The 1,153,433-nt window shown below is 38.4% G+C and overlaps 6 protein-coding genes, 1 non-coding gene and 1 pseudogene across 10 annotated transcripts; 5 read left to right on the plus strand and 3 right to left on the minus strand.

Moving 5' to 3' along the window:
• Positions 1–8,902: 8,902 nt before the first annotated feature.
• On the minus strand, positions 8,903–566,631 carry Elmo1 (engulfment and cell motility 1). Of its 2 annotated transcripts, none has more exons than XM_027939610.3 (22): positions 566,542–566,631; positions 458,479–458,629; positions 435,503–435,543; positions 434,467–434,539; positions 395,567–395,617; positions 383,639–383,808; positions 373,720–373,755; positions 362,992–363,091; positions 355,294–355,445; positions 352,880–352,958; positions 347,476–347,526; positions 344,127–344,249; positions 342,171–342,302; positions 286,518–286,622; positions 257,994–258,102; positions 164,967–165,103; positions 49,932–50,095; positions 43,032–43,144; positions 34,078–34,185; positions 26,593–26,675; positions 16,022–16,099; positions 8,903–10,256 (listed from the first exon to the last, which is right to left on the minus strand). In XM_027939610.3, exons 2-22 carry the CDS (start codon positions 458,554–458,556, stop codon positions 10,056–10,058), a joined length of 2,184 nt encoding a protein of 727 aa, XP_027795411.1. In that variant the 5' UTR covers positions 458,557–458,629; positions 566,542–566,631; the 3' UTR covers positions 8,903–10,055. The 2 variants fall into 2 exon arrangements, with proteins under 2 accessions (XP_027795411.1, XP_027795410.1); XM_027939609.2 differs by lacking the exon at positions 566,542–566,631 and adding an exon at positions 566,359–566,533.
• On the minus strand, positions 443,934–444,012 carry Trnae-cuc (transfer RNA glutamic acid (anticodon CUC)). Its single transcript has one exon. It is a non-coding gene; the product is annotated as a tRNA-Glu (tRNA).
• A 200,836-nt stretch (positions 566,632–767,467) lies between the features above and the next one.
• LOC114096196 (probable G-protein coupled receptor 141) lies at positions 767,468–817,943 on the plus strand. Of its 2 annotated transcripts, XM_027939664.2 has the most exons (5): positions 767,468–767,575; positions 774,290–774,406; positions 786,149–786,284; positions 802,098–802,209; positions 816,418–817,943. In XM_027939664.2, exon 5 carries the CDS (start codon positions 816,432–816,434, stop codon positions 817,347–817,349), a length of 918 nt encoding a protein of 305 aa, XP_027795465.1. In that variant the 5' UTR covers positions 767,468–767,575; positions 774,290–774,406; positions 786,149–786,284; positions 802,098–802,209; positions 816,418–816,431; the 3' UTR covers positions 817,350–817,943. The 2 variants fall into 2 exon arrangements, with proteins under 2 accessions (XP_027795465.1, XP_034492980.1); XM_034637089.2 differs by lacking the exons at positions 774,290–774,406; positions 786,149–786,284; positions 802,098–802,209.
• A 26,666-nt stretch (positions 817,944–844,609) lies between these two features.
• Positions 844,610–850,408, plus strand: LOC114096223 (probable G-protein coupled receptor 141). The gene is made up of 3 exons (XM_027939708.2): positions 844,610–844,811; positions 845,731–845,847; positions 847,285–850,408. The coding sequence occupies exon 3, from the start codon at positions 847,317–847,319 to the stop codon at positions 848,202–848,204; it is 888 nt and encodes a 295-aa protein (XP_027795509.2). The 5' UTR covers positions 844,610–844,811; positions 845,731–845,847; positions 847,285–847,316; the 3' UTR covers positions 848,205–850,408.
• Positions 850,409–887,384: 36,976 nt separating this feature from the next.
• Nme8 (NME/NM23 family member 8) lies at positions 887,385–956,795 on the plus strand. Its single transcript, XM_027939719.2, has 16 exons — positions 887,385–887,417; positions 887,501–887,558; positions 887,738–887,844; positions 891,398–891,469; positions 896,766–896,882; positions 897,251–897,317; positions 898,380–898,453; positions 901,139–901,231; positions 902,480–902,667; positions 912,994–913,169; positions 936,636–936,780; positions 937,587–937,694; positions 942,152–942,303; positions 946,130–946,274; positions 947,656–947,888; positions 956,742–956,795. The coding sequence occupies exons 1-15, from the start codon at positions 887,385–887,387 to the stop codon at positions 947,885–947,887; spliced, it is 1,767 nt and encodes a 588-aa protein (XP_027795520.2). The 3' UTR covers position 947,888; positions 956,742–956,795.
• Positions 956,796–961,905: 5,110 nt separating this feature from the next.
• On the minus strand, positions 961,906–971,750 carry Sfrp4 (secreted frizzled related protein 4). Its single transcript, XM_027939633.2, has 6 exons — positions 971,050–971,750; positions 969,684–969,764; positions 969,524–969,589; positions 967,540–967,738; positions 964,564–964,627; positions 961,906–962,745 (listed from the first exon to the last, which is right to left on the minus strand). Exons 1-6 carry the CDS (start codon positions 971,492–971,494, stop codon positions 962,560–962,562), a joined length of 1,041 nt encoding a protein of 346 aa, XP_027795434.1. The 5' UTR covers positions 971,495–971,750; the 3' UTR covers positions 961,906–962,559.
• A 3,293-nt stretch (positions 971,751–975,043) lies between these two features.
• On the plus strand, positions 975,044–1,001,435 carry Epdr1 (ependymin related 1). 2 transcript variants are annotated; one of them, XM_027939634.3, is made up of 3 exons: positions 975,044–975,557; positions 998,548–998,756; positions 999,825–1,001,435. In XM_027939634.3, the coding sequence occupies exons 1-3, from the start codon at positions 975,283–975,285 to the stop codon at positions 1,000,019–1,000,021; spliced, it is 681 nt and encodes a 226-aa protein (XP_027795435.2). In that variant the 5' UTR covers positions 975,044–975,282; the 3' UTR covers positions 1,000,022–1,001,435. The 2 variants fall into 2 exon arrangements, with proteins under 2 accessions (XP_027795435.2, XP_071470138.1); XM_071614037.1 differs by lacking the exon at positions 998,548–998,756 and having other exon boundaries at positions 999,825–999,970.
• Positions 1,001,436–1,099,454: 98,019 nt separating this feature from the next.
• Positions 1,099,455–1,100,376, plus strand: LOC114096204 (nucleophosmin pseudogene; annotated as a pseudogene).
• The last annotated feature ends 53,057 nt before the right edge of the window (positions 1,100,377–1,153,433 follow it).

Below are 1,153,433 nucleotides of genomic sequence, written 5' to 3' on the forward strand. Positions count from 1 at the left end.
ACCAATTTGTGTCTTTATGCATATACTTTGGATAATAATGTCCATCACATTCCACCATCATTTCCAACTCCCTTCCCCTCCCACCCCTCTGCCCTATCTAGATATACTGCATTTTTATTGTTCTCTTCTTCTGGAATTCTTATTGAATTCTCACCTTCATGATGGCTAGCCTTAAGAATTTTTTAAAATCTCTAATTTCTCTGTGTGGCTTTCTTGATAGTTTACTCAGATCTGACTTTCAGCTCATTGATTGTCTCTTTAGTTGTATTTACCCTGTGTTTACATGTCCCTGAGCCCTTTTTTGCAATGATTATATTTTTAATATTTTATTGCTTTTGACATTTTTATTATTACTGGAGTTTCAATTTCTTTTAAAGTATATTTGTTTTGTTATGTTCATGTTTTTATTCTATTATGTTGATTTAAGGGTATTTAATCTCTTACTTGTTATAGAGTATTTCCATATGTTGCCTTGCTTTGAATTGTAGTTGTTTTAGTCAGCCTAAAAGACCCAACAAGAGCAATTAGAGGAGGAAAGTTTATTTTACCACTCAATGGTTTCAAAGGTCTCAGTCCATAGAGAGGTGGCTCCATTCTTTGGGGCTTGAGGTGAAACAGAACATGTCATGGTCGAAGAGTATGGAGAATGGAAAGTAGAGGGGGACGTGTCCCCAAGAAGAAAGAGAGAGAGGGGAGGGGAGTCTTCTGAACGAGGACAAAATATATAATGCAAAGGTACGTCCCCAATGACCCATCCCCTGTGGCCACACCTTACCTGCCTCCAGTTACCCACTTAGTTAATCTGTATCAGGGGATTAATTCACTGATTGGGCTAAGGCTGATAGTCCAGTCATTTCACTTTAAACCTTGCATGAGCTTTTGGGGGACACCTCATATCTAAACCATAACAGTAACCAGGACTTTTAAATGGTATTTGGTTTTTCTGTGGAAATCACTTGTAGCATGGCTTTATAGAATCATGCCTAGAATTTTTTGTTGTTGTTGTTACCAGGGATTGAACTCAGGGGTGCTTAACCACTGAGCCACAACCCCAGCCCTTTTTGTTTTTTTTATTTTGAAACAGAGTCTTTATAAGTTGCTTAGGGTCTCGATAAGCTGCTGAGGCTGGCCTTGAACTTTCAATCCTCCTGACTCAGCCTCCTGAGTCCCTGGGATTACAGGTATGTACAACCACACTTGGCTTTAGAATAATTGTTTAGTTTACTTTTGCTGGGAGATCCATTGTTGTGCAGCCTAGGGCCTTGTGTTATATTAGTCTCTAAAGTAGGCATTCTAGGACATATGGAAGCTTTGTAAATTTGAACCTGAAAATCATGATTCATAGGCTCAAGGTATGAAAACTTTAGGCAAATCTTTTTGGATCTAGAGTCTAGTCAGACAGATAAGCTTTAATGTTATCTTCCTGTGCCAGTGGAGAGATATTCTTCTTCCCTCATATAACCTACAACTGAAGGTGTAGCCTTTTAAGGATCCTGGCAATTATGGACGACCCGAGTTCAACCTCTCATCCAGTGCGCACATGGGCTGTGTTCTCCACCCGACCTGGACGTGAGAGCCCATACACCTGTCAAGACGGTGAACATGTTGAAGAGAATATAATTTTCCCTACAAGCCTACTGCTTTGGATTTCAGTTCCCTCCTTATTGCTGGTACTTGTGGATTTTCTTTTCTTTAAGAAAGTTAAGGTTAGATAATTTAAAAATCACTTTTATTATATCAACATGTTTTTGCTGTATTTAAAATTATTTTGGGAAGAGGATGTTTTAGGTACTTCCATGAAACCAGAAGTTCTTTATACTTTATTTCTATTTTAGGATCTCAATATTTTCTTTGTGATAAACTGTTATGAACATATTCTTAAGATCCATAAAGAGTATATTCTTTGCATACATTAAAACATCTATTGAATCCAGTTTAATAATTTTGTTAAAATGTATGTGCTATTATTTAAAGTTGCTGCCTAAGGAATGGTACTCATCAATTCTCTTGTATCTATGTACAACTTGTGAAATTGTGGTTGGCTTTCTTTTATTTTTTATTTTGGTACTGGAGATTGAACCCAGGGGCACTCTACCACTGAGCTATTTCCCAGCCCTTTTAATTTTTATCAGTTTTTAAAAATTCTGAGACAGAGTCTTCCTAATTTGCTCAGGGCCTTACTAGGTTGCTGAGTTTGACCTTGGGCTTGCAATCCTCTTACCTCAGCCTCCTGAGTCACTGAAGCACCCTTGACATGTGGTTAGCTTGGTCTCCCTGCCTCTAGTCTCACTCTTCCCTAACTAGTGTAATGTTGCCAGTGTGATGGTGGTGACCTTAAATTGCAAGTCTGCTTATGCCATTCACCCAAGCAAAATGTTAGTGACTCCTGGTCAGATGAAGGTTACTCTCCCAACTTTTTGACAGTCTATTCAAGGTTCTTTGCCCTGTTCTCTAAGCTCATCTCTTATTTTCTGTCTCCCATACTCCTCTCTGTTTCAATCATAGATTTCTGCTTCTATCCCCTTAGAAGGGGTTAATTCTTCCTGAAATACCCTTTATCAATTTAGAAAGTACAGTTGGTCCTCTGTATCTGTGGGTTCTGCATCTAAGAATTCAACCCACCATGGATCAAAAACACTTGAAAAAGAAATCATGTCTGTATTGAACATATACAGCCTTCTATTCTTGTCATTATTTCCTAACAAGACAGTATAACAACTATCCACACAGCATTGACGTTGTACTAGACATTATAAGTGATCTACAGATGATTGAAAGCATAGGGGAGGACGTGCACAGGTTATGCAAAACTACTGTGCTTTTATGTAGGAGGGACTTGAGCACCCATGGGTCTGGTATCCGGGGAGCTGTATAACTAATCCCTCATAGACGCCAAGGGACGGTTGTATTTATGGAGCATCCTAAGTGCAGGTACTGTTCTAAACATACAGTGTAGGAGTGGTAAGAACAACTAGATTTGTTCCTGCTCCTAGGGAACTCACAACTAGTGAGAAAGACAGTGAAATATTCCATCAGTTACAACATGGGATAAGTAGGGGTGACTATGGAGTCCCTCCCTTGATTTTGATGTCCAGGAAATACCTTCCAGGAAAAGGGATGACCAAACTGAGCCTCCAAGGATAGGTGGTGATTGAGCATGGCCATGCCCACCAGAAGCCTTCTTTCCTCAGCCCCTGACGGGCGGTTCCTGCTCATCCTGTCAAGTCCTTCGGTCCTTATGTCATCCAGACAGAGCAGTCACCTTCTGCTCTGTGTGACAAGTATCTGTGCACTGTGGTCCTTTTAGCATTGATCTGTCTTCAGTTCCTTGAAGGCAGTCCATTTCTTATTACTTTTGTGTTCTGGGCACTTTGCCTAGTGCATAGTGAGTGTCCAATGAATGTCCCCTTCTTGCTGTTCTGTTGTTCTCCAGCCCCTGTTCTCTCTTTGCTCAGTACCTGTCTTCCAGCCCTGGAGACACCCTGTGCATTTCTGAACATTTCTCTGCTCAGTCCTTTCAGACTTCTCTTCTGATTTCTGATTCTTGAATCCCTTTGTCCCTAAATTCAATCCAGGACTCAAATGTCTCCTTCTCAGGAGCCCTTTTTAAAAGTTTTTTTAATCACTTGAAGGGCTGAGGGGTAACATCCTTCATTCTGCAAAACAGAACAACAAAGAGCACCTTCTAAGAGACAGCTAACAAAGGAGGTAAGTATTTTTAATAGCTTACCTTCTTCAACATTGGGAGCCTAAGAAAGAATATTTTCTTGTGAGAGAATGAAACTTTTTTTAAAAAAATAAGAGCTATATAGTCCAATTTACTTTCTTATTTACATAGGTTTCCAGGAAGCCCAGATTTAAGTTTAACACTCAAGTGGAGCAACTATCTTTATATGATGTTTCTCATGGAATTATGGAATTATTTCCCTCCTTTATCTGAGCATGTGCTGGTTATTTTTCTGAAATTCTTTTTAAAGCACTTAACTTGATGTGTTTACTTTACTTATATACAGTCAGAAAATATGTAATTACTTAGAAAAAAGATTTAGGGTGTAATTATGTATTCATATAGGATTATGCCACATGCTTCCCTCCTGAATGTATTTTAAATTGTGGTTTTACCGCATTACCTCACATCCTTAATTCAAGAGGCATGTTATGATGCTTAACTGTTCCCTTCTTCTACTCCCTCTCTTATTTTTCTTTCTCATAAAACAGGCTGAATGGGTTGAAATGTCTGGTTTAGTTCAACTGTGCTAAAATCCTATGCTTAAGTCACCCTGGGTAACCAAAGAAAGACAGAGACTGAAGGAAGGAGTAGGGACAGGAAGGGAAGGGAGGGGACTTACTTTCTGGGCACTGACAGTTTCCAGGCATCTCATGTACAGCCCCCCTGAAGTAATGAGATTTCCATTTCATAAATGAAATAAGAGGCTCACGTGGTTAAATGACTCACCCCAGATCTTATTTTTCTGTTTGGAGGAATCCAACAAATGCCTACTACCTCATTATCTGATTTCATTATCATTTCCTAAAATCTCGTGCTCCTCCTCTCTTGCAGAATGTAGGTAACAGCCCTGTTATCTCATTCTGCCTATTCACCCATTCCAGAAGCTCCAGTGCTATCTGCATTGTTCCCCCCCCCATCCCCTGCTTAATTACGTCTCTGCTTCCAGCCCATTCTGCTTTTTAATAATAACTTTGCCCCCCTTCCTCTCCCCATTGCTGATACCAAAGTCTGGGGCCCAGTGGTTCTGGTTTGGGGCTATTTCAATAATCTCTTGGCTAATATCTCTGCTTCCAGTTTTCTCCCCCTCTAATCCTTGCCCTCACATGCCTGTTTTGTGATATTTCTGAATGGCGGGTTTGACAACATGACTCCTCTTAATGCACTCTCCTTTTCCCTGAAGTAAAAGTCTCTAGCCAACTCTGTCAGAGTCGTCATGATCTGGGCCATTTTCCTTGCACGTATCGTGCCCCTTTGCTCTCTCCCATGCATCCTTCACCAGCTACATGGAATGGTTCAAGTTTCCTGAGTGGCTGCAGGAAACACCAAGCTCTGTTGGTACTCTTTGCTCCACTTGGAAGGTTCCTCTCTTGATGAACTGGAAAACATCTTCTCCCTTCTAAGACCTAACTGAATTCTCCACTCCTCTCATTTTCTCTTTACCCCACTTTTGAAAGTGGGGGTCACCACCTCCTTTCCCCTGCTCTTCCTTGAATATTCTTATATAATACCATCTACCATTCTCGGCTGCAACTTTTTGGTTTGGTATTTGAGTAAATGACTTCATCGCCATTTCACCAATGGTACAAATTATGTTCTTGTTGTATTCCTAGAGCCTGAATTTTAAGAATGCTTTTGGTTGTGAATGTTTTTGTTTCCTTAAAGGTTTATGTTAAGTGTAAAATATTTTTATAATTCAAACAAAATAGATGAGAGTTTTGTATGTCACAGGCTTACCAACTTTCATTATTAGTGCAGGTAGGCAGAGCGTGCTTGAGTTGATTATTGGAAGATGGTTTAGAATGGACTTGCAAGTAGATCAAGGAAACATTCAGACTTGTACTTTTTATTCTGCAGTAACCATTAGCTTTCCCTGCTTGTTGGGGTTGGGATATAAGCTGTCCCCGCAAAGCTCCTGTGTTAATGAAGGAATATTCAGAGGTGAAATGATTAGATTCTTGACAGCTGTAACCTTATCAGTTCATCCTAATTTGATAGACTGTCTGGGTGGTAACTGTAGGTAGGGGAGTTGTGGCTAGAGGAGCTGGGTCACTGGGGTATGCCCTGGAAGATTCATTTCCCTGTGACCCCTTCCCTTGCCTTCTGTGCTTCCTGGCTGCCATGAATGGAGCAGTGCTCCTCTACCAAGCCCTTCCACCATGATGTTCTGACTCACCTTGGGCCCAGAGCAACAGACTCCGCCAACCACGGACCCCCACTCTAAAACCATGAGCCAAAATAAATTTTCTCTCCTCTAAGTTGTTTTTATTGTTTATTTTGGTCACAGTGACAAAAAGCTGACTGACACATTGCCCTTAAAATTATTCACAGGGAGCCTGGTGTGGCGGTGCCCACCTGTAATCTCAGCAGCTCCAGAGGCTGAGGCAGGAGGATCACAAGTTCAAAGCCCAACCTCAGCAAAAGTGAGGTGCTAAGCAACTCAGGGAGACCCTGTCTCTAAATAAAATACAAAGTAGGGCTGGGCAGGTGGCTCAGTGGTTGAGTGCCCTGAGTTCAAGCCCTGGTATTCCTCCCTGGCCAAAAAAAAAAAAAAAAAGTAGTCACAGGGGTCAAAAGACCCAATTAATTACCCTTCCTCCTATGAGTTCTGAATGAGAGTAAGATAAGAAGTAAAATATCAGCAGATTCAAATTAAATTATCAGTTTTATTTTTAGGTAAAGCCAAGTTGGAGAACATGACTTAGACTTAATGACAAAATCAGGTTTCCTGTTTCACTTCTGCCTTGGATGTGGCTGATTTGCTTGGGCTTAGAGAACTGTGGGAAGCAAGGGCTCAACGTGAGGAGGTGTGCTCACTGTGTGCAAAAAAAAAGCTTTGGGTGCCTCAGGAGAGAAGTTGAGGTGTTCAGATCGGGCAGCAACCCTTCACCTCACTGCCACAAAATGAAGGAATAGAGAACAATGTCAACACACTCTTAGGATCACACCAGTCTATAGAAAGGTAGGAAAATGATTTAACAGTCTTGGGTATATTCCCAAAGGAGACAAAATCAGCATGTTAGAGATACCTCCACTCCCATATTTATGGTAGCACCAACCACAATAGCAAGTATATGGAATCAACTTAAAAGTCCATCAACAAGTACAGAAAGTAGTTAAACTATAAATCTAATAGGGAATCGTTGAACTCTGAATTGGGCCTTGGTGAGCATAAAACAAAAGTAATTTTGACTACTTTAAACTCAGTAACTCAGTGAGGGTTTTTTTTTTTCCTTCTTCCCCCCCCTCCTCTGGAGGTATAGACTAGCATAAACATTCCTCTTTCTTTAACACCCTCACCACATTTTCTTGTAAAAATTGTAATTAGCAAAATTCATATAACAATGATTTAAATTAGTATTTCAAGAATTGTATATTATTCATTTAATTTTAAGATAAGGATTGGAATAACTGATTTCAATAAATATTTTTATTAAAACTGAAATAAACAACTGATGACATTAAAAAAATCCATCAACAGATGAATAGGTAAAGAAAATATGGTATATATACACAATGAAATACTATACAGCCATGAAAGGATGAAATTCTATCATTTGCAGCAATATAGATGGAACTGGAGGACTCATGTTAAGTGAAATAAATCAAGCACAGAGAGACAAACACCATATGATCTCACTCATGCAGAATCTAAAAAAAAAAAAAAGATCTCATTGATGTTGAGAGTACAGGAGTGGTTACCAGAGATTGGGGAGTGTGCAGGAAGGATGGAGAGAGATTGGTCGATGGCTACAATGTTACAATTAGGCTGGAGGAATAAGTTCTAGTGTTCTACAGCATAGGTGAATATAGTTAGCAAAAATGCACTGACCATCTCAAGAGAGCTAGAAGAGAGGAATTTTAATGTAATGTGATGATGACCTAAAGAAATGATAAGTTTAAGGCAATGGATATTCTAATTACCCTGGACTGTTACCTAATGTGTATACACTAATTAAAATGTCATATTGTATCTCAAATATGTAACTATGTGTCAAAAAAAAAAGGGGAAAGAAAAAGCACTGAAAGTGTTCCTTTTATTTAATAAATGAAAGTAGGAACACCAGAAGACCAGGGGAGAGGTCAATTCTTTCCAGCCAGAGTCACAGGCTAAATCATTCTCTTAAACTCATATATCTTGGTACAGGGAATTCTCTTTTTTTCATGGATGGGCTCTTAAATGCTCTAAATAAAAAATGTTATGACTCTTTTGTTTTTACCTAATGTTTATTTTATCATGATGCTGGTTAGAACAATGATATTTTCTGATCCGTAGTCAGACGTGTTATCCATTGCACCACTGGCCCAAGCTTAGAACAATGATATTTTCAACACAAAGGACACATATGTCAATAACGGAAAGTTTAATGATAAGAACAGTTGTTGACTTGACACAAGGGTGTGAGTGCTTTGATGGGAAGATTGACCCTGTTTGAATGACTACGAATTACAAGGGACTTTTTCCTGCAATTTATGGAGTGCTCTGGACCATGTCATCTCAACCCCAGGTCAGTGTGTAATTGCACATCCTGATGGCAGTGAAGAGCAGTCAAAAGAAGCTTGTGCTGTGAGTTCAGTGGCTTGTGCTGCCTATGCCGAGTTCTGCATGCTTGGACTCTTGGGTCAGTCCTTTAAGTTCATGGAGTTTACGATCCAGATGATGTTTCTAGTGGAACTAAACTATGATAATATGAGGCTGTGCTCTGACCTGTAATTTATTAATTCACAGTTAGATTTTAGTTCTGACTTATTTTAGGTCTGTGGGTTTGTATTCTTTTTTATTGCTAAATATATTCCCTAAAAGTTGGGATCTATTTAATTTGATCCATTTTAAAGTTATAATAGTAAAGGAAAAAAAATTGTGGTCAGGAGGCAACAATGTAAAATGAGTAGATCAGATTTTTACACAGCAAGTCTCTTTTTCTAGGTGAGTTAAGATGATCTTCCTAGAAGTAACATCCTTAACGGATGCTCAGCGCCTACAATAGCCTATCAGTGGAAGAGGGTCCTTTAGACCAGTGCTTCCCAAACTAAAAACAAAATGTGCACACAAAGCACCGACTCAGAAGGTGTGGGGTGAGGTCCCAGGTTTTGCATTTCTAACAAGCTCCCAGATGATGCCAATGACCAAGGAGACCAAACCCAAGTTACCAAATCAAAACACCAGCTCCCAACTCATCATGATTAATTTTATTCCACAGCATGTTTAAGGGAATGTTATTCTCAGGAGGATGTTTGGGATTAAAATAATTAAAAAAAACCTGGAAAGTACACACATTTATGTATCTCTTCTTTTCATTAAATATATATCTGTTTGGCAAAAAATGTTAGACTCTTTTGTACAAAAACAAAGCAAAAAAAAAAAAAAAAAAACCTTGCAAATTGTAAATACCTGTAATAATTACAACGATGTAAACTTGGATGTCTGACAGCTTGACCATCCCATGGAAAACCTGTGTTGCAGCAGGTTCCCCAGGAGAAGGTGACACGAAACCCTCGGATATTGACAGCCCGTCATAGAGGCATTTAGGTTTAGTCTATTAGAGATGGAGTGTAACTACTGATTTCATTTGTGCTTTCAGCTAAGAGGCTGGGAGCATGTGTGGAAATGAGGAAGGCAGGTCTGGGCTGGGGCAGGGAGAGGAAGCCCAAGACTAGCTAGCGCAGAGGGCAGCGGGAGGCTGGTCACGGTCACAGTGCAGATGCGGAGTGGGCGTGGGGTCTGTGGACTGTTTGGGAGACCCAGTGCTGGCGAGGCTTACTATGAGCATACTGGCGCTGCCCTTGGGATCCAAAAGGACCAGGGCAAGGCCAAGTCAGGAGACGGGGAGAGAGATCTCAAAGCAGATCTCAATTCAAATGAACCTGGTGACATGAGCTGACCCTCGAGAGAAGGGAAAGGAGAGCATGGCGTTTGTCTTCCCATCAGGTAGCTGCGCCATTTCTTCCAGGCACAGGCCACCGGGTATTCATTCCTTGTGGTCTGGGGCTGCTGGCTTTCCTACTCTAGGAAGGAAGGACTTTGCCTTCCAGGGATTAGGATGGAAATGCCCGATGGCTCTCTTGCCAGCAGTGGCTTTTGGCTATTGTCCCACCAGTGAACTGCAGCAATGGGCAGTGATCTAAAGCAGCGAGTCCAGAAACAGATCCAAGGAGGTGGGAGGGGCCAAAAATTGTTGGGGTTAGAGGTGACGCCAAAGAGAGGGTGACCTGCAGCTTCCCTTTACCAAAAGATGATTCCAAAGCACGAGTTATGTTTTCCTTCCTCTCTCCTGTTAGCTAGATTTTCCAGTTTGGGAGGGGGGGGGCTTGTCTGGGCCCGGCCACTTCAGTTACAGTCATAGACGAAGTCATAGTTGCTGGGTTCCTTGGGGATGGGTGGAGGTGCGTCAGGGATCTGGATGTTTTCCAGGTCCAGGAGGCGGAGCTTAATTTCCATGCTGAGCAGGGTGTCCAGGTCATTCCGTGTCAGGTCGCTCATCATGTCTTTCCCAAGCAGCGCATTCAGCCCATCCGTCCAGATACAGTACTGGCAGGGAAAGGAGGCAATGGTGATCACGATTGCTGGCAATTACAAGAGCAGTGCAAACAGCTAACACCTAGGGAATACTCAACATTACTAGGCTCTGCCCTAAGAGCTTTCTGCTACTGCCATTTAATATTTGCTGCTGCCTCTCTACAAATTGGACATTTCTGTTGTCATCTCTATTTTATAAGTTAGAGAGCTGAGGCAGAGAAATTAAGTAAAAGGATAGTAAGTGGAGTGGGTGGAATTGGAAATCAGGCAACCTGACTCCAGAGTCTTTGCTCTTCCATGTAGAAATGTGTCCCTAGGGAGCAGCAGAGGGTCTGAGTTCTCCACGGTTGTGCAGCACAGTATTGCTAATAACCTACCAGTGCATGCCTGGCTTTAAGGTATGGTGGGATATATATATTCTAACACTCCTGGACTCAGCATCATGCCAAGCTTGCTTCTTTCTTGACTCCAATCATCACTCCTAGTCCACTAGCTAATGTCTGCCTGACCTGATTCCTAGCATGCACAATGCCAGCTCCATTCCACTCTACAAAGATGTTCTTACCTGTGTTTCTCAGTGAAAGGGTAAGGAAACAGCTTTTGGCTGCCCAGTGTCTGGTGGCCAACATGGCTAAAATGATTGAGTGATCTCAATGGGAGATGGGAAAGAGGACCATGATACTTGGAGAAGGAGTCAACTTCTGTTGCCAGCATCTCAGAAAACTGCCTGTATTTGGATACTGTGCTTCCCTACCAGGTAGGTTGTCCCTGGTCCTACACAGGGCTCTATGATAGCATTTGCTCTGCTTCCTGCTTCACTGGTCTTTCTTCTAGCATACACTCTAGATTCAGTTCTTTCCATGCTTTATTGGGTCAAGTTGCAATTTCAGATCCTGCTTAAGTCTATCCTTGGATTGTGGCTACCTGGGCCACAGAATATTCAAGAATTATAGCCCAGAATATTCAAGCATATCTCAACATAGCATTAAAAGACTGGTGGCATTATATAAGTCTTAAGTCACTGTGATGGGATGGAAATCTGCCATGATACACGCCAATGGCATCGTTTTTTGGGGGGTTGAAATGCACCCCCTGTGTGAGGAGTGCCACAGTGAACTGTTGGACTTTGGTTCTGCCTTGGCTATGTGATCTCAGCCAAAGCATTTAACCCATCTAAACATAGGTTTAGTGCTAAGGGATTTCTGGAAGCATTAGTGTCCTCATGAATACCTCAGCCAGATTCTGAACATGTCTAACCATCTGTTTCTTCACAAATAACCTTGATAGAAATAGATACCTAGTTTCTACCCTGGAGATCCTGATTTTTTTTTTGTTCTTGGATGAGGAAATTTTATCTGTAAAAGCTTCCTAGATAATTCTGATGAATATCCACATATGGGTACCACCGAATACCATGCTCTCAAAGTTCACTACCAGCTCTGACACCATTTCATGGGGAATCCCCCAATCCTGCTCCTATACATAACTTTGCCAGCCCTGGCCAGACTCCTGGTGCATATTAACCCAGAGGGACATTTTTTTGAGAAGTGACCTACAAAGAACATTTTATTTAAAAATTATGTTGAACAATCAATTAGAAATCCTGTAATACTTACTTTGAGTTGGAATTATTAGTATCAACTCATGGTATATGTTATCTCAAAAAAATCATAACTTCTAGTTATGTTCCCCCAAAGACCTAAAGATAATGATCAAGTGTTAACAATCACACCTCATGTCCAGGTTCTCACAGCTACCATTTCCTATCACAAGTAACCAAGGGTTTAGAGAGAAAAGGCAGGAAAGATGAACCTGGTGTATCTTGTCATAGCAGAATGCAGAACATTATCAAAAACACAGGGTCATGTCATTAGTATCCATAAGCCATCTTGATGAGTGTACCTACTTGCCCCAGATAGGATAATTTGGATGCTAACATTGGCAATAACTGCAATATATTGACACAGATATGTTTAAACCCTAACTTTAGGGTAACCAAATAGTTGATGAGGCCAGTTTCTCTTTCAATATCCCACTAATAAATGAAGACAGAATGACAGAATTGAGATATCAACCTTTGGCAACTCTAGTGGATTCAAAGATCTAGGCAATGACCATCAGTAGCTGCCAATATTCAAAAAAGAAAGACAAGAAGTAGAAAACACTATTGCTACTGCTTAAAAATTGAGCCTGACTTTGGTTGGTCTTCAAAACACCAATTTATAGGCAATATTAGGAAGAGAAGAATATATAAAATGACATTGCAGTCTGTGGAGGGTAGAACAACATCTACCTGTCAAAGATATCCACATCCTGTTCCCTGAACCCTATGAAAATGTTATGTGGCACAGGGAATGAAGGTTGCCACCAGATGACCTTAAATTAGCAGATTATTGGAAAACTGGATTTTCCACCTGTGTCCAATGTAGTCACATGGGTCCTTAAATTGAGAGAGAGGGGAGAGACAGAGGGCCTTTGACTACAGAAGAGAAGGCTGATTTGATGAGAGGGCTCAAGCTGTCACTGCTGCAGATGGATGGAGGCCAAGGAATGCAAGAGGCATTCAGAAGTAGGAATGATAATTTGGTTTCTCCCCTGAGGCTCCAGAAAGGAATGCAGCCTGTACCATGTTGATGGTACCTCAGGCACATCTGACTTTCAACCTCCAGAATTCTAATATAATAAATTTGTGTTGTTTGATACTAACAGTCTGTGGTAGTGTATTGCAGTAGCAACAGTAACAAATACAAAGAATTATAATCAGCACAATCTTAGACTATTGACCACATTAGAAGAGTAATGACCTGGTATCTTCAACAAGTAACTTGCAAGGAAGAGAGAAGCACATGCACATTATTGTGAAAGAAGGAGAAACAGAGAGGGACTAAAGATTCAGAAAGACCTAAAACTTGGCAACCAACTGCAGTGTATGCATCTTAGTTAGATTCTCATTTGAACAAAGTATAAAAGAATAAAAGAAAATGCAAGTTAGACAACTGTGGATGTCTGAGAGTTGACTGTGCATGATGATATAAAAACTACCACAAGAGTCGTTTGGACTGGCAGGAAATACTGAGCTCAACTCTGGCTCTGTCCCTCTAGTGTAGGGGTTAATGGGAAGGTTTCAGGAGAAAGACTGCCAGGGTTCAAATCCTAGCTCTATCACTTACTATTTGAGTGATCTCGAGAAGTGTTTTGTTTTTTTTTTAATTTGTTTTTTAGTTGTAGATGAACACAATACCTTTGTTATTTATTTATTTATTTGTTTGTTTGTTTATTTTTAATGTGGTGCTGAAGATTGAACTTGGTGTCTCTCATGTGCTAGGCAAGTGCTCTATCACTGAGCTACAACCCCAACCCAAGTTTCTTAACCTCTGTATGCCTCATTTGTCTTTTTTACAAAATAGGGATACTATTAGTTTGTTTCTCATAGAATTACATAAGGATTGAGGTGATCCACACATAAAATTATATATCTATATGTTTATATCAGTATTTATAATCTGTAATAGGGACTGGCACAGGATGACTGAGGCTAGTTATAATTACTATTATCCTTTCTGTTGTTGAGGTCTTCAGTTTGGGAAACCTTTCTCCCCTCATTTGATAAATAATATGTGTAATAGAACTTTCCATTTTATGGAGTGATTGTGAAAATAAGATGAAGTAATCAATATGCAAGTGTTTTGAAGAAGCTATAAGAATTCATAAGCATATGCTATCTCTGTCCTCGTTGCCTCTATAAGAAGTGACAGGAATAAAAATCTAGCAGTCCTAGAGCATATATTCTTATCTGAAATTAATGTACTTACACAGGGGAAAACAGCCTTGCATTGATTTAAATTACAGCTGACGTTCTACTATTCTGAGTAGTTTTCTATAATGTTCTATACATTTTGAATATGGTGGCCTGTGTATAACCACTCTTTTACTTAAAAACAGAACTAGTAGGACACAGTGTCTATTTTCAGAAAGATGAAGACAACGTCTTACCCTTCTGCAAACTAAATGTCAAGTGACACAGAATTATATTTAAGCACCATTCTAAATGCAGGATTTGTGTCTAATCTTTCCTCTTTCTTTGGGATGTACGATTTTATTCAAAAGCTTCAAACCAGTGAAAACCAGATACTAAAGACCTTCTAAATGAGCTACATCTCCTAGGGGAAATGAGGAACAAAAGTCAGATTTCACTAAAATGTTCCCTTCCCTTTCTAAAACCTGTTTATGCAATGACATGCAAAACAAAAACTTGAATGGTATCGTCTAAAAATAAAATTTTCAAGCATTATGTTGGGTTCCAGTTTACAAGAGAAAAAGTTAAATCAACCATAACTGCTACTTTGTCTTACAAATGCATTTTCCTAGATTTATGCTAAACCTTTTAAATATAGCTGACAGTGTGCTTCAAGAAGAGAAACAAATTATACATATAACAAGATGTCAAAAAGGAATAAAAGCATCTTGGAAATAAAATTTCAACAGCAGAGACAGCCCTAACCCTCTTAAAATAGCTTGAAGAAACTTGGAGAGAACCTACTTCATCAGATGTTTTAAAGAATAGAGACTAGTTTATCTTGGGAAAATCCAGACCAAAAACCTAAACATTCAATGAAAACCAAAGCTCTAGCCAGGGCTGCTTCTTCCTCTGGATTAACAATTATGCCTTTGCTAAGTTTGAAGCATTTGTACATCCAGTTTCTTTATCATTATGCTATAATTTGGACCTTAAATGTACCCTAAAGTCTCATTTGTTAAAGGTTTGGTACCAGCCTGCTGGGAGCCATTAGCCAAGTAGGTATGACAATTTCCTTGCCAGCGTACCCCATGTTGCTGACATGTTGCAGCGACATTGAATGTAGGTGACCTTGCTCAAGGACCAAGGCAGATTAGGGTGTTCCCGGTTTTAAGATAATCGTGTTTAGGGCGTTCCCAGTTTAGGTTCCAGGTTTAAGGTTTAAGATTATTCCTCCTGGGAATAGGGCGTATCCTGCTGCCTGAGTTCCCCTTGAGTTCTCACGGGATTCAGACAGTATATTTTGGAGATAGAAGCCCAGTGGGTGTGGATTTGGGCAGAGAACGTGGATTTGGGCAGAGAACGTGGATTTCCCCAGAACGTGTTTGTAGACGGCTGGTGTGAGTTCGGGAATAAAGAGTTGCTGTTTGAATCTACAAGCTGTGTGGTGGCTCGTGATTGTGTGCCCAGCCAGACTGTGGCACCAGCCTGTGGTACTATTGGAAAGTGGTAGAATCTGTAAGAAATGGAGCCTAGTTGAAGGCAGTTAGGCCATTTGGAGTTGCCTTCAAGGGGATATTGGGACCCTGGACCTTTCCTTTTCTCTTGCTTACTTCCCAGTCACCATGAAGTAAGGAGCTTTCTCTTTCATAAGTTTCCTGCCATGATGTTCTGCTTTACCAGAGGATTCAAAATCATAATAGATTCAACCAACCACAGCCTAAAAGCTCTCAAACCCTGAGCCAAGATAAACCTTTCTTGCTTGTTAAGTTGATTATCTCAAGTATTTTGTCCCAGTAATGGAAAGCTGACTAGCACACATGAAATATCAATCAAACTACTAAGAAGTTGGACCTGTTATAACTGGCAATTTTTAAAGAGGTTTCTAGTCTACCTCAAGATAATAAGATTCCTCTTTGTTCATGATTATTTTGGGCAGACTTCAAAAAAATTTTTCTTCTTTTCCAGTACTTTTCCTTGTGCTGTTTTTCTAGAAACAATATAACATTCTGTAATAAATCAACCCCACTGAGACTCTTACCTCATGCTTGTCAGGAGCAATGAAGTTCAGTTGGCAGTTTGAGTCATACAAGATGGAGAAAGCAAGTTCAAGCACCTCCTACAAGAGATCCAAGAAAACACTACATTAAAGAAGATTGGCATTTTCTTTTTACAGTTATAAATGGCTGCAGCTTGAACATGGAGTAGGGCTTGCTGCCTGTCTGGATAAGAGAAGCAGCAATGAAGATAGCAGGAAGAGGGGGCATGCTTTTCAAGGTTTGCAGCATGAATCCTTCTCTCCATTCAGGAGAGATCTGTGGGAACCACCTGATCTCTCATAACAACCATGTAGTAAGTGATGTCACTACCCTTATATGGGGCAGAGTTTAGAGAGGTTAAGGCCACATGGCTCCAAAGCTGTTCTCTTCTTCTTTCTGCAGCATCTCCATCCCAGGGAGACATAGCAAACACTAAACTCTCCCACAAGCAGCAGCATGAAGGGCTGCTCTACCTTCTATCACTCCCAAACAGACAGAGGTCCATAAAGGTCTGACCTCCCCAAAACATAGAGGCTATCTCCAAGGCAACGAGCCTTCTGGGTGAACCCAAATCTCAATGGCTGTCCTTTGCCCTTTGCACTACTGTGGAGCAAATGCACACATAGATTTTATTCACTAGAGGCTACAGGATATTAAGGAGAAGCATGGGTTCAAGTGACTCATTCACTGTGGAGGGCAGACCGCAGGCCAGGCCCAGAGTTCCAAGAACCAAATGACACTTTCATTTCACTGTAGCTAAATGACTTTGGCCAAGGTGCTGAGTGTCAAGTCTAAAATGTAAGTTAAAAACCACTTTTCTAGGCACGTAATCTACCAATATCTAGCACCATGATCATCCTGCTGGCCTGAGCAGTCAACAGGATGGAATCTCTGGAAAATGAGAGTCCTCAGTACATCCCAACACCCCGTGGCTCCAAATCTAGAGGAGAAGGGTCAAGTGTATCCATACCCCTCTCTTCTGTGGTGATCTGGGAGCTGCACTGCTCAGTAACTGCCCCAGGGAACATTCTTTCTTAGGGAGCCAGACTTCTCCACGTTATTCTCCATCTCAATACGTGTCAGAGGATTTGCCTTTGGTGAGTGACCCCTGGCGCCAATGCCCCAGAGAAAAGGTGGAAGGCAACCCAACAAAGTCAATGCCTCCAGATTTCAGAAGAATTAAAGAATTTTGCCAAAATAAACTCCGAAGACCTACTGTGAGCTGGATTCTTTCTCAAGAGAGTCCACCAAGAAGCTATTTCTGGTTCTCGTGGAGTTCCTGTGTGCCATTGCTCACCTCCAGCTGTTCCCTCATCAAGAGGAAGCAGCTTTAGTTCTGAGGCCAGACCTTCCAGAATCTCACACTCGAATGGCTTCCCTCACTCCACCAGAAATAGAAGGAAAGAAGGATGTTGTGGCATGGAAGCTATTCTGAAAAAACACTCCTCCATTATTTTTTTTTTTTTGTTCTTTTTATTCCTTAGGATTCCATGCAGGTCTCTGCCCAGTGAAGATGACATGTAAAGCAGCTCCACCCAAACAAATAACAAACAAATCCCATTTTCCATTAAGTTCGGCACCTGTTTCCATAACCATATCTCACAGGTCTTTTAATTTACAATTAAATCATCATAGCTTTACTAGTAGTAGCATCAATTGATATTATCCTTAAAAAAATAAAGCAATACACATCAAGAACCAGGGAATCCCCCTCCTGGGGTTATTCCAGAAAGAATATTCAAAAGCAAGCAAGTTACATATTATTATCTGTAAGAACATTATGACAAAGTAACTATCTCTCTCTTCTTTGGGTACTAAGGAAATCACAAATTAGCAATTGAAAGAAATATATATGGTCAGTCATTCAGTAAGATAATTATGAACACCTGATATTAAGTGAAAAGCAGGAGAAATGAACACTATGCACACACAGATCATAATTATGGACAAAGTAGACAGACTACTAGAGACCAGTATGTGAAATGAAAATTGTGTTAAGGTTCTGGGATTATAAATCTTTTCTCTTCAAAATATTTTTTTTCCAATAAAACCTTGAACTCTAATCTCAAAAATTCACAAAAATTATTGTTGGATAAGGAATGTTGTATAAGCAACTATTTCTTTACTCATCGGAGAGTCATTCATTAGAAAAACTCTGACTCATTCTTGAGAGAAAGGAGAAGATGGGCTTTGCTTTTGAACAACCAGTCTGGATATCACAGCAGCACCAGGGGACTTTTCGTGGTAAACAGGACAAGGCAGAACTCATCAAAATCTTTCTGGCTGAGCCTGGATGACAACTGCCACTTCGCTCAGGGAAATCGCATGGCCAATCACCCCTGGTGGCAGCAGCTGGTTTGAACATCACCATGGCTGGCCCGGACTGTGAGCTCCTGACAAGGTGCTGAAGTCTCCTGAGACCAGGGTATTGGCAAGGTCAGCGCTGTGACCCTGTAACACTTTCTCCTCTGCAGAAGGATGGAGAAGGAAGAGAAATAAAGGGGTGTGCTGATTTTGGGCTTTGCCCTTGTATGCCTTACTTAGGATGTAAATGATCAGAGCTGTCCTGACCTAGATTGCTGATAAACACAGGCAGGAAATGGGAAATTCGTGAGAATGTCAATCCCCACTTTAATTTCACTGAGGCTTCCTGGGAGGGTGGGAGGAATTAATTCTCTGAACCACAGGCCTGTGTGAAAGGCTGCTATCACTTATAATGGGTTTTATTGACGTCTTCAGCTTGCTGTCATTGAATCATTGGTGGAGGTCAGCTCTGTAGCACTTGGAGCAGAGAGGATGCCGAGCTGGGAGCGATGGCGCCTCTCAGGCCAACACTCTGGAAGATGCCACCTGTCCAAACTGCCTGGGAGGGAGAAAGGCGCCAGGTGGTGGCTGAGAAGGCTGTCACAAAACTGGGGCAGTGTACTCCTCAGGGGCTTCCAGCCACAGACCACAACAATCACACAGATATCTAATGCTCTGGGGCTTTGCTGCTCACTTCCGAAGGCCTTTCATTCCCTCTGGATTTAATTCAGTGAAAAATCACACCCAGGAGCAGTTTATCTCCTCCCGTTTTGCTGACACACACCTGCCAGCCTGCCATGTGGAGGAAGGTTCTGGATGGGCTGAGTTCTAGGGAAGGGGGGGGATCATCCTTCTATATCCTCAGGTCTCTCTATATCGTCAGGTCTCTGACTTTGAACTCAATCCTCTGGCCCTGGGATCAGTGACAAGGCACACTGGGTCAAGGATGTTCAGAGAAACAGCACCTGGGTGTAGAAAGTGTATGAATGCATTTTCTTCCATGAGTCAAAAGATAGACTGGCAATACAAGAACAGAATCTTATGCAACATATTTTCAGTGCACAGCATTGGTTCAGGTTTTAGGGCAACTTAACGTATCTGGACATTTTACCCAGCATCCCCTTAAATACATTGGTTCTCCATCTATCCAGATCATCTGGAGGACAAAGTATGTTGATGAAAGACACAGGATGGAATTTGGCCTATGTGTGGGTGTTAAATATGGCCCCAGAAATAATAGTAGATTTGATAGCTACAGTGCATTGCTGCTCACCTATATATCTGTGAATCTGAGTTTCTGTTTTAAAAGGCAAACAAATTTACTCATTCGGGTAGTGCACAGTAGAAGAGGCTGCTTTTTTCAGGCACCTATACCTTCTAGGCTTCAATCCATCTTAATAGCATTAACCTCTGGTTCTCCAACCCATTTTCTTCTCCCTGTCCCCGGGTATCCTAGGCTCCCAATTCACTGGTTCCCAGTTAAAGAATGCTCTTTCACACATGGAGAGGCCCCTGGGCCTTTTGACATGCTGTGTCCTCCTCCTGGAAAGTCTCGCCCTTATTTCTCCACCTGGCCAATTCCTTTTCAAAACCCAGCTCAAGTGTCATTTCCTCCATGAACTATTCTCAACTCTACTACTCTGTTTAAATTAATTTTTTGGCGTAGATGATGAATTGTAATTGTACATTTATAAATAAATCACATCAGTGGACACCTAGGCCCAAGGCCAGGTAATATTTACCTTTGGATTCCTGGTACCTATCACAAAGAAGATACTGTATGAATAAGGAGTGCAGTAAATCTGAATAAAAGTCTTTTTAATTAAGACCAGGGTTTCAAGCCAACTCTAAGACATCACCTTCTAGGAGCATCTGTTTCTTATTTAAGATTTAAGAATTGCATTATAAAAGCAAAAGCTGGGTTCTGGAACGTTGGAAGATGCTAGCTTCACTTATAACTAATATTCTCCTATCTGAATCAGGATCCAGTGAGATCAGCCCTCTGATGATTACACGGTGACGGTCTAAGCTCCAAATCCAGTGAGACAGCACTGCATGTCCAAGTTAAGCCACACAACAAGAAGTCAACTTATTTTATAAATTATGGAGTTTGAATTTAGAATCCTTAATCCTTAAAAATCGAAAGTCTTACAATTGAATTTCCACCCACCCATGACAATTCCTTTCAAATCTCGGTCAGAAATTTTCCACTCTGAGAAGAACCTGGCATTTGTTTCCACAGAGGTTTGCCTGTTGCACAGAGCTTTGTTAAACACTTAGATTCTAAGCTCCTGGAGGCTGGGCCATGTCTCCCCATTGGCCACCCCATACCCAGTGCTCATCAGATCTCAGGCACCTCAATGCTGAATGACTAAATGTGTGAATAAATGCCTCTACTATGGAGGGCCAGTTCTCTTCATCTCTTTATTTTCAGGGCCTTGGACAGTGCCAGAGACATTAGCAAACGTTGAATATGTGAGAAGACTGCTAGAGACTAATATTTTTCTATTAACAAAATGTCTCTTTTGTGGATTCTAGTAGATGAGTTTGCCTTGCTCAGCAATTAAGCCAACCAAGTCCCGGGGCACAAAATGTCAGAAGCTACGGAGTTTCTGGAGATTCTGTGGGAAGGGTCAACAGCAAGACTGGGTTGTTGCCCATCCTATACTTAAAGATCTCCTATGGACATATTTTGGCTAATTCTCCTTTGAAGCTGCAAGTGTCCCCTCTCTTACTCAGAAGTCCCAAAAGTAGGGAGGAAGGGGCCTCTGGGTTCCTAGAAGGAAGGGTATGGGTGTGGGGAGTTGAGGAAGAACAGTGGATTTCCTTTCTACCTTTTGACATTTTGCCTAAAGAAGTAGGTATATGATCCAAATGTTACAGGACAAGTAATTTTCATGAATATACAAATGAAAATCCAGACTGATAGAGATACTGCTGTCCTCACTCCTCAAGTCAGATTGAAAGAGGGTGGTGGGTGGCCAAAACATCAGGGCCACCGAGTTCAAGAAAGCAGCTTCCACTTGCAGTCTTGTTTATGTGTTTAATAAAATGTACCCCATCCACCCACCCATCCACCCATCCATCCATCCATCCTTCCATTTATTATGAGTGCCATGACAATAATAATAAAAAAGTTTAGGAAACATCATGGACTATGTTAATAGACTTTAAGGGAAGAGGAATGAAAAGTAAGAAGGCCAAATCCACACATATATATATTATGTTCAAATGTGATCATCCTCTCCACACCTGTTTTGATCTTGGCAACTTGTGTCTTTTGTTGTTAGGCTGGAAGAGAATCAATTTTATTCATCTTTTCAACGACCCAGCTTTTGCTTTGTTATTTTTCTCTACTATTTTCCTGCTTTCTGTTTCATTGGTTTCTACTCTAATTTTTATTATTTCTTTTCTTTTGCTTGTTTTAGGCTTAAATTGCTCCTCTTCTCTAGTGACCTAAGATAAAAACTTCAATGATTTGAGATTGTTATTTTTTCTCACATATTCATCTAATGTTATGAATTTCTCCATAAGCACCATTTTTTACTGCATCCCACACATTTCAATAAGTTTTATTTTTATTTTATTTGGTTTAAAACATGTTGAAATTTTTCTTGAAACTTCCTCTTCAAACTTTGGGTTATTTAGAAGTTAACTGTCAGATTTCCAAATATTTGGGGGATTTTTAAAATTTATCTTTCTGCTGTTGATTTTTAGTTTGTGTTTTGAAAATATACATTGTTATTTTTTTAAGTTTAAAATATATTTTATGGTCTAGAATGTGGTCTATCTTGGCAAATGTTTCCTGTGAGCTTGAGAAGAATGTATAGTCTTTTGTTTCTTTGGTGGATTATTTTATTAATGTCAATTAGATCAGGTTGATTAATTGTGCTGTTCAAGTCATCGATATACTTTTTGATTTTCTGCCTGCTTGATTTATCGATTACTGACGATGGAATGTTGAAATCTCCAATATAATAATGGATTTGTCTATTTCTCCTTTTAATGCTATCAGTTTCATGACTCGTACTATGAAAATTTCTTGTTAAATTCATATATGTGCAAGACTGTTATGTCTTCTTGGAGAATTGACTCCTAGATAATTTTCTTTGTTCTCAAGTTTGCTCTGCCTGAAATTAATATAGCTACTCCAGTTTTCTCTAGATTAGTGTTAACACGGTATGTCTATCCCTATCTAGTACTTTTAACCTATCTTAGTCTTATATGGCAAGGGGTTTCTGGTAGACAGCAGACAGTTAGGTCTTGCTTTTTTAAAAAAAATTGACAATATCTTTTGATTGATGTAGTAGAACACTTATTTTTAAAAGGATCATTGATATAGCTAGATTAATGTGGATGTGTTGGTAACTCTTTTCTATTTGTTGATTTTGTTCTTTGTTTCTTCTTTTTTGCCTTCCCCTTTTTAATTACTGTCATTCATTTCACTTATCCATATGCTGTAATCATCAATGCATGCTTACTATTATAACCTTAAACAATGAGTAGTTATCTTTTCGATGTGTTAACAATAAAAACTAATATTTTTGTTTTACCTTTATTTATTCTTTCTCTGATACTCTATCCTTTCAAATGTAGATTCAAGTTTCTCATCCTTATAATTTTCCTTCTGGTTGAACCAATTCCTCTAACATTTCTTGCAGAGTAGGTCTGCTGACAATGAATTCTTGTCACCAAGTTTATCTCAGTTTTTGTTTATTTGAAAAAACCTTATTTTCCCTTTTTATATGTGAGTAACATCACTGGATTTAATATTCAAGGTAAGTGGGCTTTGTTCTTTCAACCATCTGCTCCAATCTACTCTCCTTGCTTGCAAGTTTCTTATGAGAAGAAACTAATTCTTGTCTCTAATTCTTATCTTTGTCTTTGAAGAGTAAGGTGTTTCTCTCCTTATAGCTTCTTCCAAATTTTTCTCTCTGCCTTTGGTTTTCTATAGCTTGAAAATGATATGTTTAAGTGTGGGGTTTTTTTTGGTGTATTTATCCCCGCTGGTGTCCTCTAAATTTTCTGGATTTGTGGTTTGATGTCTGTCATTATTTTGGAAATTTCTTGACCATTATCACTTCAATAGTTTTTCTGTTTCAATCTCTTTCTTCTCCTTTATTCTTGGAATTATACATATGTTATGCCTTTTGCAAATGTCTCATGGTTCTTTGACATTTTGTTGTGATTTTTTCTTTTCTCTTTGCAGTTCAATTTAGGAAGTTTCTACCAACTCAATTCATCTTCAAGCTCATGGAGTCTTCCCTCAACCATGTTAAGACTACTCATGAGCCCACTGAAAGCATCCTTCATTTTCATTACAATGTTTTTAATTGATAGACTTTCCTTTGGACTCATAAAGTTTCCGTCTCTGTGCTTACATGACCTCTCTGTTCTCGCACATGATCTACTTTTCTCCATTAGAGCCTGTAACATTTTATTTTAAATTCCCCACCCAACAATTTAATATTTATGTCATACTGGAGTCTGGTTTTTATCATTGCTTGGTTCTTCAGATTTCTTTTTCTTTTTCTTTATTGGCATGCCTCTAATTTTTTGTTAAAATATAGACATGTTCTATCAAGTAATAGGAAATAAGATATTTAGGTCCTTAGAGTGATAGCCTATGCTAAATTGGCAAGGAACTGGGTTATGTTTACATTTGTTATAGTTATTAAGTGCCAGAGCCTCCAAAGTCTTCTTGTGTCATTGTTTTTGTGTCCTTTACTGTCTCTGGTTTCCCTAAGTAACTCTCTTCAGAGAGGCAGTATCTTGCAGATCTTTCATCTACAATCCACTATTATTACTTTGGAGTCTGAGGATGTGGCAATGAGGTATAGGGAAGATATATAGTATTCTATAATCTTCCAATTAAATCTCAATCTTTTAGGGGCTCTTTGTCTTGGGGATGTCAGTTTTCCAATAGTATAGCTTCTCTAGTAGTATATCTTTATTCCTCCTGTCCCTTCCCCTTTTCCCTGGCTATAAAATTCCCAATTAATTTCTTTTAGACCCTGATTGCTGTTGACTATGTCTCTTATCACCTCCAACCCCGCAGTTGAGATAGGGATGAAATCAGATAAATTCCTTGTCCCTAGTTGGAAAAAGGCCTGGAGAATTAGGACTTTTTAATTAAAGGGGCTCTGGAATATTTCATAACTATTCTTTCCCATCCCTGACTGTCAGGGATCTTTCTCAAAGAGAGAACCTCCTGAGGTTTCTGAAATCCATGGAAGTATACCCCACTTGCCAATGGAACCTCTAGGAGTTTCTTTCTCTCAATATGAGTCTATACTAAGCCTGAAGAAATTCATCTGAAGTATCACAAGTGTTCCTACTGTTTAGGAACAGTAATCCAGTGGATGGATTCTGCTCCAGGTAAACAGATCTTGGTTGTGACTCTCTTGATGACCCTGAGTCTACATTTCAGGGTGATGGTTTGCCTGCATCTTCAGCTCTCTGAAAGGTTCAAGAAAAGTTGTTAATTTCTAGTTTGCTCAACTGTTTTTTTTTTGTTGTTGTTGTTGTTGTGGTTGTTTGTTTGTTTGTTTGTTTTACTATAAGGATGGGAGTGACAGTTTTCAAGCTCTTTACATGTTGGGGATGAAGCAGGAAGTCTCTCTGATCTATTTTACTTAATTCCTTCTGTCTCTCTTCAGCATGCTTGAGTCGTGGCAGGTTGTCCCATGGCCAGCTAGGGCCTTCTCTGGTTACTCCTATTGCTGTAAATTTCCTCTAGTTTTCTGCTAGGCTTCAAACATTGTACAACCAGGGCTCCTTAGCTGGAACTGAGCAGAGACAGTGCTCTCTGAGATTGCAGAGGGAACACTGATGTGCACAGCATATGGTAAACCCTACTGGTGTTACAGGAAGGCAGTGCCACAGGAGGCAAATCATGAAAGCGGGGACCTTGTTGCTACAGTTAAGGATGCTCTTTGGAATCTGAAGAGCTGCACAATCCCTGTTGTCCCCACACATCATGGCAAAGAGAGACATGGAAATCGCTATAGGTGCTGTATAACTGGTGATCTACAGACCCTGGCCTCTGAGACATGCCCTTACATCATTATTCTTGTCTTTAAGTACATTATATGACAGTGTTCTGATGGGCTTGCTAAAGGAGGAATACACATGGACTTGGGAAGAGTTACACACATAACTTAAGAAGCAAACATCTTGTGATCAGCTTCCCTGGCTGCATCTGCATCCTTCTATTAAACTGAATGATAATTTCATTGTAGTTTTGTTTTCCTTAAATATAAATAGGGTCATCTCACAAAGACCTAGATTCCCCTTTATCTGACAACATTTGAAATTACAGACCATTTATTTTAATTCTGATTAATAAGGATGTATGTGATATTGTTTTCCTCTTAGATACTGATGCTGGAAATAAAGAAGCAACTTATTGATCCATGTGACACTTTTGGCACCAAAGTGTCTAGAGCAGCCAGATAAATCTAGATACTTTTGTTCATTGATATATATATGATATATATATATATCATAAGATGCCAAGAAGTATAAGAAAGGGATTGGCTCCTTGATGGCCCCTCTGAAGGCAAATCCCTCCAAACTGGGGACAAAGAAAATTATTCCATCTTTCCAAATAATGCCCCCTGCTGTACCCTCTGTAATGAAATAAGGACTATCTATCATGGTGGCAGCTGGTCGGTAGACTAGGAGGGGTGGTGAGAAATGTGCAATGGGAAAGAGGCTGAAGCAATATAACAAGCTGGGAAATTTTCCTCCTTTCATCTGGGTTTGAGATTTTTCACAGACTATTTTTCCACAATGTTGAATGATACCAGGTCCCTATAGTTTTCTTCAATTTTTTGAGTCATCTGGTATCTGCCTTTTCCAGGCCCTATTGACCCCCACTCCCCCAGCAAGGTTGCTGTGGTTCCAAGTTGGGAAGGGAGAATGAACACAAACTAAAGTTTAAGAGAAGCCCCAGAATGGACAGGGATGTGTAGAGGAGGTTGGAGATGCCAGATAAGAAGAACCAGGGCAATTCCCAGGGTTGGAAGTAGATGGGAAGTGAGAGAATGGAAGAGATAGTGGGCATTAAAAAAAGTGCTGAGGGAGAGAAGGAGTAAGGGTAAGAGGTACAAAATGAATCAGGAAAGGAAAAAGGAATGTGACCCTACATAATACACACACACACACACACACTCACACACACAGAGCTATAAAGGAGGGCTGAGACATCACAGTCGCTGACTGTACTGTGTAGATAGAGCTATTTGCAATAATTTGGAAATCATACCTTGTTTTGTTTAAGGGCACCTTTCTCTTTCATGTGAGGACAGTCCTTTCCCGTCACCACAGCTTTGATATCTGCCACCGGCACTGCAATTCATAAAAGAAAATGAAAGTAATGACACCATTGAAAGCTTCAGCATCAATAAAGAAGCAGAACTAAGGACTGAGTCTGCTTCCACATTTGCTGTTCCCAGAAATGACTGCAAAAAAGAGACAAGAAGAGTGGTGAAAAAAAGAGAAGTCAGGCTGTGTCCCAGGACTAGAGACTAAAACACATTCTTATATTCTGGTAAAAACGCATCTGTGGGGAGAAAGAACTATGTCCACAAAGTCTGCTTCACTAAAACAAAGACACTAAAAAAAATACCATTCTAGGAGTGTTGAAGTGATGGCATTAGAAGCAGCAATGGATAACAGTGATTGTAAACGCATCAACAGATGAACACTGTCATTACAGAGGGCTTCTGTGTGCCAGGAGCAGTGCCAAGTGCTTTTTCCATGTCAGTATCTCTTTCTAGAGCATCTGCATTTATGTAGTTTCCAAGTTTGGGATAAAGAAGGAAAGCAGCCTTATTTCAAAAAACTTACCTGACTCTCAACACTTCTCAACTCTCACTCCTTGATCTCTCCCTATACCATCTCATTATTTCTTGGGACAATTCCAAGAAGTAGGTGAGATTATCCTTATTTTATAGACAATGAAATTAAACGGAAATAAAGGAAACCTTAATCAGATAGGGAATTCTTAAAATAATGCAGTTAGATAAAATGATGTTATCTCATGTCTTAGGAGGTGGAGGAAGATAAGAAAAGATGTGAAAACGTCTCTGCATTTAAAACTTTTGTTAAAAATCAACCAAGAGAAGATAGTAGGAGGCTGGTTTGAAACTTTAAGGTAAAAATGCAAAGTCATCCCTCCTTCTCCAATCACTAATCCTTCAGTCCCACGAGGATTGTGAATCTATGGGCACATGCAGACTAGCTTGTCTTTACCAAAGGTGGGAATTTAGGATCTCTGAGTGATCCATTCCTTATGCTGCTTCAAATCAGGAGGAGAATGTGAGATTTCACAGTTAAAGATTGTATAATTTTTTTTTTCAGAAAATTGGTTGTAAAGTTGATAAATATAAAATTACAGAACATAAAGAATGTTGAAACAACTGAACAGGAAGGCTATGCTTTCTGAATAAACTAAAATCAAATCTGTTGGCAGCCCTCAAGCTCTCTCTACCATAAGAGCAGTGGGGGTGTAGAAGCCCTTCCAGGATTCTCTGTAGGCTCCTCACCTCATGGGTTCCTCCATCCTGAAGCCCTGATTCTAGACCCTTTTGGTAGACATTATTTGCTCACTTATACCTGCCTTTCTGCTTCTTTTGGCTACATGAAAGACTACATTTCCCAATAGTCTTTGTACATAGGTGGGGTCATGTGACTAGCCTTGGCCAATGAAATGTAAGAGAAAGTGCTTCTTGTCTAGATTGAGCCAGTAAAAAGCCCACATTCTCTATTCTGTTTCCCCAGCTGCAGAAACTGAAGGAGTACAAGTTTCATTCAGATGGTGCAACTATGGATGGCAAAGCAAACATTGGCTTGTGTTCCTAGGTGCAAGTTAGATAACATGAGAAACAAACTTTTGTTGGGCTTAAGCCACTGAGATTTTGGGATAGTTTGTTTCTACAGCAAAATGTGGCAATGCAGTATGTCCTGAGTATTATAATTCTTTACTTCAGATGCCTTTTCTGTCTCCCTACCTGAGCCCCTTTAGATTGGCATCTTGCTGTAGGTTCTCTGTATGGTTCCTGAACCTACCTTTGACTGTAAATTCTGACTTCAGTACTCCTCAAATCCATTTTCATAATGAAAAATCAGTCTTATTGCTCTTAGTAGCTGAGCTGGCTGCCTAGTCAATACCCAAATACCAAAAGAGGGCAGATTCAGACACTTTGAGAAGTTGATTAAAATTTCAATGGGCATAATGAAGTGAATTTTTAATATGACTAGCACACCAATTCAATAAACCTCAAGCTTCATATGAAGTTTGGATTACAAGTACATTGTAGAAAGTCTTTTGTATAATATATTACGTGGCGAGTGAATTATAGAGAGGGTTCACAATCTACAAATAGTAAGTTACTTGTTGGCTTTGAAAACTCATTGTATGGAATGGGACAAGAGGAAGATGGAGGTGAGTTCATCTCTAATGGGAAGAATTCAAGGACGAAGTTACTTCCCCAGTGGGTTTTGTGGAAGTACACTATTTTATCTTTTTAAATATGTATTGTCCCTTGTTAGAGAGATAAACTGCTATCTCACTCATAGGATTATGAAACTCACAAAAGAAAACCAAATACAAAGTAACTTTGCATTTTGCATGTTTTTTTCCTTTAGATACACCAAAAGATTAAGCCTAGGAAGGACTGACAATGCCATCCTTGCTAGTCCTAGGGGCAGACACAGAGGGGTCAGCCTTATGCTTCTTGAATATATGTTCTAAGAAGGTCATAGGGGGATTTTTATGACTTCAAAGCCAAGCCAGTATTTACATGGGAGCAAAATGAAGAGGTGAGGCCCAGAGATAAGAGAACCAGGAGGGTCACTTCTACAAGAAGCACCTACTTTTACCCTCTGAGACAGGGCCTCATTTATTAGAATTATTCAGTTCAAGTTGGATTGAGACTATCTTAATTCAACATTCCATTTTACATATGGGAAGACTGAGGTTTTGAGAGAAGAAATCAGTTATACAATGTCACATACCTAGTGGAAGACAGAGTTGGGCTTAGTGCTTCATGCTCCAGTGTTAAGGTGTAATTTCTTACTAAGGTTTGAACATGCCAGCACCCCAAATCATGCTGAGCACTACCCCAAATATAGTTGTCACTTCTGACATGTTTAGGAAACTTTTTGCTAGTATCTGTGGAAGAAACTTTAATTTTAATTTGAAACAAAAATATCACTGAAAAAAGTAAATGTGGACACCATGATGAACAGAATTTCAGTTTTACTACCGGGAACCAAGCAAGGCAAAACTATCTCCAGAAAGCAGCTGATAAGCCTTGAGCACTTGCTTGGGTACACAGCTCCATAGCAGAAGCTCCTGTGAGTGGAGACACAGAGGAGGGGCAGGATGACTTCAGGAGAGTTGAGTGCAGAATCTGGTCTCTCCAACCTGAGTAGGCTGGCCAAGCAGTATAGCATGATGGAAAGAGCTGTGCTTTTGGAATCAGGAACCCAGGGTTTGAATTCCAGATCCTTTTACTCTTCTACCACTTTGGGCTAAAGTTCTTAGAGCCTCAACTTCCTCATTTGCAAGGTGAAATTATAACATTTTTTATCTTAGGGAGGGGTTGCTTTAAGAATTAATTCCTAACACTGGAGCCAAGATCACATATGATTTTTAATCTAGTCAGTAGAGAGTATGGGGAAATATTTGGGCCATGATGTTGGATGGCTGCATTTGGATCTTTGCTCTACTATTTACTAATCTTGTGATTTTTAACCAAGGTGCAGAAAAATAAGGATGTAAAATGAGGATGGTAATGTCTACTTCTTTAATGTAGGTAGAAGGAAATTTATGTCAAGCTCTCAGCACAGTGCCCAGCATATTATATGCACTTAACAAAGGTCTTTTGCAATTATTCCCATTATCAATAATCAAAGTTCATTCTCTCTGTAGATGGAGGGACCCAAATCCCTCACTGTGCTTCTATGACCCAAATGCACCACTTTGCCTGGCCGTATCAGCACTATCCTCACCTACCATGACAGGCTTAATCTCCTTCTGGGAGGGCATCAGCCTGTGCTTTTCTGCCTGTCCCTTTGATGTGGGAGTGAGGAGTGCTGGCCTAGATTCTTTCAAAAGGAGGCTGCGAGGGGCCTGGGGCATGGCTGGGAAGCAATAGAGCCCTGTGTCTAGTGGGGACGATGACAGCCTATAAATCCCTCCCCACCCCGGGGAGGGGAGGGAAGTAGGATGAGAAGGATGTAAGGAAATATGGATTGCAAGGACCACATTTCCTGGCAAACAAAAAGCATATGAAAAGAGAGATTTCCTAAACCTTTGGGGAAGAAGACAGCCAAGGACAGGCCCTCAATCTTTCCTAGTGCTAGTTGAATTAAGAGGATTCAATTACACTATTGGATTCATCAATATCTCAATATTCAGCCCTGATTAACTCAAAGAGCGGAAGACAATTTTTTCCTCAGTCTTAAGAGAGGGCAATTGTACATGGCAAGAGCAGAGGCACTTAACATTAATTAAAGGAATGTCTCATTTTCCTGGTGGAATAAGTTTTTCTGACTTTTAAGGGCTCCAAGAGAGGAGCTATTTTGCTCCAGGCAGAATGCAGAATTGGAACAAAATGCAAGCCAGGACACTGGTGTGTGTTTTCATAAAGCTAATTTATTCATCAGAAGGAACTGTCTTTATTCTAAGAGTAGGTCCTTCTTACCTACTATTTTGTAACCAAGGTGAAGAAAACTGTGATTTGTAACTTTTGCTATATTTTTTTAGTTATATTTTATTTTCTTAAATAAAATATGCATGCTTGAAGCAGTAAACTTCAGTTTTCGAGGCCAGGGAAACAGGTGGACACAGATACAATCTCACCCCCGACTCCACACACACTCCCCATATGCACACTCACTCACAACTTCTCATTATCAACCTATCTTGCAATGGATGAAGTGTTTGTGGAGAGGACTTTTTTTGTGTGCGTGGGGAGTGTGGTACCAGGGATTGAACTCAGGGACACTTGGCTAGTGAGCCACCTCCCCAGCCCTACTTTGCATTATCTTTAGAGACAGGGTCTCACTGAGTTGCTTAGCACCTCGGTGTTGCTGAGGTTGGTTTTGAATGCATGATCCTCCAGCCTCAGTCTCCCCAGCCTCTGGGATTATAGGTGTGCACCACTGTGCCAGGCTAAGGAGTGGGCTTTGAAATTTCATATTACTGGATTTCCAAGGCAGCAGAGGAAAGAGAGGGACAAGGAACAAGCGTTTTGGAGACACTGCCAGGAGGGACTGCTGAAACCTCCCAGAACCAGCATCATTCCATGGCCACCAAAAGCCGTGAGGAGATTTGCAGCTCAGGCTTTGCTCCTCTGCAACCACCCTGGAAAAGTGGCTGTCCATGCCATTGGCACTCCTGGCTGCCAGAAAGCCATTTCCATCTGGGTTCTTGGAGGCGAGGCCTTAAGTAAAGTGGAGGAGGCATCAGCTTGAGTATGAACCCAGGAGGGGGTGTCAGCTTGTGTGTTGTTCACATGCAAGAACCTTCTGTAGGAGCCAGGTTGCCCATGTCCTAAGCAACTGGTCAGCTGGAACGGGTGTGCTGTACCTAGCAGCTGGCAAACCTCCAAATCACATGAGTATTCTAGGATTGAGAAGTGGATTTTATCCCTGTAATCATGAGGATATATAACATGTCCTGTGAGTGGGAGAGTCAATTCACTGGGCCACAGGGGAAAGAGTGAAATAAAATGATTTTCCCGTCCAGATCACTTTTTCTGTGTTTTGAGCAGGTGAAGAATAGGGCTGGGGAGTCCTCCCAGAGAGCTGCTGGTTACTCTGACCTCTAAGAACCTCAGACTCTTCATTGAACCACAGTGATGAGCAATGATTCCAAATTACTAGCCCTGAATGGTCCCTAGTTCACAAGTTTTCACCAGTGAGTTTTCATCAATTAATATAAGTGGGGGGAAATGAGTGCACTGGTATGTTTTCATAAAGCTAATTTATCCAGCAGAAGGGACTGTCCATTATTCTAAGATTAGGTCCTTTTTTTGTGTGTGTGTGTGATCAAGTATCCTTTCTTTTGTGACAAAAATTGTGATATGAAACTTCAGTTAGATTTTTTTTTCAGTTGTTGTCGAACACAGTACCTTTATTTTATTGATTTATTTTTGGTGGTGGTGAGGATCGTACCCAGGGATTCACACATTCTAGGCAAGCATTCTACTGCTGAGCCACAACCCCAGATTTTAATTTTTAACATTCATTTTTACAAAATTTAAAGTAGGCAATACACTAGCCATTCACTTAAAAATTGTTACTTATTGGTGAAAGCCAGATTCAGGGACTCACTATGTGGAGTATCAGGAAATATCTAGCTCAGCAGTTCTCAAACCTGTGTGGACATCAGAGTCACCTAGAAGGTCTGTTTAAACAGAGTTTGCCAGACCCTACCACAGAGTTTCTGATTCATCAGGTCTGGGGGTGTAGGTCTAATAATTTGTATTGCTAAGAAGTTCCCACACTTAGAGAACCACCATCCTGGATATTTGAACTATGATCATAGTGTCCTCATCTACAGGCAAAAGCCCAGGACCCCCTGGGTAGGTATGCAAAGGCACAGACCCAGACTTTGCAGCAGATTTCAGATTTCTTTCTCCCAGCTTTAGGGTGGCAATGATGTGGGCTAGGAAGGGAGTTGTCCTATGGAAGGAAAAGAACTGTATGACACTACAAAGATCAGATTGTCCCATTTTTAAGTTGCAGGAAGACAGAATGTTCCAGGTTATCTGCCTGAGATGTCAACCCAGAGTCTGAAAGTGTCAGGAGGTTTCTCACTTATGGTTTATTTTTGTCTTTGATGGCCATGAGCTGTAAGGAAAGTATTCCAAATTTGACTTCCATGGGCCCTGGGGTAACAAGAGGAAGGAGTGAAATAGGGTTGGGGTGGGATTCAAGACTCCGGGACATGCTTATCTGAACACCACAGGGTTGGTATAACTTCTAGAGGTTATGTAAAATGTCCTAACTGCTCCCTCTTTGCTTTCTCTACCTAAGATATCCTCCAAGGCTGTGCTCCCTTTTTCTCATTTCTCTTCCAAATTAAATCATCACCCTTGTGTATTTTATTGTTTCTGTAATGCTTTGTTTAATCTGCATTTAACACTGAACTTGCACTTGGTTTGGTGTAGGGCTAAAAGAATCCTTCCCATAACTCCCTCTTCAAAAGCATGCATATTAAAACAGACAACATACAAAAAAGCGCAAATAAACATAAGTAATATATATCTTGTGGAATATTTAGCAAATAATAGAATTTCATTCATCATAAGTTTTCAAAGTATTTGAATTACTTCTCTGAAGCAACTCAACCATACTTGAATCTGCCATTGGCTCTACATTATCATTATGGGATACATTAAACCATCATGAATAAATATGGTAGAGATCAAGCATGTAAGTTATGTGAAAGTCTTCTGGGTCATTAAAAAAAGACAGTTGACAAAATTAGGCTTATGTTATTTTGGATCCCTGAAATATCCATCTGGATAAATTATGTGAAAAGCAGATATCTGAGCTCCAAATTTATATCTTTCAGGAACAATGTCTGAGCATCCCATTTATACTCTCTGTGTGGATGCACAAGATGAACCAAATTCAAAGGGCTTATTTAGACAGTTTTGTTGTACAACATATTGTGACTAAGAAACAAACAACCAACCAAAACTCAGGTGTTCTACGTGAGAGAGCCACTTACATTTGTCCTGCAAGGAATCATGGGGCACTTCTCCCTGAGGGCTTTCTTCCAAGTCTCCATAATGTAGGACCTTGTGATTTGGAGAAAGCCGACAATACCAAAACTTGTCTGTGGAGAAAAACACAAGTTAATAGGATAAGTGATTCTGGTATTCAAAAATATTAGCATGATTATTTCCTAATACTCTAACCTGGAGGAACAGGTGAAAAGTTATAATTCCTTTGATTTTAAATCTTGAGAAAGTATGAATTCTAGTCCCCAGGCAGTAAGCCTCCTTCTGGTTTTGATATTTAGGTGTCACCTGTCCTGCTTGGTCCTATTTGGTAACTATTGCAAAGTTACCAAATCCTGGTGGTTTCCAGAGTATATTTAACCAGTATCTGTAACTACCCAGAAGACCATTCCTTAGGTCTGATAAAATTGGGGAGAGAGCTAAGTGCAGAGACATGATCTGTAATCCCAGGACTTGTCATGCCAGCTACCTGGGGGCTGAGGAATGAGGATCACAAGTTCAAGGCCAGCCTGGGAAATTTAATAAGACCCAGTCTCAAAAATTAAAAAAAAAGGGGGGGGGGCTTGGGGTATAGCTCACTTGCAAAGCATTGTCACTGAGAGACAATGGGTTCAGTTCCTAGTCAATACTACCACCATATAGGAGGCCACATCTTGCTTGACATAACAAACCCCCACCCTTCAGGGGCTAATGCACACAATGACCAGTGAATGAATTGCTAGGGACTAGTGATACACACAGGCCCTAGGAATCATGAGAGGCTCACTTGAATGATTCAGGAATTTAGCAAAAGAATAAAGACACAATCATCTCCTTCCTAATATCTTAAGTTTAGTTTTCTGAATGGGCATGACCCAGGCCTTAGGATTATTCTTACAAATAATTTCCTTGATTTTACCCCCTCAACCCCCAAAGGTAATAAGAAATACTGAATAAACCTGTGAGGCAAGGAGGGGGAAATAAGAGCCCTTGATAAGGAACTTGAACTTCAATGTTCCTGAAGCTAGACAGGCTCTGCTCCCGCCACCTCCTCCAGGAAGGTTTCCCTTGATCATTTCAGCAGAAGGGCCTCTCGACCTTTGAGCTGCTCCGGCATGTTCTTTGTATGAACACAGATTAGACTGGCATTACCGGTTCTCACATGTCAACCCCCTTAGTATCCCCTTGTATCTGCCTCCTCCCTAGGTAAGCAACTTGCCCTAGTGGGTGTACTGTGAACAATTACAGAAGGGAAAAGAGGGCTCCTGGATCCTAATTGGTCCTGACAGTGTGTAGAAGTCAGGGTCTCTCTGCTGACAGCCACTGTCCTCTCATAATTGCAATGTTCCAATCCTTGGATGCAGTGCCTGGCATATAAACACTGTATAGTAGGTGTTGGCTAAATTTATCAATGAAGACCCAAGGGCACTGGGTTATAGCACCTCAGGGCACACAGCATCCGTTATCTACAAGCCCTTTGTAGCTTTATGCAGCTGGATAATGCTATGGTTTCGGTCAAGTCACCTCATTACTGTGCTTGCAATCCCAAATTGTTTTGAAACCATTCTGACAAAAAAGCTCTCCACTACATTTTAAGAAAAGTGGTTTTCTATCTAAAATTGCTTTCACTGCAAAATCATGTTTTAACAGTATTTCCTCTAATAGTCAAACACATTTTAAGAATGGAAGTAAAAGTCACAACGAACAAGGAAAATACCCCAACTTGAGCCACAAAATCTGAGTGCCTCTGTGATTCCTATCTTCCTTTTAGTGTGCAAATGAGGCTTGAGAATTCCTGAGTGTAGTCAGAATATGGCAACCCATATTTACAGGAATCTGAACTCTGGTGGAAAAGTTTGAGATGGTGGAGAAGGTCATTTAATGGCTAGGAAAACATCTTCAATTGCTCAGTTTTCAACATTATATATACACAAAGCTCAGGGTTGTTTTTCTGGGAGAGCACTTCAAAGGGAGAGAAGTTATTCCCTGAGTATCTCACAGCCATTTTAATTAGGCAAATGTGCAATTACTGGTTTTCCATGAGGAGCACACATTTGAGAATTTGATTTGAAATTCACAATAGGAATTGTGAATTCCAAAGGAGGATGCTCTCTTTTCTGAGCATCCAATGTGCTGTTGGGAACCCGGCATGACAGGTTTTGGTGGCTGTCTTCCCACAAGGACCTTTCATCTGGTCTCCATGCCCCATGATGACCACAATTGGCTGTATAAGGCTTTTCCTCCTCAGCTACCTCTGAGGTAGGATTTTGGGCTAAGTGAGTGACAGAAAATTGGGAAGGAAATAAGTGAGACTTGACACTTGGAGAAGGCAATCTTATATTGAATAAGGTCTTAGTCTGTTCTTTTAGGAATCCTCTCTACAAACTGGGATAACTCAAGGGGTGACGGGTGGTACTAGAAGACAAGGAGTCAACAAGGCACAACAATAAAAGATCATTTATATCAGAATATTTTGATGGGAGGAGTAAAGAAATTTAACTGATACATACAATTTAATGCAAACAGATATGAGTAAATTGTACAACACACTCATCTGTAAGATATATTCACTTGTGAGACTTTGAAACACTTTGCTGCTTATATTTTCAGGAGAAATTTATTCATCCACTAAATAATTATAGTGTCACTGCAATGCAGACAGCATTCTACTGGGTGTAGCAAGAAATCATTAGAACAAATGGCAGGCATGAGAGAGAAAATAGAAAAGCTCAAGGAAAAGGAGTCCCCTCTGTTTTTCATGTTGGCTAAGAGAAAGATGACAGAAATGCTTGTTTCCCAGGTCTGGGAAGTAGGGACAAAGACAAATCAGGAATTTGGGATGTACTATAGGGAAAATAGGAAAGGGAGGACCTCCCAAGCAATATCTTTTTGTGTTCATAAACTATTAGGGAACAGTGACTCTTTATCAGGGTTCTAGCAGGCAAACAACCATCTTCCTTACAAATCTACCATAGAGGCTTATTTAAAAGAAACACTAAAGTCCACCTGGAACTCTGCCATAACTATCTGGTATGTCCCTGACAGAATGTCCTTTCAGGAGATTAAAGTCTCTTGATTTATACTATGCCACTCTTCGCTGGTTTTCTTCCTACCTCTGGCTAATCCTGCTCTCATACAAGTTTCTCTTTCTCTGTCATTTACCAAAATGATAGAGTAAAGAGATCTGTGCATCACCAACATAAGTGATGTATTCAGCTCTTCTTCATCAAATAGGAAGTCTTGGATGGATGACAGAACATTGGAAGAAGGGGGCTGTAAGGCTGACAAGCTTGCCTTGACCAGTAATCCAAACAGGGGTGCTCAGCCAGCACGGTCCTCAGGTTGAAGGCTGGAGTCCAGTTTTGGAAGGTTTAGAATCATCATCGCCATGCATTTCTATCTCAAAGGTGGGGCTGCAGGAGAGTCCAACTGCCAGCTACTACCAGCACAGCACACTGACATGGTGGTGGAGACAATTTTGGTGTCAGCTACCAGCAGCAGCTTGATTTGCAGATTCTTTTACGCTAAGAAAAATGTGCATTTTCCTTTCAAAACCCAGCAGGATGTTACTAGTTCCTCAATCCCTCTGGGCAAAGAAAAGAGTGGATTTCGTCACTAAAAGCAATCAGCAGGAAATGATGAGAACATTATCAAAGATTGTTTACTAGCATTTAAGGATAAAATAAGCATTAATATGGAGGTCTTCTAGTCAATTACGAATGAGAGTATGTTAATAGCCATCTCTCCATTCCTAAACTCAAAAATATGGAGACAATTTTGTACTTCAATCTTTTCCTCCCCCCATCCCCGTGGTGTGTGTGTGTGTGTGTGTGTGTGTGTGTGTGACAGAGAGAGAGAGAGAGAGAGAGAGAGAGAGAGAGAGAGAGAGAGTTTGTGTTTAAAGGATTAAAAGGAAAAGTTGGTTTCATAGCTCATAAACCTGGTAAGAAGGGCTGTTAAAGCTACCCCCAAAGTCACATAGATTATCATGGAGCTAATTACCACCGACAATTAGATTCCTTGCAGTGTTGTCCAACAGAACTTTCTGCAGTGATGGAAATTTTCTATATCTGCTTTATTCCATAGTAAGGAAACAAATTTTAAAATTTCTTTCACTTTAATTAACTTAGCTACAGGTAGCTGGTCATCAGATCTTCAGGCGAGACTTGGCAAGCTACATAATAGTGTCCATTGGAGAGTGTGACATGCTGGCCTTTCTGTGAGGCAGAAAGCACAGCAAGAATCAAGTCCTAATCAATTCTGCTAGGGAATCAGGGGACACCCTCATTTTGGGCACGGAGCCCACAGTTGGGAGCTGGCTACTGACCCACAAGGCCTCAGAATCCTGCGTTCAGGAAGCAGAGAGTTTATACAAACTACATTCTTAGAGCACTTCCACTAGGATTTCATATTTATCCTAGGCTGACCTAAAATATGCCAAGTTTCACTGTGTTCAGGAGAAGGACTGCTTCCTGCCTGAGATGGAAACATTCCAAGTCACAAAACAAGAAGGACCCAGCAATGCCCTCAAAGGAGAATGTCACCTTCTAGGTGATGAGATGCACAACTTCTCTATTGGTCCAAGAAAAGGAAAAAAAAATAGCTAAAGATAGAGAAGAAGGTCAGCATACCTTTCAAATCTTTCTCACTTCACTGAATGTTCAAAACCAGGGAATTCAGAATTCTGTCTCCCTAGAGACATCTGTCTCTTCTCACAGCTGGTGAATCCAGAGGCCCTAAATACTTGCAAAGAGGACTTGAGATGCCTTGAAATCACAATGGCCCCGACACTTATTACCTGGGAGCCTTGGCCAAATTATAAAAATGTCCTGCTCTTCATTTGTTATGTAATGGTCATAAATGCATGAATAAAACACATGTAAAGTACATATAAGTCTAACTACATGAGTAAAACTCATAAAGTATCCATCAAGCATCTTCCATCGGGTTGGCTGGCTGGCCTCAATAAATCATCAAGTCTTTTTGCTTTTCCATTCAATGGTGGCCTCTCTCATCCACACTACAGGGCCCTCCACATTTAGGGAACAGAGATCATTCATTATTCTGATTTATTGAAAAGTGCCCCTTTCCTGAAAATGAACTAGCTTTTACTTGAAAAATATGCATTTATTTATATCTGCCTCTTTGTTAAAATGAGTTACAGTTATGTTTAATAAAATATTTAAAGGAAATTTCCATCAAATATAGAGGAAGAAATAGCCTGATGCCCCGAGGGTTTATATGGTGCTGTGCATGAACATCCTGTTTCCTTCTAGGTTTTCTGACTAGGCCACAGGACTCAGGTAAGGCTGTGGGCACAAGTGGGGAGGCACGCCTGTTCTGTAAGGGTGGAATAGGGCAACTTTTGTCCAGTGTTGAATTCCAAGGTCATTTTGTCATGTTAGCACACAGAGAAGTCATGCTGCTCACTGAAATGGACAGCGTCCTCGATAAGAAGTAAACTTTCATGTTATCATTTCTTGATGACTCTTTAGCCCTGGAGTCTTATTAACATCATTTCAATGCAAGTGATTCTGGAAGACCTTAATTTCCGAAATATAGAAAGCAGAAGGCAGATCTTGAGACTACAGATTCTCAGGAAGCAAATAGTGGCCTTAACACAGACAACTCCTGGTATTTCTTTCTTTCTTTTTTTTTTTTTTTGCTCTCCTCTATGGGAGTCCAGGGAACACAGAAGGTAAAGCCTTAGATTCCATGGTGAGGACAGAGCAGGGAGAAGTAGGTATGTGACATCCAAAGCCACTCTACCTCCTGAATTTAAAAGTCTATATTCTGAATTACTACAAGTTAAAAGCAAGAATATACATCATTAATGAATGTTTGATTGATGGCGAATTACCATACTAAGTCGGAAACATGTATAGTTTTATTTAACTCCTGAAACTATTTGATGTTAACCAGCAGCATCCCTGCTTGAGAGGAGAGGAAACAGAATCACAGAGATGAGAAGCTAGAGCAAGGCCATCCAGCTCTTGAGTGAGGAGGCAGGGACTTGAACCTAGCTTCATATGGGTTACTCCCTCCCAGTTCTAATGCGCCTAGTATTCCCAGAAACCCAGATTTGTCTTGTTTGAATAAGACTATCCATGTAGCAGAACTGTGAATGAGATGAGAATAATGGGCAAGAATCAACCAGGGTGCCTTCCAAACAAATGTGGCATAGGGAAAGACACTTTGATCCTCCCCTTTCTAGCTCTGTGGGACTGGAAGTGCCTTCCTACTTTCCTCCATAAATTTAATTACTTAAATCCACTCATCTGTGTCCTCCTCACTGTGGGACAAGCTTAAAGGGAGTGTGGCCATGTACTCCTGTTCTGTAACCTGGTAGAGAGGTGCGAGATCCCCTGTGGAAGCAAATCTCTCTTAAAGGGATTAAAGTTGATTTTACGTCACATTCTCATTAATCTGTGTAAATCTAAACAGAATGTTTTGATGGGTGATAGGAAACCAATTTCAGCACAGTCTATTTTGAATCCCTATTTTTAAGCACAGAAGCAGTCATCCATTTTAAAATCCACTTACCAAGCATCAAAATGCCTTCCTTTCTGCACATGGAAGGATGATCTTGTATTAAACACAGATGGTCATGCTCCCTAGGGAGCTCAGCTAATAAATTCATCATCTAGATGCTAATTTTTTTGTTGTTGTTGTTCATAAGGTAGCTCATTTCGAGAAAGTTGAAAAAAATCTCAAGACAAGGGATGAACACTTTTATTTAAAGAAAAAAGAATCTGTAGTTATTTCATCTAGAAATAGCATTATTCTGGTAAGTCTCACAGCAGAGCAGAATGGAAGGTTAAATTCAGTTTTAAATATTAGGATTTTACCTGGGCGTCAGAGGAGGCAATTGGTGATATTGTTCTATTTGCTATCTCGCATCCCTAGACTCCTGTGCTCTTTGCCTAATGTCAAATAAATAAAAACTTTCTAAGTCACCTTGATGGGGGCCCTGTAATCCTAAATATCGCTTTTTTCCAAAGGCAATGAGATCAGGGCATATAATGGACCACGTGACTTACTTGAGTTCTCTGAGCCTCTAGTGCTGTCCTCCAATTTATAGATGGGAATTTGTGGCCCTTAGAGGTGACATTCTGTTTGAAGATGCCGAGGTGGTTAAGAGCCAAGAGGCTTACAACCAAATCTATTATTCCCAGCTCACTTCTTTAACCCTACATAATCTTCCAGAATAATAGTGGCTGTCTTTTGTGTTGTTTTTGAAAAGCTACATTCAGGAGTGCCTTTCTTCCTTGCAATAACCTTAGGAGATGGGTATTGTTATCTGAGGGGGAAGCTGCCTGAGATCACATGGCTGGACAGGGGTGCAGGCAAGCTGAATCACCTCGTTCCTATGTTCTTTGGCCACCGTGCCACTCTGTCTTCTTGGAACACCAGTTATTCTCACATGATGCCCAATGAAAAACTGCAGTGAGTAAGGAGGCCATGAACTCATCCTTCGGTGGATGAATGGGAGAGGTGCGTCCTCTTCCACTGCTTTTCACATTAGAGTCCCAGCTATAACTCAGTCTTTTATTATTTTTCTCCTTTTCCTCTCCTGAGGCCCAGTGTAAAGCTCACTGTGAATCTTACAATTTCCTTCCTCCAGGAAGCTCTGCCTTTGAAAGTTCCTCCAAGTGATTTTTAATGGCAGCATTGAAATATTTCGAAGTTTCTTAATACTCAGTATTGAGAAGTTATAGAGAATGGCCAGGGGGTGGGTTTAACACAGACACAAAATGTTGATGGTCATTAGTGGTGAGCTTTGTGTCTGAACAGGGAATCCATCAGGTTTCTAAAATATCTGCCAGAGTTTCTCCTGGGCTGTAACTAATGGTCTCCTTAGTACAGCTGTTAATGCCTTCACTTACTCCTGACTCTTCCTCCATCTCTTTACCTCTCCCCAAACCTTACTTTTCAGTTTCATTTTCTGTTGGTTTGTTTCTAGGGCAATATGATAGGGACATTTTGACTAAACAATCAGCAGCAGATCAAGAGAGCAAGAAACTGTTCAAGGTGAATAAACAGCTGGAAATGCTTCCCAACTATTGGATCTTGTCTACTGGCACCATTTTGACTGGACATTTTCAGGTCAGAGATTGTAAAGACAATTTATAAATCTGTCTTGAAAAAAATTGTGAAAATAGATTCTACCTCACCCAATTCATTGTTACTCATATCCCCAAATAAAATACCTCTGACCTGGGAGAGAATCTGTGTTGGATATTTGAGAATAAGGGTCATCCATGCTGAAAGCTCGCAGATCCAATGCAGTGGTGGGTGATGTGCCAGTAGCACACAGAGTCATGGTAAGGAAGGACCATGGAGCTTTGGAAGATGAACCCTGCTCTTCTGTGACTTTGAGTAAATTACTTCACCCCTTAGTAGTAAGTTTTCTTATCTGTAAATGAAGCCATCATCACAATAGCTACTATATAGGGTAATTATGCATTAATACAGTCATGCTTTGCTTGATAACGGGATATAGTCTGAGAAATGTGTTGTTAGGTGGTTTCATCATTGTGTGAACATCATAAAGTATGCTTACACACAAACTAAGATGGCTACAATGTTGCTAGCTGATAAAACCTATGGGACCACCACTATGTATAAGGGTCATTGTTAGGTGAAATTTTATGAGGCACATGGCTGAAAAACTAACATTTTGAGAAAAGTTTTGCATATGGTAAGTACACAGTACACATTAGTTATTATTGACACCAACAACTTTGTATCATTAAATGTCAAAGAATGGCTATTCAGTTCCAAGAGCCTTTTGATAATTCTGGACTTGGTTCTCCCCAGGTGGGCATGGAAACAAGGTCTTCCCTGGACTGCTATTCCTGTCCTGAGAACAGTGCTGCTAGACCAATATCATGCCCTTGTAATACCCCAGGAGCAGGCCTCTGTTGACCTAGCTCAAGTGTGGAGTGTCCCCAAACAATACCTTGCCTCCGCCGGGCATTGAGTTTCCTAAAGCAGGTCCCTTCCACCAGACGGTTCAGGCGTTGTTGTTTGATCAGCTCTAAGATTTCTGGCTGGATCTTCTCCTTTAGTTCCCTGTTGGAGGATAAACACATATTCCACCATGCACCTTGAGAAACAGGGATGGGTCAATAGGGATCATAGAAAGATGGACAGGGGAGTGTGAACCTCACCCTTTCATGAACCCATCCTAGGACCTGCCAAGTTCGTGCTTTAGAGAATCATTTATTACACATCAGTGGCCAGGGTTATCTGTCACCATAACTCTACGGAGTCTCTGACATTTGCAGTCTATCCACAAAAGCACCAGTGGCTTTAGTGGTGTTTTTCCAGAACAAAGTATCCTGTGAAATGTCTTATTGTACAAAGGCACAGATATAACTAATGCAAAGGTCCAGACAGTAAAATCCCTGGCCATACTTTTTTTTTTTCCCTTGCAGCAAGTAAACACCTAGATTACATTTGTGATTGACCAAACAGGATTATTGAAAAACTATGTGATTGCTATTCCACAGCAAATGTAGCTTGGGCAAAACATAGATCACTTTTTGCTTTCTATTCCATCTCATAAGTGGGAACCACAATAGTGTCCTACATTCTAGTCCATAGAGATTGAGATAATTATGGGATAAATTGAACATTATTTGCATCTTGTTTCAGGCTAATGGGATGTAATTTAGTTTCAGATGCACTATGCTACAAAGATAGTATGATAGACTGCCATGGTCTTCCTAGTTTTAAAAAAGATTTTTTTCATTTTTTTTGTTGGTTCATATTAGTTATACATAGCATTAGGATTCATTTTGACATAATTATATATGCATGGAATATAATTAGCTTCAATTCAGACCCCAGTACTAGCCCTTCTCCTTCCCCCTCCCTCTACCTGATCCCTTTCCTGAACTCCACTGATCTAAAAGACATCTTTATAGAAATTCTATGTAGCACCCTGGTATTCCAGTCTAATAAAGCCAAAGATGATCTAGCTGAAGCTGGACTGGGAGATTTAGAGCCCAGCCCCCAGAGCCATGTTGATAGTATTGGCTAGAGCACAGGTCCAGAAGCCAGAAGACTAGACTTACAGTCTAGGTTGTGCACATGATTAGGTTTTTGTATAGCTCATCTAAGTCTTAGTTTTCTTATCTGTAAAATGGGGATAAGAATCTCTCCTGGAATCAGACATAACATTCCTATGTTCATATATGAATACATGACCAGTGGAACTCTACATCATGTATGACTGAAAGAATAGGATCCTAATTAGAATACCCATGTATGTGTCATATGTCAAAATACACTCTACTGTCATGCGTATCTACAAAGAACCAATTAAAAATAAAAAACTTTAAATTTTTAAAATAAAAGCAGATAAGGAAGAAAAAAGTTTGATCATCATGTTTACTAACATTCTCAGCTATTTTAATTTTTTGTCTTCAAATATTTATTTCATATGCTTACACTTGAATTTTGAATTTTGTTATCAATATTTTACTTGCAACATATTTGTAGCACATCTACAAAACTGGGTGGGAAAGCAAGGCATCACTGAATTTGCTTTGGTGACCATCTCTCCTTTCCTCAGCCCAAACACTCCAAATGCCTATATTACACTGTAGTCGAGACCCACATACTCATCAGTTTCAGCTTTGACTTTGCACTTGCCCTGACACTGGATAGCACACAACCTGTTCACCTGATGCCCTGCCCAGGTGGGGAAGGTGCTGATGCTCTGCAAGCACCTGCTCTGAGTCTAACATGTCGTGCAATTAACTGACACACCCTAAATAAAACAACTTTTGAGGACAGGTATTAATATCATCATTCCCATATAACCAATGGGGAAACAGGTCATGGAGTTTAAGTGTAGGATAGGGTACAGACTCAGGTTTACCTCTTGCAAACTTCTTCTATTTAAACATGAGCAAAAAGAAAAAAGATGTACATAAAAGGATTCAGCCATCTAACAGGGTATTCTAGTACTGCACTGATACATATTTGGGAGATGATTAAATGACTTCAAACCTCTTATCATTTGATAATGTTCAAAGTGAATACTTATAAAGCATAATATGAAAATTCTGCCTTAGTAATAATACAGCGTGGAACATTTGTAAAGGCTTCTCTGCACAGGTCTCTTAGGGTCTCATCTCGGGCTTTCAGATCACTATAAAACTATTTATCATCAGCGTTCAGCTTTTGTAAAATGGACTCAGTAAATTGAAGCTTTGATGAACCCTGAACTGAATGAAGAAGGTGAGGAATTGCTTGAACAGTCATACACAGCAATAAATCACCGCTACCGACTTCTAAGTCCAGGCGACTGGGGAGAGAGGATGAGATGGGACCTGTGGATGAAACCACAGGAGAATGAGTTTTCAAATTTCAGCAACTCTTAGGTTATAGATGTGTCTTTAAGTAGTAGTTTCACTGAGTTATAGTTGAGTTATTAAAAAGGAAAGAAAGGTGCAGAGACTAAGGGAGGGAATTCTGAGTAATTTTAACTGATGGTTAAGACTCAAATATTCTTGTCATGGCATGCTTCAGAACCATCTTCGGGGAACACACTATCAGAAGTGAAAATGTTGCTATACGAGTTTCCAGGGGGGGGGGGGGAGGGAAACGGAAGAGGCAAGGGATTAGCAAGGATGGTGGAATGTGATGGACATCATTATCCAAAGTACATGTATGAACACACAAATTGGGTATCAACCTACTTTATATACAAACAGAGATATGAAAAATCGTGCTTTATGTGTGTAATAAGAATTGTAATACATTCCTCTGTTTTGTATTAAAAAAACAAAATCAATTTTAAAAAAAGAGTTACCAAGTATTTTTAATTTTTGTCTTTAACTCCAAAGTCTCCAAAACCTGATTGGGTAATGAGGGAAAATGAGCCAACGTTTCTTTCTAACTGATTTCTTCTTCTTTTCTTGTGAATGGACTCAGAGCTATAAAATTCACACATATTAAGAAACTTTATTAATTCCCACAATATGCTTCTGTGGCTGAGATCTGACCTCCTGGTTGACTTAGGTAATAATAGCATGGGCTGTAACTGGGTTTTGAAATTGTTAGCTTGGGGTTAGTGAGGGTAGGGTCATGGGTTCAGTGACTTTGCTTTGATAGATATTCCTTTAATTCCATCCAAAGGATTTGTAAATTTAAAAAAAAAAAAAAAGGAGGAGGGAAGGTAAAGGAATGTGTGAAGAGGAATTCAAACTAGCACCATTTCTGGAAAACAATTACATGCCCAGCCCCAAAGAGGCCACTACAATACAAAGAAGACAGACAGCATCATTAGACAGGTGAATTCCTTCCTCAACCCGGAGTCTGTCCACTGAGCTACTCCCCACTGTTCATCTAAAACATGGGTTGGTAAACTTTTTCTGTAAAAGGTCAGACTGTAAATTCTTTAGGCTTTGTGGGCCATGTGGTTAACTTACAAAAATAAATGTGGGCACATTTGGCCAAAGAGACATAGTTTGTGGGTCCCTGATCTAGAACCACTTTGCATGGACTTTGGGCTGACTGACAGTGTCAGTTTCAGAGAAATTGATCTGTTTTTGTCTCGATACTAGAAGGACTCAGGATTTAGTCTTTGAACATCTTTTGTTCTTTCTATAACCGACACATGGCTTCAAATACCAACTTTACACCGACAGCTTCCAAATTTATATTTCTAACCTAGAACTCTCTGATGAACTTCAAACTCACTTGTCTGACTGCCTGCTTGGATGTCTCGCAGCTTTGACATGTGCAGAGCTAAACTCCTGATCCCCTTGTCCAAACCTGCTCCACCCACTCTGCCCACTGGCTGTCCTTTAGTTGTTTAAATTCAAACTTTGAGCTCATCCTTGACTCTTCTCTTTCTTATAACTACATCTAATCCATCAGAAAATAACATTGTCCTCTTCAAAATATATCAAGTTCATAGTAAAGATTCTAATCACTTCTCATCACCTCTTGCTTGGATTACTGAATGAGCTTCCTAAGATCTTCCCATTTCCAAACTTTGCTTCCTTACTTTCTGTTCCCAGTAAAGCACTCATGTCAGTCCTCCACTCAAAACCCTCCAATGGCTTCCAACAAGACCCTATGTAATCAGACTCCTGTGTATCTTAGAGGTCTTGCCTCCTATTTCTCTCCCCCTTACTTATTCTGATCCAGCCACATTGGCTTCCTTGCTATTCACTGAACACTCTGATCTGATCTGTTCTCAGGGCCTTTCCAGTGGTTCTTTGCCAAGAATACCCTTCTTCCAAATACCCACATGGCATGCTCCCTGAATCTCTTACCATCCTAATCAGACAGATCTACTCTTAAACTCTTTGCAAAACTAGATTCTCTATTCCCCTTATCCTGCTTCATCACTCAATGAATGAATTCCTTCTTAACATGATAACATCTAATTTACCACGTTTTTCTGTTTCTCCACAATGAAATATAATCTTCATGGGGGCAAGAGTTGTGCCTGAATCATCAACCCATGGAAGAGTGGCTGACATGTAATAGGCCCTAAACACTGAACACTGTATACCTGACCAGACCATCAGGTCTGTGTTAGCTATGGGTGAGCTTTGAGTGATGTACCCAGCCAGTCTTTAGGGAGGATGCAGATGGGCAGAATAGGTGTATTTCTGGCCCGATTGTTTTCACTTTTCCTGTCTAGTAGAGCACTGAAATAGACAAAACATACCCTGGCTCCTGCCTGCTGGTTCCAGAGACTGGGAGAATGATCCCTGAACTTCTCGTCGAAGTGCTTCACCTTCTATCACCTCTTTATGATTTTACCACAGCTGTATATAATCAAAGCTCCAGTGGGGCTGTGGTGCTTTTCAGTCTCACACCCACCAATGATGCAAAAGCTATGTCTGTAGGATTTCCTCTATTTGTATTGCTTCCCCTTACAGAGCCAACGTAATGGTAAGAGTTTCTTGTAACAAAAGAAAAGAAACTTCCCAGTGTGACAGGTAGAACCCTGGGAACTGAAAATATGAAGGCAAAGCAGGAGCCAAGTGTTCACCCTGGACACACAGCTGACATTCTTCCTTGGAACAAAATCATGGTCAAACATCAATTTAGAATCACTTGGCTTTAACTGAAGTGATATTAATTTAGAATCACTTGGCTTTCACTTAAGGGATTCCTCAAGTATCCCTTTAGGTTTTAAGAATTGTTGTCAAAAGCATAATAAAGTGTCCTTGTGTAGCACATCTGCTGAAACTGATGCTATGAAATGCAGCATTTCAGGAATGTGGGACCTAGACAGGCCAAGGCACCACTGTCCCTCTTTGCAGATGAGAACTCACATCTGCAAGGAGCCAGTCACTTATTCCAAGTGATTTCCCCTTCATGTTTCTAGCTGTTGCCATCTTCTGGCTGAGGGCCAAGGCAACACCCCGGCAGCCTAACCTCCACTAAGGCTGGCTGGTGCACAGTGTGGGTGTGACGGGGTTTACAGGGATGCTAGCCAAAGCTCTCTGGAAGCATTTCCTGCTCTCTGCTGACTAACGCCATGCCCTCTAAAGTCAGTAGTTCTACTCTACAGTTTTCAATAGTGCTTAAGATTTGGAAACAAACATATACCCAGTATTATTACTGTTGGGCTGTTGTCACTTAAGACCTGTTCACTTTCTTAGCCTCATTTCAGTCTCACACATGGCAAAGAGACTCTGATGGGGTGAACAAAGCAGTCATGGAGGGATCAGCAGACTTGAGTTCAAGTCCAGGATCTCCACTTGTCAGCAAGGCTGTCACCTTTGTAGACTATATCTGAGACTTTGAATGGAAACAAGACCTGCCCATCTCATAGGGATGCAAGGAAATGAAATAGCATGAAGGATGCTTTGCAAATTGCCATGCATTAAACATGCCAAATATAAGAGAGGAAGAAATGAGGTGCAGAAAGAGAAAGAATTAGGAACAGAGAGGTGAGGCTGAGTTGAAGATGGGCTCCAGAATCACACCTGTGGTATGAGTTGGCATACACGTGCACACACACCACACACACACACACACACACACACACACACACACATATTCAGAAGAAGCTGGGCCATTTTTCTGAGGACAGATGAGAATTAATGTCAAACACCTTTCCTCTTCCCTACCCATTCTCTGTTTTCTTTTCAATAAAATGTAAGGGTAGAAAAACAGAGTTCTTAGAAAAAGACATGGCAAGAGATGAGGCAAGCAAAACGGTTCTCTTATTGGAGGTTCAGAACATTTTAAAGACGAACATACATGAAAATTTGTACAAGCTATCTATGACATTTTATGCAAAGTCCTGTAAAAAGGGGGTCTGCTGCCTTTTACTGTGAGCCTGCAAGTTATAGCCACAGGGTCATTAATATAAGATGATCCAATGCCAACCACTGCCAACTGGGCAGGGGAGGGTGGCTCTATCTCTGCCTCTCACCACTCACACATGCACTACTTTGGGGTTCACTGCTTTAATTATTGGTTGGTTTCACTCTGGGTAGGTTGGGACATCTTGCCACTCAAAGGGCACCTATGTAAAATACAGTTTCATAGGCAAATAAATTTGCTCCAACTGTTAGAAAAAGTCCAGAACACTTTCGCTATAAATCCCTGGAGGATTGCCAGTAACTGGGCCAGCTCCTGGTTTAGATCCATTCTGCCAGAACCTGACCCTACTACCCCCTCAGCTCAGCCCACCTGCTCAGGCCTTCCTCAGGGAGCTGCCAAGACCTCTTTACGTAATTGGAAATCATTTGGAAGGTCTTCTGTTGACCTTCCCTAGTGAGGTCACGACAGCTCATTTGGGTGATTGGCACTCACTATAGAAATGGTATGTTAGAGCCTTCAGGGAGATGGAAGTCAGAAGTGGGTAACTTACAAAATCGGGCGGGACTGGAAATCTTCCTGGTTCATCCTCTCAGACTGGCGGATTTTCAGGATCTCGGTGTAGCTCAGGTTCTGCAGTTTGCTCTTGAACTGGTCCAGGGAGCTAGGCTTGGTTGTAAGTGCTCTCATAACCTGCTCCTTCACCACCTGCATTACCTGCAGATGAAAGGAGAAAGACCATCAGTATCCTGGGAGCTATCATATCCTGTTCAAAAAAGTCTTCGGGAGTTAATAGCTCACTGCCTCCTCCCTGGTTGCTGCTGCATATACTCTCAGCCCCAGGCTTGAGTGTGCTTTTCCAAAGAGTAAACTTCCATTATGTGCATCTTCATCTTAACTTTTTTTTTTTTTAAACCACAAGGAAGGAAATGGACTGATTAACTTGGAATGGAGGGGAGTGAAGCTTGGGAAAGGAGGAGTGTTCCATACATTATGTGATTGCTGCTGAAACTCCACTGTAAACAATACAAACTCAAGAGTCAGAAATAATCAAAGGCCAAACAATAGCTAGCAAGCCTGCCTGCTAACTATTTTTTTCCAGGAAAAATTGCTAAGACACAATTAACTGTGGAAGTTTGGTTGGCATCAGTTCCAATGAATGCATACAGATACCCACACTTCCCAGTCTTTTTTCCCCATGTTGTTAGGGCCTGAGTATTCATGAAAACTATACACTTGGTTATAAGCATGTGGTTTAAACAAAGAGGTTTATTAAATTAGAATAGGTAGATCCCATTGGAAACCTCAAGAAAGAAAGAAAGAAAGAAAAGGTAATTTGCTGCCTCAAGACAGGTCTAGCTCACCAGAAGGCAATTAACCACTGCCTTTGTGAATGTAGATTCATCCACAGGATTTGTAATCTTGCATAGATCTTTTCATTTTTCATTACATATGAAAGCAAGTATTATCCTTTATAAGGTGTCTACTATGTGATGGATGTTATGGTATATTTTATACACACACACACACACACACACATATACACACACACTCTTTGTCCACTCAAATCTATAAGGTGAGTATCAACATCATCTTAACATATGAAGAAACTGCTTTGCAGCATAAAAAAATTAGTTAAAAATCACATGGTTAGGTGATAGTGGCTGAGTTGGGATTTGATCCTAGGCTTTTAAATGTTTTACTATATTGCCACTCATTCCACCATTCTTGATGTCTGGGGACTGTCATACCCTGTTTCTTTTGGAAACTTAAAAATAAGACAAAACCAAATACAAACCTATTATCCAATGAGTCCTGTGCCAAGCACTTAGCTATTCACCATCTCATTTAATTTTCCCTCTAATACACTGGACTAGGTGTGTGATCATTATTTTAAAGGTAAAAGGACTGAGAAAAGATGGACAACTTGCCCAATATCACAGATCATTGAATCCTAAGAGAGCAAGTCGCCCAGATAGATACTCCACAGACCTGATGCTGAACAAACATGAATGAAGTATGGTCTTGCCTTCTGTGAACTGAGGGTCTAATGAGAAATGTGGGCATGGCCAAAGATCATCACAGGGGAGTGTGGAAAAGACAGAGAATGATGGATTTTGTTGGCAGGGACACAAGGAGGGGGATTTCATTGAAGATGACATTTGATATAGGTTTTAAAGGAAGAATGGCTATTCAGTAGTGTGGAAATAGATGAATTCCCTGGAATGTCACCACACATTAGCCATTTTGGACTGGGCTACATCTAAATTGGAGCCAGTTATATAAGCATCATTTCATGCTCTCCGCAGAATGGCATAAAGGAAAATTCCCAGTTGATTTTCCCCACTCTGCTTCTTTTTTTACTCAAGCAAAATGCTAACTTTGGGATGCATGACAAATTTTGAAATAGTGACCATCTTACACCATGCTGCATAAATGGTGTTGATTTTAGTCAACTATAACACTTTGCCATCTTATGTGAGGGACACCCCTTTCTCCATTTAGAGAGCCTCGGAGTTGAGGCAAAGAGGTCATTATTGCCTCCCAATGTTTTTTGACCTTCTAGTGAGAAGGAGGACATGTAAAAGAGACAAAGAGAATGAAAGGAAAAAGGATTTTTGAATATCAGGTTAATGTTGACCTTCTCCTCATCTTGTAGAGAAAGAAACAATTTCAGAGGGCCAAGTAATGCCCTCACTTCTTAAAGGGTTGTCACAGAGATGACAATTTCCATGCCACATCTGCCTAGACTCCAGCAACAGGGCTAATGACTGAGCCTATGACCTGAACTGACTAACCCATGTCCTTGCCCAGATTTCTCTGACCTGATCCAAGATGGGGCAGTTTCCCCCCTCAAATTGGGAACTATAAAACTATGTCCCTTAATATTGGGGAGAGTGGAAGATAAGGAGACCAATGCCAATAAAAGACAGAATCATGATCCTGAGAGAGTGTTCGTAGGTTAAACTTTAACCATCAGGTAATTTCAACCCTTGCCTTTGGTGCTTTGGTTAAATGAATCTTTTCTTTTTCCTAAGATGGTTTGAATGGGATTCCTGTCACTTGAAACCAGAGTAACATATATATGCAATGAAGTCTAAGAGGAGTACCAACTTGTGGGGCTGAGGTTACCCAGACAGAGGGAGAAACAGGGAAGCTGGATAAGAAACAACAAAGGTACCTCGTGAAGAAAACACCTTTAAAAAAATCACCTTTCATTTATGTGTGCCTGGTTGTGCCTTTGCATGGAAACGATGATCTATTATGGAATGGGGAACACGACTCCTACCTCATGCTTAAAATCCACTCTTAGAGCTTCATTACTCTAGCTTAAGACTTTGATCCCTGCTAGATGCAAGAATGCATAGTAGAGAAATCCTTTAAATTCCCCCAAATGACTCACACTTCAATTTTAGCAAAGTATAGAATCTTTCCTAAAAATAGGTTGGGTGATTGGGAGAAGGGACCACACCACCATCAGGTCCCAGGGGAATGGAAGCTAGTGGTGTGTCTAAAGCACAAAATAGTCTGGTGGAGCTCAAGGGTAGGTCTCCCTCCGTTACTGCCCAGTTTTGCTTGGCATTGGCTTTGAGAAGTTCCATTGTTATTCTGTATGCCAAGTAAAGCAACCTCAGTGAAAGATGTTATTGTTTATTTATTTTTAAAGCTTTTTAGTTGTTGATGGACCTTTATTTTATTTCTTTATTTATATGTAGTGCTGAGAATTGAACCCAGTGCCTCTGCTAGGCAAGCACTCTACCACTGAGCTACAACCCTAGCCTTCTGTTATTGTTTAAGAAGATAACATAGTTATGTAAGTCAAACACTCCTCTGTGCCTTTGCAAAGTAGCTTCTACAACTGTCGTAATGAATCGTGCTAAGTATCTGTGAATGCTCCATGTGTACAATTTAAATCAAGACTTTCACAACCACCATTGTTAACTTTGTCCTCGGGGAAAATAGCAGACCTTTTACTATTTGTTTGAAAAAAACCTGCAGAAGGTGTTGCAGAGGCGTCAGCAAATCAACAGAGTTATACTTTCTAGTTACAGCACATGCTCTGCCATAGACATCAAAGAAAAGAATGCTCTTAGAATCTCCATTTGCTGGTGGTATTGACACCTTCTTCAAGCAATGTCTGCAACTCGCCAGTGGTATGCTTCTGGAATTTTCCGAGTATTTGTCTGTTCTCTGTAATAATGTCATATGTTACAAAAATGTAGGATTCCCACAAGATGATTGTACTTCAAACCGAGAAACATTTTGGCTGCTTGGAAGACTGGATTAGAGAATGGAATCAAAATTGTTGCTGGCAAAGTAGTTTAACTGTGCACCTGGTTTCACTGTTGTTTATTTAAACGTGTTCTTGCATCTTATTCCAAGATCTACTGAGCCTCTATGTGTTCCTGGTTTAATCACTTCTCTGATCCTGCCTTAATATCCACAATCCTCAACCAGCATCATTCACCCATTCATTTAACAAATGGGCTTCAAGCACCTACTTGGGGAAGGGCAATGGATGACACTGGGAGCCTTGTATGAAATGAGCTCTGGGTAGGTGGCTCAGACACATACAGGATGTCACAGTGGATTAAGAGGCTGTGCATTCATTCTATAAATACAGAGCCCCCTCTCAGGTTCCAGCAGGATGAGGATATAGTTTGGGAACTTTGGCTGCAGTTTGAGGAGATGCCACAGGTAGACACACCGAGGTGCAGGGGAGAGGCCATTCTTGGGAGAAATAATGTGATCAAAGGCTTGGAGGGAGGAGACGCAGCTGTGAGTGGGGAAGGGTATATGCTGTTCTCCTTTGAGTGGAGAAATGAGGCCAGGCTCCAAGGTGTAGTTGAAAGGCAAGCTGAGCCACATGGTGGCTTTGACAGCTAAGATGAAAAATTTGGAATTTTTGTTTTCTCTAACTAATGATAAGTAACTAGAGGATTTGGGGAGGTGCAATGGAATTCATTCAAGCTTGCTAGGACACCTATGAAATAGTTATTATTTGTGCTCGAGTTGGGGTAAGGAAGGGATATTAGGGAAGAAGTCTTCATGGCTGAGACAAAATTTGTGCTGAGACTTGGAAGATGAATGGGAGTTATTCACTGAAGAGAGGAAGGAAATTCTAGGCAGAGGGAGGTGTAATAGCAAAGGCAGGGAGGTGAGGCGGTTATGCCTCAGACATTAAAGAAAATATACTTTTTGGAGTCTACACCAGCAACTTTCCACAAATGGGGGTTATGGTTGCACTAGGACATCTCAGCCTCTAGAATCTGCCACCCTGGCTTTGAATAAGGCTGTATATTTCTTGGAGTTGTGCCCTTCCTCAAGATACTCAAACTCTCCACAACTTATTGTAACCATCTGGAAGCTAGGAATACTAATAATGTAGAATTCAAGGGACTGTGATTAGATAATGCCTGACACTTTAGCAAAGGCCATTTCCCCTTCTTCACTGTATTTTGCTCACTGTAAAGTCGTCATAGTGATACAGAATTAATAGAATCATATAACAAAGAATTATTATGAAATTTAAATAATATATGTATGCAAAGTACCTCATACATCCAATGGAGAATACTACATGCCCAATAAGTATCCATTCTCTTTCCCTCCCAGGAGGAAATTACTTAAGTCAGAGGTTTCTCCTATAAATATATCTTTCACAGGGTGTTCTTAGATCACATCTGTATCATCTGGGAATTTGCTAAAATTGAAACATGTTGAGCCTATCTAGACCTGCTGAATCAGAAACCCCAAGTGTAGTTTCCAGTAAACAGGGTTTTAGCAGTCCTCCAGATGGTTCTGATGCTCAAATGTGAAGACTACCAATCTCAGCAAATTCAGCTCCTCCTCTGGGCCTTCTTATGACATTTATGGCCTGGAGTAATTTTTTTGGTCATAGCCTTTTTATTTGCTTTGTCAGAAAGTAGTTCAATTAGTTATTGGTGTGCCCTTCACCCCATCTAGATTTCCAAGTCCCTGGAAGATAAATCTGTTTCCTATTTGTACTGTGGCCCATAGATTTGAACACAGTATCTTCTAGACTAGAATTGTGAGTTATATGTTTAATGTCTTTAAAGACCATTTAATGTCAAAGACTCATCTGTAGAATTAAACAACGAATAAGTCCTTAATAGAATGATAAGACTGCTGGCATAATTTGGTAATATACTTCTGCAAAGCCTAAAGAATGAACTCTGGCTTGGAGATGGTATATTAGGGTGCTAGAGGTCACTGTGGGCCTCCATACAAGGCTGAGCTGGAAGGGAATGATCTATAGTTGGGCAGAGGGCTTCTAGGGAAGCCACAGTGGTGTACACTACTGGGTACTGCCATTAATGGGTGCAAAAAAGTACTATTTATCTCCACCTCAGTGGTACCCATTAAATTGATTTATCTTCACAATGAAGAGAAAAGATTGTCTAGTGGAAGACAGATGCCAACACAGTCCAGCTTAAAAACAGCTCATGTGGGAGACGTTTTCAATGCTGGACTATTTTTCTTCCCAGGAATGTTTCTTCTACAAAACAAAATGACCAAAGGCTCATAATGACAAAAAAAAAAAGGAGGGATCTGGTGCCCAGAGAGAATTCTTGGGGAAAGAAGACCTTATGTGTGTATGTGTGTAAAGGATAATTTCCCAGAGGCCAGGAATAATTTGGAGGCTATACTGTAAGGGTAGAATGTGGAGCAATGGCCTTGCTCAGAAAAAGCACTGGGAAATTAGGATAAACATTGGTGAATCAGCTGTCAAAATAATTATTGACCCAGATGTAGGCTAGACATTGATTCTTCCCTGCCCCCAACTCCCCAGAGAGATCCTTAAAATTAGGTGGTGCATGAGGATCACAAGTTCAAGGCCAGCATCAGCAATTTAGCAAGGTCCTATCTCAAAAAAAAAGGCTGGGGATGTGGTTTAGTGGTTAAGTGCCCTTGAGTTCAATCCCTGGTATTCTCCCTCCCAAAAAGTAAAAAAAAAAATAAAAATAAAATTAGGGAGCCTTCTGGAAAATCAAGATGGCTTTACTTTGCAGTTTTGCCATTGTCAGGGAATGGATAACTTAGGCCAGGAACTATATGCAGGACATTTTTCTGAGTGGTGTCAAGTGCATTACAAGAAAAGAGAGCAAAAATAAAAGTGCTCTCTGGATTCAAGAGGAGCATTTGAGTTTTCAGAATTTATTTTGGGGCAAAGAGACAGAGAGCAGGAGTTGGCGAACTTCTTCTGTTGAGGGGCAAATAGTAAATATTGTAGGCTTTGCTGGGGCCCTGTGAAGTCTGTCGAAACTTCTGAAGTGTCAGAGTGAAAGTCATTGCCAGCAAAATGTCAATGAATGGGTGTGGCTGTGTTCCAATAAAACTTATTTACAAAACACAGGTGGGGCTGGATTTGGCTTGCAGCAGCAGTTTTGCCAACTGCTAGTTTGAGAAAAAAACATGGCTGATAGTTAGTGTTCATACTGAAGTCTGGCTCTGCCATTCACCACCTGGGCAAATGGCTCAGCTTTTCTGCTTATAGAGTGGGGGTGGTTATCTTTAGGCGGGTTTAGGAGATGCAGAGCATTAAGCCCAACACCTTATGGGGTTCCCTCTTGAACCACAGCCCCAAAGATAGCTTATCTAAAGAAAATAGACTTCCTTGAAGCTTGCAAACAAGCTACACATCCTCACACAATGACACCATGGGTTCGTGGAACACCCAGGGCAATTCGTGATTATATTCAGGTTGCATTAAACATAATTGGTTCCATCAGATTACAGAGAGGTATTTTCTTTAAACAGTATTTTCAACTCTTACCCTGAATAGTTTCACTGCCTTGGCAGGTCCATGCTCCCTTCTGCCATACAATCTGCCCTGGTGTGACCACAGAAGTCCCCTGGTGCAGAGCCCAGGTTGCTCAGAGCCCTGTGGGTCAAGCTTAATGTAAATGAAGAGAAACTGCTCTGAAATCACAGAGGGCCAGTTCAGCCGGTGCACAACCTCTGACCCCTCTCAATTTCACCATGTGTCCTCAATTATACCAGATGAATTTGAAATATTTTGTTCATTAATAAATGCAAAATAGATCTGCATTTCACAAAGGACATGGTCTCATCTTGGCATCTAGTAATAAGACTTAGCAAGTCATTAAATTTCTCTCTGCCTGTATTTCTCCAGTGTGTCTCTAATGACCTTTTGTGCCTCCAGGTCCGATGAGCATCTTTCTGAAGGAGCAATGAAGCCTAATTCCAAGCTAAAAGATGGTGCTATGCTTGATGTGAGTAGTGAGGTTCTTGCAACTGAAAGATAGCATTTCACAGTCCAACAAGTGCTAGGCTTGTGGCTCCTTATATCAAGAACTAAATATGATGAGCCACGGAAATAACAATTGGCTGCAGACTGGATCTTTTCAGTGATTTCATTCCTCCTAAGTTAGAGTTCTGGAATGCAAACTGCTGCTAACCCAAGGCCTGATCTCTGGGTGCCACATACCTGCCTATATTTGTGGTCATCAAGCAACCCTGAAAGGTATCTTTGGAGAGGGCCAGCAGACTTTGCATGTGGGTTTGGGAACAGCACATTCACAAGAGCTGGGAATTTTGCTCTGTAGTGCATAGTTGTCAGATGTAGTATGATGAAATGTTGGCTCTGCCTCTTGAATACTTGTTCCTTCTGTTTACTTGATGTCATTCACACTGACCTCTCCTGCTGCCCCGTCACCTTTCCTGGTTTACCCAATATCTTTATAACTTCCCCTCTTTTCCTCTTAGTCTCTCATCACAGAAGCCTGCTTACTTCAAACTTATTTCAAACATCATTTGCCTGCTGAAAACCTACACTGGCTCAGTATTGCCTTTGGGGTACAGACTAGTCTGTCTAATGTATGACCTTCTTCTCCTCTCTAGCAGATCTATACTTACAGCCCTTGTACCCCATGATCTCACCAGGAGAACTTCTCAGTGCCTAGAATTTCACTCCCACCTGTGACTAATACCTTCCTTCTGACGCCTGTTCATTTGTAATGTCTAGGCTTAGAAGCTACCACCCTTGATAATCATTATCTGACTTTATGCTCTACCTGCAAAATAGGGGTTAATGCCAACATCCTCCCATGACTGGTGTTCTTCTTGTTTCTATTTTTTTGGGGGGAAATATATATATATATATATATATATATATATATATATATATATATATATATATATATATATAAAATCTTTAATTTGTGACTGATGGGCTCATTGATTGATGGAAGAAAGAAACAGCCTCCAAAATCAGTAGGTCTCTACTCTCAAAGAAAAACAGAATTTATGAGGTGTCTTTGTGTGCCTTATCCCTGGAGTTCTGATTGGGGAATAGGTTCTGGAAACAGGTCATATTTTACCAAGCTTCCCTGGGAATGCTAATGTGCAGCTGGGCTTGAGGAACACTGGTCCTACTGCAAGGGCACAAGGAGGGAGAAGGGGAGAGGACTGAGGTTCCCTGGAAAAGGAAGAAAGAGCTGCTCCTGCCTTCAGCTCTACCAAGTATGACCTACAGATGCCATCCGAGGGGCTGAGTCCTTAGCTTCCTGAAGCGTGGACAGGATCCGTGCTCTCATCAGGGTCATCAGAAAAACACCTGGGGGACTGTGCCTGCTCTCAGTCTGCTCAGGCAGGTCCTCAGGTAGCCTCCCTACACTGGGGACAGACCACTTTCCCTCAGGCTCTCACTGAAGTGGCTGGCTGCAGCCACAGTGTAGAAGGCATCTATCTGCGTCTACTTGGATCAGCAACTATTTTACCAAGGTCAGCCAAACATCATCAAAGTAGCCCATGGTTCCCTGGGCAGCAGTCAGACTCGGTACCCCAGACCCCTGATTAGAGCAGGGCAGCAGCTTGTACACCGAGCCTGAGGGGCAAGCCTGTGGATGGCAGCATTCAGAAACCCCAGAGAGGGTTGTTATGAAAGAGGATCAAAGGTGACTTTTCAAGTGTGCCCTGAGAGCAAAACAGATGGCACTGATGCCATGGGAAAGGGAGCTGCTGCCCAGTTCTGCCACTGCCTTGCTCTGGTTTTTATTTCTGATGACACAGGAGCAGAAGGGAAGAGGGTCACAGTGTTTGGGCAACTTCAGGAATCTTGAGAATCTGACCATGATCCAAATGGAGAGCTTTGAGGGCCTTGGTGTTAGCCCCTAATGTAACATAATAATAAAATAATATAATACATAATAAAATAATCCATTATATAAGATGGGTGGCGTTACCAGCTGCCCTGTTCCTCCCGAGACGGCATTTTCATTTAAGGTTTAAGGCATTTTTATAGCCAGTAAAAATAAAATAAAATAAAATAAACATTTCAACAAGTGATTCATCTAAAAATCAATTAGGGGTAGGTTTGCTGGAGAACAATGGATACAAATACAACATCCTTCCCCCCTCCTTTTGCATCTGCAGGAAGCCAATCCAAAAGAGGAGAAAGGAAAGGTGAGGTTTGGGATCACTGCTTTCTTTTATTGCAGCCTACCCTCGAGGGGAGAGAGATCAGGAGGCAACAGCTGTGTGACAAACTGCTCTTCCCCACTGAAACAGGGAGCCAAATTAATACAGCAATCAGACTAAATTTGCTGGTTAGCTAATTGAAGGCCCCGATCGGACCACACGAAGCTATTTTCACCAGTGTCTGTTGGAGTCCGCCTCAGGCTGACAGAAGTCCAAGCAAATCACATTAGTGGGTGGCATTTAATCCACAGCTTTAAATAAACAACATGTCAAGCAAGTCCATCAAAACATGTAGCGCTGTGTGTGTGTGTGTGTGTGTGTGTGTGTGTATAAGAGGAGGGGGCACTTATTCTCTTTCTTGCACCCACTCCAGCAGGATTGGGGGTAAAAAGGATACACATTTCTTAATAATCATGCTATCTGTTGCTTTTCTAAGGCCAGGTCAGAACACTTTTCCAAGTATGGAAGCTGAAAGTAGTCTTATTGAAGTTGCAGTGACCTTCACCAATAGAAGTTCTCCCAAATTGGAGTAGCTAGTGTGGTGCTAGTTTTCTGATGCTATGGTTGCCTGATTACGGGGAGTGGGGTGAGGAAATGATGAGCTGACTTTACTGAGAGGTCCTCAAAGTCAGGAGGGGAATTTCATTGAAGAAGTAACTGAGCTTGGGTGGATTTTTCTTTTTTAAGTTCCATAGTCATGGTCTTAAACTATAAGGTGCTAAGAAAGATGAGTGCCTCATTGTCTTAATAACGAAATGGCATTCACAGTACCTTCTTAAAACATTTCATGGGCTTCTTGCCAACTCACCTGAGAGCTGATCACTGCCCTTTCTTCACTCTCTTAATTAAAGCCTAGAAAAGGAGCAAGTGGTAACTGTGCTGATCTCCCTGAGTATGTCCCAAACTCCCTGAAGGTTGAAACTTTACCTAACTCATCTCCATATTTCCCGTATTTAATATCATTTCCTACACATCTGTGGATAAGATTAGTCCTTATTAAGAAATAAATGAAATGTCTCTGGTCTCATTTTGAGAGGCAAAACCTGAAGCCCTGCATGTTTAGATTTCTCAGCCTATTTTGGATCCATTATTAAACAGTGAAAAATGAAATGGGACAAGCTGCCCCTCTGGAAGTGACATTTAATAAACTTTTCTTAAGCAGACTGCTCAGGCAAGACCACAGGGGAAAAGGAGTCGGAGGAGCAAAGTTTGATTCCCATGAACCAGCTCTGCCACCAAGCAAGGCTGCCGGGCCCAGAGCAAACTTGGACAGCTGCTTCACCAAATCCCTCGGCAAGGAGAGAGCAGCCAACGTGCGACTGCTGGTGGATGCTTCTCAGCAGACAGACCCTGCCATGGAGGTGGCCACGTGGTCAGAGCCTACTGGTCAAAACTCTGACATATAGAGCCATCTCTTGGTATCCACACAGGATTGGTTCCAGGACCCTCATGATACTAAAATTCGAGGAAGCTCAAGTCTCTTGTGTAAAATGCTATTTTCTGATCACTTCCCCACATTATCCTATGTACCTTAAATTATCTCTAGATTACTTATAATACAGAATACAATGTCAGTGGTTGTTATTAGGCATTGTTTAGGAAATAATGACAAGAGAAAGTCTGCACATGTTCAGCTCAAAGGCAATTTCTTTCTTCCTAATATTTTTGACCTGTAGTTGGTTGAATCAGTGGATATAGAACCCACGGATACGGAAGACTTGACTGCCAAGAAAAGGCTGTTCTTGTCACCACCCTCCAAATTCTCTCACCCTTCTAGCAAACACCAGACTCAGTGTGAGATATCAAATGGCCCATTGTTTGTTGGCACAGTGAGAACACCATGATATGCATTTTAATTTCCAAATAAACATAGCGGAATTATCAACAGAATATCCTAAGAATAAATATGTTTTGATTTTCTAAATTTATCTGACAAGTATTGGTTCCTGTTATTGCCTTAGAGGCTTTGGAAGTATAATCAGTCCTGCATTTGCTTAGCTAACATTTACCTAGCACCTAACGTGCTCATCATCGGTGAAATGTTGGCAATGCAAAGAACTAGACCCAGTGGTTACCCTGTAGAATTGCAGAAGCAGCTAAGGGGAACCTGAGGTGTACATAAAGAATAACAGTGGTAAGTGCTACTATGGATATGATCAATCAACAGAATTTGGGGGCAAGGGAAAAAGTGATTATTAAACACACCATTGTTTTTTTTTTTTTGCTCATATAAATATATTTCTATTATTACTCTATAGTTTCGACAATCACATTTCTCAGAGTGCATTGAAACTACTTACTCACTCACTACTCATCTCCCCAGAAGGAACTTGAACCCTTTCAAGGAAGAGACCACACTTCATTTGTCTTTCGATTCACTAGAGGATTTAAAAATCCTTCATACCTGGAAAATATTCCCCTCAGTCTAGCAAACTGAAGGTCAACTAGATTGTGTTTCTAGAATTACATGTTAAAAAAAAATGATTTCTGACAAGTCTTTGTAAAGGCTGGGGACAAATTCCTGGGATGGTTTTTAAGTAGAAGGAAAGAGAGGGTTTATAGCAGGAGCAATGATAGATTAACTCTGGTTAACACAATGTCATGCCAGCCTCCTGCTGTATTTCTCCCAGATGGTTGAAAATTGGGACACTTCATAAATCCCCAGGCCTTTTCCTCTCTCTGGCCAGTTATTATAGTGTCCCAGGGCAGAAGAGCACTTTCCAAAGTAAAATAATTGCAAGCCATTTATTATCTTTAAAGGATGACCTGTCACCCACCAGAGCCACAAGGCTCAGACAATTAAAACAGCACAAAGTGTTCTGACTCTGCAAAACCTGGACAGACATTTTTTGGTAGTTTCAGAGCCAATGAGCCCAAAGGGATCTGAAATGGTTCTTGTGTTTCTCTACTCAACAGCCATGCCTCTCACAGCTGTGAAGCTAGCTGTTCCTGGGGTTTCCCCCAATCCACCGGAATGCCATGCTTTCACCTGAATGTGGTCCCCTTCTTTACTGAGGTGTCCATCACAGCAAACAACATAGATAGACATTGGATGACATATATACTACCATTCCTCTCTCCCATGCCCATCTATCACAGCACCTTTTTTTCCTGCTAAAACAGGAATCCACCTGCAAGTAACCACTATCAATCAATTCAATCTGATATTCACAATGGCACCCATCCTCCATTTCTGATGTTAGTGAGCACTAGTTAATCTTACTTAAGGCAAAAGACTGATCATTAATTTGGGATTAAATTTTCTTAAAAGTCCCAATGTCCTCTAATCAAATTTTCTTGAAGATCAACCCAAGTATTTTTAGAACTTGAACTTCTGTTCAATTTTATGTCCTCATGAAAGTTCTTCAACCTAATAGCTAAACAGAACTTTTATACCGCTTACCATCTTAGTCACTTAAGCCCATACATACCTCTGGAAATGGTGTAATGGTTTTAGTAAGGACAAAGTCACGGGCCCTATAACAGTGTGAAGCCCTTGGGAGTAGCTGACAACTGTTGTTGACTGAGGGAAAGAGAGGGGCAGACCCAGGTCAAACTGTAGACCTTCTGATTAAAGTTGAGTATGACTATCTTTTTATTTTTTCAAATTTCAATGATTTTTGTTATTCTAGAAAAAAATACTGGCTATAATCCATCTCTAAGGAACTTCCTTGAAATTGTAAATTGGATGAAACTAACTGGGGATTTATTTTTAGAAATAATATGTATCTATAAAATAGAAATGCTGCTCTTCCTATTTTTATATCAAACATAAAATTTCCAAAAGGATTTAATTTGTTTTAGAGTTCAATTATACAGTCAGTCATATACTGCTCATGGATGGAACACATAGACGACAATGGTCCTATAAAGTTATGTCACTTAATGACATCAAAGCCATCTTAGTTTGTGCAAGTACATTCTATGATATTCATGCAGTGATGAAATCACCTAACAACACATTTCTCAGACATCCCTGTTGTTAAGTGATACGAAACTCTAGAGTCAATGTCATATTAGATTTTATTATTTTTTACAAGAGATAAAGTGTGAAAGAAGAAGGGGAAAAAAAAAAGGCATGCATCATGTAAAGTGACAACCAAAGCAAGCTTTCATAAATAAATAAACATCAAACTACACCGTGGCATAAATAAATAAATGTTAAACACCACTATGGCAGTTCTCAATTTCTTATTTAAGGAAAGTATACAAGTTACATTGCATCTCTCCATGCATCTCATTCTTGAATTAGAAAATAAACTTTTAAACTGAAAACAAATTCAAACCCCACCCAGTTTGGCACAGTCATAAAGGTCAAACAGGGTGGCTGCATGTAAAGCAGTCATTTGACCTCTTTGGGGGCAACAGTGCAATGACTGTTAGTGTTTCCTGTGCACATCCTGAGTATAGTCCAGGCTGGCTTCTCTAAACTCACTGTATTTTCACCACAATCCTATCAAATAGAGACTATCTACTTTTTTTCGGTTCTAGAAACCCCAAGATTCAGGGAATTTATGTTGGCAAATGACAGGGGAGGTACAGGAATCCAGATTCCTATGCTTTAAACTTTTACAATGAAAATATTGAGCTGCAGTTGATATCAGACTATGAGTGCCAAATGAAAAATGTGTTTCACATTAATGTAAGGCTAATGAATACCATTGCACTAAGCAGACAGAAAGACTAGTGAGTAATACAGATCTAGTAAGTTGTAGGCACTCAAGTAGTAATCAACAAAAAAAGAGTGTATTATAAATAAAATACATCCAACATGAGAACTTTATTTTTTTATGATTATTATGAAGGGCTCCACAAATTAGCACACAAACTTCAAGTGGAAACTGAATTTCTGTTGGGGCAGGGACATAAAGGTGACTTCTACTTTGCATATGGTGCCTAGTGATGGATACGTGGAATAGCCACCAACTAAATTGAATGACTGAGTACCTGCAGGAGCTAAAAGTGATTTAAGACTTTATAATCTAAAGGGGACAATCATCACTGAAGGAGATACAGAAGGTGATACTCTTAAAACCTAAATGGAGCCTGGTGACTTGAATTAATTGGCAATCATCTATTTTTCTATGCAGCTTCGTAACTATGGGCTTGTACATACAGGTGCCTGGGGATTGATGAAATGCTAGAAAAACTGTGAGGCTGAAAATATCACAAATGCTATGGGTATTTGTCCAGATTTCTTTTTCTGAGATCTCATATTATAAAAGTGATTTTTCCTTATTTGCTTTGGTTATAAAAAATGGAAAGTCTTTATCCTTGAGGACTCAGTCCAAACCAATAATTATATTTTCCAAAAGCAGAGGTAAGGCCTCCAGAAGATCTCATGAAGGATCTTGGGAAGTAATGGAAAAATTCAATGCCAGCACTAAATAAAAGAATGATTAACTAGATAGACAAATGAGCAAACAAGTGGGAGTGAGTTAGAATGGATGGGCAAAAGCCAAGGTCTATCGACAATATTCAATTGCCCTCCCCCCTCTTCTGCATAAGGCATTCCACAAGACAGTGGGAAAGTGGGAAGATGTGGGCGCAAGTGAGAATAGGACTCAATTTATGCTCACTGGAAATTTTATTCATATAAATAAATGAAATAACCTTATAATCCTGGAATTTTTTGGCTGGTTGGGACTTCAGAGGTCAGGCTGCAACATAGGTTAGGACAGAATTAAGTGACTTACTCAAAATCTCCCATTACATAGTGGCAGAGCAGGGATTTGAACCTAAAGCTCATGATGCCTGCCTGAGCCCTAATATCTTCCCTAGTGCCATGTAATTTGAAGAAGGAAGACCCAGTTCTGGTGGTTAGAAGACAGTTCTGGTGGTATGAGCAAAGTAGGTTCTGGGTTGCTCCTGAAGGTGGTTTAGGTCTAAAAGGAAGGATGAGGGGTTAGGATTCTCCAGGTCAATGGAAAGACAACTGCTTAAAATTCTTTATGGAAAGGCTGAAAGAAAGTATTACAGTCAAATAAATCCTGGGCTCTCTCACTTAGCACCTGTACATCCTTGGACAAATGTCAAAACCTCTTTAGGTCTCAGATTCCCAATAAACTGGAGAGTGCAATACAGATCCCACAGTGTGGGGGATGAAGCAAAGAGAGGATGTGTCAAGGAGCTTCCATGGGAATCGACATAAAAAATGTCTGTTGCTTATTAATTTAGGAAGAGGTAGAAGGTAGAAGTCAGGTTGAGATCAAACTGAGGGCATCCATACCTGTCTTAGGGAAGAGTTTGAATTGTATCTTGCACAAAGTGGGAAGATGCAAGAAATTTTCATGGAAAATTTCAGTCACAGATTACCAGCTAAGCTAGGATACCTGGTGCCTACCTGGCTTCCCATCTTGCTGCACATTCTTCCTCTTGTGGAACCTTTGCCATAATTCTTTTCATATTTCTGTATTTTTCACTCAAAATGGTTTTATAACTTGTGACTAGAAGATTATGGGTAGGCTCTTGAGAAAACGCATTCCAAACAAGGGCTTATTTATCTTTAGGAAACAGATGTTCCTAAGGTTTCTGCCCAGGAGTTGCCAATGGAAGTTACAGTAAGACAAAGAAAGGTGTTTTCTGCCAGGAACAAACATCCACATGGTGCTAGAGAGAAAGGGACTATTCTGTAAAAGAAAATTAAAAAAAAAAGTTCTATACTCAGTTTAGGCATATTGTTAAAAAGATAGCATCCCAAGTAGAGCTGAGCTACTTTCTCTACCAAAACCTTTTCCTAATTGCTCCACCTAAATAATAGAAAGAGGCACAAAGGAGAAAATTTGTGTAAAGAAATTGATGCCAAACCAACATGGTGCAACAGGTAAATGAAACAAGGAAGGAAAACCAAAGAGGAAATACTTAAGGCAAAATAAGTACAAAATGGGACAACATCAAAACATTCCTCAGTGTGAAATCCATTTGGTAAAGAAAAAGCAAGCCTTTCATGGCATAAGATATTCTGAAGTCAAGATACTTTACTGATTCAAGTGCATTTTGTCTCAGGGCATAACTTGGACATAGGCAGTCTCCATTATTAAGGTGATAAATGGTGATACCCAAAGTACAGAGTTTAATGTGTACAGATATAATGTGATGCAGTTTAATGTGTACAGATATTCTCTAGCTTATGATGGATTAGCTTGTGATTTTCTGACATTAAGATAGTGCAAAAAAGAATATGCATTCAGCAAAAACAGTATTTTGTATTTTGATCTGCTCCTGAGCTCATGATATGTGATATGATACTCTCTCTCTTGACACTGGGCAGTGGTAAGTAAGCCACAACTCCCAGGCACGTTCATGGCTATGAGAGCAAACAACTGATATCGTACAGGGCACTGTGTTGCTAAGCTATGGTGTTTGGGTAGGTTAAGTGTATTGATTTTTTTTTTTTTTTGAGATCGGATTTCATTATGTTACCAAGGTTTACCTCAAACTTCTGGGCTCAAACAATTCTCCTGCCTGAGACATCTGAGTAGCTGGAAATACAGGGGCACATCATCTTGCTCAGCTAAATGCAGTTTGACTTCTGATGTTTTCAACTTACTTTGGACTTATTGGGTCATAACCTCCTCATAAGTTGAGGAGCATCTGTACCAAGAAACCAGACCTGAAAACATAATCTATCATAGAATCTATCCCTTTCACTAGTTAGGGTACCCAAAAGTCATATTGGTGTCTCTGAAGGACTCCTCTTATTTAGGAACCCACATTCATAGCTGCCAGCAGCCAACTTTCAGCTATTTGTCTTTGGCTAACTAGGTTTCTAAGGTAGCTCTGCAAACTTTATGCTCCCCACACATCATTAATCAGTGCCAAACTAAGCAGGCTCCAGGCCCAGCTGAGAATACAGTGGCTTGGCTCATCACCCCAACACCTCATGAACAAACATGAGTGATGACTGTTGGGTAAACATATCCAGAGAATTTGAGTCAGCTAAACGAGGATTGCTTTAGATGTGACACCGAGGAAGTCTGTATGGCAAATATTGATATCCAAGTTGTTTTAGACATATAGTAATTTTCCAATGTGTTCAAGCTTGCTGGCATTTATTTAGAGTGTTAAATTGTGAGAGGGATAAAATCTGGGTCATTTAGTGAGCACATCCAGCAATTTCTGTGATACTAAATAGATATATTAGAGCTGTAATAATCCCCTTCCAGAAAAGGAAGACACCAGGGTTGGTTTGTTAGCAGCTTTGTTAAAAGGAACATGAGAGGCCCTGAATTACAAGAGAAGGTGCCTGTCATGCCTGTGTCTCTGTAGGAAATGCTCATGCCTTAGGGAAAAAGATGGCAGCCCGTGGAAAATCACCTTGTAAAGCAGCATGGTTAATTATCCCTAATAAGAATACTACCAGGGATAGTGTAAATTACAGAAGAGAGGAGAGTTGCTCAGCCACATCCAAGGTGTTTCTTTTTGAAATTATCAGAATATTCACACTAGTTAGAGCTGTTGAGGGACAAACCCCAAGGATGTTCCAGGGTATACATTTACCTGTTCTGGGAAGGAGAAAAAGAAATTGAGAGAAAAGACTGAGTTGTAGCTAAATAGATCCAATTCTTTTTCACTTTGATATCTTTTATATGACATTTTAGTGATATAGAGTAGAAATAGCATGAGGTTAAGAAATAAGAAGATCCCCAGCAACTTTTTTTATCACCTCTGAACCTGAATCACCTCCTCTATGACATGGGGATAACTTCTATCTCAAAGCCTAGCTATGAGTTTTAAATTAGATAATGTAATGAAAGTGCTAAAAATGATTCCTGGCATGTAGCATGTGTTCAATAAATATTAAATCCTCCCCAATTTGGTATCTATCATCTGTCTTTCCATTATAACATGTCTGTATATATTGTTTAAGCTGGAAAGATGTTTCAAATTCAAGATTTACTTGAGGATCTGTCTCTGAAGCGCCTAGCTTGTTTCTCAAGAGAGGTCTAACAATAAAAGCCAACTAACAACATGAACCATCAGGTAAGGGACAGTATGGCAAATACATTATGAAATTCTAGGCCTGCCTCTATGTCAATTATACCATGTACAACATATGATACATATTTGCCTTCCTTCATCAGATTTGGATTCTCCAAGGGACCCTGTATATAGCAAGTACTCAATAAATACACCTTTGTATCTGTCTGGGGCCTCTTGATCTGAAGGACTACTTATTGCATTAGGGAGAGGAGTATCAAAAGATACTTTTCTTGGTGAACAGAATGTGTGAAAAAACTTATTTCAAGGAAACCTGTTCAGAGCTTGTGGAAAAAGAGTCAAATTATAAATGTGAAAACTGCAGAATGTTTATATTCTTGTGATAAGAAAAGTTAGTTGAGTTCCATGTACAGTTTGACTAGCTCAAGCAAAGGATAGAATGGAATGTTAAGCGTGTGCACACCATTCTGACTGTCCTCACAACACAATCCTGCCTTATACAATGAATCAGGACAAGTAAGACTGTTTACAAGTCAGTAACTGATAAAAGCCTAAACATGTGTTCTACAGTCTCCACCTTGGAAGGAATCTTGGAGAAGTTTATAAATCAGGCTAAGAGTGGGGTCATGCGGCCGGCGGGTGGGGGGGGGGGGCGGGCTGAGGCAGGAAGGATGGTGAATTTAAAACAAGCCTCAGCAAAGGCAAGGCACGAAGCAACTCAGTGAGACCCTGTCTCTAAATAAAATATAAAATAGAACTAGGGATGTGGCTCAGTGGTCGAGTGTCCCTGAGTTCAATCTCTGATACCAAGAAAAATAAAAGAGTGGGGTCATGAGGAAAAGTTTCTGAATAATGTATTACTAAGTTAAAATGAAGCTGTATGCTACAGTTTTTGGGTACCACAACTATTTGCTAATCTGTGGTTTGCTGTTAATAATACATCATGGGGCTAAAACTAGACCCCTCCAATCATATAGCAGGGGAACCGGGTTCTTGACAGTCTTTTAATATATAACTTGGCAGCTCAAAAATTTGTTTGGAATTTTAAAACTCTATGTCCCATTTAAAACAAGAGTTATTAACTTGGGTTCCAAAAAAAAAAAAAAAAATACACCACTCTGAAATTCTATCAGATTTCATGAATATGTACATGTGTGGTTTTCCACCCCCATAGTTTCTGGCTGTTTGAAATTGGCCAAGTGAAGAATTATAGGAAGCTGTCCTGAAAGGAAAGGGGAAAGAGAGAAAACAAAATAAAATACAACAATATCCCTTTAATTTATTTCTTTTGCCTAATTGCTCTGGCTAAAGTTTCAAGAATTATATTGAACAGAAGTGGTGAAAAAGGGCACCCTGTCTTCTTCCTGTTTTTGTAAGGAATGTTTTCAGTTTTTCTCCATTTAGAATAATGTGTGCCTTGGGTTTGTCATGTATACCTTTTACAATGTTTAGGTATATTTCATCTTTCCTTTTTATTGTAGTTTTAAACATGAATGGATGCTGTATTTTGTCAAACACTATTTCTACATCTATTGAGATAATCACTGATTCCTAGATATGAATAGGAAAAGAAGAACTCAAACTATCTGTTTGTCAATGATATAATTCTATATTTAGAAGACCCACAATACCAGAAACCTTCTAGAACTCATAAACAAATTTGGCAAAGTAGCAGGATATAGAATTAAAAACTAGAAAATTATTGTGTTCCTAAACTCTAATGATGAATCAGCAGAAAGGTAAATTAGGAAAACTACCCCATTCACAATAGCCTCAAACACACACACACACACACACACTACAATAACAACAAAAACTTGGGAATCAATCTAACAAAAGAAGTGAAAGATCTCTACAATGAAAATGAAAGAACACTTAAGAAATTGATGAAGACCTTAGAAGATGAAAAGATCTCTTATGCTTTTGGCAGGCAGAATTAATATTATCAAAATGGCCATACTACCAAAAGTGCTATACATATTCAATGCAATTCCCATCAAAATTCAAATGAAATAGAAAAAGCAGTCATGAAATTCATCTGGAAAAATAGATGGCCAGAATAATCAAAGCAATACTTAGTGAGAAAAGTGAAGCAGGACGCATCACAATACCAGACCTTAAATTATTCTACAGAGCTATAGTAACAAAACCAGTATGGTATTGGCATCCCAAAACGGGCAGGAAGATCAACGGAACAGAATACAAGACACAGAGACAAACCCACAAAAATACTTCATACTAGATAAAGGCTCCAAAAACATACATTGGAGAAAAGAAAGCCTCTTCAGCAAATGGTGCTGGGAAAACTGGAAATGAATAAAATTTAATCCCTATCTCTCACTCTGCACAAAACTCAACTCAAAGTATATCAAGGATCTAGGCACTTGACCAAAAACTTTGCACCTACTAGAAGAAAATGTCGGCCCAACACTCCAACATATTGGCTCAGGAACTGAATTCCTTAACAAGACTCCTAAAGCACAAGAAGTAAAATCAATATCAACAAATGGGATGATATCAAACTAAAATGCTTCTTCACAGCAAAGAAAATCAAGAATGTGAAGAGAGAGCCTACAGAATGGGAGAAAATCTTTGTCATCTGCACCTGAGATAGGGCATTAATTCCTAGGATATATAAAGAACTAATATATTTTAGTATCCAAATCCTAAATAATCTAATCAATAAATGGGCAAAAAAAACAGGTACTTCTTAGAAGACTAAATACAAATGGTCAACACATATATGAAAAAATGTTCAACATCTCTAGCAATTAGAGAAATGCAAATTAAAACTACACTGAGATTCCATCTCACTATAGTCAGAATGGCTTTACCAAGGATACAGGTAACAATAAACGTTGATGAGGATGTGGGGAAAAAGGTACACTCATACATTGCTTATGAGATTACAAATTGGTACAACTAATCTGGGAAGCAGTACGGAGATTCCTCAGAAAATTAGGAGTGGTACCACATTTGATCCAACTATCCCACTCCTTGATTTATATCCAAAGGAGCTAAAATCAGCATACTACAGTGACACAGCCACATCAATGTTTATAGCTGCTCAATTCTCAGTACCTAAGCTTTGGAATCAACTTAGGTGTCCTTCAACAAATAAATGAATAAAGAAATTGTGGATCATGCTAAGGAAATAAGCCAGTGTCCCCAAACCAAAGATTGTATGTTTTTGTTGAAGGTGGAAGCTAACCCACAATAATGGGGGAGGAGAAGAATAGATACTCAGTAGATAAGACAAAGGGTTAAAAGGAAGGAAGGGGAGCTAGGAAAAGGAAAGATAGTGGAATGAATCAGAAATAATTTTCCTAAGTACTTAGATGAATCTCACCATCATGTACATCCATAAGAATGGGGACCTAAAGAGAATAAGATACATTCCATGCTTGTATCAAAATTGAGTTCTACTATGATGTATAACTAAAAAAAAAACCCAGAATAACAAAAATAACAAACAACAACAACACACACACACACACACACACACACACTGCAGTTCCCAACTAAGGACCTGACTCTTCACAGGAAAATATACAGCCCTGCTTAATTTCATAAATCCTGACCCTCTAACATTGACCTGAGTGTCAGTTGTCTAAATAACAATTCAGTCTTATCTCAATTTATCATACAGATCAGCTATCTCAAAGAATACTATTATTTTTTTTTAATTTCTTCATCAGCATAGTGTTGTATGTGGCAAAAGAGATAATTGCTTGCATGTGTTAGGCCCAGGTGACTCTACTGAAGTTTTTAGAAATTAATGCTCTATTATACAATTTAAGGCTTTTTGCATCTGATTTGTTACCTGAATAGGGATGATACAATCGATCCCACAGTCATTGTGTTAAAATAGACAACATATATGAAAGCACTCCCTAAATTTCAAGGTGCTACAGGTGTGTACATTTTTACTCTCCTATGACTTAGAAAGATCAGAAACATTTGAATAAACAGCCTCCTGGTATAAAACACATGATAGCCTCAGTTCAAGTTCTGAAATTCAGGCAGATTTCACTTAACAAAGCAGTTTCTAAAAAAAACTAAAATAAAAAATAAAGAGAGCCCTAGTAATAAAAGACTAAATTTAAATGAACCTATTTTTGGTAACTCTTCTGTTTTGCTCAGGACATTAGTCATAATACATGCATATATTTGAAACAAAACTTTTCAGCCATGTAATTCAATATGTTTATTCATTTACTTAAGAAGGGAAGAGAAAAGAGTGATTTCATACCTTGAGGGATTTGAGTTGGAAGAGTGAAAACAAAGATAATCAAAGATGAGAACACAATGAGCCACTGTTTTGGGTCCCAAAGATTCACCCATGTCAAGGAGGGAAGAGCTTTTTAGTCTCGCAAACCTCTTCAGCTTGAAGTACAAGAAGAATTCATGAATGAAGAGAGAAAGCCAGGAGAAACAACAACTTGGTAAACCAGAAGGCTGCACTGCTGCTTTCCAATCTTTCTATCCTAGGCAAACTAAAAATAGCATGGTTTTGTGTTGGCAACCCAAGAAATCAAAGCAGGAAAGATGCTCCCAGCTGAGTCATGGCAAGTGACCTAATCTCTAAGGAGGATGAATGCAGCTGTGAATGACAGATGATGTGGTTCGACCCTCAAGCAGAAAGTTCTGGAAGACTGGAAAGGACCAAGAGATCAACATGATGCCCAGTGTGAGCCAGAGCTAATTATAAAGAAATTCCTTCCAAAACAGCAGTTGCTTCAGTAGGTTTTGGGGAGGCTAATTTATGTGTTGCTTATGCGGAATTATTATGCAGTGGAAAGAGCACTGGTTTGGGGGCTGGAGAGCTCGGGGAGAGAATCTAAGCTTTCCTACTTCACCTTCACCAGGTTCAGTCTGGTCATCTTTACAATGGGTCCAATAATCACTCTCCCCCAGCGCAGCCCTAAGGATGCGGTGAAATGAGGCCCCTGGCATGATGACTACAACAGTACTGGTGTTCATTGAGTGTGGGAAGCCTTTCCTCCCCATCCCCATCAGATGACAGGCTTAGTTTAGGTTTTCAATATTAATTTCCAATCATTTTTAGATTTTCATAACATCTTTGGAGACAATCAGGATATTAGAGATCACCTAGTTCCATCTTCTAGCCAAGCTGGGGAGAAACTCCTACCATGCTCCTGCAGCCTACTGCTGAAATGGATTCTGCTACACAGAGCTTTAATTGTGAGAAAATATTGCCACAGCTGCTAAAATATGCATACCTTAATAGGTTTGATAAATTCAAATAATATAAAAGTGTCTTTTCAAAATGTGAAGCACTATATAAATGGGACATAAGGAGATGGAATTGTATCAGTTTATATTAAGTAGTCTAGTTCTCTAAGATGGTGCTTCTTATCCTCCACCCCAAGCTTTGCAGTAGAATGCCTGTTCAAACAGATCTTACATTTCCCTAATATACAAAACTGATAAAGGCGACATTTGTGTGGGTTAAACTGGAGGAGGGGGTGTGTGCTCAGCCTCCTCTGCAGTTCCCATTTTATTCCTGATTTCACTTATACTCGCTACAAGCACTGGAGCCACCTCCCCAGAGCTCCTTAGAGAAACATAGCTTGAGATCTCTCCCTAAAGAGAGACAAAATTTGGGGGCTGGGGCTGGGGCTCAATGGTAGAGCCCTTGTCTAGCAGGTGCGAGGCCCTGGGTTTGATCCTCAGCACCACATAAAAACAAATAAATAAAATAAAGGTATTGTGTCCATCTACAACTAAAAAATAAATATTTAAAACAACAACAACAAAAAGACAAAATTCTGCTATGGGCCCCATACTTTCCTAGACAAGGCAGAGACATCGCAGAAAAAAGGACTGGTTTACAGTGTTGTTTGAGTGAAATGGCTTCACTTGGATACAAGTAGTAATTAGCTTAATGAAGGCCAAAGCTATAATTTCGACTAGCCTGGTTGCAATGCAATTTGAGACACTTTGCAAGAATTTAGGGGCAGAAAGGAAAATTCAGTGAAATCTGACTGACAGAAGCTGCAAGTTGATGTTTTTGAGAGATCTCAGAGTGAAATTCAGAGAATGTTTTTTTTGTGAAAATAATACTTGTTTACAAAATATTGACAATATTGTGATTTAATTAACAGCTAATTATTAGTAGTTTCAAATCATGCTGCAACAGTGTAACTTCAGGCAATAATACTAGATAAGGAATAATTTCTTCATTCACAAAAATAGGAATCAAAATTCTTACTTTGGATGGGAAATTATTTCATAAAAGAGATCCTAGAATTGCTAACTATTTTATATATATTATATATATATTACACACACATATATATACACATATTATATATATATGTAATATATATATATATATATATATATATATATATATATGCATAAGCTATTGGATTTACTTATTTAAGAAGTAAGGATATTTGTTTTACAAAAGAAATTATTGTTAAGTTATCAAATCACAACCTGGTGAGGGTTAATACTTAATAAAAACAAAATAGAAAAGTCGATAAAGGACATGGAAAACCCATTTGCAGAAAGGGAAAACTCCTAATGGGTACAAAGCACATGAAAAGTGCTCTCACTCACTAGTATTCCATGGTACAAAAAAATTAAAACAACAATAAAATGCAACTTTCTGACATCAAAATTACCAAAACTTAGAGGTTTTTCATACTGAATATTGGTGAGGATGTGGGAGATGGGAATTCCCATGCACTGTTTCCATTCAGGAAACCAATCTGAAATTAAATATGTATACTTCTATGACCTCAGGTTCCACCTCCTGGGCACGCATCCCAGAAATTATTCTATACAGGTCCCCATCGGTCACAAATGAGGATGTTAGTTGCAGAATTCCTACAACAGTGAGGAACTGGAGGTATCATGGGTGTCTGTCAACTGGGCAAGATATAAATAAAATGGAGTGAATGCAGACAAGGAAACACTAGACAAGTGGACACAGCAACACGGATATATCTGAGAACACAATATTGAGTGAAAAAGTTAAAAACATTCTTTCTTTTTATGATCTATTTGTAGGGATTTATCATTTATGTAAATTAAAATACACAATACATGCATGCATGTATTTTATAAAGACATGCCAATTTCAGTTCCAGCATATTTGGGTACTGTCTATGGAAGAAGAGAAATGAATTTGGGGAACAATGACAAAACAAGAAGAGGGTCATGCATGGACTTGTGATGATTAACAGCTCTGAACTGAGAAATATACACAATCCCTTATCTGAGTGCCACTTCATTCCTTAAGTGATTTCTTGTGAAGATTAAGTGAGATCTGTAAGTCAAATTTCCTGGCAACGTAGGAGCTGCTCACTACCTATTCCTCTCCTACAAATTGTAGAAAACGTAGAAGGGATGGAGTCTCCTTTTCTTTTTTCCTCTGTTGTACAGATGAAAACACAAGTCTCAAGAGAATGAAGGATAATTAGTTCTCAAACATGGGTGCAAATCAGAATCTCAGAATCACCCAGAGGATTTATTAAAAATAGACAACCGGGCTCAATCCCCTCACTCTCTCTTCTCCTTATGACAGAGTGGAACATTATCCCTAGAATGGGAGGACCTAAGTCCCAGGGCCAGGTTCAGCAGAGCAGAATCTGAAAGGCATTAGTATTATGCCTGAGTATCTGTCCACCAGCATCTGAGCCACTCATGTTCTTTGGATTGTTGCTTTTAAAACTTTCAGTGGCTTTTTGCTAAATAAAGCAGTACCAAATTGCTCAAAAAGAAATACATTTCAAAATATATGACTAGTGTATACAGTATGGTACTCCATCTGCTCTTCCAAAATACTTGAGTTTTAGAAAATAATGTGTAGATAGGTCTATAAATTGCTACCTCCCACAAAACAAAGTAGACTCGCTTTAAGGGGTAAGGGAAAATATGTTTTCCTTTGGTTTGCCTGTAGCAAGAGAGCTAATCTATAAGAGCGAGCAAGCATGCCTTCATTCATTCAGTCAGCCGACACCTGCACTAACATCAAGTACTTTATTCTGAGATTGGTTCAACTAACTTATAGGAATTCAGCATTCATAAAGACAACTTGCATGAACTTAACAATTTCTCTTCTCACAGTTCAATATTCAAAAAAGTAACTGTGTGCCTTTGGTTGGAAGAGCCTAGGTGGTAGAGAATATAACTCTCTGCTAGATATCACTCTGTGCTCTACGGAATCCAGCATTTAGTTAATATTAACTTGGACAATCATTCACTTGTGTTACATTTCCCACAGCATTTAGTACCATGTCAGTCTCTGCTGCTCAGGTGCTGGTTGGAGACCCAGGAGACATAAGGTCATTCCTGACAAGTTCCTGAGCCAGTCTTTCTGGCCAGTGGTTGGAGCTTAGATTTTCTTAAGGGAAGCAGCATAGTAAAACAGGAAAATCAGACACTTTGGGGTCAGATGGTTCTGTATTTAAAGCCTGGCTCTGTTACTAACTAGATACGTCTCAGTCTCTATATCTGTACAATGGGACAATGGCATCAACTGTGCTGGGTTGCTGTGAGAATCACATAATGTACATATAGTGCCCAGAGTAGAGTAGGTGTGGACACTCTGGACATGAAGCTGCAGCTGATTCGAGTGTGCTGCTGCAAATCCAGCATTGATTGAGTCCTCCTATGAGCATCCCTGATACCCCAGTGCTCACGAGTTCCAGTTCACATTTCCATGCTCTGTGACGAACGCTGTGCTCCTGTGGAGGACATTCTGTAATCCAAAGCTCTTATCAGATATGGGAGCCCTTCTTGAACTCCATTGCCAATCTGGATGCAACTAGAACAATCTATTGAATCATTTCCAGCTCCTGTTCCTGATGTCCTAGTCCCTGGCATCAATAAATTTCCAGCCAATGTCTGAACTTTCAGAACTACACTGTGTCACTATTAGAAACTCTCAAAGGGGGGTGAAAAGGTCCGTCCCTTTGACATCAACACTGGCCTAGACCAAGGATGCTTTGGTTCTTCCCTTTGGACATTCTAGTTTAGATTGACGTCTAATAGAGTTCTCCTCCAAGACCAGCCTTAGACTTCGTCCCTCCAGCCTGGGTAGCAAGACCCAGCTCTTGCCTCTTCTGCCCTGAGTAACATGCTCCTTGGCCAAGGCACTCAAGGGCCAACCTATGGGGCTTGGGACCTACTCAGAAAGTATTTGTGGAATAAAAGAGTCAATGAGTCCATGAAAATGAATGACTGAGTGAATGAAACGAGTCACTCCTCATCTCCGAATGAGATTTGGATTGATTGGCTAGCTGGATGGTTGCCCAGAGCAGGCAGCCATTGCCTGGCTCTACCTCTGGAGAGAGAGGCTGACCTCATACAGCTCCAGAGAGTTTATGTGTTCTCATTCAGCTGATTTGTAGATATTAAAAACAATTGCCACAGTGTCCAAAATTACATGGTTATTTAAAATTTAATCATAACATGGTTTCTAGTTCATATTCTAAAACATAATCTTTCACCTGATACATTAATTTACACATCTACATAATGGAATTCATGCATATATATGTGCACATATTTTAATGAATCTCAATAGATCACTATGGCTTTATGCATAAAAAATCTGGCATAAAACATATTCATATTAAATCAGTCTCCAAAATCATAAGAATAGAATTTTTTTTTCATGTTATTTTCTACTGCTGACTTAATTTTCTGCTGTTAGACTGACCATCTTGCCTCTCTTGAAATGTCATCTTGTTCAAGGAGTCCTTTTTGATTCTCCCGTGAGGCAGCCTATTCTCTATATACCCCCAATTTTTTTTTTACAGGTCTTCATGAGCACATCTTAGTATTAATTTCAAGGTCTGTTATGGTCTGAATGTCTGTGTCCTCCCCAGATTCATATGCTGAAACCTAATCTGGAATGCAACAGTATTAAGAAGTGGGGCTGCTGGGCATGGTGGCAGATGCCGTAATCCTAGTGGCTCCGGAGGCTGAGGCAGGAGGATCACAAGTTCAAAGTCAGCCTCAGCAAAGGTGAGAAGCTAAGCAACTCAGTGAGACCCTTCTCTAAATAAAATACAAAATAGGGCTGGGGATGTGGCTCTGTGATTAAATGCTCCTGGGTTCTATCACCCCTTCCCTCCCCAAAAAAAGAAGTGGGGACTTTGAGAGGCATTCAGGGTGGGATTAGTGCTGTTATAAAAGAGGCCAGAGGGAGTGTGTCAACCCCTCTGCCGCCAAAGATGAAGAAAGAAAGTGTCATCATCTATAGACCAGAGAGCTGCCCTCATCAGACAGGGGTTTGCCAGCTCCTGGATCTTAGATTTCCCAGCCTGTGGGAAGGGTAAGTAATACATTTTTGTTGTTTACAGATTACCCAGTCTAATATATTTTGTTAAGCAGCCTGAAGGGACTAAGACAACTACCTTGAGAAGCAGTGTGGCCTTGTGGTCAAGAGCAGGCCCAATGGACCAGAACTTCTGCCTTCAAAACTTGTCTTATTAGCTAGATAGTTTTAACAAGTTACTTAACCTCTCTTGGCCTCGGTTGCTTCAACTATAAAAAGGAAATAATAGCATTCTTCAACCTTAAAATATTGTGAAAAGGGTGGGACATGATCTGCAGTCATTTATGTTCTGTCGCTAAAAGCACAGCTGCAAGCCTAGTGATAAATATTATTATTGCTACACTACTCACTTCTCACCTTGTCTGTGGCTTCCTTTGTACTTAGAAGAGGATCTTTGTTTTTCACTTCACTAAAGAGTCAAATATTAACTTTTGGCATACTACAGGCATTCAATAACTATAGAAGCATTCCCCAGAACTCTTATTTTACACATAGAAAAGATGGTGTTGATGCTTTTTGACTCATTAAAAACAAAACAAAATAAAACAAAACAATTCACCATAGTTCTGAATTCAAGGAGGTACCTAAAAAATTTCCCACCCAATCTCTTCCTCTGGGGAAGGCCTCACCAATCTTAAACCCATGCATAATTCTCTGCTGTTGTGTAGTCAACCATCTCATTTTCCAGAGTGGCAAATTCTAAGATTTTTTTTTTTTGATGGAAGAAAGAATTGAGATAAGACACATTGCACAAACTCCTATGATTATGGCAGTCTTTTATTTTCCAAGATTGTAAATCTCCTGAAAAAGTCCCCTGAGAAAAGAGGTTATCTGGGGTGCTTTCTGGTCGTTAGGTATTGGATAGTCCCCAGGTAAAGTCAAGTCATTCTAAAGAGTGAGGGAACCCTATGCATATGCCTGGTTGGCACTGTCTACATCTCTGTTTCTTTCCCCATTGCTCTCCAAACATTTAAAATTCTAAACATTTGTAGTAAACTGGTTAAAAGTTCTAATCGCAATAAATAGGCAGTCAGGTACCCAGTTGTCTGACAACTTTAACATAACATAAAGTTGTTAAATAACAGTTATTTTTAAAAATTTATTTGTTCCAATTTGTTATACATGGCAGCAGAATGCATTTCAGTTCATAGTACACAAATGGAGTACAAATTTTCATGTCTGGTTGTATACAAAGTAGAGTCACACCATTCATGTCTTCATATTTTGTATCTAGTGTAATGATGTCCATCCCATTCCGCCATCTTTCCACCATGCCCCCTCCAATCCTCTCTCACCCCTTTGCCCTATCCAAAGTTCCTCTATTCCACCCATACCCACCCACCTCCATTATGGATCAGCATTCACTTATCAGAGAAAACATTCGGCCTTTGGTTTTGGGGGGGGGGGGTTGTCTTTCTTCACTTAGTATGATATTCTCCAATTCCATCATTTACCTGCAAATACTATGATTTTATTCTCTTTTAATGCTGAATAATATTCCATTCTGTATATATAATATATATCACAGTTTCTTTATCCATTCATCTAATGAAGGACAGATTAACTGGCTGCTATTTGGGAGTACAACAAAGGGAACCAGTAGCTAGTTTCACAATTTAGCTATTGTTAATTATAAATAGCAGTTATTTAAAAAAAATAAATTGCTTTATGTTAAACAGCAATTTAACAGAAAGGAGAGAAGGCCAGTTGAGGGATGCAGATTTTGAAAATAAACCTATAGATTCATTAGCTATTTTACTATAATATACTTTCTCTCAACCTCCAAATTCACAAAGGCTCATGAATTTCTATTATTATTTTGCCTTATATCCTTAAAAATTTGGCCATTTTCTCCCTTTTAAAGTCAGATATCATAGACTTAAAAAAAACCCAACTCAATAGATAATTGAGTTTCTTTTATCAGCTTCCTCCACCAGGCACTATAAGAGACATTTTATTTATTCCTGGCTTTTGGGGAAATTTCAGACCACAGATTATTTGTCATTTTTCTCATTTTGGTCAATTTGTCATTATAATTAGTTTTATTCTTGGATTGTGGAAACTTTTCCCTCTGAAAATTAAGAAAGCTTTCCAAAAATGACTTGTCAGAGAAGGAAAAGGAAGGAAAACAAGCAAGACAAAGAAAAAAAATTGAAAACCTCCAAGTATAAATGAATTTGACTTAACAATTTTAACTGGCTGTTGCTTGGGAGTGTAGCAAGGGGAACCAGGGGCCAAGTTCCAGGCCATGGTGAACGTGTCCATTGCAGATGCTGTCCTTGGCCACCAGCACTAATGAAGTCGCTTAGAACCTCCACTCACATTCATATTCCATGATAATTTTAAAAATTGGCCAAGTACAGGCCTAAAACTTCAATCTAATGACATTCTTCCTGTGAAACATGCTCTCAGAGCCCCACATTGTACTTCTTTTCTTTTTTAAAGGTGATAATGAGTAGGAATGACCACCATCAAAGCAGGTCAGGGAGGATGAATGACAAGCAAAGCCTGAATCAAGAGGCTACAGCTCAGGTACGGTGGTAATAAGAACCTTTGTACTGGTTGGCTCTGTGGCAACAGAGAAGTATATGTGGGTATAAGATGGGTGAGGCCCTTCCTAGAGGAAGAGACTGACCAGGTAATTTTCTAGGTACCTCCTAAAATTTAGAACTTCAGCGAATTGATTAATTTTTTTTTTCCTCCAGAATGGCAAATCCTAAATTATCTTTATGGGATTGGGATCATGCCTTACTTAATTCATGTAGTTATACTGAGAGAATGTCTACTTTGTATCAAGTATTGAAAATTCAGAAAGGAATATAAATAATGCCAAAATATCATGAAAAGAACTAGAAAATGCCATAAATAGTAGGCAGAGGTAGTATTAAAGAAATGTTTGAATTAGGTTAAGAGTGAGTAGGAGTTCCCCAGGCCCAAGAGAGGGGAGGGATAGTTCAAGCAACAGCATAAATAGCCTGGCTTGTATGGAACAGACAGTCAGAGTCATGGCCAGAGGAACACTGGCAAGGAGATATGTATAGGCTAGTCACAGAAGCCTGCACTCCAGGCCAGGGAAGCCAAATGCATCCTTCAGGAGCCACCAAGGAGCTCTGAACAAGGAGGAGGATATGGTCACTGGAGCCATGTATTGGAACAATTGCTCTTCTAAATACTACTGGTTCCAGCCAGCTTCTACTGCCAAATTCTAAATTTAGATCTTATTAAACATTTAGATCTTAGAATGTTCCCCAACAGCCCAGGCCTTGATTTCATGGCTTAGCTACCTTTTCTTAGGAAAAATGTCTCTCTTCCTTCTACCTGGGTGCCCCACATATGGGAATAAGTACATTATCACTCTGGTTATATGACATGTAGGTGCTGTGACATGAGACCTTTCTGCTGGAAATATATCTCCCTGTTCTCCTTCTGGGACTCAAAGTATTGAGAAGATCTAAAAGGAAACTAACACTACCAAAAACCGAACCATAGAGGCCTCAGGATGAATGCGTCCTCTTGGCTCTGCCTTTGAAGAAACACATACAAACAAAGCCAAATGGAAACACTGAGTGGAAATGTGTTTTCTCCTGCTGAAGTAGCACATTTGGCAAACTTTTACTTAAGGAAATATATTTGGTAAATATAATGCAAACATTTCCTGACAAGAACAGTGTGCACTACACTGGATATATCTTAGTGTGGGGGTGGGGTAGGAGGGGTGTAGAATGCATATCATCTGATGAAAGTGAGCAGAGGATGGAGGGGGAACAGTGTCCTCATGGGAGGTGGCACAGGAGAGAGGACACAAGGGAGGCCGACTGGCTGAAGTGTGGAGCTGACCACTGCAGAACACAGTGCAGGGGTTGGAGGACAGGTTGTTTCCTGTCTCCACTTTGCATTCATTCTATCAAGGACAGAAAGTTGATGACTTTGAAATCAACTTGGGATAATCTTGTGCCTCAAGGAACAATGGCAACGTGTGGTCATCCCAGACGGAGGTGGAGGGGGGGCCTACCGGCATCTGGTCTGCAGAGGCCAGGCATGCTGCTGCTCATCACACTACACACAGGAGAGTCCACCACAGCCCAGAACTATCCAACCCAAAATACCAGGAGTGCTAGGCCAATGCACCTTCACCACCTCACAAAGTCCCTGCCAGTGCCCACCCTCAGCTGCTCTGTTCTACTCTTTGTGGCTGCCTCTGAAGACAACCGTCAGCAGATTAGGAAAAAAAAAAAAAGTAATATCTAAAAATAAAACCATTTTTATACTTCAAGGAACAAACAGAGTGATCATTTCTTCGTGACTCTCTGCGTGCTTGAAGTTTCCCCAAGTCTGGGAGAAGCAGCTCTGCAATCTATACTTAGCTCCTAGCCTCAGATCCTCTCTATTGGTGCCTCAGGCCTCCCTGGGCTAGCTGCTGCACAAAAGATAAAACCTTTATTTATGAAAGGATGCTATTCTCAGCAGGAAATAGCCAGAACTTCCAGTAAAGATTTCCTTCCTTATGACCAGAATCTCTCTCCGCCTATTATTCAATCCCCAGCATTTGGTCCCAAGATTGCCCCTGACTCATTTTAATTTTCATGGGCCCCCACTGCAGGTCTCAAAAGCCCAGAAAGTGTTTGCTCCTTTTCATTTTATCCTGACTCCTCCAACTGATTGCCAAGATAGGGTGAAAAAATGAATTTTGTAATGAGCAATTTTTAAAAAGGCAAAAGGTCTAAATGCCAGTAAGAATCCAGAACCAGCCTAGCGATTACCTCAGACAAATCACCTACTCGTAATTTTCTCCCAACAAATGTCTGTGAAGGCTGCCAGGCTGCAGCCGAAATTTGTTTAATGACAGTCTCTGGAAAATTAAACACTCTGAGCAATGGTGATGGATGTGTCTCCCCTCCAGCCCCACCCCCGCGGCCTCTTTTCCAACCACATCCCCAGCAACCACACAGAGGGCTGAATACAGATGAAGGCCTGGGGCCACAGGAATCAATCTCCATTTTACGTCCGCTGTGCTCCTGCCCATTTCCCTCCACGTCCCTTCATCTTCATTCTTCCAATTCTTCCATCCCCAGAACCAGCACAGTACTGGCTTGGCTACAATTGAAGGGTAATATTTTTACCTTCCTGCCCTCCTTTTACTGAACACGTTACATAAGGACGATCCCAGCTGCCCAAGGCAAGGAGGTGGAGAGATGGAAGCATTCCAAATTCCATATGGAGCGTCCATCCTCAGCTCTACTCTGTTTTGTAAGTCTCAGCACAATTCGCCAGGGGCAGGGCGATCACAGACTATTCCCCTCATTTCACCGATGAAGAACCAGGTTTGGGCCTGAAATGACTTGCTCAAGGTCATGCAGTGACAAGGTCAGAGTCCAGGCCTTACTGGACTCCTATTTCTCTTTCTCATAATTCAGAGAATGGCTGAATTTTTAACATGAGGCAAGATGAGGGTCAGTTACCCATTTGCAGGGGTGGCCAGAATGCCAAGGGGAAGCTGGCTCACTCAAACTGAGGTTGGAGTCCCAGGTTTGGCCTCGTTTAGCTTTTGACTGTGCTCAGAACTGTATTAAGCCTTTCCCTTCTTCCTTCTCTTCTTAGCAAGAAGGAAAGGAAACCCAGCCACACAGTGCCTTATACTCCCTGTGAGGGAGGGTGCTGTCACACCAGCTCTCAAGTTATGGAGTTGCAAACAGGAGCAGGTGATCTGACCCCGGAGCTTCCCTTTCACCACTTCTTGGCAAAGCTTAGAGGCCTGCCTCTCAATGTTCCCAAAATATTATGTCCAAATTCCTTCTTGACTCTCACAATTTGTATTTTTCTATATTTATAAAGCAAATTAGTGCTAGTCATCTATCATGCAATGGAATTCCATAATTTTAGCATGCTTCCTGTTTTTTGAATTAATTTTGTCCTAATTACATATGTGCTAGAGGAAGAAAAAAGGACCCATAACTTACTTGAAAGCAAAAAATAAACAATTAGCGCTGAAAAAATTTGCTTCTTATGGGAATTGTCAGTAGGTGCTTAGTACCATTTAAAAAGATGTCTGGCCTTACAGTTTCAAAACTTATAAAATCCATAATATCAACACTTACAGAATACTTACTGTGTACTACTGACATCTCTAAATGTTTTATAGAGTTAAAATCACTCAATTATCTTAAAAAAAAACAAAAAACAAAACCCTAGGAGGTAGGTACTACTATCATTCCCCACTTTATAGATCAGGAACTGAAGCGCCCTGCCAGGACCAAACAGCAAGTGAGTGGTGGAGTAGGGATTTGAACCCAGACTGTCTGGCTTCAGAGTCTTTAATTGCTACACTCCCCTGTGTCAAGAGATGGTCTTTCATAAATGGGTTTAAGGAACAAAGAGGAATGCAAAGGATATAATGGAGATTTATAAACAATTAGCAAATTTGAGATTCTTTGCTTAACCAGTGTTTCTCAAGTGGATTGGCCACAGAACACTCTGATGTGTTTTTTTTTTTTTATACCTGTTAACATCCTTGAAACACATATTACGTGCAATCTAATTTAGAATTTGGTGCTCCAGAGCAAACCCATATATAGGAATCCTTGTCTAAATTAGTGCCAGGAAAGGCCTAGAGTCTTTCAAGGCTGATTCTCATACTAACATGAAGGAGTGAGCTATAATAATCTTTCCTTGAGATAAATCTGAGTAACAGAGTTAAAAGCTTACAGTACTTGAGGTATCCCAGAACTAGGGACTCCCAACTGGGGTACCACATCTAGTCCTACTTTTTAGGAGACAGTACTAAATTATTTTGGTATTTTTTCCCTTCTCCCCACACATTTAGCTAACCAGTTCATGCTAGAGTTATGAATGACTGACAGTGGCCCAAAGGCTATTTACATACTTAAAGAAATTGATTACTTCCAAGAACTGTCATTTCAACCACTAAAATAGAGTCAGGTGGAAGAGATTGGGGGGGCGGTGGTTGAATAGTATAAAATAGGTGACCCAGCTCTTAACTGTTTTGGGAAGGTAGACTTTCATTTAACTTTAATAACCATCCCAGTTAATCCTTATTCAGAAACTCAAACTTTGTCTCTTTGTGTTTATAGTTTACCTTGGGTATTGGTAAACCTCTGAAATATCTCAAAAGGCAAGTAAGGGAAAAGATGATCTGAAAGTCCCCCTCCCACCCTACTTTTTTTTTTTACACTACTCACTAACCAAGAAGATAAATTCCTTTGATTCAAGTGAAGTTTCAGGATTAACTTCAGTATTCATAAATGTGCTTCCCTTTGCTCTAAGAAAGAGAAATCTGGTTGTCTCTACCGCCTGCTCTTCTACCCAAGAAGAGGATTATTTTAAGACATTCTGGACCTCACCCCCTTCTTTCCTGCAGACTTTGACAGCTCTGCTTGCCCTTCCTCATCCAATCAATAAGACTAAGCAAATCACTGAGTGTAACCAGTCAACAGGAACCTTCTGGAACTCAGGTGCAGAAGGCAATTACAACAGTAGCAGTGATACACGGAGGACAACGTTCTATATTTGAAAAGCTGAGACTCTTAAGAATGACATAATGTGCCATCATTTTTTTTTAAATCCCCATCCAGGAAGCACTGACAAGAAAAGCTGAGGGGCAGCGACGTCCTGCAACAATGAGTGAGTGTAGACATCTATTTCAGGGCCTGCTTGTTCTGCTGCCTGGTGAGCACTATTCGCCACTAAGGAGTCGGCCAGGCATCCCTCAGCTCCCTTCCCAGTCCAGACTGTAAATATTAACTGTGGTCTAAAATGCAGTCAGTCATCCCACCCACTGAGTTTGTTTAAAGAGGCCCTGGGGAATCAGACAACCCTGTTGTGGAAGTAGGGGCCTCTCTAAACTAGACTGAGTGTGAAACAGCTTTTCTGAAGGCTAGGAATGTTCCAAAGTGCTATATATGATACCCACAGAGCCTCACCGTGGGCACAATCCACTTGTGCACACCCGTGGATGTCCACGAGGGGTCAGAAAGACAGGACTGACAGCACCAGCCAAGGACAGCCATCATCTAAGGAATGTTTCTTTCTCTGGTCAGTCACTGAGCTAAGAACTCTATCTGTCCTACTAGTGGCAATTACTAAGAAAGGGCAGTTGAGAGAGGTTAAGAGTGTTTACTTAAGGTCACAGGAGACAATAAAGCTCAGATTCTTTGCTCCTGTCTCTGACAAGGTGACCTTGGTCTGTAGCCAGACTAGAGTGTGGACTCCTGTGGGTTCACTGCCTCATGTCCAGAGGCTGGCTACACTGTCAGTTTGGTACCAACTCTTTCCTTCACACAGAGGTGGGGCTGAGCTCTGCATCCCCTCTTGTGTGGAGGAAAGAGTTGGTACTACCATCTTCTCTTAGTTCCATAGAGTCACTCCTCCTCTTCCCCCAAATCTGAACTTTGTGATTGAAGGCAGGTAAACACATATCAAGATGCTGGATAAAAAATTTCCCACACCTACTTCTTAATGGGCCAATAGATCATGACCCTCAACATCACCCTCCAAACCTTTGTTAAGTACCCTTAATAGTCCTCCAGCCCCAAGTTTAGTGTGGCCCACCCCACAGTAGTCAGCACTCAGAAAATACATGTTGAATGAATAAACATTGAATAGCTCAGTTTGTCTTGGAGTCACTATAATGAAACAGTATGAATGTAACTAGTGACATGTACTAAAATATGAAATATTAAAGTCTGTGATGTTCAAATCTATTGTATTGGCTTTCAAATGCACTAGAACAACATCACTCCCAAGTGAATGTCCTGAGTATGGACCAGAGCTTGTCTGGTCGATGAGTTGTTCCTAAAGTGTAAGTAAGGAGGTCCATCAGCTTTGCACACCCCCTTAGGAGCAATTGAGAAAATGAATAGACTACTGCTCCATGAGATCCAAGTGGCCTAATGAAATAATGCATCTCCACAAGGGTATAAATTATCTTTAGCAAGTACTTTCTCATTAGTTAGCATCCCTGCTATGAGGAGAACTGGTCAACCCAAAGTAAAGAGAGGTGGGCAATACATTCAGTCACTGAGCAGCCATGAAACATTTCTACAACATGCATCTGAATCAACTCCTCTGGTGTGCAGATTACCTGACCCATGTGTCAGCTGCTGTTGACTAGGGAATAGTTAGACCCTCTGGATGTTTCCAGAAATTATAAGGTGGCTTTCTGGGCCCAAGGCAGTTATGTTAATAACATCAATAGCAGGCCAATGTTAGGCTAATTCAAAAGCTATATTTTGCTTCCAAATTACAGATTCAATGAATTTTATTCCACATGCATATATTGTAATATTTTAGGATGTGCCTTTTTAAGATGAAAAGAGTAGAAAGCCTAGCTTCATGCAATTCCCCAAAGTTAAATTTAAAATTTCCTAGCCTTTGAAGGTTCGTTTCTCTTAGGCTGTCATTTAAATTACTTATGCCTTTAATTTTCTGGGTTTCACTTAGTGGGAAGCCTCCCAAACTGCATGCTGTGCTCGCTCCTGTGTGGATACTCACTCCTGCACTCCAGGAGCATCACAAGAGTAGCCATAATTGAAATACCCCTGAGATAGGAGAAAAATCATCTTCTACAGAGCATGCACAGGTATGTCTTTTATTTTTATTTTTTTGGTACCAGGGATTGAACTCAGCGGCAGTCAACCAGTGAGCCACATCCCCAGCCCTATTCTATATTTTATTTAGAGACAGGGTCTCACTGAGTTGCTTAGTGCCTCGATAAGTTGCTGAGGCTAGCTTTGAACTAGCTATACTCCTGCCTCAGCATCCCAAACAACTAGGATTATATGCATGTGCTACTGTGCCTGGCAGGCACATCATTTTTTAACACTGTGTTTTTAGAAATATCTCACTGATTTTTAAAAATTAAACTGGAATTTGCTTTCTTCCCTTAATGAGCAAGTTTATGGTTCTAACCATGTCATGGTTCCAAGGAGGTGAGTGAAAAAAAAAAAAAATAGAAGTCAGAGCACGTTCTCTAGGGTGGAAAAGACGTACTTCCCCCTCTTGTGCATAATGAATGTTTGCAGGAAAAGCCAGTGGACCTGTGAAGAATCACGTGTGAGTTGTGATTCTGGGCCTCCTCAGCAGCCTTTCTGTCTACCCCCATCAGTCTTTGAAAGGGGTAAGAATGGAAATGAATTTCTGGCTTTCCTATTACACTTGATCCATTAGTGTCAATTTGCTAGTCGAGGAACTCCGTCTTAAATAATGTAGAATTTAATAAGATGGAAACTTTGGCCACTGCCACGCTATTGAGTGCCATGATACAGAGAAGGGAAGGATGAAGATTTGGAAAAAGTCCTTCTTTCAGCAGGTTTATTAGGTGAAGTTTGGGGATTTATCCCAGAGGTCAGTCTTTCAGAACCAATACTAGCTGCTTGAGCTATAATGGATACTCTTGGAAAAGAGGCCTATCATTTGAAAAACTGTAGCCTTAAATAAAACTCATTTATCTTCTTATGACCTCAATTTCATAATCTCTTTAAATCACAATATGAATATAGACAAACAGAGATGTTGTAGGATTAAATTACAAACACAAGGATAGCACCCAGTGGTACACCCAACACCTAGTAAGTCCTTAATATATGATAAGTGAACACAAATCCCAAACTTGAATGGTGTGACCTGGTCCAGAAAAAGGAGAGGTTATTCGCTAGCTGTCAGAGTTCTCTTAATGACCATATGCATTTACACAGTGACTGAGCAAATTATATATGCCAGGAATTTTTGCGTATATGTGCGTGTCACTCTTTAAGGACGTGCATGAAAATCTGAAAGCTCTACATCACATAAGGCATTATTTCAGGTAACTACAAGAATTTACATGAGCCCAGATGCCAATGCACATGTGCTGAGATGTAAGATGACCTGTCCTTCAGAGTATAAGCTTCAGTCATTTATTCATAAAACATCTGTTGTAGGTGTGTTAAAAGGCAGGTAAGGAACTACTGGACACAGTTTCATAAAACATGGCTGTTGAACACCTACCAAAGTGGGTTCCCATATAGTGCCTACCCCAGTGTCATTCATCCTAAGTATAAGTTTTCTTTTCCCTCAAGAAGATCCCTGGTTAATTGGGATACAAATTAAAATTCATTCAGGATTAGATGGCAAAAGAGATAAATGTAATAAACACCCTTTGGTTACTTCCAGTTTGATGAACGGAGAAAGAAGTGTGTTAGGATTCAGGAATGTCTCTACTTTCTAGTGGGGATCTTGAAATTCATGAATAATATATGTCATGAATGCAGACCCCCACTAATTGAGTCTTTGTAATTCAGGGATTGATTGACATTGCGTACTCTTGTAGAAGTATGGGGTTGGGAGGGGTAAAGCCCTAGGAAATACTAAGCAAAAAAAGAAAAAAAAGTCTATTATGTTTTGTTAACTCAAGAAAAAGCAGGCTGTGAAGATTCAGAGAGAAGAGACAGAAAGGATGAAGCCAAGAGCTGATTTCCTTCTCCCTGTGCCTCTAGTTCCAATAGCCTTGTAAGATGAAGGCTCCCCATAACTCTCCAACTGTGTCAGGCTGGCAACACCCTCTGTGTGTTCCACTCATCACCAAGGGCCCAGGCTCAGTGCCTGACACAGAGAGGGCTCCATAAATATTTGTTGTGGCAACAGATGAATGGGAAATGCCTGCTTCCCACAACTGGAATCCTTCTGGTGCTACAGAGACAGTGGGTGGAGAAAAGCCTTCCCAGGATTGGTGCTCTAACCAGGGCTCAGGGATTCTATTCATACCAGCATTGAAAAGACAAGAAGAATCAGTTCTGCCAATTCTTTACAGCAACCCAGCACTACAGTAATAGACAATGAAGTGTCCTTTGGCTCAGTTAACCCTTGCCTCAAAGTGGCTCAGAACATGTAGGGCTGGAAAGCATCAGCTATGCCACCTATTCCTCCTTTGAGGTAACTATGGAACTTCAGGACGTGGGCTAGGAATGACTGACAGCACAACAAGAGGCTCAGACATGACTGTTCACAAGGACACAGATTTTCGACAGGGTGCAACAATGATAGTTTCAAGGACACCAACCCATTTGGTCAAAGGAACCCCAGATAGGAATAATGTGTTACTTTCTTCTAGAAACTCTGAAAGGGCTCTAGGTCTACACTCTTCTCTGGGTATTGGGGTGTGGAATGATGAAGCGTAGCTCCTGCCAAGCCTCCCGGTTGAGAAAGGAGCTGTGAAATCACGATTGCCTGAAAAACACTTTAAAAATCTCTGTATGAAATACTCTGGGTTCTTGGAATGCCAGAATGAGAGGCAGGCAACCAACACAAGCTCTTGGAGCATAGAAATACAAGACCAGGGCAAGCAGATGAGAGCAATAGTTTCCTGCCAAGGGACTCTGTCTCTGTGGGAAGAAGGGCAATCCAATGTCACTCTCCCAGACACATGGAAAAGTGGAGAGGTTTGAGGTCTTCAGCAAAGGAGGTGGGGGCTAGAGAACAGAACACAGGAACAGAGGGGCATCCTAGCCAGATGGGCAGCATCCTTGTGGTTTGAGGTCCGTGATATTTTACAGAGTTCAACATAGGTAGAGGGATTCCAAAGAGGTGATGTGAGCTAAGGGCTCATCTCAGAGGACCAAGTTGCCTTTCCCATCTGAATGATTAAAGTTCTGCTTTTTTTTTTTTTTTTTTTTTTTTTGGTACTGAAGATTGAATCCAGGGGCACTTAACCACTGAGCCACATCATCAGCCTTTTTATTTTTTATTTTGAGACAGGTTCTCACTAAGTTGCTTAGGGTTTCACTAAATTGCTGAGACTGGCTTTGACTTGCTGTCCTCCTGTCTCAGCTTCCAGAATCACTAGGATTACAGGCATGCACTATTGGGCCCAGTTAAAGCTCTACTTTGAACTCACTGAGCTTCTGCTAAACCTTTTTCTGAAGCAAGGGTTTGGCTGTGAAAAAGCTTGATATGGGCTGATATGGGTTTTGCAGGTAGGATCCCAGTGACTTTAGTTGGCTTTCAGGGGTTGGAGAGAACCCTCCAGAAATGAAGCCAAGGGAAGTGGGCTGAGGGCAAGTCTAGACCTGGAGAAACTATGGAGCAGCAGGGCGGGGAGGTAAGGTCTTGATGAGGCTCTGGGCCAACGTGGAAGCAGCAGAATGTGGAGAAGTGGGCAACATGAATAATAAGTCTCATTCCTGGCGAACTTCATTCATGCCTTTCCCTGACCAAGATAGTAAGAGCAGGTTGCTAAAACACTTTCCCAGCAGGCTGAGGAAGGGAAAGGGAGGTGAGGGCCAACCATAGCTGCCTGTACTCTGGAAATTCTGCAGGTCAGAAAGGGGGCTGGGCTGTGTAGTATCCACACTCGATTTCATTCTTTTGCACACATGTGTGACACCCAACCTTGGAGGTGCCTTCCAAGGTGAGAAGAAACCTTTAGGCAGGGCAAGGTAAGGCTCAGACATGTTTACTTAACACTATAAAAGTTAATATCATTGGGACTGTTTCTGTTTTGGATGCAAATAATCGAAATGATTGAAATGGAAATGAAAACATGTGCTTTTGATGATTAGGAGATGAAAAAAGAAACAATTAGTGTGAAGGTTAATAATGGTCAAAAAATAGTTTTGTGGTTTTTTTTTTTTTTCTCCTTGACAAAAAGTCAAATGTTCATAAAAGGAAATGTCCTTGAAAAACTTTTGGGTGTCACAGTCCTCCTCTTGTGACACTAGAAAAAGCTTTAAATAGCCGAGGGCCAGAGAAATTCTAAAGAAAACACCTGGAAAGAGTTCAACTCAGGGTTAGAACCAAAGCCCAGGCTGCCCCTAAGTTTTCCCTTGACGGAGATGAGAGGTACAGAAGGAAGTTCCCTCCCACCTCGCATAACTCCTGTTTCTGCTCAACAATACTGTTAAGTACCACTGCAGGCTCCAGAGGCTGTTCAAATCCTGCCTTTTTCTCTTTTGAAAAAAGACCCAAAGGAACTAACTACAAAGTTGGAGAGAGTACCTCTCTTTTTGTTGACATCGTTACCTTGTGACTCAGCCTCTCTGGTAATCTTTATCAAAGAGCATTAAAGTACAAAACGAAAAATAACAAGGTAGTGATTCTATTGAGGAGGGGGATCTTCCCATCACAAGCATCCTCAGAATTCTCTCTCTACACTCAATGATACTTCAACAGCACATGATGAGGCTTTTTGTGCTCTTACTAGGAAATGCACAGTCAAGGGTTTTGACGACCAGGTTTTCAATAAGCTGAGACTGTGTAACTACTCCCCAACCACTAGGAGATGGCTAGCCACTCCCATACCAATGTCCACTCAGAAACATGTCATGGAAAGAAATCAGGTGGAAACCACCCAATTTAAACCACTTGTCTTTTAGAGAATTAAACTGTACCTCTATTGATGGTAGTTTATATCTGATTGCAAAAAGTCTAAGATTTCCTCTCTAAAGCATTCCAATATACCTTGTTTTAAGATACTATCATTTTCTAAGTCTTTTTTTTTTTTTTAAATGAAATTAAATGCAGCAGTCAGCTATATAAAGCAGATGAAAAGTGGAGCTCCTAGAGTTGATGAGAGGTAGGGAAATTCAGACCTGCTTCCAGTTCTCTAAGAAGTGACTTCTGAGGCCTCCTGCCCCAAGACCCCCTGGGTTCCCTAGCACCCATGCTGAGAAAAAACTGTCTTAGGGGTTACAAATAACAGGTGCATATGGCCACATTCAGGGGTGCAGTGGGAGGTCTCTTAACCAATTGCCACAGAACTGACTTGCCAGAATCAGAAACAACTATAGTTCTTTCTGTAAAATGTACCGACTGATGCCCAAGCTGACACTCCAAGCTAACAGTCAAACTGCTGAAACGCTCCCACACTTTTGCTTCCACCAACTGAGATGTTAGATTTAGGAGTCTCTGTTTCCAAATGTGTTTCTGCCAGTTACACTTGTTATTGTTATTATGTAATTTGGTTGTGTATTATGAACACTGATGAAATAGGCATGTGAAAAAGAAAGAGTTGTAAGTTGAATGCTTTAAAAGACTAGATAAGGAAAAGTTGCTGAGACCAAACCAAATCCGATGTCCATCCAGGTTTGGGTGGGTCAACCACAAAAGACTAGAAGATTCTGGATGTAGGTTGCTTCCAAAGTGTCTTTAAGTTCTCATTCCATTTAAAGAAAACTGAAATTGGAAAAGACAGATGACGTCTTTTAGGCATGGTTTGGCTAAGAATGGAAACTAGAAACTCCAATCAGCAAACCTAAGAAAATGCCTGGGTTCTATAATAAAAAGTGACTGAATGTGCATTTGAATGTTTTTAAGTTAAAATGTTTAATGGATGCATGTATCATGTTATGATTAACCATAACCATTACTATGATTTGAATATGTTAGTCCCCTAAAGAAAACCAAACAAAAACAAAAACAACAAAAAACTCATGTTAATATTTGCTCTCATGGTGGTATTGGAACATAAGGTCTTTAAGATAAGGATTAATAATTTTCTCAAGTGCTTGGGGCATCCCAGCTCCCAGAACTGTGATTAAAAAATAAACATTCTTTCTTTATAAATTAAAAATCCTTGGGTATTCTATTATAGCAACAGAAAACAGACTAAGACAACCATTTTATTAACTTTTCAATGTGCTAAGAGGATATCTCCTGCAGTTGCTTTATTTTGGACGCTGTATTCTTGAGTGGGCAAATGCCACTTTTTTCCCTACAATAATGTCATTTAAAATGAAAGTCCCATGAAAGAGAGGATGTTTGTTTTGTTCAGTGGTGTTAATTCTTAAAAAAAAAAAAAATATATATATATATATATATATATATATATATATATAGTCTCAAAATTCTATTGATTCATTATATACATTGTAAATTTTTAAAAAATGAGAATGCATTTGTCTGTATAATTTTGTAAGCTACCGAGATCCAAATAACCCATAAGTCACCTTCTGCTCCAAGAATTAACCCAGTCATCCATGGGGGCCTGAGTATTCCTAGAATAGCTCTTTGTGTGGACTCTGCATGCTTCACCTTTTGCAGATAAAGGTCTACAGACAGCAGTCTCTACTCCAACTTGTGCTTCTGTTTTGATTTCGCTCATGGAGCTGTGTTCTTTTAACGATGAAGTGGTGGGTAGAGAATGCCAGATGCACTCCAGTGCTTCCTACTGTGCAGTGTGCAGACAAGGATCCTCAACCTTTCAGTTTACAGAGAAATCTTTTTCCTGGGAAGGCATTCCTGCTCTCAGAAAGCCAGACCAAGAAGCAGATAGCAGGGAATGCAATATCCCCCTCTCCTACTTTAGTGCAGTGAGGACTGTGAGCAGGAGGGACAAGTGACTGGTCCATGGCACAAGGATTAGCATCTGACCCAGACCAAAAAAGTCAAAAATCTCCAGCTGAACTCCTTAGCATATTCTAAGCCCTTAGTAAAAGCACACCAGGAAGAAGGATCAAAATGAGCACGGATGAGTTTGCAATGCCCTTCCTGGCCTTAGACTTGGGGCATGTGCTCCATAAAATACTGGTTGGTTTGACATTCTGACTCCACAGGTGGCCATAGACTGAATTTCGGATATGGAAATCATCAAGACTTTGTAAATGAGAAGAATCTGGAGTGGCATATGTTGTTGGCATCCTCCTAACCCCATTAGCAGCTGGGCAAGTGGAGTGCAAACAGAAAACCATCTCCCAGTTTGGAGGCTGTTCTCCCTGGAGGGACTTTTTAAACTCCAACACTGCCTAAATTGGCAATTAACCCAAGCTTAACAAGGGCTTACAGTCACAGCAGGGCAGATGTGGTGAAAGCAACCTCAGATAGAATAAGCCAAGGAGAGGCTTCCAAACTATGTGAGAAAAAGAAATTGCTCGTGGCCAATGAGCCTTTCATTTCTGGAAGTGATTATCTCTACAGGGACTTAAGTGGGAAGAACCAAAAAGGTTCTTCTGAGGCCACTCTTGGGTTGTGGGTATTTGTGTATTCTTTAGTCCCGAAGAAGGCAATTTAGTAATTTGTAACAGACTCAGTGAGATACAGGTGTAGTCTATAATACTGGTTATAATACTGGGCAAGATACAGATAGCTTTTTAATGCCTAAGTTTCTTTATTTGTAAACTGAAGGGAAAAGAGTATCTATTTCAGCCAGGTGTGGTGGCACATGCCTGTAATCCTAGTGGCTCAGAGGCTGAGGCAGAAGGATCGTGAGTTCACAGCCAGCCTCAGCAACTTAACAAGACTCTATCTCTCTAAATAAAATATAAAAAATGGGATAGGGATGTGGTTCACTAGTTTAGTGCCGCTGGGTTCAATTCCAGGTAACAAACAAACAACAACAACAAAAATAAAAAACCAAAAACCAAAAAAGTATTTCAATATTTCAGAATTGTGTTATGAATACCAAATAAAATAACTTGTTCAATAAGTATAAGTTAATGAGTAATAACAATAATAATGGCAATTAAGTAAAGGGGAACAAACTCACTGAGTGAGCCATTTGAGTGTCTAGCACGTGCAAGTTCTCTGCTAGGCATTGTGGAACTCAATAACAGGAGTTTCTTCATCAGTTAGCAAGATAAGCCATCAGCTCTTGCATGGGGGGAAATTATAAAAGCATGAGCAAGATACAGAAAAACGTGATAAATGGTTAGGAACAAGAAAACACAACCTTTAGCTGAGGAATCTAGAGCAGCTTCATGAAAGAGGTGGTTTGGGCCCTCAGCTATGTGTTTTATGAAATATCCCTAAGCAAGGTAAACTGAATTTCTAGTTAGTTTCCAATTAGATTGTACATTCTTTGAATAAAGTCCATTACTTCTTACCCATAATGGTTCTAGAAAAAAGTAAGTCAATTACTGAATTTCAACTGAACAAAGAACATGTAGGGAAAAAAGGCCTGGTGCTCCAATCACCTTTACTTACTGTAGCGCACATTCAGAAGTCACACGTTTTCTCTTTATATAGTGTTATGTATTTGGCTTTATCTATGACACAAAACCTTTCTCTTAGCACAGGTGGTCAAGAGCTGACAGTCACTTTATGTATCCTTAATTAGCAGTTTTGGGAGTGTGGTCCTGGTTACATTAGTTCCATGATATACTGGGTAGGGTAGGGGAAAGAAAGGGAGTAGGAGATGGAGGAAAGAATTTTAAGATGTAAAGTTTTGAGAAATTCAATTTCTTACCCTCCCCTTCTCGAGTCTCACTATGATATTAGCACATATAAATCCAATCTGCTCAATTTCTTAAACAGCATACCACAATCATGTTTGTCCTTTGATCTCTTAGAGGTTAACAGATATTAAACTTTTGACTCTCCAATACCTTGCAAACTGTCACTGTGAGTGACTGGCACAGCTCTGCCAAAGTGTGATTAGCATGGAATGCTAAACCTAAAACCTTTCTGGCAATCCAGAAAGATGGGAAGGTAGGTCTGTGGTGTCTGCCTTGTGACTGTTCCTGGGTAAATGATCAAGCACATACTTCCAAAAGATTGGACTCACCTTCTCCTTTTAGAAATCACTATATCTACTCCTCTACGACACCTTATGTGTCCTGCCATATCACCCTCTTAAGAGGGCCTTATTCCTCTCTTTACTGGTAAGAAAACTGGAGCTCAGAGAGGTGAACCAACTTACCTACCATTCTACAGCTGGGAAGTGGCAGGACTTGAATTCTTTCCTTATTCTGCCTGGTTGCTCCATTCCAGCCCCCCGATTCATAATAGTGTTAGGAAGCTATCATCACCTTATCTCCACGCTGGGTAATTCCAGGGAGCAATAATTTGGGGGCTAAAGACAAATATTAATTTGTAATTTGCATAAAAACTTATAGACAATACAGTCATCATTTAACCAACATCTGTATATAAATTTTCTAAAGTAAAAACAATCTCTACATGCTGATTCACAATCTGATGGACACTGACCACAGAACTGTGTAGGTCCCTGAGCCAGACCCACTAAACAGCCCTCTTCTCTCTTTCACAGTAAAAAATCTTTTCTCTTCTACCAGCAAGTGCAGCTGCATGCTACTTCCAAGACCCCTCAGCTATATCTGGAAGAAACAAAATGGTTTTGCCAGAGCATGTCAACAACCCTTAAAATAGAAATCTGAAGTAATTACAAGTGACAACCCTCGAATTGTAGAAAGACTCAAAAGCAGCGTTTTCTTTGTCTCAGGAGACAGGTTGGTGCTGCCGCCCTCTGAGGAAGCTTATAACACAGGATGGGAACGTCAGGTGAGAAATGGAGAGCACGTTTTCTTTGATGTAGACAATGAATTATCTCAGTTGCATGAAAACCACAGATTTTACACTGTAAAGAGAGAAATCTGTACAAATGGCATGGTTTATTCCACCTGAAGGAAGTGCTCACTGTGATGACAGGCTCACCGTGTTTTAGTTTGGAGGAATTATAGCTTGAGATCATTGATGGTTTTGCATGCTAATTAAGAGACTTAATGCCTCAGCCTGGACATTTTTTTTAGATTCTGTGAAAAAAAAGATCTACAAGTATGAAAAGGAATTCACAGTACAGGAAGGCCAGGAGTTCTTATGTAAGTGGTTGGATGATCCTGGGAAGGAAGAAAGATGTCTAAGGAGCCAGAGTGGGAAAAGGCAGTCACTTCAGCATGCCACTGACCTACTGTAGTCCAGAATAATGAGAATCACAGTTAAGAAGACTATCAGGTAACTCTCTCAGTACAGTACTCCACACATAGTACATTCTCAATAAAGATGACAGATTCCAGAGTTTGGGGGAAGCAATAAATCATCAGGGTGGACCACTTCAGAGCATGGTGGTAGCAGATGGCACAGTGGGCAGAAAACTGTGGCACAGACCACAGCCACCTAAGGAACTCAGATTTCCATCAGAGAGGGCTCCCCGTGAATGCTCTGCCCTCATTTTCTCTGAGTTTCAGTTTCTTCACTTGAATAATGGGGTCATCCCTGATGGTCAACCCTGCAGTGGCTAGAGGAGGATCCCCATACAAATGAGCAGGAAGCAAACTCACTCAAGTGACTGCTATGGTTGAATGCAGGTATCCCTCCAAGTACATGTTAGAACCTAATTCCCAGTGTGATCCTATTAAGGGGGAGGGGGAGCTTTGGGGAAATGGTTGAGTCTTGAGCATTCCACTCTCATGAATGAGTGGGGCTGTTGTTCTTAGTAAAGCCCTAGTCCCTTTGCCCTTCTGTCCCTTCTGCCATGAGAGGACACAGAAAAAGGTACCAATTTGAAAACTGAGAGTGAACATTTACCAGGCACAAAATCTGCTGGTTCCTTGATCTTGGATTTCTCAGCCTCCAGGATAAATAAATTTCTAATGTTGATAAACTATGTAGACCATGGTATTTTGTTATAGCAGCAGGAATGGATTAAGAGGCTCCTTCCAACTGGGCGAGGTGGTGCATGCCTGTAATCCCAGAGGCTCAGGACGCTGAGGAAGGAGATCATGAGTTTAAAGCCAGCCTCAGCAATGTAGTGAGACCCTAAGAACTTAGTGAGACCCTGTCTCAAAATAAAATATAAAAATGGCTGGTTGTGGCTCAGTGGTTAAGCACTCCTGAGTTCAATCCCTGGTACCAAAAAAAAAAAAAAAAAAAAGCTTCTTCTATTGTACATGTTCATTGTTACTTATCTACTTTGGCTATGTACTTCTGACATTGTCCACAATATCTTATCTTCTATTCTTTAAATTTTAAAAAAAGGAATTCAAAATGAAATTGGTGTTTATTTACCAATTTAGTCTTCCTCTTCCCTCCTTTTCTCTTGAGCTCTACCTCAGCTTAGGTACTATACTAGTCCTAACACAAGGCTAAGTGCTTTCCCCTTTTCTGTACTCTCCTTGTTGGTATTTTGGATCTTTACTCAGGAATGGATCTTTCTTCAATTGCTTGCCTCACTAAATTTCATTCATTGACTTTACTAATTTGATTGGAATTTTAGGGGCAAGGACAGTCATACTCCTATTTCTACCCCCAGTTCCTGGCCTGAATGTACAATTGCTAGATAAGAAAGTTTGAATAAAGGAATAATCAGGAGTATTTACCTACATCTTGAATATATGAGATTAATTACATATCTCTGAATAGTTCACTCCTTACTCAATAAACTGTATATTAGTTTAGCTTTCAGAACACTTTGCACTCTTTTTCCAAAGAAGCAGCTATTTTCACAATGACGAAGAGAAAAAAACAAAACAAAACAAAAACCTTAACCATTATTCTGAAGGACAGCATGCATTCATTTCTCTCCTGGGGCCTCAAGAGCTTCCTTCTCAGCTTAGTATGAGGCAGGCACAAGATTCCCTCACAGAGAGGCAATGCACACTAAAGAATATTGTGTGCAGTCCTTGATAAAAATGAGAACGATATGGGTGGTTCCAAATCTGATGTTCCAGAAGCTGAGATGGAGGAGAGAACCATAGGCAGGGCATCTCTTTTCTTTGCCACAAGGTCACACAAAGTACTTGTGTGCCACACTGTTTTAAGATGTGGCAAATATAACAACTCTTCACAGAAACTCTCCCCATTTTATTTTCAATGCTGGGGATTGAACTGTGGCCTTGCACATGTTAAGCACATGCTCTGTCACTGAACTACACCTCCAGGCCCCACCCCATTTTGAACATGATGACATTCGGGCACAGAAAGTTTCAGTAATTTGCTACAGATTACTCAGCTAGTAAATGTCAGAGAAGAGATTTGAACTTGGCAGTATAGTTTCAGAGTCCCTGCTTTGCAATTGTAATATTTTATTAGCTTTTGGATAGGACAACCTGGAGAGTTCAGTTATTATTATCTGTATTGTAAAAATGAAGAAGCAGAGATTCAAAGAAACTCAAATGTGACAAAGTCCATCAGTTCACATGAAAGGGTGCACAATTCCAGTGGAAGTCTGCTTGATTTCAAAGCCCACACGCTTTTCATGATACTACTGGGAACTCCTGCACAATCTTCTCTGGCACAATCTTTTCTATCCTTCTCACAAGTTTAATAGAAGATGATACATTGTTTTCTATGCTGATCATCTTTCTCAGCTCTACTATAGAACATGGGGCTGCAATTTTACTTATGAAGAATTTCTCTAGTCTCTTCTCCATATGGAAATCAGATTTCCTGATAACCAGAGCTCACTGAAGTCATCTCCACAAACACTGATCTGTTGCCTGCTGGATGCTAAGCACTGTATAATCCGCAGTGAACACAATGTACAAGAGGTTTTCTCAGGCCTTGTTGAAAACATAGGCCCTCAACCATGGAGATAAGACTTGAAGGAAAACCCTACAGCCCAGAGTCCTAATACAACAGCAGTACTTCTTTATGTTGAATTATAACTAGAAAGCATATCCTGCCAGGAATGCAAAAACACATGTACTAACGGTGATCAGTTGCCTAAGAGTGGGAATTAAGGGCCATGAATTCACTCTTTGCACACAGAAGAGTAGAAGATGCATTTGCTGTGCCACACAATGCCTGCTGACTCACATCAGCTCTGCTCCCCTCTCCCATCATGAGGCCAGAGAAACCGCCAGAACCACTCTGCCCTGGGTGTGGACCCATTGGGACTTCACCGTTCACATGTTAGCTCCTGCTCCAGATCTTAACACTATATTCCTTCTCATTTTCTGTTACGATATTTTGATTACAGAGTGTCTATTTGTGTCTATATGTTTTATCAAGGCATTTGTAGACGGAGAATAAATAATACACTTTTGAGGACTATTGGTATCTTAACGAACCTTATATAGTTGTTTGACTTGCCTTTACACAATGTATACCTGGTCTAGTTCCAAAAGAGATGGAAAGAGGCTTACAATAAGATGTACTAAATCAATAAAAAACCAAAGAAATAAAGAGGAGCAGAAAATAAACATTAAGGAGGAAGGGGAGTCTAGGTGTAACCTAAATCAGAGCCTGGCCATGATACCAAAGCATGTAACTTGGCACTAAGCTTTGTGGGCAACCCTAGAACGATTGTTTAGAACGTCACCACCTCACTCGGCTTTACTCTGGATACAGGCTCTTAACTCAGCATTTGAAAAATAAGAATGCCCCTGTGTTTCTCTAACAGGGGCTCACTGTGCTCTCTTTAGCTTCTGGAAGGGGTGAGGTGGCCGCTGGGCCAACTTCCCTGCTGAGATGGATTGCTGATGTGAGGGGCTTCCTGCCCCACACCTTTCCCTCAGGTGTGCCCACAGACAATGTCTGCCATTCTTCCCAGAGCCTCAGAAGCCCTATTATTAGCAGCACAGCCATATGGCATGCAGTTCAGAATGACTGTGTCTCATCCCACCTGATTTTCTCTTCAATAGGACCAACTTTAATTAAAAGAGGACAACAAATCCCCAGATCAGACAAATTCCCACTTTGACTGTAAAACCTGAAGAAGAGACAGTTTTAAGAAACCCTTTTGGAATCCTGGAATGAAAGGCCCGGAAGGTAGGTTATTGAAATGATTGATCTCCACCTGTCCTCAACTCTGCCTGCCAAAGGAGGATGGGACACGGATGGTCTGCAGCACAGCAGAGGCGGCCTGGGCTCGGAACAGGAACAGCAAAGCTGACAGCTGTGCTTTTCTGCACCACGCACCCTGGGAAAAATCAACGCCTGGGCAGCCCTGCTGCCATCTGTGGAGTTTCTGCTGCAGACAGGTTATTTATAGAAACTTGTTTGTGCAAAGCCAATATTTACCTGTCGGGGTTGTCAAAATTTACAATTCATCTGTGCCATTAGCCTGCTGTTTCCCCGTCAATAATGGAAATTTTCATCACCAGGAAGGGAGGCTTGGGGCCGCTAGGAGCACCAGGCTCCCCTCCCAGGAGGTGAGAGAATGAGTGGTATGAATGGTTACAGGCTAACTGTATCTGTTGTCCAAGTGGCCACTGGACACTCCCACTGTGCTGTGAAGATGAAGCCTTGTCAGGATGATAAAGTGGAATTCTCCCAATCACTTCTTTGTGGCTGAACCTTCAAAGACACACCTACTAAAACCAGGATGATATTTTCTGCAACAACCTCTATGTTGTGTTTTTCTGTGCCTTCCACAGGAAGACTGTTATTAGGATAAGCAGGAGGGGCCAGGTGGTTCCCATAAAAACCCACCTTCTTCTGAAGGCAGAAGCAGCTTTCTTTTTTTCACTGCAAACACCATCTTGTCTACCTCTCTGATCATCCTTGTGAGTGTATATATTTTTTCTTCTGTATATATATATGCCCTCAATGCAGGTGCATAGTGCCAGGCTTTCCTTCTCATGTCCCTCTCCACCTTCTGTCTCAATGTGGCCATTATTCAAATGACTTACCATTTTTATCCAATACTTATGACTCCAATTTTGTGTCTCCAGCCCATCCCTCTCAGCTTTCCTCCATAGTCTTCTAGCTTTGACCAAGACATTATCTCCCATGTGGACTTACCCAAAGCACCTCCCTCAAGTTCATATGTTGAACTCATCTTCTCTTCCCCCAATTCTGGTTTTCTCCTACTTCTCTATTCTCTAGCTTTAGATATAGGTCAAATATCTCTTATCTGAAACACTTGGGACCAGAAATGTATCAAATTTCAAATTGGATTTTGAAATACTTGCATATACATAATAAGATATATTGAGGATAGGATACTGGTCTAAACACAGAATTCATTTATGTTTCATTTGTACCTTATAAACATAGGCTGAAGGTATTTTATACATTTTTAATGTACACATATTTTGATTGAAACCTGTCACATGAGATCAGGTGTAGACTTTTTCCACTTATGGCATTATGTCTGCTCTCAAAAGATTTTGGAGCAATTTAGATTTTTGAGTTTAGCTTATGGATATTCAGTGTATACCAAAATTCACCAAGAAATCATCCTCAATTTCTCAATCTCCAATTCAATCTCAATCACATGCAATCAACCACTGAATCTACTGAGTCCACATGCTAACTAGCTATTGACCTCATTCCCATTTTGGGTCATAACATTGATTTAGGCCTCTATCATCTCAAGCTTAGATTTGGCAACAGCCTCTGAAATTGGTCTCTCCTCCAGTGATCTTTGTTTTACCAGCCTACAGTGTTCTCTTTCTAAAGCACAAATATGTTCATGTCTCTCCTAGGCTTAACATGTTTCCATGGTCCTCAATGACCTCAGGTCAAAGCCTGAACTCCACAGCACTTTACATAAGGGCCTTCCCACTCATCCCTGCCCCTCACTCACTCACACTTTGACCGGTAACCTGAAGTGTCCTTGTTCCCTCTAGCTTCCACAAACAAGACCAGTGTGCTATGTCTGCCTGGAATGTCCCATACCTGCACCCTTAGCTAGAGATTCTTCTCATGGCTGACCCCATCCTCCCTTAGGAAGTGTCCCAAGCACATTTAATTAAATAATATGGACAATTTCATGAAGGTAGAAACCAAATTATACAAGATGAGCAAACACTCATCTATAAAAATGTCAAGGGAGGCATTGTGCATTCTTTGATTTGTTATGTCCCCAATACAGAAGAGGTGAGAAGCGTAACTTAAATCAGCAGGTACTTAATTTTATATGAAATATTCCTCTTAGAACAGTTTATAAGCACTTTGGTGGGCATAAATTTTGTTCTTAAAATTGTTTGGTAAGATAGACAACGGAAGCTGGGGCTGCTCCTTGTATGGATGGGAAAAGTGAGGGATCCTGAGGCAACATGCTGAACCTAAGTTCACATAAGGGCATGCAGAAGAAGCCAGACTCCTTCAGCCAGCTCCTTCTGGTGCAAGGGGGAGATTCAGTATTTGGTTAGTATGTCAGCCATGGACCAGGTACTTTGCATACATTATCATTTTATCCTTACAAAGCTTCTACAAAGTAAATGATTTTATCTCCCTTTTGCGGATGAAGAAACTGAGGTTCAGAAAAATTACAATAAATTATATTAACATGAGTCACAGCTAGAGGAGCTATTTGAACCATTTTAGATGATCTCATTTTTTTCCTCACTGTAATTCTATTGATCTCTGCTATTAAGAAGGAAATGGAGATCAAACCCAGTTTTCACCTCTTTTAACTCTCATCCTTACACATGACTGCACATCAAGATGGAATTTTCATCTCACATTTCCATCATATTGCAAGCCTGTAGGACATGTTCCCTACAGAAGACCCTGGTCACTCTTCAAAACCCCATGACACTTAGTTTTTCACCCTATCAGAGATGTCTACTTTAATCTACCTTGCATGATGGGGACTCCACCAGTGAACTATAAATTTCATGAGGGTGGAGATCACCTCTTTTTACCCTCTGTCTTCCTCACATTGCTTTGCCTTGTACTTTACCTACAGATGAAGGGTGATAGACATTTGCTGATTTTCAGAGAGACTTATATACGAGCTGAAAAAATTCAGGCAGAATTTTGCCTCATTTCTTCATCTAGTTTCTCTGATGATGGTCAGCTGATGAGCACCCTTTCCCCACATGCATGGCCATCCCCTCTTTTAATGGCAGGCATCAGACTGTGCTTTCTTGATCTGTACTCCTCCCATGGTCTAGCCTTGTGTTCTTCTACTTTGGCAGTACTGAACTTGGCCCAGATAATTCTATGCATTGGAGGGTGTTTAGCAGTAACACTGGTCTCCATCCACTTCCCAGTGACCCCCTCTCCCAATCCAGTTGTGACAAACAAACCACCTCCCAATATTGTCAAATCTCCCACCCCAGGCAAATCCTTCCCCTCATTTGTGAATTACTAATCTAGCCTCATGCCAAACACATAGACACCATGAACATCTTTCCAAAGCAAATCTTCAAAGTCCCACTGGTTCAACTTCTTGGATTTAGTTCATGGCTCTTTGGGTTAGAATTCCCATGTTCTATGTTTTCCCCATCTTTTTACATTTGTCCTGTGTAACCCCCATCTGTCTCACCACTTTTCCCAGGTTTGCATCTAGACTATGTAACCTCCTGATATCCCAAACATGCATTGTAAACAAGGGACAAGGAACTGTACAAGAGGCACCATCAATAAGACAGTTGGAGGTGACAAACTGCTGACTGGGTGGACTGTCTGGCATGCTCATTCTTGATGGGCATGAAAGACGGAGGGAATGTTCCCTACAGCTTCATAAGCAAGACTCAGGAATTGAGCAGCCTACCTTCTCTGCAGGAAAAGAGTTTCAAAATCTGTTTTCTCCCTATTCCCTCCTGCAGTTCACTCTTCACAGTGGGTGACTGCTCAAAGGTTCACTTATAACAGAGTTATAGATTTCTCCAATTTCCTCTCCTGCCCCTGGCCACTCCTATCTTCTGTTTCTGGGTTTTGTTTTTGGTTTGGCCCCCACTGGATTCTTGGACTGTGTGTGCTTCAGGGCTCCAGGCCTTTTGTCTCTCCTTTCTACTCTTTTCTCTTCTGCAGTCAAAGAAACAATTGACACCTCAGGCAAAGCTAAGACAGACTCAGTCCTGTTTGAATGGGAACACTGCTCTCCATGCAGACATGGTCATTTAGGTATTCTCAAATTTCAGTGAACAAGACACCCTGCTATCTAGGGACAGAATCCTTATGGAATCAGTCCAGTGGCTCCCTGTTCAGGAGTCTGGGATGGACAGAGGATGTAGCCTATGAAAGAATCTGAGGATGGGCTCCAAGAAGCTAAGTGGGATTATAATCTGAACACATTTGGGAAATTTGACAGAAAGAGCCTCTCCAAAGCAGAAAATGATACCTCTATCCGCCCGGTTACTCAACTCAGACATGAGTCTTGAACTTCAACACCACCGCATCTATTACCAATTCATTAATGAGTCTTTTTGAGCTTCTTTCTAAACAATTTAAGGATTACCTTTTTACTTCTCTTCATACTGTAGCCACTTGGTCCAGGACACCACCATCTACTGCTTGGACCATGAATCAGCCTCCTAAGTGGTCTCACTTTTTACTCTTAAGCCACTCCAGCTTATTGTGGAATTAGCAAGAGACATCATCTTAGACCATGGCATAGCATTGTTTAGCACACTTCAACAGCTTCTCACTTGAACTATATTAGGTATTTCTAGAAGAACCTGTATGCTGTGATTGGGTGAAGAATATTCCTCAAAGGAATAGTGATATTAGGGAGTGTGTAATGTGCCATTAAGAGTTGGGGCCTCATGGGTCACTGGGGGTATACCTTCAAAAGGGCCCCTGCCCATGCTTTCTCTCTCTGCTCTAGTTTGAGGGGTGACTATTTGCTCCTATATCACTCCTGCTATTATGTTCCTCTGCTTGCTGCCCTTACCAGTGGCCAAACCAATGGGATCACCAATCTTGGACTCTGAACTTCCAAAACTGAGATATAAATAAACTTTTTCTCTTTATAAAATTAGGTGCCTTGGGTATTTCATTGTAGTAATGCATAACTGACTAATACACTGTATGATTTGATATCATTCCACATCACCAACAACATCTTCTGCCACCTTCCCCCTTGATTTGCCCCACCCAATATGATCTTGTTTTAGTTCTTTGAGCAAGCCAGGTTCTTTCAAATCTTCTATATTTTGTACCCTCTGCCTGGAATGAGTTTTGCACTTATATGACTGCCTGCTTCTCATCATACACTTGCAGGCTAAATCATTGCTTCTCAAACTGGTGTGGGCACCAGAATCTCTTCAAGGGCTCATTAAATAGATGGCAGGGTCTCTGATGAGTCAGAGGTTGAAGTAGGTCTGAAAGTCTACATTATGAACAATGCTCCTGGTCTAGGGACAGGTACTTTTTCTGACAACCCTACTTTCAATCAGGTCTGTCCATCCCTAATAGAGTCTGTCTCTGCACTTTTTTTTGTTTACTTATAGCACTTCTTATACTTGAGGACATATTTACTCTTTTCTGCTAGAATGATAATTTCATGAGGGTAAAACCATGTCTTTTTGGCTCAGCATTATGTCCCCAAGATATTGATGCAGGTCCTGGTACATAATAGGTACTCAATAAATGCATATCAAAGAATGACTAAATTAAGGTTAAAGGCCAAAGTAAAGAACCCAATTCAAAAATGTTTATATGGAAATTGGTAGCGCATAAGAAAAGGAGCTGGCTGGGAATCAGAAAGGAAGGTCTGTCACCAGCAGTTGTCCCCAGATGGATGGGGGGCAGTGACTGATGAACAGGGCTGTCATACTGGCAAACCCACTCCACACAGATGCTCAGTGGCATGCTGAGGCCCATCTTCACTCTGGGGGGCTGCCATTTGGCTCAGTGTAGAATACAAATCTTGAGAAGAAGTTTCCCGAGGATCCAAGGATTTGAAAGGAAATCAGTCAAAGAGGCCATCAGAGGCCCTTTAATTAAATGTTCTGCTTAGTAACCTCTTAGTGATCTTTCCCTGCACCCAGGAGGGCAAACACAGCACCTGGCCATGGGAGGTGAGAGACAGCGAGGGAGCGGGTGACTGGAGCGATGGAGGCGTTCTAATGAAAGCCGCAGGAGAAGGAGCAGGGTAGGGAGAGGACAGCAATGAAAGATGACACTAATGAATCTCACCCAGCTGTGCGGGTGTGTGTGATTAATGCCCAGCACAGAGCACACGTTTGATTAATAAGGCAGCACCTCCGTATCATCAGCTAACCTTCTGAGGCTCCCAGGTAAAAGGGGGTTCTTGTCAAAGGGATGGGGACAACTTTCAAGCAAGGTTCAAAGACAAAGAATCACTTTAGAGTCAGTTATGAAAATGAATGGAGGGAAAGTGGGAATTGTAATGACACTATTTTTAAAAAAAGAAGAAGAGAAGGAAGAAAAAACAAAAACCTCAGTACCTTGTTTTCTATCACAGAAAGTCTTACTGGAGGTCAACTTCCATGAGAGAAATTCTATGGGACTGTGAACAGCTGAGGAGGAAATAAATACACAGACGATCCAGAAGGTCTGGAGCACTTTCTACTCTGAGAGGGGTCAGATCTTTCTGTTGTTCCCAAAGTATTTTTGAGGGGGCCCACAGGAAGGTGAACACCCCTGAGGATGTGTCTCAATATAATGACATCAGGATGCCGAATGATGGAAGGTACCACTCTCTTGACATAGAGAAGAAGACATCACCCAAAAGCCCCAAGTAGCTGGGCAAATATTTTTAGGTCTGCAGCGAATGTCTTAAAGCCTCAAATGTTACAATCTATTAGATCTATCTGTTCATCACACAAATATGTTAAATTAAATGTAATTAAATTTGAATGAATAGATAATACTTTTTAAATAATAATCTCTAATTCTACTATTTACAGAAAGCCACTGTTAAAAATTTCAATGCTTGGGGGCTGGAGCCGTAGCTTAGTGGAAGAGTGCTTGCTGAACATGTGTGAGGCCCTGGGTTTGATCCTTAGCACCATGTAAAAGACTAAACAAATAAAGGCATGCTGTCCATCTACAACTATAAATTAAAAAAAAATTGGTACTTATCTTCCTAAAAATTTTTCTAAGCATAGTTTTATATCATACAGTACATTTTGCTTTTAAACTTTTTAGTGTAACAGCATAAACACTTTTCCTATATAAATAATGAACTTCTGCAGCTCTTGAAAAGGGCTCAGAAGCCAGGAGGAAATCACATCTTATAAATAATGATGCTTACATATCATTATCTTTAAAGTAACACAGTTTTCTATTTATGGAACTGTTAAACATGTAGGTTATTTTCAATGTTAGCTTGTAGGAAATGAACCCACTGTGAGACTGGCACCTCATAGGGCGTATGCCTTGCACTTTGCTGAATGAATGAATAGTATTGACCCTTTCATTGCCCATTCCTGGTACATTCAATATGATGTGGTGGTGGTAGTGGTGTGTGTGTGTGTGTGTGTGTGTGTGTGTGTATGTTGGTCATTTTGATGGAAATTTTAAAAGGAAGAGAATGAAATGTTGCAATCTAAAATTAACCTTCTTTATTCAGAAGCAATGTAGTATTCTCCCCTTATCTGTGGTTTTTCTTTCTGTAGTTTGTTACCTAAACCAACTGTGGTCTGAAAATATTAAATAGAAAATTCCAGAAATAAAAAAAAATTCATGAGTTTTAAATAACTTTCCTTACAGTTCACCATTAGAATAGTCCTATTTTATTATTAGCTTATTTTGCTAATCTCTGATTGTTCCTAATTTAATTTATAAATTAAACTTGATCACAGGTGTGTATGTAGAGGAAAAATGACATAGTATATCTAGAATTTGGTGGTATCTGTGGTTTCATGCATCCCCTGGGGGTATTGGCATGTGTCTCCCTGAGGATAAATGGCTTTTAGTGAAAATTTAAAAGCTGCTTTCTGCTGTCATGAGTACTATTCAGTCCCCTCACTTTGACTCCTGGGCAAGCTTTCCAAAGACACTGTTGCTCCTCAGAAGTGCATCAATGCACAAGCTCCTGGGACGCTCCGCTCAGTGTGGTCCAGACAGCAGTCCCATAAGGCAAGCTCACAGAGAGCATCAAGCTCCCTGCCACACTGCTTCATCTTCATGGCAAAGCTGTGAGCTCCATATGTCATCCTCATTTACAGTTGAGAAAACAGAGACTTAGAAGGCAAGGGTATTGCCTGAGGTCCCAGAACCACTTAGTATTAGAATTAGAATTCAGGTAACTTCCACTGCATCACAGATGTTCTCTTGAGGCAAGAAGAAGTAGGAAGCAGATGGAGGAGAGGAGGCTTCAGAAGGCAGTTAGACTGATTCCCATTCAGGGACACTGCTGACAAAGAGAGGTCCATTGGATAGGAGGCAGCAGCTGGGAACCCAGGAGTCTGAACTTATGCAGCTCTTGAAAAGGGCTCAGAAGCCAGGAGGAAATCACATCTTTAATCCTCTATCCAAACACAATCATAGGAGTCAAAAAATGCACACGCCCTCTTTATTTGGTGCAAAACAACAAGGCTAACCTCAGCTGTGGAGCCCATCAAAGAAGACCCTCAGAAGCTAAACAGGGGCATCTGGACTTCCAGAAGGCAAGAATCCAAGGTCTTCTTACTAGGCTGAGCAATTCTTGGCCTGATTTTACTGAATGCATATATCTTTGAAGATCTTTTAGGACAGTTTCTTTTAAAAATTCCACCTACTTTGGAATCTCATGGGATGCTTGCTAAAAATATAGATTCCTAAACCCTATCCCAGTCCTACTGAATCAGAAACCCCGGAGGTGGTTCCCAAGATTTGACATTTTTACAAGTTTAACAGGTAAGAGATGTTTCCAAAGCTTGAGAATCATTCTTAAATTCATCCCACAACCTGTGACTCTGAGGCTATAATAAAGCAGAGTTTAAAAAGTACACGGAGAGATAAACACGATCATCTGCTCTCATTTCTATTGTGCTTTATGGCACGCCAAGGGGCTTTCTCATGTCTCACATGGGGCATCTGATGAGTCTCAGGACAACTTATCATCTCCCTTACACAGAGAAAGGAAGGAAACTCAGGAGGTCCACAGACTTGAACCTAAGGGCACATGGTTCTTAACTGGTTCCTTAGGAAGTAAACCCTTCTCTTTTGGCTCACATTTCTGCTTCTTTTTACTATACTATTTTATTTCTCTTCTTTCTCATTATCATACCCTTTGATTCCCATTCCCCCAAAGTTGGAGTATCCATTTTCAAGAATAAATTCTAAAGTAAACATACTTGGAAGGACAAGGAACTGAACAAGTATAAAACTTTCCTTTACAAAAATACCCACCAGATGAATTACTTTATCATGGAACAATGGTCCAATTCCACACTAGTTCAGTACAATAATCTAATTTCTGAATGGCTTGGAGTGTATAAGTAATGAACAAAAACTAGTGTCCTCCATAATATCTTGAAACTCATATTTATTGTAAAAGCTCTCCATTGATGTGTCAAAGGTAGGGTGCCAGGGTTCGATCAGAGTCTTTTCCAAGGACCCAGTTCACCAGGAACTTCTTTCTGCCCCTTGCTACCACCCCAGGATCCCAAAGGCCACATTATCCATGCTGTCACTCCTGTGCTCGGGCTCTTGCCTCATCTTTGAATTCCTGCTCGGATGCCCTCTGCCCTGTTCCTGTCCATAATGGATGATAAATTATTAACTTATGTCTGAAAGTCCAGTTCTAACATCTCATTTTTTCCTAGGCTCCTAGCTTTCCCTCCCACCCATTCCTCACCCACTCTGTTTCCTCTTCAAGGCAACAAACTGTTCCCATGTCCTCTATTTAAGTCTGAGGCTAACTCAACAGGGTTAATGGATTACATGTCTCTCCGCCTGCTAGACCATTCCCCTTAGATAAGATTCTTTTTTTCATTTTTATACTGCTATCTCTTATCACAGTGTCTGAGGCACAATAGGCGCCCAGTTCAAATTTATTTATCTCCATATCTGCTCTTTTTCTAAGAACCTTCTCTTATCTAGGGTGTCCTTAAGGCTATAAACATTTCTAGTGAGGAACAGGTCAGGACAAAATCTATATTTGCTTTCAAATTCTGAATTTGCCTTCTTCCCTTTTGAAAGAAAATCATTAAGTCAGAAACTTTCAAAGCAAGGCCTTGTTCTTGCTTATATCCAAGAAGTAATTTTAGACCCAAATGCCATCAAATCAATCAATGTGTTATGTTTGTAAAGGACAATTCTGAAATGGGCTAGATTGCATATAGGAAAAAGGTCACTTTGTTCAACAAGTTTTATTTTATAGTTCCCAAAGTCACCCAGGCGTACAAGAAAACTAATTAGACTTTAAGACTACCAAGTGAGGCCATCTTGTGACAGCCTGTAGTGACAAAGTCTTTTAGTAGTTGCTGAAGAAACCATCATCAAAAACGTGTTTTTCTTACATAAAATTCATCAGTTGGGCAATTTTTCAATGACTACTTTGAAATGGGAAAAAGCAAGAAAGCTGAACTTGTAATAAATAGGTAAATAATGAGTGGTCTATGGATTCGATTATAATGCAGGGGAAAAGTGGCAAGAAATCATTAACTGAAGCAAGTACCCTTCATAAGTACTGCTTCACAAGTAAGCAAAATATTACCCTTTCATAATAACTACTCCTCTGGTAGTCTGAATTTCCTGAATCCAAAATGTTCAGTGGTGAGCAAAGAAAAATATCATTTCCAAGTTATGTTCCATGGTAATGTCGATTTCCCACCAACTGTGATCTCCCAACGAGATAGCCAAAGCTATTTAAGTGCTGTCAGCCTTGTTTCTGTGGAGAGGATGGCACCAGCTCCTCTCCAATGTAAATGCAAAGTGCTCTTCATGAAAACAGTATTTGTTGAAGCATTCAACCAACCTAGTAATTCTGAAATACATTCAGGCAAAGACCCCAGTCACTGCATGATGATTTTCCAATCTAGAGAAGATAATGGACAATTGAAGGAGTACAGTTTCTGGAAACCTTAAGGTTGCCCTTGACAAATTTGAGGCATCAGCTACAGCTCTGCAGCCCCTGGATTTTGCTGCAGTTCCTACTCTCCGTCCTTCAGCCCTTCCCACCCTCCTTATGAGAACCCACCAAGCGGCTCCACCTAGTACTGAGTATCCTATTCTGAGACCCTGCCAGAATCAGCTTGTCTTCTCATTCCTGTGTACTTCAGCCAGAGGCAGGAGGACAGGACTGCATCCAGCTCATCCCACAGCACTAATTCTCATAGACCTACACTCCCAAAGACTCTGCTTACTGCCTGATCTAAGCTTTTCTCTCCACTATCACCAAACCTTTGCAGGATGCCCTCTAGGACTCAGGGTCTGTCCTCAGTAAATTCTCCTGTATTTGCTTCTCTAAGCATTTGATTCTCTTTCTTGTCCTAATAGAAACCTGGCTGATTCTCCAGGTGATTGCTGTTCTCTCTCAGCCTTCTCAAGTTTTTCCTCCCACACCCTGGTTCCTCGTGATCTTAGAAGTTGTACAGATGTCCTTGCTCTTCACTGCTGCTTCCAGTCCACAGACTTTTCTACTTCCCAAATCCCTGCCCAGTTCCTTAGAGACTCTGCCAGCAGACTTTTCTACCCATGATTCCTCCTTATGTTATATAATCTCCTCTTGGTTATAACACAGTTCATGGAAGATTTTCTTGCCTTGCCTTCTCCTTGTTATCAAGATTACTAAATTCAGTGTCCTCCATAGATGATCCCTCCAATGTCTAGCTTCTCAGTTCCATAACCTCCTCGACCAACGATCTTGCCCCTTAAAAGTCCTTCATCATCCTTTGTTGTGATTGGATCCTAAACCCTGTTATTCTCCAATACAGACACCCAGGTCTCAGGCTTACCATCACCGTCTCAACGTCCAATTCACTCTTTCTAGTATCTCCATTGCGAAGAGTCTCTGATCCTAACAATCTGTGCTATCACCACTTTTCCCCTTGCCCTCCACTCCATTCATGTCTCCACTTCTCTCTATACTTCACTTCTATTTCATTATAATTATCATCACTGTCCTTATAGTCACTCCCAAATCCATAACCCTTCATATTTGCCTAGTAAAAACGCTGACCTTACTTAAATCCTGCTCTCTTCCTCCCTTCATCTGAAGAGCTAAACAAGGCTGAACAAAAGAATTCAGGGGTGCTGTCTAGTCTCATTTTAAGTTTTGATCTGAACTACCCAGTGTGTTCTTCATTTTGTTCAGGAATCTTCCTGTTTCCCTAGCTGATTCACTCTTCGGATGACCATGCCATGGTGTCTGCTCCACTCACAAACCTCCAGGGTCCCTTCCTCCCTTCTCATTTGTCATCACGTAACTTTGATTCTTTTTCGCTAAGAAACTAAAACCGATCACAAGGGAACTTCTCTAATCAGGCAGTGAATGAGAGCTGAGACTGCTCGAACCACGGGCACAGATGACCTCCAAGAGGCCAAATGTGGCAATTTAAGATCTTCATTTCGCAAGAGCTCTTGGAACTGCCTCCTCTCACCGAGGCTTCCTTTTCATGGCGTCCATAGCACTGTGGTTTTGTTGTGGTTGTTTGCATCTTCCTACCTTCAGCATCTCCTTCTCAGTCTCCTTTGCTAGGTTTCGCTCAATCATCTGACCTCTCATGTGGCAGTGCTCTGGGGTTAGCCCTGGGTCCTCTTCTCTTCACTCACCCGCTAGGTGATTTGACCTAGAACCATCTATGTGTGGACACCTCCCAAATTGTACCTCTAATCCTGAACTCTTCCTTGGGCTCAGATTCATCTATTACACTGCTTTCTCAACATCTGCGTGTGGATGTCTATCCATCATCTCAAATCCAACAACTCCAAACTCAACTCTTTCTTCCTCTTGCCTTGCCTAAACTCTGCTCTTCCCAACTGTTCCTCATCTCCATTAATGGTGCCATCCAAACCTTGAGTCATACTCGACTTCATTCTCTCCCACCCGGCTCTCCAGCTATCATACCCTCTTAGTACATCCTATCAGCTCTACCTTTAAGAAGCTTCACAATGTAACCCCTTCTCATCATCTATAATCCTTCCACCTTGGTCTGAACCATCATTCATTTCTTGCCTGATCTTTGGCAGTAGCCTCTTCTTCGGCTTCATTTCGTCCTCACTACCCCGCGGTCACAGTGATCCAGAGATCTCTGGTCCTTAAAACCTTCCAGTGGTTCCCTTTCTCACTCAAAATGAAAACAAGAGTTCTTACCATTCTTACAAGGCCCTGTAAAATCTGTCCCATGGTTAGGTATCTGACCCACTTCCCAATCGCTTTATTGGAATCTTGGTTCACTGCCCCCCAGGCACAATGACTCCCTTCATTTAAAGTTCTTTACTTATTAATTTTGTTTGAACTTTTGCCTTGCTTTTGTGGAAAAACCAAACAAACAAACCACATTATGCTTGCTCCCACCTCAAGCCCTTTTCAAATATGTTCTTCTTTAAGGAACACTCTTCTCCCATTAGATTTCTATAGCTCCTTTCTCATAGTTCAAGTTATCACCTCCCCCAGAGAAACCATTCATAAGCTTTCTGTTTCAAAAAGAAACTTCTTTATTTTTCCCATGACAGTATTTCTACCTGACATGACATCTATCCAACTAGCTCCATAAAAAAATTGCTGACATCTTAAGTTTAAAAAAAAATCAACAAATTGAAATTGGCTCCTTAAAAAGGCAGTTTGGAGATTTTTTTTTTTGACTAGAAAAGACTTTGATGAAGATCAATACTTATTCAATGCCTGGTTATAGATTAGTGATAATCCATGAACAATTTGAGACCAGTTTACAGCAAGAACGAGAGCTTGGGTAAGAAGGCAAGTAATTCACAGCTTCCTTCTTCTAGAAAGTCTTACCAGAAAAAGGAGATGCATTAACTTAACTCTGCTTGATCACATGCTTGATTTGCAATTGGTGTAAGCTCCTTATCCTGTTACAGGTCAGCCACAAAGGGCTTGCTGATCAGCATTTTGAGTAACATTGATGTAGCTTATCTAGCTCTGTCTTCCCTGAAATTCTTTTCCTATGGTTTTGAAAACTGTTTTTAAATTTCTCAACATGGCTGGAGAGAAGTGTGAGAAAGCATGCTTTCTTGACTTCAACACACACATACACATATGATATATATGTCATGAAAGTTTTGGAATACATGTATTGAGGATGTGAATGAAGGGTGATGAGAAAAAGCAGATACGAAAAAAGAAATAGATTTTCTGTTGAAAAGTCTGTTTTCCAATGTGCACAGCCTGTTAATGATTTGATGATAAATCAGGCAGGTTAGAACAAAAGGGTACTTTCTGCTACTGTAAGCTTCCTTCAGGTCAAGGATTCAGTTTGTCCTTTTTTTTTTTATTTTTATTTTTCCTTGTAGGAGTATGCTACATGACATATCATTTACTTTACAGATTTTTACCATGAACCAAGTACTGGGGGACATAGTGCTTGTGTCCAAGACAGATAGAGATGCTGTCTTTGTGGACATTATATCCTGTGGGAGGAAAGACAAAATTGTTTTGAAATAACATCTCTATATTTTTAGAATGATATTAAACAGTATTAGTGACCACACAGCATGTGCACATTACATGATATGGAAATTAGAGAATTTCAACCCATCAAGTGACTTCAAGATTAGCGAGAACGATGACCAAAAGTAAAATAAAGTATTATTGTTGCAATATCCTTTTCAGTATCACACACAAACAATTTTTTTTCTGAAAACATCACCATTGATCCCAGGGAAATATACAACTGCTCAAAAAAATCTTTTCTTCATTGTTTGATGATATCTATAACCCCCTTTTTTAGAAACACAAAGAATTACCTTTCAGGTTTTTTCCCCCTCTAAACAACCCAAAATTGAAATGTCTTAATTGAAAAATATTAACATAATGCTTCCATAGAATTTAAGCTAAAATACTCTTTGCCCTTCTGCCCCACGGAACAATTCTCTCTGCTCTGACCTTTGTTGCAGGCTGGCAGGACTGTAGTATTCTGCTGAAGCCAGTTTCTAATTTCAACTACCTGCTTTACTTAGCAGAGAGGCAAAAAAAAAAAAAAAAAAAAAAAAAATCCTGACTCAGCAGGAAAAGCTTTCATACCTCAAAAAATGTGTCACTTAATTAAATTAGGCTTCCTAAATGGAAATGATCTTCTAATCTATACTTACAAACATGCTTCTCTTTGGCGGAATGCTTTTGAAATTTTTCCTAAAATAGCCACATTGTACTGGATAATTTGAAGCCGTGGCTGAGGGAAGTTTCCATCTGTAGCTGGCCTGCAGCCCTTAGAGAGGGTTCCAGGCAGACCAGGGTGTCCTCCATGTACATCTTGGGATCTGTGAAGGGCCAAGCTGCTTGCACTACAATCAGAGAGAAGGTTTACAAAAATATGGATTATCGGGTCTCATCCCTGGGACTGGATCCAGAAATAAAGGTCTGAGTGTAAAGCTGGGGAATCTGAAGTTTAACTAGAGAGCAAGTAGAAGCCACTAAAAATTTTGAGGTAGGGCATCATAACAGCAGATGGACATTAAAAAGAAGTACAGGAGATGAAGTAGAGTGGGAGCCAAACCCCAAAAGAAGAGTGTATTTAGAAAATGTTGTAGTGACCCAGGGTAGGTGATCAGAGCCAGATGAAAGGTGTGGGGAGAAGGCAAAATGCATACTCAGGGCACTTTTTAGGAGGCAGAACTTAAAAGAACTTGGTGACTAATTGGACATGGTAGGTGTTGAATAAACAGGAGGAGTTGAAATGCCTTCCACGCTCTGGCTTGATTTAAGGGAATGAACGCCAGGGAGGAAAAGAAGCAAGGAAAAACAAATGAGAATCTAAACCTGATAATCTCGTTAGGTGCTTTGAAGTCCTTCCTTCTGCATAAAAAAGCACGATAGCTTAGCATTGTCTGCAGTTAGAGCTAAGGAGCAAAGATCTGAAATAAAAGCTTTGGGTAGGTGTGTGACTCACAAAGAGCAGGATCAAAACTCTCTGTTCTACATCTACACAAGTATTAGAGAAAATTGGGAAAGTGAGAAGAGATGTATTTTAAAGAAGGTTCAGCCCACCATTGCATCTAATAGTGAAATAATGGGAACAAGATTGGTTAAGATGCTGATCCACTTATGTACTCGTATGTGACATAGCAATTAAGAGTGGCACCTTCAAACTGCATGACTTCATGTCAAAACAGGTAAGAGAAGGGCCACAGAATAGTTGAGACTGAGTAACATTCCCCCTATCTACATAGAAAAATGTTTGAGAGCCTGCAGAACAAAGTGTCAGTAGTGTTTTTCTTTGGGTGGATGGATTAGCGACATTTTTCCTTTTGTAATACACACATTTAAACATTTTTGCCCATAGCTTGAATTGATTCGATATAAAAGATGCATTTTAATAGGAAAAAAAAAACATTATTCAAGTTTCACAGTGTTGATCTGTCACGGATACATTTGATATTCAATGTCCCTTCAATTAGTGATGCAGAATACCTGCCCCGGGATCTTGACAGAGTCTACTCTGAATTGAAGGAGGAAAAGCTTCTGCATCTGAGAGTGATACTAGTGAGTGATACCCTAAAGAAGCTACCCTTGTGTCCTGCCTGTGGGTCTTGAGTTAAGTTCTTGGTTACAGAAAAAATATAAACCTGACTGGCTAATTTCACCTTCTCCTCACCCTGAAATGTCCCAGAGTCATGCTTTAGTACCACATCTATGATTGACAAAAAGTTCTATGAAAGCCCATCTCTCGATACTCTGAAAATGAATCTCATATTTATACTCTCTGCCTTGTAGCAGAGTCATTTGTGTTTGTTCGTTATATACCCTATTAAACTACAAGCTCCTGGAAGGTAGAATTTATGTCTGATTAGGGTTTGTATTCCCTGTAGTGCCAATAGTTTGCATACATTCGGTATTCAATGTTCATAAGGAGAATTATTGATGTTTCTTATATAAGACCCAATGGAATAGGTTATATTTAGAATTTAATGCTAACCATTTCTTCCCTTAAGAATGGAGAACCTTTCTTTATAACTAATCAAAATTATGTAAGCCATCATTTTCTTTTTTTTTGTCTTTTTACCTGGGCTTTAAGGAAATGGAAAACTATATTTTAAATCCTCCATCTTACTATCTACAACATCCTGCAGTTTCAAAAACACATTTGCTTCCTTCCCTCTTGCCATGGGTCTTGAGCTTTCACTTGAATGAACCTGTGGACAGACAGAACTATATGGGAGTTTCCTCAAAGTCATTTTGAAAGTCAATGGGATGAACACTTAGAGAGCTTAGTCATGAGTACTAATCTGACAATTAAAACAAGATTAAACGTGAATTTAAAATAAAGTGACTTTCCATCGTGGATATAGAGGTTCCTTCTGCAGGCTTAACGGTGACCCCTTGTCCTTTCCTAGCCCCAGAACTTTCACATCCTTGAATGGGTTCTGGCCATTTGGCGAGTCCTGGAATACTTCTGTCTCAGGGCTTTTAGGACATTTCTTTGCCTGAAACACTCTTTCCTGAGCTCTCCTCAGCATTCAGGTTTCTTCCCCGGGCCCTTCCTGCCCATTCTCCCCACATGAGTGCCCTCCTGAGGGTCCCTCTCTGTACCCCACCCTTCTTTACTTCTCCAGGGCACCAGCACCCACTGGTTGCTTCTCTGGGACCTCCCTGAGGACAGGCACCTTGTCTTTCTTCTTCACAGCTAATTCCCTATACCTAGGAAAAGGGCTTGGCCTATAAGGGGCACTGAATGAAGATTTGCTTCATCACAGAATGAATGAATGCTTCACACACTCCCCCACTAAGTCACAGAGAGAAAATTTGGTCTTTCTCAGCATGGCCAAAAGGGAAGTGAGAGAGGTCTTGGGGTCTGGGGGCGGGGAGTGAGGGAAACTCAGCAGGGGGTGTGGCTGAGAAGTCCCACATGGTTTCCACTAGAGCCACACTTTCCTGTGTTCTTTATACATGGTTCCCCTCTGTTTCATAGAAAGGTGTGGCAGCTAAAATAAAATGTGAAAAAACAATGATCAACACGATGATATGCCTGCAAAAGAGCCCTCTCTCTAGTCAGCACTAAAAACTGGACTCTAGCTTCTATTAAAAACCCAATCCTGATCATTATATGTTGCAGTCCATAAAGATGATAGTGGAAAGGTACAAATGGGACCCAGATCCACTCAAAACACTGTTTCCTCGGCATCACCTAGCAGATTGTTAACACTGCTTGGGAGCAGCATGTTTGCCTGTATGTTATGGTCTTAATTGGAAGCATGCCTATCTCTTCACACAAGGATACACACACCAGATATAAGGCTTGCATTCTGATGTCTTGATTGCCCCAGACTGCCTGTGTTAGTATTTCATATTTTTTCCTTCCTTACAGAATGTCTTCAAAGCAAAACTCTGAAGGAAAAATGAATACACTTCATTTATTTTTAAACTCTGCCAAATCATCACAGGCAGGCAATAGAAAAGAAAAGAAGAAAGTGTGTGGTGTAATAGAGCTATATTTTTTCTGTAGCTGCTTCATTAATTCTCAGGACCTCTGGCCGCCTTCCTTTCAGAATGCAATTCCATTCAAATCTTACATTATCTCACCTTCTCCCAGCCGTTCGTTATTGCACAAGTCATGCTACCATGGCATTCTGCCAACATGAGTTTTAATGTCGGTTTTATACCACCTAACTGTACACCTTGGAAACCATTTGTGAGATGGGAATTAGACCTGATTCTAGCTCGAAGGTTATCTATATTTGGAATCCTTTGTATAGCATCAAACATCAAGACCATGGACTTTTAAATGGAATCCTGAAAAGTTGGTCTATATATACTGGTCTCCAAGTATTGCTATTTCACATGACAAGGACACTCCTACCTGAGGCAGAATCAGCAATGGCAAGAAGCTGCCAGTCTGTGATTCCACAATACGAAGTCTATTTCCTTGCTCATTCAATAATACTGACAAACCTAATTTCTCAAACTTTACATGTAAATGATAAATGATTGGGGCAATGTGTTGATATCAATATGAACAGCCTCCTCCTTCCTGCATGTATGACTAACATCTATGAATTGAATTAATGTGCCATTTGACAGTTTTGAACATAATGGTGAAAAGAGATCACAGAAGATGACAGAGTAATAATGAAAGAGGAACTTTGACCATAAAACAAATTATTCTATAAAAAGGACCAGAATAGAAACCTAGTTAGAATTAGGACCAGTTTTATTTAAGAGACCCATTAGCCATCTGGAAAACATGATAAGCAGCGTGTTGATTAAATCAGCAGACTGTTTCAAATGGGGCTGGCTGGTTGGCAACCGGCAAGAAAATCCAAGGTGTAGAGGATGTTTAGAAATGTGCATAGAAATAATAAAGCATCCATGTCCTGGGGTAACTTGCTTGTTTGTAATCTACACTTGTGTACATTGTCAGAAGCATAAAGTAGCAGCCAGTGTTTCCACAAGTTTTTATTGTAGGGAATTAATAGAAGCTAATGTACAAGCGCCTCCTTATATATTACCTTTGTTTTCTACAACACTCAGGAATATATAATTTAGGTAGATAGAAAACTTCAATATTTCCATGATATGGGCTTCTAGTTAAAAAAGATGACATACTTCTAAGCCACCCTCCTGAGGTGGATCCCATGATATGTCATATTAACAATCGCCCCAATTAACTCAGGCTGGCCTCAGTTCTCAACCCTGGCTTGGGGTAGGCCATTTTAGGACTTTCCTAAACTGCCACTAGGGGGAGTGTTGGCTAAACTTTGTGCTTCTGGGAAAGGGAGGTGCTGCTTCCAGAAGCTCAGACTCACTGAAAGGAAGGACAGAGAGACAAAAAGAGGGAGAGAAGTCATGGTCCCTGGGTGAGTAAAACCAAGAGGCACGTCTGGCAGAATTTCGAGTACTTGGCAATGAACAGCTGACTGGTTTATTAGGGGTTAATGATAAAAGACTCATAACCAAAGACCTCAAGTTCTGGAAAGAGAACCTGTCCCAGCTGATATCTCCCCTCTCTGACTCTCAGCCATAATCCTTCCAGGGAAATGGAAAGTACACAAACTACCCAGGGAATATCAAGATCTTTGGGCACCTTCACTCTTGATATGATATGCACACATACTTTTTTGTGTGTGTGCTTTTCCTGGTGGTGTAACCCTTCCATTGTTTTTATATTGAACTTTCTCTTTCTGTATTAGTAAATTTTCTGTCCATTTGCAAAACTATTACAATTTAAGTGAATTATATTTGGAAGATGTACAAAAATACAAAGAAGTTAAAAACCACTTGTGATCTGTACGCTCCAAGTGTTAACATGGCGGTATGGAGTTTTTCAGAATTATTTTCCAAGTTTATAACTGCATGTTTTTTTCTAGATGAAATCATTATATTTGTCCTATGTTTCACCACTAACATTAAAATCATCAGCACACTCGCATGATAATAGTCTTCTTAAATACCTATCTCTTAAAATACCAGTGTTTATTCTGAATTTCTGATTTTTCTTAGCATAAACTCCTTGTTTTGGAACCAAGTGTCAAAGATTGGAGAAACTTTTAAGTTCTTGATACCAACTGCCATTATTCAGGAAAGTACTAATCCGTACTTCAAACAGCAAAGTGTGAGACTTTGCTTTATTAGTAGTTTATATATTTTGTCCCAAACTCTGAACATTCACCAGTAGTCTATGGTTATTTTTCTCTGTGCAGTGGTCTGTGTGTGTGAGTACTAACTGAGCTCTGTCAAGCACCCTGGCATGGTGACACCCATCAAGCCATTAATAAGGTTTTAACCTCCTCTGTTTTCACATAGTTGTAATTATAATTTTGTTAATTCGTGTCACCTCTATATTTGATCTGAGAAATATGTTAATGGTTTATCTTTATTTAATAAAAGTAGTTCTTGGATTCACTTATGGGTTGAATTATTTCCTTATTTTCTAGCTTACCACTTTTCATTACCTTTCCTTTTGTATTCTTTGGGTACTTTTATTGTTATTTTCTAACACAAATTAAATCCTGAGTTTATTTATTTTCATTCTTTCTATAAATAATTTTTTAATGATGACTGTAGGGCTATAAATACATCATTTGAAGGCAGCTTTGGCTGTATTCCATAAGTTTTTTTTGTTGTTGTTGTTGTTTTGTGGGTTTTTTTTTTTTTTTTTTGGTATTGAGAATTGAACTCAGGAGTGCTTAATTACTGATCCAAATGCCCAGCTCTTTAAATATTTTTATTTAGAGACAGGATCTTGATGAGTTGCTTAGGGCCTCACTAAGTTGCAGAGGCTGGTTTTGAACTCCCGCCTCAGCCTCCTGAGCTGCTGGGATTACAGGGGTGGGCCACCACGCCCAGCTCCCATAAGTTTTGACATGCCATGTTTCAATGTCATTGTTTTCTAGATAGTCTTTTTTTAAAAAAATATTTGTTTTGTAGTTGTGGATGGACACCATGCTATTACTTTATTACTTTATTTGTTTATTTTTATGTGGTGCTGAGGATCAAACCCAGTGCCAAACCCAGTGCCTCACACGTGCAAGGCAAGTGCTCTATCACCAAGCTACAGCCCCAGCCATGGATAGTCCTTTTTTTTTTTCCAAGTGTTTATTTTTTAGTTGTGGTTGGACACAATAACTTTATTTTATTTATTTATTTTTTTATGTGGTGCTGAGGATCCAACCCAGGGCCTTACACATGCGAGGCAAGTGCTCTACTGCTGAGCCACATAGATAGTCTTTAATAGTAGTTTTTACTTCTTTGATTCAATAGTTATTTAAGAGTCTGTTGTTTTCAGAATCTATGGAGATCTTTAGGCATATAGGAGATACATTTGTTTTCCAGTACCAATGACTGATCTGAGGGCCTTGTACATGGTTGGCAAATGCTCTACGGTGATCCCTTTTATAAAAGTTGTATGGATATTGAGGTATACTCTCAATGAAAGGTACCAACTCAATATGAACCTGTTAGTAGACTCTTTACTAATTATTTAAGTATTCTATATGTTATTTATTTATTTTTACTGTATGCAGTATTGAACACAGGGGTGCTCTATCACTGAGCCCTGATTCCCTGTGCCTTTTAATTTTTTATGTTGAGATGGGATCTCACAAAGTTGCCAAGGCTGGCCTCCAACTTGCAATCCCTCTGCCTTAGCTTTCCAAGTTGCAGGGATTAGGGCTTGTGCTATCATGCCCAGCTATATATTTTTAACATAATATGGTGATAATGTAATATGTCATCATGATTATATTTTTGTCCTTTTCTTCTTGCATTTCTAGCTTCCCCCATATTTTGATGATACTGGGTTAAGAATAAAGATTCATGATTGTTATTTTTCTCATATCTTGAACTTCTAATCTCTAAAATGACTCTGTCACATTTAAAGCATTTTAGCTTTGTGATGTCCCTATCACCATTCCTACTTTCTGCTCTTTTCACTTGTGTGCTATAATTTTAAAAATTTTTTTTCTACCATTGAAGTTGTTGTTTTGAGTGGAATATGACTGTATATTTTTAGCTTCAATTTGAGATCTTTGTCATCTCACAAGAAGTTTAACTCAGTGTGATTATGGCCCAGTGTGTTGTTTTTATCCTTGACATTTCCTCTTTAGTTCTATACTGTAAGTTGGTGCACATCAGAATCAACTGAAGAACAGTAAGTGGTGGTGGTTTATTTGTATACTATGTGGTGTGTGTGTGTTATTTTTAAACACACATTGCTTAAGCTTCACTACACTTGTGGTTTAGAAACTGGGGTAATTCTGGATCAGGTCTGTCAATTTTTAAAAGATTCAATATGTGAGTCTGATGTGCAGCAAAGGATGAGAACACTGCTTTAAATATTTCCAAACTCTTCATTATATTTCTTTCATAACTGAAGTCACGAGTTAAAAGAGCTCCATTAGCAAAATTCTTCATTCACTTCCCTATTGTCAATAATATTTTGCAGGATTTTGTTTTCTTATTAATAGTCTAGAAAATTATTTTTAAGAATTCACACTGTTAGTCGACTCTTACTAATTATTTAAGTATTCTATATATTATTTATTTATTTTTACTCTATGCAGTATTGAACACAGGGGTGCTCTATCACAGAGTCCTGACAATTAAAAAGTTATTATAGAAGTTGGTACATTCTGATAGTAAAATTTAGTGCAGAAGAACATTGTTTGGATCATACATGTCTACCAAAGGTCCCCTGTGGTAAAGGCTCAGTCCCCAGTTCATGGTGCTATTGGGATGTATGGAATCTTTTCAAGCTGGGGCCTAGTGGAAGGTCTTCAGGTCATTGGGAGCTTGTCCTTGAAAGGTATGATAATGGACTCTCACCTTTATTTTTTCTTTGTTGCTTCCTTCCAATGAAATGAGTGGCTATACTTTTTCATGCACTCCCTGCCATAATGTGCTGCCTTGCTACAGGTCCAAAAGCAACAAAGCTGACTGTCCATGGAGAGAAACCTCCAACACTGTGAGCCAAATTAATAATCCTCTTAATAAACCGATTATCTTAGGTATTTGTCATAGTGATGGGAAGCTGACTAACACAATTCTCATACTAAAAATTAAAGTCATCTCTGGATTCCCTAGGCTCATTCTTCAACAGCCACCCTTACAAACACACAAATACATTCATACACTTAAAACAAATATACAATACACACAGAGGTCACATTTGGTATATTGTTCTACAGCCTTCTTTGTTCAACAAAATATTTCTTGGCAATTTTTCCATGTCAAATATACATAGATGCACTTCATTCTATGTAATAAATTCATAGTATTACAATATATTTATCCAGATACCACCATATAGCAGACATGATAACATGGAATAACCAAGTAAGTATGGAGCATGGAGCTTCCAAACATGGCTACAGAACAGTGTCTTTGGACTTAATCCACTTGAGGTTGATTTAACTAGATGATATTGTTTTCTCCCCTGTAGGTTTTCACTGTTTTATGAAATCCCTGACTGCAAAATCAGGATCTGTCCTGAGCACTTAATATGTACCTGATAACAGTTTTGTTGAATCAATGAATATTGATAAGAATTCATAATGACCACACTTTTACTACTCTTATGAAATAAGAGTTAAATAGTTTACTGTTTTCTATTCTCCTCGATGTAGGAACAAAAACCAAAATCTGAGTCAATTAGGTATGTGTTTGTGCAAAGTCAGAGATGGTCACTCCATCTGGAATTCCTGTTCACCCAGAACCCTGCTCAGTGGAATCAGGTAGAGATGGAGATCATTCAGAAGAACCTGATGCTCAGTGTAAGGCTCTCTAAGTGAAGAGATATCAGGGGAGAGACCAGGAGCCTCTGGTGACCAATAGGGCTGGACACCAGAATGGATACACCATTCTCATTGGTCTTACCAAGGAGATGGTGAAGCCATGTTTATGCATCATTTCAATGGGAGGGGAGCTTGAAAAGGACCATCTGAGAGGTCTTTTCTAGCAAAGAATTTAAGGTCTAAAAATATTGAGTATCCCCAGACTCTATGAGGGCATGGTAATTATCTACAAGTACTTAGCAGGCCTAGCACCAAAGTGAAACATGTACATTGTAGAGGTGTGAGAAAGTCTTGGCAGGTAGAGGTAATTAAATTAAATTAAGAAAAATGGCATTGCAACTGGGGATCCAGGGAAATCTCCCTTTGAGAGAGGTCTATTAAACAAGGGTCCCAAAGCGTACACTTAAGCCATTAAACTGGGCCAGTTATTTGAGGACATAAGAGGTCATTTTAATAGGGATATGTGGTGATGGGAAGGGCAGAGACAGCTGGTTTAATTAGTTACATTTTTTCTATTGTTTTGGAAGAGTTGTAAACATCGAGCTTCCATTTCTTGGAGTCCAGCGATTAGAAAAACATTACCAAGAGATCTAAGCCCAGCATTATTTGCCCACCAAATTTGCTCTTTGAAATGTGTTTGGTCAGCTGTGCTTGGCCTCTGTGACTAGCTATATTTGTTCAAAGGCTAATTACCTCAAAGGGTAAAAAGATCAGTGAGTTAATCCATAATCTCGAGTGACTGATCAAATCTAACGGCCAAGTGATGCTGGAGCAGATTCCCCCCTTTTCTTTTAAAGGATTAATAAGGGATGCTCACAATTCTCAAATATTAGCCTTTCCAAGAATAAGACTGGATAAAACAAGAGAAAAGACAATCAGAGATTTTTAAACCCCCCCCCCCAACATTTATACAGTCATTTTGCAAATAAAACTTCTAGAATCTCAGGGAAGTATGCAAGCCATCCTTGTTGGGTCACGCAGGGGTCTGGTATAGATTTAGGCAGAGTTGGCTTTTTGGTTTCCCAATAGTTGCAATGAAGGCTTCTTTGTGAGCACAGACTGTGCCAAGAACTAAGTGTTTTACATGTTATTAACTTACTTGGTGCTCACAAAATTCTAATAAGACAGGTATTGTGCTTCAATTTTGTGAATGAGGCCATTTAAGTCCAAGGTCACATGTCAGCGACTGAAATTTAAACCCAAGAGCTCTGGCTCCAGTCTTGATCTTGACTGCCCATAGGGGAAGAAGAGAGGCTAGGTAGGGGTCCGATATAACTTGTCCTAGTGGACACTGTCATGAAGTAGTTTTAAAACATAGAGCTATAGTAAACATAAAGATGATCGGGTTTTGGAAAATCCACTAGAAGAACCTATGCTTTTGAGTGCACTGTATTAGGCTGCTCGAGCTGCTATAACAAAAGCAGAATGGCACGAATAACAGAAAATCACTGCCTTGTGATTCTGGAGGCCAGGGGTCTGAGATCAAAGTGTTCATCAGGGTTGGTTCCTTTTCAGGGCTATGAGGAAGAATCTGTTCAGGCCTTTCCCCTTGGCAGATAGATGGCCATTTTTTTCTCTATGTCTCTTCACATTATCCCTTCAAGAATGCCTGTCTCTCCAACCAAATTTTCTTTCTTTTCTTTTATAAAAACATCAGTCATATTGAAGTACGACCCATCTAATAACCTCATTTTTTACTTCATTTCCAAAAAAGATCACCTTCTAAAGCAGGGCCTCTTAGCATATTTATTTATTTATTTATTTTTTGGGTGAGACACAACTCAACCCATAACATGCACCAAGATCACCAAGGAAGATTAAACATCCAATTGGTTAATATAACCCACAGTCAGGGTAGCCCTAGCACAGTGCAGGTTCCCTCCAGCTCTGCAAGTATATCCTGGAAGGCCAGCCTTCCACCTCCCAAAGGGCACTGCTGTTCTTTCTTCTCCTAGCTAGCTGATAGAAGGGCCAAGTTTTGAGGATTTCTCTGATCTTCATGACTGAGCCCAGAAGTTAAGAAACTAGTCTTTGACAGTGTTTCGTGAGGTACTGGGTTCAATCCTCAGCACCACATAAAATGAATAAATAAAGTTATTGTGTCCATCTACAACTTTAAAAAAATCTATAAAAAATTTTAAAAAGTCAACTATTAATCGTACCATTATCCTTCCCTGAAACAAAAATATATACCTACTAAAATTTAATTAAAATATATATTCTGTGAACAGAGGCTCTAACAAAAAATTTCTTCTTGATTTTGATCAATAGTACAACTGTTAGTATGAATTGATTAAAATATAAATACATGACATATTTTGATAAATTATTATTAAACCAAAAGAAGATCTCACTGGGCAGGTATCCCTTAATAAGATTGGGATCTATGTATGGATCCTTATTTAAAGAATCCACCACAGATCCTTTGCTTGGCTCTCAGAGAAGGTTTACCTACTTTGGGAAACAAATACCTTAGTAAGGTCGGGAGGTGAGAGGGGGGTCTTTCTTTGGACAAGAGGAAAATGCATGGCTGGCAACAGTCATTGGGAAAGCCCCAGGTAGAAGAGTGTCAGTTTTAATGTGCTTGTGGAAGCTGGAGATGGATTACTTTAAAACTATCCACACCTGCCTTTCCAGTGAATAGTCTCAGGTTGAATGCTACTTATCTAGTGCATTAGCTACCACTTAACATACAGGTGGTGTTGAAATGGAGTTGTTAGACATCAGTAAAACCATGGACTTGGGAAAAAGATGCACTTGGATTTGAAATTCACTCTGCCACTTACTAGGTGGATAATAAGGTAACATTCTAGGTGTCTATTTCCTTATCTGCAAAAGGGGATATAGTGCCTTTTGATATTGCTTTTAATACTATAGAAACTCTTAGGAAAAGGATGGGGACTGAAAATTGGAGTGTTCTTGATTAGAGACCTTCATCCTTTGAATATAACATGCATTCTCATAAACCTGGTTTCTTAACAGACTACCTCATGTGGTAATTTAAAAATAATTAAAAACATAATTTAGGAAATTGCACTAACAATGTATTTGAATATGCAAAGTGCCTAGCACACTACACAATTCTTATAACTACCAGTATATGCATTTCCAAGTTAGGTCTGACCTTGAAGCAAGTGATGGGGAGTCAGCTTATGAAGGACATTATTAGGATGCCAGAGAAAGACGACTTGCCACACACAGTTGGTCAGGTTATTATATTTAGTTTCAGTGCTCAAATTCAGGAACAAGAGAATTTTATGTATATTATCATTCATACCTCTACCCATGGAATAGCAGTTCTAGATTGCCATAATTGCAAATTCTTTCTTCCTTGACAATTCTAACTGTTCAGAACCCTTTTGTAAACTGGAAAAAAATTTGGTTCATCCAGGCCTGATCTTGTAGGTTGCTATATAGAACTAGGGTAATGTATAGCTATAGCTCCTCAGTTAGCTGTTGTGGTTAAACTTCTCCTAGGTATTCAGAGGGCAGGAAGTTAGAGGGCAAGGACAGTTATTGGCCAGTTTGTTTTCATCAATTAATTTCAGGTTGTTTTCAAGCAAGGGCCCTGTTCTTTTTTTTTTAAGTGGGTAGTTTTTCTTCACTTTAAATGACATGAAAACGAATGCCTAAGTATGCACACAACTGATTTAGTGAATATATAAATAAATGTGGTTTCTTGGAACATTTTCTTATTATAGCCTCCATATTCTGGGAAATTCCAACATTGAGGCTAATGATTGCATAAATAACACGCAGACTAACTCATAGATGTTCACAACCTGTAATCCCAAGGCTTAGAATAGTAACTGATGTATAAGGCATTCATAAAATATTGTTGAAGAAATCAAGAGAGCAAGGAAATGTGAATTTTGTCCCTTGCTAGAAGTGGCATGTTAGCGAGTCAATTTTTCTGAATCTCTGTTTCTTCCCCTGTTTTAGGGTAATTGTGGGGTCCAGTTATAAGGCCACAGGTAGTCATCACCAGTGGACCAAGTCATCTCCAGAAGAAATCTATTTGCCATCTCAGGACTCACGATTTCAAGTTGTTCTAGGATGCTATGGATTTATACTAATTAGATGCCCAGATGTAACATAGAAAGAAATCACCTTTTTTCCCTGTCTTGACAGAATGTAAAATTCAGGGATGAGACGTAAGTGGACAATGGAGGGGTGGGTGGAGGGAAGCCAACAAGAAAGGGGTGGACATCTGCATACACAGGAATTAAAATGTACATGTTTTTCAAAGCTTTTATCATGCCTTCACAAAGAAGAAAGGCTAGATCAAGTGTAGAATGGCTAAGGCTTGGTTATACAGAAAGATTTATGGGCCCTCTGCAGACTCCAAGAACGTCTTGTGACGCACAAATGCAAAAGCCACCAATTATTTACAGCAGGTCATACCCTTTCAGAATGCCACAGGCAGCTGCCTAGAAGCACGATTGTCTGATCTTGACTGGCTTCCAAAATCAGGAAGGCATACATCACTACCCTGAAGCTTCTGGTACTCTGGCTCCAGAAACAGGTTTCCAATAATTCCTCCTCAAAAAATGAAGGTTGGGTCGTTGAAAATATTAGATTTGGAATGATAAGAATAATATTTTGTTTGACAATCCACAAAGCATATGTGATCACGTGGGCTCCCTAAACATTTCTATGTAAGTATAGATATTATCAATATTTCATCTATGAGGAAGAAGTATTGAAGATTAGATAGTCAATATGGAGAATCTCAACTTTTACTTGGTGGCTAAAACTGGGACTTGACCACAGGCTCCTGACTATAAGTGTAGTGTCTCTTTTATTTGGATGGCCTTCAGTGCTAGGAGGGTCAGGGTCATTGCTGAAGATGTTGGAAGTAGAATCTCATAGTGGGAGAGTCAAACTTGACATTTTGTGAGATCTGAAAAAAAAAAAAAAGGCTCCTACCCAAGAATGTAGCCCATACCATTCTCCCCTCACATAGAAGCTTGTTGTTTGCTAAACACTCACACAGACACCATTCTCATTTTTTATTCTTTCTCGGCCCCATGATAAATGTAGTTTACCTCCATTTTTACAGGTGAGAAACTAAGGTTCAAAGAGATTCTGCAGTTCATCTACTCAGCTCTAAGAAAAGTTTAAAGGGAGGCAGAGGCTGATCATAGAGTGTTCTTTACAAAGCCCTTGGTGTTGACTCTGCAGAGTTGTTTGAGTCAGGCTCTTGGAATCAAGAATGAGTTTTTACAGCTGGGTGTGATGGCGCATGCCTGTAATCCCAGCAGCTCTGGAGGCTGAGGCAGGAGGATCGCAAGTTCAAAGCCAGCCTCAGAATTTCAAAGCCAGCCTCAGCAGTTTAGCGAGGCCCTAAGTAACTCGGTGAGACCCTGTTTCTAAATAAAATAAAAAATAGGGCTGGGAATGTGGCTTAGTGGTTGAGTGTCCCCGAGTTCAATCCCTGGTACCCAAAAAGAGAATGAGTTTTTACACCTTGACTCCCATTATCCTCTAAAGCCAAATGGTGTGTGTGTCATTGCTTCTATCATTATGGGTTCTAGAAGAGTGTGGATGGAACCCTTTACACTATGTCATCTTGGACTAGGAGCAGTACCAGTGTCATTGGCTTCCAAACCACTTCCTGCCTGATATCACTCTTTGTAATATGATTAAGCTTTTGAAATGAAGATTTCAAAATGTTGGCCCATTAGACAGGAGTGGGCTCCATTTTGCCTGCTGAGACCATGGCCTGGCTGACTCTAATTAGAACTGAGTTGCTCTGAGGGGTACTGCCTTGGTGTGCCAGTGTGAAGGCCCAAGTTCCATTAGCTGATGAGTGCTTCTTTCCAACCAGGCAAGAATTGCCCCAGATGCCATCTTAAATGTTGAGCTGCAAGAATTCCAACTGAGTCGGAATGAAACTTTATTTCATTATGCTTCAGGGTCTGGGAATGATGCCAATGAACAGCTCTCCTTGACAGGTCTCTCATCACTTACAACTCAAAGGAAAAGAAAAGTGAGCTCCCCAAGTGCCAGGCTGCAGCCCTCTCTGTCAGATGGCAACACCTCCACAGAACAGCTGAGCAAGAGGATGGGTAAAGAGCTGTTATTGCTGCCTTATCACTGAAACACTGCATGCTGATGATAATACCCTGCATGGTCCTTTTCAAGGTCTTGCACAAGGCACAGAGCTGAGGAAAGGACCTAGGAGCAGGATGAAAAACCAGTTTCAGCTGTAATCCAATTCTGCTATGTCAGCAGTGCCTGACTTCATGCTGTGTTAGGAAGGATTCTGAAGCCCTATCTGGATACACTGGAAAAGGTCCATAGGATCAGTTGAACATGTGCCCCAGTGGAGAGATGGCTACATTGTTCAGAAGTTTGACACATATTTGACATAGGAAGCCAACTCTTCTTTATTCATGTGAAGATCCAGAGCATAAAAGTTCAGTAACTTGCTAAATTAGAAACAATAAACCAAGGCCTTAATTTCTAAATTAATTCTCTGTCATTCATATGAATTCTGGAAGTTCCAGATTTCTAGAATATTGCAGTTTGCATGAAATAGACTAGCAAGTCAATAGATGTCAAAATCCCATAGTGATCCAAAGACATTATAATGATAACTTATATAATGTACAGATATCTCCCAGTGTCTCTGTACTCACTGAATTCCATAAGGACATCTTTCTCTTTATGATTGAGGGTATTGGTGTTTGGGTTGGCCAAATATCAGCATGTCAGAGTTAGATTAAACCTACCCATGGTTTAATCAAGTTGGTCTACCAGTGATGCCTTAGTGGAGAGGGGTTAAGTCATGCTGTGCAAATGAAGGAGTTGTGAAGAACCCACTTGATTGACTCCAATAAAACATCTCCAGTGTCTGGGCACAGGAGGCATTCTCCCTGGGGAGTCCATCCAACATGCAGGACATGGGGACCAATGGAACAATAGGCATCCCTGATATTATAGGTGAAAAAATTCTGTATGATGTAATACCATCTCTCAATGTTTTTAATAATTTCTAGAAGGAAAATTTAAGAGAACTGAGCTTGATTTCGTTTCTAAAGAGATTGCTTACTTTTGAAGGCTGGTTTTACATGAAAAAATCTTTTGGGCAATAGATAAACAACATGCTGTCTGGTGCTGAAAGTAAAGATTTTAAGACCAGATATTTTCTTGCTTAAAAATTTGCAGAATTGAACAATATAAGGGTAAAGTAAATTGCCCCTTAGCCTTAATTTATACTTGTCTTCATGTTTGCAACAGAGATACCTTCTCAGTCGTGGTCTGCTCATTGTTAAAATTAAATCCATCCATGTTCCATGCTGAGTTGAGAAATGCTATGGTTAGCATGTGTCCCTCCTTCCAAAGTTCATGTGTTGGAAACTCAATCCCCCAATTCCAAATATCGATTTGGATATGGGCCCTTTGGGAGGTAATTAGGTTAATGAGATGAGGTCCTAAAGGTGGGGCCTGACAAGAGTAGCGGCTTTATAAGAAGCAGAAGGGAGGATTGAGTTTACCCCCTCTCTCATTCCTCAGCATGTCACACCTTCCACCACATTATAATGCGGCCAAGAGGTCCTTGCCAAATGCTAACACCTTGACATTGGACTTCCTGGCTTCCAGAACTGTGACAAATATATTTCTTTATAAATGATCCAGTCTTGGGTATTGTTGTAGCAGAAGAAAATGAACTAAGACAGAGAGGTGGCTTCAAACCACACTAAAAGGCAGTGCCAAAATATTCGGGGACTGAAAAATGCCCTAGAAGGATGAAAGTTAACTTTCTGCCAAAGGAAAAAGCTCACCTTTTCATTTTTCAGGTCAAACACTGTAGTGGAGAAATCAAAATTTAGCTATGTGTTGAGTTTGTCATGTGCAATGGTCAGAGCCAAGGGCAACATATTTATAAATACTAACACTTTATTTCTTTGTTACCAGAGCATTCTTCTAATGATGGAGGTAAAGGAGCAACTTGTGTAATATCAGAGGAAAGTTCCTTGAAAGTCTAGCCCTACACTGTCCAGTGAAACAGCCCCTGAACATGGGGCTATGGAAGCCTCGAAACGTGGGCTACTGTGATTTTCTTGAATTTCAAATTTCATTTAATTTTAGCTAACTCAAATTCAGAAATCGATATTCAATTCAGCTATTGGAAAACTTCTATGTGTGTGTGGAACAACTTACATATGTGAATCTACTTTTTTAACTATAAATTTTATGAAGTCTAAATACAGATTTCCTGTGAAAATGCAGTATCCAAATCAAGCTGGCTTGTAAGTATGAAACACACGTCAGGTTTCAAAGACTGAACATGAAAAATTCAATGTAAATATTTTGTTAATAATTCTACAGCTATATGCTAAAATGATAGCATCTAAAACATAATGGGTTAAATTAAGTATATTATTAAAACAGCCATTTCTTTTTACTTTTTAAGGTGACTACTAAAAGTTTTAAGTAACTTGTACTATAGTTCCATTGGAATATATGCAATAATTTACATGAAATGTATTTTTGTATAATTATTAAAATTGTCTATTATACATATACATACATAGTGTAATACTAGAATGTACTTAACATTAGGCATACATAGTAAATGACCTAGGTTTTTAAAACCTGCTACTAAGACGTCTACAGATTCCTTTTCCATTTAGAAATGTGATCTTGCCTAAGTTCTCCAGTCTTCCATTTCTTTATTTGTCGAATGGGAAGTGTTGATGAGATCCATAGTTTTTCTTTTTCCTCATAGCAGGATAACCCCTTCCTTCTCATTTTTTACTAACACATCTTCGCTGTGAATGTCAGTTTATAAAACAGATGGAAGTGAAGATACTAGTTCAATTCACAACAGCCTAGCTAGGAAATCAACCTAGGTGCCCTTCAATAGATGAACAGATAAAGAAAATGTGGTATATATACATAATGGAATATTACTCCTCCATAAAAAAGAATGAAAATGTGGCATTTGCCAGCAAGTGGATAGAACTGGAGACTATCATGCTAAGTGAAATGAGCCAATCCTAAAAAAACAAAGACCGAATGTTCTCTCTGATATGTGGATGCTAACACACAATAAGAGGTGTAGGATTGGATTAGACAAAGGGGAATGAAGGAAAGGGATGGGGAATGGGAATAGGAAAGTCAGTAGAATGAATGGGGCATAACTTTCCTATGTTCACAGATGAATACATGACCAGTGTAACTCATCATGTACAACCACAAGAATGGGATCCCAATTAAAATGTTATACTCCATGTATATAGAATATATCAAAATACACTCTATGGTCATGTATATCTAGAAAGAACAAATTTTTTAAAAAAGGAGTGGAGATGCTAGGGTTGAGTGGGGCTGGAAGATTCCCATGCCCACTCAGTTCCACAACACACTAGCAGCCATCCATTTTCTCTAGAAATCTAAGGAGTATGGTTTGAAAACCATTTCACCCAGTGATTTCCAAGATTAATCTTCTATGAGCCTTTGCTTGCTCCATCAATGTGTATTCCTGGTCACTATATAGAATCAATTTCTAATCTGAGCCTCACTCCTGCTCACAAGGTCTACAGAAAGACTTAAAAATGGCAGCTCTGGTGATTCCTGCAGCACTATGGATCATGCACACCCCCAATTTGGCTGCCCTGTTGTTCTTGGTTCTTCAAAACCTTAGCCACTGCTCTGGCTACCTGGAAAACGGAAGCAGAGGGTAGATGTGGAACACTGGTACCTGTATGTGTCACCTCTCTCAGATGGCCCAGCAGGATTGATCTCCCTATGAAAATAGATCCAATTCATAATACCAATCAAGTAAACATCATGCAATGAAGTCATCTGTCATGTAACCAATGGGGTTAAGAATGTTGGTGATATTTTTTGCTTAGCTCAAACCTTTTTTCTTTAATGGAATTATTCATAATTCAACCATCCACTCCAGAATGCCTTTTTGTTTTTATTTTAATTATTGTGACAATTACTGAATTTAAATAAATGTGGCCTGACTTCACTACACAGACTGGTAAGCTGATGGAGAACTCTTCCCTATCTGCTCATTCTCCTCCCATCTACAAACATGCACTAAATAAATCCACATGAGTGAAACCCCAGATTCTTGCTAGTTCCTAGCCATACCAACGTAGGCAAGTTCATTGTTTGGAGACTCAATTCCTCATCTGTAAAATACCAAAATGTCCCATTAGGGCCACCGTGAAAATCAAAGTGTTATTACCTCTACATATGAAATGTGTTGCACTGTGCCTGACACATAGAAAAAAACTCAAGGCAGATCAGCTATCAACATTGTGATTGATTTTATTCCAATTGCTAGAAAAACTGGGAAATTTTATCATTCAAACTCTTGATACTTAATTTCAAATCATGGATTCAACAAATTTATATTTGCTGTGATGTAGATGGGGTAACCCTGATGTGCACTTGAAAAAAATCTAAGGGAATTCATCTTCCTTTATCTTTACATTTGTCTTTTCAATATGTTCCACATCCTACAAATGCCAGGAGAAGGCAGTGGGAAGAAGCCTTTTCTTTGGGGAATGAAGAGAATATTTACAAGGGGGCAGTTCTTGTTCTGGCACACGAAAGAGCACTTTCAGTTCAAGTCCCAGTAATTCTAGTTTCATCAACCCTCCAAGCTCAGCAGTCAGAAAACCACATTTCAGAATAATTTCCAAGACATTTTTTTCCTTCCAGTGCTGAGGATCAAACCCAGGGCCTCACACATGCTAAGCAAGTTCTACTGTTAAGCTACACCCCCAGACTCAAGACTTCTTAATGTGAGTAGTTACTGAGAATGCCCAGGACCTCATTCGGGTATCAATGTCATTGTCAAGTCCTGCAGTTGACTGAGGTGGGGCTATAGCATCATTTAGTGGACCCATTTGAAAAAAAATAAAGTTGATGATGAACTCCAGGGTATAATAATTCTTGGATATTCCCTCAGGACAGGGATCCTACTTTACTCTGAAATAGCTTGTCATCAAAGTATTAAGAGAATTCTGCAAAATACACTTTCTTGTGGGCAGGGAAGAGGTTTGTAGCTTTCACATTCTTAAGGAGTTCCACCATCCAAAAATAGATTATGAAATCCAGTTTTAGATTTTTTTTTTAAGAAACATTTTTACTGCTTCCATAAAAGGCTGGTTTCTTCTCTCATTCTTGCCAACAGGTGCCAGCACTTCAGTGTGAAGCGACCATACTGGGTGAGAGAAGAGGCCAAGAGAGGATGGAGAGTCACTTAAAACACATCCACTGGAAACCAGACTTCGTCAAAATCATGCATGCCGGGGGATGGATCACAGAACGAGAAGCTGCAGGGAGAGTTAACCTGCAGCAGATATCTCAGATCAGGTGCAATTCTCAATGTATGCAACCACCAGGAGCCTCTTGGGGCCAGAGGCCAACTCACATCTCCAGAAAGGTCATCAGCTAACAAACAGGTCATTGAACTGATCAGATGACAGGTATCCCCTAGTGCACCACTACCCTGTCAGGAAACTCGCCTTCTCCTCCTGCAGCATAAGCCCTGCTTCGTGAATGGTCACAGAGTGGAAGAGCTCTCTCCCAGACACCCATTGCCCTTGCCTGCCTTGAGTCTCAGGCAGGCGAAACATTCCTAGCTCTTTTGTTTTTTCACGAGTTCATCACAGATCCCCATTTGGGACACTGAAAATTCCATTCTAGAGCAATAAGAAGACCCAGAACACTCTATCAAAAGGACATTTTTAGAAAAGGACAAATCAGTAAGAATTCCTATCTATAATTATTTTACTTGCATTTCTTTATAAACCCCATGATAATGTTCTATCCTCTCTCCATTATTTGAACCCAAGTGGACTGTAGAACACACAAAAGTGTGCTATGACACTTTTTGCACATAGGTTAGGGAAATCACATTTTTATAAAAAGCAGCACCGATAAAGCCTCAATACCAGCAGGCAGACACAGAACAGATCTTCAGCAGAGACAGAAACCCAAGTTTGGTCCCCATGCTCTGCACCCAAGGCAAAGGCAATATACCTTTCCTCTCGTGTCTGGAAAGATTATAGCTTCCTCTAGAATCCTGCACTATTCTTTGGGTTCTGCCTTGCCATGTATATTTTTAAGTTTGCAGCTAGAAAGATCCCTAAAGGCAAAGAGTTTCCCCTTCCCCAAGCTGCCCCTCCATCGCCTGTTTATAATATTGCTTTCCTGTTCTTCCTGTTTCTACCCAACAAAATTGAAAATTTCATCACCAATGTCAGAAAATTAAACCCCAGGGAGCACAGCAATAGCTCAGAGCATCCTTTCTCTGGCAAAGAGCCAATCCTTGAATATAAGTTTGCAAACCCTCTCTGGTTTGCAGAGGTTTGAAAGGATGCAAAGCAGAGTCATTTCAAAGCATGCTTTTTGACTGCTCAAATCTTTCTGACAACATGTCAACTCATCTTTGAAATTAGTTAAAAAATATTTCAATTTGGAGACGGGTTTCATGAAAGAATGAAGGGACACGACCGAGCTCGGATGCACATTTACCAAGCAGAGAATAGCATCACAGAGAGAGGAGATGCTTCGTTCCGTGGCCAGGGGTCTGAAGAAGTGTTTGACAGACCATTGTAATAACATCTCTCTCCACAATGCAAACGCCGGCAACACAATCAAGCAGCTCTGGGCTCCGTGCCTGTACCTTTCTCTTCCTAGAAATGCACAGGGGTGACTCTAATTAATTTAGTTTGAAAAACATTTTCTTTTTAAATAAATCAATACCCAGGGAGATAAGGCAGAACTGAACTCCTCACACTAATCCTAACTAGACCACCAATTTCCAAATATAATATACAGTCAACCACAAATCGGATCAAACCAAGCAAAGCATGCAGCCTTTTGAATACAGAGTCTCCCACATGATGGGAACCCTTGAATGCCTGTTCATCCATGTGCTTGCTCCAATTCAGTTTCTGAGGCAGACAATAAGACAAAGCTACATTCTCACTCAGGCTGCTAATACCAGTGGACAGATGTGTAAGACTGAGCTTTACTCACCCAGCTCCCGTAAGTCCATCTTCTCCAACTACAAACACTGCTTCCAAGCTGCTGCCACCACAAAATGACTTAGAGTCGTCCCCCAGAAGAACAATGTGCTAGAACACCAGATGGTTCCCGAGTAAGCTTGTTCATGAAACAGGTTTCCAGTTGAGCCATGTGAACTGAGACCCGCCGCACACCTTTGAATGGTATACACTCCAAGTCCAGAAGAATAAGCATGTAGCTTTGCTTATGTTTATGGAGCTGGAGCCCAGGGGTGCTCCGATTGGCAGGAGTCGTGGAAAGATCAGCCAATCAAAGGGAGCCTCCATTTCAGGGAAACTCCTGCTCATTTATTTAGCATCTTCAGAGATCATCGGCTTTTTCTGGGAAGAGCTTTTCTCTTATAGTATCACAGGGAAAAATAATAACTTCACTTCTGTTTCAGTATCCTATGCTCTTTGTCAAGCAAACAGCTCCCCTTCTTGGTGCTACACAATACCCCCTCTTTTTCTTATAAAGAATTTAAAGAAAAAGAGAAAAGAAGAGAAAGAGAAAGAGCTAGTGATGGGCTGGGGATAGTTCATATTCATCAGCCTCCACCTTGTTGGGGGAAAGGGTGGGGGGAGTGCCTGGGCTCAATAATTACTGATTCTGTTGCCATGGAAACAGACTGGCTGCAGCGAGTTGGATTCATGTAGAACATCTGCTGCCAGACCCATAATCAACTGCAATCTCATCTCTTCCCCCCTCTCTACTTTTTATTTGATTGTGAGTTTGCTCACTTCCACCTTCTCTTCCCACACAGTTTTTTGTCCAGAAACGTCAGTGTAAGTACCTTGCTTTGTATACATTAGGCGTGCACACCAGAGATGCTCACATAACCAGGAATGCATGCAGGCAAGAGTGCATCCCAGCAGGGATCCCAGGGGATTCCTATTCAGGATGTAAACAAACACAAACAACCTACACCCCTAATTAAAATTTATGGTAACTTCTAACCTAAAGAATTAGTGGGATTGTGTTTTAAAGTATTTTCTAACAGCCTAGAAAGCCCCCAAATAAGTTTGCCATGCTATTCTCAGAGGGCACTGTGGTGGTTCTTCCTAGCAAACCTTTGGAATAAGTGATTAAACCAGGAGGCTTATGGAAGACTTTGTAAGGCTCAACTCTTTTCTGACTAGCACTTCACCAGGGAGCTCCCAATCCTGGGAATCTCCCTGGATTTCCTCAACCCATTCCCCCCCCCCGCCCCCCTCTGGCTCCCTCCTTGTTTGCTCCAAATTTTCCTGATTGCATGATGAGTATTAATGTCACTGACTCTGCATGTGCTGCCATCTTTCTCCATAGCAGCAGGGGCCTCCACTGAGCAACAAAGGGCTGCCTGAATGGCCTGGTCAAACACAGGACAGTGATCCCATGGTGGCAATCTCTCAGAGATATATCTGCTGAAGCCCTCTGTTCTACACAGATGTGTCAATCTCTGGTAAATGATAATGTGAAAGAAGCTATGATTTGTGTTGAAGTTAGGGAGAAGGGAACTCCATCCCCCATCATTAATCTAAACATCATCATAACTTCAAGGAACCTTCTCTTACATAAAAGTCTTGCAAGTCAGGGACCATCACATGTTAGTGACACAGTCCAGGCTTTTGAAGAGGTTTGAACTGAAATGGCTCATTGCATGTCTCTGGGAAGATATGCAATGAATGTCTTGTAGCCAAGGTGGATTATCGATTTACCACATCCTCTGTCCCACAAGTAGTGGTAGTAACCTTGAGCCTCCTTTATTCCTGAAGCAACTCTTGGTACAAAAGTTCCATATCTATCTATTTTCTGGTTCTCAGCTCTGCTCCTTTGACCAACAATGGATTTGCTTTTTTAAGAATCTAAATAAGAATCCTGATATTCCATTTTATCTCTTTATGCCCCCATGAACTTAGAAAGTCTCACCTAAATTCTGTCTCCCAGGCACCAAATCCAACACTGGCAATTTTTCCCAACTCTTTTTCAGCTATCTCCAAGGCTTTGGATAGCTCAGGTTTCCTCTATACCTTTCCATACCATCTCTAAACCTGCTCAGTCTCCTCTGCCATAGAGATGCCCACCCACCCTTTGCCCTCTCACCCTCTTGAAACCATCCAGATCCTTTCTGTTTGTTTTCCAATGTCATTTCAATCAGATCTTCCCTTAATCAAAATCGAACATGATTTTCAACAAATATTCAGTGACTGTCTGTTTGTCAGGCAGTTGTGACAAGTGACAGGACGAATGGACATGGTTCCTGCCTTACAGCCATGGGCTCTTGTGTAGGATGAAAAAATATTAAAGCATAGCTGTATATGGGGCATGAAGAAGACCTATGAACTTTAAGTGCTATGAACACTAATTATCAGACCTAATGGAGTCAATGACATCAGGAAAAGCATCTTTGAGGAAGTGATATATCAGCTAAAATCTAAAGGAAATGAAAGTTAACGAGCTGAAAGTGAGAGAAGAATATCTCAGACGTAAGGGATAACACATGCGAAAGCTTGTGCTAGGAGGTAGTAATGGCACTCTGAAAACATGAAAGAAGCCAAGTAATGGCTGGTGACTGCAGAATGATTGGGAGGATGGTGTGAGACCAGGATCCTAGGGGCCAGATTAAGAGTTTGGATTTTATCCTACAAGCAGGTTTCCATAGATGAATTCTTTGCCCCTACCATACCAACACATATCTTCTCCAGTTGCTCAATGATGTATTAGTAGAATAGCAATCTGATGAAAACCATCTTTTGTAAGACATTCATAAGTTGTTGTCTTGATCTAGTGAACATTGAATTGCGAATAGCACAGGTAGCATTCTAAGGACTTTATCTGGATTAGCAAATTAAATCCTTCCTACAACCCTGTGAAAGATCATCATTATCCCTATTATACAGGTGAAGGAACTGGGGTATAAGGAGGTCTGATAACACGACCAAGTGGCAGAGCTGAGATGTGAACAAAGGGATTCTAGCTCCAGCTTCTCTAAGTGTGATCCATAGGGACTACCAGATCAAAATAATTTGGAATTTTCCTAAAAATATAGATTGTTGGAACCCTATTGCATTCCTACTAAACCTGAAGATGAAGCTATACTAGAAACATTTTCAAACACTTTGGAGGATCTTACATCTAATTCAGATTGAGAATAATCGCTTTGTTTACATAAAGGAGGGGAAAACTAACCCTGAATTAATGTATACACATTATGATCCCTAAGATCTGTAAAACTAGGATAATAACACATAAAAGGAAAAGGGCATTTGGGGGAATGCAGACTCTCAATATTTTGAGCCATCACAAAAGGCCCATCCTTATCAGAACGAGGTTACTTTCTTTTGAATGATTGCAAATTCCCATTGTATCTCACAATACAGATACCCTGGATAGCTATGGGGCTCAGGAGCAGCCTTACTGATGAGCATGTTCATGAAGAAATATAAGTTCCTGAAACCCACATTCACTAAGTAATTACAGATGCTTTAAGACTCTCCAGTAGTAAGGCTGAGTGATCATGTATTATTGTGGACACTGTGAAATGTCATAAATTTGTTTTATGTAACTTTTTCCTGGAAAACTCATTTTAAGACAAAACTGCAAGATAGATGGATAATGTTTTTAACCTTTAGGTTAATCCATAACCCCTAGTCCATTCAAAAGCTAGTAAATAATCATTTGGGTTCACTTAGCTAATCATGGGTTCAGTTTTGAAAAACAACCAACTTCATTGATATTTCCAAGGGGTCAGTTCATACAAAATAGCTACAGCATCTCTGAAGACATCTGCAAAGAATTTTTCCATGGAATCTTGTCCAATAGTTCTGTTACTGAGATCACAGACTGGGTGCTCTATTTAGTTAACCTGGCCTTGTTGATTACTCTTCTCTTTCTAGACTGTGCAATGAAAAGGATACACAAAGCTGCTACTGAACCACAAAAATAGGGAGACCTATTGGATTGATATTTTAACTACTACCTGCCAAGGTCCCAAGAACTGGCAAAAGAAATTCAACATATATCTGAACACTCCCATGGCTCAGACTGTAGCACAGCATCAAGCTTCTGAACATGTCTAGATTTATTATTTACTATCTATAGGTAGAGGATGGAATCACAGATTCAGATACCTGGAAAATTCAGGGGGTAAAAATTACCTCTGGGTATCTGAATAAGAGTCAGAAGAAATTTCTTTCCACTTTGACCATATATTAAAACCTGTATTTTTGTTCTGCTCTGGGTAGACAAACATTTCCAGTACCATTTATTCTGTGTTTCCTTTGGGGCAGATTCAATCAAATGAAATTTTATTCCTTTCCATAAATATGATTTATTAAATGAATTATTACTAAATCTGGTACAGTTCATGTACCTTTATAATACTTTTAAACTAATTCACAAAACAAAGTGTTCTGTTAGGTGATATGCTGTGTATTTGGGGGGGGTCACACAATATAGTGACTACTACAGAATGATTTCTAAACTTGCTGTTCAAATTTTCCTTAGCCCACCCACTGGGCTAAAATGAGCCCCTTTTATATTAAGCATTTAAAAGAAGGCAGGAAGCCTCCACTTACTTCATCCCAGAGAAGTGACACTAACAACTAGCTCTTCATTTTCCAACTCATGGTTCCAAAAAGGTTGCTTCCATAGTCTGAGTATCCATTTCATCAGGATGCATCTTAATCACAGGAAAATGGATGTGATGGTAATGATCCCCATAGTTCATAACATAGCTACATGCCCCTGCTACTCATTCTTACCATGAGGTCATGAGGGTCAAATTGAGCTTCCAGCAAAGTCCAAATGAGTAGCGTGTGTATTGCAGCAGGTTAGAGGCTCACCTCTAACTACACCTGTGTCTTTTCTTAAAGCACCTCTTGAATGTCCATGTATCTTTCTCTGACATTGCTTCTATAACAGAACCAGGCTCAGTGCAAACTCGACCAGACCATATAAGGTATAAGATTAGAATGGAGACTCTGACATAATGGGCCAGAGATAAAGTTCCTGCTTTTCATTCTCTCGTCATTTGGACTGACTAGTATACATTTATCTCTGACTGTTTTACATGGTGCATTTAAAAAAAAAAAAAAACCCAACATGTAAAACCTCAACTAAACATGGTCAGGATGACTTTTACATATTTTTGATCACCAAGGGGGAGATAGTCAATAATGTCTCAGAGAGAGATTCCCATAGACAGCTACCTTTTTGTTACTTTCATGGAGAGGTGATCCTAACAGAATATACAAAGCCTGCTACACTGTCCCTTATGTTCCAAGATGCTAGGCTGTATGGGACAGGCCTGGGTATCCATGGGATTACAGAGCATCACAGTGCTTACCCCTGGTCAATTCCACAAAAAACCCCCATTTCCACATGGAGATATTAAGACCCAAGACATATAAATAACATGTCTATGGTCACCCTGAATAGGTGAAGAACTCTTAGGACTAAAACACAGGAGTCCATCAAGCACCAGAAGCAGCAGATTATACTATAGCATCAGAACTCCCCAGACAAGTAACTGGAGCAGGGTCACTGTCATAGCACGTAAAGCTGAGTTATGAACTATGAGGCATTAATATGAGGACATTTATTTTCCTAGACTTTGCTATATTTATATAGCCCACAAAAATGCCTAAAATATGAGCAAATCCTACAAACAACATGAAATAAAACCAGATCTACAAAATGAAAACCCACTTATAAGCAGATATCTAGCCCATACATTTCTTCTTCCCTCTTCCAGAGAACCAACCTCTCACAGGTGGCTGTGATTCGCATTTATAGAGTTGGAGAGTCACAGTCTGAAATCTTTGGGGCATGATCGAATTGGCCAAACGGAATGAGCTGATCTAAGACGTACATGGGGGCCAAAAAAGCAAGGCCTGGTATGATGCACCTCTAATAATTCTGAGTGCCCATGGAGGGATAGCTGGAGAAATTCTGGAAGATTACCATCTTGCCAATTTGATTTTCCAAATATACCAGGGAAATGAAATAGAGAATCACAGGCTGATTAAAAAAATGTGCCAAAAGGAAAAATGAAAATGCCAAAATTCTCAGCTCAGTCTTGCCAAGCATTTCCATGGACAATATGGTAGCAAAAAGCTATGGGCCAAAAGCAGGATACTCTTTTGATGATGCGAAGTGGGGAATAATTTCCTTACCATTAGAAAAAGGAAAGTTTCTGGGCTGTCATCATATCCATCTTGGTTTTCAGACCTAATGTGTAAATCTACTCCCAATTCAGAAACACCTCGATTTCACATGGAAGTAATTTCACCTTTCTGGAAAAAGTTTCTGGTATTCTCAAGCCAAATACTGATTTTATCAAAATTTAATAGAGATTAAATCTATGGCTCAATCAAAGAACCAAAGTCCAAAGGTTTTCTCTGATATGCTGATGCTATTTCACAGTAAGGGGGTAAGGGGAAGAATAGAGGTACTTTGGATTAGACAGAGGGGAGTTAAGGGAGGAGAGGGAGTAGGGAGGTAGGAAGGATAGTGGAATGAATCAGACTTTATTACCCTATGAACATGTATGATTTCACAACCTGTATAACTGTACATCATATACAACCAGAAGAATGAGAAGTTATACTCCATTTATGTATGATGTGTCAAAATGCATTCTGTCATGTATAACAATCAGAAAAAAAAAATAAATTTTTTTAAAATCCATGGCTCACCATGTTTTATCAAATAGTTAAATATTAGATGTTATTTGCTCTCTTTGCTTTTTCTACTCAGCTTCACAGGTACTTTGGCAATTGGAAGGCCCACTGATAACCTGTGCGTCTTGGTCCTCTATCCCAACAGGAATTACACTGCAACAGAATGAGTCAAGCCAGGGATAAGGGAAAGGGTGAAGAGTGCTGAGCAAGAAAGAAACCAAGAAGATCAAGAAGACACGTGGACTCTGAGCACTCAGGCCACCAAGGAGAAAGAGGAGATAATCAGAAATTTAAAGAGTCCATGCCAGGGATGTCATGTTCTGAGATGTTGAAAGAGGCAGGCAAAACAGAGGGGACTTGAAGGAGATCCAAAAGGTCTGCACAGGGCCAAGTATGGAATCACCCAATGGGGGAAGCACAGAGCTAAGGGGGTCACCTATGGAATTCTAAAGTGAGACTTCTTTCAACCCAGTTATTTTTACTTTGTCTCTCTATAAAGATATAGGCTTTATCAGAAGCCAGTCACATCACAACTATGTCCCCAGAGTTTCAATGAACACCAGAAACAACCCCTTGCCTCTCTAGGAAAACCAGCCCGAGAGTGTGCCTGGTCGTGGTGAACCACTAGTGCCTTCTCTGTACCTCTTGGTTGTTCTATAGTGAGAGACCTCTTGTTTTTCTACCCCATTCTTCTGTATCAACAGCTTCTAAAAGCACGTTGCTTCACACTCTTCTCTACCTACTTCCAGGAAAGGAAATGGAGAACTATGACCCCTAGGCAAAGAAAATTGATAGATATACCAAACTCTGATGGAGAACAAGCTCTCCAACTTAAGTTGCACAGAAATTAGATTTGGATAAAAATACAATCTTATTTTGTTGCTCAGTCAGTACTTGCCTTCATCTTTAAGTCACTAATTTCAGAAAGGACTTAATTTGAAAACATAAATAAAAACAAGGGCAATAACTAATCTACTAATATGCAATGCAAAAGGGTTCCTGTGCCCTCACCAAGTCATCCCAAGGCAAATATGAGATATAATTTACAAAATGTGCTGCCTACAATTCTATCAGCACAGTGACAAACGAGAATGGTGAAGCAAATATTTCAAATAAGCACATCAATTGAACCATGAATAAGTGCTCTTGCTCGTGTTTGGGGAGTCAATTGTGTATTCATTCGACACCTCAGCTATTCTGAACATACACTGAAAAAATAACTTGTACCAAAAATAGCCCAGTTTGGAAGTAAGAAATTGATTTCTAGCTATTCAACTAATATTTAGGAAGTGTCTATAATGTGCTTTTGCATATTGCCTCATGTTTCTTTCATGTCTTTGGAATCTAAGAATATTGACTTAATATCTGGAAAGTAATAAAGTTCTACTTTATTAAGTTTAATCTTCATGTATTTTGTGTCTTTCCCAGCAGATTCTGTCCTACTCATCTAGTGAACTCCTATTCATACATTAAAGCTCTCCTAATAAAGTCTTTCCTCTAAGAAGTAACTCCTCCCTTTGGATAATTTCCAATGGATGTGCTATTGCATATGTCATCTGATTGCAAACTTATCTCTTTCCAGAGCTACCCATAGTACGGGGAACCCAACAACACAACATCAGGAGTACCATTTCTAGATGTTTTGATACCTCAGTAGAGAAGTAAAAATCCAATTGCAAACCTTCACACTTAGACACATCCATGAATGCCTTCTGTGTACCTCTCTGTTGTTCTACCCAATATCGTGTATGAAGTCAGGAGATGAGGATATCTGAAAACATCTCAGTGACTCATTCTCTGTTGTCTCCCATTCCTTCCTCCTCCCACTCATGCAATCCCAGCCTGAGAGGGAGGAGACTGCTCTGGAAAGCACTCCTTCACATCCTCCACTTCAGAAACCCACTTCACAAGCAGCGCAGGTGCTGGGCTCACCTCTGTCAGCAGTCTAGCTTATTTTTCCAAGGATGCCATATCTACTCAGAAGCTCCTTCCAGTTAATGAGTATTCTTCAAATCAATCCTCAGAGGGCTTCTGATCTCAGTACCAATCAACTTTAGGATAAGTTGCTGGCCACTGGCTAACTGAACCCATGCTTTATTTCAAGGAACATTCAACAAACAGCTTGAATTTATAATGTAGAGTATGAAGACTAAGGAATTCCCCTCAGATCAGCACCACTGATTAGACCACACTTGGAACTCAGTGATGTTTCTGAACCCACATGGTTCAAAGTGTGTTTTAAAAATATAATTTTATTTATATTTGAAATCATAAAGAAAAAAAATTTCAAACAATCATACTATGCAGAATAAACCATTGTTAAAATTATTCAAAACTTTTTGTGTTTTTTCTTAGCAGAGATAATCTTGCATCATGGGTCTCATAACATTAAATATAATATAGAATGTGTTTTTGGATATTTAGAGACTATGCACCGATTTTCTGAATGAAAAATTCTAACATACATACTATAACTGTATTTTAATTTATCAATTTATTTTTATAGAAATGTATGTTTTCTCTTTTTCACTTTTACAAGTAACAATGAAATGAACATCTGTATGCATATCTTTGTTCCCCCCACCCCGGAATGTCTACAATTCTAAACAGCTGCATTGTACTGATGGGCTTTATAGCTGCGATCACCCACTCTTGGTGGATTTCTCAACAAGAATGTTGTCCCAATTTTTAAAAAAATTCAACTTGAAATGTTGAGTTCTTTACCAGTAAAGTGATGCAAAGGGCACTGGCCATCAATGTCTGATGCCAATTCTTCCCTTCCTCTTTGCAGAAAGAGCTATGGGTCTTCTGCCCATGCAGAGGTGAGTAATCACCGCCTTACCCAGCTGGCCCCTGCCACAGTGTGGTCTGGGATGTGCATTTGGTCTCTGTGCAGGGGGCAAATGCCAGCTTGAAAAATCAATTGGCTTCTGTATGGCAATCAATATCACCAAAACAAAACTCAAAGGTCTTTTTAAGGCAAGAGGGAAAACAGCCTTTTCCTTTTCTCTTAGAAATATCTTAATATTTTTTCTGGTCATAAAAAAAATTGCCACTATGAAGAATCATTCTGTCATAACAGCCCACAATGCCTTTCACTTACAAACTTAATTTGTTCCAAGGTAGCAAAGTTTGCTCTAGAATAAACTTTTTCCTTTTACAACATTTCATCAGCTGGTTTTAGAAAAATAAATATTATTAGCTACTGTTTTTCATCAATGGCAGGGTAAAAATTCAACGTGGGCAATGTCTGTCGACTGTCTCTACTGTTTTGTTTTTGTTAAAAATTAGTCCCAGTGCTCAAGAGTAGAGTCCAAAGGGAGAGGTAGTAGAGACCCTAATGAGAGAAGAATTGGTTTCTTCCAGGATTCTGCAGTATTGCCTCAAGGCAGCCATGTGGTAGGACAGGGAGTAGCGAGGGACCCCTCTCAAGCAAAGCTAATTGGCTGAAGGAAGTTTCTAAGGTCAACATATGGCTCAACACTCAGTGCTACAGGAGGGAAAAGAACGTGCTCTAAAGAGGGAGCAATCACTTTGTCCCCATGGGAGTGCTCTGCAGGGTCCATGAGCTAGGTCTTGAAGGAAAGGCAGGTTTTCAACAGAAAGGATGAAGGTCTTCCTTGATAAGGGAACACAGTGGAGGACAGCCATTTGGAGGTACAAGGCATGCTCAGGGAATGATTACTTATAGGTTAGCAGGGGCTGTATTGCTGGGAATACTACGTCTGTTATTTGGGAAATGGTTTGGGACAGAATGTGGAGCTTTGCTATCATGCTGTAAGAAGAGGGAATAGAAGGCTTTTTTAGTGTGAATGTGTGTAGACAAGAACTGTGTTATAGCTGGGCTTGGTGGTGCACACCTGTAATCCCAGCAGCTTGGGAGCTGAGGCAGGAGGATTGTGAGTTCAAAGCCAGCGCCAGTAAGAGCAAAGTGCTAAGCAATTCAGTGAGGCCCTATTTCTAAATAAAATACAAAAAAAAAAAACAACAACAACAACAACAACAAAAGGGGGTGGGGATGTGGCTCAGTGGTTGAATGCCCCTGAGTTCAATCCCTGGTAGTCCCCCCAACAAACCAACCAACAAAAAAACTGTGTTATAGAAGGATGTTTCTGGAAACAATTGGCTTTTGTATGGCAATCAATATCACCAAAAGAGTACTTATGGAGAGGTCTTAAGAGTACTTATGGATAGGTCAAATCCAGATTCAGGGAGAACAACTAAAGACAAACATGTATTCAATACAAGAGGGGGAGGCATCAGGAAGAAGGGACGCATCACTGAAAGGCAAATGATCCTATCTCATATACTGATGGAGTGGGGTGACTTGGGGACCTGCTAGGGAGAAGAGGTAAAGACATCAAAGACCACTCCAAGATTTCAAGTCCATGTAGCTCCTAGAGTTAGAAAGCACAGGAAAAATCGCAAGGGAAGAGAGCAATGGGAATGGGGAGCCTAATTTTGGACCTAGGGGATTTGAGGGGTTTGTGGACCATCCACAAGATGAAGTTGAGCGATGGAGAGGTGATGAGGGTTGGCTTCTTTCTGCTTCAGGTGAGAGACTGGGTGGAAAGAATGGGGTGGTAGGAGAGAAAGGCCGTGGCTTTGGAGAATGCTTTGCTTAAGGGATCAGTGAGGGATAATGTTAGTGTCACTGCAGTCTAGGAATGCAGAGTATCCCAGGAAGCATATCCCAGAGTATCCCAGGGTGGGACATTGACCAATGCTTCAGGGCCATGGAATGGAGTGAGGTCTGGGAAGAGGCCTTCTGACTTTAGAGTTAGGAGCTGACTCCTGACCTAAACAAGTACCCGAAGCACCCGGAATGTGGAGGACCATCAGAACACAGAGGAGTGGGGTGGGGAGGTAGAGTTGCCATTCTCTCCTGGTAGATCTGGCAGCATAGGGAATGACAGGGACTGGATTAGATCACGAAAGGGGAACAAGGTTGAAATATATTGTTGAAGAATAGGAGTGATTTTGGTATATTTTTAGGCTGAAGAGAAGACGTGGGAGTGGGGGGAGGAGGAGATGAAAATAAGCATGAAGATATAAAGGGATAAAAGATTTATCATTTTTTTGATGTCTGTCTTCTTCATCAGAGCAGGGATTCATAAGAACATGATTTCTTTCCCGTCTTAAATTTAGAACAACTAAATGACGACTCTCAATCCCCACGTGTCTCTTGGAAATCATGTCTTTTAGGGGTTTGGGGGTGCAGCTCAGTGGTACAGTGCTTGCCCAGCATGCAAGAGGCCCTGGGTTCCATCCCCCACATTAAAAAAAAAAATCAGGTTTTCTATGGCTAAAAAAGTTTTCAAAAGTGTTACATTGTATTGGTGCTTTCTGGAGTCATATTTCCCTTTTTGACCTTGGTGTTTTCTCCTAAAAATAACACTAGTAAAAACAATGCTAATTACTGAGTCTCCCGTGTATATATATGATGTGCTATTTGTATATGTATCATATGTGCATTGTGTAGATATCATGTATATGTGCGTTTCAAAAAAAAACACAGCAAGAGAGTTTTCAAGGACCTTCACAACAGGGTCCAAGTGCTGCAAAGAAGGCAAGTAAGATGGAAATTTGAATCTGTCCATCAGAGATTATCCTTGACTTGGTCAGTGGTTTTTGTGGCTGAAGAGGTTTTCAAGGACCGACAATATATTTAAGTGCATTTTAAAGCCATGTTTTTCTTCCTCTGCTTAGGTGTATTTTTATTGAGGTCGTGAGTCAAATTGCAGCAAATTGATAAGGGAATAGGAGAGAAGGTGAGTGGTGTCAGCCATTTGAGGAAGTCTGGCTTCGAGGGGGCCAGGGGTGAAGAGAAGGTTGAGAAAGTTATTTGTTCTTTAAAATATGAGAGATACAATGTATTTGTATGCTGGTGAGAAGACAGAGTGGAGAGGAAGGGACTGATGATGTAAGGATTAGAAGTAATAACTGGTAGAGCAGAGTCTCAGAGTAGCCAAAAGGGAGAGAATTCAAAGCACCACAGAACCCACCTTAGATGCCTCTAGGGACAAAACCTTTATCCAGGAGAGTGCAGATACAGGAGAAAGGCCCTTGGTTATGCAGTGAGTTACAGGCAGAACAGGATAGAAGCCAAGCCTCCTCACATCTAATCTGGGGTGCATGTTAATTTTTCCTGTTTCCCTCCCAGAAATGGTCCCTATACTTTACATACATTGGTATGTTATATATAACCTCTACTTTTGCAATTCAGAAATGGTTGAATAGTGACCATTTCATATGGTTCTGCCTCATATTGATTTATTTAACCTTCACAACAACTATGTTAAGATCCATATTTTCCAAATGAAGAGACTGTGGTACAGGATGGGTTAATTACCCAGCAAGGAAATGGTGTAGCTGGGGTTTGAACTCTATTCTTTGGGTTCAGGGTCAATGCCTTTGCCTATCAGACTTAATTGCAATTTATTTAATAAGTTAAATGATTACAGAACAAGGGTGCATGAAATAGACTTAGATACTATGGATAATACACAAGAAGACTGAGTCCAAAATCAATGACTATGTGAATCAGTAACACCCCTGGATCCCACCTGACACACCATTATTAGGTTAAACCATTTAAAATTGCTCGTCAGAAAAAAAAGTCAAATATTCACAATGTCTTATGGTGCCATCTAATCCTCTCTCCCACCTTAATTCTCCAAATCCCTCTCTTGGCTCCTTGTCCATGGGAGTGAAAGGAGACAAAGACTAAGGCTGCATCTGTGACAGCTTCAGATCTCCTTTACCAACCAAGTAAGTCCTATAGTGTTTCATAGCTCAAAAATTTAATGAATAGAAAATTCTGGTAAACTGCATCCAATAAACATGGATATCTTGTACTCACAGTCTTATTTTTCTGGTACATGCCCAAGTGAATTCTTATCTATTTGAAAAAAAATTCAAAAACAACTCTCCATCGCTTCCTGACTAACCTCTGCTTCTCTGTGGCTTGGGAACACGTCCCAGCCTGCCAAGTGCCCTGACCACAACAGAACAAGCGAAACAGTTTTTTTCTGACACTCGAGGGCACCAGCGTGTCTGCCTCAAACATACTTTTTATCACAATAAGTGCATCTTAATAGGAATGGCATCTTTCCGTGATGCATGGCTCTTACCCTTTTCTACTTCTGCTTTAAGAACACGGAGCGGCCAGGGAGCTTTCGGACAGAATTCCATGCTCTGTGATTCACAAAATGGAAATCTGGCATTCTATGCCAATGACATTTACTTCCGTGGCAGCTCAAGCGGCAAAAAGCCATATGCCATACACTTCGGATTCAGCCAAGCCACGCAAACGGATGTGTGAAAGAGAAATCAGGAAAACAGGACCAGAGTAGTCCCAGGGAGCTGACTACCTCCAGCAAATACACACCACTGTGGCAATTTGGGGGGGATGAGATTTTTTTTTTCTAATTTAAGAGAACTTTGGGAGGTAAAGGTAAAATGCTTATGATTTTGTTTTGAACAGCACGATGTATTCATGTTTGTGATTTAATATGCCTGGCAGGCACATGTTTCTCGGATCTGCTTGGGTAGCAACCAGTCAGTCACCTAAACGGGATGGACGGCCAGAAGCTGCAGTTGTCCTCTGCACTGAAGGTTTCTTGACAGTCATCCTGGGAAAGGATAAGTGCCCTTATAGATATTATTTTCCCCACTGGCCAGGAAACCAGTCAAATGGGGAAATAGAGTGTTCCCTGAATTGCAAGGGCATGTGGGCAAAGCATGCCTAAGAGTGACATAATAAACTACTTAAGGTGAAAAATGAAAGAGGGATTATTTATTTATTTATTTGTTTTAACCAGGAGGTTGCAACAAAACTCATTGGAAAAGAGAAAATTCAAGTATTGTTTGTTTGGTTTTTTTTTTCCCCCTAACAATTCAATCTGTTCAAGGTTTTCCATTCACCTTCTATAAAGTTATATAGATGGGAAAATACTACTATGATTTTTATTAAGAAACAAATTGTAGAATAATTTTATAACTTCCTCAAGCATTGATACCTGAAAAAGCAGATGGGGTTGGTTCTAGAAGTGTTTCTCAGTATGACCTATCTGGATTTTGGGCAAAAAAATTCTTTATTCCATTGAAGTACAAAATACTTATTAACTATGATTCCTGGGAATTGAACAACACTGATCACCCATGTTTAAATAGTAATAAATTCAGATAATTTTAGCCAATTGAACTAATTTAATTAATGAGTGAATTAGACATATCTAGCCATTCATTCATTCAACATTCAACCCAAAATAATTGAGCAGATACTACTTAAAAAGCATCCGGAAGACACTAAGCCATGAAAGTTCTTGCTTCCAATGATATACTGACTTAATTTGGAAAGATAGATTTATAAATAAATAACTACTATAGAGCTGGAAGATATTTTTCAAAAGAAATTCTGAATTCCATACTGTGGAGGCAGAGGTGCAAAAATTCATACTGAATGAAAGGAGATGGTAACCATCTCACTAAGGTGGTGCTTGTGCAAAATCCTAAAGGATAAGGAGAATTTCAACAGGCAGATGGGGGAAGACATTCCTGGCAGAGGAAATGAGTATGAGCTAATTCCTGTGATATGAAAGTGTTACAGCACATACCAGAACTGGTGGGCATTCAGGATGTGCTGGTATTGCCCAGGGCAGGTGCAGGGTAAAGATGTGTGGGATGAAGCAGGAAAAGTACTCATCAAGTAGAGATCAGAACATCTTGTTAAGGTCCTGAAACTTTCTAAGCCAGGCAATGTACAGACATGGAAGGATAAAAATCAAGAATGATATGGTCATATCTGTGTTGGGGGAAATTTGGAAATGAGAAGATTTCAAAGCTGGGAGATGAGTTAGTGCAACAGTTGATATCATAGTTTTTCCATAATGATGCTGAGTGATGAACAGTTCCTACAGTTAAGAGGAAGTTTTTATCACATCTACAGGCCTGTAGGTCAGCTGAGACGGCTGTTTCATTCTAGGGGATGGCTTGGGGAAACTGTGCCCCACATGTCTCATTGTGGGGCCTATACTAAGAGCAGTGGCTATCCATGGTACGTTGTCCTCATGATGAAGGCAGAAGTAAAAGAGCCCAATCCCACTGGGCAAGCTAAGCCTCTGCTCACTTCACAACCTCCTCAGCTCAAGCAAGTCATTGACCAAGTCAAAAGTCAAAAGGTGGAGAAATACACTTCACATTCCATGAGTGGTAGCAAGGAAGTGAAGGTATACTACCACCATGGAGCCATGAGGAATTGTGACCAGCCAGTCACTAGACCATGTTTGGGGTGAGAGAAGAGGAAGACATGAATCAAGGCAATGATAAGAAGGCAGAGGACCAGGTAGAGACTGTAGTGACTTTGGCCAATGATTGGATTCACAAAGAGTCAGTCCTTAAGTTTCCAAATAGAAATGTACCAGGCTTCCAGCTACAGGAGGGTAGAAACCAACCTGTCTTGTAACCTCCATATTCCTATGCCTATCACAGTGCACACTGAGTTGCAGATGCAAATAAACGTTTGTAGAAAGAATGGAGAGCATTGAAAGTGTAGCTCGGATTATGACTGCTAACCAAGATGTCAACACTGGTGTAGGCATGATGCAGCATGAAGGTTGTGGGATAATAACTTTGCATGTCTTTTAAATCACAGACCCAGTGGCAGATTCTGAGATATAGAAAATGCAAGCCTCTGCTCTCAGAAGGCCTGAGAATTGCAGTTCACTGTGATAAGTTCTAGGGTATGTGCATCCACAGGGCCAGAGCTGGAGGAACATCTCAGAGGCATTAGAGGAAGTTGAAGCCAAAAGTGATAGCTTTAGGCTCGAACTTTTAAAAGGTGTTGGTTGCCCCAATTGGGGGAATGATATCTGTTTAGATGACTTCCACCCCCACAGAAGCATGGAGAACCTATTATTTTTAATTTTACCAGAACAGCGGGCAAACACAGAGAAACAACAAAAGAAAGAGAAGTGAAGGGGGACTAGCAATCTGGGAACCTCATATCACAAATTCAAATTTCAACATTCATTTTTCTCCCCATAACAACTTCCATGAAAAGGCTGGAGAAAAAGCTGGCAAATTTAACCTTCCTTTCAAGCCTGCCTTCTTTTTGCCTTTCAACCTTTGGGCACACTTCTGACCTGTTTCCACTCAGTGGCTTAGCCCTGTGCCTGATGATGGAGCATACAAGCCAGTGTTGGGGTTGAACAAGGGAGACCAGTGTTTCAGGTCCTGTTTGGCAAAGAGAAAGTGGATAATCTTTACCGATAATTTCATTGTTTCGCAGATACGAAAGCATGATTTTGAAAAATCTGCACAGACATTTAAGCAAGACAAATTAGCACTTTAATATTTAATGTATATTTAAATAATTAAATATATATTTAAACTCCTGACCTCCCAGATCAGGCATTTTTGCAGAGGATATTAGGAGACTTCAGTTGGGATTTTCTCACTTCTCTTGTTTTAAACTTGTTGCAAATGGCTTCTGGTCCCACTCATTCATTCTGTTTCCTTATCTCATCTTATCCTGGAATCCTCTTTGCCCTCAATCCTCCACCCATCTTATCTGGTACCCTCAGTTGGCAAGTGGAAGCAGCCATATAACAGCTCCTATGTGCTCTTCTTTCTCTTCTGTAGGAGACAGATCTGTGTCTAGTGGTGCGTCCCCAATCTCCCATTTAACATAATTTACTTTGTAATAACAAGATAAATATTTTTTTAAATCAATGAGGACTTACATTTTATCAGAGATCCCCACCTAATATACCCTTCTTATTTAAACAACTCATTCCTATCCACCCTTTAATTTAAAATGCCTCAATCCTCATTATGCCTTACTTAAAATATAGGTAATTTCCTTTTAATTGGACATATACTGATAAAATGGTTTCTGTGCCATTATCAAATCCCTCATATAATCCACAATGGAATCTGCAATTCAGGTCATAGGAACCTGTTAACAACTTGCACAGAGCCCCAAAGTGGAGTTAATAAAAGGGAAAGAAGTTTCAGAAGTCAGTGAATAGACAGCTATGTAAAGCAGTTCATTTGGAGAACAGTCTTTATTCCTATGTTCAGGGATGGTCTGAAATTGAACCAAGGGTCTGGCCTATCACCTTGCTGCCCAGCAGAAGAGACTATCAATTATTTCCTTCTCATAATTGGCAAGTCTCAATTTAGCTCCTGTTACACATGCAAAGGAAGATAAACCAGTTCTAGAAAGACTTATGTATTGCGAACTCTGCCAGACCTCTATCACGAAGGAACACTCCCCAAATATTTTTACTGTTGTCAGTCTTGTTTAAATTTTATACCTGAAACTCACTCATAGTAACCACAATTTGTTTAAATGTGCACATTTACACAAATGTGCACATTTGTGTCATTACAGATAATGATCAGAAAGCAAAAACTTTTAGCAATGATTTTGACCAACTAAAGTTAACAGTTAAATTTTAAGCAAATTTTAAACCATTTAACTGTTTTTATGGCAACTACAGGAACAGGGTCAAGAAAATCTAACCCTTCCTGGATAACTGTGGGTCTTCACATGTTTTCCTTTGTGAATGCAAGGATCGAGTGGGAGGAGGGGTGGTGTAAAGCCCCTGGGAATAGATCCCTTTTAGGGTCATCTCTATGTGCCTCATAGATGTTGCATCGGTGTGCACATCTGGGACCACCATGATGGGAGCTCCATTAAGTTAGCTGCCCTAAATCCAAGGGGGAAGCTTTTCCACCTTTCCTAGATTGCCTGCATTAGCATTGCCATGAGGATCCTTTTCCTTTTACAGAGGCAATTAGAATCCTGTGTCACCTCGTCTTCTCCCAGCTCGACATTACCATTGACTGGTGCTGGCTCCAGGCCTGAACTGAGCCAAGCAGTTTATATGCCCGGCACATGAAGGTTCAGACCATTCTAGCTGTGGGTAATGTCCCTGTTTCTATCTCACAGATGAGGAAATCTGAAGCTGACAGGGCTGAGCCCTTGTTCAAGGTTATCCAGCTAGAAGAGAGGACCTGGCTCTTTATCTACAGTGTCCAGCCTTGGGTCACCTGCAGAGGGTTGTGGGTGTGCTCATAAATAAACATGAGGGTTCCCTCACTTAGGAGTTGATTTCCACTGTGGTCAAAATTGTTCAAGGATCCAACCTAACTTCAACGGTATGAGAAAAATTTTATTTCTACGGAGTTGAACAATCTATCTTGGGAACTCAAAGCAGCAAATTACACTGTAGTACCAAGTGCAAAGTACTGCCAATTTAGGTTTTGAGATTAATATCTGTTGAGATTTAATATCTCTCATATGTATGGGACCATTTGCAAAGCAAACTTTAGGAGGCCTCTCCTCACAGTGACTCTGGGAAATACCATTGTTATTATTATTGCTTTTACCAGTGTACAGATGAGAAGGAACTTGTTGGTTAAAGGAAATGTTCAAGGTCATGCTGCTTGTGAGGGGTCAACCTGGCACTGCCACCAGGTCTTCCTGATGGCTGTTAGCCTTGTTTCATCAAGGAGGGAGGGGTATCTCAACCTTAGGGGGATGAAAATTGGTTCTTGGAGGGGCAATAAAATCCCTTCTTTATATGTCTAAAGCACAGATAAACGTCCATAACACAAACATATAACAATTTTAAGAGAAAGGTAATTAGGGGGATAAAATGTCTAAAAAGGCTCCTGGGGGTGGGGACAGGTTGGTAATGCAAGAGGTTGAGAAATACTGCTCTATAGCACAGGGGCCTTTCACACTTGGCCTGTCTTATGTTACCTGTTGTTAATATATTTCATTTTCTAAAGCCTACACACTGGAATCTATTTAAACAAATACCTATTTTTTTTTTTTTTTTTAAAAAAGGTAAGTTAATGAAGTCACTCTTGGTCATCTGCCTCTGACTAGTATAATTGTTACAGATGAGGACTATAGGGGACATAACTCCACTGTTTGTCTAACAGAAAGTGTCAAAGTCCATGAGAAAAAGGCTAATGCTACCTTAAATGAGCTACTTAAGTACAAACACACACAAAACCATTTGCTATCTATTCAATGGGAAACACCAAAGGGAAAAAAAAAATAAATCTCTTCACATAAGGCATTTGCTTCGAGAGGTCTGCCCGTGCAGCAACCCCAAAGACCTGTGTGAAGCTTGAAAAGCCTTTTGAATAAATACTAGTTAATGGTCTCGACAGTTGAAAAATGGATAACCTCATTGTACAACATCAGGGCTCTTTAAAAGACTTCTCCTCTACTTAAATATTCATGTTTCAATTAAAACGTACACCTACTTTATTAGCCACACCAGGCCCAGTTCAGATCAATAACAGCAGCACTCGATGGAATTCTAATGAAGATAAACAACTCTGAGTCCTCCCAGCTTCCCCTGGGCACAGACACACAGAGCTTCCTTTCATAACTTGCTCCAAGATATTTTACAGTCACCTGCCTCATGCAAATGTGGAGATTCATGTTTATTCATGGCGAGATTTACAGACCACCTTTCATTCCCTGGGCCAGCTCAGCTAACCAACAGAGCGCTGTCTGCACCGCTATGAAGTTGAGCTGGCCTAGGAAGGGGACTCCTGAATGTGTAATTGTCCCTTGAAAAGCATGCACAGAAAGTCAGTAAGCTGAAAGCAGCTTGAAGAGCAAACATATTCTCCTATTTTATTCATGCCTTTGCTGCCTTTAAAGTTTTAAATGTGATCCCTTTTTATACCACACCATAATCCACTAGATGTGACTAGTTGGCCGTAATTTTCTATGGATACTTTTCCAGAAGATTTCTCAGGATCTTTCCTTCTGGCCTGATCTCCAATTCTTCCTAATTGAGATTTTTCTCCCATTGACTCGGACGAAGCTCATCCGAGCTGGCCAGGGGCAGCTGCGTCTTTGTTGGGCCTGGGTTCCCCCATTGCAGTCTTTGCTCTTTTAAGCAGGGATGGTTTCTCATCTGTAAGCCTGAGATTCTAACCCCATCCTGTGTACTTAGCTTATTATACCATTGGATAAAGTTTCAAAATCGTCTTTTTGTACTAGAATGACTACATTTTTCAAATCACTAGTTTCTTCCATTTTGGTAAGTTGAAAGTGTGGCAAAGTCATGTGATCTTGGTTTACAACATTGATTTGATAGTCTAAAGTAGCACCAATACTACAAACAAGTATTTTGATGGTCTCTAAAAAGATTCAGCTACCCCAGACAGTAGGTGGTTGTTGGAGAGGCCTTCATTCTGGTCAGCAATAAAGTACAAGAGAATCGTGAGACCAGCTGATTTTTAGGCTGCTACTCATGAGAAACAAAGGTACCTAATAAAGTGGTTTGAAAGAAGATCGTGCCAACATCCATGAACATTTCAGCTTAGAGCCTATTTTTTTTTTGCCAAAGTTAAATGGGTTATTAATTCAGTTCAGAACTTAATATGGGAATTGTAGACAGCTTCACTTTTCTTTTTCTTTTTAACATAATGGACAAAATAAGTCTTCTTTTGAAAAGGGCAATTTACTCATACTTCATAGGCAGGATTGATCTTGTGATTAAGAAAAGAGTCCTTTCCACCTGCATATGACTCTTTACTTCCTCAAAGCATTTTTACATTTATTACTTCCATTTAATATTGTCCCACCATAGGAGAAGGTGATGGGATCCCAGTCTCCATTTATTTTTTATTTTTCATTAATTTTCTGAGTAGCAGAATGAGGATTAAAATTGCTTCTTACAGATCAACAAACATGCTACCCTATCCATGTACACAATCTGCCTTAGTTGGTGATACATGTCCCATGCATCAGCTGATGGTAATTCTTTTTTTTTTTTTCCTACTGAGCTTATGGTAATTCTGTTGACACAAATCACCAATAGGGAGCAAATCTGCTTTACTTAATGAAAATACTCATTGATAGCTTTGTCCCTACCCCATGGGTTAATTTTTCTTTGTGCAGTTGGGTCTGAGATAACAGGCCCCAGACGATCCTAAAGCACAGTCAAGGTTGAGAAACACAGATTCCCAGAGATCTATTTTTTTACGTGTATACTCTTGTTAGAATTTTTAACAGGGAGCAGTCAGCCACATGAGCTTTAAATGAGATTCCTGTACCTGAAATTTCCATATCACTTGTGTCCTCTTTCCTATCCTCAAAAATGAAGGCTTCCATGAAATGATTATGGGGCCACTTGTGTGCCGAGGTAACCAGCTGCAGTTTAGCTCTTCTCTAATGCCCATAAAAATGAATAATGCATGCTCTAAAATATTGGTAATAAAAGGCAAAAACATAGAATACAAACTCAATGGTCTGAATCAATGGATTATTCTGCAGACGGCTATATTGAAAAACTGAAAGAAAGTAATTTTCAAAGCATAAATATTTTAATCACTCTCCAATTCTACTTCTCTTATATAAATAAAAAACATCCCATCTGCTACTTCCAAAGCCTGGAAGAGCAGAAGACAGCTGCTTTTCCAAACATTCTCTTCTAGCTGCAGCATTAACCATGCATCAGATATCTGCAAATTGATGTCCCAGGCAAAGCAGTTGCAGGAGCTGTTCCTGCCCTGGACAGACTCATATAGTTTGCTGGATAAATTAAAATTTTGAGTTGCAGGGGACTGCTTCTCCAGTGAGGAACCCAGGAAGGCAGATGAGTGAGCCATTCTCACAGAGCCCTGGATCTCAAGTTGACAATGCACCTGCCTTTCATACTCTGTTCAAAGTGGCAAGAGCCTGAGATGGTGTCCAAGAAAGTTCAAAAGAAATTGTTTCATGTTGGATCTTTTAAGATATTTCTGAATTCAAATTTGGCCAGTCTTAGGGAACAAGAAAAACATTAAATCAACCAGTAACTCCAAGTCCCTATTTGTTCCTAAATTCAATCTCCTCTGCTACCAAGTTAATAACAAGAAGAAAAGTGAACTGATTTCAATTTCAGCACTTCTCTCCTCTTCAATTTATTATGGAGTAAAACAGAACAGTGGCTGATAGGCAGGTGGTAGGAAAAAAAAAATTAGAAAGACAAATTTTAAACTGAACTAGTGACTCTTACACAGGGCCCTTCTTTGTTAAAAAGGCTAGTGGAGGCAGAACAGGGACATAAAAGAAAAGGGACATAAATATATTTGGATTTGAGCATCCACTGGCAGAACATCATAAGTGAGATTGTATCTGCCCACAAAAAGAAAAACAAAAGGCTCGTCTAGTCCAAATTTCATTAATTTAAATTGATATACACACCTAAAAATCAAATATAGCTACTAATAAAATGTATGCTGTGATGGACAGAATAATGGTCCCAAGGATGCCCTGTTCCAACTCCCAGAACCTGTGAATATGTTACCTGATATGGCAAAGGGGAATTAAATTGCAGGTGGAATTTAATTTGTTATCTGCTGATCTTAAGACAAAGAGATGATTCCAGATTATCTAAATTCAATGTAATCACAAGGGTCCTTAAAAGTGGTTGGCCAAGGCCGAAGAGGGACCACAGTGATGGAACATCTGAAAGGCTGGACCTGCAGCTTCTGGCTTTGAAGATGGAGAAACAGGGCACAGCCTGAGGAAGGCAGGCAGCCTCTAGAAGATGGGAAAAGTCTAGCTTCCCCCTGAGAGCTTCCAGAAAGAAACACAGTTCTGCTGACACCTTAATATTAGCCCAGCAAAATGCATTTTTGGCTTCTGAACTATAGAATTGTGAGATACTAAATTTGTATTGTCTAAGCTGCTAAATTGGTGGTAATTTGTTACAGCAACAATAGAAAATGAAACATATGTGATAACTATGCATATAATGGTTGCACTTTTCTGGTCACAAAAGTAACCAGGAAGACAAAGCAAAAAAAAAAAATTAATGTACAAAATTAAATTCCCTTGTCTTTCCTATCTCTGACCCTTCTTTGATATCCACTCTTGACTGACACCAAGACATGGGCTGGCTGGTGGGGTCTCCTTGCCCTGGAGAAGCATATGTCCTCACACATAAGGCTGAGGACTAGAGGTATTTCACAACCCAGCCCTTGCGGAGAGGAACTGATCCAGGACAAAGTGGCTGTAGCCACTTTCAAAGACTATTGATTTATATCTCCTCCTTTTTTGGGGGCTTGATTGGATGAAGACTATCCTGTAGATAATTTGCACTGAATTGCAGAGTCTCCCATAATCAACTTAAGTACACTGAAGAGGTTCAGTTATAATCACAGGGGAACTAATGGGTTTCTTTCCTTCCCTGTCCTCCTTGAGTCATGCCTGTCCTCTGGCATAGCTGCTTAGGCACCTGGAAGCTCTGGAATGCAGCTTCTAGATCAAGCAGTGTGCTCCATAAAGGAACATCACTAAGGCCTAATTCAGTGAAATCAATAGGTGGCCTGAGATGCAAAGGAAAGATGGCAGATATGGCTGAGACAGAATGGTGTATATCCATAAAGGCACATGATGAGATCCCTATGTTGAGGGAGACAGGTTAGAACCTAAGGATAGAGTCCTTTTCCTGATTTTCTGTCTGCAACCAGTGTTGATTTAAGATGCCACAAACCAGAAACGCAGCAGAAAGGAAGGATGAGACATAAATTCAGAGATAAGGAGACAGGGAGGCAAAGACTAACAAGATCATTAAGTGCAGTTGGAATTCAGAGAGGTTATGCTTCAAGCCACAGCCCACAAAGGCCCCAGGGTGTGAGTATGAGACCAGATTCTTAGACTCTTAGGTTATATTCATAGTACTGGGTGAATGGGCTTGCGTGCGGGGGCCAACCATACCGGAGCCATTTATGTCTGATCCAATCCTAAAACAGTTATTAGTCATAGTATTGTTATTCCTAGGGCTTTTATTGAAAGATATAGAATTTGTTTATCTCTAAAAGCATGGACTGTGCTTCTGTTTCCTTTAGGTTGGTCAACACCTCTCTCTTTACTTGACATTCACATATGAATGGATATGGGAAAGTTGCGCTCATGTGTGAAATTATACCACAGAAAAACCAAACGACAGCACAGTGCAAAGGATTCAATGCTTATAAACCAAGAATGCTCCACATAAACCTATATAATTCCCTTAAAGATACCTATCCTTTAATAAAAATTCTTTTTGACAAAGCACAGGGCAGATGATCTCCACACCTCCATAATCCACAAAGAAACAAATGGCTAAGACAAGGCTGATCTGATTGGCTCTGTGCTTGTCTACTCGACAGGTGGAGGAAGGGCACCCTCCCCATTAATCTTCTAGTATTGACAAGACATCCAAAACTAAAGCCACAAAGTGATAAGTTCACCTTGACAAAGTTGAAAAGAAAGGGTCTCTACCAGGGGACTCTGGCTTGGACAAAAGGGACAAATCTGCTTATACCCAGAGGTTGCTTTCATTGTTGCAGCAACCCAAATGATCATTAACCAAAGAAGAAAGTCTTCTTCTTTCTCTTGCCTTGTCCACCACCTTCTCCAGACAGTTGAGGGACCATACTATAGGTTGAGGATGATGCCCCTCTAATAAGATGGGGGGCCCCTTCCTCTGCCCAAGACCCACTTTACCTTGTTGAAGTCTTCAGAAGTTGCCCTCATTTCCTTCCATGTCTTATTCAGGAGCTGGATGCAGATGCAGAAAAACTCCTCAAAGGATCTGTCGTGGGTGAAGAACATCGGGTGGAAGTCATTGCAGGTCTCACTAGCTAGAGGAAGGAGATGGAAAATGAGGAAGTTTTAGAACAGTGAAACAACCACAGGCAGGTTCCCCAAAGAGAGACAAGGACAGCATCTTTGCTTAAGCGGCCATGGACAAAAGGGATTTTAAAAAGGCAATCAAAGGCTAGCCCTCATAAAACAAAGAAGTTTAAGGTCAGATTGGCAGACCTATACGTCAGCATATATTTTTTCTAAAGAACATCAGCTCCAGGACACAGACCTTATGGCTTTGTTTCAGGACCATGTTGAATATGAGCCCTGTATCTGCCTTTTTGACCTTATAGAGATTATTCCAGTTGCCCCCTTGGGCATAGTGCCTCCGTCACCCTTAATTTCCCCTTTCTTAACAGAATGACTGGCAGAAGATGGGCTTTCCTGAATACACAATTAATTCCAACTTTGGAAATAGCATCCGTGATTGTGTCTCCAAGGGGCTCTTTTCCCTCTTACGGCAGTGAGGAGGGGACATTTGTGATCATTAACCATCTGATGCCATTAACCATTTGTTTTACATTCCCAGGCACAGATGGCTGGAGGTCAGAGCAAACAAAATGGCTGTGAAGGCTGCATTGGGTCCAGCCTTATTGCATATGAGCCCACCCCTGGTAAGCTTTTTCAGGTCAGATCCAGTGCCCTGGGCTCTAGGTCTGGCCACCTCTCAACTCCTCCTCCTCCTCCTCAAACCAGGGCCCAAGCCCCTCCCTGCATCTCTGTCATCTGCCAAGCTTATACTTTCATAGCCCTTTTATGCATATGACACCTCATTTGGTCTTTGTAAGGTCCCTTACTACTCACAAGAACATTGCAGAGCTCAAGGAACTAGGCTTTGTGATCTATCCCACCCCTAACAAATATATATGCTGTTACATACAGTGTAAGTGTTTTTATTTTATTTGGAATCTCTAAAGACCAATTAGTCCTCAAGGCCCAGGATGGTGAAATTTCAGGCACTGGAAGTCCAAGAGAGAAGGGGGAAGGGTCAAAGTGGAGTAAAGAGAAGAGACTTTCTGTTGGGGAGAGCCCTGGTGCCTACCATTTGGATGCACAGCAACTCCACACATAGAGAAGACTCTGGACAGGCCCCCGGAAGCTGGATGAACCCTGACCAGATCTAAGGGGAACACACTATGCTCTGGCACAGCTAAAGTTGTTGTATACCCAAATCGCCTCTCTTCAAACTTTCTTAATATAGTGGATTCCAGAACTCTGAACATCCTCAAACAGTCACAAATGTGTTTGTACAGCTCACCCCTGAAAGGCACAACCAGATCTGAATATAAGGCAATGCTGTTTTCTCCTAGTCAGTTAAGGGCAGAGGTGAGCTGCCATATACAGTCATGGAGAAAGGGTTTGAGCACACAGATTCAGGTTCAAGTTCTGTCCATGCCAATCAGAAGCGAGACCCTTTTCCTTTCTGAGTCTGAATTTTCCTAACTAGAAAATAGAAATGAAATCTCCTGTGCCTTTTCCCTAGGCTTTTTCAAGGATCAAATGACACGATTCATGGGAAAGAGCTTTAGAGAGGATAAAAGTTAACACAGATACTTGGCGAGGTGGGGAAAATGACATGAACATTATATCAGCACAGTAGTTCCAGGATCATGGGTGACTGTGTGACATTTCCCCTAATTCCTAGTCAAGTGTGTTCATATCTCAGCAATTAGAAGCAAGAACACACAAGTCACCCTCTCCCCCAGCCTGGGTTACTGGCAGTGAGACACTGGCAAATGTGAAGTTTTGACCTGAGACACAAAGCTATTTAGGGAACTTGGAACATCAACACAGGCAAATTGTGCTGTTTGCTGCCCTGGGCAATGAGCTGTCAGTCTCACTTTCATAAGCATTGAAGCCAATGAAATTTACAAGTCTACAGAAGCACCTTAAAACACTATTACCGTCTGAGAACTCGTTATTAATCACATTATCACAGAATCATTTTGGGACCAAGTGTGATTATGTGTGTACTTTATGCCCCAGATAAAATGTTTATGGGATTACTGGAGCTGAGATTGCCAGGCGAAACTGAGACCCACAAGCCCCATTCTTGCTTGGGTGAAGAGGGAGGAAGTAACCTCATTAATAACAGGCATGTTAGCTGGCTGCACATTAGGTGCCAGGGCTCCTCCAGGCACTATCTCAACCATCCCTGGAAGGTAGGCATCATGGCATCCTCACTTTATATATAAGGAAGGTGAAACTTGGAGAAATAAAACCATCCATCATGAGCTTCTTTTAGGTGGCCCCAAGTGCAAGCTTGAAACCCACAATTTAGCTGACCCAGCAGCAGCCTTCCTGCTTTCGTTGACATCAAGAGCCCCGGGCATTCCTTTGTGGTGGCTGCTTTGAAAATTAATTTCTCCACCCACTCTCCTGGATCTCCTGCCATCTCTTTCAACAGAAACCCAGATTGTGACCTGCAGTCCAATGGGGCTCTCAGCAAGTGCAAAGCCAGCACCTGCTGATTGAGGACACCTGGCCCTGTGATAACAGTACCAACGCCAACAACACCACTGCCTGTGACCACAGGCCAGGTGCTGGATGGCAGACTCTATGTAAATTATGGTCATTTATTGCAACAAGCACTCAAGAGAGAACTGTTATTAATTTTCCTTTTTTTTTAATGTTAGAAATAGGATATTTAAGCAGGTGAGGCTCAAGGTTGCATGGATGACAAACCATAAAAGCAGGATTGCAACTTGGATCCACTTGGCTCCAAAACCCATGATCGTTGTGATGTTCCCGTTTCCTCATTCTGTTTCTCAGTGAACTCTGTCTCTTAGATTAGACATCAGGATAAAGTATTAAGTACTGATGTCTTTCCTCCAAAACTTTCAAAATGCAGATATTTAAGATTGAAGGGCATTTTGCAGGAAGGGACTGTTCAGATAATCTGATCCATTTGTAGGTAAGCACTGTCAGAAAAGGCAAAATCACTCACTCAGGAGATGATCCTGGTAGCTAGGGCACAAGAATTCCAGAAGCTAGACTACTGAGGCTCGAGTTCTGGCTCTATTACCCCCAAATGAGTTGCCTGGGCAAGTTATTTCACCTCTCTGTGCCTCAGTCTTCTCATCTGAAAACTGGGGACAGCAATAACATGTATTTTATAAGGTGGCTGTGAGGATGGGAGGGTAACTGTCTTCATGGCTTAATGCTTTGAACTATGAGAATCATTAGGTGCAACATTTATCAAGTGAACTCTGTCCCAGCCTACCCATTTATAAATGTGAACTCGTGTTGGATTACAGGGACATACTGTGTCTTAAGAACAGTGTCCTTCATTTGAGGGTTTAAAAAATACACAAGTAAAACAAGGAAGGTGAGATTTAGTGTGCTTTTAATAGAAAACAACACTTATTGAGAAAAAGAAAAGAATTAGCAAGCAATGATTTTATAAATGAAATTTTAGAGAGAAGCTTTCAATGAGACAAAAATAGTAAGACATTTTAAAAATCAAATTGTTTTTAAGCACACTATTTTTAACACAATGAGATTCTACTTTATAAAAAAAGAATCAACTCACTGGTCTTTTAAGTCTGGAATATAAAGATATTTTCAGAGTTCAGTGTAGAATGGATTCTATTAATTTGCTGACATCTAATTTATTTAGAAGTAGGCCAGCTTTGAAAGCAACTATAACCTACACTATAGGTTTAAAAAATAAAAACAAGAATGCAGTACATTTATGTAGCATTTTATTGTTGTATTAGTCCATTTTCTATTTCTATAACAAAATGCCTGAGGCAGGGTTCTTTGTAAAGAAAAAGAGGCCTATTTAGCTTACAGTTTTGAATGTCCAAGACCTTGGAACCTGAATCCGCTGGCTCAGATGAAGGCCTTTTGGCTACATCACAACATGGCAGATGGAAAAACTGTGGGAGTGTGTGCTAGAGGGATAGATCACATGGTAAGAAAGAAAGCCAGAGAGATTTGGGGACCAGCTTTGTTCTTTTATAAAAATTCATAAGGGAATGAACTCCCTTCAAGACACCAGCATTAAATCTTTCCAAGGGCATGTCTCTAATGACCTAACTAGCTTCTGCTAGGTCCCACCTTTTAAAGGTCCCGGCATTTCTTAATACAACTGGGAACCAAGCCTCCAACACAAGAACGCTTGGGTTACAAACCACATCCTAATCACAGCACTTGTCAAAGCAGGTTCATTCCTCTTCCAAAGGATAATATGAAGTGAAACAGGTATTGTTATGAGAGACTCAGAAGACAGGGCTGCTGCAGAGTAACAGCTAAACATGAAAAGAGGAGTATGAAGAACGGGATCAGGAGTTGCCCTGCAACTTTGAGAAGTTCATTTTAACTCTCTGGGCTCTGGGTGTCTTAGCTATAAATGAGGTAGAGCAGTGGATTTCTAAGGTTCCTGCCAAGTCTAAAATCCCATCTGTCTGTATATATATATATATATATATATATATATATATATACGCACACACACACACACACACACAGATTAGATCATGTATTTTTAATACTCTAGCGTCCATCAAACTTAAAGAATTTGGAGACTGTGCCTGCACTGAACTTTAGTCGCTTAACTATGATTTCCTTTATTAACAGAACGGCTACACATTTCACTTCGGGTGTTAAGGCAGCAGAGTGGTATTTGGTAGGCTTAGCAAATGTTGATGAGCTAGTATTTACTCTTCATAAGAAAATTGTTACTTGGTTTTATACCCTTTCAACCTATTCATACCACGAAATGTAGACCATTACATAAGAAAATTACTTGATTAAGGATAGAATGACAAAATGACACAGGCAAATACAGACCCTTTTAGTTCTTTCATGAGAATTTTCTAAGACACGTATAATTTTCCAGATGCTGAAAAGCTTTCTATGACCCCTGTTATGCTAAAAGAGACATTGAACCCATTTTGAAATGACTAGTAGGATACAGATTTAGGAGGCTCTGGGAAAATTAGAATATTTTTACCACAGCATTATAAGCTATTTTGCTAGCAATGGTCTTTGGAAATGGTGCATTTTGAAAGAGATAAGTAGGTCTAATAGAAAGGGCACTTTGCTGTAAAATTATGAATTACAGAAAAAAAAGGGAGTAAATCAGACATCCCCAAAAGCATTTAACACATGAAAATTGCCAGAATAGTCATGAAATCTTATTAGTAATCCACAGCACAGAAACTCAGATTAGAACTATTTGTGGTTTTAGGGTCAGTCTGGATTATATATTTATGAACTCTCAGATGCAAATGCATATTTATACCTTTGCAGAAAAATCATCTTACTCCACCTAGAAAACCTTGAGTTTCCTATTTTTAGACCTGGTATTCCATAACAGTTTGATTTTAAAGGATGGGACTGTGGGGGAAGATGCCAAAAGTTCAGAACCTTTTGTAGGCAGAAGAGGTGAAAAGAGGAGAGTGAGGGCAAAGAACTTCAAGTTCCCTCAAGTTTAGCCAATACAGAAGCTACCACCCCCACTGTTTCAGGATAGGGGATCAGAGGCTTCCTGCCTCCCCAGCTCTTCCCAGCTCCTGAAGCCTGGTTTAATAGGACTCTGAATAGACTTTTCTATCTTTTTCCATGCCTAAAAATAGCATGGAATCTACACTGAAAAGACACACAGGAGCTAATCCAATGCTTCATTGTTCACTTTCCCTATGTGCCTTATTTATTTATTTGAGGACATGGAGAGAAGGAAAAAAAAAATAACCAAACAAACAAACTAGTGTTAGGGCTGTAAATCAGATACATAGCACCAAAAGCCAGTCCATTCAGCAAAAGTGAATGAGGCCACATCCCAGGCAGGCAGTATGTGTTAACAAAAGAGCAGAGGTTCTGCAGCCAGGTTGGCCTGATAGCAAATCTTGGCATCATTTAAGGTGGTCAAAGTCATCATCAAGGTGACTTTGACCACCTTAAAATTCTTCTGGACTTCAATATTCTCATTTAAACAAACAAACAAAAAAAAAAAAATGACAAAGCCAGGCATGGTGGCGCTCGCCTATAATCCCAGCGAGGTAGGGGCATTTTGAGTTCAAACCCAGCCTCAGCAACTTAGCGAGGCCCTAAGCAACTCAGAGAGATCCTGTCTCTAATAAAAACTATAAAAACCGGGCTGGGAATGTGGCTTGGTGGTTAAGTGCCCCTGGGTTCAATACCTGGTACCAAAAAAAAAAAAAAAAAAAAGACAATACGATCTACCTCATTGAGGTACTGTCAGGATTAAATATGAATGCAAAGTTACTCACATGTTATCTGAGAAAAAATAAGCACTCAATAAATATTAGCCAAAATAGCAGATTTAGAGGACTTAGCACTACCAAATATAAAGACTTACAATAAACCTCAACAATAAGGACAGTGAAAAAAACAGGATGATGGAATAGAATAGAGTCCAGAGAAAAAGACCTTCATATACAGTCACTAGATTTATGGCATGAATGGCACCCTGGAGGAGAGGATTTCCAAAACGTTGGATTGTGCCAATTGTATATGCATCTGGAAGAAATTCTTTATGACTCTCTCATACCATCGACAAAAATCAATTCTAAATGGATTATAGATCTCAGTGTAAAAGGAAAAACAATGGGGCTCCTATCTAATACAAGAGACTTTAAGGTTGGCAAAAGGTTCTTAAAACAGAAAACCATCAACCATAAGGAAAAGGTGTGATTGTATTATACTAAATGCAAAAATTTCTGTATATCAAAAAATACAATAAAATGGCAGCCTCAGAATAGAAAAAAAAAACATTTGCAACATTATCTGACAGAGAACTGGTATATATATCTTATTAATTTACAGAAATTCTGATTTCTTTTTTTTTAATCTATGGACACTCATAAATTACATGTACATCAGCAAATATCCTTTAGAAAGCTGTAACATTTCTTTAGAAAGGCTATCACTAGAAATATGTATCTTCCCATTTCCCATGCTCATTTTAAAAAATATTTTAGTTGTCAATGGACTTTTATTTTATTTATTTATATGCAGTGCTGAGGATAGACCCCAGTGCCTCACACGTGCTGGGCAAGTGCTCCACTACTGAGCCACAACCCCAGCCCCTCCCATCCTCATTTTGGTATGAGGAATATATCTAAGTTTTGTCAATCTGATGGCTTAAAATTTATATTAATTTGCATTTCTTTGGTTATTCTGGAGGCAGAGGCTTATGTAGCCCCACTATAGTTTGATATGAAATTAGATTAGCAATTAGAAAGAGTAGGAGATAGGTCCCTCATTTTTATTTCTTTGCAATGTTAATTCCAGAATTTTCATGTATCCTGCATTCACAGTTTTTAGAATTCATCTGTGAAAACATCTTGACCTACCCCCCCACCACCCCTCTGCTAATTTATACACAATGGAATATTACTCAGCACTAAAAAACAACAAAATCATGGCATTTGCAGGGAAATGGATGGCATTAGAGCAGATTATGCTAAGTGAAGCTAGCCAATCCCTAAAAAACAAATGAAGAATGTCTCTTTGATATAAGGGGGGGGGGGGGCGACTCAAAATAGAGCAGGGAGGAAGAGCATGAGAATAAGATTACCATTAAATAGGGACAAGAGGTGCGTGGGAATGGGAGAGAGAAGGGGAATCGAAAGGAAGATGGTAGGAGACCCTCATTGTTATGCAAAATTACATATAAAATGGTGTGAGGGGGAAGAAAAAAGAGAGAGAGAGAAACGTGTCACAGTAGATTGGGTAGAAAGAGGGGAGGGGAGGGGGGTATAGGAAGGGCAGCACAATACAATAGACACTAGTGTGGCCCTATGTATAAACGTGGCTGTATAACCAATGTGATCCTGCAATCTGTACACGTGGAAAAATAAGATTATGTACCCCATTTGAATCAAATGTATGGTATGTCATGATCATTGTAATGTTTTGAGCAACTAATAAAAAAATTTTAAAAAATAATTTAAGAGGAAATAGAAGGTAGAAAAAACATGGATAGAAGTATAAGCATGGATAGGAGTATAAGAAATTCTGATTTCTACAAATAAGAAAACGACAACCCAATAGGAACATGGGCAAAATGTAATATGCACTTTAAGAAATAGAATATCTTAGTGATAAACACATGATAAATACATGTAAAGGTATTAAGATTTTTTTAAGTCATAAAGGAATGCAACTTTAAACAATGAGATACTTTTGAACATCCACTAGAATGGCTAAAGTGAAAAGGTTACACATATTAATTGTTGATAATACTACAGAACAAATTGAATCATATACACTGATCACGGGCATGCAAAATGGCTCAACCACTTAAAATTATTATTATTATTATTTTGTTTTGGTATCAGGGATTGAACTCAGGGGCATTTAACCACTGAGCCACACTCCCAGCCCTTTTTATTTTTTAATTTTGAGACATGGTCCTGCTAAGTTGCTGAGGCTGGCCTCCAACTTGTGATACCTCTGCCTCAGCCTCATGATGCCCTGGTATTACAAGCGCGTGCCAAGGCTCCTGGCATCTCAAGCACTTTGAAAAATAGTTTAGCAGTATTTACTAAAGTTAAAACATTCTTACTCTATGAAACAATAACTCGAGCCAAAGGCATAAACCCAACAGATAGACACACAAATGTGCTCTAAAAAAATGTTCATCAATGTTCATAGCAGCAGTATTTATTACAGCTCCAAACTTGAAGCCATCAAAATGTGCATCCAGCAGTAGATTAGATAAATAAATTATCGTTCATATAGCAGCATACTTTACTGCAAAGAAATTATTTTTCAAAATGCTACACACAATGTAAATATATTGAGATGACATTCACAATACCATGAAACAAATATACTGTTGATGGGATGGAGTCCTACCAAAAGAAAAAAGAGTACATTATTTGATCCTCTTTATCTAAAGCTCCAAACAGCCATGAGTCATCTAGGATAATGGAAATAGGATAAGTGTTCCTTTGGAAGGGGGAAGGGATTGGGAGTTTGGGGGATGGCCCAAGAGAACCTCTGGGGGTTGCATAATACTCTCTTGCATGTAGCCCTCTTTCTTGGTAGGTGTGAGGATGATAGATGGATAGGTAAGCCACTCAAGGATAGTTGATGGTTTGAAGGGACAACAACGTTGTAGACAGGGTTAACTATTTCATATGCTACATATGAGTTCAGTAAGCTTTTCAGAATTTGTGCCACATTTGCCCTGTATGTCACTTCTGGAAAAGGAAACTGGTGTCTCATGTTGCTAGGTATCCTGGATGGATTAAAAAAATGATATAACCTATCTATGCAGGCAAACTTGTGTACACCTAACTCAATCAGCTTCTGAAGCTAGATAGAGGTTATCTCTCCATACCTCAACTTTAGTTGGATTTCATCTGATGGGTGAATAAGAGTATATGTATGCATGTTCTTTTGCAGGTGGGGACCCCAACTTTACTGGAAAATATGGCAGAGGCAAATGCAAAACTATACTAGATTTGGCTAATGGTATAAGATGTAAGTTTCTGTTAAATGGATCACCCCCTTTCTTTCTTTCCTCCCTTAATCCACTAATTTATAGATCTATTCTTTCTTCTTTCCTCCCTCCCCCCTTCCTTCTATCCATCCATCCATATACATGTTCATCCATCTATGTGCCCATCCATCCATCCAACTAGCAAAGCATTTCAAAGCCTATGGCTGTAAAGCCAGTCTTTCTGAATCTGGATCCTGGCTCTGCTTATTATCTGTGTGATCTTGAGCTCATGAGCAAGGAGAAATGGGTAAAAGATGAGGCTGAAGAAGCAGGCCGGACTCATACAATGCTTTGTAGACCCCACTATGGAGTGTGGACTTTATTCCACCTGCAATGAACACCACTGAAGAGGATTAAACAGGACTGTGATGAGGGGACAACTTCCATCTTTTTTTTTTTTTTTTTTTGCTTTGTTTTTAGTTTTGGGCTCTTTTTAATGGAATGAATACTCTGGCAATTTTAAGAGTCTTGTTAATCTTGCATCTAATTAATTGATACTTTAGTGTATCAAGGATGAGTGGTGAACCAGGTAAAAATGTTAGCACAAAGTAGTTAGAAGTATTCATTCTGAACTTTGGAGGATTGGTGATTTTTCCCTTTGAAATTAACTGTGTTCTCAACCAGGTCCTTCGAGGTCTCTGGGCCTCTCCTGCTATGATGAGAATAACAATAACTTATGTCTAGTAGAACTGAGTGAAGATTATAGATATATAGTAAGAGGATTCCCATAAAACACTTAGCACAGTGCCCAGCATGTACTAAGCATTCAATAAATGTTAGTCATAAAAATGTTGTGCAGAATATAAATATGATATATAAAAATTTTTCCCAAACATCTTTGGTTTAAGGTTTAATATGTGATGAAATCTTATGTACTTAACTTTCCATCCCCTAAAAAGTTATAGAGCAGGGCTCCCAAGGTCATCTTGTGAGATGCTTAACCAAAAGACAAGATATGCAGAAATTCTAGTAAATAAAGATTTCTGGTAAGAGGAGCAAAGTGACCCCTGAAAGTTTGCTTATAATTAAAAAATGATCTTGCAGATATGGATCTACTTTTTTTCTTTGTTTTCTAATTGAAGCCATCAAGACATTCAGGAAACAGAAATTGTATCCTTGACGCCTCATATGTTTCTAAAGTAATTGTTTCTGGAACCACCTACACCTCTTCCTACAAAGGTGTATCAAGTTTGTGGTGTGAATTAGCAAATCAAAGCTAAGTGTGGGGCACATTTACCTTGCCTTATATACCTTACTACCTTTTGGAGGGTGGTGTGGCTGAGAATAGGGAAAGGTGATGGCGAATTCTGTATGTGAACTTGACTGGGCTAAGAGGTCAAGTCTGGTCTGGAGAGTAGCTCTGGATGAGATTAGTATCTAGATGAGTAGATGGTGTATGTCACTGTCCCCAGTGTGGCAGCATTGCAGCATTGAACGAAAGTTGGAGGAAGGAGGATGTGGTCTTTTTGCTTCCTCACTGAGCTGGAACATGTCATTTCATCTTCTGGGATGAAATGGGATTGACACTATCACTACCCCTGGTTCTCAAGCCTCTAGTCAGGGAATGAATGACACCACCAGATTTCCTGGGTCTCTAGTTTGTCAATGGCAGATGCTGGGACTTCTGTGAATATATATCAGATTTATTATGAGGAAACACACACATACATATATATGTATATGTGTGTGTGTGTAAAATCTCCCCTGTTGGCTTCATTTCTCTGGAAAATCCTAATACAGGAAGGGATTGTGAAAGATTAAAAAATGAAAATTCTAGTCACGTGGTAAATAGTCCAAGGCAGGGCAAAGGACTGCATATTTAAGAAGTGATTTCTGTGTGCCCTTGTTGAACTTTCTTTATGAAGAAAATTATTCTGAGAGGTGGCACATTAAGAGACTGTCATATAGTAAATTTAGCATGGACATAAATAATTGCCTGTCCAACCATGTGAGATAGGCACTTGAGGGTTATGTTGGGTTAAAGGCAGATTAATGAGCTTAATGATGAGCCTCACTGAAGACGCAGTAAGAACACTGTGTGTTGTGCGAGATCATAATGTGATCTTAGATTACACCTTGACCTGAAGCTCAGGCATTAGCCAGGTATAGGAAGCCAACAAAAACAAGATAAAAATAGGATAGATGTGACTTTAAGAAAAGGGACTTGCCAAGGCTTGCTCATAGCACATGTTCTTCCTTGTCTTCAGGGAAGAACAGTAAATGCCCCCCTTAGTAAGTCATGACCACACAGTGAGCACCTGTAGGTATCAGGATAAAACACACAAATGCTTCAGCAATGTGGTCAACTAACCTGACCCTATTCCCCCACTTCTAACTTTTCTCTGACCTATGAGCCAATCCTGAAGTCAATCACCGTTTCTACCTCTTTACCAGACAAACCACCCATGGCTTAGCTCTTGTTTTTCCCTCTGCATAAACCCCATTGAGCATTCTTCCTAAGCCCAGCCCTTTGCTAAAGGCACTTCTGACTTCCTCTTTCTTTGTGCTTCCACAGACCTTTTATCTTCACCTATTGGGATTGGCACTCTTCATTGTGAGCTTAAAAAAATATCAACCCCAATTCAGTCGTTTCTGCCCTCTTCGTGTTCTCCCTTGACCAGCCTCCCATGAACATATATGTGACGGCACCCTCTTCCTCACTGGGCCTCCAGCTCCACATTTTCCTGCTATGTGGTTTCATGATGTCCCACGTCATGCACAGGATGAAGAAGAGTGTCCTCCAGCTTGTGTATACCTAATGTCAGAGCAGTGCTGCAGGGGAGCCAGGACACACAGAGGGTTCTTGCTCATGAAGGTTCCACACATGTCTTCACCCGTTGGTCTTAAAATGACCCATGACCCACCCAGTCTTTTTTCCTGTCTCCCCCAATTTTATTTTATTATTTAAATATTGTTTTTAGTTGCTGGTGGACCTTTGTTTATCTTTACATAGTGCTGAGGATCAAACCCAGTGCCTCACACATGCTAGGTGAACGCTCTACCACCAAGCCACCACCCCAACCCTCCCCCAACTTTCTGAAGTCAAGGATAGGTGTTCTCTTAAAAGAGAACAATGAAGACCATTATAAAGAAAGCAAGATTCTTACACAAATTCAACAGAAAAGAAAAACAAATCTGATGACACAGATGTAACCCTCTTTTGTAGATCAATTGCCAACACCTAGTCCCCAGCAAGTGGCTCCCTCTAGCATTCATTTACTATGCACAGGCTCTGAGCAGGGGCATGGGCTCAGTGGCATCCTCAGCCTTTCTCAGACTCTGTCAGGATGAACATATAACCACAAGGTTTGCTTAACAGCATTAACAACATGTTAACCCTGGGTGGTGGAATTAAGGGAGATATGGGAGATATAAAGGGAATAATCCATTGACAATCATGCTTTTGCCAATGTGGGATTTGAGAAGATAGAGATTTATATCAGTAAACAACCCCCACCCTAAAAAAAAAAGTTAAATCTCTAACATTTCAGCTTTTATACTGTTCTATTCAGTCCCTTCAGGAAGAAAGTATAAAGACCACGCTCTCTGCAGCTCAGGATCACATGGAAGCATTGTGAGGGGAACACAAAGAGGCCCCCTCAGCATGTGGACAGGACACCGGGCCCCATGGAGCATATCCTCAAGCATCATGAAACTAATTTAGGAAAAGGCCAAGCTTCACACAGACACTTGCCTGAGATTTACAAAAATAAATAAATATATAAATGGGGGGTTTGGAGCAGAGAAGGGATAAAGCATTAAAGATCAAAGCAGTAACAGCTGGCTAGAAAATCTGAAAAGGACACAATCTGAATAACATGACACTTGGGGAATCTGCTTCTGCAAAAGCAGCCACGCAGCCTGGAGAGGTGAGATATTTTAGAGTAATGACATGACATGTACTGGCAGCTATTTTCTTATGAGTATTTTCCTTAATCTGCATAATAATTCCTTGAGTTTGGTGCAACTATTATTAGTCTCATTGTACAGATGAGAAACTGAGGCACAGAGACTGAAGGGGCTCAACCAGACACACAGAGCTAATAGCAGGAAGAGCTGGACTTTCACCCAAGTTTGGGGGTCACAGTTCCTGGTATCCTGCCACTCACCAGAAGGAGACTCTTAATGGAGGAAAGGTAGTACTTTCTAGAGTGCTTATTTGTTGTGATTTTTAAAAAGAAAAAATCTACATCTTTTCCAATAAGGCTTGATCTTGCCAATTAGGTTTTGAATATGCAATGCTTACAGTTGATATGATAGCACTGCATTTTCCAATTAATCTATGGCAAATATGTACTCCCATAGAAATGTTACTCCTGGAAGGCCTGAAAATAATAAACAATTTGTAGGCTCTTAATTTCAGGGGCCTTTTAATTCTTCATTAGTTAAAAAGATCCTTATCTTAATAAAGAAGGCATGAAATGTGCACCATTAATGCAAGGGTAATACCCTGAAAGATTAGGAAAATCAAGCTAATCAGACTGGTTTATTTTTGTTATGTAATTATTCAGAATTCTGTATACATGCCCCTCTGTTCTTGGTGCTTTACAACTGCTGAATTATTTAATTCTTATATGACCCCCATGAGAATGGTTTGATTCTTATACAAGTAAGATATCTGAGGCCCAGAAAAACTATGGGACTTGCCAACTTGCCTGGTTCACATAACCAGAGAGGCAGAACCAGGGTGTATGTCCAGGAGGCACTACTTATAACCAAATTTGTGCGTAATAAGTGCACTTAGAGGGCTCTTGGTCCAGAGGCTACCTATCCAGATGCAGCAACTGCTTTTAACCAGTATTTGTAGGTGGATGTGAACTTGCCCAGAGTTTCCACAACAGAGACACAGCCTCCTTGATGCTGACTGATCCATGCATACCCATAATTACTCCCAAATTTCTCATATTTTACAATCTCTCATCAATAGCAGCCAAACTGATATGCTAATTACCCTGAGCTGATCATTATACTTTGAGTACACATAGTAAAATGTCACCCAGCATCCCATAAATATGTACAATTACTGTGTGTCAATTAACAAAAACAGGGGGAAAAAAACCAGTAGCCAAATTATATGACTTCCATTCATTAAAAACAATTCCATGGGGGCTGAGGTGGTGGCTCAGTGGTAGAATACTTGCCTAGCATGTGTGAGGCATTGGGTTCGATTCTCAGCACCGCATATAAATAAGTAAAATAAAGGTCCATTGACAACTGAGAAAAATATGTATTTATTAAACAATTCCATGGACTCTGATTTCTTTTAAAAATTATGTAAGGCCTGGATCTCTTTAGTTCTCAGAAAGAGCCTCAAAAACAAAGTAAAACAAAAAACAAAATAGATATTTGGTGATACTTTGGGGGAAAAAAAATTGAATAGACCATGCCTATTCACTAGAGTGTACTCCCGGAATGCATTAAATTGTCTTGATCATGCAGACATCCTAGTAGTGAATCTGGTTTTGCAGATGATAAAAATTATTTGCACTACAAAATAAGCACTAATAAAATTAGGTTTAAACTCTTGTTATTGCTTTAATGAGATTATTTTTTTCATCCCACATGCACTGTAAGCTAATTGGTGTTGCAACAAATGAAACATTGGTTTCTTGTTCCCAGGCCACAGGGAAGGATGTGTTTTAGCCTTTTCACTGCCGTGACTAAAGGACCTGACCAGAACAACTGTAAAGGAGGAAAAGTTTATTTAAGGGCTCAAAGTTTCAGAGGTCTTAGTCCACAGACAGCCATCTCCATTTCGTGAGGCTTGAGGTGAGGCAGGACATAATGGTGGAAGAATGTGGCAGAGAGAAACAGCTCACATGATGATCAGAAAGCAGAGAGAGGCTCCGCTTGCCAGATACAACACATACCCCAAAGCCACGCCCCCAGTGCCCACCTCCTCTAGCCACACCCCCTTGCCTCCAGTTACCACTCAAACCCCTCAGGTGATTAAATCACTAATTGGCTTAAGGCTCTCCTAACTGGATCATTTCTCTAAACCTTCTTGCATTGTCTCATATGTCAGCTTTGGTGGGGGGGAAACCTCACATCCAAATCATAACAGATGTGTAAGTAAATGTACTTTAGAACATTTAGAAATGTACATTTGTGAAAAAATGTACATTTGTGAGAAATTCAGATTCTTAAATTGATGACTGGAGATGAGTTTTGGTGAAATGAGTTATCTCCCCAGCTCTTGATAATGAATGCTGGCTACTTCTGCACCCCCACACCTGGTCTTAGTAACTTATAATGATTAGCCTCTGAGGTTTCAATAAAATCCCTTGCAAATCTTTCCAGGTGGGTGTTATGCAATTACAGACTTCGCCTCCAGTTCAATTGGTCCTAAACCAAATTCAGCAAGAGCTGCTCCAGCCTCCAGCTTCTTGAGTGCCATTTTTCTTTTTCTCTTTCTTTTTTAAACTCCCACCAAGAAGAGATCATTTTAGATAAGGACCCATCTAATGGAAAAACCTCACTGAAGATGGGACCAAAAATAAGATGTGTTTCACCTCAGGAGGAAGATACTGATGGAATTTATCAGATCTTCCTTCTAGGTGAACGCTCTTGGACATTTTCATTCTCATTCCTGGCAGATTGTTTATATTTTATTTTATATTCTAGTCATTTAATTTGGTGATAGATATTCTGAAACTGTTTTCTCTTTCCCCCCTGAAAAATACCTTCTGGACATTTCATAAAAACTTCCCAATTCTCTAAAAGCAGAGGATGGTTTTGTTACTGCTACTGTTCTCTTATACACACAAGACTCAGAATATCTTGTATGGTCATTGGAATGCACCAGAAGATGTCCAAGACAATACCATGCTTCTTACTAAGAAAGGTGTTGTATCTACTGTGTGTCACTCATGTGGATTCCTTATGAATACCTCAAAATTATTTGGCAGCCCTTAGTACCTCAGGGTGGAAAAAATAATAGCCCGCTAACACTGGAAAAAAACCCAAAACCTGGATAATTGTTCTTTTCAATATTGGTACTCTCATCTACTTAACAGATGTCTTTTTCCTTTTTTCTTTGCTTTTTCTTATCAAGATTCTATTATACCCTTCTTGTTCTCTAGCTCTTCATTCTTGTCCTAGGAGAACTCCTGAGACCTGTGGTTTCCATGCTCACAGATGCCAAAACTTTATTTCGAGTCAGTATATTTCCTTGACTTCCACACCTCTAACTCCTAAAGGGTATGCCCATTTCAATGTCCCTGAGTCACTTTAAACTGAAAACGGACAACACAGAACTCATTGTCTTGATGGACAATCCAGACATACCACAGACCCTGACTCAGCTCCTATCCAATCCACTGCCCAGCTCAGCCTGGACTCTGCCACCTCCATCTGGTAAATGTTTACCTCTTTCCTTTCCCACCGCCACTGGCCCTGTTCAGTTGCTGTCCAGTGTCGCGCAGTTCATTGCTGCTTTCCAGATTGACAGGGCCACTATGGTCACCCAGCCCCAAGACAGATCCATTTTCCACAATGTCCTTGGGGAGGATCTCATTAACGCTTAACTCAGCCTCTTGCCTCTCCTTAAAAACCTCCAGCAAAATCCTCACTCCTCTTCATGAGGTGGACCCTATCTTCCCTGGAATGAGCCCACTTCAGGCCCAGTTTTTCTAAACTGAAATTTCCAGAATGCATCTATCTATCTGTCGGGAGAGAGAACAAGACAATTTCAACATTTTGAAAATAAAATAGAATGACCCAAACCACAGTAAACTGTTTGCACGGCTTCTGGACTTTAACATATGCTTTTCCCTCTGCCTTAAACACTTTTCCTCATCTCATTCTGCTTCAGTGACAACTACTACAGATATTTAAAGAGCCAGTGCAGTTGTTCCCAGCTCTAAGGAATCTTTTACTCCCATTATTGACAGACTGATTCTTCTGAGTGTCTCCATCTCACACTCTGCCAAGTTTCCAACACTATTTGCTTTTCTGTCTCCCTGTAGAAATTCTAAGATCCTTGTGGTTTGGGACTATGCTTTCTCTGTCTTTGTTTACTCAGTACTTAAGACCTGATAAATGTTTGTGGAATGCACGGTTAGACATAAAATGGTCCTCATCCAATGGAGCAAAGTCAGACTGAAGTCGCTATGGTGGAATGGTCTTCATCTCCTTACCTTGAAATACTGCACTGGAATATTGTATCCTTGCTAGTGCCAGTTAATCATTAAACATCCCTCCCAAACATGGCAAAACAAAACATGACCACGGGAGAAAGCTCCGTGGAGACAATGCCCACACATTTCAGGGCCCGGGCTAAAATAAGCCTGCAAGTGTGTAGGACTCATCATCATATTGTACCAGGAAATGTGCCCTCCCGTATTTAAAAATATACTTGTTTGGCTCGATTCAGGCTCCTCATTGCAGGCCTGCGTGAGTCACTGGAGAAACATCCTATTAGAGTGCACCCCGCGGATTGGCTTCCTTTGTATGTTCATGGTGAGTCACAAAAGATGACTCACAGTTCACACTTATGACAAAAAGAGCTTGCTCCCCCTTCCTTCCCATTACCCATGGCTTTTGGGCTTTATTGGCACCTTGAAAAACATCTAAGTGAGCGAGGGAAAGGGAAATGCAGGGGGCAGATGGAGAACTGGCATTACTTATTTTTAACAAGCAGCTCCACTTAAAGAGTCTTTTATCAGAGCAACACAGCCACACTTGGGAGGACCAACATTGGAGGTCAGAAACTGGACACTATTTCTCTGCCTTGTCAATAGGTGGAGAGCAGGAAGGCTCATCCGAGGTTGAGAGGTTGCTCAGTGTCCCTCTGCAGGTCTCAGATCTGTGGTGACAAAACAGCAGCTTGGATTCTGCTCTCTTGGTCATCCTATCTTAAGCCTTGACCAAGGAGACAGACATTTGGCCATGAAGCAAGTTGAGAGGGCTGTAAACAAAACCAGTCTTCTACATGCCTTTCAAGGCACTCGTGAAAGAAATGTTTAGGTTCAGTGACAGTTAAACATAATAGATGTTAATTCCTTTCATTCTGTTACAGAAAACATTTTTGAATACTTATCCACAGAGATAAAAAAAAAAAAAAACATAGACTCCACTCAGGAGAACAACAATATAAAGTACCGTGAGTGACACCAATCCCCTATTATTTGCAAGAGACATGTTCCATGACCCTCAGTGGATGACTGAAAACCACAAATAGTGCCAAAATGTATACATCCTATGTTTTTCCCTGCACATATATACCTGGGATATAGTTAAGAATGTCATCTTTTTACTTAAAGAAAGCACTTTACAGCTTCTCTTGGGCATATCTGAATTGCAGTGTCACTACTCTTACACTTTGGGGCCATTATTAAGTAAAATAAAGTTCCCATGAGCACTGTGATACCAAGACAGTCAATCTGATAACTGAGACAGCTACAAAGTAGCCAATGGGTGGGTAGCATAGACAGTAAGGATACACTGGACAAAGGGATAATTCATATCCCAGGCAGAACACAGGAGCATGGTGCAAAATGCCATCTTGTATGCTCAGAACAGTGTGTAATTTAAAACTTATGAGATATTTATTTCTGTAATTTAACTTAATATTTTTGGACTATGGTTGATCACGGCTAACTGAAACTGCAGGAAGCAAAACCATAGATAAGGGGAGACAACTATACAACAAAGGAAGAAAAGGCAAAAGATTCAAAGAGTCCCGAGCAAGAGTATGTATATTTTCTTAGAGGACTAGCATTTGAATTGGACCAAAGGATGGGTAGAATCTAATTTATGGTTCTGAATGTGTTTTTCTTTCTGAACAATTTTCCAGTCAGGCACATCTCAAATTCCATTTACATTCAAACTCCAAATTCCATAATCACTGTCACTTGGAAGCCTTTGAAATGCATGCACATAAGCCTGCCTGCAAAGGACACTCTTCTGTGCACGGTTCTGTCAGGAGTGGGTTTATGGTGGCCGATAAATGAAGCAAAGCAGAGTCTAGCTCAGTCCAAATTGCTCTGCTTTCCAGGGGATCCTTGTGCAGTGAATTCTGCCTCTGCTTTAATAAAAGTAGATAAAAATACTTGCCACCTACCTACCTCAGAGGCACACTGCAAGGATGGATCCTGTTCACAGAACTCTGAATTCTTCAGGAGAGAGGTGCTTTTATGAAAAATAAAGCTTCAATATCAGGAATGCTGGGTGAAAATGAAGGCAGGCCGATATCTAGGACATGATCTTAGAGGGGAAACCACTGAAGGGACACAGGATTACAACTTTCAAGCAAGTCAGCATTCCCAGTCAAGGCTCAAATGCCTTTCCTGGCCCCTGCAGGAAGAAGGGGATTAATGGTCCAGGGTAATAAGAATAAATGAAGAAATGAGATGAATGCATTGTCTTTGATGATAGAAGTTTCTGATAAGAATAAAGAATCTGGAAAAGGAATCTCAACACAAATTTGTCCCATGATGTGGTATCAGGGACAGGAACACTGGGGGTCAAAGTAAAGGAACTGATTCTTTGAGATCCCAGAAGAGGATCCATGGAAAACATTAATGTCCAAGACAGAAAGAGGCTTGTGGTCCAGTATATTCAGTGGTGCAGAATAAAGACCACATACAATAAAGGAAAGGGGGGGGATGCTTTGTGAGCAACTTTAAATTAGATCTGAGATAAGAGGAGAGTGAAGTAGAGAAATTAGAGGAGTTAAGTTAAAGCTCTTCTCTGGTAAAAAAATAGAAGTCTGTTTTGGGGGGTGAGTTGCTTAATTTCCTCAAACCTCACACAGATGAGATCATCAAAAGAGAAAATGTATGATAACATTAGCTGAGTTGTGTCTCCCAAAATCCATATGTTCAAGTCCTAACACCCAGTACTTCAGAATGTGACTGTATTCGGAGTCAGGGCTTTTAAAGTGATAACTAAGGTAAAGTGAGACCCTACTACAACATAACTGGTGCCCTTCTTTGAAGAGGAGGTCAGAACACAGACACAAACAGAGGGAAGACTTTGTGCAGACAAGGGGGAAGACAGGGTCTACATGTCAGGGAGAAAGGCTCCAAGAAGAACTCAACCTTGATCTTGGACATTGAGCTTCCAAGAGAGTGAAAAAAAAAATTCCCATGTTGAAACAATCTATGGTACTTTAAACAGGACCTTCAAATACACCTAATGCCATATATATGTTAGTATTATTGTAGTTGGGCTGTGTTCTAGGAAATAATGGAAAATTAGGAGAAAGTTCATAAAGAGGAGTCACACGTTTTGATTGTGGAATTCTTTTCTTTTCAAAATGGATGCAACAAACTGAAGTTGGAGAGAATTTTGTGACAGGGATCTAGGGACCCAGAAGTGATATTGCTAGGATTTAACTGCCATGGCAGGAAAATATTCAAACACACTTTAAAAAAAATTTATATAGAAAACAAAAGAAACAAAGGTTACTTTGCAGATGGAATTAGTAGAAATCATAGGAGAATGAAATGATCAACATCAATAGGAGCCCAGGTAGAAACAAAAACAGTGATAAATCAGAGAGAAATAAGGATTTTACTGGTGATAAATACCAATGGGATTATTACAAAATAGGACAAGTTTCTAATAAAATAATAAAATGACGGCTTGAAAATTAATTTGTGACATTTTCTCCCTCCACTAGTTAAACTTGCAGCAAATAAAATGGCAACTGTCCCTATGAAGAAGAGCAGAACATGCCCTTCAATGTTTTAATGAAAGAAAATCTGTGATGAAGAGGTTTCTTGAGAGAATAGGTTCGATGCCAACAGTTCTTGGGCATCATGTGGGAGATTCACACATGCTTTTCTGTTATTTTCAATAACCTTAAAAGCTTTTGTTTATTCTAGGTTGGCATTTATGTTTACATTTCCTTCCTCAAGTCAGCCAAAATCTGATCAGCCGTTCGTTCACTGGGTTCCAGCCAATTCCATCCACTAACTCCCATGGGAGAGGAGATGGGAAAATAAATGTGCTGCTAGCTGGAAGTCACCATCTCTTCCTGTGGCAAGGACTTAGCAAGCAGTACCAGGAGCGAGTGGAAAATGAGCTGGAGGAAATAGCAGTTCTGTATCAGAAGCCACAGAATCTCATTAGCCTGGGCACCTCACCAGTCAAAAATACAGGTTTATGTTTTTATATTTCAAGATATCATCCCGTTCTGTCTGAATGGATGATACTGAGATGCACACACAGATACATTAATGTATGGCTTCAAGATATGGTCAACCTGGGAGTTAAGTGTTAATACTGAATAAGAGAAAGATGGGAATTATGGACAAGTCAGTCCATTTGAACAACACTGCCCGAAGACTGCAACTCAGAGGACAACAAATGCTCCCATTGGAACCACTCTGCTCTGGTCATCATCCCCTATAGCCCAATAATATATATTCCCTAACTGTTCTCCATGGCTTTGAGGTTTTCTGTTAAGAAACCAGGCACAGGTGGTTTCACTAGAAACCAAACAAAATGAGCATCAGACAGATGCCCCTGTCCTGGAGCATCCAGCTTTACCTGAACAATTGCCCAGCCCCCTCTCATTGGTTCCAATGTTTCCCAGACTCACATGTTCTTGACTTTCTCCCGTTTACTTGGCTTCCATCTCAGGGAACACAAAATGTACTCAGTTGCATGTTCATCCTGCCTCCGTAAGCTTTAGGTCACTGGTCATAGGCTTATATACCCTGGAACTCCACACCTGTAGTACCTTTGTTTCCCAGAACTGTTACTTTTATTCAAATAGAAGCCTCATGGAGGTAAGGACTTCAGTCTATGCCTGTGACCAAAAGAATGCACATGATATTTTGGGATAACTTTCTGATCTCCCTTAATTCTTAACACAAAAGTTGTTGTTTTTCCTGAATAGCATCATATACCTCTCAAATTCTCAGCAGCAGAAGATAGAAATGGAAAGATGTTATAAGCTTGTTCTCTGCTTAAAGATTTTCCTTCTAATGTCATAACAAAATACCATAAACTGGGAGGCTTCAACAATAAAAATGTATTTTCTCACAGTTTTGAAGACTGGGAAGTTCTGCACCATAGGCTGGCATCTGTGAGGTTCTCTTCCTGGTCTGCCAATGGTTGTTATGGTTTAGAATATGAGGTGTCCTCCAAATGCTCATGTGTGATACAACACATGAAAGTTAAGAGGTGAAATGATTGGGTTATGAGAGCCTTAACATAATCAGTGCATTAATCCCATGATAGGGATTACCTGATGGGTAACTGTAGACAAGTAGGGTGTAGCTGGAGGAGGCGGATTCCTGAGGGCATATCTTTAGGGTATATATTTTGTTCTGGTTGAGTAGAGCTCTCTCTGCATCCTAGAGCCATGTTCCCGCCGCTTTCCTTTACCACCCTCTTCCATGATGTGCTGTTTCTCCTCTGGCCCAGAACAAGGAAGTCGCCATCTATAGATTAAGACATCTGAAACCATGAACCCCCAAATAAACTTTTCCTCCTCTCATTTTTCCTGTCAGGTCTCTTGGTCACAGCAGTAAAAAAAAAAGCTGGCTGAAATAGGCCCCATCTCTAAATTCTATCCTATTGTAGGTCTGGGCTTCAATATATGAATTTAGTGAGAGGGGCATACTTAAATCTATATAGCACTGGGGAAACTGAGATTCATGACTTTCTTCAAAGAATTAGAAAAAGTTCTATATAATGTTTAGAAAAGCTGTTGCTATAAATAAGTATAATTTAGTTTGCAAGGGTTGTCACACAGATAGACACAGGACAGAATGGGTGGTCTTTTACATTAAATACTAACCAAGGGACAGGACACAAAGACTATGACATTCATAGCCTTTGGAAAAATGATTTGTTTCAAAATACTGATGTGTGGGCTGGGGACACGGCTCAGTGGTAGAGTGCTCACCTAGCATGTGTGAGGCCTTGGGTTCCATCCCCAGCACCATACACACACTGTGTGACATTCTTTCCCTAGTGAGAGGTGCACTGCCTCCATCCTCCCAGAAGCTTCCTTAACACAGGCCAAGGGGCAGGGGAGTTACAAGAAGATTTCTACTCTACCTGGTTCCTTGAAGTAAGCAACATACTCTGGGTCCAGATGGACAGGGCACTTAGCACACAATGTCTTTGATCCTTTGTACATAGATTCAGTATTCCAGTTTGTCTTAATACAGACCCAACAAAGAAGGCAACTGAAATGCTAAGAGGGCAATTTTCACTTTCCAGTGACCTCACTATAAGTAAGCAAAACACAGACACAGGACCACTCAACATCAATGATTCAACAGGAGAGTCATAAAAATAACAAAGCAGAAATGCCGTGACAGTCCTGCATATACTCCTTAGGAGAAAATTCTCCTTTTCATCTAGAGTGCAGTTGTACCTAATCCAGTCTGTAACTAATCCCTCTTACCCATTACTGACAATCAAAACTTACCTTCTTTGTGACTTATTGGACACATAAAATTTTTGGTTTTACCTATTTGATAGTATGAATTTATCTCCTCTCTATACATGATCAACACCTTGTTTTGATTTAACTTAGAATATAGGTAACCAATAATTAAAAAGTACTGAGATTTAATTTTTTTTTCCATTTTGCTTAGAAAAGGTTACATTATAGTGCTCTTCAACAGAAATTTCTGTGACAATGGAAATATTCCTGTGTATATATGTGTCAGGGTGTGTATTGAGCTTTTGCAATGGGGCTAGAGTGACCAAGTGGCTGAATTTTAGAATTTTACTTATTTCTCCTTAATTCAGAGTTAAATAGACACATGTGGCTGGTGGCTAAGGGACTGGACAGCACAGCTTTAGGAAGACTGGTGTTCAGATTAGACACATACTAACAGACATCATTCCCAAGCCACAAAGTGAAAGCCAAACAGAAGCAGTTTGGGATCATTTTCTTCATCATTACCTGCTGGGGTTGATGATTACATATTGGTGAATTTTATTAGGTTCAAAAGTAGCTGTGATGCTGTGCACATCATTCATGCATATTAGATCTCCCAGTGCAAGATGAACACAAGGGAACCCACAAGTAAAAGGGTTTAGTAACTTTATGACAAAAAATATTAACTGATAAAAGAATAGCAAGAATGTAAACCTTAGGGCACCTGACATTGCTATGTGCCTGATGTGATATGCAGAAGTCTATAGATGGTAAACCCCTACTCCTCAAGATAAGACATTGTTTACAGTGGGCCCTGGAACAAAAACAGCCCGTCACAAACTTGAAGAAGTACATATTTCACACTTATTGCCTATTGGTATGTTTCTTTATTAGTGAAGAACAGGATATTATGTCACTCATCAGCCAACATAGCAGTTATAAGTAATACCCCTCCCCTTCAGGATTCTATAACCTAAAAGCTATATGGGAACAGGAAGTTGGCAGAAGGAGGGGACAAGTCACATAAATCACAGTTAATATCAATGCTTTGTAGAGGAAAGGGAAGAAGGGAAAACTATTCCCAGATTCCATTGGTGCACTGACCTTGGCTATCCCTGTAATATCCGTACAGAAAGAAACAACACAAAGATGAATGTCATCGTTTGTCATTTCATAGCCATAAGCCTGAACAACATGAAGCCCTTATTCATCACAAATAGACCGCACAGGACCTTAAAACACACAAGGTCTCTTTCAAACAGGAAGGTCCTCACCTGCCTAGCTGATCTACAGTGGGCTCCTGAGCTATGGCGGCCACAGGCGGGGGGCCTAGGAAGGCTTCCATGGCAGTCCTATTGTAAGAATTGTAAGGTTGGTGTCTATCATGTCACTAGCATTCAGTTCTGTGCATAACATTTTCTATTCTTCCTCTGCATGTGTGTTTATTCTTCATTGCCTATCTCCACTTTCTTGCTACAAGCACCATTGGAGTCTCTTAATCTGACCTGTTTCTCCTAGAAGTTCACAGGCAGAGTGAGGGATTGGGGCACAAGGTAGAGGCATTGTTGGAAAAGCATGATCAAAGAGACAAAATGGTGGGTTTGTGGCATGTGTCAAAAATAAACATGTAAGTTTAAAAATGAAACTACAGCACCTGAAACGCTGGCTAAAGGAAGCAGGGTGAAAAGACGAGTGTGGAGCTATGCAGAGCAGTGGACTTACTGGCCCATACCCCCAGTTAACATGGCGGAGCAGCAGCCCACCCAGGGACCCACTGTACCTGAATAGCTGCCCACTGAGTTAACCAGAGTGGTCACAGTCTTTCTGGATTTTATTTTCTATCTGGATGAAACACACATAGCTAATTATGCTTTAGAAAATAAAGAGATTCATGATTTCTGTTTTACAACATATGCAATTGTTTTTATGTATTCTTGACAGCTCTATTTTGTTCAAGAGAGTTACACATTCACCGAGACTTTGAATTTCATATTTTACTTTATGTTACACAGTAAAAACAGATTCAGAGCCTTATCTTTTTAGAAACGCAGCTTGTTTGGGGCATACAGTAGTAATTAATTGAATATTCCTCTATTTAACCCTATTTCCATATTTAACCCTATGGCTGTACTGATTTTTCTGTTGTAGTCTGATTTCTTTCCACCTGCTGTTAATTAGCAGAAGCACCACAGTCCAAAATCCGCAGCTGCTCAACTGCTAGGTCAGCAACATCATGGGTAGAGTTTATATCTTTGGACCCAATGAGTTGGAATTCCAGGTAGTGACTGGGGATCTATAGGGAAAGATACAGCTTCTATGGAGTGAAGACAGTGGAAATCTATCACAAGTGACCTGAAAGTGTTCAATCTATGGTATCTTGAATTTATTCTTTCTTTCATGCCCCATAGCCAATAATCAGTAAGTCCAGAGGACACTTGTCCAAAATAGCTGTGTCTAAATCCACCTGAATGGTCCACTACCCTCCCTCCTAGGGTGACTGACTGATGGCTGATGCAGTCCACTGCCATCTCTGTTAGCCTAGACCAATCATCCTCCATCAACGTCTTAAATAGTCTTCCAGACCCCATTTGGGCCCTACTCTAACCCTATGAACCATTTTCCACACAGCACCCAAAGGAGTATTTTTAAACACTGCAAACCATGTTACTTTCTGGTAGCCAAGACAGGCCAATCACACCTAGAATGAAAAATGCTTGGATGTCATTGTAAAAGTCCCAGGAGACGTGACCCCTGCCTGCCTCCTCCACTCACCTCCACCACTCTCCCTCTGCCCCACAGGCACAGTGGCCTGCTTTCTGTGTTCACTGATGTGATTACCCTTTCCAACTCTGAATCTTCCCACTGCCTATTCTCTCAGCCAGAAATATTCCTTCACTGTGCAAGGCTACTTTTCTTGTGACATTCAATCTTAAATGGGACCTGAGAAGTCCTTTGTGGGCCACCAAATGTAAAGTAGCCCCCGTATCCTCTCTATCACATCACTCAGATTCAGCTTTGGGTATAACATTCTCTAGAACATATTTCTTTCTTTGTTTCCATGGTCTATCTCCCCTCACTTGAAACAAGCTGCCCTTGAGCAGGAACGTTGTATACGAGGCTCATCATTGTGACCACAGTGCTGTGGACTGTGTTAGCAAGATGATGAAGGACTGTGGATGTCTCTGGTGCCCCCACAGTGTCCACCCTGGCAGATACTGAATGTAGACCCTCCCCAGACAATAGCTCAGAGTCTCCCACTGACCCCATTCCTTTCTCCCTTTGAGCCATTTCTAAAAACAAACAAACAAACAAACAACAACAACAACAAAACTGCAAAGGCAAAGAGTAACAGTAGAGCTCTCTTCTCTGGGTGATCATCTTAACAAAGCCTAACTCTGAGGCCATGGGATGGTCTCCCTATGCTGTGTTAGCAGAGCCCAGGGCTTCCCTCCCCTTGCCCTGCCATTCTATTAAAGGCTGCTAAGGCAGCTGTGCTCCATGGCTGCATATTAGAATCAGTTAGCCTTAAAAATTGCTGATGCTGCAGGAAATAGATGAGTTATCCCCAGGGCTCAGGGTGAGAGGACTGGAAAGGACACAGGGAATTGTGTGGAGTGATACAAATGACAGCATCTAGGCTGGTGTTGGCCGCACGGCTGTGTGCATGCCTCAGAATTCGAGGAACTGCACATACAAAATGGTAAATTCTACCACACGTAAATTATATCTCAATAAACTTAATGATAAAGACATAGTAGTGTCTGGGTTGACCCCTAGGTGAATTAAACCAGAAAACTAGAGCATGAATGAGAACATGGGCACAATTTTTAAAGTTGTCCACTGATTCCACAGGTTTGGGAAGGATGGGAGCCTGAAACTTGGGTCAAAATTAGAGGAGATGAGCATAGAAGGAGCTGGGGCCTAAGCTTTGCTGCCTGACCTGGATGCAGAATTCAGGGTCCTTGTTATTCAGTTCGGGTTCCTCTGTCTCTTTCTTGCAGTGAGGCCATCTCCATTACTCGAAAAGGGGTTAGGAAATCATAAATAGTCTGTTTCTTAAATAAACGTTAAACACACTTGAGAAGGAGCAGAATGAAGCATGGGATGTTTATTTATAAAGGAAAAGCTCTAAAACCCACTTGCATTTTAAAATGATGAATTACAATAAACAGGTTTGTTTTTGTTTTAGTTTTTGTAATACAGCAAACAAGTGATTCTTGGGACCAGATGTGAAAATACCCAGGGAAGCATGGATTGGGAAACACTCTGTCTCAGTCACCTTGCTATTCCCTCTCACTTCTCAGAGGATAAACAACTTCACCAGTAATCAAGGAAAAATGACTGAAAAGGCCTCCACTTGCTTTCAGATCATCCAGGAGGCTAAGAACCAATTCGAAGTGATCTATGAATTTTATCCCATTAAGGCAGCTAATGTGAATTGCATATTTGCTGTGTTAAGCATTTCACGTGCACTATTTATTGATCCCTATTAACACTGTAGGTATGTGCTATTATTATCTTCAGCTCCCTAACATCTCTGCAATACCAAATTCAAAGGTTTTGATAAGATCCACCTTCCTCTACCTACAGGAGAATTTGACATGGTGACTGCCCTTCCCCTTGCAGGTGGAATTTCACTCCCTCTTGGCTTTTTTTTTTTTTTTTTTTTTGGAGGGTAGATACTGAGGGATGAACCCAGGGGTGCTTTACCTGAGCTACATCTGCAACCCATTTTAAATTCTCAGACAGGGTCTTGTTAAGATACTGAGGTTTCACAAGATGGCTGAAGCTAGTCTCGAACTTGTGATCCTCCTGCCTCAGCCTCCCAAGTTGTTGAAATTACTAGCAATGTACCACTGCATCCGGCTCTTCTTAAGATTTGTTGCCTGCTTTGCTGGCTCCTCTTCCAGTCTTCAACCTCCAAACCTGGAGCTCCAGCCTTCTGGTCTTTGCTTCTCTACCTGCATTTACTTATCCTGTATCACAGCTCAAGAGTGCTCTGCTGCAGCTAGATGCAAGCTTTCAACCACCTCCCAACATCTCCAGTCAGATGTCTCACTGACATCTAAACCTGGGACTCTTGTTTCCTTCCTCAAGTTCCCTGTTCCCTGGTCAAAGTGATCAAAGACTCTGAAGCATCTTTGACTCCTCTTTTCTCAAATCCCACATCCAACCCACCAATGGAGCCTGCTGGCTTTATTTGCAGGATAAATTCAGAATTGCATTACTTATCACTATCCCCACTGTCACCACCTGGTCCAAATCACATTGCCTCTTTTCTAAGTGGCCTCCTCCTAATTGTCTTGTTCCTCCCTTTCTTCCACAAAGAAACCAGAGTGATTCTTTGATAACACTAAGGTGTGGGCCTCACTGCCACTCTGCCTCACAAATATTCCAGTCTTACTCAGGGAAAATGCCCCAGTCCTTATCTTGATCTTGCTGAAGTCTCTGACACACCAATTCCCTACCTTGTGCCCGGTCACACCTGCCTCCTGACTTTGTTTCTTACAAGCTGAAAAACTGATTCCCAGCTCAAGGTCTCAGGATCTGAGGTTTCCAGAGACCCTCACTGCTCAACCCCTGCTTCTTCTGTCCTCTCCTAGGGTATCATCTCATCTCAGAGGCTCCCTCTGACGTACCCATAGCCAAATATATCCCTCACCATTCTCCTTTGTTTTTTTCTTGCCTTGGACTGCCTCCTGATATTATATATTTATACAAACAGAGATTACACCAGAGAACAGAGCGTGGGCTACAGGAGATGGGGCCTTTCCTTTGTCTCATCTGTTCATTTTGTAACTCTAGTGTCTTAGCACTGGAGTGTTAGTTCAGCAAACAGATGAGTTCACAGATAACTTCCACATCAGGTCACACAGCTGATGAGCGGCATGGCCACAAGCTTGACCTAGGTTCAGCTGACTCTGATGCTGGCCTTCTTCCCAAAGCCTCTCAGGTGGAATAAAAGTCACAATTATTGAGTCATTTGCTGACTCTTAGCTTTACAAAGGAGAATCTCCTGTGGTTTCATGTACAAACCACTCTCCCAGTTCTACACTCTCTTCTGAGATAAGCAGAGCCTAGATTTAGCCTTGCTCTTCACCATTTCCTTGAACACGTGCACACCGCTGTTATTGTCTGGACTATATCCACCTTTATTCTCATCATCATGCTGGATTCAAAGCCACTACAATTAGTAAAAGGATAACTCTATTACCCATACTATCTTATGGGTCTTGGGCTCCATGATTTATTCCAGATTGTCAAATACCACATGCTTGTGGATATGGACTGATTCTGAAAGATAAGTCTTCAAAATAATCTATGGTAACAAAATGGTTAGGTGTGTGTAAAATAAAAAAAAAAACAATAAGTATGAATGTTAGGTACGTTAAATATATTATCTCTCTGTCATTTTCTGTGGCTGCTCTGTGCTAAATGTTGCCTATATTATACATTTGTGCTAAATGTTGCCTGTGTTTGGCTTAGATAAAGAGGTTATAATGCTGAGTTCTGGAGTAGAGATAATATTACTATCCCAGTGTGAGGCTGACATTATCAATAGAGACTTGTAGAAAGAGTAACTAGTTTAATACACAGACACACCTACAGACACACACAGTACAAACTGAGACTGAGCTCTTCACCACCTACAGGACAAACCAACCACTAAATATAATGTGGTGCTATGGATAAGATCCTAAAACAGAAAGAGGGCATTGAATAAAAGCTGAGGAAATCTGAATAGAGTATAAACTTTAGCTAATATTACTATTACTAATGGTATAGAATGTAACATACTATCAAGAAATTCTAACAGGAAGACTAGGTTCTGGTATATGAGGCCTGTTTGTACTATATTTGTATTTTCCTTACATTTTTTCCCTAAAATGTGCTAAAAAATATTTTGGTGATCTAATATTGAAAGTACTTGCACTATCTACTTGCTACCCCAAACTTATGACATGTCATTATTACCAAAAACAAAACAAAAAACCCAACAATTTTTTTTTTCAAATAACAATAGTTCAAAATCTTTTTTAAAATTGTCTTTTCCCCTTTCTCACTGCTTTCACACAGCAGCAATTTCCTTTTCCTTTCTTCTCTACTAAACTTTAGCATAGAAGAAGTAAAAATACCATTTATTTTAACTTGAGAAGAAGACTTATGTATTTATATATTTATAAGGTACCTCATTCCACAAAGGAACAAGAGAAAAGGAAAACAGTTAAATAAAATCTCTCTTCCCAGATTCCCTAAAATAGCCTAAGATTATGAAAGTCTTTATTTCCATGATAATAAGTATCTTCTATGCAATAGTTCAGAGTCAACAAAGCCTTTCCCCACACATTTCCGTGCATTATCTAGATAAGCACAACTGTGGGGTTTAGAACATTCCTTTGCTGTCTCAAGTAAAACCTTCCTAGTCAGGCAGGGCTGCCTGCTTCCTGAAAAATCCCATATCCTCTCCCCTGCCCTGCTGGCCCTGGGTTCCACTGCTGCCCCACCAGAGGCAGCCACAAGGGCATTATGTCCACAGAAGCATCTTGCCAAAATCTAAATCAATCCTAAATTTATAATCACCATGTCCATCTTTCCAGTCATACAACGTCCCTGCTTCTTGAACAAAAATAAGCCAAGAACCTCAGCTGCTCTTTTCCTGTCACCTATAACATATATTTTCCTTCTTTCCTTTTAAAACTGTAGAGTCTGTATAACTGCCCAGTAATTATATGCAATTTCAACAGACTGAAACAGACTAGCTCAAGGTCAAGGTTTGAAAGAGGGAGGCTGTTTCTATATATATGAAGTCTATATATATGAAGTCATATTTTTTTAGAAGTCAGAAAGTCACAGATGACTCCACCAGTAACATCAAGCTTTCTTTGCATTTCCCCCATGAGGATTCCCAAGACATGTGCACTTGCTAATGTGAGGAAAAAGTGGAGAGGCTCAGGCCTCTGCCCAGTGACCTTCTTATTGGAGAACAACAATGTGGAGCATTTCCCCCAAAGCTGTAACCTGGGGTTAGGGTTGTGCAAGGAAAGAATCCCAGTGTGACTGTTCTCATTAGACCAGAGGTTCAGGTTTTATGTTTTGATGTTTTATAATCATGGATGAATCAAACAGGGGAACAGGAATGATGAAAACAAAACAAAAAGAAATCAAAGTATCAGACAATCAAAGAATGAAGCCAATGTCTGCAGTTAACCCTAATGCTCTGAAATTCATGGAGGGATCAAGGGGAAGGCAATGGTATGTACCTCACATCAGATTCTGTTAGATCAAGAAGGAGGTCTTTGAAAGATCAAGGGAGTCTGGGGAGCAAAATAACAGCTGACACAAATTCACTTTCTGATTTTTTAAAGGGAACCTGGGAACTCGAAGCAATTCCAGTACAAAGCACAAAGGGATTTTCAAGATCCTTTCAAGCTTGGGGAAGCGACTGGGAGATGCTGGGAACAAATCAGTGTGTTCACTAATAAAACAAATTCTCCTATGTTTACAAGCCATAAATTCCAGTATAAGGAAATTATAAATGAGGATGAATCAAACATTATATTTTCAAAAAAAGAGATTGTTTTAGGCATTTGCTTTTGTTGCTTATTTAACTTATAAAGGAAAAATAGAAAGAGCTGAGTCACATAAATGAATGTCTACCGGGGCAGGGCTGTGTCTTGTTCACCTTTCTGTCCCCAGCCTCCAGCATTTTTGTCTGCAGTATATGTTTGTTGAATACAAATGACCTGGCATTTCATTTTATAGGCCAATTTAACAAAATAGCTTGTTAAGTACAGAAATAGCTCATTAATCAGAGTTACCTTCCTGTTGCAACCTTTCCTTGTCTTTATACACCTGATGTTTGCTGGTTTGTACAAGCTTTAAAACATATGACCAAGGGAACTGGGTTGACCACACCACCTGGGTTCAGTTTAAAAAAATGGACATGAATGACAGGCTGGCCCTCGTGAAGACTGAACCTATTTTGGTTTATGAGCACTTGAGATAAATCAAAGAGAACAAATATCCAAGAGAGTGACTGCAGCTAGCTATGCAATTGTCATTTGTTCCCTATGGGATTCACACTTCAAAATTTCAGCATCTTCCCCAGTAAGAAAACTCTAGGTAAACACTACAGCTGCAAACTATTCAATACCAGGTCATCAGGCTTATATTAGATAAGACTCATAAGCATCACCCTGGCTTGCCACCACGGACATGTCTGAATTATGCCTCCACTAATTATAAACTCACTCTGTGCATCTGTTTGAGGGGCACTTTATTGAATAAAGTATGTGAACTTCAGTACATGAATTTGGAAGTTATCTATTTGTCAGCAAAAAACATTTGTGCATTCATTTGAGGATACTGGGTAAGTATGCCCAGGAAAAGAAATTCTGTTATAGTTGTTTTTCTTTTTTCTTTCCTTTCCCTATTTTCTTAGTAAGAGAATATTTTTTGAAATATTAACAAAAGGGAAGCCTGTTTTTTTTTTTTTTTTTTTTTTAAATCAGAGTATGTCACTATCTTAAATATTTACTCTGATAGTTGATCTGGAAAAATCTTCTACTTCATTGTAAATCAATGGTTTTGCCTATAAAACTAAATCTTCACATCTTGAAGTCTGCAACATTTTTTTTTCTTTTTAACAGCTTAGGTCACAGTCCCTCAACCTGGCACTATTGACACTTGTTGAAAGGTGACTGTCTTGTTCGTTAAATGAAGTTTGGCAGTCTACCTGGCCCTTTACCCATTGGGTGCCAATAACACTCTCCACCAGTTGTGACAACCCAGAATATTTCCAGACATTAGCAAATCTACTACTATCAATGCAACATTTTATTCTCACTACAAATAACTACATTTTTCCTCTAAGCATTTTGGTGAATTTTTGACACATATCATCTCAGTTCTCCTCATAACAACTGCATGAAGTGGTCTACTTATCTCTGAGAGATAAGGAAACTGAGGCAGAAACAGTAAATAGTTTACCCATGGACAGCCAACTATTACCTACAAATTTATGAGGCTCTAAAACCAAATAATCTTGTTGCTATTTTAAAATACCACTTTTTCAACTGGATAAAGCAAGAATTTAGATCAGTGACTTATTTGTTATAATCAGACTTGTATTGGAAGAGCATTGCCCCTGCCCTCATGAATATCCCTTATAGGAGGAGATGGGATTCCTCATAGACTTACTATGAAATTATAAGACGTTAGAGGCAAATGATATCTAGGCATTTAAGCATTCTGATACTAACTGGCAGGAATAAAATTTTTCTTCCTAGTTATCTATTTTAGAAGTGCTTACCTTAACCTTGAAAGAAAACCAACAGGTATTGTGTCCCTACTATGTTCAAGCTCCTTATAACAACTCCATGAGGTCATTTGTACAAGTCTAAAGATCTAAAGTATATCAAGAGGACTAAAGTTAATAATATTACATTGTACACCAAAAATTTGCTAAAAGACTAAATTCTAGGTAAATTTATTTATTTATTTATTTATTTGGTACTGGGAATTGAACCCATCCATATTGTATTCTGTAGGTAAATTGCCTTCCTGGATGATACTTAAAATTCAATTGAAGTAAACTAAATATCAGCAACACTTCTTCCACTGAAATACAAATGAGGTTGTGATAAAAACACGTCAAGTTGGCCTTTGATCTTGGCTTCTACATCTATCAAATAGGGATTATCAAAGAGGGATTATTTTTAGTCGTATACATTTATAGTATGCAACATGATGTACAACAGGTGTACTCTGAGGGCTTCAGGTGGGATGTCCTACCTTAACCATGGAATTTCCCCTGGGTATTACTTCTTCCTTCTTTCTCTGGAAAGTGCTTAGTGCTTATTCTGTGAAGTCAAGGATCCAATGCTATTTTCCATAAAAGTGGAAGTAAGTATCACCACAACTTGAAAGAATAGCAATGATAAAAGGACAGGGAAACAATGAGAAATGGGCCTCCTCTACTTGGACTCCTGAACATGCTGGGTGAGGAATGATAATGAGAGCTTTTAAATTAACACGGGGACACCTTACCTCTTGAGAACATCTTATTCAGGGGACAAAAACTTGAAATGAATTATTCAATAAATGGACTGCTTCTTTAGTGACTCTTCCCAATTTGGACAATTTTTCTAAGACTAATAAATCTGACCTTAAATTTGACCATATGTTAAAAGACTGTTCTAAATTATGAAAGAGTATGAATTCTTTCACTCTTCAAATTCTTTATATGAAATATTATTCAATCACAAAATCTCATTGGGTGAATCCTGAAGATTAAATGTTCCACTTGTTATATTTCCTGAAACCCTATTCCTGTGTTTCCCCTTATTTTTGAAGGATTTTTTTCTTCTTTTTACTAAACTCACATGAATCATGGAATGCATTTACTAACTGCATAATTGGGTGCAGCAACATTCTATAATTTATACCTAGTGAAGTACTCTGAATGAATCCTTTCCTCAAGGAATTTTGCCATTCAATTCTGGCTGTATAATTTATGAATCTGAAATGGTTTTCCTTCTGTGCAGGTTTTTTACATAGGTTAATTGTCATAAATAGTAGAGGTTCTCAGCATTTTCTTTCCAATGAAGACTCTTTTCTTATAGTGGATCCTTTTCCTCCCTTTAACGCTGATATTCCCCCAATCCTCTCATTCAAAGTCAATCCCAGTTCCCTGGGCTCATGGGAAGCAATGATCACCAGTGAATTTCTGTCTGTGGAGACCCCACAGTAGGGCTAAAGTACCGTTCCCTGCCAGTCCAGTAGTGTCCTCCTCTCCTCTATAAGAGTATGACTGTATTCTGAACAGCCTGAGTTCATCAGATACCTGCTTTTGTTTTTGAGATATTCTGTCCATGTCATTCTTCTAGTTGTCATTTGGTAACCTTTACTGAAAGCTTCTTCATTTTATGCAAAGCCATGATAGTTCAAGGAATTTATATCTCCAGTCACTGAAAACTGTGCTTTGTATGTATGAAATAAATCAAAAGCATAAAAAATACAAAATTTTCAAAAATATGTAGCCTATCAGTGGCTTCATCAAACCCTTAAGATGTCTTTTCCACAGGCAGAGCAACCAATGTCCAATATGAGTCTTCAGGTTTAAGTTTACTAAGAATCAATGCACAGATGGCTTTGGAGGTGATAAGAAGTACAAATACTTATCCAGTTAATACAGACTTGTGAAAATTATGTTTCACCTGCCACAGCACACTCTCAAATCTCTTGAATAACTCATATTTCTTGAGAGACAGGATAGAGATGCCAGCCCAGTTTAAGCAAAGGCTGGCCATCAGAAGTATCTGAAGGCTTAATGTAAAGATGTAATCTATATGGTTTGGAGCCATAATACTAAGGCAGATCAATAAGCATAAAGTGTAGTCTGAATTGATGCAGAGGAGGAAAAAGATAAAGCAAACCCCTAGCCTGGGAGGGAGCTTGAAAGGCTGTGCCTAAACTCAGCACCAAGGAGAGTTCCTCCTCAAGCCTACTTGTCTGAGTCTCTAATGTTTCAGTCTGGCCTCTTCCATAGAAAGCTGGACAGATGTGTCAGTGGATTACTCAATGTTCAACAGATGTTTTGGAGTCAGGAGTCAGGTAAAAAAAAACAACAAAAAACAAAAAACAAAAAACAACCCAGCTGCTAGCGGCTCTCCTAAAACTCCCAAATGCATTGGTAATAGCTTATCCTCTAGAATAATATGCACAAAGTCTAATATCTTTTCACTTGACTTAAAATACCTGGAGAGTTATTGTGTCTCAGCTTTCTCTACTCAGGGCTTATCATGCCCCAGTTCATCAACTGCTGCTTAAAGATATCATTACTAATTTCTGGATGTGGTTTTGTTTGCCAAAGACTTTCTTAAAATACATACCCCAGAACTATTCCTAGAATCCCAGGCATAGTCTTAGGCAAGAACACTTGTCATGAGACTATTAACTCCCTCCTTGGATCTGGAAACTATTTCTTAGTACCTTGATATGACATTGGTTTTACTTAACAACCATTTATCCTAGGTATTGACTGACATTGTTGTCAACTAAATTATCAGTTCTTGTACCCAGAGTTATTGATTAAAGCCCCCTTACTTCTACACTCGTGCAATTGACTTAAAACCCTAAGTTTAGAATTCTATTGAAGTTAAGCTACATCTTGATATTTGTCCTATTGTTTCATCAGTCTATTATGATATTAAAAAATCTTTAATTATCAAATATGCCTCTCTTGATTTGGGGTATTCTGAAAGAAAAAGTCGGTAAGTACAGTTTGCATGCCTTTATTCTGATTATGGATTCCCATCTTTACAAACATACAGCCAAGGATAGATCTGAACTTCTTCCAGAGAAATCATTATAAGAACTCTCAAAATATGCCTTCAGACTAGACCCCAGATACTCTAGAGTTAGATCACTTGTGTAATTCATCATTTTAGTATTTCTAGCTGACAAGAAAGTGATTTGGGGGTAAAAATTAAATTTAATGAATCAAACATGGCCCCATATTATATGTTACTTTCTTCTATAAACACTAAAAAACTAATATTTTTCAATAATCCATTAAAAAGTATCACGAGTATAGTTTTCCAGAATCTACTTCTTGAAAGACTCTGAAAATTACATGGATCCTCAGTCTCTAAGCATATACTGATTAACTGCCTACCACAAGATGCTTAAGACATGGCCTGTATTTTCAAAGATCTGGGAAGAGTGGGGGATTGTTTATGAGCCCAAGGTCTGCTTTGTTCAAAGGAAAGTGATGTGTGCCACAATAAAGTAACAAACACTTTTTCAAGGAGCCATTTTGCTTTGAGATTAACAATAATTAGTAAAGATGTGCTAATATTCTATTAAATACATTAAGGAAATATCAGGCAACAAAGTAAAAAGTAAAATTTAAGCATTTTGTATAATCCCAATTTAAGGTCAATTTAAGAACCTGTGTTTATTCATAGTAGGTTCAGTGTATATGAGGAGCTAATCTAATATATATATCATGTAGTATTTTAGAGAATCTTAGGATTTCAAGATTGACAATCATTCCATCCAGTCCCTTATAAATAGCATGCCTGCCTACAGCAATTCAAAGGAGGGCACCACTATGTAGCATTTTCCATTTTCTGGCACTTCTTCACTTTCATTGAAAACCTGCTAAAATTTTTTCTTTTCAATTTCATTGGCTGTAAATTTAAAACAGACAAGCTTCTTTGATAAAAACATCTTTCCTAACATTCATGTACATATTAGCATATGTATTGCATTTCTTGTCCTAGCAGGAATGTTACTGCTTACAAACAATAGAACTGAGCATATTCCATCACCCAGGGAATAGATTTCTAAGGAGCTAATCATTTAGCTTTCCCAAGATACCCATGTCTCCCTGTCAGCCATGTCAAGATGCGGTTGCAACTCATCTTGCAACAAAACCACCGAACACGGAAGCAAATATGAGCAAATGGTTTCCGTGACCAGTGGATAATGACACAGGAATGATAACAAGAAACCCAAAGCTGAAATTTCTATTGAAGAAACCTGTCCAAACTAGAAGCAGCACAGTATACTGTAAAGAACACAAGCTTTAAAGATTTGGGTGAATTCCATCTATACTCTTAGTAGCTATGTGAATTTGGGCAAGCTGAATTACCTCTTGGAACTTTAATTTCTTTATCTTTTGGCAACTGATACTACAGCAAGAGCCAAACTAAAACTCTCGGGCCCATAATTATGGATTTCAGAATTTCTGATATGACTATGAATATAGAATCAAAGTTTATGCAGTCAAGAACCATAGCCCCTAGCAACTTATTTTTCAATATTGTCCCAAGAACCAGCAAAATGTGGTCTCTAATCATTCATTTGTAGGAAAGACCCAACAAGCTTGTAAGTCAGGGTTTAACCAGCTGTTAGTACCAACCCTCCAGCAAGTGGAATCTCTTACTGGAATGTCTCCTGGGATTCTGAAGGGGTGAGAAGCTGTCCAGGATTAAGTCTCATCTATGGGTCTGGCAGTACCCCACCTGGGCCACTGCACCTGGTTGAATGGTGCCTACTCTAGTGACACCAATATCCCCATGGTTTTATGTGAATGATATACCCGAGAGATGGGCAGACCCCATTATGGGCTGTCACAATCTTTCCAAGGGAGATGTCCTACTCATGCCTCAGCTGAAAGAGCAGCCCTGTAAACCATTAATAAGTAGTGCTAAACTTAACCTTAATTAGAAACCTATTAACCACAAAATATTTAGTAAACACTGGTGCTTTGGGAGGAACAAGAGAAATGTAAAAACATAATCCTACCCAGAAAGAATTTATTATTTCCGATAGCCTGCTTTCCTCAATTATTTCAAGAAGATTTTGGTTCTAGTAAAATGTGTGGAGAAGTTTTTACACTTTGGGGGAAAGGTGATTTATAAACACAAGCTATTTTTATTGACTATAGATTTCTAGCCAGTTCTTTACAAGGCTGGTGTACCCAGGAGGAAAGAAATATAATGATTAAAAAGCAACAATAGTGGCTGTTTCTTCTAAGTGACTTTCGCCACATGGGCACCAGGCAGGGATGGTTTTTCACACATCAGTCCACAACGAGATAAGTAATTCTAGGTGCATCATCCTTCAGAATTTCTACTGTAGCCACCTTGCTCAGATAAAATGCAGCTCAAGTTTAAATTAAATCATGGTCCATCCAGATGGACTGTCAGTGCCCGTTAGAAACCCAAACAGGATGTCTCTACCACCAGCTGCTTTTAATCTGTAAGTTTTTAAAGAGGATAATATGGAGAATCAAAGAAACATGCTTTTCTTCTGGTTCTTTCCAAGAAAGTAGATTCGACTAGCCAGCCTAGCTTGGGTTATAAGGCACCAAAGGTGAAACCCCTTTGCACACTAATAGGAAAGGTTCTTGAACTACCATGTGGGATCATCCACCATCAAAACAGCTGATTTAATTTTTGCATGGGTATGCATGTCATGGAGGGGAGAGGTGGGGGAAAAAAGAAATATAATGATATACTCTGGGAAAGAACAGTAGAGCCTAGTGGTGGTGGCAGCGTTTGGACTGGAGATACAGTTCTGATTTCCAGTTGTTATTTGATCTCCTATCCATTACGCAATTTGTTCTAGTTGCTTGACCTCTGAATAAACACCCTCCTATGAAATGGAGATAAAGGCACTACCTGTGTGTTAGTCAGTTTTCTGCCACTGTAACAAAATACCTGAGACAATCAACTTATAAGGAGACTCATGGTTTCAGAGGTTTCAGTCCCTGGTTGCTTGAGCACATTACAGCAGGGACAGTATGGCAGAGGAAGCTGCTCACCTCAAGACAGCCCAAAAGCAGAGAGAGAGAGAGAGAGAACGAGAGAGAAAAGGGAAAGGGTCCCAATATCCCCTTCAAGGGCACATCCCAGTGACCTTCTTTCCTTCCACTAGGCCCCCAATCCTAAACGTTCTACCATCTCCCAACAGCACCACATGTTGGCAACCATACCTTTAACACATGGCACTTCAGCATACTGAGCCAAACTATAGCAATCTGTGTCATAGGATGGCTTAAGTATTACCTGTGATAATAAATGAAAAAATTTTAGCAAAATGTCCAGCACATGTTAAGTACTCAGAAACATTTCTTGTTTTATTTTTAATATGTCAGGTATGACACAAAAAAGAGAAAAAGGAAGGGAAGGGCTTAATAAATGAAGTCACATGGATTGAAGCAAATATTGTAACAAGACGGATATTAATTCTAATTTCTTTGAAGGAAATTATGTTACCTAGGGAGTTTATATATGACTCTTTTCCATGTAGAGGTTCTTTGGTGGGCTTTGCATCCTGACTCTGGATTAAGATTTAAAATCAGTGATCTTATGCTACATTGTTGTCATGATTTTTGAGAAAAAAATTAATTTTAACAACCTGTTACACCAGTGTCTAACTTATAGGATTAAAGAGAATGAGAGAAGACTAATGCTCCTGGTGGTCTCCTCAGGCACAGTTATACATTAGCATGTCCTTCCAACAGAACTCCAGGTACAACCTGGTAATACCCTTGTGAGGTTGAAATCAAGGTCTCCCAAACCATGAGGCTCTCACTAAATTCTTTACAAAAGAAATTATTTATTTTATTCATTTATTTATTTATTTATTTTTTGGAATAAGTTTCACTTTTAATCTGTTTACAACCATATTTGAAGTGGGTTTCTCATAGAAAGTACATAGTTGAACTGTAATTTAAAGAAAAAAATCCAATCCAGTTGGAAAACTATACCTTTTAACTGGGATGCTTAGACCATATACATTTAATTTTTTATTACAGTATTTGAAATAGCTATATTAGTATCCACACAGAGGAGATTTCAGAGTAAGAAATATTTCCAAGGACAAACACTTCATCAAGAGGACATAATAATACCAAATATATATGTCCTAAAAAGAAAATTTAAAATACATGAGGCAAAAGAGAACAGCAAGGAGAAATAGACAAACTCATAATCAGTTTGAGATAGTAAGTCCTCTTGTCCTTATTTTATAATTTTCTATTTTTTCTATATGAGAACTTCTTTTATTTCTTAAATGCTTACTCAAACTTAAGGTCCTTTTCAGATTAATTTATAATTTCTAGTTTCTCTGATATAAATTATCACATTTGATTTGTTAATAAGATGTCTATCTTGGCATTGAACTTCCCCATCTGTTTTATAATTTTTGTCTGTGAGCTCATCTTCAACAGGAGCTATTTTTCATGGGAGTTCTATAAGTACTCTGAGTTATTAAAGCCTCCTTAGGGATAATTTCACTATGGTCTTCTATTCTTTTTTCAGGGGGTGGGGTAAAGAATCAAACCCAGTGCCTTACACATGTGAGCCAAGTGCTCTACCATTGAGTCATAACCCCAGCCCTACTCACAGCTTGTGATGCATGCACATGTGTGTATATACATGTACACACTCATGCCCACAATGAGCTGACTTTTGTGTCTATTATTAGTGAGAATGCCTGTCTTCAACTTTTCTGAGTTTAATCTAAACATGGATGGAAGGGAGTGGGTGCTGGCAGTTCCTCTAGTTATTGATCTCTAGTTGGGGTTTTTTCAGACTAGAAAGCATTATCTTCAAAATTTGGGCCTTGACATAATGTTACCAACTTCCTATTGTGTTAAGTAATACCATGTGAAGATTCTTCTACCATTACCCCCAATACAAATTAAAGAAAAAGGCTTATTTTTCCCCTAAAGAAGTTGGCAGGAAATAATTACAGGGAAAGGTTAGTCCTTCAGTGACACAAAGGAAAAGACAGATGCCCATTACCCATGGGCATGCACATACACAGGCAAAGGCACACACACAGATATTGCATATTATATAATTATACTGTATTATATGTCTTGCTTTGATTCTGTGGGGTTGGTTTCATATAAATGTTAAGTTGTTTTCTTCAGGATATATCACTCAAGTCAAAGCAACAGAGGTATAAAATGTTTTTAAAATCACCCACTCTTACACACCCACATAAATACAGTTACCTCATCTTAGACAAAAGCGCCATAAACATACATTGGAGAAAAGATAGCCTCTTCAACAAACGGTGCTGGGAAAACTGGAAATCCATATGTAATACAATGAAATTGAAACCCTATCTCTCATCCTGCACTCAACTCTAAGTGGATCAAGGTCCTAGGCATTAGACAAGAGATCCTGTGCTTACTAGGAAGAAAAAGTAGGCCCAACTCTACCATGTTGGCTTAGGAACCGACTTTCTCAGTAAGACTCCTGAAGCACAAGAAGTAAAATCAAGAATCAATAAATGGAATTGTATCAAACTGAAAAGCTTCTTCACAGCAAAGAAAACAAGAATGTGAATAGAGATCCTAAAGAATGGGAGAAAATGAAAATGTTTACCACATGAACCTCAGATAAGGAATTAATTTCTAGGACAAAAAAAAAATAACACAAAAAACTAACAGAAAAATAAATAACCCAATCAACAAATGGGCAAAGGAACTAAACAAATACTTCACAGAAGAAATACAAATGCTCAAAATATATAAAAAATTATCTAGCAATTAGAGAAATGCAAATTAAAACTACACTGAGATTCCAACTCACTCCAGTCAGATTGGCAATTATAAATAATACAAGTCACAATAAGTGCTGGCAAGGATGTGGGAGGAAAGCACTCTCATACATTGTTGGTAGGACTGAAAATTGGTGCAACCACTATGGAAAGCAGTATGGAGATGACTTAAAAAACTTGGAATGGAACCACCATTTGATCCACCTATCCCACTCCTCAGTCTATACCCAAAAGACTTAAAAAGAGCATTCTACAGTGACACAACCACATCAATGTTTATAGCAGCTCAACTCACAATAGCCAAGCTATAGAAACAACTTAGGTTTCCTTCAACAGATGAATGGATAAAGAAAATGTGGCATATATACACAATGGAATATTACTCATCCATAAATAAGAATGACATTATGGCCTTTGCCAGTAAATGGATGGAACTTGAGAGTATCATGCTAAGTGGAATAACCCAATCCCCAAAAACCAAAGTCCAAATGTTCTCTCTGATTTGTTAATGCTAACCCAAAACAAGAGAAGTTGGGGAGGGGAATAACTGAAATCCATTGGATTAGACAAAGGGAAATGAAGGGAAGGGTAGGGGAGGGAATAGGAAAGATAGTAGATTTAATTGGACATAACTTTCCTAGCATTTTATTTGAAAACACGATCAGGGTAACTCCGTATCATGTATAACCACAAAAGTGGGATCCTAAATAAAATAAGTTGCACTCTTATGTCTATATAATTTGCCAACATGCATTCTACTGTAACTACAAAATAACAAATTAAAGAAGATTTTTAAAAAATCACCCACTCTTGGGGGAGAGTTTCTAGCTGGCTTATTGCATTTTATTATTTTAAAATTCACTTTAAAAACTTGGGATGCAAGGAGTCATGCGCCAATTTCTCTATCTCCTTCTGTCCTCAAGGGCACACCTCTGCTGCCCTGCCACACGGAGGTGCAGGAGACAGGCACACCAACCAGAAGTGGATGGGAAGAAAGTGAGGAAAAGGAAGGAATACTGTAAGCTTTTATCAGAGTGATGAGAGGAAGTGATGGGACTTGATTCTGTGCATGCAACTAGGATAAATCACTTTGGTTCCACAAGGGCTCAGTTCCTTTTATCAGAGCATAATGTGACCTTTCCTTCACAGAATCTCAACTCAGGAATTCCTTGGGTAGTTCTCCAAGACCAGGACCATTTCTGGATCTGTGAACTATTTAGTAAAATCTTTAAAAAAAAAAAAAAAAATATATATATATATATATATACACACACACACACACACACACACACACACAAACACACATACACACACATATTTTAGTTGTCAATGGATCTTTTATTTATTTATTTATATTTGGTGCTGAGGATTGAACCCAGGGCCTCACACATGCCAGGCAAGTGCTCTACCACTGAGTCACTACACTACTTCAGCTCCTTAAGTAAAGTCTTGAGTTAGCAGTTTGATTGTATCCACACTCAATAAGGATTTGTCAGAGATTTCTGGAACTCATGGTAGGCTCCTTCCAAGAAAGAATGGGACATCCAAGAAGGGATTAAGAAGGACTGTGGGAAGGGGCCTAGGCTCCACAAAGCATTGCTATCCATGAGGCAGTTCATTGGCTCAAGATTTCCCACCAGGGCCACAGAGACAGAGGGAGGTCTCACTGTGGTTGCAGTCTCAGGTGAGAGCTGGATGCTGGAATCTCTTCCAAAGTCCAGTGAACCCCTTCAGACAGCTCCTTTATGTTCACTCCTTTATTATTCTTCATACTGACTAATTCTCTCCACAAACCCAAGGAGACAAATTCCAATCCACCTAGGGCAGCTACCACCTCATGGAGCTTTTACAGATAGATGCTGTGAGTACCAGCAAATCAATGCAATCCTCATCCAAAGTCAGTACTGAATCCATGTCTTTCCTTGCAGCCATCTTTCCTTGTTTATCTATCTTCTTCCTGCAATGGTATCAAAGAAGCCCTTGGAAGTGATGACAACTAAATGCCAACAGGTAGCCTATGGGTGGGCCTGTACCCGCCCTTGGGCAAGTCATTTATTTATCATTCCTTTCCTTTTCTGCATTTCCAGCTCTGATGGGTAATTTGGAGCCACTGGAGACTAATGAGAAAATGAAAGACATTGTTATCATTATTGTTCTGGTGCCGTGAGGTCTCTGGTGGGAACCCCGGATTGTGGGTGCCAGCACGTCACAATCCTTTGCAGCATTTTTTTTTTTTTTTATGATTGGTGGCTTAAAATTATTTTGAAGCCAAGAATGCAAAATTAGGGCCACTGTCTCAGCTTGTGCATATGGAATACTATAAAAATTGAGCAACTTCTCCTTGTGGAAAACTAATAATATGTGTGTTAAACTTCTAGTATACAGTAGTAGAAACTATTTTGTGGCCTGTTAATTAGCTATTATATTTTTCCCTTTCCTTGTATGGCAGAAGCCATTTCTCTGTTTCATTGCTTTTCAGTAGGGACTGCCATCAATAGTATCTCACAGAGCCAAAAAATGATTCAGTATTATGTTAATCATTAGGAATTATTTCTAACTGGCAAGGAGATTAAGCCTTTAACTCCCACTTGGGGAAATGAGGCTTTGAAGTCATGTGCAGGAGGCACCAGGCAGTGTGGTTTAAATCTGGGCAGGTTTCTCTTTTTCTTTATTATCCTTTTCCTCCCTCAAAGGTTCCCACCAGAGACCTCACAGCACCAGAGCAATAATGGTAACAATGCCTTTCATTTTCTCATTAGTTCCCAGTGGCTCCAAATCACCCATCAGAGCTGGAAATGCAGAAAGGGAAAGGAATGATAAATAAATGACTAGCCCAAGGGCGCGTACAGGCCCACACATTGGCTACCTGTTAGTGTTTTAGTTATGACAATCATCACTTCCAGAGGCTTCTGTGACACCATCACAGGAAGAGGATGGAAACAAGGAAAGATATGTATTTGGCATCCACTATGAATTCAGCCCTGTCCAGGACTTCTAGACCTGTGATTGCTTATTACCTTCACAAGAGGTAGGAATTACTACCCACACTTTTAAAGGCCAGAGGAGAGTTTAAATTAAGCAACTTGTCTGATGTCACAGAACCAACAAGAGGCAAAATGAGAGTTTAGTGGTCGAATTCTAACCCTGCCACTGAACTGTCTTTTGTGGTTGGAAATAGACCTACAAAATTCTAGAATAATGGACCAAACCATAAAAACTAAAGTCAGAAATTCTTTTGGGTTTTGATGACTATCGAATATTAGATATTGACTTTAATTTGAGTCACCTGATCCTGGCCCCATTTGGCAGTGCACTGGGCAGGAGGGAGGCCAAGGAGGGGAAGAAGGAGGACTCAGACAGAAGGTTATGCCCACAGAGGCTCCTCAGACTAATATTCAGATTTCCAAGTATACAAGTAAATGGCTGCTTTTGTCAATGACTGCTTTTTATTTTCCAGACTTATTTATTATTTGTCTTGCATTTTGGCGAAGAGAATACCTACCCGACTGTTATGGTTTAGATAAGAGGTGTCCTCCAGAAGTGCATGTGTGAGACAATGCAAAAAAGTTTAGATGTGAAATAATGGGGGCATGAGAGCCTTAACTTAATCATTGGATTAATCCCCTTATAAGGATTAACTGGCTGGTAACTATAGCGGGTGGCTGAAGGAGATGGGTCACTGGAGATGTGCCTTTGAGGTATATATTCTTTCCACGGTGGGGAGAGTCTCTCTGTTTCCTGGTTCCACATTCTGAGCCACTTCCTTCTACCACACTCTTTTGCCATGATGTTCCACCTCACCTCAGGTCCCAAGGAATGGAACCAACTGTTTATGGACTGAGACCTCTTCCAAAACTGTGAGCCCCAAAATAAATGTTTCCTGACTCTCTAAAATTGTTCTTGTCAGGTCTTTGGGTTATAGCAGTGAAAAAGCTGACTAAAACAATGAGCAACATCAGGTTTGTTTTAGCCTAAAAATGTGTACCTTCAATTGTCATCAACAGACTCTGGTACTCAGAGAACCAGTTATAGTTAGATGAATGAGGGAAGGAGGGAGTCATTTTACAAGGAAATCAGGTCAGATGGAAAAAGTAGTTTGTTTTTTAACATACAAGGAATTTAAAATGAACAGACTTCTATGGTGATAAAGATCAGTTGAATTGTCACCTACTATTTTTTGCCAGGATATAGTTACAAAAAGGTAGCGCCCCCCGCCCCCTCAAAACACTGGACACAGCCACAACTTAGAGATCTACTCTGAACAAAGCAACTTGTTCTAAAGAGAAGCTTTTGACTTTTTTTTTTTTTTTTTTTAACAAATGGTTGAAGAAATAAGGGATTGGGCTGCCAACTTCCTCCCTTCCTATCTCCTTTCCTTCATTCCTCCCTCCCTCCCTTCTTCCTTCCTTCCTAGTTTCTGTGTTATTTCCTTGATCGCCATATACAAAATAAATATTAAAGCTAGACTAGTGGGGAACAGTGTGCTAAGTCAGTCAGTGGTCTTCAAAGAGCACATGTAAGCAGTTAATAGAAGAATGAAGGAATTTAGCAATAGGGTGTGCTATGGCTTGAATGTGTCCTACCAATTCATGTGTTAGAAACCTAATCCCTAATGCAGCAGTGTTGTTGAAAGGTGAGACGTTTAAGAGATGGTTAGATTGTTAATACTATTTTCTGAATGAGTTCAATCTCGTTCCTTTCTGTCTTGCTCTTGGGCTTTCCTGTCCTTACATCCTTCATTGCAGAATGTGGAAGCACAAAGGCCCTTGCCAGATGCTGATGCCATAACTTTCAAACTCCAGACAGATTTCTCTTCTTTACAAAGTACTCAATGTTAAATATTCTGTTATAGTAGAAGAAAACAGGCTAAGGTGATGTATCTTAAGGAGGCTATTCTATTTGCTGCATTTTACAACGATAATGAATTTTTTAAATAAAAAAGAAAAGCAGATAAATTATATTCAAATGAACATATTGAAAAACCTCATACTCATGGAACTTTATAACTCAAACTTTAGATTAAGTACCAACATTTTCACATTTTAATATTTTATATCCAAAATCTTATTCTTTTAATCTCTGATATTCTATGACTGGATACAACCCCAAATATGCTTCACCTAGAAAAAATGCAGACCTTCACTGAAAGCCAACATGTGACTCTAGTTGAAGATGAATGCCGTCAGGGCTACATTTCATTTTATGGGAAGTGTTGAGCATTCAACCTGCAGTGTAGTAGTTGACACAGCAGCATCCTGTAATCACCCCTAAAGGCCATTTGATTTGATAATATATTCACCACCATGTACAATTTACATAATGTTTTACAATTATCCATTAATATGCAAATGTTAGGCTAAAGATTAGGTGGCCTAGAAATGCAATGCAAGTACTTCTCTGACAATCACACTCTGTGTGTATATAGATATCTGACCTGAAAGGCCTTTCAATTTTAGGGGAGAAATGACTTGTCGTGATTAAGAAGAAATGTGAATGAGCACAGCGTTCTAAGTTTGAAGTTCACTTACCTTAGTACCCAAAGCCATGGTAAGTGCCATAAACTGTATGAAGATGAACATTTTTTCTGACTTTCTGCATGGATCTCTCATATGTTTGAAAGTCTGTCAAAACTAGCACCAAAGGTGACAAATAAAGTTTATGTACATGCATCCTTTGGACACCTAATTACCATGAAAATGATTCGCCAGATGAATACTATGATACATGAATCAGATCAAACAGACTGTGAAATTAAATCCTTTCTCTTCCCCAACAATATTCCAACTAAAAAGGGAAAAGGAAATGAAAGTAGGGAAAGGAAGAAATACTTATGTCATTGTAACATCACTGTGGATGTGTTCAATATACAAAAGCCAGGAAATTCAGTTACTGTTCCCATAGCAACTGTATCCTGCCTCCCAGACCTGGTAAATTAAGTTATGAAAATTAATACTACTTAGGGCATAAGGAAACATGGCCCCTGAGCAAGGGAAACCACAGTTGGATTGAACTTTAGATTAACCGAGTGGCAAACTCTCCTGGAGATGAGATATAAGGGAAGAAGCAACACTTTCATTAGCTGTTTTTCAGGAAGAAAAATGCATACTTCTACTAGTCCCACCTGACCAGATGAGTGAGAGCCCAGACATTCCAGTGGGAACAAAGAGGGAATACAGACATATTTCCACTACACACCAAGGCAAGGGATACAAATTTATCTCACCCACCCAGTAAGAAAAGAAGTCCCAATACATGCAATATAAATTTATACTACTTATGAATGCCAGTTTTAAGGTGCAGAAATCTGGAACTTATGTGAAAGTCAAACTTTCAAGTCTTCTGTGATTATCATTCCAATTTATGATATTTACACCTGACAAAGACTGATTGCATCACTGCACTTAAAATCAGTCAGTAGGTTTTGATGAATAACTAAACCTTGATGAATATTAATCTAATGACTCCTTTATTATGCGGGACTCATTTTCAGGTTCAACAGAAGTCTAATTCTTCAAAATAACCCCTGGCAAAGGTCCTTATCTTAGTATTAGATAAAGTTTAATAAAAACTAAGACATGTAGATATTTTTCCTCTAAAACAACAAATCAGTATAAGTAAACTGAAAAGTTGTCTACGATATCAGCAAAACTAAGTTCAACGACATGGTATTTAAAAATAAATATTCTAGAGCCATGATCACCATCTTTTTCTTCATCATCCTGGACTACTTGCAAATTCACATGTGTGACCCTTGACCTCCTTTCCAAAGACCCTTGGTCTCCTCACCTCAGCATCCCCTTCCAAAGTCTGACCTTGAGCAGAGTATGAGAAAAGACACTGTCACCAAAATCAATACATTTCAAAGCTTAGTTCTCAGTGATGTCTTCCTCTCCTCCCTTTTTAACTGGCTTAAGTTTTCCAACAGCCACAGATGTTCAACCTCACCTAAACCTCAAGTTCAACCAATCCTCTCTGCCTCCACAACTTTTCTCCAATGCAGATTCCATGGTCCACAATTAATGACATTTTCTTTCTTCCAAATTCCCTAGATTCCTAAATTCCTTCATATTTCCATCCACCTCTCATAATCCAAACCATGGAAGAATCTTACAGGCCACTTTCTCTGCACCTAAGCAAAACAGCTAGGAGTCTATAGGAGAACATTTCCACCCAATATTTTCACTATACCTTTAAGGTATAAACCACAAACTGGACTCTCTACTTAGCTGGGCATCTTTTCATGTTTCCCTGGTCAGCCTGCTCCCTCTGCTCCATGATATCATTTCAATACATTTTCTACTTTCTTTAAACATTGTTCACTGGCTCCCCTCACTCTATGGTCATGTTGCTGCATTCTTCATAGAGAAAAAGAAACCAACAGCAGGGAGTGCAGGTCAACATCCTGCTGTGGATTCTGCACAACCTCTGGAATGCTGCAGAGATGGCAGGAGCCAGGTATGAGGCAGAAGCACCAGGTCATTGGGTTTAAATATTGGATTTGTGATTTGGCAGTTGTTGGGCACTGAACAAACTACTTCACCTCTGTGGGCTTGCCCCAGATCCCTCATTTATGAAGACATAATGATAATACTTGTCTCAGTGATATAGCTGTCACAGGACATAATCCAGGCTAGGAAAAATGTTTTGCACATGAGAGACACTCAGGAGGGTTAGCTGAATAATTATCACTGTTTTGGTTCTTGTCTGTCTTATGTCACCCTCTTTTCCTTCCCTTTTCCTAAAATCCAGTCTCCCAATAAGTACTTGGATCTCCTCTCCTCCCCCATCCTCAGGGCCAAGCTCCATCACTCAGTACCCCCTCTCTCCTACACCATTGTCTGTGCCTTCGTTATCCTGTCTGTCTGCATTTAGATGTGCTCAGTGGTATTCTAGTAAATGTTTAGCAGCCAACCCTTGGTGGTGATAGAGGGGGCTTATTTGTGTTTGCCAGTTTCTGTGGTATAAATACTCCCACTATGGCCAATTTTAAGCTGTCAACTGTTTCACAACTGGGTACCAAACTTGCTGAAAATTTAATAATTGGCTCTAGTACATCGAATCCCAAATATCAACATGAACAAAAAAATCAAATGCAAAGGCCCCCAGAATTTCAACAGCCCTCTTCACTCAACCAGCTATTATGCTCTCTTTTCACTCCCCACAATCGTGGAAGGAGATGGCTCCATCAGCCTGGACTATCCACCACCAAACCTCTCCTCCCTGCCTTATATTCACTCTATCTTCCATCTCTATGCCTCCATGGAAACTGATATTCCTGAGGTCTCCAATGAATATCAGGACACATTTTAGCCCTCCTCAATTCTGGGTCTGTCTCATTTATCTCTGTGTCCATGTCTTCTGGTCTGTGCTTCCTCCTCCACCCAGTCTTTACATGGTTGTCCTCTCCTTCCTCTATGAGGCCTTCCACATGTCTGCATCCCGAACCTCTTTGTTTCTTGCTTTGAATTCTCTTGAGACAATACTGGCTAATCTCATGACCTTAGCACCAACTTACAGGGCAAGGAGTGCAATTTATTTTCTAACATAGGCTTTTCCCTGTGTTCCCCTATCCCAGTATGCATCTATTTTGAAAGGGAAAATATTCTTATCCTAGCATATGGGACCAATAAATCAAGGATAGTAAACTTAATAGCTTTAAACAATATCCAGCTATCTTGGAAAAATAACCCCAAAAGTTGGTCAACTATGCAAGTCACAACTATGCAGTGACAAACTTGGAATACACTGGGTATGGAGTGTCCATCAATGCCCAACTCTTCTATTTTGCTACTTAATCTGGTATTTTGCTACTTGAGGACAATGACAAGAACTGGGAAAAGTGAATTTCCCTCTACACATATGATTCTCCAGGGACAAGTGCAGGCCCCAACTGCAGCCAATGAGATGTCCCTCAGCGCCCGTGCTCAGGCTTTATGGGGTTATTCTCCAAAGAGGGCAATGTGGATACAGGTCAGTGGAACTCAATGCCTCAAAGAAATATTGATCCTGAGAAAATTGGACTCCGAGAGCTCACATCAATTTTAGAGTAGAGCAAAATTAATTTTAAAAACCCAGAAACTTGAGGATACTATATTTTTGACATGTTCTGATTATTAGAAATCCACTTGCATTCTCAGTTAAGAAATGTTATGGTAACTAGGTTGCAGTAATCTGCAAGATTTTCAGATGATTAGACAGCCATCAATCAAAAGGACTTGGGAGTAAATTCTTTGGGCAATTTTAAGGGCAAAATCTGTTTTATAGAAGCTACATTTATGAAGCAGACTTTGTCAGGATTTTAGAAAGATCTCATAAAAATCAGAACTCATGTATTCTTCAGAAACTCTTCCAATCATCTTTAGGTAAAGCCCTTAAATTTGTGGATGCTGCTGGTTACTGAGGTGTGGCAGCCAGCACAGACAACCATCTGTACATGTGATGCTTTGGAAGTAAACATTCTGATCAACGGTACTAAGGTGCCAGACCATTCACAAAGAGTGAATAATCAACATGTAGAAGATCATCCAGCCACAGCCAAGCTGAGCATCTTATTCCTCTTCAGAAAGTCTGCTGGAAGCTGAGGTACAGTGATAAACAGGATTTCTGAACATGTGCATCCAAGATCGACAAAGTATATTAGCAATGGCCACTGAGATAATGTTTATTTTCTTTTTTACCATTTCATTTTCTAATTATTCTAGTGTATAAAGTATCTCTTTCATTATCAAAAAATAAAAAACAAAAAGCAAAACTTTGTTTAAGGACAATTCAGAAACGGCTTCAGACTGTTAAAACATTAAGCCATTTTTGCTTCAACGTTATCTCTATTAACTTTACAATCACAAAATTAATAAATCAGAAATAGAAACATCCTGGAACAGCTTGAAAACTCACATAATTTTTTTTTTGTTGTTTAAAGGAGGAATTTTCCTGTTATTAGCACCATGAAGGTTAAATAGTTTCCTGGAATTGAAGGTTATATGGCTGATAAATGTGTTCTTGTAGGCTCTCCTTGGACTGTATTCATTCACAAATCTCAGAAGGATGAGTTGAAATACAAACTCCAGGCAGGTTATTCTCACTCATAAATAAAATAGATCAATTTCTGCTTGATGTTATGAGAACCCCAAATGGATGATCATGGAGGTATCCAGAACATTTGCATTTGAATATTAGAGACAAAGATCATCCAGGGCTAAAAAAATGGAGAACAATAGGTAGCAGATCCCAGATTGCCTTGGCACCTGTCAGCTGCACTGGAGTGGAACTGAATGGGGGTATCCTCTAACACTTGGACACATGTGAAAGTTCACATGCCCAATTGCTACCCCAGTGAGACCCTAAATTAAGGCTGGGATGACATAAGATGGGCCTTGCAGTTCTCCTGTCCCTAAGCAGTCCTGGTGAAACTTGATCCAGTCCTCTCCATCTTGGGAAAGTATGTCAGTCAGCAGGAATGATCTCTCCAGGAGACATTCTTAAATTTACTCTCAGAAATCAGCACAAGCTTTGGTATTTTATCTACTCTTAGTAACAATGTTTTTGTGGCCACTAATGTAGGATAATATCAGTTGACAGTGACAAGTGTATCTGATACTTGTCTATGTTAATTTCCAGGATGTACCTTCAGCTTCTTCCTACTGTAGATGCCAGAGTATACCTATAAGGCCCATTTCATAAGGCAAATGAATTTAAAGATAAGTCTGAGCAAACCATAAATAAGAAAATCAATTTCATGAAAAGAAATAACACTTAAGATACAGGCAACTCAGAAATCAACATGATCCACGATATTTCAAACCTACAGAACTGATGACGCAGAGTATTGTTGTTGGCTCATTACCTGAAATACTGAAACCAAGCAGTGCTCAGGCAGGCTTACAAATGGGGGATGTGATTCTCACTCAAGCATGGATCTCTTGGGGGTGGAGGTAGGGGTATCCCTAGAGAAATCCCTTGAAGAAGGCCTGGCTCTTGATCATACTTGAACCCTACATTATCAGATGGCCCCCCAAACTATTTGAAGGCTGTTGATCTTAAATATCAAGGTGACTGATACAAATTCATTTCAAGCTAGCAGTTTGAGGGTAAATAACAATTCTGTGGCTGAAATATATACGTGTTAATGACCTCATTTAAAAATGATTGGTAGAGTCATTTGTCCCTAAATACCTGGTCTCTCCTCATTATTCAGGGTTGGCCCTGGAAGTCCCACAGTGAGCTGCTACTTCCTGTGGAGCTCCCAGGGCCCTACTTCCACCTGCATCACCTAGAGCTGTAAGAATCTGATAACTTTTACTTCCCTGTTGGGCCCACCAGTCCTTCTCTTTTCCCCACTGGGTCTAGGGAGGACTGGAACACATATGAAAGTTGGCCTGACCCACATCCTGCAAGTCTATTCCTAAGACTGATCTATTAAGAAGGGGAAAACTTGTTTCGAAATTCAAACCAGTAGAATTTGAAAGCTAATCCTCAGACTGAGAGAGTAAAACCAAATTTCTCTCCGTCACTTTTTAGCTCCTTTACCTATGAGGCAGGATACAAATCTAGAGCCACAAGAACTAAAAGGAGAAAAGCTCTAGCAGCTGCAAATACGAAATGAAGAAATCCCTTAGAAGAGAACGTCTCAAATTGTGCCAAAAATGAATCACTAATAGGAGCTAAAATTTCTAATGTTTCAAAGCTCATAACATTCCCAAATTTTAATTTATCTCATAACAAGAGTTTCTAGCTGAATGTTTGGGAGAATTATTTTAAATGGAGCCCATCTCTAATTTTATACTAAAAGTTAATGAGAAAATGGGTCTTAGACTTAGTAATCAACTTTGCTACAATGTTCCTACTGACTCTGTTAAATATTATGAATTGGAAGAATTTTGGGATCTAATTATGTGCTATATTCTATTTTGCTCCCTGGTACTAGCATAAGTTGAAAATTTTCTTATGTGAAGTTACTCCAATTTCACCCTTTTTAACTTTGAGAACATGAGTTAATTTGTGTGCTCACTCTGCATATTTATATCTAAATCCTAGATTTGCTTGAAAATGTGAATTTTATCAGTTGTCAGAAGCAACTCAACACGGGATGGTGAGAGGGGGAGAAAATCAAATTATATTCCTATGAAACTTAAGCTGGCTCCCATCTGGTTAAACTTTAAGCTTAAAATAAATGTAATTTTCTTTTCTTTGCCTCATCCTATCAGACATGGAAGATAATCTGGGTGGGGGGGCAGAGATAACAATCTAGGGAGGGAAAGAAGAGGAAACTGCAACTATATTATTTTGCATCCTTACTACCCCACCTTTGAGGAACCATTGTCACCCAGCTGCTTAAGACTTCCTTCTGCAGCTTTTTAAGAGCCTTTTTGCATCTTGTGGGAGTGTGATAACCAGACTTAAAGAGGCTCTTGAAAAGACCTTATATGAAGACACATGTGAAAGTTCATCTATAGAATATAGATTAACTCATTCATCTATAGAATATAGAAGAGGGTTAAGCCCTAAAAAAAAAAAAAAAAAAAAAAAAAACTGATTTATTAATTTGGTTTCACCCTTTCTTGAATTTTGCTGGAATCTGAACTATGCATGTATTACACTCAGAATATGTGTCTAACTTATCAATTTGGAATAATATCTCTAAATTCTCTAAATTAGCAACAATGATTAACACATACAGTGGGGTTGTCCCCTGCTGTGTTGATGTGTATAACCCCTTGTTTGCTTGATTTTATATTTGATCCTGGGCATGACTGACTTCTAAAAGATGATGGATGCATTTCATAGTAATGAGTATCAGTTCTACTGCACTGTCCAAGAGGAGTCCTGGAAATGAGATTCAAGATGGAGGAATGCATTTTCAGTTGCTCCATGTCTAAGGATTTAAGTACTGCATCTCAGCAAGGTGAGTAAAAGAGGGAATTCAGTGAATTTCAACATCAGACAGGCAGAGACTCTTAAAGACCACAAAATTCAGACACATTGAATAAAGGACAATAAGGTGCACATGAAAGCCAAGCTGGTGCCTGCAGTGGTGCTGGTTCACCATAGTGGGAAGGGATAACACACAGAGAGAAACACTACAGACAAATTTGGCACAGAGAAAAACATAGAACAGAAATGCAGCCTGAATGTAGCTGATCCAGAGGCTACACAAAGAACTGGTACTTGAAAAATGCTCTCTGTTCCTCAACTGGCAATAGAGAGCTGAAGCAAGAGTCATCTTGAGTAGGCCATTCCGAACGAAGCTTGATACCACAGGAGTCTGGAAGGTCACAGCAAATATTGCCATACTATCCTGGCAAGCGCCTATCATGTGGCCTAGGCTGCACCTAGCAGAACATGAGTGCAACAGACAGAGAAAAAACTGTACCCATAGGGATTCAAGCCAGAATATGGAAAGAAGTGCAACTCTCTTTTCCATTGAGTTTGGCAGCTTGCGTAACCAGCTGAAGAGGGTCAGGAAACTGAGCAGGTGGGTCCAATCATACTCAGGGGCTGATCCTGGGAAGACCACAAGTCCTGAGTGTCAGAGTGTGCAAGATCTGTGGAGGTTTGGCTGCCCCACCCTATGAGTATAATTCTTGGGAGATCCCTGAGATTGAGACTCCAAGCAGAGATCTGCATCTGCTATTCCCCAGGGACGTGCTGATCTAAGAGCAGATACCACTGGATGGAAAAGTCCCAGAGGCCTGATTGGAACTAAGCCCCAGGTGCTGGAACTTCCCATTTAGAACTCTACAGCAGCCTTACCTTGGGAGTGCATCGATCTGGTCTGTCCAGACAACACTCCAAGTAACAGTATTTCCCATCCATTCTACCATATACTGGTGAGACGAAAAGCTAAGAGCTATTTCAACGAGCTTCATTTTCAGGCCACTCCAGCAGGCAGATTGGGTGCTCTCTCTTGCTCTCTCTCTCTCTCTCTCTCTCTCTCTCTTCTCTCTCTCTCTCTCTCTCTCTCTCTCTCTCTCTCTCTCTCTCTCTCTCTCACACACACACACACACACACACACACATACACACACACACAAAGGGACTAACAACCCCTAGTCCTTGCTCTAAGGGGTACATAGCCCAATAAGAAATGGAAAGAAAGGCAGCTTGACTTAGGGAGTGAACATCCACCCTTGTCAACTATTCTACCTCAGTGGAGGCAATTCTTTCATTTTTTCATTAAGAATTTTTTCCCCTTTGCTTTTTCTTTTTTGAATGTTCTTGCTGTGCTGATTAGTTTTGGGATATACATACTTACATATTTGTCTTATTCTCATTTTTATCTTTTTTGTTATTTTTCTTTGTTTTGTCTTGAGGGTTAGAGTTTTTCTTTGTTTATGTTGCTTTTTTTCTTTCTCTTTTTTCTGCCACTCATAGCCAAATTCTCATTTTCTATTTATTTTCCATCTTTTATTATTTTTTCCTCCTTCTTTATAGCCTTTGCTTGTTTCATGTCTTCTGATTTCTCTCTGTTCACATGTGGAGCATTCTAGACTTTCTTTAACCCTCCTGTCACATTTTCTTTTACAACTGTTTAGAACTTTTTGGTTTATATAATTCTTGTCCCTACCATTCATATTGCTATGATTATTAATATTATCTAAGACATAGTTTACACCTGCTGTTTACTTTAATGCCAAATCTAGTTTGTGGGTATTTATTATTGTCGCTCTTGGCAATCATTGACCCCAAAATTCTGATTTTTGTGGTAATTAGTGTTGTAGATGTCATAGTAAATAGTGGGTATTTATTTTAATGCTGTATATTGTTTGCTGCAGTCATTCATTTCCCCCTTTTCTGTGAGGTGCTGGGAATCTACAGACACTCCATGAGTTCACAAGGTAGACTCTGCTTCTCAGCTACATGGAAAACCCAGACAGTACACCTTGTTCCACACACAAACTAACCATGCTAAAGCTTCAACAATACTTTATTACAAATAATAGGACAGAAAAAATTCCCAAACTAACACCAGGCCCCAAGTAGGAAAGGATACAGTGGGCCCTCACAAATACTCATGGATTTCCACTCCTATAGCAAAAAGAGAGAGAATTTAATAAAAATTTTTTTATAGGCACCATCCTATAATTTTTTTTATAGGCACCATCCTAAACAATTTAGATTGTTTGCATACCCTTTAGTATATACACACTTGTTAAGTGAAGAAGAGCAATCACAGAGGAGAGAGTGTACCCTACATACCTTGCTCTATACAACACAACTGCTGGATTTACAAGAAGCAACCCACTCTTTTTTTTTTTTTTATTAACTACACATGACATTACAATGATCTTGGCAATTTATATATTTGAATCAAATGGGGTATAATTTCTCATTTTTCTGATTGTACAGATTGCAGAATCACATTGCAACACTCTTGTAAGACATACAGGGAAAGTGGGATCCTTAAACTATGACAAAATACACACTGTATTGGAATACAGTATTGATTCACCAAAGAACCAACAGGGAACTACTTGCAAAACCCAGATGGAAACATATTGAAAAATTCACAGTATGAGTTTTCCACAATACTTTGCCAAGAGAAGGCAATATCTTAAAAGGCCCACAAATAAGATTTGTGGATTTCTCTTCCATGAGAAGAGATGCACTAAACCCAAAACAGGAATATAAGAAATACATTTAAAAAAACAACAACAAGGTAACCTGACATCTCCTAAAGTTCATAATTCACCAGCGGCTGACTCTAAAATATTGAAGTAAATGAAATAGCAGTTAAAAAGTTCATAAGAATTATTATAAAAAATGAACAATAAATTCCAAGAGAACACAGAAAAATGACTCATGAATTAAAGAGGTCCATATAGGATATGAATGAGAAATTCAATAAGGAGATAGATATATTGAAAAAAAATCCAAGAAAAAATTGGAAGTGAAAAGAACAATAAATCAAATAAAATGTTCAGTTGAATGTCTAATAGTGTAGATCATACAGTAGACAAAATTTTAGAGCTAAAAGACCTAGCTATTCCCCTTCTTGGTCTATTCCCTAAAAACCTAAAAAGAGCATGCTACAGGGACACTGCTACATCGATGTTCATAGCAGCACAATTCACAATAGCAAGACTGTGGAACCAACCTAGATGCCCTTCAATAGATGAATGGATTAAAAAAAATGTGGCATTTATACACAATGGAGTATTACTCTGCATTAAAAAATGACAAAATCATAGAATTTGCAGGGAAATGGATGGCATTAGAGCAGATTATGCTAAGTGAAGCTAGCCAAACCCTAAAAAACAAATGCCAAATGTCTTCTTTGATATAAGGAGAGTAACTAAGAACAGAGTAGGGATGAAGAGCATGAGAAGAAGATTAACATTAAACTGGGATGAGAGGTGGGAGGGAAAGGGAGAGAGAAGGGAAATTGCATGGAAATGGAAGGAGACCCTCAGGGTTATACAAAATTACATACAAGAGGAAGTGAGGGGAAAGGGGAAAATAATACAAGGGGGAGAAATGAATGACAGTAGAGGGGGTAGAGAGAGAAGAGGGGAGGGGAGGGGAGGGGAGGGGGGATAGTAGAGGATAGGAAAGGCAGCAGAATACAACAGACACTAGTATGACAATATGTAAATCAATGGATGTGTAACTGATGTGATTCTGCAATCTGTATACGGGGTAAAAATGGGAGTTCATAACCCACTTGAATCAAAGTGTGAAATATGATATATCAAGAACTATGTAATGTTTTGAACAACCAACAATAAAAAAATTTTTAAAAAAGCAGCTAGCTTGAATATTCAGACAGTATTTAAAGAATAAAAAATAATTAACCATGACCAGAATATACAAGAATTTTGGGACAACATTAAGTGAACAAACTTAAACAACATTAGAATTAAAGAGGGTTATGAGAGGTAGGCTAATGGCATGGAGAATTTCTTCAGGAAAATAATAACAGAAAAAAAAATCCAAACCTTGGGAATGAGATGCACACCCATATATGAGATGAATTCAGAACTCCAAATAGTTAAGATCAAAAAAGAACCTCTCCAATGACATGTGATAATTAAAATACCTAACATACTGAACAAAGATAAAGTTATAGAAGCCTCAAGAAAACAAAAGTCAAGTCACATGTAGAGGGAAGTCAATCAGAATTATTTCTGCTTTCTCAGTACAAACTCTAAAATCTAGGACTTGGAATGACATGATCCAAATCCTGAAAGAAAATAACTGTCAATCAAATTTGCTATATCCAGCAAGGCTATCCTTCAGAATTAAAGAAAATATAAAACCTTCCACAATAAGCAGAAACTAAAATTTGTGACTACTAAGCCAGCACTACAGAAAATACTTTAAGAAGCACTGCACACAGAAGAATCAAATACATATTCCAGAGCTCACAAATGGACATATTTCATTTGAAGACTAGGTAAGCAAATGAGAAACAAAACCAAATTAAACATTAGAAATAAATGAAAATGGCAGGAATTAATAAACATCTCTGTATAATAACACTGAATGAAAGTGATCCTAACTCTGCAGTTAAAATGTTTAGGCTGGCAGATGGATTAAAATAGAAGACCCATCGTGTGCAAAAGACTCAACTCACAGGTAAAGACAGCCACAGGTTGAAAGTGAATGAATGTAAATTGACATAATATGCAAATATACCTAAGCACATAAAATAGACACATATTTACTTAAAAACTCAGAGAGATGCCAGTCAAATAATATTAACTTATTTCAACACAAATTTCTCACCAATAGAGAAGTTATTCAGATATAAACTCAGTAAAGATTCTTCAGGTCTTAAAAATGTTATAAATCAAATGGATTTAACAGGCATCTATAGAATATTTTATTCAACAACAGCCAAATTCAATTTCATCCCAGCTGCTCATGAAAGCTTTTCCAAAACAGACTATATTTTAGGCCATGATGAAACTTTTAGAAAATACAAGAAAAAAAAGTTCAGATATAATTCCTTACATGTTATCTGATCATAATGGAATAAAATTAGAAAATCAACACCAAAACCAAAAGCAAAACAACAACAATAAAAAAAACACACAAAAACTAATTTAACACATGGAGACTGAACATACACTTTTGAATGTTGAATGGATGAGAAAAGAAATCAGGGAAGAAAATTTAAAAATCTTAGAATCAAATGAGAATAGTGATACAATATACCACAAACCATGGGACACCATGCAAGCAGTTATGAGAAGAAAGTTTATATAGCACTGAATGCCTACATAAGAAAATCAGAAGGGTCCCAAATAAATAAATAAATAAATAGTACATCTCAAGGCCCTTGAAAAAATAAGAACTGATTCCAAAATAAGTAGAAAGAAGCAAACAGTGAAGATTAAAACCAAAATCAATGAAACAGAAGATTTAAAAAATACAAAGGATGAATGAAATGAAGAATTTTTAAAAAGAGAGAGAAGGTCAATAAATCCTTTGAAAAACTAGTCAAAAGAGAAAGAGAAAAGACACAAATTAATAAAATTAGAGGTGAAAAAGAGAAAGCACTACAGATATCACAGAAATCAAGAGGATTATTGGGAACTATTTTAAAACACAAACTGCAATAAATTGGAAAATCTAAAATACATGGGTACATTTCTAGATGACCAATATGACTGATAAAATTGAATCAGGAGGACACAGAAAACCTAACCAGACCAAAAACAAGCAATGTATCAGATAGCAGCAGTAAGAGAAAGAATTCCAACCAAGAAAATGACAGAAACAGAGAGATTCTCAGTGAAATTCTACTAGATATTTAAAGAAGAACTAATTCCTGTGCTCCTCAAATTATTCACTAAATAGAAAGAGATGGAACACTTACAAATTCATTCTATAAAGCCAGTATCACCCTGATACCAAAACCAGATAAGGACCAATCAAGGGAAAAACACTACAGACCAATATTCCTGATGAAGCTAGATACAAGAATTTTTAATAAAATATTAGCAGATCATATTTAATAACATTAATAAAATTATAGCTGGGCATGGTGGTGCACCCAGAAGCTCAGGAGGGTGAGGCAGGAGGATTGCCAAGTAGAAAACCAGCCTCAGAGATTTAGCAAGGCCCTGAGCAACTTAGCAAAGCCCTGTCTCAAAATAAAAAATTCAAAAAGGGGTAAGGGGAGGCTGGAGATGTGGCTTCCAATGGCTAAGCACCCTAGGTTTAATCTCTGGTACAAAAAAAAAAAAAGGAAAAAAAGAAAGAAAAAGAAAGTTATACATCATGACCAAGTTGATTTCATTCCAGGGTTGCATATATGATTTAACATATGTAAATTAATAAATGTAATTCACCACACAAATAAGATTAAGGACAAAAGTGACACAGTCATCTCAATAGATGCAGATAAATACTTCAAAAAACTTCAGCACCTATTCATGATAAATACCGAGGAAACTAGGGATAGAAGGAACTTACCTCAACATCATAAGGCTAAATCTGACAAGCCCAAAGACAACATCATGGTGGAATGGGAAAACAACTGAAAGCATTTACTTTAAAATTTAAAACAAAGATGTCCATTCTCCTCACTCCTATTCAGTCTAGTACTAGACACTCTAGCCAGAGCAAGTAGGTAAGAGAAGAAAATAAAAGGGATACAAATAGGAAATAAAGAAGCCAAAGTATCACTGTTTGCAGATGATATGATCCTGTACTGAGAAGATTCAAAAAGCTTCACCAGAAGACTGTTAGGGCTAATCAACAAATTCAGCAAAGTAGCATGTTACAAAATGAACAGAAAGAAATCAGCATCTTTTCTATACCCCAATAATGAAGCTACTGAGAAAGAAATTAGGAAAACAATCCCATTCACAATAGCATTGAAAAAAAATGATAACTAGTAATAAATCTAACCAAGGGGGTGAAAAACCTCCACAACAAAAACTATAGAACACTGAAGAATGAAATTGAAGAAAACAAGATGGAAAGACCTCCCATGATCATGAACAGGTAGAATTAATATTGTTATACTACCAAATATACTACCAAAAGCAATATACATCTTCAAAACAATCCCCATTAAAGTACCAATGATATTCCTAACACAAGTAGAAAAAGCAGATCTAAAACTGATTTGCAAGAATAAAAGCAATTCTTTTTTTTTTCAAGGCCAGCCTGGGCCACTTTTTAAAAAAAATTTTTATTTATTATTTTTTTAGTCATACATGACAGTATAATGCATTTTGATATATAATACATACATGGAATGTACATACATCAATCATATTGTCTATTCTAAAGAATAAAAGCAATTCTAAGCCAAAAGGGCAATGCTGGAGTTATCAAATTACCTGACTTTAGATTATATTACAAATTTATAGTAATAAAAATACATTATAATAGCATAAACACACACACACACACACACACACACACACACACACACACATATAGACCAATGGTACAGAATAGAAGACAAAGAGAAAAACCCAAGCCATCTGATCCTTGACAAATGTACCAAAATCATACACTAGAGAAAAGACAGCCTTTTTAACAAATGGTGCTGGAAAACTGGTTATCTAGATTTTTATTTGAGACTAGATTTTTGTTTCTTACTCTGCACAAAAGTCAATTCAAAATGTATCCAAAACCTAGAATTAGATAGGGACAATGCAATTCCTAGAAGAAAATGTACTGTCAACATTCTTATATATAGGAGCAGGGAACAACTTCCTCAATAGGATTCCTAAAACTCAGGAAATAATGACGAAAGTTAGTAAATGGGGTCGCATCATGTTAAAATGTTTCTGCATGGCAAAGGAAACAGTTGAGAAGGTGAAGAGAGAACTTAGAGAATGAAAGAAAGTCTTTTCAGCTACTCTTCTGATGGAGGACTAATATCTAGAATATAAAGAACTAAAAATACTTAACACCCCCCCAAAAAAATCCCACCCAAATAACTAATTAATAAATGGGAAAATGAATAAAACAGACACTTCTCAAAATAAATACAAATTACCAACAAACACAGATTAAAAAAATTCAACATCTTTAGCAATTAGGAAAATGTAAATGAAAAGTACACTGGGATTTCCTCTAACTCTAGGTAGAATGGCAGCTATCAAGAACACAAACAATAATAAATACTAGACAGGAAGTGGAAGACAGAAGCAGTTCTACAGTATTGGTGGGACTGTAAATGAACACAATGTACAACCCCTTTGGAAATCAATATGGAGCTTCCCCAAGAAACTAGAGATGGAACCACCATATGACCCACCTATGTCACTCCTTGGTATTTATGTTAAAGAATTAAAGTCATCATACTATAGTGATATATGCATACCCAGGTTTATAGCAGCACAGTTCACAATAACCAAATCATTGAATCAGCTTAAGTGTCAGCCAATGAATGAGTTGATAAAGAAAATGAGTATAACCAGGTGTGTGTAATCATAATTATAATGTACCAATAAAAAATATGGGAAAAAAACGTGAAGCAGGATCCTTGCTCCACCCTGTGAAACTAGTCAGAACAAGATTAAGCAAAGTGGGGCAATCTAGTTGAAGGGAGCCTTTGCCATTCACTGGGACTTTCCTTTATACATGCATCTTTCTAATCAAGGAACAGTAACCCTAACAGTTGGATTAATAAGATTAATGGAGGTTTACAACAATCAGGCTAGACTTAACTTCACTGTTTCCCTGGGCTGAAATTTACTGGTCAAAGAAGCGAAACAAATTGCCAAGAGGAAATTTTCTAAGGAGATGGTATACATTTACCAAAGTTAAAGCACTAACACTTAAATATGCTAAATTGCGCTCTACTAAATGATACCTCAATAAATCTGACTTAGGAGGAAGAGAGGGAAAATGAAAACAAAACCAAAACTTACCCGGAATAAAACCAGTATGTAACAACCTGAATGGTTCTCCAAAATATTACTCTAGTGAGTGAAAGAAACCAAACACAAGACTGCATACTGCACAATTCCATTTACATGGCCGGCTAGTAGAAGAGAAAGAATCAATGATTCTTTCCTCCCCACTCCAACACACACAAACTTTATGCTCCTTAGATACTCCCAGTCTAAGGTAAAAAACAATTAAGTTTTCCTCAAAACCTGCCTCATGTTCTCAAGGAAAGAAAAAAACTAGCAAGAGATTTCATAATAAGCTATAGAGTCTTGATTGGGACTGCTCAAGAGCAGAATCAATTTTAGATGTTTTCATTCAAATCTCCTAATGAGAATTCCAGAGAGAGCTGCAGGAGGATGCACATTCAGTTTATATCACTGCCTCAAAATTTTTAATTAGTCTCCAAACTTCAAGTAAATTCAGCAAGAAGACAACCACATGTGGTAATATTTTATTTCATGCGACTGAAAAAAAAAACAAACAAGAAAAATTAAATCATTCTAGCATATCTTCTCAACATTAGTCTAAAAGATTACATCCAAGGCCCTTCACTCTCTCCATCAGATTAAAATAAACTCCCTGTAGCTAAAAATAACATGGTTTGTGCTCACACTTCAAACATTATCTTGGGTCAGATGTTAATCTGGAATATTATTCAGCCATTAAAAATGATGAGTTCTACAACACCACTTGCAGGTACACACACACACACACACACACAGATTAATATAAGCTATAAACAAAAAGAGATACAAAAGCTCATCAATGGAGAATTGAGACTCCAGGAAAAAAAAAAAAAACGATTTGAGAATAAGGAATGAAATTCTTTATTTTAAAACTCCATTTTAATTCAAGTGTGTTAAATATCCCAGGTGGTATTCTTCTAATAAAATCTTAAATGAAAAGGGTGAAAACTTTAAAAAGTTAAATATTAATTGAATATCTCAACAAGCTTTTGGTAAGTCAATTAAGGGAAGAAAGTTAAGTGGATGAAATGCCAAAAACAAGACTTTTTTTAAAAAGGGTCCTGTTATGGTTTGAATGTGTCCATCAAAGTTCATGTGGTGGAAACTTAATCCCCAAAGTCAAATGTGGATGGTATTTGGAGGTGGGGGCCTCTGGGAGTTAATCAGTGTTAGAGGAGGCCATGAAGGCAGAGCCCCCCATAGTGGCACAAGCAGCTTTATAAGAAGTGGAGCGGAGATCTGAGCTGGCATAATAGCACTACTTGCCAGGTGACTGATATTCTATACCATGCTATGCCACCAAGGCCCTCACCAGACGTAGCTCCTCAACCTTGGACTTCCCAGCCTCCAGCACCGGTCATCTCTATAAATAGGGTATGGGCTCCACAATGTAATTTCTTATTACCTAAGAATTCAAATCTATAGAACGATTCTATTTTAATGTCTTCAGAATAGCTTGAAATATATAAGTAAAACCACCATTCAGTGTATGTTCCAGATAAGCGTCACCCATCCTCCTTGTTAATTAAAGAATCAACATTACTAGTTTGTATGTCAGTAACATGTGCCACTTGCTAACTAAGTAGAGCCTGTAGTAAGAGAATGTCACCAGTTTCTGTTACTCACAAAACTCAAGGCATGTGCCACTCGTGGTTAGAACAGAACCAACCATCCTGATTCGCAAAATAAAATGGCCAATTCATATGTCAAAATGCCCTGTGGTAATGTCTGTGTTTAGACTTAAAATAATCCTGTAATTTCTATCATTTTTGAATATTCCTCTTGAGTCACGGCTTGAATCATTTGATTTCTGACTTTGAATAGTTCATGATCTCTGGAAGATAATCTAAAAGTGGATCGTGGAATTATCTTATGCTCCACTATTTTTTGGCGGGGCAGCGAGTACCAGGAATTGAACTCAGGGGCACTCGACCACTGAGCCACATCCTCAGCCCTATTCTGCATTTTTATTTAGAGACAGGGTCTCACTGAGTTGCTTAGTGACTCACTTTTGCTGAGCCTGGCTTTGAACTCAAAATCCTCCTGCTTCAGCCTCCTGAGCAACTGGGATTATAAGAATGCACCACCGTGCCCAGCTGCTCCTCTTTAATTTATATTCTGACATCATTTTAAGCTTTTCAGAAAAAAATTAGTTCCATAGAAACAAAATAAGAGTGATAATAAAGTTGTTTTTCTCACAGATCAGAAAAGTCTCAGCAGCTAAACTAAGGTCTGGGACGAGTTGATCTCAATAGCTATCTGTTGAATAGTTCTGTAATGTGGGTTCTCAGGAGACAGAGGTGACAAATTCAAGACTCATATCTTTGTTGTTCCATCTAAACACTGTACAGGAGCATGGTAGATGCTCAATGGACTTGAGGATCCTAAAGGTTTTGTGGCAGAAGTGGCCATTAACCTGGGCCATAAAAGCTGGGTTAATATGAAAGCAGACCCAGCTGGGAAAAGTGCTAAGGCAGAAGGGCTATCGTGTGACTTGTTCAGGTAAGTTACAAGTGGGCTACAACTAAACAAAATGCTGGCTGGTTTTGGTCATTAATTTTTTTAAATTGTATTAGAAAGTTAAGTCAGAAAGGCAGCTAGAGGCCAGTTGATGAAGTCTTTGAAGATACAAAGCCACAAATGTGGCTGAGTGGGAGTCAGTGCCTATTCAATGATTTTATTAGTTGGGACCTCGAAATTGCTTTCTCATGCCCCACTTATTTCCATTCCCTAAATTGTGTCTGCAGGAGTACAGAGGAAGGAAGGGTGTTTATCATTTAACCAGCCTTTGCTGACTGGGCTTTAGATACAGGATTTTTACATACATGGTAGTTGTGGTCTTTTCATTTGCAAATACTTGAAATAGAACATTCTCTTTCTGGTAAAACTCTGGTTTGGATATGAGGTGTTCCCCAAAAGCTCATATGTGAGACAATGTGAGGTTTAGAGGAGAAATGATTGGGTTATGAGAACCTTAACCCAATCAGTGAATCAATCACTTGATGGGATTAACTGAGTGGTGATTGAAGGCAGATAGTGTGTGGCTGGAGGAGGTGGGGCACTGGAGGCGTGGCTTTGGGGTATCTACTTGATTTTTGCAATTGGAGTCTCTCACTCTGCTTCCTGATCACCATGGGAGCCGCTTCCCTTCACTACACTCTTCCACCATGATGTTCAGCCTCACCTGGAGCCCCAAGGAATGGAGCAGACTGTTTTTCTCCTCTACAGTTGTTCTTGTCAGGTCTTTTAGTCTCAGTAGCAAAAGAGCTGATTAAAACAAACACTTAAATCTAAGAGATACACAATGCGTTTGAAGATCCAGGTTCTGGAGGATGAGTGCAAAGTCTTTTCTGGCAGCTTAGAGAAGGGACACTGTTCTTTAATTTGAAGAGACATCTTGTGGCTCCCTTTGATGCACACATAGGAAATGTCACATACACAATTCTCATGTTCTACATTAGAAAGAAGCCCTTCTAAGAGGAAAAATCCCAGGGGTCGTAGATAACACAAGAGATACAGAAACACTATGAGCAAGAATCTTGCCCATGGCCATGGAAGAGAACCAGCCTCACTGTCTCTCTGTGTGGCAAGCACCTCATCCCCCAAGACAAACCTGATGGAAAATAACACATCTGGATCTAGAAATGCGTAATGTGCACATTAATGTGAAAGCAGACAATGCTCTATTGAGTAAGTAATTTCAAGGTGAATTGCCCTATTATGGGGCGGGTATTGGGGACTTTTAAGTCTTTTCAGCTGTGACCTACTGTACAAAACACATTTTGTCCTGCATCCCGGTACACATGCAGATGAATGTAAAACTGATTTAATGAAACACTTGCCTTTTCCACTTGCAAAGCACTTTAAAAATTATTTTATTCCATTTTTAAAAACACTATTCAAAATTCACTAAAGTGATTTCGTTACCCCCTGATGAGTCACTATGCGCAATTACTTCAAGAGAGCAATCCATTTGACTGCCTCTTTCCAGAGATCATTTTTTTTCCTCTTTCTTGAGATAAAATGCCTACAAGCACATCTCATGAACTATTCAAAGTCAGAAATCAAATGATTCAAGGTCGTGACTCAAGAGGAATATTGAAAAATGATAGAAATTTCAGGATTATTTTAAGTCTAAACACAGACATTACCACACGACATTGGATCTGGTGAAATAAGAGTGGATGCAAAAGAGGTCTCTGATCATCTTTTACCAGCCATGATGACCAGTGTTCTAATAGAGAAGCAAAAGCAATCCATAGCCAGACAATTAGACTTACTTTGTTTGTTGTGCTTTTAAAATGTATTTCCTCATCACCCAAAACAAAACCCCAAACCTTCAGCCAGCCACAAGAGCTCAATAAGTGTCATGGAGTAATTCCAACTGTTCCTTAGGCCCAGGAGCAGCCAAGGAACCGTGGGCTCCAGTTGCACAGTAAGAGAACAAAGATCTTGAGTACTGTTGGTAAGAATTTAGCAGCAGTAGTTCTCACTGGTTTCTGACCTCCATCTGACTCCTATTGACATATACCATGATGTGAGCTGCCCTGTCCCTGACAGGCAGCACCCAGAGGGCAGAGGGCAAACCCCAGGCCAACCAGATTCCCAACACTGCCTCTTTTCAGATGATAATGAGAAGCAAGTTCTGCTGGACACTGACTGTGTGTCAGCCTCTGTGGCTAAGCCCCTTCCTACTGCCACTCTCAACCCCATGACATTGCTTTGTCCTCACTGGGAAGTCCTATTGACTATTTACCACCCAGATGATGGCCCCAGCCAAGGGATTCAACTTTCAAACAGAACTGTCTTCTGTGCAATCCAATGTCTCCCACTCACTGCCCCCATGCAGCTCATCTTGGTTTTGCACACATGTTGGATTTAATGGACAACCTAATGCTAGAATAAGAACAGAACTGACAGAAAGAGAAGCAAATAGCAATTTCAATACAGTGTGAGCTGTGCCTCAGTAGGGAGCTAAGGGGGCGAATCAAAGGAGTGGGTCTGAGTGAGGCAAGAAAAGCAAAAGAAGAAAGAACATTCTAGAATGAGGAGCCAGAGTAGGCAAAGGTCTAAGGTGAAGAGGAAGCAAGCCATTGTGAGATTTCTGAAGTGTGGTGTGGTGAAAACAAGTTTGGAATTCACCTTAAGAGGAATCAGGAGCCTATATGGGGTTTTAAACAGATCTTAGAAGAAATCAGGTTGGAGTGAAGCAGGGACAGATGAGAGGGGGCAAGTCTGGGAAATTTGGATGGCCAGTGGAATCCAGGTAACGGTGGTAGAAATGCAGAAAGATCAGTAGAAATAAGAAACATCCAGGTGCTAAACTGATAGATGAAAATTGGCTAGCTAGGGATGTGAGGCTGTGATTGAAGGTGACGGCAGGTTTCAGGGGCCAACAGCCTGGTGAATGGTACACCAGGGATCAAGAGCAGCAGCAAGCTGGGGGAGAAACTAGTGAGTTTTTATTTATTTATTTTTTAAAACTTTTTCTCTACATAAGGAGCCAGTTCTTCCATTATAGCCACGACATGGGATGGAATACATGAGAAACAAGGAATATAGCTCCTCCCTTTGTGGATAAAGGGAAAGAAACCCACTTTGGAACCATGAATATATATAAATTTAGTTTGATTGTCCTCTTTTAGTTTTTGTGTCATAAGCAATGTCTTAGTCATTATCCAATATATAAAAAATACAGGGAGGAATAATCAGGGGTAATCTGTCCACGAGGCTTTATCAGACCTGACACTTTAAAAGGCCCTTGAAAATATTTTAAATTTTTAAGTCTAAAGAAAAACATTAGCAGATTAAAGATGAAATATAACAATTAATCATCTTTATATAACAATGCAGTGATAAGATACAAAGTTTAATATTATTTTATGGAAGAGGAGACCCCTGAAGGCAAAAGTTCTTAGAGTCCATGGTCATGTGGCTATAGCACAGATAAATATATAGCACCTCTAAGCTTGTATTTTAAATCTCCATCATGTGCATATCTATAAATCCCTATCATATCTATATCTTTTTAAAATTTTTTTTAAAATTTGTTCTAATTAGTTATATATGACAGCAGAATGGATTTCAATTCATTGTACAAAAATGGAGCATAACTTTTCATTTCTCTGGTTGTACTCGATGTAGTCACACCATATGTGCAGTCATACATGTAATGTACCTGGGGTAATGATGTCCATCTCATTCCACCATCTTTCCTGCCCTCATCCTCCCACCCCTTTGCCCAAAGTTCCTCCATTCTCCCTATGCCCCCACCCATTATGAATCAGTATCCACTCATCAGAGAGAACATTTGGCCTGTAGTTTTGGGGATTGGCTTACTTCCCTTAGCATAATATTCTCCAACTCCATCCATGTCTATGTCTATTAGTTACCCATTCACCTACCAACATGTGATCACCCAAAATCTGCCTTAGGTCTCCTTCCCCACCTCCAATTTTTTCCATAGTTAAAAAAACTATATCTAGATTCAGGTGTCTGTTCAGTGGACTGCAAATGCTTCAGTCTTTCTGCGAGTACATTTTGTGAAGAAATAAAAAGCCTTAAAATTTCAGACCATTTGACATAGAATGTCTCCAAAATTAATCCTCAAGAAATAAGGAGACAGAAAAACAAGGATGTTCATCACAGTGCTATTTTTCCCTAAAAATGGAAATATCCTGCAATTAGACTCTGGTCAAATTAATTATAGTAGAATTATATAAGGAAATAAAAAGCAGCCATTAAATAATGAAATCACTAGATATGTACTGTTGTGGAAAGATAGTCACAATATACTCAAAAGAAAAATAGAATGTATTGCTATCAAAGCAATAAAACTTTCTTCCTTTTTTTTTCCTCAAAAAACAAATAGAACGTAAGAACAGTATAATTTGATCCTATTTTAATGCCCCCCAAAAAAGTAGAAAGAAATATGCCCATCTATCTTGGTGGTAGGATAATGGATGATTATTAGATTTGCTTCTCTGCATTTTAAAAATCTTCAGTGATTATCATGTTACTATGGAATTTTAAAAAAATTCTAAAAATATATACTGTCTGATTCAAGATCCATTGGTAGACATTTTTTTTCCTAAGGAAATTATTAGAGATGTGTGCAAATGTCCCCTTCTCTACTGAATCTGTCCCACAAGTATAGGAACATGTCATAAATTCTATTCAAAAAAATAATGTATCCTACTTGACCGTAACTTCCCCTCCAAGCTTCCACCTACTCTTCTGCTCCACTGTGAAGCAAACCCCCTTTAAACGGTCTCCTATATTATTTGTGATGAGAAGCTGGCTTGTCTTAATTTTCCAATCTGTTGATTAGAAACAAGATACCCTTGAAAAATATAATGAAAATTAATCACTGGAAAACAATGGTGTGTGAATGCCCTGGCAATGTCACACATCACACATACAAATGTTCCTGAGCTGGCTCTTTCCACTCCTCATAGAGACCGGCAGGCCACCCTGAGCCGTGTTCAACGACATTCACTGTCCCATGGCCTCGGTACCCCCTTGTTTTTAACCCATCAACGGAGGCTGTCACCTGCACCACCCCATGGAAATTACTCTTGTTCAGGTTGCCCCTGACTAACTCTGGACTCACATCCATGTTTGAATCCCAGTCCTCATTTAACCCACCACCTTCAGGAGGTGATACAGGTGATCTCTCCTTTTCATTCAATTGAAAATTTCTCTTGATTTTCTTCTTACATCCCTGGTACCCCACTCAACTCCTTTTCTAGTCTTTCTTCTTCTCCTCAACCACTATATTTTGGGGGTACTTAAGGGCTCAATCCTGGAGTTTCTTTGATGCATCTGTATGTATGCTGGTCATGCTCAATGTTAAATCTCCAGCTCAGACTCCAGGCGTATGTGTCCAACTATGAATTGACATGAATTTGGATGTCCAAAAAGCACCTCAAAGCAGAGCAGCCAATCTTTGATGCCCCACCATCAATCTCCGCAATGACTCCATGCTTCTAGCTATCCATCCCTCAGCCCTCTTATTTCCCACCCCACATCCAATCTGATGGGAAAATCCTGTTGACTCTTCCTTTAATGTATATCTCAAATCCAACCTGCTACCCTGATTGAAGATACCATCATCTCTCCACTTCTTATTGTAGCAGAGAATATTAACTTGTCCTCCTGCAGTCTAATCTTAGTGGATCAGCCAAACACTTCTTATACAATCTTTTAAATTGAGTACTTGAAAAGAAAGAGGTCTGCAGTACCTTATGTGAAAAGAATCAAGTTACAAGGAAATAGGTATCATACCGGTTCATTTAAAAATAACATCAAATAGAAAAAAAAAAAAATGTTTTACAATGTATGCATTAAGGTAAACTCTGAATCAGCCAAACAATTCTTTCAAATTTTAAGTTACATAACATCACGTATATGGTCCATCTGTCCAGTGGCTTCCTTTTCCACTCAGAGTAACAGCCAAATTTGTTACAAGAGCTTCAAAGGCTTACGGATCTCTCATCTACCAACCTTTCTTATCTCTTCCTCTTTTTCCCTGGTTCTCTCTGCTGAAGCTCATTGCCCTTTTTTTCCAATGTGGACACTCCTGCCACAGGGCCTTTACACAGGCCTTCTTTACATTTTGAGCATGACCAGCATACAGATGCATCAAAGAAACTCCAGGATTGAGCCCTTAATTACCCCCCAAAAAAGGGTTTTCTGAAAAATTCTTGTCCAGATACTAGGTTGATTTATGCCCTCATTTCCTTCATACTTCTGATCACCTCTTAGTGAAGTGATCTTATGCATTCTCCTTTTTCTGTCTGATTTTTCTCCATTTATTTTTTACTACAGCACACACTTGTTTTTTGTCTGTTTTTCTACAACTAAAATATATGGTCCTTAAGGGAAGGGACTATAGTCTGCTTTTTTTACTGCAACAGCTCCAGTGCTAACATGTTGGGTATATTTAGTGAGCCAACATTCACCTTTCTGACATTTATAAATCGAAAATTTGCAAACAATATAAATGTGTCAATGGGGCACCTGTACTTTTATAAAATGGAACACCATTTCTATTCATATCCACGAAACGGCCACATCTATGAGGAGGAATACTATTCAACTACTAAAAGTCTGAATAAACTTCATATGAATACATCTGATGAAAGCAAAGAGGTTTGTAACACACTATGTGAAAAGAATCCGGTTACAAAGTAAAAATATGGGGGAAATTTTGAAAATGAAATCACATAGAAAAATTTGTTCCAGTAAGGCAAACTCCTGCCCTAAAACAACAACAACAACAACAAAAATGATCACAGCAGAGAACCCAGGAGGTCTTCCTTTTGAGTGCTCCCCTATGGCACTCATGACACAGGAAAGCAGCAGACCTCAGTGGGAAAATAAGCCTGCATCTGGGACTCCAATACAAAGCAATTTCTCCAACTATTAAATCACCAATAAAAGCCAAAAAAACCATTAGTGCTGTGCTTCTCAGGGACAGGTATGACTTGCAGAAATGTTAGCAGCACTTGGATTTAGGCTTATTTGTTCCTCTGAGTTTGGGATTTATTTAAACACTCCTGTTTACAAGGAAAGATGGGCCAGGGCAGAGCTGTTTCAGTACCCAATAGCTTGAGGCATCATGGAGTGACAAGAGCCACCAAACCTGGCCCAGAGGACATTGAGGAGGGAAATCAGTTGGGCAGAAAACAAGGAAGAGAACAGGCTGGGAGTGAGCTCAGAGGGAGAGCACACACTTAGCATAGGGTGAGGCCCTGGTTCAGTCCCCAGCACCAAAAATGATGATGATGGTGACAATAATGATGACAATGACTACAACAGCAGCAGCAGCAACAATAATACTAATTGTAAAACCCTAGGAGGCCTGGGAGTGTAGCTCAGTGGTAGAACATGTGCTCAGGATGAGAAGGCTGGATTGGAGCCCCACTACCTGAAAGAAAAAGAAAGTAAAAGACAAAGGAAACAAGAAAGAAGAGAGAGAGAAAGGAAAGAATGAAGAGAGAGGAATACATTCTGCCATTTCTTACATCTGTTCTGATGAAATTTATGTTTAATTCTTCACAAAAGACTCTTTGCTAGCGGTAAAATTTATACGGTTGAGCATTCCTAATCCATTAATCCAAAATCCAAAAAATTCTGACCATTCATACAATGACACAGTGGAAAATTCCACAATATAAAACTATATTATATTATATTATATTATATTAGTTTGTTTAAGTACCAGGGATTGAACCCATTTAAACCACTAAGCCACATCCCAGCCCTTCTTATATTTTATTTTTGGGACAGAATCTTACTAAATTGCTTAGGGCTGTATTAAATTGTTTAGGTTGGCTTTGAGCTTGTGATCCTCCTGCTCAGCCTCCCAAGCTGCTGGGATGACACATGCATCACTGCACCTGGCATGAATTTGTTTTTTTTTTTTTTTTTTAAGTGTAAAATTACCTTCATATAAAGTATATATGAAACATAAATTAATCTCCTGTTTAGATTTGGGCCCCATATCTAAGATATTTCATTATGTATATATACATATATTTATATACATATATACACATATATGTGTGTATGTACATATATAAATTCCAATATCCAAAAAGATCCCAAGTCTGAAACAATTCTGATCCCAAGCATTTCAGAAAGGGGTACTCAATCTGTGTTTCAAAAAAAGGAAAATATTCAGTGACAAAGACACATTTTATCAAATTCTCTGTTCAGAAGGTGAGAGCAGTCAAACCTGCATGGGAGAAAACAACACCTTCAGTCCATACTGCCAAGCTGCTCAACCTCTTAGAGTTCCTCCTAACAAGGCCCATGTGCATTTCCTTAATTCTCTTACACAAAATTCAATAGCCAATCTAAGTTCTCAAGAACAAAAGAGGTCAGGACGGATGTAGCTCAAAGATCTTTGGAGTACTTACCTAGTTATATGCAAGGCCCTGGGTTTAGTCAGCAGTGGAGGAGTGGGAGGGGAGGGGGTTGAGGAGGGTAGAGGAAGGAGGTAGAGGGAGGAAGGGGGGGAGGAAGGGGGGAGGAGGAGGAGGAGGAGGAGGAGGAGGAGGAGGAGGAGGAGGAGAAACAACAAACACCTCTCTATAAAAGAACAGATAATGGCAAAAAGTTCTTCTAAAACTAATTTAGTGGTTAGAGTTGCTTTACTGGTTACATAAAATGGAGTGTCCATTCCCCATCAGCTTTTGAATGGTGCCACCTGGGCAATTACCATGTTTGACTATGTGAAAGAAACTTCTCTATAGCTGGTCAGTAGTAGAGTCAGAACGTCAGAAGCAGAATAGGTTTTCTAATATCCACTACTCCATAGAGACAACCATATAACCATGATCCAAATTGTCATGGGAGGGTAGATACAAACTTGAAAGGGTCCAGTTGGGCTGCCTAGGAATCAGTTGGAGAGTTTATTTAACAAGCCAATTTCTGGATTCCTCTGCAGGAATTTGCATTTCACAGAAACTCCCCTAAGTGAATCTGATGCATAGCCAAGGTCAGCAATCACTGGACTAGTTTATACAAGACAGAAGAGCAAAGAAACTAGCAGATTTTCACTTAAAAAAAAAGTGCAAGTCATTCTCCTTACTCACTCTATGAAAAACAACATGGGAATATGCAATTATAAAGCTCAAAATAGCTTCTTCAGGGGGAAAATATGATTCACACTTCTAAAGATGCTCAGGCCACAGCTGCAATCTGTTCTGGTGGCCAAAACCCTTGGAAAGCCAAATTAAGGGAAGCCACGTTCGTTCGTTCGTTCGGTTTGTTTGCTGGAGATCCAGACTCTGTTCCACTCTTCCAAGGAGATCAGAAAGGCCTCCCTGGGAGGCAGGGAGTGAGCACACTGGAGGGAGAGCCCCACAGCTGTGCTCACCTGCAGAGGGTTTCATCTGACAGCTTGGTTTCCTAGCCTGCAACAGTTCTGGTGGATGCATGCACCTATTAGGGGTGAGAAGTCTTTGGCCTCTCAGAGCCCTCTCTTGAATCCTGTGCTGACCAGAGAATAAGACCTCTGCTGGTTAAAGTTGAATCCATCTTCCATAGCAAGGGGGTGAGTAGGAAAAAAAAAATCAAAATAAAAGCAAGATGAGAGCCGTCTGGAGGCAGTTGGGGATATAATAAATTGGGAAGTCAGACAGCTGTGCGTTCTGCAACACAAGATTGAAAATAGATCATTTTTTCCTCTTTGGGGAACACACTGTAGTGTTGATATTTTCTAATTCAAATCTGGACTCAGTGGTCCTTCTCAATCAAATTACCCTGAGGAGGAGGGGAAAGGAAGGTATGAAGAGGAGTCTTTTTGTACAATTCATTCTCACTTACTTTTGAAGAAAAGAGAAAACAACACTGTTTGAGATCTTCAGGGTAAAGTGCAGAGTTCATTTAAAGGAAAAAAAATTAGTGATGTCTGAAGAATATTTTTGGAACTGACCCTGAAGTAAATGGCGAGGACTGATTCATGCAACAAATCCTTGCTAATTGCACTTGGTGTGAAATACTAGAGGTTAGGAGGGAAGATGAATTTGCTACGAGTCTAATCCTCAAGGAACTTGCACTCTGTAAGGTAAAAAGGACATTCAAGAAAAAATTAAAGGAGCTATGATTAGTATTGCACTAGTTAAATGCAAAAGGCACAAAAGTTGTTTGTATCTCATGGCTGTTTGAACTCAGTCTATTTAACCTCTCTCTGAATCCCATGTTCCTTATTTGTAAATGGGGTTGTCAAAAGGGTTGACAGAGGTAAAGTGTGCTTGGTGTTGGCCTCAGGGAATTGTCTGCTATATAGAAACCATCCAATAAACAGCAATTTTTTTTTTAAGTACACTAATCTTTGTACTTTAAATCAGCAAGTGCTTTTTGATTGAAGCTCAAGTGCCTAGGACTGGGAGACCTGATTGACATCCACCTACTAACCAACTCTAACCACCAGGAAGATCTCTACACCCAAAGGCTATAGGTTAAAGATGAAAAGCAAAAGGCATTCTAGAACTTTCTGTTTTCTGCTGCTCCTCCAACCACTATGGGCTCCTTGTGGGAAACAGGATGTCCAAGAGAGAAGAGTTTCAAGGACGTTGGCTGTGGGCATGCCTCTCTTGTGTTCTGTTTTCTCCATCTGTTTGTTTAACTCATGTATATTTTGGTTTTTAAAAACCTTACAGATTAGTATTTCTCACTATCTCGGTGTAAGCCAGTGTAACATACTGGCTTCTGTTGTATTATTTACTTTCTTTGGGGAATCCTATTCACCATCTCTTTCAAACTTCTAGCCTCTGCCTGTACTTTTCCTACAATTTCATGCTCCCTCCCATATTAACATCTACTTTTACAACCTACAAATACATTTGGAGCTCCTGAACTAGTCTAACACGATAGTACAATAAATGCTAAATGCTGGTGATGGTGATTACAGTTCTTAAAAAAAAAAAAAAAAAAGACTGTGTGTCTAAGCCAAGGATTTCAAAGCATCTCTCTGGGACTAGAAGATATTTTTTTCACTTCACATTTTTTGGAGTGAGGGTAGTAACTGGAACACTACATTGATTTTACAGATAAGGTGTAATGATGTGTAATGATGTCATCCATGCAAATGGTCCACTTCTTGGACTAGAATCCTATTACTTTTATCATTTTTATTTATTTTATGATGTTTTCTCCTTCTATAAAAATAATGATGGGATTTCAGGCGAGTCACACCCACAGTGCTGTAAAAGACCAGAAGAGAAGGTGGATGTAAATTTCATCCAACGAAATAGCCTGTGGGCCTAAGCCTGAGACTTAGAGGAGACTGGCTTCACTCAGAGTAAGAAAAGATGGTTTTTGTACTTTACATTTTGAAGTGAGGCTACTAACTGTAGTACAAGATTGATTTTTCCAGATGAGGCATAATAAATCACATGGAGGAACACCCTGACCTGCTTTGGAGAAATCAAGCAGTGGCAAGCCTCTCTAGACCTCCATCGACCTTCCTCTGCTCCACAGGCAGGGCTGCCGGCACCATTGCTCTCAAAGAGAAAACACAGCAGAGCTAATCCCCATTTGAAATATGTTTTATTTTGAATTTTTATTCAAAATGTTGTTTTAGAAACTGTTCTTTTCCTTGGCTAGAAGAAACATAGTTCCCATGTTTTCATTACATCAGGGGTGAATGTGTGTGTGTGTGTGTGTGCAGAGAGAGATGGGGTGAATGATAAAGTCAGTTTGGCAAAATGTTAACACAATAGTGAGCCTGGGTGAAAGGCATATGGAATGGTTTGAATGTGCCCCCTTGAAGTTCATTGTTGGAGACTTAATCCCCAATGCAAATTATGCAGGGTAGAACCTTAAAGAGATGATTAGGTCATGAGGGCTCTCTCTCATGAATGAATTAACGTGGGTATTCCAGCAGTGGGCTAATTATCGTGGGAGCAGGTTTTGATAAAAGGATGAATTTGGCTCTCATCTGTCTCTCCTGCATACTCCTTTCCCTTCCACCTTCCACCAGAGGATGACTCAGCAGGAGGGTCCTTGCCAGAAGCAGCCCCTCCATCTCGAACTTCCCAGATGCCAGAACTGTAAGAAATCAATCACTCCTTTACAAAATTACCTACTTCTGGGTATTCTTTTATAATAGCTCAAAACAGACAATAAGTTCTTTGGGGCTTTCTTGGAAAAAAAACAGTTTTAAACCATAGTATAAGTCAGGGGCAGTGTTGCACATCTGTAATTCTAGCAACTAGGGAGGCAGAGACAGGAGGATCTCAAGTTCAAGGCTAGCCCTGGCAAGGCCTAATCAACATGGGAAAACTCTGTCTCAAAATAAAAATTAATAATGGCTGGGGGTGTAGCTCAGTACTAAAGTGCCCCTGGCTTCAATCCCCTGTACCAAAAATAAATAAATTAATAAGGTACATATATTTCCTCCCTTTTCATTGTTATTCATTATGGATTCTTCATTATCCATTTTCACCTTTTTATTCCTTCAGATGAACTCTACAATCTTTCTGTGAAGTTCCCACCCTAATTCCCATTGGTTCTTTAGGATGGGAAATAATTCTGTACACTAATTTAGAGCAACTTATATCTTTTTCACAATATTAATGTTTTCCTACCAAAAATAAAGCATTTTTCTTGTTTATTTATTTGAAATATCTATTGTATGTTTTGGCAAAGTCTTATAGCTTTCTTCGCCTAAGTACAAGATATTTTCCACTGGGATTATTCTGAATTTACATTTTCATTGCCCAAGCTAAAATAATCTTTTTTTACATTTTATAATTAATTGCTATTGATGTATGCAAAAGCTACTAAGTTCTGTTTATCCTCTATCGACTCTTCTAAATTACACTGTCCTAACAGTTTTTTCTTTGTCTCTTCAGGAGTTTCTAGATAGAAAGTCTTATTATCTATAATTTATTTTGTTTCTGTCAATGAACTCCCACCTCTTTTTGTTTTTTTCTTTCTGACCAAAGTGAAATAATATAAGTGAATATCAGCAGCCTAATTTTAGTTCCAGTTTTTAATAGCAACGCTTTTTAGTTCCATTATTTTAAAAGTAAAATGCTGGTTTGTTGCTTTATAATGACTTTTTTAAAAAAATGATGACAAGAATGTGACCCTATTCAATTATCTTTCACAAATGATGCTAAATGTCATCAAACATTAATTTAGCATTTAATGAAATTAGCATCTGAGTTTTTGCATTGAGTTTCTTCATGTGAGATAAAGCACAGATCTGTTTTCTGTTATTAAGCACCTCTTCTCTGGCACAGATGAATGTTTGAACCAATGTTAGTGTCTACCACTAACAAACACACTGGCTTCATAACATGCACTTTGCAAACACTTGCCTTCTTTTTTTTTAAATTTTAATTAGTTTTTGCCTATGTTTTCACCATTTATTATTAATTTTTAAAATCATCTTCAAGGCTTCCTATAAATTGCCTCAACATTTAGGGGAAATAGGGCCTGGAATTGCAAAGGAAAAAAAAAATAGAGAGAGGGTCAGGGGCATAAGTATTAATAAACAATAGAAGTATTTTTAAAAGGCAAAGATAAAGTGCTCCAGGTATTTTTGTTTTTACTGTTTTGTTTTTGTTGTTGTTGTTGTTTTGTTTTGTTTTGTTTTTGGTGAGAGGTTTAATGCCCTCCTGTAGCAAGGAGAGAGAAGAATCAGAAGTCACCCAAACCTGATGCTGATGATGAACTCCAAGAAGTGTTTCTAAGGAGATGATGACAGGAATCTGTATTCATTCAACAGGTCTGCATCTCTCTTCACAATGAGGCTGAGCAAACCCTCCAGGTTTACCTCTCACTATGTAACCAACTCCCTTTAAGAGTCAACAGGAATGGATGCTCATTGGTTCCAGCTTTTTATCTTTCTAGAAGGAGTAAGTCCTGAGAAAATCTAGGATAAATATAAATTTATTTCCATCCATGTATATTTGAGATGTGCTTGATATAGTCTCCTTTTTTTAAGTGTCAAGTTTAGTTTCTCTCAGCAATTACTTCCTATGAAGATAAATATTTTATTGGAATTTCAGAAATATTTACCATATGGCCTTTTCAAACAAGAACAAACTGCCATAGTCCTTTCAAATTACAAGACAGCAACCAAGTACACAGAAAGAGCTGGCTTTGCTATGGGATACTGCTCAGTATCTCTGTCTGTGTGTACTCAGGATAAGGTTATTTCCTGTATGAATGGGACATTTTACAGTTAATGAAGCACTTTTAACTTTTAAATTTCCCCACCTTACTCTCAAATGAGAGTGATGATGATGATGATGATGATGTCCCTATGTTGGAAATGGAGAGCAAGACAAAGGTTGACCATATGGACAAAAGCCCGCACATCAACTCCACCTATTTGGGACTTCTGATTCTGATTGCAAGAATCTCACATGAAGTCCTCCTGCCTAGTACTAAGGACTATTATAAATCCTGTCATCAGTTTTATAACCATTGTAAATAACCATCTCAGAATGACTTTTATACTCTCTCCTTGGAACAGTTTTAATTTGGGCCAAATTACATATAAATTTCTAATGCCACATTCAAAACTTAGACGTTTATTTTGTTTTTTGCTATGTACTCTTAAAAATTGGAACAATATGAAAGCAGGAGTATACTATGAAAATTCAAAGGAAAATCAAGATCTGCCATTCACCATATCCTCAAAAAAAATAAAATACTTGGGAATCAACCTAACAAAAGAGGTGAAAGACTTATACAATGAAAACTACAGAACCCTAAAGAGAGAAATAGAAGAAGATCTTAGAAGATGGAACAATATACCCTGGATAGGCAGAACTAACATCATCAAAATGGCGATATTACCAAAAGTTCTCTATAGGTTTAATGCAATGCCAATCAAAATCCCAACGGCATTTCTTGTAGAAATAGATAAAGCAATTATGAAATTCATATGGAAAAATAAAAGACCCAGAATAGCAAAAACAACTCTAAGCAGGAAGTGTGAATCAGGCGGTATAGGGATACCAGACCTCAAACTATACTACAGAGCAATAGTAACAAAAACAGCATGGTACTGGTACCAAAACAGGCGGGTGGACCAATGGTACAGAATAGAGGACACAGAAACCAATCCACAAAACTACAACTATCTTATATTTGATAAAGGGGCTAAAAGCATGCAATGGAGGAAGGATAGCATCTTCAACAAATGGTGCTGGGAAAACTGGAAATCCATATGCAACAAAATGAAACTGAATCCCTTTCTCTCGCCATGCACAAAAGTGAATTCAAAATGGATCAAGGAGCTTGATATCAAATCAGAGACGCGCCGTCTGATAGAAGAAAAAGTTGGCTACGATCTACAGTCGGTGGGGTCGGGCTCCAAATTCCTCAATAGGACACCCATAGCACAAAAGTTAATAACTAGAATCAACAAATGGGACCTACTCAAACTAAAAAGTTTTTTCTCAGCAAAAGAAACAATAAGAGAGGTAAATAGGGAGCCTACACCCTGGGAACAAATCTTTACTCCTCACACTTCAGATAGAGCCCTAATATCCAGAGTATACAAAGAACTCAAAAAATTAAACAATAAGAAAACAAACAACCCAATCAACAAATGGGCCAAGGACCTGAACAGACACTTCTCAGAGGAGGACATACAGTCAATCAACAAGTACATGAAAAAATGCTCAACATCTCTAGCTGTCAGAGAAATGCAAATCAAAACCACCCTAAGATACCATCTCACTCCAGTAAGATTGTCAGCCATTAGGAAGTCAAACAACAACAAGTGCTGGCGAGGATGTGGGGAAAAGGGTACACTTGTACATTGCTGGTGGGACTGCAGATTGGTGCAGCCAATTTGGAAAGCAGTATGGAGATTTCTTGGAAAGCTGGGAATGGAGCCACCATTTGACCCAGCTATTCCCCTTCTTGGTCTATTCCCTAAAGACCTAAAAAGAGCATGCTACAGGGACACTGCTACATCGATGTTCATAGCAGCACAATTCACAATAGAAAGACTGTGGAACCAACCTAGATGCCCTTCAATAGACGAATGGATAAAAAAAAATGTGGCATTTATACACAATGGAGTATTACTCTGCATTAAAAAATGACAAAATCATAGAATTTACAGGGAAATGGATGGCATTAGAGCAGATTATGCTAAGTGAAGCTAGCCAATCCCTAAAAAACAAATGCCAAATGTCTTCTTTGATATAAGGAGAGTAACTAAGAACAGTGTAGGGACAAAGAACAGGAGAAGAAGATTAACATTTAACAGGGATGAGAGGTGGGAGGGAAAGGGAGAGAGAAGGGAAATTGCATGGTAATGGAAGGAGACCCTCAGGGTTATACAGTGGAGGAGGTAGAGAGAGAGGAGGGGAGGGGAGGGGAGAGGTGGGGAGGGGGGAGGGTGGAGGATGGGAAAGGCAGTGGAGCACAACAGACACTAGTATGGCAATTTGTAAATCAATGGATGTGTAACTGATGTGATTCTGCAATCTGTGTATGGGGTGAAGGTGGGAGTTCATAACCCACTTGAATCAAAGTGTGGAATATGATATGTCAAGAAATTTGTAATGTTTTGAACAACCCACAATAAAAAATTAAAAAAAAAAAAAATGCAAAAAAAAAAATTGGAACAATATGAAAGCAGGAGTATACTATGAAAATTCAAAGGAAAATCAAGATCTGCCATTCACCATATCCTCAAAAAAAATAAAATACTTGGGAATCAACCTAACAAAAGAGGTGAAAGACTTATACAATGAAAACTACAGAACCCTAAAGAGAGAAATAGAAGAAGATCTTAGAAGATGGAACAATATACCCTGGATAGGCAGAACTAACATCATCAAAATGGCGATATTACCAAAAGTTCTCTATAGGTTTAATGCAATGCCAATCAAAATCCCAACGGCATTTCTTGTAGAAATAGATAAAGCAATTATGAAATTCATATGGAAAAATAAAAGACCCAGAATAGCAAAAACAACTCTAAGCAGGAAGTGTGAATCAGGCGGTATAGGGATACCAGACCTCAAACTATACTACAGAGCAATAGTAACAAAAACAGCATGGTACTGGTACCAAAACAGGCGGGTGGACCAATGGTACAGAATAGAGGACACAGAAACCAATCCACAAAACTACAACTATCTTATATTTGATAAAGGGGCTAAAAGCATGAAATGGAGGAAGGATGGCATCTTCAACAAATGGTGCTGGGAAAACTGGAAATCCATATGCAACAAAATGAAACTGAATCCCTTTCTCTCGCCATGCACAAAAGTTAACTCAAAATGGATCAAGGAGTTTGATATCAAATCAGAGACACAGCGTCTGATACAAGAAAAAGTTGGCTACGATCTACATACGGTGGGGTCGGGCTCCAAATTCCTCAATAGGACACCCATAGCACAAGAGTTAATAACTAGAATCAGCAAATGGGACTTACTCAAACTAAAAAGTTTTTTCTCAGCAAAAGAAACAATAAGAGAGGTAAATAGGGAGCCTACATCCTGGGAACAAATCTTTACTCCTCACACTTCAGATAGAGCCCTAATATCCAGAGTATACAAAGAACTCAAAAAATTAAACAATAAGAAAACAAACAACCCAATCAACAAATGGGCCAAGGACCTGAACAGACACTTCTCAGAGGAGGACATACAGTCAATCAACAAGTACATGAAAAAATGCTCACCATCTCTAGCAGTCAGAGAAATGCAAATCAAAACCACCCTAAGATACAATCTCACTCCAGTAAGATTGGCAGCCATTATGAAGTCAAACAACAAGTGCTGGCGAGGATGTGGGGAAAAGGGTACACTTGTACATTGCTGGTGGGACTGCAAATTGGTGCAGCCAATTTGGAAAGCAGTATGGAGATTTCTTGGTAAGCTGGGAATGGAACCACCATTTGACCCAGCTATTCCCCTTCTCGGTCTATTCCCTAAAGACCTAAAAATAGCATGCTACAGGGACACTGCTACATCGATGTTCATAGCAGCACAATTCACAATAGAAAGACTGTGGAACCAACCTAGATGCCCTTCAATAGACGAGTGGATAAAAAAAAATGTGGCAGTTATACACAATGGAGTATTACTCTGCTTTAAAAATGACAAAATCATAGAATTTGCAGGGAAATGGATGGCATTCGAACAGATTATGCTAAGTGAAGCTAGCCAATCCCTAAAAAACAAATGCCAAATGCCTTCTTTGATATAAGGAGAGTAACTAAGAACAGAGTTGGGAGGAAGAGCATGAGAAGAAGATTAACATTAAACAGGGGTGAGAGGTGGGAGGGAAAAGGAAAGAGAAGGGAAATTGCATGGAAATGGAAGGAGACCCTCAGGGTTATACAAAATTACATACAAGAGGAAGTGAGGGGAAAGGGGGAAAAAAACAAGGGGGAGAAATGAATTACAGTAGATGGGGTAGAGAGAAGATGGGAGGGGAGGGGATGGGGGATAGCAGAGGATAGGAAAGGCAGCAGAATACAACAGACACTAGTATAGCAATATGTAAAACAGTGGATGTGTAACTGATGTGATGCTTCAATCTGTATATGGGGTAAAAATGGGAGTTCATAACCCACTTGAATCAAAGTGTGAAATATGATTTGTCAAGAACTATGTAATGTTTTGAACAACCAACAATAAAAATTAAAATAAAAAAAATAACAAAGGAGAATCAAGATCTGAAAGTCTTGGGCTTTCCAAGGAGCAAGAGTCCAAGCTAGTATTAGGAGAATAAGATTCTTAAGAGGTTTAATTGTTAAAAGCTAATTTTCTTGAGCTTTCTTTAGCCAGAATGTTCTAAGAATGAAAATGATGGATGGTATTTCTCAAGTATGAAAACACCAATGTCCCAGAGTTAAGTGTCTATTCTAATTGCTACTGCACTCCAAAGAGTCCTTCAGCTTGCTCATCTGTGTTATTTTTACTTGCTAAAGCAGAGGTGTCTGGGTGATAAATTGTACGAGGTGCTCTGCTCAGCACCACTGGTGTGTTATAATAAATATTGCCACTGAAAGACAAAGTAAGGAACCAGTGAACATTTTCATAGTGTAGGATGAAAGGTTTTTTCCTGACTTTTTTTTAAAAAACAAGAGAAGCAGTTATTAAATTTTAATCTAATTGTAAATGGTTAAACAGGTGAAGATGGTAAAACTGTTTTAGGGAAATATGAAGGCTTCGATCACAAATGTACATCCATTCCGTCCTTCAAAATACACCTGAGAGTAACTCCCACACAAAAGCATAATTAAGGAAGTGGAAATGACCATCTGCTAAACAGAAAGTAATGCAGGGGAGCCCTAGCATCTTAGTAAGGAAAAAAGAAATGCGTTATAATCTAAACCTCAATTTCCATTTCTCTGAGACCTTTGCTATTGCTACATTAAAAAAAAAAAAAAATACTAGTGCATTTCTTCCATTCCTGGTAAAGGCAAAATGACAGAGGGCTATAATCTGACTTCAATTTGTTACAGTTTTCTACATCCATAAGGAAAATGTAGAAAAGACTTTTTAAAAGATAGAGAAAGAATCAAGGATTCCAAATTTCTTCTAGCTTAACAGAATTCCAATTTTCTTTCGATACAGCTAACATTCTGTAATCACGTATTAGGGGAGGCTTATTTCACCTTCAGCTGAGGGAGTGGGTCATGACGGGTCTGACCTCTGGACCTTGTTCTATATCAATATCAGGGTTAGGCACAGGCACAGGCCATGGTGTTAGCCAATGAACATGAGAGGGAGTCTGTAGAGTAGTTTCTGGGAACATTTCCTCACATTGAAGAAAGACTTACTGCCAAAATCAGCCACTTGTTGATTGGGGACCAAGTGATGGTGCCTGTCACTTTGCTACCAGCAGAACTGAAATGGAAAGAACCTGGGCCCTGATGACATCACTGAAGAGTTAAGTTAATTGGCCCCAGGACCTGCTCACCTGGACCTGTGCACCAGGTTGGGATTTCTATGACTTGCAGCTGGTATCAATCTAACAGCCACATCATTGGGGCTGGAGCTTAGTCGAGGCCAGCTTGTCCTTGTTCCTGACCCTAGACATTATCATGCTCACAATTTCTAATCACACCCAGAAAACATAATGCAATTCTAGAAGTTGATGCCCCTGACTGGGATACTCCTTCTTATTACTAAAATACTTCTATTGGTTTACACAGCCTGTAAGGTAGACTCCAAACTGTTCTGCACAAAAAATTCAATGTGATGCTTGCTCCCTCTGGCATCTCCTCCACTTGCTTGCTCCCTCAAACCCTCTGCTTGGACAACACAGAAATAGAATTTTCTTAACCACCAGAGCTTTCCACCTGCAGTTTCTTACTTCCTGCTGCTTTCAAGAGCCAGCCCCAAAGTCCACACAGCTGTGCCTGCCTGGTTACTCCTCCCTTTATCTTTGTGATTCCACACATGCAAGAATCTCTTCTTCTCTTTCACACCTTCCAAGAATCTCCCTTCCCCAACCCTGCCCAGCTCCCGACAAACAGACATGACTTAAATGCAATATTACAAATGACAAGAGCTTATAATCACTTACTTATGCGAAGGACTCCCCAGTTGCCATGCAGACTGCTCTAGGGTGGAGGGTGAAAAATGTGTTCTATGTCCATGCGATCCGTGATTAGAAAGACGGGGGCTCATAAAGAAGAAGCCCTATAGTTACTGAATGATTGCAAGACAGAGACAGACAGATCCTTCCTCTACCCACACTGGAATATAGTTGGAGTAAGGTGCTATATATTCAAAAGATAATTAACCTGTTTGTATCAGAAATCAAATTTCCTTGCATCTGTCAAAAATTTATTATGTCTTGGGGCATGAATGTAATAATAACAAAATCAAAGACTCTTTTTTATCCTCTGCTAGAAGTTGGGTATCTTTTTAAGGATTTCAGATCTGTAATGAGCATCTGGATATGTCCAAGTGATTCCTCTCTTCTCTGAGGCACCACCGCCTGCCTCCCTCCACCCTCACTGACTCCACACTGACAAATATAACCCTTCTTTTGAAGACTTGCTTCTTCTCCTTCACTCTTATTCTCCTAACTGGGGCTGCCCATTATACAACGCAGGCTATGGGGATTTGTGAGCACAACAGGGTCTCTAAGAATTCTTTTGTGAATTGCCAACTTTTAGAATTGAAACAGAGGGAAAACATAGGCCTTGCTTTCAAAAGAACCTTATTGAAAAAGCAGGCTAAAAAGAACACAGTTGTCCTTGGGTTCTACAGGGTATCAATTCCAGTACCCCCAGAGGTTATGAAAATCCACAGATGCTCAAGTTCCTTGCATAAAATAATGTAGTATTTTTATATATCCTACAAATCTTCCCTCATACTTTTAAAATTTAAAATATTGTTTCTATACAATTATGCCTAATGGTGGAATCCATTGTTACATATTCATACATGCACATAATATAACAACATAATTTGGCCAATATCATTCCTGCCTTTATACTTTAATCATCTCTAGATAACTTCCAATACATAATACAATGTAAATACTATGCAGGTGATTGCTATACTATATTGGTTACAGAAAAATGACAAGAAAAACATGTTAGCTACATGTTCAGTATAGATTCAATTTTTTTCCAAATTCTTCAATCCACAGTTGGTTAATCTATGGATTCAAAATCCAGGGACATGGAGGACCAATTATACTAAATTTTTGCCAGTATGTAGAGAGGGATATTGTTCCAGGTCCTGGTTCCAGCTGCCACTTATGTGGGAACACGTTCCCCACCTCATTAAACCTGCAGTTTACTCATAGAAAGTAAAATTCTATCGTGCAAAAAAAAAAAAAAAATCAAAGCAAAACAAAAACAAAATAACTACCCATTTTCTAAAGGCAATATCCATTCTCTCAAGCCTCCCATCAAATGCATGAAAGGTATGATCTTTATTTTATAGATAAAGAATCAGAAGCTCAGAACAGAAGGTCAATGTACCCAAGGCATCCAATTAGGAGCTGGGCTGTCATTCAAAGATGGATTATTCAGGATGTCCAAATACTACCACTCAGCTTCTTCCTACTCGGGTATTCTCAACACCAGTTTGAGCTCAGTGACTTTAGACAGAATGCAGTTAGTGCAGGTCTTCCCTTCATTAATAAACATAGATGGTATTGATCTTAATTAACTCCTGGGGGTTCTACAGACTTCAGTTAAATAACCTTGATAAAGTGCTCTAAGAATATAAATAGACATTATTTTAGACCACACTGTTAGAGATAATATTTGCCTCTTGCAACATCAATAATTGGGAAGCAGAAAAATAGTGATTTTTAAGGGAACCTTTAAAAATACATAAATATTTGGTATAAGTAACTTAATTGAATATTAATATGTTTGTTTTGGATGCCAAAATATAATTGGTATTTCAAGAGACCTAAAATTAAAATCAAGAGAATCCATTTCTAGAAAATTGAATCTTTGTACTTTTGTAAACATTCTTTTTTTTTTTTTCAACCAATTGGATTTTTAATTGCATGCTTCTTTGGTCTCAGTGCTTAGTTAAAGAACTAAACTGACCCTGGTCTTCGAGGTCAATTATTAACACAAATCTGAATAGTGCTCTGAACCACAAACTTAGGAATGAGAAAAAATAGATGCATGCAAACCAAAGGAAGATAAATTTGTGTGTGAAACTAATTTTCCTCAGAAGAAAAATAGATATCTCCTTCAACATAAGGGTGCATTCAGATTTGTTTTTCATATTAGTAACTTATTTAATATGGCAATGGGCAAAAAGCAATCTATTAAAAAAGCAATTTTCCTCTTACCATGGGGTGTTTTATCATTTGATGTCTAGCATTCAATCAGAATGTGGCAATCTTTTAATATTTTATGAGCAGAAAACAACTCATTTGGGCATGTAGACTCCAGAAACGTGAAAGTTTTTTCTAAGCCTTGAAATTTATCCTGAATGGCCTTTACAGATGCTGGTAAGAAAAAGGTCAAACTGGAAACTTGAACTTCAAAGTTCAAAACATTGAGAAAATTATGTTTTAGAATAGGCAAACATTTAGGCATTTACTTTAAAATATAATGTATTCAACTCACAGGAAAAAGTATCAGTTCCAACTCATTCCTCCACTTTCTGAAATCTAAGACATTATAGAAGCTCCTGGGGGGACAGGCACTATATCTGGTTCATATGTACACCATGTGCTCCTGGCACATTTTAAGTGTTGAGTAGATTTTTATTGAATAAATGAATAAATGCATTTGTTGTTTTAGATGAAAGCAAACTGGCCTGACAAGACCAGGACCCAGCCTGACTGTAGACACCAGCTTGACCAGATGCTGCGTGAGTTGTGGCAGAATGTTAGGGACTTTCTCTTCACCAGAAGGTGGGATATAGAGTAAGCTACAGTGCAAGAAGAGCATCTCCATCACCTCTGGCACTCTCTACAGCATTTGCCTCCATCTCCATTCTGTTATCTCAGTCTAGAGGAATGGGGTTCTGTCCTGCTTCTAGGATTGACTACCAAGTCTTCAAAAGGCCAAGAGAGCTACTCTATACCTGCCAGGGGTCAAATCCTGTCCCCTACTCTGTACCTACCTCAACCCTAGGCACACAGCAGGTGCTACCTGGAGGAAGACAGGGCTCAGACTCTTGCTACCATGGTTCTCCTCTGCCCACCAGATAGAGACCCACAGACCCAAAACTCTGCCTAAATTAGGGCTGCCTTTACTCTGTCCAGGCACACTGCGGAAATTGGCTATGTTTTCCAAGTCAATCCCTTCAGGTTGCAAATTATCTGACCTCAAGAGAATCTTCTCACCGCTAACTCCATGATCTTAGCCACAAAATGAATACAACACACCCAGACCATCACCCAAAATATGACCAACCATTTTTGGATATTTTGCCCTGGGGAAAAACCGGGGCTGTAAGAGGATAGTGAGGTTGGTGAGTAATTTCCCCAAAGACACATGGTCCTAAATGGCAGAGAGGAGAGAACTCAGCTTTTCTTCACCAACAACATTCTCCTGCTTCTACATCATATCACTATGGTAGACATGTCCACAGGGAAAAGGAGAAGAGCAGAAAGCTGGGTACCTCCTGCTGCCCTCGAGAGGACAGCAGACAGCCACAGTGTCACTGGGTAGGATGGGAAGGGTTGGTGAGAGAGAAAGGGGCAACAACTTGAACCCAGATCAGAGCCTAGAAGAACAGATTGTTTCCCAGTTCCAAAAAATTTCAGATGGGCTTGAGATGCTTTAAATCGAGGGACTTTCAACAATTCCCCCTTCTGAAATTGAGATAAACATGAAATTGTCACAGTGATCAGGTGGATAGATCCAGTGGGATTTGTGTGATTTAGGACTTCCATCCTAAGTTGAATAAACAGTAAGCATTACTGCAGCCTGCGATCTCAGGAGCTAGTTTAATTAGGGGGTGGGACAGATAACTCATGTCCAAGATTGAAATCTTAACATCTGATAAAAAGTAAATGAGAGCAGATTAATACAGAAATCTCCAGGTTAGGTTGCTACCATCATAATGTGAAAATGCGCTGATTGGGTCACATAAAAGTAATGAACTTCATGCAGTTCCAGATCAAAGGTCAGTTTCTTCTCAGGACCCATCCTCACTGGAGGGGGACAAGGCCTTCTGCTTGGTCAAACACACTCAAACTCTTAGCCTTTGCTAAGTACTAAATTTTCTAAGTTGATCTCAGCAGCAGCTTTAATCAGTCCTACAGTGTATATAAAGATCACCCCTCTTTTCAATTTAATCATTGGATTCCTTCCCATTCATCATTCCAGACCATTATTTTAAGCTCTCAAGCAGAAGACTGCATATTTATGCTTTCCCAATAATACCCAACACCCCAATGATTTCCTGATATAAAGAGTCTTCTCCAGCACTGATGTTATTAAGGCTAAGAGCAAAGATTTATAAATTTGCTGGCTCCATAGATGTGGGAGGGAGTCGAAGTCAGCCACTTTAAGGATGTCAACATTGACAATGAGAGTGGGGACAGGTTAAGTCATATCCACCTTCATTGGCTAAAGCCAAATCTTGCCAATGAGCAACAGACAAGAAAACTGGCCTCTCCTCTTTCTCCAGCCATCCTCTTGCAAAATTAACAATATAAGTAAGAAAAAGAGCCATAAGTATATCTCTGACTATATTTTTCAGTAGCAGCTACCCATTTTCTTCAATAATTCCTTTTCCCTTAGAGAAAGTATTCTGTGCAACAGAAACACTAGGAGCAAGAGAATTTCATTAAGGTATTTAATTTTTCTTTATAGAGAAAAATGGTTTTGAAAGAAAGAAGAGAAAATGATCTACTGGTAGATTATGAACTGGAATTTAAAAAAAAAAAAAAAAAAGAGTTCCACATTTTCCTAACCTGCAACAAGACTGCTATAATATACATTCATTTTTAACATATTTGAAACTCAGTCATAATATCTGCAAAATTCTCCACTCTCATAGGTTTCAATGTTTCTATCCAGAACAGACACGTGGAAATGCATACACTGTAAATCCAAGCCAAAGAATAACTGATCCAGAGTAGTGATCGTGAGAAGCAGTCAGCACCTTGGGATTCTTTGCATAGGTTGGGGACCTGCAGCTGGGTGCTGCCAAGCTTCCCGCCAGGTGGCAAACAAGAGTACTTACGCAGCTCGCCCACTTTCAATATCTCACACAGCATCTTGGTCAGCTCTATACTACTGCGGCCAAAGGGACACTCATGCTTATCTTCTCGGCTACTGTTCTCCAGCACGATCTGCAGTGGAAAAGGATATAGGTCAGAAAGGGAAGTCAGTGACTGAAAAGACCCAGAACACTGGCTCCATTCCAATAGAGGAGCTCCAGATCCCCAAACTAAGATTGTCAGGGCCAGGGCAAAAAAAAAAAAAAAGCACATAACACTGAGTATGCAGGACCCTAAATTCTCAAATTTTCCAAATCTCTCACAACAACTCTCTCTGATTTAATCAGGAAATATTTTGCATCTTGGTTTCCATTTACACAGAGGTATCTGTGGGGAATTTTTCAAAACAGTGCAATGAAGATTTTTTTCACTTAAGTGACAATACTACAGTCCTGTCGTTCCAGTCCTAGCTTCCCTTTCTTGGGAACAGCAAAATCTTCTGTGGCTTCAATTCCTATGTTTCAATTGTACATTTCCTGTGGAAGTTTCTGTGTTCTTGCAAGATCTCACCCCTGGCATTAGTTGACTGAACCACTTCTGCAGGACATGTGACACAAAATGGACCAAACAAAGTCCTCCCTGAGCCATCTCCTAAAAGGGGAAACACTGGTCCACCTAAGCTGATGGCGGTCAGGTCAGAAGTTACCCAGATGTTGGCCTGCAAAAAAAACGAAAAAGAAGCCCAAGTGCAAAGAAAAACAGATGAGAATAGTATTTGGGTCATGGGGTCCACTTATTCCTGTAGCAGAGCTACTTCCCTGGCCTCATGGTTTGTTTACTTGGTTCTTCCTCTGAAAATCCTTTATTTCATGTAAGAAATTCTCCTCTTTCCTTAAGCACCTCAATATGTTCCCATCACTTAAATTTAAGGGAAATATTCTACACATAGATTAAATAAGATCAGAACAGAGCAACAAAACATTCAGGTAACTAAACTTCTAATTCAAGTCACAAAAGGAAAAATTCCCAAGAAGGCTAGTTATTTCTCTGTCTTATACGCCATTTGTTCATGTCTAAAGTTGTTCCTGAAACTCTTCTGCAGTAAGCAAGAGTTGCCTGGTACCTCCACAGTGAGGCTCTGCAGAGACTGACTATCCCTTTGTTTCCCCTTTGCTCTTGTGTGGACATAATTTTAGTGTCCCCTAAGGCTTCATATGTTGAAATTTCATCCCCACTATGAAGTATTAAGAGAGGGAAACTTAATCTGACCATGATGTTTAGAGATGGACCTTTGGGAGGTCATTAGGATTAGATAAGGTCATTAGGGTAGAGCCCCATGACTGAATACTGGTAGCTTTATAAGAAAAGGGATCAAGATCAGAGAAGACACACATGTATGCTCCTTTTCTCTTGCCATGTGATATGCTATACCACCTCAGAACTCTGACAGCAGGAAGGCTATCACCAGATGTATGTTCTTAACCTGAAACCTCTAGAACTGTGAGCAAAATAAATCTTTTTTATTGTACAAAGTTATCCAGCATCAGGTATTTCACTATAGTAACACAAAACAAACTGACACCTATCTAAATTCTGGGTAGCAAAGTGGTGGGGATGGTATTTGATCAACTTGATCAACTATACACGTGTGTGTGTATGTGTGTGTGTGTGTGTGTGCATGCACACTCACACACACACAGTTGTTTTTTTTTTTTTTCAGAGCTGAGAAAAGAACCAGGGCTTCACACACACTTGGCAAATGTTCTACCACTGAGGTAACATCCCTAGCCCTTAATCAACAATATTAATCAAGTACCTCTTATTTTACCAGGAAGATAGCTGAGCCTCATCATATGAGGAACCAGGTAAGTAAAATTCCTGACCTCTAAGTATTCATTACAATTAAAGTGAGACAGATTAAAAACAAAAGAGGTAGCTACAGGTCATCACAGGGGCTAATGAAAATAAAATAATTTTAAAAAATTATGATAAAAAGTGACAGGGAAATCTTCAGGGAGAGAGTTTAGATGACATGATCAAAGGAGGTTCTCTGACTATTAAGAATCAAAAGATGAGAAAAGGAGCTTTGCTATGTCAAGGTCTGTAAGAAAGAAAACACTGCAGATAGAAGGATCAAGGTCAGTGTTGCCTGAGGGAAGCTGGGTGCATTTCAGGCAGCCCAGCACACTGCCTGATCTACAGCATAGAGGAACTTGACCTGGTGCAGGGCAACTTCCAAGACCTGGAGGGGCCAGTCTGGAGCAGAGTGAGCAGGGAAGCCCAGATGGTAGGGGAGAGACCCAGAGGGAGCAAGGAAGGCAAGGAGGGGAAGGCCCTTAAGAAAGAGAGATCAGAAGAAGACAACTTGGAGGAAGGGAAAAAGAAAAGCCGAGGGGGTGAGTGTGAAGGAAAAGTAAGCACAAGAGCTGTTTTATTGAGGCAGGCAGGGTAATTACAAAGAGGAGTGATAAGGACAGCTCATTAGAGGGTTGAGTTATTTAAAACTAAAGGAGTGGGAATTTAATAAAAATGTGCTCCAATTATTTTCTGTATAAACACCATAACAATCACACACACACACACACACACACACACACACAATTACACACATTTGGCAGTACTCTAATGACAAAGTGAACTGTTTCCATCTATGGATGTTCCTTGCAACTTGACACTTCTACCTGACCCTACGGATCACATTCACAGCTGGCACGCTGGATCTTGACTTTACGTGATGTATCACCAGCAGTTTTCACAGCCTTTGTGATCATCCAAGGAGCTGATGAACTATGCCATTTCCTGGGATTTTTCAACCATTTGTAACGTACGCTCACATGAATAATTATACATCGAATATTATCATGAACACAGCCTTCACTCTCCTTGAGATGGATGATGAAAAATGCTTCCTTACAATCTCTCTAGGTAGGTAGCACATGTTATGGGCTGATTTTTCTCGAAGAAAGCAGAAGGGGAACTCCAACTACACCCTTTCTCCTAGCAGGCAGTGAAGGGCCATGGCTGGAGTCCTGGAAAGCCTCATCTCCTCTGCCTGGTCTGCCACAAAGAATCTCCTTAGACCCATGTCTGAATCACCCTCTTTCTCTTAAGGGAATCCTTCCTGGTTCTAACCAGGGATTTCAGTTCAGGGAAAGCAGGAAGGGAGAACAACCAAGTCCCCATCAACCAGGGAATCATATATCTCTTTTAAAAATCCTATGTTTGAGACATCCAGATCAATAAGCAAATCTGAATCTCCTGATGATGGGAAGACGAATGGGGGCGGGGGAGGGGAGCACGACAGTGAGAAGACAGGCATAAAGAAAAGACAGGAGACAGGTAGTTTTCAGCTGGCTCTGGGATCCCAGCTCCCAGCGAGCACATTCCCTTGTATTTCACATTAACATTCTATTAACATTTCATGAGCACATCAATATTTAATGAGGATGTGATCCGCATACACTGTAGGTAGAATTACTGCAGCCAATAAATGTTCGGGAAACATTTCCAAGGCACAGTTTATTAGCAGGCACTAAATTAAGTGGTAATTTAAGTAATCAATATGTAAATCCGCTTGAAGAAGCCCTTCTCTTTACTTTTTAATGTACTGTCCATCTTCTCATATTTACCCACCCAAAGAAAAATAAACCCTCCTTCCTGACTGATTTCTGTAGTCAAAAAAAAAAACCCCAGATATTTAAAGTTGCTTAAATAAGCTTTAAGATCGAAATTCTTACAAGAATACCTTAGAAAAGACTACGGTTATGTCTCTTATCAATTAGATATTACTATAGTGAGAAGTCATTCTTAAATTAGATACTAGATTTTATTTTTTTAAACACACTGATACATCTATATGCACCTTCAATATTCTGGTATTAACCAATATCCACTTGAGATGTTTAGAAAAGTTCCCTTGGAAATATTAAGGCATATTTTGTATCCTTATTTCCCCCTTAGTCTTCACTTTAAGAGCAAATATTCTGGAACAGAACCCACAAAGAATGAAATACTAAAACCTGCTATTGTCACTCAGCATATACCAAAAGAAGTTGTAACTCTCTGCATGCTTTGTAAAATAGACGAACATCTGTCCTCGGGCCCCTTGTCAACCTCACAATACTGTACGATGGTGTGTATTCTATAAGATGCTTCATACAGTGTATTTACACATTCTCTACCAACTTTTCATTACCAAATCTCTTCCTTCCTCTTTATAGTTTACAGATTGGCTTCACATAAGTACTGCTGTGAAACTCAATGCATTTCGTGCCTAAGGAGGCTGAGGGAACTTTCCTTAATTTCCTCTGTCTTGAAATTAAAAGGAGTAGCTGAGTCCCAGCTCCTCCTAGACAGAACTATAAGGTTCTCTTTCATCTCATTTATCCCCTAAAGATCCGTGACCAAAGAGACTGTGGAGTATCCCCTCAGATTTTATATCCATAAATTCTGAGCTCCCCTTAGAATGCTGAGTATTTCTTCTGGTCTTTCTTCAACTATGCAAGTCAGGAACCCTTTGGCTTGGCTTGACCATTCAGTGCTGAGGAGAAAGCCAGCCAGTCCTCCTCTGGCTGCAAGGGCCACCCTTACACTCTTATTTTATTTCCAGCATTAACCTGCTGATGTATACCCTGTTGGCTGTGCCTCACCCACTTCCTACTGCTTTGTGGAAGCTCTCTCCACCAGGGCAAACCCAATCCATTCTGTGGCCCAAAGCCATCTCTAGAGGACACCGTCGAAGGTGTCCTGTCATCTACAGGCTTCCCTCCCTTGCTGAACCTTCATGATCTTTGACTTTAACCTGCAGTCAGTACGTGTGTCCTCCTCACAGGCCACTGGGATCTGTGTGAGAAGTCATGTGGTGTCCTCTCCAAAGAGAAGGGATTGAGGGTATTGCCCAATTCTGATCCCAAGGCTGAATAGTGTGGAGAGCCGGGCAACGTTGCCACTAACTCATGGAGGCTTAAGCAAGGCAATGCATCTCTGTGAGCCATGCGGACATACCTAAAACACAATTTGTAGGACTGCTGTGCCTGTCAAGCTACACATGAAGGCAAAGTGCCCAAAACAAACTCATGGAACTCGTGAGGATGTATAATTCTGCCACAAAGAATCTCATTAGACCTATGTCTGAATCACCCTTTTTTCCCTGAACAGAATTATATTCATGATGATATTCAATGTATAACTCATTGCCCTCCCTCTTCGATTCCCAGGTGGCCCTTGGCCAGCATTTAACACAACACACCAGCAAATAAACCAAAATCATGAATGCCGTGAGGTTGGCTGTCTGATGACGGGCCTCTCAGGACATATGAAAGTAAGGCAGACACCTTCTCGTCACTTGAGCATAAGACGCACAGCCAAGTGTTCTCACCTACTTATGTTGGAAGTCCATGACAGGTAGTACCCTGCAACTGCATTCAAGCAGAAACCTCCACAGGAACACAAAGTGCTGCCAGGAGAGAGAATAAGCAAAAACCCCAAAGAACAAGTCACTCTATGGCATGATGCTTCCATAGTGAAGTCCTAATCCTAAGCAGTTCCAACCAACATCTGTCTTCAGACCCCTTGGCAACCTCATGATACTATAAAATCTTTCTTCTGCCCCCAGTTAAGGGAAATGACCACTTTGACCCAAGAGATAAAACTAAATTTTTAACCAGGAGAGCACCCCCATACCCCGACGAAGAAGTCACTTTACATTAGTAACAGAGATGCCCAGAATGAAGCTTCTGCCCCTACCTCACACCCCCAAAACCCAGACCTCTCCCAAGTCAAAGAGGAAACCAGCTTTATTTCTTCTTGCAGAGGCTTGGGAGCCACGAAGGAGTCACTTCTCCTCCATACTCCCTTGGCACCAATGCTCATGGCGACGGGTCCCCAGGAAGTCAGAGACGAGCACTGGGAAGAACACTAAGTGGCCTCGAGGGGGCTGCACACAAGGTTAATTGTGATCACGAATTGTAAGCAAGTCCAGGGAATTAAACAAACATGCCAGAGTCCTAATAGGATGATTTTAAATGGGCAAAGAAAGAACATTAAAATTATAGTAAGTATGCAGAGCAGAAAAACAAAACAGAACAAATTAGAAGAATAGGCTGCTAGTCCAGATCAGCATGACAGGAAGTGAGGCTCCAAGGAAAATAATCCTGAAAGAAAAAAAACTTTAAGGGTGCAGATAAGATGACAGCAAAAGATAAACAGCAGCTGATATTTATAGATGGCGTTTATCCCCCAGACCTGTTCTAAAAGCTTTGCATTGATTGTCTCATTTCACACAATGCACACACACACACACACACACACACACACTAACAGCAGAAATGCTACACCATTCCACTTTACAGATGGGGAAATCAGGCAAAGAGATGTTGAGTAACTTGTTAAAGGTCACACCGCACAGAAATAAAAAAGACCCATCCCAGGAACTTAGGTGGCGGACTCCAGAACCCACATTCCTGGTTACTAACTCCTGCTGAAAAAAAAAAAAAAAAAAGAAAAGGTAAATAGTAATGAAGGTTTGATGAGGAAAGGGCTTAACATGAAACAGATGTGTAAAGAGCACCGTGACTCTGGACAGAAACAAACCTCCTGTATCTACTTTTAACAAAGTTTGTTTCTTGGTGACTGTGCACATTGCTTAACCTCAGTTTTCTTGTGTAAAAAATGGAGGCAAGAATTCTACCACAAAGGGTTATAAACCAAACCGTTATCAGTCTTATAATTTTTTTTTAATCTTATAAAGGGTTATAAGACTAAATGAAAACACAGTTCGTGCCCCAAACACAGCAAATATTGGACAATGGTGGTGGTTGATACCAATAGTGTTCTAACAATGCCATGAACTGTTGTTCTTGGGCATTATCATTTGCATTTCTAAAATATTCTTAGAGCAGCTAGGGTAAAGCTATTGGGAAAAAATGCAGCAGAAAGCAAAACACAACTTGTACAGATTAGTAACTGCTCTTTGGCAAAGTGAGGACTTGAGTGGAATAAACATTATTTCTGACTTAGGTTCCCTGAAGTTCCTGCAGCACTTCTTTGTGATAGTGGTTCTGACTTTAGTGTGCATCAGAATTCCCTGGAGGGCTTATCAAATGCAGACCTCTGGACAGTTCCTGTGAGGGTGATTTAGTTGGTCTAGGGTGGAACCCAAGAAAATAAGCAAGTCAGTAAGCCAAACCCTAAATACTTCTGAGCTACTGCAGGGGATTGAGGATGAGAATGTTGCAAAAGAATCGAAGAGAATATTTAAAGGTTATTTTTAGCAACATCCTTCACCTTCCCTGAGTCTTAATTGGCCATTATGATGATGAGCTGTAATGGGCTTTCAGAAGGTCGAAAACAACTGTGTTAGGGGTATCAGTGTAACTGACCACCAAGGAAAAGAACACCCAGAGCAAGGTGTGCAAAACCTTCAGGAGCTATTTCCAAGGGCCAAAGAACAATGCATTCCAGGAAGAGGAGGGAAAAAAAAAATTCAGAGGTCAAATTGGTGAAAATACAAAAGTGGAAAATGCACACAGGGTACTGAGATAAATAACAATCTGGACAAATGAGAGGAATGGAATAAAACCCAGCTAATGAGGTGAAATGCTTCTAGAATAAAATTAGGCAATTGCACATACAGAGGCATAATAAAGGACATAAATATAAAATGGCAAGGAATTGACTGGGTAATGGTGTAGTAATTAAAGCCTGGAGGTTCATAATAGACCTCGAATTGAACATTAATCAACCAAAAAGAAATGCTCCCCGCACTTTGATATACAGCAACAAAAGCCAGACTTGTGAAACACACCTAGCAATCAGAGCCAGGCTCTGCTAAAAGGCCCTCCCTTTGAATATTCAAGTGAGTGGAACAGAAGGTATTAAATCACAGCGAGAACAACTTGTGTTTATATGTGCACAGTGACTCAATATCACCGAGGAAGGCCCGGGAACCAGCTCTGTTGACCACTCCAAGGCCAGCAGGTCCCTATTCCTCAGCAGACACCTCCACGGAAGAAGCTGGGCTGGCATATCTCCTCTCTCAGGCCAGCACAGTGTTCCTGGATCCAAGGATGGCTGCAGGGGCGGAGGGCATCTTCAGGCACCACCACAGGTTTGTTTATTTAAAGAAGTGGTTCTCTAAACTGAACATGCATTAGAATCCCCTAGAAACATATTAACAGACAGATTGCTGGGCCCCACCCCCAGAATTGTGTTTCATTCTGTGACGGAACCAAGAATCTGTGTTTCCCAGGTAATGTGGAGGCTGCTAGTTTGGGACTGTACTTCAGGAACCACTGATTTAAAGGCCCTTCACGTTGGGCTGAGGATGTGGCTGAGCACTTGCCTAGCATCCATGAAGTCTTGGGTTTGATCCCCAGCACTGCAAAAACATTAATTTAAAAAGGTATTTCACATAAATCCTCCCAGCTTCCATCATTAGCAAACCTCTGGTTTCTAAAGACATGCAAAGAAATGAGAGTGGATGGAAAAAGCAATAAATCTGGTAGTTGGTTTTTGTCTGTAACTAATAAAAAATATTGGTAAGTTAAAAGCCCTAGAGAAAGAATGCAGATAGTTGGTTGCCAGAGACTGGGGAGAAGGGAACTAGGAAGCAAATTGCTTATTGTATACCATGTTTTGTGTGGTTTTTTTTTTTGGAGGAGGGATGAGCAATGAAAATGTCTTGGAAGTAGATCGAGGTGATACATGGATAACATTGTGAATGTCTAAGTGCTACTGACTAGTTCATTTTAAAAGGGTTACTTTTATGGTATGTGAATTTCAAAACTTCTTTTAAAAAGTCTAACTATAGATCAAACGATTACCATGTGTAAACTCTCGAGTGTTTTGCTCATTTGTTCTTCACTAGCCGCTGAAACAGGATTATATTTCACAGATGAGGAAATCAAGACCCTAGAGCTTAAGTAAATTGGCTGCGGTTTAGAACTGAACAGATAGGATCACTATAGGTGATGGTTTAGAAATGGCTCAATTTCTTGCCATTTTATATTTATGACCTTTATCATGTCCTATAGGAGGCCCAAGGACAGGGCATAGGGTTGTAATGGTGAAGCCTCACCACATCATATGCAATCTCCTGATGGAAAACTATTCCAAAGTACTCTGCTTAAATGCAAACCAAATGCACTTCTTTGCCGTTGTTTCTGGAAAGTCACATTTTAAATTACTGTACAGACATTATCTATCAAACTTTAAGGTATTCACATATCACTGGGGGAGCTTGTTAAAATGCAACTTCTGATTCAGCAGGGTGAGGTGGGGTCTGAGGTCCACCTCTCTAACAACCTCCCAGATGATGCTGTTGCTGCAAGTCCAAGGTCCACGTTTTGAAAAACAGAGCACTGCTTCCTCAAATTTCTCAGCTGAATTCTAGGTCTCCACTTCCACCTCCCCAAATCCCTACAATACTTCCCTCTTTCATTGGTTCATTCATTGGAAAGATATCTTAAGCATTTATTATTGTGGGGCAACTTGCTAGATGCTTTGTAAAAAAGCATGCATGAGGTACTAAGCAACTCAGTGAGACCCTGTCTCTAAATAAAACACAAAATAGGGCTGGGAATATGGCTCAGTGATTGAGTGCCCCTGAGTTCATTTCCCAATACAAAAAAAAAAAAAAAAAATGTATGCATGAACTAAATAACGACTTGAGGGATTTATAGTCTGTTTGGAAGATAGGGATTTATAATCTATTTGGAAGATAAAAGGGGATGGGCTCTGTGGGGCAGGCAGACTTTCACATCCTAGCCACCTCTTTGAGGTGCTTCTATAATGTTTGCATTGTTTACAGGAAAGCATCAGGGATGTAGATGGGGTGAAGTGGGCAAGGAGGGGGAGCCTTGTGGAGAAGATGAGCTCTCAGTCCCATCTTGAAGGAGAAGACATGGATGCCAGCCTCTCTCTCCAGAGGCATCTTTTTAACATTTCAAACCACAGTGAGTGATGGAATGCAATAAAGATTAATTACAACTGGGAAATGGATGCTGAATGAAGGCAAAGAAGCCCCTCTGCATCTTGGGCAATATTAGCAATAAATCTCAAGATCACAGGGCTCAACATTCATTACTGAATACAAATGCCTACCATCTCCTTCACCAGAATGCAAAGACACCAAGACGCTGGGCTTTGCCTGACAGTCACCGTTGGATGAAAAATTAAGCCTGACATTTCTGAAGCCTGGTTTCATACTGAGAAATTGTCACCACTGTGTCAACAGTTATGGAAGTCTCAAAATAAAGTTACCTTGCACATATATTGTCTGAAACACATTTGGATGTAACTTGCGATACTAAACAAACACCTTCCAGGAGAGCCAGTGGCAAAGTGGATTCCTCTAAGTCAGCTCCCCCCCTCCCTTTCTCACTTAGCGCATAAGAGTTAGAAATTCACAGTGTAGGGAATGGATAGGAGGAGATGGAAAGGTGAGTAGAGACAACTCCTTCCCATCATTCTCTTCTGACAAATAATAAGCCAGCCATTTCAGAAACATATTTTCCAATGGGAAATGTTACTTCTGTTGTTATATACTAATTTAGCTACAATAGGAAAATTATTGACTGAAACCCAATTAAGAAATTAGGCCATAAGCTGTTTTATTTGAAGTTAAAGGCATGTGAAAAGAAATTTTTTTTTTTTTATTATTAAATCTAACTTTTTAAATGGAATTCATCTCACTAGGTCTCATTCTGCATAAGAGTCCCAAATCTTGGCTACTTCTGCAAGAGGAAGGAGCCCAGCTGTGGGAGAGCCCTCCTACAGGAACAGGCCCAGATGTGGATCCCTCCTATGGAGACTGCATCTGTGACACCCCTCCCCACACTTCCCCTCTAACACCTGTCCCAATTTTTCTTCTCCTTTAGATTCTCCTCAAATGTCACTTTCTCCAGTTAAATGCCTTACATAATCTCTTCCTTTAAAGGCCTGAGATTTTTTTTTTAATCTGTATCTTCCTTTCAGCAATTCTCCCTTTTGCCCCCATTTGGGGTGAAGTGTGTATGCCTTACCTTTCCTGACAAGGTCAAGCTATGGCTTCCTCACTTCTGAACCTCTCATACTGCAGCAGAGTGTGGCATACAGTAGGCACTTATGAATAAAATAGTTAGCAACAGCAAATGGTAAGCAGAGGACAGAGTTCTGGCCTCTGGTTGGGCGGGCTGTGCCCCACAGTGACTATGGAGACCTCCACCTTCCCTGGTTCTCCTAGGAGAGTTTCCATGACTTATTCGTTCTTCATCTTCAGATGAAATTAAATCACAATAAGGCAAAATCATCTTGCTATCCTCTGTCACCCACAGTCCCATCTCAGACCAAGGGCTCAGGCAAGGTTCCCAGACCCTCCACCCTTGGTAGTCATCATGAGGCTGGCTCGGGGCCCAGCAGCTCCTCGGCAGTCGGTACATGGCATCTGCATACGCTATCCAAGCTGTGGAGGAAAGTGCACTTGGAAACTGCCAGGGTGTCAACCTCACGTGCCTGGTGCACCCCTGGGGACAATGTGACTAGACGGAAGGAAGGGCACACTCAGAAGTGGATTCTCTTCAGGCCAAAGCCCACATTTCAAAGGCCCATTTGTGCAAAATGTGTGCTCAACCTTCTTTGTGTATTGGGAAGAAATAAACATTTACAGAATGTTGGAATGTGTGAAAAATGTCCTTAGTTGTGTGTTTATGAAAAACACTTGGCAAGTATTTGCTATAAATGCTTCCTGTAGATGCTGTGAGTGAGAACCAGCAGGAATATATATGGGATGACAGACAGCCAATTCCCATGACAAAGGAAGGTCCCCTACCACAGATGCCTGCTGCCTGACTCCACCTTCAGGTCATCCACAAAGGAGGCCCCAGGAATGCAGGTGGGTGGGTGGGGGGAGGCAAAGGGCTGTGCACTCCACAAGGAGTACAGGGAGCAAAACCACTGAGTGTTTCCTAGGTGATAATGCCCCCCAGGATTCCCTCCCTCAGGCACAGTGGTTAGCATCTCTGATTCCAAGTGCCCTGTTCCAGATGGAAACATGCCCTGAACTCCCACTTCACCTTCCTTGCCTGAAGCCTAGCCTCACTTGACTCAAGGACACTTTCAGGTGAAAAGGGAACATTGGAAAACAAGAACATTTCCAAAACATTGGTAAACAAACTATTTATTGAGAATAGGATGAATAGGGACATTTCTTTTAATTCCTCTCTAAGACCTCTGAAGATAAGGATGGAGAGGGAAGAGGGTACCATATGCCAAAGCAATGAATGACTATGGTCTTCCTAGGGAGCAACCCAGAGCAGCTCAAAAAAGGCCCTCTGGAATGAAGCTAGCGTCCTTCTTTCTGCCACATGAGGGACACATTGCTACCACAGAGGGGCTGGCTATTTTGGGTTTCTCATTAGTCCACCTAATAAACAGCACAAGGGTTGAAATATTAGGGAGAACAATCATCTACAGGTTTATATACCCATGGACTATCTTTCTTCTTCATTTCAAAAAAATTTTTTTAATCTGTTCTAATTAGTTATACATGATGGTAGAATTCATTTTGACACATTGAACACAAATGGAGCACAACTTCTTCCTCTGGCTGCACAAGGTGCACTGGTAGTATAATCACATACATATATAGAGTAAAAATGTCCGTCTCATTCCACCATCCTTCCCATCCCCACTGCCCTCTGCACAAAACTCTTTCTTTTTTAAAAAAAAAAGACAAGGAAAAAAGACACAAATCCAATGTGCTTAAGCTTGTCAAGGCAAAGAGGCCAGCTGCCTGGCTCTGCTCCTATTCACACAGGTGCCCACTTTGGCCTCTCCCTCACAGCCTCACCTTCAGCACAACCCCCCTCCCCTGCCTAAAGCCTAACATCCTTCCACAGCAATTTTTGTGCTGATTTACAAAGTTATTTCCTTTAAAAACATTTCTAGAAATGGAAAGGTTAAGTTGAAAGGTTTCAGCATTTTCACCGCTGAAAATACATAGATAAACCATCATCTAAGAAATGTGTGTCATTTCACACTCCCCAAAGCAACATGGGAGAGTTTCTTATAAAAATCATTTCACTGGCTCATCTGGACTTAGGGCGGGTAAAGAAAATTCCGTGTGTCCCTGACACTGTCCTCAGGTGGAGAAAGAACAGCCAGCAGGCCCAAAGGCTCTCTTCATCAGCGCCATTGCTGCAAACCTCCTGTAGAGCCATCAACCTGATTCAGGTGCCCCCTTCCCCAGTGGTGGGGAGGATGGAGATTTACCTATCTGTAGGTGCCCACTGATGTCCTGAGAGAATTGGTAAGACAGAGAGTGTCCCTCATTTAACTCCATGACTGCTTGGCACTGTGAACGGGGCACATGTGAGTAGGACTCACCTAATGAAAGCCATCAGACCCCTGCAGTTAACTCCTCAAGTTCTCCAAAGTTGGCTTACTGCTGAGAGGAGCAAGCAAGACAGTCCTTGAAAAGGTAGAGGCTCTTGAGGGATCTCCTAAGCCACATGTGAGAGCAAGCTAAGCAGAACTGCTTGACCTTCAAAAGGACTGCAAGCCTGGAATTGTTGGTAGCTTGACATCAGCCATGAGGGACTATTTATACGACAGAAACTGGCAAGCACCCCATGCTACAGGGAAAATATTTTTTAACTTATTTATTTTCACTCCCTTGAACTGGCCATGGAGTACTAAAACATTTCCACTAGAACTGCCTGGATCCAAAGTCCAAGTTTGCCATTTACTATTTATTGTAATTAGGAACAAGCTACTTAACCTCCCTGAACCCCTGGTGCCCTTATCTGCAGAATGGGTACAATAACAGTGTCCACCCTGGAAAGTGACTGTGAAGTCAAGTAGGGAATACATGTAAAAATGTTCATAACGGTGCGGGGCACACATTCCTCACTCAATAAATTTTAGGGCTTTTTGTTTTGTTTCATTTGGGGGTATTTATTTATTTACTTTTGGTTATTGCCATCTACAGACCACCAAGCTATCAGGTTATGAGTAGAATTGACACTTCTACCCAAATAATTAACTAAACTTTGGTCTTAATGGCTGAGACTGAACTCATGTCTAGCCTTGTACCATGCACATGTCCTCACAATTTTAATAACGAAGGCATCGCATAAGGCTTAATACCACGTAGCTTCAACCTTGGCCATCAGATGGTCCCACCAGCTCATCAAAAAAATTCTTTCCCAGTTAAGCTTCAGCTGTGATCCTTTGGCACTTTCACTTAGGACCATTAAAGACATCACAGGGGAAGGAGGAAGGCAACACATTGTCCCTTTCATCACCTCAGGGATTCTGCACAGCATATCCTTCATCATTCACTTAATGAATCCAATGATTCAATTAAATTAAATGATTCAATGATTGACAGTGAGGGCACAAGGCAAAAGAGACAGTCCCTGCTTGAATGTTTCATGATTAAGGAAGATAAGGATTAGATAATAAAACATAATATCTAATTCCAAACTAATGCTCCTAAAGGTCGTAGCACAGAAACAAAAACGATAAAAGAGGAGCCTGAAGAATGAGGAATGGAATATAAGTGGACATAGTGGTGGCTGGAGAAATGAGAGGCAAAGTCCCATGGCACGGGAGTATCACCATCTGAATGGTCATCCAGGCTGGCTTCACTGACCTTAGTAATCACAAATTTTTAAAGAGATGTAAACCACATATACAGGCATCGTGAATTCTCAAGTCCTCCAAGTGTCAAAATTCTTATTCTTAAATAGCATTTAATAAACTAGCCAAAGAGAAGTTAGCTGTTAGTGCTGTTATATCCATTATTAAAACTGTTTCCATTGCTTTATAAAATACAAGAAAACACTGTATATTATTTATGATTTATACTAAATTTTTGAACCTTGGGTTTTACTAATGCAGCGGAAAAGTTGATAACATTAAGGTCAATGTAAAAATAAAATTACCTGACAATGTCAGACACTTCTGGGTGCATCAGGCATATCCCACAGTACCCACAGGGGAAGCTATTTTTAACGAATACAGTGGGATATTTGGGAACATCACCAACTCAATTTTATAATACCAATGCAAAATGCCTTCTGAGTTGGTAGGCAGACTGCTAATACGAGCCAGCCTCTGGTCACATAAATACAACTCAAAAACAAAAGTCAGCAGTGATTCATCCAAGTATAAGCATCAGCGTATCTGGGGCAAGGCCATTTTGGGGCATCCCAATATAGCTTCTCATTCAGTTTCCATTCCACGGTGGCCAAAGCCAGAAGGGCAGCCACAGGCGGGGAGGATAAGTGTGCTCCAGATAGAAATCCATTTCCATGGATTCCTTTCTTGAAGTCAATCCTGCCAGGAGGCCTAGCACCAGAACCTTCTGCCAGGGTCCAGTCACCCACTTGTGCAGCAATCTGGCTGGGCACAAATCACTAGCCACTTAAGCAGGAACAAACTTTATTTCCAAACTCCACCAGCACACTCCCCGGGAACTCTCCTGAACGCCCGCCACCCACGCGGCTTCTCCAGGAACACACCACACACCAACCAGAACTCCCACCACCGGACCTTCACCAACCAACTCAAACTCTTCAGGAATCCCCGCGAGAGCTCAACCGGAACTCAATGGGAACTCCTAGAGAACTCAAGTCATCATCTTAATGGCTCGCTGGCTGCCACTACTTCTGGCAAAAATGCCATGTGTCATCCTGACTCATCTGTGGCCCTCAACACACTTGGTTTCAGCACTCATATTTAATGAGTGTGTTCTAAGGGCCTTCCGTGTATCCAGCACTGCTGTGGACAAAGGTATGCAGAAGTGACCCAACAGATGCTCCTTGACCCTGTGGAGCTTCCAGGCTCTGAGGGGAGAGAAAGTGAAGGATTGAACCACACAGCTGCCTGGGGAATAGATCCACAGGAGAGAAAGCAAGTGAAATGCCCAGCGGCCACAGCACACCTGCTATGTTCAAGGTCAACAAGCAAGTGAGGCACTGAATTGTGGCCCCCTCCCTGAATTCCTAGGGATTTTTGCTAATCCTCAATATTCTAGCATGTTGCACTTGGAAATCAGACCTTTAAGGGAAGAATTAACCTAAAATGAAGCCATTTTATTTCTCAGCTTTAACTATCTTGTTAGTATTTTGTAGATGTTCTTTACCAAGGAAGTTTCCCTCTTTAATTTTATTTTAATTAATAAAAGTTCCCTGAAACTTTTATTGTGGATTGGGTGTTGGGTTTTCTCAAATGCTTTTTCTCTATCTATTGATATTGTATCATGAACCATTTCACAATACAATATCAATAGATAGATGAGATGTTAATTCAAGGGTGAGATGTGAGATGCTAATCCAAGATGACTGGCATTCATCTAAGGAGAGACACCTGGGACATGAGTACACAGAGGGAGAACCATGTGAAGAGGTAATCACTTCCAACCCAGGGGAGAGACCTCAGGAAGAACCAAACCTACTGGCACCTTGATCTTGGACTTCCAGCCTCAGAACTATGACTAAATAAGTGTCTGTTGTTTAAGAAACCCCAGCCTTGGTTATTTCGTCATGGAAGCTCTAGCTGACTAATGTAAGGAGGTTTCCGTGGCTGGAGTTGAGTGGGAGAAGAATAGAAGAATACAGATGAGAGGAAGAATAGTGTAGAGCCTTACAGGCCACAGTGGGAGATGGGAGCCATGGGAGGGTAGGAAGCAGGGCGGTGACACAATCCACCCCATTTCTGAAGAATCACCCTGTGTCTTAACATGCTGTCTACTGGGTGAAGAGCAGGCAAGGAGAGGAAAGACGGGAGCAGGTAGAACAAATTAGGAGGTTATTCGAGAGAGATTTGATGGGTTGTATTGTTTATGTGGTGGTATAGGTAGAAAAAAGTGGAGCTATGGATAAGAAGGTGGGGTCACAGGACCTGCTTATAGAGGCTTGCTGGTAACTGGGTCTGAAGGGAATGAAGAGCAGAGATCTCAGAGCTACTGGGAGGGTATCTATCAAGGTCACCTGTGTTCATTACCATGAAACGTCTAAACAGAAACTCATGAGCAAGTCTAGCCATACCTAACCCTGCAGAAGGCACAGCCACCTCCACAAGAATATTAGTAGTAACGTAACTGTTGAGTGAAAAAGTTGAGTAATAGTAGAAAAATACAAAATCAATAATATAAGCTTCCACCTCAGGAAAATAGAAAAATGAAGAATAAGTTAAATCCAAAGCAAGATGAATAAAGGAAGGAATAAAATCCAGAGTGCAAATCCATGAAATTCAAAACTGGAAAATCATAGAGAAATATCAATGAAATTGAAAGCTAATTCTTTGAAGAGATCAGTAAAAGGGATAAACCTCTAGTCAGACTAACAAAGAGAGAGAGAGGGAGGGAGGGAGGGAGGGAGAGAGAAAGACAATAACTACCATCAAAAATTCAAGAGAAGCCAGTATTACAGACCCTATGGACATGATAAAGGAATCTTATGAACAATTCTGTGCTCACAAAGGTGATAACAGATTAAATGGACTAACTCCTCAGATGACACAATATACCAAAACTCAGACAAGAAGATATACTCTGAATAGGTCACATCTATTACAGGAACTAAATCAATAATTAATAACTACCCAAAACTGGAAGCTTTGAGCCCAGATGATTTCTCTGGTAAATTCTACCAACAATAAGGAATAAATGATACTGATTCTCTGCAATCTCTTCCAATGGATAGATTAAGTTGTTCTAGAAGGCCAGCATTGCCTTAATACCAAAACCACAGATATTACAAGAAAGGAAAACTGCAGACTAACAGTTCTTTTGAATACAGATGTAAAAAATTCTCCACAAAATATTATCAAATATAATCCAACTATATATACAAGAATTGCATACCATGAAGAAATACAATTTATTCTAAATATGCAAGGCTCATTCAACATTTGAAACTTCAATTGATGTAATCCACTCTGTCAACAGGTTCATGATACCATATCAATAGATAAAGAAAAAGCATTTGAGAAAATCCAACACCCATCCACAATAAAAGTCTCTGAGAACTAAGAATTAAGAAGAGAACTTCCTTTGTAAAGAACGTCTACAAAATACTAACAAGATAGTTAAAGCTGAGAAACTTGACTCTTTGTCCCTAAAGAATGGGATCAAGGCTGGAATGTTCCCTCTCATCCTTCTTCAGAATCTTACTGATCCTTTTAAATAACGCAGTACATTAGGGAGGGAAAATAAAAGGGGTACAACGTGGGAAGGAAACATAAACCTGTCTTTGTTCACACAGGACATGACTGTCCATGTTGAAAATTCCAAAGTGAATACAAAGAGTCTAGGAATTAATAAGCAATTATGGGAAGACTGTGGGCATGGGCTCCTCAGTGACAACAAAGGTGCTATATGAAGACAAGATGTCAATAACAGGGGACACTGGGTGGGAGAAGGGGAAGAAGGGATATAGGGGAACACTACACACATTTTGCTTAACTATGCCATAAACCTAAAATTGTTCTAAAATGTTGCAAAGGCCAGAAGGCCTATAATATCTTCTAACTCTCGAAAGAGGAGAGAGGATTCCCAGAAACCTATTCCTTTCAAAGGAATGGGCAGAGGTGAACTGCTGCTGTGTGAACCCCTGTGCTGAGACACGGCACAGCGATCAGTACAGAGGAGGAGGAAGCCACAGCACACCTCCAGCGTGCAGCCTGGAGATCTGCACTGCTAAGGTAGAAGAAGCACATCGAGGTGAAAGCTCAATCAGTTTACAGCAGAAAGGAGGTGGTCTGGCCTCCACACAGGTACTCAAAACAGATCTATCTGGCTAACACTGCCCAACATAAAAATGGGCAATGTGAACTAAATTTGGAGAACCAGTTTGGAAAAACAAAGGGAAGGTTTTAACTAGGTCTAAGAACATGAAACCATAATAGTTACTGTTGGCAGAAGGCCTGGAGGGTATTTCAGTGAAGGGGTCATTCACACATGAGCCTTCTGAAGTTTTTAACCTGATAATTCACCTTAGACTATTTGCATCATCTGCATATAGTTCATTATATCACTGGATTTCAGGGTTTTTTGTTTTTTTTTTTCTCAACCAGTCCAACATCGTTCAGAAGTCTGTAGTCTTGCTTGTTGGGTTTTGGTTTTTTGTTTTGTTTTGGTTACCCCCAGCCAATCCCACTGTATTTAAAGTGTAAATAATACTAAGATTTCTTTCAGAAAAAACTAAATGAAAAATTCTAAACCTGATGCCCAGCTTGGGTCCGTACCAAGAAAAATTAAACAGGGAACTACCAGGTTCGAGACCTGCTTCAGATTGCAGGTACTGAATCAAGTTCCAAGAGAAGGCAGGTGAGGAGGGCAGGTGGTGGGATTGCAGCCTGGACCCTGCAACAACACCCAGCAGTCTGTTGATGTGTGCAGAGTCCGCCCTCCCTCCCTAGGATATGATGAGTTTTCTGAAATAACACCAAGCCCGTGTCTAACAGTGATCTCATCCTGAGGCCTGAAGCATTCCATTCAAATCGTTGGCTTTGGAAGTCAGAATTTGTGCCTTCCAGCTCAATTAGTAAATCTAATCACATATATTCACACTCTCAAGGGGTCTCGATTGTTTGGCAGTAACAGCTTGGTTATTCACAATCAACCAAATTAATGCTGCTATTTTTAAAATATGGGGGTAAAAAAAAAAAAAACGTACATAAAAACAAGTCTCCAAGCTGTGGACCTTGGTCAAAGAAAGAATAAAAATAAAAGCCAAGAATAAACTATTTAAATAAATTATTAGACAAAGAGTCATTTTAAAAGTCTCAGCAAGGCTGTGTGGTAGGGTCCTTGTTATTCTAAACTGAATCTTTGCTCCACATCACCTAGAAGGAAAATGTCACTCAAATAAAAAAGGTTCCTTTACACCAAACTCTGTGTTTAACTGGCAACATATAATTTTATTAAAAAAAAAAATAGGAGCAATTGCTGCCGAAGCTGTTTCAGGGACAAGGGGAGGGGAAGATCTGTCAGCACTATGGGAACAAAAAAAATGATGTGCCACCAAGCTTTATTCCCATCATTTGCTTCATAGTTAAGTTTAATTACACATTACACACTGTCCTGTAATTATGCCGCTTGGGAAACTGCCAATTTCCCCCTTGAAATGTTAAAAGTTCCTTAATTTACTTTGAAGACTCAGCATCGCCTCCACCAGCACCCTGTCTTGGTGCACACGGGCTCTTTGGTTCTGTTCTCTTGAGGCACCCTGGACAGTGAGGGACTCATAGGGTGGTCTGAAACCACAGGGCAGAGGGCTGATGGAGCTCAGAGCTCCCGGGACACTGGACCCCTGAATTTATAATAGGATCAGATGACTTTTTTCTTTCTTTGAAATTTACAACAAGAGAAATCAAGAAATATGCTTTTTCCTTTCCTTTTGTCTTGGGAGGTTGGAATTAAAGTCCTTTGTTCTCGGCAAGGGAATAAGCATCCAACACAAGATGAAGTATCCAGTCTCTGAGGTTTACAACCAGGATGGAAATACAACAAATCTACACATAAAACCCCCAACAGACGATACATCTATCCAGCTCCGCTTTATAGACTGGCAAAGGGAACTGTCTATCAAAACTGAGGACCTTCCATGAGCTGCCAATGTACTCAGGACTTCTCAAATGACTGCAGACCATTGGTATCCATAGTCACTAACTCAAGGATTATATCAAGCATCAGGCAGACAACTAAAATTCAACAGTCACACAGTATAATAAGGAGTCTGGGGCTCCCAGCTAATTGCAAAGGGAATGTGTACCCTGCCCACAAGCAGTGAAAATTTCTTTTCCTTTTAAAAATATTGGTCAGTGAAGCAAAGTACATCTGTAGGATTTCTTTGAATTGTGGTTGCCACCTCCATATGCATCTATAAGCCCTTAAAAGGAACAGGACATGGACAAAGGAAGTAGACCACCTCGATATCCAATTCAGCTCTAGTTCATCCTTAGCTGTGTGACCTTGGGCAAACCACTTAACCTCTTTGTGCATCATTTTCCTCATCTGTAATATGGAAATACAGTGCCCATTACAGAGGGGTGCTGTGAGAAACTAACAAAAGTATTTAGGACAGCTGTTGTCTCGTAACAAGCTCCAAATCTGTTTTCTATTATAATTACACTTATGCTTTTTTATTTTTTTAAATAGGAGGGAGAAAATCTTAAAAAGATATTTCCTCCAATGACTTTGAGCTTGAGGTGGACCTCAATAGGCAAGGCAGAGAGATCTACAGGCTGGAAGAAAGGGGCTCAGAGATTACCTTATCTTCCCATACCTGGGGGCACGGAAGGGAAGATCACTAATAATGTATGTTAATAATGTTTGTTAAGTACTCAACATAGAGCAAAAGCTCAAAAGTTCTCCTCATACTAGGATAACTCATAACATTTCTAGAAGTTTCTGCCTGAAGAATCAGACCTCCTTGGCCCAACCATGAGCAAAGATCCAACTAATATTTCTCCCAATGATTTGAAAAAATTTGTATACTATGTATGTATCATAAGAAGGAAAAAACCCACCTAAGGTTTTTAAATAATTATAAACATGCTTTAAATTTTTCATCTGTGGGGGGAAATGTCTTTAATGAAAGAACCTCGAGAAAGCCATTCTTAGGTAGAAATATCCATCTCCTTCCATAGTCTTATTTACTCGACATATTATAAATATTTCTGTCTTGATTTGGTATTCGCTTAGAAACATATATATGCCCTGGATCACAATTGCTTGAAACTATAGTAATTAATCTTATTTTTAAAGACATTTCTATGTTCCCCTTTCAGGAAATTCATTATCTTCTATTACAGTCACCCAGAATACACAGCTATCACAACTGGAATAAACGCTGGTGGTAAATTATGAGGGACGATGAAGCAAGAATTGCTAGAGTACATCACCAAATTGCATACATTGATTATGTGAATTGTTTTTGTATACCAATTATACCTCGATAAAGAAAGAATTGCAGGGTATGTAAAGAACATGCCGTTTCCAGGATTTACTTTTTCATTTTGTTCCTAGAAGCCTCCAGATTTTATAAATTCTGTTGGGTAACAGCTTGGTCGGGTAAGATTTTATAAATCAGCTGGATGGCTGCCTCATTAAGAAAACCTTTAGGCTGGGGCTGTAGCTCAGTGGTAGAGCACTTGCCCAACGTGCGGGAAGCCTTGGGTACTAAAGGACTGAGAAAAGAAAACAAAAGGGAGAGAGGAAAGAAAACCTTTATTTATGACATAGTACCATGAGAAATAAAACTAAGGAAAGAGTCATGTTTGTTCTGTTCCTTACCAAACAACCATCAGGATGTCTGCCTATGAAGTGAAGCCATTGTTCAAAATCAGGTTACTGGGAAAGGAAGCAAGTCCTGAGTGATTCCAATTAAACAATATAATAATGTATAAAATGACAAAATATTTACCAGCTTGATATATTATGGAAAACTGAAAAAAAAAAAAGCATCAAGCAAAGATTAGAGGATTTGCGGTGGCACACACCTGTAACCCCAGCAGCTCAGGAGGCTGAAGCAAGAGGACCCAGAGTTCAAAGCCAGCCTCAGTAAAAAGCAAGGAACTAAACAACTCAGTGAGACACTGTCTCTATATAAAATACAAAATAGGGCTGGGATATGGCTCAGTGGTCAAGTGCACCAGTTAAATCCCTGGTACCCACCCCCAAATTAAAAAGATTTGAGAACACATTAAAGGTGCTCAGTATAGATAGTTTCTAAAAATCCAAAAGGGAACAAGGAATCCTCATAAGCAAAAAACAAATTGCCACTCTCTTCCTTGCTTGCTTTTCAGACCCTAGCTTTCTTCTTCACCACATCTTCTATGCATGGCCCCAGTGCTTAGTAGTGTTTGATAATAGTTCCTGAATGAGTCAACAAATGAATGATTGTGAATGTTAAAGAGATTTTTTTCTTCCTTTAGATGCTATTTTTAGCATCTAAGAAGCTGGACTATTTTTGTTTTCTGTATATTTTTTTTATCCTCTGAGAAAGATACAAGCAATAATAGAACCATCTCATTTGCATGCATTTGGCTTTTATTGCAGCACAATAAAAGTTTATCTGAATTTTTTAGGGTCTGAGATTAATGCACAGCATGCTTCTGTCTGGCTGGAATGCCAAGAGGGGGCTAGATGACTGGCAATAGTTTTTGAAGGTCTGGAATGTTTCTGTCACGCTCCTTCTCAAGTCGCTAGTCTGAATTGAAAGACCACATCTGAAGTCCGGAAAGCTCTGCAATGATACGTTCCCTGGGCTCATTTATTCCTTTAAAGAACATTGTTCAAGTGTCAATCAAATATTTGGTGATACAGTGATATATAGGAAAGAGATGACCTCGGTCTTCAAAGGATTTACAATCTAATAAAGACAATTTGATACTGTCTATAAGGTTTGTAACAAAAAGAGGGAAGGCACAGCCTTTCATTTTTAGAAACTGCTTCCTGACCAGGATGGATTTAGGGAGATCATAACTGAGGACAACCACTTGTCTGATGGTCCTGTGAATGTCCCATCTAATCGTCTCTGACTCTGTCCCCTTTCCATATCAAATGGGACAGCACTGCTGTTTACATCACACTCAACATGGGACAGGAGGCTGCAGAACTGAACATAACCTGAGATTTACATCCAAAAATGTGAGTTTGAATTGCATTTGTCTACTGGCTCTTTGGCAGAGTGAATCTCTGTACTTCTCTAAGTTTCAGCTTCTGAACCTATAAAATAGTGATAGCAATGCATATTTCCTAGGGCTTCTAGAAGACTGAGCTAACCTCTGCAGTATGGCTTGCATGATCTAACCTGTACCATGCATTCATTTTCTCTAATCAAACAGGAAGTTGGGTATTAGCGTTAAGGATTACTTTTTCCTGAGCCAGGCATCATGACGTACGCCTGTATGCCAGGAGGATGAGACAGGAGGATCACATGAGTTCAATGCCAGTCTCAGCAACATAGCAAGACCCTAAGTAACTCAGTGTGACCCTGTCTCTAAATAAAATATAAAAAAGGGCTGGGGATGCGGCTCAGTGGTTAAGCATCCCTGGGTTCAATCTCTGGTATCAAAAAAAAAAAAAAAAGAATTACTTTGTCCTGAAACCACCCTTTCTGTCAGTTGGAGCATCTCCCCTCAGCCCTGGCTATCCTGTGTTTGGGAGTCTTGGGTTTCCTAGCTGTTACTTCCTGTTTTATGGTTGAATCTTGGCTCCCACAGTGACCAGTATACTGAGGATTGTCATGGGTAGGAGGAGCACAGAATCAAAATAGACTACTCCCTCAGCTCCTTCCTGTTACCTTGTCTCTGAAACACTAACAGCAGGAACACATCCACCTGTCTCCTCATAGAGAGAGCCTAATACCTAATGCTCCCTTGGTGGGGAGACTTGGGGAGTGAAGCATCCCCAGAACAAGTTAAGAGCAATTATGCCCAGAGTAAATAAGACTCAGAAGTCTGAAATCATGCAATGCCTCCAGATTTTATCCACGCACAGTGGGATGCTCAGATTTGCTATTCCTCCTCATGTTCTGTGCCCGTCGAAGTGTGGGGTAATTCAATTACATCCACCGCTTTCATTAGTACATAGTTACAAAAGTTTATTCAAATATTACATAAGGAACCAATCCACCATCAAGGAACGCATGTGGCAAAATATACCTTTATAACTGTTACGAGAAATAAAGGCCATGATTCTCAGATGATTAAAAAAAAAAAGAAAAAAAAATCATTGGCAAGAGACCACTTAGATAAAACTAAAGAAACTCTTCACTTGCTTAATTAAGAAGAAATTATTGAAAGTTGCTATGTGCTAGGTACTGTGCCAGGGTCTAGCTATAGAAGTGACCTTGCATAATTATAAGCGCACAAGGAGTGACAGAAAGTAAATACATTTAAAGCTATAAGAGATTATAGGAATAATATTGTCATGTGTGCAGGGTGTAAAGAGAGTCGATAATGTCATTTGCGTAGAAGGCCAGGAAGCTTTGTGCAGAGGGATGAGCTTTACTTGAGGGTTGTTCAACAGGCAGATGGTGTGGGAGGGGCATTTGGGCTCAAAGAAGAGTGACAGCCAAGATCCAGCACTGAGGATCTGCCTGGCTGGCTTGCAGCCTGCCCTCATTCTGTAGGGACAAAGAAGTTCATCACAGTGTGGAGGGCAGAGAACACAGAAAGCAGGGTAGGTAGGGAGCAAGAATGTCACAGAGATGAGTTGTGGCCTAGGAGTGGTCCCCGAAGCATTCTGAACTATGTTTAGAAAGATCATCCTAACAGTTGGCATGAAAGGTGGGTCTGAAAGTACCAGACTTTGGCAGGGAAGCCATTAAGATCAAATGCAATGCTACAGAGGAACAGATTGGAGGGAACAAGAATGTTTAAGGAGGTGGACTATGATGACATCACCACTCATCTACTCCTCAAAGCCAGAAATCTCTCTCTTTAATTTAGCTCCAGCTAAACAGCTTCTCTCCATTGCTATGCCCACCACCCTGGTTCAAGTTACTTTCATTTCTCTACAATTTCCCCAATTTTATTTTTGCCACTACTCTGCACTTCTCATGTTGGTTTTCTAATAAGAGGGATTTTTTGAAAATTAATTATCACCTTTACTTAAAACACTTTAGAAATTCTTCACTGTGTGTAGGTCCAAACAGGCACATTGATATGGCTTCAAATGTTCATGATGAGCTCTTCCACCTGTGCTTCTGAAGCCCTGATCACCTGTCCACTCCCATCTTGGCCACCCTGTGCTAGCTGGCTCCCGGAGCACACACCCCTACACCTTCACTCAGAGGCTTCCCCCCCTCTGGGGTATTCTGCAGGCTCTTCCCTTCACCTAGTTAACTAGAGCTATCCAACAGCTCTCAGACTGGACACCATTTCCTGCAGGAAGCTCTCCTAATCTGACCCCCATATCTGTGTTGGTGACTTTCCTCTGTCCAGTGTCTCCTTCCCAATCAAGACATGCTGCAAGTGACTTGGAAACTGCCTGGTCTTTGGTGCTTCACCCACAGCCCACCTGTACCTGTCCTTTCCATCTCTAGGCAGTAGACTCTACCATGTTAGAACCATGAGCAAACTGCTCCCCAAGGAATCCCCACCACCCAGCTCACCGCTAGGGTGCAGTATAAAGAGCAAGGGGTGTGTGTGTGTGTGTGTGTGTGTGTGTGTGTGTGTGTGTTGTATGTGATACATTTTTTAAAAAAAAATCTCAACTATAAACCTGCCTGGCAAAGAGAGTGAATGGTGAGACTACTGTGATGCAGAGTAAATGTTTATCAAATGAAGACATAGATAACAAATGAATCCCTGCATTCATACAGGGGATGTACCTTGTCAAAAAAAAAAAAAAAAGTAAATTTTATCAAAATGCAAACTTAAAAAAAAATAAACCCCACTTTATGTTTCAGAAGAAACCAATCCACTCTTAGATCAAAATGTAATGCACTGTCAGGGATCACTACTTTCACTATTTATAGTACTAGTACTTTATCTTTGGGGTGTTTATCTTCATAGTCACAAGAAAACTCCCTTGCAGAAAGCCTCTGATTTTATACAATCCACTAATGACATCCATTCATGGAAACAGCTTTAGTTTTCTATCCAGTAGTTAATGCCTCAAAGTCAGATAAGACACAGAGAACATCAGGAAAGAATCGCTTTTGAGAAAAAATAGACATCCTAGGTATAGGAATGTCTAACTAATAAAGCAAAGTGCATATGAATATGAACAAAAAGGGTCACACTTTTCCTTACCCATAGGTTTTTCTTTTAAGTGTGTATTGGGTACAAAGTTCCTTTCTGGTTGCTATGGTATTAATTTAACTTATAACAGAAAATTCATTAAACTACTTTTCATGAGACATATGCTTCTTATGCAATTAACAATACATTCAGTATCAATAAACTCTAATTTTAGAGACACTCATCTGCAAACATTAATCAGTTGATAGTAAATTCAATTTCTACTTGACTTCTGTTTTTCACGTTCAATTCTCCAAGGATATATACCACGTAGTACTCAAAAATATTAATTTACTTACTATGAAAGCAGATTGAATTCCTAGAAAATCTTTGTGCAATAAATATATACGCATATAAGTCAAATCAAAGTTGTATGAGAAAACAAATTTCTTAGGGAGGATTTTGTTATTGACCAAACACTTTCAAAGAACCAAACCTTTCAGAGAAATGACCATAATATCCTCTATATCATCGAATTAAAAACAATATTTCTGAATAGGTCAAAGCTTCCCAAATTACATACTTAGAAAAATCACACAAATTTAAAATATATTACCTACAAAGAATATGGAGACTTGGCATGACTTTATTCAAGGGGGTCACTACGAGGGGGCATAATTTTTCTCTATTCAGATTGCCCAACATAGTACAGATCTGACCAGTAGCTCCCTACCAGGAATGGTGACAATGAAAGAAATATGCCCCCATATTTCCAAATATCCAGTTGAGAGCTGGGAAGTCTTCCTTGTTTGCAGAAGAAACTTTAGCTAGACAAAAGGAACTTCCTGAATTGAAATCACTAGAAAAAGACAGTGCCATCTCTTGAGCCCAAGTCTCTGGGAAGTCAGTGTCCTGAGACCAGCAGAGAATGTCAAAGTAAGGGGCAAGCTCTGATCTGACTTTCAGTTCAGGCTTTGGCTTCCTGCCTTAGGTAACTTGTTCATCACATATTTTCTAAGTTAATATCTACTCATTATACTGATTACTTGCCAACTCCCTTGTCCTTTTTGTTCATGTCTCTCCCTGATCTCAATCTTGGATCTATCCCATCCCAACTGCACCTGGACTCTTCTCTCTGTAGACAAGAAAGGGTGGGGGGGCATCATGAATCCAGAGCTTCCATTGTGCAACCCTGAGGGACAAGCTTTCTATGTCACTGTCACCAAACACTCCTATTCACTCCACAGGGCATTGTCCAATCAGCAGGTAATATCTTCCATATCACAGAGAAAACAGAGGCCTCCACTTCCTTCTGTTTGTCCACCAATTATTCTAACTTAGTAGCTGGAATTTGACTAGTCAACTATGAAATGTGAGAGAGGCATTTCTCTTACTTCCCTATCTCTCCCATTTTTCTCTTTTGCTTGGTTTATTTTATTGCATCTCCAGCATTAGACTGAACAGAAGCCACGTGCCAGAGACAATTCTGTGCTTTTGCCAACTTTAAGAGTAAGTCTAAAGGAGTCTCACTAAATTAGAGGCCGGTTGTGTACGTTTTGGGTAAATAGTTCATTTCTGTACCTTGTTATTTAAGAGTTTTGTCATAATCTTGTATCAGAGTATATAAAATGTTTCCCAGTACCTATAGTCTTTTTTTAAACATTACCATGTGGAAAATTTTAAAGTCAAAAATTCCTATTTCAATCCCCCTGATCCATTTCATCAAGTTTTAATTTTGTAGTTTACCAATAGAAGAAAAACAAAACTCTAGGGCCACTCTTCTAAAGGTAACCCCCTCTGTAGTTGTAGGTTTGAAATTAAAATTCAGTAGTAAACTTACAGTAACTAAAAGGGTCTTGCATGCTTACCCGGATGTATGCATCCTGATGGTGCTTAGCAAAGTAGAGCATATTGTCCAAAGCCAACATTCCAGGAGGAGTCTGAGTAAAGTCCATGGCAGGGTTGACATGGTTCTGTGATGAAAATAAAATGTTACATGAGATTTTATTATTATCATTATTGTTATTATTATTATTATTATTATTTGCTTTCCATGAATTTATTTTTTTTAATTTTTTATTACTACATTACTATTTTAACATTATTTTTAATTCTAAAGTTTTATAGAAGTTAATACTTATAATTTAAATACAAATGTTTTCATAGGCTAAGAGCATGATATACATGTAAATGTTATTATGTTTTATTAGTGCATTAAAATTATACATAATAGTGGGATTCATTGTGACACATTCATATATAACATAATTTACTCCAATTCATTTCCCAGTGTTTCCCCTTTTCTGCTCTGCATTCCCCCCCCCTTGTCTCCCTTCTTGTACTCTCTGTATTTCTTTTATTTGTTTACATGTACATTTTTTCATCATTGCATTATAATTAAATATAAAAGTGGGCTTCCTTGTGCATATCTATAATGCATGTTAGCAGACTTCACTGACCACCAGTGAACTGGTTTCCCTCCTACGACGGAAGTGCCAGAAGACAAGCTCTAAATAATCAAATATGATGGTGTTTTCTGTCTCCCTGTAAGCCTTCTAGGACTGGAGAAGGTACTTCTTCCAGCTCTACAGGTTCAGCAAAACCAGCTTTTATACCCAGAGTTAGGAGACCTCGCTGCAGCTCAAAATGTAAGCTTATTCATAGACATATAACATTGTGAGAAAAAGAAAAATAACACAAAAATTACATTTCTGGTAGCTTCACTGAAGTGGAGAAAGATCTGGATAAAGCCATGTGTCTGCCACTTATCTCAGAAGCTGACTTCAGGAAGCATTACCTATGAGCACCTTAACTTCCTCACCCTCATGTGTGAGATTAAGTATGGCCACACGTGGCCACAGGCTTTGGGAGGCCTCCAGGGTTACAAAGTCCTCAGGCCTCTAAATTGTATAGATACTGAATACAATTCAGATGTCCACAAGGTCCCGACATCCACCTGCTCCCAGAGAGCATGTCTGGTATTATGGTCACCACAGATGGCACGATGACATAACAGTTACAAATATGCCTAACTGGGGAGAAGGCCTGACTGACCCAAATTCTCCATATACTTGAAATGATTGAATAAATCCACAAGGACTCTTATTTAGACACCAAACTACTCTCCACCATTAATCACTGAAAACAATCACTAAGAACTGTCTTGAAAATGCAGATCTAAATGTTATTAGTACATTATAGTTATACATAATAGTGGGGTTCCTTTTGACATAATCGTACATACATGAATGTAATGTGCTCCATTTCAGTCCCACGTGCCTCTTTCCCTGGCCTCCTGTCTCCTTCTATTCTCCCTCCTCTGTTCTACTACTGGTCTTTATTCTATTTATTTATTTTTTAATTTTAGATATGCCTAAAGGTGAAATTCACTGTGGTATATTCGTATATGTAGATAGCATAACTTTTTCCAATTTGATTCCTCAGTTCTTCCCTTTTTCCATCCCTCTTCTATCCCCCCTCAGTCCCCTTCATATCTTCCATTGATCTAACCTCTATTTTTGTAGGATCACAAAAATATCTCCAACCCCTGCTTTTTTCCTTTATTTTGTTCTAGTTTCTACATAGGAGAGAAAACATTTGACCTTTGACTTTCTGAGTCTGGCTTATTTCACTTAGCACAATGTTCTCCAGTTCCATCCATTTACCCAGCAAATGCCATAATTTCAATCTAATTTTTTTTTGGGGGGGGCTAAGAAAAACTTCACTCTCTTTTGTGTGTGTGTGTGTGTGTGTGTGTGTGTGTATGTATGTATGTACACACACACTTATATATTTATACCAGCACAATTCATAGTAGCCAGTTTATGGAACCAATAGATGAATGGATTAAGAAAATGTAAGATATAGGCATACACACACAAAAAAAAATTCCTGTGTGTGTCTATACATATATATATACACACACACATACATGTACACATATATATATACACACACACGTATATGTATACATACACACACACACACACACACATATATGTATAGGCGCTATAAATATTGATGTGCCTGTATCTCTATAGTATGCTGATTTTAGTTTTCTGGATAAATACCAAGGAGAGGTTTACTGGGTCATGGTGATTCTATTCCCAGTCTTTTTTTATGATTCTTTTTTTTTTTTAGTTGTAGATAGGACACAATATCTTTATTTATTTATTTATATGTGGTGCTGAGGATTGAACCCAGTACCTCATGCATGCGAGGCAAGTGCTCCACCACTGAACTACAACCCCAGCCCATTGACCCTGATGATTTGTGTGTGTTTATTTTGTACCCTTCAACTTCACTGAATTCATTTAGTAATGTGAAGAAGTTTGTTTGTTTGTTTGTTTGTTTGTGGGGTCCTCAGGATTTCCTACAAAAGATCATGTCATCTGCAATCAGGGAAAATTTGGTTTCCATTTTCCAATTTGTCTAACAGTCCTTCCTTCTCTTGCCTGATTGCTCACACACTGAATAGAAATTGTGAAAATGGGCATCTTATTCTACCTCAAAAATGATGACTGTGTGAGATAAAACATTTGTTACTTAGCTACATTTAACCATTCCACAATGTATATGTATATTTCAAAGCATCATGTTTTACATGATAAAATCATACCTTAACTGTTGATATAAAAAATTGAAACAATTTAAGTGCCTAAAGATTATTAAAAAAAAAAAAACTACTTTCATCTCATGACTCAAATAACTTGCATGAAATGGCATATTTACATTTGGCCCTGAAAACTTTTTAATAAACAGTTTGAATCTCTGTTTTGCTAGGGCAATTTGTGTTAAGGGTAATTTTTTCTAATTCTGGTACAGGAAGGCCTTTTCATTCCCTTGTTCAAGGTTCAATCCACCTACACTTTTCTACATTATTCAAGAGTACATCAGTTTAGTCTTTGCCGAGCTGCTTTGAAATTTTGTTTATGAGCTAATGAACGACATCTAAAATCATGAAAGAGTGGGGCTGCCTACTGGCCAGAGTTCCAGTTTCAAAACATCCCTATTCATCATGTCTATTTAAGTAGGTTATGTCACTGCATTGATTTGAATATTTTATTTTAACATTTTATCCTGATTCATTTGTTAAAATGTTGGTAAGTTTTTAAAATACCAAAGTACTACTGCCAATAAGAAAGATAGAGCTCACAAAATACATATAACTGTAACAAAAATGAAAATCATTTTTTATGTCAAATGCAGTGCAGTTCAGCCTCAATTTGACATTCATTGAAGAGGGTCTAACTTATATTCAAGAGTAGAAAAAAAATTCAAAGTACTAGAAATAAATGACCAGAGATTAGTCAAAAGAATAACTTATATTTAAAGATGTTATATTTTTAGCTATTTAGCAAAGCATGGTGGAACCTTCCCCATTACACACAAATTTGTAAATTGATTACTTTGCTACATTAGATTTTCATGAACATAAGTAATAACATAAAAAGGTTGCTATTTGTTGAATATTATCTGGGAATGAGCAATATCATGTACTTACATATATTAAGTCTCAAAACACCCCTATTTAGTAGGTACTATTGTTATTCCCGTTGTGCTGATCAGGAAACTGTGGCTCAGATAACTCAGAAGCCTGCCAAGAACCTCAAAACGTGGCTTTGGCTGAGCAGGCAATGTCCTCTTTGGACAGTGCATCTCAGCAATCTTTTGTTCCCAACCTTTTCCTTCCTGCCAGTTTAGAAGCTGGATGCCTTTGTTTTGATATGCTTAGCATTTAGATTTAACATGGATGGAGAAAATTTTATTTCACAAAAATGTAGACGAAGCAATGTTAGTTTCCATACAGCATGAGCCAACAAAGACAAGTGAGCCAGATAGAAAAAGAACAAAAAAATAACATTTATTTCAGACCTATTTCTATTATTGGTCTATGAGTCTATTTCAAAACTAACCCCGAAGAATAAATCAAGTCAAATAATTAATTTCCCTTAATCTGACTTCAACAAGCCTCTAAAACTGTATGTTAGTGAAGATGACCAGAGAGATTGGTGCCCACAGCTCCACAATCGTCCATCACTCTTGCTTGAATTCTGCACCCAGGACCCCCTGGAAGCCTCCTTCTATCTATCCAACCCTTCCTGAGGCATATACTGTGGGTATAAAATAGGAAACTGTTGTTTTCAAAAGATCCTTAGAGTTAAAAAATTATATACACTTGATTATTTATATACATGGAGAAATGTTCTAGGATCCTCTATGGGTACCAACATCTTGAGATTCCCTATATAAAATGACATAGTATTTTCATATAATCTATATACATCCTCAGTGTACTTTAAATCACCTCTAATGTTATTTATAGTACCTAATATGATGTAAATGCTATGTAGCTATTTGTTAATCTATACTGTTTGAGGAATCCTTAATAAGCAAAAAGTCTGCACATGTTCAGTACAGTTACAATTTCTAAAAACTTTATCTATCCACAATTGGTTCAATCTGTGGATGAGGAATTCACAGATATGGAGGGTGAACTGTAACTGATTTTTGGAGTTGTTTTAAAGAACCATACAGTAGTTGGCAAATCACCCTAGTAAAGTAATACCTATTATGTGCAGCTATTGTGCAAGGTGTCTAGCATATACTAGCCCTTTATCCTCACAAAACCCTCACTGGGTCAATGCTATCATGATCTTCTTTGACAAGAAAGAACCCAAGGGCCTGAGAGTTTGAGTAACTAGTCCAAAGTTTCAGAACCAGTATGCATCCAACCCAGAAGGTGAACTCAGAGCACAGGTATTGGAGAAGAACTGTACAGTATCAGGTTGTTGACCAACCTGACCTTGCTTCAGATTTCACAAAGATGTCCAGTGCAGGTCCCCAGTTGTTGGGGTCCTCCTCAATCAACATCATTCCCTCAGACAGAAAGGGACTGCAATTCATCCCACTTAATAAAAGCTATAATTTCTTCACCCTTTCCAGACATTATAACAGACCTAACTCTCTTGTGTTCATTGGACCATGTCCTAATTGTCCCCAACAAATAGGCTCTTACTAAACAAAAGTCAATTAGAAAAAAATTGCTTTTGATTTTCAATGATTCATTCTAAATTATGAAGCATCACTATATTTTAGGTGAAATGAACATTTTGTAGTTGGAGAAGAACTATGTCTATCCACGCCCCCTCTCTAGGTATCATTTTATCATTTTCCCAGCATCTCTCTCCTTGAAATGATTGTTTTGTTTTCTTGGTTTTAATAGCTAGTGAAATAATTTTATAACCACGGATGTTTGATAATGGAAAAAGGAAAAGAATTACAGGCCCAAATATTTGAAAGCTTTCTGTACTGTGACAAAAATACTCTGAGAACCGGCAAGGCCAGAGCTCCCCCACTCCTTTCTTATTTATGAGATGCTCTGGGTACAGATTTATTTTCTTTTCTTGTTCCATGTTATTTTTTTCCACCTGTCTTGAAATGGAAGCTGCAAGAGCTTTGATAAATGGCTTGAAATTTCCCCTTGTTTTACTGCAAAGCCTGTGTACCTCTGTACATCCTTCTGAAATGTCATTTGTTAACTCCTGTAGAAGCACTGCTCTGTGAATCACAGAGGACAGCTCTAAACCCCTAGAGAGAAGGGAAATGGCTGCTTCCCTTTCCAGAGCACCAGAGTTTGTCACTTTGGGAACGTGGTATCAACCAGCTGAAGACACCTTGAGCTATTTTATAGGAAGCACCCTATGTGCAATTTGCTAGCTAATTCTTGGAGATCAGTTTCTCTCCTGTTACTCACAAACCAGTTTTTCAACTAAATTATTTCAACTATACATTCAAGGGAAAGTTATAAGCTCTAAAACATAAAATCTCTAAATCTCCTCTGGGCCCATACACCACAGCCATTGGAGAGGATGGTGCACCATAAATACAACCAAGGCCAGCCCCTTACTATATAGACAGAACACCAAACCTGTGATGGAGAACAGCAGTGTTAAACCATGAGCGGTTCCCTGAATCTCAAGAGCAACACTTGCTGGCCCCTGATTTCTGGAATCTCTGATTTCTTAGGTCTGGGGTGGGTTCCAAGAATTTGCATCTCTAATAAATTCCTAGGCAATGCAGATGCTGCTGGTTTGGGGACCACATTTTGAGACCCAGTGAAGGATAGAATGGTCTCCAGTAACACAATTAATACCAGAAGATCTAGAAACCGGGATCTACCAACTTCCTGAGTCTCATGCAACATTCATTTCATCACACTTTAATTTACTGGTTAAATATTAAATACATGTGCTGTTCATCTGCTTTGTGTTTAGGCCTCTCATTGATGAAGCAAACTTCTTTATTCTGAAAAGGGAATCATAATGTAGAAGCCTCTTGCTTATTCTATTGCTCAAAATTTTAACTAAAATAATATGTATTAGCACCTCCACAGGAAGCTGTAATCAGTCAATATTTTCTACTCTTGAGTGATTCCTGGTTGGGGAAGCAGAGCTGGCACTAGTCTGAATGATTTTTAAATGATCTGTGTTTTTCAATTATCAATGCCATGCTAGTCCTTCATTAGTGTGGATAATAAAGAGATGATTACAATAATGCCTGCCAGATGGCATATCGTGGGGAAAGCCTTTGAGGATTTAGGAGTTAATATTTGTGCAATATGAGTGCCTACATTTGCTGAACAAATATAGCATTAAAAGGAACCTTTAAAACAAATCACATTGAGTGAATATTCATTTCGTCTACGAAAAACCCCATTCAAGGATATTCCAGGAGGCTGGCAGTTTAAGACCACATTCTCCCAGGGGAAGAAGAGTCAGCGATCAAGGTGCTCTCTTACCCATACACAGGATGCACTCCCTCTCACCTCCCCAGCCAGGCAAAATGAGTGTGATGGTGCTTCAACAAGTTCCTTGGAGGCAATGAAAATTTCTCTGGGGAGCTCTTAAAAAAAAAATCTAAATGTCCCGCCTGTATCTCAAACCAGTTAAATGAGAAACTGCAGTTGGGAGCCAAGGAACTGGATATTCTCTCTCTCTCTCTCTCTCTCTCTCTCTCTCTCTGTACTGAGAATTGAACCCAGGGGTGCTTAACCACTAAGCCACATCCCCAGCCCTTTTTTATATTTTGTTTAGCAACAGGGTCTCACTGAGTTGCTTAGGGCTTTGCTATGTTGCTGATGCTGGCTTTGAACTCTTGATCCACTTGCTTCAGCCTCCTGAGTTGCTGGAATTATAGGGAGTGTGTCACTGCGCCCAGCAGCAACTGGATTCTTAAAGCTCTCCAGGTGATTGTGATGCCCAGTTAAGGCAGAAAAACCAAACCAGTGTTTCTCAAACTGTAGCACCCCCTGGTCCCTCTTAGAGAGTGGGTTAAAGCCAGGTTACTGCACTCTACCCCAGCGTTTCTGGTTTAGTAGATTACTGCCATTCGTACAAGTTCCCACAAGCTGCTTAGTCTCTGGACCACACAAGAACCACTGCTCTAAAACCAGTCACCAAATGCATGAGGGGTTAGGGATCTCTGTCCTCCAGCTGACGAAGCTGGAACCCCCAAACTATTGTTGGGTTAGGCACATGCTGTTATTTGAACAGGTGCTTTAGGTAAGACACACATTCTCTGGGTTGATACAAGCTCACCACTCTCTTTGTGTCGTGGCCTCACAGATTTCTATAATGAGGCTCTTGAAAGCATCTGACTTCAAAGACCCCAACAACCATCAGTGTCCCAAAGATCCCTACAAATAACACGTAAGAATCTTTGGATTCCAGCCTTGGTCTCTCTCCATTAAATTTAATACAAATCAATAGTTTGATTGAAAACACAGAAGACAGCCTATAAAATGTGAGTTAAGATTGGGAGAGATGGCAAAATGCTAAAGATCAGGAAAACAACTGTGATCAGGTATTGGCATGAGTACCAGTGGGCACTGAGCCAGGCATTCTAAATGTTGGATTTCAGTTGGTTTTCCCAGCTCCCCAGTGAGGCAAGTGTTAGTAAAGAGGCAAAGCTTATTCTTATCCTCCTGATGAGGGTCAGAGTTCCACAAACTCACAGCTAGCAGAGTTACTACTACAATTCCACAGCTTTTTGTCTTACTTAGGTTCAAAGATCTTTGGAAACTAGAAACAGGGACCCCATTAGCAAGAAGGAATTTAATCAGAGAAATGTTAGAAAAATCAAAGTCCTGTTAGAAAGATTTTTAGAAATTTAAGTACATATCCACAGAATAGGGGAAATTGGCCTTACAAATAATTCATGAAAGCCCAGTTCCTCCTCATTAAAATTTGATTCTTTGAGGTAACGCACAAAAGATCTTCATGAAAGAAGCACCCAAGAAGATGCTGAAGATTCAGGCAATAGATTCCAAGCTGCCTCAATGGCCCACTGTACCTTCCTCTAAAGGGCACATTCTCTTCTCTTTGCCTGGCCTCCCGAACACCTCTGCTAGTCTGATTCTCTTCACCCACTTTTACCTCCTGGCGTTCAACCTGGGCTTTGTGTCTCCTGTGTCACAACTAAGCTGTCAGGTAATATGCCCTGGCTCCATCAAGCTCTGGAACCATCACAAATCACCCACTGTCACTAAGGGAACCTCCTCCCTGGGAATATTCTGCAGTCTAGAACAGCTCATAACCATTCATATGACTAAGAACTAAAAGTTAGAGTAGGCAATAAGTCCAGGAGGAGTCAACCTCATGTGGCAAGCAGAGGCTTTGACATCCTGGGTTGCACAAACAGGAGCACAAGCACCCTTCTTAGATCACATGAGGACAGAGTATACACTTAGGAAGACCACACTGCAGCCAACCCCAGACACATGTAAAAGTGTGCCCCTTAAATATCATGTTCAGGAAGCCTGTCAGAAATGTTGGAAAACAACTTTAGAAATTTAGTCCAGTGTAAAAAGAAAGGTGTGTGCAGTATGGTGGTGGGGGTGGGACGGGATGGGATAGACTATCTCCTGCCTTCCAACATCTGATATAAGTCCATGCTGCTATAGAAAATGGGCTTAGCAGACAAGTTTGTCCTTTGAAATACAGATGCAGGACCTGGAGCACAGCAGGAGCACTGGTGAGAATGGAAGGGCATTCTCCCTCAGGACCTCCTGCCCATTCTTTCTCTCATGGCGTAACTTTAGATGCCTACCTCTGTGCAAGGTCCTGAGCCAGACAGAAATGATACATTTCATCTAAAGATGAATTTTTTAAAAAATATTTTTATTAATTATTGATGGACCTTTATTTATGTGTTTGTTTATATGTGGTGCTGAGAATTGAATCCAGTGCCTCACACATGCTAGGCAAGTGCTCTACCACTAAGCCACAATCCCAGCCCTAAAGATGAAATTTTTTTTAAACAAAAATAGTGTCTGATTTCAAGGGACTTCCATTTCAAAGGTGAGTTATTAAAAGTGTTAACAATTCAACTTTGAAATATGCTGGTGTGTGCATACACACGGGCTTATACATACACACAAACACACTTCATAAATAATTTCACATGTGCACACAATGAAATATTCCATCCCAAAACTCTGGGGTTTAAAGTAAACTTCTTTAGGTAACTTTTTGTTTTTTAGAAAAATCGCTCTTAAAAATTCAGAAAAGGTCATGCCTCACCATGCAAAGAATTCATGAAATTCTGGTTTGATTCTCACTTCATTATCTTGAAGAAGCAGAGTTGAGACCCACTGAATAAAAGGATAAACTGGAGTACAGTTTATCTGGTATGTTGAGTCAATAGTCAATACACAGAATTACCATAAAAACTCAATTAAAAAATGCTTTGGGAATAAATTTCCTTAAAAATGAAGCTGGTTATGGTTACACAAAAAAGTCTTCATGAATAATGAAACAGTGTTGTCAAAGTTTATAAAGATATCTGCGATTTTTCTACTCAGCTGAGTACATGCGGGATTATGATGTGCTCTGACAACTATATTCTTTTCTCTCTTCCCTTACTTCCTAGTTTCTTTTGATACCACTCATTTTAGAACCCCCTTTTCTCCCACCTCTTATCACTTTAAAACAGGGTGAAGTAACAGCAGTCAAGTACAGACATTGCTCCATCTCCAGGTTTTTACCCATCTTCAGGAGAGCACAGGCTAAAAGTCCAGTGAAGGACACTGCTCACATGTAACCACCACTCAGTCATCCCTTGCAAACCCCTTACATTGGACCCCAACCTACTCTCTGGTAAGGGGCCACCACTTGCATGGGAGATAAAACCTCCTTGCTATGATAGAGCTAGGAGTCTACTAAGCTGCAGTTGCTACAGTCAGACTCCCAGGAGGTCAATAGATGCAGAAAATTGGGCGCTACAGCCTGGCTTCTTCCAGAACCTGGCAATGTCTGACCCTGGCATCGGACTGCAGTATAACTGCAAAAGTAGAAGAGAAAACCTTTCTACGTGAAGATGTTCTTCATGGATTTATTTATAAAAGCAGAAAGGCTTAGAGGGTGATGACAGTGATAAAGCCCAGACGTGGAAATAGAAGCTAACACATTCATAGCACTTTAATGGATGCCAAACACTGTTCCAAGTCTTGGCTTGGCAAACCATAGCCCAGGAGCCAAGGTCCACCACTGATTTTTGCCCAGTTGTAAATTTAAGATTTTTTTTCCTCTTTACATTTTTTTAAATAGTTGTTTTGAATCAAACAAAAAAAATAATCTGCAGCATACAAATTATGTGAAATTCAAATTTCAATTTCATAAGCACAGTTTCGTGGGAATTCAGTCATGTTCATTTATTTACATAATTGTCTGTGGTTGCTTTCACACTAGGAAGCAGAATCAAGAAGTTGTGACAGAGACCCGAGGATGGCTCTCAATGCATAAAATATTGATTATGCCAACCTTTGTACTAAGCATTTGGTCCTCACAGTGACCCTTTGAGTTGGTAAGAAAATCAGTCCTTGCTGGGCATGGTAGTGCATGCCTGTATTCCCAAGCAGCTTGGGAGGCTGAGGCAGGAGGATCATGAGTTCAAAGCCAGCCTCAGCAACAGCAAGGCCCTAAGCAACTCAGTGAGACCCTGTCACTAAATAAAATACAAAACAGAGGACTGGGGATGTGGCTCAATGGTGGAGTGCCCTGAGTTCAATTCCCAGTACTCCTCCCACTCCCCACCCCGACTACAAAGAGAGAAAGATAGAAAGAAAGAAAAATAGAAAGAAAAGAAAAGAAGTTCTCTTTAAACAAAAGTTAAAAATCTCAACTAGCAAGGAAATTCTAATGTTCTGCTGCCCGGATAACACTGTGACCCCTTTGAAATGTTTCATGTTTTACTCTATTCAAAAAATACTGTAATGATATTCAAGATTTAAAATGTCTAACTAAACAAATTCTGTGTTCTGTAAATGTTATCTTGAAAGGAAAGCTTTCAGTAACTTCCATTCATCAACAGAAGTTCCCCTTCCCCTGCCAGCCACCATCACAATGACTCAATGTCCAACTTTAGAGTTTGGGGTCCCTTTTCCCCTATTGTCTGACAACAAACTTTGGATGGGTCTTCGATATATTTAGACATAGAAGACTCCTGTTTTTTGATGTGTTGGGGATCTGGGTGGTATCTGGTAAGCATTCTCTTCCTTCTTCCCTTCAATGCACCTGTTAAAAACGGCAAAGTCTGGCTTTTAAATTTGGAGACTCGTCTCTTTTCCATAACAAGTTAAGTACAATTCTTACATGCATTTAAATATGAACAACTGAGGCACAGAGAGGTTAAGTATCTTGACCACATTCACACAACTAGTGTGCTTGGACTGGAACCCAATAGTCCAGAATTTATGTTGTAAACTAGTGCCCTAAAAGGTTAGTTGCATGACAGAAAATCTGCGCAATGGAATACTTGGCAACCTTTTAAAATTGTGGTTATTGAATAGTTATCACAACTGAAGAGGATAGAAATATAAATATATAAAATGTATGTTACCTGTATTTTTGTACAATTTCTATAGTAGTAGATATTCTTCATCAATGTCTATTTTATATGGAATACTCTCCATATTCTTATTACATAAACCAAGACATAGACCTATCATTTATATATTTTTAAAAATACATTAAAAACTGGAAGGAAATTAACCAAAGTATTAATGATTTATAGTGGTGGGAAGATGGGTAATTCTTTTTCTATCTGTCCATATTTTCCTCATGAAGATGCATTGATTTTTACTTATATTTGATTAGGGGTGTGCCACTGCTCTCTAACAAAGAAGCAAATTCATTTTGTAGAACATGAGAAACACTTTGGATTCTCATCCTAGATCTTGCTGGAGTCTTTTCCAAAGCTCTCCCTATAGGTCAGTATCCCACTGTGCCAAAGGGATACACCCTGGTTGGAAAGGCTCAGAGCCATCTGCAAGATTAGGGTCTATGGAGGCAGGATGAATGGCCTGGATCCTGGGAGCAGCATTTTGGACAGTGTGGCTGGGAAGAGTAGCATTACAATAAAAGAATGCAGGAAGAGGACCTGTCTGATCCAAATCCTCAGAATCAGGGGCAATTTCAGGTCCTGAGGCCTCTTGAGTTTGTTCCACATCAGGGTGTTTGCTCAATTTGCTGGCCCTGCCTTAGAGGCCTTTCAGGACCTACCTCCTTTATCCTGACCCTTTAAGACAGCATTTCTGAAGCCTGACAGTTCATACCACAGTTCCTGGTCTGTGAGGAGAATGCATGATCAGGGCTTGAGCCTGGGTATAGCACTTCATCATGAAATGGGCAATCTGCAGGCAAATGGCCAGCTGCAGGTGATCACCTATAAATGCTGAGAATCAGATGATATGATTGTGATAGAACTTTCCGGCTCCAAAGCTTCTGACTTGTAAATATTCAGAGTCCCACAGACATATTGGGTCAACCCATTGAACTGCCAAAATCCAGCCATTTTTGACCTGCAAAAATTGAATTTCACATAGCTCAATCTAATAATGCCGAAATACATGCAATCAACCCATGTGGTCTTGAAAGTTGAAAGGCAACGGCTTTTTGGAGAAATGGAAGCCATTATAGAGGGAATCAGTCAGAGCTAGAGATAGATAGATCAGACAGTGTGATACTTTTGCTTTGAAAATTAATCATGAAATTAATTTTTAGATCAACATTTGCATCTTTTGACACCCCTCTATTAAACTAGCAAACATGGAGGAGGAATTAGACACTCTCCTTTATATCACTGCTCAAGGCCAGCAGTTTTGTTTTAGCTCATAAGAATCTACCTGTCTATAGACAGTGATGTGCCTTTCTCAGCCCTGAGAATAAGAATTTGAGACAACTACCAACAAGAGAAGTAATAACCTTGAAAGAGGATGAGGAATACTGGAAATGTTAGGTAAATAGCATGGGAATGCCAAGTTGCCCCTAACCTTAGCAAACAGATTAAATGGAATTAAGAACTAATATATTTAAAAGGAAAAGAAAAGTTTGGTTGTCCTTGTGAGCCTCATGTGATCATAATCCCATGCAGAATCTAGCATGATCTTAGGCATTAAAAGGAGCTGTCCCTGAAATCTGGGCAGTGTAAGGTGGCCAACCTCTTCAAACCAGAGGTATGGTCAGGTAAGGTTCACAAGATCCACAAAAGCTCACCCTGTGCTATCAGGGACCCTAGCTCAGAGTTTGTGACTGTATAGAAGCCTCTTCATTTGCAACTCAGGTGCAGGGGAAAGGGACCTTGTCTGAGGACACAGGGAAAACTTTTTGCCACTGCCAGGTTTATTATCACACCTCGACTTTCTCTTTGTACAGCATTTTCTTAAACGTTTTTCAAATCTTAATAATAACAGCCTATTAATATGTAGAAAATAGCAAGTGACACAATATACTGGATCCCATTTTTGTACAGAAATGACCAAATGCATCTATGTATGTGTGTGTGTGGAGGCGTGTGTGTGTTCATGTGTTCACATGTATACACAATCATACGGCACTTAGAAACAGCAGGAAAAGAAGACCCAGATGGTTAACACATGTTACTGGGAGGGAGTGAAGGAGGGTATAAAGAAAATAAGTTTAATCAAATGGCATAAAAGAGAAGAGGCTGTGTTTAAAAAACGAAAATGAAAGAACAGAATTTGCGATATGAACTTAAATATAAATACATTAAAAAGTGGCCAGATTTTTTTTATCCACTTGTGTGTGAACATGTCCATGATAGTAGAAAAGCAAGTATTCGTGTAAAGTGTATAAATTGGCTATACTAGGAACAATAGCTCTCTTTGTGTGTGGGCAAGTTATATTTCCAGAGGAAGATGGGACACATATGGAGTAGAATCTACTGGGCTTCTCAGAGGGCAGGGCAGGGCAGTGAGGGGCCGAAGCAATCAAAACTGACTTCTTAAGCTCCAACTTAGTGTTTGGTAGTCATTTTATTAAAAAATCAAACTCCACTCAGAAGTACATATTATAGCACTAATCTCTAGGATATATAAAGCACTCAAAAACCTTAACACCAAAAACCAAACAACCCAATCAATAAATGGGCCAAGGATCTACACAGACACTTCTCAAAAGAGGATATACAATCAATCAACAAACATATGAAAAAATGTTCAACATCTCTCGCAATTACAGAAATGTAAATCAAAACTACTCTAGGATTTCACCTCACTCCAGTCAGAATGGCAGCTATTAAGAATACAAACAACAATAAGTGTTGGCGAGGATGTGGGGAAAAAGGCACACTCATACATTGCTGGTGGGACTGCAAATTGGTGCAGCTAATATGGAAAGCAGGATGGAGATTCCTTTAGAAAACTGGGAATGGAACCACCATTTGACCCAGCTATCCCACTCTTCGGTTTATATACAAAGGACTTAAAAACAGCATACAACAGGGACACAGCCATATCGATGTTTATAGCACCACAATTCACAATAGCTAAATTATGGAACTAACCTAGATGTCCTTCCGTAGATGAATGGATAGGGAAACTTTGGTATATATACACAATGGAACATTACTCAGCATTAAAAAAAATAAAATAATGGTATTTGCAGGTAAATGGATGGAGTTGGAGAATATAATTCTAAGTGAAGCAAGCCAATCCCAAAAAACCAAAGGCCGAATGTTTTCTTTGATATGAGGATGCTGACTCATAATGATGACAAGGGGGAGTGGGGGATGAAGGAACTTCTTTAGTTAGGGCAAAGGGGAGGGAGGGGAAATGAGGGGGCAAAGGGGTAGTGATGATGGTGGAATGAGTTAGACATCATTACCCTAAGAACATGTATGAAGGCATGAATGGCATGAAAATACTTTGTGTACAATCAGTTACTTGAAAAACTGTGCTCTATTATATGTAATATGAAATACATTGCATTTTGCCATCATGTATAACAAATTAGAATAAATAACTTAATGAAAAAAGAAGTACATATTTCTCATAAAAAATAATTTTAAATATACATATGGCTTATGATTATAGTAAATGATAATGTTACTATAAAATATATCTGGGACAAAACTCAGTTACTAACTCCATGATCATTTTTCAAAGTATAAAAGCATGCAGGAGAATAACAGACTTCAGCACCAAGACAGGAGGGAGGGAACAAGAGCAAGGAGGGGCTGGACAATATTCATATCTGTCATGTCCTATTCTCTTAATCATCATGAAATAGTCACATTTGAAGAGAATATAGCAAAATGTTAGACTCTGTTAAATTTGAGTGTCAGGTACATATATGAATACAATTTACATTCTGGTTTTCCTCCCATGGTCAAAATATTTAATAATGATCTGGGCATGGTGGTGCATGCCTATAATCCCAGTGGCTTGGGAGGTTGAATCAGGAGGATCTCAAGTTCAAAGCCAGCCTCAGCCAAAGCAAGATGCTAAGCAACTCAGTGAGACCCTGTTTCTAAATAAAATATAAAATAGGGCTGGGCATGTGGCTCAGTGGTTGAGTGCCGCTGAGCTCAATCCCCAGTACCACCCCAAAAAAATTAATAATGAAAATATTAATTGAAAAAATCCAAATTTTATAACTAAACTAGTATCAGACTATAGTAAACTCAAGTCGGTTTGATTACTTCAGGAAATTGCACTTTAAATATTATTGAATAATATGATGTAAGATCAAAAGTGGTTGTTGCCACAAATGGGGTGCACATTTGATAATACTTTCATTCTGAATAGCCCATCCTCTCCTTCTACTATGCACCGACAGGTAAAGAACAGCTGAAATATATTTATAACAATGAAGAAGGAAGCAAAATATTAAAGACGACCTTTGGATATCAGTTCTCATATTACATTTCATGACATCCAGTAGATGCCTCTGTTTCTCTTAGATAAGGAATATTAATAGGAATATTTCAATCCTCTACAAATGAACTTTCTTGAGCAGACTTGGTACAGAGATGCACAGTCTTTTAAAAACCATTCTGAACATATGTATATAAAATCCTCCTTTGTCTACAAAAGAACATGCTTTCCTTTCCTATTCCCCATTTGTTAGTCGAGGACTTCCCGACCCCTGACTTCCACCTTTGGGCACCCTCATGTGAAGGAGTTTTGTGGGCTTCTCACACTTCAGACAAAATACCAAAGGCAGCAGTGAGGTGTTGCTCATTCACAAAGTACTAATGCACAAGAGAATCCTTCACCCGAGCCTTGTGCCTACCAGGCTCACATAGCCCATGCACTTCCAGAGAATCCACTCCAGCTGGGCTTCAGGATTCCAGCCCTTCAGGCCTGATGGTCTTCATGAGGCAAGTGGCCAGCTAACCAGTCACAGTGGATGAGGAAAGCACACTTAAGAGGTAGAAGGGCATCGTGGTTGGTAGCACTGAAGATTGACAGGCTTGGGTTCCAGGGCAATCCTCAATAATAGCTGATGCTCTTAGAAATGTCACCTTGTTAACCCCATATCTTCCTCTGTCCCACTGTGGAGGTATTACTTCTCTCACTGACAAGGAGTGAAGCTAAAGGAGGAAATGGGATCATGAATAGAAAATGGTCTAAGAGATTCATTTACCCCTGGGTAAATAGCCTGGTATCAAAACCTCAAATGACATTGAACTCTTAGTCTTCAGATGTCAATTTGAAGTTTGGCTTTCTCACTGACGTCAGGGTTCTGAATCTGGAGAGCAATCTGAGTCCAAACTGACTCCTGGATCTCACATCATACAGTGTACCAAAGGGCCTCCTTCCCACACTGCTGACCCATCTTCCCATGCCCAGCATTTTACCAAAAGGATTGGAAAACTAATTAAAGAATCAAAAGATTCCCCCCGGCAAAGATAATGGGGAATGCTTTCCCTTATCCAACTCCCTACATTCAAGCATGGAAATTTCCAGTGTCCCGTCCGGATAGTAACTTGTTCTATTTATAAGGATTTTTGGCAAAGAAAATTCAGTAGCATTCCTCATTTTTGATGCATTTATACATTAAGCAACATTGTGCCTGACTTCCAGGTGCCAAATTATATAAGATACTGCAGTACTGTATTTCAGGTGTTCTGTCAATTCAAACTTAGTGACCCTCACCATTTTCAGAGACAAAACACTTTAATTACTCCTTGAGCATCCCTAATCGGAAAATCTGAAATCTGATAAGCTCCCAAATGCAAAACTTTTGGAGCATCAACATGACACTCAAAAAAGTTTTGGGTTTTGAAGCATTCAGGGTTTCAGATTAAGGATGCTTAACCAATAAAAACTATGCAGATTTTCAAAATCCAAAAACTTCAAAATATGAAACATTTTTGAGCCCAAACATTTCAGATAAAGGAAACTCAACCTGTACCATCTTCAGAAAATTGCTAACTACACCAAATACAGAAGAAATTAATTGTCACTGATTTCTATGTTTCATGGATCAGCATTTACCATAAAGGATTTCACCAAAGCACTTCCTAAAAAATTCAATTAAGTAAATATGTATCTCAGTTATGCATGATGTCATCTTCCACACTAAGTGAGGGAGTATTTGTGAATGGCAGAAGAAGGGAAGGGAGAGACCAAAAACAGGGAGTGAGGGAGAGAGAAAAATGGGATTTATGGAAGAGGCAGGAGAATAAGGAGACAGTAAGTGGGAGGCAGCAAGGAACTTAAATCTAATGTCTCATACACTTGCTATTTTCCTCGAGGGATCATTCTGAAGACCCCAGCAAGGCTTTCAGGAAACTCTGAAAACAGAAGAATCATCTCCCCATGATGGACAAGGGGTCACTGCGGGAACTACTACACACAAGGTTGAGAATATAGAAATCCCCCCACTCCAGGTGCTAACGGAGGAAACACAAATGGCACATGCACAGGATGCCCTTGCACCCACACCCCCCACACTGCTCCCCAGAAACGGGTCTCACAACTCTGAATGCAATTCCATACCTAAGACCAGGCCCAGTTCTGGAAATTCCCTCATCCATACAGGGAGAATCATTTTCTAGTCATGGTAGAATTACTGGATGAAGTCTAAGTCATGCAAAGTCCCAGCAAACTATTTTTGAATATGGTAAACATGCATTTCATTTTGCAGGTTCTTATGAACGATGACAGGTGCCAAGCATATTTATCAACCTATAAATATGATCATAATGACTGGCAATGATTCCGTGTCACTTAAGAAGTTTATATCTTAACAAACAACATTTTCCCTAATGTTAAACCCAGGACTCTTAAAAATATAGAATAGATGGGTTGATATTTACACAGGACAGCAATTAAGAACCCAGCAGGATGGCAGAAAGGTAGTTCAAAGAACATTTGAGGTAGAATATGTTGATAGTATTTGCTAGAAGAATTTTAGTATAGGACTGCTAGGTTACATAGAAATCTATAGAGCATTAGCTAACTTAGGGTTAGCTTTCTTAGTTGTGTTAATCATCTTTTCATTACTGTGATCTAAACACCTAACAAGAACAACTTAGTGGAGGAAAGACTTATTTTAGCTCATGATTTTGAAGATTTCAGTCCATGGCTATCTGGATCCAAGGCAGAAACATGGTGGAAGTATGTAATGGAAGACAACTGTCAGTTCATGGCAGCCAGGAAGCACAAAGAAAAGGACCCAGGACAGGATATGGTCCCCAGGAGCCCCAGTGACCTGTTTCCTTCAATCATGTTCCACCTGCCTACAATTTCCAACTCCTCCCAGTAGTCCATTCCTATTATTAATCCATCCAATGGATTAATCCTGCTGATGAAGTTCCATCCCTCATGATCCAATCACTTCCCAAAAGCCTTGCCCCTGGACAGAGATGCACTGGGGACCAAGACCTCAACACATGTTATCAAACCATAACAACAGTAGACTGTTTCACCAGTCAGCAATCTACACATTAACATTTAATTTCAGGTTGTCCAGCTTTCATGAACAGTTAGTAACAAAGTCAAACATGAACATTCTCTGGAGAATTAAAAAGTCCTTGGTCGGCTTATTATTTTTTTTATGCTCCAATATGACATTGAAAGGATGTCTCCTTTTTCATACCTTATTTCCATTTCTGAATAATTTTTTAAACCTCTGGCCAAAATACTAAACATTTCAAACAAAGGAAAAAAGGGCTATGACCTGAGCCACACTGGGCTGCAAATACAGACACGTTTCTGTTGCTTTCCCCTTTGTTAATTGGAAGAATATCCTTAAATCAGAGTTCTGCATTTCTTATAGTAAAACAAGTAGCTGACTCATTAGGAAAGAAACCATTTTTCAACCTGCCACTGAAATATTCAAACAGACTCCCTTCAGATGCTTTGAAAAAGAAAGGTACTGTTAATATTTGTGAGCATTCTAAGAAAGGAGGGATTCGTACTTAAGACATTTTATATTTTCAAAGCTTTTGACTTACAGTTTATATCAGTACCACAAAGTCCGTAATTTAGATAATAAAAGATAATTCTAATCTAAATCTTAAAAATTCTAGAAGTTTTATTTTTAATTAATTAATAAGACCCAGAATTACTCTTACCATCTTTCATTGATTTTAAGAAGCTATTTGTTTTTCCTTCAAATTTTAAATGGTTCTAAATTTGGGGAGGATTGATGGCATCATTCAATTGCTGTCAGGAAGACAGCCGTGATAAAGTATTTTTCTTCACAGGGGCATATGTGAATACTAAAAAAGCCAGCATCGAATTAGCAGAATAGTATTGAGGTCTAGATAAAATCTCAGAGACATACCAGAGTAGTGTTCTACCCCAAAATCCAAATGGTTGTGGGGAACAGAGGGAACTGGAACCAACCTGGCCTGTTTCTGTACATTGCCAGACCAGCAGCTGTCAAAAGGAGGTTTATTCTATAAAATCACAGAAGTAAGTCGTTTAAGCACCAACAAATTTTAATTCTTTTTCAGATTCTTCTTAAACTGAATCACCAATGATCTTCATAGCACAAGGGGGCAACTATGTGGTTGAACTGAAAGTTTTTCGGAGGAGTTGAACTGTTATGGTTTAGAAATGAAGCATCCCCCAAAAGCTCATGTGTGAGACTTGAGGAAAAATAATTGGGTTTAGAGCTCTTTACCCTAATCAGTGCATTAATCCACTTGAATGGATTAACCGGGTGGTAACTATAGGCAGGTGAGCAGTGGTTGGAGGAGGTGAATCACTAGGAGCCTTTGGGTTATATATTTTGTCCCTTGTGAGCAGAGCTTTCTCTGCATGCTAGTGCCACACCCTTCTGACATGGTGTTCTGTCTTACCTCAGCAATGAAGTTGGCCATCTATAGACTAAGACCTGGGAAACCAATAACCAAAGTAAGTTTTTCCTCATTTAATTATTCCTGTCAAGTCTTTTTGTCACAGCAATGAAAAAGCTGACTAAAACAGAATCCCAAGGGGAGAAGTTTTAGGAATGAATTTAGTTGTTCTATTTCCTTTGTGTTTTTTCTTATAAGAGTATTAAATATAAATATCTATGTTATCATTAAATCAAGTAAAGCTCCTTTAATAAATATAATAGGTTTAATATACATAAATAATGGGAGGCACTAGGTAATAATTAGCTAGGTTGTTTTTATTCCTTACCTAGCTATGTATCGAATGTGGATCTACCAACTGGTGGCATCTTAGATGATGAAATATGGCCACATAAATATAGACATAACAGAAAGTTTCACCTAGGAGATTTCTAGGGAAACTTATGGGATTAAGCTAAAAATGATCCCTTACTTTACTCCTATAACTAAGCCTCATTTTATCTCTTAATACATTTTAGATTTATGGGAACCAATAAAACATATCTAGTTTAAAGACCTTCCTTATACCACATCTGCCCCAGAATGCAATAAGATTCAAACCCAAGACTAAACATCTTCAAAGAATTCGGGAACAATACTTGCCTTTGTGAGAGGGAATAAGGAATCTTGAAGAAACAGTAGGACATTTCTCATGACTTTGTACTTTTGGAACTTTGTACTATTGTCTGTTCATGTGAGTAAAGTTAGTAAAAATATTTTTAACAATAAGAACTTGCCACTAGGGAGAACACATTTGTACCACGTAGAAGATACAAATCATTGGACGATGACAAAAGCCAGGGGTGACAAGAACCTCTGATGACCATCCTATGTGGAAATTCTCAAGGACAGCCAAGTTTCTAGGACTCAGAGTGAGGACAATGTCAGAGGAAAAGAAAAAGCAATCCCATATGGAGAGTTTTAATTTTAGATGGTGTCTCTACTCAGCTTCATTTCTGTTCCTCCTCTCCTTTGAAACTCACCGTTCTCAGAAATTCTGTAAAGGGTTGAGGGTGAAGAGAGAATCATCTGTGCTTTCATTTAAAAAAGAAGAGAAAGGTCATTTCAAACTGAAGTCCTCTTCTGAACCACTTAGGATAGTTCAGGAAAAAATTTTTTTTCCTTGCAATAACCAGGAAATGCTTTCTCAGTAGTACTTTTATCATTAAAAAAAGACTGAGTGAGATGCTTTAATATATCCCTCATTTTGTTCCCTGCCTGCCCCGCTATCCAAAATACCACAGCATCAAAAACTGTTGATGATATTAGTCTTCCCATTCTCTTGAGGGCTTCATCACCTACATACAGAAAAGGCAAAATTTGGCACCGGGTTTATGTAAACTGAGGAGCTAAGGCGTGATCGGGAGGTATTATTGCACTTGATTAGGATATCAGAGTCTACAACTCGTGGTTAAAAAACTATATAAGTGAGCACATCACCAACAATACCAGAAGCCAAGCTCTAGTCACATAGTCCATTACCAAGCAGTAAGTGGATTATATGCTACGCTGAGAAGGAAAATTGTCATCTGGAGCTAAACAAATAGGTCCCAAGTGTGCATACAATCACCACAAGCTTGGTGGAGCAAATGGGTTTCCATTGGCTCTTTTCAGTGACCTGAACGCCCACCCCTGGCTCTGCCTTATCTCAGTGAGCTCCTAGCAGGTTGACTTTCTGCTATGGGAGGAGTAGAGGACAGCAGAGAACTTGGTACCTGAAACAATGAGAAAATGAAGTTGGAATGGACACGCAGCAATCTTCAGTTACAGTAAACAACTTTCACAAGACTTGATTTCCTCTCCAGTGAAATGTGAAATACCACTTCCTGTATCTTAATTTAATCTACTAATAAAATGTCTCTCAGAATTACATCATCTGAAGCAGCACAGAAGTTATGGCAAACTCATTTAGCTCTAAGATGCACTCTTTCAAATTAGATTTAGTGACTGTAGCTTCAACCCCGGATTCTCCCACCTGGCTGGTAGGGACACCTGGGACTGCAGCCTACACTTGCTTGTGTGTGTGTCACACCACCTGCTGGCCGTGAGTCACCATCTGAGGTGCCAAGAAGGGCCATGGAGGGTGGGAGGTGGAGGGAGATGGGTCAAGTCACCATAGTCCCCTTTGATAGAAGGAAGGAAAGGAAGAAATGACCAAAAACTCATTTGGATTTACCTTTGAATGTGTAATTTTTAATCTTCCTTTGATTATACATAAGGCCAATTATCAGGGAATTTATTTCAACTTATTAGAGGTGTATTGCAAACCTCTACCAGTTCTAGGCCATGCAAATATTTTTGAGTGAATGATTAAAGAAATGGATTTGAAGGAAGTCTGGGACAGCCGGGGTCTCCCATCCTCTCTGGCCTCCTCCATAGCCCTGTCAACATCTCGCCTCAGGTAGGCTCAAAGCATAACCCAAGGTGAAATCCTCCTTTGATCTCAGCTTGTTAAATTCAAAACTTACTTAGAGAATAGAAAAGAATTACATTCCTTTTAAAAGGCCTCTGGCTCCCCTCTGGGCTCCGCTCAGAACCACTTGAAAGCCCAATACAGAGGGTGGCTGCTCAGCTGGTCTTGGTGAGGCTGGACAGAGATGCCTCACCATGGGCTGGCTTCTCAACTGCCAGCAAGTCCATGACTACATGGCCACATCTTCCCAGCTCCTGGTGAAAGTCAACTGATCTGGTTTGTGCTGGAGACAATACCTGAGCCTTTACTGGAAGATCTGTTTCACTCCAGCCCTGCTCTCTCGGAATCCTGGATCTTTCTGAACCACCTCACAGAACCCTTTAGCCTAATAGATGAAATCATGATTAGAGGGTTAGCTCTTCTGTGTTGCACCCCTCCCAACCTACTCCAACTCCAACTTATGGTATGTATCTTATTAAGTATGTGAGTTACCCACCTCATGGTTTAACACTTCCCCTGCTTCTTTCTCCCTACGAAAGTGCCTGCAGTCTGCTCATTTTCCCATTCCTCAGTATACCACATGGAAGCCATGGAAAGGTCTGACATTCATCAAAGGATGCAAACCTACTTCCCGGTATGCTGCTCTGCCCATGCGTTTAGGGTTTGGGGAAATCTATTTAGAAGTCTAGCTTAATCACTACAATTTGACTCCCTAAACTTCAGCTGAAAAATAAATGGGAATGTTTCTAAATTATTTTCCAAACAGCCAACACAGACACTATGCCTAAGAGGGTCAGTGTGCCCCTGGGCTCTGGGACGTGTCAGTCTGAAGCTCCAGAACTCATCAGCCATCTGTATCGAGCAGCTGTCTGGGGATGCACGTCAGAGAGCTCATAATCCAGCATCAGGCGATCGAGTTTAAATGCCACTCCTGGCCAAATATCCAGGCACACCCCATGCCCGCTAGATTCCTGGGGGTAACACAAACTCCAGGCGACAGAATGTAATATTAGTCATCGAACTGCACTCGCTTTCTGATCTGTGGCTGGCATACTGTTAATTACACAGCAAGCAGAGGTCAAAATCCAGCTAAAATGGAATCTGCTGTCCCAGAACATAATCAAGTCCACCTGAGACACACACTGTCATCCTTAAATCACTCTCACAAGCCTCTCCGCTATCAAAAAAGCAACAAATGCTGTCTCTGAATCTTGCAGTTTTTCACTATCAAATGACATTTTCTTAGCACACTCCAAATGTAAAACCTATTTTCCCAAAAGAAAAGGAAAGGGGTTAAGAATGACAAAAACCAAGCAGAAAATGGAACCTAAAGATGAAATGGAAGTAACAGAAAGGCAATGTAGAAAAGAGAATGGGAGGGGAAGGGAGAAAAGGAGAAGAAAAACAGCATTTGAAACATTGGGAAGAGACAGAGGCAGAAAATAAGGAGGAAAAAAAGAGAAATAGTTTGTGAGATAAGCATATTCATGAAGTGTCTGTCCCTTCCCAATTTTGAACACGGGCTTCAGAGCAAGCTGTCACTGATGATCATCACCTCATGTAATACAAAATTAGTCACTGCCCACATCACTTTAAATTGGCTCAGTGAATTTTCACTGTCCAGTTGGAATGGGATTGCAATAGTAACCCGTGGCAGAAAGTGCCATCAGCCTACAAAAGAAGACCTTCAGGACAGCAGAAACCAAGTGGGTTGGGCCAGGTGGCCTGCCACAGAGCCATACCCAGGGTCTCCCCCTCCTTGTCCAACTTAAAACCCAAAAATGACCCATGATCACGTTAGAATGGTCCATGTCTCTATTCTCAATGCAGAAGGATGATGCTGTTTTTAGTTTCAAGTTAAACTGTAATGCTTGAAATGATTTTTCATGGCAACCTGAGGTTCAGATTAGACTTAAGAGAAAACTTCCAAGTGATGTTCAGAATGATATATAGGGGACCAAGGTGAGATTCAATAGTCTTCAGATATGGTTGAGAATATGCTGTTATTTACCAGACATAATTTCAGTGTGGACCAAAGCCGGCTTTGCGAGTTAGTTTCAAGATCATCTGACAACATGACAAGCTTCCCTGAAGACTCACAGACTACTAGACATTCTCTGTCACTCCCTAGAAGAACTTCCTCAGAACACAACAATAATTTTGCATAAGAGTGTGACTTCCTTATCATCATCTCATTTTTAGTCATTGACAAAGCACCTTCACATAAATGGCACCGTGCTAAACACAAAAGGCAACTCAAAGACTAAGAACCACGAAAACCTTCCAACGCTTTGATCTATCCTAATGAAGTAATTCAAAAGGAAAGAGAAAGCTGTAAGAACAAACATGCACCATGGGATAATGTTTATAAATAGAAAAATACTGGAACTTTCAATGTCCAGTAACTAAAAATACCAAAATCCATGACAACGCATCAGCTCAACGACATAAACAGCTACAAAAATGATCATGATGTAACAAATGAAGAGATGCTTGTGCTTCATGTAAAACAGAGAAGAGCCTCTCCTCTGGTCGTACAATTACTTGATCATTTGCAAAATGATCAAAAATTAGAAACAACACAAAATTAGCTGGCCCCTTGTAATGGGAACATAGAACTAATTTTTCTTTTATTTCCTTATTAATATTATGCTAATATTCATGCAATAAGCAAAAACTGGAAGAAAAAAAAATTAAAGAAGAAAAAAGGGAAAACAACCATAGCTTTAAAAAGTATGTGCAGTCAGTGTCAGACAATGCTGACGTAAGTCAATAAAGCACATCCAGCTCCTTATGGAGAATGTACAGAGACGTGTGGCTTATGAAAGCTCCATTGCAGTTAAAAGCATGCAGGAAGAACTGCGGATGGATAGTCCAGTGAGGACAGTGACCTTACACAAATGGGCATGCCTAGGATGTTTAAAATAAGGTGAAAGGTGGGAAGAAGAATTCTCAATGGAGTAGAAATTAAGAGCCTGAATGAGTTACAGATCACCTCTCCCTGAGACACTCGCAGAGCCGGTACTCTATCACAGAATGCTCTAGCAGAAGATCGTGGGCTGAGGCAGATCTGAGACTTTCTTTTCTCTGCCCCATTGGAAAAGAGTCTGCACATATGTGGCTTATGAAAGCTCCTGGTACCCAGCTCTGCAGCAATGGCTGCCAAACACATTCACACATCAAGCAGAGATGCTAGCAATTAAAAACATCGGAAGCACAAGGAAGTACAGAGAAGTGGTATGGGAATAGTGCTTATTTCGATAGTTCTCAAACTTCAGAGCTAATTAAATTTCTTTTTTTTTCCCCCAATCGGAAGCATAGGTAATTAGTGATATTCGAGTTACAGCACAATAATTTAGGATGTGTTCTGGGAACCATAATTAGAATTAAATCTTAGGAAATGAACGAAGGTGACCTTCTAAAGACCAACTCTATTAAAAAAAAAAAAAAGACAAGACTACATGCATTGGTTTTCCTTTGTCATGTGTTTTATTGCATCTCTGTCACTCTGTGTTCGAGAGGACAGTACTCTAAAGGTTACTGAGGGGTAGCTGCTGAGTGGTCCTGGATGGATTACAGTTTGTGGAGCAGTCCAACTCTCCTTTTGGACTCACTGGTTAATATTCAGTATGTACTAAGACCGAGAGGGTTCACGAGTGAGGGAAATGAGATAAAAATACATATTTATGTTGTTCCTCATATTTAAGAAGGACACTTATATTAGAGAATAAAACCAGCTTTCTGAAATATCCACAGGTTTTTCTGAAATAAATAAACCCCTTTCTCCCAAACTTGAGACAGTCAGTGTGTGCTTCAGCAGAGGGGTCAGGCATGGGGGAACTCACTGGGATGGTTCAAGCCTGAAATAGTTTTCTGGTTCTGTAACAGAATACTTCAGAGTGGATGAATTATAAATAATGAAAGTTTATTTGCCTCACGGTTCTGAAGGCCAGGAATTTCACACGGAGGGGCCTCATCTGGTAAGGGCCTTCTTACCAGGGCATCATAGGTACATGGGAGACAAAGAGAACAGTGGGAACAAGTGTATTCTTTTCCCTAGGAGCCCACTGCTGTGATCACGGATCCACTTTCTCAATAATGGTATCAGTCTATTCTCGAGAGCAGAGCCTTTACATCTTCATAACCTCTTAAAGGATCCACCCCTTCATGCTATAATAATAGCACTTAAATTTCAACCTGAGTTTAAGAAGGGATGTTCAAACTATAGTGGTCAATTTGGTGTGTCAACTTGACTGGGCCAAGGAGTATCCTGGCATCTGTTCAAACATGATTTCTGGGTGTGGCTATGAAGCAGGTGGCCCTCCCCAGTGTGGATGGTCATCATCCAGTTCACTGAGGTCCATACAGAACAAGTGGGCAGAGGAAGACTGATTTGACTCTGCCTGATCACTTGAGCTGGGTCATTGATCTTCTGCCTTCAGTGTTCCTGGTTCTCAGGCTCCTGAGTTTGACTGGCATTTCCACAATCAGCACTTGGTTCTAAGGCTCCCAGGCCTTCCAATGACACCCCTGGCTTTCCTGGGTCTACAGCTTGCAGACAGCAGATCACAAGAATTCTCAACCTCCAGCTTCTTTTGTGAGCCAATTCCTTATAATCAAGCAATCTCTCCTATCAGTTCTGTTTCTCTGGAGGACTTATCTCAGAACCTCACCTCAATCACTTCATTGTTTCCTTGCATTATTCATTCTGCTGTATGAGTCCCAGTTCAGGATTCCCTAAAAGTATCCTAAAGGACAACCCAAGATTTGATATGTCTTGTCCAAGAGTTTCTAAACGTTTTAAAAGTGATAGATCAATGCCCTTCAGGTGGAGATGAAAGGTTGAACAAGGGTTTGGGAAACAGGAAGCAATGTTCTGACTTGCTATTCTACCATGGAGCTGCCCCATGATGTGCAGCTACCTTAAAGGGAGTCTAAGGGTTTGCATGAAAAACCAAGTAACTGATCTGCAGCATTCTGCTTTAGAATACAGTATCAGTACCACAAGGAAACCATAAAACAGAGGGAGAAAAGGAACATGTTACCCCTTATCTGACATAATGAGAAGGGCACTTGAACTCTCTGGTGGTCTTTTCAAAAAAGAGTCTAATCCCAGTCTAACCATCAGTAAATTACCAGGGAAATTCAAATTGAAGAACATTCTACAAAATACTGGACCAGAACTCACTAGAAAGTACAAAGGTCTGATAAACTAGGAAAAGCTGAGAAGGTCTATAGGTTAGACCTAAGACATGACAACTGAATACAACAGGGGATCCTGAAAAAGGAAGAGGCCTTTTGAGAAAAAGCTGGCGAAATTCTATTAAGCTGTCTGTAGTCTACAGTGTCAGGCAATCCTCATCTTTAGTTCTGGTAAGTAAACTTTGTGTAAGATGTTAGTGTTACCAGATAGAGGCTGGGTGAAGGGAACAGGGTGACCCTGATATGCTGGGGAAAAGGGAAAGGAGAACTACTATCCCTGCAACATTTCAGTTCATCTGGAGTTCATGTGAAATTAAAAATTTAAAAGAATAAAGGCAATGGAGAACCCAAGTAGGAACAGACTGGGGAGAGGAATTTTGTCCAATTTTGTGGCTGAAGAGTTATCCAAATTTAACCTGACATATTTGTGCATAGATTTTTTCAGTTCAATTTTAAAAAAAAAAAATGGAAAATATTTTAGGAAAGATGAGTTATCAAACATGCCAGGATGGGGACAGAAGAAGCAATGATCCGGGAGAGGCTGGACGAGGGAATTAAGAGTAGAAAGGCCGAGTCACTTTTTCACTGGGTCTGCTTCTAATATAAGCTGCAAAATAACAATAAAATAGTCATAAGAAATGAGCTGGATATCAAAAGTGAGATTGCCAATTGATTGTCGGGGTAGTAATGAGGTTTTTTGCTTGGTGGAGGGAAATTACACTGCTGAGGAAATGAAATGATCCGTCCTGCCTGAGAAGGGTGCAGGAGCCTAAGAGGCGGCCTCGGGGATTCTTCACCCTGCTGTGGAAGACTGACTTAATTATCTTAACAATTTACATTACAAATTGTCACTTTCTTATCCAACGTCTGACAAGTGAATAAACATGCAGCAAACTCCATTTGGCTGCAAGATATCAAGAACAATGATTTTTTTCACAGGGGGGCTTGCAAGACAAGCTTCTCCATCCCTGCCTTGGGGTCTTGGAGCCATAAACCTCCCATTATGATTCCAGCATCCAAAGTAACAGATCCAGACATTCAGTGGTCTCGGGGAAACAGAATCTAGTGTTATCAAAGCCCACAGGATCAGGAGATCTTTACACAGTAAAACTAAAATATGCTACCTAAAAGTTGATATTTTATTGTATTTATTTACTTACTTATTTTTGGTATTAGGGATTGAATCCGGGACACTTAACCACTAAGCTACATCCCCAGCCCTTTTTCATATTTTATTTAGAGACAAGGTCTCCCTAAGTTGCTTAGGGCCTCGATAAGCTGCTGAGGCTGGCTTTAAACTCGCCATCCTCCTGCCTCAGCCTCCCCAGCCTCTGGGATTATAGGCATGTGCCAAATGCTGATTTTTGAAGGGGCAAAATGATGAACAATGTTCACAGAATTAACATTTGCAAATCAGGACTCAGGTTTCCATAGGAGAAGGATGGTCTGAAATATAGTGAGAACTTGAATCTAATCCTGACGAACATTAACCAAATCCAAATTGAGAGACACAATTCACAAAAGAGTTGTCCTGTGCTCAAAATAAATCAAAGTCAAGGAACACAGAGAAGGGCAAGAGGCCTATTCCAGATTGAAGGAGGGCACAAGGAATGACAACTGAATTCAATGGATGAGTATGGTCTGTATCCTACACTGGGGGAAAATGGCATAAGTACACTTGATGACATTGGAGTAAGAACTGTAGATTAGACAACAGGACTGCATTAGACTTTCAGGTTTTGTTAGAGACCCTTCCTGGGAAACATATATGCTACAGCCTTTAGTGATAAAGGGGACAAGGTCTCCACTGTACTTGCAAATTTATCTGTGTATATGGAGATTGATAGAGACAGACAGAAATAGAGACAACACTGAGTAAATGAGAAATGAAAATGGAAAAAGTGAATCGGCCTGAGGGTTATGCAGGAGTTCCTAGTACTATTCTTGTAATTTCCCTCTAATTTAAAATTACTTCAAAATAAGAGCCAGGCATGGTGGCACACACCTGTAATCTCAGGGGATTGGGAGACTGAGACAGGAGGATTGCAAGTTCAATGCCAGCCTCAGCAACTTAGCAAGACCCTAAGCAACTCAGTGAGACCCTGTCTCTAAATAAAATACCAAAAAAGGGCTGGGGATGTGGCTGAGTGGGTAAGTACCTCTGGGTTCAATCCCTGGTACCCCCCGCCAAAGTTAAACGTGAGGATTTGGGGAACTAGGCAGTGGAAGGTTGCATCACATTGAGGGTGTGCTAGATAAAATGCTTACTTTAAAATAGCTATTATTATGTTATATGAAGTTTACTTCAATACAAATAAAAATAATGAGCAGCCCAGGATCCATAATTCCAGGAACCACAGTTGCCCAAAGTCAAAATGGGAACAAGTCACAGAGATGAGCTTCCATGGCAAACCATCAGAGAACCTGCCTAAAACAGGGTCACTGCCATGTCCTGAGAACCATCTCAGAACCTGCTCCAAGCTCCTCCTCCTCCCTGGCTCAGGATCAGTTGTAAGAGGAGGATGCCTTCCTCCCACCTCAGGGCTTTCACCAAGGCTGCCACCTCTGGGGAGAACTCTCAGTTCCCTCCTCACAGCTTAAATAATCTGGCATTACCTGTGGTCTCTCTTTCTTATAGTTTCAGACTGAATTACCTTTGAAATCCCCCATAATCAGCCAGGGCCTTTGGAAGAAATACGAATCTAGTTACAGAAACAAGAGGCCAGTTTATATGAAAGTGAACTGAGAAATAAATAAATAAATATATATATATATATATATATATATATATATATATATATATACACACACACACACACACCATCATATCTAAAATGTAATGTTACATTCCATGTATAAAAAATATTTCTAATAAATATTTATTGAATGAAACAAGTAGAAATTGTTATAGTGTTCCCATTAGAAACGAGTTTGTGATCTTCAGAAAGGTTAAGGAACTTGCCCAAGGTGGTACAGCCATGAAGTACCAAAAATGGGGGTTTGGATGTAGACCAGATGATTCGAAAGCCAGTTGTATTTTGAACAGTGACCTTGTAACCCCAATATTACACAATGGGCCATGGTCTCCAATTATTGCCATGTTTAAGACTATATGGTTTAACTTGTGCATGAGACAGGCACTGTTGAGCATAGCAGCCCAAGAAAAGGAATGGTTAGTTGTTCTTTCAGTAGAGGGAACAACTCTGAAGGCACATAAAACAGCTGTTCTTATAAAATACCAAATGTGTTAAAATGTGTATGCCTCCATGTAAGGTATATTTCCTACATTCTCATTGATTCTGCTTTAAAAAACAAAAAAAAAACCCACAAAACACACACACACACACACACACACACACACACACCAAAAAAACAACAACAAACAAACAAACAAAAAAAACTGGTTCACATTTTGTTTACCCAAATTGCATTATCAGGCTAGCAAGATAAGAGGTGAACTGGGCTTGGGCTATAGCTCAGTGACAGAGTGCTTGCCTAGCATGTGTGGGCACTGAGTTCAATCCTTAGCAACACATAAAAAATAAACAAACAAAATAAAGGCATTCTTTCCATCTACACCTACAAAAAAAAAAAAAAAGATAAGAGGTAAACAGCTAAGGGTTTTGGTGTGAACTTTCCTGACAGCACTACCCACCTTCAAAATTGTGCATCTTCAAAACTATGTGGAGGTGCTGCCCCCTGATGGCACTGTGAGGCAGTCAGGTCAGCACAATGAAGACTGGTTTGGTAACCTTGGTAAAGTGTCTGCATGGGTGTGCTCCCACACACTGGCAAATACAGTAGGGTACAGTCACAGCAATCACTATGGCAATCCCATGCCTGTGTGCTCCAATGTGCCTTTGAGACAGAGAGAAACAGGCAGAACAGTTCTGAAGCCTGACGGATGGAACATATTGAAATGAGAGCCCTGCGAGCTCCCATGATAGGAGAAAGGTTTACAGTTACAACAAAGGAGGTCAACAGGTCACTCTTTCTCCAGGAGCACTTTTTCACTTGTATTCATGAGTTCTACTAACTTTTTATTTCAAAGAGACATAGTATGATTTCATGGGGAAAAAAAAAAAGCAGACAGAACCCAGAGGCTTAGGCATGAGACAAAATGATTACTGTCCCTTCTTTCTATCTGTGAGTCTCTGGGCAGGTTACTGAACTCAGGATATCATATATAAGATGAGGGGTAAACACCTTCTTCACCAGGTGGCTGTAAAGGAAGAAAACTATGTCAGACACCCAGGAGAGCCCTGCCTGGCCTCTGATGATAAGTATGCAAAAAGAACTTAGTTCCTTTTTCTCCCTTATGCACATGATGTATAAAGAGGGATCACCTTCTGCTATGCTCTCTTTTTGTCACAGAAACCTTCGAAAATGTCTTCAAAGACAATCGTATGGAAACTACATTTAAAATGCAAAGACCAAGATACACATGGAAAAGTGAGCAGTGTGTGGACATACACTTATGCAATCGTTTTAAAGGGGGGAGTATTTTAGGAATGAGCATCATAAAACTTCCTCAGAGAGCTAGGAATTGAACCTACCTAGAAGAGGATATAATACAGATGGGAGAAACAGGAGGAAAAAGAAGGAAGGATCTATTTATAGTGATCAAGGCATTCATTTTTAGTGATTAAATGTGATTACACATAAATAAAATCCAGTTACTTAAAAAAAAAAAAAAAACAGTAAACTTTCCACCAGCAGACTTACCGTATCATATTGTGTCAGTAATTAATGTAATTTCTTGTCAATCACCCTTAACGCATTTGCTACACACCTGACAATTAGAAGAAAATGGCAGAGGATAACAATAGGAACCAAGGCATCCAGAAGCTTTGTCCATTCACTCAGCACACATTCAAGTCCAGTTACTGGAAGAAATGAGAATGACCTGCAGGCTGACCTCCTGTCACTCAAGTCCAGGAGAGGAGAGATCAACAAGGAGAGAATGGAATCTGCTCTCCATCCAAGGCCAGCCCAAGAGAAAAAGGAGTCAAAGTCCAGTCCTGTGTGGCCCCAGCTCCTCAACTTCATCCCTTCAGTACTTAGATTCCATTTTTTTTTTTCCTTCAAGGTTAAAGGGAATAAGGTTTACAAGATGAAAATAGAGAATTGCCCTATCTGTTTCTATTTCATTACTAAAAGATGTAATAAAATAAAAGCCATATGATTTAGGATTTATCCTCATATATAATAATAACAATGCCCTACTACTTTTTATGTACTGGGAATTTCAGAAATTGTGTATTTCATTTCTGGAGTTTCCAATGGGTTCTTTCCCACTGTTTCTATTTCTCTGCCGAGACTTCTAATTCCTATGATTTTTCACTCACTAAGGCTTGTTCTGCTTCTTTCAATGGGGATCCTTATCATGGTGGATTTTAAACTTCTCAGGTGTCGGTTTCAACACCTGGTTCATCTTGGAGTTGGATTGAACTTTCTTTTGTCTTGGTCCTTCTTTTATCAGGGAACTCTTTTATCAGGGACACTGTGAGTGCTATGGTGTGGAGATTCTGGATTCTGTTATTTTTCCGATGAGGGCCATTCACTTTGTTTTAGCAGATTTCCTGTCTCTGCTTAAAGTGGAAGCTGTGTCTGGGGCTGCAGCTCCGGTCTCAGCTGAGTCCTTTTGTCTATGATGGGCTGCTGACAAGCTGCCCTGAACACCTGTGGTTCAGAGTCAATGATGTGGGTAGACAGGGTTTGGGGTGGTTGGACACTCAGTGTAAACTGCAGAAGGCTGTTGATATGGATCCCTATGAATTGTTCTATATTTCTACATAGTAAGACAATAAGGGTAAAAAAAATATCCTAAAATGTAATTTAAAAAAAAGCTTTCCATAGGAAAACAGTCTATTTCCTAATATGTTTAAGTCCATCATAAATCACTAGATTGCTATCTGTTTTGTTCCATTCCACTTATTAGACCACTTGTCATATTAATTATTTAAGAGTTGAGACTATATAGCACAGACTGTTTGTCTATTCAAAGTAGGTGGACAACAGAAGAGGGCCAATGTGGGGATGTCTTCCATCTCTTTTCCCACAATGCCATGAAAAACTTTCTAAGGAGATGTTATTTATTCTGAATCCAATCCCATAGCCTTCAGGCAAAGGCGCCACAACTTTGCCTGTTTGTGGTCAATCTGAATGTATGACATAGTAGCAGCCAACTAGACTTTTAAAGCAGAAACCATTTCTATACTTTTTAAAAGAGATCAGGGGGATTGGGTTGTGGCTCAGTGATGAAGCGCTCGCCTAGCACATGCAAGGCCCTGGGTTCGATCATTAGCACCACATAAAAATAAATGAAACAATGGGATTGTGTCCAACTGTAACTAAATAAATAAATAAAAGATATAAGGATGGCATTTGATACTGGCCCACAATACATGATAGGGAGGTCTAACTAGTATGGTTTATATAGACAGAGTCTTCACTATTACTTATTTTTTCCATGTATTACTTGTGAAAATAACACAATGCTTTTATTATCACAAGGTAAATGAATAGTCCTGAGACAACAGTGATAGGTATATTTGTGTGATATCAAAGTCCCAAACAAAAGTCCATTTGTTCGGCAGGGAGTTGCAGTGGTCATGCTAATCACATAACCCCTATGCACAGCCTTTTATAGGGAAAACCATGCTGCATAGATGAAGGAAGGACCACACAACTCTGGGAATGTTGGATTGAGCCAATCAATCAGACAAGATTTTTCAATGAGAAAAGATGTTAAGTCTATTTCTTTACAGATAGGCTCTACAATTCCATGTATGATAGCATAAAAAATAATGAACAAATTTAAAGGGAAAAATACAAAATTTATCTTCTGAAGGTATAAAACATTGTAGAAAGAAATTATAAAAACCCCAGTGCAGGTATCCTATGTGCACGGATTGGAAGGCTTAATGTTGTCAGAATGGCAATCCTCTTTCTAAATTGATCTACAGATTCAATGCAATCCCTATCAATAGCTCAGCAGATTCCTTTATAGAAATTGACAAGATAATCCTAAAATTCATATAAAAATTCAAGAGATCCAACCACTGCCAAAATACTCCTTATAGAAAGCATGATAAAGCAACAGACCTCACACTTCCTGATTTCAAAACTTACTACAAAGTTACTCAGTGTAGTGGTGGCACAAAGACAGAAACACAATTAGATAGAATCGAGAATCCAGAAATCAGCCCTCACAATCGTAGTCAACTTGATTTCTGGAAGGGTTGCCAAGGCAATTTAATGAGGAAGGAATGGTCTTTTCAACAAATGGTGCTGAGACAACAGAATATTCACAGGCAAAAAGTGAGGTTGGACCCCTTATTTATACCATACAAAACTAGCTAAAAATGAACCAAACACCTAAATGTCAGAGCTAAAGTTATGAATCTCTGAGGAAAAATAAAACATGGGTCTACATATTCGTGACTTTAGATAAAGTAATGACTTCTGAGATATGACACCAAAATCACAAAAAATAAAGAAAGATTAGACAAACCAGATATCATCAAATTTAAAAATCTGTGTGTGTGTGTGTGTATGTGTGTGTGTGTGTGTGTGTGTGTGTGTGCTGGGACTGAATCCCGAGCTTCAGGCATTCTAACAAGCTCTCTACTACTCAGCTACATCCCCAGCCCAAAATATAAAAACTTCTATGCCTCAAACAACACCATCAAAAAAATGAGAGGCTAATCCACAGAATGCGAGAACAATTTTGCAAGTTTTCACTGATTTGTATCTAGAATAACTATTATTGCCTAGAATAACTCACAACTATTATGGTTCCATGATAAATAATTCAAAAATGAACAAAGGACACAAGTAGACATTTCTCCAAAGAAGATATGGAAATGACTAATAAGCACAAGAAAAGATGCTGCATATATAGCATCTAGTGTACATACCCATATATATATGAATATAAACTAGACAATAAAAAGAAAGGAAGCATTGAAGCACGATGTAACATGCATAAGCCTTGAAAACATTATGCTAAGTGAATGAATCCAAGCAACAAAAGATCACATATTATAGGATTTCATTCATATGAAGTATCTGAAATAGACCAATTTATAGAGACAGGCAGTTGGTATACCAGTGGTTGCCTAGGGCTGTGGGAATGAGCAGACTGGGGGTGACAGCCACGGGGTCATACTGATATCCTAAAATGATTTTGGAGAGGGCTGCCAACTGTGTGAATATACTAGAGCATTGACCCATACACTTCAAATGAGTGAATTTTATGAGGTGTGAATTTTATATCAATGAAGCTTTAAAAATCTAAGAATTATTTTCTCACTTTTTAAAAATTTTTAAATTGATTAAATAAAACTGCCTCAACTCAATAAAACTCAACCCATTCTTCTAATAATGTATTTTACTTTTAGCACCCTGCATTCAATAACTTGGTTTACTATCAATATTACTATAATGGGTTTTCTTTTACTGGTCATCTAGTCCAAAGACATTCTGATTGTTAAAAATGATGACAGCACAGGTAAACTGTATTACTATAAATACACAGTTGTGAATGCACCAAAAAAACCAAAATGAGACAATTTAACTTTCAATTAAATGAAAAAGTGCCTTGGCTAATTTATAGGCAGACTAAACACTATTAAGTGCTTGAAATCATAGTGACTAAGAGAGAAGAATTTAAAAAAAAAAAAAAAAAAAAGCAGAAGCTCATTCCTCAAAGGAATGCTCTGAGAATTAAGTTTCTGGAAATTTCTATCCCAGTTCCAAGTTGGGTATCTATACAGCCTGGTTAGCTAATGTCAGAGGGTCTTCTCAGTCTAATCCTTCCACCACGTTGTGATGTGTAGATTAAGACCACTCAGGAAGAGAGTGAGCCAACAAGGCCTTGGAGCTCTGCTTCCCAAGGATATTGCTGAGATGTGTTTACACAGACCTGGAATAATCTATGAGCCTTAGTTAAATGAGGCAAAGCTCGTAACCATTTATTCAAAGGGAGGAAAGTGCTTAACATTAAGACAGACTTTGTTCTTTTAAGAAAGACAAATTCACTAGCCAGTGGAGGCAGGAAGGAAAAAAAAAAAAAAAGCACTTCCTAACAGCAAGAGAAGACTATATTAGGGAAATGGGAAACATGGCCGTGATTCGAGAAAAGATGTCTTCAGAGATTTTTTTAACTATAAAATTGGTAAGTCAAAAGAAAGCCTTCAGAATGACTGAGGGTTCAGTCTCATGAACACTTTCTAAGACTAATGGAGGATACACTGTCACCATGTTCCTTTTGGAAAATTTTGCAATATGCATTAAAATCCTTAAAAAAAAAAAAAATCCAGAGGATAGCTAACTCTTGTTAGGGATGGGAGCACAGAATGCTTGGGGGAAGTGGGCACAGTAATCAACTCTATGGCTTACCCTTCTACTAGAAGCTTCTATGAGAATATGCATAAAGCACAGGGCTTGTCATTAGGGTAGTTTAGCTCATGTATTTTTGAGATTTTCATTAATCACTCTATGGTTTGGACAAAGTTTGAATGTGCCTGAACCCTGAACCTAAAGAAAAATGAGTCTCCATGGATGTGCCATTATTCAAGAAAGACATGGTGGAGTTCACAGGACCCTGAGGACAGAAAGGCTCTATGAGCACTTTGGTCAGATGATATAAGGATGAAACGGCTGCTCTCAAGGGCATTAGGTGTCCATTGTGATCATTCAAAGAACTGATCTTCAGTCTCTACATGGAATCAGACTGCTACCTAGATCAGTAATAAACTCCCCAAAGGATGAAAAGACATATTTCCAGGGAAGAATTCAGGAAATCTTGCCTAATACTGTTGCTAAAAATTTTAAAAAGAAAACAAGATAAATGGCAGAAGATTTTTGTGGCAGGAATCAAGTACATATGCATCAAGTTATCTGATTTACAAAACACATGTAAGACCCAAGTCACAATACAGAATGACATATTCTCATTCTACATTTTTATTTGGAAAGGGGCACATTGCCAGATTGGATTTTATGGATTAACTGGAATGTCAGCCTGAAGAAGAACTTGGGTATGTATTTCTGTGATTAGAGTTTTGCACTATGAACCTTTCTATGACCGCACTGGACCATCAGATACCTGGAGATGACTTTATGGTTTGTCCTTCACCTACATAAAACAGGAACGATGATATTTATCAGAAAATTTTGTGGCAGACAGAAGAGCAGAAAAGATCAATAGGGCAGACACAAGAGCAGAAAATATCAATAATATTTATAAGCTACAATTCAAGTGATAAAAAGCCTGCAGATGCATAAAATAAACATTATGCTAATGATAGACTATTGATCATAAAAAATTATTTTCTCAAGGGCAACACCTTGTATTTGTTCTGTAGGCTGCATGGATGATAGTCTCAGATGGATACTACATAATAGTAATAATTATATTTACTAACCCCAAGATTAATGGGGAGAGCACACTTCTCAATATGCTTTCCACAAGGGAAGGATTTTTTTTAATCATAGTTTTGCACCTGAGACATGAAAAAGAGAAAGCCATTCATAATACTGTGTCAGATAAAGCTAAGCACATTCTCAGATGGCATAATAAACTCCCCTCTTCCAAGTTTTCACTTAGAAATCTCATAAATAAAATTCAGTTTGAATTTAAAAAAAAAAAAAAACACCTATCTGATCATGTTTTAGTAAAGGAACAATTATTTCTAGAAGCTTAGAATATATCTGGATAACATCTGTAAAGATATACCAAAACTACAAAAATGTTTTATTTATATGTAGATGAGAATGGCTGATTTTCATCTAAATCATTTTAGTTATTTACATTTCTAAATCCTACTCATTAAGCACATCCTGCTTTCAGAATTAAAATACTTAATTTAAAATGCAAACAAGAATTAGAATAGTTAATTAAAAACACAAAGAGAAATTAGAAGTAGTTAGAAAGAAATATGAACAAAAATCCCATCTTCTGGAAAGCAGGAAGAATAATTTAAAAATAAAAAACAGAAATAAGGGAAATAAAAAAATAGGAGTTTCACCAAGTTTCTTACATTTTTGATCCAAATTAAGAAAATAACACTAAATATAGACAAATAGTTAAACACATATGTTCATGGAAGTCTTTTTATGTAATGAAAAATTCCCTGAATATTCAGGGAGATGCTTAAATAAATTAGGGTCCAACCATTTAATGAAATGCTATCCAGCCCCTGCACCTGTATCAAGGTTTATTGATGACTTACGGGAATTTTGGAAAATCAAACATTAAGAGCTCAGTCTCAGCTATGTAAAGAATAAGGATCTTTACAGAAAAAGGATCCAGGGAAAGTTGTTCATCAGTACCACTGTTTTGCCTACAGAAGTGGGATTTTTATGAGTGGGTTTGTGTGTGTGTGTGTGTGTGTGTGTGTGTTTATTTTGCTTTTTTCATAATTTCCTCTCCAAAGCTTTCCCCTACTAGGAATGTACAACATTGTTGAGCCGAAAGAAATACTGGTAAAAATTAAAAATCCATGGTTTAAACATATGGAAACAAAACAAAACATTGCAGATGTGTGCTCAGATTCCAAGAGGGAATTGTTGTGAGGGATGTGAAGAATCTGACCTGAGAGTTACTATCTATCTTGTGAAAACTGCTGAGGATCTGAGGATTTCCCAAGTGCTTTGACTGTGTTGTCTGCTTGATTTCTTCAGGAGGAAAATAAAGAAAGTTTGCCAGAAGGGAAGCTCTGGAAACTCAAAACCCCTGGACCAGACCAGACAGGGGCCACATGGCCAAACCCACATCCTGATGTTAATCCAGCCCCAGCCCCCCGCCCCCCGCTCCCCCCCCCCCCAGTGGTCTGTGCTTTCATAAGGCTCACATTGTCACAGAAATTTCTTTTAAGGTGGAGGTAATTTTTTCTAATAAGCAAACCAAGTGGACCAAAAAACAAAAACAAACAAATGAAAAATAAAAAATCTGTGATGTAAACAACAATGAAGGATGGAGAGACAGGGGAGTAGACAGTAGGATTAAGGATATATCCTGTGATCAGAGAATGAAGGACTCAGAGCCTGGGGACAGATGCAACCAGGGCAGCTCCCTTCAGGGCCAGGAGCTAGAGGGGGAGCCCCCCTGTTAATCGGCAGACTTAGGCAGCATCCTTACTCATACTCGGCCCTAAAATAGACAGTGCCATATACACAGTGCTGACTCACTAGGAACCACTAGAAATAGGAGTGTGCCAAGGGCTTTTTATAGTTTGTTTCCTAGCTCTTACAAACAAATCAGAGTCCTGTGTTACAGGCTACGCACTTCCAATTACCCCTCACTGTCACCTTCTGCCCCGCTGGCAGATGGACCACACATGCACACACACACACACACACACACACACCCCTGTGCACACACACACAACCTGTGAAACTGTTTCAACATACACCTTGAGTACTCTATGTTGTCCTCTCAGAGTACCTCCACTGTGAAGTCCTACATCTCCAAGGTGTGCACACAACAAAGTCAGAAACATTATGCACAAAAGGTCAAATTATCTTTTTGGAAGTGGTGGATTGACAGGGAAATTTTTTTTCCTTTGTTTACAACTGGGGTCTTAAGCTAGAGGCACTTTATCACCGAGCTATATCCCCAGTTCTTTATATTTTGAGGCAGGGTTTTGCTAAGTTGTTGAGGGTCTAAGTTGCCCAGGCTGGCCTTGAACTTGTGATCCTCCTGCCTCAGCTTCCAGACTTGCTGAGATTACAGGCATGGCCCCTGCACCTGCCTCTGTTTTTTGCGTTTACCTGTCTAGAAACCCTTCAAATTTCTAATTGATTCACACCAGATGGCACCCTATGATCTGACCTCGGCCCCATCTGCACTTCTGAAACAATTTTCTCAAAGGTCTCCCCTTTGGTACCTTCTCCAAATGCAGCAGACATTCTTTGGTTCTCATCTACTCTTTCCCCCTGCTATATCCAACACACTCTGACTAGTTTCTGTGACCATAGTTTCCCTGGGGGCCTACCTAAAATCAGCTTTCTCCCATGGCTTTGCCTTTTCCTCCTACCTGAATGCTGTTGTTGGCCATCCCCAACACAGGTGCCTCTGACCTCGCTTTTTTTCTATACACTCTCTGCTGTAGCCAACAGTGTGGCCTAGGGCTGTTTCACCAACTTGTCCCTCTGTGTGAATACATGACGTTAGCACTTCTGGCTCCCCAAGGCTCTGGCTTCACCAGGAAAGTTCTCAAAACATCCTAGGATTTGAAGGGTGAAGAAGGGAGTCTCACGTCTCATGTATGGGTCTTACATATTGGCTGGGGGTCCCAGATGATTCTCTGTCTCTCCTCTCCAAACAGTTTCTTTTTCTTTAAAATAAGATCATGAAACACTGGCCAAATTACTGAACACACTGAGCAAATGTTAAGTGCAAACCATTATTATTATTTTTAATGGTCTTCTGGATGTCTCCAAGTGAAAGTCTCATCAAAAATCCAAATGGCTCATGTCTTAGTATATTTGGGTTGCTATAATGAAATATTGTAGACTGGGTAATTAATTTATAAGCCACAGAAATTTAGTTCTCACAATTCTAGAGTCTGAGAAGTCCAAGATCAAGGTGCCAGCAGATTCAGGGTCTAGAGAGGGCTGCTCTGCTTCCAAGATGGCACCTTGAACACAATGTCCTCACATGGTGGAAGGGTGAACAAGCTTCCTCTGGCCTCTTTCATAAGAACATTAATCATCTTCCAAAGGCCTTACTTCTAAATACTTACTTCTTTAGGGACTAGGTTCAATATATGAATTTGAGGTACACATTCAGACCATAGCATCCTATATCCAGAAAGGAATAAGTCATTTCCTTACCAAAGATGTTTCCTATATGTATGTTATGGTTTAGATATGTGGTGTCCCCCAAAAGCTCATGTGTGAGATAGTACATGAAAGTTTAGAGGTAAGTAATTGGATTATGAGAGCCTCAACCTAATCAGTGCATTAATCTTCTGATATAGATTAACTGGGTGGTGACACTAAGCAGGTAGGGTGTGGCTGGAGGAGGTGGGTCATTGGGGGCATGACTTTGAGGTGCATATTTTGTCATGGTGAGAAGAGGCTCTCTCTCTCTCTCTCTGCTTCCCAGTATAACATCTCCCCAGCTGCTTTCTTCTGCCACACTCTTCCACCATGATGTTCTTCCTCACCTTAGGTTCCAAGGAATGGAGTTGGCCAACTATAAACTGGGAACTCTTGAAACCATGAGCCCCCAAATAAACTTTTCCTTCTAAAATTGATCTTGTCAGGTGTTTTAGTCACAGCAGCAAAATAGCTGACTAAAACAATGCAGAAAGAGAAACCCTGGCCATGTAAATTGTCTTACATTACACTCAATCAGTTATCAAACCCCAATACTTAATACCTTGTGTTCTCCCTTCTGTCCCTATAGTCCCTATTTCTAGTTCTGTCCAACACTATACCAACCCTTTTCCAACTTTCTACCATCTTCTTTATATTACTGCTGAAGTGAAATCCTTAGCTTTAGCCATAATAATTCAAAATCATCTCCAAATCTAAAATTATCAAATATCATCCAAACATCCCAGCATGCTACAGTCTTCCATGATCCGGGCTCAAATGAGCAGACATTGAAGGAAATTTCATATCCTTTAAACTTCTGCTCCTTGTTCCCTACCCTGGCACTCCTTTCTCCTCCCTGGCTTACTCATATCCAAATAGAGATTTTGAGGTTCATTTTCATTATACACTCCACTGGAGAGTTTCATGGACTCCCTGAACATATTCTTCGTATTCTCATCTTCATATTCTTCATATGGAATTTCAAGAGCACTTTATAGTCTACCTGTAATTTTCCCATGATATATATCGACCTCTACCTGTTATCCCAGATGCACACACACAGATAAACATGTCTCCCTTCTTGAATGGTGGAGCCATCACTTGATTGATTGACTCATTTAACATGTACTCACCATCTGTCTATCCAATATCAGGAATGGTTCTAGGAGCAAGGGATTCAGTGGTGTGCAAAATAGATGAGGTCCTACTGATTGGAGGGATCATAAGTAATAACAGTGCAAGGTGACATATGTTGAAACTGGGGTGGCGGGTGGGGGGGGTGGACCTGGAGCTAGGGAAGCACCAGGTGGACTTACCCACAAGAATTAACAATGGAACCAAGAACTTTAGAGAAGAGAAGAGACTTCCAGCAGAGGGAACAGCATGCATGGAAGTTTAGAGTGTCATGGAGTTCACAAATAATAAGTCCCATGAAGACCTTAGCTCCCCCCTCATTCATCTTTTCATTTGTCCTGTGCCTTAAATGTCATAAATTCTCATAAGTATTGATTACATTAAAAAGACTCAATTCATGAGTCTCTGATTTTTAGACTAGATTAAACTCCAATGGGACCCTATTCCACTGCATGATCCACTGTCAAGATGACTTACAGATGACCAGTGGGGATGCCACTCTTCAGTGATCCCCTCAGGCCAGACAACTGAAACCCACTGCCCTCTCATCTACACATCAGATACCTGCTGAGGATCCTCAGCCATGCCTAGCCAGCTGAGGTGGTCTTCCCTCAATGAGCAGCTGCACTACTCAAAATGCTCTCCCAGGAGAAGGGACAAGTGTGCCCCACCATACAGCTTTCTATCCACGAGGGCTGGCCTGGCTCTTCTCCTAACAGATCTGCTCCCAAACATGCTCTCTGTGGAGGATCACTCTGGACCAGCCATCAAATTGTGGGGGGCCTTCTTCATCCTGGTCCCTTTTCTTTTTCCCTAATGCTGACAAGGAATAGCTACAGTGGGAAGGTGAGAAAGACCTTCCAGGGAGCAAAGGAGGAAAGGTCTTAGCATATGACATGTCACATAAACGCAAGAGAGGGCTGGGGAGTCAGGGAATCCAAATCAAAGTTACTAACTTCAGACTTGATGCAAAAAATATTCAGGCCAATTTCTAGGTTATCCTGGACCAGGTTTACATGGACTAGGGCTGGGTTATCATTTCCAGGTTTCAAAACCTCAACCATCAGAGCACTTGCCTCCCTTCATTCCCTTGTCTACACAGCAAGGTGAACAAGGTGTGATAAAGAAGGCATCTCTGAGGGGAAGAGGCTCCAAACCAGGAGGAAGAAGGAGGAGGTCACAGAAACCTCGAAGTCAGTGAAATTCAAACAAGTGAAAAACAGAACGGCAGAGCCAAACCAGACAGACAGCCCAAACCATCCTCCCTGTTTTACCTGCATGACCTCCGTGAGACCTTCCAGCTAGCATTTCACTCTTCCTGGAGTGGCAGGACGGCACAGCCTAGAGGCCAAGCCAGGTGGGAAACCCGAGCCTGGCAGGAACGGAACCAGATGCTGGCAACTGCCACTTGCCTGCCACACGCCTGTGGGAAGGTTTTCCAGCACCCTGGGAAAACTGGAAGTGACACTGTTTCCAGTGACAAGTAAGCAGTACTCTGCTTTCTGGCCCCAGACAAGGACGTGGCCAAGATCCCACTGGCTTTAGTTTGAAAACCGTCCATACTGAGTCCCTGAAGGAGGAGCCAGCAGGTGGCTGGTGCAGGGTCTTCAATAATGGCATGACAACCTGGGCATGACAAGGTCATAGTGAAACAAGCCCTTGGGGTTTCCTCAAGGCTTCCAAGGGAAGGGGAGTGTTCTCAGCAACCCCTTAGAGCACCTTAGGCCACAAACAAGCCACACCCAGATAGGCTCTCTTCCTCTATTTTACCATCTGGCTTCCATTCTAGCAGCTTCAGCTAAACAACTCGAGAATGAAAACGAAGTCTGCCCATGTGTCCTCGTCCTGCCTCCACACTGCAGTCTCTGGGGCAGGTTATTAACCTGTTGAAACTGTTAAAGTCACACTTTCTTCATCTCTGAAGTAGGAATTATAGGATCTGCGCTTTGCAGCTTGTGGAGATGAAGTGAGATGGGAACCATCTGACCCAGGTCCCCAAAAGCACCTAAAACACTATTGGTGCTGGGGTGGCTGCAGCTGCTGTTCACTTAACCAGTGTGAAACCAATGAAACCCCACTGGACCACCTACAGATGATCTATTCTCAGCAGGCTAACTAGCTTGGTAATGCAAACATTCCAAGAGAAGAGGCAAGAATACCAAGAAATCAAAGGTTAGCATGCACCTCTTGTGTTCTTAACTATGTTGTCCCCGGCATCATCTGAGGGTCACTTTGAAAGTTAGTAGGTTTGCAGGAATGCATGGAAAATTCCACCTGCATTTCTCCCTCTTCTTTAAAATGAATAAGAACAGAGAGTGAGATGCCTGCACGGGGACAGTTCTTATATAACCATGCGATTCTCAAATTGGTTCTGTCCCTTCCCATTGGAAAGGTTTTGACAGTCTTCCTACACATACAAAATGCCATCCCCAGAATTAGAATCCCACGCCATGGAGCCAGCTCTCGGTGTATAAATTGCTTCCTCTCAGACACGAAACATGTCCGAGTCTGGACATCGGCTCACACCTTCTCTCCCAATGTCCACACATACCAAATTCAGAGCTATGAAGGACACCTTGACAAATGGTGACCATTTGGAAAAGGAGAAAATGAAATAAAATAAATTGCAATTTCACAGTGTTTCAGGGAAAAGATAAAAAGAGAAGGCACAACAAGTTCAAGTCCAGCTGTTCAAGACTGTCAAATTCAAGGTCCACTGGAAGCCAGGGACTGTATAATGGCTCTCTAAACTCTGCCCTCCTGTCTGCACCCCAGAATACCCAGTACTGTGCTCATGGGGTGCTCCCAGGGCAAAATCACCAGCCCAGGCAATTACAGCAAAACGTAACAGGTAGAGGTGCTGGGTGTTCATAACAACTCACCATAGGTGCCGGAACCCCTTAACTGCTCATCCTAGGATCACCAGCCTAGGTCTGAGACATTTGCTTTTAAAAGGGTATAGTGGGTGAAATCATCGAATTAAAAAGTGCTTCCTGTTGCAGAAAGAAAAATCTGTTTTCCATAGGCTGTGGTTGTGAGCCTTAACTACTTTTGAAAATCATCCTGAAATCCTCTGATAAACTGGATCAATAAGGACATACTTAGTAAATTGCCTACATGCTAGTTTCTGGGTAGCAAAAGTGTAGAGAAAAAAAATCGAAATCACTTCTTTCTTTAGAGGTTTTGTGAGGGGTCCTACCCTGCTAAGCACTCTTATGAAGATTCCCTAGTTCACAGATTTGAAGATGTGTCAACCCGCCCAGGGTTAGCTCTGATGTCGAAGCCCTGTGTTTCTACTTTGTGACCCAGCTGGTTACTGTCAAATGGAAGACTACTCTAGTTGTCCAGCAGAAACAGTGCAGGCCCCTGACTCATTTCAATTATCAGATCCAAATGGTAATGTCAATATTATGAATGCTGTCAGGTTTCTAAGAAACTGACATCTACTAACTCATTAATCTCCAAAAAAAAAAAAGCCTAAATAAAAACTAGTGGCATACCCAACTTACCAATGAGTCATTAAAACATTAGATAAGGGCTGGAGCTGGGGCTCAGTGGTAGCACACTTGCCTGGCATGTGTGAGGCACTGAGTTCAATTCTCAGCACCATATATAAATAAATAAATAAACAATAAATAAAGGTCGATCAACAAATAATTTTTAAAAAAAAAACTAGATAAATTGTACAAGGTCACACAATAATGAGCAATGAAGCTGAGATGCAAAATCTAGACTCCAGTGCCAGAAGCTACTACAGCCATAAAAGCTCTGCTTTATTTCTGTCAAGTAAAACCAGCATGCTTAGGCTTCACTAATCCTCAGGTTTCCTTGCCCTTTCCCCCCATGCATCACCTTTTCATCTTCTGGATAATGATTTTTGCTCTAAAGTCCCATATACAAAGAAAAGATACCAAGAAGATTTGTATGATTCTCTAAGAAGTGAATAACTGGCCCTACTGGTAAATTGCCTCCTTTTCCACAGCCGTGCTATAAAGGGGACAGAACCTTTGTGGATTTTAAGCTAAAATGTAAAGAAGAAGTTTTAAGCAGGGAGAAGTTCTTCTGAACTTTTTAAAATCACCCAACATAGAAGCTTAAGTATTCCCCCTTCTCTAGCACATCAGGGCTGCTCCCTCTAAAGCATCATCTGGCTGCTCATGTAAGTGCCTTTTCTCACTGCACCCTCTCGTGGCCAGAAAGCAAATCCGCCTCTAGCAGCAGATAAATGAATGTCCCTCCTAGGTTTCAGCAACGGGTGCTAAATAGGAAAGCAGCTGGGGAAACCAGGAGTAGAAGAAATCTGTCTCCTCACCCCATCTTCAAAAACTATCCCTGAGAAATTCTGTCAAGAGTTAAAATTAATTTCAGTGAAAAATACTAGGAGACTGAGACTAATATTGTCACGGCAATGTGTGATAATTCATTTGTTTTTAAAAGTTTTTCTTTAAAAAATATCAAAACATTCTAAAGATATAATGATTCACATGTCCACTGCAGGTGGTGGGTGCTTCTAAAATGAGATCTTAGGATGGCTCAGTGCTGTTTCCTGCTGGGATAGGAAGAAGGGAATGACAAAGTACACATGCAAAGTCACCAAACAGATGGAAATGGCAATGACAACACAGGTCCTGCAAGAAAAAGAAAAATGGACTCTTGACATCAGACAGTGACAGAGGACACTGTTAGAGTTGCCCCTACAAGCCATACTGGACCAGTTTGGGACATCATTTCCCAATGCAGCCAGGAAGCAAAGATGGATTAGGAAAGAAAAGACCTACAAGTATTGTACGTAGTACTTCTGGTCTCTCTCCCCCCTCCCTGCCCCCATCCATCACTAGGAATTATGATGATACCAAGCCAAAGTGGAGATGGCTCTGCAATACCTTGAGCATCAGTGTGAAGTGCCCACTGGACAGTAGCCCTGGGCAGCAATGCTCTACATTGGGTTTGATGACAGGAAATAAAGCTGGACATCAGTTCTTTTTGGGTTCTTCAGGAGAATTTTCCAGTGCTGTTAGTATGTATGTATGTATGTATGTATGTATGTATTTATTTATTTATTTTTCCTGCTTGTGCAATTACAAACGTTTGATATAGTCTCTGCAGGTGAATTAAGCACAAAGACTGCATGCCATGCTCTGTATGATTTGACCACAAACATCCAAAACAAGACCACACCAGAGTCGACCCTGAAAAGAAAAGGCAGAATTTTGGTGGCCTTCTCTTCACCTATAACTGTCACCTGCCAATCAGTGAGGTGAACAACAAAACTGCCTAAACCACTGGGGGCCACAGAGGCTGGATTACAGGCTTCTATGCCCCACTACAGAACTTCCATGAATAGCATAAGGGAAAACAATTATAATAAGACACAGGAGATATGTGTGCTGGATCAACAGCTCATGCGCCATGATGGATTTGGAGACCTCTGAAGAGGCTCTGAGGCCCCCTGACTCACTCCGTTCTACAGCTTCAAACCCTGTGGGCTCACAAGCAGGGCTGCAATTTACCCAGGAATTGCTGCCAGAATTCAGGGCGCTTGCTCTCTGAGCGGATAGTTGTGCTTTGGCGCCACCTCGTGGTTCCCTAGGGAATCTACTGACTAGTTCAAGTCAATGTTACCTCCATGAAGCAAGACACTGCCTAGAAATGATTAAAATGGGAATCTGCAGCATTTCAGATGGATAAAGAGGGTATCTAAGCAGAGAAAAACATTAATTAGGCAGATAATGTAAGATCTGGTTCCCCCAAAGTGTCTGCCCATGAATTCACCCGGCATGATCCATAAATGGGTCCTGGTCCCTGGTCACCCCTTCACCAATGTCCCCCCATGGGTACTTCAGTTGGTGGGGACTTTCTGGGGCTGGTGTCTTCGCTAGCACTGGCCATAGCCTCCCTGAAGAACACCCAGGGATCTCCTTAATTCTATGTAGCTAAAATTTACAGGATTTTAGTAAATATGGGTTTAAAACATATATATCGTCCTTCTGCTTTCACGATCTGTTATATATGGGAAGTATCTGTAACTCAGTTAAAAGCAAAGTGTTTGTTGCATATTACTATCCCAATAATCAAATCATTCACATAGGGAAAAGTGATAAAATTTACAAAATCTTGCTTTAGTTTATGCCTAGAGATGCTTTGTTGCAAACAGAGGGGATGAACATCACAGCCATTAGGTAAATGTCACAATTTAATTTCTCTGATTCCTACTAAAGTGTTCTGGATTCTTACTAATGTTGTCCCTGTACTCCAAGGGAAAGAATCACATTCTCAGTGACCAAATCTTATGTCCATGTCCTGTTGAGCACGATGCTTTAATGTAAGACAGGTTCATTACAGACTGAATTCTCTACCTAGAATAAATTTAATGATAATTCACCAGATTTCAGGGACATTGTATTTTAGTATGGAAGCAGCTTAAGGCAACCTCTCACTTTAAAATAAATGAATCAAGTCACAGTAAGTTATAATGCTCTCCCCATGAATTCCTTCGCTGTCCCGCACAGTGCTAAGTGATAGGCAGAAATTCTTTACTGTGTCCTTTTCACCTCAGTACAAACCATTTAGCAGCAGATTCCTCTTGCCCAGTAGTTACTCAGGGATTTCTAAGTATAGTAGATCCTCCTTATTAGTAGTAGTTATATTCTATAAAGTTCCAGCAAGCCCTAAATTCGCAAATACTGAACCTCTGCTCCTAGGAGTAATGCAGAACAAGGACCCTTTGAAATCTTGCTCACAAAACACTTTTGTCAACTGGTCAGTAGTATATATGCTAGTCAGTTTTCCATTGCTGTGACAAAACACCTCAGGTGCAACAACTTAAAAGTGGAAAGAGTTATTTTGGCTCATGGTTTTGGAGGTTTCAGTCCATGATTGCTTGGTCCCATCACTATGGGCTTGTGCTGAGGCAGAATATAATGGTGGGGAACATATGGCAGAATAGAGTTGCTCACCTCATGCTAGCCAGAAAGGAAAGTTTGGGGTAGGGGAGAGGGACAAGAGTCATCATTCTCATACACAACCCCAGTGACCTACCTCCTCCAATAAGGCCATACCCGCTACAGTTTGTCCTACCCACTAGGGACCAGCCCTCCAACACCTGAGTCTTTGGGGGACCTTCTCAATCCAACTATTAGCAGTATATATATTCTTCTTTTATCTGTGTTTCTATTTTAAGGCATCTTATTTAATATATATTGTTGACTTGACTACATTCAACTTGAAACTTCCTGAAGGAAGTTTTCTAATGCATACATATTTGTATTTTCTGTATAAAATAGAGAAAATATTTAATATCCTAAGTGCACCCTCCAGCCCTGTTCCATTTAGGAACCCCTGACTACACTTCAACACCAAGACATTTTAAACAGCAACACTTACCAATGCAAAGAAGAGAAATGGGGAAAATGTGGCCCTAGATAGACTACAAAAGGAGACTCATTTACAGTAGGTGAGCTGAAACAAAAGGCAGACCACTGCCCTGTTGTCCTATTCAACGGGGAAAACAGCCATTGGACAACTCACAAAAATAATTTCCAAAACACCTTGAATATTGTTTGGACGTTACTAGCAAATTTTAGTGAATGGGGAATTTCTAAGTATGGAATCCATGAACAGCAGGGACTGACGGTATATTTCCAACTCTTTTGAATTTATGGCTCTCTATGATCTATCCCTCACTCCTAAAGCCAACCCTACATCTCTCTCTGGAGGCAATGTAAACACTAGCTGAACGGAACAACCCCGGTTTCTCAAGCACACAGTGTTCTTTCATCTTTCACAGCTACTCTGTACCCCACATCTTCTCATCACCCTCCTGGGACAACCTACTACTCCCACATTTCCCTAACCCATCTGTCACAGTGTCATGGGACTCATAATATGAATAATAATCACAACATCCTAATTATTAGAGCTCGATTCATGGACTGTTTACTATGTACCCAAGCACTGCTCTCAACAATTTACAAGTAAGAACTTAACCTGCCCAACTTATTGACAGAGATCATTAGTATCCTCCATCAGAAAAGAAAACAGAGCTGAAAATATCAAGTACCTTGCTCAAGTCACTCAGCAGAGGAGTAGGAGCCTCAGAAAGGGATGTGGGCCACCCTAATTGGAGCCTAGGCTGAATCACAGTGCTGCGCTCTCACAATAACTGCTAAATCTAGGAGCACTAAGATGAAGATGCTTCTTTCAGCAGTATGGGGACAGGGATGGAAATGGAGGAAGGAATACAGAAATACACAGTTCACTCCATACCTTACCATTGGCATCCAAGAAGAAAATATTCCAATGACAGCAGGTACTGTGTGTGGAATTATATCTGTGTAACTATGCATAATTATCTCCTATCACGCAAGAAGATAGAAATCCTCTTAAAAATTAGAACATGAATCTTAATTCTGAAATAATATTTTCATCATTACCCATTACCTTTTCTACCTTCACATCTCAGTTGGTTTTTTTCCTTAAAGATAAACCTGAATAAATTAAGGAAAATGTTTATAAAACTTCATAGGGTAAAGCACATCATATGGTTTAGAAACAATTTCTTCAAAAAAAAAAAAAAAAGATAAAGAGTGTATTTTGTCCTCAGTGAAGTTAAATGAAAGGGTTGGGTGCGGTGGTGCACACCTGTAATCCCAGTGGCTCAGGAGGCTGAGGCAGGAGGATCATGAGTTCAAAGCCAGCCTCAGCAACAGCGAGGCACTAGGCAACTCGGTGAGACCCTGTCTCTAAATAAAATACAAAATAGGTCTGCAGATGTGGCTCAGTGGTTGAGTTACTGTGGTTGAGTTACCCTGAGTTTAATTCCCGATACCAAAAAAAAAAAAAAAAAAGCAGGTATTTTTCTGTGTCTTGTAGAATCATACAAACATTTAGTCACTTTGGATTGAGATTTGGGAGTTATTTTATCAGAAAAATCTGTTCCATAGTGACGCTGTGCTGAGAAGGAATGAGAGGCCCATCTGCCTTCTCAAAGGTATTGCGGTTCATTATCCATTAACAAACTGTTCTTTCTGCCTTGTTGGAAAACTCAAAAACATGCCTTTGACTACCATAATGTGAGTTCCCCAAAAGGAAGGAAGGGAAACACCATGGTTAACTATACCCTGGGATCCAGGTGCCATGCTAATCACCAACTGATGGCCTGGCAGGGCCCTCCAGCAACCTTGAAATAGAAAAGTCACTGTCCATCTTCACAGCTGAGGAAACTGATGCCACACAAGTATTTTCCCTCAGAAGTAGGGAAACTTACATTAAAATCTAGAGCCACCCTACCCTGTACCCCCAGGACTCCAAAGACGTCATTTAACACTTCCTGGCTATTGCCTAACTTGGAAGAAATGAAATGAGAAATTCAGTTCATCTTATGGATTAAATTTTTCTTCAAAGAGATTCAAAATATTATTCAAGCCTCAAATTTCTCCTTCAAGTTCAGTGAGGAGTGTAAAGGGAAGACGACATTTCTTTTGGGAACACAGAGATAATTCTGTACAGAGTGCTAACTCCATCTAGAGTCTGCAGCCAGCTTGCAGTGTTGCAAAATGGCCTCTAGGTGGTGCAATGAGCCCGTGAGTCCCTGGACAGGGGCTCATTTATTTCTGCCGTTATTCAAAAGTGAAAATACCAGCTTGTCAAAGTGGTTGGCTCACTTCCAGCACAGAAATCATTACTCAACAGTCTTTCCAACTTCTAGACTCTCTGATGCAAGACCATGGCCTGGGAGGAGCTCTAGGGGAAGACCTAAAATTGAAAACTAAGAAGAAACCACAGGAAATAAAATAAAATAAATAAAGGAAACCAATAGTCTCTTTTTGTTATTCTCTGTTCAAGGGGTTTTTTTTTTTTTTCCTAAAATAACTTTTCAGGTCCTTGAGAAGAGAACTCATCAATTCTGAAGGCCTTAACATCACAATAAACTGACTTTCAGCAGGGGGAAAAAATGCTTCATTAAGTACTCATAAAGCAGAGCACTCACCAGACACAGAAAATGAAAACTGAGATAAACCCACAGCAGAAGTATAGAAGGAATTAGCAATAATGTTAAGACAGATGGAGCTACATTGAGAAAAATTACTCCCATGTTGGCTCATGGAATAGGCTGGAGATTTTATATAAAAACAGAGTCCTGCCCCCCTTTCTATATAACTTTCAGAGGGCCCAGGGTCTGGAATAATTCCAGTTCTACTCACTGCTCATTCCCCAAGCTTAATCTCTCCTCTGTCCCTTTGCACTATGCACTCTGCTACTCAAAACCACCAAGACCTGGGGCAGGGGCACAAGGCCATCCTGCCTCGAAGTAATTTATGGAAAGAGCTCAGCATCTGCATTTTCCACATAATTCAAAATAAATCCAGGCAGTGACAGAAAGATGATGAAATTGCAGCAACACAGGGGTACCAGGCTCTGGGCCAGGAAGGGGTAGCAGAATCAATCGGGAGTATGTTTGAAATGCACACACCTTAATCTCATCTTGGGAAGTTTGATATGACTTAAGGGTAAGGCGAGAGGCTGGGGTATTTTGCCAAATCTCTCAAGTGATGTGGATATGTCTTGCACAGCACAGGAAAGTAAAATTAGAAAGAATTGGAAGGGAGGCAGAAGGCAAGTGTTGTCCACCTTCCCTGGGGTATATCTTTGGGAAACTGCTCTTCTTACTCTAAGTAAAAACAGGACCTTGATCATCAACACACATCAGGTATAGGAAATTCTCACCTGGTCCATCAATCCTGACTCTTTCTGCTGAAAGTTTTAAAATTCAATTCACTAAGAGATCAAATGTTGAATGTCAAGGTCAAAATACAGGATATGATGGTGGAAAAATTCTGTCAGAATACCTTTTTAAAGCAAGTTCCAAAGCTGAATATATTGCCAACAAATATTCTTATTAGAAAAGACAAGTTGAAACTAACATTATAAAAATGGTAACTTAGATTATTTTTCTAAGTTTAAGAGACATTATTGAAGAGGGATTAAGAAATATATATATATGGTCAGTGTGACCCACTGCTAGTTAAAGTATAAATTACAGAATGTTAATGGATAATAATGAGGCAATACCAAAAGTATTAAACATCTCTACCATATATAATTATAGTGCCACAAATTTATACTAATAAATGTGATCATGGATGTGCATAAATATTGGGCTGCAAAAATGTTAGAGACTTAATGGAAGTTATTAATAGTTTTCAAACATTGAATCAGTAAAAGAGCTTAGTTAAATCAACTTCAGTACATTCAACTTAAAATAAATAAATAAATCTCTCAATAATGAAAAACACCTATTATCTGATATAGAAGCATTTTTAATTAAAAATTTCGAAGAAAATTCAAAAACATTGTGAATTTTAAAGAAAATTCCTATAGAAGACAAGTCCTCCCAAGTAACATATAAAGTACCAGACTACTTTTGTTAAATTAAATGTAAACATTAACATATGTATACAAATACATACATACACATAGTGTACATATTAGTATATATTAACACACGAATATGTGTACATGTATATATACAGATATAATTTTGTCCAAGAAAGAGTATTTAAAATTTTTAAAAAGTACCTAGTAATTTCTAATCACTGAAGCAAAAATCTCACTCATGTCCTTTTTTTAATGGAACTTAAAAACCCAAATTTATACCTGCAAAATTTGAGCTTACCTGAAGGCCACCCTGAAACTGATGGTGATAGGGTAAGAACAGACTACAAATGGATATAACAACAGACTACACTCCAAACAAGTTGTGTTCTAATTTACAAACTAAGAAATAAAATGGAGGAGTCAACCTATTAGCACCTGTGGCAAGATAAACCTTTCAGGAAGATATAAACTGTATGAATCTTATCATGATTAAATTTCAAGAATTTTTCAATTTGATTTTGATACAAAATCCGTGCACGTAAGTAATGCAATCACTGGCCCAATGATATGGCCTCTTCCACCATTGCCAGCATACAGCATTTAACTCAAACAGAACCTCAAGCATCTTGTGAAGCAGATTTCAGGGAGATGAGATGCATTCCGGGCTAACTACTCTTGGTTACACTTAATCAGAACTGAATAAACAAAGGCAGTATTAGTCACACTTGTGCAAGTTATTCCATTTCACTGCAGCCAGAGGACTTTCATGTGATCCTGTTTAAACCAGCTAAACATCTGGAAATGTGGAAACTATTCTGTAAAGTACAAGAGGACCACACGCCTGATGCGGCTGAGGTCAGCCACGGGGAGGCTGGAAGGAGAGAGAGCTTACTGGAGACATCTTACTTACAATGAAGCCAAGTTTTTTATAATCCCGCGTGTACATGGACTTGCGCTTCTCCATGCTGCCGCTGCTGTTGTTAGGCTCAGACTCGGCATCAAAAGCAATTCTTCGAAGTTCAAATATGATGTCTCTTTGAGCCTAAAGGAGTTAGGGAGGGGAGAAAAAGGAGGGAGGGAAAGCTGCTTTCATTGTGTGATGTGACACAACTACCTCTTTCCCCAGAGTCTACATGAATCACTGCATTCAGGCAAAAGAAAAACAGATAAAAGACAACCAATGTTCGAAGTTAGGGCTTTGCTGACTTCTCTTCCTCCTGCCACTCTCCCTGATGGTTAGCCTGGGCCGTATTCCATAATTCTTCTTGCAGCCAACTCATTTGGAGGACTAATATCAGTTGCTCAGGACTGTCCTACATGAGACCCCCAATGTGATGGAAGGGTTGTGACTGGAAAAGATAAAGTTGGGAGAACCTGGGAGCACTGCACTGTTAGAGAGGCACACAGGTTCAGGGACAGTACTCGGGTTACAAGGGACCCCTACAGAATAATTTTATGGACACTAACATGTCACTAAAACAAATGAGCCAAAAGGAAGAAACAACCCCAGTGTCATCCATGGAGAATGGATAAAACACAGGTCCAATAGACAGACAGTGGTGGCATATTATTCAGTCACAGAAAGGGACAAAATTCTTACACAGGTAACAATGTGGATGAACCCAAGATATTTTTTGCCGAATGAAATAAGACACAAAATGACAAATATTTTCTAATTCCATTTCTACAAGCTTCTTACAGTAGTCAAACTTCTAGAAACAGAAAGTGGCATAGGGTTACCAGGGGCTGAGAGGAGAGGGCAGTTGGGCAGTTATTGTTTAATGGGCACAGAAATTCAGTTCTGCAAGATGGAAAGATTCTGGAGATGAATTGTGGTGATGTTTTCACAGCAATAGGGAATGAGCTTCATGCTAGTGAACCGTACACTTAAAAAATGGATAAGATGATAAATGTTAGGTTAAGTATTTTTACCATAACAAAAAAAAATTTCATAAAAAAAGAAGAATTTGGAAACGAGGAGCATTGTTCCATTATTAGGATGCACTGCTCTCCATCACTAGAAGTGGTAAGATGACAGTCTCATCTCCCTGGGATGATTACACTTGGCCTTGCCAAAAATGTGCGGCACAGTCGCTGGCCTCTCTTAGCCTCCTCCATCATTCTTAATCGCATGGCCTTGTGCCATGAATGAAGTGTTGCAGCAGCCACACACTCCACACATGCAGCCCACATCTGCAACAGATCAGGCCCTCACGTGCCAATAATGAGTGTTTTCCTCTCCAAAGCTGCAGCACTGCTTAAGTTGAAAATGTGCTACAGAGGGGCAAGCTTCCCAGCTGTTTCCTCTCACTCTACTCTCACACAGTAAAGTTCCCCCAAAAGCTTCTGGATGGAGACAGAATCTTTCATGGAAACAACCAAAGACTTAGCAGGGAGTTAGAGCAAAGAGCCAACTAACAAAACTGCCAGCCCGAAAATCGGGTTTATTTAACACAGGACTAACCACTGGCATTGATCATCGGAGAAAGGAAATTACTTCCAATTTGCAGAATCAGTATCACACAGAACTATCCTTGGCCCTGGTCATCTGGGAACTTGATCCCAAAGTTATCACTATCTAAGGTACGGTGGCCAAGAGCCAAGGTCTGAGGCCATGGACAGCAAGCTCTCCTATCTAAAAGAGGAAGAACATGGATGTGTTCAGGGCCTAATGGAAGAATCCATTTATTTTATTCTCTGATCCCAGGTTCACCTAAGTTTTAAAGTCATGCCACCAAGTTTGAGAGGGTAATAAGTCAATCATATGATCATCTTAAACTCCTGGTTTCAGGGTAGCTCCAGAGAAGACTTTTAGTGACACCTCCTTCCCCTCATGTGCTCTCACTGCTGCCTGCTGGGCACCCACCTGGTCCTGGGGGTCCATCTTGGTCATCATCCTGTCTTCCAGGAGGTTAAAGGTGAGAACTTGGAGAACATAGAGCTGGTGCGCCATCTCATTGTTAATGGCTCGCTGCGCTCGGATGACATGCTAGAGAGATGATTCACAAATGACACTTTTAAATAACAAAGAATAAGCAAAAATAAATAAATAAAGGTTAACCCTTGTTGTTATCCCAAGTAGAACCTCAACAGTGTTTATTTGGATGCACAAGGGATGGAGAATTACGGAACCACCTCTCACAAGAAAATCAGGGCACACATAATCTCAGAGCTTTCCTTGACATTGTGGGGCCCAGTAAGGTTCCTGATCTTGAGGCCAAAAACCTGGAAAAGACCTACTATGTGCAGAAGCTCCTGGATGAAGGGGGAAAGGTACTTCAAGAAAAGATGTACCTGAGATGAGTGTCTGGAGGACACCTCTGAGTATGCTGCAAGGGACCAGCGGCACCCATCTATCATGAGAACCTTATGGTCATCTCACCCCAGGATGGCCTCTCCCAGGTTTTACCACTTCTGACTGGAGGGGGGGGTAAGTTTTAGAAGCAACACACAACAGCAAAATAGTCATCTGATTTGTAGTGAACTCACTGTGGGAACTCCACAAGCCCCACTTCCATCCTGGTGCAGTCTGCAAATGCCACTACATTTTTTTAACAATTATTAGTTAATAATTAAGTGAAAAGTAAAATGACATTTCTTCATAGAAACAAGACTAAAAGCAGGACAAACATAAAAGGGCTGGCAGGAAGTTGGACGCATGGGGCTTTGCTTCCACCACAGCTCATACAACAGCCAGGTCTAATGTGTATCCTTTTCCGAGAGACCTTGGCTATACTTTGAAAATGCCAAATGACCAGTCACAGTGGCAAAACACTATTCAGATCCATGATTTTGAATGCACTAGACCCAGCCAGGCCCTGCTATCTATAAGAGAGCTTCGTCTCGGCACCCCCTGTTGCTACCAGTAGACTGCTGGAAACTCACTTCCAAGTGACCCTTCAGATAAGGCCAGAGCTCCCCAACATGAAAAAAAAATTATCGAATAATTAGCCACTTTCTCTAGTCTCATGTATTCCTTTCCCAGAGAGTCATGGTAAAGGCTCTTGGTCACACTCTAGGTTCTCAGGGTGCTGCCTGGCTACCTCCTGACCTGGCACGCACCATGGCTCCACACGGGCTGTGAATATGACATTGAAGCAGCTAAAAATGGAGGAGAGGGAGAAGAATGAGGGAGAGAAGGACAAGGAGGAGGGAGAGAAGAGGGAGGAGGATGTAATTCAAATGGCTGAACCAAAATTATGGGAGGGGAGAAGCTAGAGGAAGGAAGGTAGGGGTTGGGGTGTTACACTCCATATCCTTCATTCTCCAAAAGAGAATGGTAACTTGTACAACTTTAGTGCCCCAAATGTATGGGCATCCATTTTATTAAAATCTCCCAGACCTCTGCACTTCAACTTGCTGTCAGAGACTAGAAACCTTGAACTTCCAGCTATGGACATTTCATAAAAGAAGTGACTCTGAAGCCAATTATCTTTAAGACAAGGTGGCTATTGTCATTCCACCCACTCATTTCTCTGAAGATTCCAACCTCAAGTGCCACGCCCGGGAGGTACGAAAAACAAGCTGAGCCCTTCTTCATCCATCATTTCCAACCCTTCATCTCCCACCTGGATCCCTCTCCTTGCGCAAACACCTTCACTGAACTACACCTTACTATTGACTGCAGCTTCCACATTTTTAGGGCCAAGATAAAGAATGGCCTATTATGAATCTTTCTGTACTTTCTACAAAGCCATAATTAGAGTAGAATCTATTAGGCTGTTTTACGAAGACACATTTCAGATTTCAGTTTGGGGATGGGGGGCATTTTGCCATCCCTGAAGAACTGGAACTCCTCTTTTTTTTTTATCAGATGGTGAAATTTACATTTCATTCTTGATAGCCAGGAAGTTTAAAATCAAACTTGATCACCAACTGCAGTCCTTACCATTGGCCTTGAGTTCTAGAATATTTAGTTTCTTTGCCTAAAAAAAGGTGTTTTCATTTTTAAGAAGAGAAAAGGAGGCAGGGAAGGAGAAAGAGAGAGAGAGAGAGAAAATGTGTGGTGTGTGTGTGTGTGTGTGTCTGTGTCTGTGTCGTTGTGTGTCTGTGTGTCTGTGTGTGCCAAGTATTTCGTAACTGACTCTGGAGAGACTGCCTCTCTGAGGCCTTGCCAGTTTCTAGAGATAACAAATTACTTCTTTCATATGCAAATCAGCTGGAGCTCATGCCACCAGCCCTCTGTCCTCATCACCAAGGAACATGTCCCAGACAACTAGAACAGTCCATAAATTCTAAAACCCACTGAATTTATTGAAACTTCCCAATCCTAAACCTGCTTGGCCACTTTCTCTAGCCTCATGTACTCCTTTCCTAGAGAGGCACAGTAAAGGCTCTTGGTCACACTGCCCCTGACTCCTGACCAACCCGGCTTCCCTGTGAGGACCCCTCCTGGTTGTGGTAGGCTCTTCCTTTTGGGAATTATACGTAGCAAGCTCTTCTTTTCACTGGCAATGACCTCTAGACCTGCTGGCTTCATCATAACTGAGTAATAATAAAACATTATGGTGTATGTGTGTGTGTTGTGAATTCTAAGCTTGCTGAACTAGAATCCCATTATCAGAATTTTTTTTTTTTTTTCGTTCTAAGCAGAAAACCTGCTTCTCTCAAGTAGCTGAGAAGGCCTCAGGAAACCTTGCCGTTTGGTTTAGTTATAAACACTCACAGTGCGACTTTAAGGGCTACTTTCTCCCTGAGGTACAAGATCAGTTCTGCACTGCAGTTAGTGAGTGGTTCCCACCTACTTTCCTTCTTTCCTCCTGTAAGGGGGCCAAGAAAATGATGGCCAAAATTTCAAGGCTTCTCTCAGGGCCTGGTATGTTTCCAGACAGCTTCCTCATTTAAAAAAAAAAAAAGTACAAGTGTACTAGTTCATTTTGGTGATTTTTTTTTTTTAAGCCCCTGATGTCCTTGACTGGAAAGCCAAAAGTCTCAGTGTCTACACTTAACCTGCCACAGGAAGAGGAAGGTCCAGCTCCTCAGGCCCCTTTGCTTCCTAGAGCAGGGTAAGACTCCTCCCGCCAATCACAGGAGGCAATTCCTGTGGGAAAGCCTTACTTACTCCAGTTTCACACACACACATTCCCCTCCTTTATAGACCCTGCTGCTTCACCACGTTCCTGGTCACAGAGCAACCACAACTGAGGCCAAAAGAGAAATGACAGCGCACCAGGCTGCTCCTCCCAGCAAGGCAGTCACAGCCCCGAGGTACTCACTGTTAGAATGATGGAGCGCAGCTGCTTCTGAGCCAAAATATTCGCCATCTCCTGTAGAAGAAAAGCACACCCACACGAAGGCTTAGGTTAGAGAGACACATTTCAGCAGGGCCAACAATGACTTTATCCTGGGGTGTGCTTCGTAACTGTATATCAGCAGTATTTCTTAGGAACTCCCATTCAAATTATTTTTTTGCATATTCCATTTAGATTATAAAAGCCAGATCCAAAAACAAGGAAGGAAAATCTGGCACCTGTACACTATTTTTTTTTTCCTTTAGAAAATTCTTCTTTGCAGAAAAAGGTGAGTGCTGAATAAAAATCAAACATTCCAAATGAAAGCAACGGTTCTCCATTAGAAAGGCTCATCACCTTTTATTAGACTGTGTGCTGAAAGCTTCTGCAAGGCAATGCATGCCTACTACAACATTGTCCGATATGAAAGAACCATCGCTTTAAAGAGCTAAGTCTTCTAAAAGCCAGTTCACTTTTATCTGTGCAAGACCAAAGGGGGAGTAGCACATACCCCAGACTGGAAAGCAGGCTCTGCAAGTGAGCCCAGTGGGGTTTTAGCAGATGTCCCATATCTGGGCAGATGTCGAGCTCTGGTGTTCATACTCGGCTTCCACTCTGCTAGGGCTCGTTCCTGCAGGTAGTACTTTGTGCTCTGGCATTTCCTGACTGGCACAGAGAACTTAGGAGTGGTTTCACAGACAACCTTTATCAATATTGACAAGTAGATACTAATTGGAAAATTAAAAAGTAGAGCATGGCCTTGGCCTTGGTGTACTTTCAAAAAAGTCAAAATACTGCTCATATTCAGGAAGACACTGAGATGCTGGTTTTTGGTGGGGAGTATTTTTGGCGTTGTTACTCTTACTAAGCAGAGAAGAAAAAACTAAGCTACGATTCAGACAAAATAACCATAAATTCTACCAAGGTTGAAATAAATGTGCAGAAAGCTAGGAGAACCAAGAACATGGGGGGAAGGAGCTACGAGGGGACACAGGCAAGGTGGACAGGAGCAGAATGGCAGAGCGGGGCCTACTTATTCACGCTGACGGAGGGAACGTGGGTGACTTACAGTCAGAGGACAATCAAGGATGTCAACATTGCTCTCTACATCAACCTAACGGCGTCATCGCCACCACAGAAAGGAAAGCAAGCAGGAGAGAAGAAGGGATGGAAATTCAGAGCACTCTGTTAGAGGTTGGCAGCTTCAATGCAAGGCCCCTTCTGACCCACCACACTGAGAAGCCGGTAAATACTGTCAGACGATTCCCAAGGGTGGATGGCATGGGAGACCAAACCCAGGACAAGGTCCTCTCCCCCACTCTTGGAAACTCAGAAACTAGAGCAAGGACACATTCAGAAACAAACTCAAGGACAACCCAAAATGGAACCTGTCCTCCACACTGCAGAGAAAGCAGCTCTCTCCTCCCTATCTAAACAGAAAGGCCTGGAGATTTGTCTTGTTTTGCTATGATTTTGTTGTGTTGGACCAGATGACAAACAAAAGGCCCAAAGAATTCTACATCTCTCTTAATTTCTTTTTATGAATTTTAAAAATTTCCTTTACAAAAGTTAAAGTATTGCCCAATAGTCACATGAACCAAAAAAGAAAAAATATTCCTTCTCTATGCCTATTTTGGCCTGTTTATAAAATATTAAAGTTAGAAGGGACAACATATTTCTGATATCTACTAGAGCATTCATTAATTATCTGTTTACAATATTTATCTTCTGCATAACACTATGGGCTTCTCATGGGAACAGAGAATATATTATGCTTTGTATTCCCAGCTCAAGGCACGATGTCTAGCACCGAGCAGACAATAAATGTTTGATAAAAGAACAAATGAATATTTTATGCTCCCCTCCTGTGGAACAGAAGCTTCATCAGAGAGAAAAATATATATATATGCTTGTCCACATAATGGATATTTTTGTCTAATATTGGGGAGTTGTGTAAACATGAGAATCCATGGGGAATGTTTTAGAGCACTAAAAAGATCTAAAATCATAGATAGACACAAATATGGATCTAGATATACCAACATAGAAAGACGTCCACAAAATATTTTTTTAGTTCTAAAGGCAGATTTTTTCCTTAAATGAAATAATGCACAGAGTATGCCTGCCTTTTATGAAAAAATGATACATGTAGGAGAATATTTGCATAGAGCAAAGCAGGAAGCAGAGCCATGAGTCATGAAGAGTCACAAGGTTCGTGAGGAACTGCAGTGGGTTCTTTTTCTGGGAATGCAATTATGGGAGTCTTTCAAACTTTTTTCAAGTCTGTCTTTTCTGAGTTTTCTATCAAGTCCTTTAAAAGTTTTTGTTTCAAATAATGCTTATCAAAATCACCAATGTCTATAAAAAATTTTGGAAGACATCTCATCGACACATTTGCCATTAAAATAGTAATTTGAGGAATGGCAAATCATTGTAAGGAATTCACTCACCTAATAGCAACCCCTTTTCCTAAAAATCCATTGTGCATGTTCCCATTGTTTGTGCAGAGAAAGGAGAATGTCTTTAGTCCAGGAAGCATGGGAAAGCAGGACTTCCACCCCAAGGACAGCCAACCAGAGCAGATAGGAGGGAGAGGAGCTTTAAATTCACTTTATACAATTTGAAAACTAAAGGAAACCCAGATAATGAAGTCCAGTGAATGTGATTGAATCCAAGTAAGCAAAAGAAGCTAAAATAAATAAAAGTATTAGACTGAAGTAGTTTTTAAACACACAAGCAAACAATGAGTTCTGTAAGTGCAATACACAAGTTTTTAGACTACATTTTAATCTAATTGGAGCAAGAAAATGGTCCTGGTATCTTCTATTCTTCTGGTAAGTGTTTGTGTGACAAATACAAGGAAATTCTGGGGGTGGCACCTGCTTGATTGGCATTTGATGGGACTCTCTGCAGGTAGAGGCAAGGAGGTTAGGCTTCTAAGTCTGGCTCTTACCAGCTCAGTGACCTGGTCATTTTTTTTTTTTTTTTTACTCCTTTTGCATCTCAATTTCCTCATTTGTAAAATAAAAATAATACAGCTTTCTCTTAATATGTAAACTAAATTAAATTAAATGGTAAAATATAACTGAACATCATGCCTAGCACATGGCAGACTATTGATAATACTGTTATTAATGGCAGTGCTTGGCAGATTTTCCTATTTGACCAAAAAAAAATTTTTTTTTGAGAACTTTTAGTTTTTCAGAACATATGCCAATAAAAATGTCATGTCAAAATTAGCCTGGTTAAAACTTTATTTTACTGGCTTAGAGTCTCAGCTGTTAATATAATCTTCTGTTTTATAGGCTTCCAGTGACCTTCAGGAAAAAAATAGCAAACTGTTCTTCATTAAGAACTTGCAATCATTTTTAGAGCACTCACAGCTCAGAAATGTTTTAAATTCAAAAAATCATAATGCTTCCTTTGTTTTGATGAACAACAGTCTTAAATTCAATGGTTTATAAAGTCAACATCAATTTTCAATGGGCAAGTAAATAACCTGTGGCTATTTTTACTTCAAGGATTGAATTTGTCATATAATACTTTGTAAATTTTTGGTGGATTATATGTACGCTTTCTTAGCTGGATTGTTTTTGTAAATGGTTTGAAGTTATTAGATTACTCTATGTGGTGGTTTATTACATGGTCAGACTGTCTTATCTATCCATACGGCATAATAAAAAAAAAAAAAAAAAAACTTTGTTTCACAGAATCCAAAACTAAAGTTGTTTTGCTATTCCATTATATTTCCATTGGTATCAATATTCCAAAGTCAGTTGCAGATTGATACTGGGTTCCCTATGTGCCCATGGCCATGATAATTCAATTCAGTAAACTAACAGTAGTGTCTGGTGTAGAGGAAGATACAAAAGTAAGCCAGGTATATACGCCTTACTCAGGCTTAGGTCCAATAAAACCACAGTCCTTGGGCAGGCAGGAGCTTTTATTTCCTCTGATCTATCCTCTTCTTCCACATTTGAGAAAGGAAAGCCCTAAGAGTTCAGACCAGAATGTAGTCCTCCCCACCCTACATTCCCTCCTGATCTACATGTGGTTTGGCCAAATGTCCTCTATTGGGTCAGTAGAAGGATTATATTCCATCAATGACCAGTTGAGAGCTGCCAGACAATTTTCTGGGCTGCCAGGGAGCTACCATGAGCTCAGTACTTAAGCACAAATATCAAAGGAGTAGCCCACCCACGATCCCACCTCAGACCTGCGAAGTCACGCTTACAAGTCCAGCATAGGCTCCCAGAGGCCAGGCACCTCTTCCTGGTTATATCCAATTCAAATCAAACTCACAGGAAACTATAAAGCAACACCACTCACTGTGCAAAAGTAGCACCCCTCCCCATGCAAATGTAAACCCTGAGGAACGAACAAATAATTCTAAATGGAAAACAAACCAGAACCCCTGGCTTTAGCCTCCAAGGTTTAAAGTCGGTAAAAATAAAAAATAATAATAGTAAAATAAAAAGATTCTAGACACAGCATTTTAGTAGTATGCTGGTTAACTTTCTAATTTCTTCTCAAATAGTTCTTGGACAACCATCATGAAGGTCCCCATCTGGTTTTCTAATGGTTAAAAGATCTCATATTTCCATGAAGGTTTTAAAGGAAGTGAACTGTGACCAGGGAAATATATTATATGCTTTGTTGATAGAAAAAATATGAATTGAGGTATGAGTTAAATTCCAAGACACAGCAAAATCAAAGTTCTACTTCTTTCACATTTCCCTCTGTAATGGCCCTTTCCCTAATGGAAGAGAAGCAAAGAACTACAGAGATAGCAAAGGATAGGCTTCATATGGATACACTTAAGGGGCTCCCTTCTCTTTTTGCACAGAGGAGGGGAAAAGACTGCTAAGTCCTCCCAGTCACAGCCACATGGACAGAAGACATATCACCAAACCCGGCCCCTCGCCATATGAACAGTTATCTCATCCAAGGACTGTAATCTGCATCTTTTCCCTCCTTTCTTCTCACCTTTCCATCTCCCCCAACCCAGGGCAAGGCAAGACAGCTTATCCAAAATATAGGAACAGCACCTCCTTCACCCCAGTAAGCATCTATCAAACTCACAGGGGTTCCATTGCTGCCAACCCCAACCACAGTGATGCTGTAGTATTCTATGATTTGGGCTTCTACCCTGAATCAGACTTCATGAAATGAGTCCCCTGACCCAACTCCCCGTGTTTTTCATCAGTCAAAGGGCTTGCCCATCCCCACCATAGGCCCAACTGCAGGACAGAGCTGCTCTGGACAGTCACCTGCAGAAAGAGCAGCAGAGCAGCCCAAAGAGTCTAGATGGGAAGGAGAGAATGTTCAGTGCATGAAACATCCCCAGCCCTGGATACAGCAGTCATAAGACTAAGGTGATGCAGCTTACCTGCCTCCTCTCATCAGGGGCCTTCAGGAAAAGTGCATTGATCACAGCAATAGTATAGGTTTGGATTTCCTGGTCTGTTCTGTAATTATATGGAACAACACAGCAAAGTCAGAAGAGGTGATCCCTGAGGCAGATCATAGTGAGGTTCATCATCACATACATGCACCCTCTTCCCAGAAGTTAGAAAAGCAGGGATTAGGAAACTCATTCAGCACTGAGAGTGTATTTCAACCACCACGAGCCTGAAAATAAGGTAGGTACACAACTGCCATTATTAGGCACCTGGTGGAGATCATGCAGAAACACAGGAAGCAGTTGTCTCTCTCCAATCTCTCTTCTATTAGGATTAAAGACATGGGCCCAGGGGTTGGGGATGTACCTCAGCGTTAGAGCACTTTCCTAGCACATGTGAGGTCCCAGATTCAATTTCCACCACCATGAGAGAAAGTGGGGGGAGCATGGACCCAGGGGATATAGTCATAGTCACAACAGTCATTGTGTGTGAGTGTGTGTGTGTGTGTGTGTGTGTGATTTTCTGTGTTATGCATGATATAGATCAGAGAGCAGCTATGGATACCTCCACATTCCTGTTCTTATTTAAAGGAAACTACTTTGTCTCCATAGCTATGATAACACATATTACAAAAATCTATTTCCAAATGGAAACTTTTAATAGCAAGAAGAATAGGTATTGATGTTTATAAATTTGTTTTTCACTGGAAAGAAATCAGGAATTCTAAATGAAGCACAAAATGAAAGTAAGCTGCATGGTGAACAGTAAACAAGAAGGACATAAGGCAGAAACAAAGGTGGCCCAAAAGTTCCATTTAGGGATCATCTGTCAGGCTGGTCAGGGAGAGACAGAGCTTAGAACACAGCCTGTGGCAGGATGGGATTCAAAGTCCAGTTCTCCACAGGCTGCCTATGTGGTCTTGGACAAGCTCGTGGGTATCCCCAAGGCACAGTTTCCTCATCTGTAAGAACAATATATTTCACAGTGTTGCTGGGAGGAAGATAAAATGAGATAATGTCTATAAAACCCTCAGCACAGTGCTTAGCAAATAATAAACTCTTTTCTTTGGTAAAGTGCATTGTGAATGAGCACATGTGCCCCTGAGAGTCAGAAAGCAAGCTGTGACTATAAATTTAATACATTTCACTTTCAGGGACATGTGAAATGGATCTTATTTCTAGAGAGGTTACATAAAAAAAAAAAAAAATCTCCATTCTGGAGAACAAGGTACTATTCACTGAAGTCACAATGCAAGCTTTTTTGACTTAAATTTTAAATTCTGGTCATCCTCCTGTCTCCAAATGAAGGTGGGGGGGGATGTGTTTTGGGAGTTTACATTATAAACACAACAGTTAACATTTTCAGTGTATTGAGAGAACTACTGAATACTCTCTCACACTTCTATCCTGCATCACCAACCCAAATGAGCCAACCAGATTTCCTCTTAAGAATTTGCACATGTGACCTGAAAGACCAGAGGTACTGCCACCAAAAACAGGTCATGCTGGTGCCAGTCAATATGCTACAGGAAACGTCTGCTGCTAAGGTCTCTGCAGAGGCCATAGCTTCTTTCACAAAAGCATTGTTACTTAAGTCATTTCTAGATTCTAGTGAGATACTACTGTGTCCCTCCAATAAGCTCCCTCTCCTGTATAAGCTAGCACAATTATTTGTTGCAACTTCAACCCCAAATACTTTACCAAGTAGCACTGTATAATGGAGTCCTTGTTAACATGGTATCATAAGAGGCAAACTTATTAGTCACCTCAGGGTGGACAAAAGGGAAAACAATCCCTAAGGACTGCAGGTTACCAGGACAGCTATCAAACAGCCACATTATAGCTCAAACATCTAGGGAAAAGCACCTTTATTATATTATAAAACACAAAAGAAGAATGTCACTCTTATCACCTTGAATATAACTAAGGAAGAAGCTTGCCACTAAAAATTCCTGGTTGAAAATGCCTAACCTAAAATTTCCAATTAATTATGAAAATTAATTGGAAATAATTCATGATGTAATTCATGATATTACAGAAGATATAATCTTACATAGCTAGGGAAAGACTATTGAGAAGAAAACAAAGGGTCTTACTTTGTCTTATTAAAAGGATAACTATTAATATCCACTAAAATTCACCAAAACTGAGAGTCTCCTAAGGTCCAGACAGTGTCTAGACATGAAACTCATCAGGGATGGAGAGTAGGTAGGAGGTAGTAATTGTGCTGCTTCAATGTGATGGTGGATGATCATGGTACATATTTTGGTTATGGGTCAACTCAATATTCTTTTTTTTTTCTTGTACAATTAATTGGACCAATATATAAAGTTCCCCATGGCAGGATTGTGGTGGCCTCCCTGAAGTGCACCCCTACTCCCAGGGCGCCTCAGCATGCTTACCCTTGAAGATGAGGAATGAGTTGGCCAATAGTGATCTCCTGTGCCACCTTCTGGTAGAGATCATGGCTATTGAGCACCATTGACTCCAAGATGGCCAAGGACCGTTGCAGGATTGAGATGTCTATGGCTGACTTGTTCACAAAGCTTGCTATCTGAAAATCCAAGTGGGACAACATTGATTGCTCATGGTAAGCAGTGCAGGGAAATAGATAAGGGAACAGATGAAGCAAATCAGAAACTCGATTAAGGAAACCACACATATAACAAAACAGCAAGAAATCCAATGAGCCAACAATGACTGCTCACGACATCATTCAACAAAATTGAACCTCTCTTTAAGAGATATCTTTGAAGAACTATTCTGTCTGGTCTTCTCAGCATTATTCTCTGAGCTTCAGGTTTCATAGGCAAGCAATTATAGCACATGTATTATAAGGATCCCTGTGTTTCTCTGATGCAGTAATTTCCACAAATGCTAATAGCTACTCCTCCCCCATTCCCAGGCTAGTCCAGATCCATGCTTTTTACGTTCTTATTATGTTCCTGTTATGTTCTTAAGGGACTCTCACAAATCATACTTGTCAACACGATTGAAATGGCAAATTTTCAGTGCCTGGCCACTCTCCTGGCTATTACTAAAAAAAAAAAAAAAACCTTTCCCCCCCCTATTCTTTCAATTTCTTATGGTTAAAATAAATTCTTCTCAATTCTCCCAAATGTAGCAATCAGGAAATCATTTAAATTAGCAGTGCTAAAAGTTAAAATACTAGTTTAAGCTCTAAAATATATTCCCTAAAGAATTAATCACTAAAGCCTCAATATAATAAATCACAATATAAGAGGGAAATAAAATAGGGGTTAGAATAATGGATCACAGCAATCCAAACACATGGGCACCATAAAGGCTTTATTTTAGAGACCTCATTAAAAGTTATTGCAGCCTGTTGACAACTCATACTAAAAGGCCATTATTATATCAGCATAATGACTGCTTTCTTAAAAGCTGAATAACGTGGTCCCATGACCAGTAAGCACTCACTGCTTCCCTCTGTCAACACCAATTTCTCTCTTTCTGCTGTCCCGCCCACTCTGGTCCTCATCCCCTCTCTACCCCTGTACTCCATAGAATGTGAATGTCCCATGACAATTCCCAGTTGTCCTCCCAACTGTCTCCAGTCCACAGACTCCCATGGAAAGTAGTGGTGGGAGGGGAAGATAAGGACCTCCGCCTGCTCCGGATGCATCTGGACCTTTGGGGTGGGAAATAGTGAAGGGAAGAAGTACAGGGATATTAGAGTTTTACATTCCAAAAAGCTATTGTTTTATAAAAACCAACTACGGGAAGAGCATGAGAACTTAAGACCCTCAACAGACTGTTTTAGTTCCTCTCATGCCTAATAAACTCCCCAATGTGTTTACTGTCCCTGGTAAGCATCTGCACTAAACCTCACGTCTGCTCCAATCTAACAAACCCACCACATGAAGGCCACCTTTGGCCATTGTTCCCTGACAAAAAACAATCCAATTGCTCTCACCCTGCATTCACATTTTTATACTTAACTTAGGCCCCTTCTAAGTAGAGTATGAACTCCTTGACTTCTCCACCTCCAACCCCCTCACTTTTTAATGTCCCAGTATGATTGGAAAGCAAAGAACTCATAAAGACATTTGCTGGCAATAGTTCTTATTTTTTCTATTCTAATTCTCCCCTCATTGCAGGCTCCCATCTTGTCTTCACTTGTTAAATCTGGATGTTCCCTAACCCTCCCTGGAGCCTTCCACCTGAGCACCTGTTTTGGAAGTTCCTCCACCCCAGCCTTCATCCCCTCTTTTCATACATTTGGTATTTACTCATGGGTTAATTGATTCACTCAAGTAATAAGCATTGTGTGTGCCATGCCTACACCAGGCCTACCCAGTCCTACAGATCTGGAAATGCAAGGATGACCAAGAACCACACAGTTTTTAATTTCAGAGTCTTGCAATCTAGCAGAGATAGATAAAATATCCTTTTTCTATAAAATATATTAAATGCTCATTCTTGTCATAGAAAAGGTGACCTCCATTTGTATATTTTGACAAAGCCTCAAAATTAAGCAGTGTAACAAAAATTTCATATTCTTCTCTTTCCTTCCCTGTTATTACCCTTTCTCATGTGTCCATAATCATTAGTGATTAACATTCCCAGTTCCCTACCTTTCACCTCTGTGAATACACTTTAAATACATGCTAAATATACCTTCAGCATATATACATACCACTGTCCCATGGTATATGCAGTTCCTTCATGAGGATTAAAGTTCTATCTTCTTCAGTTCCCTCTATGTTCAAGTTTTCTAATCAATGGAAATTTACCCTCTACTTCCACAAATATCTTTTGGACAATATTTCCTTTCTCAAAATGTTCAATTGCTGCTGGGCATGGTGGCACAGGCCTATAATTCCAGCAGCTCAGGAGGCTGAGGCAGGAGGATTGTGAGTTCAAAGCCAGCCTCAGCAAAAGCAAGGCATCAAGCAATTCAGTGAGACCCTGTCTCTAAATAAAATACAAAATAAGGCTGGGGGGTGTGGCTCAGTGGTCAAGTACCCTGAGTTTAATCGCTGGTACAAAAAAAAAAAAAGTTCAATAGTTTTTCACAAGTTTCCTGATATAAAATACAACTTTTTATAATGGTTCTTAAATTCTATAAAACCATTAACTCTCCCCTGTTCCCAACGGGCTGGTTCAATGATGACAAAATCATGTGTCATGTCATCTTTGCTTTAATTCAGGGATATTTATAACCCGCATACATATTTCCCTTCCATTGGTCATTTCTACTTATTTCTTTCCCATGAAACCAATCTTTTACTTTCATAAAAACATTCTTTAAAAATTATTTCCTATAAGTTCACCTCTTCCTTAACACAGTACCAATACTAAAGCAGGGAACCTGATGAGCATTTGTAGAACACAGTGAGCTGAGTGTCTGCCTTATAGGGACAGGGTGCTCTATTCGTTAAGTCTTATGTGCAATTCGGGAGTAGATACCAGTCACTTTTGAAGCTAACTTCTTTCTCTTGTCTTTGTCAGTGGTTTTAAACAGACATTTTGAAGGCCCTGTACTTTCACTGAATGTGTATTGACAACAAGATCAGGGCTGATCCAAAAGAATGTAATGATTATCTTCCTCAAGGGAACTTGAGACCTACTCACTAGTGAATGTTCAAATGAGGAAATGTACAAACATTATTATCTGTGCCAAGTTTGAAAACTATAGATCTTAGTATAACTACAGACAGTTACAAACTGTTCAGTTAAATTTCGTTTTCCTTTACCCCTCAAAATATTCATAAAGGTTTCCTTTGTCTTCCAATCACTCCCTGCTCCACGACTGCACTTTGGCAGACATAGCTCAGCTTCTTCTCTATGGTGCTAGGGATGGAACCCAGGCACTGCACATGTTAGGCAAGTGTTCTGAGACTGAGCTAAACCTTCAACTTGACAGCCTCTATCATAAAGAAGAACAAGTCAGAGGAGTTAGTGGTAACTATATATCTGACCTCATCATGCTGTTCATTCATTTAAAAATGCTACCTAAAAAAATCAGAGGACCATTTAGGTAACTTTTAAGAAGCTAAGCAGCATCACAGTGCACGAACCAACAGCACAATAAATACTTCTTAGGGTCACTTAGAACTTGATCTCAAAATTCTTGTATGTTATCAAAACCAAAAAGAACCAAGGAGGGCATGAAGGGCCACTCTCAACTTTTAAATTGGTACTATCTTAAGGGCAGAGGCTTATAAATCTCTCAAAATTTTAGGAGGCAAAAATGACTGCATTTCTTTTTTTAAAAATGACTGCATGTTTGTCTAGGCACTGAAAATATGTGCAGGGTGAGCCAGGTCTCCTCAGAGCTCAGGCCTCCAGAGCACATTTATGAAACTTTCCTTTCTAGAGAAGGCACTGATGTTGTACTTGGCTAGGAGGAAACCAACTCATAACACAGAAAGTTCTTTTTTTTTTTTTTTCTTTCTTCTCCATGTCTTCCTACCCTTTCCCTAAGTAGCCAAGTCTTTAAAAAGCAACCACATTATATATTGGCATCAAGGGATTCCAAGTCTCAGAGTGTTTATGAAATGATGTTATTTATTGCAGCCACAATTTGTAAATCAGAATCCAGATCCATATGTAATGTAACAGACAAAGAGACAGGGGCTGGCAGGGAAAAAATATTTCTCCAAAGTGGTATGAATTTGGCATTAATAGGAAGCCAACTTTGGACCATGGAAATAGGCATCTTTTGTCAGTGCATTTCCTAGTTGATTTTTGTGGAGATAAAGCTCCATTTAAAAGACAGTTGCCTGCCTACAAATCCGGGGTTGTCAGAGTGCTGAATTTGATCCAGCTAATAAATAAAAAAAAGTTAACCTCATAAAAAATTAAGTAATTTTCTGATGACAATTTTTCAAATGCATGTAAGAAATCTCTAAGTAGTAATGTAAGGGAAATATAATAACCGAGAATGAGACAAGGAGTATATTAAAATATGTTGCCTTTTAAAAAAAAATTCAATTTTTTTTTTAATTTAAATGGCCAAGGCTGTTGCCTTTGCTTCTTTGGATTTAATAGGATTTTTAAATCTCATTTCAATGAATGAAACCATTTTTTTTAGGTACTCAGAAAACTAAATCATTGTCTTTGTCGCTGACTACTATTCATATCATTTAAAGACACACAACTTTGTCATTCATTTTTACTCATGACTGAAACTTTACTTTTAAAATATAAGGACTGGGGCTGGGGCTCAGGGGTAGAGCACTTGCCTGGCATGTGTGAGGCACTGGGTTCGATTCTCAGCACTGCATATAAATAAATAAAGGTCTATCAACAACTAAAAAGAATATTTTAAAAAATATATTAAATATAGCACCACTATATTGTCTCTCTTTTTCAAGGTCTATTGTTTTAAATGCTTTTAATGCTTCTAAGAAAATGCCATTTATTCATTTTATAGAAATTCATGAAGGTCTCCCTCAGCACCAGGTCATGAGGATAAAGTGATGAAAAAAGACAAGTTTCTCTCTCCTGGGCTCAGAGTCTGTTGTGAAAGACAGTTAAACGAACAAGAAATTCACAAAAATGGGAGAAGGCAGTGCTGGCATCAAATTACATTCTGAGATGTGAGGGGCACAGAGAGCACTGGAAATCACAGAGAAGACCTTACTAATTAAACAAGGCTCCTGGCATGACTTTTTTGCAGTATTGGAGAAACAGCCCTGCCCTATGTGACCAAGGATGCCCCCACTCACTATGACTTCAGTCAACCCTCCAGTCACAGGGTCCTGGCATCTAACCAGGCACAGTAAGACTCAGCTGCTATGTTCTGGAAAGGGACTGCTGTGGGGAATCCAAGGAGCTCAAGTCAGTGACTACAACCTAATTCCAAGGTGTTCACATTCCAGGACATGATAGTTACATTTTAGTAATTAGAGATGAGCAAAGCCATTTGGATATAGAAAAGAAAAGCCTGCTGCAAATTCAGAAAAGTGTTAAAATTTTTGTTACTATGAAAGTCTATACAACCCAGTCAGTACCTTCAGAGTCAGGCTTGCTTCTTCAGAACTTATCTTAGAAAAACAGAATAGAACAATTTGTTTTCTGCTCTCATAATCGCAGGCCTCCGTTCCCTGCCACCAATTAAAGAATATGCTTATAACACATTAGAATTCCTCTGGCTTTCTCATTTGTAATAATTCCTTTGCTTTTTAGGAATTATACCACTGAAAAATAAAGACAGTCTTCCTTTTTTATATGTTTCCTTTTGGTTTCCTTAACTTTTCTCTTTTGGCTTCATGGATTTACGTAAGGAAAGAAGATCCAGAGGTATGTCAAGAAGGCTCTGAGTTTCCAATTATCTTTTGTCTTAAATAAATCTGCAACCCCATACAGACTTTCCATTCTCGACACCCTCATTACACAGATGAGGGGATTCCTCTTGCCTTCCATTCCAAGTGGCATCTTCCCAAAAATTTCAGTTACTTTAAATAGAAAATCAGTAACTTTCCCCAAGGAGCACCACCTCAACCATGTAATCAAAAGACATACTGATGTCACATAACCCTGGGACAATGCACAAAGAAAAGGCACACCAATACTAATGTAAGACTGTTGTTCAAAATGCATAACCTTCCTTAGGTTGACCATAGGAGAATATTAGACAATCCAAACTGAGAGAGACATTCTACAAAGTAACTGACCAGTGCTGTTTGCAAGTGTCAAAGTCATGAATGACAAGGAAAAACCGAGGGACTGACAGACTGGAAAACACTAGGAGACATAACAGCTAAATTCTATGTGGAATCCAGGATCAAATCCTTAAACAAAGAAGAAAAACTTGTGAAATGAAATAACATAACTGTACTATCATGTAAAATGTGAGAATTTGGGAAAAGTGGATGAAGAGAATATAGAGTTCTCTTACTATTCCACACATTCTATACTATTTTTGCAACTTTTCTTTAATACTATCATTATTTCAGAATAAATGACTTAAACTTGAAGTGATCTTTATTGAACTTCATTGTGATTTTCTAGTCTTTGCACAGATTCACTAAAATTATTTTAGATAACTCTTCCCAAGAATCTATATTTTTAAAATAAATTTTTGAATTCTTAACATCTCTTTATAATTAACACAACAGTAGACAGAAAAAAATGTCAATTAACTTATTTCACAAATACTAAGAGAGGAAAACTTGATAATAAATACTAACCATTCAAAGTTTAATACTACATTTTAAAGAGTTACACAGTCAGCTTTGTTTGGTTTAGTTTTGGTTTTGGTTTTTGGTACTGGGGATTGAGCCCAGGGGAACTTAACCACTGAGCCACATCCCTGCCCTTAACATTTTTTTTTTTTTTTAATTTTGAGACAAGGTCTCACTAAATTGCTGAGGCTCAGCTTTGAACTTGTGATCCTCCTGCCTCAGCCTCCCCAGCTGCTTGGATTACAAGCATGCATCACCATGCCTGGCAGGACTACTTATTTTTTCTCAGAAAAATATAAACAGAATTGGAAATGTGCAGGCATGTCTTTATCATGTGTCAATTGCTGGGAACAGTAGGGGCTCTTCTGCCCTCTCTCCCCAAGCCAGGTCTACCTTGGCCCATCCCTTTATCAGATTCTTGTCAAAAAAGGAAACAGTCAAACTGGTTAATTCCTGAGACATTTATTCCCTCAGGATACAATTAGCAGGACCCTTTATCTAGGACTCCTGAGCCTGTATGCCATGCCTGTTTTCTTCTATCTCTGGTCCAAACTTAGGAATGTAGGAAATCATCAGTGTCCTTTGCTTCTTCCCTGTCCCTGGGGATGGATCACTGAAGGATAGTAGGAACCTCATTTAGGTTTTTGAAAACTTGGAGTCCTGCTTGGGGCAGTGGTAGACACGTTTATGGTCTTTAACAACGTGGCACGTTGACTTCCCTTAACTCTGGGTTCCCATACGCAGTCTCTTATAATGTCTGCAGAGACAAAATATCATTTTCACAAAGAATTTGGGTGCTCTCATCCCCACATACCTAATGCTATAAAACACCACACTCACCTGTTAACATAAGGAACCAAAAGAAACAATTATAGAATATTTTCAGAGAAAAAAATCTGTGAAAGAGGAAGCAACATAAGCCCAGGGAAGCACAGTCCACATTACCTTCTTAATAAACGCCACCGAAAATGTATCCCACGACACAATGCCATGGTCCATCAGCTCCACAAAGGCCGTCAGGGTGAAGGACAGCATGTCTCCAAAGCTGCAAAACAGAGTCATGGGCCCAGAACTGAGCACTGGGAAAGATGCGGAAAGCAGAATTTTCAAAGACCCCTGGCATAAGCCGCTGGACACAAACAACTTCCTCACACACCAGTGTTGGAAAGAGGCATTCGCTCAAAGTCAGCCGGGGCTTCAGAGTTGAACAGGCCTGGCCTCACGCTGACCTCACTCTGGAGAGCTGCATCACACTGGGAAATTCACTTAACCTCTCTGAGCCTCTCTTTTCTTAGCTGAAAAGCTGGGTAGTGAGTAATAGCTATTTAACCACAAGGCTGCTTGTAGGGCACTTAATAAAGTGCACATCATATAAACATTCAGTAAATGCCAACGTGAAGAAAAACTTCTCAGCAAATAAAAGATCTTTTAAGAGAGGGCAATGTGGTGCTTTTATTATCCACAGCTATCAAGGGGGAAGATTCATAATAACAGTGAAGAGTATCAGCCTTTGGAAAGGATCCAAGAGCCTGCACTTACCTCTGTGTGTGTACTCAGATACAGTATGTGTCTAAGTAAAAATGGCTTACTTTGATGTTATACTGGCCAGCACTCCATCTTAAGCCAGTGGGTTTTATGTAGTAGCTATGGAGACAACAACCCCATGTGAGGGCTTTGCTGACCCTAAACTTACTGTGATTCAGAAGCTGTAGATAGAGTCTAATGTGTGATTTAGAAATCAGAGAAAGATTAGGAGGTGCTATGGCTTGAACTAATGTCTCCCAAAAGTCCACGTGTTAAAGGCTTGATCTCCAGCTTGGCATTTTTGGAAGGTGGTGGAAATTTTAAGGTCTTCAGGTCTCTGGGGATATGCCCTTGAAGAGCACTGTTGGGCCCCTAGTCTCTTTCTTTTTTACTTTCTGGCCATGAGATGAATGTTTTGGCTCCATCAGAAGCTTCTGCCATGATGTGCTGCCTCTCCCAAAGCCATAGGGCCAATCAGTCATGGACTGAAACCTCTAAAACCATGAACCAAAATCGACCTTCTTTGTTTATAAGTTGTTCATCTCAGGTATTTGTTACAGTAATGGAAACTAACACAGACAGGCTCAGGTAAAAGCACTTTCTTTTTTTTTTTTTTTTTTGGTTTTGGAGATTGAGCCCAGAGGTGCTTTTACCACTGAGCCATCTCCCCAGCCCTTTTAATTTTGTATTTTGAGAGGGGGTCTCACTAAATTGCTTAGGGGCTTGCTAAGTTGCTGAGGTTGGCTTTGAACTTGTGATCCTCCTGCCTCAGCCTCTATAGCCACTGGGATTATAGTTATGGACCACCATGCCTGGTTAAAAGCACCATCTTTCTATGATAGTTCTATCTGGAGCACTTGGCAGACAATATTCTGGTTACTAGTGCTTTCCAAAGATATTTTGACAGACATTTATATACTCAGAATCCTTTACAGATAATCACCTTTACCATGAATGATCAAGATCACAAATATTAATTCAAAATTCTCAAAATTAATTCATTCTCTCTCTCTCTCTCTCTCTCTCTCTCTCTCTCTCTCTCTCTCTCTCTCCCCCCCCCCCCCAGGACATAAAATTATGCCAATCAGGATTATTGCACTATTTTATATGGTTGATTTTTAAAAAAACAAAAGTTAGTCATGTATTTAACATATAGGCCATTATTTCTACCTTACGAAATCTCCTAACAAATTTAGATAGAATCTTCCCACTTATTTTCAATTAATGAAATAGAAAACAGGTTCACATTTCTTTTAAAACAGCTTCTCAATTTCCCTTCCTGTTATTGTTCTACTTAGTCCAGTCTTAAAAACAACCTTTTAAATTCTGCCTCACCTTAGAAGTTGTGATGCTAAAAGAAGCCTATAGAAAGGGAAGTCTCCCTTTAAGGAAGAACTATCATGCTAGGCCGCTGAGACCAGAGGGGAAGAGACTCACTAGAGGGAAATGGCTGAGGGAGTGGTGTCTGAGGTTCCCCTCCAGCTCTAAGTGGGCAAGTTATCCACCATCCCAGACTTCGTTTCCTCATTGATTAAAAACACGGATGAGGATGATGGTAGCAATGGTGGTATCCCACTCGGAGACCACTGGAGAAAGAAAATGAGCTAATATACTAAAATCCCTTCTAACAGCATGTGGCAAATAGCAAGCAGCATGTGAGTGCTAGCTATTAGCACTATAACAAAAGTAGCATTTTAAAAGGTGAATGACGTCCATAATGTTCATTCATTTTGCCGTCATTGTGCAAAGAATTCTCTGTTCTTAGAACCAGGAGGGAAAATGCAAGAAAAGCCAAACCATTCAGGCCACTTGGAAAAGCACCTCTAGCCTTTCAAAGCGGCACACAGCCAGGCCCAGTCCTACAGGTGCCCCTAGGTGGCATCAGAGGCTCATGCCTCAAAAAGAAAATCCAATGTAGAAAAACTTACTGGAAGGAGAGAACATAAAATTAGAAAGATGGGAGGAAAATGAGTTTAACAGGTTAACAAGAAAGGTTAAATAAAACTTCTAGAATAACTCTCCTTATAGACAATGAGTCACTAGAAGATCCACGTCTCAGATTGCAAAAGAAGAAAACTGCTTCAGGAAAATAAGAGCCAAGCAGTAAATACAACTAGTAAGATTTATTAATAGACTAGGTAAACATTAGTATTACTGTGAAAAAGTTATGACATAATAATATGTAATATTGTTATTAGCAATATGAGCAAACATTTTATTTATTTACTTAAAAACAGAAAAATAGTCACCATATAATAACCAATAATTAGCATTTGCTTTTTTCTGGGATGGTTAAAGTCTCAAAAACTAAGATCGTCTCATAAACATGCCAGGAGATGACGGCATCCAGGGCCTGCACCCAGGGCTATGAAAATTCCTGCCTCAATGATGTTAATAACAGAGCCAGCCATGGAACAGGCCATGGCAGAGGAATACACAGATTGTTGGAATCAATCTCCTTTTCACAGTCCTAGTCAGCAACCTGAGACTGAATGCAGATGGCATTAGTCTTGAAGTCAGTCTTCATCAGCTGCTTTAAAAGCAAAAGATAAGTTATATACATGCCCTCTATAATCTTAAGGTAAAATGACTCGGCTCCCTATTTACCTACTGAATAGAACTCTAATCCAAATGGTGCTAGTAACATCTGGGAATAATTGATCTCCCCTAAAGTGCTCCAGAACTCTATCTACAGACTCCTCATACAAGAACCCTGGAAAAAATGATGGAGAGCAGGAGAAAGAATACCAGTTGGTTTCCAAATCTCCTAGTTGATTTGGGGCCTAGGACTACAATCTCTATAGCTCTCCAAGAAGTGAAGCAGCATTTCTGAGAGGGTTTTTCTGTGCTTTTCATTTATCCTTGGGTGTGAATGACTGACAAGTGAAAGAAGAGCTTCTTCACACCACACAACAATCAAGGTGTTCACAGGAAGTATCATTTTCTCTATTTAATAACATGATCTGTAGGTAGATACATAGAATGAACCCTATAATCTATTATATATTAAATATAAATAATTTTGTAATAATGTATATCATATTAACAAAATATTTAACACATCGGCAATATACTCATTATATAAAAGACTATATACATATATTCTATATATGACATATATAATTCATTAAGACTGATTGATTGAGTAGCATAGTATATTTCTACAAAGAGGAACTTTTTCAAAATTAAACCTCAAGCCTTCAGTTGCAAGGAATGCCATGCTAAAATTTTATTACATTGCAAATAAAAGGACCTATTTTAAGTGAGATGGCTATAAAAGCTCTTATTAAACCCTGACATCAGTGTTTATTTCCACTCCTTAGGGGAGTAATTCAGACTCCAAAGAGGGAAGGCAGGAGCTAAGATTCTACCTTTGAAATCAATGCTGAGTGCACAGTATCAAGCCTTAAAGGAATTACAAATATAAAGCAACCACATGGCACATTAGGAACATTTTAAATTTTATTTGGTTTATTTGTTTTTGATAAAGTGTGAGGCTAAAGATTCTGCAGTACCGACTGCCACGAATTAAGCCGTCTGCAAACTTTACACGCTGGTCGACAGTCACTGTCACAGCCAACACACCATGTGTGCTGGAATGATTCAAATAAATGTTTCTCATCAACTTAGTAGAGATCATCTCTATTCCAACAAAATCCAGCCGATCTCAAAACAAGCATGTAAATTTATGTTGCTAATTTTATAAGAGAATTATGCTTCCAAATGTTTCTACGCGGTGGCATGTTCAATATAGAACTGGAGCAACTTGTAAAGCTATCAATAAATCATACTGAATAAAGATCCTTAATTGCCAAAGTTAATAGTTAATAGCTATAGCTCTGCACTGCCCTTTGAGTTTTTTCATTATTTTCTACTGATGGGGGAGGGGTGGTGATGGTAAAATTTACACATAAAACTATTTAGATACCTCCTTAGCCTTCAGAATCATAGTAAATATTAATGGATCCTTTTTTAAAGATCAAAGTGGACTCTACTCTATATCATTGATTTTGATTTGCCTCTCCTCTTGTATTGATATCATTCTCCTTTGACAACAAATGATAGCAAGACTTGAAGTCAGTTAAGGAAAGATTCCAAGTTTGTTTTTTGGGTTGTTTGGGCTATTGTAGGCTCTATGGATTTCCAATTAAATTTTAGGTTTGGCTTTCTTTTTTACAAAAAAAAAAAAAATGACTGATGTTGCACTGAACCTATAGATTCACTTAGGAAGAATTGCTCTCTTAAATATTATCTTTCAATCCATAAAATGATATGTCTCTCCACTTACTAAGGCCTCTAATTTCTCTACACAATATATTTATTTTTCAGTGGACTGCATGTCTCTTGTTGAATCTGTTCATAAGAATTTGATGACTTTTGATCATCAAAATGATCTTTGATGCTTTATAAATGGAATTTTTTAAATTTCATTTTCCAGTTTGGGGCAGTTAATATACAAACATACATGGATTTTTATACAGTGATGTTGTATCCTGAGACCTTGTTAAATTCAACCATTAGAACTAGCAGTCTCTTTGTAGAGTTCTTAAGATTTTCTATGTATATAATCATGTCTTGTGAATACAGACGTCTTTACATCTTTCTTCTGAAATTTTTTTCTCCTTCCTTGTTATTATATTACTTCTTTCTTGATTATTGCAATAGGTAGGAACCGTAGTATAATGTTGAAGAGAAGTGAAGAAAGTAAACATATCTGCCTTACTCCTGATCTTTATGTGTAGGAAAAATTCAGTGTATCAGCATTAAGTCTGATGCTCTTAAGTGGGCTTTTTCAGGTTGAGGAAGTTCCATTTATTCTTAGCTTGCTGAGAACCTTTATTATGAAAGGATGTTAGATTTTATGAAATGCTTTTTCTCTAATAAGAGTTTATTTGTTTTTTGATAAAGTGTGAGGCTAAAGATTCTGCCGTACCGACTGCCACCAATTAAGCCATTTATTTTTCTCCTTCATTTTTTCTTAAAGCTGAATTATACTGATTGCTTTTCTAATATTAAACCATTTCTGATAGAAATCCTTATTGATCATGATGGGTTATAACTTTATATTTGCTTGGTTATGCTTGTTGCTGGGGATTTGTGTACCTCTGTTCACTGGGGACACTGGTCTATAAATTTTTATTACCTCTATTGTCACTGTCAAGTGTTGGTACCAGAGTGATAGATACAGGCTGCCGAAAGTGATTGGAAAGTGTCCCTCCCTCCTTTATGTTCGGAAAGCATAAGTGTAGATTTGATATTTCTTCTACAAAAATCAGATAGAATTCACCACTGGAACCAGTTTTCATTGCAGGGAAGGCTTTTAATAATGAATTCCATTTCTTTCATAGCTATGGGCACTCAGATTTTCTATTTCATCAGGAGTCAGTTTTTGTTGTGTCAGTATTAGTCCTCTGAGAAGTGAACCCCTCCAGTTCACTAGGAGACTGGGTAATACCTGTGAAACCTCAAGGAGCAGAAAGCAGGATTAGATGAGGCAGATCTGATGTCTGTGAGAGGAACAGGGAAGGGAAGTTGATGCAGATCTGGTAAAGTCTCAGTTAACTAGTAGGGAACTCCAAAACAAACATTGCCTTTTGGAGGAGTCCCACAGTGAGCAGCAATGGCCAGAGTCTGGGACCTTCACCATGCTGACCCACTGGAGACTGCCTGACAAGGGTTCAGTCTTGACTTAAAAGCTGCCATGGATCTTGCATGTGCTCTAGCTGGAAGCTACTAGCTAACTGCTTTCCTGGTGGTTGAGCCAATAAGATCTTTCATGAAGAGAGTTCAAAGCATCTGTTTCCATAGTTTAGTAACTTCTGTTTCCCAAAGCCTTTGTCCATTTCATCTAAAAATTAAAATTTTCTGGCATAAAGTTATTCACAATAACATTTTTTTTTTTTTTTGCTGTTTATGTCAGTAGGATCTGTAGTGATATACCTCTCTTATTCCTAGTGTTGATATCTGGATTTCTTTTTTTTTTCTTTCCCCTAAAAAAGTTTGCAAAGTAACTCGGTTTTGACTTTTAATTTTCTCTACTATTTGTTTCTTTTCTATTTCACTGATCGCATCTATTTTTATTCTTTTTTTTACTTACTTAGTTCACATTCTTTCCCTGGCTTCCTAAGCTGAAATTTAGACCACTGATTTTTTAAATCTTTATTCTTCTCCAATATAAGCTTTTAAGCCAATAATTTCCCTCAAACCACTGATTTAGATTCATCACAAATTCTGGTGTATGTTTTTATTTTCAACACTATCCAGTTAAAAATATTTGGTAATTTCAACTACGTTGTTCCTTGATTCTCAGGTAATGATGCCAAACATCTGGGAATTTTCAGCTATATGATTGTTACTGATTTCTAATATAATTTCCTTGTGATCCAAGAACATTACTTTTATATAGTTGCAATCATTTGTAAATTGATGGTCAAGCATATGATCTTTTTGCCAGAGCCTTCAAAAGAATATATATTTTTGCTATTGTTGGGTATGATGCTCTATAAATGGCAATGAAGACCTTCAACAGTATTAATCAGATCTTCTATACCCTTATTGATTTCGCGTAATTTTCCTATCAGTTAAGAGACAGTGGTATTAAAATATTCAACTAGGATGATGGGTTTGTCCATTTTCCTTTTTGACGATCAGTTCCTGTTTTGTGTATTTTGAATCCTTATTATTAGGTGCGCATGAATTTAACATTTTCGTTTTCCTAATGAATTGACCAATTTTTATTATGTATACCACTCTATCTCTGATAACAAGTTATCTTTAAATCTTATTCTACCTGATATTAATAAAACTACTTAACTTTGTTATTAGCATTTGCATGATATGTTTTTCCATTTTTTTTTAAATTTTCAAGCCACAAGACATGTGTCTATGTGTCCATGTAAGCAGCATACAGCTGAGATCATGCATTTTGTTTTCTATGGGTGTTTTTTTGCCGAGGGGCAAGGGGGTCTGACAGGCTAACCCTTTTAACTAATGTGCTTAGTCCTCTTACGTTTATGTATTGATGTGATTACATTTAAGCCAATCGATTTGTTATTCATTTTTTATCTTTCCTAACTATGTCTTGTGTTCTAGTTCTCTTTTCCTACCTTCATCTGGGCTAATTAAATATTTTTAAACTGGTCTCTTTTATATCCACATCCTTTGTGCTACTTTTGTCATGTATTTTACAACTCCACACATTATAAACCCTGTTAATAAACATCACTGTAACTTGAGTTTTATATGTTATGTGTCTTTTAAAGAAGTCTAAGAAAAAGAAAGAAAAGTGTGCTTTGTCTTTTATATTTATCCACTCATTTACAGTTTCCAGGTTTCTTCTAAAAGAAGAAACTCTGCTAATAGAACTCTGCTAATAGAACCTGATTTCTAGGTAGTATCAAGTCCATTCAGTCTGAAAAACTTGCTTCATACCTCTTGCAGTATAGATCTGCTGACAATGAACTGTCTTCATTTTCCTTCATCTAAAAGTGTTTTTAGTTCACCATTATTTCCAGAGAGAGTTTTTCTAGTTATAGAATTCTGGCTGACAAGCTCTTTTTTCTTTTTTTCAGCATTGATTGTTAAGAGGTCCTTCTAGCCTCCATTATTTCTAGTAAAAAGTCAGCCTTTATTCTTGTTTTCAAACTTATGTTATTATTTTCATTAATAATTTTTTTTCTCTGACTGCTTTCATTTTATCTTTGGAATTCAAAAGTCTGACTATTATCTTTTGAGGTAGAGTTTCCTTTGTATTTACCCCTCTTGGGGGTGCACAGAGCTCCTTAGATCTGTTAATTTACAAATTTCAGCAAACTAAATTGTTTTTATATAATTGTTTCCTCAAATATTTTTCTTCCCACTCTCATTCCTCTCCTGTTGGGACTTCAATTAATTATATTTTAGGTCACTTCTTGTTATCTCATAGGTCAAATATTCACTATTTATTTTATCTATTTTCTCAGATATGTATACTAATATATCTTCAAAGTTACTGACTCTTTTTCTGCCACCTTCAATCTTTATATAATGAATTTTTCATTCTAACTCTTTTACTTTCCAGTTTTAAAGTTTACATTTGCTTATTTTTATGTTTTCTGTTTCTCTGATGTTTTAATAACCTTAGTCTCCATTAAGGTTTCCCAAATGTGCATTCATTATACAGACACTTTTCTTTGGTCTTTTAACATATTTTTAAAAGTTGTTTTAAAATTTTCATCTGCTAAATCCAACACCTAATGTTGGAGTTCCTACAGTCAATTTCTATTATCTGCCTTTTTCATTTTCTTTAACTGTGAGTCATCCTTTCCTATTTCTTTGTATACATAGTAAATTTTTTATTGTATACTGCATATTGTGGATAAAACATTGTCAAGGCTCAGAATTCAGTTTCATTCCTCTAAAAAGAGTGTTGATTTTGTTCTAGCAAGAGGTTACTCAAACTCCAAATTGTGCGGAGAAAGACTCACATCTCTGTTCAATTCTTTAAGTTTCTAGTCATTCTTTTTACGGGGCCCTCTGGGTTTCCACAGATATATGTGCATTCATGTTTCCATAATCAGTAATATATCTCAGCAGAATTTATATGTAGATGTTTGGTTTTACACAATAAGAGCTTCCTTTCTTTCATGGATTCTCTTTACTGATCAAGCTACTCTTCCGGTTCCAAACTAGTCATTTACCAATGCCAGGGATTTCTGCCACCCCATGCTACATGGATGAGCAGATGATCTGGGGCAAAAAGCAGCAAACACACAAATCCCATTCAAGGCCCATCTGTTCTGTCAAGGGATGCCTTCATTCTACTTTTTGCCTTGTTATCTGGTGCCTTCAAATGGTTGTTTTTAGATGTTCTGTCCACAATATTTAGCCATGATATAATATCTGTATTTGTGTTCATCTGATTCTCTGATCATTGATTTCTGTCCATGACTGATAAATGGATCACAAACTGTTCAGCACCCCTACATACCAGTCAACTAAAACTATTGGCTGGCAAATTTTTAAGAAATTATTTCAGCTTTAGATCCCCAAATGCCTCTACATTAGCAAATTATATGAGGTTGATGGAGAGAAAAAAAGACTTTCATCCTACCTCTACCATCTGATTTTAACCACTGCATTAAGGAAAGAATGCTAATTTGTACTATGTGGTGGATATAAGGGTGGGTAAGAAGCAGTGGGTGTAACATTGAGATTATGACCAAGATAAATGCTCATAAAAGTGGTTTCTACTGCCTTTACCATTAAGTGTTTCTACTATATTAAAAATGTATGCCAAAATAAAATTTAAGCTTTACCCTAGAAATGCAATATTGCTTTCTACTTTATTAGAATTTAATAAACACAAGAGTTCCTGTAACTAATCCTCTTTCTATGTGGGAAGAGTGGGGGGAAGGTGAACCCCCTGCGCTCAGTATCACACTAGAGTACATTGAAGGTGCTAAGGATTTTGTCTGAGGGCTTGAGAAATGAGGTCCACATTTTGAGGTGCTGTTCAGTGTTCCTTCTCAAATTGAAATTATCTTGAAATTTCTCAAATTGAAATTAACACTTGGGTTCCAGGGAAATCTGTTCAGCCTACTTAATAGAGTTTGTTAGATCCTATTTGGACTCACCTTGATTAGAGAGTAAGAAAGCCACTCGAGGGGGAAGACTCAGATCTCCAGACACAATTTGCAGGCATTCCACTTAAGACATAGATAATCGAGCACTTTCTCAGACCCAGAGCAAATAATTTTCATTCCACAGATCAGCCCTGAATATTTTTTTAATGTGAATCTTTTTCTTTCTGAGCCATTGAAAAAAAATCAAAGACTTTTAACTTTGAACATCACATAGGCCACAAAAAAAGAAAGTTTTGTTTAAAGTAATGCATAAAATTATGCTCAGTATTGCTCCAGGAGAAGGAGAGCAATCCTGATGTGATCATTTAGTGGTTCTAAACCTAAAATGCCCTTTCTACTACAAAGGCAAACGAGAAGGAAAATAAATTTTTAAAGAACCTGTTTATAAGAACATCAAACAGAAAGAAAAAAAATCATTTACTCAAAATATCTAGCTGCATAGTTATGAAGTTAGGGGACAGGGCTTAATTATACAAAGAAAAAGGAAGTATAAAATTATCAGTATGAATTGATTATATATTCTTACCAAGGCTTCATAATCTTCTGCAATTTCTGGTATCGGCTGCAAAATTTAAAAACAACCATGTGAGAAGCATGTTTGAAAGCCATGATTTTTACACAAATAATACATATTAAAGAAAATTCAAGATTAGCTGGGCATGGTAGTGTGTGTTTGTAATTCCAGTGACTCTGAAGGCTGAGGCAGAAGGATGGCAAGTTCTAGGCCAGCCTCAGTAACTTTGAGAAACCCAAAATCAAAAGGGCTGGGGATTTGGCTCAACAGCAGAATGCCTTTGGGTTAGATCCTTAGTACTGAGAGAAGAGAGAGAGACAGAGAGAGAGAGAGAGAGAGAGAGAGAGAGAGAGAGAGAGAGAAAAGAAAACTACACATCAGATATAGGACAGAGAATCTATTGCCAAGTAAAGCCATTTTATCCATTTTAAAATATTCAAAATAATAAATTAGTATTCTTTAATGAAAAGAGGCAGTCAAAACTACTCTCAAAACTCACTTTATTGAGGTATTGCTAAAGACAATGAGAACACTCTCTTTGGATTAGAATGGATCTGTTCAATGATGGTGGAACCCTAAGGGATAAGAATGCCTATATTTGCAATGAAAAAAGTTAAGCCCAAAAGTACTGGACTATAAGGAAACAATTTATTATCCTTCATGGTAAAATATCCACTAATTGTACTTTTTCTTCAAAATGTGTGCTTCTTCTGAGGGAAGACACTACAATTTCTGTGATGAGAAATTGTGTCAGACACTAAGATCAGAACTCTGGGAAGAAACCTGCAATGCGTAAACCTGGCTACAACAAGGGACAAGGTACTTAAAAAACAAACCAACAAACGAAAAATCTTGAGGGTACCGGAGTTTCAACAAGATAAGGAAACCAGAGATTCTATTCTGATCAAACCACTTTCCATTCCTCACATCTGCCAAAAGTCTAGCTTTAAATCTGTTGTCTAGCTGTATTAAGGATCCTTCTGTTCCTTCCAACTAGTCATCTCCTATCCCCAAACTCACCTCACCCTAGGCTCCTGTGGAGAGCCTCCCTGACCTTGCATTTCCCTCATTCAGACTGCAGGGGGCACCAGTGTCTGCACACCACCAGCCATAGGATATCTCACTACCCTGGTTCCCTGAAGGCCAGGGATCGTAATTTACCATAACTGGCATAACATCAGACACACACAGAGTAGGTACTCAATAAACCGTTGGTGCATGATTCTGTCCTGAAGGCTTCACATTCTCAATCACATAAAACATAACTCCTTCAACAACTAAAATAGCAGCATGAAGACTAAAATCTAGTGTTTTGTAAAACTATGAAAAAAGGTATATAAGGAGGTTTTTTTTTTCTCTTTTCTTCCCTTCCCCTCCTTTGACTACTTTTCTTTTTAAAATATTTATTGTTTTTCTTCCTTCCTTCCTCCATCAAAAAGCTATTGGCAGAGGGAAAAAAAAATAGGTAACCAGGGGGCGGCTGGCCTGAGCAGAAGCTGGGGACATTTGCAAAAGCCAAACACAAATTTCCACTAAAAGGAACTAGGGGTCCTTGGAGAAATGGTTCATGCCAAGGCCGAGGAAAGGAAAGATCTAGATAATGCTGGGAACATCTGATTGAGCCAGAAAGCAAAGAAATGCTCAACAAATGATGGGGAAATGGTCAAAAGGACACAGAAGCTAGGTTGAAGGAGCTCCTGCCAGCCACATCTGGGACAAGATGAGCATCCCAATAGTCATAGTACTGACAGATGATAGCCATGGAATAAAACAGAATAGATGAGTCCACTTATTATCAAGTGATGTGTTGATAAAGTTTCAGAACAAAAGTCCTGAGGGGAAAAACACAGAAATCTGATGTGTACCACTTTCCAATGTCTACGATGTCACTATTTTTACCATGGCTGATTTAAAGTACCAACATGACATCTGTGAGCATGAAGCTGGGAAGAGTTGCAATACTCTTATTGGATGTTGTACAAGCCAGCACTAGCACTCCACTGGAAATCAATATACAAATGAACAGAAACATAGGAGAATGTAGGTCTCTTCCAACAGAGAAAAGGCAACTAGAAAATGGAGAAAGAATGATAACATCAGAAAAGCCTCCTTCGGAAATTATAATAATAAGAAGTAAGTTAAATAAGAAAATTAGTGTCAAAACTGGTGGGTGAAATTGGGATGAGGAATTGGATTTTACATGGTTTCAAAGTATCTCCCTACAAATTATTCATAAGTTAATTGCAAAAGGTTGGCGGTAAATGTTGCAATGAAGACAACTGAAGATGTTCTTAATCAAGTGGTCAAAGTGAATGTGATTAAGACAAAGAGACACCACAGGCCAACAATAGCATACAATGAAAAACAAAAACAAAATCATCTGCATCATTGTGAAATTCCAATCAAGAATATATAATACAGACTCAATCATGAGAACACATTAGACCAACCTCACCCCGGAAAAACATGTGGGGTTCAATGGAAAACTGTGCAGACTATATACATACTCTTCTGGGTTATCAGATTCTGGCTCTGTGCTGCCTTTGAGCTATTTTATAACTCTTGCAAGCCATAGGTAACTAATGGATATATATTTTTGTCCTGTCTGGTAGTGATTTAATTGGCTTCCTCCCTGCTGGTAGAAAACCAGTTTGGTCTCCATTTGCAATTCATCTCAACATTCCTTTGCTCCATATAAATTTGTTCTCTTTTGACTTTTCCCTTTGAAACGATTATACCATCTGCTGGTCCCCTCATATCATATGGGTAAAATTAATTCTTTTAACACATGTCCATTTGTACATCTGTAAGAAAGTCCTAGGTTTACCTTTCCCTGAAAAGGATCCATATCCAATTACCTTTTAACAAATCCAACTGGAAGACAGGCTAACTAGATTGCTAACCTATAATCTTAAAAAAAAAAAATGTCAAAGTTGTGGAAGAACAGGGTGGAAGGTGCTGCCTGGAGATATATCCTTTATATTAAAAGATGCAATCAGGACAACAGGAAAAAAAACTGAGTGACGTCTCTCTAGGTGAAGGACAAATGAGAGTTCTCTATCTTGCAACTTTTCTGCAAGTTAGAAACTATTTTGAAATAAAATATGTGCATGTGCATGAGATATATTAAGTAGTCACTGCAAAGCTTCAAAATAACTTTCTGGCTGGGGGCCCAAGCAACTTCAGGTTTTTCACACATTCCACCTTGACTAGTGACTCAGTCAGTCCTGGATATTCCTCCCAGACCAGAGTGCAAAAAAATACCTGGGCCAAGTCAATATTCCTCACATCTCTATTTGTGCACCCTCACTTTATTTAGATTCTACAGAAGAAGGGAAGTGTTTTTTGTTGTGATATGTGTCTGTTGTTCTAACTGGGATACTCTCTTCCTCCCAGGATATTCTTTTCTTTTCTTTTATTTTTTTTAAGAAATATGAGAAGAGAAATGGTTCCTGGAAAGACTAAGGTTTCACAGTGGCCAGAAACCTCTTGTCCCAGCCCAAGGAATGGTATTCTCTGCATTAGCAGAAGATAATCTCTTCTTGAAACTGGCCTTGTGACCCCTTCTCATTTCCATTACCAGTGAGATCCACAAAGACCCAGAGAGAAAGCAAAGGCTGATGAGGAGGGGGTAGATCCTGTTTAAGGAATTTTCTGAAGTTGGCCTCTGATGCCTTTGTGATGCAAATTATTGGCAGGGCCCCAAAAGGGCTGTTCCAGTTGTGACTCCCTTAGATATGCAGAGAAAAGCCACAGGGGAAAAAAAAAAGCAGAGGGAGCTGGGAAGACCAGGCAGTCAGTCCTTCCAGCTGGGGCTGACTGCAGAGACCACATGGAGCAGGCTTCTTTCTGGCTCAGTCTGGGAGCTTGTTTGCTACTCCCTGTGGTCTCTGAGGGGGTGAAACTTTCTAGGTATGAGCAGGGCTGAGCTGCTAGGCTCAGTAGTTGGCTGATCCATCTGGGCTGGCCTGGACCTCCCAGAACAGCCTGGACTTACAAATACACCAGGTTCTCAGAAGAAATGGTATGAGTTGAAGCTGACAATCTGACTGTAGCATTTAAGTTTCTTTCAAAAAAAGAAATGTACCTTTTGGGTGAAGACACAAATAGTCAGAACTGTCATATGCATCTCTGTATTCTTCCCACATACCTCCCTCTACCCCTCACAGGCCTAGCCCAGTGTCAGAAATACTGCTCAGCACTAAGAACATACACTTTGCTCAATGAATAAAACTACAAACCCATTCTCAAGTGTGGGTGCTAAGCAACAAAGCTGCAGCAACATGCAGCGTGTGTTAAGTGCTACCTCAAGTTTCACAATACCTAAAAACTGAAAACAGCTATGTTTTATGTAAAGAAAAGAAAATTTGAATAATGAAAGTTTAACATGAGACTATTCTTGTGTTGTAGTGACAACAATCTTTATACACACATGCAATATACCTATATATAGCATCAGTCAGTCTTCTTCTGAAACATGCATGACAGAGTGGATGGGGGCTAATTATTTACACAATTAGTGTTGTTGCTTTTGAAGACAATTACTTAAGGATTTTCTCTACCACTAAAATATTCACAAGACTCTTTTACACTATTCCTGACACAGCCAAACTTTGGAGAAATGACCTCAATCAAACAAATAAATCAGTACTTATATATTCCCTAGATGAATGAGAACTCCTCAAACACCTCACTGCTGTTTTTTTCCTCAAAAAACTAGAAAATCTGTGGGAATTCCAGCCCAATATTGATCAGGGTATTAGAAATGGATATATTCTTATACAAATGGGAAAGTACAAATTAGAACATTCTGGCAAGCTCCTAGGCTGTTCTGATTTTAAAACAGCTTTAAAATGTAGATATCCTCTGAGTCAAGAATTTTAATCCAACAAAATAATTTCAACAGTCACTCAGATTTTGCTAAAAGGAAAGCTGACTTGAGGATATTCAGAAAACACCCTGAAAACGATATAAAGGCCCTAGGAGAAGGGGAATGGTTAACTCTACTATGTACATACCTCCAATTATATTATGTATCAACTGTACCTCAACAAAGCTGTAAAATGAAATAACATGCAGGCAATGCAGGCAATAAAGCTGGAAAGAGTAATATTTAATGATATGAGTCTATTGTTAGATATAAAAAGCAGATAGGTTATAAAGAGTATGAATATTACAACTCTACTTTTATAAATTCTGTGCCTAACTGTGTATTTAAAAGGATATATGTAAAGGATATACACCAAGATATTAAACGCGTTTGTCTGTGGAAGAGGAAATGACAGATTATTCATGATTATTTTCCTTCTATTTATTTACATATTCTTAACAATAAATCTGATCTTGTGTTAAGGAATGAAGGTTAATTTTTAAAAGACTGTCCAAGTTCTTTGGAAATCCATGGATTTCAACTTCCTCTCTGTGGATACCACTGCCCAGGGTGGTGCCAGAGCTTACTCATATCCCATCCGCATCATTCTCTCATCACGTTGCCAAGCGGGAAGGAAACTGCTAGTGCTCTGCCCTTTGGTTCTTGGACAGGTTCCACTGTTCTCTGCCCTCAGTGATGACTGGCCATTTAACAGGAAAGGGCACAGAGTAAACTGCCCAATTATCTGTGTGCATGGAGGCACAAAGAATGTCACGCTGTGTTAAAACCCAAAGAACAGACAGAAACTTGAAGTTGCAGGTTAAAAATAAATAAATAAATAAATAAAATTCAAATCAAATATATCATTCCTGAAAATTTTTTGATAGCCATCTCTTTTTTGAAGCACTGTACATTCCTTCATATTCCTCACCTTGCTTTGGCGGAACACGTTTCCACACTTTGTTTCCCCACCTATGTTTCAATCAGAAACTAGGAATGGGATTTCGAAATTCCACAAGGATGGAAAAATTGAATTCAGGCTTTCAGCACTTTCAGTACGGTGCTCTGCCAAAATGATACTTCCCTGTTGCTCCTTGGTGGCTGATTTGGTCCCTTGGCCCTCCTGGTGCCAGCAGGAAAGAGACTTTGAAAGCATAGCCTTAGGTCATGAAAAGCAGGTAAGAAATCTCTGAATCTCATCATTATTAAAAGTAAGGAGAAAACTGACAGCTGTGTGTGTTTTTTCAGTGTTTCCTAAAAATTTCCACAGGTCCAGCTTGGGAAGTCTCCACCTTCCCCAGCTGACGTCTGCCCAGGAGTCATGACTAACTGCCTTCCTGACTGCAGAATCTAGTAAATTCCTATGTTTTTTATTCCAAAGGTTTCCTACCAATTAATTAAGATGTCAGTGTAAGTTTAATTGAAAAGCCAGATTTCCTTATGAGAAAAGCATCTTTCTCTTTTCTTTTTAATCTGAGCAAGAGATCAGAAAAATGAGCCACCTCTTAGAATGAGATGCAGCACTGGCAGAAGGAAGAGGCCTCAGGATCCATCCCTCAAAAGCAGCATCATTCTGAAATTAGGCAAAACAGTGAGAAGACACCAAAGGTGACCCAGAGAGATGTCATTCCTTCCCACAAACAGAATGTGATTGTGAGAGAAAAATGCAAAACAGAATTTGTCCAAGATCTGGTTTGTGCTCTGCTTACCAATCTAGAACATGGACAGATGTATGGAATTGCAATGGTTTACTGATGAGTACAAATAGTTAAAATGTTAACACACTGGATATTCTTAATGGTATGATTAACATAAAGAAAATTGAATATTGACATTCTCTCGTGCTGTACATGTGCAACATGAAAACCTGAGTCAGATCTGCTCTCCACAGACCCCAGATCCTAGGTCTTCGGGATGGCGAGCTTTGGGGCAGCTCTGTAGGTTGAGATGAGTTATAAGGTAAAACAAAAGGGCTGATAGAAAGTAAGAATGTCAACAAGACAAATGTACATTATGAATTTGTACTATTTTTCTTTTAAAACAAAAGTAGAAGTGTGACTTTGATAAGAGTCATGGTCTGAATTATGTCCCTCCTCCCCAAGATTCACATGTTGATGCTCTAAGCTTTAGTACTTCAGGATGGGACTCTATTTGGAGATGGGGCATTGAAAGAGGTGATTAAATTCAAATGAGACCCTTAGGAAGTCTTCCCTAATCCAATTCTACCAGTATCCCTTTAAGAGGAAGAAAATTTGTACACAAAGAGCCCCTGGTTCACATGCACACAGGGAAGCCCATATGAAGACACAGGGAGAAGGCAGCCACCTGCAAGTCTCAGAGGAAGACCTCAGAAGAAGCAAACTCTGGGGACCCCTTGACCTTGAACTTCCAACCTCCAGAATGGTGAGAAAAAAATGTGTGTGGTTTAAGCCACCAGTTTGTGACACTGTGCTATGGCATCCTTAGCAGACTAATGCAATGAGATTGTGAAAAAGGAAAGCAAGCGCCTAGCCCTGTAACAACATCTTCTTTGTCAAAATACACAACTGCCAGTCTCTGGTGCCACTGAAACTCACCACAGTCCTGTGTTCCACATGCATGTCACGCAGACCCCTGCTTCCATATCTTTATTATTAAAACTGTAATTATGATGGCTATTCTTTTAAATTGGGAAGTATTTACACTGTATCACTACGAATATTCGAGTCCCTGGATACCTAGGCATCTGTCGCAGAGCCACCTACAATGAACAGTCGTCATTCCACCTGGCACACTGCCCTTGACATAGCAGTGACTGGTACTTAGGTAAATCCATAAATGAGCTAACATTTTTCTATTTCAGTTTAACATATTAGTAAATGTCACTGAGGCTGAAGCCCCAAGGGCTCACTGTCCACCTGGCAGTGGAGGGCAGGCAGCGCAGGTTACCACAGCTGGCAGCACCTGCAGTAATCCACAATTGACAGGGAAGGTATTTATAACCACGGCTCCTACTCCTCCTCTGCCCACTAGAAACAAGGATGAAAGGGCTGACACTCTAGGTTTCCCCTTGAACTTCTGCCACAGACAGAACCCTTTTTATCCTTTCCCTCTGTCCAGGCCTTGGATCCCTGAACTCATTCTTGTTGAATTCCTCCTAGTTGTCCCAAGCTCCACCTCCACTTAGAGCAACCACTTTGGATTCTGGAAACACCCAGAACTTGAGCTTCCCCATCCCACTCCAAGGTGATGTACTCTAAAACTTTCATGAGCAGTCACCATTAAAACAAAACAAGGTCTGGGGATGTGGCTCAAGCAGTATCACACTCGCCTGGCATGTGTGGGGCGCTGGGTTTGATCCTCAACACCACATAAAAATAAAATAAAGATGTTGTGTCCACCGAAAACTAAAAAAATAAATATTAAAAATCTTTAAAAAAGATATATTAAAAAAATAAAACAAAACAAAACAAAAACTGGTACCTGTCTACAATTGACCTTTTCCAGACCATCCAAGCAGTTAGCATTCTTGGATTTGATGTGCATTTTTTTCCCTATTCAGTTTTAGACATTTTTCCTACTTTTCTGTATGGCAAGATTCCCAATGCAAACTCTAAAGATCATTCTTATATGGGACATATCCCCAGTATTGTAAAACATACTGTTTTTAAATGAGAAGAAAAGTATCTTTTACTAGTGCCAAATGTGGTGGATAAACAATGTCAAGCATAGGCCAGGAAGGAAGGGATCAGGGAGGGAGGGGAGGAGGGACGGGACCCAGACAGAGCCCCAACAGGTACAGTCATCAGTTCATTCTTCATATCACTAGGTACTAAAGAGAGATGTAAACAGCCCAGGATTAAATCTCAATCCTCTATGGCATTTGTTTTTTTTTCCTAATACATGCCTATCCCAATCTTACACATATTAATATGCAACAGATTCAGCCATTTCTCATGCCAATAGCACCCCTCCCTGTGAGCAGGGACAGCTCCTTGTCCATCCTCCCTGGGCATTCAGTGGTCTGGGGAGAGGTCTTCCCATACATGTAAGAGCTGGACCCTCCTGGATTCTTATTCCACCCAGAGAATCAAAGCCTTCACTGAGGAGGTAAGTTCTCCTACCAGAAATGCTGGTCCCTCTCTATCATGAAGGAACCTGAGCTCCTGCACAGCCCAGTTCAACAGCATATTCTCTGAGAGACCCTTTGATATTGAACAGCTGCAGCTTCAAGCCTCCTACCCTCATCAGGAACTATATCCAATGGAGTTCTGTCTGTATCATAGTGTCCATCCTTTTTTGGAAAGCAAGGTTCAAATCTTTGAAAAATTTTCCACTCCCCACTCTTTCACATACAGTAGGCATTAAATAAATATTTACTGCATTTAATTTTAAATAATTAATGACATATATTTGATTATTCAAACGTTAATAAAAGAATAAACTCCAGAGTGATATCTTGCCCTTGTTTAATACTCTGCAACATAAGTAGATGAAATCAGGGAAAGGAAGTTTCCTTAGAGATAGGCAAGAGATATGAGAGATTAATATTCTGTAGAATTATAAATTTAGTGTTGTTAAGGACCACAGGTATAATGAACTAATATTTTTTTCCTCCAAAATACAAAACTTCAGGCATTTATAGATTACTTCTATGCCTCAGATACTGGCTAGTTGGTGAGTAAAGGACACAGAGTTACTGAAATTACAAACTCATCCTCTAGCTATTATTGAGTGTGTGTGTGTGTGTGTGTGTGTGTGTGTGCGCGCGCGCGCGCGTGTGTTTTACAGGAGATTTACTACTGAGATACATCTCCAACATTTTTTTTCTTTTTGAGATCAGGCCTCCCTAACTTTTGAGGCCAACCTCAAAATTGCAATACTCCTGCCTCAGACTCCTGAGTCTCTGGAATTATAGGCATGCATCATGGTGCCCAACTCCTAGCTACTATCTTAAAAGCCATTTTCTCCTAAGTCTAGAAAGTTCTGAGCTTTTAAAGTAGAAATTGCAAACACAGGGAATTTAACAAACATCCAAAATGCTGGAACAACTAGGACAGAGTTTGGGTAAAGGATGCTTACTCAGTGCCGCTTTCAACCATCTGGGTGAGGAGAGAGATGCCGTCCAGGTTTATAAACTCCTGGGCAAAGGTGACATCCCGGGAGAGGCTGGCCAGGTCCTTCAGGGCCTCCAGTTTGGCGTCCATGCTTGACGACTGGATTCGTTCATGGAGCTGCTGGGCATTTTGAGCCTCAAGGGGGGCAAAAATAAAGAGAATATTGTTCAAAAAGGAAAGTACAACAGCACAAAAAAATAATATCTCCATGAGAAATAAAGACACGGAGGTCCCAAATATGAATGCACACTGTAGAGTAGGCATCTCAAAGGCAGGTTCCTCCTACAGAGACTCCACCTCCAGTGCCCCTTCCATTCCCTTGGCAGTGGGCACCAGGAGCCTTCTTTTGATAGAACTTGTCATTTCCATTTCAAGGAACAGCGGGGCAAGAGCACCGGGATATTAAAGCAGCAGAAACCAAACAGTGGCGTGGCAGAGAGGAGGGAGAGTCACGGTGGAATGTTTACTTTGTAAGTGAAATTATTATCTGCAAGTGACAAAAAGCTATCTGCTCAGTTAAGCAATCAGACAAATGCAAAGGGCACACTGGCCCATTCTGTCAGGGCTCTGAGCAACAACTACATACTACATTCTGAAGCTTCGTTAGACACCCAAACCACCTTTCCAGGCTACTGAAATCTTGCAGCAGGATGTGCTGCCTGCAAATCCAATTTTCAACAACATGTGTTTCACAGCATTGGCTACCTTCTGTGCAAACTTAAAACAACATAATCAAGAAAGCCAAATGAACAGCTATTCCTAGGACTGCAGTTCTCCTTCGTAAGGTGTCTGCATTGGGCTTCTATACGCAGGAGAGAAAGGCCGGGGTGGACTCTGGATGATGTGTAGTTTATGTGTCTCATTCGTTCACATTAAGACAAGGTTTCTATACCAATTTTCAGTTGGGACAGGAAATAAGAAAAATGGTTGGGTTTTTTTTTTTTTTTTTTGTAATAGAAATAACTGAACATCTGTTGTAGTTATTTAACCCAAAATTGCAGTGGTTTAAGTACTCTTCCATCTTCACATTCTCTTTCTCAGTCAAGGTTTCTAGACCTACTTTTCAGTTGTGGCAGGAAATAAGAAAAATAATTTTTTCTTAATAGAAATAACTGAACATCTGCTGTCGTTATTTAACTCACAATTGCAGTGGTTCAAGTACTCTGCCATCTTCACATTCTCCTTCTCAGGTACTCACTTCCTCCTTTGCAACTCTATTGTACTTTAGAGAAAAGGTAAGGTGGGGTCTGCTGTGGTTTGAATGCAGTTTGACCCCCAAGGGCCCATGTGCTGGAAGCGTGGTCCCTATCTGGACATGAGAAGTGGTAGGACCTTTAAGAGGTAAAATTTAGTGAAAGGTCATTACTGGCCCCTCCCTGCTCAAGTTCTGGCTTCCTGTCCTACCTTGTGATCTCTCTTTAAAGGCTCTCTCCACCATGGCTTCCACCATGAGGTCCTCACCAGAGATGAGCTGACTGCCATTGCCATGCCCTTGAACCTCCAGAACTGTGAGCTAAACAAACCTCTTTTCTTTGCAAGTTATCTAGTATCAGGTATTTCATTATAGTCATAGAAAACAGACTAATGTGGGGTATTTGACCCCAATGATAAGCTTTCTCTCCTAAATGAAGAACACCCTATGGACTAGGAGAGGGTTAGACTGCAGAGTAGAAGTTGGGAATCCATATAGATAATGAGAGCAAATGGACTCTAACTCAACAGGCCCCACAGAAACAGCCTTGCCCTCCTGGTCCATTTCCCTTTACTGTCACCTGTAAGCAACCCCTATGGAGAGAAGGAGATTTACCCAGAATATCAAAGCAATTCTTTAGTAACCATGTCAAGGATGAACCCATGCCCCATCACTTGGTCAGAGAGATCCTAGAATCTCCCATTTTATTATAACAAAGACAGATACTTTGCACCAGATATTAGAAAGAAGGAGGAGGAGAATGAGAATACTCCTTACAGATTCACTGATTACCAAATAACTGCAAAGGCCCTCAAATTCTAAATGCCCAAATTGGTTAAAGAGACAGTAGAGAGCTGAGTGATAACTTTATTTATCTTTTAAAACTGTTTAAAGGTACATCATTAGCCAAAAATTTCAAATGGATATATAGCATTCCAATGGATATTTCAAACGGATATAATAATATTGAACTATAATAGTGACCCAAGTGTATCACCTCAAAGTCCTTGGAAAATATACTTTTTTTCCAAGTAGGAAATCTGCATTTACTATACAGATTATGATAATAAGTACTCAAAAAGTCTTTGTTATTATTAATGATAACTAACAGGGTTTGGTGATGTTAAAGCTATCAATAAAAATAGCTAGTAGTCACCTAGCACTTTTGATGAGTCACTGTTCTAAATACTAGCATTAAGTAATTTATTTCATATGCATAACAGTCCTACCACCTAAGTACTTTCATATTATTAATTTAATAAAGAAAACTGAAGCCACAAAAAAGTTAAGTAACTTGCCCAAAGTCACACAGATGATCATATTGAAACTAAGATAAAACCAAGGCCGCTGGACCCTAGAGAACCATGCTCTAAACAGTGGGTTTCAATTCTTGCATGCACAAGAACTACCTGGAAAACTTCTTAAAACACAGATCCCTAAGCCACCTCTGGAGTTTCTTGTTTCTACAGCTTGAGGTGGGGGTCTCCCAAATTACATGCTGAACAAACTCCCAGGTGCTGCTGATGCTTCTGGTCCCTAATCATATGCCGAGACCTACTGCTCTAAATCACTGAGGACATTGCATCTTGCAGAGATGATGGAATGTGTATCTCTGATTGTGCCTTCCAATTACCACCTCATTTTCCCCAGCTGGGGCACAATGAGCCCATCAGGATTTACTGTACCAAAAAAAAAAAAAGAAAATCTACTTGTTCTTGTAAAGGCTATGCATTTCTCAGAAAGAACTTTTGCTAAGAAAATAATGGGAAAAAAAGTCAATTAGATGGAAGCGAGGCAAATGGAATTTATTAGACCATTCCTTTCTACTTCATTTGTCTGTCTTTGATGTTACCCACTTCAGAGTAAATAAATAAGTAAAATTTAAAATAAGTGAAAAGATACAACAGAAACTTGAAAAGGACAAATGTCCCAAACAGAGGAATCGAGACCGAACAGTCCCAAATCCCAAGACTGCTAAGGGGTTGCTGCTATGGAATTAAACTATTTTAGCAAGGCAATCACACATCAGAGTAGCAAAGCAATACCCTGCCTTGTTGGCTTCTCAGCCAGGAAGTCACACTAAGACCAGTATTAAAGGTCCTCCAAATGGTGCCCAACTGCAACATTCAAAGGTCATAAGATGCAACAGCTTGAAACGTTCCTATGGAGCCATTCTCTCCTCCTGGCCCGGGTGTCTGAGTATGTGTCCTGTTCTCAGGGTGCTGTTTTTAGTGTTCCCAGCAGGCCTTGCTCCTTCCCGTGGCATCATGATCTAGGGAGGCAACTCTTCTTAAATGTGTAGGATTCCCATGGGGTTTGCTTTGGGATATGCTTTCCTCTTTGTTTCAGAACCACTGGAGGACACATCATTAATGAGAATCAGGTACCGTGGCCAGCAAGGTAAGTCACCTTGAAAGGCTCCCTGAATTAGGAGCAACTTCCTTCCAACTCTGTCCCTGGCTGCTCTGGAGCCTTGGTGAACTTCTCTCCACCCTCATTTTCCCTATCAGTAGGTACAGGGAGGAACTGTGATGGGATCATGGTTAAGGTTTCCTGCAACCCACAGAGTGACAGATTACTTCCCACCTGGGCAAGAGCCCTCATCAAGGAGTCTGCCAAGAGAAAGTGTTCCAGGTGAGTCTCCAACATGGCTTTGAATCAAAATATTATGTCAAGCTGCTGGGACATCCGTAATGTAATATATTTTCAGTTGGAACCAGAACTGATATGTATTCTTTTTGTCTTCTCTAAACAATCCGGGTAGAAAATTTTTATCATACAAAGTAAAAGGGAATAAACGTTTTTATGATTAAAATGTTTGTATTAGCAAGAAAAATTTATATTTTGGACACCAATTATTGTAGACCCCTTTAGATTTAATTTTACTTGGCCTCTACTCAGACAAAATCTTTATATAATTATTGATTTGAAAACAGTGCCAAACCCCAAAATCTCCAACTACTAATTTATCAAATACTTCCAGAAAGCTTACTCTGAGCCTGGCACCGTCCTGTACATTGCAATAGACAAGACAATCAAATTTCTCGACTTCCTGGGGCTGACCCATTTTCCGGTGGGAGATGAACAATTTTTTTAAAAATGAGGAATAAAAAAATCAATACAATATTGCTAAGTTTCATTGCAAAAATCTAAAACGGAGGGACATGATAGAAAGTGACTGGTGGCTTCTTTAGATGGGGTGGTTTTCAGGGTCAAGCTATCTAAGGAAGTAGCATTCATGCAGTGATCTGAGGAACAGAGAGCCAAACACACTGGGGATGGGGAAGTATCCTGGGATGTAGGAATGATTAGCACAGAAATCTCTTTAGGTAACATAAGCCTGGCATGTCTGGAGGGACAGAGGACCAGTATGTGTGGAGTTAGTGGGTAAAGGGCAGAGAAGAGGGAGAAAGGATGGAGAAAAGATAAGGAAGATGTGCTAGGGTGTTCTGGAGCATGCAAAGATAGAGGAGTCTGGTTGGTGATGTGTTTCCCTTCAGTGATGCATTTAAACATCTGCAACAGAGACCTGGAGCACTGAGTGGGAGCACCTAAAACGGCATTTATATGCACACTAGAAGCCCTGTTCAATAGAACAATTGTGAAACACTCAGGACACAGGATGAAATAAATGGAATTAAAAATCAAACTTTCAGAGAATGTAAGACACCATAGGTGCAGCCTCATGACAGAATAATGGAGAAATATATTTTATTATTTGTGAAGGCAGGGCTGTATGTATGCAAGGCTGTGTGGATCCATTAGAATCGAAACTCCAGGAGAGGAAACTTGTTAGATTTGCTCTTTACACTATATTCCCAGCATCTAAAACAGTGCTTGGCACTTACTAGGAGTTTAAAGAAAAGTCACCAAATGAATGAATAAGTAAATAGATATATATATTCATGTATGCATACATACATTCATATATTTGCATACAAATAACCAAAGAAGGCAAATCAAGATGGCTTATGCTTATTGATGAATCATAATATTTCACAAAATTTTCTTTGTAGCAAGCATAATTTTTTCCATAATGTTAATTTTTTTCCATAAAGATTCTATTTTTTATATTTGAGAAGAAAGAACATTACTAAAACGTAAGGTGGCAACCAGTTGTGGTGTTGCACTCCTGTGATTCCATCTACTTGGGAGGTGGAGGCAAGAAGAACACAAGTTTGAGGCCAGCCTCAAACTTAGCAAGACCCCATCTCAAAGTACAAAACAAAAAGGGTTAGGCATGCACCTCAGTGACAAAGAGCCCCTGGGTTCATTCAATCCCCAGTACCAGAAAAAACAAGTTAATAAAATGACCTTACTTCCAATTTTTTTCAACCAATCAGCACACCCCACACACACACTCACACAGCATTTTAAAGTTTTGTGACTGTATCCAATAGTAATTTTTCTGGTATTGTTCTAAGGATAGAAAACAAGTTTCAGTTAGGGTCACTCAAACAGCTGGAGGTGGCTGTCTCCTATTCAGGAAAGGGAACAGTTCTGGGCCCTGGTCCAGGTAGAGGCAGCCCACGGGGGATCAGGTAGTAGCCACAGGAAGAAGTACTGGTGTGTGGGTTCTGAAAACTTACCACCTCTGTTCTTGAAGGGTCTAGTTAAAATCACCCCCAGAAACTTCCAGCATGATTCTGGGTCCATGATACTCTTTAAAAAGTGACTTTTAAATCCATAAGCTCAATAGATATTCTCAGATATTTTGTACCTAATAATGACCAGCAATCTAACTTTACTCCCCTAGAATTTTATAAAAGATTGCTTCACACCTTTCCTTCTCTCCACAAGCCTCCCCTAGCTCCTGCCCCTAGCTTCCCCTGCCAGCTCACATTTTATTGAGGAAATCAGATCAAGCAGTCAGGAGCACTCACTTCTAAGAGCACCTGCTCCTCAGCGCTTCGCTCATGCTCTGCCTCTTCCTGATACTAAGCACCAAGCGCCCCCATTTCCTGCCAGAGATCAGCCTGTCCCCTGGGCTGCGAAGTCTTCCTCCTCTTTACCTTCTCCAACAGTCTACCTCAAAAATTATCCATCTTGCTTCTGTATCATCGGATTCTCTCTCTCTGCCGTTGATCGCTTCCAGCTGCAAAACTCTCCAATAGCTCTTGTCTTACAAAACAAACAAAAAATGTACACACACATCCATCCATCCCAGTTCCCCTCCTGCTGTGCCTCATTTCACTGCTCAGAAAATGCTGTGCAGGGAGGAGTGGCTCTGAAGTCCCTGCCTCCACTCCACTCCACATCCTCCGTCTCCAATGAGGTCTCCATACCCAGCCCTACAGGCAGGGTCTCCAGGATGCTATCAATACCCAAGAGGGCAGGTCCAGGGGTCTCTTCCCTCATCTAGTCTTCCTCATAGGCCCCACAGTTTTCCACACACCTAAGTCCTTTCTCCTCCCTGGAACTCCTTTCCTCTGTGGCTGACTTCTCTGAACTTGACAGTGCCCAGAGGGCTCTAGGCTGAGCCCACTCCCCCACCTTCCCTGTGGTGACTCCTCTAGCCATCAGCTTGAAAGCACATTTGCACGGACGTGGCTGGCACACCTGTCTCTCTCCAGGCTGCTCAACGTGGCATGTATGGGAACTGCCTAGCTGACGTGTCCTCACAGGCACAGAATGAGCAGCTCAAATTCTTCAACACCGCGCTCTCAAACCTTCTATTCTAGGAAACAGCATACTGTTTGGCAAAAAGTCAGGAGTATCCTGGAATATTTCCTCGAGGCCCATATCATGATGCCCTGCTGTCTCACTCTCTAAAACACCCCTTCTAACCCTCCACATCCTGACAAGACAGGAGGCCCCCGCCATCTGCCTGGACCATCATCAGAAACTCCCAACATGTCCCTTTGCTATCCCTACAATCTGTTCTTGGGCAGCAGCCTTCACCGGCTTCTTCTCCCTGAGTTAGGCTTCCTAGAGCAAGGGCAAGAAAAAGAATCTAAGCCATTTTATAGCCTTTTTTAGTTTCTCAAACCAGTCGAAAAAAAATGGAAAAGTCATAAACTGCTAATGGTCTTATTGTTAAGAATCTCTGAGAACCTGAATCCTCTGGGTGACTGAGATAATATCGTTTTTCTTATTAACGGAGGAACTAGCCCCAAAAATCCCTGTGACAGGCACTCTGACCTAGATAATTCTCTTACTGGTTCCCCAAACATGAGGGAGCAGACAGGAAGGATTAGGCTTCGAGCTGAGAAGGCAACAGAAAGTTACTTAATGAGCAGCTGGTTCTATGTCCACAGGGGCCAAGACAAGGAATAATGGGCAAGAAGAATTCAGTTCATATACTTCTGAGGCTCTTCAGAAAATCTTAGTTTGGAATACTGAAATAGGCTGTCTAAATTGGCATTTATACCCTGACTCCACAGCAGCTTTTTTCCTCACGCCTTGATTGCCTAGCAGTATAGATTTCCATCTCTTTTAAGACAGGGGTTGAGCTTTTCTCTTTTACAGGTATATTTATCACCTGTCTTTGGGGGCAATTTCCTTATTCATTCATAAAGGATCCAGTAAATAAAGGCATTAGCCCTCTATCATGCATTTTTTTTTTTTTTTACTTTGTGTCTGGAATTCATTCCAATCATAAAGGTTTGAGAGGGTGTTGTTTTTTTTTTTTTTTTAAGTTTTTTTTGGTAGTCAAATTTATTGATCTTTTTCTTTATGACTTCTGGGCTTCATGCCCTATTTGGAAAGGTTCTCTCCACTCTAAGCCCAAAAAATAGATGCATTGTGAGGACTTTTTAAAACAAAAATTTCAGCAGGGCACAGTGGTGCACGCCTGTAATTCTAGCCGCTAAGGAGGAGGCTGAGGCAAGAGGATAGTGAGTTCAAAGCCAGCCTCAGCAATGGCGAGGCACTAAGCAACTCAGTGAGATCCTGTCTCTAAATAAAATACAAAAAAGGGCTGGGGATGTGGCTCAGTGTTTGAGTGTCCCTGAGTTCAATCCCTGGTACCCCCCCCCCCCAAAACAAAATTAGAAAGTGAAAACAACGCTCTGGTAATACAAACAGCTACCAAAACCTGTTTAAAAATATGTCTCAGATTTGACTTCCATAGTTGTAATCACAGCAGCGAAGGAGACAGAGACATGGCTCAGCTGCCCAGTTCAAAGCTCCCCAGCTCTGAACTGCTTGAAGCGTACACACATATGCACACATTCCACAGATGTGGTCCTATCTATAGTTTTATGATACTGTGGAGACGGATAAAGATAGGATGCCAGAAAGATACGTGCTTAGGATGGTCACTTGAGAGGATGGCCAGTGCAGCAAAGGATCACCAGCCAAGTGCAAGGGCTTTCACGAGAAAAATAGTACAAGTCATTCATTTAGATCTTTTTGTATTAACACTCTACTTCCTTAAGAAAAAACTGTTCTGTGATAGAGTGACCAAAAAAAAAAAACAGACCACTTTTTCAAAGTCGACGTAAAATAGCACAGCTACACTTTGCCAAAGAATGGAGCTTGTACATCTGTGTGAATGTGTTGGTGTGAATGTGTGTGGTGTGTGTGTGTGTGTGTGTGTGTGTGTGTGTTCTTATCTAGGTGCAGGAAGAGTTCAACTGTGGCAGATGTAGGGACTTTAAAAACTAGTATAATGCACATCTACTGGTTTCCTTATGACACTCTAACACTGCCTAACAAATTTGATGGAGTCGGTTTTTAAAAGTAGATTCTTATTGTGCGTGTAAAAAGTGAAAGAGCATTTGTGACTTATATTTTTCATGCAATTATACACTAAATAATTTAAAAATCTACTAGTAATAAATGAAGTTTACAGAATCCAAGTAACTTTCTATAGAGTAATTCTCAGTTCTAGACTCTGTGACCACAGCCACACCACAAGGCAACCGGTCTAAGTGCAGAATTCTGGGCCCCATTCTTAGACCTCCTAACACAGCCTCCCTGTCAAGGGCCAGATATGAGCATTTAAAAAAATAATATATATATTATTTTTTAAAATGCTCATATCTAGTCCTAATATATATATTAGTTGTAGTTGGATAAAATGCCTTTATTTTATTTATTTTTATGTGGTGCTGAGGATTGAACCCAGTGCCTCCCATGTACTAGATGAGAGCTCTACCACTGAACCACAACCCCCAGCCCCTAGATATGAGCATTTTTAAAGTTCCACCACTGATGCAGGTTTGGGGCACTGCCCTAGGAAATGCAAACCAGTCTTATATAAGTAGACTCCCATTGTTAGGTAGCACTTAATAATCAGCAGTGGAACACAAAACCAATAACAAAGCAGGGTCATGGGTTTCTTTGAATTGCCTTTAATGAATAATTGAGTAACCTGTAGAAAAAAACCACAGGTGTACTAACCCTAAGGATAAACAGGTGGAAACAAACACAATCAATGAAGAAATACATCAAGGAGGAAAGATCTACTGGAATCACTGTATACTTAAGATTTATGGCTGTAAGTTTCTTAATGTATTTCAGAAAGAAGATTAGTAGTGCTGAACAAGGACAAAGTTTATTGGGTCACTGGCCCCAGCACCTGCATTAACATAGAATTCAGGTATAGAAAACACCCATCATCACCATGGGATGGTCACCATGATGATTCCAGAAAGGACCATCTAGGGTCAAAAATTCCCCCACCTGGGGATGATAATACCAAAGATAGTAGAATGAATCAGACATAACTTTCCTATGCTCATATATGCATATATGACTAGTGTTACTGCGCATCATGTACAACCACAAGAATGAGAAGTTATACTCCATGCATGTATTAAATGTCAAAATACATTCTACTGTCATGTATAACTAAAAATAAATAAAATAAAAGAAGAAAAAAATCCCCCAACCAATGTGACAGAGGACTTAAAACATCAGATTAGTAAAGACTGCAGAAGATAGACCCCAGTTCTCACAGCAAACATAAAACAGTGATAAATTTAAAAGTGGCATTAACTTTCCTTTGTCTTTGTCTGCTCAGAGACAGCCCACCCTCTTTCTCTCCTGAGAGCGTTCTTTGCTGTCACTTATGATGAAAATTCTCTTCCTTGGCTTTTTATGTCTGACCTTAAATTTTCTTTTGTTAGGACATAAGAACCAAGGCTTGGAGCCTTGCTGCCCATGCTCCTGTGACATCATTCTGTAAAACAGTACCTTGCACACTGACTTTCACCTCGGTCCATGTATTGAGGGGAGACTGAGGATCATCCTCTGAAGATCACAAATTCCACTGTGTCCCTGATGACAAGTCATGTCATGATCTTAAAATGTTCACTTTAGGGATGCTGAAGACTTCACCCAATACCTAAACTTCCTTACAAGAGTGACTTAGATTGTGGGGATTTTGTTCATGTACTCATGACAATAAAAGAGAACTGACTCCTTCTTTGGCTTAGAGAAGGCCTACATGAAAAGCTGAGTCTTTCTGATACTAAGGTGAAATAAAAGACAAGGTATACTCCTGCTGCTTGGCAAGCAGATGATTAACCTAGGATATACAGGAACTACAAAAACCAAATAAAATAATCATATCTTTAAAGGTCAAGGTAACATTAATTTGTGCTGAATCAAGAATGCCAGCATGAAATTGAACAAAAATGGCTCAGGTCTCATTATGTAGCCACTAGAAAAATAGACAAACTATAATCTCCATTAATTGGCAGGAGGCATCACAAGGTGGCTCTGCCAGCTCCAGCCATGCAGTCCATTGAGCTCATTGCTGTGCTAAGAATTCAGGATGTTATGGGGTAAAATGTTTAAGAGTTTTTAAGCCTCTCTAATGTAATTTTCAACAAGAAGAATTTGTGGTAGTTCCAGTACCCACAGTCTAATTCTAGCCAGATGCTTTTCCCAATTTTTAAATTTATTTTTAGCCGACCACATGGCTTCAGTGGAAACTGAAAACTATAGTCAGACACAGTTTTCATCACATACACAGTGTGAAAATAGTAACACTTGGTGTGTTTCTGTGTAGATTTTTTTTTTTTTTTTTAGGAAAGCCATAAAATGCACTGTGAAATAATGTAGTTTAAATATGCTGATGTTACTATCCAGAGTCTCTCCCAGGAAGTCAGAAAGATCAAGATAAGCAACACAATCAGCTACCATCATCTAAATACACTGCAGCATCTTGTTCAGCATCTTTTATTCAGAGACTTTCAAGTGTTCTATATAGAATCAATGGTCAATGGCACAGCATAAGTGGCTTGAACTGCATTTTTATGAATTGTCATAAGAACTGACCAAAGCTGAGAAATGTTTAAATTCTCTTTTCACTCAATATCTCCACCTCTCTCTCTCTCTCTCTCTCTCTCTCTCTCTCTCTCACACACACACACACACACACACACACACCCTCTGACTCAGAAGGGAATTAACAAGCTTTGGTTTTGTTTTGCTTGTGAGAAAATGGGTGAAACCAATCATGACAGCTCAGTTATCCCATCCATCATATAAGAAGTGTTAAATGACCCGGAAGCTCAAACTTCAAGGCTTCACAATCAATTTACTTTCTCTTACCCTGGAAGGAAATCTTCCTCTTCTACAATGGGAAATATGGAGGGGGCATCCCTGCCAATGCAGAATCTGCATGTGAAGACTTTCCAGAGCCTTTTTGTTATGCACTAAAGTCACCCTCCAAAATCAGTCCCCCCAAATCAAAAACAACCTGAGGTAAAGAGTATATTAGGAAGAATTGAACTAAGATCAACTTACTGGAGATGTAGTTAACCGAAGGATAGTGCCATTCTTTATTTCATTGCGATTCTGGAAAAGAAAAAAAAAAAAAAAGACAGCCTTGGTCAATGTTCAAATAGAAGCTCAGTGAAGAAGAAACAAAGCCAGGTCTAAGGTTGTGGCTCAGTGATAGAGCGCTTGCCTAGCATGTGTGAGGCACTGGCTTCGATTATCAGTGCCACATATAACTGAGTAAAATAAAGGTCCATCAAAAACTAAAATATAGAAGAAGAAGGAGGAGAAGGAGGAGGAGGAGGAGGAGGAGGAGGAGGAGAAGTAAAGCCAAATACAGCCTAGTATCCACACTAGATAATAAATTGAGTGTAATTATTTATTTATTTTTTTTTTGGAGGGGGAGACAAGCATAGTGTACTGGGATTGAACCTAGGGATGCTTAACAACTGAGCCACATCACAAGCCCTTTTTTGTTTTTTTTTTATTTTGGAATAGGGTCTCACTAAGTTACTTTAGGACCTTGCTAAGTTGCTGAGACTGGCTTTGAACTTTTTGATCTTTGTGCCTCAGCCTCCTGAGCCACTGGGATTATAAGCATGTGTCACCATGCCCGGCAATAATAAGCATTTTTTTATTCACTTTATTCTCACTTCAATAATTTTTAATTAATTTTAAAAAGAATTTTAACCAGGGTTCCAGATGTGTTGACTTTATATCAAGTCACAGATAATGTTCAGCACAGGGTAAGTGACCTAAAGAACAGGAATAAGGGACCCAAGAACAGCAAACAAAAAAGAAATAATTTTAAAGTTTCTTCAGGGAATATGACCTAGCAATTCTACTCCTATATCTATATTTGAAAATTCTGAAAACACATATCCACACAAAAACTTGTATACTAATGTTCATAGAAACACTATTCACACTAGGCCATATGTGGAAACAAACCACATGTCCATCAACTGGTGAACAGATAAATAAAAGTGGTCTATTGAGTCAATGGGAAATTATTAGGTCATGAAGAGAAATGAAGTATTGATATAGGCTATAACATGGATGAACCTTGAAAACAACAAACGTAAGAAGCCAGACACAAAAGGACACATTTCATATGATTTCATTTATAGAAAATGTCCAGAACAGGCAAATCTATAGAAACAGGAAGCAGATTATAGATGCCAGGGAATAGGGGAGAGGAATCTCAGAGGGTCACTGCTAATGGGTATAGAGTTTCTTTCCAGGGTGATGAAAATGTTCTACTATTAATTGTAGTGATAGCTGTACAACTCCATGAATATACTAAAAACTACCAAATTAAACAACTTTAAAAAGTGCCATTTGACCCAGTTATCTCACTCCTCGGTTTATACCCAAAGGACTTAAAATCAGTATATTACAATGACGCAGCCACATCAATATTTACAGCCAGTCAATTCACAATAACTAAGCTATGGAACAAACCTAGGTACCCTTCAACAGATGAATGGATAAAGACAATGTGAGATACACACACACACACACACACACACACACACACACACAATGGAATATTACTCAGCCTTAAAGAAAAATGAAATTATGGCATTTGCAGGTAAATGGATGGAACTGGAGACTATCATGCTAAACAATATAAGCCAATCCCCCCAAAACAAAGGCCCAGTGTTTTCTCTGATGTGCACATGCTAACTCACAATAAGGGCAGAAGAGCTAGGGAAGAATAGAGTTACCTTAGATTAGGTAGAGGGGAGTGAATGGAAGAGGGGGGTCTGAGGATAGGAAGAACAGTAGAATGAATCAGACATTATTACCCTATGTACATATATGACTACACAAATGGTGGGGTTCTACATCATAAACAACCAGAAAAATGAGAAATTATACTCCATTTATGCATGATGTATCATAGAGCATTCTACAGTCATGTATAACTAATTAAAACAAATTTTAAAAAAGAAAAAAAGTGCAATTTGGTACATTAAGTATATCTCAATAAAGCTGTTAATTTCTTAAAGTTTAGAAGCCCCGTTTGTTAACATTTGCTGGTTCCTTCTGCATGTGGAGCAGATCCCAAGTCAGTCTGCCTGCACTTGGCAAGTAAATCGAGGTGAGCATGTTGAAGCCAGGACTCTGCATCTTCGGCACCAAAACAGAATTACACTGGCAGTTTCATGTCCTTCCACCAGAGTCCTCCCCATGCTCGACTCCAGGAGGTGGCCTGCCAGGACCCAACCTGGCTGCATCCCCCACAAGAAGCCCTGAGGCCGGGAGGTGCACAGAGGACCTTGAGGATGCTCTCCTGCATCAAGAAAAGACACAAGCTGGAATTCGCTCAGGAAGCAGCAGATACAGAAGGTGGTGGCAAATTACTTGAGATGTCAAAGGTATCCCTTGCTTCCTCTGCCAATTCTGACTATTTACAATAAATTTTTACTTTCTTCACTGGGAATAGAACCCCAGTGGTGTTCTACCACTGAGTTCCATCCCCAGCCTTTATCATTGTTTATACTGAGACAGAAGCCCTCTGAATTTCTGAGGCTGGCCTTGAACTTGCAATCCTCCTCCTCAAGCTTCCAAGTACCTGGGACTACAGGCATGAGCTACAGTGTCCAGGTGGATAATGAATTTTCTAAAATGAACTATCTGAAAGGGGGCAGCCTTCGGGCCAGTCATCCCTCCCAAAGAAAACCACATCTGAAGGTTTCACACCAAGTGCAGGCGGGACTGAAACCCAACCCTGCTGAATGAAACCCCTATGGGAACTGCAATCTAAGGCATCCCTGACACAATGGGCTACCTCTGAGTGAGCTTGCACCTAATAACCTCAAGTGTGCTGAATGGTCACTAGGCAGGGGGGCTCAGGATGGCAAAATAAATTCAGGTCATTTGTAAAATCCCTTCCACTCTAAAATTCTATGACTCTAATAAGAGAACTGAAGAGGATGGCAAACACTAATTAAGGAAAATTAGGGAAGCTGAACACATCACATACCTCTTCCTTGCTCAGCTTCTAAACAAACAGAAATTCAGGAGCCAGAAGCCAGAGAACTAAAACAGCCTCTTGATTAGTGATTACAGAGAGCAAGCCTGGGAACCTGCAGACTAGCAAAATGAACCCTCAGGTGTGCTTCACCTGGTAAGTCAAGGCAAGTTCCTTCCCAAGGAGAGAAGGAAAAAGTGTATTCTTCCCTAATTTTCTAAACAAGTAGTGAAAGAGGCCAGGAGATAATTTAGAGATCATCTCTTGTCATGAAAATCTGGAGTAGTGGGTGAAGCATCCCTGATAACAGCATTAAACTAATCATTTCTTGAAAGGCACCAGGCTGAGGGTTTTTGTTTTTAGTGCTTATTTAACCACCAAAATAGCTCTTAGCCCCATTTTAAAGACCCAAAACCAAAGCTGCTAAGTAATTTATTTGTCCAACATCATGGACAAGACCAAAAGCCCAGGTCACCAGAAGCTGTGCTCTATCTACCTAGAGAAGAAAAAAAGATTCAGATATTGTATCCTTACTGGGTAATAGTCAGTTAATGTTCTTGAAAGGGAAGAGGGAAGAATGCAGTTAATTCATGCTCTGCAGATTCCTAGGGCTTGCCTGCCAAGTCCAGGAGTATATACAGGGTCCTGGGAAGGAGTAGGACAAGGGTGGAATTAAGCAGGTACATTCAGGCACTCCTGCTTTCTGGAACCCAAGTAAGACTGCTTTGAAGAAAGGACCTTAAAGATTATTTGTTTGTTTAAAATCAAAGCAGGATATTTATATTAAAGGAATGCAGGAGGCATTAAACAAGATACAATAAAAAGCTCGTAACTCTCATATATCTGGGTTACCAAGACAAAAGCAGAGATGACTGCAATCTAAATGCAAAGGTATGTGACCACTGAAACTTCACTGGAGTTCTCTTTGAAATGGCTAATTGAATTCTTTGGGGGTGATTCAGTTTTTAAATGCCTATGGCACTATTTCTACATTTGTGTCATACTTGTTTCATATTATTTTGTTTCCCATACTGACTTAAAATCTTTTAAAAAGTCAGGGATTCCCACAATGCATTCCTCTGGGTGCATATCACCTCCATAATAATGCTTTAGTAGTTATAATCAGTCCTAATAAACAAGCCTAAATTCCAAAAAATAATAAAATAAAATCAGGCCAAGCATGTTGGCATTCACCTGTCATCCCAGCAAATTCGGAAGCTGAGGCAGGAGGATTTTAAGTTTGAAGCCAGCCTCAGCAATTTAGTGAGACCCTCAGCAATTTAGCAAGACCCTGTCTCAAAATAAAACATAAAAAGGGCCATGGATGTAGCTCTGTGGTAAAGCACCCCAGGTTCAATCCCAAGTACCAAAATTCATAAAAATAGATAAAATCAAAGCATATTAAAAGCACTGATTGCTAGAGCTTCCTGCCTTGAAGCAGCTGGGCAGACTCAGTGCAAGCTACTTAACTGACCTGACCTAATGTTTCCTCCTCCCTAAACTGGGGTGAACAATTCATTCTTTGGAGAGTGTAGTAGGAACAAGAGGTGCCATATGTGCTGGGCCTGTCCTGGGAAGGTTGAAGAGTGACATCTGCTTTTCCAGGGGGTGGGGCTCTCCTCCCCTGGCTGGGCCTTCTCAGTCAGCAGTCCATTCACCTTCTCTTCCTTCCTCTCCCCCATTTTGAAATCAGTGTTTTGTATTCTGGAATAAAAGGAGATTTGCAGAAGAGCTATCTTTTTATCTCATATTTTTATTTAGAAAGAGCTAAGCTTCAGGTCCCACGAGAATGTAGACAAACTCAGAAAGGCAATGGCGGGCTCTGCTTTGGAGACTAAGCCCTAGTGGTAAGTAGAGGGGATGGAACCTCTCTGTGTGTGGATGACACCATTCGCTCTGTAATGAAGAATATCAACTGTTTTTACTGCAAGATTCTTTTAATCCCTCATCTCAAATTCCCTACCTGGGAATGCAAACCTTTTTAACCAAGGAAAAATCTCCCTGATGCTGTAATTTCATAAATTCTACCCAACCAGCCCACAGCATGCCTAAGAGTGATGTGACTGACAGGACTGGACAAAAAAGTCACTTTTATATGGAGACCTGGTACAGGTGGCATGGCTCCCCTCTGGCCCAGCTTCCTCTTGTGGAAAACAGGATAATGCCTACTTCCTGAGGTTATTATGAGGACCCAAGATAATCCATTTAGAGTGCTTAGAACGAACGTGCAAATGTTCTCAGGGAAAAGAAAAAAGTTAGCTGTTTGTTATTAAGCATCAAAATAACATCCCAAATGTATATTGCTGTACCTTTATGTGTTTTCCACTAGTCTTTGCATATCTTCTATTTAAAAAACAAAAAATAGTGTGATCTATATTACCTTAAGACCAGTAGCACACATCCAACAGAATAATAAATGTTAACAAATGTTTGCCTCTTCTGTAATCAAAACAGCATGTCTAGGGAGGAATTCTGCCTCAGAGCTGCTTCACATCAGAGGCTGGGCACCTGTCACTCACTCTTTCATCCTACCCAGCCTTCCACATCTGTTTCAGAGAAGCATTCCTTGATGCAATCCTCCAAGTATTGTATTGTAGAGCTGTGTGTGTGTGTGTGTGCGTGTGTGTGTGTGTGTGTGTGTGTGTGTGTGTGATTTTACTTATTTATCTTGTTTACTGGCCATCTTCCTCCATCTCTAGAATGTCACCTCCATGAGAGCGGACAGTATATCACTACTATATCACTTTGTATCAAGAACAGAGTTTGTATGGCCTGACATTTGGCTAGCACTCAGTAAATATTTATGGAATAAATGCCCTCATTTAGTGCAAGGAGCGGTTAGGAAAGACAGTGGAATGAGACGGACATTATTACCCTATATACATGTAGGATTACCCTACCAGTGTGAATCTGCACCATATGCAGCCAGAGGAAGGCTCCATTTGTGTACAACGTGTCAAAATGCATTCACTGTCATGTGTAACTAATTAGAACAATTTTTTTTTAAATGCATTCATCTACTATATGCCAGGCATAGATGAAGCACTGGGTCAAATACAAAATTAAATAGGACTAATTCTTGCCCTCTAGAAATTTAATAAAGTAAGAGAGAATAACATAATAATTATACTTGGGCTATGAAAAAGTTAGGGTAAAGTATTATGTGAGGGTGACAGGTGATGTTTCAGTACAAATGCGTGATGGGGAGAGGGGAAGAGGGAGAAACTGAACAAATGCTTTTAGTGCAGGTAACACTCAAGAAGACCCTCTCAGCACCAGTGGAATTTCCCAGGGAAGAGGAGAAAACAGTGACATCCAAAGTTCTAAAGCATGAGAAGACATCTTCACAAAACAGAGGGAAGTCCTATGCCGTCACTTTGAACCAAGGATGAGTGAAGAATAGGAAGATGTGACATAAGACAGGTGACTGACCTTCAGCCATTTTTTTAAAAAGGGACAGAAATAAATGGGGTACGATTCTAGCCTTGATATGGTGCTATGAATCTGTCCCCTGAAAAAGCCAGTTTGGCAATATGGTGGCCATATCCATTCATAGTAATAAGGGGAACCACAAGGCCCATGCTTTGGGAACCAGAGTGTCAGGTCCTGCTTCATTCAGGAGTCCAGAGCATCTGGGCTGAGAACCAGACACCATCTACCCCAGCCTCATGCTCAGCTGGATACTGAGACCCAAACTCTACAGTCTACAAAACAGCACCGTGTGCACTTTCTCTGACTTTGGTCGTACAACTTTATTCTTCCAGGAGTCTGCTGCCTAGGCAAATGCCACAACTGCTCATTGCAGAAACTTCCTGAAAGATCTGGAAACTCAAATGAAAAATATTAACTGTTTTTACTCCAAGATTCTTTTAATCCCTCATCTCAAAATTCTCCGCTGTTTCCACCAATCCTAGACTCTAGTGTCATGAGCCACACAAACTTTAAAAGGCCCACTGAATCAAACTTTTAATTCTCCATAGAGTCAACCTTCTATAGTGGGCTTTGTTTCTGTTTTGTTTGTCTGTGATAATGTGTCAACTTGACTTGGCTACAGCAGTCCCAAGTTATTTGAACAAACACTAGTCTTGATGTTGCTATGAAGGTATTTTGCAGATCTAATTAATCTAAATCTGCTGATTTTTAGGAGAGTACTCCTAGATCATCTAGATGGGTCTGATTCAGTAAGTTGAAAGGGTTTAAAAACAGGCTGAGGGCTCCTTGAAGAGGAGAACATTCTGTGGGTAGATAGCAGATTTACTCAGTAGCCCAGAGTTCCAGCCTGCTTGATGAATTTCAGATTTTCATGCCCAGCCTTCATAATCACGAGGCGATAAATCTCTGGCAATAAATCTCTCCCTATACAACTACCATGGCTTCAGCCTCTCTAGTTGAACCCTGACTTACATACCTCTGCCCCCAAGTCATGCCCACAGCTTTGCATGATGGTTCTCTCCCTTCTCAACTGCCTGTGTTGGTGATACCCAGGGAGCCAGATGTCTCAGGGCTAATCCAAGCAGCAACAACTAAGCCAGGGTTGCTTTCCCAGGCTGAACAAGGGACATCATTAAATGACATATACCAGTGTGTGGGTGAAAGAAAGAAACCAATGAGTCAATACTACCCTCCTACTGCAGAGAGGGGTTCTATAAAAATGAAGAATGTGTCCATCAACTCACAATGCCAAGAAAGTGTCACATGTCCTCTTTTTGGAAAGTAGCCTTTAATTCTCCAATTCTGGTGATGATCTTGAGACTTCCCACTTCAGAACCGCAAGGGCAGTATTGGAATGCAGATTTCTAGGGCTCCCACTCTGCAGTCACTGAATCAGAGGTGTAGTACACTGCTTTTTCACTATGATCTTAAGTAATTCTGATGCACAATGAAGTTTAGAATAATCACAGTCTAACTCTTTGTATGCACAATAAGGGAAACAACCAAGAGTGAAAAGACAACCTGTGGAATGGGAGAAAATATCTACAAACGATATATTTGACAAGACGCTATTATCCAGAATACACAAGGAACAACAACAACAACAACAACAAAACTCAGTTGCAGAAAAACAAATAATCCTAATAATCCTATTAAAAGTGGGCAACAGACCTAAATACAGACATCTCAAAAGAAGATATCCAAATAGGAAGAAGCCTATGGAAAAATGATCATCATTACTTATCATCAGACAAAATGGAAATCAAAATCACAAAAGATATTACTTCAACCCAGTAAGAATGGCTATCATCAAAAAGACCAAAGATACCACATGCTGGTGAGGATGTGGAAAAAAGGGAACCCTTGTAAAACTATTGGTGGGAATATAAATCAGTACAGCCATCATGGAAAAGAATACAAAGTTTCCTCAAAAAATTAAAAACGCAATTGCTACACAATTACTCCAGCAATTCTACTCCTGGGTACATGCCCAAAGGAAATGAAATCAGTATGTTGGGGAGACATCTGTGCTCGTGTGCTTTCTGCGGCACTGTCTATTCACAGTAACCAAATAATGGAAACAATCTAAGTGCCCATCAACTAAGGAATGCATAAAGAAATGGCCGTCAGTGTACACAGTGGAATAGTATTAAGCCAAAAAAAGAAAGAATGAAATAATGTCAATTGCAGACAACAGGGACAGAACTGGAGATCATTACATTAAAGGAGAGAAGCCAGACATAGAAGAGAAGGACCGTGTGAGCTTACTCATGTGTGGAATCTAAAAACACTGATCGAAGGACCATGTGAGCTTACTCATGGTGTGGAATCTAAAAACACTGATCTCACAGATGCTGAGAGCAGAACGGTGGTTACCAGAGGCTGGGGAGTGTGGCAGGGAAGGAGGGAGGGACAGACAGGGAGAGGTGATCAATAGGTGCTGCATTACAATTAGACAGGAATTAGAAATTCTGGTGTGCTATTTATTGCACAGTAGGGTGGCTATGGATAACAATTACATACTGTATATTTCAGAAAACTAGAACAGATTTTGAATGTTTTCACAATAAAGAATTGACAGATATTTGGAGAGATAGACTTGTTTCCCCTGATTCAAACATCAAATGATGCACTGAAACATCACGTGGTATCCCATCGATACATACAACTTTTTATGTTTTTATTTATCAGTTAAAAAGCTAAGTATAACTTTAATTTTTTTTAAAAAATGAAACCTTTATGAGATTATCCAGCACACTGGAATTAAGTATTCTAAATTTCAAGGTAATCTGAGGCGAACAAAACTAACAACAGCTCTTCAAAAATGAATAGGAGAAAAGAAACAGAAAGAACATTTTCTGCAAGGAGATGTCCTGCTTGCACACAATGCCCGGGGAGAATGACAAGTGGCCTGGGAGTGCCAGCTAGAGCCTGCTGTCATATTTACTCACACCAACCGTTCCAGACTGTGCTAGCCCGACATTCACAGACATCTCGACGGGACGTCTTTGTGTTTCTTTATAGAACCAGCTCATCCACTCAGCCTCTGTGTGGGGACTGGATAATAAGACCCTGCAGAAAAATGTCATTGTTGTCATAGTTTTCACTCTGAAATGTATTTTCCTCAGTATGCCCACTTTCTACTTAGCCAGACAAATTAAGAAATATTGCCTGGACAAAAATTCAAGTTATGCTCCCCTTTCTGTCATTCAGCAAGGACAATTGAGGGTGGGGCAGGGGACACTTATGATCCCAGGGGTCCAGGATCTTAGGGGGCAGGCAGCTCCAGGTCCTTCTCCTTGACACAGACTCTCGTCCTCCTCCCTCCTTCCTGCCTATCTCTGTCTCTCTCTCCAGATGTGAGGTTCATCTCCAGATGTACTGCTGCAAAATACTGCAGTTCTTCAGGTTCATTACTTAATCATCACAAGCATTGATTTTGCAGATAAGCCTCATCCCTTCTGTCTGTTATGTGTCCACTGCTTGATCTTTACATCTTCAGGCTAATGAAACAATGCAGGGCAGTATATGATAACGCTGGTTGCTAGGCTACCGAGCAATGCCTCTAAACAGAGGACTATGGATCTGACATTTAAGAAGGTATGTTAAGAATACCCTAAAATAAAATCTTATCCCCCAATAGATGGTGGGGGGAGGTAGAAAGGAGACGGTGAGGAAGAAGAATATAGGAGAAAAGGTAGCCAACATATCGTAAATATCGTAACTGATATTTTCTGGTTTGCCCCAGAGTTGCTCATCATTAGGGACGATGTGCCTACCGCCCCATTATAGCTGTACCATTTCACCTCCACCTCCATTAATAGGAAGATTTGTGGTTTGACTTTTCTACTCATTTTTTTCATGCTCCTAACTGGATTCCATTCTCAGTTGTCAGGTTTTTTCCCTTTAATAGTTTTACTTGCACAGCTCTCAGATATGTTGTACCCAATTCCAAAAGCTGAAAATAAAAGAAGAATAAGACAGGTCTTAAGAGACGTATGTTAACGACCTATTTGTGGTCTAAAAACAGAGATGCTTAAGGTAAAGGATTGTTCCACAATGAATGGTTTGCTCTCTTTCAACCTGTAATAAGATCTGGGTCAGAAGGAGTGGGCATAGGAGGACAGCTCCCAGAAACCCAGGAGTCTAGCAAGATCCAGCAAGTCTGAGCAGGACATAAGGAGACTGCCTGTCCCCTTCGGTGTTTTAATCAAAAACCCGTAAAGATAAAGAACAATGTGTTTTTCTGGAGATGAACAAGCTTGCCTTAAAGGAACACTCACCATTCAATGTCCCCTATAGCTTAAAAAAAAAAAAAGGAAATGAAGAGGTCCCCTGTTAGAAAGTTATGTCACACAGCAGAAGCAAGCCAACACTACTTAAGCCTGCTGTCTAGGCCCAGGATCAAAAGCTCAGGGTAGAGCTTCAGTCACATCCAGGTTCCTCCATGATGAGATGCTGTTGAGTCTAATTTGTTAAACAGTGGTGGGAGGTAGTCATTTAGATAAGAGCATTACACTTGGCATTGAAGGAAGCACAGGTAGTCTCTTTGGGAACAGAAGCTGAGGGGGACAATTTTTGCATTGCACACAGTGCAAGGGCACCACCAAAGGCACAGTGTGAACAATGGATGAGATCACACAAGCATTCCATCCCTCTCTCCACAGGTGCTCTGCTGAGGAACCATGAGGCAGCAAGGATGCGGGCAGACAGTGGTCCAGTGGCCAGATGAGTACAGATGACAGGAAGAAAGGAAGCCCCAGGTTGGGCCACCTACCTTCCCATGTGACCTTGGGCAAGTCAACATTCTGGTTTCTTTATCAACAGAAAAGAGGCAAGGGGCCATGGTCAAAGGTCTATTGTCCTCTCTTCTCTTACTTTCAATACAATAAAAAAGGAAGGAACACTTAAGGTCCTTGAGCAAGATTACTGACATGGTGAAGGGGATGTTTACGGAAATAAGTCTGCCAGATGCAGTGGATTAGAGTCAGAGGGGAAGAAGTTGAGGCAAGTAAGCCAGGGGATGGAGGATTTGAGCCACACACCTCTGCCACCATGCTTGGCAATCACTATATCAGACTATAGGTTCCAACCTTAGAAATGCTGGATCTCAGCTCCCCTCAGCCCTAAAGTTATCCATCTTGGAGATAAAGCTGAGATCCAAAGCACCAACAAGTAGCAAGTTCTATGACAAAGATAAGGGCATTTCTTCCCATCAATAGCAGGTGTTCTAAATATATAATCATGTCATCAGCAAATAGGGATAGTTTGAGTACTTCTTTTCCTATTTGCACCCCTTTAATTCTTTCTTCTGTCTAATTGCTCTGGCTAGAGTTTCAAGGATGTGTTGAATAGAAGTGGCGACAGAGGGCATCCTGATCTTATTCCCGTTTTTAGAGGGAATGCTCTCAATTTTTCTCCATTCAAATAATATTGGCCTTGGGTTTAGCATATATAACTTTTACAATGTTGAAGTATGTTCCTAGTATTCCTAGAACTCATACATAAATTCAACAAAGTAGCAGGATATAAAATTAACACTGATAAATCAATTGAATTCCTATATATCAGTGATAATCAACTATAAGAGAAATTAGGAAAACTACCTCATTTACAACAGCCTTGAAAAATACAATATTTGGCAATCAATCTTACAAAAGAAATGAAAGACCTCTACAATGAAAATTACAGAACACTAAAGAAAGAAATTGAAGAAGACACTAGAAGATGGAAGGATCTCCCCATGTTCTCGGATAGGCAGAATTAATATTGTCAAAATGGCCATACTACCCAAAGTGTTATATAGATTTAATGTAATCCCTATTAAAATTCCAATGACATTCTTCATAGAAATAGAAAAAGCAGTCATGAAATCTATTTGGAAACATAAGAGACCAGAATAGCCAAAGCAATCTTCAGCAAGAAAAGTGTAGCAAGAGACATCACAATACCAGACCTTAAATCACACTATAGAGCTATAGTAACAAAAAACAGCATGGCACAAAAACAGACCATAATACAGGATAGAAGACACAGAGACAAACCCACATAAATACAGTTATCTCATCCTAGATAAAGGTGCCAAAAACATACATTGGAGAACAGATAGCCTCTTTGACAAATGGTGCTGGGAAAACTGGAAATTCATATGTAGCAAAATAAAATTGGACCCCTAGCTCTCACCCTGAACAAACTCAAAGTGGATCAAGGACCTTGGCATTAGACCAAAGATCAAGGGCCTACTAGAAGAAAAAGTAGACCAAACTCTCCACCATGTCAGCTCAGGAACTGACTTCCTCAACAAGACTCCTAAAGTGCAAGAAATAAAAATCAAGAATCAATAAATGGGATGGTATAAAAAATCAAGAACAGAACAGAAATCCTACAGAATAGGACAAAATCTTTGCCTCCTGCACCTCAGATAGAGCATTAATCTCCAGGACATATAAAGAACTCAAAAAACTTAACACCAAAAAACCCCAAATAACCCAATCAATAAATGGGCAAAGGAACTAAAGAGGGACTTCACAGAAGAAGAAATACAACTGGTCAACAAATATATGAAAAAAACTTCAACAACTCTAGCAATTAGAGAAATGCAAATTAAAACTACTTTGGGATTTTCATCTCTCTCCAGTCAGAATGGCAATTATCAAAAACACAAGTAACAATATTAGTGATGATGTGGAGGAAAAGGTTCACTTATACATTGCTGGTGGGACTGCATATTGGTGTAACCACTCTGGAAAGCAGTATGGAGATTCCTAAGAAAACTTGGAATGAAACCACCATTTGACCCAGTTATCCCACAATGCAGGATGTGGCGGGCAGAAGTTCACTGGATTAGGGGAATGAAGAAAAGGGAGAAGAGATAGGAATAGGAAAGGCAGTAGAATAAATGGTACATAACTTCCCTATGTTCATATATGAATACATGACCAGAGTAACTCCACATCAAGTACAATCACAAGAATGAGATGTTATACTCCTTGTATGTTTGATAGTCAAAATACATTCTGCTGTCATGTATGGCTAAAAAGAACAAATTTTTAAAAATAATTTTTTTTAATACTTTAAAGGAAAGTCAACAGGGACACATTTTTGGTGGATGGTTTTATCGTGCATAATGAAGTCCTTACAAATGTTCAGGTTCAAATTCCATTCAAATCTTTCAAACAGAAACATCAGAGATACAGACACTGTTTTATGTCAAAGGGAAAAAATATTAATAGGCAACCCAAGTATTCCAGTTATTTATTTATCTTTCACCTCAAAATCTACCATTCCTGGCCTAATTTATGACACTGGAGTGGGGCCTAGCATGGTTTTCACCTTTGCCCCTGGGGGAAAGTGAAGCTTCACCAATAGAAGGTATTGGAGTAATTTTCTCTGGGAAGGAGAAGGGGGATCCCATGTGCATGTGTGGAAGGCCCCAGGTCTCTGTTTTCCTTATCATAAGCCATTTCTTTTTTTTTTTTTTTTTTAAGAGAGAGAGAGAGAATTTTTTAATATTTATTTTTTAGTTTTCAGTGGACACAACATCTTTATTTTATTTTTATGTGGTGCTGAGGATCGAACCCAGCGCCCCGAGCATGCCAGGCAAGCACGATACCGCTTGAGCCACATCCCCAGCCCTCATAAGCCATTTCTAATTAGCTCTGCCTTCTCACCCTCTGATAACTTGGACATTTCGGCCATCTAACATAGGTCAACTAGCCAAGTTTCCTTCCACTGACCTGTTCTTGCACCACTAGGAGGTAGTGATGTCCTTGTGGTAGGCAAACCCTCATTGCACAGCCTTGCAGGGAACAGCAGGGCCTGCTCTGGTCTTCAACTCCTATATCATCCACTCATCCTCAGAACAAAGGCCACAGCCACTTCTTTGGAACTGTTTCATTTGGACCCTGCTGCGTCCTCTTTCATCCCTTTACTTAGCTTCTACTAGTTGCCAATTCTTTCAACTAAATCTCCCATTTAAATAATGGTTCCGTACCCTGATTGGACCCTGACACCAAGCCTTCCAATGGCTTCTTAGTATGAAGACGTAATTATGGTAAATCAGGCCAGTGACATATAACATAGCTATGAAAGTATTTTTATGAAAGAATATTTAATAATATGAGAATATGGAACATTGTACCATAAAGCAACAAAAGCAGGTTGAAAAATTATATTTTTGGAGAAGGAGTCCAAATGTAGAGAATATCGTGTGTATTCATGCAAGAAGACAAACACCATGTGTAATGTGCTGTTGAGAGCCACAGCCGAAGAGGCCCCAGCAAACTTCCAGTTGCCAGCAAACTCCCAGCTGCCTGATGATGATTGGCTCACAACGGCCCCAGCAAACTTCTAGCTGCCAACTGATTGGCTCCTCTGCAGTGATGCTCATTGGGCTGTTTCCCTGCCCTTTCAGACCACAGAGCTGCTCATTGGGAGACTTTTTTTGGCTCCGCCCACGTGACCCAACTAATGGGCCTCAAGAGCAGGAGGAGTGGGGGAGGTGGAGAGGCTTGTGGGAAGCCAGTGGTGGCAGTTGGGCTCTGAGGGTTTTCCTGAGGAGCTGTGTGGTGTGGTGTGTGTGTTCTAAAAATAAAGTTCGTTTCTTTTGACAAGTGGCTCCTGAATTGTGCCCAGCCAGACTGCGGCAATGTGCATCACTCACAACATGGAAAACACAAAAACATGACAATGTCTGATGTTGTGGGTATTTGCCCAGGCCAGGTCATGAAGATTGCTGGTTTCTATAAGAGAAAGCAGTGTGGCATCAGCCTCCCTGATTTTGGACAAAAGAGCCCTGCACAAGGTGAGTAAATCATATCTAACAGCCTTATTTTATCCTTTGAAATGAAGACCTGATTGCCAGCCCCTATCACTGCTATCAACTGTAACATACCCTTCAATCAAAGGCAAGTACGTATGTGTAAGCCTGGGTTGTACTAGGCAAGTTAGAGCCTGTAGTCTCAGAAAGCCACAGAGTGCTGGAAACAAGAACCGCTCTTACAGGAAAGAAGCTCAAGCTTGGGGGGGGGGGGGGGGGGGGAAACATTTAAAAATGTTTTTTATTGTGGCATTGGCAGGAACTACCAAAGATGTTACTTTATCTGAGAGAACACTGACTCCATGGCCCATTTAGGCAACACCAATACAGACAACGACCTATGGATACAGAATGCATGTAAGCCTTTAGAACGAAGTGCTGTGGAACAAAGTGGATGGAAACACCAGGAAAAGAAGAATGGCTAAGCATGAGGCAGTGTGGCATCAAGTGGCATCCTGAATGTAAATAGCTTGCTTTGGTGAGAGCCACTGGACAATGGTATCAGGCCTAATTCCAACCTTGGTTTTGTCACCTGGGCATTTGGCACCACTCCTGGCACACAGTAGGTGATCATCAAGCACACAGTAAATGAATACAGTTATCCGTAAGTATTCACAGAGAACTGGTTCCAGGTTGCCCCTCAGATACCCATATCCATGGATGTTCAAGTTCTTTATATAAAAATGCTGTACTGTTTGAATATGGCCTATGCACATCCTCTCATGTACTTTAAACCATCTGTAGATTATTGATAATTCCTAATAGAATGTCAAAGCTATGTAAATGGTTGTTAGATTGTATCATTGAGGAAATAATGATCAAAAAAAAAGCCTCCACATGTTCAGTACAGACACAATTTTTTTTTAATATTTTCCATCAGGGGTTGGTTGAATCTGAGGACTGAATCCATAGACATAGAAACCACAGATATGGTGAGACACTTACCTCACTACTACATGAAGATAGTCATTCCTACTCCACATAGTGTCACTGTGAGGAGTCAATCAGACAGTGTGAATAAGGTGTCTGTCTAACATACTCAATAAGCACCTAAAAGCTCAATTATCATTCATAAAGAAGAGGCAGGTTTGCTACCAGATACTGAATGAAATAGAAAATCTACCAAAAGGAAAAAAGCTAAACATAAGTCCATTTGCTGCCCCTGCCTAAGACATTGTGGTATAGGGATTCTCTCTTTTTTACCAATTTCCTGGTCACGGATATCTCAGCAGTCTGACGAAGTCCATGGGTCTCTTCTCTGAATAACATTTTTTAATGCATAAAGTAAAATGCAAAACCTTGCAAACAAATTAAAAATTTAACCAAATAGTTAAAAAGTATATCCCAGAGTATATATGCTGCTTTATCAATGCAGGGATGAGCAAATTTTTTCCAGAAAGAACCAGATTATATTTTAAGTATCATCAACAGGGTATCTGTCACAACAGTGATACATGGATAAATGGGTTTTCTGGGAACTCTGTGTACAAAAAAGGTGGCTGCTTGGGTTTGGTCCACAGAATACAGTTACTGACCCCTGCATTGACGCATTAAATAACAAGATATGTTACCAGGTCTAATTACTACCATAATTTCTAATCAAATGTAATACTAATCATAAATGACACTTTTAAGATAACTAATAGCAGCAGTAATATCTCTGATTTCTACTGGCAACAAAAGCACAGATATGGCTTACACTATCATGGCTTGTTGCAGACATTCCTGATTGAAGTAATGCAAAATTGACAATTTCAGACAATTACAACTTTCTTCCTATACAAGTTCAGGTACAACAGATTAAAACAGTGGTTTTTCCTCATAGAAGAATCAGCCTGATGTGGCCCTGGCCGTGTATAATCATGTCTGGTACCTCCTCCCACCCCAGCTCACCATCTTGTTCCTTTTTATTCTGTAACACCAAACTCTTTCATGCTTCAGGCTTCTGCACTGTCTGTTCTTTTCCTACCACCTGGATCCTTGATATTCTTTTCAGACAGTTCTGGACACTCTGCAGGAGTGGACAGCCAGGGCCTTGCAGGGAGATGCAGATTGGCCCCAGAGCTGGCACAGACAGAAAGTGGATCCAAAGCACAAATCTTTACCTTGGGTAGAGTGAATTCTAACAGCAGAACTACTGCTTCAGTTGGGGTATAAGTTTAGTTCTTGAGATGATTCACATGGTTGGAAGACGAAGGGCCTTAAATCCCCAATTCTGGAAACCATGTCCACCTACCTGCAGCTTTCTTCAGTCTTATTGCTTGTAAAAACTGAACCCAGCCAAGTCACACTTCTGGTCCATTCTTGAATCTACACTCTAAGGCCAAGTTTCCAGAATAAATCAAAATAGCAACATCCCTCACACTCTGCCCCTGTGACTTTACTATTCTGCTCCCATTTAAAAATAAATACCTTGTTCATTTTCTAAAACTGTCCTGTCTCTTTTCACACCCACAAGAACATATGCTGAAGAAGAGTGGGCCTCTTTATGTTTTGTTCATCACCAGTGCCTAGGACAGAGCCTTGCATATGGGATGTAGTCAGCAAATGCTTTTTGAATGAATGAAATGGCTATTTTAATCATCGAGTGAAGCAATTGTCAAAATATAACTATAAACTAAAGCTCATGGGTCACTTCTGCCTTCAAAGACAGAAATAATATTACCTTCTTTTGTCCCACAATACAGATGAGCCTTAAACTATTTTTCCTTTCCTTCCCTATTCTATAACCTTCAGTCAACCAGTGGATATTTATTTCATGCCTACAATGAGGTACACGTATCAATAAGGATTTTTTTAAAAGAGAGAAATGAGATATATTTACTCAAGTTCCTCTATCAATCCATGTGTCTGCAATGAGACCTGAATATAAAGGAACCATATTTCACCCTGGTGTTCACCTAAGTCACAACACAAGACATTCCTAGTGCCAAAGCAAAGAAAGGTACTAACAGCCCCAGACATCTGCAACTACTGTGACGTGAGGCTCAAAAACTGTCCAGAACCACTCCCAGAAATTCACCTGTTACAGTCCTAAGAGGAAGGACCCTAATTTGAGAGAAGGCCAGAAGGGAGCCTTGGAAAAATGAGATCTGTACTCAGAGCTGGAAGGGAACCAACTCAACAGTACACACCAGAGAGAGAATGAGATTTCACTTAAATCCCACTCGAGATTCCTTCCTTCCAACTTCTCTCTTTTTCCCCTTTTGCCAGAAGTAAAATTAGAATCTAAGTCAACTTATAAAGGAGTTAGCAGGAATGCTATATTTAGGAGGAAAGTTGAACAGCCAAAACTTGGAAACTATTAAAAAGTAAACTGCAAATCAAAACATCAAAGAGCTATTATCTGACTGTGACTACTAGCAAAAAGGCAAAAAACAACAAATACTGGTAAAGATGGGGACAAAGGGGACACACATACTATAGGCGCAAAGGTAATGTAAGTACAGCCATTATGGAAAACAGTCTAAAAATTCATAAAAAAATCTGGAAATGGAACTACCATATGAATCCAACGATACCATAAATGAGTATATATCCAAAGGAAATGAAATCAGTATGTTAAAAAGAATATCTGCATTTCTGTAGCACTATCTACAATAGACAAGATATGGAATCAACCTAGGTGTCTAACAAAAGATGAAAAGATGAAGAAAAAAATAAATATTTGTACCTATATATGTGTGTATACATGTATATTACATATAATGTGCAAATATGTGTGTATATATAGATATTATATATCTAGAATATATTATAGGTATCTATAGGCATTATATATCTATAATATATTATAGATATCTATAATATCATATACTTTTTTTTAAAATTATACACATACACACATATATATGCCAGGGATTGAACCCAGGAGTAATTTACCACTGAGCTACATCCTCAGCCCTTTTTATTTTTTATTTTGAGACAAGGTCTCACTAAGTTGCTGAGGTTGGCCTCAAACTTATGATCCTCCTGCCTCAGACCCCAGTCAATGGGACCACAGGCACACATCACCATGCCCAGCTCTCAATGGAATAATATTCAGCTATCAGTAAGAATGAAATCCTGTCTAATGTATATATGTATTGAAATATCACACTTTACCAAATAAATAAGTATAGTTATTATATTTTAATTAAGAAGCAAAAGAATATATTAAAAAACTCATGTGCACTTTAGCCTAATCAATAACTTTTCTCTTCTTTTATCCCTGGAGTCCCCACACTGTGTTCTAGACCTTGTCTCCAGAGCTGTCCATCACTTGGGCAGACTCACCCCACATTCACTTAAGCATTATAAGGTAATGAGCAATTTTTAAAAAGGCTAATTTAATTAGGCCTGGTGTTTTCCTTTAGAGCTGATCCAAAGATAATGGTTATAGAAAGCATTTATTTTATAGACTTACTCTTTGCCATGTATGTGTCTATCCAAATGAATTAACTAATTGGTCATAAGGGACATCTATGTGGTGAATTAAATGCCTTTTTTCACATAAAGGATCTATAATAACACTTTGGCTTTTTCTATAAAGAGATCCTGCTAGACAAGCATATATCAGAGATGCATTAGCCAATTTAAAAGGAAAAGCTTTTAGCAAAAAGTAAAGACTTAGATTAAACAGAGTTCAAATAAAGGCTGTACAGATACTCATATACAACCATATTCAAATTACTTAATTTCTCTGATGCTTACTTTATTAAACTTTAAAGGAGGAGGGAATATACTGACAAATACATCTCTGTATATTTGCAGAAATTAAGCTCAACAAACGTCTTGTACACAGAAAACAATAAATGGTACATAGATAGCTATAAACAACAGAAGTCCTTAAGAACAGATATGATTTATAAGGGATACAAAACTATGAGATAGCTAGGCATACATCTTACTAAATATTTATAAGAACTTAAGCCTTATTGAAAAATGTTAAAGAATATTTTAATAAATGGAAAGATATATTACTTTTCATGGATGAGATAGTCAATATCTTGAAGAAAGCAATTTTCCTCCAAAATTAATCTACAAATTACATTTGACTTTAATCAAATTACTAATGAGATTTGGCAATTATATGCTATTCATTTGGCAGACTAGTCAAGGTGATTTTGATGATAATGATAATGAAGAAGAAAGAGGAAGAAGAGGAAGGGAAGAAAGGATAAGAGGAGAAAGTGGAGGAGGAGAAGAAGGAGAAGGAGGAGGAAGAGGAAAGGAGCCCATAACAGCAAAGATTCATTCTAAGTAGCTATGAAGTCTTGTTACTAAGTTGTAAGCAATGAAAGCTGTACAGTTATGGAATGAAATGGAAAGCCATAGAGACTACTGTATTCATGAAAACTTCACATATGACAAAGGTGATCATGTAAATCATGGAAATGAGGAGATGTACAATATGTTATTCAATAAATGGTGCTAGGGCAATTGACTGTCTCCATATGAAAATCAACTTTCTAACTTTTGAATGAAAACACAGAAAAAATCCTTAAAATATGTGGAAATAAAAAGTGCTTTTAAACTAGATACTGAAAGCCCTAGTGATAAAGGGAAAAAAAAAAAGATAATCCTGTTCATATAAAAATGGTTAAGGTCTATTTGACAATAGATATAATAAAAAACGTTTTAAAAAAAAACTGCTATGGGGGGATCAGGGTTGTGGCTCAGTGTAGAATGCTTGCCTAGCATGTGTGAGGCACTGGGTTCGATCCCAGCACCACATAAAAGTAAACAAATAAAACAAAGGTATTGTGTCCATCTATAACCAAAAAAAAATTTTTTTTAAATTGCTACTGGAAGTGTGGAGATAAATTTTTTAAAAAAGGATTTGTGTCCATATTGTTGGACCAAGATTGTATAGGCGGTTTGCAGAAGGGGAATTTGAATAAGTAATAAATACAGGAAGTATGCTCAGCCCCAGCAGTCGGAGAAATGACAGCAGAAGCCACAAGAAGTCCCACAGAAGCCCCATCCAGTTGGATGACATTAGCGGGACAACATGCACTGGTTTAAGTAAGGAGGAAAGAGAAACTCTACACTCTTCAGATGGCCCTGGAAGCTGGAACCATTTTGAAAAGCCCTGTGACAATATCTATTAAAGTTCAAGATGGCATACCTTCTTTTTAAAAAAAAAAAAATATATATTTATTTTTTAGTTGTAGTTGAACACATACCTTTATTTTATTTATTTGTAGGTGGTCCTGAGGATCGAACCCAGGGCCTTCACACATGCTAGGCGCATGCTCTACCTCTGAGCCACAACCCAGTGCCCCCACCCCCTCCAGCATACCTTCTTACCCCAAAGTTTTCTACATTCTGCCCTATGGAAACTTTCAAACAGTCCCACACAGATACACACACATATATGTATAGCACAGAACTATCTGTGATTTCAAAGTTGAGAAAATAACTGTAACAAATGGATAAATCAGTTGCTTTATTCATACCATAGGATGCCATACATTATTCATCTCAAAAATGTTACCCTGACTGAAAAAAATTAAATTGCAAAGTATTACCTGTGGGAAGATACCTATAGTTTCTATTTCAAATACAAAATAATTCTATATGTTATTCACAAGTACATACATATGAAGAAAACCTATCAAACATTCATGGTAATAAAACACATTCATTTCAGGCTAGTATTTACTCTGAGAAGGGAAGTATGGGGGTGGGGTCAGACAGGGAAAATGAGAAGGTAAGACTGTAGCTATACTCATAATTTTTTTAAAGGTGATGTGAAGCAAAAGACAAAACGTGAGCATCTATGAAGATCTAGATGGTGGGGTGTATGGATGTCAATTATATAATTTTCTGTACTTTCTTGATATACTTGAAACATGGCCAGATTTTAAAGTTTAAAATTACTATTTAAATGAATTCTGCTTTAAAAAAAAAAAAAAAAAAACTAGCACTAGCACAAAACTCATCTGTCTGAATCAAAAGTAGTGGTTGAATTTCTTACATCTATGCATTACTTTGTAATGAAAGAACAATTAAAGATAAACATATATTTAAAAACAATGTGCTGACTATAAATTAGCCTTGCAAAATCCTACTCTTCTTTTTCCTGCCAACAGTTACATTCTTAAAACAACCAAAACACAGTCTTTTTAAAAAGTGCCTATTAATCAAGCCAGTGGTTTCCAAATAATGGAACCCTTTTGTTCTAGAATAGAAAAAAAAATCAGATGAAATCTCAGAACCTAAAACAGACAAAGAAGTATTACATTAATATTAGTATGCTTTATGAGCTTAGGTTTGAAAATGTATATTTTATTAAGGTAATCAGCAGAAATAATTAGACTTTCTTATTAACATAAAAATTCAATAACCAGTCTTATAGATGATTATTATAATACCAAGATTCCACATTTAATTTGTTTTGTGTTGTGTTGTCTTACTCAATGTGGAGAAAATCTGAAAACATTCACACAGTATACTTATTGGTTTTCTATTGCTATCTACCAAATTTCCATAAATCTATCTCACAGTTTCTATGGGTCAGAAGTCCAGCACATTTTAACCAGATCCCCTGTTCAGGGTCTCCTGGGCTGAAATCAATGTGTGAATTAGCTATGTGTTGTCCCTAATTTGGAACTCAGAGTCCTCTTCCACATTCACTCAGGTTGTTAAAGAATTCATTTCCTCTGGTTGCATGACTAAAGAGCCCTCTTCCCCAGGTTTCCTAGTGGGCTGCTGGCCAGGGACGTGCTCAACTCTGAGTGGGTGCTCTCAGGCCCATACCCCACAGCCCTCTTCACAACATGCAGTCATCAGGACCAACAGGAATCTTCTCCTTAATGGTTCTTTTTTTGAAAGGCCCACCTAATGAGTCCCACCAGCATACTCTCACTATTGATTAATCCAAAGTAAACCGATTAAGGACCTTGGTCACATCTGCAAAATCTTTGTGTCATATAATATAGAAGTGATGTCCCCCTTATTCACAAGTCCAGACTACACCGAAGGTAAGGGCATTATGCAGGGCCTGTAACACCACAGGTGGGGATCTCAGGACCTCCTAGAACTTTGCCCACCACACTGGGGTTGGTAGCTGCCTATGGCAACCATTTTTAAGAGATTATACTGAAATTTCAGGAGTCTTCTAGAGGCTAAGAAAGAAGGAAAGAAAGAAAGAAAGAGATGTTTTCCCTTTCAAATTTGTATACCTAATTTCTAATCCCAACAGTCATTCCTCACAGTAAATAATAGAAATCTGGCTAAAGTACCCAAAACTTACTGAAAAGAGTGAAATTCGGTTTTCACATTGATGGTACACCTGACACACTCCCAGCCAATAAACTGCAATTATCCCTGATCTCACATGAGCCAAGGACATGGGCTCAGCGGAAGTTAACTTGCTTAGATGATTTCTCTTGAGTGGGTGGATTCATGCCTGGTTTAAAATAAAAGCAGAACAATCTTCCCAGTCAATGACATATTTATAAGAAGTGTAAATCTATGCATAAGGAGAGGAGGAAATGAAATGCTTCCAATTAAGATCTGCTCAAAATCAACCTAACATGGCAGCATAAGTTAACGATATTGATGCTTGCCTTCACTGTGCCACTGTTGATTATTAGAGTCTAGAAGGATCTATTAGAGCTCAGGTTGATTGTTTAATTCACTCTCACATAGTTCGAAACAATATTTGAAAAGGCTGTATAAATCACAGCCATCAGCGATTCCTGAACCATCTTTGAAGGCTATTCAGATGGAAATTTCTTTGTAATAATATTGAAGGATATTGGTTTCAGTTCTAATTTTGACCCTCTAAAGTTATACAGCCTCAAATTCCAACACTCTTAAGACATTTGTAATCTCTAAATGCTTAAATGAAATAGCCCATGAATGTATCAAGCACCTAGGGCTCTTCCATAAATAGTGGCTACATACATGCCTGGGTGACAGTTTCTTTGACTTCACATTCAACTTCTAATAATATTTTATAAGGAAATATTTAAGGAATTATAAACTTAGTTTAAAAATGGATATTTTAGCATTGTTTTCAAAAAGTGTAGGGCAATTAGTGGGGGGGGGGGGGGGACTGGGAAGAGAGAGACAGAAGTCCAAATACAAGGAACTGATTTTAAAAGTTGAGTTGGATATTTTTCAGCCATTAAGAAAATCTGACAAGTAAATAGGAAATGTGACTCACTGAGGAGTGACTAGGAGCTAGATGCCTTGCACACTGTTTTGCTGGCATCACTGCATTTAGTCTCCCTTAAACAATGAAATAGGCCAAGTACATTAACTAGTGTGTTATAACGCCTGCCATAGAATGAGTTAAAATGCAAGTTATGAAACCCTATGCAAGCTATTTTACACAGTTTTCAAATGCAAATACATTCCTAAACTCAAATATTTGAAGTATATAGTCCAGAATATCTGTTTTCTCTGAGTAATAGGATTCCAATAATTTTAAAAATTTCCATGCTTCTTTTCCTTTAATGTCTCCAATGTGCTTAATTTGTATAAATTTAAAAAGATATTTGAGAGTTCCTATCTGTTTGCTTCAGAGCTGTTATATACCTAGAAAAGAATTTTTATCTAAGTTATATTAAATGAGTAAAGTACACCTATTTTTTTAAATATCTAAAGTCTGAACCTAACTACAGTGCTTATAAGTCTAAAGTTGCAAGAGAGGGCATTTGAGCATCAATGAAGGAAGGGAGCTGGAGGTTTACAGAAGATCCCTAGCATGTGGGAGGCCTTGGGTTCACTCCCTAGCACAAAAGAAGGGAGGGAGAAAAAAGAAAGGAAGAGAAGCAGGTAGAAAGAGAAATAAAGAGAAGAGTTTTAAAAAAATGGCTAACAACCCAATACAGGAGACAGTAGTAGGAATATAGAGAGTGAAATAAGAATGAAGTCACAGGTAGATTGAAAGAAAGGAAATTAAGTATAAGCAAAAAGACCAGAGGAGAAAATAAATAAATAAACATTAGGGAGGAGAGAAAAAAGATTACAATTGGGGCGGGGTGGGAGGAACTACTAGAAGACAAAGCTCTACCCTCTTTATCTATCTCTTAATGAAATGGAAAAACTTGGATAAGATCACAATGAATCACTTTTTAAATTTGTTTTTTGTAGCCCCCACCTCCAAGAGTTCAGAGTGCATGCACCAAAAGGTGCTTGAGAACCAAGGTAACCTTGACCTATGTCAGAGCCAGAGACAGAAAAGGGCTACAACTGTACTACCATCTGCTTCTCAGTTCTTTCTCATTCAGAAACCATCAAATACCTGCAAAAGTTAAGAGTAGTTATTGGTTTATCAGAGCACTTATGGCATCAAACCACTCACTTTTATCCTTTGACTTTATTTTCATGTATATTTAAGGTGAACCAATTTCCCCAAGAATTGTTCAAAGAAGAAGGGGTAAATAGCTAAGTGCATAATAAGTTCTCAGGAACATGTTTACTCTACTGCTCCCTCCTCTATGCCCTTAAGAAAGACAAAAAAGATGGGTGTTGTGGTACACACCCATAATGCCAGCAATTCCACTCAGAAGGCTTAGGCAGGAAGGTCACAAATTCAAGGCCAGCCTAGGCAACTTTGCAAGACTCTCAGCAACTTAGTGAGACCCTTTCTCAAAATAAAAAGGGCTGAGGATGTAGCTCAGTGGTAAAGCACCCTTGGGTTTGAGAAACCAGTCTCTACCTCAGAGCAAAGCCTGTCCAAGGAAGGAAGCGTGACCCTTGTCCTTGGAAAGACCCACAGAGCAGTGCTCCTAGGCACATACCCACCCTGCTGAGTTGTTTATCTACAAATAACAGGAGAGATCTTCAGAGCCAGGTGTCCCTGACTCAGTTAGGCTAGGTGAGGACCCATAGCAACCCCCTAGCAGCCACCAATCAGCATGAGACAGGGAAAATACCTGGGATGCCAGATGACCCTCCCAGTAGTTATGGTAGTAGATAACATATAGTTAAGCACATAGACCCCTCGGTGAGTTAAACCAATCAGTTCAAATGAATCCCCTCTTGTACTAACCAATAAGCCTTACCCAACTTGTTCCCGCCAGTAAATGTGCTAATCATGTTTTAGAGTAGTTTTATGATTTTCCTGCGGTGTGTGATGATTTGCTAAGAGATGCTATGATGTATGTGAAGTCCCCGCCTTCCCCAAAGAGTGTATAAAACTGCTACAAACCCTGGGCCTCTCAGCATCACAAGTTGCCATGTGCGCACGCAGAGGACCCAGCTAGCTTGCAATAAACACCTCTTTGCTGCTTACATCGATCTTGGTTTCTGATCGTCTTTTGGGGGTCCCAAATTCAAGCATAACAGGTTCAATCCCCGGAACCAGAGAGAGAGAAAGAGACAGAGACAGAGAGAGAGAGAGAGAGGAGCAATTGAGCTTTATTTGCCACGTTTTCCTTAACAGTTTGGAAAATTGCATCATTGCTATTCTGTTTTTATTATACCCACTTTCTTCTGTTTTTCTTTTTTTTAAAGAGAAAGAGAGAATTTTTTAATATTTACTTTTTTATTTTTTTCGGTGGACACAACATCTTTATATTATTTTTATGTAGTGCTGAGGATCGAACCCAGCGCCCCACGCATGCCAGGCAAGCAGGCTACCGCTTGAGCCACATCCCCAGCTCTCTTCTGTTTTGTTTTGTTTTTTTTTTTTTTTTTTACTTTATCTTGTCCTCTTGCTCCCAGTTCTGAAGTTGCAATCTAGCAAAAGACACAGTTTCATCTTTGGATAACTTCTAGAAAGTATTATAACTTCCTGACAACTTTTCTCTGAAACGGATGATGGGTGGGCTTACTAACAAGCTCCACAGTTCTTACCACTCCTTCCATGGAGAGGAGGGGTCTCTGTCCAACCCCTTAAATCAGGGCAAGCTCTGACAGCTTGGAGCAGTACAGCATAGGCAAGAGAGGTTGAGGGATCCCTGTGGCTGTGTCATAAGGAGCCATGCAGTTTCTGCTGGGCTCTCATGGAACAGTCACTCTCAGGGAGTGCCTTCTCAGATCACTGCCACCAGGCTGTGAGGAAGCCCAAGCCACATGGGAAGGCCACACAGAGGGCACTCCAGCTACCCCCACTGAGGCCAGCTCTTAAGTCATCCCAGCCCAGAAGCCAGACATATGAAGACAGAAGCTTCCAAATTCTTCCCGCCCCCAACTATTCCCCAGGCTGTTTGGGTCCTCCTAGCTGTGGATCCAGACATCAAGCAGTGATAAGTCATCCCTGCCTTGCTATGTCCCAATTCCTGACCAAACCATCAGTGAGTCTAACTCATCGTCTACACTGGGAATGTGTTTTGCTTTAAGTTACTGAATTTGGGGTGATTTCATAAGGCAACAGTCCAAAGGGGTCCAAAAAATGTCAATCATACAAGAGTTATTCTATCTTAATATCTTAACTATAATTGCAAAGGAAAGAATGGGTAGCATAGTACCCTAATATGTCACCAATTGTCATCTGCATAAAACAGCCCTGGGCACTCCACCTTTCCTAATGGAAGCAAGATCCCCTTCCTTGGTTCTCTCTCCAGTATTCCATCCTAACTTTTTACCTTTTCTTCTTTTATTTATTCCTTCTCCCTTTAGACTTGTTCCAGTGCCTGACCCTGAGTGGCTGGTTCACTATAGTCGGGGATATTCATTTTCCCATTAAATGAATATTTATTTACTGGGCACTGTTTCATACACTAGGAAAACAAAAGTAGGGAAATCTAGCTTTGTTTTTGATCTTGGAGAATAAAGACTATATTGAAATGTTTTTCAAACTATGGACCACAAGCATTAGTAGTCATGAAATCATCCCGATGGGTTCCAGCAAATATTTTAGAAACATAAAGAAAAATAGAAAATAACAGACTTAAAAATATCAACAAAAAAGCCATTCCAAGCTGTTCAGTATCTGTTGTTCCATGAACCTTTTATTTATTCTTCACACAAACACACACACACACACACACACACATACACTATATATATATATTTTTTTTTTTCCTCCATCTCAAAATTTTGACAAAGAGTCTAAGAGCTATTAAAATATAAATCCCATTGCTGAAGTAGGAAATCACAAATGGGATTGTGCTTAGATTGGCAATTAAATTTCTAGCAAATGGAACTGATCTCTACTGATAATGAGTTTTTGTTTTTCACTGTTGTTAGTTTTGTTTGGAAAGAACTTTCTGGTGTTTCCACTGTCATTTGTGGTAAAGAAGTGCCTGTCTTTGGAGGAAAACCATGTGTCACTCATTCCGTATCTGAGCATTACACAGTTAAATGTTTCAGGACTTGACTCAATCTATTCATTGGTTTAATAGCTGAACTGGAGAACATGGAATTATCATGACCTCTGGCATTTATCTTTGCCTGCAATTCTAGAAGCAGTCGTATCTTACCAAACACAAGCTAGGGAGCCCAAGCAAAAAGTAAGCTGCCTGTGTAATCATCTTGTTATAGCCTGGATCCAACAGTCAGTGGTAAACATTAAATAACATGTCACAAAGCCCACTGACATCTGAGTAATACCGATGGCAGTCACTGCCCTCCTCTCTCTCATTCCCTCTCATTTATGTGACTCAACTTAGGCTGTCTTTTTTTCCTCCGTCCTGAAATAAGTATTACATGCTTCCAACTCTTCTCTAAAGGAAAAACACCAAGTGATTTAAAATGATAGCTTCCATCCAATTCTCAAACTCTAATTAGAAAAATTTTAAAACCACCCAAAATATGTTTTTAGAGACTTCAGAAAGTCTACTGCCAATTTGTTTTGAGTCACTAAGAGCAAAGGCACCAGGACAGAGGTAGGGTAACACTGACAGAAAAGAGAAGCCCAGTGCCAGGAATGGATAGCCCCTGGGGAGATCAGGATGAGTTTCAGGGTGTGTGTGTGTGTGCACATGCATGTGCTTTCCCAGTTTCAAAAGTTGTGCTGGATGGACTGAGAAAGGGTAAAGGGAGTCCAAAGTACCACCTGCCTCGGCACCTCAATCAACCTCCTACAAACCAATACCAGTCACACCCCATGACTCTTATGATGCCCTTGGTTCAATCCTGCCTTTTGTCTTCAATTACCGAATTGGGAAAAATCCAAAATGTTACTAAAGTAAATAATCATACTATCCATAATCTTTCAGATTTCTGATAGGAGAAACCCAGAAGTTGAGGTCTAGGGGAAAGGGCATGACATAAAACACTCTTAATTCATAGTTTATATTTTCAAGCAAACTACAAGATGGCTTATTTCAAAGTGCTTTTTCCCAGCTGGCCAAAATAAAACCACCCCCCCAAAAAAAACCACTCCAATCTTTATTCTTGCTTTCAACATAGGTACATAGAGTTCTGACTGCAAATAGTTGCATCCCATTGTTCTCTGGTTGTTGGAAAATGTGTCATTCAGTGGGGTGTGGCCCTCCTAAACTCTCCTTCATGTAATGGAAAAGGGAATGTCAGGGGACACCACAAGTTTTCCGAGTTGGTGCTGATGTTTTCCTTCATGGAAGACTGTCTGTAAGCTGACAAGTCTCTGTGCTATTCTATGACCACTGTCTTCACAGAACCAAACTGCCTAAAGATAGTGAGCCACAGAAATACTAATGGATCCTAGCTTGGAATAGAATATAGTAAAACTCACTTTCTCAGAATTGAGCCATCACAGAATTTGGGATAAATTACCTCTCATAACCACCATTTTACTCTTTGGTAATTTGCTATAATGAGAATGAAACTGGTAATATTAAAAATATTAATGAAATTATATGACTGTTTGATCATTTACATAATGATGTTTATTTGTATATCTTAAGGGACCAAAGGGCTTCTGTGATTTATTTCAATACTTCCCTTTCATTACTGTTATAAACTGGAGATAAATTCCTACAACTGACCAAGTTCTCTAAAGTACATAATTTCAAAATAGGGGATATTTAAATCCAAGGGACAAGGGTTGCATATCATTTTCTGACATCTCATGAATCTTTAAAAATTTTTGGTTGATATTTAGCACAGTATATATTTTATGTACATGAGTATGCGTATTTATTTTGAAAAGATAATTAATCACTTGTGGGGGCTAAAAAACAAACAAAAAAAAATTTAACACTATTTTAAGACTCTAAGAGGATCATTAACATTGATTTATTCACTCCGCAATTCCTCTACTGTGAATAATCTAAACACATTAAGTGCATATTCTGGTAATTGAATTAACTAACATCATACATAATTTATTCAGCAACTAATTGTACTTTTTATCTTACAATGAAACTGCATCATATAAAATCAACAATCTTTGAATACCCAGGTATTACTTCAAGAACCCATGAGACACAATTAGTAGACATAGGGTTGGAACACAGGTGTGTGTTTGCTTGTTTTTCTGGTAAGAGACTTGGAATCATGCTAAGGAGACAATAACAAATCAACACACAAACAACTGAACAGCACTTCACTGCAACAAGAGTTTGGGTCCAGATTAGCTAACAAAGGAACCTCAGAGGCAGTAAACTAAAAAGACAGTGATTGCTATAGCAGCAGAGAGAAGTGAGTGGAAAAGATAAGAAGGTTGAATTAAGAAACTAATTTGCACTGGACACAGTGGCACACATCTGTAATCCTAGTGGCTCAGGAGGCTGAGGCAGGAGGATTTTGAGTTCAAAGCTAGCTTCAGCAACTTAGAGAGTAGCTAAGCAACTCAGGAAGACCCTGTCTCTAAATAAAATACAAAAAAAGGGCTGGGGATATGGCTCAGTAAGTAAATGCCCCTAGGTTCAATCCCCAGCCCCCCCCCCCCCCAAAAAAAAAAAGAAAAAGAAAAAAAGAAACTAATCTCCAAAATTGGGGCAAAAATTTTTTAAGGAAAAAAGCCAAGGTTTCTTACAGCTCAAATCATTTAGGATTTGTAGGGAGATACTAGGAATTGAAAGTACCCCCAAAGTGCTTGAATCCTTAATGCAACAGTGTTGGGAGGTGAGCCCAACAAAAGTAATTAGGTTAGGATGATTAATTGTTGTCTTAGTCAGTTTTTTTGGTCACCATGAAGAGTAAAAGTTTATTTGGGGCTCACAATTTCAAAGGTCTTAGTCCATAGATGGTGGACTCTATAGCTCTTGGCCCCAAGGTAAGGCAGAACATCACAGCAGAGGAAAACAGATCAGGCCATGGCAACAAGGAAGCAGAGACAGTTCTGCTCACCAGGGACAAAATATAAACTTTAGTGGCACACCCCTAGTGACCTGCCTCCTCCAGCCACACACTACCTGCATATGGTTACTGACCAGTTAATCTATATTAAGGTAAGGTTCTCATGACCCAATCATTTCACCTCTGAAAATGCTTGCATTGTCTAACACATGAGCTTTTGGGGAACACCTCATGTCTAAACCATAACAGTTGTTATCACAGGAAGTGGGTTAACACATTGGCAAGTAGAAGTAAGTGAGTTAGGGCTTTTCTTCTCATCTTTTGCCTATACTCTCCTGCTCTTCAGAAAGAAGGTCCTTGAAAGACACAGCCCCTCCACCTTGGCCTTGCCATCTCCAGAACCATAAGAAATATATTTTCCTTTTTTTATGAATTAACACGTCTGTGGTATTCTGTTAAATAGCAGAAAATGGACTGACAGGAAAGGAAGGCAGTTCCTGAAATGCAGTTATTTTAATGACTTCGCTCGCAGGTATGTACTTGTCTCTTCACACTCAGGCCCTGTGGAGCAAGGGGGATATCATGTCATGTCTTTATCCTCAGTCCTAATCGAATACCTGAAACACAACAGAAGGTGGAGAAGGAGGATAGACTGAACTGATTCCGGGTTAGTAAAGCTACAGGAGAGAGACAAAGCAGGTATGTTTGGAGAAGACTACGGCGGTTTGGCTAAAATTGAAGGAACAAGAAAAAGAAAATAAAATTGGAGGCACTGACTGGGGCTAAACTGTGAGACACCTTGACCACCAGGTTAATTAAGGAGGTTGGACTTCCTTCTCTGTCTAGGTAACAGTGAAAACCAATCAGAATGACACTTGGCTCAAGCAGCATAAAAGCAGAGTCAGCCTAGAAGTCAATAAAAACCCACAATACAGCCAGGGGCTGTGGTGCATGCCTGTCATCTCAGCAGCTTGGGAGGCTGAGGCAGGAGGATCACAAGTTCAAGGCCAGTTCAGCACTTAGTGAGGCCCTTAGCAACTTAGTGAGACCCTGTTTCAAAATAAAAATATAATAATAATAATAATAATAATAATAGGGATGTGGCTCAGGGGTTAAACGCTGCTTGGTTCAATCCCTAGTTAAAAAAAAGAAAAAAACCCTCACAATATAGTTTTCCATCAGGAATAAGGGGAACTATCTAGAGGCTGGCCACATTTGCAGCAGTGAGGGTTGAGGCATGGTATACCAGGACCACCTGTAGTTGTCAAAAATGCCTGCATCCCAGCCTCAAGCTGCTTGATCCACATCTCCAGATCTACCTTCAAGTTTAGAGCTCCTGCTTGGGAAGATGAAAACATCCTGGGTGAAAATGTCACAGCTTTGCCATCTAAAAACTAAGTGCTTTAGAGAGTCTTGAATACACTGAAAACCACCGTATTGAGCAATTGACACAGTCATATTTTAGGGGATGAGCATTATATCTCAATAATAATTTTTTTTTCAAAATTAAACTAGAAGAGTTTGTGTCCTATGCAAAAGATTTTTTAACATGGTTTAACTATGTTAAAAATTATAAGAATTATAATTATATAATTATAATTATGAATTATAAGACTAAGTGACTGAAAAATCATATTCTCTATAACCTTTTCAATCATCAGGTGGGATCAACTAACCTATGTCTAGACTAAAAACTCTATGGGGACAGGACTGTGTCTTAATTATATTTCTCACCACAACACATACAGGACTATCAAATTAGGGCAAATAAATTTACCTCCCTTATACTGCCATGCCCCATTCCATAGAAAAATATTGCAGATGTTTCTTCACTTATTTTCCTATGAATATAATTCATATCTGAAATTAGGAGTGTCTGAATTCTAAATTAGATCCAAGGGGAAAATTAAAATTGGATGTGTTAGTCAGGTAACTAAATATAAATACGAACATTATAGATGTAAATTGACAAATTTTCAAGAAGATGTCACTTTGGAAATAAGTAAAATGAGCCAGTTTTATTCACCTGTAAAATATCATTATAATCCTTAGCCAAGCTGTCAAGGAGGTAATAGACAGTAAGATTTTTGGATACAGACATTTCAAGACTATTATCTGGTCCCATTTTCTTCTTGGAATCAAAAGTGCTACCTAAAATTTGTTGTCAATCTCTCTGCATATTTCAAACCACCCTTGGATTTTTTTCTTTCTCCACAACGAACTATGTTTTCTCATAGTTTCTACCATAGATTGACTGCTTTCAACACAGCATATTCAGAGTAATTGGAGTCCAATCATTTGTGGTCAGGTCCAGCTTTAAACTATCTCAAGGATTCCCAATGCTCTTAGGATGAAACTCAAAATCTTTAATATGGCTTTAAAAGACCTTGAGAATCAGGGCTTATGCAAAACTTACTGGCCACATCTGGCCCATCTCATACCTGGGTTCCCTGGAGGACACTAATATGAACCATTTTAAAGACTTCCATCTATCCACCCTCCTTTCTTTTTAGACCTCTGTCTAATGTTCCTCTAGGCTTCATTATGTCCAGATCCTTATATTTGTACTTTGTGACACTTACTGTCATGCTCATCAATTAATACAGGGTAAATATTTCTCTATGAGAATCAAATGGATTAGGACTGTTCCCAGAGCTTAGCACAGTGCCTGGTGCATACTGGAAAGACAATTCAATTTTATTTTATTGAATGTATTCATGTATGGTTGGGTTTTGTTTGTTTTGTTTCCTTCCAGTATGGCCATTTCTTTCTGGTTGCCCTGGATATAAGCTGTCTAGGACAGTCCCATTTTGATAAAGTCTGGGGACAGACATACAAGCTGCTAACAGGGCAGCCATAAAGCATCAATAACAGGTTTGATCACAGGGCAAGAAAGAAAGAATTCTGGAGGCAAGGCACATTTTTCACAGAGGGGACGACAGACATTGAGGTATCAAAAGGGAAAGGAGAGGGCCAAGGAGGAGCATGAGAGAAATGCTTGGTGTTGGGAGACACAGAAGACCCGAAGGGACAGGGCAAAGAGGAGAGCAAGAAGATTTTTCTTCACCCATCCTGGCCAGCTGAGAGCCAGTCCTGTAGGAGTTGGCCCAATGTCCATGTGCAAGCGTGCACTGGTCAGACTGGGAAGGGAGTGGCCTCCTGAGGAAGCAATAGTGACTTCTCAAAGAATCCAGAATCTTTTACCACAGGCAGCAGAAAAGGGAATGTTGTCCAGGGTATTTGGCTGAATTAGGAAATTTACAGCTTTCCTGGGCTTTGGTTTGCCCAAGTGAATATTCTATTGCTAGGAAAGCTCTTTGAATGAAAATCACAAAAATCAGCCAACAGCCAGTTTTAGTCCAGCGGCACATCTGACCAACCCCAGCAGGCTCTCTCTTGAGGATGAACAGACAAGGGACACAGAAACCAGAGATGGAGATCAAGACAAGAATGTTCCCCTCTCCATCTCCTCTGAACAGGCCCTCATCCCTTCTTATCTCTGAGCCTCCATCCTTTCTGAAGATTGGTTTTGCTTGTGCTTGCTTAAGGCTATGTCCACCAAAGCATGACAACTGAACTAAATTACACACAGTGATCTCCCCAGTAGAATGTACATGTCCCAGGGACCACACGGTTCTGTCTGCCCAGGGATTCTAGGTAATTCAGGGACTGTCCAAGAACCCCAAATACTTAGAAAGTGGGGATGACCAAAAAGGGGTGTTCCCCAAAAGACCACACTTCCTCCCAAAGGCTCCTGAGGCCAACTTTGCAGAGGACCTGGATGAGGCTTAGTTACTACAAGATAAGAAATTTATGGTAATAGGATAGGCTTAGTTACTACAAGATAAGAAATTTATGGTAATAGGATACTTTAATCCATTCTGGAGTCAGTCTTACAGAGTGGAGCCAAATAGTGTCCTGCAATCATAATAAATCATCCTCTAGTACACAACCCTATAATGCTTCTTTCACCATGCCCTGTACTTTTGGGGGACACAGCTTTCTGAATGCTTGGGGTTAAAGACAAAAGGCAATTTTCTCATCTGCCTAAAAAGAATGATATTAATATAATTATATTCCCTTAAACAGTCATGCAATCCAGAGCAAAAGACAAATAGAATGCACTTTGCTAATCCCTAGAGAGAAGAAAATTACCTATTACAACTTCCCACAATTTACCCTCACATGGAAGCCACAGACTGAAACAGGTAACCAGTACTCACAAGCTGTAACTTCCTGCATTTCATGTCTTAAGGCAATTACCATCAGGAACAATTGCCTGATGTCAATAAAAAAAAAGAGCATTATAAATAAATGGGGGCCAAGACAGTGGACACAGAGGGTTCATCAGAGGTGGCAGAGAGAGTTCTGGAGTCAGACTCAACAAGGTCCAAGCCTCAGCTTGGTCATTTCTGGCCTGTATGACCTATATAAGTTGTCATGTAATTTCTCTTGGTCTCACTTCCTTATTAAAATGAAGATGATCATTAAACTGTGACAAGGGTAGTGACCAAAATGCTGAGTACTCTCTCTGCAATCCTTATTCAAAAAACGAATCCACTGAAGCACACAATTCACTTTTCACTTTTTTATTCTCTCTCTCTCTCTTCAGACATCACCCTAAAATATAGGTTTCCAGGGAAGAATTTGAATGTGCAAATAGCTGAATCTCAAGTAGCAGAATGCTACTTAACATGACATTTTCTCTGCTGCACTAAAAAACCCAAGTTAACAGCCCAATGAGTAGATGATCACCATTGAGAAAAATGGATATGGATAACTTGAGAAAAGTAGGAGAGGTATCTTCCTGAACATATTAGCAGAGAATCATCAAGCATCCCCACTAACCACATCTCTTTGCTTATTAGGCCAGGTCTAGAAAATTTTCTCCCTTTGAAATGACAGGTGATCTTTTTATCTTTGGCAGAGGGAGGGAGAGTATCTCATATGCAAGTGAAAATCTGTAACTAACGGCATGCACAAGTTTCAGAAATTAGTCACCGGTTACCATGGCGATACAAATATTACCTAACAACTCACTGGGCTGTAAGTAACAGAGAGGATGCTAATTACATTATTTTAAGGATGGAGAGGTTCTCTATTTTTAGGAATACTTATAAGAAATTATTTGGACCTACACAGCACGAGAAGGAAAGCCCAGATTTGACCCTGCGGAGCCAAGATTCAACATCGCCTCTTGCCCTGTGCGTGTCCAGCCCTGTGTCTCACACACGCACACACAGCTGCGCCAGTAACAGCTGCAGGAGAAGAGCAATGACATTTTATTTACAAACAAAAGGGTTATGACTGGGAAGATGAGTCTTCTCACTCTCTAAACTCTTAATTAAAAAATAATGTCTGCTGCCACCCACTGAAGACAAAAAGACCCAATGGTAGTCTTAGGGGGCCAGTCCCTTTGAAATTCAACATTGAATTTGAATGAATTTTTCAGGCCAAACAAGGGTTCCCAGAAAATGATTAAGATGCCTCACAAAATAATAAATATTATCCTGTTCTCAGGAGTTTGAATTTTCTGAGTGTATCTGAATTTTAATTAGGAAAAGAGAAAGCAACATTATATGATGCTATTGATTTTTAAGTTATTTCAAGAAAGGGGGTACAAAAACACACTCCTCAATCAAACTCTGTGACAACCTGTGATCAGAGTACACTGTGCTCTCTATGCAGGGGTCCTTGTCTTCAGAAAAGAGACCCCTCCTTGAGCAGTGTTTCTTTTGAGTGGTCGCTGGGTATCCCACATCAGAATTCCCTGGAGGGCTCCTTAAAATGAAATGTCCTATAAAATATCCAAGGAAATCCTGCACAATCTGGACTTCTGCAGTTCAGATTTGAAAACCTACATTTTTAAAGTAGTCTCCCCATAGTGTTTATGTTCTCTGAAGTCTGAGAATTCTGTCTTAGTAATCTCCAATAAACTGAGGTCTCCGACAATGATGACAGAAGACACAACAGCCAGTGGGGATGCAAGCCGCAAGCCATACACATTAATCAATGGCAAGGCTACTTGTGACTCAGCAGCTTTCTGACCAAAGGATAAAAGAAAAAAAAAAAAGTACAATCTACATGCATTTCACATGTGGGTGTCTGAAACAAAGAGTTCACAAACAATATAGGTGACATATTCTCTGAACTATTCTACTCTCATTTTTTAATGCTCTTGCAACCGACTGAGTTGATTTCACCATCCAAGGTTGATGAATGAAAGCAGGTGATACACTTAACTGCTCACATTCAACTTGTATTTAATTATATGTTCCTTATCTCACATGGAAATTGTAAAACAAATAATTACACTCAGAAACCAAGCAAAGGGGAAAGAGACAGGAAACAAAATGTTTACAGAATTAAGAAAAGGTAAAATTAATATATGCAACCAACACTTGCCAGGAAATCTGGGCCCCTCCTTAATTCTCAGCTTTGTAGCAAATCCATTTGAAGAGGAAAGAAAGCATGATCCCTTACAAAAGTTGCAGTGTCCATCTGGGAAGAACAATTTCTGAGAAGCATTTCCAGGCATTTAGCCAGCCCCCTCCTGCTAATGGAATCCCCATCCTCTCCAAATTAGTGCAAGGGAGACACAGTGTGTGTAGGATCCTTTTCACTGTGTCCACCTTCCACCACTTGACTCATGCTGATTGGAACAAAACTGTGTTATTCTCTCTCCTTCCAAAGCAGTTCGTACTCACTTCCATTCCAGCGCTGACCATCTTGTAATGGCCGCTGTTCACTGAGCTGTTCCTTCCATACCCATCAACCCCACAAAGGACAGTACAGATTCCTATGCATTTCAGGGAGTTCTTCCCCAACATCGAGCTGAGTGTTAAACTATTCTAAAAATTTCCAAAAGACAAAATCATAGAAGCACAAAGATCTAAACTCACTTTTTTTTCTGAAAAATCAAGTATGTGACATCAGTCTGGCCATTTGACCTCAGTGATTCAGTTTATTATCTATTAATCAAAGCCAATATTTTTATATCACAGGTTAATCTTCAGGAAAAAAAAATATCAACAAACAGATAGATGTTCATTTTCCTGGCTCAGATCCTAGCCTGGATCTCTTAGATATTAATTTTACTTGCTGCCAGGGCCATTCATGGTCCTCATGAATCCCTCCTTTTATCTAAGCATATTAAGGAGTGAAAATCACCCAATAAGAAAGCAGGTTTCCAAGTATTTGTAAAGATTTCTTGTCATTATCTCAAGTATTTTAAGCAAAAATAAAAGGGGGGAGGGATGTGAGAAGAAAGTTAAACTAAGTCATTAAGTTTCAAATTCCTTAATCAAACAATGAGAACGAGAGGTAATTAACATTCACTGTTAGGAAGCAAAAGTAGTTTTCTAAACAAGACTCAGAAACTATTTGGCCTTCAGTCTTAAATGAACTAAATATTGTCTTGTTGATACTAAAGCAGCAATTGTTTGCTTTATAGACCCTATTTCCATAGATGGCAGAGATGTAGAATTCAGACCAGCATACCTAGTCCTGAGCAGAGGAAACAGGAAACCTCAGTCATGATTTACGTTCCTTAAATATAGTGTCCCAGATGAAATAATGTAGCTGACCTACCTTTTCTGTGATGTAGAAGTTTGAACTATCAGCATGTTGCAGTGCAAAATATTCATGGTTGGCAAGAGACCACCTTAAAAAATATAAGCATAAAGTGATCAGGAGAACAAAAGTGATCATTTTCATTTTTATTAATTGCATAGAGCTGGATGAATTAAAAGGCCCTATGATTAGGATGAGCAGCCCTAACATACACCACAATGGAGTTTCTCAAGTAAATGGTGTTAGCCCACGCTTCATTACCCTAACACCAAACATTTCGTCTATGGATTGTCTGGACCTATTCCAAGCCTACTGTTCACCTGGAAGCATTTCATCTTCAGGGATGGAGGTGAGAGATTTAAATATAAATTGGAACCTTCTTTCCTACTTTGAAAGATTCAAGCAGAGAGAGGAAAACAAAGGAAACAAATGCAATTTAAATTTTGATAATTAACACATTTCAATTGTCTGAGTTCAATAATCCCCAATCCATATGCCTGATGCAGATTGGAATACTCCAATTAAGGATTCCAGGTCTTACATAAATTCCAAGTAATACTCTATTCACAATTTTGCTTTACAAGTCAAAATCTCATGCAACTTTCATATGTGCTTTCCCTTGGACTGTCAGAACAGCCAAAGAGAAGTAGGAAAGCCAGACCAGAATGAAATTCCACATGGCAGTCCAACTGCCCATGAATCAATTCTTTCATCTTCTATGAGGACCTGAGCCACCTTTTAGCTTACACCAGATGCAGTGTGTATTTAACCTCAGGAACCTTTAGACTGCTCCCCACTGAGTAGAACAAAAGGAACACAACTTTCCAAAATAAATAAAACCAATCCCACTTTGAATAATCCAGCCATTTCACACTTTCTTCTCTTAGTAAATTTTTGGTGGAAAAGGGTTTATAATTCTTAGGCAGTAATTCTTAGTGACTTGGGATGGTCAAGTGTGAGTTATGAATAATATTTTACTACTGCACTGGAAATATTTTATTTGCCTTCAACCCATAAACTGGAGTGCTTTAAATGAACCCTAAGGAACACTTACCCATCACAGACTTCCTTTATTATTGCAGACAGTGGCTTTTTCTGCAAAATAACAAAAAAGGAAACACTATCTGTTAGTTTCATTTCATCATTTAAAAAGACACCACCTAGTTTTTTTAAAATGTAAACAAGAAGAATTTACATTTGCTATTCTTAGTTGTTGTCAATGAGTTTCTTACTTTTATCAAAGTAACAATCTATCAGCCAGCAGCACCAAATTTATAAATGATTTATCACCCTTGTGGTCCTTTTTTCTATACTTAGTATTATTAATTGAATAAAACATGCATAATATTTAATTTTTCCTTATTAAAATCAGAATGAAAATGGGGCTTCCTTCAAAGACCTCACAGGCAATAGAAGGTCGCAAGGTCAAGGTATAACCAGAATTCCTCAAGTGGTACATGAATTGGGCAAGCAGCCATTCGGTTTTCTGCAAACAAGCTTGGATTCATGATATTTTTATGAGAACGTGGCAACTGGGATATGAGACATTGTGAAATTGTTCCTACAAAGTGCATAGAATTCTTCCCCCAACTGTGGCCCTGATAAATACCAATCACACAACAGCTTGAGTCAGACACACTGGAGTAATGTGACCATGATACCATGTGCCGCGGTATCAACTGGAGGCTGACTTCAGCTGTGCTCCCTCCCTGACAGCCACAGTTGTGCTCTGCCTGCCCCCAGATAGAATAAATGCAGCAAAAAAACACACCAGCTCACCCTCCAGAGATGTGGATATTGAAATCCTTTCTGCTTTGGATGCAAACAGATACTGCTTGCCTTGTAGAGTAGGGAGTGGTTTGCAACCAAAAGAATAGATCACAGACAAGAACCGGATGGGAAGAGAGGAAAGAAATCAGAGAAGTACTATATAAGATCCTGGATTTTCATATACACCCATCCAAAGGCTATCTATATAAAACCATGGTCTACTCTTATCCCTCCAAAAGGGCAAGGTGGTGTCTGGGAAGAGATTCCGAATCCGAAAGACCAGTGCAGATCCAGCTCTGTCAACTTGTCTGCAGTATAATCTATTGAACTTCATCTAGCTTCTCTGTTAAATGGGAATAGAACCACCTGTCCCTCAAGGCTGTTGTGAGAATTACTTTTAATTTTAGAAGGAATTCATTAAAAATGGCAAAAGATTCCTGAAAGATTAGGCTCCTTGCCTTCCCAAGTCACTGAAAGAGCTCTGTTTCCTCCCAGTATCCTGCCCTTGACAAGATGCTGTTCTGTCTGGTAATTCTAAACACCGTGTAGTCCTCTTTGAGGGACCCTCTAGCTCTGCAAAAAGCTCCAGCTCAACGTGCAGTGTCCCCTAATTAGCTCCTCCATTACCTTCACCTCTGGGTGTTCAGAACAATGTCTCTTAGGCAGACTTTGTATAGGTAACAATGTCTATTGACTATAGTTATCATATTGTGCTACAGAACATTAGAACTTATTCCTCCTGGGCTAAGGATGTAGCTCAGCTGTCCAGCATATGCTTAGCATGTGTGAGATTCTTAGCATGGGTTTGATTCTCAGCACACACATATACCAAAAACAAATGCTATTTCTTCTACCCATATGCCCCCCTGTACCCATTAACTATCCTCTACATCCGGGGCCTTCAAAGCTCTGGTAATCACTGCTCTGTTTTCTACTTCTTCAAAATCAACATTTTAGTTTCCACGCATAAATAAAAACATATGCTATTTGCTTTTCTGAATCTGACTTACTTCTAACATAATGTCCTCCAGGGAACTGAGAATTATTGAGGAATGGCAAGATTTAGGGATACTCTCAACATTCTGAGTCTGTCTCCTTTAGAATATGATTTGCGTTGGTGACTGGGGTCTATAGTAAAGTTACAGTCCACAGTCCTGGGCCATTGCAAGGACCTGTCCATTGTTTATGGCTCTGGCTGTGAGCTGAGGGGCAAATGTGCTCTCAACCACAGGGCAAAGAAACTGTAGGAACAAAACTTCTCTCCTACGATTTTCTACTTCCAGCTACCAGAGATCCCCTCCAGAGAAAGGGCTATCAGAGAGTCTCCCAACCCAAATCTTACTTCTTGTATCCTAAAACATCAAACACATTTTCAGTCTAAAATTACACTGAAGCAACGAATTAGGCCAAAAAAGGTATTGTTGAGGTAGGACAAGGCATTGGAAACAATTATTCCCAGAATTAAACTTCTTGGTTGAGGTCTCTCAGAATTACTCAGCTTTTTATTCAGGTCTGATTCACAGATACAGAATCAAGTTTAAAAAGACAGAAGTCTCTGGGGGTACTCATATCTAGAACATTCTGAAGTCAGATATATGAAAGGAACAAAGACCAGGAAAGCACAAAGCTTAGACTCAATAGAGAAAGATTAAAGAAAAATTCTAACCCACAGAGGAAACGGAATGATGATTACTGAACACCCATAATGCCGCTGAGCTGACTAAAATGACCATTATATAAGGACAGGGCTGGCTCCACGGCCCACTTCCCAGCCCCGCTCCAGCCAGGTCCAATCAAATATTACCATTCCCACCCCCAAACCTAATTCCAATTCTCTTTTCCCATCAGCCTTGACACTGTTACTACTCCTTCATTTTGTAATGTCCTTTCTAGAGCTTCTAAGACGGAGGAGAAATTTATAACCAATCCTTCAATGAAGTCCAAGCAAGACTCTTCAGTTCCTCTTTTACCTCTAGCTTCCTAACTTCAAATTTCACTTCTTCCCGGCTTTTATTTAATCAGTCAGTTCCTCATGAATCTCATTCACTTCAATGGTTCAAAGTCTATAGTTCTGTTCCCAAATGCTCTCTGGCAAATATCTGTTAGAGGCAATGTAATAAATGTACAAGCCAAAACCACCAGCTCACAATTCTAATGCCCCAGCCCTCCATCTGCCCCAGCCATTTCCTCCCACTCTCCCGTGACTCCTCCACTCTCACTATGATGCCCCTGCTGCTCAGGAGGATCAATAACACCCATTTCTTCAATCATTTATTATCATGTTTTGTGTGTTGCACAGCGTCACTCTCAGCTCCTAACTACTCCTATGAACTCCTGCCTTTCCTCATCTCAACTCCTGCCATTTGATGACTCATACAACATACTTACACAACTCATCGCCAGCCCCAGTGCCTTCCTGGGCACCAGCACATCATTTCTAACTAATTCCATACATTTCTAATCACATGTGCCACAGGCAAATTGACTCCAATTTATCTTCCATGGGTTCCTGCACTCCATTTGCCTGCTTTGGACAGTTCTTCCAGATACATTTCCACAGAACGTGGCCTTGTCTTCTTTTTCACCCTGTTCTGTGGCTTGAACATTTATAAGACACCAAGTCTCAACATTATTTCCTCCATAACCACTTTCTCCTTTGACCCTTCCAGACCTTTCCTTCCACCATTTTCCTCAGGACCCCTTCACCAGATACCATCAGAATCTCTATCTCTCCAACCCCCATGCCAACTACAATTAGATGAAACTAGACTTTCCCCACAAATATTTATTCATGTCATTCTTTTGCTCTAATATCCTCCATGGATTCCTAGTGACCTTTACCTATAAAATATAAATCTGAGTTGAACAGGCAAAACCTTCCACAGTGTAGTCTCAAGACATTCTATTCTGTACATGTCACCCATGATTCTGGGTTTTGTTGGTGATTCATGAAAAAAAAAAAAATCCCATCTCTACACTTCCATTTATGTCATCTGCTGGGCTGAAATGTCCCTTTCCTTATTTCTATTCCACCTCTAACAATGAACTCTTACCTACCATTTAATATCCATGTCAAAGCCACCTTCTCTAAGCACGTGTCCCTGATCTCCCAAGATAGGTATAATTATCCTTTCTGCATTTAGCATATTAAATGAATCACTCCTCTGGACTTTGTATATGTGTCTTTTCTTCCTGTCCCTTGAGAACAATACATCTTAATTCGTCGCTGTAACTTCCCCCACACACCACTCCTCAGTATTAGCTACCAGAGTGTGTAGATCATAATAGGATCTATCAGGACACTCAATATATTTCTTTTAAAAGGAAAATCTATACATTCACTAACTTTCCTTTTAAAAACAAAACCAGGGGATGGGGATACACCTGAGGGGAAGAGCATCTGCCCAATGCCCTGGGTTCAATCCCCAGCATTACAAATAAAACAAACAAACAAAAAAGGCATAAATCAGAGGCAGACTCTTTGAAAGAATAGTCTGGACTGATCAGCACGTTCCCCACTTCCGACTACATATTCCACTGCTGGGTGGCTCTAAGCAGCTGCTAGCCATAAGCTGTTAGACACATGGAAGCTGTTGCTACTTTCTGCACAAAATCAATCTTCTAGGAGTTCTGCAATGCAGGGCTTGGAAAAGCTTTGAACCAGTCAACTCATGAAGAACATAACTCAAAAGATGATAAAAGAGATAGCAATCAAATCACCACAGTAAAGAGGACCCAACAAGGAGCCACCCTGCTTTCAACCAGATGAGACTGAGATACCACAAGTAGAATGCACTGGCCTAGTACCATGTTTTTCCCTCCCTTCCTGTTGAAACCCTTCAATTTTGTTGTTGTTTGGTTGGGGGGTGGGGGGGGGGGTACCAGGAGATTGAATTCAGGGACACTTAACCACTGAGCCACATTCCCAACCCTTTTTTGTATTTTATTTACAGACAGGGTCTCCCTAAGTTGCTGAGGCCCTCACTAATTTGCTGAGGCTGGCTTTGAACTTGCAATGCTCCTGCCTCAGCCTCCTGAACTGCCAGGATTACAGGCTTATACCACTGGGCCAAAAAGAAACCCCTCAGTTCAACTAGCCAGGTGCCAAACTGGTAAGTTCCAAGACAAACACCATCTCTGCCCATGGACCTGTTCATTAAAATTCTCCCAAAAGGTTACATAAGGTGTTTCTCTGTCCAGTTCTCTAAGACCTGGAATGAGGTGGCTTCAGTAATACACTGAGAGATTTTTGTAGACTCACTGAGTAATTGGCCTTTCACTTCATTGTGAACAAAGACCCAGGAGAAAAGAACATTCAATCTAAAATGAGGAAATCAGTTCTTCCTGTAACTCTGCAAACTATAAAGGAACTAAAAATTAATTTCTGGATTCTATTTGAAAATATTTGGATTTAGAATATTTAGGCAAAATTATTTTTACTGGCTGAGTATGTTTTTAACACTTTTGTAAAAATCATCTGAATTCCTTAAGCATCTTGTTTTGAAGGTCAAAATGACCTTCTCAGATTCAACAGTGAACTGAGATCAGAAGATGAGGAATGCTTTTCAGGACAACCTAAAAGGGATACAGTAGCCAGATTTCTATGTGCACAGTGAGCCTCTTCGCTCATTCCCTTCACCTAAGAGAATATTAATCTGGGAAAATTTTATAGTTTGCAAAAACATTTTTATTTGTTAGATGAAGGGTGCATTTCCATATGAATCCGATTGGCAAAGTACCATGGAACAAAGTTATACTTAAGGATTTAGCCTTTTTAAAAAGAATTCATTCCTCTCTTATCTTAACTCTTATTCTCTAAAAGCGTTCCTTCATTTAATTGACCAAAGTCAGTTAAGTTCAGACAGCACATTTCCTATACAAAAAGATTTTTGCCTGCTTTTCATAAAATAAGCTAAACTTCTGAAAATGGCCAAGTTTTCTAAGTTCATTTCTAATCTACATCTCTGGCAATATTCTTTATTCCTTAATGTGAGTTTTCACCCTTTGCTTTCCTTTCTGTTTTCTTTCTCTCTTGTCTTTAATAGAATGTCAGTGCTATGAATTCCAAAATCCGCATCTCTCACCCTTATCCTTCTTCTAAGGTTTGACCCAGCATAACCCCTTGAGCAAATCCATGGACCCACATCCACAGGATGTCTTGCCATCTCTTCAAAGGTTATACTTTTTTTTTTTCCTTACTAAACCTGATTCTCCCTTTGCTTCCCTGTTATCTCAAATATATAATCACTCTCCCACTCAGGGCACATGTCCCTTGAAGGCATCAGAGTCCCCCTAAGGGAGTCCTTCATTGTTTATTTAGGAGGTGGCCAGGCTGTCCTGCCAGGAGGCTCCTTCCCAGGAGACCCCCCACCAGCTGTCACCCCTCATCAGATCCCCTCCCTGGCCTGCCTATGATGAGCCCTGGCAGCCCATGGCTGCTCAACCACCTGTTCCTGTCTGTTGGCCAAAGCACCTGGCTTGGGGACTGTACTCGGCCCCCATGTTCACCTTGGAGCTCTCCAGTCTGTGGCTGTCGACATTTCTGCCTTGACATCTGTCTGCTGAGGCTGGCAGCACCCCCACTGAGATGCCCACACCTGTTAGCAACTTCCCATGTGGGCACAGCCCTCTGCTCTGACATGCGCACTTCAGGCACAGGCCTGCCTCAGCAGGGCAACAACCAGGAGAGACAGCCTGGCTGTGCCATGTTTTTAATGACATGGAAAAAATGCTCAAAAGATGATATTAAGGACTAGACACATGAAAATACGCAGAATGCAATTTTTTGTCAACTAGTTGGCTTTTCTGTCTCTGCTCTAAACTATGAGCTCTTGAAGGACTTTAGCAAAAGACTTCCTGGAATTGAATCCTGGCTTCTGCAGTATCTGGCTTTGTAACTTCAGACTTATTAATTACTTCTCTCGATGCTTCTGTTTTCTCTTCTGAAAAGCAGTTTTGCGCCTAAAGTACATGGAGATTAATGAAAGTTTGGAGTAACACCTGGTACATAGTAACCTATTATATAAAAATCACCTATGAATAGCCCCATTCATTTCTTATATCCCACTTGGAAAATTGCTGATTAAATAAATTACATAAACAAATGAATGTATGTCTAATTCTTCTTTCTTCTTAGAGTGATTCTAGTCCTGGGTGCTCCCTTCAGCTCTTGACCTAGCCAGTCCTTTAATTTTAAATTTTAAATTTACGGTTGTGTTTTGCCAATTCTAGATTAACTTTCTTTGAAGGCAGCACTGCCTCTGAGACACCCAATCAACTCCTGGTCTGTGGCTGCTGAACTTCAAAAGGTGTGCAATTGATGAACATTAATTAACAACATACCTTTTTTTCTACTTCTAGCTTCTCTCCCTTTTTTTCATTCTTTCTGACTGCTACTAAGGCTCAGGTGAGCAGTTAAAGATAGGACACAGCAAGAGGACAGAAGCAATCCCCAATCTCCCCTTCCTCCCCCTCTCCATACAGCCATCATCTCACAGTCCTTTAATTTCAAAACTGTTTTCCACAAAGACTTAAAGTTTTTGGTTCTCAACTCTTAAAACAACCTTTCTCCAGTGCTTCTAAAGAATCTGACAGCTGCTTTATTCTGACACTTTGAGGCGGTACAACACAGCATTTGGGATTTTCCTTTGCTTTTATAGATGGAAATTCATTGAACATATTCTACACAGCAGTTATGAGTAATGTTGGCCCAGGAAGAAAAGAAAACCAGCTTCCAAATGTCAGGATACCACTGAGAAAGGATCCGCATGTTGGCTATGACTTGTACAATGTGACTTGGAGAAACTTTAATGTACAGTACCCCGTCTAGATCCCAGAGGGGCTTGGTGACATTGTGTCACTGACACCAGCCACTTTATTACAGTTTTCCTTCTCCAGTGATCCTCCTGACTCTGCTCCATACTTTCAAGCCATATATTTTCAGGATGGAGCAACCTGAAGTTCTGAGGCGGGTGTGTGCATACTGTTTTCCTGAAAAACAACCTAACTAGTCAGGAAGCTAATGACAAAACCACACTTTCCAGAGGCAAATTTAGCTGGTTCTTGGAAAGCAAGTATTTTGACAACAGTTGCAATGTGATTCACTGACACAAGATTCCAGAAATGACAGAGGCTCACAACAACCTCTCCAATGTGGTAAAACCATGTTATCACATTAATTTCAAAAATTAAAAGATGACAGGCTATGCCACCTTTTTCTTGACAGATGATGATTTGCTTCAAAAATGGTTCACTAAAAAGGACTTATTTCAAGCTTCATGAAACTAATTAAATATGATCTTTCACCAAGATAAAGTCTAATCTTTGTCTCATAAAAATCACTGGCCTATGAAGATAATAAATGAAGACATTAATAATTAACACCCAAATGCTCCAGTAGATTAAAGACAAACAGATATACTTTCCCTTTTAGATACTCTAACAAACCTCTATGGAGCAGAAACTGTGCTTTCCTTCCATTGGGAGAGAAACTGCAAGTCTAGAAGAAGACAGAACTATTGAGATGGACAACACAAAGTAAAGCACAACTTTTACCAGTTATGTTCTTCTGTGATTCTCCTTCCCACTCCTTGATTTGTCATATCGTCCCATAACAATATCACTATGGAGACAAGGAACAATGTTTTCTCCTGAAACTTCATTGTCTCCAGTACTGACAACAATCAATTTCTTAATCCCCGCCATTTGGGGGGGGGGGGGGGGGCTGGGGATTGAACCCAGGGCCTTGTGCATGAGAGGCAAGCACTCTACCAACTGAGCTATATCCCCAGCCCCCACCTTCCTTTCTATTTATAAGTAGAAGTACCTCCAGATAATTCTAGATTCACTAGCATGTCATTTTCCTCCACCAGGCCTTGCACTCAAGTCTTCTTTTTCTTTTGTGAAAATGAATGATTCACATTGCAAATCACTTCAGGTCTTATGGACTACTCACTTCATCCCTTTCAAATAATCTCCTTATTTGTCTCCAATTCATATATGGAAAGCTAACTGTATTTATGTGCAGAGTTTAAAAATTAAACGTCAAACAGGTAAAGTAGGAGAAATAGAAATGACTGTCCACTTGGATGGACAAGATATCATCAGATTAGAGGAGTAGATATGAGGAAGTCGGATAAGCTCTGAAGGCAAGCAGGGTTCAGGTTCAGTTTAAACAGATTATGAAGGCTTATCAACAGCAAAGAAACAGATGGGAAGAAAGACAGCAGTCAAATTAAGTGAACTGGTAGCAAAGGAAGTATTAAGAAATGAGTTCACATTTTTCATTTAGTTTTTTTCCCACTTTTGACTGGTCTCTCTCCACCACATAGCAGGTCTATGTGTTTGTATGAGGATGCACCAATTTCAGTTCATCCTTTTTTGAGTGGTAATGGATGTGCTAAGAAATCTTGCCAGCAGATTGTGAGCTCCCAGGTCTCAAACAAATATCCCATTAATGTGCTAGTGGCAACCTGAGGCAGAATCACAGCCTCAAAGAACAATTAAACAGGCTTTGCAGGAAGGACTTAAAAAATGGAAACAATAGCCACAATCTCACATTCTTTCTCCAAGCACCCCTACTTCAACATCATCAACCCAGACTTTCATTATCTAATATCACTTGGCCCATTCTTCTGATTAAATTATAATGGCAGTAGCTCTTTTCTCAGTGACTGCCACTTATCCACCACAAAAGAATATCACTAAGTCTGTTTTATGTTTTCATGAGAAAACAGCATGAGGATTCTGAGACAAAAAGTCACATGCTCACAGCTGCACAACACAGGTGCCAGAATCAGGATTTGAACCCAGACCTGTATAATTCCAGAATTCTTGCTCTTCAACTCTATCCCAAATCTAGAGTCTTCAAAGTGAGCAGCAACAAGTTCAGGTGCCGAGAACCAACAGCTGAGGGGAAGGATGCTGGAATTCTGGATATCTTGGTCCCTGACATGTGGTAAGTTTTTGAAAAATGTTATTTTAAGCATGTTTTAGCATTACTATGAGAATAGTAAATGATCCTTTCTCGTGCATTATCCACATAAATTATAAGGAAAGCCCACATTAACACTGAAACTTTGGACATCATCTCCTCTCCCAGGGGAAGAAACCTCTCTGTTCCAGTCCTCTTCTCACATTTAATGCCCAAATCACAACCCCCAACTCAGCTTTTAGTAGTGCCCTTCTATGCAGCCACTCCAACTTGAGCATAAATCCATCTGTAAGTTCGAATTCAAATCTTACCCCAAAAGTCTCTTCCAGTTTTCAACTTGCATGCATTTTGTTCTGTTTTGCCAGAGTGTAAACCTGTAGTAGACACTGCATCTGTCCTAGCTTCACACTGTGTTGACTCCCAGTCCTGCCAGTTCAATCTAGGGCAGCTCTCTAGACTTTCCTCTCTATCCATCCTGTGTGTACATCAGAGCAATTAAAAGCAGACTCTATTTGGATTGCCCCAGGTGTTTTTGGCTAAAGACACAGTGAATGCATACTGAGTGAATGTTTGTGATGTATATGGAGGAACTCACAATGTCACATAAATGAGAGAGACTGGCTAAAAAGGCAGGTGAGAAGCAAAAAATACCCAAGTCCTATAGATAACTCTTGAAGGTTTGGACCCATCACATAATTTTAGACAGGAAAGTGACATAAATGGCTATGTATTTTCAAACAATATGGGATTTTGCTGGAGGCTAAGAGACTAGTTAAATGGACAAATTGGCCAGTGTACCAAACCCAAAGGAAATATGGAAGGATATCCAACAACACTGATGTCTGACTCATTTTCCTATTCCTATTTCTAAATTTTCCATGAAAAATGTGAATCCACTTAAATAATCCTCTAGTGGTATTTTCTATCTTAGTAGATGTCACCACCATCTGTTCAGATGTTCACAGTGGCTCAAGAGGCTGAGGCAGGAGGATCACAAGTTCAAAGCCGTCCTCAGCAACAAATGAGGCCCTTAGCAACTTAGCAAGACCCTGTCTCACCCTGGGGATGTGGCTCAGTGGTTAAGTACCCCTGGGTTCAATTCCTGGGAACCAAAAAAAAAAAAAAAAACCTTGGAATCATCCTTAACACCTCAACCTTACCACTACCACATATAATCATTCACAATTTCCTGTCAAATCATTCTTCTCACATGTTTAATTGAGGCATCCATCTAACTTCTTTCCATCTGCCCTGTCACCAATCTAGGCAATGGCATGATCATTTCTTGAATGTGCTTCTACAAGAGCAATTGAACCAGTCCCTCTCATTCTATCTTACTTCTCATGGAGACAATTCTCAAACTTGTACCATCTAAAAGTGCTAAACACCATGTCATTCTCTTACTTAGATACCTTCTGTTTTCCCACCTTTTGGACAAAGGATCAGTTGATAAGACTCTTTATGATAAATCCTCATCTCATCCAACCAGTTAAGCCCAGAGACACTGTTCTTCCTCACTATCAAATTTTTCTTCAGTGCCAAAGGGGTAAGATACTAGGCAGGATCTCTTTAAATATTTCCTCTTTTCCATTCATTCTCTTCTTGATTAGTGGAACTGCCAAATGAACATAGGTTGGTATTTTTTTTAATTTCTCCTTTTCAATATATTTAGTGTTCACATTTTTCATTCCTTTAACATTTGGGCCATGTTCTGGAGGAATCCCTTATTTTTATCCTCCAATTTACCAATTCTCTCTTTAGCCAAACCCACTGTGCATTTTATAGTTTCGAAACAATTACTATAGTTTATTTTTTACATTTTACTTCCTGTCTGTAAATTTTCATTTCTAATTGGTTCCTTCTTATCATAGGTTTTATATCCACCTACTTTGTGTTCATAATCTCCTGTCTGCCTGAGTATGATTCTCTCTCTTTAAAGTTTCCCTGCCAGGATACTTGACACTTATTTTTAAGCTCTCCCTTGTGCTCTGTGTTTCTCCACACTGAGCAGCTGGGGAAGAAGGAGCATATATGATAAAGAGAAATCCCAACTGTAGGCACATTGCTGTGATGACTGATTAGATAGAAAAGTTGAGGGAGAGAGAATTGTCTAGGAAGACACACGGTTTCAGCTGGAGCGAATTCAGCATATGTTCATATCCAACACCAAGAAAAGGAAAACACAAAAAGTAGAAAAAACTACACAGATTTGGGCAGGGAGGCACAATGAGGACTGTATGAGTCTGACATACAAGGAACTCTAGATGAACAAGGCAAATAGGCAGATGGGTAGTCATTTATATGGGTCAGAAGGTCAAGGAAAAAAGTGATAGCAGGAAAGTACAAGCAACTTATGATGATGACACTGATAAAGCTAAAGAGAGCACCACAAACTTGTCCCTAAGCAAAGATTAGTATTAGTCATTGCGAAAATGGACATGACTACTCTGAAAGTCACTTGGTTGTCTTCTGGCCATAGGAGGCACTGATGGGAGAATCCACAGAGGTCTTCATAAAGTGAATTCGTGGAGATGTAATAACGTGTTTAGAATGTATGGTGAGAACAAAGGAAGGGATGTTCTCACCAGAGTCACTCCTTTCCATAATCATGTTAAATTTTCTATATCAGTAGACATAGAGTACAAACATGAACTCTCTCCTTTGCTCAACAAACATTTGTTATAAGTTATGGCTTTACCACCTGCCAGGCAGAACACAGCCAACCCATTCAGAGCATCCCAAAATGAGTTATGACACTGGCAAGTGGAGCCACACAGGATGTTACGAATGCATCTAACAAGGTCCCTCTTCTAGACAGAGGAGTCATAAAAGACCCTTTCTAGGGAAATTATACTTCATCTGGGAAGGAAGAACAAATAGGAGTTAGATAGGAGGAGATGTGAGGGGTGTGATTTCCCATTAAAAGAAGTGACATTTATGAAGACTCAGAAGAGGAAAGGAATTTGTGTTCATGCACAGAGAAAAAGTCACATGTGATAAGAACCCAGATAAAGGAGCCAGAGTGTCTCTAAATGAGTCTGGTGAAGTAAGCAAGGGCCGGGGATAGCAGGGTTCCAGAAACCACAGCAAAATGTCTGGATCCTATTCCAAGAGCAGTGGGAGAGCCACTGAACAATGCCAAGACTGGGAAGATGGACTGGAGTAGAAGCAGGGGCAGAGGCCTGGAGTCCTGCTGTCACCCAGTGCAAATAAGCTGGAGCAGTGGCAGCAAGGATGGACATAAGGTCAATGGAACCCAGAACCACTCAGGCTGTAGGCTCTACAGGATTAGCTATGAGAGGGGCTGTTGGAGATGAGGAGGGGGTGTCATGCATGAGGGTGATACTGCTGATTGAGAGGACTCACTAATCCACTTGATGAATAACTAAAAAACAGAATCTAGAAAAGCATGCACTTTATTTCCCTGAGGCTCCTCTCATTTCCATAGAGTTCTGGGCACACTGCACATTCTGTCTACATACCCGGAGGGATAAAGTACAAGCTGCCTTTTCCTATAACAAGCTGCCTTTTTCTGAGAACCCAGAGTCCTCCTTTCATACTGAAATCTACACACGTCTATATCCCAGCATAAATTTCCAGTTGACTTAGCAGGAAAATAAAGCACATGGTGTGACATGCACAGAAGTGTCAGGAAATGTAAGAGGTCTCAGTCACCAAATCAAAACAAAATACTGCTGATACAAGACTCTGCCCTGAGTCGCCCAAACTTCCCTCAGTGATAGTGTTGTGGAGGGAAGTAAAACGGAAGAGAATAACCATCTCCACCTACTTACATGACAAACTAAACTCTACAGTTCATTTTCAAAAGGAAAAGCAGAATGAATACTAGAGTTCATTCTGGCTCAATTAAACTCACTTCTCAACTGAGGAGACAAGCACATTTGCCATCTTTCTTTTCCAAAGCATGGTGCGCTCTACATGAGGTTATACAGACTATCTCACAAGAAGAAAGCTAAAACCAGAAAAGGAAGTACCCCAGTCACTTTATTTTAAAGGAAGTTTAAGAAATAGCTGGTACATTACCAAATCCAACAGTTGCAAAAATCAGATGAGGGATGGCTATTTATCCACTAGTGTCATTCTGAGAGCACAAAAGCAATAGTGCAATATCACAGAATTTTTATCATGCCTTTCTTACATGGGACAGAGTGAGTAACTGAAGATATTATGTATGTATGCTGTAAAGTAAGGAGAGGCTAAGAATTATGGGACCATTTTTCCGCTGGAGAAATTGAGGTTCTACTTTTAAGGGACTCGCTAAAAGTTACTGTGGGAACAGGAAGTATTACCAGCAGAATGAGTGAGAAATTTCAAGAGCTCTACACTAGTTACTTCCAAACATAGCTCCAACCACATGAGCCATTCCACCAGGGGAGCATGATAAAAACAGGAATCCCTTCACCTTGAACCACACTTATAAGATAATTTCCCCCTGTATTTTCAGTGTTTCCTGAGAAATTCTGAAGCAGATTCAAGCTTGGAAACCCTGATTCAGTCCATTTTCAACAGGAAGTAATTCTGTCCACCACCCAGGGGACATCTGGCTATGTCTGGAGACACTTTTTGATTATCCTATTGGAGGAAAGGATTATACAAGCATCTAGAAAATCAAGGCCAGGATGCTGCTAAAATACTACAATACACAGGACAGTCCTCATCACCAAGAATTATCAGGCCCAAAATGTCAATGTACAAAGGTTAAAAAATGATCTAATCCAACTACTCAGGATAAAAAAAAAAAACAGTGTGGGGAAACTACAGGACTTCTAGTTTCAGCAATGCAAGGTTAGAACTCAGCTCGCCAGATATTCTGTCCCATTTTCCTTCAGATGATCTTAAAAGACCCATCTGAATTCAAGTCACTTAATTTGGAATTCAACTGTCTTTCACTAGGCAGTTAATATTTAAATGTGTTGGGAATTATGCTTTTTTTCAGGCTAAAGAACAGGCTTTCATGTACTTAAGGGAAATTTTGTATTATTGATTCCCATCTTGTCCAAAACATGACACTTGTTCTATTCTGTGTACCAGACAGAATTTACAATTGGCTCTAGTAGTTACCATTATTAAGCAGAGAGCTGAATGATTATCTCACAGCATCCCCATAACACCAGGAAGGGTTCATAAACATTGCCAATTCTCCTTATAAAGCACTAAATCTGTTCCTGATTTCACAGCAGGTAAGTTACAGAACTCAACTGAAGTCCATATCAGTCCACCCTGAAGTCCATGCTCTTAAGTGGCCCGTTAAAATGCCTGTCCAAGAGTCCAGTCCTGATCAAATTCGCTTTTCAAGGCTGGTGTCTGGCTTAAAATGGGCTCCTCTGTAATAACCCAGACCACTTCTCTGCCCAGGCTTCTCTAAATTTTTAAGGAAACACCGTTTGGTTGCATAACAGAACATGTCCCTGGAATTCTCATTGTAGATAGAGCAGGCTAGCTCTGCAATGATGTACGCATCTATTCAAACCAGGCTGGCGTGACTGATGGGAACAGCTACATAGGAATATAATATATGGAGACACTCAAACAGAACTGACCAACAGAAAGGCAGAGTGTTTGGTGTCAAACAATGCTGGATTCAAATCAGCACTCTCCCAGCTGAGTATTTTTAGGCAATTTAATAATCCTGTGAATAATTATGAAATAGGAAACCTAAAGCAAAACTTGCACGTCTGTAGCAGGATAATAAAATATTACTTGTGAAGCACACTGCCTGGGACACAGTATGTACACAAAAGATCACAGTTGCTATTACTATTAGTATTACTATTACTACTGTTATTATGCCCAGAATGAGCAAAACTCCATAACGTCTTATACAAAATGTGCTTGAATGTGCTTTACTCAATGAGCTTTCAAAAGGTCTTGTGTAAATTGATTTTATGCATATTGAATCAGATCTAAAATATGCTACAGAAATACAGTAATTAAAAACCATAGACAATCATTTTGTATGTGCTTACCTAAAAACACATGCCTCTGGGGTTTTTTTAGGGAAACAAAAGCCTATCGAAATATGGGGAAGAGGTGCTAATATAATTTTTCTGTTTGTAGAATGGAGAATGAAGAATATCAATGTTTTATTCTTATCATCACTGTTCAGAATTCAAACTTCCAGTAGACACACAGAAATAGAGATCAATGCAATAGCCCACAGGACCCAAATGGCTGTAAACCACAAGCTGACCACCAGAAGCTTGTACTCTATTTCAAGAGATGTGCACACATAAAGAGAAATGTAAATTACATTGCGTGTGGAATATGTTAACTGCCAATAAAAGCTCAGGCAAAAAAAATGGTTCAAGAAATAGAAGGCTAGAGAAATTACTGCATATAATGTGATCAAAAAAGGTTTGAGCACAAAGCAGCTCTCAGCAGGGCTTAGCGAAGCCAGAATTTTGAGCAGTGGTGAGCTGGCCAAGGCAGGAGGAATTCAGGCTATTGCACTGTTAGAAGGAAACTGTAAGAAATGAGAAAGTCTGTGAATGTGTAGGGATACATTTCTAAAGGAGCACTTTCTACAAAGCAGGAGGACACTTGAGAACTGCTTATACCAGGCAAATACCTTGGACCACAGGTAATGCTTAGGGAAATATGGAAGGATATGAATTTATGTTAAGGAATATGATTCTAAAGAGTCTGAAAAATATATAGAACCAAGGATTAAAACTCTGTGTCTCTTCCCATCACCCTTTCTGGGACTGAATCAGCCACACCATCACCTCTCCAAGTGTTCATCCTACACACAGCTCAGTAAAGATGATGGACGTGCTTGCCATCATCTTTCTATCTCTTGGCTGAAACAGCTTGTACTAGCTTTCCTTGAGCAGAGGTGAGATCTGTCTCCTGTACAGAAAGGATGGAGTCCATACACTGGGCCATGAATGATACATCTCACGATCCCTCCTCTATATGAAATAACTTGACAAAGTTGGTAATACCTCTGAGACCCCCATATCTTCAAGTTGACGTATAGACAGTTTTATCAACCATGTATCTGTCTTCCAAAGGCAATTGAAGGATTGTACAAGGCAATAATATATATATCCATCTAGCAGAAAAATGAAACTGGTGATCAGGTAGTAGGTCACACTGGTGATGGGAGCTGGTGGAGTTAGGCAGCATTGATACTTCACCTAATGAGATAAAGTGGAATCCAACACTAAGGGCATCCGTCATGAACACAGCCCAGATGACCGAGCAGAGATTGGGACAGATTTAGACAGAAGGAGAGAGATGTGGGAATATGAAGGAAACTTATGTAGACTAATAAAACAAGGAGAAAAATCATAGGCTCCGAAGCTTAATGAGGAGGGAGGTGCAGAAGACACGAACCAGCAACTTTGCCCAGTGTAACCATGAAAGTGAGGAAACCAGGAAAGGCCCAGTGGAGACCACCTGATTGGGCAGATCCATGAGGATGGTTGTGAAGAAAGGTAAACAGCTATCTGTCCAAAGATTAAGCAGACACTGAAATAATATTAATGGCATGTACTGATGACATTTAAATAAGCTTGGACTGGAAAAGACAGAGAATAAAGTACCCACTAGCAAAAGACAGCTCTAAGACAAGGGAATATTTTCCAAGGTAGGAGTCAAAGAGTTTTCTGTTAGAGACAGAGAAAAAGACAATGAATGAAGAGGAAGTGGATAGGACACAGATGCAGAGAAAGGATGGGTTAAAACATACATGAAGCCCAGGTGAGGTGGTGCAGGCCTATAATCCCAGCAGCTCAGGACACTGAGGTAGGAAGATTTTTGAGTTCAAAGCCAGCCTCAGCAAAAGCAAGGCATCAAGCAACTCAGTGAGACCCTGTCTCTAAGTAAAATACCAAACAGGGCTGGGGAAGGGTTAATGGGTGGAGTGCCCCTGAGTTCAATCCCCGGTATTCCTCACCCCAAAATAAAACCATACATGGAGCAAAAGAGGTGAGGGCTAGGACAGGCCCAAAGCCCTAGGGACAAAGGGGAAGCACCTCTCTTCCCTCCTCTGCTCCTTTCTAGAAAAAGAAGCCATATGGCAGATGTCAAAGGCCTGGAGCAGTCTGTGCAAATCTACAGACATCAGTGGTGGCTTTCTGGTCCAGTGTCCTCCTTAGAAAGCAAGGCATGAAAGGACAGGGCATCAATAGGAGATGCAGGAGACTTGAAGAGCATGTGTAGAGAACAGAAGAGCTGCTGTCCATAAGTGTTGGTGGGCAGCCAAGAGATAGAAGAAAACATCATGGAGGTGTTCTAGGGAGTCTCTGAACATTCCACAGCATGCACTGGCTTCGTGTCCACCTGGTGCACGCTTTTATTCCCAGTGATGCCTCCCCCACGCCCTTTAATCTTCTTGCCTTTTTAAACATTAACAAAGTTAGGCTAAAACAGGATGCAGTAGGGAACTGTTCACAGTGGAAGGCCAGGTAAAAAAGAAAACTAGAATATCTAATTTTCCAATTGAATGAAAACTTGCTTAAACTAGCAGCAATCCCAGCTGCCTTACTGAGGCATTACTCTGAAGCAGGCAATATGCTACATTCTTTTCACATGCTATCTTCACAAAAACCATAAGAGTAGCAAGTTATTATTCTGCTTTCACAGGACAAGGAAATTGAGATTCAAAGACGCTAACTGAATCTCCCACAGAAATCAGGGCTCTCAGACTCCTACAGTATGAGTGTTTGTGTCCCACACATAACCCATGTGTTGAAATTACCTCCCTATGATGCTGGTATTAAGAGAAGGTCTATTTAGGGGGTGATTAGATCCTAAGGATGGTTACAAAGGAGGCTCCAGGGCACCTGCTTGCTGTACCCACCAGATCAGGACCACAGAAGGCCTACGTGTGAGAAATAGGTCCTTGCCAGACACTGAATAACCTGTTACCTTGATCTTGAATTTTCCAGCTTTCACAACTGTGAGCAATAAATCTCTGTTGTTTGTAAACTAGCCAGTTTTAAATTTCATGTTATAGCAGCCAAAGGAACTAACACCTCTGTTTCAGTGTCCCTGGAGTCTGTACTGTCCACTCTGTATCTTAGTGGTGCCTCTTCTCAAAGTTCTGGAGCTCCATGCTCTTGACTGAGAAACAGACCGTTCAGTAAAAGCTAAGTTAACAACATTGGTCACGGGAGCCTTTTAGCTTTAGTATATCCACACAACCATCATCCTTAGCCTCAAGCGGCCCCTGAGGTTGGAACTCAACAATACACAGTGACGATCAGAAAAGAAGCCAGGAATGTTTGCAGAGCTTCATGTGATACAGCAAAGTCCACTGGTAAAGAACTCCTGAGACTTACCTGCCTAGTGGAAACAGAATTGTCTCCTGAAAATTGTTACAAAGAAGGTCAACAAGTCCACTGTGTGCAGACAAGACAGCCCCTTGAACACAATCGGCATTTTTTGAGAATGGCTGAGTAGAAGAACCGAGCACCCTAAGGTAATCACCAGTAAGGAAGTTCCTCCTCTCACTAACTCACCAATGCTACATCAACTTATTAAGTGAGGACTGTTAATCAGACACTGGAGAAACAGCAAAGATGAAGCAACTCCTGTCAAATGACAGTCTCAGTATGTAGGAACCTCTGCATTGAATTCATCTGCTGCTTATTACAGACCCAAATTAAAGGCCCCAGCCCTGACCCAGAATCAGAATATCTGCAATAGAAGTTGGGAATATGCACTTTGTAGAAGCTTTCTCAATGATTCTTGTGCACACTCAAGTTGAGGATCACTGGTGTGAGAGACAGTGACAACATATGATAAGTGCATAGACACTCAAGATCTCACAACACAATGCAACAATGCCTAACCCAAACCCTGAAAACATCTTTTAGTGAAACAGTAGCTATCCAGTTTAAAAAGAAGTGAAGAGATTTTTAAATGAGACTAACATTCCTTACGGAGCAAGGTAGAAGATTAGGAGAAAACCTAACTCTTCATTGGACTTGCAAGTACATTTCCAATTCTCATGCCAAGATCTGATTCCATCAAAAAAATAAAAATAAACTACCTGATATCAACTCTGCCATGAGCTTCCCTCCAACTTTTGCATATGCAGACAATAACAGTCTGAGTTCCTATTTTTTGTCTATGTCTCAATGTGGCATCACCAGGAAGCCTATAAATTAGTCAACTGTTTAAAAGTTCAGTCTTAGAAGGAAGGAAAGTTTGGGGGGTTATGCCCTGGTCTGCCACTGACTGTTAAATCATGTAACTTCTCTGAACTTTAATATTCTTATCTGCAAAATCAGAAAAATCACCAAGAATTCAAGAAAGCAATGCTGGGTGCCATGACACACCAAGAAATAGCATCATAGCTGTGGTATTTCTTCCAAAACTGCAAAACCAGAATCTAATTGGTAGGATGCATCAAAAAAACTCCAAATTAAAGAATTTCCCATAAAATAGCTGTCCGGTACTCTACAAAATTGTCAGGAAAAATAAAGAATGAAGAATTGTACCAGATCAATGGAGACCAAAGAGACATGACAATAAATATAGTACTGATCCCACTCAGGATATTAGACTATGGAGGAAATAACTATAAAGGACCTTATTGCAACAATTGATGACATGTGAATATGGACTGTGAAGCGTGAATTTGATAATATAGTGTTCAATTTCCTAGTTTGTGTACATGTACCATATATTAAGATGAGTTTTTTCTTAGAAAATACACACTGAATCATTACGGGAAAGGTGCGTAGTGCACATGTGACCCCCCTCAGGTCATTCAGAAAAAGCATAGGTAAAGAGTTCTTCATCGCCAGGCGTAGTGGTGCACGCCTGTAATCCCAGTAGCTTGAGAGATTGAGGCAGGAGGATTACAAGTTCAAAGTCAGCCTCAGTAACTTAGTGAGGTCCTAAGCAACTCAATGACACCCTGTCTTTAAATAAAATATTTTTAAAAAGAGCTGGGGATATGGCTCAGTAGTTAAGTGTCTTGGGTTCAATCCCTAGTACCAAAAAATAAAAATACTACATAAATAAATAAAGAGTTCTTTGTACAATTCTCACAAATTCTCTGTGTTAAAAACCATATAAAAATGATTATTCCTCAGAACTATCAGGCCATGAAGAGAAAAAAAAAAAAGGAAACATTATGAAACCAAAGATTGGTGAAGATCAAGGAAATAGAACAATTAAATACAATGTGATAGTATTCTTGGATTGGATCCTAGAACCGAAAACAAAACAAACAAACAAATAAACAACAACAACAAAAAAAAAAACAGGACATTAGTGGAAAAACTTGTAAAATCCAAAAAAAGTATGTAGTTTAGTTAATGTAATATACCAATATTCATTTCTTAGTTTTGATAATTGTAGTAAGATTGTGTTAAGGTGTTAATGTTAACATTAGGGGAAACTGAGAGAAGGATATAAGCATAAGAGTATAGAATCTTTGCAATTTTCCGTAAATCAGAAAAGATTGTAAAATTAAAATATTATTTTTTAGAAAAGTATTAAAACACACACACACACATAGCAAAGAACACTACACCAACTTCCAAATACCAGGGAATATATACATATCAAGAGTTGCTGTGTTAGAGCAGAGATTTGCAAACTCTACCAAATGTGATTGAGTCAAAACTAAATAGTTCATCAGAACCACTAAATTAAGATTCTCTTGGGAGGAAGCCATCAAGAACATTTATTGGAACAGGTGCCCCCAGGCGGTTCTGATAAGCACCAGGTACTCAGCTCAGCACCTCTCAGACTTAACAGTGCACAAAGACCCCCTAGAGATCTTGTTATTGTGCACATTCTGGACCAAAGGTTTAGGAAAGTCCTAAGAATGTGCATTTCTAATGAGCTCCCAGGTGATGTCCAAGCATCTGGTCCTCAGCCCCAGGTACCAAGAAGGTCAAAGCAAGAAGGCAGAAGGGCCTGGGCGCACACTGCCAAGCAGTCTTGTGTTAATGCAGAACAGCAACATGTGAGACCAACTTCTGGAAGTCATTGTCCTCTTACATTGTAACCAAACCTAATCCTAAATAGGTTTAATTGGCGCCAAGTATTTCTTAAAGGTAAAATTTAACCAACAACCTTTAAAAAACCACACTTGCTACCTGACAAATGTGTACAAAACTACTATCCATCTGTACTCTTCTCTAGTTGCATAGGTCGCTTCTAGATTCTCTCTCTCTCTCACACACACACACATACACACACACACACACACACACACACACCAGAGATCAATTAAAACAATGTAAGATGCGGACTGAATTGCACCTTTTTGACAACAATCCCCCAAATATACCCTTTCTTCCATTCAAGTTTAAGTTCAACTCTTACATGATCTGTATCATTTGTTTTAATGATTCCTTTGGGTTCACAAAGTGCCATATAACCCTGGCATTTATTTTCTTGTCTTTAACCAGATAACAAAATCTCATCAGGAAAAAAGTTGCAAATCATAAATATAAAATCATATCAGAAACACAAAATTAGAGTTGCTATGGTATCCTAATTCTGAAAATGTATAAAACCATCTAGAATCCTGTTATTATATGCATTTTGGAATCCATAAGTGTATATTAAATTTCAACCTTTTTTCCTTCAGTCATTTTCTCTAGAATGACTATAGTACAATAAACACAAAATACTCTTCCTTAGACTATCTCTAATCAAACAGTGAGAACCACACCACATGACTGTCAAGATCCAAGCTAAAGGATGCTTTGAGAGGTAAAATCATTCTCATAAACCATCATGATATTTTTTCACTCAATAAATATTTACTGAGTATGTATTACATGCCAGACAGTATGCTAGGCACATTGTGAATTCTATACTAGTAATAAAATTACATTTGGCTGGGATCCAAGACTGAGCCCCTCTATCCTAATTTTATTATAAAGCTGTTAAAATGACAAAGTGCTAATGTACCTGTTGGCTGCTTCTGCAAAATGCAATGAGAAAAATGATTTTAAAATTTAAGTTGTGTGTTGCTTATGTGAAAACAAACTGCACATATTCATGTGTCACTGCAAGGCAGGGCTGGGACAGCCTCCGCAGTGTCAACTGCTCAGAGCCCAATCCACAGTCCCTCCCGCCTCTTCTGTGCTTCAGACACAAACCCCGTATTGACACAATTCAAGTAGATGCTGCAAGAAGATAAAAACCCCATCCATCGCCACTGCATGTGGTACAGAAATTAAACTACACTGCAACTATTATTGTACATATTTTTCAGCACAGCAATAGAGAGCGAAAAGGGGAAAAGGGGGGCTATCCAAAGTCTATAAACATTCTAGTATAGAAAGGAAACTGAAAATAACTACCCCACTGCCGTGGGCATTACTAACCTGATCGATTTCCATGAGCTTGGGGTAGGCTCCCGGCCATTCTATGGCCACCTTGACGATGTCCGCGGGTGGCGGCATTGTGAACCCCAAGACTGTCCAAAGCCCTTGGAACTGAGGATCCTACAGCGTGGACGGCCACACGTGTCTACACCTAAGGAGGAATGACAAAAAGAGAAAGAGAAGTCGTTCAGTGCAGATGCAGGGCAAATTCTGCTTCATCACTTCCTGTTTTCACTGGTGGTTTAGGTATAAGAAACGGCTCCCCTTGGTGCAGGGTGCTGAAGACGCAGGGGGTGCACCACAAGCTCCTGAGGAAAGAAGAAAGATGGGGGGACTGTGCCAACACCCAGGAGTTAAAGTCTCTAAGGGACGCTGCCCTGTGAGACCAACTTGTGCAACTTCTGCATGGGAAGACAGCAGCCCCTTACCACCAGGTTCTGCTCCCACCAGTGCCCAGGGGCTGAATGGGCAGGGCTTACCCTGTCCAGACACACATGTCAGCGCCTGGCGCTCAGCAGTCTCCGGAAGGACACATTGCCCAGGAAGTCATGGTCAGGAAGCAGCTTTTATTTAAAGCATTTTCTGTGTCACAAATAGATCTCCGCACTATAGCAACCAGGATATCATGAGGAAGGAGAAATGCCCTGAGAGTTCACACACGTACACACACACACATTCCCCAAGGCCAGTTCACACAATGTGTCTATGGGGAAAGAAAATGTACAGGAGCGGATAGGACCACATTCAGAAGAGACCTTGAGTTCTCCTTTGAATGAGCGTTGATTACACAAAGGAAGTAACAATCATCCTCTACTGCCTCTCCCCATTTCTTTATTAAACTTAATTTTTTAAGTGGGTAAAACGGCCATGTGATCCTGTGTGTGTGTGCGTGTGTGAATGTGTGTGTGCACGCGCATACGAAGATGTACAGAGTAGTCCCCCTTCCCCATGTCACACACTATTCAATATCCACTTATACCCCTTCAAGCCACCCAAAGTAATTTGTTTTTTTATGCCTCCCTCCTGAATGTCTTCACGTATGGAAGATAAACACAAAAATATCCCATTGCTTGTTACACTCTCTTTACATAAAAGACAGCATTGTATCCTCTCCTTCTTTTTCATTTAGCCTATCTTATCAATCTTTGCATGTGACTACAATGGAGCATCCTTAATCTGTACACAGCTACACTGCAGCCAGATGTAGGATGTTTCCTAGCTGGAGAACCAGGTCTCTCTTGTGGGTGTTTAAATGATTTCTTACCTTTGGCTATGATAAACAAGACTGGGATACACTAAGCAAAGCAAACATCCTTTTTGCATATGTGAAAGTATATCCTTGCAAAAAAGTCACAGAAGTAAAACTGCTAGAGCAAAGAGCGTATGAAGTTTTACATTTTGAGAGCCATTTTCAAACGTCCCTCACAGAGGTGCCACCAATTTAGATGCTTCCTCCAGCAATATATGAGATTGCCTATTTACACATTCCTCCAACAGAGTTTTCACAAGCCTGACAGGCTGAAAAACATCACGGTGTACTTGTAACTTGTATTTTTCTGATTTTGAGTAAGGCTGGATGAAGGGGAAAACGTACATGTTCAATTTCCTGTGAACTGTCCTTTGCCCTTTTCTGTCAAGTTCTTGGTCTTTTTTTTTTTTTTTTTTTTTACTTTTTAGGAAAGTGATCTCTTTATGAAGATCTTAATGAAACATGTGCCTTTCATTGTTTATCAGACCAGAGTAAGCCTTGTCAGTCTGTCCCAAATCTCAATGGCAGTTGGACATCGCTGCGATGATAGAGATAGCAGAGCTAATAATGAAGCCTCCACAACATAAATAACCAACTTCAGCAGAGCTGACAAGTCAAGGAAATGAACCAAAACAAACTGCTGCTCCTTTGGCCAAGGATGATCAGGGAGGCCTGCTGTGAAGCTAATCAGCGATGACCAGGGAGGGCAAATCTACAAAGCAGTGGCTGAATCACTCACTCAACAAATAATCATTGAGCCTCAACTCCAAGCCAGGCCTATTCTCCAGGCTAATGATACAGCAGCAAATGATAAGCCAGGCCTATTCTCCAGGCTAATGATACAGTAGGTGTCAGGTAGCAAAAAAGAACATAGATAAAAATAAAACTTCACTAAGAAGGTAGTACTTGAGTACACACCTATGAGAGATGAGGAAGGGGCCTTGTGGGGAAATCATGTCCCAGGCATAGGAAACAGCAAGTGCGAGGGCCCTGAGGCAGGAACATACTAGGTAATAGTGAGTTGTTGAAGCCAAGTAAGGGGAAGAGTAGTAAGAGAATGAGTTGGGTCATACCTTGGCAGGCTTATCCCCAGGCCCTTGACCCTTAGGAGCCCGATGATACCCCTTGGCTTGTGACTTCAAAAGAAGGAAGTTCATGTCCATGCACATCTGTTCAGAGTATAAATTTCCCAGGGGACCTTTACCAAAATGCCGAAAATCTTGCATTCCATTTGAGTAATTTTAATTTTCTAGGCTGTTATCCTCAAGAAACAATTATTAACCTAACCATAACAATACCAACTGCTGCTTTCTTTCTAACTCCCCAAACCTGAAAACAGTTGGATATGTAACAATAGGGACTTGTTAAATAATTACGGTGTCTCATAGGTGCAAACACAAGCAGACAATTGGGCTTCCTCTTAATAGTCTGCACTCTTGTTTGAATACTTTAGCGATGGAAAAACAATGCATTCTATCTGTATTATATCACTTCAATTCAGAATCCAAATTCAGCTTCTACACCTTAGAATAAGAATTAAGAAAGCAGGCTCTGCTGTGCACCCAGATTCTGTCCCTATCAGGTAACACCATTGGAAACAAAGGGCACACAGTCCTGGGGGTTAAGTAAATAGGTCAGAGAAATAAAAATGCAGCTTAAGCACCACCTCCCCCTACATAAAACTCGGAAGAGGCCATTTAACATTCGAGGAATCAAAGGCCAGGCTTGTTTTCCTGCCCCTTTAACTGGCATTTATTTCTCAAAGACTGCTCAGGGAAAACCTGCTGAACAGGTGAGAATACAATAAGGAGGCTCTCCCAGGTCTCCTAAGAGACCAGTGTGGACAAAATGGCCATTGAGAGGAGGAGGAAGCAGGGCCTTCCCTGGGGACTCACTCAGCCCAGCCAAGCCCAGCTGACCTTGTGGGCTTCCCCCATGAACAAACAGCAAGGGTGGGGGCAGCAGCATGTCTCCTCTGGGGTGGAGGCAGCTACCCAACTGCAGACAGAAAAATCCAGTCCACATTTTACCCTCAGGAGCCCACATTTCTGTCCTCTCTAATTTTTATTTCCATGAGGACACAGCGAGCTCTAAAGGCAGACCCTGTTGCTTCTGATGAAATTCTGGGGAGGTTTCCAGCTCTGGCTTTCTCACACTTGATACAATTAGCAGTTGGGGCCATAATTATTGTTGGGGGCAGGGGGCTGCTCTGTGCATTGTACGGAGGTGGCAGCATCTCTGGCCTCTACCCATGATTAAAGATCAACAGCCCTCCTCAGTCACCACAATCAAAAAATGTCTCCAGATTGCCAGATGGCCTCTAGGGGACAAAAATCATCCCTGGTTGAGAGGCTATAAGCTACCAAATCGGCCAGGCAGAGTACTAATGATCAGGGCGAGCCATCCTTGACCTGACAAGAGGCAAAAGGCCTCATTAAGCTCTGCAGGAAATATCAACACACAGGCCCAAACTCTTTGTTGTCAATAACAGAGATGGAAATGCACTTTTAAATCTTTAGCCAACACATTCACTATCTTGCTGTCCTTTGCTTCCTCCCAGCAGAGCCTTTGTGGCACTCTAGTTGTCAACTTCTCTCCACTACACTTGGACACTCTGGATGCAAGACCCACATGCAGTTCACATTTACATATCCGGGGTTAGGCAGGCAGGCATTTTAACACATGGTGGTTGGACAGCAGATGCTGCATCTATTCTGTGATTAACATCTCATTAGAGCTACCAGCCTTTAAACGGAGTCTAGTGTCAAAATCACCCAAGTAGATACCTAGGGTTTTAGTCAGTATTTTTCCTTGCTTTGACCAAAAGACCCGACAAGAAGAATTTTATTTGAGGCTCACGGTTTCAGAGATCTCAGTTCATAGATGGCTGACTCCATTCCTCAGGGCCTGAGGTGAGCTAGGACATCATGGTGAAAGAATGTGGTGGAGGAAAGTGGCTCAGGACACAGCCAGGAAGCAGAGAGACAGAGAGAGAGCTCTGCTCAACAAGACAAAATATATACTCCAAAGACACACACCCCCAGGGACCTACCTCCTCCAGTCATTCCCTACAGTCACCACCCAGTTAATCCCTGTCAGGGGATTAATGCAAAAATAATTAGGTTAAGGCTCTGATAGCCCAATCGATTCATCTCTAAACTTTCTCACATCCTCTCACACAGGAGCTTTTGAGGGACACCTCACATCTAAACCATAATACCTTGTATTGTTTGAATTGCCCAATAAATATAAGCAATACAGATTTGTGTAGACAGCCTGATACTTGTACACAAACTGAAACTTTTAGATCCACTAAAGGGAGAAGCAAAAGGCAAACTATGCAGCTGACTGGACATTCCAACCACTCAGCCTTCTAATGCTACTACTGAAGCCAGATTTAAAGTTAGGTAGTCAGTGTAGTTAGGTAAATCTGGTCTAATATCGAGTGAAATCTAAAATAGAGGCCATGTTGAGAATGAATTCCTGGAAAAGTTGAGCAACTCTCAGAATGTTAATGAAGTCCAGGAAACAGCCCCCAACAGATTTGAAGATAGCCTATCCCAAAGAAATGTTAATGAACAGCCCCAGCAGATTTGAAGATAGCCCATCCCAAAGAAATTTTAATGAAGAGCAAACTTGAAGATGCTGACTCAGAAGTGCCCAGATTACTTCTTTGGCTCACCTGTGTCCCAACCCTTCTGGCCTTCCCACCTACATTCCATCACCGGAATGTAGACAACTGTACTTCCATGGATTCCATCTCTTGGGTCCCCTTCTTCCTCAGGGAGAAGTCTTTTCTGCTGTCCTTTAATAAACTTCTAATTTTCCACTCTGACCTTGCCTCGGCGTGCTTCTCTGGTGTTATTCTTCAACATTGGGGAAGCAAGGACTCGTCATGGGTCAACAGCAGTAACACTATCAAATCCCTGGAGGCAGCTAGGGAGGAGGTGAAGAATTCTACAATGTTCCTGTTTTCCTGCTGGATTTACTATACCTCATGGCTAATATTAAGATTCAGTAACCTGAATATGCATGTTCAATAGTCTATTTATAGTCAGTTGCATGCACTGAATGAGACAGAGGAGCCCCTTCTTGCTAGAACATTTGTTGCTAAAACCTGCATATCAGTTGCATGTGACTCCACAAGTCCTGAACAAGGCCATCCTCCACTGAATGTGTCCTTTGCTTTGGGGCATGTTTCCCAAACAAGGGAAAGTAGACACTCCATCCCATCTGTAAATCTGTTCTCTCCTCCCACCAGCCCGTGTCCAAAGATCTCCATGTCTGCTTGTGTCGAAAGCTCATTTTGTTCTGGTTGATTAAAGATGCTATATGTTTACATGGCTTTCCAGGCAAGTTGAATAGATCTTGAGTTTCAGAAGTTTCCCAAATAACTGACTGATTGGGTTTTTTTCCAAATTCCCCACATAGTTTTTATTTTGGGGACCCTGAAATGACTTGAACCCCTTTTATCTAATCCATAGTCTTTTTTGTTGAACCACACACCACACTGGTGCAAAAAGGATGGTGTAACACATCATGCCTGCAAGATCTCCGCAGAAGCCCAGTGCTGGGAAAACCAACACTGGCCACTCCCACCTGACCCCACCTCAATGAAAGAACCTAATAGATAGGCTAATGCAGGCAAGGCAGAGCCACAGGAGAAAAAAAGACCAAACAGTTGGAGAAAGAAGTCCTTCAATTCCTCCACCCCTCTCCTCTTCCCCAGAAAAGTGGTCCTCTGCCCTACTAACCGACATTATCTTTACTGATGGATAATGCATTTATAATGATGATGGGGAAGGGAGAGAGGGAACAGCTGGCCCCATTTTTAAAATATTAAGTGATCCCTGAATAGTAAAAGACATTGACACCATTTCCCCTTTACATTGGGTTAGAGAGAGGTGGAAAGAGACTTGGAAAGCAGCCTCCCATTCACTCTCTACTCTATTCAGTCTTCCTGGAGCTCCCTGGTTTTCATTTTTGAGGACACTGCTTTGCATGGAGCATGGTGCCTCAAGGAGGCGCCTTGAAGACAGAGCTGATAAAAGTTTTGTCCTTCATGCTGCATCCTGCTTTTCCAAACAGACCGATATCATCTACATCCCACATGGACAGGTATAAAAACTACAGGACAGTACCGTCAGCTGCATGTTATTCTGGCTGTAGTAGTTAGTTATCCAGGCCTCCTGAACCCTGTCTTTGTTTCTCTTCTAAACACATGTCAGTGAGGGTCAGACAATCCTCTTGCTAAATTAGATGGATGAGCAAAGCCTCAGGAAAGACCACGGAGGCAGGAGTGGAAGGTGCGGGTGGTTCAGTACATGATGGAGTACCACTGATTCTGTTTTAGTCGGCTTTTGCATGCCTGGGACCTAAAGACCTGACAAACACAGAGTAGAGAAGGAAAGGCTTATCGTGGCTTACAGTTTCAGAGATCTCGGTCCAGAGAAGGCCAACTCTATAGCTTTAGGCCCAAGCTGAGGCAGAACATTAAGGCAGAAAGGCCTGGTGGAGGAAAACAGCTCAGGATATGGCAACCAGAAAGCAGAGAGACAGAGCTAAGCTCACCAGAGACAAAATATAAACTCCAAAGATACACTTCCAATAACCTACTCCCTTCAGCCACACCCTACCTGCCTACAGTTACTACCCAGTTAATGCACATCAGTGGAATAATTCACTGATTAGGTTAAAGCTCTCGTAATCAAATCATTTTACCTCACACCTCATATTTAAACCATAACCAATTCTGTTTCTATTAGGGACTCTCTACCCATTCTGAGGACAGAAGATGGCCATGCAAGAAACACTACAGCTTCAGAAAAGAGGGAGCACTGTAACTTCAGTACAAAATGTATCAGAAAAAAAAGTGAGGAAAGGAAAAAACTAAATCAAATGTGGAAGGTTAATATTGCATTTTATGTATACGCTGCTGACAACAGTCATGCATGGTAATCTTAGTAATAACTTGGCCCATTTACTTGCCAGGAAGGGAAATGTGCTATTGGCTTGCAATAGGCAAGAGACCTGCAGAGAAGAGTCTTTGCTTTCAGTGTCTCGAACTCTCATAGAAGCTATGGAATAGCTTCCAGGAGGGACTGTGGGCAGGAGCAGAGAACAGGTACTGGGCACTGGACATTGGAGACTGGGCTGTACACACCCCTCCACTTAGTCTTCATCACAGCCCTGAGTAACAGATGTTATTATTTGCACTAAATTAATGGAAATACTAAATCTTAGTGCATTTATATATTTTCCTTCAAATATTTACATATTTGACAAGAGTCTCCATGGGAAGATCCCTGTTATAGAATTGGCCAGGGCCCCACCCCCTCCCCAACCAGGCCATCCCACCATTCTCATGTTGAAGTCCCTACTCACCAGGAACTGAGAAGGTGACTATATTTGGAAACAGGTGATTAAGTTAAAATGAGATCTTTGGAATGAGCCCTAATTCAGCATGGCTGGTATCCTCATAAGAAGAGGACACAGACAGGTGAGAAGGAAAGACCATGTGAAGTCACTGCTATTAGCCTAAGCAAGAGGTTTCAGGAGGAACCAGTCCTAAAGATACCTTAATCTTCTAGCTTCTAGATGTGTCAGAAAATAACTTTCTGATGTTTAAGCCACCCAGCCTGTGGCTTTTGTTCTGTTAGTCCTAGCAAACCAATAAATACAGCACCAAGGACAGAAAGCATAAGGGAAAGACTAATGATGTGATACAGAGTCTGCATTCCAAAAAGCACTGTTAAGAACCTAAAGACAATGATCTGAGGAAATATGTGCAATGAATAGGACCCAACTTGGCACAAATATCCTTAGTCACAGGATCTTAGGAATTTATAAGAAAAATAGCACAACCTAAAGAAAATGGACAAAGCAATCCACAGAGCAGGAAAGGCGTATTTAATAAATATTCCCCAAAAGTAAAAGGAATGCAAATTAAAATAACAAAGCATTCCCTTTGGCCTATCATATTGGCAAGGAAAATGTTTATTGATTGGTGAGAATGTAGAAAAACATAATACCTGCTATTGCCATCAAGAAAAAAAAAATACAAGCAAAAGCCCTTTGTAAATTTAAATTGCTTTTTTTAATCCACAAAATTTGGAGTGATGAATTTGGTCATTGTAATTTCTATTCTCATAAAACCACTAATACAGGATTTACAACATTATTGGCATTTTGGGCCAGATATTTCTTTGTTACAGAGGCCATCTCCAGCACTGGAGGATGTTGGTAGCCTCCCTGGCCTCTTCCCACTAGATGCCAGCAGTACTTCCTCAATCAAGACTTTTGGAAACATCTTCAGATATTGGGAAATGTCCCCTGGGGGCAAAACCTTCCTTGACTAAGAATCAAGGCACTAAAATGAGGGACTCTCCTTTTGCTTTTAAAAACATTCATGCAAGCATGGTGGTGCACGCCTATAATCCCAGCAACTCCAGAGACTGAGGCAGGAGGATTACAAGTTCAAGGCTAGCCTCAGCAATTAAGTGAAACCCTGTCTCAAAGTTTAAAAAATAAAATAAAAAGAGATGGGGATGTGACTCAGTGTTAAGCATCTAAGTTTCAATCCTCAGTACTAACATACATACATACATACATACATACATACATAAATGCCACTCATCCTATTAACCAATTTTAAAAGTGGGCATTAACAGGCATGAATATAATATGTTCAGTAAATAAAAGCGAGGTAAAAGGTAAAGCAAGGATCAGTTCAAGAAATTCAAGGTTTTATTTTTGTTTAAGCTGCTAAAAATCCAATAAGATGGAATTCGATGTGAAAACGTGAATACCCAGAGAACATGTGAGAACAATTTTAACAATTTTTACTCCAGCACTTTCTCCCACACACAGCTATAGGAAAAACTTGTAGCTTTAGGTTTTGTTCATCCAGCAAACTTTTCCATCTCTCCCTTTCCCTCCCCTCTGGCTCCTGGCCAATGACACTGCCCATCTCCTTGGCACTAATGACTGATCCAATATACAGGGATATTTTCTGTGGATTGATCAATGAAGAAAACAGTTTCTCCTCCTGCCAGGGACAGAAGCTAAAGCTGCTGCAGCCATGCTCCCTCCATGGCCTTCTGCAATAGGAAGGAATGAAGCAAAGAAAGACAGAAAAATGAGAGAGTTAAAAAGAGGACAGGAGTCCTAACTACATCTGGTTTCTGGTTTCTATCACTTTCCTTCAGTTCTCTGAGTTACCTAATTTTCTTCCTACATATACAAATGAATAAATTCTCCATTATGCTAACTAAGCAAGTTTAAATTAGGGCTCTGCTACTTGTAATTGAAAAACTCCTAATACAGAAACCTACCCTATCTGTTTACTGCCCTGAGTTATAATCTTGTCATTAGAGGATTGGAGCACAAACCACATATTCAAATTACACAATCTAACCTTGCAGCCAAGTGGGAGTGTTCTATTGTTCCCCAAGCGAAGGGCCCATATGTCTACTAGTCCTCAGGCTGAGAAGCTGTCTGGGCTCTCTGGTACTGCTAACAGAAGTCATGCATGGATTTCAGGAATTAGTCTCACTCCAGCATTTCCCACACAACATCACTTCTCTGAGTTATTAATAAAGGCAATGCAAAAATAAAGAAGTTAAGTCTCTCGGAAAACACTGAATGGAAGAGTAGTTACTAATAAGTAGTACTTATACTATCTACTTTTCATAAGAACTTTATGAAATAGGTACCATATGAGCCTATTTGATAGACAAGGAAACTGAGATGCAGAGATGTTATGCAAATTGCCATCATCTCACATTCATACATGCAGCCCAGCCAAGAACGTAAACCACACCTGTCTGATTTAGTAGCCCATGTTTATAATCACTACAGCATTTCTGAAAAAAAAAAAAAAAAAAGGTTCTTTTACTACAGGTCTTCTCAGGGCCTTTAATGGCCTACATGTATATTATAAAATCTCTATATGCAATCTACAATATTTCTCAAATGTATCCAGAATTTTTTTTTCTCTCTTTTCACAGGACATCTCATGCACCAGTTTCTCATGGGAGATACTTTAGGAAATAATGATTTGAGACTATATGCCTCTTCAGCTTCTCAGGAAAAAGAACCGTTGAATGGTCTTGGCCAGAAATGTAGTGGAACATGGCAGAGAAAACTCTTTCCTTTAGTCCTGTATTGAATTATCATCACCTGCACCTAGGGATTGTCTCCAGGAAAGCAGCCCAAATCCTTTAAGTAACTCTTTCCAATCCACACAACAGAGCAAAAATTCAATTAACTATAGAGTCTACTGTACAAATTGGCAGACACCAAAAAAATGACCAAAAAAAAAAAAAACACAGAATATGTATATTTGTGGTCTTCTGTAGTGTGGTCACTTTAATCTGAGCCGAGCTTCCTGCTTTAAATCTGTGGATGATGACTTGGTACCTGTATGACATAAGCTTTCACAGCCTGCCTCCAAGTAACCACCAACCCATCCTTCCTCACCAAGTGCAACCCTGCCCCCCACCACTCATGCACAAGCAATTACTGCAAGTCACACGTGGTGGACTGGTTTTCTCTTATCAAAAAGATCCCTTGCAGTGGCTGCTGATAGCACTGATGAAAGAAAGCAAGGCCCCAGAATGCCAGCTCAGGACCATTCTCCAGGTGTGCCAAGGTCGAACAGCAAAGAATGAGAGACTTGTCACTGATGATGTTCACTGACTGTGTCTTTCCTCATCCAAAGGCTGCTGTTTCCTGAGCATGCCACTGCCATTATTCATGATGGTCCCTCTACTTCAGATGTCCTTTCCTCTCCTATAGGTCAGTGTCAAAGATTCCCATCCAGACTTCAAAGCCAATCTCAGGCACCAGCTCCTCTGAGAGATTTCCCTGACCTATTAGCCTCCCATGCCTGAATCCGACCTCTTGGGCACATATAAGGACCTACCAGTGCTCTTTTTTACCCCCATCCTATTAGTTCACAAGTTTCCAAAGGGAGGAATCCTTGTTCATCTTTGTAGTTCTGGTCCTTTCCAGATGGTATAGCAAAGAACAGCTCAATATTTTTTAGACAAGTGAATGAATGGATGATTGAATAAATCACTCTTAAAAAAAAAAAGGAGATTAAAAAAGAAGGAGAAGGATTCCTCAAGCCAATGGTGCATTTTTAAAATCCAGAATTCTTTGCACAGAAAACCTCCAGGCATTTCTTCAAACAGCAGCTATTCAGTTGTCTCATTGGACAGAAATAGAAACGGAGCTAGCTGCTCAGAGGTGAGAGCTGTGTGCCTATTCCAGATTCCTTTTCCTCCTGGAATAATTACATCAAAAACAGGATGAGACCCTAGCAGAGCTGCTGGGCCCCTTCCCTTCACTCAGCTCTCTCCCACTTTGGGAATCAGCATTTCAACTGGAAAGTTCATTATTTTGCAAACTAAAATGCACACTTCCTCCCTTGTTCTGGTTTTTGGATATTTGTTTTTCAAATTCCTTTTCAGCTGTTGTAATGCCAGTGGCTGGCTGTTCGCCTCCTCCCCGCAAGCGCTGTCACTCAGTCATGTGTGCACACATTCCCCAGCGGAGGAGGCAGAGCTCGGGCCCAATTCCCTATCGCAGAACCCAGGCCACAGGAAATGCTGGAGCCTTTCCACCATCCTGCAGCCAAGCACTCAAAGTTTCCAAACCTGCTGATCAAAAAACAATATGGGAAACTTCTTTCTCCGCCTCCCTCCATCAACAGCAGAACTATAACAGCCACCCAAGGAAATTCGATTGCATCATAACAGCAGGGAGGCCCTTTGCAGAACATGGGGAGCTGGGCTGTGCCTCCGCTGGCTTCCACCTGATGACCTCACACAGAATAGGCATTCTGCAAACCAGAATGCAGTGCCACATGGCATACTAGCACCCAGTGGCAATTGCCTTCATCTTTTTCTCCCTCCCTCAAGGCCCCAGGTTTCATTCTGTGCTTGTCTAGGGTCACAGGCTGGCCTAGGTGTTCATCCTGGTTGTGCCACTTCCAAAGCTTTGTAACTCTGGAAAAGTTACATAGCATATGTGATTCTCCCTAGTCATCTATTCAATTGGAACAACAGTAATACTACTGGGCTCAGAAATGAAACCCTGATGTCCCAAAGTATGAGACTTTGGCATGTTGAGAAATTTGAACTGAGAGTCATCCAAAAGCCCTCAGAAAGAGCTTCAAAAGTTAAGTCTCTCTCTGACCTTCTCCTGCCCTTCCTTCTCCAGCTCCCTCTTCTCCCTGAGGCAGGCAACAGAAACTAAAACTCCTTGTCCCTAAGGCTGATCATAAAAACTAGAACTCCTCTTCCCTAAGACAAAGATATAAAACCTAGAGGGAAATTCTAGAGAGGTCACTTTCACCCTTCTCCCTTTTTCCTTGAAGACTCTTGTTCCAGAGGGGTCCTGTCCTATCCCCTGGAGGGAGAAATGCTTCACAGAGAGGCCAAGAAGAATCTGAACAGACAGGCTTGGCTGCGTTGCCCCCTCTGTCTATTACCATTAGATCAGACCCTTTTGATCTAATCACATTTTCACGTGGCTGTCCATTCTTCATCAAGCTTAACCATAAAAGTAGAGTCTCTGAATGCTTTGGTGCCACGTAAAATTTTGATTAACGAAATGTGCTATGCTTTTCTCTTGTTAACATTTCTTTTGTTTTATAGCAGTGTCAACTGTGGCCCACACGATGGGTAAGGAGAGATATCACATCTTCCCACCCCTACAGAATCTTTCTCATGATATTGTTATGAAGATGAAATATCTAAAAATGCAGTTGGAGCAGTGCCCTGTCCCAGTATTATTACTCACCCAGACACGGGGTACCCGGATAGATGAAACCAAGGTAACATGTCTGTTATCTCCTATCATGAATGCACAGAGGCCCCATTGCCCAGGGATCTTTTCTACTTTTAGACCTAACAGCTTTATGATACCGGAGAAGAAATGATAATCATGCCTCCAGTCCAGTGAGGTTTTTAGATTTGGAGAGTTCTTTTTTTTTTTTTTCCTCCTTGATTTTAAATGATGTACAGAAAGTTCTAAGAGAATAGCTGTGCTGGGAGGAACTGGAGGAAGAAAAGTAGGGGTACGATGTGGGAACATTGGCGAGAGGGAGAAGAGGATTGCCTAAGCAGATGTTCTGATGGAAGATAAGGGACTCATTTTCTCTCCTGACCACAGGGAAGTGACAGGGACTCAATTAGTTCTAGATCCTTCCTCCCCACCAAGTGAGTGTTGCTACAGTCATGAGGCAGTTGAGTGCCTGAAGAAGAGCAAGGGGGTACAAAGAGAGGCTCTGACCCACTATCACTGTACAACTTTTCCCGCTGAGTGTCCTTCCAGCCTTGCACTGTAACAACTGTTTTTTTCTGTTTGAGGAACAGATCCTCCCAGCAAGCAGACAAGGGATGGGCATGATCCACCTGTGACCCAATGAGCTTCCTGCTTTCCCATAGCTGTGGTTTTAGTGAAGACTAAAAACAAACTGATGGAACTACTCATAGGGTAGGTCTCATCATAACCCTAAACAGAACCTCAAAATGTTTCTCAGGAAAGATCAGCTAGAAAACATGAATTATCCCTCTCTTCAGGGTTCTACGTACAGTCTACCCTCCATATCCGCAGGTTCTGCATCCATGGATTCAACCAACTATGGATGGGAAATATTTTTTAAAAAATTAAAAATAACACAATGATTAAAAATAGGGCTTTTAAAAAAATACGATATTTTTTTTAAAAAATATTTTTAAAACTACAATATTTTTTAAAAAATACAATATAACAACTATTTGATAACATTTACACTAAATATATTATTAGGTATTATAAATTACTTAGAGATGATTTCAAGTATCTGGGAGGATGTGCATAAGTTATATGCAAATACATTATAAACCATTTACATCAGGGACTTGAGCTTCTGCCCATTTGTGTACTATTTGACCCTGGGACAAATTCTCTAAGGACCCTGAGGGACAACTCTCTTCTCCCTCTAGTTCTTAGGCACACCCACCAGCAAAGCAAACCAAAACACCTATAATTTTTTTTTTTATCTCTTTCCCCTTAAAAGGCTATGTCAACCCCCCCTGGACTTTATAACACAAATCTCTTCCTTCTAGCCTTTATCTGAGTTTCCCCAGAAGTTTGGTACAACTTGTCATAAAGCAACACAAGCAGGGCACCAGTTATCAGTATGGACATATGGCCACACTTTGAGGATTTTTTCACAAATGACAAGAGATCCAAAGAGTAGTGCTTAAGAAGAACAGGCCTGCTCTTCCACAGAGATGGAGAGGAACTGGGGAATGCATAACCATATTTATTGATATGTAAAACCTGGAGGTACTAAAAGGCAGTCCCTGGAACATATTTAGGGGGAAATGAGGTATATAGTTCTTTTCTAAAAGCCAGTATTATTGATTACACCCTGGGGTTTCCTGTCAAGCTGCTTACCACCATCCTGAGGATAACATTCTGGATGGTAGATTGTTTGTTTATTTGTTTATAATGCCCATTTCCCCCTCACTGCAGCCTGGACAGAGCTTCCCCACAACCGGTTTTGCACTCCCTGGGAAGTGGTCAGATTAAAACCTGATAAGAGAAAAAAAAAAAAAGAGAGAGGAACTTCCAATTCAGTGTGGGCGGCTTGCTGATTTCCAGACCTTTGAAAACTTACTTTGGTTTCTCTTCTACCCTCCACTAACAGGATGCTGATAATTTAAAATCCTTTTAATCTGTACCCAGTTCTAGCAAACGTGGGCTTTGATAAGGACTCTGTATTAAAAAAAAAAAAAAAAAAAAAAAAAAAAAAAAGACCACTGACCATAAAAACAACCACAAGAAAAGAAAAAAAAAAAAAATCAGAAAAGGCCACCATGCATCTTAATCACTTTATGATTGCAATATACTTCACCTTGCTTAGAAAAATATATCAGGTATTATAAATCTGTGCACAACACATGAGTTTGCTGACAGGTCTGGTAATGGTAGCAGATTCTGAGACCTAATTATTTAAATGAGTTCAAAGAAAATCAGATTTCACTGGACATGGAAAAATCTTACTTTTCTCAATCTTCTAAAGGAAAGGTAACTCCTACATTCTATCTACAAGCAAGATGCAAAAGAAAGAATAAATTCTAGAGGCAGACAGAATATTTGAATGCAAAAGGGGTGATGTTTTAAGCCAAGCTACAAGATGAGTAGATGTGCATTTTACTTTGGCCCACAGGAAGACCAGACTGAAATGGGGCAGAGATGGCCAGGTGCAGATGGGTAAGAAAGCCACTGATGGCAGTGGTTTGGGCTGAGGTGGAACTGGAGATGGAAAAGGTGACAGATTTATAATGTACTTTAAAAACTAAGATCAAAAGAAGTTGATATTAGGGGGAGAAAGGAAAGCTGGGGTCCAGGGAGACCAGGATTCTAGCTCCCAAAACAGAATGCATGATGATGTCCTTTACTGAGATAGGAGTATTCCAAATAGAAGCTGGCATCCCAGCCCACTTGTTGAGCAGTATCAAGACAACAGGTGATCAGACGCACCTGGAGGAACCAAGGAAAAAGTCCAAGTGTTAGTGCAATTCACATCCCTTTACTCTCCTCTTCCGGTGGACTTATATGCTCTACTGCAGCCTTTGAACACATGGCCATTTCCTCCTTAATAAGTGGGAGGCAGCAAAGGACAGCAGTTACAGTCACAGCCTGGACTCAGACTGCCCATGTTCAAATCTTAGTTTCACTACCTCCTAACTTGGTGGTTTTGAAAAAATTGCTCTGTATCTCAGTTTACTGAAGTATAAAATGGGGAAAACTACAGCACCTATATCATGGGTTTCTCAGGATGAGCACTGAGATGCTGATGATGATAGTTAACGCTTATAAAATTTATCATGTCCCAGGCACCCTACTGAACAGTTGACTCATTCAGTCCTCACAACAGACCTACCAATAGGTGCTCTCTCCAGAAATGAGGAAATGGAGTCATTAAGCAAACCAATCATGAACTTGGCTAGATAGCAAGCTGGACAGGCCAAAGTCTTTGCTGTGACCATTACACTAAACTTCCTCTGACCTTAATACACATGGTGCTTAGAACAGTGCCCAGCACAGAGAGGAGCCAAAGACTATTAGCCCTGACTATGAAACGGCCTGCTTCTAGGACCTATATGGTTTTCTCAAGGAAGAAGTGGTGAGGCCATGGGGTACTAAGCACATTTCCACCACTGATCACTGCCACTCTTTACCAACTCATATTTATGCAATATTGACTGTGACTTGCCAACGTGCTTCTGAGTTTGACTGTCTGGACAAGACTCAAGTTATGGCCTGAGATTTTCAGCCTCAACAAAGACTCGATTCTTGATGCTGTTTTAGAACCTGCAACTTAATACTGCCTCTGAGAGACAGCTCTGCAGGAAAAGTACCTCACAGCTCAGACCTTAGCTTCCGGTGTGGTAAAACAGGGATCTTTTCATGACCTCTATCTTTGTACCTTTTCGGTTAATGAATGGATAAACTTCACTGTGAGTTGAATATACTCTCCCACCTGCTAGAGAAAGAACAGAGAGAGTCTTTTATAAGCAGATAACATGATTTTATTTCCACTAACAAGGAATAATCTTAATTGACATCTAGCTCTGTCAGAGCACAGCCTCAGAACAAGTACTCAAAACTGAAATAATCACTTTTTGGTAGCAGGTCCCAGCATTTAATGAGCTTATTATGGCAAAGAACCTAAATAGCAAATCAATTCACTCAGGTACAAGAAAGTTCACTGGGAAGTTACACAGCTCAAAGTGAAAGTTTATGAAACTTGACTGAAATTAAAGAAAAAAAAAGAAGAAGAAAAAAAAAAGCAAGCCCTGGTTGACATTTCAAACATCTACTTAAAAATTCCCAAGCAAAGATTAATTCAGTCACACACATAAAGCATAAAACTCTGAGGGCCCAGCAGCCCCAAATAACTTTTCTGAATAAAAATCCAAACTCTGCCTGTGGGTGTTCATTGGCAAACTTAGGAGGAGGTAAAGTGGCAAACCATTTAAACAAGTGATCAAATTAAGTTACTTGAGTTTCAAGGATTTCAACCCAATATTCAGTTCAACTAACGAGGAAGACCTATCTAGTTTTAACCTGCAAAGAGTAAAGAGTAATTGCACTCTGCACCCTTATCAGTAAGTGTAAAGTCACTACTATCTACAAAGATAGTGACAGAATTGGCTTCAATAGAAAGATTATATAAACAATCTTAAAGTTTAAGAAAAGAAAACTGGCTTAAAGATCTCTGGTAAAACCATAAGATAGAATAAGCAGTCCTCTAAAAAATAACATTAAAAAATCAATAACAGTAGACAATATTCACAACATATTTTTATTGACTCATTTGTGCCCATTAACATAAAAATGTTTGAATAAATATTTATTCAATACACACCCACTACACCGGCAAGAAGTTAGAATTCTCATATATTACTGGTAAAATGTAGGGCTCCTTTAAAAATCATTTTGCTCAGTTTCTAATAATAATAAATACACTTTTACCATATGCTCCTACTACATAGCAGTTCTACTCCTATGGATTGACCTTAAAAGAAATGAAAACAAACATCCACAAAAGACTTGTATGTAAATAATCTATAAGTTGTTTTTTTAAAAAATAAAAGTCAAAAACTAGAAACAATTCAAATGCCCATCAATTGATGAATTTATGAACAAATTATGGAACACCATCTATACAATGGAAGATTATTCTGCAATAAAAAAAAGAATGAGCTACTGATATATATAATAACAGAATTGAATTATGCCATGTCAAGGGTTGGCACATGTCACCCTACAGGTCAAATCCCATCACTATATATTTTTGCAGTGTTTCATTGGACCAGAACGACACCCATTCAGTTATACATTGTGAGGCTCAGAAAACAATACCCTGAAGTATGATGCTTTGATATGCAGAGTACTTGGAAATAAAGGAAATTGGATGGCCTCAGAAACAGCCTCAGAAGCAGTATCTTTCCACCCTTCTCCTATCCTTCTCTCTCCTACCCCTTTTCTTCCCCAGAAGCAAGTCATAGAAACCAGAATTCCTCTTCCCTAAGGCTGGTTATAGAAACCAGAACTCTTCTCCCACAGAGCAAGCCATAAAATCCATAAAGGTCACTTTTCCCCTTCTCTCTTCCTCCTCAGAGGCCCTGCCCCATAGCCAGCAGGAAAGACTGCCACAGAGAGGCCTAGAAGAATCTGAACAGACAGGCCTTGCTGGGTTCCTCCCTCAGTCTCTTACCATTAGGTCAGACCCTTCTGTCCAATCACATGCCCATATGGCTGTCCATTCTTTCACCAAACCTAAGCATAAAAGTAGATGGTTTTCCTTGTGTGTTTGGATTGTCATTTCTGAAGGCTCCTATGTCGCATAAAACTTGGGTTAAAGAAATGTGTTATGTTTTTCTCTTGTTAACCTTACTTTTGTTTTATGGAGGTGTTGGCTATGACCCGTATGATGGGGAAGGAAAGGTGTCACATCTTCCCACACCACCATATGGCCTGAGACCTCTTACACTACAAACAGCAGAGCTAAGTAGTTCCAACAAAGATCTTCTTGCCTGTGTTCCTAAAATATTTACTTCCTGAATCTTTATTAAAAAAAAAGGTCTGCTAATCCCTCTGCTGAATAAAAGACCAATAAAAAAGACCATATACTGTATGATTCCATGTATAGAAAATTCTAGAAAAGGCAAAGGTGTATTGATTAAAAACTTATCAGTGGTGGCCAGAGGTGAGGAGAGAGATTGGGTAGAGCCTGACTGCAGTGGGGCACAAGGGAATGTCCAGAATGTTCTGCTTCTTAACTGTGGTGATGGTCACATGACTACATACATTTGTCAATATTCACTAAATGAAAATCGATTAATTTTATTATGCCTCAATGAAGTTAACCAAAAGGAATAGTGTATGTGATGAATGCATGCACAATTTTATCAATTATTACCTTCTGCCACATATTACCGTGTACTGCTTCCTGACTAGTATTCTTTCAGGTAGTAAGATATAACATTGAACAAAGAAGACCATGTTTCTTACCAGATGGGACCATTATAATACAGTGGGGCCTCACGCTGTCTCAGAGTACACAGGCAGTAAAGTAAGCCTGTGGTGAGCCACTAGGACTTCAAGATTGTTCAAACCCACAGCAGACTCTAGACTCTCCCTCTTGGCAATCTCAGACAATGCCATAGAAACACTTAAAATATATATCCAAGGCCCAAACCTATATCCCTGCCTACTGTCCTATATTCCTTAAAAGCCTATATTCCTTCCTTCCTCAAACACCCATATGCCTAATTCACACAGCTACTCAGTTATCTCACAAGAACCTCAAGCTAAACATATATAAAACTAAACTCTTTCCTGCAAATCTATTCCTTCTTCTGAGTTCCTCACATTAAAAAGTGGGTTTCTAGGCTGTGATCCTAGCCTCAAGGGGGTCAGAAGTACAATCCCCTATTGTGCCTTAGAGAAGAGAAATAGGAAAGCTCATCTAATGGTCTACCAGAAATCCACTTGAGGTTTGGGATGTAGCTCAGTGGGAAAGCATCTGCCCTGCATTCACAAAGCCCAGGGTTCGACCCCTAGTTCAAAAAAAAACAAACAAACAAACAAAAACACTTGACTAGAAGGGGAAATAACTTTTGAAAAGTGTCATAAAGGTCAAGGTAAGGTAACTCATAAACTTAACACCTAAAAATTCCTAGTAATATAGGATCTAACCTCTGGTGGAATTGGAGAGAAGGAAGATGTCTCCAGGGCCTGGGAATCAGGAGAAGAAACAAATGAGAGTGACTAGGAATCTAAAGAAGTCAGGGAAGTCTTCCCTGGAAAACTTACACCCTAGTAGGACTCAGACCCCCAGGGCCATCAACCCTCTACGACGCTCCTGCATAGACTAATACAAATCCTTCAGGAATCCCCACTCAATTCAATTCCATCTAAGAGCTGTCCTTGGATCAAGGGCTCTCTGCCATAAAGCAACACCCTTCCCACTGAAGGCCAGAGAATAACCCCACATGAACCCCATCTCTAGACCCAGAGTAGAAAAGGCTAATATCCCCTCAGCATGGCAAAGTGGAACCTTCCACACATTTTTCCTTGGAATGAGAGACTAAAAGCAATTTTCATCTATGCCTTTATTAATATAAAATGAGACTTCAGAGAGATGCCAGTAATCCTCGTATGCTGCCTGTTTAATATGTACTCTGCCTAATATAATATTAAATGCATGACCAAAGAAAGGTGAGGTGACAAGTCAGAATATTGAAACATACTTATTCTGAAATTAGGGATCTCCTGAAGAGTTTTATTCACACTTGACCATTTTGCCTTTGCCTAAATGTTAATTCAGTTGGAGAAAGAGCCTTTTTTGAATTGTTTCTTTCTTTTTAAAACCATTAGTATTTAAGGAAAAAAATAACTCATAGGTCCTATAAGGCATGCCTTAATTCTGGTCTAATACATTTCCCGCCCCCCCCCCCCCCCCCCAGAAAAAATTATCTGGACGATAGAGGGAAGAAAAACATTCAGGTTAAACCAAAAATCTTCTTCATGTCATTTCACCATCTTAAAATACAGCAAGCTTGGCTCCAGGAAGGAGAGCAAACCAGATTGTTTTTGTGGTCACATCCTGTTTCACAGGTACCAGATAGCTCACAGCTTTTGCTACCAACATTGATGGAAAAATAACACAAGAAGTGAATCCTATTGAAGATGGGTCAGAAGCATCTTAAAAAGCTCAGGATGTTTTTATAAACTCTTGTGTGTCAAGGCACTTGGAACTTGTTAAAGATTACCTCTGAAAGGTGTCCAAAATGTCTTTATACTTGACAGTTGTGAATGACTGTCACAACTTGAAAGGTGAGAAATGTGACTGGGTTTTTTAGGTTTTATCAAACAAAAAGCTCTTCACCTTCACAGGTTTACATCTGAGCCTACATGGAGCAGGAAAGCAATAGCAGTTTTCCCATCTGCTCCTATTGATTGGAAAACACATCTGGTCTTACTGAAATAACTTCTAATGGCAGGCCACATTTCTACTTTGTGTTTTAAATTCTATGATGTGGCCCTAGCTTCTTACCATAATCAAAGACTGGGAAACTTCACAGAGTGAAGTCTTTCAAAAGGACACCTGAAAATAAAAAGGAGCTGTTTTGAGGAGCACTGATCATTTGCCAAGCTTGTTATCAGAGATCCTGCTAAAATGTGGCAGAGACCAGAGTGGAGCTGGGAGCTTCAGAGCTCCACAGGGATGACCGGTACTGCCTCTGGTTAGTGTTGGTCCACAACAAAGCAACTGCAGGAGGAAAAGGGCATCCAGACACCTGCTCAACATGGTACCTGAGGAAGTTCTCCCCATTAAAAGAGCAGAAGAGAGGCCCTGGTCCAACTCAGAACTGCCAGAGTGCTGGATCTTCAAACATCAACTTCTCACCTCAGTTGTGCTTTCTGATGACCAAAACTTTGATCTCAGCAATCACAAAAGTTCAAAACCAGGGAGAAAACACAGGAAAAAATGTGGCCTCTGAGGTAGCACAGAGCACTGAAGAACTCACCAATGAATTAATCAACACAGACCTATGAAAAGCTCTCTTTCCCTCCATAGTAGACTCTTTGCTCTCAGCTACTTAAGTTAATTATCCCGACTTGCTACTTATCTTCTCCCTGACAGACAGGGAAAGAGTGAAGTTTCACCGTAGCATCCTTCTCCCTCCAGGGTCGTTGCTATATCACATATGTGCAAGATTTTATGCTTCTTGAGTATAACAATGTTGGAAGGCTTATATCCATTGCAAAAGATTGCAACCACTACATTGATAAGCAAATGTTATGGTTTGGACGTGAGGTGTCCCCTGAAACCTCAAGTATGAGACAATGCAAGAAGGTTTAGAGGATAAATGATTGGGTTATGAAAGCATTAACCCAGTGAATTAATCTCCTGATCGGGATTAACTGAGTGGTAACTGAAGACAGGTAGGGTATGACTGGAGGAGGTGGACATTGAGGACGTGGCTTTAGGGTATATATTTTGTATCTGGTAGATGGAGTCTCTTTCTCTGCTTCCTGATCATCATGTGGGCTGCTTCCCTGCACCACAGTCTTCTGCCATGCTGTTCTGCCTCACCTCAAGCCCTGAGGAATAGAGCCAGCTGAACTTACAGACTGAGATCTCTGGAACTGTGAGCCCCCAAATAAACTTCACCTTCTCTAAAATGTTCTTGTCAGGTCTTTTAGTTACAGCATCCAAAAAGCTGACTAAAACAGAAAACATTTGACAGATGCATCACCAAGCTAAAATTTTACTTCCAACAGAAACTTCTCTACCAAGGAGGATCCCAAGGAAAAGAAAATGACCTACAAACTGTTTCAAATTTCCAGTAGAAACATCCCATCATATTCAAAAAGGCTAAAGGACAAGCAGGAAAATTCAGAAAGAGTACTCTTACTTTTGACCTTTAATTTTCATACCTATTTCATTCTTCCACAAGAAGAAATCTAGCATATTTTTCTTCAGAGTTAAATTATATCGCATTCAACAAAATAAACATTATTTGTCAAAACTATTGGATATCATATTTTATCACTATTTCTCATGTATTAAAAAATAAAGATTGAGGTTGAGAAAATAATACCCCAAAGTATGGAGCCTTTGCATCTGAATACTTTGAACTGAAGGAAATATTCTCAGAAGTAAGATTCTTTAAAACCTTCTCCTATTTCCTTTTCTCCCTCAGGGCAAATCACAGAAACTAGAACCCCTCTATGCTGAAGCCAATCATAAAAGCCAGAAATATTACCTTAACCTTTCCCTGCCTTTCTGTGTAGGAAGTGGCCACAAAGAAATTCTTTGACATCTCTTGTCTGGTAGTAGGTCATAGGACTCTCACTGGAGAAGGGGTCTTGTCCTATACCTAGGAGGAAAAAAATGCCACAAGGAAAGGCAAAGAATCTGAACATATAGGCCTTGCTAGGTTTCTTTCTCCATTACCCCTAATTGGACCCTTTTTGTCTAACACAGTTCTACATGGCTGCCTATTCTTTATCAAATATAAGCATAAAAACAGTTTCCTGAGTGTCCTCATTCCTGAAGGCTCCTAAATCAGGTAAAACTTTGAATAAATATATTTGTTATCTTTTTCTTATTAACCTGTCTTTTGTTACCAGAATCTCTACCTGTGATCCCGATGTGACCCTTGCACAGATAAACCACTGCTCTTAGCACCCTGAACATTTCATCATACATGCAGCCTGTATGGTAGATCAGCAGATAATTGTTCAGCAATCTTGTTTAACAAACAGGGAGCTAGAACCCAGTAGAAAATGAGACTCATTCCAATGACCTAACCTTGAGTGTATAGGACAGAAGCAAAGCAAGATGAAGCACTGGGACCACACGGGAATCATTCACACGTGGCAGTAAGACTCTATTTGAAGGAGGAAGTTAGACTTAAGAGTTTCCCACCTTCACACTGAGAGCCTGTCATGGAGGAGGCTCAAGGCTGGAAAGACATCAAGGACCATTCCTCTGAAGTCTCTCCTGATAGCATCATCTCCCAATGTTACACAAAGAATGAGGTAAAGTTCAGAGACAGTATTTGCCAAACTCCATCAAGGGAGAAAGAGAGATTCTTTATTCAGCTCACAAACATTAACAAACGTCTTCTGCCCATCCTCCCTGAGTTTGGAGATTGTGAAACAAGAGAGGAGTAAACCTGGGTGGTTGCTCTGAAGACGTTCTTCATCTCAGAAAACAAATAATGGATCCAAGAGTCCATTGAGAAAGTAGAAGAACAAAAATATATCACCTGCTACTGAAATATGTCACACGGTTTCATTCCATCAGTAAAATGCATTCCATCTAAAGCAAAATCTCTCAGCTGAAGTTGTTTACAATCCAATGCTTTCTGGCCTCGACCTTCTCCTGTGTCCCCTAGCATGCTCCTTCTTGCTTTCCATCTGCCATCCCCACTACTTCCTGTTGCCAACTTGCTCACTGTATGCAGGATTCAGCCCAGATGCCATGTTCTCAGTGAAGCTTTTTCTATGTTGCTAATGCCAGTAAAATTGGCATGTCTACCTCAGCACACATGTTGAGAGCCACAGCCGAAGGGGCCCCAGCAAACTTCCAGCTGCCAGCAATCCAGCTGCCGGCTGATGATTGGCTCACAGCGGCCCCAGCAACATCTAGCTGATTGGCTCCTCGGCCCCAGCAACATCTAGCTGATTGGCTCCTCTGCGGTGATGCTCATTGGACTGTTTCCCTGCCCTTTCAGACCACGGAGCTGCTCATTGGGGGACTTTTTGGCTCTGCCCACGTGACCCAGCCAATCGGCCTCAAGAGCAGGAGGTTTGTGGGAGGTGGAGAAGAAGCTTGTGGAGGGAGAGAGAGGCTTGAAAAAAGCCGGTGGTGGCAGTTGAGGCTCTGAGGATTTTTCCTGAGGAGCTATTTTGTTTGGTGTGTGGTTCTAAAAATAAAGTTAGTTTCTTTTGACAAGTGGCTCCTGATTGTGCCCAGCCAGACTGCGGCATTTGGTGGCTCGCATGGGGAGCGACTGAGGGTAAGTGAAACTGCTCGCCCCTGAGGGCAGGGCGAGAGGATGGGTAGCCATTTTAAGATTCTTCTTTTGTTATTTTGTTTCACTTTTGTTTTAAGTTGCCTGTCCCTGGAGATGAGTGAGACGGAAGAAAAACCGCTCACATCTGAGGAAAAACTATTTACGTCTGAGGAACAGATAGGGAGAAAGGACGGATGCACATGTCAGGAGGATAGAAAGGCTATAATGACTTTTTGTTGTTCCCTTTTTATCTCATTCTGTCTCGGTTTTGTTTGGCGTCATCTTGTTGGGTTGTATTATAGTAGAAATACGGGATCAGAAATTAGTAAAAAACAAACTGAAAGAGTGTTAAGTAAATTGTTAGAGGAAGGAGGCATCTCAGTAAAATCAAGAACAGTCAGGGCATACGTTGATACAATACAAAAATGTAGCCCATGGCTTTTTAAGGAGGAGTTGTTAAATATATCACAATGGAACCATCATGGTGAAGATTTAAAAAGAATAGAAAAGAAAAGCCCAGGGACTCTGCCAGTTGGCACATTGCCATTGTGGACGTTGGTATCTTGTTTGCTTAGTCCAAAGCCTTCAGTTCAGACAATGGTAGAGGAAGGAGAAGACATATTGATTCAAGTAAAAGAGAAGGTCTCTCAAGTTAGTCAGACAGAGGAAAAGATTCAAGTAAAAGAGAAGGCCTCTCAAGCTAGTCAGACAGAGAAAGAAAGTGTAAAACAGAAAAAGCCATCAGGGGGAAAGTTACAACAGGAGACTGCTACTAACACCTTTCTATCACCAGAGGGTGTAAGTGTCCAAGCAACAGCGCCACCTCCATATGCTGGGAGGCCTCCAACCCCTATAGTTAATAGATGGGATCCTGAGACAGGACCTCAAAGATCAGCATGCTCTGTATTTGAACAGTCAGGAGGGCAACGAATTCACCATGTTTTAGATTTCAAAACAGTGAAGCAGCTAAAAGAGGCTGTAACAACCTATGGTCCTCAAGCACCCTTCACTGTAAGCTTGGTCGAATCCATTAACAACTTGAACATGACGCCAGCAGATTGGGCTAATATGTGTAAAGCTGTGCTAAATGGAGGACAATACCTGTTATGGAAGGTTGCCAATGAGGAATTTTGCAAGGAGACGGCTAGGCGAAATGCAGCAGCTGGTTATCCTCAGAGAAATCTAGATATGTTGTTAGGAAAGGGACCTTATGAGGATCAGCAGCAACAAATGGCATATGATCCTGGTGTATACGCACAAATTGCTGCAGATGCAATTAAGGCATGGAAGACTTTACAAGGACATGGAGGTTTACAAGGTCAATTATCTAAGGTAATACAAGGAGCTAATGAACCTTATGCTGAATTTGTAGATAGGCTTATTCAAACAGCTACCAGAGTTTTTGGGAATACAGAACAAGCAATGCCATTACTAAAACACCTGGCTTATGAGCAAGCGAATCGTTGGTGCAGAGATATCATTAGACCATGGAAACATGAAGATTTAAACACATATATTAAATTATGTAGAGACATTAATGAATAAGAGCAAGTCGTGGCAGCTGCAGTAAAACAGGCTTTAGATGCCAGAGACATTAATGAACAAGGGCAAATTGTGGCAGCTGCAGTACAACAGGTTTTAGATGCCAGGCCAAAAACATGCTATAATTGTGAACAAACAGGACATTTTAAAAGGAATTGCCCCCATAGAAGGAGGGTTTAACAATACTAGGTATCAAAGGGGTAGAATACCGGGTATTTGCCCACGATGCCGTAGAGGGAGAACAGCAGCCAATTTGGATTCCAGAGAGATTAACCAAGGTCCTGACCCAGTGATTGTCTGGAGTCGGGGGTCTGTTTATGTGTTTCCACAGGGAGAACAGCAGCCGATTTGGATTCCAGAAAGATTAACTAAAGCGATTTCTACAGACCAAAAAGAAGATGATTTGGCTCAAATCCATAACAACTGATATCCAAAACTCCAGTTTGGCTATTCTTACATCTGCAACAGAACCAGGATGCTTTTTTCAATATCTATTTTATTATTGCCCTTTGCCATATCATGAAGTTCTATTTTGTTTTTTGAGCTCATACAGACCTAGGTTAATGTTTTGCTGATCAGTTCTATTTTTTGACTATAGAGTTTTTAAACATTGCAATGGAGATTTCACCTGTAAAAAGTTATAAGGCCTTTACTATAATGTTATGTGTTGTATGTATTATGTTATGTGTGCACACTTGTGTTTTGTGTTATATGTTTGAATGTCCATATATCATATATGATGAGCGCTCATGATAAAATGGATCCAAATATTTTTTTTTCACGTGATTTTTATGGTTTAATTTATATTGGGTAAACAACTGTTGAGGATTGTTTTAATATGTAAACAAAAAAGAAGGTTAACAGATCTGTTTGTTTACTTTCACCTTTCCTTTTCATTATATTTAATAATTCTCTTAAAGATAATGTAAATTGTTAAGAAAATTGTTTTCTTTTAGTGCCTTCTGTAATGTTACATAATTTTTTCTTTAGCCATTATTGCCAGAATTCCTATCTTCATCCCAGTGCTGGTGAAGTCAAAGATAAAACCAATCTACACCTTCTACAATAGCCATCACTGAACTGCTTGCAGAACTTGCCTGGACACATTGTGAGCTCACCTGTATGCATTTTGAACTATCTGTTGGTGCAGCGACTTGTGGTAGTGTTGGGGTATTTTTGCTGATGATGTCACCGGTGGTACAATTTTTCAAAGGAGCCCTCAATTGGCTTAATGTCATGGCATTTTGCATCCTCCTCTACTAGTGATGATCTAAAATTTGGGGGCCAACAGAGGTGAGGCAAAGAACCTCACCCCCCCACTGGTGCAAAGGCCTATCCACAAGTATAGCTGTATGCTGGACCGGTAGTCAGTGACGGGTATGATCCAATTGCAGTGGTACCAACCTAAGACAGGAGGCTGACGCCTAGAGGTCAGTTCATCCGATGACGGGTAAGGACCATATGTTGAATTGGACTGCCTAACAGGCACGGTCCCTAAGCCACATGCTTGTTGTTTAAACAGAGAGGGGGAGATGTTGAGAGCCACAGCCGAAGGGGCCCCAGCAAACTTCCAGCTGCCAGCAATCCAGCTGCCGGCTGATGATTGGCTCACAGCGGCCCCAGCAACATCTAGCTGATTGGCTCCTCGGCCCCAGCAACATCTAGCTGATTGGCTCCTCTGCGGTGATGCTCATTGGACTGTTTCCCTGCCCTTTCAGACCACGGAGCTGCTCATTGGGGGACTTTTTGGCTCTGCCCACGTGACCCAGCCAATCGGCCTCAAGAGCAGGAGGTTTGTGGGAGGTGGAGAAGAAGCTTGGGGGGGGAGAGAGAGGCTTGAAAAAAGCCGGTGGTGGCAGTTGAGGCTCTGAGGATTTTTCCTGAGGAGCTGTTTTGTTTGGTGTGTGGTTCTAAAAATAAAGTTAGTTTCTTTTGACAAGTGGCTCCTGATTGTGCCCAGCCAGACTGCTAATGCCAGTAAAATTGGCATGTCTACCTCAGCACACACACACCTTGCTAGCCATCCACTCCCTCCCTCTCTCATTCACTCTCCTTCACTCATAACTTATCACTGCCTGGCACCATATTGGACTCTTGCCTATCTGTACTGATTTATTGTACTGATTCTGCTGTAGAGTATAAACACTATAGATGCAGGCATGTTGTCCTTTCCACCATTATTATCTCTAGTTAAATATTAAATGAATAAATGAATGAAGAAATAAACTGATCAGGCTCAGGGGAAACCACTTATTTCTTAAACACTTTCAAAAAACTCCTCAAGAATAGAGTGAAAATACCAGCCTACAGATTGAGCTCGGGAAGTGCATAACTCCCTTCTACAATGGTCAAACACAATATTGGAATCACCAAAAGACACATCCTAATTTTTTTGTGTGTGATACTAAGGATTGAAACCAGGAGTACTCTACATCCCCAGTCTTCTTGAGTTTTTGAAACAGGATCTGGCTAAATTCTCAGGCTGGCCTCAAACTTGCAATCATCCTGCCTCAGCATCCTGAGTTGCTGAGACTATAGGCATGAGTGCTGGCATTCAGCTCAATGATAATATTTTAAGCATCTTAATAAAGTAGGCAAATTAGAAACAGACACGAACTTCTTTATCAAAGAATGTCTACCAAAAGCCTATAGTAATCATCAATTTCAACTGTAAACCATCAGGCTTTTTTGTAAAAATAGAAAACAAGGCAAGGAAATAAAATATCACTACCTCTGTTAATTATTGCACTGGAGGCCTGGGCCTACATAATAAGACAAGAAAAATAAATAAGTCTTATAAGGACAGGAGAGGCAAAGTTGTCATTACTGAAATAATATGATTGTCCTTTCTAAAACCATATTAGTATTAATAAGGCAGGTTATTAAGGTTTCTGAATACAAATCAATATGTTAGAGTGATTTGCATTTCTGTACACTAGCAAGAAAATATTAGAAAGAACAGTATCTTACCTATACAATTCACCAACTGCAAATATATATATAATTCCATTGTTCCAAAAAGCAAAATTTTAATTTATTACATAAGGAACATTATGTTGAATCCACAACAGTGGTATGATGTATAGGCATGCCCTGCTGTAGCCTCTCATCTTTTTATAGATTCTCAGTTTTCAGCATTGAAAATTGATAACCTTGACTCTTATTCATGTTTTATGTCATTAAACCTGTGATGCTTGTGTCTGTATTAAACATGTAAAGACATGCTTTTATCATTATTCCTTAAACAACAGGGTATAACTATTTTTTTTGGGGGGGGGGGGTGCTGGGGATTGAACCCAGGGCCTTATGCATGCAAGACAAGCACTCTACTAAGCTATATCCTTAGCCCCAGAGTATAACTATTTACACAGCATTTACACTGTATTAGGTTATCGTAAGTAATCTAGAGACAATTTAAGGCATTTGGGAGGATGTGCATAGGTTATATGTAAATGCTAGGACATTTTATACAAGAGACTTGAACATCCACAGATTTTCCGTATCCTTTGGGGATCCTGGAATATATCCCCCATAGATACTAAGGAGTGACTACATATAAAACATTTTATCAGGTCTTTCTGTATAAAAATAATAAAATTTATTGAAAAATACTAACGAACACCAAAATAGATGAAAAGATACATAAAGTTAATGAATGAGAGGACCCAATATTGGAAAGATGTCAAAAAGAATGCATGACTAATATAGAGCCAGATAAGAACCTCTACCTACATGGAAACATTATATATAGTAAAAAATATTACCACAAAGCAGTGTAGAGGGAATTTAATAAACAGAACTGAGACAATATAGGGGGCAAAATGAAATTCAAACTCTACTTCACAATCTACTTTACATAAAACAATCCCAGAGTTATATTTGAATGATAAAAAATGGGGGATGAATTTTAGTTATCATAGGATAATCAGCATTTCTTAAGGAAACTATAACTAATCAAAAATAAAGAGGCTGACCAATTCATCTGCAATATAATTAAGAACTTCTGTTTAACAAAAGGAACCATAAGAAAAAAATATGAAATATAAAAATACATTAAGAAAAAAATATAATCCATATATTGAGGGAAGATATTTGTAACATTTTTAATAAACAACAATGTATCACACAAAATAATGAATCCATATGAAAACTAATGAATCCATATGAAAATGATAAGCAACTGGAAGGATGTATCTAGGCATTTCATGAAAAATAAAACAGGAAGGCCAAGAAGCATAATGCAAAGATGCTCAGCCTCATTAAGTAATCAGGGAAATGCAAAGAAACCCCAAGATCAAGGTGATACTATTTTACAATTAAGAGAACAGAAAGTATATGCAATCTGATAATCTCAAGACTTAGCAAGTTTGTGGAACAAGAGGAATCTTCATGTAGTCATGTTGAGAACTTAAAATCTTCATGTAGTCATGTTGAGAACTGCATAACAATTTAGGAAACACATCCATGTTGCCTAGTAAATTCATAGGTGTGGATGTTTTTCATAGTCTTCGACACATTATCTCCTTTCCTGGACAAACTCTTGCTCATCTACACTAGGAGATGGACAAAAATCTTTATCATCCTCCTAACAGAAAGAAACTGGAAATAAATAAACATCTACTTCAAGAGAAATTAACCATGCTATTTTCATAAGATGGAATACATTATCAAAAGCAAAAACCAACTATAGCTGTATGCATCATAGACGAATCTCAGCAACATACTGTTAATGTTCAGCAAGCCCATGAAAAACTCAGGCAGAATAATTCTATTTTTATAAAGTTGCAAAACATACCGTTTATATTTATATTACGATAATGAAAAACAAAGACGTCACTAATAAACTATTCAGAGAAATCTTTACTAGAATGAGGAAGGGGAATGGATCCAGACTTTAAAGGTACTTGCAATGTTCTATTTCTCGGGTACATGGGGCATCACTTTGTAATTCTTCATTAAAGAATACATGTATGTTCTAAATCCTCATTTGCCTATAGAGTATACTTAATTAAAAATAAAATTTCATCATAATTTATGAAGAGATGTTCAGTTTGGGTTATCATTTACCTGGATATTTTACTTATGTGAAACACCAAATATACATATGACAAAAAGAATGCTGGATCCTACCTTAATACATATAGAAAACTTCCTGGTTCATATTTAAATTAGCTATGTCTTGGGAAACTCTGAGCAATGCAGATGGCAGTCTCTCTCAGGGCTTTCAATCAATGGTGCGGTTCTCCTTCCTAGCCTGAAATTCCCTGTCTAGCTCACCTTCTGCATTTAGTCTTCACTCCCTTGATGAGTTACTTAAAGCAATCAATTTCCTGGGCTTGGCTTGAGATTGTGTAGCAGCTCCTGGGAGATGACATGGTTGTGGGGGGAGGTTTGTCCAAGGAGCAGTCAGAAAGCAACTGAGGTGTAGGCTCAGAAAGCAACTGAGATGTAGGCCGAGAAAAACCTTCTCCCTGAGTCCCTGTTACTAAAACTAATAAAAATAACTGTCAGAGGCAAAATCTTGAAATGACTTAAATTGCTACAAATACTACTGGTAATTATCATTTAGTCATTCTCATGACCTTTGCAAAGAATACATGATGAGCATTGGTTTTGCTCAGTTTCAGTTACAGGAAAAAAAAAAAAAACCACTTCACTTCTAATTCCAAAACTGTCTGATATATTGTGAAGTATACTCAACCTCCTATTTTTAAAATCAGGAAAGTAAAGACATAAGTTAAATAATGAAAGCACCTAACATATGCAAAGACAAGGCCATAATCTCTGAGGTCACAGGACCTGGGTTTGATATCGGGGCCCTATCACTAACTTGCCAGATGATTATAGGCAAATCCCTTAACCTCACAGGACCTTAGTTTCTCCATCTGTGAAGTGTGAAGTATGAATGATACTGCTACCTCATAGGATTGTTGTAATGATTGAATGATTCCAGGTGCTTCAGATGAGTTCCTGGCACATGATATACGATCAACAAATGATAATCATTATTTTTTTAAGGTTACAAAGTTAAACAGGTCCAAAATAAAATTTTTTATAAATATATCTATTTACCCACCCTTGACCTGCACCTCATTTTAAAAAGTTACAGAAATTGAATAATTAGCCCTTTTTATAACCTTGAGTTATATTAATAAACTCTTCTTTCCTCCCCAAGGCTAAAAGGAACATATGCAAGTATATTTCAAAGTAATAAAAATGCAATAATTCAATAACAAACTGTCACTCTTCTTTCTGCTGTTCCCTCTGTCTAGTTTAAACATTTAATGGGAATTTTCCATTGTGTTTCTAGATAAATCCCTTACTCATTAGGGGATCTGGTAGTTGGTGTTTCTCTTCAGCACTCTTTTTCATAATCATCTTTCTTTCCAACCTGGCATGGAACAGACGGGAGCGATTACCATGAGAAAACATCTTTTCCAGTTAGATAGGCTCTTAATGATGGCAAATGAAGCTAGAACCAGCCTTGTATCCCGAGCCTTGCAAAAAAGACAGCCAGACTTGCAGTGCTGGAGAAATGTATGCTGGGACACCTACAGGGATACATCACCCAGGGCAGGTAAATGGCTCCTCCTGAAATCCCCCCACACCATCTGCCTTGCAAGTCAGCATTTCACAGGGCAGCAGGAGACACAATTAGGTGTAACAACTCAAGATGGCGCTAGCAGAAATCTGTTCTCAGAAAGACTCTTATTTACCCTAAAGCCAAAAGGAAATGATTTCACTAATCCAAATGGCAAAAGTGATAGCGTAATAAATTTAGACCTTTGTGGCAAATCCCTCTGTTGGGTATTTTGCTTATATTCCTATTAAAAGAAGTAAAAGACTTATTTGTTCTTGGTGCTATTTTAATTTAAACAAAGCTTTCCTTTTAAAGGCTGCATTATCATAAACTCTTAATGGCTGTGCAAACAATTTTTACTTGCTGCAAGCCAACACAACTACCAATGGAAGCTCAAAATGTAAATAGAAGCAATCCATAATTCCTAGTTCTTTTCCCTCTGCCTTTGGAGGCCCACTCTCAGCTCAACAAAGGCTAATGTTTAAGGCAAGAGAAAGCAGGAGCATCCAATCAATGAGCAAATAAAACATAATTTGTTATTTAATATTTCTAAAAACATACTGAAGTCATCATCATGGGAAAAATGCACACAGTGTTGGACTTCTTTATACTCATGTTATGATTGTTTTTCATTTTAATTATATACGGGGTGTGGGCATTATTCATGAAGTTCCCCAAGAGCTAATCTGGCAATGGTGCAGCTTCAGCCTGCCTTTTTCAAGAGCTCCAGTTTATTATACCCTGAGATCATATTTAAAATATTGAACACCAGTTTAGGGGGCCTAATGTCCAATCAGAATAGACTGTGGCCATTACAGATCAATGTGCGAGTAAGTTCTGGCAGAACTCCAACTCTATGGGTCCCCAGGAGCTACACAAAAGAGGAGGAGGGAAAGCTGAGGCATTTGTTGTTCTTGTCATGAAATCATTTGTGTCTAACCGTATCAGCATCCAGCTCCCATTTCTCCATGTTGTCCAAGACTTTATTAATAAATTTTTGGAAGTCTTATAAAAAGCTCAACATAACTATATCCAAGGTATCATGATCACTGGACAGATATATATATATATATATATATATTTTTTTTTTTTTTTTTTTTTTTTAATTAGAGCTAAGGATGTAGCTCAATGGCAAAGCATCTGCCTAGCATGAACCGTGGCCCTGGGTTCAATCCCCAACATTGAAAATAAACAAACAAACCTACATGTTATAATTTCTTGTTCTTTGTTTCCACCTTCCTGATTGCTCTATCATCTCCACTCCTTAGAAGCAAAGCAGTGCTCAAAAATAGACATCATCAGATTTTAACAGACAATTCCCCTGCTAAAAATGTGACAACAGGGGGCGGGGGACAGAGGGGACAGGAGAGAACTCCCTGGTTTTATGAACCAGTAAACAAATATTAAATGTTTCCTAACCAAGGCTGCGAAAGTAGCTTAGTGATAAAGCACTTACCTAGTATTATGGTTTGGAGATGAAGTGTCCCCCAAAAGCTCCTGTTGATGCAGAAATATTCAGAAGTGAAATGACTGGATGGTGAGCTGTGACCTAATCAGTCCATCCTAGTCTGAATGACTGGGTGGTAACTGTAGGCAGGTGGGGTGTTGCTAGAGGAGGCAGGTCACTGAGGGTGTGTCCTAGAAGGCTTCACTTCCCTACATTCCCTTTTCCCTCCTCTGACTTTGCTTCCTGGCTGCCAGAAAAGGAGCTGAGCTGTCCTGTCATGCCCTTCAGCAATGATGCGTGGCTTTATCTTGGGCCTGGAGCAATGGACTTGGCCCTCTATGGACTGAGATTTCTAAAACTGTGATCCCCAAATAAACTCTCCCTCCTTTAAATTGTTCTTGTCAAGTATATTGGTCACAGTGACACAAAAGCTGACTAATACACCTACCAAGCAGGAAGCTCTGGGCTCAACACCCCATACAGGAGGGAGAGGGAATGTTTCCTAACTAAAAAAAACTTAAGGAAAGGGCTGAACCAACTCAATTTGCAAAGTTTAGGATTATACCTTTAACCTAGTCCTCACCAAGTGACCACTTGTTTTGTTTTGTTTTGTTTTTCCATTTACCCTAGATCAAAAAGTCTGCATGAAATCCGTGAACTTGGAACTTACAGCATCCCTTAAGTATTCATTAATCAAAAATCTCTGTATCCACAGGGTCTGATGGTCTTACAAGTTTCAACAAAAGGAAGCTGCCAGGCCACATGTTCATCTTGGGATTGCCAAAGAAAAGCCCCTGAAAGCAGATTTTCTTGATTAGGGATGGTCTCACATGGTCATGCAAATGGAATGAGCAAGTACCACTGACCCAAAGGTCTCTCTCCCTAAGTTGTCTGGTAGGCAGAACAAGTCACTGAAACTTTCCTGGGCACCTCTGCTTAAGGAAAAGAGAAGCTGCCAGGAGCCCTTTCCTTTTGACCTTATTGTTAATTAGATTCTCTGGTGGGTTGGGATTATTCTGACAGGGAAGGAAACCTAGGATCTAAAGGGATTAACAACCCACCAAAGTGACGTGAAAACTACTTTAAAAACTGAAAACATTCAAACAATCAGTAACCACAGAAAAAGTCTATCTGAATTTAAGCAGAGCCCCTGGGAAATATAGCTGCTATTAAATTCCCTCCGAAGAAGTTTCCTGTTTGGGAGAAGACTAACCTGAAGCACCAAGAAGTATAAGTCAGCTGCCATTAGAACCAAAGACTCTAATAGAATCTTCCATGCCTCCTGCTTAAACTAAATGAGTGGTGGTGGTTGTTGTTGTCAAATCAGCATATAAATTTTTATCTCTGGCCATTCAGGTATTCCCCGGTATGCATGTATAAATAAATCTTGTCTTTCCTCCTGTTACTTGTCTTTTGTCAGTTGGTCCACAGTCTCCACTCCTAAAACCATGGAAACCTGACTAGGTAGAGGAAAAGTTTTTCTCCCAGCAGGTCCCAAAGGTAGAAAGAAAAGTCAGAAGTGAGCCAAATCCAAAAACAGAATCTCCAGGCCCTGATAGACAGGTGGTCACCCTGGTGATCGTGTCTGAAGCAGAAAGATTCCAAAATTGTAGCCACACTGCCAGGGGACTCCGCCCTGGGGCAGTAGCTGACCTTAGGAGGGAACTTGAAGCACTAACACCTTAAGAGACCGATGCTGGAGAATTATGGTCGGTGCAAAGATCCAGACAGATGAGGTCCCCAAAGCAAATGTGAAGACTGCACCAGGTAAACCACAATAGATTGCCGATAAGGGCAGAAATGAGTAGGTGCAAGTTGACTGTCTGACTAATCACGCAAAAGAATGTTCAGGAAACAGATACCAATAAAATGAAAGAAGACTGACCAAATTTTGACTCCAATAAACACAGATACTCAGTAAAAAAGAATGGGAAAGAAAAAATATATATGATTTTTAAAAATCCTACCACCAGGACAGAAAGGGGCAAAGAAATTATGATTTCCAGAAGGTCTATGCAAATACATATATATCTCCTTTGTTAAATTCTTGACTCTGATATCCACAATCTGTTTCTCCTTCAGTCTTTCCTCTTTCAGAAAATGATATAGCCATTCAATCTGAAAATGATTCCTGATAGCTACTTTTTCGTCCTGAATACTCATACTCATTGTCAATAGCAACAGACGCAACTTCCTAAGTATCTTTCCCAAACCTGTCTTCTCCTCTCACCTCCACTGCCATCGTGACTTTTGCTAGATGCTATAGTCACCTCCTACCTGGTTCTCTGTGTTCACTTGCTCTTCCATCCACTCCCAATTCCATACACTACAGAGTGTTAAATATACCTTTCCCTGCTTTAGATTTCTCCATGGATTTCCACTGCTTCTAGAATCCTTAACAGGACCTTATCCTATATCACATTCTCCTCCTCCTCGAAAGGTCAGGTCCTAGCCTATTTCCTTCTCTACCAGGAGAGCTCTCTGGTAGAACAAAGTTCATCTCTGACCTCAGTTTAAATATCATCCTTTCAGAGAGACCTTCCAGCCTCACTGTTTTTAGATATTTATTCTTACCAATAATAGCTTTTCTATTTCTTCATGGCCACTGGTCAAAATATATAATATTATATTTATTGGGGGACACATCATTTCATGTCCTTCTTTTCTAGTAAACTATAAATTTCATGAAGTCAGGGGCCAAGATGTTTTTATTACCCAGATAACCACTGCCCACTACAATACCCAGTTCCACAGGAGATGATCAAATATCTGCTGAAGGCTTCTGCAAGGAGGTATTTTAATTTCCTTATCATCTATAACAGGATGATCATATGACACAGGTTGCTCAACACAGTCCTTAAATGTTCATATTGCCCTCACATAATGATTGATAATGTTTCACTTTTACTCTCCCGAACTCTACTATAAGTAATATAGACAACTTATCTATAAGGAAGATAAGATGCAGAGAAATTAAATGAAATCTGTGCTTACCCCTCCAGGGAGTTATGTTCTATAGAGTCATCATAAACACAGAATTAACCAATGCCAAACTATTGGTCCTAAGGAAAGATAGAGTTAGGCCCTTGTGAGAGTAAGGACACACCATTTTGGTCAAATGATCAACACATAACCTTATTTTCTGTGTTTCTATGTAGAGATACCTTATTCAATATTTTTTGTTGAACTCATGGCCAAGGGCACTGTAACTCATGCTTGCATAATGCACATAACCGCTTCTTGCACTTCTGAATGCTAGAGAGCTATTCAACACCATGCCTGGAGCCATTTTACAGACTGAAATTGTCAACAAAGGCACAACAATACAAAAAATGTGGCATTAAAGGGCACACATTCACCATCTGAGAGCTGAAACAAGAAAGCAAATTGCCACCTTGTTCAACCTCAGCTGGGAATGTGCCTGCTGGAATATTAAAATTTTTCACCACTTCCTCATCTGCAAATGACCACAAAAGCACCATGAACAAGGATTTGACAGTTATAAATAAATATTATTGGACACTCTGTGGTGGCCACTGCACAGACCAGACTCCCATGACTGATGCAAGTCATTCCACTTCCTACACAATCATGCCTGATAAGCCAGTTAGATACAGCTGAGATTTAAAAAAAAAAAAAAAAAAAGTCCAAGAAATTGAAATTGAAGTACACAGAAAAATGCACTGCTGCCAGGCGTGTGACAGCACCCGCCCACACTCAGGAGGCTGAGGCAGGAGGGCAAGTTCAAGGTCTGCCTCAGAAACTTGGTGAGACCCGGGCTCAAAACAGACTTAAAAAAATGGCTTCAACAGAAAAGAACAAATACAAGTAAGTATGCAAATCATAGTGAAGTGTGTACCACCAATAGGCACTCTCCATTCCACAAGCATGGCCTTCTTATTGTACTTCTTTTAGCTGTTTAACTTTATGAGATGGGAAGAAGGTGGATCAAGTATAAATGACTGTGCTGTCCCTTTCACATCAAAGAATCAAGACAAGGAAGGCTGCACTTGCCTTTTCTACTTGCCTATCAAACTGGCAGGGGAGGAAAAGAACTTGCAATTGGTGAAGGAAGAAACTAGGTAGGATGACCGTAAAATCTAGAATGAAATCCAAGCTGATCCAAGGTGATCTGCAATCTAATCAGAGTGCCATTTTTTTAAAAATGATTTTCATTATTGGAATATACAACTCTCAATATGCAAATAAAAAGTTTTAAACCAGAAAAAAAGATACTAGTAAGTAATGGTATTCTCAATATAAAACCTGGAAATAGAGTACAATTTGTCTAAGGTCCACATCCACTGTTGATAGAGAACAGACCCCAGATGACCTCCAACCTCACCACCTATGTCCATTCAGTAGACAGGTTTTATCAAGAAAAGAATTCTCCCTTATAAAAGAATATACCATTACTTTACTTCAGTCAGTCATAATGATTAACACCCACACACACACAAATTACCGGCTTACTAAAGTTCTAGTAGAAGTATAGAGTTTGAGAAGTTAACTTCATGAAGCAGACAAAAATCTGTCTAAAAATAGGCAGTAATCTACACTGCACTTCTGAAGAGTTAGTTAAACCAGAGTAACTAGCTACTACCTTTGCTATGATTGGAATGTATCCCCCCAAGTGTATTTGTTGGAGACCTAATCCCTTGTGCAACAGTGTTGGGAGGTGAGGCCTAATGGGAGGTATTTAGGTCATAAGGGCTCCACCCTCATGAATGCTGATTATAATAGAGCCTGAGGCTTTAAGTTCAGCACTTGCTTTCTCTGATCCACAGATGCTATCCACCAAAGGGATGGACAGAATCTTTGACCATTCTCATCACTCAGGAAATTCTCTCTAAAGTGAATGTCTTACTTCCCAGTAAATTTTTATTTGCTCTTTTAAAGCACATTCAGTAACAAGAATTGAGACATACCTGCAATCTTAAACAGTATATAAATATTTTAAATTACATTAGCTTTCTCTAAGAATTGAGTGAGCTATGCATTAGAAAAACACTTCCTATGGTCCATTCAATTCTAACTGGTCCTTTCAGCATGTCAGGAGTCATACTGCTCTGTGGAGAAAGATCATGCTTGAAATATTGTTAGCTACCTCATATAATAAATTGAAGACAATTTCAGAAATACTTGCCATTCCTTTAAATAGAAAAGTTTCCTTCCCACTATTAGGAACCACTAGTCTAGAGGCAGTTCTGAAATTATGGGGAAAATAAAATGTTCTCTCCTGAACTCAATTTAGAGCTGATAATTCAAAATAATTTCAGACTTATATAAAAGTTTCAAGATACATGTGAAGTATATCCCTTCACCTAGTTTTCTCAAATAGTAATATTTATCACAATAGCTTTATCTTTTTTACTTATCAGAATCGCTTTATCTTTCTTTTTCTTATATTGTTTTGTTTAGTTTTTCTGAACTCAGAAGGAGTTCAGAATATGCCATACCAGTCTGGAATAAAAATTATTTTGAGTTGAAGGTGATTTTTTTTAAAAAAATAGACACAAGACAAGCTCTTGTCCTTCTATGTACCTGAAAGCAGAAGATAAATTCCTCTAGTAAAAGGATCTCCCACCTTCCCAAACCAGGAAGAACATAACAACCTGACCACCTGAGATGAGATGGCATGGAGATGGACCTTCCTAAATCAACTCTGAGCTTCCTGCAGTAGTCCCCATATATCTACCTTCCCACAGCCTGCCACCCTTGGAAGCCCAAGACTCTTCTCCTTGATCTTGTCACCTCTCTAAGAATTTATGATTCTGTGTTATGATGCTCTCTGTTAAGCCCAACTTCTGATGATCCTTCAGAGTAATCCATCACTGGGTTTCCCACACATACCCATATGCATGTTAACCAACTGTTTTCTCTCATTCATCTGTCTTTTGCAGTCTAATTTGCAAGACCTCAGAGAGAGAACCCAGGAGGGTAGAGCAAAAAGAATAATTTTTCCTCCTCCAAAACAGTATACATAGAAGTTGCAGCTGTGTTTCACCTTGTCTTCTCAATATTTCCATGTGTATTTCTAAATATCAAAATCAAGCAATTAAAACTGATATACTCTTTAAAAATCGGCTGGTCCCCTTTAATTTTACTAATTGTCCCAAGAGCATCGATTATCATAAAAGAAACATGAATTTGTTCCCCTGACCCAGGAGCCAACCCAGGATTACTTATGGCATTGAGTTGTTCCTTCTCCTTGACTCTTTTAGTCTAGGATAATTCTTCAGCCTGCTATTTATTTATTTATTTTTGCCTTTCATGACCTTATTGTTTTTGAAGAGTACTAGAAAAATCTACAGAAGTTAATCTACAGAATGTCCCTCCATTCGGGTTGGGTTTATCTATTATCTCCTCACAATGAGATTCAGGTTATGCATTTTTGGCAGAAGAATCACAGGAGTGATGTTCATGACTCACGTCAGGAAGCACATGTCATTGGTTTGTCTCATTAATAGAGATGTTAACTTGGAGAACTTTGCTGAGGATTGAAACTGCCTGGTGAGTTCACGAATTTTTACTTGTCATTTAAGTGACAAGGCATTTGAGACAAAAATTTCAAAACATTTCACTAATGAGACCACCTATATAGTTCCCACTGCCTGCCTTGTTTTATTACATTTTCAGAGATTTTATTTGGGGCCATTTTTATTTTCAACCTATTTAATCATTCCTTTTATTATTGAGTATTATGTTTATATTATTATAATTACTGAATATTATGTTTGTAGCCCATTTTGTTTTTGATCTCATAACATGTGTAATTGCAACGGAGTCTAATCATGGGTTACTTTAGGCAACATTTAGGAAGATCCAAGTTTGGGATTTACTTTGAGACATATAAGTCTTGATGGCTTCTTCCATATTTCACTTGGGGTACTGAATATGCTGCATAAACAGTCTCTTCAGTACTAAGGAGTCACACCTCCTTAGTAATATAGTATTACCCTGTTCTAGTAACACAGACCAGAAACACATGACATGATTAAGTTGTTAATATGCACATTTAATTACCTAGACTCAAACAAGATTAATGAGGTGACACAAGTGCAAATAAAAAGTGTAAGTCAGAAAAGACACAACATCCATAAACAAGAGTGAGCAAAATAATTAGAGGAAAGCTGGAAATTTTCTATTGGTTTATTTGCTAGGAAAACTCAAAATTCTAGATCTCCTCCAGCAGCTGTCTCAGAAATTTGACCCTGACTAATTACTTCTTCCACTCTAATCTGTAATAAAACTTGTACAGGTTGCACACAGCAAGGACATGAATAAAAATCCACACAAACTTGCCTGAAGTAGTGACCATGTTCCAACAACACTGCAGACGTCACATCTGCCAACAGAATTATTGAACAAAGAGCAAAAGGTGTATATATATATATATATATATATATATATATATATATATATATATATATATATATATATATTCCGTACTTCATTTATTAGTTCTTAGCATAGTTTACACTGTTGAGGAATCATCTGGAAGATGCGATTTAATATTCTGCCTGCAGCATATACACAAACCTCTTGTAGTTGTTCTTTGGACAGGACTGAAAGTCTTTGTCTAGTGGATGTCTCTGACTCTACTCTTGCTCACGAGAGTCTACTCTTCAGTGATCTATTTAAAACATAAATCAGATCATGCCACTTCCTGCCTAAAACATTCAGACACATCCCGTCACATTTAGAAGAACTTTCAAAGCACCATCTGCAGCCCATCGGCCTCTGTGGTCACGCCTTGGACCCTCTCTGCCCCTCATCATCCTGCTGTTCCCAGGTACACCAAGCACACAGATGTCTTTCTGCCTGGAACATTCCTCCTGAGTTTCTGGTCGCTCTCTGCCCGTCTTCACTCAGGTTTGCATTCACCTGCAAACTCCCAGGGGAAGGGAGCCTTGATCCCCATCTCCAATGAGGGGCTCCCTGTCCTACCCTGCTTAATTGTCTATGGTACTTCTCAAAGTTAGAAATAACACCCGGAATTTGTTTACTTGTTTATTTTCTGCATTATGTACTAGAAAAGAAGCTTCATGCCAGCATGAGTGTTTGGTTCCCCATTGGCTCCCAGTGTCCAGAAGAGGGCCTGGCATGTACAGACTCCTAAAAAACATTGTTGAATGAGCAACTAAACAAACGCTTGCCTTTCCTCATAGCAAAACACATGCACACCCTCGTGCACACACACAGAATATGGGGCTGAAAGCAATTCAGTCTCTTCACCACAGAAGATCCCATAGAGCTTTGGAAATTATCAATGTCCTAGAGAAGCCGATTTCCCAGGCAGTCGTGGTACTGAGTGCTCCTTAGCTGATCCTGATTCACTCAGGAGCCAGAAGTGTCATACAAAGGGCTGAACTACCTACTAATTTAAGATCTAGGCCCCTCTTCAATCTGAGGGTACCTAGGCATCTTACGCCTCTTGCTCTTCTCCTGGAATGACTTTATGTACAAAGGAATGCCTGCAGCCCGTAGTGCAAGAGCCACAGTGACCCTGTGCATGGCCCTGGAGCCTGCTTCTTAAGGAATAAGCACTCTTTCTCAATCAATATGCTCTACCATGAACAAAAAGTGTGCAGACTCCAAATGCAGGTTTCCTATGTTTGCGAGCATGCAAACTTAATCCCCATTGCAGCAGTGTTGAGAGGTGGGGCCTTAAAAGATAACTAGATCATGAGGGCTCTGCCTTCAAGAATGGAAAAATGTAAGTATATCCTGAGTGGGTTTGTTGCAAAAGCAAGGTTGGCCTTCTCTTGTCTTCTTTCTGTCTCTCTGGCATGCTCTGTTGCCCTTCCACTTTTCACCACAGGGGTATGCAGCAAGAATACCTCTACCAGATGCTGGTAACTTAATCTTTTTTTTTTTTTTTTTAAGTAATTGGGGCTTTTTTTTTTAATACCTTTATTTTGTTTATTTATTTTTATGTGGTGCTAAGGACAAACTCAGAGCCTACAACATGTTAGGTGAGTGCTCTACCACTGAGCCATAACCCCAGCCCAGGTAACTTAATCTTGAACTTCTCAGACTCCAGACCTATAAGAAATAAATTTCTTTTCTTTATAAATGACCCATCCTGTGGTATTCTGTTATAGAAACATGAAATGGACTAAGATAAAGTCTATTGAATGTTATGCCTGTAAGATGGCTGGGAGCTAGGGTAGGGTAAGGAAAGAGGAATCAGAAGGTAGGTTTGAAAACCAGCATACAGTGGCAGAGATACATTATTTTTGCCAATGGAGACCCATCAAGGAAAGGAAGAGGGACTTGGAGAGGCAGAGGTCAGATGTTCTACCTGTCTCCCTAAACTCAAAGCTCATCACTGTGGTCCTCAGCACCTTTCAGGAGAGGTGCTCAGGCAACCCAGCTTTACTGGTAGTTGTTAGAGTCTGTAAACAAGTCAGGATGGTGCCTGGCATTTTGCCAGGGGAATGTTAGAGTCTGTAAACAAGTCTGGATGGCGCCTGACAAAATGCCAGAGGGAGTGGTTTGTGAAGTAAGGCCAGCGAGCCATTAAGTGTGGAGATTTCTTATTGGTTGACTGATGTATCTAGTTTATGCTAATTAAGATAAGCTGTGTGGAATGTATAAATACTGCTCCTGTCCTGCAATAAATGGCTTCCACTCCTGCTGTATCAATCTACACAAGTTGTTGGTCACCCCCCGGTTATTTTGCTGCAGCCGGACTGCGGCAGGTAGTCATTATCATCCTTGATGTAGAAGTGAGGATGCCACAGAAGTGAGCAATTAAATTGCTTGCACCCAGTGATACAGGAAAGTGGAACATCCAGTTTCAAACCCAGGTCTCTGAGACACAGGTTGAGTGTTCTTCAGCTTCAACCAGGTGCCTCTTGCTCCCTGATAAATTCAGGTTGGTGCCCCACCCCCAGCCTTCCCAAACACACACAGATTAGTCCCTGCTTCCTTAGACACAAATGGAGGGCTTTTAAGGAAAATACTTTAATTCCCTTCCCAGGGATTCTCTAGGTTAATTGGCCTGGGGTGAAACCTGCCTGACTAGGGAGCTTTTTTAAAGCTCCCTAGATGATTCCAGCGAGAGTTAGAACCCAGTATTCCACGTCCATGGGAAGAAAGTGCAGGCCAGGTGGAAACATCATGAACAGCACATAAAAAAAGAATCCACTGGCTAAGATCTTCTCTAGAACTAGAAATAATCCTGGCCCATCCTGAAAAGAAATCTGAGCTGAAGCTGAGAGGGGGTAACCTATTAGTCTGCCAGGATTGTCATAATAAATATGCAAACTAGTGGCTTCAGCAACAGAAACTTATCATTGCACAGGTCTGGGGGATGGTGGTCGGAGACCAGGGTGTCAGCCAAGCCCTTCTTCCTCTGAAGGAGCAGGGAAGGATCCACCCAGGCCTTTCTCCTGGTTCCTCTCTTGTAGTTCCTTAGCTTATGGCAGCATGACTCCAGTCTTCACAGGTGTTCTTCCCAAGTGTGCTTCTGTCTTTAAATCTCCCCTTTTTCTAAGGCTACCAGTCTCAGTGGATTAGAGTCCACCCTACTCCCGTATATCTTCTTAAGTAATTACATCTGCAACGACCCTGTTCACAAATAGAGTCACATTCTGAGGTTCTAGAATTAGACTACAACCTATCTTCTTAATTTTATTTTATTTTATGTTATTAGTTCTTCTCAGTTATACATGACAGTAGAATCCGTTTTTATAAAATTTAACAAATATCGGATATATCTTATTCTAATTAGGAACCCCATTCTTGTGGGTGGGCACGATGCTGGGATTCACTTAGGTAATTTCATGTGAGTACACAGGAAAATTATGTTAGATTTTATTCTACTGCCTTTCCTATTCCTATCCCCCCCTCCCTTCCTTTCGTTCTGCTTTGTCTAATCTACTGAACTTCTCTTCTTCCCTCCCTCCGCTTTACTGTGGCTTAGCTTCCACATATCAGCAAAAACATACACAATGGAATATTACTCATCCATAAAGAAGAATGACCTTATGAGACATTTGCCAGTAAATGGAAGGATCTGGAGAATATCTTGCTAAGTGAAATAAAACAATCCCCAAAAAACAACATATCTTTTTTGAGGGAGAAATAATTCAACCCAAAACAGTCAGGCAGACACAAAGCTCGAGGTCATGGTTCCAAAGCATGTGCCTGAGAATATATATATATATATATATATATATATATATATATATATATATATATATAGAGAGAGAGAGAGAGAGAGAGAGAGAGAGAATATATATATTCCCATGGGAAGGGAGACTTCTACTACGCTCATTGTACTAAAAAGTGAGGATGTACTTTTGTATAGTAATGGCTAAGAAACTCCTTCAGGAAAACCATCTGTTCAGTCTGGCTTATCGCAATGCCTCTCGAATTTACTTCACTATGGAACCCTTTAAATACTATACCTAACAACAAGTATGGGGAACACCTTGGGAAACACTGTCTCAAAGTGTAGGGCTGAGGATGTAGCTCAGCGGGAGAGTACTTATAGGTTCTATCTGCAGCACCACAAAAGAGAAAAAAAAAATTCAAAGTAGTGAGATGAGCCATGATCACAGGGACAGATGTATGAATGCATCATATGAGGGTATAAGTGCCAGCCGCCACCCCTAGGGAGTCAGCAATCTGACATGGAGATGGTGGGACTCTCCTCGAACAAACACTTATAGACACTCAAACAAAAGGTCATCTATTGTGACAAAAAAAAAAAATAGCAGTTTTTTTACAGTGTTATAATGAAAAATCCTGACTTTCAGTTGTCATTTATCTCTTTTCTGGTGCATGGGCCTCGCACGTGTAAAGCGCATCATTCACACTGAGCTACACCTCCAACCCAAATCCTGACTTCTGATGCATAGTTTATGTAGCTGACTTTTGAAAATATTAGAATTCATGTGCTACCACATGAAGGACACCAAAGAAGGACATTTTAGCCCTCTGGGAAATTGAGATGGGGGAAAGGAACGCAGTATTATAATTTAGGACAGGGTATGTTGTGGCTGGAGAAACCAAATGTCATCCTGGCTCTCCACCAGTGTCAGGCTATTGCCTAGAACTAAACAGAAGTTGGAGAAAGTGACCTTGGCGTTCTTCACCCCCCACCCCCGTCTTCCCACACCCACCAGGAATGTACTCACTGGGGGTACATGACATGGCATATCCTGTAAAGAAGACCCTACAGCACACTGCTGCACCTGTCAACACGAAATACATTCCAAATTCCAACAGAAGCTTTGGGAAAGGATATTTAGGCAGCACATAAAATAATCCAACATGCATTTTAGAAGTGTGCCTTCTAAAAATAAAATCGTGTAATTTACATGTTTTTAGAGCAGGACATCCTCAAACAGTACTCTGAACACAGGGGGAACCATGGGCCATTTCAATACTGAGTGGCTTACGTTTCCAGGTTTTCTCTTTTGAATAAACTAGACTTTCTTTTTTAAACTTTAATTCAAGGAAAGAAATTACAATGCAACCCCAAAGCAGTACTTTCTGCAGCAGCAAATTAGAGAGGGCTAATTTGTGGGCAGGACTGCGCCCTGTTATCTGTACCTTGTCACTTTAATTTAGCACAACCAAAACCCGGCAATTCCGTTCATTTTTACTTCTCCACATAGCAGAATTTTTGCCTTCACACTGAGTTTCAAAGAGTCCAAAATAAAACCAGCCCACATTAAGCAAAACAGCCACATAAAACCTTTCCTTTATGTATGGAGAAAAGGACTTTCAAAGTTCAAAAGCAGGATTTTTTTTTTAAGCACTAAGCAGTCTTGGTAATGTTTTAAAAGATCTATTTTAAAACATTGAGACTTTTTTCCCCTTCATTGTGCTGATGTGCACATGTATATTTCTTCTAACAGAACCAACGTGGTGGTTGTTACTTGAAATCTTTGCACTTTAATGCATTGCTAACACATCTCAAGCATGCAAGAGTCTCTAAGTCATGAATTGTCAAGTTAGAAGAGAAACTTTCCATCTTGCCACCCTGTGAAGCAGTAAAAGACACGGGTAACAGCTTGGGTTCAGAAAAGGGGACACATGAGTTTCTAGATCCCAATATCCAGCAGGCCCTTACAATTGGGAATCCAGCTATCCTTCAACCACAGGAAATAGGCTGTCAAGACTGTTAGCAGAACCAAATGCTTCCACCTCCTCTATGGGTGTGCATAAAGCATGAAGCACAGGCATCTCCCAGATTATTTATTATTTCTCTAGCACATACTACTCTCATTAGGGAGAACTGCTCTTTGAATAAAAAATCAATCACCGTTAACAGTCTTGCAGGTGTCACCCAACTTCCCAAATTTCATGACTTTCCCCATCCGACCTGCTATTCTCAGCTCTTGAAATTCAGAGCAGATTCTCCAGCACTTTCATCTCCCAAGAAGCAAACTCTTAAGTATCTTTCACCTGCGCTCTCATTCTGCAAATCATTCAGTTAGAAATATTAGTAACAGGGGATGGCTGTGTACAGCTCGTCACAGCAGCAAGTTGTGCCAATGCATCACAGACATGGGAAGGTAGACTTTTTAAGAACTCAAAAGGTAATTGGAATTCAGCGCTTATGCCACCCCCATAAATCTGCACTTTGCAGCTGTCACTGGGAGCCAAAAGTCAGCCCCTTGCCTGAGCCAGGACAGAAGCCCATTACAGGGAGTGCTTCCTTCCCCAGCTGTCAGCTTCATGCCACTTGTGTGCAGAGTGATCAGTTTCACATGGAGCCCACGCGCCCTCGGCAGGGGGAATGCCTGGCGGAGCTGAGGACAGCAGAACTCTTTCTGCAAACAGGAAATGTGACTGAGGAAGGCACAGCTTAGGACAGCGGCCCCAGAAGCACATCTCTTGTTTACAGCCTGACTTTTGTTTCTGACTCCCAGATGCACAGAGGCCCAGGAACAGAGTAAAATGAAGGTTCCAGGTTCCTATGTGGACCACAGGCCCCACCTTGCTTTGGACAGCATGTGTTTCAGGTTAATCTATTTCTAATCCTTTTCCCTGGTGCACACAGTTTGGGACTCATCACAGTCCCAGACTCTAAAGGATCAATCAAGTAGATGTCAAAGACTGGTGTGGAATCCAGACCAGGCCTTACTATTCTATTTCATTTGCAAATGAAAACCAAGCCTCTGTTCTTTGAGCCTTGAGTGTGATCACCTCCCCACCCTCCAAGCTACTATTTCTGTCCCCAGGTGCAGAGGGCCATAAAATCCTCAGGAGGGAGCACTGTTAGAAAACAGGATGATACAGTAAGGACAGCCTCAGGAGCCCAGATGGCAGAGCTAGAACACCAAGTAGACCTGGCGACCCTGAAGGCACAATCTTCCAGGCCCCAGCTGCATCCATGATCAAAGAAAGTGGACTCCTCCTTTGGTTCAAAGTCCACAAGACTGAAATGCCAAATGAGGCACATTCTAGAATAGGGATGGTTATTTCTAAAGGCCTTGTAATGGTATGATAAAGGATAGAACAAAATATAAAATTGCATTAAATTGAGGACCCTTGAATTGGGCCAGTGTGAGCTATTCTGTATATGTACTTCCTTTCTAAAAAATTCTTTTTGGATAGGACAGAGGCTAGATAAAGCCCATGGCCTTTTGTCACCCACAGAGCACTCACAGACCCTCCTGGCTGGTCTCTAAACACACAGAGCCCTGAGCTATAGATCAACTCACAAGTCAGGTTTCTTATACTCCCCCCACCCCCACCACCTCTTCAAAATAAGCTCTTAACACTCAAGTCTCCACGGAACACCTGCCAGAGAACAAACAGATTTTATACAGGAGCCATAGGTTCTAGGGCTAAATTCCCAGAGGTCCTAAAGGAGGAGATATGACCACCTGTGCAACAAAAGCAGGAATCCCAAGGGAGGGGTGGGGCAAGGTGCAGGAGGCTGTCTCACACCCGAGAGAGCACTCAGGTATAGTAGGAAAACTGTAATCTCCACACACAGCCACCAGCCTCTATGGACTTTGCACTAAGAAATGGAAGAACTTTGGTTCACAGCAGGGAGGCACACTGTTCTCAAAGACAAATACACCTATTTTGTTACTTGTAAAAGAAAAGTCTGTAGCTCTAAGAAGTTAAAGAACTCTAGAGATAACAAAATATTCCAAATTTGTAAGCTATTTTTTAAGGTTCTTCCTTCCTTTTACAGGGCTCCAAACTTTTAAAAAATAATCAGAAAGAGGGAAGTTGTTACTTCAGAGTCAAACACTTCTTTCCCCACTTGTTCCCACGTGACAAGTGGTTGCTGAGCTGGTTCAGGGTGACAAGGAGAATCTCTAAGGAGCCTAAAACAGATGGTATTTGCCTCTGAGGAGTTAACATACAAAATCAAAACAGAAATAGCCAATGCAGAATCAAAAAGATGCAGATATTTTCAAGAGTCCATAGGGCTCCACAGTCACCAGAACTTGGTAACAATCTAGCTGAGACTATTACCATATGTAGAGAAAGAAAACATCAGTCAGAATCAGAGAGGTGGCCAAGCGTGAAAGCAGACAAAAATTGGAGCCTGCTGGGTTGCCCCAGCTCTATCCAACGGAGGGGTAAGCACTAGTACCATCCAACTCACGTCTCCACACCCCATTTCCAAGTGAGGACTCCACGAAGGGTAGAGGAGTCAGGCTGCCCTGGTTGGATGCCTCTGGACCTTCTGAGCACACTGGCCAACTCCTCTCCTCTCCTCTTGCTGCAAGTCATGTTTACCAACCACTCTCCAGATTACTACTCAGCTTCCCTTGAAGTTTGCCTACAGGGAAGAAATCTGCTAGTCAAAGAGTGCCAGGGGCCTTGATTACATTTCCCACAGTAAATCATCAATCTGGCATCCTGCTCCCTAGGTGATAATTGCACCTGCCTCTGGGAGAAGGCCCTGCTCTCCTGGAGCAGTAGCTCTGTCTTCTGAACCTGTTTGCATGCAAAGCCACCTCCTGAGGGTTGTTGAGACAGGATGAAGGCTTTTTTTTTTCTTATGGCCAGACCCCCCAGTTTCATCACCCCTCCACCCTCAATTCATCCCAAGGTCTACCAAGGTACCATCTGTGAGTATCCCACCAGTATACATGGAAAATACCTTGCTTGGAAAATTTGTTCATGGGGAAAAATCCAAGCTTGTTCACTGATTAGTTTTGTTTTTTTAAAAAAGTATATTTTGCAACAATCTCAAAAACACACATACACACACACACACAATAGTACAAAGAACCTCTTTTTTTTCTGGGCCAAATGAGAGCAACATGCCAACCCAATACTCTGTCACCCACTGATAAGTCAGTGCATGTTTCCTCCATAACCACAACACGATCATCTAAGTCAGGAAATGAACATTTAATGCATGTTACATTTGCTGCTCGGACATCATGCAAATTTCACCAAATGTCCTAATAATATACTTTACAGCAAAAGGATCCAGTTCAGATCCACCCAGTATGATCTTATCTCTTCTGTCTTTTTAGTTCCTTTAATTTAGTGGATGCCCAGCATAAGTCTATACCCCATCCCACATGCTATAGGAACCACTAAAGGGTTCAAAGTCACAAACCACTAAAGGAACCTGCAATAAGTGTAAAAAGGACTCTAGGTCAGATTGTGAGCAAAAGGCAGCTGTAGGAGAGGGGAGAAAAGAGACTGAGCAGTGGATGCCCAGCAAAAGTCTATACCTCATCCCACATGCCATAGAAACCACTAAAGGGTTCAAAGTCAACTTCCTTCAGCTGACACTTATGAAGTTTACAGGCTGGCTATTTAGCATAATGTCCCTTAATTTGGTTTGTCTGATATTTCCACTGATTCCATTCAGATTATACATTTTAAGTAGAAATATCACAAAAAAAAAAAAAAAAAAAAACAGAAGCTGTAAACCTTTTCTTGCATGCCGTCAAGTGGTACTAGATTTTGATTTGTCCTGTTACTGATACTGTTCACTTGTTCCCCAGCTTGTTTTTTATGTTCAGATCCAAGTCTACAGAGATTGGCCTCCCTACCCTAAGGTCAGGCTGAACAAGGATGACCTTGGTCATATCTTGGTCTGCACCTTCTCTGCCTTTTAGGGTGTCCCATGCTGTGCCTCCTCTTTGGAGGGAACTGCACGGATGGCAATGGTAGTTTATTTACAGAAATGGGGTAAAGTGATGGGAAGGGAAGAAGACAGAGATATGCTTTATGGACAAAGTAGAGTTAAGAGGCTTCCATCTTTCATGTAATAAAGGTCCCTTTTCACTTATCCATTCATTCATGCCACAAATATTTCTGGGGAGTTTCTTCCTCTTAGATACAGGAATACCAATAGATATTGGACAATGCCCTGTCCTCAAAGAGCATGATCTCTTACAGAAATAAGGTGCCTACACTGATATGAGAGAGTGTTCAGAAGGGGATACTTGACCTGGGACAGGCTGAGAAAGAAGGAGTCCAGCACAAGAAATAGCTCCATCCAGTCTGGCTTCTCCAGGAACCTGCAATAAGTATAAAAAGGACTCTAGGGCAGATTGTGAGCAAAGGGCAACTGTAAGAGAGGGGAGAAAGGAGACTGAGCAGTGGATGCCCAGCCAAAGTCTATACCTCATCCACATGCCACAAGAACCACTAAAGAGTTCAAAGTCATATGGGTGGATCATACAGACATGTTTACAACAATCTGAGGAACCCACTGCATAAGGGGGAGGGGGAGATCAGAAAGAAAGCCAGATACACAAGGATACATGCAAGGAGACACCTGCAGTGCCTTCCAGACAAGAAGCTGATGAAGGTTAATTTAAGGCAGGAACAGTGCAGAGGACAACAAGGACACATTCTGGAGAAACACAGGATCCATGGGGCATTGTAGAGGTGTGAGAAGTGGAGGGGAGGGAAGTATCAGGAGAATATAGAGGGCTCCTGGATTGAGTGCACAGAGCTGGGGTGCCTTTGACCTGGATGAGAAGAGTAGAAGCTATTGGTAACTCTGCACTTCTAGCTGTAAAACCAACTTCCCTATCTCTTAAATGTGGACCCTCATGATTTATACTCATCCTGTTTACTAGAATGTTTCAAGAACAAAATTTGCAGCAATGGATGGCTATCATGACGTGCTGGGTTTCATCCCCAGTATTTTAATCACATTTGTATTCTCGGTGTTACATACTATAATAATTATTGTGGGCAGAGCTGGGAGCAGTTTTACAGCATTGAAAAGAAGGAGAACTGTGTTTTGTTTTTTGGGGAATGGATATGGGGGATTGAATTCAGGGACACTCGACCACTGAGCTATATTTTGTATTTTATTTAGAGACAGGGTCTCACTGAGTTGCTTAGTGCCTCAGTTTTGCTGAGAAGGGCTTTGAACTTGCGATCCTCCTGTCTCAGACTGCCAGCCGCTGAGATTATAGGCATGTGCCACCGCGCCCCGTGAGCACTGTGTTTTAAAACTTGTTCATCCCTCCCTCTCTCCATACCATCCACCACTTATGCATCTCTAATCATTTCCAGTAATGATGGAGTTGGAACAGCCTATTGTTGACTTAATTTTATAGCATACACCTTATATATTTACTTTTAAGTAAAGTAAATTATAATCAACTTTATTTTCAAAACTCCATGAGATCCTTGGAGGGGGGGGGGGGACTGAAAACACTCCAGGGTTTAAAAAGCTAACCTTAGAGAATATACATATTTCCATTATGTTTATTTATTGGAAGATGAAAACCCAATGTTTGGTCGGAGTCTAGAAGCAATTATGGCTTGTCTTCCCCTCCGCTCCCAACATTGCGTTTGTTTTGCTAATGCAAAGCAAGCAACTCTATTACTTCTTATTTAAAACCACTTCTCTCTATATATTCAATAAGCAAAATTCAGTTCTGAGACAGGTGATAGGGACTTTCCAAGGAAAATCTGTGTGATGCTACAATGAATAAAAACAACTGCATAGATATTTACACACTCTATTTCTTACTCAGAGAAAGAAAAATCCAAAAGTATCAAAATTGTTTTGTAGATAATCTCAGTCTTTTTTCTTCCACTTACTTATTCCTTTTAATTTTTATTAAGCTGCATTTAAAAAAAAATATTTTTTCATTGTAGATGGACACAGTACCTTTATTTATTTAATTTTTTATGTGTTGCTGGGGATCGAACCCAGTAACTCACACATGCTATGTAAGTGCTCTACCACTGAACCACAACCCCGGCCCCTTAGCCTGCAATCTTCTGTGTACCTTACTGAGTCACTCACTCTCAGCTGCACTTTATCCCCAGAGAGAATCATGTTTTTTCATGGTGAACTGGCAAAGCGTAATCAACAGTGGACCTTGATTCAGGTGAACTTGGGCTTACCTGGTCACCTGTTACTGACTATTAGACCTACATCAAGTCACTTGAATATCTCCACGCTTCTTTAAGTACAGTGGAGGAAACAATAAGCTCACCTAAGAGAATTTACTTAAGGATTAAGCCACAGAATGCATGTGAGAGCTTCTAACTTTGCGTCAAGGGTAATTTTCAAAAGTTAAAATGATGAAAAAGATTGTCGAAGTAGATTCTAAACTGGTCAGTGCTGTACATGGCATTAAAATTTTACTCTGAGGATTATCTTTTCTAATGAACAACAAAAAAATTACATTAGTATCACACAAGAATTCTTTGCACCACTCTCCATTTTCTTTGGTAGTCATTTGTCCTTATAAACCTGTAAAATATCCTAAATCAAAGAAAAGCAAAGAAAGTTACATACCACAAAGAATTAGCTAAGCTTGGGGATGGGGGTCAATAATCCACTATGACACTGGAGGAACATGCTGCTGTTCTTTTGTCTACATGCCTATTTCTGAATGTTATGTGTGTATATAGTTTCCTTTTTTAATAGAATATTGCAGTTAGTTAATAAACGTTAGCCAGAAATTAATGATTTAGAGAATGCTATGTGTGAAATACCATAAGATTTAGGCAGAGGAACAATAAGAGGAATATTCATAGCAATCAAATGCTTCCACTAAGCAAGAAAAAAGGGGAAAATTCAATATGACTGTGTCATTTTAGAGAATTAGTTGTCTACATCTGATAGCTAAACCCAAAGAAAACAGACTAGTGAAAACTAAATAGGAATTTTCCTCAGAAAGCAATAAATTGGCTGAATTTAGACTCAGCCATAATTATAAATTAATAAACAAGCTACCATGTCTGCAAAATAATCAAACACACCTTACTTGGCTTACATATGAAGACAAAAAACAACATAATACCCATAAGAAATTTGAAATACTTTTCTGTGGTCTCTCCTATTATACTTTCTTAACCTCATTTGTCCTTTCTCTTTCTAATCTCAAGAACAACAGCACTTAAAATATCTCATATTCAAAATAGGAAAATTCAGCATATTACAGTGATGCAACCACATCAATGTTTATAGCAGCTCAATTCATGATAGCAAAGCTATGGAACCAACCTAGGTGCCCATCAACAGATGAAGGGATAAAGAAAATGTGATATATATACATGTGTGTGTGTATATATATATATATATATATATATATATATATATATATATATATACACACACACACACACACACACATACATATTTATACGCACACACATAATGAAGTACTACTCAGCCATAAAGAAGAATGAAATTATGGCATTTGCTGGTAAATGGATGGAACTGGAGACTATCATGCTAACTGTAATAAGCCAATACCAAAAAAAACAAAGGCTTAATGTTCTCTATGATATGTGGATACTAACACACAAAATAAGTGGGGGAAGGAAGAATAGAAGTTCATTGGATTAGATAAAGGGGAATGAAGGAAGAGAGAGGAGATGGGAATAGAAAAGAGAGTAGAATGAATTGGACATATCCTTCCTACGTTCATATTATGAATACAGGACAAGGAAACTCCATATCATGCACAACCACAAGAATGGGATCCTAATTAGAATAAGTTATACCCCACGTACGTATAATATGTCAAAATTAACTCCACTGTCTCAGATATCTAAAAAACAAGACAAAATAGGATCATCCTGCACTAAGTGACACAGGCAGCATATCTGTCTTCACAGCAGGCCTCGTCCAGTGCCCACACCGTTAACATCCCTTCATGTGACTCACACCACCTCTCTGCGCCTCCATGTTCTCATAACCGAGGCCAACAATGCACATTTCATCAGGACCATTGTGGGAATTAAACGAGTTCACATTTGCAGTCTCCAAATCAGTGCCTGCCAGCTGAATTGACACCAGTAAACATGTACTCCCTTTCTGCCCCCAGGGTTATTGGATTTTATTAGTGTATAAATACATGAAAAAGCAGTAAGGGGCTTTTGAACTATATTCTGCAGCACCTGTAAAGTAAAAAATTTGTAGTTTTCCCTTTCTGTCCTTCAGGACTTTAAAGTTTCTTTATAATGAAAACTGAATCCATTTATCATTTAAATGTAAACATTCAATTAATCATTACATTTTCTTTCTTCTGAAGCTTCGTCATTTCACTCAAGAAACAGGATAAGGAAACTTGGGAACCAAAAATAGAATGATTCACTCACCTCATTCATCTTTTGGCTTTGTTTCCACTATTTTATTTCCCTCCCGATATTTGAGTCCTGAATCCTTTAAACAAAAGAAAATCTTTCTCCGGAAGGAAACCAAGAGGCTACCATTTCCTTCTCTAAGAAAGGAGAAAGGATCAGAGAACACAAATGCTCTTGGGTGCTGCTGCTATTTGGCACTGGCATCCATGAATACATCTTGGAAAATGGAAAGAAGGACAACCTTAGCTGGAGCCCTTTGCTACAATCACGCGTCACTTAGTGACAAGGATATGTTCCCAGAACATGCATCATTAAATGATGCCTACTCAGGAGGCTGAAGAAGAGTGCTGCTAGTTCAAGGCCAGCTTGGGCAATTTAGCAAGACCCAGTCTCAAAATACAAAAGGGAACTGGGGGAGTGTTCAGTAGTAGAGTGCTTGCCTAGCATGTGTGTTGTCCTCCCGTATTCCATCCCCAGTACCCCCCCCCCCGACAACACACACACACACACACACACACACACACACACACGCATACACACAAAAAGCATTGTTAGGTGACTCTGCCACTGATCCATCATCATAGAGTGCACTTACACAAACCTTGATGCTATTGGTCAACAACTCATTGTGGTCTCTGGATGCAACCAGGAGACTGAATAAACAGGAGATGGCTGAGGCAGTTCTGCATAACAGCATACTACTTTATGATAAACTTGTTTTGTAAGTAGCTGGAGTATAATATAACAATTAAAAGTATAGTATGATAAATACATAAACCAGTTAAACATAGTGATTTCCTATTATTATCAAGTATTATGTATTATACACACTTGTATGTGCTACACGATTACATACCTGGCAGCACAGGAGGTTTGTTTACATCAACATCACCTCAAATACATGAGTAAAGCCTTATGACAGCTGCAATGCTATTAGGCAATAGGAATTTCTCAACTGCATTATCAACTTATGGGACCACTGTCACATATGCACTCCACTCCATCATTGATCCCCCAATGTCATTATGTGCTACTGGACTACACTTCTAGATGGGCTTGTCTGCTTAATTGGATAAAAAGGTTTTCAACCTGTGTGAGATCCTCTCTCACTCCCCAAATCACAGAAAAACTTCCTTTGAATCCCCCTATCCTGACAATTTTAAACCCAGCTCCACGAACACGACAGCAAAGCAGGAAAAGGAGCAGCATCCCACATGCACCCTCTGGGATGCTTACCAACCCCACATGCCAAATGCTTGCCTGCCAGCCAGTCCCTGAGACCCCCAGACCCAGACCCCATCCTGCCTTTTGGCTGAAGGAAGAGTCTTAGTCTCCTGCTGAGATTCCCCACCCTCTCCCCACCCCCAGCGCCCTCCAGGAACCACTTAGTCCAAGCTGCGTTCCAAGCTCTGAGTCTCCCTGATCTGCCTTAATGTCATAACCTGCTCTGGCTCTGCCAAGAGCTGACAGGGGCATCTTGTCCTTTTTTCAACTGACTTCACAAACCCTGGAAGAGAAGGAGAGAGAAAGTGCAGCAATTCTCTCCTAGGATTGGCAGGGCGGGGAATAGGCAATTTACTAAATATCAATATGAACTTTGTGGGCAAATTTTCAGTCAGTGAAACTGACAGTGCTGGAGAAACCACTAATTTGTTTTTCTTTTCTTTTTTTTTTTTTTTTTTTGCATTCCATCAGGGCCCAGACTTCCACTCGGGAAGCCCTGTGCAGAGCTACCCTGAACCAGGCTACGTAATGCCTCGACCTCAGCCCGATGCTGACCCAGTGCAGGCAGAGAAGGCAAGCCAAGTTCAGGCAGCCTCCCTAGCCACAGGCTCCACATCCATGGATCCAACCAACTGCAAATTGAAAATATTCAGGGAAAAAATTCCCATCTGTACTGAACATTTACAGACTTTTTTTTTCCATGTCACTATTCCTTACATGATGCAGTATAATCGCTGTTCACATAGTGTTTACATTGTATCAGTATTATAATTCTTCCAGAGATGATTTAAAGAATCCAGGAGGGCATGCATACATTATGTGCAAATACATTGGTCTACATGAGGCACTTGAGCATCTGAGGATCTTGCTTGCTATCCAAGGGGGCTCCTGGAACCAATCCCCCACAGATGCTGTGGGACAGCTGTACTGTGCAACTGTGCAGAAAGGAGGAGAGGAGAGCCTTTTCAGCTTTTTGTCTAGGAGACAATCATTTACCACCCTTCTGGGTAATGTGTGACATGCCAGCTATCAGAGGAACAAGCTGAGTGACTATCTGGAAACTTTACAAATGTGCAAAGAAGACTAAAGCCCTTACCAGAAGCTCTCACCTGTGGCAACTTTACTCCAACATGTTTAGGAGATCTTCAGAGGCCCTGAAAGGGCCCCTACCTCTACAATTCTCAATCCTCAATTTGATGTGACCTAAAATGGGGGATAATACTGTATCCCCCCATTCCACATACCAGCATAAGTTTCCTCCTCCAAAGTTGTTGTGAGGATTAAACGATTTCAAACCTACAAATCATTTGGTATGAAAATGTATTCCAAAATTGGCTAATTCTCTTCCACTTGTTTTTATGTGAAGAATGCCAATTAATTTCAGAGAGGCAGAGTTATTGATTTAGTGACAAAGCACAGAGGTTTCTGGGGACAGTTAGCTCCGGCTCTGCCACTGCTCAATTACATAATGTGGCACAGGTTTGGCATGTCAGTGTCTTCCACAGAAAATGGGACAACTATTACTCTGGGATTGTGGTGTGCTGTCGCTGGGACGGTATATGCACACCTAGACCACCAGAGAGCACATGCTCACTTAGGACCGTAGCCCTCTGGCTGCACGCAGCAGAGCTCCTTTATTTAAAGACCGTGCCAGTAAGCTTGGAAAGCCAGCATGCCTCCAGGATCAGGGGCCGGATCAGCGTCAGGACGTTGTCCATAAATCACAATGTGCTGTGTGAATCATGAAGCCACTGAAATTATTAAAAAAAAAAAAAAAAAAAATGCTTCCCCTGCAGCAGACTTCTCTTAGGAAGTATGGACCCAATTTTTAATTTTTATTTTGTTTTCATGTACTTACCTATTCCTCAAATTTCATAAATCACTTCAGGGCATAAGTGCCAATGGCAAAGCATTTTAACTAAAATATACTTTTAAAGTGCACGGCATTTCCCAGCACAAATTAAATATGACATCAAACCTACAAGACCCATCTGGAAAGTTCACAGATTTCACATCAACACAAAGGGGAGTCAGGAAAGGGCAGCAGAGATGGAAGATCATCCTTTCAGCCCCTTGAGGACATTTGATGTTGCATTTGAAGAGACCAGGCAAGATCAAGCCTTAGATGTTTTAGGAGCAACACACAAACCGCCGGCCACTCTCTTATCTCCCCCTTCCAGGCCATCTCCTTGTCAAGGAAGAACTAAGATTTAAACCATTTTAAAAATGGCAAGAAAGCCCTCCTTCTTTGGCACAAACAACCAAAACAGTTTTCTTCCAACCTGGGCTCAAGCTGGGCAAAGTTTTCAAGGCAAAACTCCTAAGGATTTTTTAAGGACTCAGTAGGAGACTAATAGCCCTGTCTCCCCTCATCAGAACTGAAAGAGGCGTCCATCTCTAATGCTCTGCCTTTACTTGGAGCTGCAGAGTCCTCAAAGGAAGCTCTGTACCAGCCCTCAGGAGTGAGGAAGTGGGAGGGAGGGTGTGTTTCCAGGAAGAAGTGGGAAGCCAGAGTTGGGCTAGCTCTACCCCATCCACCCTCGCTGTAGGGACCCCTAAGGTCCTGTCATACACTTGAGCTTAGGTATCTCCACAAAACTTGAACTTTGGGGCTCCACAAACTACACTTTGAAAGGACTGAATAACCCAGCTCACCCACATATCACAGGTGAAATAAGGACACTGGGGTGATGGGGTTCCAGACATGCCACCCAAAATATGGCACCTTGGCATCTGACAAGACAGCAGAAGCAGGAAGGCCACTCTCAACCTTCCCCTCACCCCTTCTCCGTTGAGATGGTTAAAAACCTAGGAAGGATTTTCTGACCCTCCTTGAAGCAGGTCATAAGACCCACATGGAGAGGTACCCTCCTTGTACCCAGAGGAAAGGAGCAGAAGTCACAGTGGTAACAAGAAGAATCTCACCAAACAGGTCTTGTTGAGCTTCCTGGTTTATTACAGTAGGCTGGCCCCTGTGGTTAATCATGGCTCTCCATGACTGCCCACTCTCCACATAAACAGTTTTCCTGCATCTTCACGAGGCTCCCATGAAACTTATTTTAAATAACTACACATTTTTAAACTTATTTTAAATAATTACACACGTTTTCTATTAAGTCATGTTTTGTTATACAGGCCCCAGACATGAATCTAGTGATGGGTGAGACAAGGGTATTTCCCTTCCCTTACAGAGACCCAAATATTACAAGCCATTCCTAGAATACTCCACTGGGTAAGTGAGTGAGGCTTGGTTGTCAGTGAGAATACCCTTTGCTACGGTCTGGATCTGAACATCTCCCAAAGGCCCATGTGTTGCAAGCTTGATCCAGTATGGCACTATTGGTAGGTGGTGAATCCCTTAACAGGCAAGGCCTTATGTATGGAAAGTGGGTCACTGGGGGCATGCCCTTGGAGGGGATTTTGGGGAAACTATTTTTGTTTTGTTTGTTTTTTTCCTGTTTTCTCTCTCTGTTTTTGCTTCCTAGCCACCATGAGGTGAGCACTTTGCTCCATCACATGCTCACCATCATGATATACTGCCTGACCAAAAGCAATGGGGCCAACTGAACATGGACCAAAACACTCAAAACTATGAATCAAATAAACCTTTCCTCTTTTTAAGCTGATAATCCCAAGTATTTTTGTTATAGTAATAGAAAGCCAAAGTAAGAGAGACTCAACCAAGCTATTTTCAGGTCTCTACCCAGCTAGAGTGACTCCGGGACCTATTTGAAGTCCATAAGACATCAGAGGATATCTGCTGGAGGTTTCTGAGAGGCCTTCCACTTTTCTGATAAAAGGGACAAAGTGAGAACAGAGCTGCTGGTATTTCCCCTTCCTCTTTCTTCCTGTTAAGTGTGTGAGGAAATGATGCCTGGAGCTACAGCAGGCCCCCTGGAGACCATGAAGTACAAGTGAAAGACAAAAGGCCAGCACACTCAGGATGGGGGAATGGGAGAGACAGAGCTTGGGTCCTCATGGAATCCTTTAGTTAATGAATCTTAAGCCATGATGTGCTTGATGTACTTCCTGACTTCTGTTAACAGTTAATGTCCTCATACTCACAGGCACTAGCAGGTCTCTGCTACTGTATTTCACCTGGTACAAAACATATCCCAGGATATTTCAGAATCATGGTGCTACACTTCAAGTAGGACCCGAATTTTTTCCACAATTACCTCTAAATTCTGTTCCAAATTAAATAATGCAGAAAACTTAAAAGTAAGGGGAAAGAGAATAGCTACCTTGAAAGACAGTCTGGTACTTTCTTGTACAGCTAAATACAGTCTTATCATATAAATCCAGCAACTGTGCCCCTGGGTATTTACCCAAATGAGTTGAACTGTATGTCTAAACAAAAGACATACCCAAATGTACCCTTACTTATGATGGCCCAAAACTGGAATCAACCAAGATGTCCTTCAATAGGCAAAAGATGAACAAACTATGGTAGAGATGTACAATGGACTACTAGCAATAAAAAAAGAAATAAGATATTATGCCACAAAGAGACATAGATGAAACTTAAATGTGTATTTTAAAGTGCAGAAGCCAGTCTGAAAGGTACATACTGTATGATTCTGATTATTTGCATTCTAAAAAAGGCAAAACTCTAGACAACAGTAGTTTAGGGGAAAAAAAAAAAAAAAAAGAACTAGTTGGAGGTCAGGAGACAGATCGGGAGGCCAGGCAAAGAGAAGGGGACAGCCAAGTTGCACAGAGGGTATTTCAGACACTGTACATATTCTATATGATGCTTTCACGGTGGACCCATGACATTGCACAATTGGTGAAACCCTTTGAATATACAATACAAAAAGTGGACCTTACTGTAATCTGTGGACACAAATCAACAATAATGTATCAATACTAGTTTACCCATTATAACAAGTGTACCACACTAATGCAGAACGATAAGCAGGAAAACCCTGTATGGAAAGGGGGCATATATTACAACTGTCTGGACTATCAACTCAATTATTCAGTAAATCTAAAACTGTGCTGAAACACAAAAGCTATTAATAGAAAAACACTGTAAAAGGAGATGGTGGGGGTATTTCCTAAAATTATAATAGTTTTCTTCTCCAATCAGTTCAGAAAGGAACGCAATTCAGCAAGTTCTGGGGAAGGGCTGGGCCCATCCTTGCTGGGCTAGACCTGCCACAGGTACCTGCCCACTCATTCCCACTCCCTGCCACTCATCCAGCTTGCCAGTGCTTCCCCAGGGTTCCATGTTATTTTTACCTCTGATAATGACATCCCTGGCAAGGAAAGGTATCCTTTAGATGCTTCTTTGTGTTTCTGGAAGGAACAACCTGGTAAATAATGAATTCCCTGGGCCCCGGGGCTGTTTCCACAAAGGTTCTCATAACCAAGACTTGCTTAAGCACTCCCCACCTGCAATGCCCAGGTGCTCATCAGTACTGAGCTCTGCCTCTGCTGTGCATCCATAGCAAGGTTTGAAACCTCAGTACACAAAAGAAGGTACCACACCCCAGTCCCAAAGGTTTGTTGAATTTTTTTTTCCATAAATTTCTTTGAATTTTGGAAGGCTGGCTTATAATTTGAGTTCTAAATTGATTTCAGTTATATCTGGGCAATTATTACTTGATAAAAAAAAATAGTTTAAGAAAAAACAGCTATTAGTTGGCTGTCATCTCTTCCCCACTTCCTTTAATTTTTTTTTTCTCTTTTATATTCTCTGAACAAAATGCTAATGGCATATGCCCAGGAGTCCTCACTAAAGTGTGGACTTCATGGAATTTGCCAGAAGAAGGCATTTGCTGAGCAAGCATTCCCTGGAGAGAGTCACTGTGGCTAGATCAATGAAGCCTTGGTAATGGAGCCACCAGCTGTGCCACTGAAATGGTTTTGAGACAGCATAATTCTCAGTGATAATGAGATTTTATCTGAACAAATCATTCCCAAGAGTAGGGCCATGGATGTTTTCAATACCTGTAGTCTGTAACAGCAACAAAAAATGAGGAACTTAAAATTCTTCCCAAAGGTCAGGCTTTCTCACACCTCCCAGGCCTTGTACACACTGCCCTGTCTCCTCTGCCTGGATTAGCCTCCCTTCCCAGACACACCCTCACAGCCTCACCCTTGTCCCTCTGTCTGTCGCACTGACATACTTTACTCAGGATACAGCAAGGAAGTTCGTCCCTGAATTTGGATGTTGTGTCCAAATTCTCCAAACTGTTTATTCAGCTGTTCCTCTCTGCCCCAGACTGCCTGGTACCCATCTCCTCTCCCAGTGACTACAGCATCTGTCTGCAGAGAGCTCGGGAGGACAGGGCCTCTCTGTGACAGCACGCTGTCTAAAGTGGGTCATCAACAGATGTCTACTCAATACACGGATCACAGAAGAAATGAGCACACAAATGAACTTTATACCCATTCTGCGTGTGGTGGCTTTAACAAGCCTGCATGTGAAGTCTTTTTTGGCAAGAAATATTTTTCAGCCTGACAAAACATTAACATGCTTCATGTGCCTCGTTTAGCACAAAAATAAGCCCACAAAGTTTAACTCTGGGGAACGCTTGCTCGTCTGCAGTTATTCTTCCAAATCACAGAGAAATACAAAAGAAACTCAGATCTTTTAAGTAAAACAAATACACTTGCAGGTTGCTTTAACTGACACAAAAGATACCTATGATGAGATAAAACGCACAGAATCACAAATGCTTGCCTGGCAGGCAGCATGTTCCTTCATTTCACCTCTTTTGCAGCCACAAAGTAATTAAACTTGCATGTGTGCAAAGGGTGCTGAAATCAAGTGGGGCAGGCTTACTGGGACACAGGACATCAAGCTCTTTAATGGGAATTAGGGAGGCAGGAAGATAGGTTTATTGGTGTTGTGTCAGTTAAGATGCAGTCTGGCTGAATCAGAGCTCAGCCAATCCTCTCCAAAGACTACAGAAGCTTGACAAAAGAAAGCAAGTGTCCTGCTAGTCTCAGGAGACACAGCACATGCTGTTTCACCCAAGAGGGTCAACCCAGCTGGCCCCAACAGCTGGCCTCTGGGAGATTGGCCTCATGAGAGCTGACCTCAGGAGCATCAGCCAAAATACGCTGGGGAACCCAACCTAATAAGGAAAATGTCAACACTTCCTTTCCTTATCAGTAATTCCCAGTCCACGGCAGCTACAGGCTGAATGGGGAAATGAGGCTCAAGCTGCAGAGATGAGATACCAGTTAGCTTCAGAAGGGGTATTTTCAAGTCGCTCTGAGGATGTCATCTTTTGCTCATTGCATCTTAGGGTTCATTTCATCATTCATGCAAACACTTGAGTGCCCTCCCTAGTCCAGGCCTGTGTCAAACATAATCCAATTTATAAGAATGGAGAACAGCCATCGTTGTGGGGATGCTGGTGAAAAGCAATGGTGGAAGGGGAGAGGTCTTTCATCATTTTTCTCTCTTCGTAATTTTCCACCCTTGTGGCATGTGTGAAAGCAAGGTTTCCATTTCATGAGATACAGAATTTGATATGACAAAATGATGAGAATCATGCGAGATTAAAAATAATATTCTTAGGAAAGAAAAGTAAAAGTAGTAAGGAAGTAAAGAAAATAGTCTTGTCTTTTGCATCGTTAAAATGTATTGTTGACTAGAAGATTTTAAGGGTCATCTCAAGCTAAAAACTTGAAGATTCACTAATAAATGTAATTTATTAATAAATGTAATTTATTAGTGAATAGTTTACTAATAAATGTAAATTAAAACAATAAAATACCACATTCACCCTTTGGATGGGCAAAGATTAAAGAATTTGGCAATATCAAGCTTTAATAATAATATAGAGCAAATAGGATTTTGTATACTGTGGAGTATAAGTGGACATAGCCTGTGTGGAGAACATTTGGTAATTTATAATAAAGTTAAATAAATTTTGTGGAGTTCTTATTTGGTGTCCACAATAATCATATACATGCTCGAGGTAACATGCACAAAAATATTCACTGACGAATGATTTTTATAGTGAAATTACAACTTATGTGTCTATTTTATTTATAAAATTGAACTGACAATCTTAAGGGGACCAATGCACTAGCCAGCTTTTCATTACTTAACCAATACCTGAGATAAATCTATTTTTAAAGACAAAGATCTTGCATTGGCTCACAGTTTTAGAGGTTCCAGTCCACAGCCGGTTGGCCTATTGCTTTGGGGCCATAGCAAGGCAGAAACATGTGGCAGAGGAGGCTGCTCACTTCAGGGCAACCAGGAAGCCAGAGAGACAGGAAGTGGAGGACCAGGTCCCCATATTCCTTTTGGGGATACACTTGCAATGACCTAACTTCCTTCCATTAGGCCCCATGTCCTACAGGTTCCTGGAGCTCCCAACAGTACCACAGACTAAAGAATGAGCCTTCAACACATGGGCCTTTTGGGACATTTTAGATCCAAACTATAGTATGCAATATATATCAGTTAAAGAAATAAAATCTACAATAAATGTGGTTGAATCTCAAAGACATGATAATGCATAAATAAGCAAGACATAGAATAATACTTAAGTACCAGATTGTTACATAAACTAGAAAATAAAGTCTATACTGTTATTCATGGATGTGTATGAGAGGAGAGAAGTGGGGGAAGAGGAGAAAGAGAGAGAGAGAATGTGTGTGCATGAAATCTATGGTTCCCAAACAGGAGTGATTCACCTCCCCCATCATGTGACATTTGGGAATGTCTAAAGGAACTTTTCTTTGTCATGACTCAGGCATGGGGTGCTAGTGGAAATAGGTGGGTACAGGCCAATGATGCTGATAACTATCCAACAGTGCAAAATATAATCTGCCACCAACAAAGAATTATCTCATGCAAAGTGTCAGTAGCACTGAGGTTAAGAGACCTGCTCGAGAACTCTGGAATAAAGTTGTCTTTACATTTTAATTATTTAACTAAATAATCTCCTGGCACAAACTTACCCTTCCCAGTGTGTACAAATAGCTTATCCAACCACTGGCTGGAATATGGATGACCTGACCCGAAACAAAAGGCCATGTCTCCTCTTCTTTTCAAAAAAGTCACATTGGGCCAGGTATGGTGGCGCATGCCTGTAATCCTAGTGGCTAGGGAGGCTGAGGCAGGAGGATCGCTAGTTCAAAGCCAGCCTCAGCAACTTAGCGAGGCCCAAAGCAACTCAGTGAGACCCTGTCTCTAAATAAAATACAAAATAGGGCTGGGGATGTGGCTCAGTGGTTAAGCGCCCCTGAGTTCAATCCCTGGTACCAAAAGAAAAAGATCACATTGGCTACTGAGGTACACTATTATCCCCTTTGAGACTTCAGAAATTAAAATGTTCCCAACATCCTAATAAAAGTCTTTTGTGTGCAACAGCACTACTGTCAAACATCCTTCACCACTGCCAAAACTCACAATGATGCCTTCACATCCCCAATTACATCGTCCTGCTCCTAACTGCATCTGCCTCTCCCCATCACTCTCCTGGTTTCTAAAAGTGGCATCATTTCCTAGTTGGTGAATACAAATTGATGTTTCTTCTGAAAAATCATTTGTATATTATGTTTTGGTAAATTGAATCATGTTTTAAATGAACTAAACTAGGTCATTCCTTAAAGGAAATTGCTAATGAACCTTGTGTGAAGTTTTCTACCACATAATAATCTTAGCCTAATTTATCTACAGCATGAAGCATTATTGATCGCACATAAAGATCTGCAGAAAACAAACATACTAAAGTTTCTTTATACCCAACTCATAAGAAGAAATTGTTCTAGAGATGCATGTGCTTATTCTGACCAACCTGTGACTAGACTCATAAATGGGAAAAGTCCAAAGGAAGAACAAACAGTAACAACCTTAGATGATCCTGAAGCAGAGACAAAATGGACCAAGAACACCAGAGATGTGTTTCTAAACAATATTCAGATCAATAGTCAACAGAGGCCAGAGTTCGGGTTGGGCCGGGATGGGACTAAATTGGGGTATCTCCAGGAACTTTGTGTTGATGAAACACTTCTTATCTTGATTGTGGTCATGGTTCCAAGAATCTACACATGCAATAAAATTTCAAAGAACTATAAACACTCACAAACATAGAATGAGTACATGTTGAAACTGGTGAAATTGCTGTAAAGCATGGGATCTGGTTCGCGGTACTGTGAAGATGTCAGTTTCTTGATTTGGATCATGTGCTAGTCACATAAGTTGTCACCATTGGAGAAAGTTGGGTTAAGGTACCTCTTTACACTTTTTTCAAAATTTCTTTTACACCTACAATGAGATCAAACTAAATAAATAAATAAATAAATAAATAAGTGAAAATTTTAAAAATGTCTCATCTGAAAAGAAAAATGTTCAGCATCACATGTCATCAATGAATTGAAAATTTGATTTTATACCTATTAGAACAGGTAAAATACAAAACACTGACAACACAAAGACTAGTGAGGGTATGGGGCCACAAGAACTCTTATTCATTGATGATGTGAATAAAAAATGGTATAGCTTCTTTAGAAAAGAGTTTGGCAGAGTTTTACAAACTAAACATGTTCTTTCCATATGATCTAACAAACATACTCCTTAGTATCTACCTAAATGAATTTTAAACTTCTGCTGAAAAAAAACTACTTGAAAACCATTCTGTATGTCAGCATAACTGTGGGCACATGACCTGTGTATTTGCCTAAACTTATAGAACTGTACAAAACAGTAAACACTAAACTCTGAACTCTTATTAATCATCATGCACCAAGAGTGGTTCCTCAATTGTAGCAAATGTACCACAGAAATGCAAGATGTTAATAAGAGAAAACTGCAAGAAGAGGGGGAATATATCAACCCTGTGCCCATATTTCTGTAAACATAAAACTACTCTAAAAAATAACATATATTAATTTGCAAACATTTATTAATTTAAAAAACTGCATCAAGTCTATTTGTGAGTGAAGCCCACTCTGATAAAGAACAGGGAATGCCCGTTCAATACAGACAGCTGCAACAGCTGACAGCCACTCCATGACTGTACTCTCATGTTCCCCACCAGGTGGTAGGGGTGAAAAAAAAATAACACCTCTAAAACTGCTCTGAAAGCAATATAAAGCCCTACAAATAGAGGCTTGACTCTAATACTATCCAGATCACACAAGGAATATATGTAATAAATTGAAACACCCAGAAAAAAATCTACACAGTGGCTCCCTGATAATGTATCACTAAGATATGTAGGAAAAAAGATGGCAATGAACCCAGAAAAAACCCTGCCTCTCTCTCCATTGCATTTCAGAGATTCTATAAGTGGTAGAAGGTGGAAAAAATAATAGCAGAGCAAGATCAACCATGTTAATTGCAGCATTATTCACGACAGCTTAGTGGTAGAAGAAATCTAAATGTCCATCAGTAGATAAATGGCTAAAGAAACTATAGCATATAAAGACAGTGGAATATTATACAGCCTTGTAAAGAGAAGGATATACAGGGCTGGGAATGTAGATCAGCGGTAGAGTGCTTGCCTAGCAGGTGCAAGACCCTGGGTTCAGTTCTCAACTCCGCCAAAAAAAAAAAAAAAGAAAAAGAAGGAACTCCTGTCTTATGCTATAAGAAGGGCAAACCAGGAGGCCATTATATTAACTGCAGTGAGTCTGTCACATAAAGATAAATACAGTCTGATTACACTCATATGGAGTATCTCAAGTAGTCATACTCTTAGAAAGAGAAAATAGAACAGTTTCCAGGGGATAGCGGTAAGGATATGGGGAGTTGTTCAATGGGTAGAGTTTCCATCATCCAAGTTGAGAAAGTTCTAGAGAGCTGTAGCACAAAAATATGCATACAATTAACATTATTCTATACACTTAAAATGCTTAAGGTTGTAAATTTTGTTGTGTGTTTTCTAGAGCAATAATTTTTAAAAAATAAAATAACAGCAGAAGCATGATTTTTTTAATCACATAATTGTGAAGTTTAAACACCGTTTAAAGTCTGGTCATGACACTGAAGGCTAAGAGAGACTGATCCACCTAAAGACAGAAAGCTCAGCACAACACTAACAGAAAGGAACTCCAAGAAGCTGACACACAACAGTGTTTGCTAATGAAAAATAAAAAAGTGAACAAAATTAGTTCCCTTAAACCTACTGGAAACCAGAAGTTCATGGGTAGCACTTTAGATTGTGAATGCACTTTGAAGTAATTCTGATTTCCATTAAACATCTCTTAAACGGTAGCCATAATAAAGAAAGCCATCCATCATTAAGTGGAGAGCTAGTTCTGGACTGGTTTCCATGTATCGGTTCACTGATTCTTCTTAGTGATTTTTATGGCAACTGTCCTGGTTATTTATTGGTGTGTAACAACAATCCTAAAACTTAGAGGCATCAAACAACAACAACAATCATTTTATTTCACTCATGAAACTTCAATTCGGGCAGGGTGGTCAGGGACAGCTTGTCTATGTTCACATAGAGTTGGCCAGGCCACTGAGCTGGGCTGGCTGGAGGATCCTTTCAAGATGGTCATTCATATGGCTGGAGAATTGGTGCTAGCTGTGTCAGCTGGGAGCTCAGCCAGGCCTGTGGGCCAGAAGTCTGTTTTCTCCCACCTGGGCCTCTTTGTGGGCTTCCTGACTTCCTCACAATATGGCGGCAGGGTGCCAAGGGCAACACTGAAGAGCAAGACGGAGGTGCCCAGCAATCTTAAGACACAGCCTTACAAATCACACTTCTACTAGATGCTATTGGTGAAAGCCACCATAAATGTTTCCCTCAAGATCAAAGAGAAGAGAGGTAAACCCAATCAGATGGGAGGGATGTCAAGGTAATATTGTAAGAATGTGTGATAAGAGATACTGGTAAAATCATCTTTGGAAATTACAATCTGCCACCATATTATTGACATCATCACCATTTTGTAGACAGGAAAATTGAGTCTTGAAGAGGTCACTAAGTCCCTCAGGCCCCCTAAGTTACACAGCTATGAAGTCATGGACCCAAATCCAAACCCAGATATATACGACTTAGAAGTCAGATCCCTTAACTGCTATAACTATCCTGTTTCCCACCTCCTCTACAATTCCCTAATTACTCTAGTGCAAATGCTATCTATTTTCTTTGCATATGGAGGGCTTATTTCACATAATTGACATGAAAATAAACTTGAACTTCCCAGCCTTACAGCAGCTTAGTGATTGACACATAGAAAGCTCTCTAATTTTTTTCTAAAATAGATATGTGTCTTCTCTCCTCTAAATATGAACTCCTTGAAAGAAAGCAACAAGTTCAGTAAGACCTGCTATCCACATGAAATTTAATCCTGTTCTGTGAACAAACACAACAGGAGTTCAATAAACACTTATTCAAAATGCACCTACGTGTTTATATGCCCGTCTCTTCAACTCCCCAGCAGACCGTGGCTACTAAAAGGCAAAGATAGAGAGCTGAGGGTCTGGATTCCAGGAACCTCCCAGCCCCAGACCTACCAATCCATCAACACATACCCATCCCTAAAAGGGGGTCTTCAACAAATGCATGTCCTAAAAATGAATGAATGAATGATAATATAGGTGAAAGCAAGATGAGCAGTATTCCAGGTGTATAATCCGTTTCTTCATACAAATAAGCAAAAGCTAATAAAATGAGTGAAACAAAATCCCATCCTTGGGCCTGCTGATCCAACCCTAAAGGAAGGTGACCTGACATTCTAATGGAGAAATGAAAAAACAGTGGGTCACATGTTGGAGAGAAACAGATAAAGACCCGAGGCAAAGAAAACATGAGTAGAAGAGTTTTTAGCTGAATGAAGAAAAGGATGCAATTCATAAGCCCATTCATCTACTCTGACACATTTTGTCACCTTCTCTACTTGGATTCTGGGGTCAAGTGCAGAACACACAAGGAGAATAGAAGAGGAAGGGAATTAATGTTTACTGATGTCTACTCCTTGCCAAGCACTCTGCTCAGAACAAACTGGGGCTTTTACTCCCACTTAGACATTTTCATAATAAAACCTGGAGCAGCTAGAACAGGAAGCAGGAATAAGAACTAGCAGGGCATTTTACTGGCTTTTAGGAAACCATTTTAAGAAATAATTACAGAGATGTAGCAACTAATTCTACTTTACCAATATTCTAAATGGGAAATCCCACAGGTATACTGGATTGTTAATGGATGAATTCAAAAGAGCAATATTCTCCTTTCCTACACACATCTTTGTAAATGAAGTTCCCTTTCTCTCATTTACCACCCAGCCACCAGTTTCTTTTGGGCTTTCTACATCTACCACATACTTCTTTATTTTAAAAAGAAATCACCACATGAAGCTATGTGCTCTTTCTTTTCCAGGAACAAGTGGGCACAATGAATTGTGTCGGTGATTAAAGTGGAAAGTAGAGTGGAAAAAAATTAATATCTTTGCGCTTTGCATCCTCCAAATTCTTTAAATAAAATTAAATTTTGCTGGCTTTTGCCCTTGAAGTGCGTTAATTTAGAGAGAGGTAATGCCCTCTGTTTTTCTGATTTTTCTATCGTATTAAGGAGTCTCTTCTCATGTCTATAGAAACAGTCTACAGAAATGTTTTGGGGGAAGAGGGCAAGAGACCTCAGAAGTGTATAATTATGTTGAAAAAACCAATATTCATATAATGGGCACAATTTTCCTCATCTCATCCATAAAAATTTCCTGTGCCTTCTGGCAATTTCCAAAGCCACTTAGGCACAAGCATACACTCTCTACATTTCTCAGAAAATCACCTCCCATTCCAGCAGTAGTACAACCATGATGGTATGAGGTGACATGGTCATAGATGGCTTTAATTTTCTGTCACTGAGAATGGTGGCTCATGTCTTTCTCTGCTGTAACCCACTGCTTTATGATTCAGGCCCAAGTACAGTCCATGAGCAGCATTAACAACATTTCAGTCAATGACTGACCACATATAAGACAGTGGTCCCTAAAGATTAGAAAAGAGCTGAAAAATTCCTATCACCCAGTGATGTCACAACCATTAAAGGACAATGTATGACTCCTGTGTTTGTGGTGAGGCTGGGGTAAACAAACCTACTGTGCTGCCAGACATATAAAAGCACAACCAGTACAATTATGTAAGTATATAATACTTGATAATAATAATAAATGACATTACTGGCTTACGCTAAACTCTTCATCCTTAGAGTGTACTCTTTCTACTGTAAAACAGCACCCTGTCACCCTAGCAGCAGCCTCAGACATCTCATGTTTGCTGACTGCATCAAGAGGCCTCCTTGAGGGATTGACCTAGACTATCTAGGTTCCTGAAAGTACACACTAGGATGTTTGCACAACAGAATCACTAAGGACTCACTCGTATGAACTCGTCTCGGTTGTTAATACAGGACTATGTATTTAATATGTGTGTCACAGAGGAGAAAATTCTGTTTAAATTAAAGCCCCCTTCCCCACTCTCACCTCCACCCACAAAACAAAGCTTCTGGAAGAAACAATACTAACTATTATTCAGATTCAGAGCTCAACTAGGTATTTAAAATACAGAAAATAATTCTTAGGATGATCATAATTCTGCAAAGCAATGTTTTTGAAATCTTTGAACAAGGGTGAATTTCTCAAAAGAATAAACTGAATTTCAAAATAAAAACACAAAAGAAAACAGGTGGATCCATGGAATGGCTTCCCAACAGCTCCACGCTCAGGGTTAGAGGTGGCTGGTGGGGCCCTCATGCCCACCGCAGGGTAGCTGGGCCCCTCAACCCCTACTCGAGTCTCAGTTACTTACTTCTGTTAAGATATCTTTTGAATAAATTACCAACTTTAATTTTAAATAAGTGGTTTCCTAGATAAAGACATCATCATCATCATCATTATTATTATTATTATTATTATTATTATATTTTATTTAGAGACAGGGTCTCACTGAGTTGCTTAGCACCTCACTTTTGCTGAGGCTGGCTTTGAACTTGTGATCCTCCTGCCTCAGCCTATGGAGCCACTAGGATTACAGGCCTGTGCCACCCGGCCCAGCTACATGAAGACATTATCAATGTGACATTTTACCAATCAAAAAAAAACCCCACAGCATTCCAACCATGTGCAGAAGTGACAACTTGAAAAAAAAAACCAATGCCGTTACCGCTTTCACTTCTGTTAACATTTTTCAAGATTGGCATTAGTTTTAAAATGTGTCAGTATTCTTAGACATTCCTTCCTTTAAAAGGTGAGTCCTACTCCCTTCTGCCCCTTGACCCACCTTAGTGACCGCTACAGTCTGGATCTGGAATGTTCCCCAAAGTCCCATGCATGGAAGGCTTGGTCCCCAGTCTAGGGGGGTATGGGGCAGTGGTGAAACCTTTAGGATGTAGGGCCCAGTGGAAGGAAGTTAGGTCACTGAGGGTGTGCCCCTAAAGGAGATATTGGAACCCTGGGGTCCCCTCTTCTTCATTTTCCTCCCAGCCTCCAAGAGCTGGGCAGCTTTGCTCTATCACACTCTCTATTACATGCTGCCTCATCACAAGCCCAAAAACAATGAGGCCAACTCACCCTGCACCAAAACCTCTGAAAGTCTGAGCTAAATAAACATTTCCTCTTTTTTAAGTTGATTGTCTCAGGTAGCCACAGTGATGGAATGCTGACCAATACATAACTCTTTCCTAACATTTAGAATGTATGGTAAGAGATGCTTTGTGATTGACAAGGCTAATTCCAAAAAGGACACAGCGGCCACCTGACCATCTCTACCTTAAACTTTTGCTCTGGAGGAGGCCAACTGCTATGTCAAGAGGACACTCAAGCAGCCCCAAAAAACATCCCCAGCCAGCACACATTTGCCAGGCGCACAAGCATGCCACCTTGGAAAAAATCCTCCAGCCCTGGTCCAGCCTCCAGAAGACTGCAGCCCAGTGACATCGGACTGCCACCTCACCAGAGACCCTGAACCAGAACACCAGGCTCAGCTGTCCCCATTGCTGACCTGCTGGAACTAAACTGTAAAAGACAATAAATGTTTATTGTTGGGTCAAACCACAAGTCTTGGGGGTAACTGGCTTGTACCAATAAATTACTAATAAAAGAAGTAATTTGAGTGATTTCTGTTTCAACTGCATTACAATATTTAAGCTCTAACCAAACCAGGTTGTCCTTTTCTGAACACTTCCACTGTCTGAAATCCCCCACTTCTCCCTTCTTCTGTCACACGTGGCTTCTCCTCACAGGGATCTTTCCTCCCTTCCTCCCAGCTCCCTAGACCTGTTTTTTGGTTTGCACTTGACCCCTTGACTTTCGATTTTAGAATGCTTGTCTCCTCCCCCTGACTAAAATGAAAGCCCAGGAAGGCCGCGTTTCTAAAAAGGTCTCCTCCAACTTTGAATCTACACAAAATACCTTGCACACAAGAGGCGTTCAGTTGACTTTCTGAGCCAAAGAGAGAAATACCAGTTGGTGAGGCATGGCCAACAGAGCAACCACCACATGAGCCAAGTCATCTGAAGGCATTTTCACTTCTCAGAAGAAATCCCTGTGGCTCAAAGCATGTGTCCACTTGACATGCAAACTACAACCCTTACTTCTCTATTTCTTTCTGTCTAGAGCTCCAACCTGGGGTAGAGTAAAACACCCTTCAGCACTTTTCTAAGATCTGAGGGAAACTGCAAACAGGAAAGTGAAAGGTAATGGAGAAAAGTCAATTTATATCCACTGGGATTCTTTAACATCAAAATAACAGTAAGTGTAAATATAAGTCACACAGCAATGAATCATTGCAACATTCATTTTGCTAAGAAAATAAGAAAACTTACTTTGATGTTAGCATAGCCAATGCTAATATCTTATCAGGTCTGTGGGGTTGCTAATGGAACACTGAAAAATGAAAAATGGTACCTCTTAGAATTATACTGGAGAATGTTGCTATGTTTAGAGGTAACAATAAAAATATTCACCTAAAATATCTGAGGAGGGGGGAGCTCTCTATACACTCCATATAGAGTTTTTTTATTTTTCTTTTTGGTGGTTGATGCTGAGCCATATCCCCAATCCCTATGTGAAAAATACTAATACATGCTACATGGAAAGAAAGGAAACTTTGTTTCAGAGTCACTGGCCACAGGGGACCCTTGTTGGCTACCTCTAACATCCATGTACTATTCACTTTTGCTAAAAATTATCAGATTTTTCTTCTGGCATTCTCTGATCACCATCCTGTTTGTTGATTGGGAAATTTGCCCCATGGCCAGCTCCAAAGTCCAACTTTGGCAAAGAATGAAAGACAAAAGTAATCAAACATTAAATGACCAGAGAGTGGCTGAGTCAAACTAATTCTACTGCCCATCAGACTTTAACCTTTTCAGTTATGTAGGCTTTTCCTCTCTAAGCAAGTCAATATGGAGTTTTCTGTTATAGACCTTCTCACTTCTGGAAAATTCTAAAACAACACATCCCAGAGAGTTCAATATGATGATGCACCCATCCTTCAAAAAAAAAAAAAAAAAAAATGCAACAAATAAACAAGCAAACACTTTTCAGAAGCATTTCAAAAATACTAATATTCCCTTTCTCTCTCCCTCCCTCTCTCTCTCTCTCAGAGATTTAAGTGCATATAGCTTGTATTAAAAACCTTGAGGGGCTGGGGTTGTGGCTCAGTAGCAGAATGCTTGCCAGTGAGGCCCTGGGTTCGATCCTCAGCACCACAAAAAATAAACAAAATAAAGGTATTGTGTCTATCTACAATTAAAAAAAAATTAAAAAGACCTTGAGAAAACTATAAAACATATTTAACTTTGGAAACCACATCTAGGTTGATTGGATCTTGATACTGTTTTATTATATAAAACTAAATGGCATCTACATTCTGTAACATACTCTGGGCCACAGTATTTGTTTAGGCAGCAATGGGGTCAATTCCACAGTGATCTGTGTATGAAGCCTCTGCATCTTGTCCTCTGTGATCACTTCTCTTGCACACTGGAGCTCTGGTGGAATATCTTCCACTGCTTTCAGCTACTTCCTGGCCTGATGAGCATGAATGTCCCCCTGAATACACCAAATTAAGCAAAGTGAATCTGCTGCCCCAAATTCATGTCACATGAAATGCAGAGGTCTTTAAAATCATTTGAAAATTACGGATTACATCAGCATTTCTCTCCTGAAATGCAAAGATGTGCCTGTTTCTGCAGTATCAAAAGTACAGGGGCTATCCTGGGTGTGGTGGTGCACATCTGTAACCCCAAGGACTTTGGAGGTTGAGGTGGAAGGATCACAAGTTTGAGGCCAGCCTCAGTAACTTAGCAAGGCCCTGAGCAACTCAGTGAGATCCTGTCTCAAAATGAAAAAGTACAGGGGTTAGGAGCAGAGAATCCAGGATCAGACCAACTGGGTTCAAATTCCGGCTCCATCACTGATAAACATGCAACTTTGGCAAGTTGTTTCCCCAAAGCCTCAGGTCGTTATTAAAAAATATGAGTCAAAATAAACAATACTGCTGGGCACAGTGGTGCACACCTGTAATCACAGCTGCTCAAGAGGCTGAGAGAGGAGGATCGTTAGTTCAAAGCCAGCCTCAGAAAAAAGCAAGGTGCTAAACGACTCAGTGAGACCCTGTCTCTAAATAAAATACAAAATTAGTCTGGGGATGTGGCTCAGTGGTCGAGTGCCTTTGACTTCAATCCTTAGTACTCCCCCTTCCAAAAAAAAAAAAAAAGACAATACTTAACATCTAGTATTGACATAAAAATTAAATAATAATTATAATCCATCTAAGGCAGTCAGCATAATTCCTGGCAGATAAAAAGTCTGCAAGAAATCCTCATTGTTGTGCTTGTAATCATTTATCCTGGAAAGGAAAAGTAACACACAAAAAAGGTATATCTTTCAAAAGACACATCAGGGCTACAGGGAAAAGAAATACAAATTAAAGTAATAATAACTCTTCATATAAAGGAAATGGATCCAACCCAAAAATTAATTCTTGATTATTTGCTTTGGGAAGAAGAAAGAGCAGAGTATATTAAAAATAAACAGTATCTCAACAACTCATAAACCAATAGCTACTGCACCTCTTCAACATATCTTAGAATGGAATTCCCAGAACATCAATAGACCCACATATAAACCAAGTTAAAAATACATTTCATAATGAAACCTACAATCCTTCTACTAATCAGCACTTTAGAGTATCAGCACCACTAGATGAGCATGCAAATTCAAGACTGTGTTTTCAGATTTGCAGCTGATTTGTAACCGAAATAAGTGAACTAACTATAGATAATTCTTTCATTGAGCTTCAATGTAAAATGAAGCTTTATTTAGGCCTTCAACTTCTAGCACCTACTTCCTAAATCAGATTTGCTGCAAAAAGTACTAATTTTTTTGGCAACTGTCAGTAACACTGACAGTATGAGCTTCACAAAGATGAAGCAGAGAGGGAAACAGTTTGACTTGCAGTCAACTCTTCGATTTTAGCTTGATGCATGATAAAATACAAGCACATATTCTCCAAAGCTTTGGAAAATGCTTTAAAGTCTTGGGCATCCATCCCACTCCCACTGGCCAACTAAGCCAGCAGAATATGGTTCACATTTCACACCATGATGATGCCACTCCCAACCTCACTGAAGCCCCAGAAGGATCCACAGCCACCTCACCCAGCAGTGCAAGCCAGGCTCATGCACACAGGCCAAAATTTGAATGGTGTCCCTGGAATTGAGCAGTGCACAATCTACAAATCTCAGAGGTCAACCTTGAAAGGAAGGACACATTTGCCCAGTCTAGCTCAATTCCTAGAGTCCTTGGAACTTCCCCAGGAGGGATTCTTTGCATATCCTTTACAAAGCAGCATAAGAAATTTCAAACAAGTAAATCCTTGAGCAAAATCAGTGCTTGACAGCAAAATTTGTATGCATGTGAGAGAAAATCTGTTTCCCAGCATCAAAAGAGTTAACAATCTGCTCTATCTCAGCATTAATTTCTGTGTGTAGCTTGTGTACTTCCTCAATTTCTCCACGAATTAGCTCTTGTGAAGCTAAAGAATTGGAAGCGACTAGTGATCAGAGATAATCCCTCCAGCATTTTCTAAGAGCCAAATACTGCACCAAGCATGACCTCATGGAATTCTCACAACAATCCAGTAACAGAACACCACTAGTTACCTTCACTTTACAGCCAGGGAATTGGAGACACAGAGCAGTCTTGCTGGTGGCCACAACAGTAAAAAGGGGACAGGGAGACTGGATCATAGGTGGCTGTTATGAGTTGAGTCCCTTGAAAAGATCTTGTTGATGTCTTAACCTTCTATCTGTGAATGTGACCTTGCTTGGAAATAGGGAGTTTGCAGACATAATCAAATTGAAATGAGGTCAGTAGGGTGGGCCCAATCTCACTACTGCAGTTGTCCTTCTAAAAAAGAAGAACAGCATGCAAGGACAGAGAACTAGACAGGGAAAAAACAGCCTTGTGAAGACCGAGGTAGAAACTGGACAAGCTGCACAAGCCAAGAAATATCTGGGGCCAGGTGCAGTGGTGCACACCTGTAATCCCAGTGGCTCAGGAGGCTGAGGCAGGAGGAATGAGAGTTCAAAGCCAATCTCACAAAAGTGAGGCACTAAGCAACTCTATGATACCTGTCTCTATATAAAGTACAAAATAGGGCTGGAGTTGTGGCTCAGTGGTTAGGTGTCCCTGAGTTCAATCCCCAGTTCCCCCCACAAAATGTCTGGGACTTCTAGGAGTTGGAGGAGGCAGGGAAGAGTTCCACCCTGGAAGCTATACAAGGAGCATGGCTCTGCTCCATGATTTTGGACTCCTAGCCTCCAAAACTGTAACAATACCAATTTCTCTTGTTTTAAGCTACTCTGTTTATCTCAATTTGTTAAGGCAGCCCCAGGACACTCATCTAATGTTCCAGGCACTCACCAGGTACCCTTTTCCCTGTCTACACTTCTCACTTAACCTGACCTATCTGTTAAAGGACAGAAACAGAAAATTCCATTCTACATTTCTTTCCTGGACTTGAAACTTTAAGTAGAAAGTACAGCACATTTTGAAATGTCTTTAACTGTGTTTTTTAAATTGAAAGTGAACTAAGAGTATTCTACCCCTAAATATCTCTAGAGCAGCTCAGTCCTTGCTGTTCCCCCGGCCTTCACCCCTCCAGCAACCTGCAGCTCCCTTGTACTCAGTTAGCAACTTTAAAACAGATTGTCTTTTCAAAGCACAGTATCCAGTGGACTGGCCCAGTTCACTGCAATGAGGTAAGGCCCATGGGGAGATTCCAGAACCTGGAATTGGAACTGTCCAAGTCCCCAGAGGGAGCCAGGCCTCTAGCAAGGAGAGAGAGCATCAGTAGCTGGAAGGATCATGCTGCGCCAGTGGAACTCTATCTGGTGAATATCAACACCCCGGACACATCAGAAGCAGCTCAAATAACCTGGCCAGCATCTGTAGGTCAGACTTGGAATAAGCAGCAGCAAGCAGGGCCAAGTGTGGAGATGGAAAATCCAGGAACACACCATGTTCTCAGTTATAGGTAGGTGGTCAGAATACAGGCATTATAAGGAGGGGTCAATCACTGGAATGGCAAGCTTCAGTTTGTGCAGTAAAGGACAAATAAGACAGGGAAGGGACCAGTAAGAGTCAGAAACCCAGCTCAGGCTAGAGTTCTAGCACTTAGACCAAGACTAAGCTAGGTACAGAACACCAGTCACCTGGGAGAAACAACCAGAGTAACTGGGACCTCTCTGCTGTTGGTTCCCAAAACCTAGTGATCCCACTGAAACCCTACTCCCCACACTCAAGGCTGAGCTTTTGGGAAGAATGTGACAGAATAGAAAAAGGTGCTCAGAAAGCCATAGCCTCTGACCCAATGTGCACTTCTAAAACATTTCTGGTAGAACATTGCTAGCATTCGGCATTAGTCAGCTTTTTATAACTATAAAATACCTGAGGCAGGCTACATTATAGAGAAAAGTAGTTTATTTAGCTCATAATTCTGGAGACTGTAAGTCTAGACAGCACTGCACAGGTTTGGTGAAGGCCCAATGATGGTATCACATCATGGGAGGAACATGTGTGTACCTCTCTGTCTCTTGGCCTCTCTCTCTTCTTATTCAGCCACTAGAATCCAATTATAGGGCTCTACCCTAATGGCCCTGTATAATCAAATCACTTTCCAAAGGCTTCACCTCTAAGCAGCATAGTCGAATTAAGTTTCCACCCTCTTGATACCATTAGCATGTGACTTTGGGGATCAAAATCCCACAAAGTTTAGAGGGGAAAAAACATTCAAGCCTCAGCAGGTTCCCACTTCTACTGTAAAATGTCCATGAAAAAATATCCCAAACAAGTGCTGTTAACATACTTGTAAGTAGAAATCGAAATAGAAGAACTATTACTATTCATTGAGAGAGAGCAGTGTTTTCATCTTTGTTTGAGTGCTTGGTGAACAGCAGAATATTTAGGGGAATATGAGGAAGAGGAGGGAGATTTCTGTGGCCCTGCTATTGGAAACATCAATAAATTCAAGATTTTTAGTGGTTGAATGGTTTTGCTTTGTTTTGTTTCCTGCAAAAAATATAAGGTGGGTTTATTTTTTTTTTCTTTGTGGTTCTCTTAATGTTGCTTTCAGTATAAAAAATAATAATATGTGATAGCACTTTGGAAACAAGAAAATATTAGGCAAATTTAGGCAGCAACATTACTGGTATAAAAGGGTCCCTATTCTCATTATTTAGGTAACTGTATTCAATTTGCTAGATGCAGAAAAGTATAACAATGAGGATGAAGTCTGACTCCAAGTCTAGGATTTAGAGACAACCAACCCTGATGTTTTCATATAATTTATCTTGGTGTTTCAAATTCACTCATTATTCACATAATTGAGATCATACTATTTCATATGATGTTATTTTCTCTTATATGTATTCTCCCTTGCACAAAATGTTTCATCATTATTTGTGATTGCTGTAATATCCCACTGCATGAAGACAGAATTCAACCTTCCGCCTATCATTGGACAATTTAGGATGTTTTCATTTTATTTACACATGCCTAATGCAGGACATCTTCAAACACACATTTTTGCCCAGAATGGATGATCACAAAAGATAGACAACATAAACAACTCTTATCAACATGTAGGCACTATGCTAGTACTTCCTCTGCCTTATCCCAAATCATCTTGACATAAACACTGAGGTACATTCTTTATGGCCATTTTACAAAGGTAGGAGGGGGCTTAGTTCAGAGAGGTAAAGGGAAGTGGAGTAAATCATGGCTGGCTTCACGACACCCAGGAATCTGTCCTGCACCCATGCCCTCCATCCATTGCAGGTCCTCAGAACGTGGGGTGAGACCAGAGTCGAGCACACAGAGTCACAAGCTCTCAGCGCATACAGCCAAATTGCTTCCCAGAAAGGCTGGAGCAATTTTATTCCGAAGGGCAGGAACTGTCCTGGCACACCCTCACCAGCACTAAGTGCTCCACAGGGGCACTGAGCAAGGACAGTTTTATTAGGTTGCTGGTCGGAGACAAACACATTTCATATTTGAACAACTAGGAGCAGAGAAGTATTAAGCATGCAGCTAAGAAAACTTTCATGTGATTGAGCCCAGCCCCTTCACACTGTGAACATATTTTCACTTCTGTACCTAATTTGTATTCTTTTCTTAAAGTGAGACTCACAAAACCCATATCGACCATTGTCTACAAAGAACATTCTGGGCTGTGACAGAGACAATGCACTACGTTCCATATGCCACTGGTGTTTTCCACAAGCACACTGCTAAACCATATTTCCCAGACTCTCCCAGCCACAACTATGATTAAGTCCCAATTAAAGGAACACAGGTGCAAGGTGGGCTGGATGCACCTAGATGGTGATAAGTCCAGCACTGGACTTAAAAGTAATTTTTTTCTAAATTTAAATCACACTTTATCAAGTCACTGATTTTGGGGTCATGTGCACTGAATGATATTTGTAGGAGGCAATAGATTGGAACTAGGGTCCTGAATTGGGCCCAGCGGATCAAACCAATATGAAATCACTCATGCTAAACAAACTAATTAACGTAGGAACAAACTCTTGCGAATGGCTGGGTTTGGTCAGTCGTGGAAGCTAAGCTTCAGTTAATTGCAGAAGGCCAGCTGATTTGAATAATGTAAAATGTCAAGCCATAACTAATTAACCAATTAAACTGTAACCAATTAGATCCTCTTTACAACTCACTTCTGCTTTCTATCTATAAACATTGCCTGATCACGTGGGCCTGAGTTCTCTGAACCTGTTTTGCATCTGAGGGCTAACCAATTCACTAATCATTTTGCTTTGCTTTGCTTTTAATTGCTCTTCTCAAATAAACTTTTGAATTTAGTTAGTCTAAGGTTTTTAATTTTTTTTTCCCTTTCAACATTTGTAAGAGCATTCAGCATTAACTAGGTGACTAAAGAAAGCCAAGGCACCACTCAAGTCCTGCCCCTTCTGATGGCTCTCTTTGCATGCCTGCGTCACAATTATGTGCTCCTTGGCATTTTTCATTCTTCTTTCAACCAAGTTATCAAGTGTGCACACTAGGATCTGACTGCCTTAGACTTTTTCTCTGGGAACTAGCATATGTCACATGGTGTAGGAAAGTCAAGTCCAGCACCCGAAGCCATGTCTTTATTACACAAGCACGCTCTGAGCAGCCGAGGCTTACATCTCTAATGAGGAGGCAGAGAGTGAGTGGCAGAATTACACAATTTCCACCAAACACTTTAAAATCCTGAATTTTCTGCAAAGGAGCACAGATGTTCATATCTCTGACAAGAGCCAGAAGCTTCTGCCAACACATCAGCCCATTTCAAGAGAAAAACAGACACAAATACCAAATACATGCCAAGTTCTCTCTCAAATAGCTTTTCCCCCTATTTTCCTACTCCATCCAACTTGAATGTCTTTCTGCCTTGTCCACTAACATACTTTCTGATCTCCCAGTACACACACACACATTTTGGAATTATCAGCCAGGAGGGCTCAAAATTGCTACACCCTTTAGAAACATACTCTGTTCTACATCCAACAACCTTATCAAATTATCATGGTTCATCTGGGTCACACTTCATGTTCTCACCCCAGATGTCATAAATCTTTCCCTGTGAGGATAGTCTTCCAGATATCAAAGCAAAGAACACTCAAGCCTGAAGATTCTCGAGTATAATCAAGACTTTTGAACTCCAGGTTGTTTTGAAGCTATCCCTTCAATTCAAGCTTGAATTCTTGGGGTTTGAATATGAAGCAAATGGATGAAGCTTCAAAGAAAGGGGTGGAAAATTAGAGGCTTTATCAAAACTGGAGATTGCAATGGATTTTCTTGAATGTTCTTCCAATAAGCAGGGATAAAAACAGCCATGCATCATTAAATGCAGCGGGAGAGGGCTAGCCGGATGGGTTAACCACTTTTATTGGTTAAAATTTGTAAATGTTGCAATTTACAAAGATAGTGGGATCTAGCCAACAAGAAGATAAAGCCAAAAGTGATGGACAGTGGCTTTCAGACCTAAGTGGAACCAGGAAGTCAACCTATCCTCCCAAAATGCAAACAAGGGGTGCCTCTGTCCCCATACAAATGATGACCTTTAAAGAATGTAGTTTGCAATCCAATTTCATTGTGCAACTGAGATATTTGCGGCCGTGTCTGACTGGTGAGCTCTAATGCTTAGAACATCTGGCTAACAAGATTAAGGCCAATCCCAGCACGAGAAAATTAGCTTGCCTATATTTCAACACCACAGACTCATCCTCATCCCAACGTGATTCACAAAGCAAGCAAATTATATTTATTGATTACTGATTACATGCATAGCATCCAGAGAAATACACGCAAAGAGGAAAAAAGGGAGTCTATATAATTTATCAAAGTCTTTTGCAGTCCTGAAAAGTCTTATTTTTGTGAGCTTAGACAAAGAATTTACATCTCTCTAGCCAAGAGGCTGGATGTTATTGGTTTAATTCATCAGGTTTTTTTTACCCCTAAAATCTGTGCTTTGCTTTGGCCTAAGGGACCTGGTACAAGTCACAACACATCAGTGGCATTAATAGAGAAGCTCATGTGGCTTTCCTGCTTCTTTTAGAGGATTCAGCTGTTGGCAGGAACAGATAATGCTTTTAGGGAATTTTGTTTAGTCATGGAGCAATTGGCTTTCATGATTTTAAATGTTTTGATGGATTTTAAAATGCTTAAACAGGTGTAGAAGCAGACAGAGGAGCATGCCACACCTATCTTTCTACTTTGGAAAAGGGTTTTAGAATTCATTAGCTAACTGCAAAATCTCCAAAATGTGTGCTAGTAATGACATGCCCCCAAGCTTCTTTGGAAATCAAAAAAATATCGCTCTAGCATGATGTCACAAAGGTATGAAGTCTGTGGACACCTCTTATGGGCATTTAGTAGTTCCTTTCTGGGCTCGGTGGGGATCACTGAGATACTTTCTATCTATAATTCATAGTCAAAGCAACAATTTATTGGATACTCTCTCCATATGCCAAGCCTGTTAAGACAGCACAGGAAAATCTACAGGTCTGATTATCACCCCCACTTTATAGATGAGAATCGTGAGCTTCCAAAACACTACACAGGCATGTTGAAATTCTCATGTCTAGTAAATGGAGAAGATTCAAGCCTGACTTCTTCCATCGCCAGAGTCCATGCCGTTTGCCCTGAACCAGTGTCATCCCCAACACAGGCTATTCCTAAGTATATGTAAGAGGAAAATAAACAAAGACAACATTTCCAACATATCCCATCACTGCATCAGTTTATTGCAGGCTTATAATCTACAGTAAACTCCAATTATGATTAAGCCTGTGTCTCTTCAGCTAACCTCTAAAGTTTGCTTTCACTTCTGAAGCTAAAAGAAACTCATAACCTTCCATTTTATTTTACTTTACTTTTCAAACATCTACTACTTAATTCTAACTTTTCTATATATGCATTTCTTTGCATACATGTTTGATTTTACTATAACCCATAAAGCCATGTAGAGCGAAATGGTTCTTTCTTGGGGAAACCTAGACTTCCACAAGAGACCTAGAAGTGAATTTGACAGATGGTGTCAGATTCGTTTCCCTTTCTCTTCTTTTAAATGATGAGTGCCCTCTACCAGAAAGGCTGCACTTGTGATTACTAAAATACCAGTCTCTGGAAAGATAATACCTTTCCCCTAAACTAAATGATCTGCTCTCCTGAAGTGTTAGGCAATGACTTCCTGAAAGTTTTGCTGGGAAGGGGGTGGTGATCCATGGACATGGTGGATAAGGACCCCTCTAGAGCAGGGAGACCCTGGGGAATGCACATCAAGTCTGGTGAGGCACATTCCCCCTTTCCCGCCACAAGCCAAGGGCCCTGAGAATGTTGGCATCAGATCATACTTCCTCCATAACAGAATGGTCTTCTTCCTCAGTCATAAGTTTCTTAGAGAAAGCCATTTGCTTTATTGACTTTCTCTACTTTTCCTGCTAGCAGTGATCATCTAGGCAGCCGAGAACCTCTTAACCAGTGGGCTCATACACTCCTCATACTTTGCTAACATTGGCCATTTTTCTTAGGCTTAAATTATACACTGCAAAGAAAGCTATGCATCCTTCTATTAGTCCTTCTTGGTATCCATGGACAGAAAGCTTAAATGCCACAGTGTGGGGGGCAGAAAATTGCCAGCTGAACAGATTAACTGGTACTTTCTCCTTCAAGCCATGTAGGACTACACAGCAAAATCTACAGGTCTGATTACATCCCCATTTTATAGAGAATACATCAGTATTCTCCAAACTCAAGTTCTGCAAACTCAAGTCCTGAAAGATTCTGGATTTTACCCCTCTATTATCTGAACAAAGCATATACTCCCCAAGATTATGTTGATGTAAAAATCTGGGCATCAGTATCCAGATATTCTGATACTCTAGTAATCTGGCCAAATGCCCTAGAAATTAAAAAAAAAAAAAAAACATAAATAATCTAAAAATTCTAGTCAATGATATAATTTTAGCAATGCAGAAAAACCTATAGAGATAATTCTCATAAACAATTTGTTCTCTAATGAATATCTAAGGTCAATAATGTTCAGAACTGGGCTTCTTAGCACAAGGGACCAGTAGAAAAATTCCTTCAATCTGGCAACCTCTTAGAACATTTTGTTTTCCACTTCCCGAAGAACAATATTACGCTAAAACTAACAGTTACTATTATTATTAAAATGACTTTTGTTAAGGATGGGAAAGACTCCAAATCATCAACAGCCTGTTCATTTACTCAACAAATATTTATAGAAGCTGTGTTGTTTCGGCCTCATGCTAGAAGCTCAGAAAACAAAGATGAAAGATGATAAAGACATGCCCTCGGTCTTGAGAATACCCAGGAAACCAGAGGATTTCCAATTTCATAAATTTATTGTTTTTTTTTTTTTTAGTTAATTCAAGCTGCCCAAACAAAGTACCATTGCCTGGGTGGCTTAAACAACAGAAATTTATTTCTCTCAGTTCTAGAGCCTGGAAGTCTGAGATCATGACTCTATATGCTCATGTGGCAGGAAGGGGGTGAGAGGGCTCTCTAGGATCCCTTTTATATGGCCCTAATGCCCTTCATGAGGGTTCCATCCTCATGGCCTAATGACCTCTTAAAGGCTCCACCTTCTAATATTAGCACATGGTGGGATTAGGATTTCACCACATGAATTTGGGGAAAGGGGAATAACAAACATTCAGTCCCTTGCAGTTATTCTCTAAAATTATGTATGGGTCCTCTTATGTCTTTGTCTTGTCCACTTTTTCACTGTAATCCCTCCATTCCTAGAAGGCCCAGCACACTAGAGGCACTGGATGTATGTCTGTTGAATGAATGAACGAACAAACACAACTCTGCCAACAACTGATTTTGACTTTGGCCAAGTTCTCATGGACCTCAGACTATTCATGTGTAAACAGAATTTTAAAAATTAGGTCAGACCCAAATGGACATTCCACAGAATATTGATCCTGCAAAATGTAATAGATTTTATTGGAGAAAAGGGAATAGGTGGTTAAACAAGTTTGAAAACCATCAATATTACAGAAGGAAACAGATTTCTGACTGCAGGGTTCCCAATCTTTAGCATACTAATATACACAGAATTTCCCTGGAGATGTCCTATGAGGTAACAAAACCCTTCACTCGCAATAGTACCCAGAACAAGCCTGGGATCCCTGGTGCCTGCGTCCCTACCACACACTTGTTAAGCTCTCAATAAATATTGGTTCCTAAGGTCGCTTTAATGTCCTCACAGACAGAACCATTCAAGTCTTCTTTGATGTTAACTATTCTCACTGAGTTAAGATCCCCAGACACGCAGTCTAACTTCCCACTCAGTTCTGCCTCTCATTGGCTTCATAACCTTCAGCAAGTTACTCACCCTTTCTAAACTTTGAGTCTGTTATCTAGAAAACAGGAGTACTAATCATAGCTGATTCAAAGGATACTAGTGAGAACCAAATGAGATCATTTTGCCTCCTTCATAGTAAACACTATAGAGGTTAGGTGTCCTTGCTGCTAGTCACAAATGTACCAGCCCTGTGTTTGGATTCCAGTCTCAACTTCACACTAAGAGGCTTTGGCAAGTCAGTCCCTTTCTAGCCTCAGTATCAGCTCAGGCGAAATCCATGCTTTGGATTAAATCAGTATCCTCCAAACTCAAGTTCTGCAAAGACCATTTCCCAGCCTTATAATGCTTAACATTTCTCATTATTGCAGCTTAGTCTCACGCAAAGCAAGAAAGTCAGTGAAATCATAGGTCTGATGTGCATGGGATACTTTTCTTGAATACACATTAAGATCATTAAAATGAATTTTTTTAAAAAAATTTAATATTTCTTAAAAGCCAGCATTAATGTCTTATACTCATTTTCTCCACGTTCTGGGAAACATTAACTTGGGAATCTCCATCCAAGATCCCATCACTAAAAAGAGTTTGTGCCTTTTCTTCTGAAAAATCACAAACTAACCTTTGCAAACACTCACCTAAACCCCCTAAGGCAGTTCAGACCACCAAGGGGCCCTCTTTAGAAACAAATTCAAACCATGGAGTCATCAGAGATATCATCAGAGATGACAAAAGCCATTGCTATAGGCTCGATCTTGAATATCTCCCAACCAATCTATGGCACTATTAGGATAATGCAATCACAGGACGTAGGACATAATAGAAGGAAGTTAGATCATTGGAGACATAACCTTGAAGGAGTACTGGGATCCTGGTCTCTTACTGTTTTTATCTTTTTGCCTCCTGGTTGCCAGGAGGTAAACAGCTTTGCTCCACCATGTACTCCTAGCCATGAGGCAAAATGTGCAGTCACCATGAACTGAAACTTTTGAAACAGTGAACCAAAATAAACCTTTTCTTCTTACAAATTGATTATCTCATTTATTTTGTCATAGTGATGGAAATCTGACTAACACAGACACAGAGTTGACTTATAGCATACAGAATTCTCCCTCAAGCTCAGATATTTTGGTCCTTTTTCTCTGTCAAGCAAATTAATATATGTACTTATTTGGATCAAACTGCTTTGCCCAAATGGACAACTTTTCTGCAGTTTAATTGACAGATTAAAATGACATCTCTGTGATGTGCTACATTAACTGAAACGTGAGGAGGTATTTTTTAAGATACATTTGGGCTTAAGACTTTTACAAATTCTACAATTCACAGAAAGCATGTAATAGGCTTGATGGCACCTGGCCAAGAACAAGATTCTCTGTTTCCCCTCTAGGAAAAGTTCATGTGGTAGAACCCTGGTCACTCTGGATGAAATAACCCCCCATTACCTCATCCTGGGGGCGGGGGCCAGCAATCAGCATTGAAAATGTGTCCAAGTTTACTCCAACAGAATGTTGCCCTCCTTTAGATGCCCACAACACCAAAGCTACTATGAGATGGAAAAAAGTAAAAACCATAAAAAATATTTTAAACTAATCAAAAATAAGATGACCTATGATGATATTTGGGAAACATTTTATGGACTCAAACATTCACTCTTTCATGTACAGAAATAAGCGGTAGGTGATAATATAGTTATCTTTGCTTTTAACTGCAATTATTCAAAAGCCCTTTTAATATTTGTCACTTACTTGTTTCCAGGCTGCAGCAAATTATAGTTAGAGGAGATGGGAGCTGACAGCTCTTTTCTTCTGTGAATGGCATGCTCTCCCGTTGCTGCAAGGCCTGCCTCCCACCCAAACACATTTATGGCATGTCCACCATGAGCCCAGAAATGCTACCACAAGGAACAACAAAGATAGGAATGCCCAGGTCTGTCAGTGTAGAGAGGCTGGGCACTGTTAGAGACCCCAAGTCAGTGGAATTCCTTCTCCTGATCAAAAGAGGCAACAATACATCTTCCCATAGATGTATTTTTATCAACATGAAGGGTGCATGTTTTCATGTGTGTGTGTTGAAAGAGAACAGGGATGGTGGATTCATTTGCATTAATATTCCAGATATCATTAATATTACAAACCTCATCCTCCAAGGACACACATCCCAGGGAAAAGAGAACTGGGTCAAAGACACAAAGCAGTCCATAAAAAATAAAATATTTTAAAGCTAAAATAGCACCTAATAAAAGACAAAAAAAAAAAAAAAATAGAGTGATCACTTTGGCACCTAAAAAATAGTGCAGCCTGTCCCCAAATATTAAAATTGTATGAATACAAAAATAACTCTTAGAGGAGCTTTCAGCATTCAAGTTAATGAATTGGGTTATGGTGCTATTTAGCCGTCTTGACTAAAAGGAACATTCTAGTCCAGAAAGGGACTAGGCAGAGCCAGCTCACAGGCATGTGTATACTCAGAGCCTGGTCGCTTCTGTATCACCCTAGTGATCATAAGGAATGGGAACCCCAGGATGACATTTCTTTTCATAACACTGGTTCTGTTTCAAGTCAACACATAGTGGAAAGATCAAAACAATCAAACGAAAAGGCACATTGGAAAGACCCCCCTAGGAAATATTTTCCACCCTTTATGTTTTAAAAAATTCAAAGACTCAACAGATGAAAAAAGAGCAACATACAAATTAATCACTGCTCAGAAGATGAGCCTTTCACTTTTAATTAACATTCTGTCCCTAATCCAAAAGCAGAAGTAAAACACAAGATGCACAGTGCTTACGTGCCTCTTGCTGGGAAGTGTTACCTCTCTTCCCCAGGCTTTCTCTATTCTTGGAGAAATGTGTTTAAATTTAAGATGCAGTCTCAGCACTGCGTGGAGCTGAGTGATGCAAACAGTGTGGGCTGTCGCCACCCAGAACTCCAGGGGGGGAGGACAACCCGGAAGTCAGCACTCCTGCTCAGGAGGCTCCATTCAGTCCCCAGGACTAGGGTGCAGGTATTGTGGGTTTTTCAACGGGGTGAGGAGGAGGTACAGAGATGGGGATACCAAATAATGTTTTGGAAGGATTTTCAAAACACCTGGGTTTAAACTGTAGGTGTTCAACTTCTCCTCTTCCCCACTCACTTTTCTCAATTGATTCTACTTTCACTCTGGAGGGCTCTAGGGCAAGGGATAAAATGGAGTTAAGAGTCACAGATTGCAAAGAAAGAGGTTGGCACAGGTGAAGCATCTCAATGGGCAATCCCAAATACAATGGAACAATTTGTTCAAACCTTTTTTTAAATTTTATGATGATGATGATGATGATGATGATGATGATTTTGCAGTGCTGGGGATTAAACCCAGGGCCTCACATATGCTAGGCTAGTGCTCTACCACTGAGCTACACCCCCACCCCCAATCTGAAACATTGCTTAAATCTTCCCTAGAGGGGCTGCTATGGTCTGGGTGTGGTTTAAATATGCTCCCCTGAAGTTCATATGTTGGAGGATTGGACCTGGGTATCGTGATACTAAGAGGTGGTGAGATCTTTAAGAGGTGGAGGTTAGTGGGAGATCTTTAGCTCACTGGGGTCACTGACCTTGGAAGATTGATTATGTTCTCACAGGATCCCAGTTGTGCTCTGACTTCCTGTCTCGTTACATAATCTCTCCCACTACACATATTCCTGCCATTTGTGATGCCATCTACCATGAGGCCTTCACCAGAGCTGAGCCCGTACCAGCACCATGCTCTGAAACTTCCAGAAATGTCAGTTAAATAAGCCTGTTTCCTTATAAGGAAAACAGGTGACATCAACACAAAACATCCTCCATAGCTATTAGGAGGCAGAGAGTAGGGCTGATCTTCAGTTTCACCGATCTCCCATCTAGCCATCTTTGAAAATCTCCTGATGGGCATATTCTCTGTACCAGGCAGTAGGCCATGCCCAGCAGATGACAAGATGACTCACCACCATTAGGCTGATGTGCTCCTGGGTCAGCAGGGAAGACGGAGTATGAAACAAGCACAAAATGATGTGTTTTCTTGGTTTCTCTGGTTGTTTTCCTTCTCTGCACAGAGGCATAAACTAGTCCTCTAAGAAGGGCTGCTCAGAGGCCAAGAAGGCTTTCTGAAGGAGACATTTAAGATGGCTGTAGGTTGTGATGGATGAGAAATAAAGCTTCAGGAAGAAGAGAGACCAAAAGTTATCCAGCAATTTCCAAAGCAGGCTTCATATCATATCTGGGTAGTCTTTGTATAGATGAGGATTCTAGGAACCCACGACAGAATCAGGATTTTCGTCACCAAGACCCCAGATTCTAATTGTTCAAGTTGCTGAGATAATTGTGAAGCAGCTGATCAATTTACAGATTGCCACTAGGAATCTATCGACCATGCCTAGTCCCCTCCCTCAACATCTACAGCTAAGGAAGCACAGGTGACAGTCACTGGCAGCCCTGAGACTAAGATCCAAATTCATGACTGCACCACAAGACCCCACAGAGCTCCACCTGGAACAGTATCTCTCATGAAGCACATCTTTGATCAACAGCACACAGGCCTCCTCTGCTTCCCTTTCCTGGGTCCTGCCTCAGGGAGTAGCAGTCACTGTTACCTGTCATCTGCTGTGCTGTGCTCCCAACGGTCCCTCTGCCCCCGGAGAGGGCAAAATCACTCCTCTATCACCATTTCCCTGGCCTTGCAGGCTTGAAGAATGAGTTAATGAATGAAGTCCATTAATGGGACCCATAAACAGCTCTCCTTACAGCATCAGGGAAGTTTTTTAAAAAGGCAGGGTAGGGAAGGGGGAGAGAGGAAGGGTCACCTCTTCCAGACAGACCTGATTTTCTCTAAGCAGAGAAGAACAGGACACAGGAAACTGGACCTGAAAAACAGCACTTGAAATTTAAGTCATCATGCAAAGAGTAGCAAATGTGGTGAATTATTTTTGCAGATAAAACCTGTTCAAATGAAAATGGCATTTTTTAAAAATCCAAAGTTAAAGTCAAACAAGTGTGTCAGATGGCTGAACAGGGAGGTATTTGAGGGAGCAAGTGGGGTCAGGCCTTGTAATAGGCAAATATTTCCTACTAGGGAGAGTTGTCACAGTGGACAGCGGTCAAGATAGCAATGAGACTGGTCTAACTTGCACAGTCCTCAGATATTTCTAGAAGTGAAATAGCTGGGAAGCTGCTATGGTTTGGGTATGGCTTGGGAGTGTCCCCCAAAGGTTCATATAGTGAAACTTAATCCCCATTGCCTAGTATAAAGTTAGAGATGCAGCCTTTGCAAGGTGATTAGGATTAGATAAGATCATCAAGGCAAAGCCCTTATGATTGAATATTAGTGGCTTTACAAGAGAAGGAGATCAGAAGACACATACACACACTGTCTCTGGCCATGTGATCTCATGAGCCACCTTGGGATACAGCAAGAAGGACATTACCAGATGTAGGCCCTCAACTTTGCACTCCAGAACCATGAGCCAAGGTAAATTTCTTTTTTTAAATAAACTTATCTAACCTCAGGTACACTGTTACAGTCACAAAAAACAGAATATCAAAGAAACCTCCAAAATTGTCACTTGGTATGTATAAGCAGAAAGGTTCCAGTTCAAGTAAACAAAAGTCTAATCTGAATCATAAAAACAGAGAGCCACAACCTCTCAAACAATTTTCAGACCTGAACCAGTTTATAGACCCATAATGAAGGGGAAGTTGGGTTCCTTTGACAAAGAACCCTAGCACACTGCCAAAAATGTAGTCAGTCTTTCTCTCAGCCTTCCCCAAGACTGATGCACAACTTCTTCCTATAGATTAGGGAATATACATTGGGAAACGGAGCTAAACAGGACTTTTGGGGACTGGTAGACAATGGCTTTGAACTGACACCAATTCTAGGAGACCCCAAACATTACTGGGTTCCCCAGTCAAAGGAGTGGCTTATGGGGGTCAGGCGATCTAAGGAGTTTTAGCCAGGTCCATCCCACAGTGAGTTTTGTGGGTCCCTGTGTCCTTCCTATGGTTATTTCTCCAGCTCCAGAATGCATAATTAGAACAGACATACTCAGCAACTGGCAGCATTCCCACATTAAAGAAGCAGGGGCTTGTTTGGTTATTTGGTTTTTCTATTGAGGGAGACCAGGGTTGTGGAAGGCCTGAGAATGTGATTCCAAAGGCCCAAATCTTCTCTCCTTCCAGAGTGAACTCAGAACACTTATGTTTGGGGTTTACTGAGAGTGTGATATTTGCCTTAAAAGAAATAGGCTCAGCTCAGCTCTTGAACATCAGGATAAATCATTCCAGCCATGAAGAGCCAAGACACTATCAACTTTCAATTGCTAACTGAAACCCCTGATAGCTGCTAGAAAAATAGTGCACAATTATAGCCTAGAAACACAAATTACCAAGGCCACGGGACTCTCAGAACGTAATAAATGGAGTGTGGGTAACCGCACGTGTGGTCAAGATCCCAGCCCCCAGTGTGTGTCACAAATGCCTGGTGACCCACAGGACCTGGGGAGAATGGAAGAAAAAAGATTCTCCAGAAATTCCACACTGGCTGCATTGTGGATAAGTGACAAAAGGGACAGAAGTTTTAGGGTTTAACCTAAGAAACACTCTCTGCGTTCTTTGAGTTTTATGGTCTTCTCGTGTTTATGCTCCATAGGTTCCTTGTGACCAGGAGATAATTATAAGCAGACAGGAGAATGCCTCTGCATATAGTTATACAATGACAGAATGTGGTTTCCTCCTCTGGAACATTCTTTACATCTAGGATAGACTTGGGCACAGTGGAATGACACTAAGGCGGTAACCAAGGCTTTTCAAGGATGATGCCATGTGTCTCCCCACATCTGAAATATCCAGAATCTCCTCAAGCACAGTGACCTCGGGCAGGGCAGGGCTGGTCTTCAGCAACATGGAGGATAGGGGCGTCACATGACAGGCCTCCCTGAATGGAATGCTCTAGGGCCTGACTCCAGGAAAGAAAGGCCATTTGGAAGGCTCTCAGCAGCAGAGCTCATGTGCATGGGCACCAGAGCATCTTTGCACACTCACTTGCTAGGTACCTCTTAAGGACCAGGAGAAAACTTTTTTTCAGGTTCTTCATGTGCAAAGGAAGCAGGTCCCTCCCTCTGACAGCCCTCCACGTTGCCTGAAGCCTTTTGTGTGGCTTCTTTTCTGCATGATCCTTGACCTAAATATTGATGTACACTCAGTCCCACTTGAGGAGGAATTCTGAGCTGTGATACTAACTCCCTGGGGAACAACCTGAGTCCTTCTTCTTCCTCACCAACAGCCTCTAAGCAGAACCTGCAGATAGGCCCAGGGAACAAGAAAACAAAAAGAGAGGCCTCCCAAACTAAATCTCCTGGTATCCCTTTAAAACATCTCTGGAAACAAGCCCCTATTACGTCAGTTATGGACCAGTCTCCCCTGTATGCTGAGCTCAGACTCCTGCTCCAGAGAACAAAATAGGCAGAATCCCCAGAAGGCCTTGCTCCTTTCCCCACCATCTGAGGCCATCACCTCCCAACCTCCCAACCTCATCCGGAACTCAAAGTCCCCTTAAACAGGGACAAAAATGAAAAGTAAAATGTCAGAGACACAGAGAGATTGGGCCACAGAGCTGGGAAAAGAGCAGCATATGAAAGGATTAAAAAATGCATTAGAAAGAACTCAAGGGATTTAGAAGTCATTTCAAGTGCACTGGAAGAAAATCCCTCCAGCCCTGGCAGAACAGGTCCAGGTTCAAATCTGGGTGCTAAAGAGGCGCCATCCTCTTCTGATGTCTAAGGAGGTTTTGCCTTGAGGTCTTTCATTCTCTTATCACTCTCTACTACTTTCTAGGAATGATGCTTCTCAGAGAGGAGGCAGGGAGCCACCTGCATCAGAATCACCTGAGAGACTGGTTAAAAATGGAGCTTCCTGGGTTCCCAGTAATTCTAAGGCAATCTGAATCTGAGAAGCACAGAAGTAGGTCCTTTATCATTCCTAAGTGGCTGCAATATCTCAGCTAAATCACTCATTTAAATGGCTGCTTCAACTCTGAAGGAGACACAAGTGGCTAAATTGATTCTTTTAGAAATTGTTAGATTCTAAATGTAGTGGGAGTGGAGTCACATTGTGACCAGTTTCAAATGATGTGAAAATTTACACAAGGAATCCAGGAAGAAATTTTTTGACGCACAGATGTGACCCTTGAGTAAAACACATCAATGTCTTCCCATTTCCTGTTTTTTTTTTTTTTTTTTTTGAGGGGGGATACTGGGTATATGAAACCCAGGGGCACTTTAAAACTGAGCCACATCCTCAGCCATTTTCTATATTTTATTGAGAGACAGGGACTTGCTGAGTTGCTTAGGGCCTCAGTAAATTGCTGAGGCTGGCTTTGAACTCACAATCCTCCTGCCTCAGCCTCCTGAGACACTGAAATTATAGGCATGTGCTACCACACTAGATCCCATTTCCATTTTGATAAAGACCTAAACCTGTGGTACCCATCAAAACTGACCCTCCAGCAGCGGAACAATCTGTATTTACCTCCCCCCATCTCAGGCAGAGATGGAATACTACTTGCCCCTGACACTCTGGTCTTCTCTTCCTGAAAAAGCCAAGGTCCACCCTTCCCCTGGCCTTCACCTGCCATTCCTCTGCATGGCCATCCCTCTGTCCCTAGTAAAACACTTTTGCCCTCTTCCCAGACATCCTTACTACATTAATTCTGCCACTGCACATTCATTCTGCCTCCACAGGCCTTAGTCAATTTGAAATGACATCTTCAATTGTGTGACTGTGACATCTTCAATTTGATTAATGTGTATTTCCTTCACAAGTGTATAAAGCAGCCCAAGAAACAGCAACAGGTTTAGATTTTTCCCTAGGAATGAAGCTAACCATGTGTATATATAACCTATCATACCGTATGGTACCTAGCAGGTGATCAAGAAATATTTGTGAAATGAGAAAATGAATCAAAAACAGATTTCCAGATCAAACACTTGGGGCAAATTCAGATCCAGGGCAGCAATGAAGAATTTAAAGTATACCCTGGTCCTTCTCCTGAAAGTCAAAGGTTACAATATTTCTCAAATAGCCAAGGGCTAACATACTGTATTGGCTTCCTTTCCCTCACATATGGTCCTAACCACCCACTTTTGCATTTTTCAAATGGTTGATCCAATCTTCCTAATACAATATCTGGATTTCAAAAGAAGGGGGGAAATACAACACTAAAACTGCATATCCTAGCAGCACACATAAAAAAGATTCAAAATGTCCACATGCAAGTCTTCAATAATTACAACCCAGTGTCTACTATAGTGGAATAGTGGAATCATGTCTCACTGGTTGCATAAAGAAATATACCATTAATACATTAATACATCATCTTTCATCTTGCAGGCAGTTGGTCACAGCTGGGGTAATGGTTTGCTGCCTTGACTACACTCTTGTACATGTTCCTGAGGTGGTAAAGGTCTTTACACAAATTGTTCCCATCCTTCAACAAGTATTATGACTCTCTCAATACAATGTTCCAGTGCAACAGGTTTAACTGAGGCAAAAATGAATTTCACAAAGTGATGGGACATTGGTAGTTTTGCTGCAGAAATGAGGATCCAGTTTTGAATGTATGCAATGCTGGGCAGCAAGCCTCTCTGACACCTAAAAGTTCCCATCTGTACAATGGGTACAAGGTGAGTTCATATACTTGAAGTCTTTTAAGCTGTTTTTTTAATTTTGGTGTGAATATAGTTCTCCAGTGATTGACCAAAAATCTATATTTCAGCACTCCAATCTTTTTTGTGGGTCTTTAAACATATTTAACATTGGACCCTATTTAAAGCTACACACCATCCCTGATACATTGAAGAGAGGCATTGTCAAACAACTGACCCTCCAGCAGCTGGAAAAAAACTCTGTTTAACACCCTAGTTGGTAAAAGAAAAGAAAGGGACTAGAAACTTTATAAACAGAAGACAGTGTGCAATTTGTTCCAATCAATATTTGCATACCGTGCTTAGATAAGTGACTTTTCATGACTGTAGTCATGGGAGTGGGGAGTGGAAACCAAATAACATTACTCTGAGAGCAGAGTTTGGAGAAGTAGTTTGCATTTGGTGCACCGCTGTCTCATACCCATACTTCAATCTGCAGCATTTCAGTGTCTAGATGGAGGTTTAGCTTTCCTCAGCCCACTCCATAAAAGCCATTACTAAGGGAGTCGTTAATGGATACATGAACAACGGCTTAAGGAGCTGCTGAGCCTGGGAGCTCTTTCCTGCTTTCTTGGAGCATCATGAAGTCCAAGAGGGACCCAACACCAACTGCCACTTGCCAGAAATAATGAACAGAAATGAAAACTGGTGGCTTTTACTTAAGTGACCATAAAGCAATTGCCCATCACAGGACACTCTTAAGAGAGAAATTTGGTGCAATTAATTACACTGGGACAACAGAGCTATACTGGATAGGTACTCTTAGGACCCTCCTCATCCTCCTTTTATTTTTCTATTTTTGTCCTCAGAATAATTTCTAACATGGCTGACAGTCTGACAAACTGGCTCAGATTAAAGAAGAAAGATTAACACTTTACAACCGCCCCTGTGCCAATGAACATTTGAATAGTCTTCTACTTACTGGAAGGTTCCAAATGATTCAAAAGGGATGTTTACATTGAGCTTCCTTTTCACCCTACCTAATCCTAGGAAACCCAGTTCAACTGAATGAAATTCCTGCCAACTGCTCCTCCACTTGTGTTCCACTACCAGGGTTTCTTACAGGGCTCCTGACTACACTTGGATAAATGCAAACAGCCCCAGAAAGCCAAAATCAAATAAAGGGGAAGAGCCCTACTCAGCATCCTCCATTCTGTCCCCAGGTTAGTTTGAATTGAACTGCGGATATTTACAAAGGCTTTTATTTGAGGGCCCCAAATTGCCAACATGATGCATTACATCAGTTCTTTTCATTCACAATTGATTGTCATTTATCCTGTCCTGTATTTTAGCAGTTTACTTCTATATTCTTGAAGAGAAGATGTATAAAGCAAACTAACAGTCTAGCTGAGATTTCAGGAGGAACGGCCTAGGCCACTTAGAGGAAATGAAACAATAAATGTGTGCCTTTAAATGATTTTAGCAAAACACTTGAATGAAAAACCCGAATAGAAACTATTGAATTAGTAATAATAATATCAATAGGAATGGCAAATCCAATGCTTTGGGGGCACCATTAAAATCATTATTACATGTAATCATCTCAGCAACTCCAAAAACTAGGGACTTAGAATTATCTTCATTTGAAAGATGCAAAAACTGAGGCTGAGAAAGATAATTAACTTAACCCAAGTCACCCAAATGGTATACTCAAAAACAGACTTTAGCTTTAAACTTCTAAGACTCCTTCTTTTCCTCTTTTCCCAATCCAGTCACCAGGTAATTCACTTGTCTCATCAATGACTTTGGGCAATTCAGGAATGCAGTGCAGAAAAGCAATGCAGGCCCTCCCACTGTCCCTTCAGCTCAGGCTCTGGCTGGCATCCAGCTGTGGGGTCTCCAACAGGAAAGTGGAGGTGGGGCAACCTGTTTTCAAGTTGCATTTACATAGGGAGAGCCCTGTTTTATTTATTTATTCATCTGACCAAGATCTTGTGTTTATTTGGTTAGGCCTTGAAGGCAGGAGCTTATAGTCCCAGCGTTCCTTGGTTCCTCCCTCCTGCTGTACTATCTAATCTATCCTCCATGTTGCCTTGGGACTTAGGAGTTTCTGCCTGAAATCTGATTGCATCTTTTTTTTGCCTCCTCAATCCAAATACACAGGTCTCCGCAGAACTGACATGAGGCCTCTTCCAGACTTTCTTCCACCATGCTGATTGCTGCACTCCCTGAGCATATCACGAGCTTTTTAAAAAATACTCAGCTTTCTAGATCCTTCTCAAAAGATCAATCATGAACTCCATCCTCTGTGATCTGCAAGCACTCTAAGTATACCTTTAGTAGACTGACTTATTAATAACTAAGTCTTGACAGGTGTTCTCTGATTCAGCCCCCAAACTTGGAGGGCCTGACCACACTGCATGACTGACAGGATGAATGAACCAATGAATGAATGGATGAATGAAGTATTATGATGAGTGCTTGTAAGCCCAGCAATAGTTCAACTTGAAAATATTTATAAATATTTATGATTAAGTGTAAGCCCCCACTTCTCTTTTCCTTATTTATTTATTTATTCATTCCTTTATTTTTGATGCTGGGGATGGAACCAAGGCCTTGTGCAGGCTAAATGTGCACTCTACCACTGAGCTACATCCCTAGTTCCTTGACATATCTTTTCAACATATATTACAAATTATAGATAAATGGTGCTTTATTTTGTTCCTCTCACAATCCAGGCAAATGTTACTTGAAAACCCTCAACTGGAAAACAGATATGATTAAGGAAATAGTTCTAATGAGTCAAAGTCACTTGCTTGCAGTGGACTGGGCCTAGAAATGATGGAAACATATTCATTCCTTGATAAAAGTTTTGATTTAATGTGATTTGTGCTGACTTACTCTGAAAGTTACAAGCACTGGAGAAAACAAGATTTAGCAGCTGATGGAATTGTTTGTTTGCTTCTAAATCTTGTCATGATTAGGACAGCTGTGTGTGTGTGTGTGTGTGTGTGTTTCACACACTTAAAACACAGCACACATATTCTTTAGTATACAAAAGAATGAATCCCATTCCCCCAACCAAACTTTTAAGTAGTTGTTAACTTCCACAGAGTGGCCCATAGTTGAAATAATTAGGGCACCAGTCCACTATTAAAAATCTAGGGCATGGTGGGGCAGGAGTCAAGTAAAAACCAGCCTTACTGAGTGTTATTGGAATTCACTTTTCATTCCGACAAAAATGTGCAATCTGACCAAAACCCTTCCATTGGCCCTTCCTCCCAAGCCACATACCTTCTGAAGGCCAAGGGCAAAGCCAGCTGTGGTTATGCATTTGGGTTAAAGAGCCCAAAAACAGAAAGAAAAAAAAATTATTTTGAAATGCATTACACTTCAAAATTAAGGGTAATTGTGTGTAGCAGCCTGGAAAATTTAGCTCATCCAGTACGACTCAGCCACTGAGCCCAGAGCACAAAACACTAGCGCTCTAAATGCAATTTCAAACCGAAAATAAAAAGGTACAAAGGGCGGAAGGAAGGGCGGGGAGAGGGGTGGGGGGTTGCTACAGAGCTGTGACTTTTGACAGGGCTGCTGCCTGGGGAAGGTGTGACCAATACACAATTTAGCAATGGTTCTAAATTATTTAAGCCACTAGATGCTGCTCTGGACCACTACAGCAGTGAAACCAAGAAGGTAAATAAAAGATTGACATATAATGACCTAAGAAAATACATGTGGTAAGATTGGGACAGAAATGTGATGAGCAAAGTGGAAAAGGACTTTGCAATAGAGCAGAAACCTTAAAGGTTTGTTTGCTACAAGGCCCTGGTCACTCTCCTGCAGTATCTTTGTCCAACTAGACAAGCAAAGCAGGAGGCCCTTCACTCAGTTAACTCACTCCCACAGGGATACTTCCTTGCATGCAACACAAGCCACTTGAATGAGTCAAGCTGAGTTTGTTACCCACCTTCCTCCATTCATTTATCTTATTCTCATTACGTAAAGGTTGAAATCAATGCAATAATCAGTAGTTAGAATTCAAACTGCTTTCAGGAAACAGAGACATAAACTCACTAGTTAAGTTTTCTTCTGCCATAGGGGACCAAGAAGAAACATAAACATGAGACTTGCAAACCATCTGGGGTAGGAAGACAACTGCAATGCAGGAGTGAATGAAGCTAGAGAACTTAGAAAGATAATAAATGAACAAAAAGGGCAAGCCCCCATCTATGAATACACCTAGGTTCCAAAGAAAACGGGGACACTTATAACAGCTGTTGAAAGTCTAGATGGTTTAATAACACAATTGGTTCAACTTCTTCAAGAAAACAAAGACATGAGGTTTTCAACTGCCCCTGAGAGGACAATCTGCAAAGAGTAGAGGTATTGTTGATGGTCACAACCGAGTGGTGTTAAGTCACCTAGTGAACAGAGAGACCAGGGAAGCTTGTAAACATCCTACAGTGCACAGGACAGCCTCACAACAAAGAATTATCCCTCCTGAAATACCAACAGTATCAAGGCAGAAACTGCCTGAAATGAATGGCCAACATAATGGGCCACATTCTGCGAGTAGAGAAAGAACACCAGTAAACTCATCATCGCCCAAGGGAGGAATCCATCCTGGTTCACAGACTCCAGTCTCCGATTCCCTTAGTCATGTTAATCTAGGAGCAGGAGAAGTAGCAAAGTCATGACAAGTTGGAGAACACTGTGAAGTGCGTTCCCCTTCCAGCTGGTTCCCTCCCAACTGGTTCCAGACTTTTGCCTTCACCATGACTCATCCCCACAGGAAAAAAAAAAAAAAAAGTGTTGGCTAGAGAGTATGTGTCTGTTCTCCTTAGCAAATAGTGTTCTCCTTTTTGATTAATAAATTGCACTCTGGGCTCACATGGTTCAATATCATGAGCTTGGGTGATGGACATAATGTCCCCAAAAGAAGAACCCGCTGATTCAAGGCTAAGTACAAGTTGAGAATGAGATATTCACGGAGGGATTTGATCTGAAAAAACTCAGGTTCCATGGTAGCAGAGATATATCTCTAGATGCCATGACACCCAGGGAACCTCCATCTGAACCAAAGGCATTTCTTTTCTTTCTTTTTTTTTTTTTTTTCTCCCAGTGGTACTGGGGATTGATCCCAAGCCCTCAAGTATGCTAAGCACATGCTTTACCATTGAGCTACAGCCCTGGTGGAACTAAGGCCATTTTTATTTATTTATTTATTTGTTTGTTTGTTTGTTTTATAGCATGTATGTTGCCCAGACTGGCTTGGAACTAACAATCTTCCTGCATCAGCATCCCAAGTGGCTAGGATTGCAGGTATGCCCCCCACTGTGCCCTGCCAAACACGATGAGACATTTCTAACAACATATAGGATTGAAAAACCTTTCTGGATGCCACTGCAGCATAGCTTGACAGGCAAGTCCTGGCTTCAGAGGCTGGCAAATCCAGGAGAACCAATGATTCAAGGAATTAACCGGTACCAGCAGCATGGTACAGGGGAAACAGCAACAGAAAAAGAGTTGGAAAAGTTGAATTTAAGGTTCAGATTCACTCTCCAAATACCTATGACATTTCATTCCTCCAAGTCACATCTATAAAACAGGGTAACAATATAAACTAATTATTTTCCATCATTTCCAAAACAGAATCCCGGGAGGAATGGTGTCAGCCCATGGAGGAAGAGTCACATTGATGCTATGACCCCCAACCCCATCGAGGCAATGCTTAGTAAGAGGGCTTACCTGATCATCATTCTCTCAAACCACTGCTCCATATCCAGAAATACAATCGGCCCAACACATAGCAGCCCCAGAGAGGAGCAAGAAGTCCCTTTTGTACTGAGGGAAGTTTTTGTTCCCTACATTAACTGCCAGAGCTAAAATAGCCCAAACTGCACCCTCAATTCCTAAAACTGAGGTTCCAATAATAATCTCACTCAGATTCTGGAAACCAGTGTTTGTGGGGGCCCAGAATACTAAGAAGCATCTCCTGCTATTTATACAAGTGACTAATTTCTCTACTCAGCACTCTGCCAGGTTGTTGCCGTGGTTAATTCCTTTTGATGAGCTAGCACTCCTTCACCCACACTATTCCTATCTGATACTTAACTGTTCACCTCACTTTAGGCCGGCGACAAAATTCTGCTCAATTGGTATCTGCACTTATTTTGTAAAAGGTTAGAAAACAGAATACTATGGCACAAGTAGTTAATTGAATCCCAGGTCATGATCTGGCTTTGCAGGCTTCAATTTCAGCTATTATAGATAAGTTGCAATTGTTAACACTCAGTCAACTGAAATTATCCAAGGAATTGAGCATAGCAACCAGTGTGTGCATGGCACATGCAGTCTGGCTTTACTGAACCTAGAAGTGCTGTGCTGGCATACTGGAAAGCATTTGAGGAGGCTAGGCATATGTCACAGGGGCCATCCCCTGTATGGATGGCAAACAGTGCTGAAACTCTCAGCCACTATCTTTGGATAGTCAGTCTCAAGCCTTGGCCCGCTGAAATGCTTGAGCTAATAATCATGCATCACAGCCGTGTGGCTGCCACCAGGAGAAATTGCCATTGTCTTTGAAAGCCTCTGAAAATAATTAAAATCACACATATGGAGAATGGTAGGCATCAAAATTAAAAGGAAAGGTCAAGAAGAATAAATTTCATATTTCCAAAGACCTCAAAAATCTCTAAAATAAAACTCGGGGAAAAAAGCATATGTGTGGTCCATTTCCTAAGTACAGTGAAAGAGCTATTGAGATGGATGGCGTGCCTCTCCCTATCACTACAGTGAAAACATGACACTTGGGTTTCCAGTCCCTCTAAGATGACAGCATCTGGGCCTAGCACACCGTCAAATTCTATTAACAGGAGCATTTTTTAAAGTTAAGTCAACGACTGACTCTTTTATTGCATCTGGCTCAACATTTGTAAACAGCATCTTTCGCAGGGAATTAAGCCAACATCATTTTGTAAAAGGGGACAGTTCAGTACTTCTTGAGGTATGGCCCTCTGAACCATTTTCATCAAAATCCTTGATTAAGTGTTTACATAGACTCCAAGAACCTCCAGAATTATCAAAAAGAAGCACCATTCATATTGAGCATACAATAGACATTAATATTCAACACCCGTTTTGTGAAACACCCTTTTCCCTTCTGCTCTCTTCTATTTCATGCTTTACACTGCTGGTCTTAGACCTACTAAATTGGCATCATGGCCTCCTCCTGGGTTATAACCTTAATCTTAAAAAGCACAGGTCTCCTTGACTAGAAGGAAGCAGAACAGTAATTGCAAAATTAGCAGCAAACACTTCAGGCTTTGTGATACCGAGAGGGTTTAGTATTTCCCCCACCTTTTTCAAATTCAATAGGATGTCTTATAAACGAACTCTATCTACTTGGATGGCTGTAGGCATTAAAGAGTGGTTGCAGGCTTCACTTACAAACCATAATGGTACCCACTGTCTGAGATCTGGACAGGAAATGTTACCTCCATAGGAATGATCATCTCTAAGCCTCCAGCCTTAGGCAAAGATGGGAGTAAGCAAAGTGTGTGCTCAGTGCAGCTCCTTGTCACACCCCCAGCCACATCCTCTAGGCAAGGGCTTCAAAGCCCTCTCTTCCTTCACCTCTCCCCACCCATTCACACCAAACACCCAAAGGAGGTAAATTACATGAAAACACTTAAGCACTGGCTTTTCTTCAATACTGTAATTTCATAAATGTTTATGATGTAGCAGCACTCCCAGAAGCCACCGTCAGCTTTCTCTCTTCCGTTTTTCTTCTCCTAGGTACGTTTTTCTCTTCTCCCCTGCATGTGCCACCCCAGCTTCTTCGGCCTCCCTCACCGCCCCCTCTCCTCTGCCTTCACTTGCATTTTCTAGGAGAGTGTGCTGGGACCCAGTTTACGTCTCTGACTTCACACCATTGACAATGCTCCTCCAAGGGGAGTTTTCTTGGGCTAAAGCAACACAGACTTTGAAAAGATTTTCCCCCAAGGAGAGGGATAAAATACCAGCTCAGGAGTGGGGATGTGTTTTTAATAAAGTGCGCTGGTTTTCTACTTTTTGCAAGGAAATCACCCCTCTGCTTCCCTTCTTCAGTCTGAAATTCTAAGGGAGGAGGATACCTACCCAAGGCAGAAAGCAGTCTAAAAGAAAGAGTGGCCAAACATGGAGGAGAAGATGCTGAGGAAACGCGAAACCCTGGGCTTTGCACTTGCCACGGATGCAGAAACACTTTCTTTGTATATTTCCTTGGCAGGCCTCACCCAACTTGGGTATTTCTCATTCAGTCAGCAAACATTTACTGAGCACCTACTATGTGCTAGGAATCAAGCGAAATATTGAAGTTGTCAACAAGAGATAAACCATAATCAAATAAACAGATGAAAATATGATCTAATGAGTAGAAAAATGCTAAGAGAAATACGTTAGAAACATAAAAGGACCAAGGAGGGCTTGGCTGTTATTTTATATGGAGTAGTCAGGGAAATGCGGGTAAGCTGACACAAGTGGGCAGAGACCTGAAGGAAGCAAGGGAGTGCGTCATCTAGACCTGCAGGAGAAATCCTGTGCAAAAGAAACAGTGTGTGCAAAGGCCCTGGGGACAGAACTCTGAAAAAGAAGAATGTAAGGTCCTCAGAATGGCTGCAGTCAACAAGGACATTGTGCGTGTTCTGGGGGACATGGCCATCCATCAGAAGGACCACCCATCCGATGACTCAATGACTGCTCCAAGTCCTGAGTTTCCTCAGTCATATCTGGGCCTACCCTCTCAGCCTGACCCCTTCCTGACACATACCAAGCTTCCTGTTCCCCAGTTCCCTTCCCTCCTGACACCTCTCCCACTCCAGTTCCAACACTTTGAGTTATTCCCTCACAATTTACCAGGTCACATTTAACTGAACAAAAACAAACCAACAAACAAAAACCTGAGTAATAAATGTAGTAGAAAAGAAGGTCACATGCACACTTAACCACAGCTTTCAATTGATAGGAAATGTACCACAGGAAAGAGCAAGGATCAAATGGTAGCTATAAAAGAAAGAGAGTGAGAGAGTAGGGGGGAGAACAATTAAGTCTGGTGATAGGCCTGCAGGGGCTCGGACCTCCTGATTTACTAGGATCCAAGTTCTATAAACCAGGGAACTATAATCCTTGAAACAACCTTGGGAAACAGGTATGGAGGTGGGACCATACGAAAAACCATAACCAGAGGAGACCTTCATAATAGATGTTGCCAGTCTTTGTAATCTAAAACTGTGAATGGACAAGTCTGTCTAGTACCCAAGATGCTCTCAAATATTTGGAATTTGAATACAAGTTATTAGTGAATTTTATTTTATATAAGTTAAAAAAAATCAAGAATTCTCCCATAGTCCCTCCTACCATACCCCCAAGTCACTGGCAGCTCCAGACTGGGGGCCTTTGGTTCTAGGAACACAAAAGTCATCTTAGGTTCTCCAAAATCTTAACTGTGATCAGTTAGGTCCACATAAGCCCTGACCAGTAGTGGGAGGCCCAGGATGCATCACAAACTGTGTTGAGCAAGCCTCGGGAGCTGTCCAGAGGCCCTTGGAGCTACCCTACTGGGGGAGACAGAGGGGGCGGGGCGGACTAAACCCTGTAGCTTTTCATCAAAGCAGGTCCAGCCGCCAACAACTCCTCCCCAGCTGCCAACTTCAAATGGCCCCCAGATGGGAAAGAGCCAGTGGAGCTGGAGTCCCTACTGCCCAGATCTCGCAGTCGAGGACGGACACACACACACACACACACACACACACACACACACACGCCGCCTCGCGCGCGCCAGCGGTATAGCACGGACTTCCCAGCCCCAAACACACAACGCGCACCCCCGGGACGACTGAGTTCTGTACTTCCTCTTCCTCAAAGCTACTCTGGGAAGTCGAGGCTGCCCCTCTCCGCTCTCATTCCAGGGGTCCCGTGCTCTGGTGCCCCGCTTCTCTGTGGGAGCTCCGGGTGCGTCCCCTCTCCCATACCAAGATCTCTATCGAAACCCCTTGCCGCCTTTCCGGGTCCTCAGTGTGTCCCCAGGAGGCGGGTATTTACTAACAAACACCCCCCAGGAATCCCAGCTGCCCAAATCACCTCCTCTCGCCACCCTGAGAGCCCCCCATCCATCTAGCCCATCACCGCTAGCTCCCAGGAACGCGCTGGCCAGAGGATTCCCTCCCATCTGCGATGGCCGGAGAAAACCCCAGAGTCCGAGCCGCCAGCCGCCGTCTCGGGCGCAGACTCTCCAGTCTCCGGCCCCAGGAATCTAGACTCCAGGCTCCCAACCCACACTCTTCTGTCCCCAACATCCCAACGCGCCAACCGCCAAGCCCTCCTGCTCTCTCCTCCAGCCGACCCCAATCCAAACGTCTCCGCTCTTCTCGGAGCCCGGGCCCTGCGCTCCATCCTCCCGCGCCGCACCCCCAGAGCCCTCTCCCTCTGTTCCCACCGCCATTCGGACCACCCGCTCTGCCCAGACTTCCCCAACTGCAGAGCGCCCAGATGCGCCGGCAGCCCTCACCCAGCCTAGCGCGGTGGCCACCCCCGCCCGAGCCGTGGCGCCCCCAGGGAGGAAACAAAAGTGTCTCCGCGGCGCCCAGAGTCCTCGGAGCAGGACGCCTCCTCCCCGCCCCAGTCCCAACCCCCTCCCGGGCCGCGCTGAGGTCAGCGAGTCGGGGCGCTGAGCCAGCCCAGGAAACTTTACGAACCTGCCCGGGGTCGCAGGACAGCGGCGGGAGCTTCTGGCTATTAGAGCTCTGACGACCCGCGACCATTGAAGGGAAAATCCGAGGCTCTGTTGCCCAGCTCTGGGCTGCGGCGGTGTGGGTGGCTCTGCCTCTATCCCGTGCCCATCCTCGCCCGCTCCCGCTCGCCCAAACACACGCACTTACACTCTGGGTCGGCCGGCTGCTGCGCTGCCGGCTGCCGCTGCTCTCACTTCCTCTTCCTTCCTCCTGCTGGCCAGAGACACATTTTGCATCTGCAAGGCATCCCGAGAGCAGCCGCGAACTCTCCTCCCGAACGGACGCTGCGGAGTTGCCGCCGCCGCCGCCCCCGGCACCTGCGCCGGGACTAGAGTGGTTGGCGCGTTCTCCTCCCGCCCGCGCCCTGCTGCCTGCCCACCGCACTTTGTTTAGGAGGGGTTGCCCACGACTTTATGAAGTCCCCCTACTTCAAGAGGGAAATGTCAAACACCATGCACGCCTCATATCTGCTATAAATAATGTGTGTGCAGAACATGACTTCTCCGATGAGCTCACACACGGTGTTTTGCAGGCACTAATTAACTCCGTCACCCTCGTAGCGCCACCTCCGGGAGGCCAAAAGCGCGTGGCATCTTTTTATATGCTTTCCCTTTTGGCAAGTAGTTTGGGATTTTAAGGGGGGAAACTTCGGTGGGCTCTTTTGAGGCTACTTTAAAAGGTTGGGCACATTTGCCTTTGTGCCTTGTTCTTGGGCAGTGTGGAAAAATAACCAATGTATTTACCTCCCCTATAATTTTAAACGACAAGGTTTCTTTCAATGAAGTCAGGGATTCCCTAATTTTAAATAACTTCGCAGAAAGCAAGACGTCCTACCCATAATTTGGTATTTAGGAGAAATTATTTAAGTCATGCAAAGTACTTCATTTTCAAAGCAGAAATCGAACATGTTAAATCTCAGCTTTGCTGGCAGGAGATTGCAAGAAAAACACCTGTCCTCTCCAAATTCAGAAATCTCTGCTATAGCTTCACTGGAAAAGGCAGACAGTTGCTCTGCTTTCCCTTCTAACTGGAAAAGGAGAGAATTTGGGGAGCTGAGAGGCATCAGTATCTAATGTGGAAAGCAAAGCTCCCCTTTGAGATTCAGCCCCTTTCCAAGGAGATTAAAATTTTAACCCTATGTTGACTGTCCATTAGCAACACAAAACATTGTGAAGCCTTTGAAATGTGACTAGTATTGAGATGTTCCGTAGGTGTAAAATAGGCACAGGATTTAGTTCCAAGATCAAAATATAAAATAGTTTAATTATTTTTATATTCATTGAATTGTCTCAATGAATGATGAAACTATAGTTGACTTATTGGATATAGTAAGTCAATTCGGTTACTGTATCAGTTAAGATATGAATACACATATAATCCAAATTAATTTCTTTTTCAAACATTTTAATGTAGCTACTAGAAAAAGCCAGATTACACATATGGCTCTCATCAGTGGCTCACATTATACTCCTAATGAACAGCCCTGGTCCAACCCCTATTAGAGACATAACTCGGGGAGGCAGTATTAGTAGCAGGAATGCCTGGGTCCAGATGGTTATAAGCCAGTAACTTAAAGCAGGGTGATTCCAGGAAAGTAACTGAACTTCTCTATTCCATTGTCTATAAAACAGTAATGGTATAATAATAACAGTCAAAAGGGCAACTATTCAATGAGGTCATTTAATAAGCAATTACTAAGTAGAGACTTTAATAACGGTTCAATGAGATGCTTGTAGTGATGAGTATAAATTTGATCTACAACTTTCTAGCAGAGGCATATTAAGACCTTAACTTTGGTGCTGGTATCTAGAGCACTCAGTATGTGTGAGATGTCATAACTGTCCCCTCCTTGCACAACAATTAGATAAATGTAGTTCCCTATAACCTGTAGACCCAGGACTGCCCTCTACAGTTAATATAGAGTAGGTCACATCTTTGCTCCATGAGATAATTTTTTTTCAAATCTTTCAAGATAGTCCCAAAATTTACTGCAATATATCCTTCCAAGTTTTAAACATCTTTAGTTACTCTGAGTCTCCTCAATGTGAAATGATTTCAGATCTCTCTTATCTGATCCATCTTCCCCCTGAAGGACACTACATTCTGTCCTTAAACAAATTAGTTGTGTTCTAGATTAATCATCTAATTAGCCATTAACAAACAGAATACAGCTAGGCTCTTGTGAATTTTTTTCAAATGCATCTCATTGTTGATCCAAGTGGAAGAGGAAAATAGGAACTCCTTTGCTGTGTTACATTAAACCATATCCATTCTTGTGGAGCTGGTCTTTGGGACCCAAATCTACCTGGTCCAAGTTATCTAAGTCTCTATGGATTCAATTCAGGCAACTAATGTATCCCTGTAGCCAAAAATGAGTTAACAATTCTAGGATGCCTGTGAAACTCCATTAAGGACCCCCTAGGGCTCCCTCTGCCATGGCGTGGAACAGTATTCTTTGGTTTTCTGATTCGTTCTGTAATTAATAGCCCCCTTAACACTGTAATCTCCAGATCTCATTTTCCTATTGTATCCATGAAGACATTTTAGAGGCATTGTCAAGTGTCTTAGAGGAATCTACCTTCTTCCTGGGCCTACTGGTGTTCCAGAAGAGCCGCCATCTCTAGGTCTGGGTTGTCGGGTATAAATCCCAACATTGCCATTTATTAGCTGTGTTTTCCTCACAAATCACTCAGATCATGGGATTGAAACCTTAAGCTGGTAGGATTGATTAGTGGCTAAGTAAGTTAATTCATTATGAAGTTCTTAGAACAGGACTTAGCACATAAAAAATACTCAGTGACTGTCAGCTTAGGTATTACTATTATCTAATATCTACAACAGCCCTATAATCCATAAGTCATTTTAGGAGATTCAAAAAGAGAGGAGAGAGAAGGGGAGAGAAAGAGAGAGTGCTCGTGCATGCAACATCTACACCCCTTTTCCACAAACCAGCTTCTGCATATGGTGAAGGGAAACTGCTAATATTGCTGAACTTTTTCAGCTCCTGGTCAGAGATTGGGTCATTCAATCATTAGATCACACGTTAGCAGGAAGGAGGTCAATTCTATGACAAGGAACCAAATCCAACTGAAATCTTTATATATATATATATATATATATATATTTAGTTTTAGGTGGACACAATATCTTTATTTTTTATTTTTATGTGGGGCTGAGAATCGAACCCAGTGCGCCACACATGCTAGGCAAGCGCGCTACCACTTGAGCCACGTCCCCAGCCCCCAAGTGCAATCTTTCCTTTGCACTTCTTGTAAGCACACCTGGGGGTACCAATGGGCCAGTCTCACTGATGTCTCCAGTGGTTAGGGAGGTGAACTCAGGATCTCCTCCATAGACTCATTTCAGTCTCAGGATAAGTAGGAGAAAAGAGAATAGGGTAGGGACAGATGGCCAGAGAAGGAAACTCACTGAAGCATCAACCCTAAACTTCATTCCCCAACCATGCTTTTATAAAGGGCTTTGCATTGTTGGTGGATGGATAGGTGTTTGGGGGAGTTTCTCAGATTTAAATACCTTGAACTTATATTTTCCAGATTTTTATTCTTTGGTATGTGTTCAGAACTCCAAGATAGGAGGGGTGAGTGGGAGCTTATCAAAATGTCACGGTGAAACTTCTAAGTGCAAAAATGTCCTGTTGTATTTTTAATCAATGATGACTCATGTTGATCAACTCTTTCTTTTCTAAGTGCTCACAGACATTCATTTATAATCCATTAAATTAAAAAAAAAAACATTTATTGGGCTTCAAATGGGCCTTGTGTAGTTAACAATACATTTAGTAATATGTTTTGGAATTCTATCCCAAATTTGCAATCAAATTCCTTGATCTATAGCTTGACAAATCTACTCCATTTTCCTATGTTAGAAACTAGTTCATACTGGTCTGCCTCCAGTCCTTACCAGTTCTGGGAACAGAGAGTATCTCCAGCTCAAGGAAGCCACTACCCCAGGGATAATGAGGTCTGGGTAATAGGCAAACACCTGTCATCTAGAGCCATCAAGCTCAGTGCTGGGGCAAGCACAAAGAGAGTCTGCTGTTTCTTCCCTGGGTTGTTCATTCATTTGTGCACACTGAGTACCTCTGAAGGTACTCTGCTTCCATGGTGAACAAGAAAGGCTTACCATGCACCCTCCCAGCACTTCCATTTTAGTAGCTAAGAAGACAGACTTTAAGTGAACATAGTAACAATTGAGGAGTATAATCAAGGAAGGGCAGAAGATTTCAATGTTAGAATCAGGGATACTGATCTCTTCTGCAAGTTAGGAAAAGCCTCTTAGGGAAGCTCCATTTGAATGGAGACCTGAAGGGTGAGTAAAAGGGTATGAGCTTCAAAAGGGGGAAATGAAATGGGTCCAGTAATAAGGGAGGGCATTAAACAAAGCCTCTTTGTATGAGGTCTATAGAAATAATAGTGTATAAGGAACCTTAACAAAATCAATGTGGCTCAAGTGTGAGAGGATCAAAATTAGATTATAAAAACAGTGGGTAAAAGTGCTCTTAGGAGCACTTGAGAGTCATTTCACAGAATTTGGCTATATTAACAATAACTGAAAGACATTGAAACTTTTTTTTGTTTGCTTTAGTTTGGTTTTGTCTTGTTTTCCATTGAAATGTTCTAAGCACGAGAGTCTCATGGTCACTTCTATTTCAGAAGTCATCCGACTGAATAGAGAATGGATTAAAAGGTAGACAAAACTCCATGTGGGAAGAACAGTATCTTATTCTGCTCAGGCTGCTATGTCAATCCCATAGACTGGCTGACAAACAATAGAAATTGATTTTTTATTTTATATATATATTTTTTTTACAGTTCAGGAAGCTGGAAGTCAGAGATCAGAAAGCCATCATGGTTGGGTTCTGGAGAGAGCTCTCTTCCTGGCTTGCAGACTGCTATCTTCTCTCTGTGTCCTCACATGGCACAGAAAGGAGAGAGAAAGAGAAACCATGAGGTCTCTAATAGCATGACCTCATCTAACTCTAATTACCTCCCAATGGCCCCATCTCCAAATACAATCATGTTGAGAGTTAGGGCTTCAGTGCATAAATTTGGGAAGGTGAACACAGACATTTGGTCCATAGCTCACAGGAAGTCAAGGTCAAGGACCAGCACAGGAAATGAAAAGGTTGACAGACATGACAGCACTCTTGCTTGACTCCTGATCATTTCTGTGACACCATTACCCTGAGTTCATCTCCAGGATGTACCCCATTTCCTAGTCATTATATGTTACTGTCCACTGGCTAAAGACATCTACTCCAAAACATAACATTTATCCCCTGTAATACCCCATTCCCTTTTTTTCCCAGTCATTCCTACTTTAAAACAAAATAATATTTTTATGGATTTCCAACTCACCTGTTACCCAAATATGATGTCCTATATGAAGTTTGTTTCAAGCCTTTTCAGATTTATATCCATGTATCCATGGTCTACCATCCATTATCCAAAGACCAACTGCCAAGGAAGTAGCATTGATATTAATTCCAGGAATCCTTCCAACCTTACAATAAATACGGACAAAAAGATTGACCTGCCAGTCTCATCAGAGCAAAACAAGTAGAATTTTTTTTAAAAAATATATTTTAGTTGTAGATGGACACAATACCTTTACTTATTTTTTATATGGGGCTGAGGATCAAACCCAGTGTCTAACACGTGCTAGGCAAGCACTTTACCACTGAGCTACAACCTCAGACCCAAAGTGCAGAATTTTTTAATTTCCATGAAATGTAGTTTACAGATATGAGAATCTCAGCTCTTCTTCTTATAACCATGCACACTTGGACAAATTATTGTATTTATCTCTGAGCCTCTAAAATGGGGATGTTGGAATACTGACTCCTCTTTCAAACAGTGCCTAGAATGTACTAAATGCTCAATAAATTGAGCCAATATGAAGGTTAATCCCTATATACTCATTAGGGTTATTAATGTGTTGCATGATAGGTTAAATATAAATATTCCTTCCTTACGCTGTCTTTTAAAATGTTTAGAGAAACCCAGGTCTAATCTCTAGCAGTCAACACACGTAATTATTTTTGATTTGAACTCTTTTGGTAATTAATGAGACTGTTCTAATTGTTTATACTTCTTTGTTTATCAGCTTCATATGGTATCTATTACCTCCCTTCTACAAAAGATTTTTTTAAACTTTTGCTCCTATCATTTTCTCCCTAACTTCTATCATTTCTTTCATTGTATCATCATATTTTTTTTTTTATGGATGGATCTTCTGTTGGGTGGGTCTTCTGATATTTTCATTTGTGTGACTTATCTTCTTTCTCATTTTTCTATCCTTTTCTGTCTCCTGATTATTTCAGCTTGGTAATTCAGTGTTTAGCATTGCCCATTTTTTTCTATTTATATTTTAGTGAGGTTAAACATTTTTTTGATGATTGTAACTGAAAATTTTCAATTCTTTAATTGGCCATGTTTCACTAGTGGGTGCTATTTGCGTCACTTAGATCCCAACCTCCTCAGGACCAGGGTGCTATTCCAATCCCTCTCCCACCTTCACTGAGGCTGCTGAAAATATTGACGGTTGGTGTATGCCTATGTGTATGTATGCATGTTTTCCTTTCTAGCAGCATTGAGAACCTCCTCTTTATCCTTGGCACTGTGTTCTTACAGGAATGGAAATGGGAGTATTTTGTCATTGTTTCAACTTGGCCCTACACAGACCTTTTCAGTATAGACCTTAGCTGAGGAAACTTTTTTCCGTATTTTCTTTATGTTACTCTATTTCTCTGTATTATAGCCCCTAAAAGATCTATTTCAATCTTCCTGGACCTTCTGTCTCTTACTTTCCTTCCCTTTTGTGCTCTATGTTCTTCTAGAAGATGCCTAGACTTTACCTTCTAACCCTTGTTTTGAATTCTTTCAGTGTCAGCCCTAAAGTTTTAGTATTTCTGATAACCCTTTTTTTCCATAGCAGCCCATTGGTCTTTTAAGGATATAATATCTTCTGAAATTTCTTCTGAGATTTTAATTAGAATTTGTTGAGAGTTTTGTTGTGGTTTTTAATTTTTTAATTCTGTTTCCTAAATTCTCTGTTAAGTGAAATTCCCTTTTATTCTTTGGCTTATTAGCATTGGTTCTTGGCTCTGGCACTGTTTTTATTTTATTTTTCATAGTCTCACGATTCTAGATCATTGGTTTCTATTTCCTAACATTTTTATCTGTGAACATAGATGGTGTATGCGTGGGTGTTTCAGCTATTAAGAAATTCCTTTTACCCAGCAGACCTCTCCTCAGTGTGTGAGGATTGACTGGGAACCCTGTGGTTAGGGTGTATGAACAATCCTTTCTTTAGAGTATCCATACAAAACCACAGGCCTGCTCCTGTCCCCTCAGCTCACTGCCTCAGTCTCAGCGATGTCAATAGCAAATCTAAAGCCCTAGCCTTTTAAGCAAATCTTTCAGTTTCTGCAGGCAGCAGCTCTGCATTTGTAATTAAGTGGTAAACAGTATTGATGCTAGTCACTTAAATGTGGACAGGACATAGTGGCCCAGTGTTTCTGCACCCCTGTTCCTATCACTGTCTCCCTGGATGATTGTGCCATATACCATTCTTGCTCCCCAGGGCCTACAGCCTCCAGCTTGGAGCTTCATGGGGTCTGATGGACAGATTTGTCCTGTGGCTTGATGGTAGCCTTCTCCTGTATCTCCCCCAGGTCCCATCTCCCTCCACTATGATAGACAGTCGCTAATATCCCATCTGCTTTCTAAACTCACAAGTTCATCGGGCTCTGGACTGAGATCCTTCCATTCCATTCTCCCTGTGACTTCCATGTAGCCCCCGTTGGATAGATTTTAGTGTTTTAGTGGGATTTTGGGAAGAAGATGAGAACATAAGTGTTCACATTACCACTTTAATCCAAAGGTCACTTAATATTCTGAATCTATTCAACCTAACACAGCACCCAGGTGCTGGATTGATTGGAGACTCAACCTCTGTTGATTTCAAAGGTTCACCACCCCTTCATGGTTAAATGAGTGAACTGGAATATTTATAGGTGATTGTCCCCTCCCAAAGAAATTTCTTTGGCTTCATCATGATAGAAATCCCATGTTGAGGGCAGAAAGCCCAGCTGGTGTCCCCTGCTCACTCTCAGCTACATGCAGCTATGGGAACCTTGCTTACTGGGATTTCTAAAGACCTGGCACCCAGTCCTCAGTGCTCTGGCTTCCTGCAGCCAACCCTCCCCTCCTTATGGGCAAAAAAGCTTTCCCAGATTCTTCAAAATGTCAATGTCATGAAAATCTTAAAAAGAAAGAAAAAAAGATCAGTAAAAAAAAAAAAAAAAAGTGAAGAGTCTATTGCAGCTGAAAAGAAACAAGATCAATCACACACAAAAATACAATGGGGCTGGGGTTGTGGCTCAGTGGCTTGCCTTGTACATGTGAGGCACTGGGTTTGATCCTCAGCACCACATAAAAATAAACAAAATAAAAATATTGTGTCCATGTATAACTAAAAAAAATTTTTTTTAAAAATGCAATGTATGTCTCAACTAGATCCTGATTTTGGGGGGAAGAGGATTTTATATTTATAACATACCCATATGCATATTATCAGGCCTTCAGAGAAATTTAAATATTTACTATATATTAGACAATGTTAAGAATTAGTCTTCCTTAGATATAAAAATGGTATTGTTTCTATTAAGGATGTTCTGATACAAATACGAAAGTCAAAACTGGCAAAATGTAAAACCTAGGAGGAGGGAACACAGGCATTCAAATTTGAATGTTCTTTCAAATTTTTGTATGTATGAAATTTTTGATGATAAAATTTTGGAGTCAAAGTCATATTTCTTGGAAAGACAAGTTCTGAGTTATTTTATCAAAAGCTACCTGGGACTGAAGATTTGCCTGTATCGACCAGCTGATGCAGAATACGTGGGCCAATTCCACTGAGTAAATAGATTTCTCTTATACCTCCCTGAGACTCAGAATCTGTCTTCTGGAATGAGTAGGAATCTAGCAGGTTCTTATAGAGAGCTCTAAGAATACCTGAAAGGCTTTCACTTCAGAGTCCATAGTTAACAAAAGGACCAGTTGGAAATGACTGAATAAAATTGAATATAATATACATTTAATTATTTAGTTAACTTAAGTTTAATTATATTCTTAATTATGAGGCTCTGGTTTTCATTGCATATTTTTTTTTCTCATTAAGCAATTGTTCTAAGAGTTCCAGAGTTTCTTCTTTAGTCATCCAGTTTCTATCTAGCTTGTTAACTTTATATAAAGCCTCCAATACTAAAAGATGAAGTACTTCTTTTTCTCTAGAACTGGATTACCATTTACTAATATTGATAACTTGTAGGGCCCCTGCATATCATCTAATGGAATATCTCACACCTGGATTTATCTGTTTCCTATGGCATGGTTGTATTTATCGTGTTGGTTTTTGGATTTCCATAGGAGCTAGGTCTGATGAGGTTCATGTTAAACATCCTTGGCAAGAACACTTCATGGGTGATATGATGCTTCACACTGTGTCACATCACTATCAATCAGTCCCACTACTGCAGGTGCTCACCTGATCCCTTGGTAATACCATCACCATTAACTAGACTTCTCCAGTGAAAAGGTGCACTTTTCCTTCCCAATTAATGAGAAATATGTGGAAGGATATTTTGTACAAATATTCAATTCTAGAACAACCTCTACCCTGGTGGGTTTAGTTGCTACTGATTATTTTCCTCGATTACAATTTTATTCAGCTTGCTTCCTATTATTTTAGTTTATTTCTTGGAAGAAATAAACTTCCAACACTTCATTCCCACCTCCAGGAACCCCTGTAATTAGTACTTATTAGTAAGCTTAGCTGCTTTTAGACCCCTATTCTTTTGTGTTTGCACAGATTCAACACATGTCTCCAGTCCTGTTGCTTTTCACTTTTTTGCTTTCAGTTTCTCATGGTGTATGACCCAGATAAGTACTTTCTCTTTCAGGGATGAAGGGAATTTGGCATATCTAGTGAACTGGGAGAGAGGGGAGTATTTCTATCCGGGTATGTCATTTACTATATCCATATTATATACTTTCTGGAGATATAAAAAGCTCCCAGCAGGTCATCAGTAGAAAATGGCATGCTGTATTTTGTCATGAAAGTATCCCAAGAAAAGGAATGGAATTGTTCCATGTTTGTTTTCTGCAAGTAATAGTGTGTTTGTCTCCTACAATGAAAACTTGAGGCTGTGTACTTTGTAAAGAAAAGAGGTTTATGTAGATCACTGTTTTGGAAATTGAAAGTTCAAATAGTATGGTGCTGGCTCAGGTGAGCAGCTCCTGCTTCCCCACTGTGGAAGAGGGTATCTTAGTGGAAGTTCATGGGAGAGACAGAGATCACAGGGTAAGACAGAGGAACTTACTAAAATAACCGAGCCACCACCAAAGCCTTGTAGATTCAAACAGCAACTCTTTATTCCCGAACTCTCACCGGCTCTACACGCACGTTCTGGGGAAAAATTCACTCTCTTCACCGGGCTCTGCATACCAATTCTCTCAGAAACCTGCAAGAACTCAACAGGAACTCAAGGAGCGGGCGCCTGAGGCAGCAGGATATGCCCTATTCCCAGCAGGATCCACCCTAAACCTGGAGCCACCCTAATCCCTGAGCAGGGTCACCTTAACCAAAAATGCCATGTCATTCCTACTTGGCTATGGCTCTCAGCACCTCCCCCCTTCTTATTAATTAAACAACAAGCATGTGGCTTAAGGACCGTGCCTGTTAGGTTGTCCAATTCAACATATGGTCCTTACCCGTCATCGGATGAGCTGACCTCTAGGCGTCAGCCTCCTGTCTTAGGTTGGTACCACTGCAATTGGATCATACCCGTCACTGACTACCGGTCCAGCATACAGCCATACTTGTGGATAGGCCTATGCACCAGTGGGGGGGGGGGTTCTTTGCCTCACCTCTGTTGGCCCCCAAATTTGACCTTGGTGCCAGTGGGGGGGGTGAGGTTCTTTGCCTCACCTCTGTTGGCCCCCAAATTTTAGACCATAACTAGCAGAAGGGAGGAGGATACAGAAATGCCACGAAACCAAGCCAATTGACAGCTCCTTTGGAAAAATTGTATCACCGGTGACACCATCAGCAAAGATACTCCAGCATTACCACAATTCGCTGCACCAAATGGTAGTTCACAATGTATACAAGTGATACATAGTCCAGGCAAGTTCTGTAAGCAGTTCAAAGCGGAGTAATCTATCAATATGTCCATTTCCTCCCAAAGAAAATCGACTCCTTGATTGAACATTACTTGTTGAGTTATTATTCATTGATGCATCAGTTTATATAGTTTACTGTGATAGCTATCAAAGAAGCTGTAGTTTGGTTTTATCTTTGTCTTCACCAGCACTGGGATGAAGATAGGAATTCTGGCAATGATGCTAAAAAGAAATTATGTAACATTCCAACAGGTACTAAGAAAACAATTTTTTGAACAATTTACATTATCCTGAACAGAATTATTAAATATAATGAAAAGGAAAGGTGAAAGTAAACAAGCAGATCTGTTAACCACCTTTAAAAACAATCCTTAACAGCTGTTTACCTAATTTAAATTAAACCATTAAAATCACATGAATAAAAAAAAATTTGGATCCATTATTTCATGAGTGCTCCTCATATATGATAGATGGACATACACACACACAGACATACAACACAAAACAGAAGTGTGCACACATAACATACAACACATAAGACAATAGTAAAGGCCTTGTAGCTTACACAGGTGAAATCTCCATTGCAATGTTTAAAAACTCCACAGCCAAAAAATAAAACTGATCAGAAAAACATTAACCTAGGTCTGTATGAGCTCAAAAAATAAATTAGAACTTTATGATGTGGGAAAAGGCAATAATAAAATAGATATTGAAAAAAGCATCCTGGTTAATCGCTGTCGCAGATGTAAGAATAGCCAAGCTGGAGCTCTGGATATCAGCTGTTATGGATTTGAGTCAAATCATCTTCTTTTTGGTCTGTAGAAATCGCTTTGATTAGTCTCTCTGGAATCCAAATTGGCTGCTGTTCTCCCTGTGGAAACACACAAACAGAACCCCGACTCCAGACAATCACTGGGTCAGGACCTTTCCATTGTCCTGTTAGAATATCCTTCCAAAGTACCTTAGGCTTATGTACATATTTTGGATACATATGCCTTTCCGCAGCACTAAGTCCTGATGAATCAAAATTTAAAAAGTTTAGAGTAAAAAGGGTTATTTTAAGTTTATCTTTGGGGGATATATACCCCTTTCCAATTTCCTCTTTTTGTTTTAATAAGTACATTTTAATAGTTTGATGAGCTCTTTCAACTATGCCTTATCCCTGTGGATTGTATGGGATTGCTGTTAAGTAAAACATTAACTGATTTTTCTTCAGGGATGATGTTCCAAAATATCTTATATGCATCCTTTGGAAATTTAAAGATCCTTTTAAATTCAAGTCTTCCAAAAGCATTTTGCCTTAGTTTTTAGAATTACTTTAGTCCTTTTAATTTTTTGATGTGGTTTTAAACCAATTTCCTTCTAGTTTAATGTTTTCTAAATTGGCTCTTGTCTACAAATTTTAATACCCTCATTTGAGACTTCTAATTTCTGCACCACCAGAAATTAAACTTGATGGGCTTTTTGAAAAAAAAATTACTAATAATCTCCTTGTTCTTCTATTTTATCCAATATTTGACTTTAAACTTCTCTCTTCTACCTTTTTCTATCTTGAATGTCTGTATCTAATAGTTGTCTTAGCTTTTTGTATTTTTTATCTGAAATACCTTTATTTGACATTTTCAACCATTTCTATCTTATTTCTATCTTTTTTTGTTTTGTTTTGTTTTGTTTAAGGTTTGTACATTCACCCTTAGTTGCTTTTTTTCCTCCTAGTTTTCTTTTGTTTCCTATTTTGTGGGTTTAAAATTCTTGTCTTCCTACATCTTTTTTATCTTTCTACATCTTTTCTATCTTTTTTTTCACATTTCTGTACTTTTGTCTTCAAAGTTTTTCACTTCAAATTTCTAATATTTTTTCTCCAAATTGCTTTTATCCTATTATCTTCCCATTTTCATTTTTTTTTTAAGTAATGCTTTTAAGATTAACTAGGCTTCAAATGACGCAATCTTTCCTCCGTCATGAAGGCATCTTAACCACCTTCAATTTAACCTTTTAAAGCCTTTTGCAAATTACTTATTAGACATTTTACAGCTTTTTACTTTACCACACAAAGATTATCTCATCTAGAAACATTAATTTTTTTTTTCGCCATGAAGTTATCTTGACCACCTTCAATTTAACCTTTTAAAGCCTTCCAATTATCATCTATACTGTACTTTTAAATGTACTTTTTCACCACCTACAGCTTCACTCTTTTAAAAGAGGCTTAGATTCTTGTTAAATTGCTTAATGTTAGTTTACATGGCTGCCCTTCAACTAAAGGCTTTTTTTTTTTAAACTCCATAAGAAGCTTTGTCTCAATCTGCCATGTACAAATACCTTTTTCTTCTTTATTCCTTTCTCAAGCTTTTAAAGTAAGTCTAGTTTCCTCAAAATCTTTTTAAATGGCATTTTACAACTTTTTACTTTACCACACAGAGATTATCTCATCTAGAAACATTTCTTTTTTTTTAACCTTTATATTAAAATATATTTCCATATCTTGAATCTTTTTATATCTCTTTTGTAGCCATTAACCCTTTTTAAAAATTTACATTGTGAAACAACCCTTATAAAATTTCTGAATTTAGATAAATTACTCTAAATATTTTCATTTTTTTTTTATGGTACTATAATACTATAATTGAAACCCAACTGAAACTTCTTATACTCTTTGTATATAAATTACACCTGATAAAATCTTAACTCTTAGTAACCTTGTTTCAGCAAAGACACAGACACAAAGCAATATTAAACTTTTTTTTCCATTTACCAATTTATGAAAACACACATAATGTTTAAATATATTACCTTATGTAACTTAATAAGTTAAGAGTACTTGATTTTATATTTAGTGCTTGATATTTTAACACTTTAGCTTTGTAAATTAATCGGATGTCTGTAAAAACCAAGATCTTAGACAAGTGTAGTAAATAGAACTAGCCATCTCTTTCTTGTTGAAGAAAAATCTTTTTTCAGGATACCATGATGGTCCCATTGTGATATATTCAACAACTCCTCTCTAAAAAGCCATGGGCTTCCTCTTTAAAAAGCCATGGGCTACATTTTTGTATTGTATCAACATATACCCTAACTGTTCTTGGTCTTACTGGGGTGCCTTTTTCCTCTAACAATTTTTCTTCCTTAGGGGCAAACAACTTCAAACCTTGAGTCAACCATTTTTCCCAGTTTGCCTGAGAAAATTCTAGGAACAGGCAACTTGAAATAAAAACAAAATAAATCAAAACAAGAACACATTGTTTTTTGAAATGGTCACCCATTCTCTCACCTTCCCTCAGGGGCAAGCAATTTCACTTATCTCCAAGTTTTAGATGTTCCCCGCCCGGGGCCGCCAAATGCCGCAGTCTGGCTGGGCACAAAATAACCGAGCCACCACCAAAGCCTTGTAGATTCAAACAGCAACTCTTTATTCCTGAACTCTCACCCGCTCTACACGCATGTTCTGGGAAAAAATTCACTCCCTTCACTGGGCTCTGCATACCAATTCTCTCAGAACCCCGCGAGAACTCAACGGGAACTCAAGGAGCGGGCACCTGAGGCAGCAGGATACGCCCTATTCCCAGCAGGATCCACCCTAAACCTGGAGCCACCCTAATCCCTAAGCAGGGTCACCTTAACCAAAAATGCCATGTCATTCCTACTTGGCTATCGCTCTCAGCAGTACTGGAGATTGAACCCAGGAGTGTTGTATTGCTGAGCTACTTTCCTAGATCATCCCCCTCCTTTTTTTGGACAAGATCTCATTATGTTGCCCAAACTAAATTCAAATTTGTGTTCCTTCTGCATCAACTTCCTTAGAAGATGAGATTATAGGCTTGTACCACCAAACCCAACTAATCTTGTTCTTTTATAACAACCTTTTTTTAAAAACTAACCAGGCTTGCGCAAAAACTAGCTTAATTTCTTCCCAGGATGAAGCCTCAAATGACGTATTACCTTGCACTAGGTTGCACCTCTTTCCCACCTCTCATATCACTACACTGAGGACCAGGTTCCCATCACATGAATCCTTAGGTAACACACTTATCCAAGCCAGGCCAGAGTGGTAACCATGTCTGAACAATGAAAGGAGTCAGAGAATTTTCCTCTCAAATGCTATTCTTGTCATTCTTACCTACTTTTCTTTTGCATTTATGAGGCCAAGTTCTCCTACAAGACCTAAAGACCATATAAAACCATAGCACACATAGATATGAAAAGATAACGGGGCAAGTAGGAGAAATTAACATAATACAAAGTTGATCTCAGGCTCACTTCCCTGGTATTATATTCTCCAATCAGCTTTCTGCAGTTTGGAATTTTCATGGGTGTCTTCTAAGAGTCCTCTATTTTCCTTGTGGGGGTTCATTTTTCTTCCATACTTTGATTCCTTGGACCTCTATTGTTCCTACTTTACTCTATTTTCTGTCCTGCATGAGCAAGTTTATTTTCCATCAATTCCTTGTCTTTGGTGAAAGTAAGAACCTTCTATTTTTTCTTTTATTTAGTTTTATTGGTGCATTATAATTATACATAATTGTGGGATTTACTATGCCATATTCCTCCATGCACATAGCAAGATGATTCTTCTAAACAACAAATCTCTCCACATTTAGGATTTAAAACATTCTTTTACACCAGAAAAGGATTCTTTGTGCCTCTTTGTAGTTAATCCTGCCCTCTCCCAACCCATCCACTCACCCAATCCTAGGCAATTGCTCATATGCTGACACCATTGATTAATTTAACCTTTTCTACAAATCTATATAAATGGAATCATGACTCTTTTATGTCTTGCTTTTTTTTCACTGTCTGGTATTTTTGAGATTCATCCATATTGTATACTTCAGAAGTTCATTGCTTTTTACTGCTGAGTGGAATTGCATCATATGGATATCTCATAATTGATCTGCTCATTTATTTATCCATCTGTGGTTGGACATTTGGATTGCTTCCAGTTTTTAGGTATTGCCAATTAAACTGCTACAAACCACAATTCCTGTAGTTTATATGTAAGCATACATTTTCATTTCTCATGAGTAAATGCCCAATTAATTGACTGTGGTGATGATTCCATGAGTTATCAGTTTGTCAATACTCATTGAAAATGTATACTTAAAATTAGTACATTTTGTCTTTCAGTATGCCACTGAAAGATAAATCTACCACATTGTGGATTACTACTCAGCAATAAAAGAATGAACTCTTGATACAACTTGGACGAATTTCCAAAGAATTGTACTGAATTAAAAAACCCTACCCTAAAAGGTCACATGCTGTATGATTCCATTACAATCAGATCCCCAAAATGAAAAACTGTAGAAATGATGAATGGGGAGAGGAAGAGTGTGTGTTTTTATAAAGGCTCCAAGGAGGGCTCTTGGGGTCTTGCAACTGCTCTTTGTCCTGGCCATATATCCTTACTTTGATGCTGTGATACTGCAGGGTATGTTGTGATATTGTGATCCTGGGATGATACTGTTACTATTTCATCACCACTGAGGAAACTGGATTAATGATACATGGAATCTTTCTCTCTGAACTCTTACAACTGCACATGAATATTCAATATTTTCATATTTGCATTTTATCATTTGTGAATTATGCTTCACTCAAGTTGCTTTTACTAATTTATTTTTGCCTGACACAGAATTGAACCTGGGGCTTCCCAGATGGTATATAATTATATGCCACTGAGCTATACCCAAACATTCAAGGTGCTTTTGAAAAAGTTCTCCTTTCAGTATGTAGAACACTCACTCCATTGTAGTCTCAGAGACACTCAAAAATTTCCTGAAATGCATTTCCTCTTTCTCCAGGCACAGGCACAGTAATCAGATGCTCTGAGCCATATTACTCTTCCATTTTTTCTCTTGCTCACATACTCTCCAAGATCATATTACATCTTGCAACTTCCCTGCAAGACCCATGCAGGGAAGTTATCACTTGGAGAGTATGTGATTACTGATAACTCAATTCAGGGGGTCAAAATACTAGTTGTTCCTCTCCAAAAATATAGGCATTTAGGGAAACTTAGCTTACCTATAACTATACACACATTGATTTATTGATTTTAAAAAATTTAGTTCCCAGATTGATGGAAGGTTACTCTCAATCCTCAAAAGATGCACCTGGACATTATTTTTAAGATCATTGTCCTAATTTTTGTGATTTTTTTTTTGTAAATACCTATGTTGTCTACCCCCAAATACCTGCCTTATGTCCTTTATTTTTAAAGGAACGTGACTGAAAAACAAAGAAATTACCAGTAAAAAGAAAATGTAAAGACAGGGTAGTAATTTTACTATTAATTGTCATTCCGGAGTCTTTGGACATGAAATGGTCCTTAAATCTTGCTAGAAAAAAGAAAAAAAAGTTTTGCTATATATTTGGTTAAAATTTGGAGGAACTACATTAGATTTCATGTTAATAAGATAGCCTTTATGACCATGCACACTTGCTTTCAAGCATGTGAATTTGTTCTCCTAACAAGTCTAGTATTTAGGGCATGAGTTAGGAAAGGAAAGGGTAAGTAGAATTCCCTATTTCTTTGCCTGAAGGCAAAAATCTTAAATAGCATTTTGTATCCATGAGCAAAATGTTTTAGATTAACCTAAAGAAGGTAGGCCTTTTAGAAAAATATACTACAGATTTGTATATAAGATCAAGATAGGTTGCAGGAATAACATAATTATGTTATCTTAAGTACTCATAATTGAGGTGAGATTCTCTAATTTGCATATGCATTTATGAAAATAGGAAAGTTTTGTAATACTTGGGAAAGATGATTCTGTAGTTTATTCCAAAGAGACTAATTATAAAAGGAAAAGTATCTCAGCATTTTAGGCAGCGGGTGGTGGGTATGTTACTTTTTAATTAAGATAAAAAATTACCTATTTTAGATACTGATATTCTCATCTGAAATTCCAGATACAGAGAGACAAAAATTAAGTAAAGAAAGAGATTTTCTTTGTGTTCAATTTCACCACAGCCAAAGGAAAGATCTTTTATTATCCCCATTTACAAATGAAACAGAAAGTCAAAGAGGTTAAGTAGCTTGCCAAATTCATAGTGATCAAGTGGCAGATTTAGAACTGAAGGCAGATTTCTCAATCCACAGCCAATGATCTTTGTGTTACCACAGAAATCCACCCAGAACCTCTATAGCTGATTTTATGAGGTCTGCTGAGAGTCCTCATAAATTCAAAAACTACCAGATGATTAATTAGATTTGGGGGAAAGTATCTTTGAATTATAGAAGCTGAGAAGAATTGAGATATTACTGCATGTTTTAGATCTATAAGATGCTGAGCCTGTACTAACTTGAGGCACATAATTATGGAGTGCCATTTTGGAGCATAAAGAAAACCTGGCCCCTAGTTGATTTTGCTTCATTCCATACAGAGAGGAATTGGATTATTTTATTTAGTAAAACTTATTTTAAATATGGGTTGCTTTAGAAACCACCACTGTGATGAGAGTCCTACAAGTGTCACCTAAATAAGAGGATGCTGTAGTCTGGATGTTCCAGTTTAGCATCAGCCTGCTAAACTGGAACATCTTTTTTTCTCTCTTTTATTTACTTTTTAAAATTATTATTATTATTTGCCATGCTGGGGATCAAACTCAGGGCCTCTCACGTGCTAAGCAAGTGCTTTAAGCTACAAATCTAGTCCAAGACCTCTAATTATAAGGCATGGATGGGATTATGTCAATTCCTTTTTTTTTTCTTTTTTTTATTGGTTGTTGAAAACATTACAAAGCTCATGACATATCATCTTTCATACATTTGATTCAAGTGAGTTATGAACTCCCATTTTTACCCCAAATACAAATTGCAGAATCACATCAGTTACACATTCACAATTTTTACATAATGCCATATTAGTGACTGTTGTATTCTGCTGCCTTTCCTATCCCCTACTATCCCCCCTCCCCTCCCCTCTCTACTGCTGGGAGCCATTAGCCAAGTAGGTATGACAATTTCCTTGCCAGCGTACCCCATGTTGCTGACATGTTGCAGCGACATTGAATGTAGGTGACCTTGCTCAAGGACCAAGGCAGATTAGGGTGTTCCCGGTTTTAAGATAAATCGTGTTTAGGGCGTTCCCAGTTTAGGTTCCAGGTTTAAGGTTTAAGATTATTCCTCCTGGGAATAGGGCGTATCCTGCTGCCTGAGTTCCCCTTGAGTTCTCACGTGATTCAGACAGTATATTTTGGAGATAGAAGCCCAGTGGAAGGGATTTGGGCAGAGAACGTGGATTTGGGCAGAGAACGTGGATTTCCCCAGAACGTGATTGTAGACGGCTGGTGTGAGTTCGGGAATAAAGAGTTGCTGTTTGAATCTACAAGCTGTGTGGTGGCTCGTGATTGTGTGCCCAGCCAGACTGCGGCACTCTACCTCATCTGCTGTTGTTTAATTCTCTCCCTTGTCCCCCCCCCCCCTTTCCCCTCACAACCTCTTATATGTAATTTTGTGTAACATTGAGGGTCTCCTACCATTTCCATATGCTTCCCCTTCTCTCTCCCTTTCTCTCCCCCCCACTCGTCTCTGTTTAATGTTAATTTTTTCCTCATGCTCTTATGTCAATTCCTTTTTTTTAAAAAAATATTTTTAAGTTATACATGGATACAATATCTTTATTTTGTTTATTTATTTTTATGTGGTGCTGAGGATCAAAACCTAGGGCTCCACACGTGTTAGGTGAGTGCTCTACTACTGAGCCACAACCCCAGCCCAGTTCCTTTTTATTTTTTTAAGCCCTCAATAATTCAACACTGACTACTAATAAAAATCCAAATATGGACCATTCACAGTTCTCAATGTCCCACTTTTCTAGCCTCATTTGCAGCAGCAGCAACACACTGGTGCCCAGTAACTGCACACCAACTCAAACCTTCCTCTGTAAAGCCTAGTGGAAGGAATTTAGGGCACTGGAGGTATGCCCCTGAAGCGGCTTCTCGCATCTCTGCTTTGCTTCTTTCCAACCTTCTGATAAAAACCAGAGGTACAATTGAAAGACCATTAGCAGGGGAGATATTTGGAAATATTGGCTAAATATAATAATGGGTTACTCTTGTTGATATACAATGAACTCAAAACACATCATTAAAACACTAGAACTCCAAAATATCAAATAAGCAAAGGATAGTAATAGATAATTAGGAGGAAACAATGGATGGCTTATGGAACATTAAAGTAATGCAGATAAAGAACCCCAAATTTCAAGTAACAGATATAGTTTTTGTCATCAAATGAATGCATACAATATATTAATATATTCACAATGTATTTATATATGTATACACACACACATATGATACAATTTTCCTGGTCAGGATTTAGTGAGGCAGATATGCAATCTTAGAAGAAGTAGAAATTGCTGTAGTCTTTATAGAAAGTGATTTGCCAAGAGCCTTTAAAGGTTCAGAATCCACTCACTGAACAGTATTGTTCACTCCTGGCCACAGGAAATAATAAAAAAATGAGGACAAAGATGGTTTGCACAAAAGTATTTATCCCAGCTTATTTTATTAGCAATCAAAAATGTCATGGAGGGGCTGGGGATGTGGCTCAAGCAGTAATGTGCTTGCCTGGCATGCGCAGGGTGCTGGGTTCCATCCTCAGCACCACATAAAATAAAATAAAGTTGTTGTGTCCACCAAAAACCGAAAAATAAATATTAAAAAATTCTCTCTCTCTCTCTCTCTCTCTCTCTCTCTCTCTCTCTCTCTCTTCTCTCTCTCTCTCTTTAAAAAAAAAAGAAAGAAAAGAAAAATTTCATGGAATCCAAATGGCTGGGATTAAGGCCATATTTAAATAATTCGCAGTTCATCCGTATAATGAAACTAAACGGTCATTAAAATGGTGTGCATACATGAAGAATTTTTAATGAAGTTGGAAATTACATAATGTAGTATGAAGTACAGCATACCACTGAATGAAAACAAGGGAAATCTGTCTGTGCATTATATTTCAACAATGTAAATGCATAACTCAGGGATATCTGTGAGCTCTGAGTAAATTGTGTATGTTTTACTTCTTTGAAATTTAAACAAAGGACTCTTTAAAATTTGCAAAATTAAAAGATGATTTATATCTCACCTTTGTCATGAGTCTTTCATGCCATGTTACTCATCTTTTCTATCCTTTCACTACCCTGTTTTGTTATCTATTGCTTCTATGGCACTTGGGCAAATAAGCCAAGAAATCATCTATCTCCCTTTGAAAACCATAAACTCTTCAAAAACTTGAACTGATTTTTTTATTTATTGATATATATACTGGGGATTGAATCAAGGGTGCTCAATCACTGAGCCACATCCTCAACCCGTTTTCATATTTTATTTTGAGACAGAGTCTTGCTAAGTTGCCAAGGCTGGTCTTAAACTTACGATCCTCCTACCTCAGCCTCCTAAGTTGCCGGGGTTACAGGTCTGTACCACCATGATGAGCCAATGCTATGAGCTTTGTAAAATCTCCAAATAATTTGCAAAAGGACTAAATGCAGCGTGATTGTATGCCTGCCAGCTTTAAACTTTTCATAAAGTTGAGTTGTATCGCTTCGCTCTCATAATGGAGCAGTTATTGGTACAGAGAAATGCATGGGTTTTGTCTTGAGGGGAATCCATCCTGTGCAGGCCTCACACTCCATCTTCCTTGGCCTTTTGCTGATGTATACACATTTAGTGATCTCTTGGGCGAGGATTGAATCTCAGCTTTCCACTGGGAACTTGTCTTCAGTACTGATGCAATGCAGGGCTCTGCTTAGTCAAATGTTTGGGGAGCCTACATTTTTTCTTTAAACAAGTCTAGATGCTATTTCTGTAAGCACATTTTCATAAATTCAGTAAACTAGAATAGACACTTTATGAATATCTTGGGAATATTGTCAGAGACCTTATTTAGAACATTTAATCTTAAATATTCCAGATTTAGTGAAGGTTGATGGCATTTCCTAACCCTTTCTCACTTGAATAAAAAATGGCATTTCCTAAGACCCTTTCCCACTTGAATAAAAAAATAATAATTACACCTAGGGCCTCTGCTCATTTATTTTCAGCAACCAGCAAAATTATTTAAATTACTGATGCATATTATTCAACAAAGACATTCATCTTATTACCAAAATTATTAGTGAATTGAGAAACATCATAATGTGGCAGTGGCAAAGATTCTAGTTTTTATTCTATGACTAATGCAGTCTTTCTTGTCTTTAGATCTTGTTTTGCAAAGGATATGAAAATGGACTTAGAAGTTGAAACTTGAGTCCCCATCCTGCTTCTACCAATGGGTACTAGCTGTGTGGTCTGGTGCAATCTCTTAACTCTCCAAGACTTGAATTCCTCATCTATAACATGAGATAGAATACTTGCTTCCCAGGGTAATTACAAATATTAAATAAAACAATATATTTTAATTGCTGACAAAGTGTCAGCTATTATTAATTCATTTATGTAGGGAAATGCAGAAATTAGCAAAAAAGTAATGTAATTAACAGAATGCATCTCTCACTCTCATTCCATTTATTATAAGTACTGCTATTGATCAGTTGATTCTTCTTATATTTTAAGTGGTTTGAAAAACAGGTGTTACATTATGTTTAAAATCTTGGGTCTTGTAAGTATTGTGGAAATGGACAGAAAGGGATTTCTCTGCTCTGCTTCACAGTACATGTTTGTCAGGGGCCAACCTTCCCTTTGTTACCTCTGGCCCTCTCTACAATCCTTTCAATCTGAGTCCTGTCCCCATCTGTTATGGCTTAGACATTAGGTATCCCCAAAGAGTTTGTAAGACAATGCAAGAAAGTTTAGAGTTTAAATCATTAGATTATGAGAACCCAAATCAAATCAATGCATTAATCCACTGATAGGGATTAACTGGGTGGTGGCTATAGGTTGGTAGGGTATGGCTAGGGGAGGTGAGTTATTGAAGGCACGCCTTTGGGGTATATACTTTTTCCCTGGAGAGTGAAGCTCTCTCTCTGCTTCCTGGTACCATGTTCCCAGCTGTTTTCCTCCACCACACCTTTCTGCCATGATATTCTGCTTTATCTCAGGCCCCAGGGAGTGGAGTTAGCCATCTATGGACTGAGACCTTTGAAACTGTGAGCCCCCAAATAAACTTTTCTTCCTAAAATTGTTCTCCTCCTTGAGTTGCACCAATGAAAAATCTCACTAAGACACCATCACTCCATTGCAATTGCTCTGACAAAGCCACCACCAATTTCCCATTTACCAACTCAAAAAGACACCTGTTTATTGCCATCTATCCTAGCTGGCGACCTAATGCTGGGTTCACAAAATCTGACTATTCCAATAATTTAAGAAAACTTCAAAGAAAGCATGCAAACACAGAAGTACCTTTTCAATAATCCGGGGACAGCTCTGTGACCTTAAGGGTCCATGGAAAGAGAGAGAGCCACTGGAATTCTTTATTCTTATATAGGGGACACACAAGGGGAGGTTCCATGGAACATTCTATCCCAAAAAGGGCAAAGATGTAAATGGATTGTAAATGGAAAGGTGAGTATAACGCAACCCCAGTGGGTAACACCTACTCCTAGATCCACGCCTTGTTATCTGAGCTGGGGTAACGTCCAAGTTACTGTGACCTGGCACTACCGTATCACACTGAAGGCAATAATTGTTCAGAACTTGGTGCATCAGAACTTAAAGGTCTCTGCATCCAGGTCAGCTCCTGACACCTGTTTAACCTCATTTACTCACTTTTTCCAGCAGAATTCCACATATAAGCTGTTGCTTTTTCTAAAGTATTCTTCTTTTGTTTTCCTTTAAGCCATATTCCCCTCACCTTACTGGTTCTTCCTTTTGGGGGCTTCTTTGCTGGTTTTCCCTCTTTCATCTAACCTACAAATATTGGAGTACCAATGGACTTGGACCAGGTTCTATTTCTTTATGGTCATTTCTTCCTATTCATAGCCTTAAATACCAGTCCACGTGAGATCTCCCAACTTAAATCACTGATCCAAATCTTTCCCATTAACTCATAAATTTACAGGTCTACTTGATTATTCTGTGTTCAGATAAACCATGTCTAAATACCAACCCTCTACAAAACCCATGCTCCATCTTCTTCCTCATCTCAGTAAATAGCACGAATGGCTTATCAAAATGCCAATTTACTTCCACATTATAACTTTTAAAAAACAGAAATGAGATAATACAACTTCCCTACTTAAAATCGTTGAATGGGAACCCTTGGCTAATCCCACTACAAATCCCCCACCAACAGCAGGGCTAGTGGTATCTGCATCCCCCTACCTAACTAATTCAGTAGGGAACTCTTCTCCCTTTTTGAAGACTCTCACCCTTTGTTCCAGCCACACTGACCTTCTATTTCCTTTAAACAGAGTAAACTTATGTCTTCCCCAGGGCCTTTGCATACATCCTTGTATCTGCTTGGAATGACTTTCTGCATGGCTGGTTCCTTTTCATGCTTCACACTGTACCCTTAATTTTCCCTCAGTAGGCCTGTCTTAATCATCTTATCTAAAATAGACCACATCTCACACTTCATGTATATAATCCCAATTATTTTGATTACAGCTCCTTCAAAATGAATTATTTATTAGATAAACTTGGGAACTCCATGTTCATTGGTATGTCCTGGGAGTCTCACAGAGGGACTGCCACCCAGTCAGCTCTCAGTAAGTATTGCTTTATTGAATGCATGCTTTTCATAGTGTTCCAGGTGAAGGGGCTGAATAGTAAGGAGATACAGACCCTGTCCTACCTGATAAGCATTGTCATAATAACTGTATAATGTGCCATGGAATCCATAGGTGAGGAAGAAACTCCAACGAAGAGGTAACATCGGCATTAGGGTGAATGTAAATATGCTGGGGGGAAAGGATGTTTGGGCCAAGCACAGCATAAACAATGTCCTGGAAGTGGGAAGAGGCTTGCTGTGTTGCAATTGTAAGCTTGAATAAATTTTCCAAAGAAATTAAAATTTTTGAAGATCCATAAAACTTGGGTTGAAAGTCAAGACCTACATAAAATCAGAAGATGAAAAAAGAGTTTTATATTCAAGTAGAAAATGCAGTTTCACAACTATGGCTCATTTAAGCTACTGGTAATTAAAGGCATATATAGTAACAAACACCACCTGGGGTTTGCAGGTGTGAATAAACTTTAAAAAATATGCAGGAAGAAATAGTTTGAAATGGCTCAACATACAGCTAGAGAAACCCAAGACTGTGAGTTGAATGCTTTTTAACTGCTAATGACAATGCATATTCTAAGAACAATAATCATCTGGCAGGAGAATTTCATTAATATCAATTCATTTCACTTCAATTTGACAAACATAGCTAGGCTCTGGGCCAGGTAGTGTAGGTAGTGGGAATATCAACGAACTCTTGGACCTTCAAGAGACCATAGTCTAATAAAAAACACAGGTACATTAAAGACTGTCATTCTAGGACTTTTTTTTAAATAAAGAAAACTCCTTGAAACCTCAGTATATGTGCAAAAACTTGTTGAAGGCAATGCATATTATTTTTTTTTTTACAAAAATTCTGACTGGAAGTCTGCACTAAATCCATTTTCTTATGGAATGTCTAATTGCATCTGAGCATAATGAGGACATTTCTGATGGTGAATTTCAGAGAGCAAACACATGTTGGTCACTGGGAATTGACAGGAGAGTTGGTTGTACATACCTGTTTTTATTTATATAGGCCTTATTATTTTTGTATTTAAAATAAGTATATGCTTATTTTCAAAAGCACTGAAAACTAAGAATAAAATAAGCAAATATTTACATATATTGCATACAGATTTTTAGTAGGTATTTAGAAACTAAAAGTAAAATCACATCATGATGTGTTTGCACATATCTCATTAATTTAAAGCTTATGTATTGTGTATTTTATTTTTTCATTGGTTAACTGTGTTTTTCTTAAATGAAAGGCTATAATCAACTCACATTACTATCAAGAATGAAAAGCACCAGACACAGTGGTGCACCCCTGAAATCCCAGCGGCTCAGGAGGCTGAGGCAGGAGGATGGAGAGTTCAAAGCCAGCCTCAGCAACTTAGCAAGGCCCTAAGCAACTCAGTGAAACCATGTTTCAAAAGATTAAAAAAAAAAAAAAAAAAAAGTGCTAGGAATGTGGGTCAGTGGTTACTCACCTCTGGGCTCAATCCCTATACCACAAACAAACAAACAACAACAAAGAAACAATGAAAAACAATTGTTTGAATTCTCCATTCTCCTTATGTGATATATGGGATTTGAAAACATTGTTTTTCTATCCCAATATTACAATCCTCCTAATTCCTGAGTTTTGTAACAATTCCAAGTTTTGACTAAGATTTGGATAAATAGTTTTTTTCTAGTATATGCCTTCTTGAAAAAATATTTGAGATTTGCTCTTGGTGTTGCAGGTTCAATTTTTAATAGTTGTTTGAACCTAAATGGACACAGTTGTTACAGCCTGGCGATGACATCAAAAATTCTACATTCCTATTTTATTTCAGTTTTTTATTCAGATGGAATATACCACTTAAAATGAGGGTAAAAGGCTAAAATATTTTCAGAATCCTTATAAATCTGGGACTATTTTTATGTTGATTTCACACTGGAAGAAGACCATCTTGCATGTGATAAAATTCTTATGTTACAATTTTACTCCTCAAAACCCTGCCAATACTTTGTCTTTAACACTTAGTGTCACTGAAGAAAAAAGACTAAGGCCCGCCTGATTTTTTATCCTTTGCACATAACCCTCTTTTCTGCCTATAGGCTCCCCACCCCCAGCTTTCTTTGCAGTTCTTGGAAATCAAGTATTTGTCAGAATGTAATCTGATTTTTGTAGGAATGTGGTGAAACTTATTGAGTTGCATTTCCTGATATATATTTTTAAAGTCTGGGAAACAATTCTTATTTACGTTTGAGTCTTGATTTTTGTCCCACCAGGTATCCCAAGCAATTTTTCAGTGGATTCTCTATCCTCTGTCCTACACAATTATCATCTTATCATTCTTATCATTTTTCATTCCTTAATGCCCTTTCTCTGTGTTCCTGAGAGTTTTTTTTAATCTTGTCCTCCTGATCACTGATCTGATTTTCTGAATTGCTGATTTTGGTTTTGGTTTTCCCCTGTTAGTGCTGTTATATTGGCTTCTCCTATTTCATTTTTAGTTTTTCTTGAATGCCTTCCTTATCTTACCCATTTCCCTTTCCATCTCAGACTTCTACTGTCTATTTTTCCTGCTACATTTTTTCCCCATTGAGCTTGGCAGTTTGTAACATCCCCCTGTTACTAGCTGGTTTTCATGAGCATGTTTTGTTTCTGCTTTCTGTTCCTCACCTATCCATCCCCAGGCAAGAGAAGTCTGTATGACTCCAGAGTTGGGGTTTTGGTAGCCAGGGCAGAAGCAGATCAAGATGAAGGTGATCTCTTTTCATCTCATGGCCAACTGGCATCCACTGGATGACATGATTGTATTTTCCAATTCAATCTCATCAGCTGTAATGTTCCAGAAGACTCTTTCTAAATTTCAATATTAGGGAAGTTGAAAATAAGTTTTTGATGTTGTTGAACACTCCCTCTCACATTTTCATCTGTATTTTATTTTTATAAGTCATAAAGAACCACTTTGGGACCAACCACCTGATTGCATTTTTATTCTCCTCCATGAAAATAACTTCCTGCAGACTTATTTCTTCAAGGCTCTGAAGTTTTATGGAGTGATAAGAACTTCTCCTATGACCAAATGGGTTGGATTTCCACCATCAGGTTAGCAAGAGCTTCCTGCTGTCATCAGCAGTCCTAAGCCATCCTGTTCCATCTTGTGACAAAGATCAGAAATGAAGCTTAATGCCTGCTTCCCCAGATGTATTTTTCTTAATGCTCAAAGAAGACAAAACCCCAAGCTATGATAAAAATGGTTATGAGGTCGCAGAAGCAGTTTACTCACATTCCGTTTTTGATCCCTTTTCTTGATTTTGAACTTACAGGTAGCTGGGCCTCCCCAAACTGGAACCCCTGCTGTGATGAATACCCCAAGTGGAGCAGTCACTTTACTACTCTGGTAAGCTGAACCTCTGCAAGTAATCTAAATGAGGGAATTAAAACTGTTTTAACCTACTACCTCATGATTGTATTTCAGAGCTGAGGAAATGATGAAATAAAGCAATGTAGATAGAGGGATCAGGGGAGTTTGGTGCAGGGAGAAAAGAGAAATTTGAACTTCATGGGCATTTACATCTCCAATTGGTACTTGCGATTTCAATGCCCATTCCTAAAACAAGTAATTCTATATCTCCAGAATCAGCACCGGAAGGTTACTGAGCATTTCCTGTGTAGTCTGGACAGAGGGAAGCGGTTGGGTGTTACGTGTGTGGAGCAACAGTGTGCTTCATTCCCAGGTACAGCCAGCCACTTGCCAGTGTGGGGTAGGCCCCCTCTGGGGTTCAATTCACCATCTTACCACATGCTTCATTTTGTTTACCAAATTTTCATGTCTAATTCTCTAACCTGATATCAAACATTACTGTTTTTGCTCCCATTTTATTCTTTATTTTTTTTACTAATGGAATTTCCCCAAGTACACAAATTAATGCATAATTTTAAAAAGTGATCATTTCTCCTTGCTTGCAGTGTCAACAGCACGAACAGCAGCCCAATCTGTCCTGACAAATGACCCAGCTGGTAAGCACTCACTTCAGTCCTGATTTTGAAAGAAGAGGATAAGGAGATGAGTCCTGAAGGTCACCAGTAAACAAAGTCAACTTGGGGGATTTATTTGCTATTAAAGGGACTAATTCCTTCTCCCGATAAGCTCTCGCTTTTATTCCTCTAAACTTTTGATGAAATTCTTAATAAATTTTGTATGAAATTACTTATTTAGCAATTACTAAAAATACTGTGTCTAAATTCCCTTCAAAAATCAAAGTGCAAGTGTGATTAGCAGCCCGTTGTGGTCCCATTGATTTTTAAAAACTAATTACATACCAACATTTAAACACTGAATATTAATTGTCTGCTACATGCCAGGCACTATTCCAGGTCTAGGATATGGGCCAGGAAATAAAATAGATTTTTCTCCTATTATAATTTAAATCTAAGTTTATTTTTGCCATACTTTTGGCCCATATAAAAGTAACACTGCCTAAAATATAGAGATAACAATAATAATGTAAATATTTAATCTTTTCTACCTAGTTTTCATCCAAAGAAAAGTTAGTTTCTTTCTTTCTTCTTTCTTTCTTTCCTTCCTTCCTTCCTTCCTTCCTTCCTTCCTTCCTTCCTTCCTTCCTTCCTTCCTTCTTTCTTTCTTTCTCTGTTTCTCTCCTTTTTTCCTTCCTTCCTCCCTCCTTCCCTTCCTCTCTCTCTCTCCTTCTTTCTTTTTGTTCTGGGGATTGACCCCAGGGCCTAATACCACTGCACTATGCTCGCAGCCAGCCAAGTTTGGTTTATTCTAACACTTTGGCCACTCCGAATGGATAAGGCAGAGGAACACTTGTCCAAGTTATGGCTAGGAAAGGAAAGACTCAGGCCTTGACCCTGGGTGGGAGGGATAGGGTTTTTCAATCATAAAATTTCGTATTGGTTCCTCTAAATCTGAACTCCACTGATGAGCTAGCACCACTGCCATGCATGTCCTGGTATTAAAGGGACCATCTGGGTGAGAGGTCCTTTTCTCTGAGTCTTCACTGGAAGTTGGATGAGGACAATGCAGAACCTGCAATTGAGATGCTACTTGAAATCAGTGATGGCTCATTCTGAGAGCCTGATTTTCAAAAGCCTGTTTTTTTTTTGTTGTTGTTGTTTTTGTTTTTGTTTTTTCCTGCAAACAGGTAATATACCATTAATCACTAAAAAAAGGAAAGAAAATAAAGAACCCTGTAATATACTGTAATATATAATATGTGACCAAAAAATCTAAACTTTATCTTTGATCCAAGACAGTACAGATTTTTTTTTTTTTTTTTTTCTAATAGGCAGAAAATCTTGTTCTTGTATCTGTGCTGCAGGGATTAGGGGGAATTGTTCCCTCCAGCAAGGTACTAACAGATATTTAAAACAAGAAACAATAACTGCTCAAATATGACTAGAAAGATGTTCTGTCCCTCATGGTTGTAGGTGGTGATCACCCTAAGTGAGGGCAGGACAGGAACTTCTCATCAAGGAGGCCTGAGGGATACTGGCATTGTGCTATGCTTGTTGAAGGAACATGTTGAATTGTCCTTGAGTTTATGCAAATGTGCTCAAGAGCATTCCAGGATACTTCCAGAAATATTTGGGGTGGGGTGGGATCTTATAGGAAGCAGGTCTTTTGTGAGCTAATTCAACTTTTTGCTGCAATGCTTTTTTTTTTTTCCTTCAAAATTCTTACAAAGCTGGAACAACTCAGGATATTTCCATGAATTAAAATGGTCTAGATCCGTATTTTTCAACACTTGTTTAGCTGCAGTAAGAAGAAACTGCATATTTAAAATAGGTAGATATGGGTTTCTCCAGTGGCCACAGAGGTGGAGGACTTGGAGTACATCCTACCAAGCTCCCTCTCTTCCCAGGAGTCCTCACAGGGCACAATCTAAAAAAAAAAACTGACTTAGAGATCCATGCTGGGCTAATTATCTGCATAATGTGAACACACACATTGAAATATATTTAGTCTTTGCCCTGACTGTGCCTGATCCCAATGTTAAAATTTGGTCACTTGATCTCATTCTCACTAATTACCTAATCAAATTCTGGAAGATCCTTCAACCTATGTTCTTGACTTTATGTAGAAGAGAAAAACTATCAATTTAAGCTCAGAAGAGATTGATCACCATGACAAATGTCATATATAGTCTGTCATTTGCTACCAGCTTCACTTTGGGGCTGAGCTTTTTCAAGGCAAATGTACAGAAGATCAAAGTTCTATCCAAGATGAGTATGTCTTAGGAATCTATGGATATTGTTAATAATACTATAGAGTATACATTATTTGCTAACAGGGTAGATCTTAGGTTAAATAGTCTTATGAAGATAGTGCAGGAAAAAAGTTTTGAAAGTGATGCATGTTTATGGATTTGATTATGGTGATGGTTTTATAGGTGTCACTTCAAACTCATTAAATTATATACATTAATTACATGCAGATTTTGGCATATGCATAAAATAGATTCTTAGGGAAAAATTACTCATGTAAGATTCACCATCAAAATGTCATATCATGGGGGAATGAAACTTATGGAATAGATTAGGATTGGAATAGAAGTTTCTTTTGATAATTTTTATTTCATTTTTTCAAAGTAATTATTTCACTGATGATTTCATTGATAGAGTTTCATTTGATAAATAGCTTGGGCTTTCTAACAGAGTCCAAGATGCTGGCAAATAGCTTCCTTTTTTATTTTTACTCTCTCTCTCTCCTTTTTTCTTTTGCATCAACTTTTTTTTTATTGGTGCATATTCATTATACAGAACAGGGGTGTCATTGTATCATGTTCATTTGATATACATATAAATGTAATTGGATCAATTTAACTCCCTAATACCTCCCTTACCCTTCTGTCTTCCTCCCATCCCCTTCCTCTACCTTAATCATGATTTTCCTACTTTCATGGCATTTCATTTTTTTCTTCCTGTTTTTTCCCCCCACGAGCTTCCACATATGAGACCAAACATATAATATTTTTTTTTTCCTGAGTCTGACTTATCTTGCTCAAACTTATGGTCTCTGGTTTCACCTATTTCCTTGAAAATGATATAATTTCCTTTTTTTATGCTGACTAAAATTCCATTGTGTGTGTGTGTGTGTGTGTATACACATATATATCTCACATTTTCTTTGTCCATTCATCTATTAGGTACCCAGGCTGAGTCCATATCTTCACTATTGAAAACTGTTGAACATGTGCATGCATGTATCTTTAAAGTATGCTGACTTTAATTCTTTTGGCTAAATACCAAGAACTGGTATAGCTGGATCATATGGTAGTTCTATTTTTAGCTTTTTGAGGGACCCCATACTGATTTCCATCCTGGCTGTACTAATTTATGTTCCCACCAACAGTGTCTAAGAGTTTCTTTTGCCCTGCATCCTTGCCAGCATTCATTGCTATTTGTGTTTTTGATGACTGCCATTCTAACTAGAGTAAGGTGGACTTTCATTGCAGCTTTGATTTGCATTTACCTGATGCTAAAGATGAACTTTTTTTTTTTTTTTTTCACATGGTTATTGGCCAGTTTTTCTTCTCTTTCTCCTTCTCCTTCTCCTTCTTTTGAGGAATGTCTCTTCAGGTCATATGCCCATTTATTCATTGGGTTACTTAGGTTTTCTCAACATTGAGTTTTTGAATTCTTTATCCATTCTGTGTATTAATTCTCTGTTGGAAGAGTAGCTAGTGAAGATTTTGTAGGCTGTCTCTTCATCTTCACTTTGTTGTTTCCTTTGTGTACGCAAACTTTTAAACTTGATGCCATCTCATTTACTGATTCTTACTTTTCTTTTCTGAGACATAGGGGTCCTATTAAGGAAGTCTTTGCTTGTGCCTATATGCTAAAGTATCTTCCCTACTTTTTATTCTAACAGTTGCAAAGTTTCTGTTCTTAGGTCTTTGATCCATCTTAAGTTGACTTTTATACAGTGTGAGAGAGAGTGAACAAATTTCATTCTTCTATAGGGATATCCAGTTTCCCCAGCACCATTTGTTAAAGAGGCTCTTTTCTCCAATTTATGTTTTTGGCTGCTTTGTCAAGAATCAGATGACTTTAGCTGTGTGGGTTTCTCTTTGTGTCTTCCATTCTGTTCCATTGGTCGGTGTGTCTGTTTTTTGGTAACCACTTTATTAAGATACAATTTGCCCACTTAAAGTACGGTATACAGCTCAGTAATTTTTGGTGCATTCACAGAGTTGTGCAACTATCACCACATTCAATTTTAGACATTTTCATTACCTTTAAAGAATATCCATTTCCTTTAGCTATTGTTCTCTTATAACTTACATAGCCCCAAGTAACCATTCATCTCTTTTATATCACTATAGATTTACCTATTCTTAACATTTCACATTAAAGGCATAATATGACCTATGTATATTCAGACACTTAGTATAATGTTTTCAATTTTTATTCTTGTAGTAGCATGTCTCTATTTCTTCCCATTTTTTGGCCATAATCCAGAGTATGAATAAACCCCATTTTATTTATCCTGATGGATACTGACTATCTGGATTTTTTCTACCTTTGGACTATTATTAATAAAGCTTATGAATATTTGTGTGTGGTTTTGTTAGATGGACACTCCCTTGCCCCATTTTTGTTAGGTATATACCTGAGAGTAGAATTATTGGATCAAATGTTAATTCTTACTTTTAATCATTTGAAAGATTTCCATTCCCACCAGTAAAGTATGAGGGTTCTAATCTCTTTACTCCTCACCAACGATTATTATTATTTTTTAATCATAGACATTCTAGTCGGTATGAAAATGTATCACACTGTGGTTTTAATATGCAGTCTCTAATGACTACAATATTGTGTAGTACCAATCGGTCATTTGTATACCTTCTTTGGAGAAATGTATATTTTGATTCTTGGTTCATTTTAATTTTTTAAATTTAATTTTTATATATGACAGCAGAATGCATTACAATTCATATTACACATACAGAGCACAATTTTTCAAGTCTCTGGTTGTACACAAAGTAGAGTCACACCATTCATATTTTCATATAAGTACTTTGGGTAATGATGTCCATCTCATTCCATCTTGGTCCATTTTTAAATTGGGTTATTTGGGGGTTTTATACATTTTAGATACCATGTCTCTATCAGATATATGATTTGCTAATATGTTCTCCATTCTGTGTGTTGTTTTCATTTTCTTGTTAGTGTGCTTTGAAACACAAGCTTTTAATTTTGAAAAAGTCCTACTTATCTACTTTTATGTCTTTCTGTTGTTGTTCCTGCTTTTAGTTTCATTTAGTAAGAATCCATTGCCAAATCCAAGGTCATAAATGTTTACCTCTATATTTTCTTATAAGAGGCTCTTATGGTTTGGACTCTCACATTTAGTTTTTTTTTAATATTTATTTTTTAGTTGTAGTTTGACACAATATCTTTATTTTATTGATTTATTTTTATGTTGTGCTGAGGATCAAACCCAGGGCCCCTCATGTGCTAGGTGAGCTCTCTACTGCTGAGCCACAGCCCCAGGCCACATTTAGATTTTTGATTCATTTGAAGTTAATTTTTTTGTGTGTATAGTTCTTACTTTTGTTATTTTGTTCTTCAATGTGCAGGTCTCGAGAGATGACAGATTTAAATTTGTTTAGACAAATTGGCTGAATAACATGTAGAACTATTAATAAACTGGCTATTGATGTACTGAAGAAGGAGAAAATGTACACAATAAGATTAGTTAATTTTGTGGTTTTATGACATGTTATGTGATCCACATAATGCCTCCTAGATAATATTGTGGTCAAACAATATTCAGAATTTTATCTCCACTTCCTCCTTGCAAATGAACACTTCTTCCGTTTTACTTATGAATATTCATACCTTGTTTCCACTCTTGCTATACAAGCCTTTTTAGTGTTGCTTACATAACCCAGCTTTTGTTCCCCATATTTTAATAAAATCAGCTTCCTCTACAGGCACACAGTTACACACACACACACACACACACACACACACGCTGGTACCTCTTTGCAATATGCTCATGTGTTTGCTGGCACAGATGTCCCTGCAATTCACCTTTTCTTGTCATCTACCTTTCATGTGTTTCTCATCTGAGGCTTCTTGCTTATTCTTACAGGCACATTTCAGCATGAGGGCAGGAAAACTGGATAATAAAAAAATCACAATGGAAAAGAAGGGCCAAGATAACACACTATTTAGTCATTCCTTTGTGTTTTAGTATAAAAATGTAAGATTTAGCCACAGAGTAAGCATAATGCATAATTATCACATTGGGATGCTATACACAGACACTGCATTCACTCTGTGCATAGAGGGAGATCTGGTTCTCTCTAAAAATGCAGGTTTTGCATTTTTTTTTCCCCAGCAAAATAAGTGAGTGGGTGTGGAAGGAGACTGGCATTCTGACAATTATTTCAGAATACTAATGCCTACCAGGGGCAGTGGCAATGTTGCATTGACAGTCTCCTCTGCATCTTGTTGCAAGGAAGGTTTCTGCACCCATTTTAGATGGCAGCAGCCCAATAGGTCTTATTGATTAACCAACAAGTAATTCTTTTGCACTTGATGAGGGAAAAAAACACAAAAAAACAAAACAACAACAACAAAAAAAAACATTATCCAAGTGGTGAGGGAGAATCTGGCTTGGAAAACCACAGCCATATTGGAGAGCAATTAAGTATCAGATTGTGTGACCCTGAATATGAGGGCTTTAGGAATGCAGAGGAGGGAAGTCAGTGTGCCTTGGTGGTGTAGAAGAGTGCTGAGAAACCTTTATGGGGCATGTGGGCTGGGACTGGATTGCAGAGAATGAAAGCAATTTTTAAAAGGAAGAAATGGGAGGGTACACTAAGTGAGAGGGAGGAGGGACAGAAGCTGAGTCTAACATAGCAGTTACCGTGGACCAGGCACTGGGCAGAGGCCTTATTATGATTTCATTTAGAGCATTTTACAATCCTGTAATTATCCCTTTGAAGAGTTTTTCAACTTACTCATGGTTTCATAGCTTCTAAGTAGTAACATAGTGCTTGGATTGTAACTTTATTGTTTCCTGCACCAACACACCCCAAAGATGCTCTCCTATAGCTCAGACACTGGAGTTATTATCAATTCTCTATGCATCAGCTCTAATCCCACCCTCCTGCTCCTTCTCTGACCTACCAGGAAACACGGTGATTGAGAAGCACTATATCAAATCAGTGAATTCCAAACTTGCTGATCCTTAGCATCATCTCATGAGTGAATAAAAAAAAAAAAAAAAATTAACCTGCTTCTGACTTCCACTCCAGACCTAAGAAAACTGTATGCCCAGAGACGTGGTGCTTAGATAATTTCTGACTGTCCTCCAGCACCTCACACACTACCTTGAATAAAGTAGGCTTCAATGTATATTTGTCAAAAGAATGAACATAATAAATTATCTAAATAACTTTTCAACCCCTGGTGTGACAGTTGTGAGTTCCTTCTTTTGATTTATTTCTTCTACGTTACAGCATGAGCATCCTTGTGTGGAAATGGAAGTGAGGACCCAGGGACTTTCCCAGCCAGGAAGCTGCTATGAACCCAAAGAGCACTTGACCAGGACTTGCAGAAAGGCAACCCGTGGGTCCTGACATGACCCTGGGGGAGGAGCACACACCAACTTTCTCCTCCTGGCAATCCTCGCTCTCTTTTACTTAAATCTAAAACATTTTGGAAAGACCAGCCCTGGCTATTTCTCTCTTCCTGAAGTTACACATCGTTGCTTTTGACACTCTTTATGATTGTTCTCCTATGGAACAGAAAAGTGATGGATAGACCCTTGTTGACTTTCCAAAAGTGCCCCAAATCAATAGTAGCTGCGGAGCAGAGTGGGGGTGGAAGATGGAGGTAGGCAAGTAAACATACCCGGTTATTATTAATTCCATTTGCAATCTGATTTAATGTCAAGTTGTATATGTGCTTTGGGTGGGTGGTGTGCATCAGGATGATTTAAAACATTGCTTGATTTGGTTCCAAATTGAAGTGCTTGATAAAGTGGTTCTGTGATTTTTCTATCCCTTGCTTTCTGCATCCATCCACTTCATCCTGCTGCCAAAGGATCATCTGGATCTCATGTATAGATAGGTGATTGGAGCTTGTGACAATATGATTAGAAATACTGGGGTTCTCCAAGTTTTAAGAGTGCTTCAGTCATAGACATAATTATTAGTGTAATAAAAACAGGAAAAGTCTAGTTGAGATTCACCTCCTTTAGTATCCAGGGGATTTGAGATGGTATTTCAGCCTTAGTTCATTTTTCCATTTTGCATTTATTATTCCATTATTATAAAATGTCACTTTGCCTATAAAATATTTTGCCTTGCTGTCAAGTTTTATTTGGTTCAGCTTTAAGTCAGGAGCGTTTGGCTGAACATTCCCATGTGTGCCAAAGGAATTTTCCAAGCTATAGCATTTGTTATTTTTGTAAGTCCACAAATTGCTTTTAAGGTGATTGGAGAGCAAACATTCACCAAAAAACAAAACAAACAAACAAAACACAATGAACCCCCCACTACTCCCCGCCAACACCGTAACATGCAAAAGACACAAACACAATTTCACTCAAGTTTGTTGGGGACATCCTTTATGATACAAAATGAAAGTTTAAAATTGCCATTAGGATTGATTTGGGCAGAAGGAAAAAAGAGAGGCAAACCATCCGGAAAGTTAGTCAGTGGAGAGAACAGCAAACTGTTTGAAGTACAAGGAAAAAAAAGTTTCCTAAAAGCTTTGACATGCATGAGATGATTCAGTTTTGCCACACTATCCAGACCTGCTCCACGTCTCCACCCACCCTTTCAGTTTCCCTGACCTTTTCCTTATCATTCATCTTTCAAAACTGTCATCCACCTTTTACGTTGCTTCTCTAGCTGTGAAACACCAGCCATCCTGGTGGAAGCTCCAATTGTTGTCTTTTCCTCCTACAGCTTCTTTCTAAATAGAAACTCTTCATTAAATTAATTCTCCCCATATAGTTTGATGAGCAGGAGCCAGTTGCCAGGAGCACATCCTGTCCCTTAGTCTTTAAAAAGGGAACAAAATAAAACACTGACTGTCTTGAGACAAGCAGCAGGTTTTGTTGACACAATCCAGTAAGAGCCCTGGCTAATGGATACTTTCAAAGTTCTTGCTTACCAAATATTTGTATGGCCACAAATTTGGTGTTCTTACTACAATCTACTAGAATGTTTTTAACCATAAAATAAGACTTCTTTATTGCTGGTATTTACCGTGTATCTCTTATATGTATAAGAATAGGCATGAATTATATTTGAAGAAAGCCAACCCATCTTATATAAATTCTATGTCTGTTAGCAGACAGTGTGGTTTGTCATTGCCTCCAAGGACATAAATGCTTCTGATAAAAGTGTAATAAATTAACAGATTTTGCTTTTTTTTCTTGAAAGAAGTTTCTTTCTTTCCTCATTTTTTTTTAAATTAGTGCTTTATAGTTGTTCTTACTGATGAGATTTGTTTTTACATATTTGTGCATGCACACAATACACAATATAACAATATAATCTGTCCAATATCACTCCCCAGCACTTCCCCCTCCCTCCCGTCCTTCTACTCCTTGGTCCCTTACCTCTACTGATCTCCCTTTGATTTTCTTAAAATCTCTTCTTTTTTTTCCTCTCTAGCTTCCACATATGAGAAAAAGTACACAACCCTTAATCTTTTGAGTTTTTGCTTCTTTCTCTTAACATTATGGTCTCCAGTTCCATCCATTTTTTTTTTTTTTTGAAAATCATGGAAGATGAGATTTCTACTTTGCCTACATAACCTGTCGAGGTTGAATTCCTACCTTTATCAAAGTTCTGGTCATGGTGTTTGGACCACCCATTAAAATGTCTCACAGTGACCATTGTCAACTTTCAATAAAGACAACAGATGAGGATCAATGATTTATGGAAAGAGTCACACTGATTTGCATGTAGTTAATGGATACTGTCTGTTTCAGACATTCTGGCTGTCAACCCCCTTATTTCCAGTGGCATTAGAGATGGTTCTTCATGTTTAATTAACAGCAATTTAAGCTTCAATATTCTTTTACCAGGAGACTGGTGATCAAGGATAAGACTCACCATCCTGGCAGGAATTGAGCATGATCCTGGTCTAACCTAGGGTAGAATCCTAACCCAACCCTAACCCTGTGTGAATGAAGGCTAATACAAAGAAAGGAACCATTGGAGAAGGAAAAACTAGATCTAGAATTTCTATAGTTTTGGTCAATTTACAGTAGCATCAGTCATTGTCTCACTGAAAAGCACAAAGATGTGAGGATTTGAGCTTAGAAAGATTTTAATTGGTTATTACCAATACCCAGAGTGCACCCTTTGTTTTAGAGAGTGGCAACTGATACATATCAGAAACAAAAAAGTAAAGAAATGTGGTTCTAGCTGAAGGAAGAGAGAGAAGCTGAGAGGGTTTTAATGACATGGAAAATAGGTCACGTGCAAAATAATGGGCCCATACGCCAATGCTCAATGAGCCTACTTCTGTACTCACATCATTCTCTAATATGCAAGCCTTTGATACCTGGAGGGAAGTGAAGGAGAAGGAACTCTGCCGTTTGCAGATGATCACAGCCGGGAGAAAATACAGTAGGTCTACAGATGAGTTCAATCACCAACAGGCAGCAGTCATCCCCAGCTCAGTCAGCCCCCTTAATGGCAATTTGCGAAGGTGGTTTTTGTACCAGGTCCAATTGTCCTGATAAATAATGGAACTGGTGAAAACCTCCTGGCAAGGAACTTACAGTAATTGAATAGATCTCCAGGCTGGATGCCATCTGGGAATACAGCCCCAGATGCTTGCTTGGCAGGGTCACAGGGCTGCTCACCCTGTCAGCAGGGCCCCTGCTCTCTGAACTGAAGGAGGTACTTACTTTGAAGGAGTCTCATTTCCCCGTTTCCTCAGAACAATTGCATTTAGCCTTCAGTGTTCCTGTGAATCCATGGAACACTGAATTCTCCCATGCACTCCAATTCTCCCATGCATCGAATAGAATCTGATTTAATATGGATTTTCCTTTCTGTCTCAACAGAATGGGTTTCCTGCATGAATCACCTTGATTGTGGTTTTATCCTGTGTCACTTAGCCATGTTATAAACGATCTTTACAGGCAGGAGATAAATCTTCTGCCTCTTTGATTCACTATTCTACAAACCAAAAAAAGCTTAGGCTTATTTAGCTATCTATTTGCAGTGTTGCCAACAGGGCTTTTGGTAGGTTGACAGCAGAAGATGAATGGGTGGATTCAGGGCAGTCTATGAAATGGCTTGTGCAAGAGTTCCTTGTATTCCCTGTACCTTCATTTTTCTTCACAAATTCTGTTAACAGATCTTCCACCTCCAAATTGCTCTGTGTGTGGCTTTATCTTTTCAAAGTTTACCTTTCTCATGATACTACCTTTCACAGATTCCTCCGACTGGAGACTAGGGAGAAGCATCCTTTATTTGACACAGCATTTCTGGTCAGTTTCTAAGAACTTCCAAGAGCAGTCTCATTAATGAGGCAAAGTGATTGAATTCTTTGAGTCTCCCTCTGCGCCCCCAGGAGAAAACAAATGCAAAGATTGCAATTCTGGGTAGATGTCTTCAGAAAAAAAAAAAAAAATCTTTTAAGTTTTTCTTTGTATCAGTGCTTCCAATAAGTTTCTTATTTCAGTAATGATCCCTAGGTGCCCAGGATATTTTACAGAAAGTAAATTTCTTGGGCAACCATGTGCACATTCAGCCTGATGACAAAGCACGTGTATTCTCGTGGGGCTCTGCGCTTGCACAGCTTTGCTTTTCTCTTTATTGCATGCTCCCGTCCTGGAACCCAGCATTCCTGTGATCTGTCCCTGTCAGGATTTGGCACTGACACCTATCAGTTAGTATCCATAGCAGCAGCCAGACAAGGAGCACAGCCAATTCTTTTCCAAATGCTGAAGATCTCATCCTGTTACCTGGCGAGTTCATCTTGTTCAGGAGTTTTAGCGCCTCAGAGGCATTTGGGATTCTTCAACAGGTTGACTTTCAATTTCTGATGAGGCTTCTCAGAGGCAGCCTGGCCCTCAGATAGATTCCTGGAGGAAGGCAAGGGGTTGAACCTCTGACACTGGTTTATGGATGAAGCCCATTGTTCCTTGCATAATAGCAAACAGTACCCTAGTCACAGATGAATGCTTATTCAATTGATGGTTAATCCCCCTAGAGGAAACTCCATTGGTTGTAAGTTACCAAATGCACAACTCAGAAGTTCATTTTTCTTGGCAAGATAAAATTTGACTATAGTTTAAGCTGGAAATTGGCAATATTTTTGTGGCAAGGCATCAAACTGCCAGATGTGTGCTTAGGATTTGGAATTATGGTCTGCTATTTGCTTACAAAATGGTTATAAGTGACCATAAAGCATACACCCTCCAAGCTCTATGAAAAGAAAGGGTTCCTGGAAAGCCATTCCAGGTCATGTCAAATTCTCTTCCTACACAGCAAAAGTTTCTTTGCAAAGGGTGGTGGGTTATTCAGGAAGGGGAGGGGCTTTTAAAAATAAGGCAACTTCAAACAATCTTGTTTGTGGCTAATGGAGACATTTCAGGCATCTTTTTGTAGAACCCAATCCCCTAGATATTTTGAATATTATTTTGACTGAATAAAGTTTAGAAAGAATGGAAAAGCCAGCTTTATTAATATCTGTGTATTTAGGTTTGTTAGCAAATTGTGGGTAACATTTATTTATCCCATAGGAGTTAAGAGCTTGGGTCCTGAATCCAGAGAGGTCAAGTCCCAGCCTCCCCTTGCCAAAATGTTGACTTTGAGCAACTTGCTTGACTGCTGTAAGACTAATTTCTTATCTATAATATGGGTACAATAATAGCATCTGTGAGATAAATTTAATTATTAACTCTTTTAAGTTTATATTAAATGAATAATAAGCATTAGCTATTGTTATAAATAATTATCTATGATCAGTGTATCCTGGAAAATGATTATTATTCAATTCAGTTTCTTGGATATATTTTCAGTGTTGGTTCAGATAATTTTTAAAATACCTTCTAATCTTGTGGTATGAAAAGCAATAGGAAGAGAGTGAATGCTTATTATATTTGGAGCATTATTTTGACTTTCATTATAGTTACTAGCTTAAAATACCAATTGCTCAATATGCCATAATAACATTATAAATCATTGTGTTATTTCCAGATTATTAACTTTTTGTTGATAAATTTCTTATAACATAAAAGTCTAAAATTGGATGAAAAAGAGCGGCAGGATTTTAAAGTGTAAAGTTAATATAACCTATGTTCATATAATTAGTTTCATGTTAATACAAATAGTTTCATCATTACCTGGATATTAATTTCTTCAAAATGGAAACAGAAATCATTGAAATAGCTGTAACAAACAGCTGAGCATATACGTTTAAAGAACATTAATCAGTTTTGGAAGATTTTTATTTGTTGTAAAAAGTGAATCTGTTACCATGGTTGCTTGTGTCTTGCTTTTAATTGTAGGTTGTCCTTTCCTAGCAGTTGAAGACTAGTTTAGTAATCAATGTCAAATCAACCCTTTTCAACATCAGTCTTAGATTGGCTGATAATTTGATAATTTATTAATTAATCACTGAACACTGCATGTCAATAATTTCATACAGAATTTAGAGTGGCTGGAGAAGCTTTGCATGGTCTCCCTAAAACATTCTCATGCTTCTTTTTAAACAGAATATTACACTCCCAATTATGATGGTGCAAATTAATGGAATGAGAAAAAGATGTTTTTTGTCAAAGCTTTTATGGAAAGAGTTACCAGCAAAGAGCATTCACAAAATGAAAGGAACCATAATTGAGGCATTTGGAGGTTTTGTAGCCAAATAATCAGATAATATTAAGTTCTATAAAAAGTTTTGTGATCCAGCACAAAAAGCAGATATCTCTGATTGATCGGAAGCACTTCTTTTTAGGGTTTAGATTTCAAAGGTAACACTTCATGAATGACTCTTTTGGTTTCTTATACTGAGACCCAACCCAATGGAACACATTTTTGTTGTTGTTGTTGTTGTTGTTTTGTTGCTGCTGCTGTTCATTGGAAGGAATAATGTCTAAGATTCAAAAGTAGAAGCAAGACTTTCCAGTATGTGTGAGACATTGGTACTGTCTCAGTCTATACTGAGACCCAACCCAAGTGAATTGCAGTGCCAGGAGAAGGGACTTGTGTGGGGATGCCAAAGCAGAACTCCAGGGCCCAAACCCAATGTTCTGGATTCAGTTGCCATTAACAGTGTGGACCTATGCTTTCTTTGTATTTCCTTTTTGTTAGGGTCTTAATTTGGCAGAGCAAAGTTACTCCTTTGAAATTCCATGAATTGTGTTTTCACAGAAATGTCAGAGAGTATTTGTTTTCACTTTGATTTTTACATTTTCTCAAATAGAAGAAATCTAGGGCCAACAGCCAGATTTTCTGGCTAAAGCAGATCAGCTGATCAACACAGGGAAGCACATATTTTTTATATAAAAATTTAAGTTAAATTGATTTGATCTCTGGATATGGAATGACTTTTTGAGCATAAAAATGATGGAAGGGGATGAGAAGGAAGAATAGCAATATGAATGATTACATAGGAATGAAGAAAATCTCATGTGTTCAAAACATAAATACAATTAAATGCCATATAGCAACAATATTTAGCCACTAATAGATACTTTGGATGAATGCTTTCAGTTTTTAACAAATTCATATAATAAGAGTCACTAAATAGCAAGTGATGGAAACAGATGTTTCACATTGGAAAAAATGAAACAGTCTAATAACTGTCAGAGAAGCACAGAGAGTAGCTAATAGAAAAATAATAAACTTGAAAAAAACAAATAACTATTAGATACCTTTTTCCTTTATCAAAGTAATAAAAAATTAAAATATTAAATGTATCATTATCTTTCAATGCTGGCAAAGGTTGCTGCAATACAAAAGGGACTCAGACCCTAGAAGTAGATCATCTAGATCATCACAACCTGGTTGTATCACCCTGGGTGAAAGTTAAGTAACTTATCTCGACTTCAGTTTTTTATCTGTAAAATGGATGTGAAAAGTACCTACTTTGTATTGCTATGGATAAAGTTAAATAAGATAACACATAAAGCATTTAGCATTGGTGCCTGGCATATATTACATCAAAAAACAAACAAAAAAGGTAGCTGTTACTCTTACAGTCTCATATGCTGCTGGTATAACCATAATCTGCAAATTATAGTAGAACTAGAAGGTAATATAACAATAATTAATCAAAAGCATTAAAAAATATAGTCTATGTCTAGGACACTATTTCGAAAGAGTCACAAACATTATGTGCACAAACATGATGCATAATGATGGTAATAAAGATAAAGTATTTCAAATAATTTAAATGTTCAACAATAGAGAAAAGAGTTTCAATTAATTATAGGGCATATTTATGATAGAACACAACTTGGCTATTAAAATTATGTTTTTTAAAAGAGGTCTTATTGACATGGAGTATATGTAAGAAATAGTACTAAATTTAAAGAGCAGAATATGAGAGGCTGGGCACAGTGGCATATGCCTGTAATCCCAGTGACTCAGGAGGCTAAAGCAGGAGGATCACAAGTTTGAAGTCAGCTTTAGCAACTTAGTGAGGGTCTCAGCAACTTAGCAAGACCCTATCTCAAAATAAAAAGAGCTGGGATGTGGTTCAGTGGTTAAGCAGCCCTAGATTCAATCCTCAGTACCAAAAAAAAAAAAAAAAAAGCAGAATATGAAATTATACGTATATCCCAATATGTAGATATAGACATAAATTGAAAATATTAAACATAGAAAAATATGAAGGAAACAGCAGATATTTCAGTAGCTATTACTTCTGGGCAGTGAGATTATGGGTATTTAAAAATGTATTTTTCTTCACTTGGTTTTTCAATTGTGAACCTGTCTTACAATGAAGATGAAACTTGATTTCAGGAAAGATTTGAGAAGTCACACTGTAATGTGTCATTTACTCCTCATAAAATTTAAAATATGTTCCAAAGATACATGAGAGGGAGCAAGAGTAGAGAAATCTGTAGGAGACACAAATAAACATATATTTATATCTTCATCTGACTTATCCTTGTAAGTGCTAAACTTAACCCTCACCCACACGTGATTTTCTGTGACTGGTTCCTTAGTTAATCAGCAAAGCTTACTGCAGGTCTACTTTGTGCCAGGCCTGAGGCCACCCTAGGAGGACCCCCACTGAGTTCTGTTCAGATAAGTATTTAGTAATCCCAGACCAAAGCAGTTTCAACTCAGGTCCCCATGTATTTAGAAATTTATGAATTGTTTGGTGTCATTCTCCATCTAAAAATATATAAAAGGCTTTATTTTTATTCTTGTCTATTGGAAGGAATGATTTTTTAGATCAAAAAGCCAAAGCACGGGCTTCCAACGAGTGTGAGATGTTGGCACTGTAGACTTGGCTGGGGGACATGTTTAGCATAGGTCTTAGCGAGGGAGTTGATGTTTGGGAACCCAGTGTGGCCAGCTGTGCTGCAGGTCACAGAGAAGGCCATTGTCTGTTCTTGGAAACTGTTGCTTTTGTTCACCACTCCTCCACCCTGTCCCAGAGAGAGCACACAAACAGTTACAGTCCAGGGGTACTGTTTCTTTGCAAAATTCCATCATTCCTTATTTGTTGGCATTTCTACCATTTAATGACCTTGATAAAAATGATTAATAAAAATAACTCAAAAACATATTCAAATATGGAAAAGCCTTTTCCCAAAATGGAAGAATGAGCCCTTTCCTCATTCTGCCCCCTATAAAAACATTCATATATGTACATTTGTACACACACTCACACACGCGTGCTCGCACACACACACACACACAGTCACTTCCCTTATCTATGGTTTCATTTTTCAAGCTTTCAGGTACCTGCAGTCAACTGAGGTCTGAAAACATTAAATGGAAATTTCCAGAAATAAACAATTCACAAGCTCTAAATAAGTTTTTATTACAGTTTCTTGTTATAATTGTTCTATTTTATTATTAGTTATTGTTGTTAATCTCTTACTTGCCTAATTTATAAATTAAGCCTTATTGTAGGTATGTATGGCTAGTAAAGAACATAGTATATATGTAGGGTTTAGTACTGTCCCTACTGTCAGGCATCCACTGGTCTTGGAATGTATCCTCTGTAGGTAAGAAAGGACTACTGTACATACACACACACACACACACACACACACACACATCATAATACAAATATGCTTTCTTATAAATGAAATCTCAGAAGCACATTTAGAAATTTTTGCTAAGAAGGAAAATACTCTATGTTATTAGTGCATGGACAATAAAATAATTAAGAAGATTTATATAACTTAAGGGGCTCCCAAAGCTTTTCTATAAATGTTATGATTATAGCTCCAAGTTAGATTAGAAAGATTTGTTTGAAATAACAGTTCAACTATCCACAAGTCAACCACCTGGAGTTTCACCTTTTGGGAAAATAATCAGGAGTGAAAAAGTAATTAAAAAGCAGAGCTAGGCAGGAGGGTTGGAAAGTACCTACCACCGGGCTGATGGAGTAGCCCTTGTCCAGGTGTTCCTCCTTGCTCTCTCTTCCCTCCTCTCCCCTCTTCTTCTTATCCCCCACTCCCTTTCTTTCTTTCTCTTTTGTACAGGGATTGAGCTCAGGGGCTTTTAACCCCTGAGCCTTTATATCCATTCCTAATAGATGTGTGGCCATCAACCTTCCAAGGCTTCTGTAAATCAGAAATAGAAGAGCCCTCCAGAGTGCTTCGTGTGTTGATAGCAAACTGCAATGACAGTTGAAAGTAAAAAAGAGAAAAGGAAAGGAAGGAAGGAAGACAAAAACCATAAAACATAGGTGCAACAATTCAAAGAGCAAATTTGCCTGGGTCCATGTGCTGTAGGTGCCAACAATCCTTTAGCACCTCTGTGGGTCTGGAAGACATTACTACCTTCAAACACTGGGTGAGAATATATTCTCACACTGATTGTGCCAAGTCTTAATAAAATGGTCAAATTTCTTCTTTACTCAATTGAAATCAGAGTGTGAGAAATACATTTTAGAAAACTGCCCACTAAAATTATTGTTTTAAAAAGTAAGTTTTAAAAAGCAGAAGCCAGGTGCAGTGGCACATGCCTGTAATCCCAGCGGCTTGGGGAGGCTGAGGCAGGAGGATGGAGAGTTCAAAGCCAGCTTTAGCAACTTAGTGAGACCCTGTCTCTAAATAAAATACAAAATAGGGCTGGGGATGTGACTCGGTGGTGGAGTGCCTCTGAGTTCAATCCCTGGTAAGCCCACCTCCACTCCCACACCCCCGCCATTGCCAAAAAAAAAAAAAAGCAGAGTTTTTGACTCTATAAAAAAATCTGGTTATAAATATAGATATTAATTTCAAGGGATTTTAGAGTATGTGCACACACTCACACACGTGCACACACACACATGAATATATGCATATGCCTATGTACTTGTATGATAATTAGCTATACTTCAAAAAAACGGTTTCCTTTGTGAATCAAACTATGGGGGAAAGCTGTTTTGGTTTAAAAAATAAGTTTTTTAAAAATATCCACAGGGAATGAGCAATACATTTTAAAACTCCACAGATCAATGTAATTACTTCAAAAGACAGATCAATGTGGTTCAACTTTTGAAGATCTAACATAAATACCACTCGTTTCTCTCTGAAAAGATTCATTTTCATCACATTCTATAAAATACATTCTTCCTATTCTGCAAAGCTGAAACCACTTTCCAAACATTTTATTACATGCAGAGTTGAAACTGCTACTTTGAAATTTCTTGGATTAATGATAATTTAGCAAAAATTCATTAGGAGATATTAACAGTGAAATCTGCAACCTCTGACCTCTTTCGAAAAAACAAGTTACAACTATGGAAAAATGGATATCCAGAACTTATCCACCAACTGGAATTTCTTACTAATAGAAAGAGAGCAATTAAATTCTTTTGAGTTTTGCATAAAAATCAAGTTGAGTATATGTTAGGAACACAGAGTGGTTTCCCCACTCCATCTCTACCTTTCTGGCACATTCTGTAGCTTGTGTGGGGCAGTGTGGCCTAACGTTTATTGCCACTCCTGGTGGTGGGTGACTGACTCTTCAAGAAGCCCTGGCTATTTGAACAGGGGTTCCCTTCTCTGATATCTCTATTTTCTTTATCAAACAAGTTGAAATCCTGATATAAAATAATTATCATTTTCAATTTTAAAATTATGATTTCTTGTTCTTTTGACCTTGTGAAAATGAGTGTATTCATCCATTTTATAGTACACCACCTAGCGTGAAGAGAGGTAACTGCAGGTTCTTTTGAAAGTGCCAAATGATTTGAATGCTTCTACAATTCTAGGAAGGTTTGGCAATCAGACTTTTTTGTTTGACATTCGAGGAGATGTGGAATATTTTATAATCTCTCCAAGGCTCCTTTAATTTCTAACCATTTAGAAAAGTATACTTAGTCAAATATTTAAAAGTATTTAGTTTTGCTGGAACAAATATTTTATTCAGTGTAAAATTTCTTGAACATTGAGCCTGGCATTTCATCCTTTGGATATGTGTATGTTTTATAGTATGTTGGGTACCCTTATATAGATAATATGTTCAGCACCTACAATTTTAGATATAATATAGTTGTGCTTATCTTGTGGGACTTCAGACAGAGTGTTGATATTCTGGATTTTGCATTGGGTCAGAGACATGCTTTTCTTCTTGCTTGATCAATATTATAATTTCTGATTCTCTGCTCCTTCTCTTTAGTGACAACTGATTTGGGTAACGGAGCACACTGTGGTTTTAAAGATAGACTGTATTTGCAAGGAACGTGGGGAAAGGATTGCTTTAAAAGCTTCTTTGACAAATGATACCAGGTTAAAAAAAAAAACTAAAAAAAAAAACCTTCATTTTATGTGGAACATGAAGCCACAAACATAAGTGGACAGTCAGACATTTCCTATGCTAAGATTTCAAGAATAAAATAGAAAAAGTCAAACTCTGTCCTTGTTCCACCCAAAATTGTAAATTAGGTGTACATTTTGATACACACTTAAAACTATGTCCTAATTTTTAAAAAATCTACTTCATTGGAATAAGTGAGCAAGATGATACTATACAAACATATGACACATATAATACCAAGTCAATTTGATACTATAAAGAAAGGGAAGAACCCTTCCTTTCCTTCCTTCTTATTCCTGAGACATTATCATCTTTATTTCAAGTTGTCTTAATTAACTGCTGCCCATAAGCATGACTGTTGTCACAGATGGGTGCTATTCAAAACAGCTAGCATTTCATTTATTCATGTCCCAAAAGGAGAAAACATTATTCATTGAATTAAAAGGACTGCCTGTGACAGCAGAGTGCTTTGAGGTGGAAAAGAAGATGGATAATCCCCTATGGAGTACCACTCAGAATGCATCTGCTACCTTTGGTTGGTCGTGGCACTGCAAGAACGTGGCCCATTCCAACAGGAAGTGCCCTTCACCATGCCGTAGCACATATGTGTGACCAGTTTTCCACCTATGATACGTCAGGCATCATTTATCAAAATGCGTGTCCACAGAATTCTGTTTACTCTGAACACTTGTAGGTGAACTTGACAAAATCATGTCATGGTTATGTAACTCCCGAACCATTGTGTTCAACAATATCAGCAAGTCTCCTAGGAAAGGCTATCTCAGATTCTTTAATTTTGTTACCTTTTGGGGGACCCTTTCTCTCTCTCTCTCTCTTTTCTTTTCTGCAGTGTTGGTGTTTGAACCCAAGGCCTTATGTATGTTAGGCAAACACTCTGTCACTGAGCTACATCCTGCAGTCTACTGCATCACGTTTTCACTGAAAAAATCCTGAGACTAGTGTTTCTGAGAACTTGCTTCAGACAATGTTGGCTCCATGGGGTATTTTGTATTTTGTGCACATGCACTTGTGTGATGTGCATGGAAAAAAGCAAACCAGTGCTATCTGTGACCTGTAATTTACTACACGCTTTCCTGTTAATTTGAGAAATATATACATAAAACTACCCATGATAAAACTGAAATATTCATTTCATAGTGAATATTTCAGCATCATGAGTTATATTGAAGTTTGTCTTCTCCTGTTTTATTCATTTCAATATAATGTAGGGAAGACAGTTTTGAGCTACTGCTACAGAATGATCTCGGAGATTGAAAGAAGAGAATTTTACTTTTCTGACACATGAAGCATTTCACTTGTTGGACATCCTTCATTTGATGGACAGTGGATCTTGGAGGAGATACACTTGAGCTGAGGACTGAAGAATAAATAGAGGTTAGTAATCAAACAATGGACTTAGGCGGGGCTTGTGTTCCAGGCAAAGGAATGACCTGAGGCAGGGAAGAACATGTCATCTAACAGGTGGGAAGTTGTGTTTTATTAGGAAGAAAAAGGGGGAGATGTGACTACAAGATAGAGAAGAGCCAGGTCATGGAACATGTTTGGACACAATTATTTCCAAATGTGAGACAGCAGAATCAATCAAAACTTGTGATTCAATAGGGCCAGGTTTACTCAAGAGAATCTGTGTTTGGGGAAGCTCTTCAAGTGATTTGATCTTGCCAGTCAGCATGAAGGCATTAGAAAACCATTGCTCTAGGATCACTGAATGGTTTTTGATGAGTGAGTGGATCACATTACACCTTAAAAAACAAACAAAAAACATATTAATTCAAAAACATTGTGAAGATTAATACATGCTTATTCCAGGGAAGAGAAAATGCACAAACAAAATTAAAAGAGAACAGAACCCTATCAAATCCACTTCCCCCCCAAAGCCATTCTTAATTGTTTTATGTAAACAGGCATGTACATAATCTATACACAGCCATGCAAATGGAACCAAACCAAAGTAATACTAGGTACGAATGACCATGTGCCTAGCCCCATTCTAATTATATTACATATACCAATGTCCTAAATTTTCACAACAATATGGTAAGGAGTATTATGATTGCTAATTAACAGGGCATGGTGGCATAGAGAGGTAAGTTTCCTAAGGTCACCAAGTGGTGGGTTACATCCCTGATCTCAACCTCCATTTGTTTCTACTGCCTCTCATATTATAATGCAATTAATTCCTTCGCTTAAAAATATACTACAGGATTGTTTATGTCAGACTCAGGAAATGCTCAAGTTTTCAGTTTCCATGTATGGTACAACTCTTTGATTCCACTGATCCTTGGCAGCACATCTTTAATAGGTTAAATATAGGATTCCACAATGCAACAATTTTACTATGTATCTACCCCCAAAGAGTTGAAAACAAGTATGTAAACAAATCTAACTACGTTCATTTCCATAGCAGCTCTGCTCACATTATGGAAAAGGTAGAAAAAACTCAAATGTCTATCAGCAAATGAGTGGATGATCCAACGGTGGCATGCCTATGGAATAAAATAGTATTTAGCTGTAAAAAGTAATGAAGTACTGATGACATGCTACACATGATTGACTCTTGAACAAATGATATTGAATGAAAGAAGCCAAACACAAAAGACCATCTCATATGATTCAATTTATAGGAAATATCTAGAAAGGCAAACAGAAACAAAAAGGAGATTAATCAGTGGTTTGTCAGGGGGTAGTGGAAAGAGAAATGAAAAATGACGGCTTAGTGAGTAGGGGTTTCTTTTGGGGTAATGAAATGTTCTAGAACTAGACAGCAATGAAGATTTGCACAACGGTTTGAATGTGTTAAATGTCACTGAATTCTGCACTTTAAAATGGTTAAAGTGGTTAATTTTCTGTGATGTGTATTTTAGCAGCTATTGCCATTTTAAAGTGCAGAATTCAATGACATTTAGTACACTCATATTGCTATGCTATCAAGGTCCAGAATGTAGTATGTTTATAATAAAGAAAAAAAAATGTTTTTTATGACTTTATGATTTTAAAAGAAGTTTGTGTTCATTAAAAATATTCAGAAATGTTTTAGTTGTAAAAGAATGTATAAGAACAAGAGCTATCAGATTGTTTACTTGATTTCAGATACTTTACTGAGGTTCTGTGAATATTAATACATTTTATCCTCAGAACAGCTCTGTGAAATAGGTGGATGCTTATTCCTAATTTACAGATGGGACAGAAGAGGGCCATAAAGGTTAAGAAATTTGTCTAACATCACACAGCTCATAAATGACAGAGCCAGGAATACAATAGCTTGTCTCTACATTGCTCATATAACCAAGTGTCACCTTCTCCCATGACATCAGAAGTTCTTTCTTGTTCCTACTTGGGGAGGTAGTAGAAATGGTCTCCCATCCATCCCTCAGTTCTTCACTTGAGCAAAGCTCCTCTGTGGTGCCTGTACCACACTGTGGTGGGTGGCCTATTCTGTAACTTTGTGACCTGGCCTGGAATGCACTGCTGGTGTGACCCTTTCTTCACAGGTCCTTGACAGTGGGCAGATGGGCTGGGAGTTGAGAGTGGTGACCTCACACAAAATTGTGCAAAGGTCAGTGGAATTAAAGAGTTGTACCACACAAGGAAACTGAAAACTTGACCTTCAGTGTGAGCATTTCCTGAGTCTGTGACCTAAACACTCCTGTAGGCCTCTTGGTCTTAGGGGGACCCTGAGCTCCCAGCTGCCTCCCATATTCACGGTTCTCTGAAGTTGTGGCATCTGCCTGTGAGTTTGGGGAGGAGATTTATTCTTCCACTTTTAGCCGTTAATTCCACTGCTGTTGATTTTTGGCATATATCATTCAGAATTTTTTTTTTTTGTTTTTGTATTTTTAAACAACAACAACAAAAAAACCACATATGAAGACATGTAAGGGAACAAATACAATATAACTGATGTTTAATAATTAGTTTTTAATTTAATGCATATCATGGGCACTTATTAATGTCAAACACTGACCTACAACTCCTACTGCTGTGTAGAGCAACTCTTTGTGGTTGAAACGTCACAGGTGCAGGATTCCATCTCGATGGATGAAGAGGTTGTTGTCCTTGTTGTCTCTTGAACACATATATTTGAACACATGTTCTTCGTTCTTCAAGCACTTGGCCTATTAATACTTCAGGATCCCTTAAAAGTGGAATAGCTACCTGTGAAGGGAGATTGTCAAGAAAAGTAACATTCTTCAAAGAAAGCTTCCATTTAGGAGGCAGTACTCGCAAACATCTGGAGCTGCTGCTGGGCATGTTGTGAGCTTTGGGGCACTTTTACCCTTCCACTGGAGGCATCTGGAAGGACCAGATAATCCCCTGGTGTCCAGGGACTCAAGATGTGTGTTGAAGTGTTATTTGACTCTTGTTTTGTGGACATTTTTACTATTGTATATGCTTTCTTTTCTTCATCTTCCATCAGTCATGGTGCCCTCTTAGCCCCTGCATTCTTTTCCAAAGTCAACAGGAGTGTCCTCTTTAATTGATGTTAATTATCTTGCAATGGTTTCAGAGCTTTTTGCCTACATATGCTATTCCTTTTCCTGTCTCCTTTGAAGTACTCATTCAGTGTCATGTCAGTTTATGCATATCAGTTTGTGACTCCTGGATAGCAATTCCTAAGACCCCAAAGAAAGTTCTTTTACTTTACAGTCTCAGAGCTTGAATGGATGGACAAGTATCAAAAATGCTCACAACCAGTATTTTTATACCTTTTGCTTAATTGGCCTCCAGGCAATTTTTAATTTATACCTTATACTTTTACCAACACTGGGTATTTAAAATATCTGCTAGATGAAGAAATAACAGTTCAACTTGACTTTTTAAAGAATTTATTACTTTTTAATAATTTTTTTGTGTTTTCATTGTTATTTGTTATTACATTGATTAATGATGTAATTTAACAAAGGTTTAAGAAAAGGCAACTCTACAGTGTACTTCTCTTTAACTTGATTTTTTTTAAAGTTCATATGCCACAGCCATCTTTTCCTGAAATAGATACAAATATGCCACATTCTGAATTTGCAAAAGATTCTACAGTGTGGCAATACTACTTTATGCACTTAGTTCACTCTTGATGAGTGTTCAGAAAATTTCTTTACACTTTTTTTTAAACCACAAAAAAGTGAAAGAAATGTTAAAAGCAAGCACACTGTTTTATACTGTGGATATGTGTAAGACAATTCAAGAATATTGTGAGACAATTCAAGAATATTCAGAGGTGAAATAATTAGATTATGAAAGATTTAATCTTATAATCCACTGATATCGATTAACTGGGTGGTAACTATAGGCTGGTAAGGTATAGCTGAAGGAAGTAGGTCACTAAGGGCATGCCTTTGGGATTGATATTTTTTCCCTGCTGAGAAGAGTTCTCTCTCTCTCTCTCTGTGTTTCCTGGCTGTCATAAACTGAACAGGTTAACTCTGCCATGCTCTTCTGCCATAAAAGTTCTGCTTCATCTTAGATATAGAGCTATGCAATCAGCCAACCATAAACTGAACCTCGGGAACTACAAGCCAAAATAAAGTTTTCCACCTACAAGTAGTTCTTGCTGGGTCTTTTGGTCACAGCGATGAAAAACTAACTAAAACATAAACATATGTAATTTGTGTGTGTGTGTGTGTGTGTGTGTGTGTGTAGACATAGATGTTAAAGACAAAGAAAGCATTCCAAATTGAAAAGAGGATGAAGATCATGAATTAGTAAATGGAGTTGAAAATTTGATGGATATTTGTCACAAAGTAGCATAAAATGTATTTAAAAATAAATTCCTGACGAAACAGAAAGGTAGAGAATCATAGATATAAAACATCTTAAAACTTCTGTACTTTTAAAGAACTGTAAATGAAAGTAAAAGACAAAGGATACACTCGGGAAACATTTTCAATTTCTATTAAGAAGAAATGTTATATCTGACATGTTAGAATGGCTATTAATGAAAATGAACAAGAGCCCAATGGAAACATGGGCTAAGGATATGAAGAGGCATTTCAGGAAGGAGAAAGCACATTCTGTAAACATGGACAGATTCAAGGGGTGATGTAGGTGAAAATAACAGCAGCATTCCATTTTTGTCTATAGAATTTATAAAATAATATTACCTGTATTTGTGAAGGTATTGGGTTGTTGGAAGGTTGAATCTTTAACTTGTTTCTGGTGGGAACAGAAATTGAACAATCATTTAGTAGCTGAATCTTTCTTACCTGGGTGTATTTTTTTTTTTTTAAGCACAGGAAACTACATAAATCTGTACATTGGGCTATTCCACTGGAGACATTGTCTCTATCATGCCCCCACTCCTCCTGTCACCACCACTTCTACCCTCTTCCATTCTCTAAGAGTTGTATATCTTCAGTATTTCTTTACATGATTCTTAATACATGTAAATTCTTAATACAATCCTGTAAGACAATGTAATTGTATCTCCATTTTTTTTTCCTTGCAGAGAAATGAAATTTGCCCACAATAATATAGCAAGCAAGACTTGGACTCAGGTACCAGGTACTCTAACATTCTAGTGAAGCTGACAGAGTACTAAAATAATTTTATTTATTTTTTTACTGGTTCCTTCAATACAGAGTTTTAGAAAATTGTGATTTGGTTATTCACGATATTTCCTTTCTCCTATCTGCACTGTTTTTTTTTTTTTTTTTTTAGATCACACTTTCCCCCATTGATTTTGCCTCAAATAGTGTCCTGGTGGTTGTGAGTACTCAACATTTAACATTTTTATTTAAGGTCTGCACTGTATGTTGAATGCATAGTGCCCCCTTTTCATATCTACATGGTTCTTCCTCACATTTTATAGTTTCATGGCATACTTCTCAAACTTTGATGGGCTTTTCTTTAAGGCATTTCTGCTGGCTTGAGATTCCCTGGTACTCCGAGCAAATGGAGAAAATTAAAATTCCTAGGATATCACTTTGTCCGTGCGGGTCCTCTGCCCTTATTTCTAGGACTTCACTGTGTAGTGACTCCTGAGATGCAAAGAACTCAAGTTGTTATGGATGTTGCAGGTTCTGACTAGATGGGCAAAAATAGGTATCCTGGGAAATGACTAATAATATTCTGGTGACTTAAAACCTCCACTATATCATTAGAAGAACAGTTGAATGAAAGAGTCTGAATCAGGAGGTTAAAGCTGGAAAATATGCAGGATACCTTACCCATATTTTACAATGGAAGTATCCATTATTGTCAGTCTCCCATTAGTCAGCTAACTGTGGTTTTTGTCAACTGATTGAATTTGGAGTTATAGTTGGAAGAAATTCTCCCAGATTCTGACAAGCATATTTAAAAAAAAAAAACTGCATTATAACTGTCATTAAAATTTTTAATGTATATTTTAGTGGGAGGGAAGAGAGGCTACATCAGGGACTGCTATTCAGATGGGATTTTTAACCAATTATTTAAAAAATTTGTAACACATAATGAAATCCTGTAGCTATTTATCTCCTTCAGAATGGGCACAGCTAGTTGCTTGACAATTTCCACAGGAAAATCTTCATTTTTAGAAGCATATTATAAAAGTATTCTGTGCACAGGATACTTTTTTCCAACATTTATATTCACTTGGACTTTGTTAAAACAATTTTGAAGTTAGTAGTTACATTGATGGATTGCTTTAATTTTTTTTTTCCTTAGGTAGGGCTGTAAAGTTGGGGACAACTCTTTATTAAGAAATCTTGGTTAAATTAGCAGATGAATGTCATGTCTAACTGAGTATTACCTGACCCCAAATTAATCCATTGTCAGACCATAAACATGATGGGGGCTATGAGATGGTTAAAGAAGCTGGCATTTCTGGTTTGAGCTATGGAAATAACAAGGCCAAAATTTTGAGCACATAATGTTCTTTAGCAACAACCCCACTTTACAAGGTCACCACGCTTAAGGACATCCTTAATAGCTATTGTTTACTTCAGCAAGGTCTCTGGCTTTTATTTGGCTCCAGTTTTTCAAAAAAAAAGGATTGTCTCTAAAATGACAGTATTGATGTAAGCTGTAGCTTGTAGTGACTAAGGATGAATATCCGCTTAGCATTTGCTGGAGGTAAGTTCATATGTACTTTTTTCCCCTAAGTTTTCAAGTCTAATCATCATCCTTTCTTTTGATTTACATGAATAAAATGTCAATTTATTTATAAGATCCTATTCATACTGTTTTAAAATGATTTAATCTAACATAAACAAACCTTTACATACTAAACAATTTTCCAACATGCATGGATGTTATTCAATTTCTTTTAAGAAATAAGCAAATTAGATATCATTATAACTTAAAGGTAAGGAAACCTAAGGACTAGCTTGTCTCTGTCCTTGGGAAGGGGAACACAGCAGACAAACATCATTTTTGTGATGTGTGATGTGGCCAGAGAGGTCTTTGGGCTCCTAGTATGGGGCTCCTTCCATCATAACAACGGGCTCTAAATTTAGAGTGTGTTGCAATTCTCTTTTCTTGAATTTAGAAAGGCTCTTTTGTCTCAGTTTATATGGTAATAGCTTAGAAAATAACACTTATCTTCAAATTTTACAAAATTTGGCTAACAGTATTACAACAGGTACGTTTATTACATAGGGAGAAAAAGTGTTTTCATATCACTACCCCAAATCAAATTCTTATCATTTTATTGCACTAAAAATGCATGACATAAATTAGATTCTAATCATTTTTGTATATTCAAATCTAGTCCTTTGTAGGCATATTTCATGGCTTTTGTAATAAGCCTGCACTTCTTTTATAGGTAATTATTCTATTAGATAATTTATTGAGGACCACTCAGTGCTAGTAATTGAGATAAGTTGTTTTTTATTTTAGCCCATTTAGTTTTTTGAACTTTAAAGTAAATGTAAGTTTTTCGCATTCTGCATGTGAGAAATTGGAAATTTAGAATGGCTGCCGGCTTGCCAAATTTAACACTGCTTATCACCAAAGTGAGCCTGGAAGCTTTGCTTTCCTTCAAAATTACCAATTTAATGTCAATATACATTTCAAACAATGAGCCCTTCTGTAGTACATCCACCCATTTGTTGGACCACTAGTTGGCTTCCAGGTTTTTACTGTTTAATATTAGACTTGGGAAGTGTTTTGAAAATAGCTTTTCCTATTGTTTTGTTTTCTTCCTCAGGATAGAACCTTAGAATGCAATTCTTGTATTAGTCAGCTTCCCATTACTATCACAAAATACCTAAGGCAATTAACTTATAAAAATGTTTTTTTGGTTTTATAATTTGGGAGGTTCTACTCCAAGACTAAATGGGTCTCTGGCAAGGTTAAGTACATAGTACATCATTTGGTGGGGGGGACAGGGGGCTGAAGCAAACCATTTACCTCATGAATCAGAGGCAGAGAGAGAAAACAGGAAGAGCTTGGGGTCCCATAATCCTCATGTCCAAAGGGCCTCCCATAAAGCCCATCTCCTAAAAGTCTCACCCCCCCCCCCCCCCCATAGTGCTACCCTGGGCACCTTCAGGGGGCATTCTACATCCAAGTCTAGCAGTTCTTTTTTCTTTCTTTCTTTCTTCCTTCCTTCCTTTCTTTCTTTCTTCTTTTTACTTGGGGTGGAAACCAGGGGTGCTTAACCACTGAGCTCCAGGCTCTTGCTAAGTTGCTTAGGGCCTCATTAAGTTGCTGAGGCTGACCTTGAACTTGTGATCCTCTTGCTTCAGCCTCCAGGGCCTCTGGGATTATAGGCATGTGCTATCATGTCCAGCAATACAGCAGTTCTTAAAATCAAACATTACAGATAGTTTTATTGCTCCTGATACCTATTCCCAAAATGAAAAAAGTGGTTTTTCAATTTGTGCTGCAGCCACTGTTGAATCTATGTTTGCATACGCTTTGCTTATGTCTTACCTTCCTCCCAGAGTCTTTTTTTTTTTTTTTTTTTTTTGAGAGAGAGTTATGGGTATAAAACAAAGTGCATCTGTGGAGAAATTTGAAAAACTACTTCACATATAAATCCCTAATGGCACAGGACCAGTGAAGGATAGAATGCACAGTTATTCCTCAGGATAGCAGTCTTGCACCTGTGTATGTTTAAAGACAGATATGTTGTCCACCTGTTATATATTTGAAGACAGAAATGAGATCCAAGTGCATGTAATAAGGTAGTGCAATTCTCCCATTTATCCCTCACCAGCAAGGTTCAACATTGGGCTTTCTATGTGTGGACAAAAATTAGAAAATGTTTCAGAAGAGAATTTTCAGTATAGAATCAGAATGTAAAGCTCATGAGTCAAGATTTAAACAAATGAAATGATTCAGCTGGGAAGAATCCTTGCAGAGGCAGAGGGCCAGCTCTTCTGAAAGTAGGAAAAAACAAAAAGGGCCCAAGTTTCAAATAAGAGTAAGTTCAATTTACTCAAATATTTTACCTACTCCCTGTATGATCGTAAGCAAACACTGATCTCCCTGAGTCTCAGTTTCCTAATCTGTAACATGGGGATAATGTCCATCTCAAACAGTTGTTAGAACGACTAAATGGAAAACTGTGAATAAGCAGCCCTCTGAGGATGATACTTACCAAATGCAGGATGGTAGAAGGGAGGCAGGAAAATGGGGTTAAGGAGGATAGCAATGGCAGCTTGAATTTTACCTGGGATATTTTGCATCTTTTATTCAAGCTCACAAAGATCTGAAGAATGTATAAGAAGATATTGGCATTTATTAATTTTGAGACAGTGTGTGTTATGTGATTTCCTGTACTTTTTTTGTGTGTTTGGTTTTTTTTTTTTTTTTAAATTAAAAGAGATCCTGTTTGGCATGCACAGAACACAATACATACTCAGATTCTTTTCCATACTCCTCATCAGAAACCAAAGATCAGAGGCTCCCTTATGATGAATTCAGGTGGGACACAAGGAAGGAAATACTGGTTGCCAGCTTGAGACCAGAGGAATGTACCTTGAGGGCGGTTGTGTGTGTTGGGGGGAGGAGGGGATCTACGCATGCGTCCTTCCTGATTGTTCTCAACATGGACCAGTTGAAGGTCGGTGTTCTTTTGTGCACGGTATGAGCACACATGTTCCTGCACCGCCTGCTTTGGCTTGACGGCAAGGTCCAGAGACCAATTGTTGTGTGACCTACACTCTACAGCCGGATTCCATTTACTGTATGGGATTTTTCTATCAAAGAAGGTTGTTTATATTTTAATTTACTGTGGCATGCAACTCTTGCCAATGCATGTGGCACTGTGATTTCTGTATTGGAGCCCTCTCTTCCCCACAAAGATGTTTATTTAGTCTATACAGTTTGTTTAGAGTCTCTGCATGGAAATTTTGGATTTAGGGTTATGGAAGAAACTCTTACAGAGTTCCTAAATGTGGTGAACATGAAAGCTAAGCTTGTCATAATGAATCACCATGCACAGGAGCACAGCTGAACTTACAGATGACATCGACCTATTTTTACGTTTTAGCAAATATTCACATAATGCATAACACATGGTTCATTAACTCAGAGGGTTTTCAGATGCTGAAACCACAGGGATTTTTAGCTGTTGAATTGTCTTTAAAAAAAAAAAAAAATTCTATCTTCTCATCTCCTTTCCCTCCCTCTCTCTCCACCTTGACTTTTAGTATGGAAAAGGGAGCATTTTTGGAGAAAGGAATGAAATAAATGAAGCCCATCCTAAAGTGCATTGTTACAGGATCCTCCATCATTTCTATAGAAAAAGGGCATTGTTCATACATGCTGCCTTTGAGAGCATTCTCTTCCCTTCCAGAGAAAGAGAAAAATAGTCTCCATCCTCTTTTTTTTTTTTTCTTTTTTGCAGTATTGATGAAGGAGACACATCACTATCAACTCACTCAGCAATATGCACAGAGGGATTTCAGAATGTTTTCACTGTTGTAAAATTTCATGTTAATAGCAGATCTAGGTATTTACAGAAATTAAACAGTCTTTCAAATCATTCATCAGAGTGTTCGCACTTCCCACTTCAAGGCAGGTGAAATAATAATGGCTATTTGGGACTTGAATCATATTCAATGCATGAAAGAGAAAGGCTATCTGCATCCAAATTATTGGAATAAATGGAAGAACCAGATTTCTCTGGGCAGAGACTGCTGCAGCTGCCAGGATTGCCATTTAAACTCGACGCTGAGTGGCAGTCAAGGGAGAAGTCGAGGAGAGCTAACACTCATTGCCATTAAACAAAACCTTTCACGTGAATCGTTATGCTATCTGTGTGGCTCACAGACTAGAATGAGAAGTCAAAAAATAATCCCCAGCCTTAAATGAGATGGAGAAGGGTTGGCTTTCTTTGAGAGAGAAATCCCCTGTCACTAAAATGCTGTATCCCTCATTGCATATGACTTCCCTGGAGTTCTAAACTAATAAAATGACAATATTCTTTTAAACCAAGAAGCAGTGTCCTTGAAGTCATTATAGTACATTGAGGGCAACTTGAAAATATATTTTAGGAAACCAAGGTAGAGAACAAATCAAGGGAAGGAAAAGATATTTTCTCAACTAACACTGATGTGAATGGCAGCACTTTTGTGGCATTTGGTTGTGGCAATATTGCTCAGCCTGGAGGAAGGACACCTAAAAACCTGAATCCTATTAATTTTGCTGTAGTGTTTCAATAAGTTTTCCACTGATATTAATCATGTTTCTTAGCGTCCATTTGTGGAAACACCAGTAAAATTATTTGTGGTGTACCTTGCACAATGATCTGAGTAAATGCTGTACAACCAAATAAAACAAAAAATGACTATTTAAATTGGGACTCTATTCTCACCAGAAAATCCAGCTCAACTGGGCAATTGCTTTATGTGATGATTTAAATTGTATGATAATTTAACTAACATACTCTGTGGGAAAATCATTTATCCTTTGTCCTCTGAAATGGCTATCTTGGAAAAACTTCCATTTTAAACATTAAATTAAGATAGCATATTAGGGAAGAATGAAGAATGGTCACAAAAATTTCAGGGAAAAATGCCACCTCGACTCTTCTGCCCTCTGCTGGGTAGTGGTTAAATATCCTCTGAGTCACACACACCGCTCCATTCTTCTGAGAGGGTAGTGTTTAGGTAGGTCTGAATGTGACAAATATTTCTATTCTGGTGGCTCTTATAGGTAAGTATGGTGAGAGTGAGTCAGATTTTTTTTCTGTTTTTAAAATTTTGGGATTAAGCATATATAATGTTAAATTTACTATTGTAACCCTCTTTAAGTGTATAGTTCAGTGGCATTAATCCCACTCCATCATTGACAAAACACCACCAGCATTCATTCCCAGAACTCTTTCATCTTGTAAAACTGAAACTCTACCTATTAAACAATAACTCCTCATTGCCCCTCCCCCAGTGTTATGGTTTGGATATAGGTGTCCCCCAAACGCTCACCTGTGACACAATGCAAGACAGTTTGGAGAAGAAATGTTTGGGTTATAGCCTTAACCTGATCAGTTACTTTATCCCTAATGACATTAACTGAGTGGTAACTGGAGGCAGGTGGGGTGTGGCTGGAGGAAGTGGTTCATTGGGGGTATAGCTATGGAGTATATATTTTGTATCTGGCAAGTAGAGTCCTTCTCTCTTGTCTTTGATCATTGTGTGAATTACTTCCCTCTGCCACACTCTTCTGCCATGATGTACTGCCTTACTTCCAGCCCCAAGGAATGAACCTGACCTTCCATGCACTAAATCCTCTGAAATGGTGAGCTCTCAAACTTTTTTCTCTTCTACAATTGTTCTGGTTGAGTCTTTTAGTCACAGCAGCAAAAAAGCTGACTAAAACAAATTGGTACCAAGAAGTGAGTAGGTACTGTGACTGACCATGAGGTTTAGAATTTTTTAGAGCTTTTTGGAATCAGCAGGAGGAATTTTGAGACGTGTAGTGGGGTACACTGGAAATGCTTTAGATTGTTGTAATAAGAGATAAATGGTTGATTCTGGTGGGAGCTTAGAGACCAGAATAGTGATAGGACCATGGTTAGTGATGTTGGATATAGAAAATGACAAACCCCAAAATAATGTGGCTCAAGGAGAGAGAATGAGGGAGTAACTGTCTTTCCCAGTGACAAGATAGGCCCTGGGGAGGATATATCCATCAAATCTGAAATGAAAGTTTCTGGGAAGAGGCCAAAGCATTGATCCTACCATAAACAAATTCTTTCCCAGATACTGACCCCACACCCTCTATCTGGCCCAGAACTGACATGCTCATTAATTGAGTCATCTTTCAATGTAATCTACATAAATTCCCCCTTTGGCCTGTAACTCATTTTCCACCAGGAAAATGGGTCCATTAGAGGTGCCACTATCCGTTCTTGAATAAAAGCGGTGCTGAGCTGATTCATGAAGTTTGTGTCCAACCCAGTCCTTTTGTGCTAATAAGTGAAGATCAGGCTCAAGAGGGTTCAGAAAAGGAGGACTATTGGAATTTGGTGTAGAGGCCATTCGTGTTATGTCCTGGCTGAGAAGTTGTCTGTATTTTGCCCATGTCCTGAGACTTTCTGTGAGGCTGATTTTAAAAGCGATGTACTCTCTAAACTGGTGGAAGAAATGTCTAGGCAGCATAGCGTTCAGGCAGTGGCATGGTTAGTACTGGCAGCTTTTAGCCAAATTTATTGTGATAATCAAGAGCAGGAGGCAGAGCAGAAAAATTTGGAAAAGTGAACTTGAAAGGCCAGAGTATAAAACTAGGTTTTAGGAAGTTGCAGTTGTTAAAGACTTTACAGCCACTAAAGAAATGCTAAAGACTTTACCCAGAGACCTTAAGAAAGATGACCTGAAGGCATCTCAGCAATTAAGACCACACCCATCTTAGACTCAAGAAAATGAAAGTGAAAATTCTCTTGAAGAGATCAGTGAGGTGCCCTTCTTGCATAAGGGAGCCTAGGAAGTTTTTTCAACGGGCTCAGCTACTTAGGCACTCAAAAGCTGCTGCAGCTAGGAAACCTGGAGGCTTGGATACTGCTCAAGATGGTGGCAGACCTTGGCATCAACCATATGGTGCTGGTTCTGCAAGACTGCAGGATGCTGGAGTTAGGGGTCATGGAAGCTTTCACCAAGATTTCAAAGGAACATGTGGGAGGCCAAGAAAAGCGCAGCAAGGTTGGAGTCTCTGTGGGCAGCCCCTGAGAGGGCAATGTGTGGAGATTTGAGGAGGAAGCCAAAGCTGCAGGGGAGACCCCCGAAATGCCAGTAACGTGGGACACCGTTCTAGGAAAGCTGCATGAATTGAGCACAGAGAAACTAACAGGTCACTCTTGCTGCGACCAACATGACCACAGGGACGGAGCTATACAAGCCCTTTAGAGAGAATATCACGATGCCATGTGCCCCAGATGCCAGACATGGAGCTAAAGGACTTGTTTTCCAGCTGGATTTCAGTCTTGCTTTGGTTCTATCCCTTCTTTCTATGTTTCTATTTTTGTAAATGGAAATGTTTATTCAGTACCTTTATATATTAGATATTCACAAATTGCTTTTTTTTTTTTTTTTTTTTTTTTTTTTTGGTATCAGAGATTGGACTCAGGGGCACTGGATTACTGAGCCACATCCCCAGCCCTTTTTAAATATTTTATTTAGAGACAGGGTCTCACAGAGTTGCTTAGAGCTTTGCTGTTGCTGACTGGCTTTGAACTCTAATCCTCCTACCTCAGCCTCTAGAGTCGCTGGGATTACAGGCATGCACCACTGTGTCCAGCTGCAAATTGATTTTAATTTTACAGGAGCTGACAATGTGAGATTGCTTTGAGCCTCTCAGAAGACTTTAGACTTAAACTTTGAGCCATCTCGGAACTGTTGAGACTGGGGACTTAGTATTTCGTGTTGTCAGATGAGTGTGAGTTTTGGGGGACCAGGAGCAGAATGTTATGATTTGGATGTGAGGTGTCCCTAAAGAGCTCACATGTGAGACAATACAAGAGGTGGAACACACCTGTAATCCCTGTGGCTCAGGAGGCTGAAGCAGGAGGATTGTGAGTTCAAAGCCAGCCTCAGCAAAGGCTAGGTTCAAAGCAACTCAGTGAGACCCTGTCTCTAAATAAAATATAAAATAGGGCTGGGGGTGTGTTTCAGTGGTTGATTGCCCATGAGTTCAATTCCTGGTAACCTCCACCCCCCATAAAAAAACAAGGGTTTGGAGGCAAAGTGATTGGGTTATAGCCTTAACCTAATCAGTTAATTAATCCCTGATGAGGTTAACTGAGTGGTACCTGGAGGCAGATGGAGTGTGGCTAGAGGAAGTGGTTCATTTGGGGTGTGGTTATGGGGTGCATATTTTGCATCTAGAGAGTGGAGACTCACTCTTTCACTGCTTGGCCTGATCACCAGGTGAGTTGCTTCCTTCTGCCATAGTCTTCTGCCGTGATGTCCTGTCACCTCATGTCCCAAGGAATGGAGCTTACTGTCTATGGATTGAGACCTCAGAAACCGTGAGCCCCTATATAAATCTTTCCTCTTCTGTAGTTGTTCTGGTTGGGCCTTTCAGTCGCAGCAGCAGAAAAGCTGACTAAAACACACAACCTCTTTCTTTATGGATATGAAGACCGTAAGAGTACCTTATATTGGAAAAATCATACCGTGTTTGTCCTCTTGTGATCAAATATTTATTCTAAAAGCTATAATGAAATATCTCAAGAATATACAGGCAATAGAAAGATGAGCTTAAGGAGCTTGTAAGAATTTGGGGACAAACACGGAGGAAACAAGGAACAAAAGACAGAGAGTTAGTGTAGGAAGTCCTGGCAATGTGCTTGCCTGCTAAAACTCTGACTCAAAATAAAAACAAAACAAGTCAGTTACACAAGGGCATAAAACTACCATGTGGTGGAGCTCCATTTGAATCTGCCATTTCTGGCTGCAAAAATTTCACTTGTAAGCCCATACCCTTATCATACTAACCAATTTCCTTTAGTGTAATCGTTCCACTTTTACAACATTAAGGAATTCTTCAGGGCTAAAGAACATGATCCTTGTTCACTGCTCATCTCATGCCTGCAGTGATCATTTATCAGTTAATTTTAATATGTTTGACCCTGGAGACCTTGAGTTCCAATTATCTGCTGTTATCCTACCTTTGGTCTGAAACACTTTAACTTAAGAGTAACTGCTTGCCTAGAGCGTGGACCCACTTTAAGTTCCAGGACCAGGGTGGTAATTGCCACTTGGTTCTTCCTCATTTAAATAAGATTCTTGAAAGGTACCTGAGGTGCTTCCAAACTGGAGACTCCTTGAATCAGCAAAGGGATTTGTTGAGACAAACTAAAACCACAGTGTTCCTTTTACAAAGCAGGGGAATAGTCAACAACCAACCAACAAAAGGAAAATAAATTAATTTTTGTGCTTGCAGGGAGAAGCTCACCAGAAGATTACAGCAGTGAGAAATGTCCATGCTTTCTACCCCTCACTCTTTTGCTGACCCACTCAAAGCAGGGCTGTCCACGTGGGACTTGTGGCATCTTGACTGATGTGCATCAACTTCCCTCCCTGGTAATGTCACTGAGTCTTTATTACCTGCAGCATTTCTAATGCTCTAGCTGTGGATGCTCCCATTTGCTCTTGGCAAGTCTCTGTAACTGCTGGAGAGGTGATGTTCTCATTCTGTAAATCTACAAGCTGTTTAAACACAACAAACAAATGAACAGAGTATCCTTCTTGTTTTTGGTGCTAGTAGTGTTGAGGCGGGGGTGGACTTTATAGTCCTACCAGACTTTGGTGAGAAGACATAAAGTTCTGGTCTGAAAGAGTCACTTCTCAGCTCTGTTCCCTGGAGGGAATTTGCTTGGGCTGCTTCCGAGGCTCGACTCTCATTGCTCCCCCTCCTGCACAGCAACAAGGCTGAAAAGTGTCCATTTGTTGATTCTGTAAGGTTTTATTTTGCTGTTTGTTTAACAGTCTAATATCAGAGTAATATCTTGCTATCTTATTATGACATTTAGGATTAAGTTGTAGTTATTTAATCAATGCTTAGTGGTTGAATAACCCATTAGAGAGAAGGACTTTAGTTAAAATATTCAAGGAAAAATTTTTCAATTTAGTCAACTCATCCTTTTATAGGACAATAAATTAGTTCATAGGAATCAAAAATAATTACAGAGAAGATTATTCTTTAAAATTAGATTTATAGACATAATACTTAATCCTTAGTATTTTATTCCTATTTGCTAAGCCCAGAAAATTTAGTATAATTATAATAGTAAACTTTATGCAAGCCCAGAAGTGGCTTTATTTGGTCTTGGTAAGCCCTCCACCTGGAGTGTTCTTCCTGGAATGGAGATAAGTTTTCATTGGTCCATAGAGAGTTGGCCCACTGATACTAACTTGTTTGTTCTCTGCTGAGAGATGGAGCAAAGCTTGTATCCTGAGCTCCATTAGCATAACCCTTTGCTTTCAGCCTTAGTTCCATTGGTGTGGTCCTTATCCAGTTGCAACTGATTTTCATCTCAAACTGAAATGCATGGCTTTAACATGGGCTCTAACAGCCCATAAGAAATCCCTTAGATCTATTGTTTTCAGTGTTAGACATATATTTCCATTACTATAACAAATACTGCTCAAAAGAGAAAAGATTTATTTCAGCACACAGTTTTGGAGCTCCAGTGGTTGATCAGTTGGCTCTGTTGCTCTGGGCCTATGACAAGGCAGCCCATCATGGTAGGAGTGTGTGGCAGATAAAAACTGCTCCCCACATGGTCTGGGAGCAAAGAGAGAAAGATGAAGAGGAAGAGACAGAAGTTCCTAAATCCTCTTTAAGAGCATGAACCCAGTGACCTAAAATCCTTTCACTAGGTCCATCTCCCCAAAGTTCCACCGCTTCCCAGTAGTGCCCCTGGGAGACCATGCCTTAAACATATAGATCTTGAATGCTTTGGGTTAAATTCAAGATCCAAACTATTCTTTCCCCAGCCCCCATAGATTCATATTCATCTCACAATTCAAAATACATATGTTGGCCTCAGGAGTCCCCCAGATTTTACCTGCTCCAGAATTGCTCAAAAGTCCAAAGTCTTCTCTGAAACTCAATGCAAACTCAATTATAAACCCCTACAATCAATCAATCAATAAAAAGAAAGTTATTTAGTTCCAAGATGCAATGGTGGGACAGGCACAGGGTAAATATTTCTATTTCAGAAGGAAGGAATAGGAAAATAGTAAAGAAAGATTGGTCCAAAGCATGACTAAAATTACGTACTAAATCTTTGTGTCTAGGCTCCAGAGCATACTGGGGCAGAAAGTAGGCTCTTAAGGGCTTTGGCAGCCCTTTGGCTACAATTTTGCTGGTAGCATCTCACATGGTGTCATTATTGGGCAGATTTCACATGCTGCCTTTAGCTCCCCTTGGCAGGTGTTGCATAATAATTCTGACCCCTGTCTTTGTGGGGTCATTACTGTAGCTTGGACTTCAATTCCACAGCTGCATGCATTGCCCTATTGAGAATGCTTGTAGGGAGTCTGAGACCACAATACACTTCCTGGCCTTTTAGGTTTTCATTTGTAACCTCAGTGGAAACCAACATGACCCCATACCACTTGCATTCTGCATGCCTGCAAAACCAGCATCACATGTACAGGATTGTGGTTTGCTGCAAATGCAAGCTGTTTGGGCCTGCTCCCTGGTTGCAGTGGCCTCTGAGTGCCTTGCTGCCTGAACAAGAAAAATGAATCCTTAGGCAGTGAATCCTGCAGGCAGGATGCCTTGAGGCTCTTTTCTCAAATGATTCTACTGTGGAAAGTCTTTGAAATAAATTTGCATTCTACATCTCTGAGGCTTTGAAGTGTGGGATGACCTTGCAGATTCCTGAGATGCCACTTTGGCCTCCTTGTCTCTTGTTCCTTTGCAAAGCACTTGACTTTTTCTTAACTGTGCTAATAACTTCTTTTTTCTTGCCCCAAAATTTGTACCACTTCCTTTTCTGGCCAAGGTGTGTATTCTTCAAATCTTTCTGCTCTGCTTCTCTTTGCTCCTGATTCTTACTGGAAAAATGTCTAAAAGCAGCTGGTAATGCCCGTGTCCCTGCCCAAATGCTTGGCTTAAAATTTCCTCTGCCTATTACCTCTTATCTTGGCCACTCACTTAGTCTCAGGGCATGGACAAAATGTAGCCAAAGGCTTTGCCATGGTCTAAGAAGGGAGTTCTCTTGTGCCTTTCTCATTTTCTTCTGAAATCTCATCAACACTACTTTTATTTTTTAAAAATTTTAGAAATCTTTAGATTTGAGTTTGTTGGAAGTGTTTAGATAAAGTTTTTCTGATATCAGGCAGAAATCGAAACTTGAGAAAGAGATAAAATTTAGTTTTAGGAAAATAAAAAAGTTATATTTTTGTGACTTGAGAAAAACATTCTTGCTACTGCTATTATACTTCAATGTCCAGTTCAAACATGCCCTCCTTTTGAAGCCTTTCCAGATACTTGGTTGGTGAGAATTTAATCTTTTTTTTTTTTTTATTCTTTTTAGGTACATATGACAGTAGAGTGTATTTTGACATACTATACATACATGAACTATAATTTATTCTAATTCTGATTTGATTAATGGGTTTAGATTGATTTAAATCCCATTCTTGTGATTGTACATGATTGACATCACCTTTTTATTTTGTTTGGTGGTGCTGAGGATTGAATCCAGGGCCTTGTGCATGCCAGGCTGGCACTCTAACTGAACTATATCCCTAGCCCTTCGACATCACTTTTAATGTCTTCATTTTTATCAGTATTCATTCTTATGAGCCCCCACCATTAAGCTCTACTTGTAGAATTGTTGGCTTTCTCTAGCCTTCTCCTCCAAATGTTTACAAATTCCTTACATAAAAACAAATTATACTCCATTTGATTCAAATGTATGATATGTCAAGATCATTGTATTGTCATGAGCAACTAATAAAAAAAATCTTAAAAAAAAAAAAAAAAAAAACAATTCTGAATGCTTCCGGCACCTCATCTCAGGTATAGCTATAGTCAATGGCCCCACTTCATAGTACCAATTTTCTGTCAGTTAGCTTTCCATTACCAAAACAAAATACCTGAGATAATCGCTTATAAAGAGAAAAGGTTATTTTTGCTCACAGTTTTAGAGCTTCTAGTCCATGATTGGAAAACCCTTTGCTTTGGGTTTGTGGCAAGTCACTACATCATGGTGGGAGTGCATGATAGAGGAAAACTAAATACCTCCTGGCCAGGAAGGCGAGAGAGGAAGAGGAACAGACTGGGACCCTATAATCCTCTTCAAGGACAAGCCCAGTGGTCTTGGTCTTGGACCTCTCACTACACACCTCCCAAAGTGCCACACTGGGGACCAAGCCTTTAAAACTTGGGACTTTGGGAGATACTCAAGACACAAACTATAGCATTTTCTCATTGGCTAAAATACTTGTGGAAAACGTCTAGTCAGAAGTGTTGGGAACATCCAAGGAAGGGATACTCTGAAGACCTATCTCAGTTTTCCTCCCCAAATGCTCAGTTTATGCATCATGGCCCCCATTATACTGTTTAAAGGGGTCTGGATTTGTGGGCTCTTGGCTTTGGTTCCACCCTTAATGCTTGTTTTTTCTTTTCTTTTTAAAGCAGCACATATTGTGGTGAAACCCTGCTACTATTTTCCTTTGTAATCCAATTTTAGACTCAACAATACTTGACTTTCTAGAGACAGATTAGCTTAGGACTACAATTTTGGGTATCAACTGCTGGGAGCCATTAGCCAAGTAGGTATGACAATTTCCTTGCCAGCGTACCCCATGTTGCTGACATGTTGCAGCGACATTGAATGTAGGTGACCTTGCTCAAGGACCAAGGCAGATTAGGGTGTTCCCGGTTTTAAGATAAATCGTGTTTAGGGCGTTCCCAGTTTAGGTTCCAGGTTTAAGGTTTAAGATTATTCCTCCTGGGAATAGGGCGTATCCTGCTGCCTGAGTTCCCCTTGAGTTCTCACGTGATTCAGACAGTATATTTTGGAGATAGAAGCCCAGTGGAGGTGAATTTGGGCAGGACTTCCCCAGAACGTGATTGTAGACGGCTGGTGTGAGTTCGGGAATAAAGAGTTGCTGTTTGAATCTACAAGCTGTGTGGTGGCTCGTGATTGTGTGCCCAGCCAGACTGCGGCATTTGGCGTCCCGTGCGGGGAACTTCTGAAGCTTAGAGGTAAGTGAAATTTCTCACCCTTGAGGAAGAGAGAAAGAATGGGTGAACATTTCAAAAAACAATGTGTTATTGTTTTGATTTATTTTGTTTTTATTTCAAGTTGCCTGTTCCTAGAACTTTCTCAGGCAAACTGGGGAAAATGGTTGACTCAAGGTTTGAAGTTATTCGCCTCCGAGCAAGAGAAATTGTTAGAGGAAGGAGGCAACCCAGTAAGACCAAGAACAGTTAGGACATATGTTGATACAATACAAAAATGTAGCCCATGGCTTTTTAAAGATGAGTTATTAAGTATATCAATGGGACCATCATGGTATCCTGTAGAAGGATTTTTCTTCAACAAGAAAGAGATGGCTAGTTCTGTTCACTACACTTGTCTAAGATCTTGGTTTTTACAGATATCTGATTCATTTACAATGCTAAAGTGTTAAAATATCAACCACTAAATATGAAATCAAGTACTCTTTACTTATTAAGTTCCATAAGGTAATATATTTAAACATTATGTGTGTTTTCATAAATTGGTAAATGGAAAAATGTTTAATATTGCTTTGTGTCTGTGTCTTTGCTAAAACAAGGTTACTAAGTGTTAAGATTCTATCATGTGTAATTTATATACAAAGAGTAGAAAAATTTTCAGTTGGGTTTCAATTATAGTATTATAGTATCATAAAAAACATGGAAGTCCTTCATCTTATTAAAGTGGAGTAATTTGTCTACATCAGAAATTTTATAAGAGTTGTTTCAAAATGTGAATTTATAAAAAGGGTTAACGGTTAAAAAAGAGAAAAAGATTCAAGATGTGGAAATATATTTTAATATAAAAGGTTAAAGGAAAAATAAGTGATTCTAGATGAGATAATCTGTGTGGTAAAGTAAAAAGTTGTAAAATACCATTTAAAAAGATTTTGAGGAAACTAGACTTACTTTAAAAGCTTGAGAAAGGAAGAAAAAAGAAAAAGGTATTTGTACATGGCAGATTGAAACAAAGCTTCTCAATGGAATTAAAAAAAAAAAAAGCCTTTGGTTGAAGGGCAGCCATGTAAACTAACATTGAAGCGATTTAAACAAAATCTAAGCCTTGTTTAAAAGAGTGAAGTTGTAGGTGGTGAAAAAGTACATTTAAAAGTACAGTATAGATGATAATTGGAAGGCTTTAAAAGGTTAAATTGAAGGTGGTTAAAATGCCTTCATGACAGAGGAAAGATTGGGTCATTTGAAGCCTAGTTAATTGTAAAGACATTACTTAAAAAAAATGGGAAGATAATAGGATAAAAGATATTTAGATAAAAAAGATTAAAAATTCAAAGTGAAAAACTTTAAAGACTGAAGTATAGAAAGTTAAAAAGAGAAAAGATAAAGAAGATGTAGAAAGATAAAAAAGATGTAGGGAGACAATAATTTTAAACCCACAAAATAGAAAACAACAACAACAACAAAAAAAACTAGGAGGAAAATAAGCAACTAAGGGTAAATATACAAACCTTAGAAAAAAACTAGAAGATAGAAATAAGATAAAAAATGGTTGAAAATGTCAAGTAAGGTATTACACAGATAGAAAATGCAAAAAGCTAAGACAACTATTAGATACAGACATACTTATTAAAGCAAAAAGAGGGAATTGGAAAGGGGTATATATCCCCCATAGATAAACTTAAAATAACCCTTTTTACTCTAAACTTTTAAAATTTGGATTCATCAGGACTTAGTGCTGCGGAAAGACATGTGTATCCAAAAAATGTACATAAGCCTAAGGTACTTTGGAAAGATATTCTAACAGGACAATGGAAAGGTCCTGACCCAGTGATTGTCTGGAGTCGGGGTTTTGTTTGTGTTTTTCCACAGGGAGAACAGCAGCCGATTTGGATTCCAGAGAGGTTAACTAAAACAATTTCTACAGATCGAAAAGAAGATGATTTGACTCAAATCCATAACAGCTGATATCCAGAGCTCCAGCTTGGCCATTCTTACATCTGCAACAGTGATTAACCAGTGATATAATTTTTATTTCCTTGCCAGCGCACCCCATGTTAATTGTGGTAGTGCTGACATATCTTTGCTGATGGTGTCACCAGTGATGCAATTTTTTCCCAAGGAGCCGTCAATTGGCTTGGTGTCGTGGCATTTCTGTATCCTCCTCCCTTCTGCTAGTGATGGTCTAAAATTTGGGGGCCAATGGCTTATGCTGGACCGGTAGTCAGTGACGGGTATGATCCAATTGCAGTGGTATCAACCTAAGACAGGAGGCTGACGCCTAAAGGTCAGTTTTCCGATGACGGGTAAGAACCATATGTTGAATTGGACAACCTACCAGGCACGGTCCATAAGCCACATTAACCTCACTCCCCCACTGGCACCAAGGCCAAATTTGGGGGCCAACAGAGGTGAGGCAAAGAACCTCACCCCCCCACTGGTGCATAGACCTATCCACAAGTATGGCTGTATGCTGGACCGGTAGTCAGTGACGGGTATGATTCAATTGCAGTGGTATCAACCTAAGACAGGAGGCTGACGCCTAAAGGTCAGTTTTCCGATGACGGGTAAGAACCATATGTTGAATTGGACAACCTACCAGGCACGGTCCTTAAGCCACATTGCTTGTTGTTTAATTAATCAGAAGGGGGGAGATGCTGGGAGCCATTAGCCAAGTAGGTATGACAATTTCCTTGCCAGCGTACCCCATGTTGCTGACATGTTGCAGCGACATTGAATGTAGGTGACCTTGCTCAAGGACCAAGGCAGATTAGGGTGTTCCCGGTTTTAAGATAAATCGTGTTTAGGGCGTTCCCAGTTTAGGTTCCAGGTTTAAGGTTTAAGATTATTCCTCCTGGGAATAGGGCGTATCCTGCTGCCTGAGTTCCCCTTGAGTTCTCACGTGATTCAGACAGTATATTTTGGAGATAGAAGCCCAGTGGAGGTGAATTTGGGCAGAGAACGTGGATTTGGGCAGAGAACGTGGACTTCCCCAGAACGTGATTGTAGACGGCTGGTGTGAGTTCGGGAATAAAGAGTTGCTGTTTGAATCTACAAGCTGTGTGGTGGCTCGTGATTGTGTGCCCAGCCAGACTGCGGCAATCAACTTCTTGCATGCTTGAGATTTTCCAGAATGAAATGATCTTTTACAATAATTGATAGAGTCTGTAAAGCAGCATAATAAATATCCTGGCATACATTAGGCCTTCGATAAATAGTAGCAACATTCCAGGGTGAAAAGGTGAGAGGGATGAAGTGGGAGGGAAAATAAATCTGGTTGCAAAGGTATCAGAGGCCAGGGAATATTCATGATTATTAAGAGCCTGTTTTTCGAAAACGATCTCCCATCTTACAACTAAATCTGGGTTACAAAATAAAAATAAAAGACCCCACTAAATACATATCTTTTCTAGGCCCAGCATTAAAACAACATGTGCATTTATAGGTAAAGGGAGCTGAGCCATCAGGCTCATCTGTGTGCCAAGGACACCTTCACACAACTCTGTAATGCAGAACATTCCCTAGGACACCCTGCAGAAAGCTATGGCTTCACAGTGCTTTGTCCTCTCCATTTTAGCTCACCTGATTTTTTTCTTCAGAGATGATATGCAGACACCCATGCAGGTCAGAGTGCTAGGTGGTCCCCATGGCTGGGAGCTGATGCTTCTGTCCCTGAGACAATTAGATTGGGTTCCAATGTTGTTACCCTCATACCTTCCTAGGCAAGAGTACAGAGATGGATAACAACTTATTCTCTTAGTAATTGTTTTGCAATTCCTCTTAAGGAGTTCTACCTGTGTTGAAAAGTGCTTTTAAAACTTCGACTTGGGGTAGAAATAGTTTTCAAGGATGAAGAAAGAAAGGGCATGGAAATATACAATAGAGGGAAAAGAACTGTCTTCTGTGGAGTGGAGGGAAGACGGTGAGGAAGAGGGGAATGTGCAGAGGGCTGTGGGTTATATAATGTGACCCTTCTCTCATGTCCCTCCAAATTTTAGAAATAAATATAAAAACCATAAACTGCTTGTAGAAAACAGTGACAGGTGGATTCTGAGTTGTCACCAGGTGACAACCAGTAGAAGGGAACAAAAGGACTGGAAGTAGCAGGATAGGGATTATTAGGTCCAGGGGAATTTGCATATTTTGAGTGAGGGCTTGAAATAGTCTAGATATGGATGTTACTAGGTTAAAGAAAACATCTTCATTCAAAGGCAGGATTGAACTCATCACTGTAGCTCTCTCCAAGCCTGAAGCTGGTGTGCTTGCTGCTCCCTGAGCATTGCACAAGACAAGAGTTCCCCTGAAATGCTTTGTCTCTCATTCTTGTATCTCTTCCTGAGTATGACCCTCCATAAGAAGGCTGGTATTCTACTGCTCTAAGATGATACCTGTTTTAGTCAGCTTTTTTTTTGCTGCTGTGACTAAAAGATCTGAGCAGAACAACTGTAGGGCAAGAAAAGTTTATCTGAGGGCTCACGGTTTCAGAGGTTTTAGTCCATAGACAGCAAGCTCCATTCCTTGGGGCTCAAGGTGAGACAGAACATCATGGCAGAAGAGTGTGACAGAGGGAAGTAGCCTACATGATGATCAGAAAGCAGGGAGCACGAGGGAGAGACTCCACTCTCCAGGAACAAAATATATAGCCACAGCTATCCCCCCAGTGAACCACTTCCTCCAGCCACACCTCACCTGCCTCCAGCCCCCACGCGGTTAATCCCATCAGGGTTTAATTCACTGATTAGGTTAAGGCTGTAATCCAGTCATTTCTCCTCCAAACCTTCTTGCTTTGTCTCATAGGTGAGCTTTTGGGGGACACCTCACATCCAAACCATAACAATACCTGATACTGCTCTCCTCTGACCCACTCCTATTTTAACTTTTTCATAGCTCTTAGTGCTCTGGGACATTCATACCAATTCTTAAAAGTTGTTAGTCTTTTCTATTAGTGCATTTACTTTCTGGGGCTAGGGGTAGGGTGCTTGCCTTTTGTATTTACTGCCTTGATTCCAGCTCAGTAAATACTGGTTCAAAGGTGACAGTTGGATGGCATCATATGGAGCCCAGAATCTCTCCTTTAGGGGGCTCAGAACCAGCCTGGTTAGATGGGCACCAGACACTTTCTCAAGGGCTGCCTGCTGGCCTTGAAGATTTTGTGGTTCTTTCACTCTTCCTCTTACCCTCTACTTTCCTCAACCTTTTTTCTGCGATTGGACTTTTGGAACCCTTTTCTTTCCATCTCTTCTCCTGTCTATCGCTGCAACATACAGAGACCGCGCCATTTCTATTCTCTTCACAGCAGACCCCACGCTGCCCAGAGTTTGCTTGCCTGAGTATCCACATGTTTTAAGAGCCTCCTGGTGAGAAGTTGGGTTTTGGAGTGATCTGGTCTGGATTTGAATTCTGGTTCTTATCTGATTGGCTGTAAGACCAAAGAAAGTGATTTACTATTCTGGATGACAGCTTAGAAATCTGTGAAAATGGGAATGATTTTATTAACCTGGAGGATGAGAGAAACCCCACCCACAGTTCCTTCTTTCTTGCAGCATAGATACCTAGTCAGTAAGGGACAATCATTGTTGTGAGCTCCCACCTGGAACAAGGATGGCATTTTAAATCTATCTTTTTAAAATAAATTTCATTATAAAATATGTTTACATGGGCCAGGCATAGTGAGAGCTGACTCAGCTTGTTTTCTCAGTGTCCTTAAGCTCTTGTCTTCTCTAAATCCCCCACTCACCTGGCATGGTTGCCTACCAGCTCTGATACCCAGGAAGCTGAGTTTGCAAGATAGAAAGAGAAGTAAGAATACCTGTATTTCTTTCGGACCACCCAGAATCAGACCCTGAGGCAAGAACTTGGGTGCTGGTGGCTTATTAGGAGGTGATCCCAGGAACTACAAGCAGGGAGTGGGAAAATGAGTCAGAAGAAAAGCCAGGAAGAGAGTGCATTGCTCAGGGGGGACTTCAGGGCATAGCTGAGGTTCACTTCTTCTAGGACTCTCCAAGAAATGGCAACATGTCTCGGGACTGGACCTGCAGGCAAGGGGAACCTCAGTTTTTATCCACAAGTTTCCATCGTCCCCAGGTTGTGCCTATCTGCAGCCTGCATTGCTGAGAAAACCCTAGGGAGACAAGTTGGGACAAGCAGGTGTTTGAGACTGGAAGCTGGTCATGTGCTAAGGACTATCATGCACAGCTGTGACAGAATGCACAGGTGGACTGAGGGGACATGAAGTGAGGCACTGTCATGTTGGGTTTTAAAAAGTAGGCCCTAGGAAGAATGTTAGTAGGTAGGAAGTACTTTAGGAACTATTCTTGGCATGAACAGCTATGTAAGTATTTAGTCATCTTTTTCACCACTGTGACTAAAAGAGCTCACAAGAACAATTCTAGAGGAGAAGTTTATTTGTGGCTCACCGTTTCAGAGGTCTCAGTTCATAGGCAGCTGATTCTGTTGCTCTAGACATGAAATAAGGCAAAACATTAGAACAGAAAGGTGAGCAGGAGGCAGAGACTAACTAGGCTCACCAGGGACAAAAATATATACCCCAAAGGTATGCCCCCAGTGACCCATCTGCTCCAGCCACACCCGACCTGCCTAAGGTTACCATCCAGTTAGTTCAGCTGAAATTATGCACTGATTAAGTTAAGGCTCTCATAAACCAATCATTTTACCTCTAAACTTTCTTGCATTGTCTGACACATGAGTTTGAGTGTAGGGGGACACCTTTTATCTAAACCAAATCAAGGGGGAAGGGAAGGAAACAGGAGTAGGTGGAGGGAGAAGTTTGGTTGCAGTGCAGTGCGGAGGAAGGCCTTAGTCATCCTACAGGGAAATATGAAGCAGAGCTACTCTTTAGAGTGGCTCTGAGTTTGAGTAAAGGGATAGGGTTCCCCACTGTGGACCAGCCCACTGGACAAGGGCTGCCTTGGGGGAAGCAGTTCTCTGTATTTGAGGCAATTCCCAAGAGGGTTGAGAACTGAGGGATATTGGCCAGTATTCCCCAGGGCAGCTGGAGAAATAAATCCTTTATTCCTGAGGGGACATTAGGGGAGTACATCATATTCATCACAGACATCAACAGTGTCCATATCAATGGCTTAAAAGAGAGGAGTGTAGATGGAGAAATTTGTAAGGTCACAATGCCTAAGTCTTGGGCCATCAATCTGGGGTGGAGCCCTGGAGTTGAGAACTTGCTCTTACTTTTAGGTCATGAAAATTACCAAATCTCCACTTCTATCCCCCAACTATAATATACTCACTTTGGAAGACTCCTAAAATTAATTGAACCTGCCATTTGGTGTAATAATAACAGAAGCAGTTTTTCCTAATCTGTTGTCAATTCTGGCATTAGAGTGGCAATGATAGTAAAAAGTCCTGAAAACCATAGATGGAGACCGGGCTCCCCAAGCCCACCTGGGTTGGATTCCAATAAATGTATTTCCTGTGGCAGTTGAGGGAGGCATTGTCTACTAAAGTAGATGAATGACCATGAATGGTCACGAGATCTTCCTGATGGCACTGGAGATCCAAAAGGATGGCATTATAGTCCATGCTGCCTGGTCCATGGAAAAGGATCTTAAAGTAATTAGTATGATCATTTAGTTGCATAGAGAAGATAAAACCCCACATTCCCCTGGGATTCTTCCTTGCCTCATCGAAATCCAAACTGGATTGATTCAATTTACAGATCATTTTTGAGCATCTTATTGGTCAATGAAAAACTGATTCTGTTAATAGGAATAGTTGCAATGGATGATCCAAATAATTCTAGGGTTCGAGCCTTTCATGACACCTACCTAGGTGCCTGTGAATCACTTCCTTGGCATTCTATATCTGTCTTCTCCTCTGTCTACCCAGAGTGCATTTGCAGTTTTGTGTCACATTAATGGGTTTCTTGGCTAATTTTTCTTGAGATCTATGCTGCAAAGTTGCCATGATTCCAGAGCCTGAAAAAGCAGTTGACAAATTCACTAAGGTAAGGTACCACCCACACTGAATACTATTTGTGAAGTGGAAACTCTCACCGTTTGTGATTCATTCAATGATGTTTTGACCAAAATGCCATGTCACAGGTGAGTGGAGGATACAGTGGGAAAAGATGGGCAGGGACCATGCTCTATTTAGCAATTATGCATTTAGAGAGGTGGGAGTAGGGGCGTTCTAGGACAGAATGTAAGTGAGTGGTATTCTTAGTGGCTCACAGTGGGCTTTGTAAAATAATAATTATTTTGGTTTTGGATAAAGCCTTAGGATGACATACTTAGAATTCTTAGCCCTAGAGGTACAGGTTATTGCAGGGTATCTGCAGGGTATGCTTATTGCAGGATATCTAATAACAGTTTGGGTCTTGGCTGTTGTAGCCCTCAAAGATATTAAAGGGAGTACTTTATTTTAGCAAGTACTTGGGTCTATTCTGAAAGTGTAGGTTTGGGGTAGACAAGGACAAAGTGTCAGCAGTATAAATTAAAAGGGAGTTGATGTGAATAGCCCCAGGTTCCTCTTCTAGGCATTTACTCCCTAGTCTTCGACAAGGGGGTTTTGAGGGAACTGAACACCCTAGAGTCCTTGAGAAGCCATCTGTGCTCCACCAGCATAGCACTGAGTAATTATGGAAAGGGAGGGAGAGGGAATGGAGGTGATAGTTACATGAGTTACTTTTTATCCACCCTCATGATCTCTTACCCTGTAGATTGTTCTTTTATAGCACTGTCACCTACTGCGATGGTTGATTTTATTGTGTCATGGGATGGTCTGATATTTGGCCAAATCTTCCTGTGTATCTGTGGCTGTGTTTCTGGATGAAACCAGCATTTTAATGGTGGAATGATTAAGGCAGATTGTTTTCTCCAGTATGAGTGGGCATCATCCAATCTGCAGAGGGTTTGAATATAACAAGAGGTAAAAAAGGGAAGATTTCACCTCTTTTGTCGGACCATTTAAACTGGAATATCAGTCTTCTGGTCCAGGGACTGAGAGTTATGCTGTCAGCAACCTGGTTCTAGCCTCCAGACACCATGGGCTTTCCTGGGTCTCCAGCTTGCTGGTGACTGATCATGGCCTTTTCAGCCTCCATAATTGTATGAGCCAATTCCTCTATCAATCAATCATCTATCTAGGTATCCATGCAGGAATAGGCCCACCATACAATCTAGGCTTTCAAACAAGGAAGAAATTGACAATAGCCAAATAGTTATTGCTGGTGAAACATTAAAAAAAAACAAAACTTTGAGCTACATAAATTCAGAATTTGATGATAATTCACCCTGCAAATAACATGACTTATCTACTCAGGTGGAAATAACTAGTGAGAATTCAATAAAACGAGACCATTTTAATTTATTAAAAAAACAAATCATTTGAGAACTTCAGACATTGGCAAAATCTCACAATTAATGTTTGTTGCTGCATATGAAAATTAATGTATTAAATACTCTGTCCACTAATACCAGCTTAGGAAGGTTTTAATTTGGAAACACTTTGTTGATTTTTCATTTGGGTAACTCTGAGTATTTGAATACAGCAAATTGAGAAAATAGGTTATCGTTAGAAAATTGAGAAAATAGGTTGTTAGAAATGATGAAGCACATATAAGCCCTTAATATCAGGAAATAGAGAAAGAGAGACCCAAGAGGCTGAGAAGTGACACCATTTGGCCCCTCCCAGGGAAGAAGCACAGGGTATCGAGGCCCTTCTGCATTAACCCACCTGAATTGGATCAGAGGAGTTCTTTTTTCTTTTTTAGTTATTATTATTATTATTATTAGTTGGACACAGACCTTTATTTTATTCATTTATTTTTATGTGGTGCTGAGTATTGAACTTAGTGCCTCATACATGCTAGGTAAGCACTCTGCCACTGAGCTAAACCTCAGTCCCTGGATCAGAGGAGTTCTAATGTGAAAGGATATTTAATTTGTCTGGGCTCTTGCAAATAGTAATTTTGAGAAAGAAGGAAAGAGGTTGTATTAGTGAGGGTTCTCTAGAGGAACAGAATCAACAGGAAGAATAATTATAAAAAGGGATTTATTAGTTTGGCTTACATGGCCAGAAGCTGGATAGTCCACAATGGCCATCTGTAGGCTGGAGAGCTGGAAGAACCAGAAGCTGTGCAGTCCAAGAGACTGAAGCCCCAGAGCAAGAGGGATCAAAGGTGCTACAGTAATCTGAAACCAAAGGCTTCTGGAGAATCACTGGCAGAGTTCGATATCCTCAGATAATTGCAGCAGCAATCAAGAACTCTTCAAGAAGGAGCAAGGGAGGAAGATTACCTCTAGATAGGGAATAGGGGATGGGAGGGAAAGGGAGGGAGAAGGGGAATAGCATGGATGGTGAAAGGAGACCCTCATCACTATACAAAATACACGTATGAAGATGTGAATTTGGTGTCAATGTACCTTATATATAATCAGAGATATGATAAATTATGGTATAATGGTGCATTAAGAATTGTAGTGCAAAAATAAATTACATAAAAAAATTTAAAAAAAAAAAGAAGAAGAATCAAGCTTGCATCTGCTGCTGCTTCCTTGGTTTTCCAACTTTTATTCCATCCAAGCCATCATCCTATTGGATAGTGCTGCCCACGCTTAGGGATGGTCTCCATTTCAGTTGGCTATTCCACATGCCAGTCATTCCTGGACACACCTGCCTTGACCACACACACCCATAAGCCTCTTAATTCTTGGCATCTCTTAATTCAATCAAGTTGACAATTCTGATTAGCCAGTACAGAGGTTCCAATTCTAGGTCAGAATGGAAAACTTTACCTTTTAGTTTCCCTCTCTGTAAATGTGCTCTCTTTTCTCCTTGGACTACTTACTTCCCTAGAAGGGGTAAGGGTTTTGGTGAAGGAGCAGGGGTGATATCTCCGCCTTCCTAGACTCTTCCTTGTATATCCTGGACAGATTCAGATTCCCTTCCACTCCTGATTGCTTTTCCTTGGCCTGTTTTGCCTTGGGCTGGCCTTACCCAGCCATTTGAGTGGCAACAAAAGGCTACTTTATGAGTCTGGGCCTAAAGAATACATGCAGGGGAGACATCCCTGCTGACTTTGCCTCTAAGTTCCATAGCTGCCAAGTTTAAGGAAGAGAGTCATTGATCCTCCTTTAAAGGTTCCATATTAGAACCTGAGTCCAGAGCTCCAGTAGTGGTAAAGTGAGAGCAGCTTGGTCTTCACTTCTCTGTGTTGCTCTATGCTGTATTAATCACATGCTGCTGCACAACAAATTACCCCCAAAGCTGAGGGCTTAGGACAATAAATGTTTCTTATTTTGTATAGCTTTGTGTGTCAGAATCCAAGTGGCTTAGCTGGGTACTCTGGCTAAGCTCTTTCATGAGGTTGTAGTCCTGATGCTGGCTGGGCCATTGTATATGAAGGCTGACCTGGGGTGGGAGGATGCTTTCAAGCTGGTTCTGTCACATGGCTATTAGCAGGGATTCTATGTCAATGTGTCTCCCCCCCTATTTTTAATACCTTTATTTTATTTTTTTATATGTGGATCTAAACCATATCACATATGCTGAGGATCTAAACCAGGGCCTCACACATGCTGGGTGAGTGCGCTACTGCTGAGCTACAACCCCAGCTCTCTGCATGCCTTTTTATTGGCAGGGGTCTTAAATTTCACATCATCTCAACCTCTCTCAAGGTTTGAGTGCTTCATGACCCCACGACTGGCATTCCATAAGAGTAAGTGATTCAGGGAAGAAGAGTGACCAAGGAGGAAGATGTAATACTTGTTAGGACTGCTATGGTTTGAATGTGGTTTGTCCCCCAGGGGTTCAAATGCTGGTGGCTTGGTCCCAGATGTGACAATATTAAGAGGTGGTGGAAACTCTAAGAGGTAGGGAAGTGGTGAGGTCATTGGAGGTGCTGTCCTTGGAAAGGATTCATGTAGTTCTTGTAGGACTCTACTTAATTTCTCTGAGAGTAGGTTATTATAGGAAGAGCAAGGCTGGCCCCTCTCATGTTTTGGTTTTCCTGAATCATGTGGTTTTCCCCTCTTGCATGTGCTCTTTCTGTGATGTGCACATTGTGGTGCAGTCAAGGGGGCCCTGACTAGAATCTAGTCAAGGGGGCCCTGACTAAAATCAAGCAGATGTTGTCATCATGTTTTTGAACCTCCAAAACTGCAACCAAAATGTACCTCTTTATAAGTCCCAGCCTCAGGTATTTTGTTTTAGCAACTGAAAATGGGCTAATACCATTATGTTGTCTCAGAAGTCACACACTATCCCTTCTACTGTATTCTATTCATTGGAACTGAGTCACATTTGAATTTGAGCCCGCAATCAGGGAGAGGAGAATTAAAATTCATCTTTTGAAGTAAGATATATCAGAGAATTTGCTAACCCATTTTAAAACTGTCATATATTTTTTGGCTGGGGCTGTGGCTCAGCGGTAGAGCACTCACCTACCACAAGTAAGGCCCTGGGTTTGAGCCTCAGCATCACATAAAAATAAATAAATAAAATAAAGGTACTGTGTCCAATTATAGCTAAAAAATAAATGTTAAAAAAACTGTCACATATTTCAAAGATTGCTAACACCGATATCTGTGTGTTTCCTGATATTTAGAGCACAAAGCTAAATTTTATATCTTAGCTCTTTTTCAATTAGATGGGACTTTGTGATTGAAATTGAGTGAATAGAGTATGCTCAAAAGTGATGTCTACTACTTTGAGAGCTGGTCCACCTCAAAGAAAGGCACCCTTCTTTCATCTTTTCCTTGTAGAGCCTGGGAGGGGCCTCGGAATGAAAGGCAAAATCTCTCTGTAGATGGTGATGATCTGTGGTCTGAGAAAGACACATGGTCTAAACATATTGAGATGCAGATTTCTAGGTTTATCTGTCCCAGCAGCTAGATTTTCTTACTCTAATAAAATATGACCTACAAGGACTTAAAGGTGATATAGGGTATGTGGATGTAGGATATGTAGCTACCATATGGTAACTATGTAGTTTTTAATGTATTAACATGGAAAGATCTTTGAAATAATACATATCACAGTGTTAGAAGTGCTAATTTGGGGATAGTTGTAAAAATTCTTTTTAATACTTGTTTTAGGGCATTTTCTAAATATTCTAGTGCTTGTCATAAACATATAACTTTTACCATATTTGAAAAAGGAAAACATGTATCTTATAAAGAAAATGAGTCCTTGCCTCTGTTCTTATCTCTGCTGCTATTTTTATTTTTGTTTTCTCTCACTTTGGAAACTTATTTTCTTCAACTTTTTGGCATCTAGTTACCATGATCTAGCAGATTACTTCCCCAAGAAAGCTAATTACACACCTTCTTGTCACCTACACCCTCAGCTGTGATTCTTCCAGACAGTAAGGATTGTAGGTTGTGGGTGTCATAACTAGGGAGGGCTGGATGTGAAGACCTGCTGAGACTCCTGCAGCTCAGACTGAGCCAGAGGGAGAAGCCAGGACTTGGTGTTCAAGGTGGAAGAATGTGGCTGAACTATGAGAAATACCTTTTCATGGCTCTAATTCAGTCTTGGTTTTGTAATTCCTTTTTTTTTTTTTTTTTAAGTTCCACAGGCTCTTATCATATTTCTTTGTTCATCTCAACTTCTTCTGCCCTTGAGGCTTCTTTGTCCTGTTTATTCAAGGACATGCCCTCTGTGTCCTTTGACTAACATACACTAAAGTTTTCCTCCCTCTCTCCCTTCCATCCGTCCTTCTTCTATTGTGACAGTCATTCCTAGATACATGCTCTTTTAAGTTTTCAGAAAACATTACCTTTTCCATAGGCTTCAAGATACTTTTCTGTAACATGTTTTTTATTTATTTGTTTGTTTTCCCATATTTCAATAGGAAAAGATCTCTTGAGACCAATAAATAATATGCTTGGCTTAGAGGGTATCAAAGAGATTTGAAGAAAAGGAACAAGGGCACTTGCCTACTGAGCCTACTGACCCTACATGTCAAGAGACTCGTAACAAATGATCACAATGCCAAATAGTAACTTCACGATAGAAAGGTGCATGTACTAGCAGTAGAGAAGAGGGGTGAGGCTCCCTAGCTGGAGGTCTCAGATAACCATCCAAAAGAAGGACATGTTCAATGCATAGCTTGAGGAATGGATCAGAATTCGCACAGTAGAGGACAAAGTAGCGTACGTAAAGCCAGATAAATAAGTAAAGTGTAGGAGCCAGTAGTTAGAAATGGGGAGAGTGTAGGGTGATTCCCAGAGGCAGGAGATGAGGACAGAGGGGTGGGCAGAAGGCCATCATGAAGGGACTGATAGGCCATTTGATGCTTCTAGATTGTTCTTTGAGGGCAAAACAGTAGTAAGGGAGGAATGTGAAGTTTTTCATTTTGAAAGCTCCTGGTAGCAGGGTGGTAGCATAATGCAAAATTATGCTTTTCAAAATGCAAAAAAACCCTAAAAGTGTGGCCCTGGACTCAGGCGATTTCACATACTCCCTGAAAGTCTCCTGGAGATCCATGTGTGCATGGGCATAATTATAAGTGCTCTTGAGTTATGACAGAGTGATGTTCTGACAAAAACCCATCATACACTGAAAATATAAGTCAAAAGTGCATTTACTACACCTACCCTGACATCACAGCATAGCCCAGCCGGCCTCAAGCACTCTCAGCACTCTCACACTAGGGGTCAGTGGGGCAAGAGCCTATCTTATAATATAGTTTTGAATCTCAGGCAATTTATCAAACACTGGACTGAAAGTCAAGAGCATAATGGTTGTGGGTATGCTTTTGTGTCATCATGAAGTCTGAACGTCTTAAGTCGAATCATCATAAATCTGGGATGGTCTGTATTGTAAAAAAATATGATTTAATGGTTCTTCATTAAAAAGAGTCCAATTAATTCTTTTTCTGTCTTGTTTAAAAAGAATTCTTTATTTTATGGAGCATTTGAAATACCCTTGGATTGTTCAATTCAAAACCTATTTTATCTTCTTGAACTTTCTTTTTAAGCTGTCTTTGCCATTAAACAACTTGAAAATCTAGGCAGGGGTGAGAAGCCTTTTGCTTTCTCAGAGGTGTCTCCCATGTTTTGTTCTCCACAAGCTGGAGGAATTAACATGCAGCTGGGTTTGTGTCTGTCACCTTCTGTCCGCCTGCTGGGACTTGGGGAGGTGTGAGAGGCTGTCAGTCTGCTTTCCTGGGCCTCGTATTCTTGGGACCATTGTGGCATCTGCCAGCCTATGTTTGTTCACTGGGCCTTTTGGCAGCTCCAGTTGCCTGTGAAAATAGGATGATTTGTATAAGACAAACAACTGCTGCCCAAATGTCAGGGTTTATGCTGTGTCAGGTGGTTGCAGGAGCTGTATACGGAATGGGAGCCTTTGCAAAGCCAATAAAAATCAGGGCAGTTTTGGTGGTGGTTGGGGGGGATTCTTTCTTTATCAAACCCTTTTTGCAAAAAAAGACCCCAAGAAAGTGAAATTCTCTGCTGGTGTTCCTTGGTCCCTCCAGGAATTTTTCTGTTCTGATGTTAAGCAAGGTCTCTTCTGTGGATAATCATTGTTCTATAGGATGCTCAAAGGCAGAGGAGAGGAAGTCTTCTCTTGGAAATGGAGAAGCCAATGGTGAGAAATAACCAATGGGGTAAAAGTGTTCCAGAAATGTATTTCTCTAAAGAAACCTATGGGGAATTTTACGGTTTCTCTTAATTGTCTAGTGGACCTCTATGGTGCTATCATAGACTGTATTTTCTTAAAATATTATTTTTAGATGTTAATGGACCTTTATTTTATTCATTTATTTGTGTGTGGTTCTGAGAATCAAACCCAGTGCCTCACACATGCTAGGCAAGTGCTCTACCACTGAGCCACAACCCCAGCCCTTATGGACTGTCTAAAAAAATCTCACAGACTAGGAGGTCAAACAACAGAAACCCATTTTCTCAGAGTTCTGAGAGTTTGGAAGTCAGAGTGTTTTGGAGGTAAAGATATTGGAAGGTTTGCTCTATCCTGAGGCTTGTACATGGCCACCTTCTCAATGTGATCTCCTGTAGGCTTGCTTTTGTGCATATGGCAGGGGGAGAGAGAGAGAGTTCAAGTTCTCTGGCATTTCTTCCCCTTCTTATAGGAACACTAGTTATATTGGATGAGGGCCCCATTTTTTAGCTCCTCATTTAGCCTAAATTACCTCCAAATACCTCTGCCATATCTCTGAATACAGTCACAGCTAGAGTTAGAACACCAACTTATGAATTTTGCAGGGTGGGGGGACAGTTCAGTCTATAACTGACAATAAAAATGAACACAAGTCTGGAGGCCAAGAATACCAGGAATTCGGAATTTAGCTTGGGCTTTATACTAAGTGGATCCTTTGGAATTTTGCTGCATAAAACCCAAGGGCAGATTATCTACCACTCCTGAAATTTTTGCTTAAGACAGATTCCCCTGCTAATTCTTGGCAGGGTCAAAGGGAAGGCTTGCTTAGGAGAGAGGTGTGTGGCTTGGATAAAAGGTTACACTAAAGGAATCCTGGAAGCCAGGATGAAAATAACCATGGCTCTCAGAGCTCAGTGCAACCCTGTCTTCACCTCACTTTCTTTCTTTCCTGACATTTCTAACCTTCCTCTTGAACTTTGAATGGCCTTCTGGATGATTAACTCTCCTTTCTCTCAACCCTTGACTTATATTGTAGAGAGACATAGCATTTTGTCACACATTGAAACTTTCAAAAATGTTGAAATATTCCCAATACCTGATAGAGCTGGTCTTTACCTTTGTTTAAGGGCCTATCTTTGTGTTTTTTGGGGGAAGCAATACATTTCATTTCTGCATAAATACATATTAAGTCAAGAGAAATATTTTCCAAGTACATTTTGGGAAAATGGATCCTACAATACACTTGAGGAAAAAAATTGTTGAAAAATAATTAAGGAAATAGAGAATACTATTTCTTTTGCATAAGGTTCATATTGCTCAAGAGCAAAATCTTTGAGAAACATGCAGAAACGAAAAACACACAAAGCAAAAGAAAACCTGCTTAATTTAGCTTGACTCCAATTTCCCAAAATTGTGTGACCAAATAAGTTACTCCAATTTTCAGGGTAGAACCTTCTTTGCAAATGTTGTTCTAGGTCCTGGTCATACTGGGAACATTTAAAAAAAAACATTAAATCAACAAATCAAATGAATATAAACAATAAAATAACAAGATTCTGGGGAGTGCCTCTGGTCATATAATTTATGTCCCTCTAGGAGAGCTCCCAAGCAATCCCAGAAAGATTACCTCTGTCTTCAGTTTAAACATTGCCAAAAACTTTCCTCAGTAACTCCGCTGGTTGACTTCATCATAACCACCTTTTACACACTGACTCCAAACCCTTAGGAATACAGAGTTCGGAAGCATTTCCTTTAGTTTTGTTCTAAACTTAGAAAAGGAACATTTGGTCCTAATCAAGCTACTGGTTAAGAGTCTCTTGTGTAATCAAAGTAGAAAATCATGATTTGGGTTTCTACCCAGGTTTCTTTACCTATACTAAACAGAGCCAGATCTTTGATTTTCTTTGGAAATCATGTTTTTTTTCCTGCATTTCCTAAATGCCTGTCTGTATTTCCTCTGAGCATCTAAAGATTGGGGCAGTTAGTAATACTGGTCATGTCTATCTCCAACATTGCTGGCCAAGATTAATATGATAAAGTACAAGGAGACACTGTTTAATTGGAATAGAACTATGAAAAATCAAGGTGGTGTCATTATCTTCAGAAATTTACAAGGAATGCCAACATTCAGGGGGGCTTCAGGATCATACAAACCTTGAGTCTGGTTCCTGAAGCAGAGGGAGAAGGTGGGCTCTGAAGGGGAAGGATGGAGGGTCCGTACTGGGGACTGGTAAGTGGTCTGATGGTTGAGTCTTTAGTCAAAACTGCAGTAACTAGTTTTGGTAAATCTTTGGTGACACTCAGGCAATCTAAAATTATTTTGTCGTGTAGTGTATCCCAAGGGACATATAAGAGGACACAGGCATTCCTTTGCCCTATACTTGGACTGTAAGATGGTTTGGGTGAATTGAGAATGCAATGTTACCAATGACAGCTGAGGTGGTCTTAGCTAGCCTCTTCCAAGGCGACCTGAATGCAGGTGAAGAGAATCTCAATACCATGTGTCAGTTGTCAACATGGTCTTAAAATTCATGATATTTCAAAGAATGCCCTGAAATAAGCAAATTGAGGAGAGATTCAACAGGGGTTTCTAACTGCTATAATAGCAGGTGGAAAAAGAGCTAATAAAAGTATTACTACTAATTTGATCCTGCTTTGAACTCCAGCCTTCACTCTGGCCCAGGAAAGCAGATAATAAACTTGAAACTGACTATATCTGTGTCTATATTTACATCTATATCAATATATGTATTGGTGTGTATGTGTATATTTGTCTATCTCATATTCTCATGATGATAATCTGAAAAAAAAGAGATCAGTCACTAAAATAACCAAGAGTTATGGTTTTATGGAAATTACTCATACTTTTTCTTTTTAATAATTCGTGCCAGTCTAGCACAGCAGTACTTTCAAAATACATCACTGTAACTGCTAAAATAAGTTAGTGTTGCCTCTATTTGCGAAGTGTTCCAGAGTATTTGCTCTGGAGTCAGTCCAGGTTAAATTCCTGGTTTTTCTACTTACTAGTTTTGTGGGTTTAGAAAAATCACTCAGTCTCTCTGGTCTTCATTTTATTTTCTATAGGATGGATAAATAATAATGCAAAGAAAAAATGCAGTGATATTCTGAAGATGTGAAGAGAAGCGATAATTGACTGTGATGGGACATCTGGAAAGTGTTCTTGGACTGTTCAGTTCTCGGGAGGCAGAAAGAGGATACAGGCAAAATGAAATTGGTGAGTGTTATGGTTTGGATATGGGATGTTCCTCAAAAGCTCATGTGTGAGACAATGCAAGAATTTTCAGAGGTAAAAATGATTATATTATGAGGTATAATCTAATCAGTGGGTTAATCTACTGATATGGATTAAGTGCATGGTAACTGTAGGCAGGAAGGATGTAGCTGGAGGAGATGGGTCACTGGGGGTTTATATATTGTCTCTGGTGAGCTGAATCCTTTGTTTCCTGATTGCCATGTCCTGAGCTGTTTTCCTCCTCCACAATCCTCCACCATGGGCCCTGAACAATGGAGTCAGATATCTGACTGAGACTTCTAAAACTGTGAGCTCCAAGTAAACTTTTTCTCCTCTAAAATTGTTCTTGTCAGGTCTTTGGTCACAGTGATGAAAACATTGACTGAAGCAGGGAAGGAGGCTTGGGTCAGATCAAACCCATACTAAGGGTTTGCATAACCCTAACATTTATGTATTCTTCAGAGATGAAGTTGAAGTTACCTAAACTCTGGGCACTTGTTTCTATATTCTGCCTGTAGAGGCACCAAGGAGGAAAGGGTTCATTATTCACAATGTAATAGAGTAATGCACCATTTACCCAGCAATGTGCTGCAGAAGTCATCCAACACAACTGTGAAACCACAGGAGTGAGATGGGAAAGAGCTGTCTCCAGCTCTCCACATCTGTCCACAGCAAGAGTGCTGTGGAACTCCTCTAGGCATGTATCCACCTACCTTTCCTCCCACCCACCCATCAATTCATTTATCCATCTCAGCAACTGTTGACTCTGGGTCAGGCCTACTGCTGGGATGTGGTTAAAAATAAAATGATACCTGTCCCCAGGGAATGCACAGCCCAGCTGGGCAACATACATGTAATGGATACATTATGACTCAATGAGCCAAGTGCTTTAGAAGAGGTAGGACTAGAGCTATGGGACCCATGAGGGAGAATGGGGAGACATAATTAAAGGGGCCAAGGCATTTAACTTGGTCCTGAGGGGTGAGTAGAGATTGTCCGTGACTCGCATCTTGAATGTTAACTATGTAAAATAATGAATCTTACTTTAGTTATATGGACTGTTTGTTTCAATGGCAAATGAGATAAAGCATCTAGCATTTGCTTAGGGCCCACATACATGTGACAGGTACTCCCACTAGGGACCTTAACAGATCTTCTCATTTATTCTTGCTCTCCTATAGCTAGTCTTTTCCTTTTTTTTTTTTTTTTAACTGATGAGCAAACTGAGTCTCAGAGATGGTAAATTTGCTCAAGGTCTAAGGGCTGAAATGATGGGTTAAGAATGAAACAAAAGTGGTGTGAGGTCTTCTGTCTGGGTTTAGATAATCATTATAACAAGTAGAATAAATTATTAATAAAAATAATTGTAATAACTTAGCGAGCACTTACTGTGTATCAACAGTGGTTCTAAGCTATATGCACACATATAAATCCATGGAATTATTGAACTTACCCTGTGAGGTAGATGCAATTATGATCATTGCCGTTTTAAAAATGTATCACATGGAAAATGCTTTTCCAACTTCAGTGTGCCCATGAATCAATCACCTTGGGATCTTGATAAGTTTAGACCCACTGGATCTTGGAGGTGTCAAAGACTCTGCATTTCTAGAAGCTCCTAGGTTATGCGGATACTGCTGGTCTCTGAGGAAAGTGAGGTAGAGGGAGTTGAAATGACTTGTGTGCTGTCATTCAGTGACACAGACAGAATTAAGGTAGGAATCCCTGATGGTCTAGCTCCAGAACACTTGTTTTAACCTAAGTGACATAATCCAGATGGGGGTCAGCAGAGCCCAAAGGTGATCTGAGCACATCTGTACTTGCTCCTTCAGTCCACACTCATCTTTGTAAGCTAAGGAAAATTGTGATTCTAGAACAGATACCAAGAGATGTTGTGTGGATAAAAATAAGAAAAAAGAAGTACTATTTAGGGGATGTGCTGGGGGAAGCACTTGGGTACTTTTGTAAAGGTGATTGCAATGATCGGCATGGAAATGGGACTGACAGGGCTTGACGGTGTCTTGGGTTATTTTTTGTACCATTTTTCCTCCCATCAACAGCCTCCCTTAGTTACTGCCCCCAGTGTTAGTGCAAGCTCGGTGTGAGGGACTATGGTTCTAATTCAACTTGAGGATTGTTCTGTATTGAGGAAAGTTAATTCACATGCTGGTCCACAGGCCATCTAAATAGAATCACATAGAAAGGATTCAGGCCTCATTCTAGTCTGAATTGGGAGTGAGGTGGGGGCTCAGTCTGCTTCCAGAATCACTGAACCTAGAGCAGTGCTTTCCCAACTTCAATGTACCTATGAGTCCCCTTAGGATCTTGATAAATGTACACCCAGTGAGTCTTGGAGGGGTCCGAGACTCTGCATTTATAGAAGCTTCTAAGTGATGGTGATGCTCCTGGTCTATGGAAAATACCTGGAAAAGCATAGATATTTTGTTCTAGACAGGAGGAGTACCAGGTAGTACTATTGTCCAAATAAGCTAGCAGCTATAAGGGAAGCTGATAAAAAGAAAGGAGATGGAAGATCAGCCAGGATGAGTTAAAGTCAAGTGTTTTTGTCCATTTCTCTATATCATGATAGTTTTTCAGAGCTAATTAATATCATGGGATAATGACTGATATTCTAAATAAGGTAACCTTCTTTCATGAATAGGGTCATTGTTTTCTGGATGATATATTGAACAAGTTAGGAAAGTGTGTAATACATGATCAAAATATTTCCATTAAGCATTGTTAAATTAAAACAAAGGGTGGGAGATGCAGGTAGAGAACATCTGTTACAGAAAAAAAATTGTTTATTTCCCAAAGGATTAGGTAAATAAAGCAATATCTAAACTTGTAAAACCATTTCCTACACTCTTATAGTGCCATGGATTCTGCTGTGGTGGAAAAATCTGTTTGGAATTTTACGCAAGAAAACAACAGATGTTTCTCTGTTCCCCAGTGTGTTTTTTGCCCCTAGCCTTCTACCATAGAGTCATCCACTGCTTTGAGAGATGGTAGATTCAGAAACAGGTGAGTTTATGAATAAAGTCAACAATTTTGAAAATCAACTATTTGAAAAATGGGCAGAGCCATTTTTGAGGAAAAATATTGAGTATTTAGAGAAGGTCTAGAGTATTTAGGGAATGCAGGATGAAAGAGCTCATGGGGTATAAAATCAAGTTTGATTTGCTGGTAGAAAGATGTTTGTGAAGGACATGAGAACTTGGACCTCAGGGGATACTTGAGAAGGGAGAAGGTCCTCCTTACCCATAGGCTGAGCCCTGGGCTTGAGGAGAGAAGCTCCAAGATGAATTTGAAGACACCTAGAACATATTTCTTCTGGGTGTAGTCTGAAGAGGCAGCAGTTCCAGAGATCAACCTGGGAAGGAAAGATGGAATGGTGTGAGGAGCATTGTGTAGAGAGAAAAGCTTTGCATTCCCCTTCCTGGATCTCTTGCAGCTCTAGAGTGGTACAATCATTTATCTGAAACTTGCATGAGGGACTCACAGCTGTGTACCTGCTTTGTGGGAACAACAGCACAACAACAACAAAATCAGTGATGTAGGCTACTCTGATGAGCAGGAGGTGGAGGTGAAATTGGAATATTGAAATTGGCATGGCTGCCATGGGGATAGATGCTACCCAACAAAGATCTGACTGGATAGGTAATAGATGTCACAGATGTCAACAGAAGATGTAACTATGTGGAGGAGGAGATGAGGGCCTTTTACACTGTACTGTGAGCTCTTCCTCACATTTTTATGAAGAACCCAATGGCCCAGGAGCTAAGCTCACCTCCAAAGAGAGTGGAACAAAAAGGGGCCAGGTGATGAGTGGGGTAAACTGTTCTATTTACTGTTTACCTTAAAAAGAACCAGAGGAAAAACCCATTGCTAAGATGCCTGGTGTGTATCTATGGAATGGTTGTGTATACAGTGTGTAGTCTCTTGTTTGATTTTAAAATTAGTTGGTCTAAGAAGACTTCACTGTAGGATTTTGACAGAGACCTATCTGCAATGAAGGAAATTGTATACCTTGAAATGGAAAATTTTAGATCTTCTCAACCAGTGAAAATTGGAATTGGACAACAAAATAAAATGTAATGATAGCCAAAAAAAAAAGTTTCACTTTTATATACCCTAGTTAATGACTCTAATTCTTGTACCTGTTAACCTGGAATTTGGTAGACTAGGGCAAGTGTTCAATAAACATCCATTTGGATCAGAAAAATGTCTGTCTATTGAATTCCTACTGTATCAGCTACTCTTTTAGGTACTAGAGAGAGATAGCAGTGAACAAAATAAGTTACTGCCTTCTTGAGTGGGAGGAGCAGAGGATAAACAAATAAATATACATTAGGTGTTAAATTCTATGAAGGGAAGTCCAAAGGGGGGGGGCTAAGATACATGGTGTGCATCTATGGAATGGTTGTGTGTACAGTGTACAGTCTTTTGTTTGATTTTAAATTAGTTGGTCTAAGAAGACTTCACATATAATATAGGTTTTGGACAGAGACCTAATTGCAATGAAGGAGGAGTCAAATAGCTCTGGGGAAAGAATATTTCAGGAAGAAAAAAAAGCAGGTGCATTGACCCAGAGGTCTGAGTATATTTGAATGAATGGTTTTATTTTCCCTTAAAAATACATTTATCTTATCTCCTCTGAATATATTGTTTGGTTTTACATATTTTTGAATTTTGTATGTGTTTTCAGTGACTTGCTTTTTGTTTTGTTTTGTTTTTTTTTTGCTTGCTTCATATGAAGCTTTTGAAATTCTTTCACATTGACAAGTCTCTGTAGTTCACTGACTGCCCTTGGTGCTTTCCATTCCCCTGAATGAGCTCATTGCCATTGATCCATTCTCTTGTCAATATACTTGTGAGTGGTTTCTATGATTCACTTTTAAAGAAAATGCTACTATAAACATTCTTGCACATGTTTCATCAAAGTTTTTCTTAAAGGTCATGCTTCCTGTCCCCTCATGGCACGTACAGAAAATAATGACCCTTGGCTGGTGCATGGAGATGAAATGGAAGGGGTTTGGGAGAAGTTTTTATATCACATGATAATAGTAAGGAAATGAATTTACACAAAACTTCAACAAAGAATCTTTTTTTTGTTGTTGTTGTAGGTGGACAGCATACCTTTATTTTATTTGTTTATATTTATGTGGTGTTGAGGATCTAACCCAGTGCCTCACACATGCTCTGCTACTGAGCTACAGCCCTGGCTACAACATAGAATGTTTCTGAAAAAATATTTTTAGTTATAAATTGACACAATACCTTTATTTTATTTTATGTTATACTGAGAATCGAACCCAGTGCCTCACATGTGCTAGGCAAGTGCTCTACACTTAGCCACAACCCCAGCCCTTCAAAATAGAATTTTTGCACATTTTATTTATTTATTTTTAATTTATTCCAATTAGTTATACATGACAGTAGAATGCATTTTGATACATTGTACACAAATTGAGCACAACTTCTCCTTTTCCTGGCTAAATATGGTGCAGAGTAATATAGTACAATCATACATATATAGAGAGTAATAATATTGGTCTCATTCCATGGTTCTTCCCATGCCCACACCCCCTCTCCTCCCCTCACTCCCCTCTGCACAATACAAAATTCCTTCACCCCTGACCCCAATATGAATTAGCATCCCCTTACCAGAAAAAACATTTGTTCTTTGTTTTTTTGGGGGGTTTGGTTTATATTCTCCAGCTCCATCGATTTACCTGCAAATGCCATAATTTCATTGTTCTTTAAAACTGAGTAATGTTCCATTGTCTTTGCACATTTTTTAACAGGTAACTTGAGCTTTTCTCTTTGAACATATTTTTTGAAAAATCAGCTTTTATGCATCAAATGATTACATGCCACTTCTGGTCAAGATTTTAAATGATGGGCTGGGGTTATGGCTTAGTGGTAGAGTGCTTGCCTCACATGCATGGGGCACTGGGTTCGATCCTCAGCACCACATGAATAAACAAAATAAAGGTATTGTATCCATCTACAACTAAAAAAAAAAGATTTTAAATGATTATCTCTTTAAATTCTTGATAGTTACCATTGGCAAAAAAAAAAAAAAAAAGAAAGAAAGAAAACATTGTTTCCAGAGTATGTAATAAAAAATTTAGAACCATTTAATACAATTCAAAATGATACTTAAAAATAAAATAACTTGCTGGGAGTAGTGGTACACACCTGAAATCCCAGTAGCTCGGGAGGCTGAGGCAGGAGGATCATGAGTTTCAAAGCCAGCCTCAGCAATAGTGAGGTGCTAGGCAACTCAGTGAGATCTTGTCTCAATAAAATACAAAACAGGGCTGGGGATGTGGCTCAGTGGTTGAGTGACCCTGAGTTCAATTCCCAGCATAAATAAATAAATTGATAAATAGATAAATGGATAAATAAATAAATAAAATACCTTTTCCTTCTCTTTCATTGACAGATGTTAGGTAAAAAAAATACCCTGATAATCCATCTCTATTTCAAAGTCAATAAATCTTTTTTAACATAAACTATTCCAAAATAATGAAGAAGCTCTTATTTACTGAGTAGGTTTACATGGTTAGTGTAGTCACCCTGAAGAGAAATTGATGTCATGAAAGGAACACCAACTACAAATTGCTAGAACTATACAGTTAAAACCTCTGACTAAAGCTACCTCTCTGGGAGTCCTGCGTCACCTCCCCAGTCCCTGGCTTTCTTTCCAGAAAGACCACTCCTCAGTTTGTACTCTTTAAGCATGGCTGCCCAACTGGTGTTTGGGGAGGAGATCATGGCTATGCCTTGGGTCAAGAGGCTGTTGGAAGACTTCCTTTTTTAGTGTGTCAAAGAGGTAGACATTCAGGGTGGAGAGGACCTCTTTCCCCAACACAGTGTGTTGTAGATAGGAAGTAGGTGCAGGATTTTGTCCAACAGGCTTCTGGTCTCCTAGATGTCCTATTAATTCTGGGCTTCCTCAACTTAAGCATTCACTAAAGAGAGTTCAAAGACAATGGCCAGGGGGTCAAATCAGGTGATAGAATATTATAAGTTAATCTTACTACACACATGATTCAAATTTGTGCCTCATAAAAATTATAAAGGCTATAAATCTTGGCTGTACATTTGTACATTGGACCCATGTATGTAAAAAAATAAAATAAAATAAATAACAATGCCTGGGTCTTATCCCTAGAGATTCTTATTTTTTTTAATTTTTATTGTTGGTTGTTCAAAACATTACATAGTTCTTGATATATCATATTTCACACTTTGATTCAAGTGGTTTATGAACTCCCATTTTTACCCCGTATACAGATTGCAGAATCACATCAGTTACACATCACTGATTTACATATTGCCATACTAGTGTCTGTTGTTTTCTGCTGCCTTTCCTATCCTCTGCTATCCCCCCCTCCCCTCCCTTCCCCTCCCTTCTTCTCTCTCTACCCCATCTACTGTAATTCATTTCTTCCCCTTGTTTTTTTTCCCTCACCCCTCACTTCCTCTTGCATGTAATTTTGTATAACCCTGAGGGTCTCCTTCCATTTCCATGCAATTTCCCATCTCTCTCCCTTTCCCTCCCACCTCTCATCCCTGTTTAATGTTAATCTTCTTCTCATGCTCTTCCTCCCTACTCTGTTCTTAGTTACCCTCCTTATATCAAAGAAGACATTTGGCATTTGTTTTTTAGGGATTGGCTAGCTTCACTTAGCATAATCTGCTCTAATGCCATCCATTTCCCTGCAAATTCTATGATTTTGTCATTTTTTTAATGCAGAGTAATACTCCATTGTGTATAAATGCCACATTTTTTTTTTTATCCATTCGTCTATTGAAGGGCATGTAGGTTGGTTCCACAGTCTTGCTATTGTGAATTGTGCTGCTATGAACATCGATGTAGCAGTGTCCCTGTAGTATGCTCTTTTTAGGTCTTTAGGGAATAGACCGAGAAGGGGAATAGCTGGGTCAAATGGTGGTTCCATTCCCAGCTTTCCAAGAAATCTCCATACTGCTTTCCAAATTGGCCACACCAATTTGCAGTCCCACCAGCGATATACAAGTGTACCCTTTTCCCCACATCCTCACCAGCACTTGTTGTTGTTTGACTTCATAATGGCTGCCAATCTTACTGGAGTGAGATGGTATCTTAGGGTGGTTTTGATTTGCATTTCTCTGACTGCTAGAGATGGTGAGCATTTTTTCATGTACTTGTTGATTGACTGTATGTCCTCCTCTGAGAAGTGTCTGTTCAGGTCCTTGGCCCATTTGTTGATTGGGTTGTTTGTTATCTTATTGTTTAATTTTTGGAGTTCTTTGTATACTCTGGATATTAGGGCTCTATCTGAAGTGTGAGGAGTAAAGATTTGTTCCCAGGATGTAGGCTCCCTATTTACCTCTCTTATTGTTTCTTTTGCTGAGAAAAAACTTTTTAGTTTGAGTAAGTCCCATTTGTTGATTCTAGTTATTAACTTTTGTGCTATGGGTGTCCTATTGAGGAATTTGGAGCCCGACCCCACCGTATGTAGATCGTAGCCAACTTTTTCTTCTATCAGATGGCGTGTCTCTGATTTGATATCAAGCTCCTTGATCCATTTTGAATTAACTTTTGTGCATGGCGAGAGAAAGGGATTCAGTTTCATTTTGTTGCATATGGATTTTCTTATTGTTTAATTGTTTAATTGTTCTTATTGTTTAATTTTTTGAGTTCTTTGTATACTCTGGATATTAGGGCTCTATCTGAAGTGTGAGGAGTAAAGATTTGTTCCCAGGATGTAGGCTCCCTATTTACCTCTCTTATTGTTTCTTTTTCGAGATTCTTATTTAATTAGTTTAGGTATAACCTTTGCATCAGGATTTCTAAAAACACACTCAGTGACTGCAATATGTAGCAAAGTTTGGGATACATTCTTAGGAGTGGACTTCCTGGACTTTCTTCAACTTTCTATCTACTTCAACTTTACTTGGCAATACTTAATTTTAAACAGGTTGCACCTGTGTATGGGCAGGGAGTCTGAGTCCCTATTGATTGCTCTGTATACTCCTCCTCTGCTTGGCATTTCATCTTGCTGGTTATAAAACAATATCTCATTGTGATTTGAACTTGCATTACTTGTCTACTAATGACATTGATCATGTTTTCACATGGCCTTTGACCTTTCCCATCCTCTTGAAAAATGTTTACAAAATATTTGTTTTACTTTTTTTTTCTCATTATTTAATTGGGTTGTTTCTCTTTTTTCTTATCAATTCATAGGTATCCTGTTATTCTGGATAATAATCTTTTGTCAGTTAAATATGTTACAAATATCTACTTCCAATCTGTGCCTATCTTTACAATTTTGTATGATGTCTGAATGAAAAGTTCTTAGTATTAATATAGTTAAACTTATTAATAGCTTTTAAAAAAAGTTTGACCCTTTTTTTTTTTTTTGTCTTTTTAAAGAAATTCTTGCTAGGCAAAGTGGTACATGGTTGTAATCTCTGTTACTTGGGAGGAGGCTGAGTCAGGAGGATCCCAAGCCTGAGACCAGCCTGTTTTCAAATAAATAGAAAAGAAAAAGGTTGGGAATGTAGCTCAATGGTAGAATGCTTGCCTACCTTGCTTAAAGCCCTGGGTTCAATGTACACTAACCCCCTTCACCCCTAAAAATTCCAACTCTGAAACCATAATGGTATTCTTTTATGTTTTCTTCAGATTTAATGTTTTGTCTTTTAATTTTTTGTCTTTATTTCTATCTATAGTGTTTTTTTTTTTCTTGGTCCTGGAGATTGAACCCAGGGCCTTGTGCATGCAAAGCATGTGCTGTACCACTGGCTATACCTCTATAGTTGATTTCTATCTTGAGATGGGACATAGTTTTACTCTTTTCTCATAAGGATTACCAACTGCACAAGAGCCATTATGAATTTATTCATCGTTCCCTCCTTGAAACTCTCTCAAATCAGGTGATAGACTATTTCAAGTTAATCTTACTACACACATGATTCAAATTTGTGCCTCATAAAAATTATAAATGTGATTATAATTGTGATTAGTTCTCAGCTATACAGTACTGTTCTGGTCCTCATAATATTTGTGTGAAGTAAGTACTTTTCTGCTGCCTATTTTACAGACTGAGGCTCAGAAAGGCTGTCATTCATCCAAGGTTACAAAGCCAGTATTTAAATGCAGGCTGGCTCTGCAGTTTGTGCCTCAGCCACTCTATTGTGCTGTCTAGATGACTACATGTTCTGAATCTCTATGGTTCTCCATATTATTAATTGTAATGTCTCGAATCCTACTGTGTTGATAATGTACGTAGAGGTTAAATACAGCATTCCTATTTGTGAGGAATTGGTTCCCAGATCCCCTACCCTGTGGATTCTAAAATCTGAGGTTGTTCAAGTTCCTTGTATAAAGCAATGTAGAGTTTGGAAAAAAAAATCTGCACACATCCTTCTGTACCATTTAAATATTCTCCAGATTACTAATAATATCTAATAGAATGCAGATGTTATATAAATAGTTGTCATACTGTATTATTTAGGGAATAACAACAAGGCAAATATCTGTATGTGTTTAATACAGCTGCCAATTTTAAAAAATAGTTTTTGATCCACAGCTAGTTGAATTTATAGATATGAAAACTAGGGATATGGGAGCCCACTGTATACATATTAGGAAGCATAATATAGTTAAATGATTCCTAAATTCTGTCATTAAGAAAACACTCCAGGGCTGGAGTTATAGCTCAGTGGTAGACTGCTTGCCTCACAAACATGAAGCCCTGGGTTCTATCCTCAACACCATATTAAATAAATAAAAATAAAGATATTGTAACACCTACAACTAAAAGAAAAAAATTAAAAAAGAGAGAGAGAAAATACTCCATTTAAAAATATTTTAAAAATCAGAAAATCTGCAGAAAAAGCTTCAATTCTCTAGAGTCTCCTAACTATAAACAGCTTGTCACTCAAGCTGGCATTTCACAGAGTCTACAACCACCACTCAGTAGTCCAAGTTCACCTTGAGAGTGAGCACTGCAGCTCTTGGTTATTTTAAAAGACCACCCTCTATCTGTTTTAAATAAAGGGAAACAACATAGAAGAGCTCTGGTTCCTGTTAAGTATTGATTGGGTTCAAGAAGCTGGCAGTAGGTGAACCAGATCCCAGAGGGCTCCTAGGTACCCATTTGGCTTCAGATCATGTCTGTGTTGCTGTGGGGGTGGGAGGCTGTTGGAGGTATGCTAATGTCAGAGCTTGAAGAATATCTGCTTTTCCTCTTTTCTGAGAGCAAGTAAGCAAGTAAACTGGTTTGAGACGAAGGTTTCGTTTCTGATAAGTAGTTTCTCTTGCAAACAAGTTGGTGTGCAACATCAGATGTTTGCAATTCTAATGACCTTTTGGTGGAGTACAGAAATATTGCCAAATGACTCTAAAATAACCATATGTTCTGACCTCTTTGCTCGCTCTTTTTTGAACAGTGCTACCATAAGAAAATGGGTAGAATCAAATTCATGTCTATAAGAATTTTTTATTTCTTGGGAAAATATTTGCCCCACTGTACCTCGCAAAAGGAACACCTTGTTTTTCTGATTTTCAGCTTTTGGGTTTCAAAATTCATATCAGATCTAAGGAAAACCTGTTTCACAGATGTTGGAATCCCAACTCATTTCCCTCTATCTTTTATTGATATCAGAATTTCAGTGCTGTTGGGGCAGGAAAGAATTGAGGATTTAATGCTCTTCTCTCTTCATTCTTGCCCTCACAAGATGAGAAACAATCAACATAATCAAACCAGTCCAGATGTTGAGCATGAAACCCAAAGGTAAAATCCCAAGCCTTTTAATGAATCACCTCTCACGAAGAAGTGGTGAAAATAACAATCCTTTATTCAATTTTTACATGGAAGCTCTGAAGACCAGGAAGAAATGTGTTCTCCTATTTATTTTTCCATGAGGCTGAAAAGGAATTTCTTCCTTTATGTAGAGAGGAAAGGATTTTGGAAAGAAGAAATAGGGTTTGGCTATGGAAACAATAGTAGAGAATGGTGTGGCGGGGAAGGAGAGGATTCCTGTTGCTCACTGATAAGGGGAAATGTTGACCATGTGCCCGGTTTGGGAATTTACTAGATAGATAAATCTGATGTGATTTGGTTCCTTTTGATTAAGACAATCAGAGATTTAACAAAATATGATTTGATTTTCATATTTTTCAGATTATTTTCCTTTCAAAATTCACAAATCTCTTGTGAATCCAATGATGTGCTTTGATCCAGAGGATGCAGGCACCATGATTAACCTCAGGCTCTTCTATCTGGGGGCCCTCTCTGCCCAGGACCTAGTGGGAAGTTGAGGCCAGGGTCAACACAACACTGCCAAGATAGCCTTTTCTTCCCTCCTGGGGTGTGGGATGCAGCAGAGGTGCAGACTAAAGCTGCAGGCAGGGACAATGAATGAGGTCATTTCTGCAGAGACAGGTGGCAAAACTGGGGAGGAGTCTAGTTGCTATGTGGACAGGTGAGACTTCAGCACCATCAGGGGATTCAGGAAAGCCATGGGAGGGAGATGAGAGGGCTCATGGCTTGAGATCCTCATTGCATGACTCAACCTTCTCTATAAAAGAGTAGTCAAACATTTAGTGTGTTGCCTTTGGCATTCTCCCAATTAAAAAAAAAAAAAAGTACAGAACCATTTACTACAGGGAAATTGAAGCCCAGAGAAGTTAAACAAATTATTCCAGGAAGTATAACTAGTGAGTGGCAGAGCCAAGACAAGTCTTAGGACTCTCTGTTCCTAGCTGCCCAGGACACCACACTGCTGAGTGTTTACTGCCATTTGCTGCTTTTAGGTCGTTTTGCTTTAGGAGCTGAGAACTTATATAGGGATGACAGGTCTATTTTGGTGGCTGGGGACAGGAGAGGGCAAAAGAACAGTCAACAGAGATAATGTTTCTTTTGTAAGTAGCCTTCAGAGCTAGGCAGAAAGGACCACAATTAATAACATGAAGACCAAGGACTAGAGAAAAGCTTAAAATTCATTGATACCTGAATCGACAAAGAATGGCCTCTAAATTGACAGACAGCTGCCATCTACTCTACTTTGTTTCCTCTGGGTACTTTTACTTTACGATTTTTCTTATTGAAGGAAAGGAAAGGTGCTTGTTATACAGTTTATTTAATGCAAATTTGATGGGTGTGAATTTGAAATCGTTTGACCTAAAACGTTAACAAACACTGATTTATTTTCCATTGCTGGGCATTGAACCCAGGGCTTCACGCATGCTAGAGTAGCACTCTACAGCTGAACTGCAGTCCAGACCTAAAAAGCTCTTAATTGGTTACTCAGAATTGAAAACAGAACAAACAAAAACATTCCATAAATATTCCAAATTAAAAAAAATATTTTAAAAAACCCACAAAATTTCAAAGCAAGTGTCCCATATGATTGCATGTTGTATTTGCACACTGCTAGGTACCAGTGCCAGCTTCGGTGGGTTAATGGAAATACCCTTCTTTCATTGCTGGTGGCTTATGATCACCCTCATGTGTACATGCATCAGAATTTCTGCAAGGGATTTTGGTCACTTTTATGCTATTTTAATATTCATTGCTATTTAAAAATTTAAAACTTTTTATATCACATAATATCATCCAAGATGTCATTAGATCATATTGCTTGTGCTTGTACTGAAAATCAGTAACTTTGTAATGGAAGTTACATAAAATGCCATTATACAAGCCAAGAAATCACTGAGATACACCAGGCAGTAAATTCAAGTGAGTGCCCAAGGGAAATTTTAGAGAAAACACTTAGAATAGAAAAAAAGAAAAGAAAAAAAAAATTCTTAAAGAACAAACACATTGCATGTTTGTGGATAAAATGCATTTTGAGATAATAGCCTCCCCCTTCCCCAGCAACCATGGATTGTTTTTCAGAAAAAATTAATTTTATATTATAAAAGTTTTAAATTATATAAAGTCTTTAGGAATGTGTCTTGACATAAATAAGAACATTCTGTACCAAAGTGCTAAAGGTTCAAATGTGTCCTTCCAAAATAGGTTGGAGTCCTTGCCCCGGTGCCTGTAAAAATGACCTTATTTGGAATTAGGGTCATTACAGATCACCATGTTGAGATGAGGCCATTTGGTGGGATCTGATCCAACATGACTGATATCCTTACATAAAAGGGAAATCTGGGCACAGAGACTTGTAAGTAGAGGGAAATGATGTGAAGACAGAGAGAAGGCCATCTGTAAGACAAGTAGTGCCCAAGGCTACTGAGAGCTGGGAGGGAGGCATGGAATAGATGGCTACTTACTGCTCTTGAAGGAACCAACCCTATTGAAATGTTGATTCAAACTTCCAGCTTTTAGACCTTTGAGTCAAAAAAAATTTCTGCTGGCTAAGCCACCCATTCATTGATGCTTTGTTATGGCAGCTCTTGCCAGCTGATGCATCAAGTGACTGGCCTGATTTAAAATTACTCATTGTTGAGGATGAAAAGTGGTGATCTCAATGTTTTGGCCAACAGAGGACCCTGAGAAAAACCTCTTAGGGGGAGGGAATGTCCTTCCTGTGGTTACCTGTCCCAAGGGGAAACCTGGCTTTCTCATCCAGTCACTACCCTAGCAGTGTTATTCGTTCATCAGGTACATTTCTGAGAGATTGGTGGCCTTGAAGCTGGAAAATAGGACTTTGATTGGATTGAAGAAATTTCAAGGGGGTCTTGGAGGAATGCCCTGATGACCAGAAACACTTCCCATCTTATAATCAAGTGGGGTCAATTGTTGGGAGCAATCAAAAGAGATGAAGTTTGTCAAGGAGGTGAGAGGTAAAGTTCATCACCTGCAGTTTTGCTTGGAGCCAGGACTGGACAATAAGGGCAGACTAGGCTGAGAGGTAAGAGCAGAGGTAGGGAGGGGAATGGAGGAGTCAGGAACAGGGGTGGGTCAGTCAGAGTTGAGCATTGAAGGGTCTTTATGGATAGGTACCAGGGTTTGAAGTGCTGCATAGAGTCAGCATCTGAAGGAGGGCCAGGCTGGGGCTCTCCAGGGACAATCATTGAAGTTGGGCAGGGACAGAAACAAACCCTTCTTCTGCAGTTGTCCAAAGAAAACTGAGAGTGCTACTCTATTTAGAGGGGAAGGATCAGACAGCAAGGGCTGTCTGTGCAGGAAAATTTTGGAGACACATGTCCAATCATTCACAAAACAAGATGATTTCTTGGGATGATGAATATTTTGTATACAGGTTGGAAGTTTTGGAGACAGAGCCAAGTGTCAGTTAGGCTGCTGTGATTTTATAGACTATAATTTTTTTCTGAAGCAAAAGTGTCTAATGATGATTCTGTGTACTGAATATGAAACAGTTAAGCAGAGTAGTTGGTAGACAAATGTCCTCTAAGTCCTTGAATAGCTGAATCTCTTTCTCTGGTTTAGCAGGAACCAAGTTTTGCTTATATTTCTTTCACCATCTTCATCCCTCCCCTAGACATATGAAAGAATATGGAGAGAATTGTAAATATTGGAGGGGGAGACAGAGGATGTGGGGAAATAAAGCATAAGTATGTTTAGGGGGTGGATATAACATTAATCACAATAGCCAATATTTCACTGTAATTCATATTTACTGTGAATCATAGTAGCTAATGTTTACTGAGGACTCTGTTTGTGTAAACCCTGAGCTAGGTATGCTAATTCCCACTATTGTCATGAAAGGAAGCTATGATTATTCCTGTCTTAAAATGAGAACTCAAGGTCTCCCAGATTTTAAGTAGGAAGTCTACATCATACAGATGGTAAGATTAGCCTGGAGTGATACACAGTATTAAAGAATAATATATAGCAAGTAATAGAATCTACAGCTTATTTTTTTCCTTCACATTTTCATCATAAAACAAGAGGCTTGAGCCAGATGACATATTAGTCCCTCACTGTGTTCTGTGACAGTGGGGGAAGGGACACCCTGTGGAGGCAGAGCTCACAAGATATCTAGCTCTGTTTTTCCCAGTGAAATCTCCTGTAAATAAGTGGCGGTGGAATGAAATAAGAAGTGGAGATGGAATGTGCCAGTTTCCAGATGGTGGGGCTGGTTTGCTATATGGTGGAATTCAGATTTTCTAGGTAGGTGTCAATAACATCAAATCAAATTAAGGGTTTGGGTCACTTATTCTAAATGTGACTTCTCATTCCTATAGATTGCAATTTTGAGGCCATAAGGAGGAAATTTCAGAAATGGCTCCTTTGTCCACTATTTATTACAAATTGGAGAGGAAATCTTCTTTATGAGACACTCTTACAGCCAGCCTGTTTGCTGTTGCACTCCCTGTCTTGCTCTGTTCCTCAGCTGCCAAATACTGGCAGAGTTTGGGCTGTATTTGTGTGTGCAGTTTACGTTGTCATTTGGGTAATAAAGGGGAGGAAGTCTAGCTTGGCAGTATGCTCTTCAATGTGGCCATGAGCATGCTGTGCAAGTAGAATTAATGATGAATGATTAGGCTGGTAGCTAAGAAAGATTTTAGGACTTGATTAAGCTGGTAGCTGAGTTAGATTGTAGGACTTGGTGAAGGTGAAGGTGCAGTTGAGGGTCGGCCTGGATGAAGCCATCAAAGGTCAGAAGGTGCAGGTAAGTGGCAAGGTCCAGAGGAATTCAGGCCAGAGCTCATTGTTTGGGGGCTACAAAGATGACCCTGGGTAAGGAGGGAGTCTGAAGGTCAGGGGAACAACGGGAAGGAAGGTAGGTATCTGTACCAATGTCCTCTGCACAAAGCCAGCTTGGGACACTCTACAGCCACAACTACTCTGTAGGTTGCTCGATTAGTTTCCTATAGCTTTCATATAATTTTTCTCAAACCCAGTGACTTTAAACAACAGAGAATTATTCTCTCACAGTTCTGGAGGACAGAAGTCCAAAGTCAAAGTCATTGGCAGGTACACTCTCCTAATGCTCTAAAGGAGAATCCTTCTTTGCCTCTTCCAGCTTCTAGTGGTTGTCAATACTCCTGGACTTCCCTGGCTACATTATTCCAAACTCCCTCCATTATCCCAGTCCTTCCTCCTCTTCAGTGTCTTATAAGGACATTTGTCATTGGATTTAATGCCCATTAGTGTAATCCAGAATGATGCAATCTCTTAATTACGTCTGCAAAGACCCATTTTAGAAATGTCACAATTGCAAATTCTGGGAGTTAGGAAATGGGCATACCATTTTGGAACCATTACTCAAAGCCATTATAGTTGTTGAGAGAATGAGAGACTCTTGAGAACATATATCTTTAGTTTAAAAAACAAGAAAACTTTTTTTTTGTCTGTGTGTCACACATATGGACTGGTCTTGAATTTCCATTTGGTGCTTAATAGCAGGGCAAGACAACTTTCAGAAAGTCTATTAGTCAAAACTACACTCTTGGGTGATCTCTATGTGACTCTACACTCTCTTGGGCTTCCCAGCTGTTAGGTCTAGATGTAAGATATTCCACAAAATCTAATGTGTGAGACAATGCAAGACTCTTCAGAGGTGAAGTGATTAGAGTATGAGAGTTGTAATCAATAGATTAATCCACTAATATGAAGTAAGTGGGCAGAAACTGTGGCAGGGAGGGTGTGACTGGAACAGGCAGATCACTGGGAGTGTACCTTTGGGGTTTATATTTTGCCCCTGGTGAGTGAGGCTCTCTCTGTTTCCTGGTTTCCATGTGCTGAGCTGCTGTCTGTGCTGTTTTCCTCCACTATGCCCTTCTGCCATGATGTCCTGTCTCATCTGGGGCCCAGAGCTATGGAGTTGACTGACCATGGACTGAACCTGTGAAAGTGTGAGTCAAAATAAATTCTTCCTCTTCTAAGTTTTTCTTGTCAGTTCTTTTGGTCACAATGATGGAAAGCTGACTAACACAACAACCTAATATCATATTTAACGTTCTATTGCTCCCCTTCTACATATGCCCTGTCTTGTGGAAGATAAATTAGGCCCAATGACTATTAAGAATTTAAGAGACTTCAGCAACTACCTAATTCCCATGGGCTGTAAGCATTTGGCTACAATTCTTGACAGACTCTACCCTAGATTCATGACAGATATGCTGCATAGCCATGTTTGGGTCAACAATGGTCCATACATATGGACCATAATGCTCCATAATTATTATATGGCCTAGTGATATTTTAGCCATCTTAGATTTTCTAAGTACATTCTTTGATGCCCACACAATAATAAAATCACTCAGTGGTGCATTTGTCAGAACATATTGCTATTGTTAAATGATACATGACTGTATTAATTATCTATTGTGACATCAGTTCAGATAGAACCTATAATGATTAATTTTATGTGTCAACTTGACTGGGATGACCATGGTCGCCATGGGACGGCCAGATATCTGATTAAATATTATTTCTGGGTGTTTCTAGAAGGGTATTTCCAAAGAGATTAAAATTTGAATCAGCAGACTAAAAGTAGATGGTCCTCCCCAATGTGAGCGGACTTTCATCTGGTCTATTGAGGGATTAAAGAGAAGAAAAAGACAGGGGAATGTTGGACTCACCCTCCCCCTGCCTGCTTGCTTGAGCTGGACATAGATCTCCTGACATTGGTGATTCTGGGTCTCAGAATCAGGCTATAATATACACTATTAGATTACCTGCTCTCAGGCCTTCAAATTTTGGTGCTGGCTTTCCTAGGGGTCCAGCTTATAGATAGCAGACTTCTCAGAATCTACAATAATGTGAATCAATAATTATAATAAATCTCTCTCTCTCTCTCTCTCTCTCTCTCTCTCTCTCACACACACACACACACACACACCCACACACCCCATATCCCATTGGTTCTTTTTCTGGAAAACCTGACTAAGACAAAGCCTCATACTTCTCAGGCTAGTCCTGACAGCAGAAACTGCCATGGGTGAAAGATAGCACATAAAGTGAAATCTCTTTGCTGTCTTTGGCCTAAAATAAGCCTCCTTTTATGAGTGAGAAAACCGAGACTCAAAGAGGATGAGATAATTGAAATGCAGTTCTCTATCCAAGGGATATCTCAATATTTCATTTCCTTTCTTTAAAGAAATCAGATCAACAGCCCCTAGACATCCAAATTATGATTTTTTTGCCCTTTAAAAACACCTAAGTATTAACCTGATTTTCTTTATATTTTCTAATATCTCCCTAAGCTGCACAAACACATGGAGCCTGTCATCCTACCAGTGTGACTTACAACATACTGTATAGCCATTTTGCTCTGTAGCTTTCAGGCCCCATCTGTTAGCCCATATAAAACAAAATTTATATTAAATAGGATTTTAGAAACATCATCAGGGCCTAAATGGAACATCATTTGATGAGAAACAAAACATATGTTGGCAATTTTGCTTTTGATTCTTGGCTCAGGGCTATTAGAGTTCTAGGGGAAAAGGGGAGCCCCTCTTCAGGTCTCATTACACTCTGCCAGGATGTTACTCCTGATACCTCCAAGCTTTTGAGAGCAGCTCCCTTTGGAGACTGAGTAGTTGAAATGCTGGCCTCCTTAGAAATTCAAATTTGCCCTGTTTAGACCTATGGTTAAAAAGAACAGCTCTGAAACATCATATTTGACTCAGTCTCTCCGCTGTCAGAGCTTTGGTTTGCTGTGATTTAGGGAACAACTGACAGGAATAGCTTGTTTCAAAGAACAGGTGAACATTTCAAGTTTGGAAAGAAGTGAGGAAATAAGGCTAGAATCAACATTTGGTTTGGTCTGTTTGCTCATAAGGATCATGTCCATTAGATACAAGAGACATTGATGGAGGGTTGATGCAAAGGGGATTAAAATGTACAATTAAGGAACAGCCATATACAGTATTCCATTGAAGCCTCCCAGTGACCCTTGAGATCGCTCTTGCTCCTGTTTTACAGAGCAGAAAATCAAGAATGAGAATATATACTTGTCCAAGGTCAGCTCCTAAAGGGCAAGTGAAGTATTCAATTTCCTGGGTTGCCTTCTAATTAAGTAAGGTATCTCAGTAGAAATCCATGATAACTACTGGTGTTTTTTTCTTCTTGAATGGGACATTTCCCTCGTATGTTTTCACTAGGGAAAGAACCAAGCATCAAGTAAAGCAGTGGAAGAAGACCACCATGAAAGATAAGATAGAGAAGGAAAACCAGCAGAGAAAGAGTTAGAAAATTGTGTAATAGGCTGTGTTCTCTTCACACCCCAATTCCAGCTAATTGGAATTTAGCAAACTTTACAGGCATTAAATACATTTTGAGTAATGAATAGTTGCCATACTAGGTGCTTGGCCATATCTAAGATTAAATATCCCATTCATAATCCTCAGGGTGGGATGGGATAGTTATTGTCATTTCCCTTTTACAGGTTAGGAAACAGATGCAGAAGGCTACATAATTTGGCTCCAGTCCTGGGACAGAAATGCAATTTAGCTCCAAGGCTGTAAGTTTCCAGTGTGTTGTGAGTGATATCCTCTGATTTGAAACTCCTGTGTCTTCATTTTTTTTTTTGGTTTCTCTTTTATCAGGGAGGATGCTGACACCCATGGCTCTTAGTATCCACAGTCCTAACTTATTCCATTTTGGTTTGGATTTCAACCAATTGAAACCTAATCCCTGATACTGTTAGCTGAGACAGAGTATCAAATATTAATCCTCTGGGGAGAGTGTTTTTGATAGGAGACTGTGGAAGGGCAAAGGCCTTTCAGACCCAGATGATTCTTTCTCTAATACTGGAAATTGAAGCAGGCTGATGGGGAAGATCATTTTTGAGAGGAGGGATCATTTCAGAGCTTTAGGAAAGGTAGAGGAAAAAGTGTGGTTCATGGACTAGCAGCACTGATATCACTGGGGAGCTTTTTGAAAATGCAGAACCTGGGGCCTCCTTTAGACCCATACCTTGCAATATTAACAAGATCCACAGGTTATTTGGGGGCACCTCATAGTTTCAGAGGCACTGGTTTAATCTCAGACTTCTTTTTTTCTGAACTCAGGAAGTGGGATGAGCTCAGTGTTGGAAAGGTAAACTCTGAAGCTCTTTTGTCAAGTGTTCAGGTGAGAGGTAACTTGAGGTAAGAGTAGCCGAAAAATCAGATCTGGGCATCTGAGGGTTGGTAGTTTGTTGAGAAATACAATTGATTTGATTCAAAACTGAATAAATGAGCTCACCTCAACATGGGGTGCTGAGTTAGCAAAAACTCTACCAGGGTAAATCAAATCCAAAGTGTTTTAGGTTTAGATAAGCAATATCTAGGCCCTTTCCCATGAGGGCAAATGTAAAATAGCCTAAGACTTTTATTAGCGGTGGGAGAGTTGGCCAGATCCTTTTCCTCTGGGATCCAGTACAATCATTTTTCTCCACAGCTAGGTTTATGAATTAACTACTTCCCCTGGAACTGAAATTGGAAGAGTTTCCCTGAGCAAAAGCAATTTTGTTCCCCTCTGATTTCTTCTCTAAGTGCAGGTTAGCTTGAAGCTCAACGCTGCCCTGCTCTGCAGATGCTTGGAGCTGACCTCTTCCTCTCCACAATGTCATCTTGCAGATGAATCGAAGCTTCAGAATTAGGGGGGAAAAGCAGGCCCAGAACTTGGCATTTTCTCAGCTTATCACACTGAGTTTTTGGCAAGTCTTTCAAACTTTAAGTGTTTCAAATTTTCCCCTAATATAATTTACCTTGCCGTCTCCTACAGGAATGGTGAGTGAAGGTTAATGAGATGATGCAGTGGCTTTGGTCTCCTGGAGAGAAAAAGAAGCATATGAATATATCAAACACAACGACTAGATATAGGCAAGATTTTAAGAAGCAAACTAATAAATCATTAACCATGCTGTTACCAGCCTTCTTCTATTTGCAGGTTTGGCCCTCACAGTCATTCTGATAATTGAGGTGTAAAGAGGGTGATTGCTTTGCCATTCTCCTGGTGCAGACTTTGTAATGCCTCCCCACTGCCTTCAGGATTGCCTCTCAAAATTTCAATTTCTGTGTTTTGATGCTGGCCTCTGCTAGCTCTTCCTCACAATAAGGTCTTTTTATGCTCTCTGACACACCAAAGGCTCTCCTTTCAGGGCATGTTCTTGGCATTTACTTCTGTTCTTTTTGGCCAGAACTTTCTTCTCCCATCTCCCCAACATCATCTGGCCAGTTGTCATGACCCATTGGGTCTGTGCCGAGATGCCTCCTCTGGGAAGCTCCTTGTGACCTATGCTGAGCAGAGAGGTGCTCACATAGCTCTATTTCATCATGTGCTTAAACTTCTCCTCATTCTTTCTCCTCTCCACTTTGACCAGTGGCTCTCAACCTTGGCTGCACACTAGAATCATTTAGGAAATGGGATCCAGGGACCAGTATTTTTTAAAGTTCTTCAGGTGATTCCAGGGTACAAGTCTGTTTGAGAACCATTGTACTAGGCTGTAAACTCTAGAGAGTGGGGACAGTCATGACTATTACAATAATGCTTGGCACACCACTGACATGCAGTAGAGCCTCTAGAATGAAAGAATGAGTCCTTAGCTTTGCAGATCCTCAGATCCTGAACTTTGATTGACAGCTTACTATTAGGGGATCAGGCCATTGGGTCCCTGGGGCCCTGAGATGTCTCTCCAGTACATAGGAATTCATGTTTTCAGAAATGGAGCCAAGTTAACCAGATTCTTTACTACCCTTTTCCCTCCCTAGTTCCTGGTTATCAGCCCATTATTTTCCCAGTGAGGAAGCTTATTTAAAAACCCAAATTAACATTAGATAAAAGAAAAGAATGCTGAAAGCTTTATAGGGTGTTTTTACCTGACTGTGATGCATGATAAATGATTTTCTATTATAAATATCTCCTAACTGAGCATTCTTGATATTTTTTATGGCATATCAGGAAGGGCTTTGAAATCGTAAAGTGGCATTCCTGTTATTATTACTGCATGCCACAAGTTTTTGTCAGTTTTTTTCATTGCTGTAACCAAAAGACCTGACAAAAAACATGTAGAGGAAGGAAAGTCTGTTTAGAGCTCATGGTTTCAAAGGTCTCAGTCTATAGTTGACTGACTCCATAGCCCTGGACCCCAAGTGATAGCAGAATGTCATGGTGGAAGGATATGGAGGAAAAAAGAAGCTCGGGACATGACAACAGGAAGCAGAGACAGCTGCATTCTCCAGTAAAAATATAAACCCCAAAGACATGCCCCACTGACCCACCTCTTCCAGTCACCCCCATCTGGCTAGTCACCACCCAGTTAATACCAGTGGAGTAATGAATGCACAGATTAGGCTGAAGCTCTCACAACCTAATCATAACCTTCTAAACTTTCTAGAATTTTCTCACACATGAGTTTTTGGGGGACACCTCACATCTAAACCATAACACTACTTATTCCCATAATAAATCTTTACAGGGTCTTTGTGATTGCATCAGATGGTAGAAATACAAGGGACACAGGGCAGTTGTTGTTCCCAGGGGACAGAGTATGATGGCACATTATCTGTATGCAGAGTGGGAACTCAGGAACCTAGAACTCAGGAAGTAGAGCCACTCATCCGCCTTTTCCCCCTGGATTCTGAATGCCTTAAGGGTGGAGGCCATCCTATTTATTTCAATTTCCTCCAGGCCTGACACAATTCCCAGTGCCTAGTAATTATATCAACAATTAAGATAAGTAAATCATGGGCCATTTGTTAGTTGGGCTTCTTGCAGTGCACAGTGATAGAAAACCAGCTTGAGTCCATCCAAGCATAAAAGGATTTATTGGGGGTAATTAGGGTAGTTCAGAAAGTCACTACCAACATCAGATAAGGAGAATACCACCTAAGAGCAGAGCCTTGGGGAGGCTGAGGATTTCTGAAACTGAGACCATCACGCTGTGGATGTTACTCACCTGTGTTTCTCTTGTTTGTGTCGGGTTCATTCTTTCTGAAGCCAGGATTAGGCAGATAGGCAAGGGTCAGATCCAGAGAATGGAGGGATTTAAATGTTAATTCCTTCAGAGCCCTTCCACCACCCTTATCAAGAACCTGCCCCTGCTCCAACCTTCTTGCTAAGGTTACCTGTCCCGGGAATAGCCTCTCCCTACAGGAAGTTGTGAAAGTTGCTAATTAATGTGTCCTGGGCTGCTCCTTATGGCCCTTTCCCCATCCATCTGCTTCCCATGGAGCATTTCCTGGGCCTAGTCATGTATGCAGGAAGGAGAAAGATATGGGGAAGAGAGCAGGAGAACAAAGGAAGCCTACGACATATAAAAAGGCAAAACTCGCTTGCTTCTTGGGATACCAGGATACCAGCTATGGCCCCCTTCTCTCTCCTGGGAGAAGTCTACTGTTACCCTTTTTAAATAAACCCTGCTTTATATGCTTGCCTCGGCGTGCTTCTCCAATGTTATATTTCAACATGTGAAGAAGCAGGACTTGTCACCAGTAACCAGCAGTATCATTTCTGCGGGTGAGTTAGGACATACGGTGAGGACAAGGGTGGCTGGTGACCCTTGTGTTTGAATCTTATCCTCCAGAGAGGAGAAAAGTTTATCTCTCCTGAGTTGTTAGACCTATCTAAGGAAAGAACTCTGACTGGCCCAAGATGAAGAGGTTGCAGCCTTCCATCAGCCACTGAGGCAGACTATAGGGGTGTGCCCATCAGAGCATGGGGCAGGAGGAATTTTCCTTAAACAATGGTACTCTTGCTCTTAGAATAATGCCACTTTCTGGCATGTAATTATTACAGGACACTTCCTGGCTCCATTGAAGTGGATGAGATTAACAGACCATGGTTTAGCTGTGGACTTGTTGAAAAGATACAATGAGGTCTAAATCCCCCCTGCAGATAGATTAAGTTACAACAAAGAAGGAGAACATGTAACTTTGGCAAATCCTAGAATAAAAATCTATTTGTTTAAAAATCATGTTTATTTGCTGTCTATTTCACCAAAATAAGGGTGATATTTATCCTAGAGTGAGTGTCCTAAATCTGGAAAAATAAACTTATGATAGTAAACTTTTGGCCCCAATAAAATAATCCTAGGGTGGAGATGTCTGTCCTGCCCTGGTATAAGTTACATGGGCTACTTATAGTTTTGGTGGTTCTGTCCACTGTTCGTGCTCTGCATAGCTCTGGAACTGGATGGCTCTGTGGCTGAAGAAGACTACCTTTATCCAGGGGTGCTTGTGCAGGTGCTATTTAAATGTTACCTGGTTGCCAGGCATGGTGATGCACAACTGTAATTCCAGCTACATCATGGGAGGTTGGGGCAGGAGAATCCAAGTTGGAGGCCATGTCAGTTTGGTAACAGGCAAGAACCTATCTCAAAAAATAAAAAGGGCTGGGGAATGTAGCTCAGTGGTAGAGTACCTCTGGGTTTTATCCTGAGCATTGCAAAAAATATAAAAATCAATAAATAAAATGTTACCTTGTACTTTACGTATAAGGCATGGGAGAGTGAGACCCTTGTTTAAATTTCTATTACTTATTCTCCTAAAGTTTCTAATTCATTGCAAACAAAAGACCTCAAGATAATCTTGGTCAGAACAAGGAGGCCTTTCACTGGTCTTAAGCCATTACTATTTTAGTGGTTCTTTCTGGTGGTCTAAATTTCCAGAAGTGAGGAAGCGAGGCTACTGGCCTCCTCCCAAATTGGAGAATTGAAATTAGATTCTTTGGCAAGAAACATCCTGTGAGAGTTATAGTGGTAGAGGAAGAAATGACATGGACATCCTGATCCAGAATGTTGGATGTGAAAGTTTAAGATGACAAAAATGATATGAGGGACAGAAACCACTGAGTCCTGTTCATGAGACCAAACCTTAGAGACATGCTCAGAAAGTGGAGATTCCCAGGAGAGGGTGGACCTAGCATAGGTCCTGGATCCTGACAAAGGAAAGAACCAAGTATCTGGTGAGATCTGGGTTCAAAGAGACTGAATAGGCTGACACTGAATAGCACTGTCAGCAGGAGGGCTGAGTCAAGATTACAGATGATAGTTGGGCAGATAACTGGGTTGGGAAAATGGGCTGGAGGTGGAATTCTTTACATTTTCTTAATTGTCCTCTCTCAGGTCAGTGACCCAGGAAAATACAATGGCAGTAGCATTCTTATAGCTCATTTTAAATAGGACTGCTTTCCTGTGGCAGGCTTCCCAGACAAAGTTCCCATACAAATTGATTCTGAGTGCCTCATTTTAAGTAGGGTTCTTTGGTGAAGTTACAGTTTCGAGTAGCAAGAGTTTAAAAAATTGCTATTTAAAACAAACACCTCATCAAGGCTTCTGCCCTCTGCTAGCATAATTGCTCTCAAGGGGCACATGAATTTTCCCTTAACCAAATGAATTAATAGATATGTAGCTCTGTAGGGGGCAGCTCCCCTCCTAACTTACAATGCAGACACATGATTTAGAAGCAGAGGGCAGAATATAGAGAGAACCTAGTGGCTCTGCATAAGAAATTGAGTTGAATTCAGAGTTTGTGTGGACAAAGGGAGGTGGGGGTGGAGGAGGAAAGAGAACCAGCTGAATGGCATGATAACAGCAGGGTCTTGAGAAGAGATGACCAGTAAAAACACATAAGCTGGCCCTTCTGGTGCAGGAGTGGCAGGGAGACTTCTAATGCCAGCAATGGCTACCCTTCAGTTTCCTCAGATTTTTAGAACTATTACCATAAGAATAAGATGGTAAAGTGTATTATTATTATTATTATTACTACTACTACTACCACCACCAGGGATTAAACTCAGGGGTACTCAACCACTGAGCTACATCCCCAGCCCTATTTTGTATTTTATTTAGAGATAGAGTTGCTTTAGTGCCTCCCTGTTGCTGAGGTTGTCTTTGAACTCTCGATCTTCCTGTCTCAGCCTCCCGAGCTGCTGGGATTACAGGCGTGTGCCACCACGCCCAGTATATTATTCATTTTTTAACTATAAAAACAAACTGAGTTTTTGTAAGTTTTGATTTTGAACTACATTTGCGTTTCATATCTATAGATTCAACCAATGGTGGACTGAACAGATTTGAAAAAAAAAAAAAGTTTTTTCCCCTTGTCATTATTTTTAAACAGTACAGTTTAAGCAACTATTTATATAGCATGTATATTACAGTAAGTAATCTGGAATGATTGAAAATATACAGAAAAATGTGTGTAGACTGTGAATATATTAAGCCATTTTAATATAAGGGACATTAGCATCCTTGGATTTTGGACCCTGTGGGTTCCCAAACTACCTGGGAAAACAGCCTGCACCCATTTTTTTTTCTCATTTTATTTTGTTAAAATTTCAATTTAGCTGGGTGCAGTGGTGCATGTCTGTAATCCCAGTGGCTCGGGAGGCTGAGGCAGAAGGATAGCAAGTTCAAAGCCAGCCTCAGCAACAGCGAGGAGCTAAGCAACTCAGTGAAACCCTGTCTCTAAATAAAGTACAAAATAGGGTTGGGGATGTGGCTCAGTGGATGAGTGCCCCTGAGTTTAATCCCTGGTACAAAAAAATTCAACTTAAAAAATATTTGTAAAGTTTTATTTATTATTTATTTAAAATATATATAAAAATACAATGGAACTCTATTCAGCCATTAAAAAGAATGAAATTATGGCATTTTCTGGTAAATGGATGAAAATGGAGAATATCATGCTATGTGAAATAAGTCAAACTCAGAAACTCAAAGGTGGAATATTTTATCTCATATGCAGAAGCTAGAGTAAAATAAAGGAAAGGAGGAGGAAAGGATAAGATTACATAAGGACTCTATCAAATACAAATTAATAGATAAGGGAAGTCTAGTAGAGTACAGGAAGGACAAGGGGAGTGGGGAGAGTGGGAAGGAAAAGGGGGAAGATAATGAACTGAAATCGATTTCCATGCATGTATGAGTTTGTCAGGATGAACCCCAACTACTATGTAACCATAAAGCTTTAATAAAAAAATTTCAACTTTAAAAAGTTAATTTAAAAAATTTTATTGACAATATTTTTATATATTTATGGGGTGTGGTATAAGGTTTCAAAACGTATGCAATATATAATGATCAAATCTAGGTAGTTATCATATCCATCACCTCAAAGATTTGTCATTTCTTTGTGTTGGTAACATTCAAAATCCTCTCTATTAGCTGTTTAAAATTTAAGATTATTTTCAAGCATGGTTATCCTACAGGCTATAGCATTAGAAGCTCTTCTGCTTATTCAGCTGTGCCTGTTAGCCATTTTTCTTCTTCCTCCTTCCCTTCCCAGCCTCTGGTTAAATGCTATTGTACTCTCTCTACTTTTCCGAGACCAACTTTTTAAACTTTCATATAGAAGTAAGAACTTGCCCTTTTTGTCTTTCCATTTCTGTCTCATTTCACTTAACATAATGTAAAGGCTCACTCCTTAACAAGCTCATTCCTGTTGTTATGAATCACAAGATTTCATTCTTTTTCGTGGCTGAGAAATATTTCACCGGTGGATGTATTTACATTGAATTACTTTATTCATTCATCTGTTGATGAGCACTCAGGTTAATTCCACATCTTGGCTATTGTAAATAGCTCTGCAATGAACATGGGAATGCAGATATATCTTTGACATACTGATTTTTCTTTCATTTGGATATACGTCCAATTGTAGAATTGCTGGATCATAGGTAGTTTTATTCCAACTTTTTATTAATGAAAAGCTAATCCTAAAATATTCAAAGAATAGCGTTGACTTCCTATATGCCCACCACATAGTCATGCATTATTAGCATTTTGCCATATTTGCTGTATTTCTTTTTTCTACAGGTTTTTAAATTTTTATTACTTATTTTATTATTTATTTTCTTATGGAATCATTTGCATATAAGTTGCAGATTAGTATGACTTAAGCATCTCTTTGCTGATTATAAGTCACTATGACTTGAATATTAAAAGGAAAATTCAACCATAAACCTGGGGGACTCAGAGATTTCCAGATGGCTGCCATCAGAGTTACAAAGAGAAATAGGGAAAGGCTCTTGCTCACCTCCCATTTTCATGCATGTGAAGCCCCATGCCCATACCCACTCTCATCATCTTGCCTCCAGAACCTTTCCCCTCCTGTGCTCTCTTTTCTGGAGTCTGTTTCTTCCTCTGTTACTTTTAGAAGCATCTCCTTGCTGCTCCCACTCCAGACTGGAACTCCGTTGGGTACCATGCCTTAGAGGACTGATATGTTTTAAGGGAGGGAAGAGGGCAAGTAGTGCAGAAGGACAGCAGAGGGAGTAGTGTTCAGGAGAAAACAAAGGTCTTAGACGCCATTGAACTCAGCAGGCCTGGGGCTGGGATGGAAGCAGTTTTGGAGGAGCCTGAGTAGTCTCTCAGCACTTGCTGTGCTGAACATCCTTTGGGTATCCTTCTGTACATCATTCTATCTCCATTTATGCCTCTGACTCCATTTCTTTCTCTCCTGTTAGTATCTTTTTTTAAAAACATATATTTTTTTACTTGTAGACAGACATAATACCTTTGTTTTATTTATTTGTTTTTATGTGGTGCTGAGGAGTGAACCCAGTGCCTCACACATGCAAGGCAAATGCTCTACCAACTGAGCTACAACCCCTACCCATCTTTTTTCTTCTGTCTTTCTTTCTGGCTTTCTCTGTCTTCCCTTCTTTATACTTCTCTCTCTAGGCCACTTTCTTGCTTCAAAAAACTTCCTCTCTCAAGTTCAAGTGATACTGAACTTGAAGAAGCCTGTTGAAGCAAGGACAGTATATACCACTCAGAAGTATCTACTCTTTTGTTAGGGATGTTTGTGTCTGAATACCATCTGAGAAGTTCTTTGAGGCCTTTTAAAGGAAGACAATGTTCAGCCCTGAAGAATAAAGTTGGCAATAGCAAATAAGGGAAAGGACATAAACCACTTTGTAATTTTTGTTTGTTTCCCTTTGGGTGAAAGGGCTCAATGAATAAATGGATATCATTTCAATTGGTGGGGCACTTCATTTATGTTACTACTCTTCTATTTCCATGAGCACTTCCTGAGAAGATGGTGTCTTCTCTGTGCCAGTGAAAGTATCAAGAAGAGGCAGGTACTATATTTTGAGAGTCCTGCTGAGCATGTTTGCTACCCATGATCCTGTGGGAGTTGTGATTTTTCCCAGTGTAAAGAGGAACTTGGCCAAGAGGCTGAAATCCCATAAGCATCTCCCCATGCACATCTCTCAAGGCAACCACTGAGCGTCTGTCATGTGCCCACCCAAGCTCATGACTCACTTCAAAAACTCAGTGGTCTGGTTATTGTTACCCAGGAGCTGGCTGGCACATGGCCACCACTGATGAGTTGAGGTGATGGCAAGATCGATGGCAGTTTTCCCTTTGGTGAATCATTTCATCCTTTTTGTTGAGTCTAGCAGAAACACATATCTGGTTGGGTAGGCCATTTCTGAGCAAGGCACCAGCATTTATAGGAGCCACTTATAAAAGAGTGATGCTGGGATTGCAATCTCTAAATTCAGTGTTAGGTCATTGCAATATGATTTGCTTTGTCTATGAGGAGAACCTTCTACAGGGAATACTTTGTTGAGCCAAATTATTTAGGTTGCTGCAAATAAATTCACAAGCATATCATCTTTAAATTCAAAGAGACCAATATTTTTGAGAACCAATTATGTCTCTATACTATGCTAGGTCTATAAAGGGCATGCACAGGTGACTTAAGGTGACTGAGGCATAGAGGTAATAGATGAGCAGAGAGCTAGGAGAATTGGAAGAGAATTGGAAGCCCCTTCCAGAAGGGGTAGGATGAAGCAAGAAGAGGCTTGAAAAATGTGAAGGACACATCTTGGAAAGCAAGACAAAGGGAAGTTGAAAAGGAGACAACCTACATGAAGTGATGCAGCCTAGACTGTTCCAGAAAGCAGAAAGTAATGTTAGGGCAATGTCAGGGGCTAGAATGAAATTCTCCTTCAAAGAATAGCCTGACATTTACAAGAAACAGCCCCCTGGGAGACATCCTGCCTAGGAGACATCCTGCAGCTACCTATCTCCCTGAAACATCCTGCGGTTATCAGGATCATCAGACATCCTGCAGCTGGCAGTTTTACCACCCACATCCAGCAACTGCTGATAAGAGAGCTTCCCCATCCCCAGCATATAAATACCCCTGTGTGAACAATAAAAGTTTGCAGCTTGATCAGAACTCCTGTCTTGCTGTCATCCCTCGTGTCTCTTGTCCCTTCATTCCTCCCCACCTAGGTTGGCGGCCCTCGTTGATGTGTCCTGCCGGTCGGGACAGGGCAATATTCTCTAGCTGTTCCCAGCCAATGGGAGGCTGGGAAAGTCTCTCTGGGCGTTCAGGAGTTTTCACTGGGTCAGGGGGAGGGCAATAATGCTTTCCCTGTGATGTGGTTTAATATTTAATGTCCCCCAAAGTTCCATATGTTGAAGTCTCAGTTCCCAGGTTAATGCCATTGGGAGGTGGTGCTGGTGTGGACCTTTAGGAGGTGGGACCTTATGGGAGATCCTTAGTTCACTAGGAGTGTGGCCTCAAAAAGGATTGTGGGAAACTGGATCATCCTCTTCCTCATTGCTTCCTGTATGACAAGCTATTTTATCAGATGCCCAAAACAATGGGTTTAATAGACCATGAACTGGAATTTCCAAAACTGTGAGCCAAAATGAAAATTACCTCTTTATAAGTGGATTATCTCAGGCATTTCATTATAGTGATGAAAATCTGATGGAAAGCTGATTAATACACTCCATTTTCTGAAATCAGCACAGACTGAGTTTTTGCAGTGGATTGGCTTTTAGAAATGAGGATTATGTTGTATATGAACAGTGTAGTAGAGAATAAAATACTTTAAGGTCAGAGATACTTAGGCTCAATTACAAAACTGCACATCCAAAGAGAAATCAAACAAACCCAGGGGGTTGCACTGCTCACATCCTCCCTCCCTCCATTCCTTCTCTTTTTTTCTTTCCTTGCCTCCTCCTCACCTCTTCCAGAATCTTGATGAAGGATATGCACCCACTGAAGTGCCATCTCCCTGAGCTTCTGCATCTGCAAGAACATTGTCCAACCCAGATGCCAACCCAGGCACTTGATGATCCCTGATAAGAATCCATTTATGGAAAAGCATTGGGAACAATGCACACTTTATTGGAAAGTCTTAGAGGGAAGACTATGGTGTCTACACCATACAATTTTACACCAGAAAATAACTTTAAAGTTTTCCATTAAATATTTTGGTCTTTCCTGGTAGTATGGTCCCTGGACACTGGTCCCCTGCAGGATATCTGTAAGCTCCCCTTCTCCATTTCCTTTTCTTCCATTAAAATAATTTCTTTCAAAATTTGCCCCACTCACCAGCTGTAGCTTGTGTACTCAGCCACCATGGTGAACAAATCAAGGACCTGTTCTTGGTGGCCACCTAGTAGCATCTTTTACTATTTGAGTATCCAATAGAAGAAATGAAACAAGACTTGTATTGGGTACTTTAATTTAGGGACTTAGGGGATAATAATCACATTTGTAGATAGACAGAGTCAGTGTTCATCCATGTTAAAAGCCAGGTACAAATTGATGGAAAATTATGGTTATATTTAATTCAGTAAGGGATATGCAAGATGCCCAGATATTAATGTGCAGACCCTGCTTGCTGTGTGACTGGTACCTCATGGTCTATCTCTGGTGGAGTCTAATTCCATTTCTTTCTGCACCTGGTTGGTCTTGTCCCTCATACCCTTGGGGAATATCCTTTTCTGCCTTATGATCCCTTGCACGGTCCTTAATTACTGCTTGTTAGCCTCAGGAGTGGCTTGTGATGCTGCAGCTCACTCATCACCTCCCCAGTTTCTGCTGTTTGTGGTTGCTCTGCCAGCTGTGTTCTGCAGGATCAAAGTTCTGGATGTTCTGGTGATAGGAGTGGGAAGATTAGCATAAATAGATCCCCTAATTGTATCATTATGTGGTAGTGCTGAGGAGCATCATTAAATTCCATCCTTCTCTGATGGTAACAGACTTAGAAATTAAGCTGCAACAACTTCATGCCAAATACTCTCTGGGTTACCCAAGTTATATGACCTTAATTTTGAGTGTCTGTTTATCCATGTGTAAAATGGTGATTATAATACAGACTTCCAGTGTTGGAAGTGTTGTAATGAGGATTAAATGCTCTCTCCATGCTTATGTGAATATCTTGGAAGCTAATATTTACATATATTTCTTTTTGACACAAATACTTAGTTGATATGACATTATAATTGATCAAATATTTACCTAGGAAAAAGAAAAATCAAGATAGTAAATGAATATTTGTTAAACATGTAGTGCATACTATTATGGAAATGAGAATTGAAACTAGGTAAAGCAGTGGGAGAATTAAGAATGGACTAAGGACTAAGAACTAAGGGCCACAGTGTTCTCATTGAGGAAAAAATGTAGTCATCACCCATCCATCAAGATTCTAAATCAGAGATGATCACCCAGAGAATTACTTACATTAAAATATTATACAGCCCATTACTTCACCTTAGGAATAATTGGTTCTATCTAAAGAAGTGTGGCTTACCAGCCTCTTACTATGCTGGTGGTGCTATACCACCACAACTTGGGACCTTTCATCCCTACCCAGCACCTTTTCCATGAACCTTTCCTGTCACTAGAGAACTCTGGATTTCTCATTATGCATTTAATTTCAACATTTTCTACCTAATTGATGATATCAAAAGAACTCTTGATGAATGAGTTTGAATTTAGACTGTCACTTTGAAGACAGGTGACCTTGGACAAGTGTTTTGCAATAATTATGATACTTCTGCAAGATGATACTTGACCTGCTTAAAGTCATACAGAACCCAAAATGACCTCACTAAACCTTGAATCCAATCCACTCCCAAGTGTACTGTCTGCTTTGACCATGTATATTTACCAAAACATCATCTTTTTTCACTTTTACTTATTCAGATCTTCCTTGGCTTAAACTTTTCCTAGATGGACACAGGTATCTTGCTTCATTGGACTTTTCCTAATATTTTAAATTAAGTGTATATGTTTTACATGAAGGGTGTGTGTGTGTGTTTGTGTGTGTGTGTGTGTGAAGGTGCAAAGGGAGTTTATTTGTAAGCAATAATGAAACAGGACAGAGTTTACCAGGAGCACTGGCTCATTGATGCTAAGTGCCTCTGGACACACCCACATTGCCCCACCCTTGTTGTACACCCTCCCCTGCCTGTGGATGCTTCAGCACTTTGGACCACACATCCTAAATGAAGCATTGGTGGGTAGGCAGCCCCTTCCAACAGGAAACTTCATATTTAGAATCTGCAAATATGGTGTTCCTTAGTGTCAACAGCAGAAGCAGAAGTCTTTGGATAAGGCACAGCAATTTAAAATTCAGGTCAGGTCAGGTCTAGAAGGATTTTACCTCAAGCATTTAACAGGGAGAATGTCTGGGTATGATTACAGACAGGACAGGAATCCCACAGACTTGCCAGGTATTGCAGTCTAAAGGTTTAGAGAAGTGTGTGCCTGCGTGCAAGGAGTGAACCTCCAGCTGAGGTATGGAGGGCAAGATGTGTTAACTCTCTTCCATCTTTAGGTGTCTGCTGACTGTCCCAGCTCAGAGAGGCTCCTGTGCTGTGTTCTTCATCCTTAGGGCACTTACCTTGTTTTATAATTATACATGAATTAGTGTGATTTCATCTTCTTTCTCTTATACCGTGAGATTAGGGACCAGGTCTAGCACAGTGCCTGGCACATGGGGACTTACCATTGTAGAGAGAAAGAAAAGGGATAGGCACTTGCAAGTGTGTATTTATAAGTTAGTGCCAACTGAATGCTAAGTAGAAAACAAATACATCATTATCAAATGTAGTCAGGGAAGAACATTACTAATAATTGTATAATTTGGATTCATAAATTTTATATCAAACTGTAATTAACTTTTCTTATCTAATTGGTATTCTAAATAAAATCCCTTCATTTGAATGTGAGTTTGTTTGTCTTGGTACTCCGGTAACAACCTGGCAGGCAATTGCAATTTGCATATTCAATAAGAGAATGGGGCTGTGGATTTTAATAGTTTTAAGATATTAACTATAGGCTTCACTTTTAAAAACTCAAAATATTTAATTATTCTGGAATATAACTGTTTTCTCAGCCATAGCACAATTAAAGGGTATTACTTTTTATGGAAGGAGATGAAATAAATGAAATATGGAGGCAAGCATAAATCAATCAGGAATCACTTGAATATTGAAGAAAACTAAAGGTAGTGAACAAAAGGTATGATTGGGGAAAGAAAAAGATCTTGAATCCATTGATTCTTTGCTGAATGAGAAATCGAATAGTGACATGAATAAAACCTCATTGACAAAACATGAGGGCTACTGCAATAGGCGGAAAAGGCATGGTATGAAATCGAATACAATTCACTTGTTCTGAAAAACAACCTTTAGTGGCAATGCTTCATAGCACAGTTAATATAAAATAAATCATTATTTGAAAAAAGAGAAAGAAAGCTCTCCTTATTATAGCACATCAATAATGCATTTTCTAGGAGCTCATCATGGCTTATTCTATAAAAGGCCAAGTAACACAGAGAAATCATCTTTTACATCTGCTTCTGCCTTGCTGCCTGGGAGGACTCAGTTCATTATAACTGTTTTGGTCCAACCTATACAAATTCTCAAGGGTTTTCAATGCAGATGAATCCAATCACTCTATGGAGCACTCTGAAATAATTCAGGACACAAAGGAAAAGCTAACATAAATAACATTTCCTATTTCCAGTCCCACTCCCTTCTTCCTAGCAAGGTGCCTTTTTGTTTCAATGATCCAGCACTTAGCTCAGTTCTTCACCTATTTGTGTCTTTAGAGAAATGGTCATGGACTATGGGTGTACTTTTATTCCATAATTATCTGCACTGATTATATGTTGGGGGTTATTGAGGTGACCCAAGTTCCTAAACTCTTTGAGTCTTGATATCCTTCTCTGGAAAAGGAGGGTTGTAATCTTGGTTAGGATACAATGATATAATGTAAACAAGACTTACAAGGCACATGGGGGATGGGTTCCATCCTTTATCGTTGTATCATCGCCATTAGCAATTAGTAAATATTAAGCACTCGCTAGGTACTGTCCCCAAGGGGCTGAAACAGACAAGCAAACAGAAACTTGGACATGCTGCAAGTATTGCAAGGATGCAGCTATGCTCAGGATGCCTAACTGTAAGCTGTGTGGAGAAACAGGAGGAGAGCCCTTTCATCCAGCAAAAGAGTGGAGAGAAATGAGGAAGGTGCCAGGGGGCCAGAGCAAACACCCAGAGGGCTTTTTGCTGTTTTTGGGGAATAGAATGGTTGTGTCCAAACTTGAACTCCAGTAGAGGAGGCAGCAAAAGAGCTAGTTTGCAAGGGCCAGATAATGAAAGAACTTTACTTATCTTTTTACTAAACATTGAACTATAGTATGAGTTTTAAATAGAGCATTCTTTGTTCAGATTATGAAAGTTTTACCTTCTCATTATGAAGAGATACTGAAAAGCTTATGAAAGTAAATGAAAATACCCACAGCTCTTTCATCCAGAGGTAACCATAATTATTTTGGTACAATTGCATTCATGTTTGGGACCACACATTTTGTTGGCTTTTGTCGTTATTAAAAACATTACCTAGTCATTGTATAAAAAAAAGAACTACAGATACACACAAATAAAACACAACAATCTTAAACGTTAATCTTGAAGTGCGCAAACTATGCTTTAACCTAAGGAAAGAGACAATACCAATATATACATATATATCTGCATTTGCTTACATTTAAAAAGTAATGTTTTTTTTCTCTAGGTGGGTAAGAGAAAATAGAGTAGAAGGGATGGAAGAGATAAAGATGGAAGATTGAATTCTTAGCACATATTTTATCTAGGAAATTTGACTTTGGAATCATATATACAGTTTACATAATTAGAAACAAGATTTATTCTAAATAACAAAAGGCAAAAAGATATGAGTGAACCTATCATAGGGTTGGGTTGGTGATGTTACCAAAGAGAGAAAAAAATATTTCAAGTGGTTTTAAAAATGTAATGATTTGATAATATACTCTGTGAAATATAAGAACAATGAACAATGACATTAACAGTTTTTAGTAATCATGGTGTTAATAATACTATTGAGATTGTTATCTCAATAGTATAGGTGTTTGTATAGGTGTGTGTATGCTCATGTATATATGTTTTAGGGTACAGAAAATTATGCTAATAATTAGGCTAATTATAGGAAATTATGTTAATGCCATTAGGATTCAATAGAATAGGGAAGAAATGCAAATTAAGAGATACAAATATAAAAGGAAAGAGATACAAACATTAAAGAAATTGCACAAAAGCCCATGTTCTCAAATTTGAATTGTATTAGTAAGAACTGTATAATAAACATCTGATACATTTTCCCTTTAAAAAGTTACATATTTTCAAAGTTTGTCCCCTGAAAGGGGCTAGCAAAATTACCAGCTCAGAGCAAATGATCATTCCAAGCATCCAGACTATTCCCTAAATCCCAATTCTCATAAAAAGAATCAGGGATCCTTGGAGAAATTACTGATTCCTGGTCTGTAGTAGCAATGTACAAAATAAGCCTGAAACTTCAATCTTGAAAGTAAAAAGTCTGTGGAAACCACTGGGTTCAGATCTAAAGGACCCTGCCTTGAATTGGCTTCAACTCATCTTAAAAGGTGGGATAACTGAACCGTTAACAAGGATGATAACTGCACACATATGCTCATATGTGTTCAAATGTGTTTAAAGCCATGATAAAAAGACTAATAAAACTCTATGAACACCAAGGAAGATGCTTCGGGAAGCAATCATTCTGACAATGGGCAACTGAAAGAAAAGACATTTATATGCAATTTGTATACAAGCTATAAGGAAGGAACACACACACACACACACACACACACACAGAGAGAGAGAGAGAGAGAGAGAGAGAGAGAGAGAGAGAGAGAGAGAGGCATTTAGTTGATGAAAAATTGTTCTTAAAAAATTCCAGGTGATGAACTTCAATGACCTATAATCATAGGCAAAAAACTAACAAAAAAAAACTTTATAATGGATAGCAAACGTTCACAAGGACCTGATCAGGGTGAATCTATGGACTGACTTTAACATAACAAAAAAGACAATCGGGTATCATGTGCTCTCTGATGGGGTATGAGAGGAAGCATACAATATCAACAATGAAGCATTCTTCAGGTATCAAACCCAAATCCTGTCCAGCCTCTGACTCTAACTACAACTGCACAGGAAACCCAGGAGATGGACAGCAAGTTAAATCACACCCAGTGATCTATCAATGAAATCCTGTATGTATAAGACTTTACAGGACAAATGACCCAAAGATAAATCACAAATAAACATACTGACGTGGCAGCAGGGGATGGACTATAGATGAGAGGAGACATAGGAGATGTGGACCTTGTTTGGAGTGGACTTGAAGAAACAAACTCTAAAAATAAAATAAAAACCAACCAACAATAACAACATTTACATACTATTTTTTGGAAATCTGAATACAGATTGGATATTTGAAGATTTGAGGAATTATTATCATTTTTAAGGTGTGATAAAGGTATTATGGTTATGTTAAAATAATCCTTAACTTTTAGGAATGACACATTTATGGATAAAGTGCTGTAATATCTTTGATTTTGTTCAAAATAATCTAATTGTAGGAGAAACAATGATGGAGATATAAATAAAACAGGAAATGCCTCATTTAAAATTACTGAAGCTCAAGTGATAGGTACATGGTGTTCATTGTACCATGTTTTATATTTTGTACTTGCTTGGAATTTTCCTTTGTAAACAATGACAAAAAATCAAGGTAGCATTTCTATTGTAAAACCCAAGGGATTCTCTAGGGGATATTTTCAGAGGTCCCACATAACTAAGGTCCTTTGTCTTGACCCACTGAAATTTGGTGATCTTACCTTTGCACAGTTAGCTAAGAATTTAGGATTAACACATATTCCTAATTGTCTTTTTTTTTTTTTTGTACCAGGGATTGAACTCAGGGGCACTTGGCCACTGAGCTATATCCCCAGCCCTATTTTTGTATTTTATTTAGAGACAGGTGTCACTGTGTTGCTTAGCGCCTCTCCATTGCTGAGGCTGGCTTTGAACTCACAATCCTCCCAACAATCCTGTCTCAGCCTCCAGAGCCGCTGGGATTACAGGTGTGTGCCACCACACCCGGCCCTAATTGCCTTTTATTTCAACATTTTCTGGTGTGGTCTACAGGAAACATTTGTTTAACAATTTTCAGAGTTTTAACCCAATTATTGTACTCTTTTCTAAATAATATAAATATGAAATGCATTCTCATAAATCAGTATTGGTTTTGCTATAGTTATCCATATGGTTTCCTCTTTTCAAATACGCAAGAATTTGACAAACATTCATAAATGCTTGCTATATGTCCTGAACTAACAGATGCTTTTGGGATGTGGAATAAGTAGAAATGACAGTCTTTTCCTTGAAGGAAGTGACATAGGTAAAGTGCTGTGCACATCACTGAAGAGCTTCAGAGATTGACACATTTCACTTTCTGTGTGTCTGTTGTTGTTTAAAGAAGCAGGTTACTTAGTCATAAAACAACTAGAATAACATGTTTTCCTGGGTGTTCTATGAATGCTAGCACCATTCATAATGTGATAGATAGGTTAAAAAAGAAAAGATTGACCATTATGGAATCTTGCAACCTGTGGGGGTTCTGTGTTAGGGATTGTGGTCCCTGGTGGCTTCATGGCTGTGGCATGCTTGGTGCCTGGGAAAGTTTCTGTACAAAGGCATAGGATGCCTGGTTGCTATGGTAATGCCCTTGATGCCAAAGTCTTATCAGCTTGGACTTTAATCTTAGGCACTTAACTCCTAGGAATCAAAGAACTTGTTTGCTTGATAACTACAATGTTCCCAATGGTGCTCCTGGATCGGCCTGCCTAACAGTAACTTCAGACAATGGACTTTCTTAAGAACTGCACAAAGCTCCTGACATTGCATATTGTAACTGTGAAATGTAACTGCAAAATAAGCAACCTTACCGATACTCTAAACAATAATGTAGTTATGGTACTAATGACCTAATGTAACCTATTGGTATAAATAAATGTGACAGCTTGGACAAAGAGCCACTCTGCCACCTTCTCTGCTTCTGCACCTTGTCTCTCTGTCTCCTCTTTATTATTGTTATTCTTTACCCAACCTTGACTTTCCCCAAGACTTGGATATTTTACTCACTGTTCCAGTTATGACTCCTTCTATGGAGACATATTTGGCATCAGCCTAGGTGAAGCAGAGGCTTAGGAATATTTATGGAAATGATTCTTTTTGATTGGCCATTACTGAAAATTTATTCAGCAAATGTGTGTGTGCCTACAGTGTGCATGGTACTCAAACTACAGTGATACTTTAGAGAAGAAAACAGAGTTCTGACTAGCTGAAACTTATGGCTGTGGAAAAGATAGACATTTATCAAATACCCTTTTCACACATACATATACACACTTGCAACCTATAACAAGTGCTTAGAGAAAAAATGTAGGTTTTTTTTTTTTAATTGTTGTTGTTTATTTTCTTTTTCTTTGTTTTAGAACGTAACAAGGAAACCCAAATTTTCTAAGCCACTGGCTGAGATGTCATTGAGGCTGATCAGGACTTAACTGAGGGTCGGGTTGTGTGGTGACTGGGGTCTTCTGGACCAGTTGGCAGTGCTGTGGGTGGGTATTCAAGGGCCCTGGAGATGGAAGGACACTGAGGCCCAGAACAAGGGGATAGTGCCCACTGAGGCCATTCTGTGCCCAGGTCATTGATTGATAAGTGAATCTTCTGGAAAATGTAATCTGACCCTAAGAAAGGTAACAACAACTGAGCTAGGCCATTCAATATTCACAGAATGAAGTGATATTGTGGGCTGATGAGTAAATTTGATTGTTGGAGGCAAAGACTGAGTGTTCAAAAAAGCAACACACAGTCAGAGGAAGGCTATCTCACTCATCTCTTGTTTTTCCTTTGTGTCTGTGCCTCACAAGGTGAGGTAACAAAGCTCAGCCACCCTCTGATGCCAGATGTTTACTGTCTGGAGATGCAGCATACAGAGGTGACAGAAACATCTAAGTCATCATTCCTCTAGTAGCAGACAGGAGATGATGATTTCTTTAAACCATCAAAATGCACTTTAATCCAAATGAAAATATAAAAAAGGAATTTCATACTGATCTCAAACATTGGGGAAAAAAATGAGGTTAAGGAAGTGAAGAATTGAGCAAAAAAAAAAAACCTAGGAAACAAGTATATTTGAATGAATGTATAAATACTGTGCTAAGTGCTTTAAATATACAGAATGTATATTTTATATATGTATACATAAAATGTGTATTTTATAGGTATAATATTTGTTCTATACGTATTAGTCAACCTTCTGCCACTGTGACAGAATACCTAAGAAAAACAACTTAAAAGAAGGAAAAATTTATTTTGCTTCACAATTTCTCAGGTTTCAGTCTATGGTTGCCTGGTCCTGTTGCTTTGGGCCTGTGGTGGCAGAGTACCTCATAGCGAAGCAGGTAGCAGAGGAGGCCTATTTACAGTACCTCGTGGCATCTGGGAATCAGAGAGAAAGAGAAAGGGCCAGGGTCTCGATATCCATATCAAGGGACATGCCCCCAATGACCTAATTTCCTTTCATTAGATCCCACCTCCTAAAGGCTCCCCCACCTCCAAATAGCACCACTGACTGGAGTCCACACCTTTAACCCATACCCCTCTGGGGCACAGTCAATATGCAACTATAGCAAAAAATGTATGTGTGTGTATATATATGTGTGTGTGTGTGTGTGTGTGTGTGTTTAAAATTAGTCTAAATTTATATACTATACATAACAAATTTATATATATACTATACATAAATTTGTACAGTGTATACCACATAGAGAGTATAAATTTAACACATATACTACAATTATTAATTATACAGTATTTTTGTGTGGTATTGTATTCACACACTCACACATATATCTTCTTTTAATCTTTCAGAAATTTGTCAGGTCATAGTTGTCATTGTTTTTACTTTTCATCATCATTTTACTGATCAAGAAAGGTAAGTAGTTCAGAGGAGCATCTTCAGTATGAGCTATTTTTACTAAAGCACATAGAACAAGGTTTATATAAATGTCTTCAGCTGATCTGTCTACCTCGTTCACTTGGTGTTAGAGCTCAGCACAGGCACTGGTCCTGCTTTGCTGTCCTGTAACAGTGCATGTTACCCACATCATGAGGAGGGGAGTTGTCTGCTCCCTGGGGAATCCAGTCAAGAGCCTGTCTTTGTGTTCTCGTTGTATACATAAGTGTTTAGATTCAGAGGCTGAATTTTCTCCAAACCCTATTCTGAAAATCACTTTTGTTTTCTTCTTGGAAACTCACAAACTCTTCTTCTTCTTCTTCTTTTTCTCCTCCTCCTCCTCCTCCTTCCTCCTCCTCCTCCTCCTCCTCTTCCTCCTCCTCTTCTTCTTCTTCTTCTTTAAACATAATAACATCATTTTATTTATTTTTCTTTTTTGATGTGGTGCTGAGGATCAAATCCAGTGCCTCACATGTGCTAGGCAAGCACTCTACCACTGAGCTGCAATGCCAGCCCTCAAACTGTGCTTCTGAGTACTTTATCATAGACTTTTTAATCAGGTTTCTATATCTGAAAAAACAATCTATTTTTTGAACTGAGTTTAAGCAACATTTTATCTCCCCAAAGTGTCTTATATTAAAATTTTGTTTTTAACAAACATATACACTCACACATGTGCTTGCATGTGAGTGCGCTCACACACACAAAAATGAAAGACAGGAAAAAACCCACAGTGCTGACAGACCCATTATGGTCTTATCACATTAGAAGCGAGGCACTATTTCTACCAAGCAGTAGTCTTTGGGTCTCCTTGGGATCACCAGAGGCAGAAAATCCTGGAGGCTCCATGAGCCCTGGAATTAACAAAGGATGATTGTAGCCTCTTCAGGTGAGGAGCATTCCAGAGAAATAGTATGACTGAGACCCAAAAGCTATAATTTTGGCTGTACCACTGACTGCCTAACGAGACCTTCTAAGTCACAAAATTCTTTGTGATTCAATTGCCTCTAGAAGTTAAAAAAAATTAAAAGATATTGCCCTTACCATCCTATGCACTGATTGTTATAATTCTAAAAAGTAAAGACATCATTTTACAAATAATTGGATTTGGGAGGTCCCCAAGGACCCCAAAGATTTGATAGTCACTAAACTAATGTTTGACCTTTTTCAGCCTTATCTATAAAATACTACTTAGCTCAAATGAGATCATTTATTTAAAACACATAACATGTAATCAAAGTCTAAACACATTGGAATCCAGTAAACATTTTCTTTACAATTGTTAATATTATAAGCCAGAACATGATGTAATGATTTTCAAAGTGCACAAGATTTAGAGACAGACAAGCCTAGGCTGAATTTTTAGTCTGTCCCCATTTGACCTTGGTATAATAATAAACCTCACTCTTAAAACATTTTTAAAATGAGGGAAATAGTTCTATTATGAGAAGGAAATTATGCAAAACACCAGGTACAATGTCTGATGTAAATGAAGTATATACTTAAAAAGTGGTGGCTTCAATCTATTTAAATATTCATCTACCCATCCATCACATATTTATATCTTTAAGTATAGTGTATCATGCTTTCTAATACTTCCTTCTCTGAGATTAGATCACTGGAAATATTGACCCACTGAATTCACAGTACTGCATTTGGAGTATAACACTTTTCCAAAGAGGATGAATATGTATAAGAATATGCAACAAAAGTACCTCATCTCTTGCTTGAAATGCTATGGGAGTAGAAAATTAAGGGCTCTGTACACACAGTATGCTATGGAATGCTTGATATTAGTAATATCTTTGTGGGTAATTATGAACATTTTTTATCTCTGTTTATTTGTACTACTATCAGCTCTGAGATATATATCTGAATGTTTTATTTTCTTATTTGTGGTAATGACTTGGCCTGGCATCATTGGAGTTAACTCCATTGCTATTACTGTTACTGACATTACCACTGTACAGGGAAAAGAAACACTTTAGAGTTTTTGGTATCCTAAATATCTGAAATCAATTTATGAAAGTGGACCAAGCCCTATCATAAGCACAAAGTAATGTTAATGTTCTTTCCACTCAATTTAGTTGTCATGGAAAGAAATGTAGAGCAATTTAATCAAAAGGGTTATTATCTAAATAGGTGGAGTCTCCCTCCAATTGGTACAACATTCTGGTTGTATCTGGCATCTACTTAAATAGATATATATTGCAATAACGTATAATATACTTGATTTTTAAAATTTTCCACAGAGAGTTTCTTGTGAGGACTTACTATTTTCTTTCCTTAACTTTATTAATCAATCTTTTTCCTGATTTTTACTTACCTAGAATTTAATTTACTCTGCTATATTGTATTTGTGTAAGCTATATTAAATTCTTTTTGGAACAAAAAGCTATCTGTCCTGAAGATATCTGATTTTCAGATCCTGAAATTCCTATAAACACTTTGCAGAGCTTATCACATTAAAAACTCTTACATTCAAATGCTTCTACAGTATAAATGTTAAATATAAAAGTGTATTAGTTTTGATATTAGTATTGAATTTAACACCAATTTAGCAGAGCTATGGAGAACAAAACAGAACAAAATAAAGCACTATCTAGTAATAATGGAGTAATTAGAACATGGGCTTTGACTTCATGAATATAAAATTCAGAGATAATCACAGTCAACTAAAATTTTTAATAACCCATATCAATTGCATTTTCCAGAATAGGATTTAAAAAAAAAACATTTTTATTGTGAACTCAGCAAAGCATTTTCCATTTAGGCTATCTAATTCTGAAAACACACTAAACCAGATGTTAAAATGATATTTGGAAAAATGAGTTTCAAATGAGGCAGTCTAGGTATAGAAATAGGGTTTATTACATTGTGTAAAGAAGTCAATAATTAAAGGAAAGCCATGAATTCAAAGGATGAGTTTTGCTGATGGAACTAAAGTATAAGGTATGAGCCTAAAAAGTAAATTATACCTTTAATTTCTTATATAGTAAAATGTATCTCAGCATATGTGACTTGTGACCTGAGACTGAACTTATACTTGCAAAACAACAATGACTTATCCTTTTGTTTCTTTGTTGGTATCTATTGTGGTACATAGAAGATGATAGATTTTAAAAAATGCTTAAAAGTTCAGATCTGCATTATTGTATCCCAGAAGTTAATAATGTAATAGCCTTAAACCTCTATTTTGAAACAAATGACTTTCTATTTGCTATTAAGAGCTCTGAGCACCTGTGATGGGCTTCTTCCCTCTCTGTCTCCCTCACAAGGAATCTACTTGAGGGAAGGAAGTTTTGAGAAGAAATGGCAAAACTTTCTGCTCCAAAATGAAACAATTAAGTGAGAATTTCTGAGCAGTTGCCAAGAGCAATCAAGAAAGATGTAGCTTTTTATGCAAAACACTCACTGAATAGCTTTACATCTTAGTCAAAAGAGCAGATTCTCATTATTTATTTAGATTTATCTGACAGTTATTCTCTGAAGAGCTCATTAGAGTAAATTATTCCAATACCATGTTCATTTACAGATTCATGCTATTTATCCCCATGTTTATTTTCCTATTTTTGCAGATTTCCCCCACTACATGGCTCTTAAATGCAGTCACATCTGTTCACCTGCACCTCTGCTTGCCTTGGCCAGGAATTCAGTGTCTTTCCCTTAGACAAGAGGAAATGCCTATGCATAGGGCTTCCTGTCTCCTCTCTTGCCTCCCTACTCTGTAGTGCTCTTTGTTTTAACAGCTTTATTGAGATGTAATTCCTATACCAAATAATCCAATAGCTTTTATATATTTGCAGCATTATACAGTCATCCATCACCACTATCTAACTTTAGAACATTTTTTTTATTGTCCCTAAAAGATGTTTTTGATAAACTTCAATTTACTTCTTTTGGGTTTGTTTGTTCATTTGTGTTTTGATGTTGTATCTAAGAATCTGTCCCTCACCCATGGTTCTGAAGAATACTTTAAAAATTAAAAATTCATGTAACATAATATCCACCATTTTAAACTTTTGCCAAGTGTTTTTTTTTTTTTTTTTTTTTTTTTTTTTTTAGCATAGTCATAATGTTATGCGGCTGCCATTGCTATCTGTCTCCAGAACATTCCCATCAGTCCAAAAGAAGCCCATTTCATTGACTCAATCTCACTCAACTCTCTCCCAACCACTGGTAGCTACAGCTCTCCTCTGACTTTGCCTCTTCTGATGTTTCACACACAAGGGATTCTGGAACATATGTGACCTATGGCATCTGCTTTCACTTTCCACAGAATTTTGAAGTCTCATTCATTTTGTTGTGTGTACTTTACCCCTTCTTATGGCTGAATAGTAACCTAAGGATAGACCACAGTTGGTTTAGTCTTGTTTTAGTCTTACTTTCCCTTGCTGTCATTAAAGACCCGATCAGAACAATTATAGAGGAGGAAAAGTTTATTTAAAGTGTTCACAGCTTCAGAAGTTTAGGCCACAGACAGCAGGCTCCTTTTCTTGGGGTTCAAGGTGAGGCTGAGCAACATAGTGGAAGAGTGTGGTATAAGTAAGCAGCTCATAGCTCACATGATGATCAGACAGGAGAGAGAGAGAGAGAGAGAGAGAGAGAGAGAGAGAGAGAGAGAGAGAGCGAGCGCAAAGAGAGAGAGAGAGAGAGAGAGAGAGAGAGAGAGCGCAAAGAGAGAGAGAGAGAAAGAGAAAGAGAAAGAGAGAAGATATACCACTTGCTAAATACACATACACCAAAGCCATGCCCCCAATGGTCCACCTGCTCTAGCCGCACCCGGCCTGCCTTTAATTATCACTTAATTAATCCTATCAGGAGGTGATTGATTAATTCACTGATTGGGTTAAGGCTCTCATAACCCATTAATTTCTTCTCTGAACCTTCTTGCATTGTCTCACACATCTGAACCATAACAAGTCCATTTCTCAGCTGATGGTATTTGGATTATTTCCGATTTTGGCAATTGTGAATACAGTTGCTAATGTTCATTCTTCTACACATTTTGTTTTCATTCTCTCAGACTTACATACACCTAGGAGTGGAATTGCTAGATTGTGCAGAAACTCAGTGCTTAACTTTGGAGGAACTGCTAAGCTATTTTCCACAGTGGTTACAATATTGTATATTCCCACCAGTAATATAGCAAAGTTCCTGTTTCTCCACATCCTTACCAGCACTTCTTTTATCCCTTCCCCCTTCCCTTCCTTCTTTTTCTCTTTTTTTTCTTTCTTTCTTTTTTTTTATTACAACCAATCTAGTGGGTATAAAGTGGTATTTCCATGTAGTTTGGGTTTGTATTTCCCTAATACATAATGACATTGAATGACTTTTCATCTGTTTATTATGTATATTTGTATATCTTCTTTGGAGAAATTCTAATTGAATTCTTTGCCCCTTTTGAATTGAATTGTTTTTATTATTGAGTTATAATAGTTCTTTGTATATCTTGAAAACCAGCCTATTGTCAGATATATGATTTTCTTCCAGTATTTGTCCTTTCACTTTTTTTATAGTGTCTTGTGACCTTAAAAAAAAAAAAAGCTTTTTACTTTGACAAAATCAAGTTTAACATTTTTGAATTCTGTGCTTTAGTTCTATATTTAAGAAACCATTGCATAATTCAAGGACTCAAATATTTGTAATATGTTTCCCTCTATAAGTTCTATAGTTTTAACCCTCAAGTTTTGGAGTTTAATGCATTTTAATTAATTATTTGTATATGGTGTAAGAGTAGGGCATTCAACTTCCTTTCATTTTACTTGGATTATCCAATTATCTCATCACTATATTCTTTCCCCATTGAATGGTCTTGTCACCTTTTGTAAAATCAAATGACTGTAAATTTAAGAGTTTAATTCCAGATTTTCAATTCTATTTTACTTATCTATATCTGTATCCTTATGCTGGTACCATATTGTCTTGATTAGTTTAGAAATTGAGAAATATGGTTGCCTCAAATTTTCATTTTTCAAGATTATTTTGACTTTGCTATTTACATAGAAATTTTACAATGAGATTGTCAGTTTTCTCAAAAAAGCCAGCTGGAATTTTTAAAAGGATTGTATTGAATTGCTAGATCAATTTTGGGAGTATTGGAATCTTAACAACATTGAGTCTCTGAACCATGAGCATTAGATATTTTTCCATTGATTTAGGTCTTTTCTAATGTCTTTCAAAGATGTTTTATAGATCTACAGTTTTGTTGTTTTCAATGATATTTTGTATTGCAAAAAATCTTGCTGTACAAACTGTGTGTTTCTTTTCTTTTACCTGCCATTGTAAGGAGAGTTATTAATTCATTTTCAGGTTGCTCCTTGCTGTTGTATATAAAATACTGCCACTGAGATTTGTAGGTTGAACTTGCTTTTTTCATTTATTAGTGGATTCCTTAAGAATTACTATATAAAAGATCATGTCCTTTGAAACTGGAGATTGCTTTTACTTCTTTTTTGTATTCTGGATGTCTCATTTATTTTTATTATCTGACTGATTGGCTAGAACCTCCAGCACAATGTTTAAAAGAAGAACCAATGCCAAGTGTTGTGCAGTACATCTGTAATCCCAGGGGCTCAGGTGGCTGAGGCAGGACAATCACCAGTTTTAGCCTAGCCTCTGCAACTTAGTGAGGCCCTATGCAACTTAGCAATATCCTGCCTAAAAATAAAAAAAATAAAAAATAAAATAAAAAAGGGGCTGAGGAAGTGACTCAGTGGGTAGGCACCCCTGGATTCAATTTCTGGTACCAACAATAACAACAAGAACCCCAAAAGCAAAACAAAACACAAACAAATGTCAAGAGTGATCATTCTTGTCTTCTTCTTGATCAGGGCGAAAACTTTCAGCTTTTTACCTTTAGGTATGATTTTAGCTATGTAATTTATTTTGTAGATGTCTTTTATGAAATAGAGGAAATTTTTGGTACTTCTAGTTTGTTGAGTGTTTATTGTTTGTAAAAGGTGTTGAATATTGTCAGATGCTTTTTGCTGGTGTCTGTTGAGATGGTCATGTGGTTCTTGTCCTTTTCCTTCTTTGTTTTCAGGTTACATAATAGTTACTGATTTATGAATTCTTTCTCCTCCCAGCTCAAATCTACTATTGAACTTCTAAAATAAATTCTAATATCAGTTATTCTACTTTTCAACTTCAGAATTTTCATTTGGTACTTTATATTAATTTTTCTATTTGGTGAGACATTGTCACTGATTCTTCCTTTATTTCTTTAACAAGTTTTCATTTAGTTCTTTGATATTTATAGTAGCTACATTGAAGTCCTTTTCTGTCATGTCCAACATCTGGGCCCTCAAAGAGAGTTTCTGTTGGGTGTTCTTTTTCCTGCTTATGGACATTTTCCTACTTATTTTAATGTCTCAACTTTTCTTCTTGGGCTAAAACTGGTCATTTCAATAATGTATGCATTGTATTTTGAAATGATATTGTAGCAACTATGAATAAACTGATTGGCTTCCTCTCCCCCATCCCCTTGAGGATTCCTGTTTGTTTGCTTGCTTGTTTATTTATTTAGTGACAGTTGAGCAAGTTTAGTAAAGTCTATTTTTCCTTTGTAGTATGTGTGCTCTGACACTGATTCTTAAGAATTCTACCTCTGGACAAGTGCAATTTCCATGACCTCCCTTCCAAATCATGATTTTAACCAACTAGTTTTGTCCATTTTTCCCAAACAGTTAAGCTTCATATTAATGTAAAACCTTGCTGTTTGCCTCCACTAATTGCTAGTTTATTGTTATTTTTTGAACTATCAATTGCTTAAGAGTCCTGTGGGGTCCCTTTGCTGGGCTAGTTTTTGTGGCTTGCTTTCCCTTGAAGTTTTTTTGTTGTTGTTAACTTATTTCCTGGTTCTTTCTCTGTTCAACTTCTAGTTGCTCACCTAGTTTTCTTATTTTTATCAAGAAGTCTTCTTTCAATTGTTAGATGATAAGAATTCTGCTTTTATCAGTGTCCCTGGGCTTGAAAGCTCCCGAGTGCTATTGCGAATAGAAGTATTTTCCTTGATTCTTCTATTTAAACTAGCATAACTTGTCATTCTCTTCATTTGCCCTCCTTTATTTTTCTTTATTGCACTTGCATTTATCTGACAATGAACACTGCTTCCTATCAAAAAGAAAAGAGGAGAGTCACAGTGTCTAGTTTTGGTATTAACATGACTATTTCAGAAAATTTTCTAGGTCTATGATTAACACCATCAATAAAAATGAAAAGTAGAGTGGATGAGGGGATATAATGCCCCAACTGAAGGTGAACACAATAATCATGAGGATCACACTAATAATAACAACACAGCAGATAATAACTTAATGCTTACAGTGGGCTGAGCCTTGTGCTGTGTTTGGATCCATTATTTCATAAAGTAATGCTTTGAGGTAGGTACAGTCGTACCATGCTCATGTGGAATTGTTTTCTTCTTTCCTTCTTGTACTGGGTATTGAACCCAGGACATTGTGCATGTCAGGTAAATCACTCTACCATTGATCTACATCTCCAGTCCTTTTTAATTTTTTATTTAGTCACAGGGTTTTTCTAAGTGCCGCAGACTGGTCTTGATCTTTCAATCCTCTAGCCTCAACTTTGGAGTAATGGGCTTACAGATAGGCACCACCACAACCAGTTCACAGGGGATTTTTTCCAGGGCCCCTGTGGAGACCAAAATCCATGGATGCTGGGGTAGTATTTGTGTATAACCTAGATACATACTCCTGCATACTTTAAGCCATATCTCGATTATTTACAATACCTAATACAATTTTAATGCTATGCAAAGTAGTTGTTATACTATATTGTTTATCTCTAGTTGGGGGTGAATCACTTAAAAATCGACAAAAATAGTGACAAAATCTGTACATTTAAAAAAAAATTTTAAGTTGTTGATAGATCTTTATTGTATTCATTTATTTATATGTGGTGCTGAGATTTGAACCCAGTGCCTCACACAGGTCAGGCAAGTACTCTGCCACTGAGCCACAATCCCAGCCCCAAATCTGTACATTTTTAAAAAAAAAATAGTTTTGATCTGTGTTTGGTTGAATTTGCAGATGTACAGGCCATTGTTGTGGGAGGCCATCTGCACCATTTTGTGGCTGCTATATTGAGTACAGAAAGGGTGAGCAAGTAAACTCAGGGAAGCAACAAAACTAGCAAAAGTCAAAATTGGGCATCTAGACTGGGAAGTTAGCCTATGCTATCAGGTAAGTTATGATATTATGCCCAAACAAGCTTGATATTAGGAGTGAAAGAAATGATTAAAAATTAAGAAATTAAAATCAGCATCCTCATAGATACCCAACAGCTGTGGGTAAGACTGATATCCTGTCAATATATTAATTCTCAAGTTACTTTGGCTTATGCCTTTATCTCTTGACACATACCCTGAACCTTCTATGAAGTCCACTTTCTGAAGCCCCCTAAGAATATTCTGAGGGAATCTCATGAGGGATTCTCATTTGTGCTCATAATAACTCTAAAGGTGGACTAAATACTGTTGCCTTTCTTTTATTATTTTTTCTCTTCTTCTTTGCCTTTCTGCTCAAAGATCCACTGTACCTTCCCCTGCTCTTGCTGGGCATCAAGGTTTCCATGGGTATCCTGCCACAACTGTGTTGCCCCTGTCATTGGTACATTACTATACGGGGCCAGAGTCATAATGGTTGATGAGTTCTGAGCACAAATAAGGACCATGCTCATGACACTCCCTCTGCATTACTCTTTAGCTGTCACCTGGGAAGTTGAGATACTGCTCCTACCCAAGTCTGAGAATGTCTTGCAAAATGATTTTTTCACCCTCTCTAGGATTTAGAACTAGGCCCATGAACTCAACCTGGAGAAGATACTTGGAGATACATTCCATCAGCCCATCCTAGGTCTTTATGGACACACATAATCCTGCACATATAGTCTCCTTTCTCCTCCCACCCAGGCAAAAGCCCTAGCTGAGTTGATTTATATAAGCTGATTCCTTTTAACAAAAACATTATGTGCTAATCATGCTCAGACACTGTTGAATTCCAGCATTATTGCATCTTTAGTTGCTACTATTTGTTTCCAAAGCTGATGTTCCTGATGCTACATTCTATTATTAAATCTAATTAATAAAGAAAACTTTTGTATTAAGTTTGCCGAACACTAGAGAAGCAATTAGAAAAAGCAAAGAGCAAAACTGAGACATATTATTTGCCATGGCCAGGGTTCTAGGCTCTAAAACTCATTGCTGGGGACAATTGTCCATAACAATTATAGAATGTACACATTCACTTGGGGGATATCTCAGGCTGCAGGAAAAGGATTATATAAGAATGTAATTTTATTTTTTGCATTGCATTGGGAGAGAGTGGGTCTTTAAAGAATAGAAGCGTTTGTCTGAACTGCTGGTGGAGTATGGTAAAAACAGTGTAAGCTCTGAAGTCAGACACACTTGGTTTGGAATTGTGGCTCTTTCACTTTACTCGAATCCAGCAAACATGCATTGTCTACTGTATAAGTAAGACACTGTTAGACAGCAGTGACAGAGATGAACAGACCATTATCCTGATAAAGTAGAGTTCAATCTATGTGGGGTAAATTGTTTAAAAATAGATAAAAATAGCTAATAGGCAGTAAATAAGGTGTAGTACAGAGTTTCACATCTACTTATTTGAAATCAGATTAAGTTAATTAAAAGTACTTCACCTCAATTGAAGTTCTTTACCTATAAAATTAATGACAATAATATTCTAAAATATCATTTTAAAGTTTGGAAAAATATGAAAATATATACATATATGATTCAATATACACACACTATATATATATGTGTGTGTGTATATGTATATATATATATACATATATACACACACACACACATACACATACACACACACATATTCTATATATAGAAAGAGAATAAGAGACACATACAAAAAGAGAGAAAGGGGGAGAGAGAGTGAGAGAGCAAAAATAAAGCAAATCCATATGTTTTTACCAAGAGATTTCTTCTGTTAACAAGATTAAGAAATCTCTTGACATTTCTACTTTAAGTTGGAGGATGCAGGATTTTTATCTCTCTCCTCTCCTGTCCATAATTTCATGACAGATCTGAAAAATGTATTTTAAAAGAGATCAATCCAACAGTGATGAGAAAATATGAAATGCTGCAATCATTGGAGCAGAAATCCTGAGGCATTGCAATTCTGAAGGAATCAGAGCTAAAATAATATAACACAAAATACAGGTTTGGGGAAATAGTCTCACGTGGAAAACTTTCTTCCCTAAAGAGTGCCAGAGAAATTTAAAATTCAGTCAACAAACTCAAACAATCATCCATCAGGATAATTAGTTAAAGACCTTCCTTGAAAACAGCTGGGCTAGGTGGTCCTTCTGCTTACTCACTTTCCACTGTGCAACAGGGGGTCCTCTGGGGAGAGAGTGGACTGCACTGAGAAGTAGGGCAGAGGTGGAAACTAGGCTGCACCTTGAGTGACAGACAGAAATTAAATGGGAGGGGAGCAATAGACATCAGCCAGCCTCTGTCCTCAGATAACAGCCAAGGCATGAGTTTCTACAGAGAAGTTCTGAAACAGAGAACTGAAATAGAGACTCCCACAAAAGCATTGGTAGTCAGGAAAAATGGAGAATCCTTCTGTATTCATATGGCCACCTGTACTCTCTTCCCAGCCTCATCTCTAACCCTCTTCTCAATAGACACAATCTATCTTTTGTCAAGACTTCCAGTTACAAACAGGTGGAATGGTATTCTCTTTTGGATTAAAAAAATAGATTTATGACCAAAAGTATTTAAAATATAAAACTATCAACTTACAATTGGAATGTAGATTTCTAAATCTTCATAATTTTTAAGTGTGAAACAGGATCACCAATATTACAAAAACACAAGAACTATGTGAGGAAGCACATTAATGGGAGAACAACAGAAAACAGTAAAAAGTGAGGACTCACAATTCTTATAAAAATGAGATAGCATTTTTAGAAATTTATTAGAAAATACTAGATAAACCATCAGGTTGACTTGATTAAAGATGAATTCATAGTTCTAAGAAATAGAAGAGTGTTGTGACACACGACTAAACCAGGCAGGGTCACTCCAAGTGAATTTGGGGACTAAATAAAGACACACACAAACAGAAACTACCTTTTATTTTCCTAGGCCTTAGGAGCACAGTCTGAACCCTTTTATTGGAGAAAAGCCATCCAAGTGAGGCAAGGGGTCAGGTTTCAGGGTGATGTCTTGCTGTCAGCAGATTGACTGACATCTTGGTAGGCCATGCCCATCTCATGTGCTATGTGGGGATCATAGGCAGAGCTAGTGAAAAGGATATATCCATTGCCAGCCCAAACAGAGAGCAATGTCAGTCCAGTCCACTTTGTGTGCTCAGTGCTCATGGTTCACACACACACACAGCCCATGGTTGGCTCGCCACATACATATAACTCCTATCCAGAGCGGCTCCCATCAGAAGAGTATCCCAGAACTCACTGTAGAAGAAAAAGTAGGCTGAAGTTGTTTGTAGAGTTTGGTCCCTGTATTAGTCAGCTTTCTATTTTTGTAACAAAATACCTGACATAAACAGTATATTAGTCAGCTTTTAAAAATCACTGTGACTAAAATACCTGCATAAAACACCTTAGAGGAGGAAAAGTTTATTTGGGCTCACAGTTTCAGAGAATCAGTCTATTGTTAAACAACTCATTGCTCTGGGTCTGAGGTGAGACAGCACATCATGACAGAAGGGCATGGCAGAGAAAAACTGCTCAGACCATGATGGCTGGGAAGGAGAGGAGAGGGGGGTTGAGGGAAAGAAAGAAGAGTGAGAGTAAATGAGAGAGTGAGGGAGATATCAAAGCACCCGGGACAAATTATCAACCCAAGTCCACAATGACCTACTTCCTCTTGCCATACCCCACTGGCTTACAGTTACCCCACCAGTTAGTCCACTGAAGTTAGTAATCCACCAAATGGATTAATCCAAATTAGGTTATAGCTGTCATAATCTAATCTTTTCACCTCCTTCATTAATGCAGAAGCTTTTGGGGGGACTCCTCATATACAAACCATAACATTCTCTCTCGAACCCCAAAATTTCTTGTCCATATCACAATGCAAAATGCAAAATTCAGTTAATCTCCAAGAGTTCCCATAGTCTTAACAGTTTCAGAATTGCTCCAAATTCCAAGTCCAAATTCTCCTCTGAGACTCAAGGCAAACTCTTGGTTGTGAGCCCTATTAAAATCAAAAGCAAGTTACATACATACAATGTATCATAGCCCAGAGTAAATGTTTCCATTCTAAAGGGGAGAAACAGGAACATAGAAAGAAGGGATGGGACCAAAGCAAGACCAATATCCAGCTGATCAGACATTTCTTCTAGCTCCATGTTCAAGTCTGGGGCACATGGTGGTAAGATGTGACCCCAAAAGAGCTTGGGCAGCCCTGCCCCTATGGCCTTGCTGGTTGCAACCCACATGGCCTTTCTCTTAGGTTGGCTCTGTCTGCAGCCAGCAGTTTTCCTTGGTAGAAATTCCATGTCCCTGACATCTCTTCATCTCAGGGGGCTTCACTGAAGCTTCAGCTTCCTTCTCATAGCTTTATGAATTCCCCTCTCAGGAGCCACTTGCAAGGATTTTGACCCTCCTACACTCCGCTAGGCTTCCTAGGCCCTCTTTTGAAATCTCAATAGACGACTCTATGACCCCTTAACTCCATTAGGATTGCATTTTGCATATTGTGCTGCCTTGAAATTTCCTCTGCCAGATTAATTAGTCCATCACCTTGAAAATTCAGCATTAAAGAAGATTTCAGTATCTGACCACAATGTAGACAACTACTCTGCTAGAGTGTAACATGAATGGCCTCTGGTTGAATTTCCAGTAGATTCCCCATTTCCCTTTGAAGCCTTACAAGCACAGTTTTTATTCTCCAAAGTCTATCAACATTCTGGTCTTCTGAGTTTCCACCTATTAAGCTCTGCTTACAAAATACTGAGGCATCTCCAAAATTTTCCAAACTTCTTCTACAAACCTGTTCCAAAGGCTTCTGAACTGCATAGTCAAGTTACTCACAGCAATGGCCCTGCTTCTGGTACCCATGTCTGTGTTGGTTAGCTTTTCCTTGCTGTGACTGAGTACCTGACCAGAATACTATAGAGGAAGAAAAGTTTCTTTTGGCTAGTGGCTTCAGAAGTTCAGTCTTTGGTCAACTTCATTGTTCTAGGTCTGAGGCGAGGCAGAAGGGTGTGGTGAAGGAAAGTTGCTTAGATCATGGCAGCTGGGAATCAAAGACAGATGGAGAGACCAAGGCACCAAGGACAAAATATAAGCCCTAAATTTATGCCCCCAGTGACCTACTTCCTCCAACCATGCCCTCACCTGCTCAAGGTTACCACCCAGTTAGTCAATTGAAATTAGTAATCTGTTAAATCGATCAATCCACTGATTAAGTTACAGCTCTCATAATCTGATTATTTAACTTCCCTTATCAAAACAGGAGTTTTGGGGGGACACATCATATCTAAGCCATAATAATCTTATTATAAGAGGAAAGGTTTATTTTGACTCATAGTTTCAGACACTTCAGTCCATAGTTACTTGGCCCCACTGTCTGTGGGATGGTAATGAGGCAGAACATTATGGTAGGAACACCTGGGAGAGGAATTTGCTCCTCTTGTGGTAGCCAGAAAACAGAGAGGGGAAGAAGATGAGGGTCAGGATACCAAAATTCCCTTCAAGGGCATGCCTCCAATGACCCAATTTCCTTCTACAAGGCTTCATTGCTTGAAGATTCTATGACTTCCCAACAGTTCCTTGGGCTAGAGACCAAACCTTTACCATAGGATCCTTTTAGGGAACTTACTCAAACCAGAATAGCCCCTAAATTTATGAAAAAATGACTGTCTGGGCATTGATACCCTCTGAAAAATTAGTGTATGCTACATCTTCAGGAAGCTGTGGAAACTGAGCAAGGGGAAACTGCAGTTAAGATGGGTTTTAGGTATTGATATGAATGGCATAATTTTGTATTTCATAGGAATTCATTTTAATTCATGTTATTCCCTTCCATCCTCAGGTTTTGTGGCTGACCAAGGAAATGAGAATATAGGTGTATTTGCCACTGTGAATGGGCCATCAGCTTCCACTCTCCATTGCTCATCATTCTTTTCTAAGATCAGCTGGGCAATTTATGGGCTGGATGTGAAAGGCCTCCTGTGGTGGGTTATTTCTAAATGTCTTCTGGTAGATGGTCTAAAATTCATATAATCTGGGACTCCGAGTAGCTTTCCTGTTCTTAGCACCAATTGAGGAAGAGATGGCACTCTCAAAAATACCTTCTCTGCTGGGGGTAATTTTGGATATAAATGCAGATGTTGTGTTTTATCAGGGAAACTGTTAATTTTATGATAGCAACTCTGGACTGTTTATAAGATGAAAAATTCATAAAGGGGTTTGCAATGGTTTTACACTCCAGTTTGATGCTTTGGCAGATGTTATGGGATTGTTCTGCAAGATCATTAAAACATGGCTGGGTAGGAGTGTGTGTCCCCAGGGAGCCACCTGCCAAAAGCAGCTGTGCTAGTGGCTTGTTTAGACTTGTCCCCAAGATGGGACTTGTGCAAAAAAAAATCTTTCTGTGATATGACTAATTTGTACTTTTCTCCTAGACCTTGACAATGTGAATAAAGGAGATTGTTCTTATGACAAAAGTATACAAAGTTACTGTGACACAGATATTTTTGAAAGGGATATACTGTTTTAGGGCAAGAAAATGTCACTTGTACATTGAAATTCAAAACCATTAACTTGGATTTGGATCTTGTAAAGATAGAACTCATGTTGTCATGATTGAAAAAAGTTTGAGTTTTTTTTTTTTTTTTTTTTAGCAATGGTGAAGATGATCTGAAGCTGAATATTGCTCTGGTTTTCTACTCATAGGAAAATGTAGCAATTATACATGAAAAAGGAAACTGTGTGGTTCTGTTGTGCACTCATGCCACTGCCATCAGTTGGACCAGCCAGACCGTGAGGATCTCCCTTGAGCCTGCACTCAAATCATCTGGAGTGAGCACTCACCACCACTTTGAAGTGATTAAATTTTGCTATAATGGCTCTCAGTTTGTTAGTGGCTCCTTGTATCCTGGTGTTGGCCCTGAGACTTTTTGGCTTTCAGGATATTAGTGATAGAAGTCATGTAGTTTTAAGTGATTTCACATTATATGTGCCACCTTTGTGACCATGTGAACAAGCCAAGCCTGGCCTCCCCAACTATGACCGACCACAGAATAAACATTCCAGTTATCTTCACAATCTCAGTTATTCCAGCAGAGCCCCTGAACAACCAGTATGCCAACCACATGCTTATCAGTGAGGCCATATTCATGACCATTCTGTCCCAGTTGAGCCACCAGCTCACCACCACAACAAGCTAAGCTAGCCCAAATAAGCTGACTCTTCCAAAGAACTAACCTAAACATGACAAATAATCTTTGTTATTTAGAGCCACTTAGTTTTATGAAGTTCATTATGCAGTAAAAGGGTAACTGATGCAAAACAAAAGGAAATCCAGATTCTAAGAAACACTCACATTTGGTTGCTAGAAGTAGATAGATATCACTCTTTGGGTCTTCTGCACCAACTATATATTTTAAAGAAAATGTCATGCTGAATATTGCAGATGTCATCAGCAAAATGTATAAACTGCACCTCCTTTCCTCTTTTCTATTTGTCAAGTGGACCTGATGGGTCTTGCTGAACTTCTGTACCCAGCTAATGCTGTGGACAGTGAAGGCATGAAGGTGTTCAGCTTACCTCAGAGACAAGCATGTAAAATCTGTTCCAGAAACAGTTGCTAATAGAACTTGTGTGGGGGTCTGTGGATAATGATGTATTACTAGGGATTATTATAAAAATCTTAGCTGTACACATTATGATACTGACTTCAGGCCTCTGGAACTGAATCAGGGGATGACTCCTGTGCAGGATGCAGGACCACATGAAAAGGAGCAGGTGCTCTCTGTGCATTATAAAGAATGAAGTCAAGACTACATTTTTTTGCCTTTGGAATATCTGCTGAGCAGCCCTGTCTCCTCTCTCCAGAACATGACTCTCATTTAGATGGGCAACTGAAAGCAGAAATCTGGTTTTCCAGAGCTTTTGATGACAGTATCAAAATGATCATCTATAGTGTTTTGGAAACTCTCATAAACATCACCCATAAATGAAACACGGTATTTCATGAATAACATTTCACTGCCACATAATTGAAACTCCTCAATCATTGGGCAACATTTTAAGCATTTTCTCCATGCACTGTTGACTACAAGATGGACCAGTAAGATGATTGATCATCTGTGAAAATGCACATTAAAAAATTGTTACAATTGGTAACAGTAGAATCACCAATTTTAATTTTTAAACTCTGTTATTGATTTTATAATTTCTCCTCCAAATGATATTGATGGTGCTGTATCTAAATTCTGTGAATAAAATTTTATAGGAGCACAGCCACACTCATATGTTCACGCATTGCCTATGACTATTTTGATCCTTCATTGGCAGAGCTGAGTAGCTGCAATAGAAACTATCTGTCCATGCAAAGCCTAAAATATTTATCATTCAGTTCATAACAAAAGAGGTTTTTGATCCCTTCTCTGTACTCTCCATGAGTGCAACCACACCCTTTGCCATTATCACCCTGTATTATTTATTCATTTTTTTTGTTTCTATAACAAATACTCAAGGCAGGCTGCCTTATTTAAAAAAAAGACTCATTTTAGCTCATAGTTTTGGAGGCTAGAAGTCCAAACAGCAAGGCACAGGCTCTGGCTAAAGTCCCCTTTAGCTATATCACATCATGGTGGGAGTATGTGTGCATCTCTCTGTCTGTGTGGTCTCTCTTCCTTTCCTTATAAAGCCATTAGGATTCAGTCATGAGGTTGCCACCCTAATGACCTAATGTAATATACTAACTTTACAAAGGTCCCACTCCCAAGCATCATGGTCAGATTGAGTTTCCACAATCTTTATATAATTAATATATGGTTTTAGGGATTAAACTGCTGTGTGAGTTTAGTGGGGACAAACTATATTCCAACATGGCTGTTATGGTTTGGATATGAGGTATTCCCCAAAAGCTCATGAAAGAGACATTGCAAGAAGGTTCAGAGAAATGATTGGGTTATGAGAGCCTTAACCCTATCAGTGAATTAATCACTTGGTGGGATTAATTGAGTAGTAACTGAAGGCAGGTGGGTTGTAGTTAGATGAGGTGGGCATTAGGGAAGTGGCTTTAGGTGTATATTTGTATCTGGCAAGTGGAGACTCTCTGCTTTCTGATCATCATGTGAGCCACTTCCCTCTGCCATACTCTTCCACCACAATGTTCTGCCTCACCTAGAGCCCCGAGGAATGGAGCCAGCCTTCTACGGACTAAGACCTCCCAAATTGTGAGCCCTCTAATAAACATTTCCTCCTCTAAAATTTTTCTGGTCAGGGCTGGGGTTGTGGCTCACTTGCCTGGCATGTGTGAGGCACTGGGTTCAATTCTCAGCACTACATATCAATAAATGAATAAAATAAAGGTCCATCAACAACTAAAAAATACATTAAAAAATTGTTCTGGTCAGATCTTTTAGTCACAGCAGTGAAAAAGGTGACTTAAACAATGGCTCACATAGATGTGATCCCTGGCACGTACCCCGCCATTACCCATGTTTGTGCCCGTGTTCTTTTTCTCTCCTATTCATCCATCTCTCTCTCTCTCTCTTTCTCTCTCTCTTCCTTTTAAAGAGGGTAAATAGAATGTTTATAAAACTTTTTCTTTTTAAACAAAACTTTGTTTTATAAAGCAAGCCATGCTTTTTTTCCTCCAAGATACTTAGTCTGCAACAGGATGATCTTTCACTTTCTCAGTGCTACATTCTGGGCATTTTGATCTAGCAGAATGTTGCCTGGTGATTTAAATTCTGTCTGCTCTACTCGATATCACCAATATGCAAGATGGGAAATCAACTTATGATAAGGCTCTCATAAATATTTTCTATCCTTAAGGTTGTTGCTTAGCTGTGCTCAACTTTTTGGAAAACACACAGCCAGTCTCTATTGTTAAAGATGGAGACTTAGTGTCCCTGTATTCTAATGGACTCTCTTCTAACTGTAAAGTAAATTTTATTCTTGCTCCATTTTGTCTGAATCAGTTCTGTATATTTTATATGGTAGATTCATGCTGGGTTAAGTAGAAGCTGATTTCCCTCTCAATCTCTCTCCTCCCTCCCCAACGTGCCTCCCATCTCTCTCTCTCTCTCTCTCTTCTAATAGAAAGTTTTGTTAAAGCACAATTTCATAACATTAGGCGTTTCCAAAATAATTTTTTTAAACACTTGAATATGTGCCATTCCTTTTATGCTCATATCCATATGATAGGGGTAGTGGTGCTTTTTCATTTTCCTTAGCAGGTATATTATTCAGTTCTTCCCTAACCTCAGTTTCCTGCCCCCCTTGATCAGACTGCTCTAGGACTGGAAGAGAAACTGGGTTGGGCTGAAACTAAACAAGGATGTGAGAAATGTCCCTCTTGCCCAGTGGGTACCTTGTGGTTTTAAAGGTACTGTATTATTATCCCATCTTTGGTTCTTCTTGCCTTTGTTTCAGAATCTGAACCCATTGTGAAACTTAGGGGATGTTTCTCATTAGAGCATTGGGAGCAGTCTCAAGGGCTGTAAGAACTAGATCAAATAATAGACCTGTCAATATGCTTTTTCTCTGTCTTGGGATATTTGCAGAAGTAACTTCAAAGGTTCAGTTTTCTCATCAGGTAGCAAGACAAGCAGCTGCCTCATGGGTCCAGGAGGGGATGGGGCAGTTCCCTAGAGAAGACATTCAGGCCCGTAAGGGAGATGCAAACAAGTCTATTTGCAATTATTGGTAGCCTTTGTTTGTGGAACTAGGTTTAGTCCATCTAGGGGTTTAAATGGTGGCCAACAAAGATATGTTTACCCAGAGCCTCAGAATGTGACCTTATTTGAAATAACAGTGTTTGCAGATATATTTAAGGTACCATGGAGATGAGATCATCCTGGATTAGGTGACTCTCTAGAAGAAGATGAACAGAGAAGGTCAGGTAAGACAGAGGTAGAAATTAGCATGAAACCCCTACAAGCCAGGGCATGCCTGGATCCCCCAATGCTGAAAGAGACAAGGAAGGATTCACCCCCAGAGCATTCAGAGGGTGATGGTCTTGCTGACACCATGATCTTAGACTTCCGGCCTCTAGAAATGTGACAGGATGTGTTTCTGCCGTCCAGTTAGTGGTAATTGGTTGTGACAGGTTTGAAAGCAAATACAACTATGGACAGGCACTCTTGGAGGATTTGGTGACATCATAGAAGGGTTACAGAAGGAAAAGTGCCTGGGACAGGGAAATCTGTAGGTCAGTGTTGCCCCTAATTAGTCCCAAGGGTTTTGAAGTAGAACCATTTCTTTTCCTTTTCATTAATAGAGCAGTTTCCCTTGCCCCGGAAAATTCATTTTGAACAGTGTTAAAAAGGCTGAGATTCAGAGATGACATTGCCTATATGCTTTGTTTTTAACTTTACTGTTGTTATGAGCTCTGTTGATTTGAACATCCACAACCACAGCGTGCATGCTCACAGACAGGAGTTTATCATCAAGGGCTCCAAGAAGATCACCCATAAAGTACATGTGTAGAAAGCAGGTCACAATTCCTTGTCCCTAGATGTGCTGGCCAACTAGTTGATCATTATCAGATGCCACCAGCTGATTTCCTTTGAAACTCCCAATAATATCTTATTTCTATTTTTTCCCCATAGATTTTTACAAAATAGCTTTAGCTACCTCCTGTACTAGAGAACCTAGTCCAGTTGTCACTGACTATCTAAAACTCAGTAGTGTGAGGAAGTGTTTTAAAGCCATCAAGCCATTTGTTGGAGTCCATTGCTGATGGTTTTTTTTTTTTTTTTTGGTCACATGATTTGTCTCAATTTGTCACAGTGGCTTGCTCTTTTTCAAACATCTTTTGACTTATATGCCCATTTGGGGATGTAAGCAATTATTTTAAAGCCATTAACATTGATTTTGGTACTGCTCTCAGCTTTGGGTAATGCATCTGAGCCTGGGCAGATGTTTTCCTAGATGGATTTTTACCCCTGGTGGCTCAGGGCCCCATGAATCAGTCTCTGCAATGTTCTGTGCACCAACCCACTAGACAGCTCACACCACTAATCAGCTCCAGGGTGATACCAGTCTTTCTTCTTCACTGCTAAAAATAATGGAATCCTTTACCAATGATGAAGCATGTTAATTTAAGAAATCAAGTAGATTAGTCTTCTTTGTAAGTGAATGCTAAATTAAAGTAAGCAATGCTGGCACAAGCACTCTTCCGTATTAGGAAGTTACTTGAAATAAAAATTATCCTTCCAACAAATCATAGCAGAACAGTTACTTATGAATTGGCATCAGTATACCATATAAGAAAAAGAAAACAGGAAGTGGTCAAACTCTGTAAACATCCTCACTAAGCCGATGTTGGAAAGATTTAACTGTTGGGCAAATTTACAACCCAGTGAAATGAGAAATAGTTTGGCAATCTGCCTCTTGTGGGTTCTTATGCATCTGTTGGGGATTCAAAACAAATCCCCTATAGGGTGATAATCCTCAGGACATTTGTGCTTTCTGGCTTAGAGTCTCATACATCTGGGAAAAACTGGAAGCCTCTTGTTTATGTCTTAGGTGTGGTCACAAGCATTACTGAAATGTTCTGTGGTAGTTCCTTTTAAATGCCAAATTTCCTCTTTTTAAATTTTTATTAATAATTTATTTTAATTAGGTATATATGACAGCAGAATGCATTTTGATTCATTGTAAACAATTGCAGCACAACTTTTCATTTCTCTGGTTGTACATGATGTAGCATCGCACCATATGTGTAGTCATACATGTACCTAGGGTAATGATGTCCATCTCATTTTACCATTATTTCCTGTCTCCATGCCCCTCACCATCTCTCCCTTCCCTTTGCCCAATCAAATTTCCTCCATTAAATGCCAAACTTCTTAAATCTCAGCACCACATTCATTTCCACTCTGTATCAGGTTCCTGTCCAGCAGTTCTCCTTGTTCCTAAAGTTACACTCGCTCTGCTGGGGATCTCAACAGAGGTGAAGCAAAGTGGAAATATGTTTTCCACTTACCCTGGAGTGCAGTGTGGGAAAAAGAATAGCCTGGCTGCAATTCCATTTTTAACAGTCCCAAATGGGATTTCTCAAGAGCTTCAAAATTGACAGAATTTGTTTGTACCTGCCTAACAAAGATTTCTTGGACTTATGTACAAAAAGAGATAGAATTATAACACACAATAGTATAACTTTTCAGTTCATTAAAACATGATACAGATAGATGTTGTTCATTCGACTCCTAAAAAGACCCCCAAAGTGGTCTCTAGCAGTAAGAGTGGTTCTCCCAGATAGAATCCACCTTAAACCTCCAGCTCTGAGAATAATGTCATTAAAGTGAGTGGGACAACAACCTTAAATTTAAACAGCCTTAAAATTTAAAAATCACCATCATCATCAAAATAATCTGAAAGATTACCCATCCTTACAACCATGGCATGTCAGTATCCCATTGCTTCACATGCCTGGGCTTACTGTCATTTTTGGCATTGACAGTAACTTTCAGGAGGTGATAGTGCCAGAGTGTTTGGTTCCCTGCCTGTGTAGCTGTGTAGAGTGGCTGCCAGCTTCACATACCAAAAACTGTCCCTGTGTGCCATGGAAGAAGTGGCGTTGCCCTTATGTTTGTATTTGAAATTGCAGAGATGCCATGGGGATCTCTAAGACCCTCTTCCAATTCTTACTGTCCACTATAGAGTAATGTGACACCTCTTCATAGATTAAGTGCTTGCTCTTTTATTTTTTGGTACCATTTTCATCATGAGAAGCATGTAGAAATTGGCACTAGCACACAACATAAAAGAATCATGTTCTGAGATTTGCATTCTATCAGAACCAACAATAGAAATCATACAATTTTGATTCTGAACCGTGTTTAGTAGTGGGGGAAGTTTTTTCTTACTTCTTAGAAATTGTACAGCTTACGAAAGTTTACTTGGCTTCAAAAGTAAAGAAAAATATATATAAATACATTTCATACAACATAAAAGAGTGGTATTGAACTTCTTGACCTCACGAACACAAACTTTCCATCTGGATCATAAAATTTGGGAGCATCTTTTAAAATTATCCAGCATCTGCCACTAAATAATGGATGATAAATGAATGCAGCAGAGATTCAGCAGTCACATACAACCTACCAAACATAACCTATAGCTCCCAATTCCCACTGTTCTTTGTCTTAAACAGGTGTACAGTGTACATGTAGTTTGGGTATTTATTCCAGTATCTTGTATACAGACAAGAATTACAGACATTGGGATCCTTGGGGAGTTTAGGGTTTCCAAGCCCAGAGGCCCCCCAAAATGGATGTTTATCAATTTTGAAAGTATATTTTTTAGAGACACCAATAAAATGCTTCATTTTTATTTTGGGGTGAGGAGAGAAAAATCCTAAAACTCAACAGAAAATATACTTTCTTTATTTCTGCACCAGCAGCCTTCACTTTCCGCCATTTTAAGCAGGGCTCAGAGCTGCAGATGGCTTCAGACTGAGGGCAGCCAGTTATCGGTTTTGTATCCTTCTCGCCCAGCACCAACTGAGTGTGGTCTTAGGATGTGAATCCACAAAAACTTTGACACTGGTCACAGATGCAATCATCACCTGAAGACATTATTTGCTTATATACAAAATCATCCTGCATAATAGCACAAAACCCATTTGTCTCATTACTAGCTGGGAACTCTGTGTAGCAACATGGTCAGTATGGTGTGCCTGTTACAGGAAATGATCACAGCAAAGTCTCAGTGGCAACTATCAACTGAATAATTTTCTGAATGGGAAAACCCACAGCCTCTTGAAGTGATTCTGAAAGATATGCTCCAGCTGCTCTGTGGCTCTGTGATTCACCTGTAGTTACAGACTGTTCCCATCCTGATTTGGGGTTTAAGGGGTTGGAGATGTTGAGCAGATTTCTTCCAACCATACAGTTCCTGAACATTAGATATTGTAGGCATCTGACACATTCTGTGAAGAACTTGATCTGTCTCCTTCTGAATCTATACCAATACATTGTCATTATTATAGCCCACTCTACCTTGAATAATACCAGTTTCTCACTTCCAGTTTTGAGTCTGTAAGTCAAGAGTTATATTCTTTGAAAACTGAATAGATCTACAGTGTTATCATACTATTTTTTGTTGTTGTTTGGTTTGGTTTATTTATTTTTTTTAACATCATAGATAAGTTTACAACTCAGATTACAAAATAAAATATTGATTCCTAAATGTTGCATTTAGCAAGTGTAAACACCAATGCACACAGATCTATGACATTAGTACTTTTTAGACATTTTTGCAGTGGTGTCCAGTTCTGGTGCTGCTTTTTCATCCTAGCTTTTCCCACACTCACATAATAGATAACTGTAGCCATGACCCAGCAGAAGTGGCCATTTGAATAAAAAGGAACAATGAGGTTGCTACTAGTTTTTTTAACAATAAATTGCATCACAGAGATTTTATACAAAACTATATATACCTATTTCCCATTGCCCAAACCCATCCTTGAAAAAGAAATATGATAACAAATATAATAAATATATAATACAACATAGCCATCATACTTGCCAATGAGAATGTTTTCTTATGCCTCTGCAATAATTTTACATATGGATTTAGTAGAACACAGACAACATTCAGAGAAGAGTATATTTTTGAGCTAGCTGCTGGGTATGAGGATATTATTTTATTATTTTTTCTATAATTAATAATAATTCTACATATAGAATCTGTGATTTATTATTTTTTCATTCAATAATCTTTGTTATCTTTATTCAGCCACCTATCATTCTTTAAAAATAGAGTTCTATAATTTGGATCTTCATAATTTATTTAACACTTTTCTAGCTAGTGGTCCTACATATTTCTAATAGTTGTTAAGCTGTAGTCTGTATATGGTTGGGAGATTTTGAACTCAAGCTGCAAACTAAAACAAGTGAACTTGGGCAAAGCAATTTACCTTCTGTGCTTCATTTTTCTCAACTGGATAATAGTAGTGCCTAACTATATCAAATAATTAATATAAGTAATATAGTTCAGTATAATTCCTGGGCATTGTGAACAATATCTTTTCTTTTGTTCCTCTCATTTCTTTTTTCTTTTAAAATACTATATTCTTTCCTGCAGTGCTGGGAATTTAACCCAATACCTTGCATATGCTAGGCAAGTGCTGTGACACTGAACTATAACCCTAGCCCAACAATATCTTTTTGTACATGTATGGATTCCTAGAATTGAGACCACTGCATCAAATATATTTACATTTTGATGGATTCTACCAGATTTCACCAATTGTATGTGCACTCGCACTGTGATAATGGACCAATCTATAACTAGTCTAATCATAGACAATATCAGTCACTTAAAAATATTCTACTGAAGAGGAAAAACCTTGGTACTTCAATTTCAATTTCCATGAGTGAACAGCTTCTCATATTTGTTGATCATTTGAATTTATTCTGTTAATTTTCCGTGAACATTCTTAACTATCAATTAGGTTAGTTTATTGGATGATCTTTTAAAAATGTAGATTTATCAATCCGTTACTTATAAATTTGGCAGTTTTTATCTTTAACCATGATTTTTCATGGACAAATTTAAATAATTGCAAAGTCAAAAAATTATCAGTCTTTTAAGAAATGAATTCTGAACTTGGGATCTTCTTTAGTAAGACTTTAGTCATAAAAATACTCTCCTAATTTTCTTCTAAAATACAATTTTATCTGGAATTTGTTTTGAATGTGGTATCAGGAATATACTTACATTACCTACCTCATAGATACCCAATTTTTCCAATACTATTCGTTTACTGAGTCAAAGTAAATTAACTTATTTATTCAACAAACATGTATGGAGAACCAGATGAAAACTGTGTCCTATTCTAGGTGCTGAACTTTCAGTGATGAATAAGGCAGCCCTGGCCTCCTCCACTTTCATGGAGCCTAACTTCTGTGGGCAGAGGAGGAAAAGGAGCAAGCAAACAGGTAAACAAGAACATTTCAGATACTAAGATGTGTTCCAACAAGATGGAAACAGGCTTTGTGACAAAGAAAGCCCAGGCGGTGGGAAATCATGGGATGATGTAGTCAGCAAGAACTCTTGAGGGGATAGTTATGAGATAAAGAGCAAGAAGCTGCCAGTAAGCCCAGATCTGTATTTCACACTTAAGGGCCAGGGAATGCAATTCTCCTTGTCAGGATTAATGATGACACCTCCCTCTTTAAATATGTATCATTCTAATTATCCTAACGCTCCCTAGAACTAGAACAATTAGAATTTGGATCCTATAATCATACTCTCTTGTCCTTCACTTGGCTTGCAGGACACATTTTATTTTGTTTTCTTGTTCATTACTGACTGCACCTTCTCAATCTACTTTTGAGATCATCCCCATCCTTTCTAGACCTAAAATTGTCACAGTTCCTTGGAGCTTAGTATTTAGGTATCTTATTTTTTCATCCCTCATTTGCTTGTCTCATCCAGTCTGTGACTTTAAACATACCCACGGCTCCCAGACTTATACCTCTAGTCTGTGACTCTCTTCTGAATCAAGACTTACATATCTAATTGTCTAACCAAATCTCCACTTGGATATCTAATTAGTATCTCATACTTAATATATCTAGAATGAAACTCTTAATATTTTTTCCTCAAGCCTGATCATCCTGGCAGTCTTTCTTATTTGATCAAGAATACTTTTATCCTTCCTGTTGCTTAAGCTCAAAACCATGGCACTGACCTTGTCCCCTCTCTTTCTTTCATATTCTGTATCTGATCTGACATCAAATCTTTCAGCTTTACTTTTAAGTATCTCTCCTGAATCTATCACTTCTTACTATCTCCATGGCTATCATCCAGGGTTAGCCATGATCACTTCCTGCCAAGATGCTTTCAGTTATCCCTTTGCTCCACCCTTACCCATCCTCAGTCAGCAGAAAAGCAATAGTGATTCTGTCATCACAGTATCCAGAGGTCAGATGATGCTACTCTTCTCAAATCCTCCATGGCTTCCCATCTTACTCAGAGTAAAATTAAATGTTCTTATGACTCCTGAGGTCCTTCATGATCTTAGGCTGCAACAAGATACCATTGACAGGAGGGATAAACAATGGCATTTAATTCTCATTGTTCTAGATGATGGGAAGTTGCCATCAGATTTCATTCAAGTTGCTCCAGATTTCATTTCTAGTAAGAAAATTCTTCCTGCTCCTTCCCATGTCCTCTCATGGAGGAAAGAGGGCTCTGGGGTCATGTCCTTTTTTTTTTTTTTAAATAAGGACACTAATTCCACTATGGTGGTTCTAACTCCAAATACCATCACTTTGGGTTTTAATGTATTAATTTTGGGCAGACAAAAATTTCAGTCCACAACACTGTCAGACACTACCCTTTTTTTAATTGTTACCTCTTTGACATCATCCCTATACCTTTTTGCTCCCTCACTACAACTCAGCTTTTTCTCATTGTCCTCAATCATAATAGGAGTGATTCTATGTTTGGGCCTTTGTACTAGTTTTTTTTTTTTTTTAATTGAGTAGCCTCCTCCCTACTCCTAAGAAATCTACCTACTTCAATTTTTCCGCTCCCTTCCTCCTTTTCCTTCTCAAAAGTTTTCTCAAGTAAGGACCTCTCTATTTACCCTATTTGAGATCCCATCTGTATCTACCCAATCCCTATCTATGACCTCTGCTTTATTTATTTTCCTTTTAGCATTTTTCACTCTCTGATATATTATATTATGCATTTTGATTTTGTTTCTATTTGCATCAGCCACTAGAATGTGGTTTGCTGGGCCACACGCTGCTTTAGGTGAAGGAATATAGCAAAGAACAAGAGAAAAACTCTTTCCTAGAACAGCACCAGAGCCATATTAAGACCTCAACATGTATTTATATTGAATAAATAAATTTCTATCTTTTCTTCAGAGGTCACTGTGATTGAAATGGGAGAATAGATTTAGATGGCAAGAGTAGAGGCAGGAGAAAAACGACTAACAAACTAACCCAAGCCCAGATGCCAGGTAATGGTGGGTCAGACTAGGCTAATAGCAACAAGGTGGTTGGATTTAGGGATTTCATTTCGAGGTGGGGTCAGCCAGACTTGCTAAAGATCCTTGTTGGGAGGAAAAAGTGGGAATCAAAGATGACACCCAGATGCTGATCTTGAATAGTTGGGTAGATAGTATTGCCATTGCTTAAAGTGAGAAAGTTGGAGTCAGGAACTGGTTTTCTGAAGCACTATTTTTTAACCAAAAGTTCTATTTTACCTTTTGAATTGGTTATGAGACATTCATTGAGACAACTGGGAAAAAGAGAATTGAAGATATAAATATGGGACTCATCAGTGTCTAGATGGAAAAGATGGATAGATAGAAGGTAGACATGACTGGAGGGTTATCTTTAGTATGCAGTGAATTGTCATATATATTTTAAGTCTTAATTCAAATTCATTGATCCATTTGTCTTTGCATCAATAACATGTACAGTAGTTTCTGTAACTCCATAGAATGTTTTATACTTGGAAGGGCAAACGCCTATTTGTTTTAAAAGTTGTCTTGAGTATTTTTGCACTTTTCTTCCTGATGGAATTTCTAATTCATTCATCAAATTCCAAGTGAAAAATTGTTGGTGGTTTGATTTGCATTGCTTTGAATTTATAAAGTTATTTGGTAAGAACATTTAATCTTTTCATGCAAGAACATGTTAATTCAAGTTTTACTTTATCTGAAAAGTTGATTTTTGGTAACTTTGTACATCTTTTCTAAATTTTTTTTTATTTCTGGGTACATTTGGTTTGGAGTATCTTGAGATTTTATTTTCATTTTAAATGGTGACTTTTAAAATTCTACTTTCAAATCGGGCTGTTCCTTATGAATAAAGAAGCCACAATAAGCAATAGTTTATTTATTAAAGCTCTTGATTTTAATATTTTTCCAGATGATTTTCTTAGGTTTTCTTGACACCTCTGCAAGTTGTATGAAAATAATAATTTTTAAAAGTTCCTTTTCATTCGCCATGATAATTATTTCTTTTAATTTTATTGCCTAGTAGTAGCAACAAATAATAGATATCCTTGTATTTCCTGACTTTGATGTGAATGCTTTCAATGTTTCATCATTGTGACTCTCTCTAATTATTTTTTAATTATTTTTTATTATATATGACAAAGGAATGCATTATAATTCTTATTACACATATAGGGCACAATTTTTCATATCTCTGGTTGTATACAAAGTATGTTCACACCAATTTGTGTCTTCATACATGTACTTTGGATAATAATGGCCATCACATTCCACCATCATTTCTAACCCCTTGACCCCTCCCTACTCCTCCCACCCTTCTGCCCTATCTAGAGTTCATCTATTCCTCCCATGCTCCCCCTCCCTACCCCACTATGAATCAGCCTCCTTATATCAGAGAAAACATTCTGCATTCGTTTTTTTGGGATTGACTAACTTCACTTAGCATTATTTCCTCCAATTCCATCTGTTTACCTGCAAATGCCCTGATTTTATTCTCTTTTATTGCTGAGTAATATTCCATTGTGTATATATGCCACATGTTTTTATTCATTTATCTATTGAAGAGCATCTAGGTTGGTTCCACAGTTTAGCTATTGTGAATTGTGCTGCTATAAACATTGATGTGGCTGTGTCCCTGTAGTATTTCTGTTTTTAAGTCCTTTGGGTATAGACTGAGGAGAGGGATAGCTGGGTCAAATGGCAGATCCATTCCCAGTTTTCCAAGAAATCCTTATACGGCTTGCCATATTGGCTGCACCAATTTGCAGTCCCACCAGCAGAATGAAAGCTAATTATTTTTAAAGTTAAAGATTTTTTTGGTAGTTTATTGGGAATTTGAGCCTGAAATTGTATTGATTTTTTTCAGGATCTATCAAGACAATCTTATTTTTCTTAATCTGGTAATTTGTGAAAATAACAACTACACAAAAAGAATTTCCAATGTTATATTACTGTATTCCTTATTAAAACCTTATGGATCATGATGGATTAGTAGTATCTTAATAAACTATGATATTCAATCTAAAACTTAACATTTAAACTTATTAATGAGATTTCCCCATAGGTGGGTATACACTGGACAGGAATGGTGTGATAACTGTGTTTTCCTTGTTTGATTTTGGTGTTGGGATTATATTATGAGGTGTTAACTTTCTGTATTTTCCCTGGTTCTGGTACAGGCTAGGTAATAAGACATATGTGTTCCTGAAGGCTTAATAAAACATGCTGTAAACATGCTTCTGCTTGTTGTTATTTTAGGGACTGTGTTATGCTTTTTACTTTTTATGTTTTAAATTTCCTCTAGGATTATTGTTATGTTCATATTTTCTCCTTAATCTTGGCTAATTTTGTTAAAAAAATTCACCAGTTTCAAATATATATTGCAATTTTATTAGTATAAATTACACATACAATATACATAGCATTAAAAATTTTGTTCTTTTTATGTATTATTTGCATTTTATCAATACTTCTGCATTTCTGAATTATTTACATTTTATCATTACTCCTGCATTTAAAAAGAAAAAAAAATTTAAAAAAAACTTTAAATTATATGCAAATACTTTGCATAGTCACAAAGCAGATTAGCTCATTCCTCACAATAATTATTAAAGTGACATTGGACTAACTAAAGTTAAACACATATAGAAGAGCTACATATTTAATTTGAATGGTATATTCAGAGTTCCAGTTACATAATCAGTTAATATATGGTACTTACAAATGGTATATGAATTTTCTGTTATAAATTCAGGGATAAGCATTAAATTTAGAACTTCATTGTGAAGAGGTTATGTCTTACTTGTCTTTGTAAACCTAACCTGTAATTCAAATAAAGTGCTCTAGGTAATGCGGCTTAATGACAGTTTAAATGAAAAGTTTATTTAATGGTCATTCATGATTTTTTTCTTGAAAGAAAAGAGAAGCAAGGAAATAGCTTTGTGTTTGTTATAAAATTTTAGGGCTTAAGCTTAAATATATTCCTTGTGTAATCCACAAAAACATAAACCATTAAAAATTCCCACTATCAAATCTACTTCAATAAAGTACAGATGTTCATGCCCTGTACTTTTCAAAGATGTAAGAACAGTTAGGACATCTGGGAGCAGTGATAATGAGATTATAACAAATATAGACAAATATCCTAACAGACAAATGGATAGGTTCATGACTTAGATGTTCAACTTGTAAGATATTTTAAAAAAATGGCTGAAAATATCTGATTATTGTTAACTTACTTCTGAACAAATAACAATTTTGAGTATATTCAGAAAAACTTAATTGATTTTAATATTTTTTTGCAAGTCATTTTTTTCAACAAGTAATTTTCCAAAGTAGCAAGTAGATGGCATTATATCACTATTCTCAGTACAATAGTAATGTTCTAGAAGGAAAGTTTGCCAAGTATTTCTTCCATTGAATTTGCTAGAAAGATTAATAGATATATTCTCACTAAAACAAACTTAAGATTGTTATATTTCAAAAACATAATATGGCCAATGATTTCTTCAAAATAATTATAGTGATGAATAAAAATAAAATATTTAACAAGAAAGAGAAAATAACATGGAAACAAAATATACAAAAATGTTTCACATTTAACAATACAGTAAAAATTAAGTGGTTCAAAGGTCTTGAGAAGAGATAATACATAGTTAATTGTGGTATTTCTTCAATGAGTACAATGTCAAAATAGTAGTGACAGCACAGCTAATTATAATTGCTCTTTAAATTTGTATGCTACTTCTAAAATGTTCAGCCCTATCAGCAATGTGTTATATAATTGCAAGAATGTGCTTAATCATATTAAAAACACTGAAATCTTTAGATAAATAATGTGATCCTAAGAGCCTTGGGGAGAAAAAGGCTATTGATAAAATATTTTTCTATGTAGTTTCTTCAGTTTATTTTTTAATAAGGGCATTTAATCAGAAAGAAAAAGGTATAATCTATCTACCTTCTGAAAATAGCTCCATGTAAATTTATTTTGGGTGAACATAAGCATGCCTTCATTTCAGGAATTATGAATAGACCTGAGATTTGTTGATTTCTATTTGTGAGATGGTCCTAGATAACCAATGATAATGATAATTATTAATTACAATAATTATAATTACATATACACTTTTATTTTTTTTAATCAACCTTTTATTTTGGAAGTATTGTAGATTGGCATGTAGTTATAAGATATAATAGAGATCCTATGAAAACTTAAAACAATTTCCCCTAGTAGTAGTAATGTGAAAAACCAAGTAGAATATCATACCAGGATGCAGATACAGAACAAATACCACCTGCTTCACTCTTCTTGTTAAGGATTGCTTTAGCTATTCTGGGTCTCTTATTTTTCCAGATGAGTTTTATAACTACTTTTTCTATTTCTATGAGGAATGTCATTGGGATTTTGATTGGAAGTTCATTAAATCTGTATAGTGCTTTTGGTAGTATGGTAATTTTGACAGCATTAATTCTGCCTATCCAAGAAGATCTTTTCATCTTCTAAGGTCTTCTTTAATTTCTTTCTTTAGCATTCTGTAGTTTTCATTATAGAGGTCCTTCACCTCTTTTGTTAAGTTGATTCCCAAGTATTTATTTTATTTTTTTGAGGTCATCGTAAATGGGGTAGTTTTCCTCGTTTCCCTTTCAGAGGATTTGTAACTGACATACAGAAATGCCTTTGACTTATGGGTGTTGATTTTATATCCTGCTACTTTGCTGAATTCATTTATTAGTTCTAGAAGTTTTCTGGTGGAATTTTTTGGGCCTTCTAGGTAAAGAATCATATTGTTGGCAAATAGTGCTAATTGGAGTTCTTCTTTTCCTGTCAGTATCCCTTTAATTTATTTCAGTTAATTGCTCTGGCAACTACTTCTATTTAACATTGTTCCAGTTTTTAGAGGGAATGTTTAGAATGATGTTGGTCTGGGAGAAACCAGATTCCTCTCATTTTTTTCTTTAATTAATTTTTTTTAATCTATTTGGATTCATATGCCTTTCCATATAAAACTTAAAACATATTGTATATGTCTACAAAAAATCTTGCCGGGATTTTGATCAAAATTGCTTTAAACTTGTATATGAACACAGGAAGAACTGGCATCTCTACTATGTTTTCTTCTAATCACAAATATATTAGGTCTCTTCTTTTGTTTAGATATCATTGATTTCTTTCATAGATGTTTTATAGTTTTCAGAAAAGACCTGTACACATTTTGTTAGGTTTAGACCTAGGTAATTCATTTTGTTTTTGAAAAATTGGAAATGGCATTGAGTTTTTAATTTTGGTATTCAAATATTTACTTACATAAAAACATGCGTCTGTGTGTGTGTATGTGTGTGTGTGGGGGGTGTTGCCTCTTTAATGCAGGTTGGGGTGGAAGTACAGGCTTCTCCTGCGGCTGCATGATGACAATCCTACATTCCTACTCTTTTCTCTGGTGTCCTGTCAGCAGTGAGTGGGCAGTGGATGGTACCTGTCTATAGCTTGACAGCAGAGGAAGTCTTGGCTCCCCACCTAACTTTAATTGGTGTGGCTGAGAATGGAAGTACAGTTTTTATTCTGGTGTGTTTGGCTACCATAGAGCAGTAATATTTTAAAAATTTTCTGACTTGCCAGAGTGCCCCTATTCTGGTCTACTTGTTGGATAGAGTATGCTTTTGCTGAAGTTTTTTTGCCTGTATATATTGGCATTTATGGGTTACCACCTCTCCCAGCACTCAGTGTAGGACATATGAGGCAAAAATAAAATCCAAAGAACGCACTCCTATGCCACTATTTGGGTCCTGAGGTCCATAGCCAGTCTGCCTTTTTTCCATTTTTTTAGTGCCTGCTAATGACTTTTTAATATGAAATAACAAGGGTTTTAATATATACTTAGCAGAAAAAATGGAGAAAAATATGTTTATCTTCCCAGAAACAAAATCTTCATTCCTTTTCCTGAATTTATTTTTATACTAGTCATTAAGTAGTTTTTAGATTTTCAAATACAGTAGCTCATATCAAAAATAAACCTGACCCTAAGACAGACCCATAAAAAAGGGACAAATGGCTATCTAAATATTAAATCTTCTATCAAAAATTACCATAGAATTGAAAAGCAAAGAATACATACATATATATCTATATACACACATATGTATTACATATATATCTATATACACATGATATATATATATATATATATATATACACACACACACACACACACACACACACACACACACGATATATATATATGAAAGTAGGCCTGGCATGGTGGTGCATGCCAGTAATCCTAGTGGCTTGGGAGCCTGAGGCTGGGGGATCTTGAGTTCAAAGCCACACTCAGCAAAAGTAAAATGCTAATAGGGGTGCTTGCCTTGCACATGTGAGGCACTGGGTTTGATTCTCAGCACTGCATATAAATAAGTAAATAATATAAAGGTCCATCAACAACTAAAAACAAACAAACAAACAATGAGGTGCTAGGCAACTCAGTGAGACCCTGTCTCTAAATAACATACAAAATAGGGCTGGGGATGGGCTCAGTGGTCAAGTGCCCCGAGTTCAATTTCCAGTACCCCCCCAAAAAAAAGGGCAGAGTATTTTATACATGCATTCCTGAGCTATGAATGTCAACATGAAACATTGATATGCAGAAGAGGAAGACTGAAAAATAGTTAACAAAAATGCATGGATAATTCACTAAATTATTGCTAATCTTGATCAATAGACATTAAATATTATAAATCTTATTAATAAAATGATGCAAATAAAGCTAAAATTATCTTTTGCCTCTCTGTTTTCAACAATTAAAATGGTTCAACAACACCATTTTTGGTGTGGAAAAATATTTTCTTTCACGTAGTGTTGGCAGGTACACATGGCACATAGCTTCTGAGAAGCCATTTGGTAATATGTCACCATTAATATATCCTCTGATTTAGCATTTTAAACTTATTCTTAGGAAATAGCTAAATATACAAAGATGTAGCTGGGCTTGATGGTGCACATCTGTAATTCCAGCAGCTAGGGAGGCTAAGGCAGGAGGATTGTTAAGTTCAAAGCCAGGCTCAGCAACTCAGCGAGGCCCTAAGCAACTTAATGAGAGCCTGTCTTTAAAAGAAGTATAAAAAAAGGTTAGGATGTGGCTCAGTGGTTAAGCACCCCTGGGTTTAATCCCTGGTATTAAAAAACAAAACAAAACAGAAACCCCCCACCACAAAACAAGATGTATATATGTATCATGTTGAGTGTATATTTCAGTTTTATTTATAATTATAGAAATAACATTGTAAATTGCATTTTTTTAATTTAAAAAATTAAAAGAGATTGAGAAATTGTGACATATTACTCTACTACTGCAACAGTGTATATATTGTAATAGTGTGTGTTTGTTTATTTTTAATTTGTTCTAATTAGTTATACATGAGAATAGAATGCATTTTGACACCTTGTGTACAAATGGAGCACCGCTTCTCCTTCCTCTGGCTCTACATGGTGCACAGTCACACCAATAGTGTAATCATACATGTATATAGGGTAATAAAGTCAGTTTCATTCCACCATCCTTCCATCCCCACACCCTCTCCTCACCCCTTACTCCCCTCTGCATAATCCAAAGTTCCTTCATTCTTCCCTATCCCCCCACCATCCCATTATGGATTAGCATCCACTTATCAGTGAAAACATTCAGCCTTTGGTTTTTTGGATTTGGCTTATTTCACTTATCATTATATTCTCCAGCTCCATCCATTTACCTGCAAATGCCATAATTTCATTCTTCTTTAAGGTTGAACAATAGTTCATAGTGTATACATACCACATTTTCTTTATCCATTCATCTGTGTAGGTCATTTAGGTTGATTCCATAGTTTAGCTATTGTGAATTGAGCTGCTTTAAACACTGATGTGGCTGCATCACTATAGTATGATGATTTTAAGTCCTTTAGGTATAAACTGAGGAGTGGGATAGATGGGTCAAATGGTGGTCCTATTCCATGTTTTCTGAGGAATCTCCACACTGCTTTCCAGAGTGGTCGCACCAATTTGCAGTCCCATCAGTAATATATGAGTCTACCTTTTTACCCACACCCTCACCAACACTTATCATTGCTAGTATTTTTGATAATTGCCATTCTAACAGGAGTGAGATGAAATCTTAGAGTAGTTTTGATTTGCAATGTGCAAGTACTTTAAAAGAGCTAAATGAACACATCTTTGAAAGATGCTATGCCACATTATTAAATATAAAATTCAGCTATAGAAGGGTACGTTTTTAATGACTTGATTTGGTGCATGGCCAGTACACTAAAGTTTTCTGGGGGTAGTTGCAGTCAAGAACTCAGTTTCTCCTCCTCACCCAGCCACGCTGACCTACTGCACCTTTGTGTTCCTCATCCTGCTGTCTCCTTTCAGAGGCCTCTGTCGAGAAGGCTTTGACCAAAGCACTTTTCCTCATGCAGATTGAGTACTTTTCTACTTCTATCCTTCTGTCTCTTCTTCCTTCTGGCCCATGGGGGCTCCTCAAGAGGGAGGTGATCCCCACACTTGCAGTGCATCCACCAGAGCCTATCCTAGAGGCATTCCTGGAGGGACAAGCTGAACACTGAGGGGCTGGAGCTCCTTTGAACCTCTGGCTTTCACTATGTCAGCCAGTGACTTATGGCCTGGATTTTTGTTACTTTCAGTTTGTCCTGTTGACAAAATCAGACACCTCAACACTTAAAAGCTTGACAGTCAATGGTTAATGTTTTCTTAGATTTTCTTTAAATAAAAGAAGCAAACATAAAATGTCTTAGATGCAGTTAAAGTTCCATTTTGTACTTTTCCAGCTTCGTTCTCTTTCCTCTCCCTCCAGGATCAACCATTACAACTTTGGAAGTACTATTTCTGACTACACACACACACACACACACACACACACACACATAGTATACATAAATTTTAAACAATATTTTAATCAGAAAAATACAGACTTTTCATTAATAAACTATTAAGTAATTTTTATTTTCTTCAGATAATGATATTATAATTTATAATCCAAAGGCTGTCTTATTCAGGATGCTCAAAATGTTTGATCCATTAGTCATAGAATGTCAGCATGGGTGAGTCCACAGAGGGACTACACAATTGATGAGCTGCTAAGACAAGAAGAGGTAACTCCTTAGATGGTGAGGGGGACCTCATGATCCCTTGAGATCTCACTCTGGTCAACTGTTCTTACACAATGTTCTTCTAACCTGGCCCTCCACCAATGCTGAATTTCTTTTTGACCTAATATTCTGCGATTGTTTATTGTTCTTTCTCTCTACACATTCTGTTCCCTTGCCTGGAATGCTTCCCTCTATATAGTTTCTCCTGGAAAGTTTCTATTTTTCACTTTGAATTTTAGCTCAGGTATTTTGTTGTAAGTATCTCACATCTTAAATAAAGAGGTTGAGATGTGAAATATCTCCTATGATTCTTTATATAAGTGAAGTTCACCGGAGAACTGGAAAACATGAATGTAATTTTACATTTGCAGCACAATTTTGAAATTAAACCTAAGCAAAAAAGACTGAGAAGCAATATAATCGCCTCTTATTCTTCACAGAGTAGGTATTTGGGAGGAGAGAGAAGCTGTGCTAAGAAGCCTACCTTGAAGGTTTAGTACATTTTTTAGTACATTTTTAGTACATTTTTCAGTAACCCCATGGAGCAGCTGATACCTCATTGAACACATGAGGAAAATGAAATTTAAACTGTTCAGGACAGACTCCAATGTGTCAAAGCAGAACTAAGCCAGCATTTAACCACCTCTTCTAGAAAACCAACAAAAAAGCAACATGGAGATAAACAACCACAGGAATGTAAATTAAACAACAACAGCAATGATGACAAAATAGGAGACAGCTGAAATACCAAACCATACTCAAAACAGGTGGAGAGGAACTCAGAAAAGTACAACGAGGAGAAAGGGGGAAGGCAGAGCCCTCCAGAAGTCACTGGGTTAGAAACTCTCAAGCTTGAAGCACAGGACAAATGGTTTTCAGCAGGTGGTGGGAGCTCTGAAGCAGATACCACGTGGGGCCCCATAGATCCTGGAAGCTGTCCTCCATGTGGTGGGGACATGGAGAAACTGCCTTGGAGACCATTGCACAGCTGCCGGGTTCCATTTTTGGAGGAGAAGAAAGTCTGAAAATGTAATATAAAAACCATGAGAAATAGTTCCTAAAATAAAGCCTGGCACTTCCTACTTTCCTTACTTTATTCAGAAAGATGTCATATCATAACAAAAACATCTAAAGGAGAAAACCTCAGAAATCAACAGAGTATCTATATCATAACTCTATATGGAAAAAATATATATATATAAGGAAAAGTGAATGGTAAATGAGTTACCTGAAAACTTTGCCATGGAGAAGATTTCAAATTATGACCTACTATATAGCTATGAACTTAAAACAAATATTTTGGAAGAAACTCCCTGTACAAAACAAAACTAAAGGCAGCCATTAGAGATGTTGAGAACAAGGAGATAGCATGTGTTCTAGTGGAACTCAGAAATATGTAGAACACTAAAATAAAACTACCACAGAAATAAAAACAATAAAATTGGAAATGATTCTGGGGTAAAATACATTGCTGAGTGCAAAGAATTTAGAATATAAAGGACAATAACAAGGAAACTCTGCAAAATAAAATAGAAATAAAGAATGATAGAGATAAAGAATTATAAGGGACTAGAGAGAAAATTATTGATAAAGAGCAGAGACTGACATTTTTTGGTAAAGGGTCTGATAGAAATTATATTTTCAGATTTTAGGGCCACACGTCCTCCATCACAGTGACTCAATCCTGCCACTGTAGTATGAAAGTAGTCATAAACTATGCCTTGTATTCCAATAAATATTTATTTATAAAGACAGGTGGTAGGAGGAATTGGGCCCATGGGCCCAATTTGCTGGCACCTGACACTAGGACAGGCAAAGAATATTTAATTTTTAAAATATCAGAAACTCAGAGGAAGAAATAGAAGCATACAGGTATTCTCAAATATGACTCAAGATAATATTTCAAAATATAAAAGGTAAATTGAATGTCTGCTTAATAAGGCATATCATAACCTAGGGGGAAAAAGAATTTTAGGAGAGCAAAGCTAAAGGGATCTACTGATATTAAAAAATCAGTCTGGCCTCAAATATTTACACCAAAAAAATTACAAATATTTATGATATTTAAAAATAAGCAAAATGTTTAAAGTTCTTGTGGAAAGAACATGGAAACATTTTTTGAAGCCAAGTCAAGCTGCCCTGTCACTGTAAAGTTGAGAAAGACATGTGCTTCAACACACAGGTGTTCTGGGACTCTTGTCCCTATGGATGCTTCTTTCTTTTTCTGTAATATTGGGGATAGAACCCTAGGCTATACATGCTGGGCAAGTGCTCTACCACTGAGCTATAGCCCAGCTTCCAGCCCCTTTCCAAATCCTTCCTGCAGACATAACAGATGAACTATGAGCAAATCAAGATGTAAAACAGTATGGATAAAGAAGAGAAATGTAAAAGTCTTAAACGCTGACAAATTAACATGATGACTGGTAGGTGGCTTAAGTTCCTTTGACATTCTTATCTTGTCATTACCAGACGTCAAAAGGCATCATTTAAAATTAATAAATCAAATAGTAGAGGAATATTTATGTTTAACAACAATGTATATAAGGAGAAGAAAAGATCACCAACTGAATTGTCAAGACATAGGAGGGAAGTGAGGGGGAGAGAATAAGGATATCAATTAATGATTGATCAGAAGAGAGAATTATCAGCTGCAAAATGTAAGATTCCTAATATTATCATATTATTACCAAATAGAATGTTTATAATGTTACTGATATTACATAAACTCAGAAAGAAACAATTAGAAGAAAAATAAAGACTTCTCAATTATCACAAGAAGTATATACTTCCAAACTAAACCCAACAATAGTCCAAGATTAAAAAACAGATCTACATAGGATCCCATTCTTGCAGTTGTACATGATGTGGGGTTTCACTGGCTGTGTATTCATATAATACATAGGAAAGTTACGTCCTATTCAGTCTACTGTCTTTCCTATTCCCATCTTTGCTCCCTTCCTTTCATTCTCCCTTTGTCTAATCCAATGAACTTCTATTCTTCCCTCTGCCCCTTATTGTGTATTAGCATTTCACAAAGGAGAACCAAATCCTAGCATTAACTATCATGTCAATAAATGTAAATGAGCTACACTCAGCCTTTAAAAGACAGAAAATTTTAGATAGGATCATTATATGAAATTCAACTCAATATCATATATTTGAGCTATTTTAATACAAAGTGATTCATAAAGTTGAAAATAAAATATGAAAAATAATATGCTAGGGAAATGCAAACTAAAAGCAGCAGGGATCATTATGTTAATGTCAAATCAGTTTTTCCCTAGAGCAAAAGTCCTCTGTAATTTTTAAAAGGCTTATTATATAAAAATAGTAAAATTAACAATAGGGAAATCTAAATATACCAGTTATCTTCAAAGAAATAGAGATTTCTCTATGAGCTGCCAACTTCCTACAAGAACAAACAAGCAACAATACAAGTAAACAAAGCAAACCAACACACTTTCATAAAAAAAAAAAAAAAAAAACCCTTAAGATTAGGTAATTCTAATGCTTCAAATGTAGAAAAGGAAAAAGTAAGCAAGTTTCCAAATTCTTTGAAGAACTGAAAATAATTGATACCTATAGCTAACAACAATTGCCTAAAATTGAATCCTCCTTGGGAATATTGATGCCAAAGTACCAAAGTATTTAGCAGACAGGTTTTATTGGTGTGTTATACAGAAAATTAGTGACCACGTAGGTTTTTTTCTAAGAATTTAAGGGTTGTTTTTTTAGTTGTAGATGGACAAAATGCCTTTTTAAAAAATTTGTTATGTGTTGTTAAGGATTGAACCCCGGCCTCACATGTGCTAGGCAAGCATTCTACCACTGAGCCACAACCCCCGCTCATATGTATTCATATAATACATAGGAAAGTTATGTCCTATTCATTCTACTGTCTTTCCTATTCCCATCCTTGCTTCATTCCCTTCATTTCCCTTTGTCTAATCCAATGAACTTCTATTCTTCCCTTTCCCCCTTATTGTGGATTAGCATCTACATACCATAGAGAACGCTCAACTCAGCCTTTGGTTTTTCAGGACTGGCTTATTTCACTTAGTATGACAGTCTTCAGTTCCACCCATTTAATAGCAAATGGCATAATTTCATATGTCTTTATGGCTGAGAAATATTCCATTGTATACCACATTTTCTTTATCCATTCATCTGTTGAAGGGCCCCAAGTTTGGTTCCATAGCTTAGCTATTGTGAATTGAGCTGATATAAACATTGATGTAGCTAGACTCACACCAAGGCATTATTATGAAAATGTCTATCATACAGAAAAGGATAGAATTGTACAGGCTGCCAGAGAAAAACAATAGGTCACATTTAGAGGGAAACTGATCTGTATCTCAGCTGATTTATCAACCTAGACCCTCAAATTTAGGAAGTCTTAGAATAATATATATCAAATTGTAGAAAAAATCTATGCTAAGCAAGTATAGCCAGAAAAAAATTGAGCTTCAGAAGTAACAATGAAATAAAAACCTTCCATGATAAACAAAAGTTAAAAATATTGACAACTAGAAAGCCTACACTATAAAACATACTCAATAAAATATTTCATAAAGAAGAAATGAAAAATAAAACTGAAAACCAGCAAAGGGAAGAACTACACTATAAGTATAGCCAATCAAAGGAAAAATTAATTCAAAATATAAACAAATCAAAATGACTGGGAATAAAAATCATATCTCAGTAATAACACTGAATGTAAATGGCCTAAATTCATTAATCAAAAGACATAGATTGGCAGATTATATTAAAAAAAACAAGACTCAACAATACGCTTTCTCTAAGAGACTCACCTCATAGGCGAAGACATCCATAGACAGAAGGGAAAAGGATGGGAAAAAAACATATCATTCACATGCATCTTATAAATAAGCAGGGATTTCTATCCTCATATCAAATAAAGTTGACTTCAAGCCAAAATTAATCAAAAGGGACAAAGATGGGCATTTCATACTGCTTAAGGGGAATTTAGTCAGCATTTTTATTGTTGTGACCAAAAGACCTGAAAAGAACAATAAGAGGAGGAAAACTTATTTGGGTTTCATGGTTTTAGATATTCAGTTCATGATTAGTCATCTCCATAGCTGTGGGCCCCAAATGAGGCAGAATATCACGTGGAAGAGCATAGTGGAGAAAAGCAGCTCAAAGTGGCTCAGTTCAGGACATGGCAAAGGAAGCAGAGAGAGCTAGTTCTGCTTACCAGGGACAAATTAAAAACCTAAAAGTCATATACCCCACAGAACCACCACGATCTACCTTCTCCAGCCACATCCCACTTGTGTACAGTTACTGCCCAGTTCATCTATATTAGTGAATTAATCCACTTATTAGGTTACAACTCTCATAATCTAATCATTTCATCTCTGAAAAATTCTTTTCTTACACATTTGCTTTTGGGGGATATCTCATATTTAAATCATAACAGATAATAACTGAAAAAATAATGTTCTGGGTTTTTTTGCCTTACAAATTTCTGTGTATCTGTAATTAAAGAAAAAATTTGAAAAGTGGTTTTTTGCTTTAGTGATATAAAAATAAATGATAAAATTTTCATATTGCTTCCTGAAAAGTACTATTTTATTGTAATTCTACTTTTTATTGGTTTATCATAGATGTACATAACATTGGGGTTCATTTTGGCAAATTGTACAAGCATGGAATATAATTTTCTTCAATTCAGTAACAAATATTTTCTCTTTCCCTTCTGGCTTCCTTCCCCTGCTCCACTGATCTTTCTTCTATTTATTTATAGTTTTTTTTTTTTAATTAGGGCATTATGAATTTACATAAGGGTGAAATTCATTGTGATATATTCATATATGTACATAGAAAGTTTGATCAGATTTATTCCACCATTCTTCTTTTTTTTCTCTCCCTCTGTACCTTTCCTCTCCTCCATTGATTTCTCTTCTATTGTCATGAAATTCCCCCCACCTTTTCACTTCCCTTTTTCCTTATTTTGGTGTAGCTTCTGCATAAACATTCAACCCCTAACTTTCTAGATCTGGCTTATTTCTCTTAGCATGATATTCTCCAGTTGCATTCATTTACCAGCAAATGCGATAATCTCTTTCTTCTTTATGGCTGAGTAAAGCTCCAGTATGTGTACACACACACACACACACACACACACACACCACATTTTCTTTATACATTCATTTGTTGATGGACACCTATGCTTGTTCTGTTCCATAGTTCCATAGCTTGGCTACTGTGAATTGCATTGCTAAACACATTGCTATGGCTGTATCCCTATAGAATGCTAATTTTAGATCTTCTGGATAAATACCAAGGAGTGGATCACATGGTAGTTCCATTCCTAGTTTTTTTTCAGGAACTGTCGTACTGCTTTCCAGAGTGCTTGCACTAGTTTTCAATCCCACCAACAATGTATGAGTTTGCCTTTCCCCCTAAATTCTCACCAACATTTATTAGCCTTTGTGTTATTGATAATTGCCATTCAGATTGGAGTGAGATTAAATCTCAGTGAAGTTTGATTTGCATTGCCCTGATGGCTAGCGATATCAAATAGTTTTTCATATATTTATTAGTCATTTTTTATTTCTTCTTTTGAGAAATGTCACTAATTCTTTTGCCTATTTATTAATTAGGTTATTTTTTGTGATGTTAAATTTTAAGCTTTTTGAATTCTTTATATATTCTGGATATTAATCCCCCACCTGAGGAGCAGTTGGCAAAGATCTCCTATTCATAGGCTTTATTTTCACATTGTTGTTTCCTTTGCTGTGCAGAAGTTTTTAAATTTGATGCCATCTCACCTATTGTTTCTTATTTTCTCTTGTGCTTTAGTAGTCTGGTTAAGGAATTTGATGCCTCTACTAATGTGTTGGAGTGTTGAACCTATATTCCTGAAAAAGATTTTGAGTAAATCTTTTAGTAAACTAGGAAGGCACGAGTCTTTTCTTCCTCCCTGTTTTCCTTTCTTCCTTTGTTCCCTATCCTCCCTTTTCTGTTATCAGCAGTGTTGTAGTTCACTTTTGTCTTTCAAAAACTTTTGCTTTTGTCATATCCAACTTGAGTTTAGAGAGAGACACCCAGGACACCCAGCACAACATGCCATAGCATACCCATCACCTCCAAAAGTTTCCTTCTGACCTTTTTATTATTGTTATATTAATAATTTAGTTGTGCATATGACAAGAACATTTATGATCTACCCTTTTATTAATTTTAAGATATAATACTGCATTATTAACTATATAGTAGTCTCTACAGGATTAATCTTCTACGTTAATCTACTGTAAATGAAACTTTGTACCCTTTGACTATACATCCCTATTTCTCTCTTCACTAGCCGCTAGGAACCATAAATCTCTCTATTAAAAACTACATGATTAATTAAAACAGTCTGGCAACGTCAACATTGCATTTATGAGTTTGACAATCTGAGATTCCTCATGTAAGTGGCATTATAAATTATTTGCCCTTCAGGGCCTGGCTTATTTTTTTTTTAATTTTTTTGTAGCATTAATGTCTTTCAGGTTTATCCATTTGGTCACAAATGGTCCTTTAATATTACAAGGCTAAGTATATACCATATCACGTTCATCCATTCATTTGTGGATGGAGATTAAGGTTGCTTCCATGTCTTGGCCACCATGAGTGATGCTGCAATGATCCAGGGAGTGCAGACATCTCTTTGAGATGCTGATTTCAATTCAATCCAGGGAGTTCAGACATCTCTTTGGGATACTGACTTCAATTCAAGATTGTTGGGTCAGGTAGCTACTTTATTAATGTGATAAAATGTACTTATTTTTAACTCCAAACCCTAAATTATGTTGAACAGAAAAACAATAGAATCCTTCCTTTAAAATTAGGAAGAAATAAATATTATCAACAGTCCCTTTTATTGATGTTATGAAATAAGTACATTGCCTAATAAATTAAATGAGATATGTATTATTAGATGGGTATGGGTACTCCTGGAATTTTTCTGTTGAACTCCTAATACCTAGTACCTCCGAATGTGATGATATATTTGCCATAGATGCCATAAATAAGAAAAATAAACTTGTGTCTTCATTAAAAATACTTATGTGAAGAAAAATGCAAATGCTCAGCAATGACACTGACAGAAGATGCAAACAGAAAAAAAGATATACTGCGTACTTGGATAGAACTAGTTACTATCATAAAGATATAAATTCTCCTAAGATTAATTTATACATTTAATATAATCAAAAAATGTGAAAACACACATATTTTTAACTAGAGAAGATGATTCTAAAGTTCACGGAAAAAATAAGCAAGAATAGAAATAAAATCCATGGATAAAAAATGTGTAATGAAGGGAAATTTGTCCTACCAAAAACTAAAACATATATTAAACCCATAACAACTAGATGATGAATTAAAACAGTCTGAACAGATAAATAAATAGAACAAAACTAAAGTCTAGAAATAAGTTCACACAAATGTAAAAAATGCATACATGACAAAATGGGTTGAAGAATCAATAGAGAAAATGCAAATTATTCATAAATAATGTGAAGATAAATGGATATCCTCCTGAAAAGAGTATTATTGTATTAATACTTCCAATTTTGAACCAAACTGTATGTGTATCAAGTATTTCCAAGTGAACAAACCCATGAGCTCTAGAAGAAGCTATAGGAAAAGTGGAAATGGCCTTCTAAATCAAGACACAAAGCCTAAAAACCATAAAATAAAAGATTTATACATTTAATACCTAAAAACCAAAGTTTCTAGGGCTGGAGTATAGCTTCACAGTAGAGAGGTTGCCTAGCATGTGTCTCAGCACTGAAAAAATAAATAAAAGTTTCTCCACAGCCCAAAGCATCATAAACCAAGGCAAAAGTCACACAGCAAACTGGGGAAATTATTTTTAACTCAAAAAAAAAACCCACCAAGGAAAATTTCCCTAATGTAGAAAAGATATCATAAATCAAGAAGAGAAAAAGTCAACAATGCAACAAGAAAGAAGGTGAAGGATTGAGATAATAGTTCATGGGTAAGCAAATACAAATGGCTTTTAAATACATTGAGGACGTTGAACATCATTCTTGGTAATGAAATATAAACTACTTCTTCATTGAAGTAGTTTTTCTCCTATCATACTGACATAAACAGAGTTTGATAGCACATTTGTTGACAGAGGTGAGGAGAAACAGCGCTCCCATATGGTTGAGGGGAGGTAAATAGAAATTAATCTCTATAGTATTTGATGGCAGTATTTATCAAAATAACCAATGCATACACTTTCTCACTTGTAGAAATTTATCTTACAGATTGCTATAGTTTGTGTATGAAGGATCCCCTGGAAGCTCTTGTGTTAATGCAGGAGGTGAAATGATTATAGATTGCAAGAGCTGTTGCCTAATCAGCAGATTAATCCACTTGATGGATTAATAATTTGAATGAACTAATGAGGTAGCAACCGTAGGCAGGTGGGGGCATGGCTTGAAGAAGCAGGCCGCTGGAGATGTGCCCTGGAAGGTCTTCTCTGTGCCCTCTGCTACCCAGCTCCCGACTCCACTTCTTATCCACCATGAGGTGAGTAGCTTTCCTTGGCCACACTTTATGCCTGATTGTCTGCAGTTCCTTAGACCCAGAACAATGACATTGGCTGACCATGGACTGAAACCTCTGAAACTGCAAGCCCAAGATAAACTTTTCCTCTTCTAAGTTGTACTTGTCGGGTATTTTTGTCACAGCCATAAAAAGTGGACTAACACACAGCTACACCTGAATCTGTGCAAAATGATACCAGAGCAAAAAGTTACTTATTGAAGAATTTGAATAAGAATTTGTGAAAGCATAGAGTTAGAAACAACTGTCCATTAATAGTCTACTTCAATAATTCATGGTACATCCATACCATAGAAAACAATGCAGTTGTAGGGGAAAATTGCAGAACTACCTGATATCCTAAATGTGAACAATTTCCAAGATAGATTATTCTGTGAGAGAGGGAAGACACCATGTGCTTTATGTTCTTATGCCCCCTGTAGGGAAAGGGAGGGCAGGGGAGAAAACATGAGAGGAGGAGGAGAAGAGAGAGAGAGAGAGAGAGAGAGAGAGAGAGAGAGAGAGAGAGAGAGAGAATATGAATGAATATGTCAGTTAATAAACTGCTTGTCATTGCTATCTTCTGAGGAAGGGGAGAGGGAAAGGGAGGTAGATTGTCATCCTGCATCATTTGTATGTTTTGAATTTTGAATCATGAGTCCACATTATCTAATAAAGAACCTTTCAAACTGTAAGAATATAGCTTTCTATAGAGATGTGTACATGTGAATTTATTTTTACAAAATAATCCAGATAAGAAAGTGACAACTTGAAAGTAAGAAATACAGAGGCTCCTAAAATAAGACAGTCATGTGATGTTTTAGCCTTTTAAAATGTCTTCTTGAATACTGCAAAAAAAAAGTGTTAGGTCTGTCAAAAATACAAGAACATTTCATAATCAAAACAAGAGTCTGTATAAACAAAGAATATTTTTTACACCATTTTTTTAGAATCATTTCAATTTGATAGGCATAGCAGGAGGAACCTCATCAGTGCCACATATAACATATCAGTCTACTTATTTTCAGTGTAGTTTGTATCACCTTTGTACGTTTAAATGGCTTCTTTTGACACACTTCTTTTGTAAGAACTTGATATTAAAAGTTCTTGCTGGGCTGCGGGGTTTAGTTCAGTGGTAAAGCACTTGACTGGCATTCATGGGGCCCCGAATCTGATCCCCCATATCAAAAAAACAAAACAAAAATCTTCTTGTCATTTTTTCCCTTTTACATTATATCACAAATGTATTTAATATTTCTCTTTCAGTGTTTAGAAACTAATTATGACTAAGGGTATGGATTTATGCCAGTTGAAGTAAAATCTTTTCAAAGAGTCAGATAGATCTACCTGACCTTATTATAAACATGGAATTTTAATTTCTGATAAAAATAATGTATATGAAGTCATATTTGTGTAAATAATATATAGAGAAATCACATATATTTCAAGCAACCAGAATATATTTATTGTTTCAGTTTTCTCAATCTTTGTCTTATAATAAAAGATAGCTCTCTGAATTCATTTATTAATTCTACAAATATGGAATGGATTCCTACTTTGTGCTAAGATCACCTACTAAACCCAAGGTAGTTTTAAGTTTCAGTAATATTTCCACATTTGCCTTCTTCATATTGTAATTGAGAAACTCATCAATTTAGATTAAGTATGTTTTAAGTAAAAAAAAATACTATTGCTAAAAAAAAATAAGTAGCATCATAAGTGCATTGTTTCTCACACAAATCAGATGAGAAATGAACTAAATTTTAAATTTTATTTAAAGCCCAACCTGAAATTTTTTATAATGATATAATATTGCATAATTTCCAAATATCAAATCTACTATAGTTCTATTTACTGGGAATGCCCCATGATGAAATTTTCCTTTCACTCATTATTGTATTGTCAAAGCCTAATACAGTGCCTGGTATAGAGTAGTGATTCAATTTTTTTTGAGTCAATGAGTGAAGGAATATTGTTTATTCCATTGTTTTTGAATCCAGGGATTCAAATATATTCAAATATGAATATCCTATCCTAAAGGATAGCATCAATATATACCAATGGGATTCATCATGGGAATTGCTATAGGAAGCAAACTTAAAGAAACAATTTTACTCAGAAGGGAATTGAAGTCCTGAGATGGAGGCACTGACATGTCTGGAGGAATGAGTAGGAGCCTTCTGGTTGGTCAGGAAGGGGAGTATACTTTTTGAAAGTTTGAGCAAAGTCATTAAGATATAAAAGTTCATAGTTCATATGGGAAACTGTAAATCAATGTATGTGGCTAGTAAGACAGTGATGGCCAGGACTGTAGAGGAATTGGAGACCAAATGGCAGATTTAGGAAGTGCAAAATAGTCAGTGTCTCATATATCAACTGAGATGTACTGGCCTTGACTCCAGATATGGGAGAAGACACGAAATTATGAATTACAGGTGCTGCCAGCTCTTTTACTTAATGTGCGGGAAATCTTTCCTTGTTGGCAAATTTACTTGACTCATTAAGATATACTTATCTTAAAGTAAACATATTAAATTAATGTCTGGAATTGGTAACCAATAGCAATAAGAGTATCTGGATTTAAAAAGTCCAGTCAGGGTGATGAATGTTCCTGGTCTGGCAAGAGGGGATGATCCTTTCTTCTCTTTTCCCTTCCCTCCCCTCCCCTTTGCTTTCCTCATCTTCTCTCTCTCTCTCTCTCTCTTTTTTTTTTTTTTTTTTGTACCAGGGATTGAAACTAGGGTGCTTAACCATTGATCCACATTGACAGCCTGTTTTTTATTTTTTATTTTGAGATGACTAAGGTCTTGCTAAGTTGCTGAGGTTGGTTTTGAACTTGGGATCCTCCTGCCTCAGCCTCCCAAATCATTGGAATTACTGGCATGTGTCACCACTCCCAGCTAGATGGAGTGACTTAAAATAGTTGTGTCATAGTGCCATCAGGTCCTCCAACCAATTCTGTTTCTTCCTATTAGTAAAATGGGATCAGAGCATTTATTGTTAAATCCTTCACTAGAGCATCAGTAGGTCCATCTCATATCTTATGGCTCACGCTAGACCTTACAAAGACTAATGTCTAAATCCTCTTCTACCTGTTTTGATTTTAGTGAGCATCTCAACAGTGTTTTTCCCATAAGTATAGTGCCATTTTTCAGTTAATTATGTTCCTTATTCATGATAAAGAAGCATAAATTAGGTAGTGAGAGTAAGACTAAAATGACAGTGACATATCCGTCATGAGTAAAGTGACCTACTTAAAACAGACGATAAATGAAGATTTTAAAACAAAGGCAACTAGAACTATGTCTAAAGTAAAATTCTGATATTAGGAAACCACAAAGAAAACCTAAGATAATATTAATTTTAAAATCACATTCAGACAAATCATTTTAAAAAATAAAGAAGACAATTTTATATTATTTTATGTTAGTGTAATAAACATTCTACAATAAAGATAACTTCAGAGACATTAAGCTCCAAATTAAGTATTGAAGTATATGATGCATAACTAAATATAAATGTTATATGGAATTACTGGTATATTGTCTTATACCTGAGAGAAACAATATTCTTAATTTCCAATGCAGTTCTCTGCCACATGCAACTCTTGGAAGTCACTCAAATGTACATATCCATTCCTCATCTGTTTATTACTGGGTAGTGGTATTTTGGATCATTATTTTCCTTCAATATAGTTTTAAGAATTTTTTGAACAGTCTGAGGGCAATATGTATCATTTTTAGAAAAACATAATTGTTCTTTTAAAAGTCTATATTAAATTTATTTCTCCACTAAAATAAATTAACAATTGTGGAAACTAGCAATTGAAGTTACATAAAATTAACAACAAAGCTACTGGACAGATGGGCAGGCAAAGATAAGAGGAGAGATTTTGTGGTTAGGACAGAAAGTAGCTGGCTAACATTTTGTGATATCTTTTTCTTCTGATGTATGTATTTTTTCTTTGACCACATAGAAGCATGTAGTAAGAAGTTTTCACAGGATGCAGAAGTAAATTTTGTTGTTTATAATCCTATGTCCTTGGAAAGTTTATTTGTATAAAGAGAAAGAGTGGTCTTTCCCTGGTTGGGATCTAAGTAGAAGTGAGAGAGTTTATAGGTTATCAGAGAAGAGGGATCCTACGTTGTCTAATGGCGGTTCTACCACAGAGGCACAGGGTACAAAAACGTGGCTGCCTGGTTCTTTGGGGCAGATGGGGCTATGGGAGCCCCACTGACCTTCTTATGTTCCAAGTCAGGCTGGAGTGGCAGAAATCTGTATTAGATTATATTATAAAGCTACTTGGTAGGGTAAGTGTAGAGAAGCAATCAAGGACCTAATGACTGCTTCTTCTTGCCATACTGAATCTTGGAAGCATTTAGTCTGTAGGAATGAGACATTGCTCAGGACAGAGAAGAGTTCTCAATAAAAAATTGTGCTTTTTTTTTTTTCTTTCTTTCTTTTTTTTTTTTTTTTAAATAACCTTCCAGGTAGAATGGGGGTCTTAAAATAAGAACATTGCTTACATAGAACATGTACATGTCTTGTGTCTTAGTTTATGAACAGAGTCATGCCCATTATTCTGACCCTGACCCTTTTTGAGCCTTGTTGTTTAAAAACTGCATTTGAAAGAGCCTCAAATATTGTTCAATGATTTTTCAACAGTACAAGGAAATATCTCTGTGTGTATACAACACGAGTGGTCTCATCTTAAACATCATTGTTGTCCAACATGGATTACGATTTTGAAACTGAACAGTAGAACCAGACAGGACTAAAGAATCCTTTGTAGATTCCAATGAAAGGACCAGGGAACTCCCGGCTTTCTGTTTGGACCTCCTTTGTGAGGTATCAAGGATTCCCTGCCCCTCTTGTCTCCCTCCATCCTTTCTTCTTGCAACTCTTCTCTCATCTTTTTTTCTTTCTCCATTCCCATTTAGAGTATTGAAGTTTGCTTAGAGTAGGAAGGAACAATAGGGACGACAGAAACTAAAACCAAGGATCCTAGAATAACCTCCTTTTGACAATGATTCTTAGCAGGAAACAATGATTTTGGAAGCATCTACTGTGTGCTCTCAAGAACCAACAAGAAAATATGGACGCTGAAATGAGATGAAGGATGATATCATAAGACTATGAGATAAAGCAGAGAGAAAACAGAAACTGGCTAGCTTGCAAAATGTTGTAGTCAGAGGGAAGGCGAACAGTTCTCATTTCTTTGCACGAGATCCCCAGGACTGAAGTTGTGAGATACAAGATCAAATCATAGATTTTCAAAGTAGTTTCTGTTCATCTTCTGTATTTCAGTGGTGTCCTTGATGATATTTCCTTTTTCACCTCAAATTTTAGTGGTTTCACATTTCTCTCTCTTTCCCTTAGCTTGGCTAAGGGATTGTTGATTAAATGTTTTCAAAGAGCCAACTTTTTGTTTCACTGATTTAAAAAAAATTTTTTGTTTCAATTTTATTAATTTCAGCTGATTTTAATTATTTCCTTTCTTTTACTGCTTTTGGCTTTGATTTGTTCTTCTTTTTCTAGGGCTTTGAGATGTAAAGTTAGGTTAATTGGTGGCTTTTTATTCTTTTAAAGGATGCACTTAATGCAATGAAATTTCCTCTTAGAACTGCCTTCATATCATAGTGTCCCAGAGATTTTGGTAAGTTGTGTCCCTATTCTCATTTAACTCTATTTCCTTTAAATTTCATACCTGATTTCTTCAGCTATTCATTGGTCATTCAAAGGTATGTTATATAGGCTCCAAATGTTATAGCAGCTTCAATTTTTTATTTTAACATTGATTTCTAATTTTATTCCATTATGATCTGATGAAATGCAAGGTATTATCTCTAATTTTTTTGTTGTTGTATTTGCTAAGAGTTGCTTTGTGGCCTAGGACGTGGTGTATCTTAGAGAAGGATCCATGTGCCACTGAGAAAAAAGTGTTTTCAGTTACTGATGGATGAAATATTCTATATATGTCTGTTAATTCTAAATTATTAATTGTATATTTTAGTTCTGTAGCTTCTTTATTTAGTTTTTGTTTGGAATATTTATTGAGTGATAAGAGTGTTATGTTAAAGTCACCCAGTATTATTGTGTTGCAGTCTATTTGAGTCTTGAAATTTTGAAGGGTTTGTTTGATGTATGTAGGTGCTCCATTATTTGGGGCATAAATATTTAAGATTGGTATGTCTTGTTGATATATTTTTTTCCCTTAAACAGTATCAAATGGCCTTCTTGGTTCCTTCTGATTGACTTTGGCTTAAAGTCCATTTTATCCAAGGTTAGGATAGAGACCCCTGCTTGTTTACAAGATCCATGGGAATGATAAGCTTGCTTTTTTCCCCATCCTTTTACCTCTAGTCTGTGGATGTCTTTGCCTATGAGGTGAGTCTCTTGGAGACAGCATAGTGTTGGGTCTTGATTTTTAATCCAATCCAAGAACAATAAGGACGACAGAAACTAAACCCAAGAATCCTAGAATAACCTCCTTTTGACAATGATTCTTAGTAGGAAATAATGATTTTGGAAGCATCTACTGTGTGTTCTCAAGAACAAGTCTATATCTTTTGACATAGAACATTTAAACAGGTCAATCTCAGGCAATAAAATTGAAGACACCATAAAAAACTTATCAACAAAGAAAAGCCCAGGACCAAATGGCTTCTCAGTTGAGTTCTACCAGACCTTGAACTTATATCAATACTCCTTAAATTATTCATGAAATAGAAAAGGAGGAAACCATGCCAAACTCCTATGAAGCTAATATCATCCTGATACCAAAACCACACAAGGATGTATCAAGGAAAGAAAATTTCAAACTAATATCCCTGATGAACATAGATGCAAAAATTATTAATAAAATCTTGGCAAATCATATACAAAAACATATTTAAAAAATAGTGCATTATGATAAAGTAGGGTTCATTCCAGGGATGCACGTCTAGTTCAACATATGTGAGTCAATAAATGTGACCCATCACATCAGTAGACTTAAGGACATGATTATCTCAATAGATGCAGCAAAAGCATTTGACAAAATTTAGCATTCATTCATGCTCAAAACACTAGAAAAATTAGGGATCGTAGGAACATACCTCAACATTGTAAAAGCTATATCTGCTAAAGCCAACATCATTCTAAATGGAGAAAAATTGGAAGCATTCCCTCTAAAAACTGGAACAAGCCAGGAATGCCCTCTTTCACTACTTCTATTCAAAATAGTCCTGGAAACCCTAGCCAGAGCAATTAGACAGATGAAAGAAATTAAAAGGATATGAATAGGAAAAGAAGAACTTGAACTATTACTATTTGCTGATGACATATTTTTATATTTATAAGACCCAAAAACTCCACCAGAAAACTTCTATAACTCATAAATGAATTCAGCAAAGTAGCAGGATATAAAATTAACACACATAAATCAGTTGTGTTCCTATACACCAATGATGAATCAGCTGAAAGAAAAATAAGGAAAACTATTCCATTCGCAGTAGCCTCAAAAAAAGGGGGGGGGGGAATCAATCTAACAAAAGAGATGAAACACCTCTACAATGAAACTACAGAGCACTAAAGAAAGAAATTGAAGAAGACCTTAGAAGATGGAAAGCTCTCCCATGTTCTTGGATAGACAGAATTAATATTGTCAAAATGGCCATACTACCCAAAGTACTACACAGATTTAATGCTGTTCCTATTAAAATTTCAATGATATTCTTTATAGAAATAGAAAAAGAAGTTTTGAAATTCATTTGGAAAAATAAGAGGCCCAGAATAGTCAAAGTGATTCCCAGAAAGAAGTGTGAAACAGTAGGCAAAACCAGACCTTAAATTGTCTACAGAGCAATAGTAACAAAGCAGCATGGTATTGGCACAAAAACAGACATGAAGACCAATGAACAGATTAGAAGACACAGAGTCAAACCCACATAAATAAAGTTATCTCATACTAGACAAAGGCACCATAAATACATTGGAGAAAAGATAGCTTCTTCAGTTAATGGTACTGGGCAAACTGGAAATCCATATGTAGCAAAACTCACCCTCCACAAAACTCAACTCAAAGTGGATCAAAGAATTAAGCATTACACCAGTGACTCTACACCTATTAGAGACTCTACACCTACCAGAAGAAAAAGTAGGCCCAACTCTTTACCATGTTCTTGGATAGGCAGAATTAATATTGTCAAAATGGCAAAAGCACTATACTGATTTCCTCAATAAGACTCCTAAAGCATAAGAAATAAAATCAAGAATCAATGAATGGGATGGTATGAAACAAAAAGCTTCTTCCCAGCAAAGGAAATAATCAAGGTTATAAAGAGAGAGCTTATAGAATGGGAGAAAATCTTTGCCACTGCACCTCAGATAGAGCATTAATCTGCAGGATATATAGAGAACTCAAAAAACTTAACAACAATGCCCCCCCCCCCCCAATAATCCATTCAATAAATGGGCTAAGGAACTGAACAGGTACTTCACAGAATCAGATATATGAATGGGCAAAAAATATATGAAAAAATGTCCAACATCTCTAGCAATTAGAGAAATGCTAATTAAAACTACACTGAGATTCCCTGGCTCAGAATGGCAATTATCAAGAATACAAGCAACAATAATTGTTGGTAAGGACGTGGGGAATGAGGTTCACTTATGCATTGCTGGTGGGATTGCAAATTGGTACAACCACTCTGGAAAGCAGTATGGAGATTCCTTAGAAAACTTGGATTGGAACCACAATTTGTCCACGTTATCTCACTTCTTGGATTGGAGTTTATACCCAAAGGACTTAAAATTAGCATACTACAGTGACATAGCCACTTCAATGTTTATAGCAGCTCAATTCAGAATAGCCAACCTATGGAACCAATCCAGGTTCCCTACAACAGATGAATGGATAAAGAAAATGTGATATGTATATATACACAATAGAATATTACTCAGTCACAAAGAAGAATAAAATTATTGCATTTGCTGGTAAATGGATGGAACTAGAGGCTATCATGCTAAGTGAAATAAGCTAGTCCCCAAAAAACCAAAACAGAATGTTCTCTCTGATATATGGATGCTAACACACAATGAGGGAGGGGAATATTAGAAGTTCATTGGACTAGACAAAGGGGAAGGAAGGGTGTATGGTAATAGAAAATACAGTACAATGAATTGGACGTATTTTTTCCTGTCCTCATATATACATGATCAATGTAATTCCACATCATGTACAACCCCAATAATGGGTTACTAATTGGAACAAGTTATACTTATTCTATGTATGTTTAATATTTCAAAATATACTCTACTTTTATGTAAAAATAATTAAAAAATGATCAAGGTACATGGCATAAGGATTATCTTGGATATAAAGCTGATACTGACTATTGTATGAGAGCCATATGGGCTTGCTGGTTTTGTGCCCAATGAGCACAACCTGTAGGAAGGAAAATTTGAGTCGTAGATTTCTATATGTCATGGTATAAAAAAGAGAGAAGAAAGAGACCATGTTTTTATATCACATGGATATATCAGCTCCATCCAAGATAGAAATGTAAAACCACTACTATCACCGACACCCAGGTAATTGATCTCACCTCTGTTGAAAGGATTAAGAGGTAAGCAAAATAACATAAGAAAAATCTTCCACTGGAAACCCTCTAATACTCTTCAGCTGCTGCCTCTCTTAGTTCACTAGGCTTTATTATTGAGTTTGTGCTAAAGGAATGAAGTGGTTACCTCCTTCAGGAGGTGCCTATCAGTACAGTCCTACTTCTCTGAAATGAGCCATTGTTTCTTTGAGGACCATTCCAGGACTTTCACTATAATACTTTTTCTTCTAGAAGGTTATAGCAAAAGTCAAATCAGCATATTAGACATATTTAATTCCATGATTAGTCTGTTCCCAAGGCCACATTTTTTCTATATCATTCCCTATCCCATATTAGACCCAGCTAATTTATTCAATAGAAACTTCAGAAATGAGGTAAAATGATAACCTTAAGATGCTGATTTAGAAGAGATGTCTCAATTTGAAATGTCTCTTCCATTATGATATCCCACAGGATAAAATTTAATTCAAAGATTAAGTTCTCTTGCAAGTTAAAATCCAAACACAATTAAAGACTAAAAGAATTAAAATGTGAAATTCAATTCACTTGGCTCTGAAAGTTAAAGTTGAAAGAAACAAAAGTTCCAAATTTATTTTTCCCAGTTCTCAATTCATTCCATGCCAGCTCTGTGGGTTTTTGATACCAGTGGAATTGATGTGTTTTTGTTTTGTTTTGTTCTATTCCTGCCATCTTACACCTGGAAGAATATAGTTAATTCAGAGTTACTAGGTCAGTGCCAAGCCATTGAGTACCTTATATTTTATAAGTATTTTATAATGCTAAACCTGCACACATGACATTTAGGAAAATAACCAACTCCTAGCCCCCCAAACTTTATCTCAGCTAAAATAATTCTCAGAAAACCTTAAGCCAAAGTCAGATCCAAAGTGGAGAAGAATGGGGACATTTCACTTACATATTTGCAGGGCATTTTTCAATCACAGTATAGGTATGTCTGTTGCTTACCTGTATTTGGAAATTGGATGGACTTAAAGCTGCACAGTCAAGAGAATGAATTTTCCAATGATCCCAGATGAAAGAAAGAAAAGTGAAAAACAGAAAATGTAACCAACACCTGCCTTACATACTTATTGGATTATTTTAGTTTTCTGGTAGAATTAGTCTGATTATGGAAGATATGAAAACTTTTTTTCTTATTTTTTTCTCATAGGTGGTAGGATACACTCCATGAATTAAGAAAGTAAAGGTTGAAATACTAACTGACACAAATTAAAAATGCAGTGTGGACACATGACAAAAGTTCTTCATAGAAGTTTCTGTAAGTGAAGGCTGGGTTGTGGCTCAGTGGTAGAGTGCTAGCCTAGCATGCTTGAGGCACTGGGTTCGATCCTCAGTACCCATAAGAATAAAATAAGATACTGTTTTCACCTAAAACTAAAAAATAAATATAAAAAAGAAGTTTCTGGAATCGAGAAATATGAGTTTCCTGTCTTGATATAGCCTTTGTTATACAATGAAAATTCAGATAAATGCAACAAGAGCGATCATTTGCTGAGCAAATACTTTACTTATCCCTCATTGAAGATAATTTTCAGAAATTAAGGAAACTAGCATTTATCAGTTATCTGACAACAATTAATATATCAGCTGTGTATGATGCACGTTTCCTTTTCATAGTAATCTTGTGAATATAAGTCAAGTATTATCTTGTTGTTTTTCACAGGAAAATCTTGTGGCCCAGGAAGGCTCAGTAAGTAACCCAAGTGGACAGTGGCAGACCCTGGTCTGGGTTCACTCTGGCTATGGCTTAACTAAAGATGCCTCTTAAGGATGCAAGCTCTGCCAACTTTCATTCAGTTGCACCTAGTCAGATGTATTGATTAATCATTGATTATTTAGATTTAAAGAAACAGAAGACATAACTAAACATGACTTAATTATACAGGTATTAAATCATCTCACATTGGAAGAAATTTTGAGACAGGGATTAAAGTGGAATATTGAATAGGGTTTTGAACCATGGCTCTATTGATGTCAAAGATCTGTTCTTTAATGATCTGATATGTCAACTTCAGCACGTTCGTTGGCTGATTTTTCTTAGATTTCTTTCTGCGTGGTTAAAGCTATGAATGCTTATTTTTATTTAACTGGGTTTTTTAAGGAGAAAGGATCATTTTCTTTGCTGTTTTGATTTTTAATTTTTTTTCAAAGACAGAACAAAGTCTATCTTCCTCCAGGGCCCATGCCTGGCTCATTTCCCCATCTTTAGACCAATCAATCAACTAGCCAAGAGGATGGGCATCACCAAACTTGGCTAAGAATTATTTGGCTTAGAATATATTCACCAGGTCTTGGCACTTTGACAAACAAACAAAATTGACAATCCTTTTGAAAGGAAGTAGAAAAATTCCTGGCTAGACAATAGCAGAGTTGATACAAAGGACATTTCATCCTTGTGTCAACTTTCAGTTCATGGTGATTGGTGTGAACGTTAGTATCTAAAGAAGAATAAGAGAAAACTGAAGACTAAATTTCAACACCTGAAAACAATTGGCAAACACACTGATGCAGGTGGTAGAGTACTTTTAGATTGGAAATTATGAGATTAGCTGAACTTGATTCAGAATTCAGTTCTCCTATCATAACAGTACTCCAGTTTAACTATGTAATGGTCTGAGATGACATGTAAAAGAGAATACTATTTATATGTAATGTACCATACATATATATTACAATTTATATGTAATATACATAGGCATATATATTTAATACTATATCATGGTTGTCAAATTTTGTGGTCCTATCCTGACCCTCTTACTAAATACAAAGTTTCAAATTGATTTAGTGATAACAATTTGGTGATTTGTAGAACTGTCTTTCTGGTAATGGGGAACTAGATACAGGAGCAACAGTAGATATAAACAGATTGTATTTGGATAGTACTATTTCCAGGAAAACAGAAGCTTCCTTTGTATGCTTTACTTCCTCAGTTGGCCATGGAGAGAGAAGTGTGAATAAGTAAAAATATAACATTTTAATGTCTCTCATTTACATTGCATACACTTAAAGGACACTTCTGAGTGTGACGCAGTTAAAGTGCTGTCTTACAGGATTGCCTGGGAACTATATAAGACAATCAGAAGAACATACTTATGAAGGCTAGAGAGGAGGATTATAAATATAATTTATGCAGTCTTACTAATATAATACAAAGTAATAGTAATATTTATTAAAAATGACTTGGATAAATTACTATATAATATTTCTAGTTTGGTTTCCATCTATGAAATAAAATTAATAGTTCCTACCCTTAAAATTGGTGTGGGGTAATATAAAAAATTCTTTATATCTCCCTGACACAAAATTAGCCTCTATTTATCTACCCATTAAGCAAACATTTATTGAGCATATGCAATGTGTTTTACGCTATTGTGCTAATTATTGGTGAATCCGTTTGTACATAAACCATAGTCCTTAATTTCATAGACACCCTTTTCTCTTGAATTCTAAATACAATATGGAGATTGAATCTAAATAAATGAGTTTATTATGGCAGATAAATTACAGTTTGATGTGCAAGTTGGGAAAGATAGAAAAGGAGACAGAAGGTGTGAAAGGGAAGACTGCTCTACAAAACAAGGGATTCAAAGACAAAGAGGTTGCCTGCAGAATGAGGCCTATCAGAGATGCTGAGAAACAGGTGATAAGTTCCCAGCAGAGGCAGAGTCCAACTCCAGAAGCTCTGGACCCACTCTGTTAAGTACAAAAATGAGTGCAATTAGCATTCATTGAATTAATTAATAAAGTCATCATTGGAAGAAATGTACTCTATAGCCATCAGAATGGGAGAGTGAGACAAAGATGTTGAGTAAACAGGAAACCAAGGAATTTTAATAAAGAAGAATAAAGCTTTTTAGAGACTATTGAAGTAAAGTCCCACTATAACTGTCTCTTATCTCTGGCAAGAGCTGACAACTCTCTGGGAAATTCTCTGAACTTCTCATTTGAAAGGTGCATTATATAACCAAGGAAATTATCATTCACAATGAGTTCCAAGCTAAGGCTCAATCAGGTGGCCGGGAGCTTGCAGGGAATTGAAGAAAACTAATCTACCTTCCAGCCTAAGGGGCAAGCACAGGGCCACTTGAGGGAGATGAAACTAATCAAGAGCTAGGAGGATGTAGAACTGGAGATGAGGCAGGAAGCCAAGGTCGGGGTGAAGAGAAAAGGTCCAAGACTATTTCAGTAATCAGGACTGGGATACCTGAAGTTTATGTTGGGTGCTAGCCTGGTTTAACCTGGAATACAGATTCTTATTTGTTGGTTCCGTTACTAAATCTATTTCATGTAAGTATATATGTATGTATGTGTGTGTGTTTGTATCTTATTGATAAATAAATAAATTAAAAAATGAAATTCTGCCCCCATATTTTAACATGTTCAGCCCAAGTCGAAATACCATTAGGTTTCTTCTCTAAAGATATAGAACTACTGTCTCCCACAATGCAAGGGCCGCTGCACTGCTTCTAGAAAAAGAAGCTTAACCAGGGATTGAACCCAGGGGCACTTTACCACTGAGCCACATTTGTGGCTCAAATTTTTATCTTTTATTATTATTTTTTATTTTGAGACAGGGTCTCACTAAGTTGCTCAGGACCTTGCTAAGTTGCTGAGGCTGGCTTTGAACTCACAATCCTCCTACCTCAGCCTCCCAATCATTGGGGTTACAGGCATGCACCACCTCACTGGGCTCAAAAAAGTTCTTAAAAAAATAACACCACAGGGCTGAGAATGTAGCTGAGTGATAGAGCTTGCTTCCTATGCACATGCTGAAGGACCTAGGTTCCATCCCCAGTCTTGCAAACAAACAAACAATGAAATCATATTGATTTAAGAGAAGTATTTACACCCCAAGGCCATTGCTCAGATCTCCTACCAATCTAAATAAGCCCAAGATTTGTTTTTTAAATAACATCATGAAACTTTATTTGTTAAGAATTACATGAGCCTTGAGTCTAGTCTTTGAGAAAGGAAGTTTAGATTTGAGGTGCATTCGTATTACCCATAGAATTCATTTGTCACCCTAGCAACTGCACCAAAATACCTTTTAATATACTGACATGAATATAAATAGAATTTCTCATACTCTGAGAAACCAGGTGAGTGACATCAGTTATTCCAAAAGCAGAAGGATTCTGGCTGTTGACTTCAGGCTTGTTTCTTTGGGCATCATCACCATCACCATCATCATCATCTTCATTACCACCACCATTACTAGTAGTCATATTTCTTTACAGGTGACAAAGGTTTTTAAATATAGTATCTGAATACAAGAAATGGTAAAAATCCCTGTGTCTCTGTACTTGTTGGGTTATTTGAGAGTCTCTGTTAAAGATTCCCCTGTATGTGGAATTTGAAATTCATAGAACACCTTAAAGAGAAAATGGTGCTTTAGACAAAGGTCACACAAATTATAAAACAAATAAGATATATATATATATATATATATATATATATATATATATATATATATATATGAGAGAGAGAATGGGCAATTATCTCATTATCTTAATTAGCACAATGATACTCAAAGAGTCTTTAGGTCTTTCTAAGTACAACTAGCTTACTTGGTGGGGAGAAACTTGAGGACAGATGAACTTCCAAATGTTTGTTGTCCTATTGTGACTGCAGAGCCCATGTTCATAAGGATGGAAAGTCAATAATAATAGGCATATCTTGAACAGGTTACAAGAACACAGATAGACAATATTCTTTAGACGTAGGTTACATGATTTTCAGCCAGGCATTTGGCAGGGTGACTGATGGCTGTGTTGATCTTATGGAAACACAGGCTGCATGGTTTTTGCAGAATAGCACTAGAAGAAGGTCACTCATGAATGGACTCATGCCCGATTGGAAGCTTTTTGAGGCTGGTGAAACCTTGAACCTGGATTCTGTTCTGTTGGGTCATTTTTCACATTGAATAAAAGTATGGTGGTCAGACCTTGGATCCAAAAAGTCCTGAGAAAGTCTGGAACAAAATAAACTTAGTGAAGATCATTGCAAAGGCTTTCCTTTAGGTACAAATACACAGGATGCTGGAAAAATGTGTTTATAGATGGTGTTTAAACAAAGTTCACATAATAAAACTTCATTTCACAGGTCAGGGCACACTGAAGGAATTTGGTGCAGTTCTAGATGAACCTTAAGAATAAGGAACTTAAATAAACAGGACAAAAAGTGGCTAGAAGGTAGAGGAACTGAAAACCAGATTATGTTTTTTTTCTAAGAGATCAAAGCTACAGACATGGATAAAAGACTCATTTGCTAAACTTGGCAAATGCTATCAGGACTTGCAGACCTCTCTTGCAGAAAAGAGATTGAAGTTTTTCTCTGTGGCTATAAGGTGAAGTTAAAGATGGGGGTAGATACTAAAGGGAGACATTTCAATTTATAATAATGAGTAACTTTAAATGCTAATCCTGTTCAAAGATGAGGAAGTGAAACCTGGATGATCATTTGGCATTGTTCGCAGTATCAATGAGTGTCTTCCAACCCTGAGACATGGCACTTCACAGATCCCTCCCTTGCTTTTCAGATATTCAGCCTGTAACCATCATTTTTTATATTGGGGCCTCAATATTGGAAACCATTCCTTTTAAGTGATTAAGATGATTTTGAATATCTGCAGCAGAGTTCAACCAGAGTTTATTTTGCATTCTGACTTAACAGGTGAGAACTGGAAGCTCACAAATGCCATATGTAAATTTGTTCCAAATGAGCTTTAAATATGGATTTGGAGCTAATTGTTCTGGCACTTGTTTCAGAGAAGTTGGAGCATCAGCCAAATATATTTCAAAATGAGGAAGAAGATGTGTTAGCATCGTACCCAGGTAAATGAGCAGTGACATACAAATAATTTGGAAAAAGAGGACAATCAATCTGAAGTTCCAAGGGACAGAGGAGAACGTTGGCTGAACCATTATTTTAGAAAAAAAAAAAATGAAACTGTTAAATCGCTTATTGCACTGACTTTTCAATGTGGATCATTTTTAAAAATAAACTCATTACTTAAATATATTGTACATAGAGAAAAATGCACAAATCATAAGGGAGCACATTAAATAACCACCACTCAGATTAAGAGACAGCACAGTTTCCCCATCTTACAGCCACTGATCCCTACTTCCCCCGTCAATCCCCAGGGCTCATCACCAGCCTGACTTGCAATATCATAGCTCAGTTGTGTCTTCAGCCAAACTTTATATAAATGTCACTACACAGTGAATTTTTTGGTGTCTGGCTTCTTTTTTCTTCTGTTGGAATTTATAAGTGTTTTTCCACGTAGCCTCATTTCACTTATTTTCCATGTTGCCAAGAAATTCCATACCACACAGTTGAGCAATATCAGGTATGTTTCCAGATTTGGATTACTATAATACTGCTGTGATGAACCTCCTTGCAACTTTTTTTGTTGTATATACACGTGCATTTTCTGATAGGTATATATGTAAGAATGAAATTTCTGGACCATGATATATTTGTACGTTCAGCTTTAGATGTAAAACTTTATTTGTAGCACTTCCCCACTCCCTCTGGCAGTGTATGGAACTTGTATTTGTCCCATATCATTTCTAATACTTTGTACCATGAGTCTTTCTAATTGTAGCCCTCTGTGTATATTTAGTGAAACTCTCCTGCAGTTTTAATCACCCCCAAATGAGTAATTCAGACGAACAACATTGTGTGTATTTATTAGAAAACCTTTTGCAAATTGCCTGTTCATGTATTTTGTATGTACTAATTTTATTATCTCTTTCTTATTCATGTATATTTGATATCATTTCTTTGTCTATGACTATGAATTTATAAATAGCAGCTCACACTCCATGGTTTGCTCTTTTATTCCTCTTCATGATGTCTTTGACAGGCATAAGCTCTTATTTTAAGACAGTTCAACTTACCAGTCACTTCTTTAATTGTTAGTGAGTTTTTGTATTCTTCGTTGTTATCTTCTTGAAGTCTTACTAATTCACTTTTATATTCAGGTCAACTGTCCATTTGGAACTGATTTTTGCATGTGCCGGTAGGTAGTCAAGATTCATTTCACCCCATTTAAAATTTTTAATTGACCAAGCTTACACACACATACATTCTTAAGTATAATATAGTCATACAAAAGTGTTTATGGGAAGCATAATTCACAAACAGAAAATAGGCCATTTTGTTATTTTATTTCTTGTATATTCTATTTAAAATAAAACGATGAAAGTTAATAACAGGAATGCACAGTTCTAAAAATTAGAAATTTTATAGATGAGAAAAGCCCAAACATCTATATCTTCTCTCAAATTCCTAGCCATGAGGCTTATTGAACTGCATTCTCAGAATGTCTACCTGACGTAGCACCATGTATTGACCCAGTGCCACCATTTTTCTTGTGTTCTTTTCCTTTCTTTAATTCCTTTCGTTTTATCACTGTGACAAATACATAAGAAAAACAAATTGGAAGAGGATATATTTCTTTTGGATCATGGTTGCAGAGGCTTCAGTCCATAATCCACTGGCTCTACTGCTTGGAACTGAGGTGAGCTGAGGTGAGGCAGAACATTACAGCAGTGGCAGGCTGTGTTGGAGGAGGCTTCTCAGCTCACAGCAGCCAGGGAGGTGAGAGAAGAGGGGGAGAGAGAGGGGGAGAGGGAGGGGAGGGGGAGGGGGAGGGAGGGAGGGAGAGAGAGAGAGAGAGAGAGAGAAGATAAAAACCCTTCCAGGGCATGCCACCAATGACCTATTCCTCCAACTAGGTCCCACCTCCCAGAGTCTATTCAGTTATCAATGAACTAATCTATCAAATGGATTAATCCACTGATGAGAACATGCTTTTAACCCATGCCACTTTAGTGGATATTCCAGATCCAAACCATTACACTTTCCTTTTCTTTCTCCTTGCCTTCTCTCCCTTTATCTTTTTCCCCTGTATAGCCCCTATATGACTATTTAAAACATTAAATTTTTGTCCTCAAGTCTAATTTATCTGATACACCCACATATGTACATGTGTACCTAAACATGCACATATACTCAAATAAACATGTATTTTTCTACATGTCTTTTTAAGTAAATTTTTTCATTATATTTATTTTTCATTCTTTTGTTTCAATATTTTTGAAAACTTTCTTATTTCTTCTGGTCTAGCCATTTTATATATATTTTCTTCTTACGTTTTGGCATTTTTTTGGTATTAACATTTTCATTTTTTCCTACTTTGTCTTGTTAATTATATGCTGTCTTGTTATTCTTTTTGTGACTAGCCCAGATATTAGAATGAACATTCTTGACAATTAAAGTCCAATATAAATTAGTACTTTTAACACCTCCAAGAAGATGCAGGGATTTTAGAATACTGAATTAAATTTAATTCTTTTATGCTTTTTGTTATTAGTGCCATTGTTCTACCTATATTTGGAACCCTGTCAGGCATTATTGCTATGACTATCTTACATATTCAGTACTTATTTTGGTTTACCACACACTGGTTGCTGTTCCGTTTTATATGTACTTCTGGCTTCCATCTTGGATGCCGCTTGCTCTTTCTGAATTTCTCCTTTTAGCATTTGACTTAGCTTGGTCTGCAGCATGTAAAATATTATTTTGATTCGTTTGAAAATATTTATTATTATTTTGTTTTCAAGATACTAGATATTTTCACTGGATAAAGTACCTGTAAATTGGCAGTTCCTTTTTTCATAATTTTGGAAGTTGCCATTCCATTTCCTTCAGGCTCCATTGTTATTTGCTAAGAAATCTGTTTCCTTTCAATAGATGAATGGATAAAGAAGCTGTGGTATACATATACAATGGAATACTACTCATCCTTAAAGAAGAATGAAATTATGGCATTTATGGGTAAATGGACGGAATTAGAGAATATCATGCTAAGTGAAGGAAGCCAATCCCCAAAAGCCAAAGGCCAAATGTTTTCTCTGATAAATGGATGCTGATCCATAATGGGAGGGGGCAAGGGAAGAAGGGAGGAACTTTGGATTGAGCAGAGGGGAGGGACTGGAGGGAGAGGAAGGGGGGTTAGAGAGTGGGGGGGGGTGGTAGAATGATATGAACATTATTAACCCTATGAATGGTATAACTCTACATCATGTACAACCAGAGAAATGAAAAGCTGTGCTCCATTTGTCTAAAAAAAATAAAAATTATTAAAATTAAAAAGAAGTTTGTTTCCACTCTTGCTGTTACTCATTTAAAAGTTCTCTGCCCCTTCAAATTCATTTATTATTATTATTTTTTTCATTTTTGGCTTTTGGCCACTTTGATATAGTGTAAACAGGTGTAGATGTTTTTTGCTTCTATACTGTTTGAGATTCTTAGTGTTTCTTGGGTCATAACACTTTTTAGTGATGGAACTTTTTCATTTATTTCCTCTTTACTGCTTCTTCCAATTTCTTTTTCTTCTCCTCTTCTAGGGAAGCAATTATAAGCATGCTAGGCTTTTTCTGTGTCTTTTATGTCCTTCATATGATTTTATATAATTTTTTTCCTTTTTATTTCATCTGTGATCTTCAATCTACACTTTTCTATTGACTTATTTTTCTTTGTTGGTTGGTTTGCTTTTGGAGATTATGCTGAAAGTAAAAAGTGAGGCTGTGGACAAATGCACTCCTCTCCCCTGACACTCTAATACACTCTGGTTTTAAATGTCCCTTCTCTTAATTATAATGAGATGGTTATAGTATCATATATTAGGACTATATATTAATAAAATCAATATAGGAGATAACCATATTCTGTATCTAATCACATTCTATATCTAATCTCCTATTAGTCCCTATTAGTTATTTATTTTTATTTTTCAGTTTCATAATTTCTATTTGATTTTTTAAAAATAGATTCTAGTATAAAATTATCTGTTTTCATCTACTTTCTTTAAACTATTAATTACAGTTATTTTAAAGTCTAAGAATTCTATACCTCCTTGTGCATTTGTTTCTATTTTATGTTTATTTTCAAGGTTTTGGTTATTTGGTCTTATCTTCTGGCATGCCTGATAATAGCAGCTGAAATTTGAACATTGTGCATAAAGAGTTTGAGAGCCAGTTGGCTGATCTAGGTGTTGGTATCATGCTCCAAATGGGCTGGTGAGGCTGTTATGATGGTGAAATTTCTTTGATCTATGCAGGGATCACTTACTTACCTTATTTAATTCAATAGAAATTGGGCTTCTATTTTATGGTGAAATCTTTTTAGTTCCAAGACCTTTCATAATTCCAAATAAAAAACTGAGATAATTATAAGAGCACCATTTCCTTCGTTTTCTCTCATTTTCCCCTTAACTAGATATTCCTCGCTTCTGAGCATCTCGGCCATCCCTTTATGCTCCATTTCGAGATATCCAGTTGCAAATTAGCTGGACTTTGGTAAAAAAGAAGAGTTGACAACCAGATTCACCTATATGAACTTCCTTTCTCCTGAGGATTTTATTTCTTCAAGGTCTAACTGCCTGGGGAGCTTTCTAAAGCCTTCAAACCAATAGATTTTTTATTTCACTCAATTTCTTTTAGCTGTTCTCGGTAGGAGGATTTATCCGCAAGAATCTTTTCTACAAATACTGAAATTTGAAATCCCTCAAGCATGACTTATTTTTGAATCATATAAGACTTTCACTCACATAATAGTAAGTAAGAGTGCATATCTGCTGAATGAAAAATGTGAACGTTGACCAAAAATGAATTGCACAATGTTGGCCCAAAATATTATGTCCCAGCACTGTAAAGAAGTTCAGAAATAATCAGAAATTACCAAAATTATAATTCTAAATGGAGCCCTTAAATAGACAGAACCTAAGGCCAGTGCCAATTTTTTGCCTCCATTTTCTTTTTAAAAATGCAGAGATGTTCAACAAAATCATTATAATATTTATAATGTATTAATTTATGTCATTGACATAGATTGGAAGGCAAATTAGAGCTATTTGACAGACATACTTTTCTTTCAATACTTTCAGTGTATCTTTATGACTGTGTGTGTGGTTTTTGGTTTTATTTTTTTTTTGGAGATTATGTTAAATGTTAAAAGTGAGGCTGTGGACAAATGCACTCCCCTCTCCTGACACTCTAATACACTCTGGTTTTAAATGTCCCTGCTCTTAATTATAATTAAATGAGATGATTATAGTATCATATCTTAAGGCTATTGTTAATAAAATCAATACAGGATATAACCACCAAAATTATGAGGAGAAGCCACAGGGATACAAAATGATTCTGTAAATTTCATATACATAGATATGGATATATATTGCATATATATTTCTGTGTGTATATCCAGCTATCTATATATAATGATCTATAGATAGATAGATACCCACAAATATATATAGTATATGTGTATACATATTATAAATATGTAAATGTACATATATGCATATGCATGTATATGTATATATATTCTTTTACCCTAAACACAATACACAGTTTATCTCCTACTTTTGTGTTTGCTAATATTACTAACTTGCTAAATTATTGCTAATTATTATCTTTTTTCCACCTTCATTCTCTACAAAGCTTAGCTCAAATAAAATAAACAACATCTGACAAATAATAAGAAACACCCCACCCTTAATAAATATTTCAGGACAGTCAGCCTTCCTGTCATTTTGCAACTTGGACTGTTCATCTTTAAGAGCTTGGTTTTTCAATGCTAGTGTGCTTGAAATGGTTTTGAGGTTTTGCAGTCTGTTGACACCCTGAGGAACTTGGAACACTTCAGCTTCCTTTTGTTGGGTGAGCTGTCCAGGGCCTTTGTGAATGCAGCAGAGCATGGGAGGGCTGCAGTGGCCCTGCTGTTAGCAAAGAATACTATTTGGAAGTCAGACAAGTAGCCCATCTCTGCACTCCACCCTGAGAAAACTGCTCTTCCAGGTAAGTGCAGGAGACTTGAGATAGGGACATGTGAATGACAGTGATGTCTCAAGAAGGCATGCTGAGCTGTGGGTCTGGTTTAATTCAGAATCTTCAGAAGCTCTTGCTGTAAAAAGGAAGGTTATTTACTGTGACCATGACTCCTTTCATTAAAGAAAGAATTTTCTGTACTTCCAATCTAGTTTAAATTTGGACAAAAGTGGTTTCAGAAACTGTCAAAAAAATTTTTTTGCCTAAAAACATCATAGATAACCTGGTATTCATACAACTATTCAGATGCTTAACTTTTAAGTGATATGTTAATTTTGTTTTCATTATCATAATATTTTAACTCTATAACTGGCAATATTGTTGCATGTAGTCTGAAATCATTCTGATAACCCGAATCAATAGAAAGAAATAATTAATAGTAATCCTGGTAGTTAGGAAATTCTAAAGAACTGTTTCTAAAATAGCTTGTGGATAGTTATTGTAATTCTTCTCATTTGATTCTTGTTACTACATGACATAAAGGATCTGAAAATAACTTTAAAAATCACTTAAATAAAAATTAAGAACAATATTCTTTCAAATAATTTTACTTTAATAAAACGGCTTTATGCCATTATTTACTATTTATAGAAAGTAATGTGTTTCAAATATGTGGAATGAAATATAAAGTTTTAAAAATGAAATCAACAACACGCAACCTGAAATTAAGAGTTTAGTTTTGCTTCTTTGTAGTGTGATTTTTGATGAGTCACTAAATTCACTGGACTTCAGCTTCCTACACACCCGCATAAGCATACTTGTTTATCTGAGAAATTACGTATTAAGCACTCCAGTTTTCTTTTCTTTCTTTCTTTTCTTTTCTTTCTTTTTTTTTTTTTTTTGGTGGGTTGGGGGTACTGGGGATGGAACTCAGGGACATTCAACCACTGAGCTACATTCCCAACCCTATTTTGTATTTTATTTAGAGACAGGGTCTCACAGAATTGCTTAGCATCTAGCTCTTGGCTGAGGCTGGCTTTGAACCCATGATCCCTGTCTCAGCCTCCTGAGCACCATCACGTCCGGCTATTAAGCACTCTAGTTTTACAACTCCTTATTTTCTTTTTCATTGGGTTTAAATCAATCAATCCATTAACTATCAATATTTTAGTTAACTAGTAGAAGTAATGAGACCATTGAAGGAGGAATCAGGCAGTATGAATTCTAGTACTGTTTTCTAGTAATTGGCTGAATAATTTGAGAAAAACCGAACTATTCTAGGTCAGAAGTTTGGCAAATTTTTTCAATAAAAGTCTAGGTAGTACTTCAGGCTTTACAGGCCAAGAGATAAAATCAAGGATAATATATAAGTATTGCATAGCAATTTAAAAACATGAAAACCATTCTTAGTTCACTGACTGTACAAAAAAGGTGAAGTGAGCCAGGTTTGACATATGGGCCATTATTTTCCAACTCATGTTTTTGGAAATGATTTTCAATAATTATAAAAAGAAAGACAGACTAGATCTGATATGATCAGCTTGAGTTCATGAGATGCCAAGGCAGTTCATGGATGTCTTTAAGGAGATTCACCAGTCCTCTCACACTGTACACAAAAGTGTGAGCATATGTAAATAGTGGGGTTTGTTTTAATGGGGAAAAATTACAGATTACATCATATTTTTTTAATATGGTGCAAAATCTAATTTAGGTAAAGGGCCACAGGACTAGCTGATTTCAAAAACAATTTTTCAAATCTAAAACTCAACTTACTTATGAAGTGTTCATTGGTATCAACTGTGTATAAACTATTGTGCTAGTATTGTAAGAAATGTAGCATGTTATGACTAATGTGTCAGAAATATTTTTTAAAAGATTAGAATATGTGCAAATAGGTGATATCCTTCAAATAACCTTGAGAAAATTCCATCATTAGGCAAATATTTCTGAAATATTGTTTTGCAAATTTTCTTCAAGGCTAGTTCATTAGGTAGACCAAATTGCTTGCCACGTTTTCTTATCTCCCCATCTTATTTTGTATGTTAGTGATGATTTGTGAGGATCATAATCAAATTTAATACAAACAGAACCTTCTTCATAAAAATATGATTTGCTTAAGGGCAGGAGCCATACCATTCCTACTTTTGTATTCTAGAGTAGTGTTTTGTGGACAGTAAGTACCAAACATCCTTGAAATAGGTATTTGTACAAATGAATGAAAAGATAAGAACACCATCATGGAGATTGTGTGCTACACTTGCTGAAGGTCTGGAACCCCAAATACTTTAAAAATAGTAGTTGCTAAGCCCAAAGATTGCTTCTCTTTTTAAAGTTGAATGTAACCATCATTTCAAAATACTTGGTTAACTAAAGATTGAAGTTCCTGGGGATTAAGTCACTTTTCTTTAAGGAGTGACATCTGTTGAATTTAACTCATGAGTAAAAGAAATCTTTCCTACAAAGTTTCAGGTAACCCACTTTCTGGGATGAACTGACCAGAGACTCAAGTTTTCTTATTTGCTTTCAGCACCTTAACATCTGAGCACTTCCTGCCCTGAGCTCTGGTAGAAAGGATTGCTGGCTGAAGGATTATTATAATTATAATTATTATTATTATCGACAATCTAAAAGTCAGACCAAATAGAATGGAGGGCACCACTGAAGTCCCTGATACAGAAGTTCAGACTGAGCTCTGTGGTCTCCTCCATCGACAATGCCAAAGTCAGAGTGCTATTGGTCAGGGATTCCCTCAGCTTTGTGGGGCAGGGGAAGAATCTGTGATGTGTGTCCCTTCTTATGCCAGAATAATCCCATTAAAAAAATAAAAAGTAACTTAATCTATACTAGCTAGTTTATGGTTCTTTCACTTCTCAGGAGAGATTTAAATGTTCTGATTTAAAATCTTTAGGAAATGTTTATGAAAAGCCTGCACAGCTTTGTATATATCTTGTGTTATGCCTGTCACCTCTTTGCATAAAAGAGTCCTTATCCCCTCCCCCATTCCCTTCAGAAGCTGTGGGAAAATAGCAATGTACTGCTTACTATGGGATGGAATTGTCTGGTGAGCCTGTGTGGAATCAGTGTAATCAATAACTCCCTTTGCTCACCTGTTTAGCAATTGTACTGAGGACATATTCATAGGCCTTCTTAAGGACTGAGGTCTTCCAAGATATGGTCAAAAATCCAAAATCTTCATTGATGAGATCACAGATAAATAACACAAATGTGTCTCATGGTCCAAGGTCTCACTTAAGTGATGACAGGAAGCCTAGTACATTAAACAAGGATTTCAGAAACTCCCTGGGCAGGGTTTGTGGGTTCTTCAGGTCCCAAATGGGTAGCAAGTGTCCATTGCTTGCTGCTTCCCCAATCTCTATCTCCTGCCTGATGACCTGTATACCTCTCCCACGTCTTTCCTCTAAATGGTGGACAAAGCCCTTGTGTTTCCTCACAAACACAACTAATTAAATCTGTGACAAACTATTTTTCAAACGCTTCTTGGAGGAACATAGAGTGTATATTTTAGGTTTCACAAACCACACAATCTCTGTTGCAACCAGTCAGCTCCACAATCATAGTGCAAAAATCGAAAACAACCAATAATAAGTACATAAATTAATAGGAATAGCTATGATCAGATAAAAACTTTACTTAAAAAAACAAGGGCCCCTCTGGGCTGCAGTTTTCAGGCCTCTGAATTGTACTGAAGATTGAAGACAGCTGTTAAGATTTACAGCATAGTAGAAGGAAGTTAAACACATAAAGTTAGAGAATGCCTTCTACAGATATAAGCACTTCATTTTCCTGGAGTCTCCTCACCTCTCACTTTAGCTCTGGCCTGGACCCATGCTGCTGGGACTTACTCACTATTCCTGGTCAGAAATTCTCTCTCCTTTTTGCCTTTGTGTCCACACCCAGACCTGTGATGCCCCAGCTGGAGGGTGCCAAGATAAAAAGAAACTATACAAAAACAACAAAAAATGAAGCTCGTATTAAAATCATCTCTGACAAAAAGGCCCATTAAACAGAAATGTGGCTTCTCTGGGTCTGAAGTAGCTCCATTATATTAAAGTGGCACTTATTTTCCATTTGCCCTATTAAAAGCCTCACCTGAATCAACCTTTCTTTCCTAGAGAGGATCTGTCATGAAGGAAGTTCTTTGTCTGTAAATTTTTATTATTGCTGTGGGAAAGTGCACAAAGTTTACCATTTTAAACATCTTGGATACAGTTCAGGGACTTGAGGACATTCACTTTGTTGTGCAATTCCAACCATCATCCATTTTCAGAACTTTTTAGCATCCCCAAATGAAAGTATGTATTGAGCCACTGCTCTCCTTCCCCAAGCTCCTGGTAATCTCTTTTTGACTTTCAGTTTCTATGAATTTGACTATGTTAGGTCGTTTGTATAAATGAGTTCTTGGAATAAATTGCTGATTTGTGTAAAGACAAATTTCTTGCTTCTATTCTTGAAGTCACATGGAAAAATAAATTACTCATATATTCTGGCTTCCAGCCACCTCTGGTTTGGAAGAATTGGAAACTAGTGTGAGAATGCTCCTCCATGTACTTTTCATGCATCATCTATTACTGTTCTCCAACCTGTTGCCCCTGAAAACACACTGCACATTCTGTCCTTTAGAATGTCATGATCAGTGCCTACAATGCAGCTACCTCTTTTTCTTCTGTGGAGCTCATAGTCATCTGCCCAGCACAAAAACCACTGATATGAGCAGATGGAGTTGCTGACATCTCTCTGTGTCATTCAGTACAATGACACTCACATGTTGCATCTATGCTGCCTTGCACAAAAGATAACTCTAGTGCAGGTCTTATCATCTTGTTGTAATCTCCTTGCAGAGGAGAGCTGGTATCTTCAGGAGTACAGCCTTTGTCCTATTCAGTGACTTCATGAAGACATTTGGATGTGAGATGCAAAGTAGAAAAAACAATGGTCACATTGAATTCACTCTCCTGGCATTCTGTCTCTCTCCTCCCCATATCTGTGTTCCATGTATGTATAATCTATCATATAAACATCTCTACCAAGAGAAATTGTTGAATTGATCATTTCAGATCTCTTCCCAAGAAGCAAAGTGAACAAATACATATTTAGTTTCTTTTAATTGAGTTGTCAGGAAAAAATTACTTATTTTAATAGTAAAATAGGATTATTATTATATCAATTTTATTCTTTAAGGTGAATACACACACACGCATACACACACACACACATACACACATACAGGGTGGGAAGGGAGAGATTCAAAGATTTATAATCTATGTGTCTCAGGAGACTGTAATCTTATTGGAGGGACATGATTTATGCCTGTAAAACAGATGTATAGATCATGTGTCATCATGAAAATCATACATTGTCAAGTGCTTTATGGTTTATAAAGAGCAGGTGGGTGTAGTAATTCTTGTTTACCTTTGTTCCCCCAAAAATTTAAATAAGAGAACATTCAAGTTTAGTGTTCAATTTTCTTCGCTGAAAAAGATCTGAAACGGGCCAATTCAAATCTTTGCCCTTGGCAAAGACATTTATAGAAAAGCAAAGTGGTTAGATTATCTTTGTCAGATTGATATTTGTTAGCATAAACTTGGTTAGCAAAAATATGAAGAATATAGAATAAATACCATTAGCCAAAGGAATGAGTGTGTAGCTTGTTTGTAGCTAGTTTTCTAGAATAGGTCTTAATACCATAAAAGTTTATGGGGAAGAAATGTAAAGCCTTTTATCAAGAATGTAAATTGCTTCCATAAGAAAGTGTTGCTGAGTTGAATTACACCGTACAGCTCTGACCCAGACCAGCTTTGAGACCCTTTTCCCTTTACATTACAAATGAGATCAAGGCTGATGGTCACCTGGCTGGTCTTGCAGATCAGGAAAGTGAATTGTGACTCCAAGTCTAGAGTTTTCCCTAGCAGCCCCATACACAGGCATGAGTTGCCCAATGCAGTCCCTGAGTGCTGTCATAGTTCAGTGAGGTGGGAGGTCAGCAAACAGAGTAGCTGGAGATAATGACTCTGTGTCTGGAACTATGAATGAACTCTGAGTAAACAACAAGGAATCAGACAGTCAGATGTGTCATGGTAGCATTCTTAACATACGTTTGTATCAAAATCACCTGAGCTACTTGTTATCAACACCCATTTCAGAGTCTTTCCATGGATTACCACAAAGTGGTCTGAAATGAGCCTCTGGGCATCAGTGGCTTGACTGTTTCCTCAGGGGTTACCAAAGCTGGTCGTTAGGTGGATGGTTCTCTCTCATCCCATTTTTTAAACCCTTCGTAATAAGTGCTATTACCAAAGATATAATTAATAGCTGTTCTGAGGTTTTATGTTTAAGATAAGGAGGACTAGACAAGTTTCTAAGATGTTCAGAGAGACAATCTTCATGTTCTGGTCCTAGTGCCCAACAGTGTGCAGTACACCAGAAGACACAGGAGTCACAGGAGACAAGGCCAGTCCCTGTACTCTGTGTTGCCTGTCCTTTCTTTCTTAAAACAAAACAACAAGAACCAGTAGTGATTCTCTCTGCTCTTGTAATCTTCAAAGAAACAAAAATATCTGTCATGTCCCAGATAATGTGGCTTGGCCAATTTCATCAAACCTCTGCTTCCCGTGGACACAGTGATATCCAACTTGTGACAATTGTGATGACCAAAAGGAAAAATGTGTGAAACATGCCTAGAATATGGAATTATTAATCATTATTTCCCTTCTTTCCTACCACCAGTGTACAGTTAGATGTTTTGACACCTGCAAATGTAATCAAACTGAAACATCCTATCTCACTTTTCTGTCCATCAACAATTTTCAGTTAAAGACCACAGGAACACCAGTAACTGAACAGGTAAGGGTTTATTCTTCATTGCAAGAAGGGAGAACACACACTATGGGAAGCCATGGGGCAGGGGGGTTGGCAGGATAGAAACAATCTACTACAGAATTGTGTTTTCAGCTGGGTGAGTTAGAAAAGTAAGCATTCACTCTGTATTGGATGATGTCAGAAAGCAGAGACGTTTTTATGACTGGGTAAAGAAATGGCAATCACTGCTTTTGACCAAGAAAGGAGATATTTGGTCTTTTATGGATGTCCAGTGATGTCATTTTTTTGTCTATGCTTAAGATAAAAGTATGCTATGGCCTTGTTTGAGCTCATTTTATCATGGGCTCAGACTGACCTTACCTGAGCTTTCCATACAGCTGGACTGGACCAGAGTGTAGGGAAAAAGCAGCTATTTACTTTAAATTTTAGAGGTAGAGAAAAGTGGAGAGATTAAACATTTATTGAGCTGTTACTGCATCGATCAAGCTAAGCTTTGATCCTCCCAACGGTCTCACAAGTATATAATCTACATAAGGTGGGATTTGAAGCCAGATCTAGTTGACTTTAGCAACAAAATCTTCTAGCCGATGCCCTGTGGAGCTGTACTTTTAACACCATTTGAGCACATGGATGAATTCCCACCTCTCACTAGCAATGGCTTGCCTTTGACTTTACTTAACAACCAGAAAAAATAATTAGATCTAGAGCCAAGGACTGAGGATTGTTTTCTGTGAAGAGTCACAACTACTCAACTGCCCAAGTCGCAAGAAAGCAGCCATAGATCATATATAAATGAAAGGGTGTGGTTGTGTTCCAACAAAACCTTATTTACAAAATCAGGTGGCAGATGTGATGTGGTCTTGGGTTGCAGTTTGCAAACTCTTGATCTAGATTTTAAGTAACCAGAAATTCCAAATCAAGAGGGATGTTTTTAGAATGGTATTTTACATATTTAAAAGATGCTTTGAATAATTAAATATGTGTAAATTATGAATATGAATAATAAATGTGAGTAAATATAAATCTTACAGGCTTTTATTTATTCAAGCCTCAATTTATTTATTTTAGATAAATGGCTTGTTTCTAAACATGGCAGAAAATCAGGATGGTGCCTCATGCCATTTGCTTCTCAGGCTCTGAAGAGTGGCCAGGGGAGCTAAAATGCCTATCTGATGGTTATTCTGTGTTTCTGTGCCCCTTCTTTTCATTATTCCTTAAAGGACAAATCTTGTTAGTGAAACCGAGGCTCTAAGAGGTTGAGCAACTTGCTCTCAGTTTTTCAGATATTGTGAGTTAAGCCCCACATCCTTTCCACTACTCTCTAGACCTCAATTTTAATAAATGACAGAATCTGTGGATGGTCTAAGGGCATAAGATCCTTGGATTGCCTTCTGAACCATCAAAGTGAGATTACGTGCTCAGAATAAATTTAGTGCAGAGTATATTTTGTTACATCTTAACTTTTTGAAAAATTAGGACAACAGGATAATAGTTGAGGTTGAAATTCAATACTGGAGCTCTTGAGGCTCATGGTCTGCAGGGCCTCAGCAGGACCACTCCCTTTTTACAGATACCACTTTCACCAAGCAAAACATAATGTCCCAACTGAATGCAAAGAGCACCTGCCATCACCAGGACAGATTGTCTCGCCTTCTGCCCTCAAGTGACGTATGTCCTGGGAGAAGTTCACTCAAACACTCTGACACATGCTCTGCTACTTCTCTTAGTCAAAAGGAATTTTCAGTTAGAATCTCCCCATTCTTCAGACGTGGAGAACCAGTACAAGTGTATATTTTTAGGATTTAGAGTTGAATATTTCCCAATGATATTTTTCATGCAAATTAAACAAAATGATGCAGAAATTAAAAACATTAAATTAAATCCAAATTAAACAAATTCAATGCAGAACTTACTCCAACAATCTTACATTATCTACTTAAGATGGGATTTGAAGCCAGATCTTCAGATCTTTGATATTGACATTAAGGTAAAATACTCTGTTATAGGAAATCCAGCTCATCTTTTTCTCCTATCATTAAGCTTAGTTTAAGCCTCACTTGCTCCAGCAAATCTCTGATTAACCTCAGCCTGGATTGCTTTACACTTTCAGTCCAGACAGAATTTGTGTCCTAGGTTTATGCTGCAAAGCAAATAGAGACCTGATGGTACATGGAACTGTCATTGTGGTGGGACAATGTTATAGTGAATATACTCCTGGAGTCCCGTTTGCAAACTTAAGAGCAGTAAAGCTTGTTATTCACTGTGGTTTAAAAAGGATAAACAAGTCTTCTAATGCTGCAAATGGAATATGGAAGAAGGAATGTATGAATATTTTGCTATGTCTCTTTCCTTCTCTAAAACCTTAATTTATGACATATTAGTAATATTAAATAATAGTAATAATAAATATAAATAAACAATCATAGGAAAATGGTTGTGTATACATAAATTTTGTACATAAATGCATATACATGTCCATGTGTGTATATATTTCTACTTGAGTGCTTTGTTGAGAGAGGCGTGGAGGAGGGACTTGCTTCTTGACCCAAGCGGAGATCTTTCAGAAGCATCATTATATCTCAGCTCAGCTCTGTCCTCTCTCTATTTCACCCCCTGCTCAGTGCCAGATTTAAAAATAAGACAAAAGGACTTCCAGTGAAATTTGAACTTCAGATAAATGTTAAATAATGTTTAAAATGAGTATGTTTCAAACATTGCATGGGATACTTGCAGAATAATAATTATTTGTTGCTTGTCTATATTTTAAATTTAAACGGAGTATCCTGAATTCTATACAGAGATCTTTAAGGCTCTGAGTTTTTGTGTGGCAAATTTTCTGGCTTGACAAAATTGCACTCAATTTCCTGCTCGGGCACATAGGAAGCTTTCGACAACCGCACAGCCTGGAGGTAGTAATTCATAGCCTAGTGTCATCAGAGTATTAAAAGGAGAGAATGTAAATAAATCCCATAGATTAGGGCCAGGAATAGGCAGATGCTAAGTAAACATTGGTCAAAAATTTTTTCCCCCTGCAATTTATTTCACTTATTGACCTTTTTAGGAAGAACTGTTTTCTGTTTCCCTGACAACAGACCATACCTATTTCTATATCTGCGGTTGTCACATGTAGTTTAAGGCCTATTCTATAATAATGACAATGTAGACACATCAGCTACTTTACTTATTTATTTCATTAGTACTTGCCAGGCATAGTTTTATATATATACACATATATGTGTGTGTGTGTGTGTGTGTATATATAATACATATATATTAAGCTTTCTAAGTCTTTTTATTTAAGATGCTTCTAAAGCATGGATTTCTAATTGAGATTTAGACATAAAAGTCTGATCATCTTTTTAAGAAAAACTATAGAAGTTTGTCTAAAAATTACATATTAATAAAATATGCTTTTATTTGTAACTTTTAACTTTTGGCTATTTTATACATTTTTGTCTGTTTCATTTTCTTTCCCTTCCTTCCTTCCTCCTCTCTCTTTCCTTCTTTCGTCTTTCTAACCTTCATTTTCTTTGCTTTTGAATTAATCTATTTTTTTTCATTTTCTTTTGTATTTGTGTATTTTAATGTTTATATGATACATATTTTATTTTTATCCTTTTAGTGCTACCAAATAAATATGAAATTTATATAAATTTATTTAAAGGAAACTGGAGTTAAACAATGTCTTAGTTTCTTTCCCAGTAATATACAGAACTTAGAATCTATAACACTATGGCCCAATATTTTAGTATTGTATTTTAATCCTATGAGGAAGATGTTATTATTGTTAATTTTAAATAAAATAAATTTAGATTAATCCATATATTTGTAGTTTCTTTAACTTATTTTCTTTATAACTTAAATTTTCCTTTGTGCCCAGCGACTCAGAAGGCTGAGAGACTAGAGGATCCTTGAGTTCAAAGCCAGCCTCAGCAAAGGCGCGTCACTGAGTAACTCAGTGAGACCCTGTCTCTCAATAAAATACAAAATAGGGCTGGGGATGTGGCTCAGTGGTCAAGTGCCCCTGAGTTCAATCCCTGGTACCCTCCCCCCCAGAAGATCTTTTTTCTTTGTGTATAACTTCCCTTCTTTCTTCATATGTCATCTACATCTCCCTCTAATAAGGGCAGACTGGTTTTATTATCCTTCCATTTTCCTTGCTTTAAAGATACCATTCCACTGCCTCCTGGCCTGCATGCTGCTTTTAAGAAGGCAAATTATCTCTCTGCAAATGATTTCTTTTTAGTGATCTGTCTTTGTAATGGGCAGCCTTTATTATTAGCATCTCTTCTTCTTTAGGAGTCTACAGCTTTGCTATGCTGAATCCGGGTATGATTTCTTTTTATTCATTCCACTTATGCATTTTTGACCTTACTGAATCTGATGACTGATGCGTTTCATCAATCCTGGAAAATTCTCAGCCATCATTTCTCAAAAATATTTTTTTCTTTATTTTGCTCTAAGATTTATTTGGGGACAAATTTAACCTCTATGCAACTCCCCTTTTGTGATTTCCATTTTCTCTACAGGAACATAGCACACTTGTTAAAAGGCAAAACTAGAGAGAGCCAACTCTCTGGGTTGAAATTACAGCTTCATCTCTTAGTAGGTGTATGAATTTGGGCAAGTCACTTAACCTTCCTGGGCCTCAGGGTCCCCTCCCTTCTAAATGGGGACGGAACAGCATCTACTTTACAGCAGTATTGTAAGGGTTGCAAGAGAAAATGTAGCATGTGTCAAGTGCTAAGGAGCTGGTACGGTGTGCTTACCCCTACTGTTTTTTTCTGTGTTGTGTCCTGAGCAATTTTTTTCATCTCTGTTGTACATTTTGCTGATTTTCTCCCCAAACCCCAGAGCCTTCATGCTATTGATACAGGAAAAACATAATGACTCCACTTCACTTTCCTCCTCAAATTGTCATTGTGTCACCTTTTATTTTTGGAGGCATCAAGAATAAACCCTGTGGCTAGGAATTCTAGGGGATGCATAGAAGGGTAGAAATGGTTCAAATCTTTCTATAGATGGAGGACCACCTGCTTTGGGATGGGTGAAATTCCAGGAAATTGCTTGTCCTGACCTTTCCTTAATGTGTTAGGAACTATTTACATAACATTACATAACTCTATTGTACAGTTCACTAATTTTTGTGTTATTTGTCTAGTATGTCCTTTGAAATTCTAGTTCTATTTGTATATTTTTCATTTTCGAAAGCACAAATTTCCAAAAGTATTTTTTTTTATTTTTTTAAATGCCTGATCACTTAAAAATAATTTACTTGAAATGAAAGTGTGTGTATGTGTGTGTGTGTGTGTGTGTACGCACACACGCTTCTACCAGGTACCTTCTGCCAGATACCCAGAAATCCTGAGCCATGTCAAACTGAATTTTCAACATGAAATTTTGGGGTCCCACTCATTGTGTAGTTTCCTCTCTCCAAATGATGATGGTGTTGGCTGGTATTGTTTGGGTCGAATTCATTTCCCTTCCACCCAAACCTAAAGTTGGAACAAGGAAGTAAGTATACTTTGTCTTACTCTGGGGTGGGATTTTCTCCAAGAATTTTTCTTTCTTTAGGTCATGTGTTTGTGTGGTTGAGTGCAATCTGAAATACACCTTGTGTGGAACTCTGACTCTCTTTGCTATGTACTGTGTACACACTGGACTAATAACATGAGAGCTCAAGGTTCTCAGGATCTCTGAGTAATTAGAGTATCACTGCCTTCAGTCTTCACTTACTAGCTTGCCCTTCTAGATTTATGCTTTATAAAATTATTTTTTCTTCATTAAGACTTTTTAAGACCTATTTTTAACTCATCCATCAAATTTTTAAAAATGCTCTTTATAGACTAGAAATATAGCTCAGTGGCCTAGCATGTTCAAGGTCCTGGGTTCAATCTCAAGTAGCTCAAAAGTTTAAAATGATATGTGGCACTTCAAGTTACTTTCTACTGTGAACTAAGATCTACTCTTACTATCCTGCACTACAAATTCCACAGCTGAATTTTTATTTTGTTCTCGGTGACAAGCCCAATACTTGGTAGGAATAGTTGCTTTGATGATATTTGCTAAATAAATGAATATGTATAGTTGAACATAATTTTAGTATTATTTAGATACTACTTTAAAAGATTGAGGAATGGGACATTCTGTCAAAGCTCTGAACAGAACATCTCAATCTACAACTTTACGAATGTTTATTGATTTAAGATAGACAGCCCACAAATTTGGGATAGAATAAATCCTCCAAATTCGTCTGAATTTGTGGTTTGCTCTTTCAAAGGATATTTTCCATAGGAAAGGGAACAGTTGGTTATCCAAACCTGCAGATTCTACATCCTTTGATTAAATTGGAGGCAGGTTGAAAACTGCAGGGAAAACTATAAGGGAAAAAACTTTGTACTGAACAGGTATAGACTTTTTCTTGTCGTTGTTTTATAATATAATATAAAACTATTTACATAACATTTACATTGTTTTAGGTATTACATGTTATCAAAAAAATGATTGTATATGGGAATACATGCATAGGTTATATGCAAATACTGTTGAATTTTATATAAGAGATCAATAGTCACAGATTTTGATATCCCCAGGAGGTCCTGGATCCAATTCTCTGTGGGTAACAATGGAGGACCATATTCTGCATGTTGTTATGATCACCAAACTTGTATCACTGATAAATTAAATTGCAGCATAAATACATCTAGTAAATATACTATATCCATTTATAATATTATTTATATGACCTCAGTAGAGAGGAAATTCTTGGAAGAATAATATAGCAAGTGGATTCAGGTTTGTGTTAGTCTTCTTAAGGAAGGTATATCCCTAAATCTAGGGTTCTTACATTAGAAATTGTTTTTCCTGACCTTTCCTTAATGTGTTAGGAAAACATATTGAGGGAAAGAAATAAAGAGAACTCTCTGACTTCATAAACCTGATTTATGAGATAAGGATTCTACAGAAAATAGATCAAAGTCTGGGACTGAAAATTAGAATTTGAGATTGAGAAGATAGTTTACATACATGAATGTCCATGGAAAGTAATTGGAGAGCTTTTAAAAACTCATTGTTATACAAAATTACATATAAGAGGAAGTGAGGGGAAAGGGAAAATAAAAAAAAAAAACGAGAGAGAAATGAATTACAGTAGATGGGGTAGAGAGAGAAGATGGGAGGGGAGTGGAGGGGAGGGAAGATAGTAGAGGATAGGAAGGGCAGCAGAATACAACAGACACTAGTATGGCAGTATGTAAAAATGCGGATGTGTAACTGATGTGATTCTGCAATATGTATACGGGGTAAAAATGGGAGTTCATAACCCACTTAAATCAAATATATTAAATATGATATGTCAAGAGCTTTGTAATGTTTTGAACAACTAATAAAAAAAAAGAAAAAGAAAAATGTGAACTCATAAAAAAATAAAAACTATGGGTGGTTGGCTGGAGTTGTGGCTCAGTGGCAGAGCACTTGTCTTGTACATATGAGGCAGTGGGTTCGATCCTTAGCACCATATAAAAATAAATAAACAAAATAAAGATATTGTGTCCCGGTATGACTAAAAAAAAAAGCTATCTATGGTTAGGCCACACTCTCAGATGTGAGAACCCTATATAAGAATTAAAAAATTTCCCATGCAATTCTACAGTGCAACCAGCATTAATGTATCAGCCGGGGAGAAAACAAAATTCAATCCAGGTATTTCACACAGGAAGGACTCTAACATTGGGATTCATAGGCTGCAGTAGTATTGGGAGGGTCAAGAGAGGGGAGATTAGGAAAAGCTATCCCTCTTGTTTGGAAGTACAGGAATCTAGGAAACCACCACTGAAGATTATAGTTTCTTAGCTTCAACTAGGTGGTTTGGAGGAGATCTGAAACCCACCAGCAGAACTGCAGGTCTCCTTTCTCCCAAACCCCAGAGCCTTCATGCTATTGACACAGGAAAAAATAATGACTTCACTTCACTTTCCTCCTCAAATTGTCATGTGTCACCTTTTATTATTGGAAGCATCAAGAGTAAACCCTGTGGCTAGGAATTCTAGGGGATGCATAGAAAGGGAGAAATGGTGCAAATCTTTCTATAGATGGAGGACCACCTGCTTTGGGTTGGGTGAAATTCCAACATTCAGAGCATTATGGACTTGGGACTATCAGTAACCTCAGAAAATTGAAATGTTTGTAAAAGCATTTATCCAGACTCAAGAAGACTTCAGGTTAAACTCTAAGTGGAGAAAATGTTGTTCAGTTTTCCAGATTTCTGTAAGTACCAAGAAGAAGTAGGAATATCTTTTTTTTTTAACCTCCTGTAGTTCCTTTATGTTTTATGTCAGTGAACTTTATTTAAAGTTCACAGATCAATGGCAAAAGAATCTGTGCGAAGATTCTAGTCAAAAGAATTAAAGGCTACACTTGGCAGAGTCTCAGTTGAATCTGTTATCCAAAGGGAAAAGTTTTATATTGGGCATCATGAAAATTTAACTGTGAAAATAGGAAAATATGTTATATTTTATATCTGGTTATACCAAAGTTCATGTTCTTTGTTCTCCACACCATTGTGTCTCTATAAGCAATTGACAGCATGAATTTGGTGGATTCTTTTTTCCTTTTCATATAAAGACCATAGACCCTTGCAAAGAGCTAGGGCATATGTGAAGGGAAGTAAGAGATACCCCTCTGTGTAGGGGTGGCTCTCTACCTGCGCCCAACTGAGAGCAACCATTCACCCACCGGGTATGTTCTCCACTTCTCTTTCACTTCCACTCCCTCTCCTATTCCCTTCTTATGCTTCCTTCTACCTCCTTCCTGTTAAAGGGTCTGGTGGTTGAGCCAGGCAGAGCTGTGGTCAGACCCGTGTGAGATTTCTCAGAGGCAACACAACCTCAGGCACTGTGCCTGTGGGCAAAATATCACCTGACAGGCATCATCCAGCTGCACTCTGTACCTTCCAGAATGTCTCACAATAATATCTAGTGTTTAAAATTAAAATAATGTTTAAATTTAGTACTTAGTACCTTGAGTCTCACATACTTACTACCTTACAGAGGAGATACTCATCATCCCTGTTCTTTACATGAGGAAAGCATGAGATAGAGAGATCAAATACCTTGCTCAATTTCAGCCAGTTGATACCCAAATGATAAACATTCCACTATATTCTGAGATTTTCTAATTACCACATTTGTGTGTGTATGTGTGTGATGTTGATGGAACCCAGGGCATTGTGCATGCTAGGCAAGTGCTTCACCACTGAGCTATATCTCCAATCCCCTAATTATAACATTTTTATGTTTCTAGTTTTGGCATTATAATTTATGAAGGTCATTGGAAAACTCAAGTGTCCAAATAGCCTGGTTATATAATGGAAGCACTAGAAATCACATTATCTTTATCACTCTCATAAAAATCCATTGAGTGTGATGTCTTTGCAAAGTTCTATTTTGTTTCATATAGATTATCCATATGTATATAAGATAGTACAACAACTATGAAATAGGTAATCCTATAATTACTTCAATTTAAAGATAAGGAAAATGTTAACTATGAAAATATTAAGTAACTTGCTCAAGATGATCCATCTATTAAATGATAAAAGCAGGTTCCAGAGCCAAAGCCTATAGTAATAAACTATGCTGGAAACCTTAGTTACTTGCTTGAATAAGACAAGTTATCAGGGTCCAGAGGAAGACAGTGGCTGAGAGCAAAGAAAGAAGATTGGAGTGTTCAGTTGATGAGCAAAATATTAGATGTAAAGAAACAACATTCACGTTGTAATGCTCCTAAAAACAGGATTATAACAATAGTAGGGCTGGATATACAGGAATAAATATCTATATGATGTGATACAAACCTTTACAGCCTTATTTTTGTTTAACAAGACCACAGGTAGCCTCTCAAAACATACTGTGAATACTTTGGCCCTGAATGTTTCTAGACATTAAAGAAATTTCCTAAATTGAAGAGAACATTGGAGTGTATATGACCTCTAAGCTAATAAGTGATCTCCAAGATGCTTTGGATGCACAAGTTAGCTCTTTTGAACTATCACAGTAGCTGAAGAGATTTAAAGATATCATTTTTAAGTGCTCATGTTGAAGCATAATGAAGATAAATGGTTGGATCCAGGTAAAGAATTAATTTAGTCATTGAGCTGAGCTCCTGAATTTAGTCTCCGCATTTCTTTCAAACCATCTCCTAAAAAATGTCTTAGAGACAAAGCTGGCCGAGAGCAGTCTACATCCTAATTAAGTAGAGAGTTGTTGTTCTTGAATTTATTTTTGTACTTGGAAGACACATTTCTTCCTCTGCAGCTTAACGGAAGTACTGGTGAGGTGGCAGCAAAGCAAGATAACCATTTTCAAGGAGTAGCAAACGCTAAAGCTGACCTTGTAAGATCTGGAAAAGTGAGCAATTGTGTCATGCTTGAAAGCTGTAATCGTGCACTGTGTATGCAGAAAAGCCTGGATTCCTCCTCAGAGAAGGCCTATTGCTTCAGAGAACTAGTGAGGGAGAGCATGGAGGGGCTGAAAGGTACTGACCCCATACAGCTCAGGTCCTTTCCTTGCATAACCCTTAGCTTCAGTATGCAGGAGCTCTCCAGAATGGTGGGGCAGTTAGAAGATGTCAAAGTGCAAAGTTTCAAAGAACACATTTGACTAAGTCTTAATAATGGCTCCTGGGCTGAGGCTGTGTCTCTGCGGTGTGGTGCTTGCCTAGCACCTGCGGGGCCCTGGGTTTGATCCTCAGCACCACATAAAAATGCATGGATAAAATAGGGGTATTGTGTCCATCTACAACTAAAAAATAAATATTTAAAAAAAACATTTCACAGAGTACAATGCATGTTTAGGATGGCATCTCATCTAAGCCTTCTCAACATTTGATACACAAGGGAAACTCTGACTTTAAAGGTTTACAATGGTTCTTTCATAGATAGTATCTTTTTATGTATCTTCTAAATGACCCTGAGATGGAGATGTTATTAAACCACATTTTTAACTGAGCTCAGAAAAACTATATATAGATTTACATGCTAAAGCGTCTATGCCAAGTGAATCTAGGACTGTTGTTTTGTTTTTGTCATCAAAGTTATTATAATCAATTGAGAGATACAGGGCAATTTTGTATAATAGAGACATATTGGGAGAACAAATAGTTTAGAAATATTTTAATGATTATATTATGAAAATAGTATTCTGGTTATTGCAGGAAATGTGGAACACATTGAAAAAAAGCCTACATAAAGAAATAAAAGGCATTTATTATTCAACCAAAGAAACCATACTTAAATTTGTGGTACAGTTACTTTCAATAAATGCATACATTCAGATTATATAGTTGAGATCATAATGTATACAATGTTATCTTCCTTGTTTTTCATGGGAATTTTCTATTTTATTTAATATACTTGGTAAGTATCATTTTAATAAAAGACTAGAACATATGAATATAGTATAATATACTAAACTTATTATGGGCAAATCTCCTTGCATGAAGTGTACACATTTTGTATATATGGCTGGTATTATTCTTTGTAATTTCTGGAAGAGGGAATGCCTATAGCAAAGAGCACAATTACTATTAATGAACTTTCCACACATTGCCAAATTGATTTCTAGCAAAGTGGTACCATTTCATCTTTGCAAACATTGAAGATTGTCACAATAGTTTAATTCACTGATTTGATAGATGAAGATCTTATTACTTGTTTTAATGTTTGTTTATTTGAAAAATAAACAAACATTAAAAAAAATTATTTGACAGCCTGGTCACTGTACCTTGTCAAGACAACTCATTGAAGACTTGAATGAAAGAAGTATCTGTCACGGGCAGTCTGCGATACGAATTTCCCTCCAAGGGCAGAGACCCAACAATCACAAGTAACTCCCAATGGGCCAAGGTAAGTACTTCAAAGTGAGGGAGATTTGGCTATTGAATACAGTGCAGGGAGCATGGCAGGGGCCAAAGCGTGCCTGCCCTTTGTCAGCTTGTGTCTTTCTTCCACTTTGAGTATTTTTTTATTGAGTTAAGCAGTTTCAAATGCCTTCTGTGTGCCCTGCATGCCTGCATCAAGCATTCTTCCAGCATTTATTTCACAGCATGGATTCTCTGTTCCAGAAGCCTTGTCTGCACAGAGCAAAACAAGAATGGGTTCCCAGTAGAGAAACTGCGGATACTTGGTGACCCTGAGGAAGTGCCACAGCCAGTGTGTCTTTGGAGGCACTGACTTCAGTCATGTGTCACTTTTCACAATAGAAAAATCAAAGTGTCATTAACTTTCATCATTATTTGCTTTTTTTCTTTTAAATTTGACAGTTTTCTGCCCTTATTCTTATGTTTTCAGATTAGTAATTTTAAAATGTTATTATGGAAAATTTTAAATACGCAGTAGAGAGTAGTGAACTCCTTATACCCATTACTCAGCTACACTCAGCTACACACATTCCACTCAAGGGTGCTCTGGTTTAATTTATTCTAGCTCATCTCCAACCCCCACAAATACATCATTTCATCCATATATATCTCTAAAAGATGACTTTAAAAAATTGTAATATTATCTTGCCCCAAATAATTCTTTAAAATCTTCCAATAATTAGATACTCCTTAAAATTTCCCGATTACCTCATTTTTTTCCCCATTTTTCTTGAGTAGAAGTCAACATAAAATTTACACCTTACAAAGTTGTTGATTTGTCAAGGACACGTATTTTTAAAAATTTTTATTAGGTATTGATGGACTCTTATTTATTTATTTGTTTATATGTGGTGCTGAGAATTGAACCCAGTGCCCCACACATACTAGGCAAGCACTCTACCACTGAGCCACAACCCCAGCTCCAAGGACATACATATATTTTAAAAGTATAGTCTCAACTCTCCTTCTTTCTGGCAGGCATACTGGGTACTTTCAGTGGGAAATGATTTTTAATAAATGCTTATAGTGTGAATGCCAAGGGTGCTTATTGACACTGTGATGGTTATTATTTCTGGATAGAACTCACAAGTATTAGAAGGATATTTTTGTTTTGCTTGTACAGTTTTAATTGCTATTTATTTATTATTTATATAAGTCTTTTATTCCTCCCGCTGGGCATTAGGACTCTGTACTTGCTTAGTCCAATAGTCGGTGTGATTGTTATAACTAAGGGCATTTCAGGTCCTTTAAAGTGTGAGAGGGGGAATGTATCACTGTATGATATGAGTCTCAAAATATTCCTTTACATTCTGCAACATCAATGAATTAACAAGAAAAAAAAGAAGGGAAGAAGAGACTGATATTATTTGGAATAACACTGAGGAATAATGGAGCTACAAGAATCTATTGAAATCATCCAAGTTGGCTTCTTACTTTTTAGGCAGATGCATCATGGCCAGAGAGATGACTGGCTCAAAGTGACCTACATCACTGATTCTTAAATTTTAACATGGCCAGGATGTACCTGCACCATATATTTAATAATACCAGACTGTTGCGCCTTGCCCCAGAGCTCCTGATCAGCAGGTCTGGATGAGACTCTAGTGATGTTGATGCTGCCAGCACATTGACTGAGTGCCACTGGTCTACATGTTGTCTTATGAACAGCCACAGTAAGTTTTCTCCTGAGCTGAAGTCTTGTTCAAGTACAGATGAACTCACTTTATGCTACCTGGGAGAGGATGCTGGAATAATCAAGGGAATCAGGAACAGATAAACAGTGGGTTGACCCAGTGCGTACCTTTCTGGAGTGACTTTTTAGGGAGAAGATCTGCCTGCTGTTCTGAGTCTAAATCTACTTGGGATCTTCAATTTTCCATCCCATATTCATTCCTTTGGGTCAACTCCTCTTAAAAATCAAGCCCTTTAGAAAAATTCTACCTCTCCTGGCCAATTTAAGTCATTGATCTCAACGTCTGCCTGTTTCAAACTTCACCTGGGAGCTTCCTGCAAGTCTCCTACCTGCAGGCAATTTTTCTCTGAAATCCCACAGCCTCTGCCTGTCTCCTGGTTTTTGCCAGAAATACTTCTTACAGGATTTATTTAAATGTTATTGAATAGGAAGTGATCTAGCAAACTAGGTGTCTCAGAGATGCAAATTTTTAACTACAGACAAAATATTACACTGAATTTTCTGAACAACAGCCCAAGGGTTTCATTAAATGCAGCCAGAATTGCTGGAGGTTTAAGAACTCAGTCTTCAATTCCAGAATCCCCAACTAAAAACCACTTTAGGACTTTGAAGTTTCTAAATATTTTGTAACTTTTTCCAGAAATCTATCTTTCATATTTCTTGTCTATTAGTTAATTAGTGGTAAAATCTCAAAACCAATGGGCAGGTCTTAGGAAGACAGACTCTGCCCTAGAGAGAAGCACCAAGACAAAGAGTGGGCAAGACACTGACTGGCCTTGGGACACAAGTGAGCTTGCAGTGACTGGGGTCCTGCCTGTGACCCTCTTGGAAACAAAGGTTTATCTCCTACCTTTCCCCTGGGTTTGCCCTAATAGGTGATGTATGCTGCTGTAGAGAGAAGAACCAGAGGATTGAGAGTGGTTAAGGGACTCAAGACGTGTATGCATGGGGAACACATGGGACAGATAATCCAGATGATGGAAGGAGCAAAGACAAGAAGGATAGCAAGAGGATTTCTTTTGCCTACTTAATATTGCTTTTGTTTGAATCACAGAAGTTAGAATGGCATTCAGCATACACCCCATCTCTCTCTCTTTCTCTAGATATATATCAGTGTGTCAGGTCATGCATCAAAGGCCTTTTTTTTTCTTTTTTTATTTTAAAAGCAAACCTGATATCTGAAAGATGACAAAGAGTGAATGCCCTTCTGGGAATTATTCATGAGCAGATGGGGACAATAATTTAAAAATCAAGATGCCTCTTAAGAACATTGTGTTCAGTTAGCTACTGCCACCAAAATGCTGTGTAATAAGTTATCCCAAGACACAATAGCATGAAAGAGCAATTTATTTATCTTCATAGACCTGTGCCTTGGCTAAGGGTCAGTCATTTGGTCTGGCTCAGCTGGGTGGCTCTGCAGATTTCAGCCTGCTCCCATGTCTGGTATCAGTGGACTGAGGCTGGGCTCTTCTGAATGATGGAACCTCACTCCCTGAATCTTTTGTCTTCTCCTGGGACCATGGCTAGTCCAGCATGCTTTTCTCATGGTAATGAGGGAGACACAGGGGTATGTGCACAAACACTAACCCTTAAGGCCCATAACTTCCACCTTTGTCTATTGGCCAGAGCAAGTCACCTGGCAAACACAAAGCCAAGGGCCAGAAGCACATGCTGTTTCTGAAGTAGGAGGAACTGCTAAGTCTCCTGTGGTGGTAGTGGTCAAGTTATGCAATCAGGGATGGATAAAGAATTGGGCAAATCAGGCCCCTGAGCACAAACGTACACAGGTTTTATCAATTAAGTTCAACTTTGTTACATTTAAGGAAATGCAGATACAATATCATTATATTCTAAGCTAATTAATAATGCTTTGATATGAGTAAACTGTTAAAAAAAGAGAAGTAACTTTTAGCCCATCTGTCTATATCTGTTTGGTCTTTGTTCAAATTTCTTTTCTTCTTTTGCTGTTTAGATCGTTCTAATTACTTTTTCTGTGTTCCACATGCTTCCAATGCTGTACTTGCTTGCCTAGAGTGTTATTAGTCAATTAAAATTCTCAGACACTGTATTTGTCATTGCTTCATCACATTAAATATACACTGTCTTCAGAGTTGCTGCTAAAGAGCCTTCAATTCACTCTGTAAAATACCTGTCAATCACATATTTGTATAACTGACACCTTATTTCTCTCTCTCCTTGACTATTCTGTGTAATTTGTTAGTGTTTATTATGGAATTTCCTAATGCAAGTTTCTAAACTGGATCCCTTGCATCTCTTTATTGTCTCCTTTAATGATCACAACAATCCTGCAATATTGATAATGAATTTTCCTTTGCACAAACTATACTTAGGGAGATTAAATGAATTGCTAAGACCAAAGAGGTAATAGCATTGAAATTCAAACACAGATTTTTCAGCTGCAAAGTCAATGGCTTTTCTACTATTTTTCCATGTTTCTTGCTTCATCTTCCCCCACCTCCCATACACATTTCGTTTTCTAGATAGTCCGCTGAGACAGAGTGCTGGACAGATTTTTATGCCAGATATTTTGGTAGCAGATCCTTTGTACTCTCTTAAGAGCCTATGGGTTTGGCAAGGCACACATTATTATTATTCTCTCCGAAGCTGAGTGTACTAATATTTTGAAATGAAGAGATTTACACAGCCATTAAGTGGTGAGGCTGGGATGCAGGCTCAGTATATTTTTCTACTTTATCATTTAAATTACTGTATTTAATCATGGCAATTGAAAGTATGAGAGTCCACAATTTTGTTAATGGATTTAGTCAGTTGGTTTGGACATTAAAGGACTACATTTTCTTTATAAGATTCTATAAGAACTTGAGAATAATGAAAAAGTGGCTGTTCCTTATATTTCAACAACCTAAAGATATATTAGTCAAGGAGAATTACTGTGCAGTCACATAGTCCACTATGTTCTATAGCATTAGATTTATTATAGGAATTTTTAGTACATTAGCAGTCTTGGTAAATTGTTGCTGATTGCATAACTTTGTGAACAACTTAAGTTATAAGAACAGTCTAGATAACTTAAATTTATCTAAGTAAACTTCAATAAAGAAAATTGCAGCTTCTTCCCTTATATTATCTTCATTTTCCAATGAACACTTTGCATTGTAAAGATATAGCCCAAGAAACCACAAATTTCTTTTGTGCTGTTTTGATCTTCTACTAGTGTAGAAAGCCGTGTTACACCATGCTTTGCTACTGTGATGTGTAGAAACAGGATGTAAGCTGTTAGATTTTTTGCAACACCTTCCCATTAATCTGTGTCTCAAGCATTAGGAGTTTCAAAGAACCCAGTAAGTCCTCATTTGAATTAGTGTTATCCTCATGAAATTTAGAAGCTGTTTATCCTAAATTCTTCAAAACATGTTATTACCAGAACTTTTGGTTATTGATACATTTCTTTCTTTCTTTTCTTCTTCTTCTTCTTCCTCCTCCTCCTCCTCCTTCTTTTTCTTTTTTTGACAAAGACCTCTAGATGTGAAGAAAACGACAGGGAAACTATTTCTGTTTATGGAGTGGCTGCTTTACCTATTTTATCTCATTAGTGGTTCCATATTCAAATATTCCTGCGTAGGAACGAAACATGAACTGGTATTAGAATCCCATCCACCTCCATTTAAGTCTTGGCTTTTCTGAGATCACAAGGGTGAGAAAGAGTATGAAGATCTTTCTGGATCACTGAATTGTAGCTAAGGGGTCTTGTTAAATCATAGCATTTCGATTAATTAAAGCTGAACAGACTTTATTTTAACCTTATTTAATCAGAATTTTAAGGGTTCAAAACTTGGTAGATTTTCCTTCTTATTTTCTTCCAGTTCTTAGATACCTACATATCTGCAACCAAGAGATATTAGCATCATGAAGTGAGTATTAGTTTAATACTAAACTAATACTATGTTTAATGTTATGGTCATAACATAACTGACTGCAGCCTTGCTAGGCTTCAAATATACATATCCCACTGTTTTAAGACAAGAGAATGTGTCTTTGTGTAGCATTTCCAGAGAGTTCTGATATCATTCTGATTGGATCACCTTAGGTCATATATCCATTATAAGTCAATAGTTATGATTATGATTAGTGGTGAGGTGGGAGATAAAATATTGTGATCAATTTAGTTTAGTCCAAGTTGAGTACCCATTCATGGGGCTGAGACATGGACTCCTTCAGAACGACAGGGACATATTAAAATGGAAATGGGTTTTGAGGAATTATGTATAAATTATGCATAAATTATGCATAAATGGAGGCTGAGGAGACCAACAAACACAACTGTCTACAATATCATTTATTATTCCATTGAATCAAAGAGATATCTGTCCCGCTAAGAATTGTGGGGGAAATGGAAAGAATAAGACATAGTTCTTACCTTGGGTATCTGTATTTTGTTATGGAGAAGAGCTAAATTAATAGCTGTGTCAAAACTTGAAATGATATGATATAAAAGAAGTATGACTAACTTTTAAGGCAGGTAGGAGAGTTACTTTTTTGGGAGGAATGATGAAATGTTCTTGGAGGGGTGAAATGATAATAGAGCATGAAAAGCTAATTAAGAATATTTTGGCCACGTGTATTAAGTTGGTGAGGGAAACTGGGACACAGAAAAAAATAAATCTTGTTAGGTAACAGGATAGACAGAGAGTTTAGAAAAACAAATAATGCTCAAGTCTTAAGTAGAAAACAAAGGACTCCAAAGAGTCAAAATGACTCTTTTATTTGGAATCAGTACACCTTGTAGGCATAGTAAAGAAGTGAAGACCAAAGTATCATTTCTTTTTTAAAATGTTTTAATTGGTATGTTATAATCACAGTAGCAGGATTCAGTATCATATCCTCATACATGCACATAACATAATTTGCTCAATTTCTTGTTGGCTGAAAGTGGTAACTTCTGTATTTTTCGGTGAATTAATACCATTTGTTCAAGAAACTAATGCACTGCAATGTTTGGGGATTTTTTTTTCTCCAGTTTATGTGGTTTCCTCTTAAGAATTTCTGTTTCTAAATGATGTTTCAACTACTTTCCTTATATCTCTTTTGTTCTAAAATGGAACGTGACAGCTAAGTTTTCAACTGACATTTTTTATTTCTAAATATTTAGGGGAACGTTTTCCTTCATATGCTGTAGAGGGATAACATGCCTGCCAAGAGGCTGAGAATATTGTGAACACTGACTAGGGTCTAGATTTATATAAGGTTCCCAGGAAGACATAGGCGAGTTCCTTGGCCAGAGAGCCTCAGATTTCCATGATGGGGAAAGAAGGCCATGTTCAGCCCATGACTGTCTGACAACAGATGGGCCTTGCTAATTATGCATGTCTTCAACTAAGGTTCAGATTTACTTTATATCTTGAACATAGAGTAGATATCATCAGGGAAAACATGGATGAGTCTTTGTGAGAAGAAGAATAAAAATCTGTTTCCAAGTAAATGAAAGGGAAAGCTATGCTTTCTTTGAGTCTTAAGCATACGGTCTAAAACAGAACTAAAAAGAGGAATAGCAAATATGTTTCTCACGGAAATATCTCTTCCCCCACAAAAGTTAATTGGATTGAGGATGTCTCTGAAAAACTAGGATGAGATAGTCAAAGTCTACATGGAGATTGTATATTTGCTGATAGATATGCTTTAGACTATAACAGAGAAGATCACATTGATCATTAACATGCATTTGGTATTTGCCCTATGAGCTAATTCAGTGCCATCCCCTGATATTTCCTGTCTCCACTTTCTTTCTCACCCTTTCTCTATCTGCCAAGTCCTTTCCACCCTCCTGCTCTACTTTAACATCAGCTTCTCTTCTGAGGCTTTCCTGGGTTACTCCTTCTCATAGGTTGGCTTATTCTCCCACCACTCTGCTCTCGTGGCATGGTCTTATGCTACCTTCATGTATTTCTACTCCATGGGTCTGTCTCCCTCACTAAACGATAAACTGCTTGAGAATAGTTGTTCTTCTTTATTTTGTATCCTTCATTCATTTACTGTACAACCTTTACACATCAATTAGGCTAACACATGTATCTTAAGTAAAATTTTTCATATGGTTCCTGAACATAATTGTGTAATAAAATATGCACCAGGAAGTGAATGCTCTGGTCTCAGCCTGAGAAAGTACTTATGTTTCTCTCTCTCTCAGCTAAAATAAATTCATTATATTGAAAAGATTATAAATAGCCAGGGATATGAGAAGCCTTAAGCAAATAGTCAATAAAATATTTAGTATTTTCTATGTGCCCAGAGACAAACTAGTGATGGTCTAAGCGGTCATGGTCACCTCCCTTATGAATGTTCTAGTCTAATGATGAGAATTTCCACTTAATATGCAAATCTACAAGTATATTTACCACTTGACATCATATTAAATGCCATGAAGAAAGCAAACAGTGATTCAAGATAAAATAGAAACTTTAGAGAAAATATGAGTCAGAAAATTGTTTTTGCTGATGAGCTTGATTTAAGACAGAGAGAGTGACTTCTGTTCATGCTACTTCCTGAAAAAGTAGCTAGTTGTCAAAGGAAACATTTCTCAGCAGGAATGATAGATGAACTGGTATTAGAACCCCATCCGCATCCATTTAAGTCTTGGCTTTTCTGAGATCACAAGGATGAGAGAGAGTATGAAGATCTCTCTGGATCACTGAAATGTAGCTAAAGACTATTGTTAAGTTTTCAATGCAGGCAAGTAGTACAAAATTTGAGGATGCAGTGTCTCAAACAGGGCTCTGATTCACTGTACTCTGCTATCTTAGGCTTCCCTGATCAGGGTGTGGGGAGCAAGCATTTTGGAGGCATAAAGAGTAAGCTTTACAGTTTGTATATGGGGAGTTTCACCAGATCATCTGAATTTTCTCCTATACTCCAGAAAAGCTGTGATATAAGCATCAGCAATTTGTACTTCAAAATGTCCACATAGCCTTAGCTGGTTCAGATGTTACAGAATCAGAGGTGGGACCGCGAAACAATGCCTTTGGCTTCTTGCTAACTAGCATTATCAGACAATAGTTCTGCAATTTGAGTACAAGATGGAAGTTGGTATGAGCTAAGAAAAAGAGGAAGACAGGGCTACAAAGTCCAGGCCTTTATCATGTCATAGAATCTCAGCATTGGCCACCTTATCTGACCATCAGATTTGGTGATAAGTTTTCTGTACAAAAATCTGTCAAAAAATTTTCCAACCCATGTTTGAATATCTGCATAGAGAATTGATGGTTGTTAGCTCTTCTAACCATTCTATCATCTAATATGGATCTCACTGTGTTTAATAATGGATCTATTTTGGTTCTGGCCTTCTTGTACAGAGGCCAACATGTTCCTAGCAGCTTAGTTACTTTCTGCAAAAATATTGACATGCACCCCTCACCCTTTGCTGCACATATCTGTCAATCATGAGTCACTGTTGTCAGATGAGAACACACTGTCTAAACTGAGTTCACTTTGGCTATGTTTAGAATGTGCAGCTCAGAGGCAGCTGGAGTTGAGAATTCAGTGGGAAATTGAAAAAAATTAATGACACAATCCTTCTTGTTTCCCAAGATTTTTGCCAGAAAAGACTCCAATTCCTGTGTATGGGGGCAAGAGCTAAATTTTTGGAGGGAAGAGGTGAGGAAATGCTCCTGAGAGCATCAGAGCCAGGCTAAAACCAGTATCTGAGGGGTGGCTGGTGTTGGGATGGTCCTTGGTTAGAAAGGAACATCTAAGCTATGGCTGGATCCATGAAGTAAGAGAAAGGAGTATAGATTGAGGGCAGTTGGGTGAGTTTCAGTGAGGCTGATGTTACAAAAGGACCCCGGGGAGGTGAACCAGGAGCCAAGAAGAAGGCAGGAAGAGGAAAGATGACACATCTCAGGTCTGGAACTTCCATAAGGGGGCCATATCTGGCCACTCATGTGTGGATGGCTGGGCACAGGGTAACAGTCCTTGTGCCTCTCTGTGGCTACATGTGGTCCTCCTTGGACTCAACCCTCTGGGGCTAAGCAGGTGGGTAGGGCCTATTATAACAATCTCTCAGCATGATTTCCAATCTCAAACAAGGGGAGACAAGGACCTAACGTTAAAAAAATAAAGAGAAATTAAGAAAGGCTCAGTGTTCTCTCTAGGACAAATTTAATTTTGGTAATCAAAATTTTAATGCAGTTTTGTTTTTCTTCTTACATTGCAAGCTGATGAACTGCTTTTCAAGACATTTATTGGCTTTAGAGAATACCAAGTGAACCAATTCTAATTATTTCTCCAAGACTCCTGCTAATATTCAAATTAATTGCCTTTAAAGATCCTTTTAACTGGTCATACAGAAATAAACACTGCAGTGAGAAACCAAGGACTGATAAGCTGAGAATTCTCAGCTCAGACAGAGAGTATGGATGAAGCAGGGAAGGAATGTCCATTTCTTTCTTTTCTTTTTTTTTTTTCCCCAGCAGGGGATGGCAATGTCAGTGGCTCTGACATTGTACCTGTTAGGTGATACAGAACATGGGCTTCAGAGTCAAATATCCTGATGGTCTCATCTCAGTGCTGCCAATTGTTAGCTGAGAAAATCTGGGAGAATTGCTTAACTTCTCTGAGCCTCAATTTCTTCATCTAATATTTTGGATGAAAAGATGGTTTGAGAGGATTCCAAGTAACATGAAATTCCATCATAGTGTCAGGAATGGACAAGGCACTCAGGACCTGACACTCTATAATTATCAACCACTTGTGCTGCCACAGATGCACTCATTATGGGTGAGAAATGATAAACCCAGAGGTATCTGGGACTAGGAATGGAATAAGAATGATCCTCAACAGATTTACTTGGCTACTTTCTCGGGAGCTTTGATTTGAAGAAATTAGCTTTGATCTGAATGAGCTGATTTATCAAGTTCACTTTGGGAGTGTAGTGCTTTCCTATCATGGATTTTGGTTAATTCTACAAATGGAGTGCCTTCTTTCCCTCAATAAAGGGGTTCACATTTGCTAAAATCACTTTCCATTTCTGGTCCTCCTCAGCATTTCTGTTTGCATGACATCTAAACTTACTGGCAGCTTATATTTGCCTCCAAGATGGAAGCCAGTGGTACTACCTGGGCACTTTCTGGGTGTGAAAGAGAGGCACCATTTGAACAGAAAAACACCTTTAGAACTTTTGTTTACCCTTTGCTTAGCTCACTGAAGCCTGAGAATTTAATGTATGTCTCAAGGGCTGATGAGTTACTTGAGGATGGTACTTTCCTCTTGCTCATTTTAGAATTTTTCCTACAAGAACAGGGAGTAAAGACTGTTGGCTGATTGAAGTCATCTGGGTTACATATTTTAAAACCACTTAATATGAACAACTTAAATTAGAAAGCAGGAATAAACTTTTGACTTTAAGTCATATTTTGTATTTTTCAATGGAAATCTGGCACTATAAATCTATATCTATAAATATTTCCATGCTGGATGACCACACTTTTCTTGGACATTACCTTCTGGAAATCATCCAAAATATGTAAAATGCTTAAATTGCAAAAGCATTTATCATAGTTACTTATAACAACAGTAAGTTGGAAACACACCATCCCTGCCAATTTGATTAAATAACTTTGGAAGCATCTACTTGATGAGATATTATATAATCATTGAAAAGTACAGGGACATCAAGGCTCAGTACTTTGATAAATTGCTAGTGAAAAATATTTGGTTGAAAATTGAGGTACAATGTGATTATAACTATCAGACTAACATGCTTAGAAAGAAACTAGCAGGGAATATACGAAAATATTTGAAAGAGTGGAAAATTCTTCTGCTTATTTAATTTTTCTTTATTTAATTGTGTTGCCTCATTTTGTAATAAGATAAAAGACAGAAACACTGAAAAGAAAAGGAAATAAAATTCTGGGAGTCGCTAAGGGGAGATAAAACTGCTGTTGAAGCAGATAAGCAGGTGGACAGGTAAATGCATGAAATAGTCTAGTGATGAGTCTAGTGAAATAGTCTAGTAATAGTCTACCATGATTCTGTGGATGCTCATGAAAATAGCATTCTTTCGTGATTTCCTGTTCTTGCTTCATTATGTTTTGGTGCCTCATGGAGTTTATTGCTGAATACAATAGTCCCCTCCTGAGGGGATTCGTTTGGAGGCTCCTCCTGGCTGGCTGAAACTGCAGATACAGCAAACCCTATAACTTAATGCCTTTTCCATCTTAACCAAGTCCTTGTCACTCACTGTTGCAATATATTTTGCAGTTTGAGGTGTAACAGGCAGACTAGTACAATATTTGTCCTTCTTCTTCACAGTTTCAGAGAGTGAAAATGTTTTCTAACCTTAGATGTCAGCAACTTCAACCTTGGCATAAGTTTTTCTTTCTATCCTTCATAGGTCAAGAAGTTTCTTCTTTTTACTTCAAGGAAGCACTTTATGACCTTTCTCTGGCGTATGCAAATTACCAGCATCACTTTTCTTGTGATTTGGCACTGTTATTAGACAAACTAAGGGTTACTTGAGCATGATCACTGTGATACTGTGACATCTGAAAGTATATATAACTACTCAGTGACTAAGGAGTGGGTAGTATAAACAGTATGGACACATTGGACAAAGAAATGATTCATGTCTTGGGAGGGATGGAGTGTAAGATTTCATCATGCTACCTAGAGTGGCATGCAATTTAAAGCTTATGAATTGTTCAGGTTGGAAATTTTCCGTATAATGTTTCTGGACCACAGTTGACTGTGGATAACTGAAACTGTGGAAAGTGAAACCACAGAGAAGGGAGGAGTACTATATCCACATTTGTCTGTCTGAAGCCCTTCTCCTTTAAATGTTTACATAAACATGTTTCTCTGGCATATTGCTTCTCTATCTTTTGAGATTGGGGATTAGGTAGACGAGATGGTATGGCAAAGCTGGTAAATCTGCCACAGCATCACAGGTCACCCAAGAATTCCAGACACCACTTCACAGACTTATTTCTTAAGAACAATTCACAATCTCTGGAAATCAAGAAATTAATTTGAAGCAATAGTTCTAGTAGAAGTCTATTTTAGTTAGCTTTTTTGTCACTGTGACCAAAAGACCTGACAGAAACAATTAGAGGAGGAAAAGTTTATTTGAGGCTCACAGTTTCAGAGGTCTCTGTCCATAGATGGCCAAATCCATTGCTTTGTTCTGAGGTGAGGCAGAACATTATGGCACAAGGGTGTGGCAGAGGGAAGCAGCTCAAACATGGAATTCAGGAAGCACAGAAAGAACTCCACTCACCAAGGACAAAATATAAATCTCAAAGTTATGTCCCTACTGGTCTGTCTCCTCCAGCCACACCCTACCTGCCTTCATTTAAAAATTAATCCACTGATTAGGTTACGACTCTAACAAACAAATCATTTCACCTCTGAACCTTGCACTTGTCTTATATATGAGCTTTTGGGGGATACCTCATATATAAACTATAATGGGCTGGGGGACATCAGTGAGGATCAGAAGTCACTGAACATCTCCATACTTCTAGACCAAAGCCCATACTTCTGTGCAAAGCTCTTCCCAGGAATGGAAAGTTCGTGGACTGGTCCTTGTAAAGAAGCAGGTGGTGAAACAGGTGTTAGATGTGTCTTGCCGAGCAATTTAGGCTTCTGTCTATAAAAACACAAAGCCTCTGAGTTTCAACCTCACGGAGTTTAGACCTCAACTTCTGCTTCTCTTCTAGTTAACCAAAAGACATCATCACCAGTTACAAAGTCAGCACCATGTTTAACTCCTCAAGTGATAGGAGAAATAATAGAATTGAATAGAGAAATGGTAGAATGTTGTTCTTTGGTGGAAATGGGTATTTTGATTAGCTGCAGGTCTTTCATTCAAAGGTGCTTAACTAAGCAATTGTTTGCCACTGTAGTGGAAGACCCAAGAGACTCCTTTCAAACTTCTGTAACAGTCTGTGAATAGGAAGATGACTATGACAGAGTGCAAAAAGGAAAAGAAAAATGTCGTGTGTGGGGGGAACTTTTTGTATGCTACTTAGGCATATCATTCTCTCAAATGGATTTCTGCAGTTGATTTTTATTGTTGTATTTCACCTGTTCCTGATATTTTTAGACAGCTTTGTTTTTCTTTCTTTCTTTCGTTCTTTTTTTTTTTTTTTTTTAGCTACCCTGAGATGGTCCTTAATGTGGGAGCTGTCATCCCAGAGTCTTTTCTCAATACATTTTGGATAAACTGCTGTTTGATTTTCCCATAGTGAGTGATTAAAGTGACTGCTGCTATTCTTTTTCAGCAAAAATAACAAAATGTAATTGGCTGTAAGGCTATTTCGAAGGCAGGGTTGCCATTTATCCACCAACAATCTCATGTTAGGAAATCTGTTCTGTTTCTTCTAGCTGTGTTGGATATTCATCCTGGCTCTGTCCTGGAAGGGGGAGTATCAGGTGGACTTAAATCAGGGCTCTGCCATATAGATGCTGGCTTCCACCTACAGGTGGTCTCTGGAGTCCACCTGTAGCAGTGCCACATCATGGGAACAGTTCTGGAACGGAACCCAGGACCTGAGATTTAGCTGACATCCAATTGTGTTAAGGTCCTTGCATGGGCTCAGTGTCTTCCTCACTTTAACAGCAGTTGTGATCACCATGCTTCACTCTATCACTATGCTTCTGTGATTTTTGCCTTCTGATCTATGGGACAATTGTCCATTCTGCTTTGGAGACACAGTGGGAACAGGGATGGGTCTGGAGAAGGGTGAGAAAAAAGCAAGATGATAGTGGGAAGCACTGTGAAGACTATGAGTAGGGTTGGTTCCCTTGTATGGAGTGCTCAGGGGTAGGATCCATGGGCCCATCTGTTCAGCGTGCAGTAGGAGAAAAGGAATCCAAAGACAGAGTCAGGAGCAAAGAAGAATGAGTGATAAGTTCAGAAAGACCTTTTATCTGGGTCTCCCAGAGCTCTTGAGTATTGCCACTGAGCTGTCCAGATAGTACTTCTCTGCTCTGCCCTGAGGGTAGTCATTAGTACTGTTGAGTCTCTGTCTTTTTGGGGGGATGTGGGTGCAGGAGTGCTGGGGATTGAACCCAGGGCCTTACGCATGATAAGCATATGATCTACCACTGAGTTACCTCCACCTGCTCTGTCTTAGTTCTTTATATTTTTTCCTCTCCTTCCTCATCACCAAGGTTCAGGTTAGACACAGTCTCTCTCTTTCTTTTTAAATGATGACTTTACTGAGATGACTCACCAAATATAATATTTATCCTTTCTTTATTTTTAATTTATTTTTTATTGGCACATTGTATATAATAATGAGATTTGTTACATATTCCTACATGCACGGGGAAAGAAAACTCACCCTTTTAAAGCATACAATTCAATTGGGATTTAGAATATTCACAAACCTGTAGAGATAATTTCTCCTTTTTATAAGTAGAAGAAGGAACAAATTATAAATCATTCATATTGAGCATAATTTCAGATGTTGACTTTGTATTATTTTCTTTTAAAACTTGTTTATGCACTATGATTGCTTGTCTGTTTTCTGTTTTCTTTTTTCCTTCCTGCCTCTGATTGGATTGATTGGGTTTGCTGTGCTTCATTTTTTCCTTTGAGTAATTTGTAAGCCAGATACCAACTTCTGTTCACCAAGCAATTGCCCTGAAATTTTCATCAAGAGTTTAATCTCACACTTTCCGATTTCTCGACAATTAAATGGCAATATCAACTTCCTTCCTGGTAAAACAAAAATGTTGGCATACACCCTTTGTTTTATGTTCCCCACTCTCACTATGTTGAAACCCATAGGAATTTTAATTTTGTGTTGTCATTAACATTTTAGATTTAGTTGTGTTGTTTCATTTACACTTTAGCTTACTACTGTATTTTTTGGCATCCTATATATTTTCTTTTTGGGTTTTTTTTTCATTTAGCTGGAATATATATTCTTAATTCAGGGGATATCCCAGAGAGATAAATATTCTGAGTATTTGTGTGTCAGAGCATGCCTCTCTTCTTCACTCTCTTGAATACTAGTTTGGTAGAAAGGAGAATTTCCAATTCAAAATAGTATTTCAAAACCATTCAGATATTTTTCCAGCATTCAATATGTCAAACTCTGATGACTGTTTATAATTTTTTCATAGATTTTCTGATGTTTCTGTGCTCTCTGGGAACTTGGAAGAAGTCTGGTTTCGTTCATTCAGCAATTGTTTATCAAGAGGCTCTTACACAAAGGCACTGTTCCAGATTCTAAAGGTAAAAATGTGAACAGAGCAGATGTCTTGTCCTCATGTTGCTTGAATTCCAGTGGAAGGAGCAACAAGGAAAACAAACACAGGAGAAAAACCATGTGCTATGTCATTAGCAAGTTTATTTTGGTTCTTGGTTTCAGAGGATAGTCTGCAGTTAGCTGAGTCCATAACTCAGGGCCCAAGGTGAGGCAGATCATCATGGCTGCAGGGAAAGATGGGGTGTAGGGAGCACAGGAACAGCCACAGGAAAGATAAACCCTTCCAGGGCATGCTCCCAGTGACCCACTTCCTGCAGCCATACCCACCTGCCTACAATCACCACCCAGTTAGTTCATTCAAACTGGGATGGATGGATTCAATTCTTTAGATGTAAATCATTGTAAACGATTGTAAAAATACAATCATTTTGATTCCAAACATTCCTGCATTAACCCAGGAGCTTCTGGAGAACACCTCATATCCAAATCATAAGAGGTGTGCTGGTTAGAAGTGGCTAAGTATCAACATTAAAGAAAATTACTGAAAAAGTGATCTGTGACTGGAGGCATGAAGGAGGTGAGCATGTAAGTAGTGTGATTTCTGGAAAAAGAGGAGCCACATAGGAAGAACTTCATGTGAATAGAACCTGAGGCAGGGCATGCCAGTCCTGTTTGAAGAAAGCAAGTAGTTATCATGTTTATTTGGCATATATTAATGAAGGGGAAACTTATAGGAGGTAATATCAAAGACAGAGAATGAGAAGGATCACTTACATCCAGAAGGACTGTATAGACCATTTCTAAATCTTAATTGGACTCTGAGTAAGATGAGAAGCCATTGAGGATTGGGAGAAGAAGGATGGCATTTTCTGCTTTACCTTTAGAGAGATTACTCTGGTTATAGAGTTGTGAATACACTGTAAAAGAAACAGTTCAGTAAGAGAGTAGAATAAGAGAGGATTCCTGAGTTTGCTGTTATGATCCCAGGAATCAGTGATGTGACTTGAACCACAGTCATTGCAATGTGCGTGGTGAGAGGTACACCAATCCCAGATTTACTTAATTTAATATTTTGTAATATTATAATTTAGAGATAATTTTTACACAGGACATTTACAGAAATGTTGTAAGCATGGGTATAAAGAACTTCAATGCCTGCTTTGCCTAAATCCCCAATTTTAATTTTTACCACATTGACTTTTCATGTTTATATACATATTATATGTAATATGTATATTATAATTTCTTGGATCAATCTGAAAAGAAACCAAGAACATGATGATTTTTATCCCTATGATATGCAGTGCACATTTTTCTAAAGACAAGATATTCTTTTATATAACTGCATACAATGATCAAATTTAGGAGCGTAGCATAGATGAAATTCTATTACTTAATCTATAGGCTCTGTTAATATTTTGCAATTATACCAGTAATGTCCTCTACAAAAAAAAAAAAAAAAATCCTACCTAGAGATCCTATGTGGACTATTATGTGTGACAGGGGATAGAAATGGTGGTGAATTTGGGAATAAAACAAAAAAATCAGGGAGGAATGCCAAGCTTTCAATCAAGCAACTGGAAAGTAAAGTCACTACTACCAGAGGCTGGGAGGACTTTGAAGGAACAACTTTTGTGTCTCTCTGGGAATGTGGGAGTGGTATCCAGCTTTGAAGTTTGAGATGCTCATTAAACATCAATGTGAATATGAAAATGTGTTCTCTGTGATTTGACATTCCATCTTCATTTGTCTAAATATGAGAATTTTCTATTAGTTTAGCACAGCATTAGTAGGCTCTTTCAAAACAAAAATTTCATCTTTTTATGCATAGTAAATATTCTTACTTAGTTAAGTATTCCATTTCATTTTTCTGTCTCCTGATTGTTGGAACTTCTAGTTTTGCCCTAGGAGTTTCTTACCTTTTCTTTTTATCTTTCATCCCTTGACCTTTTTGTTATTATTATTCCATCTTTGTAGATCTCTTTGAATATTCTTGTAAGCTCACTGACTGTGAAGTAGGACATTTAAAAAAAAATTCAATAACAACGGAGTCTTTTTTTTTTTTAACATCATTCTCTTTCCTCTGAGGGCATTTATAGATGTTTTGCCTTTTTAGCTTACTAATTAGTCTTGGTTCTTTTGCCTGAGGAATTTGGTCTCCATCTAATGTGGCATTTATTTTCCTAAAACATTTAGTGATTATTTCTTGTCTTTTTATGTTTGTACTTGATCTGATTTGTACTTGCCATGAAGAATCTCGAGCACAATCTTTCCTTTCCAACCCATGTTTTTAATGTTTGTTTAGTTTGGAACTGGCACTGACTGATGCTAATCCTTATACTATTTAAACTTGACTGACATAATGGCCAGCTAATGATATCATGCTTCTGTCTCGCCCTTCTCTAACTCTTCCTTTATTATCAAAATGATTTTGAAGTTAAAATGTTGAATGCTATTTGAGATTATAAAATCCACTGCATCTCATATTTTTCAGTATAGAATAGGAAATCTTGAGTGTGGCAACATAGTGGGTAAGCCTCATCTGCAGACACTCATCTGTATTTCATTAATATATTTTAAATTTCAGGTGTTTCTGGCTGTTGGTAATCCCCTAAACATGCATCCACTCTTTACTCTGACTCTTTGATTGAGTGCTTTATCTTGTCTCTATGTCCAGAACTTCAATTCATCCTTCAAGATTAAGTACCCATCAAATACCTGTACCCATTTTGATACCTTCACTGTGACTAGATCTTAAAATAACTACCCTCTTTTCTGAAATTTTACAGCACTTTTTTACTTCCCTATAGGGGTTTCTTTAATAATCTACGTATCCCTATCTCTCTTGCCAAATGGAAAGAGATATAAATGCAATGATGTTTACTCCATTTCTGAATCTTTCCTACCTACTATACAATAAACATTTAAAAATTATATTATTTGTTTAATAAGTGAAGTGAGAAATCCAAGATTATAGGTGCTCTTTTGTTTTGAAAAGGGTAGAAGTCCTGGTAACTGTGGTCTATACACTTATAAGGATGTGGATTGCTTAACATTATTTTGGAGGATTCTGAAAACTTTGTAGGACTCTAATTTAGTAGGCTGGTCTCTGATGTTGGTTCTATCGTAGATTTTTGTAAAACAACCACAGAAACCAGTTCCATGTCTCACTTCTGAGATTGGGGTAGTCTTTGGGCAATGGGGAATGACCACTGAGGCCCAAGAAACATTGTGGGCAAGGCAATGGGAAGTGAACTGGTAAGACACAAGGAAATTGCCATTAACCAAGTCTTAGGTAAATCCAAGGAGCTCTCCTGTGTGTGGGTTGAAGTTAGAACAAAACAAGAAAAAAATCATGCAGGCAAGATGACAGAATCCTACTGCTCTACCAGGATTGGGAGAGGCTGGTTTAGAGCTACAAAAACCAATGGACCCTGTTCCAATATATTGTGCTAATAGGTAAATCAGGAGATGGATCTATCTATCTATCTATCTATCTATCTATCTATCTATCTATCTATCAAGATATATACAGAATTAAATATGTTCTTTTAGAAACCAAAGTGTTTTAAGTAGGAAAATGAGAGTGGACGGGACTCAAGCAAACTTGAGTTTGAGGCAAGACTTAATTCTAGACTTCTGAATTCAATTGCAGAGAATAAGAAGAGATCCCTGCCTAGGAGGGAGAGGTTCATGTCTAGGATGAGGTGGTCGACACATTGCCAGAGAGGTAGCCATGCTTCCTTGGGAGAGCTTGCTCAGGACCCATCGTTTATTTCTGGGATCCTGACATTAGTTACTGGTCTAGACCCAAATGTGGCTCTATCAAAGAAAGTAATGAGGTCAATGATTTTTTCATCATTATTTTATTCATTCAACTAACAACCTGTGTCCACTATTTTAGAAAATTATGCTAACATTGAAAGAAATTCAGAATCAAGAGGTCCACAAGGGACTAAAATATGAAATAAGGAAGGAAGAAAGCAATTGAAAATGTCTGCAAGGCTAGGCAAGGGCTCCTGAAGGATGTGGAATCTGAGCTTGTACATCAGGGATGTATAATAGCATGAGAATAGGGCAGAATATTTTGGAAAGAGGAAATACAATGAAGACACATGGGTGAGATATCAAAACTGAATGATAAAGTAAATGTTAATGTTTTTTTTTTTTTTAAATCCCTGGTTCCTTGTATTGGTAATGGATTGTTTCTAAGACATCCATTGCCTTCTTACAAGTCTTAAATGAGTTGGCTGCCTTTGTTGGAGTATGGTTCATATTGTATTAAACAGCCAACTAGGTAAATAGGTAAAATGTTTTCATCACTTCTTGGTGTAAAGACCCAAATCCAGGAAAATACCATAGTTGGCTCAGAGCCTGAGAATGACAACAGCATTGCTGCTGGGACCATCAGAGCCTCTCTTCCTCTATCCTCTTCCTCCTCCTTCCTGCCCCTTTCCTTTGTTTTCCCCACCTCCTCCCTTTTTCTCTTGTCTTCCTTTTCTTTCCTTCCATCATCTTCTTGACATCCTATTTTTTTCCTTTCATGAGTTTGTTGAATCATTACAGAAACACTAACCACTCACCTTGTGCCAAATACTGGGTTAGTGCATATGTTATTATTATTTTTCTGTGAAAATTGGGTGTGAGGTGGAGTTTTTAAGTAATAAAAGTATGTTTAAAACATTCTATTCTAGATGCCTCCTAGTTTTTTTTTTTAATTCCCTTTTTTTCCTCTTCAAAGTGTCTGTATCCCAAAGCTCAGGGAAAATAACAAAATTTGGGCCTAAATATTGAAAAATTAAAATTCATATAATCCAAACTTAATACCCAGGAGAAGAAATGGCTTCTCATTTAAGAGAGTGTTTGTTTCATCACAGTTGGCGAGTTTTGCATAAATTGCACTTATAGTTGTTCCGAGTACCTAGGTCCTGATATTCATCTCTCAGACCTGTCTGTCACATACCCAGTAAGTCACTGCTTCACAGCCCACGGCATCTCTCAGACATTGTGGCTTTCCCAGAGCCTCGGTGCCTGTTCTCATTTGCAAGCTATTATTCTGAAGCGAAACATTGAACACATTTCTGAACAGCATTTATTGTTTTTGTGTGTGCTCAAATTATTGTAATGAAGACGTTTCCTTCCAAGGTTTTTAAGCTTTGAACTTTCTTTTATGTGCAGATGCTTGAAGTTTCCTCCATCCTTTGTAGGCATCCAAATCTATCACACACGCAAAGTAACAGATAACGTAATATTTAATAGTTTAGGTTCAAACGAACACGTTCATTTTGGTTGAATTGCTGTTGTTATCAATTGCTATTGAAAATGTCTTTGTATCACTGTACAAAGAAATTTGACCTTCAAGATCAATATAATGCAACTAAAATAAAAACCCAGATTAAAATTAGTTTTGTATTTCAATGTTTCAACTTCCATGTGGAAAATACAATTCTTCAAGGCAATATTGATAAAATAAGGTTACTGTTAACACATGCCTATTTCTTCTTGTGGATGAGAGAAGAGGCTTATGTGAAAATGTAGCAATAACCTTGAATCTTCACAGGTAGGGAGGTCACCATCCAGCTCTGTTAGTGTGTTCTTGGACATGCTTAGTCATGGCTGCAAGCTAGTCATCCATACAGAAGATTGAATCATCTCTGAGAAAGAAAGAAGAGAGAGTAATTTCAGGTCCAGTAATTAAAAACTCCCATCAATCCCTAGATGCAGAGGAATACTTTTTGCACATATACATTCTTGTTTTTTCTCCTGTGGAAGAAATTGGGCTTCAATCCTTATCTGGCCTCCTGGACTACCTGTGATCTCCATAGCTTTTATTGCATTGTCTTCCTCCTTTGGCCCTATTCTACTTCCTGCTTGGCTTTCAAAAGCTTGTGAGTCATCTTGGATGTAGGGTGTTCATTATATAGGATAAAGTTGTCTCCAAGAGAATAATAAAAGAGCAAGTTCCTTGTAGAAGGAGGCAAAGAAGAAGAGACTTCTTTTTTATAAAAAAGAGAACATGCTCTAGGCAGAAAGGACTTTTTAACTTCCCCTCTTTTTTCTCACTGTGTTACCTAGGAGAGTCAAAGCCTGGCTTCTTAGGAGTGATGTGAAGTGAGAGTATGCCCCCAGCAGGCAGAGTGGAAGAGCGCAGGCCCAGTTTAGCTCAAGGATTGTTTTAGCTGAGATCTACCAGGCAGAATGAAGAAGCTGACTTGGAGGCAGATCATCTGGGAGTTTTACACAATGTCCTGATTAAGTGTGGGCAAAACAACATAAAAATAGAAATAAGAACATAGCAACAAGCTAGGTCCATTCAGGTTCATAGGCAGCATCTGGAAAAACCTGTCAGGACCCAGCCTCAGGGGAGGTGTTCACAGGCAGGTGGGATCAAGGAGCTTGGCCATCAAGATTATAATGCAGGGACAAACAATAGGTTATGAAGATCATGATGGCCCCTGTACAGGTAAACAGAACAGCTAATGGGTACCAGTAATAGAAATGGGATAAGGAAGCAGAGTAAGACTTTTTTGCAAGAACTGGATGGGCCATAAGGACAGGATTGGAATAGCAAATGGCTCCTGCAGAATCTCCTGAGATGTGTATAAACCCTTCCTGATTGGGAACTGGTTGCTCCAAAATTTGAGGTGGAACTGCAGCCACAGGAAAGAAGCAAGAAGGAATGTGGAAGCTGAGACTTGAAAGGAGTATTATCTAGCAAGATAATTTTGAGAGAAAGTACCGACAATAAGTTTACTTGGGAAACACTCAATTGTGAGGTGAGGATTGCTGAATCTGAGTCAGGGTTTTGGTGGGGAGTGAGCCAGAGTTTGTCAGGTCAATCAGAGAATAAAACCAGATGTTGGGTGGCAAGTCAACAATGGGTAACATAATATGTGGATAGGTCTGGGCTGGAAAGATGTGGTGCTGGTTCCATGTAATTGGCTAGCTGAATGGTTAGCAAATGTGGCCATACCTGCTTTTATTCTCATGCTGCCTGGCAAGGAATGTCCTAGGTTTTTGGAAAGGAAGACACATTAGATCCTGGGAATTATTGTGAGTCACCAGAACACATAGCATTTATCCTTGCACATGAACTAGGGACATTGGTGGGGACAGCCACAGAAAGATGGTGTTGTGATTGTCATCCATGACTGTTGTTGTTTCAGCTGTGTCAAATCAGTTTTATGTTCCTCTCAGGAGAGCAAAAAGTTGCAGGGTTTTAGCAGCCAAAGAGGATAGTTAGGCTGGAAGATATTTCCGCTTCATACTTTGGGTTTATTCTTATTTCATAGAGCAATTGATATTAATCTGTGATCATGTTATATATATTTTAACTTTGTGCATAAATTATCTAATTTGTCTCATAATTCTCTATGAGATAGGGATTACATTTTAGATGAGCAAAATAAGCCTCATACAGATTAAGTAATTTCCTCATAGAAACAATGCAAACAGTAGCAGATATAAGAATTGAAGCAGTACACTGTGCTCTTAGATGGACCTTTAGTTATTCCTTCACTTAATACTTAGGGACCATCTTTTGTGTATTGACTACTGCTATGAAAACAAAAATGGGAAAAATGCACACTGTTCTTCTCTTCATGGAATTTATAATTTGAGGGTAGGGGTGGAGAGATGCCAGCAACCAGTACTCATTTACTCATGTAATTATTTACTTTTAGAGAGAATTCTGAAAGAGAAGGTCAGGCAGACCTTACCTGGTATGTGTGTGACACACAGCATTCCTAAGGAATTAACAATAGCTTTAAGGTCTTTTAGATAGCTAGGTAATGGGGTTTGAGAGAAGAGGTAGTACTCCTAAGGCAAAGAACAAGGAGGAGAAGGGGGAAGAGGGAGTGAGGGGGGATCAGAGGAGGAGGAGGTGAACGAAACTTGAGGCATTGGAGCACCTGGAACAAGATCATTGTAACCAAAGCTCAGAGAGTGAAATGAGGATGTTATAGAGAATGCCTACTGTACGCAGGAGATATTATACTTCAAATTTCCAAAGTACATTACTATAACCTATTCATTTCATAAAATATAAATTTAACATTTAAAACATTAAAATTTATATTAGTTTCTGTATCTTCTTGGGATAGAATGGCTATTGGCTGATGAAATCTTCAAGCCAAAATAATCTTAAAAGCTAAATAAAATACAGAAGTTATTTGCTTGAAGACAGCAGGCAGCGGAGGCAATGAATGAAGAGGTTGAGATTCCAGAACAAAGAAAACCTCAAACAGGTGAACTGCATTAAGCAGCTCCTTTTTACAAGAGTGACATTTTTAAACTCAGGGCTGTGATTGGAGAATTGAAGTTGTTCACCAATTTGTGGGGACATTTTTATGAATTCTGGAACTTTTTGGAGTGGGAGACTAAGATCTTTGACCTGAAAACTTTTGGAAAGCATAGCAGAGACATCGGAAATTTTATAAGAAAATGATTAGATGCCAGTCCATATATATCAGAAAACAGGGATCAAGGACAACAGTTTTAATGACAGTTGAAAATATAGGATGACAGTTGAAAATATAGGAGACCTGAAGGTAGATTAAAACTTACTAGGCCTGCAAACAAACCTTGATTCAAATCATCTGAGTATATTGGAGAAAAGGGTGATCCTTCCTAGGAGGAAAAAAATATTATTTGGAAACTTTATCTTATTAGAAACAAAATATGCAAAACATAATAGTGAATTACTAGGCATGCCAAAGGTAAGATCAAGAGAAAAAAAATAGAAATACATCTACAGATGCTATTAACAAAGCTTTTAAATAAATATGGTTCACAAATTTAAGAAAATAGAGAAAAAATAAAGAAAACGAAACAGATTATGAGCAAATTCCATAAGCAAAATAAAATTTATAAAAAGTAATAATTACACATTCTAGAACTGAAAATACTTTATATCTTGTATTATGAACCCACAAGTTGGTTTTACAGCAGCTTAGCCACAACCAAAGACAGGAATACTGAACAAGAATAATTGAAAATATCCAGGGGAAGCAGGGATGGAAAAATGCATTATAATTTAGCAAAATGTAGGGGTTAGAGAAAGAGTGAAAATCTAGTATAAATATAATTAAACTCTTATAGGAGAAAAGAGATTGTGGCAACACAATATTTGCAAAGATAGTACTAAAAATTTCCCCAAAGTGACTAAAGACATCAACCAATAAATTTAAGAAACCATGAGGACCTCCAAGCAGCATAAACAGAGAAAAACACTACAAGCATAAAACACTATATATATATATATATATATATATATATATATATATATATATATGAGCTAAAGTAAAAAAAAGACAATCATAATAGAAGAAGCAGTAGCAATGTTAATGACTGAAGTCTCAATGGTGAAAGCTAGAGGATAATGTAATAACATTTTCAAAGTATTGAAAGAAAGTGTGAACCTAAGTTTTTATGCCTTGCAATTAATCCTAATAATGTATATAAAATGAAAAAATTTTCACAAACACACACATAACCTGAAAGAATTAACTTGCATTAGGAGAAATAGTGAATGGAGTTCTTCAAAATTGTCCTGGATGGAAACACAGAAATGCAGGAAGAAACAGAGCAATGAATACGGACTAAGTGGGAAAAACACATGACTGTGGATTAAATGTCAATATGGGGTTTAAAAGACATGTAGAATTAATATGCGTGAAAACCATAAAATGGAGTGGTGGGATAAATGACGTTAAGTGATCTGAATTTGTAGGATTTGTAGGGGAGAGGCATAAGTAATTTTTGTTTACAAATGGCACATTTTAAGTGTAAGAATCATAAATACTGCTTTTAGAAGGATGGAAAAATATGTAAAGTATGAACACTAAACAAAAAAGGCTCAAGTATGTTAATAAAAGTAGGTCTTAAAGAAGAATCACTATTAGAAATAAATGTGACATTTTATAATGAATCTATTGCTTTTATTGTGATTCTTACATTTTAAATATCTTTTGTAAACTCCATATAGCTGGATCCTGATTCTTGAATTCAGTCTACAATCTTTGTATTTTAATTGGACTGTTTACTCTATTTACATTTGATATAATGTCTGATTGAAGTTATATTTAATATGTTATCTTAATATTTGAAATCTAGGCTATATACTAACGAATACAAGAATTATGCCATAGCTGTCCCAGAGTAACCAATTTCACTACTATCTTGCCAAACAGTCTAATCTCTCTGCACGTTGACATTCTCATTTGGCTGACATCGGCCTCCATATTTTGCAATCCAACAGCCGACCAGTAAATGAAGTCATATGCAAGCACTAATGCTGAAAAAAAAAAAAAACTATAACAAAAGCAGGCAAGAAAGAGAATGATTTTGATTGAGCTAACCTGTGGGATCTGCTAAAAACCAAGAAAAAGGGGTAGGAGAGTTAGGAATCCAAGAAGCAGAAAGAGCTGCTCTGTTGATATGTTGGCAGACAGCCATGCAAGCAGAGCAGTTTCTTGATGGCCTTCCCTCCTGCTTATGTTAACATTTAGAAACTTGGAATTGGCATATTCACAATGCTTCTTCATGACACACAATAATGTTTTGGAATGTGTGTATCGTGTGTGTGTGTGTGTGTGTGTGTGTGTGTGTGTGTATGAGAGAGAGAGAGAGAGAGAGAGAGAGAGAGAGAGAGAGAGAGAGGGGCAGACAGACAGGCTCTGAAAACCTTAGTCAAATGGCATCCTTCCCAGGACTCAGTTTTATCACCTAGATTTCCATATGATAATACATTTCACTACTCACAAGATTATCATGAGGGTTAAATTAAATATGGCAATATAGTGTAGTCTTAGCAGAGACAATTATTTAACATGTGTTTCTGATATATGTAAGAGAGAGATTGCAGCAGTTTACAATAAAGAAAGAGGATTTAAGTGATGTGCTATTGATTTTACTCCCTTCTTTCAGAAGTCAGTCTGACTAGGCCAATGTCTGAAGGAAATGGTGAGCAGAAGTCATGGTGGCACAGCCGTTCTGACTCAGAGTTTAATACAGGGTAATTCCTACTTGATGAACTATTTTTCCACAGAGAAAAATAAGAGGCAAAGTAGAGATGACACATCACATAGATCAAGTCTACCATGAGGCAACCCCTAAGGAAATACCCAGTCATGATTCTTTGAAGTTGTATTCCATGCTTACAAAAATAGAAGTTTCCTGGAGTTAGGTTATTATTACTTAAAAAAATCTATTGAGGTATAAGTATATGCAAACAAATCTCTCAATTTTAAGTGTGTAATTTAACAAATGTTGTCAAGTAACTGTGGTGGTAACCAAATATGACATAAAATATTTATATAACCTCATAAGCCTCTCCACCTGCTTGGAAGCGGATCTCTTTCCCCATGACCTGGGCCAGGGCCTACATGGATTTGTTTTCTCTCACATTAGTTATGCCTTTTCTAGAAAAAGAAATCAAACAGTATGTACTTTTTGTGGCTGGTATCTTTCATTGAGCACAGTGTTTCTCAACTGATTATAAATTACTGTCCCATTAGACAGCACTTTTAGGTTTTTTTCCCCTAATTGTCTCTCACCTCCTTCTGAAATTTTAATACCACAGATATACCTGTGTGGTTATGTGCCAGGTGTGTGTGTGTGTGTGTGTGTGTGTGTGTCTGTCTGTCTGTCTATACATATATGTACATATATACATTTCCATACTTTATATACATAGAATAATATTTTCTCACACATTGTTTTAGTCAGCTGTTTCACTGCTGTGACCAAAAGATCTGACAAGAACGATGTAGAGGAGGAAAAGTTTACTTAGGGCTCATGGTTTCAGAGGTCTCAGTTCATCAATGGCTGACTCTGTTGCTCTGTGCTGGAGGCAAGGCAGAACATCAAGGCAGAAGGGCATGAGGCAGGAAAGCAGCTCAGGACATGACAATAAGGGAGCAGAGAGAGACCTAATCTCTGCTCACCAGAAATAATATATATACCCCAATGGCACAATCCTAGCAACCCATCTCCTCTAGCTACAACTTACCTGCCTACAGTTACAACCCAGTTAACCTCTACCAGGGAATTAATGAACTGATTATGTTAAGGCTTTCATGACCAATCATTTTACCTCTGAATGTTCTAGTATTCTCACCTCATGAACTTCTTTGTTTGTTTGTTTTGTTTTTGGTACCAGGATTGAACTCAGGGGCACTCAACCACTGAGACACACCCCCAGTTCCTTTTTGTATTTTACTTAGAGACAGGGTCTCACTGAGCTGCTTAGGGCTTGCTGAGTTGCTAAGGCTGGGTTTGAACTCCTGATCCTGCTGCCTCAACCTCCTGAGCCACTGGGATTACAGGCTTTTGCCACTGCACCCCACACTCATGAACTTTTGAGGGACACCTTATATCTAAACCATGAAATACATCAAGGACAATATTTTTTGCACCTTTAGGGCACTATCACCTTCTTGAGAATATATATGATTTAATATGTTTTTGTGATTCATCAGTGTTATGTATATCAAAAGTAGGTTCATTTGTATTGCTGGGACATATTCCATTATGTAAATGAAGAAAAATAATTGCAAATATGTTCCAAAGGTTCGGTACTGAGTGAAAAATTCAATTTGAATTTATTTGAGTTTCCCTGGTGTCAGTACATAGACCTCTACCAAGGCAATTGTTCAAGTCAGAAAGCTGGGCGTGATTAAGGCTCTTCTGTACCACTCATGTCCTCATGTGCATTCCATCAAAGTTTGATTATTTCTTGAATCTGGTCTCAAAGGACCAGTCTTTGCCATTGTAACCCAGAACATTCTAGACACGGAAAGATATCGATATTTATCTTAAATGGGAAGCCATTGAAGGCCTTTAAGTAGGAAATGTGATATAACTTGTTAGTGAAATTGAAAGACTTCTAAATCTTTAATAATAACTAAGTTGAAGATGGAGTATGAGGGTTTGAATAATTTGGGGAGAGGATCTTTCAGGAGTCTGGAGGAGGAATGACAATTGCCCTTTTATACGTTTGAATGCAGGGAATAGGAGAATGGGAAGGGCATGCCCATTTTGATAGGGGCTCTGTTAAATTTAACAGTCAGATCTCCCAGTTACATGAAAATATAAGTACAATGAAAAGTTCAGATAAATCTTCCTATTTCTTGTTGCTGCCTTGACTTATCTAAATTTTTCTCAAATCAGTATCATAAATGAATTAAGTGTGAATATCCTCTGGTCATTTAAGAGCAAGTTAGAAGGATTTAAAGAACTAAAATCATGATCTTAAAATATCTTACATCATTTCATCCATCCATTCATCTTTCAATCCATTTCCATTGTATGAAGAGATATTCAAAGAATGAATAAGAATAATTGCAAATGTATTACAAAGGTCAGGTACTGAGTGAACAATTCAATTTGAATCTCTTTGAGTCTCCCTGGTGGAAAGATTTAGAGAACTATAATCATGCTTAAAAAATATCTTGTATAAAAATATTTTCTATTGGTTATTATAGTACTAGTATTTCCCCATGGTCTGTAATTCTCTTAAGATTTATGCAGATTGCCTTGTCCGTGTGTGTGTGTGTGTGTGTGTGTGTGTGTGTGTGTTTTTCTGGTAGCATCTATCATAAAGATTAAGATTAGATTTTTATTCCTATTAAAAATTAAGAATCAATGACTGTTATGGTTTAGATATGGTTAGTGCACATTCTCTAAGGTTTCACGTGTTCAAATTTCATCCCCTTTGTGAGGTATTAAGAGGATGGAAACTTAATCCAATCATGTGGTTCAGAGGTGGCATCTTTGGGGGGGATTAGAGTTAGATAAATTCTTTAGGGTGGCATCCCTATAAATGAATCCTACAGGTGCTTTATAAAAGAGGGAGAGAGACCAGGAGAGGCATAGACATATATGCATGCTCCTTGTCTCCGTGACACCTAGAAAGTCTGCAGCAAGAAGGCCATCACTAAGGGTAACACCTTGACCTTGGACTTTCAGAACCATGAGCCAAAATAAACCTAGTTTCTTTATAAAGTCACCTAATGTGTGGTATTGTATTAATAGCAACAGAAATGGACTGAAACAATGACTTGCTGTGTTTTAGGTTTAAGATACACAAACATGCATATGACATAATCTTCATTCTTAAGGCACATAAAGTTTACATCATGTAAATAGATAAATTGCAAGCCACGTTGTTGTCAGTGCCTTAAAAGTACTCTGAATGAAACTCTGGAAGTTTATCAGTGTTTTTTCTTTTCCAGGCGATGTCTGAAGAATGGCTGGTTACAATATCTCCAGGAATTCCTCTTGTGATCCTATACTGACTCCTCATTTAACCTGGCTCTACTTTGTAGTGCTCATTGGCGGACTGACAGGTGTCATCTCCATTTTGTTCCTGCTGGTGAAAATGAATACACGGTCCGTGACGACCACAGCAGTCGTTAACCTGGTGGTGGTCCACAGTGTTTTTCTGCTGACAGTACCTTTCCGCTTGTCCTACCTCATCAAGGAGACTTGGACATTTGGATTGCCCTTCTGCAAATTTGTGAGTGCCATGCTGCACATCCACATGTACCTCACGTTCCTCTTCTACCTGGTGATCCTGGTTATCAGGTACCTCATCTTCTTCAAGCGCCAGGACAAAGTGGAATTCTACAGAAAACTACATGCGGTTGCTGCCAGTTCAGGCATGTGGCTTTTGGTGATTGTCATTGTGGTACCCCTGGTCATTTCTCAGTATGGAAATAATGAGGAGTACAATGAAAACCACTGTTTTAATTTCCATAAGGAACTTGGTCGTGAGTATGTGCAAGCCATCAATTACATAATAGTCATTATTGTCATAACCACTGCAGTGATTCTCTTGGTCTTCCAGATCTTCATCACTATATCCATGGTGCGGAAGCTAAGCCACTCCTTACTGTCCCACCAGGAGTTCTGGGCTCAGCTGAAGAATCTATTCTTCATAGGCATCATCCTTATTTGTTTTCTTCCCTACCAGTTCTTCAGGATCTATTACTTGCATGTTGTGGCACAAACCAAGGGCTGCAATAACAGTGTTGCATTTTACAATGAAATCTTCCTGAGCGTCACAGCCATTAGCTGCTGTGATTTGCTGCTCTTTGTTCTAGGGGGAAGCCATTGGTTTAAGCAAAAGATAATTGACCTATGGAATTGCCTTTTGTGCCGTTAGCCATGAACCACCATAGTAATTTCTTTGTATTGGGAGTGAAAATAGTCCAGGGAGGTAAGTGGAGGGCTATGGAAAATAATATTCCAACCAGATAGCCCCAGAAGAAAAGCGGAGAGATGGTGCAGCTCCAGAGGAGGGAGAGAAAACTAGCCAAGCATTAACCTACCGGTAAGTCCTTTCCCAATAACAATGGGCCCTGAAGGAAGGGAGTGGCTTCTGAATGCTGGGCTATGGACTTGGACCTTCCCCCATTGCAAATTAGTCCTAAATGGAGACTCAGTAAATATGGAAACTCTGGGAAACAGTGAATCCCAGAGAAAGAAAAGCAATGGGTGAGATTTGAGGATACATCTCTCAGGATCTGGACTTCCATCTCTCCAGGTAACAATGAGTTTCAACCTTTTTAACCACTGCTTTCCTGAGTTAAAGTTTTAACCTGAACCACTAGCCCCTGACTGTCCAAAGGGCACATCCACAGTTTCCAATGATTAAACCACCCTCACTGTATCCTCTGTAACTGAAGGCCACTTTCTCATCCAGAAAATGAACCCCTATGGTGCCTGAGTCTGTGAATGAATAAACGGCATCTCTGAATCTTTTGAGGTCTGCATCCATCATTTTGTGCTTACAATAAGAATACCATTCATTATTTGCTCCAGCCAAACAAAAGTAGTATAAAATTACAGAGCACTCATCTCAATCTTTACTTGATCCCTGTGGTCTCCAAAAGATGCCCATACAAAGACCACTGATGATGACTCCACATGGAGTTGCAATTATGCTTTTCTCTCTATAATACTGTGTTATAATAAAAGGCTGACTAATGTGGGCCTACAGAAGAAATATTACCCAAATATGAAATTGCATTATTTTCTAGCGTGAAATGTTTGCTTGGTCTAACAGGTACTAGTTTCATTAGCTCATTCTAATTTCTTCAGCTAGAAGCATGGTCTTTTCTTGGGGTTTGGACTGGACTCAGCTGTCTAGTTCTTTTTATGCCTCTTCACCTTAGGTAGGTTAATCTTGGTTATAATTTAGCTCTCAACACACCAGGCAAGATGATCCATCCAACTCATACTGGCAAAAAGAGATGAAGGGAGAAATAGTATGAAATTTCTCTGGGTAATCATAACTGGTGAGAAGTTCAGTATTTAGACATGAAGAGAAACAGATCTCGTGGACTACTGCTAGAACAAGGATTTCTAGATATGTCCTTTTTTTTCTAGAACATTACTTTATTTATTTATTTTATATTTGTTCTAATTAGTTATACATGACCATAGAATGCATTTTGACACATTGTACATAAATGGAGCACAATTTCTCCTTCCTCTGGCTGAACATGGTGCAGGGTCACACCAGAAGTGTCATCATACATGTATATAAGATATATAATGTTCATCTCCTTCCACTGTCCTTCCCATCCCTCTAGATTTGTCTATTGAAAGGTCAAGTTTAAGGTCATAGGGGTCTGTGTTCAGGATCACCAATTGTACTGTTCCTCCAAAAATCATTTATAAGGTTACTGAATATATCTAAACAATGGTGAAACTGTAACCTAGAGAATATTCCTGATCAATGTGCTTCTAGGCATTAAAATGAGTTCCCAAGAGAGATGATTAACATTTTTTCCTTTTCTGTATTTTGGAAGAATTTCTAGATATCTTGGGCTACAGTTAATTCAAATGTTCTTTTGATACAGAAAGTTCTATTGAAATTTTTGAAGTTCATTTCATTCTTAAAGTTATATATTTTTTAAAAAATGAAAACTACATTCTTAAAAACTTTTGGTAAATGTATGGAGTAACCATTAATTTAGACTGTATGAGATAAGACTTTATCAAGAAAGTTTTCTGAATTTGAGGAATGAATGAACAAATGTACTGAAAAATAATAAAAAATGTAACCTTCAAAATATTAAATAATTTGAAGTTTTTGCAAAATTCTGATTAGCATTTTGCCATTGTTTTGTAACTTGTGATATGTGCCACATTTTATTTCACGAATGTCTATTAATGGCTAGGTTGATACTATGCTCGTGGATTTTAGTTCCTTCCTGCTGATATTTCTATTGGCTTCAAAATTTTATAATCTAAATTTGCCAAGAAACAAATCCAGTTGCATGTTTTTAATGCTGCAGAAAACCTGCAGTAACTAATGGTAAGAATAGAACTACTATTTTGGTTATAATTTAGCTCTCAATACACCAGACCAGAATGAATTGAGAACTTTTTTTTTTTTCAGCAAGGTATATCTTCATGATTTAGCAGTTTTCCATAATTGGCTGTCACCTTATGGATCCACAAATACATCAAGGGAATAAGAATTAGCTCTGTGAGTTTCTAGCATTAAAATTGCGATTCATAGAAATTAATTTTGAGGAAGAAAAAACAGCAACATACTGGGAACATTTCTAGTTTCCAATTTTTTTCCTATTTTAAATTTCTTTTATCTGTCATGTTTTTCCTCTTTTTAATTATATTGCTTTCATTTATTATGTGATTTCTCTTCTAACTGATTTTCTTAATTTTTTATTTCTCTCTTTGTTCCATAACGTTTGCGAGACAATTACTAAGACATGAACACTTTAAGAAAATTGGTAATGTCCAATAAATGTATAAGAAAATAAAGAAATAGAGTAAAATATTTTACCTTCAAAAATTATTTGTGAAAATTTCATTATGTTTCTCTTCTTATATTATTAGTATCATAATATCTTCTACCTTACAGTTTGTGTTATGACCTTTTCCAGATTTTAGATATGTTGAGGTCAGGCAACTATGCTTCTCTCTATCATAATAAAAGACCTAGTTATGTGGGCCCATAAAAGAAATATTATCCAAATATGAAAATGCACACTCTGTAAAATAAAACATCTTATTCATCAGTGTTAATGAAATAAATAGAATAATTTCAAGTTGCCTGTTCTTTGTCTTTAATTGGTATAAGAGCTGATCTAACCCAGGTATGGGGATGACATTGATCCCAAGGACCATTTTTGGATATCATCATTTTAAGAGAGGATTACTAGTACTTGAAGGTGGAGCCAAGGACAAGTATCTTAACTTGGATACAGTTGTCTACATAGAAAAGAATTGTGTAGGTCTTGCTCTCTCTCTATTTTTTTTTTAAACTTAATGGTTATACTTGCTCTCTATTTGAATGATCTGTCAAAACTTCATAAATTGAAATGCACTGAAAATAATCAGAACATTTGATTTTTATTCAGTTTTATAAATGCATAGTATTTTTTGTATGGTAAGATTTTTTTGAAGTTAGAATTTTTGAAGTTTCTGAAAATCTTATGTCCAATGTGGCATTAACTTCAGCCTCAGATAGATTGTCAGGTGGTTCTTTAGATTCTGTCTCCAACTGAGGTTTAACTTCTCTCAGATAATCTGGATTTTTTTTTTATCATGGATTGAATCCAGGGGTGCTTAACCACTGAACTACATCCCCAGTCCTCTTATTCTTTATTTTGGGACAAGGTCTTGCTAAGTTGCTTTGGGCCTTCTTAAGTTGCTGAGGCTGGCTTTGAACTCACAATCCTCCTGCACCAGCCTCTTGAGCCACAGGTGTGCCCGAGTACTCCTGTACCAAATCCATGAGTTTTGAGGAAAGATTTTATTCTGGTTCCCCCAGAACTTTATCAATAGTTGTTCATTCCTTGGAAATTTACACAATTGATAGCAATGTTACGTATGACAATAAATACAATGCAACATACCTGCAAGCATTAATTTCAGTTGTATTCGGTAGGTATTCCAATGCAGATGACAACATCAGGATGCTTTGCTTTGTCTGTCTTTGTGATTATGCCTGAGTATACACTGACATACATATTATTTTATTATAAATCATTTTCCTCTTATCACTCATTTGTAGTTAGAACACTGTATATATAGTATATATATATATACTGTGTACCTTATTACTATAGGAAGGTTACAAAATTCATTTTTAAATGGCAGAATTATCTATTAATTTCATTTGAGAATGGTGCAAGTGTTACTTAATATTTGTGGTAAATAGCAAGACATCTGAGAATTTTGAAAACAACTGAGCCACTACAAGCAGGGTCAATTTAAAAGGGAGATTTACCAATTTTAACATGATGAACAGGGAAAACATTCTTATATTTTGAGAATATTTACCTCAACTTGATTCGATTCTAAATTATTTCTTTTGTTTCTGAAGTGACTAAATCCATTTTTTAGGAAAATGCAAAGAAAACATGTATGTGTATTTTCTCTTTTGATGAGTAAAAGATGTTTCTCTGAACTGAACTATAATTCTTAGATTGGCTTGAGGTCAGTATCAATCAGATTCTGAATCCAGGGATAATGATAGTTTTTGAGGTCTGGGCAGAAAGATTGCTTCTAGCACCCATTACAAGATTCTCTACCCAGCAGTTCATTTTTTAATTTCCTTGTGAAAGGGTCAGTGATTACCCCCATCATGTCTTTCTCTTCAACTTCATATAAATTACAGACAAAGGAACTCTCTTCAGTTGTAAAAATTGTGAAGTGACCTTTGTGTAGAGTGATTCAAGAGATGCCAGAAAATCCCTTCTGGCTTCCAAATTCTCCTCCATGAAGCTGCCATTGAAATGGTATTCCTGGTTAAGAGGTTGATCTTCCTGAAGGAAGGCATTAAGCTAATCCATCCTTGGTCATCAACTCTGGGGTGGGGTGTAGGATCAATGAGATGAACATCTGTGATGCTGTCGTATCTTAGGTTAGATAGACTTTGCTCACTTACTTCTAACAAAATAAGGCCCAGGGAAAGGATTCTCCTACCCACTGGTACCAGTGGAAACATAAAATTCTCATTGTGAGAGGGGCTGACTATTCCAGCATTCTTAAAGTAGTCAGTGGTACGAGTTCTATGATAAAGGGGCTCAGTGATGGCAGATATACTTGGATAATGCCATAAGAGCTCAGCGTGCAAGGGCACCTTCAGCTATCAGAGATGAGGGGAATCTGGATAAGCAGCAGGAACTTTTGCAGAAATGAGACCCAGGTCCCAGGAGCCCTGGCTGAGAGCTGGAGAACTTCAGTGAGTTTCCTTCAGGAATTTCCAGCAAGAAGAAGTCAGCTCTTGGCAGGCAGATAAGGCAATAGAGGCAGAACACAAGAAAGTTTTGAATGGGAGGTAAGAAGATTCTAGAATCCATTCTTTTTGTTTCAAGTCTCTCCTAACTTTTTTTGGTAGCCTGAGTCACAGACATCACCGAGGGCAGGATGTAGGAGCAAAGATGTGATTGTTGGTTGCCTGAACAGTGATTTTGGACAAGCTCATCCCTAAATTAAGTAAGAAATGAAAAAAAAAAAGGAATTTAGAAGGAAAAAGTTTTCCTGTTTGTTCTCAGGAGGGTATCACCTATTTATCAAATATAGACAATCATCAAAGTCTACAGCAGCCTTCTGCAGGTCTTCTTAAAGTCTCCCCACCTTCTTGCAGGTTCACAGAATTTCAAATTCAGAAGGGCATAGAAAGACTCTAGGCTAGCTCCTGCATGAGGTGCCATTCTACACATAAAATACTTCTCACCACAGTCCAGCTGGCTGTCACTCTCTCTGATCTGTCCCCTGTCTTTCAAAATTTCATGACTTTAATTGCATTCTGCTTGGCAATGAGACACACTACCCAACTATACACCTAAAAATGGTTAAGATGGAAAATTTTATGTGTGTTAATGATAGTCAAACTTTTTTATTAGGAAAAAAATAATGTTGTATCTGTAACAGGAACATAAATAGGCCATGAACTGATGGAGAAAAAGTATAGAAAGAAAAAAGATATTCGAAGACATAGAAAACTTCAGATAGTCCTCTTACTCAGTCCTGTTCAGAACCTCAGGGTAACCTACCAAATACAGGGCAAGCAAATGGAAAGACCTTACATGTCCTAGACAAAGTTTTAAATTTTAAGGACAAGGGCTGGGGATGTGGCTCAAGCGGTAGCGCGTTCGTCTGGCATGCGTGCGGCCCAGGTTAGGTCCTCAGCACCACATACAAACAAAGATGTTGTGACTGCCGAAAACTAAAAAATAAATACTAAAATTCTCTCTCTCTCTCTCTCTCTCTCTCTCTCTCTTTAAAAAAAATTTAAGGACAAAAAAAAAAAACAACAATTTCACAAAAGTCAGGCCAGGGAAATGTTTACCACTAAGAGGAAAATAATTAAAAACAATTAGGAAGGCATTAGGAAATTTCTTTCACCGTGGAAATGGCAGAAGATGAAGCATGAAGGTGGGTCAGGGAAGGTCAATACCTATTAAATTTTGATGGAAAATACTGTGCCTGTGAATTTCATAAGAAGACAAATCATTGTGTATTCATATCTGTGTAAATAAGGGAACTTCAGAGGATTTTCCTCTCAAATTCTGAGATCCAGAACCATTGCTTCTCAAACACCAGCATCTTCCCCAGGTAGAAGAGCAGCTCTGCTTTCTCATCTTGGGTCCAAGGCATCTTTTTAGGAGGTGAATTGCTGGTGAATCCTGCTTCCTTTTAGAATAGGCTCCATTAAGCACTAAGTCCAGGAGACTGTTGTAGTAGGAAGGCAGCCGGCTCCAGCTCCCAGCTTCTTGTATTCATCTTCTGTGCCTCCCCAGCTCCCATTATATATAAGTTAATATTTCCTTGGTCCTTGCAGTTAGAACTGGAAGAGAGCCTGTTTTGAAAGAGTTATCTTCCCTCCTCCCCTTTTGAATCATCTTCAAAATTTTGGTTTGCATTTAAATTTTTATTGCATGTTGACTTTTACAACATTATGACCTGAAATTTCTTAAAATTCATTTTTTTACCTCTTTCATTATTTTCATTTTTATCCTAACCCATCAACCTGTTCCTTTACATCTAGCTTCTTTTTCTATAGGAAACATGTGTTTTTAACCTTATGAATGCTTCACTATTGACCAATATGGCTCACAATTTCTTTCTATCTTGTTCAGACTTCTTTTCGAAAGTGATTTTTTTTTTTCTCTGCTACTTGGTCCCACATTGTCTTTTGTCCCTGTTCATATTTTTCTCTGTGATAGGAGATCACCCAGGTCTTCTCTTCCCTGTGTCAGGGATTTCTTCCTAGCATCTGCTTATTAAGGTGGGAAGCTGATTGCCAGCTTCTGGAGTCAGCAGCCCCAGGGCAGGTGAGAGGCTGCAGGGATTACAGAAAACCAGAGCCAGCTTCTTGATTATGGTTACTAATGCTGTTGTGTTAAATGACCAGCCCTGTGTACTCACCATGCCTCTTGTGGGTGGGGTGGGGGAACTGCCCTATCCTTTTGTATAAACTTCCTCCACCAATGGTAATGAACCTCTGGGTAACCTTATCAGTCTACAGATGAGTAGTGCTGATCCATAATAAAATCTTAATTTATCCAGGGCAATAAGAATAACAATAATAACATAGTGAGTTTATCTTAAAGTGAAATTTATTAAATGTTATATTATGAAATATATTTTTATGATTAACTTTATTTGTATTATATCATAATAGAAATATAAAAAATGATAATTATAAGGCTAGAATTATGTCCTCTTCAAGATGATGTTTGTGATAAGAACCACACAGGGACAATTTAATTGACAGTATCAGTCAGTTTTCCACTCCTGGGTTTTAGATACCCTTTGGCCCATCTTGGCACATTTATAGAGATAAAAAGAGCCCTGTGTCTGCTGTTGCTGTTGGTAACATCATCCTGGATGACACATTGTTTCATGAAGATCTGCCAAAGTTTAAAATTTTTTTATTTGAGATTTAAGTGAGTTGTGAACATTCAAGAAGTGAACACACATTGAACCGCTCCAAAAGCACTGACTTGTGACATATTTAATTTATAAGATGAAATCTGCCTTTTATGGATGTTTAAAGATTAAGAATGCTAAACGTGTCAAAGTGAAGTTCTTTCCAGCTGGTCTGTTCAAATGTTCTTGAAAAAACCTGACAGGGTAAAACTGTGCATGCCCTGAATGGTGTTGTAAGTTCACAGAATGGCATGGCAAGAATAATATCCAGCCTGCCTGCCAATGAAAATCGTATAGAGTGACTAGGAAATATGAGAGTTTGCATATTTGATTCAAATGTACTGAGCTAAATGAAACTATAAATGGAACTGTAATGCATGATGTAAATGGATTTTCTCTACCATGCTGTTTTGAAGCCACAAAACCTTTTAGGACATTTAAATATAAGACACTTCTTTAAAAGATCAACATGGATCATCTTTTTAAATAAAAATACTCCAAAATGATAAAACGTGAGTGTTGTGACAATCCCCATCCTTTCCTGGGTCCCATCCCCTTGTCCTTCAGGACTTTACCTTTGCCACATCAACCTGCTGTAGAGTCATTTTCTCTTTTTCCATGAGTTGTCTACAACTGGGTAAGAGATGCTGGAATGATGACACAAAACCTCTCCCAGTACTCTGTCATTGCTAGCAGAGGCTGTGGCATTGCTTTGCTAAGTTTTGCTTAAGGAAACTTTTCAAAAGCACTGTCTGCCATCTTTGCATTTCCTCATCTGCTACTTCTTCGGTCCATTCCCATGTTTCTTTTATACCTCACTCTACCATGCCAATCTTGTCAAGTCATTAATGATATCAGTCTACACATCCAATAGTTAACTGTGAGTCTTCATCTTGCTCAGTCTCAAAGAAAGATATCATACTGTTGAGCAATCTCCTTTGATTGAAATACTTCATTTATTAGAATGCCTCTTGCTTTTAGGTTTTCTCCTACCTTGTGAGTTATTCCTTTTCGATTTCTTTATATTTCTTTCCTTCTCTCCTCCTCAATGTCTAAATGGTGTGTCATAGGATTCAGTTCCCAGTTCTTACCTTTCCATAAACTTCCTGGAAAAATTCTAGACAGTCCTGTGACTTTAAATTCATCTATATGCTGATTTTCCCAATTTATATCTCTGTTCTTTGTCTTCTTTCCTGGATTCTGGCCATAAATACAAAACTTCCAATTTAAAATTTCCACTTATATTCATAAGCAGTTTCAATTTAACTTACCCAGAGCAGAACCCTGATTTCTTTCATTCGGGAGCCTTGCTCGTTCCAATAATGACACCACATTTTTACCCATTTGCTCAGATCAAGTACCAAGAATTATTCTTTCTACTCTTTTGTATCCATCAGTGTCCAATCAGGAGACAGAAACTACATGGTAACTTGAGCAGGGAAGTTGAATGTTATAAATCACTAGCTATGGCAGGAGATTAGAACAATAAGAAATTACCTATTAAGAGGTAAAGAGAACTCTGAAGAATACAGGAATAGAAGATACAGGAACAGTCACTATCTTCAAGTGTAAGGAAGAGCATGTGGTAAAAAAAAATGTGGATAAGGGTACCCCACCACCACCTGCCACCACCTATGGCTGAAATGCGGACCTTGTTGGAAAGGTTACAAGGGGGACCCATTGGACAATGGAAAAGTTTACAAAGCCTCTGTACTGATGGAACTCTCCACAGTTCCACATAAAGGTGTTAGAACAACCTGCCTCAGGGTAGAAACTGCATCTCAGACCATGCTGGAAATTTGCCCAAGGAGTTTTGTGCTGTCAGAGGCTGCTTTCTGAGGTGCAGGGGAAGTTGCCTACAGGGAGGTGGCATATATGGTGACCTCAAGAGACTGCTAAGCAAGATTACATAACCAGGGAGAAGAGCCTGCTCCTCCCCAGGGTCTCTTCAGCATCTTCTAATTTAGAAGTTTAGTAGCCTCATGCCTACTGGCAAGGGAGAAATGCTGGTTTCACAGCAGTGCATTTGGAGACAAGATACAACACTCAGAAGATCTGTCTGTATTTCACACCTGCTTGTGCTCAGCCGTCTGGCACTGATGAGTCTACTTTTGAAACATGCCTCTTATCTGACCACTTCTCTCCGTGTCTGCTCCTACTACCTTCTTGGGCCACCACATAGCTTCCCTCTCCCTGCTTCGATTTTTGCTGCACTACAGTCAATTCTTCACACACAAGCCAAGCCATTTACTGCTTAGAAGTACAAATTAGATCTCATTAGTGTCCACCGAAAATTTCCCAGTGGCTTTCCAACCACTCAGCTTAAAAGGTAGACTCTGTGATCAGACCCAGGCCTCCCTCTCAACTTCTTTGTTTCTTTGTTTTTGCCTCTGAAATTTTGCATCTGCTGTTCCCTCAAACTGGAGGCATTTCCTCAAATGGCTGGTTCCTTCCAGATTGTCCACATCCGCTCCAATGTTGTCTCAGAAGAGACCACTCTGATTGCCCCCTCTAAAACTAAAGTTTCTCATTGCTTACCTTTCAGATTATCTCATATTCTTTGAAGCATTCATCATTACCCTAAATTATTATTATTTATTCCTTGTTTTCAGACTTACATTTCCTCTCTCCTTCACTACAATTTAAATATCACAAAGGAAGCTTCTTCCTCTGCCCATGCAAACCTTGTTTGTTACTATGAACTAGGGCTTAAAGGCATTCAATAAATATATATATTGAAAGAATGTGTGTATAGGTGAGAGAATGAATTCCTATATTTCAGCAAACTCACTCTGATTTATATCCTTGATCTGCTGTTTATTAGCATATGAAATTTGAGCCAGTTTCTGAATTTCTCAGAATCTCAAATTCCTCTTCTCGAAAATGGCAGTTTAAAACATTCAACTCTCAGAGGGTTACTGTGGGAATTCACTGTGTCAAATGATAGCTCTTCAAAACACCATCAGAAATACTTGCTGATCAAGCAAAGTCAGCTCTTGAAAGAGTCTCAGTAGGGTTTCTAAAGGGGAAATTTGGGCACAATGTTTATTGAGCCTTAAAGCCTGGGCTGGGTGGTTTGAAAGGTCCAGGTAAAGTGGGGAATTGATTGGGATTGGGTAATGTTATGAAATAACTTTGCTTCAGTTGACATAGAAAGTCCAGGATATTAAATTGAGTTTAAATGAGGATTCTGTTAGCTCTATTAAATAAACGACTGGGTTGCTTCACAGTCTCACACAGTAGCCCCCTCCCCACTCATGTCTGTGGGTTCAGCCAACTGCAGATTGAAACTGTTCAGGGAAGGGGATTACATCTATACTGAACACATACAAACTACTTTTTGTCTTGTTATTGTTCTCTAAGGAATATGGTATAAAGATCATTTATGTAGTATTTGCATTGTATTAAGTATTGTAAATAGTCTAGACTAGACATGATTTAAAGTACCTGGATGTATGTGGATTATATGTAAATACTGTACCATTTAATAGAAGACTTTAGTATCCTTTGGTTTCAGAATTGGAGGGAGGTCCTCACATGGATCCCATGGATCCCAAGGATCAGTTGTACCCCTGGAGCAAGTATTTTAAAGAGCAATCAGCTGATTTACTTCTGCTTGTCCTCAGCATTGGTTAGAAAGAAAGAGGAAGAATATTTTGCCTTAGATTTGGTTAGTACAGGAGCAGGAAAGCCTACTCCATGGCATTGTTCACATGGAACTCAGGACTATTTGGGTTCCAGATATCAAGAGAGATGGTATATGTGAAATGTGGAGATAGTGCCCGCCACTCTGGGCATCATGTGAATCAGCAGGGGTATAGATGTGAATCACCCTTAAATAGACAACTCAGCATGTATTTAGATAAAACCATTATGCTTAGATTTCTTTGGAGCGCTTTTTCCATTAACAAAATGTTCTTCTGTCGCTTATGAAGAATGGTAAGATTATTCTCTCCAAGATGATAAGTTGTTTTCTTGGAGAAATCCTATAATTCTGATGAGTTTATAATGACTCTTTTTGACTTTCTGCGTTGGTCCAGTAGAGCATAAATCTGAAAAGTGCCCCAGGCCTTAATAGACTGTGTTCTACCTTTAATAATTTTGACAAAATTGTTGAGAGCATTTTAATTAGACAGTCTCTCAGCAAATTTGATTAAATTTTAAAATTAATAACATCTCCAGGTAAATGAAAAGTAAATGTAATAAAGCAGAGAGGAGAGCTCATCCCTGACTAGGCCTGCCTGTTAGGAAATGAGTTGATGCTCAGCCTGTGTTATGAGGCTGTGTGATTTCATCAGCTACTCAGGATATCAAAAATTTTCATTCAGAGAACCTGTTAAGTCAAATGGACATTGTTTGCCCAGACTGCTGTTTTGAAGGATTATGTTTCTCTGAGTTTGAATGGGAAAGAGAGCTGAGGAATGTGGGTGGTGGCACATAGTATATTTATTTGTCGTAAGCTAAAATTTTCTCCTTTTTACTGGTGGTTTTCAGAAAGAGGAATTCATATTATAGAGAAGTCAAATTGAGAGAATGCAAATGAGTTCATAATACTAATACATCTCCAGCCTTATAGATGAAGAAAAAAAATGAAGCCACAGAAAAATTAAGAAATTGGCTTATAAATGCCAATGTTTGTCTAGTTTTCAAAAATCTGGGGTTGAAACATTATCTCTTCCATTGGCTAATTGCAGGATCTCGGTCAGCCACCTAACATTTCTAGACTTGGGTGGGTCCTTCATCTATAAAATGCTGCCTATCGGATGGGAGTGGTTACCATAGACACAGGTGTTAATTAATTAGGAGTGTTGTGTAGGAACAAGGAAGAGGTGGGATCCAAAAATTGGCCTTCATCTGACTCTAAAGCAATGCCAAGTTCTCCTGTGTCACTTCTCATCATGCATTGTAGAAGCTTCCTCATGCAATTTGGAATGGGGTCATTCCCAGGGGTTTCATGGACAACCAGAAACAGCTGACATTTTCTAGGCACTCACATGTGCTAAGCGTTAGGAAAGGGATTAATTTGATATTTTCAAAAGCACTTTGCATAGGGGCTAGTACAACTCCCTTTTTACAGATGAAGAAATTGGGGATCAAATACATTAAGTAGTTTTCCCTTGGACACAGAGCAAGTAAACCTAGCAGCAGAGATTTGAAACTAGTACATCTGAGCATTCAAACTCAGGGAGCACATTTTCAGAGATACTATGTTATATTGTTTTTTTTTTTTTTTTTTTTAGAGAGAGAGAGAGAGAGAGAGAGAGAGAGAGAGAGAATTTTTAAAAATATTTATTTATTTTAGTTCTCAGCGGACACAACATCTTTGTTTGTATGTGGTGCTGAGGATTGAACCCGGGCCGCACGCATGCCAGGCGAGCACGCTACTGCTTGAGCCACATCCCCAGCCCTATATTGTTTCTTATAATAACACACATTTATTTAGTTTTAGATTTGTAAATGGATTCAACATGACTAGTCATTTGACCAGTTTCCCCATTTTGATTACACTTTTGTTTATGCAATTTCATTGATCTTCATTATTCCTTGATTTCCTCCAATATGAGAGAATATTTGACTCTTGCATTTAAAGGCAAGGCTTTGAGAATTTTGATCTGTGAGAAGCAAGAGCCAGCAATCTGTTCAGAGAAGGACTAAGGGGCTTAAAATAAAATTCTGATCACTATGTCCACTCTTCTACTTGGATGCTGAGTTTGGGGTGCTTAGGGGAAATTATATAGATTATTTAAGTGCTAATGGGCCATCCTCCCATGACCATTAGGTACACTGATTGTTTTTATACCTGAAGAATAACATGAACGGGCATACAATCTGTTGATAACTCTCCTTTGCCTCTCAGAACTTTAAAGATAATGTTCCATCTTTCCCCTTGAATTGAATATTGCTATGAATAAGAGTTACACAAATCTAAACTTTCCTGAAAGTTTTTATGTTGTGTGTGAATGTGTGTATGTGTGTGTGTGTGTGTGTGTGTGTGTGTGTAGGAAGTAGGTCAAGAGATGTTGTCTATTTTTTTTTTTTTGGTACTGGGAATTGAACTGAGGGACATTTAACCACTGAGCCACATCCCTAGCCCCTTTTTGTATTTTATTAGTGTCTGAGTCTCACTGAGTTGCTTAGGCCCTCAATAAGTTGCTGAGGGGAGCTTTGAACTTTCAGTTCTCCTGCCTCAGTCTTTTGAGACGCTGGGATTAAAGCCTTGCCCTATGGCACTCAGTGGAGATATTGTCTATTGAGACATCATATTCATTTTTTAAAATATTGATTTCGGGAGGGGAAGGGGGATAGGAAGGGCAGCAGAATAAAATAGACACTAGTATTGCTGTATGTATATACGTGACTGTATGACCAATGTGATTTTGCAACCTGTACACTCAGAAAAATGAGAAATTATACTCCATTTGATTCAAATGTATGATATGTCAAGATCATTGTACTGTCATGTGTAACTAATAAAAAAATTTAAAAAACATTTATTTCCATAAGTTTACTGGGATAATTCTTAATATTTGTAGATCAGGACTTTGTTTTTACTTGAGAAATGTAATCTTCAGTTTTCATGTTCATACCATACCAAATTTTACTTCAGAGTTTCTTTCTTGTGTATTTATTTATTTATTTATTTTGTGGTGCTGGGTATTGAACCTAGGGCCTGATGTGTGCCTGGGAAGCACTCTACCACTGAGATAATCCCCAGCCCTTGATTGTTATTTTTCTCTTCATTTATTTCACACCTTCAGGAACACTAATTATATCACCATTGGATAATCTTTGCTTTCCATAACTTTATGTCTTTTAATCTTATTAGATTCTTATTCTTTCCTAACTCATTTAATTTGATTTCCTTCAGCTTATCTTATACTTGATTATCTCCTTATCCATTTCATTTTTTAAATTGACACATGACTTTCATCTCATATTTAAAATTCTTGTCTTTCACTTCTTTTCTAAGATCTGAAAACTCATTTTTTTCTCCTTCCACTTTATAACAGCACTTTATTTGAACTTTTAATTTGAGAGTTTTTTTTTCATCTAAAATTTCTGTGAGACTCATGAGTAATTATTTATCTGACTCTTTCCTCCATTTTTCTTTGAAAATTTCTTTGTATGATGATGTTCTTCCTTTGCATTGTTTAAATGCCTTTCCTCCTCCCTGCTTATTTGATATTTATGCTAAAGTCTAATTCTGCTTTCTCATGCCTTACTTATCTTTAAATGGGGCCATCTGTTTGTTAAAGAAAAGCGTGGGTCTGGGCTGGAACAGAGAGCTGTCTTAGTTTTGATTTCCCCTTGTCAAGGAGTCGTCCTGGATTATTGCTGGCTTGACTGTTTAGATTTGTCACTTTGACTTTGTTGTCTTATGAAATATTTCATATTTTGAGTACATTTGATCCCTCACTTTTTAGGATTTTAGCAAAGTGCTCGTAATCATAATTTCTCTGTCATTGTGTTTTTGATGATGACTGCTTCCCCACTAGTCAGCTACCCCAAGAGGGGTAAAGGTGAGCTTGCAGAACTTAAAAATATGTATCAGCTTAGTTTTTCCTGAAGCCCCACCTTCTTTGGAATTCAACAGGCAAACGTTAAGATGATCTGAGTCAGATGCTACCTGTAATCCCAGGGGCTCAGGGGTATGAGGCAGGAGGATTGCAAGTTCAAGGCCAGCCTCAACAATTCAACAAGACCTTCTGCAACTTAGTAAGACCTTGTCTCAAAACAAAAATTAATACAAAATTAAAAAAAAATTGGGGATGTAGCTCAGTGTTTTTGTGCTGGTGGGTTCAAACCCTAGTACAAAAATAAGAAAGAAGGAGGAAGGAAGGAAGGAAGGAAGAAAGGGAGGGAGGGAGGGAGGGAGGAAGGAATAAAGGGAGAGAAAAGAAAGAAAATATGGCCTGATTATGAGAAATATAAAAGCCCTAGCTGTGTAAGCTGAAAGTTGGTGCTCACAATTCTAGCATATAGAACTTGGTGACATGACTGTACCTAAATGCAGAGGAAGCTGCAAAGGCAGGAAGTGGGGATCAGGGTGACTGGTAAGCATTAGTGGTCTCAGCAGGCTTCATGTTTGTGGATTGTTGTTTCTGTTAAGTGTTTTGTTGTCTCCTAGTTCATTGATGATTGGAATTTTTGTTTGTTTGTTTTGTTTTGTTTTTGATATCAGGGATTGAACCCAGAGGATTTTAACCACTGAGCCACATCCCGAACACTTTTTACTATTTTATTTAGAGACAGGGTCTTGCTAAGTTGCTCAGTGCCTTGCGAAGTTGCTGAGGCTGGCTTTGAACTCTAGATCCTCCTGCCTCAGCCTCCTGAGCCACTGGGATTAAAGGTGTTTGCCACCGTGCCCAGCAGGAGTTTTATTAAAGAGCTGTTGGGTCTTATTATCTACTCATTCCAGTGCTGCAAGTCAGAGATGTTTAGTGACTGGCCTAAGAATACACATCTAGAACATAAAAGAGATGTGATTGTATCCAGGTATCTGTGGCTGAAAGCTGAAAGTCTCTATGCAAGAATGTAGAAGAAAATCTGTCACTCACACACACACACACAAAAGACAAACAACAAAGCAAAACAAAAATAAAATCTCTTTCTTGGTGAGACCTGAACATTGCAGAGAAATTGAGAGAATTACAAACTAAGATTGGGTGAAGTATTCGGATTCTGAACATTGTACACTCTTCAAGATTTTACTTTTCTTGGAAGCAGAAATCAAACCCCTCTTTCCCTGTATCTACATGATTGGAAGACTGCTTTGCTGGATATTCTATGGATATTTATAGAGGATGATTATAATTAAAGACAATTTTTTCCCAGAAGATACATAGCAGAATTAAAACAATTAGGTTAGATTTAATGTATTTGTTAAGTGTAAGAGAAAAATGTCTCACAGTGTATGTGAATTTCTATTTAGTAGAATCAGATCCTAAATGAAACATCACTGGATAAAGTTTCATTAGAGCTTACATGACATGATTACTCTTCTCTTTTAGTTGACAAAACTTTTCTAAGAGAAAACATTTGTGCACGGGATTGTGGAGAACTCTGCCAAGCATAATTACTAGCACTCAAGCAGGTGGGGAGTCTAACCTTGTCACTCTCCTGCCAAAAATGCTTCACTGCCTTTTACTTCAGAAGCCTAGGAATCTCCTGAAGTTAGAAATTATTCTATATACCTTGTTTGCCTGTGTTTTCAGGGTCTAGAACCTATAGTTTTCATTGGCTTTTCAAAGTGGTCAGCAACCCAGTGGAGGTTCAGGAAGCACAGACATACAGGTTGCATCCTGCCTTCTTCATCATGTCCTGCATAACTTCATCATGTGGCCTTTCCCTACCTTTATTTTTTAATTATAAATTGAATGTATACAACATAATATTTTGATATAAGTAAACAGAAAAATGATTACTAATCAAGAAATCAAGATACTTCTCCTCTTCTTCCTCTTCTGCCTTATCCTCCTCCTCTTCCTCCTCCTCTGTCTTCTTTTGTAGTGAGGGCACCTAAAATTATTCTTTTGGAAAATGTTCAGTGTACAGTGTAATGATGTCTATAGTGCTCCTAATGTACATTAGCCATCTATACTTCTATGTAACTGCTACTTTGTATCCTTCCACCCACATGCCCAACATTTGACCAATTTTTCCATTCCAAATACCTCCCCAATTCTTTTTCTTTGGGTTCATATTTATTTTATTTTTAAATTTTAATTTGTTATATATAAAAGCAGAATGCATTACAATTCATATTATACCTATAGAGCACAATGTTTTCATATCTCTGGTTGTACACAAAGTAGAATCACACCATTCGTGCCTTCATGTATGTATTTAGGGTAATGATGTCCATCCCATTCCACCATCTTTCCTACCCCTATGCCCCCTCCCTTCCCCTCACTCCCCTTTGCCCTATCTAGAGTTCATCTAATCCTCCCATGCTGCCCCTCCCCCAACCACATTATGAATCAACATCCTTAAATAAGAAAACATTTGGCATTTGTTTTTTTGGGATTGGCTAACTTCACTTAGCATACAGCAGCACAATTCACAATAGCTAAACTGTGGAACCAAACATCTCAAAAAAAAAAAAAAAAGAAACAAAAAAAGATGCCCTTCAGTAGATGAATGGATAAAGAAAATGTGATATATATCACAACGGAATATTATTCAGCATTAAAAGAGAAAAAAAATCATGGCATTTGCAGGTAGATGGATGGAGCTAGAGTTCAATTTTTCTTTAAGATTGCAAATGTGAGTGAGATTGTGCAATATTTTTCTTTTTGTGTTTGACTTATTTTACTTGGCATGATGTCCTGTGGGTTCATCCTTGTTTCAAAAATGGCAGCTATCTCCTTTTTAAAGGAGAAATAATGAACCATCCATGGATACATATGACAACTTCTTTATCCATCTGGGTACTTAGGTTGTTCCTATGGCTATTGTGAATAATACTGCAATCATCTCTCTAATGTGGAGATTTCATTTCCTTTGGATATATACCCAGTAGAGAGGTGAAAGTTTCATTTTTTGAGGACCCTCTATACTGAAATGGCTGCACTATTTTAAATCCCTTCCAAGAGTGTACACAGGCTTACTTTTCTTCTGAACCTGCACCAACATTTGATGTAATATAACTTGTCTTTTTGATAATTATCGTCTTAACAGGAATGAGGCGATATCTCAGTGTATTTTTATTTGCATTTCTCTGATAATTAGTAATGTTGAACAGCTTTTCATATACCTGCTGGCCATTTATGTTCTTGCTTTGAAAAAAAATGTTTATCTATTCATACCCTTTGCCTAATTTTGAATTATTAGTCTTTTGGTTGTAAGTTCCTTATGTATTTTGGATATTAATCCCTTATCAGATACAGGGTTTGGAAATATTTCTTCCCAATCCGTAGGTTGCCTTTTGGTTTTATTGTTTATTTTCTTTGCTGTGTAGAAGCTTTTGAATGTGATGTGGTCCCACTTGTTTAATTTTGTTTTTGTCACCTGAGTTTCTGGTGTGCTACCCAAAACAATCATCACCAAGGCCAATATCAAGAGCCTTCCCCTCATATTCCTATAGGGAATTTTTTGTTTTCAGGTTTTATGTTTATGTCTTTAATACATTCTGAATTGATTTTTCTTATGGTGTAAGATAAGAGCATGACCATGTTTTTTAATCCCAAGTCACTGACATGGGACATATTAGCTTGTGGCTGCTGCACTGAGCTGAGCAAGTCCAAGCTGCAAGCCAACGCAGGTCCAGAGTTATCTCTGCATCCTCCTCCAGGTGAGACTCTGGCAAAGTTTGTCATCTTTGAGGTATAGATGCCTTGAAATAAGACTAATGGCTTCACTAGATTACCAACAGGTTTCATTTTAATAAAAAAGATTATTTTATGATTCTGTGTTATTGCTCCACACTTAGACTTCTGGATTTTTTAAAAATATTTTTTCAGTTGTACATTAACACAATATCTTTGTTTTGTTTATTTTTATGTGGTGCTGAGGATAGAACCCAGGGTCTCTCATGTGCGAGGTGAGCGCTCTACCACTGAGCCACAACCCCAGCCCCAATACTTCTGGATTTTTTGTTAATATTATTTGTTTATTATCCAGCTATCAAGGTTTCTTGATAAATTACAAATACACTGGCTAACTGTTCTGCAAAATCATTTTCTAGTTTAAAAAAAGAAAAAGAAAGAAAATACCTCTGTTGAGTTTACAGATTTAAGATTATTTTTATATTGAGATCACATTTCATTTTTTTTTTAAATTTCAATTTGCCAAAGAAAAGGGAAAGAAGGAATCTTTCTGAGAGTATTTATTCTCTGGAAATAGCTTTAAAATTACTAGCTAGACAATAAAATTATAAGACATGAGTGGAATCAAGGAGGAAATCTAAATAGTTGTAAGGTACATGATTTGCAGAATCATTTAGCATAAATGTTCTTGTAGGGATATAGAAAAACATGACATTGTGTCATCTCAAAAAAAGCAACAAGACAACTTTTTACAGCAATTCCTAAGATGTTTTCCCTCAAAGAAAGGAATACATTAGTGGTGCAACATCTGAGATGACCCTTGATAAAAATGAAGTGGAAAGGAGATTGGAAGAAGAAATCTTTGTTCTTAAAAAAGGAAAATGAGAAAGCATCCCAGTTAAAAAATGACAGCAAAATTTCTCTCAACTCTAGAGTTGAGATGACATAGAGAAGACCCACAGGGCCAGCACAGGAGTGTGTGCTGGGAATCAACATTGTGCTTTAGAGGAGGAGGAATGGAGGAAGGACTGGCAGTGCTGTAAATTATATTCAGAGCTTAGCTCCCTGACCATAATTTCTTTGCCATCATTTGATAATGAACCAACCATAAGGGATTTCATGCAATAAATTTAATCTGGACAATTCCCAGCATGTAAGATTCCTCCATGGGGTGAGTAAGCAAGCAGTCAGTCTGCTGCCTTTTAAGAGATCTGCCCACTCCCCCCTTGCTCACTGCTTCACAATACTTTTATGCTCTAGGGGGCAGGGGACCTAGGGAAGGGAGACCCATCTCCAGCCACAGCGGGTGAGCTACCATGGTTTTCACATGGATTGAGGAATTAGTAAATAACCCGTTCTGTCCAGGTGTAAAGGAAGGTCTGGGAAGGGCTTCAGGAAATGTTTTCTTCCTGAGAAATGAATCACTAAGGGAAATACAGTTTCTTTTTCTGCCTCTCCAGAAACCTGCATGAAGGCTTGGACATGGAAGTTAATGGTCTCTATTTTATAGCCATAAGAGGAAAGCCACGAGGATCACAAGGAAATCCACCCAGAGTTCTGCCACCCTTGAGTGTTCCAGAATGACCTGCTCTGGGAGCCATCCACCCAGAACCTCTTCTAATGTTGGCAAGAAATGTGTCATCTCACTCAAGATACTTGCATTGGTTTTCTGTTACTTGGAGTCATCTCTTGACTATACACACCTAGTGAGGCTACTCTTGACATGCTGCTTGTCTATACCTTGGACTTTTGAATGGCTGGGTCTGTCTCTAAACCCTGCCTGTAGGGCCATGGCTCTCAGACCACAGTCAGGCAAGAAGTATGGCAGGACATGTATGGAGTAAACACACCTAGGTAGCTTCTGTGTTCATGCCTTTTACCTAACATACTGTGACTGCTTCCATTTCTTTTTGAGAATTTCAGTTTACTCTGCAGTAAACTCTGGTCCTTTTGCCTGCTACCCTGATGCCTGGAAAGATGAGGCCTGGTTTCACCCTCTTTAGATGTGATCATCTGACCAACAGCATCAGAATAACCTGGAAGCTTATCCAAAGTGGGTGCCTGGTCCCCTCCACAGACCATTAGAAAGTATCATTCCAGGAGGCCACACAGGTGAATCTGATGTGGGTTACAGCTGAAAGCTCTGCCTTACCTTCTGACTGCTCCTTCACTGGGCCTGTGCACGAGTGAACGGACTAACAGGACCATTGCCTCTTGCTGCCATTATCTAGCTACACCCACCATCTCGGTTTCCTCCTGACTCCTTGCCCTTCTCACTAGGTGGAGCCTGCCCAACTAGGTTACTTTCTCTGAGCTTCCATCTGACTGCCCAATTGTCTCTCCAGGGAAAGCCCTTTGGGTGGAGACCGTTTCTTCAGTGCTATCCTTCCTGTCTCAGTCTTTCTCCCAGGTGCCTGTAACTAAGCCAAACTCATCTAGCTGCGCCATTTGCAAGTCCCCACCGAGCGATTAGATTGTCATAATGCTTTTAGACTATGACTATCCAAAAGGAAGACTATGGCCATATAGTTAGTGAAGGCTTTCAGCATAAGCTAGGGCAACCGTCACAACTTTTTAGCAAACCAAGATGTGTTTGATGTACCTGTCAGTTTCACATTTTGTTCCAAGAAAGAGAGAAGGAGAGAGAGGGGTGGGGCACAGACATTCTCAGGACAGGGAAAAACAATTATCTGGTGCCCATATTTGAAATAAAAGGGTTCAAAGGTTCTGTGGCTTTCCCAAAGTCACCCATCAGATGGAATTCCAGTTGTCCCACTTGTCTCAAGTGTCCAGTTGAAGCAACTTGTCAGCTATTCTTTGCCACTGCACAAGACACTGATGCAACTGTCAGGCAGCAATTTGGAGCAATCCAGAAGGTAATATTCTGAGAGTGGACAAAGCACCACATGTCCTTGGGGAAGTTGAACCCTGTTCTACCCTGGCATGTGACACATGCCATTTTCCTTGAGTGGGCCTTTGTGTTGAAGCAGCAGGAAAACATAATCAGCCTTGCTTATCACTGAACTCTATGAGCATTTTTCCCTCTCCTTTTTTTTTTTAATCTGCAAGCTCTTGTGTTCTTTTTTTTATTTACTAATAATAGGGCAATTAATATAATTTAAAGAATTTTATTTCCATTCATAGGAGGCTGGCCTGTGCACTTAATTAAAACTGCTTTTCAAGCTTTGGGTAGGGTGTCAGATTTTGATAGGCAAAATCGCCGGAGCTTAGCCTCTCTAAATGAGGGTGTATTTTTTAAAGGTCTGGTGAGATTTTGAGTAAAATATGATTAGTGAAATTGCTCTTCATCCTAGCTACAGCCTGCAAAACAGCCAAGAGTTCTGTAGTCACTAGTGTAATAAAGACAAAGTAATTATTTTTCCACTGAGCCAGAAGGAAATGGGGAGGTTCCTTTGGAGGCTTGAGATCTGTGCCTTAGGATTGGAGACTCGGGAATCTTTGATGGCTAGTGGTATTTATTTGAGTTCTTTGAATTTTCAAAGCACAAACTAGGTCACCACAGGGCCCATTTGGATTGGAGCATTCAATATATTCCCATGGCCAGTATCCCTTGCAGCTCAAGATAGGCATTTTTAAGTTTTATCATATAAATAAGCAAAATACTTCTATCTTTAAAAATCCTTGTTTGACCTTGAAGTCTATCAACTGTTGCCTTCTTACTCAGCCCTCCTCTTCATGGTGAATGAATGATTTCTGGGCCTTAATTTATTTGTCCTCTCATATCCCAACGAGGACTCTGTGTGAATTTACACCAAGTCCCTGTCATGCTAAAATCAGATACGTGGTGAATCGTATCTTGATTGAACTCCCTCTGGAAGTCAAAATTCTAAGATAACTATCATTTCAGAAAACAGTTGAATTTAAACTATTGATCTGAGCTGCATCTCATTCTTAGGTCTAGCACACATCATGTGTTAGTAAAACCACTAGTTCCTTTTTTGTGTTCTCAGGAAACAGTATCTTCCTTTCAGAAAGCAATAGAATAAAGAAAAAGAAAAAAAAAATAAACCACACTGTAAAATAACTCTCAAAGAGGTAAAACTGCTTTTTCTATCCTAAAATCAGGCCAGAAACCTAAGGCACAAGAGATGATTCGCCCGCAACACTTAAAATCAAAATTTAAAAAGATCATAGGAAAAAGTGTGTTGAACAAAATGTCTCCTTATTCTTGATCAAATGTGTCCTTCCTCTGAGGTGCTTCCAAAGTGTTAAGAGATACAGTTCCAAAAGCAGACAATACCTTTTGGAATATGGGGAAACTTCCAGCTGTAGTTTCTTTGAGATTGTCACCTTGGACAGCTGTCCAGGTCAACAATGGAGGCTAGGCTGAGAGTGTCAGAGCCAGGTTTTCTGTGTGGCCTCTGCTCAAGCTGCCTCTCTGAGCTCAGTTTCTTCTAAGATGATGTGCTTGAATTTGATAGACCCTCTTTTTGTTCAATGCCAGCTCTCACATTCAACTCCAACCCCTGAAATTTGTATGAATAACTTTAAAACATTAAATATTTATCATCAAAAGAAAAATTATCCATAGCCTCTCTTAAAAATCATGTATAGTTATGCATTCATCCAATATATTGAATTAATTCAACAAATGTGTGGTAGGCACTGTTCTGAGCACTGGAAAATACCAGCAATACAGTTAGGGGTCCTACGAAATATAGCTTTAGGAAGTGGTAAATAAATCAGCAACTGCTAATTCTTAAACCTACTGAAACTGACTGACCAAGACTTCAAACTGCCAGACAATGTGGTCTGTTTGATTTAAAACTTCAAGGCTAAGTCTACTGAGATACTGGAGATCAAGTGATCTCAGCAGAAAAAAATGCAGACAATAAAACCATTAGAAATAAGTAGGCAATTGGGGCTGGGGTTGTTGCTCATTGGTACAGTGTTCACCTAGCATTGGTGAAGCACTGGGTTTGATCCTCAGTGCCACATAAAAACAAATAATAAATAAAAATAAAGGCATTGTGTCCACCTACAACTAAAAAATATTTTAAAAAAAAGAAATAGATAGGCAATAAAAGCAAAATTCAATGACAAATCATATGTAAAGAATTCAGTCAGGGCAGTGTGATAGTGCCTGAGCAGTCTCCTGACACTGGTTGTTGTAGTGGGTTTCCCAAGAGGTGAATTCATTGTTGAGAACTAAATGACAAGGGACAGTACAACCTTCAGAAGTGAGAAAAGCACTCAGGCAGAGGTGCAAAGGACACAATGCACAGAGATGTGAATTGACTCCAGGAGCAAATAGAAAGCCAAGAAACAGAGCATGGTGTGGTTTGAATTAAGGTCCTTTTGTCAGCCTTCTGTAAAGAGGTTTGTTTTATTTTTAAAGGTCTAATTTTAATCTCTTTCACTTTTCAAATACAGAGAACATTTCACCAGGACTGGCCCTTGCTATCAGTGGAGGATTGGTTCCAGGACCAGTCCTTGGATATCAAAATCTAGTCTCAATCAAGTCTCATATATAAAATGGGATAACATTTGCACATAACCTTCATACTCCTTCCAGTATTAATTAATTTAATCTCAACATTATAATATTAAATTCAATGTAATTGCTATGTAGATAGTTATATTGTTTAGGGAATTAATAATGACAGGAAAAAAAGTGTATACATTCTTACTACAAGCACAATTTTTTCTCTGAATATTTTCCATCCAAATTTGAAATCTTCTCATATGGATTCTGCAAATACAGAGGGCAGACTGTACCTCCAAACACTCTAAAAACTAATACCTATAACTCTCAACAAAGACTTTTATGTGCCTACTATGATTTTATCATTTAAGACTTGATGTATGGTAGAAAATAAATGCCAGAGAACGTGTTTTCTTATTTTTTTTTAATTTGTTTATTTACTTGACTCCTAAACAGTCTCAGAAATGCTGCCTGGGTCATCTTCTTCTGGGGAAGAAGTGAAAGGATTACAATGGTTTTCCTGGATCTCCATCTTTTGTCCACAAAGTGGAGAGAAGGATGGGATAATCTGTTTTCGTCTCATTCCCAATCCTATGTCTCCATGCAATCAAACTCAGTTGCACCTACATGACAGAGACATGGAGTGAAACATGTACATACAGCCACAGAGAGAGATGGATGAAGAGACAGACAAAAACTTGGGGAGAGGTCAGTGTCCAGGTGCTGCCTCCAGTTTCAAGGCTTGCTGAGCCTCTGGACATTATGGATAAAACAAAGAACCAAGTATGCTAGTGAAGAGGTTATGGTTTATGATTTGTGAGAGTAAATAGGTTTGAGAATTAGCAATTTCTGATTTTGTTATCCCTTTCCTAGGGATATTCCACAGTCACAATTTGACAGACACATAAGCAACCCCCACCCACCATTCTTTCAGCAGCAGACATTGCCCACCAGTGGCCATCTCAAATGGCATCTCCCATGGAAGGGCAGGAGTGGGCCAGATGGTACATCCCCAGCAGCCTCTGCTTCCAACCTCCCCAGATGAGGACAGATTGACTTTTTCTCCTGAAAACTAACAGGCTCCTCATTGATGTTCATGTCTTACTCTAACAGCTTGGAAGGAAGGAAAATCATATTTAAAGAAGTATTTTAATTCTATAGGATTTTTAAATATACCTTTATTTAAAGGTTTAGTTCATTTCCAGAGGAGAAGTACAACTAAGCCATAGATTGTTAATGTCTATCAGAGACTATCGCAAATTCCTCACCATGTGTGTATCATTTTTTTTGCAGTGGAATGAAAAGTTGGTACAGGAACCATGTTTTACATCCCTATCTGTCTCCTAATTAGTTCTGTGGCCTTGTAATAATTTCCTAAACTCTCTGAACTGTGGTGGCTTCATTTGTTAAATAAGATCATACTATTCTGGAGTTAAACATGTCTAATATTAAGGATTTGTTGTATTTCTTTCAATTATTGGCACTCCCCTAAGGAGAAAGTTGAATTTTGACTGTAGTTGGAAAAAGTATGAAATCCATGTATTCCTCTAGCTGTGTTGTAAATACAACAGAGATACATTTTAGCAGAAATCTTCCGGTCATCAGTGGGAACAATTAATTTGTGTGCTGCTCATAGTTGTGAATTTTTATGCTCCACTGTTGGTCACATCTAACTTATTTCTCAGTTTGTCCTTCCTCAGACAAGCAAACCCTAAATATAGCATGGTTTCTATGGGAACGTACTTTATCCTGCAGATTCCAGGAACACATTTTATCTGAAAAATAAGGACTGTCAGATAATATGTCCAAATCCAAGCCTATAATACAGATTTTATATTTTTTGAATTAATTTGATTTAAGAAGAGATGTTTAAAATTGGTTGAAAAATTGGTCCCATATGAAATTTTTCCAGCTGAGTCGAGTTGGTACAAATTTGCCTTTCGTAATAAGAGTGGAAATTTTACCTTTCTTGGAGAGTTCTTCTTGAAATAATTAAGCATATGGCCCCATTACATTTAGATTCTGTTGTTTTATGTCTTTGTGGCCACAAGCACTGTTGGATGATCAGGTAGCAGATGGCAGAGGTGGGGAGGATAGTTACTCTTTTCCAAAGTAAATGAGAATTTTATCAGTTGGTACCTAAATGCAGGCCATAATGAACTTGCATTACAGGTGATCAAGTTTCAGTCCTTTTTAATTTCCTTGGCTGAACAATAACGTTATTCAGGGCTGGGTTGGCCCACAACTGATGAAGGCATATTGGTACCTTGTATCTTTGTGTAGTACAAAAACCCCGTGTTTCCTTAAAATTGTGCTTTGATGTCTTAGGACTGTTAAAAACGACTGTGAAGTTAGGACAGAAAGTGAAAAGGTTCATGTAAGCAAATGAAAGGCATTTGAGAAAAATGAGCCTTCTTTTTGAACTAGAGCATCAAGCTTCAAAAGAACCATATCTCCAAACAGCCCATACAAGGAGAAAAAGGAACTTTTGTGAATTGGAAGTAAGAGGTACAAATATTTTGAGCTTACTCTGAGAATATGAAAGTCACCGAGGAAGTACTTCCTGATACCATTCTTATTCTGAATGTGACCATTTTGGGTAGCACATGAAAGTAGGATGAGAAACAACATTGGAAAAATCCCTTTAAGTGGTTCATTTTAATGAGGGAAATTTTTGCAAATACATCTACGGTAGTGAAAATGAAAGTTTTTACTGATAGGAGTAATTCTGAATCTGCTTCACCTCTAACTATAGAGATAAACATCCGTTTGTGGCTCAGATGGCTTATCTGGGCTCTCCATTTTGGCTGTTAAACTTTGTGCATCCTCAGTCTTAAGCTTGAGCTATACCCTCATCGTCATTTATCCCAGGACTGCTATGGTTACTGGAGTCTTGGTTCTAGCAAACTGCCCTTACTGACTGTCCGGCTGTAGATCACAGCATGCCACAGTGCCTTGAGCCTTCCACCAGAAGCAAGTCATAAAAGAAAAAGAGCAAGTAAGTAATTTGGGTAGCTATTAATTTGTGGATAGATTGCCTATCTAGAAATTTCCATATTTGGGTTTAGTGAGGAAAAAAAACCCTAGAATTATGAACTTTTGAAGAATAAGGTTAAGAGGTTCAGTGTGATTGCAAAGGTAAGATCTCAAAGAAAAAGAAAAATGACCGTCACACTTTTCTCTTTCCTGTGAACTTATCTCCATGAATTAAATATCTGTAAGATCACTTAGAGACACATCTAAAAAAATAATGTTCCTTGTGTGCTATGTTTATGAAATATCCTTGTATATGTTGTAAAGGGACATATGATGTTGACATTTTTGACAACAAGTAATATGTTAGAAAATCTAAGTTTCTTTATAGATGATGCAACCTAAATTTTCATAAAAATCTTACAAAGTAAGTACTATCACTTCCATTGTAATAACTGTCCAGTTAAATATCTGTCCCATTATTAGCCAGTTGGTAAGTGGCAGTGCTACCTGTTTTCAAATAGCACACTGTCTTAGCAGGTGTGTCTATTTAAACTATGGAACTGATCAATAATCTAGGCTCTCATTGTTTTTAAATAATTTCAAACTTATGTCTTGTTTGTTTAGACTTTCAGATGACCAAAATTTAATAAAGTAAATTAGTATTTTTGTTGTTTTAAAATTTAATTAGAATTATTGCTTTCCAAAAAATCTTATAAACATCCTGTTTTATCTGTATGCACTTCTTTAAAAATGCATATTTTTAACATATGAAATTTAAATTGAAGTTGTCATTATGTTTTAAAGTACAATAAAATATTCTTGTAGGTATGACATTTACTAGATCTAATGATGTTTGTATAAACAAAAAATTAATTATTCACTCCAAGAAGATTTACTATGTTGAGATTTGCTCTGTGGAGTAACTTTTCACTCAAACACAGATGATTAAACTCTGCCTCTGGCCATGCGTGCTGAAGATACATGAGGAAATGACATGGATCTTCCAAAGAGAGAAGTTTGAGCTGTTGATGTCTGTGACTCATACTCTCAGAACTAAGGTCTGGAAAAGTTGTTTTTTTTTTTTCTTTCTTTTTTTAATTGCCAGAGATTTATTAAATACTTATGAATGCAGTTATGATTTTTCTATAACCTAACTGTACCTGTCCCTACTTGCAAAAAGGAGAAAGAGGTAAAAAATGCCTTCATCTTGTTTCACCTTCAGAATCATAATATTTATTTGGTTCTTATTTTGTTTTGTTGTTTTATTTTTCTTTTTTTTTTCAAATTTAAAATTGTCTCAAACACACTGACTCATGGGATTTCTGAAGAACATTCTAATGCTGGGAGTACAGCATTGTCACAGCTAAAGCTACATGAAGCCACAGTGACTCTTGCCCTGTCCTTTAGCACCTAATGGCAGAATTGGCCCTTATGTGCAAAGATGGCAGATTACCAGTGCTCTGTACTGCTTGCTGCAAGATCACTGCTCCTTAAATCCTCACACCAGCAAAACTTAAATAAAAACTAAGCAGATCCATCTTCAAACTCCAGCATTTTACCAACATGTCACATAGCAGTTCAAGAAAAGATCAGGTTTAAGAAGAAGAAAGGGATGTAGGAAATATATATATATTATAGGCTTCTCCTGGATTAAAAGCTGCTCACAGAAAACACTCTAAAATACTTTCTGATACATTTTCTTACAACAATTACACATGATTTATGTGGATTTTCTCTACATTAACCCAAATCAGTTTTTCTCCACATCACCCCAAATTAGTGTGATGGCAGGAAGGATGATCTTTATAAATCTGATCTGAATGCATACTAGGTGTGCACTGATACTCCTTTGATTTTAAACTTTGCTATTTTGTTCATCAAGAATTGTATTAGTTTCGACTTTTAAAATTATTTTGAGCCAGGCATGGTGGCACACATCTGTAATCCCAGTGGCTCAGAAGACTGAGGCAGGAGAATCATGAGTTCAAAGCCAGCCTCAGCAACTTGGCAAGGCCCTAAGCAACATAGAAAATAAAAATAAAAATAAAAAAGGGCTGTGAATGTGGCTCAGTGGTAAAGCATCCCTGGGCTTAATCCCTGGTTCCAAGAAAACAAAAGAACAAAACTCTATATAGATATAAATAGATATAGATATACATGATATGTATATATATGTAAACTTTATTTTAATTACTAAGATCTTTGACCCTAACTTAAATTTTGCATGTGTGGATACACATAGCTGTTTATAGAATACCTAGGTGCACAGCTCTGAAGTTCACATTCAAACAAACGTAATTTTGTTATTTTATTTCGCTGGATTCTGTTCCTTCAATATGTTTAAATTATTAGGCAGAATCTCTGACAATATGTTTTTGGTACAAAATTTGGGGCTTGTAAATAGTTGTCTGAGATTGCCAAATTCAGTACTATTAATGCTCAGTTGTTGAATAGTTTTTGTATATACATCATAATTTTGTTAAACTTTGATTTAGGCAATTATGATCTAAGTTCATCGTGACAAAACATGGAGATGATCAATACAACTGCTTTGCCAAATGTCTCAAACATGGACCTCTACCACTGTGATGCATATTGCAGGACGATTCTGATAACACTCTACAGTGTGGTTTTACTGGGAGGCACTATTGGAACAGTTATAATGTCATGCATGATGTTCAAGAGGAATAGTCAGTCAGTGATTGCCACCATCATCTTCAATATCATGGTGCTGCACTCTATCCTCCTGGTCAGCCTTCCGTTCCGCCTCAGCTATTACCTGTCAGTCATCTGGGAGCTGGGAACCTTTGCCTGCCGAGTGGTTAGCAGCATCATATACTGGCATATGTACTTCTCCTTTCTTTTCTATATAGTTATTGTTATATTCCGATTACTCATCTATTTTAAAAAACTCCAGACACAACAATTACAAAAGTACCATGCAGTAGTCTTAAGCATAATTATTTGGATGGTGGGTAGCCTTATTTTTTTGCCAATATTTTTTTTACAATATGGCACAGATCCAAGTTACTCAGAAAAACAGAGATGCTTTGAGTTCTACAGAGATCTCAGCTGCAGGCAAATCATTATCATGAACTACTCTATGATTGTCATTATGATGACAACGGTTGTCATCCTTTTTTTGATACAGATGGCTGTCATCCTTCAGCTGGTGAAGGCTCTCTGGCCTGACATGTGGGCCCATCAAGAATATAGAGCCCAAATTAAGAGTTTTTTCTTTCTCCTAGTAATACTCATCTGTTTCATACCCCACCATGCATTCCGGGTATACTTTATTCAAAATTATTCAGGGAGAGAAGATTCTAAGTTAGTTCTTTACAATGAAATTTGTATTGCTTTAACGACTGTCTGTTGCCTGGACATGCTGTGTTTTATAGGTGGAGTTAGCCACTAAATCTTCCTATGTCACTTGCTTTGTAATCAGTCTCCCCATAGGGTGACAAAATTGTTTTAGTTGACTGGTATTGCTGTGATTTCAAGATTTTTCAAGCTCCTTGCTCTTACACATCAAATTTAGATTGCTCTTTATCAACATTGGTTTTCTACAAAAAAATAATAAGGATTGATTATTCTCCTTTCTTGAAAGAACAATTATCAGGCCCACATTTACTATAGTGCGTGTTCAATCTTTTAGCACAATACAAATTGACCACACTATCCTTTTTTTTTTTGTTTTTCCCAATGTAATACTGACTTCAGCTAAGGTCAGGTGGTAGTACTCTCCAGATATTTGCACTTGCTACAATGCTCTTTCCCTCCATTTCTATTCTTTAAGATCCAGAGAACTTGAAAGTAGGAACTCAATAGTTAAATTGGGCTTTATTCTTTTTTTTTTTGACGTATAATTTTATTTTATTTTTAAATTTTTTTTTTCTGCAGTTAAATTGGGCTTTAGAAAAACCTTAATTTATTCAACTTGTGATAGATGCCTCTTGAAAATTACTGATTGCCAGTAAAGCTACAGGCTTTGGTATTCTGAGGAAAGCCTTAGCTCAAAGACAGTAGTCAAGAGATTTAGAGGAATGACTGGAATTGATGTGGGTCAATGCAGATGCAGACATAGTAGAAACTCTGTAAGTCGAGGCTACTCCCCAGATCTACCTTCCAAAACATGAATCCATTAAGAAGGAAATGAAATATGAAAAGGCAAGAAGAAACCGGACTTAGTCAAAGCATGCCCACAGACTAGTTCAAACCTTTGAGACCATGGGACTTTTTGTATGATTTCTCAAGGCACCCCGTACAACAAAGTAGCGTTACATAATTAAAATTAACACTGGTATCAGAGAAGCTCAATAAAAACAACCAAGACAATCAACTTGAATTCTACCTGTATGATATAGAAATTGACATGCACTACTAGTGATGTTATCTTTGAGACTATATTTAATGAACCATATAGCTAAATAAAGCCCTAAGATACAGGACAAAACTGTGTTTAGTAACCATGAACCTTTGGGTGAGATATTTATAATCTCTGTCCTGTTTTTAGTGTTGTAGGGTTCTGATGAAGCTGAACAATGTAACAACATGTGTTAAATATTGGAAGAATGCCTGGCATGTGGGTCTCAGAATGATATTACTCCTCTTTCCTAATTCCATGACATCTTTTAGCAAGAAAATTTTAATATAGTTCCTCAAATTACACAAAATGTTGATCCATATAGCAGTATATTTTGAAATCCTAAGATGTTATTGATCAATGTTGACCTTATACTTTATTATTAAATCAATAATTAAATGAATGCTTATTACTATTCTAGCCTATAAGAAATTGCCATTATTATTAATGTAATCATTATACTTCAAATATTATAGTAGAGCTATTTCATAATTCTGTTGTCATAGAACAAGATAAACAGCAGTGTACTTGAGTTGCATTTAATCAATGTTTCTAAGGGACATAGTGTGCCTTAAGTACTAATCTCAAGATGAACTGCAATTGACTTATTCAGTGCTCAACTTCCTCATATACTGGAGTCCATGAGTTTATTTTTAATGTCATATGCAGTCCCTTAAAGGGCCTCCAATGATCCATGTCTTCTAATATTCATATTCTTATATAGTCTTCTCCTCCTTCATTGACTTGTGAATGGAATAAAGCAGAGAAATGGATGTTATATCCAATGTTAGGTTGTAAAAAAGCTGCAGCTTCCATCTTGGGCACTCTGTCTCTCTCTCTCTTGGATTGCTTCATTCAGGAGGGACGCCATGCCACGAATCAGGCCTATGGAGAAGCCCAGGTGGCAAAGAATTGAGGTCTCTTAACAGTCATGAGAATGAACTTGGAAACAGATCTTCTGAGTGGGCATGGAGTGAGCACAGAAGTAAATCCTCTCCTGTTGAGCCTCAAGATGACAGCAGCACTGGTTAGCACATTGCTTACTGCCTCAAGAGAGATCCTGAACCCCACCACTTGGCTAAGCTGCTTCTAGATGGATGACTTGGAACTATGAGATAATGAATGCTTGTTTTAAGACTTTATGTTTTGGGATAATATGCTATTTTATGCAGAAATAGAAAAGTAAAATGATAAACCAATTATTTAGGTTGTAGAAGACTGCTACATAAAACCCTGTGCCTGACATTTACAACCCACTTGCTAGTCTCCATGTGCTTCTGTTGTTGGTAATAATGAACACATGCTTGCCTGTTCTCTGATGCAGTCAGAAGTGTGTCTGTGATTGTATTAGAATCTTTATTTTTATCCTGGATGAGAAGGAGTGGGTATACATGAGAATACATGGGTATACCTTGGGGTATTTGGGGTAAATATTGCAAGAGGAACCGTTAGGGGTGAGATAGAATTGTTAATTATGTTGAAATATTGGCTATTGGATTTCCATGTGTGGTTCCTGACTATGAGCAGCACCTATGATCTTGTGTATTACTCTTTGTTGTTATAACAGAGTACCACAGACTAAGTAATTTATAAAGAAATGAAATTTGTTTATCAGAATTATGGATGTTGGGAAATACAACATCAAGATATCAGCATTTGGTGAAGTCTTCTTGCTCCATCATTTCATGGAAGAAGGCAAAAAGGCAAGAGAGAATGTGAGAGAAAGAGAAGGCCATATTTGCTTTTCTAATAAGCCCACTCTCAAGATAACTAACCCACTTTTATGATAATAACATTAATACACTCATGAGGATAGAATCCTCATGATCTAATCATTTATTTTTAGGCCCCAACTTCCAACTACTGCATTGGAAATATATCTCTATCCATTTGAGGGAACACATTCATACCATAGCACCTTATTGAAATGCAAATTCTCAAGTCCCACCTGAGACACACTGATTCAGAAATTCGAGGTGTGAGGCCTAAACATGTGGTTTAACATGCTCTTTCAGTGATTTTGTAGCAGGCTAAAAATATACGTGATGCTGAGGATCGAACCCAGTGCCTCACACATGCCAGGCACAGGCTTTAAGAGATTGTCAACTTTCATATTCTGTTTTGTGAACACTGGATTTTGGAGCCTGAATTACCATAGAAGAAGTCTGTTGGAGAGATTACCTGGAGATGAGACTACATGGAGAAGAGGGGAAGAGCCAGATAAGACCAGTCTTCCAGCCAAAGCATTAGCTATATGAACGAAGCTGTCTTGGACTCTCCATTCCAACCTTGCTATCACGTGAATATCACCAAGTGACCTCAGTCCATATCACATGGTGCAGAAAAATTGCCCACTCCATCGTATCTAAATTCCCGATCCTAAGATTATAAGATATAATGAAATGGTTTATTCTAGGGATAATTATATAGCAATTAATAATTACCACATATATAATTTAAAATTTTCTAGTTGCCATATTTAAAAATTAGAAACTGTTAAATTAAATTTAAGATTATAATTTATTTAATCCATTTTATTAAAAAATATTACCATTTAAAGATATAGTCAATACGAAACTTTTTGGTGGGATACTTCGCATTATTTTATTCATGAGAAGATTTTCAATCCAGTGTGTATTTAATGCTTGTAGCACATTCTAATTCTCAGAAGTTGTATTTCAATAGCCATACATAGCTCATGGCCACTATATTGGACAATATAGATACAGATCATCCAGAGATTATTTAGAGGTGGGTCTCAGGATCCTTTCCTTATAGGATGCTGGCCCTTTAATCTTTCTGATATTCATTTTCTCCCCTGTGCAATGGGAGTAGAACCTACTTAGAGAGTTGACATGAAAATTATATTGGGTTATATAAGGTACAAATTGACAATGTCCCAGTGTGTATCAAAGACTCTAGAAGTCGATTTTTATCATTCTTACTGTGCTTGTTGGAGATACTGGGAAGAGGACAAGGGATAGAATACTGCAGGATCAGGTGCCCTTCAGCATTCTGGGATGGTTTAGCTTGTATTTTCCAGCAAAACTTTGTTCCTACTTCTGCCTACTTGTTTCTGCATCCTGCTAACATCCCTGATCTGTCCGTGAGTTCTGTACTAGAAATAAGTACTGACTTTAAGGGTGGTACTTCCTTGGGGAAAATTTTCAGACTACATCCCCCTGAGGAATCCTACCTTTAATTTTCTTTGACCCAATCTGTGTGATTTCCATATCAGGTAATCTCTCTTACCTACGTGCATATTTAATTCCCAGGTACCAACACATATTACTCAGTTAAATACAAACAAATACTTTAATAATATTGAAGATGGGGCTGGGATTGCGGGTCAGCGGTAGAATGCTCACCTAGCATGGGCAGGACCTGGGTTCGATTCTCAGCACCACATAAAAATAAAGGCATTGTGTTGTGTCCACCTACAAAAAAAAAAAAAAGATTCTCTCTCTCTCTCTCTAAAAAAATATTGAAGATGGATATCTCAGATATTAATAGGCCTTTGATTGAATAAAAATGTGTGCATTTTTTAAAAACATTTTTTAGCTGTTGATAGACCTTTTATTTATTTATACGTGATGCTGAGGATTGAACCCAGTGCCTCACACATGCCAGGCAAGTGCGCTACCACTGAGCCCCAGCCTCAGCCCCCATACATGTTTTTATTAACAAATTTATAATTGATCCAGGCCCATAGAACCAAGGGACAGAAATGCTTCCTCCTGTGAGTCCACCTACCAGATGGACAGCTGTAGCCACATGTAGATCTGCCCTGTCGTGCCTTCTTTGCTCAAACTCATAATTGGTAATTTATTATCCTACAAAATGGCACAAGATCTCTGATGTCCATACCTAAATGTCTTTTATCCTCCCAGTGTTTGTGGTTCTTGTGACACTAGATCACTGCTGGGTTCCAAGAAGAGACTGAATAAATGGTCTCCTTTCCAAATTCAAGCAGTACTTCCTTGGATGAGCCCCAAAGCAGTTCTGCTTGGGCCAAGAGTCTCACAGAGTTCTGTTAGCTTTTGGCCTCTATTCCATGTGTAAAATGTCATCAAGCCTCTTGACAAATGGTTTTGAATGTTTCTGATTACGCTTTTTCCAACCATTTGTGTTGCTCCATTTGCCCCACCACATCTGTTCTCCATACTTCTCTGCTCTGCCCTGCTCTGAGCAGTCAGTAGGCTGGCTCCTATGCCAGTCAGGTTTTTTTTTCTTTTTCTTTTTTTTTCTGCTGTGATCAAAAGACCTGACAAGAAAAATTTAGAGGAGTAAAAGTTTATTTGGGAGCTCACAGTTTTCAGAGGTCTTAGTCAATAGGTAACCAACTCCATTCTTTTGAGCAAGAGTTGAGACAGAACATCATGAGAGAAGAGTGTGGCAGAGGAAAGCAGCTAAGGACACCACTTCAGGAAACAGAGAGGGGAGAGAGAGCTTCCCACACACTGGACAAAATATAAACCCCAAAAGCTCATTCCCAAAGTCCCAAAGACCCACCTCCTCCAGCCACAACCTACCTGCCTACAGTCACCTCCCACTCAATCTTTATCAAGGAATCAATGCACTGATTAGATTAAACATATCATAACCCAGTCATTTCACTTATAAATCTTCTCCCAGTGTCTTATCTAAACCCGAACATCTCTGTTATGGACTTTCTTGCCACTTGGCTTCTTGTTGGTTTTGGCTCCTGGGAGTTATTCGCAGGAGATTACATTTAGAGAAAGAAGTGAAGTTGAGATGTTATTCTCTTTTCCTTCCCTGCTTTGCCCAGTTCAGGTATGTCTTGCATCCCTTCCAAACAACAACCCCTGATGGTGGCCCAGCTCTCACTGGGTCCTGTTAATACCAACAGTTTGTTCTTTCCGTCTCTTCAGACCTTGATGTGCTAGTCTCTGGACACATCATGTCCGTGATGACTTCCCTATCCCTGCCCACACCTCTGAGAAGAGCATCTTCATGAAGTTTATCCATCGAGTTACATTTTATGCTTCAGTTTATCATCGATGGGATTCTATTGAAACAGACTGAAATTAAGAGTCCTTTTGAAATCATGGACAACTTCTTCAGGCTGAACAGCTGCCTACCCTGGGCTGGAGGACACCAAGGAAGCAAATCGCCCCTTCCTCTGGCCTGTCTACCACAGGCCAACTAAATCTGCATAAGTATATTTCGTGCTTTTTGTCCTGGTTTGCTACTACTCCTAAGTTTTTCCAGCTCTCAGAGCCTCCAAAGATGGAAATTTTGAAACAAAAAGTTTCTTTTGTCTTCCTTCAAAGCTGGCTTTGAATAAAACCTATTTTCCTACCAATTTGGCTCTGAACACTTGTGGAGCACTGAACAGCAGAGCCTATCCATAACCTCCATCCCACTGAGTAGTAATAGTAACAGTTGGTAAAACCATTTCCTGTAAAGAAACTGACTGGTCCTTCATAGGAGCTCAAATCCATTCAATTCCACTCCTTGAGACAACGTGGGGGAAGAGAACCAGTTCCATCCTGTCCATTTGCTTGCCCTACCCAACTCAACCGTCCTCTTCCCCTTTCCACAAAGCCATCTTGAATGCCAATATATTCAAAGAAATAATGAGATAGGGAGAGGAGGTGGAGGTGTCTGTAGTAATATCAATTTAGTGCTGGATGAAGTTAAACAGCATTTTATACAGACCTTAAAGTGGACTCACCAGCTCGTTCCCATTCTCCTGAGTGAAAGACCATAGGCTTCCATTTTACCCAAAACAACATCATGTCAGAGCACTGAAGAACCTGGCAGGAGGTTTGTGATTCCAGTGCCTCCTTATTCTCATCTCAGTTTCTTTCTAACAAATAGCAGTGCTGTGGCAAGTTTCTCTTGGCCAATACTTTATTGCAAAAAATGTGGCATCTACTTAAACTCTTTCTTGACTCTACTTAAACCCTTTCTCAAACCCCTGAGTACTCTGTTTTGAATACTAGCATTTCCACAGAGCTTAGTTTATGTAATGGGTACCATTGTCCCTTTAAATTATTTTTACATAAAATCCCATTAAATTGTAATTTTATAAAAAAATTGCTTTCAACTCATTTTGGATTTGGGAGGGCAGAGAAAATACAACGATTATTACGAATGAATATGTGTCTGGTAACTGGCTTTAGAGTTTCTACTTCCATATGATTCTCCACTGAGCCTATTAGTCAGAACTGTCATACAGATTACTTGAAAGAGAGAAAAATTGTAGTAGGAGAAAAGATGTAGGACCTGACGCACAATGTGCCATATGGTCAATATCATGCATCTGTTGCATGGAGAATGAGAGTTTGAAAAATAATAATTTATTGGGATGCAAAAAGAGTAGTACAAGAAATTTATTTCTATTTATGTTTTATAAAAATAAACTAGTTAGATTGTTATCAATATTACATGAGTGGGTGATCAGACGTGTATGAGTATAAACTATGAATAAGCAAATATATAATGGGGATGTACACTAATCTTTAAATGATAAGGATAGATGATGACATAATCTGAAACCCATGGTCCTAAGACACCATTCCAGCAATGATGGTATTCTTTCTCAAGGTTTTTCTCACAAGAGATAAAACTGCTCTTGGTTTAGGAAAGCATCTTGACAAAATTTTATGATTTAGAAAGCAGATTTAATTCCTCTGCTGGTCTACATGGGGGGAGTTGAAAATTGTAGGAGTTTGGGTATTGTTTCAGACGGGATTCAGGGACTCAGAGAAAAGAAGAGCTCGGGGAGTTTAGCAGGCAAAAAGGAGGCTGCAAAAAGATAGACCTGGGGGAAATGACATCTATGAGACAGAAAGGATCAATGGCTCATGGGAGGTCAAATATTTATTGGATGTCATATATTTTACTTTTTTATGTACTGACAGTTTTTGACAGCAGTTTCAGGTACATAAGAAATGAGTGGAAAGTATCTTCACAGCATCCCCTGCTATCAATTTCCCCACCAGTGATACATTTATTACCATCAAGGGACCTATACTGGCACATCATTAGTCCCCAAAGTCCATAGTTTGCATTAGAATTCACTCTTGGTGTTGTACATTCTATGCATTTTAACAAATGTATAGGGACATGTATTCACTATTATGGCCTCAGACAGAACAGTTTTGCTCTAAAAATCCTCTGTGCTACACCTGCCATCCTTCTCTCCATGACCCTTTGGCAATTCTTAGATATCATCTAGACATCAACAATGGGTCAGGAGTTTAAGAAAATACTCAGTACAAAGCAAATCAGTTAATGAACAGCTCTGCCTCAGTGATATTCAAGACCTGACAAGATAGCTATTTCAGGCCTCTTGATTGATCTCAACCCTATAAACTGTTCCTCTTACAAGTGGAGGAGGATAAATTCAGTTATGTTTGCTCAAAGAGCATAATTGCTAAGAAATATTAAGCTAGACCCTGCATAGACAACAGAGACCAGAGATTCCCAGACCTAGGCAGACAGCATAATTGAGACTGAAGCCCACCTACCATAAATTCTGTAAAACCAGTTCTAATTAGGACCTGTCAGCCAGGTGGAAACAAACAAGAATTGCCTTTTAGGTTGTTAGCTAATGTAATCTGTCAATACAGAGCTGAGATATGATACTTGGGTTGGACCTTCTAGTAATTTCCCTCCTACCCCAGTAAACACAAAGTGAATTGTCACCCTCCTTTCTGAGAAGACTCACTCTCTTCCTGAAGGTGCTTCCTCCACTTCTTCCCCTTCTAATAACTTTGCTATACTTTTCCTAAGTTTCATATCTTGCCTGAAATTGTCTCATGTGAAAGCACAAAGCTGAGAATATAGTTACCATTTTATCTTCATTATCACAACCACTGATCTTTTTACAGTCTCCATAGTTTTGCCTTTCCTAGAATATCTGGAATCCTGCAGTATGAAGCCTTGTCAGATTGGCTTCTTTCGCTTGGTAATATACATTTGAATTTCCTCCATATCTTTTCATGACCTGTTTTAGTTCTTTTTAGTATTGAATAATTTCCACTGTCTAGAACCAGAGTTTATGTATTCACTCACAGAAGAATTTGCTTCCAAGTTCTGGCAATTTTGAATAAGGCAACTATACAGGTTTTTTTTTTTTTTTTTGGACATAAGTTTTCAACTATGTTGGGTAAATACCAATAGGGGGATTGCTGGATCACAGGGTAAAACTATGTATTATTTTATAAGAAATTGTCAAACTGTCTTCCAAAGTGTCTGTATTGCATTCCGAAAGGCTCTGAATGGGACTTCCTGTGGTCAGTATTCTGAATTTTGGCCACTGTAATAGGCTCAGTAGTGATATTTCTTGTTATTTGAATTTTGATTTCCTGATAAAGGGATGTGGAACTTCTTTTCATATGCTTATTTGCCAACTGAATATCTTATTTGGTGAGGTGTCTGTTAACATTTTTAGCCCAGTTCCTAAATTGGGTTGTATATATTCTTATTGTTGAGTTTGAAATATTCTATGTATATTTTGGATAATTTATTAGCTATCTCTTTTATAAATACTTTATCTCACCCTTTGTCTTTTTATTCTCTTCACAGTATATTTCCTAGTGCAGAAATTTCTAATTTTAATAAAACCCAGTTTGCTGATTATTTTATGGATCATGCTCTGTTGCCATTGTCTTTAAACAGTCACCACAAAACCCAAGGTCACCCAGATTTTTTTTCTGTGCAGATTTTAGGAGGTTTATATTTCCATGCTTTACATTTAGTCCTGTAATAAATTTGGAGGTAAATGTTGTGAATGATATTTGACTCTAGGTTTATTTATTTATTTACTTATTTATTTTGCACGTGGATGTCCAGTAGTTCCATAAAAATTGATTGATTGAAATATTTGCAGCCTCAGAGATTGTTTCCTCAGCTACATCCAGTCTTGTAATAAGCCCATCAAAAGCAATTTTTATTTCTGTTACAATATTTTTTATCTCTAGCATTTTGTTGTTATTTGTTTCATTTTTGTTTCTTCCTTAGAATTTCTCTGTGTCTGCTTACACTGCCCATATGTTCTTGCACATTGTTTAGTTTCTTCATTAGGGAGTAGCATATTATTCATAGCTGTTTAAAATCCTGGTCTGATCATCCAACAACCTTGCCATGTCCGAGTCTAACTGTAATGCTTGCTTTGTATCTTCTAACTGCCATTGAGCATGTCTTGCAATTTTGTCTCAATAGCTGAACATGATATAGTGGGTAAAAGAAATGACTACAGATGGGCCTTTAGTAATGAATTCATAAGGGGTGGTGGAGGGGAAGCATTCTCTAGTCCTACAATTAAGTCTCAGCCTTTTAGTGAGCCTGTGCCCTGAACTTCATACATGCTTCTCAGTTTGTTCCCCTCCCCCATATGTGTGGCAAGATGAGGATAACTTACTGAAGCTTATTATATCCTGAGTGGATTAGAATTATTTCCCTTCCCTGAAGTTACTATGGTTCTGTCAGACCTAGCTCCATAGAGCTTTTAGGTAGTAGCTAGCAATGAGCAGTGAAATGCAGGAAGGGTCACAAGGGTTCTTGGAAAGTACTTTAGGGTTCTTCTTTAAACTACTTCCAAAGTAGATGGAAAAGCAAAGGGTAGTAGTTAATTAGTAGAAAATAATCAGACACAAAAGGAGCTAATTGGAATATATGTCAAGAGGAAAGGATTAATAGGACTAACTCTTGACAGCATCCATTGATGTTGACATAAAGCTAGGGATAATGGCTGTAAGTGTCTCCAAGTCTGGGATGGAAGATTCCTTTAGCGGTGAAGGAGCACTAAGATAACTTCTGACCAGCGATGGACCCCAGTGCCCACATTAACATGGGACTGACTTGTAGATGAAGGTCCCCTAAATAGGATGGCTACCATGACAGCTCCAGAGAGGACCACTAAGATCAAAATCTCCACCACCCAACATGAAGGAGGAGTTGAACACCTGATTGGCAAAGAGTACAAAAGGTGTTCCCCAGTTCTCCTGGTAAACATCAAACATCAAATAAAACTGGAGATAGCATTGCCTCCTTTGTTATTCTCTGCTTGGAGACAGCCTACTCTCTCCCTTGAGCATGCTTTTGCTTAAGCCTCACTTTTACTTTATTTTCACATTACTTTCACTTCTAATAAAGTCCTCTTGCATGACCTTGGGTGTCTGACTTTAAATCTTCTTTCATCAGAACACAAGAACAGAGGTTTGGAGTTTCAACTCCCTGATTTCCTGTGACAAACCCTCTTGACCAGCAAGAGGACACGGGCAAAGACAAGGCTCTCAAGGCTCTGATTAAACAGTTTCACCTGAGAGCAAAATTTATCAAGAAGAGAATGCTCTAATGTATTTCAAAATGTTTTCTTTTCCCCTTCCCTTGGGGGAAGCCCAAGGGGATTTCTCTCTGAGATATATATATATATATATATATATATATATATATATATATATATATATAAACTGACCAAACTTCTGTGGGTAAACCTTACAGAAGCCCAAAGGCTTTCCAAAATGCTTGGATTTGTCTACGCTGAGCCTCCATGAGTTTGTCAAAGGCAGGTCAGAATTTTCTCCTGGCTTCCTATGATTTCCTATGGAGGTTTTTATGAGTTTCTGCTTAAGTAAGTTGTGATTTTTCTGTATCTGCCTATCTGCACCTCTAATTTGGTGGGGCAGTAGTTTCACCTGTGACCTTATTTCTTTTGCAGATCTAAGAACAATTGCTATGTTTTGTTTTGTTTTGTTCAGCTTCTTTCATGTTAAGACAGTATGGCAACTTCCAAGCTCCTTACCTGTAACTTGAAACTTGAAGTCCTCAGACATTTTATTTGGTCTGTCTTTTGTTATGTGCTGTGTTGTGTTTTACCCTTTATTAATATCAAAACTTTGGCCTAGCATTTTTTTAGTGTTTTGTATGGTTAAAATAGGATAATGATGAATTATAGAGTGTATTGCCATACAAGAAGATTATTTTGTTTTTCTTCATCTTGCTCAAAGAATGGCAGAACTGGGCTAAATCTCACAGGGAATAACTCTATAGAAGACACACTAAATGCATTAGGCAGATAGTGAGTGAGTGAATTCCAATTTCTTCTAGAGTCCAAAGATCAAAGCCTAGTTGTACAATGTGAATGGAAGCAGGCTTTTGTTGATGTGGAGACTAACTGAAGTGTGGCAGACCTTTCTAGAAAAGGCTGCTGAGAGAGAAGGTTTGACCAACAGGAGGAGACCCACAAAGAGAGAGAAGGTCCCTCCACCCTTCCAGTGGTGCCTGTGTTGACAGACAGGGCTTCAGAGAACAGTTCAAAGGCTGGCAGAGAGTATCTCTGGGCTACTCAATGTGTCTGTCAGTTCTAGGCTTATGTGTTTTGACATTCAGTATGTGAGGCAAATAACTCACACATGTGTTTGGATAATATGTGATTAATATTTTTGTAAGAAGAAGGATTACACTCCATGTTCTTCTTACAACAAAACATGCACAGAGCAAATTACATAAGTGTTTGGAGTTCATCTCAACATTACAAAACACTTGGGTTATTGGTTTTTTGGGTGAATGAATGCAACAGAGGAAAGTAGAATGGAGAGCTAACTGGCGCCATAGGACAACATAACAGGTATTCTGCTGACTGGAGCTCAGAGAAAAAGGTGCCAGGAACTTCTAAATTTTGGAAAACTTTTGGAAATATTTGAGATGGGACGGAATCACTGAATAAATGATTGGAGTACAAAAGCATGACCTCAGAATGCTAGAACATTTGAATATCACCAGGGTAAATATTAAACATAAGTTGGCAACAATGATGATATTAGTGATGATAATACCCCAAAAGAAAAACAAACAAACAAACAACAACAACAACAACAAAAAGATTGGTTTGGAATCTTGCAAGAATGTATTCTGTAGCTTTTCTTTTTCATCAAAGCTGGAAATACTTTGCAGGGATCCAGTCTCCTGTACCTGGATCTTATTGCTTCTTCTTGAAGATTTTCCTCCATTAGTTTCTTATTTTTATCAAAGGTTTTTCTCACTGCCAATTTCCTTTTCTTTTTATTCTTTTTACCCTCCCTATTCAAGTTCCAGATTACCAAATGCTGACACATTAGCAGCTATTCTTAAAAATCCACATTCAGGGCATCAACCACTGAAAGAAAGTATTGGGGCAGATGGGGTGGTCACACATAGCAAGGTGCTCAAGTCCAGAGAACAGCGGGCAATGCATTTGGTGAAATCTTATCAGTTCAGTTGAGATCAGGTTCAAAACATGAGTTGTTTTAGACCCTGAATGTTTATTACTTCTCAGCTCTTCAGCATACACAGACTTCTTAGCTCATTTAACTTCTTCTGTCAGGACCTCCTTTCCCATTCCCATGGACTATCTTTGGGTTCATTCCATCTTTGCATGGAATACTTTCAGTATTTCTCTTAGAATTTTTTTTTTCATTCCAAAACCTTTAGCACATAATGAAATTTTTTTAAAAATTGACCATTAAGAAAGTACAAGAAAACATGTCAGACATTGCTATCAGATACCTGGCAAACATATTCATACATATAGGCAAGCTCTATTGTTGCCCTTGTCAAACTGGTTTATAATTATTCATCTGTGTATGATTCTTTCTTATACATCCCAATCCCAATGCCATAAGATACTTGAGAGTAAGGAATGGGTCTTACTTGATCTATATGTTTAACCTCGGATTAGAAATCAAGACATACTTTAAGCTAGCAAAGAATGAAACCAGACACTGACTGGGGGTTTTGGATTATGAAATCTGGAATTCTGTTCTCAGATAACAGTTGTCTATTTATGAGCCTTTTGCCTGGAAAGGAAGATGCAGATAGCAGAGAACACCAATGCCCTCATAATTTGGCCAGGTGGTGGCTTGGGAGAGTATCTTTCACTATACATGATGATAAAAATGGATATTTTGGGGTGGAATATTATCCAGATCAAGGATTATATTTTGATTTACTGATCCCTGGTAATTTTCTTTTCCTTCCAACCATTTATTTTGTCACTTGAAAGCAAGTACAATATTTAAATAAATTCTATACACTCATGGTCATTCTTAGATCATCCAATTGTAAGAAATTATAAGGAAGATGAACTATTTTCCTATTTTATTAATACTACTATATCTGGATTCTTGAATACTTCAGACTTAGGGAGGGGGAGCCAACTGGTTCCAGCATATCCAGCTACTCTACAGTCAAGGTCCCATCAAGAGAAGGATGGACCACACACATGAGGTTAATTCAATGATAAGATACTAGTTGCAAAGGGGTGGGAACAACCTAGGGAAGGCACAAACAGTAGTAAAACACTCCATGGCTACGAACTGCAGCACTTCCACTATCTAGAGACCTAAGATGACAACAGAAATTAAAGGTTCCAGAGGCTGGAAAAGGTAGTAATATGAAGAGGGCAGCTTTGAAAGACCCATGACCTGAGATTGAAAAGCACAGCCATCCTAGGCTATGCTGCAGAAAATAGATTGTGGGATAAACACTACAATCATACACTTATTCGCTCCTCTAATCTTTCAGTGTTGTGCTGAATTAATCAGAAGCCAGAAGGCCAGGGAGTCTGTTGATGTAGTTCTGTTTGATTTCTAGACAGAGTTGAACAGGTCAGCTTTTCTGGGCAGAGAAGCCCAGAGAAAATTATTGGCAAACCTCCATGTTTAGAAAGTTCTTTACTGAAGTAGTTACTTCTAAGACAAGAACAAAAAGAAAGTCAAAACTTCATGGTTATTCATGGTATAGAAATAGACAGCAATGAAATATAAGCTGACCCATCTCAAAGATTAAGCATCCAAAATTTTTGTTTTTCAGTGATCAAGACCATATTGAAAATTTCATAAAGGAATAACTGAAATTCCTGAAAATATATCCAAGATATGGAGATAAGGATAAAATAAAGACAAACATGATTACATGAAAGTTATCAAAAAGAATTAGTAAGAAAATGATAGTGTAGAACACAGGAGATCCATCATGCACACTGATATTCTCTAAACATTTGTTATTTAAGGTATAACATGAGAATTAGAGTTAAAAAAACTTGCATTGCATTAGGGATTTTTGTTAAATAAGTAGATTTTTAGCTGCTCTTGTCACCAAAAATAAGTAATAATGTAAGATGATAGATAAATTTTCTGTGCTATCGTAACTATTTTACTACCGACTTGTGTACTGGACCATGTTGTAAACTGCAAATATACACAATAAAATTTATCTTAATAAATGATGAGAAAAATAAAAAGATTTCTATATTGATGCTTCTTTTAATCTAGTACTTTAAAGGTGTTGCTCCACTATTTTCTCACTTATGTTATTATATTTTTCTTTCTTTCTGTTGTTTTTTGCTGTTGTTTGTTGTGTGTTTTGGAGTGCTAGGGATTGAAACTTGTACCTCATATGTTCTAGGTAAGCACTGTACCAACACTTACATTTTTTTGGATAAGAAATATATTGACATTCTTATCTTTGTCCTCTGTGTATGATATTTCTTATTTTCTTCTGCTACTTTGAAGATTTTACCTTTGTCTATGGTGTGGAGAAATTTGATCAGAAGTAACTTGGGGTTGTTCTATTCATATCTTCTGTGTTTGTGGTTCATGAACTGTGTGGACCTGTGGATTTATACCTTTTATTACATTTAGAAAACTTTTTCTGAATTTTAACCCTTCTTTGAAGACTCTAATTACAAATTCATTGAAGTTCTTCTTCAGGTCACTGATATGATTCTCTTTTTCTTTCAATCATGGTAATATATGTAATATATATATATATATATATATATATATATATATATATATATATATATATATGCCATTTTAATGATTGGGGGGAGAGTACTGGGGATTAAACCCAGGGGCACTTTACACTGAGCTACGTCACCAGCCATTTTTATTTTTATATTTTTTTTATTTTGAGGCAGGGTCTAATTAAGTTGGAGGGCATCACTAAGTTGCTGAGGCTGGCCTTGAACTCCTGCCTCAGTCTCCTGAGTTGCTGAGATCACAGGCATGCACCACTGTGCCTGGCCATTTTAATGATTTTAAAATATGTATTTAAGTGGCATTTATTATATTCACAATGTGGTCCAACTGTTACCACTACCTATTTAAAAAACCTTTTCAACAGCCCAGTTCAAAACTGCAAACATTACACAGTAACTTCCAATTTCCCTCTCCTCCATAGCCACTGATATGCTGTAATCTACTTTCTGTCTCCATGAAATCTATTCTTGATAATTCCTGTAAGTGTAATTTCATAGTACTTGTCTTTTTGTATCTGATCTCGAGGTTTATCCAGATTGTGGTATATATCAGAACTTCATTCCTTCTTGTGGCTGAATATTGCATTGTATGAACATACCACATGCTTATTCAATCAAAACTTAATGGACTCTCAGATTATTTCCATCTTTTAATTGGTGAATAATGCTATAGTGAGCATCTGTCTACAAGTATCTGAGTCACTATTTTCTTTTTTAAAAATTTATTTTTAATTGACAAATAAAAGTTGCAATAATCTATTATTTGTAAAATGTTTATTTTAACATAGAGTCCCTGTTTTCATTTTTTTTCACGACTATATCTAGGAACCACACCATGATTTAGAAGTAAAACCTTTAACACATGGGCCCTGGAGGACATTAAAGATCCAAGCTATAGCGATTTCCTTACTGGTTAATTCTAGTATCTATGTCACTTTTTTTTTTATTAGTTTTTATTGGTTGATATTTATTGTCTGCATGAGTCATACTTTCCTATTCTCTCACATAACTGTCAATTTTTAATTGAATACCATTCATTGTAAATTTTACCTGATCGGATATTGGGTATTTCATATTTTGTATAAATATTATGATGCTTTCTCATGGAATGCAGTTTGATGATTTCAAGTGTTTTCTTTAAGACTTCCTAGGCACGACACATCAGTGTCCATCATGGGATATTTAGTCTTCAATATTCAGCCAAGATTGTCTTGAACACACTACTCAACACCCCATAGATTAATTTCTTCAATCTGTCTAGTGGGAATATGTACTATTTCCAAAGGTTTTAGAATGTTCTGCATTTCTATTAATCCTCTCATATTCTTCTTTTCCCAGAATAATCAGTACTCAGCTGAACACCTGAGTTGCAGGTAGGAGGATGGGGGCTCAGTAAATGCTGGTAGTTCTCTGTTCTTCTCTCTCCATTCTACTTTTTGTTAGTCTGATCTGCAAATTTTAGCTGTCTAGACATTCATCTTGACCTTCTCAAGGAACTGTTCTTTCTGGTTCTGTCTGGGTTCCCTTTCCTGAGTCTGCAAACTGGAAACTTTGACAAGGTAGCTTTTATCCCATCTAGTTACTATCTTTCCTTATCACTGTCCCTTTTTACTTGATGTCTATTCAATGTCTTGAAAATCATTGTCACCTCTATTTTGTCTTTTTTTAAAATGGTTTCAGGTGGGAAAGTGGATTCAGTCCTGTTACTACATCTGGACCAGGATCACAGGAATTTAAATGTGTAACAACATGCCATAAGTATTCATGACCTTTCTTATTCTGTGGACTGAGCAATTTGTTTCAGATGACATAATGATGTTAAGATGCCCTAAATACAGATGCAGTAATCATATTTTGTTTTGCTCTCTTAGAAATCAATCAATGAATCATCAGTATAAGTGGATATCTGCATCTATCATCTGAAAAAATTTTAGCTGTGTAATTCTTCTCCCTTCCCCATGTCTACACCCATCTCCCCTGCATTCTTTCTTCCCCATCTCTATTCTATTTTTACTTAACAGTGATACAAAAATTTTTTGTGAAATGATACTTTTGCAAGTTTTAGATAGAATATATATCTATTCCACACAGAAATACTAATGAAAATGTTTTAACATTATATCTCTGCATGACAATAAAGAGGTTCTCTAAACCTTTTACATAATGTAAATCATTGAATCTTCTCATAAGTCTCTAAGTTTTATTATAAACTTTGATCAAACACCTTAGAGAAAAATAGGAAACTTTCCCAAGGTCACAACAGTATATAAATATTTCATTGAAAATGAGTTGGGGGGCAGATTAACTAAAAAACTTCCTTGAATTAATAATCTTTATTCACAGATTACTCATCATGTAGGATAAATGTGGATCCAAACCTCATTACAGAAGAAGATATTTTTCTTTATTATTTGTTCCTCAGGTAATCATCCTATCTGTGGGTTATAATAATCCTGGTTTAACTGTCAATCATAGTGATGATTTTTTCCTTTTGTCTTGCTATCCTTAAAATCCTGAACTCATGAGCATCCCTCCAGATTGGATCCTCCTTTTACATGTCTTATTCATGATGTTAATGAAAATGGTTATTCAATGGCAACCGTTAAAGATGGTAAGGAAGACTGCTCAAGGGGAATTATTGCTATGGGTGCAGGGAGAGAGATTGGGCTCAACTACAACAAGAACAAGTGGGAATTCATAGTCCAGGCACACAGTTGGGCTGGCAGGCATTGGAGGGAAAATTGTCATGAGGAAATGTCAAGGGCAAAAGGAATTTCTGCTAGACTGATGCAACAGAGCTCTTGCTGAAGGCCGACCAGGATGACAAGACATCAAGCATGGTCAGATATCAAGAATGGTAGATTTTGTAGGTGACTCCTGTGTTGCAGTCTCAGCTTGCCTTTCTGACTCACATGACCTCACGTGGGTCTTTCACTTCATCGTGCTCACAGGTCCCTTTACACATCAGGGTCTTCTATCCCTCTATGAGGTTGCACATAATGTTTTCTCCTGGGTGTTTCTTTGAGCATATTCTAGAACTTTCAAGTGCTTTCTCCTGGTGCTTCCTTTGTCTTCAACTTCCTTAGTCTATGCATCAGGCTGAGTTCTATATTATCACCTTCTACTCTAACCTGCAGTCCTTATGAAGAATGAACAAAGTCATTAATTACTCCTATTTATCTGTTGCAAAAGCTATGGGCCCAAATTCCAGGATTCTCCTTTCCTATCTCCAAATGGAGATATGAACCTCCTTAACCAACTTCCCTGGTAACCCAGCTCCCAGCTCTGCCTCCTTCATGGTGCTTTTCACTTGGCAAACTATGACACAGTAAGAGAGAGAGAGAGAGAGAGAGAGAGAGTGAGAGAGAGGGAGAGAGAGAGATCATGGAGGAAAAAAGCAAAATGATATTTATTTCTATGTTTTCAAGTTCTAGAATAATGCCTTGTTGCCTAATAAATATTTAATGGTAAGTAAATGAATAAAAAAGTAAGCTGATCGATTTTCTAAGATTTTTCTCCTATACAAAGAAGAAAAAAAAAAAAGGAGAAATCTGAACTCTTACTTGAATCAAGTCCAGATGATCTCTTTCTACTAATGACATTGTTTTTCTAGTGAAATGATATAAATATAAAACTAGTATACATACATAATGTAAAATATATAAAGATATATACATATAGAAGCATTATAGAATAGAAAGGAACTTGAAAATGGAGGGTTCTAAATAGAGAAGAAATGTGTAGATTTATTTCTAAGGAAGTTTGAAATGATTGGAGATATCATTTTTATCTGGCACTGTTTATAAGCAGTCTCCTCTTATCTCAGGACATCCCCTCTACCTGGGCCCTCCCACCTCCTATTACTTCAACTTTGTTCTCCTGATGGTTAAATCACTGGTCAAATGCAGTATAGTCAAATTTCTTTAACCTTGTTAAAAAAAAAAGATAGACAAGCCCTCCATCACCTGCATCCCTGCAGCAACCGTCCCTTCTCTTCTTACCGTTCTCCTCCCCTAAGCTTCTAGGAAGATCTCTTGATTCTCTACATCTCCACTTCCTGTTTCTACATTCTCTCCTCAAGGGACTTTGCAGGACCACTCCACGGAAAACTCTGTGATGACAGCAACACTGACATCTTTGCTACTAAGTCCACATGATCCACATTTTATCTGGTCACACCTTGTTTCACTGGGCCACTCGGTAGCACTTGACAACTATTGATATTTGCTGCCCTAACATCACCTCATTCTTTGATTTCTAGGACATCATCTTTCTTCGTTCTTTCGATGTTTTTTTTTTGGGGGGGGGGGTTATTCCTTCTCATTTTCCTTCATGAGCTTCACTTCTTCTATCCACTCCTGAATGTCAATATTCCTTGTATACTCTCTTGAACACTCACTATTTCAAACTACACACTTTCTTTGGCCATTCCTCTACTGCTATTTTCCTTATATGCCAATTATATGAAAATCTCTGCCTCTAGTCTAGATATTTCCTGGATATTTCAATTTTTTATGCAGTTTGATCCAGTGTATGATCCACAATTTTCCCAGGTATGCAAACTAATCTGTGAAGTTACAGGAAGAACAACTTAGATATTTCTAATTTTGTTTATAAGCTTATCAGAAACATGAGAAAGACATTCTTCTTTATTAGTGTTTCTTGATATACATTATCAGTAATTTCTCAATGGTGTCTTTGTCCTCCAATTTCTGGGTCACAGAAAATATACTCAGTCTCTAGCTCTTCTGCCACACATGTGTGCAAAAGTACCAGGAAGCCAAGGTCTGTTGGGTGTCTCTCACAGGGAGATAGTCACAGAGGCACATCCTAGCTATGTGATAGCCATGACCATTAAACCCTGTTTCCCTCTTCATCCCTGCCACCAGCAAAACCAAGAGGTAGAAATTCTAGATCCATTTACCATTCTTAAATAACGCTAATAGATTGAGATATCACTCTAAAAAAACTCAAAACAATTGGGTCCCATAGTTATAGGACAGCATATATTGTCTTTAGCTAATGGATTCTAACTAGAGTTGGCCAAGAGCCACTACAGTACTTCAGGTTGTGAGCAAGTCAGGCTAGTGGAGATGAACTTATCCTATACATATGTCACAGTACATCCAAGCTGTTAATTTCATTAAAAACATAATCTTAAAACACTAGAAAGTTTACAATATTTCATATTGGATAAAGAGCATATTCCATTTTCTGTTGCTATAACTCAGTTCTGAGACTGGGAAATTTATAAAGATTAGAGATTCATTTAGCTCATGACTCAAAAGATAGGAAAGCACCACAGAATGAGACATAGTCAGAGTGTGCCAGCTTGGGTTTCTCTTCCTCTTCCAATAAAGCAACTAATACTACAACGGGGGTCCCATCCTCTTGACATCATCTATTCCTAATTATATGCCAAAGGTCCCATCTCCAAATACCATTAATATGAGACTTAGGGGATTGAGTTTCAACATGTACTTAGAAGGGAGCAAACACCCAGACCAAAGTAGAGAATGACTACAAAAATATTTGGTCCCACATAGTTTTTAGAGTTTATTTCATGGCAAGGTTTATTTTCGTTTTGCAGAAAGTGTTTTAAATTTGAATACATAAGATTGTCAGTCTTTTGCTATCTATGCGGTCTATTTGAAAAAATAATCACCGTTATCTTTCCCTTCAAAATTAGAGTGATGTTTTAAAACACTGAGAAAATTACTGCTTTTTGAAACAACTACCGGTAAAGAGATAGATGTGCATGAAAACTGATATTTACAAATGTCTCCATAACTACCATGATGTTAACATTGGAAACAGACATTACATGTGCTGTAATTTAAATGCATCCCCCAAAGTTCATGTGTTGGAAAGTTCAGCTCCAAAGCAATGGTGTTGACGGGCAGCTATACCATGAGGGTCCAACCTCAGAAGGAGTAATGCTGTCATCACAGGTGTGGTTAATTATCACTAGGTAACACTTGACTGGGTTCCTTACAAAAGGATGAGTTTGGTCCTCTTCCCTCTCACCCTACTGCAGGCCACAAGCAGGCATAACCACGCCATCCTGTAATCCCAGCTGCTCTGGAGGTTGAAGCAGAAGGATAGTAAGTTCAAAGCCAGCCTCAGCAAAGGTGAGGCATTAAGTAACTCAGTGAGACCCCATCTCTAAATAAAATACAAAATAAGCCTGGGGATGTGGCTTAGTGGTGGAGTGCCCTTGAGTTCAATCCCCAGTACCAAACAAACAAACAAAAAGACAGAGAAATATGTATATAACCTATTAACATGCATGCAATTTAAGGTGCAAGCTTAGATTACTAATGCAGGATGTCTCAGTTTATTGTGCTTCACAAAAATCCCCCTTTCTTTTTTTTTTTTTTTTTAACAAATTGAAGAGTGTGTCAATCCTGAGTCAAATAAGCCTATGATTGCCATTTTTTAGAACAGCTCAGTTGATTATTAGCAATTTTTAGCAATAGAGTATTTTTAAATTAATGTATGTACCTTACTTTTTGAGACATAATGCTGTTGCACACTTAATAAACTATAGCATTATTAGCAATAAAGCACATACCCCCCCACACACACACCCATTACTTTTTGAGGCTTAATGTTGTTGCACACTTAATAAACTATAATATAGTACAAACAACTTTTTAATATGCCTTGGAAAACAAACAAACAAACAGTAATTCCTGTTACTTGCTTTATTGCAGTGGTGCGGAACCTAGAAGAAAACCCTCCACTGAGGTATGCCAGGAATGTGTCATCAAGTGCTGCCTCAGCCTCTTTAGCACCATATGGTGTTTTCTGCTTCTCCTTGCTATCTCACCACAGACCATCATTCTCACGTGGATTGCCCAGTACCGTCCCCTAGCCTCCAATTTTCCTATCCTCTTCCTTCTCCCCCGACCCTTTCTTCAGACCCCAGACAGAATGAGGTTTCTAAAGTATGAAAGTGATGGGTCACTCTCCTCTTTGATGATTCCCTTGCCATCAGGTTGTTCCAACTCCTTGGTGTGACTCCCAGGCTCCTGCAGACCTGCCCGCTACTTGCCCAGCCCTGCCCACCCTGCTCACTTTGCACCCTGCTGCAGCTACACTGACCACCTTGCAGATTTCCCAGCGTGGCCTGGCCCCTATCACAACACAGGCCAGTTTCCTCTGCAAGAGAATCAACTTGTAAACCCTTCAGGAGCCATTTAAACACATTTCCTTCAGGAAGCCTTTTCAGACCCTCTACTCCCTAAGCACCTCCGGTCAAGACCTTTCCCAGGACTCACCATGCCATATTTGATTTGCATTTTTCCTAGATAATCAGAGGTAAAATCATTGCGACCAGGCAACCCCAGGTAGAAGAGTTTGCTCACAGCAGGCAGGATTTTAGTGATATTTTGAGGATGTGGCATCATTTTTGAACTGCCTTGCTTCTTATTACCCTGAGAAAAACCAACCACTATACTTTTAAGCCATTGTTATTTGGTTTTCATGTTATATGCAACTAAATGAAGTTATTACAGATATAGATTTATGTAAATACATATATAAAAATATGTATAAACAAAATATTAATTTATTAAAATTTGGATTTTCTGTAATGAACAGACTTCTCTCTATGTAAGTGTATTTAGGGTGGACTAGAATATGCTGTGGTAACAAAGAAAATGCCAGATCTTAATGAGGTAGCACATGGAATGTTTATGTCCTTCACACAAAAGCCATGACAGGTTAACAAGGGCTGTCATCCAGCCAACGACTCAAGGACCCAGCCTCCTTCTGCTTGTAATTAATAAGGAGTGGAACAGAAGAAGAAGGCAACATCTAATCGCCCTCAGTATAGGAACTAACTTGTCATTTCTAGTCCAGTTATTGGCCAGACTAGGTCATATGACCTGTCAGGGGCTTGACATTATACACTTCCTAGAGTAACCCAGAAGGATGTACAAGCAGCACATGCAGCAACAATGGTTATCTTTACCAAAACAAAAACCAAGTTTTAAAATGTAAGGTGCTGCCCTGGACTTCTCAGTGTCTTCCTTTTCTAACTGGAATGACAGGAGACAGAAGGGGAGGGAAGGAGAGGCTCATGCTTTTCTTATGTGTGTTAAAATTCCAAATTTGAGTAAAAGCAATGTTTTGCTTTAATTTTTTAATAACTCTTTCACATTAAAATTCTTATGCCTTGGACTTTATTTTTTTAATTAGTTCTGGGCCTCAGTTTCCACCTCTGGACAATGAAGGAGTCTCCTCCAGTTGACAGTGTAATTTCAGGAATAATAACTGTGCATTTTAAAAATGCATCCTGCGTTAGTTGACTTATTAATCCATATCTACCAGAGGTGCACCTACCTAATGCTTAAAGAACTATGGTTTAACACTAACAAGGATTTCACTGAGCTCAAGGAACAATGGAAGCTAATTGCCTCTTAGGAGTGCTCAGCAGGGATCACCTCTGGCTATTTTAATCGAATGTGAATTTTTAGAAACTGTGGGCAACAAAATGAACCTGTGCTTAGCAATTCCTTCCTATTGGAGTTTATAATCTACTTAAGGGAGATGAGACATGAGCAGTTGAAACAATTAGAAGAAAAACAATTTGAATAAACCACTGTTGCATACCAATAAAATTAAGCACTAAATTGTGCAGTTCAGTTACATAATTTGAGAATTAGGGAGAAAAGATAGATACAAAAGACTATGCCAACATGAAATCAAAAATAAAATATAATCACTATTATAACAAGGTTCATTACTTCCAAAGTTTTAATGTTTTCTCATCTAAGTGTGTCTGTTCTTAACACCTGAACTGAAAATAACAGAAAGTGGATTCACAGGCTTTGGCACTTTCTCAATACTGGCATTGTAAAGTTTTCTAAATGTATACTTGGTGGTGATTCTCTCACTGAATCCCAGTTGAGTAGGGTTGCAAAGATGGAGGGTGTTTTGAAACATACTAGAAGCAGCAAAAATCATATTGTGTTTTTAAAAAGCAGTATGGTTGTTAGAGCACATTGAAGCAAGGCTATTTTACATATAAGTAAAGATAACAGAATTTAAAAATAGTGTATGACATACTACATATTGATTTTATCATTTTTCCACCACAGAGTTTTCACCATTATCTCTTGTGAAGACAGTATCTTTCCTATGATATCCATAAGAATTTATTTAAAATATTCTTCTATGTAATATTAAATTCACAACAAATGGAGTATTTCCTGAGTCACATTGAAAAAAAAAAAGACAGAATCTTATTGAGCTTCCCCAGCCAGATGCTGCCCCCAGTCTTGAGGCTTAACCCACAGCTACTTCCCTCCTCCTCAACTCACTTCCTTGGCAGATCTGATGGCCTCTGCAGCTCCTATCACAGCTGAGTCCCTCCCCAGCCTTAGGACTCCTTTTCTGCTCACTGGAGAACCTTTCAACTTGCCACTTCTCTTGAGAGCTGCAGACTTCACCAAGTGGTGGCACTTAATCCTGACCATTATTACCATCATCATCACCCGCACCTCTGCCATAGGACAAGGTTGACAATACTTTTCTCAGACTAATTTCTTTGGTTGGGGAAGTCTATTCTAACCCAATCCTTCAAACAAAGGCCTTTGTTTGAAGGAAGCATGTAAGCTGGCAATGAACCATCAAACTTTCTTCCTTCCTCTTCTTCCTACTACTCTGGATGGTAACTCCTTCTCCTCAGACTATCTTTCAAGATGAAAGCATAATCTTATTCTTTGGGCGTTCCATTTTGGGATCTTAACTTCTGTATTCACTTCTAAAAAGAGTTAAAGGTTTTGATACACATTTTTATTTTTATGTTTCCTTTTTAACTACTGTGCTGTTACAGATTAAGATGCAATTGGAAAGTAATTCAGGAAATTAAAAAAATGATTATGGTATAAAAAGATACACATGGAAATGATATCAAATTTGGCTGAAAATACAATCTCAGATCCTTGAGGGCACAGTAGAAATGGTGGTAGGAGCAGCACTAGAGAAGAGGCATTTTCGCTTTTGCGTGGAAACTGATTTTGGAGACGCTGTTCCTGCTACTTACAGCTGATATAGCACCTCCAGATTCACATTGGAATCTCAAGACTTTCTAACTTTAAGGCCAAGGAAGCTCCTGGATTGGAATTTGGGGGACTGTGAGAAAAAGAACAGGCAGCTGAACAGGACTGTCATGATGGGTTAGTGATGTATGCTGTAAAAGTGAGATGGTGTGGGAGGGTTCCTGTGCCACATTTATCACCTTACCTTATGACATGCTCACTGGCTGTACCTTTAGGTTGCTCAGAAGTTCTTTCCAATCTGAAGTGAAACCCTCAAACTGTTAATGACTGAGATCAAAACCAGTTGGGTAGGTGTGAATCCTAGGGCTTCATGCATCTTCTAAGCTGGTCATTTTATTACTGGGGAGTAAATTGATGGGCAACAGGACAAAAACAACACCAAGCCCCCCAGATAGAAACTCAGAGCTCTGAATATCTTTAGTTCTCCAGGTGAGGATCAGTCCTCCGAATGATGAGCAATGATGAGCAAGGGCAGGGACGCTTCAGAGCCTCAGCGGCAGGATGTGGTCAGCAACAACGAGATTTCTTGGCTCTGCTTCTTCACTGCCTCCACAGAGGAGGATACTGCCACCTGGCGGGCGTCGTGAGAAGTTACATTTAAGCGTTTTTAATTATAAAATTCAGGTAGAACAGACAATAAACAACGCCATGGGTCATTTTTATAAATATGTGCAAATGAAAAAATAATAAAAGGGCTTCAGGGGGAATATATTAAAATGAAGAGACTGAATTTAGATTTCAGTGAAGAAATAAAATAATAACAAGAGAAGACTATGCTTAAGAATTTTAGCATTTTAGGAATTAGGAGCATGTTACAAAAATAGAACCCATGAACTTCTGTGAAATTCTTGTTAGGAAATTCGCTTTCAGTTGTCATTCAAGTTGTGGCATCTTGTATCTTGTAAAATTCTGTGGCTGTCATCATGTTTTGTCTCAAAAGGAAACAACCAGGGAAAGTAGGAGGGCAAAAGTAAATTCATGTGCTAACTCGGTATTGCTCCCTGGTTAGGCGATGTTGGTCTTTTGCATTACCGACCTCAAACGTGCTACCATAGTCTCCATTTGAAGATGGAAAACTAAACTTGACACGGCTGTACGGAACATCCTGCAGGTCAGACTGAGGGACAAGCGCTGCTGAGGTTTAAGCCCACATCTTTTGACTCCACGGTCTGTGCCCCTTATTTTTGAAGAGAGAAAAACACTTTGCTACTATGCCTACTTAGGAAAGGAAAGGCAGCATAATACCCCGATGTTTCTGAAAAACCACCTGTTGAATTAGGAAAAAAAATGCAATACTCAGAAAATAAGTGAGATACGAAGTTAAAGCCTGAAGGGAAACCACATAAAGTGAAAGTTAATCTTCATTTGCAATATAGTTGAAGCATATTTGGAAAAGAACCCAAGGGCAATCAAAGAAAGCTCACTGTAAGAACAATGAGAAAAAAAATGTGCGTTACAATATTTACTTTTTTTGTAAATAAGCTTTTTATGACTTTTTGGGCTGTTTTTTGTAAAATAAATATGACAAAATAAGGATCAGAAATAATTCCACCACCCAAGGATAAAAGCTAAATATCTTTTCAATGCACCCATCATAATCATTTTCTTTAATTATCCTTCAATTTTAGTATCCCTTAATATAATAATCTACTCTTTCTAGGTCAATTTATGTTGCTTTTGATTTCATTCTTATAACCAATCTTGCCTTAACATTAATAATTGTTTCTTTAGAACTAATATATTTTAATAAGCAATACTTGCTTATTTTCAGCATCCGTATCCAAATATTGCAGATACACCTTATCATTCATTTGACCTGTAACCTGATCTTGTCACAGTTCCAGATAAAAATGACTGATATTTGATATGTCTTCATTTGGGGGTCTATCTATCTACCTGTCTATATACATACATATATTTAAACACAAATATTTACATTTTCCATTCTATTTTTAAAAATGCCTGTCACATGGGAGACCCTTAATAAATACTGGGTAAATAAATGTGTAAATAAATAAATTTGAATATTTTAAAGAAATATTTTAAGGTTTGGGGATGTATGGGTTTGTTTGTTCATATTGCTCATAACACTCTGTCACCTTCATATTTTTTTATTCAAAAATACAACTTGATGTTATTCCCATGCCTGCACCTATAGATCTTTCTGCATATTTAATAATACATATATCAATATAATATTCAATAGCATGTGGATCGCATGGTTTATTTAACTGTTCCTTATTGATCATTTAAGAGGTTTCTGTGTTTTACTTTCACAAACAATGCTGGAATTAGCATCTTATACATGCTTCTCGAGCATACAGTTAGGTGTAACTTTTAGGTAAAATCTCTTTTCTACAATTCAGATGTTACTGAACTCCTTAATTTCTATAGATGCAATTGCTGAAAAACAATATTTCATGTTGCATTAATTACAGTTTCTATGATTTCTAGTAAGGCTGGGTGCATATAGATATTTTTCTTTGATGTTTTAATTTCTATTTCTGTAAAGGTTTTATTTGTGTACTTTATTTGGTTGTTGTTTATTATTGGGTTTTAAGAGGTCTATTACATACTGAATATCAGCATTTTGTTAGGTAACTATAACCATTTTCATTTAGTCAGTCACAAGTACTTTAAAAAATAGAAGGTTGTTATCTTTTATTACAAAAATTGAGAATCTATTTTCTGCCTTTAAAATTTATTGTTTAAAATGACCTTTTGTCAGGTGCAGTGGCACATGCTTATAATCCCAGCAGCTTGGGAGATCTGAGGCAGGAGGATCAAAAGTTCGAAGTCAGTCTCAGCAACTTAGCAAGACCCTAAGCATCTTAATGAGACCCTTCTCAAAATAAAAAAAAATAAGAATGGCTGGGGATGTGGTTCAGTGGGTAACTGCCCCTGGGTTCAATACCTGATCACACACACACACACACACACACATACATACACACACACACAAAAGTCTCTCATACCATAATTACATAAATATAAACTTTTTAGTTTTCCAATATTTTTTTTTACTTTTAATTAACTTGAGACATAAAATTTTAATCTATCTATAATTTGTTTTTGAGATGCATGATAAGAGATTTGTGTTTGTGGATGTGTATGAATAGATTCCCCCTAAAGAAAATTGACCTCTAAACTTAAGCATTTGTACTTCAAAATAAATTTTTAGTTACTTGATCCTCTTTTTATGATCCTAATGTGTTTAATGATATGAATTTATAGGGAAAATACAACTATTGAGTCTTCATACCTACTATGAGCATGGTAGATTTTCTTTTTATTCAAGTTTTTGATGGTGTCTGCTAATAAAATTTTATTCTTTTAACTATGGAGATCCTAACTCTTTCTTGTTAGTTTATTCTTATACACCTTCCAGCTTGCAAATATTTTATGTTATTGTGTTTTCTAGAAGTATACAAAGATATTATATCCTTGGTTCTAAGGAGAAGAAAAAAAAGTTTATTTATTTATTTAGTTTGGTACCAGGGATTGAACTCAGGGGCACTTGGCCAATGATCCACATCCCCAGCTCTATTTTGTATTTTATTTAGAGACAGGGTCTCACCGAGTTGCTTAGCACCTCTTGTTTGCTGAGGCTGGGTTTGCACTTGAGATCCTCTTACCTCAGCCTCCTAAGCCACTGGGATTGCAGGTGTGCACCACCATGCCTGGCCCTAAAAAGTTGATTTTTGTGTGATGCTTTTGTATCCAATCATGATACCAAGATTTTAGTTTAACTCTAATAGTCATATAAATGACTATTAAACCAGAAGAATAATTTTATTGGGAGATAATAACTACATAGTCATGTACTTTTCTAGTAGGGTAGTTCTTATTTCTTCTTACTGTCATATTGCATTACTTAAGACTAACTACCCACATGATATTAAATAGCAGGATTGCAATGAACATTATTTTTTAACCCTTATAATTATTTATTTATTAATTTTTTGGTGACCTTAAACCAGGTGAGATCGTCACACTCATTGCTTCTTTGATCACCTTTAATAATTGTACTTACATTTCATTCTCTTCTGATGTGGTAAGAAGAGTGGCAGAAAACTGACGACTAAAGGATTCACCCTCACGGATGTGGAAGTCTAATTTTTCTCCACTTCAATCTAAGCTGACCTTAGCAACTTACTGGTTCAAAAGAATGCCACAGACATTCATCCTGGGACTTCAAAGCCTGGATCAGAAGAAGCCTCATAGCATCAGCTTGAAAGACTGTGTGTGTGTGGGGGGCGGGGGGTGTTTAAATGTACTTTCTTTAAAAGTGTACATTCAATAGTTTATTTTTTTAAAAATTGCAGTGAGAGCACTACCATTTAACACACTTTTAAGAGTACAGCACAGTATCATTGACTATAGGCACAATTTTGAATAGGGGATCTCTAGACCTTATTCACCTTGCTTTGCTTAAATGAGCATTCCTCCTGTTGCATAGCAGCTCATCATTTCCCCCTCCTCTCCACCTCTAAAGAACCACTCTTCTTCTCTTTGTTTCTGTGAGTTTACTATTTTAGATCCCTCATATAAGAGGATCATGTAGGATTTGTATTTCTGTGATGGCTAATTTCATCTAGCATCATGTCTTCCAGGTTCATCCATGTTGTCACATACAGCAGAATTTGCGCCTTTCCAGCTGTTTGGTATTCAGCTCTCTGTATGTGCCATATTTTCTCTAGGCTTTCATCCACCTGTGGACAGTTAGGTTGTTTCCACATCTTCGCTAATATAGATAATGCTGCAAAGAACACAAGAGTTCAAATAACTCTTCAGGATAATAATTTTATTTCTTTTGAATAAAGACTGAGAAATGGGATTTCTGGTATTTTGTTTTTTAAGATATTGAACATTTTTTTATGTATCTGTTGACTATTGTATTTCTTCTGTGAAGTATCTGTTCACTTCCTTTGCCCATTTATTGATTGGGTTATTTGGATTTTTTTTGGTGTTAAGTTTTTTGAGTTCTATGTATATCCTAGAGGTGCAGGTGGCAAAGGTTTTGGTCCATTTTATAGAGTCCCTTTTCACATTCTTGATAGTTTCCTTTGCTATGAAGAAACTTTTCAGTTTGATACCAACCCATTTGCTGATTCTTGACTTTATTTCTTGCACTTGAAGGGTCTTGTTAAGGCAGTCAGTTCCTAAGCTGACATGATGGAGAGTTGGGTCTACATTTTCTTCTAGTAGGTGCAGGGTCACTGGTCTAATGTGTAGGTCCTTGATCCACTTTGAGTTAAGTTTTGTTTAGGGCGAGAGATAGGGGTTAAATTTCATTCTACTACATATGAATTTCCTGTTTTCCCAGCATCATTTGTTGTAGAGACTATATATATGTGGGTGTGTCTCTGTGTCTTCTATTCCATTGGTCTTCATGATTGTTTTTGTTTAATACCATGTTTTTGTTATTATAGCTCTGTAGTATAATTTAAGGTTCAGTATTGTGATGCCTCCTGCTTCACTTTTCTCACTAAGGATTGCTTTGGCTATTCTGGCCTCTTATTTTTCCAAATGAATTTTATGACTACTTTTCCTATTCTATGAAGAATGTCATTGGAATTTTAATAGGAATTGCATTAAATTGGTATAGCAAAACCTTCCTAGTAGTGTTCATAAAGAGTGTACCATATTAAATTCCTACCAATAATGTGCAAAACTCCCCAAATATTCACATTCTTGGCAATATTTCTTTTTATCATTATTTACTTAATTTTTGATAATAGCTATCCTAACAGGAGTAAGGTGATACCTTGCTGTGGTTTTGACTTGCTTCTTCCTGATAATCAATTATATTGAGCATCTTTCCACTTACACATTGACCATTCACTTGCTTTCTTTGGAGAAAATTCAATTCCTTTGTTCATTTAAAACATCTGGCTTTTGTTGTAGCTTTTTGATGTAAGATTTCTTAATATACTATAGGGATTGATCTCTTATCAGATATATAGTTGGTAAATATTTTCTTCCATTCCATAGACTGCCTGTCCATTCTGTGGATTTTTTTTCCTTTGCTTTGCCGAAGATTTCTAGTTTTATGCAGTTCTGCATCTTCATTTTTGCTTTTCTTGCCTCTGCTTTTGGTATCATGTTCAAGAAATCATTGCCAAGACCAATGTCATAAGACTTTCCCCCTTTAATTTCTTCTTGGAGTTTTACAGTTTGAGGTCTTCCATTTAAGTTTTTGTCTATTTTCTGTTGATTTTTTGTGTAAGGATCAAATTTCATTCTTTTACAAGCGACAATTTCATTTTCCAAAACTCATTTGTTGAGAGATTACTGAGTATTCAAGGTACACTTCTTGAAGACATATTTGTGGTTATTTCTGGGCTTCCTTCCTCTTTTGTTCCTTGGGTCCATATGTCTGTCTTTATGATAGTGTCATTCTATTTTAATTATTGTACCTGTATCATATATTCTAAAACCAGAAAGTATGATGCCTCCAGCTTTTTCTTTTCCCTCTAGATTGTTTTGGTTATTTTGGATCTATTGTGGTTCCATACGAATTTTAGGATTTTTAAAAAATTCTGTACAATGTCAATGGGGGTCACCACTTTAAGAGTCTTGCTACATCTCAGTGATAGAACATTTGCCTAGCATATATGAGATCCAGGGTTCAATCTCCAGCACCCCCCAAAAAAAATCACTGATATTTTGAAAGAAATTGCCTTTAATCTGTAGATTTGTTTGGACAGTATGAAGTGTTTTAACAATATAGTCTTCCAGCTCATGAGCATGGAAAGTAATGAACATTCTTGATTTGTTTCAGCCCTATTGAGAATATTTCTAAAAAAAAAAAAAGAGAGAGAGAGAGAATATTTCTAACTTAAAATATCATAGTCACCAAGTTTTACATGGAATTATTTCTTGATTCTTAGTTTGCTCAGTTTCTTTAAAAAATTATGAATGAAAGTGAATAAGGTTGTGCATATATATAGTTTTAAATTTTAATGAAGTCCAATTTATTAATTTTTATTTTATGGTCACCCTTTCTGTTCTTCCTAAAAATGATTCCAAGATTTAAAAAAAAAATTCTATATTTTTGAAGCATTCAAGTTTGAACTTTTATGTAAATCTATTATCCATCTTAAACTAATATGCATTTTAAAAGCAGGGCGATCAATGGTCAGTGTACATTTTTTAACACATGAGTTTTAAATTTTTCAATATCATATTTATAAATACTTGTTTTTCTTGTTGAAAATGCATTGAAGTCTTTGCGAAAATAAATTGAATTATGCTTGTGCCTCTTATTATTGCATGCTCTTTCTCTCTCTGTCTCCATGAAGGACTTGGTGTGAGATTATTATACCATGGTATCTTGGAACTAGGTTATTCCAGCTCAAGAAAACCTACTGTTCATATTTTTTCATGAATTATGTGAGCTAGTTGTTAATATCATCCATTATAAATTGAATAAACTAACAAATTATATTAAAGTAAATGTAAAAAAATACCCCCAAATAATCAGTCCCTCGCTACTTTATCACATTTAGTATTTTTAATGATACATGTATATTTATATATTTGTAAATATCTATATTTAGGTTTATATGTTTACATATATTTATATAGCCTATATTTAGGTGAATATACCATATAATTATGTGCTAGTGCACATCTTTTTTGTTCATGTTAGTAACTTGAAATTGGCCATCATGGAAGTACTTAGACTATGGAAGTCAGCAAATGCTACAAACTACAAAAGTTTATTGTTTTATTAATTGTTATTGCAGATAATAAGAAAAAAATGTTGTATATGTTTGGTTGCATTCTAAATAGCACCCACCACCATCAAAAAATAAATAGCACCCCAAAATTGAGAAATATTCTTCCTGTATTTGTAAACTGTTAGTTGATTCAGAAAGAAGTCACTAATGTCATAAATGTATGCGTGAAATTCTAATATATGTCTTTATCACTTTGCTAAGCTTATTAACATAAATGAAATTATCAACCAACATTTCTATTGGAGCTATACACATTCATGATGACACGAGCAATTTGTTTGCTGAACAAGATCATAAACAAGCATTTATTCATATGCTAAATCTGGCAAGTTTTGATTGAATTGCACCTATAACTTGGCTATGGATGGAAGAGTTAGGCAAAAATAATGAAAACATTCTGTAAAAATCAATTGGCTATATGGAATTTTCAATAAAGAGTATTGTATATTCTATGGGTGTTACTTTTGTGTGACATTATTTAGATCAATTAAATTTATACGTTTTCTCAGGAGCGTTGGCTATTAACATTTACCAGCACACCACTGATTCTGACTCTAAGGATGTCTCAAGCTAGTTCTTCTATTCTCCCATACCTGCCTTTCTTATTTTGCAAGAATTGTGATGTTCAATAAATACATCAAGCAATATAGTAATGGGAGGAAAACAATACTCCAACTGTTTCACAAGTCAATACATGGACTACAGAGAGATGGCCACTATTTTGTTTTATTGCAAGTCTCTATGAATCTCTCAGACAGGAGGCAGACAAGAATGTTCAAAGCCTCTTCCCGATTAATTGCAAGTCAGCAGGTTTGCTCAGGTTTAGGGACTGTCCAGAATTATTTCCCAACCCAGACCCATTAGTTTTTCAGTGCCCAATAAGATGCAGTAGTAATAGTTTCTTTCTGTTGGAGATTTTAATATTGTGACTTTTCATTATTCTTAGCATCTTCATTTTTTATTTGATGGAAAAAGATAGTATATAGTTTAGTATTACTATCTATGTGATTTTGAGTATTAGACTCAGAATATGGCATATTTATGTACAGGATAGGAGAAATTAACAAAAAGTTGTATACACTTCTTCCAGACAGCGATTGTTTTGCTTCTATCTCTTGCAGAATTAATAAACTTTAAGTCTCTATTCTGAATCACTTATTTTCATTGCAATCTACTTAATTCCTTGGACAAGATTGCTTGACTTTAAAAGTAGAAGTTTTGTTTATTCTAATTAAAGAGTTCAAAAGTGTGTCAGGGATATCTGCTAATTCCAAATGCACTAATCTGCTAACTAATTTTTTAGTGTTTATTTACAATGGTGATGGTAAATGCCAGAGAGTAGAATGAGGTAAACATTTCTGCAGGCCAGTTCCTCTTGTATGAACTTCACATATATTTAGAGGTCCTGAGAAAATGCAAATGTCAGTAGACAGAGGAAGATAAAAAGGATTTTTTTTTGGTGAAGTGTTTGCATATCTGTTGGCAATGGCGGGGAGTGAATGACAGAGCAAACTGCTTACCTCATAGGCAGAAAGCAAAAGAGAAAGAGGTAGAAGCTGGGACCCCACAATCCTTCAAAGGAAAAAGGTAGTATATAGTTTAATATTATTATCTATGTGTTTTTGAAAATTGGACTCAGAATATGGCACCTCCCAACAATACCACTCTGGAGACCAGGCTTTAACACATGGACCTTTGAGGAGTCATGCACTATTCAACCAATAGCAATTAATATTTGTTCTTGTTTTATAATAGATTGAAATATTTTTGTGTGTGTCACTGCAGTTTTCCCTTAAAATTGAAAAGAATTATGTGAAAAATTTGCCTGGAATAATTGCATGAATCTTTGTGGCATTGGCCAAACTCATTGTAAGTGCCTATAATCTTTGTGGATTAACAAGAAAAATTTTTATTAAAAACATTTTCAGATACTGCACATGAGTTAAGATACAGAAAACAAGCCAGGCACAGTAGTGTACTCTGCAATCCCAGTGGATTAGGAGGCTGAGATAAGAGTATCACAAGTTCAAAGCCAGCCTCAGCAATTCAGTGAGGCCCTAAACAACTTGGTGAGACTCTGTCTCAAAATAATAAATACAAAAGGGCTGAGGGTGTGACTCACTCAGTTGTTAAGTGCTCCTGGGTTCAATCCCTGGTACAAAAAAAAAAAAAAAAAAGAAAGAAACAGGAAATGACCATAAGGTAAAGGAACACAACAAACCTTTATAGACAAGATCCCCATCTTTAGAGTGAGCAGAATTACCTTTAAAAGGATATTTGATGAGAGTCTCATCATATCAATAAAGTGTATGCATTACCTCTTCACTTTGCCATCTGTTGTTTTATTTTACTTATCATAATTATTATTTCATATTAATTGTACAAAGTAATATGATTCATTGTGATAATTTCACATATGAATATAACGTACTTGATGGTATCCATCCTTCCTAATCCCCTTTCCTTTCCTTAGTTGACCCCTTTATATTTCCCTCCCCTAGATTCCAAATAAGAGAACATATGATAATTATCTTTCTGGGTCTAACTAATTTCACTTAATATGATGATCTCCAGTTCCATGGAATTGTTCTTTATAGCTGAATTGTGTGTGTGTGTGTGCACGTGTGTGTGTGTGTGTGTGTGTGTGTGTGTAACATTTTCTGACTTTGTATATATCCAACAATGGTATATGGGTAGTTCTATTTTTAGGTTTTTGAGGAATCTCCATACTTATTTCCATAGTGGTTGCACTAATTTATATACCCACCAGCAGTGTGCAAGTGTTCATTTCTTCCTGCTTCTTTTCCAGTATTTGCTATGTTTTATTTTCTTGATGATAGCCATTCTGACAGGGGGTGAGATGGAATCTTAATGTAGTTTTGATTTGCTTTTCCATGATGGCTAAAGATACTGAGCAGCTTTTCATGTATTTATTGGCCATTTGTACTCTCTTTGAGAAGTGTCTGCTGAGCTCTTTTGCCCAGTTATTAATTGAAATATTTGGGATTTTGTTGTTGAACTTTTTGAGTTCTTTATGAATTCTGGATTTTAATGCTCTGTCCAATGAATAGAGGCCAAAAATTTCTCCCTTTATCCTTTCTGTTAATTTAAACTTTCTCTCCTCTATGTTGTTGTTGTCAGATCTTTTGGTCACACTGACAAAAACTCTGACTAAAACAGCATTTATGTACCAGGAGCATGACACACCCAAATTCCACGGGAACAGAAGCTCCCATCCTAGGGATTTTTCATCTTTATCCTTTATCATATCTAAGTGGTCCGGCACCCTAACATTGATGGAAACAGGCAAAGGTACAGAACATAGATAGGTCTCCACAGTCCTGTTGCAGGAACTCACACAAAAACAATCCCTGCTATAGAGTAGCTCATAGTTCAAATTTACCAACATCCAAAGGGAAAGTAATAGCCATGAAGGACAGTCTGCTGACACAGTAAATGCGAGGACTTGCATCCCAGGAACGAGAGAACACAGAGCAAGTGGAATGACATGTCCATGTCAGTGTAAAGGGTAGAATTCATATGGCATGTTACTTCATAGAAAATGAAGGTCTATTGGTGATTGCCAGGGTCCAGGTACAGGAGAAATAGGGACCTGTGTTTTAATAAGTACAGTTTCAATCTGGGCAGATGAAAACATTATGGAGATTGTTAGTATGACAATATGAACATACTTAACACTAATAAACTGTACACTTAGAAATGGTTAAAATTGTTAATTTTTTGTGGTGCGTGTGTGTGTGTTTTAGCACAACTAAAACATGCTTTAACAGTTACCTTAAAAATATTCTTGGCAGGAGGATCTCAAGTTCAAAGCAGCCTCAGCAAAAGCGAGGTGTTAAACAACTCGGTGAGACCCTGACTCTAAATAAAATACAAAATAGGGCTACGGATGTGGCTCTGTGATCATGTGCCTCTCTGAGTTCAATTCCTGGTACCAAAAAAAAAAAAAAAAAAAAAATCTTGGTGCAAATTCTACAAATGACATAATGGTTAAACTTTAAAATAACAACAACAACAACAACAAAAACATTCCTGTGAAAATTACAAAAACAAAGACTAACTTAGCTCCTTGGAACTAAATGCAAAGAGGACTTGACAGGATCCTGGACCAGCTAAGGGTATTGGTGGGAAAACTGCAAATTTGTATAAGATCTGTAGAGTAGTTAAGTGTGTACCAATTTATCTTGGTTTCCATAATGATTGTATTATGGTTAGGAAGTTTGCTAACGTTAGGGGAAACAGAGGGAAGGGCACATGTACCATTTTGCAACATATTTGAAAGTCTAAAACTCTAAAGTTAAAAAGGAAGAGGTACTGGAGTCCATCTCCTAGGGGAGAGGAGAGTGGGGGCGGGGGCGGGGTGGGGGCGATGGGGGAAGCACCACTACCAGGGTAAATGCAGTCAGGCTCCAGAGTCAGGCCAAGGCTGGAATTCAGAGTGCCTTCTGTTCTGGTCTGAGGAGTATGTATTCTATTTACTGTAAAGCTTGGGTAGTTCGGAGAGCTTCAAAGCCAAGGTGAGATCATCCATCTGCATTTGGGAAGTATATACTTGAAGCCAGAATAGCTGAAGGAAGGAACCAACTGGTGGGTAGTGTTAGGAGGGCGCAGTTGAAGGAGGGGCGAGCTTTGTGAAAGTGCAAACACTCCGTTGTCACTTGCAGTAGCCACAGAAAAGGTGGAAGAATTTAGGGGCCAGCTGTTCTTGGACAGCGACCCAGGCATACCGATGGGGTAGGAGTGGGGGAAGAGGCAGAGCCTCGAGACACTGCCCACGGGAAGGGCGGGCCTGACCTCGAGGGCGGAAACGTTGGCGCCCTTGGCAGTGGGGGTCTAAACCTGCATCCAGGCCCATGTTCTTTAACTGGACCAGACTGGGAAGAAAACGCAGCAGGTAGCCTGGCCACCTTAAGAGCCGCCGCTCTGCCCAGCATCCCAGGTACTTGGACTTTGTCTAGCTTGCTCTAAAAATGGTCACAGTACTCAGCAAGGGGAGCTGATTTAAATACTTTCTTTTCTTTGATTATCCCGGTCTGTCTTAAAGGAGGATCCATTTTGTCAGAGCATCTAACACTTTTGTTCAGAAGTTTTCCAAACCATCCTAATAATGTTGAATAGGGACTTTTTGCTCCATTGATTTAACACCCTTGAAATGTTATGCTATGGATCAGAGACAACTAGTGATTTTGCTCTAAAAATTAAATATCCTTGGAGTGGGAAGAGCTGGAGAAGGACCCATGAGAATGTTCATAGAAAACTTGCATGCAAATAAAAACGTAGAAAATCTTCCATAATACTTCAAAACAAAGCAAAACAAAAACCTGTGAAAAATAATTTCAAGTAATTCATTACTGTTAACCTCGTTCTTATTTTGTTTCAGGATTTGGGGAAGGATAAGATAGTAAGGCAGCTTTAAGTATGTCTCATAGAGTCCAGTCTGCAGTAGTCCATCTGTGAGATTAGCTCCTTTCTCTCAAAACAGGTGAGACTGTGTAATCTGATATCGGGTATAGGGAACATTGTATGTATGCTAAGATGCTGTTTGAATGTATAAAGAGCACAGTATTTAAATTTTCCCTTAATGTTTTGTATTTTTCTTCCTTTGCCATGTGAAAGTAGATCAATGGCCAGCAAAAAGCGAGAAGTCCAGTTACAGGTGGGTATGATGAATCAGCAGCCCATTTCCCTGATGCCCTGACAGTCATTCATAGACCTTTGACAGTGCCTTGCTTTTTGCAGACAGTCATCAATAGTCAAAGCCAGTGGGATGAGATGTTGCAGAACAAAGGCTTAACAGGTACAGGGCTACCCAGTTCTCTGGCCATCAGGGTTTGTCCCAGTGCACTTCATAGCAGTGTGCAGAGTCCTTTCTCCACTGAATTCTGCCATCTTTGCCCTGGCGGGGGATCCAGCATGGGGATATGCTAATTCTAGATTCTTTGACTCTGTTCTTTCATAACTATTATCATCTTTTAGTAATTGATGTTTACCAAGCCTGGTGTGGACCTTGCAAAGCAGTGCAACCTTTATTCAGGAAAATGAAAAATGAGCTCAACGAAGACGAAATTCTGCATTTTGTTGTTGTAAGGATTTCTGGTTCACTGAACTATTGTTCTCTTGTTATCGTGAGTGTTTTAAGTACCCTCTAATCGTTTAAGTGTAGTCTTAATTTAAAAACCTGTCTGTTTTTCAAAATAGACAATGTTTACTTTGCAGTTTTCCAATTTGGTTCTACCATATCTGAAAATGAATGTGTTTTTTATCTGATTCCTATAATGTTGAGGTTACATGCCATGACTGTAAACATTGGAAAAGTGTAACCATGGGTATCTGTCTACTAACTTGTTTCATATCATCTGATCCTCATGTTCAGTGTGTGCCCTTAGAACAAGGCCTGCAAAAGCTGTTTGTTGGGTGTCATGGAATAGTATGCTAATTGTCATTTTTTCTTTCATTTAAACAATTTAAATTCATATTGGCGTTATTTTGCAGCAGTTTTTGGTTCACAGAAAAATTGGCAGAAAGTACACACTTCCCTTATTTCTACACACCCACAGCCTTCCCCACTATCAAAATCTGGTACCAGAGTGGTACATTTATTACAATCAGCGAACCTACCTTAAAACAACATTATCTGCCAAAGTCCATGGTTTTCATTAGGGTTCCCTCTTGGTGTTGATTCATCTGTGAGACTTAGCAGATGGGTCATGACAGGTGTCCATCATTATAGTATCATACAGAACAGCTTCACTGGACCAACAGTACTCAGGCTCTAACTATTCAGTCCTCTTTTTCACCAAGTACCTGGAAACCCCTGATTTATCTTTTCCAGAATATCATATAGTTGCAATCATGCAGTTAGGAGGCCTTTTCAGATGGGCATTCTTCACTTTGTAATATGCAGTGAAGCTTTTTCCATGTCTTCCTGATTTGATATCATTTCTTCCTAGTATTGGAAAACCTTCCATTGACTGGATATACTTTAGTTTATCGATTCACCTTCAGAAGAATGTCTTGGATTTTTCCAAGTTTTGGCCTTTTTGAATTAAGTTGCTATAAACTTCATGTTTTTTGTGTTGACATGTTTTTAACCTAATTTGGGTAAATACCAAAGAGAATGATTGCTGGACCATATGGTAAAACTATATTTTGTTTTATAAGAAACTACCAAACTGTCCTCCCGAGGGACTGAATTGTTTATATTCCCACCAGCAATGATCAGTGGGTCTTCCTGCTCCACATCCTCTCCAGCATTTGGTGATATCAGGGTTCCAGATATGGGGCATTCTAATAAGTATGTGGTGATCTAGCTCTCTGTGTCTCTCTGTCTCTCTGTCTGTCTGTCTGTCTCTCTCTCATACTGGGATTGAACCCAGGGGTGCTTTGTCCACTGACTAAATCCCAGCCCTTTTAATTTTTTTTTTTTTTTGAGACAGAGTCTCTCTAAGCTATCAAAGCTTGCCTGGAACTTGAAATCCTCCTGTTTCAGCCTGCTGAATCCCTGATATTATTGACATATGACACCCCGCCTGGCTCCTTGTTGTTTTAACTCTCACTTCTCTGAGGACATGATTTGGAACATCTTTTCATATGCTTATTTGACACCTGCATGTTCTTTTTTCTTAAAACAGGTGTCTGATAATGTCTTTGGCTCATTTTTTTCTTCATCCATTTTTTTTGTTTTGTTTTCTTACTATTAACGTTTAAACTTCCTTTGTGCATTTTGATTAACAGTCCTTTTGTCAAACATGTCTCTTGCAAATATTTTCTTATAGGCCATGGCTTGTTTTTTCATTTTCTGGGCTTTGCGGGTTTTTTAAAAGGCAAGCTTTTTTAACAACCTGCTTCACTCTTCACTCAAAAATCAGGCCACGTTCTTTTAAAAAGCTAGGATGTGATTTGATTTAGGTTTGAAATCTAAATCGAGATTTGACTCAAATCTAGATCTGATTCTTGGCAAAGAGGAGAAACAAAGTTCAGAGAGTAGGAAACAGAGACTGAAGTGGATTTCACATGTGATCCACCAGGGTGGGCATAAGTTAAGGTCAATATTGGAAGAATCCAGCAGTTGGCAGATGGAATCACAGAGAACTGAGGAGCAGAAAATTCTTTTGGGTGCCTAACATTCCCATGTCTTTATTATGTAATAAATATTCTGTGTTTTTCCCCCCTGTCTTTAAAATAAAAAACTCTTGGACATCCTGGGGGTTGGAATGAGGGAAGTCTGTCTGAAAGAAGTAGGAGTGAAAGTTCACAGGCTAAAAGTTGAGGGAAACTTCAGTGTCCAGGGGGAAATTGAGGCCAATGGGGAGAGGCTGACAGCAGGCAGTTTCCCTGCTCACCCGCCAGTCTATCTGGAAGCCCACCTGTTAAAAGTATCTGGAAAGAAACTTTGAGCATAGAAAAGTTAGGAATCTTTAGATAAGCAGGAAGCAGAATTTGATGCTGTGGTCAAAGAGGTTAGAGTCATTAAATTCCTGCTGTTTATAGAGTCTGAATAGGAACAGAGCAGGGGTATGTAGGTGCACTGCACACTATGTGAAGGCTGAGGTGGTACATGTGGAAGAACAGTTAGACCATTTAGGCTTCCATTTCAGCACAGCTCAACATCTTCAGGAGAGGAGGGCTAATAGCAGAGATGATAGTAGAGACAGTGCTTCCTGGAGGCCTCAGGCTGTATCCACCCAGTAGCACCTGGGAACACAGACTCCCTCAGCTTGCTCCACAGAAGTCAATATATCCATTAACATAGCTACCCAAGTGTAGACCTTCCTAGAATAAAGTCCTTCACCAGAAATCTGATCATCTGGCACTCTGGTCTTGGATTTCCAGCTTCTAGAACTGTGAGAAATACTTGCTTGTTTTTAAGCCATTTAGTCCATAGCAGTTTGTTATAGCAGTCTGAAATATCTAACATGCCCTCACAGTGGTGGCTGGATCAGCAGGTGCTGTTAGTATGGAGGAAGACAGTTACTTAATATATAGTTGTACATAATCAGCTTAGGACAACTTGAAGTTTTCGAGAAAATTGCAAACATAAAAATGAAAGCTTCACAATTTGTCTGCCAGTTCATTCAAGAAGCATTTGGTGAGTTCCTTGTGGTATGGCCCTGCGACTGATAGCAGGGGAGGGCTGAGATAATATTGTGGATATGGAATACGCTCTATCCACACACACAGGGCTTTCCTTACTCAGTGGGTGAGAGAGGACCGCATCCATAGTACACTATGGAAAAGGACAATAGGTGCCCAGCAGAGGGGAATCAAGTGCAGTGTGGAGTGAGAAATGATTTGTAGCAGGAAGAGTAAGAGAGACTCATTGGAGGAAGTATACTTGAACTGGGTTTTAAATTAAGGTTGGACCAGGCAAGGAGGAAGGAAAAGACCAAGAAATGAGTTTGACTGAAGGCTGGGTACCATAAAGGGGAACAGTGAGAGTGACGTTGATGACAGATGATGCAGGGCTTGAATTGCTAGTATATGCAATTTGATCCTTAATGCAACTATAACATACCCAGAAAATGTCACAGTAAACATAAAAATTGTAAGTATCTCTACATTGTTTTACCAGAGTGTAGCAAATGACTTGGATATAGTTTTTCATTATGTAAAACATTTACTTTTTTTTTTTTCCAGGCAGAAGCTGACAGCATTGTAACTTTGCATTCGTTTAAGGATAAATGTGAACCTGTTTTTCTCTTAAGTCTTGTGAGTATAACATTTATTTTCTCAATTTTCCAGTTTGCAGTGTAGGAGCAACAGGCGTAGTGAAATTGCCCTGGAAATATTTGCTGATGAGAGTAATTGCACCATGTTTGCCTTATCTCTGCTTGTCTATTATTGCTTTTTATAATTTGACCTCTGGGAGCTGTAATGGATTGAAGAGCTTAGACAATGCCACACTGATCAGAGAAAAGAAAAACAAAATGATGTTAACCTTCACTAAATAAATCATCAGATTTGTATGATGAAGTATTTACAGAAATGGAAACTAGAAATTACTCAGATAACCTAGTAGGAGAAAATTGGCTATAAATATTCATGCGTACCCATCCTAGAAAGTATTGTATAATACTATTTTGTAACACATATTACTTTTATCTCTGTATTTACAAATACATAGAAAGGAGACAGGAGAAAATGTCATAGTAATTTTCTATGTTTGGAGAGAGAAGTAATATTTTTCCTTCTTTAATTTTTTTCGGCATTTTCCAAATATTCTGTGATGAGCACACATCTTTTACCATCAGAAAAACATAATCACTAGTTTATAAAAGTGAAATCTGTAGGTGCTAAGTTGTGTACTATTGCTACAGTCAAAGAACCCAGATTGTTGTCTTCTAAAGGAGATGGATGGGACCTGGGATAGTGTGGGATAATTACTTTCCATATTAAAATAATTATTAAAAATATTTCTTGGATGTACTTTTTGATTCTTTTAAACAATGCTTTTGCAACTTTCTAGGAAGGGAATTACTAGGTTGATTGAATGAAAAAAAAATTGTAACTGAGCTATATCCCCAGACCCTTCTAAGTTGAATATGTAGGAGATGACTTAGATAACAAATCAATCACCTTTCCTGTAAAAGACTGTATTTCTGAAATATAGTCTTTGTTCTGAGTCATAGTTTGCAGGCCCCTGGCCTAGATGTAGTTGAGGGAAACAGAATGAGTGACTACACAAAGAAAGGGATGAACTTGGTGGCTCCTGGTCACATGAGGAGACTCTAGCTGCAGGTAGCAGTTAGAAGCCAGGTACCAAGCAAGAAAAACGGGGAAGGTAGGTCCCAAGTGGAGTTTAGAGCTCTGGGGTGACCATCACTTGGCCATCTGAATCAGGTCTGAACAGTACACCCTATACACTCTCCTGAAATAGATGGTCAGGCCATATTCTCTACTGCCTGTAATCAGTGCCCAAAGTGTAAGCATGTGTCCTCTCTCAGCCACATGTAGCTCACCCTCCCCACACTCATGCTTCTCCTGACCCAGGTCTCCAGTTCTCCTCCTGTGATACAAATGGTTCCACTGCAGGGCATCTGGAATCAATTTACGCAATTAGCAAACTTCCCAAGATCTTTGTCTCCGACCTTTTGTTTTCATTCCTTGAATTACCTTAAACTTAGCTCCTTCCTTAGGACATTTTACCTGCAGCTCACAGGCTGTCAAATCTAGTAGTGAAATGTTTCTGTTGCTTCCTCTCACTTCTTCAATTACATTCTTTTCTTTCTTATTATGTTTAACTAATTCTCCTTTCTCTCCATCTGACTCCTTTCAGTTTCTGACCTTCAATCATTTTTTATTTTTGGTACCAGGGACTGAACCCACCGGTGCTTAACCCTTGAGCCACATCTCCAGCCCTTTATTTATTTATTTATTTGTTTGTTTGTTTGTTTGTTTTTAATTTTAAGATAGGGTCTTGCTAAGTTGCTTAGAGCCTCACGAAGGCGCTGAGGCTGGCTTTGAACTCACAATCTTTCTGCCTCAGCCTCCTGAGTAGCTGGGATTATAGGTGTGCACTTCTGCCCTGACATTTTCCTACATTTTCATTGGTACATTATAGTTGTACTTATTGATGGGATTTGTTGCTGTATATTTGTAAATGCATGCAATATAATGATATAATTTGGCCAATATCACTCCACCTTTCTTCCTTCCTCCTACCCCTTGGTCCCTTTCCTTTACTGATCAACCTTTGATTTTTAGGAGATCCACCCCTGCCTTTGTTTTCCTTTTTCCTCTCTAGCTTCCGCATATGAGAAAACCTACAACTCTTAACCTTCCAAGTTTGACTTATTTCACTTAACCTGATGGTCTCTACTTACATCCGTTTTCTTGCAAATGCTGTAATTTCATTTTTTTTCTTTGGAACCTGCTACTTTGTCAAATTTGTTTATTAGCTCCAGCAGCCTTTTGGTGGAGTTTTTGGATCTTCTATAAATAGGATCATATCATCATATCACAGAATATTTTTGAACATCAAATATTCATCATCTGTGAACAGTAATAATTTGACTTCTTTCTTTCCTATTTTCATCCCTTTTATTTCCTTTTCTTGCCTAATTATTCTGGCTAGAATTTCTAGCACTATATTAAATAGGAGTAGTGAGAATGGACGTCTTTGTCTTCTTCCAGATTCAAATAATTTTTGCTATTGATGGAAGACTTCAGCATGAGGCTCAAAGTTTTATTCTCAAACCCAAATCCTTTCAGCATCCTGGTGACCTCAGTGTCTGCATTGGCAACCCAAGCTACATCCTGGCCTTTCCATTCTTGACCTCCTTTCTACCAATGGACATTCCTCCTGAAAGTTCATTTTCATGGACTCATTTCAGTATTCATTTCTCTGACATCTTTGTCACTCTTCTTCCACATCCATAGCCACTAATTTAAAAATCTCATTTTCTGACCACAAAACTGTCATCAGGCATATTCCTTGTTTATTCGAACATTCTCACAAGGACCCTTGATATTGGTCAGCTTTCCTAGCTGACAGTAAATTCACTCCAGCAAGTTGGAGCAGGAAAAGTTTTTCCCAACAGAACTATTGAAAGGTTTCTTTTAATGGGACATGGTAATTAAAGTTTCAGCTTGCCTTTAAGCATTTCCCAACTGGATCTTTCTCACTGACTTTTCAGTATGATTGCTTCTTTTCAGTTGAAGATAATAGCCCTTTTGGATGCCATGCCATACATTTTTTCCACCTACCACCCATTTTATGCTGTACCTAAATTTCTCCAAAAATTTAAATATTTATATTTACTTTATTTCTTCTGTCCCCATTAAATCCTCAGTTCATTCATTCTGACATCTTTCTGGTTATTCCACCAAATGACTGTTGCTGATGTATCCAGTCACTGGCCTGTGGCTAAATAAAATGGGCACACTTAGGTGTTCCTTAATGTACCTCTCAAATGTCTTTCCATGGTAATCATGCCCTCTGTTTTAATACAAGTACTTGTTTTTTTTTATTTATTTGTTTTAATTAGTTACACATGACAGTACAATGACCTTGACATATCATACATTTGAATCAGATGGGATATAATATCTCATTTTTCTGAGTGTACAGGTTGCAGAATCACATTGGTCATACATTCACATATATATACCCAGTAATAATAATGTCTGTTTCATTCTACTATCCTTCCTATCTCTCCAACACCTCCCCTCCCCTCCCATCACTTCTCTCTACCTAATCTAGGGTAACCCTATTATTTTTTTTCTCACATCTTCATACATGTATTTTGTATAACAATGAGGGTCTCCTTCCACCATCCATGCAATTCCCTTTCTCCCTCCCTTTCCCTCTCATCCCTCTTCCCTATGTAGAGGTAATCTTCTTCCCATGCTCTTCCTCTCTTCCCCACTTTGAGTCACTCCCCTAATATCAGAGAAGACATTTGGCCTTTGTTTTTTTTTTTTTTTTTTTTTTGCAGGGTGGGTGGGGATTGGCTAATTCACTCAGCATAATCTGCTCTAATGCCATCCATTTTCCTGCAAATGCCATAGGTACTTCTTTTTATTGGTGTGACTTGGTTTTTCTTTCACTTTCCTGGATGCTGTTCTCCTCCTTCTCTTTTGCAGGTTCACCCTTCCTTATTCAGCTATTAGATATTGATACTCATCTCAGAAAATTCCCTCTGTACACACTTGCAGTCAGTTATCATTATCTATCAATAACTCAAGTTATCATCCTCAGATAAATGCTGTACTATGAACTCCTGACTTGAGGGCCCAACCAGTGCCTTGACATCTCTTCTTGGCTTTCTCAAAGTCATCTTACAATGAAATTATCTAACATCCCCGCAAATGTGTTCTTCTCCCAGGCTCTCCTCACTTGGAAAATGACATTATAATTCATAATTTATCAATTTTTAAAAGGTTCTCTTTATATTCCACCCAATCCAAACTATACCTTGGACCTGTCCATTTCACTGACCAAGTCTCCCACACCCATTTACCTCTTTCCACTGTTTGCATCTCCACCACTTCTGTCATAAACTGAGCAATCTCTAGAGTAGTTCCTAAAATGTATACACACATCTTCTCTTGCTCTGCTTCTTCCCTTTCTCCATACAATGGATAACATAATCTTTACAAAAAACAATTCTACTTGTGGTCACAGTCTGTTTAAATAAATGCTCCAGTAGTTTCCAGCTGTATTTAGGATGAAGGCTGCAGCCTTCTGAGGCTCCAAGGCTGTTCATGTCTGGCTCCTCATAAGTGCTGTGCTTCATGTCCTACCAAGCGCCCTCTCACCTTTGGCAGGTCTTTCCTTCAAGTTTACACCCTTGCATCTGCTATTCCTTCTTCATATCATGCTATTCCTCCTTCTTTTTTACCTTGTTGTCTCTAACCTGTCATCTTTTAAACCAAGTATCACTTCTTGAGATTGAGAGGTACTTTTCCAGATCTGCTTGACCTGGACGTATTCTGGTAGGTGCTCTGAAGTGCTTTGCAACCCTCAGTGGCACCCATCATGGTTGCTATTCCACATGTGTTTGTGGTTTTATGGGTTGTGTTTGTTTTGTTTTGTTTTTCAATTAATTTATGAGGCCTCTTATTCCATGCCATCATGCCTGCTACCATGCCAGGAAATAGATGTTTAGTATCTATGAGTTGAAAGACAGACAAAAGGGGAAATAACTTGGGAGGGTAATGTTGGGAGGCTTGTCGAGGATCTTTCATATTTAAAGCAAGGGTTCCACAGGAGAGAGTGCAAGTGAGTTCTCCTATTGAGTGATGGCACAGTGCAGGAGGGTACTGGCATGCCCTGGGTGGTGGAAGGACAGGCAAACTGGAGGCAGAACCCAAAGAGTTTGGTTTGTCAAATTAATAAAACCTTCACATCATTGATATCTTACTTTTAAAAATGGCTGATTATGATCGCTGAAAGATTAATGAGGATGAGGGGCAGGGAGGGGTGACCTGGTTCAGATTATAAGTTAATTTTTGATGTATTCTGAAAATGAGAGTTTCTTCCATGTTTTCTTTTCCCTTATAGAATGGAAAAATCATTGCAAAAATTGAGGGTGCAAATGCACCTCTTATTAATAGAAAGGTAACTAACTTGATCAATGAAGAGAGGAAGATTATAGCAGGAGAAATGGAACGCCCTGAGGTAACACTATGAATGAATGTCTAATTTAATTTTTAAAATGCATTACCTTTCTCTTGTTTTCCTAACTTCATGTGTTAGTTAACTGCCCATCACCACCTTTTAAAGGACAAGGGCTGGGGACCAAGCCCTGCACACATGGGCCTTTGGGAGTCACTATCCAAACTGTAGTGCTTTATAACTATCTAAGTGCCTAAATGTTACAGCCTTTCTGGGAAGCATTTGGGCAATGTGAATCAAGGCACCTTTTCACTCTATCTTTTCCTTATTAGCAAAATATTTGTTAGAAACAACAACAAAAAATAATTTCTAAACACTATTTCACCATCAGATTAAAAGAACTGTGTCATACTTGCATTTCTCCTTCACAGTATAATGAAATTTTGCTCATGGATTTAGATTCAGAAGAGAATGAGGAAGCACATGGCGATAATGTAGGTAAGTAAATTTACTTTAAGTAATGGGAAGGGTTTTCCGTACCGGGGTGCTTATTTTGTAGCAATGATATTTGGTAACAACATCAATGTTACTCACTAAGGGCAGATAAATAATGATGAATGCCTTGAAAGACTTGGTTGTTAAAAGGCACCCTCTTCTGTTTCCCTTGCCTCAAAAGTTCTGGAGGACAATTAGATTCTATCTCCTTTAACTAATGTGGACAGCAGTGTACTATTTCTTTTTTTTTTAATTGTTATTTTGAGACAGGGTCTCATTCAGTTTCTGAGATAGGGTCTCATTCAGTTTCTGAGGGCCTTGCTAAGTTGCTGAGACTAGCCTCAAATTTAGCGATCCTCCTGTCTCAGCCTTCCTAGTTGCTAGGATTACAGGTGTGTGTCACCACACCTGGCTTTATACTTCATCCTTCATCATCTTCCAAAAACTTGCAAAAATAACTTATTCCTTGATGTCAATGCCTTGGTTTCCTTTGCATTTAATCATTCTATGCCTTCCCTGAATTCCATGTATGTGTGTGTGTGTGTGTGTGTGTGTGTGTATTCATTCTCTGGAGGCAGCAAGAGCAAATTGCTACCCTCATTGAGTGGGTTTGCAGTAAAAGTCATAAGAATGCAGATAAATTCATGGGTGGTGATTCTGTCCACTTTCTGTTGCATAGTGCATGGTTGAATCTTTACTCACTGGTGATACTGAACTAGATAGATTGTAGATGTGTTTTTAATACATGTGAATTACATTAAAACCACTAGATTCCACTCAATCAATTTTTGCCTCCTTCTTAAGAACTCTCATGAATGTTTTCCTTGCATGTAAATATAAGATCTGTGCTTTGATTCCAAGTGCCCCTCAATAAGATATCAACTATCTTATTAGTTGAAGCACCATCAAAATTACTGATGGGAGTTGAAGTGCCAAAATAAGATGCAAAGCTATCAATGGTCAGAAATTCACAGGGCATTAGGAATTTGCATTTCTAACTGCCCGATGCTTCATTATCCCGATTTGGTGCCTAGAAAATTAAATTCTATTTTTTTTCATTTCTAGAGGAACATTACTCTATTATTCTTATCAAACCTGATGCTGTGGTTAGTAATAAAGCTTTGGAAATTAAAAAAAAGGTAAGTGCTATTTGAAAAAGTAAGTAGTATTTACCAACAACCATTTAAATTAATTGCACAATAATAATATATTAATTGTCAATTTGGAGAGAAGCTTGTCATGTAGAATAAAACCCAATGAACTACTTCCTGGTATTAGTTTCCTCTAAAGGCTTTGAGCATTCTGTCATAACAAAGTCTCCATTTAATCATGCATCCTCCTTTTAAAAAGGCTACTCTATTATTAAATTGTAAAAATTGTCTTTCTTATATTGGATTGTAACAAATACTCTTGTTATTTAATTATTAGCAATGCAGTTCTGTTATAAATTTACATTAACTTGCTTTATTCCTTGTATGTTGTTACCAATATATAATTCTTTTCAATAAACAATAACTTAAGAAATGATTAATGTTTTGTTTTAGAACCAAAATAAATCTTTCATAAAATATATAAATAGCTGGACACAGTGACACATACCTATAATCCCAGGAGCTTGGGAGGCTGAGGCAGGGTTGCAAGTTAAGACCTAGCCTCAGCAACTTAGTGAGGCACTAAAGAACTCATTGAGACCTTGTCTCAAAAAGTATAAAAAAGGGCTGGGGATGTGGCTCAGTGGTTAGGCACCCCTAGTTTAATCCCTGGTCCTCATTAATGACAATGCCTTGGTTTCCTTTGCATTTAATCATTCTATGCCGTCCCTGAATTCCATGCATATATATAAAATATATATATATATATATGTATACATATTAATATGTAAATATAATTATGCAAATAATCATATTAATATATAATATTATGTAATAATATATAAAAATATATTTCCATATGTTATATGTGTGTATGTATATGTGTATATATATGAAAATTATACTATAATTCTGAGGTCAGCAAACTGTTTCTATAATGGATCAAATAGTAACTATTTTCATTTTGGGCTGCATAATGTCTCCAATAACAGCAATAAATAATATGTAAGTGAATGGGTATGGCTGTGTTGTTGTAAACTATATTTAAAAAAAAAGGGCAACGGGCTATATTTTGACAGCAGCCTGTGGTTTCCTGAGCCCTGAATAAGGGCAACAAAATTATATTGCAATTTGAAGGAAAGTTTGCATGTGCAATAGAAGAGGTCACATGGGGAGTTATGTAAGGTGGGATTGGACATTTCTTGATGAACTTCCTATCATGCAGGTGACAGGACATTTACTATTTGTTCCATTTTTATATCAATTTAATTAATAGCACTCTCTAAGGTGAGCACTTTTTCTCCAGATTTTGGTATGTATGTGGGGGACTGGAGTGGCACCTAACTACCCTATTCCTTTATACATTAGCTGTTCTTCATCAAGTGTTTCAAAAATAGTATCTCACATCAATGGTTTACTGTTCCTTATGTTTTAATAGCTACCATTGTGAAGATTTCCAAAACTGCCTGGTTCTTTCAGTTAAGGCAGTCTTATTAGTCATTATTATGTCTGAATTTTTTGTTTCTGGCATGATGAACATATTTCAGAGATGTAATAAATGTCTGCTAAAAAACCCCTCCTCTCTTCAGTACAGTGAAAGCTATGTAACAGGACAGAAAAAAAATGTAAGAAATACTTTGAATAAAAGCAAATGAACATGCAACAGTTTAAAACTATAGTAAGGGACATTTTATCAAGCCTAAATGTTGCTTGGATTCAATTTTCTGTTGTCAGTTACTATGTGACTTGACAAAACATTATTTCAGTTTTTAAATGGGGGTCAACGAAGAGGGGGTCACTAAGATGTAAGTAACGTTCTACAGTGTCAACGAAGATAATGGAACCAGTAGAATTTTTATGTCCGTAACTGAAGCAGGATGCACCTGGTCCTGGATGTTCCCAAATAAAACTGAGGTGACATTATTGGTAACAATTAATGCAATTTTATTTGATCACATGGGACTCATTGGGCTTGTCATATTTGCCTCAAAGCTTTTCTTTGTTACATTTTTATCACATGTGAATGACATGAAAACTGAATTTTGTCATCAAATAAAATTTTTACTCAAACAAGTAAAACATGGTAATTCTTAATTCCTAATATCATAGATATTTTTGTTGCCAAAGAGTATGTTGTCTAAAAACAGATTAGGAGTTATGACCTTCAAAAATTAAGATATAAAGTTCAAACAACTTTGAATATGCTCAAGAAGTGCTTGTAAGTATGTTTTTATGAGTGATCCAGAAAGCTGTAATGTTGTCACTTGAAATTAAGTCTTTTTTTTTTTTTTGCATTTTGAGGCAGCTCTCTCCCTCCCCTCCCCGATTTTCATACTAGAGATTGAACTCAGGGGTACTTAATCACTGAGCAACATCCCCAGCATCCTTCCCCTTTTTTTAATTTATTAAGAGACATAGTCTTGCTAAATTGCTTAGAACCTCACTAAATTGATGAGGCTGGCTTTGAACTCATGATCCTTTGAGCCAGTTTCATTTTAATGGAAATATTTTGCAGTCCTGGTTCAGGCTTTGAAAACTTAGATATCTAGGAGGCAAAAAAGAACCTTCTCATATATTTCAGAGCCACTTCAAACCTAGAGCCCTATGGATGTTGCTAAGGTCTTTACATGAAATGCATTAAAATCTGGGTGCTTCAAACCCAGGAAGCAAATGTCCTTAACTTGATTTACCTATAATCTGCATCATGCCTTGTTCTGCTCTGTTTCATTGAAGATTATCAAGGAGGGATATGTCATAGAAGTAGAGGAAGCAATGATGCTCACTGAAGGACAAGTGAGGGACTTCTACGGTCAAATAGAAGACGAGGTAAGAAATTTTTTAAAAAAGCCACTGTGTATTTAAATACATTCAAATACAGTGATTCCTATGAACTTCATTATAGAAAAGCAAATGGGTAGGTCTAGTCAACTAAGCTGCAGGTGTCCTTGATAGTGTCCATATCTTGGTCAGGCCAAAGACAGTGGCTTTGGGGAAATCTCTTCAAAGATAGATATAGTTATACTCCAGGAAAGCAAAATGGTCTGGTTGTTTCCTTGGAATGAATATCTCTTTTTTATTATGTCCTCTGGACGTGTACCTCCAGTGAAGAATCTCCTTAACTTCAGCTCCACAGGAATTGTTTTAAACCATTCTTTACCTAAAGTTATTTCTTGCAGGTTGTGTTCATTTAGATTATCTTTTGCCTAGACAAATATGATGAAAACAGTGCTGGAAAATATTGGAGAGTGCACTGGCTTAAAAGTCAGGAGACCTATCTTCTAGAAACTCACTGTCCAATATGGTGGGTGCTAGACAACTGTGGTCATTTGAATTTAAATTCATTAAAAGTAAATAATGTTAAAAATTCAGAGACTCAGTTGCACTAATCACATGTCAAGTGCTCAGTAGCCACATGCAGCTACTCTGTTGGAGAGTGCAGAAGAACATGTTCCTCATCACAGAAAGTTCCATCTGATAGCAACTTGCAGAACTGGCTGCAATTTGAAGAACCACCCCTCCTGGTTCCACATGTATAAAGATTTATAAAATGAAAGGGTTGAAGCAGCTGTATCAGTAGCAACTGTGAACTATTGAGTAAATTCAATTCATGAATTTCACCAGCAGGCTACTGAATCAAAACCACTGGGATTGAGTTCCAGAATGCTGTGCTTTAATAATCCCTGCACATGACTTAGAAACATCCTAAAGTTTGAAAATAATTGTTAGACTGCCTTTATAGTCAATTCCTGCTAGCTGTGGATTTTTATCCTTCAAAAATGTCTTTACATTTTTAATCCCAAGAACTCGGGAGGCTGAGGCAGGAGAATGGAAAGTTTGAGATCAACCTGGGAAATTTAATGAGACCCTATCTCAAAACAAAATATAGCTTAGTGGAAAGTACCTCTGGGCTTAATTTCCTGGGTTGGAAAAAAAAAAAGTCATTGCAAACAGGAGGTTTAATTCCCACGCTCAGTGATCATGAAGGAGAAGATTCCATTGGTCTTCATGGCTGCCATTTTACTCTACCTATTTCAGGAGGCTGAATTATTTTATTTTTATCATTTTATTTTGTAGCCTGACTTTGAAGATTTTGTGTCTTTAATGACAACTGGATTAAGCTATGTGCTAGTTGTATCTCCAGGAAATGAAAAACCAGATTCCCTAGAAGAAGCTCAGCTGGATATAGAATCTAACGAACCACCTGAAGATCTACCCGAGGCTGAAGTTAATGACACATTGGCCACAATGAAGAAGCAGGACAGGTAGCAAAGACAATTAAATTATCATTTATTTTTGTCATTAAATAATAAAAGTGTAATGTCCAAAAATCTCAAAACTTAAGGACAAATGTTTTTATTTTGAAGCCACAGGCTTTCTTCCAGTCAGCCTAAAATGTTTAATGTTTACGCCAAGAACATTAGAAAAGGAAGAATTATTCCAGCTTGTTTTTCTAAACCTGGGAAACATCAGCCTGACATCGTGGCCAGCCTGACATCATGGCCAGCCTGACATCGTGTATAATCCCTCCCAACCCTGTATTCTCTCCATCTCTCCACATTCCCCTTCCACCTTCCCTGATCCCTGAAGACATCAGGCATGCTGTTTTATTTAAGGCTGGTTATAAATTGCTGACAACAAAATGGTTGTACATTTTTGTCAGTGAATTTAAAAATTTTTGAAAGTGAATATAAAAGGTTTTCAGAATACTGGTTTTATATGCTGTGTGTGTACCTTTTGCTCTTGTGAAGACTCAGAGAATCTAGCATTTAACAGTTGTGAAAGCTATGCCTAAAAGAAAGTGGGGTGAACAGGAACGTATATAGAGTATCTGATTCTTGAAGCTTCATGGGGTGTATCTCCCTGCTGCTCAGCAGCCCACTTAATTGCATTTTCTGCTCAAGAATCTCCAGAACTTTCCTTGTTGTCTTAATAATGACCTGTGGTAGCTTTTCTTGAGTAGCTACATCTGCTGGTTCCCATCAGTGTTATACTTTTTAGATAGGGGAAATTTCTAATATCATTACTTCTAAGTTTTTAGCAGGATAGAGGGGCTGATAAGATAAATCAACAGCTGACAAAGGACTTTGTAAATGGTAGTGGTTATTTTCTGTTTTTTTTTTTTCAGGGTAAATAAGGGAAGATTTTGGTTGGGAGTAATACGCTTGAAAATATACTGGATTTTATACCAGAATTTTTGAGCCATTCACAAACTAGCATCTTGAAAAACGCTCCATGCACTTGGTACAAGTCCACATTTCATTGGTACTCTTCCCCTGTAATAAGTTTCCATTACATCAAACTTGGAGAAACAATTGTCTCCAATTGTTCAACCCCCACATAATAGCACAAAGTCAGCATTTTAATTGGCAGGATGAGAGTGGAATGAGGTTTGTATAATCTTGCTTCAGAAAAGTCTGCAGTATTTTCTTACTAAACTTAGGGATCCTATTTGCCTTTGGCCTGTGGTACCTTGAGCAATAGCCACAAGTAGGGAGCATGGGATGGTGTGGAGCATGCTTGTCTCGTACTTATTCTGGTTTCCACAGCTTGTTCTGGAGGAAGGGCCTAATAGGTGATGTCACTTCCTTCTTATACCATTTTTTTTTTTAAATACTTGAACCCAGGAGCACTTTACCACTGAACTACATCACCAGCCCTTTTTATTTTTTATGGTGAGACAGACTCTTGATAAGTTGCTGAGGAGGCCTCCAACTTGCTATCCCCCTGCCTCAGTCCTCCTGAGTCAAAGGAATTACAGGTGTGGCCGCTTTGCCAAGCTCCCATCTGACATCTTTTAAGTAGACCCAGAACCTAACAGATTAAGGACAAATACCTCTCATAAGTAATTTGCACATTTGTTCACTTTTACTTTTTACTGTTTTCTTCCCCATCTAAGAGCCTCCTCATGCTCCTCTTTGAATAATGGGGATGCAGGGGGAGGCAGAAGGGAAGTTAAAAGCAGCACAATCAGACTGGGAATGATTGATGATCCACTCCATGAACATGAGCTATGTCCAGGACAGCCAGGGCAGCAGAGGCCAAGGGCTATGCCAGGTTGGTTATTCCTGCATAGACAAACACAGTTTGTGACACCATATGTTATGGGAAAACATCCTCCATGCCAATGATGTAGTGCCTCCTATAATGGCTGGCTGAAAGGGGAGGGAGGGAGAACGGGAAGCACACAGAATGGGCACCCACATTTCAGATTCCCCCTGGAGGGCTTTTTACACATGATTTACACTACCTATGTACATGTCTTCCTATAGATGAGGAAGATGTGGTTCTGTTAGTCACACTTCCCGGAGTCACACAAGTAGTTACTGGCAGAGTTTTCACGCATCCATTCATTTATCTGATATTTATTAACTTCCTACTATATGTTATGTCCTGGAGGTAAAAAATGGAGAATAATTAGATGACCCCTGAGGTCCCTTTCATCTTTAAATCTTTAAATCGAGTGTAGGTGACATTTCCTATCTACGATAATATGTAGATGTTCTTTGATGTACTGTCCAGTTGTATCCCAATAAACTCATCATAAGTTGAAAGTATCATAAGTAGAAATGCATTTAACACACCTAAGCTACTCATAGTCACAGGATAAGCCATGCAGCCCACTGTAGAGGATCAGTATTTCCTGGTGATCTTAGAGCTCACTGCTGCTGCTCAGCTTCAAGAGCGATCCTACTGCATATTGCTGGCTGGGAAAAGATCACAATTCAAAATGAAAAATGTTGTTTCTATGAAATGTACATCAGTTTCTTTCATAAAGTCAGAAAAAAACCATAAGTTGAATCATCCTTTGTCAGGAACCAACTCGATTATATTTCTCTGTCCATAGAAGGTGTCTCTTCTATTCTTGGTGAGTTCTCTATTTGTTCTTATACATGTTATAGCTATAGAGAGCTTGATTTTTTTTCTTTAGTGAAATTCTCATTTTAATTAAGGTAATAGACACCTTTCCTAAAGCAATCTCTAACATGTTTCTGGGATGAGGGTATTCCACACTCTGTACCCTGACTCTCCACTCCCGTTGCCACAACTTTCTTCAGTCTCTGGAATCAAATGGAATTGCACTAATGAGCAGCTGGCTGCTGGTGAGGCCTGGAATTCTGCTTAGGCTCTCAATTAGAGAGAAAGTGAGGATGGTGTGGTGGTCTCCAGTGAGGGCTTGGGCAATGCCTGAACTAAGACTCAGGAAACAGGAACCTGGAGACAGCATCAGGCCTTGAGAAAAATAAACAGACTCAAAGAAGGGTGATATTGGACTTCACAGGCTCTTCCTGAGCCCCGAAAGGACACATGATGGAGCTGTTAGAATTATTGAATTCCCTGCCCTTGAAATCCAAGGGGACTCTCTTCTCTAATTGTTCTTACAGGAGCATGACAGCCTTCTGGCTTCTATAGCACAGGCTTGTGGCCTAGAGACTCCTTTGCTGTAAATCCTCCACCACTCTAACACACCACAAACCAGACCTATGTCGCAGTGATCCAATCAAGAGAAATGACAGCAACCTACGGAAGCCCAGCAGCCGGAGAAAGGAAGAGCTACATACAACTCATACCTGAAACTCAGGGAAAGGACCTACTAGCGGCAGAAAAGTCATTTAAAAATATAGAATAATAATAATAGTGCTTGAGATCTAAAAAAGACTTCACATTTGAATGATAAAAAATCCTGAGTTGAACTATAAATTCAGTGGAGAATCAGAAGGTGTGATAGTTATCTGAGACTTGAATTCATGACATGAGAATCAGATACAAGAAATAGCTCAAAGTACAAAGAGAAAGAAGAAATACTAAACTGAAAACATGAGAGCAGAAATAAGCAATGTGGAGAATATCCTGAGGAACCAATATGCTAATAAGAGAAATTTTATGCAGAGAAGAAAGAACAGATGGACACGCTGTAATTCAACAAATAATAGGAAAAAAACATGCCCTGCAATGAATAAACACAAATACAGGAATATCGTGGGAAGAAACTGTGCACACTATTTTGAGACAGAATAAAGCACCCGGTAGTATATTTTATGTTTAAAATCGGGAGCAGGTCATTTTCTTCACATTCCCCTCCTATGTATGACAAAAATATTTTTAACTACTAATTATTGAATAAGTCATCAGCAATGCTAGAAAATGAAGATAGACATTAAAAGGTCTTTTTATGGAATATGTATAGATGAGCATATAAATAAAAAATAAAAATCAATATTACAGTGTCTAAAGTGAAAAAAAGTGATGGATTAATGTTGCTTAGATTTATTTAATGATGTTTTTAAAATAAAAAAATTATATCTACCACAGGAATGAGTTTTTGTTTTTAAAAAGCATCACATCAGTTTTTGAAGATGTGTTAATGATATTATTAATATTGAACTTTGTCTGTAGTCATATTTAATAGAAAGAGATATGTAAAAGTCCCACTTTGGAATAATTCCAGAAATGGAAATACGGCCCACAGGTTTGTTACTGAGGTTGATATTTCCACGTGAAATACAATGTACAAGATTTTATTTTTTTCAGTGCTGCCTTCTAATCCAGGGCCTCATGCATGAGATAACTATTGAGTTATAACTCCTGGCCCCATTAGAGGACATGTTTTTAATTAAAAGATAGTCATAAAAAGTGCAAACTTGAAGGGTAAATATATATTATTAAAATTCAACACAAACTATAGGAATTATTGAGGATACAGATAAAAGATTTTTCTTTTGTTAGGAGTATTTTATTACTAACATGGTTAGAATTAAGGTGCATGGTGTGATAAAAGAAGCCTGGCTTTTAGCCTGTTTTATTATTGGCTTGCATTTTCCCTTGGACTTTCAGAGGCTTCCTTCCACCAATTCCACAATTGGCAGCAACTGAGAAGAAGCTACTTATAAGGGAGAAATAACTGACTGACATGGAACTTGTCATCAGAATACTAAGAAAAAGACTACAACCTCTTCATTCAACAAGTTGCCTGTACAGCAAAGTTACATACTGCTCTCATGGAAGATATTTGGAGACTTAGTCAAACAAAAACTATAGGGAAAAAGAAGCAGTTGTTAGTAAACCCTGGAATCTATATGCACACACACTGAATACACGCAATGCATAATTCTCAATTATATAAGCGCTAATAAAGGACTCTTGAGGTAGATGTGTGCTGACAGATTCTAAATTAACAAAACCTAGAAAGTTGCTGGGTGTGTGTGGCCAGATGGTTCAAAGGTCTCAGAGGGCAGAGGAAGGAGGAGATAAAGAAGGCAGCTGAGCATGTTGTAAGGGCATGTTGCAGAAAGGGGCATGAATGGAGTGTGAAAGGTGGGAAATGGTGTGCCAGAGGCAAGACATATTCAGAATGTATGTATCTGATGTTGGGAACAGGAAAAAGATGGCTGGCATTAGTGCTTTGGATAACTACACAACTTCCATGTTAACAAGGGAAAGACTTGAATAGCAGAATGAGTAGCAACTTGATCAGACCAGCAAAATAAGGGAAAGAAAAACAAACTAATATTCAAAATAAACAGTGCATATAAAGTAATATGGAAGGAGTGAAGTCCAGACTAGAGCTATTATACTAAATATGAAAAGGTTAATTCTTCCATTTAGTACAGAGATAACCAGGCTAAGGTAAATAGATAAGAGATAAATTATAAACTACCCTGATAATGATACAGATAAGAATCATCAGTGGGTATTAAGCAATTGTAAAAAACTATATGCATAGTTTCATATATTATCCTCATAGATTACTTATTAATTAAAAGAGGAAATTGTAGCTTCAGGGGTTGGTGGGACCATATTAACCATGCAAATATCACCACTGATGGTAAAAACTAACATCATGTAATACCTATTGTGATGCACAAGGAAGGTCACAGGATCACTTGGGATGCACCCCTGCTAGATACTCATAACCTGAATATAATTGCAAACTACTGGGTCATCCTATAGTTTGAAGCCATACAAAAGGAAGGACAGGCCTGGACTCTTCAAAATGTCAATATCATGAAACAAAAAAGGCTGAGGCATTGTTCAAGATTAAAGGAGAAGAAGGAGATAGGATAGCTACATACAATGCATGATTCTGGAGTAGAAAAACAATTATTATCATTAAGGCAGTAAATTGGGGAATTAATGAAACTTGAATATGTTCTGCTTGTGAGATAATGGATTTATATCAGTGATAAATTCCCTGAAGTATTTGGTTAGAGAACCTGCAGCTTGCTCTCAAAGGTTCTGCAAACCTCACAGTCACAACCAGTCCCTGGACTGCAGACACACACAGCTGGCTGGGATGGGGAAAGGAAAGAGACAACAGATGTGGCAAAGGTTAACAGTTGGTGAATAAGACACTGAGTATAAATGCAAGTTCATTGTTCTATACTTTTTGGTCAATTTGAATTTTTTCAAAATTAAAAATGTAAACAACCTCACTCATCTATCTATGTTCTATTTAGAAGGAACATAAAGGAAAAATAAAAGGATGTAATAAAATAGCCAGGAATAATTTTAAAGTTGATCATTAAAAGTGCTTCAACTTGTTTAAAAAAAATAACATGATGGAGAAGACAAAATTGGTGAAGATATAGTAATCAAAACAATTTAGCTCAGCCAACATAACTACTAAGTATATAAGAAAAAAAGTAGCAGAAAAGTAAGGAGAACTTGATAAAAACACCTGCTAGTAGATGGAAACAGGTAATGACAGAGAACAAATAACACACACTCTACAAGCAATATACAATAGAGGATCTTTAGTATATGGAATGTGAAATAGAATAACCTTACCTACCTCAAATAAATTTTCTCTGTTCACAAAGAAAATTTTAAGAAAAAAAATTATTTTTAATTTCTACCATACATTCTAGCTGATCATAACCTATTGAAATTGGAAATAAACAATGGAAAAATGATGAAAAATGTCTATTTGAAAGTATAAATCTTGTTTCTAAATAACCTTTGTTTTGGGGCTAGGGTTGTGGTTCAGTGGTAGAGTGCTCGCCTAGCATGCAGGAGGCACTGGGTTTGATCCTCAGCACCATATAAATGTAAAATAAAGATATTAGGTCCACCTAAAACTTAAGAATAAATATTTTTTAAAAACCCCTGTTTCAAAGACAAACTTAAAATGAAAAGTAGAAACTATCTGGAAAGCTCTTCAAAAAAGAATTTTTAAATGTTTTTTATATATTTTTTTTCTTAACATTTTATCTTGAGCCATGCTTATCATCTCATAAAGTCAAAGACAGACGATGTTTTTATAACTGGTTTTTGGAGTAATTCAATCAAAAGTTGAACAAATACCATATTTTTTGATATAATAGGGAAAGACAACTTATTTTGACATGAAATTCAATTTTTGTTTTATTTAATTTCATTTAGTTTTGGCAAGGTTTTTGAACTCTAACTTTTTAATTTATTTATTTTTAAATTGGTGCTTTATAGATAAATATAAAGACGGGTTCACTGTGGTATACTCATATATGCACGTAGCATTATTTGGGCATTTTCATTCCACAGTTCTTCCCTTTTCCTGTCAACCGTTTCACTCAATTTGAGCTTGCTACTATGTCTGGTTTCTAACACCACATTGAGAAGAGATTAATCCCAGTAATTACAGCCACTTCGGAACAATGCCTTATACTAATAAATATATTTTTTTCAAAAGCTCATTAACAATGTTCTTCAGCAGTCCACTAATCTGAGGTAAATTGGAGTGATTTTCTTGAACTGGTTAGGCAATTCGATAATATGGAAAGGAAAAATTATTTTTAAACTATATTTGGTTCTTTGGTCACTCATTTCCCACTGCTTCCATTCTGGGCTGTGGAGCAGTGTGGACTAATTTCCTGCCCCTGCCCCCCACCATTTTCTGGGAGTTGATTTATGTATGTGTGTATGCACGTTTCTTGGTCAGGTTTTTAAAATGATGTGTTTTATTTTGGGGGTGTCAATTACTATGCCATCTGTTTATTCGTAGATCTGATCTTAAGCAGTCGAAATTGTTGGAGAAGTGTAAGCAGAGTTTCACTGAAGGGTTTCACTCCCTTCTTGGCTGGAGGGCCCTGATGCCCTCCTGTTTCTGGGAGTCACAAAGCAAGTTCTGAGGAGAGGAGACTGGAATGGACTGGAATGTGTCAGCCTAGCCTCCAGTGCTTTATAGACTTGTAAGAGATGACTCAGGGCTCACCAAAGTTGGTCTACTTTTAATTGTTCTCAGTTCTTATCCCCCAACCTGAAGGATATGGAAAATGACAACCTCAGGACAGGGAAATGACACCCCCCACAAAACTGTCCTGGAAGAAGAGGGAGAAAGAAGTCAATCCCAGTAAATCCTTTCCCAGTAACAATGCCCCCCACTAGGGTGGGAGGTGGGAGGTGAAGGAAGCAAACTTTCATCCCTTCCTGAGCATCTCTACCAAAAGCAAACATTCATCCTTTCCCAACCACAATGGGTCCTGAAGGGAGGAGGGGGATACCGAAATGCCCTTTCTCATGGCCGATGAGTTCTGGAAGGAGAAAAGCAAATAGTGAAGCTCTGGGTAACAGTGGGTCCCAGAGGAAGAAGATAAACAGTTCTGAGCTTTCATCCCTTTCCAGTAACAATACGTTTTGGACTTTTTACAGTTTTTTTTTTTTTCCCCTGACTATCCAAACCAACATATTCTGCTTCAGTCTACAATGATTAATTCACTCTCATTGTAACCTATAAAATTCAGAGCCCCTCTATAACTGACTGTCATTTTCTGTCTAGAAAGTGTACCTCTCCAGAGCTTGACTGATTGACTCCCGCTGTGGAATAAAGGAAAGCTTGCTGATTCATGTGAGGTCTGCTTCCAACCCCAATATCTGTGCTTCCATAATGGTGCTGAAACCATTTTAGTTATTTTTGCTTATACAACTTGCATCTCCCAAGGGTCAACCAGGAGACAGGCTCCTCATCCCAGAACTTAGATCACAGGTTTCCAGTGAAAGAGTTCTTTGCTCTTCTCTGCTTTGTGGATTCAATTTGCTGGTTCTGTTTTTATTCACTCTTGGGAAGCTGCTATGATAGGAAAAAAACATGTGGCTTCCTCTGAAGATGTTATTCCATTCTCCAAAGGGATAAATCATATGGATTTAAAGGATGTTTGCTTTAGTCATCTTTTTTGCTGCTGTGACTAAAAGACCTGACAAGAAAATTTTAGTTTATTTTGGGGCTCACGGTTTCAAAGTTCCCAGTCCATAGACGGCTGGCTCCATTCCTTGGGGCTTATGGTGAGGCAGAACATCATTCATGGTGGAAGAGTGTGGCAGAGGGGAGCAGCTCACATGATGATTAGGAAGCAGAGAGTCTAAGCTCAGCTCACCAAATGCATATCCCAAAGGCATGCTTCCAGTGACCCACCTCCTCCAGCCACAACCCTACCTGCCTTTGGTTACTACTCAGTTATTCCCATATGGAGATCAAATCACTGATTGGGGTAAGGCTCTTACAACCCAATCATTTCACCTCTGAACATTCCTACATCGTCTCACACATTAGTTTAGGGAATACTTGACACCCAAACCATAACAATGTTAAAAATATAGTTCACTAGGAGTAAAGAAGTTGGGAAATGAAGTCAACTAGAAGGTTGAAATATTCAAAGGGTGGGAGGAAAGGAAGTGGAAGCAAGGGAGTGCCTGAGGCCCTGAAAAGGGAAGAAGTGAGAAATAGTAGAGAGAAAAGTTATATTGCTATTAGAGGGAGAGGTGAGGAGAAGAGGCATAATAAAGCAAAGAAACGAGAAGAGCAGAAGAACGTCATTGCCCCCCCCATTTCAACCCAAATTACCTCAAAACAAAACACCAAATACAATGAAATAGCAAAAGGTTAATAAAAGGAAAAGAAATGATAAAATAGAAAACGGGAAAAGAAAAAAGTATACACATGTATATTGTATATACTTGAATCTATCAGCAAATACAGTCAGAACAATCAAAATATTAATAATGATAATTAATAATAAAAGGAAAAGATTAAAGAAAAATTCTTAATTAAAAATGTGTAAACTTTTCCGCTAAAGTAGCTGAAGTTGAGTATCTACATCCTATTCCAGACTGTCTGTCTTCCAGTCCTTTATTTTTTGGGCAGTGTGCCTCTTTGTGAGAGCCAATACTGGATGATGTTAAACCCAACCTCCTTTTTTGATCTTGTCTCTCCTCTTGCTGGAGAAGTTTGGAAGTATAGCTGGTTGAGATGGCTCTCAGCTTCTCTGTTCTCCAGGGAAGGGGGATGGAACTGGAACCTCCTATTGGGATTTTGGCTAGACATCTCAGATCACTGCTCTTCCTGGTTGGAAGTGGTGCACGGATCTATTTGGGAAGTTCTGGGTGCTGGGTTCGAGCTCTAAATGGAACTTTGGACTTTTATTTGGAGTAGGTATTTTCGAGTGATTAAATCCTTGCACATTTAGGGCTGGGTTGATGTTGATCTCAGCTGGGAATCTGGGTTTGTATAATACCCAAAGAGTTCTACTTTTAGGGTGGGGTTACAGACCTTTCTACATTCTACCACCTTCCTTCATTTAGTTTATAATAATCTTAAATAATGTTTTGTATTTCAACAGTTTACAAGAACTTCTGGATCAACAACACATATCTCAGTATTGTGATATTGAAGATGATGCAACTAATGTTGCGAGGCTCCTTGATGTTTTCTTTCCTGATTTTAAATTAATGAAAAGCAAGAAGGAAGGAAAGACAATGGCACTGCTGCGACCAGATCTTGTTCATGAAAGGAAAGGTAGGAAATAAAGCATAAACTGTTTAAGTACTTTTTAGAGGGATGAATATTAACTTGCTAATTTCTTAGTGATAATGAATAAAACATTTTTAAAAGAGTTTATGAACAATTTTTTTGAACTATGACTTGTCGGTTGATGTTACCATTGCAGTAATTATTATATAGGTGAGATAAGAAGCTTTCATGTTTGAAATGCCTCAGTTCAGTTTGGGTCAACCCTAATTAAGTGTGACTGGAGGGCTGGGAATGTAGCTTAGTGGGAGAATGCTCGCCAAGCACGTGGGAAGCTGCTTAGGATTCCATCCCTAGTGCGCGCTCACACGCACACACACCACACACACACACACACACACACACACGCACACCAAAGTTTGAACACCATGACTTGAAGAAAATATTTCACCAAGTCTTTTTCTTTATTTGTAAAATTCAGAAGATTAAAATGCAAACACATAAATAAAGTTCCCAGCATTTTAAGTACAAGTTATTTTTAACCACATTTTACAATCCCATAGCAGAGTAAATACCACAGGATAAGAAGAGGAAGTATAAATTAAAAATTCATTTGTAACTTTTTTCTTTTTTATTCTAATTTGTTATATATGACAGCAGAATGCATTACAATTTATATTACACATGTAGAGCACAATTTTTCATATCTCTGGTGGTATACAAAGTATATAACTAGTGTACAGAAACACAATTGATATTGATCTTTTATTCCCTGACTTGCTAAATTCAGTTCTAGGAGCTTTGATGATGTGGTCTTTATATAGAATGGGATTTCTTCCCCTCAGGTCCACTTACATTTTCAGGTATTTCTGGTGGGGTGGGAACTGAGACATGGGTACTGTGAAGTGCTCCCTGGCATCCTTAGCCTCCTGATACCAGATGCCAGGAACAGTCCTCAAAGCCCCAGGTATGACAACAAAATGTCTCCAGACAATGTCGAATGCTCCTCGGGGGACAGATCCTCTCTGATGGAGAACCATTGCTGTGGACAGCTGTGTCAGTGGCAATGCCATATACTTATCCCCTTGCTGTTCTGTAGGGCTTTTAGTCCCTCTGCTTGCCTCACTGGACCAGCCGAACTTCCTGTGTGCTGCTGGATAGGAGCCACCTGGTCCTTAAGGAGTCAGCTCTTACATTATGCATCAACTGCCCTCATCAGACTATGAAAATTTCAACCTTTTCCTCCTTTGGGGATAATTTTTTTTTTTAAATCTTGAATGGATGTTGTATTTGCTCAAGTATTTTTTTTTCTGTTTATTGATGTAATTGTGTGCTTTTTCTTAGGTTTAACACATTAATTTTTGAGTGTTGAACAGCCTTACATTCTCCAGATAAATGCCACTTGGTTGTTGGGTAGAGTCAGTTTTACATATGCTAATCATATCGCTAACTGAGGGCTTTAGTGTCACTATTCATAAGATAGATATGTGGTTCTCTTTAATGTCTTTATCTGGTTTTGGTGTCAGAGTAATGCAGGCCTCATAAAATGAGCTAAGAAGTAGTCACGCCTCTTCACTTACTGGAAGAAATAGTGTGGCATCAGCATTTTTATCTTCTTTAAATGTTTATTAAAATATACCAGTAAAATTATCTGGGCCTGGAGTTGTCTTTGTTTTGAAGGCTTGGTTTTGTTTTCATTTTTGCCTTTCTGCCCTTTTTAATTTTTTTTTAAATTATGTCCATATTATTTTTAGTAGACATTTTTTGGAACAGTTTTAGATTTGTAGAAAAGTTAACATAATGCAGTTCCCATAATTATGCCCACCCCCAATGTCTCCTGTTAACAACTTATATTTTTATTATACATTGTTACATTTAATCAACCCATGTGGTTACAATTTATTAACTTAAGTTTCAAAGATTACATTAAGGTTCCCTTTTTGCTGTGTACATTTTAAGGTGACACAAGGTCATGTGTCCCCACTACAGAATCATATAGAAGAAATTACTGCCTTAGAACTCCTATGTTCACCTACTGATCCCTTTTCCCTCTCAACCCCTGGCAATCACTAATCTATTTTCTATCTCAACAGTTTGTACTTTCCAGAATGTGAATACCTTTGGAATCATACAGTATATAGGCTCTTCCGATTGATTTCTTTCACTTAGCAATGTGCAGTTAGGGTTCCTTCAGGTCTTTTTGACAGCATGATAGCTCATTTTTTATTTATTTATTTATTTATTTATTTATTTATTTATTTATTTATTTAGTGTGTGTGTGTGTGTGTGTGTGTTTTGTATCTAACGTTCCTCTGTATGGCTGTAACAAAGTGTGTTTATCAAATTACTTATTAAGGGACAACTTGCCTGCTTCCACTTTTTGATGATCGTGAACAAAAGTGCCTTAGACATTCATGTGTGGGTTTTTGTGTAGAACAAGCTTTCAACTTCATTGGGTAAATAGCTAGGAGCATGATTATTGCATCATGTATAAAACTATGTTTAGCTTTGTAAGAAACTGCCAAAATGTGTTTTGCAGTAATTGTTCCATTTCCTTCCCCCTCATCAATGAGCAAAAGTTCCTATTGTTCTGCATCTTTGTCAGCATTTGATATTGTCAGTTTTTGGAGTTTATCTATATTATTAGGAACATAATAATATCTTATTGTTGTTTTTATTTACAATTCCCTAATATGAGGGAGCATCTTGACATATGAGGCCAAGCATCTTTTCATATGCTTACTGGTCATATCTGTATCTTCGCCAAAGAAGATAAAGATCTTGTTTTTGTTTGTTTGTTTGTTTGTTTGTTGTTTGGTATCAGGGCTTGAATGAAGGAACACTTATCCACCAAGCTGAGCCACATCCTCAGCCCTTTTTTGTGTTGTATTTAGAGACAGGGTCTCACTGAGTTGCTTAGTGTCTTGCTAAGTTGCTGAGGCTGGCTTTGAACTTGTGATCCTGCCTCAGCCTCCCGAGCTGCTGGGATTATGAAATACCTAGAAAAGAGGACATTGAGTGTTTGACCACAAAGAAATGATGAATGTGATGGACATGATAATTGCCCTATTTATTTCACAGGACCTTTTGTCCATATCCTAATTGTGATGTTTGTTTTGTTACTGAGTGGTAACTTTATTTTTATATTTTGAATACTAGTTCTTGATCATATATGTGGTTTACAAATATGTTCTGCGTTTTTGATTCTGTGACTTTTTGCTGTCTTGGCAGTTTTTATCTTCCAAAATGTCATATCATTGGAATCCTACAGTGTCTTTCACAGGAAAGTTTGTGTTTTTAATATAGTCCAACTTACTCTTTTTGGAACTTTTTTTTTTTTTTTTTTTTGTGTGTGTGTGTGTTGTATCTAAAAACTCATCACCAAATCCAAGATCCCCTAGATTTTCTTCTATGCTGTCTTCAACAAAATTCATAACTTTTGTTTTACATTTCAGTCTGTCATTCTTTTTGAGTTAATTTTTGAATAGAGTAAGATCTACCTCCAGATTGGATGTCTTAAATGTGGATATCTAATAGTCCCAGCTCTATTTATAGACAGACTACCCTTTTTCCATTTTTCACCTTTGCTCCTTTGTCACAAGTCAGGTAAGTATATAGTGTGGGTCTTTTTTCTGAACTTTCTATTCTGTTTCATTGATCTATGATTTCCATTTTAATTAATCTGTGGACTAAAAATGTACTTTGTATAATTTCTAGTCCTAAATTGTTAAGTGTATTTTATCACCAAGTATGCAGGGTATCTTGGTGAGTGTGTCATGTGAACTTAAGAAGAACATGTATTTTTGCTGTTATAGGATGAAGTGTTCTATAAATGTCAGTTGCATCAAGTTGATTGATGACTATCTCCTCACACATTTTTTTCCTTGCTCTATGATCATTTACTGATAGAGGAGCATTGAAGTCTCCAATTATAATATTGGGTTTATCTATTAATCTTGCAGTTTATCAATTTGGGCCTCATATGCTTATTGCTGTTTCGTGAGGTATATATACATTATGGATGGTTATGCCTTAGATAATTGACCCTTTTATTATCTCTAATAATTTTCTTTTGTCTGATTCATATAGCTGCTCAGCTTTATAGAAAATTAGTGTTAGTATGTATATATTGTTCTTTATCCCTTTACTTTAAAAATTATCTTTATATCTTTAAAATTATCTTTATATCTTTAAAATTATCTTTATATTTAAAGAGAGTTTCTTGTGAACCCATTTAAATATATATTTATTACCTTATTACCTTCTGAAAATCTCCTTTAAGTGACATATTAAGACCATTCACACTTAAAGTGAATATAAATAGAGTTGTATTAATATATGCCATATTTGTAGTTGTTTTCTATTTACTGCAATTATTTTTGTTTCTTTCTCTTCTATAAATCTTCTCTTTTTCTGCCTTCTCTGGTTTTAATTGAGCATTTTAAAATTCTGGTTCTCTCTTCTCTCAGCATGTTGCTGTGAACTGAATTGGGCATCCCTAATACCAAGTTTACATGTTTAAGTCTTGATCCCTTCTCCATGTGAATGTATTTGAATTGATTAATTGAGGCTGTAAAAAAAGGGTCTTTATAGAAAAGGAATAGATCAGCACTGTCTCCATAGCGAATCTTATCATTGTAAGGAGAGACATTGGAATTCTTGTATTTTTTCTGCTCACCCTCACTCCCAGCAAAATACCAGGATGCAGGTAAGCGGTAGCTCTCTCCATGCCAGGGAGGGAGGCCTCACCAGAAACCTGATTTTCTGGTACCGTTATCTTGGATTCCAGGTTCTAGAACTGTTCAAAAACAAATTTCTATTGTGGAATTAACCCAGTCTGTGGTATTTTATTAGAAAAACCCAAGCTGAATAATATACATATCAAATATACTTAATTAAAAATCTTGGTTGCCTTGTAGTTTTCAATATATATTTACAATTAATCTAAGTCCACTTTCAAATTACATGTACTTTCTGGATAATGCGGTTGCCTTATCACAGACAATTATCATAGAGTGTTCCCAATTCTTTCATACTGTCCCTTTGATCCTGGAGATGATTCATTTCACTTATCCATAAGCCATAATTGCCCGATATAGGACATTAATGCTAATATTACTTTCAGCAAGTAGCTATCTATTAACTAAGAGTGTGAAACACAAAATCTGTAATTTTCCCTTTACCTTTTCTTTCTTTGAAACTCATCCTTTCTAGTTTTTTTAAGGAAATTTTTATTATATTAATTTATATATGACAGTGGAATGCATTACAATTCTTATTACTCATATAGAGCACAATTTTTCATATCTCTAATTTATTCATTTATTCTAATTTGTTATACATAATAGCAGAATGCATTTCAATTCATAGTAAACATTTACAGCACAATTTTTCATTTCTCTGGTTGTACACAAAGTAGAGCCACACTATTCCATTCGTGTCTTCATACATGTATTTAATGATGTCCATCTCATTCTACCATCTTACCTACTCCTATTGCCCTTCCCTTTCATGCCCTTCCCTTTGCCCTATCTAAAATTCCTCCATTCCTCCCATGCTCCCCATCCCATCCCCATTATGGATCCGCATCCACATATCAAAGAAAACATTTGGTCTTTGTTTTTTGGGGATTGGCTTTCTTCAAGTAGCCTAATATTCTCCAACTCCATCCATTTACCCACAATCGCCATGTTTTTATTCTCTTTTAATTCTGAGTAATATTTCATTGTGTATATATACCACAGATTCTTTATCCATTCATCTTCTGAAGGGCATCTAGGTTGGTTTCACAATTTAGCTATTGTGAATTGAGCTGCTATAAACATTGATGTTACTGTGTCCCTGTAGTATGCTGTTTTTAAGTCCTTTGGGTATAAACCAAGGAGTGAGATAGCTGGGTCAAATGGTGTTTCCATTCTAAGTTTTCCAAGGAATCTCCATACTGCTTTCCATATTGGTTGCACCAATTTGTAGTCCCACCAGCAATGTATGAGTATGCCTTTTCCCTGACATTCTCGCCAACACTTATTGTTGTTTGTATTCTTTTTTAAAAAAAAATATATATATATATATTTTTAGTTGTCATTGGACCTTTATTTTATTTATTTACATGTGGTTCTGATAATCGAACCCAGTGCCTCACACATGTTAAGCAAGTGGTCTACCACTGAGCTACACCCCCAACCCTTGTTTGTATTCTTAATAGCTGCCATTCTAACTGGAGTAAGATGAAATCATAGTGTAGTTTTGAGTTGCATTTCTCTAATTGCTAGAGATGTTGAACATTTTTTCATATATTTGATGATTGATTGTATATCATCTTCTGAAAAGTGTCTGTTCAGTTCCTTGCCCCATTTCTTGATTGGGTCATTTGTATTTTTGGTGTTAAAATTTTTGAATTCTTTATATATCCTAGAGATTAGTACTCAATATGATGTGCATGTGGTAAAATTTGCTCCCATTCTGTAGGCTTTCTATTTACCTCACTGATTGTTTCTTTTGCCGAGAATAAACTTTTTAGTTTGAATCCATTCCATTTATTGATTCTTGATTTTATTTCTTGTGCTATAGGAGTCTGGTTTAAGAAGTTGAGGCCTAATCTGACATGATGAAGATTTGGGCCTTTTTTTTTTATTAGTCACAGGGTCTTTGGTTTAATCACTAGGTCCTTGATTGAGTTGAGTTTTGTGCATGGTGAAAGGGGCTTAATTTCATTTTGCTGCATATGGATTTCCAGTTTTCCCAGCACCATTTGTTGAAGAGACTATCTTTTCTCCAATATATGTTTTTGGCACCTTTGTCTAATATGAGATAACTGTTTTTATGTGGGTTTGTCTCTATGTCTTCTATTCTTTACCATTGGTCTACATATCTATTTTGGTGTCAATACCATACCATTATTGTTACTTCAGCTCTGTCTTATAATTTAAGGTCTGTTATTGTGATGCCTCCTGCTTCACTTTTCTTGCTAAGGTTTGCTTTTGATATTCTGAGTCTCTTATTTTCCCAAATGAATTTCATGACTGTCTTTTCTGTTTCTATGAAGGATGTCATTGGAACCTCAATAAGAATTGCATAAAATGTATATAGTGCTTTTGGTAGTATGGCCATTTTGACAATATTATATCTGCTTATCCTAGAACATGGGAGATCTTTATCTTTCCATTTTCTAAGGTCTTTTTTTAAAAATTTTTTTAGTGTTCTGTAGTTTTCACTGTAGAGGTCTTTCACCTCTTTTGTTTTGTTGACTCCTAAATATTTTATTTCCTTTAAGGCTATTGTGAATGGAGCAGTTTTCCTAATTTCTCTTTCAGTTGATTCATCACTGGTGTATAGGAACACAATTGATATATGTGTGTTCATTTTGTATCCTGCTACTACTTTGCTGAATTCATGTATGAGTTCTAGGAGTTCTCTGAAATTTTTGGGTCTTCTAAATATAGAATCATGTTGTCAGCAAATAGAGATAGTTTGAGTTCTTTTCCTATTTGTATACCTTTCATTGTTTCTTCTTAGTTTTGAAAGATACCTTCATGGGATAAAGAATTCCAGGTTGGTGGATTTTGGGTTTCAGGACTTTAAATACCTCATTCCACTGTGCTCTTACTTGTATTATCTCTGATGTGAAGTTCAGTGTAATTCTTAACCTGCTTTACTTACCTAACTTATAAGTAAGTGTTTTTTTTTGTTTTGTCTTTGTTTTGTTTATGTTTCCTTTGAGATTTTCTTTTTATTTTTGTTTTTCTTAAGTTTGAAAAAAAAGTTCATAAATACAAATGTTTTGATTTTTTTATCATGCTCAGTGTTCTATGAGCTCCCTGAATATATGGTTTGGTGTCTTTAATTTATTTTGAAAAGTTCTAAGTCATCATAATTTCAACGATTTCTTCTGGTTTTTTCCTTCTTTTTCCTGGAATTGCCATTATGTGTTTGCTACATCTTCAGAATTGCCCTTAGATAGTCTTCTCTTCTTTTCTTGTTTTATTTTTCCCCCATTCTTTTTTTCTCCTTTGCATTTCTGTTTGGCGAGTTTTCATTAATATATCCTCATTCTCACTGATTTATTTCCTTGGTTGTATCAGAAATTACTGGTGAGTCCTTTAAAAACATTCTTCTTTTCTATTATAGTGTTCTTTGTTTCATAGCATTTCCTTTTGATTCTTAGGGTTTCCATCTCTTTTGATTACATTGCTCATCTATGGGCATGTTTGCTTTTTCTTCTATAGCCCTAAACATACAAATCATAGTAATTTTGAATTCTCTGTCTGGCATTTCCAAAGTCTCTATTGCATCAGAGTTTGTTTTTTTCTCTTCATACTAAGCTTTTTAACAAATTTTTCTTTCTTTTCTTCTTTTCTTTTCCTTTTTTGTTGCATATTTTGGATTTTTGTTGTTGTTTTTGAAAGTCAGACATGATGGAACAGATAATGGGAATTGAGGCAATTAGGCTTTTATCATGAGGTTTTCTGTTAATCTGTTTAGGAGCTGGCCTGTGTTTAATGTTTTCTGTTGCTGTAGGTGCCAGAGGCTTCAGTTTCTTTTAGTTTAGTATCTATTTTTTTTGCTTTTTATTTTATTTATTTATTTTTCGTTTATAGATGACAGCAGAATGCATTACAATTCTTACAATTCTTATTACACATATAGAACACAATTTTTCATATCTCTGGTGGTATACAAAGTATATTCACACCAATTCATATCTTTATACATGTACTTTGCATATAATGTTTATTACATTCCACCATCATTTATAACCCCATGCCCCCTCCCTTCCCCACCTACCCCTGTGCCCTATCTAAAGTTTGTCTATTCCTCCCATGCTCCCTCTCCCTATCCCACTATGAATCAGCCTCCTTATATCAAATAAAACATTCAGCATTTGTTTTTTTTGGTTTGGCTAGCTTCACTTAGCATTATCTTCTCTAACTCCATCCATTTACCTGCAAATGCCATGATTTTATTCTCTTTTGTTGCTGAGTAATATTCCATTGTGTGTATATATGCCACATTTTTTATCCATTCATTTATTGAAGGGCATCTAGGTTGATTCCATAGTTTAGCTATTGTGAATTGTGCTGCTATAAACATGGAAGTGGCTGTTAGTTTAATATCTTGTCCCCAAACTCCATGTCATGTTTGGGTTTCTTGAAAGGACTCTTCTTTAGATGGAGTTTGTTTCTTATAACCCTCTCCATTGCAATCCACGTTATTTTACTGGTGTCCTGTTGATGTTCTGGTAAGGTGTTAGATGGAGAAGCACAGTATAATCTTATGATTACATCTAAGGTGGTAGCAGGCCTGAATACCTGGGCTGAGAAATTCAGAAGCAATACTTAGCCCTTGTAATTTTCCCCCTTATGTGACACAGGAAGCCTGGAGAGGGCTGCGGTAGTCTGGTTACCCGTTCCTTAGATCACATCAGGCTTTGGCAAAGGAATTTTCTGTAAAAACTTATTCTGAAGTCTATGAATGTATTTCAAAGTCATTATCCTTCTCCTGGGCGTGTTTTAAGATGTTTACTTTTTCCTTTGTCCAGAGTACCTACATGTACTACTCACCAGTTAGTCACTTTCCAGCCATCTCAGTTATCAGATCAACATTGTAGTGAGTACAGCACAGTAAGTACAGCACAATACTAGTAAATATACTAGTAAAATTTTACTAGTATATTTACTAGTATTGCTGTATGTATATACGTGGCTGTATAACCAATGTGATCCTGCAATCTGTACATGTGGAAAAATGAGAATTCATACCCCATTTGAATCAAATGTATGATATGTCAAGATCATTGTATTGTCATGGGCAACTAATAAAAAAAATAAAAAATAAAATAAAGTTACAGAAACAAAAAAAGGGCAAAATAGTCAACATTTGCATAACTTTTATAATTAGATATTGTTATAATCATACAATTTTTCATTAGTTATTGTTTATCTCTCACTGTGCCTAGTTTATTAATTAAGCTTTATCATATGTATAGAAAACAACATGGTACATATATGATTCAGTCCTATCCAAGATTTCAGGCATCCACTGAGAGTGTCAAAACCTATCTTCCAAGGATAAATGGGGACTAGTGTATTAACAAAAAATATAAAAATTCTTATGTCTTTGTCATTGTTTTTATCTCCTCTGGGACTACAGAAGCGCTTCTCTCCATTTTGAGCCTAGCTTTTCAGGATAATTGCCATTATAATTTAAAATCTCTTTTCTTCTAGTCAAAGAACCTAGAATGTAGCCTTTAAAAATATATTTCTACAATCTCTTAAATGCCGTGTTTATGCCACTTACAATAAATGTCATTTTTGATAACTTTTATTATTTTATTCTGGGTTTTTTTTCTGACTTTTTTAGGAATTTAATTACATTTTTTAGCACTCTATTATAATTTACCAATTGGCTTTTAAAATATCTACACTTTGAATATTTGTTTTAGTGATTGTTCTATGGATTACATACAATACAACTTTAAAACTACTTGGGGATAATATCTTACCACTTCAAATGAAATGTAGTAAATTTAAAACCATACATGTCATTTTACCTTTTTCCATCTATGGTAGTTGCCATGAATATCACATCTACATATATTGAATATTCCACCAAACTATGTTGCAATTTTTGCTTTTTTGCAGTGGAAATATTTTATAGAACTTAACACAGGGACATTTTTTATGTTCATCCAGATACTTACCCTTTCTTTCTTTCCCACCTTTTCTCCTCCCTTGTTTTGTATTGCTTGATGTCATTTCCCTTCTACCTGAAGAACTTGAGCATTTCTTTTCAAGAAGATCTGCTGACAACAGTTCTCTTTCATCTAAGAATGTCTTTATTTTACCTTCCCTCCTTAAGGATATTTGTACTGACATAGCATTCTAGGTTGACAATTTATTCTCTCCCAGCATGCTTAAAAATTCTGTGCTATTTCCTCTGGTCTCACTGGTTCTACTGAGAAATCCACAATCATTCGAAGCATGTAATGTGCTCCATCTTTTTGTTGTTTTTTAAGTTGGCCAAGATTGGATACTTTTAAGATCTTTTTCTTTGTTTCTGCTTTTCAGTAATTATACTACCATGCATCTGAGCATACTTTTCTTTGAGTTTGGGGTTCACTGAGCTTCTTGAATCTATAAATTATGTCTTTTGCAAAATTTGTTTTTTCCTCCTGTCATTGCTTATTCAAAGATTTTTTTTTTTCTGTGTCAAACTTTTCTTCACTCCATCTATGTTTCAAAAGATACACAATTTAGATTTTTTTGATGTCTCATAAGTTCCTGAGGCTTTGGTCACTTTTAATTGTTTTTTTTTCCTACATAGTTCTAATTGGATAATTTTTATTGAAAGTCCAAGTTAAGATTGACTCTTCTGTCATCTCCTTTTAGACATTTAGCCCATACAGTGAAATTCTTATTTAGTTGTTTTATGTTTAGTTCTCTTCATTTTGTTTGGCTCATTTCTACAGCTTTGATTTCTCTGATAAGAACTTATCTTTCAATCACTTTGAACTCACTTCATGGAACATATGCTGTAAGCGCTGCTTGAAGTTCTTAATCTGTGTGAATTCCAGCACATGTGTTCCCTGGGAACCGCTGTCTGTTGATTGAATTTTCACTGTAGAGTTGTTAAGATTTGTTTAATTCTTTATAGATGGCTTAATTTTGAATTGTATCCTGGTCCCTAGACATTTGGATGTTATGTAATTTGGACTCTGAGTCTTGCTAAGATCTTCTGGAGAATTTCGATTTCTTGTTTGTGTGGGTATTTGTTTTGGCACTAAACTAGCCAGGTTAGGTTCATAACTGCATATTCCAGTCTATTCTCTGTGGACTGTTGGCAGTGGCAGTTCTGTTCTCAAGTTTATGCAATGCTTTATGGACATTGTGCAAACTGTAGTGATCAGGACCCATCCCCCTCCCCACGTGGGAGTCTACCCTGAAGTTCACTTCTCAAGTTTTATTATGCACAGCTCATAGGTGGACCCATTACCTCAATAACAGATTTCTGGAATGATTTTCTCCAGCCCTGTTTTTTCTGGATCTTTATCATGAGTCCCCTGGCTGGAAATCTGGGCTTCAGTCTCCCTGTGCTGCTGTCTCATTTGGGCCACAAAGGCCTAAGAGTATGGGACCTCTGGAGCAGGGTTCTGGCTGAGGTCTGCCTCAGGGCAGGGCTGAGAGAGGAAAAAACAAGACCACCCTCAAAGTCTCCAATGCAGGCCCCACTCTCTGGTCTTTAGTCAAAAGAAAGGACTTTTGTATTTTCTTTTGTCCATAACCTCTGCATAGATTTAGGATTTGATCTTTCCTCGGTGTAGTCTGGGAAATATAGGAGAAAAGATCCCAGAAAACTCACCTTATATTGAATTTTCTTTGCTTTTTATTTCTCTCCCCAGTTTACCTGCAATTATTCAATTTTCAGTGACCTTAGATAGTTACTATATGCATTCAGTTCATATTTTTTAGTTATAATTAGTAGGACACATTTATTATCTTAGCTGGACTTTCTATACACTCTTATTTGAAATAATAAAGATTGGAGCTTGTTTTCTGATTTGAACAGTAAATAGTATTCGAAAAATCACAAGTGTTGACAAGGATATGGAGAAAAAGGAACCCTTGCAGACTGTTGGTGGGAATGTATATTAGTATAACTGTTACTGAAAACAGTATAGAAGTTCCTCAGAAACTGAAATCCCACTTCTGGGTATATATTCAGAGGAAGTGAAATCAGTATATGACAAAGAGATATCTGTAACTCCACGTTTTTTTGTAGCACTATTCAAAATAACCACGAAATGGAAACAATGTAAATGCCCATCAGTTGATGAATGGCTAAATAAAATGTGGTCCATAACAGAATGGAATACTGTTCAAACATAAAAAATAATTAAATCCTATCATTTGCAACAGCATGAATGGAACTGATGATGATTATGTAAGGTGTTAACAGGCCAGACATGGAAAGACAAGTACTGCAGGATCTCACTCATATATGGAATCTGAAAAAGTTGATCTCATAGGAATTGAAAGAAGAATGGTAGTTTCCAAAGACTGGGGAGAATTGGGCAGAGGGTTTGGATGAGGAAAGGTTGATTTATGGATTCTAAGTAAGTTATGGTTGGATAGAAATAAGAAGTTTTAGTGTGTGATTGCACAGTAAACTGTGAATAGAGATTATGTATTGTACATTTCAAAAGCTAGAAGAGAGAATTTTGATTGTTTGCACCATAAAGAAGTGATAAATGGAAGAGTTAGACAGGTTTGATATGAGGACACAATGTATACACATATTGAAACATCACATGGTACCCCAGAAATATGTACAATTTTTGTGTTTTTATGTATATGCTAAAATATTTAAGATGGATATTATTAATAAAGTGAATTAATTGAATTAAAAAAGAAAAATAAAAAGTCTCATTACAGTTTTTATATACCTCCCAGAAATGTCTAGTATTATTTTATGTACTTTAAACATAAATGTTTAAATGTTACATATAATATGATTATTATAGTCTTAATAGATTAGAAAGCTTTGCTTATACAATTTGCATCATGCTTTAGTCACTTAATAAAATTAAAAGGACATTTTCTGTATTATTAAGAAACCTTTATAGACTCTTTTGAGAAGTCATTTAAATGACCTTTTATTAACAATACTAAAATATCATTATTGAATAATGTTGGAAAAATAAATTTAAGAACAACCACAGTTTTCATTCTGCTTCCTTGCCATTTTGACATTTCGTTATTTCCTTTTAGGTTTTACATATTTTTATAGATACAGAGTTTACTATACTGCTTTTCTCAGTCTAGCATATCTTTAACATTTATTCATGTCTTTATTCTTTTAAAATAAGATTTCATCTTTGCACTGCTATAAGATTCTATGTATTTCAAGTTCTTTAATAACCATTTCCTATTACTTGACATTTAAGTTTTGTTTTCACATTTTTACTTTTAGAATTAATTCTATAATGAGTGTATCTGTAAATGTTTTTGCGCTATTATGGTTTGGATATGAAGTGTCCCCAAAGGCTCCCATGTTCATGCAGAATGCTCAGGGGTAATATGATTAGATTGTTAGAGCTGTTACCTAAACATTCCATCCCAGTTTGAATGGACTAGGTGTTACCTGTAGGCCAGTGAGGGTTGGGGGGAGGAAGTAAGTCACTGGGAGTATGCCTGGGAGGGTGCATCTTACTGTGGTCCCCTCTATTCCCCCCGACACCCTCTCTGCTTTCTGGCTATCATGAGCATAGCAGCTTCTCTCCTCCTTGCTGTTCCACCATGATGTTCTGCCTCATCTTGGGCTCAGAGTAATAGACTTGGCCAAGTATGGACTAAACCTCTGAAACCACGAGCTAAAATATACTCATCTTTTTCTAAGTTGTTCTTGTCAGGTATTTTGGACACAGGAACAAAAAGATGACTAAAACACTGCCTCTAATCTCTTCCCAGAGGGAGATTTCTGGGTGAATACAACCATTTATGAAAGCCTTTGTATATAATGTTACCTTGCTTTCCGAAAGTGTGTTGCTCGTTTACTATTCTTTCCTCAAAGATACTGAGAGTATCTGTCTTATCATGATCTTGTTAACATTATGCAATTTTATCTTCAAAATTATTAAAAATTTAATTAGAAAATTGAATTGCCTTGCTTAAATATGTGTATCTTGATTAAAAATGAAATCAGACATCTTTCCATGTAATTTAAAATCATTTTTATATGTGTTTGCTAATAATGTTTCTCATAGTTTTGAACAAGTTTTTAAAAAATATATGTATATTAAGTGTACTTATCTTGCTATTTTTAGTATGTTTAATATTTCACTTTAATTTTTCATTTAAATTTAAAAATTTATTTACTTAAACTTGTCTAGTCTTCATTGCTCTATTTTTTATAATCATTTTTATGATATATGTTTTGAAATACAATTTACATTTCACACAATTCATCCATTTCAAAATCTATTTTTGTTTGCTTGCTTAGTTTTTATTTAGGCAGCATCTTACTGTATTGTTTAGGCTAGGACCTCAAGCTCTCTATCCTTTCACTTAATACTCCCATGTAGTAGAGATCACAGGTGTGTGATCTACACCCAGTTCCTAAAGTTCTAATTTTTTATGCTTACAAAATCTTTGCTCATTCATTTGTTAATATATGTCAAATATAGTTGTCTGTTGTTATCTTGAGGGGATTGACTTCAGGACCTCCCATAGATATCAACACCCATGGGTACTTGAGTTCATTATATAAAATGGTATATTTGCACGTAACCTAAGCACACCCTCTACTATACTTTAAATTATCTGTAGATGACTTCTAATACCTAACACAACATAAATGCTAGGTAAATAGTTGTTATATTGTATTGTTTAAGGAATAATGACAAGAAAAAAATGTGTATACGTATTCAGTACAAACTCAGCCATCATAGACCTAGATGCTTTCTGGACTTGTGGTTGGTTAAATCCACAGATATGAAATCTGTAGCGATGGGGCCAACTATACTTGCCATTTGGCCAAAAGTGCTGACTTAGGTATTAGAAATATGCTAATAAGGGGCTGGGGATGTGGCTCAAGGGGTAGCGTGCTCGCCTGGCATGCGTAAGGCACTGGGTCGCCTGGCATGCGAGAGGCACTGGGTTCGATCCTCAGCACCACATAAAAATAAAATTAGATGGGGTAGAGAGAGAAGATGGGAGGGGAGGGGAGGGGGGATACTAGAGGATAGGAAAGATAGCAGAATACAACAGTCACTAGTATGGCAATATGTAAAAACGTGGATGTGTAACAGATGTGATTCTGCAATCTGTATATGGGGTAAAAATGGGAGTTCATAACCCACTTGAATCAAATGTATGAAATATGATATGTCAAGAGCTTTGTAATGTTTTGAACAACCAATAAAAAATTTAAAAAAATTAAAAATAAAAATAAAAAAATGCTTTAAAAAAATAAAGATATGTCAAGGAACCCAGCATTAAAAAAAGAAAGAAATATGCTAATAAAAGTTGCTACACATGGTGAGATCATTGCTGTGGTAGTCATTACCAGTATTCTGCCCACCCCATCTCTTGCAGTCTGGGGAAATGGAAGATTGCATTCTTCAGTCCTTTACATTTGAATAGTGACACGTGATTAGTTTTAGCCAATTAACTATAAGAGGAAGTGCTAACTGTCACTTGTGGGCTAAGGCTATAAAACATCTATATTACAAGTAATATTGCATCTCTCTCTCTAAGTATATAATATCTCTCTAAGTATATAATATCTCTCTCTGGTGGTTACCAAGAAAGACTTGCATTCCTATTGATGACAGTGTAAATGATGAGTAAATGATGAGCACAGCCCCTCTGCAGCTTTAATATGGATATGGGACAAAGGGAGTAAGTATTGTATTACATCATTCGGATTTTAGGTTTAATTTGCATAAAATTTATCCTAACTAATACAAAAGTCTGCTATAAAAGACCCTAGGTAAACAGGCTGTCACAGTAGAATGTGGCAAGGACTATAAGACATGGCACTTAGTGTGAGTATAGGATGAGTATGGCTTAGCCAAGGAAAGTGAAGGGGTCATGCAGCTTCTTAGAGGAAGCATTGCTCATGCTAAGATTGAAAAGCCCAATCAGAGTTAGGTAGAAAGAGGAAAACCTAGAGCAGTTTCAATGGAGTACTTGCAAAAGAAGTTAGACTACAGACTGAGGTGAGAGATTATAGTCAATGAAATAAGAACAGTCTGTAGGTAAAGAAGTGATATTTGACAGATTCAATATACTTTATTTGATGTTGGGAAGATCTGATTATAGACAAAAGCTTATAGGAAAGAACCAACTAGTAGAAATGGGACAGTTGAAGATATAAGAAACAAAGGGAAGGCAAGGACAGACCTAGACCAATGAGAGCCAGGCAGAAGCATTTTTTATAGCTGACATGCAGGGTTGGCCTTAGAGAGGAAAGACACTGACCTTTTATATAGCAAGAGGAAAGGAGGGCCAGAGAGAAACAGATTTGTGCGTTTGGTGTCAGGAATATGGAGTTTTAATCTACCTATACCTTGTTTCTCTATAAAGGAAGAAGCACTGTGATTGAGGGAGGGGAAGACACCCGTTATATATATTATCTACTAAAGGCCAGGCCCATTTTCTTGTTCTATCTGTGATTCCCACTTTGCCAAGGACTCTACACCCGCAAATGCCCCTCTTTCTATTGCAACATTACTTTCACCTTCAAGTTTGAGTTTTTCCTCTTAATACATTGACATGCTCCGATATGTTAATAAACAAGTTTAATGAAATAAAAATAAAACCAGAAAACTTCATCGTATTCCAATGCACCCTAGATGAGATCTTGTTTCTCTGCCCCCCGGCAAGGGTCAGCTTTTCAAGGGATTATCTATACTCATGGAATTGACTCATGCTCTTCTGTACCTCCTCCAATTTTGCTTCTTCTAGACTAGCCTAGTCAAACTCACCAGTGACCTCCAGATTGCCAAATCCAAGTTTCAAATGGTCCTTTATTCTCTGCTCTCCAGGGTATAGAGCAGTTTCTGTGCCCAAAGTGGTCTCCTGGGTTTGTATGGCCATAGACCTCCTGAGGCCTGTTCTGGACAACAAACACATCTTTCCATCCTCCTAAACAAATGAATTCACCCTCTACCAAGTACATTAAATCTCGCCTTATACTCTTAATAGTTTTCCAAAGAATTTTTGCTCAAACAAATAGAATTTTCTTTTATGAAGAATTTTGGTGACCTAATATAATAACATCGTAACCATGATACACAAATCTTACTGACGCTTAAAGATATTGTGAAGATAATAAAGAGGGGGTAACAAAACTTAGAACTGATTATTAGATATCAATCTCCCACTGATCCATTGCTTGATTGTAGCCCCCATTTTTATAATTTCTGGTTTATGTATATTTCCCATTTGGTAATAAGAGACAACTCATTCTTTTTCAATAATGTTTTAGTTATTATTGAGAATATATGGTTTTGATTCACTTCAAGAAATTCCAAAACCAAGTCCATGTGGATTATTTAACTTAGGCAAAACAAATATTTTCATCATATTCTTATTTAAAAAAATGTAATATACTTCTATTTGGTTCATTCAGTATATTTTTATTTGAATATGATAGTTTTCTTTTTATAGTTCTTATCTTCTTTTTATTGGAATACAGTACTAAATTAGATGCAAATTACTTTGCTTCAAAATATGCGGTCAGTCATTTGTAGTTTTTTATGCACAGATATTTCTTTCTAAGGGTCATTCCTCATTTTTTTTTCCCCTGACATTAAGAATTAAGCCTGAGAACAAGGCCAAAAAGAGTGCATCCTGACATATGTTACTCCTTCCTGCTAGACTGGAAATAAAGTTTTAAAAAAATCCTAGAACTAACCAAGCAATTGTAAGAAAAGAGTAAAACAAGCAAAGAACCAGGCACATTAAAGCAGTTTAAGTCATAATTTGCTTCAGAACTATAGATAATAAAAATATGAATGTTTATATAATTCTTAAAATTCAAAAAGATGGAATTATATTAATTCTTGGAGGAGATTGTTGTGGGTTTTTTTTCCATTACTGTGTTTTTAAAAAGATTTCTCATGTGAGGGTACCCCATGTCAACAGTTTAAAATGTGACAACTAATCTGCAAGTAGTTAGCATATTGTGGCTTCTTATAATGACTTGTGATAAAGGCTGAGGGAAAGCATTCAGGGAAGGTGAATCTTTTTTTTTTTTAATTTATTTTGATATATATATATATATATATATATATATATATATATATAGGAAAGAGTATATTTTGACATATTACACATACATGGAGTATAACTTATTTTAATTAGAATTCCATTTTTGTGGTTGTACATGATGTGGAGTTTCATGGGTCATATATTCAGATATGAACATAGAGAAGTTATGTCCAATTCATTCTGATCCAGGAAGGTAAATCCTAATAAGGCTAATGAAACTAGCCAGTGGATTGACTGTCCTTCAGATGCTTTCCCTACTTTCTTCTCTTTGAACTGGATGATCCTAAAATAATTACAAGCCAGGCACCATGCTTTCTGGGCTCTGAGTCCATCTTTGTACTTTCTACTTCTTTGCTGCAAGAAGGTCTCCATAGTTCCAAGCATCACGTCCTCAAATATAGAAAAGCAGGCAGCAGAAGGTAGAGCAAGGTAGAGAGATTTTCCCTGGGTGCCCTCTCAGAAGCATCCCAGCACATTCTCTGATATGTGATTGATCATGTATGGATCACATTGCCATAGGGAAATGAATATTTTAGTGGAAGCAGGCAAGAGAGGAGTTTGATAAATCCATTTGGCTATTTAGCAAACTTGTTTATCCTCAAGTGAGCAAATAAAAGTAAGAGCTACTCAATACAAAAATAAAAAAAAACTAAAAACTATTTAACTGCTTAGAAAATTGAGTTGGTTGAGTAGTTGGGTAGTAACCCAAATACCGTACACACACACAAATGTTCATGTACAGCATAAGAAAATAGGAAGATACCTCTGTGTATGTGTGTGTATATATAATTCCTATCTGGTGAAGAAGTTGGAAACAATATTATAATTTGGAATGTTAAGAAGTATCATTCAGGAGCCCAGGCAGGCCCAGATTAGCTATGCCTATCTGATATTTGCAGAGCCCAGGCAGGCCCATTACAGACTTGTGGACCCTTGTGGAGACCAGGCAGGTCCAGGCACAGGACTTCCCACCATGCCAAGGACCATGCCCACACACCACAGTGCTACATCTCCAAACAGGCCACCTAAAGCCATCGTTTGGCCTCCCCTTTCAGCCCCATCTCTAAAAGTATTCACTGACATCTTGGGACACCTTCTACACCATCTCAGGTTACCCCCACTGCTGCAACCACCATCTTTAGTTGTAACAGCTCCTATCTTCAGACACTGGCAGGGGACTGGAAGCCCAACACCAAGGTACTCACAGGTTTGATGCTGCCCCACCACCAAGAACAAGAATGGCCGCTTCCATCTAGGGACAACAGCCAGGACCCAGAAGATCATCATCAAGGTCCCTGCAGGCTTGGTTATACCAGAGGTATCCTGCTGGGTGTGCTAATAGCCACCATCTTGTTACGAGGCAGGAGAGAGCCTTGCACTGGGTCACTTTTTTCTCTCTTTTCTCCTGTTAACAGCTAACTTCTTTTGATTCATCTTTTACTCTTCCTATGATCTGATACCTCTACATGTCTATCTTCTACTCTCATAAACTATCCACACTATCATAAACATCATACCCTACACCCACCCCTGTTTCTCTCTTTGTCCACCATTAGAATCAGTAGAAGCTTTTTCAAACCTACTGTTTATGTTGCATATAAAAATTGAACACATTCCTATTTATTGTGACAAAAATATAATTGTCTAAATAGGAACTCTTTGGTTTAAGGCTGTATATTGTTTGCATTGGGTGCTGTTAATATGGATCTCACTCTTAATGGTGAAACATTGCTAACCTGCAGGGACACTATAAGATTATAGGGTAGAAACTGTAATACCTAGGATCTGTACTGCTAGAAGGGAAGACTCACAGAAAGAATGAAAAGACAAAAGAAGGAAGTGCCTCAAACAAACCAAGATGATACAATAATAGAATAAATTAACAGTACAGTAGATGAAATGTCAGAGTCAGAGAAGGAGTTCAGAATGTACATAATTAAAATAATCTGCAAATCAAACAATGACATAAGAGAGCAAATATAGGCAACAATTGATCACTCGAACAAAGGGATAAAAGAGAACATACAGGTAGCAAAAGATTACTTCAAGAAAGAGATAGAGATTCTGAAAAATTAAAATTAAAAAAACCAGAAATAATTGAAACAAAGGAAACAAACAAAAAAACTCAATAGAAAACATCAACAACAGAATAGATCACTTGGAAGAAAGAACCTCAGAAAATGAAGACAAAATATACACTCTTGAAAATATAGTTGACCACACAGTGAAGATGGTAAGAAACCATGAACAGAACCTCAAAGAATTGTGGGGTAACACCAAAATACCAAATCTAAGATTTTTCAGGAAAGAGGAATGCAAAGAGATACAAATGAAAGGAATGCACAATCTCTTCAATGAAATAATATCAGAAACTTTCCCAAATATGAAGAATGATTGGAAACCCAAATACAAGAGACCTACAGGACACCAAATGTATAAAATTACAACAGCTCTACACCAAGGCACATTATAATGAAAATGCCAGCATACAGAATAAGGATAGAATTTTAAATACTGCAAGAGAAAAGTTTCAGATTACATATAGGGGGAGGGGAAACCAATCCAGATCTCAGGAGATTTCTCAATTCAGACCCTCAAACCTAGGAGATCCTGAAAGAAAATGGATGCCAACTAAGAATCTTATATCCAGCAAAATTAAGCTTCAGATTTGATGACTAAATAGAAACCTTCCATAATAAACAAATTTTGAATGCATCAGTGGTGAATCCTCAGAAAGATAAATTAGGAAAACTACCCCATTCACAATAGCCTAAAAAAGTAAAATAAAAAAGTACTTGAGAATCAATCTAACAAAAGGGGTAAGAGATTTACACAATGAAAACTACAGAACACTAAAGAAGATGGAAAGATCTCCCATGTTCTTGATAGGCAGAATTAAAATTGTCAAAATGGCCATACTACCAAAAACATTATACAGATTTAATGCAATTCCAATTAAAATTCCAACAAAATTCCTCATAGAAATAGAAAAAGCAATTATGAAATTCATTTGAGAAAATAAGAAGCCCAGAATAGCCAAAACATTCCTTAGCAAGAAGAGTGAAGCAGGAGGCATCACAATACTAGAACTTAAACTGTCCTCCAGAGCTATAGTAACAAAAATGGCATGGTATTGCCACCAAAATAGACATGAAGACCAATGATACAGAATAGAACACACTGAGACAAACCCTCATAAATATAGTTATATTATACTAGACAAGACACCGAAAACATACATTGGCAAATGGTGCTGGGAAAACTGGAAATTCATATGCAGCAGAATGATATTGAACCCCTATACCTCACCTTGCACAAAACTCCACTCAAAGTGGATCAAGGACCTAGGAATTAGATCAGACACCCTGCACCTAATAGAAGAAAAAGTGGGCCTAAATCTTCATCATGTTGAATTAGGTTCTGACTTCCTTAGCCAGACTCCTAAAGTGCAAGAAATAAAATCAAGAATTAATAAATGTGGTGGATTCAAACTAAATAGCTTCTTCTCAGCAAAAGAAGCAATTAATGAAGTGAAGAGAGAACCTACAGAACGGGAGCACATTTTTACCACACACACATCAGATAGAGCACTAATCTCAGGATATATAAAGAATTCAAAAACTTAACAACAACAACAAAAAAAAAAAAAAAAACAACAAATAAATGGGCTAAGGAATTGAACAGATACTTCTCAGAAGAAGATATGCAATCTTTCAACAAATATATGAAAAAAGTGTTCAATTTCTCTAATAATTAGAGAAATGCAAATCAAAACTACTCTAAGATTTCATCTCACTCCAGTAAGAATGGCAATTATCAAGAATATAAGCAATAATAAATGTTGGTGAGGATGTGAAGAAAAAGGTACAGTCATACATTGCTAGTGGGACTGCTAATTGGTGTAACCCATATGGAAAAAGAGTATGGAGATTCCTTGGAAAACTTAAAATGGAACCACCATTTGACCCAGCTATTCCACTCCTAGGTCTGTACCCAAAGGACTTAAAATCAGCATACTATACTGACATAATCACATCAAGGTTCAATAGAAGCTCAGTTCATAATAGCTAAACTGTGGAACCAACCTCGATGTCCTTCAACAGATGAATGGATAAAGAAATGGTGGTATATATACACAAAGGAATATTACTCAGAACTAAAAGAGAATAAAATTATGGCATTTGCAGGTAAATGGATGGATTTGGAGAATATCATTCTAAACTAAGTAAGCCAATTCCAAAAAACCAAAGGCCAAATGTTCTCTCTGATAAGCTAATCTATAATGGAGTGTGTGTGTTTGTGTGTGTGTGTGTGTGTGTGTGTGTAGTGTGGGGAGAATGAAGGAACTTTGATTGCACAAAGATAAGGGAGGGAAAGGCAGGGGGAATGGGGGCAGGAAAGATGGTGGAATGAGATGAACATCATTACCCTTGGTACATGTATGGTTGCACATGTGGTGCAACTCTACATCATGTACAAGCAGAGAAATGAAAAGTTGTGTTCCATTTGTGTACAATGAATCAAAATGCTGTCATGTATAACTAATTAGAACAAATAAAATTTTTTTAGAAAAGAAGCATCATTCACCTGAAATTGAAACCTAAGAAGTTATTTTTGTGAACTTTTATATTTCCTTTGAGAAGGAAATATATTATTTGCCCTCACGATATTCTATTATGTGTTGTTCCTATGACTAGTAACTTAGCAGGTTGAAACATATTATGTGATTACTTTTATTTAGATGAGGTTTTGGATGTTATTGAAGCTGAAGGCTTTAAAATACTGTTTCAAAGACAAATAGAATTGTCAAAAGAAGAAGCTCAAATGCTGTGTCAGGAATATGAAAATGAAGACTACTATGACAAACTTACAGAAAATATGATGAGGTAAAGTAGAATCCATGTTTATAAAAATATGTGACTTATTTTTAAGTCATTTAAGCCTTCTCTTAACCCTTCTTTCTATTCTCTTTGCAAACATGCTCTGAGTCTACTTTTTTTGAAAATACTTACACTATCCCAGTTTTCTGCTCAGCTCCTTGTCTTCTCTGGTTTTCCTGGGATTTTACTAGAGCATTGAGATGTTACTGGCATCTAGTTGAACTGACACCAGAAATTCAGGTACAAACAGAGCACTGGCTCTTGAGTTAGTCTGAATTGACTGTTGGTCTGGGTTTCTTAGTCCTACAGATCAGTAGTCCTGGGAAATGAATTGTATGCTAGAAAATTTTGAGATACCTAGAAGAGTAACTGAAATAGCAGCAGAAGCAGATATACAGCAAGGGTACATGAGCCAGCAGGAGCACAGGAGCCTCAAAAGAACTGCTCCCAAAGAACCACAGGTCTTCTCTTCATTTTCTTTCTCTGCTTACCTTTTTAAAACATGCTCTTGAAAGGCTATCAATAGGGCCGGGGTTGTGGCTCAGCAACAGAGCGCTTGCTTTGCATGTGTGAGACCCTGGGTTCTATCCTCAGCACCACATAAAAATAAATAAATAAAATACAATATTGTGTCCAACTACAACTAAAAAAATAAATATTTGAAAAAAAAGAAAGGGTATCAATAGAAATTCAGACACTTCAAGAATTATTTTGACTTGTTTTTAGTCTGTTTAACAACATATATTTGTATTATATACATGTCGTTGGACACTGAACCACACTTTATTTAATTGTTGTTTCTTTTCTAACAGTGGTCCATCTCTTCTCCTTGTTTTATTGAGAGAAAATGGTTTACAATACTGGAAAAAGCTACTGGGACCAACAAATGTTAACGAAGTCAATGAAGATTTTCCAGAGAGGTAGGATTCATATCATGGGTTCCTTAGATTTTTTTTCATGGGTCCATTTGATTTCATTTTAGTGTAGGGTAAAGGAACAGATTTGGTGAAAAGAAGCTTCTCAGAAAACCTTCTATTCCTTAAGAAGTAGTAAACAGATTATGATGGATGTCCTATCCAAAACCAGCTCTGTTTTTGACAGCTGTTTTAGCTGCTGTGACCCAAAGACCTGACAAGAACAATTAGAAGAATAAAAGTTTGTTTTGGGGGTGACAGTTTCAGACATCTTAGTTCATAGATGGCTGACTCAATTTTTCAGGCTTGAGGAAGTGAGGTAGAACATCATGGCAGAAGGGTGTGGAGGAGAAAAGCCCCTGGGAACATGGCACCAGGAAAAAGGGGAGGGGGGGGTTTCCTCAAGAGGACAAAATATAAACCCCAAAGGCATGTCCCCAGTGACCTACCTCCAGTCACACCCTACCTGCCTACAGTGACCAGTCAGTTAATTCCTATCATGAGATTAATGTACTGATTAGACTGAAGATCTTATAAACCTCCTTACATTGTCATACACATGAGCTTTTGTGGAACACCTAATATCAAAATCATAACACATTATCCCTGGCTCCTCAAAGCTCATGATCATCACACAATGCAAAATTTATTTAGTCCATTTTCAAGGTTCCCCATATTCTCAACTGTTCCAGAATCACTCAAAAGTACAAGTTCAAAGTCTTCTCTGAGACTCAAACTCTTAGCATGAACCCCTGTAAAAATTAAAAACAAGTTATATCTATATCCGATATATAAAGGCACAGAGTCAATATTTCCATTACAAAATGGAGAAATATGTGCATAGAAAGAAGAGATGGGACCAAAGCAATGCCAGAATGTAACTGGGCAAACAAGTCCTGAAGCTCCATGCCCAGCACCTAGGGCACATGGCATCCTAATGTTTTCTACAAAGGGTGTATGTAGCTCTGCCCCTTTTGAGAAAACATTAGGCTTTGACGGTTGCAGTCCACATGGCCTCTCTGTTGGCTTGTCTCTGTTCAATTTCTGCACCTTTGCTAGGACAATGTCCCCTGTTACTGGCATTTCTTAATCATGTCTACTGCCACTTCAGCTTCCTCCTCACAACTAGCTAGCCTCAATTTGACTCCCAATTTTCTGACCAAACTGCAAGCTTCTCAAATCTTTATGCTCTTGATTATCATGGTAAACTTCACTAAACACTGCCAGCAACATCCGTAACAGCCCCCACACCAAAGGCTGTGCTGCCTTGAAGTTTCCTCCACCAGCTCATCATCTTTAAATGAAGCCTCACAGAAAGTCTTAGGACACAGCCAAACCATAGGCAACTTCTTATAAACATTAGAACATAACATGAATGAACTTTGGTCCAACTTCCAATAGATTCCTCCTCTGAAACCTCATGAGCCCCATCTTTATTGCCCACAGTCCTATTGGCATTATGATCTTACGAATTTCCTTCATAATCACCATCACCCATTAAGCTCCACTAACAACATTCTAAACCTTTTTCATCTTGCATCATTAAACTTTCCAAAAATCCTCTCACAAATTTGAAAAAGCTCCCAAATCCTCTGAACTATATGGTCAGGTTAGTCATAGCAGCAGCTGTGACTTCGTGGTACCAATGTCTGTTTTAGTCATTTTTTTTTTTCTCTTCTGACCAAAGGACCTGACAAGAAAAATTTTAGAGGAGGAAAATTTTATTTTGAGGCTCATCGTTTCACAAATCTAAATTCACAGATGGCTGATTTATTCCTTGGGGCCCAAGATGAGGGAAAACACAGAGGACATACATGGCAGAGAAAAGCAGGTGGGGACATGGCACCAACTCTCCTCACCAGGACAAATGCAAACTTCAAGACACAACTCCAGTGACCCTCCTCCTTTAGCCACACCCTACCTGCCTACATTTACTACTCAGTTAATCCTTATCAGGATATTAATGCACTGATTAAGTTAAGGCTTTCACAACTCAAACATTTTACTTCCAGACCTTCTTGCATTGTCTCACACATGAACTTTTGGGGGACACCTAATATCTATACCACAAGAAGCTTGAAGTTGGACAATGTTTTGCAAGAGAAGGTTGTGAGATGCTTGACTTGGGACTGGGAACTAATAGGTGAAAACCTAACCAACAGGTCATATTTTGGAAGAAATATCCATCTCACTTGCTATTTAGGAGAAAGTTCTTCTGAGAAAGGGATATGATGGCAACTGCAGCCTCTTTACATGATCACAGAGTTTCAAGATAATGATGACTAACTGAATATGTACTCTAATTTACTGAGGTAGTTTACTGAGGAATCTTAGAAGTCAACTAAACTCTGTTATCAGGTTGACACATGGCATGGTATCTGGCACAGAGCAGGCAGTATTTTAATATTAATTGATCTTAGCTATTGGGCTTGGTAAAATATGGAAGATAGGAATAGTATCTCTTGCCACTTCATACTTGGTGTATAATTTGGGGAAACAAAGAGAAGTACAGTTCACTTGAATTTTTCATGCTGATTTCAAGCTAGGATTTAACTGAGGAGAAGAAAGGCTCTTCTTTCCAGTGTACATGAAAAAGGATGCTTCATAAGGCACAGCAAACTTGACCTATGTGTTGACATATTAAATAAAGGTACATATGAAGCATCACTTAAAAGTGAAATGATTTATCTGGGGTAGGATATAATTGAATCTTACTTTTCCTACACAACACATTTTTACCACTTAATCAGCCTCAGTGCCAGTTACTGCAAAGATAATACAGATTGATCGCTCTGCAAATGGTGTGAGCTGAGGGCCATAGAACCTCTCAATCACCTGTACCATAGAATGCAAGGCATGGTGCCACAGAGAAACTCCCGTTGTCACAGGCTTATGCCCACAGGCAAACTGGTCTAGACATGTGGTTCTAAAGATGGAGGTTGCACATCAATACAGAGACCTTTATGCTAAGCACAGATGCTCAGTGACTGCCCCCTCTCACGGTTTTGACTAATATTATGTGAGAATACCCTAAGTTCATGGCCATTATTTTTCTTTGGTATCTCCATTTCCAATTTCCTTGGCTCTATTTAGCTCTCATGGACGACTTTAGAAATAACTCTTTGAGAGAGCTCTGCCCCTTTCCTTCAATTGGTCATCAGGTTCTTTTCTGTGTACTGGTTTATCTGAAAGATGTCACTTACAACCACTCATTCTCAACCTTTCTTCCCTGTAGCCCATCCTTCAGTAACTTTTACCCCTACGGACTCTTTTTCCAGTAATCATGGTTAATGGCTGAACAGTGGGGCTGGTTGTGGAATGGCTTACAGTGTTTTTGTCATTCACTGTGAAAATTCCCCATTCCCAGCAATCACAGGCTTCAGAGGACTTGGAAAAAAATTATCTTCAAACCAGAGGTGTGGGAATAGCCAAGGGCCACGTGGAATGGTCAAGTGGATATGGCAAAAGGGAAATATGACTGGGTTACTGAAACAAAAAAGACAAAAAGTTCTTAAAGAAAGCCAGTTTTCATCAATATAAAGAAGACATACATCATTCTGAGCAGGAAAGGATATTATTCAGCAGAGCTGGATTTTATTGGGTTGGCTGCTCAGGACTGTTTTTTAAGGGCAGAAATTTAAATGGTCAGAAAGGGTCTCCTTTACTGAACTAAGCATCAATAGAGAGATAACAAAGACAACTGTCAGAACTCAGGAACAATAATTGATTTCTGAGACCCATAATCTTCCTTAGGAATGGAAGCAAAAGCAGAATAAATGCTGCAACCCAACATGGATTCTCCAGTGTAGTTGACATCACTCAGCCTCTTTCTACAAAGCTGTACCATATGCTCCTCTTTTAATGCTGTGCTTACTTATCTAGAGGATTCTATTATAGTATCTCCTGGATTAAATGTTAATAATTTGTTATCTTTGGCATAAAGTCAGATGCCATCTAATTCTTAATAATATTTCCTGGAGAGCAGGGGAAGAAATATTAAGAATTCCTACACCATATGCATGAATGTATGCACCATATGTTTCAAATCACCATTTGACTGCATCCCAAAACCATCTTCTAAAAGTTTTGAGACAATGAAGCACAGAGTAGTTTACTCATTGCCCAGTATCACACAGTTAAAAAATAATGCAACCAGGATTCTATAGGATCTGGGCTTTTTCACTAGGCAGAGTATCCATTCCTTCTTTCATATTTATCTAGCAATATCCATTACCATGATGATTTAAATGATGACCTCCTTTATTCCTAATGATTGTTCTATATTTGAAAGGAAATAGCATGGTCCATGCCACTGTATAATGACTTCCTATGTCAGAGTACCTAGACCCAGATGTGTTGCTGTTTCTCGATAGCTTTTGAACAACTTACATAAATGGTGTTAAATCATGTGGCACTGTTATATTAGTTTTTTTTTTTTTTTAACTTGACTTCTTTTTTCAAAGTTTATGTGCTCGGTTTGCAATGGATGGACTGCCTTTCAACCAGTTGTATGGAAGCAATTCCAGTGAAATTGCTCAAAGGGATATAGAGTATTTCTTTCCTCTTCAGAGCACTTTAGCATTGATTAAGCCTCATGTAACACATGAACAAAGAGGTAAGCATTTTAAAATAAAAGTGAATGCATGCATTTTTCTTCCAGAATTTGTGAAAATTTTGTAACTATAGAAAAGTTTTAAGAATAATGCAATTACTATACAAATCCCTCCATCTAGGTTCAGCAATTGACTTTGCCATGTTTGCATTGCACTTTATCATAATCTCAGCTCTCTGTATTTCTCTCATTTTCTGTTCCTCTTTGTCTCTTCTGCCCACCCACCCCCATTCTTCTCTCTGTCTCTCTTGTAGTTAAAAATTACACTGGACTGGAGGTATAGTTCAGTGGTAGAGCATGTGTTTAGAATATGTGAGGCCCTGGATTTGATTCCCAGCACCAAAGAACAAATGAACAAACAAAAACAACAACAAATTTTGTTGAATTTCATTGCAGAGTTGACCTAAATGATGATTTTCCTCTCCATATGTATATTCACACTGAAGATGATAGTAAGGGTATTCCTAATATTGAGCTATCTTTTCATTCCTTATAAATCTCACCTAAGTCATGATGCATTTTCAGATATGCTTTTCTGTTATATTTGCTTACATTTCATTTGATTTTTTTTTTTTTTTTGCACTGAAACTTAAAAGTGAGCTTGGTATTTCTTTTAATTTTTTTGTGTGTGCAAGTTTTATCAAATTTAGGTAACAGTGGAATGCTTCATAAAATGAACATATTTTCAGTATTCTGAAAGAGTTTAAGTAGCACTGGAATTGACATTTGAAGGGTTGTTAGAATTTTCCTGTGGACATTTTGACCTGTTGTTTTTCTCCATTTTATGGAAATTGATCTATTTAAACTTTCTATCTCCCCTGGAATTAATTTCACAAAATTGAATTTTCCTAGGAAATTATCTATTCCATCCTTATCAAGCTTGCTGAATAATTTCTTCTTCTCCTATTTCCTCTGTTTAAAAGACTGTTTACCTTGCCATTTCTTACTTTGTTGTCTTTCAAACAAGAATTTGATTTATTTATGAGTTCTCTTTTTATCTTATCTTCATTATTTCCTTTCTTTTATTTCTTAGTATTATTTAAAATTTTATGTTCTTCTAGTTTTTTAAGTTAAATATATAATTCATTCACTTTTATCCCTTTATTTTTATTGATTTTTTAAATAATTTTTTAAGAGAGAGAGAATTTTTTAATGTTTATTTTTTAGTTTTTGGTGGACACAACATCTTTGTTTTATTTTTATGTGGTGCTGAGGATCGAACCCAGCACCCCGTGCTTGCCAGGCGAGTGTGCTACCGCTTGAACCACATCCCCAGCCCAATATAAGTTTTTAAGGTTATACATTTTCCTGTTACTTTTTACTGAATTAAAGCCACAGTTTCTGTTGCACAGTATTTTCATTATTATTAGATTTTAGAAATTTTTCAATTTTGGCTTGAGTTTTCCTTTGGATCTTCAAGTCATTCAATAAATCAGTTTACTTTTTGAAAATAGATGTTTTTAACCAAATTATTCTGATGAAAAAGAAATTCTATCGTTTATTAGTGTCTTACTTCAGTGTGTTGTGATTAGAGAATTTTCCCCCTTATTTCTTTACTGAAATTGTTGTGGTTTCATTTAATTGCCATCTGGTAAATGCTTGTGAATCTTCTGTATGTGTGAGAGGGGATGTTCTCTATTTTCATGGTGCAAAGTTTGAATATAATCCCTACTTTACTGGTTGTTTGATTCATGTTTGATACCCTTACTTTATTTTTCCCCACCTTTATCTGTCTAGATCTGTTGGCAATACATTAATTACTTATTTTTTAATATTTATTTTTTAGTTGTAGTTGGACACAATACCTTTATTTTATTTGTTTATTTATTTATTTATTTTATGTAATGCTAAGGATAGAACCCAGGACCTTGCACTTGCTAGGTGTATGCTCTACCACTGAGCCACTACTCCAGCCCCTAGTTACCTATTTTTAGTATGTTTCTATTTCTCCTGTAGTTCTGATTCATAATGGTGACTGCTAATATTGAGCATTTTTAAAATATATTTATTGGCCATTTGTATTTCTTCTTTTGAATGTTTAATTTTTTGTCCATTTTTTAAATTGAGATACTTGATGTAACATTTTTTGAGTTCCTTATGTATTCTACATATTAATCCTCTGTCAGAAGAGTAGCTACCAAAGATTTTCTCCCATTCTGTAGGTTCTGTCTTTACATTTCTAATAGTTTCTTTTGCTGTGCAGAAGCTTTTATGGTTGAATTGTTATCAATAGAGCAACTAGGAATTCAGCCTTCCTCTAAACTGCTGTCCTAAATCTACCATGACTTATAGCTTCAAATGTCAATTTTCTTTCTTTGTTCTGATTTTTTTTCCTTAAGGACTTCACTGGAAATAACAGGAGATTCCCTGTCATAACTTGAATTTTCTTTTCTTTTGGTATGACAAGATAAAATTTAAAAAATAAATATGTAATATTTAATTTTGTACACACACATACACATGCATGCACATATGTACACACACACACACACAAGTATACAAGCTTATTTTTGCCTAACCTCTAACCTCTATATCCATTACTTTCTTTTTTATCATCTTTTCATTCTTCATTCGATTTTCCTTCTTTTAGCTAATTTTATTCCTGTTTTCTCTGTCACATATCCACTAGACCTCATTTAATTTGTTCTCTATTTCCATGATGATCTTATCTTTTCCTTTGATTTCTTTCGTGAATGCAGTTAGCTTTTATTTTACATCTACTTTTTGATTAACAATTTCAAAGTTTTGAATCATGGTGTTTTCATGTGCAAACTTCTCGATCCACATTAGAGTGTTGTGTTATGATGTCTTTTGTTGACCTTTCGCTGCTGCCTGCTACCTACCTACCTTCCTTCCTTCTTCCTTCTTCCTTTCTTTGCTGGGGGAAGAAAAATATTGTTAATCACAAAAGTGATTTTAATTTGATCTCTTTGGGGAGTTTAGGTAAGATTCACGGTGCATGGTAGCATTTATTATTGCATATTGGACCTGCCTGCACAATCTCCTTTATGTGGTTCACTAAGAGTTAAAGAGATTTTGGGTTTACCTTTCTCAGCTTCTCAGTTCAGAATGTTCTCTCAGATTTGTATGATGAGTAGTTTTTGTATCAGGTAGGCCTTGGCAGAGGATGGATCTATGTCTCTTTCAATATTCCCTATTTATCTAGGACCCTTTACCTCAGCCACTTTCTTCCTTTCTGCTTATTACCAAGTATAGAAATCAACTTTTATTTTCCAACATGCTGCTTTTTTTTCAGAGAATGGATGCCTTGAACACACAAGGCCACATCCACCTCTGCCACCCTAATTCATCCTCCATACTGCAAAGAAAATTGACTTTCTGGAGAATAAATCAGAACTTAGTCCTGCTTCGAATACTTTAACTGTGCCTTTCTGTCCTTTGTCTCCAGAGTGCAGTCCTCAATATTAAGGCCATTGTGAAATTTTAATAGATTCACTTTACTTCTTACACTGACCACCTAACTTTTCAGGAGACATCACTTCAACACAATTCCAGGAAGAAATTCATGGGCATTTATACCACGGAGATGAAAACACATCTTTATTCTTAGCAGTCTAGCAGGGTTCCTCCTTCTCCTTTTTGTTAGTTCTCTAGGGCCCCAGGTGGTTTCTGAATTAGACATATACATTCATGTCTTAACACTCTCCTAAGTAACGATTTGGTGACTTTAAAGTCTAATTTAGTTTGACTCAGATTTGATTTCTTAAACTACAATATGCAAGTGAAACTATTATTTTCCTCTATTATTTCGATCTATGGAGCAATAGTGGAACAATCTGCAATATAACCAAATATTTGCTTCCCCTAGAGATCATCCTGAAGATCATCAAGGATTCAGGATTTGAACTGACTCAGTTGAAGGAAATAGTCCTAACTCCGGAAGAGGCAAAAAAAGTTTATTTCCCAATAGAAAACAAAGAGTTTTATAAAGATGTGTTGGCAGTATTAGCTGAGTAAGTTTATGATATGTAGTGTGTGTGTGTGTGTGTGTGTGTGTGTGTGTGTATATATATATATATATATATATATATATAATATTATATATAATTAATAATGTTATATATATATATGTAAATATTATAAAAATAAATATTTTTTCTTTGTAATATCCTTCTTCCACGTGGTGGATCTATTTCTGGCAACACACAGCTTCATTAGGCATTCCACAAGAATTAAAGTTTAACATTTTTTGAGTGTTCACTTAATTCCAGGGCTACTTCTACCTACTTATACTTAATATCTCATTAGATTCTATGACAACTCTATGTCATAATTTTACTAGAATTTCTACTTTGATTATGAGAGAACAGAGGCCCAGGGCTGGGTTTGTTCACAATCACAAAACTAGAGTTTGGATAGGCCCCAGGGAATCTCTACTCCAGAATGATGTTCCACAGAAGTCCCTTTTACAAAGAGCTCATAATTATCTGAACAACCATATCCATTCACCTTGAGTTAAAAAAAATTAGAGAAACATCTACACACATGCACACATATTCACATACTTATTAGGCTTCACAGTTCAGAATGCTCTCTCAGTTTTAAATGCGTTATCTCCCCTTTGCAGTCCCTGAACATTTGTCAGTGACTGTCATTTGTTGATATAGAAAGACAAAAATGACAGAGTTCCAACAAAAGGTTGGCCAATATGTAAGTTGTCATTAGATACAAATAATAAACAGAAACCTAGAGACTTTGAGTACCTATACCATCACAGTTTAGAAAACAAAACTAACTTTGAATTCTGTTGCAGGTTCTATTCCCTGGAAGCAGCAGAGTTCAGGTTGTTTATTAAGGGCACCATGTAGGTGAGGCTAGAAAGAAACAGGATGCAAAAGAAAGAAAAGTCATGGTACAGTGCAGACTGACGCAGCCTCTGCTGACAAGATAGAGGCCCAGCTGTTCTGTGTTGTGACGGAGATGACCAGGCCTTTGTACTCTCACATTGACCAAGTCACTGGATATAGTCTACTCTGGGAATGAAGGGACCTGAGCAATGCAGCTTTCTGGAGTATTAGCAATTCTTGGAAGGGCTAGACACTTAAGGACAACCACAAAGCAACAAATTCTGGGTCAGTGAGAATGTCTCTAGAGTAGCAAAAATAATGAATCTATTGACAGGTATTCTCTAGAATTAAAGTACAACACTCATCTAGCACAAAAACCTGTTGGATGAGGGAAACATGAAAAAAGGAAAACCCAAAGTCATACTTATTAGGGCAAAGGATAAAGAATAGCTCTGTGGATGGGCCTGTGACATTCAGACTTTAGCCATGTATGTCATCTGCACTGTTGCAAGCAGCCCATATCTTCCTAAAGTGTTATTATTTGCAGGGGCCCATCTTTGATCATGGTTCTGACAAGGTGGAATGCTATTGCAGAATGGAGAAGATTGATAGGTACAGTAGACCCAGAAGAAGCAAGACTACTGTCCCCAGAATCCATCCGAGCCAGATTTGGAATAAATATTTTGAAAAATGCTGTCCATGGAGCATCAAATACCCTCGAGGCATCAGAGGCCATTAGTAGAGTGTTTGGAGACGATGAGAATCCAGAGAACAATTAAAGTAAGTACTATGAAGTATGTACCACTTTTATTGTGATTTTCTTCCCTCTGCTGCTGGGACTAAGTCTAAGACAAGACTGTCCTGGGAAGATTAGAACCATTCCCATATTTCTGAAACAAAGTATATTTACTACCAGACATACTAGGCTGTTTCACAGCAGCCTCACAGTTCCAAGCTTCATTATGCCAGTGACTTGGGAAGTTCAGTTGCATGCAGCCAGGCTGGGGCATCTACAGTCAAGGGACAAGATGGAGAGAGTGGGATGAGGCACCCCTGAGTTTGCAAGCCTTGGGAGTCTCATGAAGTCCCTGTACTTCACTTTCCTTTACTTTGACTATCCTGAGTCTCATTCAGCAGCCGGAGCTCTGTTCTCTTAAGTATTTTGCAATGCAGAACCTACTAACTAACTGTGGGTGACATATGGTGATGTAACAGAAGAGTAAAAATCATAAATACTTGTTGGGTGGAGGTAGCTACCTAATAGGTATGTGCATTAAGTCCCCTTCTTTACTAAGCAGCGTAGGCCACATGGGAGATGGAGTGTGAGATGGATGACTTCTTTCATCAAAGCTTCTTTATTTTTAGAGGCCAAGTTCATAAGTTTCCACCATAATGGCTCTGGCTGCTGACTCATATGTGGCTGGGAGCCTTTTCCTGAGTGTAGTGCTATCCTCCCCTGCATGGGCCAAATTGAGGTGCATCCAAAGCAAAACAAGAAGCACTATTGTTTGAGTCAGCTTTTTCATTGCTGTGATCAAAAGACCCCAATCCTTAGAAGGCGAGCTCCATTGGTCTGGGCCCAAGGTGAGGAAGGACATCCTGACAGAAGGGTGTGGTAGAGGGAAACAGCTCAGGATATCCCACCAAGAAGCAGAGTAAGAGCTTCACTCACCTGTGACAAGATATAAACCCCAAAGGCACATTCCCAATGAGCCACCTCCTCCAGCCACACCCTACCTGCCTTACAGTTACCACCCAATTAATCCCTCTCAGGGGATTAATGCAGTGATTAAGCCAAAACTCTCATAACCCAATCATTTCGCTCTAAAATTTCATGCATTTTCTCACATATGAGCTTTTGGAAGATACCTTATCTCTAAACTGTAACAACTATGAAATGGAGAAACCCTTTCATACTCAACAAGATTCCTCGGGAGAGAAGAGCCTATTGTTTCCTTAGTATTGTAATTTAGGCTATGACTTATCCAGATATTAGAATACTGAATCAAAGTATTTTATATATAAAATATATATAACATAACAAGGTATAGCTTCTTCCATAACTATCACTCTACTAAAGACCAAGGCATGATCACACCATGAGTGAACATTCAAATTGATAAGATATGTGTCCTATATCTGGCTTGAACTGTGGGCTCAGTTAATATACAAAATCAGTTGAATAAAGGTTGTTTCCTCCATGGAAATGCAAACTTGATGGGATGACAAGTGACAAATGATTGGCAGCTGTGGGGGCTTTCGGTAGAGCTACATTTTGCTTATAGCTTCTGATAGCAGTGTCTTTCGGCTAACATCTTCATCTTTTTTTGATGCTTGTGTGTGTGTGTGTGTGTGTGTGTGTGTGTATCTTGATGCTGGTTTGTCTTAATGTGCATCCTCTACTCTGTCATATCACTCAGAGGGTTAGGATTTTGGTCAGTATTCAGTGTTGCTATCTGCAGGATACAGTTGCAGGACTGAATATACATAGTCCTTTTGCTAAACAAGCTAGGACATTCAAGAGCAAGAGATAGAAAATAAGTGTGTGTTCTAGGGCTGCTAGAGATGCATATAAGATATGGAAAGGAGAATGAGATCACACTAAGCAGGCAGGATGCATGGCAATGTCAATGGGAAAGATTACAGAAGATTGAATCAATATAGAAACAAGAGAGTTTCAGAGAGGTGGGCTGATCAGATAATTCTTAGAAACCTGCACTGTAGAGAGGACTTGATGATTGACTATGACCTTATTAAAGAACTGGGGGGAAAAAAAGGATGAAGCTTCCCAATTTAAGTAACTGAGAAAATAATCTAATCCATCCCAGAGAAAGGATTCAGAAGAGAGGGGCAGATTAGAAGGGACTACCTTGAGTTGTGATTTGGTCATGTTCGGTAGAGGATATCTGAATTGATCTGTTGGCGTGGTGTCAGCAAAATGGTAGAAAGGCAGCTCCAAGCTTCCCTCCTTCTAGGAACACTGAAGAAATAAGAAGCTTTTAGAAACAACATTTTTTCAGGATTCCAGACACTAAAGATCTCCAGAAACCAAGAGAGTGGGTAGTCAATGTAAAGACAACTTGAAATAACACGAATGCTCTGTGGCCTTTGTACTTGACCTGTCTCACCGTGTCACCAGCCAACAGTCCTAAAGATGGTGGCCTGAATTCCCAGGGAAATCCCCTACTCTCTGGTTCCAAAGAACAGATCTCACTCACCCACAATTGTGGCATTTCTGTACCCTTTCCAGAAACTGTCTGAACAAGGCACTCCTCTTGACTTCAATCAGAAATCAGTTCACTGGAAAAATCACTCAGGTGGAAAAGAAATAGGCACTGCTTGAAAACATTGTAGAGACTGAAAACCCCACAACTACCTGGGACCAAAGATGACTGAGGCATTAATTGACCACCTACGTTCAGGGAAGAAAAGCTGGGGAGAGAGTATTCTTGGGAATAAGACATTCAGAAACACTAGGGCACACTGAAGAATTTAGAAGGCTATGTTCATACCCAAAACTAGATGTGTGCTCCTAAAAAGACCCTAAGTTTTCACTGCTGGCCCATGGACAGACTCTGTACAAGCAGGAAGTGAAGATGAATTTAGAATTGTAAATGGCCTAAGCATTAAAGAAGTGGGCCAGCATAGAGAGTCACAGAGACTCAGAGAAGTATTTGATGGTGGTGCTTTTCTAAGCTGGCTTTTAAGGAACTCTGTCAATGTTTGTTGAACACAAACTCAATCTTCACACTTCAGCAAGAGCAAACCCTGATAAAGGTGGTGGTGGGGAATCTAATTTTGAAATTAAGTTGGTATTATTCAAACTAGATTAATATAAACTTAGGAATATGAGTAGTAATTCCCAAGTTGACCATGAAGAAAATAACTTTAAAAATTTACAAAAAAAAGAGAAATAAAATGTTGTATGACAAAAATAAATCAATTACACCCAAATTGAGGCATCAAGAGAGGAATGGAGGAAGAAAAACCATGTAGGACCCACAGAAAACAGAAATAAATCACTTTGATCAGGAATTACTTCAAAGATAAGAGCAATGCATTCTCCATCTTAAAGAGAGATTTGAAGAATGAATTAAAGTTTATCATCCCTCTTTATGTTGCTACAAAAGACTCACTTCAGGTCCAAAGACAAACACAAAAACACCAGGAACAAGTGACATTTATCCCTGTAATGCAAAGATAGCTCAACACTTGATAGTTATCTAATGAAATACACCACATTCATTGAATGAAGGAAGATAGATATTTTCAATTATGCAGAAAAAGGCACTCAACAAAAATCTAGCAACCAATAAACAAGAATGACCAATCAACTAGAAATAGAAATTCCTCAATATATGATAAATGCCATGTATGAAAATTATGCAGCTCATGTTTCATTCAGGTCTAAGAGGCTAAAATATTTTTCTTTAAGATCATGAACACAAGGATTTTCACTTTTGTTACTTTTATATAACATAGTATTGGAAACTCTAAGGAGGACAATTAGGCAAAAATAAAATAAAATAATAAAATACATGCAATAAATTGGAAAAGAAAAACAAAATGGCAGAAAAATAAAATAGGCAGATAACAAGACTAGAAAATCTAAAATATCATGTACATTAATATATGAATGGAATGAAACAAAAAGAGAGAAACAGCAACTGTAGTGAGAATGTGGATGAATGGGTGCCTTGGAACACAGGTGGCAGAAGTGTAAACCAGGTAGTTGCTGTGGAAAATAGTTGGCAGTTCCTCAAAAAATTAAGCATGAAATTATCATTTGACCTAGCAGTTCCACTAGTAGATGCCTACACACGATTATTGAAAACAGGATTCCAACGTGTACTTATATGACATAGAAAAATTATTCACAATAACAAAAAGGCAGTAACAACCATGTCCATGAACAGGTGAATGAGTAAACAAAATGTGATACATCCATATAAGGAAACATTCAGCCACAAAAGAGAATTAAGTGTTGATGCATAACATGAGGTGGATGAACCTTGAAAACATTTTTCTTGTATGGACATTCCTCAGAAAACTTGGACTGGAACCACCATTTGATTCAGTTATCCCCCTTCCCGACATATACCCAAAGGTCTTAAAATCAGCATACTACACTGATATAGATACATCCATGTTTATAGTAGCTCAATTCACAATAGCTAAGCTATGGAACCAACCTAAGTGCCCTTCAACAGATGAATGGATAAAGAAAATGTGGTATATATACACAATGAAATATTACTCAGCCATAAAGAAGAATGGAAGTATGGCATTTTCCAGTAAATGGACAGAGCTGGAGACTGTCATGATAAGTGAAATAAGCCAATACCCAAAAACCAAAAGGCCAGATGTTCTCTCTGATATGTGGGTGCTAACACACAACGGAGTGTGTGTGGGTGAGGAATAGAAGTTCACTAGATTAGACAAAGGGGAATAAAGGGAAGGGGGATGGGATTAGAAATGAAAATAGGATGAATTGGACATAATTTTCCTATGTTCATATATGAATAGTGAAATGTGAAACTCCACATCATGTATAACCTAATTAGAATAAGTTATACTCCTTGTGTGTATAATATGTCAAAATGTACTCTACCTTTATGTATATTTAAAAAGAACAAAAAAAGAAAACATTTTGCTATATGAAATAAGCCATACACAAAAGGACAGAAACGGAATGATTTCAGCCTTGTGAGTTACTTAGAAAAGGCAACCAGAGAGATAGGAAGTAGATTGTAGGTTACTTCCTGGAGCGAAGGAAAAAAAAAATTCTTGATGAGAAGCAAAGCTTCTTTTTTGGGTGATGAAAAATTTTGGAAATAGATTATGGTAATAGTTACAAAAAATGTGAATGTAATTAACACCACTTATTTATACATATAAGTGGTTGCAATGGCAAATTTTATTTCATACATAATGTACACACATGCATATATGTATATGATTAAAATGGTAAAAAACAAAGTAAAATAAGGAAGAATGGTGCCTTAGAGAAGCACAAGAATCCCTTGCAATAGCACCTAAAAATGCTTTCCCCAAATGATGGAAAATTAGGCTATTCTTATGACGTTTTTTAAAGAAGATGCATGTGATTCCTATTTCATGACTCTTTTTTTATTATTTGTCTTAATTAGTTACACATGACAGTACAATGATCTTGAAATATCATACGTTTGAATCAGATGGGGTATAATTTCTTATTTTTCTGAGTGTACAGGTTGCAGAATCATATTGGTCATACAGTCACGTATATATATACAGCAATAATAATGTCTATTTTATTCTGCTGTCCTCCCCTTCCCCCTTTCCCCTCCCCTCCCTTTCCATCACTTCTCTCTACCCAATCTAATGTGACACACTTTTTTTTTTCTTTTCCCCTCACATCGTCATACCTGTATTCTGTATAATGATGAGGGTCTCCTTCCATCTTCCGTGCAATTCCCCTTCTCCCTCCCTTTCCCTCCCACCTCTCTTCCCTATTTAGTGATAATCTTCTTCCCATGCTCTTCCTCCCTACCCCATTTTGAGTCATCTCCCTTATATCAGAGAAGACATTCGGCATTTGTTTTTTAGGGATTGGCTAACTTCACTTAGCCATGACCCTTAAAAGTAAGTCTTCAGTAATGTTCTTCAAGAGATAAAAATAGAGCAAATTTTTCTTTCATATAAAATATAGCGACACTAACAATAAATCTGTCAGACTCTTCATGGGCTTTTTTGCTCCTAGAGTCCTTTGGATGCCCTGGAACTGGAGTTGCTTCTCCAGTCCATGCCCCATCCTTCCCACTCCAGCCTGTCCACATGTCCAGTGAAGAGCCACATGGTCAGTGCTGTTGTATTCCTCAGCTCCTTCCAATTCACTGCTGGACCTGTGGGTCAACCCTGAGTCCTTGAATCAATAGGGTAGAATGCTGTGCTTACTGACAAGTTCATATTTTTTTAACCCTGTTGCAAAAATTTTGTTCACTACCTTATTACTTTTTATTTATTTTTCATATGGTAGCAGCTTTATTCTGAACTTGACTTCACATACAAAGTTGCAATGGTAATGCCACTTCCAGTTAACTCATTTAAAATGTTTAAAAATGCAGATTACAAAAAAGAAAACATTTTGCTATATGAAATAAGTCATACACAAAAGGACAGACACTGAATGATTTCAGCCTTGTGAGTAACTTAGAAAAGGCAACCAGAGAGATAGGAAGTAGATTGTACATTTTAGAGATGTAGACTATCCAAAACTTCCAGAAAGTTTATTTAAAAAGAGAGCACATATTGGTACTCATCTTGAGAATAAAGAACAACAGTAATACTGAAACTGAATCCCAGATGAGGGTGCACCACTTCCTCCTAGAACTCAGGGAAGAGAGGAAGTCATTACACAGGCATTATTGGTCCAGGGATTCATGAATAGTTGAACCTTACTGTAACCACTAAAATTAGGTTAACATGCTTTGCTTGTCAAAGGAGCTGACAATGGTTGCCCTTCTTTTGTCACTTCAAAGCTATTACCCAACATATTTGGCATCATACCCATTCATTCCAAAAGGCATCAGAGATGAGAATTGAAGCCTCTTCACAAAACAAACCACCTGAAATGTATAGTGATATTCAACGTTGATATGTAATTGACCTTAAATGATATGAAGACATCATTCCCTTGGAACACAAATTTATTGATCCCACAGTAAATGATAGGATAAGAAAACTCATAGTTGAATGAGAGCATCCTTGTTACAGGACAATCATCTCCCAGGCTAATGTCACCAATTTTAACTTCTGTGTCATTATCAAAGGGCCTTCTTTTCATTCTGTCAGTCAATCATCAGAACAGATCCAGGTCACTGCTCGTTTGAGTCCAGAAGAATTCTAAAATATCAGAGAAAGGAGGAAGGACCTGCCTAAGAGCACAAAGGTCTTCATCATGGCAGATTCCAAGACTCAGCAGCCAGGGGAAGCAGGAAATGGCCGCTATTTGCTTTTTAAATTCTTGATGAACTGAATGGTGTATAGATTTAAAACAAAAACATCATGGTATGGGCACCACAACAGACTGGTAGACCAATGGTACAGAATAGAAGAGACCAACCCACAAAATTACAATTATCTTATATTAGACAAAGGTGCCAAAAACATGCATTGGAGAAAAGATAGCATCTTCAACAAATGTTTCTAGGAAAACTGGAAATTCATATGCAACAAAATGAAATTAAACCCCTATCTCTCACCATGCACAAAACTTAACTCAAAGTGGATCAAGGAGCTAGGAATTAAACCAGAGACTGTGTGTCTAATAGAAGAAAAAGTAGGCCCTAATCTTCATCATGTGAGATTAGGCCCCAACTTCCTTAATAAGACTCCTATAGCACAAGAACTAAAACCAAGAATCAATAAATGGAATGAAATAAAACTAAAAGTTTTTTCTCAGCAAAAAAAAAAAAGAAGAAAGAAAGAAACAATCTGTGAGGTGAACAGACAGCCTACATCCTGGGAGCAAATGTTTACCCCTCACACATCAGATAGAGCAATAATCTCGAGGGTATATAAAGAACTAAAAAAGCTAAGCACCAAAAAAACAAATAACCCAATCAACAAATGGGCCAAGGACCTAAACAGACACTTCAGAGAAGAGGACATACAACCAATCAAAAAATATATGAAAAAATTCTCAGCATCTCTAGCAATTATAGAAATGCAAATCAAAACTACTCTAAGATATCATCTCACTCCAGTCAGAATGGCAACTATTATGAAGACAACAATAAGTGTTGGTGAGGATGTGGGGAAAAAGACACTCATACATTGCTGATGGTACTGCAAATTGGTGCAGCCAATATGGAAAGCAGTATGGAGATTCCTTGGAAATCTGAGAATGGAACCACCATTTGACCCAGCTAGCCCTCTCCTCAGACAATATCCAAAAAAACTTAAAAACAGCATATTACAGGGACACAGACACATCAATGTTTATAGCAGCACAATTCACAATAGCTAAACTGTGGAGCCAACCTAGATGCCCTTCAGTGGATGAATGGATTAAAAAAAATGTAGCATATATACATAATGGAATATTACTCAGCAATAAAAGAGAATAAAATCATAGCATTTGCAGGTAAATGGATGGCATTGGAGAAGATAATGCTAAGTGAAGTTAGACAATCCCCAAAAAACAAATGCCTAATGTTTTCTCTGATATAAGGAGGCTGACTCATAGTGGAGTAGGGAGGGGGAGTATGGGAGGAATAGATGAATTCTAGATAGGGCAGCGCAGCGGGTGGGATGGAAAGGGAAGAGGTAGGGGATTAGCAAGGATAGTGGAATGTGATGGATATCATTATCCAAAGTACATGTATGAAGAAACGAATTGGGTGTCAATATACTTTATATACAGAGGTATGAAAAATTGTGATATATATATGTAATAAGAATTGTAATGCATTCTGCTGTCATCTTTTAAATCAATAAATAAAATAAAAGGACCCACCTCCTAAGTTCTGTGATTATACCACATGTCAGGGAATTTTTGTTCAAGACTTCAGTATGGAAACTCCTAGCTGCTTTACAATTAGCATAAAACGTTGACATTGATTTTATTAAATGTATTCTTTCTTTTCATAGAACTGTAAGAAGATAATACCTAGGTTCACATCATCATATAATTGTGTGTCACAGCTTCCTGAGAGGAATAATAAGAAAGCCATTGTTTGGAGGAAATCCTCATCTCAAGATGAAAAAAATGCATGGTTATGAACAATAAAACTTTAGCCTCCCCAAACAAATCTGGATGTTTATTTTTATCTTATCTTCCAGAATGGATAAGGTAGCTTATAATATATAAATGCTCATGACATAATAACTTGAGAGGAGTATGGAATAGGGGGTAAAAGAGAATAGCATAGATCAAATGAAGGCTAGGGAGGAGTAACATGCAAAATGCATAACACAAAGCCCTAGGATAGATTTAGCAGTTGATCACAATTTGGCTCTAGACTTGCCAGCATAAATTTCTGAGAGGATGACTTATAGATAGAGATTTACATAATTTGTGATCTCACTACAGGATCGTGATGGTAAGATGATGAAAATATCTCCAGAAATAGAAAATGTTAAAAGAAATCAATGTTTTTATTAATCTTGCTTTTCTCCCATCTGGGGATGTAGTCAGGATGTTTGCTACAGTGGTCCACTCTTAAGCTTATATACAGTGTTGTGTGCACTTCCCAGTATGCTAGCTAGGACTGCTGGGACAGCCTCCTTTTCATTCCACTCAAGAGAACATAGTGGACATCAAGTGAGTGAAGGTCACGTTGTATGATTAACATTCCATCCTACCTTCTAAATCCTAATATTAACAAAATCGAGATACAATCTTTGACCATCTAATATTAGTAATAGATTACTCACTTTTTTTAAAAAGAAAAGTCAAATCAATCATTGGCTTCCTTTAAATTATGCAGAGAAATAAGCATAGTGAGAAATCTCCACCACATGGGCTGGAGATGTGGCTCAAGTGGTATCACGCTTGCCTGGCATGTGCGGGGCACTGGGTTCAATCCTCAGCACCACATAAAAATAAAAAAATAAAGATGTTGTGTCCATCGAAAACTAAAAAATAAATATTAAAAAATTCTCTCTCTCTTTAAAAAAAGAGAGAATTTTTAATTTTCTTCACCTCTCTGCCTCCTTCAAATTGAGTACTGTCATCTGCTGTTTCACATGGCCTGCTCATATCCGGATGTTCCTCAGGTGATTGCATTATGTGGCACACTGTTACTTCATCAAGGATGGTACAGAACTTTGAAAACTTCTATAAGAGTAATATTACACTTTACCAGCAGATGGCACTCTACACTCAGTTGTGTACATGGGTGACTCCTTCAGAATGAAGATTTTATATACAAGACAGAGAAAGGTCACTTCTTTTGGATAGAGGTGAATAATCAGAAATCCAATAATGCCCAAATAGAGACTTGTTCAATTCAGCCTTAACTCGTGTTATTCTGAATCTTGAGGGGATTGAATTTAGTGAGTGGGATATGGCGCTGTGAGGCAGACCTATGGCGATGGGATTTGCAGTACCTGTAAATATCTTCTGTTCGCAATACCTATAAATATGCCCCTGTGAGAAAAATGTTAGAAAAGGCTGAAAAGTTCTCAGAGCCACCACTCAGCAGCCTGGTCTTGAATTTTAGCTGGTCTTTAGGCAGAAAATGCAACAAAGAAGTTATTGTGGCTGAAGAAGTGAGGACTGCAAAATAGGTGGGAACATGTGGGAGCTTTGAACTGAGACTTGTCAGCATGAGGAAGTACACACTTACAGGATAGTGAGAATGGAAAGTGGACTCAAATGCAGGGACAGACTGAGAAAGGAAAGCGGGTGCCTATGCAGGAAGTATCTCTATCCCAACTGCCAAACACAGTTGGGTTCTGGAATCTTACAAATTCCTTTAGGTAAAATGATCCCCCATCCTTGAGTCTTTGCTTAGCCATGTACCTTGATCCTGAACCCAGAGTCCCTTTGATGACTGTACTAAATCCCTGTGTTAGTCAGATTTCTATTACTATAACAAAATACTAGAGATAATCAACTTTAAAAGAGAAAAGTTTTATTTTGGTTCAGGGTTTCAGAGGTATCAGTCCTTGGTCTATTGGCCCCATTGCTTAAGCTTGTGGCAAGGGAGCAAATTATGATGGGGAGCACATGGAGGAACAAGCTGCTTAAATAAATAAATAAATAAACGAACAGGTGGGAATCCTAACACACACTTAGAGGGAACATTCCCAACAATCTAAGTTTATTCCAGTAGGCCCCACCTCCTGAAGACTCCACCACTTCCCAATAACACCAAGGACTGGAGACCAGGAACCGGGCCTTCAACACATGGGCCCTTCAGGGACATTTAAGATCCCCCAAAATTTCAGTCTCTCCAACCCCTTTCCAAGACAGAATACCTGAAGCATTCTTGGTTGGAACCTAACTCTGGACTTTCTTGGATCCAGTTCCTTGTAAGGAGGCACCCTGCATAAAATGGACATAGTTTGTAAAACAAACTATCCTATATTTGAAGGCACTTAGGATGGGTCTCCTGGTGCCTTTTCTGCCCACTGGGGTGGATTCGCTGACACTGATGCCTGCCTGAACTGTTTAAACTTGCTCATTCATTAGAAGTTACTTTGGATGACCTCCAAAGTCAGATTTTTATTCTTTTAGGGGCTGGGGTTATAGCTTGCACAAGGCCTTGGGTTCAATCCCCACCCAGTACCACCAAAGGAAAAAAATATGCTTTTAGTAAAGGCAGAAAATTGACTCAGCAATTAATTATCCATGTGATTTTCAGCTGCTGAGATACTTCAATGACATAATAAATATTCAAAATTATTAGAAGCTTAGGTATGTTAATGAATTTTAAAAATCCACCAGTTTGATTCAACAATGGTATTTTACATTTCCTTTGGAACCACGTTGGGATTTTATTCATAATTCCATTTCTTGTTTAACCTCAGTTCTTTACACCTCATTATGTTATTCAAGTTCTCAATGGTTTTGTAAAATTTGGTAACGGCCCTCTGGGTTTGAGGCTTTTCTTTTAGCTAAATTTAATTGCTAATATAATATGAGCTTCTTTCTTTTCAAAGTGTGTCACCAAAGAGACCTGAGATTGCCATTATAAAATAATTTTCATCTACATGTCACTATAGTGTATTTTAGAATTATCTAGTTGTAAAACTGTTCTCTCGTGTAAATATCACCACAAAAGATATTAGGCTCATGCTAATTAAGTCCTGTCTGGACCTATAAAGGCAAACTGAACATTTCATGGACTTTGTTACTGCCTTTAGTTGCCTCTTAAAAATATTTCCTTATATTGTAGTAGAAAGAGAAATCTCTTAGGTAGGAGAGAAAATAAGTACTGGGAGCTCCATAGTTTTGATCAGCCTGTTCACTCTTCAATAAACTTGAACTAAAAATACATTAAAAAGCTTAAAGACAAGCATCTTTAACGTCTAAGGATTCAAATAGTGTAGAAGTCAATTACTGACATCAACAGGGACATTTTGTTGACACCACTGCTTTATAGATTATGATGGAAAACATGGTGGTAAACTTTTAAGATTTTTATGATTATCATATTGTGATGATCATGAGAATCGGAATCACAGGACCATCCACATGGGCCATAGCACAAGTGTCCAACTGCAGCATTCTGAAATCCAGGATTGTAGTACTATATTTTGTTCCCTCAGTGATGGCATAACAGGAGGCTTCCTATGAAGAGCTGTCCCTGGAAGATGAGGAACTCCTTAATGGGTGACTTTGATTCAAGAGTAGCCTTGCCAAACTGTCCTTGGAGATGACTGCAATCTGGATTGTTTCCACCCAAAGTTTCCTGTCTCATTTAGTCAAGGCAGCCATGCATTGTGCTCCCAGCCCTATCTGGTTCCCTTCCCTTTCTTTCCCTCAGGCATTTCCTCTACTAGAATTCTTTTGCATTTAATTCTGTTTTGGCACCTGCTTCTCCAAGGACCCAGATTAACACACATGATCAATATAATAGTTTTCAGGTTTGCATGTCTGCGTGACCTTAAACCATACTACATTCTGCATCTTTGGTATTTTTGTGGCATCCTGTAATTATAAAAGTAACACTTGGTCAGACACAGTGGTGCATTCCCGTAATCCCAGTGGCTCTTGAGGCTGAGATAGGAAGATTGCAATTTAGTGAGGCCCTAGGCAACTTAGCAAGACCTTGTCTCAAAATAAAATGTAAAATGGGCTGGGGATGTGGCTCAGTGGTTAAGTGCTCCAGGGTTCAATCTCTGATACAAAAAAAAAAAAAAATTTAAAAAGTAACACATGTTCATAAAACAATACACTTACTATAGACCATTTTGAGCAATCAGTGTGTGTAGCCTTGAAATATGCTTTCTCAGAATATATTTCATTATCAACAATGTAAAGTTAATGTATTAATTAATAAAAATATGGATAGTAGAATAGTCGAACTAAAGTGAAATCATATTATTAAACCATATGTTATGAACAAAGCTAATGACACTCCTTTGAGTGGTCAGAGGCCAGGACTAACTCTATAGTAGGCATGGGTCTGGTGAATAATTAAGTACTATCATGTAGGTCAAGGGTACTTAGAAGTGTGAAGTCACCCTCAGTGAGGGCCATGCTTATGTTCAACATTTTCATGAAAACCACACTGTGGCCTGGTTAATCTTTAGGGGTTAATCAAATTCACAGAGTAGAGAGATTAAGTCATCTCATTAAAGATCTTGTAAAAACTCATTTAACTTACCCCTCTCCTGATAAGTAAGAACCATGGCCAATCTAAAGGAGAAATCAGTCTTAAGATTTCAAATTTTTCCACTAGTTCCATACGTAGTGGAACAAGTGGGCGAGTGGCCTCTGTCCTCTTCCCCAAATACAGACCTGTGATGGCCATGCCATAGCAGGCTGAGAATCAGCAGGTTGAGAACCCACAGGCCCTGCAGTGAGCACCAGCAATTGCAGGGAGAACATTTTCCCTGGTTTGGCAATCATGATCCATGGATGTATTGGGAAGGGGGATGAGCATTATATCTCTGGTGGGTGTAAAATATTTGAGGGTTGATCCACTCATTGGGACCTAAATCATAATGGGACAAACCAACTCACTGTTTCTGGTGCTGCTTGGAGAGTACTGACTGACAAGAAGCATCGTGACTATGAGATCAGAGCATCTTCAACACAGCAGGTAAAAACAAGAATCCAGGCATTGTCTCTCTGCCTCTCCTTTTTATTTATTTGTTTGTTATTATTTTAGATTTTTTAAAGAGCTTTTACCTAAGAAACAGAGCTGGAAGTCTTACAAATACACATTACCATTTTCCATGTCTTCCTTCTCTAGATATTTCAAAAATCCGCCTTCATCACAAAAATCTTTGTGCAGACATTAAACACATAAAGATCTTTTAAACATCCATTTCTCTTGCTTCCCTCAGAAGCATTATGTTTTCCATCACATTTTCAAATATTGTTAACATTTTAGCAGAAACCAAATATTTTGTCCAAAAAATCAGCACTTCACTTGAAATACGGCATTAGTTTTACAACACTCATATTAGGTCAGATTCTAAGAACAAAAGCATATTTCCTCCACATGGAAATCACATAGAATATGCACACAGACTACTCTGAATGCAAAACTCTTTCAACCAACTTTATTTATTACACCTTTGATACCAAAGGGCAAACCTATCAATATGGCTTGTGGTGCCTTAGAAATAGAAATTGAAGCCTATCATTAAGAAAAAATGCTGCAAGATGTGTCTACGTAGAGCACTGCAGTGAGTCGTTAAGGCAAGGGGTATGTGGCCTTACACAGGCTGTCCCAGGCAAGGCCTGGCCTCATCAGTAAGGAAGTCTCCATTTAGGACAGCAGTCAGCTCACACTCTTTTGGGGTTGGTTTTCTTCTGGGCACTTCTAGCTTTAATATTCTTCTTAGGGCTAGCTGGTTTGGGAGCAGGTGGTTTTCCCTTTGGTTTTGGTGGATTACTACGACTGGTGCGTCCGGCAGTTCGCTTCTTATCCTGAAGTGTTCTCTGCTGTTCCTGCAGCCTCTCTTCCCACTGCTGGGAGGCAAAATTTACAAAGATGACTGTGAAATACATCGCACCTCTTTTTTTAAAATTTTTTTTGTACAGGGGATTGAACTCAGGGTCGCTTAACTACTGAGCCACATCCCCAGCCCTATTTTGTATTTTATTTAGAGACAGGGTCTCACTGAGTTGCTTAGCGCCTCACTCTTGCTGAGCCTGGCTTTGAACTCAAGATCCTCCTGCCTCAGCCTCCCGAGCTGCTGGGAATAAAGGCATGCGCCACTGCACTGTGCCCACTATCACGCCTCTTTTGATGTTAAACTAGTATTAGCATTTACAAGTGCAATTTTTTTTTTTTTTGGTCAGTGCAATGGTTTCACTATAATATCATGACAATGACAATTATAATAGCCACTGGATTTAAGTGTTAAGCACTTGTCAAATACCAGGTGAATTGAAAAAGTGCCCAATCTACGGAGAAGTCAACATATGTTTATTTCTTTGAAATTCACAAGGTGGGCAACACTGTCATGAACAGAAAATAAGCACACAGAGGCTATCTGCAGAAGGCCATATAGTTGGTAAATACTTGAATCAGGATTCAAGTTCACCCACTGTCTCCAGGGCCCCAGACCTGCACCCATATGTTTTGACCACCACCCCTTTAATGCAACATTTCTACACAGTGACAACTGAAAATCAATCCACTTGAATAAACACTGCTTTATATTATAATACATATTTTCCTATTCCTTTTTTGTTAGAGTATATTTCATTCAGCAAAAATTTGAGCAGGCACTAGAAATGTAATGAAAAGGAAAACACTCTTCTTACTCTCCTAGGACATAATTCTAGTATGTTCTAGAATACCAAACTCATTATTGCATGTTGCTTTTACATGGGGAAGTATATTGGAATATTTGCTGCCCAAACTGTGATTCTTGAAAGTTTTTTTTTTCTTTCTCTCAGCAACATTAGGTCCTTTGGCCAACTTGCCTTTTGCATTGATGTCTTTAGATTACTGTTGTCTTGGAAATCAGGAAACCAATTCTGCTAATAGAGCAATTTCTTTCTAGTAGCACTGAGCATGCTCTTATTCAGACATGTTTGGAGCAGAGGATGCTGTGTTGTAACTACATTCTCCATAAGTCAATTAATATATATTCTTGCCTTGCCTGAGAATTCTTATTCATTCAAATTAAAAGAATATGGGCAGGAGCAGTCCCTTCTGTGAATTGGAAAACATGAATTCTCCTAAATATGTCTAAGCTTACCTTCAAGAGAGAGGATGCTTTGAAAGTTTCAAACCAATTACCTGATTTCTTATCTTGAGGTAAAAAATCTATTCTTATTCCTTTAACTGAGCTATTGGTATCTCTATGGTGTTACCACTAAAATCATGGATTTGGTTATCTGTGTTTTTTTATAATAACCTTACAATATTTTAAATAGAGAAAGATTTTGCTATGTATAGTGATGGTATACATTTTTGAACTAAATGTTTGCATCCCTATATGTTGGTTTTAATCCCAGTAGGTATTAACTCTACTTAATATCTTATTTGATAAAACAATTAAATTGTAATACAATAAGAAAACAAAAGAATAATTTAATTTAGAAATAAAAGTACATTATAATTGAACACAAAAACCAACTCTGAAGCTGAATGATAGACTTCTGATAAAAATTCCCAGTATTAATACCTATACTTAATTACTTATTCAAAAGACAGATACTGTTACCAGTTCCCATGAGAGCTTGGACATAAAGAATGTGAAGAATTCTCAAATTGTATTGAATTTAGTTATATGCATTTGCATACGTATTCAGAGTATTGCTAATTATACTTACTATGGATCTTTTACTAAGTTGATCTCTCCATTTTTCAACTAAGCAATTTTCAAGAAGCATCATCCTGAAAGAAATAAATTTATCTTAGTACTTTATAAAAGTAAAAAGCTTAAAAAGTGCAGAAAATATTTAAAATTAATTTCAATAACCTTATACCTATAATCCATTATTTTCAAATATATACACACACAGAACATACATGTACACATATATACATATGTATATGTATTTTAGAGCACATTGTATTTCACAACCTACTTACTGTATATTTCCTTTCATCATTATATTCATTTTCTGATATAATTAGAAAAATTCAAAGATTAATTTTAAATAATATAATATTACAACTTTGGTTATTCATTTAGCCATTTCTTTACTATTGAATTCTTCCTTTTGTTTAGCTATTATTACCAGGGTTGTGTTGAATATCCTTATATATAGTAGTGTGCTCTGACAGATTTCTGAAAGTAGTATAACTAGGTCAAAGGATTTTGATTTTTTAAAAAATATTTACATACATAGTACCAAACTGTTTTCAAAATGGTTGTACTTCCACCCAACTCACTAACATTAAGAATTAGGTAAAAATGAATCTGCTGGGGTTGTGGCTCAGTGGTAGAGCACTTGCCTAGCATGTGTGATGCACTGGGTTTGATTCTCAGCATCACATATAAATAAAATAAAGATCCACTGACAGCTAGGAAAAACTATTTTTTAAAAAAGGTATTTTTTATCAATGCATTATAATTATACATGATAGTTGATTCACTGTGACATGTTGTCCATGCAATTAACATAATTTTCTCAGTTTCATTCCTTAGTACTTTTCCTTTTCCTCCCCTCCTCCCACCCCTTCCATCCTCTTCCTGTATTCTGTTGTTCTCTCTTCTATTTTCATGAGCCCCCTTTTAAATTCCCTTTTTCTCTCTAGCTTCCACATGGGAGAGAAAACATCCCACCCCAAACTTTGTTTACTATTTGCATTTCTTCAAGGTCTTGGCTGCATGGATTTATGTATGCATATTTCTATATTGTGTTCTCAACATTTTAAATGTTGTGTGAACTTTTTATAAAGCAAGGTCACAAAACTTGTCATATCCTCCTCAAGAATTTTTCTCAACTTTTACCAGTCTATTTTTGTTATTTTGAGTATACAGTGTTATGTAGTCCATTATGTGCATTGATATTTTTCCCTGCAATTTCTTATATTACTTTTTTGTTTACAAAGTCCTTGCCTTTCAGATCTCACATATTTAATCATCTAATTTCATCATCTTTGATTAAGTTTGTGAAATATTTATCAATTGAATCTATTTGAAATTTATAGTACAGTATAAAGTGAAAATCACTAATTTTGCAAATAAGCTTATTTGCAGCATTTACTAAATAACATTCATTTCCTACCAATTTACCACATTTCTTTCATAATAAAAAGTCATTTCATGCCTTGAAATCTCTTGAGATTTTTTAAATTTATCTATACATCTACTCTAGCAACCACATGGTTTCAACAAGTGTAGCTTTATACTAGTTTTGTAAGTTTTTAAGAAAGATCTCCTCTAATCACTTTTATTTCCAAAATCCCCTTTACATGCCCTTACCAGATTCTTTTTCCAAATGATCATGAATACCATTTGTAAAGACATACATCCCAACCATCCAAAAAATTTGGAATGAAATGGGGTAATAAACCCCTTTGTCCGTTCAAATAGAATTTAATGACTAGCATCTAGCAATAGCAGGTGCAAACAGACACAAACCCAGAAACACAGCTGGCTTCCTATCAGAGACAACATGTAAGTGGAAGGATGGCCTGAAAGCCAAGAATGTAAGGTAGCGTGTGAGGAGGTACACTGGTATTGATAGAATACGGGATGAGAAATCAATCAAGTGAACTCAGTTTTGAAGGAAATGTTTATTTCCTGTTTGGAGAAATGGAGTCTTGGGCTACACCAAGAAGAAACGGAGAATCATGGATGGCAGAGAATCAAAGGGATTGCTTATTATATACAAATGATTGATTTTGCTAGAAAATATTTGCAGGATGTTATGGGGCACATCCTGGAAACTGGACTGTAGAATTTGACTTTGTATTATAGGGAATGTACCAATATATTTTTAAAAAATGACCAGTGAAGGGATGTGAGGAGACAGATATCCCCAGCTAGAATGTGCATGGGTATGCATGTAACATTTTTTTATTTATACTTTGCCTTGTGATGACTTGAGTTGGCAATCACGTATTCCTAGATTCAGAAGTCACCTTAAAAACTTGGGTGCAGTGGAGCATGGGAGCATGTGTGTAATCCCAGAAAGTCAGGAGGCTGAGACAGGAGGATCACAAGTTCGAGGCCAGCCTGATCAATTTAGCAAGGCCCTAAGCAACTTAGTGAGACCTTGTCTCAAAATAAAACTAAAAAAGGACTGAGGATGAAGCTCAGTGGCAAATTACCCTTAGATTAAATCCCTAGTATCCATACAAAAAAGAGTCCTTTTAAAATCTGTGCATATATATTCAATATTATATAAAACAAATATTGTGAAGTGTACATAAAAAAATTTATGAAGTCATAGTCCCAGAGTTGACTTTTAAGTTATTAAATAAACCAAAATCAGTATTTTTCATGCTAAGATTGAATGGTTTAGAGAAGAACTGTTCTTCCCCAAAATAATTAAATTGCTTATGATTTTGAAATCACTTAATGAATTCTGAAATTGATTTTCCAAGATTTTATTTAAATACATTTCTACTTTCTTTCATTCTCTAAGGATTTAATTGACACACACACATTTTATATATATATCTCCAAGAAAGAAATGAAATGAAATGGGGTAATAAACCCCTTCTTCTGTTCAAAACTACTTTTTCAAGAAGAACTACTAGTGCTTTCCTGTTGTTGTTTTTAAAGCCACGACTGCTAAGTGCATTTCATATGTCTGTGCGCAGTGTGCATATTCTTCAGCTGTTGAGCTTACCTTGAGCGCCACTCGTAACACATGATAAGAACATCTTGGTGGGGCAGGATGTGTGGACACTGGCAGGAGGAATTTGTAATGAGCGGGACTTGTGTTCGAGGGATGGGTGACAAGGACTTGAAGATCTCTTTTACGTCCACCACTGTTGTTACTTCATTGCAGCCACTCCTCTGCACAGCTTTTATTTTGGCATGAATAACTACAATTTAAAAATTGAAAAAGAGTCGTTGAAGACTTGGGTTAAAACTAGGGATGGAGCCTTCATGCCAACTCCTGAGCCTCTCTTAAATAATCACTCCTATAATTATGGTCATGTCCAAGCAGCCCTGATGCAGGCAAAAGCCCATATGCTAAATGCAAGGCATCCCATGCTGTCAACATTGTCTACAAAGTTCTGAATCATGCTGCCAGATGGAAAAGCAAGCCCAAGGCAGTCTTTAGTTTGAGTTCTGCCTTAGGTCAGCAAAAAATTTCACAGAAACATATTTATGTGTTTTTATTCCCCTGTGATGATTTGAAGTGAGTATCATACATTCTCAGGCTCCGAAGTCACTTTTAAAGTCTGTATTCCTTCCATCACCCATCTGATGCTTTAACTTCTTCTGTTTTACAGAGAGAATTTATTAGAGTAATAACAACTGCAAGGAATCTCTGAGGACTGTTGTTCTCAATCCTTTAATTTCACAGATTGACAAAGTAAGGCCCAGGGTGAGCAGAGATAGAATTGTTATTACAGATGGCTGCTAATGTCACTGTCTTTGATCAAGTTTTAAATTCTGACTTCTTTGGTTCCTTACTATTATCACTGCCTCCTATGGAGTTATAATCAACCTAATATGGGTCATTCTTGGATTCCATCCTAGAAAGCTGGCTTAGATGGAGCCAAAAGTAGTTGAAAAGAAAATGTTCCATCATCAAGGTGGTTCCAAGGCTGTGACACCCCAGAGAACAGCTTGGCAGAGAAACTGATTAGCACCTGGATTTTGGCAGATGAGGGACTAAGTAGGTCAGAGTAAGACAATATCTACCCACAACAGGTTTCAAGAAAAAAGTCTACTGGAAAAAAATAATGTATTATTGTTATTGTTGTGTATGAATGTTGAATATTCCATGTTGGTTATGTATGATTCTCAAATCTGATATCTAAAATTCTGATTATTTTTTCAGCTTTCTAAACAGTCATGATTTTCCTACCTTTGTGAATGCTATATAATCTAAGCTTGATATAAAATTTAAATTTCAAATATGAAAACTAAATTAGAGAGTACCTTGAATATCTTTCCTTAGTTTCCTGTTACTTCAGTAAAAATAACTTAAGATACGCAATAAAGTATAAAATAGCCCAAGTAGGCATTTTGAAAAAATGTTCTTAGTTAAATTTACTTTCCAATTATGCTAGTAGAATTAGTTACTTGAAACACTTAAAATATCATGACTGACTTTTCTTTGAAGAGATTGCTGAATGGTACTTTCAAATAAAAAAGAGGAGGGCATTTAAAGTATTTCAATGCTGTAGTCATAGAGTTTCATCTAATAATATTCAACAACATATTTCTCCACAATTTTTTTAAGATTTTAAATATTTGTAACTATAAGTAAAAAGATAGATGGGCTAGTCTTAATTCTCTTGCCTCTGGACCTCAATTTTCTGGGCCTCAGTCAAATCCATGGACCACATCTCCATCCTTCCTGTAGCAATAAAATCTTAGGATGAGAATAGGGGAACAGGTCATTTGCTGAGCAGCATTTCTCACCAAGATCAATGTATGATTTAAACAATGTTCTCACCTGGGCAATTTATTTTGTTTGTTTTGATCTACCCAGAAAGGCAAGAGGTTTTACAACAATTATCTTGCTGTTCAGAACCGACATAATCATCTAGAAAAATCATCAAGCCTCTTTTTACCTTGTGACTAGCAGATCTGGCCTTTTCAAATTTGTAGTTTTCCAAGTCTCAAGTAACTGGCTTTAGCAGATGACTTACCATAGCTGTAGTTTTTGCTCAGATATGTTGCCAAAGTTGGCTTCACCTTTTTGCACTTGCACCGATCTAAAAAAGGCAAAAAAGAGAATTTTAAAAAGTTGGAGAAGGGATACAGAAATCACTCTGAGAAGGAGAGGGAGCCAATGGGGAAAGAACTTACCAGGGCTTAGGCGTTTACAGTCCACATCAAGGGGCCGTTCCTGCACCATCATATCTGGTGTGATGTCTATCCACTTCACATCTGAAACATAAACAGGGCCATGAAAGGTGGTCAGTGACTGAGTGTGTTCCCCCTATTGGAATACGAGAGGATTTGAAAAGATAAACTAATACAGTAGTGCAAAAGATTACTACTAGTAATAAAAATGGCAGGTGTCAGCTACTTCTCACTAATGGCATCCCCAGGCTTAGGTAAGAACTCTTTCAGGTGAGACTTTGCCTATCCAAGCACAAATAGATGTGAATGAACACCCATGTAACCAACCAGGAAAAAAATGAGTTCACTTCCTCTGAAAGTGATGGTAAGACATTTATTTTCCAAGCTAACACTTTAATCAAAATAATCAGAATATTTTCAAATCCTCACCTCACATTTTGCAGTGCAGCAACAGTGCAGAGTTGCACAACCAAAACCAAGTATCACTATCATCTATAAAATGCAAACAATACAAGTGTGTTCTCTAAAACTCTGAGTTAGAGAGGACTTTTAATTTACCCCTCCACTTAACCACGCCTCCTTTGTGTTCAGAGCAATCCACTAAAGTATAACTTCAGAGGTGACTCTAAAGTGACACCATAATCTCTTTTAATGTGGCCTAACCTAGCTCAGGGGAAGCCTGGATACAAGAAGGCAAAGTTATTCTTAGGTTTCCTTTTAAGAAATGAATTTAGACCTTCTCCTTCCAAAAAAAAAAAAAAAAAAAAGAAAGAAAAGCAGCAAGCAAGCAGCAAATTGAGAAAAGAAGCTGAAAAGGGATTAACTAAATTGATGTCACACTAGGTAGCATCTTTAATATGAAACAAAGGTCAGTATTTGGCAAGGAACAGCCTACATTACAAACCCTACTCCTGGTGGGGTGTAATGACCATTATTGCTCTTTCAGAAAAAAACTTTTAAAAAGTAGCACCAAATGCCCAGTAGGACTTGTTAAAGCATTAAACTAGCTACAGGCACTGTGTTTAACACGGACTCACACTCCCAGCAATATCTGTTTGCTACTATTATTATCTACTATTACTGTAAATAAAAACATTGCCAACGTTTCCCTTGTAAGCAAAATCTTCCCCTCGCCCCCCCTTCATGGAGCGCCAAATGCTCTTTGCCAGTCTCGCGAAATTCTTGTTAAGTAAAGTCTTCTGCCATTCCTTCCCATCTCTTCCAAGCCTGGGAAGTGAGGCTGGTACTGCAAGTGAGGGTGCTATGTTGAACACCCCCTGGCAGCTGTAGATGTGGTCCGCCTAGTTCTCAAGTGGCGGTGACGCCCCAGGCACTTCCTGGCCTCCCTCAATCTTTCCCAGTGCCTCACCATCCGGGAGGTCGGTGACTATGGCCTCTGGCGAGATGCACACCCCACGGTCATAGACTGGTAACTCGTCGCAAGCCAGGCTCTCGGGCCAGCTGTGGTTATACATCTTCATGAGGGGTTCACAGTCGTCGCGCGCGCGCTGGCACACGGACTTGCACGGCTTGATAGGGTCATGCAGGAACTCCAGGGTGCAGATGGGCGCATACATGGCACAGAGGAAGAAGCGCAGCACGGCGCTGCAGTTCACATCCACCAGCTCCTCGTATTGCTCGATGGCCAGGATGGCATTCTCCTGCGTGCTGTGGTGCAGGTGGTTGGGCATCCGCGTGATGTTCCAGGGCATGTGCCTACACATGGGGATGCGCACCGCCTCGCAGGGCGCGCCGCGCACGCCCAGCGCCAGGCGCAGCCACAGGCACAACGCCACGAGGAGGGAGAGGAGCATGGCACTGCCCTCCTGCGCTGCGATCCAGATAGGCAGAAAGTGCCCTTTTCTTCCTGCTAGTCTTTCGTTGTTGCTTCTCCGAGGAGGAAATCCTTCGGGTTACTGAAGAGTTTTCCTCCCCAAACTCCTGTCAGCAGCAACAGGCGGCCCTGGGGTCTGGCTGCAAATCTCGGCCGTCCAGCTAAAAAAGCACCAGCAGAGCCAGCGCTCAGCCTCCAGGACACAAACTCGCTCAGGCTGCTCCAGTCCCGGACCCCACAGCTCCCAGCGCAGCCAGCCACGGCCATTTCGGCACCCTATTTATCTCGACACCTCCCCTGACGTGGGCTCGGAACGCTCCCTTGGCAGCAGTAGGAGCGGCGCGGGCTCTCTCTCTCTGCAGCCCCACCCCCGTCCCCTCCGAGCAGAAGCGGTGACATCACCTCCCCAGGCTGAAGCCAAGGGCTGGAATCCTGCATTTCCTTCAAAGTCCCTCATTTTCAGTCTGGCCTAATCCTTTTCCTTCGGATCAAGAGCATCTGGCAGTCCTTTTGGACACCGTATAGAGGAGGCTACAGGAGAGAAATTCAAGAGAAAGAAAAGGCTCTTTGCTTCTTCTGCCTTACAGTTTTCCGGACTGATAGGAGTTGGAGGGAAATGGGAAGCGCGGTTACCTTCAAAGTCTGAAACGCATTTGCTTTCTCCAGCAGGGGGCATGAGAAGCGCTGAGTAGTGACTGGTGTGGGACCAAGGGATGGTACAGTAAATGTGGAAACAGGATGTGCACACTTTATATAAACCACCCCACCCCAGTCCTAGCTGTGTGAAGTTTGTTGTTGTTGTTGTTGTTGTTGTTGTTATTGTGGCTACTGGACATTATGTCTGGCTCAAGTTTTTCCAGGGGAGTACTTGGCTTGTGCCTTCTCCAGGAAATAAACAAGAAAGACTGCCCAGAAGTATAAGAGTATCTTCTAGTTTGAGAAATGTCTAGTCACCATCAACATTCCCTCTTCCTTCTTCTAAATGGCTAGTCCCCTTTCGAACATGAATGGAATCCGGGAGAAAACAAAAGAAACTTCTGGATACCACAATCTGATTTTTCCCCCCTTTCCATTCCAGCAGCCTAAAATCTTGATCTTTGATGTGCTTCAAGACTGTTACTTGAGTCCAATAAGAAGCTGTTTCTCTGGGAAGCAAGTAGGTATGCTTTATTTTCTCTTACTCGATTAGGAAGAGACAGCAAAACCAACTTCTGGCCTCATTACTCACAGGAAAGGGAGGCTTTATTGTTGTGAGTGTACATCAGTTTTTAGGCAGTACAGCCTCTAGAATATGTTTTCCTATGGCCTTAGTAAAATGGAAACATGTTCTGTGAACATTAATCTTTAAAAAACGTAGTTTAATTTGAAATCTAAATTTAAGGCAGTTAATTTTTTTTCTTTTCCTAATCTTAGACCCACAAAATTAGTTTAGTTTTGACCCTGACCAAGACTGAGGATTAATATTGCTGACTAAACAAGTAACAACCGACAATTATTGGGCCTCTATAGTGGGCCCAATATGAAGTAAAAGCTTCAAATTCATTTTCTTATTTATCTAGGAACATGAATTAAACATGGTAAGTTAAAAGGATAAATGAGACAGATACATTTCAATATTCACCAGAGGAGTCAAGTCCTATTTAGTCTTTTTAGGTACAGGTCAGGATGTCCTAAAACAGCAAAGCCAAACTTGACATGTAGATAGGTCTCAAGCTCCAAAGATGCCAAACTAGACCAGTAAAACATAAAGCAAGAGAGATAACTACATAATATTTCAAGCCATTTCCAGCAGTGAAATTCTGAATCTAAACCACTCCCTGAGTGAAAAAAAAAAAAAAGCTTCAGTTTCTATTGGAGGAGCAAGAGAAAGAGCAGAAGGACCTACCATTTTCCTATCAGTTGTCTGAGGAGGGGGAACTTGAAGAAGGCTCAAACTTCTGCAGCGAGTTTGAACCTGCTGTTTTTCTAAAATATATAAGTACCATGTCCCAACATTTCATGCGTTTCCTTGATGTTCTTGGGATTCATGTCCTTTAAGAAAAGGTGAGTAGAGGTGAAAAGTCCCTTTTCATAAAGTTCTTTGCTTATCCCATCAGCCCATCAAACTCTGTCTCTTATGTTTCTACAGCAGAGGAGGGATTCATCAGGAGAACTGGTCAACTTCCTTTCCTCATCATGTCCCCCCAAGGAGCCTGTGATTCTAGAATCCGTATTTCAGCACTCAATCCAATATTCCTAAGCTGAGAAAGTTCCCCTAGACCATGGCTTCTCTCCAGGTGATTCCATTTCAGGATCCCAAAGTGCCTGCTTTTCTGCTCATCCTCTAAGTGGCTGGAGTTCTCCAGGATTTCATCCTCAGTTCTCTTCTCATTCTCAATACTCCCCTCTGCTCCAGGGGTTGTCAGTTTTGGCACTTTTGATATCTGGGGCTGGAGAATTCCTTGCCAAATGTCCCCTGGCATGGTGGGGGAAGAAGATCTAACTGAAATGTATCTTGTCTCCCTACTCAGAGCTGAACCCCCAGTGACTCAAGCCAGATAAATCTTCCTATGAATCTAAATTTTTCTCTATAATTCCCAATGCCATTTCACCCTTTCCATTCCCACGACCACACTGTTAGCTCAGCTAAGATCTCTTGCCTGAATAATAAGAGTTTCCTGCTTGGTCCTCCTGCCTTTTCTCTGACCCCACTCATTCTTCACAACACAGACATCTGAATGAGCTTTCTAAGGAACATACCAGATGATGCCCCTCTAGTTTTAAATGGATTGAAGGCTCCCAAGTTCCCCCAATTATTACTAACAAAATACTTAAAATAACTTTTAAGGCCCTCAGTGATCTGGCTCCAGATTGTCCTTCAGTTTAGTGCTTGAAACTCAATACTATACCTATTTTCACTTGCTTCTGTGTCCTTCATTCAGGAATGTTCTCTCCCACTCTCACCTGGCTCACTCTTCCTCATCCTTGATATCAAATGCAAATGAGAAGAAGGTATAAACTTGGAAAGTAAGGGTCATTTCTTAGTTTCGTTTTCTTTTTCTTTCTTTCTTTCTTTTTTTTCTTTTCTTGATGCCATATGACAGATCCTGACAGTGCTTAAACATAACCCTATGAACTTTGTACTTGAGGGGATCAGTCTCAGTGCAAATGTGACCTTGAGGTAAAGTCCTTGAGCCCAAGGCTTTACTATGAGGGCCTGGGAGTGGAGGCTGGGAAGTGACCCTAATGAGTAAACTGGTATCATTTCTTAAGGAAGGGACCTGTCTTTTCACTTTAAATTTGTAGGCGAAGGGTTACAATTTGCCAAGAGGCATGATAAAGCAGAGAACAGCAAATGTAGCAGTTCTACTCTCCCATTTGACCTTGAAATTGCCCCCAGTGTGTGATTACTTTTAAACACTGCAGCTTCCCAGTCAAGTCTCATTCTCCTCCCCAACCCCTTTAAATTGCGATGCCCTTCAGGGTGCTAGTGGCACCGCTGCCTCTGCATTTCCTGTTGGCAGCAGTGAGCAGTGAAAACAGAAGCTACAGTAGGCAGCGGCCAAGGCAGAAATAGCTCGCGCGCGATTCACCCGAGCCTTCCCAGGCCCAATGTCTAGCTCAGGAGCCTCCGTGTCCTGATCTCAACAGCTGATAAAGGCCACTGCTATAGGACAGGAAGCACCTCGGCCGGCCCAGTGCCGAGAGAACCCTTGGAAACCACTCTGCGCCTGGAGCCCTCAGCGGCCCCTTGGGCTCGGGCTTACTCGCGGGGGGCGGCAGACCGCGATGTCAGGGCGCGTTCCTCTCCGCGCTGCCAGCCCCTTGGGCGCCTGGCTGCTGGGCGGCCTCTGGGTTTGGGCGCTGGGCGGCCTGTGCGGCCTGGGGACAGCGGGCTCCCCTGGGTCGCCGCACCCGTGCCAGGCGCCGCAGCAGTGGGAGGGACGCCAGGTTCTTTATCAACAGAGCAGTGGGCGCAACAGTCGTGCTCTGCTGTCCTACGATGGGCTCAACCAGCGCGTGAGGGTGCTGGACGAGAGGAAGGCGCTGATCCCTTGCAAGAGGTACGGGACGTGGGGTCGGCAGTCGGACCGGCTGGGGAGGGCGAGGTCGCGGGGCCCAGCGCTCAAGCCTGCCCGTTTTCCAGCCCCTCGTGGCTCCTCCCTTCCCTAAAAAAAACCAAAACTTTCGCCAGGAGGGTCGCATCGGGACAGCATAGTCTGGGGCTGGGCTCACCAAGTGCGGCCGGCCGGCAGACTCTCAGTATTGCTTCGCACTGCGATGTTAGGAAAATAAAAGCCCTAGCAAGATCGAACCGCCAGGGGCCCCAGACCCAAGTTCCCTCCAGTCTCCAGGTTGCTGAGTCAGACCCAAGGCGACCATAGCCCCCTGTAACCTAGGGCGTGGCTTCTGCACTAGCTCATTTCTTCCAGAAGCCAGCTGCTAGGGACACATACACATAGTACACACATACATATATAATACCTTCAAGATTTTTCTTTCTTTCTTTGTTTTCTTCTTTTCGTTCTTTTTTCTATTTTTCTCTTCTTCTTCTTCTTTTTTTCATCTTAAAGGAATATAATAACACTAAAATGTGCAGGATTCTGATAAATCATCACCTTGTTACAACTGTTAAAACTTTAGTTCACTCCCATAAGGTGTTTTGTTGTTTGCTTTTTAAAGCTAGTTTTCCATACTACCATCAGAAATTGTATACTATTATCTGTATACTTTTTTCTTAACATTGTCTCTTACATGTTATTTGCCATTTTATTGCTTGGCCTCTATCTAGTTTTAGTGGGTACACAATACTCCATAAAGGAAGAATTCAATATAAAAATATAACTGGCCTAATAATTCATCTTTCCACAGTTATGACAGAAGGTGCTCTCCTGAGTGGTCACCTTGCTTTTGGCCCCTTTAAGACCTGATTTCTAATTTGGGATTACCACCTGTCTTTTTACCACAGCCTTCCTGTTCTTCCAAGGGTCATTTTGGCCTCTCTTGCATCATTAGGAGGTGTGATATAAATGTCCATCATTTAAGGCTTCAGTGATCAGTAAGAACAGTGACCAAGGGGTACCATTCTGTTCTGGGACAAAACAAATCTTGATAATAATATCATTTTCCCTTAAAACGTTTGTTGAAGTGTTTGGCTTCTTGAGGAAACTAGGGGAAGGATTGACCATTTCAAGTGATCTATTCAGAGGAGGATAATACATAGGAAAACACAGTAGGCCTTCTGTATTTTTTGGTTCTGCATTTGAGGATTCAAACAACCACACATCAAAACTATTTGAAACAAATTGCATCTGAATTGGACCATACAGATTTTGTCTTGTCCTTATTCCCTAAATGATGAGGTGTGATATCTATTTACCTAGCGTTTAAACTGCATTAGGTTTTATAAGTTATCTACAGATGACTTAATGTGTTTGGGAGGATATCCATAGGTTATTTGCGAGTACTACGCCATTTTGTACTAGGGTCTCTGGCATCCACAGAGTTTGGTATCCACAGGGGTCCTGGAACCAATTCTCCTTGGAGACCTAGGAACCACGGTATATGAATTCTGTAAAAGCATGGAACAGAAGAATCTTTATGGTAGATATGTGCAAAACCTTTCAAAACATGGATGTTTTGGGTTGGATCTTGAAAGAAGTGGTAATAACAATCACCAATATTTGAGCGCTTATTATATGCCAGCCATGTTGCTGCCAACTTTGCACATATTATATATTTAGTTTAAATCTCACAACAATTCACAGTGCAGGTTTTATGACCTCCATTTTATAGAAAGACTCTGAGGTCTAAGAAGATTAAAAGAACTTTCTCACTACCACAGAACCAAGACTCGAGAAAGCCAGGTAATGGTGAACCATTACTCATTGTGCACATTTATGTGAAGTCTGGTATAATAGAAGTGTATTGATGAGTGGTCTTCTTGAAGATGGATTAGAGTGACTTGAAACTCCCTGCTGATGCAGAGGAGTGTGGCCAGCAGAAGGATAAAGCTTTATGCCCCACACCCTGCAAGATAGCAATTTTTGCAATTTAAGAAATTCAGGTATAAAGTCAGACAAACCTAGTTTTGAATCCATTTTCTGAAGGTGGGTCTTTGGATAAATTACTGTCATTTGCTGAGCCTCAGATTCTTCATTTAAAACATAAGAATATTTATGACAAATTTGTTAGAACATTGTGGGGATTGAGTTTAGGTATGTAGAGCATAGTATAGCATCTGATAGCACTCTGAAGACTCAGCACAAGGCTGTGGATGATCCCATCACCACCACCATCATCATCCTGGTGAATTTCCCATCTGCCAGAAACTTGCTTCCAGCTGTGGACTCAGATATTTGACTCAGCAGCACACCTACAGTTCCTTCCTTTAGGGATCAGACTCAGAGTATGCAAAGTCAAATGTTAAACCATATGTTTCAATGAGTTTTATTGCTGGCCTGGAGGCTGGAATTCTCAAATTCTAAAACTAGGGTCATTATCTTCCTGTACTCAAAACTAGGGCTGTGTGTGTGTGTGTGTGTGTGTGTGTGTTGCCAATTATAATCAAGACGTTGTGAGCACAGAATTGGAACAAATACATTGAACAAACATGATTGATTGCCTGTGCTAGCCTAGGCTTTATACTCAACATTTGGTTTTCCATCATGAATAAAAGAGGCCAGCCCAGAGTAGGTTTTCATGGTAATCAGGTGAAGATGAAGCGATACATTCATTTTCACAGTTGAGATGCCCTTTCTCTACTCTGCTGGGCTAGACTCTTCCTAGTCTGAATAGGGTGTAAGTGGGTAATGCTGAAATATGTATTAGTAGCTCTCCTTTTGTGACTCCATGATTAATTAGTATAGTCTTCAGATTTTTGTGTTTTACCTTTAGTGCAATCAAATCTCACTCTTCTTTGTGTGTGTGTGTGTGTTCCCTCATGGTAATTCCCAATTTCTTTGCCCTTATTAGTTAAGTGTTGGTTTTATAGTTTAACTTTTAAAGGACAAATGTATTCCTTTTCTTTCCAGAGTTCTTGGCAAGGTTCTGTCTTATAGTCCCATTGCTGGCTGTAAGTCAGATGTAGAGGAGAAGGTTTGGTGCATAAATACATTTTGAACTATTTAAATGTAGATTTGTTGAAATGAACTCAAAAACTTTTTTTTCCAGGTATCAGCAGTCTGGCCAAGAGAGCAGATGTTATTTGAAGAAAATGTGGATAGGTTGTCTCTTTGTATTTATTAGTAAGTTGAGAAGTAAGTTTTAGAATTGGATCAACTTCTTAAGATTTTCATTTTTCGTCCAGATAGTTATGGAAAATCCCACTGATAGTTAATGTGGAATGATCAGGATTTTCCAGACTCTCTTTTCCCTGAGATGAGGGAAGAGATTAAACAACTTTACAAGCTTTAGATAAGACAAGTCTGAATAGAGAATGGGAAATATTAGTAATTGATACTATTTGGTTTTCTGGTTCCAATGGTCTGTCTTCACTCCTTGATTAAACTCACAAGAATTATGTTTGGAAGACTGATAGAAAAGCAAAATGTTCATTTTTGTATTTCAGTCAATATGTTGAACTTTATGGGAAAAACAGTGTTGATATTGAATGAATGCTGAGGGACCTGGAGTGATTTACAGCTACTTACAAAATGGTGGCTTAGGTGTTGGGATTAATAAAGCTATGAATGTTAGTGGGTGCAGAGGCATTGGATGAATATGCATAGAGGCAAAACCTTAGACTATTCAGTTACCAATCTAATATGTTCCATTGGTGGTGATTTTTATTTGTAAATGATGAAAAACATGTCAAAATTGGAGGGGCTAGTCATTCTCATTCAAGTTCTGACTAATTCTGTCCCAATTTTCCCAGGGAACTTTATTTCCTGAAGAACAAAATAGAATTTTTTTTTCTATTTTTAAAGTAAACAAGTCATCTGTACTGCAGAGAGCATAAGCATCCATTTTAGACCCATGAAATATCAATCATGGCTTCTAATCCTGACTTTTCCACAATAAGGTCCTTAGCTTCTCAGGACCTTGGTCTTTTTTATCTTTTAATTTCAATGATGCCTACAATATTGATACTAAATTCCAGTCCCTTATTCTTAAAAGCTAGGAAGAGATAGGATCAATGGATATCATGAAAGCACCAAATTGTGCTTTATCTTATCAAGCTGATTGGCTGTTGCTACCAGGATGCAATGAACTTGGCACGGATTTTCAGTTTTTCTCAACTTGTCTCTTTGTGTCAATAAAGTCAAGTTTCCTTTTATTCATGTGTTCATTTATGTATTTATTTATTTTGCAGTTCTAGGGATTGAACCCAGGGCCTCAAATGCATGCAGGTCAAGCTCTGTGCCTCTGAGCCACATCTCCAGTTTCCGTGTGCTTTCTCTTTCTTCTTCTTTTCACTTACACTTGGGCTTGTGGGCAAAGAATAAGATGTTGTCTTTCAATGCTTTGGTCTTAAACTCACAGAGCTGTTATCTCTCCTGAGCATCCCTTTATACTAAGAATCAAATAAGATCCTACAGGAAGTTTCATCCAAGTGTCTGCTATAGAAGATTAATTCCAGCATATGCAATTATGTTAAGTAACTTCAATGATCTAATGTGTTTGTGAATGAAGATAAGGATCTTTTTCCTGTTTTTTTTTTTTTCTTTTTTCTTCCCCCACACCCCATGGCACTAGAGATTCAACCCAGGGTTGCTCTACCACTGAATTATATCACCAGCCCTTTTTAATTTTTTTTTTTTTTTGAGAAAGAGTTTTTCACTAGGTTGCCCAGGCTGGCCTCATATTTGTGATCCTTTTGCCTCAGCCTCCTGAGTAGCTGGGATTACAGGCATGCACCACCATATCTGGCTAACATTCTTTCCAAATGAACGATTTTATTTTGTTTTGAAAAACTATCTCACACTTATAGAAAAGTTGCAAATATAATGCAAAGGGCTTCTTTCTCCCTTAAATCTTTGAACCATTTGAGAGGGAGTTTCCAACCTCATACACCCATGATCCCCAAATACCTCAGGGTGTATTTCCAACAAGAAAGGGCATTCTCCTATATAACTTCAATACAAACTTAAAAATCAGGAAGTTAACAATGTTTTCTCTTATCTGAAATTCAGTTGTCATTCAGGTTTTACCAGTTTTCCTTTATGTGTTCTTTGTAGGAAAGGGACTCAGTTTAAATTCAAGCATAATATTTAGGGGTTGTGTCTCTGTAGTCTCTCATGGTCTCAAACAGTTCCTAAGATCTTTCTTGCACTTTAGTACTTTTAAAGATTGCAAACCAGTTGTTTTGTAGATTGTCCCTCCACCTGGGTTTGTCTTGTGTTTCCTCATATTAGATTCAAGTTGCTTACCTTTGGCAGGAATAGCTCAGAGGTAATACTCCATATTTTGGGCATCCTGATGTTCACTGGGATCATTTGGTTGACTGTTCTCTTCCAGGTTTCTTCTTCACTGCAAAGTGATAATTCTTTCCTTTGCAATTAATACCTATTTTGTAGGGAGGTATTTTTAAACCATGTACATATCTCTTTCTTCATTAAACTTTCAACCCGTTCATGTATTTGTCTCAATATGGACTCAAGGATCTCCTTTTATTCCACTGCTCTCATTGTTTATTTGGCTTTCCTGGATTTGGCCTGTGGAAGCCTCTTTTTTTTTCTTTTTTCTTTTTTCCCCTCCTATGGCACTAGAGATTGAACCCAGGGTTGCTCTACCACACTGAATTATATCACCACCCCCCCCCCTTTTTTTCAGAGAGTTTCTCACTAGGTTGCCCAGAGATCACTCACTCCTCTTGATCTCTGATGGCAGAAAATAATATTTTCTTTTATTAGCTCCAATTGGCTTCAATGTCCTTTAGACATATCTTCTTATTCTTTGAGCATTCCCTTTCTTTTTGGCAAAACAAGATATTTCAAGATCATCTGTAGTTCCCTTGTTTCCACCTTGAGAAGCCATTTCTCAAGAAGCCTGCTAGAGAAGAATACTTGGAAGTCAAACTCTGTTTGTGGTCATTGCTACTGTGTGGCCCTGTTCCCAGTCCTTCATGGTGGATTAAACAAGGGTGTGTAGGTTTAAATTCACACACACACTTACATACACTCATATGTAGATTACACACAGGTAAGCCTGTATTTATCTGTAGGCCTCCAATTCTAATGCATATAGCTATTTACACCAATACCTCCTATTCTAATACCACATGGTTCTTTCTAGTTTTCTGTGTATCACTTTTTTTTTTTTTTTTTGGTACCTGGAATTGAACTCAGGGACACTCAACCACTGAGCCACATCCCCGGCCTAGTTTTTTATTTTATTTAGAGACAGGGTCCCACTAAGTTGCTTAGCACCTCACTTTTGCTGAGGCTGGCTTTGAACTCACGATCTTCCTGCCTCAGTCGCCTAACCACTGGGATTACAGGCATGCAGCACTGAACCCAGCTTCTCAATATCACTTTTGAAGTTACCTTCTCAGTGAGAAAACTGTACCTTATATTTAGTTGAAGTATAAACAATCATGCATTCTTAGGATAGGTCCTCTGCACATGAGCACCCACCTCACCCCACATGGACTCTGCACCCCTAGCCAGTCCCTGTAGAAACCTACTTTGCTTGGTCTTACCTAATGGTTTTATTTAGTCTAAATTGTTCAACAAGAAGAAGGGGAAGGTTAGGTTACTTTTTTTAAATGTATGTTTGTTTTCTTTTGTGTTTCTCAGCATATCATATTCTCAGCATTGCAATGGTGATTGCAAATCCTCAGAGGGTGTCTGTGTGTCTGGAAGAGGTAGATTAGTATAAAGTGTTCAAGAAATTTATTTGATCATGAACTCTGTTTTGCATGGACTGGACTTTGAGTTTTAAGAAGTTATGACTTTGAGAATTTCAGAATAATGACTTCTCTTTTGGCTGTTACTCACTCCTCTTGATCTCTGATGGCAGGAGATAATATTTTCTTTTATTAGCTCAGGGAGTCTGACTGTTCATGGCCCCTTGCTCCTCAAAGAATAAACTGTGCTATTTGCAATACTAAGTTTTTCTCCAGAAGAGATTTCTTTCTCCAAAGAGATTTTCATGGAAGAACACAAAATTTGCTTTAAGGGGCTTAATTCAGCGGGGCTGTTTCCCATTGGCTTTCAGGATAAGGAGGGAGGACTGGGCAGTGAGGGAAGGAGGGAGGAGAAACTACTGCCAAAAAAGATAAGAAAGCTGGTAGAAGATAAGACTGTCTTATAAATGGAAGCCAGAGGTGGTCACCATACTGTTCTGGAAAGATCTTTTTTTCTCTCCCATAACCTTGAGCTATTTCTTCCTGATTCTGACCTTAAAGAAGGTGGTCAGAGGCAGAGTGCCCAAAGATCTGAAAATATTCCACCAATTAGTGGTTTATTTTTCCTGGAAAAAATGTGATAGTCTTATATTCCCAATTCCAGTAAAAATCTTCTATTTTCCCCGTTTAAAATTTCTTTTATTTTAACCGTCTTTTATAGTTAAAAAAAAAAAAAAAAACTTTTCTTGAAGGCTGCTAGCTGAAACCTCATTCTTCCCTTCTGTTTAAAGCAAATCTCAGGCTAACTCCAATTTCTGTCCTCCCAGGCTCTCTTGAACCCCCTCCAGTAAAACTTTCATCACCACTACTCTGTTGAGAATGCTCTGGGCAAGGGCAATAAGCAGCACATTACTAATCAGCTCATCTTTTATCAGTCCTGGTTTTACTTTGTTCTTCTCCATCTTGACACATTTTCTCCTTTGATTTTCAAAAACATGTCACTCTCTCCTTTCCTTCCTTCTGCCTCTTTTCCTTTTCTTCTTAGTCTCCTTTGCCCTTCCTCCTCTTCTCTGGGCTGTTGGTGATGGACCATCCAAGGGCTCAGACTTTCCATTTCTTTACTTTTTGTCTAAACCTGCTGTCTTGATGATCTCATCTAGGTCATGGCTCAGAGTACCCTCTCCCCAGTGGAAGGCTCTCATCTGTCCTTCTCCAAGCCATAGATCTCCCCTGACCTTTGCACTCATGGATCCAGCTGCTTAGTTGATATCTTCATTTGGAATCCTATAGTCATGTGTAACTCAGCATGTCCAAAATGTTTCCCCTGCATATAAACAAACAAACAAATAAAAGCCAGAATCTAATCAAACTAACCAAACTTACTCCTCATGCAGTTTTCTTTTTCTTTGCCACTAGCAAATCCACTTGTTCTGTGTGAAATTCTTAGACTCATCCTTGATTTCTTTTTCTCCCATTTGCCAAAAAATATTCTGTAAACCAATCCAGTTGATTCTAATTTCAAATAGATACCCAGAATCTGATCATGCATCCAATATTATTCTGGTCCCACCTTCACCATCTCTTGGCCTGGATTTTTGTAACAGTCTGCTATCATCTATTTCTTTGCCCCCCTGCCCTCTACTTCTGCCCTGGCCTCCTTTAGTCTATTCTCAACAGAGTAGCCCAGGTAATTCTGTCAAAAAACATGTATCATGTTGTTCCTCAGCTCAAAATACTCCAGTGCTTTCCATCTATCTTGGAGTAAATGTCCTTCCTTGTAAGATGTCCTTACAAGACCCTAATGAACCTATGGGATCTGCTCCCTCCCCTCTTCATATCTTATTTTCCCAACCTCATCACCAACCCACAGCCTTAGCTGTGGTTCTCTTTACCTACAAAGCCTTTCCCCTGAGAAACTGTATGGCCACTGTCAAATTGTGCTAGATCTCCTCTCAGTACTCTCACACGCCCATCTCAAATGCCTTATATGTTCCAGGCTCCTACTACTATCTAACATATGATTTAATTATCCTAAATTTGTTTCCTCATCTATCCTGTCTTCCTTCACCCAAATTAAGGCAATCAGAGTCCTCTTCTAGTGTGAGTACCTCTAATGTTTCCCAGTTACTTTTCACAGGTTGCTGGCTTAACACAATACTCAGGTCTAGTAAATATATCTCTGATCTCATTTTATAAAGAATGTATTCTAATTAAGATGGATGAAACTTCATCAGCCTAGTGAATTGTACTAATAGACTGCCAAGTGTTAAGTCATCTTTGCATCTTTTTCTATCCTTTTTTTCTCATGATTATGTTTTCTAAAACAACAAACTCACAGATTTATGCAAAGGTTTTTATAGCTTATTATTCATTGTATTTTATACCATATATCTGCTTGATTAAAGAAAGATAATTTTTATATCAAATTGCATTGTCTACCTTACCTATGTTTTTAAAAGTTTTTACATAGGTCTGTAGTGGAACCTGGGCAGAGGGCATATCCCAATCTTTGGGGAATGGATTTCCTCATTTTCATTTCAACCATGAGCCACTCCCAAGCTCATCTCTCATCAAACATTGTTCTCAATGTCTCTTTTCTTCCTTCACCTCTATTTTTGGAGACTTTCCACCCATATGGATGTGGAGGTTTCCCAGGCACCATTGGTGTTCTTCAAAGGCAATGTATCTTTGAACTGAGAAGCTTTCTAAAGAAGCACTAGTCCCCTACTAGGGTACTTATGTCACCCTCATACCCCCAAAGAAAGTGAAAATCTTGTGACAGATGGCCCCCAAAAGAAGAAGGCAGCTGCCCTGGAGGAAAAAAAAAAAAAAAAAAAAAAAACAAAAACTGGATGAGCCCTGCCCCTTCACAGAATGCTGCTTTTGTTGTGGCTAAAGTGAGGTCTACTGTGAGCATTCCAGAATGTGGGCTTTGCTGATGAGTAAGAGCATAAAACTTTGCATCATAAAAGACAAAAAATTAACCTTCTAAACTCTCCCAGAGAACTCACTGCTTTGGAAAATCTCAGAAGTTGCCAGGGAAAATGATGACAGATGGGAAGAAGGAGGCTCAGGGCCAAGGCACATGCCAGTTTCTTGGTCTGATGTAGTATTGCAAGTTATAGGTATACTATAACTTATGAAGAGTATACATGTAGCATCATGGACCCCAAACTAAGTGGCATAGTGAATGCAAGGTCCTCCATAGTTGTTTGAAAATATTTGGAGTATACCATGGGTTTGGATGAGTAGGAAAATTTTTACCCAGCATGCTGGAGGCCCTGGGTTTAATTCCTAGCACCCAAACCAAACCAAAACAAAAACATTTGCAGGGAAGACTGCAATGAGGCAAGCTATCTTCATTGACTCCACAGCTTCCAAAACATTCCCTTTAAGCCCCTTACTGAAACCTCTCCTTATCCTCTGGAGTCTTAAGGCCCCCTACCAAGAGTGCTTCACCAAGCTGTTGATGAATCAGGATGTTCAGACTGAGAAAGGCAGATATGTGCCTCTGAAGAAGTTGTCCAGGTCACACTGAAGCTATCAGAGTCCCTAGGACAACTTTTTGCACAGGGTTCCTACTTGAAGTGTTGAGGCAGAGGCAGCAAATGTAGAGAAAGCATGAGAAGATGGAATCTCCCACTTCAGGAGAAAGAGAGCAATGGACCAGTGGACATTGCACCAGTCCACATCCTTGGTAGCAAAGGATTCTGGGAAAAGACTTATTATCCACTGGAGTGCCACAGCAGGACCTGGGAGTACCTCCATCTCAGTATCAAGCCTTTTACCTGTCCCCTTTGTCCCACACTCAGTACTTATGGACACTGATGATTCTCCCAGCCCAACTCCAAGTATGTTCTGGCTGAAGCTTGAGACCTCAGAAAAGACACCCTGATGAGAGAGATCTCGACTCTCTTTAAGGTGTTCAAAAATAAAGCCCAGTAATCTACTTTCCTGACCTCAAAACCTTTTGCACACAAGTGTTTATTTAGGTCCTACATAGCATGTTGAAAAGAATTTCAAGTGTTTTGGTGGTTTATAGTCTTTCCTCTTTCTATTATCCTGACTCAAACCCTTGAAAGGTCAGCTCTTTCACTTGGTATAACACAGGAATTTTTATAACGTGTGTGTTTGCACAAAATACTGAGGAACATTGCCACACAGTCTGCTATTTAAAAAATTTCAAAACATAAGTCATTTTCCTCCTTTCACTGAAATTTCTTTTTTAGACCAATTTTCTCACTTGCCTAAATTCTTTCTTTTGATTCATGTTCTAGTCAGCTAAAGAACTTATGCAATTACTCTTCATCAGAAAAGATACCTGAGTTGTATACTTTCAAAGATTTTTAATGTCTGCGGATATCTACTTATTATTGTTTTACCTAATAATAGTTTTTTTTGGGGGGGGATGTGTACAATTCAGTGGGTACAAAAAGTCCTTTTGCTTAAACATTTTTATATCTTTCAGACCTCTAGAACAGAGGTCTGATACTAAGCTAAGTTTGGTTTACTTTTTATGTGTGTGTGTGTGTGTAAATGCAAGTTTTTGTAGGTCATTTCTATTGTCCTTGAACTTTATTAGGGCATGTCTACCTCTAAAGAAATTTCATCTACTGTTTGTTTTTCTGTTGGTGTCAGGATCAAACCCAGAGCCTTGAATATGCTAGGCAATCACTTTACCACGGAGTGACATCCCCAACCTTTCATCTATTGTTTCTGGAATTTTTTTACTTTCGTTTTTTGCTTTCTTTCTTTGTGGATCTCTTTCTACTTACACATTTGGTTCTCTTACATCTGTCCTTCAAGGTTTTTTGTCTCTCTCTCTTTTTTTTTTCATGTTGAAAAATTTTTTAATGTTAGGTTAACCCATTATAGACAGGAAAGTAAATGTTCTCTCCAATTTCAGTAAAATAATCATATTGGGGCAGGGGATGGTCAGGTTCACCTACACTCTGCCAAAGCACCAATATTGAGTTCTAGAATAATACCTCTCAAGTCACCAGCTTCTTGGTTTCATTAACTAATTTACTTATTTACTTTTGGTTTATTTTATTCTGCCTCTACTGCATTTCTTATTTTGATCTCATGTTTTTTCATCGGAAAACTACTCTTGTGTTCACCATTATTCCTTTTATCATGAACACTGTGTATCCTAAATCCCAGGGAAAGTAGAAAGATCAGATTTCTATGTTAGAGTTTCATTAGCTGGAAGGGTGTGTCAGTTTATATTTCAGCATGGTGGGAACTGAAGCATTTCTACTGAAAAACGTAGTACTGACTATGTACTCCTTGACTCACTCTCCTTAATGCCCCTTGATGTGTAGTCTAGAAACCATTGTGTACTATGGCAACCTCCTGGGTATCTCAGTACTGATGAAGCTGTTCCTTTTAGTAATGGGGAAAATTAAGTCAGAATATTAAGACAGTTTGAGGTACTGTCTCATGAAATATGTTTTTTATTATTATCTTTCATCAGATGAAAGAAGATATACCTACATATTGCCAATATTCATCCAGATATATTTTTTTAGGTGGGGGGGGGACTTCTTCAATTTCTTGAGCACTCTTTTCAAGTTTTGAAGTAGAATCCAAGTATTGGAGGTCCATCACCTTACAGCTTCTTAAATTGCAGACGTAATTTTTCCTTTTCCTTAGGCTGCATTCTTAGGTAATTTAATTTTCCTTTAGTTATGTATGATTGGCATGAAAATGCACAATGAGTTTGTGTCTAGCATCACAATTCTGAAAGTGTTTTTCTTTTTTATGTCTCATAATTACTGTAGGGTGTAACTCAAACTTAGCAGTTGCCAGAAATGGCAAGTAGCTGCAGCTCAATTTTTCCTCCTGACTTTCAAGAGTCAGAGGACCAGCATGCATTACTAATCTATTATATTGCATATTAAACAAATCCAAAATTTGACCAGTATCTTCCATTAAAGCTAAAGTCCTTTTGTAATCACAATATAATATTTGTCCACTCCCTTTTCTGTAATTTAGTATATATTGGAGAGCCAAATGTTCTACATAGATGGGAAGAATCATTCCTTCCCTATGTGGAGGCAGCCAATAGGATGGTATTAGAGAATTAGAGTGATTCTGGTAAGAGATCAGACCTTGGGTCCAATCCCAACCTCATCATTTACAACTGAGTTATGCTCAGAGCCTTACAGTCATCTGTTAAAAAAAAAAATGCTGGTAACATGTCATCCAGCTGAATTTGCCTTCAGCAAACTTTTAGATTTTTTTATTTCTTTTTTTTTTCCTGACTATCCCAATTTAGGAGAGAAAAACAAGTGCTTGTTGACTATTGGGGTCAGGTTCATCTACACCCTGCCAAAGCACCAATATTTGGAATTCCAAGATTAGCCAAGTTCTTGGGTCCTGCCCATTCTGGAAGGGAAGGTCCTCATTGTGTGGTTGTAAGGAATCAGGTAGATAATACCTGTAAAAAAGTAGTTTTTATTTATTTCATTAAGAATACTTATATCTACAGATGCAAAAATACCTCACTAACAGTTGTTTAGGATGTGTGTTGTTTATTACAGAATTGTCATGATACGTATTTCCAGGTTTCACCCAACAGTTTCATCAAGGCTCCAGGCTTTTCTCTACCCTTTGTTCTGCTATTGTTAGGATGCTGTCTCACAGTTGCAGATGGTGTGTTGACTTGTTGCCTTATGGCTTCAAGATGGCTGTCTCTGCTCCAGGCATTCTATCCTTACCCAACAACGTTCAAAGGCAGCAACTGAAGGAAGCAGAATGGGACAAAAGACAAGCTCTTCTTTTTGATAAAGGAGAAATCTCCAGAGGATTCCTTCTCCCTGCAGACCACCCTTTAGATTTCCAAGGAGAGAACCAATTATACTCCTGCTTCTAAGGGAGATGAATAAAATTAGTTATATGACTTTTTTTTTCAGCTACATATTGAGAGGCATTCAAGGAGGAAGGGGCAAAAATGCCTTTGGGTCTTTTATGAAAGTATCCACCACAGCAATCAGTAATAGGCTCTTTTTCCTCTCTCCATCCCACTTGGATGAAGTAATGCTTCTTAGTTATATATCAGATTAAGTCTTTTGTGTTCAAGTTAAATGATTAGTTTCTTTGGTAAATGATAAGGGTCAAATTTTTCCATCATAGTAAAGGATGCATTGCATTTTTATAAAAAATTCTATTTCTATTTTCTTCAAAAAATTCTCTGAGCTTCAGAAGTGTGGTCCCTCTTTATTTGGAGAAATTGAAACATCAAAATTATAAGCATAGAGACTACAAGCAATAAACCATGGCCTTTGACCTAAGACTTCCTTATGATGCTTTTCACAGTATTTGTAAACCTTATGCTGAAGTTTGAAAACGAGACAGAAAAGTTGTATCCCTGTCTCCTAAGAGAGCAATCTTTTCAGTACTTTTTCTAAGGCAAAGATATTAGTGAAGCTCCAAGTCCAGTTTAAAATTCTAGTGTCCCTTTATGGGAAACAGTCATATTTTATATTAAATGAGAATTTTTTAGATCCAACAATCCAGTCTATAAATATTTCATAGGATAATAAACACAGGAAGGTAAAAAGTTTAATCTCCAAATTATAGTCAGCATTAACATTAACAAAAATGGGAATAATCTAAGCGGTCATGAATAGGGAACTAATGAGTGAATTGCAAATCATGGTATTTGGGTACAATATGGGAATTTGTTAGGATTATTGTAAAGCAATCTCACTTAAGAATTTTGATACTCCCAACCAGCAAACTGAAAATAAATAAATAAAAATAATAATACATTATGATCAAGGAAAGTCTATTTCAGAAATGCAAGGATAGTTTGATTTTAGGAAATCCAAAACATCTAGGGAAATAATCACATGATTATGTCCTTAGTCTGCTGGAAAGGCAGTTTACAAAATTCAACAAACATTACTGATACAAGGACTTAATAGGAACCGATAGGTGCTACTTAACATGATGCAAACTTTATAGGTTTATATTGAAATCAGAATCCTCTTCCTGTTAAACTCAGGAAAAGAGAAGGATATCCATTACCTCTACTGTACTTAATATTGTATTGAATTTTTAGCAATCACTGTCTTTTTCAATGGTGTGGATGAAGTGAGCCTTGAAGACACAAAACACCCCAAAATCAATCAAAATTAAAACAAAAGAATTAGGTAAGATAGTTGAACATAAAATTGACATGAAAAACCTATAGTCTTCACACATACAAATGATGTCCTGCTAGACATTACGGTGGAAGGAACCTTCCATTTAAACAAGAAACTGTAATGGAAAGGAAACTTCCATTAAAAATACTAATAGCAACAAAGACATAAACTACTCAAGAGTAAATTTAAAGAACTGTGCAAAACTGTACAGAAAATATTTTAAATATTCCTAAAATATACAAAATGACACCAAAAAAAAAATGGGCAGATTTTGGGAGGAAGGGCAGGATGATCACTCATCATAATGCAGGTATTAATTCTATCAACCTTAGAAAAGATGAAAACAATCAGAGTCCCAGTAAATTTGGCCTGATATTGAAGCACACTATTAAGTTTCTCTAAATAAAGCAATATGATACCGGTGCATGAAATGTCAATCCAATAGAATAAAATAGAGTCCTGGAAGAGATCCACATACATCTGGAAATTCAGTATCTGATAAGGGTGGAATCTCAAATCACTGGAGAGAGATGGAATTCTTAATAAATGGTGTTGGAACAACTGGAAAAACGATAAAATTGGCTCCATGTCTCACATCATGCATAATAATAAACTCTAAATGAGTTAAAGATCAAAATGTAAACAAAACAAAGCCACACAGACATAACAGAAAATATGGGTACATATCTTTATAACTCAAGAGTAAGAATTTTTTTCTAAGTATGACAAAATTCAGAAGTAATATAAGAAGAGTGTAAAATTCTTTGCATTGTAGAAAATTTTTAGTAGTCAGAAAATGACAGAGGAAAAAAACTTGCAACTTTTATCAGACACAAAAGACTCATTTACAAGCTATAGAAAGTTGGGAAGAAAAAAAAAACCCTAAGGTACAGAGAATAAAGAGTCAGTTCATAGAAAAATGAGGCCAGATCAATGCCTCAACATATGAAAATTTGTTCAACCAACTATCATGAGTGAAGGAGAATTAAAACTAGTCTAGCCAGGTGCAGTGGAGCATATCTATAATCCCAGTGGTTTGGGAGGCTAAGGCAGAAGAATTGCAGGTTCAAAACCAGCCACAGCAATTTACTGAGACTAGTAAGCAACCTACTGAGACCCTGTTTCAAAACAAATAAACAAACAAAAAACAAAACAAACAAAAACCCTAGTCTTCTCTTTGGAAGGATAGTGACTGGGAGATATCAGGAGGAAGGCCTCTAGGATGCCTTATTTTGATCTAAGTAGGGGATCCACAGGTTGTGCACTTTGCAAAAATTTTCAAGCTCTGAACTTTATATTTGTGCAGTCTATTATAAGGATGTTATACATATTTTTAAAAGTTCCAAAAAATACATAAAAACCTTGATAGTCAAATTCCAGGTCCTCCTTATCAGATGGGCTGAAATCCAAGTTTGACTACATGCTCTATTGGCAGTATTATAAAGAAAATAGGCACGCTCATATATTTTGATAGGAGTGCCAAATAGTCCTGTCCTAAGGACAGAAATTTGGTAATATTCAACACAATCACAAATGTTTCACCTTTTGACCTAGCAGTTCCATTTAGGATTACCTTAAATATATTCTTCCAAAATAAAACAGCACATAGGCATTCATTGTGGTGTTTTGTTAATATCAGAAGCATGGAAACAACCCACTGTTCATTAGCAGGATTCTGCCTAAATAATCAATGGTATTTACATAAATAACCTATTACATAGTGATAAAGAAGAAAGAAATCTGTAATAGAGAGTAGACATAACAAGGGCAGAAAAATATACAGCATGCCACCTTTTCTGAGAAAGGAAGATATGTACACCTGTAATCCCAGTGGCTTGGATGGCTGAGGCAGGAGGATCTCAAGTTCAACACCAGCCTCAGCAATTTAGTGAGGCCCTAAACAATTTAGTGAGACCTCAAAATAAAAAATAATAAAGGTGTGGGGATATGACTCAGCTCCCCCAGGTTCAATACCCAGTACCACCCTGCCCCCTCCCAGAAAGGAGGATAAACAGTAATCCATGCATGCATATGTTTATTTTTTTTATTTTGGTAAAAAGACATGCAGGAGAAGTTCAATTAACATTGATGAATAGTGTTATATATAGGGCATGTGGGGATGGGAGAGGATTGGGATGGGAGGGAGACTTCTCTCAATGTGTCTTTTGATATTATTTTGCATTTGAAATGTGAAAAATATTCCATATGCAGATAATAAAATTAAGTCAAAGAGGGGAGGTGTAAATCACTAAACTGAGGGAAAAAAACTGAAACAAATGAACCTAACATTCTACCTATGAGCATAACCACACACCAAATAGGCTTATTCCAAGTGAACTTTTAGCACAGTACTGACTCTAAATCTGAGTTATACTTTGAGGACAATAAGAGCTACCATGAAATCTTTAAAGTCATTTAGCAACTCAACTTTTGTGTAGTAGATTTGACTGTAATATAAAGCAAATAAGGAAATTTTATTGATGTTTTAGGAAGCATCACTTTTATTTTAAGAGAAAAGTTATTTCAATATGAAAAATAATGGTGGAAAACCTATAATGTTAAGTGTTGTTGGAAATATCAATATGAATTCACGATTTTATAACCATTCAGTATTTGCTGACCACTGAATGGACCTCAAAGCAGCGGTGTCCCAATATATATGTTCATACACAGACAGAGTCAGCATGATATTTATACAACCATGTTCATAGTGACATTCATTCATAATAGCCAAAGGGTGAGAACAACCCCAGTATCTATCAAATATGAATGGATAAACAAAATGCAGTATATGTATGCAAAGGGCTACTATTCAGCCATAAAGAGGAATGAGATTCTGACATATGTTATTATGGTTTAGATATAAGGTGTTCCCCCCAACCCAAGCTCATGTGATAGATAATGCAGGCATGCTCAGAGTTGAAATTATTAGATTAGGAGAGCTGTAACCTAATCAGTAAACTAGTCCACTTAATAGGTTAATTATTGACTGGTTTACTGGGTAATAACTGTAAGCTGGTGGGAGGCATAGCTGGAAGAAATAGTTTCCGGGGGTGTGCCCTTGGGGATTATATACCTTATATTTTCCCTGGCTTCCCCCACATCCTCTGCTTCCCAGCTGCCTTGAGCTGAGTAGCTTTCCTCTGCCACTCTCTTCTGCTATGATTTTAGGCCATCCCTGGGGCCAGGGCAATGGAGTTGAATAGCCTGACCATTGTCTGAACCTCTGAAACCATGAGCTAAAATAAAGTTTTTCTCTTTTCAGTTGTTCTTAGAAAGCATTTTGGTTACAGCAATGAAAAGCTGATGGATGCATGCTACCACATGGAAGAACCTAGAGGACTATATGCCAAATGAACTATACCAGTCAACAAAACATAGATACTGCCTGAATTAACTTATGGGGGGTACCTAGAGTAGTCAGATTCATAGAGACAGAAAGTAGAACAGTAGTTGCCAGAGTCTGAGGAGAATAGGAAATTGGAAAAAAATTTTTAATGGGAATATAGTGTCAACTTTGCAATTTGGAGGCTGGTTACACAACAATGTGAATGTGCTTAACACTATTTAACCGTTCACTTAGAAACGGTTGAGGTGATAAATTTTACATATATAGGTATTTTATAACAACTAAATATTTATAATTTAAAGAATAGATATAAGTATAAAAATGTATCTAGAAGAACATATATTTAGGCACATGCACAAAGTTACTGTGTCTATAAGTTCAAGTTTCTGGGCAACTTTTACTTTTTATTTATGTATTGTTTGAAAATTTTTTTTACATGAACATGAATCAGTTTAACAAAAACCATAAACCAGTTTCCAGAAGAAATAAAACTTGTGAATATTATCAGTATTTTGGAAGATTGAGAACAGAGGTCTAATACTTAGGAAAATGAATTTTTAGGAAATGGAAGTTATTGTTAGTGAGCCTGAGAGTTTTGTTAAGAGCAACATAAATCTTTTGTTCCATATGGTCAGAGGCAAAACGAGCGGCAGGCCACTCCTCTGCATTGTGGCTGCCTTGGAAAGCTCGGCCTTCTCACTCCTTGGCTGGGCCTGACCAGCTGTGACCTTGCTTACAGCTAAGGCCCAGCAGCGGGTGGCCGGCCTCTGTGGGAACTCTCACCCGCTGCTCCCAGAGAACCATGCTTTGCTTGGTGTCTGGCCAGCAAGGAGGTGAAGTCTGCCTGCTGTTGTTGACCCAGGGCTGTCTGCCTGTCTGTCCTCCATGCTGATTCCAGCACCTTACCTTCCTGGACTGTATCCTGGAGGTGCAGTTGATGACTCCCATCCTCATAACTGCCTCCCTGTCAGAGCCAGGCTTTGATCCTGCCTCCAGGGATGCAATTTCTGTTGAAGTCTGACAGTCCTTCTGGTCTGTGGGTTACAACCCGCACAGCGGTCCCCACAGTGATGACTCATTTCCACCTGGGCTGATGGCTGCGTTTGACCTTCTGTCCCTTCCTATCAAACTTCAGGCCTTGTGTCTGAAGGAGAAACTTACATCTGACCTGTTAATGCATTCACATAAACGTGGGAGCATCGTTAAAATGCTCTTTCCTAAAATTTATCATGGAACAGTATTATTATTTATAGTCACATGGGATTTTGAAAAATACAATGAATTATACAGTTCTACTTTGTTTCCCATTATGTGATTATTTTCAGTTTTACTTAAAGCACAGTCAACATCACAAAGTCACATTCACTCTTGATGGTGCCCTCTGTTTAAAAAAAAAATATTTCAAAAACAGAAAATTACAGAGAACACCATAACACCTGTGTGTGGATTACCCAGATTTAACACATTAATATTTTGTAATGATAGTTTCAGGCCCAGAATTTTCAGTTTAAAGTTAAATTATACTTCTGTGTATGGGCAGAGCTGGCCTGGGGGAAAGGGAAATTTGCAGATAACTTTTCTTGCTGTGCCTGTCCTTTCTGTTACATGTGACTGACTACATGCCGGTGGCCCTTGATTCTACATAAGACCTTGCATGCCTCTCACAGAATAGCTGTCTGACGGCTTGCTATGGTTTGGATCATGAATGTCCCCCAAAGGCTCATGATTTCCAGACCACACCACCCTTGGGGGGTGGTGGAACCTTTAAGACATAGGGTCTAGTTGGTGGAAGTTAGGGATATTGGAACCTCACCCTCTTCTTCTCTCATTTTGTTTTCTGGCTGCAATGAGGTGAGAAGTCCACTTAACCTTGTACTCATGCCATGATGTGCTGTCTTGTCACAGGCCCTATTATGGTTTGGTTGTGAGATGTCCCTGAGTAAACTCATGTGATATATAATGTAGAAATGTTCAAAGGTGAAAAGATTAGATTAGGAGAGCTGTAACCTAATCAGCAGACTAATTCATTTGATGGGTTAATCCTTTTGTTGGATTTGAATAGATTACTGGGTGGTAACTATAGGCAGATTTGGCATGGAAAGAGGAAATAGATCACTGGGGGTATGACATAGGGAATTATACATCTTCTCCTTGGCTCCTCTGCTCTCTCTGCAGATGACCATGAATTGAACCGCTGATACCATGAGCCTGAAATATTTTTTTCTTCCTCTAAGTGGTTCTTGTCAGTTATTTCGGTCACAGAGATGAAATTCTGACAAACACAGGCCCCAAAGAAACAGGTCAAATGACCATGGGCTGAAATCTCTGAAACCATTAGCCAAAATAAAGCTTTCTCCTTATGAATTATTTATCTCAACTATTTTGTCCAAGTGACAGAAACTGACAAACATAGAGCTCTTACTTGGGGCTCTTCTTCTTGAAGCCCTGGAGTCCTCAACTCTTTCTGAAATGAAACCTGGTTATGAGTAGGACCCAAAGTTGCAAGCTGGAAAGGAAGTTTTATGAGAACAATAGGATGTTTTTATAACTCTGCAGGAGTATCTCAGAAAATAAAACGCATCCAAGAAATGAATAGTTGTTGGAATAGCAGTTTGCTAGTGCTTCCTGCTGCCTCCTTCTTTACTCTTAGTTCACATGTTGGAAAATAGCCACCAACAGCTGCTGAGTTTACATATGACATGCCCATTTGCCTAAAGAGGTTGAATAGTAGGCTCCGGTTACAATTCCACATGTCCAGGTGTGGGGGGATCTGATTATGTTGCCCTGGTTCACAGGTCCACCCCAGGTCCCGTAAGCTGTGATGAGGATGGAAAGGTCATATGTGACCAATATGCTGCTTAGGTGGGTACTTCTGGCATCCCGTGGCTTTAGGGCATGAGAACAGTAGTTTCAAGAACACTCTTTCTTGCACAATACTACACATCCTTCAGGGGCGATTGTCAGAGTTTGAGAAACACAAGAAAGGACTTGCAGCAAAAACTAGGAATGACTCTCAGCTTGGACACCTGGGACTGGGGATAACACAGGATGGAGATGCTAATGGTGAAGAGAAAAACAATAAAGGCAGCTATACGTCCCTGAAGGTTCACATTGTAGGGTTTTTGTGGGTGATGTACTGGTCATTAAAAGTGTCTGAGAACCAGATAGTATTTGGACAGAGGTTCACATATTTAGAAATGAATTATGCTCTGAAAGTTAATGTTAATATTTTTATATAAATGTTTATGGTGCTTAACTGGTTATAAGGCAATAGTTAACTTTTTAACCCCCAGCTCTTCAAAGAGGTAATGGTTTTGTGTGGACACTAAATGCATATTATAAGAGATTACTTCATTTTGGAGCATTATCTCACAAAAATCCACATTTTTCTATGTTTACTCCTACTTCTAAAGATATGTGAATATACTTTGTATACAACCAGAGATATGAAAAATTGTGCTCTATATGGGTACTATGAATCATAATGCATTCTGCTCTTATATATAACAAAGTAGAATAAAAAATTTTAAAAAATGTGTTATTTTATTTTTGTCTTATTCTGGTAAGCCATTTCCTATCTTCTCTGGAATAAGCAGGTTATATCTAAATGTTTAGAATGAGATCATGTTCATATTTGCATACTAGCTCAAAGCATTATTTTGACCACACAGGTAGTTATTGTCTGCATTTTTTTAAATAAAGAAAGTAATCTTTGAGTTCAGACTTGGGAAGAGAACATACATCCTATGAGCATTCTTCTAATAGCATTAGTCCCAAAAAGCACAGATCCATTCTTGGCTGTCCTTTATTTTTTATTTTTAATTTTTTGCAGTGCTGGGATTGAAACTAGGGCCTGTGCATGCCAAACAAGTGCTTTACCACTGAGCTACATCTCTGCCAACTTCATTTACTCATGAAAAGCACCTAGTCCTTCTGCACTCAAATGTGAATTTCAGTTTCTCAGATGAAGGCGGTAGTGAGTGCCTCTCTGCCCCACTACCAGCAGTGGCCAGAGTTTTGGATTGATACTGAAATGTAGGGAAACATGGTGGCCTTTACAGAACATCAAGATTGCTTAAATTTAAGGGAGATACAACAGCATGCACGTGACTTCTGGCACCACTTGGGAATACTTCCCTCTCTCTTACCACAAAGAGTCATGAGAGGAGGTCAAGAGCATGTAGAAGACCTCAGTTTAGGGAACCCTTGCTGGCTGGGGACCCTTCAGTTTTAGTCCTTTCTGTCTTAGGGTATGTGGGAGTGCTGAAGCTTGGTGCAGCTCTGTTCAATAAAATCTTTTATTTGTGACAAATAGGCATTGAGGCAGCGAGATATGGATATTTTGTCCATCTGGTCCTCAGCAGATTCTTGTTTTACATTCAGTATACTCCTGTAATTGCTTGGCTTAGTGTTGTAAGAATCCAGCCAAGCCAAGGGTTAAACCCTCCTGGGGCTAAAATCACAAACCAGCTGTAAGCTAGGGTCATATCTTCTCTGTGTTTGTAGGATCAGAGTCAGGTATATAAGAAGTCACTGATAAGAATTTGTTCAGTGAATATTCAATTTTGACCTGAAATTTTAGTGATTTAATATTCAGTTTGATTGGTGTAAAGTGTTTGTAAATAAGGAAATGATGGCCTAGCAAACAAAAATTTTTTTTTTCTATGTTGAAAGTACTTTAAAGAAAGTCTTTGGACTTTATGCTCATAAAAATATGATAATTGTAGCATAAAAGTTCTATTTTCTTTTCATTTATATTTCAGATTATTTGAATATATTTTGCTCTATAAGGATGGAGTCATGTTTCAGATTGAACAAGCCACTAAGCAGTGCTCAAAAATCACCCTGACAGAACCCTGGGATCCTCTTGACATTCCTCAGAACTCCACCTTTGAAGACCAGTATTCCATTGGGGGGCCTCAGGAGCAGATCACCGTCCAGGAGTGGTCCAACAGAAAGTCAGCTCGATCCTGTAAGAATTAAAAGGGTCCCTTAATAAAGGTAGCTGTTAGGGAAACGTATGGCGAATTATGTTGTGTAAAGCCTATGTAAGTCCCCATATGTACTTTGCAAATTATGGGACACTAGGTTCTAAGCATGTCATTTGAAACATGTTGACCTTCTAGAGCCACATGCACTTTTCTTCCACTTTGGCTCTTATGGACTACATTGGCTTTTGATGTTTTGGGATCACCCAGAGGTATGTGACATGGGGGGTGCTTTTCTAAGGCACACACTTGAATCAGGTGCCTCCTTTTCCTTTCTTCTCATCACTTCTTAAAGTTGCGTGGCCATACCTACTCCAGTATTCTGAGTGTCAAGTGGCCTGCTTTTATTTGAAGCGATTCACTGTAATTCCAAGTTTGTTTTAAACACTGAGGGCATTCATGCCATGGGGACCAGCGTGGTAGTTCCTCAAAAAAGTAAACATAGACTCATCATGTGATTCAGCTATTCTAATTCTCAATACATTCCTAAAAGAAATAAAGGCATGAACTAAACATACCTGTGTATGCCCACGTCTAGAGCAACATGATTCCCAATAGTCAAAAGGTAGAACTAACCCAGATGTCCATCAGCAGATAAATGGATAAACAAAATAGGACGTTCGATACAGCAGAACATTAGTTAGACCTAAAAAGGAAAGAGTATCTGCTACCACATGAATAATCCTTGAGGATATTATAGTAAGAGAAATAAACCAGTCAAAAGGGACAAACATTGCATGATTTCACTTATGTTAGGTATCCAAATTCCTGCAGGCAACCAGCAGCCTGGATGTTGGCAGGGACTATGGAGAAAAATAAAATGGGAAGTTATTGTTTAACGGGTCAGAGTTTTCAGTTGGGGAGGATGAAAACATGGAGATGGATGGTGATGATGGTTGTACTGATGATGTGAATGTACTAAATGCTTGCAACTGTGTGCTTCATCATGGCTAAAAACACCTTTTATCTTGTGTGCATTTTACCACAATAAGGAAAAAGTGTAGCATTTTGCCTGTCTCCTCTATTAAAAGTCAACTTTCTTCTTCCTATAGACGAAACCTGGATCGGCATTTATACAGCCAAGGATTGTTATCCCGTCCAGGAAACCTTCATTAGAAATTATAGTGTAATACTGTCCACACGATTTTTTGATGTACAGCTAGGCATTAAAGACCCCTCCGTGTTTACCCCTCCAAGCACTTGCCAGACGGCCCAGCCCGAGAAGATGAGTGAGGACTGCACCTGGTGAGCCTCTGAATGCAGAAGTGACTGCCTCGAACATCAGCTGGAAACAGATTGGAGACTGGTGGGGATGATAGAATCTACACTGGGGATAGTTTTAGGATGCTAAACACTGATATAAATTTTTCCCTGTGTCTGACTTTGACTGCTCAGCAATGAATACAGAAGGAAATTGAATGGAGAACATGTGGCCTTCTTAGATGACCACTAGCATGGCCACTTCAGTTATTGCTAACGCATACTTGGTTTTCTGTGTGCATAGGTGTCTATTCAGTGTCGTGGCATATGAAGGGGTGAAAGGTTAGCAGGAGCAGTTTGCCTTGGCAGGGATGAATATTTTAAGAATTGATGGTGATAATAAAATGCAGGGTGATTTTGGTCAGTGTTTATTGTTAAGTTCCCTACAAGGGAAACCCCCTGCGTCACTGTACCAGGAGGCATCTGTTCCCACTGATGCTCACCCCCACCCTGCCGCTACAATGCACAAAATGACCTCCTAAATTTCTTCCAGACATAAGAGCTCTATGACATGACCCATGGACAGAGATATTTGGAAGGAAATGAAAGGCTATTATTATGAAGTATTAATTCTTTGAAAGGGAAAAGAAAAAGAGAAACAGAAGTTTGAAGCAAGAGGGTTTGGACAATCATAATGTTTGTACTTAATGAAGCACGAGCCATGTATGCTTCCTGTTTTCTATGCAAGAGTATTGATTTATGTGCGGAATGTTCACATTCTTCTAAATGGACAGCTGGTGTTCTAAAGTAGCGCTGCACCCATTATCAGGAGACTGATACCTCTAATCCTCCAAATGCAGAATTAGAACTCCTTTGTACTCCAGTTCCTTTGGTTATTAACTAAACTAGACTTGCCCTTGCCTTGGCCTTCCTGGGACTGTTTCACAGTCTCTGTTGTCTATCTGACATCTGCTCATCCTTCCCAGGTCAGTTCACACATGACCTTCTCTGAGAGCTGCTCCCAAGCCTGGATTAGTTGCATCTTGCAGGTTGAGCATGCTTTTCTGACAATACTTATGCTGTGTGACAATTTCCTGCCTCCTGGATGCTATGTCCCACTGTCCTGGCTAAGAGTCCCTTGAGTACGGGTATTACTGTTCTGTTTACTTTTTAAATCCCAGTACCAAGCAAGTGCCTGCACATGATCAGTGCCCTCAACATTTGTAGAGTTAAGAATACTAGCCTCTGGTTCTCAGTTTCCTCATCTTTTAAGTGGGGTTGGGTTTGCTGATCGCTGGGTAGACCTTCAGTAATACAATTTATTATTCTATATAATTTTCCTCTTGTATTTCATTTGGCCATCAATTTTAGTTACCAAAATAAATGTGTGATACCCATGTTATGTTCATAAACAATCTGTATTACTCACAGTTTATTTATATTAATAAACTAATTTAAGCACATCTCAAAGCACTCTTTGATATATTTGCTTTTCTAATAAATATGGGTGAATGTGATTATAAAAAAGTTAAAACTCTTCTCTAATAAACAGTTTAATGTGATCAAAACCAAATTGCTTATCCTCTTGCAAAAGCCTGCAAGTCCTCTCAAGTCTAGTTTGAAGTGGCTTAGGTCAGAAGCTTCAGGGTCAATTTTGACCCATGTCTGCTTCAGTTCCCACTACCAATCAATACCCGAGTCCCCGTCAAAACAGTTTTTATTTTTATTTTAAATTTTTTTATTATTAGTTGTTCAAAACATTACAAAGCTCTTGACATATCATATTTCATACATTTGATTCAAGCGGATTATGAACTCCCATTTTTACCCCATATACATATTGCAGATTCACATCGGTTACACCTCCACTTTTTTACCTACTGCCATACTAGTGTCTGTTGTATTCTGCTGCCTTTTTAAAGCGACTGTTTTTATCCATCTCTTCAGCTACCACCAGGTCTTGGATCTCACCATCCTTGGCCTTTGGGGGATCCTTGCACCCTCTGTCCTCATCCTGGTCTTTTCTTCTAGAAATTATCCTATGCTCATTCACACTTCATTCATCCATCCACATCAGCCAATACTGAGCATCTGCTCTCTCCAGTGCCCATGTTGTTTTCTGGAGTCACAAAAAATGGCAAAGCTCAGTTGAGGCAGTTATCCAGATCGCACAGACCAGGAAGAATGTCACAGCTGTGTTCCATGGGGTCAGCCTATAAAGCCTTTGTGTTTGACCCACTTCCCATCTCCCCACCCACAGAATGGCCCTTTCCTCTCCAAACCACACATTTTCCCTTATTCCCAAGCCTCTGTCTTTGCCCACCTAGGCCACATCCCTATTCAAAAGGGAAAGGAAGAAGACTCCTTTTATTTCATTCAAGAGCACATGAAGTGGGTGACTCCTTTTTATCCAATTGTCGTATCTTAGTAGTTAAGCCACTTTACAGAAATGAATAAAAAGTCCAGAAGGATTTTAGATCTGCTGAGAAGCTCAATATGGATCTGATAATGCCCTGTCCCTTGATTTTCTGCTGCCTTCAAGTAAAGTAGAACCCCCTGAGCACAGTGGGGAAGTCTTTTTGATCAGACCTGTGGTTCTCCAACACTGGTACAGTTCCTTCTTTGAGAAATAATGGCTGGGTTACCCCTGAATGCAGGAGAATTTCCATAGTCAGAAATCTTGTGTAAAACCTTGCTAGTGGCCATCATAGTGGAAATGAAGAGGGCTATTAAATATAATAGGGATTGGCATCTATTAATGAAGAGGAGCATCCCAGGGTTAGACACATCTGCTAATGTGGCATTACTGACAATGGGCATGAACTTGGGTTAGTTACCATGTTGTGGATACTTTGCCTCCTATGTCTCTGACTCCATATGCTACATTGAAAAAATTTGCTTCCACCTCTCCCAGGTAGTCTTATTGCTTCCAAATTGCCAGGAGCCATGCAAGCACTGGGGAGTGCTCACCCCTTCTCCTACTTTCAGTATGCCAGGCTGAAGAAGGCCCAGCTCTAGGGCATGGCTTTCACTGCCGCTCCCACTTGGCCATATAGAGTCAAGGAGGCTTGGCCTTTCTGCCTTCATTTCCTCTCTTGCAGGATGACTTTCCTATCAGGAGATTTTCTAATTGAGATTTCTGAAAATTGGAACATATTTTAAAGATATCTAAATATTTAAAGAAGGTTAAAAAGTTCAGGTTTCTGAGAAGGCTTTTCACGAAAAATACATAATTCCTTACCAAGCTAAATTCTACATCACTTGAAAGATGAGTAATCACCTGTTGCTAGACCTCCCCTGCTAGCCCCACCTTCAATGTTCTTTCTGTTGCTATCAATTATTGTGCCCACATATTGGCTTGAACCCCATAAGGGTGTTTTCCAGCTTTTCCAGATACATAGATTCCGCCTTCTCTCTCTACAGAAAGCACCTTAAATGCAGGAATGCTGTTATTGTCATTCTTACTGGGTCAAAAGAACTTGATGACTTTAAACTCATAGAATTGGAGCAAATGGGACTCCTCAGCGAACGACTTGGGAGTAATTTATGACCACTTCTTATAGAAGACAAACTGTATGGATAGCCTAGTATTCATAATCATCTCTTTCAAGAACTATGCCAGGGCAGTAACAACAGAAATAGATTTTTTATTTGTTTTAAAGTTGAATTATTAGCTCCATTACATGGGTGGAAAAAGTTTGACCTAGAATTTATTGTGTATTTTATGCAGGGAGAATGATGTTTACTTTTATGACATTCCAGTTTTTAAATACATATTGTTTTCATCAGAACAAAAATTAACACAATATTTTCGATATCTATATCATATTTAAAGTTGGAAAAGATAGCCCCAGTAATTAAGGAGTAAACCATAATTATCCTATAATTTAGGAGCAATTTTCAGTGAATACAACATACACAGTACTTAAGTAATCTGAGTTATGTATGTGTGTGCCATGCTGTGGTTTTAGTTATATCATTCCCAAAGGTATGTTACATATTTAACATATCATTATTCAAATCATATTGCTAAGTGTTCTTTTCCTCCATCAAGATAATATTTAATGACAAAGGAGTTACTCTTCTTAGTAAAATTTGATAGCTTTCATGGCAATTTTCAGTTAAGCTCATAGTTTCAATAGAGAGAATTATCACAAAACAAATAATAAATCAAGGGTTATCTGTTATCGTGTGAAATGTTTCTCAAACCTAATGTGCTATTCAATAACTTCTCAGGCATAGTTGGTGTATTAGTACCTTTTGTTACTATAACAAAATACCTGAGGCAAGCTACTTATTAAAAATAAGAGATTTAGTTTGGTTTACAGTTCTGGAGATATGAGGACAAAGGTCCACATTTGCTGATGGCCTTCTTGCTAACAGAGTCCCCAGATAGTATCATGATGCAAGAGGCAGAGAATATGAGTATAGTGTGTATCTGTTTGGTCTCTGTCCCTCTAAAGTCACCAGGCTTCAATCATGAGGCTCTATCTAATACTAATACTAATCACTTCTCAAAATTACCACCTCTAAGCATTAGAGTTTCCTCTCTTGTACTATCTCCCAATGGAGATTAAATTTTAATGCATGAAGCCTTGGGACACTCAAACCTACCCAGACTATAGAAGTGAATTAATTTTCTCAGTTAGCCTGGAGGAAGGTGGTTGTAGGAAAACACTGGCATGAGCTTCTTAACAAAAAGTCAACTACCAAAACTCTTGGAAAGCTCCCAGCTAGGTAAATACACAAAGATGCTTGATTAACAATGTAGTAATGGGCTGGACAAGTGAGTAATTTTATATATATATATATATATATATATATATATATATATATATATATATATATCAGTAATTTAGGATCTCTTGGTTTTGTTTCACTTCCAGTGCTATAAGATATGTGTGTGTGTGTGTGTGTGTGTGTGTGTGTACACATATATATGGTTTGCTCAGCGTATCCTTTATCCGATCTTAAGGAATAAATACAACCTTAAAGGCCAGGTTCCCACTAAATTCCATGACAAACTGAGAATATTAATTTTTAGAAAAAAATTTAAAAAATGTAAACATGAAGGCAAGGATAAAGGTGATTTTCTAAAACATTCTGTGATCACCATAGTTGATGGCATTCATTAAATTTCACATGGAATTTAATCTCTTTTGAGGAAAGCATTTTGCTTTTGCAGAACTTTCTGATTTGAAAGCATTAAGTGTTCACTTTTCAATAGTTTTGGCCTCCATGAGGACTTGGGGATAATAAAATGAAGATATAACCTGGTCTGTCTTGCATGATCTTAGGAGATTTTAGTGATTTTTATGATGCATATTTACATCATGCGAGTAAGAATGATGACCAAGCCCAGGAAAGGCATGTGCTTCATGAAGTTTCTTATAGGTTAAAACTTTCTTCATTTAACACCTTCCATAATTTTCTCCCAGTTCAGCAACCACAATGCGTGCTTCCATCACTATAACTCATACCACATAAAAAGCAACCAGTAGCACTGCAAAGGTTTCCAGATGGATCCCAACTCTTCTGATGTCTTGGCCCTAAAGATTTGACTAAGATCTTTATGTATCCTACCTCAATAATATCAATAAATGCCATGGTTATAGTCCTCCCATGAGTTCTGGCTCAAACTGTATCCCAAACAGCTAAGAGATATAGAATGAGGAAGTGGAGGGGAGGAAGACATGGAGCAGGAGGAGGGATTTGGATTAACACCATAACTTCTCAGGTCAAAGGGGTTGCTGCATATTGATGAATAAGCACATGAGACTAGCAAAAGCCACACTGGAACAGTACTCAGAAATGTTCAATTTTCGTATTTCTCTCTTAAGTTACCCTAACAAACAGCATTTCTAAACTGATCATCATCCCCATGACCCATAGGCCTTGTCTATTAGAAATTCACACTTGGTTTTATGTCTGTATGTCTGTGCAACTCACAGTAGATGTAGCCATTTAATAAGGAAGAAAAATCGCCTCCAAGAACAATGATATTGGCTTCAGGCATAGTGTTCGTGCTTTTGTTAGTTCAAAAATTTAAAAATGATTTTTATTTTGACTACTGCCAACGATTAAAGTTCAGTGTTATGGGGTGTTCAGGTGTGAAAAATTGAACCTTAAAGGATGCTTTTTAGTTTAACTGAAAATTTTATTATTACGTACTTAGTCCTTGGACAATAATGGGTTTCCATGTGATTTTTTAGAACTTCCCAGTCCACCTCATTATTCCTAGACACATTGCTTCTTCTGTATAGGCATGTGAACTCTGTATTTCCTGGGTTTAGGACTAGGAATAGAGGGAAACAGACTTATTCAGATAATTCAAATAGTTCAGCTAAGGAACAAATGATCAAGTGTATTATGGTGTTTGCCATTGATGCTCCTGGAATGGAGATGAGCAAACTACCCCCACCCTCAGATTCCTGCCATAAATTATCATTCAGTTTAATGAAGCCATTTAAAAATAAGTTTGCTAATGTATTTTTTATTTAGATGAATCTATATGTATCTTGAAGAGTGGTCAGTGTATATTTACTTAACAAAGCCACCCATAAATAGGATAAGCTTAGATGTTCCAAACTTGGAAATAAGATTACGCTCCATGATTGAAAGTAGAGGGCTAATGCCTAACAAATGGTTGGACTAGCTATTTAGAGATGAAAATCATGGAAAGTGTAGATCTGAAAGTTGGAGAAATCATGATGTCCAATTAAAGATGATTGCCATTGGAATGCAGTCTCATCAAGGCTCAGTCAGAATTGGGCTGATGTGAAAGAACACTGAGACATTATCATCTTTTTATTTTTTTTTTTCCTGAAGACAAAGTGTTTTAGCAGAAGGAGATTGGTTTACATGGCGTTTAGTTAGGGAATCTAAAACCAAGGATTTGGCAGTGTTTATCTCACTGTATCCAGGAGAGAAAAATACAGAATCTGGCAGACACAGACAGAATGTTGGGGACAATTATGAGATTAAAGTCATGTGTGGTTAGTTTGGATATGATTCAGGAATATTCAGATTTTACTTCACTCTCCTTGTCAAAGATCCATAGAGGAGTAAGCTCAGAAGGCAGGGCCAAGCTAAGAGTCCCTGTTACTTAGCTGGAGTTTTGGCTCCAGGTGCTTCTGTAGATGCTGGTGAATAAAAGGAGACCAGGTGGAGGAAGGAGAGATTAAAGCAGCCATTGCCCAAATCAGGCTAAACTATCAGGTTTGTCCATACCAAGAGTTCCAACAAAGTGGGCCTTTCCATTCCCAGTTCAACAAAAGGACATGGAGTGTAGACTCACTGCAACAGAGAAAGATGAACGAGGACAAGAAAAAAGTGTCTTCCTCACTGCCTAATGCTGCCTTCCTCAGACCCTGGCTGCTCAGAGCAATAGCCCACGTGCATGAAAAGGAAGACACAAAACAGATCTGGCCAGGTTTAGGGGTGAGACAGAACTCGATAAACTCAGAATGATTCCTCCAGCCTTGGTGGATTCCCTTCTGATTAGGAATTTTAAGTAATTTTGAAATCACAATTGGCTATCCAAAATGGTAGATTTAAGTTGTCTACTCATGGGAAAGTTGAAAACACAATTATAAAATAACAAGATGCTGTCTTAGTTTATATATCAACCTTTTAACTAAGTTTCTTAGTATATGTCACTGACTGAGGGAGACTGGGCAGTAGAAAAGAAAGACAAGGATATGAAATCACACATGCCTGAGCTTCAATGCTGATTCACTTATTCCCTCTGTGTGACTGGGAACAATTTTTTTGAACTCTCTATGAACTCTCTACTGCCTACAAACACACTTTTATTTTTTTTTGGTTATGATTAAATGAGATAACATTCACAAAATGTGTAGTGCCTGGCTTTGCAAATAATAGGCACTCAAAATGTTAGACACCTCCCTGACTTCTTTCCCCTGAGAGTTTGGACTTATCCTCCATGGACCAATAATATCAAACCTCTACAACTGTAAAAATTCTAAGGAGTAGATCTGGGTTATAGAGTTCCACAAAGATAGTGCCCTCCATGGGCTCACCTTCACTTATCAGCTGGCCTCTCCCTAGGTATCTCTGAGTATCTCTCTCCTTCTTTGCTTCACACTCCCATGAAAAAATGTGTGCCAACCCCTAGCCACACTCAAGCATCATCACATAGAATAAATATCCAGTTTAAAAAGTAACAGCAACTTTCTACTAATAAATGTGTCTCTCATGAGCATATGATGTAATAAAAACAGAAAAATAAATTATTATCAACTTCAATCCTGGATAAAAACAATGAGCACTTGTTTTGTGCCAGCTCTCAAGAGTTTCATAACAAATATTTCCCTTAAACTCTTCAAACACTTTAAACTAGATGCTATTATTATTAAGTTTATCTCATAGACTAGAAGAATGCAGGCCTTATCAAATGCCTTTGACTTGGGCATCCATTATTTAATGGATTATTTTCAGGTATGGTTTTATTTACTAAATGCTATTAATGCATTACTTATAGAAGTCATTTATTAAGTGAAAAAAGACTGAACAGATACATTCAAACACAATTCTGTGCGGATGATTTTGAATATTATCTAAAAAGAAAACCAGGTATTTCTAAATCACCTTTGATTGCCAGAAGTTATGGACTCCTAGGTTGTAGTGACACTTTCTTATCTTTTCCCAAACTTTATAGTCAAATATCTGTTTGAACACACAGTGAAAAGTCCAAAGTCACAGGGGCACTGGAAACAAGCAGTATTCATTAGCTGATTGCCAACCTGTGTGAGAGTCATCACAAACTAGGCATCAGAGCTCCCTGCCATGGCCATTCCATTCCTAGGCTTGAAAAGAGACAGGGCAGCAGAAATAAAGTAGGAAGATATTTCCATCCACTCTTACCACTTCTTCCAAAAGTCTGGTCCAGTCAGAAAGCCAACAGCCATCTCCCTTACCAGGACAGAGCTGTATCAGTGCTAACAGAAGCTATCCCTTCATCCTTTCTTACATTCGGCTCTTCCACAATAGAATATTTTTTCATGAATTAATTCCAGGTAATATGATGTCTAGCAACAAACAAAAAATAAGGTTAGGTAATGGGCCATTATTAATAGCACATGAACTAACCCAAAGAGAGAAAAGATCTTGGGGATTGTAGTTTTCTATTGCTTGTTCTACTCATTAAGCATTACTGAACCCTCTGATTTAGGTCATTTTGTGTCACTGTAACAAAATACCTGAAGATATATACTTTATAAAGAAAAAAAATTTATTTGTTCACAGTTCTTGAGGTTCAATAACACAGTGCCAGAATCCTGACAACTTCCATCCCCCATATGTATCACAACATGATAGAAACATAAAGGAAGATGACCATGGAAAGGAAATGGGGTAGGGTTGTTTTATAACAGTCCAATCTCATGAGAAATAATTCACTCCATGCAAACAGCATTAATCCTTTCCATATGTTGTGCCCCCATGACCTATTACCCTGCAGAAGATCCCACCTCTTAAAGATTTCATTATCTCACCACTGCCACACTGGGGGACCAAGCTTCCAGCAATGTGAACACAAGCCATATCCAAAATATGGTACCCTTCTCTGTATTGAACTTTCATCTAGGCAGTGGGGATGCAGTCAAGAACAAGATCCTGACCTCAGGGGCATTCCGGTGAAGGAGAGGTTGACAATACATGGAAAGTTTTAAAAGCCAGAGAATGAGAAGAACTACACAGAGATTGGAAAGAAAATGATAGAACAGAGTGAATAAATAGCTCCTTTACATGAGGATGATCAGAGAAGTTTCCTTCTAACTAGACACCCCAACATCAAGAAGTGGAGCAGGAGAATATCCTAGGGTAGCACTCTAGATAGAGAGAACAATTAAAGCAAAGGCCTCAGCTCAATGAGTCCCTTTTGGTGGAAAAAAAAAACATGTGGACCTGTGGAGATGGAGCTTTGTGAGTGAGGTCTTCCCTAAGAGTCAGTCTAGATGAGGCTGAAGAGGTAGGTGAGGCCAGATCCTACATGCTGGAGTGGCAGAGCAAGGAGGCTGGACCTCAGGATAAGGCCCAGGGGAAGTAGGAGCATTTTCAGCAGATGAGTCACAAAATCTTATTTCTATGATCAAGATCCTTATGGCTGCTGCGTAGAAATGGGTGGGATGGAAGTGAGAAGCAAGCAAGGAGACCAGGGAGGAGGCTGTTATGGTAGCCCAGGGCAGAGATGATGGTGGCTTGCACGAGGTGGCTGCCGTGGAGTGGGGAGAAGCGGATAGGGTCAGAGTTGGTTTGGAAGTAGTCAGTGGGATGTGTTGATGGATTCTCTTTGGAAGGTGAGGGAGGAAGGAAGAATCAAATAAATCCAGTCAAGTGTTAGTCACTATTAAATTTACCTCATATTCAGAGAATTAGCTAATGGTAGCAGGGGGAAATCTTTCCTCAGTCTATTACCTAGTAGAACAACTCTGTGTGTTTGTGTGTGTGTGTGTGTGTGTGTGTGTGAGAGAGAGAGAGAGAGAGAGAGAATGTGTAATGAGATATCAATAGAGTTTTTCTTGTTCTCAGAGAAATATGTTGAGATTCAAAGATGAAGACAAAGTTTAGAGAGCCAGCCATCTCCTTCTTTGACTGAGACATACTAATGAACAGTGGGGCCCCATATTAATTCCTCCTCCTCAATCTAAACCAAGGACAGTGGAGGGAGGAGCCCACTTGAAAGCCTGCCTTTCTGAATGACAACTGGGTCTTGCTGTCTCTACTCTTCTGAACATCTCTGCCTCCTGGGGAGACTGGCATCTTGTCACTCAGTTGTACATCTATTTAAGCAGAAGAGAATTTGAAGATAACTATTTAACAAATCAATAGTTACAAACTACTAGAAATAATCAGAAATAAAATGAAAGAACATTATTATAATGTTAAGCATTAGAAAAACTGGAACTTCTAGAAAGAATCTTTGTAAAAAAAACTTTGAGGGGAGGGGAGGGGAGGGGGGATAGTAGAGGATAGGAAAGGCAGCAGAACACAACAGACACTAGTATGGCAATATGTAAATCAATGGATGTGTAACTGATGTGATTCTGCAATCTGTACATGGGGTAAAAATGGGAGCTCATAACCCACTTGAATCAAAGTGTGAAATATGATATATCAAGAACTATGTAATGTTTTGAACAGCCAACAATAAAAAATTAAAAAAAAAAACTTTGTGGAATCTCTGTTTTTTTAAAAAAAATAAATGTAGGGCTGGGGATGTGGCTCAAGCAGTAGTGCACTCGTTTAGCATGCGTGTGGCCCTGGGTTCCATCCTCAGCACCACATAAAAACAAAGATGTTGTGTCTGCCGAAAACTAAAAAATAAATATTAAAAAATTCTCTCTCTCTCTCTCTTTAAAAAAATAAAAATGAAAATAAAAAAAATAAATGCATAGCTTTTGTAAATGTATAGCAGTATACAATTATTTTCATCAATTTCTGAATTTAGCTAGTAGATCTTTTATAGAGATTTAAGTTTTCAAGTTAATGTAAGGATTATAAATATCTAATTCCAATCCCAAAAGGATTTCCTTTGATATTTAACAAAATAATGTCCTTCTGGGAAAATAACCAGTTGGGATTAAAGAAGAAAAGAAAACGATAACTATGGATTTTATCTGTAACAGGTGTAAAATGAAGTGTTGAATAAAAAATTGGACAGACCCTGGAATTCAATTCACAAATAAGCCATGGAGTACAACAGTCTTGAAACACAGACACACAAATTTAGCATTTCATAATGAAGCATCAGGAAATAAAAGAATAGAAGAAATGTCGGTGGAGTAGACAAAAAGGAATGAAGGAGGGGAGGAGGGATGAGATAGGGAAAGACATTGGAATAAATCTGATCTAACATTCCTAGGTACCTATATGAATGTACCACAGTGCATCTCACCATCATGTACATCCACAAGACACTAATTAAGAAAAAAATGTATGCAAGGGATGAGATTTCTTATCAAAAAGTACTGAGGAAATCAGCCATTTCGGTTACAGACAAAGCCTCATTGGTATTTCACCTATATTATGCACTGGAATAAATTGTAGTACACAATGAAAGGAACTTAAAAACAGTATGAAACCTCTCTAGGATTTTTTTAAAGGTTATAAAAATAAAACATAAGCAAGCATCCTGATCTTGGTTTGAAAACATTTCAGAAAAAAAAAATTACTGAAAGAAACCACACAGGAAAAAGAGAGCTGATTATATAAAGCTGTCTACATAATACATATTATCATGTAGGTAATAAAGAAGACTAAAAGACAAAGGACAAGTGGAGAAAACCGTGTCACAGTGTATTTCCTATGACATCTTACTAATCAAAAATTTCTACAGCTCATTAAAAATAAAGGACGTGAGTAGATATTCATAAAATTAGATGAAGGGCATTTTTTAAATCGTCAAGTTCAGTAATAATTTAAAAAATGCAGGCTAAACAATAATATAATGCCATTTTCACTTCTGGTATTTATAAATATTAGAAAGCGTACAGTCCCCAGAGTGTGAAAGGTTTGATAAATCCTCTCATGCATAACTTGCAGCCTATACTTGGGAAGAGTCCTGGAAAGCATTGGTGATATGAAACTGAGAGTCATAAAATTTCTTATGCCACCATCCCTCCATTGTCATCAAATTATTGAAATGGGCATTTGGCATCATCACCTCTAAACATATTTCCACCTAAATACTTTCAGCCTGGCTGTATGCTGTGAAAATTTTGTTTTAATGAATCATTTGGCCATTTTTTGGTGGGGAGGGTACCAGGGATTGAACTCAGGGGCAATCAACCACTGAGCCACATTCACAGCCCTATTTTGTTTTTTATTTACATATAGGGCCTCAGTGAGTTGCTTAGAGGCTCGCTTTTGCTGAGCTGGCTTTGAACTCCATATCCTCTTGCCTCAGCCTCCGGAGCCACTGAGATTACAGATGGGGGTGCGCCACCACATCCGGCCTCATTTGACCATTTCTCAAACTCAATTCCATATAACTTTTAAAGAATTTCCTGGTCCTTCCTTGGTTCATTTTTGAGAATTAGGGAAATCTTCTCTCCAACAGTTTTTAATCTTTCATCAAAGCTGTTAATTCAACCTGACGAGCTAATAAAATCTTGAGAATTTCTTTGTGATCTCCATGGAATTTTGGATCCTCTTTTCTTCAAGATGTACATAGGTAAAATCACTTTGTGGCCCCACAAGCTTTGAACCCCATTTGGGGTGGATGTTAGAATAAAATTCTTAGAGCATCGTGAACTGTAGCATAAACGAGAATCACATGAAAGAGCTGTTGAGAGACTGGTTTCTTCCTCCGCAGTAGCAGATTCAGTAGATATGGGTTCAGCCTGAGCATCTCATTTTAAACAAGCTCCTAGGTGATACTGATGCTGTTGGAAAACCTTCACCTGGAAGAAATTATGTCTAAGGTGAGCAGGAGAAGTAGTCATTTGAGATTTGGGGGAGGAGAGCAAAACCTTGAGTTTAAAAAAATGAGAATACTATAGTATTATTTCAATCATATTTCAACCATTGTGGGAGAGAAATTTGGGGGCAACTTAATATCACAGCCAGATTCCAACAACCACCTACCACTTGTTAATGTGAGACTAGATCATGATTTCCCAAATAGAATTTGTTTTCCTCAGGGGCAAGTCCCCATCTTAAACCTTTCTTACATTCCCCATGGTTATCTGCACAAATAAGTCATCAGTGTAGTTTTGCTAGTTAAACTGAGTTCATAAGACAAACATGGTCTGAGAAGAGGGAGCCTATAAGAAAGTTCTGGGCACATATGCAAAGCTAAAATTTGGGAATTTAGTACTCAGCCTGGTTGAGGAATATCATGAAATCCATATCTTTTCATTATCCCAGTTGTAGCTAAGGATAAGCTGAATAAACTTTGAGGTTGAAGATTTTAATGACTTTACAAAGCTCAGTCTCTGGATGGGATCTGTGTCAGGATTCCAATAATGATTGTAGGTAATCACGGGACAAAGACACAGTATTCTTCAGTCTATCCAGGTCCTTAATGAAATTGTGGAGATACAGGAGGGGTGTTAGAGATGAAAATAAAGGAATTAGTTCCTCCTGGAAAACGGTTTTTTAAAACCAACATATCTCATGTATCTGCCTCAGAAGTTTATTTCTTTTCTATCTTTCCTTTTTTATTTTATTTTATTTTTTGCTTTGCTCTTTTAAAAATTATTTACTTGGTTATAAACATATCTCCTTTTATACCAGAGACCCTAGACAATATCCTATATTCCCCTGATGAAATTGGGACTTTACTCTTCTTTCAAATTATAATAATAAAGGCTAACTTGTTTATAGCACTTATACTTGCCATGTCCTAAGTGTTTTACAAATACATTCTTTTAATTCATAACAGTATTATTAGTTAAGGAATCTGGATCAAGATTAAGTAGCTTGTCCAAGGCCACAGAGCTGGGAAATGGTCTCGAGATTCACACAAGTTGTAATCATTATACTGAGTGGAAGGGGTAAATCAATGGAGCTGAATAGCAATGATGTCCCAGGAAACCAGAGCTTTGAGTCAAAGCTCACCTGTGATATCTTGGTCCCATCATTAGACCTAAGTCCCATTTTTTCATAGCTAGATAAAAGAAAATCTCACTAATTACTTCACTGGTATTTTTAAGGAAAATGTCAGTACATGAACTAACAACTTCAATAGTTCCCTGAGCATGGTGCTTACTTAGCACACATGGGTTTCTATACTTAATGGAAGAAATCCTCACAACAAAAAGAGCATGTTTTCTCTGGGACTGAACATATGTAGACTCATCTCCATTCTTAGAGACATGGTGGCTGGAGATGAGAACATTTCCCAGGTCTCAGGGCATTGCAAGTGTGGAACAGCTGTCACTCATGCTCACAAGCATGGAGAATAATCTGTAAGATTGCACCTGAAGGATACAAAAGGGAAGCCCTCAACTGAGCTGAATTTTCTGTGGGTTTTCTATGGAAGATGAGACAGTGCCTTGTTTTGAAGTATTATCTTCCCTAGGCCTCACTGAGGAAAAACCAAAATATCATAAGCTTATTAAAATCTGCAAAAACAAAAAGTATGTGGTGTCGAGATCCAGATGCATGTCTCTAGACTGAGTCTCTACCAGTCCACCACTACCTGCAAGTAAGACAAGCCTTGGTGAGGGCTCCAAGCTCACACAGTAGGTAGGTCTGCAAGGACTACTGGCTGGTAGCTAGTAGAATGCCCAGTGACCTGGACTCTGCCACTACCTCTCCCCAATGTATTGCCTAAGAACAACTTGCCTTCATACACTGGAGACTTGTGGACCTCACCTGAAGATGATGGAAAGAAAACTCAAGTGCACAAGGATCAATGTGCCGACACTTCTGTATGATCCAGGAGAGCCGTGAGCAGCATAACACCACTTCACTTGTCACTGGGAACAGTTCTAGGGAGCAGGTGGAATGAAGGTAAGACTTAGAATCCCATGCATGTCAGAGGCAGTCCTTCAGTAGGTCTTGCTGTGTGTTCCTGTGGTAACAGAAGCCCTGATGCTTCCTGGGGCACTGTTCTGATAGTACTGCCTTGAATGACTCCTTTATTCTTCACAGTGGGCCTTATTGTCCCTTATTACGAGGCAGCTGAGACTCAGAAAGATTGATTGACTTGCTTCACTCCCACAGCCAGTAATCCTCTCTCCAGTACTCATTCCTCTTTTTCAAATTTTTAATGCCTTCCCCTGCTCTTGGAGGGAAATCCAATCTCCATCACAGCTGCTGACAACGCTCTTCACAATCCAGCTCCTGCATAGCTCTCCAGTGTCATTATTGTTATTATTATTTTGCTCCCTGCCATTCTACATTCAGGTCTTCAAATGCATTATACTCTTTGTCATCTCAGAAATATCGCATGTTCTCTCTTTGCCTGGGGCCTCCTTTTTCCCACCTTACAGTCCAGCATAATCACTACTCGATTTCAGGGTAAACTTAAGCCCTACTTTCTTCATGACTAGAAGTGGGTCGTGACCCCTTATTGGCTGTAGAGTACACTATTCTTTACTTACCACATGACATTTTAATTTATTATCTTGGCTGATGAAATCGTTGGTCCCCTCTGAACCCCATAAGCTAGAAGTTCAAGGCTGCCAACCTGTCCACAGAGCATGGAACCTGCCTCCGAGCTGGTAATCAATAAATACTTTTGAATCAAAGACAGATTGAATGTTCTTTAATTTGTTGTTGCATTCTTACCGCTCTGCCACCCCTGATCCCCAAAGTCCAAATTTAAAATTCCTTTTGAAAATCACCATTATCAAGTCTTAGTTTGACCTAGTATATTTCTGTCTGTATCCTTGCCTAGCAAAACCAAAATTCTTTGTATGGTAAAATCCTTAGAGAATTCAAAGGAAATTAGGATAATGCCAAAGAGTGAAAGCAAAAGCAGAAATAGTCAAAAGAAATGGTCTTCTCTTTTCTCCTTAATTTTTTAAAAACTGTTCTCCTGTTTCCCTTGAAGCCACTGACATATCCATAACCCTTGTCTCTCCGTAACCTCATAGGCTGGGAAGCCACACATCATATGCTCTGAATCTGACGGATCATTCATGCTCAGTGCCAGAGCAAGAATGAAAGAAGCATTGGTTTCAGGGTAAAACATGTTGGCCCCGTTCCCAGCATGCCTGTTCTCTAGATGTGTGAATTTATGCATGATGCTAAATCTCTTAGGGTCCCTATTTCCCAATTTCTGAAATGGGGCTATAACATTTATTTCATGAAGTTTTCATGAGGGTTCAATGAAGTAATTATGTCAAGTGTCTAACCAAGGGCCAAACAAGTAGAAAACATCTACTGAGGCCAATTTCCTTCGCCTTAACTCTGAAGATTTTGGCCTAGAAATTTTATGTCATCTGTAATGCTATACAGGGACAAAGTGGGGCTTTATAGATCTGAGAACACCTGGAAATCACATGTAATGTCCTGGAGGCATTTTATTTCTAGAGAAAATATCTGTGTAAATTTGCTGGAGTTGTCTTAACAAAGTACCACAATCTAGATGGCTTAAAGAACAGAAATATATTGCTTTCTAGTTTTGGGGGCTAGAAATCTGAAATTAAGGGGTAAGCAGGGTTGGTTTCTTTAAAGGGTTGTGACAGTGACTGACTGCAGACCGTTCTACTGGCTTCTGGTAGCACCAGGCTTCCTTGGCTTATAGAAAACATTCTCCCGGTGTCTTCCATCTACATGTCTGTCTCTGTCTCTGAGTTTTCCCTTTACATAAATAAAAACAGTTTTATTAATTTAGGGCTCATTCCAATGAATTTGTATTAATTTAATAATCCACAAAGACCCTTTCTGCAGGTCCTGGTGTTAGAAATTTAACATATTGTTTTGATGAAAACAGATTCAACCCACAGCAGTAACCACAGGTTTCACTGGACTCTTAAAGGTGTCTGTGGTCCTTTCAAAGATTAGGACGCAATGTCTACAGAATCTTCATTATAGCTTTTCTTATACCAACCTGAGTAGAAAACCAATAGACTTGAGATGGGACAAGTGTGAAGTCATGGAGAAGCACCAAAGTGCTTCTGATGGGGTTTGTTCAGGCATAGGCTACAGGTTTCGCATCCCTTATCCAAAATCTTTGGGACCAGAAAATTTTGGATTTCAGATAGTTTTTTGGATTTTGGAATATTTGCATAAACATAATGAGGTATCTTTGGGGTGGTACTCAAGTCTAAACATCAAATTCATTTATATTTCATATACACCTTATACATATAGGCTAAAGATAATATTTTACAATGTTTTCAGTGAATCTTTCTTTTGACAGCAATCTGTCACATGAGATTAAGTTTTGAATTTGCCACTTGTACTAATGCTCAATACTTTTCAGATTTTAGAGATTTCAGATTTTGTATTTTTAGATTAAGGATGCTCACTCTGTACACGGGAAGAAATTATAGAAAGTCTCTTTCTGCACCAGACCTGATCCAATTGCAACCCATTACTGCTTTGTGGCTGTAATAAGAATTTCTTAAGTCTGATTCTCAGAAAGCTTATAATCCAGTTTATGATATATTTTTCAAATAAATAAATTGAATACATAATTATAAATTGAGTTAGGGCTAGGATAGAAAGAAACATGATTCTAAAAAGAACATATAATTAAGGAATTTGATTTGGTCTAGATTAGTCAGGGAAGAAGAAATGATGCTTCATCTGAGCTAGAAAGATGAACCAAAGTGCAATTAACAGGAAGAGTACTCCGGGCAGAGGAATGTGGGTACAAAGGCCTTGTGGTAGGAAGGACCATGGTCACTAGAAGAACGAAAGCCAGAGAAGTGGATGTGGGGGAATGAGAGAATGGTGTGGGATGAGACTGCAGGGCATTTGGGTAGCATGAAGAATTTAGGAGAAACGGAAAAACCACATAAAGGCTTCTCCATCTTATTCAACCTGTACATGGGTCCACACCCTGAAACCCCTACTCTTCTAACTTCGTGAAATTCTTAGCCGTGATTCTTTGGAGATGCTACTTCCTTCAGTATATTCCAGCTGTGCTTTTCAATTTCATTTTTCCCTATCTACTCCTTCCTTACATGTTATTGTCTGCTCTGCCTGAGTGATGTTCTCAGAAAATTGTTTAGAGCTTGTATTATTAGATTCACAAACTAATGTTTTGTTTAAACTCATTCTGTTGCATATTGTCGGCTACTATCCTTATTTAGATAACTCCAAAATCTTTTTTTTTTTTCCCCCTGGGCTGCACTTGCTTTTATTCATCTGTTTATAAAATAAATGATACACAGTTTGGGTCTTGTGAGTATCTACTTGGTCTGCTTAAGCTCTATTCTGTAATCCTAGGGATGACTTCTTTGCGGAGGATATTATCAAATCCATATCTTGGTTATTGATACAGATTTGTTACATGGCAAAGGGAAATGAGTCATCTTTTTAAGGGACTTGAACAGTGATTGGCAGGGTGCTCTCAGCAAGGACCTCCAGGCATCTGTGGAAAAAGTTGACAGATTGTTTGCCCTGTGATCTCCCCTGTTATGTAAAACACATGCTTTGAGTTTTCTGAGGTTTCCACTCATCTTCCCTGAGGGACCCTGACTCAGGGTTACAATCACACTCTGCTTACGTCTGTGCGGGCATAGAGCATCACCCTAGCTGAGATAGTGTGGGAGGAAGCCAGCAGATTAATGCATTTGCAGGTCACTGTGGCAAGGTCAACATGAGTTTCAAAATCCGACTTTATTGAAAGCCTTGGTGAGTCTGATTCTTTGCTTCCTAAGTAGTTATGTGGAACATGAAGTAGAGGGACAGAGGAGTATGAAAGCAGGGGTAGGAAGAGAGAGGGGCAAAGACTCAGACTGGTATATACACTGAATACTGCATGATGTACTTTCACAGATTTGGAGTATTTGGCCCTCATACCTAGCCTCGAAAAGTAGGTATTTTTAATCTGAATTTGTATAGGCTCAGAACACAGAGTGAAACAAAAATCTGGCAATTTCTCTGACAAATTGAGAATCAGTCATTTTCTTTCTTTTGTAATTGACATTCTTTCAACTCTGCCACAAGGCCTCTATCATAACCAGAACTTTTGAGTCACACTAGGTTCTTATTATTCTAATAGACTCGGCTATCACTGAGCTTTCTGGACTCTTTCTTAGGACACCTTTGTGTTGAACCTGTATATTTAAGTTGAACAAACTCAGCCAGAAACTCAAACCCCCTGGCTGACAGCAAATACTTGTAAGCTCAAGACTCATCAGTTAATTAAGTCAATACCCTCTGTCCTGGCCTCTCAGTTCTTCCCTCTTTGCCATTCTTCCTGAATTCCAGTTGAGATTTTCCCTCCCAATTTGGCTCAATTCATGTTCTTTGCCATTTGAAATTGTGTTTTACTGACTTTAACTCAGTACCAATTAGGGATCAACCTCTTGGGCCGCCATTTGACCTTACTGGATTTATACAAGTTTCTTGAAAGCTTGGTGACTCTACCTGAAAAGGAAGTTCTCACTCCAGTCTTCCAGACTATCCTCTGCAGTTTCTCCAGGTTGCAGCCTTTCAAGGCAGGAGGGACTTTAGAGAGGGATCTGTTGGTGAAAAATCTGATTAGAAGAATGACCTTTGGGCACTTCCAACAATGGCTCCTGAAGGTAGATTGTACTTATCCTATAGCACAATTTATCATTTGTGGATTATATTGGGCAAGTACTCATTTAACAAAATCCTGGTATTTGTGCTATCTTCTTTTCTGTTAAAATCAAATAATCGTTCTATCATTGGGACCTCCAGAAATTTCATGCAAACCTCCATTAATATATATAGCTATTATTCCCCAACTTCATAGGTAATTACAATGTATATGTCTCTACTTATGAAATTTTCCATCTCAATGCCCAGAATTTCATCTCTATCACCTGTGTACTGTGAATTTCTAAAGGGATTTACATTCTTAAATTTGACTCCAGCCATGGCTCCAGACACTGAAAATCATTCTTTGCTCTATACTTGCTATTAGTCCTTAAAATCCACATCTTGAGCTGATTGGAACATGGATCCAACCCCTTCCCATTATTTCTGAATAAAAAAGTAAGTAAACAAATTATTCAATGTCTTTATTGCATTTAAGGCAAAAAGAGGAGTTTACAGACAACCAAAAATGTACCCTAAGATTGACAATGAAAACTTCTTCAGAGTCTCTTGGACTCACTACTCACTCCTTTCTCTTCAGCTTCTCCAGTTTTCATATTCCTGTGCTTTTCTAAGTAAGAGCTGTCGAGCTCTTCCTTTTACTTCCTGTCTTTTTATCCGAAACAATGTTCTCAGTGACTCAGCTGCTACCCCAAAAGATTTTTTTAGGCATTTTGCTAAATTAAGGCAGTTATTTCCACAAGGGTTGGCAACTAAAAATAATGCTTTTTTAACAGAACATAAATACACAAAAGCATTGATTATTACTAGGGGAATTGTACATCCAGATGGATGTAAACATGAATCTTCTTTTTAACCCAACTCTGTAAGTATTTTTGCATCTTTTAAAGAGATGTACTTTAGTCTGGGCAGTCACTGTCACCTTAGCAGAAGATTGTGTAAGTCACTCAATATCTGCCCCCAGTCAACAGGAGAAAGAGCATCACTGAGCAAATGAGCAGACCCAGAACCCAGCCCTGCTCAATCTATGGGTACTCTTTGCATGAGAGTGTCACATCTCCTAGGGCTTCAGCAATAGAGCCCACCTGTCAAAACTTCAAATGTCCCTTTTGCTTTACAAGCAAAAGCAAGTGAATCAGTCTTTAAGAGGGGTTTTCATAAAACCCTCTACAACAACATTCAAGCCACTCTCAACTCTGGAACCTCAATGGAACCCACGCAAGAGGTAGTCATAAATCTGGAGTCTAAAAATAGGAAAAGCAGTAGACATTTTAATTTGGACTTTGTGTAAGTAATAAAATATGTAAGCTTTGAAAGCCTACATGTTACTTCAGATATCTATCTGAATTATGACTTCCAGTGCTTAATTTTCTCCCTTGAACATTTTGTAGAAACTAACCTTGATTGGTAAAGGGCTGGTATATCTTTCTGAATCATGATTATTTACCTCCTAGTTGACCCCACTCAATACTCTGAAATCCTGTTACGTGTTGATAAGTATAGATTAAATGAATGAATAAATAAAAATGAATGTGAGAAAGGGAAAAGAAGAGGACAGAGAGTAAAGGTGACAGGTAAAGAGACACAGAGAGAGAGAGAGGGAGAGAATTGATGTGGGTCTTTTATTCAAACCAACATTCTCTAGAATAACCAGTATCACCCAATAAAAATGTGTCATTTAAAGGGAAAAGTCAACGCATCAGTATGAAAAGTAGTTGTTACACTCAACGGTGATACTATATACCATAAACTAGCTCAGTAATTTTATTAAGATTATTTGATCTTAATCTGATAATAGAAGTAGTTTTCTTGGTTAAATCTAGAGGAAAAAATGTGAAACAAATATCCTTTTGTGCTCATATGTCATATATATATATATATATATATATATATATATATATATATATATATAATTTTTTTTTGGAAAGGCTAAGAATGAGTATGGATCATGCTATTTCCCATTTCCATAACAAACCCCCATAAAGGTCTTATAGTATACTCACATTATTTTAAATATTCATCAATAAAATATTGGTTTATCAAAAAGTAAATAAGAAAACATTTAAGAAGTAAAAGGCAACTGGTGGTTTTATCCTCATCATTTTCTTTTCCTTGGTCCCTTACTTTATTTAAAAACCTACCAATCAGCATAAGTACAGAAAAGCCACTGCCTAACCACAGGGTTTAATTCAAGGAAGACAGAAATTTCATTTCCCAAATTATCCCCCAAATTGTGAAGCCTCTGATTCAATAAAGGAAGGAAAAATAACATTTCCAAGGGGAAAAGTTACCTACCAATGCAAACCCAGTTTTCAATTTAAGCTGTTCCTTAACCTTAATAGTGGCCAGGGGCTTGCAGAAATGGAGCCAGACACTTCTCTTTCTTTGCCACTCCATTTTTATCTACGGTGGTTCCCACTGAAATCAGGCCTACAGCTGATTGTAAACTATATGATCTTAACCTTGTTTGAGTTGAGACATAAACTGAAAAGACATGGCTGTGAGATCTCCATTCAGTTCATATCAGTCACTGGATTGTCATTCTCTTTTAGTTGTGTCTTAGGTACATTTTAAGAAGCAACATTTACAATGTCTGAGTACAACTAAGGGGTATGAGTGGTCAAATATCCACAAAGGTATAGGACTGAGTTTTCTTTTCCAATCAGTGTTGATAACACAATTTTTATGAAGTATCATTTCTGGAGCTTTTACTTTTGACTTTGATATTTTGCCAAGAGTTTTACATGCATCCTCTCTCCACTGATCTCACTGTGTGAGGATGCTTATCCTCATTAAATAGAAGAGGCAAATGAAGCTTACACAGGCTAAACAATGTAATTAAGTTGAAGGACTAAGAGCCGTATAAATCAGGCTGTCTGTTCAATATGCCTGAATTATGAACTTCTATGCAATATTACATATTTATATAAGTATTTTTAAACAGGTATAAACATATAAATTTATGATTCATAAAATCTAAAGTTTTTGCTCCTTGGCTGAGAGTCCTGAACCCTGTCTGCCAACGAACACCCTCCAGCTACTTGTCAAACTTCTTGGTAGCCATTGCCCCACCTTTTGCCCTACCACACTCACCTGTATTCCCAGAATACATTTGTGACTTTGTTTCAACTGCACCATCAATCTTAAATGTCTTTCTTCTTTTTCACCAGCCAAAATCCTGCCTGTTCCTAAAAGTTTCAGTGTCACCCTCACTCAGTAACGAAGAAATAGCAGCAAACTGAATTTTGATTATTGAATTGTGAACCTAGCATGTGTTTTGGTGAACTTGAACCTGGTGTGGTTGATGTTATGCTGCTTTGGGGATTCCTTGTGTTTGCCAAGTGAGGGCAGACAGTTCTGATTCTTAACATCCAGTGTGATTCTCTTAAGAACTGAATAGGATTTCTCCTTCAACCTGGGAAAGACAGAGCTGAAAAAACTGCCAATCCAGTCCAAAAATTGCAATCACTTCATATCTAAGAGAAAATTGAAGCATGAGGGAAGACAGCATGTTTTTATACATAAGTGGGAAAAGTAGTAAAAAAATATTCCAGGAGGTCAAATCCCTCATGATAGCTCATGACGCTTACCCCTCCCACTAGAGGCACTGCCTGTCAAGTTGCAGAGGTTGGGGACATAAAAGCCTCCAAGAAGAGGGGTAAGAGAGTAGTTGTTAACCGTCATGTGGTCTGACACATAGTCTACTCCTCTTTTTGTAATTTGGGTTTATAAGAGTTACCTTGTTGGTGGAATATTGGGTTTCTATCTTCTGTAAGAAAAAGTAACAAGTATATGCATGCATTTGTTGGTGGTAGCTTCCATGTAGTAATAAAGAATTCCTCCAAATCCCAGTGACTTAAAAAAAAAGTATACTGTCACTTAAATTTACTCATTAGCAGCTCTGCCCAACCAGCCTCATTCCAGGCAGTAGGCTGAAGGGCAGCCCTTATTTGAGATGCATACTGCCCATAGGGCAGAGGGAAAAGAGCAAGAAGTTTGCTGAGAACAGGTCTTAACACTGCTGCCAGGAGGTGGGCTGCACACACACACAGCTGAGCCCAATACCAGTGGAGCAAGAAGAGGGTGAGCAGTCTACCATGGCTACTTATTTATGTTACTTACGATGTATGTGAATTCTACTGCTGATATTTGAGGATTGAATTGTGACTCTCCTCTCCAAATTCATGCTTCATGTTCTAACTCTCAGTACCTATGAAAGGGACTAAATTTCAAGATGGGATCTTTAAAGTAGTAACTAACAATGAGTTCAATGGGAGTGGGCCCTAGTCCATTATAACTGATGGCCTTATAAGAAGGGGAGTTCAGACCCAGGCACAGAAGAAAGATCACATGTAGACAGAGAAGACTAACACTAAGAATTCCTTGATCTTGGAGACCTCACCTCCAGGATTGTGAATAATATTATAAATTGTGAGTAAATAATATTAAAATAAACATTTGAGTCATCCAGACTGTGATACTGTCTTGTGGTAGCCCTAGCAAACTACAGACTGATAAATAAATTAGCAGATTTGATGGCATCAATATTTTCTCTCTTTATTCAGCTAGCACCTGTAAAGTAATAATCCCTCACAAATCCTAAGTATTTACTCTGTGGTAAGTACAGTATCAAGCAGTCTACATATATCATCTGTTTTATTCTCTCAAGAAAATCCCACGATGTAGGTACTATTATTTCTCACATTTTGTATATGAGAAAATGTTCTATGTGTGTGTTGGAGGGCTTAAAAATGTTGCCGAAATCCTAGATCCTAAAGAGGGTATCTGAAATATAATCCTAGGTCTTCTGATTCCAGAACTAGTTCTCAAGAGATGATAGAACATTTGCTGGCATTTATTAAACTCAAGAAAGTTAAGAGAATATAAAGAATGGGAGTGATCTGCGATGCCTGTCTTAAGGAGTTCATGATCCAGTTGACAAAACAAGAGAAGAAATAACTGTAGGGAGGTTAAGATAAATGTCATATAAATATCCCTGTCCAGAATTATTATTTATTACTTGGGTGAGGACATTCAAAGTGCAATAATAAATGCTGCTGAGGATGCAGCTGGAAGGGACAATGTATCCTTTGGATAAAAGACTCAAAATGTTAAAAAGATGATAAAACCGTCTTGTCAGGTCTGGATGATTGGCCAAACTTAAAGAAAGGATATGCAATGAATAAAATAAATGAAATATCTGAAGAAGAAAAAAACAGCTGGATCACAACAACAAAGAATTTAGACTGTTGTGTGAACAAAGGCATTTCAGTTTTATTAGTCAGCTGTGTTCCTCATTGTGGATGGAGTCATTCAGCAAACATTTACAGGGTGCCTCCTCTGCAGCAGTTCTGTGCTTGGAGCCCTAGATATAAAAAGAAGCAAGTGGAAGGAAGTTCCCCGCTTTCAAGGTGCTCTCAAAGAGGCAACCAAGGCATTATAAAAGGCTCTAAAAAATGCTTCTCTGTGAGTCTGAATGAAGGATCTGGATAAATGGAAGAGAAAGCAAATAACTTTTTGTAGGATCATAAAAGTAGGCTGCCATGGGAAGGAGCATGAGATAAGCAAGGTCTTGACAGCCTAGAGGAAGGAGTAGTAAGTGAAAATTCTGCAGTTTGAAAAAAGCTCACTTGATTGGAAATGTCTGAAATAGAGATTTATCCATGAACCAAGCATGTGATGAGGCTAGAAAAATGGCATAGGGTTGGCTTTTGAGGAATAGTCAGTCAACACTACTGAGTTTGGACTTTCTCTTGTATGCAAAGGCAGAGTAATGAAAGTAGAGTAACAACAAGGTAACTCTGGATCCTTTTATTGTCGGAAGCAATGTGGAAGAAATTGGAAGGTGGAGAGAACAGTCAGGAATGTCTGCTAAGTAGTTGCTGTAATTTTCCAAGTAAGAAAAGTGGAAGCCTGACATATGTGCATTTTGTCTACTAGAATAATGGGAGTGGGTCTTTCCACTGTTCTGGTTCAAAGTGTCAAACTTTTTCTTGATTTTACATTTTTCCAATATCACCCCAGTCAAGTGATAGTTCTTTCTACACTATCCAACTCCTTCACTATACAGGGTTACAGTCTCTTTTTTAGGAGACTTAAAAAGTTGAAGGTCATTAAAAAGGAATGTAGGAGGGTTTAGATGTTCTGAGAGAAACTTTAGGGCATACATTGGTGACTCTCCTACTGGGTGCTCAGTGCTGAGTTGCAAAGGGAGAGCAGAGAAGAAACTTCAGTGGAGGGCAGTGAGAGAGACTGCAGTGCTCTTTGGTAGGGTGGTAGCAGTACTCAGGGAATGGTGATGGACATCTCTCAGTATTGCTTGGCTCCATGTCCTCTTGACTGCCCTTGGATTGGCCTGATGGGCTTCCTTTGGGCACAAACTGGGTCTTTTCTAAGTATAATCTCTGCTCTTCTGTGTGTGATCCTTCCTGGTCATCCAGAAGTTCACTCTGACCTTGGTGCTTGTCAGAGTCCCTGACAAGGGACTACTTGGATTACTTGGAAAAATATATTCTCCATTTTTAAAATCTGTAGGCTGATTTTATACCTGTGCCTTTTAAATATTTGCCTGTTAATTTTCAAGAATTATTTTCTCAAAAGTCTTGGTTCTTATAAATCAACAGCTTTCAAGACCATCATCTTTTATGCAGACTTCAAAAAGTTGACCTTTTTTATGTTATGTACCCACTAAATAAATGTTAATCTTCTGTTTTCCCATTTCATTTAAACTAAAGGATATCTCTAATGGTTTACATCCCTGTATAGGGGCAAATAGAATCAGACAGATGAGAAAAAGAAAAGCACAAGAATTAACTTTCAAAAGTAATTTTATTAAGATTGTTATTTTGAAATATAAATGAAATATATGATATCCTATGAGGACAAAAATTATTAAAATTGATGTGAGAGGGAACAGAACAAAGAATAGGCTAACTAAAATCAGAGGGGGGATCTGAAAAGGGTGTTACAATACTAAACTATCTCACAATAAAAGTCCATTTAAAAAAATTTTTTTAGTTGTAGTTGGACACAGTACCTTTATTTTATTTATTTATTTTTATGTGGTGCTGAGGATTGAACCCAGGACCTCGCACATGGTAGGCAAGCACTCTACTACTAAGCCACAATCACAGCCCAAGATGTCCATTTTTTATGTGTGAAGATTTCAAGAATCATGTGCAATGCCTATAATTAAAAAAATGTTTTGAAGAATTGGTTCTCAAAGTATCTATGCATAAGTATCACCTGGGTTGTTTTCCAAAGATACTGACTCCTTTCTCCTTCCCATCTTCCCTTTGAGGTTTGTAGTTATGGATAGGATTCAGGAATCTGAATTTTAAATGAGCAGAGGCTTGAAAAACTGAGCTGCCCCTTGAAGAACATGTTCTACAGCTATGGTCTTTTAAAATAAGGAGTTTTCATGAGAAATCCAATAGGATATATAGAGAAAGAGGACTTTTATTTATATGGGGTTTTTATAACAAAAGAAAGAATTTTCACTTTAATGGTATTTGTTCTGCTCAATAGCTTTGCCCCTTTCTCAGTTTGTGCAGATGGTCAAGCCACATATGTGATCTTGCAGATATTCCAGGAGTACAGTATAAGTGGCACATGGTATGTTTGCCTCATAAACTAATTGCAAGGCCATGGCTGACATAATTTCATTATCACTAAATGAATCCCCACAAAATGGACAAGCACATTATTATACTCCTGAATAGAAGCCACAGCTTGAAGAAGTACTACTAATATGATGAATGACACTTTTCCTATCTGTTAGTTCAAAGAAAACCTTCATTAATCACATTATGAGTCAAACCAAGGATGATCTCATCAGATGTGAAAAAATTTGGCCTGAAGAATTTTAAATGATCATTTATGTTAGTAAAAAACAGAAATTGATACACAATATTAGCAACAACAAAACTTAAGTGCATTTTGCGTCTTGTGTACTAATTAATAAAAGAATGAGATGAGGATGAAGGGAATTTATAATCTAAGCATCCAGAGTATTTATAAAATAAGTTTGATGATAGATAAAATTTATAAATAAATCAGGCTACAGATATGGAGATTTTACTACAATAACATTTTTGTGTTTTTGTTTTGTTTTGTTGCTTATTGGTGTGCATCATCAAAATCATTAGACCTTTACTCTGAAGCAGGGCTATTCAAAGTATAGTCAATGGGCTGGACATGGCCATGAACTACTTGTTACAGGTTCAAGATAAACATGTTCACTGGGAGCTGGCATTCAGAAACTAACATCAATTTGACAGAATGACTTTGTGACTGTTGAATCCAATAATAAAGAAAATAAACTTATGTTTTGATTATTTGGTTTCTTATTTCATTTTTTTCTAGTAATTTATTTTAGCACAAATAGTAGTAAATCATTGGAAATTGATAAAACAAAGTTCTCTCACCATGGATAATTTGAAAAATACTACTTTCAAAACATAGAAAAACATGTGCATTTAACCTAATTTATTTTATAAAATTAGCAGTGTTCTGATATAAAAACTTAACTATCCCACAAAAGAAATCTACAAACAAATCCTAGTTGTGTTATAAGTAAAATATTTAAAATCACTAATATTTTAACATACTAATAGTTTCTAAATGTCTGCTTAAACAAATTAGTTCGGTAGTACCTTTACTTTCACATATATTTACAATAGAATCCTCAAAGAAATTATTTTCTTCTAGAAAATATTTACTCAAATAAAAGGAAAACCAAATGCAATTTTGTAAAATTCAGTGTAAAGAACAAGATGAGAAATTGTGAGGGCTGGGGTTGTGGCTCAATGGTAGAGTGCTCGCCTTGCACATATCTGGTTACAATCCTCAGCACCACATAAAAATAAATAAACAAAACAAAGGGAAAAAAAGGAGGAATTGTGAATAGAGTATTGCATTTTCATTTATTCTTTCAAAAATATTTGTTAAGTACCTATTATGTCATGATGTTACATGTATGTATACATACATACATGTGTACATATACATAAATACACTATAGGACATCAAGGCACAATGAAAAGAACAGATAAGGAAGACAGAGAGTATACTGGGTGTGGTGGTGTACACCTGTAATCCCAGTAGCTTCAGAGACTAAGGCAGGAAGATCACGAGTTCAAAGCCAGCCTCGGCAAAAGCAAGGTACTAAGCAACTCAGTGACATCCTGCCTCTAAATAAAATATAAAATAGGGCTGGGGGAGTGGCTCATTGGTCATTGATTGTAAATGGATAACTCTCCTGCTCTTCAGGGATATATCATTGGGCCTTATAAGCCTGACCAAGAAGACAAATTCCATTTCCTCTTGTGTAGCACTTCATCTAGGTTCAGAAGTAAGTGGAGAATTGGAAATTGTAGGACTTTTTCAATTTCCTGCTAGTTCTGGGAGTTCAATAAAGATGGCAATGGTGTGGCATAATCCAGGTTCAGTAGGTGGATGTCATCTTTGGAACATGTGAAATAGTAAAGGGAATCTGAGGAGATATGCAAAAAATATGCAGAGTTTACATTCAATACAGAAGGCTCTCTGAGGAGGTGCCATGCAAGTCAAAGTCTGATTGAATTAAGATAATAAATCATTCAAAGATCCAGTGATGGGCTGGGGCCGGGGCTCAGCCGTAATGCACTTGCCTGACATGTGTGAGGCACTGGGTTCAATTCTAGCACCATATATAAATAAATAAGATAAAGGCCTATCAACAACTGAAAAAACAAAACAAAACTCCAGTGAAGAATTTTCTAGGCAGAGGAACCCACAAGAGCAAAGAAAAGCTTGAGAAACAGCAAGAAAACTAATGTGGTGATGATAACAATGGGAGGTGAGGTTGAAGAGGTGGCTAGAAGCAGGCTGCTTTAGAACCTCTTAAGCCATTTTTAGAGATTCTAAAAAAAAAAATGGGGTTCCAAATTTGCCACTTTGAACCAGCAAGCCATGACTTGTATATTAAAAGGATAATTGAAGTTAGGTGGGGAACACAAGCGTAGAAGAGTTGGACAGAAACTTGCATCAGAGTTGCAAGTGATTGAAACTATTGATTGGTTAGGTTTGGAAAATATTTTGAATAGGATTTGATGAATTGAATGTGAGAGGTGAGAGAAAATGTGAACTTAAGGTTGATGCTATGGTTTCTATAAGATTTGTTCACTTCAAAACTCATGTTGAAATTTGATTGCTATTGTGGCAATGTTAGGAAATGAAGTTCCTAAAGAGTTATTTGATTGTTAAACAGAAGCAATGCCTTTCCTGCAACAGTGGGTTATTCACTACTCCAAGAGCAGATTATTATAAGGCAGGCCTGCCCCTCATATTTTCTCTTTTCTGGGGGCTCTTTCTTGTCTTCTACCTTCTGCCATGTTATAATGCAACACAAAGCCATCTCCAGATGCTAGCACTATGCTCTTGCACTTCTTAGCCTCAAAAAGTTTGAGTGAAATAAATTTCTTTCCTTTATAAAATTACCCAATCTGTGGTATTAATGCAGCAGAATGTACACTAAGATAGATGACTGTAATGTCTTATTTCAGCCCAAAGAACTGGAAAAATTGAGTTGGATTTACCGAAATGGGGAAGACTCTGGGACAGATTTTTCTGGGAAGTGAGAGCTCCATTTGCACACGTTAAGTTTGAGTACTTTTTTTTTATATATATATTTCCAATGCACATGGATAACAGGCATTTGAATGGCTGAATTTGGAATGGTTAATGGAGAGTTGATGATAAAATATGGGTCTTATACTGTGTGTGATAATGAAAGTTGATTGGATTAGATGAGATCATTTATAAATTAGCACTTTACAGGCACAACAGCATTGGAAGGATGAGAGCAGGGCCTATTCATAGGCATATGACGTATGTAGCACCCGAGGCCTCATGCTAAGAAGCACCCCATGCTTTCTTGAATGCTTTGCTCTTACCATCTTGAAATTCTTAATACTTTTTGAGCAAGGGCACTTCATTTTCATTTTGCACTGTGCTCTGTCAAGTATTGTGCTCCCAATCAAGGTCCTGGTTGGGAACACAAGCCTCCAGCAAAAGCAAGAGCCAGTGAAGTAGACTAGAAGTTAAGCTAGTGCATGGTGGTCTCATAAAAGCCAATTAAAGAAATATACAAAGATGAACAGAGTGCTCCACAGTCTCAAAAGCTGTTGTGAATTCAAGTTATATCTGAACCCAATAGTGATCACTGGAGTTACCAACATGGGTGTACTTGTTGCCCAGATTGGACTGGGTTGAAGAGGGAAAAAGAGGAAAGAATAATAATGAACATTGAGTGTGGACAATTATTGCTAACCCTTTTCTTGTGAATGTAAACCTTAAAATTGGACAGGAGCTGGGAGAGTTACAGGAGTCAGAGAGGTTTTTTTCCTAAGATGCAGGTATGTGTTATAAATGGGGTGGTAAGTCATCCTTGTGAGGTCTTTAAGAATCATTCCAAAAAAGTTGTGGAAGTTAGACTTGGAGTGATATACAAAATTAAAGGATTTATTATACCCACGGGTTCTGAAGAGGAAGGTACATCATCTTGCAAGGGGCTACATGGCGTGAGCACCAAGGAAGCAGGATCTTCCCTAAGCTAGATCTGAGAGATAACAAGGATCTTAGGACAGGTGCCTCTGTTGAGGAATCAGGGTGTAGTACACAAGCAAAGGAGTGAGGAGCTATCACTGGTGTGTTTGAAGATCACAAGGTCACAGAGGAGGTCAAGAAGGGGGACTTGGGACAGGGACCAGCTTTATCATAAAGGTTCACAGGTTCACCTTGGCAGGGTGCTCACAGGCAGTTTTTAGGGATGTTGAGGTTTTGGGAAACCATAAGGTTTTAAAAAAATATAGTACAAGATATTATGGCCTTTCATATCCCTTGACAATGACCCACCAAATAAGGAAAAGAAAAATTAAGCGGTATGAAGAGAAACAATTATAGGAACAAAGATTTTGAAGAGAAGCAGAACATGAGATCCAATGCAAAATGGAGGGTCCATCCTGGAGCCGGAGGAGGGTAAAACACATGAGGACAGATGTCTGTACCAGGGGTGTTTACAGAAAGATTTCTTCTATATAAAAAGTAAAGTGTGAATGCACCAATAAAAATGTGGAGGGAAAAAAAGATGACAAGTTCAGCTGAGATTAAAAAGAAGAGACGTGGTGTCAAGATTTGAAGGAAGAAAAGAGAATGTGAAATGGTTCCTAGAATTGATTGGTAGTGCCCAGAGTCCACCATAGGGCTTGGCCAGACAACAATACCCATAGGCTGAAAAGTGCACTAAATGATTAAACATCTGATATCTATGGTGATTATTTCTTTTTTCTGTTTTCTGACTTTCCAAAGTACATCAAATGATATATATTACTGCTATCATTTGCCATATTTTAAAAATATGGAGGGAGAGAAAAGACAGACATACCTCATCTGAGAGAAAGGCTTGTGATTTGGGAGAGGTAAGTGGGAATTAGAAAAAGAAAAGAGATGTCATTCTTTTTGCCTGTGAAAACAATGCCTAGCATCAGAGGCAGACTCATTTGTCATGCCATCAAATTTATTCCATTTCTATTTTTGAGCTACTGCGTGTGTTTCCTAATTGGGTTTGAGAGACTGAATAATGGGCTGTGAAACCAGCTGGTTTGCAGTTCTTGGCTTTGCACTGGTGAGGTACACTCTCAACCTGACCTGTCTTCATGGGTGTTTTAGTGGGATGCCTGCTGAGGTTCCCTCAGGAACATTCCAGACATCGCTTGAACTAGAACCTCATTAATATTTTAAAATTCGCCAACTTACTAAATTGGTTAAAAGTAAATGTCAGAAGTTGAGGTTCTTGATCTCTGCTTTCTGAATGTCTCAGTCACTTCCTTGTTATGTCCAATTAACAGATTTGCCTGATACTTTTTTTAAATTTAAAATTAAGATCATTGTTTCAAAAGGGAACTTCAGAGATAGTACATTGTTATGAAGGAACCACTGCTAATTCCAAAACATGTTCACCCTATTAGACCCTGCAAAAGTAACTCATATGCACATTTATTTTGATCCATGATCAGTAGGGTGATAAGTAGGGAATTTTAGAGCAACCTTTTAAACTGAGTTGCTCTGAGCTATTTACCCTCAGCTCTCTGCTGAAATCTTTATTGGGATCATAAATCTCAGCTACTCAGGACAAGTTGTGGGAATTAGATCCTGTGATTATTAAAACACCACATGGAGCTCAGCTGTGTGGACACAGGGACAGTATCTGTGTGGGGTGAGATATTGGGTGTGTGTTTAAAACCCTGAGGGTGGCGAGTGGAAGCTTTCAGAGCCAAAGGCAGTAACAGAAGCCAAGTCCAGAGATTTACCCCATGAGAAAGGGAGATGGATTTTTTCTCTTGTGTTGGAAATAATATTTAACTTAACAATAAGAATTTGGATTCAGTTATAGTTCCTTCATGAAATGCACAAACCCACAGATAAGTTTCTTTCTTCTTTAAACTTTCATGATGAATTTGTTATGCCCTCTATCTCTTCAATACATTGATGTATTATTTGTCTTCATACATAAATCTAAATACCGAAAAAAAAACCCAGCGTGGTTATTTCAATGTTAGTTTAAATGTTATTACTAATGAGAACAAAAACACAAAGGGTGAAGAGTCCAGTATGAGCCCTGGATCTGACCTGAAAACATAACCTTGGAACTTGGGTGATGTTAGTGGAACTATCTTCAAGTCAGTCGAAGGGAATTATTTTCATCCAGGCATTTCCTTTCCCGCAGGAATGTCAATGACTTCTTAGTAGATGGGCCAAGGCAGTGGGGTAGGAAGCTCAGTTATTGTGGGTGAGAAGCTCAGCATATGCTTAGAAGCAGACGTTGTGTAGAGGGTATCCCAAAAGGAAGGACTCAAAGAACAGTGTGATCAGTAACCACCTAGAAATGAGTAAAGCAGGGCTGCTATAGAAGATAATGAGTTTCCCAGAAGGAAACTGAATCTCACTGCCTAAAACTCTTGATTGTTAGGAAAGCGTAAATTGGTTGTCTTTGAGAAAATTGTGAAATCTCATCTATCGTCCCTGAGCAATGACAACATGTATAAGTTTGTGGTATTTAAATAAGAATATATGTGCATATCTATATTTATATCTCCTGAATATAGTACAAGTTAAAATATTGCATCTTGTGATCAGTTTTCTGAGAGATGGCATCAATGGCAAAAGGATCACTTTAAAATTATGGCTGGGGCCTGGTGCAGTGACGTATGCCTGTAATCCCAGCAGCTCTGGAGGCCAAGGCAGGAAGATCATGAGTTCAAAGCCAGCCTCAGCAAAAGCAAGGTACTAAGCAACTCAGTGAGACCCTATCTCTAAATAAAATACAAAATAAAGCTGAGAGAGTGGCTCAGTGGTCAAGTGCCCCTGAGTTCAATACCTGGTCACACCCTGCCCCCCCCCCCCTCCAAAAAATCATGTCTGGGAATGTAGCTCAATGGTAGAGCACTTACCTAACATGCATGAGGCCCTTGGTTTGACCCTCAGTACTACAAAAGGAAAAAATAATAGAGGACAATCCTAACTTCCTGTATAATCTGTGAATCCAAGCACACAAAGCATCTGTCAATCTGCCCTCTCTCCATTCTTCAGGGACATAAAGGGAATTCTGTTGAAGGACCTTCTATCCAGGGCTCCCTGGCTGTGTTCCTAGATGTTTTGGGATACCGGCATAGAAGCTGCATTTTTCAAATACTAATGGGATAAGATGGCAGTTACTTCTTTTTCAAAGCTGGTATGGAAGACTGACCATCAGGCTTTGGCAGGGAGGGGGCGGGTACCAGAAATAATAGTAATCCTTATCAGAAGGTGAGCCTACATAAGTTGTGGAAAACCTTGCCAATCTAGGTGGAAAATGACTGCAGGCCTTGTGTGACTTGTTGGGGTGTTGGACTCTGGCTCAATTCTGTCCATCCAGGAGTCTGGCAGTTGAGGAGGACCACATTGTAATCAGATAGAGAGATGCAGAAAGGAAGAGTCAAGGTAACCTCTTTCAGATTCATTACAGTCCCCTAAAACATTAATGACTTTTTTGCCTAATACTGATACAGGGAAATTTTTACTTTATTGACCTTCAGATAATTACAGCTCTTTGGAAAGCTTTCAGTCATAGGAACTGGCAGCTCTTTCAAACGTTTTAATGTTTATTATCTTAGTAACACCTGTCTTTTGCCCTGTGCACACATGCCAAAAAAAAAGTTAACTAAAAGAGAGGATGATTAATTTTATATCCTGATGTTTTCTTATGACCACAGCTGGGGCCACTTCAGTGTCCAGCAAAAAATGTCTTTGGCGAGTGATTTAGGGAGGGGTGGAAAGTGGAATGGAAGAGGTCTCTGGAAAGTCTTTAACACTGGGGCGTATTCTCTCCCTAGCTGACTCCAAGGAATTCCCGCTCATGGAATCTGGCCTATCATAAGAACTTTTCCTTTCTGTATTTGATTCAACTTAATAAATCATGTTAACCAACTATGGTGGATAACTAGACTTCTTCATACTACAGAACAATAGCTCTCATAATTGGAGCTCCAAAAGGGCAGGAATCTATTACTTCAAATCTCCTCCTGTTGAGCACAGTCTTCTAGTATAGATGGAATGTCTTCATAATTCCTCTCTGAGACCAAATTCTTCTTTCTTTCTGACTCCTAGGATACCTGAAATGCATTCCTCTTCTGACTGCCTTTGTTGGCCAATATTCTGAAATAACAATATTGAAATAACATCCCCTTCAGATGAAGAAAGATGACATTTGTCATAATGGAGGCAAATCCTTCATGAAGACAACTTGTCTATTTTTTTAAAATCACATCTAAACTAGCAAGATTTAAAGATGCAGAGCTTGCTGCATTTTCAAAGGTAGATTTAACAAAATTAATCTGTTTAAGTTAGTGGTACTGGCTTGTCAATAGTGTGAGAATGAGATATATTCCTTGAGTATATTATGTATACAACCAGAGATATGAAAAATTGAGCTCTATATATGTAATAAGAATTGTAATGCATTCTGCTGTTATATATAAATATTTTTTTTTAAAAAAGATACACCCATAATAATTTGTGTGCTTGTCCTTCCCACATATCACAAATTATCAGATCGTGGTACATGGCTGCATCTAACACTTCACATATCTGAATCTCTCTTATATGTCATTCTGTTTGTAAAACTTACAACTCTCTTTTCCTAAGCAATATCTCTCCTGGAGTTGATCTTCTTTCAAGGTTTTTTCCAATTTTCTTCTTCTAATTGCTGTGCTAGTTTTCACTTCCGGAAAGCCATAGGACCATCGTCTCTAGCCTTGTTCTTCAAAACTACCCAGTCTGGTTCCTTTCGGCCTTGCTTCACTTTGCATTAACTATTTCATTTCTTTTTACCCTGCTATGACCCTTGCTCTGATTATAGGTAGTCCCTAAAGGAGTGCAAACAGAATCTGCAAAGCAATTATTAATTAAAGAAGAAAAAATTATGACTCTTCTGTGACCTTTAAACATTTTTTGGTCAAAACATGACAATTTTTTTTTACTATAGACTATAAATGTATAGGGAATTTTTAAAACAATAAAAGTAATATTTATTCGATATACTATAATTTAAAACATTAAAAATTTGAAACAATTAAGGGTTTTACTTCTTTGCAAGTATCTACTTGACTATAGTTTGAATGATGTTCACTGTCTTCTCGTTGTATTATTTACAATACAGAGTGAAAGTTTTTCTTATCATGCCTTGGCAAACTGTTACTTTCCAAATTTGGATCATCTTCCAGCTAGTTATGTTTTGGGCTTTCAATGTCATGTAATACCTTTGAGAGTTCCTTTAAATTTATTTTTTCATTGTCACTTTTCTGGGACAACTTCATCCTTTTCATTGCAAACATTTTTCCTTATTTATGTCTCCATGTCTGCTTTCACTATGTTTCTCTGGCTGCCCATCTGGAGTCTCTCAAATAGTGTTAATATGCTCCCCAATTGCTATTTCTTCCATAACTACATTAATATTCAATTTGAATTTTGCTTACAACGTATATTAGTTAGAATTCTTCAGAGAAGTAGAAGGAACAGACTATAGACATACAGTTGTGCTTCAAGGATAGGGAACCAAGTTTGTTCTTTTTTCACACTTCCATCCAGAGGCCTGGGAACCAATGGAGCCTGTACACAAGTCCCCATCCAGTTCCAAAGGTCTATGCACCATGAGTGTCAGTATCCAAGGACATTAGATATATAGAGAGAATTCCCCTGTCTCCACTTACTCATCCCAATGCCCACATTGGTGAGGGTGAGCTGATTTTTACTCAGTCTCCTGGCTCAAAGTTATCTTTTCTGGAAACACAAAATTAACCATTGTCACAGAGTTCTCAATTTTTGTTTCTTTCATGTGTCTTCATATTTGTGGCACTTCATCTATTAGCCAACTTTCTCTTTTCATTACCCATTTTGGAAAATGTTATATAGGTTCATCCCTGGAAAAGAAGGTAGCAACACAACTATATACTTTTCCGTCAGTGTATAAACTGAATAATAAATATGTAGTGACTAATCGCTGATAGACTTTGAAAGAAGCAACATGATTGGTCACTGATTATGATTTGCACCTGTTGTATCTACAGTGATTTGTGGAATGAAGATCTAGCAGTGAGATTTTGTTTTATGAAATCAGAGTTAGTTAATATACCATGGTAACTGAAATCTGAACTATGTCATTGGGGAACTACTGTTATTTAATGAAATCATGATAACTGAAACTTGCATATTACTGGAACTATGCTAAACAAATATGGCCCTGATAATAACCAGGACAATTTTATGGCTTCCCATTTTAACTTTAGTGCTTTTAATTCATCTGACATTTACTGGTCTAGATTTTCCTCTAAGATGACTACTGCCTTATTCATCATTTAACCATTCAAGGACCTCATGGTATCTTACATGAAGTTTTCACCAAACCTAGGCAAAACATAATTATAAACCTTCCTAGTTATCCTATATCCTTGTACTTATATCCCAAGACTTTGTCTCTATTAAGCCCCCAGTGGGTTCTATGAGTTCCTGAACCTTATCGCAGAACTAGAGTATTAAGGCTGTCTTGCTGTTGTACATGGTAACTTTTATAGGAAGCACATTTGAAAATCCTGGATCTCTGTTAAGCCTAAAACTTCTCAGTGTTTTGTCTTCAGTGATATCCCTAGTAATGTGGTTCTCAAGAATTTTCCTTTGTTTCCACTTGGTCTCTACAAAACTTGCTCTCTAAATAAGCCCAAGTCTGGGAGTCCACTGCTGAGCTTCCAAGTTGGTACACCTGTTCAGACTTCTCCAACTTGCTTTTATATGATTCATTAGGTGAGCATCACACAGTTCCTGATGTTCTATTTTCTATCTCCAAAGTCAGAGTCTTAGAGAAGAAATCTGGTCTTGGTTACTTACTTAAGGACACCACTCTTCTTGGTATGGCCATGGTGAGCTGTCAGTGTTGCCTTTTCACAATCTCAATAAATGTAATATGTATATTATCAAACTTCCTTAAATAATAAGATATGGATAGAGGTTTTTCTGTCTTTTATCCTAAACTTCCAAAAGAAAAAAAACCTATGGTGTTAAGCTGGGCAGAACTCTTGACTCTCTGGACCAATAAAGTATAATGGAAGCAATGCCAGGTGCTTTCTGAGGCAATAAGAACATCTTGCACTTTTGCCTTTTCTTCTTAGGACATTTACTCAGTTGTTATATATCTTGTGAACAAGGAACACTAGCCAACATAGAGAGACCATGCACTGGTTACATGGTCAGTAGCCCATCTGAGATCCTAGCCACTACCAGACATGTAAACACAGATGTACCCAGATGATTCCTGATTCCAGGATCCAAATGATTCTTGACCCCCATATCTTTGCTTCTTCCCAGATAATTCCTAAGATGTGGTGTAGCAGACATAGGCAATCCACCATGTGGCTAGATTAAATTTCACACTCATGAAATATGTGAATGCAAATGTTATTTAAATATAATTTTATACTACTGAGATTGGGGTTATTATTCAGCAACAGGAACAGGAAGAGAAACACTTGAATTTGTAAGATACTTGGCAGTTATATGAGGTGTGAGATAAGTGAATTATCTATTTAACTTTTTCTGACATTTTCACAGTAGATACCGGTAGTTTGTGCAGTCAATAAGGACATAGTAAAGGCTGCTTAAATGTAGATGGAAGACAGAAGACTCCAGGATGCTGCCTGAGTTTCATGTTCTCGGATGCTAGTGAGAAAAGGCTGTTTCACATTGTTTCCTTCATCTCATCCATAGAAAGGATACTGGTTGCACATTACCTATCCTTGTTAAAAATGTCAAATTAACAATTTATTTTGAAGTAGTCCCCAAACTTTGTTAAAATATGATGCAATAATTTTCCATTTTCAAATAATACTGCCAAGATGTAGAAATCTTTTACCCCATGTAGTCCAATGGTTAATTTTGGGAGATTCCTATTAGAATTCCATATAACCCACTAGGTGGACTCAACTGTCGACCCTCCTTTATTTTCCCATCTCCTGCCCTGATTCCATGCTTTAGATGATGTACTTTCTAATCCAAATAAAATGAGCCAGTCAGATGGTTCTGGACCTCAGAAGAATAGGAGGCAGTAGTAAGGCTCAACTCATTCACCAGTTCACTATATGAAACCAAAACATTGGCATCAAGGAATAAGCCAAGTGATGGAACAAGTGCATGTGCTTGTTTCAAATAATTGACTTAAACACATCATCACAACTAGGCAATTTTAAGTACTTAATTTATCCTGAGCAAGTGAGTTCACTTAATCTTTAATTAAATTCAAAGGATGGCAAATGCTCCCTCACCAGAAGATAGATTGGGGTTACTCTGTGAAAGAGTTAGGAGGGGCCCTCCACAGCATCAGTAGATAGCAAATTATGTAGACAAATTCCTCAACCTTACAATTTTATGTTCTTGTAGTGTTTCTTAGAAATAAGAAGTTACTGCAGGATATTGGAAGGCAACATTTTATTTCCCACCTTCTTATAATCTTAAAGTTGATAATTTCTGAAAATGTAAAAGATTTTTTTTTGTCTAGATCTTTTGAGCTGAAATAGCTGGAGATTTAAGGGAGGAATGACAAAGCCCTTAGAGGAATAAAAAATGAGAATAACCAAAATTACATCTTTGGTGCATGAATGGCCAAAAACAGAAAACTTCATACAAAGTCTTGTGTTTTGGCAGGAAGTATTACCCTTACACCATTGAATGTCATTGCAATCATATGGTACCAATAACAAGTGAATTGTGGCCAGAAAGTCTAAGGTCTGTTTGTGTAGACTTTAGATCTGAATTCTCCTCACAAATCTCAAATGCATGTTCATTCTGAACTCTGGCCAGTGTTTTGACCTTTTTGCTGACCTGAAAGGGTTGTGTAGCTAGCATAAGACTCAAACTGGTGCCTGGAACATCCCTCAGAGTAGCCAAAATATTTTCTTTATGACTGTGAGGCAATTTCCAAATCACATTGCTTTCTGTAATGGTTTTTCAGACTATTGAATTTTACAGTATTTCCCAACATAATCATTTCCAATTTCTGTCTTAACATTTGAGGTATGTTTTTTCAATAGGACCTAAACATATTGCCAATTGATAGCATTATGCTAGGCCTATTGAATTAGATTTGGGCCCCAGAGCCCAGAAATAGGAAACTTTGTCTATTATTTATACTACCTCTAGTGTTTATTTTTAGGACTTAAAGACTTTAACTAAAATAGTAGGAAGGAAAATAGCAAGTGTACTTTCTGACCTTCTGAATGTGGGTTGTAGAAGAAAAGGAAGCAAAGTGAGTCAGTCATCACAGTAACTGGAATTAATAATATGCCTAATTAAGGTGATGGGGATGATTGAGTTTTGGGTGGTCATATGCTAACTAAAAAAGTAATCTACTAAAGCAAGACAAACATTTTCAAACCTTAGTTTGATTTTAAGATTTATTAAAATTCTACTTTATACATTATACTTTATACTGAATTAATAAAGGAGTTCCCATTGGTAAGAAGAAACACAACTATTATCACTAATGCTATTCAGTATTATTCTAATCAAATTCCCAATGCAATATGACAAGAAAAAGAAGGTGTATTTATTAAAATTGAATATAAATTATTTGCTACTGATGTAAGTTTCAGAAAATGAATTTTAAAATTACTAAAAACAATGAGTCTGGGGGCATATGAAAGATAAAACAAAACTAAAAAAGAACTCATATGAGCCAAACTTAACCAAATTAAAATTGTAAAGGCAAAAATTTCCTATGCACCTGACCATTCTAAAGTATCTTGACATACACTTAAAAACACTGAGTATAACATATATTGATAAATATACAAAACTTAGACAATAAGAATTAATTAATGGAGAGCAATTATCAGAATGGATGAAAATATCCATTATAATTTATATGTTCATTATATAATCCTACCCCCAAATAAATATGTTTAATAAAGTTTTAGTCAAATTTTCAGTTTTATGTTTTTTGAACTTAAGTGCTTGACTCCAAATTTATTCTAGAGGAAGATGTAAAACAATCAGCTAATTTACAAAATTGAAGAAATATTTAGCTACAGTGTATCAAAAAATGTATAAAGCCAGTTGAAACAAAATGAAAAGACAAACTACACTATAAATATGTTTTAGAATAATTATACAATGGGAAAGTGGATACAGCATTTAAACAGATATGTCACAAAATATCAAAAATAGACTTTTCAAATGAAAATTTGCTCAACTTCCCTCAGAAAAGACATGAAGCCTCAACATCTTAGCATGGCCCAAGGCTTTGAAATACAGAAGTGGAAATAGTTATATAGCATGATAAGGTTACTCTAGGCTAAACAATTAAATATACATTTAGTAGATTACTTTTTTTAGTTTAGGAATTTGAAGGTTCTCAACACAGAGAAATGAGAGATTTGAGATAGAAATTCTAATTACCCTGATTTGATCATTCTTCATTGTATGCATGTATCAAATTATAGCACCATCCATCAGAAATAAGTATAAATATTATGTGTTAATTAAAAATGAAAACATTTACAATTTTTTAAAAATAGTGCCTGAGAAATGCCTGCATATGTCTAGAAAAGATGTGAAAATGTCCATCTCTGCATATTTACAATGGCTCCAAACTGAAAACGCCAGAAATGTTTCTCAGCAGTACAATGGATAAGTAAAATATGACATATATTTTCTAGTGAACTATGATAGGCATTAAAGTGTTGCCATACACAACAATATGAATGATTCTTAAGGTGATATGTGGAGCAAAAGAAGACAGGCTCAGAACGTAGGCTTAATTCTGCTTATACAAAGTTAAAAGTCAGACAAAACTAACATATAGTGTTCTTATGATAAGGTCACATTTATGAAATGGTAGTGTCAGAAATGGGAAATGAAGGAATCTTTTGAATAGCTGGTGATGTTCTATTTTTTTAACAGAGTGTTGGTGGTGTTAATTTTATGAAACTCCATCAAATTATACACAATTGTGACTGTGTTATTTTTAGTGTGCATGTTATTTTCAGTAAGGTTTTTTAAAAATCATTTGTGTATTTTTATATATGCATATAAAATGAGATGTATATGTCATACTAATGTAGGAGTCAGTAAACCATTTCTATAAAGGACCACATAGTAAATATTTTAGGCTTTGCTGATGGTTATGGTTTCAATGTGAGGTGTCCCCAAAAGCTCATGTGTGAGACAATGGAAGATGGTTTAGAGGTGAAATGACTGAATTATGAGAGTCTTAACCTAATCAGTGTGTTAAACCCCTGATAGGGATTAACTGAGTAGTAACTGCAGACAGGTAGGATGTGGCTGGAAGAGGTGGGTCATTGGGGGACATGCCATTGGGTATATATTTTATCCGTATTTTTCAGAGTTTCTCTCTCTCTCTCTCTCTCTCTCTCTCTCTCTCTCTCTCTCTCTCTCCCTCTCTCTCTCTCTTTGCTTTGCTTCTTGGTACCATGTCCCCATGTTTCCAGAGCTTTCCTCCACCACACACTTCTGCCCCGATGTTCTGCTTTGACTCAGGAGGAAAGGAGTCAGCCATCCATGGACTGAGACCTCTAAAACTCTAAGCCCCCAAATACACTTTACCTCCTTAAAATTGTTCTTGTCAGTTCTTTTGGTCACAGCATTGAAAGAGCTGACTAAAACACTGATCATACAGTCTCCGACACAACTAATCAACTTCACTGTTATAATATAAAAGAAGATATAGATAATACATAAATTAAAGAATGTGACTGTGTTGCAATAAAATTTAGTTGCAAAAAGTGACTAATAAGCTATAGTTTTTTAACCCCTGTACTAAACTGTTCACAGTGGTTACCTCTAGGCGAGGCTAGGGTTGAGGGATGGATGCCTTTTATTTTTTACATGATTCTCTGATGTCTGATATTTTACAATTATCATTTTAAAGTACCTACTTTTATTAAATGCTCATTATTACAAATATTTCCCTGAAAAAAATAAAAGAACTTCAATGTAACAATACCAGTCTGATGCAAGTTAGGCAATGAAGTATTGAGTCACTCAAAATACCTTAAAGAGTACAGAAAATTTTATAAGAAATTACTAAGAGGAAATTAATACTTGTCAAGATAAAAATATGTTTACAAAGCTTTTATCTATAATAGATATTTTCCCTTTAAATGCAGATATTAACAAACATTCAAATAGTCATTGTTTTTACCTTGTACATGGGAATGAGTCGTGATCAAGATATAAGCAAGGCAGTATCATAAATGTGCCTAAACAAAGAAGAAAACTATGATTCATGCATTATATGTATTCATGAATATGCTGATACTTAGTTTTGAACTTTTCTAGGATGAAAGTTCAACTGTTTTGCCTTAGTAATAGGAAAACAGATGTAAGCCAGAGACCATAGATCCTCAGGATCCAAAATCTGCTTGTAGACCCAAGATACACACAGACAATAGATACCTAACCTTTGACAGTCTGTACCTCTTGTTTTGGCAAGTATATGCAAGTGTTATAAAAGAATGAGAAGAAAAAAAAATATTGTGACCCATGTAGAAGAGAGCTTTTCAAAGAAGTAGGATGAATAAGATTTGGAGAAGAGAAGAGAAAAACTGGACTCTTGGGTCTGGGGTAACAGCAGGAGAAACAGAACAAAGTTCCAAATAAGCATGAGCTGCCCAAAGGACAGCAAAATCAGTTTGCTTTGGGAGGAAGCCAGTTTAAAGAGCATAGGCTTTCTTCTGAGTTCAGTGAAAAGACAGTGGGAGATTGAGCAAGGAATTAATGAGTTCTAAAGACCATTAATTATGAGACTATGTGTACAGTTCATGACCTTTCCCCTGACTCCTTTACAAATAGTAAGGCCTCCTATTGCAAAACCTCAGGTCAGGATCTGAAATGTGTAGTAGTCTGGAAACTTCAATCAAGTTAATGACATTACAAAGAAATAGAAAAAGCAGGTAGTTTACATTTCCCATCTGAATGACTAATGCTTATAGCAAGCTGTGGTTAGAAAAGGCAATAGTCCATGTTAATGCTGTTTTTGATCATTGTTTTGATGTTGGTCTTTTACCTATAGGATGTTGCCCAACATATCTGACAAAATTAAAATTTCATTCAAACGGAAACATTAAGAACTACTGAAAGAAGTTCAAATGTTTAGCAAAACATGAGATACCACAGGTTCTTGCTTAGTGGCCCATTTTATCACCCATTAACACTCTGTCTGCAAACTTCTGGACTTAGGCACCATTGGATTGATTCTTTCTGAGGGTTTTCTCTTCATCTTGTGTTTTGTTTTTAAAAGATCTTCAAAATTAGTTGTCCTATGAGAGTGAGAGAAGGTTAATCTAGTTGATAACACATTGATCAACTATCCCAAACAACTTAACTTGCCTATCATTTGTGATATCTTGAATAAGGAAAGACGTAGGCAAAGACATTTTTGTAGAAAGAAAAATCAGAAAATTTTGTTTTATCACATTATCATATTCTTTCTACCTGTAAGATAAGGGTGTAAGTATGAGAGTAAAACTAGGATACTGATCCACACTGAGGGAAGGCAGTGAAAGCAAAATAACAACGAACTTCAGGAAAGAGGAAATCTCTGTAGAGGCAGATGGTTCTGAAAGGAATTTCCTGGGCAAACAGAAATGATAGGCTCCAATGTAGCTAGGATAAAGAAGGCTGGGTTCTGCAGGATTTTCTTCCCGTAAGCATAGTAGTTTTTCAAATGTTTAACAGAAAGTTGTTTTAATACTCAAGAAGGATCTCCTTTGGAAAAATGAGATGGTAAGAATCAATCTGAATTGATTTACTCTATTGGGAGATATGTCTAAATCATACACCTTATATTCAGCTTCAAGTCTCATGTGACCATGTTGTGTTAGTCAGTTTTTGATCACTCTGACCAAAATACCTGTCAAGAACCACTTAGAGGAGGAGGGATTTATTTTGTATCACAGTTTCAAAGGATTCAGTCTATAATTGGCTCTAAAGTACACATGTCTTGGTAGAAGGATGTGATAGAAGAAAGTTGTTCTGCTCTTAATAGCCAGAAAGCAGAGAGAACAAGGGAGAAGTCAGGGAGGAGATAAAGTCCCCAAGGATATGCCCCCAATAACCTACTTTCTTCTGCCATGCCTCTCCTGCCTATAGTTATCACTCAGTAGTCCATGCAAATTATTAATCCATCAAATTAATCCACTGATGAGATTACATCTCTCACAATACATTTTTTTTTTACCTATGAATATTGCTGCATTATGTAACACATGAGTTTGTTGGGAAGGCATTCCAGATCAAAACCATAATATATGTATTCATAACATAAAGCTATGGTTCATAATTAAGGGATAATTTATGGGATTCCTGCTTCCACCATGGCCCTCCTCACTAACCATTCAACCTCTGGAGCTCCTGTTGTATCTATCTTATCCTCAGGCTTTTTTTTCCCTTCTTGTGGTGCTGGGGATTGAACCCAGGGCTTTGTGCATGTGAGGCAAGAACTCTACCAACTAAGCTATATTCCCAGCCCATCTCCAGGCTTTTGGAAGGCCTTTGTTCACTAGAACATCTTAACATTGAAGTTAGAATTGTTTGTATGACATGTTGTTTAGTCTTTTTAATTTTAATGCTATAATTGTATTTGCAGTGTTTTTTCATTCTTTCTTTTTTTTTTTTGTAGACAATATATACTTGGTCAGATATTTGTCTACTCTGAAAATCTCTGTCATTCAATTGATGTGCATAGATCATTTACACTTAATATAATATTGATTTTTTAAAAATATAGTTCTATTTTTTTATTAGTTACCTCTGATTTTTTTCTTGTTTTGTATTGTTTTTCCTTCTTTAGGGTTATAAGAATTTTTAAAATATTTTATTTTATGTAATATTTCTAACATTAGAAATTTCTAACATTAGTCTTTATATAGGCTGTTTATTAGCTAATCTAAGGGTTACAAATATGCGTATTTCATGTTTTGCGGTCTGTTTAGAATCAATGTTTTATTGTCCCCACTGGATACACAAATAATACCTATAATTAGGGTTTTATTCTCCCCCTTTATATTGTAGTTGTTTTATATATGACATCTACATACATTAAATACTTCATCAGACTACATTATGATTTTTGCTTTCATCATTCAAATGTATTTTAAAGAGCTCAGGAGAAGAGATGTAGTTTGTCAGAGTTGGCAATATATACACTATTTCTGTTGCTATTTCTTATGAAATTTCAATCTCCTCGTATCATTTTCTTAAGCAGTTATTTTAGTGCAAATCTGCTGGCAAGAAACATATAGTTTTCTTTCAGCAGAGAATGTCTTTATTTAATATTATTTACTGAAAGATATTTTGTTACATATGAAATTATGGAGTGATAGTTCTTTTAGAATTTGAAAATTGTTGTGCCCTTTTCTTCTATAGTTGCTCTACAAATCCAGTTACTCAAATTGCTGTTTCTCTAAATATGATGCATAGTGTCTGGCTATTTTCTAGGTATTTCCTTTGACTTTATATCACAGAATTTAAATTATATTATGCCTGCATATGGAATTTGAGGTTTTCCTCTTTGGAGTTGGTTTAGTTTCTTAGATAGGTTTATGTTTTTTACCAAACTGGAAACTTTTCTTCAAATATATTTTCTTCAAAATATACATCTTTTCCCCCACTTTCTGGCTCTTCAGTGATGTGAATATTAGGCCTTTTGGGTATTTTCACTTAGGTCTCTGAGGCTCTGCTAACTTTCTTTTAATTTTTTTTTAATCTCTGTTATTTAATCTGGGTAATTCTTTGATCTCTCTTTGATTTAAATTTTTCTTCCACCATCTCCATTTGGTTAATGAATTCATCTAGTGAATTTTCTCAATTTAGTTTTCATATTTTTAGTTTTAAAATTTTCCAATTTGGTTCTTTATATCTTCCATTTATTTTTCTGAGACGCTTTCTTTCTTTTCAACTCAAAAGTGTTCAACCTTTCTTTCTGGAGCTTTAAAGGATTTGTCAGAAAATTCTAACATCTGTGTCATGTCATCACTAGCATCTGCTGATTTTCTTTTTTCCATGTAAGTTGAGAGTTTCCTGTTTCTTCATATGCTGAGAAGTTTTGGATTGTATCCTGAACATTTTGAAAATTATAAAACTGTGGGCCTTGCTTAAATCCTATGGAGAATTGCTGTTATTTTGTCTTATTAAGCAGTCGCTGCGGTTAGATTCATGTTGGAAGGTCCAACAAGCCTTCAATAAGTGCTGATTTCAACTGTCAGTTTCAGTGTTGAAGCCTTTGTAGTGTCATTTGAATCTATCTTGAATGGGCGCCACCCCATGGCTAGTTCAGGACCAAAAAAATGGTCTATCCCTTAGTTCACTTCTTAAAGTTGTTGGCATGCTATTTAGGACCAGATCCATGCATGTGCAGATGAAAAGTGAGCTCAGGAGGTCATAAAATTATAGGGCTCACTTTCCCCAAGTTCCTCTCTCCCCCTGCTCTACCTCTTAATTTCTGTCTTCCTGTGGCTCCCCTTTCAGTCCTCCCATGATGAGGCCAGGGCTCTCCGTTCCCTGCTATGCCTCACGCTTCCCACAGCTGTACTCATGTTTGGGCTAAGAAGCAGGACAGAGAAAATGAAGCAATGAGAGTACCTCTACGTCCTTGAGACCCCAAATACCCTGATAGGAGAGAAAACTTGTCTTCTCTCTGTGCCAGCCACTGCCATGGGATTGGGATACAAGATAACACCAACAAAATAAAATGACAAAAAGATAGAAAAAAGGAATTTTCTCCACTCTGAGTACTTAAGCCACACCTTGAGTCATAACTACAGAACATCTATAGCTCTTCCTTTAGGTGTCAATACACACCTCTGGATCTCAGGCTACCTTGAACCCAGACTGGGGGATACTAGGTTCTCTATCTATTTAAATTCTATTTTTCTTATTCGATCTATCTGATGTTATCTACTTTTAGAATCTTCAAACAATTGCTCCAGATATTCTGTACAGGTTCTATGTTTGTAAAAGTATATGTTCTGTGTCTTACCCTAATATTTTCTAACTAAGTAACCATTACAGAGCATAGAAACAAGAATGAAGTGAATGATTTTGCTTGTTAGACTTTCTTGCAAGTAAGAATTTATTTGTTAGTTTTAGGTACTTAAAATTATTGCAGTGCATTCTTCTGCATGGCAAATGGTAGAAGAGGGTCAGATCTGCATTCCCTACTTTCCTATGGCAGTAGGGTTTTCAGTAAAGGTCAGAATTTATTATTCAGGGTAACTTATGACTTCTTTGAGCAGTTTAGTCTTGTTTTGGGTGTGCTGTCTGCTGGAAACTTTCATTTCCTAAAAATCACTTAACCACAGCTTCCTGATTAGGAGGTGGAAATTATTTTCAGATTAAGCCACTCTCTTGGTGGCTGCCAGAAACTGCCAGATGGACATGAGGCCGTGAGCAGGCTACTGAGTGGAAATCAGCTGGGAGCTAACACAAGTAGAAGAGTAACAAAGCATTTTTCTTATTCACTAAATGAAATGACATTTACTTGTTGGCCTTTATTTTCAGTAGTCATAGACTGCTCGTATGCTACCAGCAGTATAAATGGGGAGAGAACCTATCACCTTTCCTTAGATGAGAATTCACTGATCTTGCTCACAGTCCCACCTTTTCCCAGGCCTTCTGGACTCTGAACTCACCCTTCTGCTAGCTTCTCTAGCTTAACTCAGTTTGCCCTCCCAGATGTTCTACTTCTATGGCACTAAATCTTACTCAGTACTTAGTAATTTTCCACAGTCATTTGGTATTGGGGGAAAAAAAAAACAGCACTCTCAGAATTAGGGACTTCTGAAATCATTGAAAGCCTGAAGTGGCAAAAAGTCACTAATATTAGGTTTAACACTACAGAGGTAAAAGTAAAGCCACCCCGCATCTGCCATCTGCATAGATTTTATATCATGGTAGCCAGGAAGGAGAACGGCAGTGGAATGCTACAAAAACTTATGCCTGGAAAATCCACACTTCCACCCACTGTCGTTGAGATGACTTCTATTTATTCTGCCTTCCAAATCCTGGGAGAGTGCATCTGTCATTAAACGAATCTAGATATTTTCTCATCTACTTAAGTAGAACATTACTTCATTTGCTGTCCTATAAGTGAATGGCTGCAACATTTAGTATGGAATGAAAAACATTTTCTGTTTTAAAACAAGGAACACACACAATTCAGGTGAAGTATTCTTAAATTAAAATAAAGCAACTTTTATAAGAACATTAATACTGAAAATAAAAAGGAGTAATTTCACTCACTTCATCAGAACAGTATGACAAAAGGTATATACTATACTAGTCAGTTTATATGTACATGGGTTTAAAAAATTATAGCAAAATAAAATAGAATTAATGTCTATAGAACAAATAAAATAAATGGCCAAACGTGTAAAAAATTCATTTTGATGCAAATATATTCCCAGAGTTTAATTTTCACAAAACCATAAAAAGCTCAGTATTAATTATTATATGGCAACTCATCGATCTTGACAGTTTGTTATTTAACATATTCTTCATACATATTGCCATATATCTTGCAGTCCTTTCATAGTGCTTGCCTCAGTCACTCTGTACAATGATCATTTTCTACTCTGAATTATTAAGAAACCACCTACACTCTATCAGATGATAATGGCAAATAAACAGAAAAAGAAGCCCAAGAATCCAGTCTATTTTTAAAAGTTTCTTATGTTGGCATGCCATATTTCACTTTTTATGCATCCTATATCTTGCTACTATGCTTTTAGCTGAGAAATGAGGTTGATGTGGTGGCTAGAATGGTATGAAAAAATTAATATGTTAATGTATGGATATAGACTCATTCAGAACATGTTCTATTGGATGAACTTAACTGGAACTAGTTCTAAACTTTTTATTCTTTAGTTTTTCCCTGGGAAGAGTTCTACTAATGTCCTACTCATATAACTTGTGTTCTGCCTCCACACTTTGATTTCAATGTATGGTCAGAAATTATCAGGGATTCAGGACATCAAATTCAGAGTTAAAGTGGCTGGATCCTGAATCTGAAATGTCTTATATAGCACAAAAATAAATGATGATATATATATGTGTGTGTGTGTGTGTGTGTGTGTGTGTATACATATACATATATATTCATCATTTTTGTTACTTTTTAAGAATGGTTGGATCTTCAACAAATGTATGAAAAAATGTTCAATATCTAGGAATTAGAGAGATGAAAATCAAAACTAAGATTTCATCTCACTCCAGTCATAATCACAATTATCAAGAATACAAGCAACAATAAATATTGGTGTGGATGTGGAGAAAAAGGTACACTCAATACATTGCTGGTGGAAATGCAAATTGGTGCAACCATTATGAAAAGCAGTATGGAGATTCCTCTGAAAATTCAAAATGGAACCACCATTTAAACATGCTATTCCACTCCTCGGTTTACACCCAAAGGACTTAAAATCAGCATATTACAGTGATGTAGTCACATCAATGTTTATAGCAACTCACATCACAATAGCCAAACTATGGAACCAAACTAGATGTCCTTCAACAGATAAATGGATAAAGAAAATGTATATATATATACAATGGAATGTTACTCAGCCTTAAAGAAGGATGAAATTATGGCATTTGCTGGTAAATGGATGGAGCTGGAGAATATCATGCTAAGTGAAATAAGCCAATCCCAAAGAATCAAAGGCCAAATGTTTTCTCTGATATGTGGATGCGAATTTACAATAAGGGTGGGGGCAGCTAGGGAAAAATAGAGGTACTTTGGATTAGGCAGAGGGGAGTGAAGGGAGGGGAGGAAGGATAGTAGAATGAATCAGACATTATTTCCCTATGTACATATATGATTACATGACAGGTGTGATTCTACATCATGTACAACCAGAAGAATGAGAAATTATACTCCATTTATGGATGATGTGTCAAAATGCATTATACTGTCATGCATAATTAATTAGAACAATTTAAAAAAGAACAAAACCATATAAATCTAGAGTGTCCTCCCCCCAAAAAAATGGTTGGATCTTATGGGAAAAAATAGCAGCATAACTTAATCTGTGAGCTGTGATTTCATGGGTTCACTCCATACAAAATTCTCTGGCATTATGGTTAAACATAAAACTCACCTGCCACTCTGTAGATCCTAGTCCACTCAGGTGAGTAGAACCAAACAACAGACTTTGGTAGCCTCCACATTCCCAACCCTGATTGCACCAGGTACTTAAAACCCCTGTTAACACTTGTGGAAACAAAAGACAAATTTTATCAATGAACGTCTTCTGGATTTTCAGAAATATTATATTTCACTGTGAGGACCCTTTTCTTCCCCTTTGATCCTGGGAATTTTGTGAGGCAGATGTTACCCTAACAACTTTTCTGAGAGAACACTTTATTTATCCAACAATAGATACCAAATAATGGATAATCTTGAAGAATGTAGAGCTCATAATGCAAAGAACTCAAGTCTTATTTCCACTCAGTAGATACCTCATTTTTAAATCCATAAAAAGAGGCATTGGGACTTCTCAAATCTACTCTCAGAGTTTCTCTAAAAACATTTGTACAAGCATTCATGAAAACTACCCACACCTAGTCACAACTTCAATGAGGAATTCCTTGCTGTCATAGGGAAATTCTTCTGCTCATGCTCCACATAGGGCCTGGGTAGAGCCTGGAATGCTTGTAATGTCAACCATCATCATGGAATTATTATGGCAAGGCTCTTGATCTCAGCACATGAAGACCTCCCACTCAACTCTGTAAAAGACACTTGGCTAAATTTCTGAGTGGCCTGACTACTACCTCACCACTTTCCCTTGTGCAATTAGAAAGTTCTGGATAGATTGTAGGATCTGCTTTTAATGAAAATAGAGCTCCTCAGCACTTGTAGATGTTTATCTTACACTATTACCTTTACAGCAAAAAGGAATCCACAAACTTTCCATTTTTTTATACCAAAATTAAGCTGTGGTCATGGGCTTTTCCCATACTTGTTTTAAGGAAATGTCTCAATTTCCTTTTCAAGAATGATACTGAATATTACCTAATGACACTTTTTAATCATGTTCAGGAAAGGGCTCTCTACTCTTAGCATATGAAGTTTTCAAAATGAATGGAAACACATGACTATCCTAATAAATGCAGAAAAAGCATTTGACAAAATATAGCATCCATTCATGCTTAGAACACTGAAAAAATTAGGGATAGAGGGAACATACCTGAACATTGTAAAAGCTATGTATGACAAACCCAAGGCTAACATGATTCTAAACAGAGAAAAACTGAAAGCATTGCCTCTAAAAACAGGAATAAGACAAGGATGCCCAATTTTACCACTTCTATTCAACATAGTCCTTGAAATCTAGCCAGAACATTTAGGCAAAAGAAGGAAATTAAAGAGATAAGAATAGAAAAAGAAGAGTTCAAACTATTTTTGTTTGCCAATGACATGATTCTATATTTAAAAAACCCCCAAACCTCTAAACTTTTATAACTCATAAATGAATTCAGCAAAGCAGTGGGATACAAAATTAACACCCATATATCAATTGCATTCCTATATTCCAATGATGAATCAGCTGAATGAGAAATTTGGAAAACCGTGCCATCCACAATAGCTTCCAAAAAATAAAATACTAAGGAATCAATATAACAAAAGAGGTGAAAAATCTCTAAAATGAATATTACAGAATACTAAAGAAAGACATGAGGAAGACATTAGAAGATGGAAAGACCTCCCACATTTGTAGATGGGCAGAATTAATATTGTCAAAATGGCCATATTATCAAAGGTGTTATATAGATTAAATGCAATTTTCATCAAAATTTCCAATGACATTCTTCACAGATAGAGAAAAAGCAATTATGAAATTTGTTTGTAAAAATAAGAGCCCAGAAAATCTAAAGAAATACTTAATGAGAAATACAAAGCAGGAAGCATCACAATGTCAGACCTTAAATTATACTACAGAGCTCTAGTAACAAAAACAGCATGGTATTGGCACCAAAGTAAGCAAGAAGACCAATGGAACAAAATAGAAGACACAGAGACAAACCCACATGAATATAGTTACTGCATACTAGACAAGGGCACCAAAAATACACACTGGAGAAAATATAGCCTCTTCAACAAATGATGCTAGGAAAACTGGAAATCCATAAGTAATAGAATGAAAGTTGGATCCTACCTCTTAACCTGCACAAAAATCAGCTCTAAGTGGATCAAAGACCTAGAACTTAGATTAGAAACCCTGCACCTGTTATGCAAGAAAATGTGGGTCCAATAATTCAACATATTTGCACAGGAACTGACTTCATGAATGAGAATCCTAAAACACAAGAAATAAAATTAAAAATCAATAAATGGGATGGCATCAAATTGAAAAGCTTCTTCACAGCAAAAGAAACAATCAAGATTGTGAAGAAAGACCCAAAGAATAGGAGAAAATCTTTGTCACCTGTACCTCAGATAGGGTGGTAATTTTCAGGATATACAAAGAACTCAAAAATCTTAACACCAAAAAGGGAGACAATGCAATCAACGGAACTAAATAGACACTTAATTAAATAGACACTACCAAAGGAACTAAATAGACACATCTCAAAAGAAGAAATATGATCAACAAATATATGAAAAAGCAGTCATGAAATTTACTTTATATATAATTAGATAAATGCAAATTAAAACTACACTGAGATTCCATCTCACTCCAATCAGAATGGCAATTATCAAGAATACAAGTACCAAAAAATGTTGGCGAGGATACAGGGAAAGAGGTATATCATAATTGCTGGTGGGACTGAAAATTGCTGTAACCATTATGGAAAGCAGTATGGAGAGTCCTCAAGAAAAGGAATAGCTACACAAAGGGAAATGAAAGGAAGGAAGCAGAGATAGGAATAGAAATAGGCAAGAATTAATTTAACATAATTTTTCTATGTACATATATGAAAATATCTAAGTGAAAATCCATGATCGTACCTACCCACAAGAACAGAGTAAGATTAGAATAAGATCTATCCCATGCTTGTATAATCAAAATGGATTCTACTATTGTGTATAACTAATAACAACTAATATAAAAAAGAAATGGAAGTTTTATCAAACACCTTGTTAGGATCTTTATTGACTGACACATTCTGCTAATTTCCTATTCTTAAAGCATCCTTGCATTATAGTTATAAATTTTTACTTGATGGTTGTGTCATTCCTTAAACATTGGTCTTTATATCATTTATACTAGTTTCATGAAATAAGCAGGAATATTCCATGTTTTTATGTTATGCAACATATTCAACATCATAATAATTATGTGAACATTAAAAAAAATTTGTTATGTCTAACCTTGGTGTACAGGTGGTGGGTTTGCTATGAGTTGTGTAATTTGTATTTTAATCCTTGCTTATTGTTCTCTCATCTTTTCTGCCAGATTCCCCTAACACTTTTGCTCCAGAAACTCTATATTTATGCCTTAATCTTGGGCTCTTCTTTTAGGAAACATAGGCTAAAAAAGTATCTTTCAACCTACTTGAAGATTGGATATTTGTTCACTAGGAAGGTTTTGAGTCTGTGAACTTTAGCCATCCATAGTGGAAAGAAAAAGTGAGTTTCTACATAAAAAAACCAGGAACTTTAAATTAAGGTCAACAGGATGATTGGTGAAATTTTAAAGTCCTCCCCATGAGTAAGTGCCAGAACGTATCATGTAGGCTTAGATACTACATGCATAATTAGACGAATTTATTTCTTATGGAGGATTCCCTTCTGACTAGCTAACAGAAAAAAAATGCCCCCAAATATTCATGCTGTTGATCCCCAAAACAATTGTAGGTTCTGCCACAGTGATACTCACTAATTAGCCTGTTCAATTCGTGCACACAGTGCATCAAACAGCTATTATAGTACAAATCTGAAGTCGAAATGAACAGGTACAGACTGCTAAGTAGAACAAGAGACTATCAAATGTGAAAAACAGAACTGAAAACCAAGAAGGAACAGGAAAAAGAAGCATCGAGGGCACAGGGAAAAGAGGGTACCTATGAGGGAAAAAGTCGACATAAAATGATATCCTTAAAGGTCAGAATATCTGCACTCTTGAAACAAGATTTAGTTAACATGTACTTTTAAGAGAATATTTATATATATAGTAAAGATACAATACAGAGGTAGAACCATCTAGAAAGTGTGAATGGAAAGTGCAATGGGAACAGAGATGGAGGAGAGAGAGAACAAGAGGAGAGGCAGGGAGATGTGGGGAAAAAAAAAGAGAAGAGAAACATAGAGAAAATACAGAACAGAAGGGAGAAATCCCATGAGGTCGAGGAATAGAAGGGAGACAGAGACATTTTGGGTAGGTGGAACACATATTAAAGAGACAAGGAAGGAAAACAGAAATTAGAGAATAGAGAAAAGGAAGTAGAGGAGGGAAGAGGAAACAGTGATAAAGGAGGCCAGAAGCAGAGAGAAAAACAGGTGAGAAACAGAGGGAAAAGTTAAAAAGAAAATATTAAAAGAGAGAGAGGCATGGGTGTGCAGAGATCTCTTCAACATGGTGATTTAATTTCATTTGGATTTATATCTAGAGTGGAATTGTTGGATCACATGGTTCTATTTCTAGTTTTTTGGAGGAGCCTCCAAACCATTTTCTGTAACGGCTGCACTAATTTACATCTCCAGAAAGTGTTCCCCCCTTCCCACATCTTCACTAACGTTTTTACTATTCATCTTCTTCTGTTTTTAATAGCAGTTTTACCCTTGTAGGAGGTGCTATCCCATTTTAAGTTGCATTTCTATAATAATTAGTGACACTGAGCACTTTTTCACTTGTTTTGTTTGTCATTTGTGTATCTTTTGAGAAATGTCTAGTCAGATCATTTGCCCATTTCTGCATCCAGTTGTTTTGTTTAGTTAGGGAGTTGTTTGAGTTCTTTATGTAATTTGTATATTAATCCTTTATCATATTATTTTCTTCCACATTGTCCCTTCTTTTTGCCAATTGGGAAATTAAATTTTTAAAGAAATTATATACTTTCCCAGAACACATGACATGAATGTCCTGGTCAAGATAGCTAAGTGATAATTGAAAAATGACTCACAACCAGTAATGGTTTGAATAGATTCTTAAATATTCTAGTAAGATAATAGAAGTCACATGCAAAGACTTTGAACTTCTGAACAACCACCTTGGGAAAAAGAAAACAAAGGATGCACATTTGCAAAATTAAAACAATTCACGTCCTCCAACCTAGCGTTGTACACTCAGCCACAGGACAGTCAAAGGTGAACAGAGACTAGCGAAAGTTTGAACACTTTTTGAAACTCTGACCTTCCACACCCCTTTTATTGGATAACGACTGGACAATGAACTGCTAGGGTGAGGGAATGAAGATACAAGGAATCCAACAGTGAATCCAACAGAGGAAGTAGGCAAAAGGAACTTTCAGGAAGGGAAGGAAGGAAAGCCTCAGGACATTAGCTATCTCCTTGGATTTTGGTGAAATCCTCCTCAATACATTTAACAATATATTTTTGTCTTTTAGAAAAGTTTTAGAGTTACAGAAAAAAAATCTGTAATTCTGTACAGAAGAGAATACAGTTTCCAAATATCTTGCATCCACTTTCCTCCATTATCATTACTGAAATAATACTGATACATTCTCATTAGACAATGTCCATAGTTTATTTAGATTTTTTTTCATTCATACCCAATGTTTCTTTTCTAGTCTAGAATTCTATTCAGGACAGCACATTACATTTCGTTGTCATGCCTCCTATGTCAGTTCTCAGACTTTCTCTGTTTTTGATGATGTTGAGAGTTTTCAGACATACTGGCTAGGTATTTTGTAGGATGACCCAGATGAGACCAGGGGTAGAGTTTTGGGGGAGGAAGACATCAAATGGGAAATGCCATTTTCATCACGTTGTTCTGATGATACATACTATCCATATGATTTATGGATGCTGCTGGACCACCTGGATGAGCTAGTGTTTATTAAATCTCATCACTTAAAAGTCCCAGTCCCCCTTCAAGTAGCACTCTAGAAGGAAGTGACTGTGCACTGCCCATGAGAAGGAAAGCTTTATATTCTCAAAGGTGAAGCACCTTCATGTATCATTTGGAATTCTTCTTCATGAGAGATTTGTCTCTTCTCCCACATCTTTTAGTATATTCAATCATGCATTTATGTCAGCTCAAACTATGAATATTTGCTTCATACTTAAAAGTTACAATATAGTACACCTTTTTTTTTTTTTGCTTAAATTGTTTCAGTTTCAACCACTAGGGCTCTTTCAGTTAGCTCCTATGCACCTTTGGCATAATCTCATCAAGGCACATGAAATTTGTGTGCACGTTTTTTAAAATTAACATTCCATTACTATTTACGACCATGCTTCATACTCTTCTAATATATTTCCTGTCTTATACAATCAGTCATTTCTCAAAGGAGCCTTGATTCCTTTTTGTGTGTTTGGTGGGGTGGGGGAGAAAATGGTATTAGTAAACAAGAGCTGGGCACTAGGTGTGCTTGCTGCCATGGTGTATCGTTTCTTCCAGGGCCCATTAGGTGATAGAGCACAGAAACATATGGTATGTGTATATTCTCCCACACATGAACTCATTTATATACATGCATATATAAAGTATAAATATTCCAGTGTGTAGCTATCTACATTTATACTAGGTTAAACAGGAGTCCAAACTGATGTTTCCAGCTCTGATCTGGGTCATTCTGGCTTCCTTCAGTTCGTTGTCTATAAATTCTTCATTCCAGCCATATGCCTCCCACCATCTGCCATCCACTTACTCAGTTGTTTAATACTGGTGTAGATGTGTGGTAGTATCAGGACTGTTAACTCATAACCCAGTAGAAAAGAAGTCTACCAACTAGAACGTAGTTTTTGCGTGTAGTTCCTTTTTTTCCTGGATTCCACTTCTTTCCCAAATTATTTAAATCAGCACCTCTTACTTCCACCACCTGGGGGAAGTTGTTTCATACATTAGTAACACAGTTGGATGCTCTGGTCATTGGCTGAATTCCTTTCTTGGATCCTCTATCCTCCTAAATATAAAGAAGAAAGCATTATGTATATGAATGATCACACTTTGTGCTTATATAGGACTATGCATTTTGACAAAGGCATAAGGTTATGTTTCCACCATTACATTATTATCCAGAATGGCTTTACTGCCCTAAACACCCTATGTGCCTCACCCTGTCCTAGATTCCTGGGCAACTACTGATTATTGTGCCAACTATAACTTTGCCTCTTGCAGAATGTCATATAATTGGATTCCATAGTATGCGGCCTTTTCAGATAGGCTCTGTCAACTAACAATATGTATTTAGTGCTTCTACATGTGTTTTGTGGTTTGAAAGCTACTTTTGTTGTTGAATAATACTCCACTCTGTGAATATATCATACATTTATTAATCCATATGCCTACTGTAAAACATGTTCCAGTTTTTGATTATGAGTAAGGCTGATAAAAATATAAGCATGCAGGTTATGGGGTGGACAGGAGTCGCCAACTCCACTGAGTAATTTCCTAGTAGCATGACTGTGGGGCTGTGTTGTAAGACCATGCATAACATTGTTAAGAACTGCCAAACTGCCTTCCAAAGTGTCAATGCCATTTTTATTCCCAGAAGTAGTGAATGAGAGTTGCTGTTGCTCTTCACTCTTCCTGGTATTTGGTATTGTCAGGTTTTCATTTTGCTTTTTAATTTTAGCCATTATAATAGGAATGTACTGATACTTTCTTACTGTTGTAATTTGCAAACTTAGTGATATATAATACTGAGCATTTTCTTCATATATTTATCTGTTCTCTATGTCTTTTTTGCCAATTTCCTCACTGAGTGGGTTTGTTGTTTTACATTGAGTTAAAGAGTTCTTTATGTTTTAAACATGTCCTTTATAAAATGTGGGTTTTGTGACTTTTGATTCTCTAAATATCTCTGTCTTTCACAGAGCTAAAGTGTAACATTTTTAGTAAAGACAATTTTCTTTTTCATAGATTGTGGTTTTGTGTTACATCTAAAAATTCATCATCAGGGGCTGGGGCTGGGGCTCAGTGATAGCACTTGCCTAGCATGTGTGAGCCCCTGGTTTCAATTCTCAGCACCACATATAAATAAGTAAATAAAATAAAGGTCCAACAACTAATAAAAATATTTTTAAAAAAACCTTCATCATCAGACCCAAAGTCTTCTAGATTTTCTGTTTCCTTCTAGAAGTCACAGAGTATATGATGCAGATTTAGGTCTATTATCCATTTTAGATCATTTTTGTGAAAGATGTGAGGTCTGTGTCTAGATGAATTTATTTTTGCATATTGAGGGTTAATTGTTTTAGCACCTTTCATTGAAAAGACTACCCTTTTTTCATCAAATTGCCTTTTGTGCTTTAATCAAAGATTGGTTAACCAACTATATCTGTGTGGGTCAATGTCTGGGCTCTTTATTCTCTACCGTTTACTTATAAGTCTATTTTTCATTATTATAACATTTTAATTATTTTATCTTTACAGCACATCTTTAAATTGAGTAGTGTTAGTCCTCTAGTTTTGTTTTTTAGTATTTTGTTGGCTCTTTGGGGTATTTGACTTTCAATATCTATAAAACAGCTTGTTGGTATATTGATTATGATTGCATTGAATATATAGACTATGTGGTTAAGAATTGACATTTAAAAAATATCATCTTCCAGTGCTTGAAAATGGAATATTTCTCCATTTATTTAGATTTTTTTGATCTTTCAATAGAGTTTTATAGTCTGCATAGATATATGCACTTCCTTAGACATATAGATATATAGATATAAATATGTATCTATATATCTAAGTGTTTCTTTATTTGTGCTGTTGTAAATGGTGTTGTGTTTTTAAATTTCAAACTCCACTTTTTGCTGCTGGTATATAGGAAAAACCAGTGACTTTTGAATATTTACTTGCCATAATCAGTTATTAGCTTCAGAGTTTACCTTCTTTTAAAAAAGTTTTTCTAACTACCAACTAAGAAAAGCCCGGGACCGGATGGGTATACAGCAGAATTTTACAAAACCTTTAAAGAGGAACTAATACCAATACTTTTCAAGCTACTTCAGGAAATAGAAAAAGAGGGAGAACTTCCAAATTCATTCTACGAGGCCAACATCACCCTGATACCTAAACCAGACAAAGACACTTCAAAGAAAGAAAACTTCAGACCAATATCTCTAATGAACCTAGATGCAAAAATCCTCAATAAAATTCTGGCGAATCGGATACAAAAACATATCAAAAAAATTGTGCACCATGATCAAGTAGGATTCATCGCTGGGATGCAAGGCTGGTTCAATATACGGAAATCAATAAATGTTATTCACCACATCAATAGACTTAAAAATAAGAACCATATGATCATCTCGATAGATGCGGAAAAAGCATTCGACAAAGTACAGCATCCCTTTATGTTTAAAACTCTAGAAAAACTAGGGATAACAGGAACATACCTCAATATTGTAAAAGCAATCTATGCTAAGCCTCAGGCTAGCATCATTCTGAATGGAGAAAAATTGAAGGCATTCCCTCTAAAATCTGGAACAAGACAGGGATGCCCTCTCTCACCACTTCTGTTCAACATAGTTCTCGAAACACTGGCCACAGCAATTAGACAGACGAAAGAAATTAAAGGCATAAAAATAGGAAAAGAAGAACTTAAATTATCACTATTTGCAGATGATATGATTCTATACCTAGCAGACCCAAAAGGCTCTACAAAGAAACTATTAGAGCTAATAAATGAATTCAGCAAAGTGGCAGGATATAAAATCAACACGCATAAATCAAAGGCATTCCTGTATATCAGCGACAAATCCTCTGAAATGGAAATGAGGACAACCACTCCATTCACAATATCTTCAAAAAAAATAAAATACTTGGGAATCAACCTAACAAAAGAGGTGAAAGACTTATACAATGAAAACTACAGAACCCTAAAGAGAGAAATAGAAGAAGATCTTAGAAGATGGAAAAATATACCCTGTTCATGGATAGGCAGAACTAACATCATCAAAATGGCGATATTACCAAAAGTTCTCTATAGGTTTAATGCAATGCCAATCAAAATCCCAAAGGCATTTCTTGTAGAAATAGAGAAAGCAATCATGAAATTCATATGGAAAAATAAAAGACCTAGAATAGCAAAAACAATGCTAAGCAGGAAGTGTGAATCAGGCGGTATAGCGATACCAGACTTCAAACTATACTACAGAGCAATAGTAACAAAAACAGCATGGTACTGGTACCAAAACAGGCGGGTGGACCAATGGTACAGAATAGAGGACACAGAAACCAATCCACAAAACTACAACTATCTTATATTCGATAAAGGGGCTAAAAGCATGCAATGGAGGAAGGATAGCATCTTCAACAAATGGTGCTGGGAAAACTGGAAATCCATATGCAACAAAATGAAACTGAATCCCTTTCTCTCACCATGCACAAAAGTTAATTCAAAATGGATCAAGGAGCTTGATATCAAATCAGAGACACGCCGTCTGATAGAAGAAAAAGTTGGCTACGATCTACATACTGTGGGGTCGGGCTCCAAATTCCTCAATAGGACACCCATAGCACAAAAGTTAATAACTAGAATCAACAAATGGGACTTACTCAAACTAAAAAGTTTTTTCTCAGCTAAAGAAACAATAAGAGAGGTAAATAGAGAGCCTACATCCTGGGAACAAATCTTTACTCCTCACACTTCAGACAGAGCCCTAATATCCAGAGTATACAAAGAACTCCAAAAATTAGACAATAAGATAACTAACAACCCAATCAACAAATGGGCCAAAGACCTGAATAGACACTTCTCAGAGGAGGACATACAATCAATCAACAAGTACATGAAAAAATGCTCACCATCTCTAGCAGTCAGAGAAATGCAAATCAAAACCACCCTAAGATACCATCTCACTCCAGTAAGATTGGCAGCCATTATGAAGTCAAACAACAACAAGTGCTGGCGAGGATGTGGGGAAAAGGGTACACTTGTTCATTGCTGGTGGGACTGCAAATTGGTGCAGCCAATTTGGAAAGCAGTATGGAGATTTCTTGGAAAGCTGGGAATGGAGCCACTATTTGACCCAGCTATTCCCCTTCTTGGTCTATTCCCTAAAGACCTAAAAAGAGCATGCTACAGGGACACTGCTACATCGATGTTCATAGCAGCTAAATTCACAATAGCAAGACTGTGGAACCAACCCAGATGCCCTTCAATAGACGAATGGATTAAAAAAATGTGGCATTTATACACAATGGAGTATTACTCTGCATTAAAAAATGACAAAATCATAGAATTTGCAGGGAAATGGATGGCACTAGAGCAGATTATGCTAAGTGAAGCTAGCCAATCCCTAAAAAACAAATGCCAAATGTCTTCTTTGATATAAGGAGAGTAACTAAGAACAGAGTAGGGACGAAGAGCATGAGAAGAAGATTAACATTAAACAGAGATGAGAGGTGGGAGGGAAAGGGAGAGAAAAAGGAAATTGCATGGAAATGGAAGGAGACCCTCAGGGTTATACAAAAGAACATACAAGAGGAAATGAGGGGAGTGGGAAAAATAATACAAGGGGGAGAAATGAAGGTCAGTAGAGGGGGTAGAGAGAGAAGAGGGGTGGGGAGGGGAGGGGAGGGGGGATAGTAGAGGATAGGAAATGTAGCAGAATACAACAGACACTAGTATGGCAATATGTAAATCAATGGATGTGTAATTGATGTGATTCTGCAATCTGTATATGGGCTAAAAATGGGAGTTCATAACCCACTTGAAGAAAAGTGTGAAAGATGATATATCAAGAACTATGTAATGTTTTGAACAACCAACAATAAAAAAAATAAAATAAAAAATAAAAAAAAAAAGAAAAAAAAAAAATAAATAAATAAATAAAAAAGTTTTTCTATAGAGACAATTATTTTATCTATTTTTTTTTAAGAAGAAAGATAGTTTCAGGTCTTCCTTCTAGATATATGCACTTTTGTTTCCTCTTTTCATCTTCTTACAGTGTCTGTTGGATTTCCAATACAATGTGGAAAAGAAGTGGTGAGGCAGAATAATTTTGTTTTCCTCCTCATTTATTTCCTCCCCAATAAGCGTGATGTTAGCTATACGATTTTCAAACATCTTTACTGAGTTGAGATTGTTCCTCTCTTTTCCTGAGAGGTTATTTTTTAAATTGTAGATGGTTGTTGGACTTTGTCAAATTGTTTTTCCATATTTATTACTATCATTATTTGATTTTTCTTTTCCAACCCTAACATTGGACTCTCAGGAATTTTAACTCTCAAGTTAAACCACGTTTAGCCTCCAGAGAGAAATTCATTAAAATTAACATGTAAATATTCTTATCAAATACACCTTCAGTGACTTCCGCTTCTAGTGAGCTGGTCTCATCTGTGGTTCTCTTTATGTATGTTTCTCTCCAGGCATGAGGGTGATGGTTTTCCCTGTGACATCAAATCTCTAAGGAGTCTAATAAAACTCTTTGAGTTTTTAATTTGTTCAGATTTTTTTTCTTATTTGAGGATGAGAGTGGTGACTTTCCAGTTCTTCACTGAAATTAGAAGTCAACTTGCATCTCCTTTTCATGTCGAAGCAGGGCAACACATTTTTTTCAAAACCTCGATCCTGATTCCCCACTCTGGCAGTCTTTCAGACATGGCTATGAGTTTATATGTCTTCCTGTTCCCACTTCCTCTCTCTGACACTCTCAGTGGGGTTCATTGTTGTTGTTATTCTATCCTCTGGATTGTTTAGCATGACCACCACATTATAGACTTGGGAGGACTCTTCAGAGGTTGGAGCCTGAGAAAACTTACGTTCCTTGGTTCTTGGTTTTTTTCCTGACTGCTCAATTGCAACAGTGTAATTTTATCTGTTCCATAGTCCAAGAAACATTTCAATAGCATCCCTAGATCATGATGATCAGCTGTAGTGATTGGGCTGGGGGAAAGTTGTGTTCTGTTGTTTAATACTTCAACTATGTAGCCTCTTTGTGTCTATCTTGACTCTGTAGGGACTGTCTCAGGTTAGTGATTTAGCAGCAGTCACCCAGTATCACCATCACTGTTGATAGTTTCAGGGAAGTATAATGCACAAAAAAAGAAAAGAAATTATATGTATAAAGACATAAGTTGGCATGAACATAATTTATATACAAAGATATGAAAAATTGTGCTCTATATGTGTAATAAGAATTGTAATGCATTCCACTGTTGTGTACTTAAAAAACAAAATCAATTAAAAAAGACAAATTTAAAAATATCCTTAAAAAAACCTCTTATTATCAGACCCAAAGTCTTCTAGATTTTCGATTTTCTTCTAAAAACCCGAAACCTTGACTGGACTGGCATGGGAGAGAGTGGTAGAACAGTTCTGATGAGATAAGCACTTGTGTCAAGTCAATGAGCAACTTGGTAGTTTCCTAACTATTTTCTAGAAGTTATATTCTTTCTCTCATGGCATATATTGATAAAACAAATCATGCTGTCTGTTTCCCATTACCCCTGTACAATCTCATTCCATCAGGTTTGAAATTGGTGAAAATTAGTTTCTCTTGTTTGGGAAATGGTTAGTAAGAACTTTTGTCTCTTTGGTGATTGATTGACTTTGTGTCCATGTAATTCCATTAAAATATATGTGATCACACACAGGAAGCTTAGAGACACACTTAGGAGAAACATGAAGAAGGTAGTTCCATTAGTATAATATGCCTTTAAACAAAATTTACAACGAAGGCACTGGGTAATGACATGAAATTTGAACTGAACAGAATTTACCCTCATTGATTTCTGAAGCTGGCCCAGATCAGTGAACTAAAGAAGAAACTCTCACTAATCCACAATACCTTTTTATTGAAAATATCATGATTTTTGATTAATTTACTAAGAAATTTCAGTTCTCTATAAGATTTTTCTATTCATTTGTAGGGCTGGCATGTGTAAGCAAGTTGGGTTTCCAGATTTTCTCATTTTTTCAGTTTTTTTAAGAGTCTATTCTAGCAATTGTCCCCTTCCTGGCTTTCTAAGGACAGATTTCAGCCATCTGCATAACAGTTCTGTGATTCTTATCAGAACTATGTACCACTGATGTTATTATCTATCTACTATTTTTGCACATGTAAGTTCTCTAAATTCATTACTATCATAATCATTTCTTTTTAATAATTTACATCCCACCTAAAATTATCTTGCCTCCTAATAGTAGTATGCATTTCATGCTTTCAGAAAAAACAGAGAATCTGAAGTGATTGTGCTTTTTGGAGACATTCAGAAAGAGGTCCAACAGCAGTATAAAAGATGCATTAGACATTTCTAGTTCTGAAGGAATTCTCACCAGTACCACAACTGAGGGACTTACTGTTTCTCTGTCTTCATTTCCAGCAGTTGACTTTAAGTAAGGAGATACTTTTCAGTGTCTCATAACTTTCCATATATGTCTCACAGTTGATCATGATCTGGGAATGGAACGGGGATTTTTCTTGGACTAAAGAACAGTGAAAATTAACTCTGGGGGGCTGAGGATATAGCTCAGTTGGCAGAGTGCTTGCCTTGCATGCTTAAGGCCCTGGATTGGATCCCCAGCACCACCACCCCCACACACTCACACACAAATTAACTCTGTTGCTAATGAGCAGTCAGAAAACACACACACACACACACACACACACACACACACACACAGAGAGAGAGAGAGAGAGAGAGAGAGAGAGAGAGAGAAACAAGAAACATTTCTCAGGCCTAAACCTCTTGAGAATCTTTATGTGTCTATAATGTGGTGATCAGAGGAACATAGTTTACAGATCTTGATAAACTTCCTAGAAATCTCAACTTGTGGTAAACTCATTTAATTCATTGCAACATATTTTCCCACTATATATTTTATCTGAAATGTCATTGCTGTATTGCTCTAATTTCATGTAACCCAGTGTTTACTGCAATTTTATCTTAGTATGAAGATATTTATGTTAAGCAAGCAAAGAAGCTAAAGTAAGTCCTTATATTTTGCCACTTATCTGAAATAAAACTCGCATTCAGATATAGACAACTTCACTGAAACTTAATCTACCTGGTGTTAAATATCTATTAACTTATCCTGTGACCCATTCATTCTCCCAAAGACCCTAATTTATATCACCCATTAATCCCTGAAGATTTGAACACAGGTGTTTCCCATTATAGGGCGACACTTTTATTTTGTTGTCTCATTTTGCAGCCTCCATACCTAATTTTGCAGATTCAACTCCAGAAGTTTGATGAAATAAATTTTAAAGAATCCCAAATACTATCTTGTCATATTCTTGCATTCTACCAAGACAAACATCTATTGTGACTTATTTTTAGTAAACAGGGTAGACTGTGTTTTCAGCAAAGATGGTTTGATATTATTTCCAATCCATTTATCTTCTCTGTTCTCTTCTAAAGTACACCTAAGCTGCTTGTTCACATGTCCCTTTTCTTTTACAAAACTTTACACCCTCATTTTATTCTTTTCTAAAGTTTACCATACATTTTGTGCTTTTAGGCACCTCAGCTCTAACATTCTGGTGATTGCAAATTCTTAGCTGACAAAAATGGATCTGTTATCATACAGGGCAAAGCTCTGTACTGATGCTAAGTCTTACAGACTATTTTGCATTTCTTTCTACAGTGTTTGAAGTCCCATTGGCTGTCTGGCTCAGTATTTCAGATGCTTTGTCAGTGTCTCAAATTATGTTTGGAAAAGAACTGGTCCAAATTTTCCATTTCACTTCCATTTATTGCAAGTGATAGCATGTCAATCCTTTTCAAGGTAAACAGGAAGAAACCATAAGGAGATGATACCTGTATTTACCCTGCAGTTGGAGTAGTCACCTGGCTTTGACCAACTGTACACATCCGGGTGTTGATAGAAATCATTGGACAGGTTCTTTTTAAAAATAGGCAATGAGCCTTTAAAGGATGAAACTCCATTTCATAACATGCAATTTTGTTAACCACTCTGTTTAGAAAGCCAGGGCTCGCTCTGGTTTCCCAGCGCCCATAGCTGGGCTTGACGCATGAGATTGGGGCTGCGTCGGTCATGCCACTTTAGATTACTGGATCTCACAGGATGCTACAAGGCAGACACACCCCAGGGTGACTCACTGAGTGGGAAGTTTAAAAAGACAGTTTTCCTCAGCCATCAATTAGATAAACCACATTTTCCAGGAGAAAAACAGCATCTTGAAAAACTTCTTTACAAACAAAGTCTTCTTGCTCATACCACTTTGGGTCATGTTTTCTTGTGAAAGGAAATAGGACTTTAACCTTAATTGCACTTACAAATTAGCAAGTGAAATAAGGCCATCCTTTCCCATTTCCTTCCTTCCTTTCTCTCTTTCTTCTTTTTTTTTTTTTTCCTCAAAAGGAGACACTTTCATGTTACCTCTGATAAAATTAGAGCACTCTTCCTCTTTGCCTCTTCCCTCAAAGTGTGGTTTTGACCAATCACGTGGTGAATAAGTTATAGGTGTAGTCCAGACCTCTGCTCCCTCCACCCTGGCTACTCTTCTTTATGCTTTTTCTTTATACCTTTTATTACAACCACATTGAAAACACACTTTTTGAAAATGGCAATTTGGATGTAAGATGTATGTCAGAAAGAAGCAGCGCCAAATAACACTTTCAACCTCCTTTCCTCGTGTTTATTTGCATTTTTTGAAAACACTGGATAATTTTTTTCTACTATACGGTAAGATTATCAAGGACAAAGGAAGTGTTTTCAGTTTCCACCCTCTATTGCACAGTGCACCTCATACTCATTGGGTAGCATGTTCAAAAGCAGTCCTTCAGCATACATAAGAAAAAGTAAGGAAAAAAGTATACAATTAAATATTCTATACAAAATCTCTCATTTTGTTGCTCACCCAAAACTTGAGGCCAACGTGACAATAGTTAGTGGTTCTGTTTCCAAAGGGTATCATGAATCCAAAAATACCTTGTGCATATTCTGAACATAGACATCTCCTGAATTACGGATGGGTACTTGATTATCACCCTCCCTTTCTTGTATTCCAATTGTGATGGAAAGGTGCTTTCAAGAATGTGAGTAATGAGGATCTAGAAACATTCTTAAAATTTTGCCTCCATATGTAGCAATTTACAGCAACCAAAAGTAATATATGATCTATAAAGTTAGATCAAAATATTGCTATGGAAGAAAACCAATGTAACCACAACAATGTTTATTGTGTTGTTACATACATAGGTCTCTATATCATATATATGCATGTACTATATAAATATAAACGTGATATTTTCATTGGGTCTCATTTTTATTTGGCTGTGGTTGTAGCTCAATGGTAGAGTGCTCACCTAGCACGTGTGGGGTGCAGGGTTCAATCCTCAGCACCACATGAAAATAAAATAAAGGTATTGTGTCCAACTACAACTGAAACAAAATTTTAAAAAAGAGACAGTGTTATCTTTATTTTATAAATGAGAAAACACAGGTTCAAAAATTTGCTCACAGTCAGGAACCTAGAGAGTTGTTGATCCTGGCTTGAAGATGTGTGCTCTTAAATCTTAAATAATGCTGCTTCTTCAAAGTTGTATTTCCTCTCTAGTACTAGATATTATTTCACTTATTTCCACTTTAATTTTGGTAACTATTTTTTTTAGAGTGAATTCACAGTACAATGGTGGAAAAATAGGTACCAGAGACATAAAAGAAAGTCTGCTTTTCAACATAGTATTAGAATTCATTTGTATGGCTATTCACTTCATCATTTCCTCTTCCAGGGGCTGAAAGTGGGGAAGATAAAGGTATAATATGAATCTTTTAGATTAATCTGAACAAATCACCCCACATTTTCTATATCATCACTGTTTCCATGGTTATTCTGGACTCCATCCTGTTTCAATTAATTTAGGAGTACAGTACGCTAGGTCTACAGGTTAGTTAAGTGCATAGAGAAATTTAGTCAAGTCAATTAGCCTTAGGACACAGTAGTCACTTTCCTACTGGACAGTCAGTGGATGACACAGTTACCAGCAGCAGGTGGTACCTGTGCGCAAGAGATGATCCATGAGCATCCTTGGTCTAACTCACAAAACACTCCTTATTGCTTCATGAAGCTGACTGAGCAGACTCTGAATACTGATTCTGGTCCGTTTCTCACAGATCTCCATCCTACCTACTTATATCATTTATCCCAGCCAGGGTATTCTATTTAGTATTCTATCTATATGTAAGCTTTACCTTCTTTCAGGCATCTTTAGGAGCCTACTTTTGAAGTCAAAGCTGAGCAGTGTTCTCTGAATGTTTCATTAGAATCATCCAGATATTTTCCTGTATAATAGATGAATTGAGAGAAGTTCATGAACAAGAAAAAGTAAGGGAAAAAAGAAAACCACATAATACTTTTCAACACATGATGTTACACTTAAGATTACAGAGGATTTGGGGCTGTGGTTGTAGCTCAACCGTAGAGTGCTCACCTAGCATGTGTGGGGTGCAGGGTTCGATCCTCAGCACCACATGAAAATAAAATAAAGGTATTTTATCCAACTACAACTAAAACAAAATTAAAAAAAAAGATTACAGAGGATTTACACCAATTTTTTTAAAGGAATTCAAAGTATTTTGAATATCATCATTTACCATCATTTTAAAAAAATGATGACATGCCCTAAGAGTCTCTCCTAACATTTGTGTAACATGCATACTTCAGGGAAGACATCCCCTAAAGTAGCAGGCAAGTTATATCAAAGTAATTAAGGCAATTTATTAATGGCAACATTATTGAATCGTTCACCCTAAAACATGTTAGTAAGGGAAAAAAAGAAAACCACATAATACTTTTCAACACATGATGTTACACTTAAGATTACAGAGGATTTGGGGCTGTGGTTGTAGCTCAACGGTAGAGTGCTCACCTAGTAGCTTTTTTTAAAAAAACTCAATATTTTTCTCAAGAAAACATGGATCCCTGATGGATAACTTAGGAGTTTTGAACAACTAAGTCCACTGGCTGCATAACTTTTCTTACTAGGTAGATAGTGCTTAACTTTTCTTCCTAGAGAATTGTTATTCTGGGCTGTAGTCCACTTTTGGTTATTTATAGTATATATACATATTTTTCTTTTCACAATTAAATTCTGGGCAATTATGAAAGGCAATACTGGGTAGTTACAAAAGGAAGACTGAAACAGCTCCCCTTTTTCTCCTGGGGGTTTCCTATTACAGACCCTCACCCATGCCCATTCTGCTATTCCAAGTCTCGGTTCTATACAGCTGTGAGCTCCTAGAAAAAAATCCTACACAAGACATTATCTCCCAAGATGTTAATGTTAGTTGTACACTTGTAGCTAAATTCTGGATAGTTTTAGAAGTGATGTCCTCCTCTGAGCTTAGATTCCTCCTTGACTGTGCTATTTGCTTATCAATTTTTTTCTTTCAGAAATATGTCTCATACTATGACATCTCCATTGTTATATGAAAATTGATAGAATTAACACAAATTATGCACTTGTTTTATTCTAATACTATCATCCCAACAATGCTTGGGGTAGGAACTTTTATTATGTACATTTCACTGACATGGAAACTAACAGGAACTAAGTAGTTTCTCAGAGTCACTAGTAAAGACTGCTGGGAACAGCAGAGTAGCCACACCATCACCTATGGTAGATGCTCTCCAGAACCCAGGCTCTAATACATCTGTAACGCCCGCCATACATAACTTTTATTCCTTTCTGGAAAAAATAATGTATCTCCTTAAAAGTCTGTATTTGTTATATATTTTTATGTTTATGTTTGTTATCAGAATCCTGTTTTCTATTTTTTTTTCTAATTTTATCCTGTATCACAAAGAGCTCTGTATCAAAAAGTGGATTTATTTTTTACTCATTAATAATGGGAAACATGATTTGATCTGATAGAAGTTAAAGTTTCTGAAGGCAAAAATCAGAAAAAAAATTTTTGTCACATTAACATTATTTTCTATATTGTGATTTGCTACAGTTAGCAAATTCCTACACTGTCACAATACATCTAAACTTCAGCAAGCTTTTTGCAGAGTATCTTGAGATAGTCTTTCTTATAAAAAAAAAGTGGCCAAAAATATATGGAAAAAAATGTTCAGCAACTCTAGTAATTAGGGTAATAGAAATCAAAACTACACTAAGAGTTCATCTCACCCCATTCAGAATGGCAATCAGCAAGAAATGAGTACTGATAAAGATGTAGGGGAAAACGTCTTGTACATTGTTGGTGGGACTACAAATTAGTGCAACCATTGTGGAAAGCACTGTAGAGATTCCTCAAAATCTAAGAATGGGACCACTATATGACCCAGCTATGCAACTCCTCAGTATTTATCCAAAAGATCTAAAACCAGCACACCACAGTGACACAGCCACTACAATGTTTATAGCAGCACAATTCACAATAGCCAAATTATGGAATCAATCCAGATGCTCACCAATAGATGGCTGGATTGGATAATGTAATACATATACACCTTAGAGTTTTGCTCGGATATAAAAAATGAAATAATAGCATTTTCTGATAAATGGATAGAGGTGGAGAAAATCATGCTAAGTCAAATAAACCAGACTCAGAAAATTAAAGATTAAATGTTTTCTCTCATATGTGGAAGCTAGAGCAAAATAAGGGAACAGAGGCAGTGGGGGGATCAGATATCATAATGATATAGGGAAGATCAGCAGAATTAAAGAAGGAGGATCAGAGAGAGGGAGGAAGGAAGGGAATGGAGAAAATAAATAGAACGCATTGAACAAAATCATTTTGTATTTATATATAAAGATACCAAAGGGCATTTCACTTTTATGTATACATAGAAGAAAAAAAGTTTAATACAGTAGAGGAGAGAAAATAGGGGGAGGGAGGAGAGCAGGAAAAGAGGAGACTGATCAGGTTTGAAATCACATTTCTTCATGTACGATTCTGTCAAAATGAATCCAGTTACCATGTATAAATATGGTGCTCGAATGAAAAAATATATATATAAAGAATGCTTTATAGAAGGTCTTATCATTGACCAAGTACAGCTACAGATGAGTATGTGAGAGAACTATTGATGGATTTAATTGAGGTTAGAAGGAAGTTTTAGGATGCTTAACAAATACCAAAACCTAAAAAGTGAATAAGGGTATGTTTATTTAATGTGGACAATGTAAAACTGGAATGGACAATGATGATGCATTCCATGAAATGAACAATATCAAGGTGGGATTGAGAAGTTTTTAAGTGTGACTGTTCACTAAGTAGAGCTAAATATAAGTTCCTGTACCTGGATTTAAAGAGAATTATATAAAATGTAGGATGTAGCTTAACAGGACCACATTATAAAAACTAACAACTAAAATAATGTCAGAAACTGCTGCTTTGAATCAACATTAGAGTGAATGTACAAGAGTCAGGCTAATGTTTTATGTTTGCTATAGATGTAGGTGTTAGATGCTAAAATTCCCCAAGTGTCCTTCTTTTCATTTCCTTTCTTGTCATTGGGTTTCCCTAGGGACTCCTTCATGAATAGACCTGAGCTTTACTCTTCTTTTAGCTGTAATGTACCATTTTTATGCAGAGGGACAGTGTGGAAGGAGAGGAACAATTCTGTAATCTTATAATTAATTGTTAGTTTTAGAGTGAGGTTGTGCCTTACCCTGAATTTCACAAGTTCTTTCAAGATTTTTCCCCCATCCTTACAGAGACAGGAAGGTTACTGGATGCTATAAGTGGGTATTTCCCTTCCCTCAGGTTGGTTAGCTTCTGGTAAAATCATTTCCTTTGAGGGCAGGCCTTTGTTAAAAAAAAAAAAAAAGGTAGAGTGCCCTGGGTGTATTTCCACATGATTCCTTTTCCCTTCCTCCTGTCAGAGTGCTAGGGAATTTTTCTTTAAGCTTCACCATCAGTAACTGGTAGTACTCTTAGAGATAAAGTTCACCCAAAAAAAAAAAATAAATAAATAAAAAAAATAATGAAGGCCTACTTAACACTAGGCCCTTAGAGTTTTAACTTTCAAGTTTATTCACTCTAAGCCTTGGGAAATATATCAAAATCTATCAGTTATAGTTTAAAAGTTTTATTTATTTATTTTTTAATAGAACTGGTTTTAACCATCAGCTTCTGCTTCTGGGCTTTGGCTCCCATAACTGTGATTCTCAATATCTGCATTTTGCACTCAATTTTGAAGAATCAAATCTTTTTGCTCTATGACCTCAAATATCTGATAGATCTAAAAAAATTGGTTGATTTTCAATTTGTTCAGTTTTTATCTTGTTATGAGAATAAGATTCACAACTTCTAAGTTCTTTATGTGTCAGATTAGAAACCAAAGTTAGAATGATCCATTTATACCTAAATATAGACAGGTGACAGGAGACCTGAGAGAGTCTAATACATCCAGGGAATGAAGTTCAGTCATAGTTACTCCACTGAGAAGAATATATTCAGAAAATTATATAAGGAAAATAAAGCCATTCACGAACAAAATGATTGAAAAATATGAAAATTGGTCTGAATGAAAATTAAAGCCATGCCAGTTTTGCCACCAAGGAAATTTATTTTCTGTCTTAATGTCACTAATCTGCAAATCAATTTATTTTTTGTTACTTGCCTGTAAGTCATAAAGTGATTTCTAAAGAGATGACAATAATTCTGGCATAAAAATAGAAATAGTCAGTACTTTCTAGCCACTTTTTGTAGAAATTCAGTAAGTATATTCTTTCTCATAGATAATGATGTTGGTATCATTTGGTAAAGAAATAGCACTATGATTCACCTGTCAGTGTCTCAAAAAATACCAAGAAATATAAGTTTTCTTGAGTAGAGATGATTCAAAGTCAATAGAAAATTCCCCACAAGGAAAACATCAGACTCAGACAACTTTACAGAGTAGTTCTACCACACAGTCAAGGAAAACATAATCCAAGTTTTTATGTAAATATTTTCCAGAGAATAAAGATAGAGGGAACACATCTACCTAATTTTATGAGTCTAGCACTTTGATGCTCAAATATGACCAATAATGGTCAAATACATAAAAATTTATAACAACCACACTCTTAAACAAAAATGCAAAATATTAGTAATTAAATAAAATTAGTAATCTATATACAATAATACATAAAATTTAATGCATAACAAATATGTTGATCCCAAGAATGTAATGTTTTTTAACTATACAAAACAAATTAATTTATTATGTTATTAAAGAAAGGTTAATGATTATCTTAATAGATGTGGAACAAACATTTAAAACTTCATAATCCATATATGATTTAAAAAATATTTTAGCCACTTAATTATAGTTAAATTTTAAAAATTAAAAACTATTAATTTTTTAAAAGGTGAATTTAAAAAACAGACAAAAGATATATAACAAGCATCAAACTAAACATACAATATTTTACTTGAAATCAAGGAAAAGAAGGATACCTGTTGCAACCACTTCTACTCAACCATTGAATACACGATCTGCTAGTTCAAAGGAGCAAGAAAAAAATTAAAAAAGAAATAAGAAGGAAAAAAATCAAGTCTCAGATTCTTGCACAAAACACAATTTTCTATGTAAAAATATTAAAGAATTAATTAAAAATAAGAAATTTAATAGAAAACATTTACACATTTCTATATACAATAATTGATTTGTAAGTTATAATTCTGCATCAGGAGCAGGCAGTTACAAAGTAGTTTAAAAACATTATTAGTGGAAACTAAAAATGCAAAATTATATAGGAATAATTGGGTAAAGGACCAATTATTAGAGCTTATCATTGATTATTGATTATTTTTATCAAAATTTCATAATTTGTTCCATTAAATATCTGCATACCTTTCAATAGAATTATTCACCACAAGACATAAGCACATCTTAACAGAAGGTACATTGAGTTCATGAATTCAGGTAGTGGTCACTCTTGAATTTAAAATTGAAACAGTATACTGAGGAGTTGTAAAAACTTTCACATTTATTTCTTGATCTGAAGAGTAACACCTATTCCAGAATGCAAGAAATGCTAAATAACTAAACAGTGGTCTCATCAATTGACCTCAGCCGTCCTCTACTTTTGGCTCCCTTGGTGCTCATGCAATGGCTTCAAGAATGAAGTAGTCCTCATAGAAGAGATGGAAGCTATGCATGGGTCCAATCACAGGTGTTTCTCATCGCCAGGGTTGATGTAGCTCCTGCTACTACAAGATAGCAACACTTCCAGCAAAAGAAACCAACCCCAAGTCCTCCAATTCTTCTCCTCCAAGGAGAGCAATCACCGACTTTGTTGTAAGTTGATTACAATTGAAACTGTTGTGGGTTGAATTTTGTCACTCCAGAACATATGGAAGTCCTAATACTTGGTATCTGCAAATGTGATCTTGTTTGGAAATGGGTTCTTTGCAGATATAATTAAAAGTGGTCTAAGATGACATCATACTGAAGTAAGACTTGCCCTTAATCTGATTGATGTTCTTATAAAAGGAGAAGAGACACAGAGGCACATGCACAGAGAGGAAAAATCTATGTGAATACACAGACAACATGGGTGAAGGTGAAGCAGAGAGTGAAATTATGCAGCTGTAATCTAAGAAGCCTAAAAGATTGTTGACAATCACCAGAAGCTAGGAGAAAGAGCACAGCTCTGACGACCCCTTGATCCTAGAGTTCTGGCTTGCAAAATTGTGAAAAAGTATGTTTCTTCTGTTGTTTTAAACCATCTAGTTTGTTTCTGAACTCTTGAGAAACTAATACAGGAGAGCTACTACCTTAGGTAGGGGCAAAAATTTATCTCATCTAGAATTGACACATGCTGTGAGTATGGACATTGTTTTCCTTTTATGCCTATAGGTTGAGATAGAAAAATTGAAGTTTTATATAACGATTCACAAGCACAGAGTATTACTCAACATTATCTTGAACCAAGGGCTTCACTTTGTAGCATAGATGGTACCACAGTAGACACATGCCCTTCGGCTCTATCAAAGAATACATGATCCAGAACATATTGGTCTAAAGGTACAGATGGGGCATCAACTTGAAGATGATACATGGAATGTCATTCTCCAGAATCTCTCTGTAACCTATAGGTCTAGAATTCCTAGTTTCCAGAGGGGAGATGCTTCCATGAGAAAAACCAGCTAGAGTTTGGTAGAACTGCAACCTATGATTATGGCAAAGGCCCTGAATACCCATTACTTAGAGAACAGCTGACAACAAAGGGAGGATGGTCTACTTTGATCATCATCAGAAGGAAGCAGGCTGCTCTTTTATGGTGCTGTGAACAAGAATCAGTTCAGTACATATATGTCCTAATGGATTTTCTCTTGAAATTTGTTTGCTCAATTTTGATAATAAACAGACAAGTTCAGGAGCCATTTCCCGAGTAGGGCGTGGTAATTCAGTCTCAGACACTTCTGTAAGCCACATAGATCAGCAAAGATACTTGTGGAGGGGAGGGAATCTAGATATGGTAGTAGAGAAGGAGTATGAGTTATACTTCTGAGTAACTTGAATAATCAGTTATTTGAGTAATCATGTGGAATTTATAGTTAATCCCATTAGTCTTCCTCAACCAGAATCCTGAAGGAGCTCAGTTGCAATGAATGCATTAATATTCCAATCACCATATCTAGAATGGATTGATGATAGTTTATATCCTTCCCAAAATTCATATGTTGAAATCCTAATCCCCAGTTTGATAGCATTATGATGTGACATCTTTGAGAAGTAATTATATCATGAAGGTGGGATCCTCACATAAGGTTACTGCCCTTAAAAAAAGGAGGAGATCTTTCTTTCTCTCTCCACTATTAGGATACAATGAAGACACAGCCATCTACAAACCAGCAAGTAGGCTCCCGCCAGACCCAGATCTTCCAGAAATTTGAACTTGAAATTTCCAACCTCAACAAATGTGAGAAATAAAATTCTGTTTTTAAATCACCCCAGTGTATGGTACTTTTTGTTAAAATAACTCAAACAAAGACATCTACTCAGGCACTCATTGCCCAGGATGCTTTCAGTGTGGTTGGCTGACAGTTTACACTTGACTTTTTCTATAAGAATTGCTTTTGGGTAAAGAAAGGTGCTTTACCCCCATGATGTTTCCTTTACAGAAGCAGTATACATTCAATAATTGGTAGATGGAGAATTAAAATACCTGACTCCTTTAACTCAGTTTGGGACATCTCTGAAGGACTCTTCGCAGCTCCAGAGCCCACAATGGTACTTGACACCTCTTGTGCATTTGCACCACGATTCAGCTTCTTCATCTTCACATGCCTGTTTCACTTCTTGTCTGCTGTTGATGGCAAAGGCAAATACTTCTATATGTAAATCCTCATGTCAGAGTCCATTTCCAGGGAGACCTAAGTCAAGACAACTGTATAATGTGGCTGTTGAGTAACTGATCCTAAAATGTATATGAAAGTGTAAAATTGAGGAATAACCAAGAAACTCTTAAAGAAGAATAAATTGGGAAATTAATGTTAGTGTTGGGAGGACCTGATAATATCAGATAACAAGGCTTATTATAAAACTGTCAAAAATAAAACAATATAATTTTACTACCAAAATGGATAAAAGGCTGATGGTGAAGAACAGAGAAATGGACCAGAAACTTAGATCATGGGTTTCACAAGCCTGTGCTTCAGAGATGAGTGAAACATGTATAGTTTAGGAGCTGTGTCATGAAAATTCACTAACAGCACATATGAGAGTACATTTATGATATCAGAGCAAGGAAGGGTTTCCTAAAGAAGACCCAACAAAGCCTACATCATAAAGAAAAAAATGAAGAAGTTTGACTATGTTAAAATTAAGAAATTTCTGTCATCAAGTCACCGTGAACAAAATCAGTAAGTAACTGGAAAAGCATATTGGAAATTCATATAACTACAAAGTATTTGTTTTCAGAATAAATAAAGAAAACCTACAGACCAATAAGGAAACCTAAAGCCTCTATTTTCAAACTAAAAGACATGCAGGTATCTTTTTGTGACATTAATATAAATCTTTTAAAAACAGTTTTTAGGGAAATGGGAAAAGTCTAAAGAATTATGCAAATTTAGGTAGGAAAGGTGCCTGTGGGGTTCAGACTGAATGCAGTCCATTACTTTGGTATATAACAACCGCTGTACATGTCATACTGATTTCAGTACTCACTAAAATACTCACATTAAAAATATTCTTAATGTGTCATTTATCAACTGAGCAAAAATTGGTTTCCTCTCAACTAAATTTTCAAGCTCAATTCTTAAAACATTATAATTAAAATTTTCTTGCTTAAAAAGCAAAAAATACATTCATAAATACACACACATGCACACACACACACACACACACACACACACACACACACATATATATATATATATATATATATAAACATAAACATGATGCATGGACACACATATGTGTAATAATTGTGAATGTGCATTTTATATGCTTATACATTATACAATGAAAATTTACTTTTTCCAGTTAGTCCACAGGAGACTTCTTATTTAGCAGATTTGATATATGATATGAATTGCACAGGGGTTACTAATTAGGAAAGTATCTTTTGATCACATCCCTCTTGCTTCCCATTAGTCCATGTATATTAAAGAGTTACAGATCTCCTCTTTTCCCAGCACCTGCAATCCTCAGTAGCTATTTTTTTTCTATCAGAGTACCAAGTCACTACTCAATACTCCAGGGGAAACTATCAATTCTTTAAAGCTGGAAAAACAAATGAAATTCTGCACTTAACCAGGTAAGATGATAAAATTAACATGTTTTTATTTGATCTTTCAGGAATTTTCTGTAACTGCAAATAACAAAAGTGTTTTTGCTTCTTCATGGGCACTCCATTTGCAATCTTAAGTCAATAGGACTTTGACACACTGGAGTGCACTGCCATCTCCTAACATTGGAAGCTTTGTTTTTGTAAAAGTCAGTCTTATTTTAATCCTAGTCACTTTAGTCATTGTAACCAGAATTATGTAAACTTTCTAAATAGACTAAATATTCTAAAAATAGAGTAAAACACCAGCCTCTGCACCAACCAAGTCACAATATGGTGTCTGACCTAAACCCACAAATTGAGGATATGATGGAAAGCCATTTATCAAACTGGCAGTGACCATAACATGCTCCTATCACTGGGTCAAAGACAGGCAGCCAAGTGGCTGTCACTCAAAGTCATTCCATTATCTTAGAGAAAGCATTCCATTCACACATTCCTATGAATGTTTATCATATTTGTCTTCCAATTTAAAGTCAGTATGGGGATGTGTCTTTTTAAAATGTTTTTTATTTTTCATATTTTGGAAAACAATGGAACTATTTCCAACTTTGTAACTATGTTTTCAGAATCTTCCTTGAAGACATATGAATGTGGGCTGTGGAAAATAATTTGTTCCTCTAAGTTCATTATGACTTATAGTACAGCCTTGGGGATTTTAAATCTTAAGGAAACTTCTGTAACCATTGGGGAGCCCTGTGAAGACAGAGGAATTAGCACTATGGTAAAGGCACAGTTCATTTGTATTTGCTCCTCACTTGCAAATGCAGGATCTATAAGGCCTCATTTCCTCTCTCAGATGATACCTATGAGTTCACAAACTCAGCTGCCATGTTCTGACTACTGTATCTTTCTTTGTCTTCTCCTCCTATAAGTTTGCCCATCAGAAGTGCTACTAATGATAACTTTAAATCACAAAAGCCTATTTAATGAACTAAAAGAAATGTGCTTTCTCCTTCATTGTCACTTGCTTTTGGAAAAGTAGCAAAGCCAAACTACTGCCTTATACTACCTCACTGTCTGTATTTAATTTAAAATATTCACTATGAGCAATAAGATAAGTATGCAAGTTACCTTCAATCTAGAATCTGAGGTTTCCTGACCCTCCATTCACATGCTACTGCAGGTTATTTAGATCTTGAGAGACTCTAGCAGGTGCCCACTCTCCACAAGAAAATACAACAACAAAAAATAAGCCCTTTAAAGCATAAGGTATAAATCTCTACCACTAAATTTGCTGATTAGAAATAAGTTTTCATTAGGGAAAGACATAGTCATCAAAGTAGGTAATTGGCAAGGAAGATGGTGTGGACACCTCTATGCTTTAATAAACAGGGTGTAAGAATCTGGTGAGCCCAACACCTGAATCTCTTGCAGTAAAAACAAAACAAAACAAAACAACAACAAAAACAACAACAAACAAACAAACAAAAAAAACAAACTGTAAGACCAATACTCTAGATCCCACTAAAATCCTACCACTCAACCCTATTCAGTTAATGGAGGATCTTGTCACCTTTTCTGAATGAAAAATGTGTTCTTATTTTCATTCTTGCCATTTCTCTTGTGATAAACTTTAAAGTCAGAGTAAAGACTACAGGTTGCTTAGAGGAAGAGGAGATGGTTTTTATTTGTTGTCTTGTTTTGTTTCCTTTGGACAGGAATTGCTAATAAATGCACAAATGAAAAACAGGGTCTTTCTTTCATGGTAATAGGGCTGTGTGAGATTGGGATGAAGCAAGCATAATTTCCTCTTATCTCTAGTTGTTGAAAGATACTAGTATTTATCAAAAGATCCAATAATTTTTAAACAGTTCTCAACAATTACTATATGGCTGGAAAACATAAGGTGAGCAATACTGCCTATGGATAGTATAGGTGTGGTGAAAAAAGTGAAAATATAAAGGTCTACAGTTGTTTTTTTTTTTTAGAAAAGCAACTAAGAATACCTATTAAAACTCAAAATTTGAATACACTTCAGACCAACAGTCTAATATGTATTCCACATATTCCACAGGTATGAGGATCAGAATACATAAAAGGAAATATATAAGTTATTAAATCATTGTTTAAACTGGCCAAAAATAAAGTTTAAGCAAGATGAATGTTAACCCAATGAAAAGTTGCAAAATAAATTATGCATAGAATGTTATGCAGCATTAGTAACTATTATCAAAGAATAGTTAAACCAGGCAAACTGACTGGGAACTTGAAGTTATTTCAAAACATGTTGACGAAAGAACGTGACCTGGGAGAATATTTAATATTCTATTTTTGTAAAACAAGCAATGACAAAAAAGTATATGTGTCATATATGGGTGCACCTACATAATATCACAATATGTACACAATGTGGGGAGTAATAAGGGAAGAGAAGTGTGTGGGGTAAGGAGATAAGGCAAGCTAAAAAAAAAAGCTGCGAGACTACTATTGTTAACAGTACTAATTACATGATATGATTTGTATGAAATTGAATGTGCACTTCACAAAAGTGCAGAAATTAAAAGAATATGCTTGCAGAAATTAAAAGAATCCAGCATATCTCTGCCTATTAACTTTAAAGCGTGTCTGCTTTGATTTGACTGGCCTCCAATGGCCAATGTGTTAAAATCTTGATCCCCAAAGTGGCAGTATCAGGATATGATAGAACTTAAGAGGCAGGGCTTAGTGCTAGGTCCTTGGACAGAGCAACCCTGCCCTTCAAAGGGATTAAAATAGTTCTCTTGTGACCCTATAGCTGTTCTCCTGAGGGGATGGTTACAAAAGGGAGCAAGCCCAGTCCCTCTTTGTTTCTCTGGCTTCCTGTATGTATTAAGATGCAATCCCTTGCTTCTACAAGCACTGGAACCATTGCCATCTGCCCAAATTGGCAAAGCCATGAGTGTCTTCATTGAAACTGAATTAATACAGTTACCATACCTTGAACCTCCAAAACCGTGCCCTAAATAAACCTCTTTTCTTCATAAGTTACCTGCCTCTGGTATTTAGTTACAATAATGGAAAATTAATAAAATATGCATAGTGTATTATGTGAAAAACAGTAAATATGAAGTAATGCGTACCTCACAATTCTATTTCTGGATAAAGGGAATAAACTGCATTTCTACATAGGTATATCCCTGGTGGCATATATGAGTAAAAATTATGAGTAAAAATATATGAGTAAAAATTAGGGCATGGAATTTTGTGAATATTTTCTCCCATGATTTAGGCTGTCTCTTCATTCAGTTGATTATTTCCTTTGTTATGCAGAAATTTTTAGTTTTCTATGGTCCTGTTTTATTTTTGCTTTTGTTGCTTATGATTTTGAGGTCTAATGCAAAGCATCCTTACACAGTCCAATGTCATAAAGCATTTCCCCTATGTTTTCTTCTAGTAGTTTTATGGTTGTAGGTTTTGCATTTAAATTATTAATTCGTTCTGAATTGATTTTTGTATATGGTGAGAAATTAGTGTAATTTTGTTTATCTACATATATGGAAAGTATGCGTAAACTATATATCTAACAAGAGGTTAATATCCAAAGTATTTATGAAACTCAAACAACTATATAGCAAAACATAAAAAATCCATTTAAAAATGTGCAAGACATCTGAATAGACATCTCAAAAGACAAAATGTGAATAACCAACAGATATGTGATAAAAATGCTCAACATCACTGATCATCAGGGAGATACAAGTCAAAACCACATGGAGATATATCATCTTTCCCTAGGTAGAATGTCTGTTATAAAAAATAAATAAATAAAAGAGCTACAGTGCAGCTCAATGATAAAACACTTGACTAGCATGCACAAGGTCTTGGGTTGGACACCCAACACTGCAAGAAAACAAAAAGGATAGATAACAAGTATTGATGAGGTAAGGAGAAAGAAACTCTTATACACTGTTGGTATGAAAGTCAATTAGTATAGCCATTATGTAAAAAAGTAAGGAGTTTCCTCAAAACACTAAAAATAGAACTAACACATAATCTAGCAAGCCCACTACTGCAGAGGAAATGAAATCAGTACGCTAAAGAGAGGTTTGTACTTCTACATTTATAGCAGCACTATTAACAATAACCCAAGTTATGGGGTCCACCAAAGAGTCCACCAACAGATAAATGGATAAAGCACAGCTATAAAAAGGAATGGAATCCTACCATTCATGACAATATAGATAAACTTGGCAGACATTATATTGAGTGAAATAAGCCAGGTTCAGAAAGACAAATACTGCATGATCTCACCTATATGTAGAATCTAAAAATGGGGATCTCAAGAAAGTATAACGTTGATTCCTAGAAATTGGAGTAGGTTAGAGAGGAGGTAGGAAATACACAACAACGCTAATCCTTGGGGAAATGCAGTAATCATAGTAAGATAGGAGGAATAAATTTCAAGAGATTTATTGAACAGACAGTTGACTATAGTTAATGATCACTGATGAATTGTATGCTTGAAAAACATAAAAAAGTGGAAGATATGTGCTCTCATCCCAAAAACAACTATGAGAAGAATGAATTGTTCGCTAGATTCCATGATGTATATATATTCAGAGCATCATTTTCTAGACAATAAACACAGAATGTTATTAATTAAAAAGTAATAGACAATAAAAAGTAATTAAAGATGTGGAAAGTTACACAGTAAGAAATCTGGGATCTGATCTTGGGATTGGGTAGGATCACAGGGTTTGAGATGCAGGAGTGAGTGCTGCCCTTGTATATTTTTAATTGCATGTTGTTTCACATATTACAAGACAAATTTTCAAATTGAAGTTTGCAAAGCAAAACATGTAAATTATAGATTTTAGCTATTCAAATAATTTCTAATTAATTATTGAAGTGAAAAAGAGACTTTTAAAATGTTTGAATTAATTTTTATGTATAAATTTATTGTAAACCATTAATAATTATATCAATATACTAAATCCTTATTGGATACCCCTAATTTAGCTCTTTCTTTTGGCCAGAAAGCTTAAAGTTAATCCAAATACAGAACTGAAATTCCTAAACAATTATTTAACTACAGCCATCAAACTAAAATAATCATCATGTTTATTATATTTTTGCATAATATTTACATATTTTGATAAAAGAGTATATGACACTCTGGCTTGAGAGAACTATTTTGAGAGTGATCAAAAATAGTATTTTCCTGAATTATCACTATATGCCAGGCATTATCTTTTTTTTTAATCTGTAAATTACTCATAATAAAGTTTACCCTTTCAAGTGTATTGTTTTTATAATCCTCCAAGAAGCAGATGCAAAGATGGGAATAAATAGGCATTAGGTTAGCAAGTGTTTTGCATTTTAAATTTCTTTTTAAATTTTAGCTATTGTAATAGTTCAGGTGTTTTACACAGAACTGTATAAATAACATCGATAGCGCAGACGGAATATGGAGAAAGACTATTTTGGATAGCCTGCCCAAGACAAATCAGAACAGTTCTGGATCTTTAAGTGAAGCCTTCAAACACATATCATGTTCAGTCTCTAGGATCCAGAACTTTCCCTCAGTGACAATTGTGCACAAATTCAATAGCAATGGAGTGTGTAATACATGTCCTGGTTATTCCCTCAGTTCAAGGAGGTGATCAATATCACAAAACCTTGAGATTTTTTTTTTGCAATGATTTTTTTAAGGTAATGAAACTTCAAAAGGTGTGGAGGAGTAGAATAGAGATAAAAAGTGATCCCTGCTCTTTAGTAAGCACATAAGTTTAAATTGCAGTTTATGGAGGTTGAGGAAAAGAATCAATAAGATGATTGAGGTTCCTGCAAGTTAAATCTATTAAAGTCAGTTTTCACTGTTTTGATTCATATGCAGGGAATACATGAAAATTCTCATTTTTGTTTTTCAGGACTTTGGCATAAAATGCAGAGAAATCAAGAAGAAGGAGTGAGGAAAGCTCAATCTTCTATCTTTGTTATTATAGATATTATTTATGATGATGATGATTTTTGTTAAATTAGTAGAATGATTTTACCGAAAACTAGCATTATTAATCATGATCTGACTTCTGAGGAATTCATTTAGTGGGAGGTGGAGTGGGAGGCAAGTTGAAATCTTTGTGTTGTGTTCTTTGATGTTGTTTTTGGTCTTTTGTTTCTGGCTGGAGTTAGAGTACAGTTAGGGAAAATATGAGACGGTAGAGAAATGGGATTGTGTGATTTACGGATAAAGAACAAGGGAAATTTTCCCACTGAGACTTTGAGGTGGGAGTTGGAGGGTGGGTGTGAGAGAACATGAACTGAAAGCTAACCCATTCTTGTTTTTTATAGTTTTGCTTTTCTAATCTTGTGTTGCGTTTGAATCTGTATTTATCTCTCTGGAAGATTATCAATAGAATAGAAAAACAAAGAACACAGAAACTAGCCCACAGTTCAGATTCCGTGTGTGTGTGTGTGTGTGTGTGTGTGTGTGTGTGTGTGTGTATGTGTGTGTGTGTGAGAGAGAGAGAGAGAGAGAGAGAGAGAGAGAGAGAGAGAAATTGGCAAGCTACAAGCTCTAATGAGCTTAGATAAGGCATACCAGCTTCTATCTACCTCTCCATAATTAAAATCAGATGTCTGACCACAAGCACTGGGGAGAGCCTTTGCTTACCTTAGTAACTGCTTATTACTGAACTCACTTGCCACTGACTCTTCCAAACAAATCAGCTTGAAGACAGAAAGGAGGGTCATTGTTAGGATTCACTTCCAGCACTTAAGCTGACTCCACAATTCATTAAGAAACATTGACATAAACAAATTTCAACCTCAAAATTTTCTGTCCCCACCTCAGGTTCATCAAAGTACAGTTTAAGTACTAATTCTAGTCTATAGAATAACTCAATAGACAAAAAATGTATAATCATTTGCTTCAAGTGCAAATGATTTAGGAAATTCTACTTAGATTTTTTTTTTTCATTTGTGGCATGGAGAATTAGGTATATGAACACTATTCAACTTGTGATTATTAGCCACTTTCTAAACACTAAAAAAAAAATGTCAAGTCAATTCTAAATTCTCCAAATTAAAAAAAAAATAGTTGTAGATGGACACAATACCTTTATTTATTTTTATATGGTACTGAGGATCGAACCCAGTGGCTCATATATGCCACTGAGCCACAACCCCAGCCACCAAATTCTCCAAATTTTAAAGAGTTTAACTTCACAAAGATTATGAAGGAAGGAAGAAATGATTCAGAGCTAACTGCTTGGGCTATTGCAAGGAGTACGTTAATTACAACCATGTTTCTAATTGGTTCAAAATCAAGAAGTTATTTTATTTCTCAAGTGAACAAACTTTTAAGAAATGCCCATCTATTTTTTTACAGAATTGCAAACTTGCTGTATGCTAATAGCCAAGATGTATATACAACCACCAAATGCTGAAAGGACCAAAAAATTATTGTGTATAGACATATTATTATTCATCCTTTCAAAAGTACAAACTCCTGTTATTTAGGCCAACATGGATGACATGAAAGACACTATACTATGTAAAACATTTTAGACACAGGAAGATAAGTATTGCATGATATCACTCTAATGAAAAATCTAAAATATTTGAGCATAGAGATACAGAGTAGAATAGTTGTTACCAGAGGCTGGAGGGAAAGGAAAAATGGGGAGACTTGGACAAAGGCACACGCTTTCAGTTATAAGGTCTAGAGATGTAATATACAATATGGCGACTGTAGCTAATAATAATGTATTACATACTTAAAATTTTCTAAGAGAGTACATCTTAAATGATTTCACTGAAAATGAAAGAAGGAAGGAAGGAAGGAAGGAAGGAAGGAAGGAAGGAAGGAAGGAAGGAAGGGAGGGAGGGAGGGAGGGAAGGAGGGAGGGAGGGGAAAATGTAATCATATCAAGCAATGGAAATTTTCTTAGCTTAATTGTAGAAGTTACTACACAAGATGTACTTATACCAAAATGCCATGTTATAGACTTAAATATATGTGTGATTTTTAAGTTGCAAATATTTCTCAACAAAAAATAAAAATAAAAAGACTTAAAAGTTTACAACAAAGAGTCAAAAACAAATCACAGGGGACACAAAATGAGTGTATTTCATGTAAGTGATTCTGTTCAATGATACATTTACTTGAGATACTCTCCATTCCCTAACAAGCTTAATTTTCATCAACTAAGTTGGTGCACTTTGATTTAGCAAGTATTGCATGCAGTGTCCCACCCCTTTACTGATGTGTAGATAGAAAATAAATGATATCTAGGTCAATAATAATAGCTAGCTAGCTGGCAAAATTGAGAGAATTTGTTACAGTTCATTATAAGTATGTACACTCAACCTGCTGTCTACAAACCAACATTTAATCAGTGAATTCTCAGGTTTCCAGCTTTTCTTCTTATTGACAGTGAAGCTTGGTACACTATCAATCTAACTTCCAGATAACATGTTATTACTATTTCAGTTTGTCTTAGTGATATTATATTGTCTAAATAAGTAACCATATTAAAATATAGGTAGAATGCAATACAAGGTTTTATGTATATTCATTATAAGAGGCAGATATATAAAATTGTCCTTAAGTCCTTTTATAAAATGCTCAATCTTGCAATGTCATTTGCCTTTAGCCATCAAACAAAGCAACTATTTGCAGATTCAAATTCTTGGTTAAGTGAATAGAAACATTCTCCAGAGGCATCTGATGCCTCATAATAAATCCATAACTAATCTGATGAATGTTCACCAAAGACCACAAGACATTTACCCATGCCCAAGAAAACACAATGTAATGATAGGAAGAAAAGAAGTTTGGGGAAGAAAAGAAATAAAACTAACTTGTGTAGAAATAATAAGTGACTTTATTGAGGCAGTGTGTATCTCAACTTATTTTAAGAAGAATGCTATTTAGAATGACCACATATACTACTACCTTCTCTTTAAAGTTAGTGAGTTCAGTTGAATTTTCATCAGAGACCTAATAATATTTGTAGTAAAAGAGTTTAGTTTTGTTTTCTTATATCATATGGTCTAGACTTGCAAATAGCATCATTTTCAGTGATTGAGATTATGCTGTGAATTTATCAGTTGATTTAAACTGTATTTTTTCAAGTTAAAAGATAGCAGTGCGGCTCAGAAAGTAGGCCATTTATTTTGATTAAATCATAGAAGGTTTCAAATGAAACTAGAATAGAAGCTTTTGTTTTGTGAATAAAATACAACATGAGTGTAAGTACAGTAATTTTGACATTTCTTTTGCATCAAAGACCCACTTTTAAAAACAGTCTGATGAAATGTCCAGGATTTGAACTCATGTTCAAACTCAATTCTGTATACAGATCCCACGCAAGATTAAAAATTAAAACCTCTGAAGTGGATTGGGACCAAGTTAAAGATAGCAGCTCAATTCACAATAGCCAAGCTATGGAACAAGCTTAAGTGCCCTACAACAGATGAATGGATAAAGAACTACACACACACACAATGGAATATTATTCAGCCAAAAAGAAGAATGAAATTCTGGCATTTTCCAGTAAATGGATGGAGCTGGAGACTATCTTGCTAAGTGAAATAAACCAGGCCTAAAAAAATAAAGGCTGAATATACTCTCTGATATGTGGATGCTAACACACAATGTGGGGGGGGGGGCATAAATAGAAGTTCAATGGACTAGACAAGGAGAATGAAGGGAAAGCAGGGGATAGGAATAGGAAAGACAGTAGAATACATTGGACATAACTTTCCTATATTCATATATGAATATACCACTAGCATAACTCCACATCATATGCAACCACAAGAATGGGACATTATATTCCATGTATGTATAACATATCAAAATATAATCTACTGTCATGTATATCTAAACAAAAAATATTTTAAAAAGAGAATGCATGTAGGAAATAAAAAATCTCTGCATGATTATGCTTATTAGTGCAAGACTAAAACATAATTTGATTCAGATTCCTAGTAGCCAGCAGGAAAATGGAAAGCCTAGTTATGATGATGCTCATCAAGTAGAGGAAGCACAGCACTGAAGAAAAACAAAGTTTTGCATAGCAATGAAATATAAATATTTTCTCCTGGGACTGTGTAGTAAATTTCAGTTCAGAATTCTACATAGCCTCAAATGTAATAGTAAATTTCATATTTTGAACACTTAAGAAAATAAGTGGATGTAAGATTACTAGGAGGCAGATAGCCCATTAGTTTTCTATTTCATAGAAGATATTCGACTCACTGTCATGTCAATCACTCCTTTCCTTAAGCTAAATTTATTAAAATTTTACTTCTTACTCAAAGTTGGGCTTTTCATAGATATGATCCAGACATCAGCCCTGTGCAAATACCTGTTTCTATCATGGAAGATAATAAAAGAAGAAACAGCATATGTATAATATGAGTTCAAAAAGAAGAAAACTAAATAAATAAAACTAAGGAGATACAAAAAAAATTTCAATTAAAAATGAACTTCACAAAAAGTAAGGACATATGTATATATATGTGTGTGTGTGTGTATGTGTGTGTGTGTGGGTAAGGATATATAAAGATATATATATATATATATATATATATATATATATATATATATAACCTATATTATACACATATCAAACCTATATTATACACATATCAAACATATATTATATATGTATCAAAGTACATGTTGATAAAGCACACCAAGTAGATAGGAAAATAGACTGAGAACAACAAAAAAATTTTTTAAAATGATCAATCTTGGGGCTGGGGATGTGGCTCAAGCGGTAGCGCGCTCACCTGGCATGCGTGTGGCCCGGGGTTCTATCCTCAGCACCACATACAAACAAACAAAGATGTTGTGTCCGCTGAAAAACTGAAAAATAAATATTAAAAAATTCTCTCTCTCTCTCTTAAAAAAAAGATCAATCTTTAAAGAAAGTGAAAAAATCATTCTGGCATTTAGACCAAATGTCTAAGTCACTTATAACTGAAAGAAAAATACATAATCTAGAGTTTTTAATAGCAACATTTTATGTGTTTTGGAGTGAAGCAGGAAAAAAAAAAACAGATCCAAGTATTTTATATCTAGATAAACTGTTTTTCAAGTACAAAACTAAACATTTGCAACATCCAATGACTTCTTCCTGAGATATCTACTAGAGAATAACAATTAAAATGAGTGGTTATATGTCAACTTAAGGTCTCAGGATGAGCAATAGCATACAGTTGTAGCATTAAGAGTAAGTAATGGCTATGAGGAAATATGTACATAGTAGACATATATGCCAATCCTAGTGTTTCTATCTTTCTGCAAGTGTGCAGAATGAGTGGTATAAAGGATTACGGATAGGAGAGATACTCAGTGAATATATATCATTTTATAGGTTTGACCCTGAAACAGGTGTACATTCTTAATTGTACATCTCTAAGGACAAATGGCCTAAGAACAAACAATGGTACAAATAATTTGCAAACAGTTTTCAGCACTAATATCATATGTGATAGTGATGGTTTTATTTTTCAAAAGATTTATAAATAATATGTACTTCCATGATATTTTAACTTCAGAATCTTACATCCTTCAGAAGCAACATTCTTGGCAAGAGAAAAAGTTGATGTGAGAAAGAAGATATACAGTGAAGACCTTTTAGTCCTGAATTTAAAATTTCAATATAAATAAATGATTTTTTCAGCTTAAAATTTATAATATTTCATCTGAAGAAGAGTTTTCTAGAAATACTGACATAACCATTAGCAATAAATACCCTAAGTACTGAGACCTGGTTACCTAGAAATTGGCTAATTCTAGGTCAGGAAAGGAAATATACAAGATCATCTTATATATCCAGGAATCTCTTAAAAATTAATAGCTTATCTTAAAGGCTTGAAAGACAACTTTCAAAGACTGTCAAAGCAATCATATGGAGAAAAAACTACAAAAGTCTCAAGCACATGAAATAAATGTAAATCCATAAGTTCATAATGATACTTAAAAAATTGGTCAGCTATAAAAAAAATACTAGTGAACCCACTGATTATTTTGAAAACTCATCAACAATAGAACCAGTAGTTAACCAAATAGTAGATAAGAATAGGATTTTCTTTATAATGGCATTTCAGCAAATTAATGAAAAGGAAATGATAGAATTGGAAAGTCACCCTTTTGTAACCCCACATGAATTATGGACTCAGGCCTTGAGCATCAATTTCTGCTAATATAATAAAGAGGAACATAATCAGATAATCAAATCCTCCTAAGGGAAGAGTATTGCACCTTCTATGAAGGAGTCAAAGAAATCAAACCTGAATCCAATTAATCCCCTAAAGCCAATTACTTTACTCATCCCTAGAAGAGAGCAGCATGTTAAACTACACTATGGGTAGGCAATCAGCAAAACCCTGCAGGATTAGCAATTGAGTCTCTTCGGAAAATAAATTACACAAAAGGAAGGAAAGATGGAAGGAAGAAAGCAATAGATGAAAAGAGACATTAAAGATATATGTTAGGGGTTACACGTCAGCTTCAATTGGATTCTGATTCAAGCAAACCAGAAAAAAAAATTCTGACATGAATAAGCAAATTGTCAATTTGAACACTCTATGACTATTTGATGATATTCAGGAACTATTTTTTAAGATAAAATGTGGTTTTATAAACCAGAGTCCTTTCTTTTGAGTTATTTACCCAAATATTTATTCATAAAATGTGTTTGGCCCTCTGTATCTATGGGTTGTATATCTGCAAATTTATCCAACTGCAGATCAAAACATATTTGGAAAAAAAATGTCTGCAATGTACTGAACATGTACTGAGCTTTTTCCTGTCATTGTTCCCTATATAATACAGTATAACAATTATTTACATAGTGTTTATATTGTCATAATTACTGTAAGTAATATAGGGGTGACTTAAAGCATATGGGAGGATGTGGATAGGTTATATGTAAATACTGTGCCATTTCATATAAGAGTTTGAGCATCCAGAGATTTTGGTATCTGCAGAGCTTTCCCAAAGGGTACCCATGAATAACTATAAAATGCTACCTGGAATTCGGCACAAAATAAGTTGAGAAAGGAAAATGGGTAAGAGTATATATGGTAAACTTTTGCTGAAGCTAGACAATAGCCTGTATGGGGTTATTATTCTATTCTCCCCCTTTCTTATATATTAAAGTTTTCTTTTCAAAAAAAATAGAGGATTTAAAATAAAAAGATGCATTTGTTAGATTTTCCTGTATAGTATTTCCATGCACTGATCAAAAACATGTTGCTCCTTTCTCTATTACAGGTATTTCTTTTTCCCTGGTGTGTCTGAATCCCTGGGATTCAGTTGAATCCCAAAGCACAGAAAAATATTATGATACAGAAAGATCAGGGCAGTTAACCCAAATGCAGAAATAGAGAAGGATAAAGTTGATATCAACACAAATGCAATGTAGCTGCATGTAAAGATCAGTAAGGGTTAAACAGGCCAGCGGCTGATACATCTGGGGAACATTAGCTATATTAAGGACAAGCCAGCATGAAAAGGTAACCGGAAGAAGCAGCTGAGTACTCTCTGGTCAGGCCTTGAGGTCATCTGAATTGAGGGATTGTGGTTTACAGTCTAGCAAGGGACATGTATCATTTCAGCGCTTTGCTTTAAACCCCAGCACAAGAATTCCTCTGGTTTGGAATTGGATCAAAACTAAGCAGAAGACTTCTTTATTTAATAAGCAATTTTAAAAATTTTGCATCACATCACCTTTCAGGAAATAATAAACATGATTTATATTTTTAATAATAAAATGTAATGTATTTTGGATTATTTGTGTGTGTGTGTTGCAGAAATTGTCATGGGCCATATATGTGAATATAATGGTAATCATTTATTTTAAGTGTCATATCAGTCAAAAAATACCAGTAGCGTTTGTTATGGGGCAGCACAATGAAAAGTAAGAATTACTGTAAAGGTCTGGTAGAAGTTTGGAGGTATTGCAGTTCCATGGAACATGAAACTTTGAAATCAAACAAAAATTGCCTGAAATCTTGACTCTGCCATTTCACAGTATAGAGTAATCTCTATACTTTTTTTTGGTTCCTTGTCTGTAAAACCAGACTGTTGTGAGCTTTAAAAATCAGGCTGAAGCAATATGAGGAACGATTGTCATTTGCACATTTGTTTTTTTAACTATCAGCAACTTCTGTCACTTGACTTTGAGTAAAGACATCTTTGAGCATTAGAACTGTCTCTCTCTTTCTCTCTTTCTCTCTGATTATATAAATACCACTACCAGGTGCCCTTCTAGACTAACAATGCAATGACTTTAAAAAAAAAAGCTGAAACAATTGCAAATTAATTTTTCCCTTGAGGTAAAACTATTTTTAGAAAAGGTAAAAGGATGGTTATATAACAACATGTCATAAGCATTTATTAGTTTTACTCTTATGATGCTCTGATAACTAATGCTTACAGGGGCACAAAAGTAAGTATGTAATCCATACATGGCTTATGCTATTAGAAAGTATAGGTCTGCCTTAGTCATAATGGACACAGACTAGTAAGTATGCCACACTTCAGTCATTCAGAGTTTGAGCAAAGATGTAAGAGGTGACCTCTCTTCTTATTTTTTTTAAGAGAGAGAGAGAGAAGTTTTTTAATATTTATTTTTCAGTTTTCGGTGGACACAACATCTTTATTTTATTTTTATGTGGTGCTGAGGATCGAACCCAGCGCCCTGTGCATGCCAGGCGAGCGCATTACCACTTGAGCCTCATCCCCAGCCCCGTGACCTCTCTTCTTGACCACTTGCGTTTTTCAGTTAATTAGCAGTGAATAATTAAAATAATTAAACATACTGAAAGAGCTTTGATACACATAACTGCATGCTATGCTAGTAACCAGTCATTTTGGACAACTTGCTGTGAAGTACGGCTTGATTTGTCATCTCTGTGTAGTAAAGAAGAATTTGTTTTGGAATGAGAAGATTTGAGCTCTAGTCTTTTGTGGCTTACTACTTACAGCCAGATGATTTAGGCAAAAATCTTCCCAACATTTACTTTCTTGTTAAATGCTCTTTCCTCTTAGAATTGTTCTGAATGCCCTGTATGACATTTAATAAATGCATGGCCTCTCTTGAAAACAAGTACACACTTGTAGAAGACTTTTTATTCTGAAATAGCTCATGTTCACATCCTGATTGTATTATAAGACACATAATGTATGAAAATAGCTCTTCTTATCTTTTTCTATGAAGATAGAAAGTACTTGTGGTATTTCTGTCCATCTTGAGAAGAAAGATGGTGAAAGCAAAAGAGTCAAATAGGAAGAGGTAAAACCTCACAGACAAATGAAATAAGTGAGACTATCTAATAAAGGAAGTAATCATTCCATATTTGGATTATAGACTTCATTTAAACTTCATCATGAGCCCATTTCACTTCTAACTACTGAGGCCAACCGGGATTTTCTTTCAGTCCATCTAGTATTTAATATAGAACAGAAGTTTCCAAACATGAAAACTTTAGTTAACAGTTAGAAAGGACATGAGGTCACTGTACAACTCTATGAACCTACTTTCATTCCACAAGGACCAGAACCTGGTGCAGTGAGAAATGTTATACTTTTTCCTATACTCAGCATTTGTATTATATATGCAATCCAAGTTCATTATAGAAAAACTAAAAGTACTAAAGCAAAAAAGATAAAAATTAATGTGTTGCCTAAAACCCTACCATTCCGAGATAATCATTCTTATATATTGATGTGCCTCTATTCAGATTTTGTATGAGCATATGAATAAATATATTTTACAAGGTTTTTCCAGCCATGTTTGTTACATTACTTATATTTTTCTACTTAATATTCTTGTGAATATTTCAATGACATTAAGAAGTGTGAAAATACAGTATTCTGTCCTATGAAGGACTCTTTTACTTAACCAATTTTCTTTTTTATATTTGCTTTTTTATTGCTTTCTTGAATGTAGATATTTATACTGAGGAAACATGATGTGTGAAAATTACTAGAAATGGAATCTTGGTGTGTTTTAAATTCCCCTTCCTAACCTTGCTGCTTCTGCTTCTTAAAAGGAATATTTATTCACTTTCCGTGGCAGACTTTCTCATTCCCATGACAGAACTTTTGTATATAAGTAACACAGTCTGTTAATGAGAAGACACAGTTGGGTGGAAATAGATTTTTTTTTAATCCACAATCCCGCTTGAACAGGATTTCTTTTCAAATGACAGAATATTTCATCAGGTCCATTATCTGTCTCTTTCTGACTGAGCCAGGGAATATGCAAGGACATTGAGAGGAGAGGGGTGTGATCAGGATCCGTGGCCCCAGACATGCACCTGGAACTTACTTAGTGTTTGAATGAGTGAATCCATATAACGAGATGTTTTAGAGTTCCTTTGCACTGCCAGGTTTAACTCGGATACGGCTTGATTCTTTTCAAGGTTAGTGCTACAAAAATCTAGCCATTTTTAATTTTAAGTATGAAATTCGATTTCTCAAGCATTGTAACGGGCACTTTGTTCATTATACTTCTTTGGTTCTTCTTCATAAGCTTCTAACTTTCTATTTCTACTCTACCAAAGTAAGCCACTTCCCATGGGGGGGAAAAGATAGAATAAAATGCCCTGTTTCAATTTCAGAATCAGGTTATGTTTCCATTTGCAATGATTATACATGAGAAATACATTTTGGTGACTAAAGCTCTGTAATTTTTTTTTCTGAATAACTATAAGGAAAACATTTGCAGAGAAAAATCTTAATCAGTGTCTATGTAGCTTATGTACACTGATATCCCCCAGACTCCCTTCTATGCATGCTCTCATTTTTATAACGCATTGTTGGTATTACATACCTGAAACACCTAATTTAAGAGAATTTCACACTCAAGAGGGGGCATCTTGTGTCCACAATGAGAGCAAGGTCAACATTCCCAGTAGGTCATTCACAGGTGCATCTCCACACGTGGTATAGATTTATTGACATTTGATAGAAGATGAACTAAACCAGCCCTGGCAAGTAGGGAAGTAGTTCAGTTGAATCCCAAAGCACAGAAAAATATTATGATACAGAAAGGTCAGGGCAGTTAACCCAAATGCAGAAATAGAGAAGGATAAAGTTGATATCAACACAAATGCAATCAAGGACAGATGCCTAAGTAAAAAGCATCCTTTATAGAAAAGTGCTTTCCTCAGCTCTGCCCTGGCTTGTTCAACCATGCTCACACTGGGAAAAAATTTGACAAACCTTTCATTGACCTTTTGTTAGGTGTGTTGAGATTGGTTTTCACATGTCCCTCTGATCATTGCTGCTGGGTCATAGCAGAGATTGAAAAGGGGAAAGCATAATTGAAACAAAAATAAACAAACAAAAATAAATAAACAAAAATAAATCGGTACTCTGTTACAGAGTCCAGCTCCTTTTTAGTCATGGTTTTGGCAATGCACTGGGGACATGGTCTACTTGGCTATGGGAGTCTCTGGGTCTCTGAAGCACAGCTTGTTGTACTGACCAAGGAGGATTTTCATGAAGTCAGGGTAGTACCTGAGCAGCCTTGCAGAGGAGAGTCCCTGGTCACACTGCTGATAGTCACAACTTCACATGTAGCTTGGTAGGTAAGTAGCAACTCAGGTCAAGGAAAAGGTTAGAAGACAGTCGATGTATGATCTGATAGGTGTGCTTGAAGAAAGGAACCTGCTCTGTTTAAATGCAGGCAGTGCCACCGGTCCCTGACTGAGGGTGCCAGGGGATAAATCAGTATCAAGCACATGTTGAACTCATTAGTGGCAGAGACCCACAGTGGGGGAAATCCAGCTAGCTATGGTACTGGAAACTGTAGCCCCTGTAATTTGGTGGCTTAACATCATCCTAGAATTTGCTACTAGCGTAGAGAATGCCAGTTTTGTAATTGGTACACAGTACCACATTGGCCCAAGAAAGGAAGTAAAGAGCCAAAGAGGCAAAAGTAGTAACCAGGTTAAAGCATGAATGAAGGAATTTGAAACTAATAAGTGATCTATGGCAATCCTCCAAAAATGTGTAATGAAAAAAGTACTAAACCTAGTCGAGACCCTACTGTGCCCTGATGCCAATTTTGGATCTAGAAAATCTCCTGGCGCCTCCAGAGAGGGGAGCTGAGGTAATAATCTACCAGAAAGAAATGGCTTGGGATTTACTGGCAGTCCATCTAGGAAGGCTCCAGAGGAGTGTGGAAGCACACCCAAACCAGGCCAAGATCAAGGCCACAACACAGGCTGGGATCAGACTTTACCAGCATCCCTGCAGCAGTGAGTGAGCCCTGAAACCCAGTCAGGATGGACTGAGAACAGCTCAGAGGGATCCACTGAAAGGGCAATCACTGGGGAGTCCCATGTCATTGAAAGAAAGCCAAAGTGGAGTCTAGCTGTTAATTCCCAGCAATTCTATACATGGAAGAGTTAAACAAAGCCCAGATTTTGAAAAATATGAGGGTGATAAGCCATGGGAATTCTCCCCATCACAGTGGTTAGAGTTAAAGGGGAAGATAGAGCCATCCAGGGAAAATCTGGAAATTTTAGGAAGCTTTGTTGTTTGAGTCACTGTGACTGGAGAATGCTGCTGGCACTCAGTTGGGGTCAGGGACATAGGATGTTCTCAGTTATAATTGTCCTGTGTCCAGATTCTCCCACTAAATACTTATAGAGATGAACACTAACCCACCTTTATTTTCTGAGCCTAGAACCTAACATATTTTATAAATAAAAAATTGTACTGTTTTAACATACTTTAAATCTCTCAACAATAATTATAAATTGAGAGATGATTATATTTGGTTTGATTGAAATAATTTCATTATCTGTTCACCATCTCAGAAAATTATTTTAGTGGCAATTAAATCTGCTTTTGATATTTGGGTTACCTACACAGCATGCCTGTATTTTCAGAATTTATACCTATAATCTATCACATTCACAATGACTTTTTGTGAGTTTGTGTGCTGGGATTGAACTCAGGGCCTTATACATGCTAGGCAAGTGCTCTACCACTGAGCTATAACCCCAGCCGCTCATAGTGATTTTATACACAGTTTCAAACATCTACATGCCCATCTAAACAGTCTTCTCTGGGTAATTTTAAATAAAAATTAATTAAATTAAACACAGACATTTAATATCCAAAAGTTGGTCATGAGAAAATATTTTAAAAATTGGTAAACTTCTAGCAAGATCAACGAAAAATAAGGAGAAAAGATTCAAATTGCCAGGATCAAAAATAAAGTTATTGCAAATCACATGGGCATCAAAATAATAATGAGATGATTATTTAGAAAGCTATGCTAATTAATTGGAAAATTTAATTTTTATAAAGGTCAAATTTCTAGAAAAACTCAAATTACTCCAGGGTCACCTAAAGAAAAAAAAAATTATAAATAGTTCCATATGTATTAAGGATATCAAATTTGAAAATAAAGCCTTTTCCAGAATATAATATATCATCAGAATATAATATATCAACATAGGGAATAGGAAATACCTCCAACTTATTTGATAAGCCAAACATGCCCTTAAATCCATAACCCAATGAGGACATTTTACTTTGCTATCAAGGAAAATTAAAGACTAAGCTCTTTCTTTAACTTAAGTAAAAATTATAAACAAAATTATTGCAAACATTAACCAGCTATATATAAATGTGATACTATATCACAACTCAAAGAGACTTATTCTGAGCCTACAATGTTGGTTTAACATTTGATAATCAAGCAGTGTGATTTAACAACTAACTGAAAAAATAGCTAACAATCGTATGGTGTTCTCAATAGATGAAGAAGTATCTGATAAAATTTAGCCCCCATTCATGAAAATAGCAAATAGTATCCTAGCAATACAAAAACTTTCTTTATCTGATAACAGGCATCTTCAAAAATTACAAATGCATTTTCCGTCTGCCTACTCTCCCACCTAAGTGCATGTTACCACCCCATGGAAAATTCAATGGATATGGACATGAGCCCCCTGAGGCCACAGAACTAACTTTTCAGTTGTGAGCTAAAGGCTGACAAAGATTATCACTTTAAGGTGGATAATGATGAAAATGAGCACCAGTTATCGTTAAGAATGGTGAGTTTAGGGGATGGTGCAAAGGATGAATTGCACATTGTTGAAGCAGAGGCAATGAATTAAGAAGGCAGTCCAATTAAAGTAACACTGGCAACATTGAAAATGTCAGTTCAGCCAACGCTTTCCCTTGGAGGCTTTGAAATCACACCACCTGTGGTCTTAAGGTTGAAGTGCTGTTCAGGGCCTGTGTATATTAGTGGCCAGCACTTAGTAGCTGTGGAGGAAGATGCAGAGTCAGAAGATGAAGAGGAGAGGATGTGAAACTCTTAAGTGTATCTGGAAAGCGATCTGCCCCTGGAGGTGGTAGCAAGGTCCCCCAGAAAAAAAAGTAAAACTTGCTGCTGATGAAGATGTCGATGATGATGAAGAAGAATGATGATGAAGATGATGATGATGATGATTTTGATGATTTTCCAGTGAAGAAATCTATAAGAGATACTCCAGCCAAAAATGCACAGAAATCAAACCAGAATGGAAAAGACTCAAAACCATCAACACCAAGATCAAAAGGTCAAGAATCCTTCAAAAAACAGGAAAAAAAACTCCTAAAACACCAAAAGGACCTAGTTCTGTAGAAGACATTAAAGCAAAAATGCAAGCAAGTATAGAAAAAGCACATTGAATAGCCCTGGGCACTACTGATAAATTAAGCCCAAAGATGGGGAGAAAGGAAAAGGAGAGACAAATATAGTCCATACTGAGTATCATCAACAATCCAGGCTGAAGTCTTCTATTTTAATCTCAATCCCCTTTCCTGATTTGCCACCCACACCCACTTGCAGGCTGGAAGAAATCTCTCTCTTGATTTCCTAAAGCACTTTTGACTGCTGTGAATTCAGTTGAACCTTATATATTGCTCTCTCTTACTTATGCATATGCCTCATCATCTCTTGGACCATGTTTTAATCACCTTTGTATCTCCTTAGCTGCTCAATAAATATTTGAATGAATCAAAAAAAATTACAAATGCAAATAAAAAAATAATCTCCCCAAATTTGAGGGGGAATATTGATAGCTTTTGTTATGAGATCAAAGCCTGCTATCACCACTTACCCTACAGGACAGGATTAACCAACCTAAATGCCTACAAATTTCATTCAGGATACATAAATGCTTGAACCAGGGTGAGATATAAGTCAATAGGAATGATGGGGCTATAGAATTTGAGAAAGCGATTTCTGTCAAAGGTTATTCAAATTGAATTACAAGTCAAAACCAGACAAAACAAAACAAAAATCACTGAGCCAGCCAAGCAAGATATTTGCAGGCCAGATTTAGTCTCAGTCTGCAAATTGGTGAACTTGGTTTGTGTTATTTTGGTCCCAATCTTTGAAGATTTTTTCAGTCAATAGGACACTAACATAACTCAAACTTCACATCATAAAGGAAAACTGTTACCAAGTCTATTACTGCCTGATGGAGACCTGTATTTCAAATAGATGTCAAAGCCTTGATAACGTTTTTGATATTTAGAAGATAAAGTGAAAATAATCATAAAGAAAAAATATACTGTGGTTTAATATGAGAAGGGAGGCTTTAGACTGTGGACTCTTAGGGATAGTGATATAATAGCCAAGCCACTTGCTTCTAAGTTATTTCAATAAATCTTAAATCATCTTGTCAACTTAAGAAAAAAAAAGAGGAGGAATTTTCAAGATGGTGGAATAGAGCAGGAGGTCGCTGTCTATTCTGCAGCATGAAACCGAGAAAGGAGACAGGCAGCTTCTCAGCAAGATGAGTGAATGACAAAAAAAAAAAAAAAAAAAAAAAAAAAAAGGAGGGGGGAGGGAGGAGGGCTTTATTGGAATTTAATACTGGACACTTAAAGCAGATTGGGGACTCAGAATATTGGATATAATACATTGAGGAAGAAATCTCTAACACCACAGCTGCTACCATGGCTGGAAGCAACAGCCAGGGGTCCCTCCACAAGCATTGTGGAGGGATAAGAGAATTAAAGGAACCCACATTTTTAGGAGCCTCAGGCGCATCTGGGTATGGAGAGTTTAGAGATCAAAGACCCTGGTCAACTAAACTGAAAGGCGAGCTGCACAATATCCTTGTATGGGAAAGAAACTACATCTATCCCATCGGCCCACAGAGGACAGAGAAAGGAACCATTTTGCAGCTAGAGTGTGGAGGCCAGAAGCTGAGGGTGCCAATCCCTGGCAAAGTTGAGTCTGGCCTAAAATACAGGCCTAGCAAACCCAAACTTCACAACAAAGAGCGTGCCTAAGTGACCAGGAGATAATCAAACTGGAGAGAGGTTTACACAGGGAACAACTAGTCATGGAAACTCACCTAACTCTTCCTTTCCCCCCTCTAACCAGCTGCTTGCAGGACCAGCTGGGAGAAATGTGCCTGGATGGCTAGAAAGGGAGGGGGTGGGTGAGACTGAATTTGAAGACAGAACCTTAGACCAGGAAACTTGGGGCTTGCAGGTGACATAGTGGACTAAGAATTGGCTCCTCCACCACACCAGTGGAACCCAGGGGAGATTCCTGGCTGTAGTCTTCCTCTGTGGACCAGCAACTGATGGGCCCTGAAGGTTTGCTAGTTTAGAATCTCCACAACTGGCATTCAGTGAAGAGCCTGTTGCCTACCTAAAACTAAACCCCAACTCTAGGAATTCTGCCTATGGGAATTCTCACCCTAGCAACCCTACCCTAAGGGTAGAGCAAGCATCATACTACAGACAACACTGCTGAGAAGGAAAGCTGAAAATCTTTTGAACTCCAACAGAAACAATTCTTTAACTTTTCATTAAGATCTTTTCCCCCCATTTTTTCTTTTCTCTGCTTAATTGTGATCTTAAGGTTTCATGGGCATTTATACATATTAATATTTGTTTTTTTTCTTTTCTCACTTCTAGCATTTTTGAAGCCAGTTATTTTTCATGGGTCAGTTTTTTGAGGACTAGGAAGTTTGATTAGTATATTTCAGTTTTGTTTTGTATTCTTTTGATTAATTAATTTTAAAAATTTTACTTTGTATATTTTTTCTGTCACTTATCCATTTCTCTTGAATCTCTTTCTCTCTTTTTCTGCTAACAGTGGATCTCTATTGTTCTCTGTTTCACTCTTCCTTTAATTTTTTACTTCAATCTTCTCTTCTCCTCCCTCATAATCATAGCATCCTACATCACTTCTGTTCTCTCCCTGTCCACCATTCAAAACTGTAAACCATTTTGCAAACTTACTGTTTTTATTGTAGGCAATAACTGATCATATTATTTCTGTTCATTGTGACAACATTGTAGATGTCATAGCAGGAATCATATAGTTTAATGCTTTGTTGTTATATCATTTGTATCCCCCTAAAGGGTGAGATACTGGAAACATTCAGGGACACTATAAGTCCACAGGGTAGAAACTCTACTGCCTGATATCCATACTGTTACATGAATGTTACATGAAAAATCAAGGGAAAAAATCACCCCAAACAAACCAAGATACTTCAAAAACAGAATCCATTGACACCACAGTGGAAGAAATGATAGAGGAGTGTGAAATGTACATAGTTAAACTAATCTGCAAGGTAAAGGATGATGTAAGGAGTGAAATCAGAGAGAAAATATAGGAAGTAAAAGATCACTTCAATAAAGAAAGATATTCTGAAAAAATATTAAGCAGAAATAAAGAGCCTGTAAGAACTCATATTGTAGTATTGCATGGGGAAATGGTATAAAATCAAATGTTCAAATTCATCCATATTTTAATAACACACAATTTGAATTTAAGTTGTCTTTAATTTATCTTAATGTTTATGGTTTTAAGTCAAGCACAACTTCAGGATGATTTATTCCTAAGTATAAAATATTATTATGGTACTATAAAAGTATTTGTTAAATTTTATTTTCTAATAGTTTCTGATATATAGGAATTAACTGTTTAACATCCTTGCCTTATTCTAAATTTTCAAAGGGATAATATTACCTTCCTTACTAAGAATAACATTTGCTGAAGTTTTGTTGGTTTTTAATATAGTTCTTATTTGAACATCAGAGTTCCATTCTAACCTAGTTTGCTACAGGTATTTGGAATTTTAATCGTGAATGTTGAATTCCATTTTGTACATTTTCTGCATCTATCAAGAGCACCATGGTTTTGTCTTTTAGTCCCTCAGTGTGATACATGACTAGGTTCCAGATACCATGCAGGTGCTAAGGGTAACAAAAATGTAATATGAAGGACAGGATCTCAATTCGCTGAAGGAGACATAACACTATTTATATTAGTAGTGGTTACAAATAAGCGCATTTAAATAAGAGCTACAAGTCACAAGACACTTGGAAACACAAAAGAACTGGATGCAGCTGTTGGAAGAAAGGGGTAAAAAGAGCAAAAGCAATGGCATTTAAAACATTTTATGAGAGGCTTAGAATTACTGAAACTCATTAAGCACTTACTACTTGCATTATCTCACTTACCCTCAAAACAACCCTGTTATTTGCACTTAAGAGAGAGGAAGCTGAATCTCATAGTGGTTAAATAAAATGCCCAATGTTACACAGCTAATAAGTGCTGATGAAGGAATTCCAACTGGCTCCAAACCCAACCTCTCAAGTTTCTTTTGGAATAGGCACCAAAACATAGTGGTAAGAAATTGTGCAGGGTTTAGTCTTGATAAACAAGGTTTTTAAAGTGATATCCTTATAGATGGGAATATAAGGGAAGAAGAAATTGCATTCTGAACTATTTTAGAGATTCTTCATCTTTAGAATTATAAAGTTTGAAATCATTTTATTCTGGACATTGCCACATAAATTTCTTTAAATGAAAGAGTGTATTGTGTGCTTTTGGGACTGTGGGTAGAGCAAAGGACTGAATGCTTGTCTGTTTCAAAATAAATTCCTCAAGTCCCCTCATTCCTTCCTACGTGAAAACTCTGAACTCACTCATAATATTTCCTAAGACAGTGCCTGACCTTGTTGTCACTTTCAGCTACTCCAACATTTTGATGATGCTCTATGACAACATCACATTTGTTCTGAATATTGTTGCTTCTGACTTCTCCACCTGCTGCTCCATCTAATTGTTAACGTTACATTCACTTTCTAGAAACCTCATATCTTGGCATTTCATATCTTATCTACCTAGAATTTCAAGCCAGAAAACAAAAGCAATACATGACTTAGAAGTCACTAGTCTATGTTTATAAAAATTAGTGTCATTACTGGTATTATTTTTTACATTATTCATTGCATAGAATTCTAACATTGCTAACGGCATAGAGATGAAAATTACAGAGAAGTTAAAAAGCATGGAAAACAACGTGATACATGTATTTAGCGATAATTAAGTGTAATTCAAAGTATTGAAACATGTTAGGAAATGACGAATGGTAAACAGAAGAATATTTAACTCTGAATTGGAAGAAAAAGAAGTAGAATCTGTGAGAAGTACTTGGGGCTGTAAAATCCAGATTGAAAAATTTTCACAGAAATGTGGCAAAAATTTATACCTGGAATGTAGGCTGTGTTCACTATTCTATGAGTTTAAATTATTTCCTAGTGTAAAGTGAAAAAAATAGGAATTAGAATGGGTTCTAGTCTTTTAAATAGCTTTGATGTTGATGACTCCATTACTTTGTTCTGATCTTCTAATCTCAGGTTTCCATTTTTTTCCTTAATAGACCCTTTTCCATTCTGAAGTTTGGGGAATGCTTTTGTCATGTTATGTGCCACTGCTTTTCTTGGCACATTCTAATTTACAATATATGAAAATTTAAAAGCATCCCTTAAACAACATATCCAAATTAGTTATTTGACAGTGGAGATGAAAACACATTGCACAGAAACTGCTGTACTCACTTGAATTTGGACTCTTCTGTTAACTGAATTAATGGATTCTTAGTCATTGCCTTGAGTTAACATCATTAGTCTAAAGATAGAATATGTTACACCATATCCAGATTGGACCAACAACAAAATCCAGTGTGTGCTAATAATGAATTATCTACACTTCTCTTAGAAACGCCTATTTTCAGTTAACTCACAGGAGATCAGGGTTTCCCCTACACAGTGCATTTAATCTCAAGAGAAAAACTTATACACAATATTCCCCAAATGATTTCATCAATCATAACAGTTACTTTTCTAAATGGCCCTTGAAATTGACACAAATGAAAACACAGGCTTTAGGGCTTTTCCTTACTGAGGCTACTAGCCTGCTATACCCTTGGACAGTTACAGCCATGGAGGGGAGGGAATTTCCTCCCTCACATTGATGCAAACCCAAATCACCTACGCAGATCAAGTCTTTTGGAAATATCCTCTAAAAGTGAACGATTCCATAATGAAGCTGAGTTTTGGAGCCCTCTCATGTGTCCCTGATCTGAGAAAGTGAAGACTTTTGACCTGTTCTCTCTCTCAAGGGACAAGTTGGTGTCAAGGCCTGTGACTATGCCAGTCATCCCTTTCCACTGGCGCACAAGTAAGAAACTGCAAGATTTCTAAGTGTCCACACTTGAGGACACGGACTGGTAAAATTGAGAGTGAAAGAAAAGTAGGTGTGATTTGAGAGCTGGAATAAACAATGATGAATTTGCCTCATCTTTCAGCCACATCTCCCCCTCCAACCCAGGTCTGATGGCCTTCATGTGCTGTGTTAACTTCTAATTCTGGTCATTCGTTATCTAAGCAGAAACAAATCCTTTTCAAGTCTTTCTTTGTTTCGTGTTTGTCCTCTCTTTCCTCTCAGCCTCCATTCCTTTGGTTCTCCAGGTCCTTACAGATCCAAGCTATGGACAGCTTGAAGTGCCATGGCAGTGGACCTGGAGGACCTGAACACTGGAGAGAATACCTTAGTTCCTTTGAATTGGGCTTGGAAATAAGAAAGATCAAAACATATGACTCTAAGAAATCTACTCACAGAGGTAAAGACCAAAATACTTGGATATGCTATAAAGCGGTCCTGGGCCCAGGAAATAAAATAGTTTATGTTGACTTATCCAACATTTGAAAATAATCCTGAAGAATTCGAATTTTAAACATTTGGGATTTGATTGAACTTAACAAGGTGTCTGGCCCCAGGAGTTATCTACTAGGGAGGATATGCCTGAACTTCTAATGGAAACTTGATTTTCTTGGGTTTCTGCTTGAGGGTGAAAGCCTCTAGTTCTCAAGGAGCAGCGTAAACTATGTGACAAAGACCAAAACTGCACAACAAAGGAAGCACATGCTGTGACATATCTGGGTTCCATGAAGGGGATGTGAAAGTGGAGTTGGAGAATAGAAATGAGCTAGATCTAGCACAGGTGTCACCCAGCCAGCAAGCCTGACAAGTGGCATAGAAATTAATCAGTGCTTAAAAGAATATTGTCAACACAGACTCAAAGATAAGAACTAAGCCCTTCTGGAATCAAGGATAGAGTTTATGACATTAATCATTGGGAAGGGGATTCAGTGACAAACATGATGACTATTTCCCCATAAGGGAAGTTGATGCTGGAATGAATAGGAGCATGACCTAGGAGGTCAGTGGAGCCTCAGGCAAGAGGACAAGGACCAGAGTAAAGGAGTTGGGAGCTGGCCCAGCCTCTGCCAAAGACATCACTGTCCATCATGAGCCAAGCCCATAATTACCTAGTTCACTGCGCTGGAGACAGCTCTATGCCCACCTCTTAAGGACACTTTAGTTATTCTCCTTGGTATTATACGGGGATAAATACACACCTCTCACTTGTTAATCACTGAGGAGAGAGAAGCTATCTGTGCTCCAAGACCATCCCAGCCTTATCCAATCTGTCCTCAGTTGGAACTACCTTCTTTTCAAAGTACCAAGACAGTTTAACCTTCTTCAAAAACAGGTTAGGGGCTGGGATTGTGTCTCAGTGGTAGAGTGCTTGCCTCGCATGTGTCAGGCACTGGGTTTGATCCTCAGCACCACATAAAAATAAATGAATAAAATAAAGATCCATCAACAAATAAAAACAATTTTAAAAAATAGGTTAAGACCTTGACATGGAGAAATTCAATAGCATTTAAGAGGGAAATCCTCTGCATCTGCAGGTGGATGGTACTCTGCATCTGCAGAATGAGCTCTGGATGTCCACCTGAGCCATTAGAGGATGAAAGTCAGCCCTGGGGCCACATGGAGTCTGTCATCCTGCCTTGAACACCCCACACCTCATCATGTTGCTAGACTCAGTCTCATGGTACTTCTTGGGCTTCTAGACATGGATTGTTTGTCTATAATGGGTTACTGTCTTTATGGGGAAAAATAACTATAAATTTCTCACTCCGTTGAAACACTAATAGCTTTTTAAAAAATAACTTCTGAGAAGTTTATAACTTTTTCCCCCAAAATTCATGGTTTTGTGTGTGTGTGTGTGTGTGTGTGTGTGTTTGGATAACTTTAAGAGCCCCACAGAATAACTATGAATGCAACTTGATTCCTTTTTTACCATTTGACCCAGCTATCCCACTCATCATGCTATACCCACAGGACTTAAAATCAGCATGCTACAGTGATGCAGCCACCTCATTGTTTATAGCAGTTTAATTCACAATAGTTAAACTGTGTAAACAGCCTAGGTGCCCTTCAATAGCAGAATGGATAAAGAAACTGTGGCATATATACACAAAGGACTATTACTCAACCTTAAAGAAGAATGAAATTATGGCATTTATGAATAAATGGACAGAGTTGGAGAATATCATGCTAAACAAAGTAAGCCAATCCCCCCAAACCAAAGGCCAAATGTTTTCTCTGATAAGTGGATACTGATCCATAACGGGGAGGCAAGGGAAGAATGGAGAAAGTTTGAATTGAGCAGAGGGGAGGGAGAGGAGGACAGGGTATGTGTGTGTAGGGGGCAAGATGGTGCAATGGGATGGACATTATTACCCCTATGTATGGGTATGATTGCACAAATGGTGTGACTCTACAATATGTACAACCAGAGAAGCGAAAAGTTGTGCTCTATTTGTGTAAAAACTGAGATAAAATTAATTAAAAATTTTAAAACTCCATTTCTTAAAAGATTGCCCTAGAAATAATTCTTCTTGCTGTCACCTTTTTTGCCTCCACTGATTCCTTTTCTGGCTTTGTTTGCAAGTGCTTGTCCCCAGCCAGCTCTTAGACACTGCAGTACTGACAGCTGGTCTCCAACTCTGGCTGGCCTTCTTGATTTCTCCCTGCCTCCTCCAACTGGTCATAGCGTTTGTTCTCTATCCCAACACCGACTCCTGGCAGACTCCTCTTTGCTGAGTTGCTGGTGTTTTGTGGCCAGTAAATCAGTATAATTTCAGTGAAGGCAGAAAGGGGAAAAATTGTGCAATTCTTTTACTCTTCCTAATCTCTCCCCTAGGAGAAATAAATCTGGGAAAAGAATAGGGAGATGCAATGGAAAAGTCCAGGAGAGATTGCTGTGCTTCTGAGAAAGAGACTAGTACCCACAGCAGGACTGGTCCACAGAGGTTGGCCCCTGAGTTCATGGCGATGGGCTCACAGCTCTTGCCTTGAGACTCTGCCCACCCTTCCCCTTGCTACTTATGGTGGTTGACAGAGTTGAAGGGATCTATTTAGGAGCTCTGGGATTATAGTTGACCAGGAGACACTGCAAAAGACCAAAATTGGGTATCTGAATAGTCTAATAGCCTCTTTTCATTTCTTTGGGTGGGGTTAACAATACATGGCTATCCTTGGTTGGCTTATTAATTCTAATGTCAAATAAATTAGTATGAACTTTCTAGTTCACATACAAATTGGCAGGTTTTTCTGTACAATACCTCCATCAAAATAACAGCTGAATACATTATTATGTTCATCTTTGTAATCACTGTGCTGCCTTTAAAGAAGATATCATGTGGAAGAATAGAAAAGAAAATGGAAAGCCCTTAGTATGGGTTAGGAGCTGTTCTGAGCACTTTGCAAATGTTAACTTGCAAGATACTTATAATATCCCTTTTATATCCTCACCTGACAGGTGAATAAATGGGCAGAAAGGGGTTTAATAACTTCCCAATCTCTTGCCACTAATTAACAGTGGATCTGGGATTTAGACTGATATAGTTAAACTCTGGAATCTGGGTTTGTACTCATTAAATTGTATATCCTTATACAGTTATCATTACCTTGCACAAGGTGTTAAACGAATACATGGTTAATAAAAATCCAACTCAGTTGTTCTAAGTTATTAAAACTGGGATCATAGCAACCGCTTTAACATAATCTTGTACCTTATTTTACACATTTTAACCTATATCAAGAAACAGCTTTACAGCATTAAACAGCCCTAACCCAAGTTCAGGATTCAGTGCTGTCTTCTGACTCCACACCCAGGGTTCTGCCTGTTCTGCCAAGTGATGTTTCTACCAGGCCTTACTGTAAGAGTAAGTAGCCCATGGCACCGCAGGACCCCTTGGCCTTCCTGTGGCTGCAGGGGCTGCTCTCTGAGGCCACTATAAAGCAGATTAGCTAAAGGCATAATGAGGGACTAAAGCTAAGGGAGGTCTCTGGCACCCATGGTGTCCAGTGGTGTCCGTTGGTCTTTATGCAGTGCCCCCTAAGCCTTATCCAAGGCTTGATTCTCAAACCAAAAGTGGGGAAGTTGGAGTGTTGTATTCCAGCATCAACAGTACCCCTATGCTCTCAGGTCATTTCTTTTTGGACTAAGCAAGGAAGGGAGAAAAGTCAAGGCCAGCTTCTCAGCCTCAAATCCTGTATTCCAACAGGGCACTGAATTATATGGTTCCTTTGGAAAGCCTGAGCTCCTCAGGGTCATCCCTTCTGAAGATGACCAAGACAATTTTTTGTCCACTGCAAATGATCCATTTTGCTCTTTGACTTTAATGTCAAATCTCGTATGTGGTTGAATTAATATGTAACTTAAAAACTCTTTTAAGATACAATGACATAGCTGAGGGTCCTGAACAGATACAGTGGAGAGAGCTCTGGTTTATAAACCAAGGGATGAGAGCTTGGGCTGATAAAGAATGAGCTACCTCCTTCTGTGATTTTCTCCAAATCACATCACTATTCTCTCTTTGCCTGTGAAACAAAAACCTCCCCTGTGAACCTCATGTGGCTTCTGTGATGACAGGGGTCAATGCCTTTAGCTGGCATTATGCATTATTTTGTCTTCCTTTTGCACAAACATGAGCTTTATTCTCAATCACCTTCAATATAAAAACCTTCCTTTCTTTTTTCTTTAGCCTGTTCTCCTTAGGAATCAAACAAACAAACAAAAATGTTCATTCACCATCTTTGTAAAGAAGACCAACAATAACAGTGGGAGATTTTACAAGGTGGCTTTTTACTATGGGCATAAGACTCCAGTCTGTGCCTTTGTTTAGAGAAGAGCTTTTCAGAAGATGATTTTCCACAGATGGCACTTTGGTGACAGGACAGGCCTCTGTGGGGAGACGGCCTGCGGTGGCCCTTCCAGCCAAGCACTTACATTTTTGTTCTTCCCGTTGATTTCAGGGAAAAGATGTGGATTATGGCTTAGCATTGTCTTTTCAATTCCAGCTCCATTCAGGACCATTGCAAAACAGTCTAGTAATCAAAAAGTATAAATCAGTAGTTGTTGAAGGTTCATTTTAGAAGAGCTAGAAACAATACAAACCAAAAAATCAGTCACCAAAATCTACCGCTGAGGGGATTCCCTGTTAATGTGGGCAACTGTCTGCTTGTGGTTTTCAATGGAAGTAGTGCTCTAAAGTACTGAGTGTCCGTGTGTTTTACAAGCACAGAATCATATAGCTTATTCTACTTTGCAGACTTTTTATTTTCACCTAAGAGCACATTACATATCACATATCACACATGTCACAGCCTAGGTTCCCATAAATAGGAGTACCCATTACCTGTGGTGCATTTAAGCAATGAAATAGTATTCAGCAGTAAAAAGGAATGAGCTGCCTATACACCCAGCAATATGGACAAATCTCAAAAAAACAAAAATGATGCTTAGTGAAAAAAGTTTTATCCAGAACAGTACATATTGTATGAGTCTATTCATAGGAGGTTCCAGAGCAGGCAAAGCTCATCCATGATGGCAACAATTTTGAAACAGAGGTTGCACGGCAGAATAAGACAGGTAATGAGGAAGGAGCAAGGGAACTTTCTGAGGTGAATGTAGTATTCTAGATCTTGGTAAGTGTTTGGGTTGCACAGGTGTATGTATTTGTCAAAGCTCATCTAATGATCCACTTAAGATGTGTGCATTTCATATATGTGAATTTTACCTAAAAACAGCAGCAAATATTGAACACTGCTTAATGATATGCATGCTAAAGTATTTAGGGGGAAGTGAATATGTACATCTTTTAAATGTATTTTTCAAAGATGGACTGATATATGGACACAGCTAGCTAAATGGATAGAGATGTGATAAAGTAAGTGTAAAAAAGCAATGTTAATTATAGAATGTAGGCAGAGTTATTTGGGTGTCCTTTGTACAACTTGTTCATCTTTTCCATGGACTTGAGATTTTTTTTCATTTTCAAATGTCAGAAGAACACAATGTGTCCATTCAGCTTTCTAAAGAACTGAATTACATCAATTATACCTGTAAAATGGGATATAGTTCAGTCAGTGTTAAACATGGGGGTCGTTTAAAATTTTTTAAAGGTTTTGTTAGTGCATTATAGTTTTATGTAATAGTGGGTTCATTTTGACGTAATCGTACATATAATTTGCTCCATTTCAGTCCCTAGTACTCCCTCTTTTCCTCCCCTCCTCCCTCTCCCTGTTCCCTTCACTCTATTCTACTGGTCTTTCTTCTGTTTATTTATTGTCTTTTAAATTGGTGATACATATAAATATATATATATATATATATATATATATGAAGAGGAAATTCACTGTGTTATATTCATATATGTTCATAGCATAATTTGATCACTTTCATCCCACAGTTCTTCCCTTTTCCCATCCCTCCTCCTTCCCTGTTTAGCCCCTTCTTCTACTCTATTGATCTCCACTGTATTTTCATGGAATCCCCCACCCATTTTACCTGTATTTTTCTCTAGCTTCTTGGTTGTTTAAAATTTTGTGATATAACTTAGTTATATATTTAGACACTCATTCAATCTTAAGTATAGATTCCTGTGAACATAAATTTTGCATCAATAAGGAATTAAGGATTTGATCCTCATTGCACTGTCTTTATCCAGAAGATCTGGGAATTTTTTTTTTAACTAAAGAGAAACAATCTACTTTCTCACATATCCCCAAAGATCAGCATGATATTTTCATTGAATATTCTCATAATTTATTCTTTGAATTTCTCCTTCAGCTTTGCAGGAGACTTTTCAATGCCTGTGTGGAACCTCAGAGCCCATCAGCAGCTCAGAGACCCAACTTGTGTCTCCAGACTGTTTTCATGATTTGAAAGTTTGTCTAACTGAAAGGAAAAACCAGTTTCCAGATAGTCTAATATTTCTCTGTGAACAGCTCATGAATGTATATGGGATATAAGATTATGAGAGGTGTTTATTCTTCTTGCCATTTAATGTCTTTGAAAATTACAATGGAGGGGCTGGGGCTGGGGCTTAGCAGTAGTGCACTTGCCTGGCATGTGTGAGGCACTGGGTTCGATTCTCAGCACCACATAAATTAAAAAGATAAATAAATAAAGGTCTGTCAACAACTAAAAGCATAAAAATTAAAAAAAAAAAAAAAGAAAATCACAATGAAAAGTTGCAGGAGCTATCACTTTTGCGTTAGAAAGAAGCCTTATAAAAACACAAGGAATGCCAAGGTTGGGTACTTAAAGGACTTAAACCTGTACAACATGCAGTAATGCAATGTGCCAAAGGGGGCAGCACACAAACAAAACAAGCACTTGGCTACTGTTCTTGTGGCTCATTGCGGTCTCACTACAGTCCCATTTTATCCCTTTTTCTGGCTCTTGCAATAATAGATAAAACCACTGAAGCCACTCAGCAGACAAACACTCCAGCTCATGAGCCCAGAGGACAATTTCCCTTTCCCAGCAGCCATACATGGCCCTTCCCTGGACTTTCCAGATGACCTTTATAGCAGTGGCTAAAGTTTTGAATGGTTTGTATTTTGATGGCCTATAGAAGCAAAGTAACAATGAAGCCTTGGCTTGTTGAAATACAAGACACTCAAACTTTAGATCCATTCCTCATTTGTTTTTTATTTGAATACAAGAGACTTTAAGACAACAGTGAATACTGGTGTGTCTGATTTCTTTGACATTGCACCTTCTACTTTTCCATCTATCTCATGTGCATCTCTTTTCTCTCTTGATTATTCCATTTATCTATCATGCTTAAAATAATTGATACTAAAACTTCAAGTTCACATTCCATCTGTAATTTCTCCTATAAAATTAGGAACAAAAATCAAGTCCACTTTTTCTGATGATTTCCTAAAAGTGGCATTAAAATTTTGAGTTTTGGCAAAATGTATCTAAATGATTACAATCTAGTTGGAAAAAATATTTTTCCACAACCATAGATAATAGCATTTTCCCTTCATAGTTGACAAACATATTCATCCCTATTACAGTTTGGATGTGAGTTACCCCCAGAAGTTCATGTATGAGACAATGCAAGAAGGTTTAGAGAAGAAATGATTGGGCCCCGAGTCTTAATCCAATCAGCGAATCGATCATGTGATGGGATTATTTGCGTGGGAACTGAAGGCAGCTGTGGTGTGGCGGGAGGAAGTGGTTCATTGGGGCCGTAGCAATGGGGTGCATATTTTGTATCTGGAGAGTGGAGTCTCTATGTGTCTGCCTCTGATCATTATGTGAGCTGCTTCCCTCTGCCACACTCTTCTGCCATGATTTTCTGCCTCACCTCGAACCCCAAGGAATGGAGCCTGCTGTCCGTGGACTTAGACCTCTGAAACCATGAGCCTTCAAATAAACTTTTCTTCCTCTGCAATTGTTCTGGTCAAGTCTTTTAATCACAGCAGCAAAAAAAGCTGACTAAATCCCTCCCATACCAATGTTGGGGGAGATCCACTGATAAAAAATGACCTTTTCCTACTGTTAGCCAGACATACAGTTAGTCATGTTCTTCATCAATTTCTAATTATTCCTTTTCTTATTTACCCTTTTTCTCAATTTCACAAGTAGCTCATTGCCTACTATGAATATTTTAAACTCTTTCCAGTTTTATTTACATTTTAACTTTAATTTTCAATGTAATGCTGTCCATCATAAATAACATTTAATGTAGCCAACTCAACTGAGTATTTTCCATGACATGAAAGAAGAGCATAGGACTGAGATGGGTGTTAAACTTACTGAGAATAGGAAAGGCACAAAATAATAAGTATGAATGGAGAAATGTGGAAACAAAATGTCAGATCGTGATGAAAACCCAAATGAGCATTAGTAAACTGAATTGTAGGCAAGTAGTTCACATGGGTCATTTTTAATCATGCAGAGTCAGTGGTCTAGGTATGTAATTGCCAATTATAGACATGAGGGTTTAAGTAGGAAGCCTTTAGATTAATCTTTTTTGGGGAAAAATTAGCCAAAAAGAAAAGAAAAGAAAAATTGGCATGTTAGGTAGCTGAAAATGTTAGCAGGATAACTTAGATAACAGATTATGGACTCTAATACTATTGAATGAGATGCCAATTCAAAAGACAGCAATACTGGGTAAATAGCAGAGGATTATATTACAGCTGAAATATTTTGAAATTGGTTAACCATCATAGTACATGAACATTATTGGAGACCATTTTTCAGAGCTCCTGTCAATGATGAGAAGTAAAAGAAATACTGTAACAAAATGTCATAATTTCAAAGTATAAATTTTTCCTTAATTGGGAGAACATTGACTTCTAACTGTGTTTGTGAAACTAAATCACCATATCATTTGGTATTTGGAATTGAACTGTTTATGAATCAGGGCTCTGGAGTGAGAGAAAGATTTAGTTAAGGCAAAAAAATGGAAGAAATATATATGGTGATTGAAGACATGGCATATGGAGAAGTTACACCATGAATCTAAAGTTGTTTTAAAATTATTTTTAATCTCTGAAGTTTATTTTATGATGTGTCCAGTTATTATTAGCATGTTGTTGTAATCTGAAATTTTTATATCTTTCTTTATTCTGAAAAATTCTTCTTAATTAACTATTTGTAAAAGAGAGAGAGAGAGAGAGAGAGAGATCTCCATTATCTTCATCCAATCTACCTCCTGAACATCTCTTTTCTCTCTAGCAGAGAGCTAGATGGGTAATTAGAAATTACAATATAATACCACTGAGGAAAATTAAAAATTACAGTAAGAAGTTTCTGTAAACAATCAACTAACAAGATTTTCAAATAGATAAAATTATCTAAACCAATTCTTTCCTTATGAAATTCTTTTTAGCCCTAAGTTGGTGCTATCTGTCATATTATCTATATTTACCAATATTTCTCAGTCTTTCTATTGATTGAGCTTCTAATATCAATTCTCTTTAACTGACCTCCTCTACTTTTTAATTTGTCCATGAATTGTTTTATTTCAAGTACTATATTTTTTCACTATCCTTGAATTATTAATGTTCGTATTTGTTGCATTTACTGACCCCTCCTCAGTAAATGGTGATTTGTTTGCCAATGTCGTTTCTAATTTTTCACTGAAACCTCTCCAACAGAGGTTGGTGTATAAGTTTGGGGGGCATCTTCAGGAAACCCTTGCTTTTTGTTGGAAGCCCTAGATAGCAAATGGTTTTAAATGTATTTTAATGCTAAGTCATGCTTTACTTTTTATGGATAATAAGTCTTTTGTCATATTCCCAGGGTTGGTACAGGCTTGGGATTGTAATTTCTTAAAGTTAATCCTTTATTCTTATGACTATAGGCAGATGATAAGAATCTTTCAGCTATTGAAGTTGGCCAGCTCTTCTAATTCTAGCTCCTTGGATCTAGATGGCCCAGATCCAATCCCAGCTTTAGGCAGGAAATCCAATTCTTACACTCCCATTCCATGTCCATTTTGGTTCAGGCACATAAGAATTTTATGTATTGTTTTGAAACTTGATTATGTATTTTTTTAAATCCACATTATACTAGGTCATTGTAAATAAATAATTTTATAAACCCCAGAATAACTTTGAAATAAACCCAGATGAAAACAGTTATCCAAAAAGAAATGAGGTGTAGATTGATCTCAATTATTAATACAGACATGGATGCATAAATTGCACAAAATATGATAAAAATAAATTTCTATGTGAAACCACTCCTCCAGCACTAAAATAAATCCCACCTGATGAAAATTTACTATCACCTTGATATATTCCTAAATTCTGCCAACATTTTATGAATTAATAGATTAAAATGGAAAAATCATGAGTACAGCAATTGAGGGAGAAAATGAGATTAAGATTTAATAAATATGCCTCATAAAAATTCAGAGTTATTATAAAGTACAAGTAAAACACTGAAATATAATGAACTTTATCTAGCAAAATCCAACAGCAACCATTATCCTAAGTATAAAAATCAGAGGTATCCACCCTATTGTTATTTATCATTGTTTTTGAAGGTACCAGTGCATATAACATCAAATTTGAGTAATGCACTTAATTATTTACACTAAAATTTAAAACTACCAATTTTGAAAATAATATGATTAACAGCTAGAAAACTAAAGAAGACTTATGGATAAAATAATGTATAAGAGTATTTGATAAAATAGCTAGATAAAAGATAAGTGTATGCCTATCAGTAGTTTCACTCTAACAAGATATAGAATTAAGCATATTCTTATACAATGTGTATATAAAACTTTAGCAAAACTACACAGTAGATTGAATCAGATATAACTATCCTATATTCATATATGAATATATGACCAGTGTAACTCCGCATCATGTACAACCACAAAAATGGGAAGTTATACTCCATGGATTTATGATACGTCAAGAACAATCTACTGTCATGTATAACTAACTAAAAAGAACAAATTTAAAAAATTAAGAAAAAACTTAAGCAAAATAGCATTATCTATTTTGGATTGACTTGTGGACATTTGCATACAGTTTAGAGAGAAAGGAATAGTCCACAAACTCCATTCATGAGAAGTTATTATTATTCAATCAGGAAAAACATTTTCACACTGCTTTATTTTTTTTATTTTTTTAAAGAGAGAGAGAGAGAGAGAGAGAGAGAGAGAGAGAGAGAGAATTTTAATATTTATTTTTTAATTTTCGGCGGACACAACATCTTTGTTTGTATGTGGTGCTGAGGATCGAACCCGGGCTGCACGCATGCCAGGCGAGTGTGCTACCGCTTGAGCCCCAGCCCCAGCCCTCACACTGCTTTATTAATAAGCAACCAAATTAAACTGGGCAGAAAATCCCATTGGCAATAGAAATAAATTAGATAATAGTCAAAATAAATATTACACAAGAGTCATAAATCTGTTTGTAGAAACCCACACAGCTAGTTAGTTGACAGCACCAGAATTGAGTTAATCATATTTTTCATTTTGTGAAACCACAACTTCAGTCAAATATTAGAGTTATGTACTTTATCTATTTCTGGTATCTAAATTCTTTTTTGTACAGAAATTTGTGGGATTCCCTGTGATATTTCCCACATGTACATATTGTGCATTAATTGTGTCCAACTACCCTTCTTCTAGTCTCCTCCCATCTCTCCCCACCTCCCAAGATCTTCCTTAGTCCCTAAAAGTCCTTCTTCATTTTTTGTTTCCCTTCCTCCTTGCCTTTTCTCATCTCTAGTGAACTCACCATGATTCCATTCTGTACTTCTACAAGGTTAACTTATTGTTTTCCTTAAATAACTGAGAACATAAAGTATTTGTTTTCACTCAACATAATGTTCTCCAGTTGCAACTGTGAAGCTGCAAATGACAGGATTCCACTCTTCTATGATTAAACAGCATTCCATTGTAAGAACACATCACATTTTCTTTATCCATTCATCTGCTGATGGACATTTGGGTTGATTCCATAATTTGGCTAATGTTACTAAGAATCCAACTCATAGCTATGCCAATACTATATTTCTTTATCCTAATAAATTTGTAATAATTTCTAGCAGCTTGATAAACATATCCTCTCTGTTATTATTATATTTGTTATGGCTATTCTTGGGTCCTTTTTTCTATACAAAATTTAAGAAAAATTTATCTGGAAAGTTAAAAACTATATATTTCAGAAAAAACACATTGGGGCCATTGTCTATGCAAATGTTTTTTCTGATATTCTTTTCTTTTCCATCTAGAAATTCAATTGTGCATATGCTAGATAATTTGACATATTTCTATACCTTTCATATCCTTTGTTCTGATCTTTCTATCCTTTTTTTTCTTATTTCCTTAGATAATGATGACCCCATTGACAGTTGAATGAGTTTGTTACCAATAGACCTGCTCTAAAAGAAATCTTAAACTGCCTGGTGAGATGGTGCATGAGTGTAATGCCAGAGGCTTCGAAGGCCAAGGCAGAAGTATCAAAGCCAGTCTCAGCAATTTAGCAAGGGTTAGGGTTAGGATTAGAAAACTTAGTGAGACCCTGTCTCTAAATAAAATATAAAAAAGATCTGTGGCTCTGCAGTCAAGTGCCCCTGAGTTCCATCCCCAGTACTAAATAAATAAGTAGACAATCTTAAAGGGATTCTGGCAGATTGAAGCAAGAGTATCTCAAAACCACATGAAGAAATAAAGGTCTTACTAAGGGCAAATACATGGGCAATCCTAATAGCTAGAATTATTATATTATAACCATGTTTTTTACTACATTTCTTGTTTTCTACATAACTAAAGAGACTAATATACTCATAATCTAATCTTATTATTATTTTAATTTGTAACTATATATTTTGTTTTACATATAATTTAAGAGATTAATGCATGAAGAAACAATTACTAGTTTATGTAATGCACAAAGATATAATTTTTTGATGTCAATAATTGAAAGGAGTAGGGACAGTGTTGGGACTAATGTTATTGAATTTAAGCTGGAATAAATTCAAATTAGAGCATTCCAGAATTAGTGTACCAAAGGCAAACTTCATGTTCATCACAAAGAAAATAGTTACAGGATATACACAAAAGAAAATGAGAAGGAAACTAAAATGTTTCATGGGAAACAAATAGCTAGAGACAGAATGCAGGAAATAAAGGACAAAAAAAGCTACAAGATCTATAGAAAACAAATAGATCTTCCTCCTTTTCAGTACTTACATTTGTATAAACATGAAACTGGAATAAACTCTCCAGTCAAAAGAAATAGAAACACTACATTAAAAAAGTAAAAACATGGTATAATTATACTTTATTTATAACAGACAAACACTTTTTAGATTCAAAGATACAAATAGGTTGAAAGTGGAAAGATAGTAAATGATATTTCATGCAAACTGTAGAATAAAGAGAGTAGAAATAGTTATACTAACATCAAGAATTAATAGGTTTTTACTCCTAAGAATTTCCAAGAGATAAAAAATAACATCACATATTAATAAAAGGTTCAATACAACAAGAAGACAATAATTGCAAACTTCAAGAATCTAACAAACTGAAATATATGGAGCAAAACTTGATAGAGTTGAAGGGAGAAATAGACCTTTCTGTAAGAATAGTTAGAGACTTCAATACTCTACTCTCAATATTGAATAGAACCACAAGACAGAAGATAAAAAGGAAACATGATTTGCACACCATAATAAACCAACTAGATCACACAGATATAAACAAAACACTCTACCCAGCAATAACAGAATGGACACATGTGAAGATTCTCCAAAAAAGACCATATGTTGGGCCACAAATTAGATAACAACAGATTTTAAAAGATAGACATCTTCCAAAGCATACTTTCTGACCACAATTATAGAGTTAGAAATCAATAGCAGAAGGAAAACTAAAAAATTCACAAATTTGTGTATATTCAATAATACAATCTTTAATAACCAATGAATCAAAGTAGAGATCACAAGAAAAAATAGAAAATACTTAGAGACTAATGAAAACAACATAATAACATATCAAAACTTATTTGATGGCAATCATCAAAAATACAGGCAACAAGAACTGTTGGTACCGATGTGGGGGAAAAGGTACACTGATACATTGCTGGTAGGACTGCAAATTGGTGCAACAATTATGGAAAGCAGTATGGAGATTCCTCAGAAAACTTGGAATGGAACCACCATTTGACCCAGCTATCCCACTCCTCAGTTTATAACCAAAGGACTTTAAATCAGCATACTAGAGTGACACAGCCACAACAATGTTTATAGCAGCTCTATTCACAACAGCTAAACAATGGAACCAACCTAGGTGTTCTTCAATAGATGAATGGATAAAAAAATGTGATATCTCTCTATATATATCTATATATATCTAGATATATACAGATATATATTCAATGGAATATTACTCTGCTTTAAAGAAGAATGAAATTATGGCATTTCCTAGTAAATAAATGAAGTTGGAGAATATATGGTAAGCGAAATAAGCCAATCCCCAAAAAACCAAGGCCAAATTTTTTCTCTAATATATGGGATGCTAATTCACAATAAAGGGAGGGGGGCACTAGGGAAGAATGAAGTTACCTTAGATTAGGTAGAGGGGAAAGGAGAGGAGGGAAGGGGATATGGGGATAGAAAAGATCGTAGAATGATACAGGCATTATTACTCTATGTATATATATATGACTGTATAATAATATGATTCTATAACATGTACACTCAGAAAAATGAGAAATTATACCCCATCTATATATAATATATCAAAGTGCATAAATACATTCTACTGTCATGTATGACCAATTAAAACAAACTTAAAAGTTTAAAAAAAAAAACTTATGTGACACCAAAAACAATGCTGAGAGAAATATGTAGCTATAAAGGCTTACATTAAAAAAGCGATATGCTTACCTGGGTTAGAACATTACACAAAGTATACAGGCATTGAAACATCACCCTGTAAATTTGTACAATTTTTGTGGATCAATTTTAAAAAGTAAGAAAAAAAACTCAAATCAACAACCTAACTTTATACTTTGAAGAACTGGAAAAAGAATAAACAGATATATACAAGGCACAGAAAGAAATGGAAGAAAAGAAAGAAAATAATAAAGAATAGAACAGTGGTAAATAAAATCTATATAGAAAATAAAGAAAATCTGCAAAATAAAATTATGAAAAAAATCAACAATTGACAAGACTTAAAAAAAATCAACAATTGACTAGCTAGATTAAGTAAGGAAAAAGTGAGAAATTTTAAATTACTCAAATAAAAATCAAAGTGTGGACATTACTATTAGTTCCACAGAAATAAAATGTGTTATAAGAGAATATTATGGGCTGGGATAGTAGCTAAGTGGTAGAGCGCTTGCCTTGCACTCATAAGGCCCTGGGTTTGATCCTTGGCATCATATAAAAATAAATAAATAAAAATAAAGATATTGTGTCCGTCTACAACTAAAAAAATTTAAAAAGAAAATATTATGAATAATTTATATGAATAACTTAGGTAACTTGGGTGAAATTAAGAAGTTCCTAGAAATATCCAACCTACCAATATTTAATCATGAAGAAATAGAAAAATTGAAGACACCTTTAACTAGGAAGGAAATTAAATCCATATTTTTTTTAAAAATCCTAACATAAAGCCCTGGACCTATGGACATTACTGGTGAACCTACTAAACATATAAAGAACACCAATTCTCTCAGACTTTTCCCAAAAGTCATAGAGAAGGAAACACCCCCTAAGTTATTTTATGAGACCAATAAAACAATGAAAAATCCCCAAATCAAATAAAAAGCAACTCCATTTAGAACAGCATCAGAAAGAACAAAAGACTTATGAAATTATTTAATCTCAGACTATTACAATGAAAACTACAAAATATTTCTGAAAGATCTTAAAGAGACATCAATTATTGGACAAGTTCGTTGGATTAGAATCTTGATGTTAAGATATAAGTACTACCCAATGCAACTTATAGATTCAATACAATTCCAATTAAAATCCCAATGATGACTTTTTGCAGAAAAAAAGAAATGCTTCTAAAATTCATATTATTCTCAAGGAATTCCAAATTCAAAAACATAAAAGCTTCAGTGATCAAAACTGTATTACTGGCATAAAGATACTCATAGACCAATGGAATGCAATAAAGAGCCAAGAAATAATTCCTTGCATAAATGAGAAAATGATTTTTGACAAAAGTGCAAGGCCATTCCATGGCAAAGGACCATTTTTTTTAAAGAAAAAATGATGCTGGGCTCAATTCACAGCAGCTAAGCTATGGAACCAACCTACGTGCCCTTCAACAGATGAATGGATAATGAAAATGTGGTATAAATACATAATGCAATATTACTCAGCCTTTAAGAAGAATGAAATGATGACATTTTCAGATAAATGGATGGAGCTGGAGAGTATCATGCTAAGTGAAATAAGCCAATCCCAAAGAACAAATGTTTTCTCTGATATGTGGATGCTGATCCATAATGGGAGGACTGGGAAGAATGGAAGAATTTGACTTGGGCAGAGGGGAGTGAGTAGGGGTGGAAAGGATGGTGGAATGAGTTGAACATTATTACTCTATGTACATGTATGATTGCAGGACCAGTGTGATTCTGCATTGTATATAGCCAGAGGAATGAGAAGTTGCACTCCATTTGTGTACAATGTGACAAAATGCATCCTGTTATTATGTATAACTAGAACAAATAAAAAAAATAAAAAACCTAGTAGCTCAGGAGGCAGAGGCAAGAGAATCAGTAGTTCAAAGCCAGCCTCAGCAAAAGTGAGGTACTAAGCAACTCAGTGCACCCTGTCTCTAAATAAAAAATAAAAAATAGGGCTGGGGAGGTGGCTCAGAAGTTGAGTGCCCCTGAGTTCAATCTCCAGTACGAAATATAAATTATGCCCCATTTGATTCAAATGTATGATATGTCAAGATCATTGTATTGTCATGAGCAACTAATAAAAAATAATAAATTTTTTAAAAGGTTAAAATGATGCTGGGAAAATTGGACATCCAAGTGCAAAATAATGAATTTGAGTATTTACTAAATGAAATATAAATAATCAAAATAAATGGATAAAGGACCTATATATAAGAGTTAAAATGATAAAAATTCTTAAAATATAGAAAAAATCTTAATAACATTGGATTTGGTAATGATTTCTTGGATATGCTACCAAAGGTACAGGAAGTAAAAAAAAATAGTACTTTATAAAAATTAAAAGTTCTGTGCATCAAAGAGAACTGTAAACAAAGTGAGCATTTTGTGAAATGGAAGAGAATAATTGCAAATGATATATCTGATAAGGAGAATATATAAAAGAATATATAAAAGACTCCTAAAACTCAACAACAAAACATAAACAACCTGATTCAAAATTGGCGAAGAACCTTAAAAAATCATTTCTCCCCAAAGGTGTAAAAATGGCACTAGGCATGTGAAATGATGCTCGGCATCATTAATTACTAGGAAAATGAAAATCCAAGCCACAAGGAGATATGAGCATCTGTGTCTTAGAATGGCAACTAGGAAGGAAGGGAGGAAAGAAGGAAGGGAGGGAGGGAGGAAAAACTAACAGGTATTGGAGAGCATGTGGAGAAAATGGAAACCTGTGCACTGTTGTTGGGAATTTAAACAGGTACAGCTATTTTGAAAAAGATCATGACAGTTCTTCAAAAAATTAATAATAGAATTACCATATGATTTAGTAATTCCAGTTCTGAATTGAATCTTTAAAACATATTTGTACATTTATGTTCATAGCATCCTTATTAGCAATAGCTAAAATGTGGAAGCAACCTAAGTGTCTATCAACAGATGAATGAATAAGCTAAATGTCATACATTCATACATTGAAATAGTCTCCTGTAAAAAGGAAGGAAATTCTGACATGCTACAACATAAATGAACCTTGAGAACATTATGCTAAATGAAATAAGCCAGTCATAAAAAGAAAAATATTAAAAGATTCCATTCATATCAGAGACCTAGAATAGTCAAATCCATAAAGACAGAATCCATAAAGACAGAAAGTAGAATAGTGGTGGAAATGGCTGGAGAGAAGATGGAAGGAGAGTTATTATTTAGTGCACACAGTGTTTCAGTTTTGCAAAATAAAAGAAGTTCTAGAAATGGATGGTGGTGATGGTTGCACAACAATGTAAGTGTGCTTAATATCTGTGGACTTAAAAATGATTAATATGGTAAATTTTATGTGTATTTATGTGTATTTTATGTTATGTGTATTTTCCAGAATAAAAAAAAATGAAAAATTTCTGTAGGAAATGCATATTTCAGTTTTAAAGTAAAGTTTGGTTATATTTCCTCTGAGAATAACATGGATATTGAGGGAAAAGGAGAACTTCATCCCATAAAACCAGACCCTTGTACTGAAGGAATCATTATTTAGCACCTGACACTTAGTATCTCCAACTTTTAAAACTCTGCAAAGCAAGATTATTTATAGCATTGAATAAGGATGTGGATGAAAATTCTAAACATAGTGATGGTCGACAGAATAGAAACCAGTATTTCGGTACCTAATGAAATTTTCATTTCATGTGTTACAACAAAATCCTTTTTTGTTTTATTAAGGAGCATGCAAACACAGAAAATAATTTCCAATAAATTGTTGTGATTCACTTAAAATGCGAGGCACAATTTTAAGTGTCATCTTTTAATGTGGGTGCTAACATTCAGCCCCATTTATTTTCATGAGAATATTTCTGAGCTTCTACGAACAAATTGAAAGGGTATGTGTTTCCCTGTAAATGTGTCTTGGGTCCTTGTAAAATAAAGATTATGTAAGTTTTGAAAAGAACGTTGTCCCTTAAGACAACTTCTGAGCTAACTCAAATCTTCAAATTTCTTCAACAAAGAAATATGCCAACCCCTCTTCAAAATAGTACCATTGTGAGACTAAAGAGTTAAGAGATTCCTAGGATACGGTTGACTAAGCTTGTTATTAATGGCGAGTCACATGGTCACATGGCTTTTGGCAGGCCAACTGGTAACTTTGGCTTCCAGGAGAGAGAGAATGTTTTGGAAAATGATAATGTATGTGACTATCTGTTCCAGTCCATCCTGTGTTGGCAGGACCTCCTATCCTACTGTCTGTTTCCTTTGGTTTGGTTTAACCTATTTTTTAGTATCGTCAGTTCAAGTTCTTTCCTAGACTCTGGGAAGGGATTTTCATTTTTTTTCTTAGCATCAGATGAGATTTTACTGCAAAACCTCAAACCATATTAAATTTGATCATTCTGAAACACACCATTGACTTCGGGTTCCAGGGATCTGCTTAAAAGTTGCCTCTTGGTCCAAAATTTTTCTTAAAGGAAATAGACAATTTTTCAGCCTTCAAATTGCCAGACCCAAGTGGAAAGGTCTTTAGGAGAAGGCTGCTATTTAGGGTTCCTTTTATTAATTCCAAGATTTCTGTTAGAGACAGTCTCAGGTTAAATCTTCAATAGTCATCAGAATCAAATCTGGGACTAAAGGATAGAAACTGTGATATTTAAAGGGCCTTAAAATAATTCCTTTTCTTTGTAGCCAAGGCTTATAAAAGATAAAAATTAAAGGGCCCCCATGAGACCAATATGGTCCAATTTTCACACACCAATTTAATGACAACCTATGCATCAGCATGACAGAATGGGAAGGAAACAATCATAGCTAGACACAAGTCTCAACACCTGAAGCTAACAATCAGGTTCCAGAAATTCTTTCTTCCCTCACGAGTGCCATCTTGCTTAATTGTTAGGAAGTTATGAGTTAGTAATATCATCTCCTGTCCTCAGGCACATTGACAACCTATAAGCATCTCTAAAATCACCTTTGAAAATATTATAATACCTAAAAGGCATCGAGCATGACAGCCCTAGGCAGAGAACCCATAGTTGAGAAAATTTGGTTAATTCAGCAGAACTTTGTGTTCTTCTACTGTGAACCTTGTATATCTTCTACCTATTTCTGAAAAGAGTAAGGAATATGTGGTAAATGTGTGGATGTAGGATATCTTAGTGGAAGTCAGACACTGACACATGTAGATGGTTGTCAGTGGAGTAGGACCCCAGAATGCCCATTGGAACAGGGCCATGGCACTGTGTGTGTGGCTATGTCTGGATACCCTTCCATCTGCTTAACATCCTGTCTTACCCTTAACTCTGATCTTCATAACCCCAAGATCAAAAAGGAATATTAATGTAGGAGAAGAGACGAGACATATAAACATTGCTTTAAAAATCTAGAACACATGGTCCTTCTTCCCTATTTGCATCTTATACTTAGTGTGTTAATCTACCACTTCTCTTTCTTTTTGTTCGGTTTCTAATTAATTTTTGTTCGGTTTCTAATTAATTCTTTTTGTTTGGTTTCTAATTTAATAAATGGAATGATTTAAACATCTTTGGTTTGTCTATGGGCTACTTTGGGGTACCCTGCAAACAATCATTGGGTTAAGATAATTTCTCACATTACAATTAAATTTCCTGTTATGTTTATCAGTGAAAATCACAAATCATCTTGAGTTCGTACCTTTTGAGTGTATGGACTAAAGCATAATGTGTATGGACTGTGTGGTAGTATCAAATATATTTATTTTACTACACATTGTTGGTTTGTGGTAGTAAGAGAGAATGGGAAAGGCTTAATGATAATTTTTCTCATTATAGAAAAGGTTAGTTGCCTGAATCCCCCAATTCTATTTTCTATTCACTTATTTCTCTTTAGTCCAAGAGAAGCATTATTTATGTCTTAAAAGCAGTAACTTATATGTATCCAATAGCATGTTGTCTTATTCCATATAACAAAATTCTTGAGACTGGATACTTTATAAAGAAATGAGATTTATTCTAGCTTAAGTTTCTGAAAACAGAGAAGTTCAAAAGAATGGTGCCAGCAAGTAATCAGCTTCTGGTGAGGGCCTTTTACTACATCACAACATGATAGATAAGCAGGGTGAGGGGGAGCTGATATGTACAAAGAGGAGGCACACGTGTAAGAGAGACTAAAGGGAGGCACTAGGCTTGCTTTATAACAAGCACAAGAAGTAATTCAGTTCCAGGAAAACTAACCCAGTCTCATGTGAAAGATTAATTCTTTCTAAACACCACTACTCAACACCACTAGTCATCAGACTCAATAGGAGTTTTGTTGGAAACAAATCATATTCAAACCAAAATACATATTATAGGTATTATAGGATTCTAGTGACATGAAAATAGATAATAAAAGTGAAATATGTTATCATATGCATTTTAAATGAGACAATCTATCTACTTGTATTTATTTTATAATAAGTAAATACAATAAATTCCCAAAGTTAACAATACATATAACTAGCAAAGAAATATAGGGACAAAGAGACATAGAGACATTATTCACACTTGTTCACCATTTAACCTGATGAGTATCTCCCAATTTTATTTGCACTTCATGGACCTGAGTAGAGCATTTTTTTAAATCTTTATTTTGTTTATTTTTATGTAGTTCTGGGGATGGAACCCAGTGTCTCACTCATGCTAGGCAAGTGCTTGCTCTACCACTAAGCCACAACTCTGTTCATGAGTAGAGCATTTTATGTCTGACTCTTTTTTCATTTAGCATGTTTTTCACATTTATCTGCCTGATAGTGTATCTTTTTTATGGCTGAATAATATTCAATTATACATGTATACAACACTTTGTTTTTCCACTTATCCATTGGTAGGTGATAATTTTCTAGGATTTTCAAGAGAAATCTAAGGCTCCAGGGGTTTGTTTCAAACTTGTCTACTGTAAATTGTACTGCTATGAATATTCATGTACAAATATTTATTTCACTACTTGCATTCACCTTTGGAGTATATACCCAAAAGAATAATTGTGCAATAATGCGTTAATTCTGTTTAACTTTTCCAGGAACCAGCAAACTGCATCTACAGCCACTGCATAGGTTCCATGTTCTAAACATCCTCACCAACACTTACTATTTTTCCTTTTCTTCATTATTTTCTCATTTGGGTGAGTACAAAGTGGTATTTCATAATATTTTGATTTGCATTTCCCTCATCACAATGATGCTCAACATCTTTTCATGTGCTCATTGGCCATTAGTGTATCTTCTTTAAAGACATATCTATTCAAGGACTTCATATATTTGTTATTTGGGTTGTGCTATCATCTGAATGTTGGTTTCAGAACCTATTTCCTAATGTGAAAATGTTAAAAGTTGGAGTCTTTGGGGAAATGAGTAAGTCCTGAGGGCTCCACCTCATGAATAGATTGGTCCCGTTAGAAAAGAGGTGGACAGGAAGGGCCCTGCTGCTTCTGCCATGGGAGGACACAGAAGGCATTAGGGGATGCCATCCACGAGGAGCAGGCCTTTGCCAGACACCAACTCTACTAACACCTTGATCTTGGACTTACCCATTCTCAGAACTGTGAGAAATAAGTGCCTGTTGTTTATAAATTATCTAGTCTAAAAGTATTGTTTACCATTGCTTGATTGTACTGATACAGGTTGCTTATCTTTATTTTTTATTATTGAAGAAGTGTTCTTTATAGATATTCTTGATACTAGATGTTTATCAGATATAAAATTAATAAATTTCTTCCATTTTGTAAGCTGTCTTTTCACTTTCATTATAATGTTCTTTGTTGCACAGAACAACAAATCTTGATAAGGTCTGATTTATCTATCTTTCTTCTGTTGCTTTTGTTACTGGTGTCATTTGTAAGACTGTGTTGCCAAATTTAAGATTATGAAGGTGTGCCCCTAGGTTCTCTCCATTTTTTTTTTTTTTTTTGCATGGAGTCATCCAGTTGCCCCAGCACCATTTGTTGAAAATACTCTTTTCCTATGGTCTTTAAACCTTCATTGAAGATCTGTTTATTTCTGGACTCTTGTTTCTTTCTTTTTTTTTTTTCCTGCAGTGCTGGGAATCAAACCAGTCATCTGGGTATGCTAGGTAAGCACTCTACCACGGAGATGCCACCCCCAGCTGGACTCTCAATCTCATTCCATTCACCCACATGTCTACCTTTATGGCAGTTCCACATTGTCATGATTACTATATCTTTTTTTAAGTTTTGAAATTGGAAAGTATTATTCCTTAAACTATGTTTTTTGTGTGTGTCTTCTTAGCTATTCAACGTCCCTTGAAATTACATATTAATTCTAGGATTAGCTTTTCTATTCCTGCAAAAAGGAATATTGGAATTTGGGTAGGGGTGGTATTGAATTTGTAGATAGCTTTGGGTATTACTGTCATCTTAAAATTACTAAGTCTCTCAATACATGAACAAGGGATGCCTTTCTATTTATTAAGGCATTCTTTCATTTCTTTCAGCAATGTTCTATAACATTCAGCATATAGGTATTTAACTTCTTAGTTAAGTTTATCTATAGGTATTTTATTATTCCAGATGTTATTATAAATTGAATTATTTTTCTTAATTTATTCTTTATATTATTTTGTGTATATAAATATAACTGTTTTGTGTGTTAATCATGTATCCTGTCATTTTGTCAAATACTTAATTAGCTTTAGTGGTTTTCTTATAGATTCTTTAAGATTATTCTATACAGGATTATATCATCTGTAAAGTGAGATAATTATATTTTTTTTCTTTTCCTAATTAGATGCCTGTTATTTGTTTGTCTGGCCTTATTTCTCTGGCTCGAACAATATGATGTTTAAAAGCAGTAGTGAAAGCAGGCCTCCTTGTCTTGTTTCTGATCTTGGAAAACTTTCAGTCCTTCACCATCTTTTATATTAGCTGTATGTTTTTTATAAACACCTTATACCATATTAAGGAAGTTCCCTTCCATTTATATCTTATGAAATTTGTTATTGTGGAAGTAAGTTGAATTTTGTCAAATACTTTTCTGCATTGAAATGGTCATGTGTTTTTGACTTCACTATATTTATGTGATATATACCACACTGATTAAAACTTTATGTTGAAATGTCCTAATGTTCCTGGGGTGATCTCACTTGGACATGGTATATAATCCTCTCAATATGCTATTCATATTCAATTTGCTAGTGTAGTATGGTATCTGTGTCTGATTTTGGCATCTGTTTTCATAAGGATCAGTGGTCTGTTATTTTCTTTTACTTGCAGTGTATTTTTCTGAATTTGATATTAGGATAATGTGGGCACATATAAAGAATTATAAAATGTTCAATTCTGTTCTAGTATTTGAAAAACACAGGTATTAATTTTTCATTAAATGTTTGGTAGAATTCATCTGTGAAGCCATCTTGTCCTGGATTTTTCTTTGTTGGAAAAAAATTTATTCCACCTCTTTTCCTGCTGTTGGTCTATTCAGATTTTCTAGCTCTCTTTTCTTAAGTCAGTTTTGATTATTTGTGCCTTTCTAGCCACTGTTTCTCTCCACTATTGAAACTGGGGCATTGGGATATCCAATCAATAGAGCTTTCTTTTTGTAACTTCAAGTTTGGGGACTCTATTATTTGATGCATAAATGGTCATAATTATCATGTCTTCTCAACAAATTGTCATTTTCTCAATTATAATATCATTATTTGTCTCATAACAATTTTTTTACTTAAAGTTTATTTTTTCTGATATTGGCATAACTACCTCAGATTTCTCTTGGCACTATTCTTATGAAAAGTGTTGTTACATTTTTTCACTTTCAACTTGTGTATTTGGATATAAACTAGGTCTCTTATAGACAGCAATTAGTTAGCTCTCCAATTACAAAGGATTTTTAAAACATGTATTCAGTCAATCCTGCTTTTTAATTGACAAGTTTAACCCATTTCTTTTTTCCACGGATGGAACATAACTTCCTGCTTCTTTATATTCTCATACTCTTTTGCTGTTAAAATTTGGAAACTTTATCTGGATTTGGTGGTGCAAATCTGTAATTCCAGCACCCCAAGAGTCTGAGGCAGGAGGATTACAAATTCAAAGCTAGTCTCAGCAACTTAGGGAAATACTCAACAATTTAGCAAGACTCTATCTCAAATAAAAAGAACTCAGGGGTAGCTGAGTGGTAAAGTGTCCCTGGGGTTCAATTCCCAGTGCAAAAATAAACAAACAAAACAATAAAACCTTGAAATTCAAGTATGGTGGTGACTCTTGAAATGATTTCCTCTCCTCCACAGTGTTTACTGTTTTTGCTTGGTTAAGACTTCAGTCATTTTTTTGTTTAATAACTTTTCCAAACTGTATTTTGAAGGTTGCTTTCCTTGAAACAGATTAAAGATTTAAATACAGGACCTGAATTATAAAACATCTAGAAAAATTATTCAGGGGAGGTTCAAGACATTGATCTTGGTGATGAATTTTTGAACATGACATCAAAGCACAGAGAACAAAAGCACAAATAAACAAGAAAGATACATCAACCTAAAAGATTTCTACACAGCTAGAAAAACCAACAACAAAATGAAAAGGCAACCCACAGGATGGGAGAAAATACTTGCAAACTATATATGAAATAAAGGAGTAATACCCAAAATGTATAAAAAACTTACATAACTCAATAGCAAGAAAACACATAATCAATCAAAAAAGGAAAAAACAAATCCGAATAGACATTCTTCTAAGGAAGATACATAAATGATAATCAGATATATAAAAGGGTGTTCAACATCACTATTCATCAGGGAAAGAAATGCAAATCAAAACCACAGTGACATCTCACCTCACTTGTCTTGATTCAGTAAGATATATCAAATGAAGGGTCCCCCCAAAAAAAATTATTGTAAGAAAGCCATTGCTATTGTCCTTTCTTTAAATAGATGCATAGAAATTTAATTGCAAACACTCTATGTTTCTTCAAATTTTAAATACATAAATCTTGTGAATACTAAACCAGATGGAAAGGGTTCTTTTATTTTCACATATGAAATGAATTACAATTGGTAGTGAGTTAAGTAATCGCCCCTAAAATTTTATATCCATACCCCACACTCATGAATGTGACTTTGCTTGGGAAAAGAGTGTCTGCAGCTATAGTTGAGTAAAGAACTCAATCATTATGGGTTAATTTAGTGGGCTCTAACCTTCATGAAAGTGTCCTGATAAGAAGCGATGAAGACTCACACACAAAGAGGGATAAAGGCCATGTGAAAATAAAGACCAATCTAAAGAGTTAGATTCAAGAATGTCTAGAGCTACAAGAAGGTAAAGGAGGCAAGGATGCTTTCCTAGGACCTGGAGAAGGATTAGGGCCCTGCAGACCCATTGATTGCTGTCTCCTGGAATTCATAACCATGAAAAAATATGTTTCTTTTGCTTTAAACCATGCAGCTTGAGGTCATTTGTTCTGGAAACCCCAGAATACTAATATATAATTTTTTTCTCAAATGATAATTGAAAATATTTTTCAATTTACTGTTTTTAAATTTTCTGTTCCTAATTCATCTGCTTTCAGAGCTTTTCATGTTGTAGAAAATAATAAAAAGGATGAAAGAAGTTGAATTTATTTCAAATTAATGACCCCCTTAACAATAAAACTTAAAGCTTAATTCATGAATTGTGTAGACTTGTGTCTTGAGATATTCAAATAGCTTATCACTTATGTTGGCTAGATATTTATACTGATGTATCTATACTCTCACAATCCCTTTTCTACCCTAAATAGCACCTGTAGTCTCAGATACTCATGGTAAGAAATAAATACAAATTTAAAACATTTAATTGGTTCCTTGGCTTAAAACAGTAGTTCTAAGAGAGCGGCAGCTGCATCAGGAACATCATCATTATTTGGGAACTTGTTAGATTTGCAAATTTCTGGATCACACTCCTGACCTAGTAATTCAAAAACAGCCCAATCTGTCCTTGAACAAGCCCTCCAGGCAATTCTGGTGCCACTGAAATGTGGATCTGCTGGGGATTCTGCCAGTTGAAGATGTCTATTCAAATTACACATTCGGGAACTGTGGAAAAAAACACAGGATGCACCAGGCCCATTGTAAAGAGGATCCGAGCTACACTTCTACTGGCCACCTCTCCTCCACAATTCCTCTCCTCTACCTGGGACCACACTGATTAGTGAGTCTCCTGGAATGAGTTTCAATTCAGAGCCAGTCTCCAGTAATCTGATTATTTCCTTTTCTCCAATGCATTGTCTACCTGGGGCAGAGTGCACAGCAGGGACTTGGCATTGATCTCTGCTGCTGGCAAACTGGGCTGTCAGCAGTGGCCATAGCCTGGTCAGCCTTGGTGAGTGAAAGTCCATGCTGCTTCCAGTGATTATACACTTTAGGACTTGGAGGAATTAATATATCATATGTAAATTAAATTTCTTCTTGATGGATATGCTTAACATTTTTTCCAATTGATTTCTTCTTCAGCTTTCCTTCCTTTTATAGTTTAGCAAGTGTTTTCACTAAGATGGCTACTGTCCAACATCTGGTTCTGAAAGGAAACTACAGAAATTCATCAAAACACATTTGCTTGATTCCTGTGGGGTTTTGGGTGGGGAATAAATTTAAACTCTGTGTGAACCTAATGAGGATAAAATAAGCAAGGACAGAGGAATAAAATATTAGGTTGGGACTGTAGAAAACCAAAACTGTTAGGTTTATGCCCTGAGCCTTTCTTCTAGCATAGCAATATTATTGGTTCCAAAGGAACTGGTGTGCTCTACAGCCTGTCCTACAAATATAGGGTACACACTATGTCATTGATAGTCTGAAGTATCATTCAGATCTTCCTGCTGCCACTTTGGGGAGGGAGAGCTACATAATTATGAACAGATGTAGTGCCATTCATGTGATATAGTTTACAAAGCAGACTCTCTCTCCCTCCCAGTTGGTGCTACTGCTCAATGGGACAGAATTGAGCAAAAGCTGGACTTGAAAGGGTTGCATGGAAGTGTGATAAATTAGCCAACAGAATTACAGAATATTAGTATCATAGTCACCCTAGATTCTCAGTCTAGCAACACTATATCTAAGACCAGGTGTATAGGATGGAGGTTTGGAAATAAGGGTATCTACTACTTCATGCTTGATAAATTACTTATCTATTCTTTTCAAAGGTTAAAATATAGCTGATGTGTGGAAGCACACTGTAGCAAGCTCCAACTCCCTAGCAAAGAAGAATCCCTTCATATTTATTATGCCATCACTTTATGTGTCAATTTTTAAGAATCTCATTTTATTTGATCTATGATGTTAGCAGTTGTAAAACATGCCATTGTTTTATATGCCATTAGGAAAAAAAATCACCAAATAAATTATAACATATTGTACATCTATTGGAAAAGCTCTTTTAGATGTAATTGGACCTAGATTCTTAGCATATGCAACTCTCATGCTTATAGTAAAAGAAAAGTGTAATTCAAACATAGGTTATTGCCATGGTTTGGATAGGTTTTGAGTTCATCTTCCAAGGGTTCATATGTTGGAAGCTTTCTCCCCAGAGAGGCAGTGTTGTGAGGTAATGAGACCTTTAAGAGATAGGTCCTACTGGGAGGTCTTAGGCCAACTGGGGAATTTGGGATTACAGTCATTCTTTGGCTCCCTGTCTTGCCATGTGATCTCTCCTTCTTACACATGCTCCTGCTGTGATTCAATCTGCTGTTAGGCCCTCACCAGAGGCTGAACCAATGGGGCTGTCCAATCTTGGACTCAGCCTTCAAAACTATGAGCTAAATAAACTTCTTTTCATTATAAGTACCCAGATTCAGTTATTTCATTATAGTAACAAAAAATAAACCAATATGATTCTTTACCATTCCTAAAACTTCTTCCCTTTCAGGGTTCAACTCCTGTGAATCAGTGGTGTTGATGTTCATGTTTACCCCTTCAGAGCATCAAGAGACTTGGTAGTATATTGTGTATTTTAAACAGTTTTTTACTCTCACAACCAGGATACTCTTCCAAGTCACACCTCTTTCCTTCAAATTTTGATACTGGCCCTAAGGAACCTACCAGAAGGGGTCAATGGGATGTAGTCAAGCAATTAAAGTGAGACAAACTATTTGTTGACTAAAACATTTAGAGGTTCCATTGTCCAGTCACACTATCAAGAATAAAAACAAAATCACTACACTTATTGCTGAGCTTTTCCTTTAATTTTTCTAATGTATGTCTACCAAATCAAATAAGAAATAGCATACTTGGCAAAGTAGGGATCCTACCCATCAATTTCAGATGGCTTTTAGACAAGACCACCTGGATTTGTCTCTCCAATGATTCCTGGAAGAGTTTCTTTCTGGTTAAGGGAATACCTTTTTTGTCTCATCTTCTTTGACAGACTCCACTCTGCAAGTGAGTTCTTCTCCTCAGGTGACAATGTGAGTTTTCATGCCTAGATTTACTCATGTGTAGACTATGTATGACAACCACATAATGACGGCAGCCTAAGAGTAAGTAGAAGTAATGTTATGTGTTAGAATAGCTTACGGCTGATAATTTTAAGTATTAAATATGAAAAAGTGTGCATTGGAAATATGAAAAAAAGATATCTGTTTTAACTTAGATTTCCTTCAGGGCAGAGATCCTGACATATGCACCTCTATATCTCTGGTTCATAATGGTAACCTGAATATCATTCAAAGACAATGGGTCCATGCTTGTTAAATGAATGAAGATTTTATCTATGGCTAGCAAAATACTAATAATGCACTAATAAAATACTAATAATCCTTTGCTTTTTCCAATAATAGAATAATGAGTTATTCAAATATATTTCTTTAAATGGGAATATTTCTTTCATGTAGTAGCTATGAATTACAAGTAGAGATCTATTTGCTCTGCAAATACTATACTCAAAATTAAATCTGTGACCTAACAGAAAACCATATCTTATAAACACATAAGATCAAACTAGTTATATATAATTTTTCAAACATCTTACAGATCCTGGGAGCTTTTAAGCATATTGGAAAGGTGGTAAATCTCTGTTGATGATGTCTCACTATTAATTTGGTAAGAAAGTCCATGAAAAGCAATCCATTTGTTTTACAAAATTATTTGCTACAATTATGGCTCTCCAAATTGCTTTTTGATACTGGGACATGAACCCAATGGCACTTTATCACTGAACTACATCCCCAGCCCTTCCTATTTTTTAAAATTTTGAGACAGTGTTTTAGTCATCTTTTTCATTGCTATGATCAAAAGACCTGACAAGAAAAATTAGAGGAGGAAAAGACCCAAATATTTGGCTCATGGTTTCAATTCATAAACAAGTCAACTCCATACCTCTGGGCCTGAGGTGAGGCAGAACATCAAGGTAGAAGAGCTTGAGAGAAGAAAGTAGCTCAGGACATGGCCACCAGGAAGCACAGAGAGGTCCAAGCATCATATAAAACCCAAAGGCACACCACCAGTGACTCAATTCCTCCAGCCACATCCTACCTGCCTACAGTTACCTTCTAGTTAATCCACTCAAACGGATTAATACATTGATTAGGTTAAGACTCTCATAATCCAATAACTTTGTATGCCACTTTCTTGCGTTGTCTGATCCCTGAGCTTTTGGGGACACCTTATATCTAAACCATAAGAGACAAGGTCATAGTAAATTGACCTCAACCTTGCAATCCTCCTACCACAGTCTCCTGAGTAGCTGGAATTACAGGTGTGCACTATCGGACTGGTTCCAAATCTCTTGTGTGAACATTCAGTTGTTCCCTTTAGTGTCTTTCTTTTTAAGCCATCCTTCTTTACACTCTGATAAACCAATCTTTGTCACTGAGTGTATAAACAAAACTAATCTTGTTTACAAAACACTTTGTTGATCCTACCTTCAAATACCTTGTCATTCAATCTTCTATGAAGGTGAACTTCAAATTATTAAAATTCCTATTTGCAAAGAAAATATTCTCAATTAGTATAAGAGAAACTATTAAGAGAAACAGGGAAATTTTAACAAAAAGAACTGTTAATGAGTAGCAGGGTATTAACTACAAAGAGAAATCAAGAGAATAAGTAGATGTAAGAAGCAATCACTAACTTAAGAAAGGAAAATCTTGGAAGACAGTGAGCACCCTACTCCACCCCCAAGACAAACTAGACTTGCCAGTGGTTTCCTAGTCCTTGGGGTAGCAGTGAGACACTGCATACTCCCTATAGGGAAACTGTAGGGTTCCTTTTGAGAATCGCTCAAAAGTTTATGCATTGAAGGCTTGGTCCCCAATGTAGCAATGTTCAGAGATGAGGCTTCTGGGAAATAATTGGATCCTCAGGGCTTTAACTTTGTCAGTGGATGAATCCATTGATGGATTCATACTTTGAATGGACTATTGAGAGATGGTGGAAACTGTCAGAGATGGGATCTGGTTGAAGAGAGTGAGTCCTTGGAGGCTTAACCTTGAAGATTGTATTTTGTCCCAGGATTTCTCTCTCTCTTTGCTTTCTGATGGCCAAGAAATGAGCAGCTTTGCTCTACCCAACCCTTCTACCATGATACCCCACCTTATCATAGGCCCAGAAATAATGGTGCCAATCAACCATGGACTAAAGACAATAAAACAATGAGCCAAAATAAATCCTCCTTTGCATTATTTTTTATTAAATTATTTATTTATTCTAATTTGTTATACACAATGACAGAATGCAATTAATTTCATATTACACATATAGAGCACAATTTTTCAAGTCACTGGTTGTACACTGCATTATTTTTTTTTCAGTTATTATTTTCAATGATGAAAAGCTGACTGCCACACTGCCCCAGGGCAGAAAGCCACTTGATGACAGCTGCAAACCATGAGAAAGAGAAGCCCCTTGTTCTTGCAGTATCCATGCAGCACTCTCTCCTGGCAAGACAACTAACAGGGTCCAGTTGCAGCATCACAAAGCAGGGCAAGAAGAATGGATTTGGAGCTGAGACAAGAGCTGGTATAATAAGTGTACCCCCTTGTTCTCCTATGCCTTTACAAAAACTAACTTTATAATCATCCAGGACCCAGTACATAAGGACTGATGCAAGGGCAGAGAAAAGGGGTGCACAGCTTTCTAGATCATCATCACTGCAAAGTAATGGTATCTAATTTCACCTGGGCCTTAGCTACCCAGCAATGCTGTCATGTTTATATGATAATTTCCTTCCATTTCCTAAGATATCTATTTTAATATTATTTCTTCACATCCCCATCCTCAATTTTGCCCATAATTCTTAGTAAATTACTTAATTGCTTATGGAGAATTGAAGAAACCTTCAGAAGGTATCTCAAGTCATTTTTGTGTGTCCATAGGCTGTCTTGCTCCTGGTCTTCTCTCATCGCAAAGGAAGCTATGATATCCATTTTATCTTAGACTATTTTTGATGGTACCTGGATTGAACTCAGATGGGCTTAACCATATCTTTGGCTCTTTTTATATTTTATTTTGAAACAGGATCTAATTAAGTTGCTGAGGCTGTCTTTGAACTTGTGATCCTCCTTCCTCAGCTTCCTGAACCACTGGGATTACAGATGTGCACAACCATGCCCAGTTTATCTTAGACTTTTCTGTTTTATCTATTTATTTTACATTTGTCATTCTTCTTCTGCCACCCATTCCCTGAACCCCACTCTTTCTCCTACCTCTATGGATCATGTTCTCTGAGTCTTATTTTTGTATACTTCTCCATTTCTACAGTATCTCTAAAACTGTGGTTTTTATAAAACCTACACCAAGTGTACCTGGGTACTTGATTTAAAAACAGATTTCATTGTCTCACCTCAAATCTATTAAGTCAGCAGTTCCCTAGGTCAGAAGGAGTAATTTCCTTAAAGGGTCCCTGATGAGACTCACTCATACTAAATTTTGAAAGCCAGGGAACTGTCTGGTTTTGAACTGTCTGTGTTTTGTTTTGTTCTGTGTATGTTACATCTAACCCATTGAAAGTAAATAATTCATAACATTTTACTCCCTTAGTTTTTATTTATTTCATCTTCCCTCTCCTTTTCACAATGAAGTTCTCTACAATTATTGTTCACAGTAGTTTGTGAAGTAGACTAGGAATCTCTAACCTTCACTCCCCAGAAACACTAGAAATGTTTCTGCCAGGTCATCACAGCTTTTTTATGTTAAACTCAAAATATTTTCAGTGTTTTCAACACTTTTGGAACTTGATTTCTGTGGTGTTTGACACTGATTGTTCCCTTCTCTTAGCTTCCGTTTCCTTTTCTAAACTTTTTTATACATTTAAAACCCAATCCCTTTGTTATCTACTCAGATTTATCTGCCCATCTTTATATATATATATATATATATATATATATATATATATATATATATATATATATATATATATATATATTGTACTGGGCATTGAACCTAGGGGTACTTAATCACTCGGTCACATCACCAGCCCTTTATATATATATTTTTTATTTTGAGACAGGATTTCATTAAGTTGTTTAGGGACTTGCTAAATTGCTGTGGCTGGCTTTGTACTTGCAATCTTGCTGTCTAGTCTCCCGAGTTATTGGGATTACAGGCCTGGCTTTGTCCATCTTTTAAATATTATATATTCACAGTTTTATATCTGATAACTTCTTTCTCTTCTTACCTACTTTTTAGGTAATTTCTTAAACTTCTATGTCTTTATCTATCACTTACATAGTAATCAAGCCAAGATCTATGTCCTGAACTTCATACCCATATTTAATCTAACTACTTACCTAGATGTTAACTACTTGCCTAGATGTTCCACAAACATCTTGAATTCAATGAGTTCAGATTTTGGCTTCTCTCTCCCCATTCAAGCTCCAATTTTCCTTCATCCACCTTTGTGAATAATACTATAATCCCTCCAGATGTTGGAATAGTCACTAGCTCTTTCCCCCATGCATTATCCAAGACTTGAATATCTCTCTTTTATCTTTCTTTTCCATCATCACAATTTTATTTCAGGCTACAATTAACTGTCATTTGTGTTATGTGGAAGCCTACTAAATTTTCTTGTTCCCCAAGCTTGCTCATCTTCTAATCTTTTTTCCACACTGCCAAAAAATATTTTTCTAAATATTCTTATTTTAAAATTTGTTTCCATATGCCATCAACAAATAGAATTTGAAAACATACAATTTAAAATATCAAATTAAAATATGCAGAATAATGTATGTTATATCTACAGAGAAAAATTGTGAATGACCATTTAGAAAAAATAAAAACCTAAATAAATGGAGGTGACACCATTGGAAGACTCAAGACTATAGGTTTACCATTTCTTCCCAAATTGTTCCAAATATGCATATGTTCCCAGTCAATATATTAAAATTTGCTTTGTGAAAAGTGACAAGCTGTTTCAAAAAATTTTGAAAATGCAAAGATTAAAAGATGGTCAAAACAATCTTGAAGTACATGGTCAGAAGAAATGTTTTATTTTTAACCATGACTTACAAAGCAACAAGAACAGTGAAATGCAAATTAAAGGTAAATAAGTATACAAAGACTGGTTAGTGTTAGAATCTATTTCATTTGTGTCTTTCTTAATATTTATAGATATGTTAGTCAGCTTTTCATTACTGTGACAAAATATCTAAGATAAGCAACTTAAAGTAGGAAAGATTTATTTAGTTCATGGTTTCAGAGGTTTCTGTCCAATAATCTTTTGTAAACATTGCTTTGGGCCTATGACAACATAGTGTATCATAGTGGGACAATGTGGTTAAGGAGCTGTCACCTCATGGCAACCAGGAAGCAAAGAGGTCAGAGTCCCAATATCCCCTCTAAGGGCATGCCACCAATGACTTCAATTTCTTCTACTAGGCTGTCACCTCCAAAAGGTTCCACCACCTTGCAAAAGAGCCACAGGCTGGCAACCAAGGCTTTAGCATATGGACCTTAAATTATGGACATTTAAGATCCACACCATAATAATAATTATAATAATTTCTTCGTTTTCTCTTTTTTATCTCCTGATCAGTCTAGACAAATCTTACCAATTGTTTGAGAATTTTCAGGGAACTAACTGGTGATTTGTTGATTTACGAAAAAGTGGGTTTAATTATGTGCTCATTTTCTACATTCTTGAAATTGACATTTAGTTGGTTTGTCTTTGTTTCTTGATAATACAAACTATTCATTTTCCTCTAAAATCAGTTTTTTCTACATCCAACATATTTTATTTATATTATTCCCATCATTATTTATTTGTAAATACTGTATAATTTACATCTTCTGAGTTGCTGAAATTCCTAGCATGCATCATGGTGCCCTGGATTTAGTCAATATGATTAGTCATGCATTTAGATATTTACATGTCTACTGATTTGTTAAGGTTGGTCTCTTGGCTATTTAAAGAGGCATCTTTAAAATCTCTATTCTAATTATGAATTTTTCCCTTTATTAACTTTTATTTCTAAAATTATGTTATTAGGCATACACAAATGTCAACTAATTATCTTCCTTGTAGACTTATCCCTTTAGCACAATAAAATGTCCCTCTCTGATGCTAGAAATTCCTTATCTTAAAGTCTATTCTGTCAGTAGAGCTACATATAGAATATCTTATTCCAGCCTTTATCTATTTTTATATTTAAAATTTGTTTCTTGCAATAAGCATGTAGTTTGGGCTATTTACTTAGTCAATCTGATCAAACTGGATTTTTATTTCAACATTTAGTATATTCATTACAGAATTACTGATAATGATTAACATAATATCTCTTATAGTTACTAAGTTACTATTTGTTTTCAAGTTGTACCACTTGTTTCATTGATCAAATAGTATTATAACTCTCCTTCTATTAACTTTATATACATGTATACAGATACATTAATTTTATATATATATTATATATATATAATATATATATATAAAACATTGTTGCTACCCTAGGGATTGCAGTATAAGCTTTACACCTTTGATTAATTTTTAGCTCATATAATATTAGTTTCCACTTTTCCATATTACAGGCAGTGAGAACATGTTATGACTTTTTAACTTCTAGTAAACCTCATTGACTTTTTATGATTTGTTGTTATGCATTTTAATTCCATGTGTATTGTAAAACCACAAAATATTATTTTTTATAATTAACATTATTTTAGATTTTTCCATGTATTTACCAGCGTCACTGATTTTATTTTCTTTCTCCAAATCTTTGTTGCTTTCTGGGATCACTTTTCTTCTGCCTGAAGAACTGGGATTTATTGCAGTATTTGTCAGTAATGAATCCTGTCAGGTGTTTGTTCATCTGGAATTATTTTTTCACTTTCAATTTTTGCAATATATTTTGACAAGGTAGAAAATTCTAAATCAGCAGTTATTTTTATTATTAAAGAAGTCATTTCATTATTTTTCTGGCTTCCGTAATTTCTTTTAGGAAATTTTCTATCTTCTTGTGCAGGTTTGAAGGTTATATATATTTTTGGTATTTTATTATTGTCTTTGATTTCCATCAGTTTGACATAGATATACCAAAGTGTGGTTTGCACTATATTTACTTTGCTTAGGCTTTGTACCTTTATTAAATAAATTCTTTACTATTTTTGGTAATATTTCAAAAATTCTTGGAAAATTATCTCTTGAAATATTGTTGCTTACCCACACTCTCTCTCCTCTCCTTCTGGAATTCCAATTTCATGTTTAGTAAATCTCCATATGAATCTTTTAAAAGACATGCTTCTAGAAAAAGAAAGTAAAACCTAAACTAAGAATGGAGAAGCTAGAAACAATGGTAAATAAAAAACTGATAAACATAAACAAATAAATGATTATATGAACAATAAATAGTAAACAGTAAATATAAATAATAATTGACGATAATTATTATTTTCAACTTGTTTCATGTTTCCAAATATAAGTCAGAACAGAAAATAAAGTAATAGTACCATGTTAGACCCAAGGCAATATTGTATTCAAGTTTTCTAATAAGTTGTACTTTTCAGGTGAGGGATAAAGATCATTGATTAATATTGAACTTTCCAAATCCTGTGTGCCTGTAAAACGTTTAAGACTATTGATTCAAAGAGGAGAGACAGAACATCAAGCTTGCAAATGTTATCAGGCAATGTAAGTTTTTCCAAAGGATAATCTACTAAAACTTTGAAAGGATGAAAGGGTAAAAATAAATACAAGTCACAAATAGGATGGCAAAAATAACCTGAACACATCAGTGTAAGTGAATTTGCAACTCAAATAAAAATGACAGTTCAATTAAATAAAATTCATGAACATTATGTTTAGAGATACACACTTAAAATATGGATATGCCAATATATTACCAACAAAGGATAGCAAAATATATGTTCTGCATGTAGTGATGAATAAAAAGTCTAGTTTCAGAGGTTGGCAATTTTTTTTTTTTTCTGTAAAAGGTCAGATGGTTGTTATTTTAAATGTTGTCACCCCTATCACAACTACTTAACTCTGTTATTGTAGTAAGAAAGTGTCCAGACACAATATGCGAATAAATGAGTATGGCTGTGTTCTAACAATGCATTTTAAAAACAGGCATCACATGTTTTATGTCCTCCCCCATCAATCACACCATCATGTCATTCCTTTTCTCTCACTTTCAATTCACATCAGTTCTACAAAAGGAAAAAAATTGGACATAGCCTCGGAAGACCCAGTAAGCAGATGATCCAGTTTATAAAAGCAGAATCCTCAGAAACTTCAGAATGGAACATAAAAGATCTTACAGCTACACAACTGGAGCAGCCCTCCTGCAGCCACTTTTGTCATGACAGTGAAATAAAATACCGCGGCTATTGCTTAATGAAGTTTGACAAACTAACAGACCACACTGGAATTTATGGCTAGTTATTTTAGAAATGATTAGAAGATACCATTGAGCATTTAATCCGTAGCATTTTTTAATCATTCATTGGAAAGTAGCATTTCACTTCTTGTCTCTTAATTATAATTATTACCACTAGGTGGCACTCATCCAAAGTTTTATCCACTCTGGAAAATGATGCAGAGGTTGCAAATTGTCATGGCCTGGATCTGGCCCTCAAATGTGTTTTTAATCAGCTCACCATTTTTTTCCAAAAAAGAAAAAAAAATGATTACTAAATGATATTTAAAACTATATAATTCCATATTATAAAGCTGTAGCTTTCTTTTTTCCAGGGCTGGAGATTGAACCTAGGGCCTCGTGCAGGCTAGCCAAGTGCTCTACCACTGGACTATATCCTCAATCCCTTAAAATGGTATTTCTTGCTTTTCTTGAAAAATATCAGAAATGAAAACATGGTCTTCACTTGTCATCCACCAGCCAAGACTTCCATGCCACTCTTTTAAAGGGATCAAGGGGATCAAGCACTCTCTGTATCAGTTACTGCTTATTTCTCTCATTTGTCTGCTTTCATCTCTTGTATTCCTATCCGGTCCCTAGAGGTCTTTGTCTTCTTGATCCTTGCATCACAGTCTCACCAGAGGTATTTAAGCTATGACTATTCACTAAAACACACTTAGAAAAATATGCCAATACTGAAATTTATTTCAGAAATGTGGAATATAAAGTGAAAACATAAAAAATAATGCAGGCACTGAGATCTTAATCTGGCCTATAGAATGAAACTTGAATTAAAGAAAGTCAGGGAGGACCGAAGAGCAAGGAAACAAGCAAGACATTATAGAAAAGTAAAAAATATAATAGCATCCAGCAAATGTCAGTGTACTGGGTCCAGCACTGAGATTAACACTTGTTTGCAAATTAATGCATTAGATTCTCAAAATCAGCATATGATATGAGTTGTTTCCTTTCCATCTCCCTGCTAAGAAAGTGAGAGTTGAATAGTTTTTTTCCCAAAGTTATAGACAGTAAATATCAGAACTGGGTTTAACTCCAGGTAGGGCTGGAAAAAAGCTCAAACTTTTAGCTTCTACTCTAAGGCCCTTACTGAAGAGAGATTATTTGGTGATAAATCTACTATTTTGCTTTGCCACTCATACCAAGTCTTTCTGAGCCCAAATTGATTGATCCTTGTTTTCCCTATTGAGTGAAGATATACTTTGTGAAGGAGGGAAGTAGATGAGTGTTCCTTTGTCTTTTCTGTTTTTTCATTTCCTTCTCTGATAGTGGCATGGTCCAGTTACATAGTGGTCATTCTTTCCTTTTTTCCTCATAGGATTCTCCTTCATGTGAGAAGTCCAAAATGCCCAGGAATGTTTCTTTATTCCTTTCCTTTTCTTTCTTTTCCTTTTTTTCCCTCTTAATGGTTCTTTTTAGTTATATATAACATTAGGATTCGCTTTAACAAAATTATAAAACATGGAACATAATTTGTTCACTTCATCCTGACAGAGAATCAGAAATCCTACTGTCTTCATTGGAGGCCATTCTTTTTATAATTTATGCCACATGGTGGCACTGTTGAGGCAGAGAGACCGTGGCCACCCACTTAGGTCTCCAGTGCACCATCTTGTTGCTGAGCCACTTGTTAGTGCAGCAGGTGGTGACTGCTTCAGAGGAGTGATTTCATGATCTCCAAGTACTACCACTGCCATCCAACATTGTCTGGCAGTCTTTTCTACAGGGATAAAAAATTCTTGGTGTGACTTTCAACTACAATACTTGTATGTAGTCATAGGCTTGGACCCTCCATGACTTCAGTCTTATAACTAAGAGACATATTGAGTTTATGTATAAAGCCATTTTTACAAAATTCACACTTAATTTCAAGAGTAGCTGAAATTAGAGGGATTTTAAATTTCATCAACCTCCAAAGTGGAATTTCCTCTCCTGCACTCTGATTCAGGGCTCATCACCCATTTTTATTCAAGGCAGAATAATGCTCCTTCATGGCAAGATAGACCTTGTTTAAAATCCTTCTGCTACTTGGAGAATTACTCTGACTAAAGTAGCAAGTTTGGTTTCAGGACTTGAATGTGGACCACAGGAATCTTCCTCAGCAACTCGGTGCCAAACAATGGTCTACAAATCCCTCCTTAAATAAAGTAATGGGTATTGTTATCATTTTCCCTCTAAAAGTTAAGGATGCATATGATTTAACAGCAAATGATACTTTCCCATTCAATTCTATTTAATCCAATGAAATTTCCAATTTAGCAAATGTTTCTCTTATAATTGTACTACGTACCAATGTTCCTTCTCTTGGAAATATTATCTGTGTCTTTAAGTAGAGATTTGAAATGAAGAGTATATATGCTGGCCATAGGTTTGAAGGTCATGAAATAATCAGTCTATCCATGACTTTGACAAATTGTCAAATGTGTTCTGTATATATAGTAATGTTGACATATAGAGCTAATCAGAAGAGAGAGAAATCCACAAATAACCCAAAATCATAGTTTAAATAAACTATGCATCTCATAGTTTACTTCCCAACCACTGGTAACCAGCCTATCCCCAAATTTTGGCTCTCATTTCCCTAAAACTATCCTTGCCTGGCTCTCTGTGGTAGGGGAAATGCTGTACTAACAAAGATGAATGACAATGAGTGATAAATAGCCATTGTCTCATTTCTGAGCCCAACTGCATTATTGTCATTTCTAATCATAAGTCTGCTTACTCTCTCCTGTAGTTGAAATATGTCTACATCCTAGTCTCCAACATCTTCCAGAAGTAGAATTACACATGCATTTTTGTCTATAAATTCCAGAGCCAATTGGTACCCAAGGAAACCATTTTTTGTTTGTATAATATTGATCAATTTTCGTGTGAGTTAACAAAAATGATTTCCTAAGAGGTTACTCATCTTTAAAATGGAGACAATTGAATAATATTTTTACATCAGTGACAGAACCCCTTACAAAACAATAAGCAAATGTTTAGAATTACATAAAGGACTTACATCAAATTCAAGCTTTTGACTATCATCTACAGATAAGAAAGATCATTGCCTTTTACATTAAACTTTTCATCTGTTAAATCAAGGGCTCTAAATGATTTAACCTCAGTTGTACTATTAGTTATGGGAGTGGGGGTAAAAACACTAAAATATATATCTAAGGCACTTTCCATCACCCTATGTTGCATTGGACTTGATCAATCATTGTCTTCTAAAACCATTTTATCTCCATAAATCAATGACCTTTACATTGGAATTCCAGGCAATAGCTTTAGGACACTTAGTTGAAGATAGGGAGGGAAAGCTGCTGGCATGGTGGTCATTCTTGTATGGCTTATAGGCAATCCAAACATCAGTTGTTATGTGGCTGTATTTCAATTCCCATGTTACAATATTCTTCAAATAAAATCAGGGAGAACTCCTTTTCTGATTGCTGTGCCCCTTCATGAGAACTCAGTCTTTCAACCAGAGGGTTCATTGCAAAATACAATAAACAGAACAGAATCAGGGGACAAACACTGAACTCCTCCTTCCCTTTTTGAATGAGTTTGAGGGTAAAATTTCCTTGAGAAAGAACATGTCTGCTTCAGTGCTCACTGTGCCAGACAGCCCTCACTGCGCGCATTTCCCATAGGTAAAATACCTGATAGGAAAACCAGACACCCTCACCTTACAGCCTCTTCCATTGAACATCTCTCTTCTTTGGAACAGAAAGTACATCATCTAGTTATGTTGGGGGGGTGGAATTTGGGTGAACAGAGATGTATCCAACTTTTTCCCAATGGATTCAAGGTATAGAAAAGGATGTGTAAATGAAGATGTTCTGCATTCCTCCATAGCCACTGGGAAAAATAAATAAGCAACTGGCTGGGTTGTGGCTCAGTGGTAGAGCACTCCTCTCACCTGTGTGAGGCACAGGGTTCTATCCTCAGCAGTATATAAAATAAATAAATAAAATAAAGGTATTATATCCATCTACAACTAAATAAATGTGATAAATAAATAAGGCTATAGTTTTAGAGTGAGGAAGATTAGAATAAAAGAATTCACTGTGTGTTTAGTGTGAACAAGGGTTCTCAAATTCTGTCACCAGCTTTTTGAACATATCCTGTAACCACAGGACTATTTGGGGTTCCTCAAAGCCAAGTGTGCATGTCTATTATTCTGAGATCCTGAGACGGCTTAAAACGCCAAGAACTTACCATTCGCCTTTCTATGTTTTCTATTAGTTACAATTTATATTTTGATTATAGTTTTAATAAAACTTAATATTTCAGAAAAAATAACTTGAAAACAAATGAATAAAATTTTAATTCAGGATGTTTTATATTTAATATAAATTTTGGTGAAGAAATTAAAGTTTTGTTTACTGATTACAGTTTTATTTTACTTCTTTAAAATTTTATTTTTACAGTGCATTATAGTTGTACATAATTATGGGATTCATTTTGATATCTTCATAAATACATAAAACATAATTTGCTCCATTTAAGTCCCTTTCCTCCTTCTTCCCTCTGCCTCCTTTCCTCTACTCTAATAGTATTTCTTCTATTTATGTGTTTTTTAGTTGGTGCATTATGGTTATATGTAAAGTGGATTCATAGTGGTGTATTCATAAATGTGCCTAGCATAATTTGGTCACTTTCTTTCCTCAGTTCCTCCCCTTTCCCATCCTTCCTTCCTTCCCCTGGATGGCCTTCCTTTACTCCACTGTTCTTTCTCCTTTCTATTTTCATGAGATCGCCTTTTTTGAAAAATTCCTTTTTTCCTCTCATTTTTAATTTTTATATTCCCTTGGTTTAAAAAACATTTAAGTTGGCTGGAACTCCTTTTACAGTGTTGCTTGAAGCGGTTTTGCAGCTGGAGGGTTGTGGACTAAATCAAAGCAAGCTGTTCTCTTGTGTTTCTGAATTATTAAACATTTACATTTCACTGGTCCAACAGTGTCTTTTTTCTAAATGTATTCACCCTTGATTGAGCGACAGAGTTTGGGATAGAGTAATAAGGATCATAACTTAATCCATCAGAAGGCATATTTTAGGCTTCATCCAGCTGAACTTTGCTGATGGGATAGAAAATTTAAGTACCATGGTGGACTTTTTAAAAACTTACCCTTAGAGTATATAAACACTCGAAACCAGCAAAGCAAAGAAAATGATGTGTTTATGATGCTAATTACTGAACTTCACCAGCCAGCTCAAAAATACATTAAAAAGTTGCTTAGATGGCAATGGATCTCATTTCAGTTTTTAAGCTTTTCTTTTCCCCCCTAAGGTCAAAGCACCAATCCCATAGGAAGAGGATGGAAAATCTGAATAAGGCTGTAAAGTGATCCAAGGACACAAGATTGCTAAGGTAGTTTCTCATCTTCCAGGATCTATCTGCTTTTTTTGGATTAAAAAAAATGAAGCTTTCAAAAATGACAGATATCTAACCACATCAGAAATGGAATATAGTATACTGCAGCTCCTGTGTGTGTTGTAGGTGATCATATTTAAGGGTACTATGAAAAACCAAAATAAACTCCAATAATCTACTCTGGAAGAAAAAAAAATTATTCATCTACTGTCTAGTTGCCATTTACCAAAAACTCTTTTTGTGGATCTTCCATAATTTTCATACTTTGCAGATTGAGAAATATAGTGGTTATCCACAGTAGTTAATGAGGACAGCCCAAGGTTTCCATTTTTCCATAGTGTTTCAAAACCTCTAGGCCAAGTCATCCTCTCTTTGACGTATCTTTAAACATTACACCTAGTATCAGATTATTCCAGCACATAGCATTTTATTAAAATATATTGAAATAAGTATGTAGTAGATATTTCCTGTGGCACTAGCACCTTCCGAATATTCCCACCAGTGATGGCTCATAATCACATTATGTCTGAGTGGTGATGCAGGACATGTCTAACAGATTGGCTTTCACATTCTTCTGTAGAGTCAGCGCTTTCCAACCTCTGATTAATGGTCCCTTTTCTCCAGCTATCCCTTAAATGATAAGATTCAAGAGATAGGAATTAGAGAAATTGTGAGTTGGTAGCCACTGCACTGCTTTATCCTCGACAATTGATCTAGGGCATTGAAGAAGACACAGTTAATTATGATAGAAGAAATTCATTGTGTCTTCATTCTTCTCTCCTTAAGCTCAAGAACCATACTGGCTCAATTTAAGCCTTGAGAATGTGTTTAGGTTCCAGAAGTCATAGACTCCAGGATTGCACACTCTCACCATAGTCTCCTGACCTCCCACTTCTCAGAGGATCATCTTCCCCCTGGCCCTGTGCTCAGCCACAGAGACCTCCATCTTCTTGATTCCTCATCTCCTCCAATGGTGTAGTAACCTCCGACCAGCAGTATTATTACCTACCATGAACCCCATGATTGATTCTCTTTCTCCCTTCTCAATAGCACTTCAGTTTACCTGGTACAAATAACTATTACATTCATTGTATTTAATAGCAAGGGGAAGAGGTCAAGCCCAGGAGCCCAGATCTACCCACAGGGACTTGTGTGGGACCCAGGCTCACAGTAGGCCCGTCTGCCCCTCCCCAGGCAAGGCAGACACCCATCAAAGCATAGCCTCTGGTGCAAGACCACCCCTTCCAACCAGCAGAATACCAGGGGAGCTGAGATCCAGTCCAGAGAGCCCACACTAGCCCATACAGGACCCAGGCTCACAGCAGGCCTGGTCCATCCTTCCACCAGTGGGGCAGACACCAGCCAGAGCCTAGCCTCTAGCGCAGAACTCCCTTTCCAACCAATAGACTACCACAGGATGTCAAGCCCAGCGGCCCAGATCCACCCAGGCTGACTTGCAGAGAACCCAGGTCCAAGATGAAGTAGCATACATTAAGGGACACCAGCAGGTCTGGAAGCCCAACATCAAGGTGAGGTACACACAATCTGCACAGGTACTATAAGAATATAGGGTAGAAACTGTAACATCTCAGATCCACACTGCAAGAAAGGAAGACACATGGACAACATAAAAAAACAAGGGAGGAAAGTGCCCCAAACAAACAAGGACACTATAATAACAGAACCCATGAACAGTGAAGTTGATGAAGTGTCAGAGAAGGAGTTCAGAAGGCTCATAATTAAAATGATCTGTGAATTAAATAATTACCTAAGTGAGCAAATACAGGCAAAAATTTGATCACTCCAATAACGAGACAAGAGCAAATACAGGTAGCAAAAGATTACTTCAAGAGAGAGATAGAGACTCTGAAAAAAAAAAAAAACAGTCAGAAATCCTTCAAAGGAAGGATACAATAAATCAATTAAAAACTCAATAGAAACCATAACCAGTGGACTAGATCACTTGGAAGAAAGAATGTCAGATAATGAAGACAAAGTCTACAATCTAGAAAATAAAGTTGACCACACAGTGAAGATAGTAAGAAACCATGAACAGAACATCCAAGAATTACGGGACAGCATCAAAAGACCAAATCTAAGAGTTATTGGGATAGAGGAAGGCACAGAGTTTCAAACCAAAGGAATGTACAATCTCTTCAATGAGATAATATCAGAAAATTTCCCAAGCCATGAAGAATGAATTGGAAAACCAAATACAAGAGGCTTACAGGACACAAAATATACAAAATTACAACATATCTACACCAAGGCACATTATAATGAAAATGCCTATCATACAAAATAAGGGTAGAATCTTAAAAGCTGCAAAAGAGAGGAATAAGATCACATATAGGGGGAGATCAATTCATATCTCAGCAAATTTTTCAACCCAGAGCTCTGAAAGAAAATGGATGCCAACCAATAATCTTATATCCAGCAAAACTAAGTTTTAGATTTGATGATGAAGTAAAAACCTTCCATGAAAAACAAAAGTTAAAATAATTTACAACTAGAAAGCTTGCACTACGGAACATCCTCAGCAAAATATTCCAAGAAGAGGAAATGAAAAACAATGATGAAAATCAGCGGAAGGAGGAATTACACTGAAGGAAAATCTAATCAAAGGAGAAATCAAGTCACATTAAATACCAAAAATAAACAAAAATGGCTGGGAATGCAAATCATGTCTCAATAATAACCCTGAATGTTGTTGGCTTAAACTCACCAATCAAAAGACATAGACTAACAGATTGGATTAAAAAAGAGAGAGAGACCCAACAATATGCTGCCTCCAAGAGACTCATCTCATAGGAAAGACATTCACCATGAAGGTGAAGGGTTGGGAAAAAACAATACCACTCACATGGACTGCAGAAGCAAGCAGGGGTTTCCATCCTCATATCAAATAAAGTAGACTTCAAACTAAAGTCAATCAAAAAGGATAAAGAAGGACACTACATACTGCTCAAGGGAACCATATACTAACAAGACTTAACAATTATAAATATATATGCCACAAACAATAGAGCATCTACGTTCATCAAATGAACTCTTCTCAAGTTCGAGAGTCAAATAGACAAGAACACAATAATTTTGGGTGATTTAACACACCTCTTTCATCACTAGATAGATCTTCCAAACAAAAGCTCAACAAAGGAAACTATAGACATCAATAATACAATCAATAATTTAGACTTAAATGACAGATATAGAACATTTCATCCTTCAGTTAGAGAATACACTTTCTTCTCAGCAGCACATGGATCCTTCTCTGAAATAGACCATATACTATGCCACAAAGCAACTCTTAGCAAATGTAAAAAAAGTAGAGATATTACCCTGAATTCTATCAGATCATAATGGAATGAAATTAGAAATCAATGATAAAATAAAAAATAAATTCACTCCAACACCTGGAGACTAAACAATATTCTACTGAATGAACAATGGGTTGCAGAAGACATCAAGGAGGGGATTAAAAAATGCTTAGAGGTGAATGAGAACACAGATACACATATTAAAATCTCTGGGACACTATAAAAGCTTTCTAAGAGGAAAGTTCATTGCATAGAGTTCATTCCTTAAAAGAAGAAAAAGTAAATAAATAAATGACTTAATATTATACCACAAAGCCCTAGAAAAACAAGAACAAATCAACACCAAAAGCAGCAGAAGACAGGAAATAATTAAAATCAGAGCTGAAATCAATGAAATTGAAACAAAAGAAAAAATTGACAGAACAAAAAGTTGTTTTTTTAAAAAAAATTAATAAAATTGACAGACTGTTAGCCATGCTAACAGAGACAAGATGAGAGAAAACTCAAATCACTAATATACATAATGAAAAAGGAAATATCACAACAGACACTACA

This window comes from Marmota flaviventris, chromosome 1 (assembly GCF_047511675.1).
Source record: "Marmota flaviventris isolate mMarFla1 chromosome 1, mMarFla1.hap1, whole genome shotgun sequence".
NCBI classification, from domain to species: Eukaryota; Metazoa; Chordata; class Mammalia; order Rodentia; family Sciuridae; genus Marmota; species Marmota flaviventris.

Bases quoted from the DNA above. Each gene is read 5' to 3' on its own strand.
- Elmo1 (XM_027939610.3), bottom strand. From the start codon at position 458,556: ATGCCGCCACCCGCGGACATCGTCAAGGTGGCCATAGAATGGCCGGGA. The intron at 434,540-435,502 runs GTAAGTGTTCCT...ATATTTTTTAAG, and splicing joins ATAAAGGAAGTCTGTGATGG to GTGGTCTCTTGCCAACCATG. The intron at 258,103-286,517 runs GTAAGCATGCAA...TTTCCACTGCAG, and splicing joins ATCAGGATGCATACATCCGG to ATCGTGCTGGAGAACAGTAG.
- LOC114096196 (XM_027939664.2), top strand. From the start codon at position 816,432: ATGGCTGGTTACAATATCTCCAGGAATTCCTCTTGTGATCCTATACTG.
- LOC114096223 (XM_027939708.2), top strand. From the start codon at position 847,317: ATGGAGATGATCAATACAACTGCTTTGCCAAATGTCTCAAACATGGAC.
- Nme8 (XM_027939719.2), top strand. From the start codon at position 887,385: ATGGCCAGCAAAAAGCGAGAAGTCCAGTTACAG. The intron at 902,668-912,993 runs GTAGCAAAGACA...GTATTTCAACAG, and splicing joins ACAATGAAGAAGCAGGACAG to TTTACAAGAACTTCTGGATC. The intron at 936,781-937,586 runs GTAAAGTAGAAT...CTTTTCTAACAG, and splicing joins CTTACAGAAAATATGATGAG to TGGTCCATCTCTTCTCCTTG.
- Sfrp4 (XM_027939633.2), bottom strand. From the start codon at position 971,494: ATGCTCCTCTCCCTCCTCGTGGCGTTGTGCCTGTGGCTGCGCCTGGCG. The intron at 969,765-971,049 runs GTGAGGCACTGG...TTTATGTTTCAG, and splicing joins AGTCACCGACCTCCCGGATG to ATGTGAAGTGGATAGACATC. The intron at 964,628-967,539 runs GTAAGCTCAACA...TATTTCTTTCAG, and splicing joins TGTTACGAGTGGCGCTCAAG to GATGATGCTTCTTGAAAATT.
- Epdr1 (XM_027939634.3), top strand. From the start codon at position 975,283: ATGTCAGGGCGCGTTCCTCTCCGCGCTGCCAGCCCCTTGGGCGCCTGG. The intron at 975,558-998,547 runs GTACGGGACGTG...TTTATATTTCAG, and splicing joins GCGCTGATCCCTTGCAAGAG to ATTATTTGAATATATTTTGC. The intron at 998,757-999,824 runs GTAAGAATTAAA...TTCTTCCTATAG, and splicing joins CAGAAAGTCAGCTCGATCCT to ACGAAACCTGGATCGGCATT.